At 42.7% G+C, this 1,153,433-nt stretch overlaps 2 protein-coding genes, 2 non-coding genes and 1 pseudogene across 7 annotated transcripts; 1 reads left to right on the top strand and 4 right to left on the bottom strand.

The window, feature by feature from the left end:
• Nucleotides 1–161,098: 161,098 nt before the first annotated feature.
• Nucleotides 161,099–256,464, bottom strand: LOC126281444 (RNA cytidine acetyltransferase-like). Its single transcript, XM_049980413.1, has 20 exons — nt 256,120–256,464; nt 255,934–256,025; nt 236,577–236,748; nt 236,238–236,422; nt 231,018–231,228; nt 217,193–217,397; nt 211,110–211,231; nt 209,001–209,137; nt 208,679–208,814; nt 206,271–206,419; nt 205,990–206,071; nt 205,796–205,912; nt 205,541–205,717; nt 205,290–205,431; nt 199,491–199,635; nt 192,174–192,397; nt 173,176–173,348; nt 164,989–165,225; nt 164,761–164,897; nt 161,099–161,381 (listed from the first exon to the last, which is right to left on the bottom strand). The coding sequence occupies exons 1-20, from the start codon at nt 256,225–256,227 to the stop codon at nt 161,294–161,296; spliced, it is 3,039 nt and encodes a 1,012-aa protein (XP_049836370.1). The 5' UTR covers nt 256,228–256,464; the 3' UTR covers nt 161,099–161,293.
• A 179,870-nt stretch (nt 256,465–436,334) lies between these two features.
• On the bottom strand, nt 436,335–994,843 carry LOC126282023 (prothoracicostatic peptides). Of its 4 annotated transcripts, none has more exons than XM_049981416.1 (5): nt 994,728–994,843; nt 683,981–684,410; nt 574,341–574,629; nt 506,475–506,609; nt 436,335–436,583 (listed from the first exon to the last, which is right to left on the bottom strand). In XM_049981416.1, exons 2-4 carry the CDS (start codon nt 684,404–684,406, stop codon nt 506,488–506,490), a joined length of 837 nt encoding a protein of 278 aa, XP_049837373.1. In that variant the 5' UTR covers nt 684,407–684,410; nt 994,728–994,843; the 3' UTR covers nt 436,335–436,583; nt 506,475–506,487. The 4 variants fall into 4 exon arrangements, with proteins under 4 accessions (XP_049837373.1, XP_049837374.1, XP_049837375.1 ...); XM_049981417.1 differs by having other exon boundaries at nt 506,484–506,609; XM_049981418.1 differs by having other exon boundaries at nt 683,981–684,407; nt 994,728–994,842.
• On the bottom strand, nt 624,182–624,256 carry Trnas-cga (transfer RNA serine (anticodon CGA)). The gene has a single exon. It is a non-coding gene; the product is annotated as a tRNA-Ser (tRNA).
• A 2,256-nt stretch (nt 994,844–997,099) lies between the features above and the next one.
• Nucleotides 997,100–997,174, bottom strand: Trnas-cga (transfer RNA serine (anticodon CGA)). The gene has a single exon. It is a non-coding gene; the product is annotated as a tRNA-Ser (tRNA).
• A 39,305-nt stretch (nt 997,175–1,036,479) lies between these two features.
• On the top strand, nt 1,036,480–1,036,597 carry LOC126282540 (5S ribosomal RNA; annotated as a pseudogene).
• Nucleotides 1,036,598–1,153,433: the final 116,836 nt, after the last annotated feature.

Raw genomic sequence — 1,153,433 nt, 5'->3', positions numbered from 1 at the left:
TATCTCCGATGACCAAGGAAGGAGAACTATACATCTACAGAGTAAGCTGTGTGATATTTATGCGTTACATCTGTATGATATCTGATAGAACATTCGAAGAAAGTAGTAGACAACATGTATGAGCGATTACCGCAATGTACTGTGGAATACTGAAGACAGATTCAATTCTGTATCGGAGCGGAAATGAGGTCGCGTTATTATTATATTTCTGTCCGTTATTAGTCCATTTTTTAACTATAATATTAGTCCACTATTCCTGTATTTATCTTTTTGTGCGTGTCTTTTTTCCGTCAGCATTGTGTATGTCTTCTTATATTTTCGTTAGGAAATTCGTTGCTTATCACTTTACTTCTTTATGGGTCACGCTTCGGATCGTCATATGAAATCCCTATCTCTTGCAGGTCTTTCAACTTTTCTGAACCATGTTGCATTGTTTTTACTAAAGAAGTAAAGATAATTGATAATTCTGTTGGACATACGTAATGGAACTCTATGCTGGTGACTAAAGAATTCCCTTTTCTCCTTGCTGCGTCCGAAATTTCTTCACGTTTGAATGTATCTCCCGGTTGTCTCTTCGTCTGTACTCTCCCTTGTCTTTAACTAGATCCGAGATCTAGCTGTTCTGCTAGACTTATCTTCATCATAACGAGTGCTTGTATCGCTGAAATAGTTACTAAAATAGGTGCTCTCTTATAATATTCTGGTTTCAGTACTGTGCCGATTTTTTGATCAGCAAATTACATGAGTTTTCTACACCGTCGCACTGAATTTTTCTTGGCCTCCACTCAAAAATTATTTCACTCCTTCTGTTGACTTATTTAAGACGAGAAAAATACGCAGACCAGCGCAAACCAGAACATTTTTTCGAGGGTGGGGTACGGGGGCAAAACGATAAGATAATTTTAGCTAGTCTGACTTTTTATATTATAATAAAAACATATACTCGATTAAACCTTTTAATAGATGAGACACGAGGACAAGAATTGATTTGCTGTTTTCATTCGCCTTAAATGATCCACAAACGTGTTAAAAGCTCAAATTTCTGCAAAACTACTATATAAATACTTATTTAATTTACAGCAGTGTTACTGAAATATCAGTCTCACATAATTCGCAGTAGAAAAGCAAAGCGAAAATTCAAACAAACTGATAGAAGGTTACAAAGTAAAGTCCTCTAGGGATTGCTGAAAATGTCAGTTACAACGTCGGGGTTCCTATTAGTATGTCTGTTAACTCTCTCTTTTCTTTCATTGTCGAGCGCAAGTACTTTTTCAGTCGACGCAGGCAGCTAAAACTTTGCTCTCAGCTGCAGGCTGATACAGGAAGAACTTTGAAACACTGTTCGCATGTTTGGAAAGAATATCTCCGACACTTCCCTGATGTTTCGACTGCGTCCTTAGATTTGTCACTCTAGTCAACATTTTCCCATTTCTTCTTCCATCTCTCGAATTCATTTTCTAGAACGCTTTCTGAACTTGGCAGGTCACTACTAAAGGCCCGAATAGCGGATTGAAGATCTGGAAAGTTGACTTTAATAATGCATTTCGGGACAAGGAAGACACTCGTTCTGATGTCCAATGTGTACATACATACAGCATACATACATTAGTCCTTGTTCCATAGATCATGAATACGACATTTCGTAATGATGTGGAACGTGTCACTTTAACGTAAGTTTTCTTTACACAAATTAATTAATTAATTAATTTTTTACAATTACTACTTCATAACTAATAATTCATCTATCGAGTAGAAGAAGTTGTCATTCAGAAATTCTTTTTAATTTGCTTTCAAATGTTAGTTGGCTATATGTCAGACATTTAATACTATTTGGCAAATGACCGAAGATTTTTGTGGCATCATAATTCACCCCTTTCTGTGCCAAAATGAGATTTAACCCAGAATAGTGAGGATCATCATTTCTTCTAATGTTGTAGCTATGAACTTCGCTGTTATTTTTGAATTGGGATGGATTATTATTAATGACAAATTTCATAACAGAATATACGTGTGTTGCGAAGGTACTGTGAATATCCCGAGTTCCTTAAATAAATGTCTGCAAGGTGATCTTGGGTGGGCTCCAGCTATTGTTGTGATTACACGCTTCTCTTCAATGAATACTTTCTCTCTATTTCAATGTAAGGCATGTAAAGACGAATGCAGAAATATTCCTGAGGTTCTCATGGTCTAGTTGTCTCCCACACAGATGAGACAATCGGATGCCGACGTCAAGGTCTTCATAGAGGCTGTAGAAATAGCTGGTGGAATTCACCAATAGCATTTTGCTTTCTCCCAGTCAGTATAGTGAAGACATTTTCAAATACACGGAATTTCTTACGCAAATACAGATTTAGTAATGTTACTAAACCGTTCACCATCTACTCTTCTTTACAATAGTTTAAGCTTCGTATAGTTTCTCGAATCTTTTTATGCTGTTTTTCATCAACTTCTTTACATCTATAACTCTTTTCAGTTGGCTTTCATTCATAATCAAGAATGAACAATATTGAGTAAGAATTTTGGTACTAGTAAATTTCCGTTGGCGTAGTATAAGCCCAAACACGGGGGAGGAGGGCAGGGGAGGGAGGAGGTGTGAGGAAGGGGATGGACTCCCTAGTCCTCCTCCCCCCTGCTTGCAGACCCGAAGATACGTCTTACGAATTGGTTAAGAATTCAACAATCAGTGGAATGTTGCTGCCTCTAAGAGTTACGTCATACACGGTTTTCCAACACATCAACTAATACACGTTGTACTTGATACCAGGAATAATGTTTCTTCCTTTCTCAGATCCACTGAATAAATGTTAGGGAGCATTGAAGTGCACTAGAATCTGATTACCTGAATATCCAGCCAGTACTGCATTAATTTTGACCATTTTCACAATAAAGTGAGGTGTGCTGCGAAACCACAAATCTTTCATAATTACATAATACTTGCTTCCTTACGCACAAATTTTATCCATGCATCATATAACAGAAACATGTACTTTTACGACATAAATTCACCATTATGTGCTCATAACCTCATTGGCAAAAACTTTAGAGACCGAAGTCGCAATTCTTGCCATATAGCATAATAAACCACGCTCTGAACAACGTGTTTTGGAGAGATCATTAGTGCAGTGTATCGCTGAAACTAGATACTTTCGTAATACACGCTTATAAACACGAGAAACATCAACTACGGCTTGTTAGTTTCTAAGGCAGTGGTCCCTTATGGCGCTAATCGGTGGTGAGAGAAGGAAAGTGGCATCACAAAGTTAAAGCGTTATTAACTATTGTGGCATGGTGTTACTCCTTTCATCTCGTATGTTCGTAAAACTGGTCCGGTAATACCAGTAACTGATGGCAGAGTGTACAGTAGTACATAAAATAGATTCTAACCTAACCTCTTCTATCGCGTCAAAACCTGACGAATGAGATCGGACACATTGTGACCAAGCTGTCGGCCGATGGTATCGCGTGATCTCTGGCGACGGCATCTGACGACCGTTGTCGCAGCCGCTCTGATCGCATCGTTATCTGAGAGCATAGCCGACATCACAGACAGAATTTCCGCGAAGCTTGCCACAAGCACATTTGCGCTGAACAGGAAATATTGACTGCCGGTACTCACCTTCAATCACTATGAAGCTGCTCAACTTCTTGCAGTTCTCCACCGTCTTCAGAGTGACAATCAGCCCAATCACTTTCGCTGTCACTATCCACGCCACCTAAACCTATTATTATTTAATTTATATTTAATTTATTTCACAGTCGAAAGAGATTTCTTGCTGTATCTATTCTCGCTCATTTTAACGTGTTCGCACAATGGGTACCGATCTTCTTTAGTCATCGAATTAAATTTTACTTACACAAATGTTTCACAGATGTTACGTTGCAGAGAACGTTCCTAAAAGCTACCCAACCTTTCACAAGAGACCAATATTCTCTACTGGATTTAATTCCTGGTGGTAAGGAGGAAGGCGCAAAGCAGGTGACTTAAAGTCTGTAAAATCTTCTCAATGAAATACTCGACGGTCCTTGGCTTGGCTATTCTAACAGGCTCACGTAGAATAGGTTTCAGCGCGTCATCCAAGAATGAGATAGATTCCTCTATTAGCCACTTTCTGTCATCGCATTTAGTAGGATTACACGTTGGAGCTTTATTTATTTTAACATTTTAACATTGGAACATTGTCGAGAATTATACAGAGTTAAGTTTTAAATGGGAAACATCTTTTCTGTCAATCGCTTTTCATAATTTTGATGGTTCATGTGGTTGCAGTAATCTCTCGTTGCTTGACTTGGCTTCCACATGACAAGCACGTTAGGAATAAAACCATTTTCACTGTTATTATATTATTAGGCATTGTTCCTTTGACACTGGTTTAGGGAGACCGTGAATTATATCATTGTTCGATGATATTCCACCTGCTTGTGATAATAAAATCAAACTTTCATCAACGAAAACAGTGCCCTACTCTCCTCCCGATTTTTTAAAATTGCTTTCAACATGCAGGTTTTTCTCGGGTGTCCCTTCTCTCTAGCAATATGAGCCTGCTTGTTTTTTTTATGCAAACCTAATATCTTTGAAAACCGCCATACACTAGCGCTGCTACCTTTAAAATTCGTTCCACTGTAGCACTCGTTTTTCGATCAGATAAAAGTCGTAAGCAATTATCCTAACAAAGGCCTCATCAAAGCTATCAATGTCTATAATTGTTAGGCCTTTACCTTTTTTATCAGGAGTTACAAATTTCCTTGCTCCGCCATATTCCGATAGCTTGCCTTCCCTTTTAATTTTCTTGGTATTACTACGTGAAACGCCTATGGCTACTCGTGCTCTCAGTTTAACTCGCTGCACCACAATGTTTCTTCGCCTCATTAAAACACTACCTGCAATCTCCCAAGACTGGCTTTTCAGTTTTCTCCCTTCCAGTTTTGAAGTATCAATAGACGCCGTAATTTCAGTCTGAAATGACAGCATACTAGTAATACAAACAACGGACATACGTAGCAAACTCAAGGCAGCGAAATGTATTACAGCGCTGAACAGTACCGGTCGGCCCATGCGAAATAGAGATGGGCAAAACTGTTCTTTTCAGAGGTTGGATCACAACTTGTCACTCACTGGAACGAACCAGTTCTTTTCCATGAATCACTGGTCACCATTCACTCACAAAAATAAGGAAAAGGAAGGTACAGTTCCCTTTTAATTCAGGTCACTAAACCTGTATCTTTATCTGATTTGGTCCAATTTTGAAAGAACATATGAAGAGGAACAATAATTTTGTGTCATGTCCCTAGTAATTTTCGAGATACAAAAGTTTTAAATTTCGTCTTCTGCAAAATTTATAAATATTACAACAAAATCCTGAATAGTTTTTATACAGTGGAAAAATTTTAAGAATGAAGACTGATTCTTGTTCTATTTTGATATTTTTATTGGAAAAAGCACAATATAAGATTTGTAACAACTGTAGCTGATGTGTATCTGCTGTCATCGTTTAAAGTCTGTATTACCACATACACTCCTGGAAATTGAAATAAGAACACCGTGAATTCATTGTCCCAGGAAGGGGAAACTTTATTGACACATTCCTGGGGTCACATACATCACATGATCACACTGACAGAACCACAGGCACATAGACACAGGCAACAGAGCATGCACAATGTCGGCACTAGTACAGTGTATATCCACCTTTCGCAGCAATGCAGGCTGCTATTCTCCCATGGAGACGATCGTAGAGATGCTGCATGTAGTCCTGTGGAACGGCTTGCCATGCCATTTCCACCTGGCGCCTCAGTTGGACCAGCATTCGTGCTGGACGTGCAGACCGCGTGAGACGACGCTTCATCCAGTCCCAAACATGCTCAATGGGGGACAGACCCGGAGATCTTGCTGGCCAGGGTAGTTGACTTACACCTTCTAGAGCACGTTGGGTGGCACGGGATACATGCGGACGTGCGTTGTCCTGTTGGAACAGCAAGTTCCCTTGCCGGTCTAGGAATGGTAGAACAATGGGTTCGATGACGGTTTGGATGTACCGTGCACTATTCACTGTCCACTCGACGATCACCAGAGGTGTACGGCCAGTGTAGGAGATCGCTCCCCACACCATGATGCCGGGTGTTGGCCCTGTGTGCCTCGGTCGTATGCAGTCCTGATTGTGGCGCTCACCTGCACGGCGCCAAACACGCATACGACCATCATTCTCACCAAGGCACAAGCGACTCTCATCGCTGAAGACGACACGTCTCCATTCGTCCCTCCATTGACGGCTTTCGCGACACCACTGGAGGCGGGCTGCACGATGTTGGGGCGTGAGCGGAAGACGGCCTAACGGTGTGCGGGACCGTAGCCCAGCTTCATGGAGACGGTTGCGAATGGTCCTCGCCGATACCCCAGGACCAACAGTGTCCCTAATTTGCTGGGAAGTGGCGGTGCGGTCCCCTACGGCACTGCGTACGATCCTACGGTCTTGGCGTGCATCCGTGCGTCGCTGCGGTCCGGTCCCAGGTCGACGGGCACGTGCACCTTCCGCCGACCACTGGCGACAACATCGATGTACTGTGGAGACCTCACGCCCCACGTGTTGAGCAATTCGGCGGTACGTCCACCCGGCCTCCCGCATGCCCACTATACGCCCTCGCTCAAAGTCCGTCAACTGCACATACGGTTCACGTCCACGCTGTCGCGGCATGCTACCAGTGTTAAAGACTGCGATGGAGCTCCGTATGGCACGGCAAACTGGCTGACACTGACGGCGGCGGTGCACAAATGCTGCGCAGCTAGCGCCATTCGACGGCCAACACCGCGGTTCCTGGTGTGCCCGCTGTGCCGTGCGTGTGATCATTGCTTGTACAGCCCTCTGGCAGTGTCCGGAGCAAGTATGGTGGGTCTGACACACCGGTGTCAATGTGTTCTTTTTTCCATTTCCAGGAGTGTATGTCCCCATAAAAGAAAAATTAATCAGTATTGTTATTTATGAATAACATATGACCCCTTTTAATCGATGTGAGTCTCTTTCTTTTTTCACTGAATTTTTGTCCTACTTTTGAAAATATTCGTTCACAGGCCACTGATGTTGCTGTGATACATAACAACCCGTTGACACAGCGCTGGCCACAGCAACTTTTTTTTGTCTCTCGCCGGTTTAAGGGATCGCTGTTTCTAGGCAAATATCCCTCCACTACATATTTGTCCAATTCGACAACTGCTGCATTTTCCAGGTTGTAACTTGCTAGAAGCTGACTGATAGTTTCATTCAACTCCTACCAGATTGAAGAAGTCTCATGTGTGAAGGTGGTAGCTGGCTGAGACATGAGCTCTAATTTTTTTTTATTGAACGTCCGACGCTTTTATTTCTGCAACAGCTTTCATGTAGCAGTCCTTAAATGTTTCGTCATCTGATAATCCTTGCCTGAGAATTAAAGCTTTCGAAATGTGGTGCTACAGAAGAATGCTGAAGATTAGATGGGTAGACCACATAACTAATGAGGAGGTATTAAACAGAACTGGGGAGAAGAGAAATTTGTGCCACAACTTGACTAGAAGAAGGGATCGGTTGGGAGGACATATTCTGAGGCATCAAGGGATCACCAATTTAGAACTGGAGGGCAGCGTGGAGGGTAAAAATCGTAGACGGAGACCAAGAGATGAATACACTAAACAAATTCAGAAGGATGTAGGTTGCAGTAGATATTGGGAGATGAAGAAGCTTGCACAGGATAGAGTGGCATGGAGAGCTGCATCAAACCAGTCTCTGGTCTGAAGCCCACAACAACAACAATCCTTGCCTTTGAATCGGGGGTCCAATAATGTTGTATGGCTAACCATTTCGTTGTTCGAGATAACAACAAACCACTCTGATAACCCTTTAAGCAAATTATCAACCATTGACTTTGTTTCTTGAGGATATTCTTTATTTTTGTCTTTAAAGGATTTTAGTTGCCATTCCATTAATCTTGGCAAGATTTTCATTATTGAATCTGAGACTGTTTTCTGTGAGGGCACCTCTTCGGATACCTCATCAAAAGCTTTCAAAGTCTGTAAAGCCTGTTGCATCATCTCCCAGTCCGTATCTTTAAAGTTTAAGATGAACGATTTTCTACCTAAAATATGCACTGAAATTAAATTATGGGAGCTTTATTTAAAGTAAATCGTTTCAACATTTCGTGAGCAGTTCCATCTGCCAGGAACATCTTATTTCAGTTTCAGACAGTCTTAAATTTTTTGCATTTCAACATGCTTGCTTAAAACAAAGGGCTTCTACTTAAGAAACACAACTCATTTGAACTCATCAACGGTTTTCTATATCTTCTTCTGAACTGGCTGTTGCGGTGTGTGGTTTAAAGAATGTGCAAAGCATGGGATATGTGGAAGTTCTAAAACCATGGCAGTAAATTTCGTATTTGACGCATTTTCTGTTATTACGGAAGTGATTTTAAAACTGTTATTGTGTTTGGGATAACAGACTTTACCCAGTTTGAGATGTTTTCTGCAATCTGTCTGTCTTCGAATTGTGAGCACTCTAAAAGGTATGACTTTAGTTCACTCTTCTCAGACTAATGTTACTTACACTCATCCACGCATCAGACGTATGACAGACTGCCTCTGGTGGCCGAATTTTTTTTATTTTTTACTGCAAATCATTTTTAAAAGCTGTACATCTAATGGGATACATTTACTTAATGTGAAGGGCTTTATAATATTAAAAAATTACTTAGTGGTTGCTGTAAATGAAAAGCAGCTGAGGGCGAGAGCATCACAAAAAAGATAAATCAGGCCTTGGTCCAGAACCTACCGACACTGCTGGGCTGGACAGTGCCGTTTTGTGAGGATACCTTCACCCGAGGCGGAAGCAGACGTCTGTGAGGACAGTTTACGAGAAACGATTTTTCCAATTTCTGCATCGATTGATGGCTATCTTGATCGTCTTCCTGACCCACATTGTTCCCGAGGTACTAAAGGAGGCTTCAAGTTTAGATGTCTCCAGGTGTGATGATGAGCCAGAAGCCATGACAGGCATCTGCTGACAGTAGCGGCATTTTTATTTATCTTTCATTTTGATAAAATGGTACCGAACGTCGCTCGTAATTCCTCTAGACGAAGGCAGTGTGGATAACATACTGTTGTCCAGTACTGAAAGTACACTGGTAAATTTACAATATTTGCTATTAACACAGCCATTTTACATTGTAAAAGCTTAGAGTGAGAACAAATATACATACAGTACAGTCTATAATCAAAATTTATAGAGCAGGATGTATGAAGTTGTGATCTGTGGAACCTAGAGCCACAATCGTGAAGCTTGTATCATATGCGAAAAGGTCTGAAACAGTCATTGTGATTAAGGAACTCGCGAAGAAAAGCCTGACAATATGCGAGTATTTCACTGCTGAAAGATAGAAATTGTCAGTAATGTGATATTCGAATTTGAGCTACGTAGAGTGGGAAAAAGAGTAGACACGATAATGGTGCGGATAAAGGCTTGAAAAAACAGTGCAAATGAACTCTAAAGTCTGTGCTTTAGGAGCTACACACGTGTCTATTCATGCAGCCACTATTTCTACCAGCGTGGTTGTATTGTTCAAAAATTGTTCAAATGGCTCTGAGCACTATGGGACTCAACATCTGAGGTCATCAGTCCCCTAGAACTTAGAACTACTTAAACCGAACTAACCTAAGGACATCACACATACCCAAGCGCGAGGCAGGATTCGAACCAGCGACCGTAGGGATCGCGCATTTCCAGACTGTAGCGCGTAGAACCGCTCGGCCACCCCGGCCTGCCAACCAAGGAACTAAACCAGTACTTGACTTTAGCGATAACCTTCATTTAACCATAAACAAAACATATACTTACTGATTATTTTGCAGAGGTAAATGATGGCAGTTGCAAAAAAGTCTTTCAGTGTAAATCCTATGATACTACAAAGACCAAAGAAAAATCCCGCTGAAGCTACAAGTCCTATGTCAATAAGTGCGTATTGGTAGAGAAAAAGAAACACCGGATTTTAAGGTATGACAACCAGCGTTCTTGGCATTGCATAGCATCACCAACAGACATCTTATTACTCTTGAAAAGGCATTGGCTACTACAGGAAAAACACATGTGGTGGCTAGAGGAAAATATATCACTAGACCAAACACACGTAAAGGAGAAACCCTATCTAAAATTCATCAATATATACAGTTAGCAAGAGGCAGCAAATCACATTATACCATTAACGAAAACAAACTGTTACATTTACCAGAAGAACTTAGTATTCGAAAGCTACATCTACTATAGTCAAAGAAAAGTCCTCCAAACCCTGTGTCATACAAATAAACTCAACAGTTTTTTGTGGCTAACTACAACATTTTTCGTATATCTCAGAATTGAAACATGTTCAGAGTGTGACAAATTTCGACCCGACTGTTTTAAACTTGATTTAAGGATAAACAACGAAAAAGGTGAAACTCAGATACAAACTTTGAATGAGCAAAAATATCTAACTACTTAAAATGAACTACAGCACATAAGATGAAACCAGACAAGTTTTACGAGATTAAACGTTCCGAAAATTTGAAGTCCAGAAAATTTTGTGAGTAAGAAAGAAATCTGTATGGATTACCAGAAGAATCTTCCACTTTCTAATATTTGAACCAATGAAGCATATCACCGCAGGCAGCTAACATTTTATTCATTCATTTGCTTGTTTCTGCGAAATCTGTGTTTTATATGTGTAACGAAGCACAAACAGAGGATCTGATGAAGTATGTTCAGTGATCTGTCATTTCTGTGCGGAAATGTTGGCTGACTCTATGTGAACTCAGACTATTAAATCTCCATTTGGAACGGCACCAGGGAGTTGTATTATGTGTATACAGATTTAAGCTCCTGAAGTACGTTCGTTGTAAACCTTTAGGTAATATGTGTAAAATTTTCATTGCTAATTCTATCGTTCTGCGTTGTGGTTATTGTTATTGAAGGAGAAATGTCTTGACTGATCGATGACGTCATCTGTGACACACAGAGTGCTTCAACTCCCCGTTCTTTACCGTTGATATAATAAAGAACATCGAAGAAAGTTTTGGTCAACTTAATGCAGCTACAATTGCTGGTGATCTGGAATTAAACTGAAGGTGAAGTTCAGATCAGGTTAAACGCGTGGAAATCCGAGTTGCAACAAAACAATCTCTGCATCAGTTGGCAGTCACAGAGATGGGTATCTCGCAAATGAGGAACTAGGGGAGCACCAGGCAGAGCGTGTGGACACTCTTTCATGACACGGAAGTACAATGTGCAGGTATAACTTGACTACACAGGAAATAACTAACAAAGTGAAAATGGTGCTGAATTCTATCGACAAGGGAGAACCGTTTCATGGGACGACAAGATTCCAGAAAAAGCAAAATTAGTGATGTTCAATAGCTATTTCGTATCAATATTCACGTACTGTATCGAAAAATGCACCCCCAAAAAGACAGAGCCATCGAGGCTCCAGGCATCCGAAATGAAATTCCTTAGATCCACCAGACTAATATGGACAAGTTAAGGAACTGTGGATGTGAGGAAGAGAGCCGCAATCGGGATATCCCTTTTAGACACAATCAGCACGTCCAGACTAAAGTGATACGAGATTGTAACGAGGTTGGAGATTACAAGCAAAGCCCAAATAAATTCGAAAAGACAGTCGGAAGGCCCAGAACCCGTTGACTGAAACTTATCAAGGAAAACCTCACTGCCAGATGTAGGACAATTAATGATGTTCTCCGTGACACATTATACGTGGACTGAAGAAAGTGGAAACTGGAACTGAACATTGGTGATGATGACGATGTCCTGAAATATTTGAAAATTCCAAATTGCATATTTTACCAATAAAAGGATAGGAACAGTTTATAGATTTAATGAAATCGTAAAATAATAGCGTTCAAACGTTGAACCACAAGGAACTGTAGAGGGCGTCAACGTAGTTTGTGTGCATCGTAGACTGCTTACAAAAACATGTTTACAAGCATCTTGATACAGTTACCAGCTTGCAAATTTAAAGTAATTTTCGATAGCGCACGGGCAGATTTCCAAGAAACTGGTGTTTCTAAGTGTGCATTACTCGTTGAGCGACTTTTCTAAAGATTTCTTCAGGTGACCTTAGATTTCTAATTGTTCCTATATTTCATAAAGTATGCCGTCTTTATTGTGCGGAAGATCACGAGGTTCTTTCCGGTACTGTGCACAGTGTGACTCTATTGCACGAAATGGACTGTGGAGCTGGATTTACATCTGATGTTGTTTTTTTTCCTTTATTCTTTTTTTTTAATTCTACGTGTATCTAGTATCTCGTTCTACAGTTCCTTCCACTTTGTTATATGTGTAATCAGAGCAGCCAATTTTGTATATGCACTATTTTGATATAATTCTTGCGCTACATTAATTTTGTGTATTAAAGGCTGTAAAAATGAGGATGAGATTTATATGTCATGTATAAATTATATTTTTTGGAAAGATTGCTGAATTGATAAGATACCTGACCGTAAAAAGTAAACGATACAAATTGTTTTTTATGTAACATTTCTATTTACTTTTAGCAAACACGAATAAATTTCAATAGTTTATCGACCGTTTTCTTCATTCCTGACGTTTCTTCTTCATGGTACCTGTGAAATACGGTAAATGAATGAGTACATAAATAAATTAATACACTTTATTTGAGTTTGCTGTTGGAAATGGACAAAAATTACGAACGATTTCAGTTTTACTATTTGCGAGATTATAATGAATCATCTACGTCAAATCGACAAATTCTACAAAGAACTTTTCATTTACTTAACAGCTACTGTTGTAAATTGAAGGACACCGAAGCATAATTACATATAAAAAGTGTTTTTTTCCTTGCAAACGTCATCGAGGGGAAAAAGGAGACTTACAGAATTTTGTGTGTGTAACGAATGACTTTCTTATCGTAAGAAAAAATAAAGAATAAGATTCCTTAAAGTAGGAATGCTTTTGAACTGATTAGCTCTAGTAAACTACCAGAATTCCTTTTCCTTAAAACATCACCATCGCTTACCATTTAGAAAAAGATGACTCAAACAAAGAACGTCACATAGTTATATCTAAAATCTGAACAAAATGCTGTCACTAACAGCTGCAATTGGGGGATGTTAACTAGAAAAATTATAGAAAAAATTGTTATGTACTTATAACTTTTTTAACTGCACCAATTATTTGTGTTGTCGCCGTGCGTCAGAACACCTGGCCACGTAGGAGTGTAGGGAAACTGACACTCCATTGCGTCAGAGTGTGTGTTGAAATCGTCACTCGAGGAACTACGCCGTGCAACAGCTTCAATGACGAACGTTGCCGCTTTTCGGGCGTAGCTATTATCACTACTGACAAGATAATTTAAAGCTTCGTTGCTCCAACAGCTGCTGCGTACTGCGTGAGTACATTTTTCAGCAGACGAATACCTCTGTAACTGGACAGTCGGAAAATACGCATGACATAGAGTATCGATCTTAGTTTCACATTCCTTCGGAACACGTTTCTCAGTTGTCGACGGCCGGTGGCGGTGCGTAGCTGCGCTTGTGAGTGTCTGGGACTTCACTGCGCGAGTCTGCCTGCGCATTATTTGCAGTACGACGCTAAGTCAGGCAGCAGGAACAGGAACAACAGGGAAATGAGCCAGGAGATGGCCATACGCAAACGTCACAGGCTCTTTCATTCCCTTTGGCAGGCATTCGGCATCCTACCTCTTCGCCACAGACGCCATATCTCGAGGAATACTGTGCCCCCAATACCCTTAGTGTGGCTGGCAGTATTCCTGATCATGGATCTTTCATCTTCGTACCAGATGACTATATGTTCACCAAAACTCACTGTTCAAACTCTAGTCCTCTTTGAATTTCACAATTTCTTGTCGCATTTGGGACCCTTAACACTACTGTCAAAATGCGTCCGCACTAGGTATCGTTATTTAGATGATGTACACGTCTGTCTGTTGCAGATCACGGGGAGGACTCGACGCGAATCTAAGAACTGCTGTCCAAGATGGCACCTCACAGTCTGTTTCTTGCTTGCTTTAGATACATTGCTTTTTTACTCGAATATTTCGTTAGCCTCGCAGGAAGGGCAGTTAGCGTGTAGAGGAATGGGAATAGCCGTGCGCCTGCTGCTCAACTTGTCCACCATATTGGTACTGTCCCAGTTCGTGTGCTTGGTGGAGGACATCGAACTGGCCTTCCGGGCGATGATGAAGCGTCTGGCGGGATATGTTGCAGAGCCACTCGATCCTGCGTTGCCGGTCCCCAGCAGAGGTACGGCGGAGAGGTTAGCAGTACGCAAGTGTACATGAGCTATTGTTGTGTCTACATTTAATATCTTCATTGTATCTGTTGTAATGGACAACCATCAGCGATTACTCAGAGCACGGAAAATAGTGCTTCCCTCCAAATGTTGGTCTATAGAAGCATATCGTCTGAAACTACCCCGCAGATTATAACTGAGTGCCACACTCGAACTCGGGACCTTCGCCTTTCGCGAGCAAGAGCTCTACCGACTGAGCTACCCAAGCACGACTCATGCCCTGTCCTCACAGCTTTTTTCGGAGTATCTCGTCCCCTACCTTCCAAATTTCACAGAAGTTCTCCTGCGAAACTTGCAGGAAAAGATACTGCGGAGACGTAACTTAGGCAAAGGTATCGAGTTCGAATCTCAGCCCGGCACACAGTTTCAATCTGCCGAGAAGTTTCATATCAGCGCACACTAAGCTGCAGAGTGAAAATTTCATTCCAGTTTATCATCTCTGTGGTACATGACTTAATGATGAAACTTCCTGGCCTAATGATTCCATAATACGATGCTGTTATCTTTACATCCTGATGTCACCATCTGCAACATTAGGTTTACAAAAGGCGCCAGTTTTTTTTTTTTTTTTTTTTTTGTCAGAAGGGGAAATAGTAAATTCTGAGGGCGAACCCCGATCCAACAACCTGCGAAGTGGAGTTAATTCTCTGAACCGGTTGAAAGCACATCTATCGAGTATATGTAATTTTAGGTTGTATTTATGTCGAAACATTGCTCGCCCTTATTCACGCAAAAACGCCATTTTTCGTGCAATACTTTGTTAACTGGGAACGTTCACTTTCAATTGCTATATCACAATTTCCATTTGGATTCAGGTCCACACAGCGTCATCAGATGCACAAGGTAGGGAATGTGGATGGACATTTCAGCATAGCAGCACTGCGCTGTTCATTGTTAACGAACGGTGCCATAGGGGCTATGGAGCAAAGCCACATTACTTGATGCTTATTTTCATGGAAGCGTCCTGGTAGAACCATATCTCGGACGGAGGACGCTGTCAACACGGAGTTCATTAAGATCGGCAGCCTCTGTGGGACGAACTCGTAGTCAAACAACACCTATCTAGTCGCAAAGAAACCACAACACCAAGTTTCTCGTGGTTATCTCTATGTAACTGTACCAAGACCAAAAGTTTTTGTTGTTATAGTGAAGATAAGAAAAGATGGAAGTCGACTTTCAACTGGCCGAACCAATGACGACTTTTTAAGAATGTAGAGAAACTTTCACGCAACGTCAACAACCGACGAAAAGGTCATTCCGGAGACCAATAAGGATTGCTCTGGAAAACCACGGTCATCCTCCAGCCCAATAGCGGTTTCGTGACCACACGCTAGCGGTCGGCTAATGTCATCGCGATAGTTCTCCGGGCCTCGCCCCCCATTTATCGCGTCACACGCCAACAGCAGATCTCATTGTAGCTCATGTGTTCCACGCGTGTAACATATCTCTCGAAGCTGCCGATGACGCGTAATTTTCCAGGTGAAGCATGTATGTGTTATCTGCAAGATGCCACTTCATTCATACTGATATCTGTTACATTTGTGATATTATCACACTATCAAAGAATCCTCGCTATATAATACTGCTGCCCCGATCACATCTATCACGTAACTAAATCGAAACTGTAGAACCAGTTTCAGTTAACCCCCTGCAGTGAGTAAAAGATATTATCACTTTTTTTCCTTTCCATTCTTCGCGAACGACACAACGATGGCAGACAATGAAACAGAAAAACCGTACTCAAATAATAATTCATTTTCTTATTAATTAAAAGTCAGTTTTGTTGTGACAGAAATATCCTGTTACTATCCACAGATAACTGTTTTTTATGATAAGAGTCTCGTGCAACCATGTATTTGTTATTACTATCGCTTTCGGTTACTCACCATCATCACAGTATAAAAGTTAATACATTATTTACGTGTCATATGTCATTTCTTATCTATATGACAATGTATTGTATTGTATTGTATGTTAACCGGGGACCTAGAAACGACAGAGAGGCTCCGTCCTCGCCGCAGCCGCAGTGGTCCACAACCCCACGACGACTACCGCAGTCCACTTCACACCTCCGCCGCCCCACACCGAACCCAGGATTATTGTGCGGTTAGGCCCCCAGTGGACCTCCCAAGGAACGTCTCACACCAGACGAGTGTAACCCCTATGTTTGCGTGGCAGAGTAATTATGGTGTACGCGTACGTGGAGAACTTGTTTGCGCAGCAATCGCCGACATATTGTAACTGAGGTGGAATAAGGGGAGCCAGCCCGCATTCGCCTAGGGTGATGAAAGACCTCCTAAAAACCGTCCACAAACTGGCCGGTTCATCGGACCTCGACACTAATCCGCCGAGCGGATTCGTGCCGGGGACCAGGCGCTCCTTCCGGCCCGGAAAGCCGTGCGTTAGACCGCACGGCCAATTCGGCGGGCTAGATGACAATGTTATTAATAGAGCTCCGATTTTATGTAATTGCAAATTCTGTTTATTTATGGATAGTTGTAAGAAAAACTAAAATGTCGCCAAATTGCACTGAAAGGCCCCTTAATTCAAAGTTTTAAATTGCATATGTTCACATATTTTGAGATATAGGGCCTAATACAAATTTCACACTATACATAATTTGACATATTTTAATATTATTGCGCAATTATTACGTAAAACCCATACTTTTACCTCACTTGGCAACAAAGGAAAAGAAAATTAAGTTTCATTGTTGGTCTCTCATAGTATAGTCGGTCCCGTTGCACTCAAAGCTAAAACTAAACAAGTTCAATGTGGACAACGCTTTCCTTTCTTGCTCTCAAACGATTGATAGTGTGCAACAGTCAATCGCATTTGACTTAAGCATGGTACCGGTTGCGTCTTGGTTGTCAGCAAAACTTGAAATGAATGTCTGTTGACAGAGCTTGAACCACTGATGATGCAAAAATCCCCTGCCTAACTTCTGATAAACGTATAGTATGTACGATGAAATCTGAAACTGAACAACATTTACGAAGCAATCTACATATTAGGAATAAACAACTGATTTCTTTAAAAGAAGAGGTTCTACTCACACAGTTGCAGGGACACCCTATATCATCTAATAATGAATTTTACAAAGAACTGTGTCTTGTATCAGTTGCAGGGGACATATGCTGGAATAAATATCAGAACCTTCTTACACAAATACTGCAACCGCAACATTCTCAACAAGTCCACTCTCAGGAAGAATTACCTCGATTCTTGCTATGTTGACAAACTAGAAAAAATCAAGAGCTGACATTGAAAATAGCCTCTATGGATTTCTGTGATGAGACGGCGGATGCTGTAGGCTGTTTCATCGCTAATCCATCTGTGGGCAACATTGAATTTATTGGCAATCTTTAGAGGCAACAAATAGTTCAGCAATTGCTAGATTCATTAACTATAGACTGAAGAAAAGAAGGGAGAGTGATTTTGATTTACATAGATACAGAGCTCCATAAATGTCAAAAGCTGAGAAATCTGTTAACGCATTTTACGCTAATTTAGTGCTTGTTATATGTACCTACATCTGATGTTTTGCAACGAGTGTCAGAAACAGTAAGACATTAACTACCAGAACTAAATATACTGTTATCAACAACGAAGAAGTTTGGGAAACATAAAATGGTGGGAAACATAAACTACAGCTATGATTTTCTACAGTAAGCACTTTGAAGCTCTGAAGTCGGTGATGGAGACCTTTCCTTCTGATACTGCAGTGTCTGTGAGTGAGACTTGTGAGAATTCAATAGTTCTAAAGTGCTCAGATCAGTTTCGTACGTTGCAAGTCACTTCTCGACAGTATCAAAGAACTGGAGACTTTAAGTATGCCTCTCCAAGAGGCTGTGGGAATAATGGAAGATGCATTTCTGAAGGTTAGTGTCGTACCAGAAGTGTTTGGTGTAGTTTCCAGTAAACTGCAGTCTATGCTGAGTAAGAAACATGTATACTCAGGTCTTATTATTTTGTCTAACTTATTTAATGCTGAAATTGTACAAACCCTGAAAATATTATTCCTAGCACAATCCGTCTGCATAAATATGCGCCATTGACTTCTTGCGAAAATGAGTGCTCTTTCTCTGTTTATAAAAACATGTTGTCAGTAGGCTGTTCGTGACAATAGAGCATATGGATAAGTATTTTATAATTAATTGTGCATTCCGTTCCAGTGTGACTAAAATAGTTGAACCGGAGACACTCGTACTTCAGTAATTTGTAACACAAGTGAGCTGATTAAAAATTAACATACGTATTTGACTATCGTGCCTCTGAACTTATATTTTATATCAAAAAAATTATTTTACATATAACTGCTTAATTATATGTTTCTTTACATATTTTACCAACCTGCGTTACACATTTATATACATATTTCTCAATTGGTTATGACATAAAATCCGGGCTCTCCTTATAATGTATACCCTTCACAATTGCTAATGATGATAAATGAATAATAAACGAATTCTTATTCTGCAATTTTGGTTATTATCACTTTTTTAGCTTAAATGCCTTTGTGACGTGAGACGTTTGCCCGCGTATGCCATCTTACCGAACTCTGAGCAGTACATCTATTTCACTGTTCATTGTTGCACTGTTTACAATCAGGGCTTTCCGACAGGAAACAATCGTGCAGCTATTCGTTACTGTGTGCTCATGTGATACACAGCCTTTGTACTACAGTCAGTTGCTTGTACTTGTGAGAAACCAGGCGTCGCTTACGGAGTTGCCCATGGTGGTCAGTGAGCGTGCTAACTTTGACCCCGAAAGGGAACGGGGTGCTAGCAGTTCATCATCACAACCAATGAAGAGAACTTCTGAGTGTATCGCTATGAATAAAAGTACACTGAAGCGAATTTTGAGGGAATATAGAAAACCTTCATGTCCTGTTTCGCCAGAAAAGAGTTTTGTCAGGGGACAGATGTGTAAATGGCTCTGAGCACCATGGGACTTAACATCTATGGTCATCAGTCCCCTAGAACTTAGAACTACTTAAACCTAACACCCAGCCATCACGAGGCAGAGAAAATCCCTGACCCCGCCGGGAATCGAACCCGGGAATCCGGGCGTGGGAAGCGAGAACGCTACCGCACGACCACGAGATGCGGGCACAGATGCGTACGTTCGACGAGTTTGCACGAAAATGCCCGTCTTCTGTGTGGAAAAGCAGTTTCTAAAAGTAGTAGCCATATTTCAAAAGTTGAAGACCAAAGGGGAAGAGTTTCCTGATATAAGTGAAACAGACCTTGGGGTGCTATTCGGAAACAGGATTTTAGACACATGAAGATTAATGAGATACCTATACTGATGGAATACAACGTAGCAGCAGGAAAAAGAGACGAGTTCTTGCAGGAAATAAGACACTTGCGAAATACTGTTATTACACTGACGATAGTTGGTGTGTTGCAAATCATTCCAGAAAGCTCGGATGTTAGGTGCAACAAATGTCTTAAGCATCAGGAAATGTATTGGACTATCACAGAAAATTCAAGTACCGTCTAGGTTTGGAAAAAGGATGAACACTTGTCACATTGAGAACGAAGGCGATTTCGCACAAATTGCTCGCTTGCATTTTACTGGGCAAAGAGAAGATGCAGACAGTCATTCTGAGATGAATGTCAGACGCTACGAAGAGTAGTTTAGGAGCTTTCTGGAAAAATTACCAAACCGATCAGCGACTGTTACAGACTAGGCTCCATCCCACACAGTTATAAACCGAATTATAGACTAAATACGAATCCATAGTTTCATCCCATAGACAAAATGAAGTTAATGTGATAGACGAAGGTGAAAGGGCATTTTAGAATTAAGTAGATCAATAACTGTTACATGTTAAGTAAAGTTACTAAACAGTGTATTGGTTGGTCCATTATCACCCATTGAATAAGACATTAAGCTATAAATTGCCACTGTTATACTGTAGGTGGCTGCAGGGTTCCTACATGTGAACTCTGTAGATCTAAACTCATGTTCTAGTAACTTTTTTTGGAGTACCCAGTCCTTTAAAATCTGAATTTTTATTTGTTTCCCAACTAAAATTTTTCCAAAATATTTTTGAGGTTCCGAACTTGCATCTGAATAACTACTGTGTTTTCTTTCAGGTATACGTGTTCCCCACGCTGAAATAATATACTTGCCAAAGGAGCTAGAAAGACACAGGGTTTTTAGGACGATCAGCACCGAGTACTTGGCTGTGCTGCGTGTTGTTCCAATGGTAGAAGCTCATTTCGGCATCGTCGTAGCCGTCGACGTAGCTAGTAACTTCTTAGCATTACTTTCCGGTGTCAACAACATACTCCAAGCATTCGTGGACTCGCTGAAACTGATGACTGTCGATGTACACTCGCTGATGCGTGGCTTTCTCACCACTGTCTACGGCGCCCTCCGGATTGTGATGGTGATCGAAGTGTGCCACTCTGTCAAATGTTGGGCCGATGACGTCCGCTGGATCCTTTCAGCCAAAGCGAAGCCCCTGCCGCCATTCGAGATCTCGGCTGCGGGTCTCTTCGCCGTGAACAGGAGGCTCCTCATTTCTGTCGTCGGTGTCGCCGTGACGTATGCTGTGACACTCTGGCAGTTTCACTTCAAATGAGCATTAAAAAATGTAAGTACAGAAAACAAGGAGAACATAAATACGCTTAATGTCCCGTAGCCACTGAGTCATCTGAAAAATAAGGAACGGGACCAGGGATACGATAGAATATCGAGTGGCGTATACATCACGAGATACTGCCACACTTGGTCACTTGATTTATTCGTCATGACGCCACGTGAGTTGAAGGACGCCATACTCAGTTTCGGGTGAAGAACAGGTCGGTCACTCATCAAGTATTTTGACCATTCATCTCAACCCGAACACCTCATTTGTGCTACTGATTTCCTGCTGGTGTCCCCGTTGTACTTGTCATTGGTAGCACGTCTCAGATGAGGATTTTAGTCGGGAGATGAGCAATAAAAGTAAGCCCCATGCCACACTGATCCCTTAAAGAAACGAACTCGCGTTTATAAAATAGCTATGTGAAGTTGTAAGCGAGAAAATATTAGAATTTTTTTGTGGAGCTCTCTAAGTGCTCTCATTCAAACATACAATGCCTCGAGACATATAAAAAGTTTCTAACACGTTTTTTTGGCGCTCATTTTCGCAAAAGCTTTGTATAAATTTCAGTATTTTTAAAGAAAAACAGCTTTTGTATGCTACACATTAATTTTTTTATTTAATTGTGTACTCACATGCGTTTTGTCTTAATTACATTTTCAGTAGGTGTCCTGAAATATTATACGATTTTTCATATGCATATATGAGTTATTATTTGCACAAATTGGTTATAGATCTTTACTAATAAAATGGGAAAGGAATGACAGATCAGCATCCAATTCATTACTTGTAAGAAAAACAGCTTTCTCTCAAGTGGCAAACTGGTTGAAAGCTTGCAGTTTTCCTTGTGGTCTCTGTTTTCGAAATATAGCACTGCAACAAAAATTTTTGTGTCTATAGTGTCATTCGCCCCTGTAACTGTTGTCAACTCTCTCAGCTTGCGCTTTCAGTGTTCTTCTTTGACTATATATGTGTTTATGTGAGTCTTGTGTGTGAGTCTGCGTGTGTGTATTCGTTCAATTTTTTTTATTTTATTACTTGTTTAATTTGGTTTGCTTTTATTATTATTATTTCATTTTCATTTATGTACTTAAGAGAGAAATGGGATTTGTACCATGAATTTAGGATTTCTGTCTGTTAAATGATCAGTCAATGTAAACAGTAAGTGGTTGGACGTATTCACTTAGTACTTCATTAGTAGTTATTGGTAGTTCTTTTCAGCCTTTGTTTCGTATATGGGATCTTTATCTTTCAAGGTTAGGAGGTGTCTGTCATTATTTATTCTAACTATTTCCATGTCCACCTTTCTGGAAGAAGGTTTGTGGATATTTTTCTCTTAGGTGTTTTGCAGACATTGCGTGGCTTGTCGCTCATTTCAGTGTTGTGGTATCTCCTTTGTTCCGACTGTCGAATGTTTCGCTGGTTTGGCCGACATACTGTATTTTACGGACTGTAAGGTGCTACAGATTGCAAGCTGCACATTAATTTTAAGCAATTTTTTAAAAAATAACATTTTTACCATTTTTATTGTTAGACTGCTAAGCCAGACTACCAAAAAAGTCCTTCGTTTATAAAACCGAACTGACGTTTACAATGCTTGAAAATCGCCATCTGAACTTTCTTCTTCTTCCTCTTCGTCGTCGTCGTTGTCCTCTTCAAGTATAAGATGGTGTTCACTGTCATCGTGAGTGTTACTTAGGACGCAATTATTGAAATATTTAACAATAATGTCTCCTCTCACTCTAGATCACGATTGTTTTATCCAGTGACACACACTTGTTTGATTGTAGATCGTTTTAAAGTTCCCTTCGGCGTGAATTCCTGTTGGGTTTCATCCATTATCTACTTGTTCGTTTCCTCTCTCATATACGCTTTAAATGGTTTATTTATTGAGACATCAAGAGGTTGCAATTGTGAAGTAAGTCCTGCGGGAATAACAGCAAGCTCTGTATTTCCCTGTCTCATTTTCTCTTTCACAGAATTTTCAAATGACTACAAAACTGATGTAGCATAAAAAGAGAACTCTTCTTCAACAAAGCACCTTTCTTTCTCTCCCACACTCCGTTAATCCATAATTTAATATCAGCCTCGTCCACCCATTCCTTCTTATGTACGTGAACGACACCTGGCCCTAGTTCAGAAGGTTTTGGAATTGTTTTGCGCTAGAAAATGACATCAGCACAACAGTGTAGTTCATTTTTTTGTGTCCGCTTTGTTTGAACTACAGTTTTACTATGGTGTCGCTCACCATTGTGTCCCCTGAGCTGCTCATACAGCATACTTGCAGTGACACAATTTTACGCGAATTTAAAGGCCTTAAGCAGTGCTCAACATTTTCATTTATTTCAAAACATATTTTCTTGTAACTGCTATTTCAGATTCTGTAAAACTCCACATACATTAACTTTGCTTCTTTCATCATTACATTGCTAATAATTGAACAACCTCATAGAAATGGTTTGGGAGGTGATTTTCTGGTATGATAACCCAAAGCATATCAACAATAACAAAAATAAACTCGATAAACTGTACATTTTCGTAACTCCTCATTTATTTTTTCCACATGCAACAAATAATTACACATTTTTCTTAGTCATCAATTAGCATTTACATACAAATTCCAGTTTCATCTGCAACATCCTAACACAGAACAAAACTGATCAAATACTACAAACCAAATAGTGTGCTGAATTGACCCACATGGTCGCAGCTGTATTAACTTTTGTAATGGTTTGGCAATGAACTTAAACTTTCTTCTCTGATTCAGCTTATTACATAGCTAGATTTTCACAATTAAGTTGATTTCATTATAGATTTCTTATTAAGATTACTTGACCTTTTCAATTAATACAAATACAATCATCATTATTTTTAATTTATCCTTTTTTACAGATGAAATTACAACATTGTATGTTGATCTTTTATTTCTTCTAATTTATTGATTTCTTTGGTTATCAAAGGTTACAACATTTGCCAACATAAATTTGGAAGTTTTATTAATGTGTTAACTTTTTCAGTAAAAAAGCTTTTATAAAAAAGATTTCTTTTTAGGAAAATTATCTGATTTTAGTAATGTTAATAATATATTGCCCATATCTATTTCTTATTGATTGAAATTGTTAGCTTTTCATTACCTGCTAGGTGAAATTAATCAACTCATTTGTGTAGTAACCAACTTATTCAAATTACAGGGTATCTCACAAGGAATGCTACAGCTTCAGTGTGCACCCAAACTAATTAAGATATTCACAAGGTGTCTGACTTAAGTGACAGACAAATTCATGAAGTTTTGTTTTCTAGTGTGCTCCAGATCGTCACGAGTGAAGCATTGTGACAATGGTTCAACAAAAGGCTCAGTGTGTGGAAAGGTTTGTTTTGATCAAATCAGACACACATGTTCAAAGGAACTTCCAGTCACAATACATGAAGCACCCACCCTCTCGAATGTCGGTACACCAGCGGTACAGAAATTTTATGGATATAGAGAGTGTTGATCTAAAGCATCATAATTGATAAACTGCAACAAGTGCTGGTGACATAGAACAGATACAGTTAGCTTTTCAGTGCTCACTGCAGAAGTTTGTTCAGAGGACATCTCAAAAGCTGCAAATTCCTAGAGCGACTGTGCACTTGGTCCTTTGGAAAAGTTTACAAATGTAAAACCGATTGCCACTTTGCATGCATTGAAACCTGTTGACAAGCCACAACGTATGAAATTCGCTGTGGACCCTCTTCATCCCTTAGAAAAGGACAAAAGGCTTCTAAACAACCTATGGTTTTCTGATGAAGTAACATTCCACATTTGTGGTAAGGTAAATAGACACAACACTTGCATCTGGGGCACATCCAATTTACATATGGTGACGAAAGAGGTATATGAAATCATGAAAGTGAATGTGTGGTGCTCTTTGCCGGTCTATCGCATTTGGGACTTGTTTCTCCAGAAAAAAACAGTTAATTTTAACACTTACCTTGATATGCTGAAGGTCTTTGCATGCCACAAGTGGCTAACCGCCAAAGACACAGTTGTTTTCCAGTCAGATGGTGCATTGCCACACTGGACTCAGACTGTGCGAGATGTTCTAGACCAAGTGTTTCCAGGTCATTAGATCTGCAGGGATGGTCCAATTCCCTGGCCGCCTACGTCCCCTCACTTTACGCTGATGGACTTCCTTCTATTGGACAGTATGCCAAGGACAGAGTCCACCAAACGCCTGCCAACCACATCAGTGATTTAAAGAACAGAATTGCTGATGCCACTGTCATGGTTAATGTGGATACGTTGCTCCTAGTGTGGTAAGAGCTTCATTGCAGATTGAATGTTGTGCATGTCACCAAAATCACATGTGTTGAAATAGACTGGTGCATTTTGAGACACAGTGTCACAGAATCCGAACATGGTGTGAATAACTTAATTAGTTTAGGACTGTAAAAGTTTAAAGTTGTACCATACCTTTTGAGACACACAGTGTATTTCTAAAAAATTACATTTGGTGATGTACGAGGGTGATTCAAATGAAAACCTTAAATATTTTTTTAAATATTATTTATTGTGCAGAAGTGGTACACAGCTGTATCACTTTTCAACATAACCTCCCCCACGCAGAATGCAAGTCCTCCAGCACTTACAAAGTGCATAAATTCTTTTAGAAAAAAATTCTTTTGGTAGTCTGTGCAAACCACTCACACACCACGTGTCTTCATCAGAACGGAACTTCTTCCCTCCCATTGCGTCTTTGAGTGGTCCAAAGTGGTGGAAAGACAAATAAGTTATTGTCTAAACTCTGAATGAACTACAAATAACTGTCCATGCAAGAAATATAATTCTTTGAAATACATTCTGTAACATTGAAATATTTGCTCTTGTGCCTTACTGAGAGTGATACTAAATGTTCATCTTTACAGAAATTAAAACCTTTTAAAGCTGAATGGTAGGTGAATTAAGCTGTATGAATAATGACCTGCCTTTTTCTTTTGTGGATAATATTACGTTTTTATGTTGACCCATAGAAACTTTTCTGTAAGGCATAGTAAAATTACTGAGCGAATTTAGGAATAATGTTGAGATGTTACACTTCCGTCTTGGTTTATCAATGAATTTCATTTTTTTCCTATGGCCTGCAGTGATTCGTTTGTTGAACTGCATTATCTTTTTGGTAAAATTATTCAGTCACAAAACCATCCTTCATTCACATCATTTCTCTCTAGAACCAAGTATACATTTTTATGAATTGTTCATCTGTCAATACACTGTGTAATTCTTCAGTGAAGACGATTTTGTAAGAATGTGAACCAATAAGTTGGTTCTGAGAATATTCTAGAATGTTCAAAAAATATTCTTTAACATTGGAGATTATTTGTAAAAAAAATGTTAGTGTTATAGAACAATCCCAAATTATTTTACTTGAAAGATACTGTGATGTGAAAGAAGCAAAAGATGTTATAGTAAACACTCAAACATTCCTATACCCACAGATACAACAGCTACCAACATACAATGGAGGAAGTAAGGATAGCACCAGATGCAAAAACCACTGATAGGCTATGGATGGATTTGGGGGGATCGTTCACTTCACCCATGGAGATTTTAATTTTTATATAAGTATAATTAATCGCTTGAGTTTCACATGAATAAAAAACTTTTTTTTCTTTTCCTATGGTAAATTCATTTGTGCTAATATCTTTATGAAAGAGAAAAATCATTCATTTGTTTATAATGTTCTTGCAGTCCCACTATGGAGAACCACTTTTAACGACATTAAAGGAGATAAAGTGCAATTTAATTAAGTTAACTGCCTATTAAAACTAAACTATCATTACATTGTTACAAACTATAATACAATTCTTAATTTTTTGGAGATATTTTGCATTTGTGCACCCCATCTAAGACAACCATGGAGACCAATTCCTGGAAAAGCTGTGCTGTTTTCTGACTGAATAACATTTTCGTTATATTCTGGTTAGAATTATATTTTGGATTGTGCTACAGGAAAGTAGGTTTCATTATTTTTTGTACACCTCTTGTTTACTGTAAAAATATATTACAGAGTTAAAAATTAAATTAATGAATTTCTTATTTGTTCTGTTGAATTAGGACGAAAAAATCGTACTGACATGTCTTTCAGGAAATATTTTAACCTCTGAAAGGAGATTTCCGCATGTTGAAAAATGTAGCTTATTATTCAGTTACTGTGAATTCGTTATGTGGAAAGGAGAAGTTGTCACTTGCATTGAATAGCTTAGTTAAATCATTTTCCATTGATAATATGCACCATAACCTTCATGTTATGGAATGAGTAGTTTTGCATTCAAATAACAAATTAATTGTAAATATGTTCACATGCTGACCATTTACAAGGTATCTCTTTAAGTATACAGATGTGTTCGAAGCCTGAGAATGTTGCAAGTGTTGCACCATTCATGTACTAGGAATTGTCGAGCTGAAGGAGAAGATGCTCTATATGTGGACGAACTCTTCGAATTTGTGTTTTAAGTTTTCTGAGTGTATCGCAGTACACCCACAGAGTAACGTTACACACAGCCATGTTACAAGTTATAATTCAGAAGGTTCTAGTGGTAGAGGGCTGCAACATGCGCTAATGAAATGTGAAAAGTGACTGAGTAACGAGGATGACATGTAATACCTCAACCAGTCTTGAGAATAGAATAAAACATTTACAAACATATGTTTTCAGCACCTGCTCGTAATTATTCTTGTCGTGTATTAGACATGCATTTACATTTACAAGGTGGCGCAGAATAGGTTTTACCAAGTTTTCATACAGTGAATATCCATGTTAGAGTTGTCCATCTGGATCCTCCCTCTCACCACCAGCTTTTCTAAACTGTGCAGATGGGAGTTGTCCTTACAACATATACTCCACTCTCAAAATAATCTCGGCCTCTGCCTTCGCTAACTTACTGCCCACATACCCTCCACACAACAGATTCCACTCCCTCTGTCCTACCACCTCGTCCTTATTCTCATATCCACCCTCTTTGTGTGCCACCTCTGCCATTGCCAGGCCATTACTTTATGATATATGTTGAGGTAATTATGTGGATAATACTAATAATTATTTGCTATAGCAAAAGCTTAACAGCTTTTCACTGGAACAGTTCAACTGCTCTTCCAAGTCCTTTGCCGTCTCTGACAGAATTACAATGTCATCGGCGAACCTCAAAGTTTTTACTTCGTCTCCATGAATTTTAATACCTACTCCAAATTTTTCTTTTGTTTCCTTTACTGCTTGCTCAATATACAGATTGAATAACAGTGGGGAGAGGCTACAACCCTGTCTCACTCCTTTCCCAACCACTGCTTCCCTTTCATGCCCCTCGACTCTTATGACTGCCATCTGGTTTCTGTACAAATTGTAAATAGCCTTTCGCTCCCTGTATTTTACCCTTGCCACTATCAGAATTTGAAAGAGAGTATTCCAGTTAACATTGTCAAAAGCTTTCTCCAAGTCTACAAATGCTAGAAACGTAGGTTTGCCTTTTCTTAATCTTTCGTCTAAGATAAGTCGTAAGGTCAGTATTGCCCCACGTGTTCCAACATTTCTGCGGAATCCAAACTGATCCTCCCCGAGGTCCGCATCTACCAGTTTTTCCATTCATCTGTAAAGAATTCGTGTTAGTATTTTGCAGCTGCGACTTAGTTCGGTAATTTTCACACCTGTCAGCACCTGCTTTCTTTGGGATTGGAATTATTATATTCTTCTTGAAGTCTGAGGGTATTTCGCCTGTCTCATACATCTTGCTCACCAGCTGGTAGAGTTTTGTCATGACTGTCTCACCCAAGGCCGTCAGTAGTTCTAATGGAATGTTGTCTACTCCTGGGGCCTTGTTTCGACTCAGGTATTTCAGTGCTCTGTCAAACTCTTCACGCAGTATCGTATCTCCCATTTCGTCTTCATCTACGTCCTCTTCCATTTCCATAATATTGTCCTCAAGTACATCGCCCTTGTATAAACCCTCTATATACTCCTTCCACCTTTCTGCCTTCCCTTCTTTGCTTAGAACTGGGTTGCTATCTGAGCTCTTGATATTCATACAAGTGGTTCTCTTCTCTCCAAAGGTCTCTTTAATTTTCCTGTAGGCAGTATCTATCTTACCCCTAGTGAGATTAGCTTCTACATCCTTACATTTGTCCTCTAGCCATCCCTGCTTAGCCATTTTGCACTTCCTGACGATCTCATTTTTGAGACGTATGTATTCCTTTTTGCCTGCTTCATTTACTGCATTTTTATATTTTCTCCTTTCATCAATTAAATTCAATATTTCTTCTGTTACCCAAGGATTTCTACTAGCCCTCGTCTTTTTACCTACTTTATCCTCTGCTGTCTTCACTACTTCATCCCTCAGAGCTACCCATTCTTCTTCTACTGTGTTTCTTTCCCCCATTCCTGTCAGTTGTTTCCTTATGCTCTCTTTGAAACTCTGTACAACCTCTGGTTCTTTCAGCTTATCCAGATCCGATGTCCTTAAATTCCCACCTTTTTGCAGTTTCTTCAGTTTTAATCTACAGGTCATAACCAATAGATTGTGTTCAGAGTCCACATCTGCCCCTGGAAATATCCTACAATTTAAATCCTGATTCCTAAATCTCTGTCTTAGCATTATATAATCTATCTGATACCTTTTAGTATCTCCAGGATTCGTTCATGTATACAACCTTCTTTTATGATTCTTGAACCAAGTGTTAGCTATGATTAAGTTATGCTCTGTGCAAAATTCTACCAGACGGCTTCCTCTTTCGTTTCTTAGCCCCAATCCATATTCACCCACTATGTTTCCTTCTCTCCCTTTTCCTACTGACGAATTCCAGTCACCCATGACTATTAAATTTTCGTCTCCCTTCACTACCTGAATAATTTCTTTTATCTCATCATACATTTCTTCAATTTCTTCATCATCTGCAGAGCTAGTTGGCATATAAACTTGTACTACTGTAGTAGGCATGGGCTTTGTGTCTATATTGGCCACAAGAATGCGTTCACTATGCTGTTTGTAGTAGCTTACCCGCACTCCTATTTTTTTTATTCCTGCATTACCCCTATTTAATTTTGTATTTATAACCCTGTATTCACCTGACCAAAAGTCTTGTTCCTCCTGCCACCGAACTTCACTAATTCCCACTATATCTAACTTTAACCTATCCATTTCCCTTTTTAAATTTTCTAACCTACCTGCCCGATTAAGGGGTCTGACATTCCACGCTCCGATCCGTAGAACGCCAGTTTTCTTTCTCCTGATAACGACGTCCTCCTGAGTAGTCCCCGCCCGGAGATCCGAATGGGGGACTATTTTACATCCGGAATATTTTACCCAAGAGGACGCCATCAACATTTAATCATACAGTAAAGCTGCATGTCCTCGGGAAAAATTACGGCTGTAGTTTCCCCTTGCTTTCAGCCGTTCGCAGTACCAGCACAGCAAGGCCGTTTTGGTTAATGTTGCAAGACCAGATCAGTCAATCATCCAGACTGTTGCCCCTGCAACTACTGAAAAGGCTGCTGCCCCTCTTCAGGAACCACATGTTTGTCTGGCCTCTCAACAGATACCCCTCCGTTGTGGTTGCACCTACGGTACGGCCATCTGTATCGCTGAGGCACACAAGCCTCCCGACCAACGGCAAGGTCCATGGTTCATGGGGGGCACCACATCATAGAAACAGGATTTATCTATACTCAAAAATTGCAAAAGTGGGGGCACAAGTAGTGTTCAATAACTCAGCAAGAGTATTTTCTGTAGCACACGCATTGTTGCTGTAATGAAATAATCATTGTAAGATGTAAATACTACAGCACGACAGCCAATAACACCGCTCAGAATTTTTAATGAAATCAATCTCCGTGATGTCTGTGTTGTCACAGTTTGTTGGAGAGACTGAAAAGTCCAAATATTTCATAAAGCAGAACGCATTTCACAGTTGCTTATATATTGCTTATATATTATGTGCCTTCTTACAATTCACCATCGAGCTATAGTTACCTATGATGGAATATTATCTTGAGTACAAACTTTGCAACTGAATCGAATTGACAGTGGCTTCCATCTATTGACAAGTTTATCAAATCATCTGTTTCATTGTACACAATTTGGAACTAACACTCCGTTTATGGGAAGCCACTAACCTGTAGCCTTCTGCTACCTTTTCTCGGAAAGATATTTACGTTTTTCTTTCTTTAAACAAATCGCACCTGTGTTGTAGCTGCTCTGTCCATCTACGAGGGTAAGTCAATTATTATCCGCAATTTACTTGTATTTTTATTTCTTTTAGTTGCACTGTCGTTTTACATTGATGATGCATGCTTTGTTTATTTGCTGTTATATATTTGTAATTTTCAAGCTGCTACGTTAGTTTCATTATCGCTGCCGTACTGTAAATCATGGTTGCTTCGCTGTCTATTTGCACCAAAGAAGATTTTCGGTGCAGTACGGGAACAATGATTTGCCCCAACGGAGTGTCTGTGAATGGACTGAACAATTCCGAGATAATCCCACAAGTGTTACGCACGATGAAGGAGCCGGACGACCGTTTACCGCCACAAATGAAGAAACCATTGAGCGTTCTGATTTCCCTAAATCGTTTCAGGCAAATGCCGAGATGGTTCCTTTGAAAGGGCACGGTCGATTTCCTTCCCCATCCTTCCCTAACCCGAGCTTGCGCTCAGTCCCTAATGACCTCGTTGTCGACGGGACGTTAACCAACACTAACCTAACCATTGAGCGTTCACGTTAAATGATTCTCTTAGACAGACGATTAACTATTGACAAAGTGGCACATCGTCTGCAGATCAGTCACGGTTCTCCCTACGAAATCGTGCACAACGCACTTGGGTTTCATCAAGTTTTTGCAAGATGGGTCCCAAAACAACTCACACAGTTGCATAAAGAAACGCTCTTGAACATCTGCAAAAAAACATTTAGTTAGCTATGGTAACGAAGGGGTCAACTTCTTAAGCAGGATCATTACTGGCGATGAAACATGGAGCCAGAGAGTAAACAGAAGAGTATGGAATGGAAACATCCAAATTCGCCATGCAAGAAAAAGTTGAAGACCCAACTGTCCGCAGGAAAACTGATGCTTACGGTTTTTTGGGACACACAAGGTCCAGTACTGGAACGTTATGGGGAAATGGACACAATAATGAACAGGATACATTACAGTGAGATGCTTACTGCCAGGCTAAAACCTGCAATTCCAAGTAAACGCCGAGGATTGCTGTCAAAAGGCGTTGTGTTGTTGCATGGCAATGAGCGTCCGCATACTGCTGCCAACACTGCTGAAACGCTCCAGAAACTCAAATTTGAAGTACTGGATCATCCTCCATATAGTTCCGATCTTGCCCCTTCTAACTATCACTTGTTTGGTCCACTCAAACAGGCATGAAGGGGGCCATCGATTTGCCTCGGACGAAGCAGTGAAAGAAGCGGTGCGTTCCTGGCTCGCAGCTCAACGAGTACCTTCTTTTATGAGGGCATCAGGAAGCTTGTACAACGATGGACCAATTGCGTTGAAACGCAAGGACACTATGTCGAAAAATGTTGTTCTTGTAAGTTTCCTATTTGATTACAACAAAACTGTATAACTACTTTGCGGATAATAACTGACTCACCCTCGTATATGAAGTTGTCTAAGTTGTCTGTGAATGTTGCATATTGCATATTTTTCTCCATGCTTTATTCAGAAATCGAGAAAGAACTGTTACTGCGTACCAAACAAGTAGCTGATCCTTTAACTAATTTCAACATCGACAGTTCTATTGTTCTACATATAACTAGTCTATCAATTTAGTGTTCTGCACTAATATTTTCATTGAATGAGATTGCAGCAGTTTTTCGTGTTTTCTGCTACATTCTTGTCCTCACGCGCAGTATCTATCAGCCTCAAAGTATCCTGAGAACAATAGTTTTGCGATCTGGTACGTTTGACAAAGACCACTACTAAATAAATACGAAATTACGTATGGTAAAACATACAGAATGCTGTTCAGTTGTTGAAAACTTAAATGGACATGAACGCTATTCCAGGAATAACTAACCTGGGAATAAAATGGCGTCGCACAACGCATACTCCAAGTTAACCTGTGGTTAGCCTAATCCTCGATTAGCTATCCTTGGATTTATCCTGAGATTCTACAACGGGCCCTAAACGTGTCGTCATTACAATAAGTAGCAATATATTTTTTCCTTACATTCTTACAAATTTCGTGTCTACTACAACGTTATATGGGGTGATAGATTCTTGTTCTCATATTTATCGTAAAGCAGACATTCTGAAATTTAATAGAAAAGGTTTTATTTTCCATCTGGAGCAGTCCGCCTCCGTAGCGCAGCGGTACCGCTACTACCTACCACGCAAGGGGACCCGGGTTCGATTTCCGACAGGATACAGGGCGTTGTGTGTCTTTCATCATCATTGACATGGAAGTCGCCCAAGTGGCGTAAACTAAATTGAGAATTATAACACGGCTGCCGAACGCCAAAGGGGATATCTCGCCCAATGAAGGTCATACGATAATTTCATTTTTTTCCCATCTATAGTAACCGGTGTGTAGAATCTTGAACTGAGCTTCGTGATGAGTTACTGAAGATCATTATTTTCTACTGCTCGGGTCTTTCTGCAAATTGCAGTACGAAGGGCCTGGAGTATTGCAGGTGTATCTTCAAAGACTCTGTCCTATGATAATCCCAGAACAAATAACCATATGGTTCTCGATAGGAACTATAAGGGAGTCATTTTATATCATGTCCAGGAGCTTGAATGTGTGGCTTCACAGTACCCCAGTGGAGCAGTCCTGTACGTTGACATCCCCATGGACGCCACTAAACCTGATCCTTAGAAACTGTTCCTCAGTCATCTCATTTGCAAAAGAAAATCGCTGCTCCACATCACTGCCCTTCAAACAAAGATTGACACAGTTGAGCTTTGTAAGTAAACGTTTAGTTTCTGTTTCATTGTCTTTCGAAGGATCAGTAGTGACATCCTGAGTTGCTGTGCTGAATGTCTTTTTCATATTGTAAGACCCTCCCTGAACAGGGTTCGCACTTGTTCCACATTCTCTTGATTCCAACTGAGGCCAGTTGTCTTAAGTGGCCCCTCATTGAGTCATGCAAGGATCCACTCTTTTCAATCCGTTTCATCATCTTGTAAAAAAAAAATCTTTTTCACAAATAGACTTTCTTTCAGTACTGTAATCTCACAGAGAAGTGATCATTCTGAATACTGATGTTCTTGTATCATATGTACTGCTGAATGTGCGCCTCACCATAACAACACATCCGGAACTTCTGTAAAATGCCTTTACGATACACAAACGCTGTTCCAATGTTCGTGCTTCTATTATGAAAAGTGAACTGAGAATTTGTTGAGTGAGGTACAGAATTTTCAAAGTTGCAGTGCAACAATACCACAAGAAGACTCATTTATGGCATACGATTAAACCACAAACAACTTGCAACATTTCTTTTGAGCCACCGTGTATAAGAAACCGTAGTGCTCCTAATACTGAACCTTGACGAGCCTCGTACGTTATTTCTCCCCTGTCAGAAGAATCTCCCTAATTACATTGTTTGAATTGCTAAATACAAATTTCTGTATTCTTTTTGTTTGCTTGGCAATACCACAGACTCTATAAAACCTCAATTTATATAGGAAACTGTTGCAACTCACACAGTCGAATGCCTTTGACTAGTGACAGAAAATACCATCCGCTGCTATTACGTTGTTTAATACTTGTGTAATTCTGAGTGTGGACGTGTAAATGACGTTCGCAGCTGAGCAGTTGTTCTAAAATCCAAGCAATGATGACCTTATTGTTGCTGAAGTAGGATACTATTCTGTCATGCATCACCTTATCATAAATTTTGGAACATTATGTCAGCAGTGAAACAAGTCGGTAGTTATTGACATCTCTCCTGTCACCTTTCTTACAGAGGGATTCAACAATGTGACATTTCAGTCTCTATTTCAGGTAACATAGGGCTTATTATATGAGAACAAATGCTGTTGGAATCACCATAATACCCAAATGAGCTTTTATTTTCGAGAGAACAGAGCTACATGTACAGAAACACTGATATTTTCGGATTTTGCCGTTATCAACATTATACGGATGGAATTTCATTAAAAGCGGATCCTCTACACTCACCGATAGATTTACTTACTGTTTAACTTCTGTATATAGATTTGCTAACTCGACGGAAGTTCTACCCCTTGTAAACAAAGAAGCAGCAAGAGTAGCAACAGCATTTTTTTCATTCCTAGATTATCAGATTTGGAACATCACAAGATCTATAAAAACGTCGTTTCAGTCTAGCATATTTAGGGTATTAGCAAAGGTTTGTGGCTGTGAACGGACTAGAATTACTGCATAGAACTGGCAAGTTAATGGAAAAATTGAAAGTTTTACCATACTCTGAAGCATGCCATATGAGCATATACCAAAGCTAAATTAAGTAATGTGTTACCCACAGATTTACTTAGCTTCCATCATTAGCAGACAGCCTATGTGGTTTGTGGGGATTTCCTCCCGGAGCCTCCTATAGCAATGGAGCCTCCTATAGCAACGGACAGTGACCTTCCATCTTTCATTCTTCGAAGTGAAGAAAAGGACGAATCACATGAAGCCAACAGAGAATTCCCACAACGCCGAAGAAACTCCCTTCATTCACAAAGACATAAAAGGATACAAATCAAGTGTTTCTTAGATTTTTAAGGTAAAAGAGCTGACTCACACAACCAAACAAAGATCCTAATGAAGTGATTCAACGTTTACCCGATTTTTTCACTATCAAGTTTAAAGATAAACTAATCAAATGGCTCTGAGCACTATGCGACTTAACTTCTGTGGTCATCAGTCGCCTAGAACTTAGAACTACTTAAACCTAACTAACCTAAGGACATCACACACATCCATGCCCAAGGCAGGATTCGAACCTGCGACCGTAGCGGTCGTTCAGTTCCAGACTGTAGCGCCTAGAACAGCACGGCCACACAGGCCGGCGATAAACTAATCAACATATTTAATGACTGAATGAAGCCAAACTATTTTCTTCCTGATGATAATGCACATGAGCATCAGAAACTATGGCATCATCTGCCAGCTGACCTAGATAAGGAGCGTTTCCAAGTCCCCCAGGAAGATACAAGGTTAGCAAAAAATGGTTCAAATGGCTCTGAGCACTATGGTACTTAACTGCTGAGGTCATCAGTCCCCTAGAACTTAGAACTACTTAAACCTAACTAACCTAAGGACATCACACACATCCATGCCCAAGGCAGGATTCGAACCTGCGACCGTAGCGGTCACGCGGCTCCAGACTGTAGCGCCTAGAACCGCTCGGCCACTCTGACCGGCTACAAGGTTAGCACACACAGTGAAATTCCTTACCTTGTTCACAGACATCATTGAGTGACACGCGCCCTTATGGAGGGTGGCGTGATGTATGGACCTTTAGAATATGTAAACAGTGATTAAAAAGTAAATTATTTACCCGCAGGCAGTTCAAAACTGTGTGTTGATTTGTTTTATGAATTTATTTTTAAAAAATGCATGTGAAAATCTCCGCCTCTCACCACATCTACATTTTGTTTCTAAAGAGCAAATATTGTAAAGAAGCGAGAAGTGAGTTACGAAATAAAAAACATCGCAATATAAATCGAGGTCTAGTTTACTTAGATTTTGTGACAAACATAAGGAATAAGCTCTCACAATCATAAAATACAGGGTGGTCGTAAATTCCCGTTACAGACTTCTAGAACTTGTAGAGGGGAGTGAGTACATTGTATTTCGAATAGAAACCCATGTCCGGAAACGTCATCCAACGAGACTACAGAGCGTCAAAGGAGCTATGACCATTCGTTCATTTTCGCTAATGTGAAACACGTCTCCTTTACTGTGCAAGCGTTCATAGCAAGGTACGCACTTGAGAGCCCACGTTTATTGGACATATTTTCTAGTTTTTGTCCACACTACCAACACTGAAAGTTACCAACCCCACACTCTTCGCAACACAAGAACCGGTACATGTATTCAACTGTGAGAGGTATCAGAACGGTTTTCGTTTATAACTTTCGACTCGTTCGTTTCCGGTACAGGGATCCTCACTTCAAATTAATACATTTATCGTTCTCCATCATCCTAGAAAGTCTGCAACGTCATCACGGAATCACCCGTGCATACGTAATTTACAGACGCCCGCACCTATAACTTTGACGCTCTGTAGTCTCGTTGGATGATGGTTCCGGACATAGGTTCCTATTCAAAATACAGTGTACTCGCTGCCCTCTACAAGTCATAGAAGTCTGTAACGGGAATTTCCGACCACCCTGTGTAACGGCCGTTGGATGCTAGACTTTAGGCACCAACAGTAGCTTACACAACGTCTAAGTCATTTGAATTGCCACGAGCTTCGCTCATACAGAACGGACGTCGAGAGAAATCTGAGTTCCGCAACTCTTCAGCCAAACCAACAGGTGGCGACAAGAGCGTTCCAGCCTGGACACCAACCAGCGTGCACAGCGACAGTAGAGGTCGTCAGCGAACCGCACCTCTTGCTTCGTCGACAATGTCATGTACCAAAAGTAGCCTGGCATTTATCCTACCGTAAGGCAGCCACTTAGGCCGGCGCACGAGCTTAGCAACCCAGTACCATTGTAGCGAACAACGCACGAGAAAATACCAGCAACGCCTCACTGAGAACTCCGCCAGCGTCTTCCAGGACAGCATGCCGCCTCCCCGTCTGGACTCGTAAGTGCGATCGGCGAATTGGTAGCTATTTTGTCGGTGAAGTAAAGACAGTAGAAATTATTCCAGAATGAATTATACTGTCTTTACTTCACTGACAAAACAGTGCCAAGACTTTACTTTGAGCTTCTATCCCTGCCAGTCTCAGAAATATTCTTTGTTGCATGATCGTCGAAACTTCTCCGATGACATATGACTGCAAGATATTTTGAAAGTGTTCGCTGGAATGTGGCCTTCATTTACTTTCATACCAAGAATTAAGGAACTTGTTTTATGTTGGACCTTATCTTTATTTACACTTACCGCTTTTCCTTGTACGAATATTATGTTCTCAGTTACCAACTGACGATTTTTGCGTGATGATGAACTTAATTATTTTTGGATTCAGCAACGTTTCCTGTTTGCCATTAGGGAAACGTTTAATTTCGGACTTGAAAGAACTTTACTCCCGTAATACATTGAAGACTTGTTAAAGATTTATTCGAGAAGTGAACTTGTATTGTGACTACCTGTGTCTCTAATGGATATCTTCATGGAACCGGATTAGTCAGACAGCTGCTGTAATATTATTGGGTTTCGGATGCTCTGTATATAAAATATTCGTCATAAAAGACAAGGATAGCCATCGAGCTGTAGTTGGTAAAATGTTACGCATCATAGCGCAAATGTTAGGAAAATAAATATTTTTGTAATTTGTGTCTACATAAAGACTCGAGTCCAGCATTAACTGCTTCAAATAAACACTATGACCCGCCGAGTGCAGATATGAAAATAATTGCAGCAGCGCTCGATCCTAATAAGATACGAAACATATGAATTAGAAAAAAATTTGTCTTTCGTTATGAATAGTTCTAGAGGCTTGGTTATCTTTTACTGTTACGATGCTGACCGTGTTAAGAAGTGCAGTGTAGCATCGCTACAAGTTTTATATAATATTAGGGTACCAGTAATGTAAATTTTCGAACGAACGCTTCGATAAACAGTGCGACGTCATGAAATATTCACGCGCACGCAAGGAGAATTAATTTTGAGAAAATATTGGACATGCAAGAAAGGACATTGTCGTAGCACGGAATGTGCGTAACAAGTACAAAATGTAAGTTTTATGTTCCATGCTTATTTGTTCATGGTTAGTAGTAGGGATTATTTCAGAATATACTGATGTGTTACAGTGAAATCCCTTTTTTTAAATTCTTTTCTTTGAGTAACCTCAGTGTCTTTCCGTTGTATGGAAATTACGTTACAGGGCAGCTATCTACAGCGGTATCTTTGTTATTATCGCGAGGCTACTAATATATTCAATCCCAGATTTGATAACCATTACCATAACCCACTTTCCTTCATCCATTTCCCTTCCAATATTCAGTTAGGTCCCTTAGGCACTTGTATCGAAAAATCAGATTGCGTGAAGGCAATCCGGGTTAAATCCCAGGTTCAAACCACTTTCGCGTAATCAAACACTATTCCTCCTGGACACAATCGAGAACCGATGCAACGCAGTTCACAAAATCTGCTCTCTTTCTCCAGACTGCACCAAACTCGGTAAAGAAATTACCGAGAGTGTAAGATATAGTATAATTACCATCGTCATACCACATTACATACAACTTATAAAATATATTCATTAATATAATATGATTCATTAATATAATATATAAAATATATTAATATTCATAGCCCTTAGCGGCTCGCCATCCGCCAAGTGTTCATGACGTCACCTTTCCGGCAGAGATCTTTTTTAATATGTGACTTGTAAGTACTGCACCTTTTCGAGTCACTACAAACTTTAATTTTATTAATGCACTATGTACCTAGTGTTTTAGTACAGTTAGTCTAATTCTGAAGACGACGCTCATAGTAGCGTCGAAACCAGGTCAATTTTGACTTAATATTTGTGACCGAGGGCTTATATGTTACAATGTAATACACTCCTGGAAATGGAAAAAAGAACACATTGACACCGGTGTGTCAGACCCACCATACTTGCTCCGGACACTGCCAGAGGGCTGTACAAGCAATGATCACACGCACAGCACAGCAGACAGACCAGGAACCGCGGTGTTGGCCGTCGAATGGCGCTAGCTGCGCAGCATTTGTGCACCGCCGCCGTCAGTGTCAGCCAGTTTGCCGTGGCACACGGAGCTCCATCGCAGTCTTTAACACTGGTAGCATGCCGCGACAGCGTGGACGTGAACCGTATGTGCAGTTGACGGACTTTGAGCGAGGGCATATAGTGGGCATGCGGGAGGCCGGGTGGACGTACCGACGAATTGCTCAACACGTGGGGCGTGAGGTCTCCACAGTACATCGATGTTGTCGCCAGTGGTCGGTGGAAGGTGCACGTGCCCGTCGACCTGGGACCGGACCGCAGCGACGCACGGATGCACGCCAAGACCGTAGGATCCTACGCAGTGCCGTAGGGGACCGCACAGCCACTTCCCAGCAAATTAGGGACACTGTTGCTCCTGGGGTATCGGCGAGGACCATTCGCAACCGTCTCCATGAAGCTGGGCTACGGTCCCGCACACCGTTAGGCCGTCTTCCGCTCACGCCCCAACATCGTGCAGCCCGCCTCCAGTGGTGTCGCGACAGGCGTGAATGGAGGGACGAATGGAGACGTGTCGTCTTCAGCGATGAGAGTCGCTTCTGCCTTGGTGCCAATGATGGTCGTATGCGTGTTTGGCGCCGTGCAGGTGAGCGCCACAATCAGGACTGCATACGACCGAGGCACACAGGGCCAACACCCGGCATCATGGTGTGGGGAGCGATCTCCTACACTGGCCGTACACCTCTGGTGATCGTCGAGTGGACAGTGAATAGTGCACGGTACATCCAAACCGTCATCGAACCCATCATTCTACCATTCCTAGGCCGGCAAGGGAACTTGCTATTCCAACAGGACAATGCACGTCCGCATGTATCCCATGCCACCCAACGTGCTCTAGAAGGAGTAAGTCAACTACCCTGGCCAGCAAGATCTCCGGATCTGTCCCCCATTGAGCATGTTTGGGACTGGATGAAGCGTCGTCTCACGCGGTTTGCACGTCCAGCACGAACGCTGGTCCAACTGAGGCGCCAGGTGGAAATGGCATGGCAAGCCGTTCCACAGGACTACATTCAGCATCTCTACGATCGTCTCTATGGGAGAATCGCAGCCTGCATTGCTCCGAAAGGTGGATATACACTGTACTAGTGCCGACATTGTGCATGCTCTGTTGCCTGTGTCTATGTGCCTGTGGTTCTGTCAGTGTGATCATGTGATGTATCTGACCCCAGGAATGTGTCAATAAAGTTTACCCTTCCTGGGACAATGAATTCACGGTGTTCTTATTTCAATTTCCAGGAGTGTATATATTATATATTAAAAACGTCATTTTCTATACATATCGCATGTTTTGTTCCAAGTAACCCACCTCTGTTTGACAGACTAGTTTTAAAATATCTCCCAGTCAGCTTCGGAGTTCAACAGGCACCTTGCACAAATTGACTGCTCCATGTACAACACCCAGCCAACGCCACCATCTCCCAGCAGTTTGAAAAGCTGAACCCTGGTCCTGTTACATAGCGAGGATAGAGTAACGTTTCATTGTCCATCATATTGCAGGTGATAAAAAGCAATGCACTTTCCGATCGCCATAGAAGAACTGTTTATCTACCGGTGGATCCAGCAACTAAACAAAGTGAAAGCTCCCCTTAGAAAAATTATACACGACTATGCTTAAACTGACACACAATATTTTTAGCGCAACGCAATCTGACTTCCAAAAATCCCTACAAAAGAAGGGCCCTGACTAACATTAACCTATACATTTCACAAATCACTTACCTCATAAAAATCTTCGTTACTCAAGCTACTGCAATACAGCGAGCGCCACTACTGCCAGCTAAATAAAAGATTCAAACTACTGAAGGCACTAACTACTGATAGGCATATTTAGAAAATGAAAGATTTTAATACAGAACAAACAATGTATTTACCTTAATAGTCAAAATATATATCAGTTCATGACATCAATTCTTACAAATTTCAAAACTCCGCCATCTCTCTCCCCACGTCCACCACTGCTGGCGGCTCACCTCCAACTGCCCAACGCTACGCGCTGTTAGCATCCAGCTGCCGCTGCCCAACACTACAATGGCAGACAACAATGCAAACCAGCCACAGACTGCACACGGCACTGCCAGTGATTTTTCATACAGAGCCCTATGTGGTGTTACCAATAAATAAACCTAAATAGCCTACTTACATAGCCCCCATGCTCCCCACAAAAAATTTTACAAATTGTTTTGGGCAGTGACCGATACAGATTTGAATTTTTTTTTCATAACTACAATAACAAAGAAATGAAATGCACACTTATCTATACAATGTTGGTCAAAAGCTAAAATTTTCTCACAGTCCATAAAGACAGTCGTGATCGTTCATCACAGTAAAATAGCAGTGTTTTTTTTCTCAAAGTCTGAGTAGTAAAAGAGAATGCACACAGAAGTAGTGGATTTCCATGTAGTCTTGAAGAAGTAGTGTGCTGACTCTTGACATGCACACAGGTAATGGGCCACAACAGAGCAAACCCACAGCAGAGTCAGTCGAAGTTTTGAAGAATATAGGTAGGTAGGTCGTCACAGAGTAGACCCATCGTAGTCCTGGTAGAGATTACGGTATTGGTGGGCCACCAGAGGTGCAGACTCACTGCATTCCTTGTAGAAATAATGGTATTGGTGAGTCATCAAAGGCGTAGACCTACTTCAGTCCTTGTAGAGGTAGCCAGCAGCCATCTGTTGCGACTGTGCAGGTGCACAATCACCATCGAAGAGTCTTGCGGAGAATATAGCAAGTCCATCAACCACCACTTGTGCACGCACAAAGTTTTTTTCTAATTATCTTTAGAACCAGCATGCTGTTATCCAGTCCCTTGCTGAATTATTAACACACGTGCAAACACTAACAGTCCCTTGTTCTCACATATTGTCCATATACTATGACCAACAGAAACGTGTGCAGTGAAATGTAATTTACAAGTTACTTAATTTGATGAACTGGTGTCAATTACAATTTTATAACATAAGAATACAATAACAAAGGTACAAAATACCTCTTTAAAGAACATAACAATACAGATAACATTTGCAATAATTCAGGCTTTACAAAAGAATCGAAATAGCAAATACATCAGTATTACAAAAATTACGTCATAAGTACATACATAAAAGATCAGAGTAACTTTTGAAACATCAACTTCACACATGACCATTAGAACAAAACAGAATAAATAATGTGTAAACATCTTTACAAAGTAAATAACATGTTATTAATGCAAATTATATTTGAGGGTAACAGTATTCCTCATCATAGTGAATGTAGCTTAGTATTAGAAGAGAAAAAATTCTACGAAACAGTACACAAAGACAGGAAGAAAATAAATACACAATGGTACACAAACACATAGTGGGATAACACAAAAGGAAAGGACAGGGTTTGTTTTCAGGGTAACATTTGGTACTGCAGTCCAACCCAAAACTTCATACCATAGATTGTCCCTCTTATTTCAACATTTGCTCCAGCCAAAAAAAATCCTATCCAAGCATGCTTTCTGTATTCTGTTCTCATCCTCTTTCAAAAATAGTTTTTCTCCACTGTTCCCTACTTTTTTGGCCAAACCATTTTCTTATAGCTTCTCAATGCTTTTCTTCCAATTCATCATAGTTAGTTTCTTATATAGTCTACGCCCTCTTAAGCTAACTTAAACCTACTGAGCTCAGATGCTAAACTAAGGGACAAGGCAATGCAGCAGCACAAAATAATTAATACAAACAACAATGAAATAAAATGGAAGTTGTCAAAGAAGCAGCAATATTAAAACTAATATAAGTCAATGCACAGCAAACAAGAAAAATAAATCCATAGTAAAACTGGCTTAACAGAGTAATGCAAAGTGAAATTTAGTAGGACTATGCCTAGCAAACAGCAGCAGAAAATGCAATAACTTATATCTAAACATGACATAGCTCAAGCAGAAAAAATATTACAGTAAAAATAACAATGCAGATAATTGAAATGTCTATTCACATCGTAATGTCTATATAATTAAAGTGGTGCACCACAAAAACTATTGCTACAACAAATTACCAAGTACTTGAAAAGAAAATTATATATACAGTTACTGTTATTAGTCGCTCCTTATTGCTCTTTCCATTCCAAGAGCTCCTTTTTTTGAAGAATGTGGATCATAAAATAATTATTTAATAGATCGGTTGACAGAAAGTGTTCACATTAGCAAATGCATTTAATTTTATTTTATAAAACCAATGCTGTAACACAGCTGGAAACCAGATATCAAATGAAATAAGCAACTATGAAAGGAAAAGCATAAAAATATCATTCAATAGTCATGTGACATTTCATAAGTTAGTACAAATTCTCTCAACTCTCTTAGAAAGACGCTTGTCATTATCAGGTGTGCAGAAGTAAATAAGTATCTTTTCCAAGTAATGAGCGTGTCGTTTTTTGCGATGCTTTCTACAAAGGAGTGTCAATAGCAAGGATAATGGCCTCCCTTTTTTTTCTTGTGCCTCTGAAAGGCACACACTAATGGCTTGTTTCCAGGTGGCTGTCGCCCAGCTGGGTGCCCACGACGCATTACGTGCAGGTGGTCACTTAACTGTCTTACTGAAATATTTACGACACCAGTTTCCGCTACAGTGGCAGTCTCATAAAAAATTTCACAGGTCAAGAATTTGCGTTACACATCTGTAGAAACAAAATTCTATTAATATAACAGTGTCCAAAATGTTTTCGTCGGCATTGTAATACATTCAAGCATTTACATACATTTCATAGCTCTTAAAGTACGATTCTTGGTTTTCAACAACCTTTTTCACAAACGAGAGTCCCTAACCACTACTCATTATTCCTTACGTTATTCGTCGATGCTTCTTCAATATTTCACCATAACAGACACGTAGTATAATCAAATAACTCATATAGCATCAGCTTATTGATCATAAACATACCGCAACAGCATAATACACATAGTCATTGTAATAACAACATCATAACACCTCAGTCAAATTCTCAAAATCGTCGTAGCTTCCTCCAATAATTTCAAAACCTAAAAAAATTCTCTGCTCATTTCAAAAGTGTTATCTACCTCAAACGTACTTTAAAAATCATGATACCATACCAAATACATCATTCAAAGCTCTCATAATATCACAATGGTTCCAAAAAAATATGAACTGTTCACAAAGTACAGACAAAATACAATTTCATAAGTGTGAAGTTATGCAACAGTGCAATTACGTAAACATCTGTCACTGATGTAGTAAAATAAATGTTTGTCTCTCTCAGTTAAATAACCAGATAGCTATGTAATTTATGTGTTGAGAAATATGGTACCGATGTGTAAAGTGGTATAAGCAAATACCATATTAGCTAGGGCTCCTTATGCTTGCCACACACATGATACACAAAGTAAGCGTGTACCCCCCTGAGGATTAATGCAATTATATCCTCAGGTGTTGCAGATTACAGCAATGGAATGAAATGTATCACGGAAAACCTTTGTATCATTGTACTTCAAATATCTTTAAAAATAAATGTTTTAAGTACAAAATTAATCACTCAAATACGTGTACTGTAGCGTTAAACTGTGTGTCTTGTTGTAAGATAATCTCTGTGGAAGTGTCGTAGTTATCGTCCTCCGAAAGCTAAGTTCTGCAGAAGTCAATGTACTTACCTCATGATAAACAAAAATGAAATGCTTTGCGTATAGATATCGCAGTTACTACGCTTATTGCCGTGATGGAGTAAGTACTGTACTGTAACGTATTGTTGTGCTACGATAAAGGCTGTCTCATTGTAGGTATACCACAAAATTTACTACTAAAACGTGTTTTACTTTCCAGAATAATACAGAAAAACTGTGCAGATATAAAACAGATACACCGCAAAAGCAACAATGTAAATCGTGTCACATATTAGTAGCGTCGTGGTATAATTGTGTAGCTATCAGAGAAACCAAATGCTAAGTCATCTTTAATCTCATCGAATGTACTTCAAATAAAGAATGTATTTTCAAGTAAACCAAAATGTTCCATTAAAATCTCATTGGCAGTACTGGTAAATGTTCTAAGTATGTAAGCCTTATAGTCGTTACGTAATCGTGCAACTAACAAACAAGAATGTACACACACAATAACACTGTGACGTGTGTTCACTATAACAATGCACTCGTAAATACTGTCTAAATAAGTTCTCTAAGTTCTAGACTGGATAGTTAACTTCAAAACATTGTTGCATGTTAACAGATACTAAGTCTGACAAAGTATACTAGTAACGTGAAGTGAACAGCTTTATGGCAAAGACAAAGTTAAAAAGCAGATTATCTTTCAATAAATGGTTTTACATGTGAAATGTGGTGTAAACCTTTACTCTTCCTAGTACGCACAGTTTCATCTTCAACGCAATAATCATGTGGTATACGTCGGATTCTATAAGGTCCATTGTAAACTAGAAACAATTTGTGACTCAAGTGTTTCTTCTTATGTGACAATAAATGAGCTTTAATGAGAACTTTCTGACCAATATATAATTTCATTGCATTTGCTTTACCGTGTAATTTTCTCCTTTTGTCTGCAGCAGAATTTATATTTTTAATAGCCAAATCAATTATGTCTTTGTGTCAAAATTTACGTGTATTCGGAAAAGGTACAAGCTCTCTGATTCTGTTCGGTGGTTCTTTATTCTTCAGTACAAGAACAGGTGGTAAAGCAGTGGAGTCATGAGGCATTTCATTCAGCACGTTTTGAAATAAGTGTAAATATCTGTCCCAATGCTGATGCTTTCTGTGACAATAAAGTCTGCAAAGCTTATTGATTTCTTTCATAATCCGTTCAGACGGGTTACAATGTGGTGAGTACAATGAAATAAAAACAGATTTGATTTTATGGTTACGAAGCATGCGTGACCAAACAGCAGATCTGAATTGCGGTCCGTTATCTGAAATTACTTTACTAACGTGTCCAACTTCACGTAAGAAATTTCTAACAAAGGCGTTGGATACAGACCGTCCAGTGGCTTTACGTAACGGAGTGAAAGAAACAAATTTTGAAGTAAGTTCAACAGCGACTAGAACGTACGAAAATCCATTAGATGTTCTGACAATCGGTCCCAAGAGATCAACAGCAGCAAATTCTTTTAATTTAGAAGGAATTATAGGAAACAATGGAGCACGATGCGAGACAGTAGATGGTTTCGCCTTTTGACAAAGTTTACAAATAGACAAGACTCTTCGAATTCTCTTTTCCATATTATTAAAATAACAAGTCATTCGAAGAATATGATAACATTTTCGTGGACCAAAATGTGCATAGCTGAAATGAATGTACCAAATGAGCTTATTAACGAAATCGTCTGGAATGCAAAGTACCCATAGCTTGTCATCAACAGTGCAGCGTTTGAACAGTATGTTGTTTCTAACCAGATAATAATGCCGAATCTGTGTGTGTGTCTTTTGATGCCATTTACTTTTGATGTCCTTCCAAATCGGATCTTTATCTTGTTCATGAGCAATGTCCTTTAAAGATGTGGTGATGAAGTTTTCAAAGGCGACTTTCTGAATGTAAAGAATACTGAAATTTTTCTCGAGGTTGCTTTCTGTGTTACTTTTCTCACGCCCAGCCGGTGCACGGGACAGTGCGTCCGCAACAATGTTCTCCTTGCCGGGAATGTAGACTATTGTGAAGTGGAATTCTTGCAGAAACAATGCCCAACGTTTTAACCTGTCATAATTTTGAAGACATAAGAAATTGTAATGCACGATGATCACTGTATACTTTTACGTGCTTACCATAAAGAAAGAAATGGAATTTGTTAAATGCCCAAACGATAGCTAAAGCTTCTAATTCAGTAACGGAATAATTTTTTTCAGATATTGTTAGCACTCAGCTAACAAAAGCAACGGTTTTCTGAACGGTAGTGTCATTTTCTATGGCTTCTTGAAATAAATGGGCACCAAGACCGACTTTAGAAGAATCAGTGCTAAGGCAGAAATCTTGTGACAGATCTGAATGAGCTAGTATTGGCGCATTAAGTAGCGATTATTTCAAAGAATTGAATTCCAACTGTGCTTGTTCGTCCCAGTTCCAAATAGTATTTTTTCCAGTGAGAGAACAAAGTTTTGGTGTAACTAGAATTTGCATATTCAGAAAACGACGGTAAAAGTTTACGAGACCTAGAAAACTGCGCACTTGTTTTTTTGTGGATGGAACTGGAATGGCTCTGATTGCTTCTAACTTTTCAGGATCCGGCTGAATGCCTTCAGAAGAAATAATATGTCCCAAAAACTTCACCTTTGTCCTACCGAATTCAGACTTTTCCAAGTTAACTGTAATTCCAGATTCTGCAAAAATACGTAACATGCTGTTGAGGATGCGATTATGTTATTCCCATGAGGCATCTGCTATCAGAATATCGTCCACATATAAGGTAATGTGACGTTTTAAGAACTCAGGTAATATGGAATTTAGCCCCCGAATGAATGCTGCCGAAGAAATGTTCAAGCCAAAAGGAAGTTTCCGAAACTGATAACAAACGCCGAAACAAAGGAAAGCTGTGTATTTTCTACATTCTGGATGAAGTTCGATCTGATAAAAGCTGGATCTGAGATCAATGGAAGACAACACTTTTACACCATTAAAATTTTGAAGAAGTTCTTCCAACGTTTACGGCCTGTCTGTTTCCGGAATAATGATAGTATTGATCTGTCTCGAATCTAAGACAAGCCTGATCGACCCATTTTTCTTCTCAACAACATGTAATGGATTGTTGTATGAGCTTACTGCAGGCTCAATAATGCCCTCGTCAAGCATAGATAGTATTTCTGTTCTAACACGGTCCCTATAATGTGCTGGAATTACTTATGGTCTAACACAAAATTTAGTATGCTCACGAACACGAAATTGGTATTGAAATCCCTTGATTGTTCCTGTTTTGTTAGTAAAAACTGAGGAATGTGCCTGTAAAATCTCAAAAAGGTCCTGCCTATCAGTTTCATTACAATTATCAATTTTTTGAATTTTATTCTGAATTAACTCATTAGCTTCAAATATGCTGTCGATATCATCCCTGTCAGTACTTGCAAAGTGATTCTTAGTGCCTAGTTCCGTAGAAAATTCCGAACTGTTGTCTAACAGAAGGTAAAGCCGATTAATTTCCTCGTCATGGTTTGAGAACCAATCTTCAAATTTCAAAGCTATTGACTTACCTTCTTTCTCTAAACTTATTTCAGCATCGTGAAAGTTTAAGAATGCTTTGTTTTCATTCAAAAAGTCTACTCCCGTCGACAATAATGGAACAATAAGAAAGTTCATAGAGAAGCTGTGGCTTTGACAAAAGAATTGTAAGTTGGTTTGTTGGCGTACATCTACACTTTTTCCAATGACTGCACCTTGTAGTTTAATCTTGCGTAACGGAAGTGTGGGGCAATCTTTCTATTTGCTGCATTTGCTAAAAGCTGTTTCACTAATTACTGAAATGGGACTGCCTGAGTCAAGTACTGCCGTAAATTTTACGTCATTTACAGTAATGTGTATCACAAGATATGCAATGTTGTTATGTTTTACGTCGTGTTCCTGGAGTAAGACGTCCCTAATGTCTTCCATTTTTACGTAATTACTAGCTACGGCAGCTGCGTCGTCAGTTTCATGCGTACGTTTTGTGGCTGCCAGCAGTATGAGTCATTGCCTATTGTGTCTTTGTTGGCGCGAGTCGTTAATGGGATTTGGAGACCTAACTTCTACAAATTCACCTTGTCGAGAGGGCCCTGCCCTGTTTGAAGGTCGCCATTTCTGATGGAATTCAGGTCTGTCGTTTTGTCGGTAGGTTACATAGTTTCTTGTTTGTCGGTGATGTGGTGGAGAATTTCTCCCTGAATGGTAACTGCGCGCTGGGCCGTTGCGTCTGAAATTATTCTGTCTCCCGTGACAATAATAGTTCTGGTTGCCATCTTGTCTGTTTCTATGATTGTCTGTGTAATATTCATTACTACGGAAATGCGATCTTACTCTGTAACTATTACTCTGCCAGTGGTTGTCAGATGGGTGGTGTCTGTTTTGGTCACGATTTGTGTTGTGGGAAGAGCCTTGTCGCGTCCAGTTATTATTTCTTTCATCATGGAATTGCGACGGATGTGACCTGTAGTGATTGTGCTCCTGTTTTCGCGTTCCGCGATTGTCAGTGTCAATTTCCAGTTCTTGTAACAGTCGCTGAAAAGCTTCAATGTCGTCTTTGCATCGTCCTGCTAAAATAATCTGTCGTAAATGTTCAGGTAATTTGATTAAGCAAATGCGGATGAATTCTGAGGGGCTGCATGGGTTTGAAAGATACTGATTCTTATGTAACATGTCTTCAAAATATTTGACAAGACTGGAAAATTCAGTTTGTTCGAAATGTTTCATCATTATGATGAAATGTTTTACTCGTTCTTGTGTAGTTGAGAACAATATGCTGAGAGGAAGGCATGATTAAATTCTCCTTCACTATGACAATCGTGAATGACCGATCGCATTCTTACAGCTGGTTCATTCTCCAAGTAGCCACACATAAATTCTAATCTGTGCTCCAATGACCAGTTGGGAGGAAAACACTGAGAGAATTGATGGAGCCACGCTTGTGGATGAATGTCGTTGCCAGAATTCTTAAATGTTTTGAATTTACGTGCAGTAATGAACAGCTTATAGTCAAAATCATCGTGTCGGCGGGTAGCATATCGTTCATTGTTACGTCGTGTCGGCGGTTTCACCTCAAAATTCGGTGCACCTTGCCAATTTCTTTCACAATTTCCGAAATTCCCTGTGTTATTATTTTGTGGCTTTTCCGTATTTCTAAGTCCCTCTTCCCGTGTTGGAGCGCGAGTGTCCTCTGAAATACGTAATTCCTGTATTACCTGTGTCAGCTGATCTTGCACTTCCCGGATTTCTCTTTGGTGTTGTCTATTAATTTGATTCTGATTTTGTTTGAATTTCCTAATTTGTTCGCACTCTTCTGTATCATTCAGATCATCATCTACCTTTGTAGATAAGTTAGTGAACTGATCTGAAAGTTCGGCTACTTTCTCCGATAGTGAACACTTTTCCTCAGTGTGTTTTTCTGAACCAAGTTTCAGAATGTCCATTTGCGTTGAAATCGAATCTACTGTGTCCTTTAAGTTTTCCTGAGTTCTTGCAAGTTGCGTAACCGAATCGGTGGATGCAACTGAGCCCATTTTAGCTTGCAAGGTGTCGTGATTTTCACGAACAGTAGTTTGCAGTTCTTTTATGGCTGCTTCATGATTCTGTAATGCATTTTCATTCCACGAAAAAATAGGTTGAAAATGCTCACAAATTTGTGTTTTTACCTCATTACAGATTTTTTGGCATTTCGATTCAATGTTATGTAACTCAGTAGTTAAATCGTCACGTGTTTGTTCAAGTGTGGTGTCTAACTTTTGAAGCTTTTGCTGTGTTTGTCTCTGATTTTGCTTCATTGTGTCTAACTGTTGCTGTGTTTGTCTCTGGTGTTGTTCCATTGTGTCCAACTTTTGAAGATTTTGTTCCATTGTGTCTAACTTTTGAAGCTTTTGCTGTGTTTGTCTCAGATTTTGTTCCATTGTGTGTAACTTTTGAAGCTTTTGCTGTGTTTGTCTCTGATTTTGTTCCATTGTGTCTAACTTTTGAAGATTTTGCCCCATTTATTTCTGATTTTGTTCCATTTGTTGCATTAATTGCAATAATAATGTATTAGTGTCTGGAATCTGTTTTTCTATGCTTTTTGGCAGTGCATTTTCACCGGCAACATTTACATTTTGACAGGCAGAAAATGTATCTTGACTCATTTGAGAAAACGGTGAGGACCCATAACCTAACTCTACAGTATTTGCAATATTGTGTTCTGTCATTTCGGATTCCTGAGGCGAGCTGCTGCCGACTTTTCGATCGATAATTTTTCTCTGTTCACTACTTGTTTCATTGTCTACACCATTATTTGCCGCCCGCTCAATTTCCCTATGCACAATTACCAAATTACTACTTCAAATGTCTGTTAATTCACTACACAGTGGTGCTGATAAGCGACGCTCGTCGTCACTATTATTTCTCAGTTTACTTTGGAGCCTAGTGTTACGTTTTTCACACGCCATTATTGTCACAATATTTCACACGATAACACATAAAAGCACAATTTGAAGAGCAAAAGTAAGAAAACACATTAACATAGCACTGAAAATAATATCTAGTTAATTGCAAGCGAAGCTGCGAAATACTTGGTGCAAATCTACATGCATGCCACAACTGTTTTACTGTACAACAATGAAAGACTGCAACTACAAAGGAAATTCTCTCTATGATTACGCGCTAGCAATAAACACTAACTACACAAACTACAAGAAAAAAATCAGAAGATTCCAGTGAAGTATCCTTGGCTGAGGGTCGACATATGAAACGTCCCCTTAGAACAACTATACACGACTGTGCTTAAACTGACACACAATATTTTTAGCGCAACACTATCTGACTTCCAAAAATCCCTACGAAAGAATGGCCCTGACTAACATTAACCTATACATTTCACAAATCACTTACCTCATAAAAATCTTCGTTACTCAAGCTACTGCAATACAGCGAGCGCCACTACTGCCAGCTAAATAAAAGATTCAAACTACTGAAGGCACTAACTACTGATAGGCATAGTTAGCAAATGAAAGATTTTAATACAGAACAAACAATGTATTTACCTTAATAGTCAAAATATATATCAGTTCATGACATCAATTCTTACAAACTTCAAAACTCCGCCATCTCTCTCCCCACGTCCACCACTGCTGGCGGCTCACCTCCAACTGCCCAACGCTACGCGCTGTTAGCATCCAGCTGCCGCTGCCCAACACTACAATGGCAGACAACAATGCAAACCAGCCACAGACTGCACACAGCACAGCCAGTGATTTTTCATACAGTGCGCTATGTGGTGTTACCAATAAATAAACCTAAACAGCCTACTTACAACAGTAGTTGAGCTCCATTCCCTCCCTTACACTTTGTTGAAAGCATGTGTTTTAATTAATTTGATTACCTGTGGCAGCAGCTAGGCACAAGTTTTTCATCTGTCATAAACTGTCTTCCGAATTCCATCAGGAATGGACTGCGCAGCTGCAGTGGTTATTCTTGGAGTGTCACCTCCATTGAACCAATCCAGTGCAAGCAGTCTATGCATCCTCGCACGTCAGAGACGTGATGTTGGTCCACTCCGTAGATGACTCTTTACACCATGATATCCTTAAGCTTAAGGGCCAATCTTTGGAGGCGTGCCTCCATATACTTTTGAACAGTTATTACGTTCCTCATAACGCTGCTAGATCCAGCGTTTATCTTTGCCTCCACCCTTCCTATGACGGCTCTTCCCTATTCAGACAGCCCTGGAAGCTCGGCAGAGATTTTCCACGTCCCCAACCCTTTCAGCAACTTCCATCATGTGGTCACTACCTCATTAAACGTAATTGGCAACAATTTAGAAACCAATGGGCGAAATACGCTGCATATGAGAAATGTAGCCACGAAGTGCTGTTTGTCGTTTCTCTTTGGCGATGGCCATCAGTTGGACATATATGGACTTACAGTTACAATCGAGGAATCAGATCCATTTGTCCACTCTGTGCTTTCACATTACAAAAAGTTGTTGTCCATCACAGTGATGTTTGATGGGGTCTTTGCTGAATTAGAGATTGATACTGACTCTTCAGCCACTGTTGTTGAATGGCCCATGTATCAAAACATGGTAGTCCCCCCTCACCAACCATTTGACAAGCCTCTGCGCAGTTCAAAAATGATCTCATAGCTATCATGGGCCTCTTCATGCCCGGATCCAGCATGGGTTATTGGTTCTCACTGCCAGGATCTTCGCAGTGGCCACCCCTGGGTCTTTAAATTTGCTTGACTTTGAGCTCTTGATCGCCATGGAAATTCATGCCACTGAAACCACTGCCAATGCTTAATTTTTTTGCCATTATCTTTCTTAGGATTTTGGACGTTTATTACCGTAGTGGGCTGGCGACCGTTTAATTAAATCTCATTCTTTTTGTGTGTCAAATATTACATGGTACCCTTATGCCCTGTATGGTTCTTGAGCGATTGCAAAAATTCCACCTATTTCAAAACTATTATCAATATTTATATCAGGTTTAGAGTAGATTTATCCTTCAGAAGGGTCTGTTTTACTCTTTCCTCCTACTAACAGGTATTATTTTCCTTCGGTAACGATAGCCTTACTCATTATAAAATTTCGTTAACATACGCGATGGCGGTCATTTATATTCCAATCCAATAAGCTGATTAGGAAAGGGGAGGTTACATGGTATAATATACACTGTCCTAGTTCTTCATACGTCATTCGGTGGAGAGTAAGTAAATAAGTGTCATCGATGGACAGAGTATTAATGAATTATAGGAGCAATGTGTAATCTGGCTAGCTACAAGGAACCTTAGATACGGCATCCAGTAAACTGGGACAGAATAGTACAGGAATCATTACAATAAGTCTAGCCAGAGAGTGTTTTGAAGCTATTCATAGGGCGTCTGTGTAGATTCGTGATCGTGGCTGGAGCTTGGATATAGCGTCACGCTTCTCAGTCTAAGCAAGAGTAGAACGTAAACAGAATCTTGAATAAGGTTGCGAAAGCAAGATCTAACTGATAATCGGTCATGTCTGGCAAACAAGACAAAGCTCATCCAGCAGAACAACCCAATAAACCAACCGTCACGGTGAAGAAAAGTTATTCTTTAGTCCAGAATGTTTTCTCCTTCTGTCCCAAATCGAAAATTTGGCTTTGGGACCGAGCACCAGTCATACTTCCTTTCTGAGGACGAAAAAATGGAAGCTATGTGATTCAAGACTACACTATTCAAAGATGATTATGCTAACAGATTTTTAACCGTTTACTGTTTTTTGTGTCAAACAAGATTGTATCTTCGAACATTTTATTTAGTGTTGGCATTTGGTTTCATGGCCATTCAACCAAACATAGTTTATATCATCAATAACAACTGCCAGTTTTGGCTGTTATCTATATACGTATTTAAATCCATTTATAACAAAAAAATAGATTCGAATAAAACTGGATTGTGTAACTGTGCTGATCTACGTGTAAAATTAAAAAGAGACAGGTGCGAGCCATTCCCCCATGCTGAATATGCAAATTTGCATGGTATGTAGCTACCATTTCCAAACAAACTATTAAATCTTAAAACTTGGAAAGCACGTTTTCAGAAATCATTGCCTTAATCTATTGCAGATTCAGGCACATTGAATTTGTTGAGTTCTACTGACATTTGCTTAAACAAATGGGTTTCAATTTTTAAAATAAATGGATCTTCTTTTTGAGCCTGATGAACTGTGAAAGACAAATGTAAATTTGTTTGTTCTTTTGTTGCAACAACTGCAGAAAATTTCAAGAGTCTCTAACAAACAGTTCTGGAAGTAATGGTACCTAAAGCCAAAAATATTTAGTTTTTAGAGATCTTGGTTTAAAGTTTTATTTGTGAATTATTTACAAATTTTTTGTAACAGTTTTTACAATTAATATTTTCTTCCACTTATTCACCATGATCTGCATCGTAAGCATCTTCTTTTCTTTTATTCTTGACTCTTCTTCGTTTTCTCACCTCTTTTGTGCAACTGAGTGTAGCTATGTCTGCTTTACGAGTTATTGAAAAATCGACATTTCCTACCGTCAGTCTTGCGTTTGCACCTGTATTCACTCCTCCTCTCTCCAATACTTCACTTTTTCTTGATATGCTATCATTAAATATAAAACAGTATCTAATACACCAAATTTTAAAGTTTCATAATATACAAACACCGTTTTTGGTAGACGATCCCAAATTACAGAGTGCAAACTTCCACTGAGATTTTGAGTTTTACCATGTAAGCACTTCTCGAATAGATCGTTATTAATAAGGTCCTTAAATAAAGGTTTTATTGTGTTCATAACTGCTCTTCATCACTTAACATCTTATGGAAAAAATTTATCCACACAGCTCTTCTCATACTTTCTAAATCTCTACAGTTCCTTCTTATGGGTAATCCATAATAGGTTTGCAGCTTGTCTGCTTCAGAATTTGTGAGACGTCCTTTACCTCCATCTTCTAATTTATTTCACGCCTTTTCCTTTAGAAGCTTTAGAAGCTTCAAGGCAAGTTTTTTTCTAAACCTGCAATATGCTCTTTAATTTTGTAATCAGAATGTCAGTGCCAATGGCTGCTTTTCACAAATTGTCACAAAAGCCTTTGTGTCGCCATCACCGAGATATTTCGTGTGCATGTCACCTCTAACTCTGACAGAGCGCTGAAAAAATTTTCGTTCTCCAGCCACCTCCATACCTCCATTAAAATTTTTTTCTCAGATGTGTCTTGCTCCTGAGTCATTTCAACAAACAAAGCAAAATTAACTCATTACTTCGAAATTTAAAACTTTTCCAGTGCAAAAAGACGTGACACACACGATGTCAATGAGAGATGTGTGCCCTCTTTTCTGCCATGAGCCATCAAACCAAGCCGCTCTTCGTGTGGAATGATATTCGGTGTTTTCATTTATCGCTCTCTGAGGTGCTTCTTTCATTGATAACTCCCACACGTCACCTACATCTGAACCAATGATTTTATTGTAAATTGAAAATCGCAGGGGAAGTTGAGGAACGTCTGACACTGCACAAGGAATCATTCCTGCCTGCGTACCTTTACTTATTGATCTGAGGCCATATGTAAGACGAAAATTAGTCTCATATAACTTAGTTAGTTCTAAATTAGGTGTCATATTCGTCGCAGCATATTTACACTTAGCACATTCAGCACAATTCCGTTGCGAATATTCATCTTTTCGCTTAAAGAAATAATACCAAGACGATGCTAATACCATGTACGTGAACTGATAAATTCACTCAGTATCTTGAATTCAGTTATACTATGTCCAGAGTTTTATCTGTTGTCAACATTTTTGTAGCAGCCATACGCAAATCAAGTTGCGCTTTCAATTTATTTCTTGATGCACTTATCGGCTGTTAGTTTTCATGATTAGAAGCACATGTAGACGGCAACTCTTCCTGTTTATCGCTTGTATTGTTAATACTTATGTGCAGATTTCCTATAATGTTTCCTCTGTCGAAAACTTTTCTTATTTTCGGCATTTTCTTTGGAGAAACGATGAAAATTGTAACAGTAATTCACATATGCAAATAAACAAAAAACATATATTCATCTCGTATCGACAAACGAGGTCAGTTGTCACCTATGGTAGAGAATGAGAAATCACTGAAGTATAAATCAAAGATGCTTGCATTACATCGAGGAAGCACGAAATCATATGTCTGGAAACCTACAATAGCGCCACTGGGACTACATACAGTCGCAACGCTCTCTGCTGCAAAAATTAGCGATTGACAATTGGAACGATATCTACGTCTGCATCTGCATAGATACTCTGCAAATCACATTTAAATGCCTCGCATTCGGAGGAGAAAGTTGGTGACTGAAATTTCGTGAAAAGATTCCGCCGTAACGAAAAACGCCTTTGTTTTAATGATGTCCACCCGAAATTCTGTATCATTTCAGTGATACTCTCTCCCCTATTTCGCGATAATACAAAACGTGCTGCCCTTCTTTGAACTTTCTCGATGTACTCCGTCAGTACATTTATCTGTTGAGGATCCCACACCACGCAGCAGTATTCTAAAAGAGGACGGAGAAGCATAGCGCACGCAGTCTCTTTAGTAGATGTTACATTTTCTAAGTGTCCTGCCAATAAAACACAATCTCTGGTTAGCCTAACCCACAACATTTGCTGTGTGTTCCTTGCACCTTAAGTTGTTCGCAATCGTAATACTAGCGCTCCAAGCGGCGAGGAAGCAGACAAACATACATCATGAGGACAATGATTCTTTTCAATTATTTTTCTACTTAATTAACGAAATAATTATATTTGCGCGTTCTCTGCATTCGTAAATTACCAAGGGATATGAATTATCGTGAAATAAATGTAAAAACAGCCTAATCTCCATGATTCAGTGACATAAGTTACAACATGTTCTTGAAGAGATACTTTCGAATGCATATCCAGTTGCAACTCAGTTCTCTGAAAGGAAGAGAATATTAACACATTTCATGCATAAGAAGCACATACTTCGATTGATGTTCCTTCTTATTATGATAGACGACTTTCTTGAGACGTCAAAAGTTTTTGTGGAGTCTAATGATTCGCACACTTCATGCGACTCTCTAATACACTAATATATTTGTAAATATAATTACTTTTGCTTCAAAAGCTTATATGTTGAAGGTTCTTGCCGTTTGTGGTTAAGATGTAGCAATAATTCTAAAAATGGTTTCTTCTGTATTGCTAAAACAGTTTCATCGCTTTTGATATTTTATTATAACGCAAGTGCGATTTTCGCATCTGCTACAGATATTGTGACTTACTTGGTGCGTTATATGGAAGCGTAGCGAACAAAGCTTCGCGTTGTTGGATAAATATACAACCTCTTTAAGCAAAAGGTCAAGTTATCTGTTGTTTACTATCAATTTTTTGTTCTTAAAGGAAAACGACAATCTTCAGTACATTCCCGTACATCCCAAGAGAAATATGAACGAGCTGTTGGGTAACCTACCGTTTCATATTTCGCAGAGTCCTTAGGAAACTACGCAAAGACATATGTGAACACATTTTTTTGTTGTTGTAGATTTTTATAGCAATAAATTCGCTCTATATTATAAAAACTATGTTGCAAAAGAAAATAAATGATACGATATGCGCTCATCTGATATCATATTCAGAAGGGTGGGCTGCTGGTCGCTTGGCGTGCTGTTATCGCCATGCGCAACAAAAACGAGATGGATTGTCACGACTGTTAAATTAGACTGTCGTAAAGCGAAACTAGGCGTGGCACTTTGTGCAATGTGTTGTAAAATTGTCAGAATCTCGGAAAATAATCATCAGATCTGCATAAAACAAAGTTCATTTTACAGAGTAAACTGCAGAGCATTTTAAATGACACGGAAACAAAATTTCTATTTTTTTGAGCCGATTTATCTCATGTCTCCCCCTAAAATCAGTTACAGCAAAAGGTGCATGTTTGCGATTGCAGGATTTCTCGGAAAATTTTGGTGATCAAAACTTCTCGTATTATCGACTGAATCAAGGTGTTGTTCTGCGGCTGCTGAACGACGACTTGGCTCGCCTGACAACCCGAGGTTTCATCAAAAGGTGCGTTTTTTGAACTAAATAACTGCTTACAAATCCCTGCACTTTATGTGTCCTGTTTGTCTACTGATGTATTGTGTCATTGGGGTCCGTCCTCCAGACAATACAATTCTTCATTTCTGCTGCTCCCCCTCCCGCCCCCCCCCTCCCCCCAACGTGCCCTCCTTCCTCCTTCCTGGAATCGCCTTGCTTTCACCTCCACCCTGCCTTGCTCGCAGGATCGAGACTCTGGCGTGGCTGGTAATATGGACACTCCTAATTCCTTGAGAGCTTTGTATATGAGTGTATACATCCTAATGTGTTGTTGCCAACAGAGTGGTTACGCATTGCAGGCCTTTATTTCCCACAGCACTCATTTGATTTATTGTCCCATCTATCCTGTCTGTCTTTTCGGGACATCCTTATATTGCATGTTTCATGTCTTCTTCCTCTTCACCAGTACAAAGAGGACTGTCGATCAGCCTCAGGCAATCTAAATGCTTTTCTTTAAAACGGCTGTAACTGAATTCCTTTCGTGCAATGGCTGTGCAAAACCTCTTGACATCGTGCGCTTCGTATACCAACGCGTATACCAGAGCGTATCGCTCTTATGTTTCCTTTTGCCGTTAGTTCATCTGCTCCGTTTCTCACTCCACCTCATTCACATCGTCCATTTAAGTCATCGTATGAAGTCTGTGTGCGGCACCTTCGGGTGGCATTGCACTCCTGAAGCTCCACCTTGGTTAGCCAGTTGGCCGACCTGTTCGCTGGCGCGGATGTTGCTGTGGCCTTTGAGCCAGCTTAGTATTACTTTTTTTTTGCTGAGTTTGTAGCCTACTAACATACTGCATAATTTCATACACGACTGAGCCGTCGTTTTGCTGCGTAAAATGGTTTTTCATCATCATGACTGCTGCTCAGGAGTCAGTTAAGATGATAATTGTGCCTACAGTACAGCTACCTGAGCACTTACGTGCCTTTGAAATGAATATTAGCTCTGTGCACAAAAGACATTTCCTCAGGTAATTTATAACATCCCCATGCTTGTATTGCCTTGCCAGGGAATGCGCATGCTGTGCCATATGCATTTTTGGCACCATCTGTATATAGCATTTTGGCATTTGTTATGTGTCTCAAAGACATGTATCGTCATCACAAGCTCCTCTGAAGGGTAATCGTAGGTATCACTCACATTGTTCACTTATTTGAGTGAGGGATATATCATACCAGTAGCAATACGGTAGAGCCATAGCGTGCACAAATTTGTGTTGGTCTTCACCTATTTCAAAGTAACCTAGAACATATGTTGGCACTTGTTTGTTGATCGAATAGCGTCCCGTAAAATAGCCGATAGCAAGAGTCCGGATATTCTCTACAACCAACCATCTACAACCAACCATCTCGTAAACTGACTATATTTTAGCATGAACTTCGATGCACCATAACACCGGTGGAGATGCAGTGATGCTTCTAATGTCTCCCATAACACTGCATTTGTTGGCGTCGGCTTCATCGCACCGACTCAGAGCGGAGGACTTTTTATCGTGTTTTGTCCATTTTAAATAGGGTGGACTCATTTGCAGAACCGTAGCATGGTCCAGGTACAGACGAATAAGTGCTCTGTTGCTTAGAGTCACACTGAGGTCTGCATCTCAGGCAATGCTCGTAAGTGCTCCTAGGTTCGCATTTTTGTGTTACTCTTCCAACATGCGACTCCATGTCAGCTTGTGGTCTGCTTCCAAGCCTACATATCTGACAGTTTTTTGGCTGAAAATGTATACGGACCTAGTCTTATATGATTCAGATTTGTACATCTGACGGAGGTCTTACTAGGAGCTACATTAAGTGAGCTATTTCGCAACAAAGCTTGGATGCTCCCCACCAGTTGCACTAATGTCTCAAAGCACTGGTTCAGTGTCTCTCCAGATGCATAAAAGCAGAAATCATCAGCAAATTTGAAGCTCTTCGTGTTTTCCTCCGCTAGATTGTGAAAAGCGGGGAAGTCCTTCACACAACTAGCGACCTCGAAGTACCATGACAATAGCCGTGAGATGAAAGTTTGAGTCTCCCATGTGTAAACAAGTAGTATACAATAAATTTATGTGTTACTGTGTTATTTGGCGTCGGGAGTTTACGACTACAGTAAATCATTCCGTAATTCCGTTATAATAAGACATTATCCCACATGTAAAATACTTCTCTAAATATGTACGTCGATGTTATACACACATCAAAAAAAAGTTTTGCATCACCTCGGTTCCGAGAGTTCCGGAACCTGTACAGAAAATTGGAATGGAGATCAACATAAACATCATTTCCGCCCTTTTTATTGCTCATGAAAGCCATACATTGCATGTTCTACCACCATACGGCGAGACCTTCAGATGTGGTGGCCCAGATTGCTGTACACACCGGTACCTCTAATACCCAGTAGCACGTCCTCTTACACTGCTCCATGCCCGTGTTCATCGTCGCATACTATCCACAAGTTCATAAAGTCACTGTTGGTCCAGATTGTCCCACTCCCCAATGGCGATTCGGCTTGGGTCACGTCGTCCATAAACAGCCCTTTTCGATCGATCCCAGGCAAGTTCCATAGGGTCCATGTCTGGAGAACATGCTGGTCACTCTAGTCGAGTGATGTCGTTACCTCAGGGAAGCCATTCACAAGGTATGCACGACGGGGGCGCGAATTGCCGTCCATGAAGACGAATTCATCGCCAATATGCTGCCCATATGGTTGCACTATCGGTCGGAGGATCGCAATCACGCATCGTACAGACGTTGCGGCGCCTTCCATGACCACCAGCGACGTACGTCGGCTCCACATAATGCCACCCCAGAACAGCAGGGAAACTCCGCCTTGCGGCACTCGCTGGACACTGTGTCTAAGGCGTTCAGCCTGACCTGGTTGCCACCAAACACGTCTCCGACGATTGTCTGAAGGTATATGCGACACTCATCGGTGAAGAGAATAAGATGTCAATCATGAACGGTACATTCGGCTTGGTGTTGGGCCCATCTGTACCGCGCTGCATGGTGTGGTTGCAGAGATGGACCTCGCCATAGGCGTCGGGAATGAAATTGCGCATCATGCGACCCATTGCGCATAGTTTGAGTCGTAACACAATGTCCAGTGGCTGTCCATGGTGGCGTTGCTATCAGGGTTCCTCCAAGCCATAATCCGTAGGTAGCGGTCATTCAGTGCAGTAGTAGCCCTTGGGCGGCCTGAACGAAGCATGTCTTCGACAGTTCCTGTCTCTCTGTATCTCCTCCATGTCCGAACATCATCGCTTTGGTTCGCTCCGAACGTCTGGACACTACCCTTGTTGACCCTTCCTGGCACAAAGTAATTACGCGGACGCAGTCGAACCGCGGTATTGGCCGTCTAGACATGGTTGAACTACAGACAACACGAGCTGTGTACCTCCTTCCTGTTTGAATGACTGGAACTGATCGGCTGTCGGACCCCTCCGTCTAATAGGCACTGCTCATGCTTGGTTGTTTACATCTTTGGGCGGGTTAGTGACATCTCCGAACAGTCAAAGGGACTCTGTCTGTGATACAATATCCACAATCAGGACTTCTGGAAACCAGGGTGATGCAAAACTTTTTTTGATGTGTCTACTTTAGAGTATTCTTCATTTTTTCTGTGGTACAGTGTCAGTAATATAATACGACCAATAACCACCCCAAACCCGATTCTTTAAAGAATCGAACTTTCATGTACAAAGTAGAAAAGCTAACTTTTTCACTCATATCAATGTTTAAGACGTCGTATCTCTTGAACTATGCGTCGAAGAGTGGTAGGATTTTGCAGTTACGTACAGAGGTATATTTCACATTGTCTGCAGAACGCGCTGCGACTAGAGTTGGTGGTAAAGGAATAATAAATTTAAACGTTATTCCAGATGCTGCAGTTTCGCTGCATTAATAGAATAAATGTATTAAGCGATTACTTTTTTTCCTTTAATTATTTTGTGACAGGGAGGCGGGGAGGTGTAAGCAAGAAAAAGTTTCGAAAAGGTTTGAAATTATGTGTTGAATTTATCGGAAGTTCCTAAGTGCTCTCATTCTCAAATACTGGATGAATAATTTGCGTGTCATGAGTTCTGTTGTCTAATGGTACATGTACACAGTTTCTAATTTTAATATTTTATTTATTGTGTATAACCTTGAACGTAAGATTATATAGATAACGTCAGCATTTTTAATTTTTAAGATCGGTCATTAGTTTGGGTCTAGTGAAGCAGACAACCTGACGGCTTTGATCAATGATGTCATACATTGCCGGCCGGAGTGGCCGAGCGGTTCTAGGCACTACAGTCTGGAACCGCGCGACCGCTACGGTCGCAGATTCGAATCCTGCCTCGGGCATGGATGTGTGTGATGCCCTCAGGTTAGTTAGGTTTAATTAGTTCTACGTTCTAGGGGACTGATGACCTTAGAAGTTAAGTCCCATAGTGCTCAGAGCCATTTGAACCATTTTTTTTTTTGTCATTCATTACTCATAGATAATAATGTCTTCACTTTCAGCCACAGGTAATAAAACAGTTCTGTGTTCCGGATAAGCGCTATCATTGTACATTAAGGTGATTGTGATTTTAAACGAGATCGCTACATATTGTTCAAAATATTCTTCGTGTGCATTTATTTTCATAATTTGTTGTTTGCAATTCATTCAGTACTTAATTTCATTCTTAGTAATATTGGCGTGATTTGGACTAATAATTTCTTACTTTAGTACAATTTTAGTATCTCATTTTCGTTTGTAGGTATGGATTTGTCTGCTCCGATGAACCTGGATGATTTGAGAGAGGCTATGGGCGTAGACGTGTTGGCCACGATTTGCTTTTTTTACAAATGTGTGGTCTCGTTGCCGAGTATATTCGATGTGAGTGCGGTGAACATACGCGCCTCACAAGTTATCTCGCCGCCGTACTCACCACTTATTCGTATGGCGCTGCAGCAAAGATCGGTTGCGGCGGTCCATTAGACCAGGGACGTGGTTCGAAAACTCTAAGCTCGCCTTGAGAGACATTATGAAAGTCACGTACTGTCGATGTTTGAGTTATCCTGTGTGGCTGTGTGTCCGTAAACGTCGTGTGAGTAAGCGTACAGTTGTGGATTGGTACTCTTTTTTTAGGGAGGTTTGTGGGGAATACATGAAGCATAGGGGGCCGTAGGGGAGGGCGGGGTGGGGTGGGGGGTGTTATGGTTGAAAAGGCAAAAGGAAGTACAACAGGGGAAACGTCTGGTGGGATTATGTGTTGGGTGGCTGTAGTTTCAGGCCAAGAGTGTGAAGATGTAGTGTTTAAAGTAATACCCAATCGAAGGAAGGGACTTTTGGTCAGCTTAATTGAATATAGCTAACACTTGGTTCTAGAATCATAAAAGAAGGTTGTATACATGGACGAATCCTGGAGATACTAAAAGGTATCAGATAGATTATATAATGGTAAGACAGAGATTTAGGAATCAGGTTTTAAATTGTAGGACATTTCCAGGGGCAGATGTGGACTCTGTCCACAATCTATTGGTTATGACCTGTAGGTTAAAACTGAAGAAACTGCAAAAAGGTGAGAAGTTAAGGACATGGGATCTGGATAAGCTGAAAGAACCAGAGGTTGTACAGAGTTTCAAGGAGAGCATAAGGGAACAATTGACAGCAATGGGGGAAAGAAACACAGTAGAAGAAGAATGGGTAGCACTGAGGGATGAAGTAGTGAAGGCAGCAGAGGATAAAGTAGGTAAAAAGCCGAGGGCTGCTAGAAATCCTTGGGTAACAGAAGAAATATTGAATTTAATTGATGAAAGGAGAAAATATAAAAATGCAGTAAATGAAGCAGGCAAAAAGGAATACAAACGTCTAAAAAATGAGATCGACAGGAAGTGCAAAATGGCTAAGCAGGGATGGCTAGAGGACAAATATAAGGATGTAGAAGCTTATCTCACTAGGGGTAAGATAGATACTGCTTACAGGAAAATTAAAGAGACCTTTGGAGAGAAGAGAACCACGTGTATGAATATCAAGAGCTCAAATGGCAACCCAGTTCTAAGCAAAGAAGGGAAGGCAGAAAGGTGGAAGGAGTATATAGAAGGTTTATACAAGGGCGATGTGCTTGAGGACAATATTATGGAAATGGAAGAGGATGTAGATGAAGACGAAATGGGAGGTAAGATACTGCGTGAAGAGTTTGACAGAGCACTGAAAGACCTGAGTCGAAACAAGGCCCCCGGAGTAGACAACACTCCATTAGAACTACTGATGGCCTTAGGAGAGCCAGTCATGACAAAACTCTACCAGCTGGTGAGCAAGATGTATGAGACAGGCGAAGTACCCTCAGACTTCAAGAAGAATATAATAATTCCAATCCCAAAGAAAGCAGTTGCTGACAGATGTGAAAATTACCGAACTATCAGTTTAATAAGTCACAGCTGCAAAATACTAACGCGAATTCTTTACAGACGAATGGAAAAACTGGTAGATGCGGACCTCGGGGAGGATCAGTTTGGATTCCGTAGAAATGTTGGAACACGTGATGCAATACTGACCTTACGACTTATCTTAGAAGAAAGATAAGAAAAGGCAAACATACGTTTCTAGCATTTGTAGACTTAGAGAAAGCTTTTGACAATGTTGACTGGAATACTCTATTTCAAATTCTGAAGGTGGCAGGGGTAAAATAGAGGGAGCGAAAGGCTATTTACAATTTGTACAGAAACCAGATGGCAGTTATTAGAGTCGAGGGCCATGAAAGGGAAGCAGTGGTTGGGAAAGGAGTGAGACAGGGTTGTAGCCTCTCCCCGATGTTATTCAATCTGTATATTGAGCAAGCAGTAAAGGAAACAAAAGAAAAATTTGGAGTAGGTATTAAAATTCATGGAGAAGAAGTAAAAACTTTGAGGTTCGCCGATGATATTGTAATTCTGTCAGAGACGGCAAAGGACTTGGAAGAGCAGTTGAACGGAATGGACAGTGTCTTGAAAAGAGGATATAAGATGAACATCAACAAAATCAAAACGAGGATAATGGAATGTAGTCAAATTAAATCGGGTGATGCTGAGGGAATTAGATTAGGAAATGAGACACTTAAAGTAGTAAAGGAGTTTTGCTGTTTAGGAAGTAAAATAACTGATGATGGTCGAAGTAGAGAGGATATAAAATGTAGACTGGCAATGGCAAGGAAAGCGTTTCTGAAGAAGAGAAATTTGTTAACATCGAATATAGATTTATGTATCAGGAAGTCGTTTCTGAAAGTATTTGTTTGGAGTGTAGCCATGTATGGAAGTGAAACATGGACGATAACTAGTTTGGACAAGAAGAGAATAGAAGCTTTCGAAATGTGGTGCTACAGAAGAATGCTGAAGATTAGATGGGTAGATCACGTAACTAATGAGGAGGTATTGAATAGGATTGGGGAGAAGAGAAGTTTGTGGCACAACTTGACTAGAAGAAGAGATCGGTTGGTAGGACATGTTTTGAGGCATCAAGGGATCACAAATTTAGCATTGGAGGGCAGCGTGGAGGGTAAAAATCGTAGAGGGAGACCAAGAGATGAATACACTAAGCAGGTTCAGAAGGATGTAGGTTGCAGTAGGTACTGGGAGATGAAGCGGCTTGCACAGGATAGAGTAGCATGGAGAGCTGCATCAAACCAGTCTCAGGACTGAAGACAACAACAACATAATTGATGATCACGTTACAGAGGGTACCATTGTAATTTCAAATGATTTTTCTCCATACGAGGATTTAGGGGAAAGGGGTTATCAGCAATCTCGTAGTTAATCATGTGATGTCACCGACAGACACCACACTTGCTAGGTGGTAACCTTTAAATCGGCCGCGGTCCGTTAGTATACGTCGGACCCGCGTGTCGCCACTATCAGCGCCGCCACACGGCAGGCCCAGAGAGACTTCTTAGCACTCGCCCCACTTGTACAGCCGACTTTGCTAGCGATGGTTCACTGACTTCTACGCTCTCATTTGCCGAGACGATAGCATAGCCTTCAGCTACGTTATTTGCTATGACCTAGCAAGGCGCCATAATCAGTTTCTATTGATATTGTAATCATGTACCATCAAGAGCGAAGTTCGTCATTAATGGATTAAAGTTAAGTATTCCACCAGCTACGCCCGTTTTTCTTAATTCTAATTCCCTTGTCATGTTCCGGACCTCACGCCAGCCTGCGTGAGCTAAAACGCGTGCATTTCGGCCTCCTGTAGTAACACGGTGTTGCTCTCCTGCCAGCCACAACAAATCACAATATTGAGTTCAGATCTTATCCACAGGGGCTTGCACAAATAGCATAGAGGGTTATTTGCAGCTGTGAAATCTCTTGTAGGGAAAGGGAAACGTCGGATTTCCACACTTCAAAGTCATTTAGACGGATATTCATGGAGGCATAGTATTACCCAAACATATTGCCCGTTTAAATGTTTTGTTAAACATGTGGGGCAAATGTACCGTCCTAAATATGTTAGCCAATTTCACATTAGGATGGGGGAAAGGGGGGGGGGTGAATGTGTGTGTCTGTGCGTGTATGTATGTGTGTGTGTGTGTGTGTGTGTGTGTGTGTGTGTGTGTGTGAGAGAGAGAGAGAGAGAGAGAGAGAGAGAGAGAGAGAGAGAGAGAGAGAGAGAGAGAGTGTTTCGTAATGTTTTGTTTGTTGTGTATGTGGATATGTAATTTTTGTTGATGTCTTTCTAGACGAGCTTCGGTTCTTTTAAGAAGTTCCCGTGTGGTAAGTTCAGTTTTCCGTCTTTTTTTCTTTTATGCATTTGACTATTTTGACGTATTTCATTGTTGCATTACGCCATTACGTATGTCTTCGTGAACTACAGTACGTAATAGAAATTTCACAGCTGTCGTTCTTTCGTTTCCCAGCACTAGTATCAATACGATTTTTTCGAATCTGTACTAGCTATATTAAAGGCGAAACGCCCAACACAACTAAAATTTGTATCCCGTCCTTCAGTTGACCTTTGCACTTACATTACCTATTCGAAAAGAACGACATATGTAACATTGATGAGATTTACCTATATATGTCAACTGGAGAGCAGGATACAAATGTTGAGTACAGCTATGTAGCTCAACTAAAGAATGGGATACTATTGTCACTGCTGTGATCAAAACTATAACTTTCAGTCGATGCTGCTAGCATCGAAGGCAAAAAAAAAAAAAAAAACTGTACCCCATAGCGAAGCACAGGATGCAAATTGTATATGTGTCGTGTTATTGCCTCTTCAACTGAGGTACAGGTTGCAAATGTAACGTACGTCCATTTCCACGTTTTCGTTAGCATGTACATGGTTCAAATGGCTCTGAGCACTATTGGACTTAAAACATCTATGGTCATCAGTCCGCTAAAACTTAGAACTACTTAAACCTAACTAACCTAAGGACATCACACAACACCCAGCCATCACGAGGCAAAGAAAATCCCTGACCACGCCGGAAATCGAACCCGGGAACCCGGGCGTGGGAAGCGAGAACGCTACTGCACGACCACGAGATGCGGGCAGCATGTACATATGTACAGGTCAACGGAAGTATGGAAAACAAATATTATGCACGTAGCTCCTTCTGCCATCGGTAGTACTACTGTGTAAGAACAGACTATTAGTGGTAGCGGAGTCGAAAGAAACACACATAAAATTTGTATCCCGTGCTTCAGTTGACCTAAATAGTTCAACTGAACAACAGGATATTAACGCTAACGACAACGAAGAAATCAACGTACGCTAAACTTGTATCCAGTACTGCAGTTAACCAATACACTTCGAATGAGGTTCGAGATACAACCCATATACTGTATATGTGACGTGAGTTATTCGACGCTATCAATATTTCCATCCATTTTCTCCCTTTATTTTCCACAGAAATAATACGATGCAAACACGCAACATCCTTAACGCGAAAATACTACTTGCCTTGACATGTGTCAACCATATTTTTCGTCGATCGTATTCCTTTGTTTCTCAACAGTCTTGTTCGCTCTTTCAGCTGTGTAACAAATGCTCTCTGGCCAATTCTGACCTCATTGGTCGAAGCCGACGGCGTGTATCCTCTGCTTCACTAGACGCAAAAATCAACATTTTGTTATCCCTGGAAGCTATTACATACGCAGCCTGCAATTGGGATTGCGTGACCGTTTTAGCTGTTTAGTAATACAGATATCTGCAACTGAATGTAAAAATGTAGTACGCTAAATTATGGTCTTGTGTGTTTCGCAACTGTGGTTGAATCGAATGTAGCTGTAAAACTCTTTGACTAGAGAATAATAATTATTCTGTGGCGAGCCAGCGGATGTGAATGGACATCGGAATTATTGCAGAAGGATTTGGGAGAGATAATGGCAAGTAGCTGATATTACAACTGCAACTAATCAAAAGTATATTTAATTATTCATCCTTCCACAAGAATAAGTTGCGTAGTAACACAACAGGAAGACGAAGCGGAAAGGAACAGGTGCCCGTCTCTCGATGGATGCCAGGTAAATTAATGCTGTCACTCTAAAGTAAGTTTACACACATTTAAGCTAGTGGTCGGCAGAGGCAAATACCAACACTACAATGATTAAAGTTTCTTTTGAGAGCCATACTTTTGAAATTTAAACCTTGGTACATTTTTATTAAGTTGGAGTATTCATGAGCTGGTCTTTGCAAAAAACGTTGTAGCGATCCTGTACACATTGTAGACAATGTAAACACTCTAAGGGATACTGCAAACGGAATTTTTTATTTTTACGTAATTCAGCATTACAAAGCGTGAATAGCGGACTTAAGGCTAAGAGCAGCGTAAAATTCCAAACAGTAAACAACAATCAACGGCGTCCGTTTCAGAAACATTAAATACTCTATGTGCGATCTATTCTTTGTGCAACGATTCGTTTTTCTCCGGTATTTCTATATCAGCACAAAGATGTTCAGATTTCGAGCTGCAGAAATCTTTGGCAACTCTGAAATGCAATTGTTGGATTTAAAAAACAATGCCAGTATTAAATCAAGAAAAATTTAATTGTGGTAGAGTAACAAGGAGGTTTTTCTCATTTTTTTATCAGTGACTAATGACGCTTTGCTCTTCCTGGATTCCTAAAACGTGTTGAGAAAAGCTTCCCTCACATTTAAAAGTGTTGTTTTAAAATCTAAAATATCCGTATCAGAATTATTTTCTTGGAGATGTTTCAAGAGGTTTGCAAGTTCCTCAAAGTTTCTCTTTAAAAAAACTTCAGCAAAGACTTTATTTTCAAGCGAAAGAATTAACTGTAATATCGAAAATATTGTGTTTCTTTTCCACTGTGGTTTATGATTACGCTGTTTTAGATTTGGCGTAACGCCTACCATAAAACAAACTTTTTGAATCCAGTGCAGGTCTTCGGTGACTGTAGTGAACACCTTTCTCAAGAAGAAATCCTTCGATTCCCATTAATAACGAAGCGAAAAGTTTCATAATGTCTCCTCATGATAACCCAAATGCCTTAGCGCAGTAGAAGATCTGCGTTCTCATTCTTCATTTCAACTAAAACTTCTTTAAACTGGCGATGACTAAAAGTTTTAGCTGTAATAGTGGTGATCACCTTAACCATAAATTTCATAACTTCGCAAATTTCTTCGGGAAATGCCCGCCCGCAGAGTTTTTCTTAACGAATGATGCAATTTTAACTAAGTTTTTCGTGTTTTTTTCTTTAAAAATAGCAACAGACCCATTTATTTCGCTAGACATATTTTACACCCCGCCTCTTGAAATCAGGAATTTTATCCAGTGGAATATGATGTTTTTCAATTAACTCAATTACAGTTTTTCCTCTCTTTGCTTGACAATAATTCGGAAGTTCTTCTTTAGGACCTGTTGATGAAACAGATCGTACGAAATATGAAAGCCGTTCTGTATCAGTCTATTATGTACTGTATTCGCCGTGCATATGTGGTTTTCCTCTCTTGACTAACAACAGTTCTTTCAGTATTAACAATCGTGGGAGATTGCGACACTGCACAATGAGACTGCTGACTTGCGAATAGATCGTGTACGCCTCTGAACGCGTAGAACGGCAACTTAGGAGGGAGGGGGTGGGGTTTGTAACCTTGGAAGTGAGACGAAAAGCTTAGGATAGAGGCAGGTAAAAACGCCAACAGCAGGGATTTTAACTATACTTATAATCTTACGTGCATGGGCCATAAATTTTCAGTCAAACAGTGCACGCGTGTCCACACTCAAAGGGCGAAAGAGCCACATGTGACTCGCGAGCCGCAGATTGCCGACCACTGGTTTTCATACCATGCAACAAGATAATGCGATACAGAACGGTGACTAGCAGTTAATAATATAATTCGTCGGCATGGCGTACAAAAGCAAATTTATCGTTTCCTTCATTCGAATCGCTGTAGTACAAAGTGGTACGTTCGCGGAAAAAAAATCCGTGAAATTACATTTGTGTAAACTAATCTGCATACTATTAGTGAGCACAATATTAATCACTGCAACTGTATGAATTTTCTAGGAAAAATGGAACGGAACAGAGGACTGTTTGTTGATGATAAGTCAACGACTGAACAATGTCACACAACTCGCCAAAGCGACAGAAAGCGAAAGGAAACAATCGGTTTTCAAAAAAACAGTAGGAAATTGGCGCTGAGTGCAGATGTACAGAGGTGAGAAGCAGAATTATTGGTTTTTATGCTTTTGTTGTAATAGCTGTGTAGGGGCAAGAGAAATTTCGGATACTGTGGAATGATTATCGCAAAAAAATTATCCAATCACTACTCAGTCTAATATCCGAGCTTTAATTCTTCCTGAGATCTAGTGCGTTTGTTGGTGTTATCTCCATAATGAGTATTTCCACTGTTATTTATTCTCGCGATCACTATTACAGTCAGCTTAATACGATTTATTTCGTGTAGCGTGCGTTCCACTCTCAATTAATTTTCTTCTTTGTTTCAGCTGACTGTTATCATCCTGTCATCTGGGAAAAGCGAATTTTCTGCCGGTAATCGGCGTCGCACTTGCAAGATATTTCCATCGCGTAGCTCATAGTCTTCATCAGAGGCCGAATCCAGTGTTTTATTTAGTTTTTAACCTTTCATTCCCATCCCAGAGAGGGAATGGCGAGTCGAGCAAGAGTTCTCACACTCATTGTGGCCATTTTTCTGTGTTCGTGCTGTTGGTAATTTCCAAGAATGATTGCCTATCGAAGTCGCGGAATCCAAACGATACATATCTATCCTAAATAGATCATACGACTCTGGAGGCGGGTGTTATAATCAATTATTTGTGATCGCCATTTTTACCTGTTTTCCGTCGTTTCCTTAGTTGCTCTAAATTAATACCTCCGTGAATTATTTGTGAGTTACTAGGGAAACCCAGACGATTTACGTCGGCAGTGAGTGGGATGTCTGGTGTTCTTGACGTTTCTTCGGCTGATTTTCTCTCATGGAAAAATTTATTTCCATGCTTATCCATCGTAGAAAATTCACATTTGCGACAAAAAGTCGAGTACACCGGACGAGGAAACGAGGAACCGTGTAGATTGTGGTGGTGCAAAGTATGTAAAACTTCGTAAGAAGAGTTTCGATGCCTACATACCGTTACAATTTCATTGCGGACAGTGTGGAAAACGAACGAGTATCAAGAAGAGTACATGGTTCGACTCTTCCAAATTATCCGTCCACACTAGCGTAATTCTTCTATCTTGCTGGATTCGAGACTACACCTTGCAAGCAACAGCATCGGAGACTGACTTGTGTGATAATACCGAGTGCAACTATTTCTGGTTTTGCAGAGAAGTGTGTTATGTGTTAGTGACGAACGACGGTGTACCGATTGGTGGACCGAGTAAAGTTGTTGAAGTGGACGGATCTCACATAGCAAGAAGAAAGAACCAGAGAGTACGACCTTCAAAGAGTGGAATCGATTATATTTTGGAATTTGGTGGAACGTTTCAGTCCTACAAGACACTCAAAAGGGAACCTCCCCATCGCACCCCCCTCAGATTTAGTTATGAGTTGGCACAGTGAATAGGTCTTGAAAAACTCTAACACAGATTAATCGAGAAAACAGGAAGAAGTTATGTGGAACTATGGAAAAAATAAGCAAAATATACAAACTGAGTAATCCATGCAAAACATAGGTAACATCCAGAAGGGTGAGCTCTGGAGCGCCGTGGGCCCGTGGTTAGCGTGAGAAGCTGCGGAACGAAAGGGCCTTGGTTCAAGTCTTCCCTCGAGTGAAACATTTTTTTTTTTTATTTTCAGACAATTATCAAAGTTCAGGCACTCACACACAACTTCACTCTCCAAAATTCCAGGACATGCTCAGATTTGCTTGGACATATGCAGGGTTTGACGGTCTACACAAGGAAAAACTTGAAAACTTTAAAAACATATGTTTTGACAGAGCACAGGGAAAACTGTGCGACTGCGATAGCATTCATTTGTTGCAGTTTATGTGACAAACTCTTATGTTTTCATCACGTTTTGGGAGTGATTATCACATCCACAAGAAAACCTAAATCGGGTAAGGTAGAAGAGTCTTTTTAACCATTCGCCAAGTCTACAAGTTAGGTAGGTCGACAACATATTCCTGTCATGTGACGCACATGCCGGCACCAGTGTCGTATTGAATATATCGGACGTGTTTTCCTGTGGAGGAATCGGTTGACCTATGACCTTGCGATCAAATGTTTTCAGTTCCCATTGGAGAGGCACGTCCTTTCGTCTACTAACCGCACGGTTTTGCGGTGCGGTCGCAAAACACAGACACTAAACTTATTACAGTGAACAGAGACGACAATGAACGAACGGACAGGTCATAACTTTGCGAAAAGAAAGTAAGTAAACTTTTCACTCGAGGGTAGACTCGAACCGAGGACCTCCTGTTGCGCAGCTGCTCACGCTAACCACGTGACCACGGCGCTCCTAAGTTGACATTCTCCTTGACGTTGCCTATGTTTTGCATGGTCTACTCAGTTTGTATATTTTGCTTATTTTGTTCATAGTTCCGCGCAACTTCTTCCTGTTTTCTCGATTGATCTGTATTTAGTTTTTCAAGGCCTATCCACTGTGCCAACTCATAACTGAGAGGGGTACGATGGGGAGGTTCCCTTGCCAGAGCAGAAGGATTCGACCACGAGATTGTGAACCACTCTGTAGTGTTCGTGTCTTCGGATGACCCCAGTTGCAAAACGCAGAACATCGAGTAGCTATGGAAATCTTTGAAGTCTTCCAATAAAAGAGAAGGGGTCCAGGACAGAGAGACGAACTATACTTGTTTCAATACCTCAGTACCAGTTCTAGCAATCGCTCGACGGCTGAGGGGAAACCTCCAAACCTCCGAAAACCCTGGCTTGCTGGTGTTAACACCTCACGTATTATGCTGGGATTGACTCCTCTGGTAATTGTCTTGTTTCCAGCTGTCATACTCTGCTTTGCAGTTGAGTTCCTCCAACTCTCGAGAGCACATTAGGAGGCTAAATTTGTTGATTCAAGTCTGCACTGCTACGAACGACATCACTGGACGTTTCTCGCGGACGTCCGGTGTCGTTTCCGTCTCTCAATATAGAAAGTGGCCCTCCGTTTGGGAAGACGACGAGACGAAGTGCTGTCCAGTATTTGTGTATGTGAGGCTAAGGTACACGTAATCGGTCTGTTCCGCGCCAGGCGCTACGTCTGAAGTACGCGCTGGTGAGTAGCAGCTATCGATTTTCTAGCGGTAGTTGCGACTGCTGTGCGCGTACTTTTTGGTTGTCGTCAATTATAATTTTGTCATGTAACGTTCTTTTCCATATCCAAGTTGTACTCAGCCTTCAGTTTTCTAATTGCCGTCATTTACGCTTTTCTTTGGACTATGCTGTTCTATTGCCGAAGCCGGCCGCATCAGGTAGATGCATCTGAGGTCCACGTCCGCTAGGGGCGGCTGGCTGTTTATTTTCTGGCCGCTGGTGTTCAAATTACCGCTCGTTCTCCAATGACCGTCATCGGGTACTTTATTTGCTGTCCGAAGTACCACTGTCTGTGCGCCATGTTTTGGTTGTGCTGAGTTATTTGCTCTGTCACCATTTTCAAAGTTATTTCCGCCGGAGTTTGATGTTGTCTTTAGGAGATCGAGTGCCGAATTCCAGGTGGAGCTAAGCTGACAACCTGCGTCACGGTTGATAAGTTTCTGTGTGGCCGTTATTTCGATGTATTCTGTAATAAGTCTCCCGGTATGTGAGTATTTGTGATTCTTGAAATAATTGCAGTTCATCGAATGATTTAGTTCCAAATAATGTTCCGCTATAGCTGACGTGGAAGCCTGTTTGAGTCTGGTGTGCCGATGGTGCTCCTTACAGCTGTTGTCAAAGGTCCTGGTGCTCTGTCCTTTTATGTCATATCACATTGACATGTCATGAGATAAATGTCTGGTTTCTGTAGGCCCAGATCATTCTTTACAGTCCTTAACAAAGTCTTAATCTTGATTGGAGGCCAGAAAACTCTATTGGCGTTGTATTTATGAAGAATTTGGCAGATACTCGACCGGCATATGGCAATCACCTTCTTTTGGGTGATGACGGCTATGGTCTAGAGCCCTGGTTCATGACCTCGTATCACAATCCAGCAGAGCAGAGTCGCAAATTATTCAACACGATTTTAAAGAAAGAGGGTTGTGATAAAGAGTTATTTTGGTCAGCTATGTTGCAGTTAATGTGTAGGGTTTCTTTACCAAATCTTCCAATAATTATAGCTTGCTGCTATGTACTGCATGATGGTGCGAAACATCTACAGTATTAAGATGCTGAACATACTGTACAGGATTTCCGTGACGATAGCGTTAACGAAGAGCAGTTGTAAATGAGGGGGAAGTCCTTAGGCGAGGATATGGAAAAAGACAACAACTTGCAGCTCTAATACAATTATTGACAACATGTTAAGTTCCTGCAATATATTTAAAGACATAAAATCAAAAACTTGAAAATGGCATATAAGATAGAAACCTGGATTTCATTTAAATAAACAATAAAACGGTCAAATGGCGGTGAGTTCATTAAAAAAAAATTGTGTGATTATTGTTTAGCAACATCAAAAACGATCTAATACAAAATGCAGAATTCTGGATTATTTTATTCATGAAAACATACAGAACTGCTTATCGTCTACAGCAAGAAATTAGTAATACTGTCTAAAGAATTTTTTTTAATGTTCTTTCCCTTGGGCAGTGTTTTGTAGCTCACCTTTGCATTAAGGAAGTTCATTATCGCACTTCCTTTTTCCATTTGCATCCTTGTCAATTTCTATTGCACCAATAGACTAGCTTGTGTAATCCAATGGAACTGAGCACCTTTGTCACATCTGTTTCTGGCAAACATTTTGTTTTCTTCAAGGATAGTGGCCTGTCATATGAGACGAGGAGCTGTTTCCTGTTTTCCTGCTTTTTGCTTCCGGAAGTTGATTTCTCGAATAACGCAGGATACGTTTCTAAGTCGTGCTTAAAACATTACTCTACTTATTTCACATATTGAGCTTCGATCTGAATCGAATGAGGCCACTATAACTGGCAAGTCACGTGTGTTCACTTAGAACAAATAAAGCAAAGCGAAGTCAGATGCCCGCACTTACTCAACAAGGGTTGCTGACAATGCGGATGAATCAGATAGCTACATTTGTGTTAGGAGCAAGAGACAGGAGGGAAAGATAAAGACTATTCAAACAATCTGAAGCAAAAGCTTCGCTTGTTCCTTTTGCATTTGCGTTTGACTGATACATAATAAAAACACCATAAATATTTATATATGTTATCAATCTATAGTGCATGAGTGCTCTTATTGTAGTTTCGTTCAGATACAACAGAAGTTCGTTTCCCCCTACATCTACATGGATATTCTGCAAATCACGTTTAAGTGCCTGGCAGAGAATTCATTGAACCACCTTCATAATTCTCTATTCCAATCTCGTATAGCGCGTGGAAAGAATGAACACCTATATCTTTTCGTACGAGCTCTGGTTTCCCTTATTTTATCGTAGTGATCGTTCCGCCCTATAAAGGTGGGTGTCAACAAAATATTTTCGCATTCGGAGGAGAAAGTTGGTGATTGGAATTTCATGAGAAGATCCCGTCGCAACGAAAAACGCCTTTCTTTTAATGATTTTCACCCCCAAACCCTGTATCATTTCTGTGACACTCTCTCCCACATTTCGCGATAATACAAAACGTGCTGCCTTTCTTTGAACTTTTTCGGTGTACTCCGTCAGTCCTATCTGGTAAGGATCCCACCGCGCAGCAGTATTCTAAAAGAGGACGGACAAACGTAGTCTAGGCAGTCTCCTTAGTAGGTCTGTTACATTTTCTAAGTGTCCTGCCAATAAAACGCAGCCTTTGGTTAGCCATCCCCACAACATTTTCTGTGTGTTCTTTCCAATTTAAGTTATTTAAGTTGTTCGTAATTGTAATACCTAGGTATTTAGTTGAATTTACGGCTTTTAGATTAGACTGATTTATTGTGTAACCGAAGTTTAACGAGTTCCTATTAGCACTCATGTGGAAGACCTCACACTTATGTATTTAGGGTCAACTGCCACTTTCCACACCATTCAGATATTTTTTCTAAATCGTTTTGCAGTTTGTTTTGATCTTCTGATGACTTTATTAGTCGATAAATGACAGTGCCATCTGCAAACAGCCGAAGACGGCTGCTCAGATTGTCTCCTAAATCGTTTATATAGATAAAGAAACAGCAAAGGGCCTATAACACTACCTTGGGAAACGCCTGAAATCACTTCTGTTTTACTTGATGACTTTCTGCCAATTGCTACGAACTGTGACCTCTCTGACAGGAAATCGCAAATCCAGTCACATAACTGAGACGATGTTCCATAAGCACGCAATTTCACTACGAGCCGCTTGTACAGTGTCAAAAGCCTTCCGGAAATCCAGGAATACGGAATCGATCTGAAATCCCTAGTCAATAGCACTCAGCACTTCATGTGAATAAAGACCCAGTTGTGTTTCACAGGAACGATGTTTTCTATACCCATGTTGCCAGCGTTTCATTAAACCTAGATTCCAAGCAGAGTTATAGCTTGTTCTTGTGGTATCTTTGAGGTTTCTTGCAATCACTTGCTCTCGTGCTACGTGAGTCGAATGACATGTGAGTGTTCCAGCAGCACTAGAGACCCTAACGAGCTCTGTGGCGTATCGGGGAAATATCGAGCTAGTTCGAACGCGATTTCAGCATTACTTAACACAATTACACTATCATATGGCACGGTACATTATTAGAATCATCACACTTTTGGAACTGGATGAGGACTTGCTAAATCCTATAGGGTAACGTAAAAGATATATGGGCGTGGATTATATGGTTCCCAGATTATCCGTGCAAAGTTCGGCGATTTTTCAAAAAAGCAAATAACAGAAAGATATTTTAGGGACAGAAAACTTCATGTCTCGTTTTTTATTTGTTTCCGGTTACATCTCAGGTAAATTCGGGAACCCTCTCCTTGTAACATGTCTCCTGTCTGTATGTTTTCCGAGCCCTTTCCCTGGTAGGTGAAGGGCGATCATTTCCTACCCATTATTTCAAACGAGTAACGCACAAGTAGTCCTAATGCAGTTGGCTTTTAAATGTGACGTGTATTGTGTTCCGTAAATACAGTAAGTAGCAGTTTTCTATCTTGTTCATAGCTGTTGTTAATAAGATGCGTTGTGTATTCTTTCCACTAAAATAAAAATCATCGTTAGTTGCACGTAAATTTTCAGTTTCGCGTAACCAGCTTCAAAAGATTAATATGTTATCTTTAGAAGTTTTCCACTGGCTTAAATAAATATTGGACAATCAAGACATCCTAAAAAAAAGAATAAGTAAAAAATATAAAAAGTTTGTTAAAAACAAATGTTCAGTACTTGAGTCAGAAAAGAATAACAAGTTTGTTAAAACCGAATGTACGATAGCTGACAGAAACATAACATACTTTCGTTAAAGAACATTAAATACTGTCACATCAAATAAGTACATAATATATGCAATGAAGAGCAACAGACTGATAACTTAAAGTGAATTGATCACGCTTATGTAAAAAGTAAGCACCTTAGCATCTATAGAACCTTATAAAACCATGTCAACTGTTTAAAGTATGCATACAAAAATACAGTTATGCATTAGACCAAATACTCAAAAGCTATAAAAATAATAAAATTTTGTAAATGGCTGGAGCAGCAAACGGAGAGTAAAGTCTTGAAAAAATAATCAGTTGCAAAACGGAAGGTTTATTTAAACCCCTTGACCACGATTTCGCCGTTTATAAAAACTTCTTCTTCAGAAGGAAACTAGTGACAATTGGGTTACAATATGTAGCGGGGCTACGTTAAATAAGTTTTTAATGTTATGGAGGTGAAAGTTTATATTTCACTGACGCCTTACGGCTATTTTTTTAACTTACCGTAGTAACAACATGTAACTGAGTTGTCACTAATTTCTTTCTGAGAAGGTGTTTTTACAAACATTGAAACTACGGTAGAGGCGTTTAAATAAATCTTCCGTTTTGCATCTAAAAAAATGAAATGAACGTGTGGTATTGTTTGCCGGGAGGCCCCATCCGAGGAAGTTCGGCCGCCGAGTGCGTGTCTCATTTCAGTCGACGCCACACTGGGCGACTTGCGTGCCGGTGATGATGAAATGATGAGGAGGACAACCCAACAACCGGTCCACGAGCGGAGAAAATCCCCAGCCCGGCCGGAAATTGAACCCGGGCCTGCTGGCTGCTTCTTATTTCTTCGAGAAGATATGAAAATAACTCTTATTTTAATTACTAATGTTCAACATTTGTATGGTATTGTTAAGTTCTGGTTCTCAGTCTGTTAGTTTCTGTTCATGGCATATTTTTTGCGATGTGACAGAATTTATTGTGCTTTAAAGAAGGTATGTAACTTTTCTGATGCTTTCGGATGCTAAATTATTGTACATTTTTTCTTAATAATTTTTTTATATTTTATACATATTCTTTGTAGGGCGTCTTTATCAGCGATATTACTTGATGTGGGCTTACTTATGATTTAAGCCTCCATTAAACTTCTGAAGATGACAGATGAATCTGCTGAAACGGGCGAAGTTATATTAAATACACTCCTGGAAATTGAAATAAGAACACCGTGAATTCATGTCCCAGGAAGGGGAAACTTTATTGACACATTTCTGGGGTCAGATACATCACATGATCACACTGACAGAACCACAGGCACATAGACACAGGCAACAGAGCATGCACAATGTCGGCACTAGTACAGTGTATATCCACCTTTCGCAGCAATGCAGGCTGCTATTCTCCCATGGAGACGATCGTAGAGATGCTGGATGTGGAACGGCTTGCCATGCCATTTCCACCTGGCGCCTCAGTTGGACCAGCGTTCGTGCTGGGCGTGCAGACCTCGTGAGACGACGCTTCATCCAGTCCCAAACATGCTCAATGGGGGACAGATCCGGAGATCTTAATGGCCAGGGTAGTTGACTTACACCTTCTAGGGCACGTTGGGTGGCACGGGATACATGCGGATGTGCATTGTCCTGTTGGAACAGCAAGTTCCCTTGCCGGTCTAGGAATGGTAGAACGATGGGTTCTATGACGGTTTGGATGTACCGTGCACTATTCAGTGTCCCCTCGACGATCACCAGAGGTGTACGGCCAGTGTAGGAGATCGCTCCCCACACCATGATGCCGGGTATTGGCCCTGTGTGCCTCGGTCGTATGCAGTCCTGATTGTGGCGCTCACCTGCACGGCGCCAAACACGCATACGACCATCATTGGCACCAAGGCAGAAGCGACTCTCATCGCTGAAGACGACACGTCTCCATTCGTCCCTCCATTCACGCCTGTCGCGCCACCACTGGAGGGGGGCTGCACGATGTTGGGGCGTGAGCGGAAGACGGCCTAACGGTGTGCGGGACCGTAGCCCAGCTTCATGGAGACCGTTGCGAATGATCCTCGCCGATACCCCAGGAGCAACAGTGTCCCTAATTTGCTGGGAAGTGGCGGTGCGGTCCCCTACGGTACTGCATAGGATCCTACGGTCTTGGCGTGCATCCGTGCGTCGCTGCGGTCCGGTCCCAGGTCGACGGGCACGTGCACCTTCCGCCGACCACTGGCGACAACATCGATGTGCTGTGGAGACCTCACGCCCCACGTGTTGAGCAATTCGGCGGTACGTTCACCCGGCCTCCCGCATGCCCACTATACGCCCTCGCTCAAAGTCCGTCAACTGCACATACGGTTCACGTCCACGCTGTCGCGGCATGCTACCAGTGTTAAAGACTGCGATGGAGCTCCGTATGCCACGGCAAACTGGCTGACACTGACGGCGGCGGTGCACAAATGCTGCGCAGCTAGCGCCATTCGACAGCCAACACCGCGGTTCCTGGTGTGTCCGCTGTGCCGTGCTTGTGATCATTGCTTGTACAGCCCTCTCGCAGTGTCCGGAGCAAGTATGGTGGGTCTGACACACCGGTGTCAATGTGTTCTTTTTTCCATTTCCAGGAGTGTATTTTTGTGCAGCCGACGACTGGTTTCCCTTTTCTTTCAAGGCTGATTCAGGTAAAAACGTGTGTTTTTCCATTATCCTTGTTTTGTTTTATTTTATGTCTGTGCAGTCTAGAGAACGCATTAACCTGTCCAAGCGGGAGCTTGCTATGTGTTGCCAGGGGAGTGCACTTCTCACAGTTCTCTTTTCCTAGCGTCCGAAGAACTGACTTGAAATTCTTGCTGTATTTATTGGTATCTCATTGAAAGTAGTTCTTTATAATCCATCGGTTAGCGCTCGATGACAAGGAGCGATATCGATTTGTATGTTACCAGTAGGGTGCTCCTTGCCCATAAATACTATCACAATAGCTGCCAAGATGGCTGCCGCTCAGAGGTTTCTCTATCTGAATATTGACGTGAACTGTACGAATTTCTGACGAACGCGCTACACCGCAAAAACTTTCTGCAAAAGAGCGGACAGAAAATACACACAAGGGAAATCGATTGTAACATTTCTCATCTGTCAGAAAGGTTTCGTATGTGTTGTTAACGACACGATGTGGTCTTCGGCTACTCTTGCGCAGCCGCAGTTCTTTACAACAATTCTTCATCTACGGAACGTTCCCAAAGTGTGCTGTCATGTACAGTGGTAATTCTAGCAGAAAGCGAAAGACCGTGAGCCTAAGACCCAGGCTCTTCCGTTGCCTGTGGCAGGTTTTTGGCCTCCTTCCTTTTCGCAGCAGTCACCGCAGCTTCAGGTTACCTGTCTCGCTAGTACCTTCACTGTGGACAGCAATTTTTCTCATCATAGACACTTCAGTTTCCTACAGAATATTTGCCTGTTCGCCGGAACTCCCTCTTGCATTTCGATGCCTGTATGAACTTCACAATTTCTTGTCTCACCTTTCGTCTGTAACAATTTTCTGCAAATGCATCTTCACTGGGTTCCGGAAGGTAGAAAGCGTCTATAATTTTGTGATACGATCCAAGAAGAATCGCTATGCGCCCGAGAAGCACTCCAGAATATGGTACCTCGCTCTCGATATATTGTTTGCTTTGCAAATACTGATGGGAATTTCGCATTTCTACACCACTTGGAAACTAAAAAAGCTGCCCTGTATAGGGATGGGAACTGTTGTGAGACTGCTGTTGAATTTGACCACAGTAGTGATATTATCCCAGTTCGTGTACATGATGGAGGGCATAGACCAGGCTTTCCGAGAAATGAAGAAGCATGTGCTAGAACGCATTTTAACACCACTCAGTTCTCTTCCCAGAAGAGGTATGACAATTATATTACAAGTATGTTCTTACGTTTTTTTGTGTCCAAAGTAGTACCAGATAGAAGTAGTACAGACAAAAATACTAAAATCATTAAGAGCTATATTAGAAAAAAAGCCGCAGTTTATAAATTTTCCGTGAAGAGTAGAATATTAGAAATAATTTCAGGGAGGTACATTAGACTGTGGATTGTGGCAAGTGTATACATGTCGGAAAAGACGGTAGAGGGAATTTGTGAAATACAAATTACTAAAAAAGGAGAAATCGTGCTAGCAATAGCAGGTACGGAGCTGCAATTGCTTAGTCGTGTTCCCACAAGTGAGGATAGATAGGTAGGTATCTGCGCATCACACAACACGGAGATTAGAAATGAAACTGATTTATTCCAGTAACATCTATTGGGTTGGTGTATACTTTCGTAACGTTTTTCCACAAGTTTAATGAACGCAGCAGATACTCATAATAGAGACCTCAGTCATCAATAATATCGTCTCCACCACTATTTACAACAGTGTGCCAAGGATGAGGTAACTTTTCGATTCCGCGACTGTTGAAATGTGGGTTTGAGCCGAAGAATTTGTCGAGCCAGGTTTGGATCGCATTTTCATCCAGAAAGGAAGTTGAGCAGCCTTCAAGAAGGTTGAAGGTACATATTTTTTCTAAGTCTATCAGAACGAGGATGGCCATTATCACAGAGCAGCATCACTTCACACAGTCTTCCTGCGTCTGCAAGACGTCTCAGCTGTTGTTCAGCAGTGATAGTTACACCTTGGGGAAGCAATATTCGTATAGGCATTAGCACTGCTATCCCACCAGATGCGCAATATTACCTTTTATGGACATGCACACGACTTTGTATAGGTAGTTGCTGTTTTGTTTAGGCTCAACCATTCCTTCCTTTTCCTTGTGTTTGCATAAAGACACCATTTCTCGTCACCAGTAGAGATATAAACGTTATTAAAAACCTAACACAAAACTGATTGTCATTCTGCTGTAGCCCGCTAGGACATAGAACGTGGTGTAGCGTATAACACGTCCCATTGCTAGAGCTGACAGTAAAGAAATGGAAAGTGGAAACTAGTCATTCAGTCAATCGTCTTCAGCTGAAGTTTGGACAGTATCAAACGCCTTTTGAAAGTCAATGAAGAAGACCCTGAACTGGGCGTGGTGATATGTTGCCTTCTGCATGTCATAGACGAGCAGTACACTCGTCCACTGTTTCCGGAATCCATTTTGACTCCTGCAGAGAAATTTTAGGTGTCTAAAATTGTCGCACTGCATGAACATAAAACACCTTCCATGAGGCCATAACATAGTGACAAAAGTGATACAGTCCGATTATTATTATAATCTGTCAGATGATTTTCATTGAAAACGGAAATGACCTGAGCTTGCTTCCAATTGCTTGCAACACTTCGTTATTCCAGCAACCAACAATAGGCTACTGAGTGATTTCGTCTCAAACCGTAAAGGTTCATAAAGGTCATGTAAGCTCGTGGTTATGAATTTCTCTGGAAAGAATATATATTTGACCTCTATATCATCAGAGCTCAGAAATAAAGCATTTTCGTTTTATTTTAATTTTTGTAAATGGTACAGTCCTTCGAAAAATGTATATTTTGTAAATATCTCTTAAAAAAGTAGAGAACACAAGAAATGTAACTAATAAACAAAAAGTACTGGAGACCTAGCAGGTGTTTTGTTTTAAAGCTCCCTCTTAGCGTGTTGGAGTTTAGTTGACACCCATACACTTATGGGCTTCCTTTAACTTACAAATTTAAGACGAAAATACCAAATTTAAGTTCATTTCCCATTAAAATTTCTTTTTCTAATTTGGAAAGTCACAGAACGTTATCTTTTGTCTTATTACCAGATACTACTGATGCATTACAAACAGTAAATTTAGCTTTGCTATACATGTTCAATGAGAAGCAGATGAAAAAAACAAATGAACTCTTTTCAAAACTGCAATGTGATTGCTACATTGTAGACAATTTTCATTCATGGAAAGTCATAAGAAGTAAAATCATGACAGAAGATCATAATAATTTGTGATTAATATCATAAAAACAAAAATGGGTATAAATCTTCTATATCTCATTTTTGTCATTAAATGCTTTTGAACAAAAGTATGAATTTAATTGTTTTTCCACTCATTGATAATGTCGTAAAATAATTGTTTTGATTCAGAAATACCAGTTTTGCATGACAGTTCCTGAAAATCAGCGATTAATTTAAATATTTAAGTCTTCATGATTATCTGACCTTGAAAGTGGAGCTAGGTCCACCTATGCTGATTGTACATTCCCTAAGTTCAATGACCATTTAAAGTACAATGGGATTTTTACAACATTTATGATGGGGGTATTGGAGAAAATAATTTATAAATCATCAAAAAAATTCAGATTCTTTCATATTTATATATAAATTTTTGATAGTTTAAGAATTTCATGCATTAATACCGTAGCTGACAGCAGTTCTTCCACCTTATCATTTCTCAAAGTGGCTAACATCTCATGGCTATTTGTATTTTCAAAACATAATTTTGAAATTCGCAAGAAGTTATAGATTTTCATAGAGCTCTGAAGTGTGTACATATGAATTATAACTCATAGTATTGGGAACAAAGTATTTACTGAAAATAAATTCAGATCTCTATCACTTTTGGTTTCTTTATTGCAATTTTTCAATTTTCCTTTTCGTTATGACTTTTTCACAAATACTCCCATTTTGAGAAGTCTGTAGCGTTTTAACAAATCATTGGAAAATCATAATATTGCAGTTTTGAAGAGATATGATGTGCAATTTGAACACACATATTTTTTTACAAATTTTGAAAAAGTACTGCGACTCATTCACTCTTGATTTGTATAATTTGAGATCAAATCGCGCTACTGTTAGAAGATGAGCAAGTTCTTTTTCTTAATCCAATCTCATAGTTAGGTAAAAATATGTGAAAATGATTTCTTTTTTATTTGTTTTAATATTCATTAAAACACTTTAATAAAACCATATTTTATTTATGAAGTATACTAAACTGTATTTCTATCATTTTTCTTATTTTAAACATGTAAGCTCTTACTATTATTCAGACAGAGGACACACAAAGATAGGACAAAAAGGCTCTGTGAAAACAATATTAACTGCTTAGACAGCTTCATGAAAAACTGACCTTTTATTGATATATTATACACATTTAATGTCAGTGAAGCTTTACCTACTTTGCAGATGAAAGGCAATATTGTTTGTACCTTCTTTTCAACCATATGATCATGTAGCTTTTCAATATCTTGACTTATACTATCACTAAGAGAAATCTTATTGATGAACCTCCACAAATGGTTAGCTTTCGCCAGTGTGTCGCTTAACATACACATTGTAAAAGATTTGATGCAAGGTTATGTTGAACACTATAACATTGGCTTTATATGGATAGCAGAATATCACGACCAACTCAGTGCCGGACACACAGTGATTCTGGCCAGTGCAGCAGTGATATCCCCAAATGAAATCTAACCTTGCATGGCACTTGTTTCAAATCAGAGAATCCAATGCATGCACAGATGTAAATACTTCAGTTCAGTTCAGAGAGGACATAAAGGCTACTGATCATGTTAATCGTGTTGATGAATGGTACTCATTATACAAAAAATGTTATCTGTTATAATAATGTATATTCTCTGAATAAGTTGACATGAGATTTACTCTGACACCCCCCCCCCCCCATTTAAATGAGAATTGGTGAGACTTTGTTGGAACCCTCCCCCCCCCCCCATTTAGAGCTGACATACTTAATGGACATACACCAATACAGAAAATTTTGGATACAAGTGGTATTGCAGTGAATACTATAATGCAACAATTAAAGAAATGACATTGTGTTTGATGTGTATGACATCAGACAGTTTTATGAATTATAGTATCCAGCAGTTCAGTAGTATCGAATTAGCCATAGTGTAGACTGATACAGTAGGGCAAAGAAGGTAAAGGGAGGGGGGGGTGTTGTCCCTTGATCTTTCATCTCTAGCCAGTCCTATAACAAATGTTTTATATAATTTCTCATTCCACAGTATTCGCCTTACATGTACTGTAGTCTTTTTCTGAATTTACAGACATTTGTCTTACATTATTATTGTACTACACATCAATAATCAGTGCCATAAGTGAGATCAAATTAAGACAAGATATGGTGTTATCAAAAACCAGTTACAATTTTAAACCATTTTGAAACAGAAACTAGTGGTGACTAACACTAGTTTTCTTTTTTTAATGAGGGAAAACTTGTTAAGACATTCATTTGCAAATATCATGTGTTCCATGGTAGAAAAACTTCTTCCATTTAGAGGCACAATATGGTGCATGACCGACAAAGTATGGCTTAACTTAAGTGTCCACATGTTGTGATGCTGGTTTTAAAATGTATAAAATTTTACTAACCATAAAACTCTCTAACTGTTGAATGAACATTATCCTCCAAGTAGCTGTAATATATTATAGAATGGTTAAATATGTAGAAGTCGTAATATCTACAAACACTACACAAAACACAACCTCATGTCTCGCAATAACAAAAACAACAATTGGCTAACATAACTATTGAGCCATGTGAGTAGCCTAATTCTCAGCATCCATAATCGTGTTCATCACGTACAGTATGCCTCTTAAGAAATTGTATATTATTCTTTAATTTTATTATCAGAGATATATGTTTGATGCTGACTGCTCAAATAATCACAATTTTTTGCTGTTGTGCTTTCTACACACGATTATTTCCTATGTTTTAACAGTCTTTGTAGCATCTGAGTCACTGAGCCTATCACAACCTTATAGTCACCGATTCCTTGCTCTGTGTTAACTGAGTTGAAAAGTTGGAATCTATTTTCCAACGAGAGATCTAATACATTGTCCTCATGAGCTGATTCTTTAATTAGTTGTTCAAGGTAATTTTCAGATAAGATTGTTACAACAGTCTCATATGTATTCTTGTGGCTGACACCTACGTTAATTCTTGAGCATTCCATTTAGTTGTGGAAAAATTAAATCACCTATTACCAAGTCAAAATTCTGCTGTGAGATGTCTAGCTCAGACACAGTTTTCAGTGTCTGCTTTATAATGGGACAAGGTGCGTGCAAAAGTGCCATTCTGAATTCTCTGGAAGTTCCAGAGCATAGCTGGGAAATTACATCAAAATTAATACAACAAGGCTATAATAGCTCATGGAGAAGAAATGTATTCTGAGCAATATTCTCCACTTTTATTCACCTGGAAACTATCAGTAGATTTTGAAACATCTCTGGTTAGTTCTGCCCTCTCTACTCCTTCCCCTCCCATCACTACCAACATTGGTTCCACCACCCATCAGCTTCACGAAGCAAGGTCAAATGTACTATCATACTACATTGGCCGTGCCATTATAATACTGCAGAAGAAATGGAGGAAAAAAGTTTCACGGCTTTTAACTACAGTGCATCATTACAATATTTATATTTATTACATATATTAGACATCTTGTGGATTGAAACATAGTTTTAATCTGCCAGGAAGTTTCATATCTGCGCATACTCCGCTGCAGAGTGAAAATCTCGTTCTGATCTTGTGCTTTATCTAATCTAATAATTTGTACTCAGATGTATCCTTCTAAATACTTGGAGAAATGGATGGCAAGCACAGTGCCATATTTATTCTCAACCGATTTCGGTTATTGATCATCTTCACAGTGAGAAAGTGGAGTGAGAACTTCACATGTCATACGTGTTATTTTACCAGGAAAGACGCCATAGCTAACTTGCAAACGTCAGACAATAATATTTCACACCATAATTTATATATAGGTAATATATACGTTGGGACACCAGCAATGTATACAATGAACACGACCGACTTCCATCTTTCCAGATTCTTGACTTAGATAGCAACGCGCGAATGTGATTACGTCAGCAGTTGGTAACGGACTTAGATGGACGGAGAATATGTTAGCGTGCGACGTTATTGCCTACAGGACATTTACGATCACTCAGACTTAGGCTGCAACCAGGAGCGACATGTCTGCAAATTTTTCTATTGATAAACCTATGCGTATTCGTAAATGACGTTTGTTTAAATTACGGAAAGACGATGTCTTGTCTATATTTATTCGTGGTCATGGAAATGATGCGAAATTTGATTTTGTTGGCGATATGATTGTGTATCACATTGTATAGTGAGCGTACTTCATGAACCTGTAAAAGTAACAGATGTAACAGTTTTCTTAATAAACTGCACTGATCTTGTCAAAAGGCGAAAAGATTTTTTCGTTGTAGCGCTGCCCTAACTCAGTATCCTGCTGCACGGGTTAACACAGTAGTCACATAATCAATGGCAACGCTGCTGTTAATATACTTTCATGTTTTCTGCTTGCTTAAGCTGATATTATGGCATGAAGTATCTTTTCCTGGCGTTTGCGATTCAGTTATGGCGTCTTTTCTAGTAAAATAGCATACGCATGATATGTTGTCACAATGTTTTTTCCACTGTGAAGATGATCAATGATCGAAACCGTTTGTGAGTAGATATGGCAGCACAGTATTTACCATGAATTTAAGTACATTGCAGATACTGAATAAAATTTTTGGCCTTTTAAAGTCAGCGTCTGTTAATTATATCAAGAAACTCTATTTTAAGAGCGAGTAATAATTCAGTTTTATTCATTTACTTACTCAGGAAGGCAGTCTGTAAAAATATGTGAAATTTTGATTATCTTTAGGCATTTTGGGACAAAAATTTAAGACACTTAGAAGTAGAGATTTTCAAACTGCGCTTTCCCACAACAAATGCAGATTAGAACCTCACTAATCCGTCCTCTATGGCGCTGGAACCATGGCCAGTATGCAAAAACGGTGTGATTATTATAGGAGCACTTTTATTGACTCCTAACATAACAATACAGTACAGCACAACATTAATTTTCAGCTGGAAATTCTGGCTGAAATATTGTTCTGTGTTGAAACAGCAACAAAACGTAAGGAAAACGTTCACACACTAAAAAAATCTTACATGAAAGTGTACTGTATAGTAGTGCCTGTACTATAAAATATGTCTGTATAGTACAGTAAGATACTCTTACTGTGAGTGTACGTGTTAAACGTACTACATACCATATTACTGTACTGCAATGATACACAACTAATTTGCACTTACTTAACTGTTTAAAAAATGAGAAATAACACGGTTAAGTGTTCTGCTTTTAATCAGGACCAAAAACGTCTGTAATGATATTTTGCTTGCAGGCAACTACTTTGATTTTGCCACAACGTTCCGCCATTTCCTAATTCACAAATTCTCTATTGGGAGTAGACGTGGAAATTTATTTGATGTATTGAATGGCTACATCAGACAAATTTTTAGCATCTGTTTATCTCACGCGAACTGTAGATTGACTCCCTTCGTTGTTGTCATCATCATTGCCATTCTCAATAGTTGTGCGAGTTACTGCGTCAATGAGTTGATCGTCAATTAATTCAGCTTCCGTTGTGCAGCAATCAATGTCAGATGTACTCATCCATTCAAAACGGCACTGGACCCAACATTCGGCTGTAAAGACAGCGTCATATGTTTACGTTTAGTTGTGTCATAATTTAGCTTTACACACTTTAATATGTAAAAAGAACACTAATTTAGAGAACAAATGCGTACACAAGAACACTTATAGATCGAGTCAGAAATAAGTTATTTCACACAAAAAGTTACCAAACTATCACATCTAGCAACAGTCGACTGCCTACTGATCCACACCGCAGACGAGTCTGACAAGTCCACTCCAGGCTTTATCTACTTAAACAAACATTGGGAATTGGATGGCCAGACTCAGTAGTTAAGTCCGACCATCTTAGGTCAGATTTGGGAGGTTCTACTACAGCTTAGAAACACAGTGAATAATTGTAATTGGCAGCTGGTTTTGACTTGACAAATTTCTTCTAGATTACACAGCATTTCAGCGTTTCTTAACCATGCTTGTTGATGCTACATAAATTGTTGTTTTCTTTCAGGCACTGCCATTTTCCAAGTTGAAACTACAGGGATACCAACTGTGTTTTCACAAGCAGCAACACTCAGCGCAGTGAGCTCTGGCTATTCAACACTCCTGCGTATACTTCTGCTACTGGAGGCTCATTTTGGTATCGTTATTGCTATCGACATGGCCAGTACATTTTTTGCCTTGCTTTTCGGTGTCAATAATCTACTCCAAATATATATGGAATATACTAGGGCTTCGGAATTGTCAGACACTGGAGTCCACTTCATGATGCGCAGCCTTGCCATCATGGTCTACGGTTTCCTGCGTCTTGCGCTGGTCATAGAGGTGTGCCATTCTGTGATCATGCACGCTGAGGGCATCCGCCGGGTACTGAGAATAGAAGGGAAAGAAGTGCCAGCAATTCGCTTCTCGGCTGCCAGCTATTTCTCTGTTGATCGGCGGCTCTTTGTCTCTGTCATCAGTGTCACTGTTACGTACGCTATTATACTCTGGCAGCTGAAAGTGTAGTAGCAAAATCCAATTTCAAGAATCGAAGTCAGTTGCCCAGTGACTTGTCGTAATCGTGATAATTACTAATGTCATGAAACATTCATTCATTTATTCATACATCTTGTTCCCTCAATCCCATCATCAAGAGATACGAAATGAGTCAAGTTACTCATTAACAGTAAAAGCAACCACTGCTGGCTACTTCTATAAAGTAGGGACATTCATAAACGATGGGCACTACAATTATTGCAACCACAGGAACCATTTACCAGCCCCAGACCTTCTGTATTTCCCAATCGGGGCAACAAGTTGATAGATATAATTTAAAGTATGGGAAACGGGACACTCAGTAGATGATGAATTTAATTCATTTCTAAAAATTCTCCTACAAGATTATGAATCAAGTCTTTTACATGGAGTCAGGAGCATTTACAGTGGAAGCCAAGAAAATGAGTGGGTAACATTTCAGATCAACATATCTTTTGCCAGGAAGAGGCGAAGGACTAATTCTACTCAAGACTTAAAACTGCACTATAATCAGTATTGCAGAATTCCTTAGTGTGACATCAAAAATGCGAAAACAATGTACTGTGCACAAGAAATTCAAAATTCCACATACAAAGCAAAGACAATTTGAAGCATTATTAGGCGTGAAACGAATTAACTCAGCAATGAAAGTGATACTGAAGTCCCAGACGGCAGTAGCTGCAATACGAATGATATGAAATTAATGTTGTTGGCTACTAAATTCAATGGTGATGAATTGCTAAAAGTATCTAATACAGGGGGACAAAGAATTATCTGACAAATGCAAATACAATAAAATTACTTAGGCAGGTAATGCATACTCCACACAAGAGATCAATTTTGGCAATTTATCAGTTAGAGAGATCACAAAAACCATTAAGCCACTAGAAGGAGAAAAATTTTTGGCCATGATGTTTAGCAGCCAAAGTGATAAAATTTTGTGCTAACTTGGTAGCACCACCACTGTGCTACCTTTGTAATCTGTCAGTGAACCAGTGAGTATTCCCTGAAAGATGGAAGCATGCAGTAGTAACACAAATATACAAAAGTGGAGCTAAGCAACTGACTTCTAATTATAGAGCAATTTCCCTCTTTCCTGTCATCTCAATTTTTTTTGTTGTTGTCGAGAAAGTGCCTCACAACAGAAGACTGAAGCATCTTTCTGAGAATAGCCCTCTAACAGCAGCTCAATTTATCTTCCAGAAAGGCTTCTCTACTGATTGTCCAATACATAATAGAATAGTAGAATTAAAGAGCAAAAATTTCCCTGTTGGCATTGTCTGTTATCTTGCCAAAGCCTTTGACTGTGTGGATCACAAAATTTGGCTGAGGAAACTACAATGATATGGATGGAATCATATCTTAACATTAGGAAAAGGTCACACTGTCAAATGATAAAACTGAAATAAGATCAAATTCAGAATGGAAAAACATTAAATATGTTGTGCCACAAGGCTCAGTGCTTGGTATTCGCCTGTTCTTGGGCTACATAAATGATTTACCAGGTACACTGGAGGACTTTTCAAAAACTGTAATGTTTGCTGATGAGAAGTGTGTTGATAAATGGCCTAAACAGATTCACACCAGACACTGTTGTGGCGTAGCCAACAGCTTAATCCTTAACCATTTAAAAAATTATATCATGCTATAACAAACAAATAAAAATTACTCACAGGTTATAAAAAGACAAGACTATCTCATTCTTATAAACTAAATTGACCATTTTTAGTTGAGTCCTTGTGGTCCCCAGTTTTGGATCAGAAACTCATTTTTCTTTTATTATCATCCTGATTTGCTGTTTCAATATCCATTTCATAAATTATGAAATCATATTGGTGTGATTTACTCTTTACATAAAAAATAGCTTGACTCCAAAATGGTAATCATCCTGATATTTATCAGGACCAGTTTTAATGAAAATAAACAGAATGAAATGAATAAAGTAAAAATATGTATGAATCTAACAAACTATACCATTAAATAAGAATTTCATTGATTTTGTCAAAACCACAGAGGATCTTTATCTTATGTGACGTGAGCTCTTGGAGTTGTTATTCGTGCATTTACTGCATGTAGTTAGATAGAAGTTGGTTTTGTAAAGAGAAGGAGACTGGAGATATTGTTCCAATATTACAGATTATTGTTATAAGACCTCAAGATCAAGAGGCAATTTACTAGAATTGTATTTGCAAATGATGTCAAGTATTACTGGTGTCAAAACAAAGAGTTCATAATTAGTCAACAGTGGCATTAGTGTTCTCAGTCGTTTCAAGATGAAGACCTGAACAAAGTAGTTTAAGATCTTGAAGAAATTTAGTCTACCCCTGGAGGACTACAGCTATTCCAAAAGATAATCTGGCCTACTGACAAACATTTAACAGTTACAGAATGTTATTATTCACATTGCAAAATAGTCACAATTCATTAAAATATACATTGTGATTTTTTTCAGTTATTGTTTGGTCATCTGTTGTGTGTGTACGTAATAAGGCACCAGAAGTAGAAATCAATTGGAATACACTGGATGAGTGCAGTTCCTGGTCATCCACATGGATAATAAACAGAGGTGCCACCAGCACATGGACAAGATGACAAAAAAGCTTATTTCTGCCTGCTTTTCACACAAAAATCTCTCTCTAAGTTGAGCTACAGACTATGTTGCTAGCATACTTTCCTTTCTGTCACTCAGCTCTGTCCTATAGCATAAACTTTTGGTGCATTGTGGCTAAGGTGGAAAGAAGCATTTATCCTTCAGAAGTGTGCAATAATAATACTGTGTGCAGTTGATAACTGAACTTCTTGCAAAAGTTTCTTCAGGGAACTAGGGATTCTTACACTTACATAGCAATATGTATACTCTCTGTTGGTATTTGTGGTTTCCTGCCCATAACTTTTGCAGAGTAACAGTACTGTCTACCACCACCAGGTAGAGTTGCTGTTCCCTATATGTGGCACACTGCTGCATCACATATTCTGCCTTGCAAGTACACTGGTTGACATCAACAGGACAACATGGAAGCAGATGAGCATAGGTAACAATGGACAGTATAGTTTGTCTGGTGGAAAGCAGTGGCTACTGCAGACATCCACAAGAGATTAGTAGCATTACGTGGAAAAACAGGAACAGGTCACAGACCCATGTTTTGTTGATTATCAGAGTTCAGAGGTAGCTGGGGCTGTGCCCAAAAAATCAAAAACACAGGGTGGCAAGCAACTGCATGCAAACCAAATGCCCAACATGTCAGTAACTTGATAATGGGGCAGAGGTGAACATCTCTGATGAATCCAATGAACTAGAGGCAGCGACAGGTCTATTGCAAGGAACAATTCATATCATTCATGAAAATATGAAGACAAAGAAGGTGTGTGCACAATGGGTTCCCATTCCCTCATCACTGTGCAGAAACAGAAGGATGTGAAGATATGCAAATGATTGGTACAACAGAACAGTGGAGAGCCATAAGAACTATTTTAGCATCTGGTCACCACCAGTGAGTTGAGTTCCTCCATGAGATTCTTTAAAAGAAATGCAACTCTCTGGAATCTAAGTATATTTGGAGCCCTCATTTCAAGAAATCACGCCTTGGACTATTTGTGCAGAAATTAATGGCAACTGTGTTCTGGGGTCAGGAAGTGGATTGGCTCCCTCCCAATATGAGCCTCAACAGTGATTGGTACTGTAGTTCACTGTATCAATTCTGCTGATGCATTCGATAATGCCACCATGCAAAACAGAGTCATGGCATTCTGCTCCAACATGACAATGAACGGCTGCACATTCCAGTTGCCAGACCACTACCACTGTGTGTGACCTAGGGTTTCCTGTGCTGCCACATTGTCCAAATTGACTGGAGCTGACTCCAAGTGACTGTGCCCTACTAGACACAATGAAAGGGACATGATGGGGAGGAAGTTGACCAGCGGTAACAAACTTCATGCAGTTGTCTGCCAGTAGCACTGGGATATACCCAAAGAATGGTTTCCTGTGCAAATAAGAAAGCTGCCAGAATGATGGAAAAAGTGCATGGACGTTGGAAGGGAATAACCTGCAATATAATCTGTGTTCATTTTTTCAGTAAATGGCAGGCCTGGACCTCGAGGGAAGGGGGAGAACTGGGGTATCTGCCCCAGGCGACAATTTCAGGGAGTGCCAAATTGATATTCTTGAACAAAAAAAACCTTGTTTTGCAAAGTGCCTGCCATCCATGGTCTATTGATTATTCATATGATTTAGAAGCATGTCAGTGTTGGTTTTTGAAACTTTTTGAACACATTCCAAGTTGATTTCTGAACTAATTGTAAGTTGATTTTTGAATATGTGCGTAGTGTACATGATGTCTCTGCCACGGGAATCCAGAATCCAAAGTTAAGACTGATTGCTGGGAACAGCAACATATGAGATTTGAAAACCTAACAGCTTAAAGGTGGAAGATAGAGTAAATGCAAGACAGAGATTATTGAGATTGAGTGTGTGAAAGACCATAATCTCTGTCTGGCCTATGCTGTATCTCCTACGTTTAAGCTCTCAGGTTTTCAAATCTCATATGGTGCAGTCCGCAACAATCAGTCTTTCCTTCTCATCCCGTTTGGTAAGTCTCCCCTAACTGCTGTGAATGAACAGTCTTTCTGTACATCCGGCCACATATAATGTTTCATCACTAGGCAGGTTGCTGAATGAATAACGGGTTGGCACAAGTCGTGTAGTAATTGGAGACATCACTTCTGAAGGCAGTTGGTAGGAACAACTCTGGTTTTGACATGATCAAAACACATACAGCTTGACATCACGCCCTAGAATTTGGACAAGTTGTAGATCCAACACCAATGTTATTGCTGATAAATGTCTTTGTAGTCTTTGATCCGACTGTTGAGCACTGACACAAGCCTGGCGTAACTGATCATGCTAGATACGCTTCTGTCCCAAGACAATTGGCCACCAGACTGTTGATGCTGGAGATGTTCTGGATGACCATGCTGAATTGTGAGTTGAACATTAGCTGATTGTGTTGTCTAGGTGAACAGTTAATATTGTTTTGACAAAAGGCGTAAGTTAGTGGCTTGCGAGCAGTGTGTTTAATAAAACCTCTAGCTTCCAGGCGAGGTCTGAAGCGTTTGATGAACTTATAAATGGCCAGAAGTTTTCTGTCATACGTACTCCACAGCTTTTGTGAGGGCAATAGCTTGCACGACAAAAGTGCCAGTGGTTGCAATGTGTCATTACATTGTTATTGTAATGTTGCGCCAGTCACCTTCCAGCTAGTGTTAACCACTAAGGTTAACAGAGTGCCATACATTTTTATGTCTGAGTTGTTTGCAGCGGTCAGACAATAATGTGGGTAGTCACTTCCTGTGCAAGGGCTAAGGGTGCACCAGTAGTACAGTATCTGCAATGCTCTTTTTGGCCACTTCAAATGCCACACATGTACTATTAGTCCATGTTAAAGGCGAGCCAACAGTGTTCTTTGGGCCTCTGACCGCTGCAGTTAACTATTCTTGTAACTCAGTAGAATGTGGCAAGTAACAGCTATGTCTAGGAATCAACGCAATTGTTTGGTCATATTTGGTCATGAAACCCACAAGATTGCTTCCACCTTCTCTAGAAGTGAAGGCAATCCCACTTCTCTTGTCCGACGCAATAGGAAATCTACTTGGGGCTGGGCAAAGACACATTTGATAGTGTTCAGGATGATGCCATGGTGTTCCAACTGCTTAACATTTCCATTAAATGCTGCTGATGTTGCTCTATCAATGAGGAAAAAACTAAAGTAGCATCCAGGTAAGCAAAAGCAAAAGTTATCCCTGCAGCACTGAGTTGCCAGGTTTGAGCATTGTTCCTGAGTGCAAAAGTCATAAATTTGCTTCCAAACATGAGTAATGATCACTGTTTGGGAATGTCTCTTTCAGCTACAGGGATCTGTGTGTATCCTTTTGCACAGTCTAGTGCACTAAAAATAACTGCACCAATCAACAGCAGTGGGTATCTGTGTCAGAGCCAGTAATCCATTCAGAAGCATACTCGCTGTCCGCCACCTACTTTACTTTGGCAGTATGAATCACTGATTCTGCCAAAACCCAGATACTGTTAAGCCTGTGGTACTGTCCGTTAGCTGTGGGTACTTCATGTCCAACAGTAGATTATAATGGGAAAGGAAGTCCGCTCTGATGATAGGTTTGGCAATGTCTGCAATGGTAAAATTCCACACAAAACCTCATCATAAACTCACGTCTAGTTTGAGGCACAGAGTGCCATACATTTTTATGTATTTTATTAGTATTTTATGACATTTACATTGCAAATGATTATAATATTAAAATTTGGTATTTATTTGAATAGTGATAACAATAAATTTGAATAATTTCAGCAGTTCTCCTTAAATTTAAAGTGAACACAACTTTTCACATTTCAAAATATTCTCTTTAATGCATTTTAAAATATTTCCCTCGTAGTAAAATAATATTCTGTGATCTATTCAATCATGACAAACAAACCCAAAATTTGTATGTTTTCTGAAATATACTTGTGTATGGAGTAATCATGCCCTCAGGTTCTCCAAGGGTCTTGTAAGGGAACGTCCTCCTCTAGCATTACTTTTCTTCAACAGTAGTAGTCAATACCAGTAATATTTTATGAATTTTGGACAGGTCAGTATTATCTCAGCTGTTTGTCTGAAAAATTTATATAATTTTATACATAACAAGTTATATTTCAAGCTAAAATTTATAAAAAGGAATTACTTTATTTTCGTTATAACAATCAATATGAACTAGCTCCAATGTACAGTTATAAAATTTTTAGAAGCATTTGAAATTATGAAATATTTGGCACACTTAACATTTCTATTATAAATGATGCAATCTAGTATTGTTTATTGTGTTTATTTCTGGACAGATTTATGAAATAATAATCAACTTTAATAGAAATTAATTTGTCAAGAAAAATTGTAAACCCTTTGGAATATTGTTATTACAGCAGAGTGAAGTAGTAGTAAGCTTGAATCTGATGTGATTGGACATATTTTTGTATTTGTTTTATTTATTTATTTATTTTGCAACTTTGTATCTCATCATTATAAAAATGTTATAGGATTTGTCATGCATTGCCTTACATAGAAAATAGGACATGAAAAGATTTACAATTATATGTCCATAGATATAGTATTATTACATATAACATGAAACCATATGCATAACAACATTTGTAAGATGCTAAATTAGAATAATAAATGAATACAGTTTAGTTAACAATGAGCATTTTGGGTCAGTATGATGAAGGAAATAAGCTACGTATGTTGAATGCTGGCGATTTTAGTATTCCTTGACACTATAAAATCCCCTGCTAATTAACATTTTTTAAGTTCTTTTTTGAATATGTGGAATTTTAGTATACTTTTAATTTCCTGTGGTAGTGCACTAAATAAAATTTTTGGCTGATAAGGAACACTTTTTTGATAGATTGCTTTTGTGTAACTTTCTCTCTTTCTATTTTATAGTTATGAACTTGACTTTTTAACAAAGAATGTTCCTGATGTACCTGCATAAAACATATACTTTCATAAATATAGGTACATGGTAGTCATGATTTGTAGTTCCTTGAAAACTCTTTTACATGATTCTCTGTGTGTCATACCTCTTATTCTCCTTATTGCCCTCTTTTGGAGCACAAACGAGTGTTTGACCAAACTGATATTCCCCCAAAATATGATACTATGTCTTAGAGTGCTATGTATGAGTGCAAAGTATGAATATGACTTAATTTTTTGTTTAACATTTCTGTGTGTTTCTCCCACATTAAATATTCATCTAGCCATTCTCCTAAAAATTTAGTATGGGGGGTTTTCTCTATCTTGCACTGCCCAAGTTCTACAGCTAGGTCAGATTTTACTTTGTTATATGTCTGAAGTCCATCCAAACTGTTTTTTGTCATTCACAATTTGTTGTTTGTAAACCACATGTTTGCTTCTTCTGTGGCTGCTGTGACTCTCTCCAGTAAGTCAGTTTCATTAGTAGCGTTGATAGACTGGTGTCATGGGCAAACAATACTGGATGTGCTGTTGATATATAACTTGGAATATCATTTATAAATATTAAGAACAGCAATGGCCCCAGCACAGAGCCCTGCGGCATGCCATGGTATGCCAATGAGCAGACTTTACCTGCATGCTGTATCTCTACTTTCTGATAAATATTAGAAAGATAGGATTTGAACCAATCATGTGCTACTCCACGAACCCTGTGGGAATATAGTTTCCTGAGCAGTAAATTATGGTCAGTGACATAAAATGCCTTAGACAGGTCCAAAAACTGGCCACAGTTTAATTCATTTTGTCTACAGAATTTATCAGTTTTAAAAGGTAGTTGTGTAAGTTGACCTATTTTTCCTAAAAGCATTTTGCCCATTTACTAGAATTTCATTTTTGATAAGAAAATGAGACAGTCTTTCATGCATTACCCTTAAAATTGAAAATCTATATAACAATGATATAGGCTAGTAATTGATAAGTTCATACTGGTCATCCTTCTTCGAAATAGGCTTGGCATCCGATTTCTTTAGTTTTTCTGGGAAGACTCCCGTGCTAAATGACACACGTTAGTCATGTCAGCAAGTGGGAAATCTATGTATCTTTTGCTGTTCTTTATTACTTTGTCTGGAATCCCAACACACCCACAGGTCATTTTATTTTTTAACTGATTTAATGCATTTTGTACCTCTAATGCAGTAAACGTAGAATAGAAACATGGTTTTAATTGGTAGTTGCACTCTGGAGCTGAAATCACATCTCCCCCGAATTAGTTTTGTTGCAATATTTGTGTAATGTGAGTTGAATATCTTGGCTATCTGTAGTGGGTCCTCAACTGTTCTCCCTTCACGTTTGGGCAAACAATGTAATTTTCGCTTTGTTAATGTGAAAGTCAAAAAACTGTGTGATACATTAAAATGTGACAAAATAAATTAATGTAAAAACAAAAATTCTGCAATGACATTCTTCAAAACTATTGAGAACCTAAAATGTGAGAATTTCAACTTCAAGAATGAGACCCCTCGACAACAACAATAGGATATAACTCTACAAGAAAAGGTAAGTATGATAAAAAGTTTATTGTAATCTTACTCCTGTCAAAGCTTCAGAAAAAACTTTGCACATTGGTGAACAATAGCAGCAATCAGGAAGGAGGGGTAGATTACAGTCTGTAAGTATCAAGTACTCACATAATGATGAAGATGGTGTCAGTGAGCAGCTGCATTACAACATATTATAACACCTATTTTCGACCTATTTTCTATCTGTATCGATATTTTTATGTAAATTTTTAGTATTGCTTATGTATAATGTTGTACCTGTCATGGAAATTCTTTGACTATGCATACATGTTTCATTTATGTGAATTTTTGAATGATGATGTTTAAATTATGCTTTTGAATTTAAATAACTACTAAAATGATTGTTACGGAATGTACTACAAATGGCTTGGACCATATTTAGGGGTTGTAGGGTTAAATGTACAAGATGTGGGGAAGCCCCGCAGCTATGGAAGTAGCCTGGCGGAGCGGAAAAGGTGTGGTTGGCACTCATCCTTGGTGACGAGTAAGGGGTCTGGGCTGAGCAATGCTGTGGTTACAGTGATTCAGGTGTCAGGGACTAAACCACATTGCTGCACACTGCACAAAGGCAGTAAGATACAGGAAGTGCACCGAGGCCTACGATACCAAGTCCTGTACACTTATGCCCACGGACCCACAAATAAGGTGCATGCTGTGTCGCAAAAACCACACAGTGGGTTACCAAGGTTGTGAGGTCCATAAAAGACACACACAGCAGGCAAAGGGCACAAAGGCCGCCCACACACACACAAAAACAAAACACTTCCACCACCTTTAGACACACAAAGAACCCAATCACATCAACACACAGAGACAATACTTGGGATAAACGAAGACCCAACACTCCAAGGGCAACATACACTGAAGTGGTTTCTCCACAAAGAAACCTCAGAGGCATAGCCCTGACACAACAACATCAACACAGGAACAACACTGGATAAGACAAAAAACAACGACCAGCTCCCCAACAGAGAAAGCTCTAGTGAACCCATAACACAAGCTGCAACAGAGTGCAAACCTCTTCCCACTGACGATCTGCATGCTGCAGCTGAAATTCCCTTCCTAAAAGAGCGTTTTCAAGAACTGGCAAGGGCCTTCTATGACAGCTCTTCCAAATCAGGAAATGACCTCATCCATTCCCTAGTTCGGTATGACATGTCCTGCAACAAGCACATACACCCAATGACAATCTTTGATGACTAAGTTGAAGGGAAAATCCCTATCTCCAATCCCTAATCCTGTTCTCTTCCCCATAAAATCAATCATCTCACCAACCTCAGGTAAGTACCAAATACACACAGAACATTCATCACATTACACAGACATCCAAAAATCTTAGAAAATAATCACACACACAAGCAGACATGAGGGGTAACAGCAAAAGGCTACAAACTCCCCAACACAGTTCCCCAAAGAGGGGAAAGTGACAGATGAAAATAAGAGTGTTTGGTAAACACCTCACTAGCAGTAGTGGATCATTGTGGCTCATATTCTTAGAGTTTTGAGGCCAGAAAAGCTTAAGGGCAGTATACTGGGTGAGTCACCTAACATATTTTGTAAACCACATCAAATACTGACGAATCAATTCCACAGACCGAAGGTGAGGAGAGGGGTTAGTGTAATTGGTTAATACAAACCATTAAAAAAATGCATGGAAGTATGTTTTTTAACACAAACCTAAATTTTTTAAAATGGAACCCTGTTAGTTTTGTTAGCACATCTGAACATATAAACAAATACATAATCAGTACTGTTTGGTGCATTGTAAAATGTTAATTACATCCGGAGATATTGTAACCTAAAGTTGACACTTGAGTACCACTCCTCCGTTGTTCGATCGTGTGTATCAGAGAGCACCGAATTACGTAGGGATTCAAAGGGAATGGTGGTGGACCTTAGGTACAGAAGAGACTGGAATACCACATTACGTCCACATCTTAACACCTTTTTATTGGTCTTTTTCACTGACGCACATGTTCGTTACCATGAGGGGTGAGGTACACGTACACACATGGTTTCCGTTTTCAATTATGGAGTGGAATAGAGTGTGTCCCGACATGTCAGGCCAATATATGTTCAATTTTGTGGCCATCATTTGCTGCACACAATTGCAATCTCTGGCATGATGAATGTCGTACACGCCGCAGTACATCTGGTGCAATGTCACTGCAGACTGCCACAATACGTTGTTTCATATGCTCTGGGGTTGTAGGCACATCACGGCACACATTCTCCTTCAACGTACCCCACACAAAGAAGTCCAGAGGTGTAAGATCAGGAGAATGGACTGGCCAATTTATGCGTCCTCCACGTCCTATGACACACCCGTCGAACATCCTGTCAAGGATCAGCCTAGTGTTAATTGCGGAATGTGCAGGTGCACCATCATGATGATACCACATACGTCGACGCGTTTCCAGTGGGACATTTTCAAGCAACGTTGGCAGATCATTCTGTAGAAACGCGATGTATGTTGCAGCCATTTGGGCCCCTGCAATGAAGTGAGGACCAATGAGGTGGTCGCCAATGATTCCGCACCATACATTTACAGTCCACAGTTGCTGTTGCTCTACCTGTCTGAGCCAGCGAGGATTGTCCACGGATCAGTAATGCATGTTCTGTAGATTCACTGCACCATGGTTTGTGAAACCTGCTTCATCGGTAAACAGGTAGAACTGCAACGCATTCTCTGTTAATGACAGAGTTGCACTCGGTGATGAAAGTCATGACCATGTTATTGCTGATGTAGTGACACATGAAACGGGTGAAAGTGGTGATGATGTAGTATGCGCATGACACTACTTTGACTCAGTCCACCGGCTCTCGCAATGTCCTGTGTACTCATGTGTGGGTTCATGGCAACAGCAGCTAACACACCAACTGCACCCGCTTCTCCTGTGATGGGCCTGTTATGGACCCGTTTGCGTGCTACGACCATACCTGTTGCATATAGTTGGCATTAGATGTTTTGCAATGTGTGGCACATTGGATGCTCTCTGTCTGGGTACCGTTCTGCATACACCCTGCAGGCTTCAGCTGCATTTCGTCAACACTCACCATAGATGAGTATCATCTCCGCCTTTTCAGAATTTGAATACACCATGGTCACAGTTCCTACAACACTACACTATCACAGACGTCTGGTAACACGGTGTACTACAGTTGGTCTGCGTGCGGAGACGAATGCAGAATAACAATAGCAAGCGCTACATGTGGACACTGCGACAGATAGACCAAACCACAACAGTGCACTACAGCCACACTCGTAAACACGGTCGTCATCGTAAACATGTCCCTGCAGATGCTGCTCGCCGACCATGGCCCGTGTTTGTTACAATATGCAACTGAATGTTGGAGGTTTCAAGCATCAGCTTTAGGTTACAATATCTCCAGATGTAATTAACATTTTACAATGCAACAAATGGCACTGATTACGTATTTGTTTATATGTTCAGATGTGCTAACAAAACTAAAGTGGTTCCATTTAAAAAAACGTAGGTTTGTATTAAAAAACATACTTCCGTGCATTTTTGTATGTTTTGTATTAAACAATTACACTAACCCCTCTCCTCACGTTTGGACTGTGGAATCGGTTCATCAGTATTTGATGTGGTTTACGAAATATATCCAGCGGTAACGTTAGGTGACTCACTCACCCTGTATATGGGCCTTCGATGCTGCATTTGGTGATACCATTATCATGGCATGGTTTCTGGCCCTATAAAAATGTTATTCCAATGCCAAGAAGATATGTAATAGGGCAAAGCCAACAGTATTGCCACGACTGCATCACTGCCAGTTTAATAGCCACTACAAATTACGTCACCAGTGCCACCAGCCTTCTACTAAATTGTTTATATTTGGCAATCTGTAAATGGACCAGGTATCTGTGAAATTTGGTTAATTTTAATAATAATCATGGTGTTGCAAAAAACACCATCTTACACCTGTGGTTAACCCAAATAACAAACCTTGACAGGAATCCTATCCTAGTGAATTTAATTCTGAGTATCCTAAGTTATTATGAGAAAGTGGTTGCACTTGAATTTAATGTTGAGTTGTCATTTGCACAGCCAGTTATAGTTCTGAGTAGTACAAAAGCTTGTGAAAGCAGATTTGTTTTTTTAAGGAGTTATAGTTTGTTGTGGATTAATTAATTAATAATTAATGACAAGCATACTTACCATTTCTCATACATACTGGTGTAGCTTTGGTAATGAGCATGGTTCTTCAAACCATGAAAGTTTAAGGGTCCTCACGTATTAGGCTAGTTATTTAATTAAGTAATGCAAAGGCTCCTTCAGAGCCAGTGTAGTTAGATTTGCTTTCTGGTTAGTTGCTTCAATCTGAGTTTAAAAAAGGACTATTTATTATCTATTCTAATGTAAGCTGGTGCACTGCCATACAGACCCTTTACTAAGCTATGAAGTAAGAGTATGATCATTAGCAGACCCCCTGATTTAAATTCAGTATCAATTCAAGCTTTTCCTGTTCAGTATTGCTATTAGTTTCATGTGTGTTGCTAATTCGTTTTTTAAATTGTTGCACCTAGTTCATTTAAGAACGTGTTGTTGAGAGGCATATGTTACTGTTCACTATATCATTGCCCATTTGTTTGTAAGTAACACATTTATCTGCAGTGTTAGGTTACTGTTTTGATGTAAGGAAAGAGTTTAGTGTGTGTGTGCGTGTGTGTGTGTGTGTGTGTGTGTGTGTGTGTGTGTGTGTGTGTGTCAAAGGAGGTTAGGTTAGCCTTAGCACTGCCTTCTGCCTTATCATTTAGTTTGACACAAGAATACCTAATTAGGCTGATGACCGATTTTAATATGTAATGTTACAACTTGCTCTTCTGCTGGGAGAGTGTCAGTTCCTGATCCCCCTGTTTACTGTTAGTTGTATTCTGCTGGAGTGTTTTGAAAACAGATCCCAGCTACATTACTGGCCATTAAAATTGCTACTCCAAGAAGAAATGCAGATGATAATCGGGTATTAATTGGACAAATATATTATACTAGAACTGACATGTGATTAAATTTTCATGCAATTTGAGTGCATAGATCTTGAGAATCAGTACCCAGAACAACCACCTCTGGCTGTAATAATGACCTTGATATTCCTGGGCATTGAGTCAAACAGAGCTTGGATGGCATGTACAGGTACAGCTGCCCATGTAGCTCCAACATGATACCACAGTTCATCAAGAGTAGTGACTGGCATATTGTGACGAGCCAGTTGCTTGACCACCATTGACCAGACATTTGCAATTGGTAAGAGGTCTGGAGAATGTGCTGGCCAGGGCAGCAATCGAACATTTTCTGTATCCAGAAAGGCCCATACAGGACCTGCAACATGCTGTTGTGCATTTTCCTGCTGAAATGTAGGGTTTCCCAGGGATCGAATGAAATGTAGTGCCACCGGTCATAACACATCTGAAATGCAATGTCCACTGTTCAAAGTGCCGTCAATGCGAACAAGAGGTGACCAAGACGTGTAACCAATGGCACCCCATTCCATCATGCTGGGTGATATGACAGTATCGCGATGACGAATATACGCTTCCAATGTGCGTTCACCGTGATGTCACCAAATGCGGATGTGACCATAATGATGCTGTAAACAGAACCCGGATTCATCCGAAAAAATGACGTTTTGCCATTCGTGCACCCAGGTTCATTGAGTACACCATCGCAGGCACTCCTGACTGTGATGCAACGTCAAGGATAACCACAGCCATGGTCTCTGAGCTAATGGTCCATGCTGCTGCAAATGTCATTGAACTGTTCATGCAAATGGTTGATGTCTTGCAAACGTCCCCATCTGTTGACTCAGGGATTGAGATGTGGCTGCACAATCAGTTACAGCCATGCGGATAAGATGCCTGTTATCTCGACTGCTAGTGATGTGAGGCCATTGGCATCCAGCATGGTGTTCTGTATTACCCTCCTGAACCTACCGATTCCATATTCTGCTAACAGTCATTGAATCTCGACCAACGCAAGCAGCAATGTCACCATACAATAAACCACAATCGCTATAGGCTACAATCCGACCTTTATCAAAGTCGGAAACGTGATGGTATGCATTTCTCCTGCTTACATGAGGCATCACAACTACGTTTTACCAGGCAACACCGGTCAATTGCTGTTTGTGTATGAGAAACCAGTTGGAAACTTTCCTCATGTCAGCACATAGTAGGTGTTGCTACTGGCCCCAATCTTGTGTGAATGCTCTGAAAAGCTAATCATTTGCATATCACAGCATCTTCTTCCTGTCAGTTAAATTTCACGTCTGTAACACATCATCTTCATGGTGTAGCAATTTTAATGGCCAGTAGTGTAGATTGTTCTGTTTCCATTAGGTTACCTCAAGGTCACAACTACTTAAAAATTTTATCGCAGAGGTATAATGTTAGCATCAATTGCCATTTAAAGTGACCAGTGTTACTGTTAGTCTCCTCCTGGAGCAAATGACACTATCTCAGAATTGTTGTATTCCTTGGGAAAGCCAACCATGACAAAACTATTCCACCAGGTATGCAAGATATGTGACGCAGGTGAAATATCTACAGACGTCATGTGGAATATAATAATCCCAAATCCAAAGAAAACAAGTGCTGAAAAGTGTAAATATTACTGAACTGTCAGAGAAGTCATATTTTCAGAATACTGAAACAAATTATTTACAGAAAAATCGAAGAACTGATACAAGCTGACATCGGAGAAGATTGGGAAAGATCAGTTTCAGTTCCAGCAAAATTTATTGACATGTAAAGCAGTACTGACCCTATATCTTATCTTAGAAGATAGGTTTTAAAAAGTCAAACCTGAATTTATTGCATTTGTAGATTTAGAGAAAGCTTTTGACAGTGTTGAGTGGATTATACTCATCAATGTTTTGAACATTGCAGGAACAATGCAGGGAAGGAAAGGACATTTATAACTTGAACAGAAACAAGAATTAGGATTATTAGGATTGTGTCGGTATATTCGCATTGTGAAGGGACAGATCAAGATAAGATGGATAGTTTTTATAAGGCACTCAGTGATGTAGTTGTTAGAGTAAAGGACAAGGACAGTGTTCTGCTCAAGGGTGATTTTAACGCCAGGATTGGAAATCGAACAGAAGGGTATGAAAAGGTTATGGGTAAATTTGGAGAGGATATGGAGGCCAACAGGAATGGGAAACAACTCTTGGATTTCTGTGCCAGTATGGGCTTAGTAATCACAAACTCCTTTTTTAAACATAAGAACATTCACCGCTATACTTGGGAAAGCAGGGGAACCAGATCTGTCATTGACTATATAATAACAGATCAGGAATTCAAGAAGGCTGTGAGGGACGCAAGTGTATTCAGGGGATTCTTTGATGACACTGATCATTATTTAATCTGCAGTGAAATTGGGATTGTGAACACGAAAGTGCAGGAGGTCAGGTCCTATGTAGGAGAATAAGAGTGGAGAAACTTCAGGATAAGGAAATCAGGCACAAGTACATAACAGTGAACTCAGAAAGGTACCAGTTAGTTGAATGTAGTCAATTAGTCATTGAAAAAGGAATGGACAAGGCACAGGGACACAGTACTAGAAGTGGCTAAAGAATGTCTTGGAACAGTAGTGTGTAAAAGTAGGATGAAGCAAACAGCTTGGTGGAATGACACAGTCAAGACAGCCTGTAAAAGGAAAAAGAAGGCATATCAAAAATGGCTACATAATAGAACTCAGGTAGACAGAGAAAGTTATGTTGAAGAAAGAAACAAAGCCAAACAGATAATTGCAGCATCCAAGAAGAAATCTTGGGAAGACTTTGGAAATAGGTTGGAGACGTTGGGTCAAGCTGCTGGAAAACCATTCTGGAGTGTAATTAGCAGTCTTCTAAAGGGAGGTAAGAAGGAAATGACAAGTATTTTGGACAGGTCAGGAAAACTGCTGGTGAATCCTGTGGATGCCTTGGGCAGATGGAGGTCATATTTTGAAGAGTTGCTCAATGTAGGTGAAAATACGATCAGTAATGTTCCAGATTTCGAGGTAGAATGGGATAGGAATGATGATGGAAATAGGATCACATTTGAGGAAGTGGAGAAAATGGTCAATAGATTGCAGTGCAATAAAGCAGCTGGGGTGGATGAAATTAAGTCAGAACTCATCAAATACAGTGGAATGTCAGGCCTTAAATGGCTACACAGGATAATTGAAATGGCCTGGGAGTCGGGACAGGTTCCATCAGACTGGACAAAAGCAGTAATCACAACAATCTTTAAACATGGAAACAGAAAATATTGTAACAACTACAGAGGTATCTCTTTAATCAGCATTGTGGGTAAAATCTTCTCAGGTATTGTTGAAAGGAAAGTGCGAGTATTAGTTGAGGACCAATTGGATGAAAGTCAGTGTGGGTTTAGGCCTCTTAGAGGTTGTCAGGGCCAGATCTTTAGCTTACAGCAAATAACGGAGAAGTGTTATGAGTGGAACAGGGAACTGTATCTATGCTTTATAGACCTAGAAAAGGCATATGACCGGGTTCCTAGGAGGAAGTTATTGTCTGTTCTACAAGATTATGGAATAGGAGGCAAACTTTTGCAAGCAATTAAAGGTCTTTACATGGATAGTCAGGCAGCAGTTAGAGTTGGCGGTCAATTGAGTTCATGGTTCAGAGTAGTTTCAGGGGTAAGACAAGGCTGCAACCTGTCTCCACTGTTGTTCATATTATTTATGGATCATATGTTGAAAACAATAGACTGGCTGGGTGAGATTAAGATATGTGAACACAAAATAAACAGTCTTGCATATGCGGATGACTTAGTTGTGATGGCAGATTCGATTGAAAGTTTGCAGAGTAATATTTCAGAGCTAGATCAGAAATGTAAGGACTATGGTATGAATATTAGCATCTCCAAAACGAAAGTAATGTCAGTGGGAAAGAAATATAAACGGATTGAGTGCCAAATAGGAGGAACAAAGTTAGAACTGGTGGACAGTTTCAAGTACTTACGATGCATATTCTCACAGGATGGCAACATAGTGAAAGAACTGGAAGCGACGTGTAGCAAAGCTAATGCAGTGAGCGCTCAGCTACAATCTACTCTCTTCTGCAAGAAGGAAGTCAGTACCAAGACTAAGTTATCTGTACACCGTTCAGTCTTTCGACCAACTTTGTTGTATGGGAGCAAAAGCTGGGTAGATTCAGGTTGCCTTATCAACAAGGTTGAGGCTACAGATATGAAAGTAGCTAGGATGATTGCAGATACTAGTAGATGGGAACAATGGCAGGAGGGTGTCCACATAGAGGAAATCAAAGAAAAACTGGAAATGAACTCTATAGATGTAGCAGTCAGGGCAAACAGGCTTAGATGGTGGGGTCATGTTACACACATGGGAGAATACCCAAGAGACCGATGACATCGTAATTCTGTCAGAGACAGCAAAGGACTTGGAAGAGCAGTTGAACGGAATGGATAGTGTCTTGATAGGAGGATATAAGATGAACATCAACAAAAGCAAAACGAGGATAATCGAATGTAGTCGAATTAAGTCGGGTGATGCTGAAGGAATTAGATTAGGAGATGAGACACTTAAAGTAGTAAAGGAGTTTTGCTATTTGGGGAGAAAAATAACTGATGATGGTCGAAGTAGAGAGGATATAAAATGTAGACTGGCAAAGGCAAGGAAAGCGTTTCTGAAAAAGAGAAATTTGTTAACATCGAGTATAGATGTAAGTGTCAGGAAGTCATTTCTGAAAGTATTTGTATGGAGTGTAGCCATGTATGGAAGTGAAACATGGACGATAAATAGTTTGGACAAGAAGAGAATAGAAGCTTTCGAAATGTGGTGCTACAGAATAATGCTGAAGATTAGATGGGTAGATCACATAACTAATGAGGAAGTATTGAATAGGATTGGGGAGAAGAGAAGTTTGTGGCACAACTTGACCAGAAGAAGGGATCGGTTGGTAGGACATGTTCTGAGACATCAAGGGATCACCAATTTAGTACTGGAGGGCACCGTGGAGGGTAAAAATCGTAGAGGGAGACCAAGAGATGAATACAATAAGCAGATTCAGAAGGACGTAGGTTGCAGTAGGTACTGGGAGATGAAGAAGCTTGCACAGGATAGAGTAGCATGGAGAGCTGCATCAAACCAGTCTCAGGACTGAAAACCACCACACCACCACTCATGGGTTTATCAGTAGAGGGTAGGAGGAGTCAGGGCAGACCAAGGAGAAGGTACCAGGATTCTGTTAAGAATGAGTTTGAAGTAATAGGTTTAACATCAGAAGAGGCACCAATGTTAGCACTGAATAGGGGATCATGGAGGAATTTTATAAGGAGGGCTATGCTCCAGACTGAACGCTGAAAGGCATAATCAGTCTTAAATGATGATGATGATGATGATGATGATGATGATGATGAGAAACAAGAATGCAGTTATTAACAGTTGAACAACATAGAAAGGAAGTAGTAATAGAGAAGGGAGGGACACAGGGTTGTAGCTTATCCCAGATGTATTTCAGTATGTACAGTGAGAAAGCTGGGAAAGGGAGATAAAGTTAAGTGAGAAGAAATAAAAAAAAATTGATGTTCACCAACAACATTGTAAGTCTCTCAGGACTTGGAAAAGCAACTGAACAGAATTTACAGCATGCTGGAGTAGCTATGGGTTAACAACTTCCGTAAATTGGTACAACAAAAAACCAATACACAGTTGCAAATTTTACTTTTTATTCACTCAGTTACTAGTTTTGGGCCAAGATCCCTTTTCAAATCACCATAACATAGTCAAAAATGGTATTTACAAAGATGTGAAAACCATGTCAAAAATGTGCAATGAACAGTTACAATTACCTACATGTACTGTAACTGTTCATTGTACATTTTTGACATGGTTTTCGCATCTTCAGTAATACCCTTTTTGACTATGTTATGATGATTTGAATATGGGTCATGGTCTAAAACTAGTCTTTGAGTGAATAAAAAAAAGTAAATTTTGCAACTTTTGACTAGATTTTCATTGTACTGAGAACTGATAGTTCCATTTAAGAGACATATGATGACTATAAATTAATTTAAAACAAGGATAATGGAATCTAGTTAATTTAAATCAGGTGATTCTGAATAAATAAGATAAGGGAATAAGACACTAAAAGTAGTAGATGAGCTTTGCTATTTGGACAGCAAAATTACTAATGATGACCAAAGTAGAGAGGATGTAAAATGCAAATGTAAACTGTCTGTAGGAAGGATTTTTTTAAATTTTATTTTTAATATTGAACATAAACTGACATGATAGGAAGTCTTTTCTGAAGGTATCTGCCTGGAGTGTACAGAAGTGAATCATGGACAATAAGCGTTTCAGACAGGAAGCAAGCAGCTTTTGAAACATGATGTTATACACTCCTGGAAATTGAAATAAGAACACCGTGAATTTATTGTCCCAGGAAGGGGAAACTTTATTGACACATTCCTGGGGTCAGATACATCACATGATCACACTGACAGAACCACAGGCACATAGACACAGGCAACAGAGCATGCACAATGTCGGCACTAGTACAGTGTATATCCACCTGTCGCAGCAATGCAGGCTGCTATTCTCCCATGGAGACGATCGTAGAGATGCTGGATGTAGTCCTGTGGAACGGCTTGCCATGCCATTTCCACCTGGCGCCTCAGTTGGACCAGCATTCGTGCTGGATGTGCAGACCGCGTGAGACGACGCTTCATCCAGTCCCAAACATGCTCAATGGGGGACAGATCCGGAGATCTTGCTGGCCAGGGTAGTTGACTTACATCTTCTAGAGCACGTTGGGTGGCACGGGATACATGCGGACGTGCATTGTCCTGTTGGAACAGCAAGTTCTGTTGCAAGTCTAGGAATGGTAGAACGATGGGTTCGATGACGGTTTGGATGTAACGTGCACTATTCAGTGTCCCCTCGACGATCACCAGAAGTGTACGGCCAGTGTAGGAGATCGCTCCCCACACCATGATGCCAGGTGTTGGCCCTGTGTGCCTCGGTCGTATGCAGTCCTGATTGTGGCGCTCACCTGCACAGCGCCAAACACGCATACGACCATCATTGGCACCAAGGCAGAAGCGACTCTCATCGCTGAAGACGACACGTCTCCATTCATCCCTCCATTCATGCCTGTCGCGACACCACTGGAGGCAGGCTGCATGATGTTGGGGCGTGAGCGGAAGACGGCCTAACGGTGTGCGGGAATGTAGCCCAGCTTCATGGAGACGGTTGCGAATGGTCCTCGCCGATACCCCAGGAGCAACAGTGTCCCTAATTTCCTGGGAAGTGGCGGTGCGGTCCCCTACGGCACTGCGTAGGATCCTACGGTCTTGGCGTGCATCCTTGCATCGCTGCGGTCCGGTCCCAGGTCGACGGGCACGTGCACCTTCCGCCGACCACTGGCGACAACATCGATGTACTGTGGAAACCTCAATTGGCGGTACGTCCACCCGGCCTCCTGCATGCCTACTATATGCCCTCGCTCAAAGTCCGTCAACTGCACATACGGTTCACGTCCACGCTGTCGCGGCATGCTACCAGTGTTAAAGACTGCGATGGAGCTCCGTATGCCACGGCAAACTGGCTGACACTGACGGCAGTGGTGCACAAATGCTGCGCAGCTAGCGCCATTCGACGGCCAACACCGCGGTTCCTGGTGTGTCCGCTGTGCCGTGCGTGTGATCATTGCTTGTACAGCCCTCTCGCAGTGTCCGGAGCAAGTATGGTGGGTCTGACACACCGGTGTCAGTGTGTTCTTTTTTCCATTTCCAGGAGTGTAGAAGAATGGTGAAGATTATATAATGAGGGGCTACCGAAGTGAACTGGGCTGATGAGAAATTTAAGGCACAACTTGGCTATGAGAAGAAATCAGTCAATACCACATATCCTGAAGCAACATGGACTTATAAATTTGGTTTAGGATGGATGTGCGTGTGTGGGGAGTTAAAAATTATAGAGAAATGCCAAGTGATAAGCACAAGTAAGCAGGTTTGAATGAAGGTAGGTTGTAGTATTTATTCAGAATTGAAGTGACTTGTACAGATAGACTAGCAAAGGAAGTTCCATCAAACCAGTCTTTTGCATTGAAGATGACAACAACGAACATTTCCTTAAGCATTTTACAGAAAGTGCACATTATTCAGTGGATTTCATTTCAATATGCTTCCATCGGAAAACGAAAACTGAGTGATAAGCCTCCAAGTATTCACCAACTCAAATAATGCCACCACTTGGTGATTAGGTTTATTATTTTCTAATTACTTACATTCTATAGAGATATAAATCATAAGTATGGAAAATTCCCATTACTAAATTTTTCACAGTACATTGTTGCAATTCTATTTAACTCATAAGCATGAAAAGAATGCCAGTATTTTGCAAATATGATATATGAAACCAATTGTTTGCTATTATTCATGCTTGTCATGAGCTGCCTTCTTTCAAACTGAAATTAGTACATTCTGAGGCTATTTTGTGTAATTCATATATGCTGCATAGCTGGTTAACAATAATTTTGAGGTAATGTCACCTGCTCCAGAGGTCTTATTTTGTTTCAAGTTTTTCAGTATCTTGGTTCAGTGCCAGTTATCTTCATATCTGATTGTACCAGTTACAGTAATAACCAGGCTAAGTTAACATGCTATGTCAAAGGACAAAAATCAATCAATGTAAAATCCAGGATGTAATAATGAGAAGTGAGCTTTTGGCCAAAAAGCCTTGTTCTAAAGTAGATAGCACACACACCTTCATGGAAGCACAACTCACACAGACAGGGCCACTATCTCTGTCCACTGAGGGCAGACTGTGAGCAACTGTGCATGATAGAAGAAGCAATCTGGATGATGAGGGTAAGGAAGAGGCTGGGATGAGAAGGGAATGAGATAGCAGGGTGAGTGTGGAGGATGGTAATGTGCTGCTTCTGAGAGCATGTAGGGATGTAGTGACTATAGGGTGGGCAGCTAGGTGCAGTCGGGAGGTTAGAAAGGTGGATGGGAGGGCAACAGAAAAGGACAGAACTAGAGCAGGGAAAAAAGATAAATGTAGAGGAGGAGAGGGAAAGAGAGAGAGAGAGAGAGAGAGAGAGAGAGAGAGAGAGAGAGAGAGAGAGAGAGATTAGTGGATGCACAGGTGAAACAGAAGACTGTGTAGTGCTGGAGTGGGAGAAGGAAAGGGGTTAGGTGGGAATGAACAGGAACTAACAAAGGTTGAGGTCAGGGTGTGGAGGGTGTTATGGGAACATAGGATATACTGCAGGGAGAGTCCCAACCTGCACAATTCAGAGAAGCTGGTGTTGGTGGGAAGGATCCAGATGGCACTGGCTGTGAAGCAGTCACTGAAGTGATGAACATAGTACTGGATAGCTTGTTCAGTCACTGGGTGGCCCAGCTGTCTCTTGGTCACAGTTTCTCAGTGGCCCTTCACGCAGACAGAGGGTCTGTTGGTTGTCATGCCTACAAAGAATGCAGCACAGTGGTTGCAGCTCAGCTTGTAGATCACATGACTGTTTTCGCAGGTTTCGATGGAATAGGTGACGCTTGTAATGAACTGGAGTAGGCAGTGGAGGGAGTGTGTATGAGACAGATCTTGCATCTAGGTTTATTGCAGGAACATGAGTCACGAAGCAAGGGGTCAGGAGCAGGGGTGGAGTAGGGATGGATGAGGATATTGCATAGGTTCAGTCAGTGACAGAATACCACTGTTGGAGGGGTGGCAAGCATAGTGGGTAGGATATTCCTCATTTCAGGGCTTGATGAGAGTTGGTCAAAACACTGCTGGAGAATGTGTTTAAGTTGCTCCAGTCCTTCCTCTCATCCGCTTTCCTCCTTTTCTGTTCCTCCTTCCCTGTTACTCCAATCTCCCACCTCCTTCCCTACCCCTGGTCTAACTTTGCTGCCCTATCCTGTTCCCACCACATCCGTAGATGCTCTCACAGGCAACACTTTACTGTCCCTCACCCCTTCCCTGCTATCCCTCCACCACCCCATCCCAGATTCCTCCTTTTCCCCACCACCAAGACTACTTCTCCCATAGTGCACAGTTGCTCACAGTCTGACCTGAGTGGTGCAGTGGTCGTGTGTGTGAGAGTTATGCTTGTGTAAATGTGTGTGTGTTGTCTACTTTAGAAGAAGGCCTTTTGGTTAAAAGCTCAAATGTTTGGCAGTCTTTTTGTTGTGCCTTTCTGTGACTCAACATCTCCTCTATACAGTGAGTAGCAATCTATCCCTTTTCATAATACTGTCCAAGGATAAAAAGCCATTGACACAATTTGTAAATTCTATTGATGAGTTGGATGGGTTACTCTTGGAACTCAAACAGTGAGATCTGAGACTGGTTCACGTGGAATCAGAGCTAGTCATTTTAAAAAATTAAATCTGAATAGGTGGACAATAAACTCTGTTTTACAGCAAGTGATTGTGGATATAATTTTTACAGCATTAGATACTTTGCAATTTTTGTCAATCTCATATTTTAGACATCTGTGTTCTCTTTCATCTGTTTCATTTGTTGCAGTTTTCTGGTTTCTGGTTTCTGGTTTCATAGATAACCTTTACAGTCCCCATATTACCTTCAGGATTTACAAATGTGTATTCCAGGCAGCATCATCCAATTTATTTTATTACAGCACATTTTTAGATTGTAACTGTAGCTATACAATATTGTATCTGTATTACATTAAAGGATGAGAGTATTGGCACATATCTCACTGTATATTGTTTGTGTTTTTATTATAATGAAATGTAGGGGCTAAAGTTTCGAAGTTAAGAACAGGGTATTATTGCATTGCAGTTATGACATGTAAGTTAGGCTGTAATTATATAATACATGGTCTGCTGCTACTCCCCATTTTATCATTTAAATGGATAACTACACTCTTCTTAATTACTTAGCTATATTCAAGAACTCTTTCTGTCTGTTTATACATATATTGTAAATATTGCAAGTTCCATTCGTTATTTCATTTTTCAGAATGGTACTGCTTGCAAAAATCTGGTGAGGTTTTCAACTGAGTGAACTGACAGGGTAGAAAAATTCCTAAGATTCCACTATTAGTTCATACAAATTATAATCTCAAAGACCAATGACTGAGGTATGGAGAGGCTGTTATGAGTAACACCTGCAAAGTCAGAGCAACTGCATAGCAGACAGCACCATTCTGCAAACAGTTTGGAGATATGTGATGGGCTGAAGAGCAGCAGAAAGAAGAAACCAAAGTGGGAATGATGAATAAGAGGTGGATATATTTGGCATAATCAGGAGCAGACAGTTTTAGACAGTCTTTTGAGAGCAGATGAAGATCAATTTACTGAATGCTGATGACACAGTGCAAACTGGGTCTCTCTATTTGCTAGAAACATCACTGGTTGTAACTACACCTCACAGCATTCTATTTTCTCTTTATTCAGAATGTTATTCAGTTGTGTTTAATTTGAAAAATAAAAACTGAGCATTTGATTGAAAATAGTGACAGGTAATGTGGTGCAAATATTTCTTCTCACATCACAATCTGGTACAAAACCCAGCACTACTGCAAAAGGAAGTTCAGTGTGAGCTCATAGATAAAGACAGGCTCTAATCCTGAAGCATACAAAGCAGTAATGAGGCTATGGTGTATCGTACAGCAGTTTTACTTAATAAATGGTATTAACTACTCTTAAGTATTCAAATATTGTTGATAAGTGATGTTTGTGAATAAGGAAGTAAGTAGCCAGAATGGGAGTTTCACTCTGCAGTGGAGTGTGCACTGATATGAAGTTTCATATCAGTGCACACAGAGTGAAAATCTCATTCTGGAAATATTCCCCAGGCTGTGGTTAAGCCATGTCTTCACAATTATCCTTTCTTCCAGGAGTGCTAGTTCTGCAGAGATCTAAGATTGTTGCCATGGAGTTATTGCTTGGCCACCGAGGTCACCCGATCTTATCAAATTGTGCATCTCTAACACACACAGTTTCTATTCCTTTCTGTCGTAAAAAGAAAAAAACACTGTAGATTTATCATCCAGGCTGGATGGAGTATTTAGAATCTCATGGTTTTGCTGTTACAGTAGTTTCCCATAGCACATACATACACATTTGTGGTGATGAAGTAAAAATTTTGCTGTTTTATGCAGGAGGTTATCAGCAGAGAAGAAAAAGGAGCTACTGTTGTATGCAGCTGAAAAGGGGGCATTCAGGAAGCTTAGAACACTGGTTACTGAAGGAGAAGACATGAAGGCCAAGGACAGATGTTGCAGGACTGTCCTGCACTTTGCAGCAGACAGAGGATCCCTGAGGGCTGTGTTGCCTGGAATTGCCACACATCCGTGGTGCAGCTGCTGCTGATGTCCTCTGGCAGCTCCAATATCATGGGTCAGGATTTGTGGACAGCACTGCACTGGGCTCTGTTCTATGATTATACAGCCATGGCAGCTGCACTGCTGGAGACAAGGACAGCCAGGGAAACTGCAGTCAGGAGAAGAAGACCTCTCGTTGGACATTGAGAGAGAGAGAGAGAGACAGAGAGAACCTACCTCTGACAGATATCCTGATGTGAAGTGCATATCCTACACCCACTGATTTGTACCCATACATCTAGAGTACGTATAACTCTTTTGGCAACCCAACAGCATGCAAGAAACAGCTGCCTGTATGCTAAAGTAAGCTACAGCAGACAATCTACGTTTCTTGAAAGCTTGAAATACAATTTTTATGCAGATTTTGAATAACTCAGTAGCAATTGGCAAACACTTACTTCCTTGAAACTTCCTGGCAGATTAAAACCGTGAGCCAGACCAAGGCTCAAACTCAGGACCTTTGCCTTTAACAGGCAAGTGCTCTAACCATCTGAGCTACCCAAGCACGACTCATGACCCATCCTCACAGCTTCAATTCTGCCTGTCTCCTACCTTCCAAACTTCACAGAAGCTTGCCTGCAAACTCTAGTGAGACGTAACTCTGATGAAACAAAGCGTTCCAAAATATTTTTTAAATTTCCAGAAATACTGAAATTTAAAAGACTATGAAGAATTCCTAGACTTATTGTTGTTCATTGCCTTTTTGTTCAGTTGAACTCATCAGTTGATGTCAGTGGAATAATGATGAGACAGGACGAAATGGTACAGGGAGATTTTGTAGATGATGTTTTCAAAATGTTGGAGAACAAATTAGCAAAGTTTCTTGTTCACTGTTTATGAAAAATAAGCGAAATTACTTTTTTGAAATGACAAAAGCTAGAAATGATTCAGATAGCATTTGTGATCTCCAGATCGATTTTGATGAGAACTTCGCTATTCCTTATCAGCATGGGGTGCAGATCACATGCTAGAGTAACTGATAAATCACTATTTACATAGTGATGGTTGGCACAGTTATGATTCCAGTTGCAGATGCTATTATATCAGATTATAAGCAATATGATAAGACAGCTGTTCACACTTTTAATCAGAAAACACTTAAGAACATACTGTTAAAGTTAATGTTTCAAAAAGGAGTACACATTAGCCAATATAACTGTCTTGCATTAATTTGTTCATCTGATGGAAAAGGAGCTTTTGATGACATTGGAGGAATGCTGAAGCATCACTTACAGCTGTGTGTGAAAGCTAGCAAGCTCTCATTACTGCTTGTCCAGTTTTTGTACAATGTGCAAATCCATAACTGATGAAGTTAATGTAATAACAGTCCCAGCAGAGAAGGTTAAAATTCATGCTGATCAGTTACAGCAGTGTTTGAGTGTTATCAAATCTCTTCCAAACAGTCATCAAATCCACAGTGTTCATACCATTGGGAAATACACTCCTGGAAATGAAAAAAAGAACACATTGACACCGATGTGTCAGACCCACCATACTTGCTCCGGACACTGCGAGAGGGCTGTACAAGCAATGATCACACGCACGGCACAGCGGACACACCAGGAACCACGGTGTTGGCCGTCGAATGGCGCTAGCTGCGCAGCATTTGTGCACCGCCGCCGTCAGTGTCAGCCAGTTTGCCGTGGCATACGGAGCTCCATCGCAGTCTTTAACACTGGTAGCATGCCGCGCGCGACAGCGTGGACGTGAACCGTATGTGCAGTTGACGGACTTTGAGCGATAGGCATATAGTAGGCATGTGGGAGGCCGGGTGGACGTACCGCCAAATTGCTCAACACGTGGGGTGTGAGGTTTCCACAGTACATCGATGTTGTCGCCAGTGGTCGGCGGAAGGTGCACGTGCCCGTTGACCTGGGACCGGACCGCAGCGATGCAAGGATGCACGCCAAGACCGTAGGATCCTACGCAGTGCCGTAGGGGACCGCACCGCCACTTCCCAGGAAATTAGGGACACTGTTGCTCCTGGGGTATCGGCGAGGACCATTCGCAACCGTCTCCATGAAGCTGGGCTACATTCCCGCACACCGTTAGGCCGTCTTCCGCTCACGCCCCAACATCATGCAGCCCGCCTCCAGTGGTGTCGCGACAGGCGTGAATGGAGGGATGAATGGAGACGTGTCGTCTTCAGCGATGAGAGTCGCTTCTGCCTTGGTGCCAATGATGGTCGTATGCGTGTTTGGCGCTGTGCAGGTGAGCGCCACAATCAGGACTGCATACGACCAAGGCACACAGGGCCAACACCCGGCATCATGGTGTGGGGAGCGATCTCCTACACTGGCCGTACACCTCTGGTGATCGTCGAGGGGACACTGAATAGTGCACGTTACATCCAAACCGTCATCGAACCCATCGTTCTACCATTCCTAGACTTGCAACAGAACTTGCTGTTCCAACAGGACAATGCACGTCCGCATGTATCCCGTGCCACCCAACGTGCTCTAGAAGGTGTAAGTCAACTACCCTGGCCAGCAAGATCTCCGGATCTGTCCCCCATTGAGCATGTTGGGGACTGCATGAAGCGTCGTCTCACGCGGTCTGCACGTCCAGCACGAATGCTGGTCCAACTGAGGCGCCAGGTGGAAATGGCATGGCAAGCCGTTCCACAGGACTACATCCAGCATCTCTACGATCGTCTCCATGGGAGAATAGCAGCCTGCATTGCTGCGAAAGGTGGATATACACTGTACTAGTGCCGACATTGTGCATGCTCTGTTGCCTGTGTCTATGTGCCTGTGGTTCTGTCAGTGTGATCATGTGATGTATCTGACCCCAGGAATGTGTCAATAAAGTTTCCCCTTCCTGGGACAATGAATTCACGGTGTTCTTATTTCAATTTCCAGGAGTGTATATAGTTAAAATAGGTTTGTAATATGAGGAAGACATCATACTCCTCCATGTCAAATCTATTGCAGATCTTAGTTTCAGTTCCCTTAACCCCAAGCAAGCAAGCAATCAACCAACCAGAGTGTTTCACAAGAAACAAACATATATTCATTCATATACATTGCAATGACAAAAACTCCCTACTACCTTTTGATCACTGGTTTATTGTTAAACTATAATCTGAACTAGGATATTTGTACAAATTTGTCATTGAAAAGCTTAGTGAACTGCTGTATCCTGCTTCTAGTGCATGTGAGTGTGAGTACACCAAATGTAGTTATCTGTGCACGCTGGCCACTATAGGCTGCCATGCTCTCTCCAGTGACTTGTACCTGTATATGTGCAGAACAGTGCTCACTCACCCTCACTATGGTCTTTTAGTTTGTACTGTGCACATCAGTGTTCTGTGTATCACTTATGTTGCATCTTCTGTATGATTCTTTTGTCTTGTTACATGTTGTTACATGAGGGGCTTATTTCTGTTATTGTTCAGAGCTTTATGAATGAAGGTGTTTTTGTGTTAGTTGGATCGGTTTCATGTACTTCTTGGTTTCCACATGATTTGGGATGGGTTTGTAATGGTTTCTGCATGTACAATCTTTAAGTGCAGTTTCATCAGGTTTAATCATTGCACACACCATGTACCAGCCTTGACTGAACAGATTACTTTGGCAGTGACCCTTTGTTGGCTTCCATTAACATACAGTCTCTAGCCAAATTATTAGATGCAGTGCACATTTTTAATGTTATTTGTGATAGTTACACGTTGAATACTATATTTAATGCAATTAATCACAAAATTTATGACAGTTACTCTGGGCACTTATTACATTGTTAAATTTTGTATCTATTGTTACCATGTGACATTGGATTGTTGACTTATTGTAGTTATCGATGTGCAGACTACAGCCTACAGGAAAGGACCTGTTCAGTGTCGTTCTCAAGTGTAAGTGGTGTAATACTTTATTCACTTTCATTATCAATTTTGTAACATCAATATCACAATTGATTGTTTAACACCCAGATATTACTAATTGTGACCTTTAAAAATGGGTAAAGAGGGGTCATTTCACCATGTAAAAGAGCTGTTGTCAGAGCCCTTGTTAATACAAAATGTATTCCAATTGGGAAATTTCACGAACGTTGGAAATGTCAGAAGCTAGCGTGAGGCATATAAAGAAGAAAATCAATTCAGGTGAAGAATTGAGCCGCAGAAGGAAGAATAAATGTGGAAGAAAACCAATTTTCACCCCAAGGTCAGAAAGATTTCTCAAAAGAATTTCCCCAGAAAACAGATTTGCAACAATGAAACAGATAAAATCTCAACTGAAAGACACTAATGTGAATGCATCTGAATGAATGCACTGTTCACAGAAAGTTGAAGGACATTGATTTCAAGACCTGTCGACCTGCTAGAAACCAAAGTTAACAGCCACAATGAAAGCAAAACGTCTGAAGTGGACTAAACAGTGGTGTGATAAGGCTGTAAACTTCTGGAGTTCGGTAATTTAACAATTATTTATTTACAATATGATATAACCTACGTACATTTATTCATAGTATGAGGGTAAGTCAATTATTATTCACAATTTAGTTATATTTTTGTTTATTTTGGTAGACTGTCATTTTACGTTGATGATGCATGCTTTTTGCTGCTAGGTTAGTTTCATTATCGCTGCTATGCTGTTAATCATGGCTGCTCTGCTGTCTATTTGCACCAAAGAAGAGCAACATTCAGAGATCCATTTTTTGCATCGGAAAGCATATCAGGGGCCAAAATTTATCGAAGACTTTCATTACAGTATGGGAACAGTGTTTTGCCACAACGGAGGGTCTATGAATAGATTGAAAAATTCCGAAATGGTCACACAAGTGCTATGCCTGATGAAAGAGCTGGATGAATGTTTACCACCACAAATGAAGAAACCATTGAGTGTTCACGTGAAATTATTCTCTTAGATGATTAACTATTGATGAAGTGCCACATCATTTGCAAATTTGTCATGGTTCTGCCTAAAAATAATGCACAACCAACTTGGTTTTCATAAAGTTTGTGCAAGATGGGTCCCAAAACAACTCACACAGTTGCGTGAACAAATGCTCTTGGAATCTGCAAAAATACATTTGGATTGCTATGGTAACAAAGAGTGACAACTTCTTAGACAAGATCATTACTGGTGATGAAACATGGATCCATCATTACAAGCTGGAGAGTAAATGGCAGAATATGGAATGGGAACATCCAAATTCGCTATGCAAGAAGAAGTTCCAAGACCCAACCATCCGCAGGAAAACTGATGCTTACGGTTTTTTGGGGCACACAAGTTCTAGTATTGGAACATTATGGGGAAAGGGGCACAACAATAAACAGGATACATTACAGTGAGATGCTTATTGCTATGGTAAAACCTGCAATTTGAAGCAAATGCCGAGGATTGTTGTCAAAGGGTGTTGTGTTGTTGCACGACAATGCCTGTCCACATAGCATACTGCTGCCCACACTGCTGAAACTCTCCAGAAACTCAAATTTGAAGTACTGGGTCATCCTCCATATAGTCCCAATCTTGCCCTTTCTTACTATCAATTGTTTGGTCCTCTCAAACAGGCATTAAGGGGCCATCGACTTGCCTCAGATGAAACAGTGAAAGAAGCGGTGCATTCTTGGCATTGAAATGCAAGGAAATTATGTCAAAATATGATGTTCTTGTAAGTTTCATATTTGATTACAACAAAATTTTATAACTACTTTGTGGATAATAATTGACCTACCCTCATTTATTAATTATGTTTCTTGATTTTTACAGGTGTACTTCAGCGATGAAAGTATGTTTGAAATTTTAACTAATAAATCTCAGTATGTGCACTGTCGAACAGGAGAAAAATTTCATCCCGACTACATTATTCAGACGGTAAAACAAACAACTAAGGTGATGATTTGGTCTGTCATCTGTGGCACAGATACAGGATGTCTTTACATGTTTAAAGGCATAATGAGGCAAGACCAGTACAAGAAAGTCCTGCATAAATGGTTAATACCACAGAGAATGGTTCCTGAATGAGGAACCATTTATTTTTATGCAGGATGGAGCTCCCTGTCACACAGCCAGATCAGTTAAACCTTTCTGAAGGAACAAAATATCCCTCTGTTAAGACTGGCCAGGTAATGGTCCTGACTTGAATCCCATAGAAAATGTATGGGAACTAATGAAGAGGGAGGTGGCAAAAGATGTTATCACGACAAAACACAGCTCTTAGAGAAGATCATCCATGTGTGGTACCATCATCCACAAATGCAGGACACAGTACAGCCCTTCATCGACAGCATGCCACGTTGTATTAAGGCTCTCAGAGCTGAAAAAAGTGGCTCAACAAGATATTAAAACTAATATTTTCACTTTCACAATATTTTAATTTTTGTTGTAATTATTGAAATAAAATATTTTCAACAAATATTAGGTTTTATTTATTTATCATATCACCTTAGTTATGAAGCTGTAGTGTGTCTAATAAACTGGCCAGGGAGTGTACACGTCTATCCACCCACTTTTCCTCCATATGATGATTCAACTGAGGATTGAGATGCTTATAAAAAAAGACTCATACAGTGTTTTTTGGTTGAATTTTCTCGTTTTGAGAGTACTGAATGGAGATCTATTTAATTGTTAAAAACCATTCAACAGCCAAGATTACATAAAATATTTGTTTATTTAAGACAACCAGTTTCAACAGACTTTACTGTCATCTTCAAGTCTTAAACTTTTTGTTCCTTTTATGCTGAACCTCATGCATAAGACATCAAAGGGATAAAAATCAGCATATTATAAAAGTCTGTCATCGGTAAAATATTTAAAAATGTAAAGTACCTTGTGGAACAGGCCATGTCCATATACATATTGTTCACAGATGCTTGTTACATCATACACACATGGTACACAATGGCACATCTGTTTACATATGCTAGACATATTCTAAACAGTGTGGAACCACTTTAAATGATGTATAAGGTATAACTGTCAGGTGCACCTTATACAACATTTAAAGTGGATTCACACTGTTTAGAATATATCCAACATATGTAAACAGGTGTGCTATTGTGAACCATATTTCTGTGATGAAACAACCACCTGTGAGCAATATGAATATGGATGTGGCCTTTTGTACAAGGTGATTGTGTTTTTTAAATAGTTTGTCAATGACAAACCTTTATAATGTGCTGGTTTTATCCACTTTGTCTCATCATGAGGCTCAGCAAAGTTAGTTGACACCATTTGTCTTAAATAAAGAAATATTTTATGTGAGCTTGACTGTTGAATGGTTTTTTGGCTTTTGGTGTGACAAACTCAAATTTGTGCAAAGCCTTATTCCTCATGTGGATCCCACCTAAGATGTGTCACTTACTGTGTCAGCATGCCTCCTTTCAGGAAGTAGCAGCTCTTGATTGAGTGATTGATGCTGACAGGGAAGCTAAAATAAGTTTTGGTCTAACCCGCCACTGCCCACACCGAAACCAAGTTTATTGTGTGGTATCACTCCCTTTGTATCTAGTAAAGCCAAACAATGCCCTTAAATAGTACAAGGAGACCCTATCCCAGTTTTTTGTCCAACATAATTTCTTCAGGTCTAGTTGTCCAGAAAATTCTGTATCTCTTGCCCTCCAGTGTCATGCATTCAAAGATTAGGTGTGATGCAGGTTCTTCACCCTCATCACAGATCCTACATTTAGGGTCCTCTTCCATTATACCAATTGATTGTATGTGTTTTTTGAAATTCCGATGGCTGTTCATCAATCCAGTCATGAGTTTAATCTCTTTCCTGTTCAATCACAGGAATACAGAGCTTCTTTTAAAACATGGCTTAGGCATCATTACCTTGCTATGTTTTTGTTTATAGACCTTGGTCCAGTATCTTACATGCTGTTTCCTAAGGCAGTTCTGTAGTTCTTGTTTGATTATAGCCTTGGTGATTGTCTGGTCCAATGAATGAAGTCATTGCCCCCATCCTGGCCAATCTGTTGGCTTGTTCATCGCCACAGACCCTAAGTGGCCAGGGACCCACACTATGTTCACCCTACTGCTTTCTCTTAGCTCCACCAGAGCCCTCTGGCATTCTGCAACAATCTTAGAACTCATTAGGACCTGCCAATGATTTCAGGGCTGCTTGGCTGTCTGATGCTACGGACCTTGTAGCGACTACACATATTCTCCTCCACACTTGCCCTGATTGCAGTAATTTCAGTTTGGAATACCAAGGTAAGTTTTCCTAGAGAAATGATGCCCTCCAGTATCGGCTGAACCCTTTACACACCTTGGTCTGATTTCGACCCATCAGTGAACTAAACAATGTCCCCCATATGGTGTTTATTATCACTGCTTCCTGCTTCCAATTATTGTATTGTAAGGCTTGTTAAGCAGTTGGGAGTTGTTATATAGTTGGCCAGCATTTCTCCAGCCATTCCTATATTTACCTCACTCATTATTTTGGCATGTGATTCTGAATATCCCAATGAGATCCAGTTTTTACCAGTTTTAAGTCTGTATGCACCAGCTGCTGCCTCTGTCTTGGCCCAAAGGTGTAGCGGAGGCATGTCCAGCATGGCTTCCATCCCGGCAGTTGGTGTGCTGCTAATTCTGCCTGTTACGGCTAAGCAAGCCAGTCTCTACCATTAGCAAGCTCCTTAGCTGCAACCTGCTGTTCTAGCTTCTTCCACCACACTATGGTCCCATAGGAAAACCTAGGTCCAATCACTGTGGTGTATATCCAGTGCATACCTCTGGGGCTTAGGCCCAAGTTTTTGCCACAAGCCCTTCTGGTACTCACTAGTACCTTTCACCTTGGAGCAGATGTGCTTAATGTGAGGGGTCCATGTTAGTTTCTCATCTAAGGTTACCCCTCAATATTTCACTACTCCCTTCACAGATAGAGTTTCATCGAGCTTTAGATTCCAACTTGAGTGTTGGATTTAGCTCTTTCTGAATGGCACCACAGTAGTCTTCTTAGGATTAACTCTTAGATCCTGTTTGATGCACCTGTCTTGCACAATGTTCAGTGCACCTTGTGCCATATTTCTAACTGTTTCAGTAACTTTTATTACTATGACAAGGTCATCTGCATGTCCGTGGCAAAAGCATTGTTTGAAATTCAGTTTCCTCAATGAGTTTGTTTACCAATAAAGGGGACAAAATTCCTTTTTGTGGACAACCTCTAGTGGTGTTAACTACCATCTTTTGATTCATCATGGTAGCCTCTACCTTCCTCCCATTAAGCATGGCTCTAGTCCACTTACATATAGTGGTCCCTATGTTATGCATGTCTGCTGCCCTTACCATGGAATCAAAGGTTGTGTTACTGAAGGCCTCCTCGATGTCTAGGAAGATGCAGAGTGCTATTTCTTCAAAGTGAAGTGCTTTCTCCACCCTCCCAATGAGTTCAATGAGTTGATGGAAAGCTGTCTCACATGATTTACCTGCTTGATATGCATGTTGGTTTGAATACAGAGTGTCCCTACTTAGCCTCCTCTCCCCAACATATACATGCAGCAGTCAGGCAGCAGTAGCCGAACATGACAGACGCAGCAACAGATAAGTAAACCACTTTTGTGACATTTACAAGTTCCTAATCAGGAGCGAATTTTATTATACCATCGGTGTGCTTTAATAGTTTAGTTTCTTGAGTTTATGTGTGTACATTTAAAATCTAATAGCCACAGTTCTCACATTTTCGTCTGCTTCAGAAAGTAAACCGATTTTGTGACGTATTACAAGTTCCTTATCAGGGGCAAATTATTTAGTTTCACCTGAGTGCTTGGGTAGTTAGGTACTTGAATATCTGCATATTACTAGATACAGTGCATGCGTTTTTGTCAGTGTCTACAGTAGAGTTGCGCAGCACATGCCGATAGTCTGTTTGTCCGCAAAGTTCACTTTTCCATGGTCTTTAGTATAGACAGGGACTACGATTGTTGTGTGTGGATGCGAGCCGAGTTGGTAACACTTTGCTCTCAGCTTCAGGCTGTGATGGCTTTGGTTACACAGCTTGAGGCTGCAGTGGATGGGCACCATTGTTGCGGGCCGGCCATGGGGATCCAACGGATTTCCAATGCGTCAGAGTCCTCCGATCGGTCCTCACCAGTGGCCAACCCAGTTACTGCTCGCACTGTGGCTGACCCCTCAACTGTGGTTGAGTGGGAGGGCGAAGCAGGTGGTGAAAGACTTCCCAGGGGGCTGCACATAAGGCCTCCCCGGTTTGTCTGACAAACAGGTTCCAGGTGCTGTCTGTGGCTGACCCGGATGCTGTCCTGTTTCAGAGGAAACCACTCAGCCTGCAAGATCCGGGCAATCACAGAGGGTGGGATTATTGGTAGTTGGGAGCTCCAATGTTAGGCACATTATGGGGCCCCTTAGGGACTTGGCTGACAAGGAGGGTAAGAAAACCAATGTGCGCTCCGTGTGCATTCCGGGTAGAGTCATTCCAGATGTGGAAAGGGTCCTCCTGGATGCCCCGAAGAGCACAGGGTGCAGCCAAGTGCAGGTGGTTGCTCACATTGGTTTCAATGATGTGTGTCAATTTGGATCTGAAGGCATTCTCTCTGGTTTCGAGCAGCTAACAGAAGTGGTAAAGGCTGCCAGTCTTGCTTGCAAGATGGAAAGCAGAGCTGATCATTTGCACCACAGTCAAGACGACCGATTGCAGACCTCTGGTGCAGAGCTGACCATGTAGGCTGCAGATTCCTCGACTTGTATCAAAGGTTGGTTAGGTTTCGGGTACCACTGAATAGGTCAGGTGTCCATTACATGCACGAGACGGCTACATGGGCAGCAAGGGCTGTGTGGCGTGAACTGGGCGGTTTTTATAGGTTAGAGGGTCTCGGGAAAACACATGAAGGGCTTTGGTCACACAGGGTGCAGGCTGAACAGAGGAAGAACATAGATACAGGAACCATTGGTACAACAGTTGTAAATTGTCGTAGCTGTGTTGGGAAAGAACCAGAGCTAATAGTGCTAATAGAAAGCACTGTTGGTCAAATTGTTATAGCCAGTGAAAGCTGGCTAAAGTTGATATAAGCTCAGCAGAAATTTTTGTGAAGAACCTAACAGTGTTCAGAAAAGATAGGCTAAACACGGTTGGCAGTGGCATGTTTGTTGCTGTCAGAAATAGTTTTACTTGTTGCAAAATTGAAGTAGATACTTCCTGTGAGTTAGTGTGGGCAGAGGTCATTGTTGGCAACTGGAATAAAATAATAATTGGATCCTTCTACCAACCTCCCAGTTCAGATGATATAGTTGCTGAAAGGTTCAAAGAAAACTTGAGTTTGATTTCAAACATGTGCCCGACTCATACGATAATAGTTGGTGGTGAATTTAATTAACCCTCAATATGTTGGCAAAAATATATGTATAATTCCGGAGGTACACTTAAAATATCATCTGAAACTGTGCTAAAATCATTCTCTGAAAATTATTTTGAGCAGTTAGTTCATGAGCCCACGCGAATAGTAAACGGTTGTGAAAACACACTTGACCTCTTAGCAACAAATAATCCTGAGTTAATAACCAGCATCAAAACTGCTGAAGGGATTAGTGAACACAGGGTTGTCATAGTGAGACTGAATATTGTAATGCCCAAATCCTCAAAAAATAAGCGAAAAATACACCTATTCAAAAAAGCAGATAAAAATTCACTTGATGCCTTCCTGAGAGACAATGTCCACTCACACCAAATTAATAATATGAGTGTGGACCAGATGTGGCTTAAATTCAAGGAAATAGTATTGGCAGCAACTGAGAGGATTATACCAAATAAACTAACAAATGATGGAGCTGATCCTCCTTGGTACACAAAATGGGTTGGAACACTGTTGCAGAAACAACGAGACAAACATGCCAAATTTAAACAGATGCAAAATCCCCAAGATTGGCGATCCTTTACAGAAGCTCAAAATTTAGCAAGGAGTTCAATGCAAGATGCCTATAACAGTTTCCAAAATGAAACTTTCTCTTGAAACCTGGCAGAAAATCCAAAGACATTCTGGTCGTATGTGAAGTATGTTAGCGGCAAGAAACAATCAGTGCCTTCTGTGCATGATAGCAATGGAAATACTATCGAAGACAGTGCTACCAAAGCAGATTTACTAAACACAGCCTTCTGAAATGCCTTCACAAAAGAAGATGAAGTAAATACTCCATAATTCGAATTGAGAACAACTGCCAACATGAGTAATGTAGAAGTAAATATCCTTAGAGTAGTGAAGCAACTCAAATCACTTAATAAAAGCAAGTCTTCTGGTCCAGACTGTATAACAATTAGGTTCCTTTTGGAGTATGCTGATGCATTAGCTCCATACTTAACAATTATATACAACTGTTCGCTCGATGGAAGATCCGTACCCAAAGACTGGAAAGTTGCACAGGTCACACCGATATTCAAGACAGGTAGTAGTAGTAGTAGTATTAGTAGTAGTAGTAGTAGTAGTAGTAATCCACTAAATTACAGCCCCATATCATTAACATTGATATGCAGCAGGATTTTAGAACATATATTGTGTTTGAACATTATGAATTACCTAGAAGGAAATGGTCTATTGACACACAGTCAACATGGGCTTAGGAAACATCGTTCCTGTGAAACACAACTAGCTCTTTATTCACATGAAGTGCTGAGTGCTATTGACAAGGGATTTCAGATTGATTCCATATTCCTGGTTTTCCGGAAGGCTTTTGGCGCTGTACCATACAAGCGGCTCGTAGTGAAATTGTGTGGTTATGGAATATTGTCTCAGTTATGTGACTGGATTTCCAATTTCCTGTCAGAGAGGTCACAGTTTGTAGTAATTGACAGAAAGTCATTGAGTAAAACAGAAGTGATTTCAGGCGTTGCCCAAGGTAGTGTTATAGGCCCTTTGCTGTTCCTTATCTATATAAATGATTTAGGAGACAATCTGAGCAGCCGTCTTCAGTTGTTTGCAGATGATGCTGTCATTTATCAACTAACAAAGTCATCAGAAGATCTAAACAAACTGCAAAACAATTTAGAAAAAATATCTGAAAGGTGTGAAAATTGGCAGTTGATCCTAAATAATGAAAAGTGTGAGGTCATCCACATGAGTGCTAAAAGGAACTCGTTAAACTTCAGTTACATGATAAATCAGTCTAATCTAAAAGCCGTAATTTCAACTACATACCTAGGTATTGCAATTATGAACAACTTAAATTGGAAGAAACACACAGAAAATGCTGTGGGGAAGGCTAACCAAATGCTGTGTTTTATTGGCAGGACACTTAGAAAATGTAACAGACCTACTAGGGAGACTGCCTACACTATGCTTGTCCATCCTCTTTTAGATTACTGCTGCGCAGTGTGGGATCCTTACCAGATAGGACTGATGGAGTACGTCAAGAAGTTCAAAGAAAGGCAGCAGGTTTTGTATTATTGTGAAATATGGGAGAGAGTGTCACAGAAATGATACAAGATTTGGGCTGGAAATCATTAAAAGAAAGGCATTTTTCATTGTGAAGGAATCTTCTCATGAAATTCCAATCACCAACTTTCTCCTCCAAATGGAGCAGAATTCCTTAAGAACATAAAAATATGAAGGCACGGCAAGAAAAGCAAAACAAAACACGCTTGCAGACATCACATACAATACTAGTGTAAATAGTAACACTTGAAAATAGGAATAGATTCTTGAAGCACATCATGCTGTGCATGATGAAGCAGATCTGGTGCAGTGTTTTATTACTTAAATTGTCCTAGGATTGGTTGGGGTTAAACCACAAGGTTTGGGTTCCACCTCTTAGATATGGAGCACCTAATCTAGTCCATATTCAGACATTTCTACATTCACATCTACATATATACTATGCAAGCCACTATACGGTGCATGATGGCAGGTACCTTGCACCACTACTAGTCATTCCCTTTCCTGTTCCACTTGCAAACACAGTGAAAGGAAAAGACTATCTTTACACTTTAATATGAGCTCTAGTTTCTCTTATATTTCCACTCCTTAAACAAAACATGCATTGGCAGCAATAGAACCATTGTGCACAGACAAATTCTTGTTCTTTGCATTATCTCAATAGGGTTTCATGACAACATTATCTTCCCTCCAGAGAATCCCATTTGAGTTCATGAAGCATTTCCACAATACTCATGTGTTGATCAAACCTACCAGTAATGAATCCAGCAGCAACCCACTGAATTGCTATGATGTCTTACTTTAATCTGACATGGTGGGTGTAATACAACAACCCTTTTGGAATCCTGTATCCTTTTCCAGTCTCATCCCCACTCTCTCAAAGAGGGCATATATGTAATATCAGTAATTTACTCCAATTTAAATTGCTGCTTTGACTTTGTATTTTCTGGTTATCTGGATTCGAATACACTGAAGGTTTTTTTTTTATTAATAATTTTTCACTAATTTAAGCAATTGTTTTGAGATTGTTTACATTGGGTCTCACCAGACTGTAGAATGAAGGAAACATGTTGGATTAAAAGCTAATGAACCATCACAATTTGCACATAACAGGAACTACAGGCACATGGTAGGAATAAAATTGCAATTGTAATTATAGAGGAATTAACAATTAAAGTTCCAATATTCTCAAGTCATCAAGAGACAGCTACTTTTATGTTTATTTTTTGGTCAAAATTAAACATGCTCATGTTCTAATTGGTGTTAGTTAATAGAACTGTAATTACGACCCTATAGAAATCTAAAATTTTATTCATAAAAAATTTAATTAATTAAATCTAGGCCTTTTATTCAATAAAACTAATTTCTCTGTTCACCTGAAAATGATAGGATTATATCCCTTTAAGCCAGTAAAGTAATATGTGCAAATTAACAAATAGAAACAGATTCTTTCCTGTCTTTGTATGAAATTATTCACTTTTAGTTCATGTAAATTTCTATGTAATTTGGGAGATGTATGTAAAAACTTTAATTGTATAAATCCAGAATTCAATATGTAACAATGACAGTTATTGTTTAAAACCATGTAAATAGAGTTGATTTTTACGCCACCATAGATCAGTCTTGGACCGAATTTTGTTTCAACAACATGTAGTCTGACTTTGTACATTTGCCACTGAACACCTAGTGTGCAAAATAAAATCCTCTATGAACGAAAAGTACTGAAACTTATTTCTACCCTTGCTTGATTCCCATGTGGTGGTGCAGTAACATCAAGATGAGTCTATGGCAGCATTAAGAAGCAGCACCCCAGATTATACGAGATACGTATTATTTTATTGGTGGAGGATATATGTGATAAGACATGGTACACTGATCATTAATTTTTGCACCAAGCAATGATACACATCCCAAACTTCACCCATAAAAACATTTTTGCCGTGTTATAGTACAACGTGGTGAAAGGAGCTGAGATGTGTATAAAACTGCATTGTATGCTAGTGGTTATTAAGTTTCAGGTAAAATAATTGTTTACAATATACTGCACCATATACCAGTATTGGGAAATGAATGGAAACAAGGACCTGTATCGAAAAAATGGACGTCTTAGAATATCAGTGGGCCAACACCAACAGCCAGCCGTATGGACTGGCAGATGAATACCAAAACATTATTTATGAAAAAGAGTAAAGAAACAGTTAACTGTTAGAAAGTGTCGTTGCATGCTTAATTCAGGCAAAAATAATTGTGTGTGACATTCTTTGAAAATATAATAGGAAAGATAGTTTTTGGAAGTATCCTTCTTTTTTTTATCATCTAGCCAAGCTGTGCAAAATTAGTCAAAATGAGCAGAAGAAATATATTTTCTGTATATGACCAAGATGGAATCACAACAAGATCAGGTCAGCAGCTACATGCATTGATGCCAAATCTAAACACTCAAAGCCATGAGAATTCATCTAGTAGTATAATTTCATCTTTCCATGGATTTCAACAATCATAGAAATACGAGGTGCATTTAAGTTCTAAGGCATCCAATTTTTTTTTCTAATTAACTACTCACTCGAAATCGATGAAACTGGCGTTACTTCTCGATGTAATCGCCCTGCAGATGTACACATTTTTCACAATGCTGACGCCATGATTCCATGGCAGCGGCGAAGGCTTCTTTAGGAGTCTGTTTTGACCACTGGAAAATCGCTGAGGCAATAGCACAGCGGCTGGTGAATGTGCTGCCACGGAGAGCGTCTTTCATTGTTGGAAAAAGCCAAAAGTCACTAGGAGCCAGGTCAGGTGAGCAGGGAGCATGAGGAATCACTTCAAAGTTGTTATCATGAAGAAACTGTTGCGTAACGTTAGCTCGTTGTGTAGGTGCGTTGTCTTGGTGAAACAGCACACGCACAGCCCTTCCCGGACGTTTTTGTTGCAGTGCAGGAAGGAATTTGTTCTTCAAAACATTTTCGTAGGATGCACCTGTTACCGTAGTGCCCTTTGGAATGCAATGGGTAAGGATTATGCCCTCGCTGTCCCAGAACATGGACAGCATCATTTTTTCAGCAATGGCGGTTACCCAAAATTGTTTTGGTGGCAGTGATTCTGTGTGCTTCCATTGAGCTGACTGGTGCTTTGTTTCTGGATTGAAAAATGGCATCTGCGTCTCATCCATTGTCACAACTGATGAAAAGAAAGTCCCATTCATGCTGTTGTTGCGCGTCAACATTGCTTGGCAACATGCCACACGGGCAGCCATGTGGTCGTCCATCATCATTCGTGGCACCCACCTGTATGACACTTTTCACATTTTCAGGTTGTCATGCAGGATTGTGTGCACAGAACCCTCAGAAATGCCAACTCTGGAGGCAATCTGTTCAACAGTCATTCGGCGATCCCCCAAAACAATTCTCACCACTTTCTCGATCACGTCGTCAGATCGGCTTGTGCGAGCCCGAGGTTGTTTCGGTTTGTTGTCACACGATGTTCTGCCTTCATTAGACTGTCGCACCCACAAACGCACTTTCGACACATCCATAACTCCATCACCACATGTCTCCTTCAACTGTCGATGAATTTCAGTTGGTTTCACGCCACACAAATTCAGAAAACGAATGATTGCATGCTGTTCAAGCAAGGAAAACATCGCCATTTTAAGTATTTAAAATAGTTCTCATGCTTGCCGCTGGCGGTCAAATTCCATCTGACATACGGTGCTGCCACCTCTGGGATGTATTGACAATGAACGCGGCCTCATTTTGAAACAATGCACATGTTTCTATCTCTTTCCAGTCCAGAGAAAAATAATCGGAGGCCTTAGAACTTGAATGCATCACGTGCTACAAAAATTCTGTAAGCTACTAGATAGTAAACTGGCTTAAAAACAATTTTAGAAATATAGACAATACTCTCATAAAAATGGACCAGAAACTAGAAGCAATTAGGGAAGATGTTAAAAAAGCAAATAAGCAAATAAACAGAGTAAATGAAAGAGTAGTCAATGTAAAATCTGAAATGGATTTTTGAAGAACTTTGCAGTTACTGAATTACAGCTAGTTACCAAATATGTTGATGTAATCAACAAACGAGTAAAAAGAACAGAAAACGTTGTCATTGGCAAACTCGACAGATGAAAATCAGATTGCATAACATACAAACTTACATTGAGACCAAAAATAATTTCATTGATGAGAAACTAAAATTAAATTCTATACTTGTTTCAGAACAAATTTCTTCAGTAAACAGCAAAGTGAATGAAGTATCGAATAATTTTCAAACAGTCAACTCTAAAGTTGAAAATCTAGAGACTAATATGTTTAGTAATATACACAGTTGCAATTACATGTGTCAAAACAATTGCAATAAATTATTATGAAAATTTTCCCAGGTGATTTTAAACTACACCCTGTCAAGTACCTGTACCAGTGCAAGGTCAGCTTTGCACTGGGCATACCAGAATATATGAAAGTGAAATTTGTTAAACAATATTTAGATGGAGAAGCTTTGTCCTGGGCTAACCAGCATGTTAACCCAGAAATGACATTTGCAGAGTTTGAAAAATTATTTTTAAACAAATTTTGGTCAGAAGGTAAGCAGACATGAATAAAATCAGAATTTTTAAATGGAAGTAGATTTCGCGAAGGTGAGATGAGAATGCAAGAATTTTGTGAAAAGCAGCTTATGACTTTAGCATACTTAGATAAACCACTTGATGAATTAGTCCAATTTGACATGCTGAAATGGTGCTTACTTAGTCATGTTCAATGGAGTCTTGTTTACATACCAGATTGACTCTATTGAGGAATTTCTGAAGTATGTAGATAAATCAATTTTCAGACTGGGGGTCATCACAACACCACTAGAATAACAACAACAGGAACAATAATAAAAAATATGATGATAATAAAAGTAATTATAATTTTGGTAACAACTATCACAACCAGATTAATAATAATAATAATAATAATAATAATAATAATAATAACAAGAATGAGCAGAGCGGAGGTAATCAAAAGAGAAATGGTAACAGACCTTACAAAAATAATAATCATGAAAACACCAAGCCTATCAGTTTGAGGTGAAGAACAGTTACAGAAATCAGGATAGAGGTGGGAGAGGAAGGTGAAATTCAGGTCACAGACACTGACACAATAATTATGGTAAAGCATTTTGGGGCTTCATGCTGATGGAAATGGGTGATGATATCAGTCAAGTAGAGAATAAATTTAACCTTAGTACAGATGATTTGACCAACTTATTTGATGAGAGTTGTGTGTTTAGCAATAGTAACATTTATTACGATGCTGATGAGTACAGTTTAGTTAGCTTATTTTGTGATGATGAATTTTCAATATTGTCCAAAAAAAGATGTGGAGGAAAGCAAGGATCATATATCTAAGTTGAATTATGTTTATGTGCCTGCTGACACAAGTTCTAGTACTTTTGATTGTGATTGTGATGTAGAGACATATGTAGTTGAAGTTGAGGTTCATCTAGGTGCAGATGATTTTGCTAACGAGTATTTCGAGACTATTGATGCTGATGATGTATTTTATCATGAATTAGATGGTATGGTTTATGTGGAAGTACTAGACAATAATATGAGTAATGGAATGGTAGGATACGAGGATTTAGAATCGGAAAAATCAGGTACATGAAAATCAGTTGATACCCATGACTATTACAGTAAGGAGGCTCAATATAATTTAATTAATGATAAAAAAGGAGTCTATCGGTAAAGATGATTACTGTGGTAGTATTAAATACACATACTCTAGTTGTAAGCTATCTTTAAGTACTTTACAACATAATTAGGAAATGAGGTTCAAGTAAATGCGGATTTAAATTGTAGGGATATTGATGATGATTTCTCGACAGAAGAGGATGGAAGTAACAAGCATGAAATACTCGGTAGTCCCTATATTGAAATATCTATAGGCAACTGGAAAAGATTTTGTGTATTGAACACTGGTAGCCCGGTAAGTGGTGTGTCTGATAAATTAAGAGACAGATTAAAGAACACTGAACAGTGTACTGAATTTCCAATTACTGGTGTTAAAATAAAAGGAGCCACTGGTAAACTTAGTAAATTAATCAGTAGGCAAGCATTAATTTTATTTACTGTCAGTAATGTTGTATTTGAACAGGGATGTCTGGTAATAACTGACCTGAATGGACACATATTGTTAAGGATGGATTGGACGCTGAACGCTAATGCCAGGTTTGGTTAGGTAAATATGAAGTTAGGTTTTTATCGATCCAAAATCTGGTTTCGTGGTGTAAGTAATACATAATGTTTGATGAGAACTGTAGCAATAATTTAAGAGGAGTGGAAGTATTTGATGTGGGAAATTATTTATATGAAGATAATGAGTATTTTGATAACCAGGTGGTTAGTGAATATTTTTCTCAATTAGTACTGGACAAAGTTAACTCAGCAGACAATTTAAGCAGTTATGAAAAGAGTGACTTGGAGAGATTCCTGTGGGAATATAATAGCATGCTCAGTGACAAGTCAGGTAGGGTAAAAGATTACATGTGTAAGTTAAAATTGAGACCACATGAACCATTTTTCATTAAGCCATGTGGAGTACTTATTTGTAACAGGAAGGTTGTTGAAAAGGAGATGGAGAAATTGCCGAGTTGGGGGATTATAGAAAGGAGCAGCCAGTACAACAATCCTATGGTTGCAGTAGCCGAGGAAGGTGGTGGCGTTAGAATAGTGCTTGACTCTTGACACTTAAATAAATTTTTGGAAAAGGAAACTGACCACCCAGAATCAATAGAGGAATTGTTGTATAAATTTCATGAAGCGAATTATTTTACGAGTTTGTATTTGACATAAAGGGTTTCATCAGATTACTTTACAACCCAATTCTAGGCTAGATACTGCAGTTTTGTATAGTAATGGGAAAAGTTTTCAATACTGTGCAGTACCTTTTGGATTAAACTTATCAGTTGTTGAATGTATCAGGGCTTTGGATATTGTTTTTGGAAGTGAGTTACTTTCAAAATTAATCATTTATGTGGACCACATTCTGGTAGTCAGTAAAACCTGGGGTGAACAAATGGAAATTCTGAAAGCAATTGCAATGAAATTTCGGCAGGGGGATATGACATTAATATTGGGAAAAATGTAAATTTGGAGTAAAAGAGGTGAAATTTCTTGGGCACACTATTAATAAGGAAGGAATTCTGCCTGATAATGACAAATTGTTGGCCATTGCAGATTTCTCCAAACTGAGATCAAAGAAGGAACTTAGACCATTTTATGGTCTATGCAGTTTCACAGGAAATACGTAAGGACACAAGTTTTAAATGCTCTGTGTCTTTTTGTGCTTTTAAAAAAGAACACTATCTGAGAAAGGGCTGACAAATGTCAAGCAGCTTTCAATGAGATTAAAAGACAGTTTGTCAATAGTGAAACCTTACACAGACCAGACTTAACTTTATCATTGTGCATGATGACAGATGGATGTGATTAAGACTTAATAGTTTGCTTATTTCAACACAAGGAAGTTGAGGGAGTCACCATGCAGTGTGCTATTAGTTTAGCTAGTAGAAGTTTACAAAAGCATGAAAAAAATTATATAGTCACCGAAAAGTAACTTTTAGCCATTCTGTGTGGGTTTTAAAAATTTGAAAATTATTTAGTTGGACCAACGTTGTTGTATACACAGACCATAAAGCTTTGTGCTACATCCAGGAGTGCAAACTATATCACAATAGGTGGGCAATTTTCTTATAGCAATTTGACTGTTTAATCCAGTACATTAGAGGTGATCAGAACATAATTGCTGATGCTCTGTCTATATTTCCACTTGGAGGTAACCTAGATAGTGAAAATATTCAAGGGAATATGAATTTTAGGATCATGTACATTCAGGGGATTAAAAAAGAGAAAGAAATTGCAAGAATCTTTAGACAACTGAGATGTAATCAAAATCAGGATGAGACATGGAAACTAGTCGAGAGCTACTTAGGTAAGAAAGGGTGTGATAAGGTAAAACAGTATTACTAAGTGTTGAAAGGAATTTTATTTAGAACAAGTACACCTGATTTGGATAAGTGGAAGGTTTGTTGTCCTAGACAATATATTGACACTTTGATTAAATACCTACATAAGAGTTATGGCCATTGTGGATCCATGAAGTGTATCCAAAAGATACAGGAAAATGTGTACTTTGGTAATATCTCCAGGTGGGTTATGAAGTGTTTGAGTTCTTGTGACTGATGTCAGAGAGTAAAGGTTATCAACTAAAAGCATAAAGGATTCATGCAAAGCACAATTTCACAAGGTAAGTCATAACTGGTGGGAATTGAATTATCTGGCTACACATTTGCTGCTGTTGACTTGTTTTCAAAAAAGCTACAAGTAAGAAAATTATTCAGTGTTTTACTTATGACTATTTTAGGAACATAGGCAAACCACACCCTTTACTGTCGGATAATGGAAGTCAGTTCACATTTCATACATGGGAGGAATTTACTAACAATAAGAACATTAAGCACGTTTTAATATCTGTGTATTCTCCATCACGCAATCCTATGGAGAGGTATACGAGGGAAACTGGTAGCTTGTGCAGAACATACTATTCCAAGGACCATACAAATTGGTACACTTATGTAAGTCAGTGTGAAGACATTCTAAATAGTTTGCAACGTACCTCAACTGGATTTACACCATATGAAGTTCATTTTAATCAGAAACCTATTAACTTACTTGGTGAATTGATTGAGTTTCCAACTTGTACAGAGTTAACTGTTGATTAGAGGGATTAGGTGGTGAAGAAAAATATGGAGGCACATCATAGCAAGGTGAAGAAGAAGCATGAGAAAAATCTTAAAGTTACACAGTTTAAAGTAGGAGATCTTGTGTTCAATAAATGTTATGTAAAGTCAAAAGCAATTAACAAAGAAACAAAAACGTTCTTGGATATATACATTGGACCATTCGAGATCTTGGAGATACCACATCCAAATGTATTTAGGTTAATTTATCCAAAGTCCTGTAAGCTGTTTGGTTTAAGAAACATCACACAGCTGAAGCCATGTGATCATATTTGATCAACCATCAGGGGGGGTACACTCTCTGTCTGTACCATGTGTCTGGCAAGCATGATGGCCCCAGCTAATGTAGTATCTGCTTCAATATCTATATACTTCGGTACTCCATTCCTTAATTACACTATTTACACTTAGTTTCTAGCTACATGTCTAAATCAATTCTTGGGAATGAAATGCTTCACTGATTTGAAAATAGTATCTTATCTCACCTATATTGACAGGAACTGACAATAATATGAATTTTGAAGAGAAGTATATCCAACTGTATAATCCACATTTACTTATCTGCTTAACACACTAGTTGATCGGCAGGAACTCCGAGGGCTATGCTGAAAATTTTTAGCAGCCCGTAAACCGTAAGGCGGAGGACAGTGGGATTGTTTTCATTCAAAAGAGCGATGTTTTTCTACCTTGGAACATGAGAGCGCAGCCCCTGGCTAGCGGTGATTCCTCCACAGCACAGTAAGAAAGCACAGGCAGTGCTGGGTCAGAGACAATGCAGGACAGAGCTGTCGTGCCGCGACTTTCGCGCCATGATTTTTTACGATTATAAAAAGGGTTTAAGTGCCAAAGAATGACATTCTTCTTTGCTGCATGTTTTTGGTGAAGCTTCCCCTTCTAGGGCCACAATTGGAAATTGGTTTCATAAGTTTTAGAGGGATCGGCAGTCAATTGAAGATGAACCTCGTCCCAGTCGGACAGCAACTGCTGTGACTCCTGAAAACATTGATGCTGTGAGGAAAATGATCAAAGAAGATCCACATCTTACATTTTGCGACATTGAAGGGACCCTAAATATTGTATCAACAGCAGCACAGACCATCGTTCATAGTCACTTAGGCACAACTAAGAGATGTGCCCGTTGGGTGCCACATTCCCTGACAGAAAGCCAGAAGGAGATGAGAGTGGACCGGTATCGTTTCATGCTCGAAAAATTCAATGGAGGGAAGTCACAAGATACCTACAATATTGTCACAGGTAATGAAACGTGGGTCTACCATTTGACCCTGAAATGAAGAGTCAGTCTTCTGTGTGGTGCTTTCCAGGGGAGAAACCATCCACAAAAGTACAACGAAATTGGAGATCTGGAAAAAAGATGGTGACAACTTTTGTCACAAAGATCGGGTATCTCACCTCTGTGACCTTGGACACAAGTCCTACAGTCAATGCTGAATGGTATTTGAATGATTGTCTTCCAAAAGTCATCGCCACATGGAAGTCACAGCATCCAAAGTCCAAGAGTGGGCACTTTCTGCTGCATCACGACAATGCATCTGTGCACAGGGCTGCCAGAATGACGAACTTTCTGGAGAAGGAAAAAGTGTGAGTGTTACCCCACCCCGCTATTCACCTGACCTGGCCCCCTGTGACTTCTTTCTGTTCCCTAAGACTAAGGAAAAAATTCGAGGGCAGCGGTTTTCATCAGATGAAGAGGCCATTGTAGTGACATCCCAAAAGAAGCTTGGACTGCCACATTTTCTAAGTGGTTTCAGAGAATGTAAAAATGTATACATGCTAATGGAGAGTATTTTGAAAAGTTGTAAACGTTTTTTGGCAAATAAATTTTTTTCACACATTCTACTAAAAACTTTCGGCATAGCCCTCGTATGGTATAATCTTGGTCACTTGTATAACATTTGGTATTATTTCATGTCTTTATGATTTTACAATTATTTGTGAATCTGAAATACTTCATACATACATGATTAAATGCTCAGCATGATTGATATGGAGACTTTTAGCAAAAATTGGCATAAGTTAAATTGCATACACATAGCCTGCTATTTGAAGTTTATACATGACACATATTCTATGGATTTCAATAATTTACTTATCATTTAATTTATCTTGACTACAATGAATCCCATTGCTCTGTGGTACATCTGGTGTTTGTTGTCTTTGAAAGCTTTTGATTAATATGATTTAGGAGTATTTTGCTTGTTGTTGTCCTAGGGTGACAATAGTATTATTAGTGGATTTTGGCTGCCTGGTGTCATGTTTTCTACATTGATTGTTAGCGTTCATGATATATGTTCTTTAGTATACATGTTCTTTAGTATTTTGATATTCAACATTGACATGTAGTATTTTGATGCTCATCCTACTCATTTATATTTTCTGCATGTGACCATCTGACCAACATATTTTCTGTTACATAAATTTTCTTGTGTATAACTTACACACACACACACACACACACACACACACACACACACACACACAGTTTTCTCTCTCAATTTAACCTCCATGTCGGAGTTTGCCACAGAATCTTTCATGTCACCCTTGTTGAACCACTTTTGTCAGGATATGCTCTGACATCAATTACATGATATCAGTGATATATACGAGTATTGTCAGTGTGTTTCTTCAACTGCTTGTTCAGGTTACTATTGAATACCTACATTGCTTTTCCTATTTAATCATTTAAGTGCCAACATATGTATTTATCTTCAAACAACCATTCGTATTAAAATGTGGTATTAAATAATTAGATTGTGACTGAACATAACATACATAATCATTTTCACCACATTTTATTATAGTATGATCATGAATAATTTTGATTATCTGGAAGATTTTCCTGTATTCGACATATATCAGTATTGTCATTATGTTTCTTCAACTGCTTGTTCAGGATGCTGTTGAATACTCACATTGCTTTTCCTATTAAATTATTTAAGCTTCAACATATGTATTTACCTTCAAACAACCATTCATATTAAAACGTGGTTTGAAATAACTAGATTGTGACTGAACATCACCTACAAAATCATTTTCACCACTTTTATTACAGTATGAACATCAATAAATTTGCTTATCTGGAAGATTTTCCCATATTTGACATGAGTTGTAATCGTTGTTGGTGCTTCACTGTATCACTGAACCTTTGTGCTCATAATACTAAGTTCTGCTTGTCATATGGTAGTTGATGATGAAGTCCCATACTCCTTGGCAGAGCATAAGGGGACAATGCAGGAGACCCGCACCGCCTTACTAGGCAAGGTCCTAACTGAGATGGGTTGCCATTGCCTTCCTCCAACCGTAATGAGGATGAATGATGATGATGATGATGATGATGATGATGAAGATGACAAACCAACACCCAGTCATCTCGAGGCAGGTGAAAAATTCCTAACCCGCTGGGAATTGAACCCGGTCCCCGGAGGTCAGGAAGTGAGAACTTTACCACGAGACCACAAGCTGCGGACCTCATGGTAGTAGGTGATGTTTGTTTGGAACTTGAAGTTCCACATAATTTTGATTCACACATTTGCTTATTTATTCCTTATGGATTTTGAGATCTGAACTAATTGATTATAAACTTTCTTAGTGGATAGTACCCAGCAACTTGGATTTTTCAGGTTGGTCCGATCGTTGCAAACGTAGGCATTGAACATTTTCAGTTTGGTTTGAGGTGTCTCATGCGAAATTCTAGTTTCATGTAGTTTTGCTTATTATATCCATCTGATCTGTTTTTCAGTTGTGAAGTCATGATTTTGAATTTCCTGTATATATAAGTGTGTTGTAGGTTAACTCTTGTATTTGATTGTTTATTAGGATGCAAATGATTTTCTTCAAATATAACTTGTTTTGTGGCCTTACAGTCACTTGCTGCAATCGCATTTCCTATGAGTGGATGAACTATGTATAGTTCTATGCACTACTTCAGTCTCACTTAAAAGACTGGAGGGAATTTTCCTTTGCATTTTCTGGTATATACTCTAAATTAGTGTTTTTCTATGGTTTAATGTTGGATGACTCTTGAATTTGATTTGTCATTCATGGACACAAATATACAATTTGTCTGGAATAGTAGGTTAGATTTTTTGCTATCAACTTGAATTACACAGAATAACTCTTTACATTGTATAGTTCACCATACTTCTGAACTGGAAGCTACAAAGTGATTAGATTAATCAACAATTATGAGATATATGTATATATGAGTAAACTAATGATGATTTTACGCTGATGCAATTTGAAATGAACCAAGGAAGGAGTTGGAACAAAGGGATGTGATGTGGGGTATGGTAAAGCACAGCACTTTGTACTGATATACTATTTACTGCATTTGATAATGTCATAGAGGTAAGAGGCACAGTTGTTGCAATGACAAGGGGGTTATTCTGAGAAACTATTAATTATGCTTACTGATGTACATTCACAGTTATTTGAGGACACTGATATAGGTGTGATCATTCTGACCATTAAATTTCTTTAATATATTGACATTTTGCCATTGAAATCAGTTTGATACAGCATCTAATGTCTGGCATTCCAGTTAAGACATGCTCTTACCTGGAAAAATGAAAATATGGCCACAATCTAGTTGTGACTGCATATTTAAAACCAAAAAGTGATACTATATCCATAACTTGACATCCAACTCACACTAACATTTTTTAGAGGTAAGATACAATTTCTTAGGTAATAATATATGAACAATTGAACATAGTAATAAGGAATCTCAACAGAACATTTAATGGCGTGCATCAAAAGGGCACCAAGATGATAAAACTGAAATTTTATACACTTGTATTTCATCTTGTACACGGGAAAGTTGACGGACTAAACTTTATATATACAGTAACATGTATTTTTCACACACACTAATTGTCAAATTGTATGTTTCATTAGCCATGATTATATTCTCTTCGTTTTAGCCAGAGATTTAGATCTTTGTCTCTCTGTGATAGTCAAAGTTAAACCACTTCAGAGGGTGTGTGTGTGTGTGTGTGTGTGTGTATGTGTGTGTGTGTGAGCAGGGGGCGGGGGGGTTGGGTGTACTGTAATACCACACCCGCTTTTGGGATTATGTATCCTTTTCCAGGCTCATCCTCACTCTCCCAAAGAGGGCATGTAACTTACACCAATTTAAATTGCTGCTTTGACTTTATCTTTTCTGGTTATCTGGATTTGAATACATGGAAGATTTTTTGTGCAGCAAATTAGAAATTTACACTAATTTAAGCTATTGTTCTGACATTGTTTACGTTGGGCGTCACTCTTCATAACTTGTGAAAACCAGATCTGGAGCTGATCTTTAAATATGATCAAAACTAGTTACCAAGTGTGCTTAATTGCTACTAAGACTGTAAAAATAAATATTTTACATAGTTTACACAGTCTTGCCATCTCCAGTGACAATATGTCATCCATTATTAATGTTTTCAAGTTTGCTACTTACCATGAAGAAGACACATTAAGTTGCAGACAGACACAATTAAAAGACACTCACATAAAAGTTCTTGCCCCAACCTTCATAGGAAAGAGAGACACACACACACCATTCATACACACAAACAAGCACACCTCATGCACACATGACCACCAACTCCAGAATCTCGGACGGGAAAGCAACTATCAGATGGCATGCAAGCAACAATCTGGAGGGGGGTGGGGAAGGGGAAGTGAAAATAGTGTATGTGTGGAGAGAGAGACAAATGTTGCCTGATGGAGTGTGCCTGGGATACAAACAGGTGCAGCATCAAGAGATTGTGAGGCAGAGAGGAGGGGGGAGCAATAGAGAGGAGCAGGGAAAGACAGGTGGATGCATTGGCAGAGGGTGGCAAATACACAGGAGAGAGAGGAGCAGGGAAAGACAGGTGGATGCATTGGCAGAGGGTGGCAAATACACAGGGTGTGAGATGAGAATGGGGAGGAAATGATAGGACAAAGGGGGTGAAATCAGTTGTGTGGTGGGTGTAGGGACAGTATGTTACCATAGGTTGAGGCCAGGATACTTATGAGAGTATGTGTTGTAAGGGTAACTCTCATCTGCACAGTTCAGAAAAGCTGGTGGTGGAGGGGAGGATCCAGATGTCTCTAGTAGTGAAGCAGCCATTAAAATCAAATGTGCTGTGTTCAGCTGAATAATGTGTCACAGGATGGTCTACTTTGCTCTTGGCCACAGTTTGACTGGCTGTTCACCCTGGTGGACTGCAATTTGGTAGACATACCAATATAAGAAAGTTGTGCAATGACTGAAGCAGATCTGTAAATGACATGGCTGCTTTCACCACTCCTAAAATGGTATTCCATCGCCCACCCAATCTCCACAACATCTTAGTCTATCCCTGTAACTCTACCAATCTGAATTCCTTGCCATGAGGATCATTTCTCTGTGGAAGATACAAGTGCAAAACCTGCCCAATCCCCCAGCCAGCACTTTCTATTTCAGTCCTGTCACAGGTTTATCCCACCCAATCAGTAGATGGGCCACTTGTGAAAGCAGCCATATCATTTACCAGCTCTGCTGCAATCATTGCACAGTTTCTTATCCTGCTATGGCTACCAACCAGCTGCCCACCAGGCTGTACAGCCACAGCCAAACTGTGGCTGAGAGCAAATTAGACCACCCTGTGGCACCACATGCTGCTGAACATTACACACTTGATTTTAATGGCTGCTTCACTACCTGAGACATCTGGATCTTCCCCCCACCCCCCACCCCCAGCTTTTCTGAAATATACAGATGGGAGTTATCCTTGCAACACAGTCTCTGTTTCTGTAATTATCCTAGTCTGAACCTACAATAATATACTGTCTGCACACCTCCACCCAATAGTTTTCACTCTCTCTCTGTCCTATCATTTCCCTGTTCTCATCTCCCACGCTTTTATTTCCCTCCATCTGCCAACGCATCCACCCGTCTTTTCCTGCTCCTCCCTTTTTTTGCTCCTTTTTTTCCCATCTCCCTGCCTCACATCTGCTGACGTTGTGTGTGTTTGCATTCTAGTCCCTGCACACTCATTGCTCTCCCCACCTATACACTACTTTCACTTTCCCTTCCCTACCTCCTCCACACTGTTGCTTGCATCCAATGTGATTGTTGCATTTCAGACCAAGATGCCGGAGTTGGCGGTCATGTGTGCATAAGGTGTGATTGCTAGTGTGTATGAATGGTGTGTGTCCCTCTTTTACTGATGAAGGGGACCGAGATGCCGGAGTTGGCAGTCATGTGTGCATGAGGTGTGCTTGCTAGTGTGTATGAATGGTGTGTGTCCCTCTTTTACTGATGAAGGGGACCGGGATGCTGGAGTTGGCAGTCATGTGCGTATGAGGTGTGCTTGCTAGTGTGTATGAATGATGAGGGCTGTTGCCAAAAGCGTTATATGTGTCTTTTAATTGTGCCTGTCTACAACTTAATGTGTCTTCTTTACAGTAAGCAGTAACCTGTGTCTTCCTATATTGTAGATATTCCTATGTGGAGTTTCCATTGGTTGTTTTTATAGCTCTTCTTTCAATTTTTAGATCTTAAGACGGCCTTATTCGGTGGAAATAAAACAATAGTTTAATAAAAAGTCGATCTAAATTGTTTGGTTTGAAAACTACTAAAATTACGTATCCCTCTCAGGCACAATGCCACTATGTTGGAAGTTAAATAATGCGTTTCCCACTGACATGTTAGTCTCCACACCAACTTTAAAACAATTAGTCATTTTGCTTGTATATGAGGATCTAGTAGAAGTTTGTTCCATTCCTGCCATGGTACAAAACATTACTCATAGCAGCAACATTCTCAGGCAGCAAATGTGCATTTAAACATACGTAATCCCAGTTGGAAAAATTTTCATTGATTTAGAAAAAGAAAGGAAGATTGGGTTTAATGTTCCGTCAACATCAAGGTCATTAGAGACAGGGCACATGCTCATGTTGTGTCAAGGATGGGAAAGGATATCGGCTGTGCCCTTTCAAAGGAATCCTCCTGACATTTGCCTTAATCTGAATGGCTGGACACAGGTTTGAACCATCATCCTCCCAAATGTGCCTTGTGCCATTGATTTGAATAGAATGTCTCTAGTGTGCACACCCTGTCGAAGGTGTCTAAATATTCTGTCACTGTCTGAATAACCTATAGCAATATAAAAAGTTTAGCTATCCTCTCTTAATTATCTTCCTGCTATTATTTGTTTCCATTGCCAGTCAATTATACCAGTTCTCTGGACCACAATCTTTCATTTAATACCAGGAAGAACGATTACAGATTAACACTCATTCACAATGAAGTGATTGGGGAAAGAATACAACTTTGGATTTGGGAAGAAAAGGAGATGGTATCAGACATGTCTATTTCAAAGCAATGATCTCTGCTTTTACATTAGGTGACTTAGGGAACTACAGAAAATGTAAGTGTGGTCAGATGGGGAATGGAATCACCATACTTTCAAATGCCAGATTATTGTCTTAACACTGCACCAGCTCACTCAGTATTTACTTTCAGATATCTTAGAAGCACCACTTCAAGCACAGTCTTATGCAAAACATCCCCCTTCCAAAGAAAAGGGTTTTTTCAGCAGGGAGCGAATTAGTTAATGTTAGTACTATCTTTTGATTCATACAGAAAGCCTCCATTTTCTTTTCTCTCGCCTCTTTTTTTTTTTTTTAATTTCTCATCTGTCAAAGCCATCTATAACAAAAAGTTTCCTGCCAAAAGCCTCTACGTTCTTACAAAACAAATCCAGTAAAATATATGGACAATAGCATGGCCAACTATAATAAATTTCATTCTCAATATTATACAATAGTTATTTTCATGGCACTCTTCAGCACAATTACTAATCATGTGAGAAATCAATGAAGACTTTTTCCTCTGAAAATATCTTCCCTTGACAATATGCACAATGTCTTGCAATGTAGTAAACTTACATACAACTTCGTCTCGCTAGATCTCTCTGTTTATATATAAACATAACTTTAGTATTTCATCCATCCTCAGCAACTATAGTTATATATAAAGAAATAATAAGCAACCAGTGGCATGAAAGATATTTAATTTCTTTACCAGTTTCAGGAACATAGTGCCCTTATTCAGAAGGCTGTACAAGAAAATATACCACAAATAAGTAGAAGTCATACAAGAATATTAAAATTAAGGTTGAAAAATTTTAAAAATAAAAAATTGTACATACATGTATGTATCACTTTATTTGTGAGTGTCAACAATAAGATGCATACAGCAAAGTGACATGGACCTAAAAATACACAGGAGCAATAAGTCATACAATACTGAATATTTTAATACAATAAGAGCTCGTAGATGCTTTCATGTGCTTCACAGTGTCTTTACAAAATTACTATAAAGAACCAAACAATAAGTGCAGACATCATACAAGAACATGAGCAAATCAACTAATGACATGAATATCTTGACCAAGCGAGGTGGCGCAATGGTTAGCACACTGAACTCACATTTGGGAGGATGACGGTTCTATACCATGTCCGGCCATACTGATTTAGGTTTTCCGCGATTTCCCTAAATCGCTCCAGGCAAATGCCGGGATGGTTCCTTTGAAAGGGCACGGCCAACTTCCTTTCCTAATCCGATGAGGTCTCTTTCCCCAAACAAATCAACCAACCATGAATATTTTGAAGTTACTCTCAGGGTGGGGATGAAAGTACGATAAAATAATACAAGGTGTACAACATTGTTTCCACCATTTGCTCATAGGTGGCGACAATGGTAAGTAGCGGTCGAAAGAAACAGATCACAGACGTCACGCAGTTAGCTTGGACCTTGGTCAACATAAACTCATTCAAACATTAGTCAATTTGTGTCTGCATCATAAAGTTGTTCTTGATTGAAAATGTCAGTTTACAAGCCTAATCCTCATCATTTGTGGGAGGCATTACTGTTTTGTTTCAATATGAAGAAAACAGTGGCTGAGTCTGATCAAATACTCTCAAGTATGTATGGTAAGGATGCTATTAGTGAAACAACATGTCGTGAGTGGTTTCAACACTTCAAAAATGTTGATTTTAACATCGTAGACTGGCATAACGGTGGAAGAGAGAATGTTTTCGAAGATGCATAATTGGAGACATTGCTGAGTGAAGACTTACGTCAAACTCAAGAAGAATTGGCATGATTAGTGGGAGTGACACAGCAAGCCATTTCAAAATGTCTCAAGTCTATGGACATGATTCAGAAAGAAGGAACTTGTGTCCTGTGTGAGCTGAAACCAAGAGACGTTGAACGGCATTTGTGCCTTTGTGAACAATTGCTTCAGAGGCAAAAACGGAAGGGATTTCTGCATCGCATTCTGACCGGCGATGTAAAAAACCCTAAATGCAAAAAATCATGGGGAATCCCAGCCATGCTTATACGTCAATGGCCTAACTGACCATTCACAGCTCTAAGATCATGCTTTGCATTTGGTGGAACCAGCTCGGCATCATGTACTATGAGGTGTTAAAACCAAGTGGAACAATCACAGGTGCTCATTATTGAACACAATTAATGCGTTTGACCAGAGCATTACAAGACAAACAGTCGCATTACAGTGAGAGGCGTGATAAAGTGATTTTGCAGCACAACAATGCTCGATCTCCATGTTGCAAATGAGGTCAAAATGTACTTGGAAATGTTAAAATGGGAAATCCTACCCCACCCGCTGTATTCTCCAGACATTGCTCCCTCTGACTATCACCTGTTTAGATGAATGGCACATGGCCTGGCTGACCAACACTTCCGATTTCATGAAGAAGTCACACACAGGATAGATTCGTGGATTGCTTCAAAAGATGAAGAATTTTTTCGACGTGGGATTCGTACACTGCCCAAAAGATGGGAGAAAGTAGTGGCCAGCAATGGCAAATACTTTGAACGATACATGTGTAACCAAATGTTGGGCACAAAATGGTGGAAGCAAAGTTGTACACCTTGTAAAACCAAACTATAGTTATCATAAGGCATAAAAAATGTAAGTGGGTATAAGCAGCATAACACGTAATATAAAAAACCCAATGACAAATCAAATAAGTTCACATCAATGACAAGTGGCGCTATGGATGAGAAATGTGGGAACTAATTTCCAAACAGCTGTAGCGGGGTCAGTAGCATGCTTGTAAGGAACCTGTCAACAGAAACAAAGTACGAAGCGTATCACGCAGCTAGAGCTTGTGACTGGAGTAAGTGGAGAGACTATTCTCCATCATTACCTAAATATTAAATATTGGAAAGTGACTTTAGAGGGAAAGAAGTGTGGACACAATTATAAAATAATGAAACGGCTAGTACTGGAATATATGTAGGTCACAAATATGTTTTGCGAAAGAATTGTATCTAGCAGCTTTTATACCAACTGTATAGTACCGTAAGTTTTAGAACAGGTCACTGAATTGGTGTGGAGACGTCAATAGTGAGGCAAAAGGAAATACACCCACGCAAACAGCACGCAGATTTGCAGTGGTGTACCATAGAAGAGCGTAGCATTCCAAATGATTGGAAAAGGGCACAGGTCATCCCCGTTTTCAAGAAGGGACGTTGAAGAGATGTGCAGAACTGTAGACCTATATCTCTAACGTCGATCAGTTGTAGAATTTTGGAACACATATTATGTACGAGTAAATGACTTTTCAGGAGACTAGAAATCTTCTCTGTAGGAATTAGCATGGGTTTCGAATAAGACGGTCGTGTGAAACCCAGCTCGCGCTATTCGTCCACGAGACTCAGAGGGCCATAGACACGGGTTCCCAAGTAGATGCCATGTTTCTTGACTTCCGCAAGGCATTCGATACAGTTCCCCACAGTCATTTAATGAACAAAGTAAGAGCATATGGACTATCAGACCAATTGTGTGATTGGATTGAAGAGTTCCTAGATAACAGAACGCAGCATGTCATTCTGAATGGAGAGAAGTCTTCTGAAGTAAGAGTGATTTCAGGTGTGCCACAGGGGAGTGTCATAAGGACCGTTGCTATTCACAATATACATAAATGACCTTGTGGATGACATCGGAAGTTGACTGACGTTTTTTGTGGATGATGTATGTGTTGTATATCGAGAGGTTGTAACAATGGAAAATTGTACTGAAATGCAGGAGGATCTGCAGCGAATTGATGCATGGCGCAGGGAATGGCAATTGAATCTCAATGTAGACAAGTGTAATGTGCTGCGAATACATAGAAAGAAAGATCCCTTATCATTTAGCTACAATATAGCAGGTCAGCAACTGGAAGCAGTTAATTCCATAAATTATTGGGGAGTACGCATTAGGAGTGATTTAAAATGGAACGATCATATGAAGTTGATCGTTGGTAAAGCAGATGCCAGACTGAGATTCATTGGAAGAATCCTAAGGAAATGCAATCCAAAAACAAAGGAAGTAGGTTACAGTACACTTGTTTGCCCACTGCTTGAATACTGCTCAGCAGTGTGGGATCCGTACCAGATAGGGTTGAAAGAAGAGATAGAGAAGATCCAAAGGAGAGCAGCGCGCTTCGTTACAGAATCATTTAGTAATCGCGAAAGCATTACGGAGATGATGGATAAACTCCAGTGGAAGACTCTGCAGGAGAGACACTCAGTAGCTCGATACGGGCTTTTGTTGAAATTTCGAGAACATACCTTCACTGAGAAGTCAAGCAGTATATTGCTCCCTCCTACATATATCTCGCGAGGAGACCATGAGGATAAAATCAGAGAGATTAGAGCCCACACGGAGGCATACCGACAATCCTTCTTTCCTCAAACAATACGAGATTGGAATAGAAGTGAGAGCCGATAGAGGTACTCAAGGTACCCTCCGTCACACACCGTCAGGTGGCTTGCGGAGTATGGATGTAGATGTAGATGTATCAAGTGGTGAGAACAATAACTGGAGCAAATTACAAAACAATTCCTATTCAGTAACTAAAACTAAGACTCGAAATTAACTATAGGAGAAAGGAAATGTGAACATCATTCTATACTTTTGATACACTGGAATAACTAGTTCAGAAATGTATACAAAGTGCTGAATACACTTTGTGAAGTTAATGTAACTACTGTAGTGACATTCACATACGGTGAATGAAATAAGTACAATAGGTTTGACTGCATAACAGTGAATGAATAAAAATGCTTATTAGCCGTAAACATTAGTTGTAACTGTAGAGTAAAGAATCTGTAACTTTACGAACAGATTGCCTATAGGTCATTGTTTACATAGAGCTAGTCTTCTGTAACAAATCACTACCTGTAAATTGTAGATGGTGTACCTGCAATAATAAATATTTAACTACCTGGCAGTTTAAGTCCCTAACCAGTTAGAAACTGGAATTGCTTCACTACTTAGAACTGTAGATGCCTATTAACCTCTAGCTGTAGATGATCAATTCACTAAAAATCTGTATAAAAAGTTGGAAAACTAATTATATGTAATAAATGTACCAATATTCAAAGGTGGACTAATAGTAGCTGTGAGTGAAATACTACTACATGCTATAGCTTGGTCATACACTGATGCATTTAGTGACTGTTAGTCAGTTATATGCAGTCACATTTAAACAGCTGCAATTAGTCCACCTTTTACTGTTGGTACATTTGTTACATGTACTTAGTTTTTCAATTTTTTTAGTGAGTTGATCGTCCATAGCTACAGGTTATTAGGCAACTACAGTTCTAAGTAGTGAAACATTTGCAGTTCTAAGTGGTTAGCCACTCACATTGCCAGGTAGTTAAACTATTTATTATTGCAGGTATTACACCGTCTACAATCTACAGGTGGTGATTAATTTTGCTGCAGATGATTAGCTCTATGTAAACAATGAACTACAGGCAATCTCTTTTTACAGTTACAGGTTCCTTACCTTCCAGTTACAAGTAATGTTTACAGCTAATAAGCACTTTTATTCATTCACAGGCAGGTAGTCAAATCTATTGTACTTATTTCACACACCTTATATGAATGCCACTACAGTAATTATATTGACTTCACAAAGGATATTTAGGACTTTGTATACATTTCTGAACTAGTTATTCCACTGTATCAAAAGTATGCAACAATGCCCACATTCCCTTTCTCCTAAAGTTAATTTTGAGTCTTCATTTTAGCTACTGACTAGGAGCTGTTTCTCCATTTACCCCAGTTTTTGTTCTGATCTGTTGATGCACCTTGCGTACTGTTTGCATGGGCGTATTTTCTACTGCCCCGCTATTGACATCTCTACACCAATTCATGTGTTCTAAAACTTGCAGTACTATACAGATGATATAAAGGCCGCTAGATACAATTCGTTCACAAAATGTACTTGTAACCTACCTATATTCCATTAATAGTTGTTTCATTATTATATAATTGTGTCCACGTTTCTTTCCCTCTACAGTCACTTTCCAATACTTAATATTAGTTAATGATTGAGAATAGTCTCTCCACTTACTCCTGTCACAAGCTCCTGTCCCGTGGTGTGCTTTGCACTTTGTTGATGTGCTTTAGTCTTGTTTCTGTTGACAGGTTCCCTATTAGCATGCTGCTGACCTTGCTAAAGCTCGCCCACCCATAGTGCCATTTGTCATCAACATTAATTTATCATTAGGTTTTTATTTTACTTATTAAGCTGCTTATACCCACTTACATTTTTGTTTATGACTTATGACAACTATAGTTGTTTTGTTTTATTATTTTACCACACTTTTATCTCCACCCTTAGACGAACTTCAAGACATTCATGTCAATAGTTTATTTGCTCCTGTTCTGGTATGATGCCTGCACTTGTTTCACTTCTTCATGCTAATTTCACACAGACAATATGAATCACATGTAAGCATCTAAGAGCTCTTATTGTATAATGGATTCAGTATTGTATTACTTATTGCCCCTATATATTTTTAGGACCACGTCAGTTTTCTGCGTGCATATTATTGTTGACACTTGCAAAAAATGTGATAGGTATACATATCTTTTTTATCTTTAAATTTTTTTAAACTTTTCATCCTTAATTTTAATATTTTTATCTGACTTCTACTTATTTGTAGTGTATTTTCCTGTAAAACCTTCTGAAAAGGAGCACTGAGTGCCCCAAACTGATAAATATTCCTTTCACACTGCTTATTATTTCGTTATGTAAACATAACTAACACTTGTAAGGAATGTAACTAATATAAATAACACAGACAACAAGAACTACATATATGCCATCACACTCCTCGCTAATACTATATTGTAATGTGAATTGGTGTGAAAAACACACCTGTAATAATTGTATGCTGCTTGTATAAGATGGCAAAACAACATGAAAAGGAATGAGCCCATAAGATCAGTTCAAGGGAAGGCAAATCTATGACAGCAAATTGCAGAAAGTGTCCTGGGAAAGGGTAACGCACCTATACAGGACACTACACATACGGTGCTTGCTTGACCACTTTTCAAGTACTACTTAAGGGTATGGTATCCAAACCAGTTCAATGGAACAATAAAGCAATCCAGAATGTGTATGTTTTGAACATGGAAGTATAATAAAGGAGACAGCATTACAGACATAAGCCGTACATTGATCTGATGCCAGTGGTTGGAACGAGTGATTAAAATGAGGACACTATAATACGGTTCAACTGAAATTTAGGTCATGTGTCAGTCCTCACTTGCTTAAAGAATAAAGGTCAATCTATTACCACAACCTTTTATATGGTATTCGCATTCTTTAGTTTCACCAATTCACAACCAAATTATCACATTTCGACCTAACCTAACCATCAGGATATGTAACAGGTCTGTCTGTGTCACAGTCAACTCAATCCTCTTCGGTGTAACTCCTGTTACATGCCCTTGTTTTAGATACTCATGTGAGAGAGGCTCCCCGCCATCTTCGATGCCCCAAAACATTAGCACGCCACTCTTTACATTTGCTTCATGTCTATTTTCTGTCATGTGCACACAAATCTGTTTTAAATTGTAAATGTTACAGTGCTTACTCAAATAATGAGATATTTTTCTGGTCTTATATGCATATTTGATTCAGTAATAGACAAATTTGACCTTGTTAATCTAACAGTTTGGTTTGTTTATCCATTATGTACATTTAAACAACTACCAGCAGGCTCACATGCATGCAAAGAGCTCGAAACAGCTGTCAGAATTCTTCTATAGAATTGGCAGGTGCATCCACATCATGAGGACTGCACAACAAATTCTGAAGCATCAAGACTACATGGTTCAATGAAATCTTTACTCGAGTCATAGTGGTCACCCAAGTGACAGATTTTGCACAGTTTTCTCAGAGGTCCCTTAACACAACTTGTTCAGTGCTAAATGGGTGACCTTGCTATCAACATACTTAGTGAGCAATGCTGTCTTTCATGAGCCAGAACATTCCTGTTCTACTTCCTATGTAAATTATCCCAAAGTGGTGGCATGCAACTGGCACAGACCAATTGCTTTGTGTGTATTATACACTCTGATTAACTCCAATTAGGCCATTTCCACTAACTGCTTAGCCATTGCTGCTACATCATCACTCACCGAACTGTATTCTACAATTTTCAACATCGCCGTCTGACTACCACCTTTCTGGCCTATATGTTCAGTACTCTGTTTCTGCAGGTCGAAGCCAGGTTCCACTGCAGTGGCGCAACATCAGAGCATATGAAGTACACTTATGTTGTCAGTCAGTTTGACCAGCACTACACTGCTGAGGTAACCTGCACCACCCCATCAGTGTGGTTTATGCTTAGCTGCCCCTTGCATAATTTGACCACCACACTTTTGTCTATGTTTAACGGGCCAGGTATAGCTGCTGCTTTACCCATGATATTATTAGTACACAAATGAGGGATGCATTGTATATAATTGAACCACCAGCAGCTGCCAAAGCGTCTGTGGGTACCAGCTTAACCACTACGTGGCATGTGTGTTGCAGCTCTGTGTTATATCTGTGCAGAAATATGCTCAAGTGGTATTGTGCTATACCCTTCCACAGGTGGTTACAAAGGTTTGTGCTCCTGCTACAGGAGCCAGACACATTCTGGATTCTGATGAATCAAGAGCTGCTTCAAATCTCCACAGAGGACCCAGCCTGCTGTAGCCTCTTCTGCTATCACCAAGTGCCATTTTGGCTCTCAGCTGCCACCACCTTGGTGTCTACCTGGCGTAATTGGACCTAGGATTGCCCAGTACCTTCACCTGGAAATCCGCATTGCAGATGTCACAGAGCCAATCAATGACACTGAGTTCTTAGCGTATTTTTGGTCTCCTCCTGACACTGCTCGCTCTCATCTCATTGACAAGGACCTGAGTGCTCAATTGTTGGGTTCTGCTGTATTGCACAAAACTTTATGCTGAATCTTGTCCATCCTGCTGATGTAAGGCAGTACCAGGACCTTCTTGACCTTTTACCAGCCACTACATATCTACCTGGAGCACCACAAAAGATAAAGGCACAGCACAGTCCATCATATCTGCACGATGGCTGGTCCTCCAGTTTTCAGATGACAACACCTCACACTGGAGTGATCTGCTGCTGCAAAAGCCAAATTCAAGGTTATGCATCGGGATGGCGTCATTCTCCATTCAGACAGTTGCAGTTCCGCTCCTTTCCATCTCGTAACGTAGGACGCCTCTTGGTGACGCTACAGGGACTACTGTGGTCTTAATGTATTCACCAACCCAAACAGGCATCCAGTTCCAAACTTTCACTACTTCAACAGTGCCCTCAGTGGCACTTCTGGGTTTTTCATCCTAGACTGCATGAAGGCATTAACACAAATACCAGATGCCTTGGGAGAAATTTCAAAGACAGTCATCATCATTCCTTTGGCCTCTTTGAATAACTTTACATGACATTTGGTCTCCAGAATGTTGCACAGGCATGGTAGCAATTCATCTACAGTATGCTTTGTGACCTACCCTTCTTTGCCTTTCTTGATGACGAATTGTGGTGTTTTCTTCTTCACAGTAGCAACACTGCGTACATCTGTCAGCAGTGTTTCAATGACTAAATGATTTTGAGGCTATCATCAATCCCTCCAAAAGTATCTTCGTGCCTCTGAGGTGACATTCCTGGAGGCATTGTTACTCCCCTCCCTGAAAAAATCAGGCTATTCAGCACCCACAAACTTTTCAAGAATTCCGCCAGTTCATCAATATGCTGAACTACTGCTGCCATCAACCTGTCACAGCTCCATTCAAGAGCCACCAACAGACACTCTGGCTGGACCTGCAACAATCCCATTTCTTGGATGCACCAAATGGATGTCACCTCCACTGCTGCACTTTGGGCTTACCCAACACATGACACCCAGCTGGCACTGGAGGTCAGTGCCAGCCACCAGTATGTCTTAGGTGCAGCCTAGCAGCAACTCATGGTTCCTGGAAACTGTTACTACAAAACACCAATTGAGTGCTTATGACAGGGAGCTGCTTGCCATCTATGAGGCAGTCCACTACTTTTGCCCATTATTGGAGGCCAGGAAATTCATGAAATTTGTTGACCACAGACCCCTCACATACACCTATCAGCAGCCCAACGATCACTACTCACCACATCAGTTCTGCCAACTGTAATACATTTTTCAGTTCAGCATAGACATTTAGTTTATCTGTGGAATGGACAATATTGTTGCTGACCGTGTCACATATCACTGGGATCAATTGTTGCATCAATTTAGCCACACTTGCTGCAGCCCAAGAGGTTGATATGAAGCTAGGCACTATTGTCAAGACCCAAATGTGGGTCTCACACTGGAGTGTGTGTCTATCCCTGGTATAGACACAAAACTGAACTGTGACACCTCCCGTGAGAAGCCACAATCATCTGCAAGTTTTGGTATATCATTCCCTAATGTAGTTCCCTCAGCATTGCCCAATTTAATTCAAATACATTCCACTATTTTTTTAAATATGTTGGTTGAAATTTGTGTATCATACATACCCTTTGTGTTTTATTCTCATGTTCAATTCCAGTAGCCCGAAGCGCTGCAACTGTGGCCTTTTCGGCAGAAATTACTGATAATTTTTTGCAGTATAATTATGATGACTGATCTCAACCTTACAAGCATTACCTGCTACTAGCCCATCAAAGACAGTGCTCACTTCCTTTCATATTTTTAACTTTTATATTTATTGAACTACTAGTAACTTTGATTTTGCCCTGTAATGTTGCTGTTAGCATTTTGGTTGAGATTTATGAACTGAGCTATCTAAATTTGTGTCACTTCCTATGTATACTCAAATTCTAACAACTATGGAATATTGCAGCTGTGGCCTTGTTGGTATAATGAAATTCCTTTATTAACAATTTTTGTACATATGTAAGTAACACATGCACTTTTTAATAAGTGTTGTCATATAACAGCTACCTCTGGTGTCATGTCACGAATGCCACCTATGTGCAAAATTTTTTACATTGTTCCATGACAAAACTGCCTGTGACAGTTTGGGTAAAAATGGTGTTATGGAATGGAATAGGGAATGAAACGGTAATTTGCTTTGATTTCAGTAGGTACCTATGTCAGCTTCACTAAGTTGTTGTAATGATTTTTTTTAAATATTGTATCTTTATTGCATGTTTCACATCACAGATCTGGTGATGGGTTTCTCCCAAAATATGTCATTGAATTATAAAATTATTTTTGGTGATCAAGACAACTGAATTATTGTTAAAACCAGAATACCCCTTGTGCTCCCCATACAGCCAGCCATTCACGGGGACTCTGCAGTTCTCAAACCTATGGTGTGAGTCATGAAATCACAATCTGTCTTGATACAGAACAGTTGAAGCCTCTGGTTCAAGGCTTTTACTCATCTCAGAAACAGTGGGTTGCAAATCGACTCTGGGATAGTGCTGCAGTTTGTCAGCTGTGTCGAAACCAGCTGATAGCTGTTACCCCACACTTGCTTCATCAAAGACGCTTCCTTTTTTATTTTGATTTCCTAATACCTCTTAACTCTCCCATCTTCTTTGGCATTTGCACTGCCCCCCACCGTCAACATATACATTCCCATATTTCTTGATCTCAGTTGCAAAATGCTGACTTAACTGATTTTTTTCAGAAAACACTCTTTAATGGATCTGCTCAAGGCATAAAATGAAAATCTCTGCACAGAAGGCAAATTCAATGGCTTTTGGAGGTGAATACCCAGTATGAATGAACATATTACTAGATAACAGTATTATTGAAGAAACATCTTACTTCCAATACTGTACCTGTGACAATTTCTGACACTGGTCATGATATCAATCACAAACTTAATATATGGCTTGGCCACATATGAAACAATCTTAAGAACATTATTTAGGAAATGGCAAAATTTTACAGATAGCTGTACATATTTTGCCCTACAGCTCAGAGATATTGGTGATGTATACTAAATATCTTTTTAAGATACAGGGATCAAAAATTAGATTCCTGAAATCTATGGATTGCTGAATAGATTTAAAAATGATGATGACTGGAGAGAACTGAATAAAATAGAAGACCAATGAAAATAAAGAAAGCTGGCTCCATACTTTAACAGAATGCAAAATGGAAGAATGTAAAAAGAAATTTTATCATACAGAGCACATGGAAAAACTTAATAGAGAGAAACAAAAAGAAGAAAATAACCGCCCCCCCCCCCCCCCCCACACACACCATCCAGTTACCATAGAGAGATATGAGTTTTCTAAATGGTTACCTCTTTTTTGCAAGTGCTGTCATGATATTTTGATGACACTCTTTCCAGCTGATAGGAGTCAAATATTTAGTGTAGTAATTTCTGTTACCTTCTACACTTCTGCATAAATAAAAAATCGTGATTCTTTGTCTTTCTCCTCTTCTACCACAAAAGAGTGCCTTAATCTGCTACTTTCTGTTTTTTACTACTTTTAAAGAGCACTGACATAATGAAGAAGACATTTATCCATGCGCATTCATTCCCCAAAGCCAGTGAATTCTTCCAAAGTCTTAAGAATTGCTTAAGCAAATCTCAAACTTTTTATTTCATAGTCAATGACTTTAGTCACTAGACCACACTGATCCATGATACTGTGAAAGACAAATTGTTACAATGCTAAAACCAGCAGAATCCAAGAATATTACAGATTAATTTGCAGTCACTGTTGATATTAAATAAAACCAGCACAAATTTTGAACTTGTTCGTACCTTTCCTTTCAATCTGTCTGGTGACCATTAGTTAAAAATTAGCAATGTCTTCATTTCCATGCATTAAGTCTTTTTTTTTTTTTCAGATTACTTTACTTGTGGCTGGACGCAGCTAAATGACACCAAATAACAAATGTTCATGATGAAAAGAAGGGACAAAACCTTAGAAAGTTGAGAAATACAAACACTACAAAAATTAACAGATATATTATTTTGAATATGTACATAGTCACTGTTAAAATAGCAAACTTTTACACTTGACAACAAATATTATAAACAACACTTTTTACAAAGTTTATGGCTTTGGGAGCATAGGTCAAGATTAGTTTCAGTCCTCCTTGTCATACATTACATTAAGCTATTATATTATAATTAACAGCTACTCAACTGAAGGACTTTTTCTCTTTTTTCTTCTTCTTTTTCCCAGAGTTCTCTGGGATTGATGGCTCTTCATTTATTCTTTTCTCACCACTGAAAATAACGCAAAAATTCATAATCAGTAAAAATTATTCCATTTCACTGTGGCAGGGTGCTACAGCAACCAGTTTTACATTATTTCAGAATAAAAACAGTCTTGGTTGTGAAATTATTTAATGTCAATGTTGTGTTTCAGCCTGTTGGGACATTGTGAGATTGTGTAAAAGTAGCTAGATATGAAAGCTATCCAGTATATAGCCGTGTAAAATGAAAAATGGACAGAACAGTATCTTGAACTCACCAGCTGACACTGCCATAGTAGTACAAAGCCAGGCCATGCTTTCAAAAATAAATGCAGTATGAGTCACATGCTGGATAGTGTCCTTTTGGCATGCACACAGTAATTTCACAGTAGCGCTTGTGTGCATGCCAAAAGGACATTGTACTGCATGTGGCTCATACTGCATTTAATTTTGTAAGCATGGCACTATTTTGTACTATTATGGTGGTGTCAGCTGTTGTGTCCAACATCCACCTTGCATTTTATATGTTTTTGTGATGGATGGATTACGTAACACGTTACTCTTGTGTCCATTTTATATTTTATATGGCTATATAATGAATGGGTTTCATATCCAGCTACTTTTACAAAACTTGATGATGGCACAAAAGGGTGAAACACTTCTCTCTCTCTTTCCTTGTGCCTATGTCCCACACTCCACAGGGTCGGCATGGTTATCGGCCGATTTGGCAAGGTTAATTGAAGGGGTGGCCGGATACCCTTCCTGTCTCCAAAACGGTCAAACGCTTCATTGACATCAAATAATTTTGCAACCAAGACTATTTTTATTCTATCACAGTGGAATTCTGTTCTTTTACAGAGGCTTAAACATAACTGAGCGATGAGAACAGAAAGAAATGGTAAACCCTTGCAACAAGCAATGGACTGCAATATTTCAGATATCTCAGTCAAAGAATTTCATCACTCAATTATGTTTAAGCCTCAGGTGTACCATTATTGAAATAATGCCTTCATATAGGACTCCATCTAAAATGTACATTCAATCTGTGAACATATCTATAAATGTGTAACACACATCGATTTGGTAACTGAAATGTATAGGGGTTGGACAAAAATATGAAAACACCACAGGAAACACATGCTTGTACATAAATTCAGATGCTAGCCAAACATGCATGTTGCACTGTTGTACCTGACCATGAACAACACCTGTGCAATGTCCTCAATACGTTGCAAGTGTCTGTCATGGTCAGAACAGCGTACTGTATAGTTGTTAGTGCATTATGTCAGAACTAAGTGAATTCAAGCAGATGCAAATTATTGGCACTTGTATGGTAGGTGCTCCCATAACCATGGGAGCCAAATATCTGTGTTTCAGGGGCACTATACTGAAGATTTATACTGCATGCAGGGGAAGCGAAAAAAAAAAAAAAACACATCATCCGCTAAGTCACAACTCTGATAAATGTGTGTTAGCATGACAGATGGTCACTGGAGAGGATTATGATGAAAAATAAGAGGACGACAGCTGCTAGAATCACTGCAGAATGGTTTGTCGCACTCCCCGAAACAATGTCAGCACCAAAAACCACGAAGAGAGCTCCATAAACAGGAAATTACACGATGATCTGCAATTTCAAAAACAATAACAGCTGGACTATGGAGCAATGGTAGAAAGTCATATGGTCAGATGAGTTGTTTGGATTGTATCCGAAAGTCTGGCCATATTTACATCCCAAGAGGGAAACAGGGCAGGGGTTCGGTGGTGATCTGGGCAGTATATTGTGGTATTTCATGAGCCCCATGGTTATTCTGCAGGGTCACATTATTTGCAAGGATTACCTGGACATTTTATCAAGTCCATCCCACAGTACAACATTTGATGCCCAGTGGTGGTGCCCTATTTCAAGATGACAGAGCGCCTGTTCTTACAGCTCGCATTATCCAGGACTGGCTTCGTGAGAAAGAGGATGAACTGTCACATCTCCCTGGCGGCTGCCATAGTCCCCAGATCTCAATATTACTGAGCCTCTGAGGTCGTCTTTCAAGAGAAAGCTGCATGATCAGCAGTCACCTTCATCACCATTACCTGAACTTGCCACTATTTTGCAGGGAGAATAGTATAAGATCCTTTGAAAACCATGTAGGACCTGTATTTTTCCATTCTATGGTGACTGGAATCTGTTTTGAAATCCAAATGGTTTCCTACACTATATTACACATGGTAATGCGTTATGTTTTTGATGTTTCCATTTTTTGTCCAATCTCTATACGGTACTGCTGTGCAAAATGTTAAGAGAATGATGATTCTGCATTTAGGTAAAATAGCACAGAAAGTAGCTAACATTTGTAAGCTTTTAAATGCTAAAGTTACATCTCAAACCAATATTTTTACAATGTAAATTAGCGAACAATTTACAACAGAAGGTTGATGAACACAATAAAGCTGGTATAAAAAAAATTCAGTGTAACAGAAGTGTAGTATTAACTACATCAGTCAGATTGGTAGGTCCTCCAAAGTGAGGCATAAGGAACACAGGGATGCTTTTCAGCTTCATAATTTTGAAAAGTTGGCTACAAGCACACACTTTCATGAAACTGGCCAATCTTTTTGGGAGGATAAGTGTAGAAAACTGAATCTACAGGAACAGTTAGAAATTACAATACGTAGCAGGACACATGAAAATGAATTTAGGAACAAGGAGAGACAAACAACTTTTTAAACATTTCAAAAGCTTTTTAAAACATCAGCATGTTGTTAGCTACTTTGTAATCATACTCTTGACATTCAGTGTATGATGAGATTCATGCTCCTGACCATCTATGCAGAGATGTGCATCATCTTAGATTTCTTGATTATGAACACAAAATGCTCAGTTATGCTGTATATGTTTTTGTATCTGAGTGTCTTTTCTGGAGATATACAGACTGTGCGCACAAATAGCTGGTGCTGTGATACTGCCTACATTTATGGACAGCATATGCCAATCCACTTTAGTTTATTTTACATACTGGAAAATGATGCTGAAATGTATTTTAGGGTGACACGGTTACAAGGCGAATAATTATTTTTATCACTTTCATAAGATTCTTGTGAAATAATTATGATGGTGAAGTCTTGCTCTGAAACAGTTCAATGTAAGTGCTTTTGCACTGTGGAAGGTGGTTCAACTTGCATTTTGAACATTAAAACAAAACAAAATTTTTGAATAGCACCCAAAACTACCTTACAGCAAAAAGTCACACAATCAAGTAATTCCTCATTTCTAGTACAAATGAATTGCACTCAATATTTATTGACAGTTTTTCACTATCAACTTCAACTATGAACTCCCCTCCAGCACACTATATTGTTGACAATTCTGAGTGGAGTGTTGTAACAACAATGATCTAAAATTGTAATATGCTTACCTCTTCACAGAAATTATGGCCTTTGCTCCTTTTGACAAAGCTCTGTCCCATTCTTGTTCTGAGCCTTTTATAACATACTGACTCAAATTTTCATTTTTCAGCCTCTTTAATTCTTCCTGCTGTTTTAGTTTAAGGTCCTGAAATAACAAAAAGAGGTTAATAATTTGCTAACTGGAGTCCAATACTTAAATACTGTTTTATATAATTGTGGAATGCTCATATTCACACCTTCGCTGCTTCATCCAATTCTTGCTGCATCGTCTTTGCTAAAGGATTTAGTTTTAAGTCTTGCTTTGGCTGCACAAAATCCTTTTCTATTGCTCGCTCAAGAACACCTGTCAGGTACTGAACTAACCGACGAATTGTACGATTAAAAAGACCCAGCAGCTGTGACACTGGCAACTCAAGCTCAGTGGCCAAGTCATCAGCTGTTTTGTGTTGCAGCCCCAGTCCAAGTAATATTGCCTGGTAAAAAAAGGTAATGGCAATATAAAGATTAAGATGAAATATTGGGAATAACAAACATGCTACCACAGAATGCACAATATTACAGTCAAAATAACATGTGCTATTTACAAATGAACATAAAATACAATGCCACTACACATATTCAACTTTTATTGTATATTACTTTTTTACTTCACTCTCTTAGCTTACCATGAATATCGCAACTGTTTATGAAGGAAGGTGATACTACTGACCATGTCATCCACTCGAAGGGGAGTATATCATCTCCCAGAAAATAATCTAACTCAGTTCTGTGTTTAAATTTCCTGACAGATTAAAACTGTGTACCCATCTGTGACTTGGGCCTGGAAAAGTTTACGGCAAAGATTTGGCTAATGGTGATAGCTGTAGCTTTGAATAATAGACTACTTGAGTACAGATACGCCAAAAATTATGTAGCATGTCCACATGCTACCCTTGTCAACTGTGCCACTGTTTCTTACCACAATATTTTAATACCACATCAATTACAAGTAAGGGATGAATGTATGACAAAACAGCAAATTGCTAAAATCATTGTCAGGTTTGGTTTTCTGTGGTTTCACTCAATGTGATATCTCCTTTCAAAAGGAAATGGTCAAGAAGTCCAATGTGCACACCAGAGGGGGCATGGTGGGGTGAGGGGGGGGGGGAGGGGGGGGTTGAAGGAGGGGAGTGTCATCCCAGATACAGAACAGGTTCTTTCAGATGTCCAGAAGCACAGGATGTAGCCAACTGCAGCTGTGGCTCATGTCAGTACCAAAATGTGTGTCATTTCTGATTGGAAGAGATTCTCTCTGTTTTTGGCAGATAGCTGAAATGGAAAAGACTGCCAGTCTTGCTTGCAAGATGAGGGCACAGCTCACTATATATAGCATCACCCACAGGACTGATTGCAGATTTTTGGTACAGTGCGGAGTGGAGGGTATGAATCAGAAGTTCAGATGGTTCTGCGACCATATAGGCTACAGATTCCTTGACTTGTGCCATAGGGTGGTGGCCTTTTGGGTTCCGTTTAATAGAAAATGGATCTACTACATGCAGGAGGCAGCAACACAGGTAGCAGGGGCTGTGTGGAGGGGACAAGGCAGTTTTTTTTGGGTTGGAGTATTTTGGAAAATTACAATAAGAGCATCAATCCTGAAGGGTGCAGGCCAAGCACAGGATGAGTGTAGACGTAGAAACAAACAATACTGCAGTCGTTGGGAAGGAACAATAGCTCCAAGTGCTAATAGAAAGCACAGAAGCTTTAATCGTTGTAGGTATGGAAAACTGGCTAAAACCAGAGATAAGTCCAGCTGAAATTTTTAGATTGTCCAAAGGGCAGATGAAGTACAGCTGATGGTGTCATGTTTGTTGCTGTTAGTAGTACTTTATCTTGTAGTGAAACTTAAGTAGATAGTTCCTATGAATTAGTGTGGATTAGAGATTATACTTGATAATCAGAATAAATTAATAATTGGTTCTTGTCTGATATCTTGAGGACCCTCAGGAAACTGAAGAAACCATTTCAGTGTGTTCGTCACCACAAAGATACAATTTTCCCATTACAACACAAGGCCTTATGCAAGTCTGCGCACCCAAGAGGCGCTCATGAAATTTCATTAGAATATTCTTCCTCATCCACCCTGCACTCCAGATCTTCATCTGTTTGGGCCAATGAAGGATACACGTTGTGGGGGACAGGGAGATTATTGAGCAGCAAAACGTTAGCTCCAACATTGACCAGTAAAGTGGTACCACACCGGCCTACAGACCTTCCCAGCAAGGTGGTGTGAGGCCATCCATCATACTGAACTTAGATATGTTGAAGAATAGCATTTTGTACCAAAAAAAGTGCCAAATAATACGGTGTATTGGAATCCTGAATAAAGCAAGCCTGCTTCCAGCAAAAATTGTGTTGCCTTACTTATCAAACACCCATTGTACCCTCGATATGTAGTGAAAATACATTTTCAAAGCTTGTCGTGGGCATAAAATATTGTCTGAAATTGAAGTGAATGCTTTCTCTGGAAACTGTTTAGGACAATTAGTTCAGGAGCCTACTCAAAGTGCAAATGGTTGTGAAAACTTACTTGACCTCTTGGCAACAAATCATTCTGAGCAAATTAGACCATCATGGTAGATACAAGGATTAGTGACCTCAAGGTCGTTGTAGCAAGACTGACTACCGTTACATCCAACTCCACCACAGATAAATGCAAAATACATCTACTTTAAAAAAGCAGATAAAAATTCACTTGACACCTTCCTAAGAGACAGCTTCCACTCCTCCCAGATTCATTATGTAAGTGCAGACCAGATGTGGCTTCAAATTCAAAGAAATAGTATTGATGACAATTGAGAGATATACACCAAATAAATTAATAAGACATGGTACTGTGCCCTCACGTTACACTAAACAGGAAAGAACACTGTAGCAGAATCAATGAAAAAGGTGTGTGAAATATAAAAGAATGCAATATCTCCAACTAGCAATGTTTTACTGAAGCTCAAAATTTAGCATGGTCTTCTCTGCGAGATGTTTTCAATACTCTCCACAAAGAAACTCTGCCTCTAAATCTGGCAGAAAATCAAGAGCGATTCTGGTGGTATGTAAAGTGCACCAGCAGCAAGACACAATCAACACCTTCACTCTGCGATAGCAATGTTAATGTTATTGATGACAGCGCCACTAAAGCAGAGTTATTAAAAATGGTTTTCAGAAATTCCTTCATCAACGAAGACAAAGTAAATGTTCCAGAATTTGAATCAAAGATAGCTGCCAATATGAATAACTTAGAAGTACATATAACTGTTGCAGCATAAATCACCTAATAAAGGCAAGTCCCCCAGTCCAGATTGTATACCAATTTTGCACAGCATGCTGGTACAATAGCTCTATAATTAGCTATCATATACAACCAAACACCCAACTAAACATCTGTTCCTAAATAATGGAAAGTTGCAAAGATCACTCCAACATTCAAGAAAGGAAAATAGGAGTAATCCACTGAATTACACACTCTATCACTAACATCAATTTGCAGTAGGGTTTTGGAACATATACTGTGTCTGAAGATTATGAATTACCTCAGATAAAAAGATTTATTTACAAATAGCCAGCAAAGATTCAGAAAACATCATTCTTAAGAAACACAGCTGGCTCTTTACTCACATGAAGTAATGAGTTCTATTGACAGGAGATCTCAACTGAGTCCACATTTCTACATTTTCAGAAGCATATTGACAGTGTCCCTTGTGGTATCAGCTGCAATACTTTAAAAATGCATGCTGCCATGTTTCCTACAGCCACCGTGACAGCATAAGGCTGCTGCCACAAATGATTACACCCTGCAAATAACATGCAAACATTCACTCTCTGGAGCTCCAGCAATGGATCTACTTACGTTACACTAGATCGCGTGTTACCCCCATTTTGTGTGTTTGCCAGATGAATAACATTCACAGACCTTAACAGTGATCAGGGATAAACACCTTCTGAATAGAGATTGTATTGAAGAGTGACAGATTTATAAATCCTTTGCATCTGTACATATTTCTACATTAAAATCTATTATTAGCAACTGACAATGCAATTAAAGCAACAAAGTTATGTGTTAATTTTACTATTTGATATTGGATGTAGAATAAATTAATATCTGAATTCTCTGTTTATGAACAGCATCTGTTACTCACTCCTGTATCTGGTACAGAACGACAAAGTGTGCAAAGGAAGTCATAACATTCCTCACATGCAACTTTTATGTGGCAACAGAGTACCGACTCAGATGTGAAACAGAATTCATGTGATATATGGCATTCCCCAATGAAGTGTTGTACGCCCTATGCTGTTCCTAATATGTATAAATGATTTAGGATACAATCTGAGCAGCCCTCTTCAATTGTTTGCATATGATGCTGTCATTGGGCATCTTGTCAGAGGATCAAAACCAACTGCAAAGTGATTTAGATAAGATATCTGTACGATGTGAAAAATGGCAATTGACCTTAAGTAATGAAAATTGTCAGGCAATTCACATGAGTACTAAAAGAAATCTACAAAATTTTGATTATGAGATAAATCACACAAATCGTAAAGCAGTGAACTCAGCTAAATACTTACAAATTTTAATTATGAATAATTTAAACTGGAATGATCATACAGATAATGTTGTGGAGAAACCCAACTAAGGACTGTGATTTATAGGCAGAACACTTAAAATAACTCAGAGCTTGCACTGAAAGATTTAAGTGATCATTTTTTTTTCACATGATCTTCAAGAGAGAAATGGTAGAGGAATAGTCAGAAGGTTGTTCAATGAACCCTGTGCCAGGCACTTAATTGCGAATTACAGAGTAGTGACGTAGATGAATACCCTTCCCTGCTAAGGCCTGTACTATGTCTCTATTGTCACAGTCACAGAGGGAACATTAAAGCCCAATCTTCTTCCTTACCTTTCTAACACCCATCATACTCTTTTCCTATGCACACACATCTTCTATCACTCTGGTACTGCATGTACTTTATTGGTCGGCAACCATGTTACAGCAGAGGAGAATTAAATCAGTGCAAGGCAATGGAGTATATTTTTCTTTAAAGTAAAAAAAAAAAAAATTGAAGTAGTCCCCATTTTTAGACCAATGACCTTGTATTCAACACTTTTTCCACTGAGTAAACTACTCCAAAACAGTTCTGCACCAATCTCAGGGCTTGTATATTTCATGTTTCTGATTGAAAATATGCTTCCCAATACTCTTACAGCCACATGAAATCAACGTGCAACCACCAGCATCATTCTCAGGACAAATCTGTGTCTCTCTCAGTGGAGACCATGACAGTGTGTCTTTGTATACTACTCAGGCTGTCAACATGCCTTGAAAGGTCATTTCGAGCTTAGACCATGAAAGCCGTGTCACTCTGTAACAGGAGGTTGTCAGCTAGTGAAATTACCTGCCAAAATGATACATACTGCAACAATGCCAGTCAAAGATTCACAAAGTGACACAGAAAACAATGAAGATCTGCTTCATGGTGGTCCTCTGTGGTCAACACCACTAGCTGGTGATTGCTAACTACACATTACAGTTCCTAGTTCTGCAAGAAGAATGCAACAGAACTATGCACTGTCATTTTGGAGGTAATAAGAGGGCTGTGCTGATCCAGACGATACACAAATGGCTCCCATTCAATCAATTTGGCCTCTAGGTGTCTTGTTACCAACTACAGTACAAGACACCCCCCCCCCCCCCCCCAAATCACAGTAGCACGCAAAGAAGGTCAGCAAGAAAACACCTGAAATGGAACTGGAACTTGGATTTTTTTGTATCATGTACTCCTTACTAACAAGAGCAGGATTAAAGCAGAAAAATATGGAGGCAGCCAGGCAGCAATGCCTGTCTAAGACATGCAGCCCCATGAGTTAGGCAACACAATGGGTAAACCACGATTTGTGCTGCTATCGTATATGGATGTCAGACAGCTCTTAGTGCTACTGCTACCGGTAATATATTGATTTAAAAATCACTTGGACAGGTCTTCTAACCAACTGCCCAGCCCTACGATCAGCACATCGGTGATATGCTCATCTTTTATGACGATAATTCATGAGTATACCATGCCCACCAAGTGAATCAATTGAAGGAATTGCCTGTGGTATCTACTGAAATGATCCCAACTGAGCACACTTGTAACCAACTGAGACCTACAATGCATCACTGCCAGAACCCTCCTCCCTCCGCATGCCTCAGGAATGTTGCTGTAGAAGAGTGGAATATGTTCAAGCAGGAATGTGTGCCACAGAGGACTGAGCATTTTACTGTTCACAGAGCAGAATAACACCGTACTCATTGTTATCCAGCAGCTGAGTTTGCTTTAGCAGATGCACAAGGATGTGCAATTTTGAACAGAGTGCCTATATTTTTGTTACTGTTTTGTTTTTAATTTGCTAAAAAGTTACTTTAATTTCATAAAGATTATTCTTTCAGTCCCAGCTCTTCCTGAATCTAAGCTTACATGTGTTTGCACATATGAAGATGGTGAAAAGTTTATGAACAGTTTACCTTCCCTTCTTTAAGTGAAATTTTTGGAAGGTCTACTCATCTTCAGTTGTCATGATTTCTTCACGGGATGCAAATTATTTTCTAGCCACAAATTTCCTGTCTAGTGAGAATCAGTCACAGTCAGAGGATACCAAATGTGGTGATTTTGGTGCGTGTACCAACAATCTGTACCTCAAATCCCTCGATTTTCTCACTGTCAAAGCATCTTGATATGTTATTTTGCAATCCACTTCTCCCCTCACATTTATTCCATCCAGTTGTTCCAAAAGACTATCAAGAACATATTTGTTTACACTTAACACCTTTCTGGCACATGAAATTGGCACTATCATTTTTGCCTCAAGGCCACAGACACTCATGTAATGCTATTTTTGATGTTTCATTTCCAGCATAAAATTGCCCAAACAACAATCACAAACTAACACCAAGATCAGTTTATTCTCTTGACAGTGATCCAGACTTTGCAAAGGAAATCAAATTGGATCATTCCACACCAAGTGCACTGATGGTCCCCCCCCCCCCCCCCCCCCCCTGTAAGGATCAGCAACCACAATGAAGTTTTGTAGAAATGTTCTAAATGAATAAAACTAAGTTTCGGAAAAAAAAATGGCTTTAGGAGGCTCTCAGTAGCGGATTGCAAAATGTCACGTGGGCTCTATGACAGTTTTGGCTGAGACAGCTTAAAATTGAAGTTAGTAGCAATCCAGAGAAAATAAATGGATCAGATACATCTCACACCGTTAAAATTTCAAGGCTTTGTCCCTCACAATTATCAGGCTACTTAGGGTCAAAGTTGCAAAAAAATTAATCACAATTTTTTCAACTATTTTGTAACTGCAATTTTTTATTTTTTATTATTTTTTTATGCCAAGTGTAGCTGTGCAGAAAAGTGCTACATTTGTCAGATGTTGATCAGAAGGTCATTCATTCCACATCAAGCAGAACAATTTTAGAAAGCATAACTACATGACCATCTCCAGTTTGAATAAAGTTGTTCATGAACGGTTGCTAATGAGCAGAAATAAGCTGTGCCAAAGTTGAGCTCAAGATGCAAAAATTATATGTCTTAGGAGGTTTTCAGTGGAGGGCTGAAAAATTTCTAAGCTCTATGACAGTTGAGCCAAATTTAAGAAAGAGAAAAACTGAAACTCTCTTAACTTCAGCCAAAACTGAAATAATTTGGTACAGTTTAGTTGCAGTAATTAGCAAATCACCATTAAAATTTCATTCAAATTGGAGATAGTCATGTGGGTAAGTTTCTTAAAATTGGTCTACTTGATGTGGAACAACCTCCTGATGAACACTCAATAAATGTATTTCACAAAGTTTTTTCACAGTTACTAATCATTTAAAACAATATTGTCCACCTCCATAGCTGAGTGGTCGACATGGCTGGCTGCCATTTGAAGGGCGTGGGTTCAATTTCCGGTACCGTCAGGTATTTTTTCCTGGTGGGAGGACTGGAAAAGGATGCACTTAGCCCCATGCTGCCAATTGAGGAGCTACCTGACAGAGTAGTAGTGTCTGCAGGTAATGAAACTGACAATAGCCAGGAGAGCAGTGTGCAGATACCACGCCCCTCCATACAACATCCAATGACACAATTGGTGGAGAGCGACATGGCAGTTGGTTGGTACTAATGGACCTTAGAGGGCCTGAGGATGGAGTTTGTTTATGTAAATATGACACATGCACTTTCCAGATATTTTTGTCTGTGGTTTTAACTTTGTGATGTATTTAACATGGATCAACATCAAGAGAAATGTGGCTACATTTGAACTCAATCTCCTTCTCAACTATTGTAAATAAAGGAGCACCATTCTTATAAATCTTCATAAAATTCAGACAAATTTCCAGTAGTGATATACACTAAAAACTGTTGCTTACCGACTGTACTGCTGATAAGTGAGTATCTCCCATTTGCCGTAAGAAATAAAGGCGTGCTAACATAGGCAAGAGATCCATGATTAAATGGTAGTCCACCAGATTGTTGGAGTACATTTCCAGACGTTTGATGTCATATTTGGTGACATAGCAATCCAGCTCTCGCTGTGTAAGATCTGAAATAACAAAATATGGATGCCACATTGAAAAAGAAGTATAAAATATGCAGGACAGAAAATTGAGTTCTAGCCTAATGAAACACCCAAAACTATAAGCTCAAAATTTATAACAGTGAGTGGAAATTGGGTATGCATATAGAAATAATTGATTAGGAACTGTGGTCAACAGCATAAAACAGCTGGCAACAAGAATGAAAGGAAGTAATTCTTGAATGACATAATCTTCTCAAACACTGTATAGCTGCACCAATTTTTGTTTCTTAACTTCTGGAAATGTTTTGGATAAAAACTTTGTGTCAACAGTCAGATGCAAAAATGTGCAGAACTAACAGTATTTATGCACAGACATTATGGTGCAAGTAATTTTTAACTATCACATATTTTAACTATTATACACTGGCTTTTAGCATGACATATGTATGTAAGCACTTTTAATCCTGCATATTTTGGTAATGCGTTTACCTCAAAACACGCCTAGGTAATGATAAACAAAATATTGGTGCAGCTGTACATTGTTAGTGAAGATATTATTGAAATTGACTGCAAGCCATGCTGTTCAGAAAATATTTAACATTAAATTAACATAAAGTGCACAAAAAAAAAAACAATAGTCAAATAGGACATCTTAGGACTAAAACTCATATAACATTAAGTGATATGACACAGAATAAGAGTTAAGGAAAACAACAGACCAACAGAGAAAAGAAATCAAGATGAAAAAATGGAGGGAAAATTTAATAAACACAGCTAAACAAGATTAGTCAGCCCAAGATACCACAAAGATATATGGCGAGAGTACTCAGAAGAGAGTGGAAGGAGGGGGGGGGGGGGAGGGGTGGTTAAGGAGGATGGTATGAGAATGAATGAAGAAATTTGAGAATGAAAGGCAGCAAAGACAATTTAGGTTCAACATCCTGTAGACGACTATGCCATTAGAGAGAAATTATTAGAGAGGAATTACAAACTTGGGTAAGAACTAATTAATGGAAAATCTCATATAAAGATGTGAAACAATTACTAACAAAGAGATAGAGGGGCTGGCCAGTACTTACCTCAGCTCAGTACAGCCGATAGAAACACAAAAAACAACCGAAAATTTAAGTTCCTAGCTTTTGGAATAAATGTTCCTTCGTCAGGGAGGAGAGAGGGGAAAGAAAGGGAAGAAGGGAAAGTGGATTTAGTTACTCACAACACAGGTTATGAAGGAACAGGAAAAGGAAAACAGGGAGGGTAGCAAGGATGGAGACATGGCTGTCAGAGGGAAGCCAAAGATATTCTATTGTAGGTACTGTGCCAGCTTCAAACGAAAGAGGATGCATACAGAAGTAAAGAGGTGTATAGTATAAAGATGTAGGATGAAAAGATGCAAGAATGGCTAAAGAGGAAAGGGAAAGAGGAGAAGACTGAAAAGTAAATGGGAGTGAGGTTGTTTAACGTAGGTTCAGTCCAGGGGGATGGCAGGATGAAAGGATGTGCTGGAGTGCAAGTTCCCATCTCCGCAGTTCAGAGGGACTGGTGTTGGGTGGGAGAAGCCAAATGGCACATACGGTGTAGCAAGTTCCTAGGTCCCTAGAATTATGCTGGAGGGCATGCTCCGCTACTGGGTATTGGACATCTCCTAGGCGGACAGTTCGTCTGTGTCCGTTCATGCGCTCAGCCAGTTTAGTTGTTGTCATACCAATGTAAAAGGCTGTGCAGTGCAGGCATGTCAGCTGATAAATGACATGTGTAGTTTCACACATGGCCCTGCCTTGAATTGTGTATGTTTTACCAGTAGCGGGGCTGGAATAGGTGGTTGTGGGGGGATGCATGGGGCAGGTTTTGCAGCGGGGTCGGTTACATGCGTAGGAACTGCTGGGTAGAGAATGTAGTCTGGGAATATTGTAGGGTTTAACAAGGATGTTATGGAGGTTAGGGGGACGACGAAAGGCAACTCTGGGTGGTGTGGGGAGAATTTTGTCAAGGGATGATCTCATTTCAGGGGTTGACTTGAGAAAGTCATATCCCTGGCGGAGTAATTTATTGATGTATTCGAGGCCAGGATAATATTGGGTGACAAGGGGGATGCTTCTGTGTAGTCTGAGGGTAGGAATATTGTTGTTGGACGGGAAGGAATGTATTGCTTGGGAGATCTGTTTGTGGACAAGGTCTGCAGGATCGTTGCGGGAGAGGAAAGCACTGGTCAGGTTATTGGTGTAATTGTTGAGGGATTCGTCACTGGAGCAGATACGTTTGCCACGAATACCTAGGCTGTACGGAAGGGAGTGTTTGATGTGGAATGGATGGCAGCTATCAAAGTGAAGGTCCTGTTGTTTGTTGGTGGGTTTGATATGGACAGAGGTGTGGATGTGAGCTTCAACAAGATGAAGGTCAACATCCAGGAAGGTGGCTTGGGTTTTGGAGAAGGACCAGGTGAAATTCAGATTCGAAAAGGAGTTGAGGTTATGGAGGAAATTAAGGAGTGTTTCTTCACCATGAGTCCAGACCACAAAGATGTCATCTATAACCCTATACCAGGCCAGGGGAAGCAGCTGTTGGGTCTTCAGGAAAGCCTCCTCCATGCGGCCCATGAAGAGGTTGGCATAGGACGGAGCCATCCTGGTTCCCATGGCAGTTCCCCTGATTTATTTGTAGGTCTGGCCTTCAAAAGTGAAGTAATTATGGGTGAGGATGAAGTTGGTAAGTGTGATAAAGAACGAGGTTTTTGGAAGATCTTCGGGTGGGCGTTGTGACAGGTAGTGCTCAAGGGCAGAGAGACCATGGGTGTGTGGGATGTTTGTGTAAAGGGATGTAGCATCTATGGTGACAAGAAAGGTTTCAGGTGGGAGAGGAGTGGGGAAGGATTTGAGGCGTTCTAGGAAGTGGTTTGTGTCCTTGATGTAGGATGGAAGTCTGTGGGTGATAGGTTGGAGGTGTTGGTCTACGAGAGCTGAGATACGTTCTGTTGGGGCTTTGAAGCCTGCTACAATGGGACGGCCAGGATGGTTCTCTTTGTGGATTTTGGGTAATAGGTAGAAGATAGGGGTACATGGCTCAGGTGGAGTGAGTAAGTCTATGGAAGCCGTTGTGAGGCCTTGTGAGGGACCTTGGATTTTTAGGATTTTCTGCAGCTCAGTCTGGATGGAGGGAATGGGATCCTGGGTAACAGCTTTGTAGGTTGAGGTGTCGGAGAGTTGATGCAGTCCTTCTGCCACATACTCCACACGGTCAAATACCACAGTTGTGGAACCTTTATCCGCCGAAGGATTACAATAGAGCGGTCTGTTTTCAGCTGATTAATGGCACGGGATTCAGCTGGGGTGATGTTGGGGGTTGTCGGGATGTTCTTCAAGGAGGACTGGGAGGCAACACTGGATGTGAGGAATTCATGAAATGTCTGCAAGGGATGGTTTTGGGGGAGGGGAGAGGGATCCCTTTGAGAAGGCGGTGGGAACTGTTCTAGACAAGGTTCAACACTGGGTCTAGTATTTGGGGACTGTGTTTGGGTAGTGAAGTGATATTTCCAGTTGAGGTTCCGGGTGAATGAGAGGAGATCTTTAACCAGGGCAGTGTGGTTGAATTTAGGTGTGGGGCTAAAGGTTAAGCCTTTTGATAGAACAGATGTCTCTGGAGGAGAGAGGGATCTGGATGAGAGGTTTAGAACTGAATTGGGGTTGGTGATATGTGGCATTTGACTGTGGTTATAGTTGTGATTTGGTCTGTGTGGGGTATGTGCTGGGATGGGGAGATTGAGTAGGGTGGCTAGGCTAGATTTGTTGGCTATGAGGGGGGTTTGTTGACGGTTCTGTTGTGGTTGGTGTTTGTGAGGGATAGGGAGGGGGACCCCACTTCTTAGGTGTTGCACTAGCAATGTGGATAGTTTTTTCAGGTGTTCTGTGGCATGGGACTCAAGTTTGCGGCTGGCTTCTAGGATGATGTTCCTGAGTGTGTTCTCCAAGCAAGGGTTTGAGAGGTGGAGGACTTTGAAGAGAGATAGGAGCTGTTGGGAGTGGTGGTTACATGAAGTAGTGTAGAGATTCAGGACAAGTTGGGTAAGGGCTAAGGATTGAAGGTTATGGAAGTCCAGGAGAGATTGGTGGAAGGAGGAATTGCACCCAGAGATGGGAACTTTTAAGGTAAGTCCTTTAGGGGTAATTCCAAAGGTTAAGCAGGAAAGGAGGAAAAGTATGTGGGATTGCAGTTTGGCTACGGTAAATGCATGTTTCCGGAATGAATGTAAATAATGTGTTATAGGATTAGGGTACATAGTAGGTAACTGGCGGGTAGGGAAATTAAATAACTAAAGTAAAAATAGTAATCATAAGAAGGAATAAAACACGGAAGGAAGGGCAAGAAAGGAAGAAATTGTGTTGGTAATGTTAAATACCAAAGAAACACCACCAAATAAGAAAAATACGAAAAAAGTTGACCAGACCAAGCAAGTATGTCCAGATCAGGGGAAAAAGAACACACGCTGCTCAAAAACAAGAGATAGTGAGTAGCGAAAAAAAGATCGCGCTTGTCGCAAAAAACGCCTCAAATCCATTCCAACTCCTCTCCCACCTGAAACCTTTCTTGTCACCACAGATGCTACATCCCTTTACACAAACATCCCACACACCCATGGTCTCTCTGCCCTTGAGCACTACCTCTCACAACACCCACCCGAAGATCTTCCAAAAACCTCATTCCTTATCACACTTACCAACTTCATCCTCACTCATAATTACTTCACTTTTGAAGGCCAGACCTACAAACAAATCAGGGGAACTGCCATGGGAACCAGGATGGCTCCGTCCTACGCCAGCCTCTTCATGGGCCGCATGGAGGAGGCTTTCCTGAAGACCCAACAGCTGCTTCCCCTGGCCTGGTATAGGTTTATAGATGACATCTTTGTGGTCTGGACTCATGGTAAAGAAACACTCCTTAATTTCCTCCATAACCTCAACTCCTTTTCGAATCTGAATTTCACCCAAGCCTCCTTCCTGGATGTTGACCTTCATCTTGTTGAAGCTCACATCCACACCTCTGTCCATATCAAACCCACCAACAAACAACAGTACCTTCACTTTGATAGCTGCCATCCATTCCACATCAAACGCTCCCTTCCCTACAGCCTAGGTATTCGTGGCAAACGTATCTGCTCCAGTGACGAATCCCTCAACAATTACACCAATAACCTGACCAGTGCTTTCCTCTCCCGCAACTATCCTGTAGACCTTGTCCACAAACAGATCTCCCGAGCAATACATTCCTCCCCGTACAACAACAATATTCCTACCCTCAGACCACACAGAAGCATCCCCCTTGTCACCCAATATTATCCTGGCCTCGAATACATCAATAAATTACTTCGCCAGGGATATGACTTTCTCAAGCCAACCCCTGAAATGAGATAATCCCTTGACAAAATTCTCCCCACACCACCCAGAGTTGCCTTTCGTTGTCCCACTAACCTCCATAACATCCTTGTTAAACCCTACAATATTCCTAGACTACCTTCTCTGCCCAGCGGTTCCTACCCCTGTAACAGACCCCGCTGCAAAACCTGCCCCATGCATCCCCCCACAACCACCTACTCCAGCCCCGCTACTGGTAAAACATACACAATTCAAGGCAGGGCCATGTGTGAAACTACACATGTCATTTATCAGCTGACATGCCTGCACTGCACAGCCTTTTACATTGGTATGACAACAACTAAACTGGCTGTGCGCATGAACAGACACAGACGAACTGTCCGCCTAGGAGATGTCCAATACCCAGTAGCGGAGCATGCCCTCCAGCATAATTCTAGGGACCTAGGAACCTGCTACACCGTATGTGCCATTTGGCTTCTCCCACCCAACACCAGTCCCTCTGAACTGCGGAGATGGGAACTTGCACTCCAGCACATCCTTTCATCCTGCCATCCCCCTGGACTGAACCTACGTTAAACAACCTCACTCCCATTTACTTTTCAGTCTTCTCCTCTTTCCCTTTCCTCTTTAGCCATTCATGCATCTTTTCATCCTACATCTTTATACTATACACCTCTTTACTTCTGTATGCATCCTCTTTCGTTTGAAGCTGGCACAGTACCTACAGTAGAATATCTTTGGCTTCCCTCTGACAACCGTGCCTCCATCCTTGCTACCCTCCCTGTTTTCCTTTCCCTGTTGCTTCATAACCTGTGTTGTGAGTAACTAAATCCACTTTCCCTTCTTCCCTTTCTTTCCCCTCTCTCCTCCCTGACGAAGGAACATTTATTCCAAAAGCTAGGAACTTAAATTTTCGGTTGTTTTTTGTGTTTCTATCGGCTGTACTGAGCTGAGGTAAGTACTGGCCAGCCCCTCTATCTCTTTGTTAGTAATTGTTTCAAAACTTGGGTAAGAAAATGATGAGAAAGAAAACTGGCCATGCCCTTTTAAAAGAAATTATTGAAACTGTAATTTGAAGCGATCCAGGGAAGCTAAAAAAAAAAAAAAAAAAAAAAAAAAAAAAAAAAAAAAAAAAAAAAAAAAAAAAAAAAAAAACTGATTGGCTGGATGGAGATTGGAACTGCTATATCACACTAATTAGCAAATTTATTCCTGTGTTTCCAGTTTTTGCTATCATATATCTGGCTGACCTTTCTTTTTCCCCAACATTTGGCAACAGTTCATTTATCTGTTTCATCTCATATAACCTAATACAGGGTGAATCAAAAAGGACTTTCGAACTTTGGAATGATGTAGAAATTTATTGAGATAACTCTGAGAATTGATAGATGTGTCGCCCTGCAGCAAACAATCTCAAGGTTGATTTATGTAGTGCAACAGTACCCTGTTCCACCATCAGGAGCACCAGCACAATGAACAGTTACAATGGCTGCTTTCACTGTTGCAGAGCGTGCTCCCTGCGTGTTTTGGTTTCATGAAAAAGACTCTGCATGAACTATGGTAATAAAGACTCAAGTGTCTCAAGGAAAATTTAATTATATCTGCATCAATTGTTTGGTGCAAGTTTCACACTGAATATGCTAAAGAACCTCCAAGCAGTTCTACAATTTACTCTTGGCAGAACTTTGTTGCAAAAGTTATGCGCGATTAGCTGCAACCAATGTCGGAAGAAGCTGATTACTGTTGGGATGTTTGCCATGTCACAAATGGTAGTCACACTGAACCAAAATGACACTTGACACTTTAAAGTGAAACTTGAGACAGTTTGCAACAAAATGATTCATCTAACAATCCTGTAAGTTATCATAATAAACTTCTGTATCACTGCAAAGTTGTAAGGTCCTTTTCGACACACACTGTATTTTACCTGTAATTTTATTTCACATGCTGTTTTCCTCATTATCTGGTGGGTAACTTGAAATTCACAATTTCTCAACTGCAGTCAGTTGTTCACTGTACCTTGTAGTGCTGCCTTTTCTGATCATCTGTCATTGTGTTTTACAACTTTTATTGTCTGTTCATGGTGGTCACCTGTTACCGCTCTCATCAGAATTATTTCCCATTTCATAAAAAAAAATATTTAGTTCTTATTATTTGTTGATGTTTGTGATTTACTGTTTCTTATACACAGTAAAAAAACTCAATATCAAACATTTCCATTCTGGTGCAGCTGTCATAAGAGTAACACTCTTGAAATTTGTTTTCAACAAAACTTGACTTCTAAGTAATTAATATGAAACAACATGCATTTAAACTCAGGTTTCTTTACAAAAGTTCCTAAAATGCCTCAGAGGTTTTTTTTTCTTTTTCCAACAAGTCACATTGAAGAGAGAACATACGACACTAATATGCAATCAATTCTTTTGGCCAATAAGTAGCTCATAAATGGCCCCACACGACCAATAAATTGCTGGCAATATCGTCTGACATCTTCCACTAATTTCAGTCCCACTGCAGGACTGATGCACCACACAATTTTGATCAGTATTTTCAATGGACAGTGTGTTATGAATTTGTGCTATGTAAAATGAACTGCTATGTTTCGCAGCAGTGGCATTTGATCTCATATGTAGACCAATGCTTGGAAAAAAGGAGGGAAAATTGAAATTTTTCAAGTCTGTTTTGGGACATTTTTTTGGGAACTGTCGGCTACGTTACAGAATACATTACATTTTTCTTTGAGTGTCTATATTATTGCAATTTGTATTTCTAAAATACACCTTACTGTCTTTCATTCCCTTTTCACTTGTTAATCTTGTAGGTTATTACAAATATTTACACGAAGTTTTGGTGTCTCAGTGGGTTTATAGAAATTTTATCAATGGCTGTACCTCCAATTTTCGTAACTCTTGTTTCAAGTCACATTACATGAAATGATAAGGGACTTGTCTATAGCTGTAAAATAGGAAAGTCCCTAAATATATAAATTAAAATGTGCACCTAAAATCACTTCCTTCTGTTTCATAAATAGTTCAAAATCACCAGCTAAAGCTCAGAGTACATTACTATGAACTTCCCATGAAAAGTACTACTACTTGTTATAAGCAGCAACTCAAACCTCAGCTTCACTTTTCAGTGTTTTGTGCTTCCTGACTAACTATCAATTGTAACAAAGCCTTTGCTCCGCATGGATGTATTGGGGAGGGAGGGGGGGGGGGGGGGGGGGACACAGAACCACACTTAATAATAAGTGAATCACAGCAGACGCCCATATTGCTATAGATGCCCGATTTGTTGCATGCACTTCATCAGATTGCTTGGGAATTATGGAAAGATCAGGCAAATTGGTGGCAGACTGGAGTGACTCATCAGCTGTGTGAGTTCCTCAAGTTGTTTGATCAATATTTTCTTACTCCATTGTAGCAAGTGCAATTGGAGTCGACTGATGTATCTTTAGGAAGCTGCACAACCATATTTAACACCTGTACAACCGTTAGCATGTGAAGTGCCTATGTTTATAGTTTATTTGTGCTCTTGAGTTTGAGCCATATGCATCATTTATAATAGCAAAGACCTTGCAGTAGATGTGTTTCACAATAGCACTCATAGCCCTCAAGATATGCATTTTAAAGCAGACTGGCTGATGCAACAGCTGTGTACGGTCCTTAAGTTGTCTGATCAATATTTTCTTACTGCATTCTAGCTAGTTCATTTGCAGTTGACTGATGTATCTTTGTAAGCCATAGAACCATGTTTAACATCTGTATATACTTTTCTGTTTTCAAAATTAGCAAAAAACAGTCTAGATCATAGAGGTTATTTTATTTCAAATGACCAGTTTCGGCCTAGTCTTAAGCCATGTTGAGATCCTGAAACTGCTCACTGAGGTTTATTGACTGTTCTGGAGATTGTCAACTTCAGCTGATGATGTTATTCTGAAGATGGCCTAAGATTAGGCCAAAACTGGTCATTTTAAATCAAATAACCATTGCGATTTAGACAGTTTCTCTCTAAATTTATACAGCCTACAAGAGCACTAATCTCCAGATATGCTACCAAAAATTTTTGTTTTATTTTGGTCCATACTACTACTGCCTCTCAAAATATGGAATACTATTATTTTTCTTTTTTAACTTGCAGTATATTACCCAAGTAACTCACTTTTAGCATTAAGTCTAAGCTCAATAATGCTGCCCTAGTTAAAGACTATTTTCTTATCAAGCAATACCAACTGGAAAAATCATTTCAATATCCAATATCAGAACATTTCAATCAGCAAACATGCTTCGAATTGTTCTACTGGCAAACTCAGTATGATTAAGCACCACTCCCATAAAACCAACCCCTTACAAACTTTCCAAGGCTTTCTGATACCCAGCCTATACACTGTTTTCTTCATCCACTCAAAACTGGCAACTTCACCATTATCCTCAAGGACAGCAGTATGGGAGAGAGGGTGTGTGCCCCATCTCCCGACACACTGGAATTACCATATTTACTCGAATCTAAGCCTCACTTTTTTTCTGGTTTTTGTGATCCAAAAAACCACCTGCGGCTTAGAATCGAGTGCAAAGTAAGCGGAAGTTCTGAAAAATGTTGGTAGGTGCCGCCAGAACTAACTTCTGCCGTCGAATATATGTAGCAGGGTAGAGTTGCAGGAAGATGCTAGTGCTGCCTGTTGGAGCATTCGGAGATGCGGTGGGGACAGAGTTGGGCTGCTATGTGCACAGTCCTTTCTCCTTCTTTACTTTCCTGCTAACCCTCCTGCCCCTTCCTTCACTCGCCTAAGCATGGTCTCCCAATGCAGCACTTAGCTGCCCTATCCTGTTGCCACCATGTCCCTGCACACTCCAACAGACAGCTCTTGTAGGGTACCCTGTCCATAACCCGCTACATCTTCAATCTACCCGCCCCACATCTCTTCCTTAAAATACTACCCTCACAAGTTAAATTGCTGCTCACTCAGACATACTCGAAGTTAGGCCTCAATGCCCAGAGTCAGTGTCCATGTGTGTGACTTCTGTGAACGTATATGAGTTTTCTCCTTACGAAGAAGGACTTTGTTTGAAAGCTGGAAAGCTTCTACCATTCTTTTTCATTGCACCTATCTGTACCTCAATACTGCCTCCACGTGATGTGCGGCAGTCTACCCTTCCAAAAGATTGTGTAACAATTTCATTCTGGACCAAGAAGTTCTACTATTTACCATTTTTCAAGATCAGTTGTATTTGGTACATACATATATAGATTTGTGCTGGACCAAAACTCACTCTGATTTCCCAGTCATTGCGAGTGGTCGCCTTAACCCCTGCGGCTACCTATGCACGCTCCCTAAACAGACCCTTACTCCTGCGTGTCACACTACCTACATATTTATATTGTAGTCCACTAAGTGTATCACTTAATGCTCTCAACATTACTTGGATTCCTGTAACAGGGAGAATGAGACAACTACGAATCAATACCAATATTGTTATCATTGTGTGGTCACCTAGACTTGTAATTCTTACATGTTCATTTGAAAGCCAGACACTGTTAATGAACCATAGCTGTACCAATTACTTTTGCAAATTAATTTGCTGACTGTGATTTTCTTGATACCAGCTGTGGTACGTATAGATCTACTGCTCAACAGTGACAGTCTATCTTCTTTCAGACATGCATATAACTATTTCTCTCTTCTTTCAGACATGCATGTAACTATTTACCATTATTTCCTTAACCCTATCACTGGTGTGGGTGTGTATACCTGTTCTGCTCCGCTGTTCCCCAGGTGTTGTAGATGTGTATACTCATGCTGCTTGGGTTTCCTTACAGTGCTATTGATGTCTGGAAGTGACCTGAACCACCGACCTCTCACTGGCACTGACACGTTACTTCCATGTCTCAGTGAATAAAAAAGTTTTGAGTATTTATCAAACCACATATGTGCCTCTTTGTGTGCCATCATTTGAAAAAAGTCTTGTTTCAATATATTGAATTATTTATGAAATATAATGACAGTTATGATGACATAAGTCCCAATTTGTGGGAACAGAAATGGCCATATTGCATGTGACCATTCATCACACACAAAAATCAGTAACTTGAGAACAAAATGAGATACCATACTACTCTCAACTTTAAATAAAATTCTGATACCTTACATACATTTCATATACTGTAACGTGTGAGCTGAAATCAACCATATGAAACATATTTTTACCTCTGTAAACTCTTTAAAACCACAAACAATGTTTTACTTAATTTCACACAGTACAGTAACTTAACGAAAAGAAATTTGGTCCTTAATCGAGCGAAGATATCCAGAAGTAAAATGTTCGAAAATAAATTTTTTTCCATCAATAGTTTTCTTAAAATCAGGCGATAAGTATTTCACAGTGGCTGGAATGTTGTTCCTCAGCACAGGTATCAGCATTTGGTAAGCAGTACAGCCACATCAAATCTGTGCTCAGTATGGAATGCAGAGAGCACATCTATAGCAGTGAAAGGGTTAATAATCTTAAAGAGCTATATTTGTTGACTATTACCTTGTATGAATTAATTTAGAGCATTAGGTACAGGATGTCCCACTCAAAATAGGACCCACAAATAAACATTTGCTGAAATTACACTTAAAGGCTTTGCATAAAAATCAGGAAATGAAATGTGCATGTCACTCCTTGTTCATCGGAAAAATCAAGGTGAATCACAAAAGGTGCTGGAAGTGAGTACCCTCAACTATTAAACACAGTTGATGAAGATGCTGCAGATTTTCAATGGTGCTGCCAGAACCTCTGATGTCACTGTCTGGATTTCATGAATGAGGTTCTCTTGTAAATCTTCCAAGTTGTTCATGTAGACCTTGCCTCTTAGCCCATACCAGAAGAAAAAGTCAGGTGGTGTTTAATCAGTTGACCTTGAGGGCCACAGTCCTTTCGAAATCACTATGCTGGGGAAAAATGAGTCAATGTCAGGCATGGTTACTCGAGACATGTGGCACCATCCTGTTGGTATCAGCCGAGGGTACATTCTGACCTGTTAAAATTCCTGGAATCTCTAAACACTCACTCCCAATTAAATTTCTCATGGTCCTATTCTAATTCCCATGCCAGTTTTGTTGATGTTGATCTCATCTTCACTGAAGGCCAACTACACACTCCTGTCCACATTATACCTACTACCGGACAGCACTTACATTTTGACAGTTGCCATGCTTCCCATGTCAAATGTTCTGTCCCACACAGCCTTGGTATTTGAGGCAAATGTATTTGTTCAGATGCAGACTCTTTACAGAAATTGCCCTATGCACCTTCCTACCACCATCTATTCCAGCCCTGTAACTGGCACAACATATACAATCAAAGAGAGAGGCACCTGTGAAACGACATGTCATATACTGGCTGTTATATAAACACTGTTCAGATTTTTACATCAGCACGATTACCACCCAGTTATCAGTCAAGTTGAATGGGCATAGGCAGAGGGCGTATACCAGCATCACTCAATATTCTGATGCAAAGCATGCTCCCCAATACGAAACTCATGACCTCGGTGCCTGTTTCACCACATGCACCATGTGGATTCTTCCTCCAGACACTCGTTTCTCAGAACACCACAAGTGTGAACGATCGCTACAACACGTCCTAGGTTCACCCACTTGGCTTTAATTTATGTTAATTCCTGCCATCTCAGCATTTATTCACAGTAATTGCTTCTTTCTTCACTCCATTTTAGTTTTCTACTTTCTTTCATTCTCTGACGTGTCTATTTTTTCCCGTTCCCACTCTCACCTCTATTACATACAAGGAACTCTCACCTCTATTACATACAAGGAACTCTCACCTCTATTGCACACAATGCACTTAGCTTTCCACTCTTTAACTTGTGCACATTTTAGTAATAATCTCTGTCTTGCATATTACCCTGTCTTCCACCTTTAAGCTCTCAGGTTCTCAAATCTCGTATGGTGCAATCCCCAACAATCAGTCTTTCCTTCTCATCTCAACTGGTACCGTATTTACTCGAATTTAAGCCGCACTCGAATCTAAGCCGCACCTGAAATTTGAGACGCAAATTCAAGGAGATAGAAACGTTTTAGGCCGCACCTCCAAATCGAAACAAAGTAGGTCCTTTGTAATATTAGACACAATTTAGGCCGAATGAATGACGATACACCTACAGTAGTTTGGTTCGAGTCGTTAGCTTAACAGTTAAGCTTTACCAGGTAACCCTTGCTATGCATCAGGCACTCCGTCCGTATTTATACGGGTACCCTTCCTTTTTCACGTGCTTCGTCTGGTTTGAATTGATTGCTTATTTTGCTTTGATCTGATAAATGCCGTTTTCTTTGTTATAGGTGTTTACGCCACTCTAAGCTGCAAATGCATTACTGGACTGTGTCATGCATTGTTTGTCGCATTCTTATAGTGTGTGTTTACGGCCTGTCGCCACTCGCGGCATGGCTTGCTTTTGTGCGCTACCGCCGCTTACAATTAAAAAAAGAGGAATCGTCTCATTAGAGAAACAACGGCAAGAGACTGCTATTTGTTGTTACTTACACTGCTGCTTTCTTTGATAAAGATCAATCCGAACCAAATAATAGACTGCTTATGGTAGAACATGTTCTGAACGAGAGTTAGGCGAAAATTTTTCTCCGCTTGAAAATCTTTGCGGCCGCTTCTTTAGTACATCAAATTCTGCACAGAAATTCTAGTCATCTTAGATTTAAAAATCTAGTCAGTTGCTGTGCTTCATTTCTGACTGTATCACTATTAGGCATAAGAATAATACGAATATAAACATGACACAATACGTATATTCTTCTGCGTTTGCTGTTGTCTCACTCTAGTTTCGTAGTTTATTAGGGAGACAGGATTTAAATGAGATAGCAGCAAACACGAAAGAATACATGGCAAAATGTTTATGTTCATATTATTCTTATGGCAAAGAGAATACTGTATGTGATTCACATTTCATCACGTTCCTATTAGCAACCATCTCTTCTCACAGGTAGGAAAAAATTCAGAACATAGATTTGGCCATATTGACGAACATCCCAAATAGTCTTGCCAGTCGGATTTTCGTAGTACATTGAAATTCTGCTACATTCGAAGATGAACAATACGGAATTTGTATTTACCTTGTTGGATAATGTATGAAAATGTAGTGGTTGAAACTCGGGCAGAGAAAAAAAAGCTCGTCATCCAACTTTTTTTAAATTTATTTACTGACGCAGAGGTTTTGGCTCCAGTATTTATCTTTGTACCTACAAAGCATGCCTGTGTAGCGCTACATATATTCGACGGCAGAAGTTAGTTCTGGCGGCACCTACCAACATTTTTCAGAACTTCCGCTTGCTTTGCACTTGATTCTAAGCCGCAGGCGGTTTTTTGGATTGCAAAAACCGAAAAAAGTGCGGCTTAGATTCGAGTAAATACGGTATGTCTCCCCTTCTGACCCAAAGCTCTGGGTGACTTTTAAACTGTACCCCTTTGCCTAAACTTCATCAGTCCTTTTCCTTCACCCCTCTTCCTTCCCCATTCAGCTCTTCTGCCAGAAAAAGGAGCCACTGACTCTGAAAGCTTGTGTGAATTAAACCTTTTTGTATGTGTATTCTACTGCTGCTGCTTGCTGAGTAGATTTTTTATGTATCCATATACCCTGCAAACCACAACGAAATGCATGGCAGTGGTTACTTAGCATGGTACAATATGTTTGGTTTCTTCCCATTCCAACTGCATATGGAACATGGAGAGACTGATTGCTTAAATGCCTCTGTGGATGCTGTAATTAGTCTTATTATGTGTTCATGATCCCTACGAGAGTGACACACAGGGAGCTCAACAATATCTCTTGATTCTTCATTTAACACTGGTTCTTGAATTTTTGTAGGCGGGCTTGACAGACATAATTTGCAATTTTCAACATTTATGTGATTTCTCCCCAAAAGTCAAACAAACACATGAGCATTGGTATAAAGTGGGATAGACTGAAAGCAACTGATGTCTGCCACCTGCCATACCTATGACCGAGCCTATCTTTGGACACTACTTCCTTACAGATAGCTGCATCATCTGCAAAAAGTGTGAGGTTACTATTAATATTGTCTGCCTGGTCATTAATATACAGTTTGAACGCAAAAGGTCCCAACATACTGGAGCACACACTTCCAGCATGCTGGGTGGCAACAGGCAGCAAATTACAAGACCATCAAAGTCTGTTTTTATTTAAATGGCCATCAGTTTCGGATATTAGTCTATTAACAAGCTACACACTTAAGTCCTACCATCACATCATAATATGTGCACACTGGCTGAACTGCTTGTGTAAGTGGCCAAGTGCAAGAATTAATATCTGAAACTGGTTGCAATTTAAATAAAAACAAACTTCTGTGGAACTTTGACAGTTCTGTGATTTCAATGACCTTGGAGCACTCCTGGTGTTACTTCTATATCTGTTGATGACTTCCAATCAAAGATGACATGCTGTGTCCTTACCAGGAAATCCTTAAACCTCTCACAAATTTCGTTCAATACCCCATATGATCATACTTTTGATAATAAGCACAGATGTGATACTCAGTCAAATGGTTTTCAGAACTCAAGAAATCTATGTCTACCTAATTGCCTTCAAGCCTTCATTTGAAAAAGGTGCAAATTGGGTGTTCCAGGACCAATTTCTTTTTTTTGCAACAACGCTGGCAAGCACGGAGAAAATCATTCTGTTTGAAATATCTCATAATGTTATTTGTAACCATCAGAATTACCACTCAGTTAATAAGATGATGGCAGCACGATATGTACACCAAATGTCAATAATATTACAAACAACAATAAAAACAATCTTACATTATTGTTATTTGAAAAAATTGGGTGGGCAGACAAGAACCTGTGATTCTATTAGTCTTTTTCGCTATGTGCACTGTTTGTGCTGTATCTATTTTATCTTCACATTCTGCAAATTTTGTTTTCTCTGTATCTATCTTATCTTTATATTCTGAAAATTAACTCTGAAATAAAACAGTGTCTGTGCCCCTTCATATTCTTGGTTTATGAACTTGAAATAGTGTTCTGTAGTCATACCAAGAGATACTGACAATCTCCGTACAAAATGACGTATTTATCGCAATTTATCTGGCAGACAAAAAAATGGCTCTGAGCACTATGCGACTTAATGTCTGAGGTCATCAGTCGCCTAGAACTTAGAACTAATTAAACCTAACTAACCTAAGGACATCACACACATCCATGCCTGAGGCAGTATTCGAACCTGCGACCGTAGGAGTCGCGCGGTTCCGGACTGTAGCGCCTAGGCCGACTTCTGGCAGACAAACAAATGTGTGATGGGTATCCAGTAAATTGAAATGGATGTCTTTCTTAAGTCATCAAATTAAGAAACCTTTTCTGAAAGTACAGGGTGTTTCAAAAAGGACTTTACAACATTGAAAATTCATATAGGTTAATTCACTGTACCTATAGAGGCGACAGGTGTGTCAGTTAGAACGGAACCACATCAAGTTTGTCTCGTGTGGTTCGCTAATGCCGAATCGCACTGGAAGGAGTGCTAGCGGCAGTTGCATTAAAGATGGCTGCCTTCACTGGACCCGTGCATGCTAGCTGTGTGTTCTGGTTTGAAGAATCGAAGTCAGCGACAAAAGTTCAGTGTAATTTCAATACCAAGTACACTAAAGATTTTCCTAGTAGGCCTACAATTTATGAGTGGCATAAATGTTTTGCAGAACACGGTACTCGGTAAGACATGGGAAATCATCAGGTTGTCCAAGCACATCTGACGACGACGTTGAGCGAGTCGGACAACGTTTTGTCAACAACCCTACGAAATCAACATGGTGTGGATCTTGCAAACTGCAAATCCTGCATTCGACTGTCTGGCGTGTGCTGAGAAATCATTTGCTTTGATGATCAAACAAGCAATAAAAGACACTGATAAAATTGCCCACAAGAACTTCTGTGTGGATATATTAAGTCGATTACATGAGGATGAACATTTCTTAGACAAAATCATCTTTTCTGACGAGTTGACTTTTCACTTAAGTGGCAGATTGACACACATAACTGTAGGATTTGGGGCAGTGAAATTCACATCTAACATTGCAACATCTTAGTGATAGCCCTAAACTGAAAGTTTTTTGTGCACTGAGGAAGAACAAAGTTTCTGAGAGAGTACCTGCAACGTGATATGTTACAACAATTTTTGATAACATAGATCGACGAGGATGACCAAGAACGAAATGTTTACTTCATGAAAGATGGTACACCATCCCACTCCATCCCACTACCTGGGTGACGTCCAGGATTTTCACAGTGACCGCTTTCCAGGTCAATGGATTGGCCGTGATGCGCCAATCGCATGGCCCCCACATTCCCCAGACGCGACACCACTTAATTCTTTTTCATGGGGATTCAGCAAGGATGTCATGTTTGTACCTCCTGTGCTGGCTTCTCTACCTGAACTTAGAGCAAGAATTTATGCCGCCACTGATAAAGTTACACCTGCAATGCTACAGCGAGTTTGAGAAGAAATTGACTTCCGATGGGATGTGTCCAGAATACCAACTGAAACCACATACAACATCTTTAGTTTAAGGAAAAAGAACTTACACGTAATCGTACAAAATAACACTAAACAAAGCACTATATCTTCTTTCAATAAATCTATGTGAATTTTTAAAGTTGTAAAGTCATTTTTGAAACAGCCTGTAATACATGAAGGTGACAGATGGAAACATCTCTGTGACTGTTGCTTGAGAGGAGAGGAAGGAGGGGAAGGAGGAGGAGGAGGAGGAGGAGTAAGGGGGGGGGGGGGGAGTAGCCCAGAGTGAACGTGGCTGTACGTTTAGACTAGGGAGAGAGATGTGAGTTAGCTGGATCCTGTGCTACATCATTTGGAAATATGGTATTAACTCCATATGGGGAAGAAGATTAAGATTAGGTCTAGTGTACAAAGTAGAGAGGAGATTATACAAGCAGGACATTCTTCACTACAAATAGAAGCGCAGCACAATAGAGCCAAAGTGCTACTAAAAAAGAACAAAGAGCACACAACTGCATGCTAGGAAGGAAAAGTTACGAGAAATCAAAATTGTAGGATGACAATCACATCATGAAGAAAGATTAAGGGTAGCTTTACAAAATGATGCAATACTTACATGAATGAACTACAGTATGTCATATCAAAGTTCTAGAACAAATAATGGAAACAAAGGTCATAAATGTATGTGGTTTAATCTCTTAAGGGTTTGTCTTATTATTTCAGCTACAAAAATTACCTCCTAACAAAAACAAAAATTCTTTTGTCAGTATAATAAAGAGCGTTCTTTCATTGAGAATACACAATCCGCGTAATTATTGTACAGTGCATTCTCTGACCTTTTAATTTTGCCTAAAGAAATAATATTGGTTGGTAAAAAGAGATTAGAAGATAATGCTACTAGAGTCTTTCACATTTTCATTACATGTAAAGGAAAGAATGTCTTTATTACCTTTAGATGGAAGGCTCAAGGCCTTATTGTGCAGCACACTAAGTGCTAGGGCAGGTGAAAATGTGCGAAACTGAAAGCCAAGCAGTGAAGAAAAACGCCTGCAAAAGTCGGATCCAAATGCGCAAAGCCATCCATCTTGTCTTTCCACACTGTCTTCACCTGATGAGTTGATGGTCCGCAGCATAATGCACGAATGCTCTCCTGTCAGTTCATTTGTCGTCTGCCTGCATCATCCAAATAGGACATAAAATTCAACATAAAAATATATATTGTATGTGCAAAAGGGGTAAAATTGTACTGAATATTATTTATTATATATTAAATACAATTTCAAATGTGTCACCAAGTGAAGAAGTGCAAATAGTTACAGCAGAAATTTTATTCTTTGAATGCAATTGAGACATATCAGTATACTCTTTTATTTGAATTTGCCTGTGAAATTTTAAAAAAAATGTACAATTAGTTACTGCTGCATATAGTAAATATAATCGACTGCCTTGGATTACAATACTTTTAAGTACAAAAGTAATTTTCACCATGTTTGGTGGTCTTTCTTATTGCCAAGAATGATTTTATGATGCAATGTTCCTGCACAAAACTATGTAACCAATTTTCCCTCAACACTTCCCGCATTAACATTTGTGAGGTGTATACTTGCAGAGAATCAGCCGAACACATAAATCTGAATGAAAAATAGGCTGAACATGTATTTCTAAAATTTTCCCAGCAGTCAGAATATTTCACATTTTTTCTGGCATGCATCATGTTGTGCAAGACGTATGTCTGAAAAATAATGGAGTTGGAACTGTTCACTATTCTCCATTTGATATTGTATTTCCATTACTTAAAAATAAAATTATCCTGTCATAAAACTTCAACATTACTGGCATATTTATCAACACCTCAATAAAAAATAATGAGAAATAAATAATTAGTTAACATAGCACACCAAGAATAAAGTATGCATAAAATTATTAAATATCAACAAAACTCCCAATCTCACTCACAGATCCCACCAACATGTAAACATTTTAGTGCTATGATTTTTGTCTTGTTTAGTTATCATTACAGGGTCCCATTTCTCTTTTACGAACATTATTTTATCGGTACACAGATTCATCTACAATACCACCACAAAAAGCTACAATGGAAACAGGCACATTTTATTCTGGCTTGTAAAACTGGCAAGAAACTTAGTACTGTCAATGGTAAGTAAATAAAATGCTTATTATCTTAACTGAGGAACTTCCTAGAATTATTTTGGTATGGCTTAAAGAATTTACCAAAAAAGACAGGGTGTTGTGTGATCTCTACATATTTAAAAAGTATACAAAAAACCCAACAATTACTGCACTTTTGCATTTTTAATGTACAGGCTGATTCAAAAAGAATACCACAACTTTAGGAATTTAAAACTCTGCAACGACAAAAGGCAGAGCTAACCACTATCTGTTGGCGAATTAAGGGAGCTATAAAGTTTCATTTAGTTGTACATTTGTTCGCTTGAGGCGCTGTTGACTAGACGTCAGCGTCAGTTGATGCTAAGATGGCGACCGCTCAACAGAAAGCTTTTTGTGTTATTGAGTACGGCAGAAGTGAATCGACAACAGTTGTTCAGCGGGAAACAACTCAGTATGAACGTGACTTGCCTAAGGTGAACGTTTTCTGTGCCATTTCAGCCAATAAAGTTTTTGGTCCCTTTTTCTTCGAAGCTGCTACTGTAATTGGACTACAGTATCTGGAGATGTTACAGAATTGGCTGTTCCCTCAGCTCGAACAAGAAGCACAACAATTCATATTTCAGCAGGATGGAGCGCCACCACATTGGCACTTATCTGTCCGTAACTACCTGAACGTCAACTACCCGAGGCAATGGATCGGCCGCCAGGCAGCCCGTGACAGAGCACTTCATCACTGGCCTCCAAGAAGCCCTGATCTTACCCCCTGCAATTTTTTCTTATGGGGGTATGTTAAGGATATGGTGTTTCGGCCACCTCTCCCAGCCACCATTGATAATTTGAAACGAGAAATAACAGCAGCTATCCAAACTGTTACGCCTGATATGCTACAGAGAGTGTGAAACGAGTTGGAGTATCGGGTTGATATTGCCCGAGTGTCTGGAGGGGGCCATATTGAACATCTCTGAATTTGTTTTCGAGTGAAAAAAAAAAAAAAAACCTTTTTAAATACTCTTTGTAATGATGTATAACAGAAGGTTATATTATGTTTCTTTCATTAAATACACATTTTTAAAGTTGTGGTATTCTTTTTGAATCACCCTGTATACTGGGCATTGTGAATTGTGTAAGTGAAGTGTAGTATGGTTGAGTTCCTGCGTAAGAGGACTTCAAGATAAACTAAAGTCGCCAGAATAATGCAGCAGCTCACACATCACACATAAGTGCCATAATACACAAAAACACACTTGCGAATGAGAATTACTTCCCAAAACATGTCAAGCAGAAAATGAATAAAATACAATTGTGGAAGGAGAAGTTATTTTATACCAAACAAAACGACAGTTTTTACAGATGCAAGCTTCCACCAAATGGCTAAAATACAACTGTTATTTACTTTCTGTTTGCACAGTACTTATTCATCATTCAAATGGACCCGCAGAATATTGATCATGACATATGACGTCTTTTCAAAAAATTCCGGACCATTTGTAATGTGGCGCCACAGTGTGTTGGAGCGAAATGTGGTTGGCATCCCTGCACACACCTGTGTTTAACGTGTAACTGCCAGAAGTTTCATTGTTGTATGTCTGTTAGATATTGTTCAGTACTGTATTGAGAAGAACATTGTGCTGCACAGCGAATTTCGAGATGGCAGAGTTAGAGAAGCAACACATCTGCATTAAATTTTGCATGAAACTCAAGGAAATCTTTACAGGGACACACCAAATGACATTGGAAGCCTTCGGTGATGAGTGCTTAATCTGTACCCTGTGTTAAGAATGGTTCACACAGTGTAAAAATGATTGGATGGAAGTTAAGGATGACCCTCATTCAGGACGGCCTTTGATGTCAACAGATAATGCACACGTCAGGAATGTCAATGAAATTGTACATGCCAATCAAAGACAGACTGTCTGAGTGATTGCAGAAGAATGTAATATTTCAGTTGGATCATGTCATGAAATCCTGACACAGCATCTTGGAATGCATTATGTTGCTGCCAAGTTTGTCACATGGCTCACGAAGTAAGACCAGAAAGATCTTCGCCTTGCAATCTGTGAAGATCTTTTGGATGGTGCAAATGAGAATGAGATATTCCAAGGAATAGAAAAGCAACTCGAGTCACTCAACAGAGGAAAGTCCACTGGACCTCACGGGATACCAATTCGACTCTACACAGAGTATGTGAAAGAACTTGCCCCCCTTCTAACAGCCATGTACCGCAAGTCTCTAGAGGAACAGAAGGTTCCAAATGATTGGAAAAGAGCACAGGTAGCCCCAGTCTTCAAGAAGGGTCGTCGAGCAGATGCTCAAAACTATAGACCTATATCTCTGACATTGATCTGTTGCAGAATTTTAGAACATGTTTTTTGCTCGAGTATCGTGTCGATTTTGGAAACCCAGAATCTACTCTGTAGGAATCAACATGGATTCCAGAAACAACGATCGTGTGAGACCCAACTGACTTTATTTGTTCGTGAGACCCAGAAAATATTAGATACAGGCTCCCAGGTAGATGCTATTTTCCTTGACTTCCAGAAGGCGTTTGATACAGTTCCGCACTGTCGCCTGATAAACAAAGTAAGAGCCTACGGAATATCAGACCAGCTGTGTGGCTGGATTGAAGAGTTTTTAGCAAACACAACACAGCATGTTGTTATCAATGGAGAGACGTCTACAGACGTTAAAGTAACCTCTGGCGTGCCACAGGGGAGTGTTATGGGACCACTGCTTTTCACAATATATATAAATGACCTAGTAGATAGTGTAGGAAGTGCCATGCGGCTTTTCGCGGATGATGCTGTAGTATACAGAGAAGTTGCAGCCTTAGAAAATTGTAGCGAAATGCAGGAAGATCTGCAGTGGATAGGCACTTGGTGCAGGGAGTGGCAACTGGCCCTTAACATAGACAAATGTAATGTCCTGCGAATACATAGAAAGAAGGATCCTTTATTGTATGATTATACGATAGCGGAACAAACACTGGTAGCAGTTACTTCTGTAAAATATCTGCGAGTATGCGTACGGAACGATTTGAAGTGGAATCATCATATAAAATTAATTGTTGGTAAGGCGGGACCAGGTTGAGACTCATTGGGAGAGTTGTTAAAAAATGTAGTCCATCAACAAAGGAGGTGGCTTACAAAACACTCGTTCGACCTATACTTGAGTATTGCTCATCAGTGTGGGATCCGTACCAGAGAGAGAAGATCCAAAGAAGAGCGGCGCGTTTCGTCACAGGGTTATTTGGTAACTGTGATAGCATTACGGAGATGTTTAGCAAACTCAAGTGGCAGATTCTGCAAGAGAGGCACTCTGCATCGCGGTGTAGCTTGCTGTCCACATTTCGAGAGGGTGCGTTTCTGGATGAGATATCGAATATATTGCTTCCCCCTACTTATACCTCCCGAGGAGATCACGAATGTAAAATTAGAGAGATTTGAGTGCGCACGGAGGCTTTCCGACAGTCGTTCTTCCCGCGGTTGTAGCCTATCCCCGATGTTATTCAATCTGTATATTGAGCAAGCAGTGAAGGAAACAAAAGAAAATTTTGGAGTAGGTATTAAAGTCCATGGAGAAGAAATAAAAACTTCGAGGTTCGCCGATGACATTGTCATTCTGTCAGAGACAGCAAGGGACTTGGAAGAGCAGTTGAATGGAATGGACAATGTCTTGAGAGGAGTATATAAGATGAACATCAACAAAAGCAAAACGAGGATAATGGAATGTAGTCGAATTAAGTCGGGTGATGCTGAGGGAATTAGATTAGGAAATGAGACACTTAAAGTAGTAAAGGAGTTTTGCTATTTGGGGAGCAAAATAACTGAGGATGGTCGAAGTAGAGAGGATATAAAATGTAGACTGGCAATGGCAAGGAAAGCGTTTCTGAAGAAGAGAAATTTGTTAACATCGAGTATTGATTTAAGTGTGAGGAACTCATTTCTGAAAGTATTTGTATGGAGTGTATCCATGTATGGAAGTGAAACATGGACAATAAATAATTTGGACAAGAAGAGAATGGAAGCTTTCGAAATGTGGTGCTACAGAATAATGCTGAAGATTAGATGGGTATATGACACAACTAATGAGGAAGTATTGAATAGGATTGGGGAGAAGAGAAGTTTGTGGCACAACTTGAGCAAAAGAAGGGATCGGTTGGTAGGACACGTTCTGAGGCATCAAGGGATCACGAATTTAGTATTGGAGGGCAGCGTGGAGGGTAAAAATCGTAGAGGGAGACCAAAAGGTGAATACACTAAGCAGATTCAGAAGGATGTAGGTTGCAGTAGGTACTGGGAGATGAAGAAGCTTGCACAGGATAGAGTAGCATGGAGAGCTGCATCAAACCAGTCGCAGGACTGAAGACCACAACAACAACAACACATGGGTGTTACTTAGTATTCAAAACTTTTACTATGTTCTCAGTGAAAGTATAAACTGTTATCTTAATGGAGCAATAGAGATCCAAACTGTGATTTTCTAATTATGTAGGTGGGTGCCAAATTTTTAAGTCAATTACCTCACTAAAAAAATGTGAATGTGGCTCTGTGGGCTGGTTCTGCAAGTGTTCTGTCACTCGCCATTTCTTTAACATCTGGCAATGGTCTGTTAATATGAAAAATGTCCAGAGCCACTAGCATGCAGAATGCTTATTAAACTCTGAGTCTCCCTATGGCTGGTAGGATAAATCAGCTCCGAGATCAGAGGTAGGCAAAGGCCTGCCACTTCCAATAGAACAGTGAATAGTACAGGTTAATGGTATCCAAAACCACCTTCAGCTTGTAGATGACTTCACCTTTTCTTTCTTTCTTTTTTTTTTTTTAAAAAAAGGAGGGTGGATGGTTGATAGTAACTGGGATCTGTGGATTCACTTTTCTTATAGTGGGGCCTCAAAATAAAATATTTTAATCCATCTGGAAATCATATTGAATTACACATGTGACTAAAAACTTTACATATTATAGGGTCACAAATAACTATATTTTTTGAACTGTCACCAATGACATATTTCTAAAATAATTTGGCACATTCATTAAAAGCTGCAGTTGGCTTCAGAGCATTTCAGAATTATCCATACAATCAACAGATTAAGTTTATTCTCTTGAACCTCAAGCGGGCATGCCATTTCCCGTAACATAAGCGGGTGCATGGCATACTTTGTACACATGTACAGAACAGCTGTCTTTATGCTACCAAGGTAAGCACGTATGTGCAAAATCACTGTTTAATCTTTGGTTAATGAAACAATGATAAAATTAAGTTACAATATATAAGCTTAACCACTGTTTAATTCAACAATAACAACATAAACTTCTATTATATAATTACGTTGCTGCATATGTTACCCCACAGTAATGACCCATTCGAAGCATTAAATAGTGCAGCTATATAAGATCCCTGCCAACTGTTTATTTGATTACCAATTACGTTGTAGATAACTGCCTCATCATGAGATTCTGATTCTAGCTCAGAAACTGGGTCATTTTTTTGCACGATCCGTAAATTTTTTCTCATCTAGCTCACTGTTTATTTCTTACTACTGCTGCTCCCTTGGACATATGCCAATGCAAATTATTACTGTGTGAGCTAAAGCCATAATAGAGAAATGGGTTAAGTCTCATAACTGTAAAACAAGAATAGAATGGTACAAGACAAAGTTATTTGTGAATGGTGCATTGTATACATAAGGGTGCCTGTTTGAAGATTAAAATCAACTTTATCTTTCTGTTGTATTCACGTAATAATACAAAAAACATCATCCAGTCTCTCCTGACCTGGAGTTTTGGGTGATTTTTCCAAACTCTACCCCTTCTTCTAAAATTCACCAATCCTTTTCCTTCACTCTTCTTCCTTCCCCTTCAACCCTTCTGCCTGGAGGGGGAGATACTGGCTCCCAAAGTTTAAGTACATAATACGTTTTTCACGTGTGTTCTCCTGCCATCACTTGGTGAGTAAATTTTCATATATACAATTACTTTATATTTTTAAAAAACAAAAAAGGCAGAATGAAAAGGATAAGGAATGTTACTTTCAAAATAACACTGTTATGAAGCTACAAGGAATTGAAATCATAATTAACATGGAATAGAGAATGCTTGATATAGCTCTGACCTCAAATTAAATCTTGATGTCATACCTTAGATACACTGGGACAAACTTAGCTCTTTTCCAAAATTTTAGAAGTTCTGCTGTTAGACCAAATGATACACCCAAATAGTCTAAACTCTCCGGTGGTCGTTCACTTAGTTTCAGCAACAAAGGCGGAAGTGCTTTACGAGGTTCTATATGCAGAAACAAAAGGCACATAGTTAGGAATTATGTTATTAACTTCATTACATAAAATTATTTTATACACTGCTGATTAATGCCATAATTGGTACAATGTTTGCAAAGCATCCCTTTCGTGTTTTATGACAGTATAGGAGTTCTTTGTCTTACAGTGTGTTGTAGCTGCAGTATGGGACTTAAGATCACTGTGCTACAGTAATAATTAAATGCACACATCCAGGCAAGTTTTGGGTTCAGTACTGTCTACAGATTAAAATTAATAGCTTATAAAGTTGGGCACAGGATTGTAAGTGGGGAAAAGTGAACAGGAAGGGAGAGGGAGGGATGGTCCCATTCAGGACACTCACACTGCTGATGCTCCATATTCCAATGAGTGCAAGCACTGTGACTGTTTATTGCTCATGGCTAAAATCCCATGGAATTATATGAACAAATGTTGTTACATTCGTTGAAGGAACTGTGATCAACTGTGGGTAATGGCTTCTTTCAGCATTTCCTATGTCTGAAATTGATTCAAGACACACTCTCTAGTATACTGCTAGATTACCAGCTGCCTCAATGAGTTGCTTCTACACTCCCAATGTCTTTGCATGTCGCTGATTCCAGTGAATTAATCTTTAAATTAATTAAGTTTCTGCACTTGTTCCATACTAAATCCTCCTCATACTGGATGCAGACAAAACTTGTGGCTTTTAAGGCTCTAAAGCACCAAAGTGAATGGAAGCAAAGACAGTTTGCCAGTTTTCAGAACCATACGCCTGTATCAAGAATGAATGTTAACAATAGGGAGAATCAAAAAGGATATTAGAGAATGAGTGTAATGTGCCAACCCCATGCACTATGATTTATTGATTTTTTTGTGCAAATAATCCATACAACTTACTCTCAATACAACACTAATTATATTACAGTGTATAGTTGTGGTTTTCAGGTACAATTATTTTGCATGGCAGCACTTGTTTTACTAAAACAAACAAAAAGCAGAACAGAAAGACAATCATCATCCCAATCATATTTTTATTTCATCAGATAACCTATTTTAACCATTTTTAGGTCATCCTCAGATCCATTAACTGCTAAAAAGGAAAGAAAAGGGTCATGATAGCATAATGATAAGTGTAATGCGACATAAAAATACGTACAGTAGCAATAAGCAAAATAACAATAAATAAACATTTTTGCTATCGTGACAAACGTGTAAACAGAAGATATGGATGTAGTGATACGCAAGAAATCACCCATGCCTGGGGAGAGTGTCTTCAACAGCAAATTCATGAGTATCACAGACTGTCACCCAACAACTGGCTCACAGATAATTGCTGCTGCTGCCTGCCTGCACCAACTTAGACTTGTGTTGGACAGTGCTTCAGCTGATGAGCATGTGGTTTCTACCACCACAAGTTAAGTGAAACTGTCCCTAACAGTATACTTTCAATATGTGTGTATCACAAAGTAGTAGTTGTTCGACTTAGATTAATTTCCACCTAGAATATGACTTATATTAATTTCCATTAAGAACTATTATTGTTTAGTTTCATCAACTAATAGACAATTTTAACATGATTTTACAGAAAGCTTATTTGTTTTCAATAAATTTTGTTGGCCCTACAATAAGGATTTCAACGAGGAGGTCCAGTTTTTGACCACCAAGCACTAACATGGAGTCAAATGCTCTTGAATTTTGGCAGCAACAACTCTACCACCATCAGGAATTGGACAAGCACTTAACTAGCTCTACACTGCAGCCATTACAGGTGCTGAATGGCATCCTGGCATTTCAGACAATCAGTGAGGCTCAAGAAGACTGTAGTACCTCAGAAACACCTCATGGTGTCCTTTTAGGCAAGTGATATCAAATGTCCAGAACACCGACACGCCTATGAATCTACAGTTATATTACTTGGCCCAAAAGTTAGCCTCCATTGACTGACCTGCCTGTGTTTCCATTGTCTGACATATTCTCTTTACTATCTGAACAATTTTTCCAACAAAATCCATGGTACTGGCAATGCTAGAATTCTTACAGCATCATAAGTCAGACACTGTACGTTATGCATCATGGACTGAAGACTTGCAGGGGTTGAGCAGAATACGTAAATCATCTGTGGTTGTGGTAAGTCGTAAGTGGAGAGTTTAATCTGTGATGTGATTTGCTTCGCCCTGGATAAGGAGGTCCACACACAAGCCTTAAGATAGTCTGACCCCTCCCTGCAAAATGAATGTGCATGTGAGATACTGAAAGTCACACAATATACTTTTTCAGCTGACTCAGACATTTCACTTGTAGCTGAGCCATAGTTAAAGAGTGCAGCAGGTTTCCATTACAGACACTTTCAGAGGTGGCCAATTGGTCTTATTCTCCACAGACCCAGGCTAGTAGAACGATCATTTGCAGTGATACATTTTGCTTTCAAATTGCCTGGACTGTTTTTCTTTGCATCCCAAATGGAATGTCCACATTATGAGGATTAGAGTTGTACGTGTTTACGTAAAGTCATACTGCAGAAGTCTACCGTAGCATGGTGGACACTAGGCATTCGCCTCAGCCAATTCAAATTAGTGACATTTCAGACAGTGGTCATGTGCTGCCACAACAGAAAATTTTGTTACACGCAACAATCCAAGACAGAAATCCAAGTCAGCCCTCCAATCAGCTCCAATTGCCTTGGTCTTGGCAACAGGTGTGTCATCACATGGCATTGGGGCTGTTCTCTCTTGTAAGTCAATGGACAGTGTGGCCAAGTCAATCATATTTATACCAAAGACACTTACCCCAGCTCAAGAACATTTCTCACAGATCTACAAAAAGCACTGGCCATCATATTCGACATACCTGTAATTCGAATTTTTTTGTATGGTCATAGATTTCCTCTTGTTACCAATCGTAAACAGTTCATGTCACATTTTAGACCCAAGGCAAAATATGTCACCTTCATCAATAGGCTCTTTATTTGTCAAATTTTCGAATACTTCATTTACTACAGCACTTCTGCTCACTCCTCACGTTACTCCTTACAATGTTGAGTGCTCCAACTACTCCATCAATCCCACTGGAGAATTTCCAGGATTAAGAAACTGACATGCTGCTCCATGTATTGCCTCATATGGATGATGACTGATGGAGGAAAAGCTCAAATTAGAGAAAACTGGGAAAGGAAAGAGAACATCCCACCTTAGTGATTAAAGGAAATCATGAAAATCCAATATGAAGATTGTTGGGCATGGTTTGAATGGCCATCCTCCCAAATGTGAGTCCTGTGTATTATCACTGCACCACCTCACTTGGTAACAACGTGACAATCATGACAGAGAAGACTTAGCGTGGTATCACTTGAACTGCAGAATGCTGGTTACAATAAGTGGATTAATGAGGATGAGACAGACTGCCAGTGACTTGAGCATTTGTGTGAAAAACACAATGACAGACTCCAGAAATCTCATAAGTCAGTAAAACTGTTCCTCCTACTGATATGGCAAGAAAAAGGAACTGAAATTATGTATAAAGGAAAATACTAATGAGAATGAGATTTTCACTCTGCAGTGGAGTGTGCGGTCCGGAACACAGTTTTAATCTGCCACGAAGTTTTGAAAATATTAATCATTATAAAATATCATGACTAGGGGAAAGAGTACACCACTTTATAATCAAAATCAGAATATGCCCATTTTCTTCTATTGTTGCAGTAACTGTCTCAAAGAAGGGTAACGAAAGATGAAACAATGGATTACCAACAACAATTTGAATAAATAATCTAAACACTGGGAGGACACCACAGTATAATAGTACGCAGAAGGCACATAAGTTTTCTATGCATTTCATACATATCACTTCACTGAGACATTGAACATGCTTTTTTTAAAATGGAACAAGCACTTTTAATGAGTTTTTTGAGCACTTGAAAAGAAATACTCAGTGGTATGACACCACCAAGTGTTTACAATGAAAAGTTTCATAAAAGCAGCCATGGAAAGAGATAAATTTAGCAGCAATGCTGTTGATGGCACATTTTGCTTTTGTCAACCCTGTTTGGTGTTATTTACAATGCATTAATGATGAAAATAGCATGTTCATTTTTAAATCAGTATTATTGTAATATAGTAACATTACAAGAAAATGCAGTTTTTTGTGCATATTGGAGTTTTATACACCATAGTGTTCCTTTTATATTGTGATTTGGATCTGGTTCTGCATGATTAAAAGAGAAATTAGATGGGATCAACAACAATACAAGCTGTTATGGCAAGGAAGGAACAGCCATGGAGCTCAACTCAGAATGGTATTTGTCAAAAAACGTAGTCACCATGCCAGCGGATCACATCGGACAATGTTGTGGTTGCTTCAAGTTACGATACCAAATAAAGTAATGATGAAGCACCTGGTGAGTAATTCTGCTCGCTCTACAGTTTAAGAAAACAAAACAAATATCCAGACCAACATTTTTTCACAACAAAAGTAAGTAGAACACCATACACAACTTTCAACATGAAATACATTCTCGAGTCAAAATAACGGAGTGGACACTTGTGAATAAGCAAGCTACAACAAATCATGCTGTTCATGACATGTCTGTCAAAACAACACAGTGGCTGCTCTATATTCTTCGTAAGAAATGTTTAAGTCTGACTTTTCAAACTGATGGCTTACGAGAAACACAACAAGAAAACAACCTGAATTTTCTGAATATAATAATGGAGATGTTTGTGGGCTAATTATTAAGTAGACACCTAAACAATGACATAGAAATAATATTTTACTTATGATTTTATCAACAATTCTGTAAATTGTAAGCTCTTGTCCTCTTGGAAATTCCATTGTCATCATTATGGGCTCCATTACATGCCACGCTGTGTCACTGTGATAATCTTAATATATGAGAAATTCCTCTGTGCGAGCCCTGGTTTCTCTTATTTTATTGTGATGATCATTTCTCCCTATGTAGGTGGGTACGAACAGTACGTTTTCGAAATTGGAGGAGAAAACTGGTGACTGAAATTTCATGAGAAGAACCCATTGCAACAAAAAACGCCTTTGTTTTAATGATTGAAACTGCAATTCATGAATCATGTCTGTGGCACTATCTCCCCTACTTCACGACAATACAAAACGAGCTACCCTTCTTTGTACTTTTTTGATGTCATCCGTTGGTCCCATCTGATGCCGTTCCCACACCACACAGCGATACTCCAGAATAGGGCAGACGAGTGTGGTGTAAGTAGTCTCTTTAGTAGACCTGTTGCAGCTTCTAAGTGTTATGCCAATTAATCACAGTCTTTGGTTGGCTCTACCCACAACATTATCTATGTGATCGCTCAAATTTAGGGTATTTGTAAAAAACATTTACTATGTAAAAGTAAGCAAAGTACAACTTTGCACTGAGATAAGTAAAAAAATAATTGAAACCTGAATATTCAATGCTCTCTATAAAACAGACATGTCCCAAAATGGATCAATATTTATTTAAATAAGGCTGCACACTCATTTATTTGTGCATAAGAAGATCAGAGTGGTTAGTACTTTAAGACCCCCACGTCACACTAAAGTAATTCCCTAACACGATAAATTTGAAAGCTAACCAGTTGACAGAGATTTGAATGTAAAATAATGAAAATAAGTTCTCAGGTCAGGTTTTAACTGATATATGTGTACCTATGTGTTCCTCTAGCAAGCCAACCTCATTATCTTCCACTGGTTCTATGACTTCAGATGGCAACTGGTCTTCATCTATGCTGGGCACTTTGAATTCATAGTACTCTTTCAAAAGATTCAAAGCTCTGCTGCCATACCCCATCTAGGGAATGAAAAGAAAGAGCAACAATAGCAACTAGAAAGCAAATGAGAGTATAATTCATCTAGCAGTTTTCATAAATGAAAATAGCAAAAAGTCAAACAAAACATACCCCCTGGTAGTCAGGATGCGTTGCTATCCTAACAATACGAGCACCTGCCAGGGATGGGAAGTCTTCATCTTGATACTGCTGGGCTATTGTCCATGGGATAAGATCTCCAGATGCACGTTTACCACGAGACAGCCCATCGACAACAGACCCTCTGGATACCTGGCCTTCCAAACAAACCTGCAAAATTAATTTCAGTCTTCAAATGTGAAACCATAAGCTGGTCAGTTCCTATTCATAGCATCATGTTGTTAGTACCTGAATTACAACTAGGATTTCAGGCAATGACTTTTTGTTGGGATCCACAGGGCCAAGCAAACAGAAGAGATGATGTGCTGGAGCATCTGACATCATTTGCAAGTCATTTGGGCTATTCTGAAATGTATGATGACATATTATTATGCAGAATGTTTGAAACCTTCTGTTCTGCCAAAACTAGTTTTTCAACTAACCTTATAATGTGAGGCTACATAGAGTGCAACTAATCGGTGCAAAAATGCTTCTGAGGCTTTATGGTAACAGAAGAGTGTATCCCTGAAATGACAAAACATGATATCTTACACTGCATGAACAAGGTTAACTATCAAATCAAGTCTTAAAGTAAAATAAAGGAATGAGCTGCAAACATTTTTATATTTCAAGAGGATTTGTATTATCTGTTTTTCATTCATTTTTCAAATTTTCTTCTTTAATTACGTTTTGTTTATTCTAAAAAGGAAAGAAAGATAGAGACCTGTTTATGTAGTAGAGATCACAGCTGTCAGGAGGGGGGCACCCAGACAGTAATGGCTGTACAGATGTGGCATCCAAACACAGTAGATCTGTCAACCATTTCTCAACATCATCATCTGGTTTATAGCGAATGGATTCTTCCAAAGCCACCTAAAATAATTTATAATAAAAGCTGTTGCATCAAATGGAGAATTCACTCGAACAAACTACAAAATTAGAATAAGGTAGACTAGCTGACCAGTAAGTACCTTCAAGAGGTGAAATTTCAGTACTGTCTATAAAAACATTTAAAAATAGGTGAAAAATATTTCTTTATATTTTCAAATATGTACATTGCCAGTACTGGTATTTTGCATGCTGAAAATATGTTGTCTCCTTGTAAGTTCACATAATGAAGGTTTTGTCATAATATACAATGCACCTTTCCAGGATTCAATCTTCTGCCTTTGTCATTTGCAACACACTTCATTAAAAGTGTTTATTGTCTTGTGATGTACATAAATAATATCATCTGAAAATAAGGACAAGGATTTGCTCTCTTATTATGTTTTCTAGTAATGATATTAGAATTACGGACAACCTGCACAAAGACAAGAAAAAGTATAAACACTGTCTCATCCAGTTCCCCTCCCCACTTTCACAGTTACATTCTTCCCTTTCTCTTGTCCTCACTCTTTCCTCTACTGTGCTGACATCCATTCTCACATCAAATTTCTCTCTCATATTATCGCTTCATGCCTGTGATAGCTACCAGAATTTATCCCAATTTCTGAGAGTAATCTGTCTATACACTCTCCAGCCACCCAATAGTACTTCCTTATCACCATCTTCTGCTGCGCCACTTTAACTAACCCAGCCGCCTCAATCCTCCTCCTCCCCCTCTCCCTGTAAAACAGTCACCTATGCAACCACACATAAGTAGTGTTACAGTGACTGTGTGTGTGAGTGGGGGAGGGGGGGGGGGGGGTGGCAGGCGTGTAGTGAATGATATAGACTATGGAGGAACATCGATTTAATTAGCTATCAGTGGTATTGGCTAATGAAATACTTTGAAGCAATTATGGAACTCTGTCCAGGAAGCAACAAGAACATTGTAACAATTAATTAACAACCTTTAAAGTTCGTGCAAGTGAATGTTTAGAGATACACAATTCCTCTAACACAATTTACAAAGTTACCATGCTACAAATTGTGTGGCGAAGTCAGAGCAAATTCTAAACCCCAACACAAGACCTGACCTACATAGAATCCCTTTGGGATGACTATTTTTGGCTCATTAACTTGCGCAGTTGACGTCTTTCCACCTTATATGTTCTCCCACGGCATCCCTGCACTCTTGCAGCCACATCCTAGCCAATGTCCAAATCCTTGCCTCATGGCGGTGGACAAGATAACCCTTTCAGCTTATCACACAACAAAGTGACCCCATGTAGTGAGACACTTTTCTGCTGTGTCCTTAACCACAGTTGATGTTGATAGCATTACCAGCAGCTACCAGATAGTGGATCAGCAGTTTCTTACTGCTGTGTGTGCTCTATATGATGGCATACACATGCAACTGTCTCTTTTCAATTATTCCTGGTACCCACCTGTTTGTTTTCCAGATGGCATTCTGAAGCATAGCCTGTGTCTGCATAGTGTTGCTTCACTATGTTCCTGTGCTTCTCATAACCTTTCAAATCTAATAATCAATATAATATAATCAACACATCAGGCTGAAAATTTGCAAGCAGATTTGGTTGCTCTGGCTACTGTCTTTGCCTGCTCATACTGCACTGCTCGTATGTGTGCGAGTAATTACACTGGAGAAAGAATGAAAGTTGGGTTAATTTTGGTGATCTTTTACTCATTCATCTGCACCTGAGTGGTTGACATTCTTTACACTTTTATTATAGAAATCCTGGGCTTTCACTAATGATTTATTACAGTAATGTTTATTGACAGAATACCTGGGCATAGTGACATGGTAGAAGGCAAGGGAATTTTAACAGTTCCTTACATAGTAGTATGAAAAGGAAAGACATCAGATCAGTTTCGGTCTAGGTGAACAGCTTGTACTATGTGTTTTAATAGTTGAATGCACACTCAGCATATCATGGATACAGGAAAAAAAGGTACTTTTTATCATAATAAATGAGCAATATACTCTGAGCAGAAAAGTAAAAGGGGCATTTATCTGGCTATCCATTTCTCTTGGAGAAACTAATTAGGTGTTGTACTTCTTGAAACAAAATCACGCACAATACCAGAAATGACTCAGTGAATTGTGCTTTGTTTTACTTTATCTTTTAATTGTTGGGCAATTACTCTTGCCAACGATGAAACCTAGCTACTTGTAATTGTAGAAATCTGAAATGAGTATTTCCACTACAACTGTAAAATGCACATCAATATGAAGGTATTTCTCACCTCATGGAGAGCCCTCCCAGTAGCTGCTGCTGGGGTTTTTGTTTTTGCTTGATCAGCAGTTGCACCTACAGGAGCAGTTTGGTTCCTTAGTTGCTGCAGGAGCTTCAAGGAGAGTGAGCGGCCTGTTCCTTCGTACCTAGGTTTTAATTAATGTGCATTTAATTTTGCATATTTCTAACAAACACATATCATGTTCAGAATTCACTGTCACAAATTTTAGGAACAGTTTAAAAGGACAGAATCATAACATTCTCAACAAATGGAATCGTAGAAGCATTAAGTAACCCTCTTAGAAACAGTACATATTATTTTCTGTATTCACCCATTAATTGTTGAAGCCAGAAACACAAGGTATGGTCCCAGCATATTTCTCACAAAAGGTAAGGGAATAGCTGCAGCTTCATCAATCACCACCAACTCTGCTTGGCCAAGGCGATGCGAATCTGTAGGATGGATGTACTGAAATGGTAACGATGAGGAATGCATTTTTATAAATTGTTTTACACTAATTCTCAAGAAAACAACAACAAGAAAAAAAAAAAAAAAACATTATCTCAAGTGCCCCAAGAACACAAAATAAACACTAGCATGCATGCATGTGACTGCCCCCCCCCCCCCCCCCCACACACACACACACACACACACACACACACACACACACACACACAGAGAGAGAGAGAGAGAGAGAGAGAGAGAGAGAGAGAGAGAGAGAGATGTGGGGAGGGGGGGGGGTGTTTTGTATGATTTTAAAGAAGAAGGCAAATAGATTTCAATAATTGCAAGTTCTAGAAGAGAGAAATTTATTTATTTATGGTTTTATAAAAAAAATACTACAAAGGTACCACCAAATGTGGATTAACCTCACATTTTGACATCATAGGAGGAATAGATTCACTTTTGGGTGCAGTGACTACAACAGCAGTGTTAGGTTTGATAAGTGTGCTAACTGCATACATATCCACACATTTTAACTTAGAGGTACATCCAGTAAAGTTATATGTTATTGGTAATCGTCCATTTTCATTAATTAAATTAACAACAATAATATACTGGATGTATCCACAATGTGAACATCTCTACTTGCTCACTCATCAAACTTTGTTGTGTTACTAAATACTGTGAGATTTGAAACACAAATAAAAACAAGACTAATAATGCATAAACAATGGCTGAACCCACAAGAGACAGATGATATTTGTGCAAGTTCGTTGTGCTGTATTTTTTACGCAATTGATGTCATCACACCAGGATGGAGGGATATGCACATGTAAAGTTATACATTGGGGTAGTGCAGAAAAATGTTTAAGCTATGTCATTGCTTCAGATGTCATTGTTAAGAGCTTGCAAAAACTACTAGGACCCAAAATGAACAATAAAAATATCCAGCAGAATATAAGCAAAAATCAGTATTAAGTTAAAAATTACAAAATAATTAAAGATGACATCTCATATGACTCGTATGCTTGGAATCATGGAAAATGCAAGAAGGGAAAAGCTCACAACAGAAAGAATCCAAAAAGCCTAAAAAGTCCCTTGTCAATTGAATATAAGAGATGTGGAAGTGTCAAAATGGAAGTCAAAAAAAACCTCACAAGGTGATTAAGTAGCTGGCCCATAGGCCATACAATGGCCAGCGATAGTCCAGGCTTGTGATTTATCTATTCCATAACCATTATAATACTCTGTGTAATCACTGGATTAAAGAGAGTGATAATTAAATTAGATATTAATAAGAAATGCTCTTTATGATTTTATCCTGACATTTTCATGAAAATCTGTGGTACACATCTGAACTGTGCACACAGAAATCTTTTCCCTATTTAATGCATTCTGCTCAGAACTTACTGCTTTGTTAACTAGGAGGATGGTAAGCAGTCTCTACAAAGTACGCAACTGCTGCTTATTTCGTAGAATGCTTAAATAACTTTTCCACGCCATAAAGATTATGTTTCATAATTGAAAGAATGTTAGCTACATGACAAATTAGTCAAATACAACTCACCTCCATAGCTGAGCTTCTAAATTTTGCCTAACAATTGTGCTAGTGACATTATACTACAAGAACACAAAAATGAACAAAAGCTGTAGTTGTATAATAACAAAAGCAATAAAGAAAGTAAACTTCTTTTTTATAGTTCATGTCCAAAGTCAAATTACATAATGAATTTAATCTCTTAAGATGCTATGAGTGCAAGACAACATATTCCATCATTTGTTTAACTTATCCTCAGGATTAATCTTCCGTATTGCAAAAAAATGTGTCAAAGAGCCATTGCAATTCAGTGAATTGCCTCTGCTCGGGACAAATTGCCGTATATTAAAATGTGACAAGACATTTGGTTTTTGCTACATTATAATCAAAGTATTCTTTCTATCTAATACTTAATAATGTTTGGGTGAAAGAAAAATACATTATTGATATGGATCATACCTGAACAGTCTGTCTATGGTCTCTGTATACATTAAGACGTACAACTGCTTTGTTGAATTCTGGGTTTGTAGACTGTATAACATCATAGTCCAAATGTTCTTGGTACTCGAGTACATCAAGGCCTGAAAGACAGAGTCCAGATTTATCACATTAAAAGGGTAAAACAACTTTTTATTTTTCATTTTAGAGAACTTTATTGCAATTAAAAAATTTTCTATTCTGTAACTATTTTATGTTAAAATTGAACAGGGTGCCCTAAAATATTCCTACCCCCCCCCCCCCCCCCCCCCCCCCCCTGAACCATGGACCTTGCTGTTGGTGGGGAGGCTTGCGTGCCTCAGTGATACAGATAGCCGTGCCGTAGGTACAACCACAACGGAGGGGTATCTGTTGAGAGGCCAGACAAACGTGTGGTTCCTGGGTAAGCTACTACAAACCGCATAGTGAACGCATTATTGTGGCCAAGATAGATACGAAGCCCACAGCTACTACAGTAGTATAAGTTTAAATGCCAACTAGCTCTGCAGATGACGAAGAAATTGAAGAAATGTATGATGAAATAAAAGAAATTATTCAGATAGTGAAGGGAGATGAAAATTTAATAGTCATGGGTGACTGGAATTCGAGTGTAGGAAAAGGGAGAGAAGAAAACGTAGTAGGTGGATATGGATTGGGGCTAAGAAATGAAAGAGGTAGCCGCCTGGTAGAATTTTGCACGGAGCACAACTTAGTCATAGGTAACACTTGGTTTAAGAATCATGAAAGAAGGTTGTATAAATGGAAGAACCTTGGAGATACTAAAAGGTATCTGATACATTATATAATGGTAAGACAGAGATTTAGGAACCAGGTTTTAAATTGTAAGACATTTCCAGGGGCAGATGTAGACTCTGACCACAATCTATTGGTTATAACCTGTAGACTAAAATTGAAGAAACTGCAAAAAAGTGGGAATTTAAGGAGATGGGACCTGGATAAACTGAAAGAACCAGAGGTTGTACAGAGTTTCAGGGAGAGCATAAGGGAACAATTGACAGGAATGGGGGAAATAAATACAGTAGAAAAAGAACGGCTAGCTTTGAGGGATGAGGTAGTGAAGGCAGCAGAGGATCAAGTAGGTAAAAAGACGAGGGCTAGTAGAAATCCTTGGGTAACAGAAGAAATATTGAATTTAATTGATGAAAGGAGAAAATATAAAAATGCAATAAATGAAGCAGGCAAAAAGGAATACAAACGTCTCAAAAATGAGATCAACAGGAAGTGCAAAATGGCTAAGCAGGCATGGCTAGAGGACAAATGTAAGGATGTAGAGGCTTATCTCACTAGGGGTAAGATAGATACTGTCTACAGGAAAATAAAAGAGACGTTTGGAGATAAGAGAACCACTTGTATGAACATCAAGAGCTCAGATGAAAACCCAGTTCAAAGCAAAGAAGGGAAAGCAGAAAGGTGGAAGGAGTATATAGAGGGTCTATACAAGGGCGATGTACTTGAGGACAATATTATGGAAATGGAAGAGGATGTAGATGAAGATGAAATGGGAGATACAATACTGCGTGAAGAGTTTGACAGAGCACTGAAAGACCTGAGTCGAAACAAGGCCCCCGGAGTAGACAACATTCCATTGGAACTACTGACGGCCTTGGGAGAGCCAGTCCTGACAAAACTCTACCATCTGGTGAGCAAGATGTATGAGACAGGCGAAATACCCTCAGACTTCGAGAAGAATATAATAATTCCAATCCCAAAGAAAGCAGGTGTTGACAGATGTGAAAATTACCGAACAATAAGTTTAATAAGCCATAGCTGCAAAATACTAACACGAATTCTTTACAGACGAATGGAAAAACTAGTAGAAGCCGACATCGGGGAAGATCAGTTTGGATTCCGTAGAAATACTGGAACACGTGAGGCAATACTGACCTTACGACTTATCTTAGAAGTAAGATTAAGGAAAGGCAAACCTATGTTTCTAGCATTTGTAGAGTTAGAGAAAGCTTTTGACAATGTTGACTGGAATACTCCCTTTCAAATTCTAAAGGTGGCAGGGGTAAAATACAGGGAGTGAAAGGCTATTTACAATTTGTTCAGAAACCAGATGGCAGTTATAAGAGTCAAGGGGCATGAAAGGGAAGCTGTGGTTGGGAAGGGAGTAAGACAGGGTTGTAGCCTCTCCCCGATGTTATTCAATCTGTATACTGGGCAAGCAATAAAGGAAACAAAAGAAAATTTCGGAGTAGGTATTAAAATCCATGGAGAAGAAATAAAAACTTTGAGGTTCGCCGATGACATTGTCATTCTGTCAGAGACAGCAAGGGACTTGGAAGAGCAGTTGAATGGAATGGACAATGTCTTGAGAGGAGTATATAAGATGAACACCAATAAAAGCAAAACGAGGATAATGGAATGTAGTCGAATTAAGTCGGGTGATGCTGAGGGAATTAGATTAGGAAATGAGACACTTAAAGTAGTAAAGGAGTTTTGCTATTTGGGGAGCAAAATAACTGATGATGGTCGAAGTAGAGAGGATATCAAATGTTGACTGGCAATGGCAAGGAAAGCGTTTCTGAAGAAGAGAAATTTGTTAACACTGAATATAGACTTAAGTGTCAGGAAGTCTTTTCTGAAAGTATTTGTATGGAGTGTAGCTATGTATGGAAGTGATACATGGACGATAAATAGTTTGGACAAGAAGAGAATAGAAGCTTTCGAAATGTGGTGCTACAGAATAATGCTGAAGATTAGATGGGTAGATCACAAACTAATGAGGAAGTATTGAATAGGATTGGGGAGAAGAGAAGTTTGCGGCACAACTTGACCAGAAGAAGGGATCGGTTGGTAGGACATGTTCTGAGGCATCAAGGGATCATGAATTTAATATTGGAGGGCAGCGTGGAGGGTAAAAATCGTAGAGGGAGACCAAGGGATGAATACACTAAGCAGATTCAGAAGGATGTAGGTTGCAGTAGGTACTGGGAGATGAAGCAACTTGCACGGGATAAAGTAGCATGGAGAGCTGCATCAAACCAGCCTCAGGACTGAAGACGACAACAACAACAACAACAACAACAACAACCCCTCCCAGCCGTCTTGTATCTCAAAACAGGCACTAATGTGTAATGCTCCCTCTAAAACCTACTTGTGTGTCAACCATTTTAAAAGATCCTCAAATATTAAAATCATGTGTGTATGTATACTATATCTGATTATAACACAAATACTGAGTAATGTTAACAAAGGACTGATAACACTGTTCAGAGGTCATATTGACAAATTGGACCACTAAGTAAAAAAATCAACTCTTGATCTTGGGCATATGGTTGTAAGGAAATATCTTGAATGGATAGTTATAAGAGCATACGTATTTCAAAAGAAGCATTAGATAGCCCCAGTCAAATAAAAATGTGACGGATGGAAAAAAGTAAGTAAACTTTTCTTTATTTCAAAAGTAATCAGCCTAACTGTTTATATATTTATCCCACTATGGGACAAGATGGTCAATATCCTTTATGGGAAAATGTTGGTGGGTGCCTATGGAACCATGATGGTACCCAGGCACGCACTTCTTTGGCCGAAGCAGATCAATGGTCATGAATGTCTTTCTTCAGGGTTCTGAAAATATGGAAATCATATGAGGAAAGATCAGAACTGTATGGAAGATGTGTAATGGCTTCCCAGTGAAACTTCTGCAGCCTAGCTGAAACAACTTTGGTAACATGTGAGCAGACAATATCCTGCAACTGAATGATGCTGTTCATCAACATTCTAGGGCATTTGGATTTGGTGGCACACTTCAATTTTTGTGACGTGTCCACATGCACACCTAACCCAGTGGCAATATCACTCGGAACAATTTTTCATTCAGGCTCCATCACACTGTATCAACAGCACTAGGATACCTGCATGTGTGTGAGAGCCTGCATATATGCAAAAGTTTTTGCTACAGTTCATGCCAGAGGCCTCTATACTCATTATCTATTATCAGTCAGTTAACAACACTGATACGTCTAATGTCAATCATTGAAACCACAAGAAGCATTCCATAACACGACAACCAACAGTTACAGAAGCAACAGAGTGGAGATGACAAGCAATCATTACAAGAAAATGTTGTAAGACTATTGTACTCTAGAGGTATGATTCATCTATAATTTTTTTCGCAGCTCAGTTGGCACATCACAGAAATAACATCAGGTATCAATTCTTCTTATACCCAGAAAATGAATAGGTCCTTTCAACTTTTGTAAACATTTCCTAACACCAGCAGCAAGATATTCCTTGTGCTCTCATGTTAAGGGTCGCAGTACTCACAAAATTCAAGGCTTCCTTGCGATAAAGTAATCTTGTCAAATGGTACAAATTCCTCTACATTCCATTATGCAACAACATTCCTTTCAGTGAAAGATTCCTATCAGTGTGGTAAGAACCCTCAAAGCTGAAACTAAATCTTTGAAAGTATCTTAGACATCTGAATATAATGGAGAAATGTAGGTAGTTACAATGGAGGTAGTTCCTCAAAGCAGTTTTCCACTGTAAAGAAAACATTTGTCACTATTAGCAAAATATGTGAAGGCTGTGGCAATAACTATGGTAGTTTCTGAGTAGTCTTGAATAATGTCAGTGACTAGGTTACTCTGCATATTGCTTCTTTTTTACAATAGCTTCAGGAACTTCACTGGTGCAATAGCAAGTTGATAGTGTATTGGAGTACTTCCTATTTCATCACCCCTGTGATAGGTTAGATACAGGAGGCCCTTTCTCGCTTTCAAAAGGGACCTCAGAAGCAAAAACAAGCTGACGCCTTAGTGGACCTGCTTCACTTTGTGTTTGCTGTTATCCTGGTCCCAAGTTATTACTCCATATCCTTCTGTTATGGGTATACATTATTTGGTTAGAATGCTCTCCTTTGGCTGTCAAGCCTTTTAGACAGGATTACCCTGAAACTTGTGTCCCACCTCCCGCTAAGGACTCATTCCATTAGGATATGGTCAGGTGTACCAATGACTCCACAATAACATATGGACCACACTTTTCTTCTGACTTTATACAATTATTCTGGATGTGGGTCATGCACTGTGAGATGTTGCACAATACCCCAGACATTTGGGAAGAAGTGATATGTCTGCCTTCCACCGAAATTAATGTGAGCCGCCACCTCCTGTGTGGCTGGAATGATTCAAGAGTAGGCACAACTACAAATATTTTTTTCCCGCTCAACAGTGATAACTTGTTTACTAGTTTTTTTTATTAAGATATATAGAGGTGAAATTCTTATGAAGGATGATTAGCTAGAATACGGTATGTTTATATTTGATGCTTTAAATTGTGATCATATGTGGTATCTGACACGTGATCAGACTCCTAAGTATCAACCTGTGGATATGAATAGAAACTTTTCACAGGGAATAAGCACCAACACATTACTCCAGTTAATAGTGAAGGAATAAATCATATTTCAATTCCCAACTGTGGGAAGTTATTTCACAGCAATAATATTAAACATGAAATACATTCCTGATGTTCTGCCAAATATTATTTATTTGATCATGAATTGACTTTAGGCTTTTTATACCTTTGTCAGGTGACAACTTGCACCCAAGAAGTGGAAAGCTGGTTCAGGAATGTAGAGCACCAGGAATGTGTTTCCTATTTAAAATTGATGGCATGTTCTGTCAGGCACAAAGGAAAATTTTAGTTAAGGTTATTTCATAATTTCTGCAAAATGAAACATGCCCTAATTTCATAAGGCTAAACATTACCCTATTCAACTATGTCCATGATTTGACTGGGGGCAATGCCAAGTAGGGTTTACTATTCATCCCCATACTTTGTAGGTTAATGTATACTGTGTTGTTAGAATGCATGCCAATAAAGCTGCAGCTCATTAGCACGTTCTACTCTCACACTGGTTCACTTATGAATCTTTGATTGCTTGCTAATTGTTAAAAATGTTTGTCAAACTTCAGAAGCTATTCTAAAACTGTGCCATGGTAACCCAATGTCTCAGCTGCTTCATAGGAAATTATTAATATTCAACAATAATAACTGGTAAAAAGAAAAAAAATGGGAATAAAAACACAAACCTTTGAAGACAAACTCAAAAAGTGTCTTTAAGTTTTCAGGACTGGGACTTGTGACAAATATATTAGAGTAACCAAATGCAATAGCTGCTGCAATTGCAAGTCCAAGAGCTGCAGATTTGCCTCTGCCTCTTGCAGCTGTCAGAGATACAGTTGAACGTAATGATTTCTCTGAAATAGCTTCAATGAATTTCAAAAGAGCCTTTGCCTGAAACATAAATACAAAGAATTTATATTATAAACAACAGAAGTAGAGTAAACAAATGATAATACATAAAAATACTTAACACACATATTACTGGTGTCTACTACCAGCTTTAGCTACTTTAATAAGCATTTGTCTGAAGCTATGGGGGGAGATCAAATATGAACCAGAATTCTTTTCTGTAAAATTTATTAAATGAAGCAAAATAGAATACACCCAACTAATTTTTGTACAGAGGCTTAAGACATGTTTTTCCCATAGAACTGGCAATTCTTATGTTATCCTTGAACAAAGAAAAGGGACATGTGCACAGCTACTTGCACATGAACTTCTCTACTGCTGAGCTGTCAATCTGGTGTCCTCCCCAAATTGTTCTTTCCATGGTCCAGTGATAGTCACTGAGTAATGAATCTGAACTGTAATGAGGATGTTCCACAGTTCCCCAACGACTTTACTCCAGTTGATTAAATCAGCAGAGTGAAGCTTTGTATTGTCATGTAGAAGAATCATGACCAGTGGTGATGGCTTGAGCACTTATATAGCTTATGCCTACTATCAAAGCAATTCTGGAAAGGTTTATGCGCAAATCTTCTGCAATGAGACACTGTGTGATACAAATGTTGTCTGGTGTGTTGCTTGTCTGTGATCATCTTTGGTGGGTTATGTTCCCCACAGTTACCCATCCTGCCACAAATGTTTTATGTCACTGCTGCATTTGGATCTCTGAAAGAGTTTCTTCCCCTAACTGTGCATGGAGCCTCCTCCGAATTTCAGCAGGGTTGGTGCCTTCTTTTGCAAGAAACTTGAGGATTACGTGATGCACAATAGACTTGTGTACCTCTTGCTTGCACATGGTGACCTGACACGAGCAGTCGTGTCATGTTAACTACAACATTACAATGCTATCCCCAACACCCACACCAACATCCTGTCATGGTTGTGTCCATTTATGTCCACTACTATAGCCATTCCACTATCATACTCTTCAGGTTCATATCTAATACACCATTGAAGTACTTAATGCTACTCCAAACATACAAGCAAAAAGACAATATGAAGAAAAATCACAGGAGAAGAACAGTCCAGTGATGTAAAACACACACACACACACACACACACACACAAATAACAGTACATTGTTATTCACAAAACACATGTGGATCATTTGTTACATTAACACTTCTTTTATTTTAGGGATCCGACAATTTTCCTTTAGGGCTACTAAGAATTGTTTCGGAGATAAGAAATCTTGAACGATGCTTTTCCTCAGCAGCAGAGTGTGTACTATTTTTGAAAGATTTCAGAAGATTAAAATTGCCTACCAAACTCAGAATTAAACTTGGAATAATTTTTGTCTGCCACTTCTTTCAATTCTGAATTGCCATTATTCTGATAAAATCTAAAGGAAGCTGGAGTATTAATATATTCTTCAGTATGCTTTCATTGGCAGCATTAACACCTCTTCCAATTGCAGCATTCTGTAATTTTGTCCACTGCTTGCAAGTTGTCCATTTTGCTATATCCTTTTCAAAAGTTAGTTAGTTCATTTGTTTTATTATAACACACTATTTTTCATCTTGTACATTATGGAAATGAGGTTGCAGGTCTGTAGTTTTTGATTCTGTCCTACTCTTTTTGTCTTTTCTCTCTCTCCTGTCTTGTGAAGTAGAATAATTACAGTATTGTTCCAGTATTAAGAATTGTCTTCTGCAGATACAGTGTGAACATCTTTTGTAAGTCCCTTTTGTATAATTTTTGATCTACAGTTAACAATTTCTATTGAAGTGCTGTAATCTCCAATGTTCTTTTCCTTTCTTCATAACTTGAATGGCTTTATACATCTCATTTTGAATTATTCCATAATGTCATAGTTTTGACATAACTATAAGTGTTTCTGATTCACATCTTGAGCAATTCATACACTCAAAACAATAACCTTCAGTTGTTTGTGCAACTGTCTCTCTGTTGTTAACTACAGTGTCATCTGAAATCTTAACTGATGAAATTTGCTATCTACCAAACACATGTTTCTATATATCTAAACAAAGATGATGTGACTTACCAAACAAAAGCGCTGGTGGGTCGATAAGACACACAAACATACACAAAAATTCGAGCTTTCGCAACCGGTGGTTGCTTCGTCAGGAAAGAGGGAAGGAGAGGGCTTGTGTCTCTGTATGTGCAGATGGACGTGTGTGTGTGTGTGTGTGTGTGTGTGTGTGTGTGTGTGTGTGTGTGTGTGCATGCGCGCGAGTGTATACCTATCCTTTTTTCCTCCTAAGGTAAGTCTTTCCGCTCCTGGGATTGTAATGACTCCTTACCCTCTCCTCTCCTTTCATCTTTCCCTTTCCTTCCCTCATACCTGATGAAGCAACCGCCGGTTGCGAAAGCTCGAATTTTGTGTGTATGTTTGTGTGTCTATCAACCTGCCAGCGCTTTTGTTTGGTAAGTCACATCATCTTTGTTTTAGATATATTTTTCCCACGTGGAATGTTTCCCTATATTATAAACATATGTTTCTGTTTTATTTACTTCATTCTTTTACTATTTTTAACTGATTCTCATGTCAAATTTTCATTGTACCTCTTTACATCCTTTTGGTGACTTTTCAGATAGTTTCATTTGGTACAGCATATTTTATTGTGTTCGTTTTATCACCACCTAAACAGTTACCTGCTTCCATATGATATTTCCTTTTTCTTTCTTCATTACCAAAACATCTTGAGCTGTTTGCCTGAGTACCTGTTTAAATAATTGTTTCATTATATGTATCTGTTAAGAACAAAAATGTAGTTCCTCTTTGAAAATTCTTTGTCTCTGCTAAACTTTAAACAATGTTACCATTTAGGTGACCAACAGACGACTTACGAAAAATGCCTAGCTAACATTTTCCAAGAACTACTTTAGTACTGAATATGTGGCAGCTTTGTTTGCCTCACACATCTCACACAACAGAAACAGTTCAGCTCACTATCAATGTGTATGAAGAAAACACTGATATGAGAATAAACAAGTTACGCTAATGGGAAATATACTAAAAAACACCAGGTTCTATTAGGAGACACAAGAAAAAAAGCACGCACATCTGTTTAAGAAAAACACACTCACTGGCATGTAGCAACAATGTGAAAGTTGTTCATATTCTGTAAGAAAAGCCCTCTAACAACTAGCATATAATATGTGGTTATCGTATATCACAATTATAAAGAGTGCTGATGATGTCTTATATTTGAAAAAGTACCGGAGAATAATAATGTGACTATGTAGACTTCCAGTGTATTAATAGATCAAATTCTTGTCAGGTCTTCAGACGGATCAAACAGTCATCTGCATACAATACTTCCACGAACCATTTGGCTACCATCATCAGGAAAAAAAAGCTAAGCCACTCTCGACGATGTTGTTGTTGTTGTGCTCTTCAGTCCTGAGACTGGTTTGATGCAGCTCTCCATGCTACCCTATCCTGTGCAAGCTTCTTCATCTCCCAGTAGCTACTGCAGCCTACATCCTTCTGAATCTGCTTAGTGTATTCATCTCTTGGTCTCCCTCTACGATTTTTACCCTCCATGCTGCCCTCCAATACTAAATTGGTGATCCCTTGATGCCTCAGAACATGTCCTACCAACCAATCCCTTCTTCTGGTCAAGTTGTGCCACAAACTTCTCTTCTCCCCAATCCTATTCAATACTTCCTCATTAGTTATGTGATCTACCCATCTAATCTTCAGCATTATTCTGTAGCACCACATTTCAAAAGCTTCTATTCTATTCTTGTCCAAACTATTTATTGTCCATGTTTCACTTCCACTCTCGACGGTAACTGATTCAAAACATGAAAAATGTAACCTTTATATGCAGTGAAAATACAAAAGTGCATGCACTAAGGTAATGCACAAGTGCTCTAACATTGCTGCTGCCCCCTTGGAACAAGAAGAGTTGCAATGCCTCCAGTGGAGAATGCTATAGAAAAACAATATATCATCAAAAGTTAATACTCACAGCCAGCTGATTCAGATGCCATTGTTTCTTTACATCTGATGCAACAGGATTGCAAGTTTCACTTAGCAGTTATCCATTATCACAGTTAATGATGTTATCTGTTATTCTGATTTCGAAAGATTCTTTTAAAACACAGTCCCAGTAAAGCGAGGTATTTGCGACCACTTGTGTCTCATTGTATAGGTTCCTACGTTCCTCTGTAAGGCAATGCTCAGCCACTGCAGACTTGACAGGTTGTAATAACCATAAATGGTGATGATGCTCAACACATCTGTCATTGATGATACAAATAGTTTGGCTAATATATATTTTACTGCACTCCAATGGTATTTTATAGATGCCGGGCTTCCTCAAACTTACATTATCCTCAACAGAGCCAAGAAGTGCTCCAATCTTAGCTGGCAGACATAATACACATTTGACTTCATATTTCTTCAAAACCCTACCAACTCATATGCATGTCAAATCCGTCTGTCAGTATGATTAAACACATCCTTCAGGTATAGCATCTCTTGTGGTAAATTCTCAGCACCCGATGTAGCACAACTCTTTTGACCAAGGTCTGTAGGATTCCTGTACACTGAAACAGTGGATGACATCTGGTATCATGAAATAGCTATCAGCATGTGTTGGTTTCCCATAAATTCTGTGTCCAAGAGTTCGCTCATTTTTTTATAAACCAGTACATCCAAAAAGTGTAACTTCCCCTCCTTTTCAATTTCCATAGTGAATCTGATGTTAGGATGAAGGCAATTAAAATGGTTCAATACCAGTAAAAAGAACCTATTCCATGTGGCCAAATAAGAAACATATCGTCAAGATGCCTCAGGCATAGAAGGAGCCCATCTTCAGCAATCTGTATAATCTATGGTTTATAAAAAAGATGACGGAACTCTTTGACACAGAGGTAGTTATTTACATGTTATCAGCTGTCATTCACCTTTCAAAGTACAGGAGCCTTACGTATCTTAGTCAAAACAGCATATGCTATAAAGGACATGCTTTATCATAATGGCTATACAGACAGACAGATTCGTCATGCATTTGAGTTTGGACCATTACCTAAATCAGCTGAAGACACTTTTAGTTCTGTGGCTTTCATTCCATATTTTGGGAACGTGTCCGCCAAGATTGGTAGGGTTTTGAAGAAATATGAAATCAGATGTGTATCCTGTTCGCCAACTGAGATTAGAGCATGTTTTGGCTCTGTTGGAGATGATCTAGATTTGAAGAAGCCTGACGTTTACAAAATACCATGGGAGTGCGTTAAAATATACACTGGCCAAACTATTTGCACTGTCAATGAAAGTTGTGTTGAATATCATAGCCATACATGATTATTACAACCTGGCTGAGCACTGTCTTACAGAGGAACATAAGATGCAGCAACACAGATAGACGATACAGAACTTCTACGCATTTTGAAACCAAACATGTCTCATTCGTAAGTACTGGGGGAGGGGGAGGGGGGGGGGGGAGGGAGGGGAAGGGGAGAGGGTATGAAAATTAAGGTTTAACATAACATAAAACAACATACAAGCTTGGACTGGATGAGGATGAGGCAATAAATTAGCTGCAGTCCCTTCAAATGATAAAGTAAGAAAAACTGGAGCAGAAGCAAGAAGAACAATATTCTCAGACAACCTATCAGTAAGGTGAGGAAAATAATGTAATACAATGCAACACAAAAGATGAAACAAACTTATCAGTTAATTAGTTACTTTTCAGTATACCACCTACATGAAACATGTTATGATAGTTAATGAGTCATTTGTACAAATCACAAAGAATTACCTGAAACCTGCATTTAGATACATTTTTGTTCCCTATGGGTCATTTTATCACTTTGAGTACCTTATTGTGCACAACTTCTTACTTCACTTATACCAGAACCACAGTTAGAGTAACTAGATGACAGTTTATAAAAGTTCTCCTCCTCCTCGTTTGTGAATGGGTTATGGATACCTAATTTCATCACTGGTTAAATTTGGGACTTATGTACATATTTTCAATGTGCAAACTATTTAAATACATGCTTGCAAAGAAATAAATAATCTTCTTTTGTGAAACTGATACTTTCAGCCTAAACGTAAAGTTATTCGAATAATATTATCCTGCAGGAGGTCAGTTAAGGAGAAATAAGCTCTGAGAAAATACTATTTAATGAAAAGAGGAAGTAAATTAAGATGAAATGGGAGATATGAGGCTGTGGAAAGAATATGACAAAGCTTGGAAAGACTCATGTGAAAAAAGTCCCTGTCAGTATATGAGATTCCCTCAGAATTACTGAGATCCTTGGGAGAACCAGTTACAGCAAAACTATTCTTCCTTGCAAGCAAGATATATCACACAGGTGAAATACAATCAGATTCTATGAAGAAAGTGATAATTACAGTTCCAAACAAGGCAGGTGACGACAAGTGTGACATGGCATTAAAATACCGAGAAGAATTATTTACAGAAGAATCTAAAAGCTTGTATAGGAACACACAGTGCCATATTGACACTATGACTTATCTTCAAAAAAGACTGAATAAATGCAAACCTATATTTATGGCACTTGTAAATTTAGAGAAAGAAACTGACAATGCTGAGTAGAATGCACTCTTTGGAATTCGAAAGATAACAGGGTTGAAAGTAATCTACAACTTGTACAGAAACATGACTGCAGTTCTAAGAGTTGGAGCACATGCAAGGAAGGCAGTAAGAAAGAAGGAAATAAGACAGAGTTATAGCTTATTCCTAATGTTATTCAATAAGTACACTGATCAAATAGTAAAGAAAACCTAGGAAAAATTTTGAAAAGCAGTTAAAGTTCAGGGAGAAGAAACAAAAACTTTGAAGTTTGCTGATGACATTGTAATTCTGTCAGAGATGGCAAAGGACTCTGAAGAGCCGTTGAATAAAATGGCCAGGTTCTTGTAAAGGGGCTAGAAGAACATCAACTAAAGTAAAAGAAGAGTGTTCAATTTAAATCTAGTAATGCTGACGAAATTAGCTGTTGTGTGGAAAAACTCCTAATAATTTGCATCCACTTGCCACCTCTTTTTCAACTCTGTTACTTTAATAAACATACCATAGCCCCTAGAGCCTTTTAAAAGCAACCATCCTTCACTATACATGAGATAACGCAGCAACTGTGTTGGTATTTAACCCATGACGAGGCGTGCTATGAGCATTTCTCTCACACAAAAATTCATTTCGATAATTGTATATGTTATTAACACGATAGTGCGGTGAGCGCCTCAGTACCTTTCTAGGCGTTCATCTCCTCCCCGTGCACCACACTTTCATGTCTCTCAGTGTTCCTGTGACCTCGTAGTGAATCGATTGTGCCACCGCACCGTAAAGTGCGGCTTTTGGCCCATCGTGCACCTCTCCGTGTAAGTATTTTTTTATTGTTATGTAAATGTTTATTTCTTGCTTTATTACATTTTAACAAACTGAAGGTAATTTTATTTTTAGTAATTATGTTCTTTATTATATACAGCTTACAAAAATCAATATGGATGACCGACAAAGAAAACAAATACTTGCATGGCTGGAAGACCTTGATTTGGATGAAGAATGTATATTGGATCCGGATGATACAGAAGACAAAAAATCATTGGATTTTTGTAAATAGCTGGTTTTAAGAAAACAAATCATTTGAATGTGAAAGGAATGTGGATTGATGATGGTACATCCTGTGACTTTTTTCCAGCAACAATGTCCACAAAATGCTTCTTACTTTTGTTACGAGTGTTATATTTTGATGATATCAATACTCGGGAGGCAAGAAACCGTGCTGATAACCTAGCGCCTATCTGATAAATGTTTGAAGTCTTTTTAGACACTGTAATGATAATTATACATCAGGAGAGTACTGTACTATTGATGAAATGTTGGAATCATTCAGGGGCCGCTGTAAGTTTCGGGTATATATTTCATACAAATCCGCTAAATACGGCATAAAAATCTATGCCCTTGTAGATGTGAAGACCTTCTGTACGTGTAATTTGGAGATATATGCTGGAAAACAGCCACTAGGGAATTATAATTTGAGCAACGCAGTTGCTGACATGATCAAGAGGGTTGCTGCTCCTATATTGAACAGTGTTAGAAACATTAACACTGGACAATTATTTCACATCCATTCCACTATTCAAAGAACTGAGAAATATCTACAGAACAACAGCGGTCGGCACATTTTTTTCAACAAAGAACAGATCGATGCCTAGTTCTATTTTTGGTTTCGGTGAAAACAATGTCATCGTATCCAGAATGAGATTTTCACTCTGCAGCAGAGTGTGCGCTGATATGAAACTTCCTGGCAGATTTAAACTGTGTGCCCGACCGAGACTCGAACTCGGGACCTTTGCCTTCCGTGGGCAAGTGCTCTACCAACTGAGCTACCAAAGCACGACTCACGCCCGGTACCCACAACTTTACTTCTGCCAGTACCTTGTCTCCTACCTTCCAAACTTTACAGAAGCTCTCCTGCGAACCTTGCAGAACTAGCACTCCTGAAAGAAAGGATATTGCGGAGACATGGCTTAGCCACAGCCTGAGGGATGTTTCCAGAATGAGATTTTCACTCTGCAGCGGAGTGTGCGCTGATATGAAACTTCCTGGCAGATTAAAACTGTGTGCCCGAACGAGACTCGAACTCGGGACCTTTGCCTTTCGCGGGCAAGTGCTCTACCAACTGAGCTACCGAAGCACGACTCACGCCCGGTACCCACTGCTTTACTTCTGCCAGTAGTAGAGCACTTGCCAGCGAAAGGCAAAGGTCCCGAGTTCGAGTCTCGGTCGGGCACACAGTTTTAATCTGCCAGGAAGTTTCAATGTCATCGTATCTTACGTACCAAGGAAAAAAACGAAGAAAATTGTACTTATGTTATCCTCACTCCACAATGAGCATAACACGATCAAGAGATAGGTATTGAAGCTAAACCAGAAATTGTTACATTTTATAACAATAATAGAGGAGGTGTGGACGTTATTGACTAAAAGAAAGAGGATTATTCTGTTGCACAAATTTCTTCAAGGTAGCCAATCAGACTGTTCTTCACTATTTTGAATATAACTGGGATCAACGTGCAAATCATGTACAAAGAAACCACACAAAGTGTAATTGCAGGATGTGTACTCCTGAAAGATGTGGCTCTAGAGATGGTGAAACCACATATTTCACAAAGAATAACACTGCAGAACATTTCATCGGATCTCAAGTTCCAAATAAAGTGGTTTCTACATCTTTCGAACATGGAAACAGAGACAGGACCCAGTGGCTTTTGCATGCTTTGTCCAAGAAGGAAGAATAGATGATCTAAAAAAAGCATGTACTTTGTGTCACAAATCATTCTGCACTGAGCATGTGACATTCATGTGCAAGGGATGTTATGAAGGACACATTTCTCCAGATACTATGGAAGACTGATCAATTAAAATGTATGCAATTTTTGATTTTTTAAATATATTATATGCATTATATGGGCCATAAGTAAACAACAACAGTTCAGAAGACTTTATTTATGCCTAAGACTGCATTTTTGTTACTTATACCTTAATAAATACTATGATTAGGTAGATAAGTGCCTTTCATTTCATACAATGATTTTTTATTATATTATTATATTTCCTTTTAGTAAAAAATACGATTTAAATAGTAGCAAGAGCATTTGCTACCACATGCTAACTTTCTCATGGGATAAATTTTTTATAAATATCATTTATTTTTCAGTCTCAGTTGCACATTTTTTAGAGTGCGTTTAGTTTCAATCTCCCTGGATCATCTTCAGACCCATATAGTCACACTGTAAAAAGTTTGCAACTGAAATAACGTAAAAGAATTTTTTAAATATCGATCATCTTTGGTCATTCAATGTTCTAATGCTTTGTGGTCAATCAGTACATGCTGCTGTCTTCAGATCAAATTTGGTGGTTGCTTTCCCACTGCAGCTCCCCACAGGACAGCACTGCACAGTGGATTTTAGTAGGGACAAGACTCCGGCTGTACTTAGCAGCAGGTAGAAATCTTCCATAGATCTGTCTTTGAGTGCTGCTGCATGCCTGGAGGCCCTCTACGAAAAAACATTCGCAAACTTCCTTCTTAGATTGCACCAATGTGCAGAGTCAATTTCATTTTCGTTTTTTTAGCCCTCATAATTGCAATTTCCTTTCACACCACAAGGTTACAACTCTCAATCCATCCACAACATCAACAACATTGGTATTTCTGTGTTGTTGTGGTCTTCAGTCCTGAAACTGGTTTGGGGACTGAAGACCACAACAACAGTCATAAACATTGTGGTTCACTCATATTCGTCTTTATGCAGACACTTTTTGCATGAAATCTCTCTGTTTTAGATCTTTGTCAACTGTAAATTGAGCTTAGTGGCAAAATTGTCACATGCGATGAAGAGGCTAAACTATAATCCCATGGTATTGTAGGTGTTATTGTGGATACTTGTTGTAAGTTTTGAATGTCAACAATGTAGGAAAAGATTGATTGCTACTTCCCGTAAAGATGACATGTTAAGTTGCAGACAGGGAGAATTAAAAGGCAGTCACATAAAAAGCTATCAGTCACAACAGCCTTCATCAGCAAAAGAGAAGCACACACCATTCATATACATGTTTTTCTTTTGCTGATGAAGGATGTGGCCAAAAGTTTTATGTGAATGTCTTAAAAATTGTACCTGTCTGCAATTCAATATGTCATCTTTACAGCAATCTATCTTTTCCAATATTTCTGTCATTCCTACCTGGAGTTTCCATTGTTTGATTTTGCTGTTAAATTTTGCTGTGTTTAGACGTGATTGAGTGTTTTGGTTTCAGATAGTTTTATATGTACTGTTAAATGTGATAGATTCTAGATTGTGAGTAGTGCTAATTCATCAATGTTAAATTCTGAACATTTGACTCTTTTTTTGTCCACCTTCCTAGGACTCACAAACCAAATAACTATAAACATTTTAATCTTTACAGAATGTAACAAGATTATGAAAAGGATAGTTGCTACTCACAACATAGCAGAGACGCTGAGTCGCAGATAGGCACAACAAAAAGACTGTCACAAAATGAGCTTTCGGCCAACAAGGCCTTTGTCGAAAAAGGACAAAACACACACACACACACACACACACACACACACACACACACACACACACACACACCTCAGTCAAATGCAACTCACACATAAATGATAAATGACCACAGTCTCTGGCAGCTGAAGCCAGACAACGGGCAGCAGCGCACGATGGGAGAGACAACTGGTGAGGGGAGCGGCAGTAAGGAGGAGGCTGAGGGAGGGATAGCAGGGTTGGTGAGGGATGGTAAAGTGCTGTTAGTGCGAGCATGCAGGGACGAGGCGGAGAGACAGTAGGGCACCTAAGTGGAGTTGGGAAATTACATGGAGGGCAGGGGAGAGGTGGGGAAGTACAAAGACAGAGTGTGTTGGTGGAATAGGGGGCTGTATAGTGCTGGAATGGGAGCAGGGAAGGGGTAGATGGGTAAGGCCGGCAACTAATGAAGGTTGAAGCCAGGTGGGTTACGGGAAACTAGGATATACAGCAGGGAGAGTTCCCATCTGCGCAATTTGGAAAATCTGGATTTGGTGGGAAGGATCCACAAGGAACAGGCTGTGAAGCAGTCATTGAAATGAAAAATGTTGTGTTGGGCAGCATGCTCAGCAACAGAGTGGTCCTGTCATTTTTTGGACACAATTTGTCAGTGGCAATTCATGCGAAGAGACAGCTTGTTGGTTCTCATGCCCATGTAGAATGCAGCACTGGCTGCAGCTTAGCTTTTAGATCACATGACTGGTTTCACAGGTAGCCCTGTCTTTGATGAGATAGGTTATTTTTGTGACCGGACTGGAGTAGGTGGTGGTGGTGGTAGGATGTAGGGAGCAACGTTGGGAGGATAATTATGATCTGCAAAGGCCTCAGGGAGGCCCTCAGTATATTTCATCACTGTAGATGTGATGGCCACGGGCAGCTAAGCTGTATGGAAGGGACTTCTTGGTACGGAATGGGTGGCAGCTGTTGAAGTGGAGGTATTGTTGGTAGTTGGTAGGTTTGATATGGACAGAGACCAGGTGAGTGATTTGGGATTCTGGGTGTTTACGAAGGATTCTCCTAGATGGCCCATGAAAATGTTGGCATAGGATGGTGCCTTGTGGGTGCCGATAGTCATACCCCATATTGTCTGTAGGTAATGCCTTCAAAGGAGAATTAATTTGAGTGAGGTTATAGTTGGTAATGGTGAGTAAGAAGGAGATTGTACGTTTGGAATCTGTGGGGTGTTGGAAAAGATGGTTTTCAATAGTGCTAAGGCCATGGGTATTAGGGATGTTAGTGTAAAGTAAAGTGGCATCAATAGTGATGAGCAGGGCAATGTGTGGTAAAAGTAACAGGAACTGTGGAGAGTCAGTGGACGCAATGGTTGGTATCTTTTATATAGGAGTGTTGGTCCCAGGTTGCAGGTGTTGGTCTACAAGAGCAGAGATTCTCTCAGTGGCGGCACAGTAACTGGCCACAACGGCGTGTCCAAAATGGTTGGGTTTAGGGGCTTTAGGAAGCATGTAGAAGGTAGGAGGCAGTGGTGAGGAGAGAGATGGACTCCAGGGAGGACTCCCATGAGGCAAGCAACAATGCCAAAACAGTATGTGGAACTGGGTTTTGGCTAGGGATAAGGAAAATTTTCTGCATTAAAGAAGATGGACAGAGCAAGAATCCATGATGATGGACAACACACGAAATAATATGTAAATAACATAGAATTACATTCACACAAAAAAAATTCACAAAAATACATTGGAAAAAATCACGAAAAGGATGAAATAAGGGGAAACAAGACAAAATCTGATGCAGTACATTGATATTGAAAGGCTAAAACCAACTGAAACTAATGTGAAGTCACAATGAGAGCAAAGAAAACTGGATTAGATTACATCAGAAGTAATATTTATAGACATCTCCTAATGTAAGATTTTGAGTAACACAGCCATTCTTTATAACCAAATTCATTTTCACATGTACTGCTTAAAATTATTAGCTCCTGAATAAAGAAACACTTGTTCTAAATGTTAAAAATTAATTTAATATTCTGACAACATAAGATTCATTCAGTCACTAATCATATTTTGGTTAATAATTTCTGTAGTATGTGTATTATGATTATTTGTTATGAGGATTACGGCATTTTTGGTGTAAGTTTTCAATTTCAATCTGTTATAAATCAGCATTACTACTACAAAGAGCAGATAACACCGGATACATACAACATTAACATTTACTTCGTGCACAATAGCCAAGGGCACCCATATGATATTTGTATAGGCTGGAAGAGGGGAGGGGGAGGGAGAGGGGGATGCAAAGACATGGGAGGTGCTGAATATTTTTAATATTTTGAAAAACAAATGGTGACATGCAAGTAGCCATAAAAAAGTTACAGTTCTGACTCTGTTAAAAACGTGCATAATACTAACTTTTAAATGATTTTTTTTTATAAGAAAAACACCTGACTACACTACTTTTTTTGTCCTTTCTTTGAGAGTTAGGGGAAAGGGAAGGGTGTGAGTCCCCTTGTCCTCCGGTATGGGTGCCCTTGACAGCAGCCTACTATGATGAAACTATACCTGATCTACAGTCTTGCAACAGTTGACCAAAACACCCACTGGTTGTGTATCCCGTAAACTCTCTTTCAATTCTGATAGTTCTTGCTCAGTTGCAGCTGCCTCAGGCCTACCAACAGGCTCAACCTGAAGGTTGTGTGACGAAACAGGCAACACAGTTAGCTGGTCATCCACCACCAAACAACGCGAGCATGATGACAGCGACAGCAGAAACCTGTACATATTTACAGAAGCGTCATATTATTGCTGAAAGTGTTTTGAAGACTGAGAATAATACATAATGTAATGTCATTTATATTTTCAATTTCAATAACTAATTTTATGAGGGGATCTTGTTTCTCAATTTTCCAGCACAGCTTATGACTCTATTTTTGCCTATGGTATTTCAAAGACAGCTCTAGTTATTTCTTCAGGTGATGTTAAGTAGTTGAGTAGTTGTAGTAATAGTGTGACCAGCGACTAGAGTCCAGTCATACTCTTGAGACACATGAAATCCAGCTATCAGTTTATTAACTCCTCTGTGGTTATTCCAGAACTGGGAAACTTGGAGAGGAAGTGCATCTCACAAAATTACATCACAATCAAGGAACAAAAGTGTGAGTGTGTGTGTGTGTGTGTGTGCGCGCGTGTGAACGACACTTTCAGACACAGCGAAACTCATCAGCTGTTCATGTCTTACTGTCGTGAGTGATTATGGGAAGGGGTTGAAGCACTGTGAACCAAGAGTAGGTGACAACATTTTGGACATACACACCTCATCACAGAAGATGGAGGTTTGCTTGCTTCATACAGCAGAATACGCTGCTGCCTATGGAAGATCTGAATCCAGCAAACAAGGCTGGCAAGTGTTTTGAAGCAAACTATTTAGCAGACATTGCTTAACATGGAGCTCTATCAGCAGGCAATCTCCACATGTTCCCATGATGATCCAATGACATGGTCAATTATGAGTGCACTGTGAAGGGGATCACAGAGATTGGACTGTGGATCAACGGAATTGTATCATCTGGTCAGTTGACTCTTCTTTCTCGATACACCATATCAACAGTTGTGTCTCAATATGCTATCAACAAGGCACATGGCTGCTCAAAACCAACATCACACAATGAATGCAAGCCTTTAGGGAGAATACTATACTACTGAGGACATTCACCTGGGCTTTCACGAAACTTGTGGTAGTAATCAAAGGCACCAAGACAACTGTGGACTACAGGAACATTATAGCAGACCACCTGCATCCCTTCACGCTTGATGTTTTCCCTGACGGATATGGCATTTTCTAACAAGATAACTTGGCCATTCCATGCCAAGTGGCCCAATTTCGGAAAAAAGGCCCGTATGACCTTCACAGGTTTTCCTGGAAGTTTGTGTGAACATTCACATGTGTTCCCAATAAACATTGGTAAAGTTCCACAAACACTTATTCAATACTTCCCGAGATATGATCATTTGTTTGAACCATAGCCCAGATATTAAGAGCACTCGTGAGTTTTTGGCAATTTTGAGGTATAATATCTGTGGCAATATCTTCTTGAAACAATCAAAACTAGGCCATCTGGTATAACTTGTTGTGCTCTCTTAAGCAAAGTAATTAAAAAATTATTTCCTGAGGAATTTTCATGTGAATAATGTGAAGCAAAATCAGCCGAAAAAAATAGATGCTCGAAAAAATGTTAAGTTCAGCTTTTTTTAACTCTGGAAGTAATTGTGAGTAAACCTCAAACTTTGCACTAATAATGTATTGATACTAGGTCTTAGAATACAAAAATTCATTCTGCTACTGCTTTCCTGCTGTAAACTATGCTGTCAATCATTCATACTGAGGAAACCTCAGAAATAAATTAATGGCTCATCTATCATGAACTACTGGAATTCAGTATACTGACTAAAAAGATAGCAGTGGTGATTCATAAACATAAATAACACATTATTTTTAAGCTGATGTTTGGTAATATCATAATTATCACTTTATCCTGAAAAATACAACTTTATTAAATATTTTTTAACTTCTACATGGAATTTTACATTTCACTCATAAATCTTTATTATTATTTCCTATTTTACACATTATTATTTATAGTCTTTGAAATACAAGGTATGGAAAAGAAGTGTTACTTTTCTGGCATACACAAACTGTCCTAAGAAAGCTATGTAGTCTATCCAATAGATCATTTATACATGAACCTCATCCACAGTTAAACCCTCTTCCTCTCTGGTTCTTCGTAAGATTTTTTTTTTTACTGTCTATTTCCATTTTTTTTCATTTTAATACATTGACAAGGTATATCCTGCGTGTTTCTGTTTACACATATGGTAAACATGTACTTTGTCTCTGGTTTACACAGTTTTACTACTCATTTTATACTTGCATATTTTGAAACTGAAATTAAATGTTTGCACAAAATACTAGAAAGGATATCCTCTTCTGAGCATATTGGCAGTTCTTTCTACTGTTTATCCTATCTTGTTGTGTCATATGAGATGTGTTGCATATTTTCACCCTCTATTAGACATGTTCAGAAAGTAAGTATACTGTGACCATAATGGACTTTGGTTTTTTTGAGAGTTGGCAATACTGGGTGGTACAGGGGGATCCCCTGGCAAAAGCAAGCATTGCAGTAAACTCACACTGTAGTGTCAAGTTGCATGAAAGATGTCAGTAAGAAATCCCGCCAAGTGCGAGTCACATGCTGTGATCTGCCTCCTACTTGTGGAATGAAAAACAACCTACTGAAGTCTTTCTGTGCATCAAAATGGTTTATGGCAAAGGTGTTATGAATAGACTGAGTTTTTTAAGTGGTGTAGGGAGGTTAGTCGCGACAGACTAAATGTTCATGATGAAAAGGAAAGTGAAAGACTTCCCATTTTGACTGATGAGTTGGTGCAAAAAATGGAAACTGTTCATGAAGACTGGCAACTGACAGTGGATGAAATTTCCAGGAAGTTTCCACAACTCTCCAGAATGCTCTTATACAAGACACTCACAGAAATTGTGAGCTACCGGAAAAAGTGTGTAAGACAGATCTCAAAACAGCTGACAGAGCACCACGATAAAAACATGTCAACAGTGCCGGCAAGTTTCTTGTGTAATTTGAATTTTAAGTTGAGAATTTCTTAGCTCTATTGCGGCTGGAGATGAAACATGGATGGCTCATTATATGTCTGGGACACAAAGACAGTTATCACAGTGGCATCAGACCAATTCTCCATCCGCCAAAAAATTCAAAACTGGAGATTGATGAGATTGATGTGGCAGTACTTTTGCCAAATTATGCCTCAGGTGGAGACCATCAATGTGAAATGATATTGTGACACTCTATATAAAAAAAAAGAGAGCATTCAAAACAAAAGGAGGGGAGCAATGTGCTTGTTGCACACCTGTCCTCATACAACCTTAGCCGCCAAGCACTCTTGTACTCATTTGATTGATTTGAATCACCCCCATATTCCCCAGACTTGGCGCCTTCAGATTATCATCTTTTCACCTCCTTGAAGGTACGTAAGAGTCGAATAAAATTTTTAATTGACAAGCAGGTGCAGAAAGAGTTCCTGAAGTGGGGAAGGAGTTGGCAGGAGAGTTCTTCAAGGATGGAATCATACTTGTGCCACGGCTCACTGCATGCTCTGAACTGGATGGTGGTTATGTGGAAAAATAGTCCACAAATATACCAACAATATCCTCTAATTTCTTTTCAAACATGCTTTTTCAAAAAATAGAAAGAAACTTCCACATGGGAAAAATTATTCAAAACAAAGATTCCAAGACTTACCAAGTGGGAAAGTGCTGATAGACAGGCACAATAAAATAACACACAAAATTTCTAGCTTTCATAAGCAACGGTTGCTTCTTCAGGGAAGAGGGAAGGAGAGGGAAAGACGGAAGGATGTTGGTTTTAAGGGAGAGGGTAAGGAGTCATTCCAATCCCGGGAGCGGAAAGACTTACCTTAGGGGGAAAAAGGATAGGTATATACTCGCGCACACACTCACACACATATCCATCCGTACATATACAGACACAAGCAGACATATTTAAAGGCAAAGAGTTTGGGCAGAGATGTCAGTCGAGGCGGAAGTGCAGAGGCAAAGATGATGTTGAGTGACAGGTGAGATATGAGTGGAGGCAACTTGAAATTAGCAGAGATTGAGGCCTGGTGGATAATGAGAAGAGAGGATATATTGAAGGGCAAGTTCCCATCTCCGGAGTACAGATAGGTTGGTGTTGGTGGCAAGTATCCAGATAACCCGGACGGTGTAACACTATGCCAAGATGTGCTGGCCGTGCACCAAGGCATGTTTAGCCACAGGGTGATCCTCATTACAACAAACACTGTCTGCCTGTGTCCATTCATGCGAATGGACAGTTTGTTGCTGGTCATTCCCACATAGAAAGCGTCACGGTGTAGGCAGATCAGTTGGTAAATCACGTGGGTGCTTTCACACGTGGCTCTGCCTTTGATCGTGTACACCTTCCGGGTTACAGGACTGGAGTTGGTGGTGGTGGGAGAGTGCATAGGACAGGTTTTACCCAAACATCCCGGCCACCCCATTGTAGCTGGTTACCAAGCCCCCACAGAATGTATCTCTGCCTACGTAGATCAACACCTTCAACCCATTACATGCACTCTCCCATCCTTCATCAAAGACACCAACCACTTTCTCGAACGCCCTGAATCCTTACCCAGTCTGTTACCCAAACTCTTTGCCTTTAAATATGTCTGCTTGTGTCTGTATATGTATGGGTGGATAAGTGTGTGTGTGTGTGTGTGTGTGTGTGTGTGTGTGTGTGTGTGTGTGTGTGTGTGTGTGTGTGTGTGTGTGTGGGCGCGCGCGCGCGCTAGTATATACCTATCCTTTTTTCCCCCTAAGGTAAGTCTTTCCGCTCCCGGGATTGGAATGACTCCTTACCCTCTCCCTTAAAACCCACATCCTTTTGTCTTTCCCTCTCCTTCCCTCTTTCCTGAAGAAGCAACCGTTGCTTGCGAAAGCTAGAAATTTTGTGTGTGTCTTTGTGTGTTATTTTACTGTGCCTGTCTACTGGCGCTTTCCCACTTGGTAAGTCTTGGATTCTTTGTTTTTAATATATATATGCTTACTTTCAGAACATGTCTCAAACATTTATTTCTAGCTTGGTTACATTAACTACACACAGGTACAGAAACATGTAAGTGGCATTATGCTACTGTACACAGAGCATTCATGTATAGGTAAATAACACCAATTACCTCTCATTGAAGCGCCCAACAACATCCTGGTGGGCCTCTGTGCGGTAACGTTCATGAACATCCATGCTCATTGTGTACAGCTGGCGCAGTGATTTGACAGTTCGCAGTAGTAAAACAATGATTCCACCACCTTCAACTGTCTCTATAGTTCGAGCTAAGAGATTGGGTGTAAGTGCTTCAAAATCCTGAGCAATTTGCAAAAAAATGAAAACATTACCAATGAGAAGAAGGCAAAGAAGACATACAACTGCATTTAAACCTGAGGTAATTTAAATCCTATAGTTAAACAAAAACACAATCAGATAACACAACCGTAGAACGATCTAGTTTTTCAATTACCTGGAGAACACACATGCCATATGTGTTTCCCAATATTTTGTGTGTCTCAGCATAGTAACAATACCGTATATTTGTTGAGGCTACAAACAACTCAAAGGGATCATCTTCATTAACATTTAGCTTTCCAGATTTGATTTTACGTTGGAGGTTCTTCATTCTCTTCTTGCGATGGCTAAGAAAATAAAATAAAATTATAGTTTACTAAATGACATAAAAGGAGACTTCTGCAGTTGGCAGTACAACTAAAGTAAATAAAGTAGTTGTTCAATGAAAGCAAAAAAAGAATACTTTGAAAACATATTTACTCTTTAATAGCTTTCATAGCAAACAACAAAAAGGAAAAGAGAGTGTATATCTAAAAAAAAAATTGCTAACCTGCTTGAGATATACATATATATATATCAACAGATGAGTATATAAGATTTCATGTCCTAGCTGTTTTGCCTACTATACAGGAAAAACATTCAGAATTTTAAAATCCTGTTCCAATAGCACACACATACTTTCCAATTGAACCACTTTGAAAAATCGGCTTTTGCACAAAACCTGCTCAGCACAAAATATGTTATTAATGATATGCAAAAGAACCTGGCAGGTCTACACACCCAACCCAATGACAAGAATCTACAACTGCTAGAACAAATTGAAACATGGCACCAAAAACTAGAAAAACCCAAATCCTTGCTAGGTGAACAAGTATAATTTGAAAGTCACAATTATGCTAGTAATTTTAAAGACTTCTCCTTAATCTAATAGCTGGTAATGATGTACAGACTTATTTTAATGCCAGAGATCATAACAATAAAACTACTACACAAATACAAACATACTGTTTCTGAAGTATTGGAAAGAGTCTCAGCCCTCAGAAGTACCATGTATAAATATGAATATTATCACAGGTGTTTAAGGTGAAATCAGGAACAACTTTCTATACACCAAGAGCATTTTTGGCATGGCACGAATGATAAACAATGCTACTAGAGCATCAAAACATTCAGCATGAGTCTTAGGCCATGTACTTACAGATATCGACATAGAAAATTTTGTAGTATTTACAGGAGATCTTGGCCTTTCTGGTCATCACTGTCAAAAGCCAAAGACAGGCTTGATAAAATCCGTAAAATTGCAGGCCTACAAAAGCATATTCTCTTAATGTAAATCACATACTTTTTCTATGTCACTGGTAAATCAAAGTAAGTAAATGAAGTATACACGGACTAGAAGCTTAGTTCTCTAAATTCTGCACACTGTTTAAATTAAGCCGTGAGGAGAAATTTCCAAAAGTAGCCGCTTTCTATAGCAGCAGCTAAGGAAAATAGAAAGATAACTGTGATTATTAAAAAGCTGTTGCATACATTTAAATTTTTCAGTTCTTTACAAAAGCACTACACTAAGCCGCAATTCCTAGATTACTATCACATGTATAAAAAAAATATACAGCAGGTACTGCTCACCGCAAAAATAAATAAATAAATAAAAAATAAGAAAGTTCTCAAAGATAAAATGATGTAGAATGTAGAAAATAAAAGGAAGGTGCTGTGGGATCTCATAAAACTTGGATCTGGAAAAGGCAGACATAAGTATAACAACATACAAATCAAAGATGAGGATAAAATTATAGATGTACCCACAGGAAATGGCAAAATTCGTAAATGACTGGTTCTCTGGAACTGCAAAATCTTCTTAACACATGTGTGGCAGCCACAATGACTTACATGGTGAGCAAGTGCAATGATGATATTCTACAGCAGAGCTTGAAATCAGGAAGCCAATACAGAAGTTAAAAAATGAGAAGTCAGCAGGCAGGTGAGGTTCTGTTATGAATGTGTGCAAAGAGAGCACACAAGTCCCCCTGACAAATTTAATACATAAGACCTTCTGTTAAGGTATTTCTCCAGAATACCTAAAGCACACATGAGTAGTGCCATTACTAAACAAAGATAGCACAGGCTGTACTGAAAACTGCAGGACAGTTTCACTACTGCCTTCACTCCAAAAAATAATTGGATAAATCAAGAAGATAGATTAATGAGTTATATGAAAAATACAACATTTTAAAGAAAACACAGTTTTGTTCTTGAAGTGGCATAAGTACACTATCAGCCACTGCAAAGTACACAAAAGTGATACTTGGAGCTCTTGACAAAGGTGACTGTGTTACAAGCATATTCTTATAGTTGTCCAATACTTTTGACACTGTAGATCAGAAAATACTACTACATAAGTTAGAAGTTCTAGGTGTAACAGAATAGCAAATGGGGGTTCTAATCTTACTTGGAAAACAGGATGCAAAAGGTGGGGATAGTTCACACATCTGCTGATGAAAAATACTTAGTAACACAATTGACAGACAAGAAACACATAAACACAGGAGTTTCTAACGCTAACACACACACACACACACACACACACACACACACACACACACACACACACACACACACAAATGCGTTCATAATATTGAATTTTCCATTGTTTCATTTTCTGGACAATAGAAGACAAGGAAAAAAAGTTATCTTCACTGTCAACAGCAATGTCATAGTCACTGATAAAACACCAGCAACTCCTATCAGAGAAAGCTAATGAAACCCTCATGGATGTTTATGATTGGGTTGTATGTAATAAATTAACATTGAACATTCAGAAAACAACCTCAGTATAAAGAGGGAACACAATTCTGTCACATTAAGTATAGATGATAAATTTATAGATTGTGTGAACAACACACAGCTTTTAGAGATGAATAGTGACTGTCAGTTAACATGGCCAACTTTTACAGATGAATAGTGACTGTCAGTTAACATGAAATGAACACACAAAGAAGCTTGCAAAAAGAACGTCATCAGAATGTTTTGCTCTTAGGGTTCTGTCATCAATTTGTAGCAGCCAATGTCTTGTGGTGACCTACTCAACTCTTAGTTATGGGATTCTTTTCTGAGGATCGAAAACACGAAACATGGATACAATTCTTAAACTACGAAAAAGGGTTGCAAGAATAATAACTGTAAGTTGTAGTTGGGCTCACTGTAAAAAGCTGTTTAAAAATTGGGTATCCTTACTGCATCAAGTGAATACATTTACCAATCTGTTGTTCGTATCAGGAAAAAAATTATCAAGGTTTTTACTAACATTTTTATACATAATCACTGAAGATGAGCCAGTCTGGACTTACATTTACAAAGGAAAAATGAACAAAAAGTCTCAAAACAGCATTTTTTTTATCAGAGAATAAAATTACACAATATACTGGTCAAGGCAGTGAAAAAGATTCTGTATCTACATATCTACTCTGAAATTCATGCCAAATGCCTGGCAGAGGGCTCAAACAACTTTCACTCGCAAACAGTGCACAGGAGAAACTAATACTTAAATCTTTCTGGTGCAAGCTCTAATTTTTCTTTTCTTTATTATCATGATTATTCCCTAAGTGATTTGATGTTGACAAAAAATTTTCATATTATGAAGAGAAAGTTGGTGACTGAAATTTTGTGATAAGATCTCGCCACAGAGTAAAAAAACTTCATTTTGATTATTGCCAACCCAATTCACTTGCAATATCTGTGACACTCTCTCCCCTATTTCATGATAATATAAAACAAGCAGCCCTTCTTTGAACCTTTTTGACACCCTCCATCAAGCCTATCATGTAAGAACCCACAATGCACAGCAGTACTCCAGAAGGAGACAGACAAGCATATTGTAGGCAGTTTAAATTGTTCCAGATGTAATGTCTCTCATAGATTGTACCACAAACGTTCTCTTAAAAAAGACTGCTCTGCTCTTCAACATGTAACAGCATTCATGCAGCTGTGGAAGAAAAATTCCAAAAACAACCACTGGGCTGTGTCTAAGCAATTATCAATTATATCCTTTCTCTGAGGCATGTTGCATCTCGGAAACCATTCAGAATAGGCGTATCTCAACATTAAGTTTTCTGCTTCAAATGAGTATTCCTGCCATATCTCTGAATGCCTCCTGTATATGTTTTTTTTTTCTTATTTGAGGAATAAATCATGATTTGGGGTACAATGCATCAAATTTTGCCAGTTAGCTGTTTGTAAGATTCAATTTCAGACTGACACTCTAGGCTGGAGATAAACCAAAAGGAATGCACAAGAGCAACCAATTTTCATACTTATTTTAAAATCTTGTGCAATCATGTGTCCTCTGCATTTCCTTGTTGTTTGAAATTTTGCTTGAATTCAAATGATGATGAAAATAGTATGATTGTTAAATCAAATTGAATAATACTGTAACAAAAAATTGTAAACTGCAGTTCAACTGAGTTGCCAGATAGGCTTACTGCATACTACAGATGCAGTTTATTCATCTTTATGTTGCAAGGAAAGTGCAATATCATCACCTATCAATGAAGAATGAAGGAACAGGAGGCTTCAAATGTTCATATTAATAATTTATACTGCCAAACTAACACAAAACATACTGATACTTAACATACTCTAGCACATTCATCTCCATTTATTTTTCTTATCACAATACCTAACAATTTTTAGGATATATGAATCTAGAAGCTGAGATTATTAAGCACTTTTGTAGTCAAAGATGTCATATTTAGGACAAAAAATTGGGAAAGCTGCCATTCACCCTGAAGGCTAGTTTGTACAGAACTGTGCCTTAATAGGAACAGTCCAATTGGAGGTGGTATGCCCTTGCCTACCTCCCGCCTTGACCTCATTTATCCAGCGATACGGGGACCTACAGCTATTTTAACAAGGACTCAGAAGTTTCACACAGCAAGGTATTTCTCACATCAGAAAATGATTACCAGAGGCAAAAGAAGGAATAAAAGAGAGAAAAAAATCCTTTGATTGAGTGGGGATTGAGATCCATACCTTTGGATTTGTCATCTGACCCAATAGGCCACCAGGCAATACCTAGCACTAGAGTAACACAAAAAATACCCATTATACATACATAGTAAAGTAACTACAATTACATATTGTAAGAGTCTGTTTAAAAATCTATAAATGCTAAAAATGCTGCAATTTATTTTTACTGTCATTTACAAATGTGATATCAGAAAGATCTCTGTTCTAATCTGAATTTAACTTCAAGACAAATTAGATGGGAATTACTGCAAAAATCTTTAATATTACAGATGGTAGAAATAAATTTAAAAGAAGCTTAGAAGAAGAGAGCAGACAAGACAAAATGCTAGGAATGAGTTCAATTTTTTTTCTTTTTTATGCCCAGAAATCAACTATTTAGTTTCTTAACTAAATACTAACTCCATCAATGGCACATTTATCTGCCCTCTGACCCTCCCCCACTTGGTTCTTCAAGTATGCACTGTATTGGAAAAACGGGGCACTTCGTAACATTTAGCAAGCCATCTGTGGCACAGTCATAGGCACCCACATGGCACTGTCCTATATGCCAACTTATTCACGAGCCATCAAGAGGAGACCTCTGACCCTCCCAAAACACCAAAGCTCTGGTCTTGTTCTTTGATGATATCAAGATCTGGAGTCACAACCAAAACACCCTATCCTCATTTTTCATAACTCTCCCATCCGCTTCACCTGATCTCCTCGAAACCAGCATGTGACCTCACTGGATGGTGACTTCCTAATCTCTGATGGCTCCATCCATAGTCCACATTAAATCCAAGAGCAACTACGTGCCTGCATTTGACAGGTCATACCTTACATACCAAAAAATCCCTCCCAAACTGCCGGGCCACCTGCAGATGGTACATGTGCAGCGACCAGAATTCCCTTACCCAGTTTGCTGAAGAGCTCGCCAAGATCTTCACAAACAAATCTCCAGAGCCTTTTCCCCACACATACTCAATGCTCCCACCACCCCATGAAACAGCTACAAACGAGTGCCACCTTCGTCACCCAATATCATCCTGGACTGGAAGAACTGAACCACGTCCACTGTCAGGGCTTTGTTTACCTATTATCATGCCCTGAAATATTGGACAACCTACACACAATACCTCCCACCCCTTCTAAAATAGTGTTCCACCACCCATCCAACTTCCGAAACATACACTAGTCCATTCCTATGCCACTCCCAATTTCAACCCACAGCCACAGGGATCATATGTCAGATGCAAGACCTGCCCAATGCATTCACCACCACTTCCCACTCCAGTCCTGTCATAGGCTTAACCTACCCCTTCAAAGCCCAAACTGTGCAAGCAGTCAAGTTATATATCAGTTCTACTGCAATCATTGTGCTCCTTTTTAATATTGGTACGACTACGAACCAGCTGGTCACTGCCAAACTGTGGCTAAGAGTAAGAGTGTGGTAGACCACCCTGAGATACAATATGCTGCTGAACATAAGATGCTCAATTTCAATGGCTGTATCACAGCTGAGGCCATTCTAATACCCCTCCACCAAATAGCTTTTCAGACCAGTGCAGATGAGAATCATCTTCACAACAAATCCTCTACTCCCAGAATTATACCAGCCTTAACCTATGGTAACCTACTGTCCTTACACCCTCCACTCAACAATTTCTGCCCCTCTGTCCTATCACCTATTCCCTACTCACATTCCCTAACCCTCATTGTCTACCACACCTATTAAATACGCTTCTAGAAAAAATAAATGTTCTTTTCAGAGCTGAAAATACTAACAGACCAAACGGCCAATGCTGTGCATTGGGAAAAGGATTTTCAATTAGCTTTACATTCCCCTTTCTTTAGCTCACAAAATACGGATCAGGGTTATACTCATGTTGCCATACTCTGCAACTGAATGAATACGGAAGTTTCATATCATTTCTTAATTCAAAGACCGTTTATGTTGTTGCCTACATATTCTCAAGATGCCATGTTATTAAAATTGCTAATCAATAACTGAAATGCACGTGAATTTAAACTATTCAGTGGATGAAATACAAATAGCAGTGTTTTTTTTATGTATATTCTTGGCAGTTTCGATACAGATGTCACAGTGCAGTTCCACCGTGTTTATTACAGGATAATCATTTTGGGTGAAATCAATAATCAACTATTGAACTGAGGTTTTAATTAAACTATACAATAAAATTTCAGATGCAGTAGATCATTAAGTAAGTTTCTACTCTCTATTGTTGGTCTCTTTGTTTTGTCATCCTTGTATGTATCATATGTTGCAATTATCACTTTCAGAACTCTAATGGAATATCCTGCTGGGTCATTCCATGTCAATTCAATCAATTTGAGAAAATGTTCCAGCTGATAGTCTCAGATTTGGCTGAAATTTAGCACACCAATGCTACTAAGTGTGGAACCCTCATGTACAAAATTTTAAGTTCCCCTGCCAATTAGTTCCAGAATTATGGCTTGTGAAAGAAGGTGGCATGACCTGGAAATTGCAACTCGCATCTGGCAATCTATCTTCAGACCCAACTTCAGGTCTTAATAACTTTGAAACTATTCCACACAGTCCAGTGAAGTTTTTACAACCCAGTAACATCCACTTAGAGAACACACTCTATGAATCAAAACACTAACAACATATTTCTGAGGGAAAATAAAAAATTTCAAAATGTGATTTAAAAAATGTAATATGTTAAAAGGTAGGTGCTCTCTATGCCAAATATAATTCACTCAAAAAGGGTATAATTTTTTGTGGTAAGCTTAATGTGGCCTAAACACACACAGAACTCTTCGTGCCCATCTCAGTCACACAAACAGAGTTACATGCACACAAAAATTTGAAAAATTACCTGAAAAACATGGGTTTTCTAAGTGTGGTAGCATAAAAAGGACAAGTGATATCCACGTCAAATTTCAAACACTGCAAGTAGACCATAGTATAATATGAGGCAAAATTTCAACTTGTTATTGCAAGGCATTTGTGTACAATAAAAGTTGACAGAGATGTATTTGGTTACATTTCTTTTAACACGATTTAGCATGTAATATAGATGATGCAGACAGCTTGTTTCAGACAAAGCTGCAGCAATTGTTGGGAACCATTAGGCAACAGAAAATTAAACAGTGGTAGTTTTCAGGGACAGAACAAGTCATTATTAGGCAGGAACAACAAAGGAAACAAGCAACAATTACAGGTTACTCATGTTTTTAAGATTCTAGTTCAGATTGGTCAGTATTGTTATGGGAAGTCAGTATGGAGGCAAAAGAGTGTACTAGTGGTGCTTTTGTTCAAACAAGTTTCAGTATTGGTAGAGCACAGGCATCTGAATGTCATAAAACAACATATGGAACAAAATGTGGCATTCACTTTGTACTGTATGATCTGGATGAATCAAACCAAGATTTATTGCTATGGAGATCCGGGATACACCCTGTGGGCACAAGCAGTACAGTTCCAGGAAACTTTAGTGTTTGTTATCATCATATGAAAGTGTTTCTGGATAAGTATTCTTTCCTACAAAGAAGTTTTCTTGATCCATTTTGGATTCATAAGAAGACAGTGAAGTGTAGCCTCAGAGAAATTGATATAAAATCAGTACTGAAAGTGAATCAGTGCATGGGGCTTAACATGAAACCAGGACAAAAGTTATGTACCAGGTGTGTTACACTTCTAAAAAATGAAGAATATTCTGATAATTTACACGACAATGACGAAGAGTATCAGCCACCTACAATCACAGCAGATGAGCAATTAAATACTTCAGTGACTGCTCTTGGTTTGTCTCCCATTAAGACATGTAAAGTTGGGAAAAGAGACAGGCCCAGCTATGGTAGAAGAAAACTACAAGAAGCTGAAATGGAATTAAAACACAATATAGCTGGACGAGGAAGGAACAGAAATCATGCCAGAAATGCTCGATTTGGACAAAATGGTGCATGATTTAAAAGGAAAATGTGCCATATTCACATGCCAGAAAAAAGTAGCTATTCTTACCCTTGTACCTTCCAGATGATCTATTGACTACACTGCAAAGGAATTCAATGTTTCCACATATATGATAAAGCAAGCTAGGAAAATAAAAGCAACCCAAGGAGTGATTCCACAATTTCAGCAGGCTCAGAGCAAGCAACTGAGTTCAGAAATAAAGGTGCTAGTGTCAAGAGTTTCATGAAAATAATGACTACAGCCAAATAATGCCTGGAAAAAAAGACTTTGTATGTAGAAAATGGGAAATGTACATGTACAGATGCAAAAAAGACCGTTGCTATGCAACATATCAGAACAATACTTAGAATTCAAGGAAAAGTATCCCAATACCAAAGTAGGTTTATGATCTTTTTTCAATCTTCGGCCAAAATGGGTTGTGCCTGTACATGCAAGGGGCACACACAATGTTTGTGTATGTGAGACCCATCAAAATCCTAAGCTGATGTTTCCTGCTATAAAGGATTCTGGTCTGGATCACAAAGGTGCAATGAAGCTGCTAGTGTGTGACATCAGTTCCGACCAGTGCATGATACATAGGTGTGAAAAGTGTCCTGATAAGGCAAATCTTGCAGAACACATGAATAAAAACTGTATGGTGAACTCCTTATGGGTGACGAACTTGTTTCTTATAAACAATGGACACACATGGATCACACAAGTCTTGAAACAAAGGAAACTACAGTGGAAGATTTTGTTGAAATGTGTTGTCAAAAAATGGACAAACTGACCACACACAGCTCCACAGCAACAGCACAATTGGCTTTTTTCCAGTTTTGTAAGGATAATTTGAAATGGAATGAAATTATAGTAATAGGCCTACTACACTTTTCTGAAAATAATGCATTTATAGTTCAGGATGCCATCCAAGGAAATCATTGGGACAACAGTCAGGCAACTCTCCAGCCATTTGCAATTTACTATAGAGGTGAATCAGGTGATGTGTCTGTCATGAACCTGTGCATTTTTAGTGACTGTTTAATTCATGATGCCACTGCAGTTCATGCCCACATTCGCACTGTCATGGCATATATGAAAAACAAGCTGCCTCACATACATTTTGCGAAATACTTCAGTGACGGGGCACCTAGTCAGTACAAAAACTGTAAAAATCTCAAAAATTTATGCATGGATTACCATTATTTTCAGATTCACACAGAATGGAATTTTTTCGCAACAAGTCATGGTAAAAATGTATGTGATGGTATTGGTGCTACCAATAAGCGCATGGCATCACGAGCTTGTCTGCAGCCCTTACAGAAGGTCACATTCTAACACATCTTCAATTATTTACCTGGGTACAGAAACATATCTCTAGCATACAATCATTCTATGTTTCGAAAGATGAGGTGAAATCAGTGGAAGAGTTGCTAAAATCAGACTAGAACATCTACATCTACATGACTACTCTGCAATTCACATTTAAGTGCTTGGCAGAGGGTTCATCGAACCACAACCTCTTTACTATTCCACTCCCGAACAGCGAGCGGGAAAAACGAACACCTAAACCTTTCTGTTCGAGCTCTGATTTCTCTTATTTTATTTTGATGATCATTCCTACCTATGTAGGTTGGGCTCAACAAAATATTTTCGCATTCGGAAGAGAAAGCTGGTCTCGCCGCGACGAAAAACGTCTATGCTGTAATGACTTCCATCCCAACTCGTGTATCATATCTGCCACACTCTCTCCCCTATAACGTGATAATACAAAACGAGCTGCCCTTTTTTGCACCCTTTCGATGTCCTCCGTCAATCCCAACTGGTAAGGATCCCACACCGTGCAGCAATTTTCTAACAGACGACGAACGAGTGTAGTGTAAGCTGTCTCTTTAGTGGACTTGTTGCATCTTCTAAGTGTCCTGCCAATGAAACGTAACCTTTGCCTCGCCTTCCCGACAATATTATCTATGTGGTCCTTCCAACTGAAGTTGTTCGTAATTTTAACACCCAGGTACTTAGTTGAATTGACAGCCTTGAGAATTGTACTATTTATCGAGTAATCGAATTCTAACGGATTTCTTTTGGAACTCATGTGGGTCATTTCACACTTTTCGTTATTTAGCGTCAACTGCCACCTGACACACCATACAGCAATCTTTTCTAAATCGCTTTGCAACTGATACTGGTCTTCGGATGACCTTACTAGACGGTAAGTTACAGCATCATCTGCGAACAATCTAAGAGAACTGCTCAGATTGTCACCCAGGTCATTTATATAGATCAGGAACAGCAGAGGTCCCAGGACGCTTCCCTGGGGAACACCTGATATCACTTCAGTTTTACTCGATGATTTGCCGTCTATTACTATGAACTGTGACCTTCATGACAGGAAATCACGAATCCAGTCGCACAACTGAGACGATACCCCATAGCTCCGCAGCTTGATTAGAAGTCGCTTGTGAGGTACAGTGTCAAAAGCTTTCCGGAAATCTAGAAATACGGAATCAACTTGAGATCCCCTGTCAATAGCGGCCATTACTTCGTGCGAATAAAGAGCTAGCTGCGTTGCACAAGAGCGATGTTTTCTGAAGCCATGCTGATTACGTGTCAATAGATCGTTCCCTTCGAGGTGATTCATAATGTTTGAATACAGTATATGCTCCAAAACCCTACTGCAAACCGACGTCAATGATATAGGTCTGTAGTTAAATGGATTACTCCTACTACCCTTCTTGAACAATGGTGCAACCTGCGCAATTTTCCAATCTGTAGGTAGAGATCTATCAGTGAGCAAGTGGTTGTATGAGTGCTAAGTAGGGAGCTATAGTATCAGCGTAATCTGAAAGTAACCTAATCGGTATACAATCTGGACCTGAAGACTTGCCCGTATCAAGCGATTTGAGTTGCTTCGCAACCCCTAAGGTATCTACTTCTAAGAAACTCATGCTAAAACTGTTGCAGACACAACGAGCCATCATCACTTCTCTCCAGCGGAATCTGAGAATGTGCAGATGAGGAGACTGTCCGGTTATAACTATAGGTTCATGCACATATGTCTTTACAGTGTGTCTGACTCAAGATTCAGAAGCAGAAGCAGCAACATACAACCAGGTTGCTATGTTATTGCTGTTGATGATGACAAATGGTACTTATGATGTGTTACAGAGTGCTGTGAAGCAGAAGGTGATGTATTTGTGAACTTCATGGCACCAGCAGGACCAGCAAGATCATTTCATTCGCAATATTTGGCAGACAGGTGTTGGATTCCTTTTGAACATATTCTTATGACAGTTCCGGTTCCTACCACAGTGTCAGGAAGTCAGTACAATTTGCCACTCAATGTACAGAGTACGGTAGCTAAAGTGTAGGAGAACTTCTGCTCAAAGCACAATCGACTGGTTTTTAGCAGTTAAGGTGCAGTAAACATTAATGATAGGTTGTGTTAATCTGTCTAAATGTTGTTGCTTAGTGATTGAACAGCTGTGGGAGAGGATAAGAAGAGGCAGAACAGTTTACGATATGTTTTTACAAAATTGTGTTGTGGAACAATGACCACATCACCAAACACATCTGTCAACTTCCAAAGTACACAAATGTCTTGCAATAACATGTTGAAATTTTGAGATATGTATTATTATGGTCTACTTATGCAGTGTGTGAATTTGGCTTGGATACCACTTGTCCCTTTTGTGCTACCACACTTCGAAAATCCATGTGTTTCAGGTAATTTTTTAAATTTTTGCATTTTCTTGTGCATGTAACTTAGTTTTTGTGACTGATATGAGCATGATGAGTTCTGTGTGTGTTTTGGCCACATTAAGCTTACCACAAAAAAATTATACCATTTTTGAGTGAAGTATATTTGGCATAGAGGACACCTACAATGTGCACCTTTTAAAGTATTACATTTTTTAATCACATTTTGGAATTTTTTATTTTCCCTCAGAAATATGTTGTTAGTGTTTTGGTTAATTGAGTGTGTTCTCTAAATTGATGTTACTGGGTGGTAAAATTTCACTGGACTGTGTGGAATAGTTCCAAAGTTATCAAGACCTGAAGTTGGGTCTGAAGATAGATTGCCAGATGCGAGTTGCAATTTCTGGGTGACCTCACCTTCTTTCACAAGTCATAACTCTGGAACTAACTGGCAGGGGAAACTAATACTTTGTACACAAGTGTTCCACACATGGTAGAATTAGAGCACTGAATTTCAGTCAAATCTGAGACTATGAGCTGGAGCCCCTGGTTGAACTGACATGAAATGACCCTGCTCCATCTTCATAATGCCTCCTTATCTATGCTCAGTACTGTTAAAAATTGCTCTGAGAAGAACTGTTTCTTATTCATAATAATCATCTTTGTTTTTCCCAGGATGAAAGGACTGTCTGTCACCGAGACTGCTATTAGCTCTCTTTGCTGCACCTTCTGTATTAGTTCTGGTAATTTCGCAACTGTCTTTCTTCTTTAGGAATTGTTTGAATGACCACAGGTACACACATTTAAAGGTATATGAACAAACTTTTCTACAACACTGAGAATTAATAAACTGGATCTTTTGTTACATTATAAATAACAGAAAAGACCCAATCAACATTCCGCTCTAACAAAATGTCTAAAAAGGAAGTTACAGCACACATTAAAATCACAGTGACGGTATCAACAGCTCCCTTCCTTAAAAAAAAAAAAAAATAAATAAAATTCCCAAATAACATCACAACTCGCGAACAATAGACCCAAAAAAAACAGCTACTTACCACAAACAAATTCTGCTGCTATACACTAAGTTAGCCAACCCCATCAAATACACACACACACAACATCCAAACGACTCACAACCTACGAACCCCATCCCCTCCCCCAAACATCACACCCCTCCACAAAAAAAACACCAGAAAATAAAAATCACAAAATAAATGAAAATCAATCACACATTATAATTCAAAAAACAACAGCAACAAAACAGATCCTATGTAACATAATCTTAAAACACCCCCGCCCTACCTAAATCCACAACCATTGCCCCCCCCCCCCCCCATACAAAAGCCCCTCAACTAACCTCCCTTGGCCTGTACATCTTACTAACTGCCCTCAAAAAGACGCAAAAAATACAATACTCCCCTGGGACGCTCTTCCGCCAGCAATACTCATCTAAATGAGATTGTAGGTTAGAAGAGCACGTCTCGCCCCTCCCTGTGACTGAATTAACTACCTTCCCCAAAACTCCTCTATTGTATGCGCCAGTTTCGTAATTTTTGAACTCTAAACTATGGTTTACAATGAAACGACCATAACCTGTCTTCCCCAACCCCCCATATGATGAAAAAGCATCTGACACTGCAGTACTCCCCTCCTCTATATACTCTTCAATTAATCGCACCAATTCCCTCTTAGTACACCCCTCCAAAACCCTGAAAACACAATCTGCATACCCACCCCCAAAATAACAGACCCCCGACACAAATAAACCAACCAGAGACTTACCGCTCCCATACTTTCTCTTCCCAAACTGAGATTCGTCTATCTCGACCACCACCCCGACACACCCAACTTACCTCTATACTTTACATATTCCAAAAATACTTCCCTACAAAAAGAAAACCGATCTAAAACTGTCCTCCCACTCACTCCAGTCTCATGTGAGCAAAAGCTGATAGATGACCTATTACAAAATTAGTAAGTCATCAAAACAATCTCTCTCATGGCCAACCTACATTTTTCGAGCCAGGAACCGTGTCTGATGGAGCGCCAAAGGTTGTCCTTTTGACAATGCCACATGTAACAGTCCCTAGTTCGAGACACCGTTAACTCTCGCCAACCTCCCACACTCTCTGCTAACAGTCCGAACACCTGGAGAAATTTGATCAAAGACATCATGTCCTCTCCGCTCTCCGTACGCAATTTCTTGCTATTGTATTTCATAGTCATATCCATACCTAACAAAAGAAGCCACACAATAAACTCAACATCTTACTGCACCACAAACAGCAAAAAGGCAGAGATGAGTATTGCAAGAAACTTAACATTTAAGTGGTGATAACAAAGTAGACAAAGCTGAAAAATTCCGCTACCCTGAAATCAAAATTACTCATGATAAACTAAGTAAGGACGACATAAAAAGTGGACTAGCACAGCCAAAGAGGGCATTACTGGCCAAGAGAACTCGACTGGTATCAAACACAGACCATAATTTGAACAAGAAAATTCTAAGAATGTACATCTGGAGCACAGCATTGCATCATAGCAAATCGCAGACAGTGGGAAAACCAGAACAGAAGAGAATCAAAGCATTTGAGATATAGCGCTACAGAGGAATGCTGAAAATTAAGTGGACTGATAAGTACAGAATAAGGAGGTAGAATGACACATTTATGTTGACAACAAGGAATAAATTCTATTGTCCTAGAGGGTAAAAACACAACAAATAATTAACGATGTAGGATGGAAACACTACTTCGAGATGAAGAGGTTAGCACAGGACAGGAATTCATTGTGAGCCCCATCAAACCAATCAGAAGACTGATGACTAAAAATATATCCACCAAATGTCATAACATTGCTACCCATTTGCAACAAACTGTTGGACAGACTAATTTATGTGAAGAAACACAGAATGACCAATGAAAGAATATTCTGAAATAGACAGAGAAATAGCTATGAGACAACTTTCAAAAGATCATCATACAGGCTAACTCCAGCACTCTCTCCTAAAATAGGAGGAGATAAAAACACGCCATTTCTCAAAACAAAAAAGCAGGTGGCTAATGTGTTAGTACAAAATATTCAGCTTAGTGGTTGAAGAACAAACAAATACATTAAAAGTAGCTCATCACAGGATTAATGTGATGCTACTATATAGTAATTCATCCAGATAAGCACTTTATGCAGCAAAATCTTTAAGCAAATAGTTGATGTTAGCAATCGCAACCACAGAAATAAAAAAATAATAAAAAAAATAAAAGTGGAAAAATGTGGGTCCAGTTGAAGGGCAATTCCAATAAAGTAGAGACCATAGTAGTGAACTTTATATAGGCTAAAAAAATTAGAGATATGATTACGAAAAGAAGAGATTAGTATGGCCATATCCAAAGGATGAATCTCTACAGACTGCCAAAAAGACTGCTCAATTATTTTGGTAAATTAAAAATAGACAGTGCACGGTCCAAAGAAGTTATAAGGGACATAGATGAACTCCAAATCACTCCACATGATATTAAGGAAATGACTACACATAGCATTTCATCAGGGAACAGGTGACATACACACAATATTACAGTCAAGCTTTACATAGAGTATTGTCAATGGGTAATGTGTGGGGAACTAGTGCAGCTACAGTGAAGGGGAGTGCTGATGTAACATTATTCTTAAACACCTTGATCGAAATGTGTGGAATGTAACGAAGTAAATGTTGTTGTTGTGGCCTTCAGTCCCGAGACTGGTTTGATGCAGCTCTCCATGCTACCCTATCCTGTGCAAGCTTCTTCATCTCCCAGTACCTACTGCAACCTACATCCTTCTGAATCTGCTTAGTGTATTCATCTCTTGGTCTCCCTCTACGATTTTTACCCTCTACGCTGCCCTCCAATACTAAATTGGTGATCCCTTGATGCCTCAGAACATGTCCTACCAACCGATCCCTTCTTCTTGTCAAGTTGTGCCACAAACTCCTCTTCTCCCCAATCCTATTCAATACTTCCTCATTAGTTACGTGATATACCCATCTAATTTTCAGCATTCTTCTGTAGCACCACATTTCGTAAGCTTCTATTCTCTTCTTGTCTAAACTATTTATCGTCCATGTTTCACTTCCATACATGGCTACACTCCATACAAATACTTTCAGAAATGAGTTCCTCACACTTAAATCAATTTGAAAGAGAGTATTCCAGTCAACATTGTCAAAAGCTTTCTCTAAGTCTACAAATGCTAGAAACATAGGTTTGCCTTTCCTTAATCTTTCTTCTAAGATACATCGTAAGGTCAGTATTGCCTCACGTGTTCCAGTATTTCTATGAAATCCAAACTGATCTTCCCCGAGGTTGGCTTCTACTAGTTTTTCCATGCATCTGTAGAGAATTCGTGTTAGTATTTTGCAGCTATGGCTTATTAAACTTATTGTTCGGTAATTTTCACATCTGTCAACACCTGCTTTCTTTGGGATTGGAATTATTATAGTCTTCTTTAAGTCTGAGGGTATTTCGCCTGTTTCACACATCTTGCTCACCAGATGGTAGGGTTTTGTCAGGACTGGCTCTCCCAAGGCCGTCAGTAGTTCCAATGGAATGTTGTCCAATCCGGGGGCCTTGTTTCGACTAAGGTCTTTGCTCTGTCAAACTCTTCACAGAGTATCGTATCTACCATTTCATCTTCATCCTCTTCCATTTCCATAATATTGTCCTCAAGTACATCGCCCTTGTATAGACCCTCTATATACTCCTTCCACCTTTCTGCTTTCCCTTCTTTGCTTAGAACTGGGTTTACATCTGAGCTCTTGATGTTCATACAAGTGGTTCTCTTTTCTCCAAAGGTCTCTCTAATCTTCCTGTAGGCAGTACCTATCTTACCCCTAGTGAGATGTGCCTCTACATCCTTACATTTGTCCTCTAGCCATCCCTGCTTAGCCATTTTGCATTTCCTGTCGATCTCATTTTTGAGACGTTTGTATTCCTTTTTGCCTACTTCATTTATTGCATTTTTATTTTTGTCTCCTTTCATCAATTAAATTCAATATTTCTTCTGTTACCCAAGGATTTCTACTAGCACTTGTCTTTTTACCTACTTGATCCTCTGCTGCCTTCACTACATCCCTCAAAGCTACCCATTCTTCTTCTACTGTATTTCTTCTCCCCATTCCTGATAACTGTTTGATTATGATCCCCCTGAAACTCTGTACAACCTCTGGTTCTTTCAGTTTATCCAGGTTCCATCTCCTTAAATTCCCACCTTTTTGCAGTTTCTTCAGTTTTAATCTACAGGTCATAACCAATAGATTGTGGTCAGAGTCCACATCTGCCCCTGGAAATGTCTTACAATTTAAAACCTGGTTCCTAAATCTCTGTCTTACCATTATATAATCTATCTGATACCTTTTAGTATCTCCACGGTTCTTCCATGTATACAACCTTCTTTCATGATTCTTAAACCAAGTGTTAGCTATGGCTAAGTTGTGCCCTGTGCAAAATTCTACCAGACGGTATCCTCTTTCATTTCTTAGCCCAATCCATATTCACCTACAATGTTTCCTTCTCTCGCTTTTCCTACACTCGAATTCCAGTCACCGATGACTATTAAATTTTCATCTCCCTTCACTATCTAAATAATTTCTTTTATTTCATCATACATTTCTTCAATTTCTTCGTCATCAGCAGAGCTAGTTGGCATATAAACTTATACTACTGTAGTAGGTGTGGGTTTTGTATCTATCTTGGCCACAATAATGCGTTCACTATGCTGTTTGTAGTAGCTTACCAGCATTCCTATTTTCCTATTCATTATTAAACCTACTCCTGTGTTACCCCTATTTGATTTTGTGTTTATAACCCTGTAGTCACCTGACCAGAATCTTGTTCCTCCTGCCACCGTACTTCACTAATTCCCACTATATCTAACTTTAACCTGTCCATTTCCCTTTTTAAATTTTTTAACCTACCGGCCCGATTAAGGGATCTGACATTACACGCTCCGGTTCGTAGAACGCCAGTTTTCTTTCTCCTGATAACGACATCCTCTTGAGTAGTCCCCGCCTGGAGATCCGAATGGGGGACTATTTTACCTCCGGAATATTTTACCCAAGAGGACGCCATCATCACTTAATCATACAGTAGAGCTGCATGCCCTCGGGAAAAATTACGGCCGTAGTTTCCCCTTGCTTCAGCCGTTCGCAGTACCAGCACAGCAAGGCCATTTTGGTTATTGTTACATGGCCAAATCAGTCAATCATCCAGACTGTTGCCCTTGCAACTATTGAAGAGGCCGCTGTACCTCTTCAGGAACCACACGTTTGTCTGGACTCTCAACAGATACCCCGCCGTTGTTGTTGTACCTACGGTACGGCTATCTGTATTGCTGAGGCACGCAAGCCTCTCTACAAACGGCAAGGTCCATGGTTCATGGGGGGATGAAGTAAATAGGCTATATGAAAAAAAATCTGTATCCTGAGGCTCTTCATCAATATTTAAGTCTTAATATTCTTAACATACATTACTGAACTAAATATGGGAGCCGTCCGGGGTAGCCGAGCGGTTCTAGGCGCTAGTGTCTGGAATCGTGCGATCGCAACGGTCGCAGGTTCCAGTCCTGCCTAGGGCAAGGATGTGTGTGATGTCCTTAGGTTAGTCAGTTTTAAATAGTTCTAAGTTCTAGAGGACTGATGACCTCAGACCTTAAGTCCCATAGTGCTCAGAGCCATTTGAACCATAATAGGCTAAGGAAACAGTTTTATATGCACAATGGCAATGCTGAGTTAATTTCTACATAATGGCTTCCAATTTCACTTAATAGTACACAGCTCCTAAGCTGTGGCACATAAAAAACTTAAAAACATAATAAATAAATAACTATGGAAAATCGATTATTATCAGCCAATCTTACTCACCTACTGAATCCAAGTTCCTTTTTGTAGCACCATAATACGTTTGGTCTTGCCTTGACAGTCGCTTTCGAGAGCATATGGTGTAATATAACAACCTAGAAGAAACGGGACATTCATGAACGATATGACAGAGACAGACCAAGAATTATTATTTATTTTCAAAGTTGCATTTCGTAACTGTCTAACAACCTGATCACGACCCTTATCGCCAACGACAACAAACATTGTTCTGTGTCCTAGAGTCACTCCATTTTCAATTAGAACTCTTATTCTGTTGTCTATTTTCTTTCTCACCATCTTGTCAGATTTTAATAATCTACACACTCAAACACAAACACGTGCTGTACACAGTGCCACAATTTTGTTTACGATTCAAAGATCACAATACCAGCTGAAGATAGTACATCACACCTCAGTTAACACTTAATCGACTTAAGATCGATCCACACCTGACAGAACGAAATGTCATTTAAAGTAAACTGTAGCCCCAGACCTTCCGACGACTGCCGCCATTCTAGAAAGCATTTCAAAAGCATTTTCAGACCACCAACGGAAGGAAATAGTACAGCACCGAGGAGGAGGTCAAAGTCAGGGTTTCCGGGGTACCAATTTTTTAAGTTGATTTGATCTGGGAGCAACAGGTATCGTCTTCTGCTAACGTCGGAGTTCTTTTTTTCTCCACGCACACTCATGGTATAGATGTGAATTCATGATTTAGTGTTTTCTTAGTCTCTATTCTATTATCATGCTTTGTTTTCGTGACACAATACAAATGTTTCATAGTGTCATGGCTACTATTGCCGCTGAGTTGAGGAGAAATACCTGAAATTAAATGTAAATAAGATCATAAAATCATGAAGCGGTTTTCGTTATACACCGTAACTTATTTTTGATAGTGAAAAACTCACTGAAGGAGAAAATTGCATTTGGTTTTTATGTTATTTGGCACAAACATGGAAAAAAGCGAAGAATAATGCAAATTTACTGTATATATAACCGTATAAACATAGTTTGAAAATGTGTTTGAATTTATATATTTTCGGCAGGAAAGAAACATCAATGTTTCAAAATGGTTGGATGATACTTTTTCTGCTGTTCAGTTCTCAGCAGCTAAAAATAAAACTTTAACAAGAACATCTTTTGTACAGTTCGCTTTATTCATTAACAAACTTTATCACTTCTGCTTCCTGGATTCCAATCCTATATTTCCATTCTTTTATATCACAGATAGTATTTTATAACCTAATTTTCACCATCTGGGCCGAGATAAGTGGCACTGAGTTGACATTATGTCTAGAGCGAAATCCATAGATTCAGACTACCAGAGTGGAAATAAACGACTAACAGGTAAGAAAGATTATGTATTATATTCTCGGTGTATTCAACAATTCTATGGTACACTGCTGAGGAATGAATCTACAGTAAAAGTATCATCTCATTGTTTCAAAACATCGATTTTTTCTGGTAGGAAAAATGTGTATATACAAACAATATTTGGTTTTCCCCTAGTATACTAAACAGCATGAAAAACAACTCTGTTTTTATCTTTCACTGGATATGAGTCTTTTTACTTTGGAAATGTTATTTGATTGAAATTTCTTCAACAGTTTATGATATATTTATATACTGTATAGGGCTTTTCTCTGTCCAGTAATAGTAGAACTTTAATCGTTTTATCATTTTAGATATGTGGTCTATTTTTTGGAAGAACAGACCATATTAGTGGTAATGTTGCATTTGCTTTGCTAATTTAGATATACTGCTGCTTGCTTTGCCAGTTTGCATTTTTTTGTCATTGCTGTTTGTGTTAATTTGTTGTGTTTTGCTGCATTGCCTCATCCCTTAGTATATATATCTGAGCTCAGTAGATTTAAGTTAGCTTAAGATGGGGTAGCCTATATAAGAAAACGAGTTGTGATGAACTGGAAGAAATGCATTGAGAAGCTATACTATAAGAAAATGGTTTGGCCAAAAAAGTTGGTGTACATTGGAGAAGAACTATTTTCAAAGAGGATATGAATATAATACAGAAAGCATGCTTGGATACGATTTTTTTTTGGTGGAAACAAATGTTGAAATAAGAGAAAAGACCTGTGGAATGAAGTTTTGAATTGGACTGCAGTACCAGACATCTCACTGAAAACAAACCCTGTCCTTTCCTTTTGTGTTATTCCGCTATGTGTTTGTGTTTTTCCTGTCTTTATGTGTTTAGCTAACAAAATTTATGTTGTAGAATTTTTCTAATACTCAGCAACATTCACTATGATGAGGAGTACTGTTATCCTCAAATATAATTTCCATCTATAATATGTTATTTACTATGTAAAGACGTTTAGACATTATTTATTCTGTTTTGTTTTAATGCTCATGTGTTAAATTAATGTATTGAAAGTATTCTCATTATTTTATTTATTTACTTATGTCATAATTCCTGTAACACTGATGTATCTTTTTATTTCTATTCTTTTGTAGAGCCTGTATTACAACAAATGTTATCTGTATTGTTATGTTCTTTAATGATGTATTTTGTACCTTTGTTATTGTATTCTCATGTTATAAAATTTATAATTGTATACACACCAGTTCTTCAAATTAAGTTTCATTTCACTGCACACATTTCTGTTGGTCATAGTAATGCACAATATGTGAAAAAAAAGAGGACTGTTAGTGTTTGCACATGTGTTGATAATTCAGCAAGGGACTGGTTAACAGCATTGCTGTTTCTAAGGACAACTCCTAAAACTTTGTGAGTGCACAAGTGGCGGTTTATGGACTTGCTATATTGTCCGCATGACTATTCGATGGTGATTGTGCACCTGCACAGTCGCAACAGATGGTTGCTGGCCGTCTATACAAGGACTACAGTGGGTCTACACCTTTTGCTGCTTAATAGTACCATTATTTCTACAAGGACTGCAGTGGGTCTGCACCTCTGGTGGCTCACCAACACTGAGGTCTCCACAGTACATCGATGTTGTCGCTAGTGGCAGGCGGAAGGTGCATGTGCCCGTCGACCTGGGACCGGACCGCAGCGATGCACGGATGCACGCCAAGACCGTAGGATCCTACGCAGTGCCGTAGGGGACTGCACCGCCACTTCCCAGCAAATTAGGGACACTGTTGCTCCTGGGGTATCGGCGAGGACCATTCGCAACCGTCTCCATGAAGCTGGGCTACGGTCCCGCACACCGTTAGGCCGTCTTCCGCTCACGCCCCAACATCGTGCAGCCCGCCTCCAGTGGTGTCGCGACAGGCGTGAATGGAGGGACGAATGGAGACGTGTCGTCTTCAGCGATGAGAGTCGCTTCTGCCTTGGTGCCCATGATGGTCGTATGAGTGTTTGGCGCCGTGCAGGTGAGCGCCACAATCAATACTGCATAAGACTGAGGCACACAGGGAAACACCCAGCATCATGGTGTGGGGAGCGATCTCCTACACTGGCCGTACACCTCTGGTGATCGTCGAGGGGACACTGAATAGTGCACGATACATCCAAACCGTCATCGAACCCATCGTTCTACCATTCCTAGACCGGCAAGGGACCTTGCTGTACCAACAGGACAATGCACGTTCGCATGTATCCCGTGCCACCCAACGTGCTCTAGAAGGTGTAAGTCAACTACCCTGTCCAGCAAGATCTCCGAATCTGTCCCCCATTGAGCATATTAGTGACTGGATGAAGCGTCGTCTCACGCGGTCTGCACGTCCAGCACGAACGCTGGTCCAACTGAGGCGCCAGGTGGAAATGGCATGGCAAGCCGTTCCACAGGACTACATCCAGCATCTCTACGATCGTCTCCATGGGAGAATAGCAGCCTGCATTGCTGCGGAAGGTGGATATACACTGTACTAGTGCCGACATTGTGCATGCTCTGTTGCCTGTGTCTATGTGCCTGTGGTTCTGTCAGTGTGATCATGTGATGTATCTGACCCCAGGAATGTGCCAATAAAGTTTCCCCTTCCTGGGACAATGAATTCATGGTGTTCTTATTTCAATTTCCAGGAGTGTATATTATGACTTTTGAACACTATTAAGGTAAATACATTGTTTGTTGTTTATCAAAATCTTTCAATTGCTAACTGTGACAATCAGAAGTTAGTGACTTTAGTAGTTAGAATCTTTTATTTAGCTCGCAGTATTGGCGCTTGCTGTATTGCAGTAGTTTGAGTAACATATATTTTTGTGAGGTAAGTGATTCATGAAAGGTATAGGTTATTGTTAGTCAGGGCCATTCTTTTGTAGGGATTATTAAAAGTCAGATTGCATTGCGCTAAAAATATTGTGTGGCAGTTTACTGCTGATCAGAATAAGTAAAGAGAGTAATGTCTGGGTACGTTCAGCTTTGCTCAGCTGTTTGAAAAGCTAATAATGTAAGAGGTTTATCAGCACAGTCAATCATAAATTTTTCTAAGAGGACGTTTGAAATTCCTTAACTCATCTACTTTGTGATGACCAGTCTTGATGTTTAGTTTCTCACTTTTTTTCTTTTCTGTTACTTCTCATTACTTTTGTCTTCCTTCTATGTATCCTCAATCCATGTTTTGTACTCATTAGACTGTCCATTCCAGTCAGCAGATCCTGTAATTCTTTTTAACTTTCACTGAGATAGCAATGTCATCAGTGAATCTTATCACTGAAGTCCTTTCACTACGAATTTTAATTCCACTCTTGAACCTTTCTTTTATTTCCGTCATTGCTCCTTCGGTGCACAGATTGAACAGTAGAGGCAAAAGACTACATCCCTCTCTTACACCCATTTTAATCCGAGCACTTCGTACTTTATCTTCTGCTCTTATTATTTCCTCTTACATATTGTATATTACCCGTCTTTCCTTATAGCTTACACTGTGTATTACTCATCATTCCCTACAGCTTATCCCTATTTGTCTCAGAATTGCGAAATTTGACATTGTCGAACGCTTGTTCCAGGTCGACAAATCCTATGAACCTGTCTTGATTTTTCTTCAGTCTTGCTTCCATTATCAACTGAATCGTCAGAATTGCCTCTACCTTTTTTAAAGCCAAACTGATCGTAGTCTAAGACATCCTCTATTCTCTTTTCCACCCTGCAGTACATTATTCTTGACAGCGACTTGGATGCATGTACTGTTGAACTGATGGTGCGATAATTCTCACACTTGTCGGGTCTTACAATCTTCGGAATTGGGTGGCTGATTTTTTTCCGAAAGTCAGATGGTATATCACCAGACTGACACATTCTACACACCAACGTCAATAGTCGTTTTGTCCTCCAACGCTTTTAGAAATTGTGGTGGAATGTTATCCATCCCTCCTGCCTTGTTTCATCTTTAAAGTCTTCCAGAGCTTTTTAAAATTCTGATTATAATACTGGACCACTATCTCTTCTATGTCGACTCCTGTTTTTTCTTCTGTCATGTAATCTGACTGGCCCTCCCCCTCACAGAGACTTCCAATGTATTCTTTCCACCTATCCAGTCTCTTTTCCGAATTTAACAGCGGTATTCCCATTGCCCTTTTAATGTTATCACCCTTGCTTTTTGTTTCAGCGAAGGTTGTTTTGGTTTTTCTACACTCCTGGAAATGGAAAAAAGAACACATTGACACCGGTGTGTTAGACCCACCATACTTGCTACGGACCCTGCGAGAGGGCTGTACAAGCAATGATCACACGCACGGCACAGCGGACACACCAGGAACCGCGGTGTTGGCCGTCGAATGGCGCTAGCTGAGCAGCATTTGTGCACCGCCGCCGTCAGTGTCAGCCAGTTTACCGTGGCATACGGAGCTCCATCGCAGTCTTTAACACTGGTAGCATGCCGCGACAGCGTGGACGTGAACCGTATGTGCAGTTGACGGACTTTGAGCGAGGGCGTATAGTGGGCATGCGGGAGGCCGGGTGGACGTACCGCCGAATTGCTCAACACGTGGGGCGTGAGGTCTCCACAGTACATCAATGTTGTCGCCAGTGGTCGGCGGAAGGTGCACGTGCCCGTCGACCTGGGACCGGACCGCAGCGACGCACGGATGCACGCCAAGACCGTAGGATCCTACGCAGTGCCGTAGGGGACCGCACCGCCACTTCCCAGCAAATTAGGGACACTTTTGCTCCTGGGGTATCGGCGAGGACCATTCGCAACCGTCTCCATGAAGCTGGGCTACGGTCCCGCACACCGTTAGGCCGTCTTCCGCTCACGCCCCAACATCGTGCAGCCCGCCTCCAGTGGTGTCGCGACAGGCGTGAATGGAGGGACGAATGGAGACGTGTCGTCTTCAGCGATGAGAGTCGCTTCTGCCTTGGTGCCAATGATGGTCGTATGCGTGTTTGGCGCCGTGCAGGTGAGCGCCACAATCAGGACTGCATACGACCGAGGCACACAGGGCCAACACCCGGCATGATGGTGTGGGGAGCGATCTCCTACACGGGCCGTACACCTCTGGTGATCGTCGAGGGGACACTGAATAGTGCACGGTACATCCAAACCGTCATCGAACCCATCGTTCTACCATTCCTAGACCGGCAAGGGAACTTGCTGTTCCAACAGGACAATGCACGTCCGCAAGTATCCCTTGCTACCCAACGTGCTCTAGAAGGTGTAAGTCAACTACCCTGGCCAGCAAGATCTCCGAATCTGTCCCCCTTTGAGCATGTTTGGGGCTGGATGAAGCGTCGTCTCACGCGGTCTGCACGTCCAGCACGAACGCTGGTCCAACTGAGGCGCCAGGTGGAAATGGCATGGCAAGCCGTTCCACAGGACTACATCCAGCATCTCTACGATCGTCTCCATGGGAGAATAGCAGCCTGCATTGCTGCGAATGGTGGATATACACTGTACTAGTGCCGACATTGTGCATGCTCTGTTGCCTGTGTCAATGTGCCTGTGGTTCTGTCGGTGTGCTCATGTGATGTATCTGACCCCACGAATGTGTCAATAAAGTTTCCCCTTCCTGGGACAATGAATTCACGGTGTTCTTATTTCAATTTCCAGGAGTGTATATGCTGAGTCAGTTCTTCCGACAGTCATTTCGTTTTCGATTTCTTCACATTTTTCATTTAGCCATTTCGCTTTAGCTTCCTATTTATTTCACTCTTAAGTGACTTGCATTTCTGTATTCATGAATTTCCTTGAACATTTTTGTACTTCCTTTATTCATTTCATCCGTTACCCAAGAATTCTTCACAGTTATCTTCTTTGTACCGACGATTTCCTTTCCAACTTCTGTGGTTCCCCTTTTTAGAGATGTCCACTCCTCTTCAGCTGGACTTCTACATCTACATCTACAGCCATACTCCGCAAGCCACCTGTCGGTGTGTGGCGGAGGGTACCCTGAGTACCTCTATCAGTTCTCCCTTCTATTCCAATCTCGTATTGTACGTGGAAAGAAGGATTGTCGGTATGCTTCTGTGTGGGCTCTAACCTCTCTGATTTTATCCTCATGGTCTCTTCGCGAGATATACGTAGGAGGGAGCAATATACTGCTTGACTCTTCGGTGAAGGTATGTTCTCGAAACTTTAACAAAAGCCCGTACCGAGCTACTGAGCGTCTCTCCTGCAGAGTTTTCCACTGGAGTTTATCTATCATCTCCGTAACGCTTTCGCGATTACTAAATGATCCTGTAACGAAGCGCGCTGCTCTCCGTTGGATCTTCTCTATCTCTTCTATCAACCCTATCTGGTGCGGATCCCACACTGCTGAGCAGTACTCAAGCAGTGGGCGAACAAGCGTATTGTAACCTACTTCCTTTGTTGTCGGATTGCATTTCCTTAGGATTCTTCCAATGAATCTCAGTCTGCTATCTGCTTTATCGACGATCAACTTTATATGATCATTCCATTTTAAATCACTCCTAATGCGTACTCGCAGATAATTTATGGAATTAACTGCTTCCAGTTGCTGACCTGCTATTTTGCTGCTAAATGATAAGAGATATTTCTTTCTATGTATTCAAATTACATTACACTTGTCTGCATTGAGATTCAATTGCCATTCCGTGCACCATGCGTCAATTCGCTGCAGATCCTCCTGCATTTCAGTACAATTTTCCATTGTTGCAACCTCTCGATACATCACAGCATCATCTGCAAAAAGCCTCAGTGAACTTCCGATATCATCCACCAGGTCATTTATGTATATTGTGAATAGCAACAGTCCTATGACACTCCCCTGCGGCACACCTGAAATCACTCTTACTTCGGAAGACTTCTCTCCATTGAGAATGACATGCTGCGTTCTGTTATCTAGGAACTCCTCAATCCAATCACACAATTGATCTGATAGTCCGTATGCTCTTACTTTGTTCATTAAACGACTGTGGGGAACTGTGTCAAACGCCTTGCGGAAGTCGAGAAACACGGCATCTACCTGTGAACCCGTGTCTAAGGCTCTCTGAGTCTCGTGGACGAATAGCGCGAGCTGGGTTTCACACGACCGTCTTTTTGAAACCCATGCTGATTCCTACAGAGTAGATTTCTAGTCTCCAGAAAAGACATTATACTCGTACATAATACGTGTTCCAAAATTCTACAACTGATCGATGTTAGAGATATAAGTCTATAGTTCTGCACATCTGTTCAACGTCACCTTCTTGAAAACGGGGATGACCTGTGCCCTTTTCCAATCCTTTGGAACGCTTCGCTCTTCTAGAGACCTACGGTACACCGCTGCAAGAAGGGGGGCAAGTTCCTTAGCGTACTCTGTGTAAAATCGAACTGGTATCCCATCAGGACCAGCGGCCTTTCCTCTTTTGAGCGATTTTAATTGTTTCTCTATCCCTCTGTCGTCTATTTCGATATCAACCATTTTGTCAACTGTGCGACAATCTAGAGAAGGAAGCACAGTGCAGTCTTCCTCTGTGAAACAGCTTTGGAAGAAGACATTTAGTATTTCGGCCTTTAGTCTGTCATCCTCTGTTTCAGTACCATTTTGGTCACAGAGTGTCTGGACGTTTTGTTTTGATCCACCTACCGCTTTGACATAGGACCAAAATTTATTAGGATTTTCTGCCAAGTCAGTACATAGAACTTTACTTTCGAATTCATTGAACACATCTCACAGTACATTTTTGTTTGTCTGCAAGGCTTTGGCTATGTTTATGTTTGCTGTGAAGTTCCCTTTGCTTCCGCAGCAGTTTTCCAACTCGGTTGTTGTACCAAGGTGGCTCTTTCCCATCTCTTACGATCTTGCTTGGCACATACTCATCTAACGCATATTGTACGATGGTTTTGAACTTTGTCCACTGATCCTCAACACTATCTGTACTTGAGACAAAACTTTTGTGTTGAGCCGTCAGGTACTCTGTAATCTGCTTTTTTTCACTTTTGCTAAAAAACAGAAAAATCTTCCTACCATTTTTAATATTTCTATTTGCGGCTGAAATCATCGATGCAGTAACCGCTTTATGATCGCTGATTCCCTGTTCTGCATTAACTGATTGAAATAGTTCGGGTCTGTTTGTCACCAGAAGGTCTAATATGTTATCGTCACGAGTCGGTTCTCTGTTTAACTGCTCACGGTAGTTTTCAGATAAAGCACTTACAAATATTTTACTGGATTCTTTGTCCCTGCCACCCGTTATGAACATTTGAGTCTCCCAGTCTATATCCGGCAAATTAAAATCTCCACCCAGAACTATAATATGGTGGGGAAATCTACTCGAAATATTTTCCAAATTATTCTTCAGGTGCTAAGCCACAACAGCTGCTGAGCCCGGGGGCCTATAGAGACATCCAATTACCATGTCTGAGCCTGCTTTAACATTGACCTTCACCAAAATCATTTCACAATTCGAATCTCCGTCAATTTCCTTCGATACTATTGCACTTCTTATCGCTATAAACACGCCTCCCCCTTCACTGTCCAGCCTGTCTCTGCGGTATACATTCCAATCTGAGTTTAGGATTTCATTACTGTTTACATGTGGTTTCAGCCAACTTTCTGTCCCTAGTACTATATGGGCGTTGTGACCGTTTATTAATGAGAGCAGTTCTGGGACCTTTCTATAGACGCTCCTGCAGTTTACTATTAGCACATTAATATTGTTATTCCCTGTTGCATTTTGCCTACTCCTGCCTTGCCGCGTCTCAGGAGGCGTCTTGTCTGGCCTAGGGAGGGAATTCCCTAACCTAAAAAAACCCCATGTGCACTCCACACGTACTCCGCTACCCTTGTAGCCGCTTCCGGCGTGTAGTGCACGCCTGACCTATTCAGGGGGACCCTACATTTCTCCACCCGATAGCGGAGGTCGAGAAATTTGCACCCCAGCTCTCCGCAGAATCGTCTGAGCCTCTGGTTTAAGCCTTCCACTCGGCTCCAAACCAGAGGACCGCGATCGGTTCTGGGAACGATACTACAAATAGTTAGCTCTGATTCCACCCCGCGAGCGAGGCTTTCCGCCTTCACCAACTCCGCCAACCGTCTGTACGAACTGAGGATGACCTCTGAACCCAGACGGCAGGAGTCGTTGGTGCCGACATGAGCAACAATTTGCAGTCGGGTGCACCCAGTGCTCTCTATCGCCGCCGGTAGGGCCTCCTCCACATCTCGGATGAGACCCCCCGGCAAGCTGACAGAGTGAACACTGGCCTTCTTCCCCGACCTTTCCGCTATTTCCCTAAGGGGCTCCATCACCCGCCTAACGTTGGTGCTCCCAATAACTAATAAACCCCTCCCCTCGTGTGCCTGCTCGGACCTTGCTGAAGGAGCCACGTGTCCACTCACAGGCAGAGCGGGCGATGCCACACGGCCAGCCTCCACATTGACCCTCCGCCTCGTGCGCCGCAAACGCCGCTGAACCCGCCACTCCCCTTGGGGAGAGGGTGGCCCAACCGCGCCCGGTACCCGCGAAGATGTCTCGACAGCAGGGACAGTGGGTGAAGCATGTAACACCTGGGGTGTACCTTGCGACGCACCAGACTCCCCACTGCCGCTACACTCCGAGGCAGTAGGCTGAAGACGGCTGACCGCGGCCATCAACACGCTCAGCTGTTCGCGAAGAGTGGCCAGCTGCTCCTGTGTCCGTACACAGCAGTCACACAGCCTATCCATCCTAAGGAATCAATTTACTGAAGAGACTTAATCAACTTTTAACTAGACTGCTAATTCTTTAAAGGCGGCTGATTATTGACTAAACTGTGATTGCTAACCTCTTCTTGTAGAAAACAATGAAAATAGCACTACCTGTCTCTGGACTGTATTCAAAACAAACACTAGCAGTACTGGCACTATGGCTGACTAAAGGGACCCTCTCTGACTGTATTCAAAACAAACACGAAATCTATGGAACACTATTACTAGCACTCGACAATTAAAGCTTCCTAAAAGCAAAAACACACGTAAAAAGAAGTGACAAGTAATAAAAATACAGTTAATACTTAAATTAAGGTGGCTCGCTGCACAGCAGACGTGAAGCAGACGGCGGTTAGGGCGACACTTCCTTTTGAGCTATTCCTTATCGCAGTATTTATAGCCTCAGAGAACTTCAAGCATACCTCTTCATTCCTTAGTACTTCCATATCCCACTTCTGTGCGCGCAGATTTTTCCTGACTAGTCTCTTAAACATCAGCCTACTCTTCATCACTACTAAATTGTGATCTCAGTGTATATCTGATCCTGGATACACCTTACAATTTAATATCTGATTTCCGAATCTCTGCCTGACCATGATGTAATCTGACTGCAATCTTTCCGTATCTCCCTTCCTTTTCTACGAATATCTCTTCTTCTTGTGATTCTTGAAGTGAGCATTCGCTATTACTAGTGGAAATTTATTCCAGAACTCAATTACTCTTTCTCCACTCTCATTCCTAGTACCATGCCCATATTCTCCTGTAACTTTTCTTCTGTTCATTCGCCTACAACCGCATTACAGTCCTCATGACTGTCAGATTTTCATCTCATTTTACATACTTAAGTACCTGTTCAATATCCTCATATAGTTTCTCTATCTCTTCATCTTGGGGTCACGACGTCGGGATGTATACCTGAAATATCGTTGGTTTGCTGTCGATTCTGATGAGAACCATTCTGTCATTGAACTGTTCACAGTAACTCACTCTCTGCTCTACCTTCCTATTCATAATGAATCCTACTCCCGTTATACCATTTTCTGCCACTGTTGATATTACCCTGTGATCATCTGACCAGAAATCCTTATCTTCTTTCCATTTCACTTCACTGTCTCGCGCTGTATCTAGGTTGAGCCTTAGCATTTCCCTTTTCAGATTTTCTATCTTACCTACCACGCTCACACCTCTGGAATTCCACGCTCCGACTCGTAGAACGTTGGTAATTTAATATTTTTCTCGTGGTGACCTCCATCTTGGCAGTCCCATCCCGGAGATCCGAATGGAGGACTAATTCAGAATTTGTTGCCAATAGGAGATCAATTACAGGCCACATATCCTGTGGATACACATTATATGTCTTCAATGCAGTGGTTTCCATCGCCTTCTGTATCCTCATGTCATGCCTCTAAAGCACATATAGAGCTTAGTCTGCAAGTGCGTTTCACTTCACCCCAAGAAGAGCTGGCAGCATGGAAAGTTTCCCACCGATTTGACATATGCTGCAGCCATGTCATTCAACTCTCATCATGAGATACAGAATGCTGATCGTCTGCCATTTGTAGAGATCGCATACGATCACTGACACCAGCTGATGATTCCTAACTCCAAATTACTTCTTATATGTACACTTTGAATACTGCGACAGAAAGGCGTGCTGGCCTTTTGGAGGTAGCTGGGAGGGCTGTATCGATCTCGATTCCACATATCCATCATGAACAACAGTACAAAGTGCCTAGTACCCTGGTGCGTGAAGAAGGTGGGAAACGGAGGAACGAAAATGGAACCTGGATCATTGGTGTACTATTCTCTGCACTGACGAGTGCAGAATTTGTCTGATCCTAGTGAACGTCGCAGAAGAGTATGGAGTCGACGAGGTACTGGTGATGTCAGGTGTGTAGTTCCCGAGTTAATTAGGGAGGTGAGAAAAGGAAAGAAGGAAGATTAGAGTTTAACATCCCAGTGATAGTGCGGTCATTAGAGACGGAGCACAAGCTCGGATTAAGAAAAGATGGGAATGAAGCTGGCCAAGCCCTTTTTAGAGGAACCATCCCAGCATTTGCCTGGAGTGATTTAGGGAAATCACAGAAAACATAAATCTGGATGGCTGGATAGGTATTTGAACCGTCGTCCTAACAAATGTTTTGAGGTGGTATCCTATAGAGAGGTTGATACTTCTCACAGCTGTCGAGGGTAATTTAGGACTGTGCAGTATCGTGATGGGATCGTCCAAAATATTATCTACCGCTTGAAACAGTATTTCAGTCAAGGGTTTGTCTTTAAAGAGGATAGTGTACTAACTCATCGCGCCCCCTACCTGAATACCTTCCTACATGAGATAGCAATCATCGAAATTGAATGAGCCATGGTAGCTGCTGACTTGACTCCAAATGAACACAGGCAGAACCATTTATAAATTCCCTTGCATTGTCGCAGGGCCTCTCTTCACACACAAGACAGCTTTGGAGGCACCCGCGTCGAAGTGTGAGGGTAAGTTCGTGCAGCAGCGTGTTGACAACCAGTGGGCCAGCTGGCAGAGGAGGATCCAAGCACGCTGCAGTACATGTGGTGGAGCAACGCGGCATCACAAGGGAAGCTCCCCATGGCACCCCCCTCAGATGATTTAGTGGTAAGGTGGCTCAAATGATAGCCCGCCAGAAACAGATTAAGCATGAAAACAGGAAGAAGTTGTACTGTTCCGTGAAAAAAAGCAAATTAGAAACAATGAATGGTCGAAGGACTAGAGGTGCAGTATAGAGCAACCTATAACCGCACTGGCGTCGATGTTAAGTGGTCACGGTGTTCGACTGCCATGCATGTGAGCTGTGTTCAAATTACTCTGGTGCCCCTTTTTTTCGCACAATATTTAGAACAACAAATACAAGGTGTGTTCCATCACTTGTTGTTGTGGTCTTCAGTCCTAAGACTGATTTGATGCAGCTCTCCATGCTACTCTATCCTGTGCAAGTTTCTTCATCTCCCAGTACCTACTGCAACCTACATCCTTCTGAATCTGCTTAGTGTATTCACCTCTTGGTCCCCCTCTACGATTTTTACCCTCCACAATGCCCTCCAATACTTTCTCCCCAATTCTGTTCAATACCTCCTCATTAGTTATGTGATCTACCCATCTAATCTTCGGCATTCTTCTGTAGCACCACATTTCGAAAGATTCTTTTCTCTTCTTGTCCAAAATATTTATCGTCCATGTTTCACTTCCATACATGGCTACACTCCACACAAATACTTTCAGAAACGACTTCCTGACACTCAAATCTATACTCGATATTAACAAATTTCTCTTCTTCAGAAATGCTTTTCTTGCCATTGCCAGTCTACATTTTATATCCTCTCTACTTCGACCATTATCATTTACTTTGCTCCCAAAAAAACAAAACACGTTTACTACTTTAAGTGTCTCATTTCCTAATCTCATTCCCTCAGCAACACCCGACTTAATTCGACTACATTCCATATCCTCGTTTTGCTTTTGTTGATGTTCATCTTATATCCTCCTTTCAAGACACAATCCATTCCGTTCAACTGCTCTTCCAAGTCCTTTGCTGTCTCTGATAGAATTACAATGCCATCGGCGAACCTCAAAGATTTTATTTCTTCTCCATGGATTTTAATACCTACTCCGAATTTTTCTTTTGTTTCCTTCACTGCTTGCTCAATATACAGATTGAATAACGTCGGGGAGAGGCTACAACCCTGCCTCACTCCCTTCCCAACCACTGCTTCCCTTTCATGCCCCTCGACTCTTATAACTGCCATCTGGTTTCTGTACAAATTGTAAATAGCTCTTCGCTCCCTGTATTTTACCCCTGCCACCTTCAGAATTTGAAAGAGAGTATTCCAGTCAACATTGTCAAAAGCTTTCTCTAAGTTTACAAATGCTAGAAACGTAGGTTTGCCTTTCCTTAATCTAGCTTCTAAGATAGGTCGTAGGGTCAGTATTGCCTCATGTCTTCCGATATTTCTACGAAATCCAAACTGATCTTCCCCGAGGTTGGCTTCTACTAGTTTTTCCGTGCATCTGTAGAGAATTCGTGTTAGTATTTTGCAGCTATAGCTTATTAAACTGATAGTTCGGTAATTTTCACATCTGTCAACACCTGCTTTCTTTGGGATTGGAATTATTATATTCTTCTTGAAGTCTGAGGGTGTTTCGCCTGTTTCATACATCTTGCTCACCAGATGGTAGAGTTTTGTCAGGACTGGCTCTCCCAAGGCTGTCAGTAGTTCTAATGGAATGTTGTCTACTCCCGGGGCCTTGTTTCGACTCAGGTCTTTCAATGCTCTGTCGAACTCTTCATGCCAAATTCATAAAAATCATTTATTGAATATATTCATACAAATAATCAAAGATTTTCAAAATAGCACCCTCTTGCACCGCTACACTTCTGGAGGCGGTGTTTACATTCCTGGAAGGCATCCTAGAATTCCTTTTCCGGAATGTCCTTTAGAGCTGACGTAACATGCGTCTGAATGCTTTCAATCGTGTCTCAATGTTTTCCTTTCATGACTCCTTTTAACTCAGGAAACAAAAAAAGTCAGCAGGAGTCAAGTCAGGACTGTAGGGAGGCTGGGGAACCAATGGGGTCTTGGTCCTGGGCAGGAAGTCGTTGACAATGAATGCGCCTTGACCCGGCACGTTGTCGTGGTGAACTTTCCACGTGTCCTTGATGTCGCTTCTGCAGGGCGAGACCCTCCTTTTCAGTCTTTTGAGCACTTCCAAGTAGAAAGCTGAGTTCACTGTAGGTACGAATTAGTGATGGACAGTGCCTCTGACGTCAAAGAAGACAAAAAGCATGGTTTTGATCCTGGACTTGCTCATGCGTGCCTTCTTGGGACGGGGTGACGATGGGGTGTGCCACTCTGAACTCTGCCTTTTCGTCTCAGGGTCGTACTAAAAATCGACGACTCATCACCAGTGATTACTGAGTTTAAAAAATGAGGATCATTTTCACACATTTCCAGCACCGAAGCACACGCATGTGCTTGTGTTTGTTGGTCAACACTTTTAGGACGAGTTTGGCACACACGTTTCTCATGTTCAAATCTTCGGTCACAATGCGGAAAACTGTTGTTTTGGACATGTTTAGAGTTTTATGTGTTATCAATTGAAGGCTCAGCCGTCAGCCGTCTGTCAGAGTTCAAACAGTCGCGCACACGCGTCACGTTTTTGTCTACTCGTGCGGTTGATGGCCGTCCACTGCGATGTTCGTCGGTTATCTCTTCCCGGCCCTCCGCGAACGACTTGTGCCATCGGAAAACTTGTGGTTTGGACAAGCAATTAGTCCCAAAGGCGTGCTGAAGTAATGGAAAATTTTCGGTGGCGGACTTCCCAAGTTTAACGCAAAATCTGATAGCGTAGTGTTGCTCTACAGAATGATCCATTGTACCGTGTTATATAAACTCAAAATGGGGTTGACGGAAACGCACGTCCTGACTCTCCGGCAGCTCGCAGTCGAAAGAGACGAAGTGCGTTTTGAAGCTAACACCCCCTCCACTTAGCACAGCCGGTCACAACACGCTGTAGTGTACCGTTGTGTCAGAAAAATATTGGTCGCATTACTTATGGAACGCATTCTGTAGACAGGTGTGAACTATGTTACAACAAAGAAATTCAAGAGTCAAAACTTACAAAACGGAACGCAACTTCAAAAACGTTAAAAACATATGTTTGACGGACCATATTGAAATTGTGTGATTGTGAAACTGTTACGTTCATTTGCTGCATCTTATGTCACAAACTACAATGTTTTCATCATTTCCTTGATAGTAATCACATTCACATTCATATGAACACCTAATTCGGACAAGGAGGCATATTTCAGTCGCTTGCTAGGTGTACAAATTAGGTGCATCAGTGAGAGATTCCTATCATACGACACACGTATTGTCAGTAATGCCGTGTATGACATACCCGACGTGTTTACCGGTGGAGAGTTCGGTTGACTTAACGTCTTGTCATCAAACGCCTGCGGCTCCCATTCGAAAGCCACTTCGTTTCGGCTGCTAATAGAGTATTTGTGCAGAATCAACTGTCATTATAGGCCCCTTCCTTACACGTCGTTGTTGCAAACGAACGTTACACCACGATACAGACACAAATTTGAACACAGCGAACACCGAAAAAAGAAAAAAGATATAGCGCCAGGGACGTTTCAACACGGCGCGCGTGTATAGCAGTCCAACGCACTGACCACTTAACTACCAGGCCGTTGGTGTTATAGGCTGCTCTATATCGGACGTCTTGTCTTTCGACCATTCACTGTTTCTATTTTGATTTCTTTTCGCAGTTCAGTACACATTCTTCTAGTTTTTATGCTTGATCTGTATTCAGTTTTTGACAAGTTATCCACTGGGCCATCTTACCACTAAATCTGAGGGGGGTGCGATGGGAGTTTCCCTTGTTAGCAGCAGATGTGATGCACAAAGATGGGAGCTTCCGAATAGGCGGCCGTAATTGTGGCTATTGTTTTCTGTTCACTTCACAGTAAAGATGTTTCATTTGTTTTATTAGGCTTACACTTTCATTTGCTGCTCTCCTCTGCTCTGCTGTAGATTTTTCCACTAAATACAGTTTTCAATTATACGCATTCATATTGCCAATCATGTTTTCTCATCTCATCTACGAAAATTCCACGAGTTTCGTCATCTCAGTCTTTTTCGTGCCTCTTGGAATCTACCAATAAACTTTTAAGCTCCCTGACTAGTTTAAAATTGGATTACCTACATACGTAAGCCCGAATTATGCCTTGAATTTCCTCTCATAAATTCATAAAGTAACGCAGTCTGACTATGACGTTAATAGAATGTGCCTACAGCTGGAGGGACTTACTTCACGCACCATAACATAATGGCCAAAGCACGTAGTTAATCGATTTACCTGAATCTAATTAGTCGCAGCAAACACCTAAATTTAGTTGAAAAACGTGTAAACAGGATGGTTATAGCGCCATCGAGTGCAATGGGTATGATGTTAACATAGCTCACAAATGCATATAGTAAAACAGTTACAGTACATGCTATGAAAAATTGCAACACTGCCAGCTTTGACAAACTCTGTCACTTTATGTTCTGTAAAGGCATGTATAGAATAATGGTGCATAACGTTCACCGTGATTGGTGCAAGATTTAAGATAAATTGTAAAAGCGATTTTAGAGAACAGGATATTAGCTTAATTCAAAGTAGTGGTATTGCGGTGATTGGAAAGTGCCACTCGACATAAATTCATCTTTGTGGAAAAGTGGTGGCAAGGAAGTCAAATTGATTTAGAAAATATGTGAACAAAACATTTCCAAAATGTTATTAAACCTAGGTGCCACACAGAACAGTAGTGCTAAGAAAATGCGGTTCAAAATGTTCAGGACTTGGGAATTTGCAACAAGAGAAATTCTGTACATGACGGGGAATATTGAATAAAGCTTGTTGGCGGAAAGCGTGACGAATGTAAATGCTCTACCAATCGGATGAATAAAAAACAAACCGACTAAAGATTCGATGAGCCGGCGGGTGTGGCCGAGCGGTTCTAGGCGTTTCAGTCTGGAACCGCGTGACCGCTACGGTCGCAGGTTCGAATCGTGCCTCGGACATGGCTGTGTTTGATGTCCTTAGGTTAGTTAGATTTAAGTAGTTCTGAGTTCTAGGGGACTGATGACCTCAGATGTTAAGTCCCATAGTGCTCAGATGAATTTTGAAAGATTCGATGAAGTTCTCCATTTCTAGTCCCGCAATATAAATAGAGAAGTTAATTGTACGTAAACCACACAATACCTGTGATTAATTAACAGACTCGTATTGCAAATGTACTCATGCACTATACTGCCAGACAGCATTTTACCACACCGCCGCAACCGCACAGCGAATCGTGTCAACACACTGACCAGACCAGGTACCTCCACACGAGTCTCCATGCTGTCGTGTTTTCTGCACGCTGCCCATGATCCACCACGAGGTATGCATAAACCTGACCAGAACTCAGGAGTCCTTCCGACCAAGCTTACAGAATGTCCCAAGACACTTAAGTTTGTTGTAATAAACAGATAGCTAGTTGTAGACGTGTATCTTTGCAGTAAACCAGCAACTCAATAAAACGTGAAATCATTTCAGCAATGAAAGTTGACAAGGTAACTGACAAGTTTTGACTTCTGAATTCCCCAGTCTACATGCCTCAACCGCCTCCATATTATTTTCGTTACTGCCTTAATTATTTCTTACTCTCCAGACTGTTCTTTCATTCGCATTTTTGTTTCTCTCTCTCTCTTAGAAGTGAAACTCCCCATCTCACCCTCTCAGATTTAGTGATAAGAGGGCACAGTGGACAGTCCGTCAAAAACTTAACACAGATCGAGCAAGAAAATACGAAGAAGGTGTATTGAACTGTGAAAAAGAAGCATAATAGAAATAGTGAGCGATCTAAGGACAAGAAACGCAATATGAAGCAGCAAAACTAAGCACTAAGCAATGTCGTCGTGGTTAAGAGGCTCCGGAAAGCTCTATCTTCCCAATTTTAAAATATAGATTTTAAATGACATGTTTTGTTGGAAAGCACTTGAGCTAGGAAGTTGAAATTTTTACAAGTTATTTATTGGAGCATTGATTACAAGTTAACACAGAAATTTTCTTTAAAAAATTCTTTTGTAATGAAAGCTCACTACTTTTTGTGCCATTTTTTGTTTATAAATTCAACATTACACAGGTTTTTGGAGAAAGGCTGTGTTACGTTACGCAGTAGGAACTGTGTGACAATTTCTTGAAAATCTGAAGGAATATGTAATTTGTACGAAAAAACAAAACTTTTGCGAATCAAGCGACAAAGTTTGGATTTTCTTTTTAGTGCATCCCGGGTCCATAGGATGGATTATCTTCATCTTCTGGAAACTCCTCCTCCAGCTTCCTTTTTGTCCTCCTCCTTTTTACTCTGGCTTGCATTTCTAGGCTATTTATAGCCGCGTTAGCAGCCTGAAGACGTCCCTTGTCTAAAGCAAGCATCTTTCGTACCACGTTCACATCTATCTTCATTCCCATATTTCGAAATACTTTGGATCTTAGAACGTTGCCATCGCTGAAAGTAGCAACAGCATCATACTCACCAAAATGAAGAGTTCCCATATAGAACAATGGTCAAGTATGGCAGTTTTTCATCAAACATTCACAAGTTAGCCGGATACAGGTCATAATATGTACACTTGTTAGAACTGGAAAACATGTTAAAATATTTGATGGTAAGTGAAATGCAGAGATCGGTACGTTTCTTTGAAGTATAACATCCAGACTAAAATTGAAAAGATATCATACAGTGCCATGCCTCTCTGATACCTATATCATGGCAGATCTGTCTCTATACCGCTTGCATTTCTTGCTAAAGAAGTTTGTACGAGGTTCAGGTATATGGAGTTCTCTCAGTTACTCACGGGAAGCAGATATATTATCATTTTATTGTAAACTTCCCCAGCAAATCAGAAATGAAGTTAAGTTGATGCTGAAATGCAATTTCTGTCACAGTATCTGAACACCAAAAACACAAGTATCAAAGTACCATTGTTGATCTGCCTGAGAATTATTTCTGAGAGACAAGTATTAAGATGCCTATAGTGTAATAACTAAACATAACACATTTACAAAAATGAACACACAAACATATACATACATAAATCAGATAATTATTCTCGAACTCACAAATAAATAACATACTCAAAAAAATTAAATTCACTAAATAGTAAGTAAAAACGTAAGTGTCTTCTGTGTACAACAAATTTGAGAAAAATGTTCTTGGAAGGTAGCTACATGTAAGATTTTGTGGACTAAATAAAACATAGTCAAATAAAAATTCAGTGCACATTGTTCAGAGAAGAACAAAATCCTTGAAGTTTTACTGTTTCATTTCTGAGATCTACTGTACCTATGCTAAGTTGTAGTTTAGAAATACGATTTATGATACTTTTTCGCTTGAAAGACGGGATCGTCTGTCTGTTATTGTTTGCCCCTGCTTTGGAAATATGCGCCCATGTGGAACAGATGTGGCAATAATACAAAGACATCGTTTCATTATTTCAAACAGCATAGGAAACCACACATGATTTTCTTTCCACCAGAGCAGTGGATCTTGTGATCTGTGTAGCAGTGGAATTTTCACATATTTATCAAGCTCGACTGTACGTGCAGCACGTGGATTGTCTACACTTTGGATCAAGCCTCCTACAGCTTGGTCAAAATTTGCCAAATGTTGCCACTGCTAGAGTTGAATGTGCTCACCACAACTGGTATGGCTGTTGGTGGATTGTCTGTAGAATACCGAGTGGGTTTCTATTGTGTTGCACAGCACTTGTTAATTATGGAATCTTTCGTTTCCTTTAATCGGTGCCGAATTTTAGGATACCCATGCTCCCTGAAGCTAGAATCTAACGATGTTGCTTCACAAGCAATTGCTTTATCTGCAAACTTTTGAACGAGCGGGGTACAGATTCCATCTTCAAGTTTAGCAGTTACTGTATTAATGGCTACATTGTTGTAATACAGGGGCGGGAAATTGTTTTGGCTCAGGGGCCACATCATAGACACAGAGGTTGGAGGAGGGCAGCACTTTATAAACCTTTCACTTCTAATACCATATATATACTGGCGGCATATATATATATATATATATATATATATATATATATATATATATATATATATATATATATATTTGCAGAATTCCCAAAATGTTTATGAACATGCAAGTTTTCTTTATTTCTAATCACATATCACACACAGAGTTGCAATTTCGGGGGTAGCAGTGAAAGCATTAAAATGCATTCATTAGTTAGCTTTACATTTCGTAAAAGATATCATAAAAATCATTAGATATAAGTGAAAGAGTCAGAAGCAAAGTGGTATAAGTATAATTCTTATAATTTTGATAAGACTAACCTCACTTGTACCTCTTTCCTTCTGACATCTTCATATAACATAGTTGTGTTCAATTTCATTTATTTTGCTAATTTAATATCATCTCCAAGTACATTAAATTTTAAAACAAGTTTAATGGGACAAATGCATCCTATCACAATTTTGCACAATTTTTTTGAAATCAGGAGTCATACTGCTACTTGATATTCTCATCACAGCCTGCAATTTACTGTCTGTTAAACAGTTCTGGTATTTGCTCATGTTGATTTTCAAGCAAGAAAAACTTTGTTCACAAATATACGTCGATCCTAATATGGAAAACATTTTGCCTGCAAATTTCTTGATACATTGAAATTTCTCAGCTGACAAAGATTTATAAAACTAAAGTTACAGCACTAAACATTTCTTTCACTGCGTGACCTGCCTGCATGTCAATCGGGTCAAGTTGCAGCTCCTGTGGTGCAGTGTCAGTTTCAGCCGTGATGGGATACGATAAAACATTAAATTGAGGCTCAATTTTCTTAAAATCCTGAATTCTTGTAGTAAACTCAGCCTCTGAACTCTGCAGATAATCCCTACTCTTAGCTGAAACACTCCCAGGTACTTTCTGTTTCCCTAGTAAAGGGAAATGACGAAATTTGCATTCATTTGCTTGTCTTGCAAACAGACCTAGTTTTGTTTTAAATGCCTTGACATGTTCCACATTTCATGAGCAAACAACACCTTTCCCTGCAATGTCACATTCAGCCCATTCAGTTCTTCAAAAATATCAGCTGCAAACGTCATCTCATATCTCCACTTTTCACATCCTATTTTTGCAACAAAATCATGAGATATCTCCATAGTGTCCAGAAACAAAATAATTTCATGCTGTAATGCCCAGAATCTTTTTAATACTTCGCCCCAAGCTCAACCACCTCACACTGTTATAGTAAATTACATCTTCATGTTCTGCCCCCACCTCCTCAAGAAGAGATTTGAACTGTCTGTGATGGAGTGCCCTTGCTCTAATTGTGTTCACAACACCAACAACAGGATCGACCACACACTTCAATTCTAGTGCAGTCTTGCTGAGGCTTTCCTGATGTAAATATCACTGTATGTGTCTTCAGCTTGTAACTTGTTTTTTAAAAGTTTCACCACACCTATACTTTTCCCACAGAAAGCTCTGGCTCCATCTGTTGTAATTCTTACCATTTCGTTCCAGGATAAGATACTTGTTTCCACACAATTAACAACATATTCTAACAAGTCCTGACCAGTGGTTCTATCTTTCATGGATACTATACCAAGTAATTCCACGGTGATGACGAAATGACGAAATGTTCATTAATTCATGAGTACTTGTGCAGTGTCTTCAATATCTCTGCTTTCGTCCATTGCCAGTGAAAACCAAACAAAATCTTCGCTCACAGTCTTTAGCTGATCTGCAAGTTCGTCACTAATTAAATCAATGCTGTGTGCAGTCTGAGGCTGGTCGGCATTGTTGTAATATTCGCTATTGTAGTGTTGGGCTGTTGGCTGTTAACAGCGCGTAGCGTTGCGCAGTTGGAGGTGAGCCGCCGGCAGTGGTGGATGTGGGGAGAGACACGGCGGAGTTTTGAGAGCGGACGATCTGGACGTGTGTCCATCAAAAAGAGTAAATTTGTAAGATTGGATGTCATGAACTGCTATATATATTATGACTTTTGAACACTATTAAGGTAAATAAATTGTTCTCTATCAAAATCTTTCATTTGCTAACTATGCCTATCAGTAGTTAGTGCCTTCAGTAGTTTGAATCTTTTATTTAGCTGGCAGTAGTGGCGCTCACTGTATTGCAGTAGTTCGAGTAACGAAGATTTTTGTGAGGCAAGTGATTTGTGAAAGGTATAAGTTAATGTTAATCAGGGCCATTCTTTTGTAGGGATTATTGAGAGTCAGATTGCGTTGCGCTAGAAAAATATTGTGTGTCAGTTTAGTGTTGATCTGAATAGGTAAAGAGCGAAATGTCTGAGTACGTTCAGTTTGGCTCAGCTATTTGAAAATCTGATAACGTAAGGGGTTTACCAGCGCAGTCATTTATAATTTTTCCAAGGGGACGTTTCATACTGCCATCGAACTTCACTAATTCCCACTATATCTAACTGTTCATTTCCCTTTTTAAATTTTCTAACCTACCTGCCCGATTAAGGGATCTGACATTCCACTCTCCGATCCGTAGAACGTCAGTTTTCTTTCTCCTGATAACGACGTCCTCTTGAGTAGTCCCCGCCCGGAATATTTTACCCAAGAGGACGCCATCATCAATTAATCATACAGTAAAGCTGCATGCCCTTGGGAAAAATTATGGCTGTAGTTTCCCCTTGCTTTCAGCCGTTCGCAGTACCGCAACAGCAAGGCCGTTTTGGTTAGCGTTACAAGGCCAGATCAACCAATCATCCAGACTGTTGCCCCTGCAACTACTGAAAAGGCTGCTGCCCCTCTTCAGGAACCACACGTTTGCCTGGCCTCTCAACAGATACCCCTCCGTTGTGGTTGCACCTACGGTACGGCTATCTGTATCGTTGAGGCACGCAAGCCTCTCCACCAACGGCAAGGTCCATGGTTCATAGGGGGGAGGTCAATAACGCTATGGCCTGTCAAATGACAGTACTGTTATACTGCAATAGAAATAGTGTACAACGCCAGGTTTGCACTTGGTGAACAATTTTTTTTTTCAAATGTAAATCAGCTCCGCGTTAACGCATTAGCGATTCTTCCAAGTTTCACTGCCATACGGTAATTACAGCCCACGTAAGAACCTCTGCGAGTAGCTGCTCTTTAAATGTAACCACCCGGTATTTGCTTCGTGACACGAATTTCGCTTTATTTAATGGGTATTTCCTCCTTTTTATATGTGCAAAATGGTCCATTATTTTAGAAAAATCTGTATTTCTTGCTTCTTCATTTTATACATATACGTCCACATCTTCATCTGTGCCCTGCTATTACTGTACACCGTGTGGCAGGAAAGACGTTTCCTGAAGTAATACATCAACGTCGATTCCTCTTCCATGCATGCCGCGCGGGATTAGCCGAGCGGGCTAAGGCATTACAGTCATGGATTGTACGGCTGATCACGGCGGAGATTCGAGTCCTCCCTCGGGCATGGGTGTGTGTGTTTGTCCTTAGGATAATTTAGGTTAAGTAGTGCGTAAGCTTAGGGACTGATGACCTTAGCAGTTAAGTCCCATAAGATTTCACACACTTTTTTTTTCTTCCTTCCATGCACGGATGCAGTGTGAGAAGAATGATTTCTGCGTCTGCTGCGAGCTGCTGTTTCTACAATTTTGTTTGCGCGACCCTAACGGGACAGGTAGGTAGAAGGGCTAAGAACATACGTGGTTTCTATACTGAATCTTGGAATTTTCCAGGCACGTTCTGGAGAAATGTACGGCGTATTGCTTCGAGTAGCCCGCCCGGCTAGCCGCGCGGTCCAACGCGCCGCTTCCCGAGCGGGAAGGCGTGCCGGTCCCCCGCACGAATCCGCCCGGCGGGTTAGTGTCGAGGTCCGGTGTGCCGGCCAGCCTGTGGATGGTTTTTAGGCGGTTTTCCATCTGCCTCAGCGAATGCGGGCTGGTTCCCCATATTCCGCCTTAGTTACAGTTACAGTATGTCGGCGACTGCTGCACAAACACTGCCTCCACATACGCGTACACCATAATTACTCAACCACGCAAACATTTGGGGTTACACTCGTCTCGTATCAGACGTTCCCGGTGGTGGGGGGTGGGGGAAGGGGGAAGTCCACTGGGGGCCGAACCGCACCATAACCCTGGGTTCGGTGTTGGGCGGTGGTGGGGCGTGTGGCCTGTTGTGGGGTTGTGGACTACTGTGGGATATGGCGGGACGAAGCCTCTCCGTCGTTTTAAGGTCCCCAGTTCAACGCACAAGTGCTTAGAGTTCTGACAGTTAATTTTTTTTTTAAATTTATGGCCACCAGTCAGACAAGTATCTCAACATTCACGCCACCTTTCTCCTATTGATAGAGTTTCCAAACCGGGTAACCACTCCTGACTCATTGTAGAACGTAAGAATTTCTAAGTTCCAATCCACAATCATTAAGAACGGTACCCTAACAGGATCACTCTGTTGTCCGCCCGTTTGTCGATTTGCCTGTCCCCACTTTTACTCAGAGTGGAGGTATCAAGCTGAAATTTATGTCAGACACTTACATCTACAGACTTTTGGTAGTGTGAAGTATTTAAGCTTTTAAGTCAATGCAATCAAAAGATAAGGTCATACGTGTCACCTATTTCGATACTCGCAAACTCACTCATCGAAATCTATAGGGTACATGCCGTTGACGTAGAGTCATGAAATTTGAAAATAATGAAGGTTTCATAATACAAGTAAACGAAAAAATCCGGAAATAGTTAATTTGTAATTACATCACATAATTTTGTTGTCCGTTTCTCTGTTTGTCCGTCTGTTTAGATCCATTTTTCTCAGGAGTGGGTAGAGGAATCAAGTTGAAATTAAATTATTGTTAAATATTAAGGCCTGCTATCCCTTGGCGGTGTAAATAATTTAAGCTCCTAAGACAATGAAATCAAAAGATACGGCGATATGTATCACGTGTTTTGATACTCACAAACTCGCTCATAAGAACCTACATACATCAAAAATGTTTTGCTTCACCTCGGTTCAAAGAGTTCTGGGTGCTCCCCCGCCCCGGTAGCTGAATGGTCGGCGCGACAGAATGTCAATCCTAAGAGCCCGGGTTCCATTCTCGGGTAGGTCGGAGATTTTCTCCGCACAGGGACTAGGTGTTATGTTGTCCTCATCATCATCATTTCATCCCCATCGACATGCAAGTCGCCGAAGTGGCGTCAAATCGAAAGACTTGCACCCTGCAAATTGTCTACCCGACGGGAGACCCTAGTCACACGACATTCATTCGTACAGTGCCAGAACCTATACAGAAAATTGGAATAGAGAACAACCTAAACATAATTTCTGCCCTTTTTATTGTTCACGAAAACCACACATTGCGTGTTGTACCGCCATACAGCGAGACCTTCAGAGGTAAAGCTCCAGATTGCTGTGCACACCGCTACCTCTAATACCCAGTAGCACATCCTGTTGCATTGATGCATGGCTGTATTCGTCGTGGCATACTATCCCCAAGTTCATCAAGGCACTGTTGGTACAGATTGTCCCAAACCTCAAAGGCGATTCGTCGTAGATCCCTCAGAGTGGTTGGTGGGTCACGTCGTCCATAAACAGCCCTTTTCACTCTAACCCAGGCATGTTCGATACGGTTCTTGTCTGGAGAGCATGCTGTCCACTCTAGTCGAGCGATGTCGTTATCCTGAAGGAAGTCATTCACAAGATGTGCATGGTGGGGGCGTGAATTGTCGTCCATGAAGGCGAATGCCTTGCCGATATGCTGCCGATGTGGTTGTGCTATCGGTCGGAGGATGGCACTCACGTATCGTATAGCAGTTACGGCGCCGTCCATGACCACCAGCGGCGTACGTCGACCCCACATAATGTCACCCCAAAACCGCAGGGAACCTCACCCTTGCTGCACTCGCTGGATAGTGTGTTTAAGGCGTTCAGCCTGACCGGGTTGCCTCTAGACACGTCTCTGACGATTGTCTGGTTGGAGGCATATGCGACACTCATCGATGAAGAGAATGTGATCTCAATCCTGAGAGGTCCATTCGGCTTGTTGTTGGGCTCGTCTGTACCGCGCAGCATGGTGTCGTGGTTGCAAAGATGGACCTCACGATGGACGTTGAGAGTGAAGTTGCCCATCATGCAGCCTATTGCGCACGGTTTGAGTCGTAACACGACGTTCTATGGCTGCACAAAAAGAATTATTCAACATGGTGGCGTTGCTGTCAGGTTTCCTCCGAGCCATAATCAGTAGGCAGCGGTCATCCACTGCAGTAGTAACCCTCGGGCGGTCTGAGCGACGCATGTCACCGACTGTTCCTGTCTCTCTGTATCTCCTCCACGTCCGAACAACATCGCTTTGGTTCACTCCGAGACGCCTGGACACTTCCCTTGTTGAGAGTCCTTCCTGGCACAAAGTAACAATGCGGACGCGATCGAACCGGGGTCTTGACCGTCTAGTCATCGTTGAGCTACAGACAACACGAGCCCTAATGGATACCTCCAGTACCGCCACCTGCTATTACTAGCAGCCAACATTGTGGCTGCGTGGCAGAACAATGTGGCCATCGAATGCTGTAAACATCATTGGCCTTTGGCGACCTCGCTCTCAAAGGGTTCCCGGCTCATGGAGTAGGCGACATTCCAACAGAACTTCTGATACATTTCGGGAGCCACCCATGACAAAACCGTTCCATCTTGTGTGCAAGATGTGTGGGACAGGTAAAACACTATAACACTTCAAGAAGAATGTAATCATTTCTATTCCAAAGAAAGCAGATGTTAACAGGTGTGAATAATACCGAACTGTTAGTGTAATAACTCATGGTTGCAAAACACTAACACGAATTCTTTACAGAAGATTGGAGAAAATATTAGAAGTCAATCTCGGGGAAGACCAGTTTGGATTCTGGCAAACCGTAGTAACTCGCGAGGCAATATTGACCCTTCGACTTCTCTTGTAGGATAGGTTATTCCTCAACCTACATTAATAGCAATTGTAGTCTTAAACACAGCTGACTAGAACACTCTTTTTGAAATTCTGAAGCTAGCAGGGGTAAAACGCAGGGAGGGAACGCTATTTACAACTTCTACAGACACCGGATAGCATTTATAAGAGTCGAGGGGTTTGAAAGGGAAGCAGTGGCTCAGAAGGGTGTGACGCAGGGTTGAAGCCTGTCCCTGATATTACCCATTGAGTAACCAGAACAGAACAAGAAAAATATGTAGTAGGATTTAAGATTAAGGGAGAAGAAATAAAAACTTCGAGGTTTGCCGATAACATTGCAATTCTTTCAAAGACAGCAAAGTACTTGGAAGAGCAGTTGACCGCAATAGACAGCAACTTGGAAGTATGATATAACATGAACATCAACAATACCAAAACAAGACTAATGAAATGTACTGAAACCAAATTATGTAAAGCTGAGGGAATTACATTAACAAACGAGCCACTTAAAGTAGTAAATGAGTTCTGTTATTTGGGCAGGAGAATAACTGATGATGGCCGAAGTAGAGAGGATAGAAAATATACACTCGCTATGGCAAGAAATGTATTTATAAAGAAGACAAATTCGTTAACATCGAATATAGATGTAAATGTTACGAAGGAAGTCTCTTGTGAAGGTATCTGTTAGGAGTGTAACCACGCATAGAAGTGGTATTGGACAATAAAATGTTTAGACAATAAGAGAATACACTCAAGAGGCAAAGAAACTGGTACACCTGTGAAAAATAGAGTAAGGCACGCAGAAGTGCAGTGAGACGACGTGGCGTGGACTTGACTAATGTCTGAAGTAGTGCTGGAGAGAACTGACACCGTGAATTCTGCAGGGATGTCCAGAAGTCTGTAACAGTACGAGGGTGTAAGATCTCTTCTGAAGAGCACGTTGCAAGACATCTCACATATGCTCAATAATGTGCATGTCTGGGGAGCTCGGTGGCCATCGGAAGTGTTAGAAAAGTTTCCTGGAGCCATTCTGTAGCAATTCTGGACATGTGAGTGTCGCATTGTCCTACTGGAATTGCCCAAGTCTGTCGGAATGCGCAGTGGATATGTATGGATGCAGGTGATCAGACAGGACGCTTATTACGTATGTGTCACCTGTCAAGTTACATCTAGACGCATCAGAGGTCCCATATCATTCCAACTTCACACGCCCCACACCATTACAGAGTCTGCTGACAAGCAGGGTCCATGAATTAATAAGGTTGTCTCCATACCCGTACAGACCATCCGCTCGATACAATTTGAAGCGAGGCTCGTCCGACCAGGGAACATGTTTCCAGTCAGTCCAATGTCAGTGTTGAGAGGCTCAGGCGAAACGTAAAGCTTTGCGTCGTGCAGTCATGAAGGGTACACTAGTGGGTCTTCGGCTCCGAAAGCCCAAACCGATGATGTTTCGTTGAATGGTTCGCACGCTGACACTTGTTGATGGCCCAGCACTGAAATCTGCAGCAATTTACGGAAGGGTATCACTTCCCTCACGTTCAACACTTCTCTTCAATCGTCGTTGGTCCCGTTGTTGCAGGATCTTTTTCCGGCCGCAGCGATGTCAGAGATTTGATGTTTTACCCGATTTCTGATATTCACGGTACACTAGTGGAATGGTCGTTCGGGGAAATCTCAATCGCTACCGCGGAGATGGTGTGTCCCATTGTTCGTGCGTCGACTGTAACATCAAGTTCAAACTCACTTAAATCTAGATAACCTGACATTGTAGCGACAGTAACCGATCTAACAACTGCGCCAGGCACTTGTTGTCTTATATAGGCTGCGCCGTATTCTGCTTGTTTACATATCTGTATTTGAACATGCATGCCAATACCTGTTTAAATGGGTACATCATTTAACTGATAAAGAGGTACTGAATAGAATTGGGAAGACAAGAAATTTGTGGCACAACTGGACTAAACGAAGGGCTCGGTTGACAGGATACGTTCTGAGACATCAAGGGATCACCGATTGGTTACTGGAGGGAAGTGTGCGGAGCGAAAATTGTAGACTGACGCCAAGAGATAAATACAGTGAGCAGGCCCAAAGTGCTGTAGGATGCAGTCGTTATTCGAAAGTGAAGAGGCTAGCACAGGCTACAGTAGCATGGAGAGCTACATCAAACCAGTCATCGGACTGAAGACCGTAACTAACCATACGTAGATAATTAAGTTTGCTCGGAACCCTCAGAACGCGGGTCCTGCTTGTATTTGTTCAATTTTCTTGAAATATTTTTACTTCGAAAAAGAAAGCTCAGTCCGTCTATCGAAACAGATCGAGGTCTTCCGTGAGTTCCACCCCATATCTCTTGAGTCAAAAGCCGTGATGGTTCCTTTGAAAGGGCGCGGACGATTTTCTTCCTCATCCTTGAAAGATTCCAAGCTTATGTTTAGTCTCTAATGACCTGGATGTTCTATCTTTCTTTCTGACAGCGGCCTTACTGAGAACTCTTATGCAGCTTTAATGACCACACTCTCAGACTGCAACGCCTTAGATGCTGTATTAATTCTTTCTATGATTTACGTTTAAAATGAAGTGGGTAACATTGTTTTTATGCCGTATAGCTACAGCTTTCTCGTTACATTTATTACCCTTACGAACCTTGAGAATGGCAATGCATTTCTAAGTGTACAGATGGTTTCTTAGCTGCCAGTTCAACGCGTTTAGCTTTATCTTAAACGTACTCACGGAACAAGTTTAACTCCTATCACCGTAGCATAAAGTGATCAAAAAATTTGTAGATACTCTCAGTTATTTTGAAAAACAAGGCTGTTTATTGATTAGTCCCTCAAGCGGCCCCTAAACCGTCAATATTATTGTGCAATATTATTCACGTTTTCCTAGGCACATCAGTTATATTGTCAATGATATTGTCCAATAATTCTGTAGCTCGGAATGTTTCAAGCAGAAAAGAAAAGTGGATGAAAAATAGGTTCGTGGAGAGTTATAAATCACTCACGAAATGTTGTTGAGAGAATTTAAGTTGAATTAAAATAAAATATTGTCGTAACTATATCGATGGTCCAAACGGTCGTTAAATTACTGGAAGTGGTTCTCCCCACACCCAGTTCCCCTCCCCTCACCCAACTACCCTGCATACATTTTGGGGACCCTCATATCTCCATCATCAAAATACGAAGTAATAGTATGAGAGACGCACTTGCACCAAGTCATTACCCATTACTCTACAATACCTTGCTAGTGATTCATAACTTTACATTACTTAAATTTCTTGAAAATATCGTCCTTCGTGGTCATTCCCTACGTTGTCTGAGCAACAAATCACGATTCATGTCTTAACGCTTCTTTTTTTTGTATTCTTGTGCCCTAAGATCTAACACTGTCGACAATGATTTACTCATTTTGATCCACTCTAATAATAATGTCCTTTCGTCTTGTTTTGAGCTCAGTTTCCACACAACAACAAAAAATCTAACCTAACCTTTCTGGTCTGCGTAGCACGCCAGAGACTGCCAAAGAGGTTGTCAATACTGCCCACAGATGGCAAAATATTTCTGGGCAGCGCCTTAAATTTCAAAGTTTTTGATATTTCTAATATTATTGAGCAGTTTCTCTATTTCACCCATACACCTTCAATATTATTGCGCTTCAGGTAATACTATGCAGTATTATTAACCGTCTAGGAGACGTTCTATCCTCTTCAGTACCATTAAGGTCTAAATTACCACTTGATTACTTTCACCTCACCTTTGTATATGCCTCCCATGAAGAATGCTCCGACATAGCCTTGGCTGAAACACTCGAGCCCATCACATTCATTTCGTTCCAAATACTCAGTTAACTGATATTCGTATCTTGATACAAACTGAGCTTTGAGTTCGGTAAATGAGGTAAATGATTTGCTATCTTCAACTCACCGAGATTTCCAAAAGTCTTTCATTATTTTAACACACCAAAAAACTTTTCACTCTTATTTTATTTTATCCTACGTTTTTCTTTCCAGAGGCACCTCACGCCGGTGTTACACTACCATATTTCTTTGTCAGAGTTGGTATGTCAAAGAAATTTGATGGTGTAATAGGGAACTATGTCAAATCTCGCCTGTCGTCAAATAAATTTGATCAAATACAGGGCCTCGCCGTCGATTTGATTGTAAAGGTCGTTCGTCTTTGTTCACTGCAATGTAAAATGTAACCGCTTTGATCGCTGGCGTCGCTACAGCTATTTGATGTCTCTATAGTATGTTTGTAAATGTGGCTGCTAAATTTGTTTGTTCCTTCGATTATTTTTTTAATAAACTTGCTTCGACTAGGGTGGGGGGAGAGTGAGTAGCACAGTGCATGCTATTAATTGTGTGTTGATGGGCAGGAGGATATGCTGCAGCCAACTTCATGTCCACGATCACAGTTACAGCCATCCACCTCTTCATCTGTAAACACCCAGGCAGCTTTTCAGCAAGCTGGAACAAAGGAAGTGGGCACACTCTAAACTAAAAAATTCCTTCTTAGCTTTCCATTTTACTTTGTCTATTTTTGCACTTTAGATGCCGCAAGTTAAAAAGCACATCTGTTTCGTACTTATTATTAATTTTTTAGTTGATGGAACACTAATTCCATTAACTAAATTATTCAAAATTAAAAATAATTCTCATTGTCCATATAGTGTACTAAAAATTTATTTACCTTCACATATTCCCCCTTCAGTGCTTTATAAATCGCGTCACACGTTTCTGGAATTATTTTGGTTAATGTGCAATGTGATATTTCAGTGCTGTGTTGTAAACTAGGATAGTTCACACATGTATCAAGAAATCACAGTGTCACAGTTTGCCTGTCTTCTGCACATATCGCATTTCTCAAGAGAGTATTCTGTTTTGTAATATGAGAAGCCATTTTTTGAGCAAATACTGATATACACTCTCATCCATTTGTAAGTAATTTTTGTATTAGGAATTGACTTCCTCCACTTGCAGCTCTCGTAACGAATTTTGCTGAATGGTTTTACTATCTCGACATAATAGAACTTAATCCAAGTATGTTTCCTCTTTTCCGTCGCTTTTCTTAGAAATACACACACACACACTGCAGTTGTGGTACTAGCAACTGCAGCACATAAAAATAAGCAGTCGTCCGCCATCTTGAAATTTGACGAAAAATATGACGACAGTGTAAGACCCCTTTTTAGCGCCACGTTAAAGAAATTTGTCAAAAAAATTTGACAAATATTTCATAATATTTATTTGTCGAAGAAATATGATACTGTAATACCGACCTTAGAGTAAACAAATATTGCGACGTGACGCAGTTTTCAACAATACAGTGCTCTCTGCAGACGTCCAGATCGTTGCGTAGCATCAGTCGGAGGGAAGACGAGGAGAGAGCAATACGAAGGTGTCCGACCCCAGCCGGCAGAAACTTACAATGAAACAGTGAAATGAAGTAAGAGCACGGAAGAACGATAGCACTCTGAAGGTAAGCCATTTGAGTTTCACTAATCTGTGGCACTCAAAACAGAAATGTCAAATCGACTGCACCTTTCTGCGGACGCATAACGTAAATTCTCTTAGGCATGCAGGAATATTTAATGAATATGGTGATCTTAGGCATTGCGTTTACATTCTGCGTAATTTGATTTTGCAAACAAGTCATTCAGAATGTTTACCAAGGTTTGTGTGAGGCGGTTTGTGCCGCTTAAGAGTGACTTTGAAAAATCTTGTAATTACGAGAAAATTTTAATTCTACAAACATTTAGATTCTGCTACGAAGTTTTCGTGACGAGGGATGTCTGTATTCGCTCATGTAGACTTCGTTCGATTAGTCGAGTGTGTCACCGCCACGCTCATGGAACACACGTTTCCCGTACACATATCATGAGAAGTAATACATTTCATAGGAATTTCCAGTGATTACACTAGCCAACAAAATTTTCCTTTTCTCTGTAACTGGCATGAAAATTGCTGATCTTTCCGTTTTCGCGTTTGCTGACAGCGAAAATGTGAATGAAAATGTAAGATTAGCCCCAGTTTTGAAGTTATGTTAACTTTACGTTATTGATTATAGAGGCTTATGCATTTATCTTGGTGTTATTCCTCCGAGGAAGGTCGCTGCAAACGCCATCGCTTTGCCTGGCGTTAGTAGTTTTCTACTGGGGATTCTCCGATCAGCAGTAATAGGCTAACATTGATACACTCCACTTTTCCTGGTATCTCATTTCCATGTCGGAAATTTGCTAGTAGAAGCTTTCTCCATTCTCTTCGATTACAGCACCACAGCTGTCAGGAAAGAAGTCCAAGTCGAAATCTAGGAAATATAACTTTAAGGACATGTTGGACCCCAGTCAACTGTAGCAGTGCAGAAGATTTGCACAAGATCTTAATAGTTTTCTGGCCCCTTACTTCCTAGAAAGCTGTTTGCAAATCAACAAAGGCATCCCAAGCCACTTTTAATCAGCTGTCTGGATGGTGTTGAAATTCTCATCTCTGTGCAGTTTGCGTATATGGGGACCCACTAAAATTTCCTCTTTTATTTTCACCTCACTGACACGTGGTAATTTCTCGTGGAAATAGAGAAATGGTTCCTCAGTTCCTGGATTCGACAAGTGCTTCGTGCGTAACATTGTGAGAGCCTGGTTCAAGTGATTGACGCTTAGGTCAATTTTCTTTTCATAATGAAGAGCTTTTGCGCGGTTATCCCAGTCATAGGTAGCAACAGGATTTGGTATAGCCATGTTGTAGCTCAACTAGTATGCATATGAGCTTCACATTCGAGGAAATCTGCCATTCAGTTCAATCACAATAACAATTGTTTCATGTTATTACATGTTTATTTCATGTAAGGTGCAGACCTAATCGGAATCGATGGTAACACGTTGGCATTAGGCGGTAGCACACACTTGCAACGTGGGAGGAGTAGCTGAACAACATCCACTGATTACTTTTGCCAGTAGTTGCCATTAGTCCATGTTCATCACTACAAAATGAGATTGTCTTTTCACATTAGAAAAATGAAAGGAATGCCGTATGGCGATTATGAAATGCAGTCACGTTTACCGTATTATCAAGAGAATTCCACTGTCGTAGACTTGACGCCAACAGTTCAGCTTTACCTTTCGGCAATTCAAGATCTCTCACTGTGTCATTATGTTCATACTGTGTTGTTTTGTGAATCTATGTACACTCAACGTTTTACACAAAATCAGTATCTTTCGAAGAACTAGATTTTAAAAATTATAGTGCAGCGCTAGTTTCGGTATCGCTCTATTCACTACCACTATCGGGTGGAACTGTAACAGACAGTCCGTCTCCATGAGGCACTGGTCGCATGACGACGGAATCTTACGATATGTCAGGGAAGACCCTCTCTTCTTGAAAATACCGCGTGTTAATGGAGTTGTCGTACAAAAGTAACAATCATTCACATGGTTTGATGGATCTCGCTAGATCATGAGTATCGCGAAGCCCATGGAAGGTCTTTTACGATTCAACCATGAATGAAGACTCGAGACAGCCCAGGTCTTGTCCTGGTGCTCAGTTCCACAGAGCATAGCCTGCGCGCCTTCCTAATGTATGGCGCTATTGCCCTCCTTTGCGACTCCATTGTAGCCTATCCGCAAAAGTAGCAAAATTGTCAGCTTTGTTTGTGAGGCATATTGAATCACAGGAATTATAACGACCACACGCACTAAATACACTTCAGTAACTCTTTCTTCCAGCACACGAACAGAACACAGCTTGTAACAGACTGAGACGTCGCTGAAATGAAACATGCTGCGCTCCTCCCTCGCTCTTTCCCTTCCCTTTTTCGCAACGAGCTCGGGCTAAAAATAGCGACAAAATACACACACCTACTGTTTCCTAAAACTTCATCACACTGTCTACCAGAAGCGGGATTTCGAAGCCCTTTTGGGAAGGTGTTGACAATGACTGCTAATAAAATGTAATTATAATTAAAAGCATCCCCTTTAACTTGGAAAGGAGAGCTGATCTTTCATTGTCGTTTTTGTTATCAGCGTGGTCGGTATAGTTAACAAACATTTAGTTCATCCCAGTTGCGTTTTCACTGTTGACTAACGCTGTAGACGAATTTCAAAAACTGAGCTGTGTTTTTGTCAGGAAACTAATTTGCCTTTTTAATCTTAGGTGTCATGCAAACGGCATGAAATGCTACGTGAAATTGTTGTTCCAGTATAGTATAATTAAATAAGGTGTGCCAGCTTTCGTCTTTGTAGCGGTGCAGTTCGTTTTCTGAGTCCAAGTACAGTGCGCCCACATCATCTTGGTTTCTTGTCTCCCTAGAGTTGAATCGGTAAAGTCGCTCAAGTGGGAGCTGCTATTATGTTGAATCTTCTCGCTGTCAACTTTAGGATACTGTGCCCAAAGGATCTGACACAACAGTCTCTACTGTTTGTAACTGTGTTTCATTCCGGTGATAAGTAATTTGCAGCATTGAGTATGATTTGCACATGTCCTCTTACTCCACTGAATGCCCCTTTATCTGAAACAAAAGTACCAGTATGAGTAGTTGACACTGAGAACATTCTCGGAGCAGTGGTTGACGGGAGTAACTGTTTGGCTAGAAGTCGAAAGACTGTCTATCATTTCAGAGTGATCTTCGCCTGTTTCCTGTGACTACCAGTCGTAGCTTTCAATATTTTATACAAAGAGTACCTTCTTCGAACGTATAAATAAATTTAAAACAAGTGGTTCAAATGGCTCTGAGCACTATTGGACTTAACAGCTGAGGTCATCAGTCCCCTAGAACTTAGAACTACTTAAACCTAAGGACATCACACACATCCATGCCGAAGGCAGGATTCGAACCTGCGACCGCGCCTAGAACGCTCGGCCACTTCGCCTGGCAAATTTAAATCATTTGAAATTCTATTAGATATAACACTTTTGTAATAATTAACCCCGCGTGGTACGTAGGTTTTCATTCGCGTATACGTTGACGCACTGAACACAGCATCAACTGCTAGCTGAAGCTGACTGAATGATTCGTGTATCTTTACGACAGAATGATTTCCTAAACCAATTTTATTTTAATACATGGAAAGACTTCGCTTGACTGATTGATTGTACTAATTTCCGTTTGTTATTTTCTTTTTCGTTTACTCCTTGCTTGTTCACGAATGGCGCTCAGTTCTGTGCGAACCGAGAGGTTATCCTTGGCTTAGCCACGAGTGGGCACCATCCCATTTTCTGCGTATTGCGGGGCAGTACCCCAATGCGTTTCCATCCGTTGCATTTCTCACTATGTGGACATTTTGTAGCATCGCACGTTTAACTGAAGCCACAGCACGAACTATTTGCATTCTTCGTGTGCTGCCCAAGGCCTTAGAATATGTAGCCCACGATCAGCTAATAAACTACCGAGTTACAAACACACTACTAGACGAATAGCAATAGGTAGTTCACAACCACCTAATAAACTACCGGACTACAAACACCCTACTACACGAATAAAAATCAGCTTTCTCTTAGACTTCACCAAAGCCTTTGACGCTACCAATTTCGACATTTTATATGCCAATCTTAGCAGCGTAAATTTCACACCAAGTGAAGTGCAATGGTGTCGCTCTTATCTAACATCTCACCGGTAATGCGTCATGTCTGGCAGCATAAAGTCACAATGAAGGCAGGTAGTATCAGGTGTCCCCTAGTATTCAGTATTAGGTTCTTTACTCTTTCCGTGGTATCCAAACGATATGTCATCAGTTTTGTCTTACTGCAAATACCACTTGTGTGCTCATGACCTCCAGTTGTGTCTAAGTGCAAAACCAATAAACCTTAAGACAACTATTGAGTGTCTCAATACCGACCTGTGTGCACTATCAAAATGGGCACAAAATATACTGTCAAGGAATCTAAATTACAAGCGGAGCTGGTTAGTCATTCTTGGCTCATTAGCCCGAAATATCAGGAATCCATACTATCTTTCATCCTATCTGGGACAAATATCAACTTCTTAACAAAGAGTCTGGGTAGTAACAGATAAAATCTAAACTAAATGAAGCAAATAGCTGCAATGTGTAAGACGGTATCAGCATTTCTCCATGCACGACAAAAACATAAAAAAACTCTTCCTTCTTGATCTGAAAAAGAAACTTGTACCAACACTTGATTACAGCGATGTTTCCCGCGATGTTTTACTCAGGCAGATTTATAGCGCCTGGAATTGGTTATGAATGCCTGTCTTCGATATATCTGCGATATTTGACTGTTTGATCATATTTCACATCATATACACAGCTGTCCTGGCTGCCTGTCTTCGATATATCTGCGATATTGGACTGTTTGATCATATTTCACCATCATATGGACAGCTGTCCTGGCAACGTGCAGACAAGTGCTTGGATTTCCATTTTCTTCTTCCTCTGGCACTCCATCCTAGTATGGGACTTGGCCTTCTCGATAATTTTCCACCATTTCTATCTGGACTACGCTGTAGATCTCCAGTTCCGGCAACCGACTCGGGCAGCGTCTTCTCCAACCTCATCACTCCATCTCAACCTCGGTCGTCCTCTTGCTCTTCTTCCTCCAGGTTCACTGCAGCAGGCTTTTCTTGCAGTATCTGTCTCAACGGGTCGTATTACATGTCCAACCATCACAATCTACAACAATCTACACAACTGTATGAACTTGACCTCAACAACCTCCTTATAGCAGTGATAAAACTCATCATTCCTTCGCCTTCTCCAACTCCCATTTTTATACAGTTCCAAAGTTTCTCCTCAATATACTTCTTTCTTATGGTCTCAGTGTACTTTCACCCTGCTTTGTAATCGTCCATGTTTATGAACTATACGTAAATACTGGGCGGATCAGCGTTTTACATAGTCCGTACTTAGGAGCTTGTATTTAAAATGTCCCAACATTCCAAAATAACATCGACTACAAGCAGTTATGCGGGCCGTAATTTCAGTCGCGGTGCTGCCATTTGATGCTATCTTTGCGCCCAGTTAATTGAAACATTCCACTCGCTCAAAAGTCATTCCATCAAGGGTTACTGTGGGATGTAAGGGTTGATTTGTACATATACTTGGTCTTACCATAATAAATTTTCAGGCCCATTTTCTCTGCCCTCAGTTTTAGAGGTGAGATGCGACTTCTTAGATCTCTAAATGTTCTACTCATTAGGTCCAAATCATCTGCATATCTCAATAGTCGTATAGATTTATAGTGTATAGTACCTCTTGTCTGGATACCCGATTAACACACCATTTTTTCGAATGACAAATTGAAGAGTAGGCTGGAAAGCCCATCCCCTTGTCTCAGCCCAGTTCACGTTTGAAACTGGCGTGATAGCCTAGACTGCTCTAACACAGTACACTGGGATGCCTTAGGGTAACCTCTGTCAAACGCACCAGTTTCTCAGGCACCCGAAATTCCCGCATTGACCCATAAAGTCTAGCCCGATTCGTTGTGTCATATGCAGATTTGAAATGAATGGTACACATCATCTTTAAATTCGTTGGTCTTTTCGACTGTTTGCCGGAGAACAAATATACGGTTCACTGTCGACTTTCCTGGTCTGAATCCACACTGATAGCTTACAATAACGTTTGAGAGTCTACTAAACTAGATATTTGACAATACTTTATATGCTACATTTAGAAGTGTTATACTTCTATAGTTGCCATATTTAAATATATCTCCTTTCTTGCGTAGCAGACACAGTATCCCTACATTCCTTTCTTCTGGAAACTGCGGCACAAAATCTTGTATAGCTACGGTTTAACTCAACTCCTCCGGCTTTCAATAGTTCTGATGTTATATTATCAATCCCTGGCGCTTTACTGTTCTTCAGTCGGGCTTTTGCTTTGCCTACTCCTCCTTGAGAGATGGGAGAGGCTATAGCCTCACCATATTCTTCTGGATGGATTAGGATCTCCTCAACAGGGGGCACTGGAGCATCCAACAGTTCGCTAAAATATTCTGTCCAACGCTCCAATATCTCTTGGTCATTAGGTTGTAATTATCCTATTTTACTTCGACATATAGTAATACGCTGCTTAAATGTTCTTCTTTCACTGTTAATTTTCTGATAGAATTTTTGACATAATTTGTTTTTCCAGTTGTCTCCAATTCTTCAATTTGCTTTCGTTCCCATTTCCTTTTCTTCTTCCGATGCAGTTTCTTCTCTTCTTTCCTTTTATCTTGATAATATCTTACCGTTAAATGTGTAAACGATTCCTGGAGCACTTTCCTATAAGCCAACATTTTCTCGTGACTTATTTTCTTGCAGTCTTCATCAAACCACGAAATCCTTGGTTATTTTCCTTCGTTTCCTAGCACTTCTTCTGCAGCTTCCTAATCCAAACTATCGCTTACACTAGGAGTGTACAGTGCAAGGTTCTCAGTAACCTTCTCAGAATATGTTTTAGCAGTCTCTTCATTTTTTACCTTTGATACCACATACTTCCTTTGAGATGCTCCATTCACTTTCCTTGCATTAGATACTCGAGCTCTTAGTTTCGCAATTACAAGATAGTAGTCTGAATCCACATTAACTACTCTGTATATACATACATATAGTAAGTTTGAGAAATGCCTGCCATCATTAATTGATCAGGGCTTCACCATATTGCTTTACAGATTCTTTAGTGTGGGAACATAGTGCCACCAGCAGACATGTTATGTGATAGTGCAAACTGAGCAACTCTGTGTCCATTATCATTTGTGTATTCATGGAGGCTATGGTTTCCTATTGCTGGGTGGGAGGAATGATCTTCTTTCCCAATCTGTGCATTGAGGTCTCCAATAATTATTTCACCATCATACCCCGGCTCCCTCGAGGTTCTCACAGAAAGCTTCTTCAATCTGGGCATCTGCTACTTCTGTTGGTGCATGTACATTAATCATTTGTGAGATTCTAGGTGTTATTCCAGTAAATTCACCCACTATACGTTTAAATTTTTATCTCTCTTCAAACACTATACCAAATTCATGGTTGCTCTCTGGACCATGGTAGAAAATTATCCAGCTTCAGATATCAAGAACTCTGTGTCCATTCCATCTCATTGATCTTACATTCCAGGTTCCAATAAATGCGTCATTTTTCGTTTTTCATTTACCTTTGCCTTACTCTTTAACAATGCTGTGTTGTTGTCAATGTATCAGAGCGGTTTCTTTACTTTGAGGCTTCTGAATAGGTTTTTTTCCCTTTTTCTTCTTCCAGGAAGGGATTGTTAGTTGCTTGCCCAACCCCCACACTTCCCTTCCCTCCCACTTGAAGGATCAAGATTTGTAATGTGTTCACTCCTTTAGGAAAGTAGGCTTCACTACACCTCCGTCAAGATTACTCCGGCTTGGGTGACCCTGACAGTAGCTATGGTACAGGCGGTACAGCTCCTGACTTCTACGGAACACAAAAGCCATCCCGCTCGGCACTGAAGGTGCCTCCGACAAGGCGGCGTCCCTTGAGAGGACACGAATTTCCATTTCCTCTGTTTTCTCTAATGTATTATCCGTCTTACCAACGTATACTGCCCCTTATATCTCTCCTCGATCTTAACGTTCCTGACTGAACAACATGGTAGAAGCACCCGTTCTCATCACAGCAAATCCTCTCTGTCCCTTTCCATAGAGCCTGCCGCCGGGACCGAGTGGTTCTAGGCGCTTCAGTCGGGAACCGCGCTGCTGCTACAGTCGCAGGTTCGAATCCTGCCTCGGGCATGGCTGTGTGTGATGTCCTTAGGTTAGTTAGGTATAAGTAGTTCTAAGTTGGAAGGTTTGCAATATCAGGCTTCACATAATTGCTTTCCATTGTTACTCGAAAGTTGTAAACACGTTTCGATAATTACTAACCAATCTATTTGTGGGAAAAAGTACACAAAGGCACTAGCAACGTCAGTTCACATTCATGTAAAAACGTAAGCAGAGGCGTCTTGATATTTAATGATCTTTAAACTATTACTTGCATAAAAATAACATGTATTTTGAGAGAATATTGACCGAAAACTTTTTTTAATGCAATAATTCACAGTAACAACCTAACCTAACTATATTTCTAACAAGCGAAAATAGTCAATAACGAACTCACTTTCTTCCAACTGGATGCGTCCTCTGGTGATTCTTTAGTAACAAAGTCACTAAAGACAGAGCTAAAACCGCTAAATATGTTTAAAATTACAAATTATAGGTGCACATAAACCACAGCTCACCGATCGATAGAGCCAGACCGAAATCCAAAACCTCTCGGTACAATTATCGTAAAATCGGTGGGAGGACCGTTCGGTAACGCGTCTCAGAAGCTTACTGAACATGATATTTCGATAAAGAACCGAAAATAACGTCACTACCGACACTAACCTACTACACCGATCGGTATGAACGATACAGAATAGGGCCCCTGGCCTGTCACTCGGCTTTACTCGATCCTTCTCCGAAGTATCTGGAATAGTGCGACATCTAATTTAGCATTGCGGTGCAGCGTTTTGCGGTCGTCACAATTCTCTGAGTACGACAGAATCGTGGTGTCAGCGTTGTTTATTCTTCACAAGTTGTTCGTGATATGAAGGACGTTCACAGGTTCAGTGACTGTTCGCAGAAAAAGAGGCAGTCTAGCGATCTATCGTCACAGTCCTATAAAATGAATGGGAGTAACGGAAGAGGGCGCTGAGAATTCTCAGTTCGCAAAAGTGCCATGTACTGTTTATTTGATAGAAAACAGCTTTATAGTACCATGCAGGAAGCTTTTAAACTTTTCGATGACAATGAAAGAACAGAACATGACAACGATCAACAGATGGGGTTCATTGTTCTGTACTTCAAGAAGCACTTCGTGCAGAATCTGCAGACAAGGAGCATTTGATGAAATTGGTGACACGAATAGTAAAATTTCCGATGTCGCGCCCATTATTCCATTTTCAGTTGGAACAGTTTCCAGTTGAAATGAACGAAGAGACTGCAGACTTCAAATATGACTGCAAATTGCATTGGTTAAGTCAAGGGGCATGCGTGGAACGATTTTTCGATTTAAATCTCGCTATCGTTGAATCTATGAAGGAAAAAGGAGAGCAGGGACGAAAATTAGAACATTGTATTTTAAGCAGACTTGATTGCACACTGCCCGCAGTAAGACACTGCAAGGCAGCTTCTTCCGGATTTTATGGGGATGCATTTCAAAAGAAAATCCCCTTGTAGAAGAGATACATTCTGACAAAGACAATCCAAGTTCGCTACGATCACTGCCGTTAACGAAAGTGCGAGGGGTGAAGAATTCATTGTGGCCTTGCAAGAATTAACGATGTATTAATAAAGGTTTTGAGGACACTGTAAATCTTGCATATGTTTTTGAGCTCTTTTCGAGATTGTTTTACCGTTTCAGTTGAAAGCGTCCCTGTGCATGTGCAGATCAGATCTACAAGGTAATTCCAGTTTCTATCACAAACCTTTTTACATTGAAACTGTCCAGGTCCGTGTACATTGCTATTCTCAGGTAGATTTTCCAAGTATCTGTGATGAGGTTGCAAAAGAGCTACAATATTTCGATCGACATATTTGTGTGAAACACCTTTTTTTCGATTATGAAACTAGATAAGTCACGATTACGTGGCAACTTGAGTGCGACAGCAATATTCAGTGTAAATAGTTACCTTGTAGTAAATATTTTTTAAGGTTAATTTCTGTGGCATAAATATGTGATACACTTATACATTGAATACTACCAAGTATAGAACAATTAGTTAAACCTGGTAGTGGACTGCATGTAAACAGAGTGCATTCTCTGGCCACACTTGTGTTATATAGAGTGACTCTAAATTGAACTAACGATTTATTTAAAGGAGGACGTGCAGCCAGGCAATAACTATACTCAGACTGTAAGTATTAGTACGTAAGCAACATGAATGATGACATTTCTAGTTGATAAGTCAAGAAGAAGCCAGTACAAGGTGTTACTGGACTTATGTTTTACTTCGTATGCCAGCCGGCGTGGCCGAGCGGTTCTAGGCGATTCAGTCTGGAACGGCGCGACCACTACGGTCGCAGGTTCGAATCCTGCCTCGGGCATGGAAGTGTGTGACGTCCTTAGGTTAGTTAGGTTTAAGTAGTTCTAAGTTCTAGGGTACTGATGACTTCAGATGTTAAGTCCCATAATGCTCAGAGCCATTTGAACCATTTTTGAACTTTGTATGAAAGTATTTATGTGTATGCTATTCTCTTATTTATCTATTGTATTTCAATTGAGTTGATGTGAATTCTTTTAAAATAGAGAATTGCTGTGTAAAGGTATACTGACACTATTTAATCAGCATGGTCCATTTTACGTTAATTGATGGTAGACCATGAGTTATGCGGAGCTGGAGCTTAGATTTTTGCCACACGCGATTCCGGAGGTATGTATTAATTCCCTGATCGTGGTCGGTGTTGCTCGGATTTTGTTTGTGCTTTGCCGATCCGTACCTACAGTAGGATTATTTCATGGGTACATGGTAACATGATCATAACCTAGGTAATGGTACTCAACCTGTGAAACATGCAGGGTGTTTCAAAAATGACCGGTATATTTGAAACGGCAATAAAAACTAAACGAGCAGCGATAGAAATACACCGTTTGTTGCAATATGCTTGGGACAACAGTACATTTTCAGGCGGACAAACTTTCGAAATTACAGTAGTTACAATTTTCAACAACAGATGGCACTGCAAGTGATGTGAAAGATATAGAAGACAACGCAGTCTGTGGGTGCGCCATTCTGTACGTCGTCTTTCTGCTGTAAGCGTGTGCTGTTCACAACGTGCAAGTGTGCTGTGGACAACATGGTTTATTCCTTAGAACAGATGATTTTTCTGGTGTTGGAATTCCACCACCTAGAACACAGTGTTGTTGAACAAGACGAAGTTTCCAACGGAGGTTTAATGTAACCAAAGGACCGAAAAGCGATACAATAAAGGATCTGTTTGAAAAATTTCAACGGACTGGGAACGTGACGGATGAACGTGCTGGAAAGGTAGGGCGACCGTGTACGGCAACCACAGAGGGCAACGCGCAGCTAGTGCAGCAGGTGATCCAACAGCGGCCTTGGGTTTCCGTTCGCCGTGTTGCAGCTGCGGTCCAAATGACGCCAACGTCCACGTATCGTCTCATGCGCCAGAGTTTACACCTCTATCCATACAAAATTCAAATGCGGCAACCCCTCAGCGCCGCTACCATTGCTGCACGAGAGACATTCGCTAACGATATAGTGCACTGGATTGATGACGGCGATGTGCATGTGGGCAGCATTTGGTTTACTGACGAAGCTTATTTTTACCTGGACGGCTTCGTCAATAAACAGAACTGGCGCATATGGGGAACCGAAAAGCGATTGATGTTACGAATCCAAAATGTATAAAACAAAAAAGTGTTACGTGAACTGAACAGTTTATATATAAAATTCACCGTTGTGAACTGTACGCCAAGCAACGCCGTGGGAAGTCCTGTGCACATGACTTGTCTTAGATGCATATACGCACGTTGAAAGTTGTATCCGCAATTCATCTCGGTAACTGAGTGTTTAGCGAGACTGATTGTCACGCCGTGGGGCCCGGGTTCGATTCCTGGCTGGGACGGAGATTTTCCTCCGCTCAGGGTCTGAGTGTTGTGTTGTCTTCATCATCATCCTCTCATCCCCATCGATGCGCATGTCGCCGAAGTGGCGTCAACTCAAAAGACCTGCACTAGGCGACAGATCTATTCGACGGGAGGCCCTAGCCACACGCCATTTGATTCCGTTGTGTCCGCACACAAAAGTGACTTAATGAACTTGCACTTGGGAGGTAATTGAGAAGTAAAAAAAATTGCCTCATCAGTAAACAAAAACCGTTTGAAAGAGTGATTAATTGTCGCCGCACACAAACTTTGCTACTATACACTGAATGAAAATTATTTTAAGTAACAACTTTAATCAGTGATTAAAAAGTTATAGAATATAATTTTTAAATATTAGTAACATTATACCTTCAGCTCCAAAGCAACGACAAGGGAGTTCCATAAGCAGGGAACTGTACGGTGAGCATCAGTCATACAAACGCCCTTAACAACAACACGTGGTACCGAAGCCATAAGACCTGGCTTATTGATCGGTGGAGCAAAGTCATTTAGTGGGATGAGTCTTGCTTCACAGGGTTTCCAACTTCTAACCGAGTAACGTCCCAAGAGCGATGATTTTGGCAACCATATCATGATATTTCATGGACGCTATGGTTACTCTGCAAGATCACTTGACTTACAAGGCTTACGTTACCATAATGGGTGATCAGGTTCATTCCACAGTACAATGTTCGATCCCCAGTGGTGACGCTGGTTCCAAGACGACAATGCTCCTGTTGAAACGCGTCGCATCGTTCAGGACTAGTTTTGTGAGCACGAGGATGGATTGTGGCATCTTCCCTGGCTACCACAGTTGGGAGATCTCAATATTATTGGGCCTTTGTAGTCTACTTTGGGCAGAAGAGTGAGTGATCGCTGTCTACATCTATCATAGTTACCTGAACTTTTCACTATTTTGCAGGAAGAATTGTATAAGAATCCCTTGAAAACTGTATAGGACCTGTATTTATCCATGCGTCTGGTAGGTGTTCTGATTGTCAACGGGTTTCCTACGTAGTATTAGGCATGCTTTTAGTGTTTCCATATATTTATCCTACTCCTGTGTTATTTTAATACTGCGTTATTAGAGTTGAGAAAAAAATGTGTACTATTACGTTGAGAATTTTTAAAGTACCGAATGTTTTGTACGTCCAACGTTAGACACACACAGGAGAGCAGTTTCTATAATCGCAACAAATAAATAAATAACATCTGTTAGGTGTAGATGAATGTGATGCAAGAATGTGGAGCTTCAGTGTCATATTTGTACTCCTTCCGAACAGCTTTGCGTCTCCATCCTACGGATTGCAGATCATTCTATCACGTGGTAAATCATTAAAAAATCACATCATTTTGGTTGTATAACAACTTGCGTAGTTTTATTATTTTAATGGGCTGCAGAAAGCACTTCTCTTGCACTACGTAACAGTGAAATAACGCACTCGAAAGTCTGCTCATAATGAGCTTCTTTGCTTGTTTTGTAGCTGTGACGATAGGTCACAGAATCAGCCAAATATGTGATCCGAGGATTACATGTTGCCAATAAATGGAATTTGTCGACAGTATTTTTTGGTTTACATGTGGATAGTTTTGCGTTAAAGCAATTAATTTGGTCACACAGGCATGCTGCGATGATATGTACAGCGCAATAATTACCGTTAGGCTTAGCGTCCGTAACGGCTTAAACAGCGATGCGTAATTTGAACTCAATACAGCCTGCCGAGAGTAGATACTCATTTCACTCTGCTGTAAAAATGGTTTAACGCAACAGCATAACCCCAAAGCCCCATAACTGCCTCTATTATAATGCTATATTCTAGTCGGTCACGGATAAAACTGAGAAAGTTGTTGCATGAAATAAATAAGGCAGTTGATTTAACTATCAGCGTTCACATACCTTCATTATGTGTACGTCACACCTCGTTACTACTTATGAAGTATAGTTGCCGTTGTGCATGTGACAGGGGTCTAATCTCATTTGCTTCTGAGACGTTTGCGTTTTATTTAAGTAATGTTGATTATAACACATTACGTCATAAGTATTTTTAATGTTTGCAATCTGGTAAATTTGTACCAGTTTACGAATACAGCTACGCTATGATCTTTTTGTGTTTGTATTTCATTTCATCGAATGAGGTGCCAAAGTTGTTAGTCCGTTGGACTCCTGTTCAAGAAGCCAGGGTCCAAATCATTGCCTAGCTGTATCTAGATTTGTGTTATCCTTGGTTACCCTAAATGCTTCAAGCAAATGCCGATATATGTTTTAGACAGGATGCGGCCGACGTCTTTCACAAACTCGAGATTTTCCTCTAGATTTTTCGATGCGTGGTACTCTCATGCCTACTCAGCCTGACTTCGTTGTCGACGGTACGCCAGACCCTAATCTTCCTTCCCATTCTTCGCATACCTAATTGTGTTTGCAGATAGGTAGGATTTCACGATATCCTACGTTGCAGAGGTTTCTGATCAGTCAACAAAATTCTTCATTTCCGGTAGAATGCTGGATATTCGTCACCATTTCTGGTTTAGCAGAATGCTTTGTCGTACCACGTCCATTTAATCAGTGTGGTTGTATAGGATAAAGTCAGAGTTAAGTCTTCAAAGAGAATCGAGTGCTTTTTGAAATTTTTGAAATTCATAATATTGGTATTTCTGCCAACTGTCCAGCGAACGTGGTTTACATTTGTGAGGTGATACGAACAGGTCAGAGAGCTACTCATAAAGTCACAAACTATGCCTCCTATCTATGACGGAATCATTGTCATGTCACAAGTCACGGCAGTTTTTCAGTTAGTCAAGATAGCGGATAGCAGGAAATTTAAAAATTGAATACCGCGGGAAATGTAAAAATTAAAGTCGCTGATAAATTAAAAAAAATCCAAGATGGCTGTGGTGGAAAATATTTTTACATCCAATCACATTGCAGTATATCTATTTTCGCCAAAAGCGCACCATGTCCAACAGTATTGACAACGTTCTTCATATTTAAAGAAAAATATATTTGGCAGGCACACTCATACACTCATTTCTTTTTTTTCTTTTATTTTTTTTTTAAATTTTGCGTCATGTTCAGAAGTATCTGCAACACTTCCACAAGATTCTTCGGGCATTATGCATCAAAATATTTTTGCAGTCTCGCACGTAATGTGACGTGTGGTGTAATCGTGCGTGTGTTGTGTTGTACAAGGTTAGCAAGACTACAATAAAATTAGTTACTTATTATTAACATAACATGAGGTTTTACTTAATCACTGCATGTCCACTGATGCAACTTTCTATTTCATGGACTCGACAAGCCTAAACAAGTTAGGGCTTGCAAAATGCTTTCTCAGCGAGTTCAGTCTCGCTAATGTCTAGTCGATATACACTTCATATTATGCCTGTTGGATATCACAGCAAAACATGACTTGTCGGAACAAGCAAACCGCCCTGTTAGCGAGTACAGTGTTGCCAATGCCAAATCAACATGTGAATCATATTACACCGAGCTGAGGATCAAATGTAATGGATGGCAGCAGGACAAGACTTGTTGCACAAGCAAAGCGCTCAGCGAGTGAGTTCAGTCTTGACAATGCCTAATCAGACGTTTGTGTGTCATGTTATATCAATCCGAGAGTCATATGCATTGGTCTCCATCACCTTTGTGCAATCGCTGTTGTGGATCTGTTAAATAATTTATGTTAGGTTTTTCAACAGGCATCATGATCTTCGCATTTGAAGTGCATGCTTCTTGTATCGAATCTTTTCATTATACTCTTTGTAAACTCTTGATGTTATGGATAAAATTGCCACCTGGGAATTGACACCATATGCACTTTGTTAAATTTCCTATTTTTTTGTACAATGTCTTTCTTATTGCACTAAAGCACTTTGTGACAAGCTATGTGATATCATATCATGTACCCGTGCAGTTTCTACAGTTCAGCAGCACAGCTCCAGATAAGGTGAATAAAGTGCCTGAAAAATGTTGGTGACAGATTATATTTTGAGGCTAAGTGAATTTATATGTCCCTACCTCAGACTGGTCTGAGGAGGTACTGGGAATCGAATCTAGACAGTAAATATTCGGCTGTTGTGGTGGTCGATTTTATCGTGTATACACTGAAGGGCCAAAGAAACAGGGACACCTGCGTAATATCGTTTAACCCCCCCCTCTCCCCCCCCCTCCCAAAAGCGCCGCAACACGACGTGGCATGGACTCGACTAATGTCTGAAGTAGTGCTTGCTGCAGGGAAATGACACCATGAATCCTGCAAGGCTGCCATAAATACGTAAGAGTACGAGGGGGTGGAGATGTCTTCTGAAGCAAGGCAACGCAGATATGCTCAATAATGTTCATGTCTGGGGAGTTCGATGGGCAGCGGAAGTGTTTAAACTCAGAAGAATGGTCCTGGAATCACTCTGAAGCAATTCTGGACGGGGATTGTCCTGCTGGGATTGCCCAAGTACGTCGGAATGCACAGTGGACACGAATGGATGCAGCTGATTACACAGGATGATTACGTACTTGTCACGTGTCAGAGTCGTGTCTAGACGTATCAGGGATCCCATATCACGCCACACACCTTTACATAGCCTCCACCAGCTAGAACAGTCCCTTGCTGACACGCAGGGTCCATGGGTACATGAGGTTTTCTGCATACCCGTACACGTCCATCCACTATATACAATTTGAAACGAGACTTGTCCGACCAGGCAAAATGTTTCCAGTCATTAACAGTTCAATGTCGGTTTTGACTGGCCCAGGCGAGGCGTAAAGCTTTGCGTCAAGCAGTCATCAAGGGTAGACGAGTGGGCTGAGACTTGTTAATGGTCCAGCATTGAAATATGCAGCAATTTGTGGATGGCGTACACTTCTTTCACGTTCAACGATTCTCTTCAGTCGTCGTTGGTCCCATTCTTGCAGGATTTTTTTCCGGCCTCAGCGGTGTCGAGGATTTGACGATTTACCGGATTCCTTATATTCACGGCACACTCGTAGAATAGTCGTACGGGAAAATCGCCAATACATCGCTACCTCTGACATTCTGTGTCCCATCGCTCGTGCGCCGACTATAACACCACGTTCAAGCTCAGTTAAATGTTGCTAGCCTGCCACTGTAGCAGCAGTACCCGATCTAACAAAAAAAAAAAAAAAAAAAAAAAAATGGCTCTGAGCACTATGGGACTCAACTGCTGTGGTTATTAGTCCCCTAGAACTTAGAACTACTTAAACCTAACTAACCTAAGGACATCACACACATCCATGCCCGAGGCAGGATTCGAACCTGCGACCCTAGCAGTCGCACGGTTCCGGACTGCGCGCCTAGAACCGCAAGACCACCGCGGCCGGCGCGATCTAACAGCTGCACCAGACACTTGTTGTCATTTATAGGCGTTGCTGACCGCACTGCCATATTCTGCCTGTTTGCATATCTCTGTATTTGAATACTTATGCATATACCAGTTTCTTTGGTGCTTCAGTGTCTACGCAAATGTAAAAAACATGAAATATGGTAGCTATTTTTGTGTACAAAGGACAATGAAAAAGTATAGACTAGAGTGTGTTGCTGCATCGTATTCACAACATGGCTTGATTCCGATGTGTGCACATAAGCTCTGACATATAAGCAATGTATTAATGTGCCATTCATGTTTTTCCGACATGTCTGCACTAAATGCGGAAACGTGAACTTTGGCGACGTTATTACCAATCGCGTCCAAACAGAAAGAACATGCTGTTATTCCACCGTTGTGGAATGGTGCCAAGTTTCCAGCTGGGTGCTGCAGTTTCACGATAGCGCACGTCACCATATCGCAAATATCGTAACGCATTAAGTTACGACAAAACTAAACTGGGAGACACTGAAGCACCCACACTGTAGTCCTGATCTCTCCCCATGTAAAGGGTCGACGATTCCTACTGAACGAGGATGTGCAGCAGGCAGTTATGGACTTCTTCACGAAGCAGCACACGTTGTTTTACCAAATGGGTATGTTAAATCTTGTGCGTCGGTGGGATGTTTGCACCTGTTACTGTCCTTCAAAGTAGTCACCAGCGTTGTGTAGTACCTGCTGCCGGCGATGTGGAACTCGTAGTATACCGTTACCAGAGCCTGTTCAGTTGATGGTGCGAATGGCGTGGTCTACTGTCTGTCAAATCTCTGCAACCGTTCTGAAGCGAATGCCAGACTGTACCGCCTAGAACCGCTCGGCCACTCCGGCCGGCCATCTTCGGAATCAAATCGAAGTCACCAGGACTTAAGTCGTATTACTGTTCGTTTTTGGAGTATCACCTGCGACCAGCTTTGCGAAAGGAGCGGCGACACTTTCTGCACAACCCACCCGTCATTTTGCAAGACAATGCGCGGGCGCATACAGCGCAAGCTGTGGCTACTCTGTTCGGTCTATAGGACTGGGAAGTACTGTACCATGCACCATACTCCCCGGACTTAAGTCGTTGTTACTTTGATTTGATTCCGAAGATGAAGGAACTACTTCGTGGCATTCGCTTCAGAACTGTTCCAGAGATTCTACAGGCAGTAGACCGCGCCATTCGCACTATCAACAGAACAGGCTCTGCTAACGGTATACTACTACTTCCACATCGCTGGCAACGGAGTTCCACACAACGCTGGTGACTGCTCTGAAGGACAGTAACAGGTGCAAACATGTAACTCTTTTGTATCGGTTGTGAATAAACGGTTGCCACTGTTTAAGTTCCAACCCTCGTACATGGTTTGAACACAAGGCAACCATCTGTTCAGTCTTTCCAACACAAGGGAAGCACCATCTGTTGGCCCAACAAGTTTGTGGAGGTGGCATGTCACAAATAAATGGATTGACCTCCAGTTCTCACCATGAGTGCCTAGCCGTCGTACAATGATGTAATAGATAGCGTTAAGCTAGCACAGTGAATGTCCAAGGGTGAATGATACAGACAGTACTTCGAGGTCATCTGTTGGTTGATGTAGGGCTTTGCACAACTCTATAAACTACACTTTATACTCCCTGATTCATTTTCAATCTCTAACACAACATGCCACTTACTATTCACTGATGGTTCTTATTTAGGCGCTTTGAACCACTAGCTATTAAATTATAAATTAAAGTGAAAAGCTGTAGAGCACTGGGAGGAATCGGGAGCTACTTGTACACCAGATCAACCCTCTGTCTGTGCAGTAACTCTAGAATGTTTTGGGATGGCAGATATGTTGGAGACCAACACAGACCTGCTCCATGGCGCTTAGGAGCCTCCCCCCTTCCCCCTCCCTCCCCCAGCACAGTAGAACAAGTTTTCTGAGACTCAGGGCTTGGCTGGATTTCTTCACACATCGATGAGAGGGATTGATAATAGCAGTTCGTTGTCCTGCTCCAACACGGTGGTCAGGATCTCATGATGATACTGTCTCTCCAACTACCAACAGTCTGGAGGTCGCTTTAGGTCCCGATGAGCCAGCCATGGCTGCTGGTGTCGCCTGGATATGCCAGAGGTTGTTGCAGGTCCTGATAAGCCGGATACTATTGCCAATCTGGATATGCCAGACGTCGCTGAACAAAGAAGGAGAGACAATAAACATCCACAGTCAAGGACATGGAGTTTGAGCAAAGACATGGAACGAAACCACATGCACTTACTTTTACGCTTCTTCTGTACGGTGGATGCAATTTGTAAAAGAGCTTCTGTAATGTTTGGAAGGTAGGAGACGAGACTGGCAGATTTGGAGCTGTGAGGACGGGTCGTGAATCATGCTGGGGCAGCTCAGCTGGTATAGCACTTGCCCATGAAAGGCAAAGGTCCTGAGTTCAAGTCTCGATCTGGAGTGCAGTTTTAATCGACCAGGAAGTTTCATATCAGCGCACACTCCACTGCAGAGTTGAAAATCTCATTCTGATCTCGGTTGCTGCTGACGCCTCAGGGTCTGTTGACATCTCAGGGTCCTTCCACTGACTGGCTGTGACTGAGAACCCATATGTCTCATATCTCCAGATGTCATGATCATGTCGTCAGGCGCAGTGTTGCCATTGGTTCCCGGTAATTTCGTGCTTATAACATCACGATTTCAAGCGCCCTCTGGTGGCAGAATTTTAACCTAGGACAGTCGGTCTGGGGCCGTGGAAGAGCACAGACCGCTGCAGACCTGTCTGTTTGGGTGCAGGGACAACCGACGAGGTATTGGCAGAATTGAAACTGTGAGGTTTGGTCATCTACTGCTGACAAACTGCTTATTTGCTTCTGTCTCGGGTTCTTCGGCCGACGTTCGTGTGATGATTTTGCTGACGTTTCGCCAGCACGAGTGGCTGGCATTGTCAAAGCTTCACCCTCCATTGCCGGAGGTGAACTGGAGCCGGGCTCGCGGCCGCAGACTATATGTACCTTGCGCGCCAACGTCCGAGGGCTTCTCCGCGGTCATTTCCGCGGTCATTTCCGGTGCGTTTCTCCTCTTGCTACCTGCTACGGTCGTTCTCTGCAGTACGGGAAGCCAGGAGCCGTTTACCTTAAGGCTTTCTTCTTTCTTGTTGAAGCTGTTCCCGTGTTTGTGTATTTCTACAGCTTCTCTGTACAAGCGGGTGTGATAGTGCTTCTCTACAGCCAGAACTTCCGTGTCGGTGAATTTTATTACATGTACCTGGTCGGTCTCACTCAGTGCGTGTTCTGCCACGGCCGATTTTTCCACCTGTCCCAACCTGCAATGTCGCTTATGTTCTTTGATCCTGGTGTTGATTGATCTTCCAGTCATTCCGACATAAACTTTCCCGCATGTGCATGGTAAGCGGTATATTCCTGACATTGCAAGTGGGTCCCTTTTATCCTTTGCCGATCTAAGACATTCTTTGATCTTCCTTGTCGGTTTGAAAATTGTCTTTACGCCGTGCTTGTGTAATATACGGCCGATTCTGTCCGTCACTCTGGGAATGTATGGCAGAAAGGCCGTACCCGACATTTCTTTTTCTGGTTTCTTACTTCGCCGGTGGTTTGGCTCTGTTACACTTCTAATATCATTTGTGGAGTACCCATTGCTCCTCAGAACACTTTCCAGGTGTTGCATTTCGCGTTTAAGGTGCTGCGGCTCACATATTCGTGCTGCTCGCGTTACGAGCGTCTGAATCATGCCTCTTTTCTGGCTCGGGTGGTGGTTTGACAGTTTGTGCAGATATCGGTCCGTGTGCGTCGGTTTTCGGTACACGCTATGTCCCAGGTTTTGGCCATCCCTTGTGACCAGCACATCTAGAAATGGTAGTTTTTTGTCCTTTTCCACTTCCATGGTAAATTTTATGTTGGCGTGGAGGTTGTTCAAGTGTCTTAGGAAGTCACCGAGCTGTTCTTCACCATGGCTCCACACGACGAAAGTATCATCGACGTACCTGTACCACACCTTAGGTTTACAAGTCGCCGAGTCCAGTGCCTGTGCTTCGAAATGTTCCATGAAGAAGTTGGCCACCACTGGACTAAGAGGACTACCCATGGCAACGCCTTCCAGCTGTTCGTAGAAATTGCCATTCCACGTGAAATAGCTCGTGGTGAGACAGGCATGGAAGAGCTTCATGATGTCTTGCGGGAAAATGGAACCGATGTGCTCCAGAGCGTCACTGAGTGGCACTTTCGTAAACAAAGAAACAATATCAAAGCTGACCAGGATGTCGTTTGGTGCAAGTTTTAGTTTCTTCAGCTTCTCGATGAAATGTCCTGAGTCCTTTACGTACGTGTCGGTCTTCCCCACGTGCGGCTGGAGCAGAGAGGCCAAGTGTTTTGCCAGTTTATATGTCGGTGAGCCAGGAGCGCTAACAATCGGTCTTAATGGAACGTTGTTCTTATGGATCTTAGGTAATCCATACAGGCGAGGTGGTAGGGCTTCTGTGTTGCGCAGGTATCTCTGTATGTCCTCCGGAACAGAAGATGCCTTGATTAACCGATTCGTATTCCGTGTGATACGCTGCGTCGGATCTGCGCTTAGTTTTCGGTACGTCGTCGGATCTAATAGGTCTCGGATCTTTTGTTCATAATCTTCGGTCTTCATTACGACGGTCGCATTCCCCTTATCGGCAGGCAGTACCAATATACTCTTGTCAGCGTTAAGATTCTTAATAGCTTGTACTTCTTCTTTCTTCAGATTGCATGCTGGTGGTTTAGCTCGGCGCAGTATCCTGGCTGTTTCAGTGCGTATTTCCTCTGCCCTTTCACAAGGAAGGGTCCGAATGGCCGCTTCGGTGTTAGCAATGATGTCCTCCACAGGTATAGTTCTTGGGATGACAGCGAAATTCCCTCCTTTTTGAAGAACGGATACTTCCTCTTCGGTCAATTGTCGTTCAGTGAGGTTGACCACAGTGCGTGACATGTCGGGAATCGCCTTGTCAGTCTGAAGCAAAGCAAGCGCTGTATCATGTATAAGATACAGAGGCGAGCGAGTGCACGGGACTTACCCTAGTTCACTGCTAGTAGCGTCACGTCATCGTAACGCGCCTGCATATAGTATTGCACCACATTTAACATAAAAGTAAAAATTAAGATTTGTGTGTAAAACTTTGTTAAAGTATAGTTCTATGTAATAATGTTTCAGGTAACAAATCTTAATGTTATAAAATTAGTCTGTTACGTGAAATGAACATTCAAACAACTCATTCGACAACTTCTTCGCCGCCCCACATATGGTGCTTATCGGCCGGGAAAACTGAATTAAAAGCAAATAAAAGTGCTCGATGTGTGAAAGCGATTGGTATAAATTAACGAACTCGGTAGGCAATAACAGGACACTGAATTGAACTAGTGTGGGAACAGTGTTACCAGTAAAGGCGGGTGTAGTGTATAAACAATAAGTGTCTACCGCTGTACGTTGGTTAGTGACGATGGTGAGGAAGGCGACGATGCTGGATCGCGGCTGCCGACGGCGCTGAGACTAAAGGAAGACGGTGCGTCATCGCGGAGCTGCGCTGATCTGCGAGACAGCTGCCGGCTGCGCCGAGCGGTCAACGGTGCCTTGCTGCCCCCCCTGGAGCTATTGCAGTAGGCAATTCCTGTGGCGTACTCGACGCTACAGCTGCTGCTGCTGCCTTCAATACGTCGCGACGCGTCGCATCACGATTGCTGGTACACCGCGACGACATCATTCGTCGAAATCAAGCATTTAAGTTAAGTCAAAGACTTTTAAAATATTTATTAACTGCTGCTAACAAACTAAAAGATATGGAAAGTAGTGTACATTTCAGAAGGGAACCGGTCTCTGACCAAGAATCCTCAGGATCAGGAATTGAGTTTAATGAGGATGGTTCCATTAATCCCTCAAATATTGAACTAGAACGTAATTTGTCACCAGTAAATTATGACTTTAATTTAAATGAGAGTGCAGGGATGCAATCAATAAGTGAAATAGAAGTCAAAAGGGAGCCAGTAGAGTTGCTAACTTTGTCAGGTAGTGAAACTGAGCTCAATATATCTCCAGCTCAGTCAAGTCAAGAGATACAAAGTATCAAGGTAGAAGCTCCGGATTGGATGCAAATACTGTTTGCCAAACTCGAATCAAACCAAAATAAAATTGAGGCTAAAATTGAGGATAGTAATAAAGAACTAAAAGAAGAACTGCAATCAAAATGGAATAGTTTGAATTATAAGATAGATGCTATTCATCATGACATTCAAGTAAAAGTAGGGCAACAGTTAACTAAAATGCATAGTACTTTCAAATGTGAAATAGATCAAATTCAAAAGAATTATCAAGAGGCAGATGAACTTTTGGAAGTGAGGTTGTCCGAAAGATTGAGCAACGAGTCCAAGCTTTGCTCTGACAAAGTTAAAGAGGTACAAATTAAAGTAGATACTTGTCAGAAAAACATTGAGAAAGTAAAAGAAACCTGTACCGAAATTCGTGGTGCAGTGGAACAAAGATGTTCTGCCAGGATAGAAGCAGTAGAGTCACAAGTAGAGGAATTAAATACTAACATTGCTAACCTAGAAAATAGAGTAACCTCTGTTAATTCTAGTCATTCTACTGTACAGCATGTGACTTCAGTTGACGCCGCTTTTATAGGGTGTCGACAGTTTTTGCGCTTTGATCCTGATAAGTACATTCACCCTCTTGAATTTTGGAATGACTTTGAGGATGTTCTCCCCAACACTTGGTCAGAAAGAGAAAAAATTTCATTTATAAGAAGTCATTTGTCAGGTGATGCTTTGCGATGGTCAGCGGATGTAATGATCAAATGTAAAACTTTATCTGAATTTAAGTCTGCATTTCTCAACGAATACTGGTCACATAACAAACAAAATGATGTGTTAAGGGAATTCTGGAGTGGTAAGAAGTTTTTCCCAGGGCGTGAATCAGTAAAGGATTTCGCTAGGAAGTGGGTTTCAAGACTGTCACATTTGACAGAAAAAATGAAGCCAGATATGATCATTATGGGTTTAGAAGGTAAGCTGCCGTGGTACTGGCAGAAGAGGATCATTTCCGCCCCTAGAGATAATATAGACAAATTTATTGAATATCTGGAAAGAGTGGAAAGAGTAGCTGCTGCTGAGGAGCAGGTGCAGCAGAATAACAAATCTTCTAACAATCACGTACAAAATAATGGAAACGTGAACGTTAGAAATATGGAAGTTAGGCACACCAAAACAAACTATCGAAACCAAAGCCGTGGCAGAGGAAGAGGGGGTAGATACTCACCACGCTTTCGTAACAACTACTATGACGAAAGTGGAGAAGTAAATACTATGCCATTAAGACAAGAAGGGAGTCATGATGCTACTATATCTAGTGGTGTCACAGATGAACACAACAGGCCGCGTGTGGGAAACTAAATCCCGTCTATGAGGAAACTGGCGCTCACCAGGCGGTAACAGTAACACAGCCAGTAACGGAAACACAGACAATCAGCCAACATACACAGACAGACAACATGGATGACGAAATAAATACAGATAATACCAGTGATGTGTTAAGCCACTCTCACAAAATAGTGGATAGTATTTTGGATACACTAGAAAAATGGGTCAAGGAAGAACAGGAACTCAAGGTAGATAATGGGGAAGAAATAGATAATGGGTTTGAGTCTGATGGGAATAATGATGAAGTAAAAGCTTACATCTTCGATGAAAATGGCAATCTAAAAGCTGAAGTAGAAGTAGCAGAAGTAGAATCAGTACTGCAAAACTTTAGAGAGGAGGAAATGACGAATGAAGGGGGTAGAAATAGTAACGAGGTGAAAGAATCTAGTAGCTGTGTAAACGTGCCACAAATGGTTGAAGGTGACGACATTCTTATGAACAGCAATATTGCGCAGGGACGCAGTTGCTCAGAGGTAGAGGATAGTTTGGCTGATGTGCAGCAAACAAAAGTAGAAAAAGTCGTCAGATGCTTCGATTTAAAGTTAGTGGACAGATTAGAGAAAGCAGCTAAGATTATAGAGCATGATGAGCCCCAGGATGTAAATGTAAATGTAATTGCAACTGATCAGAATTACTTTAGCTGGAAGAACATAGAACGAGATTTATTAGACGAGGTGTGTGAGCTGATGTTCAATCAGGAACCACATAATATCATTCCGAGTATGATTGACTTTCCAGTTCTAAGTCAGAGTACATTGGATGAGAAGAAAGCACAGGCCAGGGCAAATATACGCAAAAGAGCTTTAGATAGGAAAAAGAGGCATGATGCAAGGGCTTCCCCCACTAGTTTTAAAATTGGTGAGCTAGTGCTGGTCAAAACAAAAGAAAAATCAAAGAAAATTTCTGCAGAAACTAAAAAGTTTATGCATGTGTATCATGGACCATTTAGAATAGTAAGTAAACCTCATGCAAATGCCTATCGTTTGGAATATCCAAAGAGTAAGAGAGAACTAGGTCTAAGAAATATTGTGGATCTAAAGGAATTTAAAATTAACAGTAATTAATTACTGTAGGGAGTCTGCCACTCTTTGGCGGATACACGGTTTGGCGTACCGTGCAGTCCCAGCTGGGTGAAACTTTATTTCCTTTTCAAGTTTCATTCCCTTCTTCTGGTCTATCATAACAGGTAAGAATCACATATGTCTTCATGTTGTATATATGCTATTAGGTTTTAAGTATTCTTAGTAAGGATCTACCTAGTGAATGGCAAAACAAAAGTCTGAGTACCAATAAGAGGCAAACATGGCTAAAATAAATAAATTAAAATATTTCATGTAATTGTAAAGGGTTAGAAACTACAACTAAGAGAGACACTTTGCAGTATACGAAGTACGGTATGAATATGAATAATCCATGAGATTATGCAGAAGGTAGTATGTTGCTAGAAATAAGGTTGTCTGAAGGAAAACAGCGTAAGAAGGTAATGCTCATAGAGGCAAGCAATGGCGTTTTAGAATTAAATAAATGGAGATGTGTGGAAGTGGTGTGAGGATCGCACCAAATATATAGAAACAGGACGTCAATAGGCTGACAAAAGGAAAAGGGAGAAAGAAGTGGAGAAATGAAGTATTTTGAATCTGGAAGAAAAGGGAGAAAATGAATAAGGTGAAGAAGTGAAGTAAGTAAATTGAAGTAAATGATGTAGGATTAAAGAATAATTCCCTCACGTCTCGTGAAATGGTGAAAAACGCTAAATCTTGCTTGAGGCAAATAAATAGTTAAACAGACAACAGAAACACACAAATATTGGAAAATGCAGAAATTTGGAATCGGTATACTGAAAATAACTAATTTCTTTAGTAATTCATACAATAAAGCAAAGTGCTGGTCAGCAAATGACTTCTTTGATGAACTAATCCATACGATAATTAAGCCAAAGTACATTAAAACTAAAAGGTTACTCAATTTTCTAAGTTGAAGCAAGATCTTAATATATGAATTTGCTAAAAGAATTTTCACTATTTAGGAACCTAAAAGATTATTTATGAAAGAAGAAAGTAGGAGCTATTGTATCAGATACGACTTAGTGCTAAATGTCTTTCTGACAACTTCACAATTAGTAAAATAGTGCCAGAATATAAACTATAAAATGTACTTTGTCCTACCTTAGATATAAGTTGAAAACAGAAACTTAGACTGTATTGTCTGTTTCTCAGGGACATGCAGGCTGCATGAATGACTGACAACAAGCGGTAGGGAGATTGGAAGTAGAGACGCAAACCACAGTGAATACAATTTCCTCCCACAATTTTGTCAATCAGTGAAATTAAATGAGTATTACAATAGGACACCCACCACAGTGCCGAGTATTATAGTAAAAGAAAAATGTGAGTGCGTTGCAGTGATAAAAGTCGTGTGTATTTTCTTTTTCAGGAAGAGACTGATTTTAAAGAAAAAAAATAACTATTTTGTAACCATTGAAAAATTTATATTTCCATGTAAATGTATGTAAATAATTTGTGAATGTCTTCTGTACTAGGTTTTCTATGTGTATATGAGTATGGTTATTTTGTGTATGTAGTAATAAGGAATTTCCTAAGAAGAAGCAACTTAAGTTGAAAGAGGTATACTAAAGTAATCCATCGCTTGTTTGTTCTTTTAGAAATTTAATTTTGTTCAAAAATAGATTTTCACGAAAATTAAAAAGGGGGTGATGAAGCAAAGCAAGCGCTGTATCATGTATAAGATACAGAGGCGAGCGAGTGCACGGGACTTACCCTAGTTCACTGCTAGTAGCGTCACGTCATCGTAACGCGCCTGCATATAGTATTGCACCACATTTAACATAAAAGTAAAAATTAAGATTTGTGTGTAAAACTTTGTTAAAGTATAGTTCTATGTAATAATGTTTCAGGTAACAAATCTTAATGTTATAAAATTAGTCTGTTACGTGAAATGAACATTCAAACAACTCATTCGACAACTTCTTCGCCGCCCCACAAGTCTTCTTCCGGAATCCTTCAAACTTTTTCTTCTGTCGCTCTGTGCAGCGCTCGAGTTCATTCTGCATGCTCCTGTAAGTGATGCTGTCGATCTTGTCGCAGTCGTCTCGATGCATTCTGCTACTTAGTTGGTAGAACATGTCCAAAAGTTCCTGATCCGTTTTTGCCAAGTTTCTCCGTATTGTGTGAATTCGCTCACGAAGAAAAGCTCGTTCCATTCTGTTGTAGATACGATGAGCTTGGGCGGTGGTGAATAGGCGCTTACATTTCAAGAACTTCGGTGTAGCATCTTCATCTCTGCACCGCGAAAGGAAGGCGAGAGAGGACATCAATCGCGCTTTCTTCTTCCGTTGTTGGTCAAGGCGTCGGTACAATCTGCAAATTTCCTCCCCGTAGAGGCGCAATACAAAATTGTTAAGACTTTCGTGGCCACTTGTTGACAAACTGCTTATTTGCTTCTGTCTCGGGTTCTTCGGCCGACGTTCGTGTGATGATTTTGCTGACGTTTCGCCAGCACGAGTGGCTGGCATTGTCAAAGCTTCACCCTCCATTGCCGGAGGTGAACTGGAGCCGGGCTCGCGGCCGCAGACTATATGTACCTTGCGCGCCAACGTCCGAGGGCTTCTCCGCGGTCATTTCCGCGGTCATTTCCGGTGCGTTTCTCCTCTTGCTACCTGCTACGGTCGTTCTCTGCAGTACGGGAAGCCAGGAGCCGTTTACCTTAAGGCTTTCTTCTTTCTTGTTGAAGCTGTTCCCGTGTTTGTGTATTTCTACAGCTTCTCTGTACAAGCGGGTGTGATAGTGCTTCTCTACAGCCAGAACTTCCGTGTCGGTGAATTTTATTACATGTACCTGGTCGGTCTCACTCAGTGCGTGTTCTGCCACGGCCGATTTTTCCACCTGTCCCAACCTGCAATGTCGCTTATGTTCTTTGATCCTGGTGTTGATTGATCTTCCAGTCATTCCGACATAAACTTTCCCGCATGTGCATGGTAAGCGGTATATTCCTGACATTGCAAGTGGGTCCCTTTTATCCTTTGCCGATCTAAGACATTCTTTGATCTTCCTTGTCGGTTTGAAAATTGTCTTTACGCCGTGCTTGTGTAATATACGGCCGATTCTGTCCGTCACTCTGGGAATGTATGGCAGAAAGGCCGTACCCGACATTTCTTTTTCTGGTTTCTTACTTCGCCGGTGGTTTGGCTCTGTTACACTTCTAATATCATTTGTGGAGTACCCATTGCTCCTCAGAACACTTTCCAGGTGTTGCATTTCGCGTTTAAGGTGCTGCGGCTCACATATTCGTGCTGCTCGCGTTACGAGCGTCTGAATCATGCCTCTTTTCTGGCTCGGGTGGTGGTTTGACAGTTTGTGCAGATATCGGTCCGTGTGCGTCGGTTTTCGGTACACGCTATGTCCCAGGTTTTGGCCATCCCTTGTGACCAGCACATCTAGAAATGGTAGTTTTTTGTCCTTTTCCACTTCCATGGTAAATTTTATGTTGGCGTGGAGGTTGTTCAAGTGTCTTAGGAAGTCACCGAGCTGTTCTTCACCATGGCTCCACACGACGAAAGTATCATCGACGTACCTGTACCACACCTTAGGTTTACAAGTCGCCGAGTCCAGTGCCTGTGCTTCGAAATGTTCCATGAAGAAGTTGGCCACCACTGGACTAAGAGGACTACCCATGGCAACGCCTTCCAGCTGTTCGTAGAAATTGCCATTCCACGTGAAATAGCTCGTGGTGAGACAGGCATGGAAGAGCTTCATGATGTCTTGCGGGAAAATGGAACCGATGTGCTCCAGAGCGTCACTGAGTGGCACTTTCGTAAACAAAGAAACAATATCAAAGCTGACCAGGATGTCGTTTGGTGCAAGTTTTAGTTTCTTCAGCTTCTCGATGAAATGTCCTGAGTCCTTTACGTACGTGTCGGTCTTCCCCACGTGCGGCTGGAGCAGAGAGGCCAAGTGTTTTGCCAGTTTATATGTCGGTGAGCCAGGAGCGCTAACAATCGGTCTTAATGGAACGTTGTTCTTATGGATCTTAGGTAATCCATACAGGCGAGGTGGTAGGGCTTCTGTGTTGCGCAGGTATCTCTGTATGTCCTCCGGAACAGAAGATGCCTTGATTAACCGATTCGTATTCCGTGTGATACGCTGCGTCGGATCTGCGCTTAGTTTTCGGTACGTCGTCGGATCTAATAGGTCTCGGATCTTTTGTTCATAATCTTCGGTCTTCATTACGACGGTCGCATTCCCCTTATCGGCAGGCAGTACCAATATACTCTTGTCAGCGTTAAGATTCTTAATAGCTTGTACTTCTTCTTTCTTCAGATTGCATGCTGGTGGTTTAGCTCGGCGCAGTATCCTGGCTGTTTCAGTGCGTATTTCCTCTGCCCTTTCACAAGGAAGGGTCCGAATGGCCGCTTCGGTGTTAGCAATGATGTCCTCCACAGGTATAGTTCTTGGGATGACAGCGAAATTCCCTCCTTTTTGAAGAACGGATACTTCCTCTTCGGTCAATTGTCGTTCAGTGAGGTTGACCACAGTGCGTGACATGTCGGGAATCGCCTTGTCAGTCTTCTTCCGGAATCCTTCAAACTTTTTCTTCTGTCGCTCTGTGCAGCGCTCGAGTTCATTCTGCATGCTCCTGTAAGTGATGCTGTCGATCTTGTCGCAGTCGTCTCGATGCATTCTGCTACTTAGTTGGTAGAACATGTCCAAAAGTTCCTGATCCGTTTTTGCCAAGTTTCTCCGTATTGTGTGAATTCGCTCACGAAGAAAAGCTCGTTCCATTCTGTTGTAGATACGATGAGCTTGGGCGGTGGTGAATAGGCGCTTACATTTCAAGAACTTCGGTGTAGCATCTTCATCTCTGCACCGCGAAAGGAAGGCGAGAGAGGACATCAATCGCGCTTTCTTCTTCCGTTGTTGGTCAAGGCGTCGGTACAATCTGCAAATTTCCTCCCCGTAGAGGCGCAATACAAAATTGTTAAGACTTTCGTGGCCACTTGTTGACAAACTGCTTATTTGCTTCTGTCTCGGGTTCTTCGGCCGACGTTCGTGTGATGATTTTGCTGACGTTTCGCCAGCACGAGTGGCTGGCATTGTCAAAGCTTCACCCTCCATTGCCGGAGGTGAACTGGAGCCGGGCTCGCGGCCGCAGACTATATGTACCTTGCGCGCCAACGTCCGAGGGCTTCTCCGCGGTCATTTCCGCGGTAATTTCCGGTGCGTTTCTCCTCTTGCTACCTGCTACGGTCGTTCTCTGCAGTACGGGAAGCCAGGAGCCGTTTACCTTAAGGCTTTCTTCTTTCTTGTTGAAGCTGTTCCCGTGTTTGTGTATTTCTACAGCTTCTCTGTACAAGCGGGTGTGATAGTGCTTCTCTACAGCCAGAACTTCCGTGTCGGTGAATTTTATTACATGTACCTGGTCGGTCTCACTCAGTGCGTGTTCTGCCACGGCCGATTTTTCCACCTGTCCCAACCTGCAATGTCGCTTATGTTCTTTGATCCTGGTGTTGATTGATCTTCCAGTCATTCCGACATAAACTTTCCCGCATGTGCATGGTAAGCGGTATATTCCTGACATTGCAAGTGGGTCCCTTTTATCCTTTGCCGATCTAAGACATTCTTTGATCTTCCTTGTCGGTTTGAAAATTGTCTTTACGCCGTGCTTGTGTAATATACGGCCGATTCTGTCCGTCACTCTGGGAATGTATGGCAGAAAGGCCGTACCCGACATTTCTTTTTCTGGTTTCTTACTTCGCCGGTGGTTTGGCTCTGTTACACTTCTAATATCATTTGTGGAGTACCCATTGCTCCTCAGAACACTTTCCAGGTGTTGCATTTCGCGTTTAAGGTGCTGCGGCTCACATATTCGTGCTGCTCGCGTTACGAGCGTCTGAATCATGCCTCTTTTCTGGCTCGGGTGGTGGTTTGACAGTTTGTGCAGATATCGGTCCGTGTGCGTCGGTTTTCGGTACACACTATGTCCCAGGTTTTGGCCATCCCTTGTGACCAGCACATCTAGAAATGGTAGTTTTTTGTCCTTTTCCACTTAAACGCGAAATGCAACACCTGGAAAGTGTTCTGAGGAGCAATGGGTACTCCACAAATGATATTAGAAGTGTAACAGAGCCAAACCACCGGCGAAGTAAGAAACCAGAAAAAGAAATGTCGGGTACGGCCTTTCTGCCATACATTCCCAGAGTGACGGACAGAATCGGCCGTATATTACACAAGCACGGCGTAAAGACAATTTTCAAACCGACAAGGAAGATCAAAGAATGTCTTAGATCGGCAAAGGATAAAAGGGACCCACTTGCAATGTCAGGAATATACCGCTTACCATGCACATGCGGGAAAGTTTATGTCGGAATGACTGGAAGATCAATCAACACCAGGATCAAAGAACATAAGCGACATTGCAGGTTGGGACAGGTGGAAAAATCGGCCGTGGCAGAACACGCACTGAGTGAGACCGACCAGGTACATGTAATAAAATTCACCGACACGGAAGTTCTGGCTGTAGAGAAGCACTATCACACCCGCTTGTACAGAGAAGCTGTAGAAATACACAAACACGGGAACAGCTTCAACAAGAAAGAAGAAAGCCTTAAGGTAAACGGCTCCTGGCTTCCCGTACTGCAGAGAACGACCGTAGCAGGTAGCAAGAGGAGAAACGCACCGGAAATTACCGCGGAAATGACCGCGGAGAAGCCCTCGGACGTTGGCGCGCAAGGTACATATAGTCTGCGGCCGCGAGCCCGGCTCCAGTTCACCTCCGGCAATGGAGGGTGAAGCTTTGACAATGCCAGCCACTCGTGCTGGCGAAACGTCAGCAAAATCATCACACGAACGTCGGCCGAAGAACCCGAGACAGAAGCAAATAAGCAGTTTGTCAACAAGTGGCCACGAAAGTCTTAACAATTTTGCATCTACTGCTGGTTTGCTGGCACCGCAAGAAATGTAGCACATAGAAATAATATTCCATAAATGCCGGATTGGTGTCAGTCGCCACTTGCATGGTGGATGAGGCAGACTGACTAGCCATTTCAAGGAAGGAGGTCAGCAGTTCAAGCGCCAGCAACCATCTGTATGAGTTGCGAAATGCATCTTCAGCCCATCTTACTGCATCGCCTTTATTTGGCGAAAAGTATTCTTTTTATACTCCCCCATTATCTCATCTTTCCAACCATCAAGTAAGAAGCTATGGACGCAGTCCTTGACTGTCTATTTACATGTCATATGGTTATTAAACTTCTCTCTGCCCTATGCCCATATGTCGTCAATTATACACATTGGGCACTCACACCCAGCACCTTCCTCACCAACAGCTCAATGTGGACTGAGCTTTTTTCAGCAATTCATGAGTGGGTGAGAGGAGGGGAAGTGGGGAATGGGAGGGGGTAAGTGGATGAGGAGAAGGAAAGTGGAGGAGGGGGAGCATTGGGGGTGGTGACGTCAACAATGGGACATTGGCACATGAATCCCCCAACAGAGAGAAGAATTTAGCAACAATATAGACTAGCGTCACTTGAGCTTTATTCCACTGATCAGGAAAACGATCTGCAGAATGTGCAGATTACTGAACTAAACCAAACTAAGACTGATCACACATCTAATGCGCTGATGCCTTTCTTTGCACCATTTGCCCCAGGAAAAACAGACTATATGTACTGCATTACTATGTATCTGCTAACAATGACGACAGCTTACTTAAATGAAGATTGACAAACTATAAAAGAAGAACTGTATCATAATTCTGTTTAAGCAATTTCAAAATATAATTTTGAACTTATTTCTCGCAGCATTTAGAACAAAATACCCCAAGTAAGGCTAGCTAGACATAAAAACGAACGTAACATTCACACACATTATGCTTGGTGAGCGTTTCATAGGAATGTACATTTAAAACATAAACGGATCATATATTTAAGTATATTTTACTCTCGTCGATTTAGAAAGAGCACTAAATATGCCTTCTGAGTTTTTATATATTTTGACGGAATGACGTTTAACGTTTAATTTCCAAGTTAAATTAAATGGAAATGGAAATGCCGTATGGCTAGGGCCTCCCGTCGGGTAGACCGTTCGACTGGAGCAAGTCTTTCGAGTTGACGCCACTTCGGCGGCTTGCGTGTCGATGGGGATGAAATGATGATGATTAGGACAACACAACATTAAGTCCCTGAGCGGAGAAAGTCTCCGACCCAGCCGGGACTCGAATCCGGGCCGTTATGTATGTCATTCCGTCGCGCTGACCACTCAGCTACCAGAGGCGGATAAATTAAATAATGCCCTTTTATTATTCGTCAGCTTGAGACGGACGCCAAATTGAATAAAATAAAATAAAATACGAGGCCGTGCTGAGAAGTAATGCCCCCGAATTTTTTGTGTGAAAACTCTAACAGCTTGTAAAATAAAACAAGCGTTATTAATATTCTACAGATTTATTCTTCATGTCTGCGTATTTATTTGCCAACACAGCCACCACTGTGACGAACATTTTTCTCCCAACAAGAGACCAGTTTGTTGATACCATCACAGTAGAATGCTTGATTTTGTAAACGTTTTCCCACATCCCACTAGGTGAATACCGGGCTGGTACCCAAGTCCCACCTCAGTTACACGATTCACAAACATTTAGAAAACTTTCACTCACTCTCACATGAGTAACTCTACGCAGGCATAGCCCGATTGGTGGTCGTGGGGGGGGGGGGGGGGGGGCGTAACGGGGTGGCAACAAGAAGAGCATCCGGCCACCCCTTAAACTAACCAGCCCAAATCCGTTATTAATGACGCCGATCTCGCACCGATGAAAGATAAAGCCGCAAGAAAAGGAACACCCAGGCAGATCTGCAGACGCTTCTTATGCTGGGAGCATTGCTGCTAAATTGGCCTGTTGTATTGGGCTATTAGATCTCGAGAACGGAGTGTAAAGAGGCTGAATGAATAAAATATTAGGTTGTCCAAATCTGCTACATTAATTTAAAAGAAAATTCCTAGACGCTGAAAGGAAAAGATTAACTGTATTAAAAAATAACTACACGACATTTAATTTTAGTGCAGAGTTCACTTGCACTTGGGGCGTACTCCGGATGACTCATATGGGCTCTAGTATCAAAAGAGTGGCAACAGAACAAGTTTAAGAGCTAATAGATTGGATAGCTGTCACTGAGAATGTAAAACCTCCAGCAACATGGTTCAGCTCAGCCAGAGTTAGAGATGACGTCTTTTGGTATGTAGTATCAAACAGAGGAGCAACGAAAAAAGCTGCAGATCTAAGAGATTCGAGAGATGTCACTGAGACTCTGAAGTTCCAAGCAATACGATGTAGCTCAGCTTCAAAGCCAACGTGATAGAACCGCAAGCCGAGCTCTTCTGTTAGCCGGCGTCTCTACCGAGCGTTAACACCGTGGCTTTAATTTCAATATCTTCTTTTATGAAGTTATCCTAGAACTGACTGTTCGCCTGAGGACACAGGCTTTCATCATATTGCCCCGAGGGTCTAAATTTCGCAATTACATACTTTGACAGGGCGGTAACGTAGAGCAGCTTCAAACAATTGAGAGAAGCTACGCGTTTAAAAGGGTGCCTTATAGAGTTCTTTAGAGAAAATCGTTTAGCGTATTACCTTTCTGTGGCAAGCAAGCACGTCTTTGAGCTCTATTGACGTCTTCTGATCGGCCGACTTCGTAAGAATTACAAACTTATTACCTATGTTGTAGATCGTATCTCTCTGGAATATTCTGATCCATCCTTAAGAGATATAGTGTACTTCCACAGAATCAGCACTACAAATCTGTCTCCCATTATCGTTCTGTCTTATTAATTTCGTGTTTTGGCATCATTTCATACCGCTCCATAGGGTTACCCTAATATTTAAAATACGCAACACTTAGGCACATATGATACTGTAATGGGTTTCTTTTCCTGTTTATGTATAGGACATTGTACATCAAGCAGTATACTACATATTTTATTTCTTTCCTTCAGACAAAAACATCAGTAACAAACAATCGGAGAGTTGGCCATTTATGTAGGTCAATAACATTAGCTGAGAAATATAGAATGCAATTTTCATTTTGGTTGTGTTGTGACCAGCTGAAACTACTTTCGTCTTCCCATAACTGTGTGTTCTTTGATTGCTCTGGGAGAAGGCTCAAAAAACTGAAGTATTACTCCACTTTACAACGGTATATAAATGAATAGAAGATTTACTTGTCTTTGACACACTTCTTTGCCACAGAAGTGCTGGATAATTATCATCTGTTATTGAATATGAAAGCGTCACTTGATGTACAGATTAACAAACAGTTCTCTTGCAGTACAACGTTTGTAAGTAGGCTGTTTATGTTTTTATGTTGGTAACGTCACGTAGCGCTTTGTATGAAAATCACTGTCTGTTCTGTGTGCAGTCTGTGGCTGGTTGGCATTGTTGGTATATACGCTATTGTAGTGTTCGGCAGTTGGATGTGAACAGCGTTGCGCAGTTGGAGGTGAGCCGCCAGCAGTGGTGGATGTAGGGAGAGAGATGGCGGAGTTTTGATAACGGATGATCTGGATGATCTGTCCATCAGACAGAGTAAATTTTTAAGACCGGATGTCATGAACTATAATGACTTTTGAACACTATTAAGCTAAATACGTTGTTTGTTCTCTATCAAAATCTTTCATTTGCTGACTATGCCTATCAGTAGTTAGTGTCTTCAGTAGTTACAATCTTTTATTTAGCTGGAAGTGTTGGCGCTCGCTGTATTGCAGTAGTTCGAGTATAATGAAGATTCTGTGAGGTAAGTGATTCATGACAGTTATAGGTTGTTGTTAGTCAGGGCCATTCTTTTGTAGGGATTTTTGAAAGTCAGATTGCGTTGTGCTAAAAATATTGTGTGCCAGTTTAGTGTTGAGCAGAATAAGTAAAGAGAGTAATGTCTGAGTACGCTCAGGTTTGCTCAGCGGTTTTAAAAGCGTAAGAGTTTTTCCAGCACAGCAATTCATAAATTTTTCTAAGAGGACGTTTCACGTTCATTTACAACAGCACAAGTTCATCTAAAATTTTGATGTCACTGTCCTACATGATGATATTGACTACTGTATTTTGGGTCCGGCACTGGGGCTGAGCTCTTGCATACTAGACAGTAGACTGATGTCAGCATGAGGGCGCTTCTGATGCTGATGTGTAATCTCCTGGAGAACCCCCCCCCCCCCCCCCCCCGCCCATAGGTCGTTGCGGATTGCAGTAAACCCTTGCTAATGCCTGCGGTATCGATTCTCATTGCCGACTTTGGTATGGCACTGCGACATCTAGACGATACCGCAGCTTGAAGGTAATGCACTCAGAGCACGAGTCTGAAAGAAAGCGTATGTCTTACACACTAGTAGCGTTTACTGAAGTTGTGGACATCCTTTGAGAGAAAACTTCATAGCAGATAGGACTGCCATAATGTTTAGGTTAAAATATGTGGCCCGCCATGAATTTGTCTCGTGCGTCAGCCTTCTCTTCTCAGATGTAGCACCATAGAACTTTAGCCGCATGGAAAGCAGCCCAGAGCTGTAAGCAAGCTGCAGCCACAGCCTGCCAGTAGGACAACACCCTTGCCTGTACAGCAGTTCAGCAGATTCCTCCACATTTGAACTGCCACTTCTGTTTAACAATGACCTGGAAGTGAAACAACCTTCAGGAAGCTTCTGCAGTTTGGTGAACTGCCACACAGTAACAGCCGGACCTGGTCGTTCGTCCATGATCGAGAGGTTCCAGGTGATACAGAAACACAGTCTTCCACACGCTAAGCCTTTGATCAGCGGTGTTTAAACCCCAAGTTGAGCCTGTCATCATCGGCACAGTTGGACCCTGCTGTGACACAAAGCCTATGCCAGTGGTTGCCATACCTATTGCTCAGCTACATTTGCTATGTCCGGACCATGACGCAGTGATCACCGTCTGCCTGAGGCCGGGTCATTATCCAGCTGCCACTGCCTTTATACACTCCTGGAAATTGAAATAAGAACACCGTGAATTCATTGTCCCAGGAAGGGGAAACTTTATTGACACATTCCTGGGGTCAGATACATCACATGATCACACTGACAGAACCACAGGCACATAGACACAGGCAACAGAGCATGCACAATGTCGGTACTAGTACAGCGTATATCCACCTTTCGCAGCAATGCAGGCTGCTATTCTCCCATGGAGACGATCGTAGAGATGCTGGATGTAGTCCTGTGGAACGGCTTGCCATGCCATTTCCACCTGGCGCCTCAGTTGGACCAGCGTTCGTGCTGGACGTGCAGGCCGCGTGAGATGACGCTTCATCCAGTCCCAAACATGCTCAATGGGGGACAGATCCGGAAATCTTGCTGGCCAGGGTAGTTGACTTACACCTTCTAGAGCACGTTGGGTGGCACGGGATACATGCGGACGTGCAGTGTCCTGTTGGAACAGCAAGGTCCCTTGCCGGTCTAGGAATGGTAGAACGATGGGTTCGATGACGGTTTGGATGTACCGCGCACTATTCAGTGTCTCCTCGACGATCACCAGAGGTGTACGGCCAGTGTAGGAGATCGCTCCCCACACCATGATGCCGGGTGTTGGACCTGTGTGCCTCGGTCGTATGCAGTCCTGATTGTGGCGCTCACCTGCACGGCGCCAAACACGCATACGACCATCATTGGCACCAAGGCAGAAGCGAGTCTCATCGCTGAAGACGACACGTCTCCATTCGTCCCTCCATTCACGCCTGTCGCGACACCACTGGAGGCGGGCTGCACGATGTTGGGGCGTGAGCGGAAGACGGCCTAACGGTGTGCGGGACCGTAGCCCAGCTTCATGGAGACGGTTGCGAATGGTCCTCGCCGATACCCCAGGAGCAACAGTGTCCCTAATTTGCTGGGAAGTGGCGGTGCGGTCCCCTACGGCACTGCGTAGGATCCTACGGTCTTGGCGTGCATCCGTGCGTCGCTGCGGTCCGGTCCTAGGTCGACGGGCACGTGCACCTTCCGCCGACCACTGGCGACAACATCGATGTACTGTGGAGACCTCACGCCCCACGTGTTGAGCAATTCAGCGGTACGTCCACCCGGCCTCCCGCATGCCCACTATACGCCCTCGCTCAAAGTCCGTCAATTGCACATACGGTTCACGTCCACGCTGTCGCGACATGCTACCAGTGTTAAAGACTGCGATGGAGCTCCGTATGCCACGGCAAACTGGCTGACACTGACGGCGGCGGTGCACAAATGCTGTGCAGCTAGCGCCATTCGACGGCCAACACCGCGGTTCCTGGTGTGTCCGCTGTGCCGTGCGTGTGATCATTGCTTGTACAGCCCTCTCGCAGTGTCCGGAGCAAGTATGGTGGGTCTGACACACCGGTGTCAATGTGTTCTTTTTTCCATTTCCAGGAGTGTAGTATGGGCCGCGTAGTGATTTCCGGTCAGTTGCGCAATGCCTGCCGCCTGCCATTGCTCTCCCAGTTCAGTGATCATCACTTGGGTAGTCCCACTGGGCACACATGCATAGGCTGACTTGTCGCTGCCTGCCTGCTGCAGATATGTTGTTCTGAATTCATGTGTGACTATCACTACAGAGTTTTGACAAGACATGCTGTCATCTTGTGTAGGGGCTACACACTTTCCAGCAGAGCACCATTCGCCAACACCTTCCCGAAACAACAGCCTTTTACAGGTGGCTTCAGAACAACTGCGGGAGACTGTAATGGGACCAAAGGAGAACAGAAATGAAGAGGGTGTAGTAGCTCTTTAGTTAGTTAGTGAGTTTCATGTTGGATGGATCATTTCACACAATAAATCCTAATGACATGGAACTAGTCATTTTACATTCGCACTGCATATTAGTTTGTAAATATGGCTATATCTTGAATATTTATAGTATTTTTAAATATACAGATGCGAGTTGGTCATTCCCGCCCACACGTTTTACACATAGCAATAACAGAAATTCATGTATGGAATATGAGTTGTAACGAGAAACGTTTTCAGTTTGGCTTCAAATTTTATTTTGCTCTCTGTCAGAGATTTTATATCACTTGGTAAGTGATCAAAAATTTAAATGCAGCATTGTGTACCCTTTTTTTATTATTAAAGAGAACCTCAGCGTGGTGTAATGCACGTCATTTTCCTTCTGGTATGTAACAGTGTACATCATTATTCCTTTTGAACTGAAATGGATTATTTACAATAATTTTCATGCGGAAATAAATATACAGGGTAATTTTTCCACCGTGTACAAACTCAAAGGAATGATCGATGAGAGGATACGGAACAAAACGTTATAATGAGCTTAGGTCCGGAAATGCATTTTTTCCACGATAGGGACCATTTATTCAATCATACTTTGTTACAGAGACTGCGGTCTAATACACGCTTACATTATGCATGTTTTCTTCTTAGGTGGTGGTACTGTTCCCCTTACGTCATGCCCTAGCACCCTCTCCTGCCACAGTAATTGGTAATGTTGTGTCCGATTCACTTCCTTTGCTGACTCACCTTGCATTGGATGTGACACAGCGCTGCACACAATGGTTGCATATTCGAATCGAGAGCTTGCCGACATGGTGTTCAGTTACGGAAAGGCAAAAGGCAGCGGGCGGAGGACGGCGATGTTGTATCAGCAGACCTATCTCCGCCGACAACCATCACAGCTTTCAATGTTTGCAACAATGGTTTGCCGTTCGTCTGAGACAGGGTCGTTTCAGGAAGCAGGAAACCATGAAGGACATACCCGAATGTTCGGACACCAGACTTGGAGGAAAATGTGATTAACACCGTGGAAGGCGACCGCTGTGTCAGTATCAGGCTGCTGGTTCGCCAGTGCAGGGTACGCCAGACGACCGTCTGAAATATTCTCGTTGGCGACTGTTACTACACTTATGATTTGCAGCGTGTGCAGGGCTTACTAGCGACAGACTTTCCACGTCAGGAGCAGTTCTGACACTAGTTTCTTCAACAGGCAATCACGATTCCGGGATCTGTGTCAGCCATTCTTCCCACAGATGAGGCTCTCTTTACACGGAGTGGGATTTTCACCTTTCATAACAGTCATCTGTGGGTAGTATGCGAAACCCATGGTATAGTGACAGCGAATCACCAGCATCGGTACAATCGGTATGTGAGGGCCGGGATAATTGGCGACCATATTTTGGGGCCAGTCTTCCATCCACGTCGCTTAACACGTCAGAACTGTCGCCGTTTCTTGCGGGTGACTTTACCTCCCTTGCTGGAAGAAGTGCCACTGATGATTCAAAGGGTTGTGGTCCAGCCCACTTCGCCGTTAATATCCAGATGCATGTCAATTGTGTCTTCCCTGGTTAATGGATCGGACGATGGGTTCTGTTGCATGGCCTGCTCATTCACTGGATCTCAACCCGTGCGATTTCTGGTTATGGGGCCATCTCAAAAGTATCGAGTAACTCAAAAGTATCGTCTATGCAGAGCTCTAGGTGTGGGGACGCTGGAGCATCGTATTCTTGCTGCCTTTAACACTGTTCTGATGCAATCTGGCCGATATGAACGTTTGAGACAGGACATGCTACGGTGCGTACACGCATGCGTTGAGGCACATGGAAACCATTTTCAACACTTACTCTAACTGTTGCCAGATTGTATAGTGCGTACTAGACCGCACCCTCTGTGACAATGCACCACCTAATAAATGGTCTCTAGCATGGAAACCATGCACATCCGAATTTCATTTGACCTTTTTTGTTCCATATCCTCTAATCGACCAGTCGCTCAAGTTTGAACATGGTGAGGAAAAGCACCCTGTATTTTGGAGCAGTAGTCAGAGTGCCCAACTTCTCAACCGTATGTCAACAAGATGATCATGGGTGAACACCACACATTATTCTTACAGCACGTTTTTGAGCAATGAAAACTTTCTTTCTTAAAGATGAGTCACCCCAGAACATTGTTCCATATGATATTACTGAATGAAAATGTGCAAAATACGTCAGATTACTGATTTGTCTCTCCCCAAGATTTTTAGTGATTCTAAGTGCAAATGTGGCTGGACTAAGTTGTTTTAGGAATTTCAAAATATGCTTTTCTAGTTAAAATTATCACAATTGGAAAACCTAAGAATTTTGAAGTGTCCATCTTATTTATTATTTCCTCGCCACGTGTTGCACGTACCATTGGTGCAGTGCCCCTACATGTGCAGAACTAAATTTGTTGTATCTTTTTAAAATTGAGGGTGAGACCATTCGCTGAAAACTACTTACCGTTGACTTATAGAATGTCTCCACCCGTTCACTACCTCGTTGCTAGTCACATTTTTGCATAAATCTGGGGACGATGTGTTTGTCTTCTTTGACAGTTTGCGTACAGCTACAGAGTTAAGGGAACTGGAATAGCGAACCTCTTTTAATCGTGTCACGTTTAAAATTCGTAAGCGATACTAGGTGATATGTAACATGCATGAGAAGTTGCGGGAGGATAAGACACTCATGGACTTTTAGGAAGAGCTCGTAGATGGCTGCAGAAAAACAATACTTCTAGGTATCATGGTAAACAAGTTAGTGGTATAGTGCAAAATCAAGGAAAATCGGTAGAACGTTTTGTAGACTGAATCAGGAAAATCAATATTAATATATATGAATTGACAGATGGTGATCATCTCAACAAAGCCGGTCGGAGTGGCCGAGCGGTTCTAGGCGCAGGTCACAGGTTCGAATCCTGCCTCGGGCATGGATGTGTGTGATGTCCTTAGGTTAATTAGGTTTAAGTAGTTCTAAGTTCTAGGGGACTGATGACATCAGAAGTTAAGTCTCACAGTGCCCAGAGCCATTTGAACCATTTCTGAACCATGTCAAGAAGACTATTCTCCAGCAAGCAGAAAACTGGTGCTCTATGCATTTCTAAAGTCTACTGGCTGCGATCAGGATAATGTGCAGTTAGAATTCCTAATAGCCGTGGAAGAAACTGTAGTAACTGCAAAAAAATTGTCAGAAATTGATTCAGGTCGAGGGAGACACGAGTGGGTTTCAAAAAAGAGGTATATGTTACAGATGTGGCTCTCCAGCTAAATTAAGGGTTTCTTTTCCTGTTTATGTGTAGGATATTGTGCAGCAAGCCTTTGTACTACCATTTTATTACTTTGCTGCAGACAAAAAATCTCCTACCTTCCAAACTTATCCTTTCTTTCAGGAGTGCTAGTTCGCAGGAGAGCTTCTGTATAAGTTTGGAAGGTAGGAGATGAGATACTGGCAGAAGTAAAGGTGTGAGGACCGGGCGTGAGTCATTCTTCGGTAGCTCAGATGGTAGAGCACTTGCCCGCGAAAGGCAAAGGTCCAGATTTCGAGTCTCTGTCGGGCACACAGTTTTAATCTGCCAGGAAGTTTCATATCATCGCACACTCTGCTGCAGAGTGAAAATCTCATTCTGGAATCATAGTAAACAATCGGAGAGTTGACCATACATAATAAATCATTTATGAACGTCAGTAACACAGGAAACCAGCGTTAAAGTGAATCAGGGTAGCTCTCATGCTTCTCTGTTACATGGGGCACGGCGCGGTGGGCTGTATGACACTCCACAGAGTCCCAGTAAACGTGCGTTTACATCTCTCCGGCTGTAGCTTTACCTACACGAAAATAGAGGCGCCATGTGTTCACACCGGTGTGATTGCAATCGACGTGTGCCTCTACTTGTGTGTGGAGCGAGCACAGTCGCCCGGCGATTAGGTGCAAGGCATACAGGTCTAAACATTCATGGTGGTGTCTGTTTGTTCTATATCGTGTCTCCCTACCACTTTCGCGCAACGACGCTCTGAGCGTGTTTTTTTGGGAATTGACTAGTTTGAACCTGGGACCTGTTGCTGGTAAGGAGACGCCAGACCACACATGACATGTAGAATTCAGAAGAGTTTAGTGAGTCTAGCGATGATATAACCAAATACTAAATTATCTCAGCGTCAGCTCCACTGCACTCCCTGTAAAAGAATCTTAATACTAACTAAATTTAGTGGAAGGGGTTCAAGGCTTTCCTATTTTTAGTTAGCTGGTAAATTAATGTCGAAAAAGCAGTTAAGTTTACCATTGGAAATTTTATTCTACTGACAGAACATTGTTTATAAATTCCACTATTGATAAAAGGAAGTGTTTTAATACAGGATGGTAAAAACGAACTGCGTTCAACAAAAATGTGAACGAATATTCCCTGAATGAGTTTCCAAATTCTACAATGGATCGAAGGATGACCTATGCCATATCACATCTATAATCTAGGTTTAAATTAAGTTTCACAAAAGAGAGGAACTATCAACATGGTCTACAGTGACCCTCAATTATCTTTAATTACCTATCTAAATTGTCGTAAATTACAGTGGCTGATGTGGCTTCTTAATAACTATATAACAGAAAAATCATCGCGTTCCAGATCTTTACTTCAAGTGGCAAATGTGAACACCATGAGTTTTAATTAACGATTGACACTAGTATTACGCAAAAAGGAGGTATAAAAGATGAGACTTCTGCAGTTATGAGTGGAGCTTTATGCACTGTTATGCGGCATCGCGTGCGTTCATTACCTTGTCGGTGTTCGTCAGGGCGCGGTGGGCACCACAGCTCCGCTCACCTCGCCGTCTCGGAAGCAACTCTCCCCTAACTTCTATTTACTACAATTTACCGAAGTTGGTTTAAAAATAACTATCTGGCTGAGTTTTCATCTGACCAATCAGGGTCTCAATGTTATTCTTAAGCTCCGCATACAAAAATTCTGTCTATCCAATGAGAAATGTTACACACTCCTGGAAATTGAAATAAGAACACCGCGAATTCATTGTCCATGATCGAGAGGTTCCAGGTGATACAGAAACACAGTCTTCCACACGCTAAGCCTTTGATCAGCGGTGTTTAAACCCCAAGTTGAGCCTGTCACCATCGGCACAGTTGGACCCTGCTGTGACACAAAGCCTATGCCAGTCGTTGCCATACCTATTGCTCAGCTACATTTGCTATGTCCGGACCATGACGCAGTGATCACCGTCTGCCTGAGGCCGGGTCATTATCCAGCTGCCACTGCCTTTATACACTCCTGGAAATTGAAATAAGAACACCGTGAATTCATTGTCCCAGGAAGGGGAAACTTTATTGACACATTCCTGGGGTCAGATACATCACATGATCACACTGACAGAACCACAGGCACATAGACACAGGCAATAGAGCATGCACAATGTCGGCACTAGTACAGTGTACATCCACCTTTCGCAGCAATGCAGGCTGCTATTCTCCCATGGAGACGATCGTAGAGATGCTGGATGTAGTACTGTGGAACGGCTTGCCATGCCATTTCCACCTGGCGCCTCAGTTGGACCAGCGTTCGTGCTGGACGTGCAGACCGCGTGAGACGACGCTTCATCCAGTCCCAAACATGCTCAATGGGGGACAGATCCGGAGATCTTGCTGGCCAGGGTAGTTGACTTACACCTTCTAGAGCACGTTGGGTGGCACGGGATACATGCGGACGTGCATTGTCCTGTTGGAACAGCAAGTTCCCTTGCCGGTCTAGGAATGGTAGAACGATGGGTTCGATGACGGTTTGGATGTACCGTGCACTATTCAGTGTCCCCTCGACGATCACCAGAGGTGTACGGCCAGTGTAGGAGATCGCTCCCCACACCATGATGCCGGGTGTTGGCCCTGTGTGCCTCGGTTGTATGCAGTCCTGATTGTGGCGCTCACCTGCACGGCGCCAAACACGCATACGACCATCATTGGCACCAAGGCAGAAGCGACTCTCATCGCTGAAGACGACACGTCTCCATTCGTCCCTCCATTTACGCCTGTCGCGACACCACTGGAGGCGGGCTGCACGGTGTTGGGGCGTGAGCGAAAGACGGCCTAACGGTGTGTGGGACCGTAGCCCAGCTTCATGGAGACGGTTGCGAATGGTCCTCGCCGATACCCCAGGAGCAAAAGTGTCTCTAATTTGCTGGGAAGTGGCGGTGCGGTCCCCTACGGCACTGCGTAGTATCCTACGGTCTTGGCGTGCATCCATGCGTCGCTGCGGTCCGGTCCTAGGTCGACGGGCACGTTCACCTTCCGCCGATCACTGGCGACAACATCGATGTACTGTGGAGACCTCACGCCCCGCGTGTTGAGTAATTCGGCGGTACGTCCACCCGGCCTCCCGCATGCCCACTATACGCCCTCGCTCAAAGTCCGTCAACTGCACATACGGTTCACGTCCACGCTGTCGCGGCATGCTACCAGTGTTAAAGACTGCGATGGAGTTCCGTATGCCACGGCAAACTGGCTGACACTGACGGCGGCGGTGCACAAATGCTGCGCAGCTAGCGCCATTCGACGGCCAACACCGCGGTTCCTGGTGTGTCCGCTGTGCCGTGCGTGTGATCATTGCTTGTACAGCCCTCTCGCAGTGTCCGGAGCAAGTATGGTGGGTCTGACACACCGGTGTCAATGTGTTCTTTTTTCCATTCCAGGGGTGTAGTTTGCTGTTGTTGCAAGAAGTCAGCAGAAACTAGACAACATTGATCAGCGTAGAAAACTTTGATTCAGATCAAAACGTGCACTAACAACGGATAGTGTTAGGGGTGAATCGGGAGAATAGGGATTTCAGGGGGTAAAGGTATTAAATTTAAAAGGACTTGGTAGAATGGACATAAAGAAATTATTAGAGGAATAGAAAATTATTTAAACCACCTGAATCATTCTCAGCTACATCACAAGTGTAGCACGGAATTCCCACTGGGAACCAACTGCCTGTATACAACAACCTGTATCAGGTCCCACACCACATACAACTAGCGGTGGAGAAGTTTATTGATCAACAGTTTCACGACATAATTATAGAAAAAATGTCAGTCACTGGTCAACACCTGTTATCACAATTCCAAAGAAGCCCTGAGATGATAAGGTGGTTTATAGATACTGCTACAACCATACATATTCAAATCAAAGGACAACTAATGCGTACCCCTAGCTGAATATTTAGGATGCTTTAGACAATCTGGTGCAATGGCGCTGTCTTACCACCATGGAATTATGAAGTGGGTACATACAATCAGAAGTAGTCTTGGAGGATCGACTTAAAACATTGTTTTCAGTTCCTATTGTCATTATCAATATCATCAGATACTATTTGGTTCGAAAAGTGCACAACGAATTTATAACACTTGCTACGCAGTGAGAAACTGGAACAATGCATGGTCTTCATTACTGTTTTATCCAAGAACATCTAGGAACACACAGTGCTTCTACCAGAGGTCTTTGAGTGGTTATATACCACCTTTTATTACAGGAGAGCCACTACTTAGGCCATGTTATTGGCTAAGAAGGAATGCAAATCAACCTACAACTAGTAGAAACCATAACGGATTTTCAAATGCTTAGTGCAATGAAGGAATTACTGTCGTATCTTCAGTTCACCAATTTTTATAGAAGATACATTCCAAAATTTACAGAGATAGGAAGATACCTTACGTCATATCATTGGACTGTAGATTGTGAGGTAACACTGAAGTGAGTAAAAGAATTGTTAACCACTGGGTCTGTCCTTGCTTCTCTGATTGTCCAGCGAAAATAAAACTGATGGAAAAAGTAAGTATATTGTTTATTATTTCAAAAGTAATCTGCATAACTGTTAATATATTTATCCCAGTGTGAGACAAGATGGTAAGTGTCTTCACGAAAAAATGTTTGCTGTTGCCTATGGATATGCCTAAGCAGAGATGGCTAGAGGACAAATATAAGGATGTAGAGGCTTATCTCACTACGGGTAAGATAGATACAGCAAACAGGAAAATTAAAGAGACCTTTGGAGAAAAGAGAGCCACTTGTATGAATATCAAGAGCTCAGATGGAAACCCAGTTCTAAGCAAAGAGGGGAAAGCAGAAAGGTGGAAGGAGTATATAGAGGGTCTATACAAGGGCGATGTACTTGAGGACAATATTATGGAAATGGAAGAGGATGTAGATGAAGATGAAATGGGAGATACGATACAGCGTGAAGAGTTTGACAGAGCACTGAAAGACCTGAGTCGAAACAAGGCCCTGGGAGTAGACAACATTCCATTAGAACTACTGACGGCCTTGGGAGAGCCAGTCCTGACAAAACTCTACTATCTGGTGAGCAAGATCTATGAGACAGGCGAAATACCCTCAGACTTCAATAAGAATATAATAATCCAAATCCCAAAGAAAGCAGGTGTTGACAGATGTGAAAATTACCGAACTATCAGTTTAATAAGTCACAGCTGCAAAATACTAACGCGAATTCTGTACAGACGAGTGGAAAAACTGGTAGAAGCCGACCTCGGGGATGATCAGTTTGGATTCCGTAGAAATGTTGGAACACGTGAGGCAATACTGACCTTACAACTTATCTTGGAAGAAAGATTAAGGAAAGGCAAACCTACATTTCTAGCATTTGTAGACTTAGAGAAAGCTTTTGACAATGTTGACTGGAATACTCTCTTTCAAATTCTAAAGGTGGCAGGGGTAAAATACAGGGAGCGAAAGGCTATATACAATTTGTACAGAAACCAGATGGCAGTTATAATAGTCGAGGGCCATGAAAGGGAAGAAGTGGTTGGGAAGGGAGTGAGACAGGGTTGTAGCCTCTCCCCGATGTTATTCAATCTGTATATTGAGCAAGCAGTAAAGGAAACAAAAGAAAAAGTCGGAGTAGGTATTAAAATCCATGGAGAAGGAACAAAAACTTTGAGGTTCGCCGATGACATTGTAATGCTGTCAGAGACAGCAAAGGACTTGGAAGAGCAGTTGAACGGATTGGACAGTGTCTTGAAAGGATGATATAAGATGAACATCAACAAAAGCAAAACGAGGATAATGGAATGTAGTCGAATTAAGTCGGGTGATGCTGAGGGAATTAGATGAGGAAATGAGACACTAAAAGTAGTAAAGGAGTTTTGTTATTTGGGGAGCAAAATAACTGATGATGGTCGAAGTAGAGAAGAGATAATATGTAGACTGGCAATGGCAAGGAAGTCGTTTCTGAAAGTATTTGTATGGAGTGTAGCCATGTATGGAAGTGAAACATGGACGATAAATAGTTTGGACAAGAAGAGAATAGAAGCTTTCGAAATGTGGTGCTACAGAAGAATGCTGAAGATAGATGGGTAGATCACATAGCTAATGAGGAGGTATTGAATAGAATTGTGGAGGAGTTTGTGGCACAACTTGACAAGAAGAAGGGACCGGTTGGTAGGGCATGTTCTGAGGTATCAAGGAATTACAAATTTAGTATTGAAGGGCAGCGTGGAGGGTAAAAATCGTAGAGGGAGACCAAGAGATGAATACATTAAGCAGATTCAGAAGGATGTAGGTTGCAGTAGGTACTGGGAGGTGAAGGAGCTTGCACAGGATAGATTAGCATGGAGAGCTGCATCAAACCAGTCTCAGGACTGAAGACCACAACAACAACAACAACAACAACAACAACATTGCCTATGTGGTTTTGCAACTGGGAATAAATTTCGTTATATTAATACAGCGGAAGATCGTCACCAACGTCTGTTCCTTCATACATGCACACATTCTAAAATAAGTATTAAAAGCCTAGACAGGCAAAACGACTATAACAATACTAGCGTTGAACATGTTTGTCTCATCAACTCTGTTGTGGAAATCCAAGTAATATTTCGAGCAGTAGGGGCACAGGCAGTGTGGCATATGAAGGTTTGGGTCGATGAGGGAAGCGTGCACACATATATGAGATAGTTAAGACATTGCTCGCAGTAATCGGAAAATCCATGTTCGAGTCCCATTCTGGCAGAGATTATCATGTGTCACCAGTAGGTAATATTTCTAGACCTAGTACAGCTGGTGTCAAAATAATTCGAAACTTGAATAAATATCGCAATGAGAAAAAAGTGCTTGCCAGATTTTTGGCTTTATCCGTTTCCATTGTTATCTGTATGGGCGCCTTTTTAAGGTCATATAGGGCAGCCTAGAGCTTTAGGTGCACGAAAATGGCCAGAGGTACCTTATTCTGCACTCAGTAGACTGTTCATTTCATTCAACAATTTCTATAATTCGTCTCCACTTACTCTGAGAAGAGTAGTGTCATCAGTGAATTTTATCAATGACTCAGTTTTAATCACTCTTTTACATCTTAGGAAATGACATCTACACTGTTTTCCAATCACATATTCAGTGTTTGAGCAATACTGAATCACCATTAGCCAGGAAAGTGGTCAGTTCCACAATGTAATCATTATGAAACCTACTAGGACTTACAACTGGATGTGGCGCTTAGATCTAAGTGAGTCACTTCAATTGCTTTTCAAACAATATTTTTGGGCTTTTGGCGTGCAAAGCATACGAACAGAAGTAACTTTCGCATGATGTCACTGTGTAGTAAAATAGCTGGATGAAACTTGGACCATACATAGAAAGAACTGCTATTGTATGGTACGGATGGTAACAAAGAGTTACGCTATGAGACGAACTTAAATAATACTGAAGTCACTGCGATTTAGGATGGTCCCCTGGACATTATACATACATCGTAAAAGGTAGGATATATTTCGTAATACGATGTGTGGTCACTGCGGATGGCAGTGCATGTTCTACAGTGTGCTCCCATACTGGCGACAAGGTTGGTAAGGAGTCCTGTTGTAGGGTGTTCACCAGTGAGGATGACAGTGGCTGGATGGACGCTGGTGCATTGGGATGTGCTGAAATACACCTCTCCAACGCATCCCACACATCCTTGGTGGGAGTTATGTCTGGAGAATGGGCAGTCCACTCCATCTGCCAAATATCCTTTCGTTCCAAGAGCTCCCCCACCTGCACAGTTCGATGTGGCAGCACATTATCATCCATAAAAATGAAGTTAGGGCCGTTTACACCCCTGAGACAACGCATGGGGAAGGACCGGTTAGTCTGCTGTGTTCAAAAATTTGGAGGTCCTCACACTCATGCAACATTATGCCTTGGGAGGCATAACAGCTGGACCACCGTAACGATCACGTTTGACAATGATGGTGGATGCATCTAACTATAGGATGGTATCCATGCTAGATCTTCCGACGATCGTAAGCCTGCATTTGGAATGTAGTGAAAAACGTCACAGCAGAAACTATCATGACCATTCATAACGTCATTTAGCGAAAGCTTTCGAGCGCAAGGATGTTTTCGAAGCAGTCACACATTCATCAGGAAATATTTAGAAATCCCGTGGAAATATGCGATGTATACGTCTGACAGTTATCTCACTGCTCATCTTCTGCAACGCTTCCGAATGGTTCTACTGCACTACCATTTATCTTCGATTCCAAACCTGTGACATCCCTCATCATCCATTTAGCATTTAAAAAGACGAGACTTTCACCAGTCCAAAGGGATATTCTTGCACTTCTAGAGCTATTTGGAGCACTTTTGGGTACAAGATATTCACGCTACCTTTGTCAAGCTACAAACTATTGTTTTAGATGTTATTCGTCAGAAATAATTTAGACTTTTGTCTATCATTTATGCACAGGGTGTAACAAAAATGTATGGCACAAATTGCAGGATACGTTTCTTACACATAGACGAAGAAATTGTGTTATATGAGCATGAGTCTCCAACTCATCATTCATGGGTAACGTTACAATCATAGGGAACATGCACTCTTGGCGACGTCAGGTTACGTTGTGCACCTTTAGTACATTGTTTTATGTGTCCATGTTGCCATGCGACATACTTCACTGCTTGTTTACAGGTAACATCAACGCTAGCATATGGGCTACTACGTAAAGTTAATCAGGTCTTTAGGTATTGACGATGGCAGTGTACGCAAATACAGAGATGGCAGATGTCCATTTGATATATGGACTAGCTGACAGCAGTGGCGCTCGTTCTCAACGTTTGTACTGGGAGAGATTTCCCGTACGAAGGTGCCACGACAGGAAAACATTTGAAGTCATTGATCGTCACCTTAGGGAATAGGGGGGCATTTAAGTTGATACTCCCGACCGGGGTAGGTCTAGAAGGACGACACCGCAGTGCGAGGCGGCAGTTCTTCATGCAGTTGCCGACGGTCCTAGTGTCAGTAAAAGACATGTAGCTGCAACACTGACTGTTGACGACATAACCGTATGGTGGGTTTTACATGACGACCAGCTGCACCCATACCATTTACAGCGTGTCCTGGCATTATCAACAACTGATCTTCCTGCAGGGACGTTCTTCCACGAATGGTTTATTCAACCAAGTGTCAATCCTAATTTTAGTGCAGTGGTGCTGTTCAGGGATGAGGCGGCATTTCAGCGAGATCGGACTGTAAATTTTCACAGTCGGCGTCTATGGGTAGACGTTGAAGGAAGTCATCAACAAAGATTTTCGGTCAATGTTTGGGCTGAAATTGTTGGTGACTGTTTGGTAACGTCTCCCTTTCTTCCGCCCAGGCTCAACGGGGAAAGTTATCATAAATTTAGTAGTGAATGTTCTACCTGATCTGTTAGCAGATGTGCCTTAAGCTGTGCGACAAAATATGTACTTCATACGCGATGCAGCACCTCCTCATTTTAGTGTTGATGTCCGCCAGCTTTTAAATAAGAGATTCAGTGACAGATGGATCGGTAGAGACGGGCCAATTACCTGGCACCCACGCTCTCTGGACCTAAACCCAATTGAATTTTATTTGTGGGACCATTTGAAAGCTCTTGTGTATGGAACCCCAGTACAAGATGTTCAGGGTCTTCGTACCCATATTATAGACGGCTGCAAAACCATATGCAGTACTCCAGGGGAACATCGGTGCATCCGAGGTACACTACAACAGTGGGTGATGCATGTGTCAACGCCCACGGAGGGCATACTGAATATCTCCCATGAGAAAGAGATGCATGTGGTATGCTGAAGCATTCTGTTCCTATGTATTTTCCAAGATTAATGAGTTGTAGAAATAAGTTCTAATTTGGAAACAAAGTGTTTCCAGACCCATGTTCATATAACATACTTTCTTCATACACATGTGCGGAATGTGTACTGCAATTTGTGCTGTACATTTTTTACCCTTTACGGTGATGATGATATTTAGTTTGTGGGCGCTCAATTACGCTGCTATCAGCGCGCGTACAAAGTCCCAATGTTTATACAGTCCAATTTAGTCACGTTCACGAATGATGATGATGATGATGACGACGATGATGATGAAATGATGAGAGCAACACAAACACCCAGTCTCTAGGCAGAGAAAATCCAAAACCCGGCCGGGAATCGAACTCGGGAACCCGTGATCCAGAGTTCACCCTTTCTATTGAGAGCTTTGTTCTGTCTTCAGCAGGACTGGTGTCTGTAGTACAAGCGTTGGACGTTGAGCATTGGTTTGAGGTGTATCTAGTTCAATGTAATTGTAGCCTCAATACACATTCACGACGCTTCTGCTAGCTGCGGCGTTAAATGTGTGCTATTGGGTGTAGGATGATGGAATCATGTGTAGATGAATTACTGGAAATGCTGTATCAAACTTATGAAAGAATCTTCTCTACCACATTCGGTATACCTGTAGGAACTGTGGGTGTAAATCGAATTGTTTGGCTCATAGTTGTAGCGATTCTGAGTCAGTGACATGAACTGGTAAGACCCTACCAACAGTAAGCACAGATTTCTCTAACCATGTACTTAACGGTTATTGTGAGGTGAGAGCCACGGTGAGCTAATGTTCTGTTCTGATCGCGTTGATAATTCAATATCAGAAACATACTGTTAAGTTATAAGCTCAAACACTGCTGCTTCGCGCATATTTGTTTTTGTCAAAGAGTTCGCTTTCACTGCATTGGTCAGGGAGACAAATGTTCATAACAGTCGTTTTCTTATGAGTGCAATCGATAACGAACTGTGACAAATAACAAGATGACATCTTACCACCAGCACAAGTAAAAGACAAAATAATGTTGGAAATACAAGAACACTGTGTGTAGTATCATTCTAGTGACTTAGAGATTTGAAAGGTATATCACCAGCCAAATATCTAAACATAATGTATTTGAGAGATGACATACCGCAAAACATCTGAAATTATCGTATTCCTGCATTCACATAAGTATTCATTTCTTTCACACTTCTCTGTATGTTGTTTCACAGCCCTTTTTCTATTTCGCGATGACGGTACAGACGGATGAAACTGCGCTGTTAGACTTCGCGTAAAACATGTCAGACTGTTGCAACTGTGATCATGAAAACCTTTGAAAGTTGCAGTGGAATCATTCTTTGATTTCGTAAAGTGCAGGAGAAGCGGATGGAAGACTTATGTTTGTGGGGATGGTTCTCTGAAAATACAGTGTACTGTAAAAGATATATCATAGAACACGGTAGTACGATCATTTCTAGAGACAGAGTGCTTATGAATGAAGCGTGACAACAGATATCGAACAAAATTGGAGATCCCCTGATATGATCTAAGCAGTTATGAACAGGCTGGACGAAAGTATAATGATATGGTCCAGGTTTCGATGCAATAATCATTGATTTCAACAGAAAATTAATGGTAAAGTTCAATGATTTTCTGTGCAAACTGACATTGAGTTGATGCACACAACTAAAGATCTACATCACTAGCGTCAGTTGGCTGCGTCATTTTTGAAAACGTTTTATGACCTATCTGGAGACAGAACATCAGCATGCATTCCATAAACTATGTGCGACGCAGCTCAAGCTGCTCATTTATAAGACCTGGATGGTAGTAAATCTCACTATCTGGGCTGGTACCGTGTTCGATGCAATTCTGTACATACGAATAAGATATGGAGTATCACACTGGGTTTGTGATTGAATTAGAGGGCTCCTAGCAAATAGCATGTTGTTCTTAACATACAGGAAAGTTCACAGTTAAAAGTAGTCTCGGGGATTCCTTTAGCAACTGTTGTTAAGCTTCCAACAGCGGTGTACCCGGCGTACTGAGTGGGCCGGTATTGGTTCCTGGGGCAGTGCACAGCGTGGGCGCCAGTCGGCGTACCTAGTCGTTGTCCACTTCTAAAACTGAGAGGCGATCAAGGCCTTTACGTACGTGCCTGCTATGTGGGAGTCGTACTGCACACCCGAACACGCCCGAGATATACGCCGTGACAGGGCTGTGGTGTGTGAATGAGGGCAGAGATGGGAGCACAAAGCGCAGGCTCCAACTACAGTGGCAGCTGACGTCGTAGGACATCCTACAGTTCTAAAATTATAGTAGATTTGAGTGCAAAATCATGCAACCAGCTGTAGTGGTGTTCACTGCCTATAGTGTACAACAGTTAAGAAACAACTGTCCACGGTCCTGACTGATGACATGGAATTCCAACCCAAACATGCTGCTGATTCCGATGTGTAGGTAAAAGCAGTGTGGTGCTCCACTAATGCCGTGCTGAGCATGTGGTAGGGGTAGTTAGCACGACCACGCTCCACTATCCATGCAAGGTTCTGAGTATGGCGTAGCTGTGGTAGGACATTGGGCATGTATTGTAATCATCCTGAGCAGGCATCCGACGGTAAGGTACTGTCAGTGACTGGCTGGACTCGGGACCATTGAAATTCCAGCATGGTGCATAGTGCCAGTTGACTCGCATGTGAGGTTCATATGCAACAGTGGTGAGGTGTTGCTGAAATGTGTCTTGATCCAACACTGTGTAAAGTATGTTAAACAAAGGTGCCATTGTATCCATCCCACCCTATTCTACGACAAATGGTAGTGACAAGTGTGTGATTATCGTACAAGCTGTACTAGTGAGCTACAAAATTTTAAAGTTAGGATGTGTGCTCTAGTTCTGACAGCCAGAGGACTTCCCGTTGTTTTACAATTAGGGTAAGTAGATTTTTGAATTTACTGCCATTTTAATACTAGGACTTAAGAATTTTTTTTAATATCACATCACGTTAAGCTTAGGGTTACTGGGATAAGGGAAACTGCTTAAACTGTGACATCAAAAAGATGTGGGGCAATTGTTTAAACACAAACAAGTGGACATAACCTTTGGCCAAGTGATCTATAACGTCATAGGAAGATCAGTGATTGTTGGACTGTCTACCATTTTAAATTTAGTATTTTGCAATGCTTTTAAAACTTAAGTCAGGCGAGCTAACAACGATGCAGACTGCATCAGTCAGTAGGGAAATGTGCCAGGCATGACTACTATAAATATCCCTGCAGATCGCTACTTATGTTAGTGAATGTTAGCTTTCTACCCGCAAGGGAGAAACCTATTTACATGTACTACATTGTTTCTCATGTCAATGAAAGTAGAAGCTATAAATACCAGACAAGTCCAGACTGCTTACCACCTGTGAGTTGGAAATAGTCACTATATTTAGACAGGTAATGGGAAGAACATTTATTCTTGTGAATATTAGTAGCATGACACTTTGCACCTGCAAGAGGAAAAACATCTTAGGACACAGGTGAGGCAATGCCCTTTGTGCCATAACTGCTACAGGGAGAGGTGAGGAGTGGGTGAAATTTGTCCCAGAATCGGCACAGATCCGTCATCTTGAATTTTTATTTAATTTCATGTCAATTGGGCTACGATTATATGTATTTATATGAATGTGTGGCGTCTGTTGTACGTCTGAAAGAACAGGCAGTGTGTGGTGTCTGTCCTTTGGGACAAGTTGGAAACAAGAGACATCATGTATTCATATAATTGGTACGTCTAGCTGGACAATGGATTCACCTTCTTCAGTGAGGGTGCACAAATACGTCCAACCTCCCATTGAATCTCAGAACAGTGAACTTGGAGGAAGTGAACAGGGATTGTGGATAGTGGCGGCCAATGCGAGTGTGGATTGGCCATGAGGCATGCCAGGATAGTCTGCGCAGTTGTGATAATGCTGTGGCCCAGATGGCGCAGTGATTAACGCACCTGTCTAGAAAGCCAGAGATACCAGGTTCGAATCCTGGTCCTATACACATTTTCACTCATCGCCACTCATTCTGTATCATATACCAGTGCAGCTGACAGAAAAATCCCCTCTCTTTCCTTTCCTTTCTTTCTCTCTCCATCTCAATTTACGTATAATAGGAGAGGGTTTCATGTTCGATATTTTTAATTTCCCACCAGTTCACGTTTAGCGCATTAGTAATACTGCCACTATGGTGACACAGGAATGAGGGAAAACCCTTTAGCACAATAGGGCAATTTGAATTTCCCACCATTTCTTGAATTTCCCACAATTTAATGGATTGCACGATTGGTGTTTGTCAGAGTTGGGGCGGGGGTAGTGAGAGAAGAAATCTTACACCCTAGCGCATGACGTCAGAGGGCGGTGGATGGGTGGGTGAATGGGAGAGGAGGTGGAAATCTGGTGACAATACAGAGTGTGGCAGAACCCATTTTGTTCTACTACTAGTTAGGCCTTATTTCCTTTCACAATGGTGAGCACTTTCTGATTGCGAATAAACAGACGTGTGGCCCTGTAGAGCGTCTTTTATATACAACTTCCTTCAAAAATGAATAGACCCAAATGAACAAAATAGTCTGATCTTCTTACTCGTGTTTGTACAAGCAACCATACTTACGTAGCGCACCAGCACATTTTGTTTCTTTTAATATCTCGTAGATTAGCAAGACAGAAACTCAAATTTATGTTTTTATAAATGAAGTTGTTATATTTCGTTGAAATGACCCCGCAACGACCCACCACAAAAGTGAAAAAAATGGCGAGTAGCCGTCGTCTCGAAACTCTCGAAGCGACCTACCTTATCTGATCTGAAAATAATTTAGTAATCCAAAAAGTTGTTTTTTGTGAGCATGTACTATGCGCAGACATGGTTTTTTGATTGAAAAAACTGACATGGATTATTTAAGAGAATATTTAGTTTAATTGCTTCCATATACAAAGGGCGTTCAAAAAGTTTTGCACAGTCGTCTCTAACTTTTTTATTTTTTTCACGAGAGAATGAAATTTTTTGTGACCGTACTTGGAACTTCTAGCTATAAGTTGCTATATAAAAGTATTTTCTTCGAGCCATAATGGACCGTGAAGTAGACGTCAGGTTGCGACAAAGGTCGGTGATGGAGTTCCTCTTCAAGATCGGCGATGACTTTGCCACATCGATTCACAGGAAGTTGCTCCCTGTTATGGGGAGGACACAGTGGATCGCAGCAGTATCCAGCGGCGATTGCACAGGCTTAAAGAAGGTAATTTCTCTCTACTGGACAATCCACGATGCGGTAGACCATCGACGGCAGTAAGTGATGTGAATAAGGAGACTGTTGATCAAATCATCCAAAATTACAGATGTGTGGCGACACGACAGCTTGTTGAAATGACTCGTTTGCCATTGGGTAGTGTAGTATCACTGGCACAGTCAGTAGGGTACAGAAAAATCTGTGCACGTTGGGTGCCTAGGTTATTGACAAGAGAAATGAAAACCGTGAGGAAGCATGTGTGCGAGGGTCTCAGAATGAAACAGGGTTGTTTTTGTCCGAACCTGAGGGGAAAACCCAATCCGTGGAGTGACGTCATCCAGGTTCCCCTCGGAAGAAGAAACCAAGACTTTCACGAACAGCAGGACCAAAGGTGATGGCTTTCTTCTTCTGGGATCACTGTGGTGTCATTTTTATTGACTTTTTGGAACCTGGCTCCACAATTAACCGGAACCGTTCCTGTTTGTCATTGGACAAGCTGCGAGGTGCCATCAAGGTCCACAGAACACAGCTTCAGGGTCAGCTTATCAGACTACACCACCACAATACCAAACCCCATACAGCCGTTATGACGCAGGAGAAAATCTGGAAAATAGGTTGAAAAATTGTTCCCTATCGTCCCTACAGTCCGGATTTGGCTCCGTCTGATTTTTACCTCTTTGGTCGTCTGAAGGCCCACCTACGCGGTAAAACATTTGATAGTGAGAAAGACCTTATTTCCTGTGTCAAGCGATGGTGTAAAGGTCAGTCCCCAGAATTTTACTAAAGAGAATTTACATCATGGAAAGAACTTTGGGCCAGATGCGGCACAGCTGATGGAGGCTACATTGACTAGCTCAGTGTATAGCTAAATGTTCCAAGTATGTTCTGAAAAAATTTCATTCCCCTCCTGCAAAAAAAAAAAAAAAAAAAAAAAAAAAATAGAGACGACTGTGCAAAACTTCTTGAACGCCCTTTGTAGTTGTTGGGCTACGCCTCAAGTCTGCTTCAGTTAGAAAAATTTACGGAAGTTGTGAATTTGAAATGAAGTGACCTTATAATTACTATCGTAGTTCAAAATTTACAAAAGCCTTACACTCTTCAACTGAGTAATGAACAAATACCCGCTGCTCTCAGCATAATACACGAAGATCTATTCCTTAAAAGACGTTCGAAAATTGTATTAAAAGTGCAAGAGCTATTTATCGACCTACTACAACCGGTCACGAGTTATATTCAGTTCACAAAAAGAGCAAGATCCGACACACACTGATCGCAGTCATTGGCGCCAGCCTAATCTGTTCGACAAGAAGACGTAGGCAACCACCGTGTTCCGATGTAACACGCCAAGGCACAAGGAAAAAGTGCATATTTCCTGGTTTTTACAATGAAATGAATAACCCTGGCTGCATACAGGCATTGATATAAAACAACGGGGACAGTTGGAAATGTGTGCGCAGACCGGAACTCCACCCGGGATCTCCCGCTTACATGGCAAACACTATCCATCTGAGCCACCGAGGGCACAGAAGTTAGTGCGACTACAGGGACCTGTCTCTGGCACGTCTCCTGTGAGACTCACATTCCCTACTTATTGCCCAAAATGAATATAGTGCGGGACAATAAGTTGGTAATGTGAGTCTCAGGAGGGGTGCCAGGGATAAGTCCGTGTAGTCGCACTGTCTTCTGTGTTCTCGGTGGCTCAGATGGATAGAGCATCTGCCATGTAAGCAGGAAATCCTGGGTTTGATTCCCGGTCGGGGCACAAAATTTCAACTGTCCCCGTTGACTTATATCAACGCCTGTAGGCAGCTAGGGGTATTCATTTCATTGTAATTTCATCCTAACTAGCTGCATGGTCACCGATGGTAACTGATCTTTCGCACATGTCCGAAAGAGCATATACCATCTTCATATATACATTTCCTTTTGTTACAGATCAGACAGACGGACAGAGAGGAGCGGTACGTGCTTCTTGTTTTCACGCCCTTGATACGAACTCATTACTGCGCTCATACGAAGCTCTCTCTGTTTCTTTCAGTGCATCTCATTGTAGCGACATTCATTACCACTTCAGACCTATGTCACGTCTTCTGTCCATAGCAGTGCAAAAACGGAATGTCTCAGACGGCTGTCCTACCATTACACACAATTTTTGGCGAGCACTTCCTAGCCGGCACTGTCCCGCTCGCAATCACACTCCGAGTGGCTGCTACACTCAAACTACACTTTCTCGTTTCGAAATCTATCTTCCCCACGTAAGGCGACCACGCTCTCGATATTCACTGGATGAGCCAAACTGTCTCGAAAGAACCCAGGCAAGCACCTAAGTAGGGCCGATGCAGAAGAGAAAATGTAGAAATCGATCAATACGTTACCGACACAGAAGCAAAAGTGCGTGCCAATGATCCACATACAAATAAATGCGACATATGAAAGATGGCAGGTTAAAGCAGACACCTATCAGCCTCTTCCACGCACCTAAGAGGGCACGGTGGCTAGCCATGTCAGAATGCAGCGTGGGGCACATCAAGCGAGCGCACACTGCAACTTCGAGGTCTTTGTTTACCTGCGTCAGTTGTGCACCAGTATGCAAGTCACGCTCGTGGCTGTTTCGATAAGCGAGGCAGTGTCTGTCATCTTTGGCAACTTCTGCAAAGCTGTGCGAAGTTTAGCCCCCCCCCCCCCCTCCCTCTCTCTCACAGATTGCGGGCGAGTGAACACCGTATGGATCAGCCATCCACCTGCATTACTGTAGCTGCTACCGAGTAAAGCATACAGGCCTGCTTCAGAGCGTAAATATGGTAGTACGTCTCTCCCTTCCACAAACACAGAGATCAGTCGGTAGAACGGGATTGGATATCACTGCCAGTCAGCATCGGCTCTCATGTGACAGAATACTTCAAAGCAGCATAGAGTCAGCTATAGAGAAAAAGAATATTTCTGGACACGTTATTTACGCTGGTATTTCAAGCAGTGTCAAGTATGTTCTAAGAAATAGTGTACCTACAGTAACCCCTCCCTAAGCGGTCCTCACTTGTCTTTCAACAAATAGTAAGCTTACCAATCAGCAGAAAAGATGTGACGTGCAGAGTTGCATAGTGACACATTAGTCTAGTGGATCTTCTTCGTAGCGTGAGTATCACATGACGATGCTCTTTATGTAATCTTCGTCTTGTGACACACAGGTAACACAACTAATCGTGAGCGCAGGGACAGTTGTGTGTTACTACATTGCCCACACTGTGAGATACTGCCAAGCACTGAGCTGGCGAGTCATCTGCTGTGTTGTGACATGTGACCACCTATCTAGCTTCCAAGAAAGCTGACAGAAACACCTGCTTTTCATCTCTTCATCGTCCAAACGACATCCACACTACAACAGTCAAGAAACTCATAGTAGACACAGTTCATAATCTGCACCATGTGTTACATTTTCTGTGGTGACCCTGAGACTTATTAGCTGTCCGTTGTTTAGTTTACAAAGCCAGCCGGCATCAGCGGATTATCAGTGTCACAAAACCTGTGGATACAAGTACCATGTGATCGTGGGCTCTGCAGGAATGCAGGACCATGGATCCATTTTTATGTTTGAGGTGGTCTTTTTTTTGTAAATAAGAAGAAACTGTGAATAATGTTTGTTTATTGTTTAATACAAAACTAAATACATTTTGCATCAGGCTTAGTCACTGTGGCAAATATAGTTAATAAAAATTGAAAAATCAGTGGCCTAGCTAACTCTGTCCTCTCCAAAACTGACCACACAATGACTCCATCTTCATCTGGGACTGCTGAGTTTGTTCTGGTATCTGGTGACGCTATTGCCACGTCGCGTCTTCAGAACAATTTACCAACGGCATTGCCGCAGTGGTAACACCAGGTCCCGTCAGATCACCGAAGTTAAGCGCTTTCGTGTTGGGCTATCACTTGGATGGGTGACCATCCGGTCCGCCGAGTGCTGTTGGCAAGCGGGGTGCACTCAGCCCTTATGAGGCAAACTGAGGAGCTACTTGATTGAGAAGTAGCGGCTCCGGTCTCGTAAACTGACATACGGCGGGGAGAGCTACATGCCCCTCCGTACCCGCATCCGGTTACGCCTGTGGATTGAGGATGACACGGCGGCCGGTCGGTGCCGTTGGGCCTTCCAAGGCCTGTTCGGACAGAGTTTAGTTTTAATAATTTTAATTTGTGCTGATCATAATTCATCCGAATGACGCTGGAAGGCTCTCACAAACTCTACTGCTGTTTGTGTTCGCGTACGAATCATGTTTATGACATACTGATGGGACTGGGGTGAAATGGGGAGGGAAGCTACAAACATAGAAATGAAAAAAATCTGTAGGAAAATACCGAAATAAAAATCTATTATGAAGTTATTATGATATACAGGGTGTTTCCGTAAGAGCGTGCAAAAATGCAATAGGACACAGACGAGACTCCAGTGAACAATTTGGGGTAGGAAACCTGGGGTCGGAGAGGCCAGCTTAAGGATACATAGAAGTAAACTTTTCTACGGCTTTGTCTAGCATTACTGTTTCCCAGCTTATTTACAGCTAACATGCACACAAGTTTACACATACTGTGCTGTTTACTTATATGCACGTTCTTTATTTCCTGCAAGGAAACGAAGAGCACGGTCCTGATTACTAGGAAGTATTTCCTGGTCACTGGATTGGAAGGGGAGGTCCTTATTCCATGGCCTGCGAGGTCACCTAGCACGAATCCCCTTGATTATTTCCTATGGCTGTATCTAAAGTCACATGTGTATGAGACCCTAGTCGATTCGGTGGTGGAATTAGTTGCCGGAATTGTAGACGCCAGAAATATTTCTCAGGGTACGTCAGAATTTTGTTCGCCGGTGTCATGCTTGCATTGAGATTTATGGCCGCTAGTTTCAGCACATTTTATAAGATACAGTACAAAGGGTGTGTTCATTGTCAGTCATGGTATTTGTAGTTAACTGTAACTAATGCAAATAATGAAGTACACAGTATTCTTATCTTCTCCTTAAGCTGGCTTCTCTGACTCCAGGTTCCCTGCCTCAAATTGTTTCATGGATCATCCTCTGTATCCTGTAAAATTTTTCCACGCTCTTACGGAAACACCCTCGAGGTGACCGAGCGGTTCTAGGCTCTACAGTCCGGAACCGCGGGACCGCTACACTCGCAGGTTCGAATCCTGCTTCGGGCATGGATGTGTGTGATGTCCTTAGGTTGGTTAAGTTTAAGTAGTTCTAAGTCCTAGGGGACTGATGACCTCAGAAGTTGAGTCCCATGGTGCTCAGAGCCATTTGAACCATTCTTGTTCAGAGGATTACGAAACTGAAATTGTATTTTTTCTAGACAAAGTATTAAGAGAGTTATCGATGTATTGTTATCGGTGTTTTAGTCAATTAATAGCTACTAATAAATAAAAATATATATTGATACTAATGAAACAGTTTTTGAGTATAACTGGTTTTCAGAATAGAGATTTTTGAACCTTGTGCTTCAGTTTAAATATAATAATTGCTTTGAAAGTCTTTTCCAAACAAATCTTGAAATTAAAATGAGCCGTTTTCTCACATAAACCTATGCAGGATTAGTTGATGTAAATTATTCCCCGCAAGACCCACTATGTCACTGCGAATAATAGGTGGTCCTGATTTCGAATACTTGTTAGTGAAGGTCGGGACAATTCCTAATAGGGAAACCAAAAATGAAAACTTCCACTACTCGAAGAAAAATCTATGCGGAGACGGGTATGTAATTTCAAACAATATTATGCAGTAGTCGAAAGCGTGTGTTATGGGATATCAGAGCCTACTTTTATTATGTAGAGTTTTCATCTGAAGCCATCTTCTTGGAGTAGACAGAGTGGTAACCATCGATCTTGGCTCCATGAAATGGACGGGGAGTGTAATAGAATTATACCATAGCCCTAAATATCCCCGCCCTTCTTCAACAAGTCCCTGCCAGCTGCCTGCTCTGTATTGCTCAATATGGAGCTACGTCAACTCTGGAGTCACATCAATACAAATTTGCCGAGTCGAAGCGACTGTGTATCTTTGCTACAATAGCATCTCGCTAGCTATAAACAGCGATACTGTCATCAGCCGATGACGGCATCGTATTGACCTTCGACTTTGATAAAAAAGTCAATCGATGATCTTAAGAGAGGATGCAGATTGTGGGTTCCACTGGCAGGGCGGAACGAGCGCCGGCTGGTGGACTTTTCGGCGTTGTGAGTCACGTGGTCTCCACCCATCCACTCAGTACTGCTGCACCAAATCCATCAACAGTTCTAATTTCAGTAGTCGCCCATCAGGGAGCCTACATTGCACCTCTTCAACAGTTAGCTAATAGTTTCTGTCAATGAGTCCTGAATACTGTACCCTTGCATAATACTAGATTCCCTACTATGATGCCGAAGCAAACGTAAGTTCTGAATGGCAGTCTTCCCGATGTAAAATGATAATATATCTCTCTTATCGACTTCCAATTGAGATGAGCTAGCGCTACGTTTTTACACTGATGTCCAAGAGATCTTAATCTCCGTGCTTATTTCATGCGGCAGGTGGATCCCACACACTGTACATCGTGAGAAATCCAGTGACCAGACAGCTACGGAGACAGAATACCCCATGTCTCTGACAGTAATGCTTACCCTCTTTCAAATCTAGCCTGAATTCTTTTGTCTCTGTTGCATTGTATGACTGACACTTAGACAGGCTGCACGGAACCTACTGAAATCAAAGCTATGTGCCACAGCTAGCTCTACATCTGTACTTCGCAAGTCACCGCACACTGTGTAGTGGAGGCTACATCGCGCAGCAACATCACTTAACTCCGTTTCAACTCCATTAGATGATGGTATTTGGGAAGCAATGTTATCGACATCAATAGTGCAGGACGAATTCCGCTGTTAAATGTATAAAGAGCGGACAGGTAGAACGAATGCATCAAACGTCTTTAAAGGAGGAAGGAATTGTCTGGAGGAAAAGGACTGGCAGTGAGTGTGGAGAATGAAACTATGAGAAAATCATTCGTTTTTGTGAACAATTTTTCCGTTCCAAATGGTCGCACCCTAGTCCAAAAAATAAAAGATTTAGAATGCAGTTCAGACACCAAGTTGGTTTCTTTCTATTCAAAAATCTTTATACTAACGTCCCCGTACATAAACGCTTACAATTGTAGAAAATTTTTTATGTCGGTTCAAAAAAAAAAAAAAATATTTCAGATGAACAAACCACAGACTTCATGAATCTCATCTCAGTCGTAGTCAAGAACAACTATTTTGAATTTATTGGAAATGTGTACCAGCAATCCGACGGTCTCGCTACGGGAAATCCGTTAGTTAGTATTCTTGCTGATATTTTCATCAACTCCCTAGAAGAAAATTTTTTAAATTGTTTTCCGCCTGCGTCACCAGGCATTTTTTCTTATTCCAGATACGTTGATGATATTCTAATCATTTACAAAGGACCCGCTGACGGTGTTGATCGTATCTTTAACCTATTCAGTGATCTTCATGATAAAATTTCTTTCACCATCGAATTTCAAAATGAGGCCCGTCAATTAAATTTTCTTGACTTGACATTTATTATAGAAACAAATAAAATTTCTTTCAATATTTTTCGTAAAGTAACATATACCGACCAGATCGTTCCTGCATCTTCTACTCATCCACAATCGCATAAAAAGTCTTATTTCATTCTGATGTTCACCGAGCCATTTCCATCCCACTATCAAAAGAAAACTTAAACGACGAAATCAATTTACTTAAAACAATAGCTGTTAACAACGAGTATAAGCCTAACATAGTGGATGTCGTCCTTAAAAAGAAAACTGCTAAAAGACTTGCTACGCTAGGCACTTCTGTTATCGAGTCTAACTAAAAAACAATATTTCTCTATTCCTTTCGTGGGGCCTATCTTATCAGATCCAACGCATTCTTCGAAAGAAATACGATTGCAACGTTGCTTTTTTTAACAATTTGAAAAAAATTCCTTCATAATTTACATTCTATGCGTTCCCCTTTAGAAAATTCTGGTGCCTACAAAATTGTCTGTGATACTTGCTCCTCGTACTATATAGGACAAACAGGACGTGCCTTCACTGCCAGATATAAAGAACACTTGCTAAGGAAAAATGGCACTAGCCCCCAAAATTCGTCGTTTGCCGACCATCTTCTAATTACAGGTCATTCACCTAAAGCCATCTACGGTAGCAACATTTTGCACACTGAAAAGAAAGGGCGTAGACTAGATATTCTAGAAGAATTAGAGATTTTCAAGCATTTTGCTCGAAAGGATAGCCTAATCCTTTACGAACAGCTACAGCTACGAAACAAAATTTTTTTTCAACTGTAGAAAGCCGTTACTCGGTATCTGACTTCGGGTCTGCTTGTACAGATTGCCGAAATGTTTCTTTCCTTCTAAGGTAGTCCTATGTTTTTCAATTATCAAATGTTTCTTGGCTGCATTTCACGTCAATATTGCTTTCTACAACTTGTCATTCAGTCCTACCTACATTTTCATAATGATGTTTTCATGTTTTATCTTACTGTTATAAACTTTGATGTAGACAAACTGTTACGTTGTATGCTACTATCAAACAAACATTGATCTCCATTATATACTAAATACTGTTTATTTATAATCATTTCTGCCTATATTTCAATGTGAAGTAGCCTAATTGTATCTACAACTACTAGATGGCGCGTTCGTTGCAGTGCCATGTTCACCTGGCCGCATTTGTTAACGCGGACACCTCAGTCCGTTTACAACCTGCACCACGCAAGTAGCGAGCAGCCCTTAGTGGCTCGTCATCACAGTGTTCTTTAATATTTTTGTGACTAATGCCCTTTTAGCATATTTATTATTTTATAAATGACATATAAGTACTTCCAGTCTTTCACGACGATTCCGTACTTATACTCTATCATACGTTTTTAGTCATAATTCTGTGACAGTGTTATAGAATATAGACCATTCTTTGATTTAAATTCTGAGGAAGACACTCCTAGCAATGTCGAAACCAGGTTAGTTTGTTAAAAATAGTGGCCGAGGGCGGATTTTATTTCATTTGTAACTATTCACGGTCTCTGAACGTGTAGCGATGCACAAGATTATGGAGCAAAGTATTCAAAATTCTCAGAAATGTAGGTGTAAGCGACAGGAAAAAGAGGTACTATAGAATATGTATGAGAACCAAGAGAGAAAAATAAGAATGAAAAATCAGAAAGGAAGTGCTCGGATTAAAAGTGCTGCAAGACAACAATACAGTATTCCTCAACTACTGTTCAGTCTGTTCATTGAAGAAGCTTTGGCGGAATTAAAAGTTAGGAGTGGGATTAAAACCCACAATGAAAGAAGATCAATGATAAGATTCACTGATGAGATTGCTATCCACAGTGAAATTGAAAGACGCTCACAGGACATCATGAAAGGAATGAACACTCTACCGAGCACAGGATTTAAATTGAGAGTAAACCAAAGAGAGACGAAAGTAACGAGGAGTGATGGAAATGAGATTAATGAGAAACTTATCTCAAAATTGGGTACCATAAAGTAGAGGAAGTAAAAAATTTCTGCTATCTTGGAAGCAAAACAACTGATGACGGACGAATCAAGGGTGACTTAAGAAGCCAACCAGGACAGGCAAAAGACGTCCACTGGTATCAAACACTGGCCTTAATTTGAGGAAGAAATTTCTGAGAACGTTTTTATGGAGCACGACATTTTATGGGAGCGCATCACTTACTGTTACAAAAACGGAAAAGAAGAGAGTGTAAGCGTCTGAGGTGTGGTGCTATGGAAGGATGTCGAAAACTAGGACTGATTAGACAAGAAACGAAAGGGCTCTTACAGAATCGCCAAAGAATGGACAGCAACGACAAAAGTCGTCTTGACATCAGGGAACAATCTTCATTGTACCCGAGGGTCATGTAGAGGATATACTCCGCGTAAGAACACAGAGAATAGAATACATCGAACAAATAATTGAGAATGGAGGGTGCAAGTGCTGCTCTGAGACGTAGAGGCTAGCACAAAACCGAGAGGACTTCGTGGCGGGCGGCATCAAACCAGTCAGAAAGCTCGTGATCCCCCAAGAAAATTAATAAATAAAAGAAGATAGATATATGAGAAGAAAGACTGTAGGACCACTTTTTATGACACGGAATTCTGTCGTGGTCTTTACGTAAGCTGTATTTTGTAGGAAACAGTATGTTTCTTGACTCGTTCTGAAACGTAGGATCTTATTTGTAAAGTCTCCAAACTGCAGTTTTGTGGGCATGTCTATGATACATCATTGCTGACTAAAGGAATTCGTGTCCTGTCACGTACCCCTTCTTTCCATATTTTCTGTCTTTGGTTCTAAACCATCTTGCTGAAGGTACCAAGCCACTACATGTACATCAACATCTACGTCTACACTCCGTAAATTACTTCATCGGCGTTGAATATCTTCGACGTACCACTGCCCTGTAAAGACAACCCCCCTCCCGGACCATCACTCCTGTCTGTCGCGCCGTATGGCGGGCGGCATTCATGTTGGTATCCCTCCACTGTCCAGGGCGTCTCCAGAGACGTCTTCGCTGGTCGTTGGTTTTCAGTTCGAAGCAGGATTCATCACTGATGACAACAGTACTGCAGTCAATGAGATTCTAGGCCGAAGACGTGTTTGCAGGCATTCCAAACATCAATGGGAATCAACCTTACTGTCTCCTGCCGTACATTGATAGTATGGAGTACCAATTCATTTCACTACATGTCCCCTTTGGTAGCCATCACCGGAACCCTTGCAGCACAGTGGTACGTCGACAATGTTCTACCCCCCCCCCCCCCTTTTGTTGCCCTTCATCCTGGTTCTTACATTTCAGCAAGATAATCCCCGACCACACACGGCGAATCTGTCTACTCTTGTCGTTGTGCTTGCTAAATTCTACCGTGGCCAGCAAGGCCTCCTCAGCTGAGAACGTTCGGAGTGTTACGGGCGGGGCCCTGCAACCAGCTAGCGATTTTGACGATGTAACGCGCCAGTTGGACAGAATTTGTTACCATCTCCCTCAGGAGAATAGACAACAACTCTCTCAATCAATTTCAAGCCGAATAAGAGCTTTCATAAAGGATAGAAGTGGACCAAAGTGTAACTGACTTGCTCAATTTGTGAAGATCTTTCTCTTGAACAAATCAGCCAATTTTTCTGAAATCGTTATCATTTGATTCTCTGTACATGTGCATCACATCTACCTGTTTCTGTCCCATTCTGGTAATTCCTTCGTGGTGCGTCGTTTTTTTTCTTTCTATTTTTGTCTTTCAGTGTACGTCGGAGTTCGATTCTTCAAAGAATCGTGGATTGGGGGCCTACTAGTAAAATAATAAACCATTAAAATTATGAAAGTGAACTCACAGCACTAATGCTGTAGAATGTTGAGAATAATAATAATAAATTCATAAATTAACCATTGCTAGATGGATAAACAGTGCATTTACAGCTTCTCTGTACACTACTGCGTTCTCTGCTGATCCTCTTATATTGCTAGAGATGTAATGTGCCGAGCCTGTGACATATATTGTAAACTGCATCCGCCCTTTGGAAGTAACAAAGACCTTTGCTTCTCACTGTTCCTCCATACTGCGAACAATAACCCTGAATTCTGTACGATGGGTTGACTTCAGTCTTAGCGCACATCTGTCCAGGTATTCAGTATCCTCGCGTTTTGTTCACTGTGTAACGCTATGTCACAATATCAGAGGCTTTCAGGAAGTCAAGCAACTGGGCACAACCTGGCTCCGTTATTTGCTGCCTTCTGTATCTCACGAATGTACTGAGTGAGCTGTGTTTCGCGAAGTCGAAGCTTGGAAAACCTGCCTAGAGTTCTACGCAATTATTCAAGCTCCACCTTAAGGCACTGTACGGTAGTATAACACGTTTCTCTCGTATTGCAGTTAACTCTGTCGAGCCAAAATAAACGACACGACAAAATATCTTCATGAACCTTCCTTTTTATTATTGTAAGGTGTCCACATTTTACCGAGCTTACATAAGCTTCATACATACGATACAGAACAAAATCCTCAGAGAAAAACTTCATATTGTCAACACGAAGTAATTATGGCAATCTCATGTACCGAATAACAAAACAATATCTACCCTTATAACGAAAGGAAATGGGTCAAATGGCTCCAAGCACTATGAGACTTAACATCTGAGGTCATCAGTCCCCTAGACTTAGCACTACTTAAACCTAAGTAACCTAAGGACATCATACAAATCCATGCCCGAGGCAGGATTTAAACATGCAACTCGTAGCAGCCGCATGGTTCCAGACTGAAGCGCCTAGAACCACGCGACCACAACGGCCGTCTTATAACGAAAGACAGGGGCATTCATAAATGAGATAATGATGTCCATATGGTTTTATAAATGTTAATCCACGTTTCAGATCCGATTATGGCACCTTCAGAGTGCTGAAACCGGTCATCTAGTAAACTATATTGAAGCGATCGTCGCTTTTCAATTATTTTAAATGAGATAAAGTGAATGCAGCTTGGGAGACCGGCGCACGTGGCTAATAGCATTGGGAAACCCCAATTAACATTAAAAAAAAGAAGGCGCAGCTGCAGCGCAGAAGGAAATAAGGTGAGTACAATATAATACCTTTTAGAATAAACACAACTGAGACCTTGGTAAATGGCGATACTACATTAACGAGGCTAGCGGCGATCCGGGCAAGAAAAATGAGAATTCACCCATAACGAGGAAGCAGTTGGCTGAAGGCGTGCTGTGTAGAATTGCGGTGGGGAGAGTAACGTCATATAAAAGCATTTTGAGAATTAAATTAACACACAAAGAGCTCTCGTCTCGCGGTGGGCCACCCACATGCGTGTGGTAAAATTAGCGAAGACGCTGAGACTCAAACTTTACATTTGTGAAGTGAGGGCGGGACGCTTCACGTACTGTGGTGACAAATGTGAAGCGGTAGTTCATATTCTACATCTATATCTATATCTACATACATACTCCGCAATCCACCATACGGTGAGTGGCGGAGGGTACCTCGTACCACAACTAGCATCTTCGCTCCCTGTTCCACTCCCAAAAACAACGAGGGAAAAATGACTGCCTATATGCCTCTGTACGAGCCCTAATCTCTCTTATCTTATCTTTGTGGTATTTCCGCGAGATGTAAGTTGGCGGCAGTAAAACTGTACTGCAGTCAGCCTCATATGCTGGTTCTCTAAATTTCCTCAGTAGCGATTCACGAAAATAACGCCTCCTTTCCTCTATAGACTCCCACCCGAGTTCCTGAAGCATTTCCGTAACACTCGCGTGATGATCAAACCTACCAGTAAGTAATCTAGCAGCCCGTCTCTGAATTGATTCTATGTCCTCCCTCAATCCGACCTGGTAGGGATCCAAACGTTGGAGCAGTACTCAAGAACAGGTCGTATTAGCGTTTTATAAGCGGTCTCCTTCACAGATGAACCACAATTCCTATGGGAATTTTTGTGGACTGAGATTTGTGCACGTCACTCCACCCCATAGCGAAAATTTAATGTCCTACAGATCGCAGGAAATTTAAGACTGATTGAATTCAGTCAAGGCCAGAGTAGGGAATTGGTGTTTCACATCCACCATGGAGACAACGCCACTGCAGTTCCCGATTGGTAATGTACCAACCCGCATTAGGCGAGATTAAATGTTGAGTTGAGATTTTGTTTACTCCAACCTTTGAATACACTTTGAATACAGAAATTCAAGAGTTAATTACCAACATACCCTCCATTGAGTACATGAGAGTTTTGATTAGTTCAAAAATTAAAGTTCATTCTTCACCAACTTAGCCCATTGCTCAGCTATGACAACGTAGATGTAAATATCATAGATAAAGGTTTCCATTTAAATAAAGTTTTAATAATCACATATTCAATGTCTAAATGTTAATTAATTTGTTGAGAGCTGAAAGTAATCAAACCTCCTTGTTGTTTATGGCTTCAACCTTGACGAAAGCTTTGATAAATTAAAATGCAGAATGAGAAAGGGAGAGGTTGTGTTATCATTTTAGGATAATTCCCAAACTTGTCATTTATATTCATTTGAGTATTCGTGTAATGTCACAGTGGCATTTTAATTAATTTTGAGCTATTTTTATAGCTATGTGGAATACCTGTTTACCACCCTGGGCTTGAAATGACAGTTAAGATACATTATCCATTGGCGCATAAGATATATCATCCACTTGCATAAAGTCTGCAAGACACATCGCCCGCTTATAAATGGCGATCCTGCCAGAATACTGAATAAACAGCATTTTGGTCTGATAGAAAAGACAGGATTCTGAATTAACAGCATTTTGACAGTTTATTGAGGGTAAACAAAAAGCTGACGCAAATTGGAGAAAAATAATGTTCATTTAATTGTGACCCCACTGTGTAGTAGTAAATAAGTTAACTAAGTAAATAAGTGTAGATAGAAGTGTATTCTTTGTATGTTTCACTGTTGGTGCAAAATTGTTGTTGTATTGGGTTGGAAACAGATTGAATATAAGACTGTGTGAATGATATTTTGGGGTAGAGTCAAGTGTTATAATGTGATGTTAACGCATAATTAGGTTCGTAAAATTCACGAACAGCAACACTTAGAGGAACGACAAAAAATGACGTAAAACAGTACGTCAAGGTAAAGAGAAGTCATGGCAGATATTGATAGGATCGAGATGGACACGCAACAGCCAGATCAGCGTGAACAACACGAAACAGAGGACGTAGAAATACCGAATGGGACCGAAAATGTAACACATGGTGTTCAGTCTGGTCAAATGAATGAAAATGAGAACAGCGGTGCACATGATTCAGATGTAGAATCCGTTCAGAAGAGAAGGAAACGGTTCACGAAAAATGCGAGAGGGAATAGTTACATCAAATGGCAACAGGCGAAAATGATGTAGGAGTAGAAACCACCAACATATTTGGAATGTTGTAGCTGTTATTACAACAATCTCAGCAATCAGACAAACGTTTATTATAAGAACCTCAAGAATTAGCAGGGCGTTTAGGAGGGCACATAACTCAAGGGAAAAAAGAGTTAGAAGGACGCAGAGCACTGGGGCTTAGACAAACTAACAACCAAATACAAATAAAACGCGTGATAATATTCAAGGTCAATTAGATAAAATCCGAACAGAAGCTCAAGAAGCACAAATTATGCTTCAAACACTTGTTACAGGGCACACACAAATGAGAACAGACATTGACACTGTCCAAGTAGACATGAATACGTTACGTGAAGATATGCAACAAAGTGTCAAGTAAGTTAGACAACAGGTTGAAGTTTTGCCGTCAGAGCATCGATGAAAGCGAGACAAGTCATTGCTGAAACGATGTGTCACAAAAGAACAATGACAGCTGCATTAAAGAAATTCGATGCTTGTATTTTAAAAATACAAGAGAAAAACGAACATCAATTTCAGTGGCCCAGAAAGGAATTTTGAATCCAGTAGAAAGTCGAGGAGACGCGGAAAGCGTTAGTGGGGAGTCGTAAACGACGACAGAATCCACTTTAACGTGTAGATAATACTGTGAAGACGGCAAATTCAACAGCCACCCATAACACGACAGAAGAGAACGCGAAAGTATGGGTGAAGTGAGACGGAAAGGCACATATGAATGTCAGTCCAAAACCACAGGCATAGATCGGCAAATGACTCCAAAACAGCACATCCCAGAACAATACGGTAACAGTAGGGAACAATGTGATTTGTGATCCTCGCACATTTATTGATCATTTCAAAGTAGGAATACCAACACATTGGCCTGTGAAACATAAACTATACTTCATTTGTGCACACATGGAAGGAAGTATAACCGAAACTATGCAGAAAACAGCGGAAACTTGTGATTCGTATGATTCATTTCGAGCAGCCTTTATAGACAGATATTGGTCACCTGTGGCGCAAATGAGAATAAAGTACGACCTATTGCAAAATGTCTCATTTGAAAACTCGTGAGAGAAAACTGCGGTCAAATTCATTGAGAATGTGGCGAAAAGAAATCAATGTTTAGACAGCCCATCCAGCGATGGAGAATTGATACAGATATACAAAACTAAACTACCACTGAAATATCAACAAGTACTGATAGGACGTGGGGGCAATAATGTTGAAACTTTCAAAGGTGTTTTGCGAGAAGTTGAGTTCATGTGTGAAAATGACACTCAAAGACGTCGTCAGTCAGGACAGAATAACTTTGAAAAGACAAGTAATAAAGAGACTAGTAATGGTAACAAGGATAGATCGGTAATGGAATTGAAATCCGCACAAAATGGAAATACTTACGTAAGAAGGAATAGTGTAAATACGGGACCACAACACAATGGGTATGGATTGAATAATAATAATAATAATCAGAACAGGACGAACAGGGATGAGAATAGTATTGGCAATTGGAGACTTCGGGAAAAACGACAGACTGATTTCAATCAGCACTCGCCAGGTCAATGGAGAGAAAGTAGATGGGGATGTGGTGCAAGAACGCAACCACAGCCAAATACCTCAGGTAATTACAGGAGAAATGTACCTCAGAGGGAGGTTGAATTACGACCACCAAATCCAGGAAAGCGTACAGAATGATAGACGTCAGGTACTGCAACGGTTCAAGCAGATAATACACTTTCTGCAGAAAAGAGTAACAAAGTAACAGGAGCGATAAACAGGTTAAAATATGACGGAAAGGAATCGAAATTGGAAATACGAAAAAGAGAACGATCGTCAAAAGTATCAGGACCGATACTTCAGATAGGAAGTAAGTCACAACTAAAGTTTTGGAACGAGATAGATTGAACAGATACAGACGATGAGGAAGAAGTCCTAGCTTTACCTCATCATGAACCAAATAATAATGAGGAAGTATTGATGTATATGGCGCAGATGTTTGATTCTGCACAGATGAAAGACTGTTCTCGACAGGATAATACACATCCTAATGTAATTAGTAACAGTACAATTGATCAAGACGATAAGAGTAAGCCACAAAATACAGGTGGAGTAGGTCAGAAAGAAAAAGAGGAAAGTACAAACGAGTACACCTAATCAAAAGTTCGATACGTTACAAGATTTGTTACGATCCTTCCAGCGTTATGGATACAGGGAATCGGACAGAATAGGGAAGAACAGGTAGATCAGAGATTTCAATAATTGGGCAAATATTTCGCCTACGCCAAAAATCGAACCAAACAATAAGACATCTACAGTCCGATAAATCAATCAGGGGTATATTATTGTGGCACATATAAATACATATTATGGCAATATTACCGAGACTATGTAATCACCAAGCCAGCAGATACAGAAAACAGTGACGTAATAAATAGCGACATAGCTGAAAATGCGAATCTTCAACCTTCAGTAGCAGATAAAAAAGATGAAAACGAATGTTTGAATAGGGGTGCGAATACCAACACACCTAATGTAGAATGTAACGAATTCCCAGAATCTAAATGTGAGGTACTATCACATTTAAAAAATAGTTGTGATGTTTTAAAGTCCAAATTAAATACGATCACGTGGTTGTGTGACGAGGAGACGAGCTTTTAAGAGAGACAAAGGTGTCAAAATGATGTTTTAAAATCTAGATCGGTTAAGGTAGCTGGTCTAAAAGCAGCAAGAATACAGTTACACAATTTGCAAAAGGGAAATAGTTCTCCCCAGACTTTCGAACAAACACAAAAACATCGATTAAACTATGAAGTAATTGAGGACATATTAATGGAGGAAGTCAAAGACTAGAGTATTTCGGAGATATGTCCGATACTGTGATTAACAGTAAAGGGTATTGGAGTTAACGCAATTATAGATAGTGTGAGTGAGTTGACGACAATATCAGAGATGTTATTTAATAGTGACAATAATGACTATGACGCATACGAAAAGAACGAAGATCCTGAAGTGGTAAAAGTCAAACATAAATGGAAAGAAAAGCAACTGGTTTACATTCTGCAAGCACTATTTGCTGAAGAATGGCGTGCTAATCTACAGGCACATTGGAAAATAATTTTACACTAATCATATAACAATTAGCCATGAGAATACACACAAATAGATTATACATGATATAGAACCAACACAGATATGTTGCAGGTTGCTGCAGAAATCCAGATGCCGACAAGAAGAGCTACAAAAACAAGTAATCATTCAAAATTTAAGTCTCATAATACTAATCAATTAAATTGGTAAAGTAGATCAGAAAAAATTAATAAAAGGAAACTAACAGCATGACGAACTAACGAACTAATCCACATATCACTAATTCATACTCATATATGAAGTGAAGGAACCATAAAACCAAAATAAAGTAATATAAAGACATGTAAATTATAAATTTATGTAAAATAACTAAGAAAATCTTATTTAAATATGAAACATTCAAATATTCATTGTGTTATCATGTACATGTTCATTTATGCAAATATTTATGTAAAAATCTATATAATTATTCGATGTAAAGTTCATATTGTTGTATTACCTATGTAATTAATTGATGTAAACTTTATTATAAAATTAATGTAAAGAAAATTGTAAGTAGTGGTCAAGAGGTGAAGAAGATGCAGAGCCACGTCAGTACCAGCGTCTGCATAAGGAAGGAGCAACGAAGCTGATGTTAAAAAAAAAAAAAAAAAAAACCCGCAGAGTCGACAGGAAGCTACGGGCCTGAGTGAGAGTACATGATTGCACAACACGGCGTTAGCGACAAACCAGCGACCAAAGGAAAGAATACACTGACTTACGCCTTATATGAAGGTGAATAACGAGCCAGGTTTGATGTTAAAGAATGTGTCTCACCCCATTTGGTGAAAGGATCGGGGAAAGACAGCTATGAGGACACCTAGGACGCACAGGTGCCTAGGAAGGCAAGCAAACCCCATTAGTGACAACAATAGCGGCAGGAAACAAGCTATGCTCACATTATTATCACAAAAACCTGGAAAAAATAAACACAGAATAGTCCTCTTAATTACAAAATGGACAAGAGTATATCTGAGGGCAGATTTATCGCTTCGTATCTCATCACAAACATAACTGGTAATCCTATCAAATAATTTACTGAACAACAAATCCTATCCCTATGCCCGAGAAGAGTAAGTTCCAAGAAAGAAGATGTGAAATCCACCAAGAAACGAAGAGAAGAGAGGGTCTGAGGATGAGGGCAAAAGACTGAAAAAAAGGAATTTTCTAACTCTTACCTTGAAACCAGTATGATCTGTCGCAAATCAACTAGAAGTAATATTCAAAAAACCTTAACAACTAATTTATTCAACAAATTTAGGTGGTCAAACCTTCTAGCAGAGCACATATTGGGGACTTCATATGTCAACCTGCAACTATTGTCAAGGAGTTACACTCAATATTCTCGATGACAACTATACGAAAAAGGGACGAGGACACCTAAGTCATAACCTCATGACAGTGCCTTGGACGAATTGACCATGTAATAGCAGTTGTAATCAACCACTCAGAACCGTGGATGTCAAATGATCTTTAGCAACAGCAGATTCTACAATTATCACTACCAGTGGCCACTAATCAACAGTAGTGTCGAGTGGAAAGGCAGCCCAAAATTAAGTGAAAGAGTAATGAAAAAAGTGATGCATGTGGCAAAGTCATGGTAATATTCGAAAAGGAGTGAAAAAGACACACATCGAACAAAAGAATTAAAATACCAGTAAATAAATTACACCTGTATCACTGCACAAATGTATTTTGTAATTCATTGTATTTTGTAATTCCACTTGTAAATGTATTTGAAAAATATACCATATGTTTATAGTATGTATTCCATATGTAAAGTTCCTTTATTTAATCTAAATCATCATGTTTTTATAATTTGTATTTCATATGTAAAGTCTGTTCATTTAATCTAAACATAGCAAAAAATATTTGTGTATAGTAGAGATAGAAAACGTGTGATTGCAAAGATAACTAAGATGAAAGAGAAATGTAAAGTTGGCACTATGTAAAATTATTAATTATTTAAATAAGATAACAATTTAATTAAAGTAACAGATATATGTGTTGGGACTATACAAAACAGAAAGAAAATGCATCCTTAACTTCAACTCATCTTTCATAAACAAGATCATGAGTGTTTGATAGTTGTGGAATGCTTGGAATTATTATGAACAAAGGACAATATAAAGTGTGGACAAACCATTTTGATGTAATTTAACCATAAGAGGAAGGAAGTATTATAGGACTAAATTCAACAGAACTGTTATAAAAAAGATAGTCAAGCCAAACCAGTAATCACCTAGAAAAAATACCGTGTAAAGCCAGATTTAAAATTAAAATTTCTGGATATTAAGACAAGATCATCTAGAATAAGGTAACCAGTAGCTGGACAATGAAAAATTAATTGAGTTTATAAATTTGCACTGCAATAACCAATGCCTCAACCATTGCACACTGCAGCACAAAATCAAGTCGGAAGGGATGGCATGTGTAAGGTTTCCAAATTTTTCGAAGCTTACATCAGCTTCGTACATACGATACAGAATGAAATCCTCAGAAACTAACTCTATATTGTCCCTATGTTTATAGTATATATTACATATGTAAAGTTCCTTTATTTAATCTAAATCATCAGTAAGTAATTTGGCAAACAGTAAGTAATTTGGCCATCTCATGTACCGAATAACAAAACATTATCTACCCTTACGACAGGGGCATGCATAAATGAGATAAAGTGAATGCAGCTGGAGACAAGCGCACGAGGCTAATAGCATCGGGAAACCCCAGTTAATATTAACAACAGAAGGCCTATCTGCCGTACAGAAAGAAATAAGACGAGCACAATATAATACCTTTTAGAATACAAAGCTGAGAGCGTGGGTAAACGGCAATACTACATTAAGGAGGCTAGCGGCGACCTGGGTAAGATAAATAAGTATTCACCTATAACGAGGAAGCAGTTCGCCGAAGCCATACTATGACGTTGTAGAATCGCGGTGGGGAGAGTAACGTCATATAAAAGCATTTTGAGAATTAAATTAGCACACAGAGAGCTCTCATCTCGCGGCGGGCTACACACATGCGTGTGGTAAAATTAGCGAAGACGTTGAGACTCAAACTTTACATTTGTGAAGTGCGGACGGTACGCTTCAGGTACTGTGGTAACAAATGTAAAGCGATAGTTCATATTCCTGTAGGAATTTTTGTGGGCTGAGATTTGTGCACGTCGCTCCATCCCATAGCGAGTGTGCAATTGCAATTCATTTCATCTAGGTAAAATTTAACGTTCTACAGAACACAGGAAAGTTAAGACTGATTGAATTCAGTCAAGGCCAGAGTAGGGAATTAGCGTTTCACACCCAACACGGAGACAACGGCACCGCAGTTCCCGATTGGCAATGCGTTAGGCGAGATTAAATATTGAGTTGAGATTTTGTTTACCCCAACCTGCGCACACTTTCCATATGGTAATTCAAGAGCTAATTACTAACATTCCCTCCACTGAGTACATGAGAGTTTTGATTAGTTCAAAAGATGAAGTTCATTCTCCACCAACTTAGCCCATTGCTCAGCTACGACAATGTAGCTGTAAAGATCATATATTCAATGGCTAAATCTTAATTAATTTGTTGAGAGTTGAAAGTAATTAAACCTTCTTGTTGAATCTTGAAGAAAGCTTTGATAAATTAAAATGTAGAATGAGAAAGGGAAATGTTGTGTTATCATTTTAGGATAATTCTCAAACTTCTCATATTTATTAGTTTGAGTATTCTTGTAATGTCACAATGGCATTTTAATTAATTTTGAAACAGGGATAAAATTTATAGGTATATGTAATACCTGTTTACCACCCTGGGCCTGAGGCGACAGATAAGATACTTCATCCATTGGCGCATAAGATTCGTTGTCCACCTGCATAAAGACCATAAGATATGTTGCCTACGTACATTATCATTATAAATTCTCGGCATGTGACTTCAGAATTAATATCCATGAAAATGAAGAATTTGTATAAACCCTAAGAAGACTAAAAAAGGGACCGAGCTGAATAAGGTTACAGTCTACCAATGCATAAAACACAAAGTATGGATTATTGGAGTACTCATTACAGTTCACTTACAAATGATAATTCAGAAATTTAAGAAGAGTCTTAAAACGATTGGAAATGTCGTGTTTTAATGTAAAATAAAACAGTAATGTTCTGAAATATATTTATTCCGATTTATGACATACTTGAAAAAATGTGCATCGGATTTAATTTTTTTATCGAATTCAGAACTACAGAGTGGGCGAGAATTAACTCCCAATTAAAAATTGTTTATTGCTTTTTTAACACATAACCAATATTTATGAAACAAAATACATTTTATTCCTTACAACTGTAGTACTGTTATACAGTGCTAAAATTCAACTTAAGTACCATCATTATCTACTAGTTTCCTTAAATGGATATGGATGTTTCCGACTGAGTTCTGCAGAGAATCCAACGGTGCGTCTCCAAGACCTTGGCGAATTTTCTCCTTCAGTTCATCAAGAGCTTTTGGTTTTGTCCTCGTTTGCCAATTACCGTAGGAAGAAATCGCAGGGCGTTAGCTCAAGAATCCTTGCTGGCGTTCCAAGGGGTTACGATGTCCCAACCAGTATTTTGGAAAATGGGTGTAGAGTCATGTGCAGACAGGATAACTGCCGGTTACCATTATGCATAATCATTAGGTCATTGTAATTGCCCATGAGGGTACAATACTGTGAATATAATTTTCAGTCATATCAAGGCACCATTCTGCATTCATTTGTGCCCCAAATGAGATACTGTCCCATAAGTTTCGTGGATGCCATATTGCACCACAATGTGACCATTGAGCAGTCTTGGCAGTGTTCAGCTACCATTCTCCGATCCTCTATTGCTCAATAATAACAATTGTATGAAATTGTAAAAAGTCTGGATTTGTCTTATAATTTAATTAAATGGGTGTAGTTTCTTCGTAGGCTGCATTGAAAAGTATCTGTTTTATTTCTTGGATCTGACTATTTTCGGAGACATATGTTCATTTTCATTCTGCCTTCATCGTAAGCGTGACGTGATAAGGTGAAAGCCTATGTACAGAACTGTCCCAGCAATCACGATCAAAGTGGCACTATGGCCGAATCAACAACAGTAAATTGGCCACATAGGACAGAGATTAGAGGACTCTTGTAGCTTATGACATAGCTACAACCATTTACTTAAAAATAGTTGTGCCATTAACAAACACCCTAACATGAAACACGGTTTCATCTGACCACAGTATATCATTATCATCATCTGTTACTGAAATAATGGACCAGTCTTCATACCAAGCAAGCAACATTCCATCCGGCTATCAAAATCATCTGGCGATAATTTCTGGAAATAATGTGGTTTACATGGACAAAAATTCAACTCTCTCTTCAGAACAGTTCGGATTGTGTGTCGTGTTAAACCTCCTTTGTGGGATGTCTGTCTTTGTGATTTCTGAGGACTTTGTGTGGACATTTACCGAACCGCTTTCAAGTTTTCTTCCATCCTGGACGTTGACGGTCGACCTCTTCTCCTAACATTTGATACAGAACCTGCGCCTATTAGCTCTGATTGGCATCTCCTGTGAGGGCTTTTCATATCTCTCCAATCTCCCTGTTGGAGGTTTGAGTCCACCCTCAGGCGTGTGTGTGTGTGAGTAGTCCTTAGCATAAGTTAGTTTAAGTAATATTAAGTAGTGTGTAAGCTTAGGGACTGATGACCTCAGCAGTTTGCAGGTGCAGACAGCAAGAAGTAACATTATCTCAGTAGAAGCAGTTCCATCAGTGGCACCCAGTAATGTTGACAGGTGCCGGTAACAGTCCATAATACTCCCTATCACTAATTAGACAGTTTGTCAGAGTTCATCAGCAGAAATTAAACATTTCCAAGTGGCACCTTTCAATGTTGAACAAGTGTAGTTAACAGTCCATAATATTCACTATCACTAATCAGACAGTTCATTAGAGTTTATCAGCAGAAATTAAACATTTCCAAGTGGCACTCATCAATGTTGAACAAGTGCAGGTAACAGTCCATAATACTCACTATCACTAATCAGACAGTTCATCAGAGTTTATCAGCAGAAATTAGAACATTTCCAAGTGGCACCCATCAATGTTGAATAGGTGCAAGCACGAACAACAGTTTGAATGCACAAACAATTGCTTTTACAAAATTGTTATCAATGCTTTTACACTAAACTTACAATTTGTAATAAACACATAGATGATATCAGATAATTGTCATGTTAACTATTACAAATACACAATTATCAGTAAACCTATAATATTTATGGGTGTCAGTGCAGGCCACAACAAACATGTAAAATAATATTTAGGAGATAGGTCGGTACTAATTATTTGGGATTAGGAAAGGAAAACACACAAAACACTCATCTCTCATCCCATATTAAGTACTACTGTGTAATTGAACAGTGTTAACGGTGTAAATGCATCTGTCAAAATTTGATGCTCAATATGTGTATCAAGTAGTAGTGGTACGGTGCAAATACTTCCTTTCTCTAATATATATATATATATATATATATATATATATATATATATATATATATATATATATATATATATTCCTGGAAATGGAAAAAAGAACACATTGACACCGGTGTGTCAGACCCACCATACTTGCTCCGGACACTGCGAGAGGGCTGTACAAAAAATGATCACACGCACGGCACAGCGGACACACCAGGAACCGCGGTGTTGGCCGTCGAATGGCGCTAGCTGCGCAGCATTTGTGCACCGCCGCCGTCAGTGTCAGCCAGTTTGCCGTGGCATACGGAGCTCCATCGCAGTCTTTAACACTGGTAGCATGCCGCGACAGCGTGGACGTGAACCGTATGTGCAGTTGACGGACTTTGAGCGAGGGCGTATAGTGGGCATGCGGGAGGCCGGGTGGACGTACCGCCGAATTGCTCAACACGTGGGGCGTGAGATCTCCACAGTACATCGATGTTGTCGCCAGTGGTCGGCGGAAGGTGCACGTGCCCGAAGACCTGGGACCAGACCGCAGCGACGCACGGATGCACGCCAAGACCGTAGGATCCTACGCAGTGCCGTAGGGGACCGCACTGCCACTTCCCAGCAAATTAGGGACACTGTTGCTCCTGGGGTATCGGCGAGGACCATTCGCAACCGTCTCCAAGAAGCTGGGCTACGGTCCCGCACACCGTTAGGCCGTCTTCCGCTCACGCCCCAACATCGTGCAGCCCGCCTCCAGTGGTGTCGCGACAGGCGTGAATGGAGGGACGAATGGAGACGTGTCGTCTTCAGCGATGAGAGTCGCTTCTGCCTTGGTGCCAATGATGGTCGTATGCGTGTTTGGCGCCGTGCAGGTGAGCGTCACAATCAGGACTGCATACGACCGAGGCACACAGGGCCAACACCCGGCATCATGGTGTGGGAAGCGATCTCCTACACTGGCCGTACACCTCTGGTGATCGTCGAGGAGACACTGAATAGTGCACGGTACATCCAAACCGTCATCGAACCCATCGTTCTACCATTCCTAGACCGGCAAGGGAATTTGCTGTTCCAACAGGACAATGCAAGTCCGCATGTATCCCGTGCCACCCAACGTGCTCTAGAAGGTGTAAGTCAACTATCCTGGCCAGCAAGATCTCCGGATCTGTCCCCCATTGAGCATGTTTGGGACTGGATGAAGCGTCGTCTCACGCGGTCTGCACGTCCAGCACGAACGCTGGTCCAACTGAGGCGCCAGGTGGAAATGGCATGGCAAGCCGTTCCACAGGACTACATCCAGCATCTCTACGATCGTCTCCATGGGAGAATAGCAGCCTGCATTGCTGCGAAAGGTGGATATAAACTGTACTAGTGCCGACATTGTGCATGCTCTGTTGCCTGTGTCTACGTGCCTGTGGTTCTGTCAGTGTGATCATGTGATGTATCTGATCCCAGGAATGTGTCAATAAAGTTTCCCCTTCCTGGGACAATGAATTCACGGTGTTCTTATTTCAATTTCCAGGAGTGTATATATACTGCTTATTGATTTAACAAAGTGTGTGTGTGTGTGTGTAGACAATCTTCTAGTGTTCTAGTCTGCATCGTCATCCTCCTTGTTCCATATAAAAAAAACAACAACAACAAAAATGTTCCTCACTCACTTTACCTCTTATCCACCAAAACTCCAATAATCATCAGCATCACATAATCTTAATACTTCAATAACACCTCTTATGTCGATACATATAAACCTCATCATCAATATCATTTACCTTACCTCTTGTCCACCAAAACTCAAATAGTCATCAACTTCACACAATCTCAATACCTCAATAATACCTCTTCAATACGTCGATACATATAAACCTTATCGCCAATACCATTTCACTTCCATAGCAACTCTTTCCTCTAGTCAGTCTCCTTGAACAAGTACAGATAAAATTCTAGTGCAAACTTCAATTCACCACATACAATCCGAAGACACAATGTCCACACACAACCTCTGTGTAATCCATCTCACTCAACTCTTCTACCCATTATGAATTATAAAATACATTTTGGTTACCTTGTCCACCATTAAATAAAAGAAATGCGTACATGACCTCTAACAGCCTTTAGTTTGAATAACTTTCAGTAAGTACGAGTACGGACTGTGAATGATCGTAATATTTCAGTGTGTACACCACTTCAAGAATCACGGCAAAACAGAAGCAAATATGTGGAGTATTTCTTGTGTCAAGTGTCACTTGCTATTTCAATTGCTCACGAAGAATGCAGTGTCATAACTGTCAATGGTCTAAACCTAGTGTTGGTATGTCATGTCGTTAGCTTCCTTCCTATTAGCATAAATTTATGCAGCTTCCATAAAACCTCCAGCTCATGTGACTTCAATGAAGTTTCTTGTACCAATGTCGTTAGTAGAATTATAGCAGTTCATTTTCTTATCTTAAAATATAAGGCACTGAGAGTAAGCAAAACATGCAATAGCGAGTAAATGTACCTGTAGAGAACAGAATCTTAACAAGTGGATGCAGCACAATCCCTATAACGAGGCTCTGCCAAGCAAACAATCTATAATTAATACCATAGTGCGACCTAAACTCCATGTTCGTACACCGTATATCAGCATTTCTATACACGAAACTAAAGAAAAGTTATGAAAACAAAACAGAAATGTGTAAATATGCAATCCATACGCAAAGCAGCAAATATATCTCTTACATAATAGACAGGTCATTAGCATCATATCAGCATAAGCAAATAAATGTTCATACGTAATCTTAATAAGTAAACATGAAGGCGCAAGCAGAAAAATCACACAAAGTATAACCTACATACATATCCACATCAGCGCAATTAATCAGGTGACAATTATAATTTAAATAAATAAGCACAGCAGGCACATAATAAAAAATATGACATCAATGAAAAAGCAGAGCATCCAAGCTGTGCATAATATACATAAGTAACAACCTTGTTCATTAATCAATCATTGTCAAAATCAGCTAACACAAAGTATAAATCATGTAATCGCGAGCAGCAAATTACGTCTAAAGTACGTGCCTAAGTGGATATATGGTTCCTGAAAAATAAACTCAATTAATAGTTACCTTTTTAGTTTATTACTTTCTTCTTCGAAATGACATTCTTCCTGAAATTTTCTCGGTCGCAAGTCCTCTTAACGTCGGACACACACAGAATTTACCTGAAGTTCTTAAATATTTTATACAATTGTATCCTGAAAAATACTGAACGTTAATAACATAATTCATCAAGTTACTATAGCTTTATACTGAATTTATTCGGAGAAATTAGACTGTGTATTTGTTTACGGCTGTCAGTGCATTCACACTGAGCGCTCGATCAGCTGTAGGTACGCGTGACATAGGAAGTAATTGTTTGCGGTCAACGACTGCCTTGTGCGGCGTGCAGACTTGACTGTTGCTTTGAGTATGTGCCGCCGCCGGAACACGGCGCGGTATCCTTGTACGCTCCCTGTGTTTACGTATAACGGTTAGTTTCTCAAAAGTATGTCATTCTACAGAAATTTTAACGTTCGATATATGATGTATTCCCTTAGAGCGCCGTGATTTAAGAGTTTCTACTTCGACAGTGTTATCATGAATAATTTTGCGGACTCTATATGGACCATTATAAAGCAGAAAAATTTGTGACACAAGCCTTTTCCTTTGTGAGACAAACGATGAGACTTAATTAACACCTTTTGACCAACTGACAAGGTTTTTAAACGACCAGGACGTTTAGCTGATTTCTCTCTTCTAGCAGCCGCAGATGCAATATTTTGTAGAGCCAGATTGACAACTTCAGAATGCCGCAGTTTCCGTGAAGGCGGAAAAGGAACGCTTTCAGAAATGCGATTTGTCGGTGCTTTATTTTTTAATATCAATATAGGCGGTAAATAAGTTGAATCATTAGGGAGTTCATGCAGAATGTTTTGAAAAATATGAAGATACTGATCCGACGTTCTGTGATTCTGATGACAATAAAGTCGACACAATTTATTGATTTCCTTCATCCATCTCTCTGAAGCGTTAGATTGAGGGTGAAAAAGTGAAATGAAAATTGGTTTAATCTTACGACGCCGTAGAGTATGAAGCCAAATTTTGGAGCGAAACTGTGATCCATTATCTGATATAACCTTATCAACATGTCCCACTTCTTTAAGAATATGTTTAATGAAAGCATTAGATACTGAACGAGCTGTTGCTTTGCGTAAAGGTGAAAAACACACATATTTTGATGTCAATTCCACTGATACCAAAATGAACGCACAACCTTTAGTAGAACGAACCACTGAGCGAACAAATCGACTGCAGCCATATCCTTTAATTTCTCTGGAATGATAGGAAATAACGATGCTCTGTGAGAAATAGTTGGCGGCTTCCCTTTTGACATAATTTGCATTTGGCAAGAACAAATCGAATACGTTTTTCCATGTTACTGAAGTAGCAATTTTCTCGTAATTGATGAAAGCATTTTCTGGGACCAAAGTGTGCGTAACTGAAATGTGTATACCAAATCAATTTATTAACCCACTCATCAGGAATGCAAACTAACCAAACAGAGTTGTCGACCGATTTTCGTTTAAAAAGAATGTCATGCGAACTAAGCGTGTAAGAAAATTACAGACACCAAGGAAACTACGAACATCACGTTTTGTAGTAGGAACAGCATAATTACGAATAGCGTCTAGTTTCTCTGGATCATGAAAAATACCTTCTATAGAAATAATATGACCAAGAAATTTCACCTGAGAACGACCAAATTCAGATTTTTCCAAGTTCACTGTAATGCCAACTCTTGCAAAAATACGTAATAATGAATCCAAAATTTTGTTATGCTCACTCCAAGAACGTTTAGCAATAAGAATATCGTCAACATATGAAGTAATGTTGTAACGAAGATAAACAGGTAACATTTCGTTTAAACTACGAATGAATGCTGCTGAAGATACAGTAAGTCCAAACGGTAATTTACGAAATCACTTTTGGGTAAAATAGTCATATCCGGTTATTCTTTACCGACTCTCTAGATAGATTGATAGTTGAAGAGTTGTTTTAATAGACACAAAGAATAGTAAAAGAGTAGGCAGTGATGCAGAAAGCTAAAAGGGAAATAGCACCACTACAGCTCGGGGCCCAGTGCACGCTACGGCACATATTCACTTAGTGTAGCGAATCCCCTGAGGACTTCAATAGCGGCACATAAATTCTAATTTGTGACTTAGTGGCCAATTTGGTGGAAGTGCGTACATAAATTGATCTAACCATGAACATTCTTAGAATTGCGAAAGATCTTAAATTTTTGAACAGTTAAGAAGTGTTTATAGTCAAAGTTTTCGCCTCGTGGCGACGAATACCTACCGCGTCTGTCCCCGTCCCAATGTCGATTACTGTCAAGTTCGCGCGCCTGGCGCTCTCTTGTTGCTTCTCGTAAATGAAATAAATTATTTTCTTCAAAGCCCTCTGCTATCTGTGATTCTAAATTTATTCTGCTGTCTTTTCCTACGATTTCGCTTTCAATTTGTTTGACTTGCTTTCGTAACGCCTCAAATTCCCTTTTAAAGCGTTCATCAAATTTTCCCTGATTTTCAACATGTTTATTTATGTTCTGGTACTCTTCGGTTTCTGCAAGTGGCAATGCAGCTGTATCGTCTGAATCTCTGTCATCATTTAAACTAAGACTTGTCAAGTTATCTGAAATCTCCTCAAGTCTTTCCGATAAGTCACCTATTTGTTCTTTCTGTTTATTTACGTCTTCCGTAAGTGTCGCGACTCGGGTTTCAGTATTGACACATTTAGTAGTTAACTGTTCACATTGTTGTGTTAGGTTATTTATTCTTTCATTTGGTACAGATTCTTCGATTCTTTAAAATATTTCTTCCTTATCGTGTGCGCATTGTAAATTTAACTCTGAAATTTTTTGTACTATCACGCGATCTCTTTCTTCCTGTTCTGTATCCTGTTCCTTTTGTCCGATTTCTATTGTAATTAATCTATTATTGTGAGCATTCAAAATCAGTTGTACTTCTCTAATTTCTTTCTTTAATTCATCTTTCATGTTTTTAAAACATATCCCTACTCATGAGTCTAACCGTGTTTCCATTGTTCCCATATCAGTTTCTAACCGTGTTGCCAATGTTCCCATCTCTGTTTTTAATTCAGATTCTAACTGTGATCCCAAGGAGTCTAACTGTGTTTCCATTGTTCCCATATCAGTTTTAATTGTTCCTATTTGTGATCCCACTGTTTGTAATTCAGATCTTAACTGTGTTTCCATTGTTCCCATACCAGTTTTAATTGTTCCTATTTGTGATCCCAAATTTAATATTGCACTCATCAACTGCTCCATATTAACTGGTTCGGAATTCCTTTCACCCCTAACATTTCCCGTAAAACTAACTTCCTTCGGCATAGCCATAAAGCTATCTGTGTTCGATACTATTTCAGAACCTTCTATCGTTAATCTTATTAAATTGTTTTATGCTTCATTATTCATCATACTGTTCTCCTGTGTTGGCGAGTTCGCCATGTTAACATTTTCTTCAGTCTCCCTATCCATCATTTTTGCCTTTTTCGTCGATCGCGTAATCATTTACAAAACACACAAAGTCGTCACTGTACGAAAATTACACACAATATGACACTTTATCACTAACAATACCATTCACACGAAATGCTTCCCGACAAACACGATTAACGAACAACTGAAATGTTCATAATTGCACAAAATTGTCAAACCCGTATATAAGACATCAAAAATTAAATTCTGCAAAGATACCATTAGAAAATGACAAGACAACTACAAATGTTCATTACCAAATCTACACATGCAATATAGACTACAGTTACTAAACTACAAATTACCACAACAATACTACTGTTTGTTACTTTTACTAACAAAAGAATTCCAAGGGACGATCCGAAGCAGCGGTCGCCATGTGCATGGGGGCTGAATTAAAATGGAATGCAAATAATTTTTGTTTTTGTCGTTGTTTGTCCGGTTACGCATTCTCATAACCGGTTGGCCCTGAATAATATTAGTACGCAATCTGACCGCATAGAATAACAACAAAGAATGAAAGGAAATTTCCGTTAACACAATTAATTAATTAAGTCCCCAGCAACTATAAAAGCTTCGAAACAAGGAAGCATAAGTGTAACTGTTCTGTGCGTGGAAGTGTGATTCAACGTACACATCTGGCACTGTTCTTCCTCAATAGGACAAGATGCTTTAAACGCCATTTACAATGAAGTAATTAAAAAAAAAAAACAGAAATACTTTTATTACACATCGAAACCGGAATTACACTCTAATACATGAACACAAGCCAGATGCTTTGTTGACTGAACCTGTGAGCAGGAGGCATTGTTATTTACGAAATTTAAAATACAAAAATGCTTTAATTACCTCATATATATTGACGAAAACACTCTGATCATTACAACATCCCCAATCCAACAACATCTGGTGTCTTGTCCAACAGAACAACTGCACACTACATGGTCACAATTAGTACTCTAACTACGGCTACCTCAGAACTACTACTGCCCTCAGCAACTTCTCAGCAGGCACTGCCAGTGGAGGCGGCTGAATAATACTCTTTGGCGCAATCTCTGGCGCTGTGACTCAGTGTAGCCACCTTTCAACGCTACACTCGTGAAATGGTTGTACCGGAAAATCCTCACTTCAGCGCTACCTGGGAGATGCTGTGTCCCATTGCTCGTGAGCCGATTATAGCACCACGTTGAAACTCATTTAAATCTTGATAACCTGCGATAGTAGCAGCTGTAACCGATCTAACAACTGCGCCAGACATTTGTCTTATATAGGCGTTGCCGACAGCTGCGCCTCATTCTGCCTGTTTACATGTCTCTGTATTTGAATACGTATGCCTATATCAGTTTCTTTGGCGCTTCAGAGTAAGTTCTAACGTTGTAATAAAATTATTTTTGTTACATAAGAATAAGTTACGTATTAAAAAAGATGTAAACAATTTTCAATAGGGAGTTAATTCTAGTCTACCATGTATGTTCTGTTAAGTGAAAGTATAGAGTATGACTTTTTGATGCTTACAGCAAATCCACTGCATACTGCACAAACATTTTTCTCCATTCAGTTTTTGGCCAACAGTTTAGTCAATAATTAAGGTAAAAATTTTTTGTTTATAGAGAAGTTCTTCTTCGGATAATGCCTGTAGCCGTTGTGTGGTATCACCGGCAGACACCACACTTGCTAGGTGGTAGCCTTTAAATCGGCTGCGGTCCGTTAGTATACGTCGGACCCGCGTGTCGCCACTATCAGTGATTGCAGACCGCGCGCCGCCACACGGCAGGTCTAGAGAGATTTCCTAGCACTCGCCCCAGTTGTACAGCCGACTTTGCTAGCGATGGTTCACTGACTTCTACGCTCTCATTTGCCGAGACGATAGTTAGCATAGCCTTAAGCTACGTTATTTGCTACAACCTAGCAAGGCGCCAGTATCCGTACTACTGATATTGTGAATCATGTAACATAAAGAGCGACGTTCTCCGTTAATGGATTAAAACTAAGTATTCCACCAGCTACGTCCGTTTTTCTCGATTCTAATTCCCTTGTCATGTTCCAGACCTCACGCCAGCCTGCGTGAGCTACAACGCGTGCATTTCGGCCTCGTTTAGGTATACGGGTGGCTCTCCTGCCAACCACAACATTGGCGACGAGAGTCAAGGTGTTCTTATGCAAATTGCCCTGATTTACTTGTGTAATGGCTTCGCCACAATCTCCAGATGTACTGTCCGAATTTTATCGCTTACAGAATGAGCAGACGCAGGCCTTACTGGATGCCCTTGGACAGCTCGTCCACGGTCAACGTGCAAATGCAAAACGATCCGGCAGCAGCCGCTCCACCGTTAACGCAGCCACACCACGCTGTTGCCCCCACTTTTCGACCTTTTGATGCTGCACTGGAAAGCTGGACGGAGTGGTCACGCCAATCTGGATTCCATCTCGCCGCCTACAGAATTCAAGGTAACGAGCGGCAGCCATTTCTGTTGTCTTCCGTCGGCGTGAATACGTACCGTGTGATAGTCAAATTAATTTCCCCGATCGACGTAGCAGCTCTGTCCTACGAAGAGATTTTGTCTGCCTTAGACGCATATTTCAAAGAATCAGTCAATGTAGTTGCCAAATGGTATACCTTCTTTCGTACAAAACGTACGGCAGGTCAGACTAATCGGGAGTGGGTTGCAACCTTGCAAGGCCTTACTAGAGATTGTGCTTTTGAGTGTCAATGTGGACTCCCTTATTCAGATACTATGGTACGTGATGCAGTTGCACAGAACGTTTCTGATGTTCGTATACGGGAACAAATTTTGAAACTAGTAAATCCCTCCCTTCAACAAGTGATGGAGACATTGGATCCGCACGACACACTTGACTTCGCTCAGGAATCATTTGAAACTTCGCCAGCAGTGTGTCAGGTTAACCGGCCCGCCGGGCGAGCTGCAGGGAGCAGTAAACAGCCCTCGCGCCCGGCCGCGCCGCTGTCGCCAGGCTCTCAGCCACGTGTGCCGCGCAGGCAAGCAAATGCAGTGATCAAATCATGCCCGCGATGTGCTGCTAAACATTCGCATGAGAATTGCCCGTCACGCCAAGCTATTTGCTTTTATTGTAATAAACAGGACATGTTCAGAGTGTTTGCCAGAAAATTCTCAGATCGGAAGCGCAAAACCGTTCCAGGCCCTTTGCTTCGCGCCGGAATCGGAATAGAACCAAGGACACTCAGGCTCGCGAAACTTCGCCCATGGAAATTCATGTAGTTCATTCCACTCCGCAAAGTGCCACTCTCTCTAACTGTGACTGTGTTCGTCCCAAAAATAGTGTGCGTCGACATCGCCGGAACTCCCGTCAAGTCGCAAGTGATTATGTACCAGTGTCAGTTCACGTTGCACGAGACAGTCGCTCTTGTCGTCAGCAGGACAATAAACTTTTTGTGGCGTTGGACATTAACGGAAAAATGATACCATTCCAGCTCGATACAGGAGCTGCAGTTTCACTGATCGATCAAGACACTTACAAATTGCTGGGCACACCTCCGTTGCGTGCCACAAATATTGAGATACACAGCTATTCAGGACAAACGATCTCTGTGTTAGGACAGTGCAGCCTTCTTGCAACATACAAAGGACACACAAAACTTGTGTCATTTTACGTCCTTCGTTTTTCTTCTGCAGTGAACTTGTTTGGTTTCGATTTATTTCAGTTGTTTAACTTGTCTATAGTAAATCAGGTCCTATCAGTGAACCAGACGGTGCCTCCAGACAGTGTTTCTCGTCTATGTGAAGAATTTGCAGACATTTTTGCACCGGGCCTCGGTTGCGCTAAGAACTATAAAGCACATTTGGAACTAAAAGTAAACGCGCAACCGAAATTTTTCAGAGCGCGCAGTGTTCCCCACGCATTGCGTGATGAGGTTGCAAAAACATTACACGATTTGGAATCACAAGGTGTAATTGAACGTGTGCAGGCTTCTCTCTGGGCATCACCCTTAGTAATTTTGCCAAAACCTTCCGGCAAATTGAGACTTTGTGTGGACTTCAAGGCAACAGTGAATCCACAACTAGTGATTGCAACTTTTCCTTTACCCCGCCTGGAAGATCTTTTTGCCAAACTGTGCCCGGGTAAATATTTTTCGAAGTTGGACCTAGCAGATGCGTACTTGCAAATACCGGTGGACGAAGAATCCCAGCGCGTTTGGTGGTTAACACGCATCTTTGTTTGTATCGATTCAAACTACTGCCCTTCGGGTGTGCATCCGCCCCTCCATTGTTTCAGCAATATCTACAAACTGTTTGTGCGTCGGTCCCTACTGCAGCAAATTATCTGGACGATATTGTGATCTCTGGAAAGACGGAAGAAGAACATTTGGCCAATTTCAGAACATTATTTCACGTCTTGCGACAAAATGGTCTTCGCTTGCGAAAGGACAAATGTGTGTTTTTTGCTCGGGACTAGCCGTATTTGGGACATGTACTCAATGCCCAAGGCATACATCCTAGTCCCACGCACCTGCGTGCCATAGAAGACTTGCCTTCGCCGCAGAATTTGAAGCAGCTACAGAGTGTGCTGGGAAAAATAAATTACTACCATCGCTATGTGCCACACGCCCCTTCCATTTCAGCTCCGCTTCATCGCTTACGCCGTAAGGGTGTTTCGTTCGTCCGGACGACGGAGTGCGAACGCGCCTTTCGCCAGTTGAAATCGGCGTTGCTTTCCAATACTTGCCTTAAGCCATTCGATCCCCAGAAGCCCCTTTTGTTGATGGTGGATGCATCGGATTTCGGGATCGGTGCTGTGCTTGCGCACAAAGATGGATCGCACGATCGCCCTATTGCCTTTGTGTCCAAATTGCTCTCGTCTGCTCAAAGAAATTATTCACAGTTCGAGAAACAAGCATTGGCTCTCGTATTTGGTGTTACAAAGTTTCATGATTTATTGTATGGTCGTCACTTTACCATAATAACAGACCACAAACCATTGTCATCGCTTTTTCATCCGACCAAGCCTGTACCTCTACGTACAGCGCAGAAATTCATTCGCTGGTCTATTTTCCTCTCGCAGTACCGCTACGATATCTTGTATCGGCCCACTTCTAAGCACGGAAACGCGGATGCGTTGTCCCGCTTGCCTGTTGCTGAGGATAGGGCATTCGATTCCTCCAAACTTGCTTGCATGTTCATTGATGCGGAAACCGATGACGTGGTCGAATCGTTTCCGATTGATTTTCGTCGTGTAGCTACAGCCACAGCTGCCGACCCTGTCCTTGCTCGCGTTCTGCGTTTTGTTGCTACGCAATGGCCCTTGTCAAAGTCACGGATCGAGGACCCGTTGGTTCGACGATTTTTTGCTCACAAGGAGAGACGTTTTGTACGGCGTGGTGTTTTGCTGTTGCGTTCTGATAATGATCGGTCCAGGGTCGTGGTACCACGTTCGGTACAGTCCTCTGTCTGACAGCTTCTCCACCAAGGACATTGGGGTATAGTGAGAACGAAACAACTTGCTCTTCAGCACTGTACTTGGTTCGGAATCGATGCCGCGATTACGAATATGTTCTCTTCTTGTATGGTGTGTGCCGAACAACAATCAGCACGTGACTACGAAGGCTTTCCCGGCGTAATAATTGATAATATTCTTCTCGGGTATGCAGCCGGATCATAACGTCTTCATGACACCATAATGGGAAAGATGGATCTCTTACTTGAAGACTCAGCATACAGAACACTGCAGGACGACCCAACTGAACGGATAAAACGGAAGACGCTTTCACTGTTGAAGAAGAGTTCTTTACCTGACGACGTTCTCAAAAAAATTCGTCCTGGTGCTGCCGTGCCACCGAGATTATACGGTCTATCCAAGATTAATAAGAAAGGGGTCCCGCTTCGTCCGATCGTGAGTAATTTGGGTGCTCCTACCTACAATCTAGCCAAGTATTTAGCATCTGTTCTTGGCCCTTACGTCGGTAAATGCGAACATCACATTTCCAATTCTATGGTGTTTATTCAGAGATTGAAGTCCTTGTCTCTTAGTCCCTGGGATTTGCTTGTGAGCTTTGATGTCGTGTCGCTTTTTACCCGGGTTCCTCTGGAAGAATCCTTGCAATTAATTGGTGAGAAACTGGATGAGGAAACAACAAGGCTTTGTCGCCACGTGTTAACGTCGACGTACTTTTTATTCAATGACAAATATTTTGAACAGACTGATGGAGTGCCTATGGGGAGCCCTTTGTCCCCAATAGTCGCCAATCTTTTTATGGAAGATTTTGAGGACACGGCGCTGAAGACGGCGTCCTTAAAACCAACCTGTTTTTGGAGGTACGTTGACGATACGTTTATGGTGTGGCCTCATGGGAGAGAAGCTCTGGACCGCCTCCTAGATCATTTCAGTTCCCTGCATCCTAGCATCAAATTTACCATGGAGGTGGAAAATGATGGAAAGCTTCCGTTTCTGGATGTTCTGGTGTACAGAAAGGATGATGGGACACTGGGACACAGCGTTTATCGAAAGCCTACGCACACGGACCGTTACTTACATGCTTCTAGCTGTCATCCATCGTTCCAGCGTACGGGGGTCCTGCGGACGTTGGCGAGAAGTGCTTATGCCATTTCAGATGGAGAAAGCTTGACACAAGAATTGAACCATCTTAAGATTGTGTTCAAGCAGAATGGCTATACAGATAAACAGATCCGTCGTGCTTTCCAGTTTGGACCTTCGCCTGAACCACCAGAAGATACCTGCAAATCGGTAGCTTTTCTGCCTTTTGCTGGGAGACTTTCCTCGAAGATAGGAAGAATTCTGAAAAGATATCACATCAAAAGTATTTTTCCCCCGCCAGCTAAGATTAGAGCGCTCCTTGGCTCTGTTAAGGATGACTTGGGTTTGAGGAAGCCCGGTGTGTACAAGATCCCTTGCCACTGTGGAAAGACTTATATTGGTCAGACAATCCGGACCATTCAGGAGCGATGTGTTGAGCATCAGCGGCACACAAGGCTGCTTCAACCTGAGAAGTCTGCAGTGGCGGAACACTGTCTCACCGAGGGACACAGAATACTATATGACGAGACACAAATGGTTGCCCCTGCATCTCGCTATTGGGACTGTGTTTTAAAAGAATCCATAGAGATTCGGTTATCTGACAATCTTATTAATAGAGACAAGGGTTATCTTTTAAGTAAGACTTGGGACCCAGTGTTATCTGACATTAAACAACGGTCTGTGGTTGTATCGTCGGAATAAATTTTTTATTTATTTTTATTTTTTTTTAATTTTTGACAGCGATATCACGATTTCGCCTGTTTCCATCACTGGCGGCGGGGTATGTCTACTGCGCTAGAGGGCGGTTACGGCACCTTCTCGCGCACGAATTGTGGGTCTTCTGCGGCCTATATAGGGGCCGCCGCTTGCGCTGGGAAGTCAGTTCCGGCACTCTCATCTGAAGATGGCGGCCAGTTGGACCGCGGAAATATTGTGTCATGAAGACGTTATGATCCGGCTGCATACCCGAGAAGAATATTATCAACAATCAGCACCACCGCGGAAATTCTGTGCGTGGCCAAAAGCCACTTCCCCTTGGCAACGCTTACACATCGATTTTGCTGGTCCATTCTGGAATGCTCGATCGTTGGTTGTGGTAGATTCATTCAGTAAGTTTCCTTTTGTTGTCCGGATGTCTTCCACGACATCATCTGCCACCATCCAAGCGTTATCTGCTATCTTTTGCACTGAAGGTCTTCCACGGACTATTGTTTCCGACAATGGTCCACAATTCATGTCCGCAGAATTTCAGTCATTCTGCAAGGCAAATGGCATTCAACATCTGACGTCCGCGCCGTTTTCGCCACAGTCAAACGGTGCCGCTGAACGACTGGTCAGGACTTTCAATTCACAGATGTTGAAGTTGAAAGAGTCGCATTCTCGGGAGGACGCGTTATTGCTCTTTTTGTCCTCGTATCGCTCTCAGCCCCGAGATGGTCGCTCGCCGGCTGAGTTGCTCCACGGTCGCCCTCATCGAACCTTGATGTCTTTGCTACATTCGCCGCGTCAGGTTCCTGTGCAGCGGCAGACACCTGCTTTTGCTCCAGGTGACGTTGTCTACTATCGCCACTACCGAGGTTCACGGCGTTGGCTAGAAGGGCGCATTCTTCGCTGCCTCGGCAGCGCTATGTATCTGGTTTTGGGGGCCTCTGGTGAGGTGCGCCGGCATCTCACTCAGCTGCGCCTCTGTAGTCGCACGGGATCTGCCGCTCGCCGTCTGTTTTCAGCGCCGGTGCCGTCCGGTCAGCGCCCCGGGGACCCATCTACTGGCTCGCCTCAGCCCCAGGTGTTATCGACGCTGCCTTTCATTTTGCCCCATGGCGACGCGCCGCCGCCGCCGCCGGCGCCGCCTGTTTTCCCGCCGGCGACGCCCGCAGTGGACGCACCGCTGCAGCCGTGGGGCGCCTCCCTGGGTCACGCGCCGCCGATCGCTTCTCGGGACCAGTTGTCCTCCGACATGGAACACTTGCACGCTCCGGACCATATGTCGTCTTCGTCCGTCGGGTGCCCCGGCCCGATGGAGGTCGACCCTTCGGCTCCTCCTGTCTCTCTAAGGGCGCATACACCGCATGTTGGCGTGCACCCTGGAGCAGGTTTTCAGGCGTTTCCTAGCTCCCCGCGGTCCGAATGGCAGGGTGCGGGTGGCACAGCCTCGCCTGTTGTTAGGCTCCCCACCTCGTCGCATACGTCAACATGCGGTCCTCCCCACGGCGGGAGGAAGCCTTATTCCACAACAGTACGCCGATTTGCGGGGGAGGAATGTGGTGTCACCGCCAGACACCACACTTGCTAGGTGGTAGCCTTTAAATCGGCTGCAGTCCTTTATTATACGTCGGACCCGCGTGTCGCCACTATCAGTGATTGCAGACTGAGCGCCGCCACACGGCAGGTCTAGAGAGACTTCCTAGCACTCGCCGCAGTTGTACAGCCGACTTTGCTAGCGATGGTTCACTGACTTCTACGCTCTCATTTGCCGAGACGATAGTTAGCATAGCCTTCAGCTACGTTATTTGCTACGACCTAGCAAGGCGCCAGTATCCGTACTATTGATATTGTGAACCATGTCCCATAAAGAGCGACGAACTCCGTTAATGGATTAAAGTTAAGTATTCCACCAGCTACGTCCGTTTTTCTCAATTCTATAATTCCCTTATGTTCCAGACCTCAGGCCAGCCTGCGTGAGCTAAAACGCGTGCATTTCGTCCTCCTTTAACAATACGGTTGGCTCTCCTGCCAACCACAACACTGAGCATGACCGCTTCTGGCAAATGCCGGGATGGTTTCGTTGAAAGGCGACGACCGGAGTCCTTTCACATCCTTCCCTACTCCTATGGGACCGATGACCTCACTGTTTGGTCCGCTCTTCCAAATAAATCAACCAACCAACCAACCAATCAGTGAACGCTGGAAGAGGCCCTCATGAAGATGACATAAAAGGAAGTCTGTAGCGCTGCCAGGCGAATCTAACTTTCACTTTGTTCGCGAATGAAACTTGACATACACTTTGCGACCAAAATACTCGAGACCAAACAGCTCAATGAAATCCCTATAAAATGGTCATTTTCTTACAGGATACAGGTACTTTTGTTGTTAGTATGTCGTGTTCAGTCACAGTATTTTATTTTTATATTCTAATCCGAAGCGTTTCGGACCTATACTCAAGGACTACATTAACATTTTTTCTCCTTACATCTGCTTCCTTTCACCTCCTAGCAGTAAATGAACGACATAGTTGTCAGTTCTCCGCGAAGAAACATCTCAGCCCACTCAAAAGATAGATAATCTTTTGAGGTATTGTGTTATCTTCTTTTTTCAAATGTTGGTGAACTTACAATCACAAAAAAATCTTCGAAAATTGAGATTTAAACTTGTTTCTCAATTTGATCAATGAAATCAAATGGGAAAAAAAATCAGCTCCAGGATTCCGCTTGTTCTCTAATTATTCAGCACCTATGATAAATACCAACATTAAATGTTGCAAGAACAATAAATGCATTACACCTACTCAGGAACTTATATTGAATTATCAGCAGACAGGACAGTTTACATAATTGTTCAGATCAATCAGTTGCTAAGCTTAAAAAATAACAACCTGAAGGCACCCAACGAAAGTAAAATTGTTTCGTATGTTGCTTCAAAGCAGGACACCCATTTAGCACATGTCTAAAAATTTTACAGGATTCTGTTCAAAAAATATATGAAATGGTTTAAGCTCTGCCGAGGTCGAAAAATGGTTACAATTTTTTTAGAAAAAGGCTGTTTCCATATTCAGATTTCCCCCAGCACAGTTCACTGAGTTATCCACAATATGGGCGCTGCAATTAGCTTTAACATTTTTTAATGGAAGGCTGTGCCAACAGCCTTGCCCCAGTGGTAACAACGGTTCCCGTCAGACCGCCGAAGTTAAGCGCTGTCGGGGTTGGCTAGCAGTTGGATGGGTCACCATCCGAGTTTGTCGAGCGCTGTTGGGAAGCGGGCTGCACTTAGTTCTTGGAAGGCCAGTGGAGGAGCTACTTGACTGACAAGTTTCGGATCCGGTCACGAAAACCGACAACGGCTGGGAGAGCGGTGTGCTGACCACATGCCACTCCATATCCGCGTCCAGTGACACGTTAAGGCTGAGAACGACTGAGTGCTCGGCCGGTACCGTTGGGCCTCCCGTCGCTTGTTCGGACGAGGAGACTCTACGGATTTCCATACACAGGGAATGCATTTTCAAAGACCAGAATTTGTATTATTTGTCCACAACAAGAAATGCATTTCTGACCTGACTGCAAAATGTTAATAGTACTGGATTTTCATATGAGTCGAAGACTCCGTCTACATCTATAACCGTATTCTTAAGAAAATCACTTGTATATTACATTTTGCCAAATTCCATTAAAAATTTTGAGTGTAAACACGGAACATTTTCACTTTTTTAAGCATCAATTTGAAGATAAAAATATAGAGATAGATCATGCACATTTATAACAGTTGCTTCACATTTTGATCTTCCACAAGACAGTTTGCAACTGCTCAGGAACGTTTTTAAATTAAATTTCAGACGGAAATAAAGTTACTCATGCATGATAATAGTTGCATTTATCTTCTTAGTATATTTGAGTTATTTCTAAGGCAATGTTCATATCTTTTTTCCGGTAGAATTTGCTTTTAGAATAAACTTGCGAATTAAATATGTGGATGATAACACAAACCTTTTCACTGCGAAAACTGTAATAACTCAACAACATTGTGAAAAATAGTTCGCTTTATTAGATGACAGTACTGTGAAGTAGCTGCAAGAGATTGCGTTTCCTTTAGTGACTATACAAAATCAGGAGCGTTATTTGAATCTCGAACACTGGGTAGCCTTCTGTCAGTAGGCGCTACGAAAGTTTCTGTAAATGTCGATTAACGGGGTGTGAAAAGCGAGAGCTCGATTCCATTTACACCTACATGCCAGCGTAAGAGGAGAGCGTTCCAGCGTCCCAGCATCTTTGATGATTCTGTGAAAGTCTGACAGCAGGTGGAAATCAAGCAATGTCGAACTGAATACGACTGCACACTGTTTGATCGCTCTGACCAGCTGTTTACACGCAGAGAATGCCCTGTTCTCTGATGCCGACACCTCAGTGTTCGCTCCAGTGAAATCTGTGCTCCAGAGGTAACCACGTGTAGGCTTAGAGCTGGCTTGTCAAATAAATAAAGGACGTTTGGAATTTCAAAGATCAACAAAGGTAGGAACGCTGAATAAGGTACTTTCGTTTTCCAGTAAAGGACGGTTGACAATCCTTTCCGTAACACTGCAAGAGAGGGATCTCACTGAGAAAGATCTATAGTTTCGCTTTTCAGTCTTGCGACCCTTTTTGTAGGTTAGAACGATCTGTTACTAGTTGCAGTCGCATGGTACGCTCAGATGTCCAAACGAACTGCGCTAGACTGTTCCTAAAGCTGTCGGTGTGGCCGCTTTCTCCTCAGGTTTAATGGGACACCCAGGGACGTCATCGGGTCCTATCGATTCTTTTTTGTGGAACAGTCTGAGCTATTTTTCAACTTCGTTCTCACTTATTTCTCCATTTGTGATATCCGCAGCCGTGGGACGCTCGAACGTAGTAGCTATGTTGTGATAGTCTCAGTAGGAACGTTTCGGAAGACAGAATTTAATATTTCGGCCTTCACTACATCTTCTAACGCTTCGATAACCACATGAGCAACATATTAATCGATTTCACATAGGAACGGGACAATTTAATCCATTGCCAACGCTATGGGACTTATCATCTGAGGTCAGCAGTTCCCTAGACTTATAACTACTTAAACCTAACTAACCTAAGGACATCACACACATCCATGCCCGAGGCAGGATTCGAATCTGCGACCGTAGCTGTCGCGCGGTTCTAGACTGAAGCGCCTATAACCTCTCGGCCACGGCGGCCGGCGCTAATTTATCCCTACAAAATGAGGGCTTCCTCTCATTCGGTTATGCATCGCATTATGTAACACACTAGCTCAGAAACTCGGCATTGCTCGGGTATTCATTTAGCCAATTATCAATTATGAATGGAAACAAAAAAATTAATTATGTTCGGAGCGTATTATCGAAAAAATTTCATTACCATTTATACAAGGAAACACCTTCGAAATTACGAAATTGTCGAACAAAGAAATATACAAAATGTAGAAATGTATAACTACACCTGCTTCGAGTGCCCCACGAAGCGAATTTGTAAACTTCTCTATGGCAACACCTCTTCATAAGTCTATAGACGGTTATTGTTTTCGCCTACATTCGTTTACGCTTTTCAGTTGAAAGCTGTCAAAAGCGCTATCACGAGCCAGGAATTTCCTTACGTAGGAGTGTCTTAGTAAAGAGTAAACGTATTAAATGTTCATGCATGATGCGGCATTTTCTCAGCGTTTATGATATGTCTCTTGAACTATGTGTCGTACAATGATGCATTTGTGTAGGTACATTATGCGGCACGTGTGGCTACTGTATGCGAGGTATATTTGGAATAGAGTTAGTAGCAAAGAAGTAATAAATTTAAATGCTATCCATGATACGGCAGTTTTTCGTGCATCTAAGAATTTATGACGTCATATCACCTGATTTCTGTGTCATACAATAATATAATCTGGCAGATATGTTCAGGGGCGTGTGTGGATACTGTTTGTAAACTGTGTTGCAAATAGATTTAGTACCACGGAAATAATAAAATTAAACGCCAAGCGTGATGCGGCAGTTTTTGACGCATCTCATTGTTTATGATATCATATCTCCTGAACTGTGACAGCGATTGTTACCAGACTGCGAGGGATATGTGTACCAAGTTTGGTTGAAATCGGTCCAGTGGTTTAGGAGGAGATGTGGTACGTACACACACACACACACACACACACACACACATACATACATACATACATCTATTTCTACAGTATATATGGATTACACATATTAATAGAACAGATTAATTACTGTCGCAACCATTGTCGAAACACGTTAGCGAAATCAGTTTCAGATAACTTTATGTTTTGAAAGTAAGTACAGCTACAGCCCAATCATTTGGCTCTTCTGGATCCATTTAATTGGGCTGATAGCTGTATTTAGTATTCATCTAAAAATTGGATAAGCGATATTATGAAAATAGAAACTAAGTACTAAAATACCTTTAATATCCCTGAAAGTAATCCCCTTTGGTGACAGTTCTGTCTTGGTAACGCTTATGAAACTACTGGAAACTGTGTATAATGCTTCTCCTCAAGTAAATCAAAGCAGCAACGTCGCACGTAGGATTACATCGTGAGGTCCAGAGCTATTGTGAGGGACACCCCATTGTCCACTCATGCGCAGCTGTGGCCCAAAAATGTTCAAATGTCTGTGAAATCTTATGGGATTTAACTGCTAAGGTCATCAGTCCCTAAGCTTCCACACTACTTAACCTAAATTATCCTAAGGACAAACACACACACCCATGCCCGAGGGAGGACTCGAACCTCCGCCGTGACCAGCCGCACAGTCCAGGACTGCAGCGCCCTAGACCGCTCGGCTAATCCCGCGCCTCAGCTGTGACCCAACAGGCCGGATGAGGATCAGTACCAGTGCTGGTGAGATTAGCCATTGAAGCTGAGACCTTCAGGTATTAATGCCCAGTGGAAAATGTTGTCGCTGTCGAAATAGAGCGTCAATATGGTCTCGCACCTTCACGTTTGGGGATGACTCTTTCTGGGGCTTGGGAATCTTATGTGACGTGAACTAAAGATTGGATTAGTGGCGTCATGTCCCACTCCCTTTGATGATTATTTGTATTCGAGGTAGATTTAGGTCATAGTTATTCAGAAATCGCAGTCAGTTTCCTTCCATATTGTCTGCTACACGCTATCCATTAGGCGCAGAACAAATCAGACGTAGATCTTCCTATTACCCAAAATACGTTTCAGAGATGGCTGTAACGTTGTCCTTGATAATTAACATGAAAATATTCGAACCATTTGTAAACAAAATTTCTGTCTCCTTACATTCGACGCGTCTTTGTTGTAATTTTGGAAAAGTGACGAGAACTCTGCCACGCGGTATAACATGTGGCTTTGCACACACTGTGTCCTATTGGCGTAGTGTGTTTCACATTACTTGGCACTTTTCTAGTCGTCTCACTGTGCCATATGCATACCTGGAACTTGACAATACACTCATGAGCCGAAACAATATGACCACTGCCCCCAGCGAAACTGAACTACGGCTGGGGGCGATTGCGGGCACGTGATGCGCTCAGTAAAGCTTATGACCGGAGCAGAAACGAATGGGGAATCATTATACAGTACTGCATGGACTGAGCTGCCGTAAAATATTATGCTATACGACATCAAGCAATGGAATAGAAATGAATCAGATTAAGTGTGCCAGAGATGTCAATTTTAAAAAAAGAAAAAGGACTCCGTCTTCAGGCCACGAGTGGCCTACCGGGACCATCCGACCGCCGCGTCATCCTCGGTGGATGATGCGGGTAGGAGGGGCGTGGAGCCAGAGATGTTAATGGACAATAAAATTCTGACAGTGTGGAAATCCTTACAGTTTAGTAATTTAATGATCGCTAGTAATTTTTGTTTACTTACTTTTTTGTCTCTAATGTTTCCCACGCGAATAAATTACGTGTCAGACTCCTGAGCGGCTTATCTGCGAGTGAGCATTGGAAATTTCACTTGCATCTGCGATTTCAGTGACGTCAGCAGATCTTTGTTATACAACGCGTTTTCGTCGTTGGTCTGGAATCTCACGTATGAGAGCGGCCACACAAAATTTTGTTTTAGAATTTTGTTTCACAGCTTTGTTGTGAACGTCTAAAACTGTCACAGCTGGCGATTTGCGGTGCGATACTTGCACCCCTATCCCTCCTGAGCAATGACAGGCACTCTCGTTATTTCAATACTTTGAGCCGCAGAAACAGTAGTCTGTAGAGAGGTGCGGTTTCTACAGCTCGCAATTATCGAATTCGTGTTTTCTGTTGTGGAAATGTGCGCTAATGTTTTAAACCTGCAGTACAGGTCTGGCTCGAGACCACAAACGGGTGAGCTTGCACGGAAAGCAAAAATGTTCAAAATATGCCAGGGCGCATCTTCAAAAATAAAACTTTGGCAGCGTGCTTACGCTGGATATAAAACAAGAATAAGAATACTTCATATTGCCTGAGCTGCTTGTATTCCGCAGTATGGAATGGTCTCTGAGATGTAGTATATTTGTTTGTAGGATTATCGGAAAGATTTACATACCAGTTTGCATTTTACAATTAATAACTGACGTTGTTCGTAAAAGGTTAACTATGAAGTATCATCTATACATTTTGATAGGAATTTATTTTCAGGAAAAGCGTCCGTTTTTCGCCTACGGATGAAACATGGGCTGCTTTCAGAAGCTTTGCAACTGTACGAGGCAGTCGCGGGTAAATGGTCCAGTTTTGCTGTGGGACACAGTTTGTTCACGATGTTGGGAGGCTTTCAGAACGTTTCATCTTTCTCTGTTCTGTTGAGGAGAGGAGAGGAGGGATGATAGCGAGGACTAAGTCCCCTCTTCAATGTTTCTCACAATCTAAGTTACTGTCACTACAAATTGTTTAGCCCAAAAGTTGACTGTCTCCTTCCCTTTCCTACAAATATAACTTGCCATTACCCCAAGTCCTAATGTGCCAGATGCCTAGGAGTTTAAGTATGTATGGTCCAGTCCCATTAAAGCGACTGCCAGCTATGTTCGACGTCAGCGAGCAACAACCACTCACAGACTGCAGGTGCAGCACTGCAAGTGGAGCGAGTACGAGCACAAAGCGTGTTGGGAGGCCGCCGGTGACAGTGCAGTCGTTGTCGTAATGCGGAGACGGGGCGATTTGTCCGATGTCCGACAGGCCATGGTCTCTGGCTTCTGGACCAAAGCACTTCCAAAAACGGGTAACTTTTGTAAAGTGTTCGTGTGTCGCCATGTTTAAAAGTGGCAAAGGGGTGCTATCCGACACCGGCACCTCGGCGAATGTGGTGCACCATGGGCCATAGATGACAAGGGTTAACAACAGCTGCAGAAACGTGTACGGGCTAATACAGGTACAACTTACATGTAAAGCATGCTCGGTTTTCTTGCCGTGTCAATCTCAGGCTTTCGACGATAGTCTCCATCGTCATCGTCAGGACCAACTGACTGTCTTCACTGTTTTTTTTTTTCTTTATTGAGTTCCGAACCCCCCCGAAAGGCGCGGGCTGGCAGCAGCTTAGTACGCCGCTCTTCAGCCTACAGAACTTGCTTTAAAAAGATGAAGATAATAAATAATAAAAACAGTCGATAATATCTGTGACTTAAATGGTAAAATGGCGGAAAATCGTAGAACTTAAAACATAAAACAAAGGGTTGATGATGCTAATAAAATACATATCAAACGGAGAGGTAAAAGAACAGTCATACAATAAAAAACACGGCGACAGTCTGGTTTCTGTTCGCAAGAGATATAAAATTTACACCCAGCGACAGCATTGTTTCTGTTCGTAACAATTTGGAAAGACGAACAACACTGAACATTCACTTGAACACTGCACTGAAAAATTGGCACAAATATGATATACCACAGCCGAGGGCAGATGGGGGAAGTCTGGACACATGACAAGAAAGTAAAGGGGGGGAGGAGAGGAAAAAACGAAGTAGGGGGAGGGGGAAAGGAGCCAATCGAGGACTAGGACCTATAAGAGGGGGCTGCGTGTGCTGGGCAGACATGACAGGGAGTGGGGAAAGGCAGAGGAGGGGTGTACAAAAAGGACCTGGAGGGGAGAGGGGTGACAGAGAGAGGTTAGATGGGGAGAAAACAGGATGGAAGGGGCGAAGAGGGAGCCTGGGGAAAGGACAGGAAATGTGGGGGGTGAGGATCAGGGTTGATAGGAGGGATGAATGGAGGGAGAGAGGGCATCATCTGGGAGGGGGAGTTGATGGAGCCACCTTGGTAAAGGAGATGAAGGGTGTAGAAATAGAGGGTAGGGGGGACACAACAGTGAAGACGTGGCAGGGGCCAGGGATGGGAGAGCAGAGGAGCAACCAGGGGGTCAGGGGATCAAGTCGGTGGGAGGTGTAGAGTATGCTGACATGTTCGAGGAACAGGAGCAGATGGGGGAAAGGAATGAGGTCATAGAGGATCCGCATCGGGGACGGGAGGCATATACAGACGGTGAAGTGGAGTGCATGGCACTCGAAGATCTGGAGGGACTTAAAGAATTTGGGGGAGGGGGGGGTAGATATCCAGGCAGGACTGGCATAACAGAGGAAGGGACGGATTACTTTTTTGTAGGTGTGAAGGATGGTCGAGGGGTGCAACACCCATGTCCAGCCAGAGAGGAGTTTGAGGAGTCGAAGGCAGTTGTGGGCTTTGGATTGGATGGAGCGGAGATGAGGGATCCAGGAAAGGTGACTGTCAATGGTGAGGCCAAGGTAGGTAAATAAATGAAATGTCGTGTGACGAGGGCCTCCCATCGGCTAGACCGTTCGCCTGGTGAAAGTCTTTCGATTTGACGCCACTAAGGCGACTTGCGCGTCGATGAGGATGAAATGATGATGATGATTAGGACAACACAACACCCAGTCTCCGAGGTGAGGGTGAGGGAGAGGCGGACAGGATGGGCGCAGAGGGTAAGGGAGAAATCCAGGAGCCAGAAGGAGTGAGTGGTACGACCTACAATGATTGCCTGGGTCCAGGAAGGATTTATTTTCAGGAGCCACTGGTTACATCATGTGGCCAAAAGGTCAAAGTGAATCTGGAGAAGGCGCTGGGACCTATGGAGGGTGGGAGTGGTAGGAGTGAGGGCAAGGAATGCGTTGTCATCGGCATACTGCAGGAGGTGTACTGGAGGGAGGGGGGGGGGGGGGCATATCTGCCGTGCACAGGAGATAGAGGAGATGGGAGAGGTCAGAGCCCTGGGGCACACCTACAGACGGGTAGAAGGTGTGGGAAGTCTTCAATGCTGCTCTTGTAGCCTTTTATAGCCCGTGGACGGCTTCTAATTGATCGGCTTGTGATTGGTCAGCGATTACGTACTGCTGTCGCAGATGGTGTCAATGTGTGCGCTGGTAGCGCCACCGCTTCCGTTGGAACGTAAACCTTGGAAGGAAGGTCTCTGCTGCTTCTCTGCATTGAGTGCTCGTTTCCATGCACCGCTCAGATAGTATCCGCTATCACGGTTTAAATTCTTATGGCTCATTCTTATTTCAACAGCCTCCTTAATAACAGAATCCCAGTATGTGGAGGCATGGGTCAGAATTTGTGTTTCATCGAACAATATTTTATGTTTGTTTATGAGACTGTGCTCCACAATTGCCGATTTCTCCAGTTCTCTATTTTTAATATGGCGTTGGTGTTGTGCACAGCGGTCGGAAACGGTACGAATGGTCTGACCTATATAATTGCCTCCACACTCACAGGGGATATTATAAATTCGAGGGATGTTGAGGCTGAGACTGTCCTTAACAAGGCGGATAATATTCTTAATTTCTTAGGACTACGATAAATGGGTCTCATTCCCCGTCTACCCAGGGGTCTTTCTATTTTGTTGGATATGGCGCTACAAAGAAGGAAAAACCGCAATCGGTGTTTCATCCTGTGAGTGTGCAGCATTTTCAAGTTTTCTTTTTTTGGAGAACGCTGACTTTATATCGCGTGCACCATAGCCATTCTATCGGAACACGAATTTCAGAGGGTTAATATCGGACTTAAAGTGATCCTATATACCAACGTGTTCAAAACGGAGCTCTTCTGAGCAGGATGATGGAAACTCTGTGCATGTATCGACTTGCGGTACACGGAGTGGCCCAGACGCCCGTCCGCCTGTCGTTGTACTAAAACGTCTAAGAAAGGCAGTCTTCCTTCCTTCTCCGGATGTTCGGATGTATGCTGTTCATGTGTTCCATGAATTTTCGAGAGCTTCTGCGCCGTGTGGCAAGACCATAAATGTATCCTATAGTATGATGTTGTTGTTGTTGTTGATGTCTTCAGTCCTGCGACTGGTTTGATGCAGCTCTTCATGCTGCCCTATCCTGTGCAAGCTTCTTCATCTCCCAGTACTTACTGAAACCTACATCCTTCTCAATCTGGTTAGTGTATTCATCTCTTGGCTCCTTCTACGATTTTTACCCTCCACGCTGCCCTCCAATGTTAAATTTGTGATCCTTTGATGCCTCAGAACATGTCCCACCAACATGTCCCTTCTTCTAATCAATCTGTGCCGCCAACTCCATTCAATACCTCCTCATTAGTTATGTGATCCACCCATCTAATCTTCAGCATTCTCATGTGGCACCACATTTCGAAAGCTTCTATTCTCTTCTTGTCCAAACTATTTATTGTCCATGTGTCACTTCCATACATGGCTACACTCCACATGTATACTTTCAGAAACGACTATCTGACACTTAAATCTATACTCGATGTTAAAAAATTTCTCTTCTTCAGAAACGCTTTCCTTGCCATTGCCAGTCTACATTTTATATCTTCTCTACTTAGACCATCATCTGTTATTTTGCTCCCCAAATAGCAAAACTTCTTTACTACTTTAAGTGTCTCATTTCCTAAACTAATTCCCTCAGCATTACCCGACTTAATTCTACTACATTCCATTATCCTCGTTTTGTTTTTGTTGATTTTCATCTTTTATGCCCCTTTCAAGACACTGTTCATTCCGTTCAACTACTCTTCCAAGTCCTTTGCTGTCTCTGACAGAATTACAATGTCATCGGCGAACCTCCAAGTTTTTGTTCCTTCTCCATGGATTTTAATACCTACTCCGACTTTTTCTTTTGTTTCCTTTACTGCTTGCTCAATATACAGATTGAATAACATCGGGGAGAGGCTACAACCCTGTCTCACTACCTTCCAACCACTGCTTCCCTTTCATGTCCCTCGACTCTTGTAACTGCTATCTGGTTCCTGTACAAATTGCAAATAGCCTTTCGCTCCCTGTACTTTACCCCTGCCACCTTTAGAATTTGAAAGAGAGTATTCCAGTCAACATTGTCAAAAGCTTTCTCTAAGTCTACAAATACTAGAAACGTAAGTTTGCCTTTCCTTAATCTTTCTTCTAAGATGAATCGTAAGGTCAGTATTGCCTCACGTGTTCCAACATTTCTACGGAATCCAAACTGATCTTCCCCGACGTCGACTTCTATCAGTTTTTCCAATCGTCTGTAAAGAATTCGCGTTAGTATTTTGCAGCTGTGACGTATTGAACTGATAGTTCGGTAATTTTCACATCTGTCAACACCTGCTTTCTTTGGGATTGGAATTATCATATTCTTCTTGAAGTCTGAGTGTATTTCGCCTGTCTCATACATCTTGCTCACCAGATGGTAGAGTTTTGTCAGGACTGGCTCTCCGAAGGCCGTCAGTAGTTCTGATGGAATGTTGTCTACTCCGGGGGCCTTGTTTCGACTCAGATCTTTCAGTGCTCTGTCAAACTCTTCACGCAGTATCGTATCTCCCATTTCATCTTCATCTACATCCTCTTCCATTTCCATAATATTGTCCTCAAATACATCGCCCTTGTATAGACCCTCTATATACTCCTTCCACCTTTCTGCTTTCCCTTCTTTGCTTAGAACTGGGTTTCCATCTGAGCTTTTGATGTTCATACAAGTGGTTCTCTTTTCTCCAAAGGTCTCAAAGAATGTTCCTGTAGGCAGCATCTACCTTACGCCTAGTGAGACAAGCCTCTACATCCTTACATTTGTCCTCTAGCCAACACTGCTTAGCCGTTTTGCACTTCCTGTCGATCTCATTTTTGAGACGTTTGTATTCCATTTTGCCTGCTTCATATACTGCATTTTTATATTTTCTCCTTTCATCAATTAAATTCAATATTTCTTCTGTCACCCAAGGATTTCTACTAGCCCTCGCCTTATTACCTACTTGATCCTCTGCTGCCTTCACTACTTCATCCCTCAGAGCTACCCATTCTTCTTCTGTATTTCTCTCTCCCATTCCTGTTGAAACGAAACGTCCCCTTTGAAAAGTTATACGTGACTGTGCTTAAACTGACACACAATATATTTAGCGTAACGCAATCCGAACTTCAATAATCCCTACAACAGAATGGCCCTGACTAACATTAACCTATACCTTTCACAAATCACTTACCTCACCAAAAATCTTTGTTACTCGAACTACTGCAATACAGCGAGCGCCACTACTGCCAGCTAACTAAAAGATTCAAACTACGGAAGTCACTAACTACTGATAGGCATAGTTAGCAAATGAAAGATTTTAATAGAGAACAATGTATTTACGTTAATAGTCATAATATATATATTAGTTCATGACACCAATTCTTACAAATTTCAAAACTCCGCCATCTCTCTCCCCACGTCCACCACTGCTGGCGGCTCACTTCCAACTGCGCAATGCTACGCGCTGTTAACATCCAGCTGCCGCTGCCCAACACTACAATGGCAGACAACAATGAAAACTAGCCACAGACTGCGCACAGCACAGCCAGTGATTTTTCATACAGAGCGCTATGTGGCGTTACCAATAAGAAAACCTAAACAGCCTACTTACATAGCCCCCATGCTCCTCACAAAAAAATTTACAAATTGTTTTGGGCAGTGGCCAATACAGATTTGAAAATTTTTTTCATAATTACAATAACAAAGAAATGAAATGCACACACTTATCGATACAATGTTGATCAAAAGCTAAAATTTTCTCACAGTCCATAAAGACAGTAGTGATCATTCATCAAAGTAAAATTGCAGTGTTTTTCTCAAAGTCTGAGTAGTAAAAGAAAATGCACACGGAAGTAGTGGATTTCCATGCAGTCTTGAAGAAGTAGTGTTGTCCTTCCAACGGAAAGACAGTGCTGACTCTTGACATGCAGACAGGTAATGGACCACAACAGAGCAAACCCACAGCAGAGTCAGTCGAAGTTTTGAAGAATATTGGTAGGTAGGTCATCACAGAGTAGACCCCTTGTAGTCCTGGTAGAGATTACGGTATTGGTGGTCCACCAGACATGCAGACCCACTGTAGACTTTGTAGAAATAATGGTATTGGTGGGTCATCAAAGGTGTAGACCCACTGTAGTCCTTGTAGAGATGGCCAGCAGCCATCTGTTTGACTGTGCAGGCGCACAATCACCATTGAACAGTCTTGCGGATTATATAGCAAGTCCATAACCACCACTTGTGCACTCACAAAAATTGTTTTTGACATGTCCTTACAACCAGCAATGCTGTTATCCAGTCCCTTACTGAATTATTGACACATGTGCAAACACTATCTGTCCCTACTTCTCACATATTGTCCATATACTATGACCAACAGAAACGTGTGCAGTGAAATGTAATTTACAAGTTACTTAATTTGATGAACTGGTGTCAATTACAATTTTATAACATAAGAATGCAATAACAAAGGTACAAAATACATCTTTAAAGAGCATAACAATACAGATAACATTTGCAGTAGTATAGGCTTTACAAAAGAATCGAAATAGCAAATACATCAGTGTAGTAAAATTACGACATAAGTACATACATAAAAGATCAGAATAACTTTTGAAACATCAACTTCACACATTAGCATTAGAACAAAACAGAATAAATAATGTGTAAACATCTTTACGAAGTAAATAACATGTTATTAATGCAAATTATATTTGAGGATAACAGTATTCCTTATCATAGTGAATGTAGCTTAGTATTAGAAAAATTCTGCAACATAAGTCTTATCAGATAAACATATAAAGACAGGAAGAACATAAATACACAAGGGTACACAAACACATAGTGGGATAACAGAAGGAAAGAACAGGGTTTGTTTTCAGTGTCACATTTGGTACTTCAGTCCAACCCAAAACTTCATTCTGTAGATCTTTCGTCATATCTCAACATTTGTTTCCACCAAAAATATCCTATCCAAGCATGCTTTCTGTATTTTGTTCACATCCTCTTTCAAAAGTAGTTTTTATCCACTGTACACTACTTTTTTGGCCAAACCATTTCTTAGAGCTTCTCAATGCTTTTCTTCCAATTCATCATAGTTAGTTTCTTATATAGTCTACCCCCTCTTAAGCTAACTTAAACCTACTGAGCTCAGATGCTAAACTAAGGGACGAGGCAATGCAGCAACACAAAACAATTAATACAAACAGCAATGACAAAAAAGTGCAAGTAACCAAAGCAAGCAGCAATAAATGTAATAACTTATACCTAAACATGACAAACCCACAAGAAGAAAAAATAGTACACTAAAGACAACAATGCAGATAAGGGAAAGTTATAATCACATCTTAATGACTATGTAATTAAAGTGGTGCACCACAAAAACTAATGCTACAACAAATTATCAAGTACTTGAAAAGAAAATTATATATACAGTTACTGTTAGTAGTCGCTTCTTATTGCTCTTTCCATTCCAAGAGCTCCTTTTTCGAAGAATGTGGATCATAAAATAATTATTTAATAGATCTGTCGACAGAAAGTGTTCAAATTAGCAAATGCATTTAATTTTATAAAACCAATGCTGCAACACAGCTGGAAAACAGATATCAAATGAAATAAGCAACTATGGACAAAGCATAAAAATATCATTCAATAGTCATGTGATATTTCATAAGTTAGTAGAATTCTCTCAACTCTCGTAGAAAGACGTTTATTATAATCAGGTGTCAGATGTAAGTATCTTTCTCAGTAATTAGCGTGTCGTATTTGCGGTGCTTTCTACAAAGGAATGTCAATAGCGAGGATAATGGCCTCTTTTTTTTCTTGTGCCTCTGAAGGGCACACACTAATGGCTTGTTTCCAGCTGGCTGTCGCGCAGCTGGGTGCCTACGACGCATTACGTGCAGGTGGTCACTTAACTGTCTTACCGAAATATTTACGACACTAGTTTCCGCTACAGTGGCAGTCTCATATAAAAAATTTCACAGGTCAAGAATTTGCGTTACACATCTGTAGAAACAAAATTCTATTAATATAAGTGTCCAAAAAAGTTTTTACATACATTTCATAACTCTTAAATTACGATTCTTTGTTTTCAACAACCTTTTTCACAAACCAGAGTCCCTAACCACTACTCATTATTCCTTACCTTATTTGTCGACACTTATTCAATATTTCATCATAACAGATACGTAGCATAATCAAATAACTCATATAGCATCAGCTTATTGATCATAAACATACCGCAACAGCATAATACACATAGTCATCGTAATAACAACATCATAACACCTCAATCAAATTCTCAAAATCGTCGTAGCTTCCTCCACTAATTTCAAAACCTAAAAAAATTCTCTGCTCATGTCAAAAGTATCATCTACCTCAAACGTACTTTAAAGATCATGATCCCATACCAAATGCATCATTCAAAGCTCTCATAATATCACAATGGTTCTGAAAAAATATGAACTGTTCACAAAGTACAGACAAAATACAATTTCATAAGTGTGAAGTTATCCAACGGTGCAATTCCGTAAACATCTGTCACTGATGTAGTAAAATGAATGTTTGTCTCTCCCAGTTAAATAACCAGATAGCTGTGTAATTTATGTGTTAGAGAAATATGGTACCCATGTGTAAAGTTGTATAAGCAAATACCATATTGGCTAGGGCTCCTTGTGCTTGCCAAACACATGGTACACAAAGTAGGCGTGTACCCCCCTGAGGATTAATGTAATTATATTCTCAGATGTTACAGATTACAGCAATGGAATGAAATGTATCACGGAAAACCTTTGTATAATTGTATTTCAAATATCTTTAATAATAAATGTTTTAAGTACAAAATTAGTCACTCAAATACGCGTACTGTAGCACTAAACTGTGCGTCTTGTTGTAAGATAATCTCTGTGGAAGTGTCGTAGTTATCGTCCTCTGAAAGCAAAGTTCTGCTGAAGTCAATGTACTTACCTCGTAATAAACGAAGTGAGTTGCTTTGCGTATAGATATCTTAGTTATTACGCTTATTGCCGTGATGAAGAAAGTACTGTGCTCTAACGTATTGTTGTGCTACAGAAAAGGCTGTCTCATTGTAGCTATACCACAAAAGTTACTACTAAAACATGTTTTACTTTCCTGAATAATACAGAAAAACTGTGCAGATATAAAACAGATACACCGCAAAAGCAACAATGTAAATTGTGTCACACATTAGTAGCGTCGTGATATAATCGTGTAGCTATCAAAGAAACCAAATGCTAAGTCATCTATAATCTCACAGAAAGTACTTCAAATAAAGAATGTCTTTTCAACTAAACGAAAATGTTGCATTAAAATCTAATTAGCAGTACCAGTATATGTCCTAAGTATGTAAGGCTTATCGTCGTTATGTAATCGTGCAACTAACAAGCAATTATGTACAAATAACAACACTGTGTCCTCTGTTCACTATAACAATGCATTCGTAATTTCTGTTTAAAAATGTTCCCTAGGTTCTAGACTGGATAGTTAACTTCACAACATTGTTGCATGTTAACAGTTTGTCAGTGTGACAAAGCATACTGGAAATGTGAAGTGAAATGTTTTATGGCAAAGACAAAGTTGAAAAGCAGATTATCTTTCAATAAACGGTTTTATATGTGAAATGTGGTGTAAACCATTACTCTTTGTAGTACTCAAAGTTTCAACTTGAACGCAATTATCATGCGGTATACGTCGGTAAAGAATACTGGAACTTTTCTCAAGGTTAGCGCCTATTTTATTTTTATCTGAGCCAGCCGGCGCACGCGGCTGCCTGCGGTGCGAGTCATTGTCTGCTATCTCTTTGTTGGCGTGCGTCGTTATTGGGGTTAGGAGACCTAACTTCTACAAATTCACCTTGCCGAGAGGGCCCTGCCCTGTTTGAATCCCGCCAGTTCTGATGCAATTCAGGTCTGCCGTTACGATCATATCGTCTGTCGTCATGTCGGTAATTTCTGTAATTAATTTCTTGTCGGTCACGTGGTGGAGAATTTCTCCTTGAATCGTAACTGCGCGCTGGACCGTTGCGTCTAAAGTTATTCTGTCTCCCTTGATAGTAATTATTTTGGTTCCCATATTGTCTGTTTCTCTGATTGTCTCTGTGATAGTCACTACCGTGGAGAGGTGACCTTTCCCTGTAATTATTACTACTCTGCCAACGGTTGTCATACGGGTGGTGTCTGTTTTGGTCACGATTTGTATTGTGAGAATAGCCTTGTCGTGTCCAGTTATTATTTCTTTCATCGCGGAATTGCGACGGATGTGACCTGTAATTGTTGCGTTCCGCGATTGTGAGTGTCAATTTCTAATTCTTGTAAGAGTCCCTGAAAAGCTTCAATGTCGTCTTTGCAACGGCCTGCCAAAATAATATGCCGTAAACGTTCAGGCAATTTGATTAAGCAAATGCGGATGAGTTCTGACGGGCTGTATGGGTTTGACAGGTATTGATTCTTGTGCAACATGTCTTCAAAATATTTCACAAGACTGGAAAATTCAGATTGTTCGAAATGTATCATCATCATGATGCCATGTTTTACTCGGTCTTGTGTGGCTTGGGACCAATATGCTGAGAGGAAGGCATGGTAAAATTCTCCTTCACTGTGGCAATCGTGAATGACCGATCGCATTCTTACAGCTGGTTCATTCTCTAAGTAGCCACACATAAATTCTAATCTGTGCTCTAGTGACCAGTTGGGAGGAAAACAATGAGAGAATTGATGGAGCCACGCTTGTGGATGAATGTCGTTGCCAGAATTCTTAAATGTTTTGAATTTACGTGTAGTAATGAACAGCTCATAGTCAAAATAATCATGTCGGCGAGTCGCATGTCGGTCATTATTACGTCGTTTCGGCTGTTCCATCTCAAAATTCGGTGTACTTTGCCAATTTCTTTCATAATCTCCGAAGTGCCCTGTGTTATTATTTGGTGGCAGTTCCGTATTTTTATGTCCCTCTTCCCGTATTGGAGTGCGAGTGTCCTCTGAAATATGTAATTCTTGTATTACCTGTGTCAGCTGATCTTGTACTTCCCGGATTTCTCTCTGGTGTTGCGTATTAATTTGATTCTGATTTTGTTTGAATTTCCTAATTTGTTCGAACTCTTCTGTGTCATTAAAGACTACCGGTTTTGTGTCATTCAGATTATCATCTACCTTCGTAGATAAATTATTTAGCTGATCCGAAAGTTCAACTACTTTCTCTGATAATGAACTAATGTCCTCCATGTGTCTTTCTGAACCAATTTTCAGAGTATCTACTGTGTCCTTTAAGTTTTCTTGAGTTTTTGCTAGTTGCGTAACCGAATCGGTAGATGCAACTGAGTCAATTTTAGCTTGCAAGGTCTCATGATTTTCATGAACAATAGTTTGCAGTTCTTTTATGGCTGCTTCGTGAGTCTGTAATGCATTTTCATGCCGCGAAAAAATAGGTTGAAAATGCTCACAAATGTGTTTTTACGTCATTACAGACTTTTTGACATTTCGATTTGATTTTATGTAATTCAGTAGTTAAATCTTCACGTGTTTGTTCAAGCGTATGTAGCTCTGAGTCTAACTTTTGAAGCTTTTGTTCCATTGCGTCTAACTTTTGAAGCTTTTGTTCCATTGTGTCTAACTTTTGAAGCTTTTGCTGTGTTTGTCTCTGATTTTGTTCCATTGTGTCTAACTTTTGAAGATTTTGCCCCATTTGTTTCTGATTTTGTTCCATTTGTTGCATTAATTGCAATAATAATGTATTAGTGTCTGGAATCTGTTTTTCTATGCTTTTTGGCAGTGAATTTTCACCGGCAACATTTACATTTTGACAGGCAGAAAATGTGTCTTGACTCATTTGAGAAAACGGTGAGGACCCATAACCTAAGTCTAGAGTATTTGCAAGAATGTGTCCTGTCATTTCGGAATCCTGAGGCGAGCTGTTGCTGACTGATCTATCGATAATTGTTCCCTGTTCACTACTTATTTCACTGTCTACACCATTGTTTGCAGCCCGCTCCATTTCCGTATGTACAATTACCAAATTACTACTTTGAACATTAGTTAATTCATTACTCGGTGGCGCTAACACACTGCTTTCGTCTTCACTGTCATTTCTCAGTTTACTTTGGAGCCCAGTGTTACGTTTTTCACACGCCATTATAGTCACAATATTTCACACGACAACACAGAAAAGCACAATTTGAAGAGCAAAATAAGAGAATACATTAACATAGAAAATAATATCTAGTTAATTGCAAGCGCAGCTGCGAAATACTTGGTGCAACTCTACATGCATGCTACAACTGTTGTACTGTACAACAATGAAAGACTGCAACTACAAAGGAAATTCTCTCTATGATTACGCGCTAGCAATAAACAAAGGCTACACTAACTACACAAACTACACAAACTACAAGGAAAAAATCAGAAGATTCCAGTGAGGTATCCTTGGTTAAGGGTCGACATATGAAACGTCCCCTTAGAACAATTTATACAAGACTGTGCTTAAGCTGACACACAATATTTTTAGCGTAACGCAATCTGACCTTCAATAATCCCTACAATAGAATGGCCCTGACGAACATTAACCTATACCTTTCACAAATCACTTACCTCACCAAAAATCTTCGTTACTCGAACTACTGCAATACAGCGAGCGCCACTACTGCCAGCAAACTAAAAGATTCAAACTACGGAAGTCACTAACTACTGATAGGCATAGTTAGCAAATGAAAGATTTTAATAGAGAACAAACAATGTATTTACCTTAATAGTCATAATATATATATATCAGTTCATGACACCAATTCTTACAAATTTCAAAACTCCGCCATCTCTCTCCCCACGTCCACCACTGCTGGCGGCTCACCTCCAACTGCGCAACGATACGCGCTGTTAACATCCAGCTGCCGCTGCCCAACACTACAATGGCAGACAACAATGCAAACTAGCCACAGACTGCGCACAGCACAGCCAGTGATTTTTCATACAGAGCGCTATGTGGCGTTACCAATAAGAAAACCTAAACAGCCTACTTACACTGTCAATTGTTCCCTTATGCTCTCCCTAAAACTCTGTACAACCTCTGGTTTAGTCAGTTTATCGAGGTCCCATCTCCTTAAATTCCCACCTTTTTGCACTTTCTTCAGTTTTAATCTACAGTTCATAACCAATAGATTGTGCCTTACAATTTAAAATCTGGTTCCTGAATCTCTGTCTTATCATTATGTAATCTATCTGAAACCTTCCAATATCTCCAGGCTTCTTCCATGTATATTGTATAACATATGTATACGTATACAATAAATGTATAACGAAAAATTATAAATGGACGGAGGGGACACGAATTTAATGCACGTTCCTCAAAATTCTCCGTAAAAATGTTAGCCAGTGATGGAGACAACGGAGAGCCCAGTATGAATTTACCGCACTGCCCTGCCTGTCAAACTCCCTAGATTTACGTCAGATCGAGAATCAGTAGGACCATCTAGATGGGACAGATGGCGCCATGGATCTTCAATTGAGATTCCTAGCTTGGTTGGCCGCAGCAGTGGAGTCGGTATGACTCCACATCCCCATCGGCCTTTCCAGACCCTCACTGACTCTCTTCTTGCTTGTCTCGCAGTGCTCGGCGCAACAAAAAGTGGTTATTCACGCTTTTGACAGGTGGTCACATTAATGTGACTGGGCGATAACGACAAACCATAGGTAACATCTTAATACAATAATTTTCTTTCGTCAGTCCATAACAAATTGTATAACATCTAAGAAGCTGAAACTCAAAGAGAAACAGTGCATCAACTGAAAAGTTGTCATCCAAATTTGGGCACATTCATTTCTCATGCAATTGATTTAGCAACTTACTAGTGTTGCGCAGCAAAACAGTTTTATAGTTCAGGCTTAAAATTTTGTTAATATTCTACAAGGTGAGTTCGGTGCAGAGTAGGTTTGTGCCTTGCCGGTGATGTGCAAATGGTTACGCCAACAAAATTACTGCCAGTGAAACAGACTCAGGATAGACAGTAACGCATGCTGTGCGCTAATTAACGAGGCACTGTTAGGTAACAATATACATCTTCACTTCCTGAGTGTAGACAGAAAGAACCGAGCTCAGCGAATCAGAATCGTTATTGAAATTAGCACAGTGAGACAAGGAGCGCTCCTGGCTGACTCGTCAGCATCTGCTGCAGTCTTGTTCGATCTATGATGAGCGACCAGCGTCCAGTTTTCACAACGCATCACGGACCGTAGTCGGCTGTCTCCACCAGAACGCATGACGGGTTGTCTACGAGAGGCTTGAAGTCATAGGCGTACAGGGTCACTGCGAAACTTATGGATGGGCAGCACCTTCCCAACCATTCACCAATGCCAGCACAGCACGTGGCTGTGGCACTGACGCGCGGCTGTGACGTCACTATCTGAAGACAGTTGTACCTTTCTAATCTCTGCTCGACCAACAACTGTTACTACAGATATCGCTGATCACTGATGCCTCCGGCCGCCCAGTGGAACCCTCATACTCATTCCAAGCTGGACCACCTCATCACAACGCAGCCTCAGCCCTCGGGTCACAACAATTGCAATGAAGAATTTTGAGAACTGAAGAGCCAAAGAATCTTGCAGAGCCGTCCATAAATCAGTTAAAGTACGAGGGGGTGGAGATCTCTTCTGAACATGACTTTGCAAATCAATCCGGACATACTCACTAATGTTCATGTCTGGGGAGATTGGCTGCCAGTGGAAGAGTTTAAACGCTCAAGAGTTTTCCTGGAGCCACTGTGTAGCAATTCTGGACGTGGTGGGTGTCGCATTGTCCTGCTGGAATTGCCGATGTCCGTCGGCACACACAAAGGACATGAATCAATGCAGATTATCAGACAGGATGCTTATGTTTGTGTCTCATGACAGAGGCGTATCCGGACGTATCAGCTTCACATATCACTCCAACTGCACGAGCCTCAAACCATTACAGAGTCCCCACCAGCTTGAGAAGTCCCCTGCTGACATACAGGGTCCATAGACTCATGAGGTTGTCTCCATGCCCGCACACGTCCATCCGCTCGATATAATATGAAACGAAACTTGTCCGACCCGGCAACATTTTGCCAGTCATCAACAGTCTAATGTCGGTGCAGACAGGCCCAGGCGAGGCGTAAGGCCTTGTGTCGTGCAGTCATCAAGAGCACACGAGTGGGCCTTCGACTCCGAAAGCTCATACCGATTATGTTTCATTGAGTGGTTCGCACGCTGACACTTCTTGATGGCCCGGCATTGAAATCTGCAGAAAGATTTCACTTCTGTCACGTTGAACGACTCTCTTCAGTCGTCGTTGGTCCTGTTCTTGCAGGATCTTTTTCCGGCCGCAGCAATGTCGGAAATTTGATGTTTTACCGGATTCCTGATATTCACGGTACACTCGTGAAATGGTCGTACAGGAAGATCCCCGCGTCATCGCTATCTGGTATATGCTGTGGTCGTACAGGAAGATCCCCGCGTCATCGCTACCTGGTATATGCTGTGGTCGTACAGGAAGATCCCCGCGTCATCGCTACCTGGTATATGCTGTGGTCGTACAGGAAGATCCCCGCGTCATCGCTACCTGGTATACACTGTGGTCGTACAGGAAGATCCCCGCGTCATCGCTACCTGGTATATGCTGTGGTCGTACAGGAAGATCCCCGCGTCATCGCTACCTGGTATATGCTGTGGTCGTACAGGAAGATCCCCGTGTCATTGCCACCTGGTATATGCTGTGGTTGTACAGGAAGATCCCTGCGTCATCGCTACCTGGTATACGCTGTGGTCGTACAGGAAGATCCCCGCGCCATCGCTACCTGGTATATGCTGTGGTCGTACAGGAAGATCCCCGCGTCATCGCTACCTGGTATATGCTGTGGTCGTACAGGAAGATCCCCGCGTCATCGCTACCTGGTATATGCTGTGTCCCATCGGTCGTGCTCCGACTGTAATACCATGTTCACACTCACTTAAATCTTGATAACCTGTCATTGTAGCAATAGTAAGCGATCTAACAACTGCCCTATGCACTTGTTGTTCTACATAGGCGTTGCCTACCGCAACGCCGGATTCTGCCTGTTTACATATCTCTGTACTTAAACATGCATACCTATACCAGTTTCTTTGGCGCTTCAGTGGAAAATCGAAGTGCGCTCTTGGCGTTATCAAGTGTATCACATAGCACTACGATTTCGAATGCTGATATATAGGTAGTGGCTACGCGAGCATGTAAACGGGGACAGTACTGCTTCTTTTGGTGGGTTTGCCTATGTTTGGAAAACATTAATCTGTCTGTTATCGATTTCTTAGTGCAAGATCTTTGCCTTTCTTCCTAGTCTTACTCAACTTTCTTGGATTGACGAACATTTCGGATTTGTTGTTGGTAGGAGGTGCGAACAGGCAGTGGTCGGGCGCCTTTGGCCACCTGGAAAATATTCTGTAGCTCGTCGGTTTGACTGGCCATCAACGTAGCCCACCGCTCAGCGAAGCAATTAAAAAGTGGAATTCCTCGCTACTGTCAAGGCTCACTGTTGCCATCCAACATTACTCTGGTTCGCTAGAGAGTGCTTAAACCAAAAGAATACGCTGGTAAATTCTTCTTTGGATGGAGTGATGGTTTCTTTTGTCATACTCACCGTGGGCAGAACTCATTTTACAACCTCAGACACAGGCAGTGACGCTGAGTTTGGAGGAACAAACAGGCTGCTCCTGTTCGCGATCACTGCCGTTATAAGGGTGCAAAAATCACCCAGGGTGTTATCCAAATCGCAAAATAGCTCTAGTACCTAGAGCAAAGTTCTCAGAATGATTTTTAAGGTTGTCATATTATTGTGGATCCACTCAAAATGTAAGGATGGAATATAGTGCCTGGTTTTTTACGTATAGTGAAAAATAATTTGACAATTACGACATGTAATACGTAATATTACGCATGTAAGTAGGAATTTTGCACGTTTTGTTTATTTATTCGTATGGCTCACACGGAGTTCAAAACTACAGGTATGACATTAGTAATACTATATATAACAGGAGTATCAAAATACAAAACTACATATAAAACTAACTAAATGTCAAAATATAGGTTCCTAATCCGTATAAGAGCCGTATCATCAGATTCCATGAGATCGCTCCGACTCCCCTGGTAGGAATGCAAGGGGCATTCATCTCTAATGTGCTCGATTGTCTAGTTCGGAGCCCCACAGTGACAAACGGGAGATTCTGTAGCACCCCATTTGTAAAGAGAGTCGTGCCCCTTTGCTCGACCCACACTTTTCTGTCGAGTACCGTGCCAGCAGTATCACAGTTGTACTTTCGGAACCACTCACGCTCTTCTCGATTTTCAATAGGTTGACAGCTCTGGTTCCACAGGTCTATCACCGCGGCATTTTCGGCATCTAACTGTTCTGGTTGCCGTGATGGTGGGTTTCTTGAATTGAGTCTATTTCGTCGTAAACGTGGTATGTCTTCCTGTATGGGTAATTCCAGGTTGTCCTGTAGCTTGCGGTATTCCCTAAGCAAGGCCTCTCTTCTGCGGATTGCGGGTGGATTGATGTTACTGAGCAGAGAAAGCCGATAAATCGGTGTTGGTCGGGTTGCCCCTGTCATTAACCGCATAGTGTGGTTCAACTGGACATCACTCAAGTTGGTGTGGCAGCTGTTTAGCCACACCAGGGCACAATACTCGGCTGCTGAAAAGACCAGTGCAATGGATGATATTCTCTAGGTATCTACTGAAGCTCACCATGTCATTCGACACAATGTTTGAATAATATTGTTCAGAATTTTTATCTTGGCAGCAGTATCTTCAAGATGTTTTCTATATGAAAAGGTGCGGTCAAGGGTGACACCAAGGTACTTAGGGTACTTGTTATGGGAAAGAGTTTCCATTAAGTTTCGCTCTGAGCTCCACGTTAGCTTGTTTGTTTGTGAGATGGAATGTACATGCTTCAGTTTTACTTCTACTGAGTTTATGTCGCCACTTTCTGAAATAGACGATCATAATGGCTAGATCTTGTATGAGAATTGTCTCCGCTTGTCCAAGATCCATGGTTCCACAAGCAAGAGGGATATCGACCGTGTAGCTGAATTTTGTTGACCTGGTGTTGGTGAGATTGGAGACATATAAGTTGAATAATAGCGGGGTAAGACAGAGCCCTATGGTAGACCACTCTTAATTTCCTCTCCTTGCTTACATTTTCTCCAAATTAAACACGGAAATATCTATTGTTTATCGTGGTGTTGACGAAAGTTGCAGTTTTTTGGCATCGGATTGATTTTAGTAATTTGTGTATCAACCCTTCCTCCAGACTGTGTCATATGACGCGGTTACGTCTACGAACGCGATAGATGTCTTCACGTTTTCTTGTAAAGCAGCCTCCATGAAAGTTGTTAGTCCCAGTACCTAAAGGCGGCAACTTTTCTGTGGCCTGAAACTCGCTTGCTCAGGTGGCGCATGTTCCAGAATGAAGCCGCTAATTTTATTATAGATGAGCGTCTCCAAGAGTTTGTGAGTACAGCTCAAAAGGCAAACTGGTGCGAAACTTTGAGAGTGGTCAGCTGCTTTACCTGGTTTCAACATTGACATTATTTTTGTTCTCTTTAGCTCGTTGGGCAGTGATCCACTATCTAGGATGTTTTTCCACCATTATCCATGCTTATCAGAAATTCCGGGTGTATTCCAGACCAGATGCTTTACCATCTTTAGTTTGTTTCAAGGCCTCACCCAATTCAGTCAGTGTAAATGGTGACGAGGGACTGGATTCGTTTGGGTACTGAGGTTTTAGAGACGTGAGTTCTTGTTTTATTTTGGAAGTATGTTGTTTGTCACAGAATGATCTAGATTTTCCAACTGTATGGTTAGCGATTTGGTTACCTGCCTTGGTTTATTGGAGGCTCTGCCAAACTTACACACAAGACTCCATGCCATTCTACTTCAGAGTCTAAAGTTTACATTTTCTACCATCTCACACCATTGTACTCTTGTAATAACGTCAAGACTTTGGAGGAGGTCACCTGCAATATCGCTTCCGCCAGTTTCACTATACTGTTCATAAAGTTGTTTACAACGTTCACTCCAGCCTAGTATATATTCCTTTCTGTACCCATGAGGGGTGAACTTCTTAGCAACAGTAAGAACAGCCCTGACGAATCGAGGGTAGTGTTTAGGTTCTGATTGAGTAAAACAGATATATTTATCTAGGTGGTCAGCAAAACTCCGCCCAGCGGAAGTTCCATCAGGGTCGCGGTACAGATCTCGCTATTGGGACAGAGAGCCCCATATCGAGGATTACTGGCCTGTGCTGGCTGTGTAGGATATTAGGTACGACTTCTCTGGATATAGGAAACAGGTGCCCTCTGCAGTGGGACAGAAAGCAGAGATCCGGGTTGTAATCTGTTCGCCAAGCGGCAGGGCTGAAAGTTCCGAAATCCTTGGCATCATAAATCAGGTACAGATTTTCATTTTCAGCCCAGACCCTGGCGCAGTACCACACTCATTGTCACGTGCATAGCTCCAGTGACCGTGGTGACTATTAAAAACTCCAGTATAAATCTATGGGTGGGCCGTAATTGGCAGGACATCCAGTGGCCACGGCTCGTTTGGTTACTTGTAAATATTTTTATAATGGTCTCCTCCACTTGTATAGAGACATACAGGACCTCGTTTTCTGTGTGTTGTCGAAATGTGACGAGCATGCTTGACATCGCTCCTTACGTAGGTGGCAACACCATACACACTGTGATATGCATCACCTATGAAATAGATAGTAGTCATGGGTCCTACCTCTTTTACGGAGGTCTTCCATAACTGGAGCATGTGTTTCCTGGATTAGAACTATGTCAGTATCTTTATCTACAAGGAGTTTAGGTTGGTACTCGCTTTTAGCTCGGCTACTTCCTTCTATTTTTCAATGGCATACTCGTATTGAAGGGCCAAGTGGCCCTGAAAAGGTCCATTTTTTAAAGCTTTTTCTTTTTGATTTGTCTGCATGTTTGTAGCCAGGAAATCCAAAACCTGGTCTAGCTGCCTGTTCATTCTAGCTCATTTAGTGTTACCTGGGGTGCACGTGTAGTATTACACTACGGAAGCGAGATAGTTTACGTTTTGCACGGTAAGGAGGTATGTTAATGTGAGGTGCTTAATGTGTAATGTATGGAGATGTTTGCAGACAATGTGATACTATTCCGCATTGTTTACAGAGGTGCTTGAAGATGACGAGTCGTCGAAATTAGCTAAATCGAACCACTTAAATAAAGATCATGTACATTACAGCTTGCTAAGAACCGTGTTCTTTTATTATTTCCTTGGGTGCTGTGTGTTCAGATGTTAAAGGCAACTTGCAGTCTTTGCAACTTAACTGACGCTGTAATTAAAACAGAATTAGCGAGGCTAAGTTTAAGTTAAATCGAAGTTTTCAGGGAATTACTGTGTCAGTCAGAATTCTGCTCCCACTATTGAATACTGTTCTGGAGCGCAGGACGAGTTAGTTAATGTTCGTAAGCAGGTGGCAATCCGACTGCTGTCCAACTATTGGAGCTGCTGTGAACGTGTGTGTTAGATGAGCTGTCGACAGTCATATACCGGATGTACCAGAGGTGCGTCAAGTAGCTTCTTCTCCTGTGGATAGTGTCTCCTCTACAGGAAGTACAGAATCTTAACACCGCTCCTCTCCTTAACTGTGAATGCTGTGTTAATGACATGGCTCTGAGAAAGGAGGCTGCGCCATTGAGAATTCAGTGTGTTACACCCACCCTGAGGCGCTGTAATTCGCAGACACTGATACTGAGACAGTGAGAAACACTTTACATGTTCTGAAGCCTGCTGTGACCAGGTTCACTTGAAAGCAAGCGCAAAAGAGTAAAGATCTGTTAATGCTCGGCGTATACGATGTATATCGAATAATGTTTGTTCTTAGGAAATTAGCAGAAAGTGACGGAAACAATCACGCTGTAAATTCCATGTGTATGATTGGAGACCTCATGCAACATCTTGCAGAGTTTCTTCGGCAACTATTGAGAGAACAACGTTCAACTAGCAGCAGTAAATGGATCACGTTGGAACGAACGATGTCTGTCACCTGCGCAGCGTGAGTTATACTTGGATCATTCCAGCGACTTGAGGGGAAGTTTCGAAGTATAGACTCGCTCACGGAGCTTCAACGAAGTCCGCAGCCTACAGCACTGTCACGAGAGCAGAAAGCTCGAATCAGAGACTTGGTAGGTTCTCTGACAAGCTAGGCTGTGACTTCCTCGAGTTTCACCATAGGGATAAGAAATTTAGGGTCTACATAAATGAGTGACGGTTGCGCTACATACTGAGGCCTTTGTCAAGGGGGCTTACTGTGCGTGGAGTCCACAAAAGTTCTTTTTTTTTCAGCTTAAGCTGAAACGAAGCATGTTTAATCCAACCATTTCATTTGCTACCGAAGCCCCTCATTATCTCGTTATCACCAATATATAATCATGACTGCACCGTAAGTGTAGGTTACACGAGTTAATGAACTTTTATGATTGGTAAAGGAATTCATGTTCCTGTTATTGCAGATATGCTGTCTCCAACCAAGAACATAAGTTAATTAACCTAGGAGACATCAGAATTTGAAGACATCTCAGTTCCATTACCAAGCAAAAAATATATGTGTCAAAATGAAAATATTACTACCATAAAACTAGTTACCTTTGTTGATCAACTGTTCATGATTCCGAGAAAGTGATTGGTTTAGCCTAAATGTCCGTAATTAAAATTTATTAATAAATCAAGCTACGACTTCAAGACACCAACCATTTTTATACCTTGTGATACTTCAAAATTCTGTTCTGATAACATTACAGCTCCAAATTTTTTGGCCTCGGTGACGTGCTTAGATTTCCCATATTCGGATTTTTAAGACAATATTTAATGTTTAAACTTTTGTTAAATAAATAGGTTTAACATCAGAAGAGGCACCAATCTTAGCACTGAATAGGTGATCGTAGAGGAATTTTATAAGGGGGCTATGTTCCAGACTGAACGCTGAAAGGCATAATCAGTCTTAAATGATGATGATGATGATGATGATTAATTATAAATTGCGACTATTTTAGAAGCCGGGGAAGTTTTCTTGAACATGGAGGTACTGTAAAACTGTGATATCAAGAAGTAGTGAATTGTGTTTCTGAAAAATTATGTAAATGATTATAAAAGTCGGTGCTGGTTACCTTGATAATTCCTCTTTTGCATTCTCTTATAAATCACTAAAGGTCATGAAATGAGGCATTCCCGCCAACGAGCGAGATTATGAACTGACGGTCATGAGTTGGGAGGAGTGACTCGTAAGTTACCGGAAGTTGTTAAGTTGTGGAAGTTCAGTTGCACCGACTATGTTGCGAAACTGTGTGCTCTGTATCACGCAGGTATGTGGCAGAATTGTGGAGAACTATATTAGTGAAATGACAATGACGGACGAGCAAAATATTGTACTCAACCTTCAATTGTGAACTCATATCGAAGCGAACAGTGAGCAGTTGTTAAGTGTATACACTGTGTGATCAAAAGTATCCGGTCACCTGACTGATAATGACTTACAAGTTTGTGGCGCCCTCCATCGGTAATGTTGGAATGCAGTATGGTGTCGACCCACCCTTAGCCTTAATGACAGCTTCCACTCTAGCAGCTACAGTCTGCAGCCGAGCGACCGCTACGGTCGCAGATTTGAATCCTGCCTCGGGCACGGATGTGTGTGATGTTCTTAGGTTAGTTAGGTTTAATTACTTCTAAGTTCTAGGCGACTAATGACCTCAGAAGTTAAGCCGCATAGTGTTCAAAGCCATTTGAACCACTCTAGCAGGCATACGTTCAATCAGGTGCTGGAAGGTTTCTTGGGGAATGGGAACCCATACTTCACGGAGTGTTGCACTGAGGAGAGGTATCGATGTCGGTCGTTCAGGCCTGGCACGAAGTCGGTTTTCCAAAACACCCCAAAGCTGTTCTATAGGATTCAGGCCAGGATTCCGCGCAGGACAGCCCATTACAGGGATGTTATTGTCGTGTAACCACTCCGCCACAGGCCGTGCATTATGAACAGGTGCTCGATCGTGTTGAAAGATCGCCATCCCCGAATTGCTCTTCATCAGTGGGAAGCAAGAAGGCTCTTAAAACATAAATGTAGGCCTGTGATGTGATAGCGCCACACACAACAACAAGGGGCGCAAACCCCCTCCATGAAAAACACGACCACACGATAACACCACAGACTACGAATTTTGCTGTTGGCACCACACACGCTGGCAGATGACGTTCACCGGGCATTCGCCATATACACGCCCTGCCATCGGATCGCCACATTGTGTACCGTGATTCGTCACTCCACACAACGTTTTTCCACTGTTCAATGTTTACGCTCCTTACACAAAACGAGGCGTCGTTTAGCTTTTACCGGCGTGATATGTGGCTTATGAGCAACCGCTCGACCATGAAATCCAAGTTTTCTCACCTCCCGCCTAACTGTCATAGTATTTGTAGTGGATCCTGATGCAGTTTGGAATTCTTGTGTGATGGTCTGGATAGATGTCTCCCTATTACACATTACTACCCTCTTCAACTGTCGGCGGTCTCTGTTAGTCAACAGACGAGGTCGGCCTATACGCTTTTGTGCTATACGAGTCTTTTCACGTTTCCACTTCACTATCACATCGGAAACAGTGGACCTAGGGATGTTTAGGAGTGTGGAAGTCTCGTGTAGAGACGTATGACACAAGTGACACCGAGTCACCTGAGCACGTTCCAAGTCCGTGAGTTCCGCGGAGGGCCCCATTCTGCTCTGTCACGATGGCTAATGACTACTGAGGTCGCTGATATGGAGTGCCTGGCAGTAGGTAGCAGTACAATGCACCTAGTATGAAAAAGTATCCGGATACTTTTGAGCACATAGTGTATGTTTCGATAATGTGTTCGTAAATAACATCTGACATCGTCAAGAATTATAGAATTATGTATTTTGTGGGTATAAAGTGCGCATGAATAGCAATGCCGTGTGTCCGTGTTTGTTAATTAACACACCTACAATTTCAAACCGAAATACACTTTCGTTACAGAGATTTTAGATTCGCACTTCACGACCAAGCAAGGGACGGGAAAACTTGCCATGAAAAGAAATCCACACTGTAAATGAAAATGCGCAAGGTGACTCTCCATCTGTTATGGATAAGGATAGCTGAAGGAGACCCCGAAGTATTAGGGAGAAATGCCCGTCGCCTATAGTCGAAAAAGAATTAAAATCCTACTGATCATCTGCTGAAACATTCAGAATGAAGTAGTAGAGTTTGAAGCAGAACTTGAAGGCGCTCATTTAATACTTCGTACAGGAAACCGGCTAAAACCCGAAATTGGCACTTCTGAGAGTTTTGGGATAAACCGAAGTGTACAGCGAAAGTATAGACTAATGCGAAATGGAAATGGTGGAATCCTCGGGCTGGAGAAGAAACTCAAGTCCACCGACGTAGAATCTGAATCTGTGTGAGAGGTTGTTTGGGCAACGATCAGCGTCAAAGGTAGGCATAAACTTATGACTGTATCCTTCTATCAGCCACCAGATTCACACCCAAATATGGCGAAAACCTTGAGAGGAAGGCCCAGCTCGCTATTAGATAAGTTCACCATTTGTCCTGCCATTATTGGAAAAGATTTTAATGATTCAGGTGTCGATTGGGATGGTTACTGTTTTGTAAGGGATGAGCATGACAAGACACATGGCGTAACAATGCTACAATGCTGGCCATTAAACTGCAACACCATGCAGGTGACGTGCAACTAATGTCACATTAGCACGAGGTGTACGTACCGTACACTTGAATATGCACATTATTATCTTTAGCGTAGTTGTACGAAGTTGACAGGAGTAACGACATCCACGTACTGCATGCAAGTAGAGTTTACCAGCGGGTTTCCATTAAGAAATCTCATATTATTGTTGTTTTATTGAGGAATATTGTTGTATGGCTCGTGTAAGAAGGAAACACGGCTTGGAATTCTACCACGCAGTGTCTAGAAACTTCGGACTGATCTGGCTGTAGTACAGCAGTTTCGGGATCTACAGTATGGAGTAGCAATCGTATAAATAGACCAGAAGAGTAGATTAAGGTTATGTCCTTCAGATCAGTAAAAACATCCAGATGATACTGCAAGTCTCATAGCTTCAGTCTATCAATATCCAATAGTTGCAGTGCTTTCGATACTGTAGATAAAAGCATTCAGATAATAGAAAAACTGAAGTGGCAGTTAACACAGAACAGGACATAACTTGCAAGCCAAGCCTAGGGAGAAAGGTTTTCTGGTGAAAAAGGTCTCATTGCTGGACATTCGTTCGGGAGGAGAGTGTCACAACTGGTATAGAAATCCTTGGAAGATATTACGAGGTAATCAGTGCTTTTAAGCCAGGAGTAGGGCCCATAGATATCATCTATGATTTAGGCTCTTTGGGGAATTAGTTCTTTGAAAAGAAGATAATGCGATAACAGTAGGGGATGAAGTCGTCAGTTTGGACCGTAATCTTAATTACATAACCGAGGACGACTTAAAACACATTACCAAGAATATTCCTCAAATTGCAATGAAGATAGTGTCAATTTTTGAACGCTATGATTAATCTCTGGGAAAGAGCTAGGAAGATAACTCAAGGGAGAAAGAAGTTCACACGTCGGTGTCCCCCACCCGATCACGTAATACACACCACGATACGTATTTGCATGCTTCTAGTAAGATGCTTCTAATACGAACAATTGCAGGAGGCATCCAGTTTAACCAAAGCAAACTCAAATGATTCCCATCGGGTTACCTATTCCTTTTTGGGGTAAATTAATCCCAAATACAGAGTTGCAAAATAAATGTAGCTACAGGTGAACCAGCTCCTAGCAAAAGAAAATACGCTAGCATGGACAAAGCCGAGGATATTAAGGGAAATTTATTTCTTATCTTCAATCAAAATATCAGAAACCACATTAGTAAAAGGATGATGTTAATGTAATAATTTACATTATAACGGTGGTGAGTTCCGTGGCTTTGAACTGAATTACTTTAGGAAATAAAGCAACCAGACACTTTTTATTTATCTTTGTTTATGCCAAGAGGCGTCTCGAGTTCTCACTGATCTTCATTTGACGTAATATTTTTATTTCTTTATCAACATTGTATTTTTTCAAGTAACAAAAATGAAAAGAATGAAACTACAGCAAAAATGAATGAATAAAAGTTGTAGTGAAGAGTTGCAACTCAAGTAGCAACAGTATTATTAAATACTCGAGTCTGTTACCTAAAAAACGAAAAATATGCACGTAGTAAATGGCAAACTAAATTTGGAATATTATTAAACAATCAAGACAGGAAAACAAAATTGTGCTCCAGGAAATAGCTCTGACTGAAATGGTGACACATGAAAATCATCGGCAAACAAACTGAATGAGTGCTTTCTCACACTGACAGCAAATGTTACAAATACTGATAAATAACGGAATACAAAGGTGAATTATTCACTTGTAGGAACTGTGTGTACTACCAACACACATTACTTTGAGAAAAAAAGGTGAACGGAGATTACAAGTTCACCAAAATCTAATAATTCTGTTAGGAAATGATGATATTCTTCGTAGTAGGTTCATATCTTGTACTGACTTGAAAGAATTGCCGTTAATTTATCGTCGTAATCAATTTATGAGTCTGGAAATATTTCGTAACAGACTTTAATACGGTGTAGTAACACCTATCCATAAAATTGGAGATATGAAAATGATCTCTCATTAAAATCTTATTTCAAGCTTTACAATCACTTGCAAATGTTTCAGGAAGTGGCCTCTGGTAGAATACTAACTAATGTAACTAAGCAGAAATTGTTAACCGCTCCTCAGTTTGGCTTCCATTAAGGATTCCCCACAGATAAAGCAATACAGAGCTTCACATATATAACTTAAGCAGAACTAAATGGGGAAAATTATCCCGTTGGTATATTTTGTGACCTTTCCAAAGCCTTTTATAGTGTGAATCACAATTACATTTGCTAAACTAAATTATTGCGACAATAGTGTCCACCTCTAGCATGGTGAAGTTTCATCTTCACAACAGAAATCAGTGGATCTCATTGATAGGCTGTGTAATTGGCATGGAACTATCCTCAGAATGGAGGATGTAACGCGTGGGGAGCTCCAAGGATCGGTTCTGGGTCCATCTTGTTTTCCTACACAAATGATCATTCACATGCCGCCGTTGCAATCCAACAGGCTCTACAGACTATCGAGATGTTGTCTTGGCCTACTCGATTACCAGATCTGTCTGTAATCGAGGACATGTTTGCACATCATCGGATGACAATTCCAGCGTCATCGACAAACAGCATTAACCGTCCCTGTATAGATCGACCAAGTGCAACAGGCATGGAACTAAATCCCAGAAACTGACATCCGATACCTGTATACCTGTACAACACACTGCATGCACTTTTGCATTCTTACATTCAACATTCTGGCAGTTACACCATTTATTAATGTACCAGAATTTCACTTTGCAATGGCTCATATCGAGCTTACATTAACGTGTGATCTTGAAATGTTAATCACTTAAATGTGTTACCGAGGCAAATGTGTTCCCGAAATCTAATTACTCTACATTAATTATGTTTGGTGTTGTTATTTTGTCCATCAGTGTTTTGGATGTCATAGTAGTAATTATAGGGGTCTATAACAGAAGAAAAATAAGCTTATCAAAAGCGTTATTAACTAGGGGAGAACAACAACTTGACTCTCAGACTGTTGAATATATAAGTGATGTTAAAAAATAGGTCATGTTCAGAGCAGATTCTCGACTTAAAATCAATAGTAATGTTTCTGAAAAAAGGTCTGAAGTATTCATTTTCGCTTTTGTTGACTTCAAAATAGCCGCATGACTCAGTCGAAAGGAAGTCGCTGCTTGAAATTCTAAAGAAACTGTGTTTAGACAGTAAAACAGCAACTCTAATTAATGAGATATTAACAAACTTCCTTTTTAAAGGGAAACGAAAACATGCAATTTCTGTAGGTTTTGACATTAAAACTGGTACCAGACAGGGAGATGGTCTCTCCCAGCCGCTCTTTAGTTGTGCTCAACAAAAAGGCATAACAGAATGGAGAATGTCACAAGGAGAAAGCCAGATCAATGACGGAGGTAGATTAGATTACAAAATGGACAACTTGCAATAGACTGTTCGAGACGGCCCAGCTATTTTTGCAGACTTAGTGGAAAAAGGTGCTTGACAGAACTGCTGAAACCACAAGCTGAAAAAGCGGGCTTACGTATCTCCTTTGAGAAAACCAAATTTGTGACAAAAATAAAGACAATGAAAACTATATGCGGAAAAATTGAGAGACCTAATTAACTCAATCTCTATGAGAAGCAGTTGAAAAAGACATTTCGGAGGTAGAAGCGACTGAAAAACAATTAATAAGATGAAAATAGCTTACTGTCCCACTAAGGATGTGTGTTTCAATATCTGTCAATGCTAAAGTAAGACACTGCTCTGTACTATTTCGCTCAGAAGCACTTCATGCTGGAGAATGTTTAAACAAAGATGCGGTGATGGAACTAGTGCAACATAGAGAAAGAAAAATTCTAAAGAAGATTTTTGGACCAGTTGAAGAGCAAACACAGTTCAGAAGAAATCATGATAGTCTGAGTTGACAGAAGTCGTGATATAGCGAAATACACATATACGTATGGTTGTAGTATCGCGTACAGAAGGTATAAAATGACAGTGCTTTGGCAGAGCTGTCATCTGTATTCTGGTGATATATGTGAAAAAGTTTCCGATGTGCTTATTGCCGCACGACGGGAATTAAAAGATTTTGAACACAGAATAGTAGTTGCAGCTAGAGACATAGGGCATTTCATTTCGGAAATCATTAGGGAATTGGGTATACTGAGATCCACAGAGCGGAGTGTGTATCGAGAATATCAGATTTCAGGCGTTACCTCTCGCCATGGACAAAGCAGTAGCCCACTGTCTCAGTTAACGGCCGAGAGCAGCGGAGTTTGCTTAGAGTTGTCAGTGCTAACAGACAAGCAACGCTGCGTGAAATAACAGCAGAAATCAAGGTGAGATGTACGACTAACGTATCCGTTAGGACAGTGGGGCGCAGTCTGGCGTTATTGGGCAGTGGGAGCAGACGGCCAATGCGAGAGTCTTTCGCAACAGCACGACATCGCCTGCAGCGCCTCTCCTGGGCTCGCTACCATACCAGCTGCGCGCTAGACGACTTGAAGACCGTCTCCTGGTCAGAGGAATCCCGATTTCAGTTGGTAAGAGCTGGCGGTAGGATTAAACTGTGCCGCAGACCCCTCGATGCCATGGACCCAGGTTGTCAACAAGCCACTGTGCAAGCTGGTGCTGGTTCCATAATGATGTGGGCTTTGTCTGCATGACATTGGCTGGATCCTCTGGTCCAACAGAACTGATTGACTGGAAATGGTTATTTAGCCTACCTGGAGCCAATTTGTAGCCATTCAAGAATTTAAAGTTCCCAAATAACGATGGAATTTTTATGGAAAACAATGCCCATGTCACCGTGCCACAATTGTTCATGATGGTTTGTAAGTAGGCTGTTTAAGTTTTCTTATTGGTAACGCCACATAGCGCTCTGTATGAAAAATCTCTGGCTGTGCTGTGCGCAGTCTGTGGCTAGTTTGCATTGTTGTCTGCCATTGTAGTGTCGGGCAGCGGCAGCTGGATGCTAACAGCGCGTAGCGTTGCGCAGTGGGACGTGAGCCGCCAGCAGTGGTGGACGTGGGGAGAGAGATGGCGGAGTTTTGTAATTTGTAAGACTGGATGTCATGAACTATCATATATATTATGACTACTAAGGTAAATACATTGTTTGTTCTCTATTAAAATCTTTCATTTGCTAACTGTGCCTATCAGTAGTTAGTGACTTCCGTAGTTTGAATCTTTTATTTAGCTGGCAGTAGTGGCGCTCGCTATATTGCAGTAGCTTGAGTAACGAAGATTTTTGTGAGGTAAGTGATCTGTGAAACGTATAGGTTAATGTTAGTCAGGGCCATTCTTTCGTAGAGATTTTTGAAAGTCAGATTGCGTTGCGCTAAAAACTATTGTGTGTCAGTTTAAGCACAGTCGTGCACAATTTTTAAAAGGGGACGTTTCAGGTTTTGGAGAACATTGTGGTCAATCCAGCGAATGAGTGGGCCAGCCAGTTGGCACACATTTGAGAGGCCAGTTCATGCACAAAATCCTACACCGGCAAAACATTCGTAATTATGGAAGGCTATAGGGGCAGCATTGCTCAATATTCATTCAGGGGATTTCCAACGACTTGTTGACTTGATGACACGTCGATTTTCTACACTATACCGGGCAAAAGGAGGTCCGGCACGATATTAGGAGGCATCCCAGGACTTGTGTCACCTCAGTATACGCATATATGAGAAAATGATAGGAAAGAAGAATAGCTATATCTGGTCACCTCCAAAGGACGAGTCCCCCCGTATAGCAAAATGACTGTTCACTTATTTCGGTAAATTAAAAATGGATAAAACATGGTGCAAAGAAGCTGGAAGGGACATAGACGTACTCCGAATTACTCCACATGGTATTAAAGGACGACTGTCACTTAGCAAGAAAGTGCAAACTTCCTAAGGTTTCTGAGATAAATTAAACGCTGAAACCAACTGAACAGTAAAGCGAAGAGAGAAATATCGAGAAATGATGAGAGAAATGCGGATAAAAAGGACAAACGACTGAAATAAACGTAGCCCATAGTGGCTCATAATTAAAAGAGGAAGAATGGGACGACAGATCTCAATTCGCAAAGCTGTAGGAAAGTAAAGTTATGTTCAAAGCGAAGGTTAGTTTAACACTGCAGGCACGGTCGTGTTCGAGGTGGAACGGCCTTGGTTTCCTCCATGTCTGATCTGACTTACCCATCCAGTTACAAGACGACCTACAGTTTATTATGGACTCGAATCACGCTGAAACCCAATATTTTTCGTATATACATTTAAGTCTTCAGCAGAGACGATAGAAGAATTAAGTGACAGAAAATTCTAGTATCGACTGATTATTAAACTCCAGACTTTAACATTCATAGCCTGAGAACCACTGTGCTAAAGGCCTCCATCCTCCCTTCCTAGGCCATCTTACTGGCGCTAAAATTGTCATGTTTGGCGTTACAACTACGCTCAGTATGTTACCTTCTAAAAAAATATCTCCTTCCCAAAAAATAAACTTCTACCACTTAATTGGTTGTTTAAAGGAAGGAACAAAAAGACGTTTTTACTGCTTAAGATGACTTGGGAGAAATAGAATTGTATCACCTTTTCAGGATGTGGTGAAATTACTAACGAATTTAAGATGCACTGCATTCAGCTGATATTTCTTCTTCACACCTTCTTAAGGTGTGATGAAATTAATAACGGATCTGAAATTTATTTCTGCTCTAAAAAATTAAAAAGGAATAATTCAGATAGTTGGTTCTTCTTTCTTGAAATGTCTTCATTTGCAATGTCACATTGTGCTGTTTCTGTAACTTTAAATTTTGAACGAATTGTGAATAGGTTTCTAAATCTTGTTTGGTTCTTCCAATTGCGATCTGTTAAGTATAGTAAGAAATCTTGTGTATTAATGTTTGCAATACTCTTTGTGTAATATGTGAATGGCCAACTAGCCATCGCAGTTATCATGTTTAGCTGCTAACACGGTGTCAGAATATCCGAGACTCAGATACTGTATCGATGTAGATATTGTATTTAGAGCGATTCTGTACAGAGCGGCTAATATTTTCTCAGTCAAATTTTATACCCGTAATTGTTCTTCGCACAGATTGCACTGAACCAGTCATAGTATGAACTTGGGTGCTACATGATTCTGTGTCGTTTCTAATTGGTGGAATGGTTTCTGTGATGGCGGTTCTCAATATCTTGTGTACGTTCATTCAGATTTCAGTCCAGTACTTTCCTGGGTATTTGATTGAGGCCGGCCGGGGTGGCCGAGCGGTTCTAGGCGTTACGTCTGGAACCGCGCGGGAGGGGGGATGGAGATATAGAGTTCGATAAATTTCTGCATTTGTCATTTCCAAGATTTCATTGCCCGTTTGTTTTCTAAAGCGTACATGCCAGTGTAATCGAAGTGGGGGTTTTTTGACGCTAAGTTTCTTGGTGGGTTTATAGCTTATCGTATTATTAACTTGTTTACATTCATTTGGTAATTTAATATGCTGTCTTAAGATATGTTGCCTTGTAGTGAGAGAGTGAGCTGTTAAGTCCAACTGTGCCATTATTGTATGACGTTACAGAGCTTATAAAGTGTACTTTAAACAAATTTTGTGTGCATAAACATCAGCATAGAGCTGCTAAATTGAGGTACACTCTAGTTTTGGCCAATGGAGTTGCTATGTGTTTCTTGTTTCAATAAATGTTTCTCGGTTTTAATTTATATTACAACTTAGTTACCGACGTTAGCGAAGTGAGACAACAAATCACATGAATATAAGGGTTTTGTTTAAATATATGCACCGTAACCGTAGTGGTAATAGTGCATAGGCTATGTAATAGTGCTGATGTAGGTCAGCAGTGTTATAAGTTGTAGTAATACTATTATTTGTATTACCTCTAATAAAATAATCACTTACAACTGAAAAATATAAATATCTTGTTGTTGTTGCTGTGGTCTTCAGTCATGAGATTGGTATGATGCAGCTCTCCATGCTACCCTATCCGGTGCAAGTTTCTTCATCTCCCAGTAATTATTGTATCCTACAACCTTCTGAATCTGCTTAGTGTATTCATCTCTTGGTCTCCCTCTACGATTTTTACCCTCCACGCTGCCCTTCAATGCTAAATTTGTGATCCCTTGATCCCTCAAAACATGCCCCAGCAACCGGTCTCTTCTTCTTGTCAAGTTGTACCGCAGACTCCTCCCCAATTCTATACAATACCTCCTCATTAGCTATGTGATATACCCATCTAATCTTCATGTAGCACCACATTTCGAAAGCTTCTATTCTCTTCTTGTCCACACTATTTATCGTCCATGTTTCACTTCCATACATGGCTACACTCCATACAAATACTTTCAGAAATGACTTACTGACACTTAAATCTATACTCGATGTTAAAAAATTTATCTTCTTCAGAAACGCTTTCCTTGCCATTGCCAGTCTACATTTTATATCCTCTCTACTTCGACCATCATCAGTTATTTTGCTCCCCAAATATCAAAACTCCTTTACTACTTTAAGTGTCTCACTTCCTAATCTAATTCCCTCAGCATCACCCGACTTAATTCGACTACATTCCATTATCCACGTTTTGCTTTTGTTGATGGTCATCTTATATCCTCCTTTCAAGACACTATGCATTCCGTTCAACTGCTCTTCCAAGTCCTTTGCTGTCTCTGACAGAATTACGATGTCATCGGCGAACCCCCAAGTTTTTATTTCTTCTACATGGACTTTAGTACCTACTCCGAATTTTTCTTTTGTTTCCTTCACTGCTTGCTCAATATACAGATTGAATAACATCGGGGATAGACTACAGCCCTGTCTCACTCCCTTCCCAACCACTGCTTCCCTTTCATGTCTCTCGACTCTTATAACTGCCATCTGGTTTTTGTACAAATTGTAAATAGCCTTTCGCTCCCTGTATTTTACCCCTGCCACCTTCAGAATTGGAAAGAGAGTATTCCAGTCAAAATTGTCAAAAGCTTTCTCTAAGTCTACAAATGCTAGAAACGTAGGTTTGCCCTTCCTTAATCTAGCTTCTAAGATAAGTCGTAAGGTCAGTATTGCCTCACGTGTTCCAACATTTCTACGGAATCCAAACTGATCTTCCCCGAGGTCGGCTTCTACTAGTTTTTCCATTCGTCTGTAAAGAACTCGCGTTAGTATTTTGCAGCTGTGACTTATTAAACTGATAGTTCGATAATTTTCACATCTGTCAACACCTACTTTCTTTGGGATTGGAATTATTATATTTTTCTTGAAGTCTGAGGGTATTTCGCCTGTCTCATACATCTTGCTCACCAGATGGTAGAGTTTTGTCAGGACTGGCTCTCCAAAGGCCGTCAGTAGTTCCAATGGAATGTTGTCTACTCCAGGAGCCTTGTTTCGACTCAGGTCTTTCAGTGCTCTGTCAAACTCCTCACGCAGTATTGTATCTCCCATTTCATCTTCATCTACATCCTTTTCCATTTTCATAATATTGTCCTCAAGTACATCGCCCTTGTGTAGACCCTCTATATACTCCTTCCACCTTTCTGCTTTCCCTTCTTTGCTTAGAACTGGGTTTCCATCTGGGCTCTTGATGTTCATACAAGTAGTTCTCTTATCTCCAAAGGTCTCTTTAATTTTCCTGTAGGCAGCATCTATCTTAACCCTAGTGATATAAGCCTCTACATCGTTACATTTGTCCTCTAGCCAACACTGCTTAGCCATTTTGTACTTCCTGTCGATGTCATTTTTGAGACGTTTGTATTCCATTTTGCCTGCTTCATTTACTGCATTTTTATATTTTCCCCTTTCATCAATTAAATTCAATATTTCTTTTGTTACCCAAGGATTTCTACTAGCCCTCGTCTTTTTACCTACTTGATCCTCTGCTGCCTTCACTACTTCATCCCTCAAAGCTACCCATTCTTCTTCTATTGTATTTCTTTCCCCCATTCCTGTCAATTGCTCCCTTATGCTCTCCTTGAAACTCCGTACAATTTCTGGTTCTTTTAGTTTATCCAGGTCCATCTCCTTAAATTCCCACCTTTTTCTTCAGTTTTAATCTACAGGTCATAACCAACATCTGCCCCTGGAAATGTCTTACAATTTAAAACCTGGTTCCTAAATCTCTGTCGTAGCATTATATAATCTATCTGAAACCTGTCAGTATCTCCAGGCTTCTTCCATGTATACAGCCTTCTTTTATGATTCTTGAACCAAGTGTTACCTATGATTAAGTTGTGCTCTGTGCAAAATTCTTCCAGGCGGCTTCCTCTTTCATTTCTTTGCCCCAGTCCATATTCACGTACTACGTTTCCTTCTCTCCCTTTTCCTACTACCGAATTCCAGTCACCCATGACTATTAAATTTTCGTCACCCTTCACTATCTAAATAATTTCTTTTATTTCATCATACATTTCTTCAATTTCTTCGTCATCTGCAGAGCTAGTTGGCATTTAAACTTGTACTACTGTAGTAGGTGTGGGCTTCGTATCTATGTTGGCCACAATAATGCGTTCACTATGTTGTTTGTAATAGCTTACCCGCATTCCTATTTTCCTATTCATTATTAAACCTACTCCTGCATTACCCCTATTTGATTTTGTGTTTATAACCCTGTAGTCACCTGACCAGAAGTCTTGTTCCTCCTGCCACCGAACTTCACTAATTCCCACTATATCTAACTTTAACCTATTCATTTCCCTTCTTAAATTTTCTAACCTACCTGCCCGATTAAGGGATCTGACATTCCACGCTCCCACCCGTAGAAAGCCAGTTTTCTTTCTCCATATAACGACATCCTCTTGAGTAGTCCCCGCCCGGAGATCCGAATGGGGGACTATTTTACCTCCGTATTATTTTACCCAAGAGGACGCCATCATCATTTAACCATACAGTAAAGCTGCATGCCCTCGGTAAAAATTATGGCTGTAGTTTCCCCTTGCTTCAGCCGTTCCCAGTACCAGCACAGCAAGGCCGTTTTGGTTAGTGTTACAAGGCCGCATCAGTCAATCATCCAGACTGTTGCCCCTGCAACTACTGAAACGGCTGCTGCCCCTCTTCAGGAACCACACGTTTGTCTGGCCTCTCAACAGATACCCCGCCGTTGTGGTTGCACCTACGGTACGGCCATCTGTATCACTGAGGCACGCAAGCCTCCCCACCAACGGCAAGGTCAATTATTCATGGGGGGATAAATATCTTACAAAAATATTATAACGTTTAATTAAAATTATTTATAATCCTATCTGAATGTTCCTTATGGCTGCGGTTCCCAAGAATGAAGATGAGAATTTGCCCTTTGTCTTGTCATGTTAAGAGGAATGTGAACTGGATCTCCCTGTAAAGCTAGCACACATAATAAAGAAACAATGATCCGTGTAACTTTGCCACTTACCTAGTCCAGAAACATTAAACAGAGAATTTATCCTTCCGCTCATGTTATCTCTGACCAATTAGCCACGAGGTGTCACTGCCATTGTTTAATACTCCCTTGATCCAGTAAATGAGTATGCTGTGTCACTACTGTTATCGTAACATCTGGTGTTGGCCTTAAACTCTGAAGTCCGTTAACGTAGTTAAACATTTTATTGTATGATTGTCTCCCTTGGTGTATACTTTCCATTTAATATTTTAATCAGTTTGCGTTTAACTGCAATTTTTATCAGACCAACAACGCTCTGTTTCTAGAATTGTGTGACATAGAGATGTGAACTGGTTGTATTCTATGTATGAGCGTTTCTAATATGCCATCTTACTTCGTCGACTAATCAACCAGTGGTTACTTTATATTTTGTATGTTTATTATGTTGTATGAGATATGTTTTTCAGACACATGAGAATTGCTACAAGCCAAAACTACATATAGTGAACAATATAAAATCACATACTGTAGTTTCAGGGTAAAAATAACAGACACGGCGGCAAACTGATGTCATTGACGAAATTTGTCTTGGCAGTTGATCCTGTTACCGCAAAGATATTGTCTCGTGCCTTTACTTTGTTGTACACTAGTGGTTCAGCAAAGTGCGTACCAGGAAAGAAAGTATAAAATTAAAAGGTCAGATGGAATGAAATTTTCGCTCTACAGTGGAGTGTGCGCTGATATGAAACTTCCTGGCCGATTAAAACTGTATGCTGGACCGAGACTCGAAATCGGGACCTATTCCTTTCGCGGGCAAGTGCTCTACCAACTGAGCTACCCAAGCACGACTCACGCCCCGTCCTCATAGCTTTACTTCTGCCAGTACCTCGTCTTCTACCTTCCAAACTTTACAGAAGCTCTCCTGCGAACTTTGCAGAACTAGCACTCTTGAAAGAAAGGATATTGCGGTGACATGGCTTAGCCACAGGCTAGTGGATGTTTCTTGAATGAAATTTTCACTCTGCAGCGGAATGTGGGCTGATATGAAACTTCCTGGCAGATTAAAACTGTGTGCCGGACCGAGACTCGAACTCGGGACCTTTGCCTTTCGCGGGCAAGTGCTCTTGCACTTGCACTTGCCCGCGAAAGGCAAAGGTCCCGAGTCCGTGTCTCGGTCCGGCACACAGTTTTAATCTGCCAGGAAGTTTCAAAAGGTCAGATACAGTTGGTGTAGCTATTTTGTAATTGGAGACAAGAAGGTTACGAGGTTGATGGTTGGGTCATTAAATCGAGAGGCACAAGCAGTGATACAGAAGGGAACAGCCGTGTCCTTTTCGAAAGAAACCAATATGTGAATCGTTTTAAAGTGTTTTAGAAAAACCACCGGAAACGAAGATTCGGTTGACCAGTTCCTCATGAATGCGAGCACATTACGCTATATTGTCTGAGCAAGTGTACCCGGACACCACCTTGAAATACAGCACTGACACGAGGGGCGGCACAGGTAGTATGAAAGGCGGCGACGAGTACTGTTTTGTCAGTAGAGAGGCGGTGACAGCAGGACGTGACGGTCGAGGAAGGACAGTACTTCGAAAGTAACTAGTCATTTAACGTTACCTGAGTAACACATCCGCCAGCGAAATTTATCCCTTTTGATGCTGTCCACGTCAGCGGTCGATGATGTGACTATAAATTGGAAGGCCGAAGGAAGAGTTACAGCTAAACCAAGGCTAATCCGACCTCATGTACTCTCGGATAGGGACCGTCAAGAACTGGAGACGGTGGTTGGGAAAAACATATGATATCAGCAGAAGCATTCACATGTGAGTTTTGAAGTATAGTGGTGTATAATGGCATGCGTTCAATCAGGTGCTGGAAGGTTTTTTGAGGAATGGCAGCCCATTCTTCACGCAGTGCTGCACTGAGGAGAGGTATCGATGTCCATCGGTGAAGCCTGGCACGACGTCGGCGTTCGAAAACATCCCAAAGGTATTCAGTAGGATTCAGGTCAGGACTCTGTGCAGGACAGTCCGTTACAGGGATATTACTGTCGTGTAACCACTCCCCCACAGGCCGTCCGTTATGAACAGGTGCTCGATCGTGTTTAAAGATGCAATCACCATCCCCGAATTGCTCTTCAGCAGTGGGAAGCAAGAAGGTGCTTAAAACAACAATGTAGGCCTGTGCTGTGATAGTGCCGCGCAAAACAAGGCGTGCAAGCCTCCTCCATGAAAAACACGACCACACTATAAAACCACCGCCTCCGAATTTTACTGTTGCCACTACACACACTGGCAGATGGAGATTATCGGCCCTGCGCCATACCCACACTCTCCCATCGGACCGCCGCATTGTGTACCGTGATTCGTCACTCCACACAGGGTTTTTCCACAGTTCAATCGTACGATGTTTACGCTCCTTACACTGAGCGAAGCGTCGTTTGGCATTTACCTGCCGTTCAACCATGAAATCCAAGTTTTCTCACCACCCGCCTAACTGTCATAGTACTTGCAGTGGATCCTGATGCAGTTTGGAATTCTTGTGTAATGGTCTGGATAGATGTCTCCCTACTACACATTACGACCCCCTTCAACTGCCGGCGCTCTCTGTCAATCAACAGAGAAGTTCGGCCTGTATGCTTTTGTGCTGTAGGTGTCCATTCACGTTTCCACTTCACTATCACATCGGAAACAGTGGACCTAGGAATTTTTAGGAGTGTGGAAATCTTGCGTACAGACGTATGACACAAGTGACACACAATCACCTGACCACGTTCGAAGTCCGTGAGTTCCGCGGAGCGCCCATTCTGATCTCTCACAATGTCTAAGGACTACTGAGGTCACTGATGTGGAGTACGTGGAAGCAGGTGGCAGCAAAATGCACATAATATGAAGAACGTATGTTTTTAGGGGTGTCTGGATACTTTTGATCACATAGTGTACCTTTGCGATGAGTCAGAACATCGCCTTCGTTTCAGATCGGAGTGTCCAACATCACTGCACTCTGCTGAGGCTCTACAGGCATACAGACACCTCACTGTGTGCTCCAGGGAAGCTGTTATATAGGCGAAGTTGTACACTCCCTATTGCCATGTTTCTTTTTATGTGTAAATAAATTTAAGCCCTAAGAACTAAAATAATGTATTTAAATCTACGTAAGAGACGCTATATTTTTGTAGTAATGCCGTGTATTTTCTTTAAGTTGTCTTATAATGCAAATTGAAATTTTTCTTAATTGTAAGAGAGCATACAGATGTTAAAACTAGCAAAAGCGAGTAATTGTATTTCTTAATTGGCAGATAGTTGCATCACACGCAGCTCAGCAACGACAATAATAAAAGTTTACGTGATCATTCAGCCCGGAAAGGAGGGCAGCGAAGTCTCTCGAACATTTCTCCAATCGACAGGCTTCCAGAACAGGAAGAGACTGAGGAAATACGACAGTTAAGTTGCCTTCAGTTATCTACTTGTATATAAACAGAAACGACGTCTAGCTCTCTCTCTTTCTCTCTGGATATCTCTCCTCTCTCCTGAGTCCCGCTGTCTATTGATGTCTCCGCTCTTGTCGATCGCTCTCTTAATGGTCGCTCTCTCGAATCATTATGTAACAGGCAGTTGTACGTGAAAGATATTTTCAAGGTGTCTACAGTACTTTTCTGTGTTAAAGTATCGACAATATATGAATAATTGTTTATCAATGTTTCATTTAAATAACGTTAACCTTGCCTGTCAATCTTTCTATGTTTCAGCTAGGAGAACTGCAAGACTGCCGACATCTCGTTTGCTGGCTGCTGCCGAACATCACTGATGTCTGAACTTGTAGCAGCCATTCGTGCGTCCCTGACATCTGTTAAGCCAATCTGTAAATGCAGTTTCCGGGCAGCACTTTTGTGCATTACGCGTGGTATTAATGATCTGCACACGGCCAACAAATGGTGTGCGCGGTTCAAAGCAGGTTAGACAAATCTTGAGTTATTCCTTTTCTCTCTCTTAGTGATAAATCTATCTGTGCCGTGTGATAATATAAAATTATCATTTTTTTAATTGGCTGCTTCTTTTAGTTATTGGCATTCCAGTAAGTTCCACCTTATCAAAATTTATTTTTCAGTTGCCACTGAAAAGCGCCATACGAAATAGAAAACTTTCGTTTTTCGAAAATAATAATTCACTGTAGTATGTCCATTAATCGGTTTTGGGGTACTTTTGATCAGATAGTGTAATTGTTTCACCACATCCCTCTCTGCGGAGTCAGCAGCTCAGGATCTAATTGCTACTGTTGCTACCTTTGGTTCACTGGGTCCCAGGTTCGATTCCCCATCCGGCTTGGGGATTTTTCTCTGCGTGGGGACTGTGTGCTTGTGTTGTCCTCATCATTTTATCATTATCCTCGTCATTCGTGGCAGTGGCTAGATTGGACTGTGTAACAAATTGGACTGTGAAAAATTGGAACTCTGTACAGCTGCTGACGACTATGCAGTTGACCACTCCACAAACCAAACATCATCATCATCATCATCTCTTAGAAGAAAGCTCACATAAAGAAAAAATTTACTCAAGATGCATTTTTTGTTACTGTTCTGACATCTATATTTTGTAGGTATCTTGACTATTATTTGTAAAAAAAGGTGTTCACATTATTTGGATTATCTAGGTTGCATGATAACTTTGATTTTTAAAGTTTTGATCTGATAAAGACATGGCCATCTTTTACACTTCGTATGGCGAAGGGTAACGCAAGACAGAGGATATGTAAGAATGTAAAGTATAGTGAATGTAGACAGTACAGTGCTGCACATTTCCTTTATTGGTATTTACACAGAAAATAACAAACCGTACCGTCGAACAAGAGGATAACTACAGGGTGTAACCGACAGATATACAGAGATGGTACAGGTAGACTAAAATTACAGAGAGCTGGCTGGCGAGTCTTCTGCAGCACATGGCGCCACCAGCGACGTTTCTCTAAGGGTGGGGGGGCAGTCAAGGTGGTGGTGGTGACGCGCTTCCAGATGCACCACTCCATCATCATCCTGAAACATTTGAGAGAGCAGAGCATGAGACTTTGCTTTGGTAAGGCAAACATGCTGTCACCTGATATCCAGATTAAGGTGAGTTTTTACATTTAGACTCATACTAAATTTGACCATTTTTTTAGATAATCCGTTTAATTGCTAGTAACCCTTCTTCTATTTAAGTAATGTAACTCTTCTTCTATTTTCCTGGTTTAAATCTATCTATTCATAAATTTATTTAACTTGGCAAGATTAGGGCTATCAGGTCATTTCATACATTTTACCAGGCATTATATATATTTTAAATTACATACAGGGTGATTATGTTCTCCCTACTAATATCGTTGCATGCAATCCCACACGACAGAACAAAGTTGCTGGCCAGTTCGCTTTGCATATGTGAAGCATATTGTTAAAATGTCGCAGAATAATTTGTAAAGTAAACGAAGACATTTTAGACCTAGTGCGAAAACCTTAGCACATTAGTGCTGCGAGTCATACATCAATCTTTTCATTGAGTTACATTTCAGAAAGTTGTTACTTCCCATTTTGAATTCTCCTGTTAATTTATTTGTTTCTGATGGAACACGCGTTTCTTAACCATTTACGAATGAATAAGTACTATAAATGGAATAAACTTCCAGAGATATCCAAATCCTGTATGACTATACTGATAATTACACAACGAGAGGCTGGAGAAACCTGAATAAGTATGGCAGAAGTAAGATCCATCTTGGTTCAGAAATATCGGGTAATTCATGGCCTATCATCTCTCGTATTTTTTCAGTAAGATTTCGTTTGTAACAGTCGCCCAAACCTCTGAAAGGGAACTTAAATGCTTATTACATGACTGTCGTCTGGATGCCGTTCCTGTTGTAGCCGTAACGCGGGTTGCATAAGTCGACATCGGTAAGGACACTGAATCACACTGTATATTAGGATAAGCATGTTAGACTACTACATTTAGAATTTAAATTTTACAAAAGTGCAGACACACAGTTTATACTCATACATTACAAGAACAAGAGTAAATACAAGTTAGGGAAAGGTAGGTTTCAATTATGAGCAATGGGCATACGGAAAGAAGTGAAATATGGGGAGAGAGGAGAAGTGGCGTGACTTTTGTTTGAATGTAAGGAGAAATGAGTAGAAACGGGAGCACGTAGGAATATAAGCTTTACTATTTGTACTATATGATTTAGGGAGAACTGGAAGGAAAGCTCTGCTGTTCTGGCTGCGAATGGGCCAATCGGGACCGACCGACCACCGTGTCATCCTCTGCCATATGGCGTCATGCGAAAGAGGTATAGAGGGGCGTGAGGGAAGCACCGTTGTCTATTTTCTTGACCTTGAAGCCACTATTTTTCATTGAAGTAGCTCCTCGGTTGGCATTACTAGGCAACAAATGCGACAGCTTCCCAGTACCCCCACCAAGAAAATATCCATGGCACTGCCGGGGTTCGAACCCAGGTGTTCTTCATGACAGTTGCCCATCAAGACCATTTTGGTTTCGTTTCTTATTTCTGTCTATCTCTTTATTCGCCGTTTTATCTTCATCCGTTATCTGTGGATGTCACACGAGATGTCCCAGCTTCCGTAGATGAGAAACTCACTCAGTTTTTTTTGGTGCAGAACGTTGCCAGTCCACTGTCCGAACACGCTCAGTTACTGTGCCCGCACGTTCAGCTACGGAGGCGAACCGGGGAAAATTCTGCATATATATTAATTTTGCAGAAACGGTGTGTGGGTGACACAAGAAAGTTGCCTCAACTGCCTTTAAAAAGCGGCAAGGCTTTGGATCTTGCGCTGAATGTAGAGCAGCTTTTTCCAGAGGCGGACAGCAGCAACGGCGAAGGTGTTTTAATTTTATGAGAGGGCACAGGTGGGATACTAGATGAGTGGGATTTAGTGTTTCGACTTTGATTTGAAGATAGATGTTTGTCTGATGCGGGTTACTAAGGAGCCAGTGAAGTAGACAGAGCGCGCGGTTGTCACGTAACTTGTCTGGCCGAAACCGTCCTAACTAGCCGTACGAAGCGCTAACAGGGATATTTGACGACCGTTGCAGTTTTGGCGCACACAAACATTGACTTTTAGCTCTAACCGTCTAATGTTTTCACTTCTTTTGATATTTTGAATTACGTCACAATGGTGGAGGTTCCGTTGTTGTGTGAGTGTTCAAAATGGTTCAAATGGCTCTGACCACCATGGGACTTAACATATGAGTTCATCAGTAAGGCTACACCCTAGTTTTCTCCTGTTTTCTAATATAGTATGTATTGGAATACCGTCGAGCGGAATACAAGACAATTTCTGATAGGATGCGAAGATCACTCGCGCCTTGCCATTTTTAAGTTTAGTTTAAGCCACAGGTTTCGAACCCACGTTACCACTGAAGCCAGATCATCATCCATCTGGGCGGCCGTTGTATTTATATCTTCCGGTCTGACACTAAGTTAAAGCTGGAGATCGTCGGTTTATATATGATGATTCAGGAGAACAATACACGAAATATCATTGACATACAAGGAAAACATAACTGGGCCCAGAATTGGCTACTGTGGCGCTCATGAAATAAAATTCTTCTTGCACGATATTCCATCCCCACAGACAACATATTGCTGGATGTTTTTGAGCAACTACAGCTCTCTATCCGGAAGATTTATCTGGTGCATTTTTCTGGACAGTAAAGTCAAAGTTGACAGTGTTAAAAGCTTTGATGAAGTCTGATAGTCTCAATATTACGGCCTCACGTAATAGCAGTTGTATGGCAGGCAAGAATCCAGGGAGCGGGGGGAAGGGGGGAGGGAGGGTGGTCGCGAGAGGATGACGGCTCCTCTGCTCCACAAAACACATTTCAGCAGAATCGTTTATATTTTTATATATATCAACTTTCGAATTCCGTAGCTAATTTTGAAAGGGCAAAGTAGCACGAGAAAAAGTCTAGAACGTCCAAGAAATTAGCTACATCCAATATAGGATGCTCTTGAGTTGCATGTGTGAGGCGCTCCCACGTAGATGGGATTACCATTGGACCGATCTAACCACAGGTTCACGGTTCTTAGGTCGACGGGCAGTATTGACGGGACACAGGAAGTTGAGTAAGGGAAGAAGGCAGAGAAAGACCCTTTACGAAAAGAAAAAATTACAGAAATACTGACTTTTAGAACGCGGGTGGAAACGAGTGAAGGGCGTAGCTGCAAACGTGTGTCGACAGTCGCAGCGCTGAGTGAGATACTAACAGTGGTGATGTACACGTCGATTTTGCATTGTGTACATTATGACGCTCTTGTCCCTTATCACTTCCGTCGGCAAAATGATTTTTGTTTCTTTTCTCTTTTCTCATCACTGTTCCATACCAGACATACAAAAAATAACTAATTTCTTATTCGCGTTGTGTAGCACTGTACTTGATTACTTGTAGTATTGTTTACTGAATGCCAGTGGCAATAGCAGATTTTGATCACAGGCAAATATTGTATCTAAAGAAATTTCATAATTTACGATACCTGTGATCCATGTGTACCTCAGCAAAAACTGTTTGCTTCAACATTAAAATAGCTTACTTGAAAGTCCTTATTTAGTTTTTAAAGCAAATAATTCACATTTTCTGAAAAAAAATATTTGAAATGTGATGCATATTCAAATTTTTCGTATTCCTGAATTTTCCAATCTTTCCAAAATCCAGTGTTATGATTTTGTAGACACGAGTCTTCTGTTTCGAAAAATTATACGCTCACAAAAGTAACATGTTAGTTTATTAATTATTCCAGTAAAATTTCAACTTACTGGAAAATTCTTGTCGAACACTGGGAACCGCCTTCTACATTGATGCTTACCCCTCACAAAGCAGTACCTAGTCTTTTGCCATTTTATAATTATACAGCTTTTGATTAAACAATTTTTTTTCGCTCCCTATTGTATATTTATGCCTTCCACGTTGACTATATTTTATGTTAACGTCTGTATAAATTGTAGAAGCACAGTTTTTTAACAATTCGTGATTTATGTATGCCTACTATTTGCGTCTAAAACAGGCGCACACACATAGCAGTGTTGGCTCAGTATCCAGCACTAAACGTTCAGCCATCTGCGTTAATTCTGAGTCGGTAACCAGTCATCAACCAGTACACAGGCTATGTTCAATGTCACTTCAGTATCACTCGATCACTTTCCGTCAGTTACTACGAAATGTAACCTCTCTGACAGGAAATCACGAACCCAGTCACATAACCGAGACAATATTCCACAAGCACGCAATTTCACCACAAGCCGGTTGTGTGGTACGGTGTCAAAAGCCTTCCGGAAATCTACACATCAATTTGAAATCCCTTGTCAATAGAACTCAACACTTCGTGTGCGTGAAGAGCTAGTTGGATTTCACAAGAATGTTTTCTAAATCCCTGTTGACTGTGTGTCAATAGACTGTTTTCTTCGAGGTAATTCATATTGTTCGAACACAATAGATGTTTTAAAATCCTGCTGCACATCGACGTTAACGATGTGGGCCTGTAATGTAGTGGATTGCTCCTACTCCCGTCTTGATTACTGGTGTGACTTCTGCGGCTTTGCAGTCTTTGGGTGCGGTTCTATATGATTAAGTATGGAGCTATTGCATCAGCATACTCTGAAAGGTACCTCATTGGTATACAGTCTGGACCCGAAGACTTGCCTATAGTAAGTGATTTAAGTTGCTTCACTACTCCGAGGATATCTACTTTTAAGTTACGCATGTTGGCAGCTGTTCTTGATTCGAATTCTGGAATACTTACTTCGTATTCTTGGGTAAAGAAATATCGAAAGGCGATGTTTAGTAACTCTGCTTTGACAGCACTGTCGTCGATAGTATTTCCTTTGCTATCGCGCAGAGAAGCATTGACTGTGTCTTGCCGCTATCATACTTTACATACGACTAGGGTTCGAGATAAAGTTTCGTTGTGGAAACTGTTATAAGCATCTCGCGTTTCATGTCGGCGCTAAATCATGAGCTTTTTCAAAGGATCGCCAATCTTGGAGATTTTGTGTTCGTTGAAATTTGGCATGCTTTTTGTTGTCCCTGCAACAGTGTTCTGCCCGCTTTGTGTACCAAGGGGGATCAGCTCCGTCGTTTGTTAATTTATTTGGTATAAATCACCCAACTGCTGTCGATACTATTTCTTTCAATTCAAACCACCTCTAGTCTACGGTTGCGTTGTTAACTTGGAAGGAATGGTGATTCTCTCTCAGGACGGCGTCAATATTTATCTGATTTTGTTGTATAGGTATATTTTTCGTTTATTTTTGGAGGATTTGGTGGTTACAACATTCCATTTCGAAACGACAATCCTGTATTCAGTAATTATGGGTGGAGGTTACACTCAACAACAGAGCTAGGTTAACAGTTGGCTCCTACACTCAACAACAGAGCTAGGTTAATAGTTGGCTCCTTTTAACGACCTCCCGACTCAGCAGCATTAGTGGCAGAACAACTGAGAGAAAATTTGGAATACATGTCTTAGGTGGAGATTTCAATTGACCAGATATAGACTGGGACACTAAGATGTTTAGGACGGGTGGTAGGGACAGAGCATCGAGTGACATTATACTGAGTGTACTATCCGAAAATTACCTCGAGCAATTAAACACAGAACCGACTCGTGGAGATAACATCTTGGACCTACTGATAACAAACAGACCCGAACTTTTCGACTCTGTTTGTGCAGAACAGGGAATCAGTGATCATAAGGACTTGCAGCATCCCTGAATATGGAAGTTAATAGGAATATAAAAAAAAGGGAGGCAGGTTTATCTGTTTAGCAAGAGTAATAGAAGGAAGATTTCAGACTACCTAACAGATCGAAACGAACATTTCTGTTCCGACACTGACAATGTTAAGTGTTTATGGAAAAAGTTCAAGGCAATTGTAAAATGCGTTTTAGACAGGTACGTGCCGAGTAAAACTGTGAGGGACGGGAAAAACCCACCGTGGTTCAACCACAAAGTTAGGAAACTACTGCGGAAGCAAATAGAGCTTCACTCCAAGTTTAAATGCAGCCAAAACCTCTCAGACAAACAAAACCTAAACGATGTCAAAGTTAGCGTAAGGAGGGCTATGCGAGAAGCGTTCAGTGAATTCGAAAGTAAAATTCTATGTACCGACTTGACAGAATATCCTAGGAGGTTCTGGTCTTACGTTAAATCAGTAAGTGGCTCGAAACAGCATATCCAGACACTTCAGGATGATGATGGCATTGAAACAGAGGATGACACGCTTAAAGCTGAAATACGAAACACCTTTTTCCAAAGCTGTTTCACAGAGGAAGACCGCACTGCAGTTCCTTCTCTAAATCCTCGCACAAACGAAAAAATGGCTGACATCGAAATAAGTGTCCAGGGAATAGAAAAGCAACTGGAATCACTCAACAGAGGAAAGTCCACTGGACCTGATGGAATACCAATTCGATTCTACACAGAGTACGCGAAAGAACTTGCCCCCCTTCTAACAGCCGTGTACCGCAAGTCTCTAGAGGAACGGAAGGTTCCAAATGATTGGAAAAGAGCACAGGTTGTCCCAGTCTTCAAGAAGGATCGTCGAGCAGATGCGCAAAACTATAGACCTATATCTCTGACGTCGATCTGTTGTAGAATTTTAGAACATTTTTTTGCTCGAGTATCATGTCGTTTTTGGAAACCCAGAATCTACTCTGTAGGAATCAACATGGATTCCGGAAACAGCGATCGTGTGAGACGCAACTAGCTTTATTTGTTCATGAGACTCAGAAAATATTAGATACAGGCTCCCAGATACATGCTATTTTCCTAGACTTCCGGAAGGCGTTCGATACAGTTCCGCACTGTCGCCTGATAAACAAAGTAAGAGCCTACGGAATATCAGACCAGCTGTGTGGCTGGATTGAAGATCTGCAGCGGATAGGCACTTGGTGCAGGGAGTGGCAACTGACCCTTAACATAGACAAATGTAATGTATTGTGAATACATAGAAAGAACGATCCTTTATTGTATGATTATATGATAGCGGAACAAACACTGGTAGCAGTTACTTCTGTAAAATATCTGGGAGTATGCGTGCGGAACTATTTGAAGTGGAATGATCATATAAAATTAATTGCTGGTAAGGCGGGTACCAGGTTGAGATTCATTGGGAGAGTCCTTAGAAAATGTAGTCCATCAACAAAGGAGGTGGCTTACAAAACACTCGTTCGACCTATACTTGAGCATTGCTCATCAGTGTGGGATCCGTACCAGATCGGGTTGACGGAGGAGATAGAGAAGATCCAAAGAAGAGCGGCACGTTTTGTCACAGGGTTATTTGGTAACCGTGATAGCGTTACGGAGATGCTTAGCAAACACAAGTGGCAGACTCTGCAAGAGAGGCGCTCTGCATCGCGGTGTAGCTTGCTCGCCAGGTTTCGAGAGGGTGCGTTTCTGGATGAGGTATCGAATATATTGCTTCCCCCTACTTATACCTCCCGAGGAGATCACGAATGTAAAATTAGAGAGATTCGAGCGCGCACTTAGGCTTTCAGACAGTCGTTCTTCCAGCGAGCCATACGCGACTGGAACAGAAAAGGGATGTAATGACAATGGCACGTGAAGTGCCCTCCGCCACACGCCACTGGGTGGCTTGCGGAGTATAAATGTAGATGTAGATGTAGAATCTCTGTATCTGTTTTGATGCTCGTTATTTGAATTATTTGTTCGTATGAGGTCAAGTGTGTTTACACAACCGTTTACTATTCGCGAGGACTCATGAACTAACTGCTCGAAATAATTTTCAGAGAATGCGTTTAGCACAATTTCGGATGATGTTTTATGCGTACCTCCAGATTTAAACATGTCTTTTTGCCAAAATACCGAAGGTAAATTGAAGTCACCGCAACTATAATTGTACGAGCCGGGTACATGTTTGAAATAAAACTCAAATTTTCTTTGAACCTTTTAGTAATTGTTTTATCTGAACTGGTAGGTCTGTAAAAGGATCCAATTATTATTTGATTCCGGTTGACAAGAATAACCTCTGCCTTAACTAACTCACAGCCGTTCTCCAATGTAATGTTATAGGCCCTCTGCTGTTCCTTATCTATGTAAAAGATGTAGGGGACAACCTGAGCAGACGCGTTAGATTGTTTGTAGATGATGCTGTCGTGTATCGTCTATGCAGTCATGGACTGTGCGGCTGATTCCGGCGGAGGTTGGAGTCCTCCCTCGGGCATGGGTGTTTGTGTTTGTCCTTAGGATAACTTAGGTTAAGTAGTGTGTAAGCTTATGGTCTGATGACCTTAGCAGTTAAGTCCCATAAGATTTCACACACATTTGAACATTTTGTATCGTCTAGTATCTCACCAGAAGATCAAAACAAATTGCAAAACGATTTAGAAAAGATATCTGAATGGTGCGAAAATTTGCGATTGAACCTGTATATCTAAAAATGTGGGGTCATCCACATGAGCGCTAAAATGAATCTGTTAAACTTCGGTTGCACTAATCTAGAGGCCATAAATTCAACTAAATGGCTTGGAATTACAATTACGGACAATTTAAATTGTAAAGAAAAATGTTGTATGGAAGACAAACCAAAGACTGCGTTTTACTGGCAGATTACTTAAAAAATATAACAGATCTACTAAAGAGACTGCCCACCCTACGCTTTTCGGTCCTCTTTTGGAGTACTGCTGCGCGGTTTGGGATCCTTACCAGATGGGATTTACGGAGTACTTTGAGAAAGTTCAACGAAAAGCAGCACGTTTTATATTATCTAGAAATAGCGAGTAGAGTGCCAAGGAAATGATTCAGGAATTGGGGTGGATACCATTAAAACAAAGGCGTTTTTCGTTGCGGCGGAATCTTCTCACGAAATTTTAGCAACTTTCTTCTTCGAATGCGAAAATATTTTGTTGACGACGATCTACATGGGGAGAAACTATTATCATAATAAAATAAGGGAAATCAGAGCTCACACGGAAGGATATACGTGTTCGTTTTTTTCGCGTGCTGTCTGAAAATGAAGTAATAGAGAATTATTGTGAAGGTGGTTCGATAAACTCTCAGCAAGGCGCTTAAACGTGATTTGCAGAATATCGATGTAGATATAGAGGTAGATGTAATGTTCATTCATCTGTCGCCAGTAGTTCATTCCGTATGCTTTTGTGTCCATCAGACGGTATGACGTACTGTTTCGTGGGAGTTAGTCCTTATCCGGGTGAAAATAGCTAAAGATGTTTACAAAACAACATGTTTAATTTTGACGCATTTTGTTAGTATTCGCAAGGCTAAAAACAGCCTATCTAGCTTACTGACATGTGATGTTAAATTGAAATAGTTCATGGCAAACAAGCTGATCATATCATAATGTGCTCATGAACGATAAAGACGAAGAAAAGCGGCAGTTAACATAATTTTGGTGGTATTCAATCACTTTATAATGGTTCAAAGTTCATAATCATTTCTTAATGAAGTGAGGCAGAAGACTAAATCTGAGTTTGTTTTGTGTACGTTCCGACATGAACAAAGAGAAGTTTCTCTTCCTTTCCACTGGCACATGTTTCGCCGACGTTACAGCATCATCATTGTATTCTTTATTTCCTTTCTATTAAACAACAGGAAAAATTGATTTTTACTTCAGCCTCCAGATGAGTAGCTCAACGCTAGCTGGTTTGGTACGTTGCAAAATGGATCTTGTGGCTTGGTGGAGCGTGCCCACGTGAAAGGAATGACATACGAGCACCGTTCTCACAAGAATCGAACGTGTAACAGGTTGCTAGAGGCTTCCGGACATGATGAAGTCAGAATTATAACATAAGGCTAACGCACCATGAGTCCAAAGCAACCTATACTTCACAAGTCACCTTTCGACGTGTAGCGGAGGGTACTTGTGGTAGCAATACATTCTACTCCCTTTCCTATTCCAATCGCTAATACCGCGTGAGATGAACACCTTTCTGTATGAGCTCGAAATATCTCTGATTCCCCCTGAATAGTACACAGCGAGACTTACGTGGGAGAGACGGATACGTTACCCAACTCTTGTCAGAACACACGCTCCAGAATTTCTAGGAGTAAATCTCCTTCCGTGGTGCACTGCGGCTCCCTTACAGCGCAGCGTCTGCCGCAGAATTCTGATGAGCAGCTGCCCCGTTTGCTAGGAGTATAGCGCCGTGCCATATTCTGTGTTTCCTCTATCAATACTGCCTGGTACGGCTCCAAGAGTAGTGAGCTATCTACCGGCCCGCGTACGACAGCACACATTACCATTATGTACCAAAACGCCGCGCGCAAAAAGACGGTTTTTCAGTGGGTCATATCTCCGGTTCTGTTGTTCGTAAGGGTAAGGGGCAAGTGTCTGGGACAGCCGTATATTACGAGATCGGCCCTTATTTAGCTTAAATGTCCCGTTGTTCCGACAAATTAAACTACTGGCCATTAAAATTGCTACACCACGAAGATGACGTGCTACAGACGCGACATTTAACCGACTGGAAGAAGGTGCTGTGATATGCAAATGATTAGCTTTCCAGAGCATTCACACAAGGTTGGCGCCTGTGGCGACACCTACAACTTGCTGACACAAGGAAAGTTTCCAACCGATTTCTCATACACAAGCAGCAGTAACGGATCATGCAGCCACGTCTCGATCCCTGAGTCAACAGATGGGGACGTTTTTCAAGACAACAACCATCTGTACGAACAGTTCGACGACGTTTGCAGCAGCATGGACTATCAGCTCGGAGACCTTGGCTGCGGTTACCCTTGACGCTGCATCACAGAAAAGAGCGCCTGCGATGGTGTACTCAACGACTAACCTGGGTGCACGAATGGCAAAACGTCATTTTTTTCGGATGAATCCAGGTTCTGTTTACAGAATCGTGATGGTCGTATCCATGTTTGGCAACATCTCGGTGAACGCAAGTTGGAAGCGTTTATTCGTCATCGCCACAGTGGCGTATCAACCGGCATGATGGTATGGGATGCCATTGGTTACACGTCTCGGTCACCTCTTGTTCGCATTGACGGCACTTTGAACAGTGGACGTTACATTTCAGATGTGTTACGACCCGTGGCTCTACCCTTCATTCGATCCCTGCGAAACCCTACATTTGAGCAGCATAATGCACGACTGCATGTTGCAGGTCCTGTACGGGCCTTTCTGGATACAGAAAATGTTAGACTGGTGCCCTGGCCAGCACACTCTCCAGATCTCTCACCAATTGAAAACGTGTGGTCAATGGTGGCCGAGCAATTGGCTCGCCACAATACGTCAGTCACTACTCTTGCTGAACTGTGGTATAGTGTACACGCCATCCAAGCTCTGTTTGACTCAATGCCCTGGCGTATCAAGGCCGCTATTACGGCTAGAGGTTGTTGTTCTGGGTAGTGATTTCTCAGGATCTATGCACCCAAATTGCGAGAAAATGTAATCAGATGTCAGTTCTAGTAAAAAATATTTCTCCAATGAATACCCGTTTATCATATACATTTCTTCTTGGTGTAGCAATTTTAATGGCCAGTAGTGTACATGCGGGATGTGTATTGGGTCGTTTTTCATTAACTGTCGCGTGCATAGCAATAGCCTATTTTCATCTAATGTGTAGCATAACCAAATGCAGAAGAAACGTGGTCATACGCAAGAATAAAGAAAATACAGTACTTGATTAAGCCAAACTGAACGAGGTCTATCATTTTCAGCTTACTTACATCTCAAGATAACCCTGCAAGTGTTTGTAGTTCATTATGGCATTTGTGTTATCTCTACGTGGCAGTAATGCTACGGCAGAAAGATTGTTCTCGATTACAAATACTTTATGAACTGATTAAAAGAAGAGGTTTAGTGTGCAAACTTTGAAGGAAGTAATTGTAACTAAGATTCATTTTGTGGATACTTCATGGTCTGATTTTTATAAAATTCTGTTTGAAAATATTCAACTTCTGTAATTTAGAAACTACCCGCGATGAAACTTGCAGTTCAATTGAGAGTGACAAATAAGCAACCTACGTAAATAAAAATAATTTACTACCCTGGTTAAACACTTAGTTAGATGAAACTGGTATACTGTGATTGCATGGATCAACAATAAAATATTTACTCGATTGGTGATGAAGGTATTTTGATGTATCTTTTAGTAGTAATTTTAACAAAACGATATGATAATCTATGCAATTGTAGAACAAAGGAGCAAATCTAGTAAATGTAGTAGTTCAATTAATAACAGTTTCTAAAAAATGTCCGCTCATTTCAACTTCCAATTTAGGTCCCGTATTTTGATTCCGGAAATCTCGACACCCTACCTTAGCGTAGGGGTCATTTGTATACGTATCGGAAGAACCGGCAGACTGTATCTGTCCTACAGCACAGGCCCAAAAATTAAACGTTACACACCTCATACTAATTGAGGAAATTAGTCATTTCTTTTGTATTAGGTCTGGTGTAGGGTGAGCCTTAGGGTACTTATAAAAGCAACATTTAATCACGGGAAATTCCTTATATAACAGCAAAAATCGGTCTTTTGCCGTTTTTTGCACCGAGGGCCGAAATTATACAAATAGATAACCGTAGAATGTGTCTCAAATTTTGATTTACTTTCGACATTTATCTAAATACATTTCCCCGTTTCGGAAAATTTTTATCCGTTATCAGGATACACTCCAGAAACCATGAGTTTTGGGTACCAAATGTACAAACTGTGGAGATGGCTGCTTCTATCGTTTCTATTCGTGGCAAATCGTCGAAAGTTTCGCTATACGTTTCTAAGTTGATATTAGCGGGCAAACTTGAAACGTTTTTCGATATCGTTATCCGTTGCCGAGAGACAGAGATTCAAAGTTACCATACTTATGCACGCTAATCTAAGGTCTGAAGCGTAAATGTAGTTTCAGCTGACGTAGTCAATACATGGAAAGGGTTGTGGAGTCATAGCAAGGATTCTGAAGACAGCAAACTGAAGCTCTCAACATAACTCAAAAAAACATTTACATGCTTTTTATGGAACGATCTTGAAAATGGTAGGTTCTGTAATACCTTAGTAGCACAATTAGACGAATGCTATATATAATTAAACATTTTAAGGCACATTTTTAATTGTGACTGATATCTGTCCAAAATGTACCTGCATTTGAGTTGCCGTAATAATGGACATAGGTGGCCCGAACATTGCGTGACTTTTTTATCACATGCTAATATTTTGTCTTCGTACTTCTAGCAAATATTGAAATATGTCCAATGTGCTACTGCAGTGACAGAATTTGGGCTAAAAGGGGTCTTATCAAGAGTGAAAAGAATTTAAAATGCCTGAGAAAAATTATGTAAAACTAGAAAGACTGCTAATTTAGTATAATATATCTAAGAACATTTTTACTCTTATAAAACTCAAATAATAAGGTGGGCGTTTCCAATGAATTACGATCGATGAGGAAAGTATCCAGGAAAACGTAAAGCAAACGATTTTGTGTCCACCTTATATTAAGCGCATTTATTTGTTGTTTCAGGTGCAAACAGGTCTAAGTATAAAAATAAACAGTTAAAACTTTACTGACCTAGAGAATTCGTTTTATATAAGCAGCACACTTTGCTGTAGCTCGGAAAAGAGGAGAACCAGACGAAATATGCTCGTGTCAGAGCACGGGAAAGGAGAATATGTGCCTATTTAAAAGACTTTGACAGAAAAGTGGGAAACCAGCTGGTTCAGTCTTCGTTTCTCCATTCTCACAAATAAGTTCGGCCTGCGAACGTATTCGTGCTTTTTGTGCTCAAAGAGAATAGCAGAGAGATAAACACGGTGGAAGAGAGAGGAAACAGTGTCAGTGGTAGAGAAAGAGGGTACACCGTGACAATCAGAGAGGGACGGTGGCAGTGAATGAGAGATATATATGGTTGATGACAACAGTAGTGGAGTAGTGGGAGCCAAAGAGAGACGAAATAGTAATGACGAGTTGGAGACAGCGGTCGTGAAGGAGAATGAGAGATAGATAGAGGTAGTAGCAGTGGGAGCAAAAGACAGAGGAGACAGTGGAAATGAAAAGAGAAATGAGAGGAGACTAAAAATAAATTTGGGGTCTGCTCCCCCCCCCCCCCCCCCCCCGTCTCACAGCTCCCTCCCGATCTCCCTCCCAATCTCCAAAAGAATTATTGCTTAGATAAGTAGCAGACGCATTTTGGATGGAAATTTTAAAGACGTCGGTATAAGGCTAAAATAAGTAGGACCCCCTACATAGGAATGGTGGAGGTAGTGGTAGTGGGAATGGAAGACAAAGCGTAAGTGAGAGAGGAGACAATGACAGTTGGTCATACTGCAAATACAGGAGTTAGAGCATTTGAGAGTTGCAGTGGAAGAGAAAGGCAGAGAGCGCCAATGTACGTGAGACAAGAGAGAGCGTCAGTGGGAGAGAAAGAAGCAAGTGCGGGCGTTGGGAATAGGCATGAGATATGTAAATAGGCAGAATACGACGCTGCGGTCGACAAAGCCTATGTAACACAACAAGCGTCTGGCGCAGTTGTTAGTACGGTTACTGCTGCTACAAAGGCAAGTTATCAAGATTTAAGTGAGTCTGAACTTGGTGTACAGCGAGGTAGCGATGAAATGGGGCCTTCCTGTATGACAATTTCACGAGTATACTGTGAATATCAGGAATCCGGTAAAATATCAAATCTCCGACATGGCTGCGGCCGGAAAAAGATCATGCAAGAATGGAACCAGCGACAACTGTAAAGAATCGTTCAATGTGACAGAAGAGCAGCCCTTCCGCAGATTGCTGCAGATTTCAATGCTGGACCATCATTGAGTGTCAGCGTGCGAACCATTCAACGAAACATCATCAATATGACCTTTAGGAGCCCACTCATGTGCTCTTGATGAGTGCACGACACAAAACTTTACGCCTTGACTGGGCCCATCAACACTGACTTTGGACTGTTGATGACTGGAGACATGTTACCCGGTCGGACGAGTCTTGTTTAAAATTATATCGATCGGATCGACGGGTACGGGTGTGAAGACAACCTCATGAATCCATGGACCTAGCACGTCAGAAGGGGGTTGTTCAAGCTGGTGAAGGCTCTGTAATAGTGTGCGGCGTGTGCAGTTGGAGTGATATTGGACCCTTTATACGTCTAAGTACAACCCTCAGCTGACAAGTACGTAAGCATCCTGTCTGATCACCTGCATCCATTCATGTCCATTTCGCATTCCGACTTACTAGGGAATTCCAGCAGGACAATGCGACGCTCTACACGTCCAGAACTGCTACAGAGTGGCTCCAAGAACATTCTGGCGAGTTTAAACAGTTCCGCTGGCCGCCAAACTCCCGAGACACGAACATTATCTGGGATGTTTTGCAAACGTGCTATTCAGAGGACATCAGCACTCCCTCGTATTCTTATGGATTTACTAACAGTGTTGCAGGATCCATTATGTCAGTTTCCTCCAGCACTACTTCAGCCATTAGTCGAGTCCATGCCACGTCGTAATGTGGCACTTGTGCGTGCTTGAGTGGGCCATACACGATATTACCAGTTTCTTTGGCTCTTCAATATATTGTATAACATAATAATTCAGAAATATAATGTGGATGATACAGAAATACACTAAGTTAGCTGGTTAGAGATACTAATTTTGAAGAACAAGAAGAATAGGAACATGAAGGTAGCTATGCAAGCAATGCACTTCGTTCATCTCCAGAATAGCAGAACTAGCCCGGTCATAGAGAGTACGAACTACCTGTACCCATACAATCGAGGCCCAGTGTTACAGAAGCTACTGATGACGGCGTACTAGGGTACAATATTGAAGACTATTACAGTCGTGGATTCAGTTCCTATAGCAAACTAATGAGGTGCGAGGAGTTCATTAAGAATAAGTCAGATTGCAGATTAATTGTAAATTATGTGTCTAGCAAAAGGCGAAAAAGAGCTCGTTTGAAAAGAAACGGACTGTCGCAATTATAAACAACAAAAGAGCATGTACTATCTAAATTCGATAGAGCAAGGTAGTAAGGATCTACTGATTACTATTGACATCTGCAAATGTGGGCACTTGAAGAGTCTAAAATGGATGGTACGGATAATTTCAAAGAAGTTTAGATTTCTTTTACCTACAATCTTAAGGCTGAATACGGCATTACATGCAGGCATTTAACTACAAATGTCACGCCTCAGGACATAGAAGACGATAATAGCATACAGCAGAAGCATAAATTTGTGGGGAAAGTGAACATGTTTATGACAGATCAGGGCATGGAGAAAGGAGAGGTTTGAAACAGTGACCAGAGTCAATTCCAGTATGAAACGTCTTCATCATCAACACTGACAGAGGAGAGAAAACTACAGCTAGAGTGTTGCAATCTGTACAGAGCGCAATTCCCAGCTGCGCAATTGATGTGACTGTATGAATGGCAATCAGAGTAGAAAATATGTTACACATCTGTTTTCAAGAGGAAAAAGGCAGTTTAGGTCCAACTATTTCAAAGAAAGTTGAAAGAACGTGTCCACAACACATTTATGTGGTGGCAAGCAAAAGTGTAAAAATGACTAAAGGACAGATGAAACGTGTTCTAACTTGCGTCCTTGGCACACATGTAACAAGTGCAAGGTGCTTATTGCTGAGTGATTCTTGGTCAGGTCATACAGATCGTACCGTTCTAGATGCAATTTCTCAAACGGAGATATTATGCTGAAGATATTGACACCGAAAACGACGAAACATTGTCAGCCCCTTGATGTTTACTTCTTTCGGCAATATGCTCTGTATCACAAGGATTGCTGAGTTTGTAAAACAACAATGTTCCAAACCACAAGCGAAGATACGTGATCGTTATTTCGTCATCAAACCTCCCTCTGTGATTTACAACCTGTGGTATTGATAGCTACGATGCACAACGTAAGTTCGCTCTCGTAGGCTGGCACTACGAAAGCGGAAGAACAACGCCGACCACAGATCCCTCTAGTCGACGCTGTGGAGCTCAACGAACGCCACTCCAGATTCAGCCCATTTTGATCACGAGCAGACGAGCAACCAACATTGTTTCATTTTCATAGTGGGCGAGCCACTACAGATTTTGCCTGTGTAACTTTTGTTAGCTTTGATACATCCGGCTTCACACCTACGTCGTAAGTAGGCTGTTTAGGTTTTTTTTTATTGGTAACGCCACGTAGCGCTCTGTATGAAAATCACTGGCTGTGCCGTGTGCAGTCTGTGGCTGGTTTGCATTGTTGTCTGTCATTGTAGTGTTGGGCAGCGGTAGCTGGATGTTAACAGCGCGTAGCGTTGCGCAGTTGGAGGTAAGCCGCCAGCAGTGGTGGACGTGGCGAGAGAGGTAGCAGAGTTTTGAAATTTGTAAGAATTGATGTCATGAACTGATATATATATATATATATATATATATATATATATATATATATATATATATATATATGACTGTTAAGGTAAATACATTGTTTGTTCTCTATTAAAATCTTTCATTTGCTAACTGTGCCTATCAGTAGTTAGTGCCTTCCGTAGTTTGAATCTTTTATTTATCTGGCAGTAGTGGCGCTCGCTGTATTGCAGTACTTCGAGTAACGAAAATTTTTGGTGAGGTAAGTGATTTGTGAAAGGTATAGGTTAATGTTAGTCAGGGCCCTTCTTTTGTAGGGATTATTGAAAGTCAGATTGCGTTGCGGTAAAAATATTGTGTGTCAGTTTAAGCACAGTCATGTATAATTTTTCAAAGGGGACGTTTCAACGTGCTCCTCAGTGCCAAGTTATGTATTCACGTTTAGTATTGTGTTGAGATATAGTACAGCCACTTTTACTTCAATTGCAGTACCGGGAGTTCTACCTGACCTGGTCCTCCTAGCTTCCTACATACGGCCTACCCTCTAAATTGCAGGAGCAGACCCACGCACCGCCTTCCAGGCGGGATACAAAACAATCAGTTTGCTGCACCGAAGTATGAGCATGCGTTGCAGTATGCTTGATGAAAGGCGGGTTATGACATTGACATACCCACACTATTATTTGACAATCCAATTAGTATGGTTTTTAATGCTGATGTGCTTGAATGCACAAATGTGGCTTTAGTGAGGTGAGCATCCTGTTCTTAGCCGCGCTGTTTTAATCACTACATGAAGTCCAGCACGTGCACCACGAGGAGTAATACAAGCACTACAAGGTGTGTTTTCCGCTATTATAATTGCTTAAAGGAGAGGTTTTTTGGCACCACTGATTGAAGATGTATCGATACACTGACGTCAGTCAATTGCGTATAATTTCCCTCCGCTGCTGCATGATATCTTACCACTTTGTTTTTCTCTATTAAAATGTCACTTGTGGCAGATCGGAACGTTTTGCACAAAAGTGACAGAGCGATGTTGATTTTATGAGCGACTGTTGCGCTAAGCCTGGTTCTTAATCTACATCTACATGGATACTCTGCAAATCACATTTAAGTGCCTGGCAGAGGGTTCATCGAACCACCTCAACAATTCTCTACTATTCCAATCTCGTATAGCGCGCGGAAAGAATGAACACCTATGTCTTTCCGTACGAGCTCTGATTTCCCGTATATTATCGTGGTGATAGTTCCGCCCTATGTAGGTCGGTGTCAACAAAATATTGGCGCATTCGGAGGAGAAAATTGGTGATTGGAATTTCGTGAGAAGATTCCATCGCAACGAAAAACGTCTTTCTTTTCATTCAGTAATCGCGAAAGCGTCACGGAGATGATAAACTCCAGTGGAAGACACACTCAGTAGCTCGGTACTGGCTTTTGTTGAAGTTTCGAGAACACACCTTTACCGAGGAGTCAAGCAGTATCTTGCTCCCTCCTACGTATATCTCGCGAAGAGACCATGAGGATAAAATCAGAGAGATTAGAGACCACACAGAGGCATACCGACAATCTTTGTTTCCACGAACAATACGAGACTGGAATAGAAGGGAGAACCGATAGAGGTACTCAGGGTACCCTCCGCCATACACCGTCAGGTGGCTTGCGGAGTATTGGTGTAGATGTAGACGGCGACTGCAATGGCGCGCTGACGGCGCGGGGCCGCACGCAGGCGACAGCAGCGGCCAGCGGCCACGGCGGTGTGTGGGCCGGCCGCTGGGGAAATCGGCTGCTGCTGCTGCTGCTGCTCGCGCTGCCGTCCCACGCACCCAGCTGCCCGCCCTGTGGGCTGCGCCGCGGCTGCCGGCGTAGCCACAGCCAAAGTCCAGCCCAACTGCGGCCTCACCTCTCTACACGGACGCGGCTGCTGAACTGGCTCCTTGCTAGGGGAACTACTTGCTACAATCATCGTGTTTATATTGCAGCCCCATCAGGCTAGCGGCTGCTCCTTCTGGTCTTGTTGGGTATTTGCCATGTGGTCTAAACTACGATATCGAGTTGCGCGTCTTCGATTGTGCAGAGGTAAACTTGAGAAGATACGAATCTTTACTGGGAAAAAAACCCCAATTAGGAACTATTAACGGAATGGATGTTTGCCAAATGCGAACGTGAGTCCGACTTCTGAAGTATAGCATGACAGGCGAGCGCGCTTTTCTCAACCGTCCGTGAAAGACTTTAAGGGGGTAGGACGTCAAACGGGCCGACTTGGATCTGGAGAGGCACCGCAGGACATTTTAATTTCCACTGTCTATGCTTTCACAAAAAATAAATAAATAAATCATAAAACTTTGCCATCATGACCAGGAAGGATTCACAATTCACACTCATTGCAGTGGAAGTTCGAAAACATAACGAAATAATTTTTTTTTTTCATGTGAAATTTCATCATTTTTTCGCTTATTAATGACAATATTTTACGTCCTAACCCCCTTAACTAAATTATACAAGGGTAGGAACTTTAATAGTGGCAACTATTTATTTGGCCGGCTGGGGTTACCGAGCGGTTTTAGGGGCTACAGTCTGGAACCGAGCGACCGTAACGGTCGCAAGTTCGAATCCTGCCTCGGGCATGGATGTGTGTCATGTCCTTAGGTTAGTTAGGTTTAAGTAGTTCTACGTACTAGGGGACTGATGACCTCAGAAGTTAAGTTCCATAGTGCTCAGAGCCATTCGAACCATTTTTGAACTGTTTGTTTATAGCTCGTAACAAATAGATACGTGTTTCAAAGTTTTACTGACCTTCAAGGTAGTCACCAGCACTGTGTATAACTCGTTGCCAGCGATGTGGAAGTCGTAGGATTCTCTTAGCAGTGCCAGTTGTGTTGACAGTTAGAGCGGCGCGGTCTATTGCCCGACGAATTTGTAGCAGTTCTGAAGGAAATGCCGTGAACTGTTTCCTTCAGTTTAAAAATCGAGTTCAACTCACGAGGGCTTTAGTCAGGGAAGTGCAGTAGGTGGTATAGCACTTAGCAGCCCCATCAGTCAAACAAATCACCAACGGTTTGCACTGTACGTGCTTGAGCATTGGCCTGCAAAATGATGGTCAGGTGCTGCAGGAAGTGTCATCACTTCTGTTGTATCCACCGACCAAACCAACCAACCAACCAACTCGCGCACGCGCGCCCTGACCGTTACGTCACTGGCCACTGCTCCTGTCGCGGCCGTCGGCGTCTCAGGGCGTTACCGCCGACGGAAGAAATCGCGCCCTGGCTGAGCTCGGCTCCGCAGCGCCCTCTGCCTTTTACGTATGAGGAGGAGCGCTGGCATCGAAACGCAGTCTATTGTTGTTTCTCTATTGCTAGCCTTTCGTGGAGTTTATACCAGTGCCATTGCGGTGTGATATTCGCTATTGTATTCGACTAGGCTCACTACACGAATTACTCTTGGACATTACTTGGACTTATATTGCTGGTGCAGGTTTCGTCAGAAATAAAGATAAGTTATCTCTTCATTCTAGCTGTCGCAATTCTTGTCATTAATTATTTTTCGGCCAACAGACATAGCTGCATCCTGGTCACTATCCACGCTTTATACAATTTGTGATGGCTGCCCCAAAAGTACCGCCGAGGACCTTGGGTTAGGGAGCCGTCACAGAAACGTCTGTCTCTAAGCTGGTCGTAGGTTGTGTTCCAAAAATGAACGCCATAGAGACAGAAGTGATAAAATTTTGTGCGGGACCTGACCACCATTTTGCAGGATAATGCTCAAGCACGTACAGTGCAAGAAGCTGTTACTGAAGGAAACACTTCAAAGCATTCCCTTTAGAGCTGCTACAAATTCATCGAGCAATAGACCGTGCTGCTCGAACTGTCAACACAGCTGGCACTGCTAACAGTATCCTACATGTTCCACATCGTTGGCAACGGGTTATACACAGTGCTGGTGACTACTCTGAAGGTCAGTAAAACTTTGAAACACGTATCTATTTTGTACGAGACGTAAATCAATAGTTGCCACTATTAAAGTTCCAACCCTGCATATACACTCCTGGAAATTGAAATAAGAACACCGTGAATTCATTGTCCCAGGAAGGGGAAACTTTATTGACACATTCCTGGGGTCAGATACATCACATGATCACACTGACAGAACCACAGGCACATAGACACAGGCAACAGAGCATGCACAATGTCGGCATTAGTACAGTGTATATCCACCTTTCTCAGCAATGCAGGCTGCTATTCTCCCATGGAGACGATCGTAGAGATGCTGGGTGTAGTCCCATGGAACGGCTTGCCATGCCATTTCCACCTGGCGCCTCAGTTGGACCAGCGTTCGTGCTGGACGTGCAGACCAGGTGAGACGACGCTTCATCCAATCCCAAACATGCTCAATGGGGGACAGATCCGGAGATCTTGCTGGCCAGGGTAGTTGACTTACACCTTCTAGAGCACGTTGGGTGGCAGGGATACATGCGGACGTGCATTGTCCTGTTGGAACAGCAAGTTCCCTTGCCAGTCTAGGAATGGTAGAACGATGGGTTCGATGACGGTTTGGGTCTACCGTGCACTATTCAGTGTCCCCTCGACGATCACCAAAGGTGTACGGCCAGTGTAGGAGATCGCTCCCCACACCATGATGCCGGGTGTTGGCCCTGTGTGCCTCGGTCGTATGCAGTCCTGATTGTGGCGCTCACCTGCACGGCACCAAACACGCATACGACCATCATTGGCACCAAGCCAGAAGCGACTCTCATCGCTGAAGACGACACGTCTCCATTCGTCCCTCCATTCACGCCTGTCGCGACACCACTGGAGGCGGGCTGCACGATGTTGAGGCGTGAGCGGAAGACGGCCTAACGGTGTGCGGGACCGTAGCCCAGCTTCATGGAGACGGTTGCGAATTGTCCTCGCCGATACCCCAGGAGCAACAGTGTCCCTAATTTGCTGGGAAATGGCGGTGCGGTCTCCTACGGCACTGCGTAGGATCCTACGGTCTTGGCGTGCATCCGTGCGTCGCTGCGGTCCGGTCCCAGATCGAAGGGCACGTGCACCTTCCGCCGACCACTGGCGACAACATCGATGTACTGTGGAGACCTCACGCCCCACGTGTTGAGCAATTCGGCGGTACGTCCACCGGGCCTCCCGCATGCCCACTATACGCCCTCGCTCAAAGTCCGTCAACTGCACGTACGGTTCACGTCCACGCTGTCGCGGCATGCTACCAGTGTTAAAGACTGCGATGGAGCTCCGTATGCCACGGCAAACTGGCTGACACTGACGGCGGCGGTGCACAAATGCTGCGCAGCTAGCGCCATTCGACGGCCAACACCGCGGTTCCTGGTGTGTCCGCTGCGCCGTGCGTGTGATCATTGCTTGTACAGCCCTCTCGCAGTGTCCGGAGCAAGTATTGTGGGTCTGAAACACCGGTGTCAATGTGTTCTTTTTTCCATTTCCAGGAGTGTAGATGATACATTTTTTCGACAACACACTCTTCGTATCCTGTATGTCAGTACTATTAAACATCTCTAGCCGTCACACTTTTCCAGTCGTCGGTGGCCGTTCTGACGTCTTTCTGAAGCAGCAAACGTTGGACTTTCTGTATTTCATATAATTGTTGACCAAAATGAAAAATTATGTCAAAATGCACTAATTAAGAGCTCTACTCCTATGTTAAAGGTTTAACACTACAGTTCAAGTATTAAACTTAGAAAGTGTTTCTGGTGTGTGTTTTGAGGCAGGATAACACATAGCGTGCAAAGTATCCGCTCTATATTCACCCAGTGACCGCGCTCGTGGTCTCGCGGTAGCGTTCTTACTTCCCGCGCACGGAGTCCCGGGTTCGATTCACGGCGGCGTCAGGGATTTTCACCTGTCTCGAGATGACTAGGTGTTCTTTTGGCGTCTTCATCATCATCATTCATCCCAGTTACGGTTGTAGGAAGGCAACGGCAAACCACCTCCATTAGGACCTTGCCTAGTACGGCGGAGCGGGTCTCCCGCATCGTTGCTCTGCGCTCTGTCAAGAAGCATGCGACTTCATTTCCATTCCATATTCATCAACTGCTTCAGAGTGAGAGCACATTGCGACTTTCAACAAATTTTACACGTGATTTCAAACCTTCTCGGAATTTTTTCTCGTTAACACCTCAACAAAATAATGAAAGGAATAAGAAAGATTACCGCTTACTTCATTTTCGCTCTTCACGCAGTAAAGCTTCAGCAGTAGACCACGTTCTGCTCACTGTAGAGCAGCAGCTTGGCGTGGCATGGACTCAACAAGACGTTGCAAGTCCTCTGCAGAAATATTGGGCCATGCTGCCTCTATAGCTGTCCATAATTGCGATAGTGTTGCCGGCTCAGGATTTTGTGCACGAACTGACCTCTCGATTACGTCCCACAAACGTTCAACGGGATTCATGTTGGGCGATATCGATGGTCAAATGATTGGCTCGAATTGCACAAATCGTTCTTCAGACAATCTCGAACAAATTTGGCCCTATGACATGGCTCATTGTTATCCATAAAAGTTCCGTCGTTGTCTGGAAACATGAAGTCAATGAATGCCTGCAGATGGTCTCCAAGTAACAGAACCGAGGACCCAGTCCATCCCATGTAAACACAGCCCACACCATAATGGAGCCACCACCAGCTTGCGCACTGCCTTGTTGACAACTTGGGACCATGGCTAGTGGGATCTGTGCCAGACTCGAACCATACCATCAGTTCTTACGAACTGAAATCGTGACTCATCGAACCAGGCCATGGTTTTCAAGTCATCTAGGATCCAACCGATACGATCACGAGCCCAGGAGAGGTGCTGCAGGCGATGTCGTGCTGTTAGCAGAGGCACTCGCGTCGGTTGTCTGCTGACACAACCCATTAACGCCGAATTTCGCCGCATTTTCCCAACAGACGTATTTCGTACGATTTCTGCTGTTATTTCACGCAGAGTTGCTTGTCAGTTAACACTGACAACTCTACGCAAACGCCGCTGCTCTCGGTCGTTCAGTGAAAGACGTCGGACACTGCGTTGTCCGTGGTGAGAATGTACACTCCTGGAAATGGAAAAAGAACACATTGACACCGGTGTGTCAGACCCATCATATTTGCTCCGGACACTGCGAGAGGGCTGTACAAGCAATGATCACACGCACGGCACAGCGGACACACCAGGAACCGCGGTGTTGGCCGTCAAATGGCGCTAGCTGCGCAGCATTTGTGCACCGCCGCCGTCAGTGTCAGCCAGTTTGCCGTGGCATACGGAGCTCCATCGCAGTCTTTAACACTGGTAGCATGCCGCGACAGCGTGGACGTGAACCGTATGTGCAGTTGACGGACTTTGAGCGAGGGCGTATAGTGGGCATGCGGGAGGCCCGGTGGACGTACCGCCGAATTGCTCAACACGTGGGGCGTGAGGTCTCCACAGTACATCGATGTTGTCGCCAGTGGTCGGCGGAAGGTGCACGTGCCCGTCGACCTGGGAGCGGACCGCAGCGACGCACGGATGCACCCCAAGACCGTAGGATCCTACGCAGTGCCGTAGGGGACCGCACCGCCACTTCCCAGCAAATTAGGGACACTGTTGCTCCTGGGGTATCGGCGAGGACAATTCGCAACCGTCTCCATGAAGCTGGGCTACTGTCCCGCACACCGTTAGGCCGTCTTTCGCTCACGCCCCAACATCATGCTGCCCGCCTCCAGTGGTGTCGCGACAGGCGTGAATGGAGGGACGAATGGAGACGTGTCGTCTTCAGCGATGAGAGTCGCTTCTGCCTTGGTGCCAATGATTGTCGTATGCGTGTTTGGCGCCGTGCAGGTGAGCGCCACAATCAGGACTGCATCCGACCGAGGCACACAGGGCCAACACCCATGGTGTGGGGAGCGATCTCCTACACTGGCCGTACACCTCTGGTGATCGCCGAGGGGACACTGAATAGTGCACGGTACATCCAAACCGTCATCGAACCCATCGTTCTACCATTCCTAGACCGGCAAGGGAACTTGCTGTTCCAACAGGACAATGCACGTCCGCATGTATCCCGTGCCACCCAACGTGCTCTAGAAGGTGTAAGTCATCTACCCTGGCCAGCAAGATCTCCGGATCTGTCCCCCATTGAGCATGTTTGGGACTGGATGAAGCGTCGTCTCACGCGGTCTGCACGTCCAGCACGAACGCTGTTCCAATTGAGGCGCCAGGTGGAAATGGCATGGCAAGCCGTTCCACAGGACTACATCCAGCATCTCTACGATCGTCTCCATGGGAGAATAGCAGCCTGCATTGCTGCGAAAGGTGGATATACACTGTACTAGTGCCGACATTGTGCATGCTCTGTTGCCTGTGTCTATGTGCCTGTGGTTCTGTCAGTGTGATCATGTGATGTATCTGACCCCAGGAATGTGTCAATAAAGTTTCCCCTTCCTGGGACAATGAATTGACGGTGTTCTTATTTCAATTTCCAGGAGTGTATGTCTGAAATTTCGTATTCTCGGCACACTCTTCACAATGTGGATCTCTGAACATAGCATTTCGTAACGATTCTGAAATGGAATGTCCCATGCGTCCAACTCCAACTACCATTCCTCGTTCAAAGTCTATTAATTCCCGTCGTGGCCATAATCAAGTCGGAAATCTTTTACCACAAACCACCTCAGTGTAAACAACAATTCCACCCTTTTACATCTTGTGTACGCGATACTATCGCCATCTGTATTTTAGTATATCGCTATCCCACTACTTTCGTCACCTCGGTTTACGCTGCAGAAAAGACCACAAACGGAAACTTTCCGATTGCCCCTTATATATTCCTAAATTACTCACTTGACTTGAAACTTCGTACACGTCTTTCTTCTAGCGTCTGCGTCCACCATGGATCAAATAAACCTGTTATCACTCGTGTTGTCCTTTTCTGAATACGTTCAATATCTTTTTTTAGTCCTATTTGGTGCAGAAGCACCTACATACATATTCATTATTCACGATGCGTGGGACGAGTATATTGTAATCAGTCTTTGTGACACACTGATTCCATTTTCCTACTGTCTCATCAATGAACATTTGCCACCAGCTACGACAGCCTATGTGATCATTCTGTTTCATGTCGCTACAAATTATTACACTAATTCATATTACTGTCGTCGGATATTATATTTTCTTCTTTTTGTGAAATGCTCAGACTTTCGGTGAAATATGTTCATTCAACTTCGATGATAGCTCGTATCAAGCTACTAACAAGTGTGATATACAGAAGAATTTCCAAAACTATGGAGTTGTTAGATATCCATCAGTTTCGTGCTTTCGGAAAGGTAAAGCCGTCAGAGAGATAATTCTAAGGTTGAGCTTGATACTGCAACCCAGATGTAAGATAAACCAAGATACGCTCATAGCATTTGACTACTTAAAAAAGCATTGAAAAACCTAAAACTGTGCAAGATGTCCAAAATGTAAGTAAGCTACAGGGAAAGGCGGCTAACGTACAATATGTTAAAGAGCCAAAAGGGAACAGTAGGACTGGAAGAGCATGCACGAAGTGCTAGCACTAAAAAGAGTAGAAGACAGCGATGGAGTCTTTTGCCTCTACAGTAAGGTAATCTCACAGCGATAGTTGCCAACATTACACACTGTAAACACGCATCAAACACATAATGAAAAGTGCAAGTGAAATTTTGTAATATATACATCGTAAGCAACAACAAACAATAATTTAACGTCACGGAACTTGTTTCTATCCTGAGAAATGAGAGAACATGAGGCCACTCAAGATCCTTCGTAAACAAAAGAAGCGAAACGCGTTTGCTGAAAAACTAACCCCTTCCATTTAGTAGCACACCTCCTGAAACAGAAAACAATGCACGAGATGCTAGTGTTTACACAAAAGGCACAGTTACTGGCTTTTGACACCTGTACAGTGAATGCCAGTCGCCAAAGACAAGTAAGCGGTTTCATTAAATGCTTCGGGGTGTAATACCATGGTGTAGGGGACTTGCAGCAGACGCCTGTACTAAGTAACTCACTCTGGCAACGAAAGCCTACGAAGTTTCAGAGGCAAGGGACTATCTGCGCCAAGTTGTGGCGCTGAACTGAAGCATCTAAATGATCCTTTATGTCACTCGTGAGGTTGCCACCTACTAGAAATGGTTATCGGCTTTAGTAAAGATGTCATGCAAGTAAATTACTATGGCCACGGATGACCAGAAATGCTTGAAAGTAGTATAGAATATAATATGATTCATCAATTTTTAAAGGATGGAATCGCATACTTGTTTAAGATTAGTAATCAATTATTTTAATTTTCCATGAAAAACAGCATTGTTTCACTTGTTGAGAGTATGACGGTGTAATATGATTACCGCCATATCTGTTGTTACACTGTCCTATTTTATCCGAGTGTGTCGATGAGGTAAGGCTACGACAAGCACTTCAGTCCACGTCTGGACTGTAAATGAACGGATACGCTCGAAACTAGTCGCCAGCATAAAATACACACAACGGTGTCAGAAATTTGCATAAAGAATTACAAAATCTATGTCGCTGATCGTTTCCCAGCAACTTGTTGGAACTACGTAACTCTTGTTGTTTAGTGAACGCCCTTTCACTATGGATTTTCTTCACTGATTATCACTTAGCTCTTATATGACCCTTGAACCATGGTTGATGCCACATTCAGCGACCCTTTCTCAATACACATGTGTATAGAATGAGAATTTTACATATTTAACGATAAACAATAACTTCAACGTTTATAATGGGTTGGAATGCAACAGACAAGTGACAATACTGCAGAGACTTCCAGTGACAGCTGACGTCATTGTATCAGATGAAACAATGATCTTAGAAAATATTGATCATGTACTGCCAACGTTTCTTATACTGAACCAAAGCATGGAAATATATACGGGAACTATACCGACTCATTAACTTATTTTAGTTAGGGAGCTTGGAAGAAACTATAGCTTATAGTGAAATAAAACGATTTTTCTGACTACTTGATAGGACTGGTGCTATCTGATAGGGATGCCCCGCACTTGGTAAACGTATGTAGACTGTATGCATTTATCATATTATGGCTTCATTACCCACTGTTTAGTCTCAGTTAAATGTAGGGGCACTTATCACAGAAGCAGCCTGTTAATGTGCTTTATATCTTACTCGTGTATGGTTTTCTATCTCTTTTTCTTTTCCTTCACTTTATTATTAAATGAGTCGGATATGGATATCTCACAGCACGTCCCTTTTCAGTGTGTCATATCATTCCTAAGATTTCAACACGTTTCTACATCTCAGCTTTCGATCAGTTGACAGAATCGTTCTTTTTACAACAGACCGTTATCCACGTAAGCATCCTCTTTGACCGACGACCTCTCCGCGATGAGGAGGAGTTGTATTTGTACAAACAGTCAACATCAACTTTGTTGGGGATGGAAAAGTTAGTTACTTCGGTCGGAGTGGGAGAAGGAGTTTACTACATAGTTGAGGCAACTTACTTAGTATGGTACGAAGCCATTTGTGGGGGGTAAAAGAACCTGTTAACTGAAGCAGTATGACAGGACAGGAAATTCATCTTCGCTTCTCCCGTAGTGTTATTTATTCGTTCACGTAACCGGATCTTCCCAACAGAACACAGGTAGCCGTTGATTTGGATGGATTCCATTGTTTTACTAGCCTGTTCACTGTGAGAAAAATTTGTTTCTGACCGAGGAGCTTGACACAATCCATTTCAGAAAATGTAATTTGACCTAGCGGAACTGAGGCTCTGATTCAGACATTTAATCACATTACATCATTTACTAATATGAAATGCACCTAATGTGTTTGTTCCTATCAAAGTGAAATTGGGGTTTAAAAATGTGTACAGTTGGTTCCGGCAGATAAAGTCTTGAGAAGAACCGCGAGGCTGACGTCAGAGCTCACTTAAGGTGATTACTGCCTAGGAAATAGAAGGACCTGGGTTCGAGATTCCGACTGAGATAATTGTAGTGTTGCGCGGCCCCACCCGCCGGAGGTTCGACTCCTCCCTCGGGCATGGGTGTGTGTGTTGTTCTTAGCATAAGTTAGTTTGAGTTAGTTTAAGTAATGTGTAGGTCTAGGGACCGATGACCTCAGCAGTTTGGTCACCTAGGAATCCGCACACATGCAATTGTAGTGTCTCATAGACTCCTCAGCTAAACTTAGATACATGTGCCTTAAGGACAATGCAAAAAAGTAAGTAGTAGATTTTACATTTTGAAGCGAACCAGCAACCTACTCAGTGTTATCAAGTACTGGATGAATATCGGCTGCGTAGTTTACGCGCTGTGAATTGGTTCAAGTGGCTCTGAGCACTATGGGACTTAACTTCTGAGCTCATCAGTCCCCTAGGACTTAAAACTACTTCAACCTAAGGACATCACACACATCCATGCCCGAGGCAGGATTTGAACCTGCGACCGTAGCGGTCGTGCTGTTCCAGACTGTAGCGCCTAGAACCGCTCGGCTAACCCGGGCGGCCGCTGTGAATTGCTCAGCCTCCAGACATATACACAGTTTCAACTTTAATGCTTATTGTGTTAAACATTTAAAGGTGATTGTACCTCTTAATGAGTATTTATGACAGTACTTTAAATTCGGTCAATAATTTAGTGCAAGAATGAAATAAATCCTGCCTCTGGAAGGCATTAGGCACGCAACATGAAATGGACATTTGGTGACCAAGTGACCATTATAGACGTGTGATAGCTTAGATAAAAAAAAATATGAATCAAACAGCAAATGCTACGCGCTGAAATTCCCACAAGTACTTGTGAAATACCACCATCGGAGTGTTTGGCAACTGCCGGCAAAAATCACAGTGCTAAGAAAAGTCACAGTTGTGAAACGTGTGCTTTGAAGGCACTACAATATGATCAGAAATAATGTTTGACAAATGTCTCAGACCGCGTCTAGGACTAAAAAATGTGATGCTTACATTCACAGAGCTTTTTTAGGCTGATTTTGAAAACTATCATGGAAAGGGCACGATCCAATCACAGAAATCGTACCGGGACTGGTGTGTGGCAGTGGAGCCCACAAATTTCGACGATGGTGAGTTGTCAAGTAGATGGTAGCAGTAATTTAAAGGTTGTGTCTTTTTCAACGTAAACGGTGAGAAATATTCCGATTTCAGCTGACGTAGTGTGTGTGTGTGTGTGTGTGTGTGTGTGTGTGTGTGTGTATGTGTGTGTGTGTTATAAGCGCGCGCCAGATAAACAAGTGGTCGCCGTAATCTCACGCTCAGAGAACATCGTCTGGAGAGCCATTGTCTCACGCGGTAGTCAGCCCAACTCTGATAACTGTGCTCGGATGTTGTAAATTCCCTAAATTGGACAAACTTGGTTCACCGAGAGGGCGACGCTGCGCCGGTCGCAGATTGGTTCAGAAGGGCAGGAGCGTCACGCTTTTCAGACGCTGTGGAGGCCTCCTACCGAAAGCTGGTGTGAAGTCCCCACAGCAGCCGCTAAGAGGACTCGCTTCTCTGGAAACTAAATATTCATGCCGGGTAGTTACCGACTCTGCCTCAGGAGCAAAATGTCCTGTTTAACACAGATCGGCAATTGCACTTCGGTATGAAGCATACAATCACAGTTCTTCCTGCATGTCACTGTGTGCACTTGGAATTTCAACACACACGAATTGAGGCTTGTACTTACAAGCATGGATCGAAGAATTTAATCATATGGGTGTACATCATAATGTGGACACTTAATATTTCATAAAAGCTTCACGATATCGAAAGAACATTATCGGTAAGTGATAGTACGCATAGGTTGATCTACATTTATGTGTGTTTGATATTCACAAATTTTTCTGCTGGGAGTACGACTTTTTCATGAATTTGCACACTTTGCGAAACAGGACATTTCAAACATTTTCTTATTGCTGCTTCGTCAGCTCCTTTGGGAAACGTGGCCGTGCCTACGCACCGTAAATAGTAAGTTAACATCGTGCATCTGTTATTTTTATTACTTGCCTACATAGTGAAATAAAAATAAAATAAACCATAAGACAAGAAAGACGCAAGGGAAAGAAAGTAATGGAAATTTCGCTGATCTCTCGTATGACCAACACCAACATTTCGGCGATTTGATTCGGTGTTGTCTTCGGTTGCAATCACGTCGCACGCTACATCTACACATGCACTCTACTGTGACAGCAGGCTAGTGCAGACTAAAACAGGTAATACATGGTAAAGACACATGTATCAGCTACACGGTTTTGCACAGGTAATGACAAATTCATCTACATAAAGCGAGACATTATTCACAAACAGTCGCGACGTGTGGTAACCTTGCAACACGGACTAGTTTCAGCCTATTATGTTATTTTTTCACTGCAAAGTGGAAGCAAAATAACACCGTTCCGGCTGACTGTAGATATACATTTAGCTCGCTACATTGTAGCTTTCACCAAAAAAAAGAAAAAAAAAACTCTGTGTGTTACAGACTATTGCTTTTACGACTTGTCGGATTTTATTACAAAAATTCAATCGTTCATAAAAAGAGAAGCCACATTTTCCTGAAACATCTCTGTACTAAATGAGTTCGGATACTAAATACACAGCAAAACACCTCGAGACAGCCGATATTCATCCAGTACTTGATAACACTGAGGAGGTTGCTGGTTCGCTTCAAAATCCTTGCATTGTCCTCAAAAAAACACGTGTACCTATGTTCAGCTGAAGAGTCGATGAGACACTACAATTTTGTGTGTGTGTGTGTGTGTGTGTGTGTGTGTGTGTGTGTGGATTCCTAAGGGAACAAACTGCTGAGGTCACCCTTTGTTCGCTATAATTTCTAAACAGACGAGCTTGAAGCTTAGCAAGTCTCTCCCAGTTAGGAACCCAGTACGTGACGAGGTACGAGCACATGAGCTTGGGCTACTTCTGTTTTTCATTTATTTATTTATCAGGTACCATGGGGCCCTGCGAGCCAAAGCTACCTGGTCCTGGAATGAGCAAAAATGTGGTTTACTGAGTATTATTATCACGCAGTATTCAGTCTAGTGGTTCGGCCGTGTCCATGCACGGAGAATTTCGGACGCTAATATTCCATGTCCTCAAGTTCTTCCTTCCGTCTGCGGCACCTCCTTCCATCTTCCACGTCATCGAAATGTTAAAATCTTCTTCTTCCTCGTCCTGTAGTTCCTTTACCTTCCCTACGATGACGTCCTATATGAGCCTCCCATACATATATGTGTGTCCGATCCAGTTAGCCTTTTAATGGGGAATTGTATTCAGAGTAGTTTTTTTCTCTTCTGCTCATCTCACAAGGCAACCTCCCCATCGCACACCCCTCAGATTTAGTTATAAGTTAGCACAATGGATAGACCTTGAAAAACTGAACACAGATCAATCGAGAAAACAGAAAGAAGTTGTGTGGAACTATGAAAAAAGTTAGTAAAATATACAAACTGAGTAGTCCATGCGATGATAGGTAACATCAAGGAGATAAGGAGCGCCGTGGTTAGCGAGAGCAGCTACGGAACGGAAGGTCCTAGGTTCAAGTCTTCCCTCGAGTGAAAAGTTTAATTTTTTATTTTAGTTTATGTGACAAACTCTTATGTTTTCATCACTTTTTTGGGAGTGATTATCACATCCACAAGAAAACCTAACTCGGGCAAGGTAGAAGAATCTTTTTACCCATTCGCCAAGTGTAAAGTTAGGTGGGTCGACAACATATTCCTGTCATGTGACGCACATGCCGTCACCACTGTCGTATAGAATATATCAGATGTCTTTTCCTGTGGAAGAATCGGTTGACCTATGACCTTGCGATCAAATGTTTTCGGTTCCCATTGGAGAGGCACGTCCTTTCGTCTACTAATCGCACGGTTTTGCGGTGCGGTCGCAAAACACATACACTAAACTCATTACAGTGAACAGAGACGTTAATGAACGAACGGACAGATCATAACTTTGCGAAAGTAAAGAAAGTAAAATTTTCAGTCGAGGGAAGACTTGAACCAAGGACCTCTCGCTCCGCAGCTACTCACGCTAACCACGTGACCACTTTTTTTTTTTAATCTCATTTTGTTCGATATTGATCGTTCTATTTGTTCAGGGCGGACGTCCAATGACACTTATTGAAGTTTATCGTTGATATATTAACTCAGTTTTTTTATTACAGAGGGCAGTTTAACCCTGTGACCGAACAAGCTGAGCTACCGTGCCGGCTACCACGGCGCTCCTGAGTTCATGTTCTCCTTGATGTTGGCTATGTTGCTCATGAACTACTCAGTTTGTATATTTTACTAATTTTTATTCCTCGTTCCACACAAATTCTTCCTGCTTTCTCGATTGATCTGTGTTCAGTTTTTCAAGGTCTACCCACTGTGCCAACTTATAACTCAATCTGAGGGGGGTGCGATGGGGAGGTTCCCTTGTCAGTACATTGTCGTTTGTCGCCCTATCAATCCAATTGATCTTCTCAATTTTGCTCCAGTATCACATTTCAAAACTTTCTAGGTATTTTTTCTCCATTTTTTCATGATCCACGTCTCGTCAGCGACCATGTTATTAAGAGACGGAATAAATACTTCACTTAAACGACTACGTTCACTGGAACCGCATATGATTTGTTCCTTGAAACACACTGGTAACTGCCTGATATGTTTCAGAAAACACACAGAAGTGGTAATCCGTTGGACTGCGGCGGTTGGTGCTAACGGGAGGAATTGGGATGTGACGGATGTATGAGGAAATTGCGGGGGGAAGGAAGGGGGCGGAATAATCCCCCGTTTCCCCTGAATGCGCTAGTGTTTTAACCACTACGATGCTTCGACTGGTAAGCGATGCATGCACGATACTGTCCTCTGAAACGTAATGAATTATTGAACTCTCTTAGAATATAAAATAGACTTCAAGACACTGAATTATACATACTGACGGAGCAAAATCTTGCCGACCTATTTAACTTTGTTTCTGGGTTGTAGCAGTACGTTTTGGTCACTTTGCCTGGTTTTGAACAATACAGTTTATAAACAGTCAGTCAGTGTTCGATTTTTATATATTTACGATTAGAACTCCATTTTTATGGTTCCATACCTCAATTGGTAAAAGCAGAATCCTTATGGATCACTTTGCTGTCGCCCCCTCCGTCTGTCTGTCTGCCCGACAGTTGCGACCCATTTCTCTCAGGATCGGGTGATGTTATAAATTTGAAATTTGTGTCACATACTGAGGTCTACAGCCCTTTGGCTATTTATGTCACTCATCACCTACAGAATCATGGAATTTGACATGAAACAAGCTCTCGCAGTACAAGAGAAAGTAAAAGATTCGAAAAGTGTTAATGTGTAATTAAATGACATAAAGGTATTTTTTTGCCATTTGCTATTCGTCTGTCTGTCTATTAAGACCCCTTTTTCTCAGGAACGAAGAGATGCATCAAGTTGAAATTTGTATCAAATACTACACTTACTTGGCGGTGAAAATACCCTGACGGGAAAAATTCGCAACACCAAGCAGGAGTTCTGTGAGTCGCTTCTGCCTTGGTGCCAATGATGGTCGTATGCGTGTTTGACGCCGTGCAGGTGAGCGCCACAATCAGGACTGCATACGACCGAGGCACACAGGCATCATGGTGTGGGGAGCGATCTCCTACACTGGCCGTACACCTCTGGTGATCGTCGAGGGGACACTGAATAGTGCACGGTACATCCAAACCGTCATCGAACCCATCGTTCTACCATTCCTAGACCGGCAAGGGAACTTGCTGTTCCAACAGGACAATGCACGTCCGCATGTATCCCGTGCCACCCAACGTGCTCTAGAAGGTGTAAGTCAACTACCCTGGCCAGCAAGATCTCCGGATATGTCCCCATTGAGCATGTTTGGGACTGGATGAAGCGTCGTCTCACGCGGTCTGCACGTCCAGCACGAACGCTGTTCCAACTGAGGCGCCAGGTGGAAATGGCATGGCAAGCCGTTCCACAGGACTACATCCAGCATCTCTACGATCGTCTCCATGGGAGAATAGCAGCCTGCATTGCTGCGAAAGGTGGATATACACTGTACTAGTGCCGACATTGTGCATGCTCTGTTGCCTGTGTCAATGTGCCTGTGGTTCTGTCAGTGTGATCATGTGATGTATCTGACCCCAGGAATGTTTCAATAAAGTTTCCCCTTCCTGGGACAATGAATTCACGGTGTTCTTATTTCAATTTCCAGGAGTGTAGCTTGAGCTTTCAAGTCAATGCAGTCAAAAGATACGGTCATATGCCACGTGTGTGCATACTTGCAGACTTACTCTTCAAAATCTGTGAATGTAATATCTATCTTCATCTCGGGGACTGCGATCTACCGGTAAACACGTGGCTGGAAGCCGGGAGGATGTGGGATCGAATCTCATATTGTTCAGTCTTCGCTTTAACTCAGCCATCACTTCTCAGCGATGTCGGAAGCCGCCAGAAACAACACGTGATTCGGATTTAAAGATAAACTATGGGTCCAGTTTATGCAGCTGGGTAACTGGGGTAGCTTAGGGACACTGAAGTCGTCAAAGTGGCGTCCATTAGGAAGGCCTGCCCCAGGCGACTGATGCACACGAAATTCTCATTATTATTAGTAACTGTACACAAACTTAAGTTCGTACAGAGCCTCCAGAGAGTGATTCCTACTGTCAGTTGACCGGATTTTCTCATGTATTCTGAGTGCAAGAACAGGTAGATCCGTTTCAATTCAGAGCAGCCCTTTAATTCATCAGTCTTCTAACTGGTTTTATGCGGGCCACACGAATTTCTCTGACACTTCCTGTAGCACTCGCAGAAAACAACCGCAGTTATTCATTGGATATAATCCAATCTCTGTTTTCCGCTACATGTCTTATCCTCAGCAGTTCCCTCACGCACCATGGACGTAGTTCCATGATGTCTTAAAACGTATCCTATCATCGTGCTCCAGCTTCTTGTGGACGTTTCGCTCGTGTTCCTCTCGTTGCCGTTTCTGCGGAGAACCTCCTTATTTGTTATCTCATTAGCCCACTTAATTTTCAGCATCCTTCTACACCACCACATCTCAAACATTTCAATTCTGTTCTTTTCCAGTTTTCCCACACTTCATTATTCACTTTTATTCTGTGCTGCGTTGTAAACATATGTCCTCAGTTATGGCTCCCTAAAATTAAGGTCGGACTCTGATGGAAGCAGATTTCTTTAGCGAGGACTACTTTCATTCTCTTTTCCAGGAATACCCTCTTTCTGTGCTAATTTAAATTTTTACATCTTGCTTAGTTCCGTCACATGCTACATTGCGTCCTACATATCAGAAGATCTTCCACTTCATATAATTCGCGGTCGTCAGAGTTGATGTTAAGTTTATCACTAATCTCATTTTTGTTATTCCTCATTACTTTATCCTTTCTTCGGCTTACGTTCATTCCATATTGTTTGCTCACTTCACTGTTCATTCCGTTGAACACATCCTGCAGTTTCTTCTCACTTTCACTGAGGACAGCGTTGGGCCTGGTGACCTGGCGGTAAAGCATGTACTCGGTAACCAAGAGGTCACGGGATCGAATTACGGCCGAACCACGGAAAATTGCAGTCTGTCATTAAGGGGCCTCTAGGAACCGCACGTGCTTCAGATTCCGCGTTAAACCGTAGGTCCCCTTTCCCAGGATGGATAACAACATTAATGGCCATTAAAATGCTACACCATTGGACAAATATATTATACTAGAACTGACATGTGATTAAAGTTTTACGCAATTTGGGTGCATAGACCCTGAGAAATCAGTGCCTAGAGCAACCACCTCTGGCCGTAATAACGGCCTGGATACGCTTTGGCATTGAGTCATTGAGTCAAGCAGAGCTTGGATAGCATGTACCGGGTACAGCTGCCCATGCAGCTTCAACACGATGCCACAGTTCACCAAGATTAGTAACTGGCGTACTGTAGGAGCCAGTTGCTCGGCCACCATTGACCACAAGTTTTCAATTTGTGAGAGATCTGGAGAATGTGCTGGTCAGGGCAGCAGTCGGGGAAAGGCCCGTACAGGACCTGCAACATGCAGTCGTGAATGATCCTGCTGAAATGTAGGGTTTCGCAGGGATCGAATGAAGGGTAGAGCTACGAGTCGTAAAACATCTGAAATGTAGCGTCCACTGTTCAAAGTGCCGTCAATGCCAACAAGAGGTGACCGACACGTGTAACCAATGGCACCCCATACCATCACGCCGGGTGATACGCCAGTATGGCGATGACGAATACACGCTTCCAATGTGCGTTCACCGCGATGTCGTCAAACTCGGATACGACCATCATGCTGCTGTAAACAGAACCTGAATTCATCCGAAAAAATGACGTTTTGCCATTCGTGCACCCAGGTTCGTCGTTGAGTACACTATCGCAGGCGCTCTTCTCTGTGATGCAATGTAAAGGGTAACCGCAGCCACGGTCTCCGAGTTGATTGTCCATGCTGCTACAAACGTCGTCGAACTGTTCGTGCAGATGTTTGTTGTCTTGCAAACGTCCCCAGCTATTGACTCATGGATCGAGACGTGGCTCCACGATCCGTTACAGCCGTGCGGATAAGATGTCTGTCATCTCGACTGCTAGTGATACGAGGCCGTTGGGATCCAGCACGGCGTTCCGTATTACCCTCCTGAACTCACCGATTCCATATTCTGCTAACAATCATTGGATCTCGACCAACGCGAGCAGCAGTGTCGCGATACGGTAAACCGCAATCGCGATAGGCTACAATCCGACTTTTATCAAAGTCGCAAACGTGATGGGACGCATTTCTCCTGCTTACACGAGGCTTCACAACAACGTTTCACCAGGCAAGATCGGTCAACAGCTGTTTGTGTACGAGAAATTGGTTGGAAACTTTCCTCATGTCAGCACGTTGTAGGTGTCGCCACCTGCGCCAACCTTGTGTGGATGCTCTGAAAAGCTTATCATTTGCATATGACAGCATCTTCTTCCTGTAGGTTTCGCGTCTGTAGCACTTCATCTTCGTGGTGTAGCAATTCTAATGGCCCGTAGTGTATGTTCTGGCCCCCGATCTCGCCAGATCTGAGCCAGATCGAAAACATTTGGGATGTGATTGAACATGGCGACAGACTTCCTTCACCGACCTATCAAGGCCTCATTACTTCCATGCCGAGACGCGTCGCCCTTGTTACCCGTGCCAAAGGTGGACACACCGAACGTTAGAGGGGTGGTCATAATGTCCTGGCTGATCAGTGTATACGGCGTTATAGGAGAGTCAAGGACTTCAGCTGGGGCGTCGCCTATTTTTGAAGTGATAACAGAGGTTAGCTGCGATACGCAAGGCCACGCGCCCACGGTGTGGCTCCCTCTGCGCTGCAGCACTGCTGCGAGCTGCTGCGAGGTGCTGGGACCGACAGCTGCGCAGCCGTCTCGGCCACAAACTAACTTCCGGCGCTTGATTAAAACTCCGCCGTACATGCGCAAGGGGTGATGTATTACGCAGAAATTTTTAATGAATTTTCAGAGGATTACCGCATCCTCGTGCAAACACTTAACCCTAAATGCAGTGGCTCTAAATTGTATTAGCCTTCGTGGTAGACCACCTCCTTCATGATTTTATTTTTTGCTCACTAATATGGCCGAGAAATCCCTAGGAGCAGTGTAGCATCTTCTCGAGACAACTTTAACATGAACATCCTTATGGAACAATCTATGCACCATCTTGAAAAAAGGAAAGGCTGAAAAGATATTACGTCCCGTCGACAGCGCGGTCGTTATAGATGAATCACAAACTCAGATTACTGAAGGGATGCGGAAGGAAATCGGTCGTATGATTTGCAAGGGAACCATCACGGCATCACGGAAAATCTAAATCTGGATGCATTATAAGTACTCGAAGTTGCGAATATGGATAACCATCATTTAAGTAACGGAATGACGAAAACAAATTATTTGTAAGGCGAAAACTCCCGATAAGTGGTGATCCGCATTCGAAACCCGATTCAGCACAAATCTTCACTGCGGTGATTCCATTACACATCCCATGACTCTTCGTATTCGCAACTGCGTTTAACATTTAATGTATTTCATAATGGCTGTAGTCGTCGCAGCGCTCGTTCCTTCGGACATGCATGCATATCCGAAGGAACATTGCATCGTAATTCGGAATAACATGGACTCTGAAATATCGTACAGATCTGGATGGTCGTAGGGGGATTTGTCCAGTCGTCCTTCCGAATGCGTATGCTGTGTGCTAATCAACACATTATCTCTGTATCCGCCGGCCGGAGTGGGCGAGCGGTTCTAGGCGCTACAGTCTGGAGCCGCGCTCAGAGCCATTTTTTTTATCTCTGCATCATTGCGTGTGCAGTGGAAGAATAAACTGCAAATAAACTATTCTTTCTATTATGTGGTATGGTTTGCTACCAAATACACTAAAGTGCCAAAGAAACTGACATAGGCATGCGTACTCAAATACGGAGATATGTAAACGGACCGAATACGGCGCTGCGGTTGGCAACGCATCTATAAGACAAACAGTTTTTACATTGATTACAGCTGCTGTAATGAGTTTGAACTTGGACTTCAAGTCGGCTCACGAGCAATGGGACACAGCATCTCCGAGGTAGCGACGAAGTGGCGATTTTCCCGTACAACCATTTCACGAGTGTACCGTGAATATCAGGAATCTGGTAAGACATGAAATCTCCGACATCACTGCCGCCGGAGAAAGATCTTGCAAGAACGGGACCAACGGCGACTGAAGAGAAGCGCTCAACGTGACAGAAGAGCAACCTTTCCGCAAATCGCTGCAGATTTCAATGCTGGCCCATCGACAAGTGTCAGCGTACGAACCATTCAACGGAACATCGTCGAATGGGCTTTCGGAGCCGAAGGCCCACTCCTGTACCCTTCATGACTGCACGACACAAAGCTTTACGACCCGCCAGGGCCCGTCAACACCGACATTCGTGTGTCGATGACTGGAAAAATGTTGCCTGCTCGGACGAGATTCGTTTCAATTTGTATCGAGCGGAAGGACGTGTACAGTTGTGGAGACAACCTCATGAATCCATGGATCCTTCATGTCTGCGGGGGACTGTTGAAGCTGTTGGAGGCTCTATAATGGTGTGGGTCGTGTGCAGTTGGAGTGATATGGGATCTCTGATACGTCTAGATACGCCTGTAACAGATGACACGTACGTAAGCATCTTGTCTGGTCACCTGCAACCATTCATGTCCATTGTGCATTCCGACGGACTTGGGCAATTCCAGCAGAACAATGCGACACACCACACGTCCAGAATTGCTACAGACTGGCTCCAGGAACATTCTTCTGGCTTTTAAACACTTCAGCTGGCCACCAAGCTCCCCAGACATGAACATTGTTGAACATATCTAGGATGTCTTGCAATGTGCTGTTCAGAAGAGATATCCATCCCCTCGTACTCTACCGATTTGAAGACAGCCCTGCAAATTTCACGGTGTCGTTTTCCTCCAGCACTACTTCAGACATTAGTCGAGTCCATGCCACGACTTGTTGCGCCACTTCTGCGTGCTCGCGGGGTCCCTAAGCGATAGTATAAAGGTTTACCAGTATCTTTGGCTCTTCAATGTATTTTTAATTTTATTTGAGTTGGAAAGTGTCTTCTGACGCATTCTAGGTCTGTCGCTTAGTGAAAAAAGAACGAATTTACAGACTGTCGGACCAGATTTGAGTCTCGTTTCGGAACTTTCTTGCAGACAAATCTTAACACGTCGCTCCTAGCGGAACACAACCAACGGACGTAAAGGTAGTTTCAAGGTTATCCTAAGCAAGTGTAATAGGAACTTTACTTTTTACACTATATGTAAAGATCTTGCCGATAACTCTAGACCAACTATGAGGTTGTTATTAGGTGATGCGATTGTCTAGTAGAAGGCAGCAACGCCTGAGGACTGTGGCGATTTGCAATAAGTCCTTTAGGGACATATTGGTTGGTGGTGCAGGGACGGTAGTTAATCGCGTTAAAAAATCTCTGGAAACAGTAGTTACCGTAAAATAAATAGGAAAAATCATTCTACAGCCAAGATCGAATAAATTCGTCTCTGTTTTTTACAACCGGTTTCGACAAATATGAGTGTCATGTTCTAGCCTTAAACAAATTTTTATTACAAAACCTGTTTACTGTGAATTAGAACCGCATGCTATGTTGTTATAATTGTGGGTAAAGTGTAGTACATTGTACGAAGGTTTGTCAGAAATAAAACATTTATGTTAAAAAGCACCTCGTGCACATGGCCATGTCCGTACACGTAGCGCCCACAGACGATTGTCAAGTCTTAAAGATCTCAGTCGCCTGTGTTTAAAGACTTAACAATCGTCTGTGGGTGCTACATGACCAGGCGCATAAGGTGCATTTTAACTGTAAATGTTTTATTCCCGACAAATATTTCTATAATGTGTTACATTTTGTTCACCATTATGAAAACATGGTACGAGGTTCTCTCATAGTGAACACGTTTCGTGCCAAAAAAAAAATAAATAAATTAAAAAAAAATGGTTTCCTGAAGATGACAGTTATCTCTGGAAACCGATTGTCAAAAATTAAGAATTCATGCGATCTTGAGTACAAGAAGTTTTTACCAAGTACAACAGACCTCCCTTCTGATTTCTCTACATGAGAAAATTCAATCAGATACACAGGGGTAACGCCCTTTGATGCAATGACAACAGACAGCTAATCGTAGGAAAACACCAGACCGAGAATCAGTATGAGAATCCTAAGGAAATAAAACTCATCCACGAAATAAGTGACCTACAAAACCGATTCTTGAGGATTGCTCATCACTCTGGGCCCCTACCAAAATAGATTATCGAAATAGAGATACAGTGTCGAACGAAGAGTGAAGCGTTTTGTCGCGGGCTAAATCAGTCGACGTGAGGCAGTTTCGAAAACGCTTAAAAAACTCAAGAGGCAGACGCTACAACACGGGCTTTGTACACCACGGTAAGGAATGACATTGAAATTCCTACAGAGTACGACCCAGAAAGGGCCGGAAAACATATTAATTCCTCTCATAGACGTCTTGCGAAATGACCTCAACGGGAAAATCCGACAAGTTCGACCTAATACGGAGGTTTACCAACAGTCATTTTTCCTAGGCGTCATTTGCAAATGGAGCAGGTAAGTAGGCATCAGACAGTGGCCACACACCGTCAGATAGCTTGCGGAGTAGAGACGGAGATGTCATGGAATACTTCCGGCTGGCATGCGTTCCTCTTAATGGCGGTTTACAATGCGAACTAAATGGACAGCTCGGCCACACAGTGTGGCGGTAACGGTATGACAAAAGACTGTATTTGTCGCTTGTCTCTATCCCCACAAGTTCGCCGAGATTTAGATACGATGCCTGACTCGGTACGTCTGTTTCACTCTGTTCGTCTCACAAAGAATCTTTCCCTTTTCCACCCTTTCTGTTTTTATCAATATTTACTCGACATCCATTACAGCCGTTTCATTTGATTAGGCACCAACACGTTCCTCAATCCAATAAAAATCAGACCTGGGAGCAGTATATGATACAAATCAAAGTTGTTACAATGATTTCGTCGTCAATAATTTTTTAAAATATCTGTGTCTTAATATTTTCTATGTTTAATAATTTCTTACGTGTTTTTTGAATAGAAGTTTTCTGTAACTAATTGGAAATTTAGAGACAATAATTTGGTTAACGTCATAGTAGATCCAGTTTACAATGTGGAGAATGTCATTCTGGAGTAATTAATCGGGATAGCAAGTGATGAAAGTATACTGTGGCAATCACTGACATTCTGACTTGGCGAATTATGTCTTTCATAGCACCATCTTTTCTATAATATGCAGTGATCGTAGAAGACTCAATATCTGATACCTAAAGCACCTTACATTGAGTCCTGTCATTCTGTTCATAGGCCAGGCGTCATAGTCTGTAGGGCAACAGTTTTTCACATGCTCCATAGGTAATTTGAAGGTTTCTTTAATCGAAATGATGTGCAATTAGTCAGTTTAGAGGATATGTATACATAACTGATGTTAACATCAATGAATATGTTATTTTTTAGTCCTACTCATGCAAATACACTTAAAAACATTATATCAGGATATTGGATTAAAAAAATTATTCCATAAAATAGACGGTGTTCTCCAAGATAAACGATTTTAGGTTGGGTTTAAAACTCGCTATGTTCCCTGTCAGACATTTTATATTATTGGGCATGATAAGAAAGTTTTGTTGCTGTATGTTGACCTTTTTGAGCCACTGACAGCTTCAATAACGGGCATTAAATATCATTTTTTCCTCTCGTTAGAAGGCATGAACATCACAATTTTTCTCAAATTATGATGGATGTGGTCATGCATTTAAAATGGCTGTCTTGACGAGGTACCTACATGTCGACCTCACGTGAACACCACTTATTGTTCATACTGCTCACTTTTGTGCAATCAATACTTTCTCTCTAAGTGATGAGTTACCCAAGGAATTATTCCATAACACATTAATGAGTGGAAATGTACATGCTATGTTAGGAAGCTGACTGATTTCTTAAGAAGAGTAACAATTATATAAAGAGCAAAAACAGGCGAACTCAGTAACATGCTTCTTCCAGTTCAGGTTTTGATTAGTATGTAAATCCAAATATGTCGAGCAATCTGTCCTATTTACTGACTCCTGCCCAAGCGCTATATCAGTTATTGGTATTTGTTCTGCAGAAATTAATATAGTGTTTGCACAAAATCTCGAAAGAGTTCATTTTCAGAATACCACTTAATAATTAGCTGAAAACTCGTTAAAAAATTCATCTGTTGCTTTCTACCTAATGAGATTTATTGTACCCTAGTATCGTCGGCCAAAGTACCAGCTCTGGTGCTGAATGTTAACTGGTTGGTCATTCACGTATGTAGATATGGATTCGGAGTGAAACCAAAATTGACCATTGTGGGACTCCTTGATTTCTCCCCAATCATTGAAATTTATTTATTCGTCCAATGTTGTTTGTTATTCACGACTGCATCGTATCTCCTGTAGAGGAAAGGAATTCAACCGCGTCGGAGGGTGAACCTGAGCGTATTTGAGCGCAAAAGCTCATCAATGGACAAACTATTTCCGTGTGATCGAGATGCAGTAGGCGTGAGGTAGCTCGATGGTGGCGTGTCGCATCAGTCCAGGATAGTGAAGATGCAAATACAGTGCAGCAAAATTCTTTTTTGAACACATTGCAATCGAAAGATACCACTATCTTTCCTTGATCAGTTCACACTGTTCTGCACCTGTATAGGGAGGCTGTACTGCGAAGAAAATGTGCACCCGTCAAGGAGCGGCTCTGTATTGATCAGCAACTTTGTCGATTAGCGCTCATCGAGCAAAATGTCTATTGTTACTGGTGGATATGTGATATTTTTCGACGACTCAGTACTGTTCACAGTGAATAATGCTCCAGTGCGAGTCTATAGACCGCACCGTGCTCGTCTTGACTCCAAATATATCCATGAGTCATCTTTTAGTTGCCGTCTGTCTGCAGCAGTTTCAGAGAGTAAGGAGTCTTTCCGAACATGCACAGCAAATATCTAACATGTCATGTATTCTGAACGTGTGTCTGAACGTTGGCCAATGAAACGGCAGAACGCCACCTACCTCACATGCACGCCATGTCCCTCCGGTGCAAAGTTGTGAGGCGCCGTATTGGCTTTCAGTTGAAGCCCGTACGTATATATGCCGTTTCTGAGAACCAGCAAACTGACGAGCTCTAGAAAACCTGCCGTTAATTGCATGATTCATTGTAATAAAATGACAAGAAACATCATATTCTTGGTAAAAGAATTATTGTAACTTGTATATGATAAGAGTATGCTGTTTGAAGGCAACAGAATGTTGAGGAGCCATTAAAACGCATTGTTCTTGGTACAGTTTGTTATAATGGCAACAGATTTGCCGCAGTGAATACACCGGTTCCCGTGAGATCACCGAAGTATTTGGTAACCGTGATAGCGTTACGGAGATGTTTAGCAAACTCAAGTGGCAGATTCTGTAAGAGAGGCGCTCTTCATCGCGGTGTAGCTTGCTCGCCAGGTTTCGAAAGGGTGCGTTTCAGTATTTGGTAACCGTGATAGCGTTACGGAGATGTTTAGCAAACTCAAGTGGCAGATTCTGCAAGAGAGGCGCTCTTCATCGCGGTGTAGCTTGCTCGCCAGGTTTCGAAAGGGTGTGTTTCTGGATGATGTATCGAATATACTGCTTCCCCCTACTTATACCTCCCGTGGAGATCACGAATGTAAAATTAGAGAGATTCGAGCGCGCACAAAGGCTTTCAGTCAGTCTTTCTTCCCGCGAACCATACGCGACTGGAACACAAAAGGGAGGTAATGACAGTGGCAAGTAAAGTGCCCTCCACCACACACCGTTGGGTGGCTTGCGGAGTGTGAATGTAGATGTAGATGTAGATGTAAGCGCTGTCGGGCGTGGTCGGCGCTTGGGTGGGTGACCATCCAGGCTGCCATGCGCTGTTGCCATTTTTCGGGGTGCACTCAGCATCGTAATGCCAACTGAGGAGCTACTCGACCGAATGGTAGCGGCTTCGGTCAAGAATACCATCATAACGACCGGGAGAGCGGTGTGCTGACCCCTGAAGATGGAGTACAGTTTGTTATAATTATATTTCAGTTAGTAATATAGCTACGATTAAAGCTCTCAGGGCACTGGCTAAACACCGATAAGGTCGCTAAATGTTTGGGATCGTCTTAGTGCAATCAGTAGCATCACAGGTTACTACTGAAAATTTTGATGCGTTAGCGGTTCGTGTCCTACGACACCTAAATATTTTTTTCTGCTCATCGTTTTTTGTTAGGGTTTGTTACTTCCTTATTAGTTTAATATAAATATATACACGATGTAACATAAGAACAAGTGCGCTCCTTTTGAGGAGTGACTTTGCTCGATTGGCTTAACGTACAGGACACCTTGCACAGCAGGATATTTTCGCCATTTTTTCTTTTAAGTTTTGTAATTCACATGTTATGGAGATTATGCTTGTGAGTAGGAACAGTGGCCAAGTAAAACTGACTTTAGGGTTTTAGTAAGAGGGGAGAATAATTTTTAATCTTGTGTGGAGAGATATTGTAAAGCTGTATCGTACTATCTGTAGTGGAATTTTTATAAGCCGATGTCCTTATTGACTGGATATGGCACTTTCCTTCTTGCCTTATAATATTTTCACGGAAATTGAATTTTTGTATATGCGTACTACAGACAGATAAGCTGGCTACCATATTGACAAGGGAGGAAAGTACGATTTAATGGAGGTAATATGGGAATTTTACGCCCGTCCATTTCGTAAACAGTGTGATTTACGAGCCAGATACAGCCGACAACTGCCCTTGGAGTACGCTGCTATCGCGTGTACCACGTTGGGGACCACGTACCGTATGCACAAGCCACGTCGTTTCTGAGCGTTCGGCAACACGTTGAGCTCGGCACGCTTAACGTTGGCGTTCGACAGCACGGCCCGTGTGCCGACTGAGTAACGGTGCCCGTGGACTTTGGATGAGTCTTAGGACAGATGGGTCGCTTGATGCTTCAGCGATGACCTTTGTACTCGCCCCAGCTGTTTGGATGAAGCTCGCAGAAAGTAGGAGATTTATTACTAGCCATATCACCTGCTTTCCTCGCAGGTTGCAGATGGTCATTACAGAGAAAGATAACTGGACGGGATATTAAGGGGTAAAGAAACCGTGTGCTATGCCCTCTTGAGAGCCGACAAAATGTTATTAAGAACTGTGAAATATACGTTCTGCTCATGTCATATTTATAACGGTTAAAGCAAAGCTGTTGTAAGATTCGGTCTGAGCCCTGATGTCGTGCAGTTACATATCAGCTTTCGACAATGACGGTCAATTATACTCACAGTTATAAATGTCCTTTACTTTTATAAGCAGTAATGGCTGGTTCCTGGGCAACATGGTGGGCAATTGTCTTTTTTCTGTTAAGTATACGAATCCAACAAACAAGATGCCTCACCAAATACAATATTTTCTTGTTGCCCTGTAAACGCATGAGAGGACAGTCTATTTCTGTCGTGTGCCAAGAACAATGGGGACTGGGATAAATGAACGAGTTGATAGAAATGTAAGAGATGTTTGTGAGGAACAAATAAAGGGTGGGAAAAATGAAACCACCACAAAAATATTTCATGCACCTAAAGACAGAGCCGGCCGGGGTGGCCGAGCGGTTCTAGGCGCTATAGTCTGGTCGCAGGTTCGAATCCTGCCTCGGGCATGGATCAGTGTGATGTCCTTAGATTAGTTAGGTTGAAGTAGATCTAAGTTCTAGGGGACTGATGACCTCCGGTCCCGTGGTGGTCAGAGCCTTTGAACCTAAAGACAGGCATCCTGACTTACGTGACACATGCCGAAGGTGGATGATGTCACCTGGGTTGCATATCTTAAGGTGCATGAAATTAAAGCTGGGCACATTTATTTTGTCTACCATATAGAATTATAAACTCTCTTTGTATTCTATTGCTGTATCATTGAGAAATAGAATCGAATATAAGACGAACAATGAGTGACTGGAGGCACTGAATAGCAAACTGCCGCCTATGAGCCACTCCAGTGGAAAGAGGTCTTCCTTTTATGTCTACAACTCTACAAGGCGCACAGACAAGTCACCTTCTGTGTTTTGACAATGGAGCGTCTGTGGAATGTGCATTCAGCTGTACATGATGATGAGGAGAGAGTGTGTTGCGTAAGGCTTTGTCCATGTATTGTTTGTGGAATATATATATATATATATATATATATATATATATATATATATATGTAAATGCGTGTTGCGTATCATACACACTAAGACAAAAAACGACGCACCACGAAGGAAATATGCGAATGAGACGAAAATCGGTAGATTTGATGTTTATGTACAGAAGAACAAAGGACTTTAATTTAAGAAAAAATGGATGCTTTATTCAAGAAAGGTGAATCACACGTTTGTCCCCCTTTGGCCCTTATTCAGACAGTTATTCGACTTAGCATTGATGTACAGTGTTGTCAGATGACCTCCAGAGGCAGGTTAGATCATCAGAATCATGAACTGGTTGGAGGGCTCTGCCCATAATGATCCCAAACATTCTCAAATGGGGAGAGATTCGGAGACCTCGGTGGCCAAAGTAGGTTTTAGCAAACACGAAGACAAGCCTAAGAAACTCTCTCCTTGTGCAGGCGGGCGTTATCTTGCTGAAATATAATTCCTGGGTGGCTTTCCGTGAAGGGCAAAAAAAATGGGGCTAGAATATCGTCGACATGCCGCTGTGCTGAAAGGGTGCGACTGATGACAACCAAGGGGGGGGGGGGCTGCTGAGAAAATAAGTAGCACCCCAAACCATCACACATGGCTGTCGGGCCATAAGGTGGGCGGCAGTCGGGTTGAGATGACACCAGCCTCTGGGTCGTCGCCAGACACGTCTTCGGCCTGGAATCTCATTGACTCGAGTACAGTTGTCGACAGCAATGAGTCGAGCACCGAACTGAGCCGATTCCGATTACTAGCATCAATACATGACATCATTGTTGGTTACGCAAGGCGAAAGTGTTGGGCTGCCTGTCCCCTGTGAATAAAGAGCGATTCAAGAACAGTCTCTTGGAAATTTTGTTGGCTTCAGCAAGTCTCAAATAATAATTAAAAGATAAAGCGGGAAAAGAAAGAAAATTTCAGTGTTGCTTCTGTCGATATGGAAATGAGCGTTTGGCGTCATTGGCCGGTAGGACGCCTTCCAGGCGAAAAACAATTGTGTAATTACTATCAATAACACACAAAATAAAAAGGGAACTGTAGAATTTAAAGAAAACGCCCACCTGGCAGAACAGACAGAATGGCATCCGCATCCCGCCAAATTGTGGGCGGACGCACACTGAACCCCAATCCAGTCAGGCATGTCCAGCCACGTCTTCACTAAGAATATTGCATTTGCCGATATATTGGATCGAGTCCTGGTTATTACACATTCTCAACGAAATCACCCTCTCATGCCTGGGACACCGCAGCTGCAGGGGGATCGAAGAAGGCGCCACCCAAAAAAGTACTGACGGTATCGCGGATGGTGCAGGAACGTCCAGAGATCAAGAACACTCTTATCACCTTCGTGGAACAAATAAGAGATCGAGAGGCATTTTATCCAGATCACAGCGTGGGTCTTCATGCGTGGGAAATATGTCTCATCTGGGAACAGAAGAGATTGCGGGATAATGGCATGGGGAGCCGTGCGTAGAAGAAAGGCAAGCATCTTTTGAATGAGCTGCCACACGTCTGCAGAAGATCTACACATCAGTCGATGTTCGTCCGTATCAAGCTTGTGACAACGAGGACACAGCGGTGACTATGTCATTTTTATGGCATGTAGACGAAGTGTTGTCATGTATATTCCATTAACGACCAGATACCAGGTCGCACGAGCTTTCGTTTCGAGGAGGATATGGTGCACAAGACGCCAAACTACGGGCCATGCGATCGTAGGATGTCGGCTTTCCACAACATTCCTAGTACGATTTCTCATCATCAGGCAGTAAACATCACTTGCGGTAGCGTTTCTGGTACTAGGCAAGTCGGCATGGACGTAACTGTATTCGATGAAAAAGGTCCTGACACGTGAGAGCGAGGAGACATGTGGGCTACCGCAACAGGTGACACTCGAGAGGGAGGGGACAGTTCGTCAACCAGGCTTCCCGATAGTCCGGTCCGGCGGCATTCGACGCCACACTGGGCGACCTGCGCGCCCGATGGGGATGAAATGATGATGAAGGCAATGCAACACCCAGTGCCTGAGCGGAGAAAATCCCCGACCCAGCCAGGAATCGAACCCGTGCCCGTAGGACGGCAATCCGTCACGCTGACCACTCAGATATCGGGGCGGACCAGTGTTGCTACTCTAAGATTTTGAAGATAAAGAACTAAACGGAATGTTGAATAATGGGTTTAGGTGAGTACTCTTATGTCCGTTTGATATCACATTCAGAGCTGAGCCATAAACATAAAAGCTTAATCATCAACATAAAACACAGCTCTTTCCCTGCCTTTCCCTCGGCCGGACAGTCCTGTTTCGAGCCTTGTGCAGTGGGCGGAATAGGGACTCAGCTGTTTGCATTGGAAGTGAGACGCACCGCCGGCTGAGGAGGGAAGACGTGGCCATCTTCCACGCATTTACGAAGTACTGTAAGGCGAAGATCTCCGCTTGCTGTGTAGTCATCGCGAGTATTGTAGTAGATCGGGAAGGAACGCCATTTTCCGAGGAAGCACGGCCAAATTTGACGTCCTTTCATGACAGTGATCCTTGGGAACGGAGTACCGGTTCTAGTTGGACGGTGAAGGAGACGAATGGTGGCGGCCTTGAAGGAAGAACCATCCCAGCATTTGCCTGAAGTGAAACAATGGAAAATATAAATCGGTGTGACTCGACAGGTACATGAATCTAATTATCAAGAACACGAGATCTGTTGCACCATCTCTCTCTGTCAACGACTCCGAGGCGAGGCACTGGAGAATGTGCACGCCGGTAGCATACATTGGACAGACAGTCGTTTGCAGCAAATGTTTCTCGATTCTGAGGCGTGGAATTGCCACGGGCAAGTACCAGACTATTAATTACAGAGCCTTGCTGCTGAGGATTTTTAGTGGATTTTACGCAACTTATGTCTTGCGTCTGTGAAACGTCAAGTGGCACAGCCATTCGGTTTTGATGTTAAAAAGTCGGTTTGCTACACAGTTCTTGAGCGTATTCTACACTATAAATTTTTTTGACACAGAAAATCTTCTGGCATAAAGTCAGCGTGTATTTAGAAAGCATCATTCTTGCGAAACCCTTTTCTCGCACGGTATTCTACGAACCGTGGACGGTGGACAACAGGAAAATTCCAAATTCCTAGCTTTCCAGAAAATGCTTCACACAGTGCCCTAGTGCAGATTATTAACGAAGCTCCGAGCATGCGGTAATGTTCAGAGGCATGTGAGTGGCTCGAAGATTCCTCAATAACAAAACCCATTACGTTGTTCTGGACGGAGAGTGTTCATCATAGACGAGGGTATCGTTAGGAGAGTCCCAGGGAAGTGCGATAGGGTCGCTTCTGTGCTCCGTATACGCAAGCGTTCTGAGGGATGGGGCGAGCAGCAGTCTCTGACTGTTTGCTGCCGACTCTGTTGTGTATGGGAAAGTGTCGTGATTGAATGACCGTAGGGGGATAAAGGATGACTTAGACAGAATTTCTACTTGGTGTGATGAACAGCAGCTTGCTCTAAATGTAGGAAAATGCAATGAAATCCAGAGGAACAGGAAAAACAATCCTTTAATGTTCGAATACAGTTTTAGTGGTGTCCTGCTTGACACAGTCACCTCGATTAAATATCTATACGTAATCATAATGAAATTTTCACTCTTCAGCGGAGTGTGCACTGGTATGAAATTTCCTAGCAGATTAAAACTGTGTGCCGGACCGAGACTCAAACTCGTGACCTTTGCCTTTAGTGGGCAACTGTCCTACCACTTGCCCGCGAAAGGCAAAGGTCACGAGTTCGAGTCTCGGTCCGGCAGACAGTTTTAATCTGCCAGGAAGTTTCATCTATACGTAACACTGTGGAGCGATTTGGAACTGAACGAGCATATAAAATCAGTAGTACGGAAGGTGAATGGACGACTTCGGTTTATTGGGTGAATTTCAGAGCTCCTCTACAAAAGAGACCACGTATAGAACATTTCGCTACCCATTCTTGAGTATTCCTCTATTGTTTGGGATTCTCATCAAGTCGGATGTGAGGAAAACATCGAAACACTTCAGAGGCGGGCTGCTAGATTTGTTACTGGTATGTTGGATCAGTTCGCGAGTATTTCCGGAACGCTCCGTGAACTCAGGCGGGGATTCCTGGAGGAAAGACAGCGTTCTTTTGATGAAACACTGTTGAGAAAGATTGGAAAACCAGAATTCACGACAGGCTGCAGAACGATCATACTGCCATCAAAATGTATTTCGCGTAAGGTCCACGAAAAAAAAGATAAAAGAAATTAGCGGTCGTACGGAGGCATACAGCCCAATGGTTCTCAATCTTTCTTAGACCATTACCCCTGAGTGCAGTCGGAAGTAAAGCAAGTATCCCTGCTCACCCTCTACCGTCTGTTGCCCCCCCCCCCCCTTTTCCACACATTATCACCAACTTTAACTCCTAACTAAACTGTAGAATGAAAGACTTTTATTGGAACACTTTTATTCTTAAAATGATGAAAGATGAAGAATGATATTTAGTTTGTGTGTGTGTGTGTGTGTGTGTGTGTGTGTGTGTGTGTGTGTGTGTTTGCGTTAGAATAAATGATAAAGGAACTCATGGTGCATCTCATGTGCTACCCGCAATTGCTTCTCAGATGAGAAAGCTAACTATCGACAATGAGGGTAGATACTTGTTACAAAACACACTCATCCTTTGTTACGACTCTCCACTGCGGCACTTGGTTGACCTGCGCACTGCAACCCATTTAAAATCAAACAAGTTCAGGTGTGTGCACTGCACTCACTGTTTGTAAATCACTTGATTGCTGCGCACCTTACTTTGAACTAATAATAATAATGATGTTGTGTACAGCACTTTAGTAGCCCTTTATGTAGCTACTGCTGTGTTGTGCTTGCAATTCATTTATCTGCTTTGAAGCGTGTAATGAAGCAGTTTGTGGACCAGTGCAGGTACTGTCTACAACTCGGAGAAGACGTTTTCTTGAGATATTTAGTATTTGTTACGTATATGTCTCCCCTTTACCATCAGCGACGTATGGGACAAAGCACATATTTATGTAGTGGGTGGACTATGTAAGAAATCTGTAACCTCTTGTGCATTAATGCTGGTAATTGAGAAAAAGTAATTATTCATAACTTATATAATCAATGGTTGAGTCTTACAAAATTGTGATAATAATAATGATCTTTCGAAAAAATAGACAGAAACATAATCGAATCGTTTAGTTTTTACCCCTCAGAAAATTTCATTTTACCCCTCGGGGAGGGTTGCGAACCGTTAATACGTATAGTTGTTTTCCCTAGCTCCATTTTCGGGTGCAGCAGGAAAGAGAATGAGTAGCAGTGGTACAAGGTACGCTTTGCCATGTACCACGTTGTAGCTTGCGGAGTAGTAGCTGTAGCTATAAACTGGAGCACGCTGTTGTAGCTAGCAGAGTGAGTCAGTGTCAGTTCGCGGAGAGAAGGAAGCCGATGGCTTACCAGCCCCAATAGAATCGTGTCCAGCAAAGAACTACAGTATTCGGAAGGCTTTACTTTCCATTCCAAATAACCAGTTTTGTTATTCTTGGCTCCATTTCTTACGTGCTAGAAATTTTTCGGCATTTCATGAGTAATATGTTCTTAGAATGTCAGGAAAAGCGATACTTTTTAGTATTAGTTTAATGCTCGGAGCAAGAGTGAAATACATGAAGAAATATGAAAGAACGATCAGTAATATACAAAATTTACATCTCATGTGACTGGTGCAAACGGACAACAGTAGCTCCAGACAGCGCAAACACATTTGTGGATATTTTTTAGTATTAGTTTAATGCTCGGAGCAAGAGTGAAATACATGAAGAAATATGAAAGAACGATCAGTAATATACAAAATTTACATCTCATGTGACTGGTGCAAACAGACAACAGTAGCTCCAGACAGCGCAAACACATTTGTTGATATATTGTCTGACAGCAGGATGGCGAGTGTTTGCAGCATTCTCGGATCAAAGACACCCTAGCACGTCTGACGTGCTTGGTATCCAGATTCTTGCAAGCCCCAAAGCTTAGATAAGATCGCTTATACATGGAGTTTCATATGAGGTTTTTTTCTCTATGGCTTACAATATAATACGAAGGTGCGTCAACAACTCGCCAGCGCCAGAATACGGCATATCGTTTTATTTTTCACTCCTATACGTATAATGAAGATGGCTGCTAATGTCGTGTTGAAGGTAGCCGATGCACAGTACTCCGGTGTCTATGATTAATGTGGCTGCTAATGTCGCGTGGAAGGTAGCCGATACACAGTACTCCGGGGCCCATGATTAATGAACTGCAGTCTGACCAAGATAACAGGTGTGCTATGAGTGTGCACCCGACTAGAACAGAGCTGACGGACAGTCCGCAGAGGACGTCCATAGCGAAATTCGTCGCCTATGTCGCTAGAGCTGTATTTCATGGAAACGTGTGTTCATCTGGATACAGGAGTCCAACAAAGCACGAAAAAATCATAAGCAAGGAGCCCCCTGGCCGCTCTGGTTATCCAGTGATGGAACATTGTTTCTCCGCCTAGGGATATTTTGCTGCCCTGGCGCACATCTCTATTTTGGGCAGTAGCAATTTAAGAACCCAAATAAACTTGTTATATCCCGAAAGGACATTCGTCAGATGAGAACGTTGCCACAAGAATTCAAAAAAAAAATGGCTCTGAGAACTATGGGACTCAACTGCTGTGGTCATTAGTCCCCTAGAACTTAGAACTACTTAAACCTAACTAACCTAAGGACATCACACACATCCATGCCCGAGGCAGGATTCGAACCTGGGACCGTAGCAGTCGCACGGTTCCGGACTGCGCGCCTAGAACCGCGAGACCACCGCGGCCGGCCACAAGAATTCCATGCTGCACGTTTTCAACACTTTGTCCAGGGACGGAATAAGTGTTTCACTTTAAAGAGGAAGTGTGTTCAAATGGAAAATAAATTTCCGGCTGGTACACGCGGCTCTGATGTGTCTATACCAGTTGCGACTTATTCACTGACCGACTGAGGTGGCGCAGTGGCTAGCACACCGGACTCGCATTCGGGAGGACGACGGTTCAATACCGGGTCCGGCCATCCTGATTTAGGTTTCCCGTGATTTCCCTAAATCGCTCCAGACAAATGCCGGGATGGTTCCTTTGAAAGGGCACGGCCGACTTTCTTCCCCGTCCTTCCCTAATCTGATGAGACCGATGACCTCGCCGTGTGGTCTTGTCCCCCAAACAACCCTTATTTATTGACTCACCTTCGTAATCGAAAGTAATATTTATTTGGGTAGGTAAACGTAAGAAACCTAACTTCTTCATCGGATTTACGAACATAGTTTATTTAGTTATTTTTCGGAGAGCTAGAACAATGAGTTAAAGTATTTTAAATTAAGCATTACATTTTTATTCGCGTCGCTGATGTATGTAAATCAACCGTGTACCGATCAATTTAAATGAAATGTTTATCAGTTGTAGTTAAGGATGTAGAACCGTTTAAAGTGTGAGGGGTGGATGTAACATGCTGTACATATTTGGCAGTATTGAAATAGATATTCTTGTGGCGGAATTTTAAGTGAGACGTTTTACCGAATGCCAAATATTCTGAATGAGCAACTCAATGCGTCTTCCAAACGACCTGCACATGGGACGTGAAGTTGCAGGTGTCACGGAGCTACAAGCTTCGACATTGCGCTGAAGACATCTGGGGTTGCAGGTTCGGTGACGTAAACACGATTCTTTATACCTCCCCACAAAAAGAAGTCTACTGGTGGTAAATCGGGCGACCGTTTGGACCATTCCTCACGAACTTACAAAAATCTGTTGTTTAGTTCTAGTACACCATAATGAGCAGAATGGGCTGGGAGACTGTACTCCTGCATTCACATACGGACGGCGTGTTTGTAGAAAGTAGCTCTCCGATTTGATTGGATCTCGGACAGCTCCCACGTCAGTTACAGGTAGTCCTGCTGAAACTAGTGATGGTGTACTGCTCGCTTGATTTATAGTGAATTTTACACAGTTTGTTTACGTAAATCAGCTGCATGCTAGAAAAAATTAATGTTCTACATAAAAAATTGTAACTCGTTGGTGTAACTCTTTGGACAATAATGAAATAAATTATGTTTATTATTTCGCAGGAAGAGTAGCGTTTCTGACTTTTACCTATCAAAAGAAACACACCTTTCACTTACCGGCAGTAATTGTAAGTTACAGTGGAACACCTCTCAATCAAACCCCCTGCAGATCTCATCGATGCACTTTTGCTTTTCTTCATGTTTACTAGCATAGTGTGTGCTGTGTTTTGAAGAATACTCTCACCTTTTAAGCAACATGTAATGCGGCGTTGTTTTGGTAAACTACAGATACACACTGCTAGGGAAGCAACTTGAACACCGCTTCACAGCGGAGCCTGTGCCTTCTTGCCTACGCCAGGGTCGATATCTGACGGAAGGATACTATTACCAGGCTTGGGTGATGGGCCGGCCTGAACCTAATCCTCCTAAACGGATTGAGGAAGAGGACAGGGGATTGGCTCAGGTGCGAGTTGTTTACCGGAATGGCAGGTATTCACCTGCAACTGTTAGGAAAATCACTTACAGAATTTCTAGCACAAAACAGCACCACACAGCAAATACAATTATCAGGTAACTACCAATGGAAACGCTTGAATTTAGTTGTATAGGCTGATTGGTTGATAGGGCTAACTGTGAAACAATTTGGCGAATCTGCTGGAAACTGTCGGAAGCTGCCACTTCGCCGGTAGCGGTCACGCGGTTCCAGACTGAAGCGTCTAGAACCGCACGGACACACCGGCCGGCTTCTAGGCGCTACAGTCTGAAACCGCGCGACCGCTACGGTCGCAGGTTCGAATCCTGCCTCGGGTATGGATGTGTCTGATGTCCTCAGCTTAGGTTTACGTAGTTCTAAGTTCTAGGGGAGTGATGACCTCGGAAGTTAAGTCCCATAGTGCTCAGAGGCATTAGAACCATTTTGAACTGGGCGGCCTTGCAGGCATCCTTTGCTGCCCAAGTGCCCTCGGAAACCCACCTTACGCCTGGCCGTCCCAATCATCTAATCTTAATCCGTGTGACTTCTGCCTGTGGGGCTATCTGAAAGATGTCGTGTTCAGTGTTCCGATTGCAAACTTACCTGCACTGAAGACACGCACTGCGCAACACATTCTGAATGTGATCCAGGAAACACTTCGATCAGTTGTGGAACATGCTGTTTCCAGATTTCAACGGAGGACAGTATACTGAACATGTTTTGCGGCAGTCACACAGAAATTAATAATCAGATTTGATTTTGATTCATGCTTTCTATGCTGCTTTTGGCCTCAGAACAATTAAAAACTGATGTGACTGATGCTTTTCATGCGGCTTTTGGGCTCAGGACAACTAAAAAACGATGTGAATGATGTTTTTTTGTTGCTTTTGGCCTCAGGACAGTTAAAAACCGAATTTTCCCATCCGTTGTGATATGACGTTGCCGTGGTGGATGGGTTTACGTAAGTAACAGTATCGCACCTATACACCCACGCACACTGAGTAGAACAGTTTGTTTAACGTCAAACCTACACGTTAGGCACTGTTGTATGATTCATTTGTTATGTCGACCACTTTTAAATTATGATGCTTACACCACCATCTATTGCTACATTTTGTAACTATTTATTTTTCTTCTGCCGTACGCCTTTCCCCTTCTCAGATAGTATTCTGTTGCAGTTTGACGTCATTCTGATCAGTGGTGTTACTTCTACAGCGGTTTGAAAGTATAACTTTAATTCGAATCACCCTGTATATTGTGACAACTGACAGAACAAGCAACATTTCACTTGATATCAGGATTTATCAGTCCCTTCGATTTGTTGGTATTCCACAAACCGCTGTACGTGGCGAACACAAAACAAACCTCTGACTTAAATGACGCTATTGTGTCCCAATAAAATTCCCACCACCGCACGGTGCTCAGAAATACTTTCCGCAGCATAAGTGAATACTTGGCATGTTTACTGGATGTCTTAGTAGCTGGAAGTGTTAAATGCACCGTCAGTACCCCTTCTTGAGAACACCATAGTAATAGGAAACTATAGATTTTGGGACAAACAGCATGGCAATTGATAGCTCAGAAACACATAAAAAAGACCTCCCCCCTCATTCGATTTAGAGACGTGCCGTGTGTCTTGTTTCGATCACAGTAAGCTCCCAAGCAATTATGTTATGACTGTTCACACTGGACTGAAAGTTCAAGTACCGCACATCACCGTATTCAAACTGTAAATGTTCGTAAATTACAAATACTGGGTGGGAAGTTGGGGTGCAACTCTTAAACACATCTTACAAGGAGAGGCCACAACTTGGAGACCCATCCATTTTGACGAACTTCAGCATGTTGTAAGAGGTTTGCACATAAGACGATGGCTGGGTCATACGTTCTGCACAGAGAGGGATGCATAACTGTATCTGGATGGGGTAGTCTTGTCTAGTCCTTGAAGTGTAGAAGAAGACGTAGTAGTGCTAGTAGTAGCAGTAGAAGAAGAAGAAGAAGAAGAAGAAGAAGAAGAAGAACAATGTTCTACATGCGCCCCAAAATGCACACTATACAGTAGACGTGGCAGAACCACGATGTTGCCTGGAGCATCGCCCTACCATCCGCCTCCTTGCGTGTGCACCACTATAGCCTAGAGCCAATTAGCAGTAGCTTCTGTGAAAAGGATGAGGTCAATACGCTCCCGTTTTTTATTAAAACAAGTCGAGGTAAATAACATAACGTAGAATTTGTTCGGTGTTGGCATTAGAACAACAGAAACTCAGAAAATTTTATTTGTATCTGCGTTACAAGGTAATAGTTACCCAGAAATCGAAGAAATTGTGATTTCGATCCGTTGCAGATGTACTTAAGGTGGCGATATCTGACTCACCGAGGCGATGGCCAAGAGTTTTAAGGTAAGTGTTGGGATCACACTCCACATGCTCACATTCTGATGAAGAGGTGCATGAGTTATGAAAGATGATAAAAGACAACAAAACGAATTAGAGGATTATAGTGGCAACAAAACGAATTAGAGGATTATAGTGGTGTACTTTAACAAAAAAGAAGGGCAAACAGAAAGGAATGAAGTTTCAGTAGGAAACTTCTGAAACTAGAAGTTGCAGAGGTTCTCTCTAGGGAGGAAGAATATTTGTTTGCCCTCAAGACACTCTTTTAAAAGAAAGCAAATAGAAAGCAAATGTAACTAAAATTGGAATTGAAAATATTTTATTAAACGATATGGAAATTGTAATGGCTAGGATAGTCTTAAAATACTTCATAAATGTAGTCGTAGGACCCTATGCGACACAAGTTAAATATAGATATAACTTAGAAAGAAACAGACTCTTCAGGTACGAATTGGAAAGTGTAGGTAATGAGGTAGGGAGGTATAACAGATTAAATTAAGCAGCAGAGCAAGGATTTTTGTACAAATGGCTCTGAGCACTATGCGACTTAACATCTACGCTCATCAGTCCCATAGAACTTACAACTACTTAAACCTAACTTACCTAAGGACAGCACACAACACCCAGTCATCACGAGGCAGAGAATATCTCTGACCCCGCCGGGAATACAACCGGATTTTTGTAAGTGATGATACTTGGGCGTAGACAGATGTGTTTGACTACATTCTGCTACCTTTGTTTCACTTCTGTTAATCAGGTGATGGAGATAGAGCAGGACACGAATTTCTAAAAATAGTCAATGAGTTTTATTATTGGGGCAACAAAATAACAGAAAACGCTCATAGTAGAAAGGATATAAAAATGCAGATTAGGAATAGCGACAAAAGTTTTCTTGAATAAGTGAAATTTGATGACACAAAAGAAGAATTGTGAACATCGGATATAAACTTAAATGTTAGGAAATCTTTTGTGAAGGTATTTTTATTGAGGGTAGCCTTGCACAGAAGTGAAATGTGGAGCATAAACAGTTCAGGAAAGAAGCAGACAGAAGCTTTTGGAATATAGTGCCACTGCTGAATACTGGTTTGGTACATCGAGCAACTAATAAGGAGATACTAAATTGAAATGGGGAAAAAGAAATTTACGCTACAGCTTCACCAAAAGATGGATTAAGATATATAGGCTGTAACAGATAAAAACGCAATTATTTCTGCTGGGGACGGAGGGAAGAGTACTGAAAAAAAATTCCACCAATACTTACGTCATTTACAGACTACTAATAGCCGGCCTGTGTGGCCGAGTGGTTCTAGGCGCTTCAGTCTGGAACCGCGTGACCGCTACGGTCGCAGGTTCGAATCTTGCCTCGGGCATGGATGTGTGTGATGTCCTTAGGTTAGTTAGGTTTAAGTAGTTCTAAGTTCTAGGGGACTGATGACCTCAGATGTTAAGTCCCATTGTCCTCAGAGCCATATGAGCCATTTTGAGACTAATAATTACAGCCATTACAAGCTGTATGTTGTCAGGTTGGTTAGTAGCCCGAAGTACATGTGTCAAGAGCGAGCCCTTAATGCTGCTTTTCCCCAGTACAGAATGTCAGGTGTTGAAGCGTGGGAACATGTCCAAAAAAGGTTAGTATCTACTGACAGGCGTACTCAACTTAGTGGTGCAGTATATTTGTGCAGAAAACATCAGGTCGCAAAGTCTGTGATGTGTCTGTGGCGAGACGGTTTGGTGCACAGGAAAAACGACCACATTAATGTATCACTTATATAAATATTTGCACTTTACCTGTTACACCCTGTATAGGACACATCCTGAGCCACCAAGAAATCGTGTGGTGGTAATTATAGAGGGAGCCTTGCATACAGTAAGCAGGTTCTAATGGGTGTATGCTGCAGTCGTTATGCAGAGACAAAGAGGTCTGGAGTGTAGTGTGGAAGGCTGAATCAAACCAATCTTCGGATTGAAGACCACAACAGCAAGAGAAATACGAAAACTTTTTAACAAATGTTATGTAAATTGAAGGTGAATGTGTCCGGGGCGGGGGGTACGAAAGGAAAGGACAGGGAATAACTGATGGTAACAGCTGCATCAAAGTTTTATGTGAAATTGTCAGTGAAGAGAGAAAATAAAATGTGTGCCAGGCTGGAACTCGAGCCTAGGATCTCCTGGTTACTATTTGGTTGCGTTAGCCATAGCATCACGTGGACACATTATTAATCGCAAATGCGTAGACTAACTCGGGACGCTTTCGAACTCATTCACATTCCTACCTAGCCCCATCTGTTCGTAGTCCCTGTGCATGTCCTTCATGCTCACGAATTTCAGTTTCCCGCTGGAGGTCGAATGTAAATGTGTATCCGCACTGAAGGCTATAGATTTATTGCCCATCGAGGTGAATCAAGTATACGAATGTGTGGCGTCTGTTCTTTCGACATGTCCGAAAGAACAAACACTAAGCGGAATCCGCAGCTGTGACAAATATTACGTAACTTGAACGTGGGAGGGACGGAAAGGGAAGGGAAGGGAAGGGAAGGGGAGGGAAGGGAAGGAATTGACTATATCACCTGCATTGGAACTTTATGTGGAATCGCTGGTGACGAGTGAAAATGTGTGCCAGACTGGGATTCGAACCTGGAATTCGCTACTCACTAAGAAGTTGAGTTGACAGCTGCACCATCCGGACACAGTGTTTACCGCAAATACACTACCTCTACACGCCTCGAAGCTGATGCATTCACATAATTGATTCGCCTCAATGCGCAGTGAATCTATAACCTTTAGTTCGAATGCACAATTTCATTCAACATCCGGCGAGAATCTAAAACTTGTGAGCGTGGACTACATGGGCTGGGAGTGCGGATTGGTGGCGCTTGGTGGGAATGTGGGTCAGCGAGGGAGCGCGCTGAGGTAGCCCGTGCATCTGCGATAAACACTGTGTTGGGTGGCGCAGCGTTAGTAAGCTGGAGATCCCCGGTTCGAATCCTGGTCCGGCACACATTTTCACTCGTTGCCGCCGATTCTGCATAAAGTTCCATTGCAGCTGGTATCATCAATTCCTTCCCTTTCCTTTCCTCTTCCCTCCCACCACCCCCACCCCTTCTCCGACCTTCAATTTATGTAATATATATCACAGCTACGGACATATCCGAAAGAACAGAAACACGCATTCTTACCATCTATCGAGATAATGAAGATCTTGCAGGCAAGAAAAAGAAAAGGAAATACTGTGTCACTAAGGGAAAGACTTTTTAACTATAACTCACTTGTATTACCGCCCAGTCGTGCATCCTACGTGGCAGGATAAAAATCCGTTCTAATTGGTCTGTTGTGAAATGCCTGTTGCGTACAATGAAACTGCACGGTAGGGGCGCAGTCAATGCAGACGTCCTCCTCAAATCCACTAAGTTTAGAGGACAGAAAGAGCAGCTACCAGAGACAAAAGGGTGAGGCTCTCGAAGAATTAAAAAAAATAGTGTCGTTATCTTCCACTGGTGTAAGGGGAAAAGTTGAAGTGAATACAGCCTGTGTCTTGAAACTGTACTGAATGGAGAGTGGATCTGAAATGGGAGGACAGGCGTTGTGCCAGGAGGGAGATACCTTTATGATTAGCAGAACGCGGTAACAAGGCGGCATTAGCGAGGTCGTTGCGGTTATAACACGTTCGCGCGCGTCCAATTTCCTCTCTGGGAGACGTTAAAAGAAGTGTAGTCTGCTAGGATATTCTTGGGTCGCCGCTGATACCATCTGCCGCAGAAAGCTGGCGTTGGACGAGGACCGTTCTGCAGAGAAATGGAAACTGTCAGTCATCATCTCGTCTCTCCAAGCCTCATAGTATTCGATTGTGAGACTGTTTTTGTTTGTTCGTTCTTTTCTTCCTCCACAACACCAGTCTAAAAGAAAGTGCGAAACTGCTTTATATTTTTCTCACATTTATTTGATTCCTATCTCAGACATAGCGATTTAGGCAACAACAAGTGGTCACATATACATCGCACAAAATGTTGTTAAAAATGGTTCAAATGGCTCTGACACTATGGGACTTATCATCTGAGGTCATCAGTCCCCTAGAACTTAGAATTACTTAAACCTAACTAACCTAAGGACATCACACACATCCATGCCCGAGGCAGGAGGCGAGCGTGCGATCGTAGCAGTCGCGCGGTTCCGGAATGAAGCGCCTAGAACCGCTCGGCCACCGTGGCCGCCAAAATATTGTTAAAACTTCAAGAAAGGCTGCTCATTTGTACCACATAAACGTTTGCGACCTGAGGTGATCGCCCATACGAATCAAAATTCATATATGTGGAAAAGTGCAGCAGCAACAATAATTGAGAAATTTAATAACAATCTGTCTTCTTGTAGACCCGGCAGCAGGTTATCACAACACCCTCTGTGAAGTGCGTGGCAGAGGGTATCTCTCACTATGCCGGATATTTGCCTTCCCTCCCGTTCCGTTCGCTCACGGAACGCAGGGAGAGAGACATCTTAAATGTCTCTGTGTACGCTGTGATTAGTCTAATATTGCCTTCGCTGTTCCAGTGAAAGCCCTCTGTGCTAGGTTGTAAAATTTATCCCAGCTTTCCTACGGTACACTGGTGTCAAGGGATAGTTGGCGACTTCTGCGACGCCCTCCGGCGAGGAAAGGAAACGGTATACCTTTAAGTACTGGGCCTTTAAAGCGTTGCAAATTGCAATGCATACATCCACACCAAATTTTGAAATGGTGGGCTGTGCGATTCTGTGACTAAACTCCAGATGTCCGCGTATTTATCTAAATTTTCTTAATTTCTGTTCAGAACTTTGTGGTTATAAAATCCGCGACCTCTAAAATCCGCGACCTCTACCGTTCGAACAGACGACGCTGCCTAAAAGCCACGGAGGCCGTCAGCACGTGTATTCGCTCTTCCACGTGATCACTCTGGCAAGACGTGACGTATTTTGTGCTCAGACCGTTCGTTCACACGTGAGGGCTGACAGTGTTGTATGCCAAGGCGTGCCGCAGAATCACTTCAGCGAGATGGGGCACAGCACCGTAGCACTACTGTATATACACAATGACTCACTGACAGACTCCTTATATGTCTCATGTGCGTGTGTACCTCTGTGCGTCAAGAGTTCGAGGATATCTGGGTGATAGCAGCTGTCGTCTATAGCCGCTGCACAAGTCACTGCAGACTCATTGGCAGGATAATTATACCATAAATTAACTTTTTTCCAGTTAAGATAAAGGTTGCAAGGTGGGAAAAAAGATATATTACATGCCTCTGTGCGACATGTTACTTTTCTAGCGTTAGCTTCATAAGACCTACGGAGACTTCATGTCTGGACGATATTACCTATTTTAAAAACCAGTACTTGAAAATTCCTGGATAGTATTTTGTGATATAAATAGAGTCTTCTTTGGAGCGACTGTCAGATGATATTTTTCGCACCTTCTGTGACGCTCTCATGAGTACCATATAATGCTATGACAGTTATTAGTGCTTTTCTGTGTGAAGTAGCAGTTCTGCTTGGCAGTTGCACAAGTCGATTCCACAAACGATATCACTTTCCAAAACTTGTGCTTTTCAGCTCGTACAGACAATTCATAATTTGTTTCTTTCGTTGGTAAACTTCAGTTTCACTGTATCCCATTCCTCGGCCTAAAATGAAGAAAGCTGAGAATTTAATTGCTGGCAATAGGAGAGCAGTATGAGCGAAATTTGTTTTTCAGTCTCCGATCGGCGGCGAAATTAAAAAACACAGTGAAAATCCGATGAAATTTTGTGCAGATGTGTTACAGTGTCTCTAGTATGCCTGTGGATCGCATCACATCGCACTTTTCAATTCTCAGCGCACAGTGAACACATAAATATGCTTAGAAAAATAATGTCTACAGCCAAGTTTGAGGGGGGTGCTGAGCGGTTCCGCCTGATTTCATGGAGCCCACATAACATAACTGGCGTGTGTTTCCCTCTTCACAACAATGCTTGGTCGGACACTGCAGGTGCAGAAACGGTGCTCCTGCAACGTTTTCGATGAGAAGATGTTCGGTCACCTACCATACAGCCCAGACTTGGCTCCCTCTCATTTTCATCTCTTCACTCACATGAACTGTTACGTATGACATCAGCATCCTTGCACGCGCAACGAGCTGCAGGCCAATGTAGGGAACTGGAGGAAAGTATACTAAGCTGCCTCGTATGACGAGGGTACTGGAAAATTAGAACCGCGCCATGACAGATGTCTAAATCGTAGCGGGCGGATACGTGCGAGAAGTAGCTGGAAGGTGAAGCTAAATGTTGAAAATATAAAAGTTTTGATTTTCACCATGGTTTCCATTTCGCGACCGACGCCAGGCTGAAAACAAAAATAGCCCTTGTACTGGGCCAGGATACAAAGTACCCAACATGTTGAGAGTCGTTTATCAGTGCGCAACTTTCAACGCTATTCTTTCTTCTGTGTGTTCTGAATCCCTACCATGCTGCAAAGATGTTTCCTTACCAAGCATTCGACTACGAGCTTAGGTGGGGCATCTGATATGAAAAATTTTGGTGAGCTGCAGGGCTAAGCAAGGAGAAGTGAGCCCGACTGTGTGTTCCTCTAGTCTACGCTGGGTGCCGGGTTCTGCGACCCTGCCATGAACGCGTAATATCTGAATTGTCTTGAAGTTTCTGTGTGTTGATTATTCTCGGGTCATTAGTTATTCTCGGGCTACGTTTTACAAATATGTGGTGTGATTCTGGCTTGCATCATCTTGCTTGGCCCAATGGTTCAAATGGCTCTGAGCACTATGGGACTTAACATCTATGGTCATCAGTCTCCTAGAACTTAGAACTACTTAAACCTAACTAACCTAAGGACATGACACAACACCCAGCCATCACGAGGCAGAGAAAATCCCTGACCCCGCCGGGAATCGAACCCGGGAACCCGGGCGTGGGAAGCGAGAACGCTACCGCACGACCACGAGATGCGGGCTGCTTGGCCTAATATTAGCAGCATTTCCAGATCATTGATTTGTATTTATCTTTGTTCAGACATAACGTTAGCTATGCAGTGAGATGGTTAGTTTTCGACGCACATGGTAAAGAATCGGGTTTGCGTTACTCCATCCGAATAATAACTTGTTGAATTCATCACACTCTCGTTTAGCGAAATGTTTCCAACATTTTCCAATACATATAGAATACTTGTTGTTGAATTATTTCTTTTGAGGTGGTCCATTATGCCACATGTCTCAGGCACAGGCGACTGTAAACATCCTTGAGCAGGGATTATCTTTTATGTAAAATAATTTTCAAAAAAATCGCTCTGAGCACTATGGGACTTAACATCTGAGGTCATCAGTTCCCTAGAACTTAGAACTACTTAAACCTAACTAACCTGAGGACATCACATAAATCCATGCCCGAGGCAGGATTTGAACCTGCGACCGTTGTGGTCGAGCGGTTTCAGACTGAAGCGCCTAGAACCGCTCGGCCATACTGGCCGGCAATAATTTTCATTTGAATCGTTTATGAGATTTACTCGTATTCCCATGTCACTCATAGATCAATATGTAAGTATTTTATTACTTTCGTGGTATTTTGTGCATGTTTCAAATTGTCTCCAACTGTAGCATGTACCTTAACACGTTTTCTGCCATCAGCCGGAATACTACTCAAAGTGAACCACTACTACAATCGGTATTTACATTTTAAGAACTCCAATCAACAGAACGTTTTCGCACATCTTTTCGTGCTTTACAGTTAACAGACCATGTGCAGATGCCGAGGAAGCTGACAGTATATCATATTAAGGGTAACACGACCGCTGAGGATCTTTAGGTGGGAGGCTTCCTGGTGCAAAGCGTTAGCTTAACAGACGGTGCCACGTAAGCTTGTAGCAAATAACTGGCACACGACGTGGTTCATCTACAAGTTCATGAATTGGACTGCAAAATTATTACGATCATTCGAAATCATTCAAATATTTATTTGTGCCCGCTGTTTTAATTACCCTTCAGGGTGCTCATTTCTTTTTTGAACTACAGTCAGACTGCGTCAGAAATGTCTCTTGCAAGTAAACTTTTTGTAGAAGAGGACACTTATTCTGGGCACGCTTCTGGGGACATACCTCCATGTACTCAGAATACGAGCAGAAGGGTTGTCCTCTTACAAGACAAACACCCAAAATTTGAGAAGTCATTTGAAACTTGCTGGCATTGGAGAGTGGACTGATGCATGACATTTGTTTAACAAACGGATGAACTTATACGACCGATCAGTTTTACATGCTGATCACCCTTTTCTCTCAAGTCGACGTGCTACATTTCTCTGCATGTAAATCAAGCAAGTAATATTTGTATCAGGTTCATATTTCCTCAAGATAGTATCACATCGTTGACTGCTTTCGTTTCAGCAAAGATTAAGTCACAACTTATATTATTAGCAAAAATTGAGAGGTTGCATCCAATCTTACACCGCAAATCATTTACGAACGATAGCACTCATGTTACATTCTGACGTATTAAGTGAAGGTTGGCGATAGAATCTTCTGAGCTGTTGCATTATTTTCGTTCTTCTCATTCAAATTTTGAGGAGGATTATGCCACGGCCTCGCAACTAAGCAGATTTTGGTGTCAATGACAACGGTAACTGCTCACTTAGGAAAAAAAGTTCTAATTGCACAAAAGAAAGGAATAGAATTGTTTATGGCCCACGCACACACACACACACACACACACACACACACACACACACACACACACACACACACACACACACACACATATATATATATATATATATATATATATATATATATATAATGCATCTCTTTACGCAACTGCGAATATCAACCACAGCCTCGCAGTACATTTATTCACTTATGAATTTTCTTATCAACAGCTCATCTGGTATTGTCAGCAACAGAGATATGCACAAGAACAATACTAGAAAGAAGAATGATCTGCAGTACCCTCTAATAAATCTAACTTTGGCACAGAAAGTGGTGAAATAAATAGCTTTAAAACTCTTTTACAATATACCTAAGGAAAGAAAACGTGTGACAAATACCAGAATTGTTTTCGAATGTAGATTAAAGTTATTCCTCAAGAAGAACTCGTATACTACAGAGGAACTCTTGAACAGAAATAATTATTCGTTTATACAGAAGGACAGCAAACGGCCAGGATGTAGCTTCGAAACATTTTATCTATGTACATATTAATCCACATTTTAGTCATGTTGGACGATACGATGTACAACAAGGGATTTCCCAAGATTTTGTTTGCCCTTTTATTTGTGCCAACATTGCTTTCATTCTCTCAGAATTAGCTTGTTTCCATTCGTCAGACAAGTTATTCCGCTTTTCCTGGGATTTTCTGGCAGTCCAGTCATGAAGTTTCTACCTAAAAAAATTTCTGCCTGGTAATCAAGTTCTTTGGTTAATATTTCCTTCAGATCTTCTTGAACTGCACCCATCCATTTTACTGTTTCGATTTTTGTGTTACTGTGTGTTTCATAAACTTCCACAACTTGTCTAGATAACCAGGATTTATCTATTATAATATGCACATAGAATTTCAGACTATATTTTTTTCGTATCCGACAAAATTTTGGTATACTTTTCAGTTTCCTTATTTGTTCTTAGTCTGTATGTTCCTACTTCAATAAAATTTACAGGTAAAATCTTCCTGATTACTTTTAATTTTCTCCTTTCTATTCCTTTTGTGCCCCTCTTTCTGTTTAAAATGTGTGTCTCAGCCCCATAAAGCCATCCTTGTGTGATCATATGTTTCAGCGTCTCACTTTGATACATTTAGATATGTATTTTTTATTAATGATGTCTTTTATAGCCCTGGAGAGTGGTTGTATTTAGTGCCAAAGAATTTCGTAACTAATATTTTGCAGGCCAGTTTTCTGATAGGTTTCAAGTACATATTTAAATTGCGAAATCCTCATGATTTTTCTCATATTTAGTTTTTAGAATTTTGGGTGGCATATTGTCAGGCAGTTGTTTCTGAACATGGGATCCAATCCTCGATTTGTTCCTTAAGAGACCCTCTACCGACCTCGGAGTTTGTGTCAGGATTTCTGGGACATTCTCATATATATATATATTATATGTTGCGACATACTTCGAGGTCGGTAGAGGATGTAGGATGTCTTGAGGAACAAATCAAGGACAGGATCCCATGTCCAGAAACGTCATCCTACGATGCTATAGAGCTACCAATGTGTAGACGCTGGCGCCTGCTGTTAGGCCGCCCCTTCGGCAGGAAACGTGACTTTGTATGCTGATGGACTGTAGTCACACCTACGTCTAGCAACATTGTTTATTACTCAGTGTTCTCGAGTGACTGCCACCATCGCCAGTGGAGAAGATGGAGTTAGCTACTACATAGACAGGTCTTGTCTCCTATGAATGTGATGCTCTGTCGCCTTGGTGGATGTTGGTTTCAGACATTCGTTTCCAACTGCAGTTTATTTTTCTCCTGTATACCGAAAACATTGGAGAGTTTAGAGGGCCCCAGGAGAAACGTAAACAGCATCAGCTAGCTGCATCTCCTCCACTGGCGATCGTGGCAATCAGTCACAATCGCAGAATAACAAACGACATTGCGAGACGTTGCGCCTACGGTCCGCAGCGTACAGTCACCTTTGCTGCAGAAAGGGTGGCCTAGCGGCAGGCGCCGGGGCAGACGCATGTAACTTCGACGCTCTGTCATGTTGTTGGACGAAATTTTCAAACATGAGTTCCTATCGGCGATTCACCGATTTATGCCTAAGGACACAAGACACCCTCTACAAGCTCTCGAAGTTTGGCACCAAATTTCTGGGACACCTTATCTTCACCGTAAGATTTATTATGAATAACGTAACTAAGTAAACTGTTTTCGCGGCCATTAGGAAGCACTTTATGCCGAGTGTCGTCGGGTAGGCCACGGGGTGTGTGTGCGAGTCGTACCTGACTCACCAGCTCATTCCTCCTCGGAGCGCTTCCCCCACATGGCGGGCAGTCTGTTCCAGTTGGAGGGGCCGGCGCGTTTCCCCCACAGGCCCTTCAGGTTGGTCCAGCCGGGTTCCCGCTTCCCCCAGGAACCTGCAACACCATACCATACCGCTCACTTGCTGCTGGCTGATACCAGGTGCGAGCGGCACCTAGGTTTCTCAGCAGAAGATGAGCGAACAGTCACCGATATTGGAAGTACTTCATATTGACAAAGCTGAACCTGCTAGTTCACGCAAAAACACTGCAGTTAATGAACAGAGCCAGGATACACAGCAGCTTAATCCAGAACCATAATAATGTTTTTCTGTGTGTGTCTGCACACACACACACACACACACACACACACACACACACACACACACACACACACACACACACACAACCATAAGCGTCCGCAGAAATTTATTCAGGGTGGGGTGGTGAGTTGGTCAGTTTTAAGACGTGGCACAAGAACTAAATTTTATAATTGACGTAAGAAACTTATTATATATATCCCAGACAACTTAACACTGTCCACTGACTTCTGGAAGTGAATGAAAATCCTATAATGAATAATGACTCTGTACTTTAGATTCTATGGACGGTCGTCGTGGTGGTGAACTGGGGGAAGGGCGGCAGGGAAATTGAGACGCTCGCAACAGTCCTAGCGGTGGCCTAAACTATGGCCACGATCGACATCGGAAGTGCAGTGCGGATAATCAGGCAGCCAGTGAAATTGCCGAAACTGATCGAACGAACGTCCCTTTGACTATGGACTCAAACACGCCACAGATTGCTACAATGGAATAGTTTGCTTTTGCATATGACGTCGTACTGGTTAGCTATCTAGAATTGTTGTTCTGATCTAGTGAAATTGACTCGCCGTAGAAAGGTTACGAATTATTTAATTTGTTGTACTGTGGCTGTGTTGAAGTCTAATAAGTCTAGTGTACACAGGGTGCCGTGCCGGATGCTTCACCGTGATTGCACCAGGTTGTCGTCAGAATTCAGTATAACAGTAATTTCCAGATTTTACCTCAAATGTTACAAAAGAAAACTAGGTCTCTTAAGTCATGACACTGGCACAACTCATGAAATCGGATTGTTCTAAGCTCTAAGGAACGAAAGTAGTCATGACACAATGAGTATGTATTAATATACCCGTGGTGATTCTCAGTAATCATTAATATTATTATTAGCTGTGGAACTCAACACTATCAAGATTAAAATTAAATCGTTTTTCAGCATTCTGTCCCAGTTTGCAACCGTACCTCGTTTACCGTTTCTTATGTTATACATTTCTGAAGAACGGAAATTGTTGCCGGCCTCGGTGGTCTAGCGGTTCAGGCGCTCAGTCCGGAACCGCGCGACTGATAGGTCGCAGGTTCGAATCCTGCCTCGGGCATGGATGTGTATGATGTCCTTAGGTTAGCTAGGTTTAAGTAGTTCTAAGTTCTAGGGGACTGATGACCACAGATGTTAAGTCCCATAGTCCTCAGCCATTTGAACCATTTTTTGAACAGAAATTGTTAACGTCAAGCATAGCTTTAAGAGTCAGGAGTCAGGAAGTCGTTTCTGAAAGTATTTGTATGCAGGGTAGCCATGTATGGAAGTGAAACATGGACGGTTCAAATGGCTCTGAGCACTATGCGACTTAACTTCTGAGGTCATCAGTCCCCTAGAAAGTAGAACTACTTAAAAATAAGTAACCCAAGGACATCACACACATCCATTTCCGAGGCAGGATTCGAATCTGCGACCGTAGCGGTCTCGCGGTTCCAGACTGAAGCGCCTAGAACCGCTCGGCCACACCGGCCGGCGAAACATGGGCGATAAATAATTTGGACAAGAAGAGAATAGAAACTTTAGATAGGTAGATCACATAACTGACGAGGCGGTATTGAACAGAATTGGGGAGAAGAAAAATTTGTGGCACAACTTGGCATCAAGGGATCACCAATTTAGTATTGAAGGGCTGCGTGGAGGGTAAAAATCGCAAAGGGAGACCAAGAGATGAATTCACTAAGCAGATTCACAAGGTTGCAGTAGGTACTGGGAGATGAAGGTTGCACATGATAGAGTAGCATGGCGAGCTGCATCAAATTAGTCTCTGGACTGAAAACCACAACAACAACATGGTATAGATGTACAAAACTTGCGACGAATGCATAATATGGTATGGATCCCATATTAATTATAAACTTAACGATATCGAAATCACACTATAATTTTAAATGATATACCACAGAACCGTGACCCTTTTATGGGTTTCGTACCTTAGACGGCGAAAAACGGAAACCTGATACGATCACTTTGTTATTTCTCTGTCTGTCTGACTGTCAGTCCCAATGATACGAAAGCAATTTCTCAGAGACGAGTAGACGTATCAGGTTGAAGTTTATGTAACATACTAAAACCTATCTGTGATTACTTGGCGGAACTGAAGCTTGTAAATAAATATAATCAAAAGACGGTCGGAGACTCACTCATCAAAACCTACAGGGTACTTGCCGTTGGCCTGGAATCATGAAATTTGGCAAGAAGCAAGGTTTCACAGTATTATTAAAGGAAAAATTCCGAAAGTGTGGATTTGTGATTATATCGCCCGAAACAATTATTATTTTTTTGTCATTTATAGTCCAGGTAACTGCCCGTCCGTCTGATAAGACTCCCTTTTTTTAGTAATTTATATTTATTTCATATACTAAGGGCTATGGTTCCTTGTGTGTGTGATAAAAGTAAGCTTCTAAGTGGGTTGGTTGACTTGGTGGAGGAGGCCAAAGAAAGATGTCGTCGGTCCCGTAGGATTAGGGAAGGATGGGGAAGGAAGTCGGCCGTGCCCTTCCAAACGAGCCGTCGCAGCATTCGCCTGAAGCGATTAAGGGAAATCACAGAAAACCTAAATCAGGAAGGCCGGACGCGGGCTTGAACCGTCGTCCTCTCGAATGCGAGTCCAGTGTGCCAACCACCGCGCTACCTGTCTCTGTGACCTCCTAAGTCAATGCAATCAAAAGATATGACCAGTTATGTAAGGATAAGGCTTATTACAAGGGTAATTCGTACACTGCGAGCGTAAAGTCTGTCCTCGATTACAAATATTTATTTCTAAGGAACTACCTTAAATACAGCAACGTGAGTTTTTGAAGATAACACATAAAGTCTTTAATGGATACACTTCCAAACGTCCATACGTTTTTTTGCAAGTTGTATCTTAACTCGTGAAGTTGTTATGGATAGAGGCCTACACGGGATGTGACAGCATCTGCCCCCCCCCCCCCCCCCCCCCCCCAATCCCTCTCTGTCAAAATCACGTCTACGCAGGGGGAAGCGCAATGTGTTTTACGATTTCCTGAAACGCGGTCGCCTATAGCGACAGCTCCGCAGCGCCTAAGGTCAGGATCCCCCATTTGTGGAGAGCACTACAGGTGAAAACTTTACAAAAAGAGCAGCACTGCTGCTGACACGATTGGAAGCGCAAGCCTGGAGTGGGTGACGACACTGCTGATGCCGTACTGTCGGAACCTCAACGCAGTCGGCGGAAGACTGGGCGTGGTCCCGTTTAGGCGTACTTCAGGGCACTACGGGGAAGACGGCTGCATTTTGATGGATATAAAGTGCAAGTCCTGCAAGTTTGGCAGCCAGATGACGGGCCCACACGTGCAGAGTTCGCTAGGAACATGATGGAAGAAAAGATGCAGGTAATGACTACCTTAATGGAGTTTGTTTTTCCGATGAAGCAACTTTTCACATCTCCGAGAAAGTAAGCAGGCATAATGCACGGTTTGGGGGTCGGAGACCACTTGCATCGTCGTAGAGAATACAGCACGCAGCCCGAAAATGAACGTGTGGTGTGGCTTCATTACTGGATCCTCATTTTTCACTGAGCCTACCATTACGGCAACTGTTTGCCACCACATGTCATAACTTCAGGTTGCTTCTCAGTGACGGGAATTTGAAGCGTGGATAGAGTTACAAGAAGACAGTGCACTGCCATAATCGGGGCGGGTTGCTCGTTGTAGGATGAAACCGTTCTGAGCAGATAGACTGCTAAAGGTGGTCCGACACCATGGACACCAGTTTCACCAGAGATAAGACCTCTTGACTTTTTTGTGCGACTACGTTAAAGATAAAGTGCTCAGTTCGCCAGCTCCTTGCGTGCAAACTGTTGCACTACGGACGAGATGCTGTAACGGTGGTAACGGAAAAGATGTTAGAAAAGACACGGAGTGAAACTGAGTATCGCCTACACGTTCTACGCGCAACCAACGAATACGTGTGGAAGTGTACCCATAAAAAGCTTTGAGAGCCAAGTTACCATTTGCAACAAACCGCCTAGGTTTGTCTAGCATAGTTCCTTACAAATAAATTTTATGTAATGATGTCAATAGTTTGACTAGGAAAGAAACGAACATGAGGATATGAGGATCTTAGACAACTGAATTTTGTAATATGCGTGTCCAGAGAGATCACAGGGAAAGAATTACGAGGAGAACACAATAAGTGCAATAACACGATTTCTTACAAACTTCGCTCAGTGGAAGAGCAGCGAAAGTAAACGAAAACGTGATTCGACCGTTTCTGAGGGAACGAAGGTTAAAGTTTTAGGGTAATTTATATGCCTTTCAGCTTGTAAACAACACAAATTAATCGGTGGCACAGTGGTTAGCGTCGCGGCTTCACACTTCTGCGTCCCGTGTTCGAAACCCAGTTCTTAATATTTCATTGTTTGTTTCGTTAATCTATCCACGTCCGCAGAAGGTTACTACACGAATGTTTTCCAGTGCATATTCAAAAAACGTTGTCCTTATTCGTTTAATAATTGTATGTCTGGTGAATGGATTAAAAAAACAGAAAAAAGAAGAAATAAATGAATGGAACTGTTATTGAAATTGTTTCGGTGAAATCCCTGTAGTGTATCTTTATTCATAATCAATACTGCAAGTGCCAGTTTTCGAAAAAGTGATTCTTTATACGTAGTTCGCTGGGAAATTATTGTTAACACACGAAATCTTCAGCAATGTGAACGACGTTTCTTCCCCGAGTGAGATTCATACAAAGAAATGTCGCTGTGGAAATCCTGACTCCACGTCATGCTCGTGATGTCCGGAATCCTGTGTTTAGGAAGTCTCTTTTTGAAGAATAAATATAATAATAAAATGTAAGAATTGATATAGGAACGAAATGTAAGAATATGATAATTTAAAAAGATTGTTATTGTTGTTGTTGTGATCTCCTTGCTACTCTATTAAAAAAATGATTCAAATGGCTCTGAGCACTATGGGACTTAACTTCTGAGGTCATCAGTTCCCTAGACCTTAGAACTACTTAAACCTAACTAACCTAAGGACATCACACACATCCATACCCGAGGCAGGATTCGAACCTGCGACGTAGCGGTCGCGTGGTTCCAGACTGTAGCGCCTAGAACCGCTCGGCCACCCCGGCCGGCCCATGCTACTATATCCTATGCAAGCCTCTTCATCTTTCGATAATTACTGAAACCTACATCCGTCTGAATCTGATAAGTGTATTCACCTTTTGGTCTTCCTCTACGATTCCTACCCTCCACTTTCCCTCCAATGCTAAACTGGTGGTCCCTTGATGCCTCAGAACGTGTCCTACCAACCGATCCCTTCTTCTAGTCAAGTTATGCCACAAGTTACTCTTCTCTCCAATTCTATTCAATACATGCTCATTAGTTATGTGATGTACCCATCTAATCTTCAGCATTCTTCTGTAGCACACCTGATAACACGCTTCTATTGCATAATAAATGAATGACACTTATTGTGAAACTCAGTTATAATTAGGATTAAAATAACGACCTTGTATCCCATAACCTGATAAGGAATATTCGTGTAGTAACCTTTTACGGACATCGCTAGGTAAATGAAGAAAGTGAAATAAAATAAAACATTTAGAAGCAGTCATCGCGTTTCAAACACATGGACGCAAAGTGAGAGGCAACGTCACTAAACACAGTGCCCCAGATAGGTTGAGATGATCATGCGTTAAAAGACATCTAAAGTACGTCGAAAATTTTCACGGTCGTGTTGTCAGAGACGGTCGAGTATCTAGGGATAAATAGAGACACGTGTTCGCTTGTTTTGGCTCCTCTTGCAATGAGCGTAGTTTCCGGGAAATCGGGTGCTGGCACCTGCCTGGCCCTCCTCGCCAGTGACTGCGCCTCGGTGCGGCTGCAGACTCGTGGACGTGTGGGGTAGCGGTGTTTATCCGGTCGCCAAGTGAGCGTGCACGACTGGGAAACCTCTACGCCGTATCGAGCCCGGCCGCCGCAGGGGCTCCATTGGACGGGAGAAGGGCAGCCGACGTAATCGCTTCTTGCCTGATGCGTCAGCACTGACTGGATGCCGTGTGGCGTCAGCTGACTTAGCAGGTGGGCTGCCCGGCTGTACATGTATCGGCCCGCTGCCTGCCTTTCCACGTGCACTGAATCAGTTAGGACGGCCACACCGGCTTAAAGGACTAACGCGCGCGCTCGTGCCGATTATGTGTTTGGTATGTGGAGCGAGTCGATGCTTTCCTGTTATGAAACGCGACGACGAACGGGCAGTGGCATGTGGGGTAGTGCAAAGAACTAGGGGTTTCTGTAGTTACATTGTGGTTAAGATTGTGACGTGTGTCAAGAAGTGCAACCTGTCGGGTTACATTGGTGCCGGGAAAGTTTCTGAGCCAAGTGTCTGTTAGTTTGATCATCGGTGGTAATTAAAAAATTCTTATCGAATAGAGTTCAGGATCTGCATACAAACACCCAGTGTTTAGCCATCCGTGCACGCCTCAAGTGCACACACCTCGCTTCGTAATAACAGTACACCGGCCGTATGGCCGAGCAGTGCTAGGCGCTTCAGTGTGGAGCGGCGCGACCGCCACGGTCGCACGTTCCAATTCTGCCTCGGGCATGGATGTGTGTGATGTCCTTAGGTTAGTTAGGTTTAAGTAGTTCTATGTTCTATGGGACTGATGTTAAGTCCCATAGTGCCCAGAGCCATTTGAACCACTTTTGATAACAATACTTTAAAGGTACCGAATATTTTTTTGTTCCTGTATTTAACATTTTCCATGGAGATCTACGCATAACACTAAGCGGCTACAACTGACATCAGTGTTCCAGTTGCAGGTCGCCTATCTGACGACTTCTAGGAGCAACAAAAATTTGATTTTAAATATTTCATAAACGGAAATGAAATGAGCATTTGGCGTCATTGGCCGGGAGGCCCTTTGCGGGGCAGGTCCGGCCGCCTTGGTGCAGGTCTCATTACATTCGACGCCACATTGGGCGACCTGCGCACCGGATGGGGATGAAATTATGATGAAGACAGTTCAACACCCAGTCCCTGAGCTGAGAAAATTCCCGACCCAGCCGGGAATCGAACCCGGGCCCTACGACGGGAATTGGTCACGCTGACCAGTCAGCTATTTTTTTACTGTCAATTTGTTCGTTTTAGTTCGTTGTAGCTGCTCGTGGCGAACGTCTCAAGACACCCGTTTCAGTTAGTCATTGATCCATTAACTCAGTTTTTTATTTTTTATTTTATTTTTTCGTATTATTACAGACGGTTACTAACCCTCTGACCGAACACGCTGAGTTACCGTGCGGTCGTTATTGGGGGCGGACAGTATTTCATATAATTATCGATCCATTCAAAAAATTTTAAATGGCAGTACAATTCGTTGCCACAGAAATAACCCAGACTATGTTCACTCAGGATTTGACAGTGAGAGTACTTAGCGACTTTCAACAAACTTAAACACAATTTCAAACTATTTCGAACCTTTTTCTCGCCGACGCCCCCTCAAAATAATAAAAGCAAAAAACTTTATCGCTTATTGCATTTTCTCTCTCGATGTAGCAGAAGCTGAGCATCAGGCATTATATTTTAATTTGTTGATCTTTTACTACTATACTTTGTACAGCGAGAGAAGAGTTCTAACAGTGGAAGTGGCCTTGGCGCACTTGCTTCTGCGTGCGTCCCCGACGACCAGTCAGCTCATGAGATTTTGTTTACGTTGCCGTGGCAACGACCCAGTGCTGCCGTAGCGCTGGGCGATTGATGCTATCAGTCAGTGGTGCAACGCACTTCGTTCAGGCTTGTGTGCGTACGTGTGCATTCCAGTAATTCTGTGTTTCTTGCCACGTGTTTCAAAAATGGGTTCATGTAATGCAGAGAAGAGAACTTCTGGGAAACGAGCTTCGCTGAAATCTCCAGCAACCGAATTTATGCACAGATTGCGTGTTTACTATGAAAGGGAAAGGGACAGTAGTGGGCCTTTGATACCAGTCAGTACAGTGATTGACAGGATGGCAGAAGCATTGAACATCTCTACGGCGACAGCGGCGAGAGTCACGAATGATAAAGAAGTTCCCCCTTCAGTTGGGAGTCCCGTTGCTGTGACGCCTAGAAATTCAAAGAAGAGACCGTATCTTGGCTAATTTACAAGAATGATTGCCTATCGAAGTTGGAGCACTCCAAACGATACATATCGAAGTTGAGATAGTAAATCGATTATGGAAGTCTCGTAGCGCGCATTATGATAAATTACCTGGGATCGTTATTTGTATCCGTTACTCTTCATAGCGAGTGTAATGTGTGCTGCTTCTCAAGATTATTCTGCGGATTGCCTCACATGGAAAACTCCATTCAGATGCAGTGTAGACAAATGTTTGACTTTTTCCCGAACTTCTGCCGGACGACGACAGGAGAGACTGTGTAGACTCTAGTGCTGCGAAGTCTGTGAAACTGCGTAACAGGAGTGCGGACACTGAGGTTCCGTTGCAATTTCATAGCGGACTTTGTAGAAAGCGAACCAGCATCAGGAAAAATACGAGGTACGAGTCCTCTAAATTATCGATTGAGACCAGCGTAATTCTTGTGTCGTGCTGGATTCGTGATTATACTCTGCAAGCCACAGCAGCAGAAACTGAGCTATCTGCGAATACCGTCTGTGATTACGTCGGGTTTTGTCGAGAAGTGTACTACGTCATAGTGACAAATTACAGTGTGCCAATTGGTGGACCGAATAAAATAGTGGAAGTAGACGAGTCTCACATTGCTAGACGAAAGAATCAGAGAGGACGACCTTCTAAAAATGAAGTAGATCATATTTGGGTTTTTGGTGGCATAGAAAGGGAGTCACGCAAGTGTTTCGTTGTCAGGATATTATCACGAGACAAGGTGACTCCAGTGGGTCTTACAAAGCATTTCATACTGCCAGGAACAAAAGTCATCACCGACGGGTTTCAGTCATACCAGAGTCTCAAAGCTGAAGGGTTCGAGCACGAATTTGTGAACCACTCTGTCGAGTTTGTGTCTTCAGATGACGCAACTGTCCATACGCAGAACATAGAACGCCTTTGGAAGTCTGTGTAGTCAACCATAAAAAGAGAAAGACGTCCAGGACAGAGGGACGAACTGTATTTGTTCCAGTACTTATACTTTGACAACTTGCGTTTGCAGGGGAAAGTCGACGCATGCGACACTCTGCCGATATTCCTACGCGATATTGGCAGAGTTGACCCTGGGTATGGGAAAAATGACTTGTCCCTGCAGCTTATACATCACGCGGACTGTCACAAGACGATAACCCCGGCGACGACTAAGGTAAGTCGTCTCCTTTCAATTTGCGAATGCTTCTCTAACGCTTTTCTTTTGCCGTTCTGTAGTGACACCTTCATGCATACTCATAACACGCGCCACGAGACTTCCATAATAGATTTAGTATCGCAATTTCGATATGTATCGTTTGGAGAGCTCCAACTTCGATAGGCAATCATTCTAGGAATTAGCGTATCTTGCGACAGAAACAGACAACTTTGACTGAAGTGTTATGAGGCAACATGTACTACATACTACACATACTACAGCAGGAAGAAGTACCAGACACGTAAAAAGCTGATGGCATCATAGTCGGACAGTGGTTTGTCCACAGGATGAACGAGAAGTGACTCCATTGTTTTAAGAATATTGACTTCTGGTGGAAAAAAATTATCGGCAAGAAAGGTACTAATAAAACGCGTAGACAATGTGGCACGTAGATATCGTTTTATACGTGAGTTGCTGACGATGAATCCGAAGAGCGTAATTTGGATTGACGAAATAGGGCTCAACATGTGCCATGCGTGGCCCATTGCAGGGACAGATGACACGCACCACGGAACTATGACTGTGCCAACAGATAAGTAAGAGCATCTAGTTTTTGTCCATGGTGGCTCTATGGACTGTTTTGTGCCCGGTGCTCTGATAGTGTTTCAGAAAAAAAAAACTGTCGATTACCACGAGGAAATGAGTGCTGATTTATTTAAAGGCTGATTTGTTACTAGTTTCGCCGGCCGGAATGGCCGAGCGGTTCTAGGCTCTACAGTCTGGAATCGCGCTGCCGCTACGGTCGCAGGTTCGAATCCTGCCTCGGGCATGTATGTGTGTGGTGTCCTTAGGTTAGTTAGGTTTAAGTAGTTCTAAGTTCTAGGGGACTGATGACCTCAGAAGTTCAGTCCGATAGTGCTCAGAGCCATTTGAACCATTTTTTTGTTACTAGTTTCCTACCAAATGTTGTCCACCCCGATAGCTGAGTGGCTTCCCGGTGGAGACTGGGTGTTGTGTGTCCTTCATCATCATTAAAAATAAAAAATAAAAACGAGAAACCAGCCTGGACTGTAGCTCAGCGTGTTCGGTCAGAGAGCTGGTTGGCCTCTGTAATAAAAAATTGAGTGAAAGGATCAACAACGAACTTCAACGGATGTCATGTGACGTCCGCAACGACCAAATAGAGCGATCAGCCACGAAAAAAAAAAAGGTGGTCAGCGTGACGGATTGCCGTCCTATGGGCCCGAGTTCGATTCCCGGTTGGGTCGGGGATTTTCTCCGCTCAGAGATTGGGTGTTCATTGGCTGTCTTCATCATCATTACATCCCCAACCGGCGCGCAGGTCGCCCAATGTGGCGTCGAACGTAATGAGACTTGCGCCAAGGCGGCCGGACCTGCCCCGCCAGGGGCCTCCCGGCCAATGACGCCAAACGCTCATTTCCATTTCCATTACATGCGCCGTACTATTCGGTACAGTTAAATAAAGCGCCAACGGTTACTTCAAGGCGAGACAAAATAGTCAGCTGGTTGAGTGCTAATAGAACAGCTTAGAACAATATACAACAATCGGAACTTCTGGAATTAGTGAAACGATACAAGCTACAGAAGTCGTAGTATGTAAATCATACGTTAGCAGAGAACCACGGCCACAAAATTATACGTCTTCCACTGTACAACTGCCATTACAACGCCACCGAAGTTGACTGGGCTAAAAAAAAAGCTAGAAGAAGGTTTAAGAAAGAATCCATACAAAATATTGTAATTTATTTATCAGATGATAAGGACAGCCTGTGTGGTCATGACGAGAGGTGATCAGATGACGATGATCTTGGGGTTTCTGTCCTCATGCACGAAAAAAGAAGTGATTTTTTAAAGAGATATATTACACGTAACATTTGTGCATTTTCCTGTGCCTCGTTAATGTGAAAATCAATTTGTGAGTGTCTGTATAAGGAGGCAAAAACTGCTAGCGCATAAGAAAAAAGTTTTTATCAAGAAACGCATCGCCCAGTGGAATACTGCCAACAAGAATACTGCAATGAATCGCGTGGTATTACTACGTTTACACGCGACACGACTTTGGAAGACGAAAAGCGAATTTCGAACGCCGGTTTCCGCTATTTGTTTACCTGCTAAGGTCTGAAGTGGATTTGCTAGCCAATTAAATATGGCGCCTCGAAAAACAGCTGTTCCAGTTTCTGATTTGGTCGGCGCAATCGCTATTTCTCTTCAATTAGACGAGGTGTAAACAGCGTTAGTCAAATATTTCTACTTATCCTTCACTGCGCCACTCTATCCATATCAGATTAAAATTTTTGAAAACAAGACGGAACATGACAGCCAAAGCACGTTTCAAAACTGGTTGAGTTTACGTGGGAGAGAAATCGACTGCGGAGTTTGAAAACCGGCAACTAGAAGCAAATTTACAAAATCGATTTTGAAGTGTTTACATGACCGCCCAGGAGCGGTACTGGGAAATCGGTTTACGAAATTCGGTTTTGGGAGCCCCATGTGAACGGAGTGATTGTTAGGCTCTGTAACCCGGCCTGCCGCGGGGCCGCAGAGTGGGGGTGGAGGGGGGTGGGTAAGTTCTGGCACTCCGCTCCCCACGCCGTAAGTCTATGGGCCACTGCACCCCTATGTCAAATACTGTAAACTGTGCTGCCTGCTGACTGAGCACTTCTCTCGCCGTACGGTGTACAAATCCATTCACAACGCTTTATGCAATCCAGTATCCACCTCCATTTATAGAACTGAAGGCGCAAAGGAAGCTTTTGACAATACTGACTGGACTAAAGTCTTTGACATTATGAAGGTATCAGAGATAAAAAACAGGGAGCGAAAGGTTATTTACAACTTGTACAGAAACAAGCAGTAATAAGAGTCGAGGGGCAACGAAGGGAAGAAATGATTGAGAAAGGAATGAGAGAAGGTTGGAGCCAATACCTCATGCCATTCAATCTGTACATTGAGCAAGCAGTCAAGGAAACCAAAGAAACATTTCGAAATGGAATTTAAGTACAGAATCGAGAAATAAAAACTCTGAGATCTGCCGATGATGTAATTTTGTCGGAGTCAGCAAAGGACTTAGAAAAGCAGCTGAACGAATTGGACAGGGTCTTGAAAGAATGACATAAGATGATCAGTGACAAAAGCAAAACAAGGGTATGGAATGTAGTCAAATTAAATCAGGGACGTTGAAGGAGACATTGAAAGTAGTAAATGAGGTTTGCTATTTGGGTGGCAAGATAAGTGGCGATGCAAAAGTAGAGAGGATATGGGCAATGGCAAGAAAAGCGTTGTTAAAGAAGAGAAATTTGTTAATATAGAATGTGAATTTAAATGTTAGGACGTCCCTTCTGAAGGAATTTGTTTGTAGTGTAGACTAGTATACAAGTGAAACGTGGATGATAAACGGTTCAGACGAGCTTTTTGGTGCTAACGAGGAATGCTCAAGATTATATGGATAGATAATGTAACTAATGAAGAGGTACCGAATGGAACTGGGGAGAAAAGAAATTTGTGGCACAGCTCGACTGAAAGAAGGGATCGGATCGGTAGATAGAACACATTCTTAAACATCAAGGGGTTACCAATTTCGTATTGGGGGTGAGGGTGAGGGGTAAAAATTGTAGAGGGAGACCAATAAGCTGATAGAAACGATGTAAGTTGCACCAGTTCTTCGGAGATGATGATGTTCCATAGGAGAGCTGCATCAGTCCGGACTTCAGACTGAAGATCACAACAGGAACGCATCCACATTTAACTCTGAATCTCTGGAATCACTGTATGACACATAGTTCATTAAATACGATGTCATAAATATTGAGAGGATTTCCCTTTGGAACAGTTTTACACAAGGGTACTCGGTTGTTTAAAGAATCAGGAGGTGGTGAGGGAAGTTATTGGAAACATTCCTAACTGTCATACAACAATACTTACCAAACGGAAGAGGTATGCTCCACAGCAGGCAAAGGCATTACCACTGCTGATACATGGATTTCTGGGCGGTTTGAGCTGTATTTTCACCCTTCCAGTTTCAGAGGCAGTTAGTTTCGCGTAGAGATAGTTTTTTGTTATTACAATTGTTTTTGAATAAAATAATTCTGGCAAGCGTCACCCCCTCTTATTCTGGAACGTGGCAATGTTGTAATCGCTTTTCTGAGCACAGTATATGTACGCCTTAACGAACTTCTCTGTTTCATAGACGGATTGCACTAGCTTGTCTCTCGGCAGATTTTGTCTTAGCTGCACCCTGATACATCTCAGAGAGTAGCTGTTGTATTTCTGTCAACGGAAGGGATCTGATAAGGAATAATGACATCAGAGCCGAATTAAGAATTTATACAGTTAACGAATTAATTAAAAGGGTCGAGTAAAATTGCTAGAATATATGCGTAGGATGTCTGAAAGTAGACTAATAAAAGCCAGTATTGAAGTATAGACGACAAGGAGATTACATACAAGATGACTAAACTGATATCAGATCAGGCAAGGAACCTTCTGCTTGAGGTAAATAAAAGAAGAAAAGGAGTTGTGGTTCAGGTGTCTCCACTTTGGGCCACCATCATCATCGACACCATACGAAGCAGTAGTCAGTACGCCAAGCAATTCTACGTAATGCACTGGGCTTGTCGAGGGAAGACGCAAATGCTCGTATGTGAATAACAACCACATGTCTGATTTACTATTAGCTGTGTCCAGATAGTATATAAAATTTTTAGTTATTTGTAAATCTTCACACTCTAGACAAAACAACATGTCAGAACGCATATGAGCGGTATGTCCACTGTACATACTTTTCGTTTTAGCATATGTAGGTTACTCCGAATAATGCCTCTTGGCTTCTGTCTCGGGTTTTTCGGCCGACGTTCGTCTGATGGTTTTCCTGACATTTCGCCAGCACGAGTACTTGGCATTGTCAAAGTTTCACCCTCCACTGCTGGTGGTCGACTGGAGCCGAGCGCGCGGCCGCAAACTATATGTACCTGGCGCGCTAACGTCCGAGGGCTTCTCCGCGGTCATTTCCGATGCGATTCTCCTCTTGCTACCTGCGACGGTCGTTCGCTGCAGCACGGGGAAGCCAGCGAACGACCGTCGCAGGTAGCAAGAGAGCCGCATCGGAAATGACCGCGGAGAAGCCCTCGGACGTTGGCGCGCCAGGTACATGGAGGGTGAAACTTTGACAATGCCAGCCACTCGTGCTGGCGATACGCCAGAAAAATCGTCAGACGAACGTTGGCCAAAGAACCCAAGACAGAAGCCAACAGGCAAGTGGCCACGAATGCCTTAACAATTTTGTTCTCCGAATAATGTTACACTTAGCGAATTTGAACTCAGTTGTCCATTATTTAAGACATCCATTTAGAAATTATGCAATCTCATCTTCACGTGTCCATATAGCTGTTCGCATTAGTCAGCATCCACATTAGTCACCCAAACTGAGGTGGCATTCACAGATCTGCAGAACGGCATAACAGATAAGCCTATTAAATGTGACAGTAGTGGTGTGCATGTAAGAAGGCCGGTGTTGGGGCTGTGTACCATGTGACGCTCCAGCCAATAGTCTCAACCTTCTGCGTGTGCTTTGGGATCCACGTATAACGATTGGTGTTCGTTTTCATCTTAGTGAAGGTATGGCGAGGGTACTTAGCCTTTGTAGCGTTCATTATGGGTAGTATAAAGAACACGACAAGCGTTTTGTTAGGAAGCGACATAGAGAGTTTCGCGGGCACATGTCTTCTACCAGGGAGAGTCAGCAGCAGAAACAGTCGGTGGGTGTAACAGTCGCACCAGCATTTCCTTTATCTCAACGATTAGTGTGTGAGGCCTATGAAAGACGCAGAACGGCCCAGCGAACCATTCTCTGGCTGCGCCCAGCCGCCTCCATACTTGTGAATTGAACTGGGGACCTAGAAATGACGGAGAGGCTTCGTCCCCGCCGTATCCCTCAGTGGTTCCCAACTGCCTACAGCAGTCCACTCACCCCACCGCCGCCCCACAAGGAACCCACGGGCCGCGAGCGGTCGCGGGACACGGACGTATCTGCACAAGCAGCTGTATGGCAACTGTCAGTCCACTTTCAGCACACCAGGACGAAAACGTGCCGACTAGAAGTCGAACGCTGATTGGCGGACAGCTTAACAATCGTTGACGGCATGGACATCCACGAATAGCCTCTTTCGTTCCATCTTCCCTTACGTTATGACTAGCCAATTCTATTAGAGGGCCAATTAAATGTTTTACAACAGTGGCGTCAGATATCGATAGTCTGTAATAAATAGAAGCACCTATCCGCATATTATTATTATTTTTTTTTAAGCTGTGACGTGGCATAATACCCAGAAGAATTTTAATCACTAGAATCCAGGGTTATTGCGCGGTTCGGCCTCCAGTGAACACTTTTGCTTTACTTGGCAACCTTGCGAAGTGTGTTGGTCACTTGTTTAATTAATATTTACGTAACATAACGTCTAAGTTGTCTGTTCGATGGTGTCTTTGCTCAAAGAAAGTATTTTGCACTCCATTTGTTACTTTCGGAAAGAATACAATCGTTAGAAATATTCTCTCCGATGAACAAACAATACGGCAGTCGATGAACAAACAGTGCAAATTATTATGCAAGGGTAGAAATGCTGACAAGTGGCCAGAAAAGCGTACACGGGGGTCCCATAGAGGTGTCGACCTCGTTACTGTAAGCTAGTACAAAGCCATTTATCACAGAAAAACGACAATTAACAGCTGAACAGCGTCGAGTATCTCTTGGCGCAACACAGTTTGTCATTCAAAACAAGCCGAACTACCGTAAGGTTCGAATGGCTCTGAGCACTATGGGACTTAACTTCTGAGGTCATCAGTCCCCTAGAACTTAGAACTACTTAAACCTAACTAACCTAAGGACGTCACACACACACATGCCCAAGGCAGGATTCGAACCTGCGACCGTAGCGGTCCCGCGGTTCCAGACTATAGCGCCTAGAACCGCTCTGCCACCCCGGCCGGCGATCTATCGTAAGGCTTGTTCAAAGTGGCTCATCAGAGAACTTCCCCTTCATCTCAAAGAACATAGTTACGCTTTTGCACTGAGATGGGAAATCATCTCAGCAGCGGAGGTGATGCGTTTTGCATAGGTTTTTAGTGTAATACGTGATTTTGAGCCAGAGCTCAAGCATCAACATACGCAATGGAAACATTCGGAATAGCCTGTCTGTAAAATATTCAAAACGCAAACAGCGGCTCGTAAGGTCACCTTCTTTTGGAGTGACCACAGTCCGATTGTCTGTAGTTTTAGTTTTGACAAGTAACGTACAACTACAACTTATAGCACTCAGCTCAGGAGTGGATGAGAACAAGACGAAGCCGGCGAACTAGAGGAATGGCAGGGGAAGGCATGACTTTTCATCAAGACAACGCTCGACCTCATACAGCGGATCTGACGCTGCTGAGAATTGGCAGATGGGGTTGGAGATCCCACTTTATCATCCACACAGCCCTGAACTTGCCTCCCCTCTCCACCCCTCCCCCGCCCGACCCCCCCCCCCCTCCCCTAGCAGTACAGTGAGATGCGTACGGCGATCGCGTACGTTATGCGAAATGTCCGCAGAGGCTGAATCGGAAAGCGCGTTCGAGCGGAAGTGAGTGGGGTGGAGCGCGTGCGACTGACGGGTGGGCGGTGCGCTTCACTGCGGTGGCGGCTGGCAGATGGCAGTCTCGACCACAGACCTGGTTTTGCTCTCTTTTTTTTTTCGCCCCAAAACTGACGCACACGGACGCGGCTGGCGGCACAGGCGTCGTAATTACCCACCAGCCTGCGGCACATACACATGTTGTGGCACCGCATTCCAGAACGCAACAACTGCCACGGCGTTTCATGACAGATGGTCGATTTGATACGGAAATGTCAAATAACTGGAATTACGTGAATCTGCGATTTCTGTTGGTTACGAATGCTACCCACTCTTTCAGATTATGAGGGTAGCACGGATAAAATACATCGAGCGAAAGGTTTTTGACACCTTGTACAGAAAGCAGACTGCAGTTACAAAAATAGCCTATCAGAAGAGGGAAGCAGTATTTGAAACGGGAGTAAGTCACGGTTTGTGGAGGAAACCTAGTAGAAATTTAGAAAGCTAATTGGAGTTCAGGAATAAAAGACAAAAACTTCGAGGTTTCCTGATTGCATTGAAAATGCGTCAGGGCCCGCAAAGAACTGGGAATAATGATTGGAAGGAATGGAAAGCTCTTGAGAAGTGGATGTAAGATGAACATCAACAGAAATAAAAAAATGGTAATGAAATGAAGCCGGTGCTCAGGAAATTTGACTAGGAAATAAGACACCAAAAGTAGTATACATGTTTCGCTATTAACTGATTCTATAAGCTAAGTAAAGTGAATATAACATTCAGTCCGGCTATAGCACAACAGAAGCTCTGAAAAAAAGAATACCATTAACATGTAATACAAGTTTAAGTGTTAGGAAGTCTCTTTCGGAAGATATTTGTCTCGAGTGTAGCTATGCACTATTACACAGAAGGGAAAGGTGGACAATTAGTTCAGACAAAAAGAAAATGAAGCTTTACAAGTCTAGCGTTATAAAAGAAAGCTGAAGATTAGATGGGTAGATCGACTAACTAATGAGGAGGTGCTGAATTAAGTTGGAGAAAAAATAAATTATTTCACAGCCTGATTAAAAGGAGGAATCACCAATTTGGTAATGGAGGTAAGTGTGTGTGTGCATGGGGGGGGGGGGGGGGGAAGGTTAAAAATTCCAGAGGAAGACCAAGAGATGAATCTAAATGAATATAGATTGCAGTTACTACTCAGAAATGCACAGGAGAGAGTAGCATGGTGAGCTCAACGAAGAACTTAATAACAACAACAACCACGACCACACGAATTCTCCGATCCGAAATTGCTAGTGCACTAGTGCTCGAATCGGAGATAGGTGGTTGGGAATTCTGCTGATGGATTAAATTCATTCCACGGGGAAGATTGCACTGAAAATGCTTCAGGGCCCGCAAAGAACTGGGAATAATGATTGGAAGGAATGCAAAGCTCTTGAGAAGTGCGTTTAAAGCCCCATCAACGACGACGTAATTAGGGATGAAACACAAGCCTCGAGAAGAGGAGGCCATCTAGTTTAAATGCACTATCCCAACATCTGCTTTAGTCGCTTTAAGAAAGCCCCAGGAATTCCAAATCTGGATGGTTGGATTTTGGTACAGACCATCGTATTCCCAAAAGCTCGTCATGTGTATTAACGAATGTACCACGTAATTCCATACCAACACGGGAAGATGATGGGAAACTGTGGGTACAATTCCTGGTTGGTAGTGAACGTAGATTCTTCGTGATGTTCTTATGTATTTACGATGCATAAACGAGAAATGGTACGTTTAAATCAGTTATCGACACCCACAGCTTAAAGTCAATGACAGGTGTTTAAATACTACAGCGGAAGCAGATCAGGAAACGGGGCGTGTGGCACTGACGATGTTGGTCCGCTAGTCAGACGGTGGTGTTCAGCTCATCATTTGTTGCCACCCAATAAAACTTTGCCGTGTGTCCCCCACCCTCATGCTTTCATTCCCTACTCATCCACAACGCAAACATAAGACTAAACTTCCCTGTCACAATTGTCCGTACTATACGCGTGCTGTGTCCTCCAGAAGACGCCAGACACAAGAGGGCGCCACACTAAGGGCAGACCCCTAGGAGGGACAATACTATTACGGTCAGATGCCTTAGAGAGCGCACGCAACACGATCTGTCTACACTGTTGCCTAACTTCACCCATATAGGCCCCCGGGCCTACGAAAAATACGGGCCCTGCAACGAACCTTTGTTTGACGTCACACTAGCCGGCTTGTCCACCAAGCTTCGGAACGCTCGGCCCAAAGCAGCGTGCTTGGGAAATCAACATGTGATTGGAAAGATAGCCACTAAAAGGTCTTATCTCTGTACGCTATGCTAGACAGCTTAACTACATTTTAACACTCAGTCAAGAATTATTTAACTCGTATGAAATAATTACTGGATCCCCTCCGGAGACGACTGCTGGCACTCATTAGGACCTGCAGTGTCACGTGCTCTGACGTAAGCGTCACGGCCAGTCTTTCGCCTAGGCCTCGAATCGGTCCCAGGTGGACATCCACACGTCTGATGAGGATACAAACAGATGCACGACTACATTCAGTGTATATCAAGAGTCAGTTCGACAGCATAAACTCCGTACCTCAACACAGTATCAGGACTTATCAACAGTGGCTGTCCAGAAGAGTCCAACTGCACATACTGCTAGTTGGCCGGCCGAAGTGGCCGTGCGGTTCTAGGCGCTGCAGTCTAGAGCCGCGAGACCGGTACGGTCGCAGGTTCGAATCCTGCCTCGGGCATGGATTTGTGTGATGTCCTTAAGTTAGTTAAGTTTAGCTAGTTCTAAGTTGTAGGGGACTGATGACCTCAGAAGTTAAGTCCCGCAGTGCTCAGAGCCATTTGAACCATTTGAACTACTAATTGTATCGGCTATTGTTCGCTGGACTCACGACTGGAACAGTGTTCAAAGTTAGAACAGTCTAATGGATATTTAACCACATCACCACATATCATACACTCAAGTTACGCAATGTGTAATTTCGCTTAATAAATTATTGTAAAATGTTTCTAATCTGAGTTATTCTACGAGTTCTGTCATTAGCTGTCGTTCATTCTGTTTGGACGTGTGAAGACTCTGTACTGCAAACAAGTTACCCTATAACAACCACTACTTCCATTCGATGGTGGTTCTCTTCTTACTACTTATTTATGTTTGACACCTAGTGTACTTGATGAATAAAACAGCGGATATGCACTTGTCATTTCATTAACAGGAGTAAAGAACGCTGCCCATACCGAGCGAGATGGGGAGAGGTTAGCACACTGGACTCGCAATCGGGAGGACGACGGTTCAAACCCGTGGCGAACCATCCTGATTTGAATTGTTCGTGATTTACTTGAAGCTCTCCAGACAAATGCCAAGATGGTTCCTTTGAAAGCGGACGGCTCATTTCCTTCAGCTGCCCTTGAAACAATCGAACGTGTGCTCCGTCTCTAATGTCCTCGATGTCGACGGGAAGGTAAACCCTAGTCTTCCTTCTTTCTTCGTTGATCATGATCGTGAAACGAGGCAACCATATTGATCACAAAGTTCATTGATGAACAAGTATGAAACTGATTTTGTATGTTGTATATAAATAGTGTCATAAGAAAACTCGTGCAGTTTCGTCACATTTGAAAATCTTGAAAGAGTTATCTTAGAAATTAGCAATCCATTTTTGAGTTCAGAAACAAATAGACTGAAAGCATAATTTCTCAGAGTTATATGTCAGCAGGGCACGGGATCAAAACAGGGAAGAAGATAGAATGAACACAGTTTGGTATTCTGACCGTAAGGTCTCACATCTATTGTAACTTGTCTAAACCTTTTGAATGAACGAGATACGTTCTCCTTTAACAGTATTCATTCGTGTTTCCGACTGATGAAAATATAGCAACGAGAAATGAAACGAAACGCATAAAGATAAACTATCGAAATATTCATTTTCTTAACATGGCAGACTAAACATAGGGTATGACTGACATGCTACGAATTTTGAAAGATGCCTTGGAAACCGAAAATTAAACATAAATACAAATAACACAAGAAGCATGAAACCAACATCAGAATATGGAACAAACATCTGAAGCAGGTGAAGGAATATTGCTATTTAGATAATCAGTTACTGCTGACAAGATCAGCCTAACAGCCTGAAAAGAAGAATCATAAAGAGATAACATCAGGAGTAAAAGTAATCTTTCAATGAACAGCCACCGTCGTGTATATGAGCAGGGAGAAAAATTGTCAAGCCCGTTATGAATAATGTTTGAAGATATGGATGTGAATTGTGTGCTCTTAGGAAGCGGGAAGGGAACAAATTAGAAACATCAAATATATGGGTATGGGGGCGATAAAAAATCGCCTCGGACAGAGAAAAAACCTAATGGAATGCTGTCGAAAGAAATCAGTGAAAGAAGGAGACTGATTAACACTATACAAAAAAATTATTGAGCAGCTGATTCGGCTTTTATATAACATCAACTAAGAACCGGGGACAAAATTGACTAGTGATCCAGAATAGAAGTACTACAGTTGTAAGTAGGCTGTTTAGGTTTTTATATTGATAACGCCACGTAGCGCCCTGTATGAAAATCACTGGCTGTGCTGTGTGCAGTCTGTGGCTGGTTGGCATTGTTGGAATATTCGCCATTGTATTGTTGGGCAGTTGGCTGTTAACAGCGTTTAGCGTTGCACAATTGGAGGTGAGCCGCCAGTAGTGATGGATGCGGGGAGTGAGATGGCGGAGTTTTGAGAGCGGATGATCTGGACGTGTGTCCATCAGAGACAGTAAATGTGTAAGACTGGATGTCATGAACTTATATATATATATATATATATATATATATATATATATATATATATATATATATATATATATATATATATATATATATATATATAATGACTTTTGAACACTATTAAGGTAAACACATTGTTTGTTCTCTATCAAAATCTTTCATTTGATGACTATGCCTATCAGTAGTTAGTGCCTTCATTAGTTAGAAACTTTTATTCACCTGGCAGTATTGGCGCACGCTCTATTGCAGTAGTTTGAGTAACGGAGATTTTAGTGAGGTAAGTGATTAATGAAAGGTATAGGTTATTGTTAGTCAGGGCCATTCTTATGTAGGGATTTTTGAAAGTCAGATTGCGTTGCGCTGAAAATATTGTGTGTCAGTTTAAGCACAGTCATTTATAATTTTTCTAAGGGGACGTTTCACAGTAGGGCCTACTTGATCAGTGTAATGAAGTGTAAAAACTACAACTACACAGCATAGGGGAAAAGAAAGAAGTATACGCCTCCAACAGCAAGGGATTGCCTTAAGTCAAAGATGACGATGATCTGAATATTCTATCCATCTTTACTAACCTTTTCTGCACTGTATCATTAGCATTGTAAATTTTAAGAAAATAATAACAAAAAGTGACAAACTCGATAACAGTATCAAGTGTACAGTACTTTGTTTTTAAAATTTATTAATCCTAGTACTCGAATTAAAGACGTGTACGTGCCTTGAATTGTATTGCCACTCGTATTTTTTTTTCCTTTTTTCCCTTTTTACCACATACCAACTACTTCTACACTGTTTGGTATTTCATAGTAAGACGGAAGCTTCTAGTCAAATAACTTTTCACAAGGACAGACTCGTGAGAAAATGTATGGGTGAGCGGTAAGTTTAGGCCACGGACGAGATGGCTGCCGGTCATGTAAGTCTATTGTTACGTACCTGTACCGACACGTCAGGCCTAGCATGTGGGATCAACGAAGTACTGTGGCGAAGCAGAAGGCGCAGCTACTGGAGCAGTCTACATCGCACTAACGTTTCGTAGCTTAAGGTATGTCTTCAATGGCTTACGGGCTTACAGAGGCGAGAATACTACAACTGTGGAAAAGTTTCGTCCCATGGGGCGGCAACAACGCCGAATGGAAGTTGCTCTTGTTCCTAACCAATTTGAAAGCAGCAGTCCATTGTTCTGCAGTTATAGACTGCGAATTGGTTGCTTGAAATTTACCCGTTATACTGCCTTTGTCTTCAGAACACATTACGCGAAATATTATTTAACTGTTTACAAGAAATAGAGGACAAAAGATGAATAACAAACTCTACGTTAGACTCCACCGCAAAAAAGAGAAGCGTTTCGTAATGTTCCTCTAATAGAACGTGTTCCGACACAGAAACCCAGGTTGCCAAAAAACAAAGAGACAAGAGGTTGAAATGACACTGATTTTCGGAAGCCGCAGATAGAGCAGAGTAAATTGGGTTTTCAGTCAGTTTAATACAACTCACAAAATGTAAATTCCTGTTGTGTAGTCTTCAGTCTAGAGACTGGTTTGATGCAGCTCTCCGTGCTACTCTATCCTGTGCAAGCTTATTCCTCTCCAAATAACTACTGCATCCTCAGAAACTGCTTAGTGTATTCATCTCTTGGTCTTTCTCTACGACTTTTACCCTCCACGCTACAACCATAATCATTAGCTAATATTGTTTCAGTATTTAATCCCTTCAAGAACTCAATTTCCACAGGTACTCGCTCAAAATTACACTAAGAAGTACCTCCCAATTTCTAAACTGGAATTACGATATTTTTTGCCATTAAATTGCACTTACTTAGAGTTCATTGTTCTAATTCTTTATGACGGTCGTAGTATAGCGTGATTGCGAGCTTATAAACACAAAGTGACTCAAAATGGTACAAATGGCTCTGAGCACTATGCGACTTAACTTCTGAGGGCATCAGTCGCCTAGAACTTAGAACTAATTAAACCTAACTAACCTAAGGACATCACACACATCCATGCCCGAGGCAGGATTCGAACCTGCGACCGTAGCGGTCGCTTGGCTCCAAGCTGTAGCACCTAGAACCGCACGGCCACTCTGGCCGGCTAAACACAAAGTGGTTGTGGTGACAAGAATGCTGTTACTGTCCCTTTTTGTCTTACTGCTATATTTTATTTTCTGTGATACTGCTACGTTGCGAGTAAGACGGCGATGCAAAGCCTTACACTCATTTAAATTACACTTTTATGGAAAATGCTTTACAAAATTTGTTTGCCTTTTTATGGAGGAGATAATTTTATACAATTCTGTGTCTGGTGCTGTGATTATGAAGAGAAGAAAGTCAGGGCTGCAGCCAGCCCAGAAGATACATTGTGCATTCAGTAATTAACGTTCTGGTTGAACATAGATTCAAATGTATGTCACTGCACTCCAATAAGTGTAATTTTCGTCGCACTGCAATTTGAAACAGCTCGTTCTATTTAATTTTGAGACCGTTTAGCCTTTGTTTAACACTATCTTTTTTCTGTTAAGCGAAGTGCATGTTAAGGGAATTTTCAATACAAATTTCAAAATTAATCCGTATAGTAACACTAAACATTGTTTGGGAGCCGTTCCACTACATTGTTTGGGAGCCGTTCCACTACAAGCTGCTGTCTACACTGTAGGAATAAGCAAGACGGTCACAGACACTGAAATGCAATGGGGTGTTTAACTGGGCTTTTTAAATTGGTTTCGTTCCTTTCCGATCAAATTGTACAGCAACACTACTCATCCATGTACCACATATCAAAACGATTTGTAGTGTTAGTTCCAAAACTACTGTGTGTTCGCCGGCCGGGATGGCCGAGCGGTTCTAGGGGCTACAGTCTGGAACCACGAGACCTCTACGGTCGCAGGTTCGAATCCTACCTCGGTCATGGATGTGTGTGATGTCGTTAGGTTAGTTACGTTTAAGTAGTTCTAAGTTCTAGGGGACTAATGACCTCAGCAGTTAAGTCCCATAGTGCTCAGAGCCATTTTGAACCGTGTGTTCGTCTTCAAAAGCCTCGTACTTCCTATTCTACCAAGCCTGTACTTATAATCCCTAGTAGAAGCTGTGATTAATAAGATGGGCCCATTGATGTGGAAGTGCAGTGGCCATTCATTGAACGCTACCCAAGAGAACGATCTGATCTTGAAGTATACTTACTGGAGACATCGTACGGAGAGATATTCTCTAAGCTGGTAGATCCTTTTTTCAACACGATTCGACTACGACTACTAACAGAGTGGTAAATTCATATTTTCCATACGAAGTTACAGACGTCCTGTGACTTCCTTTCTTATATTCACATGGGTTTAACAGTTTATTACTTGTTTACTAAAATCTGCGAAGTATGTTTGTAATTACTCATTAGGTTACAGTGTCACATCAGTGGTCCCATAGAACCAGAGATACAAAATAAATAAAACAGAAGGAAATAAAAATTATACCTATCTTAAACCAGCAGATGGAGACAACATTCTTTCTCTAATAAAATGCTTTCTTAATCAAATTTCTTTAGTTCACTAGCTGACAATTACCGTCTCAGTAATTGATACTGATTTCGTTCTGCGAGAGTGGGTATAGAGATGTTCTCCTTAAAGAGAAGATTAAATATTTCAGCTGATTATGAGAAGAGGAAATTACTAACATTAATAAGATGAGTAATTGAAATCGAAATCTCACACCAACCGTTGCCTAAAACCCCACGTTTTGTGTTCTGCCCTTGTGTCAAATTTCTGTATAGGTGCTAATCAGCCTCATACTTTTCTGTTTGGGGTAATGAGGTAATGAGCTACAAATCATCGCCTACTCATCCTAATTTAAATTGTCCTTGGTTTCGGTAGATAACATCTGGCTAACAGAGGAACAGAACCTTAAACATGTCGCATCAGCGTCGTTTTTAGGATATTCTCGATATGATCTAGTATCCCATCGCCAATGATGTCCATGCAGACAGATCTCATTTTACATGTTACACTGTAGTTGGGCATGTGAGAGCGTCAGATAACCAACACACAAGTTGTTTGAAATTTCCTACTGTGAACTTCTCGAGGAAACTTTCCTTAAAACATGGCCAGCCTGTTTTCTCGTTGTCCTCAAGCACTAAGTAAAGTTTCATGTGTATAAAAGGTTCTTTCTCAATAGAACGGTAACCCAGTTGCTTTCACTTTCAGGCCTGGGACACCTGATACAAGTAAGTGAGTGCAGAGCTATTTAAATCTTCTTCCTCAGCCCCAGTTTATGCCTACTGTCGAAAGCAAAACTTCACTTTCTTTTATCAGCGGTCCATGCACAACATTTTACATTCCTTGAATCACTGATCATTTCTGCTAATAACTTTTCTGATAGTAGTGTTCGTTCCGCAACACAGCTATTCCACTTTGCACAGGAAACAACAGTACTTGGTACAGGCATATTGCAGTGCAGTCTTAATAATATGGCAATAATTTTAAAATTCCACAAAATTTTCACTTGTATCACACATAGCCTATTCCTAGTAGAATGCTTCTCCTTCTTGTATTCGTTTCTTTTGTATTGGTACATACGTCAAAGAAATGGAGAGAAACATTTTATCATTGCGTAAGAGTATTGCTTCAGTACTTGTCTTTGGAGCGTCAAAGAGCGGTCACAGTAAATTAAGAGTGTGCATCAAATTCGTTGCACCATCGGATCCTCTGTGTTTTAGCAGTGCGTGAGGTCACCTTTAATTTTAAGGAACTGCTCCAATTCGTTAGTTGTGTTGTGAAATGTGGGCACTCTTACGGAGTTGAGTAGATACTTCCCATGTTTTAAACATTATGTGAAAAGTTCTGCCTCATTTTTGAGACGTTCGAAATCCTTGAGTTCATTGAGCTAAGCTTGTGTCATCCAGTGAATCGAGGGAGATTTGCTTGGAATGGCTTCGCATATTCTGTTGAGGATTCGCTAGCGCTAACAGAAACCGTTTGTGGAGGTTCACTTGTTGCCGTGAGGTATAATGCAAATTGGAAAGGGTAATCAACACTTCATTTTTTCTTAGTGGAGATTTCTTTACTTATGCGGTACACAGTACACAATAGTGGTTAGAACAGCTGGTGGACTTCCTCCGTGTCATCGGTATTTCGAATGACGTTCTACGACTTCTTCCATTTATCCGTGCTTGGAGACTGCGCTGACAACTAGCACAGCGTACACATGGTGCTCGTTTCGGGTCCTGGTGCCCCATCGGACGGCATATTTTATTTTATTTTTTAATGTCCTAAGTGGACATTTCCTCTAAGCGAAAGTGACTTCGCCATAAATGCCCAGGCTAGCAGAAATTATTTACATTATTAACATATTTATGCGACATTATTTTATGTGTCAGTTAATGGCAAGCTTGAAGTGCACTATACTGCCAAGCTCGGCGATCGCCTTGGTACTAACAAGGCTCGAATAAGAGTGAGAGTTAATTAACTGGACTTTGTCGGTTATTTTTTGATGATAAAAATGCTTATTCGACAGCAGATAAAGCGAAGCTTTCAATTTACGTTTCTCTTTTTGTAACTGACAACACTTGCTCAGGTTTTTGAAATACACGACTACTATTTTTGAGTTTTACCGGAAATATATACCTATTTAACATCAATGAATATCGTTGTTTTTAACACAGATCAGTAGTGAATAAGCGTACAACCATCTTTATTTAATAGTACCGAGGAACACTGATTTATGTAAGCTTTTCCACTGAGACTCCAACGGCAGGTTGTTGCTCTTTGCCCTGTTTTAGAACACAGTCTTTCAGAAGGATCAGATGAAGCTGCTGTTCCCAGATATTTTCGAGCCACATTATGCATAAGTCTGTTGTGTTCTAATTTTCGGTTGGTTATCGGTAGGTGAAAATAGGGTCGACCTTCAAAGTGTAAATCCTGGCTCCTTTCTGTCACGTGGTAGAGTTCTGTTCTGTTGATTACGGATAGGTGAAAATAGGTTCAACCTTCAAAAAGTAGATCCTGGCTACTTGCTGTTGCTTGGGACACCTCTATTCCTGCTGTATTGAGATTAATGTCTCCTGAATGCTCCGCAAATCATTTCCTGAAGTACCTGGTAATCGTACTTGTCAGTCTTCGACTTCGGCTCCTTTCTGTAGTATAAATTGTAGCAGAAGTAACGAGCTCTGGTGAAAACACGCAACAGAGGCATTCTTATTCGAACGCACTTGTTACGTTATTTATTTCAGAATCGATACACAACACAAGAATTTGTCACTCTACTTAAGGGCTACTTCTATTAGGTCACCGATATTGGCAGCAATCGTAAACAGATCACAGTCACTGTGAAAAGTTCCGACTTCTGCCAACGTTACACGATGACTATCAAGTGACAGCGGGACTTCTTTCCTTAATGAGGAGGAGGAGGGGGTTCGTGTTTAAAGTCCCTCGACAGCGAGGTCATTAGAGAGGGAGTACAAGCTCGGATTGGGGAAGTTATACAGGCTGTTGAGTATCTGTTTTTTCGTAAAGAATTCACTCAGTATTTCTATTAAGTGAATACGTAAGTTATCACGCGCAGTTTTACACTAAATAAGTAAAATATCTTTTCACTTATTAAAATACGACCTTCAGTAGCATGGCAGTTAAGACTAACGTTTACATACCATCAATTACTTACAAATATTTAAAGTGTTGTCTCGAGAACTATTCATAACCTTGGGATAAGTATGATATATCCCCAAATCGCTTGAGAATTTCCTCTTTTATTGCACTAAGTACGGGAACATAGTGAAATTTATTATAATGGCATTCAATATTAAACTTCCGCTGAACAGCGACAATACTGTCACATATTATACATTTCGAATTTTCACGTTTTTGCACAAAGAAAAAATTATTCTCCCATTCCTTTTTAAAAGATAGCAGATCTCCACTTCTCTGTTTGCTTGATTCACTCTGCATTTTCTGGGTCTTGAAATACAACGTTCACTACGCAGTGGTCGCTTCGCTTCAACGTCCACAGCTTAGCCTGCCGCAACCTGCCAGCTGTCACCACTGTCCCATTCGAAGATTGCACGCGAGCAGCACACGTGCAGCGCTGTGTGCTCATGAGCCGCGTGCAACGTTTGCCTGCCCCTGCCGTAGTACGACACTATAGTAAATATATATATATAAAAAACATTCTCGACTGCAATTCAACTACCTGAGAGTGTGCCTTCATAAAACTCTCCTAACCGTTTACAACACCTAAATCCACTGGTGTGTGCGCTAACTAGTATCATAGGCACATGTAACACAACACAGACCACTTCAGACAAAACTAGAAAAGTCAGAACTTTAGTATCATCGTATTTTAACAACTTAAGAATTCTGCTAGCAAATACTGACAAAGCATACAAACCACTCTTAACTAATCCCTTATCAACATTAAATTCAAGTGACCTTCCCTCAAATACCACGCAGAAAACGAGGACACCGACTCTGCTAAAATTCAGAAAATAATCGCAGTCATCATGCCCTAGACCAGTTACTGAACTCTTCAAACCTTGTATTTTTAACATAACTCATTCCAAGAACTGGTTCCTATACTCTTTCAATAAAATCACGGAAAATTCCATAGTAACTAAATAATCAGTACAATTTGTGCCAGAAATTGACCACGACACTTGCAAACGTGTACCAATTCACATGCCGTAGCACAAATGTCGTCTTACTGACCCAAGCTCGCTATCTCCTCAGCTCCTTATAGTGCTTAAATATTCATAGGAGACATGGCCTTTGTATGCAGCAGCTATCTCGATATTCTCCACCGTCGATCATGGCAATCAATCGCCATCTGTGAATAACAAACAACAAATGGCTCTGAGCACTATGGGTCTTAACATCTGAGGTCATCAGTCCCCTAGAACTTAGAACTACTTAAACCTAACTAACCTAAGGACATCACACACATCCATGCCCGAGGCAGGATTCGAACCTGCGACTGTAGCGATCGCGCGGTTCCAGGCTGAAGCGTCTAGAACCGCTCGGCCACTCTGGCCGGCAACAAACAACATTGCGAGACATTCTGCATATCATTCACCAGCTTATAAACTCACGTTTGCTGCTGAAGGCAAAGCCTAGTAGCAGGCGCCACTGCCTGCAACTTCGATGCTCTGTAGTGTCGTTGGATGACATTTCCAGACACATTTACTGTCCACGATTTCTTCCTCAAGACAACATTTCTGGGACACCGCGTAGACTGTCAATCACTCACGCTCTATGCATGCCTGTAGTAGGACAGGAGGACATTGATACTGTTGCGAAGTACCCTCCATCAAGCGCTGTACAACGAGTCATAATTTACTCACCCTTATGTAAGTACTGAAGGCTCAGAGAATAGCGTATTTACTGTGTTCTGCACATTTATGTGTGTCTGCACAATGTTTAACACTTGAGCCTTCCATAGGCATCCTCGCATAACACAAACAGAAAAATATGTAATTTGTGATAATGTAGATGCAAGACATGATATTCTTGCTCATGCGAAAATATGCTCACCAGGAATCTTTCTCAGGAAACACGAGGCACCAAAGAGAACCCTGGCACCGAAACAAAGTACTGGGAAACTAAAACAGGAAAGTTATATGGCAATCTTTCGTGAGATACCACGAGGGGGAAGGTCCGGCCGTCCAGATGTAAAAGTTTCCTTTCTTCGCGAGGGCATACATACACACACGCACACACACACACACACACACACACACACACACACACACATTGTCACTTGTACTTCGCAAAATGTAAAAGTCACACCACTAGGATAACTTTTTTAGTGCACAACACCGATATCATTAGTTCTAATGTGCAGTGTTTTGGTTGCTTTGTTGATGACGATGACGGAGAAGAAAGAATGAGAACCCGATATCAATACACAACCTCCTTCTCTCAGACAATACCAAGTAAGGACGAGCGAATAATTCCAGTTAATCGATTACTGGTAACTGGTCTGGTAATCGATTATGGATATATCGATATTTCTTTTATGTCAATTTGTTTTAATTAATAAATTATTAATTATTTAAAATTTTCTTTTTTTTAAAGCCTGTTAAGTGCTGACGTGTTGTCTATAGCAACTTTACGGAAAACCCAAAGGGGTAGCGCAGTGGTTAGCAAACTGGACTCGCATTCGGGAGGACGACGGTTCAAATCCGCGTCCGGCCATACTGATTTGGGTTTTCCGTGATTTCCCTACATCGATTCAGGCAAATGCCCGCATTGTTCCTTCGAAAGGGCAACCTTCACATGCTGCGTTGAATGTGACGCAGCATGTGAAGATTCCTGAGTGTGGACGGGTTACTCCTGTAACCGAAATTGCAGATCTGAAGATGGTTCTAGAGGAACCGAAACCGGTCATGTGAATAAAGATTTTTGCAATCAAGACGGATTATAATTAAAATTATATAAAACGTGATTGCGGTATCATTGCAGACATTATGTCTGTTTTTGCAAAATAAGGTCCAATTAACGATGATGGTTGGTTTGCGGGGCGCTCAACTGCGCGGTCATCAGCGCCCGTGCAAAGTCCTAATCTGTACACAGTCCAATGATAGCCACTTTGGCGAATGACGATAATGATGACGACAACACAAACACCCAGTCCCTAGGCAGAGAAAATCCCCAACCCGGCCGGGAATCGAACACAGGACCCCGTGATCCATAGGCAGCGGCGCTACCCACTAGACTACGAGCTGCGGACATATCAAGTTAATCGAAGGCGTGCTTTGCGATTTCGATCACGTATACTGGTCACATCGTTCCTTGTGTAGTGTTTCTATGAATCTGTGGTCTTGAGGGACGTTGCGCCTCTCTACTAGTTATCATCAGTTTTATTCAATTTGTATTTTCTTCTCGGTTTTCTCCTATATTGGGACGGGCAGGTGCTTGAACGTTTTAACAGGGCTAGTTACGGGGACACTCACACACTGCAGTTCCAGCACAATGCCCAGGGAATAAGTAAATCAAAAGTGGTTCATATACACTCCTGGAAATGGAAAAAAGAACACATTGACACCGGTGTGTCAGACCCACCATACTTGCTCCGGACACTGCGAGAGGGCTGTACAAGCAATGATCACACGCACGGCACAGCGGACACACCAGGAATCGCGGTGTTGGCCGTCGAATGGCGCTAGCTGCGCAGCATTTGTGCACCGCCGCCGTCAGTGTCAGCCAGTTTGCCGTGGCATACGGAGCACCATCGCAGTCTTTAACACTGGTAGCATGCCGCGACAGCGTGGACGTGAACCGTATGTGCAGTTGACGGACTTTGAGCGAGGGCGTATAGTGGGCATGCGGGAGGCCGGGTGGACGTACCGCCGAATTGCTCAACACGTGGGGCGTGAGGTCTCCACAGTCGCCCGTCGACCTGGGACCGGACCGCAGCGACGCACGGATGCACGCCAAGACCGTAGGATCCTACGCAGTGCCGTAGGGAACCGCACAGCCACTTCCCAGCAAATTAGGGACACTGTTGCTCCTGGGGTATCGGCGAGGACCATTCGCAACCGTCTCCATGAAGCTGGGCTACGGTCCCGCACACCGTTAGGCCGTCTTCCGCTCACGCCCCAACATCGTGCAGCCCGCCTCCAGTGGTGTCGCAACAGACGTGAATGGAGGGACGAATGGAGACGTGTCGTCTTCAGCGATGAGAGTCGCTTCAGCCTTGGTACCAATGATGGTCGTATGCGTGTTTGGCGCCGTGCAGATGAGCGCCACAATCAGGACTGCATACGACCGAGGCACACAGGGCCAACACCCGGCATCATGGTGTGGGGACGGATCTCCTACACTGGCCGTACACCTCTGGTGATAGTCGAGGGGACACTGAATAGTGCACGGTACATCCAAACCGTCATCGAACCCATCGTTCTACCATTTCTAGACCGGCAAGGGAACTTGCTGTTCCAACTGGACAATGCACGTCCGCATGTATCCTGTGCCATCCAACGTGCTCTAGAAGGTGTAAGTCAACTACCCTGGCCAGCAAGATCTCCGGATCTGTCCCCCATTGAGCATGTTTGGGACTGGATGAAGCGTCGTCTCACGCGGTCTGCACTCCCAGCACGAACGCTGGTCCAACTGAGGCGCCAGGTGGAAATGGCATGGCAAGCCGTTCCACAGGACTACATTCAGCATCTCTACGATCGTCTCCATGGGAGAATAGCAGCCTGCATTGCTGCGAAAGGTGGATATGCGCTGTACTAGTGCCGACATTGTGCATGCTCTGTTGCCTGTGTCTATGTGCCAGTGGTTCTGTCAGTGTGATCATGTGATGTATCTGACCCCAGGAATGTGTCAATAAAGTTTCCCCTTCCTGGGACAATGAATTCACGGTGTTCTTATTTCAATTTCCAGGAGTGTAGTTCTGAGCACTATAGGACTTAACATCAGAGGTCATCAGTCCCCTATAATTTGGAACCACTTAAACCTAACTAACCTCATGACATCACACACATACATGCCCGAGGCAGGACTCAAACCTGCGACCGTAGCAGTCGCGCAGTTCCGGACTGAAGCGCCTAGAACCGCTCAGCCACGCCGGCAGCCGGGGATAAGTATTAAGGTTCTACAGATAGTTGTAAAGGTTAAAAGCTATAGCAAAAGACAACGATAGGAATATATGTAATAAATAATGAAGGACTTTGGGTGCAAGTGCTACTCTGAAATGGAGAAGTTGAAACAGGATAGAAAATCGTGGCGCTTATTACCAAAACTGTCATACGACGGACGAAAACAAATGTTAAAAAAAAAAGCGAAGTATCAGTCGCTTATTTGTTGAATGGTACGTGCCCCGCGTGCCCTAGAACCGGCAGTCTGGACGTGACGAATGAAAATTCCGCAGGGCAGTCGCTGCTACGCGTTCCTTAAATAGGCGGCCAAGTCCACAGTGTCACCGGCGCCAGGACGTGCCTTGCAGAGATCTAAGGCAGCCGATACGTGGGAGGGCGGCGAGAGCGCCTTCTGTGCGCAACGGAACGGCCTGCGCAAATTTTGCAGTGCGGGGGATTGCGGGCCCGCCAAGACGTGCCTCGGCGCCCTGCCGACGTAATCTGACGCGCGAGCGGATCGCAGCGCCGTGACGGGGTTCCGGCGTCGGCGTCGGCGTCGGCGTTTTGGCGCCGCTCACACAGGCTGTTGGGTCTTCTCCCGCTGACGCCCCTGTTCGGTCATCGCTTCCCCGCGAACAGAGTTTCCATAAGCTTGGCGGATCACCTGTCCGATGTGCGGAAAAGTAACTCAATACACTGAAGAGTCAAAGAAAATGGTATAAGCAAGCGTATTCAAATACAGGCAGAATACGGTGCTGCCGTCGGCAACGCCTGTATTAAGACAGCAAGGGTCTGGCGCAGTCGTTAGATCGGCTTCTGCTGCTACAATGGCAGCTTATCAAGATTTACGCTACTCGCCATTAAAATTGCTACACCACAAAGATGACGTGCTTGCAGACGCGAAATTTAAGAGACAGGAAGAAGATGCTGTCATATGCAAATGATTAGCTTTTCAGAGCATTCACACAAGGTTGGCGCCGGTAGCGACACCTACAACGTGCTGACATGAGGAAAGTTTCCTACCGATTTATCATACACAAACAGTAGTTGACCGGCGTTGCCTGCTGAAACGTTGTTGTGATGCCTCGTGTAAGGATTCCGACTTTGATAAAGGTCGGATTGTAGCCTATGGCGATTGCGGTTTATCGTATCGCGAAATTGCTGCTCGCGTTGGTCGAGATCCAATGACTGTTAGCAGAATATGGAATCGGTGGGTTCAGGAGGGTAATACGGAACGCCTTGCTGGATCCTAGTGGCCTCGTATCACTAGCAGTCGAGATGACAGGCATCTTATCCGCAAGGCTGTAACGGATCATGCAGCCACGTCTCGATCCCTGAGTCAACAGATGGGGACGTTTGCAAGACAACAACCATCTGCAAGAACAGTTCGACGACTTTTGCAGCAGCACGGACTATCAGCTCGGAGACCATGGCTGCGTTTACCCTTGACGCTGCATCACAGACAGGAGCGCCTGCGATGGTGTACTCGACGACGAACCTGGGTGCACGGATGGCAAAACGTCATTTTTTCAGATGAATTCAGGTTCTGTTTAAGGCATCATGATGGTCGCAACCGTGTTAGGCTACATCGTGGTGAACGCACATTGGAAGTGTGTATTTGTCATCACCGTGCTGGCATAGCACCCGGCGTGATGGCATGGGGTGCCATCGGTTACACGTCTCGGTCTCCTCTTGTTCGCATTGACGGCACTTTGAACACACTTTCAGATGTGTTACGACCCGTGGCTCTACCCTTCATTCGATCCCTGCGAAACCCTACATTTCAGCAGGATAATGCACTGCCGCATGTTGCAGCTCCTATAGGGTCCTTTCTGGATACAGAAAATGTTCGACTGCTGTCCTGGCCGGGACATTCTCCAGATATCTCACCAATTGAAAACGTCTGGTCAATTGCGGCCGAGCAACTGGCTCGTCACAATACACCAGTCACTACTCTTGATGGACTGTGGTATCGTGTTGAAGCTGCATGGGCAGCCGTACCTGTACACGCCATCCAAGCTCTATTTGACTCACTGCACAGGTGTATCTAGGCCGTTATTACGGCCAGAGGTGGTTGTTCTGGGTACTGATTTCTCAGGGTCTATGCACCCAAATTGCGTGAAAATGTAATGATATGTGAGTTCTAGTATAATATATTTGTCCAATGAATACCCGTGTAGCATCTGCATTTCTTCTTGGTGTAGCAATTTTAATGGCCGCTAGTGTGAGTTTGAACATGGTGTTATAGTCGGCGCACCATCGATGTAACATTGCATCTTCGAGGTCGCGATGAAGTGGTGATTTTCCCGTACGACCATTCACGAGTAAACCGTGAATATCAGGAGTACGGCAGAATATCAAATCTCCGACATCGCTGAGGCCGGAGAAAGATCCTGCAAGAGCGGGACTAACGACGACTGAAGAGAGTTTTTCATCGTGACAGACGTGCAACCCTTCCGTTCCGCAGACGGCTGCAGATTTTAATGCTGGGCCATCAATAAGTGTCAGCGTGAAAACCATTCAACGAAACATTATCGATATGGGCTTTCGGAGCCTAATGTCCACTCGCGTACGCTTGATGAACGCACGACACGTCTCGACAAGGTCCGTCGACACCGAGATTGGACTCTTGATGACTGAAAACATGTTGCCTGGTTGGACGAGTCTCGTTTCAAATTGTATCGAGCAGATGGACGTGTATGGATGTGGAGACAACTTTATGAATCCACGGACCCTTCATGTCACTAGCTCTGTAATGCTGTGGGCCGTGTGCAGCTGGAGTGATATGGGACCCCTGGTACGTCTTAATACGGCTCTGACAGGTGACACGTACGTAAGCATCCTGTTTGATTACTTGCATCTATTGATGTCCACTGTACATTCCGACGCAATTGGCAATTCCAGCAAGGCAATGCGACACCTAGCAGGTCCAGAATTGCTACAGTATGACTTCAGGAATAGTGTTCTGAGTTTAAACATTTCCGCTGTCCACCAAACTCCCCAGACGTAAGCATTATTGAGTATATCTGGGATGCCTTGCAACGTGATGTTCAGAAGAAATCTACACCCCCTCGTACTCTTACGGATTTATGGACAGCCCTGCTGGATTCATGGTGTCAATTCCCTCCAGCACTACATCAAACATTAGTCGAGTCCATGTCACGTCGTGTTGCGGCACTTCTGCGTGCTCGTGGGGTCCTACACGATGTTAGACCGGTGTACCAGTTTCTTTGGCTCTTCAGTGTGTAATGACCTCCATTATGCCCACCAGTGGGATGCTGGAAACATCGATCATACGATACACAACTTGCGCTCTTCTTTCATGATTTGCTGAACACTTATCAAGGCAATGAAGTGGTTGCAGTATTTCTTTAACTCACAACAGCACTGGTCTCGGTACCACACCAATGTTTATTAATCATAGAGCGATCATCATCGTCATCAGCAGCAGCCATATCTGTCATTGAATGATGTGGCCTCTACAGTTACTAGGCTCAGGTACATCTGCAGGTCCTACTTTCATGAGGAAATGTCTATGGCGATATTCAGCCAGTTGAGTCCCGCGATCTTCCGTAGATCGTTGTCCCATCAGTATTCTGGGAATCCCCGTGATCTGTCTCTGTTCCTTGAATTTTTTAGCACCGCCCTTGTCCAGCAGCCGACTTTGCTGGCCTGCTGTCATTTTATTGTCGTCGTTTTCACTGGCATGTCTTGATGTCGGTAATCTGTAGTCTTTTGTGTCTTATTGTAAATTCCAACATAGACCCTTCCACGACACACTGTGCGATTCTAAGTTTCTGCCTCGTACATTTTCTCTATTGAGAATTTAGTTCCACTGATATGAGCCTTCGGGGAGATGAAAAGGTGATAATCTGAAGGCACCTGTCGGGCAAATACGATAGGGTCGGGGGAGGATTCAAAAAATCCCATCCATGTGAGTCGAAGAGCGCCTTGGTGGCTAATACCATGTGAGGACCGGCGTTGTCGTGCCACAAACACACACCTCCCGTCAGCGCCCCCCACCCCCCGTCCTTTTGTTTTGAACGTTCCTTTCTGCTTTTTTGCAGTCTCACAGTGTCGTTGTGCATTGATGGTCTCCATCTGAGGCAGAAATTCGACGAAATTGTTGGCCCTTCGGTCCCAAAACACGGAATCCATGACTTTATTGTCCTAAATTGTGCTTTTGGATTTTATGTCTGATGGGGAAGTGGTGTGCCGCCAGTGGAATGACTGGGTTCTTGTCTCAAGCGTGTAATGAAACACCCAAGTTTCATCTCCAGTTACAATAGAGCTCAGGAAATCCACATATCCTAGTTCAAATCGCTACAGAAACTAGAAGGCACTACTGACCTGATTTTTCTTGTGGTGCTGTGCCAGTTGTTTTGGGACTCATCTTGCGCCACAGTTTCCGGTATCCCAGCGTTACAATGAGTGTCTCGTATAGGAGAGCTATGGAGAGTTGCGGCAACATCTTCACGAACAGTTTCCTCGTTCTTCTGCTGCAACTCACCAGTCAAAAGGAAGGTCTTCCACTCCTCTGTTCGTCATGAATGTTTGTTCTGAAGCCACTGAACTGCCTACACCACTTAAACACGCTGGTTCTCTTCATAGCACCTTCGCAGTTGCTCGTTTCCATTCGTGAAAAAATTTCGGTGCTTGTCATTCGTTCCACAAGTAGAAAGCTGATAACAACACGTGGCGCCTACTCTGCAGGATTTCTTACCGACATCTTTCATGCTATGAACAGTACAACGTGGGGCTTACGTACTACCGTGTTTCTGCGACTATCGCTCTGTAAGGGGATCCCCCCCTCCCTCTACCAATCAGTGTTGCTAACCCCCAGAAAACAAAACATAAAGCACAGCTCGTTACGGTCACAGTACGTTCTGTACATGACGTGTGTATTCACGAAGTGTCCAGCTGCCACAGCCATAAATCGAAACGGAGAGGACGCACTGAACATAAGCAATTGTTGTCGAGTTTTACCTGCCTCCTGCAACCCGTCTTTCAAATACTTGCCAGCCTAGCTGGTTCCGCTGAAAGATTTCCGAGCCGCTATTTCTCGTAATATTTACAATATGACCAAGATAGATACATTCTCTGGCAGCATCAAGTATTGCAATTTTGGTTTGCGTGTTTACTACTGTGCTCCATTTATTAGACAAGATTTGTTTCAGACGGTTTTAGGTTTAATACTATTGCCTGACATTCCGATGTGAGATCTGATGATAACGTCTGTATACCTCAGTCATTTACCGCCAGTACAACGTCATGCCATTCGCAAATCTCAAGTTGTCAAGTCTCTTCCCGTTGATCATAGTTACTTTTTCTTTCCAGATCAATTGTGATATAGTGATTTCCAGGAAGGAAGAGAACACACTGTAAGAAATTATGTGAACTCGACACTCTTGAGTTAGTTCCTTCACACTTACTAAAGCTGTAGAAGTTTCGTATGTACTAGGGGGTATTTAAAAAAACTGGAATTATTTCTTTAAAGCTATATATTTTAAAATTGTTTACAAAACAACCTTATTTCCTTCAAAACATTTTCCATTATAACTAATACATTTGTCCCTCCGGTTCGAAACTTTTTGCATTCATCTTTCGAAATGGCTGATAGCTCCTGACTCGGTTTTTTTTCTTGACTTCTTCAGTGTTGTCAAATCGGTGTCCTTTCAGGCCCCTTTTCTTGCACAGAAATAAGGAAAAATCGCAGGGAGCCAGGTCAGGTTAGTAACGTCGATGGGGCAGCGGAGCCAACCCATTTTAGCCAAACACTGTCTAACAGGGATGGCTGTGTGTGCAAGTGCGTTGTCTTAGTGGAATAACCAGTCTCCTGTCTGCCTAAATCTGCTCTTTTTTGACGAGCACTGTTGAAAAATTTTCTTAAAACTTCCAAATAAAAGGTTTGGTTGACGGTCTGACCTGAAGGAGCAATTTTTTCGAAAAGTTGATGCACGCCCAGAACGAGGTTTGTCATCAATCGACGTTTCGCTATTTTTAAATCGAGCAAACCATTCGTACAATCAAGTTTTTCCCATAGCGTCATCTTGGAAAGTTGTTCTCAACATTAAAAAAGTTTCAGCAGCGTTTTTACCGAGTATAAAAAAATTTCACCGCTACACGTTGTTCACTTAAACTTGCTATCATAAAAAACTAAACAAGAAAAAAACAGTTCTAGGAGAAAAATCACTCCAGATGATCAGAACAAGCCAGGTCGACAATACAGGTGGCACTGTATTGTCAATGAGTTGCGCTTTACACTCCTAGCGACAGAAATGGGTACTACACAAGCTCCGCCCACAGAACTATTATTCCGATTTTTTTTGGGTACCATCTCGTACGGTAAAAGATTTTAATATATGCCACCTCCACCCCCTGGTCAGGTAAGGCTTTCACGACAGCAGCAGGATGGCAATTGTGTGGGGTACCTTACACAGTTTGTGACTGGACGGCGCTGTCCGCAAGTTATCTTAGATGGAGCGCCGTCGAGACAAGTAACTTGAGGTATGCCTCACGGAAGATTGTTGTGAGTCTTGTTGGTCAAGTTGTACAGTCATGACCCGGCAGACAGGCTTTTTACAGGTGATACAGCTATCTGTTATGCACTATAGCCTGAGAAAACCTGCGCTAATCTCCAGCCAGATCTTGATAAGATTTGAAAGTGGTGCAAAAATTTGCAGCTAGTTTTAAATATTCAGAAATATAAAGATGTGCACCTGATAAAACACAGAAACTTAGTGCTCTATGATTTCTTTGGCAGAAGCTGGAGATGAAAAGGAAATTCTTGTACAGTCTTTGTCTGTAAAGAAAGCTGACTTAGCGGCAATGGACGATACCCCCCTTTCTACGCTATGTTTGAGACACAGGAGGATGCGAAATCCAGTGCCGCCATACAGCCTCTTACTCTCCAACAGCACTGAGTTTAACGGCCCCATCAGACGCACGAATCACCGTCAGTAGAGTCACCTGCCGTCATTTCATGAGACACTGCGAAGTACTACGAGGCATCGCCGCGAAGACTGGCGGTCAGCAACGTCAGGCCATGGACTTACCAGTCAAATGCTGGACGAAAATTTAGGATTCGAACCGGCCGCTTACGTGTTGAACACAGCAGTAGAAGTGTGCGGCTATATGAAACATGGTGTATGTGAACACTGCCAACTAAACACCAGTAGAAAAATGATCCCATGGCAGCATAAAACATTCGAATATGCTGCTATTTATTTAAAGGACCCTGATTGAAAAATTATGTACCAGCGGCTTCGTTCCACCTTCCTCGGCACCTCAGACTCCCACAAGCTCCCCTAAGTGTAACTGACTTGCACCACTAATCCATCGTCGTAAGTCGCGCACACCGATCAACTCCCAGTAGCCCTTTTTCGCTCACTCATTATCACTATGTCTCTGCGTACTCTGCCACGGTCTCACAGCCACAGTCTCCTTCGTTCTGTCCTATTACTACAGTCTACTCTCACTGTCACTATCTTCTTTGTTGCTGTCTCTTACTGCTAATATCTCATTCATTTCTTCCCACTGCTCCTACTGTCGCTTGTCATTGTCGCTATCTCACTCTGCCTAGTTTTCGTAGATTCTGTCTCTCATTACCACTGGCTCTCACCTACTTCCACTTTCTGTTTCTCTTTATTCCCCATTCCCCCCCCCCCCCCCTCCTAGTCCTCAGCTCGAGGTCTTGCGGTAGCGTTCTCGCTCAAGGGATCCCGGTTCGATTCCTGGCGGGGTCAGGGAGTTACCTGCCTCAAGATGACTGGGTGTTGTTGTGTCGTCTTCATCATCATCATCATTCATCCCCATTACGGTCGGAGGAAGGCAATGGCAAACCACCTCAGCTAGGACTTTGCTAGTACAGCGGTGCGGGTCTCCCGCATCGTCCCCTACGCTCATCGGAACGTGCGACATCACCATCATCATGCCACCCCCTCTGGCACTGTCTCCTTCTTTCTTTTCCTAGCACTGTTCTGTCACTGTCAACTATGTTCCACTGCCATTGTCTACCTCTCTTTCTCTCACAGTGCCTCTGTCTCCTTCGCTATTTCTATAACACAACCACTGTCTACTACCTCCAACTATTTATTACTTTTCCGCATCTTTGCCACTACCACTATCTTCTTGTCTCTCAGCATAAAAAACTGGGAATATGTTCGCATGCCAAAACTTCTGACAAAAATTTTGATGGTGCTGAGGAAGGCAGATTCCTATCATGACTTAAAAATAAACAGGAACATATACTCATTTTTTGTTCTCTGACAGGATTATTTTACCGCTGATTTTCTTCTTTTCCTGCTGCAGAAGGACTTGTAACTCATATGAAGAGTAATAAAATTTAGATAGCTTATTTATGTGATTTTGCCGGCCGCGGTGGTCTCGCGGTTCTAGGCGCGCAGTCCGGAACCGTGCGACTGCTACGGTCGCAGGTTCGAATCCTGCCTCGGGCATGGATGTGTGTGATGTCCTTAGGTTAGTTAGGTTTAATTAGTTCTAAGTTCTAGGCGACTGATGACCATAGATGTTAAGTCGCATAGTGCTCAGAGCCATTTTTTTAATGTGATTTGCTTCTTTACCCTGCTGCAGCAGGACTTGTAACTCATATGAAGAGTAACAAAATTTATATAACTTATTTATGTGAAACAGAAATAAGGCAAATCTAAATTTACGTCTCAGACTAGATTTTACACTCAAAAAAATTTCCAGGTGCTTCAGTACTATAACATGGGATCCCTAGGTGATAATAGAGACACTTTACAGGATATTTCTCCGTGTTACGTCATTTTATAAATTACGTTTCCGCCTCACACACGATTGTACACGCGTATTTTACATGTACAAGTAGTGTAACTTTGAACCTTTGTATCTCGGAAACGGAACGCCTAACGGCAATTGATCGGTGTTGACGGGCTCAGCCGAGGAGTAACGCCTTTTGTCGTGCAGTCATCATTAGTACAAGAGTGAGTCTTGGGCTCTGAAAGCCCACATCTATGATGTTTCGTTGAATGGTTCACACGCTGATAATTGTTAATGGCCCAGCATTGAAATCTGCAGCAATTTGTGGAAACGTTGCGCTTCTGTCCCGTTGAGCAGTTCTTTTCAGTCGTCGTTGGTCCCGTTCTTGTAGGATCTTTTTCCGTCCGGAGAAATATCGGAAATCTGATGTTTCACCGGATTCCTGATACTCACGGTATACTCGTGTAATGGTTGTACGGGAAAACCCCACTTCATGCTGTGTCCCATCGCTCGTGCGCCGACTGTAATACAACGTTCAAACTCACTTAAATCTTGATAATCAGCCATTGCAGCAGCAGTAACCGATCTAATAACTGCACCAGACACTGTTGTCTTATATAGGCGTTGCCGACCGCAGCGCCGTATTCGTGTATTCGTGTTTACATATATCGTATTTGAATACGCGTGCCTGTACCAGTTTTTTTGGCTCTTCAGTGTGTGGAGTATTCACAGTCAATTTTTATTGCCCATGAAAGTCATTAGGTTGAGAATCTGCAACTGGAATCTGGTGACGGCGTGACCGTTCTATCCGTTTAGCGATGAAAATAAGATGCCTGGCTGGCGGGTGTCAGCTCCCGTCGAAACTCGAGTGCATCTTAGTGCGAGTGTCAGTGTCGGAGAGCTGCTAAAGGTCGCACTAAGTTAGTGAATGTGCCAAGCTGACGCCTGACATTCGCGCGTTGGTCCCAGAGCTGCTTCTTTCGCAACACTAAAAGTCACTGTGCACGGTCAGGCGGCGCCCGGCCCCAGGGGGCGGCGGCGGCGGCGCCACGTACAGGTAACCGCCCACACCCCCGCCCCCGCGCCCGCCCCCGCGCCTGCGGCGCTGACTTACGGCCCCCCGCAGCAGTAAATACCGCGTGATCCTGCCTCTGCACAGGACTTAGCAGAGCCGCGGCCGGTCGTCGGCGCGACGTCTCCGTGCCGAGGGGCGGCGACAAACCTGCCAGCTTTGCGCACAGCTGCCGAACACAACTCTCTCCCGGCATAATGACAATAATCACATCTGCTGCAGCGGATTGCACGCTGAAAACAGACAGGCTGTGCAGTGTTATTATCGCTCATTAGACGATTTCATGAAATTTTGTTTTTTAAATACTGTCTTTTGCAAAAGTTCTTCTTTTTCTAATTTACCTAGACATGGCTTAACACCTGTGTGTGATCGTCTGTGTGTCTCGATTTTTTTCTGTAAAAAATTAATAAAACGTTCATGGCTGTGTCTGTGTTTAAGCGCCGGCTGCTGTGACCGAGCGGTTCTAGGCTCTTCAATCAGGAACTGCGCTGCTGCTACGGTCACAGGTTCGAATCCTGCCTCGGGTATGGATGTGTGTGATGTCCGTAGGTTATGGGTCAAATTTATTTATTTATTTAACCTGATCAGATTAGGGCCATCAGGCCCTCTCTTACATCGGACCAGTGTTCCACACATGCAGCGTTCCACACATCAGAGTTGCATCATGACCATAGTTTGAATGAGAATATTAGCTTACTCTAGTGACAATATGAATAAAGAGTAGTGACTAAGACCTAATAAAGTAAATGCGGCAGTATTTTTACAACAGGTGCTATACATACAGATTATGATAAAAGCAATAATAATAACAGTAAAAAAAAATGTAATGATAAACATGACTAAGACCTAATAAATTAAATGCTGGCAGTATTTTTACAGCAGGTGCTATACATACAGATTATGATAAAAACAATAATAAGCAATAATAATAACAGTAAAAAAGATCAAATAATAATGACAAACATGAGAAGGATTGGCAATAGTAATGAAGATTTGAGCAGATGTGTGTAAAGTAGATGTTTACTAGTTTAGCGTGTTTTGAGGAATGGAGATTTAAGGAGGGGGAAAGAGGGAAGTAATAAGGTGAAGTGCATTCATGTACAGAGGAAGGCATTACTGTTGCTTAAGTAGATACGTCATTAACTGTTTTTTGAAGCTGGACATGCTTTTAAGTTCTCTAACATAACAAGGGAGGTTATTCCAGAGTCGGGTTCCCGCTACTGTAAAGGACTTGGAGAAGGTGACTGAGCGATGCAGTGGAACGGAAAGGATTTTATTATAATGGGAACGTCTGTTTCTGTCATGTTGTTCCGACATGAGCGTTAGGGACGAGGAGAGATATGTGGGACAGTTTACATTTATAAGGCAGTAGATGAGACAGAGTGTTAAATGGTTCTGAGCACTACGGGACTTAACTTCTAAGGTCATCAGTCCCCTAGAACTTAGAACTACTTAAACCTTACCAGCTGAAGGACTTCAGACATGTCCATTCCCGAGGAAGGATTGGAACCTGCGACCGTAGCAGTCGCGCGGTTCCGGACTGAAGCGCCTAGAACCGTTCGGCTACCGAGGCCGGCCCGTAGATTAGTTAGGTTTCAGCAGTTCTAAGTTTAGGGGACTGATGACAGACATTAAGTCCCATAGTGCTTAGAGCCATTTGAAAAAAATGTTTAAATGTGTGTGAAATCTTCTGGGACTTAACTGCTACGGTCATCAGTCCCTAAGCTTACACACTACTTAACCTAAATTATCCTAAGCGCAATCACACACGCCCATAGCCCAGGGAGGACTCGAACCTCCGCCGGGACCAGCCGCACAGTTTATGTCTGCAACCATTTGAACCATTTCAATTTTGTGTTTAAGCTTAAAAACTTTGATGTGTGCACTTTTATTTCGTTTCGATTACTCATATGAAACTACATTAATTGTTAAAGTGGAAATTTGCAGGTCCGCTCGCGTTTATACCTTTTCCTTGTTTTGCAGCATGTCTCTGGAAAGTAGTCGGACGAATTTGGTTAGTAATTTTGAAACAATTTCCCCAGAGCAGTAGTGGTGTGTGCTCTGTACTTATGTTCTCCATTCTATAGTGCGCTAGTGTTGTGTTTCCTTGTTTACTTTTAATTAGATACACTCCTGTCATTATAATCTACGGACTCTACGTTATTATCGGAAATCACTTGTTTCTTGTTTTATTTTGTCCAGAACGGCGATAATTTTGAATGCTTGGTGCGAGTTTTTGCGGTGTTCCTGATACGTGGGAAATTTATGTGATTCGTTTGTTGTGTGTGTGTGTGTGTGTGTGTGTGTGTGTGTGTGTGAGAGAGAGAGAGAGAGAGAGAGAGAGAGAGAGAGAGAGAGAGAGAGAGAGGAGAGAGAGAGAGAGAGAGAGAGAGAGAGAGAGAGAGAGAGATTCGTGGGGTGGTAGGGAACATGTTGAATACAAGTCTTTTTTTGATAGACGAATGTTTGATGTACTATGTTTTCTTTCAAGAAGTGACTTTTCTGTAGTTCATTAAGTGTACCAAACAGTGATGTTGGATAGTTGTGTGTATTCGTTCAAAACTTTCTTTCCTTTTATTACTTCTTTATATATGTAGCAGTTCTACACTATTGTAAGTTTTCGGAAAACACAATTGGATTCTACGGGGATCTGGAGATCAGTTTCAATATTATTTGGGTCGTTCATTTCCTCTGTCAGACGAAGAGCGAAAGTGGAGTCTGTGTGCTCACTTCCTCACTTTTTAGGCTCAGAGTTGCTAATAGTACCAAATTTTGAAGTTTCCGCCTGTTACCCTTACATAAACACACTGGTGTGATCCATAGGTTAACTGATACATTCCAGTTTCTTTGAATGTATTTGTGTTTGTGTTGAGATTTTTCTGTTGCGTGTCATTTTGGTACGGTATGATATTTGTAGTCGTTGCGTATTCATCACTTTCCGCACTCTGTCGACATTTCAGTTTCGGTATGCCAGTATGTACCATGCAGCGTTCCTCGTAAGGGCTGCTGTTTCTTTCCGTTTGCTGTGTGTCTCATGTTTTGGTTTTATTGGATGTTTGTACCTGCTGGTTATTTACCTCTGGTTCGTTCTTTCTGCAAACAAGACACCCGGTAGCTACAGAGAATGAGTGCAACACATAAACTGTAAAAAACAAAATAAAAAAAGCTGAAACCTAAGTTTCTCCCGGAGTATACAATGTTCGAATAACTTACGGGAATTCAGGCGGATGGCGTCGTCTACAACCGCCGATATTTCGACAGGAGCACACACTGCCATTTTCAAAAGCACAACTGCAACAAATACGCGCTGTGCAATGGATTTAAAAGTTCGGTTTACAGAGAACCTCTGGAAACATAACACTCCCGCTCATTGTAGACACTAGCGCCATCACAAACCAAAGATGACCGACGTCAGAAGGTATCGACAGTGAAATTAACAATGAATGGATGAGGTAGCATCAGCTTTGTCCCTCTGTTTCTTGACGGGGGAGAGAGCAGGTTTGCACGTAGAATTTTAAAAAATCTCTGTTTATAATGTTACTTGATAGTTTAATTTCAACAGCTTCCTTAATAACACTATCCCAATTGCTGGAAGTGCATGCCAGAATGTCTTTCTTGTTGTATTCCATAGGATGACGCCTACTATAACGACGCATCTCGTGAGTCGTTCAGCGTACTTGCAGCAGATCTAGACTTGAAGCGTGCTCTAGAATCACACGCAATTTATAGCCTCGCACTCTCACATATCCGCCTTGTCGTGACTCCAACATCCGACTTCGGCGAGCAATCACCCCCGGCGGCGTTAAAACTAGTGCCGCTGCGGGGGCGACCGTGCATAGGCAACCCGCACATCCGCGCTACTGCATACAGCCCTGTGTTCGGCCACGCAACCGAGTTGCGACACTCAAGAGATGCACCACAGGGGTGCCTCACACACACAGGCCGTTCCAGTGAGCTCATGCGTAGCTTTTTTTTCTCTTTGGAATCACGGTACTTTATTTATCGTACAGTCAAATCACCAAAAGGCATTGCAGAGTAGATACATGTGGTACGAATGTCCTTATTAAAGTCTTCGCCAACATTAAAACTACATTAAGTAATGATAGCATCGGTGGTTTGGAGAGTTTTGATTCACATGATGTTATTACTTATCGTACTTTTCAGGTTAGTGAGGTGTGTAACAGTGTCTAATATTTTACTTCTTGTATGCCTCTTGTTGTTAGGACTCGCAGTGATCTTAAGACTGACGAGTCAGAGGCGATTTATGAATGTTGTTAAGGTGGTGGTGTGTGTAGAAGTGTAAATGTTGTAGGTAATATCATAAATAAAGATCCCTGATCCTCCCTCCCTCTTCCCCCCCCCCCCCCCCCCCCCCCCCGCAAAAAAAAGAATAGAAAACAGGCTACCCATTGGTCTTGCCAAAAGCCGAGAAGCGATTCTCGGTGTTGCAATTCTCCGGGGTGCTCTGCGATGCTCTCATTGTAAGGGACTCTGGGCATCTCTACGAGTCGCAGGTCTATTGCGTAAAGCGTAACGCAGGATAAGTACTGACTCGACGGAAATTGTTGAGACAAAGACTAATAGCGTCCTGAAGAAAAGTTCGTCGTCGCAGTAGACCATCAAGAGTAGTAATTCTTATTGCGTTGTTCTTCGTAGCTTATATGGCTTCCCTAAGGTCCACAAGGAAGGGGTTCCTCTTCGCCCGGTTAAAAAATTGGTGCTCCGACATATCGTTTACCTACGCACCTTGCTACTCTCTTCAGCCCCATAGTACATCGGTGTCGGCACCACATTAAGAACTTGGCGGATTTCTTACTCTTTATGGTTGATTGAGGTTAGGTTTGGTGCTGATTTAACAAAACTATTTCGACGTGTGTTGACTTCCATTTACTTTTTATTCGGTGGCCACTAGTACGAGCAGACAGATGCAGTTGCGATAGGAAGCCCGTAGTAACCTATTATAGCCAGTTGTTTATGGAACTCTTTGAAAAACGTACCTTCTAGTCGGCGACTTTGAAACATATGTATTTTTTCAGATGATAGGACGGTACTTTTGTTTGGTCCCCTGGTAGTGAGAATATGAACGACTTTTTAAAATACCTGAATTCAATGCACCCCAATATTTGTATCACGATGGAAGTGGAGAAGGATGGCTGTCTTCTTTTCCTTGATGTTCTAGTCAGGAGGAATGTTGATGGTACGTCGGGACATGACGTTTACAGAAAGCCTACTCACACTGATTTGTATCTGCAGTCTGATTGTTGTCAGCAATCGGCTCAACATGAAGAGGTACTTCGTATCTTGGTTCACAGCGTTCATTTCATCTCGGACCCCTGAGAGTTTGTGAGCTGGGCTAGCCCATCTCGAAATCACCTCTCGTTATAGTGAAAGGCAGATTAGATACGCACTGTGTTATCGACCAACTGTGCATCGGGTGAGTGATGATAATACCGAGATGGCACCAAAGTCTACGGCTTTTTTGCCTTATGCAAGGAGCATTTCGAACAGAATAGGTCGCATTTTGAAAGCGTGTGCTTCGACCACCATCTGAGTTCTGTGTCCTTTTAGGTTCCGTAAATGATGCGGATGGTTTGCGTAAGCCGGGTACCTACCCTATTCCTTGCAGTTGTGGCACGTCGTATATTGGTCAGACGATCAGGACTGTGGGGAACCGGTGCACTGAGCATAAGCGTCACACACGCTTACAACATCCGAGCAAATCTCCTAATGCAAAACAGTGTCTTGGCACCGGTCCTCCAATGGAATACAACAAGACGGCGAGTCTAGCATACACTTCCAACTATTGCGATAGTTGAAGTTAAATTAGAGATTTTTTTTTAAATTCTGCGTGGAATCCTGCTCTCTTCTCTGTCAAAAAACAGTGGGATAGAGTTAATGCTACCTCAACCGTTGATTAGTAATTTCAGTGTCAATAACTTCTGACGTCGGTCATCTCTGGTTTGTAACGGCGCTTGTCTCTACAGTGTGTGTGAATGTTATGTTTACGGAGTTTCTCTGAAAACCTAGGTTTCAAATGCCTTTCGCAGCGCTTTCTTCTTCCAAATGTGCCCTGAAAACGGTAGTGTGAGCTCTTGTCGAAAAACCGGCGGTTGTAAACGACGACACCACGTTGCATTCCCGTAACTTATTTAACAAAAATCTGCATTCTCCAAGTAGTATTAATTTCGTGTTTGGGTTGCACTGTGATTTGTATTGTGACCACTACCTTTCTAGTAAACTGCCAGCGTATTAAATAAGATGAGCCGAACATATGTCGCAGCTCACTGCAACATCCGCCTCGCCCCTCTTCCGTATACATGGTGAGGCGTTTATAGTGTCGTGGCGATTTTTCTCCGACACGACGAGGAATTCGAAGCTGTTCTAAATACAAAATTTGCAGTATTCATAAGAGGACATAAGAGAGTGACTGTAACTCGTCCTTAAATGCCATTCTCAATGTTTTTTAAGGGTTAAATTATTTTTTTAAATAGGATGGTGTATTTTATTCAACGGAAATGGACAGGTCATTCAATTTTGAGTATAAAACTTGTAGTACATGTATCCGCTGGTCATGTTCGGTGATGTGATATTGGATAAATAAGACAGCAAAGGGTTTTCACAGAACGACTTGTCCCTCTCTACTTGTATTTTGCTATTGTTATACAATGAAGAAAATACATTTCTTTACAGAAGTGGGTTAGTCGATCTTTTATTTGTATTCTCATTATGGTACTCATTTGTTTACAGGTTTGTTGACATTGTTATGAGTTTATCCAGAGCCAATTTAAACCTCATAAGAACATTACCTACTATTCCTCGTGAGCTCCACTTTGTTTTGTAATCATGAATGCTAGGTACACGTTTAATGATAGAATCGATACGATTTACATTTATGGTGAGGCTTGTAAGAAAGGTAGCGCAGTTTGCAACTAATACGGAGAACAGTACCCTGAAAGGAGACATCCATCTTTAAGAAATTTTCAACGACCTACGAAACTATTTTCTGAACCGGAATGTGTCGCTCCAAGAAAACATAATCGAAGAAGAACTACTACTGGGCAAAATTCAGAAGCAGCTGTGTGAGATGTCGTTGCCTCTAATCCTCACGTAAGTTCCCTTCAATTGGAGCGTGATTCGGGAATTTCGTACAGGAGTGTCCTTCGAATACTTCAAAGTATAAATTCTGTCCATATCACATAAGTACCAATAAAAAAGCGTGCTGAGTTTTTCAGACAGGCTTTAGTATAAATTGAAAATGATCAATTTTTAAAAATTTTATTTTCTGATGACGAGACACTCACCAACCATGCTCAAGTGAACCGACATAATACGCATTATTGATCAGTGGAAACTTCGAGTTGGTTACGGGAAGATGAGCATCACAGGCAGTGAAAGATGAATGTTTGGAGTGGAATTTTGGTACTACGTATCATTGGACTATACTTCACTGAAGGTAAACTGAATGGTCTGAAATACGGAATGTTTTTGGACCAAGAACGTACAGCGTTGCTTGAAGACATGCCACTTGTGGAACGAGGTGACATGTGGTATCAATACGATGATTGCCCATCTCATTACTCAGCTATTGTTCAAGACATACTAAACGGAGATCATCCAGATGGATGGACGGGGCGTATACGGCCTGTCCATAGCCTGCTCGCTCCCCGGGCATCGTGTCCCCAGACTTTTTCTTATTGGGTACATGAAAGGCAAAGTTTATCAAGAAATGCCAAACACAACTGAAAATCTGTGTGAACAAACTAGGAATGTCCGTGCAGAAATCAGCAAAGAAATTTTGAGGTGTATTCCACTGTCTTTTGAAGTGCGTATTCGGAAATACAGCGAAGTAACTTTGAGCATTTAGTGACCTGGAATACTTTGTAAGGTAAACATGAATTATGGTTATGTAATGCACATGTACTATATGTATTGTATGTAAATTGGTGGTAGTAAAGTCAAAGTGCGTGGAATCCATTTGCTGTCTTATTTATCCAATATCACATCACCTATTAGCCGTTACGGATAAATATACTACAACTTTCATCCTCAAAATTCAATGACCTTTCCATTTCCGTAGAAGAAAATACACGGTACCATTAAAAAAAGTAATCTGACCCCGAAAAAACACAGAGAATGGCATTTGAAGGACGAATTACGGTCACTCTCTTATGCCTTCAGCCCCGTCTTGCGCTCTTCTTCGGTGTCCACTTCAGCTGCCTTAGAAATTAAAATAATTTTTTTGGCATTCCGTACCCTGTAATGTTTTCGTCGTCTTGAATGAGACGGAGTATTTTCTACTGTTCGCCTTGTAATCCTCATATTAGGAAGATGAAAACAAGTGTAAGAGATACATACATTATAACTGAAAACTCTTCACATACTAGAAATAAATGGAAACCTCTTGACTTAAAAATTTGCGAGGGAGAAGTACACATAATAAAATGAGGCTTCGCCCCCGCCATAGCCCTCAGTGGTTCACAACCCCACAACAACAGGCCACAGCAGTCTTCCGCCACTCCACCCCGTCTCTCCCCCCTCCCCCCCACTCTCCCCCGGGAACATCACATACCAGATGCATATAACCCCAAATGTTACGTAATAATTGTAGTATTCGCGTACGTGGAGACAGTGTTTGCGCAACAATGGCCGACATAGTGCAACTGAGGTGGAATAAGGGGAACCAGGTCGCATACGCCGAGGCAGATGGAAAACCGCCTTAAAAACCGTCCACAGGCTGGCCGGCACACCGGGCCTCGACACCGATCCGCCAGGCGGGTACGCTCGGGAAGCAGTGCGTCAGATCGCACGTTAAACTTGAAATTTGCATTCCTTTTCTTGTACTTTTGGATGTCTTGGTATGTTTGTTGTGCTTCACGTACCAATGTGCTTCTGTTAACTGGTAACTTTCGGCAGGGTCAATTAGTGGTGGCTCCGGTTTTATCTGATCGCTCAAATATAGTTTCTTTCCCTTGAAAATTGTTGTAGCTTGTACAAGCGAATGCCTCAAAACTGGCAACTAATTTTACAAGCTGCGACATATTCGTGAATGAAGTGAGTGATCCGAAAGAACAGAAATTTCTTCTTTAATTCCAGTTCATGTTGTTTTTGTGGTCTTCAGTCCTGAGACTGGTTTGATGCAGCTCTCCATGCTACTCTATCCTGTGCAAGCTTCTTCATCTCCCAGTACCTACTGCAGCCTACATTCTTCTGAATCTGCTTAGTGTATTCATCTCTTGGTCTCCCTCTACGACTTTTATTCTCCACGCTGTCCTCCAATACTAAACTGGTGATCCCTCGATGTCTCAGAACATGTCCTACCAACCGATCCCTTCTTCTTGTCAAGTTGTGCCACAAGCTCCTCTTCTCCCCAATTCTATTCAGTACCTCCTCATTAGTTATGTGATCAACCCATCTAATCTTCAGCATTCTTCTGTAGCACCACATTTCGAAAGCTTCTATTCTCTTCTTGTCTAAGCTATTTATCGTCCACGTTTCACTTCCATACATGGCTACACTCCATACAAATGCTTTCAGAAACGACTTCTTGACATTTAAATCTATAGTCGATGCTAAAAAAATTTTCTTCTTCAGAAACGCTTGCCTTGCCATTGCCAGTCTACATTTTACATCCTCTCTACTTCGACCATCATCAGTTATTTTGCTCCCCAAATAGCAAAACTCCTTTACTACATTAAGTGTCTCATTTTCCAATCTAATTCCCTCAGCATCACACGACTTAATTCGACTACATTCCATTATCCTCGTTTTCCTTTTGTTGATCTGTCTCTGACAGAATCTCAATGTCATCGGCGAACCTCAAAGTTTTTATTTCTTCTCCGTGGATTTTAATACCTATTCCGAACTTTTCTTTTGTTTCCTTTATTGCTTACTCAATATACAGATTGAATAACTTCGGGGATAGGCTACAACCCTGTCTCACTCCCTTCCCAACCACTGCTTCCCTTTCATGTCCCTCGACTCTTATAACTGCCATCTGCTCACGTGTTCCAACATTTCTACGGAATCCAAACAGATCTTCCCCGAGGTCGGCTTCTATCAGTTTTTCCATTCGTCTGTAAAGAATTCGTGTTAGTATTTTGCAGCTGTGACTTATTAAACTAATAGTTCGGTAATTTTCACATCTGTCAATACCTGCTTTCTTTGGGATTGGAATTAGTATATTCTTCTTGAAGTCTGAGGGTATTTCGCCTGTCTCATACATCTTGCTCACCAGATGGTAGAGTTTTGTCAGGACTGGCTCTCCCAAGGCTGTTAGTAGTTCTAATGGAATGTTGTGTACTCCGGAGGCCTTGTTTCGACTCAGGTCTTTCAGTGCTCTGTCAAACTCTTCACGCAGTATCATATCTCCCATTTCATGATCAAATGAAACCAGAGCCACCACTAATTGACTCCGCCGACAGTTAGCAGTTAACAGTTCATGATCACAAAGAAATCGTCGTAGGACTAATGATTTTGACGCATAATGACCATCTTCAGTTCTGATTAAAACAGAATAAGCCTTAGATCATTCTGTTATGATAAAGAATAATAAGGCTTCCATCCTGCACAGATATCGACGGTTCGGGTACCGTTAGTTTGTGATCATTGTGTAACTTAAAGAAAAGAAATGTCACCCACCCCTCCCGACAAAAAAAAGTAAATCACCCAGAAGGGGAGGAGCAAACGAAATGAAACTCCGCGGGTTGAGAGACTACGTGATGTTATTTCAACGATTACACGATTGAGTCAAATTTAAAATGAACTTGTGTGTATGTCCCTGTTGTCAGTACGCGCTGACCCCTCTGGTCTCAATGCATGTACTGCTTCGGTCGGTAAGCGTGTCATAAAGCCATTCTATCCTCTGCTGGGGCAAACTGATGCACAAGTGTTGTAACTGGACCTCAACATCCTGGATATTGGTACTGGGACGCTGTTGATATCCAAGCTGCTCCAAAACGTGTTCATTTGGGGACAGATCTGGGGACCTTGTTGGCTGCCGGAATATATCACGCAGACACTTCATAGATACACGTGCTTTGTGTGAACGAGCACTGTCCTGTTTAAAAATGGCGCGACAATACTGTCGCACGAGAGCTACCGCCTGGCAGTGTCGTACGTCCGTGCCGTACCATTGTGCCACCAGAGTAACCTCAGTCACTACTAGCCACGACCTGAAGTCGTACCCGATGGCTTCCCCCACCATGACGTCAGCAACATCATCAGTGTGCTTTTCCAAAACGTGAAAATAGCCGCCATACTCACCAACGACGTTCATCCACGATAGTACAGATGCGCGACGCACTGGTGAACACAATGCGACGCCACCCACCACCAATTATAGCTTCCCGATCACGGGAATCTCAAGCGTAGCCTTTTACGTTGTGCTGTTAATAACGGTTCAAATGGCTCTGACCACTATGGCGCTTAGCCGGCCGCAGTGGCCGTGCAGTTCTAGGCGCTACAGTCTGGAACCGAGCGACCGCTCCCGTCGCAGGTTCGAATCCTGCCTCGGGCATGGAAGGGTGTGATGTCCTTAGGTTAGTTGGGTTTAATTAGTTCTAAGTTCTAGGTGACTAATGAATGACCTCAGAAGTTAAGTCGCATAGTACTCAGAGCCAGAGCCACTATGGCACTTAACATCCGAGGTCATCAGTCACATCGAACTTAGAACTACTTAAACGTAACTAACCTAAGGACATCACACACATCCATGCCAGAGGCAGGATTCGAACCTGCGACCGTAGCGGTCGCGCGGTTCCAGACTGAAGGTTAATGGTGGCTTACGCGTAGGATGGTAATTCGCTAATGCCCCCAAATATGGATATTGCACATTTCGACCAGCCGGCCCACTTCACACTCTGTCAGGTGCTGATAACGCTATCTTACAGGAGTGCGTTCACAGCGATCATTCATCATGTGAGTCTGCACGTGTCCTTATATGCACTACCAGGCTTTGTCACAACACTTAACACGAACAATACTAACCCACTCTAGTGGATGTTCTACCTGTTGTAGAGAATTACAACTTTCTTAATTGTCTACCTTACGTAACACCAACTAAGTTAGGTCGAACACATGGTGTCACCGCCAGACACCACACTTGCTAGGTGGTAGCCTTTAAATCGGCCGCGGTCCGTTAGTATACGTCGGACCCGCGTGTCGCCACTATCAGTGGTTGCAGACCGAGCTCCGCCACACGGCAGGTCTAGAGAGACTTCCTAGCACTCCCCCCAGTTGTACAGCCGACTTTGCTAGCGATGGTTCACTTAGCATAGCCTTCAGCTACGTCATTTGCTACGACCTAGCAAGGAGCCATATTTAGTTACTCTGTCTGTTGCGGTTGGCAAGAGAGCCAACCAGGGTTACTAAAGGGGGCCGAAATGCACGCGTTTCAGCTCACGCAGGCTGGCGTGAGGTCTGGAACATGACAAGGGAATTAGAATTGAGAAAAAGGGACGTAGCTGGTGGAATACTTAACTTTAATACATTACTGACGAACGTCGCTCTTGACGGTACATTATTTACAATATCAATAGAAACTGATCATGGCGCCTTGCTAGGTCGTAGCAAATAACGTAGCTGAAAACTATGCTAACTATCGTCTCGGCAAATGAAAGCGTAGAAGTCAGTGAACCATCGCTAGCAAAGTCGGCTGTACAACTGGGGCGAGTGCTAGGAAGTCTCTCTAGACCTGCCCTGTGGCGGCGCTCGGTCTGCAATCACTGATAGTGGCGACACGCGGGTCCGACATATAATACCGGACCGCGGCCGATTTAAAGGCTACCACCTAGCAAGTATGGTGTCTGGCGGTGACACCACAATGTCTTCTGAACAGATAATATAGTGCCTCATGTACCGTCAAGAGCGACGTTCATCATTAATGGAGTAAAGTTAAGTATCAAACTAATTACGTCCGCTTCCTGAATTCCAATTCCTTGTCATGTTCCAGACCTCACGTCAGTATAGTTCTTTCCTCCTCACGCCAACCTGCGTGAGCTAAAGCGCGTGCATTTCGGCCTCCTCTAGTAACACTGTGTTGGCTCTTCTGCCAATACAAAAGAACCTACGTTCACGCCAATGGTTACCGACTCTTGCAGCTTGTCGTTAATGTTTTTAATGATGTTTTCTCAATGCTGTAACTTCTCTCATAAAAAGTGCTGCACTGACAAGGTAAGTCACAAACGACACACAGCCCTGCTGGTGGCCGGTCATCAACCCCGGAAACTCGTATTTCGTGACGACCGAACACCAAGTTGGTCTCTCAAAGAACCTTATACTCGATCGATTAGCTCGTAGAAACTGTGGGGCTCTCAGTTCCCATGGCTGAAAGGTAAGTAAATTTTCCCGGTGTTACGCAACCTATAGACCGTTAACCCGAGAGAAACCTGCTCATAAATTATACGTGTGTTTAAGACAATGTCTGAATCCCGGCCTTTGTATCACCCGCTGCCGCACGCTAGACTTGGGGAAGCCGTTCAGCATTGAGGTGGTTACGTAGTGTTCACAATCGCTAAAATTACTCGGAAATATTTTCTAGGGGTTATAATAGCTATATTCTGAGGTGACAAAAGTTATGGGATGGGGATATGCAGATAAACAGATTGCGTTTGTATCGCGTAGACAAGTTATCAAAGGGCGGTGTATTGGTGGTGCTGTCATCTGTACTCACGGGATTCATGTGGAAAGGTTTCCAACATGATTATGTACGTACGGCGGGAATTAACAGACTGTGAACGCGGAATGGTAGTTGGAGCTAGACGCACAGGACATTCGATTTCTGAAATCGTTAGGGAATTCAGTATTCCGAGATCCACTGAGCCAAGGATGTGCCGAGAACAGCAGATTTCATGCATCATGTATCACCAAAGACAACGCAGTGGCCAACAGTCTTCACATAACGACCGAGAGCAGCGGCGTTTAGTTTTTAGTTTAGTTCTAGTTGTGTCATGTTCCGTAGATCATTTTCCCGATTATTTTAGCGATCTCATGTGGAACAGGTCAGATTACAAGATATATATGCACACATAAATATTGCTAATATTAATATTACTGAAAATTTTAGTTCTACACATGCAACTACATTTAGAGGTACAATCTTTTTTTTTACCATTTCTGAAACAGAAACTCGTCCATGGAGTACAAGGATTGTCCAAAAGAAATGATTTTAAGTAGATTTAAAACTTGATCTGCTACCTGCCAGACACTTTATGTTGTTGGGCAAAAGATCAAAGATTTTTGTTGCTGAATAACGTACTCCTTTTAGAGAAACTGACAGCTTCAATAACGGATGGTAGTGTTAACAGACAAGCGACGCTGCGTGAAATAACCGAAGAACTCAATGTGTGACGTACAGCGAACGTATCCGTTTGCACAGTGTTGCGAAATTTGGCGTTAATTGGCTATAGCAGTCGACGTGCAACGCGAGTGCCTTTGGTAACATCATGACATCATTTGCAACACCTCTCCTGGCCTTGTGACCATATCGGTTCGACCCTAGACCACTGGAAAACCGTGGCCTGGTTAGATGAGTCCCGATTTCAGCTGCTAAGAGATGCTGTTAGGTTTAGAGTGTGGCGCATACCCCACGTATCCATGGACCCAAATTGTCAACTAGGCACCTGCTTAGGTGGTGGCTGCATAATGGTGTGGGCTGTGTTTACATGGAATGGACTGAGTCCTCTGCTCGAAATGAACCGACCATTGACTAAAAATGGTTATGTTGCGCTACTTCGAGACCATATACAAGATTTCATGGACTTCATCTTCCCGAATATGACCTGGCCGACAATAGTTAGCGATTGGTTGGAAGAACAGTTCGAGTGAATGATGTGGCCACCTAGACCTTCCGAAATGAATCCCATCGAACATTTATGGGACATAATCGACAGGTCAGTTCGTGCAGTGGCAACACTTCCGCAATTATCGACGGTTATAGAGCCAGCATGGCTCAGTTTTCTGCAGGGTGTTTCCAACCACTTGTACAGTCTATGCCACGTCGAGATGCTGCGCTATCGATTCCATGTTCCTAGATTTGCAGAAGGTTTCTGGTACCGTTCCTCACAAGCGACTATTAATCAAATTGCGTGGGTATGGAATATCGTCTCAGTTGTGTGACTGGATTCATGATTTCGTCTCAGAGAGGTCTCAGTTTGTAGTGATAGACGGTAAATCATCGAGCAGAACAGAAGTGGTATCTGGCGTTCCGCAAGGTATTGTCATAGACGCCCTGCTGTTCCTGATTTTCATAAATGATCTATGTGATAATTTGAGCAGCCCCCTTAGATTGTTTGCAAATGACGCTGTAATTTACCGTGTAGTAAAATCATCAGATGATCAATTCCAATTACAAAATGATCTACAGAGAATTTCTGTATGGTGCGAAAAGTGGCAATTGACACTAAACAAAGAAAAGTGCGAGGTCATCCACATGGGCACTAAAAGAAATCCGGTAAATTTTGTGTATACGATAAATCGCACAAATCTAAGGGCTCTCAGTTCGACTAAATAACTAGGAATTACAATTACGAGCAACTTAAATTGGAAAGACCACATAGATAATATTGTGGCGAAGGCGAAACAAAGACTGCGCTTTGTTGGAAGAACATTTAGAAGATGCGACAAGCCCACTAAAGAGAGAGCCTTCATTAGATTGTCCGACGTCTGCTGGAATATTGATGCGCGGTATGGGATCCTTACAGGTAGGATTGATGGAGGACATCGAAAAAGTGCATAGAAGGGCAGCTCGTTTTGTGTTGTCGCGCAATAGGGATGAGAGTGTCACTGATATGATACGCGAGTTGGGGTGGCAGTCACTGAAACAAAGGTGGTTTTCTTTGAGGCGAGTTCTATTTCCGAAATTTCAATCACCAACTGTCTCTTCCGAATGCGAAAATATTTTGCTGACACCCACCTATGTAGGGAGAAATGATCATCATAATAAAATAAGAGAAATCAGAGCTCGAACCGAAAGATTTAGGTGTTCCTTTTTCCCACGCGCCATTCGAGAGTGTAATGGTACAGAAGCAGTATCAAAATGGTTCGATGAACCCTCTGCTAGGCACTTAAGTGTGAATTGCACAGTAACCATGTAGATGTAGATGTACGTCGAGCAAAAGGAGGCATCTCATGACTTTTCTCATCTTAGTGCACACTGACTGACAAAAAAAGTGAAGCACCGAAAAAATGGAGGGATGTCAACGTACCTTCGTAAACGCACACACCGTCAGGAGGTATCTAAATGATTTGGAGTGAGACGTGAGAACGGTTATCAGTGTGCATTGGTGTTGTTCTTGTTTAGTGTTGATGAAAGGCCTGGTAGGCCCGTGAACACCGGTGAATGATGACTGCGTAGTCGTGGAGACAGCGTTTTCAGCACCTGACTGAATTTGAGAGGTGACTCATTGTGCGTCTCGATTTGACTGGGTGGTCGAATAGTGCAGCATCCAGATTTGTGGGGCATTCGAAAGTGACAGTGGTCCGAAATTGGACTGCGTGGGAACGTGATGAAAGGCATAGTCCCATCAAGTTTTCGGAGCATCACGTCTGACCAACATAAGGCCACAAGGCAACATCGCTTACTGTGCACCACGCTCATCGTAGCCTCTTCAAATACGCGCCGCCATACAGAGAACAAGTAATACTCTGTGTGATCCTATACCACTGATATATACTAGAAGCAGCTCGACTAAGTAATTGCAGTCTCATGCATAGGCTGCCATTAGCACCATAACAGAGAGGTTGCGTTGGAGTAGTGCCGTGATTGGGAAAGCATGGATTTCTGGTGGATGGCGTCGCTCTGTGTTCAGCGATGAATCGCAGTACGCCAGATGACCTTCGTCTGCGAAGATGGTGGTGGCTACCTGGGGAGAGGTCCTAGTCTTCTAATAATTTGAAGAGGCATGTGGTGTTGAGAGGTATCGGGTATGACTTCAGGTCATGGCTGGGAGTCATTGAGTTCATGACACAGCACCTACAAGACGGAATTCTAAGTACTGATGTGCAGTGAATCTTACCTGAATACAACGATTACTTTAGAGTCAGTTTTGAGTCCCGAATTTTATACACAAGTGACTTCATGTTTCCGTACCCAAAGTGTCATTTTATATCACAACCAAGTTCATGTTAAACGTTACGCTTTCATACGCGACAAACAATTCTACAGTCAGAGTTTATAACAACCTACAGTGGGCATGTGCTTAAAATCATACCACTCTTAACCGCAAAGTCACTTTCAAGAGGAAACAGCTAAGATTTTGAAAATAATGATTACTTCAGCGATATATCATTGTTATGAAAGCTATCAATTACTTTGTGGGGTGAAACTAGGTAAGTTGTTGCTGTTATCTTCCACTAATACTTCAATACCAGTGTCACCTGATGCCTGAGCATCAATGATTAATACGAGGGGTGCTCAACAAGAAATGCAACACTTTTCTTTCCCGAAAGAATGTTGGTTTTATTCAGCGTTCCAATACACATGTTATTCCCCACTGTTTTGGCAACAAAACACTATTTTTCAACGTAATTTCCGGTCAGTGCGACGTCCTTAGGCTACCTTACTGGGAGGGCCTGCATACCCGCTTTGTACCAACATACTGGTCGACTTCGGAAGCAACGTCTCGTTGCGTCTGCAACCTCCCCATCACACGCGTACAGCTTCCCGCGGAGTGTATCCTTCTTTGGGCCAAACAGATGGAAGTCGGAAGGTGCGAGATGCGGGCTGTAGGGTGGATGAGGAAGAAAAGTTGAACGAAGTTTTGCGGACTTCTCTCCGGTGCGCAGAGTTTTGTGAGGCCTTGCGTTGCCATGGAGATCGAGAAGTTCGTTTCAATCTTTGTGGTGACGAACACGCTGAATTCCTTTCTTCAGTCCCCTGAGGGTAGTAAAATAAACTTCAAAATTGATCGTTGCGCATGAGGGAGGACATCAAACATAATAACTCCCTCACAATCCCAGGAGACCTTCACCATGACTTTACCGATGGGCGCAGCCCCGAACACTCCAGCGGTCAGATAAATGGTACCGAATCCTCCAAAACCCGCAAGCGTCTGAAAAAACGATGGGACCGAATCCCCCGTTTGAAGGAGGTAGCAGTTCTAAACGTTATCAGTACTCCAAGCAGGCAAAGGAAAGCATATGAAGTTACGGTAGAAGATGTAAAAAAATTTTCGCTTGTATTGTATGTTTAAATTTTTTATCTTTTATCTTATTTAGGTGTTTATTTTTAGAAACTGGAATCATTTATAGTCTTGATTTCTTCATAATTAATTTATTAAAATAGCACATCATGATTTCGCAACACATATTCTATCTCTGTATTCATTTTATGAACTGTGATTACATTTGCAGCAAATCTACATATACAACAAATTGATAAGTGCCCGATGTCTGAATGTAGGATTTTTCTTGTCGTTCAATAAAGAGAAGACCAATGGAATGGAATGGCCATTAACTACCCCAAGTATTGTAAACAGCTGAAAAAAATGGTTCAAATGGCTCTGAGCACTATGGGACCTAACTGCTGAGGTCATCAGTCCCCTAGAACTTTGAACTACTTAAATCTAACTAATCTAAGGAGATCACATACATCCATGCCCGAGGCAGGATTCGAACCTGCGGCCGTAGTGGTCGCGCGGCTCCAGACTGTAGCGCTAGAACCGATTGGCCACTCCGGCCGGCGTAAACAGTTGACAAAAACACTTTGTACAGCACTTGAACGTGCCATCAACACATATAGATTCACACTGCGTTAATGTTTTAAGGTTTGCAGTCACAAAATACGATCACTTTTTTCTCGGTGTTATTTTCTAATGAACACTTTGTCCCGTCCATGGTTTCCACATTCAGCGTGTTGATAACATCATGGACATCTGCAGTATTCATGGGCAGTTTTGGCAGAATTTTGCCCCTAGCTTTGTAAATAGATTTACGAAAATTGTTGACGTCTCTCGTAGTTATATCTTGCGCATCTTCTCCTTTTAACGTCTGGTAAATTATTATGACGGTCTCTCACAAATATCTTCTATGGCTTTTCTCTTTAGGTCAGAAATGATTTCTTGCCTCCGAATTTTGTTATGAGGCATTTCTTCATGATTGTGCTCTTCTCGGCACTCCACGACATCCTGCTCCTCAATAGAAATTGTTTTAACAAAACTTCTGCAGCCGTTAATGTTGCACGTCCATAGCGCTAGACCACCTTTTAGCCGTTTTGGAAAGCCGAAGGTGTTACGTTTCAAAACCAACATTTTCCTTCCCTCCCTACTTACTGAAACTGTAAGCTCGTCTGAGGACACGTTCACTCTACAACCGCGAACTGCGAAGTGTCCGCAGGCAGCTGTGGTCACCAGCGCACTCAGTGCTCTGTCGCATTGTGTCAGTGTGGGAGGATTCGGCCCTGTTACCTGCTTACCTACCTGGTTTAGAGAGGATTCAACGCTGCCCCCTTACCGGCTGAGGGTGCCGCTTTGAACTTTTCTGATGTTGTACCGCTGCAAGTTTTAGCATTTTGCTTCTAGTTGAAACTGATCAAACCAAATTTCATCACCTGTCACGATGTTCGACAAAAGATAGTCACAATCAGCCTGATAACGCGCAAGCATTTCAGCACAGAAGGCCCTTCGCTACTATTGACGGTCTTCTGTTAATTGGAGAGGAACCCAACTAGCACAAACCTTTGAGTATCCAAAGTCGTGGACGGATGTGTCAACGCTACAAAAAGAGACGTCCAGTTAAACGCTCCAGAGTGAAAATCTCATTCTGGAATGCACATAGATACTTGGAAGTACAGTGAAAAAGAGGCGTTACTTCCAGAGATCACGGCCGAATTGATCTTAAATGTTGTGACACCAAGAACTATGTTACCCTTGGAATTCAGAAGGAAGAGGTCAGACATGAGCCAGAATTAACATGTACACTAGCAAATTAACGAGCAAGTCATAGTAACTGAAGATTCACTGTAACAAGCGTCGAGTTCTGAACCGCGAAAGAATTGAAACGATAAAAATCAAGAAACATGACTACGACTGCGAAACGACTGTAACCTGAGTAAATTCCACACGACGCCGTTCACCGACAAATCCTAATACTGCAGCAAGAACACTCACCGTTCTGGTTGCCACCTCAGATCTCAAGCGAACACCATCTGCCCCCCATCGATCACAGACGCAGAAAGCTGATGTTCTCCACCGATCTCTGACACCGAAAGCTCTCTCCGCCGCTCTCCGAAACTTAAATCTTCTCTCCACCGCTCTTCTCAACCGAAATGTTTTCTGTACTTTTTTGTTTCTCGAACTATGGTGCCTCAACAAAGATGATTCCACCAAAAACCTGCGCCACCCGACCTGGGCTCAAGCTTATTTGTACGACCTATCGGAAATAGAGAAACGTTTCCACACGACTGCCCTCTACTCGTCTTGTAAGAAAGACCCACGCCACATATTAGCGGCCTGCTTGAGCTCTAGTCTTGGTGTTAGCCTCAGAGACATGAGCAAATGCTCGTTTTTTCTCCTAGCATTCTGCTTCTTTTCCCAAAGAGTCTCAATCTTCCCCAAGGTTTTGGAAAACATCTTTTGTATTGGTACGTCCGTCGGGTGCGTAATTGCGTGATTAACCAGCAAGCTGTCAATTATCGACTGGCGTCAATATGTTGCTTGGGAGCATAAACGTCCTTCAATTTCTGAACTGTGTGTTCTGGACTCGTGCTATCGTTCACCGTTAATCATAAGACTGTGCGTCACAGCATATTACCCTAGAGTCCTAGCTTGACATATCCCTAAGGCGTTTGAAAATCGGCTATCCGAGGCACAGCATCCTCTGAATACGTTACATGAAGGTTCTGCATTGTTTGATGGATACAAAAATTGTCGTCCTGCCATAAAATGCTTGAGCATGAACTCTTTTATCTTTATCTTAATGTTACCTCATTCAAACGAAAAACTGTTATTTCACAAGATCTGGCTTCCTTGTTCCTTGACTTGCTAAGAGGAGTTTCAAATTATCTATCTAGATTCTATGAAAACGAGCTAATTAAGAGCATGATTGCAATTTTTTCTGCTCTGCTTAGCCTGACGCTGAAATACCTGTGGAAACCAATCTTGATCGACTTTTAATCGCCACAGACAGATGTCTCGCTCAAGATGTAAACAGTGAGAGACACGCCAGCATAACTCCATGTTGCTTCCACACTTTGGGAAAATAGTAACTAGCAATGTCCATTTAGCTGTGGTCTCGCTGGATACTGGTGTACTAATTATTTGCGATGGTACTTTGAACTCTTACCATTGGTGCATTGTACACAGTGAGGTGAGAGTACTGGGTATTGGGTTTCATTATCTTAGTCAGTTGTAGTAGGACTTATCCTGGCTTTCATGAAATTCTTTCAAACGTGATAAAATTTTTGAGAAACGTCTTAACCAGCTCACTATATTAAGGAGGCATGTAGTTTATTTACGATAGTTTAAGCATGTACACACACATACACACACACACACACACACACACACACACACACACACACACACACTTACATGAACTATAGAAAATGTAATAGTAATCTCATAATACTTACATTATTCTTAAGGCTTTATCTACGAGAGAGCTCACATTACTTACGATAGGATACTTTGCGCTTCTATGTGTGAAATCTTGTATTTGGCATGTCTCAAATTTCCGATAGTGACAAGCAGACCACACTTCAATAGTAATTTTTGTATTTTTTTTGTACTTATGGCTCATGAAAATCGGAACCGAAATATCAGTTTGCCAAAGCAGTTCGATGCAACTGTCACGAATTGTTGTGAAAATCGCTTTTGTAGTTTTCTGAGCGCACCTAAATAAGTTCGTTTCTGTAAAACGCCAAGTAATGCTCGCCTAAAATGATGGCGGCCAAGGTTCGATTCCTGGCCGGGGTAAATTAAAAAAAAAAATGCCTTTCCCATAAGCATTTCCATGAGGCGTAAAAGACTTCGGATGAAAACAAAACTAACTTGCAATTTTTTAATTCAGTCTTTACTAACAGTCTCTTACAAAATATCATTAACTACGAATTTATATTTGAATGAAAACTGGATTTTTGTGTGCTTCATATAATTACAAATGTGCATGTTTAATAAAAATGACAATTAAAATATGTATTAATAAACATATATTTGAAGAAATTTATATTGAAGTGATGTAGGTATTAGAACTGAATGGAAAAAGAAAACGAGAAAAGTAATTACTAAAGCGGGGGGCGAATCAGCAATTCTGCGATTACCATTGTTGAGCGGTACTGATTTTTCCCCCTTGTTTTTGTATTTTACGCTTGACATAGAAGCTCATAGAATATTCACCTTTCTTTAAAATTTTGCTTCTGCCAGGCATCGAATGAAGGACGAGTACACGGGTGGCCAGCATTCTACCACAGAGCTACACTTCCTCCAGGAAAATCGATTTTATTTTAGGGTATTAAGGACACTCGTAAAATTACAAAGTCGTTTTCCTCAAAAATTTTTGAGAGTCTAATTGATTTAATTAGGATGACTGATATTTGAGTTCTTAAATTCATGTACCATAAATACAAAAATTTACAGAAATGCAATTGCAAGCACTAAGAACGAACTTAGTATTTTTGTAATATTTAGAATGATGAGACACTTTTTATGAGGAAGAGTATTTTAAATTTGTATCTCAGTATTTGTAGTGGAAGCTTTAAATCAAGATGTGCTTGCTGACTGGACATGGAACTTTCCTTATTGCCTTGTTCAGGAATATTACAGTTATTATAGATGTACATTACAGACAGAAAAAAATTGCGGGGTTATGGTCAAGAGTGGAATAGAAGGTTTTAGTAGAACTAATGTAGGAATTTTGTACATCTTCAGTTTCATAAACATAGTGTGTGATTTGCGAGGCAGATATAGCTGACAACTGCTTCTGGGGAGCGCTGCTGTCGCAAATCATTATGAGAAGCGCACTTTGTGTAACGCAGCAGCTTGTTTCTGAGAATATACGAGTACCACGCATATCGCACTGCGCGCTGAGAAACATGTGGCGTATTAGGAAGGCATTACTAGGATACGATTACGCTCTAGCCTCGCTGCTCCCACCTCATCGCTTGCCATATGCTTTTGCATCACACATAACTCGCTAAGAAAAATTACCCTATGTTCAAGTTAGGAATTTTCATCACTCTTGAAACGTCCTGGCAGATTAAAACTGTTTGCCGGACCGAGACTCGAACTCGGGACCTTTGCCTTTCGCGAGCAAGTGCTCTACCAACTGAGCTACCCAAGCACGAATCACGCCCTGTCCTCACAGCTTTAATTCCGCCACTACCTCGTCTGCTACCTTCCAAACTTCACAGATGCTCTCCTGAAACTATCTTTTGCATGTTGCTTCTGATACAACATGATCACTATATGCCTCGACAAGCATTCGATGCGACTCGGCAGCACTTTTTTTTTCAAATGAAAACAAAAAATTAATGCTTTCCGCAAATCATCACTTTCTGGTACAAAATTCGACATTGTTAACACTATGAAAACATCTGATATTGTTTGTTCCGTGACGTGATGTATACTAAATATCTTTGACAGATGTCATACCAACCAAAGTGTGGTGTGCGTACTGTAAGACCTTCGGTACACACACCATCAGATTATTTGACTTGTCGCTCTAACAAAGTAGGCGAGTGTCAGCAATAGGTCTCGTGGTCTTATCGTGGCGTGTTTATCTTCTGCAGTTAGGTCAGACGATAGACATGCCACTTGCACGCTTAGAGTAGCAGATTGACGGTGACCGACTTTAAACAGAACTTTTTCACACACATTTATTAAAATAATAAAAAGCATAGACATTACGTAACTTGATTCTGGACGCTGTTTACAATTGACAATCTGAAGTTCCTTTGGTCTTGGTACGTTAATCTTATGCTCACATATCTCTGATACTTGGCAAAGTGTCTATACATTTATCTTTATGGCTATGTACAGGAATATGATAATCTTCTTAGGTGCAGACTGAAACTTGACTATAGACTGGTACAGACTAATGCAAACTGGTACAGATTAATGCAGAGTGACTAATCGGAGGTCTGTACACTCGTTATAATACCTCGCGCGTTCATGTATCACTGCACGAGTGTGATCTTCGAGGAGAAAAGGTTCTACGTTAGCAGCAATCTCACAGGCTGCGTTACATATTATTACGCGGATCGGCGGATACAGAATTTGGTTCGTCTCTAAGGCAACGCCATCTCGTAGTGCGGAGACGGACGAGCGCTGCGCCTTCGCTGTTGTGCTTAGCGGGGCGCGCTCTAGTGGGAAAGTTGTGTACGCACTGACTATGCGGAACTATGCACACACACAAAAAAGCCTCGTTCACAACAAATGTTCCCTATCGACAATTTGTGTCATACCGGTACACCTGGTATAAGGGCGCCCTGAGGCAGGTGGCCCGCCTAGGCACTTACCGTGGAAGCTGCGCCAGTCGGCGGCGCGCTTGCCCCAGGTGTTGTGCAGGCTGCTCCAGGCGCGCTTCTCCTCGTCGCCGGGCTCGCCCTCGTCGCCCTGCAGCTGCAGCTGCAGCTGCAGCGGCAGCGGCACCTGCAGCGGCAGCGGCACCAGCTGTGAGGACTCCTGGTCGCCCTCCTGCTCCGCCACGGTCTGGTCGGGCAGTTCGGGCCACGTGGCCGCGTCGTCGCCGCCGCGCTTACCCCAGGCGCCGTGCAGGTTGCTCCACGCGCGCTTGCCCCACGCAGACTGAAAGCACAGGAAGCGGGCGGGTCGTCAGGTGCAGTTCCCCTATACACTATTGGCCATTAAAATTGCTACACCAAGAACAAATGCAGATGATAAACGGGTATTCATTGGACAACTATATTATACTAGAACTGACATGTGATTACATTTTCACGCAATTTGGGTGCATAGATCCCGAGAAATCACTACCCAGAACAACCACCTCTGGCCGTAATAACGGCCTTGATACGCCTGGGCATTGAGTCAAACAGGGCTTGCACGACTTGTACAGGTACAGCTGCCCATGCAGCTTCAACACGATACCACAGTTCATCAAAAGTAGTGACTGGCGGATTGTGACGAGCCAGTTGCTCGGCCACCATTGAACAGGCGTTTTCAATTGGTGAGAGATCTGGAGAATGTGCTGGTCAGGGCAGCAGTCGAACATTTTCTGTATCCAGAAAGGCCAGTACAGGACCTGCTACATGCGGTCGTGCATTATCTTGCGAAATGTAGGGTTTTGCAGGGATCGAATGAAGGTAGAGCCACAGGTCGTAACACATCTGAAATGTAAAGTCCACTGTTCAAACTGCCACCAATGCGAAAAGAGGTGACCGAGACGTGTAACCAATGACACCCCATACCATCACGCCGGGTGATACGCCAGTATGGCGATGACGAATACACATTTCCAATGAGCGTTCACCGCGATGTCGCCAAACACGGATGCGACATCACGATGCTGTAAACAGAACCTGGATTCATCCCAAAAATTGACGTCTTGCCATTCGTGCACCTAGGTACGTCGTTGAGTATTCCATCGCAGGCGCTTCTCTCTGTGATGCAGCATCAAGGGTAACCGCAGCAATGGTCTCCGAGCTGATAGTCCATGCTGCTGCAAACGTCGTCGAACAGTTCGTGCAGATGGATGTTGTCTTGCAAACGTCCCCATCTGTTGACTCAGGGATCGAGACGTGGCTGCACGATCCGTTATAGCCGTGCGGGTAAGATGCCTGTCATCTCGATTGCTAGTGATACGAGGCCGTTGGGATCCAGCACGACGTTCCGTATTACTCTCCTGAACCTACCGATTGCATATCCTGCTAACATTCATTGGATCTCGACCAACGCGAACAGCAATGTCGCGATGCGATAAACCGCAATCGCGATAGGCTACAATCCGACCTTTATGAAAGTCGGAAACGAGATGTTACGCATTTCTCCTCCTCACACGAGTCATCACAACAACGTTTCACCAGGCAACGCCGGTCAACTGCTATTTGTGTATGAGAAGTCTGTCAAAACTTTCCTCATGTCAGCACGTTTTAGGTGTCGCCACCGGCGCCAACCTTGTGTAAATGTTGTCAAAAGCTGATCATTTGCATACCACAGCATCTTCTTCCTGTCGGTTAAATTTCGCGTCTGCAGCACGTCATCTTCGTGGTGTAACAAATTTAATGGCCAGTATTGTATTTTGATCAAGCATACACTATCTCACCAAAAATATCAGCAGTGCCGTACATGATGCCGAATTGACCACTGTATGTCACGTGAGTCGGACTTGCCAATTATAAAAGAAGGTGGGGAGTCTTGCGCTGCTTTTAGAGTAGCAGAAACAGCTGATTTAGTCAATGAGGTGATATCAATGGCATCAAACGTAGACAAGCATTGGAACCTGAGTAACCAATCCAAACCAGCCCAATTGACTGTTGGTAAGGTGATTGAGAAATCGAAACGCGAAGAACGACCTACTAGATAGGTTCGGAAGATCCATGCGGCTTTTCGCAGATGATGCTGTAGTACACAGAGAAGTTGCAGCATTAGAAAATTGCAGCGAAATGCAGGAAGATCTGCAGCGGATAGGCACTTGGTGCAGGGAGTGGCAACTGACACATAACATAGACAGATGTAATGTATTGCGAATACATAGAAAGGAGGATCCTTTATTGTAGGATAGGAACAAACACTCGTAGCAGTTTGAAGTGGAATTATCATATGAAATTAATTGTTGGTAAGGCGGGTGCCAGGTTGAGATTCATTGGGAGAGTCCTTAGAAAATGAAGTCCATCAACAAAGAAGGTGGCTTACAAAACACGCGTCCGACCTATAATTGAGTATTTCTGATCAGTGTGAGATCCGTACCAGGTCGGGTTGACAGAAGAGATAGAGAAGATCCAAAGAATAGCGGCGCGTTTCGTCTCAGGGTTATTTGGTAAGCGTGATAGAGTTACGGAGATATTCATCAAACTCAAGTGGCAGACTCTGCAAGAGAGGCGCTCTGCATCGCGGTGTAGTTTGCTGTCCAGGTTTCGAGAGGGTGCGTTTCTGGATGAGGTATCGAATACATTACTTCCCCCTACTAATACCACCCGAGGAGGTCACGAACGTAAAATTAGAGAGATTCGAGCGTTCACGAAGGCTTCCCGGCAGTCCTTCTTCCCGCGAACCATACGCGACTGGAACAGGAAAGGGAGATAATGACAGTGGCATGTAAAGTGCCCTCTCCCACACCCCGCTGGTGGCTTGCGGAGTATAAATGCAGATGTAGATGTAGAGGTAGACCTCATGTCCTTATGTCTCAATGGACAGGGAACATCGAGCATAGTGGAGCGTGGCTGTAAAAAAATCGCACGAAATCAGAGGAAGGAATCACTCGCGAGTTCCAAAATGGTACTAGGAGCCGAGCGAGCACAATAAGTGTGTCAAGGGAGTCAAACAGAATGGAGCACAGCAGTCGAGTAGCCCATCACAAACCACGCATTTCTGTGAGAGTGCTAAGTCTCGTCTGAGGTGGTGTAAAGAGCGACGCCAACGGACAGTGGATTGCTGGAAACGACTCATTTGGAGTCATGAAGCACGCTGTTCTCTGTGGCAGTTCTATGGAGTGGTTAGGGTTTGGCGAACGTTACCTGCTATAATGTGGAGAGCTTACAGTGGAGTACAGAGGAGATGGTGTTACCAATATGGACGTTTTTTTCTTGGTTACGGTTTGCTTAAGAAAACGCTGAATGTTGATAGATATGATCATATAATACAGTCTTGCGTATCGCGTGTGGTGGAGGAACAGTTCGGGGACAATGATTGTACCAGCATGACAATGCACACTGCCGTACAGCAGCATCTCTGAGGGAATGGTTGTCGACAGTCACATTCGTCAAATCCACTGGCCTGCCCAGAATACCAACCAGAACCTAGCAGTTGGTTGTTTGTTTGGGTGGAAAAGACCAATCAGCTATGTCATCGGTCTCACTGGATTAGGGAATGATGTCGGCCGTGCCCTTTTAAAGGAACCGTTCCGGCACTTGCATCAAGCGATTTTGGGAAATCGTGGAAAACATAAATCAGGATGGCCGGACGCGAGATAGAACCGTCGTCCTCCCGAATACGAGTTCAGTGTGTTAACCACTGCGCCACCTCGCTCGGTTCTGAACGTAGCGGAATACCTTTAGGATAAGTTAGAACCTCGACCTCCTTCCAGAAGCCAGTGACCGACATCGCTACCAAATGTTCAAATGTGTGTGAAATCTTATGGGACTTAACTGCTAAGGTCATCAGTACCTAAGCTTACACACTACTTAACCCAAATTATCCTAAGGACAAACACACACACCCATGCCAGAGGGAGGACTCGGTCCTCTGCCGGGATCAGCCGCACAGTCCAGGACTGCAGCGCCTGGCTAATCGCTACCTTTCCAGGTTCCGTCTCCTGCAGGAGGATCGTCTGCCATTCCTCCATACCCATTCAGACAGAATGTGCCTCCAGCAGAGTTCAACCCATCATAAAGACGAAGGGTGGACAAAAAATGGTTCAAATGGCTTTGAGCACTATGACACTTAACATCTATGGTCATCAGTCCCCTAGAACTTAAAACAACTTAAACCAAACTAACCTAAGGACATCACACAACGCCCAGCCATCACGAGGCAGAGATAATCCCTGACCCCGCCGGGAATCGAACTCGGGAACCCGGAAGTGGTAAGCGAGAACGCTACCGCACGACCACGAGATGCGGGCGGAGGGTGGACACATCCAGTATGCACAAATGTCCACATACTTTTGGTCAGTATGTTTATTTTATCTTGTGATTAATACTTTCATCTGTCACAGACATGCATTTAACAAGTAATGCCTCAAATTTTCCTTACAGCTGTTAATGCATACAGGATGTTTGAAAAAAGTATCGCATATCCACACAGCAGAAAGTAGGGGTCAATGGTACAAGAGAAGTTCCCGTTATTATATACAGGATGGTCCATTGATCGTGACCTGGCCAAATATCTCACGAAATAAGCGTCAAACCAAAAAACTACAAAGAACGACACTTGTCTAGCTTGAAGGGGGAAACCAGATGGCGCTATTGTTGGCCCGCTAGATGGCGTTGCCATAGGTCAAACGGATATCAACTGCGTTTTTTTAAAAATAGGAACCCGCATTTTTTATTACATATTCGTGTGGTACGTAAAGAAATATGAATGTTTTAGTTGGACCACTTTTTTCGCTTTGTGATAGATGGTGCTATAATAGTCACAAACATATGGCTCACAATTTTAGACGAACAGTTGGTAACAAGTAGGTTTTTTAAATTAAAATACAGAACGTAGGTACGTTTGAACATTTTATTTCGGTTATTCCAATGTGATACATGTAGCTTTGTGAGCTTATCATTACTGAGAACGCATGCTGTTACAGCGTGATTACCTGTAAATACCACATTAATGCAATAAATGCTCAAAATGTCCGCCAACCTCAATGCATTTGACAATACGTGTAACGACATTCCTCTCAACAGCGAGTAGTTCGCCTTCCGTAATGTTCGCACATGCATTGACAATGCGCTGACGCATGTTGTCAGGCGTTGTCGGTGGATCACAATAGCAAATATCCTTCAACTTTAACCGCAGAAAGAAATCCGGGGACGCCAGATCCGCTGAACGTGCGGGCCATGGTATGATTCTTCGACGACCAATCCACCTGTCATGAAATATGCTATTCAGTACCGTTTCAACCGCACACGAGCTATGTGCCGGACATCCATCGTCATTCTGTCATGCAATCAAACATCTTGTAGCAACATCGGTAGAACATTATGTAGGAAATCAGCATACATTGCACCATTTAGATTGCCATCGATAAAATGAGGGCCAATTATCCTTCCTCCCATAATTCCGCACCATACATTAACCCGCCATGGTCGCTGATGTTCCACTTGCCACAGCCATCGTGGATTTTCCGTTGCCCGATAGTGCATATTATCTCGGTTTACGTTACCGCTGTTGGTGAATGACGCTTCGTCGCTAAATACAACGCGCGCAAAAAATTTGTCATCGTCCAGTAATTTCTCTTGTGCCCAGTGGCAAAACTGTACACGACGTTCAAAGTCGTCACCATGCAATTCCTGGTGCATAGAAATATTGTACTGCTCAACCGATGTTGATGTAGCATTCTCAACACCGACGTTTTTGAGATTCCCGATTCTCGCGCAATTTGTCTGCTACTGGTGTGCGGATTAGCCGCGACAGCCGCTAGAACACCTACTTGGGCATCATCATTTGTTGCAGGTCATGGTTGACGTTTCACATGTGGCTGAACACTTCCTGTTTCCTTAAATAACTGGCGAACGGTCCGGAGATTTGGATGATGTCGTCCAGGATACCGAGCAGCATACATACCACATAGCACACGCACGTTGGGCATTTTGATCACAATAGCCATACATCATCATGATATCGTCCTTTTCCGCAATTAGTAAACGATCCATTTTAACACGGGTAATGTATCACGCAGCAAATACCGGACGCACTGGCGGAATGTTACGTGATACCACGTTTGTGACTATTACAGCGCCGTCTATCGCAAAGCGAAAAAAGTGGTCCAACTAAAACATTGATGTTTCTTTACGTTCTACACGGATACGTAATAAAATGGGGGTTCCTATTTAAAAAAAAACGCAGTTGATATCCGTTTGACCTATGGCAGCGCCATCTAGCGGGCCAACCATAGCGCCATTTGGTTTACCCCTTCAAGCTAGACAAGTTTCGTTCTTTGTAGTTTTTTCGTTTGACGCTTATTTCGTGAGATATTTGGCCCGGTCACGATCAATGGACCACCCCGTACATGGTGTAATACGTCCGACTGCAGCCACTTTCGCCAACTCGCCGGGAACGGCCGGGGAGGAGGAAGCACTTGGACACACTGGGGAGAGTCCCCGAGGAGAGGACACTGCAGCCATTCTGCAAGGACACAGCGGGAAGGGCGACCGGACGCCCTCGCCACGCTCAAGGAGCACAAGTTGCAAAGGGCCCGTCTGACAACGGGAAGAGTGCTGAGAACTGATGGACACCTGCAGCCATTAGGGTGGTACGCCAAGAATGTACGCGCGAAAGCATCTGAGTTATTCTGGCCTGGCGGCAGTCATTTTATCTACCTTAGAAAGCAGGAATGTGCCGACATTTCCAGCACCCCACGGGCACAGCGAGGAGCGTACACAAAGCGAACGAATTGACGACGGCAGGCGTGCGAAAGAAGTCAGCGCTCTAAAGGAGATGTTTTTCTCGACAGTGAGGACATTCCTTATAAATCACGGACGCCGGCAGATTTTGAGACGGTGCCCAAACATGAGTGTGTCCAGGCCTCACGCAGAGAGAGCGATTATAAAGAAGTGTTGTGTAGCTGCTCTGCCAACAGCCTCGGAATGCAGGAAAACACCTTAGGAATGTGAAATCGTGAGAAAGATGTTGATTCACCAGCGACACGCAGCACACGCTACATAGGAAATTTCCACTCCATACGAAGAGGCGTGGCTATGAAGCGGCAATCTGTGATCAGTATCCATTTCACATTCTGCCTTACTTCAATTTGATGCCGAATTGATACATCTGTTGATGTTGTGGGGCATGATGTGACTACGATTTTGGAAAATCAATTTTTCTTTTCTAAAGGAGGAGTGAACTGGGTATATCGATGCTCTATAACCACCTTTTAGAATATTGCATAAAAATCATCGTCGAATTTTTTAAAAATGAAAATTAGTATTTTTTTATGACAAGTCTTTCTGCCTTGACACATACTCGTTTCCGATAAAACATGGGTAAATAACGGTACTAAAATGTCGTTGTTTTAAAAACTGAAATATTTACAGGTGCTATCGTCTGCTCCTCTTTCATTTTCTTCACAGTTACAGGTTCTGTAACTCTGTGCCTGGACATAAACCAAACTTCGAAGATTAGATAATTTCCGAACTCTGTTAAGTACAAAAAATATCCAGTTCAACAAGATAGACACTGATAGCTAATTGCATAGAAATATTGGTATACTCAATAAATTAAAATATGGTACAAAAATGTAAACATAAAATTATTTGACATGTGGAATAATCGGGTCTACTGCCGGATGTTTGTGTCGCGTACCGTGGCGGAGCAGGAGGGCGGCCATGAGTCCGCGCCGCTGGTGCCTCTACAAACATCCGGCAGTAGACCCGATTATTCCACATGTCAAGATCTCGCCGGGAAAGCCTGAAGAGTTATACAAAATTTTTTACTTACAAGGACCGTACGAGCTTCGCTCATCACTTTGATTCATACCGAGAAGATAGGTGAGGCGCGACCAGGACTTCAACATATGTAAGCTGGAAGACACAACTGTCAACCGTAGTCGAGGAAATGGAGTTTTAAAGCTTTAGTCGTGTTTATACAGGCCTATTTTGTAGGTTCTCACGCCCCGTCCTCACAGCTTTACTTCTGCCCGCGAAAGGCAAAGGCAAAGGCTAAAGTCACCAGTTCGAGTTTCGGTCCGGCACATAATTTTAATCTGCCAGGAAGTTTCTCCATAATTTCTCTGCAAACCGAGGTTTTAAATTCACTTGTAGAGCGCTCATTAGCTTTAGTTTAGGCTTGAAAATGACAGGGTGCGCACCTGCCGAAATATCGACTGTTGTCGACGACTTCACCCGCCTGCATTCGCGTACGTTATTTCAAAATCTGAACACTGCTTTTCACAAACCAGAAACGTATTCATTATCAAGCTGACAGCCTCGAGCGTTTGGATGTACACTGCTCGACTGGCAAGTTTCGTTCAGTGTGAGCAATTTTGTCGGTCACAAAGATCTGCTTCTCTATTAGCAATAAGTGATGTCATTCTATTTTTAAATTTGTGTGAATTAGCCAGCCGCTGTGACCGAGCGGTTCTAGACTCTTCAGTCCGGAACCGCGCTGCTGCTATGGTCGCAGGTTCGAATCCTGCGCCGCCTGGGGGTGGCCGAGTGGTTCTAGGCCCTACAGTCTGGAACCGGGCGACCGCTACGGTCGCAGGTCCGAATCCTGCCTCGGGCCTGGATGTGTGTGATGTCCTTAGGTTAGTTAGGTTTAAGTTGTACTAAGTCCAGGAGACTGATGACCTCAGAGGTTAAGTCCCAAAGTGCTCAGAGCCATTTGAACCATTTTTTGTATGACTTACACCACTCGGCAACGAACCCGCCGAAATCTCACTAGACAGTCGTTGTCGCTGGCGCTGCCAGTGGTGCCTCGACATGTCGTTTACATGCGAGTGTCCGACGTAAAAAGAAATTGCAGGAAGGTAGTTTTATGGGCGAGGGAAAAGGGATGGGGGCGGGGGTGGGGCGCAGCTTCGGTAGTTCTGCCAGGGGCGCCAGTATCGGAATGTGGCGCTCGGCCTAGTGTTGCCGTTTACCAGGGCAGGTGACGGCTGGAGGGCGTAGCGTGGAACGGAGACAAGGGGGCCACTGTTGACAGCAAGTACTCTCTGTGTGCAGAACGCATTGCACACTACTGTACTTCAATTCTATGGTACGTTTTACATCTACATCTACATACGTACTCCGCAAGCCACCGTACGGTGCGTGGCGGAGGGTACCCTGTACCACAACTAGCCATTTCCTTTCCTGTTACACTCGCTAACAGAGCGAGGGAAAAGCGACTGTCTATATGCCTCCATATGAGCCCTAATTTCTCCTTTCTTATCTTCGTGGTCCTTACGCGAAATGTATGCTGGTGGCAGTAGGATAGTTCTGAAGTCAGCTTCAAATGCCGGTGCACTAAATTTTCTCGATAGTGTTCTTAGAAAACAACGTCGCCTTCCCTCCAGGTACTCCCATTTGAGTTCGCGAAGGATCTCCGAAACACTTTCATGTTGTTCGAACCTTCCGGTAGGAAATCTAGCAGCCCGCCTCTGAACTGTTTCGATGTCTTCTTTTTATCGGAGCTGGTGCGGATCGCAAACACTAAAGCAGTACTCAAGATTACGTCGCACTAGCACCCTACATGAGGTCTCCTTTACAGATGAACCACACTTTCCTGAAGATCACCCAACAAACCAAAGCCGACCATTCGCTTTCCTTACCACAATCCTCACATGCTCGTTTCATTTCACAACAAATGGTTCAAATGGCTCTGAGCACTATGGGACTTAACATCTGTGGTCATCAGTCCCTTAGAATTTAAAACTACTTAAACCTAACTAACATAAGGACATCACACACATCCATGCCCGAGGCAGGATTTGAACCTGCGACCATAGGGTCACGCGCTTCCAGACTGAAGCGCCTAGAACCGCACGGCCACACCGGCCTGCCATTTCACATCGCTTTGCTTGAACGACGTGACTGTGTCAAGTAGAAGACTACTAATGCTGCTGTATCCGATCATTAAGGGGTTTGGTTTGGCTACTCATCAGCATCAACTTACATTTTGCTGCATTTAGAGCTAGTTGCCGTTCATCACAGGAACAAGAAATTTTGTCTAAGTCATCTTGTATCATCCATCAGTCACTCACCTGCATCTACATCTACATCTACATCTACATGATTACTCTGCAATTCACATTTAATTGCTTGGCAGAGGGTTCATCGAACCACAATCATACTATCTCTCTACCGTTCCACTCCCGAACAGCGCGCGGGGAAAACAAACACCTAAAGCTTTCTGTTCGAGCTCTGATTTCTCTTGTTTTATTTTGATGAACATTACTACCTATGTAGGTTGGGCTCAACAAAATATTTTCGCATTCGCAAGAGAAAGTTGGTGACAGAAATTTTGTAAATAGATCTAGCCGCGACTAAAAACGTCTTTGTTTTAATGACTTCCATCCCAACTCGCATATCATATCTGCCACACCTCTCTCCCCTATTACGTGATAATACAAAACGAGCTGCCATTTTTTGCACCCTTTCGATGCCCTCCGTCAATCCCACCTGGTAAGGATCCCACACTGCACAGCAATATTCTAACAGAGGACGAACGAGTGTAGTGTAAGCTGTCTCTTTAGTGGACTTGTTGCATCTTCTAAGTGTCCTGCCAATGAAAGGCAACCTTTGACTCGCCTTCCCCACAATATTATCTATGTGGTCTTTCCAACTTAAGTTTTTCTTAATTTTAACACCCAGGTATTTAGTTGAATTGACGGCCTTGAGGATTGTACTATTTATGGAGTAATCGAATTCCAACGCATTTCTTTTGGAACCCATATGGATCACCTCACACTTTTCGTTATTTAGCGTCAACTGACACCTGCCACACCATACAGCACTCTTTTCTAAATCGCTTTGCAACTGATACTGGTCTTCGGATGACCTTACTATACGGTAATTTACAGCATCATCTGTGAACAACCTAAGAGAACTGCTCAGACTGTCACCCAGGTCATTTATATACATCAGGAACAGCCTGCGACTAGAGTAAATCCTATGTGCATGTGTAACAAAGTTTTCTAAATGCTTCCATAGCGTGTATCTGAAGCGGCAGGTGTGTACTAGGTCAGCGCGATCGCAGAGATTTTCAGCAGGCTTGTTTACGCAGAGCTTAGACGCGGCAACAAGTGGCTGTGGCAGGGAGGCGGAGCTGTTTACGACAGGTGAGCGGCGTGACAGGCCGGCGCTACGTCTGTGAGGCGTGTGCGCATGACGTCACAGCGTGTGGCGGCCATCGCCCTGCCGTCAGCACCTGTCGACACCCAGGTGCGCCGCCACTGTCTGGCCGTAGTCACCGATACGACATCCACCTGCACAAAAGCCAGTCTGTTGTGTAATTATACAGCATATCCTACGTACACGTGTTACGACGTTTTCGGAGAAAGTGGGTTGATTTGTTTTCGGGAGAGGACCAAACAGCAAGGTCACGCGTCCCATCAGATTAGAGAAGGATGGGGAAGGAAGTTGGCCGTGTTCTTTCAAAGCAACCATCCCATTTGCTTGAAGTAATTTAGGGAAATCACGGGAAACCTACACTACTGGCCACTAAAATTAGTACACCACGAAGGTGACGTGCTACAGACACGAAATTTAACCGACAGGAAGAAGATGCTGTGATATGCAAATGATTAGCCTTTCAGAGCATTTACACAAGGTTGGCGCCGGTGGCGACATCTACAACGTGCTGACATGAGGAAAGTTTCCAACCGATTTCTCATACACAAACAGTGGTTCATGGTGTGGGTTCCTGTAGTCATGTCCTAGTTCATGAACCACGGGTAACGTATGAGTGGCCAAGTAAGTGGTCCCGACAGTTGGGATACCAGTTACTTTGGAATAAGGCTGGACATCTCGGACATATTCTGAGTCGTGGTCACCTTTGTGCTCATACGGCACAGACTACCAAATCCACTGGTTAGTCCCTCAGCCGTTAGGGGTAAAACCCAATGGGACTCGGGGCAAGTAAGGCTAGCAACCTGCTTCCCTGGTACTTTAAATATGATGCTGGCAACAATCAGAGCAAAATGCCTCGGACCTTTGGAGGTGACGGAGTCCCACCTCTAACTGACAAACAAGGGACTCCTAAGATATGACTGGCAAACAAATGGTAATGAGGTGGGGAGCTATTAATATCAATGGGGGCTACTCTGGGAAGAAGGCAGAGCTGGCAGAGGCTGCAAGTAAGATGGGGCTTGACGTTTTAGCTGTTAGTGATATTCGGGTAAGGGGTGAGAAAGGAGAGGAAGTGGGAGAATACAAGGTCTACCTGTCAGGAGTCAAACCAGGAATAGCACAATGGGGTGTTGGGCTTTACATCAGGAAAGAAATGGAACCCAGCGTAGTTGCAATAAGGTATGTAAACGAACGACTGATGTGGATAGATTTGTCAGTGTCTAGCACGAAAATGAGGATTGTGTCAGTATATTCGCATTGTGAAGGGACAGATCAAGATAAGATGGATAGTTTTTATGAGGCACTCAGTGATTTAGTTGTTAGAGTAAAGGAAAAGGACAGTGTTCTGCTCATGGGTGATTTTAACGCCAGGATTGGAAATCGAACCGAAGGGTATGAAAGGGTTACCGGTAAATTTGGAGAGGATATGGAGGCCAACAGGAACGGGAAACAACTCTTGGATTTCTGTGCCAGTATGGGCTTAGTAATCACAAACTCTTTTTTTAAACATAAGAACATTCACCGGTATACTTGGAAAGGCAGGGGAACCAGATCTGTCATTGACTATATTATAACAGATCAGGAATTCAGGAAGGCTGTGAGGGACACACGTGTATTCAGGGGATTCTTTGATGACACTGATCATTATTTAACCCGCAGTGAAATTGGGATTGTGAGGCCGAAAGTGCAGGAGGTCAGGTCCATATGTAGGAGGATAAGAGTGGAGAAACTTCAGGATAAGGAAATCAGTCACAAGTACATAATAGCGATCTCAGAAAGGTACCAGTTAGTTGAATGTAGTCAATTACAGTCATTGGAAAAGGAATGGACAAGGTACAGGGACGCAGTACTAGAAGTGGCTAAAGAATGTCTTGGAACAGTATTGTGTAAAAGTAGGATGGAGCAAACAGCTTGGTGGAATGACACAGTCAAGGCCACCTGTAAAAGGAAAAAGAAGACGTATCAAAAATGGCTACATACTAGAACTCTGGTAGACAGAGAAAGTTATGTTGAAGAAAGAAACAAAGCCAAACAGATAATTGCAGCATCCAAGAAGAAATCTTGGGAAGACTTTGGAAACAGGTTGGAGACTATAGTCAAGCTGCTGGAAAACCATTTTGGAGTGTAATTAGCAGTCTTAGAAAGGGAGGCAAGAAGGAAATGACAAGTATTTTGCAGAGGTCAGGAAAACTGGTGGTGAATCCTGTGGATGCCTTGGGCAGATGGAGGTCATATTTTGAAGAGTTGCTCAATGTAGGTGCAAATACGATCAGTAATGTTCCAGATTTCGAGGTAGAATGGGATAGGAATGATGATGGAAATAGGATCACATTTGAGGAAGTGGAGAAAATGGTCAGTCGATTGCAGTGCAATAAAACAGCTGGGGTGGATGAAATTAAGTGGGAACTCATCAAATACAGTGGAATGTCAGGTCTTAAATGGCTACACAGGATAATTGAAATGGCCTTGGAGTCGGGACAGGTTCCATCAGACTGGACAAAAGCAGTAGTCACATCAATCTTTAAACATGGAAACAGAAAATATTGTAACAACTACAGAGGTATCTCATTAATCAGCGTTGTGGGTAAAATCTTCTCAGGTATTGTTGAAAGGAAAGTGCGAGTATTAGTTGAGGACCAATTGGATGAAAATCAGTGTGGTTTTAGGCCTCTTAGAGGTTGTCAGGACCAGATCTTTAGCTTACGGCAAATAATGGAGAAGTGTTCTGAGTGGAACAGGGAATTGTATCTATGCTTTATAGATCTAGAAAAGCCATATGACCGGGTTCCTAGGAGGAAGTTATTGTCTGTTCTACAAGATTATGGAATAGGAGGCAAACCTTTGCAAGCAATTAAAGGTCTTTACATGGATAGTCAAGCAGCAGTTAGAGTTAACGGTAAATTGAGTTCATGGTTCAGAGTAGTTGCAGGGGTAAGACAAGGCTGCAACCTGTCTCCACTGTTGTTCATATTATTTATGGATCATATGTTGAAAACAATAGACTGGCTGGGTGAGATAAAGATATGTGAACACAAAATAAACAGTCTTGCATATGCGGATGACTTAGTTGTGATGGCAGATTCGATTGAAAGTTTGCAAAGTAATATTTCAGAGCTAGATCAGAAAAGTAAGGACTATGGTATGAAGATTAGCATCTCCAAAACGAAAGTAATGTCAGTGGGAAAGAAATATAAACGGATTGAGTGCCAAATAGGAGGAACAAAGTTAGAACAGGTGGACTGTTTCAAGTACTTAGGATGCATATTCTCACAGGATGGCAACATAGTGAAAGAACTGGAAGCAAGGTGTAGCAAAGTTAATGCAGTGAGCGCTCAGCTACGATCTACTCTCTTCTGCAAGAAGGAAGTCAGTACCAAGACTAAGTTATCTGTGCACCGTTCAATCTTTCGACCAACGTTGTTGTATGGGAGCGATGGTGGGGTCATGTTACAGGCATGAGAGAAGCAAGGTTACCCAAGAGACTCATGGGTTCAGCAGTAGAGGGTAGGAGGAGTCGGGGTAGACCAAGGAGAAGGTACCTAGATTCGGTTAAGAATGATTTTGAAGTAATAGGTTTAACATCAGAAGAAGCACCAATGTTAGAACTGAATAGGGGATCATGGAGGAATTTTATAAGGCGGGCTGTGCTCCAGACTGAACGCTGAAAGGCATAATCAGTCTTAAATGATGATGATGATGATGATGATGATGACGATGATGATAAAACAGAAGCTGACCGGCTTGAAACGTTGTTGTGATGCCTCGCGTAAGGAGGAGAAATGCAAACCATCATGCTTCCGACGTTGATAAATGTCGGATTGTAGCCTACCACCATTGCAGTTTATCGTTTCGCGACATTGCTGCTCGCGTTGGTCGAGATCCAATGACTGTTAGTAGAATATGGAATCGGTGGGTTCAGGAGGGTAATACGGAACGCCGTGCTGGATCCCAACGGCCTCGTATCACTAGCAGTCGAGATGACAGGCATCTCATCCGCATCGCTGTAACGGACCGTGTAGCGTCTCGATCCCTGAGTCAACAGATGGAGCCGTTTGCAAGACGACAACCATCTGCACAAACAATTCGACGTTTGCAGCAGCATGGACTATCAGCTCGGAGACCGTGGCTGCGGTTACCCTTGACGCTGCATCACAGACAGGAACGAGTGAATACCAGAACAAGCGCTCGACTGATTCTTGAGTACTGTTCATCAGTCTGGGACCTTTATTAATAGAAGACAGAAAACACTGTGAAGATGCAACTAAGAGCAGGAGTCATTTGCTTCCCGCGAGAGCATGCTCGACAAACTAGAGTGGCAGACGCTACAAGAGAGGCGCTGTGCATCAAGGAGAGGTTCACTGTTGAAATTAAGGGAGTTTACATTCGAAGAATAATCGGGCAAATACGTTTCTTCAGGCCTCCTCTTTCCTCCCCTCCCTCTCCCCGTCCCGCCCTCCCCTCTACACGCACATACGACTCGCGGAATGGCTTTACCGACAGTCGTTGTCCAAGGCTCCATTCGCGTATGGAACAGGAAACAGGGAAAATTATAGCGCTACTGGACCTTTGCCATACACCGTAAGGTGGCTCGTGCACTCGGATGTAGATGGACATGTAGATGTGTCAACTGGCATGAAATGTACAACAGTCTCACACTTAGAGGTTACAGGTAACTTTAATTTTTTGGACAAGTATATTGACAATGAGTGTAATTTTTTTTTATCACGTGTGGCTGTTGTTTATACCGTCATACCGTCACCAACACAGAGGCTAGTTTGATGCAGCTTTCGATGCTAGCATATCATATACATCCCTTTCCTTTCTTCACAGCAGTTCTAACCCCCATCCGTTTGAGCTTACTTCCTGTATTTTAGCCTTAGTCTCTCTCTATAAATATTTCTTTTAGCTTCCACACTTCCTCCTATTACAATGTTGGCCGTTACTTGATAACTCGGAATCTGACTTACCAAACAATCAAAATATTTAGTTAAGTTGTGCAGTAAGCCTCTTTCTCCAGCAATTACATTCAGTACTTCGTCATTAGCTCTATCTACCTATATAATCTTCAACAGCCTTGGGTGTGTCAAAGCTTCCGATTTATCTTTGTCAGTAGTGTTTAATGGCCGGCCGATGTGGCCGTGCGGTTCTAGGCGCTACAGTCTGGAGCCGAGCGACCGCTACGGTCGCAGGTTCAAATCCTGCCTCGGGCATGGATGTGTGTGCTGTCCTTAGGTTAGTTAGGTTTAATTAGTTCTAAGTTCTAGGCGACTGATGACCTCAGAAGTTAAGTCGCGTAGTGCTCAGAGCCATTTGAACCATTTGTTTAATGACCAGGTTTCACTTATACTCTATATAAGTGCTTTTAAGAAATATTTTATAACTCTTAAATCTATATTTGATGTTAATATATTTATCTGTTACAGTAAAACTTTTCTTTTTGTTGCCAGTCATCATTTTATATCTTCTTTAACTCGATGTTTATCAGCCTGATCTGCTGTAATTCTTTAATTTCTCGCCCGCATCTCGTGGTCGTGCGGTAGCGTTCTCGCTTCCCACGCCCGAGTTCCTGGGTTCGATTCCGGCCGGGTGTCGTGTGATGTCCTTAGGTTAGTTAGGTTTAAGTAGTTCTAAGTTCTAGGGGACTGATGACCATAGATGTTAAGTCCCATAGTGCTCAGAGCCATTTTTTCAACTTCTCCCAGTTTAATTCATGACGAAGTAGTTCACGGGTGAACAGCCGGATGTCAACGTCCAACTGACACAATGTTTTGGCAAGCCAAACACGTTGCCATCATCAGGTGCAATGATAAACTGACTGCCTAAGAGCTGGAAGCTGCTCGTCAGTTCATCAGCGTACCTAATGATGACAACGTGTTCGGCTTGCCAAAATATTGTGTCAATTGGACGCTGACATCAGGCTGTTTACCGATAAACTATTTCAATTAATTTACTCCTCCTCATCTATTACTTCCAATGTGTTGATTAGCAATCTTATTCTATCAACACAACCCGACTTAATTCCACCATGTTACATTATACTTGTATTTCTTTTGTTGATGTTCATATCATAACCACTTTTCAAGCCACTGTCTATTCTTTTTAACTGATATTTCAAGTCCTATGACGTCTCTGACAAAATTAAAGTGTCACTGGTAAACGGCAAAGCTTTTATTTGTGCTCCCTGAACTTTAATTCATTTGCCATATTTCTCTTGGTTTCCTTTACTGCATGCTAAATTCACATAACGAATATGATTGGTCATAGGCTACAACTACGTATCATTCCGTTCTCAATTACTGCTTTCCATTTGCGTTTTCAGTTCCTAAAACTACATTCTGGTTCCTGTACCAGGTTTAGATAGCACTCCCTCTATTTCATATAACTACATTCAGAATTTCAAAGAGTGCATTTCAGTCAATCTTGTCAAAAGCTTTCTGTACATTAACTACTACTTTAAATGAAGGCATCCGTTTGTTTAGCCCGTCTTCTGAAATAAACAACAGAGTCATTCTTGCCTAATGTTTTCCTACACTTCTCCGAACCGTAAGTGACGTTCCGCGTGGTCTTATTCTGCCAGCTATCTTCACTTAGTGACTTCGTGGCAGTATTGATAGCTGAATAATATTTACATCAGTTAGTGTCTGATTTCTTTGGGATTGGTTTTATTACCATTATCTTCATGTGTGAGGATACTTTACGTGGCTCTTATATCTTGAATACCAAGTGAAATTTTGTGTAATGTCGTATTCTCCAAGGGCCTTAATAATTTTGAGGGCATGTTGCCTGCACCAGGTAGCTTTGTTTCTATTGACGTCGTTCACTACTCTGTCAATCTTATTATTCAGTGTCATAATTTCAGTCTCATCTTCATCTGCTTCCTCATCCTGTCCCATAACATGGTACTCAAATTCGTTTCCTTTGCATAACCGATTTGTATGTTCCTACTACGTTTCAGCTTTCCATTCTCTGCTTAGTAGTGGCTTGCCAACGGGCTCTCAATATTCATGAAGGTGCTTCTCTTTTTTCCAAATGCCACAGACGGCATCTACCTCTTCTACAGCTAGTCACGTTTCTATACGTTTCCACTTTTTCTCTAGCCGTGACTGCTTTGCCAATTTGCACTTTCTGCCGGTTTCATATTTTAGATGCCTGTATTCCGTCCTGACTAATACACTTTTCGAATTTTCATATGCGCCCTCAGTCCAACCATTTATTTGCCGTATCGTAACCTGGTACGAAGACACACGTTGTTTGTCTATATGAATGTATTATTTATGGTTGGCCGATTGGAGACACGGATTAGGAGAAATAATATACAATTCTCACTCGTATTTTAGTGGAAGTATGAAAACTGCGTCTGAATAAATTTTAATTTTGATCACCTACAAATCGTGACATAGCACAGACGAATGCGTAGTCCACATTGACTACTAAATTCAGTTGTGTCTGATCATATCGATTTTCCTCCTCTCTGCGAACATTGCTAAGTAGTACACCGTTAGTAACTTCGCAGAATTTCGAAAACAGTTTTCTCGGAGTCTGGACTAGCTACTTGGGACGCAAGAAGAATTACTTGCAAGAAGGAGAAATATCCTCACAACATATATATTTTGCAACTATCTCAAACTAAGAAGGAACTCAAAGCTAGAAAATAGTATGTTGTGTAGTGGCGTATAACAGAAAGAAATACGTGTAGCAATATACATAAACAGACTAAACAGAATTTGGGAAAGAATATCAAGCGTTATGAATATATAAACGGAAGAATTATAACAGAACCGATAAAAACAGGAAGAGAAAACCTAACTCTCACAGCACTTTATGCACCAGAGGAAAGTAATACTGAGGGATCAGTTACCCTTTATGGTTCGCTTCAGGAAATTATAAAACAACGTGATCAAAAGCATGAAATTTTTCTGTTTGGTGACCTAGTTTCAATGGTAGGAAACAATACCTAATGTTGTTACAATATATGGAGGAACAACTTGTAATCAGAATGAGCAATTACTTGAAGATTTTTCCAGTTTCAATGAAAAAATAACAATTTTTTTTGAAAAAGAAAGGATAGTCACAAATGTACTTGGGCCAGTGGTGGATACAGTTCATTTAAAGATTATGCGATATTGAACAGAAAAATACAACGTCAACTGAAAGTTACCAGATTATACAGAAGTTTTGATATCGAGACTAATCACTACCTTGTACTATGTCAAACTGAAAATTTTGTTGAATGGAAGCAGAAGAAATCTTTCACTACACAACAACAGGAAGAGATCTATAAAGCATATTTACTATAGGACGAAAGTATTAAGATCCTATGCGAGTAAAGATTAAGAAAAGAATTAGAACAATTATGCACACGGTACACTATTGAAGAGGAACGAACAAATATTTAAAAAAATCCATAATAAAGCTGCAAATGAGGCGTAAGGAAATATAAAGAACTACCGCTGAAGGCGTTGATCACAAATTTGGTCTACAAAGATTGTAGAAAGAATACAAAAAAGAGAAAAAAACAAGCAGCATATTAAAAATATCTTTCAAAGTCTACCACAGAAAATAATAAACCTAAGAATAAGGACAAGAAGTGTTACGCAAAACAAATATTCAAGAGCACCCACCGAAAAGCGTGGGATAGTTTCATATTTTAGACGCCTGTATTCCCTCCTGCCTAACTCACTATTCGAATTCTCACTTGAGTCCTCAATCCAAGCATTTATATTCTGTATCGTAATCTGGTACGAAGGCACACGTTATTTGACTATTTGAACATTATATCCATGGCCTGTCAGCGGACAGCATATGAAGCTTTGAAAAGATGACTTACAAAAATCAGTTATGAACTTAATATGATATGTACAAATATAATATCAAAATATCTTCTAGTAAACCTAAATTCATGGGATTATGTGGAAATTATTCACAGAGAAATACGACAGCAGTTAATGCAAAAACAACTGAACAGATACAATATTTTAATCGTCTTGGATGTAAAATATCGTATGGATACGAATAAGACGTGCATATTAAAGTGAGTAGAACTGGAAGTATCTATAGAACAATCAATAGAAATTTCCAATATAAAACACGGAAAGAAACACGGCTGAAATTTTATAGAACTATCGCTTTGCCAACCCTGTTGTATGGTAGTGAACGGTGTATATGAAATAAAAGACAAGATAAAGAAATTAAAGAAGTATAAATGAGATTTTTTCGAGCGATGAAGGGATGTAAAACAATATGTAAAATACGAAATGATGATATTCGAAAAGAATTGAAAAACTGGAGTGTGAAGGAAGTGCTGGGTGAGAACAAAAAGAAACGAAATGAATGTCTACAAAGAAGAGCTCCAGAGAGACTACCATATCAGATACAGAGCATTAAACCAAAAAGTAAAACAGATCCTGGCAGAGCGAGAGAAAGACAGGAACCGTAATGGACCATGATTGGCATAAAACGAAACGTGCAGAATAAGAAGAATAACTAGTGGAGGAGTGCAGGGATGGAGATGGTCTAGAAGGTTGATGTGTTTGATTGGCGCAGGGAGACAAAAACTATAGTACCAGTGATGTGCATGGTGAGTAATTATCTTCTGTTTGCGTTCAGTGAGGGGACCTGTGAACGAATCGATATCAGGACTCCGACATCTGCTGGAGGGGTGGGACGACAAAGCAATGAACCGAGCTAGACCTGTCAAAGATTTTGCTTCACTGAATAGTTATTCGTTTGACGTCAGTAACTGTACTAATTAAGACACGGAAAAAGAAATAGATGATTGTGTCTTCACAAATAAACTGCATAGTCTTTGATGTTGTGCAGCCATCATTCGACAGGTAGGAAACGAGGAACGCAGACAGATGCAGAAGAGGGAGCGGCATCTGGCTGGGAACAGTGCTCATCTGGAGGCCTCTGCTCCCTCTCTCGCTATGCTAGCAACGTTCAACACCTGTGGGTGGTATGTATGTGATTTCGCCGGTTGAGTGTTGTTTAGTTGTATTTCGAGATTCTTCAGAAACAACAGCTCTTATTATGTTATTGTACGTCTGCTTTGTTGTTAGTCTGTTACTGAGAATTTGTAGTTTTATTTATGTTCACTAACGCACTTTCTAAGATTACAGACCACTTTACATAAAGAGTCAATATTTGTTGCAATACGTATAATTTTATGCATGACATTTCGCTTTTCATATACGAAGTGTGTTTCAAAAGAGTCTGGCGTTTCGGCATATATTTACAATTTCGTTTTTAGCGTTGTGTAGCTGGAGTCAGCGCAACTAAAGAGTGCTCATCGCGTCCTTCATGCAGCGCCCGATGTTGACGGAAAGCGTTAGTTTGTTTTCTGTTACAAACAAAATGATTTTTTAAAAGGAATTTGATGTGCCCGTTCGAGAGAGCGACCCCAGATCAGTTTTGGTGTCACCGCCAGACACCACACTTGCTAGGTGGTAGCCTTTAAACCAGCCGCGGTCCGTTAGTACACGCAGACCGAGCGCCGCCACACGGCAGGTCTAGTCTAGAGAGACTCCCTAGCACTCGCCCCAGTTGTACAGCCGCCTTTGCTAGCGATGGTTCACTGTCTACATACGCTCTCATTTGCCGAGACGACAGTTTAGCACAGCCTTCAGCTACGTCATTTGCTACGACCTAGCAAGGCGCCATATTCTTCAAGAATGTATTCTGAACAGATAATATTGTGAATCATGTACCGTCAAGAGCGACGTTCATCATTAATGGATTAAAGTTAAGTATCAAACTAATTACGTCCGCTTTCTGAATTCTAATTCCTTGTCATGTTCCAGACCTCACGTCAGTATAGTTCTTCCCTCCCCACGCCAGCCTGCGTGAGCTAAAACGCGTGCATTTCGGCCTGCTCTTGTAACACGGTGTTGGCTCTTCTGGCAACCCAACATCAGTCTAGTGTGATATTTGTTTTATCGATATGTACCAACAGAAAGAGTATAACTCGAAGAATCACCAGTACTGCAGCAACGACAGACTGCCCTGGTCCGCGCTGAGTGCTATCGCCAAGTACGCAGCGCTACTGCTTCGCTGCTGGTGTACTCGTTGTTCCTCGTGTTTTAATGCTTCTGTTAATACATATCGATAAAACAAATATCGGACTAGACTCATCAGGGGCTGCATTATCGAATGCGCAATTTCAGCTTCCATTTTTGAAACAATCTTGTTTGTAATGGTAAACAAACTGCCGTTTGCTGTTGTCACTAGTCATCGCATGTAGGACATGATGAGCAGTAACTGTCTGGGCTGACCTCAGCTACACAACGCTAAAAACTAAATTTCAAATAAATACCGAAACACCGGAGCAAGTGCAGCTGACGACTCTTAGGAGAGAGACCCTGCATAGGGATGTAACATCAGGGATCAAAAACTGTTCCGCTTCTAGCTTTGATCTTTGTTCCTCTCTCAACGAGTGTAGCGCTGATGATAATGTAATGAGAGAGGTTACTTTTTTCCTTGCTTGTTAATTCATTGCCTACCAAAAAATTGAAGCACCAAGAAGTGAGAAGAAACGGAATGAACATCACGGACTGAGAGAGTATGTGGTGTTATTTCAGTGATTAAAAAATCGAGTTAAATTTACCACGAAACTGGCAGTATGAGACCGCTTACTAGTGCGACGTTGCACCCACTGTGATGTGGATGCATGCACTGATTCGCTTAGGTAGGCTGTTGTAAAGCCGTTACATCCCCTCATGAGGCAAGCTGGCACACGACTGTGGTAAGATGTCCTTTAGTTTCCTGGCTACTGGCACTGACATCCGAGAAGGTGCCGTAAATGCCCTATCGGGAACGAGTCTGGATATTGCTGGCCACAGAAGTACGTCACCGTCACGCAGACAGTTCAGATGTGTGGACGAACACTGTCCTGCGGAAAAGTGGCACCACGGTACCACCATCTGACAGGGTAACACATGAGGACGCAGGATGTTCTTCACATAGCGCTGTGTCGTCAGAGTTCCATCAATCGCTGTCAGTCACGATCAGAAGTCATAATGACGCCAGGTAACAACGCTGTGCCTCTCCAAAACATTGAAATAATTGGACCTCTCCCCAGGTCGCCACGGTACTCGTCGATGACGTCATCTGGTAGAGTGTGCAACCGCGATGCATCGCTGAACACAGTGTGACGCCATTCTTCGGTAGTCCATGCGTCCTAATCAGGGGGCTTCCAATCACAGCCGTTTGGGCTGTGGTGTTAATAGTAGCCTACGCACGTGATATAACCGTCTGGCTCCTCTGCTGACATCGACTATTACACGGATTCAGTTACCTGTTTTCGGGTGCCACGCATAGATGAGAAGAGGTTACGAGTGTCTGGTGCAGACTACCGTGGTCGTTCACACGCGGACCGGAAGTGGTTGACCAGAAACTTGACGACGCGTATGCCTGTCCTCACGATCCCATACAGTGCAATATATTGATTACTCCTTGCTACTGTTGTGTTATCTTGAAGCTGTGAGAAAGGAGGACAGGCGTTCCAAGGCGCGGAAGCAGAGACGATGCTGAGGGCAGACGAAACTAGGGGAGATGTTGTTACATGAAGTAAGCCGTAAAGGGACAGCCTTTCGAAAATGCAGACGCCCCCAGATGCAGTCCCAGGGCGTTAGTTACTCTTCAAGGAATTAACAGGTAACTTCATATGTCGTCTAGACGCTGTAGTAGATTACCACTGTAGAACTTTGTAACCCATAAGCACGTACTAGCGTATAAAGCCAGCTTGATACCAGCCCTGAGAACAGCAACGTCAGTAGGCTCGCAAGGGTTAGAAAGAGAGCGAAAACGCCAAAAACTGTTGACCTAGCAGTTCCTACTCCGGGGAGACCGAGGGGCGGGGCTAAATGACGTATAACAATAATGTTGCAAGCCTTATTTGGCAGAGCAGTTACGTTTAGCTTTCAACTGAACAATGTTGATACCAAAGACGCACTTAGTGCAACTGCATTAACATCCCCGCTTTAGGAGCAGTAGAGGGGACCTACTAAACCGTGATTGGCAGGCACCTGTAAGAGACCTGCAAGAGACCTGGAGATTGGCTCGGTGGCTTTAAGTGGGAAAAACAGTGCGCCCACACAACTCTTTAAAACCCCTAGATTCGGCATTTTGGCAGAGTTCTCAGTCAGACGATCTGGGCGCCGAATCGGCAGCCATCGACTCCAGCCTCGGTCCAGCTCCGCGTAAGTCTGCTCTCTCACTTGGAGTGCCTTAGTGAACAGCCTCACATTCAGTATGTTTTGTTTTACAACTAAGTTGTTGGCTTAAGGTGCTCCTAGTGCTTGCTATTGTGGTTACCATCCACTCCTGGAACTTCTGCACTGGCTTCTATTGTAACAGTGTTATTCATGCTTTCTCTAACCTTAGAACTAGCCCCCAGTGTATTAATTAGTCCTGTATGGAATAAACAACTATTTCAAAACCCTGTTTGGCCAAGAGCCTCCGCAACGAGTTCCCTACCGAGACTCACCACCTGCATTTCTAGTAAATGCCTGTACCAGTGTTGCCTCAGATAGAGGAAAACAATCAAATGCCTTCACTGTGAATTGTCTTTCTGCCTTTTCCTCTGTACCGCTCGGGAGCGCAGACAGACCAGAAACCCCTTTTTCCTCTCCTACCTATGTGAGGACATGACAACAGTTCTATATCGAGTCACTGTCTCATCCGGATACCGCAAAAATTCGACCGCTATTCGACCAGCCGGCTAAATGGAGACCCACTACGTGACACTGTGTCACCTGCTGATAATGATGTCTCACGAGTAAGCGGCATCTTCATATGCTTCATAGTGATCACTCAGTATATGACGCTATTCGTTTCTCTTATACACGGTGTTTACGTAAGCGTGCAGAGTGCTGCACTGAACAATTTAAGGTAGGGAGAGGCCTGCTTGAGGAGATGGGAAAGTAAACTTGTTTACCGCTCTGTCTAGCTTTACTGTTTCTCAGCCTATCTACAGTTAACAGGCGTACAAGTTTACACGTACTATGCTGTTTACTTACATTCACATTATTTATTTCCTGCAAGGAAAGGAGAACGAGCCTGGTTACTAGAAAGTCATGATGAAGATTTTGTTTACTTTAGTTGTCCGTAAGGCGGCTCTGTTGTATCGTATTTACATCGTCCCATGACAGAACGTGCTATGAATCAACGACAGAGCCATTCATTACTCAGTGCTATTCAGAGATGTACAGTGCAGTGTGATGGAGCAGTACCGATACAGTTTCACTGTCATGCACCTTGTGTATGGGGAAGTACGTTGCAATGCTATCGCTGTTGAAAGGCAGTACAGGGAACGATTTCCTAACAGGCATTATCCGTCACGACGAATGTTCATTTCTGTCGGTCGACGAATGTGGGAGACTGGTTCATTAGAAAGAAGAAACGAGGAGTCTGGGAACGTAAGGACCACTCGCACGCTCGATTTTGTAAAGGAGGTGCTGAAACGTGTTGCAACAGACCCCACTGCAAGTACTCGTCGTATTGCGAGTGAAATGGGCGCTGCAAATACTAGCGTATGGGGAGTACTCCATACACCCGTATCATCCACAACCAGTCCTTGCAATGCTTGTGACTGACTTTGCACCAAGGGTCGCATTGTGTCAGTGGTTGCTCCAACAACGGATTTATGAACCAGATTTTCTCCAAATCGTCCAGTTTATTGATGAGGCCTCATTTCATCGTCATGGTATGTCGAACAGCAGGAACAGCAATGTGTGCGATGTGGAAAACCCTTACGCTGTAGTGGAGTCACACCATCAAGTACGTTTTGCTGTGAATGTCTGGGCCAGCATTGTAGGCGACAATCTCATTGGACCATATACCGCACCTGGCAGTCTGAATGACCACCTATACTTCTGGTTTGTGCAAAGACTTGGACCTGAGCCGCTGGAGAACGTACCCTTGGCTGTTCGTGAGAGGACGTGGATGCAAGATCACTGTGCACCGCATTATTCGCAATCATCTCAGTGCTGTATTCTCTGGTCTCTGGATTGGAAGGGGAGGTCCTATTCCATCACCTGCTAGGTCACCTGACCTTTATGATCTTGATTATTTGATATGGAAGTATCTAAATTCCCTTGTGTATGAGACCCCAGTGGATACGGAGATGGAATTAGTTACCAGAATTGTAACAGCCTGATTGGAAACACACCCCGGATATTTGTCAGGGTGCGTCAGAACCTTGTTCGCCGATGTGATGCTTGCACTGAGGTTGATGGCCGTCAGTTTCAGCACATTTTTTAAGATGCAGTACAAATTGTTCGTTCATTGCGTCAGTGATGGTATTCGCAGTTAAATGAAACCAATGTAAATAAAAAAGTACACAGTAATGTGATTTTCTTCCTATTATCTCCTTAAGCTGGCTTGTCCTCCTCCAGGTTCCCTACCTCAAACTGTTCAGTGGAGCATGCTCTACATTCTACTAAATTTTTGCGCGCTCTTACTAAAAGACCTCGTACACTAAACATGAAAACACCAGCGATGTCTGGCGGGCGCTATACCTGCCACACAGATTTGCAACTCTAATCATTTACGTACCTGCCAGTAGTGTGTACGTTTACGAAGTTCCACTGATATCTGACCATGTCTCCAGGATGTTTCACTTTTCTGTCTTGCAGTGTATTGGATTTTATGTACTCATTGACCCTGTAATGCTTGACGGATTTGGTGCAGACCTTACGGCAATGCTTGACACTGCAACAACTACAACTACATTTTTGAACATGAGGGCAGCACTGGCATCGGTTGTGTCCTAGTTCGCCTACTGTGCGACTGTGGGAGTGCAGAGGCTCCGCGATGGCGCCGGAGTAGTCCAATGAAACTGGTGGAGGCCGGCCGGTGCCAAAGGTATACTGGAAGCATACTCTGGATGAGCGAAGTTCTAATCCCCGCCTGAGTAAATCACTTCACCTCCCTATGAACAGAACTCTCTTCTTCTTCGATTCTAACAAAGTGCTTAATTTTCAGCTCTCCAACTTTTTCAGTTTCGAAATTAAGCTAATTTGTGCAACAGTGACAAACATGTCTTTTATTGCAGAATACGATTTCAAAGTTTTCCTCTCTCCTAACTTCACCCCCGCGAGTTATGTTCGCCGCACAGGCACTTGGTTGAGAGAGTAAAGAGATTAACACCACGAAGACAGGAAGTCAATTTTAAGAGGTGTTTGTACCGTCGCTATGATGTTATTGACTTTACTCTGTTATACACAGAAATAGGTACACAAACGTTACATTACACTTTAACATTTTAAGCTGGGATACAGTGTCCCTGAAGTAAATTAAAAATTACTCCAGTTCCCAGGTTCAGACTGAAGTCTGCCTTTTACTATGTGACAAAATGATGTGTGAGTCATTGAGATGTTTTGTATGATTTCATTATCTTCGAAGCTCATGAATGCAATTGTTATATGTCATGATGAAGCTGTTACTGAATCAATGAAATCTAGAGATGGCAATCAAGAGCCGAAAGTAGCGACGTGAACAGCGTAATTGTTAAGCGATCTTGACGTGATAAGTTGTTATATTAACGTCATAAATAATTATGTCTTTCGGTTGCAAGGTAAATTTCGGAACTGATAATCGTCTTACAAATATTCCAAGCAATTAAACCACTTATTTTGCTCATCAGTGAGCCCTTTGGCTTCAGTCGTGATGGAGTCCTGCTTGAGGCAAAAAAAAAAAAAAGTGTCGATACTGCTGAGACAATAATGTTCTATGTTCCGTTAGAAATTACAACTGGTACAACTGGTAAAATTAGTCCGGTGTATACTAATAGCAAATCTCTAAAACTGTCGCGTCTGTCTGAACACTCTACTGGAAGAATTTTCATTGGGTTATGACAGGTAAATTGAGCTTAGCGTGGGGCAATGCACAGGCTTCATGTCATCAAAATCATATCATTGAGAAAAATATCTCGGAATTCAACGTTTTACCCACACTAATGTTATAAATGCGAAAGTAGCTCTATCTATTATATTTTCACGACGAAACAGCTGAACCTATTTGGATGAAGTTCGCTATGGAGATTGAACCCTAAGGAACATCTTGGGCTATTTTAGAAACTGAAAAAATGTTCGAACCTAAAGGGGGAATTAGGGAATGGAACACCTTTTTCTGCATCAGTGGACATAAACCATGTTGGAAAATTATGAAAATTATTGCATAGGTATACACGTTGAATAATGTTTTAAACTTTTAATTTAAAACCGTCGTGCCCGTCAGAACACAATAATCTTCTAAACTTCTAGACGAATTTTCATGAGGTTTTCGCTGGTAACTTGAGCATAATTTGGATCAACACATAAGCTTTACTTCATCAAAATCGGATGACTCAAAAAAGATCTCGTAATTTCAATTTCCGAGCTCGATGCTTAGATGTGCGTTTCTACCCACGCCCCTCTGTACAGACTCCTCGGGAAAGGCGCTGTGGCTGCCGCCGCACCCGAGCCTTAGGACACTTTGTGGAGTTCAGGGCGTGCACGTCTGTAGCTATGCTTGTACTCGATTCATGAGGTCAGCTGACGTTCTTGCACATAGTAAATATTATTTACTCATCATTGCTGATCCAAAAAAGAAACTGAGCGGAATGAAAAATGCTCCTATCACAGAAAAAAAAGAAGGCGAACATGTACTGGGCAAAGTTAGGGACATAAAAAAGGAAGAAACTTTTAAACTTACAGCTTCCAAGACATTTAATTAAAAACTTCTTGACATATTCGCGCATTTTTACTTTTCAATACTATACCCATTTATTGTAATATGATGCATCATGTCAAGTAAACTAACACAATACGTGATGCCATTCCCACAGCAACAAATCCACCACTAGAAATTTTACCCTCCCCCCCTCTCCAAAAAAAAAGTTTTTTTAGCTATTACTTGCAGGCTCTTTAGCCATATTATATTACCTACTGTTTATTATGGATAGCGAATCTTCTGGATTTTGCGCACAGGGTCAGTGAGTTTAGGGTATAAAATGCAAGATGTAGGTGTGCCAACACCGTGCAGCTAATAGAGCTCACTGCACTGGGGATGTAGGGTTAACTCGAAATGAAGTGCGCATATGTCAAGATGTTTTTATTTAAATGTCTTTGGAACTGCCATACAAGCCGAAGTTACCTTCGTTTACATCCCTAACTCTGCCCGGGATATATTCGCCCTTTTTGTGCTATAACAGGAGCATTTTTTATTCTGTTTTCCAACTTTAATCTGCCATAATTTTTACATTAGGCCACCAGAGCTCGGTAACCGATGTAGATTTTTATTGACTCGGGCGACGACTGATCTGGCACACGTTTTTATTTATTTATTTATTTATTTTTTTGATTGTCATTCAAACAATGCTGCTTATATCGTTGCAACGAATAAAGCTTCCACAGAACAACAAGACGATTATTAATTACATCGGTTTGTCTACCTTCTTACAAAATTTGAACCGGTTTGCTCAAGACTGAAACACATACATGGAATGCGTAAAAAAAACCTCACAAAAACGTGGTTTTTGGCAGGTAAAAGCAGAATGAAGCTAGCTTTTTGAAAGAAATTGCATTTGTTATTTATTTGAATCATTCAGTTCACATAAGAATGAATTTTACACACTACATTTAACTCTATTTCAAACCATCTTATCTCGACAACGGATAATGATTGATGGATGGAAACAATTTCGTTTTTAGTTTATCGATTTACCACCCTTCGTGAAAAGACAGAACCGATTCGTACAAGTTTAGAAGCCGCGCGCTTCAAAAGCCTCCCAGAAAGACGTGCTTTTTGCACGTATTTGCAGGTAAAATCCGGATGGTGCACATACAAATGCTCGCATTACCTGACCATTAATTTCAGGCCAATTAAGATCTTTTGCAATGGATTCGCACTATTTTCCTGGGCATCAGCTTTGGTTCGTCGTTCTAACTTTGCCCTATATATTGTAACATAGTTACACTAAGACGGAAGTCTGAGTGGCTGTGCAAACAGCCGTTGGTCCGGGCAAAATCAAGAACTTTATATCCCGTGGCAGTAGCCCAAACAGGAACCCAGCACCAAGAGCGATGGCGATCTTGCCTATAGCGTTCCCAAACATACACTACTGGCCATTAAAATTGCTACACCACGAAGATGACGTGCCACAGACGCGAAATTTAACCGACAGGAAGAAGATGCTGTAATATGCAAATGATAAGCTTTTCAGAGCATTCACATAAGGTTGGCGCCGGTAGCGACACCTACAACGTGCTGACATGAGGAAAGTTCCCAACCGATTTCTCATATACAAACAGCAGTTGACCGGCGTTGCCTGGTGAAACGTTGTTGTGATGCCTCGTGTAAGGAGGTGAAATGCGTACCATCACGTTTCCGACTTTGATAAAGGTCGGATTGTAGCCTATCGCGATTGCGGTTTATCGTATCACGAAATTGCTGCTCGCGTTGGTCGAGATCCAATGAGTGTTAGCAGAATATGGAATCGGTGGTATCAGGAGGGTAATACGGAACGTCGTGCTGGATCCCACCGGCCTCGTATCACTAGCAGTCAAGATGACAGGCTTCTTATCCGCATCTCGTGGTCGTGCGTCAGCGTTCTCGCTTCCCGCGCCTGGCTTCCCGGGTTCGATTCCCGGAGGGGTCAGGGATTTTCTCTGCATCGTGATGGCTGGGTGTTTGCGTTGTCCTTAGGTTAGTTAGGTTTAAATAGTTCTAAGTTCTAGGGGACTGATTACCATAGATGTTAAGTCCCATAGTGCTCAGAGCCATTTGAACCATCATATCCGCATGGTTGTAACGGATCGTGCAGCCACGTCTCGGTCACTGCGTCAACAGATGGGGACGTTTGCAAGACAACCATCTGCACGAACTGTTCGACGACGTTTGCAGCAGCATGGACTATCAGCTCGGAGACCGTGGCTGCAGTTACCCTTAACGCTGCATCACAGACAGGAGCGCCTGCGATGGTGTACTCAACGACGAACCTGGGTCCACGAATGGCAAAACGTCATTTTTTCGGATGAATCCAGGTTCTGTTTACAGCATCATGATGGTCTCATCCGCGTTTGGCGACATCGCAGTGAACGCACATTGGAAGCGTGTATTTGACATCGCCATACTGCCGTATCACCGGCGTGGTGGTATGGGGTTACACGTTTCGGTCACCTCTTGTTCGCATTGACTACACTTCGAACAGTGGACGTTACATTTAAGATGTGTTACGACCCGTGGCTCTATCCTTCATTCGATCCTTGCGAAACCCTGCATTTCAGAAGGATAATTCACGACCGCATGTTGCAGGTTCGTACGGGCCTTTCTGGATACAGAAAATGTTCCACTGCTGCCGTGGTCAGAACATTCTCCAGATCTCTCACCAACTGAAAACGTCTGGTCAATGGTGGCCGAGCAACTGGCCCGTGACAATACGGCAGTCAGTACTCTTGATGAACTGTGGTATCGTGTTGAACCTGCATGGGCAGCTGTAGCTGTACACGGCATCCAAGCTCTGTTTGACTCAACGCCCAGGCGTATCAAGGCCGTTATTACGGCCCGAGTTCGTTGTTCTGGGTAGTGATTTCTCAGGATCTATACACCCAAAATGTGTGAAAATGTAGTCACATGTCAGTTCTAGTATAATATATTTGTCCAATGAATACCCGCTTATCATCTGCATTTCTTCTTGGTGTAGCAATTTTAATGGCCAGTAGTGTATTTGTTACAGCGCTTCCGCGCTTCCGATATTCGGATACAGCCACGAGTAACAGCTAGGTTCTATATAAAAAAATTAAAAAGAATTACGCCAATTAAAAAGAGAATAGAGAAGGAAATAAGTATTAGGCATAACGTTTAAGGACCGAACCCACATTCAAAAGGTGATAATGCAAATACTAATAACAATAATAAACGGCGGAGGGGTTGCACACTGTGATAGAGCGACTCGCAGCTTTGTGGAAGCTGTTGTCACAGCCCTTCGTGACATCCGCGGAAAATAACGAGGCGTGACGCGGCTGGAACGTTACGCGCACTGACCGCAGTGCCCGGACGTCCGCCGTCTAACAAGCGCGGAATGCCGCGAAGGCCCGAAACGACGCGTCCTCGTCGCTGACTGATTTCGAGGGCGCGACGCGAATACACGAGTTCTCAACGAGCACTGTGCAGCGCTCGCTCTCGTTGCGTCAGGAATGTGTACTGTCAGCATCTTTCAGGTGCTGAGGTATGGTACAAGTCCCACACTGTCAACACCATAAGGCCGTGAGTTAGCATTTGCTACTGCAGAGGTCGATCCCAAATAATGTACCTCAGGAATTCCATCCCTAGTTCCGACCTTTACTGTGGCACAAATCGTACTGACCAGGCAGACGGTAGTTCATTCACGATGAGCATTTCAGTATTTGAATTATCTAAAAGACTTAGGAATAAAAATGATGATATTAGCACACAATATAATGCATTTAGTCAGCTTCAATAGTCTCTTCACAAGAGACGATTATCTACCCAAAGATCTATGAAACTTCAGGCTCGTGATATTTAAATTATGACGTTCTGAGTTATGTAAGCAATACAAAGTTCGAGGCACATTCCTTATTTTTGGTGAAATGGTTTTTTTTAAACTTCTAATTGTTTTCACTAACTGGAACACAGTAATCGCTTCTTCCTTGAAATGAAGCCATCGGCCAATTATATCACTAAGTTGTATTTCTTAAAATGTTTGTGCGATTTTTGGTACTACACCCAACTGCATATCCTGCAAGAAAATGCGTTATGCTTCAACATTCTTAAGCGGTAATTTTCGTTGTACTTCACGACATTAAAACTATCAGTAAATATGAAACGGATTGTCACTATGTATGGATGTACCCCTGGCGGTCACTTCCATGTTTATGCACGAGCAGGAAACGCGATCTATAGTCTTCCATTTTTATAAAATATTTAATATTATAGAAAATTTCTGAGGTCTGTAAAGGCAGTTCCCCGATTCCAAATGTGAAACACTGTGCTAAAACTTCAAATACTCGTAGAAAGATATATTCACTGCAATATGTTCTGAAATACGATGTGCTAAATGGGAATGAGAAAAGTCCAAAGGGACAGAGAAACCACTCAGTACCGCTACGTAAGTGAAGTTGTCGTAATAATTACAGGAAGCTAGTTAACACAAACATGATTCAAAATAAATTAATAAATTACCACGAATTTATCCTCCTATATAGAGCGACTTCCGTAATTTTCTTGGGTTCTGTCTTGAAAGTAAACGCCGAATACACTACCTTAGTTCACTGCTTTATCGCTTCTGCAATACTACTTATGAAGATAGGACTAGAATTTTATACGAGGGTTGGAACTTTAATAGTGGCAACTATTTATTAACAGCTCTTACAACATATTTACGTGTTTCGAAGCTTTACTGGCCTTCAACCCGTTGCCAGCGATGTGGAAGTCGTAGGATACTCTTAGCAGTGCCAGTTGTGTTGACAGTTCGAGCGGCGCGGTCTATTGCCCGACGAATTTGTAGCAGCTTGGAAGGGAATGCCGTGAAGCGTTTCCTTCAGTTTAGAAATCGAGTTGAACTCACGACGGCTTAATTCAGGGGAGTGCAGTAGGTGGTATAGCACTTAGCAGCCCCATTAGTCAAAAAAATCAGTAACAGCATGCACTGTACGTGCTTGTACATTGTCCTGCAAAATGATGGCCAGGTCCTGCAGAAAGTGTCATCACTTCTGTCTCTAAGCGGGTCGTAGGCTGTGTTCCAAAAACGAACAGCATAGAGACAGAAGTGATGACACTTACTGCAGGACCTGGCGATCATTTTGCAGGACAATTCTCAAGCACGTAAAGTGCAAGCTGTTACTGATTTGTTTAACTGATGGGGCTGCTAAGTGCTATGCCACCTACTGCGCTCCCCTGAATTAAGCTCTCGTGAGCTCAACTCGATTTCGAAAATGAAGGAAACACTTCACTGCATTCGCTTCAGACCTGCTACAAACTCGTCGGGCAATAGACCGCACCGCACGAACTGTCGACAAAACTGGCACTGCTAAGAGTATCCTACGACTTCCACATCGCTGGCAACGGGTTGTACACAATGCTGGTGACTACTTTGAAGGCCAGTAAAGCTTCGAAACACGTAAATATGTTGTAAGAGCTGTTAATAAATAGTTGCCACTATTAACGTTCCAACCCTCGTATAAAATTCCAGTCCTATCTTCATACGTAGTATTGCAGAAGCGATAAAACAGTGAACTAAGGTAGTGTATTCGGCGTTTACTTTCAAGACAGAACCCAAGAAAATAAAGCTGCCACTATTAAAGTTCCAGCCCTCGTATTTTCTATGCCCGAGCATTTCCTTATGTTTATCTTGATTTTAGAAAGATCTTTTTGCTGCCGGCAATATATTTAAGAATAATAAAGACTTTCTAAGACGTCTGTCTATTCTCAGAAACTGCGTGTCATGGTAGGATTAGGCACCACAAAATTTCAGTGGATACTCTCATTTTGTAGACCGCTACCGCACGCAAAAGTCGCTCTCTCGGTTTTCCAGCTACATTGATGAACCGATTCATTACCGCGGTGACACCCGAACGCTAGGGCAGACTGCACGCCAGTAATTGGTCTGATGCAGTAGCAGATTCCGGCCGGGAGAGTGGCAGCTGACCGACTGACTGCTGGGAAACTGACATTACAATCTCCACGATGAAGAACAGAGTTATATACACGCGGCGAAATGGGAGAACGTCATTTTATAAGCGGTAGCACAATACTGAAGTCGAAAACGTGGTTCAGTAACGAAACAAAACTCTCTTTGGGCAGCGGTGGTGCAATTACTTCTGGTTGCACGGCTGTTATCGGTGGATAAGCTACACGACACACTACGGAAGAAGAAAGTTAAGTGTTAACACACCAGATTGTCGTCGTTGCGGCTGACAGCGATATGAAACGTGAACGCAAATGTGTTTGACGTATGGAAGGTAAAAATCAGTTTTTCTTGTTAGCAATTTGCTATATATTCTTCGTTAGCTCTTGATTCGTACCACGAGGTGGTGGTGGTAAGACCTTACGGGACCGGACTGCTGGGGTCATCGGTCCCTAGGCTTACACACTAAGTAAACTAATGTAAACTAATTTACGCTAAGGACAACACACACACCCATGCCCGAGGGAGGATTCGAACCTCGGACAGGGAGAGCCGCGCGAACCGTGACGACGCGTCCCAGACCGCGCGGTTACCGCGAGGTCCTTTTTTACAACACTTTCTATTGTAGTTATCATTGCGTACTTTCCGACTGATTTTTCAATTATTCTAATTTTCCGTCTTTTCTCCATGTGTGCATTATGTGGTGCATTAGTGATCATGTGGTGCACAGACGTGACAGGTATTATTACACTACTGGCCAGTAAAATTGCTACACCACGAAGATGACGTGCTACAAACGCGAAATTTAACCGACAGGAAGAAGATGCTGTGATATGCAAATGATTAGGTTTCCAGAGCATTCACACAAGGTTGGCACCGGTGGCGACTCCTACAACGTGCTGACATGAGGAAAGTTTCCAACTGATTTCTCATACACAAACAGCGGCTGACCGCCGTTGCCTGGTGAAACGTTGTTGTGATGCCCCGTGTAAGGAGGAGAAATGCGTACTATCACCTGTCTGACTTGGATAATGGCCGGATTGTAGCCTATCGCGATTGCGGTTTATCGTATCGTGAAATTGCTGCTCGCGTTAGTCGAGATCCAATGACTGTTAGCAGAATATGGAATCGGTTTGTTCAAGAGGGTAATACGGAACGCCGTGCTGGACCCCAACGGCCTCGTATCTCTAGCAGTCGACATGACAGGCATCTTATCCTCATGACTGTAACGGATCGTGCAGCCACGTCTCGGTCACTTAGTGTACAGATGGGGACGTTTGCAATACAACAACCATCTGCACGAACATTTCGACGACGTTTGCAGCAGCATGGAATATCAGCTCGGAGACCTTGGCTGCGGTTAGCCTTGACGCCGCATCAAGACAGGAGCGCCTGCGATGGTGTACTCAACGACGAACCTGGGTACACGAATGGCAAAACGTCATTTTTTCGGATGAATCCAGGTTCTGTTTACAGCATCATGATGATCGCATCCGTGTTTGGCGTCATCGCGGTGAACGCACACTGGAAGCGTGTATTCGTCATCGCCATACTGGCGTATCACCCGACGTGATGTTATGGGGTGCCATTGGTTACACGTCTCGGTCACCTCTTGTTCGCTTTGACGGCACTTTGAACAGTGGACGTTACATTTCAGATGTGTTACGACCCGTGCCTCTACCCTTCATTCGATCGCTGCGAAACCCTACATTTCAGCAGTATAATGCATGACCCCATGTTGCAGGTTCGTACGGGCCTTTCTGGATACAGAAAATGTTCGAGTGTTGCCCTGGACAGCACATTCTCACTAACTGAGAACGTCTGGTCAATGTTGGCCGAACAACTGGCTTGTCACAACACGCCAGTCACTACTCTTGATGAACTGTGGTATCGTGTTGAAGGTGCATGGGCAGCTGTACGTGTACACACCATACAAGCTCTGTTTGTCTGAATGCCAGAGGTGGTTGTTCTGGGTACTGGTTTCTCAGGATCTATGCACCCAAATTGCGTGAAAATGTAATCACATGTCAGTTCTAGTATTGTGTATTTGTCTAATGAATACCGGTTTATCACCTGCATTTCTTCTTGGTGTAGCAATTTTAATGGCCAATAGTGTATTTCCGAACCATCAGTTAAATAGAAAGTAAGTCATGGGCGTGAAATTTTGAAACGAATTATTTATAGAAGAATGAGAAGAAAACTGGTAGAAGCCGTCGTCGAGTAAACTCAGTTTGGGCTTCGTGGAAATGTAGGGACACACGAGGCACTATCACGGGACACAGAAGGAATATCTACGTTTACAGCATCCGCAGATTAGAATACACTCTCTGTAATTCTGGGGGTTGCAGGGATAAAATACAAGGATAAAAAGATTATGTGACTGTGATTACAAGTGTCAAATAACATTAAAGGAAAGCAGTGTTTAGCATAGCACATTATTCAGCGTTATTACACTCTCAGTGAGATTAATGTGACCAGCTCTTAAAAGCCTGAATAATCACCTTTATACTGTTCCGAGAGGTACAGGATGAGGGTGGATGAGGTTCTGAATGGTACCAACAGCGATATGGAACCATGCGGAAGCCAGTGAGGTGGCCAGCTGCGTTAGGCTTCTCGGCTAAGGATCCGTGTTTCTCGAAACTCACAAGTTCACTGTGAGGTGTGTGACACGTTGCATTTTCCTGTTGGTAGACGCCATCGTGACGACGAAAAACAAACCAGACGGTCCCCAAGAATGGATGCTTAAATGTGTTGATCAGTTGCGCCTTTCAGAACCATGAGATCGCGCAGGGAATGCCACCAAAACATTTCCCAGGCCATTAGGCTTTCCGAGGATTGTGCAAGGCGTCGTTTGATTTCAGACATTTCAGATCGATGCACCGTGAAACGTGATTGATCTGGAAAGGTCACCTCTCGCCGTTCAGTGGGCGTCCAGTTGCCGTAGCGGCGTGCAGATGCCAGCCACCGTCGCCGACGAGCATGGTGCGTGAACCGGGCGCCTGCTGACGGCGCCTACACACAGCGACGTGCGCTGATTGGTCGTAGCGGTCGCTGTTGGTAGCCCCTTGTTTCATCTTGACTGCCAGTTAAGACACCCGGACACCTCTGTCATCGATGGCCCGTGATGCATCACACTTGCTTTGCCGGCTTTGCTACGCTTGGTGTACTTTAACCGCTGCGGCCCCCAAACAGCCGTTTTGGAAATGCTACCACCCTTGGCCCGATAGCCAGTGATCATGCCCTTTTGGACATCCAGCAAATAGTTCCGCTTCTGTATTACAACGACTGCACTGTTTTCCACTTCCCCTTCAACACCTTTTATACAGGGTATTACAAAAAGGTACGACCAAACTCTCAGGAAACATACCTCACACACAAATGAAGAAAAGACGTAATGTGGACATGTGTCCGGAAACGCTTAGTTTCCATGTTAGAGTTCATTTTAGTTTCGTCCTTCCAACGTCATCAAATTGTAAATTTTCACAATCAACATGTGTGGGCTGACCAAAATCCCCACACAATTGTGCAATCACGTCATCAACACAGATTTTCTGTGAACGTTTGGGCAGGCATTGTTGGTGATGTCTTGATTGGGCCCCATGTTCTTACACCTACGCTCAATGGAGCACATTATCATCATGATTTCATACGGGATACACAACCTCTGCTGTTAGAACATGTGCCTTTACAAGTACGACACAACATGTGGTTCACGCACGATGGAGCTCCAGCACATTTCAGTCGAAGTGTTCGTACGCTTCTCAACAACAGACTCGGTGACCGATGGATTGGTAGAGGCGGACCAATTCCATGGCTTCCACGCTCTCCTGACCTCAACCCTCTAGATTTTCATTTATGGGGGCATTTGAAAGCTCTTGTCTACGCAACCCCGGTACCAAATGTAGAGACTCTTCGTGCTCGTATTGTAGACGGATGTGATACAATACGCCATTCTCCAGATCTACATCAGCGCATCAGGGATTCCATGCGACGGAGGGTGGATGAATGTATCTTCCCTAACGGAGGACATTTTGAACATTCCCTGTAACAAAGTGTTTGAAGTCACGCTAGTACGCTCTGTTACTGTGTGTTTCCATTCCATTATTAACGTGATTTGAAGAGAAGTAATAAAATGAGCTCTAACATGGAAAGTAAGCGTTTCTGGACACATGTCCACATAACATATTTTCTTTCTTTGTGTGTGAGGAATGCTTCCTCAAAGTTTGGCCATACCTTTTTGTAACACCCTGTATATCCTCCACTGCCAGTGCCGCCATCTGCCGTCTGTGAATGGTATCGCAGGCTGAAGTCAAATATACGTGGTGATCACTTTAGCATGACTTGTCCGTGAATCTCTTGCAGTGATGTGCGCGGTATTAAGAATGTATCTTGCCCTGTGCTCTTGCACTGGGTCAGCCAACCGTAATATCAAATCATATATTCACACTCCCTATGAATCTAAAGAAATTTTATTAATTCTTGCCCAGTTTGTTTCCTACTTCAAATAAAATCTTGTTTTGATAATAATACTATAGGCTACAGTCAAACTTTCATGCCGCTACTTTTCTAGTAATACGATTCAAAGGATAATAATATTTCTACTTAGAAATTAGTCTGAAACTATGGTTAGAACATCAATTTTTAGAAATCGCTCATGTAGGACTTTTTAAAATTTTTGTCTTCATTAACTTACTGGCGTAAAACAAACTATTTCTAAATTACAGATGGGCATACGTGAAGTTCCGCGAGTGTTTTGTGCTTTTGTGAAATGCTAGTGAAAACTAAACACATCAAAATAGGTTTTACATCACTACAGTTCTCAGAACTCCTGAAGATAGACTTTGACTGTGGATATTGTATCAAAGACACAGTCCCTCTGATTGTTCACAGATGTCATTAAAGCCACCCAAAGATGCAAATAACCATGTATGAGCAGCGCCCATTAGACGGAGGGGATCCGAAAGCCGATCAGTTCCAGTAATTCCACCAGGAAGGAGGTACAAGACTCGTGTTGTCTGTAGTTCAACCATGCCTAGAAAGGTCAATACCGCGGTTCGATCGCGTCCGCATTGTTACTTTGTACCAGGAAGGGCTCTCAACAAGGTAAATGTCCAGGCGTCTCGGAGTGAACCAAAACGATATTGTTCGGACATGGAAGAGATACAGAGAGACAGGAACTGTCGAGGAAATGCCTAGATCAGGCCGCCCAGGGTCTACTACTGCAGTGTATGACCGCTATCTAAGGATTATACACTCCTGGAAATTGAAATAAGAACACCGTGTATTCATTGTCCCAGGAAGGGAAAACTTTATTGACACACTCCTGGGGTCAGATACATCACATGATCACACTGACAGAACCACAGGCACATAGACACAGGCAACAGAGCATGCACAATGTCGGCACTAGTACAGTGTATATCCACCTTTCGCAGCATGCAGGCTGCTATTCACCCATGGAGACGATCGTAGAGATGCTGGATGTAGTCCTGTGGAACGGCTTGCCACGCCATTTCCACCTGGCGTCTCAGTTGGACCAGCGTTCGTGCTGGACGTGCAGACCGCGTGAGACGACGCTTCATTCAGTCCCAAACATGCTCAATGGGGGACAGATCCGGAGATCTTGCTGTCCACGGTAGTTGACTTACACCTTCTAGAGCACGTTGGGTGGCACGGGATACATGCGGACGTGCATTGTCCTGTTGGAACAGCAAGTTCCCTTGCCGGTCTAGGAATGGTAGAACGATGGGTTCGATGACGGTTTGGATGTACCGTGCACTGTTCAGTGTCCCCTCGACGATCACCAGAGGTGTACGGCCAGTGTAGGAGATCGCTCCCCACACCATGATGCCGGGTGTTGGCCCTGTGTGCCTCGGTCGTATGCAGTCCTGATTGTGGCGCTCACCTGCACGGTGCCAAACACGCATACGACCATCATTGGCACCAAGGTAGAAGCGACTCTCATCGTTGAAGACGACACGTCTCCATTCGTCCCTCCATTCACGCCTGTCGCGACACCACTGGAGGCGGGCTGCACGATGTTGGGGCGTGAGCGGAAGACGGCCTAACGGTGTGCGGGACCGTAGCCCAGCTTCATGGAGACGGTTGCGAATGGTCCTCGCCGATACCCCAGGAGCAACAGTGTCCCTAATTTGCTGGGAAGTGGCGGTGCGGTCCCCTACGGCACTGCGTAGGATACTACGGTCTTGGCGTGCATCCGTGCGTCGCTGCGGTCCGGTCCCAGGTCGACGGGCACATGCACCTTCCGCCGACCACTGGCGTCAACATCGATGTACTGTGGAGACCTCACGCCCCACGTGGTGAGCAATTCGGCGATACGTCCACCCGGCCTCCCGCATGCCCACTATACGCCCTCTCTCAAAGTCCGTCAACTGCACATACGGTTCACGTCCACGCTGTCGCGGCATGCTACCAGTGTTAAAGACTGCGATGGAGCTCCGTATGCCACGGCAAACTGGCTGACACTGACGGCGGCGGTGCACAAATGCTGCGCAGCTAGCGCCATTCGACGGCCACCACCGCGGTTCCTGGTGTGTCCGCTGTGCCGTGCGTGTGATCATTGCTTGTACAGCCCTCTCGCAGTGTCCGGAGCAAGTATGGTGGGTCTGACACACCGGTGTCAATGTGTTCTTTTTTCCATTTCCAGGAGTGTAGCTCGAGGGGACCCTGACAGCAACGCCACCATTTTGAGTCATGCAGCCGCAGGACGTCGTGTTACGACCCAAACTGTGCACAAGAGGCTGCGCGATACGCAATGTAACTCCCGATTTCCATGACGACGTGCATCTTTGCAACCACGACACCATGCAGCGCGGTATAGATGGGCCCAACAACATGCCCAATGGACCGCTCAAGTTTCTCTTCACGGATGAGTGTCCCATATGCCTTTAACCAGACAATCGTCGGAGACGTGTTTCGAGGCAACCCGGTCAGGCTGAACGCCTTAGACACACTGTCCAGGAAGTACAGCAAGGTGGAGGTTCCCTGATATGGTAGATACCGTAACAGCTGTACGATAAGTGAATGCCATCCTCCGACCGACAGGCTGGCCGCGGTGGTCTCGCGGTTCTAGGCGCGCAGTCCTAAACCGTGCGACTGCTACGGTCGCAGGTTCGAATCCTGTCTCGGGCATGGATGTGTGTGATGTCCTTAGGTTAGTTAGGTTGAAGTAGTTCTAAGTTCTAGGGACTAATGACCACAGCAGTTGAGACCCATAGTGATCAGAGCCATTTTTTGAACCGACCGACAGTGGAACCATATTGGCAGCATACTGGCAAGTCATTCGTCTTCATGGACGACAATTCACCCCCCCGCCGAGCACATCTTGTGAATGACTTCCTTTACGACAACGACATCACTCGACTAGAGTGGCCAGCATGTTGTCCAGACATGAACCCTATCGCACATGCCTGGGATAGATTGAAAAGGGCTGTTTATGGACGACGTGACTCACCAACTACTCTGAGGGATCTACGCCGAATCGCCGTTGAGGAATGGGACAATCTGGGCCAACAGTGCCTTGATGAACTTGTGGTTAGTATGCCACCTCGAATACAAGCATGCACCAAAACAAGAGGACGTTCTACGGGGTATTATTGGAACCGGTATGTACAGAAATGTGGACCACAACGTCTGAAGGTCTCGCTGTATGGTGGTACAACATGCAATGGCTGGTTTTCATGAGCAATAAAAAGGGTGGAAATGATGTTTATGTTGATCTCCATTCCAATATTCTTTACGGGTTCCGGAACTCGCGGAACCCAGGTGAAGCAAAACTTTTTTATGTATGTATAAACAAAGTAAAAATTAGTGAAAATGGTATTTTTGAGTGGTAATTATGCCTTTTAACGATTGTGGTCATGGACATTCAATTAGAGAAGGAGTATATTCATAAGTACGCTAATACAAAATTTTACATGCGAGGTGCATTCTATCCGCATTGTAACACTGAAACTACTGGAAATGTACGATGTGCCTGGAATTTTCTAAAATGTAAGTGACGAAAGAGTCAACTCAGACTTTCATGTCAAACAAATGATTTATTTTCTTCCACTACATTTCAAACACAATGATTCTGAAGATGTTTTATTTACATTTCGATTTCGATTGCAAACACTCAAATCGAAGAAATGTTTTGTTTCATTTGGATTGCTGTGACAGCATTACTTCGTCACTGCAATGCTTTATCATACACGACCAGCAAACACTCACTACCACTGCGATTTACTTATTGTCATTGCTGAAGCAAGCCTTGCCGGAAACTGGAAGCGTTTAAAGTTGAATGGCACGTCGATTGGAATCATTGAGAAACATGAAATAGAAACGTCTTCTCCTTTGTACTTTCCTTTAAGAATTGGTGCATCGATGACGTTGCTCATCAGTTTCTTCATTGGAAGCCTGGTGCCATTAAAAGACGTGGTTCACTGATACATCGCAATATTATGGTTATCGATCCGACTTTCTTTTAGATCTTGTGAAGCGGCAATCCGAGCTATTCCAGCGAGTTTAAAAATTCGGTTGCATAGTTGGCTGGTAACCGAATCCGATTTGACATCAATATATTTCGGAGCCGATATAGCTCATTCGCTCAACCAAACATGATTTGTTTTTAAATTGGGAGTCATGTTTGGGAACACCTCTCGGATGAGTTCGGTATACTAGCAAAAATCAATGGCGAATGTAATGCAGCTGTTCGTAATGTAAACTGACATTAAATGAACTTCAGACCTTTTTACGTCAGTAGATAGGAGGATACCGAACACATGATATTTTCTTAAGAACTTGGGGATACCGTCATCGAGCTGGAGTTACACAGCCTCTTGCTCTGGAAGTATTAGTCGGTGTTTGTTCATCGCTGTTTTTCATCGACTAAAACAGTGTCTATTCTTATGGAGCGAAGAGGATGGACATCAAGGAGCCTGCAGAAGTAGGTGGACTGAATTTTTTACACCGACATTACGCTGAGGTGACAAAAGTCATGGGAGTTCTAATATCGTGTCGGATCTCGTCCCGCTCGGCGTAGTGCAGCAATTCCATGTGTCACAGCCTTAACAAGTGGTTGGAAGTCCCCTGCAGGAATATTGAGCCATGCTGCCGCTACAGCCGTCCATAATTGCGGAAGTGTTGCCGGTACGGGATTTTGTGTAATAACTGACCTCTCGATTAGGTCCCATAAATGGTCATTGACATTCACGTTGGGGGATCTAGGTGCACAAATGATTCACTCTAACTGTCCAGAATGTTCTTCAAATAACTCGCAAACAATTGAGGACCCGAGACATGGTGCATTGTCATACATAAAATATCCACCGTTTTCTGGGAACATAAAATCCACGAATGGCTGCAAATGGTCTCTAAGTAGTCAAACATAAACAATTCCAATCAATGATCGGTTCAGCTGGACAAGAGGACGCAGTTCATTCCGTGTAAACACAGCCCACACCATTATTTAGCCGCCACCACCACCATGCACAGTGCTTTGTTGACAACTTGGGTCCATGGGTACGTCGGGTCTGCGCCACATTCGAACCCCGTCACCAGCTGTTGCCAACTGAGTTCGGGACTCGTCTAGCCAGGCCACGGTTTTCCTGCCGCCTCGGTTCCAGCTGACACGGTCACGACCCCTGGGGAGGCGCAGTAGGCGATGTCGTGTGGTTAGCTAAGGCATTCGCGTTGTTCGTCTGCTGCCGTTGTCCATTAGCGCCAAATTTCGCTGCACTGCTTTAACGGATACGTTCGTCGTAAGTCCCACATTGATTTCTGCGGGTATTTCACATGGTGTTGCTTGCCTGTTAGCACTGGCAACTCCACTCAGATGGTTTTGCTCTGGGTGGTTAAGTGAAGGCCGTCGGCGACTGCATTATTCGGGGTGAGAGCTGACTGAAATGTGGTATTCTTGACACGCTCTTCACATTGTGGATCTCGGAATATTGAATTCCCTAACGATTTCCGGAATGGAATACGCCATGCCTGGAGCTCCAACTGCCATTCCGCGTTCAAAAACTGTTAATTGCCGTCTGGCGGCCATAATCGCGTCGAAAATCTTTTCATAAGAATCACCTGAGTACAACTGACAGCTCTATCAATACACCGCCCTTTTATATCTTCTGTAGACGATGCTGCCGCCATCTGTATATATGGATGTCACCGTCCCATAATATTTATCACCTCGGTGTAAAACGTGGACTTTTTTGGCCCACCTGTTGTCAGAAGTAAGTGTAGGAGAGTAAAAGGAGTGTAACCTCCCCCTCCTCGCTCACAAATGGTTACTTGTACGTATTTATTACTAGACAGGCATAAGACGATATCAATTTTGGTCTCGATTCTTTGTAGTCTCATTCTGCCTGGTGCAGAAAATCGAATCACCAGTTTTCACGAGCATTAGGAAATGAATATGGTGGAGTGTGGCATAAAGATGTATACAGTGTGATATAGGGAGTTTTCGGTTGGTTCAGGGAGCGTGCACGGATATCCGAAGTAGTTAAGGCGATCGCTCGCGATAAATGGGAAATCCAAGTTCGAGTCCCGGTGCCGAACATACTTTCAAATGTCACTAATAGGGAGTACCAATATACCTAATACAGCTCATGCTAAACAATTCTCAGATACCGAAAAAATTTCAAATTATTTCGTACATCTATGGATAGTCAACAAGGCCTGTCCTCTCAGACGTCAACTAGATTTGTTTTAGGATATACTCCAAGTAAACAGCGGCGTTACTACCACGTTTCTGTGGGGAATATTCGAGGAATCGTCGGCGATACTCTCACTTTCAACGAAGCTTTAGCAGTGACTGATACGAGGTGAGTCGCTTCTCTTACGTAATCGCCAGTTTAGTCACGTATCTCACCCGATATGCGCAAGTTTTTACTCTGACGACTCAGAATATTACGACCACTGTCCACCACTGTGCTGAATGCCACCTGATGGCGTTATGAGCACGTGACGAGATAAAGGAAGTACATAGCCCGCCCAGAGACTAAGGAGGAATCACTCTAGCAACGATACGACCAACATATGGGGATATCCACTGACATCCTCGATTCTGACAGTGGGTGGATGGTTACATTTCACGCTCGGGAATGGGCATCCAGGCGACGGCGAAGTTGGTCAGCTGTTCGCATCTTGCTGTCGTGGGGGTACATGCGGAGTTGCTGTAGAACGGTGCAACCAAGAGTACGTGACGAAATGTTGGACGTTAACGCCTCATCACGAACGTGGAAGTCGGAGGCATGACCGCTCTGTAAGGCATTATAGGCTGCGATTTGCTATCTACAGTGCTGGAGTAGACGGTTCAGCTCACGTGACTGAACGTGCAGGGACGTTAACACTTGCCCAGCGCGTTCAGGTATTGACCCAATAGTTAGCTACGATTGCAGTTATGATCAATATTGGACATTGGATCGAAGGAAACGTGACACCTGCTCGTACTATCCACGGTACTAGTCACAACAAGTGGATGGTCGTGTCCGAATACGCCGTCATCCAAGCCTACCGCTGCTCGAAACCTGCGCCGCGCAACAGACGCACGCCGGCATTTCGCTACACTATGGAAGACATCCGTCTGGGCTACCGTGGGGAGTGTGGTAGTAATCGAAGGTGCAGTGGTAGCTGTGGACTGATGATGATGAGTTCCCATACTTCGAGAAGCGTAGCGGACGATGCGGGAGACCCGCACCGCTGTACTAGCAAAGTCCTAGCGGAGGTGCTTTGCCGCTGACTTCCTCCGACCATTATGGCGATGAACGATGATGTTGAGGTCAACACAACAACACCAAGTCATCTCGAGGCAGGGAAAACCCCTGACCCCGCCGGGAATCGAACCCGTGCGTGGGAAGTGAAAACGCTACCCCAAGACCAAGAACTGCGGACACCTGTGGACTAGGTGAGTTTTATTGATGTAATTCCCGACGGCGACAGCATCTTCCATCACGATAACTATCAGTGTCACAAGCCCATAATGGTGCTACAGTGGTTTCAGGATCATGGCAGTAAACTCGATGGAACATGTTATGGACGCTATCCGGTGCCTGCTCTGCTCCCAAAAACAAACGACGCGTAATTTACGAGAATCGCGTAATCTGTGCTTTGATACACTCTAAGATAGAAAAAAGCGACGCATCACGAAGGAATTATCCGAATGGGGCTCACATCGGTAGATGTGATGCATATGTACAGACAAAGAAATGATTAATATTTCAGAAAAATTGAGTAATTCATACGAGAGGAAGGGCTCCACAAATCGAGAAAGTCAATAACGCGTTGGTTCACCTCTGACCCATATGCAAGCAGTTATTCTGGTTGGCATTGATTGATAGAGTTGTTGGATGCCTTACCGACGTGTACCGTGCCAAGTTCTCTCCAATTGGCGTGTTAAATCGTCAAAATACCAAGCCGATTTTTTTTTCTCTGTTGGGGAGAGATCGGGCGACCTTTTTGGCCAACATAGAGTTTGGCAAGCACCAAGACAAGCAGTTGAAATACTCGCCGATTGAGTTGTGGCCTAATCTTGCTGAAATGGAAACGTAGGATTGATTGCCATTAAGGACAAGAGAAGGAGACGTAGAATACAATAAAACGGCAGTACAGACCAATATTCCTGGTTGTCGGTCTGGCTGGCGGGTGACAGTTAGGTTCATTTGATAGTAGCACCTCTATGTTTGTCATCCGCAGCACTTTTATAGCACAGCGGTAAGTCGAGGTTTTTCTACGCTGCGTTTTCTTGTCCCGGGCTTACATTTCATCTACATCTAACTACATCCTCATCCATACTCCGCAAGCCACCTGACGGTGTGTGGCGGATGGTACCTCGAATACCTCTATCGGTTCTCCCTTCTATTCCAGTCTCGTATTGTTCGTGGAAAGAAAGATTGTCGGTATGCCTCTGTGTGGCTCTAATCTCTCTGATTTTTATCCTCGTGGTCTCTTCGCGAGATATACGTTGGAGGAAGCAATATACTGCTTGACTCCTCGGTGAAGGTATGTTCTCGAATCTTCAACAAAAGCCCGTACCGAGCTACTGAGCGTCTCTCTTGCAAAGTCTTCCACTGGAGTTTATCTATCGTCTCCGTAACGCTTTCGCGATTACTAAATGATCCTGTAACGAACCGCGCTGCTTTCCGTTGCATCTTCTCCACCTCTTCTATCAACCCTATCTGGTACGGATCCCACACCTGTGAGCAGTACTCAAGCACTGGGCGAACAAGTGTACTGGAACGTACTTCCGACACACGGCGAGAGTTTCTGCTGCTTGTCTTCATGCTTGGGAAACCCTACAGCGGCCAGCAAGATCTCTGGATCTCTCCACAGCTTAGGAAGTTTGGAGCATTATGGGCAGGGCCGCTGACCATCTTGGGGTTCTGAGGGTCTAACGTGCCAGGTGGGCAGAATTTGGCACGCTACCTCTCAGCAGCACATCCAGCATCTGTGTCAGTCAGTGCCAAGACTAACAATTGGTCGCTTAAGGGCCAGAATTGGACCAAAGCGTTACTGACTTGCTCAATTTATGAAGCTCTTTATCTTGAGCAAAAGCATTTATTTTATCCTGGAATTGTATTAATTTGTTTGCCTGTGCATGTACATCACATCTACCGTTTTCCGTTCCATTCGGATAATTCCTTCCTGATGCGTCGTTTTTTGTGTTATAGTCTGTTTGGCCACATTTCACCGGGAACTTAGCAAGGACTTGTCGAATCCATGCCATGAAGATCGACGTCGTACTGTGTTCCAAATGTGAACTAACAAACCGTTAAGCAGGTGATCATAATGCTTTGGTCCATCAATGTATTTCGTTAACTAACAGTGTGATAAAATACTGAAGACTGTTGAAAACTTTAAGAGACTTAGCATCAACCTGGGAGCCAATATCTGCTGCCTTCTACTTCCAGATATTGGGAACTAAACCTGTGTTACTTAAGACGGCCGTTCATGCAACCTGAACAGGTTCTTATTGAGGTGACGTTCACTGCCTGAAAAAGTCTTAATATATGGGTTTCACATTTCTGAAACTTACTTGTCGTCAACTTTTGTAATTCTGTTAGTGTGTGTACGGCTATCTCTCCTGTGGCCTTTACTGGAAAGAATGCCGCATGCTGCCTTCTTCGAGGATATCTGTGTGAGCTTTTTCTCAAGCTGGAGGTAGGAGGTAGGGAAGGGCCTGCCTTTGCAATATATTCGTGTCTACTAAAAAATTACAGTGGACATAGCGTCGTTCAGATTTGTAACAGCTTTAATTAAATGACTATAAATAGCACCCAAACTTTTTGCGATAGTCGTGAACAACTTTCTCGAAAGTTCTCACAGATTTTCACTCAGATTTCATGTCATACAATCGAGCAAACACCTCTTCCTGACGGTCAACCAAATGCAAATCTATCACCGAAATACGTACTCCAAATCAGTGTCGTGTAAACTGCCATTTTAAAAACTAGTGTGTTATTCACTTCATTCCATCTTCGAGCAGTTTGTTAGAATGACGAAATAAATCTATAATTTAAGAGAAGGCATTAACGAACTGCAGGGACTAGACGGCGGATGACTGAGTAGAAAGGACAACGCGGCAACGCGAAGTCAAGACGCAGCGCGGAAATGTGTCCACCCCCGTGGCGTCTTCCAGTGGCCCTTTGATCTGTGACCGCAAAACAGGAGTCACCCAGCTGGTGTAACATCGTATCAAAGCTGGCGGGCACTGCAAGCGGGCGCGCTCAACAGGTTTCGACGCCTTCGCCTCGAGTTCAACGCCTTTTGCGTAACACTGGCCTGAAGGACGACCGACTTCTGAGTCCACTTGGAGATTAGAGGATGAGCTTCCGACCACCATTTACATTTTCATCTGCCCTATTACTCCTGATCGCTACTCATGGAAAATACTCCCTTATGATGGGGCAAACACAAAACTGTGTTTTGAATGTTTTTTTGATGGAATTACTATTTACTGCAACTGCCACCCTGTCATTGATGTGGGTTCACCAGAGAGCCCCATTCCTGGTTGGATATCGCCACGTATCGCACGTGTCTTCATACTTGTACCGACAACATTACAGTTCACCAATACTGTGTGCCAGACCGAGACTCGAACTCGGGACCTTTGCCTTTCGCGGGCAAGTGCTCTACCAACTGAGCTATCTAAGCACGACTCACGCCCCGTCCTCACAGCTTTACTTCTGCTAGTACCTCGTCTCCTACCTTCCAAACTCTCCTGCGAACCATGCAGAACTAGCAATCCTGAAAGAAAGGATATTGCGGAGACATGGCTTAGCCACAGCCTGGGGGATGTTTCTAGAATGAAATTTTCACTCTACAGCGGAGTGTGCGCTGATATGAAACTTCGTGGCAGAATGAAACTGTGTGCCGGACGGAGACTCGAACTCGGGACCTTTGCCTTTCGTGGGCATGTGCCAGGAAGTTTCATATCATCTCAGTTACGGGGCACATTTCCTGTCGAATATCCTCAACATTGATATGGTACAGAATTATAGAACGCATTCTGAGCTCAAATATAATAAATGTCTTCTGTTCACACATAGGAGGGGATTTAGAAAGCATCACTCGTGCGAAACTCAGCTTGCCTTTTTCTCACATGATATCCTATACATCGTGGTTGGAAGGCAAGAGGCAGATTCCATATTTATAGGAGGAAAGAAGCGTCTGCCCAATGCAGACTGTTGATAAAGGTCCAAGCACACAGATATGTGAGTGTCTCGAAGCCTTCGTAAGTAATAGAAAGCAGTACGTTGTCCTCGACGACCAGTGTTCATCAGAGACAGGGGGTATAGTCGGGAGTGCCCCGAGGAAGTGTGACGGGAGTGGTCTTATTCGCTACATACGTAAATGGTTTGGCGGACAGGGAGAACATCAATTAACAGCTGTTTCATGACGATGGTGTGGCGTACGGGAACGTGCCATCTTTGAGTGGTAGGGTACACGGGATAGGGGGCTAGAAGATGACTCAAACAGGATTTCGAATTTGTGAATGTTAGTGGGTGTAGAAAAATTTATGTTAATGCGGATGAGAAGGAAAAACAATCCTGTAACTTTCGAATATGCCGCATTAGTAACGTTCTGCTTGACAAAGTCACATCGATTAAATAACCATGCGTAACGTTGCAAATCGATATGAAATGGAATGAGCGCGTCAGGTTGGTGATCGGGAACGAGAATGATGGACTTCGTCTTATTGAGAGAATTTTGGGAGAGTGTAGCTCATTTATGAAAGAGGCGGCGTATAGGACGCCAGTGTGACCTATTCTTGAGTACTACTGGAGTGTTTGGGACCCCATCAGGTCGGATTAAAGGACGACATTGAAGCAATTCAGAGACGTGCTGCTAGGTTCGCTAACAGTAGGTTTGTGAACTCAAATGCGAATCGTAGGAGGGAAAACGACGCTCTTTTCTCGAGTTACTCTAAGACATTTGAGGCCGATTGCAGATCGATTCTCTCCTGACAACGTGAGAACCTCGCAGATAAGGTGAGAGAAATTAGGACTCGTACAGAGGCTTACAGACAGTCTTTCCCCTCGCTCTCTTTGCGAGTAGAACAGGATAGGAAATGACTATTAGTGGTACATGGCACCGTCCGCCATGTCTTGCGGAGTATGTGTGTAGACATAAACGTAGAAACGCTTCATTCTCTCCCTTCTCTGATTTCCCACAATCCATGATTCACTAATATTCAGTGATGTGCTGTCCGCCCACGGTAGCTGAGTGGTGCCGGCACGGTAACTCAGCGTGTTCGGTCAGAAAGTTAGCTGCTCTCTCTAATAAAAAAACTGAGTGAACGGATCAACGAAGAGCCTGAAAGGGTGTCATCGGACGTCCGCCCCGCACGAATTCAACGAACAGTATAGAACAAAATGAGATTAAATAAAAAAAAGGTCAGCGCTACAGAATGTCAATCCTAAGGGCCCGGGTTCGATTCCCGGCTGGGTCGGTGATTTTCTTCGCTCAGGGACTGGGTGTTGTCTTGTTCTAAGCATCATCATTCCATCCCCATCGACTTGCACCCGGCGAACAGTCTCCCCACGACCTTTACAACTTTTAGTGCCGTACTCCAAAGGTACATGATGTGAAATTTCTTCCCCAAAGCTGTGACTACGCCGTCAGTGAAATAGTTCCGAGACTGGATATTAGATCGAACCTTCGAATTACCTTTTTAAAATCTTCTAGCTTCCCTGTCGCGTTCTCACTTCTGAAATTCAACGCTCAGACTCGTTGTGTGTTACCATTTCGTTGGTTGTTCAGTCTTCATGGTTACATACTCCCTTATAACCCCCTTCCATAGATATGATTAGGGAACTCATTCGAAATTTTTTGGCAATGGAAATATCATCATGATATTTCTCAGTTACGGGGCACATTTCCTGTGGATGCACACTGTGTGTCTTTAATGCAGGGATTTCCATTGCCTCTTGCACCTCTCCACGCTACTCTATCCTGTGCGAGCCCCTAGATCTCCGAGTAACTACTGCAACATACATCCTTCTTAATCTGCGTACGTAACTTATCTCTTAGTGTCCCTCGACGATTTTTACCCTCCACGCTGCCCTCCATACTAAATTGGTGATACCTTGATGTGATAGAACGTGTCCTACCAACCGATCCCTCCTCTTAGATTGTTCCACAAATTCCTCTTCACTCCAATCATATTCAGTACCTCCTCATTAGTTACGTAATCTACCCATCTAATCTTCAGCATTCTTCTGTAGCGCCAATTTCTAAAGGTTATATTAAATTCTTGTGTAAACTGGTTACTGTCTATGTTTGTCTTCTGTACATGGCTACACTCCATACAAATACTTTCAGAAGAGGTATTCTGACACTCAACTCTATACTCGATATTACCAAATTTCTCTTCTCCAGAAACGCTTTCCTTGCCATAGCCAGTCAACATTTTATATCCTAACAACTTCGGCCATCATCGTTATTTCGTTGCCCAAAAAGCAAAATTCATCTACTACTTTAAGTGTCTCATTTTCCAATCGAATTCCCACTGTCGGCAGCACTCATTAATTAGTGTGATTAAAGAGCCAGTTATGTTCAAAAGTAGGACATCTCTGAATTCGTGCTTTCTGTGTATTAATAGATCGTTTCCTTCGAGATATAATGTTGGAATATAGTGAATGTTCTAATTCTTTCTGTAAATCGATACCAATGATTTACGTCTGTAATTCGGAGGATTACTTCTATTTTCTTTCTTTTATACTTATGCGACCTACGCTACTTTCCATTTAACATTCCAGTCCTGGCATATCTAGGTGCAACTCCCGCAAGAATCGACACAGTTCTGCCTAAGGAAGGTATCAGACCCACATTTGACCATTTGTACAAATGAGGAATCTCGTAGACCGTGTGAAAGCTTACATCGGATTTCGTATACCTGGACTCTAGTGTGACCTGAACAACTTTCCGGTTAACATCTTTACCTTCTTTGTTTGTTGACTTACTGGAAATTAATTGGGAAACTTAACTAGTTACTTGTATTAACAGCTTTGATTAAACATCTGTGTGTCAGCTACGTTCCGAAGACCCCAGAAACATGTATAGTATTGGATTGTGCATTGTCAACGTACTCTGTGCTCTTACTGGAAATTTGCAATTACGGGATAAGCGTTAAGTTTCGTTTTTGTTCCGACTCACTGTCAGAGCGCTTCCCTGCAGCTATTTTGCTCCCACACTGGATAACAATGGCTTCGCACGGGACTCGTTACACTTTGGCTGACTCGCTGGAAGAGCTTTAGAAGACTACCGTCCGACTGGAAATATACAAGTACGCCCGCTATCGCAGAAGTTATATTACCGAGTTAAGTGAGTTGTAAACGGATGTAGCTTTCTTCTGTGCGTGCTCCATTTTTTTCTTATTTACACAGTCTTACGAGAACGATCTCTGAGTCGTCACAATTTCTACGTACTTTAAAGGTGAAGATTTGATCTAAATGCTTGGGTATGTGTTCCGCCGTAACGATCTGTTGTATGGACGTGAACACTTGTCCTGGGAGAGAACGAACATACCGAATTCGTGGATACATGATGTCACGGACGGTTCGTTCAGTTTAATACGAAAGGTAGACCACACTAAGAGAAACATATTTTAGATAGGTATAGACGGTGTGCAGAAAAAAACGCGTCAAAATTTCCTACAGATACCGGGTGGTTATAGTTAAAGTACAGCTACTTGCGGAAGTTCAGTGTGGGTTATAAACAGTCGTATGGCAGCGAAATTTCGTAGGCATGCTTCTGATACGTTAGTTCCAGTTTTGAGCATCAGGTGAAAACCTGGCACCGTATACTGTTTCGATGATGAAAAGCCATAACGTGAGTGAACAGTAAGGCTACCGAGAAGAGAGACTATGTGTCGTTAGTGAACCTGTTTTATGTGAATGCATTGAGGAAGTATCGCCGACTGCAAGGTTTGAGGAAAGGCCGATGTTATTAAATGGTTTAAAGCAGATGATGACGAAATTATAAATCACGAGTGGGCGAGGTGTGGCACCTGGAAGGGGACGGGGTCCTATCCCGGTGAAAGCTATGGACGAGGTTGCTGTTGCTATGACTGACCATGCAGCAAGGGTCCCGGTAGTGGCAGTGTTCGTTCTGTGTCACGAGAATTGTCCATCCCATCGTTAACAATATGGACAGTTTTGAGATCTGTTTTGCACTGGTAACCGTACAGGATCCGGAAGGTGTTGCAACTGAATCTCATTATCCGCAAAACGTTCTGAATTTGATCTCCTATTTCTGGCACGGATCGAAGTTGATGATATGTGGCCGGGCAGTGTTCTGTGGTGTGGTGAGGCACACTCAACACTGAAGGCTGCAGGGAAGACACAGAAGTGCTGAATTTGGGGCACTGTTAAACCGCGAACGGTGCAGGAAGAGTCATGGCACCCGCCGTATGTGACTGTGTCGTGTGGACTCACAAGCACCTTTATTCTCGGCCCGTTGTTCTTTAAGAGAATACATACAGAGGCCCTGTCAGGTGTACCGAGACATCCACACATTATCGAGCCGTCCATGTATAGCAAGCAATTTCCGGTTTGGAGGAGCGCAACTACACTCCTCGAAATTGAAATAAGAACACCGTGAATTCATTGTCCCAGGAAGGGGAAACTTTATTGACACATTCCTGGGGTCAGATAAATCACATGATCACACTGACAGAACCACAGGCACATAGACACAGGCAACAGAGCATGCACAATGTCGGCACTGGTACAGTGTATATCCACCTTTCGCAGCAATGCAGGCTGCTATTCTCCCATGGAGACGATCGTAGAGATGCTGGATGTAGTCCTGTGGAACGGCTTGCCATGCCATTTCCACCTGGGGCCTCAGTTGGACCAGCGTTCGTGCTGGACGTCCAGACCGCGTGAGACGACGCTTCATCCAGTCCCAAACATGCTCAATGGGGGACAGATCCGGAGATCTTGCTGGTCAGGGTAGTTGACTTACACCTTCTAGAGCACGTTGGGTGGCTAGGGATACATGCGGACGCGCATTGTCCTGTTGGAATAGCAAGTTCCCTTGCCGGTCTAGGAATGGTAGAACGATGGGTTCGATGACGGTTTGGATGTACTGTGCACTATTCAGTGTCCCCTCGACGATCACCAGAGATGTACGGCCAGTTTAGGAGATCGCTCCCCACACCATGATGCCGGGTGTTGGTCGTGTGTGCCTCGGTCGTATGCAGTCCTGATTGTGGCGCTCACCTGCACGGCGCCAAACACGCATACGACCATCATTGGCACCAAGGCAGAAGCGACTCTCATAGCTGAAGACGACACGTCTCCATTCGTCCCTCCATTCACGCCTGTCGCGACACCACTGGAGGCGGGCTGCACGATGTTAGGGCGTGAGCGGAAGACGGCCTAACGGTGTGCGGGACCGTAGCCCAGCTTCATGGAGACGGTTGCGAATGGTCCTCGCCGATACCCCAGGAGCAACAGTGTCCCTAATTTGCTGGGAAGTGGTGGTGCGGTCCCCTACGACACTGCGTAGGATCCTACGGTCTTGGCGTGCATCCGTGCGTCGCTGCGGTCCGGTCTCAGGTCGACGTGCACGTGCACCTTCCGCCGACCACTGGCGACAACATCGATGTACTGTGGAGACCTCACGCCCCACGTGTTGAGCAATTCGGCAGTACGTCCACCCGGCCTCCCGCATGCCCACTATACGCCCTCGCTCAAAGTCCGTCAACTGCACGTAAGGTTCACGTCCACGCTGTCGCGGCATGCTACCAGTGTTAAAGACTGCGATGGAGCTCCGTATGCCACGGCAAACTGGCTGACACTGACGGCGGTGGTGCACAAATGCTGCGCAGCTAGCGCCATTCGACGGCCAACACCGCGGTTCCTGGTGTGTCCGCTGTGCCGTGCGTGTGATCATTGCTTGTACAGCCCTCTCGCAGTGTCCGGAGCAAGTATGGTGGGTCTGACACACCGGTGTCAATGTGTTCTTTTTTCCATTTCCAGGAGTGTATGAGGAAACTACTGTTTCCGTACAGGATGGGCAACACTTCGTGTCGCTCGCCCAATGAAAGATCTGCTTAATGCAACCCTCCACGAACGTGTCATCTCCAGAGGTTTTCCGGATGTACAGTCGACAAGATCATCTGATGTGAATCCATGTGGTTCTTGGCTCTGGGGATATGCAACATCTCTTAGACGTCTGTAATGCTAGTATTGAGTTAATTGTGTAAGGGGCGGTTAGTAATAAAATCAACATTATGGCTTTCTCACTTGTTTGACCTTTCCTGCCCACATCCCTTTCCTTATCCACTACATTTTGAAACATTTCTATGAGTGTTTCTTGCATTCACAACGACTGATTTCCACCTGGTAGTCAGAATCAGAAATATCTTTTCTCAGCGTAAGTTATTTCCGCGTTAACGGACAAGAATATCTACCCGGTAATGTTGGCCAAAACCAGAAGAAAAACGTCTACAACGATATGTCTGGAAACCAATACGTATTGAGATATGGACCGTTTTGCTTCTGAGGAATAATGCATAGTATTCGGTAGTACATATAAAGCAGACAGAATTCACAGGACATGTGGACAGTTGCAAGTCCTCGAAGCAGTCATGGAGGTGGGGCATCAGGATCGCTTCAGAATCTGCGTGTGAGCAGGAATTGTTAGTCACACAGTCATAGGATCATACATGTCGAGAAACGGAATAACAGGTGCTGTCTATCATCGATTTCTGCTCGTTGAATAGTCAGCGCTACTGGAAAACCTCACCCTTGCAGGAAGACGTCTGTGGTTTATGCAGAACGTGACACTTCCCCCCCCCCCCCCCCCCTATCCGCATTTTCTACAGATCGTGCGATCGCTACGTTTCATTGATGATGGACTGGTCGAGGATGTACGGTAGCTCGGCCTCCCCGTTTACAAGCCTAGAATCAGTTAGTTTTCTGGCTATGGGCTTACTTACAGGCGCTAGTGTATGTCCAACACATCTAAAATGTGCAGATCTTGCAGGAGAATGTGACCAATCCGAACGGAGCCAGGTGCATTTGAAAGAGTACATGATGCACTGCAAAGAAAGGCTGAAGGTGGTGCCAGGGCGTATTGTGACCACATTCAGAACTGCTTACATTGCCTGCTTCCACATAACAGTCAGATGTGAGAGAGAATACAATTTGGCCCATTTTTCAATAGGCATTTGTTTCCGGATGTATCATTATAGGAACGTATCTTCTAGTTTTGGCATTTACTATCTCCAGCGCAGTGTGTGACACTTATTTTGAAATAGCTTGTATGGTCGGTGACAGGAACCTGTGATATCAGAAACGGTTATAAGAAAAATAGACGTTCTAGATGGTTGTTTGAGATGGTAAGATTATTTATCGAATTTAAAGGCGTTCACAGCGGCTACCACTAACCTTACGTGTTCACAGAAAGAAATCCAGACACTAACGGAACGAGACGGCAGTCCGTTGTGTATACGATACGTTTATTTTCTGATAATTAACAGTGCTTCCTTTACTAGCTCTGGCACTCTACCTCCGACGAATGAGGTACCTCTCGTCCACCACGGCAGGAAGACTCAGTGTCCAAACATTCCTGTTGCGTGTGATACTCTCCCACTCGGAGAGTCACTCCAACTGAGCAACCGGTGCCAGCAACTGTGCGGTCCTCTCACCTCACAGCATATTTATTATTTACCCAACCTGATGACCCTGTTCTAGATATGTTTGGTTTTGTAATAATATGAACAACCAGTTTTGCAATATGCTTTACGCCTCTTTGTTGGCTACAGCCACTCCATTTTTCTGCCTCTGTAACTTATTGAACCATAAATTTTGTTTTTCTGTGTGTGCGTGTTTTTTTTAATGCGAAAGGTTTATTTTTCAGAGAAATAAAGCGAATCATTGTTTTAAGAGAATAGATTAGATTAGATTTATTATTCATTCCATAGACCCACAAAAGAGGGGATCCTCCTGGGTGTGGAATATGTCAGAAAAACACATTACAAAAATGTAATTAGAAAAACTTGAGTTTCATTCATTCTAATGATCCTCAGTCAATAAACATAAACATTATGGACATGAATTAAAATTAAACTTCTAATATTTACAGGTTTAATATTTACATCTGCTTTCATTAAATCCATCATTCACACAGTAGCTAGTTACTTGGTTATTACAACCAAGTATCGTCAAAAATTAAAGTCAATTATTCATACAATGAGCCTCAGTTAAGAACAGTCAAATTACGTACAAGATTTAAATTTAAACTTCCACTATTCAGAGACTTAAGACTTACACCTGCTTTCCATACATCCATCATTCACAAACTAAGTAGTTACTTGGCTGTTACAACCAAGTATTGTCAAAAATTAAAGTATAATAAATTTTCATTAAAATGGTCTACTGCAGTTGTTGAGAAATTCATGGATGGAAAGGAAGGAGTTGGCCACCAAAAATTCTTTTAAGTTATGTTTAAATTGTGTCTTGTCTAAAACTAAACTCTTAATGGTTGCTGGTAACTTATTGAAAATATTCGTTGCTGAATATTGGATTCCTTTCTGGACAAGAGTAAGTGATTTTAAGTCTTTATGTATATTGTTCTTATTCCTAGTATTGATACTGTGTACTAGCAGTTAGTTGGAAAAAGAGATGTATTATTTGCAACAAACTTCTTTAAGAAATAAATATATTGAGACGCTGTGGTTAGTATGCCCAATTCTTTGAATAGGTTTCGACATGATGTTCTTGGATTTACACTACACGTTACTCTTATTTTACGCTTCAGTACTCTAAAATTTTTTCTCACTGTGTGGAGTTCCCCGAAAATATGATACCATATGACATAATAGAGTGAAAATAAGCAAAATATGCCAGTTTTTTATATTTATATCTCCTGTGTCTGACATCATTCACATTGCAAACACAGACTTGTTTAGCCGCTTTAGCAGTTCGTTAGTATGTCCTCCCAACTGAATTTATTATCAAGTTGTAATCCCAAGAATTTTACACTCTCGACTTCTCCTATTTCCATGTCATCATATTTTATACACACGCTAGAAGGAAATCTCTTGGAAGTTGTGAACTGTATATACTGGACTTTTTCAAGGTTTAATGCCAGTAAATTGGATATGAACCACTTATTAATATCAGTAAAAATTTGATTAGCTGCCGTTTCTAAATTTATATTTGATTTATTATTTATTGCAATATTTGTATCATCTGCAAATAAGACAAACTTGGCATCTGGTAATGTAACAGATGACAGGTCATTAACATACACAAGAAAAAGTAGTGGACCTAGTATGGAAACTTGGGGAACAACCCACGTAATTTCTTCCCAGTCTGTTGATGTCTGATTGCCTACTGCTGAAGTGTTACATAATGACACCCTTTGTTTTCTACTAGTAAGATATGACTGAAACCACTTTGCAGCATTACCAGTGATGCCATAATATTTTAATTTACTTAAAAGTATGCTCTGAATCACACAGTCAAAAGCCTTTGACAGGTCACAGAATATGCCAGTTGCCTCTAATTTATTGTCTTATGAGTTAAGGACATTTTCACTATAAGTGTAAATAGCTTTCTCAATATCAGAATCCTTAAGAAACCCAAACTGTGACTTTGACAATGTGTTATTTTCACTATGATTTGGGAGAGGGGACCAAAGAGCGAGCATCGGTCCCATCTGATTGGGGAAGGATGGGGAAGGAATTTGGCCGTGCCCTTTCAAGCGAACCATCCCGGCATTTGCTTGGAGCGATTTAGGGAACGCAGGTTTGAACAGTCGTCCTCCAGGAGGATAATCCAATGTCCTAACCGCTGCGCCACCTCTCTCGGTCATATGTTTATGTTAAAGCTTTTGTATGTAACATCCAATGACCAGACATGCACTTCGACACGTATTGTGTTATTGTAATTAAAAGACTGATGACCTCAGATGTTAAGTCCCATAGTGCTCAGAGCCATTCGAAACATTTTGTAACTAAAAGGTAAAACCGTTCAAAAGTCACTGATAACTGGTCATGAGATGTGTCAAGCAATTTTGTTTTTGGCCACTCCATTTTACTACTGCTTTTGTCATTTTTTCGTTCTTGAACCCTTAGTAAACGATACCGAAAAATTTCTACATGAATAACCTGTGAACTTTTTACGAAACACAAAATAATTGCCGTTTCGGAAAACACAGTGCTTGATTTCTTTTCTGGTAATCAAGCGGACGACAGTCATCCATTTCAACTGTAATATTTATCTCTTCTATCCTATGTTAGGAGACTCATTACGCAGAAACACTGGATCTGAGGACGACTACTGAACACGTTTGAAAGCGCTTATTATACGATTGAAGCTCCTAATTATATTATGGTGTAATGAAATGAAAATATCTGCCACACATCTCAAAATAGTTTTGTGCAAACGAGAGCTCTTTCATATCTGATGACCTACTTCAAGCTTCTGTTGGCAAGTCAATACGACGCCTGGAAGTGGAATGTAACATTTGTGCTTCTCTCGAGGTTTTCATTCTTTTCAGACAACATCTACTGTTACGAATCTTAGAGCCACGAAAATTCTCCGCAGGAAATCCACGTACCATAGACGTGTTCTGAATAAATTGTCGAAATAGTGGTGGAGTCTTCAGGTGGATACTGTCGATCTCCTGGCGAAAGTGATCTGCTGCTAACGACGCGTCTCTCGACAGCACATCACACTGGTGGAATCCAGCCGCTGCTGGAGGTTGCTGACGTCATCACTCGCCTGATACGGTAGACGTGCCTTGTTTACGCGACGGCAATCAGCCGCGCCCCTCAATTTCCTAAGGGCGTGCACGTACTGCGCGCCAGAGTAACTTACTGTGACCGGAAGATAAGCCCTGCTGGAACTGAAACTGGACTGATTCGTGTGCGGATGTCGTTGGCGTTCGGCTCAGCAGTGGCAAGTCTATGTGGAAGCCGTGTACTGTGACTCTCCCATCAGACCAAACAACAGGCCGAGATCGGGCGGCATGGGCTGTCAATTGTTCGCTCTGCCTGCAGTAGCGTAACGAGGTGATACTGCGCCTCTGGCAGGTCTTCCAAAACTGTCCTCTCCCCCTCCAATTTTATAATTCCGCACTAAGCTGATTAATAAAAATAAAGCTTTATTTTTCTATCAATGTTGTTCAAATGGTTCTCTCACTGTCCGCAGTTCGTGGTCGTGCGGTAGCGTTCCCGCTTCCCGCGCCCGGGTTCCCGGGTTCGATTCCCGGCGGGATCAGGGATTTTCTCTGCCTCGTGATGACTGGGTGTTGTGTGATGTCCTTAGGTTAGTTAGGTTTAAGTAGTTCTAAGTTCTAGGGGACTGATGACCATAGAAGTTAAGTCCCATATTTCTTGTAAACTATGTATTAAATACTTAACGTGTAATCAATAAGTTGCAGAAATGTCGAAATTTTATTAAAGGTCTTTCACACAAACTTTACTGTTCAGTATTTAGATGTAGGCCTGTTAATTGGAATAATGTAGATAGTTTCATCAAAAATAATTTTGTTAAAAAATGCGATAAAATTACGGTACCTACAAAGTACATATTGCCTAAAATTTGTACACAGGTGAAAGTTATTTGTATTAGCCTTGACCCACCTCAGTTGAAAACTCTTTTTCTCCAATTCTAAAACAACAGATTTATTTTCCAAAAATAATTTGTTTGAAAAGTTATTGAAGATATGAATTTCTGAATTATAGGAAATACTTTCGTAAAATTCAGTAAGATTTTTATTAACTAATACTATATTCTTGTAACTTCTATTCACAAGTTTCTACCAATGTTTAGTTTGGCCAAAATTAATGGGCTCTTCATAGAGTTACTGGAATTAAAAGGTTTTAATTTCCAGAAAATTGACTCCAGAAATGCGAGATTATAAATGTGGAGATAGCTCGTCAGCTCTGCGGATCTGTGCTTTGATTTTGACCTGTAAAGATACTGTGCCAGACAATCTGTGATTAAATTGCTGCTTGAAAGATAATGTGCCACTCATCTAAAGATGTTTGTCATTCCTCACATTTGTCTGTAGAAGATGTGTCGCGATCAGCTGATTCCTTTTTAATAAATGACGTAAAAGGCCAAGAAATCATCAGCGTAACGAACCTGATGTTAGACAACAAGCAGTAAGAACGAGAGAGGGACAAGAAAAACATGTTTTGTTTTATTATTTTGTCGCAATGATAGTTAAGCAGTGAAAGCAGCGAAAATTCAGGTTATCTTCCATTTGGAAAGTGGATGCACTCAGCGACTATATGTGACTTGTAAATTATATATAGAGTGCAGCAATCAGTCGTCCTTTTTAGATTTTAGTATGCAATTCAGATTTCGGCTAGTAACTAGCCATTCTCATTGCGCTATTCTCAATGCATGTAATTCCCTGTTGTTTGGGCGTCAGTCACAGTTCTTTGAGTACTACTACTTTGCTAGGCCTGCAGACTGGTATGGTGCGCGCTAAATGCCGTGACCGCTAGATGCGCTGTCGCCTGGGGAAGTGTGGGGAGAGCGGCAGTGGTGGGGGGACGAGCGCTGTGGGGGAAATAGCGAGCGCTGGAGGGGAAGCGCTGTCCTAAACTGAAGCCTACACTCATGTTTTCTGTAAATATTAAGTGGAGCCCCACCATGCCCACACTGGCATGATGGGCAGTCAATAAGATCTACTGTCACATCTGCTTTCGTTAGTATCTAAAATGAATTCCACAGAAAACGTAGTGATTTATTTTCATCTGGCTTGTTAGCGATTTGTAATGTTAACAGAAGCGTCATAAGTGGCGAATTTTGAGTAAAATCTACCAATTTGTATCGTTTGCCATGTCAAAATTTGCTTCTTTTGCCAAAACATAGCATAGTTTACAGCAACACACCTCACAAACATGTTATGCAGACGCAATTGGGAGAGTATTTCGAAACAGTGATTTATTAAGTTTATTAAGTGAGAAACTGAGAAAAAGTAAAGTCAGCAGTTTATGAAAAAGCACATTCTTGGTACAAAAACACGTGTAATGTCTTCACATATGATGTTCCAAAATCCATAGCATTTCTCATTTCACCAGCTATCGATGGCCCTTAAAAATTACATTCTTTCACCGAAAAGTCTGTAGTCATTGGAATAACACGATAGATAATAAAGTTTTACATAATAGTGACATAGCAAAATACTGTCCTCTTTGGGAACTATCATTAGCCAAAATCTCATTTAGATATCTGAAACTGTTTGTGGAATATGAGGAATGTTGTGGATATTTCACTCTGGCTTTATCGCCAATGTGGCGCGATCGCAAGTTAGTGTGCTACATCAGATCATTTTTTTCGAGATTGGTGACAGATAAATACATCTACCCAAGTCTAATAAAAAATTCAATATGTTAACTACATTCCATATCCAACAACATATTATGTAATATGCACCAAATGCAAAATCATAGCGACTTCTGTTTATACTGCACACTTTTCCGAATTTAGCACAGTGTCTTACTTGCACGTAAATATCACAGTAACTACGACCATTAACGAAATAATGGGCACATCATCATGAACCTGATATATAAAGCTGTAAGTAAAGCAAGGATGAAGTTTCTTTACCGAATAGTTTCTGTAAAGTCGTTTGAGAAAGACTGCAGGGTGCTCGCCTGGATTCTGTCACCACCGGCCGGCCGACAGGTGGATAACACTAATCGGAATCCCCTTCCGTAACAAGTAATGAACTCGTCCGGCGCTCTGGACGGAAACTGGTCACTGCCCATCGGCCATCGTATCCTACGCCAGCTGTAAGGCCACACAGCTCCAGTTTTCTGGCTGTCCTGGCTGTAGTACTCGTGCTGTAGTACCCGCGATCTTTGTTCTTCTCGCATTTGACGAATTGCCACCGAGGAGAACCACGTATTACCATAATCGCGGTTCGTGGCTGTGCACTGCAAGCAGAACGACAGTGGTGAACGGTACCCACACGCTTCTTCGTAGCTCAGAAGCAGTTTCCAAAAATGTTGACTCACGCATTTACTGCGCAACACGAGAACCTACTGTACGATGTACACCCCACATATGGAAGCTCCTTCTGAATATAAAACCAGCCGAACCAATATTTATTTACTGTTCTTGTCCGATTAACAGAAACATCAAAGACCCACTAGATGTCGCTCGCTGAAAGAACTGGTCGCTCCAAGAGCGATTCCGGGAGATGTGTGCTGCAAAAAGTGGGTGGCCAAATTCTGAGGATGATGGCAGTGATCTCATTCTCTGTAAATGGAAATATTACTTACTTTATTGTAATAGAGGCATGTGCGATGCATTAGCCAACGTCGCACTACTGAGAAAGATTGCGCCTATGGACGTTTTCGCCGCGTGTCAATACAATGAAACCTTCAGCGATTTCTTGTCACTTAAGAAAACAGCGAGAGCGCGACGTTTCAGTAATGCTACTCTCTGTCTACATATTCTGGCGAAGTGCACGGAGTGTTATAAGTGCAAACGCAAGCGCCGGATAGCTGACAAAGCCAGCAAATATTCCTTATAAACCTAGATCCTAAAAGCAAAAGTTTGCCCTGGTGCGACTGGAAGAAAACCCTGTCAGTCCTCTTTCATATAGTACTTCCGCGGATATCTAAATTACTTTTACATAAAATCAGTGCTGGGAGATAGATTGGCAGCGGAATCTTTTACATTACTGTCGTATCACTGTATTTCACATCGGCCTCCTCTGCCATTCTTTACTACTTTTCTCTTCAAGCTCTATAATGTGTGGGTGAAACAGTAACTGGCAATTTTTTTGTAACTAGAGAAGCAGAGTAGCTTGTCTTATTGTTCCTTTATAGATGCTCCGTAATTTTCAGTCCAATGTTACTTTTCAAATCTGTCATGTGCCCGGCTTATAAAGCGAATCCTGTGATCGGCCAGTTTATAGCACACGTTGAAATCTGTGAAAAGTTCCACTGAATCTTCCATTCGAAATTTGTTTTGCAGGTTTTGATGGGAATGAGGAACTTAGATTATGGCGGTTTTCTGGCACCTTCCTGACTGGATGAGCGTGTGATCGGGCGATTACCAGCGCTACCTTACCAAAACGCACTTCTAAGTGGGGACCGATGAGACGCTCTTAAAAGCTAGGGAAAGGCAGGGAAGTTGTGGCCACGTGGCGAGTAAACGTGCTATTATGAGCACCACCACTGCAAGTAATTTAGGCAGGATAGATTCAGTTTTTCCACATTCAGAAGTACGTGTTTACTGAATTAAGTTAATTCAACCTCCGAGGGTAATCATATTCATTGGCAGCGTAACTGGGGTGAAATCTTACTAAGATATGCTGTCTTTCCTCTAGCAAGGCATGAGTGTTTTATTCCTAAGGATCAGTTTGTCACTTTAACGTTTTGTCAGTATTTTTAAAGCTGGGCAGAATGAATTGTAGTACCGTATTCTACTTTGGGTGTGGTTGCCATGCACAACTTTTGTACGCCAGCCTCCGAACGTTATGAACGCCGAATAGCCAGGGAAGACTTTGGTAGTTTTGAGATTCACTGGTGACCATCAGTATCTTAATCACTGTACCGAACTTAGTTTCTTGCCGTCGTTTCCTTCGCTTGAGACGCTGTTATCCATTAGTTGAGCTCTTCATTCTGGTAGGTATACTTTCTTTCACGTAAATATGTGAGAATGTTGCGAATATTTGTAGCTTATTAAGTTTCCATGTGCATCAGCGTTACCTTCTTTTACCAATGCCGATATCAGCTGGAAGTTCAACTTCCCGTCTCTTAATGATGCATAATGGTAATTTCATCTTATTCTGAATGACTTCGAGATATAACAGATGTCAGATCGCTTGGAAAGAATTCCGTGGTTCATTCTCCCCCCCCCCCCCCCCCTTCCCGCTGTAAGATCATTCGAAATGAACGTGCTTACTGGAATAAAGAATTTTGATACAATCTCTTCCTTTCTTTTCGTGTGAAGCCATTATTTTCAAATATTTCTGATATAATTTAATGGGATAAATATATTAACAAGCTCACACGAAATTGCGCGACAATTGTTAAAACAAAAGAAATGGAGGGGAGGTCCTAATCCCGAACCAGAGTAGAAGTAGCAACTTTTTATGGCTACAGTGTGAGCCCCCTTTCACGACGTATGCACAGTTTGTTACGCCAATGTTACAACACAGTTAAGCGGCTATTTGGATGATGTTCCATAAAAGTTGCGTATGTGGTAATGCATGACGCTGCACCGGCACACTTTCATGTAGCTGTTCGGCAGTATGTGGCACTAATCTTCAACAACAAGTGTGTGTGTGTGTGTGTGTGTGTGTGTGTGTGTGTGTGTGTGTGTGTGTCGTTGTTCCTCCATACTATCACCTTTAAGAGCCCCCATCTTGAACCCGTTCGATTTTTTTGTGTGTGTGGATATATTTAAAAACTATTATGTACTGCAAATCTGGTGATAGTGTCGATCAACCCCGGGAATAAGTAGTGGATGGTTATCAGTGCACTTGGTAAACGCCTGGGAATTTTAAGGGTATACGTTCATTAATGAGTAGACGGTCTGAAGCCTTCCTTCACATGAATGGAAAAGTTTAATTTTCGGGCCTTTATTTATCAGGATGATTTGCCTGCTTCAGCAGCCGTTAGTACCTATAACAGTGAAACACCCTCGACGGCGGGCACTTAAATTTCGCGGAGGCCACTCCACCATAGCTGGTAAATGATTGTTGCCCAGGCGACGCTGACAACTGCCCCTGCTGACTTATTGTTTCAGAGGCTGGTTGCCAAGCTACGCTCAGGGAACCATTATCTCAATTAAAAATATTTGTTGACACTCGTATCTCGATCCCTCCCTTAATAACGGCTACAGAAATGGAAAAAATGAGAAGACACTGGGGGAACACACAGACACAACAAGAGCAAAAAAGAAAAATACAATCAAAGAGAACGCAAGATTGCGTTCCCGCCATACGCTGGTGCAACCATCTCGAAAATCGGTCGAGCTACTGCATCCCGTAAACAATCACACTAGTTCGTCAAATTCGCTCTTTCCCATCCACCGTGGGTGTCCAACAAACCCGAATGTATACTATTGAAGTTTTTCAGTATAATCTCATTTTTGAAGGAGACGCTGTTCGTGTCGCGAGGTATTTTGAGACTATTAGGGATGGCTGCCAATGAAGACAAAAAATTCTAGCATTGACTTCAGCACTGGGAAAATGAAAACAAGATGCTGGTCCAGAAAATGGTTGAAATTAGGAAAGAATTACACCCACGAAAATATGCTGAAGGAACCAGTTGGGTACATCAGCTTCGTACGACTGGACTGTCAAACATTTGTTAACCGACTTACTTCGCCCTCAGAATGAAAAAGAAGACACAGATATGTGGAAATGTGTTTTTTACAACTTGGTCATCTAATGACAGTTCATTAAAATACCATAATGTGCGAATACTGCATTCTCGCTTGTATGTTGTGCGTAGACTACTCATTTTCTTCTAATCTCTTCTTGTATATGATAAGCTGGGAAAGACGCAATACCTCTACCGCTTTGATAACTGCCATCGCTACTTTATTTTCAACCTTGATCGTAGTTTCCACAGTTTCGAAACGCACCGTAGATTGAGATGAATTGCAATAAAACTTTTTTTCGCTAAACATGAGCGGCGAAGCGGTAACCAACGTGTCAAACAGCGCCGTTCGTCGTCAAATATTTAACAAATCTAGAAAAATATGACAAATCGTGTTATCGTGTACGGGGCCTTCAGAACCATGAATCTTCCAGTACTCGGGTAGCCCAAATGGTAGAGCACTTGCCCACAAAGGGAGGTCTCGAGTAGAGTCTCCGTGCGGCACACAGTTTTAACCTGCACTGCAGAGTGAAAATTCGTTCTTAATAATGATTTGAAACCCATATTTCGACCACCTGCAAAAATAAGGAAACGCCTGGGTAGCGTGAAAGGTAACGTCAGACTAGGGTGTATCTCACTCGGCGTGACAATTGTAGCACTGTGTCTCCCTGTGCTACACTGGAACACATATGCAACATAATACTCGGGCAGGAAAATAAATCTGCAGGGTCGACCATAAATTAACGGGAAAGCTTAACGGAAAAGCAAATGTCTATCATGTACTCAACTAACGGTTTCTTAGATACATTTCTAAGGAGGCTAGTTATTTACATGTTCCATAGATTACTTGAGGAACAAGCCAGTTTGCAGTATAAGTATTCTGTTTAGGTTTTTATGTTGGTAACGTCACCTAGGGCTCTGTATGAAAATCACTGATTGTGCTGTGTGCAGTCTGTTGCTGGTTGGCATTGTTGGAATATTCGCCATTGTAGTGTTGGGCAGTTAGATGTGAACAGCTCGTAGCGTTGCGCAGTTGGAGGTGAGCCGCCAGCAGTGGTGGATGTGGGGAGAGACATGGCGGAGTTTTGAGTGCGGATGATCTGGACGTGTGTCCATCACAGACAGTAAATTTGTAAGACTGGATGTCATGAGCTGATGTATATATTATGCTTTTGAACACTGTTAAGGTAAATACATTGTTTGTTCTCTATCAAAATCTTTCATTTGCTAACTATACCTATAAGTAGTTAGTGCCTTCAATAGTTAGAATCATTTATTTTGCTGGTAGTATTGGCGCTCGCTCTATTGCAGTAGTTCGAGTAACGAAGATTTTTGTGAGGTAAGTGATTCATGAAAGGTATAGGTTATTGTTAGTCATGGACATTCTTTTGTAGAGATTATTAGAAGTCAGATTGCGTTGCGCTAAAAATATTGTCAGTTTACGCACAGTCATTTATAAATTTTTCTAAGGGGACGTTTCAGCAGCAAGTGTATACATGATTAGTTTTAACAGTAGTGAACATATCAGTTTTTTTAATTTTCGCACATCCATCCTCAACCTCAGATGGATAGTGGGACAACAGCTGATGAATATATGAGAAGTAATGATAACACTGTTAGCTATGTTACTGCATCTATTTATTTGAATGTGACGGATTTCGATTGTTCACTCCATTGTCATCAGGCCCACACGTACAGCATGTATAATAATAACATCACTTATCCAACAAATAAAAGATCACAATGTCAAAAGTAACTGTTACCAAACAGATTTACACTGAAGTGACAAGAGTCATGGGATAGCTATGTGCACATATTCAGATGGCGGTGGTGCCGTGAACGCAAGGTGTAAAAGGGCAGTGCATTGGTGGACCAGTCATTTGTACTCAGGTGATGCACGTCAAAAGGTTAGCGATTTCATCGTGACCGCACGAAGGTAATTAAGAGACTTTGAACGTGGAAAGGTATTTGGAGCCACAGGTAGGGAACGTTCTATTTCGGAAATTGTTAGAGAATTTACAGGGTCAAGAGTGTGCCGAGAATACCATATTTCAGACATTTCCTGTCATCACGGACAACGCAGTGGCCGGTGATCTTCATTTGATAACCCAGACCACTGGCGTTTGCGTAGAGTTGTAAGCGGTAGTACACATGCAACATTGCGTGAAATAACCTCAGAAATCAATGTGGGATGTACCACTAATGTATCCATTAGGACAGTGCTGCGAAATTTGCCGTTAATGGGCTGTGGCAGCAAATGACCGATGCGACTGCCTCTGCTAACAGCACGACATCGCCAGCAGCTCCTCTCTTGGGCCGTGACCATATCGGTTTGGCCCAAGGCGACTGGAAAACCGTAGCTTGGTCAGATGAGTCCCGTTTTCAGTTGGTAGGAGCTGATGGTAGTATTCAAGTGTGCCGCAGACCCCACGATGCCATGGATCAAAGTTGTCAATTAGGCTCTGAGCAAGCTGGTCGCAGCTCCAAAATGGTAGGGTTGGGTTACGTGCAACGGACTGAGTCCTCTGGTCCAACTGAGACGATCATTGACTTGAAATGGTTATGTTCGGCTACATGGAGACGATTTTTAACCATACATGGACTTCATGTTCTCAAAAAACGTTGGAAATTTTATGGAAGACAATGTGCCATGTAACTGGGCCGCAAATGTTTGCGGTTGGTTTGAAGAACATTCTGGACAGTTCGAGCTAATGATTTGGCCACCCAGATCGCCCGACAGGAATACCATCGAACATTTGTGGAACATAATCGATATGTCAGTTAGTGTACAAAATCCTGCACCAGTAACATTTTTGGAATTATCGACGGCTATAGAGACTGAATTGCTCAGTATTTCTGCAAGGGACTTCCAACGACTTGATGAGTCCACGCCAGGTCGAGTGACTGCACTACGCCGGGCAAAAGGATGTCCGACACGACATTAGGAGGTATCTCTATGTGTTTTCACGACTTTAATGAACAGTTCACGAAACTAACCGCTTATATCAATTCACGGTGCCAGCAATATCATGTAACTATAAACTATCCATAATTATTTCTGTTCCGTAATAATGTATTTGCTGTTCAACCCCAGATGGCAATAACAACAGGTCCGTTCCTCTATATGAACAGCCTGTCGTATGTAGTGAAATATTATGATTTTCTTCGCATACTGAGCAACACACCTGTTATTGCAGCCATCTGGGGTTTAACAGTAAATATATTGTTACAGAATAGAGTTAATTATGGTTAGTTTATGGTTTCATGATCTCGCTGGTAACGTGAATTGAATATAGATTATTTTGTATAATGTTTATTAACAAAAGTTTGCTTAGTTACAGCTACTTTGACGTTATGGCCTTGTATTTCTTGGATAGCTAATGCTATTGTCATATATGCTGAACATAGGGGGTGGTGACGATGGTGTGGGGCACCGAAACCGGCCAGGCACAAGGCTTATAATGTAATCATTACTCCTCACATGTCTTTTTTCAGTGCTATTCATGGAACTTTACCTAAAACAAGGGCCTATTTTTTTCTTTTCATAGTTTACCAGTTAAAAATTCATCCATGAATTAAAAGGAGCTACTCAGAAAAAATTCTGTTACGTCAGATTTAAATTTGCTTTGGTGTCTATCGGACATTTAGTGTTAATGGGCAAATGATAAAAAAAAAATTCTTGCTGCGTACTGAACTCCTTCCTGAGCCACTGACTGTTACAATAACGAGTGATAAAAGTCTTTTCTTTTCTCTAGTGTTGTAGAGATCGTCATCACTATTATTCTGAAATTATGATGGACTGTTTGCGACGAATTTTATTAGTTTCACAATTTCACAGCCATTGACTGTTATTATAACGAATGGGAAAGGTCTTCTTTTCTAGTGTCGTAGAGATCGACACCATTATTACTCTGAAATTGTGATGGACTGTTTGTAATGAATTTCAAGTTTCACAGTTTCTATTACAGCCCTGGGGAGGGTGTACTAGATAAGGTTTTGATGAGGAATCTACGTCCAGTGTCGCACCACTTGGAGACGAGATACATTTGAAGACTGATAACTTTCAAATTTCCTACTTTTATTGTAGACAATATTATAACTCCTACATAGCAGAATGACCTTGGAGCCTACAGTCACAAACGGACTGCCGCACAAATACCCATTCTGTAAATATAGCTTTACCCTAATTGATGTTTATTCGTAGTATGCTAAATGTTATCCTAATGAATGTCGTAGTTTCGTACAATAAAAAGTGTAACTTTGTCAAAATAATTAACCGAGCTAATTTTTATAATAATCCGAAAACTGATAGATTAAGAAGATGACATTTGTTCATTTTTGATGGTTGCTATTTATGGAATCAGTTGTGTACTTAGAAAATAGGCTCGCAGCACGAAACCTAGGACGAACAGAAACAATTAAGTTTTGTGAAACAAAATACAGTACACAATGTATCACAAAGTACCAACTGTTGAATCAATATTACCGAGCGCGGTGGCGCAGTGTTTAGACACTGGAATCGCATTCGGGAGGACGACGGTTCAATCTCGCGTCCGGCCATCCGGATTTAGATTTTCCGTGATTTCCCTAAATCATCCCAGGCAAATGCCAGGATGGTTCCTCCGAAAGAGCACGGCCGACTTCCTTCCAGATCCTTCCCTAATCCGATGAGACCGATGACCACGCTGTCTGGTGTCCTTCCCCAAATAAACAAACCAAATCAATTAACATTATTTAGACAAGGAATCTATATAGTGAAAAAAGTTGCATTCGACCTTAAACAATTAAAAGTGTGAGGTCTTCCACACGAATACTACGAAAAATCGGTTACATTTCGGGCCCACGATAAAAATACAAATTATGAATAAGAATTGGTACCATAACAAAGAAAATGTTGTTGGGAAGACGAACCAAAGACTGCGTGTTATTGATAAAGCACTTAGAAGATGCAACAGGTCTGCTGAAGAGATTACCCACAGTAATCTTATTCTTCCTCAGCTAGGCTGTTGCCTTGCGGTACGGGATCTTTATCAGAGAGGACTGACAAAGAACAGCGAAAAATTTCTAAGGGGGAGGGGGCGGGGGAAGAAATGATACAAAAGTTGGGATGGCAATCATTAAAACAAAGTCATTTTCTGTTGCGCGAGATCTTTTCAGAAACTTTCACATCGGAATGAAATAATAGTTTGCTGACTCCCGCCAACATAAAGCAGAAATGGTCATCTTAATAAAATAGCAGAAAAATAAAGCTCGTGTGGATAGTTGCAGGTGTTTATTTTCTCTGGGCCGACAATGTAGTTATTTCAAAAAGTATTAATGGGTGATAGCTGACAGCTCTTCTACACATTCTCCGAGTGAGTATTCATTCGGGCCATTCTTTCTGGTGGTAGCACTTTGAAAACGTTCGCCCTCACAACCATGAATCATCAGATTACGACTGTAATGTATCTCTACTTGCGACTTTCCTCTGTAAACTGTTAACTGTCAGTTTTATTGTCTTAAGTTACGACACACTGAACCATAAGGTAATTGATATGAAAAGATAAAGTGAGTCATAAAGTAAGATATATTAAAACGGAGAGTAATTTTCGCAAGTGTTGAATACAACAGCGAGGTAATTCGACGGAGTCATGTACCCGAATGAGATGCTTCTGGGTGGATGGACAATAACATTAATAGAGCTCAATAATTCTTTATGGACTAAATACTTGCTATTGTTCTGTAAAGCGCTGATGCTGTACGAGAAAGCAACCTGCAGCATTTACGGACCACCTGTTTCCCATAAAATAAAATGGACATTAGGGCGTCGTATGCAATCCTGTAATCCCAGAAACTGGTAGTAACGGCGTAGCTGAAGCACTGGCGGCGTGAAAGCCACTATATCTTAAGCCGAATTGTTGTCAATGTAAGAGCTATCAATATTAATATATAGAAAATTACCTTCAGCCAATATTACCGCGTTGTGGTACAGCCCTTTATTTCGCGTAGACCCAATGTGCAGAATCAGGCGAGTAAATGAAGATGTCATAATAACGTCACGGCGGTCACTTTCCGCGTTTCTGGATAATATTTCTTGAAGTGGAAAGAGTAAGAAGTCGAAAGACTTGGGTTAGAATGTGTCATTGCTGTGTACTGTGTATGTCCTACGTATATTCGTAATTAAATTCTAAGGTATTTTCGAAATACGCAAAAAGGAGAGAAAAATAACTTCGTGTCATATCGAGAGTGAGTGGACTAATGTGTGAAAGACAGTACTAAAATTTGTGACAAACAAGAGGTAGCCCTGAAGTTCTAATAATCACTGTGAACAAATAACACTGCGACCGTGAAAAATTGACGATGGTGTGAATCCCCACCTACACATCCACCCTCCAATGGGAGACTTTAGAACTCTGCATTTTGATTGTCGAGGAAATTTTTCGCCTCGAAAATCATATCGTTCGTCGTTGTGGAAATGTCTACTACGGAATGGTTTCTCATGTGAGGAAAGAGGGAGACGTAATCGGATGCGACGTCAGGAGAATTCGAGGACTGAGGCAAAATTTGAAGCCGAAAAAAGTAACGTTTGTGACTGTGTCCAGCACGAAGAAAAAACACCAATTGTGAACCGTCAACAACAGTGATGTGGGTATGCTTGCTCGGAGGAAAAGGACGTCACTCTCTCGGTGGGTAATTGCTGTTATTGGACTAACACTGTAGAAATTGGTGCAAATTACGTTCCGTGTAAGATTGCTGAGTACCTGGTATCACTTAGATATTCTCAGTACCAGTAGTCGATATTGTGCTCTAAGTTTAGAATTGCATTCTATAATTTCTTTCCCCTGCTCCCCTGCCGCCGAAGTGTGTTAAGAAGAAGGATCATGCACTGTACTAGCATAACTGTATAGCGAGTGGTAGCACCTAGCCTGTCAGTCAGGCTGAGTTTGACGCTTCCATTTTTTGGGCGACCCATCACACTAATGCAAGGGGTAGCTCGGCGAATATCGTATCCTGTCCACCGTGAGATTCTGTAGGGTGGTCTTCCGTTCTCGAACTGTTAGTTGAGCCTCAAGCGTGATTCTTCTGTATGTTCGTCTGGTGTGTTCCTGTGATACATTATAAAGCAACCAACGTTGTGAAAAGTAAATAAATAATGGTGGGGTGAATTAGTTGGTGTACAGCGGCTTCGTGCAGGGACAAGAACACGACTGCATCGTTTTCCGCGCTGCAATGTGGGCTACAGACATGGTATCCTACTACTATATGTGCAAATAGACCTGGTTTTATCTAACGGGTCATTGTATCTGCCAACACGGTTCAGTTGAGCCATTGATGTGAACATTTGTTCGAAGCCCTCATTAACAATAAGTAACACAAAGAATTTGACAGTCTTTATTTGCCGTCTGAATACAATTGCAAATAGAATTGTAATACGCATGAAAAGAGGAAATAATTTATATAATGAGTGATAAAAGTTAAAAACTGAAGTAATTATAAACAAATTAATAATGTTTAAAAAAGGACCAATCTACAAAACAATGTTCAGCGTTTACGGATGGTCTACTCATCTTTCAGAGTTAATGATAACCCATCAAACACAATCGCTTAAGGGACAAGCTGAAAAAGCAAGCTTCCAAATCTACTCACAGAAAATCAAATATATGACAAACATTAAGGCAGTCCTAAATATAATTTAAACTAAATATGGAAAAATTGAGAGAACTAAGAAGTAAAAGCCGGCCTGCGTGGCCGAACGGTTCTAGGCGCTACAGTATGGAATCGCGCGACCACTACGGTCGCAGGTTCGAATCCTGCCTCAGGCATGGATGTGTGTGATGTCCTTAAGTTAGTTAGGTTTAAATAGTTCTAAGTTCTAGGGAACTGATGACCTCAGATGTTAAGTCCCATAGTGCTTAGAGCCATTTGAACCATTTTTTGAACAAGTAAAATTATATAGGAGAAGTAAGGAGCAGCAACTGAACAATATATTTAGGAGAAAGAAGCCACTAAAACAAGAATTAATAATATGAAAACAGCATACTACCTCACTAAGAACGTGTGTAATAAGAAATAAATATCCGTCAATTCTGCAGTTACACGCTGCTCTACAATAATTCATCCACGCGCACTTTATGGAGCAGTATGGTTAACTATGAACAAAATGGCGATATTAGAAGCACTATAAATCGCAGAAAGAAAACTACGCCATGCAGAAGACGCCACAATAGTGAAGTTTATACATATATTTAAAAAATACAGACATCGTTAGGAAAAGAAGATTACATTTCCATGATTACATCCAATGCATGAACCCAACAGACTGACAGAAAGACTTCACTTGCTTCAGTAAATTAAAACTAGATAACACATGACGCAAAGAAATTGGAAGGGAGTCACGAACTCCAAATTATTCCAGAATATACTGAGGAACGACAGCAGCTCAGAAAGAAATTACAGGACTCCGAAGGTTTTCATGGAACCCCAAGAAGAACACTAGATCCAGTTGGAAAGAAGAAAGAAAAGAGAAACATCGAGAAATGGTGAGAGAAAAGTGGAAAAAAAGAAAGGAGAAACAGTTGGAATAACTGTAGCTAGAGCGTCCCATACGTAAAATAAAAAGAAGAAATCAATAATGGTGTCAGATGCAATGACAAATAATGATAAAATATAACATGCTAAAAATGTTCTACCCATCTACATATCAGCAAAGGTATGTAGGGTTAGAATCAAAGGTGGCATGGAATGTAAAAATGAACCTCACGGAACTAAAAAAAATACCTGTTCAGTGGAATAAAAACGAAAATATCGACCAACAATAAGGAAGTGTGTCCGCGAGAGTACATCTGGGAAATCAAGATGTGCTCCTGGGTAACGTGCAGTATCATTTTGCTCCACCATGTGCATTGTTCCTGCTCAAGCGTGTCCCAGTCTTCCACAGAAGCATTGCTGAGATCATCCAGTCTCTGGGGATGGTTCTTTGGTGTCGCAAAGTAAATTTCAGCTGTTTCCAAGAATATTCAGTCAGGGTCACGTCATCAAATGTCGTAGCTCAGTCCATTCGAGAAGTTGTTTCCTGCCTCTGAGAGTAAACTGTACACGAAGTTGTTCCCATCTGCTCAAGTTTTACCGATCCATCGCCGAAATGTCGAGTGTAGAGCAGGTCAGTAGGTTGCAAAGGCCAGCACCGATACTGCACAGCTCTCGATTTACCTTCGGCGACGATGTGCGGCGTCCGACATCCAGTTTCCATTACCCACCTTTTTCGTGCACCACTGAGCCGGGATGATTGTACTGTGCTTTGTAACGAACGACCGGAAGCCATGTTCATTATGAGGAGATGGTTACGTGCAGTCTGGGTCAACAAAGTCCTCCCACTTGCCTGCAAAATGGCAACGTGCACTCTTTTGCTGCTTGATAACGTCCAATTTCTTTATGTCCCATCAGGTGCATTGTTCCTGCTCAAGCCTGTACCAGTACCTACAAACCATAATTTGTAGGCAGCGCTCGCTAGCTGATAATTTTGGCCGCAGGTGAGCACCATCAGCCAAATCATAAATGTTTTCGTTATACGAATGTTGTATGCATTCTGCAACAACGCTACCTAAAATAAACAGGACAAGGATATGAACATTTGTTTACTGCAATACTCTCGCAAATGTACATCGAGTGCAGAAAGAATGCCTTTGAATTTGTCCAGGCTGTAAACTGAGTGCCGTAAACGAAAAGTCACTTCCGGGAGTAAACAACGGTCCAGAGAAAAACTCAGTTTCCACGTCTGTGTCAGGCACACAACGAAGACATAATCCCGCTTGCAGATCCATTGTCCAGGATGGTCGTTATTGCTTGGAGTGCCAGCCAATTGCACAGATTCATTCCTCGTGGGTTGTTTACTTGCGGGTGGGACATACTGGCCAATGGCAGATCTCTTTCGACTGTACTTAATGTGATCTCTGGCTTGCGTAGCCGATGCCATCTGGCGGAGAACTTGTGAAAATAGACTCCTGCCTGTCGATGATAAAGATGCACAAATTACTATACTGTATCTGTGCGAATGGCCTGCATTGCAGGTAATAATGTGCATCCCGCTCATTGGCTCTGCAAGCGGGACCATGTCACCGCTGTGTGCGGTTTGCGACCGTGACGAGATATGGCGAAATAATATGGTCGCCATGGCGGCATGTGGGGCAACGGCTGTTGTCCTCGTCGCTCTTGGCCTTGCCACGATTGAGGCAAAGTGACATGCCACTGCATCAGAAGAGTGGATCACCTGTCAATGATTGAACGATAGAATGGAGTCGCTCTTGTGTATGACAATTGGGTGGGGAAACTTGTGTGCTGATAATCATTATTCCCACAAATTATGTGCACAGCCTAAGGTACAGATGATCTTTCGAGGAATGTTGGCAGGCTGAAAAACACACACACGAGTCACAGCATGCTGCAATAAACGGCACTGAGAATGCATGTTTACTGTTGCCTCGATAACACTGGTGGCTATGCGTAGCGATTTCTGGTGGTCAAAAGGTTGGTGCAAACTGTTTCTTGAGCAGTTTACATGTACATGGATCTGAGTTCTATTTGATGGGTGGTAATGCCTTTGAATGGAAAGCAGCTGATCCGTTACCCTGGGCATTTGCTAAAAGCTCCTCGTTCTTCACGTTTGGGTATGCCAATTGAAGTGAACGTGAGTGGAACGGGACATTGTTTCGGTTGTGACAAGCCTGTGAGCACTGAGTCTCTCGTGCGGTGAAGTGTGGGCAACTGTTCAGCACCGTATATTCAATCGCCAGTATTCATTATTACAAGTAGTCTTGTTATTACATTTATTCATATTTGGTTCGATAAATAGTGACACAAATATTTGTTTACACACGGCTGTAAGCAATCCGGCATTCGTTAGTTTCGCACAACAATCTTTAGTTTTCCTAATGGTGTATACAATATTTTGCAGCTTGTATTCGATAGGAGTGATCAAGATGTGTTGTAGTATTGTTATAGTGTTGAATATTTTACGAAAATGAATTCTTCCAATACATATGTGGCATACAGCAAACCAGTGCTTAACAGTATTGGTTAAAAACAGTCTTGGTTGCAATTTAATTTTTTTTTATTTTTCAACGACGCGTTTCGGCTTATTTAGGCATCGTCAAGTTATCTTTTCTAGATGGACGCAATACGCACCAGGGAACGAGAACGGGAACTGGAACGGGAAAGCGTTATGCAGATCTTGGTGCGTCTCGCGTCCATCTAGAAAAGATAAGCTGAAGATGCGTAAATAAGGCGAAACGCGCCGTTGAAAAATAAAAAAAACTAAAATTGCAACCAAGACTATTTTTAACCAATAATATTTTATGAAACTTTCTGATATCCTTCCTTTAGACGCCTTTTTATTTCATGAAATGGGAGCTGTTAATTTGTAGTCACCTTCCATTTGGTAGCTGCTGATTATAAATGAGGTCAAAAGCAGAAATCTTCTCTGCACTCGAATTTGAGATTCCTACCGTGCAGGTCGACATACCTGTCTGATTGGTATTTCAAAATTTTATTTTATTTTTTATTTTATTTCTAATCTTCCTCCGCAATGTTCAAGTACAGCTCATTGCGACCTACATGCTGAGTAAGATCATTCCGCCAGCACAGGTTGTTTCCTCCTGTGGAACCCGATCTCTTGACAATACGCTCAAGTCAAACCAGGTTAGACGTTTCTTTAAGACGCTACCTTTTTCTTGTTTTCTGAGGAACTGTTTACAATTTTGGTTTCTACTTGAATTTATCTCATTAGCTCAAGAAATCTGTGCAGGAGTACAACTGCCTATGGCACTTGCTGTGAAAACTCTTGCAAGCATTAGTGACTCTGTCTACTGCAGCTGTATACGTATCCACAAAGTAGTTGCAAAACGTTTGTAATTTTTCAAACAAAGGCATCTCTGACATTAAGTCCCCTACAAAACAGTCCGAACCGCATCAGGAGCCAGCATTATCAGACCAAATATATAAGACACAAACTTTTCTATTTCGCTTATCAGTCCAAACTTTACTTACAGCTCTCTTCAAAGCCTGAAAATATCGTTGACAGAGATAATTTCAAACCTAAATCAACAAATGTTGCATTTGTTCGGGGCGTACATTCCATAATCCCCGTTCAAGTTCTTCGTTGATCCATTCACTGAGTTTTGTTATTACAGAAGGCAGCTAACCTTATGACCGAATACGCTCAGGTACGGTGCTGGCATAACTTGAGCTTAGCGAGCGATGTGGCGCAGTGGTTAGACACTGGACTCGCATTCGGGAGGACGAAGGTTCAATCCCGCGTCCGGCCATCCTGATTTAGGTTTTCCGTGATTTCCCTAAATCGATCCAGGCAAATGCCGGGATTGTTCCTTTGAAAGGGCACGGCCGACTTCCTTCCCCAATCCGATGACACTGATGACCTCGCCGTCTGGTCTCCTTCCCCAAAAACAAAACAACATAACTTGAGCACGACGAACTCCAACGTCCGGCACCTACGCACAGATACATCATCAGGTACATAATAGACGAGTAAAACTTCTCTTGCGGTTTTCTCGGCACTGCCAGAGTAGTTCACCTTACTGCTTGCACATTATGCCTACTGAAGGTGTACAAAGTCTGAAGTGAATCTGCGATCGCAACGTCGCGACCTCCACTTGTAAGTTCCTTCTGTTTCCCTATATGGACGAAAACGCTTGTGAGATGAAAAAAGAAGAACATTTGAATTTTCTTTGTTGCCTTCGTTAGCAGCACAGCTGAACTGGTAAGGATTGCCTATTTTCCGTTAAATTACGTTGTCGCCGTCGCACTGTGTGTCGGGCGAGTGCAACTGCCTGGTGGCCAGCGGCAGTACGCCGCTGTTTAATCAGTGGCAGGCAGCGTGGGACGGGACCCGCCGTGTCGGCGCTGCACCCATGTCTGATGTGTGGCGGTGCGCTTTCCTCGCCTGGCGGGATGTTCCCATTATGCGCTGATCGAGCAGCCATAAATATGGACAGCGCGCGACACTACTCGAGCTTCCCGCTGTCGCCAAACGCGGAGCAGAATTGAAATTTAAATGCAGCAGCGACTCAAAATGCGGCGCAGGCGGTGCGCGCGACACGCACGCCACGTGCAGTCCTTTCCACTGCGCTGCCCGCCACTGGCGGATGTGCTCTTGTTAATGTGGTCCGCCGAGCAGGAGGGCCGTATGTATGAGCGGCCATGCCGCCACTGTGCAGCGAGCTGCTGCTGCTCCGCTACGTGTCTTCCTCGCTGGCGCTCTGTTGCCTTGATATTGTGGAAAGAGTATTGTAAAGGACGCCAACAGTGCACACTTACTACAGTTGCGTTATCCTCTGATGGTCAACTGAAATCTGGTATCATATTCCAGTATTGGGGACTGTTGTCTACGTAGTTCCGCGAAGTCAGCGCGTACACAACTTTCCCACTAGAGCGCGACCCGCTCAGCACAACAGCACAGGCGCAGCGCTCGTCCGTCTCCGCACTAGAGACGGACGAAATTCTGCTTCCGCCGATCCGCGTATTAATATGTAACGCAGCCAATGAGATTGCTGCTAACGTAGAACCTTTTCTCCTCGCGGATCACACTCGCGCAGTGATCCATGAACGCGCGAGGTATTATAACTAGTGTACAGACCTCCGATTAGTCAGTCTGCATTTGTCTGCACCAGTCTGTACCAGTCTGCATTAGTCTGTACCAGTCTCTAAGAGTTCTACATTTGTCTGTACCAGTCTATAGTCAAGTTTCAGTCTGCGCCTAATAAGATTACCATATTCCTGTACATAGCCATGAAGATAAATGTATAGACACTTTTGTCAAGTATCAGAGATATGTGAGAATAAGATTAACGTACCAATACCAAAGGAACTTCAGATTGTCAATTGTAAATAGCACCCAGAAACCAAGTTATGTTATTTTTATGCTTGTTATTATTTTAATAAATGTGTGTGAAAATTAATCAAGTTCTGTTTAAAGTTGGTCACCGTCAATCTGCTACTCTAAGCGTGCAAGTGGCATTTGTATCGTCTGACCTAACGGCAGAAGATAAACACGGCACGATAAGACCATGAGACATATTGCTGCCACTCGCCTACTTCGTTAGAGCGACAAGTCAAATAATCTGATGGTGTGTGTATCGAAGCTCTTACAGTACACACACCACACATTCTTTTGTCCCTATGATCTTTGTCGTACTTGTAACTCTGATTTTTGGGCGCGTAAGCGGTTATTAGGGAGTCAAGTCTTGGTCGTCATGTTGAGAAAACGCAAATTGTAGTCAGTTTATGAAATGTAAACTTTAACAGTGAGTAAGATATTTTCAAGTATATTTTATATTGTCAAGTGATGGTGCAACAAAAGTAATAAAAAAGAAGTGTTACTTAAATTCGGAATGCTGATTACTATTTTACATCACCATTGTCCTAACCTGCAAAAGTTTAATCTTCAAGAATGTTTTGTGAAGCGCATCTATAAAACTTTTTTAATATCGCAGAATAACACCTAGGCCTCTTTGCATCCGAGCTTGGAATCATCACTACCTAGACTTTCGACGATTGAGCCATGAGTTCACAACGAGACCAGCGTGGGAAATACGAAACGATGAGTGCCTAGTTTATCCCTTATTTCATGAAATGACTTTATTAACTGTGCTCTAATGACACCTGCTACATAATATAACTTTGTTGTTGCCCGAAAATGCAATATTTAGCAGCGTGAGCAACACTACAATCATAAATAATTTTTGACCTTTGTTGTGGTAGGATTGTTAGAACCTCCAACTTATGAAAATAGTTCTTAGTACCTCGACCGCTAAGCAGCATATCGGGCAACAAGTTTCCTCCAGCGAATACGATCAGCTGCCAGATTTCCAGCTTCCTCCAAGTTCATGTCCATTCAGTGAAGATCCCATGCAAGTGTTCGTTTCTAGGTGTTACGACGTCTTTCCCTACTTCTGTATCCATCCATTGATTACCACAACAGCGCCGATTTGGCAACTATTTCATCTTTTATGACTAGAACATGCCCCGATGTCTTTAAATGTTCAAATATGTGTGAATTCCTAAGGGACCAAACTGCTAAGGTCATCGGTCCCTAGACTTACACACTACTTAAACTGACTTACGCTAAGGACAACAAAATACCCCTGTCCGAGGGAGGACTTGAACCTCCGGTGGGAGGGGACGCGCAATTCGTGACATGGCGACTCTAACCGCGCTTCCACTCCGCGCAGCCCGCAATCTTCAGTCAGCAATGATTTAATGTAGACTGCGTAGACCACTTCTTGTCACAAGGCAAACTCCCCATCGCACCTTTCTCAGATTTAGTGGTAAGGTGGTTCAGTGGATAGCCTCTCAAAAACTGAACATAGATCAAGCGTGAAAACAGGAAGGAGGTGTACTGAACTGAAAAAAATAGAATCAATGAATGGTTGAAGTGCTAGGCGTCCGATATAGAGCAACCTAGACTGGGAACGTCCTCGTGGGCGTTATAGTGCTTGACAGCCATGCGGGTGACCCGCCTACAAACCTGTCTCGTGTCTTCTTCCGTTTTTTATTTTTCACGACATTATGAGCTGTCCGTCCGGTTATTGAAATGTTTGTTCTCTTTCTGTAGTCTTGGCAGTTGTCATACTATTCATTGGTAATAGAGTATGAGTCATGTGGTAAGAATATGGTATAGTCGCAAATAAATGTGATGAATAATGAGAGCAGACGACATACCACACAGACGTGTCACAGAAATGAAAACAACAAACACACTTGCGTCAACTATGTTACAACAAAAGAGTTCAAGACTTAACACTTCCAAACCGGAATGCAACTTCAAAAACGTTAATAACATATGTTTTGACAGAGTACAGAGAAACTGTGTGACTGTCAAACTGTTACGTTCATCTGTTGCAGCTTACACGACAGACTATTATGTTCTCATCATTTCTTTGAGATTGATAACATTACATTCATATGAACAACTAAATCGGGGCCGGCCGCTGTGGCCAAGCGGTTATACGCGCTTCATTCTCGAACCGCGAGACCGCTATGGTCGCAGGTTTGAATCCTGCCTCGGGCGTGGATGTGTGTGATGTCCTTAGGTTAGTTAGGTTTAAGTAGTTCTAAGTTCTAGAGCACTGATGACCTCAGATGTTGAGTCCCATAGTGCTCAGAGCCATTTGAACCATCTAAATCGGACTTATCAGACGTACGATTTAGGTGTGTCGGTAAGAGGTTCCTGTCATATGACATACTGTCACTAATGCTGTGTATGACATGCAATACGTGTTCCCCAGTAGACGATTCGTTTAACTTGTCGCCGTGTCACCAAAGGTTTGTAGTTCCCATTCGAAAGCTACTTCCTTTTGGGCTGATAACAGCTGTCATTATAGGTCCATTCCTTACACCGTGCTGCTAAAAACGGAAGCTATACCACGACACAAACACAAATTTGAATATAGCGATCAGCGAAAGAAGAAAAATAAATTAGCAAGAGGGAGTTTCGAACACGGTTCGCACGCATGGCAGTGTAACACCTTAACCATTTGCCGTTTTGGTCTGCCCTATATTGCACTTCTGGTCCTTCGACTGTCCATTACTTCTATATCACTTTTTTCTTCACTGTTCGGTACACCTCCTTCCTGTTTTCATGCTTGATCTGTGTTCAGGTTTTGACGGGCTGTTCACTGAGCCCTCTGACCACTAAATCTGAGTAGTGTGCGATGGTGAGTTTCCCTTGCCTGCACTTCGTCATTTGGAACGTGGTCACGACAAATGGCCATCAAAGCGTGCCTCGACCGTCATTAGTGAAAATCATCGACCTTGTATGCTGATTTTGCTGACATTTTGACGTCACACGTGGATGCATGGTTGTCTGTAGTTTGGTTGAGGAGTAGAGCGAAAGATTTGTGGACATACTTGTAGAAGTAATTACCATATCGCTTTCGTTGTAAGGTTTCTTGCTTCTGCTGGTGATGTCTGCAACTACATCCACGTTATTACAGATAAGTCTGCCTAGATAGGTAGTGGATGTAGGTCGACATCTTGTACTACCTTCGGTTGTTCTATAATCTGAATAGGCATATTTCATGCACATTGCTTCTGCTTTTTTCACTATTTAATTTATAGCTCTCTGGTACTGGCCATTCCACGCACCTTTGTGGTATTAGTTGTAAATTTTGAGGTGTGTTGGACCTTCTATCGACCTACGGACCCCCTTGAAGATGTCTCCCGCAGCCGGAGACGAAACGTTGGGAATTGAGACAAAATTCATCACCCGACCACGGCATAACAGCCCGGATAATTATAATGGACAAATTTTAGGCTGTTTCTACGAGAAGTACGATGTCATCAGCAAAATCCAGATCCACAAGATTACATTTCTCGTACAAACGCCTGTTCATGTTGGAGTTGTCCGTACGTTTGGTCATTATTAAATCTGCGACTGATGTGAAAAGGAATGATGACAAAAAATACATCCTTGGCTGGCTATTGAAGACAGGGGCGTTCTTATACAGCAACTCGAATCTAGGTACAGGTTTCTGGAAACATCAATGAGATGTTCAGGAATTGCATAAACGCTTACAATGTTCCACAATGATTCTCGGTGTATACAGTGATATGATTTTTTTGAAATCAACGAAGTTTCTTTCCATTGGGCAGTTGAGTTCTTTGCGTTGTTGTTTTACTTTTCAAAGACAGCCAGCCTATTCTTCATTTTGTGGACAATCTGCTGCTTCTTGTATGCTTATGTAGTACAAGGTGGTCAAACTGTATGTGACCCACAAAATATTTTCAACGCCTTAAGATGGGAAACGAAAGTTACATCGTCCACCTCAGCTGGGTCGCCTGGCTTGAGGAGCATGAAATATTTCCTGGGTCAGTATTATTTTCCCCTACCTGTAAAATCTTTATTTATAAATGTCCATCCTGATCACATATCTTACACAACTCACATTACCGACTTCATAAGATCAGTCCCAAATAGAAAATAGAAAAATTATAAGAAACCTGCAATGTGTATTTTTTCTATTTTCTATTTGGAATAGATCTGATGATGCAAGTAAGCCGAAACTGGTAATGTGAGTTCTCTAACATAAGTGATCAAGATGTATGTATACAGGGTGTTACAAAAAGGTACGGCCAAAAGTTCAGGAAACATTCCTCACACACAAAGAAAGAAAATATTTTATGTGGACATGCGTCCGGAAACGCTTACTTTCCATGTTAGAGCTCATTTTATTACTTCTCTTCAAATCTCATTAATCGTGGAATGGAAACACACAGCAACAAAACGTACCAGAATGACTTGAAACACTTTGTTACAGGAAATGTTCAAAATATCCTCCGTTAGCGAGGATACATGCATCCACCCCCCGTCGCATGGAATCCCTGATGCGCTGAAGAACCCATGGAGAATGGCTTATTGTATCACAGCCGTCACAATAGGAGCACGAAGAGTCTCTGCGTTGGGTACCGGGGTTGCGTAGACAAGAGCTTTCAAATGCCCCCATAAATGAAAGTCAAGAGGGTTGAGGTCAGGAGAGCGTGGAGGCCATGGAATTGGTCCACCTCTACCAATCCATCGGTCGCCGAATCTGTTGTTGAGAAGCGTACGAACACTTCGACTGAAATGTGCCGGAGTTCCAACGTGCATGAACCACATGTTATGTCGTACTTGTAAAGGCACATGTTCTAGCAGCACGGGTAGAGTATCCCGTATGAAATTATGGCGGTGAATCGAGGAAGTACAGTACATTCTGACGAAACTAAAATGAGTTCTAACATGTAAATTAAGCGTTGCCTGACACATGTCCACATAAAATCTTTTCTTTATTTGTGTGTGAGGAATGTTTCCTGAAAGTTTGGCCGTACCTTTTTGTAACACCCTGTATAAATGTTTTTGTATGTCCATCCGTTTGCCGCGCGGGGTTAGCCGAACGGTCTTAGGCGTTGCAGTTATGGACTGTGAGGCTGATCCCGGCGGAGGTTCGAGTCCTCCCTCGGGCATGGCTGTGTGTGTTTGTCCTTAGGATAATTTAGGTTAAGTAGTGTGTAAGCTTAGGGACTGATGACCTTAGCAGTCAAGTCCCATAAGATTTCACACACATTTGAACATTTGAAGATGTCCATCCGTTTGACTGGAGATCTTGGGAACCACGGCCGTTGACTTCTGTATGAAAATGAAACACCTACAGGCGTCCTTATGATCTTATTTATTGTGCAGCTACTAGTTTCGGCGCTTTAATGCGCCATCTTAAGACTTAGGCTGATGCTGAAGTGGCTATCACGATCCATGTATCCGCTGCATCTGTGGCCAACATAACCGGTTTACGCAGACTATCTGTAACTGTGATGTCAGCACTCCAACCATCAACTGCAAACCTGTAATAAATTACAACTTCATACCCAATTCTGAAATTTTACGGCATGAAAAGCGAAAATGTAGTAAGCGATAATGGTTTTCCTTGCATCTGTTTTTTTGGCGATATAAACGATTCGAGAAGATTTGAAATTGTGTAAAGTTTGTCGGAAGTCGCAGAATGCTCTCATTTTCAAATCCTGGATCAACGCATTCTAGGTAATTTGCACGCAGTAAGTTACGCTGCGTGAAGGAGAGGGTGATTCAGTTGCCCCTGCACATGTCGTTTCACGCAACCCGCAATGTTATTGCTTGCCTCGATAAACCACGCATGAGATTTTCATATTACCTCGCTCGCTATGTGCAGACTACTAGCTCTACAGAAAGAAAATGAACAGAGCCTTTACGTAGAAATGTAATGTAGTTGAAATTTGCACGGGGATTCGTTTTCGCTGAAGGCCATAGTTTTCGAATTATTCAGAAAATGGTACAAGGTTGCCTTCACACGCTCGCCCACTCCCGCACTGAGCTCCCACCGGTCCGGATTTCCAGTACATTGTTCATGGCGCTCCCTCCCACCACTATAGAAAAACCTGCGACTCCACGAATTATTTCTTACACTCGGCCTTTTTTTTGCTCTTCATTGACTCGCCTTGTTACGCCACAGTCCTAGTCGACGTTGAGGCTAAAGTTTGTGTAAATCTTACCTGACAGTTCTGTGAATTTTAACGGCATAAAATAGAAAATTACATCGTTGTACGAGGGTTGGAACTTAAATAGTGGCAACTATTTACTCACAACCGATACAAAAGAGTTACATGTTAGCACCTGTTACTGTCCTTCAAAGTTGTCACCAGCGTTGTGTAGAATCCCTTGTCAGCGACGTAGAAGGCGTAGTGGACCGTTAGCAGAGCCTGTTCTGTTGATGGTGCGAATGGAGCTGTCTACTGCATGTCGAATCTCTGGAGCAGTTCTGAAGTTAATGCGACGAAGTGGTTCCTTCATCTTCGGAATCAAATCAAAGTCACAAAGGCTTAAGTCTGGGTGTATAGTGGGTGGCACAGTACTTCCCAGTCCCATCGACCGAAGAGAACAGCCACAGCTTGCTCTGTATGTGTCCGCGCATTTTCATGCAAAAAGATGGGTGGGTTGCGCAGAAAGTGTCACCGCTTCTTTCACAAAGCTGGTCTCAGGTGACGCTCCAAAAACGAACAGTAATACTGTGCATTGACGCCTGCCGTGGAGGAATGTAATGCGTTAGGATAACACCATCACAGTCGTACACGAGAATCACCATAACTTCAGACCGCCCCATTCGCACAATCAGCAGAACAGGCTCTGCTAACGGCATACTACGCCTTCCATATCGCTGGCAAGGGGTTATACACAACGCTGGTGACTACTTTTAAGGACAGTAACAGGTACAAAAATGTAACTCTTTTGTATCGGTCGTGAACAAATAGTTGCCACTATTTAAGTTCCAACTTTCCTATTTGTCGAGCCTTCTGATTACTAAAGTAAAGATTACTAAACTAAAGAGTTAAATTTGAATCGAACTGTCAACGTAATTAGTTGAAGCGTAACGTTTAGAAAAGTCGTTATTCTTTTATTACCCTCAAGGAGACGTATAAATTAGTAATTTCAACGAAATAGCCGACTGTACTGGTGATGTAATAGCCCAATCGATAGAGACCATAAGAGGTCGGATATCGGGAGTAGTCAGGGGCAGTCACGAATAACACAGTGGAAATCGTGACTGTTGAAGGATGAGTGTGGGGGTGGATTGCGTATGAAGGTCACTTTTGTATGTTGTTCTTGAATAGCTCGAAAACAATAACGTCCAGCGAAAACGTCTCCCAGTACGTAATTGTGGGCAACAATTTTAGCATTTTTATCCACATTCGTTCCTCTTACAATGTGTTAGGGGGCTGATAACCTCACCGTCCCTCATAAAGTCAACACACACACACAGTACAGAATTTAACTACTGTGTCGTTCGAACAACACACGGCCAGGACAAAAGCACCATAGGCGCAAAGATGCGAGCTGGTGCCAGTGCCACAGTGACTCGCCCCTTGCGCGAGTTCCACCATCACCACGATCGTCGCTGAGGATGAAGACATCGACTTCGCCTCGGACAATCGCCGGCCGAGTACAACCCGCCAATGACCGGACGACAACGGAAAGAAGCCTACTCGGAAGATAGAAGAGCAGCTCTCGCTCAGTTGGTTGCAGATGATCGTCCAGGGCTGACATAGACAGGGAACGTGGTTTAGGGAACTCTTACAAGTGAACAGATAGTTGTAAATTGCATTTGCTATGTACTGGAAGTTTACCTACTATTATTTGCACTTAGCTATTAAGGGCCTTTTTGTGCTATAGCACAAGCAGTGTTGCACACTTCAGTATTCAACAAGTCACAAAGACAAGTAAACATTTTTAATTCATTTGGGTGACTTCGTTACTAATTTGTTGGAGTGTTGTAGAACCTTCGTTGTCCCATCCGGATGGGGATGAAATGATGATGAAGACAACACAACACCCAGCCCCGAGGCGGAGAAAATCCCCGACCCAGTCAGGAATCGAATCCGGACCCGTAGGACGGCAATCCGTCACGCTGACCACTCAGCTATCGGGGCGGACACTTATTGTATTAAAACATTAACGTAATATAATGGTAGAATCTTAAATTTTTAAATTCTGTCAATGGTACTAAATTTTAAATGTTTATCCCCTGGGGGCTGCTGGATACAACCTGGAACTGGGATCTGGTCATGGTTTTAGCCGTTTAGTAACGACCGTTCCTCACAAGCTACTTGTGATAAAATTGCGCTCCTACGTCTCAGTTGTGTGCTGGGTTCATGATTTCCTGTCAGAAAGATCACAGTTCGTAGTGCCTGACGGAAAGTCATTGAGTAAAACAAAAATAATATTTGGCGGCCCTCAAGTCTTCCGATTTAGGAGACAATATGAGTAGCTGTCTAGATTGTTTGCAGATAATGCTGTCATTTACCGTCTCATAAAATCATCAGATGATCGAAAACAATTGCAAAACGGTTTAGATTAAATATCTGTACGGTGGGAAATTGGCAGTTCACTTTATACAATGAAAAGTGTGAAGACATCCACATGAGCAGCAAAGGAATTCGCTAGATCTCAGTTATACGATAAGTCACGCAAATGTAATGGCTGCACATTCAACTAAGTAGTTAGCGATTACAGTCAGGAATAACCTAAATTGTAAGTATCAGACAGATAATGCTGTGGAGAAAACAAATCGAAGACTGCTATTTACTGTATATAATACAACAGGCCTACTATAGAGACTGCCTACGCAATGCGTCTTCGCCTCCTTGTAGAGTATTGCTCTGCGGTAGTGGATCCGTATCACTCGGAGGACATCGAAAAGTTTTAAAGAACGGCAGCTCGATTTTGATTATCTTGATACAGGGGAAAGATTGGCCCAGAAACGATACGAGAATTGGGGTGACAATCATGTTTTTGAAAGGCGTTTTAATTGTGGCAATATCTTTTTATGAAATTACGGTGACCAACTTTCTCCTCAGAGTGCGAGAATATCTTGTTGGCCTCCGCCTACGTAAGGAGAAATGATGAACATAATAAACTAAGATAAATCAGTGCTCGCATGGAAAGATTTAAGTGTTGGTTACCCAGTCAGCTATTCGAAGGGACCAGTGGAGAAACAGCTCGACAGTGGTTCTAAACACCCTCTGCCAGGCACTTAATTCTGAATAGCAGAGTAGATGTAGATGTAGATGTGGACTCGGCAGAGCACAATGAACACTAATCTATACACCGAAGAGTCAGAGGAATTGGTAGACCTGCCTACTATCGTATATGGCCCCCGCGAGCACGCAGCAACACGATGTGGCATGGACTCGACTAATGCCTGAAGTAGTGTTGGGGGGAATTGGCACCACGAATCTTACAGGGCTGTCCACAAATCCGTAAGAGTATGAGGGGCTGGAGATCTCTTCTGGACACCATGTTGCAAAGCATTCCAGATATGCTCAGTAATGTTCATGTCTGGGGAGATTGGTAGCCAGCGGAAGCGTTTAAACTCAGAAGAGTGTTCCTGGAGCCAACTTGAAGCAATTCTGGAAGTGTGAGGTGTCGCATTGCCCTGGAATCGACCATGTCAGTCGAAATGCACAGTGGACATGAAAGGATGCACGTGATCAGAAAGGACGCTTACGTACGTGTCACCTGTCTTAGGCGAATGTAGACGTCTTAGGTGTCCCATGTCAATCCAACTGCACACGCCACACACCATTATAGAGCCTCCACCAGTTTGAACAGTCCCCTGCTGACATGCAGGGTCCATGGATTCATGAAGTTGTCTGCGTACCCCTACACATCTATACGCTCGATAAAATTTGAAACGTCCGACCAGGTAACATGTTTCCAGTCATCAAGAGTCCAATTTAGTGTTGACTGGCACAGGCGATGTCTATAGCTTTGTGTCGCGTAGTCATCAAGGGTACACGAGTGAGCCTTCGGCTCCGAAAGCCCATATAGATGACGTTTCGTTGAATGGTTCGCACGCTGACACATGCTGATGACCCACCACTGAGCTTGCGGAAGGGTTGCACATTTGTCACATTGAACGATGTTCATCAGTCGTCGTTCGTCCCGTTCTTGAAGGATTTTTCTGCGACTCCAGCGATGTCGAAGATTTGATGTTTTATCGGATTCCTGATATTCACGGTACACTCGTGAAATGGTCGTACGGGAAAATCCCCACTGCATCGCTACCGCGAAGATGGTATGTCCCATCGCTCGTGCGCCGACTATGGCACCTCGTCCAGACTCAATTACTGTTGATAACCTGCCGTTGCAGCAGCAGTAACCGATCTAACAACTGCGCCAGACATTTATTGTCTCATACAGGCGTTTCCAACCGCAGTCCTGTATTCTGCCTGTTTAAATGTCTCTGTATTTGAATACGCGTGCCTACACCAGTTGCTTTGCCGCTTCAGAATATACAGAGTGAAAAGCATTTAAACCGACAAACTCTGGGACGTTGTAGGAAAAATCAAAACAAATATTTTTCCCTAATGTCATTTTTCCCTATGAGGAGTATTTAAAGCGGTAGAGAAAGATTTCTCTGGCGGAAAATTAATTAAACCAACAAACACTTTTCCATTTTTTATGACCAAGAGACAAAACATTAACACAGCCCAATTTCAATTACAATAGATTTTCAAAAATGGCTTCATTGACACGTAAACAAAGGTTACACTGTCGTGCACCGTCGGATCATGTTCTGTCTGACACGTTCAAAAACCCCGGGATAATCCTGAACTGTTCCTGCTGCTGCTACTATCTGGGCAACCAGATCCTCTTCTGATGCAACAGGCGTTGCGTAAACAGGTTGCTCATCTCTCCCCACACAAAAAAGTCCAGAGAGGACATATCTGGAGATCGAGCAGGCCATGGTACAGGACCACCTCGCCAATCCACGTTTCTGGAAACCGTCGGTCCAGGAATCGACGCACACGACGACTGTACTGTGCCGGCGCCCCGTCATGTTGGAACCACATGTGTTGTCTTGTAGGGAGCGTGACGTCTTCCAGCAATTGTGGCAATGGTCTGGCGAGGAAATTGTAATAGTGCCTGCCATTTAATGGCCTAGGTAGCACATACGCTCCAATTAAACAGTCCCCAACAACACCGACCCACACATTAACGAAGAGCCGCACTTGATGAGCGCTAGTAACTGTGGCATGTGGGTTATCCTCACTCCAAACATGCGAATTGTGCATGTTGAAGACTCCATCACGCCCGAACGTTGCTTCATCGGTAAACAACACACAGGATGGAAATGTGGGATGCATTTCAGACTGTTCCAGGTACCACTGCGAAAACTGTGCTCTGGGTGGATAATCATCTGGTTCCACGTTATGGACACGCTGTAAGTGAAATGGACGTAACAATTACTCTCGAAGGAATGTTCTTACATTCGTCTGATTCGTCCCCATGTTACGTGCAATTGCACCAGTGATGATTGAAGGATCCCGCTCGACATGCTGCAAGACAACTTCCTCAAACTGCAGCGATCTTACCCGTGCGACGACATCCCTGTCCACGTAGTCTGCTAAATGACCAGATCTCATGCAGAAGCTGCTACACAGCAGCAAAGGTCTTACGATGCGGGATATGGCGATTAGAATATTGTTGTTGATAAACCCGCTGTGCAGCTCGTCCGTTGTGGTGCGCTACGTAGTACGCACCAACCATATCAGTGTACTCACTCCAGGTGTATCGCTCCATTAGTAAAGAGAGACAATGAACTACTCCACTGGTGGACAGCAGTTGCCTTCAACTGAAGAGCGTAATACGCCCTCTAATAACTGAAGATCGTAATGCACCCTCTGACAACCAAAGAGCATAATACGGCCTCCACCTGTTTAAATAATCCTAAAAGGAAAAAATGACGTTAGGGAAAAATATTTGTTTTGGTTTCCCCTACAGTCTCCCAGAGTTTGTCGGTTTAAATACTTTTTATCCTGTATACGTGCGTGTCTCTCTCGTTCCTGCTATCTTGTTTCCTACACGATTCAGACAGTTAAATTAGCGCCTCTCTTCTGCGAACACTGGTGAAATTCAATCTGCCCTGGTTGGAGTACCAGTCGCTGTCACCACGTGGGCCTTGAGGGGAGCGTGGGCCTTCCCGGCTGGGCTGCAGCAGCCGCCAGCCAACGGTGAGCAAATATTTCCCTCCGCCCTCGAGCTGCTATCGGATTTCCCCCAGGTCCCAGGTCGGGGTCTGCCGGTGCTCGCCGACCCGCTTTAAGCCGTTCCGCTAATACCGACTGGCACGGCGTCTCTCGCCGAGAGATGGGCCGCGAGGCAGCGCAGCGCAACGGTCCTCTCGATCGGGGCGCCACCAACTTCTGGAAACCGCCAGCAGTTTCCCGGGCTCGTTATCGATATGGCAAACGTATACTGTGATAGACGCGACCTCGCGTGCTGGAGCGACCTGGCTCCTCGTGCACCCGGCACTCATGCTGTGTACGGGTCGCGGACGTTTTTATCTGCGCCTCGCAAAAATTAAATTACGAAACTGTTATTGTTTGTTTGCAGATACATGTCCACAATCTTGGTACACACTGCAGACCAGGCTGTCTGTCTGTTCTATCTGGTCTTGGCTCCCCTAGTGGCATGACACGGTACTAAGGTGCGGATATTTCAGTATTAATCAGGGCTGCAAAAACGTACTTGCAAACAAACTAAAAATTACTTACGTAACTTAATTGTTTATAGGGCAGTCTCATTCACAGCACTTACATCGAGATGGGATAGCGATATGCAGACTTCAAGAAGAATATAATAATTCCAATCCCAAAGAAAGAAGGTGTTGACAGATGTGAAAATTATCGAACTATCAGTATAAAAAGTCACGGCTGCAAAATACTAACGCGAATTCTTTACAGACGAATGGAAAAACCGGTAGAAGCCGACCACGGGGAAGATCAGTTTGGATTCCGTAGAAATATTGGAACACGTGAGGCAGTACTGACTTAACGACTTATCTTAGAAGAAAGATTAAGGAAAGGCAAACCTACGTTTCTAGCATTTGTAGACTTAGAGAAAGCTATTGACAATGTTGACTGGAATACCCTCTTTCACATTCTAAAGGTGGCTGGGGTAAAATACAGGGAGCGAAAGGCTATTCACAATTTGTATAGAAACCAGATGGCAGTTATAAGAGTCGAGGTGCATGAAAGGGAAGCAGTGGAAGGGAGTGAGACAGGGTTGTAGCCTCTCCCCGATGTTATTCAATCTGTATATTGAGCAAGCAGTAAAGGAAACAAAAGAAAAATTCGGAGTAGGTATTAAAATCCATGGAGAAGAAATAAAAACTCTGAGCTTCGCCGATGTCATTGTAATTCCCTCAGAGACAGTAAAGGACTTGGAAGAGCAGTTGATCGGAATGGACAGTGTCTTGAAAGGAGGATATAAGATGAGCATCAACGAAAGCAAAACGAGGATAATGGAATGTAGTCGAATTAAGTCGGCTGGTGCTGAGGGAATTAGATTAGGAAATGAGACACTTAAACTAGTAAAGGAGTTTTGCTATTTGGGGAGCAAAATATCTGATGATGGTCGTAGTAGAGAGGATATAAAATGTAGGCAGGCAATGGCAAGGAAAGTGTAACTGAAGAAGAGAAATTTGTTAACATCGAGTATAGATTTAAGTGTCAGGAAGTCGTTTCTGAAAGTATTTGTATGGAGTGTAGCCATGTATGGAAGTGAATCATGGACGATAAACGGTTTAGACAAGAAGAGAATAGAAGCTTTCGAAATGTGGTGCTACAGAAGAATGCTGAAGATTATCAAGACTGCTAAGTCTGAGTATAGGAGAGTAGTAAGTCAACCAAAAATTGAGTGTTTTAGGAAACTGCTCAAAGATACGAACTGGAAAGAAGTTTATAGTGCCCATGACATGAATGAAAAATATAATACATTCATGAAGAATGTCAGTACCATGTTTGAAAACTGTCCTCCTCTAAAAGTTACTCAAATTAAACAGAAGTCTATAATAAAACCAGGGATTACACAAGGAATAAAGATTTCCTGTAAGACAAAAAGGAAAATGTATCTGTCGACCAAGAATAGCTCCAATACTGATGATTTAGCTAAATACAAGGAATACTGTAAAATATTAAAAAATGTAATTCAGACGTCTAAACAAATGCACTACAGGAAGAACATAGCAATGTCAGGGAACAAAACAAAAACAAGCAGCGCGGTTCGGGACTGAAGCGCCTAGAACCACTCGGCCACACGGGCTGGCTGACTTGTCAATGGCCGGTTAGCCTTAACTATGTATGAAGATGGTATCTGTTTTTTCGGACATGTACGAAAGAACAGATACAGTAGGTGATCATGCAGGCCGGCCAGAGTGGCCGAGCGGTTCTAGCCGCTACAGTCTGGAACCGCGCGACCGCTACGGTCGCAGGTTCGAATCGTGCCTCGGGCATGGATGTGTGTGATGTCCTTAGGTTAGTTAGATTTAAGTAGTTCTAAGTACTAGGGGACTGATGACCTCAGAAGTTAAGTCTCATAGTGCTCAGAGCCCTTTGAACCATCTGACTTGTTCAGATGAGTCCCGTTTTCAGTTCGTAAGATCTGATGGTAGGGTTAGAGTGTGGTGTACATTCTACGATGCAATGGACCCACGTTGTCAACAAGGCCCTGTGCAAGCTGGTGGTGGTTGTTGTGGTCTGTGTTTACATGGAATGACCGGGTCGGCTGCCCCAACTGAACCGATCATTGACTGGAAATGGTTATGTTCGGCTACATGGAGACCATTTACAGTCATTCACGAGCTTCATTTTGCAAAACAAAGAAGCCCCACGTCACGGGGCACAGTTACAGTATTCGCGATCGGTTTGAAGACCAACTGGACATGTCCAGCTAATGGTTTGGACATGAATCCCATCGAACATTTACGGCATAAATCTAGAGGTGAATTTGTGCACAAAATTCTGCACCGGCAACATTTGCGCAATTATGGACGAGTGTAGGGGCAGCACGGCTCTATATATTTCCAGATATTCTGAGTCCATGCCACGTCGAGTTGCTGCACTACGACGGGAAAACGGAGGTCCGTCACGACATTAGGAGGTGTCCCGTGACTTTTGTCAACTGAGCGTACATCATTCACAACGCTATTTTCGATTGAATAGCGCAGTTATTAACATACAGGGCTCGCATCCGGGGTTCAAATCCCCGACTGTGCACCCTGATTTAGATTTTCAGTGACTGTCCCTAATCACTGTGATTCATCAGTGTGATACATGAAAAATACCGCCGTCGATTTCGTAGCCCATTACAGCCATATCCAAGCTCGCTTTCTGCCTAATCATCTTAAAAGTGAGGAATAAAGAATGGCAGACAGGTTCGTTACTAATACCACTGTAGCGTAAGGGGATACCACTGTTAAATGCAGAGGAGAGAGCGGATAGGTGGAAAGAATACATTGAAAGCGTCTATGAGGGGGTTGGGGGTTGGGTTGTTTGGGAGAAGGAGACCAGACAGCGACGTCATCGGTCTCATCGGATTAGGGAAGGACGGGGAAGGAAGTCGGCCGTGCCCTTTCAGAGGAACCATCCCGGCATTTGCCTGGAGTGATTTAGGAAAATCACTGAAAACCTAAATCAGGATGGCCGGACGCGGGACTGAACCATCGTACTCCAGAATGCGAGTCCAGTGTCTAACCGCTGCGCCACCTCGCTCGGTCTATGAGGGGGAAGATTTGTCTGATGTGATAGAAGAAGAAACAGGAGTCGATTTAGAAGGTATAAGGGATCCAGTATTAGGATCAGAATTTAAAAGAGCTTTGGAGGACTTACGATCAAATAAGGCTGAAGGAATACATAACATTCCACCAGAATTTCTTAAATCATTGTGGGAAGTGGCAACAAAACGACTGTTCACGTTGGTGTGTAGAATGTATGAGTCTGGCGACATACCATCTGACTTTCGGAAAAGCATCATCGACACAATTCCGAAGACAGCAATAGCTGACAAGTGCGAGAATTACCGCACTATCAGCTTACAACTTCATGCATCCAAGTTGCTTACTACAATAATATACAGAACAATGGAAAAGAAAATTGAGGATGTGCCTGATGATCAGTTTGGCTTTAGGAAAACTAAAGGCACACGAGAGGCAATTCTGACGTTACGGCTAATAATGGAAGCAAGGCGAAAGAAAAATCAAGACACGTTCATAAGACATGTCGACCTGGAGAAAGCGTTCGACAATGTAAAATGGTGCAAGACGTTCGAAATGAAAAAGTAGGGGTAAGTTATAGGGAGAGACGGGTCATATACAATATGTACAACAGCCAAGAGGGAATAATAAGAGAAAACGGCCAAGAACGAAGTGCTCGTATTAAAAAGGGTGTAAGACAAGGATGTAGCCTTTCACCATTACTGTAGTTGAATTAAAATTCAAGGTGAAAGGATATCAATGATACGATTCGCTCATACATTGCTGTCCTGAGTGAAAGTGAAGAAGAATTACATGATTTGCTGAACAGAATGAGTAGAGAGTGTGGACTGAGAATAAATCGAAGAAAGAAGAAGGTAATGAGAAGTAATAGAAATGAGAACAGCGGGAAACTTAGCAGCAGGAGTGATGGTCACGAAGTAGATGAATTCTGCTACCTAGCCAGTAAAATAACCAATGACGTACAGAGTAAGGAGGACATCAGAAGCAGACTAGCAATGGCAAAAAGGGCATTCATGGCCAAGAAAGTCTACTAATATCAAATATCGGCCGTAATTTAAGGATTAAATTTCTGAGAACGTAAGTCTGGAGTACAGCATTGTATGGTACTAGAGGGAGTTGTAGAGGGCAAAAACTGTATAGGAAGACAGAGATTGGAATACATGCAGCAGATAACTGAGGACGTAGGTTGCAAGTGCTACTCTGAGATGAAGAGGTTAGCACAGAAGAGGAATTCTTGGCGTGCCGCATCAAACCTGTCAGGAGACTAATGGCAAAAAAAATGTGCAAGGTGGTGTACGAAATGTGTCGCCACCTCTTTCGTATATAATTTATAAGTCGTACTATATCCCGTTGAGAGTCCCAACAGCAGTAGCTGTAGAGTCTGGGGAAGCACGTCAGTTACCGTCGCTAAGGGACTAGTGTTTACAGCACGGCCGACAGTGGGCGACTAACAAAGCAGCAGCCATCGGCAATTGTCACTTTTTCGCGAAACGAAAAGTCGTGTTTCGACTCAGATGCGGTTTCGACAACAGTTTATACACGGTAGGCCCCCTGAAAGAGAACCATTCACAGGCCGTATGATCAGTTTGTACTGGAAAGGCCATTTCTGGAAGCGAAGCGACCTCGACCTAAGGGTGTTTGTCCGCCGGAGAATACTGGAGCGGTACGGTTTGGTCCTTAGAGAAACCCAAGCAAATAGGGCAGAAAGGCAGCAGTGCAACTGGTCATACCCAGGTGCTCCGTTCTACGGATTCTTAAAAGTGATCTCCGGATGTACCAGTACAAGATGACCCCTGCTCGGAAGCTCATTCCAGAACACAAGCGGCAGAGACTGCTGTTTGCCCGCTGGGCGAAGGATAGGGAATAAACTCGTGACAACGTTTGGTTTTCAAACGAGGCGCATTTTCAATTGCACGATGTGGTTAACAGACACAACGTACGAATTTTAGGCTACAGAAAATCTGCAAGTGCTTTGTGAACGACAGCATCACGCTATTCCCAGCCACGCACTTACCAGACCTTTTTTCTTTGAGGAAACTGGTATCTGAGCATGCTCCGCAGTAGTTTCGTTCCACAGCTTCTTCCTACAGCGTTCGCCTTCAGTGGTTCATGGGCGCTGGAGCAAGGTCACATACTGAAAACATTGCGTTCGATTACTTATACGAGCATTTAGACATTCGGATCACGCCACTCAGATTTTCATGTCGTTTCAGTGACGAACAATATTGTCCCCCTCCCTCCCCCCTTCCCCCACCCCCAGTAGTCCAGACCACAAACAATGTGACTTCTTTCTTTGGGGGTACCCAAATGGAAACAATTGTACCAAAACGTCCACATTATTTAATGGAGCTCAGGCGCCTTATTGTTCAAGATTGCAGGGAAATCACGGACGACATGTGCCGTAGGGTTATCGCAACATCAATGTTCGTTTTCAGGAAGCTGAGAATAAAAATGGTGGACATATTGAGCATGTACTGAGATATAACAATTCTGTACAAATTGTCTTCCATGACAGTATACCGGGTGATCAAAAAGTCAGTATAAATTTGAAAAGTGAATAAATCACGGAGTAATGTAGATAGAGAGGTACAAATTGACACACGTGCTTGGAATGACATGGCGTTTTATTAGAACCTAAAAAATACAAAAGTTCAAAAAATGTCCGACAGATGGCGCTTCATCTGATCAGAATAGCAAAAATTAGCATAACAAAGTAAGACAAAGGAAAGATGATGTTTTTTACAGGAAATGCTCAATATGTCCACCATCATTCGTCAACAATAGATGTAGTCGAGGAATAATGTTGTGAACAGCACTGTAAAGCATGTCCAGAGTTATGGTAAGGCATTGGCGTCGGATGTTGTCTGTCAGCATCCCTAGAGATGTCGGTCGATCACGATACACTTGCGACTTAGACTTCAGGTAACCCCAAAGCCAATAATCGGACTGACTGAGGTCTGGGGACCTGGGAGGCCAAGCGTGACGGAAGTGGGGGATGAGCACACGATCATCACCAAACGACGCGCGCAAGAGACCTTTCACGCGTCTAACAATATGGGGTGGTGCTAATAAAACCCCATGTCATTCCATGTGTGTCATTTTTTACCTCTCTATCTACATTATTCCGCGGTTTATTAAGTTTTCTAATTTATACTGACTTTTTGATTACCCGGTATATTCCTGCGAGTTTATCTGAGCAGTAAAGTGTTTTATTCAAAAACTGGATGGTGACACATTTCGCGCTCCCCCTGTATACAAATATAATACACTTCCTGATATAAAAAGTGAAGCATCCAGAAATGGAGGAAGAAACGTAATAAAACTTCACTGGTTGAAAGAGTATGTGATATTACTTTAGCAATTACAAAATCGATTCTAACTGGCAAAAACGTAGCAGTATGGTCCCACTTGTCTCTATGGCTTCGCACTCCGTCTGGCCTGCACACGCCTCGGACTGTGTTGGAAGGATGTCGCCATGAGGCTGCTGCATCCTCTCCTGACGCAAGGTGGCCCACAAGTGTTGTAACCACCCCTTGATGCTGGATACTGACATAGCGTTAGAGTTGACGTCAGAGCTGGAATCACACATGTTGTACCGCCTATATATCTGGGGTTTTTGCTGGCCACAGTAGTACTTCCACGTCGTGGAAACCGTTCATAGAGACACGTGCCATGTGTGGACGAGCATTGTCCTGTTGAAAAATGGCACCACGGTACTGTCACATGAGAGATAACACATGACGACACAATATATCCATGACGTTCCATTGTGCCGATTTACCTCAACCACCACCAACCGTAACCTGAAGAAACGCCCTATAGCTGCCATATAATAAAGCCGGTAATAACACTGTCGGTCTCTTACAAATTTTTGAAGAATGAGCCCTCTCTCTAGGTCAGTGCCATATTGGACGACAGCGGTCACCCGGGGCAGTGCACAACCGCAGTTCGTCGCTGAAAGCAAGGCGACGCCATTCATCTGTAGTCCTTGCTACCCGGTCACAGCGCTAGTGCAACCGCAGCTGCTTCTGCTGTGATGTTAGCCGCAGCCCGCACATAGGTTGGTAATTTCCTAATCCAGCTACTACTAATATGCAACAAATGGTTGAGATGACATGAAACATTGCAGTGAGTCCACCAATTACTTGTTCTCTCATCGCAGGGGCAGCTGTCAAGGCGTTAGGATGGGCAGTGCCTCTCAGCTTCGCTTTCGACGTCGTCAACCCGCAGCGCATCTGTACGTAGCGGGTTGCCGTCAGCACAGCCCCTGAGTTCAGGCTGGTTACCACGGTATCTGGCTCATCTCCCTGAGGGCCTCCCAGTAGCCAGCCAGAGGGCGCATTAGACTGTAACCGGGTCGCTCCACACGTGCACCTCTTGGTGCATCCGCCGCAACTTCGTAGCCACCAGGAAATCTGTAACCTTTCGCTGCTCAAGTGTTACTACCCACGCAGAGCCGGCTAGAGTCAGATATGCCTTTGCCAGTTGGTGAACTGACTTATTACTACCGTTTGGACACCGCCTCACATCGGTCGTCGCCTCCACCTCCCAGACGGCAGAGCTGCCGTGACCTGTGTTCCCGCACTTAGTGTTCTGTGCCATGTGCTACTCGTGAGATACAAAATTGAATACCTACTTTGTTTTGAAGATAGACTTTTTATTGGTCAAGAGAACGTAAGCTACGCTCTCAAGAATCTATTTTCTTTCCGTTAAACAGTTGCTTGTGATGAACCTATCCTTCACATTACTAAGAAGAATTTCTGCAGAACATTTACTTTCTTTCGTACTGCGTCAGTAACAGTAAACTGTGTGTATTCAAAGTTTACTTGTCCAAATAAACAAAGTATGTTTTCATCAATTGGTGATATTGTGGAAGTATTCCGAGTGAGGAATACTTCATGATGTACCTACGGCACGATACTGCGATCCTCACTTGCGTTTGGTAAGACGAGATCGACTTGGAAGCTGCGGACGAACGTGCCTACCTCCACATTCCCATTCAATCTGCCACAGGGCCAGTGGCAGATATGAGTGTCTCAAAACTCTTGGTATGCATGAATCTACCAGCCCAACGAATGGAGACCCACGAATGAAACCTCTTCGTCATGTTCTAACATTGTCCAGTCACAATATGTGGCCACAGTTTATGTTCAGTATTAAAGTGCAATAACCACTCTTACATGGTATGTGGCAGCCACAGCAGTGGAGGGTATATAAAGTGTGTCGGTGCTGAGAAACCGCCTCCAACGCGGGTGCGACGCCTTTGGCTCATGGGCAACAAGATGGCGGCTCAAATTCAACGCCACGAAGAGCCAGGCAGTTGTCTTCACCTGAAGACTTCTGCCACCAGGGCTTACGCCAGTCGGAATACTGGGAAAACCTATCCCATGGAGTGAGACGGTGAAATACCTAGGGGTCACCCTAGACCTCAGGCTCACCTAGAAGCATCACATCCGTGACGTGAAAGGGAAAGCAATAGGACGCCTTCTCTCCCTGCATCCGCTGCTAAACCTACAGTCGCCATTGCCGCCGCAACACGGCGTCACGCTATACCTAACATTGGTCCGACCACTGTTAAGAGTAAGCGGCCGTGGTCTGGGGGAAAGCCGCAGATGCTCACATTGTGACTGTGCAGGGGATACAGAACCGCGCCCTGAAGACTGCTATGCATCTTCCGAGGCGCTTCTCGACGCGCCAACTCCACGAGGACACCGGGATTCTGCCTCTACGAGAAAGGATCCGCACCATCGCCAGGAAGTTGTACGAGAAAGCGGGCCACTTCCGCAACCGGCTCATCCGAGGACTGGGCCAACAACCTCATCACAGGCCAACCATGTGATGTCCTGACCTGCTGAGGGATTAAGTTTTAGTAATCCCCCATCGGAGTGCGTTTATGTCTTTTTCAGGCTCCACCAGCAAGGACAAATCAACAAGAATGGTAAGTCTATTCTCTCCCTCCTAGGAACCGCAGGAAGGACAAATTTTTGTCTAAACTGTACCATCTCGATCCAAGGACAGGCTCGTCTTTTCAGCGTCAGCGGAAGACATTGCAGTTGTTTTCGTAATGCGGAAACGGAGCGATTTATGTGATGCCACACAAACAAGACCATCGGCTTTCAGGCCAAGAGTGGAAGGACTGCCAATACCGCTAAGTTTGAAGTATGTTCGCCTGCTGCCGTGATTAAATTGTACCATGCACGGCGAAATGGTGCTATCACAAACTACTGACGAGGCAACTGTGGTCCACCAGGAGCCAGAAATGACAGGGGTGAACAACGGTTGCAGAGATGTTTATCGCCGAATAGATCCGCAACTATTGAGCGACGGACCACCCAGGTGAACCAAGCGGCTACCAACAGTGTCTCCTCAACGACCATTCAGCGAATGTTGGTTCACATGACCCTCCGCAGCAGTCACCTGGTTCATGCATCCATGCCGACTGCATTTCAGTGGTGATGAAGGCTGAAACTTGCACGCCAGTGTCACAACTACACGTCCTCTGAAGGCATAGTGTGGCCATTTCAGATGTACCACTTTGTATCCTCCACTGGACGGATGACAATCGGCGTGATTGGTGTGAAACGTCTGGAAGTAAGCTCAATGGAACAATCATCGGAAGCGTCTAGGACAGAGGACAGTCCCTGAGTGATCTCGTAATTATGGAAGGAATAATGGATCAACAAAAGTATGCATTTATCCATGGAGACCCTGTCCACCCCTACATGCAGTTCGTTTTTCCTCGGCACTATGGCGCTAACCAGCAGGAAAACTCAACGTGCCACAAAGATCACAGTCTATGTTGATGGTCTGAAGAGTGCCACAGTGAGTTTACAGTACTCCACTCGACACGAAATTCCCCGGATCTAAACGCAATCGAGACTCTGTGGGTGCATCCTGATCGGACTGTTCAAGCCACGGATCATCAACCGAGAAACCTGTAATCGGCTGGCTTTGTGTAACAATCGGTATCTTCCATAACCTGACAGACTCTCTTCGTGGACGTCTCGCAATAGTCTGCGCAGCAAAAGGAGGTTATTCAAGCTTTCGAGAGTTGGTCGCATTAATATGACTCGACAGTGTGATAATATTCTCTCACATGACTACAAAGCATGGGTGAGTCCTTCACGCTGATCCATCTGACGCTCTTCACGCCCCATATATACCCTACCAGTCCTGATAAACACACTAGACATGAACTCCACTAATGCGCTCTTTCGGCTGTTCTACTTGTCACAGAGAATTGCAGCTCTTATGGTTAAAATACCCGCCATTGATGTGTATGTGTACTACGTCAGAGCGACAGCCAGCCATGTATTTTGAATGCTTCCCTGTTCTTCTTCACGCAGTAAATTACACTACTGGCCATTAAAGTTGCTACACCAAGAAGAAATGCAGATGGTAAACGGATATTCATTGGACAAATATATTATACTAGAACTGACATGTGATTACATTTTCACGAAATTTGGTTGCACAGATCCTGAGAAATCAGTACCCAGAACAACCACCTCTGGCCGTAATAACGGCCTTGATTCCCCTGGGCATTGAGTCAAACAGAGCTTCAACGGCGTGTACAGGTACAGCTGGCCATCCAGCTTCAAGACGATACCACAGCTCATCAAGAGTAGTGATTGGCGTATTGTGATGAGCCAGTTGCTCGGCCACCATTGACCAGACGTTTTCAATTGGTGAGAGATCTCGAGAATGAGCTGGCCAGGGCAGCAGTCGAAGATTTTCTATATCCAGAAAGGCTCGTAAGGAACCTGCAACATGCGGTCGTGCATTATCCTACTGAAATGTAGGGTTTCGCAGGGATCGAACAAAGGGTACGGCCACGGGTCGTAAGACATCTGAAATTTAACGTCCACTGTTCAAAGTGCCGTCAATGCGAACAAGAGGTGACCGAGACGTGTAACCAATGGCACCCCATACCGTCACGCCGAGTGATACGGCAGTACGGCGATGACGAATACAAGATTCCAATGTGTGTTCACCGCGATGTCGCCAAACACGAATGCGACCATCATGATGCTGTAAACAGAACCTGGATTCATCCGAAGAAATGACGTTTTGCCATTTGTGAACCCAGGTTCGTCGTCGAGTACACCATCGCAAGCCCTCCTGTCTGTGATGCAGCGCCAACGGTAACCGGAGTCATGGTCTCCGAGCTGATAGTCAATGCTGTAGCAAACGTCGTCGAACTGTTCGTGCACATGGTTGTTATCTTGCAAACGTCCCCATCTGTTGACTCAGGGATCGAGACGTGGCTGCACGATCCGTTACAGCCATGCGGGTAAGATGCCTGTCATCTCGACTGCTAGTGATACGAGGCCATTGGGATCCAGCACGGTGTTCCGTATTACCCTCCTGAACCCACCGATTCCATATACTGCTACCAGTCATTGGATCTCGACCAACGCGAGCAGTAATGTCGCGATACGATAAACCGCAATCGCAATAGGCTACAATCCGACCTTTGTCGGAAACGTGATGGTACGCATTTCTCCTCCTTAGACGAGGCATCACAACAACGTTTCACCAGGCAACGCCGGTCAACTGCTGTTTGTGTATGAGAATTCGGTTGGAAACTTTCCTCATGTAAGCACGTTGTAGGTGTCGCCACCGGTGTCAACCTTGTGTGAATGCTCTGAAAAGCTAATAATTTGCATATCACAGCATTTTCTTCCTGTCGGTTAAATAACGCGTCTGTAGAACGTCATCTTCGTGCTGTAGCAGTCTCAATAGCCAGTAGTGTAGAAACCCAGTAACGCGCTGTGTAGTTGATGATTGTGTCGATGAGCCCCGGCGTAACTGAAAGTTAGAGCTGTTGGCAAAGCGGCATGTATCTGAGTAGACAAGGAAAACTGTGTTATCCAGTGCTATCCTAAATATTATTCCAACTGCGCACAGATCAAGTTGTAAAGGGCATCGATCAGAAATATGGAAACAGAATTAATGTTGATTGTGAAGACATAAAAGCTTTGAGCTTTTGCCAGTCACATTCTAATTCTGTCAGTAATGGCGAAGGACTTGAAAGAGCTGTTGAGTGCCATTGATGTCTTCAGAGCAAGTTAAAACGTGATGCTGACTTCTCGCATTAGATAGCATAGTCTTAGCAACTATACAGGTCACTCTCTCCAGTAGAGCCTGCTACCTGCACTTGTGTCTGCCTACGTGCAACATCTCGTTGCTTTTTCAGGTTTGAGAGATCAGTGAGTATGTCTCAGTCTGGCAAGCTCCTCTCTGTGTGCAGCACATAGCGTACGTTGCAGCTATTTAGAATAAATACCTTGTTTCCTCTCTGTCATTTGATTGGAAAAGAGGGGAGGGTAGTGAGTAGTTTGACACCATCTACTCAGAATTAAAGTCTGTGAACACAGGAGCCAGGGGCTGCAAGTGAACAGTTGTGTGCGGATTAACGTCAGCAAAGGCAAAACTACTGTAATCGAATGTAGTGGAATTAAATCAGGTAACGCTGATGGAATTAGCTTCGGAAACGGAAAGTTCTGAATTCTACAATTTGGGCAATAAACTAACTGATAATCGCTGACGTAGAGAGTGTAAAACATCTCAAAAGGAGAAATTTATCGTGTAAATATAAGTAGAAGAACGTCCGTTTTAAAGATATTCGTCTGGTGTGTAGCCTGGTAAGGGAGTGCAGTGTGGACGAAAAGTTGTTTAGATAAAAAGAGATCTGGAGCTTAAAAAAATGGTGATACAACATGTGCACTGTTAAAGCATCGACAGCACAGCGGCGACCGCAGCGCCGCGAAACAGCATCGAGAAGGCTCTTCAAATGGTTCAAATGGCTCTGAGCACTATGGGACTTAACATCTCAGGTCATCCGTCCCCTAGAACTTAGGACTACTTAAGCCTAACTAACCTAAGGACATCACACACATCCATTCCCGAGGCAGGATTCGAACCTGCGACCGCAGCGGTCGCGCGGTTCCGGACTGAAGCGCCTAGAACCGCTCGACCACAGCTGCCGGCGAGAAGGCTCTGACCCAGGCACTAATTGAAAGAGCGGGCAGCACCATACCTGCAGGAAGACGGAGTTCAGCGCCCCCTATCAACGCCGACTTAACCAGCCGCCCATTGCTGGTCGGGCCCAGTTTGGTCGCAGACTTGGAGGCCATCAGTATTGAGTAATGTTAGCACGATACTTAGCCTGAGTTCTACGACCACTAATCCTGTGTAAAAGCGATTACATGTAAGAGGCACAATAAGCACATCAAGGCCCCTCATGACGAGAAGTTAAGTTACGTTTCTTTCCTTTTTAGAAATAATGTGTTCTTTTAATTTGTAAGTGTTATGTACAGATCGTTTTGGATTCCTGTCACTGGCCATTGGGACTTCTCTCCTTCCTTGTTTGCGTCGGTGCTGACTCCCACAACAGATGACATAACACGAAAGAATGTTCAAGACTAGTTGGCTAGATCGAGTAACTGATGAGGAGGTACCCAGTCGAATGCGAGACAGCATAAATTTATAGTTCAACGTGACTAAAAGATTTGTTTGGTTGATACGAGGCATCATTAAGCATCAAGAAATCGTCAGTTTAGTTATCGAAAAAAGTGTGGCGGTGGTGTGGACGTGGGGTGGGGGTGGGGCTGGGGAGGAGGGACGTGTTAAAATGTAGAGAGAGAGAGGGACCAAGGATCGAATATAGTAAGAAGTTTCAAATGGATGTTGATTACAGTCAAAAGTCAAAGTAGTCACATAGTAAATGACTGTAGGAGAACAGATGCAGGAATCCTGTATCGCCATTCTGGGCGAGGTACTAGTGGAGGAGGTTTGTTGTTTCCTTCCTGCAGCATGTAATTAAGTGTCAAGTGTGTATGTGTTTCATGTGAATGACTAATAAGAGCTTGTACAGTGTAGTGTCAGAGTTATGTGGTTATGGATGAAGAGGGTGCAACCCAGCACCAGCACATTGGCTAATTCTTTAAAACAGCACCAAGCGAGCCACCAACCTAACGTCATCATCTGATTGTCAGATTACCATCGAGGACGTCACATGTTGTCACTTCCTGAGATACTGCAGAGAGATGTGGAATTTCGGTCAAGACACTGGCGCAAACATCTACATCTACATACTCCGCAATCCACCATACGGTGCGTGGCGGAGGGTACCTCGTACCACAACTAGCATCTTCTCTGCCTGTTCCACTCACAAACAGAACGAGAGAAAAATGACTGCCTATATGCCTCTGTACGACATCTAATCTCTCTTATCTTATCCTTGTGGTCTTTCTGCTAAATGTAAGTTGGCGGCAGTAAAATTTTACTGCAGTCAGCCTCAAATGCTGGTTCTCTAAATTTCCTCAATAGCGATTCATGAAAAGAACGCTTCCTTTTCTCTAGAGCTTCCCACCCGAGTTCTTGGAGCATTTCCGTAACACTCGCGTGATGATCAAACCTACCAGTAACAAATCTAGCAGCCCGCCTCTGAATTGTCTCTATGTCCTCCCTCAATCCGACCTGATTGGGACCCGAAACGCCCGAGCAGTACTCAAGAATAGGTCGTATTAGTGTTTTACAAGCGGTCTCCTTTACAGGTGAACCACATCTTCCCAAAATTCTACCAATGAACCGAAGACGACTATCCGCCTTCCCCACAACTGCCATTACATGCTTGTCCCACTTCGTATCGCTCTGCAATGTTACACCCAAATATTTAATCGACGTGACTGTGTCAAGCGCTACACTACTAATGGAGTATTCAAACATTACGGGATTCTTTTTCCTATTCATCTGCATTAATTTACATTTATCTATACTTAGAGTTAGCTGGCATTCTTTACGCCAATCACAAATTCTGTCCAAGTCATCTTCTATCCTCTTACAGTCACTCAACGACGACACCTTCCTGTACACAACAGCATCATCAGTAAACAGTCGCACATTGCTATCCACCCTATCCAAAAGATCATTTATGTAGATAGAAAACATTTGTCACCGGGAACCTTACATCGCCATCTCTTCTCCCCTTGCTGGCTAAACACTGGCAGTAAAAGTTTTCTACCAGCAGGATTCGCAGTGGCTCATTTGTTAGCCCTTTAAAAAAAAAAAAAAAAAAAAAAAAAAAAAAAAAAAAAAAAAAAGTTCAAATAGCTCTGAGCACTACTTAAACGTAACTAACATAAGGACATCACACAACACCCAGTCATCACGAGGCAGAGAAAATCCCTGAACTCGCAGGGAATCGAACCCGAGAACCCGGGCGTGGGAAGCGAGAACGCTACCGCACGACCACGAGCTGCGGAGAGGCCTTCGACAGTCGTGTGCATTAGCGACTTCGGTTACGGTGGCAGATGTAGGTCACGGTAGTAATGTAGAAACGAAGAGGCTCATACAGTGTGTTCAGTCAAGTCAGCTTAGGACTGCAGACCAGGAACTCAGCAGTAATGTGTTGTTGCAGAGAGATTTGGCTGGAGTGACTCACCTGCAGGTCCCTCCATCCTCGCTTTCCCCAGCCGGCGTTCAGGTCCTGCCAGGCACGTTTGCCCCAGGCAGAGCCCAGGTCTTGCCACGCACGCTTGCCCCAGGCAGAGCCCAGGTCTTGCCACGCACGCTTGCCCCAGGAGGAGCCCAGGTCTTGCCACGCACGCTTGCCCCAGGAGGAGCCCAGGTCTTGCCACGCCCTCTTGCCCCACGAGGAGCCCAGGTCTTGCCACGCTCGCTTCTCCTCGTCTGACTTGTCTTCGTCGCTGGCGGCTGGAGATGCGGCGGCTGCAGCGGGGGCGGCCGCAGAGACGGTGTCGGCGGCGGGGGCCTGGGGGGCAGCGAGGGAGCAGCTGGCGAGTGCTGCGAGGAGCGCGAGCAGCAGCAGGCTGGCGGTGGCCGCACGGGGGCGGAGGCCGTGGCGCATCCTGCTGCAACACACCACATTGGGACGTTCAGCACACACTGTCAGGGTTCAAGAAAGGCCCACAACCAGGGCCGGCTGAAGGCCTAACCGAGGCAAGCATGCACTTGGGGCACCAAGCAGAGGGTGGGAGGGGGGGCGTGAAAGGTACCCAACTACAAAATTCATACTCTGCTGGAAGAAAAGCCCTCAAGAATTGCTCTTCAAACACACTAAAGGGGAGGACATAACCAAATTTTACAACAGAGTACTGCGTGGAGTACAGGAACAGTTCCGAGACGGTGGCTGTTTCTATCAACATGACAATGCACCGTGTCGTATGGCAATAGTTTGTGGACAGTAACATTCCTGTAATGGACTGGCCTCTAAGAGTACAGACATGAACCCTGTGAAACACTTGGCGGTGAATCAAGACCCCGACGTCGCCGCAGGACCAACGACCAACATCACTACCCTCCATGAGTATCTATTTGCCCTCGAAAACAGTGGACGTTCTGTGACCTTCATTTGGACCTCAGGACGTGTCGGGATACAGGACAATGAACTTGCTGACCAGCTGGCCAAACAGGTTACCAGCTAACCAGTTCTGGAGGTTGGTCTGCCGGAGACCTACTTGCGATCGGTCTTCCGCCTCAAAGTTTTCATGATCTGGGATACTGAATGGCACACCTTCAATACACCAAATAAACTCCGTGTTATCAAGGAGACAACAAATGTGTGGCGGTCATCCATGCGAGTCACTGATAAAGAATCTGTTGTCCTTTGCCGGCTCCGCATCGGCCATATTTGGTTAACTCACGGTCACTGCCTCTGTTTCAGGGACCCACCTCGGTGTCACTGTTGCTCCCCTATGTCTGTCGTCCATACCTTGTTGGACTGCCCAATTTTAGACACTCTGCGGAGGACTTTTAACCTTCCTAGCACCGTGCCTACGATGTTGGGTGACAATGCCTCAGCAACAGAATCAGTTTTATCCTTTATTCATGAGAAGGTTTTTTATCGTACCATCTAAGGGTGGGAGTCTGGCCTTCTCTCCGAGGCCTCCACCCTCCCTCCAATTTCAGTCTCTATCATCCTTTCTCTTTCTGTGCATTTTGTTTGCCTTGTTGTTCGTCTTTTCCCTATATGTGTTCATCTCGCCTTGTCTTTTTGGTTCAAAAAAATGGCTCTGAGCACTGTGGGACTTAACATCTGTGGTCATCAGTCCCCTAGAACTTAGAACTACTTAAACCTAACTAACCTAAGGACATCACACACATCCATCCGAGGCCTGATTCGAACCTGCGACCGTAGCAATCGCGCGGTTCCGGACTGAGCGCCTTAACCGCGAGACCACCGCGGCCCGCTGTCTTTTTGGGTTGGACATTTTGTGGTGTACTTTTTCCCCGTTTTTTGTTCCTTTCTTTCGTTTTCTGTGTCGGTGTGGTTCCCCATTACTTTTATCCCGTTTTACCTCCCCAAATTAAATGTGGGTGTTGTTTTACCTTGAGTCTTGCTTCCCTCAGAAAAAGGGAGTGATGACCCTGTAGTTTGCTCCCTTTGTATGCCAAACTAACTAACCAATCTCTGGTTTCGGCTGTTGAAGAGGAATGGACTGTTATTCCTCCAAAGACATTCGGACACCTCACTGAAAGCGCCCCGTGCAGTGTTCAAGGCATCACAAAGGGTTGACCCACCCCACATAAGTGCCCACTAGTACATGTTTGGATAATTTTGATCAGACTGTGTACAATGTATGATTTTTAACTTCCCTGTTGAAGATCGTGGTATTATCTTCGTTCGAAACACAGTTCTGGCCCAACCATATTTTCTCTTCGACGATGTATCAGTAGAGAACCAATGTGCATTCGGTCTGTCCCTGGAAAATTTCAAGGAACAAAACATAACAGCCTTCTGGAATGTGATGTGTTTCTTATAGTGCAGTTGCAGTATGCTCATTATGGTGACGGTGCAGACAGAAGCTGGAGGAATTCCTTGCATATCACAATCCGATACAACTTGATGTCTATATAGCTACAATTTTAGTTATTAAAATCTGACCTGCAAAGATTTACAAAAGAATAAGTGTAATGTTGGGAATAAATAGCGGACTTAATCGAGCAATCACAGAAGTGCGCCCCTCGCGTGAATGTATAGATCACGAGCGCTACATTTCACTTAATAAAATAACCTGAACTTTTATTCTCAATAGTGCAACGTTATGAACTGAATAAACTTGTAAACAGATACAGTGTACTTTTTCGTGAATGTCGTGGTGCTCAAAGGTATATAATAAGGTACCGAAATCGTTGCTGTGATGAATGATTTCAAAAATGTGTCTGAAATCTTACGGGACTTAACTGCTAAGGTCATCAGTCCCTAAGCTTACACACTACTTAACCTAAATTAACCTAACGACAAACACACACACCCATGCCCGAAGGAGGACTCGAACCTCCGCCGGGACTAGCCGCACAGATGAATGATTTCAGACTAGCTTTTGTATAATGTTGATTTTGAAGTAGCGTTTCCCACATTTTTGTCTGGATTAATAATTGTGTATCGAGGCTTCATTGTATTACTGTAGCAATAGTCTTGAAGACTCTTTAAAATGCACTATCTTTGAAGTGATTGCTAGGGGCCATGGTCTGTGCAGAAGAAATTTAATGGAGAAATCGAAACAGCTTTAGAAGGCATGACATTGGGAAGCCTCCAACGGATAATCTAGAGAATAATTACGAACAACTCGCTGGAATTTACACTGTTCACAAGCATTACTGTGACCACCTGTCAAAAGCGGGAGTAACCACCTTGTGCGGCGCGGACAGCAGCGTGACGTGCAGAAAGTCACTAAGGTTCTCAACGGTACCCACAGAGAAACAGCGCCATGCCGAGTCCAGCGCCGTGGCCAGCTGCGCTAGGCTACTCGGATGAAGATCCGTGGCACGAAGAGCCCGATCGAGGTGATCCCACAGACCCCCTGTTGGGTTTAAATCCGGGCAGCTGGTGACGAGGCGACGCGGTAAACTCATTCTGGTGCTCTTCAAGCCACGCACCCAAACTGCGAGCACAGGGGCACGCTGCATTGTCCTACTGGTAGACAACGTCTTTCTCAGGAAAGACAAACTGGGTGTAGGGATGGAAATGGTCCACAAGAACACTTGCATACTTGTGCTGATCCATTGTGCCTTTCAGCATCACAAGGTCACTCGCGGAATGCCACAAAAACATTCCCCAAGACCATAACGCTCCCTCCTGTGTTTGCTTCCAGACGTTTCATGCGGTACATCCGAATGTCCATCTGCCTGCGGGAGCATAAACCATTATTCATCTGAAAAGGCCATCTGTCCACTCTACGAACGTCCAGTTCCGGTACTGGCGTGCGAAACCCAGCCTTCGTCATCGGTGGACAGCAGCCAGCGTGGTGCGCGGACGAGGTGCCTCCTACGGAGCCTCATAAGCAACAACGTTCTCTGGGCTGTCATTGTGGAGACACTGTTGGTAGCCTCTTGGCTCATCTATGCGGTCAGTTGTTCAACGGCTGGACGTCTATCCGACCGTACACATCTTCCCAAACGTCGTTCACCCTGTCCTCCATGGCCCGTGGTGCACCACTGTTAGCCGGCCGCTGTGGCCGAGCGGTTATAGGCGCTTCAGTCCGGAACCGCGCTGCTGCTACCGTCACAGGTTCGAATCCTGCCTCGTGCATGGATGTGTGTGATGTCCTTAGGTTAGTTAGGTTTAAGTAGTTCTACGTTCTAGGGGACTGACGACCTCAGAAGTTAAGTCTTATAGTGCTCAGAGCCATTTGAACAGTTTGAACTTTTTATGTGGCCTCCTCCCCCTCCCTCACTGCTACACTGCTAGTGCTGCCACCTGCTGTCTGCGAGTGTTTGTACACAATGACGTCACATTAATGTTTCTGGGTAGTGTACCTTTGGCTGGCTGACTGGTTCGTGGAAGGGGACCAAACAGCGAGGTGATCGATCCTATTGAATTAGGGAAGGATGGGGAAAGAAGTCCACTGTACCCTTTCAATGGATCATCCCGGTATTTGCCTGAAGCGATTTTGGGAAATCACGGAAAATCTGAATCAGGATGGACGAACGCGGGTTTGAACCGTCGTCCTCCCGAATGCGAGTGCAGTGTGCTAGCCTCTGCGCAATCTCGCTCGGTGTACCTTTGGAGTTCATTGAACGTAGCCCTCCACGTGCAACCTTCAGTAAACAACAACTTGCGCAGTCAGTGTGGCCGATCCCGTAATGAAACAAACCTTTAAGCTGACTGGGCGGCAATTATCAAATTTTCGTGCCTTTGATTCCCTCTGGACTGTGTGGATGATATTTTTCCGAAATTCCTTTGGAATGTGTCCAGTCTCAAAGAGTCTACTAATTTGAATATTCGTCTCGCTCCCATTCTCATAAACGATTTTAGATATTTCGAAGGAATATTATCTATGTCTGCCACCTGCTCTTTCGCCTTCCAAAATTCTCTCAAACTTTGCTTCTAATACCGGATCCCCTGCATTTTGTGGACTGACTTCTGATTCTTCTTCTATGACGTCAGCAGACACTAGAGCCAGCATACACTGGAATTAGTTCAAATGATTCAGATGGCTCTGGGCACTATGGGACTTTAGATCTGAGGTCATCAGTCCCCTTGACTTAGAACTAGTTAAACCTAACTAACCTAAGGATATCACACACATCCATGTCCGAGGCAGGATTCGAACCTGCGACCGTAGCAGCAGCGCGGTTTCGGACTGAAGCGCCTAGAACCGCTCGCCCCAACAGACGGCTCTGGAATTAGTGAATACTACATAGGCAACAATGCAGCTACAACAGCGGCAGCATCTGAGAGGCAGCTTCTGGATTAATTAAAAGGTGAAAACATTTTTCCAGAAACAAGATTGAAAGAAATTCGTATTTCAGAGCTCACTGGGCACGACCCTTAGTCGAAATCTCGTACAGAGAACTGAACTTACACCAGGGTACAAACAGCGAACGGAATAGTTGGGAATAGCAACAGGCAGTGAGGTGATAAGTGCGTCTGATGATGGCAACGTGGTCGTTTTCCGAAATATTTTGCCCACTGCAGACTGAGATTTTGCCATAGACCCTGTTAACTGATTTTTAATCTCTATTAGTAAAGGAATAAAACGATCACACAATACCAACTGCAGACTGCCTGTCTAACAGTACCCAGGCGCACCAAAAAAATTGTTTTTCGCTATTTCATATAATTATATCTTGGGTTGTCGGGTGTTGTGACGGAAATCAGCATCGTTCTTGCACGATATTTCGAGGGCGTAGTTTTCTGTCTCCTTCAAGTGCTACCCGAGAAAGATATACTTACTAACAGAGTTTAGAAATTTGAAATGCTTTCATAACCTACTCATGAATCTTACGTTCAAGCCTCAGCACAAGTCAAGTATCAAAGCTAGAAAATGTGATTATGTCTTGACTATTTAAGAATGAGGGCACATAGCTATTTTAAACAAACTTTGAACATAAAATCAAACCCCGACTAAACTTTTACGTACTCGTATTGATGTGGTAAAACTTGCGTTCCAAAACAGACCGAAACCTGACATCAGTATGTTTCATTGTTGGCGCTATCTTTACCAGGTAGCTGTGTTCAGAACTCTTACAAACTCCGTGAATACTATTAGCCAGCCATTCCACAACGACCACCAAACGTCATTTACATGTTATCTAATCACTGACAACCTTACAAAGGGCTTGGCAAGTTTGTTGAACGGAAGGGATAGTGTCTCGAAAAGAGGTTACTTACTTTTGCTACCATCAACACTAAAATAAACTGTCTGACACTATGCACTGTGCACTGTTTGCGAAGAAGCGGTTACTTTAACAGATAAAAGGGTTAACACTTTTTTGGTTTCCCAGTTTCGATTTTCTTTTTTTTTCATTAGTCTGCGGGTGAGCAATCTGAAACTAATAACGGTTTTGTGTCTTCAACCATGAAAGTTTTACGTGCTTAACGTCCAATAGTTACCACTTTAACTCATTTGTAAAGTAGTGAGATGTTTGAAGCTGCTTTATAAATTTAATTTTATCCGTATTTTGCAGCTTGAAACTTGTGTATGCAAATGTGCCTTATGAGTGAAGTGATATACGTGAACAGGATGGAGAGAAGGATGTAAGATGGTGTTAAAAAGTTAAAAACGCTTTTCTTGGATTGTGTGGTAAGTTTACACTGTTCATTTTTTCAGCTATTTCGCACACATTTTCTGCATTTGAGTTATGAAATTCATAACCTAACGTCAAAACTTTTCATGACGGGAGTGTACGTTTCACCTGATTCAAGAGCAAAAAAAAAATCACGTTTTAAGACAAGTCACACGTGATGACGGACCCGAACCATCTGAAATGCGTACTTTCAGTATATGTTTTATAAATGGTAGTGCCATTCGTTAAAGAAACAGCCGTTTGGAATTGCTGGTCGTCTGTAGGCTGTGATCATTCTGCATATGCATTTTATGTGATCTCATGGTTCTGAAGAGCTGTCATAGTAGAGCCCAGAATGCGAAATCTTGGCGGCACCTCCTGTGACTACCCACTGGAGTGGCACCGCGTGACGTCACGGCATCCGCTGCTAGCCTGCGCCAGTCCTCTGCGCGCCATCAACATTTATGAGAACGCGCCTGAATTTCTGCAACGGCGAGTGTGTGCCACGTGAGCTGCGCAAAACGGCTCCCCGTGCTGGCTACTTATCGTCTCCAGCGAGTTTGCCGAAAGACGCTCACTCATCGGCGATGACCTTCCACGTGAGGCAGGGAAGCAAAGACTCAACAACGTCTGCGGAACCACATAGGAGCGTAGCTGCTTTACGTATCCCAAGCACACCAACTTTGTTTAGAAGATACCAGGGTAAATTCAAAACTGAACGTTTCCATAGGTATCGTGATGCCACGCTCTCCAGTGTTGGGACGGCCGGTGAGGCCGAGCGCTTCTAGGCGCTTCAGTCTGGAACCGCGCGACCGGTACGGTCGCAGGTTCGAATCCTGCCTCGGGCATGGATGTGTGTGACGTACTTAGGTTTAAGTAGTTCTAAGTTCTAGGGGACTGATGACCTCAGATGTTAAGTCCCAGAGTGCTCAGAGCTATTTGAACCATTTCTCCAGTGTCGGCAAAGAATTATCGCCAGACAATAACTCTGTTAATCGGAGATAAACAAGCCATGAGGCTAGAAGTAATATTCCTATATGAAGTAGTTAATTTTGCTTATATTTTAATTAGTTCAAATGGTTCAAATGGCTCTGAGCACTATGGGACTTAACTTCTGAGGTCATCAGTACCCTAGAACTTAGAACTACTTAAACCTAACTAACCTAAGTGCAGCGACCGTAGCGACCGTAGCGGTTGCGCGGTTCCAGACTGTAGCGCCTAGAACCGCTCGGTCACCCCGGCCGACTTTTAATTAGTGATTTCAAATGTGTTACGAGGGCGGACGAGAGGTACTAAACAGAGGGCAATTACAACCCCATGTAGAGGTATTATTCATATTATTTTTTTATTCGTCGTAACTGAAATTATTTAAGAAGTTAGTAATTTTCATCAAGATGACGCTTTGCGTAGTGAGGGAGCACTTCGTGTTAGGTTTGAACGATACTTTGCGCTCGAATCCACACGAGATACGCCAGACAAGCGGTTCAGCTCGTTAGAAGAAGATGGCAACTTAATGCAAGTAAGTAGACTGCCCAAAACTTTAAAAACGAGCACAGTTACGTAGGATGTAAAAAGCAGAGTCCCGTGCGTAGTGGCTCGTTATCATCGAACCCTGTGGTTTTAAGTAACCACAACAAGAGCTTGACCTCACTGGGACCTCCGAGTTGTTCTACATTCAAAACGTATATCAGTGGCTGATACAGTCACTCTTCAGACCACATGGTCCTACAGTTTAGGCGCCATGTTGCGGTAGACTAATGAACGTGCAGGGAGGCGGAGGACCGTGCGTACGCCAGAATTGGGACCAACCCTAGTACAACCAACATGCACGTGGCCCGTCATCACGTTCGTCTGTCTGAAGGGGCCCATGATCACACAAATGCCCAAAAATGGCTTGAAATGCTGTGTGACGTGGTTGGTGTCTGTGATGGGACTTGTTTTGGTATAGCCTTGCTGCCTCTCGACCATTTCTATCCGATTGGCCGTACACAAATACCATCTCGGCTTGTTACGGACATGAACACCGGACCATTCTGCTGCTTACGGTACGCTGCGTCAGTCGCACATCCTGCAACTCAAACGAACACGCGGCACAGGATCCGAGGAACTTTCATTTGTCAGCGCCATCTACCGTAGCAACGACGCATTTCCGGATACATGTTTATATGACATTTCTTCCTTAATTTCCGTCAGTAATCCGTCCCTGCAGAGTTTATGGAACGTGTCAGAGATAGGGATACAAAGAGTGCAAGCAATCAGTAACGTAAGCTGGAATGAGATTTTCACTCTGCAGCGGATTGTGCACTCTTATGAAACTTCCTGACAGATTAAAACAGTGTGCCGGACCGAGACTCCAACTCGAGACCTTTGCCTTTCGCGGCCAAGTGCTCTGTCAACTGAGCTACCCAAGCACGACTCACAGCTTTACTTCTGCCAATACCTCGTCTCCTACCTTCCAAATTTTACAGAAGCTCTTCTGCGGAACTTGCAGAACTAACACTCCTGGAAGAAAGGATATTGCGGAGACATGGGTTAGCCACAGCCTAGGGGATGTTTACAGAATGAGATCTTCACTTTGCAGCGGAGTGTGCGCTGATATGAAACTTCCTGGCACATTAAAACTGTGTGCCCGACCGCGACTCGAACTCCGGACCTTTGCCTTTCGCGGGCAAGTGCTCTACCAACCGAGCTACGCAAGCACGACTCACGACCCGTCCTCACAGCTTTACTTCTGCAATTCGTGCTTGGGTAGCTCAGTTGGCATAGTACTTGCCCGCGAAAGGCAAAAGTTCCGAGTTCGAGTCTCGGTCCGGTAGTTTTAATCTGCCACGAAGTTTCATATCAGCACACACTCTGCTGCAGAGTGAAAATCTCATTCTGGCAGTACAACAGTTCGAATCACCAGACCGACGTACAGATTTTGAGTCAGGGTGGGTGAGGTAACCACGAGAGCGTTCCTATTGTCATACGAAATCGTACCCCGTACCATAATTCAACAAGTAGGTTCAGTGTTTCTCGCACATAGGTTGGTTGTCGGCGCTCAACTGGCCTCTTTCTAGCCAACACACAGCCGTCACTGGCCCCAAGGCAGACCCAGCTTTCATCAGCAACCACAACATCTCCACCCTGCCCGTCGATGAGCTCTTGCTTGACACATTTGAAGTGGCAAATGGTGGTGGCTTGGTATTAAGAGAATAGAGGCCACACGGCGACTGGCTCGGAGCTGTCCTTGAGGTGACCGATCTTTAACAGTTCGTTGTGTAAGTGTGGTGCCAGCTGCTGCTCAGACTGCAGCTGGAGATGCGGTACGATGCGCCAGAGCGGTACGCCGAAAACGAAGGAATGGAAAAGAGCCGCCGTGGTGGTACAACAACCGAGTTAGAAAACTGCTACGGAAGCAAAGGGAACTTCAGAGCAAACATAAACATAGCCAAAGTCTTACAGACAAATAAAAATTACACGAAAGGTAGTGTGACGAGGACTATGCGAGAGGCGTTCAATTAATTCGAAAGTGAAGTTCTATGTACTGACTTGGCACAAAATCCTAAGAAATTCTGGTCTTATGTCAAAGCGGTAGGTGAATCAAAACAAAATGTCCAGACACTCTGTGGCCAAAATAGTACTGAAACAGAGGATGACAGACTAAAGGCCGAAACACTAAATGTCTTTTTCCAAAGCTGTTTCATAGAGGAAGACTGCACTGTAGTTCCTTCTCTCGATTGTCACACAGATGACAAAATGGTAGATATCGAAATATATGACAGAGCGATACAAAAAGAATTAAAATAGCTCAAAAAAGGAGAGGCCACTGAACCTGACGGGATACCAGTTCGATTTTACACAGAGTACGTGAAGGATCTTGCCCCCTTTCTTGAAGCGGTGTAACGTAGGTCTCTAGAAGAGCGTAGCGTTCCAAAAGATTGGAAAAGGGCACAGGTACTCCCTGTTTTCAAGAAGGGACGTCGAACAGATTTGTAGAACTATAGACCTATATCTCTAACGTGGATTAGTTGTAGAATTTTGGGACACGTATTATGTTCGAGTATAATGACTTTTCTGGAGACTAGAAATCTACTCTGTAGGAATCAGTGTGGGTTACGACAAAGACGATCGTGTGAAACGCAGCTTGCGCTATTCGTCCACGAGACTCAGAGGGTCATAGACACGGGTTCCCAGGCAGATGCCGTGTTTCTTGACTTCCGCAAGGCGATTGATAGAGTTCCCTACAGTCGTTTGATCAAAAAATTAAGAGCATATGGACCATCAGACGAATTTTGTGATTGGATTGAAGAGTTCCTAGATAATAGAACGCAGCATGTCATTCTCAATGGAGAGAAGTCTTCCGAGGTAAGAGTGATTTCAGGTGTGCCGCAGGGGAGTGTCATAGGACCGTTGCTATTCACAATATACATAAATGACCTTGTGGATAATATCTGAAGTTCACTGAGGCTTTTTGCGGAGGATGCTGTAGTATATCGAGAGGTTGTAACAATGGAAAATTGTACTGAAATGCAGGAGGGTCTGCAACGAATTGACGCATGGTGTAGGAAATGGCAATTGAACCTGAGTGTAGACTAGTGGAATGTGCTGCGAATACGTAGAAAGAAAGATCCTTTATCATTTACCTACAATATAGCAGGTCAGAAACTGGAAGCAGTTAATTCCCTAAATTATCTGGGAGTAGGGATTAGGAGTGGTTTAAATAAAATTAATCGTCTATAAAGCAGATGCCAGACTGAGATTCATTGGAAGAATCCGGAAATGCAGTCCGTTACGGGCTTTTGTTGAAGTTTCGAGAACATACCTTCACCACAGTATATTGCTCCCTCCTACGTATATCTCGCGAAGAGACCATGAGGACAAAATCGGAGAGATTATGGCACACACAGAGGCATACCGACAATCTTTCTTTCGACGAACAATACGAGACTTAAATAGAAGAGAGAACCGATAGAGGTACTCAAGATACCCTCCACCACACACCGCCAGGTGGCTTGCGGAGTATGGATGTAGATGTAGATGTAGACGATTGTCTTCCTACTCGGCAGTGCTACCTGGCCGTCCGCAGTCCGGTCTTCTTGCGACCGTACATTCTTGTGGCCACTGCTGTAGTGTACAATATCTACATTCCTGCCAGTTCTTTGTGCAATACCGCGAAATGGACATCCAGATTCTCATAGCCCTATTACACGACGCCGTTCAAACTGAATGAGATCTCGATAATGGCGTCTTGTCGCCTTGAAGGTATTTTTGACTAACGTCAACTCACCATGTCCAATCTCGAAGGTAACTAACGCCCACGACCGTTACAGAGCGTATTCAAAGCAAATCTGATTAGCAGCCTCAGAGTGGCGTGACTAGAGCGGAACGTGAATATACACCATCTTTCAGGTGTAGAAGCATGGTTGCCAACATTCGTTAGTGTCGCGCAGGTCCTTTCTTGTGCTGCGGTTTTTTTCTGTCTGCATATGTTTAAACCCTTTCCATTTCTTCAGTACGCCGGAAGCATTCTCCATAAATCAGGCATAATTTTCAAAATGCACCAGCTAAACGCGATGTTCCTTCCTCTGATTAGGACTGCCTCATTGAGATGTTTTATAAAACACGAGTGGTTTCTACGTACGACAGACCTCTATATTCGTAGAACTAATTACATCTACATCTACATCTACATTCATACTCCGCAAGCCACTCAACGGTGTGTGGCGGAGAGCACTTTACGTCCCACTGTCATTACCTCCATTTTCTGTTCCAGTCGCGTATGGTTCGCGGGAAGAACGACTGTCTGAAAGCCTCCGTGCGCGCTCGAATCTCTCTAATTTTACATTCGTGATCTCCACGGGAGGTATAAGTAGGGGGAAGCAGTATATTCGATACCTCATCCAGAAACGCACCCTCTCGAAACCTGGCGAGCAAGCTACACCGCGATAGAGAGCGCCTCTCTTGTAGAGTCTGACACTTGAGTTTGCTAAACATCTCCGTAACGCTATCACGGTTACCAAATAACCCTGTGACGAAACGCGCCGCTCTTCTTTGGATCTTCTCTATCTCCTCCGTCAACCCGATCTGGTACGGATCACACACTGATGAGCAATACTCAAGTATAGGTCGAACGAGTGTTTTGTAAGACACCTCCTATGTTGATGGACTACATTTTCTAAGGACTCTCCCAATGAATCTCAACCTGGTACCCGCCTTACCAACGATTAATTTTATATGATCATTCCATTTCAAATCGTTCCGCACACATACTCGCAGATATTTAACAGAAGTAACTGCTACCAGTGTTTGTTCCGCCATCATATAATCATACAATAAAGGATGCTTCTTTCTATGTATTCGCAATACGTTACATTTGTCTATATTAAGGGTCAGTTGCCACTCCCTACACCAAGTGCCTATCCGCTGCAGATCTTCCTGCATTTCGCTACAATTTTCTACTGCTGCAACTTCTCTTTATACTACAGCATCATCCGCGAAAAGCCGCATGGAACTACCGACACTATCTATTAGGTCATTTACCTACCAAAGTCCCTGTCTCGCGAGCCACATCCGCTAGACAGAAACGGTACTTGGAACATCGAGAGTATATCCACCTTAATGTCGTCTTACGCGGACTCGGGTGTCTTGGGAGCTGTGTAAACATGGCTGGCGAGCCATCTCTTTAGGGAGCGGTGTAATCATTTACTCTGTTCATTAACATTACAAATATTTAACATTTGTGACGCATGCTCTTTGCTGATGGCAAATTTCTGGAAAAATATGCAACGCCAGTCTTCGACTCACTAGGAAAAACGTAGTTTCAAGATTCGCGGCCGAAATATTAAGACAGGCAGTCGATTACAACCGACTACATCACAGAGATTTCATTGTTTACATCTGATGTCGTACCTGTGTAACGTGATTTTCTCTACGTAGAGGAAAACGGTTAATTATGAGTACTACGTTACAACCTTGTAGTTAAATCAGGTATCAGCTTCGACTTAGGCTGCAAAATACACTTAAACAAAGGAAATGGTTCGCATTATTGTAGCAATGCATTCTAAGAGCTTCATGTGATTTAGTAATTTATTCTTGACTTTGATGCCTTTAAAATTCCTTACGATTTACACATGGTTCCCTCAGCAAAATATAACCTTTTCAACATTCCTAGTGCTAAAACGAGTAAGGCAAAAATTTAGTCTGGGTTGATAAATTAATTATTGACAAAACGAAGTAATATAAAAAGTTCAAGGGGGAGAATAGGGGAGTAGAGACGGCTAAAAGTGAGATTGACAGAAAATGCAAAATGGGTAAGCAGGGACTGCTAGAAGACAAAAGCAGAAGGATCCGTGACTAAGGGAAAGAGAGACGTCGTCCTGAAGAAAACTGGAGACATTCCAGGAAGAGACTGACAACTGAACGGATACGAAGAGCTCAGATGGCAGGCGGTGCTAACGAGACAAGGGAAAACTTAAGGCTGGAAAGAATATACAGAAATAAGGGAAATGAATCTGAAGAGCCAGCAAACTCAGGAAACATAAATAGTATTGAGAATATCTGTGATGGCTTGCAACGTGCTGTTCACAAGAGATGGACTGCTCTGCAGGATTCATGGTGTCAGTTCCCAACATCACTGCTGCAGACATTAGTGGAGTCCGTGTCGCGGCTCTTCTGCGTGCTCGCGGAACCCTACGCGATATTAGGCGTGGCTCTTCAGTGTAAAATGGAGAGTGGTGAAATTGAGAAAATCATTTATGGGACAGAGGGGTTTGTTAAAAACGAACGTAAATTACCATCTTAGTTAGTTTTTTACATAGGTATTTGTCCTCCAGAAAACTGAAGTGCGGGCGGTAAGAGTTCAGAGAAAGCAAGAACATAAGCATATGAAATGTGGCGCTGCAGAAGGATGCTGAAGGTAATGGGGATAGATCGAATAAGAAACGAAGAAGCGCTGAATCAGACTGGGGACAGAAACATAGTTAAAAGAAGAAATAGGATGAAGAAGGAGACGGTGCCTTGTCCACAGTAAGCTGAGTTAATTGGATGTAGGTTGAAGAAATTGTAAAGACATGAGGAGGCTTGCACAGAGCAAACCAGTCTTCTGTGCGATGACCGCCAGAATTACAGCCCATTCATTCTGCTCTCATTCACGATTTCCGTAGAGAGAAATGATGATAATACAAATGGTAGGAAGATGATGAGAATAATGAAGCGTTTGACAGAGCAGCACTAAACATGAACGGCTTAGGTGTAAACGAGAAGGAAAATATCGCGCTGTGAGCAGTTACAGACAAGTTAAAGGACAACCGGCATCGGGGCGAAGCCGTGGACGAACTGCGGAAGAGCATGTGTCTGACGGAGTGAGGTCGGGTGCGCAGCTAGCCCAGGGCTGGGAGTGGGTGTCCGGGGGTGAATGTCTGGGCTGGCTGGGGGTGGAAACAGCAGCCGCGCCTAACGAGGCTGCTGCCGCTGTTTGCCACCCATTGTGCGCCTCCTTACCCCACTTGCCGCTTAAAGGCCGCCTCCGGCAGGCGCAAACACTCGCACAGCTTAAACACGGGCCGGCTGCCGCACCGATTACCAACACATGCCTAGCTGCCTGTCCGTCTCTTCTTCTTCTTGGAGTATGGTTCAAATGGCTCTGAGCACTATGGGACTTAACATCTATGGTCATCAGTCCCCTAGAACTGAGAACTACTTAAACCTAACTAACCTAAGGACAGCACACAACACCCAGTCATCACGAGGCAGAGAAAATCCCTGACCCCGCCGGGAATCGAACCCGGTAACCCGGGCGTGGGAAGCGAGAACGCTACCCCACGACCACCAGTTGCGGACTCTTCTTCTTCTTCTCGCCGTTTAGTTCCTTATTAATGTAACCTCGTGTGTGCATGTTGGGTGGGTGAATACAGATAGATGCTTTATTGCAACGCCAGGAGGAAAAGTGACATTTATTACTTCGCACTAAGGCTGTCTTGAGCACAAAAAGGGTTTTATAATGCTGCAACAAAAATTTTTGATCACTTACCCAACGATATGAGATGTCTGACAGACAGAAAACTAAAATTTGAAAACAATTTGAAAGACATTCTCCTTGAAAACTCGTTCTATTCATTTCTAGTATTGTGAATTGTAAAAGATGGTGGGTAGGAATTACTAACTCATATCTGTATATTTTTTGAATAAAAAGTCTTAATGTTCAGTATGTAGCCATACCTACAAATTAATTTACGACTTGAACGTAAAATGTCTCGTTCCATATAATAACATTTTATCATTTAGATTGATCCATGGAACATGAAACTAACTAATTAATTGCATTATATAATGATTTTATACAGTCACTTTTATTTATGTTTCCACTATGAGGTACCATCAGTTGGTTTAATTGATGATTTTTTTTTAAAAAAATGATGAATTCGAAGTCGAGAAAGAAGATTCGCAATCACCGTTTATTAAATACCAATGTAACTAAAAATAATAGAAAAGTAAAATAATAACAAACACTACCAGAATCGAAGACCAAGATTAATACCTTCACAGACTGACAATACTGCGTAACTAGGTGACAAGAGAACTGAGTAAACATCTCCTACAAAACTATTAATAAATGTTTCAAAAAGCACTGATAAATACAAATAAATTATCACTTTAATTTACTATAGAGCAAATACTAATTGACTGAAAATTAAATTTCAGGGGAAAAAAGAGAACAAAGAAAACTGTCTGTATGTAAATGAAAAATCTTAAGCGAAATGGAAATATTTCGCCCAGTAAGAAGCACAAATAACATAAGGATGTAGCTTATGATTTATAGAGAGCATCATGTATGGCAGCAAAGATCGCAAAAACTTTGTAGTGGACAAGGCGTGTCATTAGATCACAGTCCAGCAAGATCGTCAAGGAAAGAACGTTCCACAGACGGAAGACATCTTGGATTTCCACGTAAAAGTTACCTTGAAAGTATTAAACTGATTCTGTAAGATGGAGTTAAGGCAGAGACTGGAGAATTACCTCTGAGGACAAGACCAGCGGGGAGCGTTCATGGCTTGTTCAGCTTGATGATAATAATAATAATAAACGTGATAATAATAATAATTTAAATGGTTTTTATGCATGATTTCTGGGCAAGTGGTCTGTCAGGCAGCCGAACTGGAAAGCAAATTTTTAGTAGATTGCACCAAGACGTACTTGTTAAGAGAGTACTTTTGATTCACACGAAAATAACAATACATATATCTTGTCGTACGTCGCTATTCACATTTCATTAGCTGTGGAAGTGCGTGTGCAGTAGAACCCTGACTATCCACGTATAAATTATCCGAGCTTTCGGTTATCCTCAACTGAATTTCTTTTCTTTTTTTACTTTTGTTTTTCTTTCTTTTTGTCATTACCACTCCCATTCACTAGTACGTCCGTTAATGACGCCACGTTGACAAAGAAGTCTCTGCCATGCTGCCTCTACAGAGGTATTAGCTGGTCTCTTGCTACACATGTATGAGTAGATGTCTGTACTTACATAACACCTGCATTATGTTGTTAGTGTTCCAGTTATACGTATGCTAGCGTTCGAATAGTTCCAATGGAACGTCAAAAAATATGCTTCGGAAAATTAGAACGCAAAAATTATATGGTAGTGGTTTCTTTTGAAAAGAAATTAGAGAAATGAAACCTAATGATAATAGCGAGGAACAATGAGCAATTCATACTGTTGGTGACTGGAACAAAAATATTGATAACTTTGCGAAGAGACCACTTCCGTTCTTAGTGACAGAAAAAAACGAGGTAGTAGGTTTCTGCGAGCAATGGTGAAAACATTCACACCTGCCTTGAACAGAAACGTAACTGAAGTATTTTAGAATCGGCTTCCGGTTCCATAATTGCGCTCAAACGAAACTTGGTAAGTCTGTTGCTGAGAAAAATTATAGGTACGTTAAGGTTAAACAAACAGAAGAATACTGTATTTTTTTAATTCTCGTGTGAACAACTATCATCGTGATGATGTGTTTGTTTTGTTTTTTGCTTTGAGATGAGCTTTTCCTAAAAGTTCAAAAGAAGACATAAAACAATACTTCAGCTACATGAAATAATTACCCCACCTCAGCTGACTGAAAATGAATTAGATTTAAAAATTTCATATATGATATCAGCACAGCTGTAACACTGCAAAATAGAACCCTTCCGTATTACTCGCACTGGAAATATCATACAGAATAGGAAGACTTATTGAAAAAATAAAAATAAAAATAAAAAATATATTTTACGGAAATCATTAATTTGTCCTAATCAGTGTGCTCACATTCTAATGAATAGATGAATACCACCACAGAAACTTATGGAAAGCCCGAAAATCCCGCAATAAGTTGATAAGGGGAGATTTTAATTCAAAACTAGACTTAAAGGTATGCTTAAGTAAGAAATTTGGGAAGTGATATCTAAACTGGCGTGTCATACTTTAGGACAGCGTGCCAAACAACACACCACGAAGCAAATGGATTACAATGGTCAAATGAAACTAAAATAGAAACTGGCTGTATTTTAACAAACGGTAACTAAATTTTATAGAAAGTAGCGTTTTTATAGCGCTGCAGACTATCAGGTGATTTTAGGCGAGTAAGATGCAGCGCAAAAATGGATACAAAGCTGGAAAGAAGCAAACTCATAACTTCCGAAGTCTGAAATGTGTATTATAAAATTTGTGTACGAAGAGTACTTATACTCAATAAAGCAAAAAGTTTAGCAATTTAGGAGTTCGAGACAATACAAAATTAAAGAAAAGGAGAAACTGTATAACGAATGTACTTATGCAAATAGCAAGAAAATTTACAAATACGAAAAAGAAAAATGTATAGAGAATGTAAAATGGAATAGGGCAACTGTTAAAAAACCATAACAGATTCATGAAAATGATTCTACAGTCATGGTAGAATATACTTAAATAAATAAAACCCTTCGAAAATGCCTTTGGAAGAATATGAGGTCAACGAAAATTTGGTAAGAGAAGCAACTGGAAATAATAAATTGCATATAGAAAACAAACACCGACTTGGGGTGGATACATACCACACTGTAACGTTTATGTTGGCATGTAGCATAGTGGCTAACAGCAGAGAGAGAACTGTGTACGTATTAACAGACTTATTCAACTATACAAACAATTAAAGATGTAGATTAGAAATGCAGTTAGCTAATAATGAAAACAATAACATTCTAAAAGCATTATCAGATGAGAAGCATATTGCTATTCGTTCTGTGGGGTAACAAAAGTGCAAGAGATAACGATGTTTCATTGGAAATGATTAAATATCGAAGAACAGTAATACTAAAGGATCTTCCCAAGCTAATGACATAATGCCTGCAGAGTAAGCTAAGTGCCCAACTTTGTTACTGTGCTATAATTGTGTTAATGAAGAAAGTAAGAAGGAGACAGGACCGAAAACTATAGATCGAACAGCACCCTCCCCATAATACACGAGACATTCACAAAAATTTACACCAGGCCCTTAAGAGCGACAAAAGAATTAAATCACGCAGAGGAAGGTGCTAGTTATACAAGTGAATCCATCACAAGTTCTGAAGGAAACTGAGGAAAAGGCTGAACGAGTATGAGCTGCCATTTTGCGTGAGAGTAACAGATTTTGATTATGTTTTAGATTCAGTTTCAACAGTTTCTGTACTGTCTTCTACAAAACTGTCAGTACATATTTATAATACATCACAGAGTGGTAAGGACGCGTTACACATCTGAACTGAAACCGTCATGGAACGGAAAGGTACATTTCCGGACAGGGATTCCTATTAAAAATATTATACAATCACTCCCCTGTGCAAGGCCTAGAATTTCCGAACACCCTGTATTTCATTCCTTTATTGCTGTCTTGTGTTTTCTAGGGTTCGATACGAACACCTCCATTTAACACTGGACATTGGAAAAAGTCACAGGTTTTCTTATTGGCAAATTTAACTCGATGGTGTGTGGACCAATGAATTCAAAGGTAGCCATGGCACGTGTAATGTTTGAACTGTACCTGAATTCTGAATAACTATCGGCACTAAATGCTTAATTGGATTGACGTTGGACAGCTTTTTCTGGAGATTCCATGAAGAAATTCGCCAAAAGCTGTTAGAAAGTATGATTTCCTCCATATTTATGTCGTGCACTTAAAACATATATTTAACACAGATTAAAATGACACTACGCTGCTAAATTGTCTCTTCTTCACGAGTAGGGGCCTTTCAAGTAATTAATGTAAATATTGTTGTCTTTCTGGGTTATCACAAACATTGGAAGAGAGATCTCTTTAACATAGTATGATGTAATACGTTTCCTTTAATTTACGTCTATGGTCACGAACTGTTTGATTTCGGTCTTTAATGGCCATCATCAGATCTGTTTCATAAAAAAGAAGTCCTAATGTACTGCAGCAATAGTTATCAAACAGTTTATGACCATAGACGTAAATTAAAGGAGACTTCTTCCATATACGGGTCACTGTTTTTTCGCGACGCTGTCGCAGCTTGTGATAGTATAATGTATCTATCTCTGCAGACTCCAAACCACAGTGAAACACTTTTACCAGCAAGTGAGACAAACGTCGTTTTGGAAAGGACCGGTTCAGTTAATGTGACTAATTATTCATTATTCATTACCAAATATTCATTGTAGTACATAGTCATGACAATTTAAAAGTTATATACAAAAAAGAACATGGTAAATAAATTAACAGAACAAATTAATCTTTATCTGTATTTTTATGTTCTTTATACATAACGTCAACTGGGTACAGAGAAAACTAGTCACATGATCATTACGTACTGCGTGTGATTATGGGTACGTTAAATACAAAAGCTGAGATATGAAGGAGTCGTCAACTCTCTAATGGAGGGAAGTGGGGAGCGGTGAAGGGGGTTAAAATTGTAGAGCGGGACCATGATATGAATACAGAAAGCAGGTTCAAACGGTTGTCGGTTGCAGTAGTTAGTCGAAGATGATGCGGCTTCCACAAAATATACTAGCGTGGTGAGCTACATCAAAGCAGTGTTCGAAATGAATGCAACAACCACGACACACAAGACAGGAACGCTTAATAGTTCGGTTTTCCGCTGTATGTATACAGTGTAGTGGGCGAAGAAAGAAGCTATTGTTCAGAGGGAGAGGGACCGGTTGCGTGATAAGTTTGAGAAACTTTTATTGTTGAAGATGAAAAAGCGGACGAGGAAAGTATATGATCGATGTCTCCCTCGTCACGCAGAGTATGGAGCCCAGGCGCCACAGATCACTAGGATTAATTAAACTACTAGTGTTTTCATAGGCTGTAAATAGCTTTTCTCAGCCAAGATAACGAGAGAATCACTTGCTTAATTGACATATAAACACAACCATTCATCTAAATGTCGACATCGCGGGTTCTTTTCACAAATATGGCCGTAAAACCGATAACCGAGTGAGGTGGAGTATGGGTTACGACAATGAACTAGCATTCGGAATTTTGGTGGATGTTCGGGGTTTAGCTTTCCTGTCATTTCACTAAATCGTGTAAGTCAAATGCCGCGATCGTTCCGGTGAAGAAAGGTTCGATGTTTTTCTTCCATATCCTTCCCTTATCATCTTTCATCTTTCTTTTGAGAAACGACAGCCACACATTTTTGTATAGAAAGTAATTTATTTCATGATCTACATATGTAGAAATTACTCTTAATTCTTATACTGGTAATTCACTAGTGTTTATCGCGCCTTACAGTTAACAGCAAGATGTACTTTGATTCAACTGTGTAACTCAGTACAATAAGGTAGGACTAATAAAAAACATGTATTATCTAGTTTGTGAAAGGCAGTAAGAAGGTAAAAAATTTTGGAAGGCAAACACTTCTGCAACGAAAATATTCCATACCTGAATTGGTAGAATAGTAACAGTCGACGCGATAATTCCCAACATAATATGCAGACAAAAAATGTTCATCGAACTGAATGACGTTCTCTAAATCAGAAGAGGTATGGAGAAAGCACTGGTACCAAAATAGGAGAACCTGGTAATGACTGAACACGGCAGTGGCCGGAATCAGGCAGGGGATCCTAACAGCGCGCAGGTGTGTTGTGCAAACGCGAGCTGTGCGCAAACATGCAGACGGTAAACAAACACGCAGCTCTGTTCAAGCCAACCGGTGAATTTCCCCGAGGAGTTCAAACACCTCCGTCTTTGCGTAATCACAGATATTACTTCCCCTCTTGGATAAAGGGTTTGCCAGAACGTTTCGTCAGAACCTTTGTTTCCGCTCCAGGCGAAGTTTCCCGTGTTTAATACAAGCACTTTGTGAGGTACTCCACTCCTGTGTCTACATGCGGGACCAGCAATCGCGGCTGCTTCTACCACTTGGTGGGGAGAGGATAGTTAATACACCGAAACAGCGTTTTCAAAATGTGTTCCGACTGCATATACTGCAAAAGTTTCTTTGAGTGTGGAATACGTGACTGTACAACGTCTATACCGGTAACGCCTCAAAACAGTGCCATATCTGTGCGCAGGTTATCTGCGCTGTACCACTCAGGGGCTCACACCAAAAATTACACTGTCTGTCAAAAATGTGATGCGGAGAAGGAAGTGAAAAGAAACCTCACGGAGTGAGAGGGTTTATGAATTTATTTCAGTGATTACAATAGCGAGTAAAATTTACAGAGACCTTGCCAGTATGAACCCACTTATTAGTATGACTATTCAACCTCTCTGGCCTGGATGCGTGCACTGATTCTGTTGAGAAGGGGCTCATAAAGCCTTTGGATTCTCTCCTGAGACAAGCTACTTGGTTCGTCAGTCGGGTGATGGGACCAAGCCGGCCGCGGTGGTCTCTCTGTTAAGGCGCTCAGTCCGGAACCGCGCGACTGCTACGGTCGCAGGTTCGAATCCTGCCTCGGGCGTGGATGTGTGTGATTTCGTTAGGTTTAAGTAGCTCTAAGTTCTAGGGGACTGGTAACGACAGATGTTAAGTCCCATAGTGCTCAGAACCATTTGAACAATTTTTTTTTTTTTTTTTTTGATGGGACCAAACAGTGAGGTCATAGGGAAGGATGGGGAACGAAGTCGGCCGTACCTTTTCGACGGAACCACCCCGGCATTTGCCTGAAGCGGTTTAGGCCAATCGCGGAAGATCTAAATCAGGATGGCCTGATGCGGGCTTGAACTGACGTCCTCCCGAATGCGAGTCCAGCGGGCTAACCACAGCGCCACCTCGCTCTGTGAGAGACAACTGGCCCACAATTATTGTAACTGGCCCTTGATATCCAGGATACTGGAACTGGGACGGAGATTACATCCGCTCTTGTCCCTCACGTGTTCTGTCAGGAGCACATGTGCGCGCCTTGCTGGCCACGGGATTAGTCCAACATCAAGCAGACAGTGCCATGTGCTGTGAGCACTGCAAGATTGGCAAAAGGATCGACCATACTGTTGCGTGGGAGACAACAAATGAGGGCGCAGCATGTTCGTCGTGCTATGCCGTCACAGTTCCCTCAGTCACTACCAACTGAGACGCGACCTCAGACCTCATACCCTGTGGCTCCCCACACCATAATATATGGTTGCGCCTCTCCAAAACATTGTAAGACGGGAACCTCTCCCCAGGTCGCCGCCACACTCAGCGGCGATGGTCACTTGGCGCAGTATAGAGCCGCTATTCACTGCTCAAGATAATGCGACGCTATTCGTCAGCAGTTTATGCGAGGGGGGGGGGGGGGGGGAGGCTCCGCATGTGATAGTACTTCAGCGTGCGACTGCTCTTGTTCTCCACAGAACGTTCCAGGAGACAGGAGATGGTTTACTTGTTTCTGGAAGACAGGCCCAGACGTGAAGGTGCCACCGTGTGCTCGGTAATACTGCGACGGTACTCCTCTCTGGCGGTGTAATATTACTACCTGTTTCGATAGCTTAAATAAGCTTACATTCGACCATCTAAATATGCAGGTTTAAAATTTCTTAGATCGTCGCTGAGCAGCGACCACCTGATATTTCAAAGAATACCTTACGCGCCACGGCGCGGAATACGAATTGTTCATAAATTCTGTAGATAGAGATATTTTGCGTTTCTTGATTTTTTGCCAGGTGAAGAATTGTAACCCTCTTCTGCTTAACACAGTCGTGATATTTTTTAAAGACGGCGGACGCGTATATGGCGTGGTCCGCAATCAGTAATTAGTTATTATAAATTATTACTATTGTTCAGTACTATGTAAGAATTTATGTGTGCATCTACGATGAAATATCGAAGATGTTAAAGGACCTTATTTAAGGAAACAGCCAGAAAGAAAGAAAATTGAAATTGTACGGAGCGTATTGTTAGCAATACCGACTAAGTTATTAAATAAGTTATTGTGCTCACAAATGCAGTAGTGCCGGCTTATTACTTAAAGTATTTCTACGCTATCCATCTCCTATTAACAGCAACAGAAATAAAGGTGTTTTTATAGTTTTCATACAGCTACCAGAGACCGACTGCATGTCGGCAAACGCCGTAGTTAAAGCAGAAGGCGCATTGCTATTTACCTTGTTTCTGATTTAAATCCAACTTCTTTTAATGTGCGGTGTAGTATAGCAAAGAAAATTTCCAGCTCTGTCTGGTTCCTTAGGTTTTTCTGTTCGTAGTTGCTATATCTCATATCCGGTCGTGATCGAACATGATCACGACACAAATAAATTAAGTGGCAATGCGAACTCTGTCCTTGATCTTGAGAACGCTAGGGCTTCTGCAAACGGTTTCAGGAGAAATATAAACTATCACTTACCGTAATTCAGTTTTTTGAAAAAGTCTTTGCTCTTCCCGCCAAGAATTGGTGCAAAACTAACAACAGATTTCTGAATCTTCACAAGAGAATAATAATTTGATCAAAATATAAATGTCTTAAAAAAGGAAAAAACACCACAGCGGCCAAACGTGATCTGCCGGTTAGATTTTTTTTATTTTTTTATTTTTCAACTACGCGTTTCGCCTTATTTAGGCGAAGGTAACCTGAAGATGCCTAAATAAGGCGAAAAGCGTAGTTGAAAAATAAAAAAAACTAAAACTACAACCAAGACTGTTTTTAACCTATTCCGGTAAAATTATGCAATTGCAGAATAATAACTTGAAGCTGTTATTTCCGTACGAACAGGTGTAAAACGTAACGACCACATAAAATTAATAAACCGAGTAGAGCAGATGCCAGACAGAATCATTGGAAGAATTCTCAGGAAATGCAGTCCGTCAACAAAGGGAGTAGCTTACAAAACACTCGTCTGACCAACATTTGAATATTGCTCGTCAGTATGGGATCCCAGATCAGGTAGGACTGCCAGAGGAAATACAGGAAATCTAAAGAAGAGCAGCACATTTCCTTACAGGTTTATTTAGTAACCACGAAGGCGTCAGCGAGATGATCACCCTTCTCCAGTGACAGACGCAGCAGGAGAGGCGTTCTGCAGCACAGTTTGGTTTTTTGTTAAAGTTCCGAGAACATACGTTGCTAGAAGAGTCGATATATTGCTTCCTTTAACGAATATCTCGCGAAAAGACCATCCACATAAAATCAGAGAGAGATTCGGGCGTACACGGCGACTTACCGGCAACCGTTCCACCGGTGCACTACCTGAGAAAGGGAGGGGGCAGGAGAAACAGTGGTAAAAAAGTACTCTCCGCCACACACAGCAGGTGGCCTGCAGAGTCCAAATGCTGATGTAGAACACAATTTTTGGGGGTTACGTATCATAAAATTTCTCACCAGTTTACCCTTGCGGAATGTAGACCGTGCGTACGTACACCCCTGTGTCCAACGATAGTAGTAGCTGGTGTTTGGAATACACACACACTGCTGTGTCTCCCTTGAGATACGTACCCAGCTATATACGCGGATGGCGTCACACAGCAGGTTTAGCCTCCGGTCTAGCGTGACATAGTTGTGGTTAATCGTCACAGAGATGGCACACACAACAGGGACGATATTATCCTTCCGCCGTAAGTCACAAAGATAGCCCGATGCGACCGACATAGTTAAGTCTGACGCCACAGAGGTCGCTGGTATCAGGGGCCGGAGCCCGCATCCCCATGACGTCAGACAAATAGTTCTAAGATTTATGTGGACGCACGGCTTCACTCGAGCAGTACGCATAGTTACCACGACTTACTATCAGATACCTGCAGTCACCGGACAGCTCTCACTTTTCTCCAGCCCATGTACAGCCTTGCAGGAAACGCTCAATAGAACCAGACCTTAGATACTGCCACGGACAGCCGGGCCGGGGTGGGACTATTGTTAATTGGGACAGTCGCTGTTCACTGAGTTAGGCTTAGATCAGTGTTCAGAACTTTAACATCGTGTCACGCCTGCTCATCATCAGACTAAAGTTGAGTATTTGAGTTAAGGGGGGTAGGACGTCAAACGGGCCGACTTGGAGCAGGAGAGGCACCACAGGACATTTCAATTTCCACTGTCTATACTTTTACAAGTAAATTCATACAACTTTGTCAGCTTGACCAGGAAGGATTCATAATTCACATTCATAGCAGTGGAAGGTAAAAGACATAGCAAAATAATTTGTTTTTACATGTGAATTTTCATCGTTTTTTCACTTATCATTGGTTGCATTTGTTGCTATAGGTACACTTTTCTTCATAAGTAAAGAGATTCTTCGGTCAATTTTGCACAGTATACATACCATACTTACAGATGTATGAAACTCTACAAATTACTTAGTTTATGAACAAATGAATGAGCTGTTACATTTTAAATTTCATGTTTCCAAAAAACTCAAGTTATTTAGTTAGTCATCTCAGTTTTTACCAAAGTTTTTAATAGATTTGGAAAATATGAGAGTTTCATACACCTCTTGTTGGTTTGTATGCTGTGCAAAATTCATCGAAGACTCCCTCTCACTTATCAAGAAAAAAATGCCTACAGCAACAAATGCAGCCAACACTAAGTGAAACAATGATGAAATTTCACATGTAAAAAAAATTATGTTTTCAAGTTTTTCAACTTCCACTGCTATGAGTGTCAATTCTGAATCCTCCCTGGTCATGCTGACAAAGTTTTATGAATTTTCTTGTAAAAGTACACACAGTAGAAATTAAAATGTCGTGTGGTGCCTCTCCTGCTCCAAGTTGGCCCGTTTGACGTCCTATCCCACTGAAGTTTCTAGTAACTGATTTTTAATTGTTGCTCACTGTGTTCCATCATTATATTTGCTGTAGTGTAATTTGCCGTATGACAAGTAAACTGCTGCGTGCAGGCGCACTACTTCAATAAGCATCTGGTTTTCCGTAGTAGGTGGTTCGCTACCTGCTACCTTTATGTTCGGCACCGAACTTATGTACTAAACACGACGTACACATATTCTGAGAATCAATGAAAACTCTATGGCACAGAGTACCTTTTACTATAGTAATTACTAAAGTTTCTTCCCCAACGATGCGAGAACGCATTGTGGTCTGTGAGCGTTGTTTTTAGTTTAATTCTGTCTTCATATGGGGGTCAAATGCAGACACCTGAAGAACATCCATAGCTTTAGCGTTGAAAGTCGGCTTTTCCTACATGCGAGGAATGTTTTGAGAGTCCGATAACAGAAGTTTTTCAGATTCTATTACACCTTCCCACTGGTGAAAAAACCCTGCGTATTTTCGCGCTGGCCTTCTACATACTGAGTGATTCAGCTATCCCTACCTACGAGTTTTACGCAACCCGCAACACATTCAAAAACAACACAAGAAATTTTTATATTCTGTAGTTCGCTGTGCAGAAACTATTAGTGTAAGTAGGCAGTTCAGGTTTTTATGTTGGTAACGCCACGCAGCGCTCTGTATGAAAATCACTGACTGCGCTGTGTGCAGTCTGTGGCTGTTTGGACTCATTGTTGGAATATTCGCTATTGTAGTGTTGGGCAGTTGGATGTGAACAGCGCGTAGCGTTGTGCAGTTGGAGGTGAGCCGCCAGCAGTGGTGGATGTGGGAAGTGAGGTGGCGGAGTTTTGAGATGTTACTATTAGCAGACGACCTGGACGTGTGTCCGCCACAAAAAGGAAATTTGTAAAGATGGATGTCAAAAATTGATGGATATATACATATATATGATGACTTTTGAACTTTATTAAGGTAAATACATCGTTTTTTCTCTATCAAAATCTTTCATTTGCTAACTATGCCTATCAATAGATAGTACCTTCAGTAGTTAGAATCCTTTATTTAATTGGCAGTATTGGCGCTCGCTGTATTGCAGTAGTTCGAGTAACGAAGATTTTTGTGAGGTAAGTGATTCATGAAAGGTTGTTTGTGATTGTTAGTCTGGGCCTTTGTTTTGTAGGGATTATTGAAAGTCAGATGGCGTTGCGACAAAAACAATGTGTGTCTGTTTAGTGATGATCAGAATAAGTAAAGAGAGAAATGTCTGAGTACGTTCAGTTTTGCTCAGCTATTTGAAAATCAAATAACGTAAGAGGTTTTCCAGCACTGTCATTTATAAATATTTCTATGGGGACGTTTCATTAGTTCTGCAGGAAAACGAACAAGACCTTTATGTAGGAATTTTAATGTAGTGAAATTCTGTACTATGGTACGATTTCACTGGAGCCCACAGGTTTCGAGTTATCCGACAAAAACGCGTCTGAAAGTCAGTTTTGCGCGTTTTTCTTGAATAACTCGAAAAGTATGGCCTGGAGCGATAACGTATCCCAGTGAAAAATTTAACTACATTAAATTTGTGATAATGCTCCTCTTCTGCTGTATTATCAGTGCAGGTAATAGTTTTCAGACGCCATATTTGTTTACAAAACATGACAGCGCACATGTGATGTCTTACGGCAGTGAAAGGAACTTGTGAGTACTGGAGACAGTGCCGTAACTTCCTGCAAAAACTCGTAACACAACATTTACACACATATCATACCAACAAATTTAAATCCACCTGATGATGGAGATTTAAACGTTTGAAACGCGACATGGAGATAAATAAAATGCCACTAGTAACAGTAAACTTGTTATTTCATTTGAAATTAAATTTCCTACGAAAATGTCCTGTCCACTTTTTGTGCAGATCCAACGGTTTGCACATAGCGAGGAGGAGAATATGCAGATCTTACAAGTGGTATCTGAAGGCGTTGCACGTTGTATAAAACTCATGAGCAAATGCTTCAAATGGCTCTGAGCACTATGGGACTTAACTGCTGAGGTTATCAGTCTCCTAGAACTTAGAACTGCTTAAACCTAACTAACCTAAAGACATCACACACATCGATGTCAGAGGCAGGATTCGAGCCTGCGACCGTAGCGGTCGCGCGGTTCCAGATTGTAGCGCCTAGAACCGCTCGGCCACTTCGGGCGGCCATAGGTAGGAGCAGTTGAGTCACTCTTTATGTATTCTATCTTGCATTAGTGCTACTTCACATTAACCCCACACTCGCGATCGATAATCCCACATAGACCATAAAATTGCACTATCACTCAATGTTCGGTTAATACTCTAGGATTGGAACATAGAATGTTGATGCTAGATACTTGGGCTATTCGGAAAGTAAGGAACGGTAGGTCGCGATATGGAAACCACAGTGAAAATCAAAACTGTTTTATTTGCAACTCCTTCCAGCTACTTCTCTACACAGTCGCCGCTCAGACTTAGACATCTCTCGTAGCGTTGTACCAACTTTTGATTTTCCTCGTTACAGAAGACAGCCGCCAGTGCTTTTCGACAATTTTCTACTTGGAATGCAGCTTGTTGTCTTTGTCAAAATATTGCTTCATAGCCAGCGGTTCATTTGAACAGAGATGAACGTCAGAGGTAGCCAATTACGGGCTGTATTGTGGGTGATCAAACGCTTCCCATCGAAAACGCTGCAGATTGCGGCCGAGAATTGTCTTGTGGAACGAACCGCACGACATGGTAGGTGGATTGCATAGCTTCATGCGAAATCTTTCGCCAGGCCCTCACACTTGGCGGGAGACGCTAATTTCTAGCCATCTTTACGTTCTCACTGTGAGCTCAGAACTGAAAAGAGCGACATGATGCGATCGGCGGGCGTACTAGACACAGTGTCCAACGCATCTGTGCAAAGCTTCATCAGATTTTCACTGCATTTTCCATTTCGCGACCGATCGTTCCTTACTTTCCAAATAACCTTCGTATGCATGGTGAAACTCATTTTGTGAAGGAAAACTGGATTGAAAATGCAAACTTAGCTAAAGATTAACGATAACGATTAATTACATTTCGTCACAGTAAAGTATTACTGACGGCAAATAACCTTATGGTGAGTTTTAACTTAAGTATCAAAACCAATAGTTTAGTGTGGTGCCGGCTGTAAGTTGCCGATGAGGATCTTCGTGGTGCAGCCAGCACGTACCTCGGTCGCTCTTTCGTTACCCGCTATGTGCCGAGTCTAGATCGTGGTAACACAGCAACAAGAGGCATTCTGCATTCCCGCTCAAACGTGTAGTTGTGTTACAACCCCTGTAGGGACGTTCTTTTTGCGGTTACAGGAATCACGTACATGGAGATTTTGCGAGAATATTCCGAAACTTTCACTTTTCGACTGCACAGACCATCCCCACCACAGTGGCTTCTGCTTGTGAACGTGAGCTGCCTCAAGGGCCGCAAGAGGTGTGCGTATCTCGCTCTGCACCTTTGGCTTCCACGGTCCCTCGATCTGACGGTGTGCTATTCCATGGTTTTTCTTTTATTTTTTTATATTTTCACGATCCAGTCACAGGAACATTTCACAATACCTTAACATGTTTCTGACAAAGCAGTGATAGTTTTCAGACGAAACGGACATGATGCAAACGGTTTCTGTTGCACTGTTATGCTATTGATAACGTAATAGAAAGGGTTACAGCGCGCGCCTCTTACGGTGATTACTGCGTAGACGAAAGCAGTTACAGCACTGTGAAATGCCCATGTTATTGTGACGTGAATATACATAAAGGTTATATTTTCTTTTCTTTTCTGATTTTGTGAATAAATCTGTCTCCATGTCTCCTCCTCTTACAACTTTACAAGAATCTCGACTCTGAATAGAGACAGCAGTGAATGCCATAACTTCGGACAAACTCACAGATGTATGGAATTAGTCTGACTACTGTCTGTATATTTGTTGTGTCTGCGGTGGAGGGAACTTCGAACATTTGTGAAAGGTAAAGGGTAACTTTAATCCTAAATGTAATTATGAAAAGTACCGCAGGGTAGTGTGTACATGCACGTGAAAGATGTACCCTAGTAAAATCGGATTTTTTTTATTTATAGCAAAGTTTGCGTCCAAAACTATTTTCTTTCACCGGTTTCGAGAGTAACTGTTAAATTCAGCCAGTAAAAAGAGAGACTGCAGATTCAATCGATTAATGTGAAATACAATCGCTAATTCATACAGAAGGGGAAGTCATGAGTTCAGTGACGGCAGTCAAGGGTCGATTACGTGCGAGCTGAAAAAAATGGTTAAATTTAATTGTTCGAGATATTAGATCGTCTGATGTGTTGCGGAAGTAAACAACCGCAAGATGAAATAAAAACCCGTTTGGTTCACATTTTTTCCGTGGCCACGCTGTCTAGAGGAAACACTTTTTTTTCAGCCCTGTCCAGTTTGTACCAAATAGACTAGCCCAGCTAAGAGCTTGGAAGAAACACCCGCCCACAAAGCAGGGAGGCAGCGCTTCGTAATTTTGTTTGAACGGAAGTGCAGATTATTTCGAAGCTGTTCATCATACTCAAAAAATAAAAAGATGAGCCAGCCATAAACCCAGTGACAGAAATATGTATTTTACATAAAGCTTCGTAATAGCAAGAAGCTCCCGGAGTGTAGCTTGTGTTTACTTTCTGACACAGTCAGATTTCTGTCCACTGCGGGAACGTTCCAGACATCGGTCTTGCCAACAAGATTATTTATAATAAATAACATCGACTTTTGAGATAATATTTCTATGTAATGAATAAGAAAGTCTCTGAATGTTTTAGAAAAGAAAAAGGTGAAAAAATTGAAATTGGAAGGAGGTGGAGCGAACTCGCTAATTTATCTGCATAGCTCAGAGCTCACCACGCTATCAACGACGCTACAATTTCGACATAGATGTCAGCCGTCAGTAAGTGATACACACTGCCTAAAGACCGTATCTACAACTGTCATTATTTGACATTTAATTTAAAATTGTACCACAAAGATGCGACTCTGATACACCATCATTGTGCTATAGCTTTGGAACGGTATAAATTCGTAGCACAGAAGTTATAACACTAAAAACATCAACCACAGGACGTCTTTACCCGCCGATGTGTAGTTTCCTGTCATTTTATTATAACAAACCGTAGCTAAAACGACGCAGTTTCGAGAGATCCTCAAGTTTTGAAACAGCTTATATTCATACCACGTACACTATGAGAAAGAAACCCCACCAAATACGATGTTTAACGATGTTTAACACCATACAATATGGCGACCTCTATGTTCTGCTTTGTGACGTAAAACGATGTCCATTTCACCGGCAACGTACCTGCCTATTTCACTTTCTCGAAACCCGGTAATTATCTTCAGTTGCGATGCATAAGCTTGAAATTTGGCTCAGAGGTGTGTACCACACATACGCGCGCGCACATACACTCACGGAAACGCATATAGCATCTCCGCTATATGGTGAGTGGCAACTTAGCTTCTCATAACTGTTACATTCCATCCCGAATTTTCTATTGTTTGATTTTAATCAATCGTAATGGGAGACAATTACGGGGTTCTGGCAAAGAAAACCTTTAATTCTGTTGTGCTCTATATTTTCGTGGCCAGTTTTCTTATTGTAGCCACCCCGTATATGAGTGACTCGAAACTGAGAAACTCAATGGAAGAATTTCGTTACAAGATGGTTCTTTGTTCTCCCGTTGCACGAGTATCACTTTAGACTCATTACTTCTGTTTTACGTGTGAGATGCTAAAGATGCACCTATTTTGATGACACTTAGGGACTCACGGTCTTCTGTCTGCCTCTGTGAGCAACGCGATTTACAAATACCCTCATGAATATTGATACGACACAGGGCGGACGACATTCCCCTGGTACACAGAGCCCTCCGTCCATGCGGCTTTATAGCTTTTGCTCAGTCTTTTACGGCGCTATCAAATCCGACTGACTGCCCGCCCTATGGTAATGGCTTTTATGCTCACTGTATCGGCAACTATTCCCTACAGTCCACTCCACTACCGCCGCCCCTCTTACGGAAGTACGACGACGAAAATTCCAGATAATCTCACTTTTGGCTCGTATTTATATCTCTGAGGACCTCCAGATGGACACCGCATTAAACGGAGAGTTATTCCGTCAGTTATGAACGTCCATTTTAATCTCAGATCGACATGCAGATGGTGTTTTGGTTTGATGCGTCGTAACTTCATCTCTAGCAGGGGACTAACTTTTAATTGCCACATAAGTCAGCATTCTCAGATTCCATCTGGGCAGAGGACCCAGTGCTCTCCAGGGACCGCCAAAGCGGAACTTTACACGGATCACATTTCGACAGTCAGCGGAACTGTGGTAACTCTTTGAGGGGGAGAGCAGCTGTGTATCCGGGAAGCGCCAAAAGCGGAAATACTGCGGAAGGGCGACTAAGGGGGCATGGGATTTTTAAATTCGCTGTCTTGCATACATTTAGGGTACCTTTTAGTTCGGAAGGAGTCTATTTACACGTGTTATTACTGAGATGTTTTTCAAAAGAGTATAGGAAACCTAGAAGGTCATGAAGAGCGGGTAGGAAGCAGCAGAGATGGGAAAGCACAGAGAATCTTTCGTTCGTGACCACGTGGCGAGCGATGTGCACTGTAGTTACTGAGTGTTCATGTTTCTTGTCAATACGAGTTATTATGCTATTTACCCGTAATTTGATTTACAAAATATGGCGCCTAACAAACGAATGCGAAAATATTTTGTTGACACGGACCTACATAGGGAGGGACGATCACCACGATAAAATAAGGGAAATCAGAGCTGGTACGGAGAGATATAGGTGTTCAATCTACCCGCGCGCTATACGAGATTGGAATAATAGAGAATTGTGAAGGTGGTTCGATGAACCCTCTGCCAGGCACTTAAATGTGATTTGCAGAGTATCCATGTAGATGTAGATGAAAGACGCTGCAGGCGACGTCGTGTTGTTAACAAAGATGCTAGCGCTGGTCGTCTGCCGCCATAGCCCACTAACGCCAAATTTCACCACAGATACGTTCGTCGTACAGCCCACATTGAGTTTTGCGGTTATTTGAGGCAGTGTTGCTTGTCTGTTAGCACTGACAATTAATCGCAAACGACGCTGCTCTCACATCATTGCGCACATAAACTTGCATAGTGCGGCGAAAACTACAAACATTGTCTGCTGGACGAAAACTATGAAAAAAGTACTCCAAACCGACATTTCACGTGAGTCACATCCCAATACAACTCTGTGACTCAACCATCTTTGCGACGTGCTTATAATTGTATATTATTTATATTTTAGGATAAATAATCAGTAAAAAACGCAGCACATGTAGTAATGAAAGCATGAAATTCGTCTGACGATGAATCGTAATGACTCTAAACCGGTGACGATACCTTTTGAATAAAGGAACGTAAAATAAATTTGTGGCTCGTTGTTGTCTCAACACCAATAACATTTGTCTTCAAATAACAGCTACCGTCTCCAACCATGTCATCATATGACAAAATCGCATTTACTACTTTGCTTCAAACGTAGCGGAATAGCTTCACATTGTCGACTTCGGGTCATGAATTTCGATGTTAAGTTTATTGATAACATCATTTCTACTATTATTATTTAAACCTTTCTTCTGTTTACTCTCAGTCCAGATTTTGTTTTCATTAGGCTGTGGTGCACCAGCCCTGTTCCTTTTGTTCACTATCACTTGAAATATGATCGCCAAATTTGCATGACAGATTCTAGGAATTTTTCTGCAATTAGAGGATGATACCAGACCGAATCCCAGAGGGAACGTTTTTATTCAGATGCACAGAAGCACAGTGACTTGAAATTCTCAGGTGTAAAAATCTCATTTCCTTTTTCATTTAATGTGGTGCTGGACATACTTCTTTGTGGATGATTTTCGTGGTCACGAAAAGGCAGAGTGTGTTGGAAGTGATGTGGGCTGGACATGGAACGTGGTGAAAAAACGGATGTTTGGCGAAAGTGCGAGCTGGAAGCACAAGTGTTGACTTTGTGAAAACAACGAGGCCATAGCACAACACGGGGTAGCGGCTGTTGTTTTCCTCCTGCTTCGCCTGGCGCAGTGGTGAAACTGGGGCGGGGAAGAGCAGCAGAGCGCAGTTTCTTCACGTTTGTTAGAGGGCCTTTGTAAATGGCTATCTGACACTTTTTGGAAGAAAACACGGCCTGCCGAAATATTGCCTAGCCTGGTGCGATGTTTTTGAAACTGTAGCGGTCCCCCGATGCAAGACTAGTCGCTGGTCACGAAAACTTACCATTGGTACTACAGTTAGTGATGCCACGGCGGCGCTGCTGAAGCAGCTAGTGTTTAGTGATGGGAGGTAGTTTTGTGGTGTGACTGGCGTCAGATCGTGATGCGTTATTTTTGGTGGGATTGCGTATGTAGAAAACACCTTGCTGCTGGACCGCTGTTTTCTGTATTTTTCGCTGTTGGCGAGAAGGTACAATTTGGCGGAAAAATATAGCTGAACGTCAGAATTCGCCAAAAAGTTGAGACTTTTCCAGAAGACGCGCAAGAGTTCGCATGTAGAACGACATCTTCGGAAGACGTGGAGGAGTGTGGGGATTTTCCTCAGAAGTTTCGGCAATGTTCAGCAGTGAAAAATTTGTTCAGAAGACGCGGCAGTTTTCGCCCAGAGATTTCCCTGTGCAGACGTAACCAGCACGGATCTTGAGTTATTACAGGCGTGAAGCTGTTCACATACTGTGAATGTCAGCTGCGTAGAGACACATAGATCAGCGAGGCTTAGCAGAGGAGCCGGAGGGAGAGTTGCAGCATTAGCAATCCCCCCTCGTCTTCAGTCAAGAACCATCCACATAACGGCGGTATTCGCATGGCGCGCTTGTATTATTACTGTCGACATAAATATGAGCACCAGTGTGTTAGGGCATTCTTAGAGCGCACATGCACTTCCGTATGAGAACCTGTCACTGTTTTTCGTGTAGAGTTCACAAGCCTTACGATTCATTTTTTGATCGATATTATCCATCGACAAGACCTGCTTTCTTGTACAGTCGAATAAAAATGCTAATTATTTAAAGCTGATAATTGTTGTTGTGGTCTTGGGTCTTGAGACTGGTTTGATGCAACTCACCATGCTACTATTATCCTGTGCAAGCTTCCTCATCTCCCAGTACCTACTGCAACCTACTTCCTTCTGAATCTGTTTCGTGTATTCATCTCTTGGTCTCCCTCTACGATTTTTACCCTCCAAGCTGCCCTCCAATACTGAAATGGTGATCCCTTGATGCCTCAGAACATGTCCTATCAACCGATCCCTTCTTCTTGTCAAGTTGTGCCACAAACTTCTCCCCAATTCTATTCAATACCTTCTCATTAGTTATATGATCTGCCCATCTCATCTTCAGCATTCTTCTGTAGCACCACATTTCGAAAGCTTCTTGTCCAAACTATTTATCTTCCACGTTTCACTTCCATACATGGCTACACTCCAAACAAATACTTTCAGAAACGACTTCCTGACACTGAAATCTATACTTGATGTTAACAAATTTCTCTTCTTCAGAAACACTTTGCTTGCCATTGCGTCTACGTTTTATATCCTCTCTACTTCGACCATCATGAGTTATTTTGCTTCCCAAATAGCAAAACTAATTTACTACTTTAAGCGTCTCATATCCTAATCTAATTGCCGCAGCATCACCCTATTTAATTCGACTACATTCCATTATCCTCATTTTGCTTTGCTGATAATTAGGTTTCTGAAATTTGTGTTTGCAAATCATTGCATATTTTTCATAACTCGTTGCACATGATTGTTGCTTTTAATTAAAAAATCAACTTGATTAAATGACATATTTGTGGGGGACACAATATACTTAATTATTCTTCGTGTAAATCGTCAGTTTAGTTTCTACGGCTCGGGACATTAAAAATTTGCGACAGTTTAGGTGTTGAAGTCGTGTGCTTACTGACAATTAATTTTCTGCGATAGTATAAATTTTCACGCACAGGAATTCCGAACAGTGATGATAGCAACGCGATCAAACAATCCTATCACTGATATGGTTTTACCTTGAATTCTAATTCCACTGTTGTACTTTCCATCATGATTCACTCCTCGATGTACAGAAAAAATGGCTCTGAGCACTATGCGACTTAACATCTGTGGTCATCAGTCGCCTAGAACTTAGAACTAATTAAACCTAACTAACCTAAGGACATCACACACATCCATGCCGGAGGCAGGATTCGAACCTGCGACCGTAGCAGTCGCGCAGTTCCGGACTGAGCGCCTAGAACCGCGAGACCACCGCGTCGATGTACAGACTGCATCCTTGTCTTATACCCTTTCAAATCCGAGCACATCGTTCTTCGTCTTTCATTCTTACTATTCCTTCCTGTCTCTTGTAAGTTTTGCATATTGTAAGGTGCCTCTTACGTGAGGAAGACATTTTTACCATTTTTAATAAATTATTGTCTGTCATTGATGTATTCACGATAGTTAGGAAGTGCTGTAGTGCGTAGCCGGCCACGAGTCGGAGAGCATTTCCCACGCTGGCTGGCTAGGTGACGAAGCCACCATATGCCGCGCGTAGTGGGGTAGGGCTCGGCGCTGGACAGTAGCAAAAAGCGTCAGCCAGGGAAATATACATGACGGGAAGTACCGCCATCTTAGCGCCAAAGTCACCGATTCTGTTTATTTATATTTAATAATTAAAGTCATTTATGACAACGTGAATACTAGGAGGGGCCTCTGCATGTTTAAAACTATTTATCATAATTTTGGCTCGTTAAAATTCACACGCGTTCATTAACAAATGCATATCTTAATAAGTACGAACTTGTTGGGAAATCCACGATCTGTGACGAAACTAGTAAGATATATGGGCTGCGCGCTAAAGTCGGCGTTAAGAGCTCTTCCTGTCTTGTTGGTTGGTAGCCATGCTCTCGGCTACGAGTAGTTTGTGACGTGAGTATTTCATTATTGATCTAATAGGAGTAAAAATGATATTACGGCATTCTGAATGATAATTTAGAGTAAATAAATATCCCAAAATTGATCGACATCAATTTCAGATAATTAGTTTTCACATACAGAGACATCCAATGCGCCAATGAAGAATCTGCACGGGACGACATTTACGAGAGCTGCACCGCGCACAGGTGGGAGGAAATCCGACGACACGACCCACCAAGGCGGATCAAGGAAGGTCCGACTTGCACTCGCAAATTCCGGGTGGAAATGCTGACCAGTTATACTGTACGTCACATATACCACCCCCCTACGGAATCGCGGCTAAGCTGAGTAATAGCAGTATCAGTTTAGGAGCGAGGGGATCTTGCAATATTATCGACCTTTTCGTCTAGCTTACACTTCTTTTTCTCAGAATTTCGAACACGTTGCAGCATTTTACATTGTCACACGCTTTTTCCAAGTCAGTACACCCGTGCAGAAGCTGCCAAATTCGAATGCCATACACAGCACAAGTAGATGTCTAAAGGCGGCATCCGCGCGGCTGCAGACAGCTCCGGCGAACTGCAGTCCCAATTAGCGCAACAGTGCGCTGGGAACCGCACGACACGCGGCGGCAGCAGCGTCAGGCGCCACAAAACAGCGCCTGCTGGCGCCTCGGCGAACTTGGGAGGGCAGGGCAGGGCAGGGAGGGAGGTCGAGGTGGGATGCGTGCCAGCAACGTAGCGCTGCTCACACGGCCGCGAGTCTGCTGTTTACACAGCCCCTCTCCGCTGATTGCTCAGCTGCAGCAGCTGCCGCGCAACACGTGCCGAGTGTCGGCCTTACTTAATGCCTAGTGCGCACTCTGCGCAGTCACACAACTTGTCTCACGAGCGTTTAACTCACAACACAGAGGCCGCTGGTGCTCTTTCCGGAAGAAGTAGCATAACTGAGGACAGGATGGATTCAGTGACTTTGCAAATGTACTCTACTGGCCATTAAAATTGCTACACCACGAAGATGGCGTGCTACAGACACGAAATTTAACCGACATGAAGAAGATGCTGTGATATGCAAATGATTAGCTTTTCAGAGTATTCTCACAAGGTTGGCGCCGGTGGCGACACCTACAGCGTGCTGACATGAGGAAAGTTTCCAACCAATTACTCATACACAAACAGCAGTTGACGGACGTTGCCTGGTGTAACGTTGTTGCGATGCCTCGTGTACGGAGGAAAAATGCGTACCATCACGTTTCCGACTTTGATAAAGGCCGGATTGTAGCCAACCACGATTGCGGTTTACCGTATCGCGACATTGCTCCTCGCGTTGGTCGAGATCCAAGGACTGTTAGCAGAATATGGAATCGATGGGTTCAGGATGGTAATACGGAACGCCGTGCTGGATCCCGACGGCCTCGTATCAGTAGCAGTCAAAATGACAGGCATCTTACCCGCAACGCTGTAACGGGTCGTGCAGCCACGTCTCGATCCTTGAGTCAACAGATGGGGACGTTTGCAAAACGACAACCATCTGCACGATCAGTTCGACGACGTTTGCAGCAGCATGGGCTATCAGCTCGGAGACCATGACTGAGGTTACCCTTGACGCTTCATCACAGACAGGAGAGCCTGCGATGGTGTACTCAACGACGAACCTGAGTGCACGAATGGCAAAACGTCAATTTTTTCGGATGTATCCAGGTTCCGTTTACAGCATCATGATGGTCCATTCCGTGTTTGCCGACATCGCGGTGAACGCACATTGGAAGCGTCTATTCGTCATCGTCATACTGACGTAACATCCTGCTTGATGATATGGGGTGCGACTGGCTACACGTCTCGGTCATCTCTTGTTCGCATTGACGGCACTTTGAACAGTAGACGTTACATTTCAGGTGTGTTACCACCCGTGGACCCGTGGCTCTACCCTTCATTCGATCCCTCCGAAATCCTACATTTCAGCAGGATAATGCACGACCGCGTGTTGCAGGTCCTGTACGGGCCTTTCTGGATACAGAAAATGTTCGACTGCTGCCCTGGCCATCACATTCTCCAGATCTCTCACTAACTGAAAACGTCTGGTCAATGATGGCCGAGGAACTGGCTCGTCACTATACGCCAGTCACTACTGTTGATGAACTTCGGTATTGTGTTGAAGCCGCATGGGCAGTTGTACCTGTACACGCCACCCAAGCTCTGCATATCAAGGCCGATATTACAACCAGAGGTGGTTGTTCTGGGTACTGATTTCTCAGGATCTATGCACCCAAATTGCGTGAAAATGTAATCACATGTCAGTTCTAGTATAATATATTTGTCCAATGAATATCCGTTTATCATCTGCGTTTCTTCTTGGTGCAGCAATTTTAATGGCCAGTAGTGTAGATAGGACGCTAGTGCTCTTTCCGGAAGAAGTAGTATAACTGAGGGCAGGATGGATTCATTGTCTTTGGAAACGTAGTTACACCCACGTATCTACCACGACGGTTCGTTCAGTGAGACTGATGCAGTTGCTCTATATTGGTGATGCTTTAGTCAAAGGTAGAAGTTGTGAAACCCGCTGCTTCGGCCGACATGAAAACGGTTTGCCGGATGGAGGCTCCCGGCGATGGAGAGATGATAGGGCGCTCGCTTGGGGACGAGGCCCTAGGATCGCTCGACACAGAGAATTCAGTCCGTTCTCAGAAATGTTCGTCTAGCCGTGGAGTCACCATGGAACCATAACGGCTGTGGGAACTCTGAGACTGTTTTGCAAACTTAGAACGGGGGGATCTCGGGAGCGACCAAACGCCAGACACAGCCAAGTTAAACCGTTCACGGTGGAGTTTGTCACGGATCCTTGCAAGCCCTGGGGTTGTTTATAGAACCATGGCGACTCTGGAAACTCCGAGACTATTTTGCAAACCCAGAATGGATGTGTATTGGCAGGTACCGAGCGTTACTTTCCCGTAGAGTGGCCAGCTCTCCCATATTTTCCGAGATCTGCTGTGAACATTTTTTTTTATAATATCCCGGCTCCCATATTTTCAGACTCATTGGGCATTTTCTCCCATTTTTAACTTTTTTTTTACGTATGTACAAATATTTTTCAAGTATTTAACTTTTGCGCGCACGGTCAGTATTCGTTGAAATGTTGGGCAGCAGAGACAACTGATTCTGTATCGACATTATGTCTATCGATTATCTTAGAAATGGTCAACTGATACTTGGCACTCAGATGCGACTTCGTTTCAGTGCCAGTGCTTACTGCGAATCGTTATTAAAGATGCTATGTTGGGCAGCAAGGACAAGGCTAAAACGCCACCAAAAAAGAACACAAAGTATATGTGTACATCGCTTACGAAGTGAGAAGCTTTACATTCCTGGATTGGACCAGCACAGTCAAATGCTTATAAAGCAAACTTGTAAGTGAGTAGCCTTTACTTGTGTGTGTGTTATCGTAAATTAAAACCTGGGAATGTGAACTGACAATCTAAATATCCTACTGAGATCAAAGCCACATCACTTTTTGAAATTGAAAAGAATCGTGCGTGTGTGAAAACCGATCTCATTTATAAGCAAATACATTAGCAAACCAATAATTTCACGTTCAGTAGACTTGGTCAGGGCGAACTCTTTAAAAAAAACGTAACTGTATAAAAATTGTAATGTCGACTTGGATAGTTATGTAACTTGAAACGCACGAAAATTTCTGCACTGACATACGTCCCTGGTAAAATAAAGAAACTGACGGAATCTACATTTCGAAAGAGGAAACGCAGCAATCACGTATTATGAATCCCACCTGCAAAATGAAGAACTGGCAGAAAGAAAAAGACAACAAGTCTCCGAAACAGCTAAAAAATACTGCTAAAAACTAATTACAGTTGGTCCAGGGAAATTGGGTTAATAATCTTGACACATAACGCCAATCAAACACATGTCTCAACCTTCAAGTAATGAAATTTCAGTTAGGAAAGAAATTATCAAAGAAAACAATTATAGAATCAATAGAATAATTATCAAAAACTCGATTGTGACGCAGGTGAAGCGGATCAACAAGACAAGTCTACAAAACTAAAAATAAATTTTTCATCTCATCAACTAACATCTTGTTCTTCATTTCAAAATCTTTTTTATGTCAATATGCTATCTAGCGTTTGTTCTGAGGCATCATACCTTCTCGTAATAAATCTGCAACTCACATAGTTCCAAATGTGCGTCCACGCATTACACTTCCACTCAACAAATCCGAGCCTGCTGCATACCGCAACTATCCGCTGCTGACTGTCAAACACTCAACGGCTGCACACTGTTGCCATCGCAGACACAGATATTGTTGCCTAACAATTGTTTCTCTGAAAAGAGTTCTTCAAATACATCATTTTCCTTTACAGATATTAAGACAATCAGCAACATCAGCTACTCCAAAAGTAGTAAGACTCCTTCACACAATGAAAGTAAAAATTATGTACTACTACAATTTCAAAAGAACAGCATCAATTTTGTACCAAAAATGTGAAAAAATATGGTATAAAAAATAGCCGCCCTCGAAATTGCCACTTTGATATCGATACTTTTTGAGCTGATTCAGTTCTACGAAACAGAAACTGATCGCGTAGTCTCCCTGTGAGATAAATATCTTAAAGCCTATGGGATTAGTTTTGAATGGAACCATTCCATAGTCCCGTTCTAATGGGTTTTTGGTATTCATTTGACTGCCCCTTACATGGTATTGGAACGCTGGTGCCAAGCTATTATGACAAGGTAGCGTCAAATGTCGCCAATAAAAAATTTATGAATTTATCTGTGGTTTCCGTTTCACATTCGATCGCTGCTTTTTAAAAGGCCCTCATACAATGAAGCACCAAAGAGCCTGTACAGGCATGCGTATTCAAATACACAGATATGTAAACAGGCAGAATACGGCCCTGCGGTCGGCAACGCCTATAGAAAGAGAAGAAGTGTCTGGCGCAGTTATTAGGCCGGTTACTACCGGTACAACGGCAGCTTACCAAGATTTAAGTGAGTATGAACGTAGAGTTATAGTCGGCGCATGAGCGATGGGACACAGTATCTCCGAGGAAGTGATTATGTGGGGCTTTCCCGTACGACCGTTTCACGAGTGTAACGTGAATATCACGAATCCGGTAAAGCATCAAACCTCCGACATCGCTGCGCCTGGAAAAAGATCCTGAAAGAAAGAGACCAACTACGGCTGAAGAGAAACGTTCAACGTGACAGAAGTGCAACTCACAGCAAATTGTTGTAGATTTCAGTGCTCGGCCATCAATAAGTGTCGACGTGCGAACTATTCAACGAAACGTTTTCGCTATGGGCTTTCGGTGCCGAAGGCTCACTCGTATATCCTTGCTGACTGCACGACACAAAGCTTTTGGACTGTTGATGACTGGAAACATGTTGGCTGGTCGGACAAGTCTCGTTTAAAATTGTATCGAGTGGATGGATGCGTGCAGGTTTGGAGACAACCTCATGAATCCATGGACCTTGCATGTCGGCAAGGGAATTTTTGAAGCTGGTGGAGGCTCTTTAACGGTGTGGGGCGTGTGCAGTTGGAGTGATATGGAACTCCTGATACATCTAGATACGACTCCGACACGTGACACATACGTAAGCATCCTGCCTGACCATCTTCATCCATTCGTGTCCATTGTGCATTCCGACGGACTTGGACAATTCCAGCAGGACAATACGACACCCCGCACGTGCAGAATTGCTACATAGTGGCTCCAGGAACACTCTTCTGGGTTGAAACACTTCCGCTGGCCACCAAACTCCCCAGACATGAACATTATTGAGCATATCTGGGATGCCTTGCAACGTGCTCGCGTATCATGTGATTTCTGGAAACACAGAATCTACTCTACAGGAATCAGCATCCATTCCGGAAACAGCGACCGTGTGAGGCACAACTCGCTTTATTTGTTCATGAGACTCAGAAAATTTTAGATACAGGCTCCCACGTAGATGCTATTTTCGTTGACTTCCGGAAGACGTTCGATACAGTTCCGCACTGCCGTCTGATAAACAAAGTAAGAGCCTACGGAATAACAGACTAGCTGTGTAGCTGGATTGGAGAGTTTTTAGCAAACAGAACGCAACATATTGTTCTCAATGGAGAGACTTCTACACACGTTAAAGTAACCTCTGTCGCGCCACAGGGGAGTGTTATGGGACCATTACTTTTCACAATATATATAAATGACCTAGTAGATAGTGTCGGAAGTTCCATGCGGCTTTTCGCGGATGATGCTGTAATATACAGAGAAGTTGCAGCATCAGAAAATTGCAGCGGGATGCAGGAAGATCTGCAGCGGATAGGCACTTGGTGCAGGGAGTGGCAACTGGCCCTTAACGTAGACAAATGTAATGTATTGCGAATACATAGAAAGAAGGATCGTTTATTGTATGATTATATGATAGAGGAACAAACACTGGTAACAGTTACTTCTGTAAAATATCTGGGAGTATGCGTGCGGAACGATTTGAAGTGGAATGATCATATAAAATTAATTGTTGGTAAGGCGGGTACCAGGTTGAGATTCATTGGGAGAGTCCTTAGAAAATGTAGTCCACCAACAAAGGAGGTGACTTACAAAACATTCGTTCGACCTATACTTGAGTATTGCTCATCAGTGTGGGATCCGCACCAAGTCGGGTTGACAGAGGAGATAGAGAAGATCCAAAGTAGAGCGGCACGTTTCGTCACAGGGTTATCTGGAAAGCGTGATGGCGTTACGGAGTAGTTTAGCAAACTCAAGTGGCAGACTCTGCAAGAGAGGTGCTCTGCATCGCGGTGTAGCTTGCTGTTCAGGTTTCGAGAGGGTGCGTTTCTGCATGAGGTATCGAATATATTGCTTCCCCCTACTTATACCTCCCGAGGAGATCGCGAATGTAAAATTAGAGAGATTCGCGAGGGCACGGAGGCTTTCCGGCAGTCATTCTTCCCGCGAAACATACGCGACTGGAACAGAAAAGGGAGCTAATGACAGTGGCACGTAAAGTGCCCTCCGCCACGCACCGTTGGGTGGCTTGCGGAGTATAAATGTAGCTGTAGATGGAGATTTGCTGATACCAAGAGATCTCTACCTCCTCGTACTCTTACACGTACATGGTGTCATTTCTGTCCAGCCCTATTTCAGACATTTGTCGAGAGCATGCCACGTCATGTTGCGGCACTTCTGCGTGTTCGCGGGTGTCCTACACGTTAGGCAAGTGTAGCACTTTCTTTGGGTGTTCAGGGCGCATCACACACGTTATGGTAGGCAACCCACTTACATCACTTTCCCCACGATTGTAGAAGTGACGGGACGGTATTGACGTGGAGCACAGGCCGACAGTGGATCGCAGGAGAGCGCGGCAAGCCGGCGCGCGTGGCGTGGCGTGGCTGCAACAAAACGGAGTGTGGGCGGTCGGACAAAGGCGGCGGGCGCGCGGCTCCAGTGATGGCGGGACAAACAGCGGCGTTCGCTCTCTTTGTGGCAGCGCAGCCCGCCAGAGCGGCCTAATGTGTCGCTAATTGCCGCCTCCGCCTGCGGCCGCTGCCGTTCCTGCACCGACAGCCACATAAAGCCCGCTGCTGGCTGCGGGCGCTCGGTCGGGTGCCGTCTGCCGGCGGCTCTCCTTTCAGTCGCGGCAGAGGCGCCCGCTCCCCGCTTCCGGCCACTCAGCAGATGGATGGCAGCCGGCGACGCGCTGCGGGCCTCCGAAGTGCAAAAGTCACGCGGTGCGCTCGGCCGCCAGCCCCCGCCGCCCAGCGCCGGAATTTAGCGGACACAGGGACGGAACGAGAATTCCGGTGGATACAAAGAGTGCACAGTTGCAACGGTCTGCAAATCGCTGCGGCGGTCTACTTACGAACGAGTTGGTATTTGTCGTACATCAGGGAATATTCTGTTTTATGTAACCCACGAGACAAGCGCAGCTAAGTCCAGCAGTATGGCAATAACAAAAGTGGAGCAGAAATTATTTCAGGAACGTTAAGGTAGGCAAACGAGCTTACATCATCTGCTTCAAGGGCAGATGATGTACACTACTGGCCATTAAAACTGCTACACCAAGAAGAAATGCAGATGGTAAACGGGTATTCTTTAGACAAAAAATGCCTCTGAGGTCATCAGTCCCATAGAACTTAGAACTACTGAAACCTACCTAACCTAAGGACATCACACACATCCATGCCCGAGGCAGGATACGAATCTGTGACCGTAGCGGTCGCGCGGTTCCAGACTGTAGTGCCAAGAAGCGCTCGGCCACACCGTCCGGCATTCTTTGGACAAATGTATTATACTAGAACTGACATGTGATTACATTTTCACGTAATTTGGGTGCATAGATCCTGAGAAATCAGTACCCACAACAACCACCTCTGGCCGTAATAACGGCCTCGATACGCCTGGGCATTGAGTCAAACAAAGCTTGGATGGTGTGTACAGGTACAGCTGCCCATGCAGCTTCAACACGTTACCACAGTTCATCAAGAGTACTGACTGGCATATTGTGACGAGCCAGTTGCTCCGCCACCATTGACCAGACCTTTTGAATTGGTGAGAGATCTGGAGAATGTGCTGGCCAGGGCAGCAACCAAACATTTTCTGTACCCAGAAAGGCCCGTACAGGACCTGCAACATGTGGTCGTGTATTATCCTGCTAAAGTGTAGTGTTTCGCAGCGATCGAATGAAGGGTAGAGCCACGGGTCGTAACACATCTGAAATGTATCGTCCACTGTTCAAAGTGCCGACACTGCGAACAAGAGGTGACCGAGACGTGTAACCAATGGCACCCCATAACATCACGTCGGGTGATACGCCAGTATGGAGATGACGAATACACGCTTCCAATCTGCGTTCACCGCGATGTCGCCAAACACGAATGCGACTTATCATGATGCTGTAAACAGAACCTGGATTCATCCGAAAAAATGACGTTTTGCTCTTCGTGCACTCAGGTTCTTCGTTGAGTACACCACCACAGGCGCTACTGTCTGTGATGCAGCGTCAAGGGTAACCGCAGCCATGGTCTCCTAGCTGATAGTCCACGCTACTGCAAACGTCGTCGAACCGTTCGTGCAGATGGTTGTTGTCTTGCAAACGTTCCCATCTGTTGACTCAGGAATCGAGACGTGCCTGCATGATCCGTTACAGCCATGCTGATAAGATGCCTGTCATCTCGGCTGCTAGTGATACGAGGCCGTTGGGATCCAGCACGGCGTTCCGTATTACCCTCCTGAACCCACCGATTCCATATTCTGGTAAAAGTCATTGGATCTCGACCAATGCGAGCAGCAATGTCACGATATGATAAACCGCAATCGCCATAGGCTACAATCCGATCTTTATCAAAGTCGGAAACGTGATGGTATGGATTTATCCTCCTTACACGAGGCATCACAACAACGTTTCACCAGGCAACGCCGCTCAACTGCTGTTTGTGTATGAGAAATCGGTTGTAATCTTTCCTCATATCAGCACGTTGTAGGTGTCGCCACCGGCGTCAGCCTTGTGTGAATGCTGTGAAAAGCTAATCATTTGCATATCACTCACCTTCTTTCTTTAGGTTAAATTTCGCGGTTGTAGCACGTCATCGTCATGGTGTAGCAATTTTAATGGCCAGTAGTATACGTGGGTTGCCTATATTAAGGTGAGAGATATATTTACCTGGCCTGCTTAATTTTGCTCATAGTGTATAATTTGATCAGCAAAATAACTGTCAAAAGCTGAAGGACACACAGATCTAAATAAAATTTCAACTGCAGCTATATGTACAAAAATGTTGTCCGTCTCCTTAGCTGAGTGGTCAGCGCATCTGACTACCTTGCTGCAAGTACAGGTTCGATTCCAGGCAAGGTCAGACATTTTCTCCACTCAGGGCCTGCGTGCTGTGTTGTCCTCATCATCATTTCATCATCATCGACAAGCAACTTGCCCCATGTGTTGGTACCAGAAAACACTTGCTACTCGGCAGCCAATCTTCCCCTGGCCATCGATGCCCTCGTTATAAAAACGTCTTTTGGCGTGTGTTCGTGTTTTCTACATCCCCTTCTAACGCATTCGATCGATTTCAACGAAATTTCTTAGATGTACTACATTTTATCTGGGACGAAGTTCTGAAGGGGAAGAGTAAGAACCACATAGCTCCCATAGGGGTGGGAATGAAAAGGGCTGGTGACCCCTGAATGTAGGCTGTCCTGCATGAGAGGCATGTTATGTGGGTAGTGTTGGACTGCATTTCAGGAGGTATACATGTGGGTATGCCCAGGTGAGCCGAAACAGAGGGGAGGATGAGATAGGTAGTGAAAGGGGAAAGGATGATACGTACAGAGAAAGGGGGTGAGGATATGGACAGATAGACAGACGGTGAGAGAGTGGAGGAGAAGACGTGTGCAATATATGCAGCCCCATATTTACACATTGGCCACATGGATCCAGGTCCAGGATGGTAAATTCTCAGGGCCATCAAATTTTTGAGCAAAAAGGAAGACAAGGAACGAAAGAAAGAAAAAGCAGCGATGGTCGCGGAAATTCTTATTAGTGAGAGGGAAATGGTAGATAGACAGTTGGGGAACTGCGCATAATGCAACTAGCAACACTGCCTCTGCGATAGTTTTGTTTGGCTTGGCACAGACACGTCAGATGGTCAGCTCGAGAAAACGCCTGCAAAAACATAAATGCTAATTGCAATGTAGTCAATAAAGTTCGTAAGTTACATTTCTGAAGAGAAAAGCACGGAAGCTGTGATTAAATCCGAAGCAACTGGAATACTGAAAAAGCTTAGCTCTAAAGATATCGCTACAATGCGGGGCACTATTTTGAAAGGTTTCAGTGCAATAGAAAATGGTTTGATTGTGAAACTGGACTTCGAGAATGTGATAAATGCATTTTTCAGTAATTCAGTGGCTTTTTCTTGCTTTGTTCTGAGCATTCTTTGTTGGTACACTAATCGAGTTTTTGTTTCTACTGACTTATCCTTTATGTGTATGTGCATGTAGTTAGTAGTAGTACATGTTTGGCGTCTCCATCCTGAATTCTAGACACGCTGCAACCTATCTTTCTACTCTGATCTCAATATTTTGCTTTTTAGAAAATTTCTTCTTTCAACAATATATAACTGTTTAAAATGACCTGTTTACAATTTTGCTATTAAATATTTTCCAGAATTGCCGAAGTTCGTTGTTGTAGGGGTGAAAAAAGTTTTTGGGCCCAAGGGTGTAACATTACCTAACTACTGGTCTGAATATACATACAGTTTACATTGGCGACTGACCCCATGGATAAAATGCTAGCTTTTCGTATAATAAATATATCAATTTGCCAGTTTCAGAGCTAGCTTTCAGAAAGTGAAATCTAGGTCTGTAAAATGGCAAGGTATCATATAAATTACAACCTACATTTAAGACATGATACTTTTCAGTTGGTTATGCGAAGGTTTGTCTGAGTGGATTGGCTTACAATCCGACAGGCAGTGTTCTAGCCAGGTAAAGGCGCTCATCAGAAGACCATCAGTAATCGATCTAACATGGGTCGTAACTCCACAGTAGAAGTTGAGTTAGGTAAGACAGAAATTGTAAGGCCGTCCACTAATAAAAAATTAACAGGAAGCTAACTTCCAGAACACAGGAGGAAAAGACTGAAAAAAAAGAAAAAAATCTGATTTCTCGCATTTACATGCACACTCTTCACATCTATGTTCGCAGTCGTAATGCAAAGTAAAACACTGATAATAGTGTGTGTACGCTTGTAACGTCAGAGTTATGAGAGTTTGTTACTGTAATAGCTGTTAAATTAATTCAATGACGTATATAGTTCTCAGATCTTGGGAAGAATGCGTTTCAAATCCTGTAATTCCCTCAATTCTAATTTTTGGAATATTTTGCTAAGTCGATGTACTACGTTATGATGTAAACAAATTAGTATTATTATACTAAAACATTTTCTATGTTTTATTCTTATTAAACTAGTAGACCTCAGAAGGTGGGAGACTGTGGGTAACAGTTGTGGGTTGGTGGATAGGGGTGGAGGCAAAATCCAACTGTGACCCCAGCCCTCCCCCTTGCCGCAAGAGAACTGCATCTGCGCCTGAAACTGCCAACAGCTAGAGATGATTTTCTCAAAACGTTTACATCGAATGTGAACTTGAGAGTTAAGTGTTACACTGAAGACCCAAAGAAACTGTTGCACCTGCCTAAAATGGTGTAGGGCCCCCGCGAGCACGCAGAAGTACCGCAACACGTCGTCGCTTGGCTCGACAAATGTCTGCAGTAGTGCTGGAGGGAACTGACTGCACGAATCCTCAAGAGCACTAGGGAGTAGAGATCTCTTCCTAACAGCACGTTGCAAGGCATCCCAGATCCGCTCAACAAAGTTCATGTCTGGGAAGTTTGGTGGCCAGCGGAAGTGCTTAAACTCAGAAGAGTGTTCCTGAAGCCACTCAGTAGCAATTCTTTACATGTGGGGTGTCGCATTGTCCTGCTGGAATTGCCCAAGTCCGTCGGAATGCACAATGGACATGAATGGATGCAGGTGATTAGACAGGATGTTTACGTACGTGTCACCTGTCAGAGCCGTATCTAGCCGTATCAGAAATCCCATATCAGCCCAACTGCACACACCCCTCACCATTACAGAGCCTCCACTAGCTTGAAAAGTCCTCTGTTGACAAGCAGAGTCCATGGGTTCATGAGGATGTCTCCGTACCCGTACACGTCCAGCCGCTCGATACAATTTGAAATAGGCCTCGAGCGACCAGGCAACATATTTCCAGTCTAAGTCCAATATCGGTGCTGACGGGTTAAGTCGAGGCGTAAAGCTTTGTGTCGTGCAGTCATTAGGGGTATACGAGTGGGCCTTAGGCTTCGAACTCCCATATGTATGATGTTTCGTCAAATGGTTCGCACGCTGACACTTGCTGATGACCCAGGATTGAAATCTGCAGGAATATGTCGAAGGGTTGCACTTCTGTAACGTTGAATGATTCTCTTCAGTCGTCGTTGGTTCCGTCTTGCAGGATGTTTCTCCGGCCGCAGCGATGTCGGAGATTTGATACTTTACCGGTTTCTTGATATTCACGGTACACTCGCGAAATCTTCGTATGGGAAAATTCCCACTTCATCGTTACCTCAGACATGCTGTGTCCCATCACTCGTGCGCCGACTGTAACGCCAGGTTCAAAGTCACTTAAATCTTGATAACCTGCCACTGTAGCAGCATTAAGCGACCTAACAACTGCGAAAGACACTTCTTGTTTATTTTATAGGCGTTGCCGACCGCAGCGCCGTATTCTGCCTTTTACATACCTCTGTATTTGAATATGCATGCCTGTAGCAGTGTCTTTGTCGCTTCAGTGTATTCTGTGTAGATATCTTTTTTGTAAATGAACAGTGGGCCGTAAACAGTAGATGGAAATAGAAATAGTTGAAATCTATGTGTACATCTAGATGTGCACTGCGAGAGCCATATCACGGTGTGCGGTGGAGGGTACTTCTGGTACCTCTGTCTTAACCCCTCTCTCCTCTTCTCTCCTCCACCTGTCCCTGTTCCAAACGAAAATCGCACGTGAGAATGGTTGTCGGTAACACTCCGTACACACAATATTTTCTCATTGTGGTCATTTCGTGAGATGTATGCAGGAGGAAGTATCATGTTGCTCAACTCTTCTTGGAACGCACGGTCAACAGTAAGTATTTCCGTGTTTCACAGAGCCTCTCTTTCAGCGTCTACCACTGGAGTATTTTGAGTATCTCCGTAGTGCTCTCGGACCGAGTAAACAATCCCGCGACTAAGCCTTCTGCTCTTTGTTGTATGTTCTAAATCTCTTTTATTAATCCTACTTGGCAGGGATCCTAGGCAAGCACTTTGACATCGATTAATCGAACTTGAGCATACCTACCAACTATTGCAGACTTTCCATAATAGTTGCGAATTTATCACCTTTATTGCTGAGTTACGGGAAGTTAGTAAAATTTACGGAAACTGACATACTAGAATTTAATGCTTTCAAAAATTCGGGGAGAATATTGTTTATATTCCAATAAATATATGCTTCTAAAATGTTTTTTAGATTGTAATGATCTCCTTCCGGAATACGTAGTAACCTTCTCTATGAACTGTTACGGCACAATGGCTAATTAATGTAGGTTACTCTGACTGACGAAGAAATTTTTTTGATTCTGTGCTCGTCATCTTAAAGGATAGGAATAAAACTGCTTCCGAACCATGCTGACAGCCTCTTCTTAAGACTGGCAGCTATTCCTCCCCAAAGATGCTTCCAATGAATCTCAATCTGGCGTCTGCTTTTTCTGCGGTTTTTAACGACAGTACGGAAGATTTGTTAGGTAGATCGAGCAACGAATAAGGACTTACTGAATCGAATATAGGTTAGAAAGCTTCATCGCAGAACTTAGCTAACATAAGAAATCGGTGGATACTACTCGTACTGAGGGCTAATGGAGAAAAGTGTTGGGGCAGTAAAAATTGTACAGGTAGAAGAAGGCTTGTTCACGGTAAACACATTGAAGTGGATGTAAGTCACAGAAGTGAAAAAAAAAGTCATGGAGAGTAGAATAAAACAAGTCTCGGGACTGAAACCTCAAGAAGAACAATTCGGGAATGAATAAACCAAATGAGATGCAAAATTAATATTGCTTTTCACGGTCCTGTTACGTAAAACTTTTCACGTACAAAACGGTGCAGCTTCCGTCGGCAGCGAGGTCATTCCAGTAGAATGACATTTGACTGGACGAGAACGTTACAGGAAACCCACAACGGTTTTTTGTTGAAAGCACCGAATTCTTAAACTAGAGTGGCTGCATAGGGTGTGGTATCGTCCAGAGATCGCTTTGCTACACCACAGTCAGCAACGCGGATCGATACCACAGACAACAGCAAGGACTCGCTGCGATCCACAGCAACCAATGGGAGGCACTCCAGAGGACGTGCCCTCTCTGTCTGCAAAGCAGCGCCCTCATGCTGGGGTCAGTATAGTGTCGAGCGTGGAACAGCTCAGTTCGAGACCTGAGCCACGGCAGTCAACATCATCGTGTAGGACAGCGACAGCTGTTAAAGCTTGTGAGAGACTTGTTCTTTCGTATATATGGAACACTGCACTGCAATAGAAATTTGTGCATCAGCTGATGCTTTAATAGTTAACGACAGTTGTAAGTTATCAGGAAATCCCGTGACAAAGGACAGTGTTAAAAGTTAAGTAAATCTAATAATTTATGTAATAAAGTGAACTAATATTTAACGTTTTCTATTTCGATGAGCCTTCTTTCAAAACAAACAAAGAACCCACGGTTACGGCCGGACGGAAGTAGTTTTGTCAGTTCACAACACAGGAGATTTCGTTTGAGTCAGTTCTACATAGAATACAACTACACCCTCTAGAACGGGATGGCTCTTGGAGCCGAGAAGCAGAGAGAGAGAGAGAGAGAGAGAGAGAGAGAGAGAGAGAGAGAGAGAGAAAAAACAGCTTGGATACCCAAGGTAGTGTAATGGCGTCCTCACAAAGTGAATGATCTGAATTAATGGGCACAGTTAACCGCAGCATTCGCATCTCATCGCTTTACTAATCTGCCCGCAGTGACTGGCTACATCTTTTCTAAGATCGGCATTGCAAATTTTCTCTTAAGGAAGACGTCAAGATGTTAATGGAAAGCTATAGTCATCTGTGTTGATTCATCGTATGTGCCCATCTGACTTATTTAGAATCTGATCTGCCAGTAATTCTACTTCGTGCCACATCAGCGTTTAGTAACAAAAGTACGATAATGTTGTATGTCAAGCAAAATTTCTTATTTGGTATAGCATTTCTTGGTGGACAGGGCGCAGAATGTTACCTTGGATAGAGAAGCATGGACCGAAGTAGATCTTACTTAAAGGAAGGAACGAAGATATCGTCCCGTCGACAGCGTGTTCATTAGAGACGGGGCACAAGCTCGAATTACGAAAGCATAGGGAAGCAAATTGGCCGTGTCTCTTTCAAAGGAACCATTACGGAATTTGCCTGAAGTGATTCAGCAAAATCACGGAAAATCTATACCTGGGTGTCGGGGATTTGAATCGTCGTCCTCCCTAATGCGAGTGCAGTTTATTGACCACTGCTCCAAATCTCTCGATTTATATGTGACTTAAGGCGTACCCCAGAGAAGTGTGCCGTGACCCTTGTCGTTTATGTTCTATATTAAGGCTCTGACAGGCATTATTAATAGAAACCTCAGGCTTTTTGAAGATGATGCAGATATCTGAAAACATTGCAGAAATATTTAGTGGGATCTTGACAGGATTTCAATGTGGTTCAAGAACAGTTAACTGGCCCTGCACTTCAAAAAACGAGACAACGTCGTATTCCATGATTACAAAATCATAGAATCACAATTAAAATCTATCAACACACGCAATCACTGAGTATGACACGCTGTAGGTATATGGAATGGAATGATAACACAGGTTCTACCTCAGGTAAAGCGGGCTACAGGATCTCATTGATTAGAAGGGCACTTGGAAAATGCTATCAGTCTACAAAGTAGACTGCTTAAAACTCATTTGTGTGTCCGACCTTATAACATTGCCAGGTGTGGCGAGACTGTACCGCACAGGACTAAGAGGGAACATTTAACGTATGCAAAGGAGGGCAATACGAATGGGGACAGGTTTATTTCACTCACTAGAGAACATTACGTGGATGTTAACAAACGTAATTCATCAGACTCTAGAACATTCTAACGATCACCTGTTCAAGGTCTAAGAGGGGAACCATCGCGTGGGTGTCTGCCTACTTTCAGGATACAGTTGAAGAGGAGACCTGTAGACATTTTTCAGCGTCCTACTTGTCGCTCTAGTAAGGATCGTGAATAAAACGTGCACATCCACCTGTAGACGTTGATGTAAAAACGAGAGTCTCCGTAATCGACTGGTTACTGCAGCTGAATCCTAATACAGGAGTAGGAGTTCGGTTGCGAGTGAGCACCTCGGGTTTTACTGGAGAGGAATTTCCTGAGCCGGAGTCACTAGAGCTCCACAGTCCAATTGAGAAGCAGCTCAGAGGAACATGGCTGTAAAATACGGCCAGGACATGCCAGATTGAAATATTTGCGACATGCAGAAAGCAATACTGCATTTATTTATTTTTACTGGTTAAGAACTGTGTGGAAGGACTTAATAGAGGCCTGATTTTGAACGTTCAGGACCGCACGAAAATATGCTTAGATTATAAATGCTTGTCCCATAAACAGTGCCATGATCCGTTCCCACAAAAAACTGCGCGTCGTAGCACATAGATATTCTAATGGTCACCTATTAAACGTCTAAGAGAGAAACGTTTTGGTAACGCGAAGAAATAAAATATCCATACAACAGGACCAAACAATCACGCCATGTCGTAACTTATAGCCATATACCTCTCTGCCTAAAACATTTACGCTATCTGAACTACAAACTTTTTATAGTGACCTGATAGTATCGCACAGTTATTCATTCTTCAAAGTACGGTGTGGATTTTCAATGAAGTGTTCAAAGCTAAGCGGACCAGAGCAATATGCACATCTGATTAAAGCCATTATTTCACATTCAATGTCACTTCTCCATTCCAGCAGTCCAATATGAAACGCCACACTAATTACATTTTCCAACACTGGTATTGGTGTGTCAATGTCATAACCTGCCTTTTGCTAAGCATATTGTTAATAAGGCCTTGTGTTAGCAGAAAGTTGATTGTATAGCACTGAGTGAAATCTGATGATAAAAAGACGCTCGTGTGACTTTACTTGTGGTTTGTCATATTGTAGTCTTACAAAATGAGTTCTCATCTAGAGCTTGTGTAGCCAAAAGACGTACACATCAAGATTTGGCAATATCTTATTATATTCGGTGGTAACATCTGGAGCATCACATCCTTGCTTGAAAAACTTTTGTCTAACAAAGTACAATTTTTATGACCTGACCAGGTATCATACAGCAGCAGCAGACAACAACAGCGTTTTGCATGCGAACGGCCTGCACTACTATTTCTAGGATGAGCGATTTATATTCCAAGCACATCTTCGTGGTCACGCACTTCCTTTGGCTGAAGTGGGTGAAGCGCAAACAGAGCCTAGTCAGACCACGACTTAACCCCAAAAATTGCTGATACACACTCACTATGCACACTTCATGTGGATGCATTAAAATATTTTAATGCTACACCCACCGCCTCTGGAAGCACATCGTATTTCTGCTCTGTACGGCAGAGAGAGTAAATAGAGATAAGAAAAGAGTAATGCAACTTGTGGCTAGCAGGGTGGCCGAGGTGGTTCCCCGTTCTGGTGTCACGCGGGTTCCTCCGCAATTAATCTCGCGACTGCCGACAGGTGAGGTGCGCAGACGCCGTCCAAATGTTTGACCAGCCGAAAAGTTCTGCCCGCTACCGTTGTGATTTATGAGCTAATCTCCTGTCCCTTATCACAGTATTTCAGAGCGAAAAACTTTAAGACGAAACTCCATCTGCACTGCCAAAAAACACTTGGCCTCCAGAGAGTTGCTGCCAATCTTGTCGTAAGTTTCTCAGTATGTGCCCATGACGAGTGCCACCTTGCCTTATCGTAGTGCTCGTTTTGGAATTGAAACGAGGCTCTCTATTATCATCATACCGTCATTGGCGACAAGCTATCTTACCTTATTGACGTGTAGACAAGAAACAAACGATCTCTATAGCACTGAGGCGTCTTTGCGAATTGAATGTGGAGACACGACGGGCGTTACTCGGTCTGCAAGGCGGGGAATGGGAAGTCAGCTTCCGCTCGTGGAAGTCTGAGAGTGAGGAAAGGCGCTTTGTCGCCAGGGTCTCTGATCAAGCACTTGCGCTACCTCCAACTGACTTGTCAACTAAAACACTATCCGACACCAGCCGACTCTGCGCCTGAGGGGTGCATCACTGCAATAGGAACCATCAATAATCTCTTAGCGACAGCAGTCGCTTTCACCAGTACCTGCCGATGACAGCTCTGGGGGCGTATTTTTCAGTTGGTACGCCTCATTTACTTTGTACACAAAACACTCCGGTTCCTGGCAGCGCAATCAGCAGATGTGATTTACACACTTGTCTTGTGCTTTCGAGATGAACACATTCGGCCGATAAATTTCAGCAAAGTGGTGAGACTGCAGAAAGAGCCGAACATTTGGGTTGGATTAATGCAGTTCGGATTCACACGTGCTCTGGGGTTATCTAAAACTCTGTCCTTTTCGCATTGAATTTTGCATTCTGACTCGACGTGGAAAATATGATGCCTTTGCTCTCGTTTATGATCTCTTCAGGACACTTTGTGATCGATGTCCAGTTTCGAGTTAATCATCCGTAAATCACTTACAGTTTCTCTCACATGTAAAATCATGTATCAAAACTTTCAAACTATATTTTCAATATTCTTGTACATTGATGTTCAGAGAGGATGGTAAACTGTTTAATCACATACTTGTATTTATCCATGACGAGCAACACTGCGTATACTGTCTTTCGAACATTGTATTGCATTTGCAACGCGCTAGGTCTTCGAGAATATGCTATGTTGTACCTTTTGATTTGTTCACGAATTCTGAGACGTGTTTCACATTTCCATAAGTAAATACTTTACATTTGCTTCATAAGACGTGTTTGCAGATGCTCCTCACAGCGGCACGACACACATATGTGATGGTCTGGCTTGATATTTCAGTTCGTAGCAGGACCTCTTTGGTTGGCATCCTCGTCAACCTTACTGCACAGTGGAACGTCGACGATGTTCTACGTCCCGTTTTGTTGTCTTCATGGCGAGCCGGCGTGGGACGGCAATGCATGCCCGCAAGTAGCGTGAGAACATTTGGAGCATTTTGGGCAGGGCCTTCCAACCAGCTCCGGAGTTTGAGGGTATAACGGGCCAGCTGAACAGGATTTGGCTCGATACCCCTAGGAGGATATCCAACAACCCTGTCGGTCAATGCCAAGCTGGCATAAGGGCCAGAGGTGGATCAACTTGCGGACCCCCTCAGTTTGTGAAGATCCTCCTCTAGAGTAAATCATCCATTTTTCTGAAATTGCATTCATTTGTTTGCCTGAACATCTGCATCATTTGTAACGGTTTTCGTCCAATTCGTGTAATATCTTCATGGTGCATTGTTTTTTTTTCCTGTTTCATAGTGCATAAGCACCGACATGTGGTTTTTGGGCGGCGGTAACATCTTGACTGTCCATTGTATAATAGTCATACACCCTGTATAGTTTTACTCACAGGTGTGAGTAATGTTATTTGCACACTGTGAGCATAATGTTCGAAAAATCCCGCACTATCTTTGTCAGGGCAATACTACGTAAATGAGTTTTACTTCAGCATATAAGGAACCTCCGTCACTGCACGAGTCTACGAGATGCAGAATAGGAGGACAGCGGATATCAGTTACATACAACTGCAAGACAAGCTTGATAGAGCTGTCAGTTTCAGGATATAATTAATAGTTTCTAAGTGTACGTCAAAGTTCATTCTTTTTCCAGGTATGAGATCATACACTTTGATAACTTTTGGTTCGAGACAGATTTAGGTCTGACTTACAGCTGTTGAACTGAAATCGCCACTTAAGATCTAGCAGCAAAGCAGAACTGTTTCAAAATGCGTGACGGGTTGATGGTGTAAAGCTATTAGTTCACGTTGCAAGCTGTGAACCGGCGGAGAAAACGCGACGCGGAGAATGCTTGAATCTGGTGGACAAGTGCTTCACGCCAAGCCCTTCCTGTACGCGTACGTGCTTCCGCAGGTGACCAGTATGATATTTCGTACAGGAACATAATCGAGTAGCAAATAGAAGCATTCATTCATAATCATCCATTCAGCTCAGTGTCTGAAAATTGTAGCGGACAGGAAGATAACTGAGAATACTGTATCTCTTCATGCCTGGCACGACCTCAGTGACAGATCTAACAGCAGTGACACTAGTTTTGGTCTAGATTTGACACCCGCGCGGTGTAGCCGCGTGGTCAGGGGCGCCTTGCCGCGGTTCGTGTCCTCCCTCGGGCACGGGTGTGCGTATTGTCCTTGGCTTTAGTTAGTATAAGGTATGTTAAGTGTGAGCCTAGATGACCGATGATCTCAGCAGTTTGGTCACTTAGGAACTTACCACAAATTTCCAATTTCCAGATTTGACAAGACACTTGGCACTGGTAGCTGTAGACGTGGGGTTTTGGATACCATGGCGAGCATCGTGGCTCTTTTACTGTCGTACACAGCCCGTCACGTAAGAAATAAAGTTGTTGACGGCAGATCGGTGTGTTGCGGCCCTGCACTTAGGCCTTCTTCCTCGTGCAACCAGGCACAGTCGTCGTTCTCAACGAGTAAGCCTACGAATTTCAGCTGATGTTCAGTACCGAAACATAAAACTGTAAACTATATGCCGCTTTCTAATAGTATCCAAATCTTGATTTTAACAGTTTATCGACATCCAGTTTATTAGACAGGTAATTACCTCGCTTTATGAGTGGAATTTGCATAATGCTTTCCAGTTTTTCGTGGTTTAGGACGGTTAACTTTCAACATATAACTGAATGTGGAATCTTCTTCCACTTGTTTGCTTTCGCCAGGTAGAGGAATGGGATGCTTCCACGCCTGAATCTGCCTTCTTTGCGATTAGAAGGCGGCTCAGAATTACTTAAATGTGGATCTCGGTTGACGCACCTGAAATGAAATACATCTCATCACGTTATAACTATAGATAGCAAACCTGAACGGAAGTACGAAAACATGCCCTTATGCAATCTTCCCTACACGAATAACACATCTATGCACCGACATTACAAATTTCACTGACAATAATCATTCATAATACGTCAGGTGCCGTTATTCGGTGAGCTTCCTTTTGACGCTGTCTTTTAGTTTTCGCAGCTCTGATTCTCATTGTAATTCCTTTCTGTGGCTATCCCTCAGGTAAATAGCCCTCTACAGCGACAGAAAGTGCACAGCCATGTACTCAACACCGCACTGTGAGCTGTAAGAGATAGCTAGCAGAAACAACGGAAAAAAGACACAGACAGCGAAACTTGTCGTGTACGTAATGCATTTTGAACCATCGATTGCGATGAACATAATAAGATTTTATCCGATTTGTGTTTTTTGTAGTAAATTATAATGGGGAAGATTGTGAAAAGACCCGATTTGACTCAGCATCGTTAAGGAGTATAGTACAGTTGGTGTGAAAACGCATCGACCTGTGTTGACCCCGGCCGCATTTACACTACTGGCCATTAAAATTGCAGCACCACGAAGATGACGTACTACAGACGCCAAATTTAACCGCCAGGAAGAAGATGCTATGATATGCGAATGATTAGCTTTTCAGAACATTCACACAAACGTTGGCGCCGGTGGCGACACCTACAACGTGCTGAAATGACGAAAGTTTCCAACAGATTGCTCATACACAAACAGCAGTTGACCGGCGTTGCCTAGTGAAACGTTGCTGTGATGCCTCGTGTAACGAGGAGAAATGCGTACCATCACGTTTCCGACTTTGATAAAGGTCGGTTTGTAGGCTATCGCGATTGCGGTTTATCGTATCGTGACATTGCTGTTCGCGTTGGTCGAGATCCAATTACTTTTACCAGAATATGGAATCGGTGGGTTCAGGAGGGTAATACGGAAAGCCGTGTTGGATCCCAACGGCCCCGTATCACTAGCAGTCGATATGACTGGCATCTTATCCGCATGGCTGCAACGAATCGTGCAGCCACGTCTCGATCCCTGAGTCAAAAGATGGGGACGTTTGCAAGACAACAACCATCTGCACGGACAGTTCGACGACGTTTGCAGTAGCATGGACTATCAGCGCGGAGACCATGGCTGCGGTTACCCTTGACGCTGCAGCACAGACAGGAGCGCCGGCAATGGTGTACTCAACGACGACGCTGGGTGCACGAATGGCAAAACATTTTTTCGAAAGAATCCAGGTTCTGTTTACAGCATGATCATAATCGCACCCGTGTTTGGCGACATCGGGGTGAACGCACATTGGACGCGTGTATTTGTCATCGCCACACTGGTGTATCACCCGGCGTGATGGTATTGGGTGCCATTGGTTAGACGTCTCGGTCACCTCTTGTTCGCACTGACGGCACTTTGAACAGTGGACGTTACATTTCAGATGTGTTACGACCCGTGGCTCTACCCTTCATTCGATCCCTGCGAAACCCTACATTTCAGCAGGATAATGCCCGAGCGCATGTTGCAGGTCCTGTACGCGCCTTTCTGGATACAGAAAATGTTCGACTGCTGCCCTGGCCAGCACATTCTCCAGATCTCTCACCAACTAAAAACGTCTGGTCAATGGTGGCCGAGGAACTGGCTCGTCACAATACGCCAGTCACTACTCTTGATGAGCTGTGGTATCGTGTTGAAGCTGCATGGGCAGCTGTACCTGTACACGTCATCCAAGCTCTGTTTGACTCAATGCCCAGGCGTATAAAGGCCGTTATTACGGCCAGCGGTGGTTGTTCTGGGTACTGATTTCTCAGGATCTATGCACCGAAATTGCGTGAAAATGTAATCACATGTCAGTTCCAGTATAATATATTTGTCCAATGAATATCTATATATCACCTGCGTTTCTTCTTGGTGTAGCAATTTTAATGGCCAGTAGTGTAATTCGTTTTGAAACTCTGCTCCCCTTTTCCATAAAAAGCATAGCTAGATCTAGTGTTAGTTTCCTATAAATTAATGTTAGTAATCAGGGAAAGACATTACGATAACCCTGTTTGAAAGATCCTCGTGTTGTACTGTCTCTAGGTTCACAGGGTGGACTGGAAGGGAGAAATCGTGCAAAATAGAGGGAGTACCCGAAATGTGCACAGGCTTTGCGACGACATAGCAGCTGCGCTCCAACAGCCACTTTCGTTGCCGTTACATTACGGCGGCCCAGCCGCAGTATTACATTACACCGGGCTGCATTGGTATGCGGTTCGTCCTGCGGCCGAAGCCGGAAATCACGACCGCGCCGCCCTCGCACTGCAAACCGGTCTGTGAATTTAATAGCCGGGGAAGTCGCCAGCCTTACGCTGCGAACTGGTGTGTGGAGTTAACAGCCGGGGAAGTCGCAGCTCGTAAATCTCCAGTGTGTTAGCTCTGCGTGCACTCCTGCCCATACGACATGAGGCAACAACAAACTCACCACACAGCTATGGCTCCAGCCTTTGGCCAGTTGATCTCTTTTAGGTGTAGCGATCCGCTGCTGGCCTTATCGTCTTTTGCTGCCTTCGTCTACGAAATTACTAAACTGTGCGCACTGTACAAATTAACAGATTGTAGAAATTCAGTTTGTTGTCAACGTATACACTGTCTGTTTCGGTCGATAAACGTCGGAATGTGGAAATAGCTCAGTCAAACCGCTAACGTTCGGAAGATAGCTTATCCCAGAAATATTGCAAAGTGAGTAAGCACGCAGTTGGCAACTGAAAAGCAGCACAGACCTTTCGTGTAGGAGAAGAGTATTCCAAACTTAACACTGCAAGAGTCTCCTAGTGGCTGACTTTACAATATATCACACTGGTTTGAAGTGGAGTAAGTACTAGACATTGTAGATTGTGTACTATGGAATCATAATGAAACATAACAGAAGTGTTTTTGTGTTTATGTGGGTGTCTGTGTCTGTGAAATTAGTAATTGTGCGCTTTCATTAGTATACCTGCAACCTAAAACACACTCTAGTAGGTTGAAGATTAAACTAAGTCAGTATTTTTAAAATTTCTTTTATACTTTCAAATGATTAATACCACAGACATACACTAAAGACCTTCCCTTTACATTCCTTCGTGGATTCTAATCACGGAAAGCAGCAATATCCACAGATACGTTTTCCATACGAATGCGTCGTAACCAGGGGCGATTCTAGAAGTCAGTCAAGAGGGGGGCTAATTGGGGCTGGAAGGGGGGGGGGGGGGGTTGGAATATGGTTTAACAAAAGGAGAGTTGGGGTCCTCTACTGACAGACTGGTAAAATTTGGTGTTGCTTAAAGTAGTTTTTGGTAACTGTTTTGAAGTTCAGGGTAAAAAGTGTGTATTAATAAATAATAAGACACCTATTTTAAGTTAAACGATATTTATTGGTTTAGGTAGTGAGCTATTTGCCACTCTTGTTCTTTTGTTAAAGTGTGTTTGGAATACATTGCAACCTACACTCCTGGAAATGGAAAAAAGAACACATTGACCCCGGTGTGTCAGACCCACCATACTTGCTCCGGACACTGCGAGAGGGCTGTACAAACAATGATCACACGCACGGCACAGCGGACACACCAGGAACCGCGGTGTTGGCCGTCGAATGGCGCTAGCTGCGCAGCATTTGTGCACCGCCGCCGTCAGTGTCAGCCAGTTTACCGTGGCATACGGAGCTCCATCGCAGTCTTTAACACTGGTAGCATGCCGCGACAGCGTGGACGTGAACCGTATGTGCAGTTGACGGACTTTGAGCGAGGGCGTATAGTGGGCATGCGGGAGGCCGGGTGGACGTACCGCCGAATTGCTCAACACGTGGGGCGTGAGGTCTCCACAGTACATCGATGTTGTCGCCAGTGGTCGGCGGAAGGTGCACGTGCCCGTCGACCTGGGACCGGACCGCAGTGACGCACGTATGCACGCCAAGACCGTAGGATCCTACGCAGTGCCGTAGGGGAGCGCACCGCCACTTCCCAGCAAATTAGGTACACTGTTGCTCCTGGGGTATCGGCGAGGACCATTCGCAACCGTCTCCATGAAGCTGGGCTACGGTCCCGCACACCGTTAGGCCGTCTTCCGCTCACGCCCCAACATCGTGCAGCCCGCCTCCAGTGGTGTCGCGACAGGCGTGAATGGAGGGACGAATGGAGACGTGTCGTCTTCAGCGATGAGAGTCGCTTCTGCCTTGATGCCAATGATGGTCGTATGCGTGTTTGGCGCCGTGCAGGTTAGCGCCACAATCAGGACTGCATACGACCGAGGCACACAGGGCCAACACCCGGCATCATGGTGTGGGGAGCGATCTCCTACACTGGCCGTACACCTCTGGTGATCGTCGAGGGGACACTGAATAGTGCACGGTACATCCAATCCGTCATCGAACCTATCGTTCTACCATTCCTAAACCGGCAAGGGAACTTGCTGTTCCAACAGGACAATGCACGTCCGCATGTATCCCGTGCCACCCAACGTGCTCTAGAAGGTGTAAGTCAACTACCCTGGCCAGCAAGATCTCCGGATCTGTCCCCCATTAAGCATCTTTGGGACTGGATGAAGCGTCGTCTCACGAGGTCTGCACGTCCAGCACGAACGCTGGTCCAACTGAGGCGCCAGGTGGAAATGGCATGGCAAGCCGTTCCACAGGACTACATCCAGCATCTCTACGATCGTCTCCATGGGAGAGTAGCAGCCTGCATTGTTGCTTAAGGTGGATATACACTGTACTAGTGCCGACATTGTGCATGCTCTGTTGCCTGTGTCTATGTGCCTGTGGTTCTGTCAGTGTAATCATGTGATGTATCTGACCCCAGGAATGTGTCAATAAAGTTTCCCCTTCCTGGGACAATGAATTCACGGTGTTCTTATTTCAATTTCCAGGAGTGTATATTGCTACATAATTATGGAAAAACGATTGAATCTGTTGGACTAATATATTCGCTGATTTCTGAAGTAATTTTATCCACTGTAATATTATACTCCATGGGGGGGTGGGGGGAAAGACTATAGCCCACATAACCCACCCCCCCCCCCTTGCCCCCGCCCTGGTCGTAACAAACACAAATGTGACCGTTTGAAGATGAACGTGTGTTTGATGTAAATGACGAAGATTTTTTTCTCTGAGAGTGTGTCAGTTAATTATCAATTTTAACATGATTCAAAATCATCATTCTAATTCCACTAAGATGCGTTATACTACGTTCAGATGTTCAGATGGCTCTAAGCACTATGGGACTTAACATCTTAGGTCACCAGTCCCCTATACTACGTTGTCAGAATCTTCTGTCGCCTACTGTATAACTCCTGTTGTTAATGACGCCAAGATTATTAATTCTTCAGTTTAGAACTGAGCTGCAGCGGTATTTTCTACCAGCAATACATCAGATACTGTTCAGTACAATTAAAGGGTCGTCTTTTTGAAACCCCGTATTCGTCTCCCATTGCGACGCAGAAGTTTGTAATTGAGCAGGGAGGGACGTAAAATGTTCATCTATGATGGTGAAAACGTGTGGCGCCTCCGAAGTGACACTCGGGCTCGACGATCGTCCACACAGCAAAGTGACGACACATGTTGAAAAGAGGCCGGAGCGCAGAGGTTCTTGTGAGGTGTAAGCTTTGTTAATGATGTCCCATGGGCACCAAATTTCACCACATTTCTGCTTAACGCCATCGTGGACGTTTCACGTCGTGGGAAGTTCGTCACACCATCTCTTACCCACACTTTACCCCATCCTTTGACGCCTCTGCCATGGAGGTCACAACCGCGACACCTACCTTTTAAATCACGCGGTTTTCTCATGGGTGGCCGAGATAAACATTTCGCTGCTCAGAATCGACACGAAAATGCCTCCGTAGACGGCATAAAGAGCGTTAATGAAATCACTGCTGCCCTTGTGGCGTTGATTCCCGCATATTTTGCAATCAGAAACGGAAGTTCGCTGTATGTCGAGCAACAGGACGGTGTTCTTGACAGCCTTCGACACTGCTGACGCCTCCCTGACTATTAAACCCTTCTCTAAGGACAACAGCCAAACTGAAAGTGATGTGACCACTACGGAGTGTAACGCGACCACAATTTTTGCTGTGTGTGTAACCACTGGTACAATTCAGCATCATTCGACGAGATTTAAATGTGATCCGAAGCAGCAAAGGGTGTTTATGCTGTTTCAGTCATCATGTTTTGTGCCCTCCTGTGACGTGGTCACAGGGGGAGGGGTCATTGTAACATCGACAAATGAGTGAAGAAAACGGCTACGGGTTCCTGTCTATGACCACCTTGTTCGGCAACAGCGTCGGTACCAGTCACACATCTTTGTGCAAAAACTTAAAAATACACCTGTGCGCCGGCCGATGTGGCCGAGCGGTTATAGTCGCTACAGTCTGGAACCGCGCGACCGCTACGGTCGCAGGTTGGAATCCTGCCTCGGGCATGGGCGTGTGGGATGTCCTTAGGTTAGTTAGGTTAAGTAGTTCTAAGTTCTACGGGACTGATGACCTCAGAAGTTAAGTCCCATAGTGCTCAGAGCCATTTGAACAGTTTCTTTGGATCAAAAATACGGTTCAAAGTATAAATATGTTTTGATGCAGACCACTGAAGATGTTTTATATGAGTACAAATTATCGCCGTTGGTGATAACAATAGACTTTTTTGTAGTTGCACAGACAAATTTAAAATACCTTTAGTACAGTCGAGTTAGACTATTGGACACTATTCACAAACAGTACGCCTCAATTATAAACAACTTATCTAAAACAACTGCGGAATAATTGCTTGTTGAAGGGCAAATGGGTTTTAGAAAATGATCGTCTGTTTTATTTTACGACAACTTATTGAAAAAGGAATGAGAGTTTAACAGAGGAACATGCTCAAGACATATAAATTTGGATAAAATGTATCAAGTGAAAATCTACAGGATAAGTTGGTCAATTATTATGAACAACCGGTACCACATCATTTGTGTTGGATCTAAGTGGAAAAGTGATAGCCCTATTCCCATGAAACAAAGGCGTGGGACGAAGATCTAGTTAATCCACTGTCTAAGTTAATATCCATATCGACGAAACCGTTCATAGTTAAATCGATATAGCCTGTGTCTGTCACAGATAACATATTCAGTGAATGACATTTTCGAAACAATGAGCAGACTTCTGAAAAATAAAATTCTGAAACGTACGTGAAGAAATGTATATAAGACTATTGCTCCGTCAATACTGTATGTGAAAGCGAATTGTGTTAAACAAGAAGCAAGTAATGCATATCCAAAGTGCTCAGATGAAAAGTGGAAAGTGATGTAAAAGAACAGTAAGAATGAGAAATGAACAAAAAATATACAGCGTAACTGGACTGAACGTCCATAAAGATCCTGAAGGATTGTCACTAAAATAAAGAAATTCCAACCGAAATGGAAACAAGACACCGGAAAACAATGGAAAAGATGGAAACCATAACAAGAAATAAACACACTAAAGCAGTAAGTGATGAAGAAAAGCAAGAAGAAAAATACGCGAACGAATCGTGAATCGAAACTCGCATCTGTGACTCCGAAGTTTCATTCGCTTGTAGAGCCACTAATTAGCGACGCAGAGGTCATATATACTGATTCTTTTAAAGGGTCATAGCATTTTTCAGCATGCAGCTGCTTTGTATTGAATCCTATTTTGACTGCCTGAAGAACGTAGATTCGCGACGCATTTAATTTCCGCTGCGATTTACCTAGGTTAGTCGATTTAATATTCTGGCGAGATATGTGGTTGCCATTGCCGTTTACGTGTCTCTTTGTGGTCTAGTATCCAGAATGATTGGGTCCAAGCACACGGGGACTGGAGGAAATAAAAAAAACGCGCTGGAGCGTTCGTCGTATTTCGATGGACGACAAAAGCAGCTGAACTGCGATCGCGGAACAAGAACTGAAATATAAAAACTGTCCGTGTTATTCGTGTGTACTTTCGCACCAGCTTCTATTCCAGTTTTAGAAATTTAAATACATCTTTTCAGCTCGTTTCAGCAGCTGCTCGGCAGCATATTCTGCGATATTGACATTTCTTTACAGCAGGTTAATGGGCAGTCGTGAGAAAGAATACATTTCGGCTGGATGTTGAATGCAGCGGCACGTATTGATACGGTCAGAAGACCGGAGCCATGGCTGCCGAAGCGATACAGTGCGCTGGAACTCTGTAAAAGTTTAACACAGCAAATACGATATACGGACCAAAAGATTAATCTTAGCGTCGAGGGTCTTGGACATCAGAGTCACGTACAATGGAAAACCGCAACTTTCGTAAGCAAAAGCACAGGTGTGTTGGTTCAGTAGTACAAAAGTAACTTCCTCCCCCTTCGTCCGGTGCACTGGAGTTCTTGAAGAATAGAGTTTTCCATCCATACAACATTTTAAAACGTACAATTACTTCACAAAAACTTTGTTGTAAGTAGAGCTAGTGTTTGAGGCATCTCATTGTATATGAATGACATCATATTTCTTGAATTACGTGTCGTACAATGATATCATTTCGCAAGTACGTTTAGTTGTGTTCGTGAATACTGTCTGCAAAATGTGTTGCGAATAGAGTAAGTGGTAATGAAGTGACAAATTAAGACATCATGGTTGTTGCTGAAGTAAGCGAAAATGTAGTAAGCGAAGAACTTTTTTCCATTCACTATTTGTGGGGTGATGTCAGAGAGAAAAAGTTACAAAAAAGTTCAGAATTACATGAGGACTTCGATTAAAGTAATTCAGCATCTCATCATCATTTGTAGACAGCTGCAGAAAGATTCTACTGCCGCAAGTGTGAGTTTCGCATAAGCGCCACACACACAAAATGAGAAAACTAAGGGCTCATACCGAGGCGTGTAGGCAGTCGTACTCCTTCACTCTCTTTGCGAGTGGAACACGAGAGGAAATGACCATGAGTGGTACAAGATACACATCGCCACTCACCGTACGCTGGCTTGTGGGTCATTCATTTAGATGAGGTAGGTGTAGGTTCTTAAATACTGGATGAATCAAATCTGGGTAATTCACGCCCCTTAAATTACGCTGTCTCAAGAGATTTACACAGTTTCTAGCTTTATGTCTTCATCCATTTTGTGAACCATCTAACACAAGATTATACTTCTTAATTAATAGATTTTATGAGCATTTTAAATTCGCAACCTCTGTTCAGTAATTAAATGAAACACTGAAAATCAAATTTTGTTGTTCTTGGAATCCGTTACATAGCCGACTTGCTACTAGGAGTAGCCGACTGTTCTAGTATTCATTATTTTATTAAAGGGATGTCGCACAAGGATATATATCGAGTACATTTTCCTCTACGAAGATGTTTTCCTTCGAGCGCCTCAATTATGTCTTTGCAAATAATGCTGATACGATTAATAACAGTAGTATAAAATTGCAGTATCTTAATATATGTCACTGAGAGTTCTTAGCGGTGTTACTGTTGATTAGAGTATTTACTTACGGTTTTGTCGGGTAGTAAAGCAATTTTTACAATTATGACAATGTTTCCATTATTCTAGTGAAAACTGGAAATTTTCACGTAATTTGGGTGCATAGATCCTGAGAAATCAGTACCCACAACAACCACCTCTGGCCGTAATAACGATACGCCTGGGCATTGAGTCAAAAAGAGCTTCGATGGTGTGTACAGGTACAGCTGCCCATGCAGCTTCAACACGTTACCACAGTTCATCAAGAGTACTGACTTGCATGTTGTGACGAGCCAGTTTCTCCGCCACCATTGACCAGACCTTTTGAATTGGTGAGAGATCTGGAGAATGTGCTGGCCAGGGCAGCAGCCAAACATTTTCTGTACCCAGAAAGGCCCGTACAGGACCTGCAACATGTGGTCGTGCATTATCCTGCTGAAATGTAGTGTTTCGCAGGGATCAAATGAAGGGTAGAGCCACTGGTCGTAACACATCTGAAATGTAACGTCCACTGTTCAAAGTGCCGTCAATGCGAACAAGAGGTGACCGAGACGTGTAACCAATGGCACCCCATACCGTCACGCCGGGAGTTACGCCAGCATGGCGATGACAAATACGCGCTTCCAATGTGCGTTCACCTCGAATGTCGCCAAACACGGATGTGACCATCATGATTATGTAAACAGAACCTGCATTCATCCGAAAAAATGAGGTTTTGCCATTCGTGCACCCAGGTGCATACTTGAGTACACAATCGCAGGCTGCCTGTGATGCAGCGTAAAGGGTAACCGCAGCCATGGTCTCCGAGCTGATAGTCCATGCTGCTGCAACCGTCGTCGAACTGTTCGTGCAGATGGTTGTTGTCTTGCAAACGTCCCCATCTGTTGACTCAGGGACCGAGACGTGGCTGCACGATCCGTTAGAGCCATGCGGATAAGATGCCTGTCATCTCGACCGCTAGTGAAACGAGGCCGTTGGGAACTAGCACGGCGTTCCGTATTACCCTACTGAGCCCACCGATTCCATATTCTGCTGACAGTCATAGGATCTCTACCAACGCGATCAGAAATGTCACGATACGATAAACCGCAACCCCGGTAGGCTACAATCCAACCTTTATCATTGTCTGAAACATGATGCTACGCATTTCTTCTCCTTACACGAGGCATCATTACAACGTTTCACCAGGCAACGCCGGTCAACTGCTGTTTGCGAATGGGAAATCTGTTGGAAACCTTCGTCATGTCAGAACGTTGTAGGTGTCGCCACCGGCGCCAACCTTGTGTTAATGCTCTGAGAAGCTAATCATTGGCATATGATAGCATCGTCTTCCTGTCGGTTAAATTTCGCGTCTGTAGTACGTCATCTTCGTGGTGTAGCAATTTGAATGGCCGGTAGTATACTTAAAACGCTTTAGTTGTAATATGTAGCCAGTTACAAACGTTGATGGGTGAAAAAAGGCTCAGTACATCTTTTTATATCCAGATTGGCCATGTATGCAACTAACAACACGCAACGAGAAGTTGATTTAAAATACGACAATTACTGTAGGATTCGAATCATGATCGGGTCGCCAACAGCATGAGCACTCTAATTAAACAAGTAATTACTTATATTAAATTATACTACAGCTACATTACCACTGCTTTAAAAAATATGAGCATAGCATTGCAAATGTCAGCAAATCTACTATGCTGCTGGTTTGAACAAACGACGTACAGTAATTCCACCTTGATAAATCTCGCAATTCGAACAGGAACATACACTGAAGAGCCGAAGAAGCCGGTACACCTGCGTAATATCGTGTAGGACCCCCGCGAGCACGCAGAAATGCCTCAACACGATTTGGCAAGGACTCGACAAATGTCTGAGGTAATGCTGGAGGGAGATGACACCATGAATCCCGCAGTGCTGTCCATAAATCCGTAAGATCTCTTCTGAATAGCACGTTGCAAAGCGTCCCAGATATACTCAATGATGTTCATGTCGGGGAAGTTTGGTAGCCCGCTGTAGGGTTCGAACTCAAAAGAGTCTTTCTTGTGCCACTCTGTAGCAATTCTGGGCGTGTGGGTTGCCCCACTGTCCTACTGGAATTGCCCAAGTAAGTCGGAACACACAATGTACATCGAGGGTCCTACATCACTCAGACTCCAGACGCCCCACACCACTACGGAGCCTCGACCAGTTTGCTGCTGACATGCAGGGTCCATGGATTCATGAGGTTGCCTCCATCCGCTCGATACAATTTTAAGCGAGACTCGTCCGATCAGGCAACATTTTTACAGTCATCAACAGTCCAATGTCAATGTTGACGGACCCAGAAGGGGTGTACATCTTTGTTTCGTTATGTCACGTTGAACGACTCTCTTCAGACGTCGTTGGTCCTGTTCTTGCAGGATCTTTTTCCGGCCGCAGCGATGTCGGAAATTTGATGTTTTAGCGTATTCGTTATATTCATGGTACTCTCGTGAAATCGTCGTACGGGAAAATCCCCACTTCATCGCTTCTTCGGAGATGCTGTGTCCATCGCTTGTGCACCTACTATAACACCACGTCCGGTCGGTGCGTGAGCGGTTCTAGGCTCTTCAGTCCGGAACCGCGCGACTACTACGGTCGCAGATTCGAATCCTGCCTCGGGCATAGATGTGTGTGATGTCCTTAGGTTAGTTATGTTTAAGTAGTTCTAAGTTCTAGGGGACTGATGACCTCCGATGTTAAGTCCCATAGTGCTCAGAGCCATTTGAACCATTTTTTATAACACCACGTTCAAACTCACTTAAATCTTGATAACCTGCCATTGTAGCAGCAGTAAGCGATATAACAAATGCGCCAGACACGTGTGTTACATAGCAGTTGCCGTACTCTGCCTGTTTGCATATCTTTTTATTTGAATACGCGTAGCTTATACCAGTTTCTTTTGCGCTTCAGTGGAAAAGTGTCGTATGTTGAGTCGGAAGAAACAAGTTTCTGCACCGCTAACAACTACAAAGCGGCATAGCTCTCCGCCTTTCTCAGCCCACAAAGCCCACATCGAAATCCAAAGGCACTAGGGCCCCACTAGCTGTGAACTTACAAAGCTTCCCAGGGCAATGAAAGAGAAAACTGTGGAAGTGCCGTATTCTGCGAAATCTGCGCTTGTTAAAAAACATCAGCCAATCAAGGGAAGCCACACCTCCCACTCGGTCTACTTCTTAATATTTGCTTATATTAAAATTCTGGTTTTGCTCTCTTGTTGGACTTGCATCTATCGTAAGCTATCGTTTCTATTTTCTAAACATTAATTGAGATAATGTTATATTTCTCTAACTGTCTATGTTCTGTGATTTTCTGAGATAATATTTGCGGAGTATAGTCTCTACTAGTTATCTCCTGGTCGGAGTGTGAGGTGTCCTTGCTCTCGGTGAAATCCACCCCCCACCTTTCCACTCTACACCAGGGTTCGGGCCGTATGAGTGGTCATTTCGGAGAATTCCGAGAATCTGCGGTGTCTTTCATCTACAAGTAGCATTGGTAGTGGCTCGTAGTAGTTACCCAGTCCAGAACAGGAAATCGACCCACAGAATTAAAGTGCCTAGCTTATATAATTTACACTACTGGCCATTAAAATTGCTACACCACGAAGACGACGTGCTACAGACGCGAAATTTAACCAACAGGAAGACCATGCTGTAATATACAAATGATTAGCTTTTCAGAGCATTCACACAAAGTTGGCGGCGGTGGCGACACCTACAACGTGTTGACTTGAGGAAAGTTTCCAACCGATTTCTCATACACAGCCAGCAGTTGACCGGCGTTGCCTGGTGAAACGTTGTTGTGATGCCTCGTGTAAGGAGGAGACATCCGTACCATCATGTTTCCGACTTTGATAAAGGTCGGATTGTAGCATATCGCTATTGCAGTTTATCGAATCGAGACACTGCTGCTCGTATTGGTCGAGATCCAATGACTATTAGCAGAATATGGAATCGGTGGGTTCAGGAGGGTAATATGGAACGCTGTGCAGGATCCCAACGGCCTCGTATTACTATCAGTCGAGATGACAGGCATCTTATCCGCTTGGCTGTAACGGATCGTGCAGCCACGTCTCGGCGTGATGGGATGGGGTGCCATTGGTTACACCTCTCGGTGAACTCTTGTTCGCATTGACGGCACTTTAAACAGTGAACGTTACATTTCAGATGTGTTACAACCCGTGGCTCTATCCTTCATTCGATCCCTGCGAAACCCTACGTTTCAGCAGGATAATGCACGACCGCATGTTCCAGGTCCTGTACGGGCCTTTCGACTGCTGCCCTGGCCAGCACATTCTCCAGATCTCTCACCAATTGAAAACGTGTGGTCAATGGTGGCCGAGCAACTGGCTCGTCACAATACGACAGTCACTAGTGTTGAAGAAGTGTGGTATCGTGTTGAAGCTGCATGGGCAGCTGTACCTGTACACGCCATCCAAGCTCTGTTTGACTCAATGCCCAGGCGTATAAAGGCCGTTATTACGGCCAGATGTGGTTGCACTGGGTACTGATTTCTCAGGATCTATGCACCCAAATTGCGTGAAAATGTGTTCACATGTCAGTTCTATTTGTCCAATGAATACCCTTTCATCTTCTGAATTGCTTCTTGGTGTTGCAAATTAAATGGTCAGTAGTGTATTTAAGCAGCAGGATGGGAGGATTCTGTCGTTATACACTTCACGTCTTTGCACTAACATTTTTCCTAACAATCTAGTTTAATATCACGATATCGTATTTTTATAATGTGCTCGATGGTTCCAAGTTGCCGTACGATATCATCATCATCAGCAACATAATCATCGTCATGTCTCTCCTGATATCCATTTGTGATTAAACTCGTGTTCCATATTTCTCCCTGTAGTACGGGGTTTATTTGTGGAGTGTTGTTCCTATGAGCGTTGTAATGTCATTTCCCCATTTCATATTACGTCGTTTCATCGGTCTTTTCCATTTTGATGAAAAAAGGAAAGCATAATTCACTGCTGCAACTGTACTAGTCACACGGCACTGAGTTTCAGGCAGTAGTTAATGGAAACCAAGACGATTTTGCACCCATCCTGCTAATCTTATCATTGCCGTTGTCATTTTTTCCCCTTTCATCTACGATGAAAATGTAACCAAAATATAAGCGTTCTGATGTAAAGAACAGATTTACAAATTTCGCCATAATCGAATAACATCTTTTAGAATATTGAGCACTCCTGTATAATTTAAGTTTCCATACGGATGACACTTGATCAGCTGAATTGAAGCAATGTAGTAGAATGTTGCATACTAGAGTATTCTCTGGCATCTCAAAGAAACTGCGTGTGACTGATACATTTTTCAGTACAGCCGTTTGTTCAGATCGTGCAACTGAAGAACATGTAGCTATAGTAGGACTTTTCCCGCAGTCTGTAAAACGCCGATCTACGACAAATATTTTGGTATCTATCGGTTTTGCGCACACAATGAAACGGCGAACACTGCGTCTGCATGTCACGCATTCTTCTCGTAATCAGTTGGCGTAACTCAGTCACCCGGACGATGAAGTTTGATGTTTTCCGAAGGGTAATTACTTTTCAATTCTTTCCGTTGACTTATTGAACTAATCTCACGCGTAGTAGTGTCAACAATAAACTCCAAAAATTCGTAGAGCAGTGTGATCGGTAAAGGGATAGTTGATTTGATGTAATAGAGACAGCTGAAAAGTGAACTAAACTGAGTGGCTCTAGTATAGGAACTTTAATGCAAAGTGACTATTATGGGGTCAGTTTTGTTTAATCTCGAGATGTGGTATGCCCCTGTCCTGCCCCGACATTGGACATGATTTCCCTGAACACTTGCAGGAGGACATAAAATTTAACGTGGACTCCAGATTCACAGTGCAAAGACATTGAAAATCATACGCTAGTTTTCGGGTCGATCAGCTGCATCAGTAAGTTACGCGGGCCTGTAATCATTCACTCCAACTGTTGTACCTCTGCGCCTACAGTAAATTGGAGTCATGTTTATTAGAACATCGTACTTTACTCCTGAAAGTTGTAGTTCACCCTGAGACACCCTCTACGTGAGAGACAACAGTGTTACAACTTGACACACGTTACGGTCCAGTTTCACGAGTACGTCCTGTTCGTTACGGTACGTCGCCATCCCTCGCGGCACTGCTGTGATCTACGACCATCCCAAAGCGAGGCGTCTGCAAGCGATCCTCGTCAGCTCGACGTAAGGCAGAGGAGGCGATGACGGGCTATTTGTATCTTGTGGTCGAGTCGCAGCGCCTCGGATGACGCGTGTTGGCGGGCGAAGACTCGGACTTGCGACGCGTTAATATTTCAGCGGGGAAGTCCAGGTGACGCCTATCGACTGCCGGCCATCGATCAGAGCGGAGGTCAGCTTCCGGAGTTGATCCCGGCGCTGCGACGCCGACACATCGCGTCGCCCGCTTGTCGGGAGTTTCTTGTACCTGGCGGCTCTACACTGAGTTGACACGTGAGTACCTACATTAAGGCACACTGACCGTGAAGAATGTATGTGGCTGAGAGGGCAGTACGAAAGGGATACAGCATCTCGATAAAACAATTCCGTACGTTGCACAACCCAAACATTCTAGCGAAAATATTCACGCAACTAGCCTGGAAGTGGTAGCTTACGAAATTCGATTTCACAGGATGGAAGCAGCTTTTGTGCTTACAAAACACATCGGTAAAGAAAAGTGCACCTCAGAATACACCAAACTGATACAGAGTCATCAAAACAGAGTGCCTTTATGGAACTAAAAGACTCATTTCAAATAGAAATCAACCAGGTTTACTAGACAGGTTATGGAGTTCTACGAAACCACAGTCAATGTAAACTGAAACAATAAAATGGGTCAATGTAGTAAACCACGACCTGAAGAGACCACAAGTAACACGACTAGATCTACAAACTAGAACGTTTTTGGGGCAGAAGCACAGTTGGCGTGGCACAGAAAGCTAAAAACGCCGGAACAGCTTGGTCTGCCGAACGGGACGAGCCGATTTTGCGAGAACGGAAGTAATGTGTGCGAAAAATCTAAACCAAAAACTGAAATTCCACTTGTTGTACATCGCATGGTCCAAACTTGTCGGAACGTAAATAATAATAAAAACTACGTCAACATATTAGCGGAGTTGTTAGAATAAAGAAAAAGAAACACTTGTATGTGTCACACAAATGTCAGAGGTGCTGTAGCAGTTTGACGCTGGACTTTCTCCTCAACCCAACGTTCACAGAGTTTTTGACTGCGTCGTAAGACGTTCACATCTACGTTACCAAACGGCTATTCCGGATCATCGTTCATGCTGCATAGTTCATCGTTCACCCTAATGCAGGTTGCCTGTCGAAGGATTTCCAGACGCAACAATAAATTGATTTTAAATGTTTCGCAATTTATTAAACAACAAAGTTTAAAATTTTTAAATGTTGTAATAATGTACCGATTCAGAGGTAAAGTCTTACGTTAAGAGAAGTATTACAGTTAGTAACTGTGTACCTATCTAGTGTAACTCATTGCACACAAATATACGCATTGTATTCATACAGTATTTGAGAATGAGAGCATTTAGTAACTTCCAATAAACTTTAAACATAATTTAAAACTTTTTCCAAACATTTTGTGGCTTGAAAACTTAACGTCAAATGTTTAAATTATTAACTCATTAGTAAAGTAATCGGACGCTCAAAACTGTTTTACACATGGGTGTTGGATTCTTTAAACAATCGACAGTTTACTCATAGGTATCTGATTTGCAACACAACTTGACATTACTTTCTAGGAAGGACAAGTTTTAATTACTGCCAGAAAGTCCACGTGCGTTGGTAAATTATTATAAGGGACAGTTATGTGAAAGCCGGCCGCCGTGGCCGCGCTGTTCTAGGCGCTTCTGTCGGGAACCGCGCTGCTACTACGGTCGCAGTTTCGAATCCTGCCTCGGGCCTGCATGTGTGTGATGTCCTTAGGTTAGTTAGGTTTAAGTAGTTGGGAGAATGATGACCTCAGATGTTAAGTCCCATAGTGCTAAGAGCCATTTTTTGATTCTTCCGTGGTACGTGTTTTTTCTGGCTTTTAGTGTACACTCCAGTTGTAATCTGCCAGCCAAGAAGGCGAATCTGATGCATAGTGCACACTTCAGCTACTTATGGCCATTTCAAGGTGTCCTACCTGTGGCAGAGGTCGTGAATGTACAGCCGGTCTCCTCTTTGCGCCGACGAGACTCCCAACCGTCCTTGGAACGATGCTGCAACTATACAGCTTCACTATGGCGCCACGACTGAGTCTGTCTATCTTTGGTATTTTCGACAGTCAACGGACAGAGGCGATAGGGGTCCGTGATCTCAGGCGGCAGACGCCTCTTGTGGGACTCAGTGACGGTCTGCAGCTGACTGCTAACCGAGCTGTCGCGTCAGCTAATCCCGCGTTGGCCTTTGCCACGTGGCGGACGGATCCTCTCGCAGAAGAGCTTCTGTGAAGTTTGGAAGGTGGGAGATGATGTACTGGCAGAATTGAAGCTGTGAGGACGGGTCGTGAGTCGCGCTTGGGTAGCTCAGTTGGTTGAGCACTTGTCCGTGGTAGGCAAAGGTCCCGAGTTCGAGTCTCGGTCCGGCAAACAGTTTTAATCTGCCAGGAAGTTTCATATCAGCGCACACTCCGCTGCAGAGTGAAAATCTTATTCTGGGGCCTAAGAGCTCCCTTCTTTACTGTCTGTATATTGACAATGATCATTCTATAAGCCTGTAAAAGCTTTCGGCACACTTTGGCCACTTTTAACCGATGTGATTGTATTTAAAGAATTTATGTGCGTGCACAACTGAGAATAAGGCATAGTGGATATTGTCTGAGAGTTTCTGCGAAATCAATGATTCGTGACATTTTACTACGATTTAACAAGTGAAAACATACTGTTTGAACCGCACGGCCAAATGGTTCAAATGGCTCTGAGCACTATGGGACATAACATCTCACGTCATCAGTCCCCTAGACTTAGAACTACTTAAACCTAACGAACCTAAGGACAGCACACACATCCATGCCCGAGGCAGGATTCGAACCTGCAACCGTAGCAGCAGCGCGGTTCCGGACTGAAGCGTCTAGAACCGCTCAGCCACAACGGCCGGCTCCGCACTGCCCAGACAAGTGTTATTTTCTTAATGTTTAGGTATGAAGGAGTGCTGGTCTCAATGTAATGAGATTTATTCAGTTTGTTACCTCGAATACATTTGTTTCTGTAAAAGTAACTTCAGTGATACAGTATCAATCCGCCTACTGCTGGGCATATTTATTTATGTTGAAGAAGGTAAGGAAGAAACATTAAAGCTTAACGTCCAGTCGAAAGTGCGGACGTTAGAGACGTAACAAGAGGTCGGATTACGAACGGTTGGGGAAGGAAATGGGCTGTGCTCTTTTAAAAGGAACCATCGTGGCTACTATTTTCTGGAACGATTTAGGTAAATCACGGAAAACCTTAATCTGGATGGGCGGACATAGATTTGAACCGTTGTTGTCCTGAATGCGCGTCCAGCGTGCTAACCACTACGGCACGTCGTTCGGTATATGTGTATATTGCGCGCCAACTGCCAATCCCTGAACCGAGTCTCCATCTTGCGCAGGTGTCTCTGCATTAGGTGCAGTTTTCTAGTTTTGCGACTTTTCTGTTCACAACAATACTATACACGACAACCGTCTTGAAACTTGTGACGTTATCCACCATGTCATTTATAATTATTATAAAAAGTAGTGCTCCAATAACAGTTCATTGGGGTACATCCGAAGTTACTTTGACGTCTGTTGTTTCCTCTTCGTTGAGATTAACATGGTGTGTTCCGTTTGTTAGTAACTGTTCAGTCCAGACAAAGAGCTGGCCTCGTATTTCGTAAGCTCGTATTTTGTTCATTAGCCTGCACTGTGGAACACTATCGAACGCCGTCCGAAAGGCAAGGAAAATAGCGTCAACCTGCGCGTCTGTGTCTACTTTTTCTGGGTCTCCTGGATTGCAATATGGATGCAAAGCTGAATGGGAGAGAGAAGTCAAACGTAACTCTGTGGCAGCGGAGGCAACAGGTCCGTTGTAGCAAAATGCTTACGACTTATCACTGGTCAACCTCTGAGATCTTCTGGGTTACGGTCGGCTTCGCATTGTCTAATGTATTATTTATTAACTGTTCAAACTCGAACATTTCCTTAACAAACTCTTACTTAATAATTTTTATGAAGTGTGTTGATACGCTCTTTATATAATTTTGTTTACTATTTCTATGCTTCTACATCCAGTGTCATCTATTTTATGTGTGTCATCATGGATCGACTTTTACGGTAGAACGTTTTAATATTCCAAAATGATCTCTGCCTTCACACATGGTTGTTGTCGTGAGCCACCCAGAGTGGATTCCACTAGCGGGATTCTTCGTTTTAGATAACATGGGTCCATGTCTACAAAGTCAAGGGAAGATCGATGATCATGCACAATGATTCTTGCGAATTTTCTAATTGGGTGTCTATTTTGCGAGCACCTGCGGAACTCTACACACCTATGGATCCAACAAGGCACTAGTAGCGGGCTTATTATTAAATACATCACTGCGGGCTCCGAAAGCACATGATAAGCTGCCACTTTAGTGTACCACCGGGGCTAAAGACCGCTCTTGCCCTTTGATGGCAGCTCGAGTCCCCTCAAGGTAAGGCTGCAAACTGCGCCCCTTATGGTGTTTAACCGGACATAATGACAATACAGCTTTCCGTGGGCTGAGCTGAGATGATTGATATAGTTGTATACATTCATGACGCAATGAATGAGGGTGCGTGTGGTGGATAACATGTGCAGTTGCGTTCGTATATGAATTACTTTTAATAGCTTGCATTCAGCAAGAGGCATGAACATCGTCAACTCACAGGAGAGTTCTGCGGGCCTTGATGTATACGAAATAGTTAACTGCATGTATTGGAAGATTTAGCATGATACTGTTAAATTTACGAATCAAACAGTATGATGGGACATGTTGAAAATGCAAGTAAATGGAAGGCGCTCTAAAACCTAATTCGAGTTCAAATGCAGCGGGAATGTATAGCAAATAACATTAGAATTAATATTTGTTTGGTATACTTCATATTATAGTATTATTCGTAGGACAGGTTCCGTAAGAATCACAGTGTAGAGTTACCGAGGAAATTTAACTTTTTTTCTCTTAATTTCAGAGTAGGAAGGTAGCATGTATTATGCTGTTCTTGTAGACAAGAATTTTTGTTTGTACGACAGTCCCAAATGACCAGAGGAGTTATTTGCCAGGCAATGTGTCAACCGATCCGTGTTACGCTTCCAGTAGCGGTATCTGGCTGAAGGCACTTGCGGTAGGTTCTGAATGGCTACAAAAGGACAATTGTTTGACCGATATAAAAGGGACTGCCAGTTCTCTGCTAGAGGAGAGAGAGAGAGAGAGAGAGAGAGAGAGAGAGAGAGAGAGAGAGAAAGGAAGAAAACCAAGGGACACTGCACTGAAATGCATCGGTAGACCTGCAGGAGACGATTGTGTACATTTCTGCCATCATTCATTTGTGCGGCCTGCGGATTTGCCGTGGGGAGCGATGAGCACTTATGACCGAGCGGCTCACTTATGGACGTTATCACAAAACAAATGGTTCAAATGTCTCTGAGCACTATGGGACTTGACATCTGAGGTCATCAGTCCCCTAGAACTTAGAACTATTTAAACCTAACTAACCTAACGACATCACACACATCCATGCCCGAGGCAGGATTCGAACCTGCGACCGTAGCGGTCGCGCGGTTCCAGACTGAAGCGCCTAGAACCGCTCGGCCACATCGGCCGGCGACGATATCACAGGTCTGTATAGTTTAATTCTCAATACATCTGTATTTGTGTTCCACAATCCATCGTAGTCTGGGTGATGTGGGATATAATTGATAATGAATATATAAAAATAAAACTGGCCCAGAAAATATTTCGTTTATCTTCAGCAACCCAACTTACTTCAGTCTGTACTCCTCCTGCATTGAATGCAGATGACATAAGTCGGATTGCCTATCTTAAAGTGCATTAAATATTTTCCGAGCCAGTATTATTTTGCCTGCCTTCTACTATGCTTTGCTCGCTTTTTCTTTCTTTCGCTGACACTGTACATAAAGAACGCATAAAATGTGGGATGCCCATGTATCACAAGTTATGTCATCTTGATCGTTACTTAAAATGTACATCGATAGAAGTGCTATTTATCTCGACTCTTCTTACAACATTTTGTCTTTAGTGAAGTCACAACGTCTATCGTATAGCTTCCGCCAAAGGACGTTTCTGAGCACTGCTTTGGCTACCTAGGGCTCATTAAATAGGCCTATGATGAATCGACTAACTCTCCTTTGAACTATCTTTTTGTCGCTTTATAAACAGAAACAACATTTCATTGATGCGATATATAATTATTTTGTTCCAGATGCGTTTTGCCCGTTACAGTACGGCATGTTCAGCGGATTCAATTTTGAATAATTCAATTTTGTTTTTGTACACGATTCGTACACCGGGCGGGGGTATGTAACACTTGCCCGGAGAAATTTCGAGCATCTTAAGGTAGGCAAACCTCAATTATATAATAGTCTCTTAGGATGAATGATGTAAATTGGGTTGACTCTGTTCCGTTTTGCCATCCCTGTAGATTATAAAACAGTTTACGCGATGAAGTTGGATTTGGTAAATTGTTAGTTATTATTCTGACCAGGCAAACGAATAGTCGTGTATAATAATTTATTAATGTAAACATCCTGACACGAACTCTTCTCTATCAAGGACAATCACTTATAGAAACAAAAGTGTGTTATTCCAGTTTAAATCTATTAAAGAGGCGTTAATGTAATTGACGAAATGCGACTAGAACATGAAAAATATAGACAGCAACTAGAAAAAGTCGTTTACGTGTATAAAGCGAATATTTATATACCTGCTGCGGAAAATTTCCACAAAAATCTTGTTATCTCTATCCCTCACTAACATTCCCCAAGACATGAACAGTTCTCAGGAAAGAACCACATGAGAGTGTTCGAAGCGACCTCTACGTCCGGCTGGCGGTTGGATGTGGTGGGACGATGTCGGAATAGAAAACGTCTAATCGTATAGGAGGTGCAGAACAGGAAGGTTTCGGGGTGGAGTTACGGTGGTCAGGAGGCTGGGGAGTCTGGAAGTCTTGATCTAAGGAGAAGGTACCGCTACATCTGGTGGGATGGATATCTGTGAGCAAGGAGTTCCGTGTTAGGACTAGGAGGACGGTTTTTAGGTTTATTGTGGGACTGGATTTTGTGAAAATGTATGGGGAAATTAAGGTGAACGAAGAATTAAATCGATTGTTACTGCATGAGAGCGGTAGAGGACAGACGGATGTAGATGTACAGATATATGTGTGTAAAGGCAACACACACCTAGTACGTCACTCCGTAAGCACGCGTCTTGTCTATGTGGTTAGTGAACTTTCACTTTCATGAGACATTGGTTTCATGAGACTTGCGGCTGGTATTGAGAAATGAATGCATTTTGTGATAGTGAAATTTTATTTTACCATTACCGGTTTCAAGTCACCTGGCGCCTCATCGTCTTATAATAAACTGCTCTTTGCGATTGATTACAGCACTGTGGGATACGTTATGGAAACACAGGAGAAAACCGAAACAAGTAAGCACTGAATTTGTGCGAACTATCTGGAATTATTGTCGCGATACGATCGACTTGAAGATATTACTTCCAGGTACTTGAATCCATGGCGTTAATCTTAGTGCAGACGTCACTTTGGAAAACTTGGTCAATGTTTTCCAGCTTTGTTAATTATGAAGCACTACACAAACCTTGCCATGGCTTTACAGGATATAATCAAAGAGCGTGATTTCAGCTCATGCAAAAAGATTTTCTATTGGTGCAGAAATTTTCTTGGGTCAGCACACGAATTTTCTAAATTTACATATTGCTCCTGAGTGATATATGCATATATAAACACCGTCCGAACAGGCCTCGAAGGCGCAACGGTACCGACCGAACGCCGTGCCATGCTCAGGCCTTAAGCGTCACCAGATGTGGGTACGGAGGGGTATGTTGTCAGCACATCACTCTCCCTTTATACATGTATGCAGGGTGGTCCATTGACAGTGACCGGGCCAAATACCTCACGAAATAAGCGTCAAACGAAAAAACTTCAAAGAACGAAACTCGTCTAGCTTGAAGGGGAAAATCATATGGCGCTATGGTTGGCCCGCTAAATGGCGCTGCCATAGGTTAAACGGATATCAACTGCGTTTTTTTAAATAGCAACCCCCATTTCTTATTACATATTCGTGTAGTGCGTAAGGAAATGTGAATGTTTTGGTTGGACCACGTATTTCGCTTTGTGATAGATGGCGCTGTAATAGCCACAAACGTATCAGTACGTGGTATCACGTAACATTCCGCCAGTGCGGACGGTATTTGCTTCGTGTACATTACACGCATTAAAATGGACCGTTTACCAATAGCGGAAAAGGTCGATATCCTGTTGATGTATGGCTATTGTGATCAAAATGCCAAACGGGCGTGTGCTATGTGCGATGCTTGGTATCCTGGACGACATCATCCAAGTGTCCGGACCGTTCGCCGGACAGTTACGTCATTTAAGGAAACAGGAAGTGTTCAGCCACATGTGAAACGTCAACCACGACCTGCAACAAATGATGATGCCTAAGTAGGTGTTTTAGCTGCTGTCGCGGCTAATCCGCACATCAGTAGCAGACAAATTGCGCGAGAATCGGGAATCTCACAAACGTCTGTGTTGAACTGCTACATCAACATCGATTGCACCCGTACCATATTCCTATGCACCAGGAATTCCATGGCGACGACTTTGAACGTCCTGTACAGTTCTGCCACTGGGCACAAGAGAAATTACGGGACGATGACAGATTTTTTGCACGCCTTCTATTTAGCAACGAAGCGTCATTCACCAACAGCGGTAGCGTAAACCGGTATAATATGCACTATTGGGCAACGGAAAATCCACAATGGCTGCGACAAGTGGAACAGCAGCGACCTTGGCGGGTTAATGTATGGTGCGGCATTAAGGGAGGAAGGATAATTGGCACCTACTTTATCAATGGCAATCTAAATGATGCAATGTATGCTGATTTCCTACGACTTTACTACAAGATGTTTCACTGCATCACAGAATGGCGATGTACTTCCAACATGATGGATGTCTGGCACATAGCTCGCGTGTGGGTGAAGTGGTATTGAATAGCATATTTCATGACTGGTGGATTGGTAGTCAAAGCACCATGCCATGGCCCACACGTTCACCGTATCTGACGTCCCCTGATTTCTTTCTGAGGGGAAAGTTGAAGGATATTTGCTGTCGTGATCCACCGACAACGCCTGACAACATGCGTCAGCGCATTGTCTATGCATGTGCGAACGTTACGGAAGACGAACTACTAGCTGTTGAGAGGAATGTTGTTACACGTATTGCGAAAGGCATTGAGGATAACGGACATCATTTTGAGCATTTATTGCATTAATGTGGTTTTTACAGGTAATCACGCTGTAGCAGCATGCGTTCTCAGAAATGATAAGTTCACAAAGGTACATGTATCACATTGGAACAACCGAAGGAAAGTGTTCAAACGTACCTACGTTCTGTATTTTAATTTAAAAAATCTACCTGTTACCAGCTGTTGGTCTAAAATTGTGAGCCATATGTTTGTGACTATTACTATCACAAAGCGAAGAAATTGGTCCAAATAAAACATTCATATTTCTTTACATACTACACGAATATGTAATAAAAAATCGGGGTTCCTACTTTAAAAAAACGCAGTTGATATCCGTTTGACCTACGGCAGCGCCATCTAGCGGGGCAACCATAGCGCGATCTGATTTCCCCCTTCAAGGTAGACAAGGTTCGTTCTTTGTAGTTTTTTCGTTTGACGTTTATTTCGTGAGATATTTGGCCCGGTCATGATCAATGGAGCACCCTGTATTTATATATATGTGTGTGAGTGCATTTTTGATTACACTCAATACCATATAATTAACATACCCTGTTTACAAAGTTTATCAAATTAGAGTTTAAAATGGTATTTCTTCCATAATTATTGGAACTGAAATAAAACTGAGTAGGTTTATCTTTCTTACTACATAGTACCAGACGGAACCGTTTTCACGTAATCCATACTCTGTCAGTCCTGGATACGACACAGAGTTCGCAGAAGGAAACCGATTCCCTCGCGTAATACGTTTCACAGGAAATGGGACTTGAGATGAAAAAGTTGTAGGAAGGTTCCATCTTATTTCTTGTCAGCGCTTCCGACGCGAAATTACTTTACGCTTAATTAATCGGAGAGAGAATGTCATGTTTGCGATCGTTTCAAGAAAACGTTTACTCCAAATGTTAATCTACTCGCGGGCTCGTGGCGACATAGCAAACCGTTTAGCAGATGCAGAGCCTGTTAGGTCGGAATGCAGGCCTTGATGAGTAACACGACTCTAAGCTGTTTGAGAGATTAAACTGACTGCGTCAATGAGCGGTGGCGAAGTTTACACAGATTAGAGGGGGACTGACAGATAAAACCAGCCAGTCAGGGAGAGGGCGATGGGCGATCTGGCTGGTTGGGAGTGAGCAGGGGGGGGGGGGGGGGGGGAGTAATTAAAATTATAACTAGCTGCCGAACTCTGTGAATGCGCCGCCGTCAGCTGTGAAATGGGTTTGCTCTGGCGGTGCTCTGCGATTTGCCGCGGCGTTCAGGGCAGCGTGGCGAAAATGAGGGTGATTGGGTTGGTGAGAGGGCGGGGAGGGATGGGTGTAGGGGGGGGAGGGGGAGGGGAGGGTGGCGCGTCGTCACTGCGTGGACAACGCCAGCCGGACACTCCAGATAGCAGCTAGTGCGCCACCGTTGTCATGTTCACACCGGACGAGAAGCCGAAGATTCCGCAGAACGATTAGAGTTTTGTGAGGGCACGAAGTGGAATTTTGTGCTGTGAAGCATTCCTAGGCGTGTAAAACAAAATCAGATTTACAGCTTCTTACAGAGGAGCGAGACCAATCTGATGCAAAGTCACTTTGAGACCTACAAAAGAGCTTAACAGTTGTAATGCGTATATGTTGTTGTTGTTGCTGTTGTGGTCTTCAGTCCTGAGACTGGTTTGATGCAGCTCTCCGTCCTACTCTATTCTGTGCAAACCTCTTATCTCCCAGTACCTACTGCAGCCTACATCATTCTGAATCTGCTTAGTGTATTCATCTCTTGGTCTCCCTCTACGATGTTTACCCTCCACGCTGCCCTCCAGTACTAAATTGGTGATCCCTTGATGCCTCAGAACATGTCCTACCAACCGATCGCTTCTTCTAGTCAAGTTGTGCCACAAACTCCTCTTCTCCCCAATTCTATTCAATACTTCCTCATTAGTAATGTGATCTACCCATCTAATCTTCGGCACACTTCTGTAGCACCACATTTCGAAAGCTTCTATTCTGTTCTTGTCTAAACTATTTATCGTCCATGTTTCACTTCCATACATGGCTACACTCCATACAAAAACTTTCAGAAACGACTTCCTGACCCTTAAATCAATACTCGATGTTAACAAATTTCTCTTCTTCAGAAACGCTTTCCTTGCCATTGCCAGTCTACATTTTATATCCTCTCTACTTCGACCATCATCAGTTATTTTGCTCCCCAAATAGCAAGACTGCTTTACTACTTTAAGTGTCTCATTTCCTAATCGAATTCCCGCAGCATCACCAGACTTAATTCGACTACATTCCATTATCCTCGTTTTGCTTTTGTTGATGTTCACCTTATACCCTCCTTTCAGGACACTGTCCATTCCGTTCAACTGCTCTTCCAAGTCCTTTGCTGTCTCTGATAGAATTACAATGTCATAGGCGAACCTCAAAATTTTTATTTCGTTTTCTTTACTGCTTGCTCAATTTACAGATTGAATAGCATCGGGGAGAGGCTACAACCCTGTCTCACTCCTTTCCCAACCACTGCTTCCCTTTCATGTCCCTCGACTCTTATAACTGCGCTCTGCACTCTGTACAAATTGTAAATAGCCTTTCAATCCCTGTATATTACCCCTGCCACCTTCAGAATTTGAAAGAGAATATATGGTGTTCTCTATTCGCAACTTATCTACGATTGGCACACAGAGAATCTCTTGTAAATGCGTCGTTTCTGATATGATTTACTGCAATAAGATTACGGGAAGCGACATGCTGTTGGTTAAAGGATTTTCAGATTTGGTGATTTTCATATTATGTAGGGGTTCGGAATTCCTCGTTTGACTTATAGAGCTTGTAAAGGGAGTGAGTGCACAATATTTAGAAGAGTAATGTATGTCCGGAAACTTACAAGTCATGGTATGCAATAAGGTAGGCAGGATGAGGTGCACTGCGGCACTTAACGTCTGCCTAGCTGAGAGACTCCTGCAGAGACAGAGGTAGATCTGCTGGCACGAGTTCTCGCCGCTGCAATAGAAACTGAAGAGGCACCTGGTGGGATGACGAGTGTGTACCAGAGCACGCTCTGCAGGTACCAGTGTCTGTAACGACGTTGGTGGTCACCACATCGAGCCGCTGTTGTTTTGTGTCACTACGCTAGCTTCTTTTTTGTTTTGAAATAATGTAAACACGTAATGTTTAAGTGTTAATGAAATAAAATGTGCTTAGGTGATAAACAGATGTTTTGTTTACGAATAATTAGGTAGTAGCTGTACTACGTCACCCATAATTGAATTCCTCTGGCAGAAGCGGGGAATTTCCGAACACCCGTATAACTTTTGTACCCGCCTCGATAACCGAGCGCATTAACACGCCGCTTTCAGGATAGAACGCGCTAGGGCTGGTGAGTCGATCATATTAGATGTGATTTTTCTGTGGTTTTCCTCATCCATCTACGTAAATATCGGTTGGTACTCACTTTCGCCACAGTAAACGCAGCGCAGTCATTTGGACTGCATTCTTAAACTTGAACATGAGATTTAGCCCATGTACTTTGAAGATTTATCAAACACATTTCGCTGATTTAAAACTTCAGGACATCATAGGATCAAAGATACAGTCTTCAGCAACATCTGTTAACTGAAGACAGTTCTACAAATGCGCAGAATTTGATTTAAAAGGTGACCAAGAAATCGTTGGAGGCAATAGGATCTAACATTAAAAACTATCACTTTTTCATATGATGTTACATCAAAGAGTTGGCCTGTATCAAGTATTCCGGCCCCACAACTTGTGCATAGGTACATTATCTTATAAATAACTTATACTAAACTTTGTGGCAATATATTACTGCCGGCCGGTGTGGCCGAGCGGTTCTAGGCGCTACAGTCTGGAACCGCGCAACCGTTACGGTCGCAGGTTCGAATCCTGCCTCGGGCATGAATGTATGTGATGTCGTTAGGTTTAATTAGTTCTAAGTTCTAGGCGACTGATGACCTCAGAAGTTAAGTCGCATAGTGCTCAGATCCATTTGAACCAATATATTACTCTCTACAGGATTTCTTCGCCTCTCATCTGTTAGCATCCCGAAAAATACTCCCAAGGTTGTTACTAAAACTGATTTTAAGTGGTATCTAGAATTTATGTTCAGTTCATTTTGTGAGGCCGAGAGACTGACAGAGAGTGTGTGTGTGAGAGAGAGAGATAGAAACACGCAATGTCACAAATGTAATTTCACAAATTGTCTAGGCAAAGAGATCATTACAATTTGTGTTAATAAATACATTATGGATGTTTTAGCATTCGCTTAATATCACATTTTACATTTGGACACGACAAGTTAGTGTCACTTTCATTGACACGGTGTTCTCGTTCCTAAATATTTCGGCAAGTCTGACCGGAATAATACAATAATAATAATAATAACAAAAAGAAGAATACGAATGATAACCATAACAATTTCCCAATTTCAGAAGTATGTGTTCTATTCAATAAAGGAACAGAAAATCTCTATAAAGCAAAGTGGCAATGGAAAAGAAAGTAACTTATTGTATAGCTGCAAATTTCATCAAATATCCTCCTCTTGTGGCAAGAAATAGCTCTATTGTTACATAAAATTCATCAGAGACTTCAGTAACTGCCGCGCCTTAAATGTCAGACATCGTCTGCGCATGCACATACATTTACTTTTCAACGAAGCTCAACACAAAAAAACTTAATAGTTATTTAACGACAAATGAAGACAAACGTCTTGGAGAAAGCGACATGAATTAATGGGGAAGATGCAAAAATTTAGAAATTCGGGACGTGGCACTGATTCTTGTGAAACTGAAATTGGTGTTAGTTGGATTTATAAATACCCAAATTAACTAAACATGCACTAACAAAATTGTCACTTACTGTGTGATAAGTGAACACCTATACTACACGATCAAAAGTATCCGGAAACCTGGCTGAAAATGACTTACAAGTTCGTGGCGCCCTCCATCGGGAGTGCTGGAATCCAATATGATGTTGGCTCACACTTAGCCTTGACGTCACCTTCCACTCTCGCAGGCATACGTTCAGTCAGGTCAGATAGGCCAAACAATGAATATACGATACTGGAGTGTTTACGTTTTTTAGAACTACAATGCAAAGATACTTTGCAGGTGCATGCGTCTCGGAAGGGACTTTGCACCGGACTGCTGGACGACGCAGGCTCTGCAATATCGTATTTGTCCACCGACACCAGGCAATCGACTTCCAATTAAAGTCACTGATCAGTCAGAACATTACAACCTGCTACCTAGTAGTCAGTACGTTCACCTTTGGGACGGATAACAGCGGCACTAGTCTTGGTAGGTTAATGGAGGGGGAGTTTGCACCACATCTGCACATAGGAAGGACACCTAATTCCCGGAAATTGCGGATAGGGGGGCGATGAGCTCTGCCGCCATGTAAAATCACATCCCAGATGTTTTCGAAGTATTCCATATCTGGCGAGTTGGGAGGGGGGGAGGGGCAGTAAATCATCTGAAAAACGCCACTGTGTTCCTCGAACCGCTCCATCTCTCTCTCAGCCTTGTGACATGGCGCATTATCTTGTTGAAAAATGCCACAGTAGTTGGGAAACATGATCGTAATGAAGGGGTGTACGTGGTCTGCAACCAGTGTACGATACTCCTTTGCCGTCAAAGAGCCTGCACCAGCTCCACTGGAGCCACGGATGCCCACGTGAATATTTCCCAGAGCTCAATGCAGTTGCCGAAGCTTCTCTGTCGCTCGGTACAGGGGTCAAGAAGCTGTTCCCCTGGAAGACGACGGATTTGCGCCCTCGCATCGGCGTGAAGTAGCAGTTATAGGGATTCACTGGACCACGCAACGCTCTGCCACTGCACCAGCGTCCAGCGCCGATGATCTCGTGCCAATTTCCGTCGCAGTTGCCGATGTCGGAGCCTTAACATTGCCACAGGCATGCGTCATCGGCTGCGGAAGCCCATCATTAGGAGTCGGCCGTCCACTGTGCGCACACACACACTTGTACTCTGCCAAGCATTAATGTTTGATGTTATTTCCGCCACAATTGGGCTCCTGTCCTGTTTTATCAGTCTCCCCAGCCGACGATATCTGACATCTGTAATGAGTGGTTGCCGCCCTACCGCACGACTTCTGGACGAGGTTTCACCTTGGTTTCGTCACGTATTGAAGACACTCCGCACGCTCCTGCGATTTCCCCACTCTACACACGGACAGCACGCTCACTGGTACTACAAGCACCGTGCACGTGTCTGACCAGCAGACATTCCTCGTCATTGGTGGTCATAATGTTCTGGCTGATCACTGTATCTCCCCTGTACAAGAACGTACATAATGAAGGTAGGAGTGAAGGTACTAGACACATGGTTGATGACATATGGAAGTTTGGGTCTGGCACTGAGTCGCGCTTGGGTAGCCCAATTGTAACGGGACCTCTCGCGATAAGCGGGAAATCCGGGTTCATGTCCCGCTCCGGCACATATTTTCAATTTTGTCATTACATTATACAGCTGATTCTTATCCATATTGCCCGCTGTTAATACATCTCATATAAAATCTACGGGGTTTATATCGGGACGCTGGTGGGCAAGAATCGTGACCGTTCCTGTCAATCTGTCTTCCTAGAAATATTAGGTGTAGATGATTGACTCCTTCCTACTGGAGCGAGCAGGACCCACATCAAGCTGGAAGAACATACCCATCCTCGTAGCCAAAGGATCCTCTTCCAACAAAGCGCGAAGCTCGTTTCCAGAGTGTAGACTACGGAATTCTGTAAGACGATGCTGTAACACAGTAGGCCCCATGAAACTGATCGGCCGTCAGACCACATCACACATTTACAGAAATAGGATTTTTGAAAATCTGTCTCCACAAAGGCATGAGGGTTTCGTCGCATTACCAGTGTCAGCTAAGAGTGTTACTGATACGGTTACACGGAAAAATTACATCATCAGTATATATTATTAGGATAATCCCATTATAAGGCAACGACAAAATTCCAGTCGTCACCTTCTTCTTCTTCTCGGAGGTACTGAATGCACTGTAAGTGACAAGGATGAGAGGACGAGTATATTCATGCCTATGCATCATCGATATTATTACAACTGCTTTGTATGATCGTGGAAAGACACCGTTGTACCAACTGAATAACGGCTTCCATTGCACCCACACTCTGTTGATTTGCGTGTTGAGATGAGATGTGGCTGCTGAGCACTGCACGAGTCTCACTCAGTTTGGTGAAAACAGAATGAAGCACTCTTGGATCTCGCACTCTGCGGTTAGGAAATCGTCTACCGAGTTATCTACAAGCAGCAGCAACAGAGTTTCCATTGCAAAACGCGTATACAAGTACCACATCTGCATATTTAAACGATAGCCGCTGCAAGCTTAAAATATACAGCACAACCCTGACATCGAAATAAGTGTCCAAGGTATAGAAAAACAACTGAAATCCCTCAACAGAGGAAAGTCCACTGAACCTGACGGGATACCAATTCGATTCTACACAGAGTACGGGAAAGAATTTGCCCCTCCCCCCTTCTAAAAGCCGTGTACCGCAAGTCTCTAGAGGAACGAAAAGTTCCAAATGATTGGAAAAGAGCACAGGTAGTTCCAATTCTCAAGAAGGGTCGGCGAGCAGATGCGCAAAACTATAGGCCTATATCTCTGACATCGATCTGTTGTAGAATTTTAGAACATGTTTTCTGCTCGCTTATAATGTCCTTTCTGGAAACCCAGAATCTATTACATAGGAATCAATATGGATTCCGGAAACAGCGATCGTGTGAGACCCAAATCGCTTTATTTGTTCATGTGACCCAGAAAATATTAGATATAGGTAGATGCCATTTTTCTTGACTTCCGGAAGGCGTTCGATACAGTTCCGCAACGTCGCCTGATAAAGAAAGTAAGAGCCTACGGAATATCAGACCAGCTGTGTGGCTGGATGAAGAGTTTTTGGCAAACAGGACACAGCAAGTTGTTCTTAATGGAGAGACGTCTACAGACATTAAAGTAACCTCTGGCGTGCCACAGGGATCATTACTTTTCAATATATATATAAATAACCTAGTAGAGAGTGTCGGAAGTTCCATGCGGCTTTTCGCGGATGATGCTGTAGTACACAGAGAAGTTACAGCATTAGAAAATTGCAGCGAAATGCAGAAAGATCTGCAGCGGATAGGCACTTGGTGCAGGGAGTGGCAACTGACCCTTAACATAGACAAATGTAATGTACTGCGAAAACATAGAAAGAAGGATCCTTTATTGTACGATTATATGATAGCGGAACAAACATTGGTAGCACTTACTTCTGTAAAATGTCTGGGATTATGCGTACGCAACGATTTGAAGTGGAATGATCATATAAAGTTAATTGTTGGTAAGGCGGGTCCAAGGTTGAGATTCATTGGGATAGTCCTTAGAAAATGTAGTCCATCAACAAAGGAATCAGCTTACAAAACACTCGTTCGACCTATATTTGAGTATTTCTCATCAGTGTGGGATCCGTACCAGGTCGGGTTGACAGAGGAGATAGAGAAGATCCAAAGTAGAGCGGCACGTTTCGTCACAGGGTTATTTGGTAAGCGTGATAGCATTACGGAGTAGTTTAGCAAACTCAAGTGTCAGACTCTGCAAGAGAGGCGCTCTGCATCGCGGTGTAACTTGCTGTCCAGGTTTCGAGAAGGTGCTTTTCTGTATGAGGCATCGAATATATTGCTTCCCCCTAATTGTAGCTCCCGGGGAGATCACGAATGTAAAATTAGAGAGATTCGAGTGCGCACGGAGGCTTTCCGGCAGTCGTTCTTCCCGAGAACCATATGCGACTGGAACAGGAAAGATAGGTAGCGACAGTGACACGTTAAGTGCCCTCCGCCACACACCGTTGGGTGGCTTGCGGAGTATAAATGTAGATGTAGATGTAAAAAGCCACAATATCACTTGAAAAATTGAAATACGTCAATTCGAGCATACTTCCACGAATAAAAAGTAAAAAAATCGATAAATAAACCTACAACAACTTAAGTCCGAGCAAGCGAAATGAAGGCTAATCTCTGTAATAAGCTGTACATCCGTAACCTATATAAAACTGGGCACATGTCGGACGGAATGCTTTATTCGAATCAGCCTTTGTCACAATGTCCTAAAATGTTTACTGTTCCTTCTCAGACGCCCTGTATTACCGGGTAATACGGTAGTCTGATAACCCAGAGCTGTGTAACTTGCTGTCCAGGTTTCGAGAGGGTGCTTTTCTGTATGAGGTATCGAATATATTGCTTCCCCCTAATTGTAGCTCCCGGGGAGATCACGAATGTAAAATTAGAGAGATTCGAGCGCGCACGGAGGCTTTCCGGCAGTCGTTCTTCCCGAGAACCATATGCGACTGGAACAGGAAAGATAGGTAGCGACAGTGACACGTTAAGTGCCCTCCGCCACACACCGTTGGGTGGCTTGCGGAGTATAAATGTAGATGTAGATGTAAAAAGCCACAATATCACTTGAAAAATTGAAATACGTCAATTCGAGCATACTTCCACGAATAAAAATTAAAAAAAATCGATAAATAAACCTACAACAACTTAAGTCCGAGCAAGCGAAATGAAGGCTAATCTCTGTAATAAGCTGCACATCCGTAACCTATATAAAACTGGGCACATGTCGGACGGAATGCTTTATTCGAATCAGCCTTTGTCACAACGTCCTAAAATGTTTACTGTTCCTTCTCAGACGCCCTGTATTACCGGGTAATACGGTAGTCTGATAACCCAGAGCTGGCCGTATATACAAAATTGGAAGCTGTGCAGTGACCTCTACAACCTTTACCAATGACAACGAAGCAGGTACCCTTCTTCAGTACGGCGGTCATGCAAAGGTAGCGTCCCAAGAGAGAAAGTCAGCTGTTGTCGCGCGGCAGGAATCTTTTCAACTGTCCGCTACGGCCAAGGGCATTGTTCCCGTCAAAGGCCATTGTTTTGAGTTAATTTTTTAGTTTTTTCGCGTTGATGTACAGCAAAACACGTGCAGAAAGGGGAGCTGCAGTTAATTAGGGCGGCAGATGAGCAGAACTACGCAACAGGCGTGGGGGTAGCATTAGCCGGACACGTGTTGGCTAATGAGGGCTAGGCGGCGGCCATTGTGGAGGCGCTAATCCTGCGAGCTGTGTGTGTGTGTGGGAGGGGGGGGGGGGCGGCGGGGGGGGGGGGGGGGGCGGGGTGGGGGTGGGGGGTGTCTGGCAGTCTCCATGTCCCATTCTACCTGTTGTAGGAACCCGCCTTTGAGGTTCTACCACGAAATTCTCATACATCACTCACTCTCAAAGCAAAGTAAGAAAAGCCCTCGATGACAAACGGTTACATTGTTCCACTGTATTCTGACTGTGCTATATACGGTGATCACAGATGCGGAAAAAAATTGGTCCCAGCCGTTTGCTACAATAACATTCTCTCTAACACTGGCTGAGCATAAAATATTTCCATGGTTCCACAAAATTATTTATAAGCAATTGTACTAGACACAGATACGCGCTTTTTTGCAAGTGGTAGCTTAACCCACGAAGTTTTAGTCGATATACGTCTGCACGAGCTCCGACAGCATGTGATTTCTTTTCTGTCTTGTTACAGGTAGCGTTGTTTAGGGGTGCCTCTGTCACAGCAGCTTCTGCGCAGGTGAAAGTGCTATGTGCTTTGTGGTTTCATGAAACATGGTCGCCAGCTACAGTTCAGCTACAATTTGGAAGTTCGTACGGCCGCGATCTGCCAGATGTAAAGAGCACCGAAGGAATGTATGGAAATCTTAAAGAGACTGGCGGTGTTGGGTTAGTGACGACAGTGTTGGAAATCGACGCGTTGTGTTTGCAGAGAAACAGGCTTTCCTCAGAGCACTGTGGTGAAAATCTCACACAAATGGCCTTATTTCCATGCATACGAAGAGCGTCTCCTACAAGCTTTCCTGCCAGGTGATAGGCCCGAGCGCGCTGTGTTTGCTAGGAGTACAGGGAAACTGAGTATCCCCATGACGTTCTAGGTAAAGCGAACTGAGCACATCTGGCAATGCATTAATAAGAAGGTTTATGAGCTAAGCTACCATCTGCAACAAACCGCATAGCTACATCTAGCGTAATTCCTTAGAAATAAATTTTTGTATTCAGGACAGACTTTATGCTCACCCTGTAGATTTTCTATTGATGGTAGTACTAAGTCGACTTAAACGACACTAGGCAGATCTTACGTAAAAAATATGAGATCCGCAGATAATAAGCAATTCTTTTCTACAAAAAAACAGAAGCAAAGATTGGATGCTGAATGTAAAAATATAAAAGAATATTCGCTGTGTAACTTACAAGTGAAATATCAGTCAACTGTCAATTTTAATATTTTAAATCTGACCTCAATCTATATCCTGCACGTTGTTTAAACCATATAGGAGCAGACCTGATAGGCAGAAGAATATGAATAACACTACGTTATTGTGAACTTTTTCCGTACTACCACTGGAGAAATGAGCACAACTAGTTTACACTCAACCAAAATATAATCCTAATTTCCTTTAAAACGTCAGTGCAAATATTACTTACTGGTGGTTGAATTCAGTAATAACTCTGAAGTAGAATATAAATTAACTTCACAACACTGTTTATTAAATTATCTCAGGACACAACACAATATATCGATAGTATGCCTCTTTTATACGTACATACGTACATGAGCGTCTGTACTAGTGGAGTAGAAGACAATAGTGGGAATGAATAACAGTGGATACTTCAATTCATTTTATGATTTACGCTAAAGCCGGATGAAACCAGTTGATAGACAGTGATTTTAAGATTCTGGCGTATCGCCCTTTGGACAGTATCGATATCAGCAATTCCTACTAAGAAATGTTCAGATTTTATAATTTACGTGATATCAAATGTTTAGGTAATCCTCTCTCGGTCTCTGCCAGAATTTCATTAACTGTTCTGGCACATTATTTCATCTCATTATCTCTCTGTATTGGCAACTGTTGTAACTGAATAAAATGCGATCGGTGGGTTTATGTTACTTATCTGAGAAAGCAACCGTTCACATGGTCCAAACAGGAACGCTTTGGATCAACGTTCATCGGTTCCATCCAAGTTCGGGAAGCAATACGTATTGTGACACTGGATCGACTCCAGAGCTGTGAGATGGCTGGAGATGCTAAGATATAGCCTATTATTTGGCCTGGTCACGCAAAGGAATTTATATATACAGAAATCGTGGTAGGAGAGGGACGGGCATGGCGACTAACTGAGGTTTGATGATATCTTTAGCTGCTTTGCAATCGATCTAGCAACTCCAGATTCACAGGATCTACAGTCCTCCTTACCGCCCTATTCTTTTCATTCTCGTGGGACGAAGAGAAAGAACTCAAATAATTAATAACGGAAAAATACCGAGCCACTGCGCCCTACGTGGCACCTAACGCCCATATAGTAAAAAGGGCTTCATAAACTGAGAAAACCAGTTTTAACTCTGCAGAAGAGAGAGAAAAAATAACTTATTTACAGTACATTGCATGTCGAGAGAAAGACATCAGATACATAATACAGTTATTATTTGTTTTGCAAGAAAAAGTCGTCACTACCGAGAAAAGTAAAGTGATTTAAAAACTTTAGACACAGTTTTCGTACAGATAGGCATTTTCGTCCTCACCACTACTCCTGGGAAGACGTTTCATGTTCTAGGCACTTCGCCACATCCTCAATGTTGGAAACTTTTTCCGGAAACCAGCAATACACCCCTTTCCAGCCTCTCTGATCTTAATAAAACTGTGTTAGATTCCTCGCTTTGGACAGTTCCAATGCTGCGCGGCACACGTCTTTAACTTTGAGTTCTTTTCTCCAGCAACAGGAAATGGTCTAAATTTCCTTTCCTGGTTTTGAGATAAAAATAACTGAAATTGCCGAATACCAATTTGTTGTCAATATTTACCATCTAATCACATAAATAACAGCAAAAGTGGAAGAAAAAATTTAAATTCAGGCTCGGTATATTAGCCACTAGCTGCACAATGTGTCGACCTAGACGCTATTCCATATAAGTTATTTTTCATTGGCAGCGCCCCCCCCCCCCCCCCCCCCCCAATTAAGCAATCGTCCTCATGGAAATCTGTCGCTAAGTAAACACTCTTTCAATTTGTTATACGTTATATATATTTCTAACAATTAGATCAAGTGAGTTCCTTAGATCCGAGGGTCCCAAAATCAACCAAAACCTGACAACGAGACAACACTATTGCCAACCTGCTTCAAACGACTATTGTACCTTAGAGGGTTTTGGGTTATAACTTTACGCAGTTTGCGTACGATTCCAGCAGAAATTAAATGGCATTCGCTGGCCGTTATGCCCGCCCTTTCTTCTCTATAGGGTATCCTAGAAGGAATTGTCAATAGTAAGGGATAAGACAGGAACAATACTTCAAAGAAAAAACATATGGTAAACATGGGCTATAAGATGAATACCTTAAGAGCTACGAGCACTTATTCAGTAGAAATGATGTGTTTCACAGTATCGAAGGTGGTCAAGTGTACATAGCTCTTAAGACACGCACTCTAAAGCCCATAAATACCCGAGTTATTGCTTTGAAAAGTCTTTCGTATCATATCCCTGTGACGCACCCGAGTTATTGCTTTGAAAAGTCGTTTGTGTCATATCCCTGTGACGCACTGAATATTCGCAATGACTTTGAAGCAAAAGTCATAATGAAAATAACTTATAGAATTCCCTTGAGTTTGGCAGATCTCAGAGGAACAGTTATTACGGCAGGGTTTTGCTACGCACGGTTGCCTACTGCAACGGGGTTTGCTGCTGCGGTAGTGAGCTTACAAGAGGTGCGCGGATCCTGCATGGGAATGTGAGTTGCTTCCTACACGGAGACGGCTGCAAAACGCGTCGTCTCCACACCACTGCTTATGTAGAAGTGGGCTCCTGTTCAGCTCCGAAAACTGTTGGCCGTTCTTCAGCGGTTGGCTACAGAGAATCTCTTGCAGTGGCTCTTCCCAGGTTGCCAACCCAATCGATCTCGCAAGCGCCCGGTTTCGACAGGAACAACGGAAGAATTTGTTTGTGTGAAGTTTCATGGTAAGGTCTATTTTGAACGATGCTCGTGGCCGACATTACCTTCGTCTTCTTCTCTGAGTTTGAACTTCACGACCTCGCTCTCCGTTCGTGTCCCAAGAAGCGGGCATTGCGCTAAACTGCCCTTCGGCACGCGATCAAGAACTGCGTATTGCCAAACGTGTATCGTCCTGTTTCTCTGTCGCCTCTCTTTCACTCACGCCATTGACTGGTTCAAAAATATATCTCATAACGTTGCCAAAAGAGCAGACGTCCAGCCGTATGTTGTCGAATAAAAGTATTCACTAAAACGTACTTGAAGATGCACCACCATGATGGAAGTGTGTGACTAACATAAAAATAACACCACAAATCTGATCCATTACAAATACAAATGCCGCGCGGGATTAGCCAAGCGGTCTGGGGCGCTGCAGTCATGGACTGTGCGGCTGGTCCCGGCGGAGGTTCGAGTCCTCCTTCAGGCATGGGTGTGTGTGTTTGTCCTTAGGATAATTTAGGTTAAGTAGTGTGTAAGCTTAGGGACTGATGACCTTAGCAGTTAAATCCCATAAGATTTAACACATATTTGAACAAAGACAAATGGCTAGGTATTACGGCCTCGTTCGCGGTCTGTGAGTTCGCTAATGCATATCGTTTGAAGGTCCCACGTGGTGCACATCACAGTCCCTGAAAATCGATATATATGTAGTCAGGAAAGACTTGGATCTTGATATTGTTATGTTTCTGTGGTGTCCCTATTCACTCAGTTTATATCTGAGTCCAGAAGGAGTCGACGGGCATACCGTAATGACTCTATTCTGGCGTAACCACAAGCGCCGGAACGAAGAAGAAGAACGCAAGAGAAGAGAAGAGAAGAGAAGAGAAGAGAAGAGAAGAGAAGAGAAGAGAAGAGAAGAGAAGAGAAGAGAAGAGAAGAGAAGAGAAGAGAAGAGAAGAGAAGAGAAGAGAAAAGAAGGCGGCGAAACGACGTCGTGTAATAGCGCGTTGACCAGGACGACACAGGAGCGGCATCTAGCCGAAGTGAATATAAGCACCGCTCCTGGCAGCCTTTGCCGGACATTAGTGGACAGTATTCGCAGTGTATTAGCACGGCCTGGCAGAGAGAATGCTACGATAGCAGTTATTAGTGATCCAAAATCTGTGTGTCAAACTTGCATGAAAATCGAATATAGGAAAGGACTCTGATCTATGTTGCGTGTCGCCCATCGCTTGCGACACCATTGTAAATTCCAAGTTAAGTATTGTCAGTTTTCTTTATTGTAATAAAAACTATTAAGGTGATTTGCGTGAACTGTTGTGTAGCATTCCGAGAACGCAGCATCCTTTAGGCACCCTTAAGAGACGAGCGGACGAGACCCCCCACTAACAATAATTCTTCCTTTCAGAAAGACACTGAGTTCAACTGACTGAGAAACTCTCTACGCCCCAGGCCGACGTATTTCCTTTCAGTATGTAACTGCAAGGATGCAAGAAGGCATGGACAAAATATTGCGCTCAGACGAGCGGTTGACGTTGATATTAATCAGTCTTTGTTTTTGCAACATTGGTACATTTCGCTGAGAAACATGAGTCGAACGTCAACTTTAACTGTGGAGCAGTTTTGTTTCTAGAACTTTTCAAAGCAATCTGATTAAAAGAACTATTGTACCACTTGCACATCTTCCAAATTTTGTGGACGGAGACTGAAGTGGAGAGCAGACTGAAAGAATAAAACTTATGAAATTATAAGAAATAACGACATTTACTGAATTTTCCGTCGATGCTTGGTAGAACATTACAGAGGTATTAAGTTTTATAGCTTCCAGAATGCAGCAATCAGTCGTCCTTTTTTTAGATTTTATTACGCAAATCCAGATTTCGGCTAGTAGCCCGAACAACAGGGACTTACATGCACTGCGAATAGAAAATAGTGCATTGAGAATGGGTCGGTACTAGCCGAAATCTGGATTTCCGTAAAAAATACAAAAAAAGGACGACTGATTGCTGCACTCTGTAATTTATAAGTCACAGAACAGTCGCTGAGTGCACCCACTTTCCGAATGGGAGGTAACCTGATGAAGGTATTAAATAGTAGTTCTTAATGTTCTGCAAAAGTGGCTTTCCGCTTCTTTGGTCATCAGCAGGTTGTAGCGAAATTCGCAATTGCAAATAATATGACGTGCAACGGTTTTATTTACACAGAAGATACAAAAAATGGCATATAGGATGTTTACAAAGAAAAGGAATACATTTTAAAATCACACAGAAAGAGTTACATTTAACAAAAATGAAAATAAATCTTTTTACATAGATATTGTTAATTCAACAACAGATGAGAAATAAAGTTGAATTTACAAGTGTAATCTAATATTTGTATAGCTTCAGATTTATTTAATAGAAGGGGGGAGAAAGGAAACTGAGTTTGGTTTTATGAAAATTAAGGTTTCCTTGCGGTCATTGTCACACTTAACAGCAAATGAAAAAGTGATCGGCTACGTGAAGCAGCCGCAGGGACTGTGGAGATAATAATAGAGTAATTCCAGTGCGCTGTGTAGCGTTTAACCAATTACGCGTTCTATACGAGAATGGACTCCCTAGGTGTTTTGGTACAATAGGGAATACCCTCTGCCACCCACTTCATTGTATTTTGTATAGAATGGACGTAAATGTAGATGAACTGAACTAACAATGCAGGAATTCCTTCACTTTCACTACACACTTGGCTGCACGTGTAGCGATTTACTTTCGCGAAAACAGTATTAACAAAGAGGTTCGAAATCAAAAATGCAGTATATATGATCGACATGAGTGTAACCCAGTTTTTTTATATTTTTTTTACTCGCTTCGGCGATTTGCACGTCGATGATGATGCAATGATAATGACAACATACACATCCAGCACTGGGCAGAGAAAATCCCTATCCCACCCGAAAATCAGACTTGTTCCCCGTGATAACACGAGCTGCTGACTTCAACACTTAAGAGACTGCCGACTGAATTCAAAGAAGGCTCGACACTTGGAGATGGTCCAAATCGAGGAGCTACCGAAAATACACTACAATTGAAAACGTTGAGAAATCACTGGCAACGAGAGAAATGTTTCACCTTGTTCAGGTAAATCGTCTTCGGGCTTCCGCTATATCGGTTCACGAAACATCACGTGTTAAACACTGGACAATAATGTTCTTGCTCAGTATTTATTCAGGATATGTGGTCTCAGCGAAAACTGCATGACGTCGAAACGTTCACAAATGCGATTAGGTGTTTGGAGATTGCCCTTTGGTAGAGAGTATTCATTTTGTGCAGCTTGACTCTCACTAATATTCTTCACTAATGATGTGTCGCCACGAGCTGCTTAAGCACTTGGTGTCCAGTACATTTTTGCCCTCCATACGATCTCTTTTCCCTCCTCCAGCTCACTTCCAAGTCGCATGGCGCACTGGCTGTGGTATTACCGTCGAATTTGGGGGAAGCGGTGTTTAAATCAGTGTACTACGACCTTATTTTACGGACGCCATGTATTCCTTATTTTATTAGGTCTATCCTGTGATAGTTGTTTCGATCTATTAATTTTCTCTCCACCACTAACGGTCTTTGGGTCGACGAGAAATGAAACTCTTACCTTATTTTTTCTACCACCCCGTCCTACAACACATTATCCTCCGAAACTCGGTAATGTCCCTTATTTTCTGTAATATAAACACCTGACGTTTGCATCCAGTACCGTTGCAACATTAATTTACCCACCCGCTGTGCTCTACAGTATCCACAACGAATAAGCTTAATTAGTGAGCGCAGCGCCAGCAGGGGAAACTCTAAACACACAAGACGGCAGCTGAAACTCTAGAACGGGTGACTGGCCTACTGCCCGCACTGTCTGACACAGCTTGCTACTGGAGTCGAGTTTCTGTAACAAAGACGTACGTCCTTCTACTACGCAAGCGAACAGATTATTGAGCTCTAACAGTCGCGCAAACCAGGTGCAGTGCCCATCTGAAAACTCTGTCATTTCTGGAGTTGCCGGCATAGTAGTTTCTTTGTCTGGGAACAGTTGGAATGTGGCCAGTGTTTTTTTATATTTTAGATCACTGTTCAGTATTTCATTCCAGGTTACAGAAGTCTACTAACTTACGACCAAGGGATACTTCAGTTTCATGAGCAACACTACCTTGTTTCATCAGTGTAGTTGAGTAAATTCATCACCGAGCGAGGTGACGCAGTGGTTAGACGATGGACTCGCAATCAGGAGGACGACGGTTCAGTCCCGCGTCCGGCCATCCTGATTTCTCTAAATCGCTCCAGGAAAATGCTGGGATGGTTCCTTTCAAAGGGCACGGCCGACTTCCTTCCCCGTCCTTCCCTAATCCGACGAGACCGATGACCTCGCTGTCTGGTCTCCTTCCCCAAAACAACAAGTAAATTCATCAGTTTGCTTGTTATCTTACCCCATCCCTCAACACAAAATATCGAAAGGCACCCCCAAAAAAAAGCACAAAATCAATTCTCACACACTCTCTTCACTCTATGGCGAGCAGTTGTTTTTCTAAAGAGTTTTTCTGACGCGCATCATTCGGAAAAGGGGTACCACCGCCCATTAGTGGTGACTGGGCACTGACAGGCATGCGGTACTTTTGAATGTGCTTCTAAACTGTTATTCTTAGAATGAAATAAACATCAACGTTTTGTAGACGCTGCTCACTGTGAATTTAAACTAAGAGCAAAGACGGCCTGGTCATCTAGAAACCATCGTGGGAGGGTAGAAAGTCATAAGGGAAACACGTAATGCTGTACCTATTGCTGAGGTGTACCTTGGGCATAGATCATGTTAAATATTCATCTACAAGACGATTTCATATCTCCAACGCATAATAAATAGTTCTTATAACACAAAAACGTACGTCAGTCAACAAAATGTGAACTATTTTACCTAGCCTATCGCAGCTTAAAAACAATTGAACTATGAACACAAAGAATTATAAATGACACACGAGAGGAAAGTAGTGTTTTCTGGTTGTTCAATCGATTCTCAGCCTATGGATTACTTCGATCTTGTCTAAAATGAGTAAAGGAAATTAGAAATCCTATAAAACGAAATGACAAGCGGTGACTACCCGTAGCAGACAGAGATTATCATTTACTAACGCAAAATTTAGCATGCACAAAGTTAACAAGAAGTGGGGCACTTGTTATATCGGTTACTGATGCTACAATGGCAGGTTATCAAGGTTTAACTGAGTTCGAACGCGGTGTTGTTGTCGGCGTACGAATGATGGGATACAGCATCTCCGAGGTAGCGACGAAGTGGGGATTTTCCTGTACGATCGTTTCACTAGTGTACCGTGAATATCAGGAATCCGGTAAAACATCAAACCTCCGACATCGCTGCAGCCGGAAAAATATCCTGCAAGAACGGAACCGACGAGGACTGAAGAGAATCGTTCAAAGCTACAAAGTGCTACCCTTCCGCAAATTGCTGCATATTTCAATGCTGGGGCATCAACAACTGACAACGTGAGAACGATTCAACGAAACATCATCGATATGCGCTTTCGGAGCCGAAGGCCCACTCGTGTACCCTTAATGACAGCACGACACAAAGCTCTACGCCTCGTCTGTGCTCGTCAACACAGGCATGGATTGTTGACGACTGGAAACATGTTGCCTGAACCGATGGGTCTCGTTTAAAATTGTATCGAACGGATGGAAGCGTGCGGGATTGGAGGTAGCCTCATGAATCCATGGACCCTACATGTCAGCAGGTGATTGTTGAAGCTGGTGAAGACTCTGTAATAGTGTGTGGCGTGTGCAGTCGGAGTCATATGGGACCCCCGATACGTATAGATACGACTCTGACAGGTAATACGTACGAAAGCATCCTTTCTGATCACCTGCATCCGCTCATGTCCATTGTGCATTCCAACGAGCTAGGGCAATTCCAGCAGGACAATGCGACACCCCACACGTGCAGAAGTGCTAGAGAGTGGCTCCAGGAACTCTCTTTTGAGTTTAAACACTTCCGTTGGCCACCAAGCTCCCCAGGCACGAACATTATTGAGCGTGTCTGGGATGCCTTGCAACGTGCTGTTCAGAAGAGATCTCCAGCCCCTCGTACTCTTACGGATTTATGGACAGCCCTGCAGGATTCGTGGTGCCAGTTTCCTCCAGCATTACTTCAGGCATCATTCGAGCGCATGCCACATCGTGTTGCGGCACTTCTGCGTGCTAGCGGAGGGCTCCATGATATCAGGCAGGTGAACCTGTTTCTTTGGCTCTTCAGTGTATGTACCCTATGTTTTATTGTTTAGAAAATATTGACCCATCTGGGACTTCTTTACGATTTTTTGGGAAGCAGTGACATAAATTCTCATATCATCTGAATCTAGCTGTCAAAACGCTGCCAGTAACGTAACTAGCGTGTATTAGGTGACAGTGCAACCAGAAAGCACCCTTAATGCAGCATTGCAGGAGAAAAATTGGATGCAAGCAAAAGGTATGTCGGGTTTTGCTTGGAAATGAACAGGCAGACAGTCGGAACAAAAATTGATGTGGTAATTGACATACTTGATAAGGAAGGTGGTACAGGGTGTTGTTAGTTTCTTCGCGCCATGAGAGTTCTGCTACTTGGCAAATGGGAACTAAACTGACGAACATACACTCCATTTGATAGTAGCTCTGTGTATTACTGCTCGACTGGTATAGAAATTTAGATTCAAGTCTTTTTCTAGTGGAATCTGAAGCTGACACTGTAAATGAATACATATTGTACGTTGAAAATAAATATGTAATGGATATTTAAGTACCTTAAATGACAGGAAAGGAGGAGTTTAGACTTGTAAAGGGCTTCACCCATGTAGAGTACAAACGCATATCAGAGCAGTAGATTTTATATATGTCAATGCCTTGGTATAAGACTTTTGCTGTGTTAATGTTACGTGCACACTGTTTGGTTACATTATTCCAGTGCTAAATTGTTTCAATGTTCAGGATAGCAAAAATAAAATTGGTCCACAAAATACTTCACGCAGCTTAGGATAGGCAGCCGAACGTACATCATCTTCACCCTGGGCAGAGAATGTAAGTTGGATAGCCCATCTTAAAGCGACAGCCTTATTTTGCCCACACAGCATAAGCCGAAACTGGTTGTGGCGTACACTAAAGAACCTTTTAGCTGCTCATCGGCGCAGGAAGTGAGAATCCCAGTATCTACGGCACCTTCGTACAGGGAAGCTGTATGATGGGCACCAGCTACCTCCGTAATTTTTATGCCTCCGTGACATTTTGTAAACGCAAGAGAAACAGTGAAACACACAAAGAAGCACCGTTGCCTGTGATTTGCATAAGCGTGAGCAGACAGGAAGGGAAGCGACGACCCACAAAACGTATTTAAACAGAACGCTGTAGAATTCCGCTGGTCCTCCCCCCTGCGAGAGACGGGTGCTCTTGCTGCTGAAAATCTGACGGAATTACTCAGGCAGGCGGCGCCATTGTTCTCATCTCTCAGTGACGGGCGGCAGAGTCAGGCTCGTGATACAGATAAAGAAATGTGTGTGCTTCCAGTGGTCCCTACGAGCACTTCTGTTCAAAAGAGGTGAGTAGTCGATGGAGAAGAACATTTGGAACGAGTTCACTGCGGGACACCGGGGCACAAGTAAAAAAAATATCCATTATTTTTGTTCACAAAGTGTAGTGGTAATATCAGAAGGACAAAACCTGAAAAAAAAGAAGGTGTCAGAGACATTGGATAATTCGCTTGCTGATCAGACAACCAAAGTAAGTTCTTGCGCTTGCGTGCAATCTGTTCCCGCAGTGACATAAGGGTTAATATCTGTGCCTTTCTCGAAGTGTTGTACAGTTGGTAGATAGAGATTTGGTATCTGGAGCAAGCCCCGACAATGACGGCTTCATCGCATGGATTTTTCGATGCAAGAATTATAAGGTGTAGAGCGGAGTAAGGGGCTTTTCAACAGATCGGTACATTTTCACATTTTCAGGGTAGAGCAAATGGTTCGGTTGGCTCTGAGCACTATGGGACTTAACTTCTGAGGTCATCAGTCCACTAGAACTTAGAACTACTTAAACCTAACTAACCTAAGGACATCACACACTTCCATGACCGAGGCAGGATTCGAACCTGCGACCGCAGCGGACTGACGCGCCTAGAACCGCTCGGTCACAGCGGCCGGCTTGCGAGCGAAACAGTAAAGGATACGACTGGTAGTACTGAGCACTCAGTCAATCACTCAGTCGTTTAGATGGGGATTTGCGATTGCTACACTTGAAGAGAGTATTTCCTCCACCTGCATGTTTGTTCATGGTTTGAGGTATTGCGTTATTGTATTTATCGATAACCCGTCCTTTCGATTTGTCTTTTCAATAGCATTTGGTAAGTGGGACAATCTATTCCTTTGTAGTGTACTTTTCCCCCCACTTCTTGCAAGGTATGCGGACTGTTGGACTCATTTTCCTGGGACAGTTACTTATTTCATGATCTCTTTCTCCACAACGCCCACATACTACCTTATCTGAATCACAGAACGTATATATGAGTCCATAGTGTAAGCATTTGAAACACTTACTTATCGCCGAATGATCTGTAAGAGATATCGCAGAGAAACCATTGTATAGCTTCCTCCACTGTTCCACCTGTCTTCTTCCCATTGCAAGAGACACTTCAGCCACATGATGTAACGTGGCTGTTCCCTATGGTCCTTTCTTAAATTTAAGGATAAATTCCTTATTAAAAATTTCTCGATTCACAATAAAGAAAAAATAACCGAGCTGTCTTAGTCTCTCAATCTCAGCACCTCAGTACGTCGCATCGGAACCCAGTTCGCATTGCACGTCAGTACGTCACAGTGTTCGCTAGTCTTCCACAGTGATAGTCGCCACCTCACATCTTAGCTAGCTGTGAGGGAACGTTAGTCATTGTATATAGTTGTGATATGGACACGGACAGGATACAAGAATTAGTACACGTAATTTGATTGCTATCCACTAAAGAATTTCAGATTGGAGATAACTGAAGTTAATCACTCAACTGCTTCCTTTAATGAAGTGTATTTTAACCACGTGTGCATTTTGTGTCATAGTGAGAGGAGACCGTCCACCCACCTATCATACAACCTTCTCCTCGTCCAGCGAGGAACCACAAAACATTACAGGAGGCGCAACTTCTACAAACTCCGAACTCTCCTCCTCCGTGTGCATGTGGACTCGACTCGTCAGTCTACGGCGCTGCCCACTCCTAACTTGACAGTCTGTTGTCAGGTACAAGTAAACTCGACTCGCTCAGGAAAGAGAGCGGCTACAAGAGTTCTCAAATATAATTGCAGGCTCGCGGCGTTCCCGTTTCATACGCAACCTTTTCGAAGCAAAATTTCCGCCATTAGACTATAAATGATGAAATAATAGAAATTATTCAGATTGTGAAGGGAGACGAAAATTTAATAGTCATGGGTGACTGGAATTCAGCAGTAGGAAAAGGGAGAGAAGGAAACGTAGTATGTGAATATGGGTTGGGCGTAAGAAATGAAAGAGGAAGCCGCCTTGTAGAATTTTGCACAGAGCACACTTGGTTCAAGAATCATAAAAGAAGGTTGTATACATGGAAGAAGCCTGGAGACACTGACAGGTATCAGATAGATTATATAATGGTATGACAGAGATTTAGGAACCAGGTTTTAAATTGTAAGACATTTCCAGGGGCAGATGTGGATTCTGACCACAATCTATTGGTTATGACCTGTAGATTAAAACTGAATAAACTGCAAAAAGGTGGGAATTTAAGGAGATGGGACCTGGATAAACAGACTAAATCAGAGATTGTACAGAGCTTCAGGGAGAGCATAAGGGAACAATTGACAGGAATCGGGGAAAGAAATACAGTAGAAGAAGAATGGGTAGCTTTGAGGGATGAAGTAGTGAAGGCAGCAGAGGATCAAGTAGATAAAAAGACGAGGGCTGGTAGAAATCCTTGGGTAACAGAAGATATATTGAATTTAACTGATGAAAGGAGAAAATGTAAAAATGCAGTAAATGAAGCAGGCAGAAAGGAATACAAACGTCTCAAAAATGAGATCGATAAGAAGTGCAAAATGGCTAAGCAGGGATGGCTAGAGGACAAATGTAAGGATGTAGAGGCTTATCTCACTAGCGGTAAGATAGATGCAGCCTACAGGAAAATTAAAGAGACCTTCAGAGAAAAGAGAACCACGTGTATGAATATCAAAAGCTCAGATGGAAACACAGTTCTAACCAAAGAAGGGAAAGCAGAAAGGTGGAAGGAGTATATAGAGGGCCTATACAAGGGCGATGTACTTGAGAACAATATTATGGAAATGGAAGAGGATGTAGATGAAGACGAAATGGGAGATACGATACTGTGTGAAGAGTTTGACAGAGCACTGAAAGACCTGAGTCGAAACAAGGCCCCAGGAGTAGAGACCACATTCCATTAGAACTACTGATGGCCACTCTTGACAACTCTACCATCTGGTGAACAAGATGTATGAAACAGGCGAAATATCCTCAGACTTCAAGAATCAATCCCAATGAAAGCAGGTGTTGAAAATGTGAAAATTGCCGAACTATCAGTTTAATAATTCACGGCTGCAAAATACTAACGCGAATTCCTTACAGACGAATGGAAAAACTAGTAGAAGCCGACCTGAGGGAAGATCAGTTTGGATCCCGTAGAAATGTTGGAACACGTGAGGCAATACTGACCCTACGACTTATCTTATAAGCTAGATTAAGGAAAGGCAAACCTACGTTTCTAGCATTTGTAGACGTAGAGAAAGCTTTTGGCAATGTTGACTGGAATACTCTCTTTCAAATTCTGAAGGTTGCAGGGGTAAAATACAGAGAGCGAAAGGCTATTTACAATGTGTACCACATGGCAGTTGTAAGAGTCGCGGGACATGAAAGGGAAGCAGTGGTTGGGAATGGAGTGTGACAGGGTTATAGTCTCTCCCCAAACTTATTCAATCTGTATATTGAGCAAGCAGTGAAGGAATCAAAAGAAAAATTCGGAGTAGGTATTAAAATCCATGGAGAAGAAATAAAAACTTTGAGGTTCGCCTATGACATTGTAATTCTCTCAGAGACAGCAAAGGACTTGGAAGAGGAGTTGAACGGAATGGATAGTGTCTTGAAAGGAGGGTATAAGATGAATATCAACAAAAGCAAAACGAAGATAATGAAATGTAGTCGAACTAAGACGGGTGATGCTGAGAGAATTAGATTAGGAAATGAGACACTGAAAGTAGTAAAGGAGTTTTCCTATTTGGGGAGAAAAATAACTGATGATGGTCGAAGTAGAGAGAATATAAAATGTAGACTGGCAATGGCAAGGAAAGCATTTCTGAAGAAGAGAAATTTGTTAACATCGAGTATAGATTTAAGTTTCAGGATGTCGTTTCTGAAAGTATTTGTATGGAGGGAAGCCATGTACGGAAGTGAAACATGGGCGATAAATAGTTTGGACAAGAAGAGAATAGAAGCTTTTGAAATGTGGGGCTACAGAAGATTGCTGAAGATTAGATGGGTAGATCACATAACTAATGAGGAAGTATTGAAGAGGATTGGGGAGAAGAAAAGTTTGTGGCACAACTTGACTGGAAGAAGGGATCGGTTGGTAGGACATGTGTTGAGGCATCAAGGGATCACCAATTTAGTATTGGAGGGCAGCGTGGAGGGTAAAAATCGTAGAGGGAGACCAAGAGATGAATACACTAAGCAGATTCAGAAGGATGTAGGTTGCAGTAGGTACTGGGAGATGAAGAAGCTTGCACAGGATAGAGTAGTATGGAGAGCTCCATCAAACCAGTCTCTGGACTGAAGACCACAACATCAACAACAAAAGACTATAAATTACTTCTCGTTTATTTCACACAATCGTGACTTCCCCTTCGTAGCCGCTCTGAAGTGCAAGTTGAAATGTCACAAAATGTCAGAACTGTCTTAATGATAAGAGCAACAATAGGGTTTGGCGATTATTATTCACAAATGTATCAAGTTATTGGTTTGCTGTAAGTACCTTTTTCGAAGACTGCTGTAAATTTATTTCAGTATTTAATATCTGTTCAGAGAATGGTCAATAGTTAGGTTAACATATACACGATTTCGAAGCATTACCGAGTCTGTAACAAAAGTACAACAAAACTTGATTTGAAGATGAAGTGTAATCTCTATATGGCGACAATTATTAAAATAAATTACAGAAATGATTGATGAGCCACACAACTCGTTTTTAACCCATAAACGCAAGGTATTGTGACTATACGAATACGGAAATAGCACGCTTTTTGTCACACGGCCATAACAATAACGTCCAATCCCAGTTTTCATTTGACGCAGCTCTTATGTTTTCACGTGGTGGAGGTGGAATAAACAAGAATACAACATTTTTTTTGTATTGTAAGAAAATTGTATGCTTTTAGTTCGCAGCGTGGACTATAGTATGAAACTTATTCCAGATATAACTACTTCTCTGATGCAACGAATGTGCATTTGCGTAGTTTGCATCAATTAATTTTCGTCTAAAACCCTGCACAGTCTCACAAAACACAGCTTCGTTAAAGGCTATCTGATCCTTATAATCAGTCATCTTTATTCTGTAGCAGGAAGACAGTGTACTCTTCCTCAGTACTAACGGTAAGCCACGACTGTCCTTACACTCCTGCATGCTTGAGTACGACGCGAGCTCAGTGCCACACTTCCCAGCTCGTCACACACGCGGAACCACAGCGGGAACGAAGACAGCCCGTTAGCGCTGATGTAACAGTGGCGCCTTCATTTTTACAGTACGCAACCCGCAGTATTTGACTCGTAATCGCTAGGTTTCCGATCTCTAGTAGCTGTGGTGTGGCTCCACGAAGCAATTCTCGTCTACAAAGTGCAGACTGCGACAAGTGGCAGCTCTCAGCTCCTTGTCGGGACTCCCAGTTCCAACCAGCGGGGACTGATGACCACGCTGTTTGGCCTCTTTAACAATAAAACCAACCAACCAACCAAGCCATCCAACCAACGGCCGCCGCCCCTACAGTACCGATGCGACATCTAAGTGGGACGTGAGGCTGCACCACCAGCCCAGGGCACAGATCTGTATCTCCTCTAGCTTAGTGCAACACTACAGAGTTTTCTCGAATGCCATCTGTCTTTCTCCAGCCACTTTCTCGTCCGACAAATTCTTGCCAGCCCATGCAACCTGTAACAAAGGTGTGAAAGCAGAGCGTCATTTTGGAAAAAAAAGTCAAAGTATGATTCCTCTGCCAGCCGCTCCCCCCTACGCCATAGAAGCCAGGACGTCCCGTACGTGTGCAAGATGATGGACAGGTGTAGACTTAATGTGTGCCATCTGCTTTAGTTGTCTACCTATCAGTGTATACGTGGATAGTTTTTATACAACTTTCATCCATTTGAATGCCAGTATTAGTACCTGGTTTTGTTTGCTGGTGACTAATGAAATAGAATATTACACACAGATTTTCATTTAATTTTTCTTTCGCCATGTAACATGAGAAACAAGTGGCTCGATAATGAGGCAGATCAGTGATAGATTAGTATTCTGTTCATGAAAGCCGTTCATCCGCCGATCTTTATATTGACATTCTTGGTGGTTTGCAAGACTGACTAACAGCAGAAACCTTAGGAGGCGGCAGGTGGCAGTAGGAGCGGACGACAGACAGGGCGCCCTCCATCGCCTACCCCCCGTGGCCTCCGCCGCCCTTGAGGCTTTAATGGTGCCCGTTACTGGGGCAGGCTGCAGCCACCTGTTGCTGCCCTCCCACAGCAAGTACGTGCCGTGTCCCGCCATGGCCCCACACAGCTTCGCACCACCCTGTTGACCTGTGTTCGCCTTCTAGTCTCCCCTAACGTCTTGCGACAGACCACGTTTCTTAAAACACTTTCATGTCGGCGCTAAGAATTGTACACTGAGGCAAAGTCAAGGGACAGCGATGTACACATATGCAGATGGCGGCAGTATAGCATATAAAAGGTGTAAAAGGGCAGTGGATTGTTGGGGTTGTCATTCACGTGAAATACACTACTAGCCGTTGAAATTGCTACACCACGAAGATGACATGCTACAGAAGCGAAATTTAACCGACAGGAAGACGATGCTGTAATATGCAAATCATTAACTTTTCAGAGCATTCACACAAGGTTGGCGCCGGTGGCGACACCTACAACGTGCTGATATGAGGAAAGTTTCCAACGGATTTCTCATACACAAACAGCAGTTGACAGGCGTTGCCTAGTGAAACGTTGCTGTGATGCCTCGTGTAAAGAGGAGAAATGGGTACCATCACGTTTCCGACTTTGATAACGGTCGGGTTGTAGCCTATCGCGATTGTGGAATATGGAATCGGTGGTTTCAGGAGGGTAATACGGAACGCCGTGCTGGATCCCAACGGCCTCGTATCTTTAGCAGTCGAGATGACAGGCATCTTATCCGCATGGCTGTAACGGATCGTGCAGCCACGTCTCAATCCCTGAGTCAACAGATGGGGACGTTTGCAAGACAACAACCATCTGCACGAACAGTTCGAAGACGTTTGCAGCAGCATGGACTATCAGCTCGGAGACATCGCTGCGGTTACCCTTGACGCTGCATCACAGACAGGAGTGTCTGCGATGGTGTTCTCAACGACAAACCTGGGTGCTCGAATGGCAAAACGTCACTTTTTCGCATTAATCCAGGTTCTATTTACAGCATCATGATGGTCGCAATCGTGTTTGGTGACATCGCGGTGAACGAACATTGGCAGCGTGTATTCGTCATCGCCATACTAGTGTATCACCCGGAGTGATGGTATGGGGTGCCATTGGTTACACGTCTCGGTCAACTCTTGTTCGCATTGACGGCACTTTAAACAGTGGACGTTACATTTCAGATGTGTTACGACCCGTCACTCTACCCTTCATTCGATCCCTGCGAAACTTAACGTTTCAGCAGGATAATGCACGACCGCATGTTGCAGGTCCTGTATGGGCCTTTCTGGATACAGGAAATGTTCGACTGCTGCCCTGGCCAGCACATTTTCCAGATCTGTCACCAATTGAAAACGTTTGGTCAATGGTGCCCGAGCAACTGGCTCGTCACAATACGCCAGTCACTACTCTTGATAAACTGTGGTATCGCGTTGAAGCTGCATGGACAGCTGTACACGTACACGCCATCCAAGTTCTGTTTGACTCAATGCCTAGGCGTATCAAGGCCGTTATTACGGCTAGAGGTGGTTGTTTTGGGTACTGTTTTCTCAGGATCTATGCACCCAAATTACGTGAAAACGTAATCACATGTCAGTTCTAATAAAAAATAATTAACGAATGAATATCCGTTTATCATCTGCATTTCATCTTGGTGTAGCAATTGTAACGGCCAGTAGTGTAGTTTCCGACCTGATTACGTCCACACGACAGGGACTGACTGATTTAGATTGCGGAATGGGAGTTACAGGTAGGCACACGGGACATTCAGTTTTGGAAATCGTAAGAGAATTCTTTATTCTGAGTTTCGCAGTGTCAATAGCGCGCCGAGAATACCAAATTTCAGGCTTTACCTGTCACCACGGGTATCGCAGTGGCCGACGGCCTTCTCTTACCGACCGAAGGCAGCACAGTTTGCATAGAATTATCAGTTCTAACAGACAAGCAGCTCTGCGTAAAACAACCGTAAAAATCAATGTGGAGTGTGTAACGAACATGTCCATTAGGACAGAGTGGCGAAATTTTCCGGTAATGGGCTATGGCAGGAAGGATCCGATGCGAGTGCTTTTGCTAACAGCACAACATCGCCTGCAGCGGATCTACTCGGCTCGGCGGTGTATCGGTTGAACCCTAGACGACTGATAATCCGTGGCCTGGTCCCTATTTCGGATGTAGGAGCTGATGGTAGGGCTTGAGTGTGGCGCAGACCTCGCGAAGCCACGGCCTCAAGTTGTAAATAAGGCATTGTGCAAGATGGCGGCCGAACCATAATGGAGTGTGTTGTGTTTACATGGGATGAACTGGATCGTCTGATCCAACCGAATCGATAGTGGGGTGTAAATCGTTTTGTTCGACATCTTGGACGCCACTTGCAGCCAAACAACGACAGATTTTTTATGGATGACAGTGCGAAATGTCACTGGTCCACAAATGTTTTCCATTGGTTTGGAGAACATTGTGCACAACTCGAGAGCATCATTTGGCCACCCAGATTGCCAAGCATGAATCCCAACGCACATTTATGCGACATAATAGAGAGGTCAGTTCGGCCACAAAATCCTGCACGGATAACACTTCCGCAGTTATGGACGGCTATAGAGGCAACATGGCTCGATATTTCTACAGGGAACTTCAACAACTTGTTGAGCCCGTTGCTGCACTCCACCGGGCAAGAGGACGTCCGACGCGATATTAGGACGTATGTCATGACTTTCGTCATCTCACTGTGTTTATCGCTGTGGGACAGTGCATGTATTCATGCTTTCCTTGACCTGCCAACACTGCATTTCCAGTTTCTCACCGTGGGGAGGTAGACTTATTCAAGAGTTCTAGGCTTATTATTTTAATGCACTGACCTTTTATTTTGAAAGTGGCATAAATCCATGCCGGCCGGTGTGGCCGAGCGATATTAGACGCTTCAGTCTGGAACCGGGCGACCGCTACGGTCGCAGCTTCCAATCCTGCCTCGGGCATGGATGTGTGCGATGTCCTTAGGTTAGTTTGGTTTAAGTAGTTCTACGTTCTAGGGGACTGATGACCTCAGATGTTGAGTCCCATAGTGCTCAGACCCAATTGAACCATAACTCCATCCCGTTTAATGACGAGAGGTCATATAAAATAATTTTACAGTAAATTAATCACAAATTATATATTATTATGTAGAAGGGAAATTGAACATTTATTTCAACAACAGAACTGTCTGTTGTATTAGTACCACACGCACAGTAGTACACCAAAACTGTGTAGCTACACTTGAATTATTTCGTCGCATGGCATCAAATATAAATCAATTAGACAGCTGTATCTTAGTAATTTCCCCATGAGGTGCCAAGCATATTTCAACAACAGAACTGTCTGTTGTATTAGTACCACACGCACAGTAGTACACCAAAACTGTGTAGCTACACTTGAATTATTTCGTCGCATGGCATCAAATATAAATCACCTACACAGCTGTATCTTAGTAATTTCGCCATGAGGCGCCAAGCATAAATGAACTGCAAAGTTATATTAAATTCTTCTGATACTTTTAAGCAAGCGTATTCTGTTTGTGGTTCTCTGTATGAAAATGACAATGCCTACGTGCAGCGCAAATTTCATAATTGTTTATATTTTTAACATGACTGAGTTTTACTTGAAATCTGCTTTTCTCAACTGAAATTAGTTGGAAATGAATGTAACTTGTAGATACTGCGTCACGCAGACGATTTTGGCATCATCGAATATCTTGAAAAGTAATTCTCTTCGTCTGGAGAAATCCGTGGTAACTCGTGTAAAGTAATATAAAATGTTCTTTTGTTACGTTGTAAAGACTTGGTGCTGTGATAGATTCCGTCGTTTCCATTCAATGAAGTATTGTCATATGTTCAGAAAATCTTTTGGCTACGTGGCCTTACCATTTTACACTGTTGTACACACTGAAGTGCCAAATAAACTGGTACAGGCATGCGTATTCAAATACAGACATATGTTAACAGGCAAAACATGGCGCTGCGGTCGGCAACGCCTATATAAGACAACAAGTACATCGCACAGTTGTTAGAGCGGCTGTTGCTGCTACAATGGCAGCTTTCTAAGACTTAAGTGAGCTTCAGCGTGGTGTTTACAGTCGGCGCACGAGCGATGGGACACAGCATCTCCGATGTAGCGATGAAGTGTATATTTTCCCGTACGACCATTTCACGAGTTTACCGTGAACATAAGGAATCCGGTAAAACATCGAATCTGCGACATCGTTGCGGCTGCAAAAAGATCCTGCAAAAACGGGACTAACGACGACTGAAGAGAATCGTTCAACGCGAAAAAAGTGCAACCCTTCCGCAAATTGCTGCAGATAACAATGCTGGGCCATCAACAAGTGTCAGCGTCCGAACCATTCAACGAAACATCATCGAGATGGGCTTTCGGAGCCGACGGTCCACTCGTGTACCCTTTATGAATGCACGACACAAAGCTTTACGCCTCACCTGGGCCCGTCAACACCGACACTGGACTGTTGATGACTGGAAACGTGTTGCCTGGTCGGACGAGCCTCTTTTCAAATTATATCGAGCTGATGGATGAGTACCGGTATGGAGATAAGCTCATGAATCCATTGACCGCGCATGTTAGCAAGGGAGCGGTGAAGCTGCTGTGGGGCGTGTGGGGATGGAGTGGTCTGGGATTCCTGATATGTATAGATACGACTCTGACAGGTGACACGTACTTAAGCATTCTGTCTGATCACCAGCACCCTTTCATGTCCATTGTACACTCCGACAGAGTTGGACAATTTCAGTAGGACAATGCGACATTCTACACATCCAGAATTTCTACAGAGTGGCTCCAGGAACACTATTCTGAGTTTAAACACCTCCGCTGGTCACCAAACACTCTCCAAGCACGAACATTAATTAGCTTATCTGGGATGCCTTGCGACGTGGGACTCTTGCGGGTTTATGAAAAGCCCTGCAGGTTCATGGTGTCAAGTCCCTCCAGCACTACTTCACACATTAGTCGAGTCGATGCCACGTCGCGTTGTGGCACTTCTGCGTGCTCGCGTGGCCCCTACAGGTGTACCAGGTTCTTTGGCTCTTCACTGTACCATCATTTGTATACGAACAAAATGTATCCATCTATTAAATGATAACTTGCCAAAACAGAAAGCGTGCATCGGCGATAGTTCAAAACGTAGACAATACGGACGATATCACACTTTCGTAAGTTCCGGCTCAGCAAATATTTCTTAATTTACCATATACAACATTTGCAGTGAATATTCTGTTTCAAACAAGATAATTCAATCCAAACAAATTAATTAATTCTCTAGAAGTCAGAGACAGACTAGACGTTGTTTAGAAATAGAACCTTTGAAAGGACAATGAAAACAAAAAAAATGTGGACAGGCCTCTGCGTAGTAGAACAAGATACAGCCTAACAATTAGCTTCGTGAAGATAGTAAAATTGTAGGAAGAATAAACTCCGTTCGAACAGGCCTCAGACGGCCCAACAGTAACGACCGATCGTCGTATCTCCTCCGGCGATTAGTGTCAGTGGGCGCAGATGTAGAAGGGCATGTGGTGAGCACACCGCTCTCCCGGCCGTTGTCAGTTGTCGTGACCAGAGTCTCAGTCAAGTAGCTTGTCAATTGACCTCACAAGGGCTGAGTGCACCCCACTTGCCAACACCACTCGGCAGAGCCGGATGGTCACCCACCCAAGTGTTAGCCAAGCCCGGCAGCGCTTAACTTCGGTGATCTGACGGGAACCGATGTTACCACTGCGGCAGGGCCGCTGGTCGCTAAAAAGAACATTAGGGTAAATATAGACAGAGAGCTTGGCGGAAATACAGGGGTTGGACGAAAGGAAGAAAACAATGTGAGAAATAAGTGCTTGAACAGAAATGCAGGCTGTAGCAAATCCTGCGGGTTGCGCTGCTGTATTTTACCACGAACGGCAGCCGTACAATGTCCTCAATGTGTTGCAAGCGTCTGTCGTTATTAAAACAGCATTCTGTGTAGTTGTGAGTACGTTATGTCGGAGCTGAGTGAGCTAGAACGCGGGTAAATTTCTGGCGTCCGTATGGTGGGTGCATCCGTAATTAAGGTAGGCGAAGTGTTCGCTGTTTTAAGAGGCATTGTATGGAAGATTTATACCGCATACACGGGAAGCAATAAAACTTAATTCGCTAAGTCACAATATGGACGAAAGTATGCGTTTAGTGATTGTAGCAGACCGTCACTGAACGGGATTGTGATGAAAAACAAGAGGAGGACAGCTGGAGGACTCACTGCTGAGCTGAATGTCGCGCTGATGAACCTTATCACACCAAAACAACACAACAGGAACTCAATACGTTGGGAATTCCAAAACCACGGATCAGTGTTGCAGATGACTGCAACAGGAAAACGGAGCAATGGGAGAAAGTCACTTGGTCGGGTAAGTTTTGTTTCACACTGTTAACAACTTCTGGCTGAATTTACGTCAGGCGTACACCGTCCCAAGTCCAGACCGCATCATGCCGATATTAGAGTATGGCGTGGGTCTTGTGATGTTTTGAGCAGCCATATTGCGGTATTTCATGGACCCCGTCGTCACTCTAGAAGGTCACGTTACTGCTAAGGATTGTGTTACCATTGTATCTAATAAGGCCCATCCCACGATACAATGTTTGTTCCCCCGTGATAATGTTGTGTCACAAGGCAGCCGAGCAGCAATTCACACAACTCACATAATCCAGCACTGGTTTTGTGAGCACGAGGATGGATTGTCGCAGCTCCCCTGGCCATCATTGTCACCAGATCTCCGTATCATTAAGAATTTATGGCCGACACTGGAGAAATCGCTATCTATCTACATCATCATTTCTGAAGCAGCCACTATTTTGCAGTAAGGATGGTATAAGGTCCCCTTGAAAACTGCACAGGATCTGTATTTATCCATCCCTTGATCATTGGAAGGTGGTTTGAATGCCGACGGTTTTCCCGCACTAAATTAGACCTGGTAATGTGTTGCGTTTTCGTTGTTTTCACGTTTTTGTCAACGTCTTGCATTAATGTGATACAATGAAGATAATTATGGAAGCAACGTGTAGGAAATATCTTGTTTCTGAATATAAGGTATTTAAAAAAAAATCATTGGGTTGACAGAGTTCAATTTTGACGGAAATAAATATACCCACCACTGGAATAAACTTCAGTAATAATGAGGATAATAAAGATAGTAGCATATTCTAGCTGAAATTGAGACAGGCAGTGATTCAGAGGAAATAAACTGTAATGTAATCACGGCCAGCGAAACAGTCTCGCAACTGAGGTTACTGACGTGCCACCACACTTTGTACTGGGCCGTTGGCGGTACAGCCAGCATGTACACCGTGAGCATTTCGTCAGGACCAAGCCGTGAGTGCGAAACATACGAGCCACTATCTCAAATGGTTCAAATGGCTCTGAGCACTATGGGACTTAACTTCTGAGGTCATCAGTCCCCTAGAACTTAGAACTCCTTGAACCTAAGTAACCTAAGGACATCACACACATCCATGCCCGAGGCGGTCGCGCGGTTCCAGACTGTAGCGCCTAGAACCGCTCGGTCACCCTGGCCGGCTCGATTGGTGACTTGTAAGGTAAAACAGAGGGATCTTGCAGTAAAAATAAATAAAAAAGACAGATTGATCATATATCTGTAGAAAACGAGTTTTTTTATCAAAAAGAGGCAAAATTAAAAATAAATCGCTTCAACACTTTTTCGATCTTATAAAACGTTATTTCTCTTATTTCTAAACAACTTTCGCACTTATGGATAAGAACAGGAAACGTTTGCGTCTGATTATGATGAAGGATGTTCTATGGAGTCCAGAACACAATAATTAAAGAATGGTTCAAATGGCTCTAAGCACGATGGGACTTAACATCTGTAGTCATCAGTCCCATAGACTTAGAACTACTTAAACCTAACTAACTAAGGACATCACACACATTCACGCCCGAGGCAGGATTCGAACATGCGATGGTAGCAGGGGTGTGGTTCAGGACTGAAGCGCCTAGAACCTATCGGTCACAGCGGCCGACCACAATAATTGGTTTTTGTGTTTCTGCATGTAAACTGCACTTGCATCGAAAGTAATTGCTTTGGTTGTATAATGTTACTGTTCAAGTAATTTATGTTACTTTTAAAATGCAGTTTTTAAGGGGATAAAATACACAATAGACTAACTCTGAACGGCGTGAGGTTCTAATTATGTGCAAAAGAAACAAACAGAAAACAAAGAGAAATCGTCAGCCCCATTTTCTTTCTCACACACTTATTTATGTTTCTTTCCTCCCAATGCTGCCAATACTACCAATAATCATGCCATTTACTAAGTCATTTATATACTACATCACAATTACTGAACTGTAATTCTGGTAGAGCACATGTCTACGACCAGGTAGTATACGTGTTGCTATACATAAAATTAGACGTTGATTGAAAGCTTGTCAGAAGCCTCCGGTGAGCTGTAATAGGTCGGGACCACTACGGGATACACAAGACATCACTCCAGGCTTCCAGTTCTGATAACGGAAGACTGAAATTAGGGTAAGGGGAGGTGGAACGTCAATTGGTCGGTCGAAGCTTGCACAACACACCACACAAGCAAAATACGCGCATTCTCGCTACGAGCCCTGCCCGAGTCCATCCCGCTGCTCTGTGGGGGCGGCCAACTCAACTGGCCGTGGGCCTTGGACTTGTGTTCTCGCTGCCATCTCGTCACTACACACTGCATGTCATCGCAATCTTTGCACACTCAAATGGAGGAGAAGTTCTTCAAACTCAATCACATGTGATTACATACACTGCTGTAGACTTTTTGTCAAATCAAGCGAACTAGGAAGCAAGAACCTCGTTAGAAATCATGCTTGAGAAAGCTACAGCAACCGAGAAATGAGAATAATGAAGAAGGAGGAGAGCACAGCTGAAAGTGCCTGAGGCCTCACTGCTTCGGAAAGACGCCAAAGAAGGAGACGTAAATCTGATTTTTGGATAATGTTATCCACTAGAATAATAGAGAACGAAGACACAGTTTCCATATAACATTTTTTTTAGTTTACACTAGTTGTCCACAAACCCCCATTTTTTTTAAGGAATCAAAACCCAATTTGTAAACCAGCTTCAGTTTTTCATGCATCTCAATTTTTACAATTTCGTGCTTCCCGTGAGCCAGCGTGCCAGTAATACAAATATACAACATATCGAATCTGTGGATGTGTCTAAAGTGTTGGAAAAGGTTGCTGTTAGGTTCGTATAGTATCTTACACGCACAACTGTAGAGACGCAAGAAGTGAGCAGTTTTCGCCTACGCTTTAACATTGCCCTTACGGCGCCGTGGCCGTACTACGGCCTTCAGGTGACTTTTCAATCGAACGCTCGCAGCGGAAATACAGGGAGAGATGGTGAAACAGCGCTGCGTTTTGAGCACGCGGACTGAGAAAGCGCTCCGCGGTCTGCTAAAAGCGGCAGCGGCGGATCACCGTGTCGGCTCACGCGATCGACGGCGGCCGTCTCGAGGGGCGTCGGAATCAGAGCGGCATTGTCTCCGCTTCCGCAGCTCTGCGCCGGAGTCGCCGAGACTGCCGCCAGGTGACAGCGGGCGCTGCTGCAGCCCAGCCACTGCATGCTCAAGGCCACACACGTAGCTGCCGGCTTGACAAACACCTACGTACAAGTTTCTCTGTGCGGCTGATCCCGGCGGAGGTTCGAGTCCTCCCTCGGGCATGGGTGTGTGTGTTTGTCCTTAGGATAATCTAGGTTAAGTAGTGTGTAAAATTTCACACACATTTGAACATTTTTGCAAGTTTCTCTGTACAAGAATGCACCAATCCCCTTCGCCTTCACACAGTCCAGATATGCTCGTACAGGCATCAGCTTCTGCTTCGAATACTCCGTCCGTCCAAAACGTTTCGACACTGATTTTCATACTGCTATGTAATCGACATCAACGCAGCAACTATGGTGGAAAGTTGAACTAGCAACTAGCAGCTGTAAAGAACAGATGCTCATACGACCTGTCACTTGTGAGGAGCTTGTATTAAGCAGTGGACGTGCGGACTACAATGTGTCAACAGTACTCGCCACAAATCAAAATGGAACACCATGACTAAATCAAATATTCAAGATCTTATACAGAATGTTTTGAGGAAGAGAAAAGTGTATGCAAAGTTTGTCGTCCAGTCCTCGTCTCCCGAACTATAATAACAACGACGAGTGCCTCGATTTGACTGAAATCCAAACACAGCACAATTCTTAAGAGAAAAAGGAAACGATACGAAATTACCACGAAATGACGGAGTGCAGAAATTCACATGAAGGGCCAACGCTTTGACTATATAATCAAGCCGGCCTGGGTGGCTGACCGGTTCTAGGTGCTACAGTGAGGTTCGAATCCTGTCTCGGGCATGGATGTGTGTGATGTCCTTAGGTTAGTTAGGTTTAAGTAGTTCTAAGTTCTAGGGGACTGATGGCTTTAGAAATTAAGTCCCACAGTGCTCAGAGCCATTTTGATTTAATCGACATTCAATCTAATGTGACGTGCGAGTTGAATAAAATCCCAAAGAAGAATTTTTCTGTCACTTTCACATCGTTTTATAAATGTTATGAGCGCCGTATTCGAGAGGACGACACTACGTTGAACACCGTAAGCATTAAACCACTGTCTTAACTTTCTTCTAATTTTTTTAATCCATTCTCGAAACTTTTTGGATTGACGGGGAGTTCGAAAGTCAGCGATTTGCTCATTTTTGTCGGCAAATAAACGATAGGAGCGGTAATTTAGTTAAGTAAGCGTTAGAATTGTTACTCTAGAAATGAACGAAAGGACGATTAATTTAGACAGATAAGCATAAGAAATATTATTCTTTCAAGGGAGTTATAAACACAGTTTAATTCATTTATTTCAAAACGTGGTATCATGAAGTTGTATAAACTGTGTCAGTCAATCATACATCATTTTATTCCGCGTTAAAGGAAACTCTTTTAATATGTGACAACATAACGATAATACACTTGACACATTTTATACTACTTGATGATGTTCAGGATGCATAATTGGAATTGTTATGTATCCTTGATGAAGCTGTTAGTGGATCAACCACAACCATGCTCAACTGCTGAAACCGGTTAAGTGAACATTGCGGTTAGTAAGCAATTATTACGTAATAAATTAGTACCACTTGGCAATATATCAATAATAAAAGCCTTACATACTTTCGCCTATAGTCTATCCTGTCGAGGGATAGATTTCACAATTCACTTCAGCTGTACAACAGTTGTTCTGTCCATACAGTCTATCCTTGTATTTCTGAGAATGTCTGAAACAATGTTCCTGTTAACATAGTCAAACATTTTCTAGTTGTCTACGAAACTTATCGTAGTTTTTTAATGGAAGGTCAATTTTCTCTCAATGACTTGACGTGTCACAAGCGAGGCTTCTCGATTCCATCGAAATGGAAAGGAATTACGCTTTAATTCTTCCTAACGGTAATTTGAAGTGACTTGAAAGGCTCTTCATTGTATAATTTTCAAATATCTTAGCATTTGTGGGCTTGAGTATTGGGTATGATTGTCATGTGTGTCTGTCCAATGAGGAGCAATTTTTTTTTATCAGTTCTGTTAGTTTCTCGTAACAGAATCTCCCCAAAAATGGAATTTTTCCGGACTAGCGTGAGGTATTGTAATCTTAAAATGTACAGTACCATCAATATCGCATCACAGAACCGCTTAGCTAATGCGCTTGCATTATTTTGTCGTCTAACTACTATTCCCTAAGAAAAACCTATACTTTGCATTGTCATCTGTTTTCAACATCTTCTCCATCGCATAGGCTTCCTTTAACTGTATGTAATACTTCTCGACTGCAAAATTTCGAACAGTTTCTTCTATTTTAATAGTGAAGTATTACACATCGGTAAACCTAAGATCCTTTACAGAATCAGATTCTCATACCTGGAACAGCTTAAACGCCTAATTACTTTACAAATAAGTTAATGCGTTAAATATTTCACGTTAAGAATGTAAACAAGAAATAGTTTGGAAAAAATTTGAAACTAGGTTTAAAGTTTGCTGGAAGTCGCAAAGTGTTCTCATTACCAAGCTCTGGGCGCGCACAGTCTGAGTAATTTAACTGGGTAATTTGCACTCCCTTTTATGCAGCTGCCTGTTTTTCAAGCATTTTAAAATTATCGCGTCATATCTTCTGAAATGTCTGTCGTACAATGGTAAGATCTTGCAGTTCCTTTCATTGGTATATGTGGACACTGTCTGATAAATGTATTGCGAATAGTATTAATAGCAAAGAAGCAATAAATTAAGACATGGTGCCTGATGCGGCGTTTCCAGTCCATGAACAGCGCAACTTTCGTAAGCGTTAAAACTTTTTCATTTTACGGCAGTTGTTAGAGAGAAAAAGTTTCGTGAAGGTTTGAAATCAGTTTGTTGGATATCTTCCTCAAATACTGGATGAATATAGTCTGGGTAACTTGCATTCCACGAGTTGAACTGCGTCAAGACATATACACAGTTTCTAACTGTAACACTTACCGCACTATGTTAAGGCTTCACCGTCAGGTTATACCCCTTAAAGAGATGATTGTGATATATTCTAAATTGCTAAATTCGGTCGATAATTTTGTCAAATATTTAAAATCAAACGCTTACAGAAGCGGTTAGAAAGGCTGCACTCAACTGAGACTGCGTCACCCTGCATCGGGTTATCGTAATATGGATTCACGACGACAGCCAGAGATTACTCGCGAACGAGTATGAAAGTCGCATTGTGCGGAGTTTTTACGTTTCCTTTACTGACAGACCAGTCACTGCCAAATGTTCGCAGGTTTTCGTACTGTAACGTGGAGCTTTGAAATGTAGAAGGGGAAAGATCGATAGTTTAGTTACACTTTGCAGCAACTTAGCCGATTCCCGAGTTTCTCGCAGTGACCAGAGGAAGCCTTGAAAATTACGGAACGCGTAACGGCCGCCAGGCGATAACTTTTGCACCCGGCCTTTTCTGAGTTAACTTTCAGCTAACTGAGCAGTGTGATACAAGGGAGAAAGAGATTCCGCTAAGAAAAAACTCTGAAATTTTAAAAATACAGGCGGTGCAGAATTTTCCGCCCCACTACATACAACAGTTTCGTCCATTTCATCATATCTGCAACAAACTGTCACCAACTTGTCAGTTTTACAATATAGGTAGTTTCTTATATTGTTGTTATTTAGATCGTGGCGCACAAGTCAATGATACGATCAAACTTCATTTCTTTTAAATCGTTTGTGTGTAAAAATGAAGAGCAAAAACTGCTGCCACGTAACGTTCCAAATGCGTGTGATCACGCTCAATGGGGTTGCAAGCGCACAATGTCCTCGCAGGATGGTTGAATCTTCCAGGGGATGTCAGCAGTTCAAACGTTGTCAAGTACATCTACATCTATATACATATTCCGCAAGCCACCGTACGGTGCGTGGCGGAGGTTATGCTGTCGGTACCTCTACTTGACATTTAGTCCCCTGTTCCACTCGCAAATACAAGGGAAAAATGACTGACTGTATGCCTATACGCTTATCTTCGTGGTCTTTACGTGCAGCGTAGCTTGACGGCAGTAGAATCGTTCACTAGTCAGCTTCAAATGCCGATTCTCTAAATTTTTCAGTAGTGTTTCTCAAAAGGAACGTCGCTTCCCTTCAGGGATTCCAATTTCAGTTTCCGAAGCATCTTCGAAACTCGCTTGTTCGAACCTTCCGGTAACAAATCTACCAGGCCGCCTCTGAACTGCATCGATGTCTTCCTTCAATCTGAACTGGTACTAATCCCAAACACTAGAGCAGTTCTCAAGAAGAGGTCGCACCAGTGTTCTATCTGGGGTCTCCACTTTTTCCTAAAGGTCTTGATTTAATTATCATTTCATTCTAGAGCGCTGCATGATCAAAAATGGTTCAAATGGCTCTGAGCACTATGGGACTTAACATCTGAGGTCATCAGTCCCCTAGAACTTAGAACTACTTAAACTTAACTAACCTAAGGACAACACACACATCCATGCCCGAGGCAGGATTCGAACCTGCGACCGTAGCGGTCGCGCGGTTCCAGACTGAAGCGCCTAGAACCGCTCGGCCACTCTGGCCGGCCTGCATGATCACCTACTGTATCTGTCCGAAAAAACAGATACCATCTTGATACATAGTTAAGGCTAACCGGCCATTGACCTTCTTCTTCTGTGCGGATACACACGTATCGCCGGAACTCTTACGGGACTCGGTAAGATTGTCTGCCGCGAGTAAATGAGTGTAATGGGCAGAGGCACTACGAACGTAGTGTGTGGACATTAAGTTAGGAATGTGGGTGTCACGGGGAGCGTGCAAGGGATAAGTCCCTGCAGTAACCCTATCCCCTGTGACGTCGGTGCCGCAGATGGATAGAGCGTCTGCCATGTAAGCAGGAAGGGCCGGGTTCGAGTCCCGATCGGAGCACACATTTTCAACTGTTCCCATTGATGTGTATCAACGCCTGTCGACAGCGTAAGGTCTTGATTTAATTATCATTTTTTCCTATCTTGTAGCGGGTCCACGGTGGCACTGAATAGAAGTGTGGTGAAATTTAGAGCCAGTGTGACATCATTAACCCATCTTACAGCTGGCACGAACTTTTGAGCTGTGTCCTTTTTTTCAACGTATGTCGACATCTTGGCGTTTGAATCATCGTCGAACCCGAGGATGACGTCAAAGGTCGCTACGCTTTTGCATCATTGCAGAGGAATGGTGCACGTACCTTTCAGCTAAATTACAAATATATGTGTCACAATGCCAGACAATTACGGGGTTTAGAAAATGTGATCTCTTGTGTAGCGTAGTGTACAAACGTTACAGGAAAGAGAGTACTACACGGAGATAGCAGTCTAATAAACGTCAGTATTACCTCTTGAATTTTCTTAGAAATCAAATACCGTGAGCGTTTGTTTATAACTACTCAGACTGAAAATACCAAAGTACATTTAGAAGTGCCTATCGAAAACATTCTGTGAAAAAGGAGTATTGATTTCGCAGAGCAGTGGAGCAGTTTATTTTCGAACGCCTGTCTCTTTCTTTATAGACTGTCTCGATTCATATGTAGCGTCAGTCTATCGGAAACACGTTCGATGGCGGTTGATTTATTCGGCGTCACACAGCCAGTGCGTAACATAAAGCGTCCCCTGCTATCGCAGACCCGTTGCAAACAGGCGGTTTGCCTCTGCTGTGGAGAAGCTGTCGCGATCGTGTTGCGGAACAGCTGTCGTAAATCAGAACGGCTCTTCCTCCAAGCGACGTTAAGGGCCCATTTAGCGATATGCAAACGCAAAAAAAGTACTTAGGTCTTTCATGTTAGCATCACAGTCAACACATGTAGATGACTTTTACCTCAGGAACACGTCCTGCACAATTCGCGGTGTTTTCTTTAGCGCTAGTAAAATACGTGTGCCACAGTGATCATTGATCGTCGTTTCAGAGTTATGGCACTGCTGACAAAAATAGTCTGCTATCGTGTTTATGACTGGAACGTGACTAGCCCTACAATTTGGCAAAATTCTCAACAATTTTGAGATCATGCATACGATGCACTTTTCTGCTTGTCGTTGGGTCGCTTTAATATTTAAAGTGTCAACTGTAATTACCAATATATGTTGGAATCAGTACGGGTTTGAAACTTCCTGGCAGATTAAAACTCGGGACCTTTGCCTTACGCGGACAAGAACTTCTGTAAAGTTTGGAAGGTAAGAGACGAGGTACTGGCAGAAGTGAAGCTGTGAGGACGGGGCGTGAGTCGTGCTTGCCTACGAAAAACAAAGGTCCAGCGTTCGAGTCTCGGTCCGGCACACAGTTTTAATCTTCCAGGATGTTTCATCTCAGCGCGCACTCCGCTGCAGCGTGAAAATCTGATTCCAGTACGGGTCTATTCAGGCGTTCACCAGACACATTAGTGTAATCACCTGTCAAAAGAACGAGTAAGCAGCACACACGCCTGCGAGACGTGCAGGAAGAGAGCCAGTAGTGTTCTGGAATGGCCGACAGAGATGTGGAGCCATGTCGACTCCAGTGTTGTGTGCAGCTGCGCGAGGTTTCTCGGATGAGAAACTATAGCGTGAACACACATGCGTCGTGCCATGGATTCCCCATTGGATTTAAATCCGCGCAGTTTAGTGGCCACGAAAGCACGGCAAGCTCATCCCCGTGCTCTTCAAACCACGCACGTACACTACGGGCCATTAAAATTGCTACACCAAGAAGAAATTCAAATGATAAACAGGTATTCATTGGACAAATATATTATACTAGAACTGACATGTGATTACATTTTCACGCACTTTGGGTGCATAGATCCTGAGAAATCAGTATCCAGAACAACCACCTCTGGCCGTAATAACTTCCCTGATACGCCTGGGCATTGAGTCAAACAGAGCTTGGGTGGCGTGTACAGGTACAACTGCCCATCCAGCTTCAACACGATACCACAATTCATCAAGAGTAGTGACTGGCGTATTTTGACGAGCCAGTTGCTCGGCCACCATTGACTGGGCGTTTTCAATTCGTGAGAGATCTGGAGAATGTACTGGCCAGGGCAGTAGTCGAACATTTTCTGTATCCAGAAAGGCCCGCACACGACCTCCAACATGCGGTCGTGCATTATCCTGCTGAAATGTAGGGTTTCGCAGGGATCGAATGAAGGGTAGAGTCGCGGGTCGTAACACATCTGAAATGTAACGTCCACTGTTTAAAGTGCCGTCAATGCGAACAAGAGTTGACCGAGACGTGTAACCAATGGCACACCATACCATCACGCCGGGTGATACGCCAGTATGGCGATGACGAATACACGCTTCCAATGTGCGTTCACCGCGTAGTCGCCAGACACGGATGCTGTAAACAGAACCTGGATTCATCCGAAAAAATGACGTTCTGCCATTCGTGCACCCCGGTTCGTCATTGAGTACACCATCGCAGGCGCTCCTGTCTGTGATGCAGCCGCAAGGGTAACCGCAGCCGTAGTCTCCGAGCTGATAGTCGATGCTGCTGCAAACGTCGTCGAGCTGTTCATGCAGATGGTTATTGTCTAGCAAACGTCCCTATCTGTTGACGCAGCGATCGAGACGTTTCTGCACGATCCGCTACAGGCATGCGGATAGATGCCTGTCATCTCGGCTGCTAATGATTGGAGGCCGTTGGGATCCTGCACGGTGTTCCGTATTACCCTCCTGAACCAACAGATTCCATTTTCTGCTAACAGTCATTGGATCTCGACCAACGCGAGAAAAAATGTCGGGATACGATAAACCGTAATCGCTATAGGCTAGAATTCGACCTTTATCAAAGACGGAAACGAGATGGTACGCATTTCTTCTCCTTACACGAGGCATCACAACAACGCTTCACCAGGCAACGCCGGTCAACTGCTATTTGTGTATGAGAAATTGTTTGGAAACTTTTCTCATGTCAGCACGTTGTAGGTGTCGCCACCGGCGCTAATCTTGTGTGAATGCTCTGAAAAGCTAATCATTTGCATATCACAGCATCTTATTTCTGTCGGTTAAATTTCGCATCTGTAGCACGTCATCTTCGTGGTGTAGCAATTTTAATGACTAGTAGTGTACAATGAGAGCTATGAGACACATAACATTGTCCTACTGGTAGATGCCACCATGCCGAGGATAAACAAACTGCATTAGGAGTGTACATGGACCCCTAGGATATATGCATAAATGTGTTCATCCACTGTTGCTTCCGGAACGACGAGATCACCCAGGGGATGTCACGAAAACAAACCTGAAGTCTTCTGACGATTGTTGCAGGGTGTTTGGTTTCAGACGTTTCCAGCCGCACGCGCCATCTGCCACCTGTCCGATGCAGCACAATACGTGATCCATAAAAGGGCCACCTGTTGCCACTATGTCGACGTTAAGTTGCGGTATTGGCGTGCAGATTCCAGCCTTCGTCGCCGACGAACAGGAGTCATCATGGATGCGTGAGTCAGGTACTTGCTGCGGAGACGCATACGCAGCAATGTTCACTGAACGGTCGTTGTCGAGACACTTTTGGTAGCCCCTTGGTTCATCTGGGCCATCAGTTGCTCAGCTGTTGCACGTCTATTCGCACGTACACGTCTCTGCAGCCATTGTTCAAACGGTTCAAACGGCTCTGACCACAATGGGGCTTAACATCTGAGGTCATCAGTCCCCTAGAACTTAGAACTACTTAAACCTAACTAACCTTAGGACATCACACACATCCTCGTCCGAGGCAGGATTCGAACCTGCGACCGTGGCGGTCGCGCGGTTTCATGCTGAAGCGCCTAGAACCGCTCGGTCACAACCGTGATGCACCACAGTTGCCTCGGGGCCTGTTGTTGATAACGCCTTTTGGCCAGCACATCATACTTTAAGCAAGAGGGTACGCGAACAGTTTACAAACTTAGTTTTTTCGGAAATCCTTCTGCCCTTGGCCCACAAGCCAATGACTACGTTCATTTGGACGTCGGATACATCGCCCCGTTTCCGCATTGTGACAGCGACTGCACTGTTACCTGCGTCCCCCCGACACGCTTTATATACCATCCACTGCCAGTGCTGCCACATGCCGTCTGTAATTGGTCATTGCACGTTGACGTCGAACAAAGGCGGTGGTCACATTAATGTGAAAGGGCCTGTATGTACCTCTGAGGTTTCAAAAATTGCATTGTGAAAAGTAAAAGGCATATAGAAAAATCACACATATCGGTCACTGGAGCGTCTCTCCATACCCAACTCAAAATATGTGTCCTGGCGTTGTTGAAGAGTGCACCGTTAGGAGACAGTTGTGTCTGAAGAAGTAGAAGTAATTTTTCCTTTAGGAATGGTCAGTTTCCTAGACGATTCAAGTACTCACAAGGGAAATTCCCCATCGCACCCCCCTCAGATTTAGTTATAAGTTGGCACAGTGGATAGGCCTTGAAAAACTGAACACAGATCAATCGAGAAAACAGGAAGAATTTGTATGGAACTATGAAAAAAGCAAAATATACAAACTGGGTAGTCCATGAGCAAATAGGCAACATTAAGGAGCATTTTCACGCACTTTGGGTGCATAGATCCTGAGAAATCAGTATCCAGAACAACCACCTCTGGCCGTAATAACTTCCCTGATACGCCTGGGCATTGAGTCAAACAGAGCTTGGGTGGCGTGTACAGGTACAACTGCCCATCCAGCTTCAACACGATACCACAATTCATCAAGAGTAGTGACTGGCGTATTTTGACGAGCCAGTTGCTCGGCCACCATTGACTGGGCGTTTTCAATTCGTGAGAGATCTGGAGAATGTACTGGCCAGGGCAGTAGTCGAACATTTTCTGTATCCAGAAAGGCCCGCACACGACCTCCAACATGCGGTCGTGCATTATCCTGCTGAAATGTAGGGTTTCGCAGGGATCGAATGAAGGGTAGAGTCGCGGGTCGTAACACATCTGAAATGTAACGTCCACTGTTTAAAGTGCCGTCAATGCGAACAAGAGTTGACCGAGACGTGTAACCAATGGCACACCATACCATCACGCCGGGTGATACGCCAGTATGGCGATGACGAATACACGCTTCCAATGTGCGTTCACCGCGTAGTCGCCAGACACGGATGCTGTAAACAGAACCTGGATTCATCCGAAAAAATGACGTTCTGCCATTCGTGCACCCCGGTTCGTCATTGAGTACACCATCGCAGGCGCTCCTGTCTGTGATGCAGCCGCAAGGGTAACCGCAGCCGTAGTCTCCGAGCTGATAGTCGATGCTGCTGCAAACGTCGTCGAGCTGTTCATGCAGATGGTTATTGTCTAGCAAACGTCCCTATCTGTTGACGCAGCGATCGAGACGTTTCTGCACGATCCGCTACAGGCATGCGGATAGATGCCTGTCATCTCGGCTGCTAATGATTGGAGGCCGTTGGGATCCTGCACGGTGTTCCGTATTACCCTCCTGAACCAACAGATTCCATTTTCTGCTAACAGTCATTGGATCTCGACCAACGCGAGAAAAAATGTCGGGATACGATAAACCGTAATCGCTATAGGCTAGAATTCGACCTTTATCAAAGACGGAAACGAGATGGTACGCATTTCTTCTCCTTACACGAGGCATCACAACAACGCTTCACCAGGCAACGCCGGTCAACTGCTATTTGTGTATGAGAAATTGTTTGGAAACTTTTCTCATGTCAGCACGTTGTAGGTGTCGCCACCGGCGCTAATCTTGTGTGAATGCTCTGAAAAGCTAATCATTTGCATATCACAGCATCTTATTTCTGTCGGTTAAATTTCGCATCTGTAGCACGTCATCTTCGTGGTGTAGCAATTTTAATGACTAGTAGTGTACAATGAGAGCTATGAGACACATAACATTGTCCTACTGGTAGATGCCACCATGCCGAGGATAAACAAACTGCATTAGGAGTGTACATGGACCCCTAGGATATATGCATAAATGTGTTCATCCACTGTTGCTTCCGGAACGACGAGATCACCCAGGGGATGTCACGAAAACAAACCTGAAGTCTTCTGACGATTGTTGCAGGGTGTTTGGTTTCAGACGTTTCCAGCCGCACGCGCCATCTGCCACCTGTCCGATGCAGCACAATACGTGATCCATAAAAGGGCCACCTGTTGCCACTATGTCGACGTTAAGTTGCGGTATTGGCGTGCAGATTCCAGCCTTCGTCGCCGACGAACAGGAGTCATCATGGATGCGTGAGTCAGGTACTTGCTGCGGAGACGCATACGCAGCAATGTTCACTGAACGGTCGTTGTCGAGACACTTTTGGTAGCCCCTTGGTTCATCTGGGCCATCAGTTGCTCAGCTGTTGCACGTCTATTCGCACGTACACGTCTCTGCAGCCATTGTTCAAACGGTTCAAACGGCTCTGACCACAATGGGGCTTAACATCTGAGGTCATCAGTCCCCTAGAACTTAGAACTACTTAAACCTAACTAACCTTAGGACATCACACACATCCTCGTCCGAGGCAGGATTCGAACCTGCGACCGTGGCGGTCGCGCGGTTTCATGCTGAAGCGCCTAGAACCGCTCGGTCACAACCGTGATGCACCACAGTTGCCTCGGGGCCTGTTGTTGATAACGCCTTTTGGCCAGCACATCATACTTTAAGCAAGAGGGTACGCGAACAGTTTACAAACTTAGTTTTTTCGGAAATCCTTCTGCCCTTGGCCCACAAGCCAATGACTACGTTCATTTGGACGTCGGATACATCGCCCCGTTTCCGCATTGTGACAGCGACTGCACTGTTACCTGCGTCCCCCCGACACGCTTTATATACCATCCACTGCCAGTGCTGCCACATGCCGTCTGTAATTGGTCATTGCACGTTGACGTCGAACAAAGGCGGTGGTCACATTAATGTGAAAGGGCCTGTATGTACCTCTGAGGTTTCAAAAATTGCATTGTGAAAAGTAAAAGGCATATAGAAAAATCACACATATCGGTCACTGGAGCGTCTCTCCATACCCAACTCAAAATATGTGTCCTGGCGTTGTTGAAGAGTGCACCGTTAGGAGACAGTTGTGTCTGAAGAAGTAGAAGTAATTTTTCCTTTAGGAATGGTCAGTTTCCTAGACGATTCAAGTACTCACAAGGGAAATTCCCCATCGCACCCCCCTCAGATTTAGTTATAAGTTGGCACAGTGGATAGGCCTTGAAAAACTGAACACAGATCAATCGAGAAAACAGGAAGAATTTGTATGGAACTATGAAAAAAGCAAAATATACAAACTGGGTAGTCCATGAGCAAATAGGCAACATTAAGGAGCACCGTGGTCCCGTAGTTAGCCTGAGCAACTGCGGAACGAGAGGTCCTTGTTTCAAGTTTTTCCTTGAGTGAAAAGTTTGCTTTCTTTATTTTCTTAAAGTTATGATCTGTCCGTTCGTTCACTGTCGTCATTGTTCACTGTAATAAGTTTAGTGTCTGTGTTTTGCGACCGCACCGCAAAACCGTGCGATTAGTAGACGAAAGGTCGTGCCTCTCCAATGGGAACCGAAAACATTTGATCGCAAGGTCATAAGTCAACCGATTCCTCCACAGGAAAGCACGTCTGATATATTCTGTACGACACTGGTGACGGCATGTGCTTGGGTAAAAAGATTCTTCTACCTTGCCCGATTTAGGTTTTCTTGTGAATGTGATAATCACTCCCAAAAAAGTGATGAAAACATAAGAGTTTGTCACATAAACTGCAACAAATGAATGCAACAGTTTCACAGGCGTACAGTTTTTCCTGTGCTCTGTCAAAACATACGTTCTTAACGTTTTCAAATTTTTCCGTGTGTAGACCGTCAAATCCTGCATATGTCGAAGGAAATCGGAACATGTCCTGGAATTTTGGAGAGCGAAGTTGATTATGTGTGAATGCCTGAACTTTGATAATTGTCTGAAAATAAAAAGTTAAACTTTTCACTCGAGGGAACACTTGAACCAAGGACCTCTCGTTCCGCAGCTGCTTAAACTAATCACGAGACCACGGTGTTCCTGAGCTCACACTGTTCTTGATGTTGCCTATCTTGCACATGAACTACTCAGTTTGTATATTTTTCTTATTTTTTTCATTGTTCCACACAACTTCTTCCTGTTTTCTCGATTGACCTGTGTTCAGTTTTTCAAGGCCTATCCACTGTGCCAACTTATAACTGAATCTGAAGGGGATGCGATGGGGAGGTTCTCTTGTCAGTAGTAAAGCCGCTTTATAAAAAGGGAGAAAGGGATCATGTAGACAATTTTAGATCTATTTCTACACCATCAGTGTTTGCTAAAGTTATTGAAAAGGTCGTGTATGTAAGGATAATTGATCACTTTAAGTCACATGATTTGTTATCGAATGTATAATTCGTCTTTAGAAGTTGAATAACAACTGAAAATGCTATATTCTCTTTTCTCTGTGAGGTACTGCATGGGTTAAACAAAAGGTTTGGAACGCAAGGCATATTTTTTGATTTAGCTAAGACGTTTGATTGTGTTGATCACAAAATATTGCTCCAGAAGTTGGACCATTACGGAATACGGGGAGTAGCTCACAATTGGTTCATCTCTTACTTTAGCAACAGATAGAAAAAGGTCATTATTCACAATCTGAGCTTGGCTGTGATGTGGCGTGTGAGTGGGGTAAAGTCAAGTGTGTGGGGGGGGGGGGGGGGTGCCCCAGGGATCAGTGTTCAGGCCATGGCATTTCCTAATTTATATAAATGATATGCCCTCAAATATTACGGGTAACTCTAAAATATTTCTTTTTGCTGGCCTAAGTTGATGGATTGGAGAAAATAATCTAAGGCTAAATAAGAGTAAGATTCCGTTTTTAGAGTTTCTAACACACAATTCAACAAAACCCGATGTTTTAATTTCACAGAATTGGCATATGATTAGTGAAACTGAACAGTTCAAATTTCTAGGTGTTCAGATAGATGATAAACTGTCGTGAAAAGCCCATGTTCAAGATCTTGTTCAAAAACTTAATGCTACCATATTTACTATTCGAACTGTATCAGAAGTGAGTGATCGTTCGGCACGAAAATTTGTCTACTTCGCTTATTTTCATTCGCTTATGCCGTATGGTATTGTATTTTGGGGTAACTCTTCCCATTGAAAAAGGATATTTTTGGCTGAGAAACGGGCGGTTCGGGCAATAAGTGGTGTAAGTTTACGAACCTCTTATCGACCCCTGTTCACTACTCTGGGTACTTTGACATTGGCCTCTAAATAAATATATTCCTTACTGTCATTTATTATTAACAATATTAGCTTATTCCCAAGAATAATCAGCTTTCACTCAGTTAATACTCGGCAGAAATCCAGCCTGCAATTGGATCGGACTTCCTTAACTCTTGTGCAGAAAGGTGTGCAATATACTGCTGTATCCATTTTCAATAAGCTACAACTCGAATTCAAAAATCTTAGCAGAAATCCAAGCGCTTTCAAATCGAAACAGAAGAGTTTCCTGATGGGTCACTCCTATTCTGACCAGGAGTTCCTTGCTGATTCTTATTGTATTGTTGATTGCATTTACTTAAACTTATAAACTGACTTCTATCGGGTTCTCCAACATTTTATTTTTATCTGTTATTACTTTTATGTTGTAATTTCATGTACTGACATGTTCCATGACCTTGGAGATTTGGTCCTTAATTTGATCCTATTGAACTTGAAGTGTAAATAAATATAAAATAAAAACCTACACCACACTACCAAGACTTATAAAATGTTATACTATTTACGATAGCGGATAGAGGACAACTCTAGATACGGTATAGTCCGACACAATGCTGCTCTGACGTTACGCATTTCAAACAGTATAACTGTGTGTTATGCTAGTCACATATTGAAAACACTACACACGTTACAGGCCTAACTTGTCACGTCTTCAGTATAAACAGTTACTTTTACACCTCTTTAAATTATTAATATTAATGTTAATAATATTAAATTAATAATGTTATGGATTACTTCGGATAAGACGCTCTTTCCCCATTCCTATTTTCTGCATTGGCGTCTGGAGACTCAACTGTGTAACGAAGAAGGTACATACAATACTACAGGTATCTGAGTGTTTGTCTTTTAATAAACACCTGTGATTGAAAGACAGTCGGAAATAGTCTTCAAGGTATACTATTGTAAAGACACTACCGAACCCGACAAATGTTTGCCGTTACTGAATACAGTACGCACAGGAATTGGATGTACGTCTTAACCTGGGGTAATCGGGGGGATTCTTGGGATTTGTTTAAGAACGGAAATTTCGGATCCTTGTTGCAACTTCGCCCACTTTGAAGACATGGAACTTCACTTTATAACAGATCGTTATGAACTATGAATGAAAAAGACGCCTTTGTCTACGTTTTTGGTTTTTAGAGTTTTAAAGCATATTTTTAAAATTTTTTTTGTACACAGTGCAATTACAGAACTACAGAATATGCAACACTTTTCGCTTTTTTGCTTCTTGAAAGGAAGGAGTATAAACTGGTTTTCCGACCTACCAGTTTGTGAATGGGTGACATACAACTGGACATATGAAAAATTTGTCTAGTTGTTTAAATATCCTGCTATCGTAGTTAAAACCGACTTCTAGGAAGAAAACAAAACACTTTCACACACACACACACACACACACACACACACACACACACACACACACAGACACACAAGTGGTGTGTGTTTTGTGTGTGTGTGTACAATTACTGTCTAAATATGTACAGACTGTGTCCTAATAGTATAGAGATTAGTTTTAATTTTTGCAATACTGTGTGGTAAGAGTCAATGAAAGGGCACAAACAATTGACCATGATAAAAACACTCAGGTCGTTAATAAATTACAACGTATTTGACTGTCGGACCTTGAGGCTCCTTTATTGTTGCTACAAACAAAACCTTGAATCGATTAAAACAAGAGGGTAAAGCAATTGCGTTCGTTGGTATATGGGATAATAGAGAGATCTCTCCAGTTGCTGGATCAGTGATGATAGTATTTCGTATAGTTTTAATATGCGGACAGGTAGCATTAAAAAGTGTCAGATATGAAACTTCCTGGCAGATTAAAACTGTGTGCCCGACCGAGATTCGAACTCGGGACCTTTCCCTATCGCGGGCAAGTGCTCTACCAACTGAGCTACCGAAGCACGACTCACGCTCGGTACTCACAGCTTTACTTCTGCTAGTATCTCGTCTCCTACCTTCCAAACTTTACAGAAGCGAGTTTCATATCAGCGCACACTCCGCTGCAGAGTGAAAATCTCATTCTGGAAGTGTCAGATATTTCAGATTCGGTAGCAGTATTCTATCATAATCCGATAAGCCATAAATACAACTTTCCTGAACACAGAGGTGTTCTTTCAAAACCGACTGCGAAGACGAAAACGAAACAGCACTTTGTCAGTATATAATTTATGTTTAAAATTATAGATATGGAGAAACAATAGATATGAATGAACCATTTATCTCATGATTTAAATGACTAAAGGAACAGGAAAGGTACTTCGATGGCGTGCTGATAAGCAATGCTTACGAATTTGTATGTCGAACCTCGTCAAGCTTTTTAAATAAAACACATTTTATTAACATTGTGCATCTCTACTTTCATGTCTACATATTTATTTCTGATGTAGTCAGCGTAAGGCCGAACACATTTCTCCGAACGAGAGACGAGTTCGTTGATGCTGTCACCACAGAGTATTTGGCCTTATCGAGGGAGCCACAACGTCGCCCCTGCTTGGACTGCTTCATCAAAGTAAAGCCCTGTAAGGTATTCTCTAAGTTCTGGAAACAGATAAAACTCGGAGGGGGCCAAAAGGTGGACTGTACGGAGGGCGATCGATGACGGCGAACCCAAGGCGTCTGATTGTTGCCAATGTGGCAACGCTCGTGTATGGTTCGGCATCGTCAAGCCGCAGAAGAGGGTGCCGCATGTGCGGACGAACTCCTTTGCGGTTAGAAACCCGATTGCAGCGCGCTGTTTCTCATGCAGTGACATAGTTTACGTTACATAAGGCTATGTCACAGTTCAACTTGCTTCAGCGAAGCGGGAAACACGACCACGTAATATACACTCCTGGAAATTGAAATAAGAACACCGTGAATTCATTGTCCCAGGAAGGGGAAACTTTATTGACACATTCCTGGGGTCAGATACATCACATGATCACACTGACAGAACCACAGGCACACAGACACAGGCAACAGAGCATGCACAATGTCGGCACTAGTACAGTGTATATCCACCTTTCGCAGCAATGCAGGCTGCTATTCTCCCATGGAGCCGATCGTTGAGATGCTGGATGTAGTCCTCTGGAACGGCTTGACATGCCATTTCCACCTTGCGCCTCAGTTGGACCAGCGTTAGTGCTGGACGTGCAGACCGCGTGAGACCACGCTTCATCCAGTCCCAAACATGCTCAATGGGGGACAGATCCGGAGATCTTGCTGGCCAGGGTAGTTGACTTACACCTTCTAGAGCACGTTGGGTGGCACTGGATACATGCGGACGTGCTTTGTCCTGTTGGAACAGCAAGTTCCCTTGCCGGTCTAGGAATGGTAGAACGATGGGTTCGATGACGGTTTGGATGTACCGTGCACTATTCAGTGTCCCCTCGACGATCACCAGAGGTGTACGGCCAGTGTAGGAGATCGCTCCCCACACCATGATGCCGGGTGTTGGCCCTGTGTGCCTCGGTCGTATGCAGTCCTGATTGTGGCGCTCACCTGCACGGCGCCAAACACGCATACGACCATCATTGGCACCAAGGCAGAAGCGACTCTCATCGCTGAAGACGACACGTCTCCATTCGTCCCTCCATTCACGCCTGTCGCGACACCACTGGAGGCGGGTTGCACGATGTTGCGGCGTGAGCGGAAGACGGCCTAACGGTGTGCGGGACTGTAGCCCAGCTTCATGCAGACGGTTGCGAATGGTCCTCGCCGATACCCCAGGAGCAACAGTGTCCTTATTTGTTGGGAAGTGGCGGTGCGGTCCCCTACGGTAGTGCGTAGGATCCTACGGTCTTGGTGTGCATCCGTGCGTCGCTGCTGTCCGGTCCAAGGTCGACGGGCATGTGCACCTTCCGCCGACCACTGGCGACAACATCGATGTGCTATGGAGACCTCACGCCCCACGTGTTGAGCAATTCGGCGGTACGTCCACCCGGCCTCCCGCATGCCCACTATACGCCCTCGCTCAAAGTCCGTCAACTGCACATACGGTTCACGTCCACGCTGTCGCGGCATGCTACCAGTGTTAAAAACTGCGATGGAGCTCCGTATGCCACGGCAAACTGGCTGACACTGAAGGCGGCGGTGCACAAATGCTGCGCAGCTAGCGCCATTCGACGGCCAACACCGCGGTTCCTGGTGTGTCCGCTGTGCTGTGCGTGTGATCATTGCCTGTACAGCCCTCTCACAGTGTCCAGAGCAAGTATGGTGGGTCTGACACACCGGTGTCAATGTGTTCTTTTTTCCATTTCCAGGAGTGTACGTGGCATGCAATATCTCGACCGGTACTTTGGGAACAGACTTAAAAACCGGGGGCAGTACTTTTCATCATACCCTCCTATGTGTCGATCAGCGGAGGGGAAGTCGGCCATGGCCTGTCAAAGGAACCATACCGGCATTTGCATAAAGCGATATAGGAAAATCACGGGAAACCTAAATCAGGGTGGCGGGACGCGGATTGAACCGTCGTCCTCCCAAATGCGAGTCCAGTGTGCAAACCACTGCGCCACCTCTCTCGTTTCAGCGGGAGGCTACGGCGCACTGTGGTGGTGTCCTTCATTACATCATGACGCGAAGACAACATCTGGATGTTTCCATACAGGGAGAAATCACCGGGAAGCTGCAAGAAGGACGAAGTGTGACGAGCGCAGCTCAAGAGTTTGGTATTCCTCGCAGCATTGTTTCAGGTACGTGGTGGGCATTCCGAACCACAGGCGCTGCTGCTCTACGGAGTGGGGTGGGTCGATCTACAGCAGCAGGCGACAGCGACAGTGTGCGACAGGCGAGAACGGACTGATTTCAAACAAAGACTGCATCTGCAACCACATTTAACGGGATGCTTGGGGTGGTCCCTTTGCGCGATGGTCTCTACTCCGTGTTCTGCACATCGGCGGCAGCATTTGCAATGGTGCTAGAACAGGCACTGAACCAACAAGGATTTTGGTCACGTGGTCTTTTAGCATGAGAGCAGATTCACTCAACTTGCACTTAAACCTCCAGATGCCAGACACACAGACTGGTACCAAACGTTGTATGTCGATAAGGAGAGTATCAACCAAAACACCGATTTAATTAGTAATATGTGCTGTCGTCCGGTAGAACATGCGTAAACGATAATTAAAAATAACACCAGAACTACGGAGCACAGGAGAAGCGCATCTGTGAGAACTTAGTTAGTACATCTCTCATGGTGCTAAGGCGTGCGGTCGTCATACCGAAGGTCCTGCGTTCAAACTCCCCTGATGACAGCTTTTCTTTCCTTTCATTTTCATTTCTTTCTTTTTGTTTTTTTTGTTTTTTTGCTTACCCGTGAAAGTGATATATGGGAGAATATTTTCCTGATGTGTAGCAGGACTTTTCGGAGTTTGTGTCGATGTTCTTTTGGCAGTGTGCTTCCGCTTAGTTAGTTGAAAGTAGCAAACCTATGGAGTGCATTTGTTTAGATACGTGTGGTCCTCTGTCGGGCGGGAGTGTCTTAACAGACACTACACGTGATGAAGTAGCTAGTCCATTTGTAGTTTCCACACAATAAACATAAACAATCGGAACAGTAGAATGAATAAACAACTGCATCAAATGGCTCTGAGCGCTATGGGACGTAACATCTGAGGTCATTAGTCCCCTAGAACTTAGAACTACTTAAACCTAACTAGCATAAGGAACTCACATACATCTATGCCCGGGGCAGGATTCGAACCTGTGACCGTAGCGGTCGCACGGTTCCGGACTGAAGCGTCTAGGCAAGCGTCAGGCAAACAACTGCATCACTCGTGTGTAATTATTAATAGTCCCATATAACACTATCACGCATAATACAGTAAAAAAATCACCATCATTGGGATTTGAACCGAGGACCTTCGGTATGACGATCTAACGCTGTAAAAACTCCCCCAAGGCAACTATACGTATTAGTTATTCACAGGCATGTCCGTATACAGATGCGGAAAAACGAAACTTCAGTTTGTGCGGCTCTGAGAATCGCTTGGCTATATCAGACTCGTGGAAAAACAAATGTAAATCGACTGATGCGGGAGAAAAATGGAGGAAAAAAACTCGACACGTGCAGCTATTTGTTCAAACACCTACACCAAAACAGCTAAACACATGCCAAATTCCAGTGGGAGGAAATTTTTATAGCGCTGTTTAATTGGACAGAAGTAATTATCTAGTGACAGGTTGTTTTTATTACTATTAGCTGATTTTGATCTCGTTTGCTTAATAACTTTTTACGAGTATCCAGAACATCGGTTTATAGGCGTAATACTGTTAACCAAATTGACTCTGTGTGAAAATGCCGTAAAATTACTTAGTGCGATTAAATCTGCCCACCGCGTCTCTCTCCGCTGCATCTCGCTGGCTGTTTGTCTCTCTCTCTCCCTCTCCTTCTCTCTCACTATGAATTTGATAGACCAAATAGTTTTTGTTTACTTGTAGGAAGTATGGACACCTACTATTTATCGGTTATCGAATAAAAATGTTAAGTACTTAAATATCTTACTTTGAAATTGTGAGATACAGAAAAGCAAAGTAAGTTGAGAGGTTAAAGTCTTGTCGACATTGAGGTAGTTACAGCTCTGTCATTTTCTCGAACTGGATGTTGATGGTAAAAGAAATCATCCGTTGGCTTGAGCAGTGAATCGCTCACGCTTTCGGCTGCAGTAATGTACAGAAATTAGGGAAAGTGAAAATCCGCCTGACTGGTTCGGGATCTGAACCCCGCTCCTCGCAAATAATTTGAGTCATCTTATTCCGAAGAGATACTTATAGTAACGCATGGTAGCCAAGTGATGGTTGTGCCAAGTGGCTTTATTGCTGTGTATGTTGGAAACACAAAACAACAGACCAGACCAATCGTTGGCTAAGTATCACTTGGAGAATAGCGTCATGTGCACTACGGGACGGGAAAGGGGAACGAAGGTGTCAGAGATAAAGTAAAAACATTTAGCATGAATCAAGAAAAAACGAGAAACAGGCACAAAGGGATGAAAGGAAGACTGCGATTTAACGTCCCATCGATTACAAGTTCGTGAGGAAGGAACGCAAATTAAGAAATGGCAGTACCGCGGCTGTTTTCCTTTTCAGTGGAATGATCCCGACAGTCGCCTTAAGATATTTAGGAAAATCATCGTAAACGTAAATCTAGATGGCTTAAAGGGTGTTGGCACCATGTTGCTACAGAATTCTGCTGCAGCGTGTTTTCAACTTCGAGAACAATCTGAGGGCACATAAGGCGACAGACAAAGAATGAAGCCAGAAAGTCGGAGACACTGGCGAACTACAACCCAAAATATCTAAATACTGAAGAGACGATAGTAGGACATGACGATTGTTGAAGTGGAGCAATCCAGGAATGATTGAATACTCGATAATGATGATGGCTGTTGATGCTTTTGTAAGCTTTTAGTTCGGCACAGCTTATGCTGTTCTTGAACAGGCTAAGGATGTAGTTCTGAGCGTGGCAACAGTTCTTGGCAGCATTAACGCAAAGAGACGAGTACGATGTCATGCATTGTACGTTATTTTATGTGCACAACCTGTGCTTTTTCCCTACTGACAGCTTCGTTCTCATTTTCAGAACGTGTAAATTTACTCTTAGTGTATGGTTTTTGAAAACTCAACACAAATACTCATTAGCAGTTCATATATTAAGTAAAATAGGAAACACAGGTCAGGAAAAGCACAGTACAAAAGAGCTTGAAAGACATGATCTGCGAAAATCGGTTATAATTCACAATCGATCATCCGTGGAATGAGAATAGGTCAAAAGGAGAGAAATCTGGGATTTAAAGGCTCATTGAGCAAGTCATTAAGAGGCTGAGAAAGGTATATAGAGTGGGCATAAATTCTTTGTCAAAATACAAAACTTTGTTTCTAAGGAACTATGTTAGACGCAGGTATACGCTTTGTTGAAAATGTTAGCTTAAGTCATCAGGTTTTCCTTCATGTGCTCTGACAACATTTGGTTTCTTCTCTCCCTCTCTCTTTTGTTAAAGGTACCCTAATTAAGGATTGCTACCGTCACAAGAGTCTTTGCAGGAGAGACAGCAATGTACTCTGAAGAGCCAAAGAAACTGGTACACCTGCGTCATATCGTGTAGGGCCCCGCGAGCGCGCAGTAATGCCGCAACACGACGTGGCATGGACTAATGTCTGAAATAGTGCCAGAGGGAACTGACTCTATGAATCCTGCAGGGCTGTCCATAAATCCGTAAGGGAACGAGATGGTGGAGATCTCTTCTAAAAAGCACGTTGCACGGCATCCCGGATAGCTCAATAATGTTCATGTATGTGGAGTCTTCTGGCCAGCAGAAGTGTTCAAACTCAGAAAAGTGTTCCTGGAGCCACCCCTTTGCAATTCTGGATGTGTGCGGTGTCGCATTGTCCTGCTACAGTTGCCAGAGTCCGTCGGAATGCACAATGGACATGAATGGACACTGGTGATCAGACAGGATGCTTACGCACGTGTCACCTGTCAGAGGCGTGTCTAGAGGTATCAGGGGTCTCATATCACCCAAGCTGCACTCGCCCCACACCATTACAGAGATTGCACCACCCTGAAAGGTCCACAGCTGACATGGAGGGTCCGTGGATTCATGAGGTTCTCTCCATACCCGAACACATCCATCCGCTCGATACAATTTGAAACGAGACTCGTCCTACCAGACAACATGTTTACAGTCATCTACAGTCCAATTTCAAAACTGAAGGGCCCCAGCGAGTCGTAAAGCTTTGTGTCGTGCAGTCATCAAGGGTACAGGAGTGGGCTTTCGGTTCCGAAAGCCCATATCGATGATGTTTCGTTGAATGGTCCACACGCTGACAGTTCTTGATGTCCCAGTGTTGAAATCTGCAGCAATTTGCGGAAGGGCTCCACATCGGTCGCTACGAACGATTCTCTTCCGTGGTCGTTGGTCCCGTTCTTGCAGGATCGTTTTCCGGCCGCAGCGATGTTTGAGATTCGATATTTTATCGAATTTCTGATATCGAAATGTTCTTAAAGGAAATCTCCATTTCTTCGCTATCTCGGAGATGCTGTGTCGCATCGCTCGCGGGCCGACTGTAATACCACGTTCAAATTCACTTACATCTTGGTAACTTGCCGCTGTAGCAACAGTGACCGATCTAACAACTGCGCCAAACACTTGTCTTATATAGGCGTTGCCGATCGCAGCGCCGTATTCTGCCTGTTTATATATCTCTGTATGTGAATAGGCGTCCCTATAACAGTTTCTTTGGCGCTACAGCGTATTTTGTAGTTTCATGGCTGACACGTGTGATGATCATGGTCTGAAAGTTGAGGAGACTGGCAGCATTGATGACAAGGCAGTGGTCGATTCACCTGCAGCGAATGACGCCACTCTTGATTCCGTGCACGTAGCATTTCAATGCATAAATCGACTCGCCGTTTGTGCAGGGAATCAGGCATAAGCCTACCTGAGAGAACTGTGACGAAGATTTTACTCAAATGGCTGCACCTCCATGCATGCGTAGTGGAACTTCTGCTGCAAGTTTGCAGCCAAATGATGGGCCCAGACATGTTGAGTTTGGGAGCAACATGCTGGAACGGATCGATGGAGACAATGAATACCTCAATAAACCTTTCTTTCGCCTATGAAAAGAATGTTGACATCTCCAGGAAAGTATACAGGCAAAGTATCAGGATCTGGAGGACGGAGGACAACAGATGGCAGTCCACAAGTCACTGTGCGGCTTAATGAACAATACAATAATTGGTCCGTTCTTTCTGACTGGGCCTGCCAATGCGGCAATAGTTTACCTGGGTGTGTTTAAATCTTACGATGCGCGTCAGTTACAGGAATTTCAAACATGGGAATGGTGAGACACTATCCAAGGTGGTGCACTGCCACACAGCGGTTACTTGTTCGCCGGTTCTTCGATGACACCCTTTAGGTAGATGGTTCGATAGAGATGGTCCAACATCGTGGTCACCTCGTTCAGCAGAAAAAAAACAACTGTTGACTTTTCTTGTGGGGTTACGCTAAGGATAAGGTGTCAGTTCACTACTCCTTGAATAGTAGATTTACACGACACGATTACGAGTAGAGGTTGTAGCAGGAGACATGTTGGCAAAAGCATGGAGGTAAATTGGGTACCGCCTAGACTTTTATGACCAATAAACGGAATACATGTAGAGGTGCACGTAAAAATAAATTAAATTTATGAATTACGTTATCATTTGCATCGAACAGCACACCTTATCTAGAAGAGTTCCTAAGAAATTAATTTTTATAACCAGGGAAAGACTTTATGCTCACCTCCGTGCTTGTACACCCAACACTATCACCGCCATCACGTTCTCTCCAGAACACATCAATCAGCCTCGTGATTTCCACCTAGTTCCATCAAAATTACTTGGACCCTACGCAGGAACGCATTCTCGTCTTGGGCACTGGGTGAGTCCATCTTATTGCTCTGAAGGGGAGGCCGCTCAGCTGGCTGGCGCCTGCTGAGAAGCGCACTTCAGGCGTCATCGTTCCTGCCTCATCACTGTACAGAATGGCACTGCACGCTCAGTACGTTGCAGGTACAAGGAAACTAGGTGTGCCTTATTACATGCAGTGCCGTTATCTATGTCAGAAGTGGGGAACGAGGAACCAGAAATCTGATTGCTTGATCTCATTGCAGAGACCACCAACTTGTCCCATCACACATGAAAGTGAATGGAGGAAAGGGGGAAATCATAGCTACAGGTACTTCTCAAGAATTCAGTGGTTCAGGAGATACATGGAACAAAGAGAAGAAAATTTTAAATGAGGTGGTATCGACGAACAGATTGAGGGGACTGAAACACAATTTCCACATAGCAAATGTTCTTTATTTTACATTTTCAGTATTGCAGTAAGTGACATTTTCGTCTACATTAAATTTTTACCACTTTTTGTTTTGTGAGATTTCCTCCTGTCAGCGTGTTGTCAGACTGTCAAATGCTTGATGCTTTGTATATGCGACTCTTGCTTTTTTGGTGTTCTAGTCATATACTGTTGATTTTAAATGACTGTATTTCTCAAATTAATAGTTCGGCTGTGATAACGCGGTAATACGATCATTTGTAGACTTCCTAGCTGTAGCTATTTTGTATACGCTCTAAGGAAAAAAAAAATACCCACTGCGAAGCAATTACTGGAATGGGACGGACATGTTTAGGTGTGATGTACATTTACAACCCAACGAATGATCGCAATTTCAGCAAATTTGGATGAAAAAGAGGTTCACAAACTGAGCCAGTAAATAAAGCGTTGGTGCACCTACGGCCCTTTCGCAAGCAGTTACTCGGCTTGTCATTGGATGACAGACTTTTTGGGTGTCCTTCTGGACATTTAGATCGTTAGAACTGTGTGCTAGTTGGAAGGTCCTGCCTATAATGCTGCCGGCCGGAGTAGCCGAGCGATTCTAGGAGCTACAGTCTGGAACCGCGCTACCGCTACTGTCGCAGGTTCGAATCCTGCCTCGGGCATGGATGTGTGTGATGTTCTTAGGTTGGTTAGGTTTAAGTAGTTCTATGTCTAGAGGACTGATCACCTCAGATGTTAAGTCCCATAGTGCTCAGAGCCATTTGAACCATTTTCTTGTACGAAGAAAACAAGTAATTACGTGTGGTACAAACATTTCCAAGACGATAATGAAGACGTTGCGTACTCTATATCTAAAGCATATCAGCAGCAGGAAAGTACGTCGAAAACGTGACGAAATTGATTATGGGCAATAGCTGAATCAGTTCGAGAACTGCTTCCGATGATGCTGATGTATCACTAGTCTTATGCGAAGCAACTACTTCGAATGTACGAACCTTTCTCCGAACATCTGAACCTAGGCCAAGAGCAGCAGAGAATTAATTTTTCTTTGGAGTTGGAAGATGAAATTAATGCTGGTATAGGACTGATGAAGCTCGTTATAATTGTAGTTGAAAGGTATCTGGAAGGGTTTGACTTCGAAACGAAGGAGCGAGAGAGGTGAGACACTGGACTCATGTTCGAGAGGACAACTACTAAAATACCCGTCCGGCTGTAGAGATTTAGATTTTCTGTGATTTTCGCTTACTGTCTGAGGAGAATGGCACAATGGTTCCTTCCAAAGTCCGGGGCCAAATTTCTTCGCTGCAGTTCTCCAATTACAGCTTGTGCTCGAAATGAAAGTAAATTCGTACCAGTGGAAAATTCCTGAATAGTAGAGAGATAGGGAAAACTTCTTGAAATCCTGTCGGAGTTGAACGTACTGCTCACCGTGTTCCTCCGTTTCAACGACGTACTGTTCCACGAACTCCAAGTCGAATGTCAGTAAGGAGTACATTCGAAAAGTTATTCACCGCTTGCGCGAAGCGATAAAATGAAATGCTGGAATTACCGGCGAAATGATCAATGCAGCTGTACCAGGAGAAAACACTTGCTTCACATTTCATGGTTTATTCACGAAGTTTTAGTTTAAAAGGACGCCTTTATTATACCTCATCCTCAGTATGCATCAGACTTAGCAGTTAACCTTCTCCTCATGCTGGCCTCCTCACCCAGACGTGCTCCGATTCCCGAAGATCTAAAGAACTTCGAAAGTGCTAAACGCTATACCGAGAATGACGTTCAGAAGTCTAAAGTATCTGGCACAATGGGAAGGATTTGAACCGAATAATCGATGAATGAGTAAATATTAATTTAGATTAAAGGAAATTATCTTGTTTTTTATTGAATCTTAAGCAAAAGTGTGTCAATCACTGTCAGAGAAAAGGGGTCTCACCAGGATACTTCATGGGACCGACTGACATGTGTTACAATCCATTTGCGCGCTGTTACATACGAGTACACATAACAGGTCTCTTGACGTGCAGATCCTAGCTTTGTCTGCTACCTCATATATTTCCGATACCAAACAAAATGTAAAAAGTACTACTGGCCAGGGATGTACGTACCTATGTCAGAGTGTCACACAGTGGGCACGAATAAATGTAAGCAAGCATCATTTTCAACACACAGTTACGTTTTCTAGGAAACGAAAACTAGAGGTAAAATTAGTGCCGACAGACTTATTTTCAGTGTTACAACCCTCATATCTTCTGAACTACGTAGATTTCAAAGGATGGCAACGGCGTCGCTTTTTCTGTCGTAGTGCAAATAGCAAAGGTTGCCTCCGGCAGGCTTCAGGAAAGAGCAGGCAACCCGCATTACGGCAGAAACTGTGGCACCGCTTCCTTTACTTAAAGTTTTAAGTATTTCAGAAGGTATAACGTGCAGAGCAGTGACACTACGTCATCACGAAATGTACCTGTAGTGCTCATAAGAGTAGACGAAACATACAGGCGCCATTAAAAAAATGTAACTTTGTGTTGAAAGTAATGTTTGTTTACTTGTGAGGACCACGCATTCTTGCCTATTGTGTGAGCCCATGTCATAGGTGCATTCCTGGCCAAACGCATTTTTCGCATTTTGTTTCATTTCGGAAATACTTGATGTAACGACAAAGTTAGGTGGGACACCCTGTATGGGCAGCCACTCACCGCAGTTACAGACTGCCGGTCGACAAGTGACAGCTATGTGTGCAGTTGGCTGTTTCTATTTGGCCCATCGCTTTCGCTGTGTTCTACTAGCTGTACCACCCGCCTTGGACTAATCTCATTCGCTCTCTAACTTGGTTGTTACCACGAGAGGAAAGTTACCCAGCCCCCCTTCAACAGCCTGAAAAAGAGAGACGCAAGCATGTCTTTGCGCTTCTAGTCGATCACTGTTATACTCCACTGCCATTCACTACAGAGATTTTGCTTGTGAGATATTTCCACTGCTATCCCTGACAAATAAATTGTAAAAACACAGCTGGTGATTAAATCAGTAAATCTGACTAATTTACATGTACTAATAATCGTGATTTGTTGTAGCACATTTACTAAAACAATTTATTCCTTTTCTCACTGCTGGAGTGTTGTGAAAGGGCGGAGGTTAAGAACCACGGGTTGGAAAGGATATCGTTGTTTGTTTGCTTTTCTGTGTTTCTGTTTCCTGTATGTGTTCACTGAGGCTGAAGAGCGGCCACTGCCGGCTTACCTTTACTCTAAAGGTATGAAAATAACAATAAAGAGAAAAAAGTCAGAATGCTGAGTGTGGTGCAACCGTGGCATGGAGACGTACCCGTACTTCCTTCAGCCAACTGAGCGAGTATGAAAGGGGTCAAACAGTAACCCTCCGAGTGGCGAGATGGCCTTTCGGAGAATTGCTACCCAAGTCAGCGTCAGTTGAGCAACGATGCTGTTATCAGGGGTCACGTGAATATTCTCACACCCGTAGACAATGATCTGGACGTCCACGCAGCAAAGACGCTCGCCGGGATCGTCGTATTGCAAGGACAGCAGTGGCAAGTCGCACAGCTACCACAGAACATATAAGAGGATTTGTGAGCGCAGATGTGTCAAGACAAACTTCGTGAACCGGGCATTACCAGCGAGACGACGGACACCCGCACCGTTAGCCTGTCTCTCACTCACGCCACAGCATCGATGCGCATAGCTCGACTGGTGCCGTCTAAGGATGACTTGGAAGAGGGAATGGGCCTCCATTGCCTTCAGCGATGAAAGCAGGTTCTGCCTGCAACCAAGTGATGGTCGTTTGCTCGTACGACGCAGGCCTGGTCAGCATTCGTCGAAGATACATCGGTCCCTCCCCAGACCTCCTGGTCTGGGGTGCGATAAGCTACAACTCTCGCTCACCTTCGCTGTTTCTGGAGCGGATGCTAACCAGCCCTCGGTACGTGCAGAATGTTGTTAGATCTGTTCTTATGCCGTTCTTGCAACAGGAAGTTGATGTGTTTTTCCAACAGGACAACGCTCGCCCTCACACTGCCCGTGAAACTAAACGTGCTGTGCAAGACGTGCAGCAACTTCCCTGGCCAGCACTTATCTCCGGTCGAGAGTACGTGGGAAACGATGGTACGAGAAATGGCTCGTGCGAATCATCAATCCCAACTCTCACACAACTACGTGAACAGGACGAGCACGCGTGGCATTACGTATCCCAGGACAGTGTTCGCCATCTGTACGAACGACTGGATGCCAGAGTCAGTGTCTGCATTTACGCCTGCGGAGTCTACATCATGTACTAATATGGGTGTTCCAGCATAGGACGGCTCGTAGCACTTCAGAACCTCTTGTGCTGCTGATCTGTTAATGTAATCATTTCATGTACTCCATATGGTCTTTTGCAATAGTAAATATTCAGTGAATTGGAAATCTCCAAACGGATGTACTGACTTTTCTTTATGGCTGTGTATGTAATATAAATGGCTTTTTCTTTTGACTGCATCGACTCAGAAGCTTAAGATTTTTATACCACCAAATGACCATGGACTTCACTATGTGACATAAATTTCAACTTGATACATATACCCGCTCCTGTGAGGAAGACATCTTAACAGACGGAGGGACTGACAGTCGGTCGGATAAAAGTGACAATTTTTTTGTGTGATATAGTTAAAAATGAACTATATCAATTATTTTTCCTTTGGTTTCAGTGTGAAACCTTGCTTCTGGGACAATTTGTAATGTTACGTGTGCCTCATTGCTTTTTCTAAACCAATTTGTGCCTGATTTTATTCTGAGATGCTCAGTAATGTATGTAAATACCGTAAATGTAAATGTGATTCAAAAAGTACTTGAAGTTAAGTGAAGTGAAGCGCAGCTGGACAGCAAGAAACTCTTTAGTGCGCAACCCCCGCAACGATAGTATTTGTGAACGCAACGATAGTAGTTGTGAACCTTTGAGTATGGACTCTAAAAAAAAGACAATTGATTTATTAAAAAAAATAAGACTGTTAATCTGGATCTTGTGGAAAGAGGACGTGTTGCTAGGCCGTCACTCAGAACGTATTGTTACATTTAACGAAAGTTGATATTTTAGTGATAAAACCGAGTAAGGTATGTGTAAGAGTTGCCAAATATTTATGTATACAAATTCTGTGGAAGTGAAGAATAGAAATATCTTGTTTTTGGAAAAGAAGGTGAACTTCATTGTCGTCGCCGTCTATCAGTCGACAGAGTTGTAAGTGTACAAAGTTCACTAAAATACAGGAAAAGAAATACAGTCTTTATAGTCTTCATTCAATAAGACACAATCTCTCATAATTTCTTAATTACAGTAATTGGATTATGTACTTGTACAATAGTATGGTGATGAACTCCACTGTCCAATTTTGATGTAGCAGGATGTTTAGTTTGAAGGAAGTTTGTGTGCCAAGCAATCTCTTTTTCTCACGAAAAGCAGATTGCTGTTTGATCTTATTTACTTACAACAGTGGGCCCTTAGGTATGAAAAGCTACGAAAACTTGGGCTCAAAGCTCTCCTCAATCCGGCCAAGTAACTAACAGAGTCGTATTTTAAACATTAAAGAACAATAACTTCCTCCAAATTGTAATACGTCACCAACTGGTGTAGAAGCTGATCATTCAAGGAGGCAGCAACGAAAATTCGGTTACCAGTTACGACTTCAAGTAAAATCTCAATCAAAAATAAATCTCTCTCTCTCTCTCTCTCTCTCTCTCTCTCTCTCTTTCTCTTTCTCTCTCTCTCTCTCTCCCTCTCTCTCTCTCTCCAAAGACATATATAAATATTCATATTATTAAGATAAAAGTTTTTATGAATTTCATGGTTCTGGATGATCGGAAGGTATCTCGTAGGTTTTGATGAGTCAGTTTGCAAGTGTCAAATTATGTGAAATAAGTGGCCGTATCTTTTGATAGCACTGACTTAAAAGCTTCACTTCTTTACGTCGTCAAGGAACCGTGCATATTAATACGTGACACAAATTTCAGCTTTATACGTCAATCCGCTCCTGATCAAAACGGTTTTGAACAGTCAGCGAGATGGACGGACAACAAAGTAATCATATAAGGATTTCGTTTTTCCCGAATGAAGTACGGAACTTTAAAAATATAAAAATCCGATTTCAGTGTGGTCCCCTTGACATACGAAACAAATAGGGAGTAATAGAAATGAGAATAGTGGCCAGATAGACATTTAAGTTGGGGAAGACAATGCAGAAGAAGTGGATTAACTCGAATGTCCAGAAAAAAAGTGATAAACAAGATGGCTATGGTGTCCACGCTTTAGAGTCTGGAAGTCTGTTACTATAGGAAGCTACGTGTAGCAAGTGTGGAAAGTTGAAAGGATGAACCCGAGGTAGAAACCGACGGGAGTTATTGTAAAAGCCAACGAAAGATTGACAGCTTAGGGAAAATCTGGGGATAGAAAGCTGCCATCGTGCAGCTATTAAAATTATGTGACTTATGATGACAGCGTTGGCGCATTAATCTTATAATAAGCTGTATAAGCACGTTGTTGCGATTTCAGTTCGTTATTCTCTTTTATTTCTTTCTCTGGAATTATGATCCGTTTACGAGCAGAGAACCACTTGTGGCACATAATGAAAGTAAATTATGAACGCGCTAAATTAAAGACCGGAGTGCGGAGGGACACGTTTTGCCAAACGGGAATAATAAACAACTCTTTGTATTTTCAAGGGAAAAGCGACCTTTTTAGCAGAGAAAACTGAGCGAGAAAAAGGGAGAATGTGTAGCATAATCTCAAAGAAATTAAAAAATTCGAACTTGGTTCTCGGAATGCTGGCTAAATTCTTTTGGAGGTACTTTCTATATTTTTTGCGTGTTCGGAATATGTAGATTTTGAACCTGCTTCACTTGTTTTAAGAGCTGAAGTGCCTGTTTTCAGTGTTGCTTTCTTTTTCGTTCGATCCAGTTTCGCACGTTTCGTCAATGCGAATGGAGACGAAGTTGCAAGTGTGTTTGTTAGTCAGTCCCCACTGCAGAGACCCAGCAAACGCACAGTACAACGTTGAACAGCCAGTCTCCGCTGTTTATCTTTCGTAGTTGAAAGAAACATAACGTTCTGAAACTAAAGGCACAAAGCAAAATTAGGATGAATATCTATTACCCAGCACACTATCACTGAACGAGAAGACTCGCCCTTTGTTTCTTGAGGAGGAATTTTCACTCGACAATTCAGGTGACTAGCCGAACGTAGCTTGCATTCAGCGTACTCGACGAAAAAAGGCATCGGAAAGCGACCCAGTCATCAATCAACCACGGTGATGAAATACGTGTTACTCGTGGTTAAATGGTCTAGCTACTTTCATCTAAGTGATTGTGATACAAATGATAATCTTACCTCGGGAATTTGATTTTAAAAGGCTAAGTCGTAAAGATAGTGAGGCAGTTCTGGATTCCTGCATTTTTACCCAATTCCAGTTTCTGACCATCCGACTGAACTCGTCTTCGATCCTCAAACAATCGCATTACTTATATAAGTTCAGTTTAAAAAGTTACTGTATCACAAAACGCCTTAAACCGTCACGCGGGCACCAAGTTCGCAGGTTGCCTACATCACAGCTTCCAGGAAAACAAAAATTTACGGTATTTCGTATGATTATTGACATATTTTAAAAATTTAAATCTGTTCATTTGGGGGTAAAACATTACTCTGAAGATTTATCATAATAAGACAGATAATAAAGTGGAGAACTGGCTTGAGACAGTGTAACTCAGAGCGGAAAAATTACCCACACTGTATTCACACAGTGTTCGAGAAAGGTCGCATTTTGCGACTTCAAACAAACTTTACGCATAATAATTTCAAACCTCTTCTCGCTGAGACAATCCACAAAATGATTGGTAAAATGTTTATCCCTTACCAACGTTTCGCTGTTCAAGCAATAAAGCTTCGGCGTCATGCAATACGTTTTAGTTTATGACATCTTTACTTCTGTATGCATTCACTACACATTTTTCAGACACTATTCACGTATACCACTGAATCCACAAGCAAACTTATTTCATTATGCGTCACATAGTTCATCAGATATGACGTCACAAATACTGGGTTGCATGAAAACGTAGCTTCAGAGGGAATTTCGGTGCAGACAGAGGTGACACGTATGTAGAAGAATGTGTGAAGTATATCAGATATATGTCACATGTACTTACGCGATCAAAGTCAGGGATAGAAAGCTCCTCCTACACACCTGGATCGATTTCAGTTAAACTTGGTACACCATTTATTTACTATTTGAAAAGGAAAACTGTGTGGGTCAGAACCACCCTATTGAAGTGTGGGTGATAACTTGGAGAGGGATGGGGGCAGGAAGAGTTAGGCAGAGAGGGGGAAACAGGATATGGACACAGGTAGAGGAGATGCGGAGACGGAGTGATGGCAAAAAAGAGGAGATGGACATAGATGGCGGAGAGAAGGAAATGGACAGAAAAGGGAAGAGTAGGAGATGAACAGAAAGGGAGAAGCGGAAATGGTCAGAAATGGGGGAGAGGAAGAAACAGACAGAGAGATATGTAGGAGGAGATGGACAGAGAAAAGGGGGAGGAGGAAATGGATAAAGAGAGGAGGGGAGGAGGGGATGGACTTAGAAAGGAGAGGAGGAGAAATGGACAGAGGAGGAAGGTGAAGATCGGTTAAGGGAGAGAAGAACCACTTTTATCCCCCTCATCCCATATGGGAGGAGGATGCCTGTCAGAATTACAACATTCCGCTCTTGAACAATGAGCTTTTACTTTAAAATAAACAACAGAGGCTAAATACAGATATTATTAAAGATGAACAGTTGACAAATGATTTTAAAAACGATAAAAGGATGAATTTTCTTGGTGTCTACATAAAATAACATGAAGACTGTTGTCGTCTTTCCTCTTTCAAAATTAAAATTGTAGGATTAAAAGCAAAAAAACAAAAATTTTATCTTTTAAAAATCACGTCATGTAAAAGTGACACTCCTCCACGAAAAAGATGTGCACTGTCACTTAAAATATGAAGATCTGCAGGGGAAGAATACGATTTGTGGAGGACAGGATATGTGGTATAGGGTTAAGGAGTGTAGGCAGAAAAAATTGAGTTTCGTTAGGTAAGATACGTGGAGATGAAAGTATCTGTTGGGATGGAAATTCTGTCTGCATCTGTACATATTACAAACGATATTTTACAACCGCAGTTTCAGTCTGTATGTGGGGGCTAATCTCAGGAAGCAGTGTAATGATTTTGACACGGTTTTCACTGATGTGTAGACTGGCTCACTAGACAGATTTGTATATATAACTTATGATTATAGTAATGTTGAGGCTGTAATATATACGGGGTGTTTCAGAAAAAATATATGTGTTACAAAGTATTATGTTGTCAAAACACGGCTCGGGTATTGGAGGAACGAGATCATTGTCCACTTTATATTCGTTGCCTCTATATGTCGGTTGTCTTCAATTTGCTTGGTTGCCATTATATGCTATAAAATTTCTATTCCACATCAGAAATTATTTTTTGTTCTCGATTTTCGAACTGCAATTTCTTGATTACAGTGCAAATACGTTTCAGGTTGAGGTACCAAACTGATTCTCCGAATGAATGGAACATTCGCGGATCGTATCGACAGTTAGTAGATACAGTGAGTGTATGTAAAGGAAAGAGTCATGATCGCCCTCGTGTTAGCCATCAAAATATTGCACGAATTCAAACCGCTTTGCAGCGTAGTCCAACAAAATCAACTCGTCATGTCAGTCGAAAGTTACAACTGCTAGCAACAACAGTTGGGCGTGGTTTGAGACGTTGGTTGCTTATGAAGCTATGCAAGTTACTGTTGTTGCAGGTTCTGTATCCTGATCACAAACGCAAAGGTGTTGCATTTTCTGAGAAGCTTCAAAATGTTCATGACAATGATAACACATTTTTACACGCATCATGTTCTGTGATGAAGCAACTTTGCGGCTTAGTGGGGAAGTAAACCAGCACTGTGTTGGAATTTGAGCCCTACAGAACCCACACACACGGAATGAACATGCTCAAGATTCACCCAGAGTCAATGTGCTTTGTGCGATATCCCACTCACCTATATACTGCTCGTTCTTCTTTGATAGCAATGCTATCAAGGGGCAGCAGTATCTTGCTATGCCCCAAAAATGCTTGATTCCGATGCTGACCGGGGACAACTCCATCTTTCAACAAGACGGGCCAACCTATCACCAGAGTTGCCAAGTTCGTGAATCAAAGTCTACCGAGCCGTTACTTTGGTCGTCAAAGAGCCGGTGACGCCCTGTGAATTCTTCCTGTGGGGTTTCATTAAGGACAACGTTTATGCATCAACACTACCACAGAACCTAGAAGAGTTGAATAACCGAATCCATAGTGCCATAACAGCAGTGAAGGTGGACACACTTATACGAGTATGGATGGAGCTCTAACATCGATGTGATATTGCTCGTGTGGCTGATGGATGACATATAAAACATCTGTAATGTAAACTTGAGAGATTCGTAAATACGTGTCTCAAGTTTCATAATTGCACGTCTTAAAAAAATTACATTATCAACATCCCACTGACTTTGAACGAGCTCATGGAATAGGGTTAGAAGAAGTTGGAAGTTTTTCCGCAGTATTGCAGAAATACTTGGCAGGAATGTAACCACTGTATATGGCTGTTGGTAGCGGTGATCACCAGAATGTACGGTCGCAAGAAGACTGGGATCCGGACGGCCACGTAGCATCGTATTCTGCCAATGGATGTGGTGCATCGTACTGCATCTGCAGCAGCAACTATAGCAGCACTAGGCACAACAGTGACACAAAGATCTAGTGCTGTTACCTGAAGGACACAACCGAGCCAGACGCCCTGTAGCGTACATTCCATTACCACCAGACAACTGCCATTTGCAGTTTAAGTCGTGTCACAAACGAGCTCATTGGAGGGCAGTGTAGCCGTCTGTTGAGTTTTCTGATTAAAGCTGGTTCTGTCTTGGTGCCAGTGATGGCGGCACATTCATCGGAAGCAGGCAGTTGATGCCTTGTCTACGTGCTCAACACACTGGACCTACACATGGAATTACGTTCTAGAGTGTGATTTCACATGAGACCAGAAGCATACTTGTGGTCATCCCACTCACCCTGGTTACAAATTTGTAGGTCAGCCTGGAGATTCGATCTGTTGTGCTGCCTTCCATGAAGAGCATTCAGGATATGTTTTACAACTGAATAACGCTCGCCCACACACCGCTGTTGTAACTCAACATGCTCTACAGAGTGTCCACATGTTGCCTTGGCTTGTTCGACCACCTGATCAGTTTGCAATGGAGCATATATGGGACGTCATCGAAAGACAACTTCTTCGTCATCCACAAATAGCCCAAACAGTCGCTCTATTGACGAACCAAGTGCCATACGGATGGAACTCCATCCCATAAACAGGCATCCGACACCTGTACAACATAATGCATGTTCGTTTGAATGCTTGCATTCTGGCTGTTATACTTTACATTAATATTTACCAGCATTTCACATTTGCAATGGCTTACGTCGCGCTTAGATTAGCTTGTGATCTTGCAGTGTTGATCACTTGAATGTGTTACATAGAAAAATGTATTTCCAAAATTTCGTTACTCTGGATTAATTATTTTTTTATGTTGTGATTTTTTTCCGCCAGTGTAAATTCATTAGAAATACATATAATGTTTTTGAAACACCCTGTATATTGCTGCATCTTCCTTATTTAATTGGCTTTTGGAGTGGCATCACGAGATAGTAATGAGAGCTACGATATCAGCTACATAAGGGCGGCGTCTGGTGGTAGAAGCAGCGCGCAACAACGCATGGCGAGAATCTGCAGTATACGTCTTCCTCTTGCCCCGTCAGCTGAAGGATGCACTGCACACTAGTGTTAGGAAATGTATTTTATGTAACTCAGGAGCTGCATGCCCTTCCTCTTGCCGCAGCCATCAGTTACCTGAGGGAAGGGAAGCGAGCGCGCCCTCTGCCTGCGAATTGTGCAAACTTTGTTCTGTGTGTGATCGTATTTTAACTATTTGTGTACCGTACTTTCTGCGGCGGAAATGGGAAAAGCCCAGCATTTGACTAGACGAGCGTGGAAAACCGCCTAAAAGGCACAGTCACGTTGGCCTGCACGCCAGCCTCTCTCGTTAAAACACGTCATACGGGCGTGCATGTGTCGGCGCCCGTATCCCGGTATACCGTACAGGCACAGCTTTTCCATTCACTGAAATGTGCTATCCCGCATGCTACACGATTGCTGGCTGTAGGATAGCCGTAGCATTTCATATTTTGTCTGCTAGATGCATCAGGAATCGATTTAGAATCGTGCCTTTCCTGGACATGTTATAAGAACTAGTTACCAGAACTGTCATGAAGAACAGGAAGAGGCTACCAATAAGCTTCAAAAGAAAGAACCTGAAGCAAACTGATGTCTTCTTCTTTTTATCAGGCAACTGCCAAAACAGTTTCTGAAGGTTCAAAGGAGGGTTTTACAAGGAGAATCAAATCAGACATTATCGTAATGTAATATGAACAAGACTGATGAAGACCGTGTCAGTCAGTAAGGAAAACAATGAAGTGATCGAAAGAATTTTTCTTTCACATTTTCGTAATGTCTGCTGTCAATGGTTTTAATTTGTGCAACGATTTAACTAAGCAATCTAGAGCAGTTTGCATAAAAACGGTAGCATGAACTTGGAAGGTGCACGAGGAGATATTTAATCATTGGAAAAACATTAACCACCAGCCTCGATAGAAAGTTTGGTCTTAATTTTTCAGAAAAGCTATCACCCGTTGGCAACAATGTAAAGGCCACGTGATACTGTAAACTTCGCTCTGACAAAGGAAAGAGAAAGACTGGCAAGGGGATAAAGAAAGAAAGCCGTTGGAGGTACAAGGATTGCAGTGTTGAACTTTGTGTACCACAATATTTTAAAGACTACCGTTTGGTAATAAATTATTCACGAATTAAATGTAATTAATTTTGCTCTAAACTACGAAATGGTTCAAATGGCTCTGAGCACTATGGGACTTAACTTCTGAGGTCATCAGTCCCCCAGAACTTAGAACTACCTAAACCTAGCTAACCTAAGGACACCACACACATCCATGCCGGAGGCAGGATTCGAACCTGCGACCGTAGCGGTCGCGCGGTTCCAGACTGTAGCGCCTAGAACTGCTCGGCCACTCCGGCCAGCTATAAACTACTAAATAAATAAGCTTCTATGAAGTTAATTTTTTGTTTTTATTTGTGAACAAACGCAGCAATTATTTCGGAGAAAGTTTTTTTCAAGTTCTTGGCAAAGCCAACACATCAGTACTAATGCGAACATATACGTAAGCAAGCGTATTTGTTAATCTGTACTGTACAGGGTTTCAAATGATACTAGATGTGTGCCTCTAAGTTGCTTCATTATTGTTTAAGTGTTCTTTAAACTAGCCAGGAAATCGCCTGTTCGCCTGCTCAGTCGGTGGGAAGAGAGATAGCAGTGTTGAATGTGTAGATCCGCAGCAGGCATTCGGTGCTCTTCTGCCTCACCTGGCAGCCTCGTCAGCTAGCACACAGCGCGTTGCGCTGTACGAGCAGGTGACCAGAATCTCTATACATATTATCAATTCAAGTCCTCCATTGAGATTTTTTTCTGTGTGCCATTCTGAGTTCAAGAACAACTGCAGAGACGTTAATAAGGTTTTAACTAATAAATACTCTGATCCACAAGAAAGTTTTGTGTATATCACCATATATTATAAAAAATGAAAGGTCGTCTGGCTGTAGGCATTCTTTGCCACCCATGCGAAAACTGAGCGGATTCGAAGTATGTCATATAACATTGGTGACTTAAATGAGACAAAGAAAAAGACAGTACATAATTAAGCAACGAAAATTCCGTCACATGACGAATACAGTATTAGACGAAGCCGTATTTGGACACCATGGCCCCCTGGCGCTCGCCTGCTGCGTTTGAAGTGACCAAACACACACACACACACACACACACACACACACAGGCGCAGGAACTCTCACGCACGTGCGGATAAGTGCGTCCCACGGATCGTCCGGCAGACTCGCGCAGTCGGCGAAATGCGGCCGCCGGCTGTTTGCATTCGGCTCACCGCTGCCCCGGGGGCCCCACTTGTCGCCGCCGATTCCGGCTCGAGTAAACACGGCGGGCAGCGGCCGAGGGCAGCGAGGGGGGCCGCCGTATCGGCTACACGGCCCGACACGCGGATCAGCCTGGAGTGAGCTCCAGAGGTTCAGCCCCGGAGAGCTCATACCTCACTTCATCTCGTCCGGAGCAACAGCACTTGCTCATACATTCCCTATAAAGCCGCGGGAGCGGAGGGCAATATGCGACCGTGGGAAAGGAAAGAAAAAAAGAATCTAAACACTCTGCGCTGGCGACACGCCCGGGTCAGACACAGGACTAAGTTCTGACGCTTCATATTTCACGTGAAAACGTATATTCACTCGTCCATCAGATTTTCTCGTGTGACGAAATACCATTAAATTTTGATCGCTAGTAACTACAAGACTAATAATGTGTACACAGTGGTTGAGACCAAAACGGATACCGAGCGAGGTGGCGCAGTGGTTAGCACACTGGACTTGCATTCGGGAGGACGACGGTTCAATCCCGTCTCCGGCCATCCTCATTTAGGTTTTCCGTGATTTCCCTAAATCGTTTCAGGCAAATGCCGGGATGGTTCCTTTGAAAGGGCACGGCCGATTTCCTTACCAATCCTTCCCTAACCCGAGCTTGCGCTCCGTCTCTAATGACCTCGTTGTCGACGGGACGTTAAACACTAACCACCACCACCACCAAAACGGATAGATCAAGTCTGTGTTTGCCGCGCAGTATTGTATTTGTGTTGACTGTGGCGTCATCGTACCAGTGTAGGCGCGTGAGCGTCATTGTTAGGGATTACCTTTGTCTAAAGTCGTACAGTGGTCAGCGTGGAAAAGCGTTTCGTTAGTGCAGAGGTTCGGGTGTCATTACGAAGAGCTTGCAGATAATTACTTGGACCCAAAGCGAGACAAGACAATATTCGCCGGAACATAGTGCAAACCGATATTAAATAAAAAATTAAAAAAAAAGAACAGTCAAAGTCGTTGTCTCATATGTGTTGTACATGTGATGTCGTCAGTCATACGACCACACTTCCGCCTGAGAGATCGATCCTCCGGATGCGATTTTCTCCATAAACGGAACAGAAGAACGGCTGTGCCAGCCAAAGAGTACACAGCCAGTCGCAGTACTTACGCTCGCCGCGAGGCGCCGCTAGGCCATTTCATGTCTAGCAGGAGAGCAGTGCAGTTGTGCCAGTTTACAGTTCGAGCCGCGCTGAGTGGTCAGCCAGCGTCGATGTTAGTCAGTCATCTTCTGCAGCTCAGTCATTGCTGCCATCAAGTCTTTGTAACTCCATTCCAAGCTAGTCTTCAATGTCTGCTAATTAATTGTTTTTTCCTGTTGTAGGTACCAAACAGTCTTGGCATAGTAGAACCCACGTTTCCACCCCTTTGGCTACCTCATATTTGCCACCTCATGTTGATGGACTCTATTGTGGTGGAAGATCGAGAGCCATCACTACATACTAAGAGCGATCAATAAGTAACGTAACAAATTTTTTTCTCGGCCACTTTCTGTTGGAGAAAGTGCGGAATTTTTTTCTGGGACGTCGTGGAATATTCATGCTACAGCCCTATAGTTTCTTGGAGTTCCGGTGGGTGGTGGCATTATATTTAGCTATCAAAAAAGCGTGTGTAACGGGGGTGCATTCAAAGCAAGAGCTTTCATTGAATTACTTTGGCGAAAAATCAGTGCATCGTAGATATTCATAGGTGCTACCAGAGTGTCTACGGATACCTGGAAGTGAACAAAGGCACGGTGAGTCGTTGGGCGAGGCGTCTGGCCTCATCGCAACAAGGTCGCGCAAACCTGTCAACACAGCTGTGACTCCTGCAGTGTTCGAACGTGCGGACACACTCCTTCGAGGTGATCGATGGACCACAATCAGACACTTCCCTCCACAATTGGACGCCTCTGGCTGTACTGCTGACAAACTCGTCCATCAGTTGGGGTGCTCAAAGGTGCGTGCCCACTGGTTTCATCGCCAGGTGACAGAAGGCCATGAAGAGCAACGAAGAACCATCTGTGCGGAATTTCTTGCACATTTTGTCGAACATCGTCACAGGCGATGAAACATGGGTACTTCACTTTGAACCGTTTCAAAAGGGCAATCCATGGAGTGGTCCCACACCACTTCTCCTCCGAAGAAAAAGTACAAAGTCGCACCCTCAGCCGCTAAAGTCATGGCGACGGCTTACCAGGATTCACGAAAGGTTATTCTGTTTCGTATCCCCCCTCAGGGTCCAACGACAAACTGCAAGTGTATTGTGCTGCCCCCAGGAAATTTAAGAACAGGCTTCAGCGTGTACGTCTCTACAAAAATTCAAACGAACTTGGTGGGAAGCACGGTTTCACAGTGCAAATAAAGGAAAAAATCCCAGAAAATTGTTATTTATATCACAGGTAAAAATATTTTTTTGCCATTTCACACTTACATTGCATTTGATTCCATAAAAACTCTCAGAAACAGCTGCAGGGAGTTTGATCTCGATTTCAGTAATAAGTGGAGTTATTCACGAGGACGGTTTGTCTGTGTAATTTACAAATATTTCCTGATAATTGGCTGAGATACGATGAAGTGAAGTCCCCTGAAAATGATGCCCTTGCCCTCTAGCGGTGAAAGGTGTAAGTCGGCCAAAGTACCAGGGCTAGTATGACATGTCTTTACGAATTTCTCATTCTACATACAAACATTTTCTGACATTCTACGTCTATGGCACGTACGTCATCTGCACTGTTTCTTAGCAAAGTAACACTGGTAACTGATGCTGGATTGCACTTCAACTATGTGGTATGAAGGTCTGATATCCCATTAAATATCCGTTGAAGGATTCCACAGAACAATTCGACATTTCTGTAACAACAATAGTCCTATGTCGAACTGCACTGTTCTCTTCTTTCGAGACTTCTCTCGCATCTTAACAGTAATCACAACTGGGACGAGAGTAAACGGGGTCAAAGCATCTGCAATTGCCAGTTTGCATAATATGTTAATACAACTCCAAAATTAATCAAATAAATGAAACATAACAATAGCGAATGCGAAATGAAACAAAGATTTAAAATTAAAATATTCTGGAAAGTATTGGAATTCCTGTGACCAATATCTTACCAGTATCAATATCGATAACAGTCGAAAATCGTCGAGATTCTCTCCATTCCCGGGATGAATGAACCATCTCTATACAGAATTAAGTTTCTACCTAGCTCTCGCAGAAGGGACCCTGCTCGCAATTATCTCGTTTTTACCTTCCATACTTCCCTCCATTACCAATTCGAAGACGGTTTGATACATCATAATATTTGCTAGCGAATAATGCGTTCTTTTGCTCGAGTTGTACCATATAGTGCTACTTTCTACTTTTTTCCTTCCTCATTTCGATTCGATACCTCTTCATTAGTTACTCCATCGATCCATCGAATGTTCAGAATTCTCTTGCTCCACCAGATTTAAAAAGCTTATATTCTCTTCTTGTCCGAACGGCTTGTCGTACAGGGTTACACTCCTGGCATATTCTAGCTACTTTACCGTCACTGACAGAATAAAATATCGTCAGCAACCCACATAGTTTTCATTTCTTCTCTCTGACGTTTAATACCCTTTCCATATCTCTCCTAGATTTCGTTTAGTCTTTGCTCAATGCACTGTTCGAATACATATCGGGAAACGCTACAACTCTGAATCGCTCCTTTCGCAACTACTATTTGTCTTTCGTCTTTTCAGCTCCGATTTGTACAATCTGATTTCTGCACAACTATTAGATAACCTTTAGCTTCCCTGTTTCACCATTTTATCCTCAGATTTTCAGTGAGTATATCCCAGTCTAAATTGCCACAAGTTTCGCTTAAATCTATAAATGTAATTGTGCGTCTCTTCTGCCTGTCTTTTAAAATAAGTCGTATGGACAGTATTACCTCGCGTGTTGCTACGTTTCTGCAGAACTTAAAATCATTATTTCGTTCTATTATCGAGAGATTAAAAACCGTTACTTTTCCCGGGAGATCAGGATGAACCTTGTGAAATGATCTAAGTGAACGATTATGTCGAGAAGAAGTGAAAAGTGGTTTCTATCCGGTTTCTCTTTTTTTTCTTTTTTTCTGGTTCATCGATGCATTCTCGAGGTAAGTCGGTAATTCTAAAAGTTCTGAAAGAGCGTAGTTGCCTCGCCTGTCATAATCTCAATTCCAGATTCTCACCAGTACTTTCCACTGCCACTTTCATTGCATGTAATTACGGCTAGGTGACGGAGGAAATAGAGTAGTGAAGGATGGAGGGGGAACCTTTGTGCTAGCATTCTTATTTAACGATAACAAATTCGATAGAGGCTAAGTGACCGGACAGGGCAAACAGAAAGTAGTGGTTTCTTCTGCCGGCTGTGTGCACTAGGTTTGCAGTGCAGTTGAGAATCGATACCGATGACGTAGGCAGAGTGCCGGGTGAAGATGTCATCAGTTGATAAGCACTGTCCCTAATGGTCGGCGGATGGAGCGACTGATTGCAACTGGAACGAGACCAGTCCATTTGTAGCTGCAGATTTTAGCGGCAGCCGAGTAATGGGCGTGGCATGGTGGCAGCGCTCGATCACCCACGCCCGCGTCCCGAACGTTGCGTTCCACGGTGGAACTGCTGGACGCTGCGCCCAAGAAATTCGATGAATAAATTACGAGAAGTATATTATTCGCTCGAAACAGCTTTCTTTCGCTACAAAAGAGGTGGGAATGACACCAACAGGACGAGTCAGCAGCAAGTCGTGGATCTGTAAGGCGCGTCATGCGTGAACCCTACTGTAATTTTCATAGTGAGATCCTAGTGACATATTTAATAGAATAAGAGGTCCTGCTCGATGTATGAAGCGATGTAAACGTTTCACTCCATGTCTCGTTCATGTCAGAGTGTACGCCCTATTGTACCACTTATTGCCCAATTCCATTCACATATGGAGTGCAGGAAGAATAAGTATTTAAATGCCTCCATGTACGTTGTTATTAACGTAATCTTGTCCTCACTACCCTTACGGCATCGATATGTACGGTGCTGTAGTATATTCCTAGAGTCATCATTATAGGCAGTTCATGAAACTTGGTTAAGTAAGCTTTGTCGTGCTGGTTTACATCTAGCGTCAAAAGGCTGCAGTTTCGTCATCGCCTCTGTAACACTCTCCCGTGGGGCAAACAAACCAGTGACACTTGGTGCTGCTCTTCTCTGTATACGTTCAACGTCCCCTGTTAGTCCAATATGGTATGGGTCCAACGCATTGGAGGAATATTCGAGGGCAGACGGTATAAGTCATTTGTAAGCATTCTACTTTGTGGATTGGTTTTATTGTCCCAGTATTCTACCAATAAATCGAAATCTACCGCCTGGTTTATCTAAGACTCAGCCTATGTGATTGTTCCATTCCCTATTTCCATTAAGTTTACTACGATTTTGACAGATTGCAGCCATAGGTCATTGACATTATGGTCATAGGATACTACGTTTTCTCCTTTTATACAGTACACAGTTGTACATTTAAAGCAAGTTGCCAATCTTCGAACCATTTTGAAATCTTATCAAGATCTGACTGAATATTTGTGGAGCTTCTTTCAGTCTGTACTTCAATGAAGCAACTGTATCATCTCCAAGTTATCTGAGATTGCTATCAGTACTGCCCGGAAAGTGATTAATATACAGAGGGGGTCCAAAAACTGTATCCACTGTTTAAAAGTCCATGACTTGCAAACTAATTGACCGAGTTCTCATTTTTGGTGGAAGTGTAGCTTAAAGTCCAACTTTAAGAAATCACTGTAGGTGTTCTAAATGGTCAGCATTAACACCCACACACAAACGTGTTCAGTTGGATATTTGCACGTGAATGTACGATGGATTCTTTAAGTTTGTGGCTTTTGTCGATAAAGGACGTCCTTTAGTATTCCCCACATGTAAAAGTCTAGAGGAGTTAGGTCTGGGGAACGTGGTGGACACTCCACAGCACGTCTACGGCCTGTCCATCTTGCTGGTGGATTTCGTCGAGATACGCCCTAACACGATTTTGGTAGTGGGCTGGGGCACCATCGTGTTGAAAGTAAACTCTTCCGTCTCCATACAAGTCTCGGAAGGCCGGTAAAATGGATGTCTGAAGTTTCTGAAGGTACACCTCGCCGGTAACTGTGCCGTCAAAGAAGAAAGGCCCAACCAAGCCCCGGTAAGACAACCCACGCCACACGTTTACTCTTGGCAAATTCACGACTTTGTGGGCATGGACATTCGGATTTTCGGCGGCCCAGTAGATGCAATTGTGGCGATTTTCTATACCATTGAGTTTGAACTGTGCCTTATCAGACCACACAATCATGCAAACTCTTCATCGTTGGGCACCATGTTAGTAAACCACTCGCAGTTCTTCGTTCTACGATCTGGGTCGTCCTCGCTCATTGCGTGTAGCAATCGTGGGATGTAGCACTTCCACTTTGCTGTCTTCAAAATTCCGCGAACACTTGAATGACTCACTCCGCTTTCACGGGCATCCTGTCTCACAGACTTCTGTGGTGGGCGAGTGAACTGTTGTAACACACGACGGGAGTTAGCTGTTACTGTTACAAGTCGTCCATATCGTTGTTTGTGTACATCTTTAACACAGCCTTAGGCCTCAAATTTTTCTGGGATGCGACGAATCGTTAAACGTGTCGATGGCTCTGTTTGATACTCATTTCGCTATTGCCCTTGAACCTCATTAATGTTTTCGTATTTAAAATACCACTTCAAAACTGACTTCCTTTCATCGAATGTAAGCCTTGCGCCAGCCATATTTACTCTAGTAACTAGGTACAACGAAGAACAAAACACTGACTATCTGGCGACTGTCATATGACAATGCAAAACAACGCAATACAACGCTTGTGTCGCGATTGCCGGAACTACAAACTGTTACACTACCAAAGACGAGACAACTCCGTTAGTTAGTTTGCCAGTTATGGACTTTTAAACAGTGGATACATATTTTTGGACCCTTCTGTATAATACGAATACAAACAGTCCAAATATACTTCGCTGAGGAACATGCCAAGTCATTTCTAAATACAAAAATGGAGTCACCCCCGAATTCACCCCTGAAAAAACGCACATGGCGAAGGAGTACAGTGTCGCAGTAACGTTAGCCGACGAATGTACCGTGTTCAAAGGTTTGCTGGTCTGTAGACGGAAGCAACGTTTGGGAGGTCCTGGTTTTCTGGTGTGGGGACGCATAATGTTGCGTGGGTTTTCTGACCGCCAAATCTTTGAACACGTTTCACTCACCGGTCTACGATTTGTGACACAGTACTCCTTCCCCATGTGGGTCTTTTTAAGGTGTGTTCTGAGTTCATTACGAGGTGTGACGATGCGTGGACGCATCGAGCTTAGCAGTCCAGGGGCTCGTGGAACGAGAGGATATTCGGCGAATGGACAGGCCTGCCCACTCAGCCGACTTAAATTCCATCGAGCGCGTCTGGGACGCTTTGGGCTGACTTGTTGAAACACTTCCGAATTCACCAAGAAGCAACCAGCAGTTATTAATAGCGTAGCTGGAGGAACAGAATGTCCCACAACGGCACTGCTTACCAAACCTGCAGCCATCGTGGGAGCCCATTGCAGAGAATGCACTTCTCCTTCCGGCCATGGTGATCAAACACCTTATTGACACGCCGTTTGTAATGTCATTTGAAGCTTCATCGGTGACGGTGACTTCGATACAGTTATTGTCTTTAAAGAGGTGCCATTTCATGGCCTAGTTGTTTCAGTTGCCTTCTGGCTATACTGTAGCTGTTTCTTCCTGTGCATGGTCCAAACTTCATCGAGCTATTTTACTTGGTATTGATACACCATGCAAAAGTTAATTTCGCGCTAGGTTTTGCACACCAGTGTGCACGTAACGAATTCAGCGACGAGCTGCTGGGATCGGAAAAGTCAGTATAGTCCATTCGAAAGTCTGACACGAATATTCGGGAAAGGGAAATAGGAGTCCTTGGAAGAAGCACGGTGTAATGGTTGTGAAACGGTTTTTCGAAAAATTTAGAGAACTTGTATTCGAAGAACACTGTGTGCCCTTTCCACTTTTGCCTACTTATATCCCACGTTCGGATCGTGAGAAATAGCTAAGAAAATTATACCGCGTAGAAAGGTATGTGCACAGCCAGTGTTCGCCCTCTCAGAACGTCGACATAGTAAGATTGACAAGAAATAACAGTGATACTATGTACCCTCCGTGTCCGCCCCTGGTAGCCGAGTGGCCGGCACGGTAACTCAACGTGTTCGGTCAGGGGATTAGCTGTCCACTGTAATAAAAAAAAAACTGAGTAAATGGATCAAAGACGAACTGAAACGGGTGTCCTGCGACGTCCGCCCCGAGCAGATACAACGAACGAAAAACGAGGAAAATGAGATTAAAAAAAAAGTGGCGAGCGCGACAGAATGTCAATCCTAAGGGCCCTGGTTCGATTCCCGACGGCAGCTGTCTATCCGTTGTATAAATGTTTATAGAATTAAAGAAACTGTGAAGGCAGTTCTCATGTAACTCCACCATATACGCCTAAGATTATCAAATTAAAAAAGTGCGCTCAGGGACTGAGTGTTGCGCTTTCCTAAAAATCATCATTTCATCCCCACCGACGCGCAAGTCGCCGAAATGGCGTCAAATAGAAAGACTTACACCCGGCGAACTGTCTACCTGACGGGAGGCCCTGGTCATCACACGACATTTATCCCCCCCCCCCCCCCATCACGCAGTGGACAGTGGCTCATGGGGTGTTCAAGTAGGTGTGGACTGCAGGCATTGGCGTCTATTTTTATGGCTCCTGCAAGTCGTACCAGCGGAGTGGTGACAGCAGTGAGTTGATACCTCTTCTAGGAGTAGGTTTTATAACCGCCTTGCGAAGACTGGTATAACGTTGCGAAACATTGTTGTTGACAAGTTAGGTTCTGCGTCCAGAGTGACGTATGATGTCCTTCAAAATCATATGGATTTGTACACTGATTGCGTATCAAAGTTCTAAACATACCGCTGGGAAGGGAAAGGCTTCAGGCCATCCTCTACCACTAACATTGTCAAATACGAAAATTTACATGACGATCTCTTTAAGATACGGGATAAAGGCCAGGAAAAAGTGGAAGACCAACAGCGCCTAATTTGCACGTATAATTTATTTTAGCTGCCGAAATGTTGGCATCTGGCACTGTAATAACTATTTACGACTGCTGTTAGATGCAACCAACAAATTTATCCGCGAATCCTTGGGCTACTATGGCTGGTACACATTTTCTAGGACTTGCACTTTCACCGGTTCAGCGCAGTGGAATAACGTACCGTTAGTTTCAGCACAGAACTTTGACGGAACTGCAATGCAAAGTACTACGAGGGTATGCTGAAACACAATGGCTCAGAATTTTTTGTGCGAAAAGTCTTGGAACTTCCTTCTTAAAAAGTTAATAACTTTCTACATCTTCATGTCTACGTATTCATTTTTCAACATAGTCACCCTGGTGACGAGCACGTTTTTTGCAATGAGATATCACTTTATTGATACTGACAATGAACAATATTTGAGCCGCTTAAGTGGCCGTGCGGTTGTAGGCGCTGCAGTCTGGAACCGCGAGACCACTACGGTCGCAGGTTCGAATCTTGCATCGGGCATGGATGTGTGTGATGTCCTTAGGTTAGTTAGGTGTAACTAGTTCTAAATTCTAGGGGACTAATGATCTCAGAAGTTGAGTCCCATAGTGCTCAGAGCCATTTGAACCATTTTTGAACAATATTTGATTTTGTTCACGGAGCAGCAACGTCGTCTCTGCTCGAACAGCTTCATCACTATCAAAGTAAAGTCCACGAAAGTGTTCTTCAAGTTTTGGAAACATTTAAAATCAGATAGGGACAGGTCGGGTCTGTATGAAAGATGACCGATGACAATGAACCCAAGGCGTCGAATTGCTACAGACCTCGTAGCGCTCGAATGTGGTCTAGCGTTGTCATGCTGAAGAAGCGGGTTCTCCATGTATGTTCGAACTCTTCTGCGGTTGGAACAGACGGCTGCAAATGTGTATACATGAAAAAGAAAGATGTTGAATGTCAGCAAAGTTTCACGTGAAAAATACTGAGGCATTACTTTTCAACACGTTCCCACACGTAGTGTGTGCAGAACCTCAGATTCCAGTACGAAGGAACTAAAATAAAGTTCAGTGTTGCAATACAATCTCAGCTTCGGGTAGTATGGACATGATGCTCACTACTTGTTGCTTGGCCTGGAGATTCACATGACTGAATACCCGTCATATAATTATTGGCTGAATTTAAAAGTTCAAAATGACCATTTTTTCTACTCTTAAACGATATAGCTGCAGGTTAAAGGATAAATTGTGTAAGACAAGTCCAAAAGTTAGAGACTGTGTATAAACCTTGGGGCATCGTAACACACGGGGCGCAAGGTATCCAGACTATAATCATTGAGTATTTGAATACGAGCACTTAGTGACTTCCAACAAACTTTGCGTATAATTTCAAGCGTTTTTCTAATTTCATCTGTACGACCTCCGCTTGCCCCCCCCCCCCCCCCCAACACACACACAATAATGAAAGGGGAAAAATAATACTTACTACAACATCGCTGTTCATTGAGTGTGAATGGAGTGCGGATTAAGTGCGTCACGCGTCAGCAGCTGACGTCATTTCTCGCTGCTTCTTGCTAGCGAGCAGTTACGAGTAATGCGTGCGTGGAAGGCTTTGAGCTCACTCGGGTACGACGCGATTACGTCATCATGTCAATACCTCACCGCAAGTTACATAACACGCCATTTGAGCCAATACGGGAATCTTTGCGTTGCAGATGACCACCGAAAATGAGCGGACGAATCGAAAACTCATCAAAAGAGACAACATATTGTATTACGTTTCAGGTGAATCATCGCGTGGCAACACTGATACCGAGCTTCTGTTGTCTGTCTGTATAGCCTGCCTGTGTTTCCTGGAACACGAGCCTTGTGCAGTAATTCCCTCAGCCATGACATTGAACGCCAAACAACAAAAAGATACCTTCAGCTACAAATGTTCCGCCGATAAAAGCAACAGCTTTTCGTTATGATGAATGGCAGACTGCCATGATCAGGCCTTCATGATACTAAAAAAGGGAATATCTGCTGCAAGTGTACCACTCTACGTCATACTGAATGAACGCCTTTCCTCAACCTCTGGAAGACTGTTGGATTGAACAATTCTGGTTATTTCGAACTACACATTCTCTCAATACGAGGGTTTGAACTTTAATAGTGGTAACTATTTAGTTACAGCTCGTACAAATTAGATACAGGTTTCAAACTTTTACTTTCCTTCAAAGAAGTCACCAGCACTGTGTGTAACCCGTTGCCAGCGATGTGGAAGTCGTAGGATGCTCTTAGCAGTGCCAGTTGTGTTGACAGTTCGAGCGGCGCGGTCTTTTGCCCGACGTATATGTAGCAGTTCTGAAGCGAATGCCATGAAGTGTTTCCTTCAGTTTAGAAGTAGACTTGAACGCACGAGGAGTGCAATAGGTGGCATAGGACTTAGCAGCCCTATCAGTCAAACAAATCAGTAACAGCTTGCACTGTACGTGCTTGAGAATTGTCCTGCAAAATGATGGTCAGGTCCGGCAGAAAGTGTCATCACTTCTGTCTCTATGCTGTTCATTTCTGGAACACGACCTACGACCAGCTTAGAGACAGAAGTGATGACACTTTCTGCAGCACCTGAGCATCATTTTGCAGGACAATGCTCAAGCACGTACAGTGCAAGCTCTTACTGGTTTGTTTGACTGATGGGGCTGCTAAATGCTATACCACCTACTGCGCTCCCCTTACTTAATCCCTTCTAACTTGATTTATAAACTGAAGACAGCCCTTCACGGCATTCGCTTCAGAACTGCTACAAATTCATCTGGCTAAAGACCGCACCGCTCGAACTGTCAACACAACTGGCACTGCTAAGACTATCCTACGACTTCCACATCGCTGGCAACGGGTTATACACAATGACGGTGACTACTTTGAAGGCCAGTAAAACTCTGAAACGCGTGTCTATTTTGTACGAACTGTAAATAAATAGTTGCCACTATTAAAGTTCCAACTGTCTCATTTACAAAACTATACAAGTAATCGTTGATTCTGGAGCGGTAGCCTTTTACCAGCTTACTGTGTATCTGTATTTCAAGGGGAACGTTTTTGTGTGTATGTTGCATAAAATTATCAAAATCTCCATTCGCGATGTACACCGCATACTACTTAGGCACATGTAGTCACTAGAAAAACAAAACTGGCCTCCTACTTTCCGGTGCACGGAAGGTTAGATACCTGAAACCGATAGGTAGGTTAGACAAATTGCAAAGAGAACTGAATAGGTTGAAGTTAGGCATAGTTAGAAGTAAAGTGAGGAGGGAGGAAGAATAGGACAACTAGTCAAGTGAGTACACGTTTATCAACACAGAACAAAATAGGAGAACACGCACTAGGGCAGAGGAATGAAAGGTGAATTGGCCTGGTAGAATTATTCACGGAGCATTATTTAATCATTGCTGACACGGTGTAAGCATCCCGAAGAGAGGCTGTCTTCGCCGAAGAAACCCAAAAACATGGGACGTTTTCAGATAGAATATATAATGTTGAGATACAAAACCTAACTTTAAATTGCAGAGCATTTCCACTAGCACATTTGGATTCTCACCATAATTCATTAGTTATGAGCTGCATATTAACCGTGAATAAACTGCAGAGAGGACATAAATTAAGGACATGATAACTAGATTATTTGATGTAGGTAGTGTTTGTTGAGATATTTAAAGGGACCGTGAAGAAACAACGGTCTGAGATAGAAGAAGGAAATGCAGTAAAAGGTGACAGCTTAGCTTTGAGACATGGACTACTAAAGGTCACAGAGAATGAAAATGGCAATAAGACAAGACCCAGAACAAATCTTTAGTTCCCGCATCAAATACTGAAAGTAATATAGAAAAGGAGAAAATATAAAAATATAGCAAATGAAACAGGCAAAAGGAATGAAATATTTAAGCATTTATGCTTCCGATAATGTGACTTGAGTACAGTGGTTGATATTGTGGAGTTATTAGGGATCAAAAATGCAGGAAGGGAAAGGTTAACTGAAACTTGCACAGAAAACAGACTGAATTTATAAGAAATGAAGGTATGAAAGTCAAACTGTGGGTGAGGACGGAGTGAGACAGGGCTATGGCCTGTACCCGATCTTATTTAATATGTTCATTGAGTAAGTAGTAAAGGAAACTAAAGAGAAATATGCAAAGAGTGTTAAAGTTCAGTGAGAATGAATAATCTGATTAAGGATTTCCGCTTGCATTGTAATATTGTCAGAGATGGCTAAGGTCTTTGAAAATCAGCTGCACGAAATTAACGTTGTTGTAAGTTATAAGATGAACAATAGCAAAAATAGAATAGGGATGACTGAATGTAATCGAGTACTGAAATGATGCTGAAGTAACTAGATTGTGAAATGAAATATTGAAAGTAGTTGAAGAGTTTTTTTATTCGGGCACCAAATAATTGACCGAAGTAGAGAGGATATGAAATGCCGATTGGCAATAGTAAGGAAAGTACCTCTGAAAAAGGGACATTTATTGGAGTATAATATAAATTTAAGATATTTAGGAAGCATTTTCTGAAAACACTTGTGTGGATTGTAGTCTTATAATAGAAGTGAAATGTGGACAGCTAAAAGCACAGAAAATAAGACAACAGCAAATTTTTGATCTGTGGTGCTACATAAGAATGCTGAACATTATATGGGTAGATCAGCTAAGTAATGAAGAGGTACTGAACTGAATTGGAGATAACAAGAGTTTATGGCACGACTTGACTAAAAGATGCGATTGGTTGGTTGCACACTTCCCGAGGCATCAAGGAATCGTCATATTGGTAATGATGGTTTGGGAGGGGGGAGTGGTAGTGGGGGGAAGGGGGTAGAAACTATAGAACGAGACTAAGGCTGGAGTACAGAAAGCAGGTTCAAACGGAATTTGGTTCCAGTAGTTATTCAGAGATAAAGAGACTTGCACAGGACAGAGTAGCACTGAGAGCTGCATCAAACCAGTTTTCGCACCGAAGACCACAGCAAGTACAGCTATTTTAAGAGAATATTACTAGACATAAATTTGAAAATTAGCGATGTAATACTGATTGGTAATCAGCAGATGTTTAGTTAAAGATAACTGCATGAGAATTTGTTAAATCGCATATCGTGAAATAAAAAGTAGTACTCACATGTGCATCTGACTTCTTCTTAACAGAAAAACTTTGCTTCCGGTAATTCCCTTCCATGAATAAAATAGTGTACTTGCGATAATACAGGCATACACAATACTATTCCACAGATGCATTTCGCCACAATGATGAAGTTAGTCAGTGCCGACAATAATTAAAAGTATTATTTACGACGTATCATCTACACTAATAGTTCAGACGCTTTATTTATATAACTAAAAACAGCGCGCATTCGTTGACGAATGTACAATCAGCGTCAAATTTTAGCGTATTCTGGTATAGGACAAGAAAAAGAAAGCCTTTAGCTACGATATAACCCCTTTTCTGACTTAGAAAGCCATTTCCTCTTACTACTCTGGACAAAATAGTAGATTAGATCCAGAGTATAGACTAGGTAAAGTAAAATGCCAAGCTATTGTTTATTTAATATGCAGAACCATCTAATTGTCTGAATGTTTCTGACTGAATGCAGAAAATTCTGTTCAACAGTTGGTCAGTATTTTACGCCATTCATCCTTCTCTACATATATACAATTACTTTTTGTACTGACTTTAGCTGATTCATTGTGTCTATACTGCAGTTTCATCTGTCTTTTCGTGCGTCAATCAAAATACTCGTAAAGAATGTTATGAATTTGATACTAATGCTGTTATACAGTTATCATTTATTGTAAATCGTATTTTGACTTACGTACTGCTAAAAGTTATTATTCATGCCGAGATTTTGCTAAAGGAATTACACAGATAAATGTAAGTAATCCACTTATACATTTCTGATTTTTTTATTGATAATGTAATACAAGTCATTTACTGTCTTCAAGAGACCAAATCACACTCCTGGAATGAATCACCATCTAGTTAGCGATTGTCTACATAAAAGGCACTCTTCAACCACCGATTTTAAAACTGTCATGAAGGGACAAAATATTCTTAGCACGTGAAGACATACTAACTTGCTAATTTCGTTATATACGGTGTCCATAAATTATCTTGAGACTTTATTAACTTTAAATCTCCAATAGATATTAACAAATGGTTTCCAACATGAGATGAGATAAGACAAAAATGTCTTTACCTTCCAGGTGACGCAGTTTTTACGCAAAATTGAACTTGAAAATCTGATAAAATGAGGATTCCAAAGAAGAAAGATAAGTGTATGGCCTGGTTCATAAAAACTACGTCCAATAAATAAGTACAACGAAACTTTCGAAAACATATGGGAGGCAACAATCATCCCGATCAACTATCGGGGCTCGGCATACGTCTTCTATGGAAACAGGCAGTGTTCTTCACGCAAATGGGGGCAGGAAGACGTTTGCAAGAAGTCCGACAAAATCGGTGCATACGGCGACCAGAGATAGAGAAATGACACGATCAACAGCACACAATGTCTTGTATCCCTACAAGATGCTCCTGCTTCAGGCATTAAAACCTATGGATACACCACCGGGAGAACAGTTTACAGTGGATATGCCAAGCAACACTGACGCAGGCAATGGCTTTATGGAAAATATTTGTTTCTGCGATGAGGCAACGTTTCATGTATCCGTAAACTGAACTGTCATAACGTTCGAACATGAGGTTCATAACATCCTCACGTTGTATGTGAAATGGAAAGAGAAAGTCACAAGGTCAATGTTTGGTACGGATTGACGCACAATTCCACCACTGGTCCAGTCTTTTTCATGGAGTCTGACGTGAACGGTGGTCTTTATCTGGACGTGTTACAGGTGTTCGCTGTGCCACAATTTGAACACCTGCAATCTGATGTTATATTCCAGCATGATGAGACACCACGCATTTGATCCCTAAATGTCCGTCAATTTCTATATGAAAAGTTTCCGGGTAGGTGGATTGGATGCGACAGTCCAATTCGATGGCCTCCACAGACCGCTGACCTCACACCACTAGACGTCTTCCTGTGGGGTGTTGTAAAAGATGCGGTGTAATTAATCTAGCTTAGGACTTTACGTCACTCATTCGCAACGCATCTGAACACGCCAGCGTGCAGATACCGAATCGTACGTGGACGGAAGTAGATTTCCGAATACACATAACCCGTGCCACTGATGGTGCATACATTGACGTGTGTGAATGAGAAAACAAAAGTTTATGAGTTACCTTATCATGTGTTCAAAACCATTTGTTAATGTCTAGTATACTTGTAAAGGTATTAGTTTGTGGACATCCTGTACTTTTACGTAAAGAGAGCAGTTCATAGTGCGTCTAGAAAAAATATAAGATAGAGCTCACACACCACATTTTGGCCGGTTTACACTGTGAAAGCTATTAAATGCAACACCGAAGAAGAATAAACGAGTTGACAGAATGGAAGCTCACTTTTGCTCAGTGACGATTGATTTGCAAATAATGTCTGACGTTGACAAAACTATGGGTCGACGCGATTCATTGAGTTGATAATCACTGACTGTTTGTAGTCGCTTTTGTTACTTTCCCGGGACCGAATCAGCAAATAACGATTGCAGTTGGTGCAAAACAGCAATTAATTTTCGAGTAGCAAGGGAAACTCCATAATGAGTAACTGTTGTACATTTTATTTACGAACTCATTGAAGCCTATTGTCTGTATTAACAGGAAACAAAGCGTATGAGTGAAGAGCTGTCGCGCATTCCGACACCATGATACACGACCGAAACGCCAAATGGGCTCTTGCATGTATGATACAGGTCTGTGAGGCTCTAGTACCTCTAGAGATTGCTATCAATATCTGCTCCTACATTCCTGAGCTTACCATTTTGAGATTTATACCTAGTAACTCGAGGTAGTCTTGATACCCCACGGAAAAGTAACTGCAAAACGGTTCTTGAAATTTGTTTGTATTTTTTCTGGTCACTTGAATTTACTTATTACAATATTTTTATACATCACCACAATTTTATTTTCACTTCGACACATATCTCTAAACATACGAATGCTATCAGGCACCAAATCACTGACTTACAGTGTCAAATTGTCCAACGAATTTCAAGTAGGAAAAGGGATAGGACATTGGACAAAGGGAGGCTTGATGAGAAGACTAGTTTTATCCTTTAATCTGAATCCTTCAGGTTATCTTATCTTCAGGTTATCAAAGAGATGTACCCACTGAAAAATGCTAAAATAAATTCTCCCTTCCAGATAACACATGGTGAAATTGGACACCACTAGATCAGTGATCCCAGAAAAATAAGCAAGCTGAGGGAGCAGCTAAATACACTGAAGAGCCAAAGGAACTGGTACACCTTCCTAATATCCTGTAGGTCTCCCGCAAACACATAAAAGTGCCGCAGCACGACGTGGCATGGACTCGACTAATGTCTCAAGTAGTGGTGGAGGGAACTGACACCATTAATCCTGCAGGGCTGTCCGTAAATCCGTAAGAGTACGACAGGGTGGAGATCTCTTCTCAACAACACGTTGCAAGTCATGCCAGATATGTTGAATAACGTTCATGTCTGGGGAGTCGTATCAGGAGATATATCTCAACCAAACTGCAAGCGCCCCACACCATTACAGAGCCTCCACCAGCTTGAACAGTCCCCTGCTGGTATTCATGGTCCATGGGTTGATGAGGTTGTCTCTATACCCGTACATGACCATCAGCTCGATGGACTCTTCCGACCAGACAACATGATTTCAGACATCAAGAGTCGGTAATGACGGGCACAGGCGACGGGTAAAGCTTTGTGTGTGCAATCATCAAAGGTGTACGAGCTGCTCCGGAAGCCCATATTGATGATGTTTCGTTGAACGGCTCGCACGCTGACACTTGTTGATGGCCCAGCATTGAAATCTGCAGCAATATGCGGAAGGGTTGTACTTCTATCACGCTGAACGATTCTCTTTAGTCGTCGTTGGTCTCGGTCTTGCAGGATCCTTTTCCGGCCCCAAAGTTGTCGGATTTCTGGTATTAATGGAACACTCGTGAAATGGTCGTACGGGAAAATCCCCACTTCATCGCTACCTCAGAGATGCTGTGTCCCATCGCTCGTGCGCCGTCTATAACACCACGTTCAAACTCACTTAAATCTTGATAACCTGCCATTGTAGCAGCAGTAACCGATCTGACAACTGCGCCAGACAATTGTTGCGTTATATAGGCGTTACCGACCGCAGCGCCACATTATGCCTGTTTGCAAAACTCTGTATTTGAATATGCATGCCGATACCAGTTTGTTTGGCGCTTCAGTGTAACGAAGTTTGTAGGGAACCTTCAGTGCGGGAATTCTATTCGCACTCGGCTAATTTTTTTCTTTATGTCTTGGAAGTTGTCGCACAGTAATACTCTTGAAGTCCCGGACGTACGTAGCAAATGGTTCAAATGTCTGTGAGCACTATGGGACTTAACATCTGAGGTCATCAGTCCCCTAGAACTTCGAACTACTTAAACCTAACTAAGCTAAGGACATCACACACACCCATGCCCGAGGCAAGATTCGAACCTGCGACCGTAGCGGTCGCGCGGTTCCAGACTGTAGCGCCTAGAACCGCTCGTCCACGCCGGCCGGCGCACAGGTGTATTTTTAAGTTTTTGCACAAAGGTGTGTGACTGGTACCGCGGCAGTTGCGGAACAAGGCGCTTCCTTCAGTCATTTGTCGATGTTACAATGACCCCTCCCCCGGCCACACAGGCCGGCACGTACTTATCGGTAACCCTGCACGTGTCACAACCTACCTACTTTCAGCAAGATAATGGATTGCCCAGTAGGCCCGAACTTTGTAAAATTTCTTTGAAGAAGACTCTACGGACATGATAAAGCTTCTGTCTGTCTATTAAGTGTCTGTCTTGAATCCGGCTCCAACTAATCTCTATGAGATGTGACCTACGGTATTTGTTGATGGGTCAGGTCGGTTCCTGATCGTTTTCAGCGTCTCGTGTATTCACGCGTCGTCTATTTTATAAGGGTGACTGCTGGCACTCAACGTGACTGCCTCTAATTGAGTTGGTCAAGTGATCATCCTTGAAACGTTCATACGTTCTCAGTAAACATCGGTCAGATTAATTGCGAGAGCCGCTGGTAATGGGCACTGAAACAAAATGATTGTCGGTTATCTTGTGAGACAATAATCGATAATGCGTATCGACTATTGCCGGAGGATACAGGTCGCACTCACAATACGTTATCTGAAGTTAATGTCCGTAGTTAGAGTAGAAGGACCTCAGGACAGGCTTTTTATTATGTTTCCATTAAAAGTGAGAGACAAACGGGTTAATTAAAAGCGCTGATAGAACTCCAGAGGCACTGCTGAGCGTCGTAGACAAAAGCTGACGCCGAGGCGCACTGAATTACGCCGATTAGTGTAATGGCCCGATACGGCAGACAGTGCGAGCGGATGGGCAGCGTGGGGCGTTGGGTACACTTGAGACCGTAAGCCGGTTTTTAACAGCTGGCCGTAAAGAGGCCGGAAAAATCGCCTTTTCGGAGCGGGCGTCATGGCCTGGCACTCATTTGTTCAGCGTGGCTATGGAATGTGGAGCAGCGGTCCAGCGATCCGGAGCCCGATAGGGCGTCACGAGGGAAGCAGAGGGTGGGCTTCTGGGAGCTTCCGGGCCCGCGAAGGGCGGGGCTTAGTGGCAGAAAGAACCCGCAGAAGTGCCGCCGCAAGAGGGAAACAATAGCACGACTGTCGGAGCGCGACCGTATCTGAAAGCAGAGGGCGAATCGCTGCGCTGCCCACAAACCGTGGCAGCAGTGGGAGACTCGTGTGTAAGCGGGGGCTCGCCGCTAGGCAACCGGTAGAGCGCGCAAGCAGCAACCTGTCACGACGTCGGCCGCTGCCTTACGGAGAACACGAGTCTTTGCAGCAAAAATTCGGCGGTTCCTTTCGCTATAACCTTGTGGAAGGATATAAATTTTTTGCTGTTCTTTGTATCCATCTGCAACAGACTCGAGTAAATACTTTTCGGCAGTATCCACGTTGTAGAATTTTGGAACACGTATTATGTTCGAGTATAATGTCTTTTCTGGAGACTAGAAATCTAATCTGTAGGAATCAGCATGGGTTTCGAAAAAGACGGTCGTGTGAAACCCAGCTCTCGCTATTCGTCCACGAGACTCAGAGGGCCTTAGACACGGGTTCACAGGTAGATGCCGTGTTTCTTGACTTCCGCAAGGCGTTTGACACAGTTCCCCACAGTCGTTTAATGAACAAAGTAAGAGCATACGGACTATCAGATCAATTGTGTGATTGGATTGAGGAGTTCCTAGATAACAGAACGCAGCATGTCATTCTCAATGGAGAGAAGTCTTCCGAAGTAAGAGTGATTTCAGGTGTGCCCCAGGGGAGTGTCATAGGACCGTTGCTATTCACAATATACATAAATGACCTGGTGGATGACATCGGAAGTTCACTGAGGCTTTTTGCAGATGATGCTGTGGTGTATCGAGAGGTTGCAACAATGGAAAATTGTACTGAAATGCAGGAGGATCTGCAGCGAATTGACGCATGGTGCACGGAATGGCAATTGAATCTCAATGTAGACAAGTATAATGTGATGCGAATACATAGAAAGATAGGTCCCTTATCATTTAGCTACAAAATAGCAGGTCAGCAACTGGAAGTAGTTAATTCCATAAATTATCTGGGAGTACTCATTAGGAGTGATTTAAAATGGAATGATCATATAAAGTTGATCGTCGGTAAAGCAGATGCCAGACTGAGATTCATTGGAAGAATCTTAAGGAAATGCAATCCGACAACAAAGGAAGTAGGTTACAGTACGCTTGTTCGCCCAATGCTTGAATACTGCTCAGCAGTGTGGGATCCGCACCAGGTAGGGTTCATAGAAGAGATAGAGAAGATCCAACGGAGAGCAGCGCGCTTCGTTACAGGATCATTTAGTAATTGCGAAAGCGTTACGGAGATGATAGATAAACTCCAGTGGAAGACTCTGCAGGAGAGACGCTCAGTAGCTCGGTACGGGCTTTTGTTAAAGTTTCGAGAACATACCTTCACCGAAGAGTCAAGCAGTATATTGCTCCCTCCTACGTATATCTCGCGAAGAGACCATGAGGATAAAATCAGAGAGATTAGAGCCCACACAGAAGCATACCGACAATCCTTCTTTCCACGTACAATACGAGACTGGAATAGAAGGGAGAACCGATAGAGGTACTCAGGGTACCCTCCGACACACACCGTCAGGTGGCTTGCGGAGTATGGATGTAGATGTAGAAGGGCATTGCAGGTAGTATAACATACAGGTTGATACATCCGCCACTAACGTTTCCTTTTATGCAACACGCACTACGTCCGTAATGGGAACAATATGCAGACCGGTGACAGCCACGTAGCCGATGTAAGTTCCCTCTCAGAGGCTTAGATGACTGTAAGCAAACGGAGTCACATTGTAAAAATCCAGGTGAGGACTTTCCATCAGTTACTCGGTATTTTTGGAACAAGACATGCCTTACCGCTGCCATACGTATCCAAGTGTCTCCAACGTTTCTTTGTGTAATTGGTAGTGTAGTCATACAGCTTTTGGATATAGCTTTTGGTTCAGGAACGTTGCCTTACTTGTGTTTCACCATTGGAAACAGCGGAACGAACAGGAGATATCACAATGGGAATCGCTGAAATAACTACTTTCCTGTACATAACCTCTGAATCATTTACGAAAGGTTACATACTATAAACGAAATAAACTTACAGAGACTTTCAAAAACTGTATGATCACACCGGTAATCACATAAAAAAGGACTGGAGACACTTGGATAAGTATGGCAGAAGTAAGGTATATATTGGTCCAAAAGTACTGTGTAATTGGTGACCAACCACCGATTGTATTTTTTACAATCTGATTCCCATTTATTTTGAATACATTGTGGGAGTGAACAGTGATCAAAGTTGTTACAAATGTTTACTATCAAAAACAGTCTTGGGAACAAATTATTTATTCCGGTGACCGGTTTAGACCACAACTGTGGGCATCTTCATTCCGGTCACCGGAATAAATAATTTGTGACTAAGACTGTTTTTGATAGTAAATATTTGATTCCCATTTGTTAACAGTTGCATAAATCTCTGAGTGGGAACTTATATCGATTATGTGGCTGTTGTCTGAGTGGGTAACATTCCCGATGTAGACGAAGTGTCGTTTGCACAAAACGAATCGATAGGGGCAGATCTCCCTGTGTATGCAGTGGCAATATCTACTTCACAGAATTAAGAGCCGGCCGCTGTGGGCGAGAGGTTCGAGGCCCTTCAGTCCGGAACGGTGCGACTGCTACGGTCGCAGGTTAGAATCCTGCCTGGGGCATGGATGTGTGTCATGTCGTTAGGTTAGTTAGGTTTAAGTAGTTCTAAGTCTAGGGGACTGATGACCTCAGATGTTAAGTCCCATAGTGCTGAGAGCTATTTGAACCAGAATAAAGAGTCTAAACTTCCTCCTCTTTTCGCATTCATAGAACATATGATTCGCCCTGACGTAGCACAGAAATGCTCTGTCGGAGAAACTAGAATTTTAAAATTATTCTTAAGTATTTCCTGAAAACAATCTGCCAGTACCGTAGCCCGCAATATAATTGTTTGCTTACTGAAGGTGGCTTCTTTTTTACCTGTAATTGGATGTTTTGTGTGATACGAAGTAGAAGAAGGGCTATGTTTCTTCTTGTTGTTTTTCGTGCTTTAGAAACATTACAAGAAGTGAATGAAACGTCAGAGTCTGTCAAAAAAATACAGGGAGGTTGGAGAAAAATATGGAAACACCAAAAACACAACATAATGCCTGTGCAAGAAACCGATTGGCATTCAAAACCGACCGCAGTCGTCTCGTAATGGATAACTAACGGTTTTCAAGGGAATCTTGTATCATTGTTGATGCAAGATAGTGTCGAGTTCTGCAAGCGATGGTGGCGGGAGATGCCGAGCAGCCACCCTTCTCTCCAAAGTAGACCACAGAAATCGATTGTACTGAGAGCTGGTCAGTGTGGTGGCCAAGTGAGAAGCGACGATTCACACCTCGTGCTCACAAAACCAGTCCTGGACGACACGAGATCCATGAACAGGGACCCTCTCGTCTTGGGACACAGCATCACATCACTATTGCGGAGCAAACATTATACTATGGGATGGACCTGATCAACCTATATGGTCACATGATCCCTGAGAGCAAAGTAACCAACGAGCCCATGGAATACCATAATATGGCTGCCCAAATCATCACCGAACCCCAGCCATACTTTCACTCTTGGGACGTAAGCTCGGCCAGAACTTGTGAACAGTGTAAAACAAGACTCATTCCATCAATTAGTTTCTTCCATTACTCCACAGTCCAGGTTTGATGGTTTGGGCACCGCATTCTCATGTTACGTACTTTCATTTACCTCACTGATGTATGGTTTGGGAATTCCATCTGGACCCTGGAGTTCCCTGCCATGGACCGCCATTCGTCTTGTTTTGGTGCTGACAAGATTAGCCAGGGCGACACTGAATTATGTAGTGACTATTGCAGCGGTAGTCCCCTTCTTTCTCATCACAACCCTCTTCAGCGCGGGTCTGTTACCATCACTCAACACACATTTTCGTCCGCCTTGTGGCTTAAAGATGAATTTTTTTTGTTTCTCGTGTATGCGGTATAAAGCTTCCATACGGTGCCTCTTAGTACAGCAAATACTTCGGCTACCTTCGTTGCGGAAGCACCCACTGTACCAGCACCCGCCTTCGAGTTCACTTAGCTCCGACATAACGCACCCACAACTACGAAGAGCACTGCTCTGACCGTGATTGATATTCGCAACATATTGAGGATGTTGCAGAGTTACCATTCGTGGTCAAATATAACACAGAAACTTGCAGGATTGTCTAGCATCTGCATTTACGGCAGGCATGTATTTCCAATGGTGTCCAGCACCCGTACATTTATTCCACAATTCAATTTACGGGGGCTGCTCAAAAATTAAGGTTCGATCGGTCGCAAAATGGGAACCACAGTGAAAATCAGGGAATTTTTATTCGCAACAGTTAGCCACACCTTCCAGCTGTCTCTCTACATAGTCGCCGCCCCGACTTAGACATTTGTCGTGGCTTTGTACAAACTTTCCAGTGCCCTTGTCACAGAAGGCAGCCATCTGTGACTTCCGCCAATTCTCTACAGTGGTCTGCCTTTCGTTGTTGGTGTCAAAATGTTGTCTCTGTAGCCAGCGGTTCAAAAAATGGTTCTGAGCACTATGAGACTTAACATCTGAGGTCATCAGTCCCCCAGAACTTAGAACTACTTAAACCTAACTAACCTTAGAACATCACACACATCCATGCCTGAGGCAGAATTCCAACCTGCGACCGTAGCGGTCGCGTGGTTCCAGACTGAAGCGCCTAGAACCGCTCGCCCACCGCTCGCCCACAGCGACCGGCGACAGCGGTTCATGTGAGCAGAGACGAACATCGGAGGAAGCCAGTTAAGTTCTGTATTGTAGGTGATCAAACACGTCCCATCGAAAACGCTGCAGGAACGTCTTTATTGCCCCTGCAGAATGGGGCTAAAAATTTTCTTGAAGAATGAAACGCACGACATTTATGTTATGTGGGCTGCATAGCTTCAGGCGAAATCTCACACCAGATGCCCATACTTGGCGGGAGACACTGTTGTTTTAGGTATTTCCACGTGATCATTTTGCGCTCAGAACTGCAAAGAGCGACGTGAAGCGTTCGACAGGCACACTAAAGTCACTGCCCAACACATAAATGGAAAGTTCCATTTCATTTTCACAGTGGTTTCCATATCACGTCAAATCGGACCTTACTTTCTGAATACCCGTCGTATTTCTCAAAGTGTTAACAAATAATCATCTGCAAACATGATTTCCATAATAAATATATTCATCTCCCGATGTAATGTTTGCAGTTTAGCTTTAACTCTTGATTCACTTTCTAAGGCACAGTTTTTTTTAAATATTCAACGTGCTTTATCGTACAATGATTTAATACAGCTGATGGTGCTACGAGATTCTTCTAGTAGCCCCACAGTTTTAGTGGTCTGCGTCTGTAGTACGATTTCGTCTAACACAATGAATATGTCATCCACAATTTTTAATCTTCGTTTATTAACGAAGAAATGCTCCTGAATCAAGTGTATTTGCTTCAAGTGCTACATAACTGGGTTGTTTCCACAGCTGAGCAGACAGCGCGTCTAACAGCTACACGGGCACCCAGGTTCGATTCCCGGTATGGCCGAGAATATCTCTTCGGTCAGGAAACTGGAATGGGATAACGTCAGCACATTGTGGATCTACTTGAGTGAGAAGTAAAGATTTCAGGGTCTGGAAAGCTGGCAACCGCGTCACATCATTTACCAGAGCGTGACTCTGTGGGCGATCGATATTACCTGACCACTGAGTGAAATTCGCGGGACACAGGTCTCTTTGGAGCGTTGCAGATGTCGTATAACTGGTTGCATGCGGCCATGTGACACTCCACCGCCCACGTAAGTCGTCGCAGTGAGGTGGTGTATGTGTAACAGTCGGCTGTATTGAATGAGCGGAGCAATACGAGTTACGAGGAGACGTGACAGAATGACAGAAAAGAGCTACCGTGTATGGGCATGACATGACAATATAGTTTATGATGTCGGCCGATTTGTTGCTGTATCAACGCGGGTAGTCCACTGTGCTAACACACGCAGTGATGTGTTACCTGCTTCGCAAGAACAGTGGTCGTACAAACATTTTAAATGGTCAGTAGCCGCAGATGAGTAGCGACACTTGTCAATGACAACCTGTTTCAAATCAGTTAGGAGTTGCTGCTGTTAGCAAATGTTGGTCCACCTCGACCCGTTGTCAGAAGAATGTGGGGAAGGGAACTGCATGCAATGGATTTTCGAAGTAGGCTATCTCGCGAAAGACCATTGCTGACAGCGGCCCAGTAAGCTGCAGGTGGCCAGTAGATTGCACTGGACGCGGACAGTAGCTGAGTAGATACGTGTAATGTAGTCCTATGGGTCGCGGTTTTGCTTTTCTTCAGAGCACACACGACCGTCCAGTGGGGCGCTCAACACACATAATGTGGAGTTGTAATTCGGGCTGGTTGTGTTAATGCTATGTTTTCCGCATCACGAATTTGGGCCACCCGTTCAGGATAGCGTGTATATTAACCAGGACGTTTAGTTCAAAATTCTCGATGACCAAATGTTGCCTTTTCTTCTACCCGGTATTCAAAAAATACTGCGACGGATTTCGAAGGGCTGTAGAAACTGTCTTGAGGAACAAATCGAGAATAGGAAGCCGTGTCTGGAAACGCCATCCAACGACGCTACATAGTTTTAGGCGCCGGCGCCTAACATTGGGCCACCTCTTCGACAGCAAACGTAAGTTTGTACGCTGTCGGACTGTAACCAAAACATTTCGCAATGTCGTTTGTTGTCCATTGATCCCGACTGTCTGCCGCGATTAGAGAAGATTTAGCTAGTTGACGCATATACAGGCCTGGTCTGCTAACAATGCAATGCTATGTTGCTTCGCAGGATGAGGGTTTCGGACATGTGTTTCCATTCGCAGTTTATTTTTCCCCTGAAAGCCTCTAAAGTCTCCAATGTTTCACGGTATACAGACTTGACAAACACTCAGGCTGCCTATCACACCTCGATAGTCCTACTAAATCATCCTAGCTCTGTCTCATAGAAAATGTCTGCGAGTACTTGGAACAGAGATCAAGATCCCTCCAGTGTGAAAGCTCGAACTCAATGAGTGGCTTCAGATGTGTACGGCATTTATGAAGAAAGTTGTGGGCTTTGTTCCTCATTTAACTGAAGCCGTTATGGGAGGATGCTGCAAGTGTTGTTACATGGTATTAGGACAACACTATGAAAAAAAGTATCCGCACCCTCATAAACATATGTTTTGCGTATCAGGTGCATTGTGCTGCCACCTACTGCCAGGTACTCCACATCAGCGACCTCAGTAGTCATCAAACATCGTGAGAGAACAGATTTGGGCGCCCCGCGGAACTCACGGACTTCGAACGTGGACAGGTGATTGGGTGTCAGTTGTGTCACACGTCTGTACGCGAGATTTCCACACTCCTAAGCATGTCTAGGTCCACTGTTTACGATGTGGTAGTGAAGTGGAAAAGACAAGGGACACGTACAGCACAGAAGCGTACAGGCCGACCTCGTCTGTTGACTGACAGAAACCGCCGACAGTTGAAGAGGTTCGTGATGTGTAATAGGCAGATATCTATCCAGAGCATCACACCAGAATTTCAAACTGCATCAGGATCCACTGCAAGTACTATCACAGGTGAGAAAACTTGGATTTCATGGTCGAGCGGCTGCTCATAAGCCACACACCACGCCGATAAATGCCAAACGACGCCTCGCTTGGTGTAAGGAGCGTGTATACATTGGACGACTGAACTGTGGAAAAACGTGACGAATCACGGTACACAATGTGGCGATCCGATGGCAGGGTGTGGGTGCGGTGAACGCCCAGTGAATGTCATCTGCAAGCGCGTATAGTGGCAACAGTAAAATTCGGAGGCGATAGTGTTATGGCGTGGTCGTGTTTTTCATGGAGGGGGCTTGGACCCCTTGTTGTTTTGCATGGTACTATCACAGCACAGGCCTACATTGATGTTTTAAGCACCTTCGAGGGTGGCGACTACATCTTTCAACACGATCGAGCACATGTTCATAATGCACCGCCTGTGGCGAAGCGATTGCACGACAATAACATCCCTGTAATGGACTAACCTGCACAGAGTCCTGGCCTGAATCCTACTGAACACCTTTGCGATGTCTTGGAACGACGACATCGTGCCAGGCCTGACCGATCGACATCGATGCCTCTGATCAGTGCAGCACTTCGTGAAGAGTGGGCTGCCATCCCCCAAGAAACCTTCCAGCACCTAACTGAACGTGTGCCTGCGAGGGTGGAATCTGTCATCAAGGCTAAGGGTGGACCAACACCATATTGAATTCCAGCATTACCGATTGAAGGCGCCACGATCTTTTATGTCATTTGCAGCCAGGTGTCCGGATACGTTTGATCAGATAGTATATTATGTCTCGTGGTGGTGACTCAATTTTTATCTAGCGTGCGAGGTTTTAGTTACTTTGCTAAATAGACTGCGTAGCAGAAAAAGACAAATTTACAAATAACTTGGCAGTATTCTCCCAGTTATCAGTATGCCGTTGCAGCTTGGCCGAGATGTATGCACTTATTCTGTTGGAAGGGTGAGACGAAGATATTGTATCCTCTCCTGAGGCAAGCTAGCGCACAAACAATGTAGCTGGTCCTTGACGTACTGGCATTGGATACAGGCAATAGGACGAAATTGATCCGACATATGTTCTACCGCCAACAGATCTGGGGATCATTCTGCACACGGGAGTATGTCAAAGTAGAGTAATGTGGCATGTGCGGACTAGCACTATCCTCTCCAAAAATGGGCCACGATGCTGCAGCATGAGAGGTAACGAACGAGGATGCATTGGCCGTCAGACGTCCGTCAATCAGTATCTGCCACTACTTACGGTGACCTGTTCCAGGTGCACTGCCATTCCCTCCGACGGTGGTCACCCGGAGCAGTACAGAATTGCGATTCATCTCTGAATACAGCAAGACGGCGTTCCTCAAAAATTTATTGTTTCTCGAGCACAGCACCATCCTACACGCAGCCGTTTATGCTGTGTTAGTGGTAGACTACTTTGAGGGTGAAAATTCTCCAGTCTGGCTGCTGATAGTCTCCGACCGATGGTGTTGGATGACACAGAATGATGAAGGAAGAGTATCACCTGTTCTCGGATGACAGTCACAGATATGAAGGGGTTTCAGTGTGTTTGATGCATAATACGGCGATCCTCGTTTGTGATCCTCAGAGGTGTTTAGTCGGAACCATGATGGAGAATATGCTGGGCGTCACGTCTCCATGCAGTGCAGCACATCCCAGTGCTCAACAAATCTCGATACGGCGCTGTTCGTCCAGCCAGCCAAGTGGATATTCACAAAGAGCCCCTTTTCAGAGCCAATCAAATACTGATATTAAAATGCAGCATAGTAGTTTCAGCTTAGGTTGTAGATCATATCATTGCTTTCACAAGTAGTCCTGCTTTAATTGGGATGTTCGGACTGGACTGGAGTAGGTGGTCTCGGGAGGATGTAAACACGAGGCAAGTGAATGGGAGCAGGGGTGGAGTAGGCATGAAGATGATATATAGGTTTGTTTGGCATTGGAACAGCACTGTGGAAGGGGTGGCAAGGACAAGGAATAGGATGCTCTTCATTTCAGGGCACAACGAGAGATAGTGAAAACCCTGATGGAGATTATGTGGCACGTCCATGTGCTTCCCTGAGCGTATGAGCTGTCTATGCCCTACGGGGCCTGGTAAAACACTAAACACGGAACACAGTAATGCACTATGGTGCATGTCCTACCTGCCATAAGAAATTACACCTCCAATCATTTACGTAACTATCCAAGGCGTGAACGGGTACGTAGTTGCATTGACATTGGACCACGTCTTCTGGGTACCTTACTGTTTTGTCGGTTTGTGAGTTTCCGAGTGGTGTAGTGGGTGCAGAGACGCGCGGGCCGCGACGTCACAGACGCAGCGTCCGGCAGTCACGTCCCGGGAGGGCCGACTTGAGGGAGCTGGAGGGGCGCACCAGAGGCTCGCCCGCGCAACCGAGTTAGCGCCACAAGCCAGCGTAATCGCGTTGGCTCGGCGCCGGCCGTGATAAGGTCGCCGGGGCCCAGCGGACGCGGCCGCCGCCTCACCGCGGCAGTCCGGCGGCCTGGAGACCGCACGGCGTCGGCGATCACCGCCTCACTCACTCTGCTCCACCCGGAGGACCGGATTAACGCCAATTCATGCTGCCAGTCACGTCAAAACATTCCGCAATGCATTTCCGCTGGCGGCACCCACATGACCGTCACGTCGCGTCACCGCCAGGGTTTCTCGGGAGGAAAGGATGACGAGTTGGTTGGTTGATATGGAGCACTGGACCAAAAACACTACCGGCCATTAAAATTGATACACCACGAAAATGACGTGCTACAGACGCGAAATTTAACCGACAGGAAGAAGATGCTGTGATATGCAAATGATTAGCTTTTCAGAGCATTCACACAAGGTTGGCGCCGGTGGCGAGATCTACAACGCGCTGACATGAGGAAAGTTTCCAACCGATTTCTCATACACAAACAGCCATTGATCGGCGTTGCCTGATGAAACATTGTTGTGAAGCCTCGTGTAAGGAGGAGAAATGCGTACCATCACGTTTCCGACTTTGATAAAGGTCGGATTGTAGCCTATCGCAATTGCGATTTATCGTTCGCGACATTGCTGCTCGCGTTGGTCGAGACCCAATGAGTGTTAGCGGAATATGGAACCGGTGTGTTCAGGAGGGTAATACGGAATCCCGTGCTGGATCCCAACGGCCTCGTATCACTAGCAGTGGAGATGACAGGCATCTTATCCGCATGGCTGTAACGAATCGTGCAGCCACGTCTCGCTTCCTGAGTCAACATATGGGGACGTTTGTAAGACAACAGCCATCTGCACGAATAGTTCGACGATGTTTACAGCAGCATGGACTATCAGCTCGGAGACCGTGACTGCCGTTATCCTTGACGCTGCATCACAGACAGGAGCGCCTGCGATGGTGGATTCGGCGACGAACCTGTGAGCACGAATGGCAAAACGTCATTTTTTACGAATGAATCCAGGTTCTGTTTACAGCATCATGCTGGTCGCATCCGTGTTTGGTGACATCGCGGTGAACGCACATTGGAAGCGTGTATTCGTCATCGCCATACTGGCGTATCACCCGGCGTGATGGTATGAGGGGCCATTGGTTACACGTCTCGGTCGCCTGTTGTTCGCATTGACGGCACTTTGAACGGTGGACGTTACATTTCAGATTTGTTGCGACCACGGCTCTACCCTTCATTCGATCCCTGCGAAACCCTACATTTCAGCAGGATAATGCACGGCCGCATATTGCAGGTCCTGTAAGGGCCTTTCTGGATACAGAAAATGTTCGACTGCTGCCCTGGCCAGCACATTCTCCAGATCTCTCACCATTTGGAAACGTGTGGTCAATGGTGGCCGAGCAACTGGCTCGTCACAGTACGCCAGTCACTGGTGTTGATGAAGTGTGGTTTCGTGTTGAAGCTGCATGGGCAGCTGTATTTGTACACACCATCCAGGCTCTGTTTGACTCAATGCCCAGGCGTATAAAGGCCGTTATTACGGCCAGACGTGGTTGTTCAGGGTACTGATTTCTCAGGGTCTATGCACCCAAATTGTGCGAAAGTGTAATCAAATGTCAGTTCTAGAAGAATATATTTGTCCAATGAATACCCGTTTATCATCTGCATTTCTTCTTGGTGTAGCAATTTTAATGTCCAGTAGTGTATGTCGCATCGGATTTGGGAAGGATGACGAAGGAAGTCGGCCGTGCCCTTTTAAAGCAATCAGGATAGCCGGAAGCGGGCTTGAACCGTCCTTCGTCCGAATGCGAATCCAGTGTGCTAACCACTGCGCCACACTGCACGGTAGGAGATTAGTGTTTAACGTCCCGTCGACAATGAAGTCCTTAGAGACGGAGCACATGTTCAGATTAGGGAAGGACTGAGAAGGAAATCGGCATTGCCTTTTCCGAGGAAACAACCCAGCATTTGCTCAAGTGATTTAGGGAAATCACGGGAAACCAAAATCTGGGTGGCCGGACGCACGTTTGAACCGTAGTCCTCCTGAATACGAGTCCAGGTTGCTAACCATTGCGCTACTTATCTAGGTTTCTCTGGAGCAAGGTTTTGATGGCTGACGTCATCTTCCGTTTCTGATCACGTGACCATGAGGCTCATTGCGTCACGATATACAGATATGCACTCATCTCCATATTTATTTTCCCCATGCTTTCCGTCTTTAATACCAGTTGATATTCTACTTCATTGTTATTCGTCAGTTTTATTGTTTTAAATAGTTTCGTGTCGTAATTTCTTTTGCTAAAATTTAAAATTCTATAACGACTAACGAAAGATTAAGTGATGAAGTGAGGCAGCAGCCTGAACTGTACGACATAAGAACAGTAATTTTCTTGCCCTCGACCGTATTTAATGTTTTACAATGGAATGTAGTGCAATGTAGCTGCAATTCGAAATGAAAAAAGTTGTCAGATACATTATTATATTTGTATGTTGCCAGTTACTTGTAATGTTTCATAATGAAATGAACTGAAACCTGCAGGCACCGCAACGGTGACTTATATATTAAGTCATGTATCAGAATTGTTTGTTTAATAATGTGTTTGTCGCAAGCTTCTTTATTGTTGAGTAACTCTGTGGACTGCGTGTGAATCAGTTTTGGAAGCATCAGTGTTCAAGGCTTACCTGGTTTTCAAAACTAACCCCCAGTGCAAATAAGGCACTTTATCTCTTAAAAGCCAAATACAAGATAACATAAAAGAAGTAACTTTTGGAGGGAAAGATATTGTGGGGCTGTTGAATAACAATTTTCACTGGAATGGCAACTTAATCAAACCAAAGTTTCAAGGAGATGTGATTGTAGCATGCAACACTGTCCTCCTTGGTGTTTCGTCTTTTCTAAAGATTATATCAAATGCAGATTTCCGTTCAGTACCGCGTAAAGACATTTCCCGGACACCCACTCAATTTTTTTGGGTTTTTCGCACTTCTATCTCCTTGTCAGATTTGTAAGCTATCCCTGCAAGGTGCAAACGTTTAGAGTCCGGTAACTGTCATTTTATTACAAACGTGAACTTCAGCATTTCTGCTACCACGTTGTGCATGTGTACGGAGCGCGAAAAAAAGTTGAGAATCGTCTTGCGAAGACAGCAACTGCCGCGGAAATACAGATGATGACAGCTATACGTGTTGAAAACACCTACCTTGAACTGACTCAACGTGACGGACAATTTGAATGCGATGTCCGGACAACGAGTGTGAACTGGCCTTTATTGGTCTAGAGTCCGGCACGACTCCACTGTAATCATATTATTATTACCGCAGTCGGATAAGTTCGACATCAATCCACTTCTACATAACCCCGCCTTCCTCTGTCTCTCTCAGATACACTGAAGCACCAAAGAAACTAATGTAGGTATGCGTATTCAATTACAAAGATTTATCTAAACAGGTAAAATAGTTCGCTGCAGTCGGCAACGCCTATATAAGACAACAAGAGTCTGCCACGGTTGTCAGATCGCTTACTAATGGCAGGTTAACAAGATTTGAATGAGTTTGAACGTTGTGTTATAGTCAGCTCACGAGCGATGGGACACAACACCTCTGACGCAGTGATGTATTGGAGTTTTTCCTGTACGACAATTTCACGAATGTACCGTGAATACCAGAAGTCCGGTACAACATCAATACCCGACATTGCTGCGGCCGGAAAAAGATCCTGCAAGAAGATAAGCATTCAACGCGACAAAAGTGAAACCATTCCGCAAACTGCTGCACATGTCAATGGTGGGCCATCAACAAGTGTCAGCGTGCGAACCATTCAACGAAACATCATCGATATGGGCTTTCGGAGCCGAAGGCCCACTCGTGTACCCTTGATGACTGCACGACACAAAGCTTTACACCTAGCCTAGGCCCGTCAACACCGATACTGGACTGTTGATGAATGGAAATACGGTGCCTGGTCGGACGAGTCTCATTTCAAATCGTATCGAGCGGATGGACGTGTGCGGGTATGCAGACAACCTCATGAATTCGTGGATCATGCATGTCAGCAAGGGGCTGTTCAAGCTGGTGAAGGCTCTGTAATGGTGTGGGAAGTGTACAGTTGGAGTGATATGGTACCCCTAATAGTCTAGATACGGCTGTGACAGGTGACACGTACGTAAGCATCCTGTCTTATCACCTGCATCCATTCATGTCCACTGGGCCTTCAGACAGACTTGGGCAATTCCAGCAGAACAATGGGACACCCCACACGTCCAGAATTGCTACAGAGTAGCTCCAGGAACGCTCTTCTGAGTTTAAACACCTCCGCTGGCCACCAAACTCCCGAGGCATGAACACTATTAAGCGTATCTGGGATGCCTTGCAACGTGTCCATCAGAAGGGATCTCCATCCATCGTACTGCTACACATTTATGGACAGCCCTGCAGGATTCATGGTCTCAGTTCCGTCCAGCGCTAGTTCAGACATTAGTCAAGTCAATGCCACGTCGTGTTGTGGTACTTTTGCGTGCTTGGGGAGCACTGCACTACATAACGCAGGTGTACAAGTTTCTTTGGCTCTTCAGTGTGAGTGGGTAATCAATCATCTTCTTCCTACTCGAGGATGGTACGTTAAATTCACAACTTCACATCCAGATAGCAGCAACAAGTGAATTTAAATGTGGCGTCGTACGTGTGCTATAAAATACACGTTAACATGTCGGGTCAGTTCAGTCCCGTTCTAAGGAAATGAACTCTGGAAACATATAAGGGGAACCTCGCAGTGCCATTCTTGTCAGTGTCCTATTCGATATGGTTTGCCATTTTCTTCCTCCAGCCGGTTATGGAATGTCAAGAGTGTATCTGTGTCGCCTAGGGTATGGTTATGACTGCTTGTACAGTGTAGTGTTGCCCTTACATTGGTATGGACGAAGGGAAGGAAAGGCTGAATCTCGATGTCGGCATCAGGGTAAATTTCAGGCCCTAGCGACAGAAGCCACCGCTTTGGGCGCTAGGTTGAGAGGAGCGCCAAAGTGAAAAATTAGTGTTCCGTGCGTATCGGAATTGGCATCTGAAACTGACACTTGCGAAAGTATACGAGGGACATGGGTGTCAAGGGTGGAGAGGTCGCGCCATATGATAAGTCGCTTGCCTGGAAAAATATCTTGGAATCAGCCCTGACCACCTACATCCTACCCGTCTTGAAGAGCACCAGTAGGACTCGCCGAGCTTAATATAGTTATACGGCTGATAGGTCATCATCAACAAAGTAGCATAGCCGCATCCAAAGGTACCCAATGAGATGTTCTGAATTTAATCCAGGACAATGGTGCAAAGCGCGGGTTAGAGGAACCGTACGCCACCACCTCTCCTCCCCTGGCCGGCCAAATACTAACGACGAAAACTTCTTCCGTCACCAGGGTTCGAACTGGCTATCTCCTAGTAGACAGACACTGCGCAGACGTCACTTCGCGACGTCAGCTTCGGTTTCGAAAACTCGGCAGCGTGACAGTTATAAAATTGTGGTGTAATGCTGTGCTGGCGCGAGGTAGTTTTTTTTAACCACTATTGCTGCTCCCAAAAATCTTGTCGTAGTCACTGACGTCCAAATCTTCTGTAAGAGAGATACATTGAGATTTTTCAGTGTAATGCCTTAGAGTGACGATCAGCTAAGCGATTAGTAACCATATCTCGCTTTGTCGGCTGCAGCCGGTAATCAGTACTGACTTCTATCAGTGGTAATAGAACCCTTTCCCTCTTAGTTTGGCAAAATTACTTCATTGCTGCTGGGTGACCTTAGCCTCAAAGAACGAACAATACGGAAGTCTCAGCGAGAGACATGAATGCAGTGTGATACCAGATATCTGAAATGTACAAAATGTGTGAGGCGTAGCAAGAAGCCCGTTCCACAGCAAATTGCGAACACCGCTCGCAGCCCTCGAGAACGTCCGGGACCCAGTCGCACCGCGGTCGCTACGAGATTGCCGCGCAGAGCAAACATCGGAATGAGTAATGGGTGACTGCGGGTCGTCTGCAGTGTGTGCCCTGCCGAGTGCCGATCGACCCGAGAAGATGAATCACTCCTTATTACGGAGACGTCGGTGAAGACAGCAAAAACTGGTAACATCCAGTTTTGCCTTACATTAACCTGGTGTGGTACCGATTCCAGATCTCACTCTGTAGTGTTTCAAACTTTTCAGTGACTTTTAAGGTATGTGCTCGATGTAGTTAAGATATAAGACAGATATCCTCAATTGCAACGTATGCGTCTTTCTTACTGAATAGATTACCCAAATAATGTGTCATGTTATTGTAGATTTATCACTTCTTAGTTACACAAAATAACATCTTAATCTCGATTCTGAAGAAGCACGCTTCTAAAATTAAACTTCCATAAACAGGTAACAGGCTTATACGGCAGCAGTAAAGGGAATGCATATAACAATAAAATACTACCTAAGATTAAAACACACACTAAGCAAAATCTGTTTGAAGCATTTTCAAGAGGAAAAATCTCTTCAAATGAAAGTTTAGTTTCAGGGCCCTGAGTTAATATAGTTACTATATTTCAGCAAATATTCAGCCACTGGCACTTTCTTGGAAGTTTCCATGTTTCTTTTTGAGAAGTGGACGTTGAAGTTTCCTTAGAGTCTGTCTGTGACTATTACCATAGCCGATTGGCAAATGCCATTCGGATGATAAAGTATACACGTTAATAGTGTCTTCCATAGAAAAATAAATGAACTTCCTCACTAACATTTTACGACAAGGTTTCCATGCTGTAGAAAAGCGGAAATGTCTTCAACAGTCATAAAATGTATGCTTTTACAGCTGGAGTTTACGTCACTTCGCCGGCCGAAGTGGCAGAGCGTTTCTAGGCGCTTCAGTGTGGAACAGCGCAACCGCTACGGTCGCAGGATCGAGTCCTGCCTCGCGCATGGATGTCTGTGATATCTTTAGGTTAGCTAGGTTTAAGTAGTGCTAAGTTCTAGGGGACTGATGACCTCAGATGTTAAGTCCCATGGTGCACAGAGCCATTTGAACCATTTTTTACCTCACTTAAAACATCCTGGCTGAGAGTCCCTGGTCGATATACATTGACTGGCGGAAAAGTGAAACAGTCAAGAAGAAAGGACGAAACGAAATGAAACTTCATAGTTTGAAACGGTATGTTATGTTATTTCAGTGGTTAAAAAATCGAGTCAAATTTACAAAGAACTTGTCAGTAGGAGCACACCTATCTACTACACTCCTGGAAATTGAAATAAGAACACAGTGAATTCATTGTCCCAGGAAGGGGAAACTTTATTGACACATTCCTGGGGTCAGATACATCACATGATCACACTGACAGAACCACAGGCTCATAGACACAGGCAACAGAGCATGCACAATGTCGGCACTAGTACAGTGTATATCCACCTTTCGCAGCAATGCAGGCTGCTATTCTCCCATGGAGACGATCGTAGAGATGCTGGATGTAGTCCTGTGGAACGGCTTGCCATGCCATTTCCACCTGGCGCCTCAGTTGGACCAGCGTTCGTGCTGGACGTGCAGACCGCGTGAGACGACGCTTCATCCAGTCCCAAAGATGCTCAATGGGGGATAGATCCGGAGATCTTGCTGGCCAGGGTAGTTGACTTACACCTTCTAGAGCACGTTGGGTGGCACGGGATGCATGCGGACGTGCATTGTCCTGTTGGAACAGCAAGTTCCCTTGCCGGTCTAGGAATGGTAGAACGATGGGTTCGATGACGGTTTGGATGTACCGTGCAGTATTCAGTGTCCTCTCGACGATCACCAGAGGTGTACGGCCAGTGTAGGAGATCGCTCCCCACACCATGATGCCGGGTGTTGGCCCTGTGTGCCTCGGTCGTATGCAGTCCTGATTGTGGCGCTCACCTGCACGGCGCCAAACACGCATACGACCATCATTGGCACCAAGGCAGAAGCGACTCTCATCGCTGAAGACGACACGTCTCCATTCGTCCCTCCATTCACGCCTGTCGCGACACCACTGGAGGCGGGCTGCACGATGTTGGGGCGTGAGCGGAAGACGGCCTAACGGTGTGCGGGACCGTAGCCCAGCTTCATGGAGACGGTTGCGAATGGTCCTCGCCGATACCCCAGGAGCAACAGTGTCCCTAATTTGCTGGGAAGTGGCGGTGCGGTCCCCTACGGCACTGCGTAGGATCCTACTGTCTTGGCGTGCATCCGTGCGTCGCTGCGGTCCGGCCCCAGGTCGACGGCAGGTGCACCTTCCGCCGTCCACTGGCGACAACATCGATGTACTGTGGAGACCTCACGCCCCACGTGTTGAGCAATTCGGCGGTACGTCCACCCGGCCTCCCGCATGCCCACTATACGCCCTCGCTCAAAGTCCGTCAACTGCACATACGGTTCAAGTCCACGCTGTCGCGGCATGCTACCAGTGTTAAAGACTGCGATGGAGCTCCGTATGCCACGGCAAACTGGCTGACACTGACGGCGGCGGTGCACAAATGCTGCGCAGCTAGCGAAATTCGACGGCCAACACCGCGGTTCCTGGTGTGTCCGCTGTGCCGTGCGTGTGATCATTGCTTGTACAGCCCTCTCGCAGTGTCCGGAGCAAGTATGGTGGGTCTGACACACCGGTGTCAATATGTTCTTTTTCTCATTTCCAGGAGTGTATATGACGATGTACCGCCTCTGGCCTGGATGGTTCGGTTGAGAAGGATAACATAAAGCCATTGCATCTTCCTCTAAAGCAGGCTGAACTATAACTGTTGTAGCTGGTCCTTGATATCCTAGGTACTGGCTTTGGGGCGGAGTGGGAGTCCCTGCTGATTGCACGCACCTGCTCTGTGGGGCAGATCTGAGGTTGCTGCTCGGCACGGGAGTAGCTCAGCATTGTGTTATATTATGTTAACCAGGGACCTAGAAACGATGGAGAGGCTCCTTCCCCGCCGCAGCCGCAGTGGTCCGCTACCCACGACGACTACCGCAGTCCACTTCACCTCTCCGCCGCCCCACACCGAACCCAGGGTTATTGCGTGGTTCGGCACCCGGTGGACACCCCCTCCTCCCCCCCCCCCCCCCCCCCCCGCAGGGAACATCTCACACCAGACGTGTGTAACCTCTATGTTTGCGTGGTAGAGTAATTGTGGTGTACGCGTACGTGGATAACTTGTTCGGGCAGCAATCGCCGACATAGTATAGCTGAGGCGGAATAAGGGGAACCAGCCCGCATTTGCCGAGGCAGATGGAAAACCGCCTAAAAACCACCCACAGATTGGCCGGCTCACCGGACCTCGACACAAATCCGCCGGGCGCATTCGTGCCCGGGACCGGCGCTCCTTCCCACCCGGATAACCGTGCGTCAGACCCCACAGCCAAGCTCAGCATTACTCATGCACTTCATAAGACACGTTCCAAGTGTGGACGGGCACTGTTGCGTTACAAAATACAACATGATACTGCTGAACTAGAGCCAACTCGTGAGGGCGCATGATGTCCGTGAGCTATGGTAGTGGCCTTAATCGCTAACAGTCGGAAGATAAAATAATACCCAATGATTCCCACTCCATGGACCAGGAGTACAACTACTGCGCCTCTCCGAGACAATAGGAGAATGAAATCTCTCCTCTTATGGCCGCCACATTCTTAGACAATGGTCATACAAGAGAGTGCAGAATAGTGGTTAATCGCTGAATACAATGCGACCTCGTTCTTCGGCAGACCATGCCTTCCAGTCGCAGACACCACTGCAAACGCAGCCGTTCGTGTTGTGGTGACTCAGGCAGCCTCTGCGTGAGACAGTGATTCCTAGTTTGGCTGATTCTGATCTCCAACCAATGGTGCGGCATAACACCAATGCTGTCCAACGTATACGAGTGCAGAGAGCATTTTACTTGTTCTCTGACGGCAGGCGCAGATGTGACGTGGGAGCAAAATACGTCGATCCTCCCTTGTTGTCATCAGACGTGGTCGATAGGAACACTGACGAAGACTAAGCCTGCCCTAGCATCCACATGCTGTCCAACATAGACCACTGTCACATCCAAATGCTTCACAGGTCTTGATACCGCAGGTTCAAATGGCTCTGAGCACTATGGGACTTAACTTCTGAGGTCATCAGTCCCATAGAAATTAGAAATACTTAAACCAAACTAACCTAAGGACATCACACACATCCATGCCCGAGGCAGGATTCGAACCTGCAACCGTAGCGGTCTCGCTGTTCTAGACTGTAGCGTCTAGGAACTGCTCGGCCACTCCGGCCGGCGATACTGCAGGATTCGACCACCTGACCAAATGAGGACCTATCATGAGACCCGTTTCAAATTATGTCAGCCACTGCTGTGATGTACGGGAAGGTGTCGACGTTGAGTGACTGTAGGAGGATACAAGATGACTTGGACGGGATTTGTGATTGGTGTAAAGAATGGCAGCTAACTCTAAATATAGATAAATGTAAATTAATGCAGATGAATAGGAAAAAGAATTCCGTAGTAATGTAGCGCCCCTGACACAGTCACGTCGATCAAATATTTGGGCGTAACATTGCAGAGCGATATGAAGTGGGACAAGCAATCAATGGCAGTTGTGGGGAAGGCGGATAGTCGTCTTCGGTTCATTGGTAGAATTTTGGGAAGATGTGGTTCATATGTGAAGGAGACCGTTTATAAAAGTAATACGACCTATTCTTGAGTGCTGCTCGAGCGTTTGGGATCGCTATCAGGTCGGATTGAGAGAGATAATAGAAGCAATTCAGAGACGGGCTGCTAGATTTGTTACTGGTAGGTTTTATCATCACGCGATTGTCACGGAAATGCTTCAGGAACTTGGTTGGGAGCCTCTGGAGGAAAGGAGGCGTTCTTTTCGTGAATCGCTACTGAGGAAATTTAGAGAATCAGCATTTGAGGCTGACTGCAGTAAAATTTTACTGCCGCCAACTTATATTTCGCGGAAAGACCGCGAAGATAAGAGAGATTAGGGCTCGTACAGAGGCATATAGGCAGTCATTTTTCCCTCGTTCTGTTTTGGAGTGGAACAGGGAGAGAAGATGCTAGTTGTGGTACGAGGTACCCTCCGCCACGCACCGTATGGTGGATTGCAGAGTATGTATGTAGATGTAGCTAACACTGTCTCACAAGACTGTCGGTCGCCGTGATCACTCAATATGTGACGTCGCTTATATACCAGGCTCAGTGGCAACAGTAAATATGAACTGTGTTGGCCGTATTACTTGTCACATATAATTCAAACCCTAATCATTTACATGACCAGTGATGGTGTGTAAATGTACAAAGTTACATTGACATCTGACCATGTCTTCTGTTGAGTTCAATATTTTGTGAGGCGGTGTATACAGGGTGTTCTGTACTCGTTGCACATAATGTCTATGGATATACAGATCATGTCTCTGGGAACAACTTTTGTTAGAGACAGAATGTCCACTGACACTTTCCGTCGTCGCTATTTACCTTTATTGATTTCTGCGGCACCAGGACGACGAGATTTCACCGAACTAGTATGGTTTACTAACCAGTTGTGCTGCATGTTCATACTATCTAAGCCAGTGAATTGAAAAAGTGGATTCCAGCAAGGAAACCTTAAGAACGACTGTCTCGAAGAGGAGAAACATATTTTGAGAGCGAATCCACAATCACTTTGACTCATAGCTATTAATTCGATTACAAGCAACACACGCTCCATACACACGCAGCAGGTTTCCTATGGTCTGTAATTTCGCAGGAGCACAATCAATAACAAAAGAAGCATCGGTGAACAGCTTATCTCTACCAAAATTTATTTCTCATGACGTTATCTATCTCCTCCACTCTTTCGATGCTACAGTTAAAATCTGATGAAGCTTTGCGCAGAAGATTCGTGCAGTGTCGCCAGTGTGCGCGTCGATGGCGTCACATAGCATTTTTCACTTCTGAGTGTAAAGTGAGTTCGTGAAGGTGTGCAGAACAGCAGAGCCTGCAGGCAGTTCGAGAGAAGCGGCTACGAAAATCAATTCGGAACAAGCGAAGAGGGATGTTGTCATCAGGCCTGGTCCTTGTTCTTGACAACTGGTAATTCAAATCGCAAGTGGACTATTTTTAGCTATACATTATACATCAAATATTGAAATAGCATTCTCGGCCGTACATTGGAGCGGCGACAAAGATGCTTTTAATGGAAAAGGTTGATCACCCACCACACAGCCCGAATTTAGTGCCTTCTGCCTTTCATCTCTTTGATCACATGAACCGCTGGCAATGAGACCACATTTTGGCTCAGACAGTGAGCTGCAGACCGCTATAGAGAACTGGCTGAATGCACGGCCGGTTGTTTAATGTGACGAGGATGTTGGGGAGTTGGTACGACACTACGACAAATGTCTATGTCAGAGCGGCGACTGTGTAGAGGTGTAGCTGGAAGGTACAGCTAAATGTTTAGATAAAACATTTATCTTTATTTTTGCTGTGATTTCCATTTCACGACGACTACACTTTGAAAAAGCAACCCGACAAATTCGTGTAGGACTCGCACGCTGAAGGTTTTGTACAAACTTAATTATAAGTACAACTGATAAAAGTAATAGTTACTTATTTTGGGTAATGACCTGGTACATATCTTTCTGTTGGACACCACAGCAGCGACTTGCGAGTCACTGACCTACTGAATATCGTGGTGTTTCTTGCGATTCCTTAAATCATTGAGAGGTGACGGGTAGGTTAAAACGAAGGCTGAAAAGACTTCCGTGCGAGATCTGATCTCATGACCTCTCGTTTCCAGACACGCGCTTTACTGCTACGCAACTAGACACAGCATGTGTTTACATAGTTCATCCATAGGCGTTGATGAGTTGGCGAGTCTCAAGAAAAAAAATGGTTCAAATGGCTCTAAGCACTATGGGACTTAACATCTGAAATCGTCAGTCCCCTGGACTTAGAACTACTAAAACCTAACAGTTGTGTTGGCAGAAGAGCCAACACAGTGTTACTAGTGGATGCCGAAATGCACGCGTTTTAGCTCACGCAGTCTAGGCTTGAGGAGGGAAGGACTATACTGACGTGAGGTCTGGAACATGAGAAGGAATTAGAATTCAGAAAGCGGACGTAGTTAGTTTGATACTTAACTTTAATCCATTAATGATGAACGTCGCTCTTGACGGTACATGAGTCACAATATTATCTGTTCAGAAGACATTGTAACTGAATATGGCATCTTGCTAGGTCGTAGCAAATGACGTAGCTGAAGGCTATGCTAAACTGTCGTCTCTGCAAATGAGAGTGTATGTAGACAATGAACCATCACTAGCAAAGTCGGCTGTACAACTGGGGCGAGTGCTAGGAAGTCTCTCTAGACTAGACCTGCCGTGTGGAGGCGCTCGGTCTGCAATCACTGATAGTGGCGAGTCGCGGGTCCGATGTATACTAACGGACCGCGGCCGATTTAAAGGCTACCACCAAGCAAGTGTGGTGACTGGCGGTGACACCACACTAAGTAACCTAAGGAAATCACACACACCCATGCCCGAGGTAGGATTCGAACCTGCGACCGTAGCAGCAGCGCGGTTCCGGGATGAAGCGCCGTGAACCAGTCGGCCACAGCGGCCGGCGAGTCTCAAGATATGTGACACAATTGGCCATATCTTTTCACTGCGGTGTCTTACAAACTTCAGTTTTTCACATCGGTATGGGATCTTAGACATTAGTACAGGGTGTCCCAGGGACATTTTCAGTTACGCTGTGGAAAGAGAAGCACTGCTCAAAATGACGTCAAATTTGAACAGCATATTATTGGTGCAGGGAGAATCGCCAGGGAGCAAAAAGAATTGAAAGAAAATTTGACAAACAGTTGGCTCTATAAACGTCAGGATATGCACACCAACAGATGTGCGGCACATGGCTGTTCTCAGTTTCTGGCCGACACTCTCTCCATGAAGGATCGCACACTGCAGGTGAAGCTGTTTTACAGGATCGGTGACTATGCGCTAGTAGCCCAGCAGTAGTCCCTGCTAAAAGTCTGGTTACAAAATTCGGAAAGACAGCTTCTTCGAAGTGCAGTGTGGCAGAGGGAGGAAAGCAACCGATCTGACGTCTGTCGTGGATGTGACACAGCATTGAAGGAGCAGTCTAGGGGTGGTGCGCAAGCATGGAGTGCAGAGGGTATTAACCGAACGTTGGACGTTACTTCAAGAGCGATGCGTAAAAACCTACCAAATATCCTGCATTGCTGTCCACACAAAATCTCTCATGTTCAGGAGTTGCTTCCTGCTGACTTGCCAGCATGACACGTTCGTTCTCAAATTTCTTGCTCAAATTTCATGCTCGCATGGAAGTGAACAATGAATGCCCATGGAACACCCTGTCGACAGATGAAACCCATTTCCATATCCAAGGACATCTCAACATGCGGAATTGTAGAATATGGACAACGGAAAATACTCACTTACATCAACCAGTACCACTTCATTCTGCGCTGTGATAGATGTTGACGGCATCAGTTGTCGTAAGGACGTATTTTTTGGAGGAGATGAGTCCTGTTATGTGTACCGCTACTGGTAAGCGCTATGAGAATGTTTTGCGCACCAACGTCATTCCAACCTTCAACAGCGTGTGGGTAGAATCATTTTTATGCAAGATGGCGCTCCTCCGCCCGTTGTACACCAGTGAAGCAGTTGCTGCGGAGGCATTTCGGATATGGTAGAATTATCTGCAGTCTTTTCCATATAGCCAGGCAGCCCAGATCACCTGCTCTTAATACGTGTGACTTCTGGCTGTGGCATTATATGAAAGCTGAGTTCAGTGCTCCAATTACGAACATAGATGAATTGACGGCACGCACTGCGAAAAACATTCTGACATTCTGAACGTGACCCCGAGACACACCGATATGTTGTGGAACGTGCTGTGGTAGAAAACGATTGGGAGCATGTCTACAACGTGTAGTGCCAATTTCACGGCAGCTAGAAACCGATGTCATTTTGCTTTTTATGCGGCTTTTGACTGTAGAACAATGAAAAAAGATGCCATTTAGATTTTTATGCTGTTTTTGGCCTCAGGACAACAAAAAACCGGTTTTTCCATGCGATGTGGTACGACATTGCTGTGGTGACAGGCTTACCAAACTAACTGCGCCGCTCCTGTTGAGTGCAGAACTTGTGCAGTCGTGCACACTGAACAGTACAGATGGTGTAATGTGCAACTCAAAGCATAGAACTTGTGTTGCGATTCACCTATCAGTTGTAGCTGACCCCATTTACGTTAAGCCCATTACAGCACTGTCTAAAGGTAAAATTTTACTTATTCTTTTTTGTTCCACCACATTGACTCCTGCGTCAATAACATGCTATTCAAATTTCACATAATTCTAAGCAGTGGCTGTATTTGACACAAGTGTCAACTTGATACCTGTACACATTCCTGAGAAAATGGGGTCCTTACAGACAGACAGGCAGATGGACAGGTAGACAGCAAAGTGATTATATCAGAGTTTCGTTTTTACCAACTGGCCTATGGATTTAAAAAATAGCTCTCATATATATGCATAATTCCACACACAGACACACACACACACACACACAGACACACACACACACACACACACACACACACACACACACACACACACACACCAGGGCTGGGCATATAGGCTGCACTGTGTGAGAAGGATGTTGCGTGGAAACACTATCGTCCTGAAAATCAACTTGCTTTGCAGGGCAACCTATATCTAAGGGACTCCCAACATAAAGACTTCCCTGCATGACAGACATGTTGCATTGGATCAGAATCGGCCTGCCTTACCAACCTGGTTTGCATGGAGGCCTGTGCATAAGTGACAAATAAATGATTTTCAAACCACTGACGTGTAAGATGCCCTGCGTAACAGGCATGTTGTGGGTGTAGTATATGCCTCCTTAGTGATAGGTATTGCTGGTGTTAGCTGGCCGCTGTGGCCGAGTGGTTCTAGGGGCTTGAGTCCTGAACTGTGCTGGTGCTACGGTGGAAGGTTTGAACCCTGCCTCAGGCATGGATGTGTGTGATGCCCTTAGGTTAGTTAGGTTTAAGTAGTTCTAAGCCTAGGAGACTGCTGACCTCAGATATTAAGTCCCATAGGGGTTAGAGCCATTTGAACCATTGCTGGTGTTGCATGTGCGGATGTGCATGTTTGGGGACAGGCTGAGATGGATAGAAGAGGGGGTAGAAAGAGAGAGGGAGGAGAAAATGGACTGAGAGAAGAGAGGACGGGTAAATGCATGAGGCAGATGGATGGTGGACAGTAGTAGTTGGTTGGTTGGTTTTTGGGGGAAGAGACCAAACAGCGAGGTCATCGGTCTCTTTGGATTAGGGAAGGAAAGGGAAGGAAGTCGGCCGTGCCCTTTCAGAGGAACCATCCCGGCATTTGCATGGAGTGATTTAGGGATATCACGGAAAACAACAGTAGTAGTGGTCAGGTGGATAAGGAAGAGGGGCAGGCGGAATTGGAAAGCGAGAGTGTGAGATGGCTATGGTCAGAGAGAGGGGGGAGGAACATACCATCAGAGGGAGTACGTGGAGGAAATGGATAGAGAGAGGGGAGGATGAGATGAAGAGGCAGAGAGAGTGGGGAAAAGCAGATAGACAGCCGTGAGAGGATGAGGTAGACAGACAGAAGGAAGGAGATGTGTTCTATATATGTGTTGGCTGCATAGTGGAGGTAACCACAGGGAATATAAATAGTGTGTTTGTGTGTGTTTGTGCGCTCAGGGCGGAGTGTGCTTTATGTTTGTTCTTACGACATTTTTCATATTATTACGGTCATTATGAATATGACCTTCAGAACAAATAAAAAACTATAAATTGCTTAGCATTAAAGCACTCAGCAGCTTGTTACCTGACCTAGGTGGGACAGTGTGGTTAGATGTCGTTACGTCACCGCAGAGTGGTAGCCGCGCAGTCCGTGTTCCACCACACCCGCCTACGGCGCGACGCTGGCTGCGGTCATACCGGGCGTCCCGTCCCGTCCCTTCCTGGAGGCCTGCGTAGAGCGGAGCGGACACCTGCCGGCGCATTGAGCAGCAGTCGGCTGCGATTAGGCCGAGTTTGCCGGCTTTTCAGGCCGGCTGTCGGCCGCCCGGGGCAATTAGCGGCCCATTAGGCTCCATTGTGGCGATTCAGCTGTCCGTCGGCCTTTTGTGGCGGCACCGCTGTCACTTCCAGAGGCCGCCGCGCCTCGGCTGTCCCGCTCGCAAAAACCGATGCTCCCATTGCGGGCCGAATTACCGACAAGTGCGCCCGTCGCTACAGCCGCAGCCTCGTCTAACCTGCTGACCTATCGGAGGACGTCAGCGCGACCAGCAACTGCGCAATATTCAGGGCTCCTTTCCTCCATAGATCCGTGGTTCCAGCTACTTCCATGCCCGTCCCCCCGTACCACTGTGACGTGCACGGCACAGGATACTTCCTATCGTGCGTGTTATTTTTTGCTCTTCGTAAGTTAAACCGGATCTTTTACTTGCATTTATTGAATCACACTTCCCACAGTTGGTAAAAATATACAAAAATAAAACAACATAATTATAGGTATTCATAAGCACATGTGTGGTTTCAAAGGTGAGTACAGAGAAACTACAATAAATACAGAGAAAACACACGTACCAGTGCATAGACCATCTGTGCAAGCTTTTAACCAAATTAAAAGTGCTCAGTTCTATACTTTTAAATTTTTTATTGGCATTTCAAATGCGAATACGTTCGTGCAATTCATTGAAGCCATGTGTGCTGCTGCCTGAAAAATCTGTTAACTTGGTACCCCAGCTCCAGGTGCAAACTGATTCGTTGAGACAATAAGGAGCGAGCTATTTGCCTACATGTCCTGACAGTGCTGCGCTCTGAAACTATGCTATGATACCAATTACGAGTCCACACTAGGACAGATGCTCTATCCGCTGATATGTGTCAGTTTTCCATATGTTTTGTGGTTTTCATGCAGTCGTCTTCCGAAGCACTGGTGCTATTGGGTATATGTAATTACAGTGCAACTTCTCAAAGACGTCCAGTGTAGGCTGTAATTATCATATAGTAGCGAAACCGGTTAGATATTCTAATGCGTTATTCCGAAACTGATTTACGCCAGAAAAAGTTAATTCCGGTTTTGGCCACCAGGTGCAAATTTGGCACCGTGAATGCAAGAAACACATATAGAATTGTTTCTATATGTCATGAGTTGTGAATGGGACGTGGACAGTAAAAGTTAAACAAGTGACGAATTCATACTATTGACTTTACTATTAAACCGCCGCTTACACAAGATGTCGACGAGATACTGTACAGCCCCAGATTTGCATCTGGCAGCCAAAACTGGAACTAACTTTATCCAGCGTAAACCAATTCCGCATTAACACATTACCATATCAAACATACGATAGGTGCGGCTGATACCGCACCTCCGTGCGAAGCTGTACGTTAATTATAACTTATGAGTAGCCGTGTACGGGAAAATCACAATGTAAATAGTTCCCCAAATTATTTGAGATTATTTTACAGTGCTCACATAGGCACAGTATCTATATCCAAGGAATGTTGCCGATATACATGAAGATAAAACGGGATTTAAAAGAACGTTTTGTATTATTCGAGAGCGAATGACAAAATGAAACATGCTAAAGCGTTCAAGGTCTTCCCTGTTTTCATTAAACACTGCGTTAAACGCTTAACACTTCTAGAACTTTTATTTAGATCTCTTTGGAGAGACGCTTCCTCGGTGAGACAGTGGTGTACGGGTAGCATTGTCATTCGTGTGCGGTGTGAAAATGTAGTGCCGCGTAAGTACAGAAAACGGTTGAGAAGCAGCGAGAAGCCCATTGTACTTGATGAATTCGAAATGTTATCAGATAAAACAGTCACAGCAGACACCAGAATAAAGAAAAAGGTTCATATGGCTCTGAGTACTATGGGACTTAACTTCTGAGATCATCGGTCCCCTAGAACTTAGAACTACTTAAACCTAACTAACATAAGGACAACACACACATCCATGCCCGAGGCAGGATTTGAACCTGTGACCGTAGCGGTCGCGCGGTTCCAGACTGTAGTGCCTAGAATCGCTCGGCCACTCCGTCCGGCCACCAGAAATTCTGTGTCGAGTTTATTAAGTGTGCTTAAACAGAAATAATTGACAGGCAAACTGTCTACTCGTAGCAAGAAGAGAAGACGACAGTATTGTGTGTTAAGAAAACGGCCGAAGGCCATTTGTTATAAATAGCGCACTTACAATGAATAAACACCATACGCTATTTCATTCAGATGTCAGGGAATCGTCAGTGTAGTATAGAAGGAAGTCTAGGAGGTTCAGACTGCACAGTTAATACTAAGAGACGAGTACAATAAGCAGGTTCAAAAGGCTGTGGGCTTGCAGTAAATATTAGGGGATGAAGAAGGTTCCACAGTATACAGTAGCGTGGAGGGCTGCATCAAACAATCATCAGAGTGAAGACCGCGACAACAAGAACTACTTCACTGTTTGTACTCTTTGTACTAAATGGAATTTCGAGTTACAGTGTTTGCCCACTGTTCGTCGTTTCTAAGAATCACCTTTTCGGGTAATTCGACATTTAGTTCTTCGGCTGTTACGATACGTTTAAGACGCAGCTGTAGCTTAAAATCCATCGCCTGGTGTCGGCCTCAGTGGCTGGAAGGACAGCTTTCTGTTGCTGCAGCTCAAATCTGCCGTTGGGGCGATGAGCTTAGTGGGAGGCTGCACCACGATAGCGCTGTAGTAATCGTAGGCGAATGTGCTCGACAGGACGTGTTTTACGTTTCGAGGGATGGAAAATTCACGAAGGTAAATTTAAAGGAGTAAAAATACACGGCACAGTGTTTACCTTCCGTTAAAGGTGCGATGAACAGAATATAACCTGCATTCCCGTTCCATTGGCGTGTGGGGGACGGTAAGAATTACTGTTTATTCACCTCATTGCGGGCTGTCTTCACGGCCTATAAGGGAGCAATATGTACAAGATTGGCGCTAGTTTCTAAGACTTTGTGAGTAGATTATAACTCTCTTTGCTCGTCGAGTGTCTTCCCTTTTAGGTTTTTTGGGTATTTCTGGCACGCTTTCATGTGTGTTAAATGAAAATGCCTATGTTTGTAAACACACAATATTCTCTGCTAATTCTGTTAGGTTTGGATCCCAGACACCAGCCTTATGTTGTGGATGGGTCGCACGAATGTGTTGTTAGCAACCTCCTTTGCAGACAGATTGCATTTTCGCAGTATCGTGTGAATGAACTGAAGTTTGTCACCTGCTGCACGGGGGAATGCTGTGAAGAAAGCCCACAAGACACAACTATGCTTGCAGGTGGCAGGTAACTTCATACATTGTTGCAGTATTAAACCCTACCTGTCCTAGTCCTCATGCACATGATACGAGGGTAAAGTGATGGTCTGGAGATCTGCATACATGTGATACTTTCTCTTCTGTTAAAAAAAAAAAAATGCTTGACCACGTGCCACAACGTCATCATGTTTTTTTTATAGGTAAACGTTTCGGTTACTGCAGGAAGTGGCCGTCATCAGGGAGGTATATTTCTTACTGCGTCGTTGAAGCGCTCAGAGATTATTAACAACATTGTCCAGCCACATTAAAGTGACCACCAGTTAAAAGCCTGCAGAACCATCTCTTCCAGCGCGGACCGCTGTTAGACGTGCAGGAAGGGAATCAATGATATTTGGGAAGGTACCGACAGGGATGTGAAGCCAGACCTCCTCCAATGCCGCGGGCAGCTGCTCTGGATTTCTCAGCTGAGTATCCACTGCGCGAACAGTCCGGTCGAGTTGGTCCCATAGACTCTCGTTCGGTTTGAATTCGCGGAGTTTGGTGGCCAGGAGAATACGCCACATTTTTCTTGATGCTCTTCAAACCACGAAGATACAATGTATCCAGTGTGACACGATACATTGACCTGTTGGTAGAATCTAGCGTGTCGAGAAAAAAATAGAAACTATGTGTAAAGGTGGGCATGGTCCCCAAGGATACTGCATACTTGTGTTGATCCACTGAGTGTTCCATAATGACGTGATAACCCAGGGAATGTCACAAAAACATTCCGTAACGCTCGCTCCTCCGAGCTTGATCCTTCCGAAGATTGTTGCAGAATGTTTGCTTTCAGTCCAGTGGAGCGTGATTCATCTGACAAGGTCACCCGTCGGCACGCAGTAGACGTGCAATTGCGGTACTGGCGACGAGCAGTAGTCAGTATGTCTGTGTGAACCAGGCACCTGCTGCAGCGGTGCATGCGCAGCGACGTTCATTGAACAGTCGTTGAAAAGACACAGTTGTTAGTCCCTACAGTTGCTCAGCAGTTGCACGTCCATTTGGCCGTACACATTTTCGCTGCCATCGTTCATTCCCGTCATCTGTTGCCCGTGGTTGATCACAGTTGCATAGGCGCCAGTTTCACCACTGTGGCATGCGGGCAGTTTAGAAACTTAGCCGTTTGGTAAATGCTTCCACACTTGGCCCAAAAGCCAATGACCATGCTCTTTTAAACGTCAGATAAATCGCTCCCTTTCAGCAATACAACGACTACAATGTTTCCTGCGTCCTCGCCACACACTTTGTATACCCTCCATTGCAAGTTCTGGCACATCCCGTCTGTGAGTGGTTATTCCTGTATAATGTCGAATACAGGCGGTGGTCAAACTAATGTGCGTGGACTGTGTATAACACAGTCGTGCATGGAGAACCGATTTGCCAAGAATGTCATTAAAGTCCATACTGTTGAGCTTCAACACATTTTGACCACTGCGTGAATCTGAATGGCACCTGGTGGCACTGTGGACATGTAACACGATAAGGGAAGTATATAAGCGAAGCAGAGACGAATGTAGAATAATTAAAATGGTGATACGGGTTGCAAGTATGGGAGGTTGCCTGGAAAGGAGCTTTACGGAAACGGCTAAGATGATCTGCTGTTCACGTGCTACTTCTGGGAGCATCTACAGTAAGTGTCTGAAGACTACTGAAACCACGTGAAGGCCACAAAGTACTGGACGCCCACGCCTCATCATGGGACATGTGGCAGTAATCAAAGCCACCACAACAGTTGTGTGCTATGTGGAAATCACTGCCAGCCACACACATCCTTTCACATCCGACGTCTTCCCCGATGGTGATGGCATCTTCCATCAGGACAACTATCCGTGTGAGAAGCCTGAATAATGCTACGGCGGTTTGAGGAGCGTTATAGTGAACTCACGTTGATGTCTTGGCTGTCAGATTCACTTGCTCTGGATCCGATGGAACGCGTTTGGGACAGTACTGGGCGTCAACTCTGCATCAACAAATTGCCGGTCCATAATTTACGGCAACTGCTTCTAATACACAAAACTCTCAAGTGCTCCCGCCAGATATTACTCCAATTTTCAGCGAGACTCGAAAGCGAAGGTCCCCAATTAATTTCCCTCTGACAGAGAATGTATTAAAAGCTAGAAGAGAATCAAATTCCCTGAGAACGAAATGTGCGTTTTTACACATCAGTCTAGATATAATAAATATCACAGATGTACAAAACTGTGCACGTTCTCTTCGAACACGATAAAAGGTCCGTTCGATAAATAACTGGAGAATTTGTATAGAAATACAAAACTTCGACAATGTTTGTGCTTCCGTGTTATACTCTGGTGTTGTCCTAGAACTATTATCAGATGGGGCTGGCACACCTGCCTCGCAAACAGGATGCTGGGAATCAGTGAAACAAGATGGCGGCACTCTTGCAGATTTGCAGCAACGTGAAGCAGAGGAACGTCGTTAGATTTCTGTCAGCTGAAGGCTTGAAACCAATAGATTTTCGCTGTGTGGTGGCAGTACAGTACGCAGGCGTACGAGTAGGATGATGAATTCCAATAGGGTGTAACAAGTGTGCCGGCCGAAATGGCCGAGCGGTTCTAGGCGCTACAGTCTGGAACCGCGCGACCGCTACGGTCGCAGGTTCGGATCCGGGCTCGGGCATGGATGTGTGTGATGTCCTTAGATTAGTTAGGTTTAAGTAGTTCTAAGTTATAGGGGACCGATGACCTCAGAAGTTAAGTCCCATAGTGCTCAGAGCCATTTGAATTTTTTATCAAGTGTTGAAGATTCCCGAGGAGCTCTGCTTGTGTAGTAACAGAGAAGAACACTGCCAAAGTTGATCAGTTGGTACGGGAAATCAGGTATTACAGCGAGTCGTATGCACCAACGATGCACATTAGTATCGAAATAGCCCACCGTATTGTTCATGACGTACTCGTTCAAGGAAATGTTTGCGAGATGGATTTCAAAACATTTGACATTATACATGACAGAAAGGTGCTGCAGGTGTGTAGGGAGACCTGAAGTTCGTCTGCTTCTCCCATCCTGCGAATTTGCCAAATCTGCCACCTTCGGACTGTCATATTTTTGACCCACTGAAAGAAGCTCTTAGTAGTTCAAGGTTCGCTGATGATGAGGATGTCCAGATAACAGTGCATAACTGGTTAATCACACGGCTACATAGAATTATTTGCATGTGGACTTGAGAAGCTTGTCCATTGCTGGCATAAACGCATAGATCTTGAGAGAGCTTACGTTGAAAATTAAATAAGTTTTGTATTACATTGTCGAATAGATAATTTTAAAAAAATTCCGGGTTTTTATTGAATGACCATTGTATATTTCACATCTCTGGATGCTACTAATAGATAAATTTCGTCTACCGAGTCTGGTAGTAAATAATAGCTCAAAACAAAGAAAATTAATCTTGACTGACATGCGGAAGCATTCTTCTACTTTACAAGTCATTCTTTAGCTAATATGCCAAGGAAACAAGATACAGCGATGCGCAACACTAAATTTCGCGACGTAGTGGAAATTCAAAAAAGTAGCTGTAAGAGTTCAAAGTCTAACGAGGAGACACCGGACGGAAACTCGGATACTTTTTTTTTTGAAAGGAGAATCAATTTGCTACGACGCTATCATAGAGATGAATAAACATATTGGCTCCTGAACCGTAAAACAGCGCGTGCTCTTCGTTGCACCGTTAACACGCGAGTAGAAGCTGAATCGCGACCTCTATCGTCGCTTGTTAGCATCAACATAATAGCTCTGCTGCCTCTGAGAATGCCACCTGCGTTCTCCGACAAAGAACGCAAACAAGATCGGCGCGACCTATCGATACTGACGTCATCGTCTGCCCTCCTACGCCTGCCCTTCTTACGCACGGACCCTACAAAGGCTAGCCCTCCTATTGTCATGATTCTGGGAAAGATATGCCCATTACTGGGGCTGCATATACAGCTATCCTAACAGGCATCGAATACGCTAGAGTTAACGAGCTTTTTCGACTCTCTGGAGAACAAGCGTTTCAATTGCTTTCTCCCACCTCTTTTACCGCCACCGTACGGTGTATGGCGGAGGGGACCTTGTACCACTGCTAGTCATCGCCTTTCAGGTTACACTTGCAAATTAAGCGACGGCTAAAGGAGTATCTGTGCCTGTCCAAAAGAGCCTTAATTTCTCTTACCTAGCCTTCGCTGTACTAATGTGAACTGTACGTCTGTTACAGTTGAATCGTTCTGCAGTCAGACGCAATTAATTGTTCTCAAAATTTTCTCTATAGTGTGTGTGGAAACGAACGTTGTCTTCCATTCCAAGAATTCCCATGTGAGTTCACGAACATTCTCCGTAATAGTCTTGTGTTGACCTAGCCTACCGGTAACAAACCTAGCCGCAGTTGTGCGATATTTCTCGATGTTTGATGTGCATCCCAAACGCTGGACCAGTACTCAAAAACGCATCCCACTAGTGTCCTGTAAAGAGTCTCCTTTACTCCTTTACAGATGAGCCACATATTCCTAGAATTCTCCCAGTAAGCTGAAGTCGACCATTCGGTTTCCCTACTAAAGACCTTACGTCATCGTTCAATTTCATATCGGTTTGCTACGCTATGCTTGGACACTTTATCGATCTGAAAGTGTGAAGAAAAACACCAGCAGTATTGTATTGGAGCTTGACAGGATTCTTTCTGACGATCATCTGCTTAAACATAGGGTTTTCTGCAATTATAAGAAACTGCCATTCATTACTCCAAACAGAAGTTCTGTCTGCGCCATCCTCTGTTCTCCTGCTGTCACTTGACGACGATACTTTCCGATGCACTTCAGCATCATCAGCGCCAACAGACCTGCCGCAGTGCTAACTCCGGCACCTGTCGGATCATCGAAGTTAAGCGCTGTTCGGCTGGGCTAGCACTTGGATGGGTGACCATCAGGTCTGCCGAGCGCTGTTGGCACGCGAGGTGCACTCAGCCCTTGTGAGGAAAACTGAGGAGCTACATTGAGAAGTAGCGGCTCCGGTCTGGGAAACTGACGTCCGACCGGGAGAACGGTGTGCTGAGCACATGCCCCTCCATATCCGCATCCGGTGACGCCTGTCGGCTGAGGATGACGCGGCGGCTGGTCGGTACCGCTGGGTCCGCGAGGGCTTTCGGACGGAGTTCACGTTTACGTTTACAGCATCATCAGAAAAACAGCCGCTGTTATATAAACTGTGCGCAAAATAAAACTGGTCGGAGAAGTATGTGGTGCAAGTTAAGATAGACCACTCGTCTCACATCATCAACGCCTGGGGCGGATAGTGTACATTGGGGTTACCTACGTTAAGTTGCGAGGAAGACACCGTTTGGGGTGGGGGGATGGGGTATGCAATACCCTCAACAGAAGTTGCAAATAGTATGAGCATACTAAGGAATTGTAGTGTTAGTGATTCATTTCTGAAGGTCACCGGCTATCTCATGGCTCTAAGGAGGTCTGTCTGTTGGACCTCTGGTCTCACTGTGCTGAGTTTGGTGGTGAACAGTGTTTGCAAGATTCAGCGTAAGATACAATCAGATAGAAGTACTTATTCCTGTTGAAAAGCTTCAGCCATTTGAAAGGGGTCGCACTGTGTGCGCTCGGGAAGCTGGATGGATGTGTGGACGGACTGCTGCGCATGTCTGGCATATAGTATCGGTGGTGACTTGTTGTCCTCATCAATGGTCTGTGGAACATTCCCACTCCTGTAGACGAGGTTCTGGACGCGTAGTACACACGCACGTCTGAACCGACTTACTGTTCATGCAGCAGAGGCCAGCCGAGTATCATCCAGATCGAGGGGCCAAACCCGGCACACGTTGCACATCGTGTGTCATCAGGAACCGTCTGCTCGCAGCCTCTGGCCAGCCTACCACTGGCACCACTGTACTGCCAAGCATGGCTGCTCTGCGGTTGTGAAAGAGTGGACGGGAGAGTGTAATGCGTTGTGTTGTCTTCAGCGACCAGTGTATGTTCTTTCTGTATACAAATGATCGATGTACACGTGTGACCGGTTTGTTCGAGCGTCTGTTCGAGCGAGCATTCTCTCACGAGTCGTAGCTCCCATCCCAGGCTTCATCCTGAGGGGAACAACCAATTACAACTCGCGGTCACATTTCGCATTTCTACAAGGTGAAGTAACCAGTGCACGCAACATTGCGCATGCTGTTATCCCCATGTACTGCCATGTCTGGGAGAGGAAGGCGTCGTGCTTTTTTCAGCAGGACAATGCACGTCAATGCTGTCACACTGCACTTTGTGGTGAACAGCAACTGCCCTGGCCATCAAGACTACTGTGGGGCACGTACCTACTCGTTCTGCAGGGCCTGTAAGAACCCTGTCAAGTTTCTACAAAACGACCAATTACGTGGGACTCTTTATCGCAGGATGTCAGTCAGAACCTTTAGGAGCGTTTATGCGAGAAAAGACGCCTGCGCTGTGGCTAGAAGGGGAAACAACTGTATTTGTACTGATGCGACTGTTCGGGCACCCTTTGCTGTGACATGTGTGTTTCATGTGGTCTGAATACTAAACTGGTGATCCTATTAACCGATCCCTTCTTTTGGTCATGTTGTGTCACAAATTTCAAATCTCCCCAGTTCTATTCAGTACTCCCTCATTAGTTGAATTATCTGTCCATCTAATGTTCAGCATTCGTGTGTAGCACCACATTTCTAACGCTTGTATTCCTTTTTGTGTAAACTGTTATATCGTCCATATTTCATTTCTATACGTGGTTACAGTCCGGACAACTACCTTCAGCAAGACTTTCTAACACTTAAATCTATATTCGATGTTAACAAAGTTCTCTTCTTCAAAAATACTTTTCTTGCCATTGCCAGTCTATATTTTATATCCTCTCTACTTCGGCTATCATCAGTTACTTTGCTGCCCAAGCAGCAAAACTGATATTCTTCTTTACGTATCTGGTCTCCTAACCTAATTTCCTTCTCATCAGTTGATGTAATTCGAGTAGGTTCCATAATCTTTGATTTGATGTTCATCTTATATCCTCCTTTCAAGACCATTTCCATTCCGTTCATCTGCTCCTCCAAGTCCACTGCTGTCTCTGAATGAATCACAAACCTCAAAATTTTTGTTTCTTGTCCTTGAAATTTAATTTCTACTGCAAATTTTTCTTTGGTTTCCTTTACTGCTTGTTCAATGTACGGATTGAATAACGGGCTACCCCCCTGTCTCACTGCCTTCTCAGCCGCTGCTTTCCTCTCATGCCCCTCAACTCTTGTAACTGCCGCCTGGTTTCTGAACAAGTTGTAAATAGCCTTTAGCCCCCTGTATTTTGGCCCTTCTAGCTTTAGAATTTCAGAGAGAGTATTCCATTCAACATTGTTTAAAGCTTTCTCTAAGTCTAGAAACGCTATAAACATAGGTCCACCTTTCTTAAATCCATTTTTTAAAGATAAGTCGTGCGATCAGTATTGCCTCGCGGTGTTCGTTCATTTCTCGGGAATCGAAAGTGTGCCGGCCACGGTGATCTCGCGGTTCTAGGCGCGCAGTCCAGAACCGTGCGACTGCTACGGCCGCAGGTTCGAATCCTGCCTCGGGCATGGATGTGTGTGATGTCCTTAGGTTAGTTACGTTTAAGTAGTTCTAAGTTCTAGGGGACTAATAACCACAGCAGTTGAGTCCCATAGTGCTCAGAGCCATTTGAACCATTTTGAATCGAAAGTGATCTTCCTCGAGGTCGGCATGTAGCAGTTTTTCCTTTCCTTTCCCCAAAGACCTTTTCAATTTTACTTTAGGCGATATCTATCTTTCACCAAATGAAACATGCCTCTGAATCCCCTAATTTGTCCTCTGACCATTACTGCTTAACCATTTTGCACGTCCTGTCAAACTCATTATTTAAACCTTTATATTCCCTTTCGCCTGTTTCATTTGCTGCAGTTTCATATTTTCTTATTTCGTGGATTCAGTTCAATATCTAGTGTGTTATCCAAGAATTTCTACTAGACCTTATCTTTTTACCTGTTTGAGCTTCTGGTGCGTTCACTATTTCCTCTCAAATTTGTCCATTCGTCTTTTACTGTATTCCTTTCCAGTGTTGTACTCAAATTGTTGCCTAATGCTCCCTCTGAAACTGATGTACAGTATGATTGGAAATAAGGGGAGCGCAGTGTTTCCTCTCTCACTTAACGCTCGTAACTAAAGTGTACAAACACAGAAACCAAGGGTCTGCAAGGGAACAGCTGCGTGCAGAATTATCGGTTTCTGTTTCAAGAACTGGCCGTTAGGGAGCTTGGAGGGGTGAGGGGAATTACCGTGGATTAGGAGACGACGGCCAGTGGCCGTGGGGTGGCCGCCGCCCCCGCGCCGACCCCGCCGCCGCCCTTTACACTTTGGCTGGGGAAACGGCGGTCTCAGCAACGCCGCTCCTAATGGCATTAAAGCGAGCGCCGCACCGTCCGGCTAATTGGAAAACTCTGGCGGGCAAGTTTTACGCCGGTAAGGGAGACATGCAAATTAATTCCGCGGCGCGGGCTGGCCGGCAGCTAAGAAGCGACTGTGGACCGGCGCGCGCGCCTCACCGGAAGCGCCCCGCGGCAGCTACGCCACCGTGGCGACACTGGGCGCGGACGATCTGACAGCGGCTGCTAACGTGTTAAACACTCCACCAAGTGGGTGCTGGCTGTGACGCATCATTCCTGGTCGGCGCCTGAGTGTTCGACAGGCAGCTATTGTGCCCGTCAGAGCTAGTACCCGGGGGGGAAAAAATGGTTCAAATGGCTCTGAGCACAAGGGGACTCAACATCTGAGGTCCTCAGTCCCCTAGAACTTAGAACTACTTAAACCTAACTAACCTAAGGACATCACACACATCCATGCCCGAGGCAGGATTCGAACCTGAGACCGTAGCAGTCAGGCGGTTCCGGACTGAAGAGCCTAGAACCGCACGGCCACCGCGGCCGGCCACCCGGGGGCAAGGAGGTACGTAACAGACTACTGCAGTACTCGATACGTGCAACTGAAGTACGCTACTGGACATTAAAATTGCTACACCACGAAGATGACGTCTTACAGACGCGAAAATTAACCGACAGAAAGAAGATGCTGTCATATGCAAATGATTAGCATTTCAGAGCATTCACACCCGAACTATTTGAAACAGTTAACGCAGAACAGGGAATCAGCGATCATAAAGCGGTTACTGCATCGATGATTTCAGCCGTAAATAGAAATATTAAAAAAGTTTAGCAAAAGTGAAAAAAGCAGATTACAGAGTACCTGACGGCTCAACACAAAAGTTTTGTCTCAAGTACAGATGGTGCTGATGATCAGTGGACAAAGTTCAAAACCATCGTACAATATGCGTTAGATGAGTATGTGCCAAGCAAGATCGTAAGTGATGGAAAAGAGCCACCGTGGTACAACAACCCAGTTAGAAAACTGCTGCGGAAGCAAAGGGAACTTCACAGCAAACATAAACATAACCACAGCCTTGCAGACAAACAAAAATCACGCGATACGAAATGTAGTGTGAGGAGGGCTATGCGAGAGGCGTTCAATGAATTCGAAAGTAAAATTCTATGTACTGACTTGGCAGAAACTCCTAAGAAATTTGGGTCTTATGTCAAAGTGGTAGGTGGATCAAAACAAAATGTCCAGACACTCTGTGACCAACATGGTACTGAAACAGAGGATGACAGACTGAAGGCCGAAATACTAAATGTCTTTTTCCAAAGTTGTTTCACAGAGGAAGACTGCACTGTAGTTCCTTCTCTAGATTTTCGCACGGATGACAAAATGGTAGATATCGAAATAGACGACAGAGGGATAGAGAAACAATTAAAATCGCTCAAAAGAGGAAAGGCCGCTGGACCTGATGGGATACCAGTTCGCTTTTACACAGAGTACGCGAAGGAACTTGCCCCCCTTCTTGGAGCTGTGTACCGTAGGTCTCTAGAAGAGCGTAGCGTTCCAAAGGATTGGAAAAGGGCACAGGTCATCCCCGTTTTCAAGAAGGGACGTCGGACAGATGTGCAGAACTATAGACCTATATCTCAAACGTCGATCAGTTGTAGAATTTTGGAACACGTATTATGTTCGAGTATAATGACTTTTATGGAGACTAGAAATCTACTCTGTAGGAATCAGCATGGGTTTCGAAAAAGACGGTCGTGTGAAACCCAGCTCGCGCTATTCGTCCACGAGATTCAGAGGGCCATAGACACGGGTTCGCAGGTAGATGCCGTGTTTCTTGACTTCCGCAAGGCGTTCGATACAGTTCCCCACAGTCGTTTAATGAACAAAGTAAGAGCATATGGAATATCAGACCAATTGTGTGATTGGATTGAGGAGTTCCTAGATAACAGAACGCAGCATGTCATTCTGAATGGAGAGAAGTCTTCCGAAGTAAGAGTGATTTCAGGTGTGCCGCAGGGGAGTGTCATAGGACCGTTGCTTTTCACAATATACATAAATGACCTGGTGGATGACATCGGAAGTTCACTGAGGCTTTTTGCAGACGATGCTGTGGTGTATCGAGAGGTTGTAACAATGGAAAATTGTACTTAAATGCAGGAGGATCTGCAGCGAATTGACGCATGTTTCAGGGAATGGCAGTTGAATCTCAATTTAGACAAGTGTAATGTGCTGCGAATACATAGCAAGATAGATCCCTTATCATTTAGCTACAAAATAGCAGATCAGCAACTGGAAGCAGTTAATTCCATAAATTATCTGGGAGTACGCATTAGGAGTGATTTAAAATGGAATGATCATATAAATTTGATCGTCGATAAAGCAGATGCCAGACTGAGACTCATTGCAAGAATCCTAAGGAAATGCAATCCGATAACGAAGGAAGTAGGTTACAGTACGCTTGTTCGCCCACTGCTTATATACTGCTCAGCAGTGTGGGATCCGTACCAGATAGGGTTGATAGAAGAGATAGAAAAGATCCAACGGAGAGCAGAGCGCTTCGTTACAGGATCATTTAATAATCGCGAAAGCGTTACGGAGATGATAGATAAACTCCAGTGGAAGACTCTGCAGGAGAGACGCTCAGTAGCTCGGTACGGGCTTTTGTTAAAGTTTCGAGAACATACCTTCACCGAAGAGTCAAGCAGTATATTGCTCCCTCCTACGTATATCTCGCGAAGAGATCATGAGGATAAAATCAGAGAGATTAGAGCCCACACAGAAGCATACCGACAATCCTTCTTTCCACGAACAATACGAGCCTGGAATAGAACGGAGAACCGATAGAGCTACTCAGGGTACCCTTCGCCACACACCGTCAGATGGCTTGCGGAGTATGGATGTAGATGTAGATGTAGATGTAGATGTAGAAGGTTGGCGCCGGTGGTGACACCTACAACGTCCTGACATGAGGAAAGTTTCCAACCGATTTCTCATACACAAACAGCAGTTGACCGGCGTTGCCTGGTAAAACGTTGTTGTGGTGCCTTGTGTAACGAGGAGAAATGCGTACCATCACGTTTCCGATTTTGATAAAGGTCGGATTGTAGCCTATCGCGATTCCGGTTTATAGTATCGCGACATATCTGCTGGCGTTGGTCGAAATTCGATGGCTGTTATCAGAATATGGAATCGGTGGGTTCAGGAGGGTAATACGGAACGCCGTGCTGGGTTCTAACGGCCTCGTATCACTAGCAGTAGAGATGACAGGTATCTTATCCGTATGGCTGTAACGGATCATGCAGCCACGTCTCGATCTCTGAGTCAACAGATGGGGACGTTGGCAAGACAACAACCATCTGCGCGAACAGTTAGACGACGTTTGCAGCAGCATGGACTGTCAGCTCGGAGACTATGGCTGTGGTTACCCTTGATGCTGCATCACAGACAGGAGCGCCTGCGACGGTGTACTGACCGCCGAACCTGGGTGCACGAATGGAAAAACGTCATTTTTCGAATGAATCCATGTTCTGTTTAGAGCATCATGATGGTCGCAGTCGTGTTTGGGGCATCGCAGTGAACGCACATTGGAAGCGTGTATTCGTTATCGTCATACTGGCGTATCATCCGGCGTGATGGTATGGGGTGCCATTGGTTACACGTCTCGGTCACCTCACGTCCGTATTGACGGCACTCTGAACAGTGGACGTTACATTTCTGATGTGTTACGATCAGTGGCTCTACCCTTCGTTCAACCCCTGTGAAACCCTATATTTCAGCAGGATAATTCACGGCCGCATGTCGCAGGTGCTTTACGGCCCTTTCTGGATACAGAAAATGTTCGACTGCTGCCCTGGCCAGCACATTCTCCAGATCTCTCACCAATTGAAAACGTCTGGTCAATGGTGGCCGAGCAACTGGCTCGTCACAATATGCCAGTCACTTCTCTTGTTGAAGCTGCATGGGCAACTGTACCTGCACACGCCATACAAGCTCTGTTTGACTCAATGCCCAGGCGTATGAAGGCCGTTATTAAGGCCAGAGGTGGTTGTCCTGAGTACTGATTTCACGGGATCTATGCACGCAGATTGCGTGAAAATGTAATCACATGTCAGTTCTAGTATAACATATTTGTCCAATGAATACCCGCTATCATTTGCTTTTGTGCTTGGTGTAGTAATTTCAATGGCCAATAGTGTATTAGTCGATACCAGGACCCCAGACTGGAAATGCTTCATAGCTGCTGCTAACTTTTTATCATTCATCATTCAGTGTTGCAGGCAGCGTCCTTGTTGCAGTGATAGCACCGGTTCCCTTCAGATCACCGAAGTTAAGCGCTGTGGACTTGGCTTGTATAGGTCACCGTCCGCGTCTACCGAACGCTGCCGGCCAGCGGGTTCCACTCTGCCCTTGGAAGGGCAGTGGAGGAGCTACCTGACTGCCAAGTACCGGCTCTAGCCATGAAAACTGACAGTGGCTAGGAGAGCGGTGTGCTGACCACATGTCCCTCCATATCCGCCTCCAATAACGCGTATCGGCAGAAGATGACACGACGGCCTGTCGGTACCGTTCGGCCATCCTAGGCCTGTTACGACGGAATATTTAATGTTGTAAGAGAGTAAAAGTTATATCAATCTAAAAAGCCCGTTATTATTTCAAATTTATAATACGATTTCTTCTTTCTGGGAAAACAACATGATGTTGCTTCTGTTTAATAGTGTATTTAATTTTCTATCTTGAAAGTACGTATTGAAAATGCTCAACACCTATACAAGAACGTGTGAGAATATCGCTACTAAATAAGAGGACATGTTCGAGCAGTACTTGCGCTGTGAAGGTTCCGAATAGATAATAATAACAGTTTCGTGTGGTTCGAAGTCCTTCTGCAACTCTTTCTACTGGACGCCACTATGCAACTTGCCAGATACCTAACCGGGAAATGGCACCTACGGGAATCCGAATAACTTGTTGTTTTTGGTGACTTTGCCACGTCATTGAAAGGTTGAGGCTAGGTTAATACGAAGAGTGGGAAATCCGTTGTCCGACCGATATTTGATCCCGCGGACTCTCAGTATCCTGGTCGCGTTTTTACCTATAGACCCCCAGGCAAGACACGTATTTAGGTAGTTCACATATCGCTTTTGATAACTGAGTTTGCAAGTATCAAAGTGTGATATATATGGTTGTATATTTTGATTGCATCGACTTGGAAATAGAAATTATTTTCACCGCCAAGGGACCTAGCTCTTAGTATTTGACATGAATTTCAACTTGGCACCTGTTAATGTTGCTGAGAGGAAGGTTTCTTAACTCACTGACAAAAAGGCAGATGGACTGGCAACAAATGAAGAAAAAGTGTGATAGAGTTACAAAAGAATGATTTCTGAATTTTTTTCCATTACTTGTACCGTGAAACGTCGCGTGTTGTCAAATTTCACGATTTTAGCTCAATAGGAGCTATCCTATAAGTTTAGATGAGTGTGATTCTAGGTAAGTGGAAAGTACCCTATCGGTTGTGATAGGCAACTTTGCGAGTATAGAAATATGTGACAGAAATGTGCGTATCTTTTGATTGCATTGACCTGGAAGCTTAAATTTTTCACATCGCCATCATGTTGCACGTCTGCGTATTGGGCACATGTTTCAAGTTGACCCCTCTACCAATTCCTGAGAAAAAAGGGTCTCAACAGTCAGACAGACAGACATGCGGACGGCAAAATGATCCTACAAGGGTTCCGTTTTTATCGATTTAAGTACAGAACCCTAAAAATTAGTGACGTAATTGAAATTTCTCCCAGAATTATTTTCTTGTGATTGTTTTCGCAACACTGTCTATTAATTTTTTAAAACCAGATACATTCTTTATTAAATTTAGTTTATATAAAACATGTTTCCACTTTTTGTAAAATTCGTTATACCAACAAATTTTCTCATTAACTCATAAATTTCAGTTATTAGTTTACTTGTGTGTGCGTTTAATAAAGGGTTATGCATTTGTGGTTGTTATGGTTTCGCTCATACGGTGACGGCAGTGGCCGCTACGTTATTGGTTGCTGTATTTAATTTCGGGATTGAGACGTACGGGACTCCAACTCTGGAAGTCACGATTGACTGCTTCCGCTGATTTCATGCTGTACTCTACAACCACGCTTCGCAATGCTCAGCCGTGCCTGTCCGTCAGTACATAACGTCTGTGTACTCTTAGTTTAGTTTCGGTTGTTCCTGCGTGTTTGAACTTCACAAGTGCATCATCAGCCGTTGGCTTGAGAAGATTTAGAAGCGTTGGTGTGTCACTGACGACATGCAATGGTTCGACGTCCATCTAGGTTCGAAGTCACCGAGCTGTCCTCATCAACCAATTCTGATTTTACTGGTGCTCTACTGACACTGTAATGCTCTTCTCCTCCTTTCATACGGGGAGGTGGGAGCAGAGATGGACCACTGTAATCACATCTATGGGTCAATTATGTACCCTACTGGCCATTAAAATTTCTACACCACGAAGATGACGTGCTACAGACGAAAAAATTTAACCGTCATGAGCATTCACACAAGGTTGGCGCCGATGGCGACACCTACAACATGCTGACATGTGGAAAATTTCGAACCGATTACTCATACACAAACATCATTTAACCGGCGTTGCCTGGTCAAATGTTGTTGTGATGCCTCGTGTAAGGAGGAGAAATGCGTACCATCACATTTACGACTTAGATAGAGGTTTGATTATGGCCTATCGCGATCGCGGTTTATCGTATCACGACATTGCTGTTCGCGGTGGTAGAGATTCAATGACTGTTAGCAGAATATGGAATCGGTATGTTCAGGAGGGTAATACGGAACGCCGTGCTCCATCCCAACGGTCTCGTATCACTAGCAGTCGAGATGACCGGCATCTTATCCACATATCTTTAACGGATCGTGCAGCCACGTCTCGATCACTGAGTCAACAAATGGGGACGTTTGCAAGACAACAACCATCTGCACGAACAGTTCTACGACGTTTGCAGCAGCATGGACAATCAGCTTCGAGACCATGGCTGCGGTTACCCTTGACGTTGCATCACAGACAGGAGCGCCTGCGATGGTGTACTCAACGACGAACCTGGGTGCACTAACGGCAAAACGTCATTTGTTTGGATGAATCCTGGTTCTGTTTACAGCATCATGATGGTCGCATCCGTGTTTGGCGACATCGCGGTGAACGCACATTGGAAGCATGTATTTATCATCACCATACTGGGTGATGGTATGGGGTGATGGCATGGGGTGCCATTGGATACTCGTCTCAGTCACCTTTTATTCGCATTGACGGCACTTTGAAGAGTGGACGTTACATTTCAGATGTGTTACGACCCGTTGGTCTACCCTTCATTCGATCCCTGCGAAACCCTACATTTCAGCAAGATAATGCGCGACCGCATGTTGTAAGTCCTGTACGGGCCTTTCTAGATTCATTAAATGTTCGACTGTTGCCCTGGCCAGCACATTCTCCAGATCTCTCACCAACTGAAACCGTCTGGTCAATGGTGGCCGAACAACTGCCTCGTGACAATACGCCAGTCACTACTCTTGATGAACTGTGGTATCGTGTTGAAGCTGCATAGGCAGCTGTACCTGCACACGCCATCCAAGCTCTGTTTGACTCAATGCCCAGGCGCATCAAGGCCGTTATTACGGCCAGAGGTGGTTGTTCTGTGTACTGATTTCTCAGGATCTATGAACCCAAATTGCGTAAAATGTAAAAACATATCAGTTCTAGCATAATATATTTGTCCAATGAATACCCGTTTATCATGTGCACTTCTTCTTCGTGTAGCAATTTTAATGGACAGTAGTGTATTACATACAGGTGTTCGAATACTTCTGATCAGAAAGTTGCCTGCCTGCTGTATACTGTGCTATTAGAATATCACTTGAAGACCTATAGATTCCTGTTAAGGAACGTAAATATCAGCAATATCATTAGATCGATAATCAGCAGAAGAAAGTGTCTACAGTATGAATGTAGACGAAATCTTATTCCATTATTGTGTTACTGTGCATCACACGTCGGTGGGACGACAGTATTGCGAAGTTAAAGCATTAATCACTGTATCAGGATGACTCTATCGTGGAAGTGGAACAGGCAGCAACAAAAGACTGTACCCGACTGCTAAATGTATACAGATATAACCGACATATTCGTACGTTAAATTTTAATCCTATTGTAGCTTTAGTTGCAGCGTATGTTTTTTGCCCTATGGAGTCCTTAAAACATTACTCTCTTACTTTAACTTACAATATTGTTGTACTTTTAGTTGTAACGTCACTTTCATGCGAAACAGAGCCTTGTAAACAGTATGCTCGAGTTATTGCTGAATACTCAGTATAAAGCAATGATATGCGCAACAACCGAGAGCAGAAGCTTAGTTATTGCCAGTGTTCTGACGAGACTACTGAACAAACGAAATGTCTGAGACGTGGGTAATAAAACAATGAGGACAAAGGAAGATAGTTAGGAGCTATGTAAATGCATTTCCGCGCTCTTCGAGTTAAGGAATTGGAAAGCGAGAGCGTGCAGGTATTTCCGCACCCACTGAATACCGTAGAGCAGCCCCCCCCCCCCAGCCCCCTTTCCGCTGTCGCGTGTGCCGTTCCTTACGAGGCCAGATAAAAGCCTGTGCGTGACCCTAAATCTTGGCCCGGGGTGCTCTCACTGGCCCCGGCCACGCTTCTTGTCATCAAGGAAGTAGGGGCGGCTTCTTTTCCCTTGATTACAGTAGGCTTCGTGACAGAGAAACATCAGCGAAGTAAAGAATATACATTTACGGATAGCCCGTAATCAACATTATGGGAACAGTTACTACACTTACGTACACTATAATAATAATGATAATAATAATAATGATAATAATTTCATGTCGCTCAGTAGCTGAGCGCACGTCTTTCAACTGGAGGCCACTGCAATTGCTTGTGTGTCCCTAACTTACTCCAGCTGTGCGCCGAGAGAAAGGAGACCCAAAGTTTAATGTGGAATCCGAATGACGTGTCGTTCCTGCCGACTCCTCACCTCGTTGAGAGGTGAAAAGGCTGGTTCAGAATCAGACCAAAAATTTCCGTCTCTCAATCGGGATTCCTCAATGCGACCTGTCGATCTCTAGGCACGCGCTGTACCAGTTTTTTTCTTCCTCGTCTTTCTTCTTTAGGGAAGTTGGTTCTGTGTGGACTCCGGATGACGTCGCGTAAAGTGTACCGAGGTAAATTTTACTCAGTTTTTTTAATAATTTTCTTTTATTTTTCATTTTATCTTACGGACGGTAGCCAGCTCCCCGGCCAGAAGCGATGAACTGTTTCGCCTTTTGACTAAAGATTCCCGTGGTTCAACCGGCATTCGATATAGCGACTTCTCGTTTTCGCACTTTACCACCAGACGATCAGGCCTGATAGCAGCGTATGTAACTGCACCAGTTGGAGGTTTGTCAACGCGTCACTGAATACACACATTAGCGAGTAACAATTTGATCTATCTCTGTCCCTCTTTTATCACTTGAAAAACAGGGTTATTTTTCATCTACAATTATTGTTCCTGCAGCATAATGTAGAGACCTTGCATCAGGAAAGAAAAATAGAAACTCTTGATGGTACATGAGAAGAATTCAGCTGACTCATCGAAAACCAACGTGTCACATATGGAGAGAGAAAGGCGTACCAGACATTTGCTATGTCCTCAGAAACTTTACGGCAGAAGTTAAAGAAACTGGAACGAAGCTACTATTTCTGTATTTTCAGTTTCAGACCTGTTGATCGTTGATCGTGGGTAGACAGTTTATTTATACTGCGAACAGCAAAACTCTTCGTACTACATTTTAAAAAGAGAGGTATTTGGAGATAATCCAAATTGATGTATATTGCACAGTATCTTGGCGGATATAATGTATTTTGACGACAGAAACAGAAGAATGGAAAATAAACAGGCCGCTGTGGCCGAGCGGTTCTAGGCGCTTCGGTCTGGATCCGCGCTGATGCTACGGTCGCAGGTTCGAACCCTGCCTCGGGCATGTGTAATGCATATATGCATTCCCTTCACGTGTTTAAGCCAAGTACTGCGCACATTTATGGGAACGGGAATGCTCAGTAGCAGCCAGGCTACAAGTACATTTGACAGTTGAGCGTCAGCAAGGAGCATCAGTGATGAAATCATACGAGGCGATGTTGCGCAACCTTAGTAGGGACAAGATCCGACTATTCGGGAGTAGGATCTTACAGTCTGAGACAGTGTTCCGAGACAAACTTCCGTCACAATGTCCGCAAACGTGACGTCAGATCCGCCTAACAACAGCGATCTGAACGCCCATTGGCTGAAGTTTTATATGTAGGAAACGAGAGAAGTGTCTTTATTGGCTGAGAGAGAAAGGTGGGGTCGTCTCTCTTCCTTCGGGAAGACAGGGAGAGTTAGTCACGAGGAGCCACTCAAAACGCACGGTCGAGTAACCGGGGCGGCTCTAAAAGAACGGTCACGAGTGCATATTTCAGATGTTAAACAAGATATAAAGTGAAGTTATTAGTTATAAGAACGCCACGTGTCGTGGGAAGTGTCTGTCATCATGTAAAGTCAGAAAACGGTGTTAATGTGTGTAAAGGGTGGAATATAACGGCGTAGTCCTGAGCCGCCATATTGCAGATGCTGATTCTGTGACGTGTGTGACAAAGAAATTTCTGTATTAAAACAATTATAGCACAAACGTTGTTGACAATTAACATCTGGCATCCCTAAACACTCCAGAAGGATCACAAACTACATGGAGCCTGGCGTCTGATGGCTACCACTTTGCTACGAGGGACTTACCGAAGCAGCAAGACACCAGGTTAGTGATACCGCCCAGAGGAGCACTTCCTTCTCCCTACAATGCCAATGAGGGTGTTGTACATGGATGTGTGTAATGTCCTTAGGTTAGTTAGGTTTAAGTAGTTCAAAGTCTAGGGGACTGATGACCTCAGCTATTAAGTCCGATAGTGCTTAGAGCCATCTGAAACATTTTTTGAAAATAAACAGTTGAAAAACTATTTACGTATACACTTATAGATAGATCTATACGCTGCAATAAATCTCACCGAGTGTGAGGGTGGGTACGTCTGATATCTTCTACCACTTACCTATTTCTTCATTCCCTGTTTCACTCGTGAGTGGCGCGAGGGAATAATGACTTCAGTGAGCATAAGTATTTAATTTGTCGTATTTCCTCATTGTGGACATTTCGCGAAACATGTGGGAAGAAATAATATCTTGCCTTACTTTTCCCGCAACGTACTTTGTCGGAATTTGAGTGATAAACATTTGTGCGTTGCGCGATGACCCTCTGGTAGCCTCCGACTATGGAGGTTGTTGAACGCCTCCGTAATACACTCGTTCAGACAAAACCATCCCCTTTCACTGGACCTTCTGCGATCTTCTATTAATCCAGACTGCCAAGAGAACTGGACGGATGAGCAATGACGAAGAATCATACGAACTAGTGTTTTCCAAACCGACTCTTTCGGTAGCTGCATTATGTTTTCTTCAGATTCTTGTAATGAGTCTCAGTCTAGTGTCCGCTTTTCCTACAATTTGTTTCCTACACTCATTCCGCTTTCGGTTACTCTGCATACTTATTGCTATGTATCTTACTGTAAACACTGTTCCCATGGATTTGTTCCCAACAGTGTAATTGTACAGTTGTGGACCTCCCCGCTTGTTGACGCACGGTACGTTACATTTATTTACGTTGAGAGTCGGCTGCCCGTAGGTGCACCAGTGGTTACTTCCTTGCACGTCTTCCTGCAGTCTTCTGGCGTTGCTACCTTCTCATACACACCGCATCACCTACGAACAGCCTCATGGAACTTGCGATCTTATCCAGTAGTTCATTTAAGTACACTTGCATACAGAAACAGTCCTATGAGACTTCCTTATGGTACTTGAGAAACTATCTTCGCACCTCTCGATTGCGTTATGTTAATAGCGATGTGTTGAGTGCTATCGGCAAAAGTAGATAGTCTAGTCTTACACTCGGTCATTTCATATTCCGTTCGTTAAACGATAACGTGCAACTGTATCGAACGGCTTCCTGAAGTCAAGGAACACGGCCTCAAACTGTGTGCCGATTTCTACGGCACTCTGGGTGTCATGGACTAACAGAGTGAGCTGAGTTACAGAAGATCTCTGTATGAAGAATTCATGTTGATTTTTATAGAGCAGTTTTATTGGTTTCAAAAATCATCACAATATGTCCCTATAAAACGAGTTTCACAATTCTAAAACAATCTAAAGTTAGCGTTACAGGCTTTTAATTGTGTGCACCTCTCTCATGCCCCTACTCGAAATATACAGAGTTGTGATCGGTCAGATTTTCTCGGTGTGACTGATTAATGGTGTGCTTCCAGATGTTCTGCCGCTGTTGTTTCCATTTTGTGGCTAAAATGAAAACAACTCAGCACAGAACATGGATCACACCATTAATGTTATGACCTGACAAGACTATTTTCGTCCGGCCGTAGCTCCATAAAAGTGGGTTCTCTGATTGTCCTGGGAGAAGGCTCATCAAACTAGTACGCATGAAATATTAGTCCACTTCTTTAGATAAATGAATGAGACACTTACTTAACTTTAACACAGTTTTATGTAACAGTAGTACTGGATAATTTATAACTGTTTTTGACTATGAAAGCATCACATGACGTACTAAGTAACAAATCGTTCTCTGGAGACAAAATGTTCGACATTTACAAAAGCACGTTTCATCAGAAACTTCAACAACACTACTGGCCATTAAAACTGCTAAACCAAGAAGAAATGCAGATGGTTAACGGGTTTCATTGGACAAATATATTATACTAGAACTAAAATGTGCATTTTCACGTTGTTGTGGTTGGCAGGAGAGCCAACCCTTGGTACTAAAAGAGGCTGAAATGCACGCGTTTACCCACGCAGGCTGGGGGGGGGGGGGGGGTCTGGAACATGCCAAGGGAGTTAGAATTGAGAAAAAGGACGTAGCTGGTGGAATACTTAACTTTAATCCATTAATGACGAACATCGCTCTTGAAGGTACAAAATTTACAATATCAATAGAAACTGGTCATGGGGCCTTGCTAGGTCGCAGCAAATAACGTAGCTGAAGGCTATGCTAACTATCGTCTCGGCAAATGAGAGCGAATTTTGTCAGTGAACCATCGCTAGCAAAGTCGGCTGTACAACTGGGGCGAGTGCTAGTAAGTCTCTCTAGACCTCCCGTGTGGCGGCGCTCGGTCTGCAATCACTGATAGTGGCGACAAGCGGCTCCGACGTATACTACCGGACCGCGGCCGATTTAAAGGCTACCACCTAGCAAGTGTGGTGTCTGGCGGTGGCACCACACACGTATTTTGAATGCATACATCCTGAGAAATCAATACCCAGAACAACCACCTCTGGCCTTAATAACGGCCTTTATACGCCTGGGCGTTGAGTCAAACAGAGTTTGGATGGCGTGTACAGGTACAGCTGCCCATGCAGCTTCAACACGATACCACAGTTCATCAAGAGTAGTGACTTGCGTATTGTGACGAGCCAGTTGCTCGGCCACCATTAACCAGACGTTTACAGTTAGTGAGAGATCTGGAGAACGTACTGGTCAGGGCAGCAGTCGAACATTTTCTGTATCCAGAAAGGCCAGTACAGGACCTGCAACATGCGGTCGTGCATTATCTTGCTGAAATGTAGGGTTTCGCGGGGATCGAATGAAGGGTAGAGCCATGGGTCGTAGCACATCAGAAATGTAACGTCCACTGTTCAAAGTGCCGTCAACGCGAACAAGAGGTGACCGAGACGTGTAACCAACGGCACCCCATCCGAAAAAATGACGCTTTGCCATTTGTCCACCCAGGTTCGTCGTTGAGTACACGATCGGAGGCGCTCTGTGATGCAGCGTCAAGGGTAACCGCAGCCATGGTCTCCGAGCTGATAGTCCATGTTGCTGCAAACGTCGTCGAACTGTTCCAGCAGATGATTGTTGTCTTGCACGTACCCATGTGTTGACTCAGAGATCGAGACGTGGCTGCACGATCCGTTACATCCATGCGAATAAGATGCCTGTCATCTCGACTGCTAGTGATACGAGGCCGTTGGGATCCAGCACGGCGTTCCTGATTATCCTCCTGAACCCACCGATTCCATATTCTGCTAACAGTCATTGTATCTCTACCAACGCGAGCAGCAATGTCGCTATACAATAAACTGCAATCGAGATAGGCTGCAATCCGACCTTTATCAAAGTCGGAAACGTGATGGTACACATTTTTCCCCCTTACACAAGGCATCACAACAACGTTTCACCAGGCAACGCCGGTCAACTGCTGTTTGTGTATGAGAAACCGGTTGGAAACTTTCCTCATGTCAGAACGTTGTAGGTGTCGCCACAGGCGCCAAGCTTGTGCGAATGCTCTGAAAAGCTAATGATTCTCATATCACAGCATCTTCTTCTTGTCGGTTAAATTTCGTGTCTGTAGCACGTCATCTTCGTGTTGTAGCAATTCTTATGGCCAGTAGTGTACTTGTTGGTCCTACACTACGATATTGACCGTTGTAGCCGAGGTCACAAACTGGGATGAGCTCTTTTGGATGTTCAGCTTTCAACTGACCTCCCGTGTGAGGGCACTTGTATGCTGAGAGGGGAGAGGTAGCCTTCAGCAGCGCCTACCATTACGTCACTGCCGATTGCTGCGAGCCGCCGACTTTGGTGAGGCACCGCGATCTCTGGACGATACCACTATTAACATACTTTGTTATTCGAAGGTAGCTCAGGGCTTCCGAAGACAACTACACGTGCAAGCCACGAAAGCCCGATGGACGTCTAGCGGCGGCCGTGTCGTCCTCTGCCTTGCGGTGTCATTCGGATTCGGTACGGATGGGCGTGAGGTCAGCACATCGCTCTCCCGGCCGTCTTGCACACTTTTCAGACCAAGGAGTGACTACTCTTCGGTCAAGTAGCTCCTCAGTCGGCATCATGAGGCTGGGTGCAGACAGTACAAGTTCCCCCATCAAGGACAATTCGTCAGCTGTACAAGATATCGAAGCTGGATCTTTCTACTGTGACCACTCAGCTATGGAGGGCAACTATGACAACTGCAAGACATAGACAAAAATGACACATATCAACAGATGTAGCATCCAGTTAGATTCGTTATACACATTGAGATGTAGTTTCAGAGATCGCAACTAGGTATCAGGCGTGTCAGAATATGTAGAGAAATTATACACTGCTTAATTAGTTTTTCGCCTTTAGACAGGGAACACAGAGAACAGCTATCCAAAACGAGCTATTGTCGGAGTGTCTTTCCAATCAACAGCAGAAACAGTGATTTCAGTCAACTGCAAGACATATTGACATTTTCCGCTACACAAAACCGTGTCGACATTTAAAACCTGGAATGTTAGTTAAAATCTTGGAGGGATGCACTATCATTTAAAGTATGTCTGTTTTGGGTATGTCTTGTAGACTTTGTACAGACGTCTTCTTAAATACCAGACATTCTGTGTAGAATAATGGACGTTACGAATTACGTGAGGTTACAGACACAGAAAATAATAATATATCTCTATGTATAAAGCAAATTTCTTCACCAGGCGCTGTAGTTCGAAAAGTTGTAATGAGCGGCATCTGTGTGGAAGGGGAAGCGGTGAATACTGGGGACGAAGCGCAGTACTGAGTGAAGGCATTCTTCGGAGGTCGACGCGTGAGAGGAGCTCCTTAGGGCTCCTTACGGGACGGAGGGAGGCAGCGAGGAGGGCCTGGTGCAGGCGCCGGCTTTGTAGGCAGGGCGGCCGTTGTCGCCGCCTCCACTGTGCAGCGGGAGCAGGACGGCCCGGCGCCGGAATAATCACTTCCGCGAGAGCGGCGCCTTTCAGCGGCCGCCCCCGGTGCTGCGTCCGCCGTCGCGGCGCTCTGTTGCCGGTGGCAGGCGGCGGCGGGGGCGGCGGGGGCGGCGGGGGCGGCGGGGGCGACGGGGGCGGCGCCTCTCGGCCAAATGAGGCGAGCCGCTCTGCGCCTGACACCGCCGCCGCTACTTGTCGGGCTGAGTCCCTCTTCAGCCACGAAATGCGCGCACCCGCCTTTTGTCAGCACCTACGGTTCCGGTCGCCGAGAGGCGCAAGGCTCTTCTGGTGATAGGGGGTGGTTAACTAAGTCAGTTCCAGCGCTAAGAGATATGACAAGTGTACGCCACGCTCGTCCATTGTCAACTGCTTCCCTAAGAACCCCACATGATGTCCTTAATTCTATAAATCCATCCACGTATTTATTTACTATCTGTTACCGGCAGCTGCGCTCACATATCAGTAAAATGAAGTGATAGGTGCGTAAGGGTTCACTGGCCAGGAGACCCCGTTCAGGATCTTCCGCTGCTCGATGCGGGTATTCACTTGAAGCCATTTCGGTGATAAGGACAATACACACGCCCAGACCGAAGCCAAGGAAATCCGACCTGCCTGGGAACCAATCCGAAAACAAACGAAGTAGGTTACAGTACATTTGTTCGCCCACTACTTGAATACTGGTCATAGGTATGCCAGTTTAGAAAATTATTCCAACAATGCTGCTGTATCATGTTGTTTCATATATAGACCCACTAATTTGTTAAGGTGGTGGGTTTTTCTGTATCATCACATTGTATTGTATTTTGTTAATAAAGATTTAAATAAATAAATAAATAAATTTCAGTATCCTCGTCACAGAAAGCAGCCGCCCGTGCTTTCCTCCAATTCTCTACGTTGATCTGCCTTTCGTTGTTTGTGCCACAATGTTGTCTCCGTAGCCATGGGTTCATGTGAGCTGAGATGAACAACGGAGGAAGTCAATTAAGTGCAGTACCGTGGCTTATGAAACACTTCCCATCGAAAACGCTGCGGGAGTGTCTTCATTGCCCCTGCAGAAGGCGGCTGAAAATTATCTTGAAGAAAGAAATGCATGACATTTATGTTACGTGGACTGCATAGCTTCAGGCGAAATCCCTCACCAGATGCACGTACTTGGCGGGAGTCAGAGTTGTTTTAGGCATTTCCACGTGATCACACTGCTCTCTGAACTGAAAAGAACGACGTGAAGCGATCGACAGGCATACTCAACACACAGCCCAACACGTCTGTGCAACGTTTCACAGTGGTTTCCATTTCGTGACTAATTGCACCTTACTCTCTGTACCGAGCGAGTTGGCGCAGTGGTTAGCACACTGGACTTGCATTCGGGAGGACGACGGTTCAATCCCATCTCCAGCCATCCTGATTTACGTTTTCCATGATTTCCCTAAATCGCTTCAGGCAAATGCCGGGAGGGTTCCTTTGAAAGGGCACGGCCGATTTCCTTCTCCATCCTTCCCTCACCCGAGCTTGCGCTCCGTCTCTAATGACCTCGTTGTCGACGGGAGGTTAAAACACTAATCCCCTCCTCCTCCTCCTTACTTTCTGTATGCACCTCGTAAGTATGAATGAAACACGTTGTGGGTTTTATAACTACTGTATTCATTACATTGATTCAAATAGCATAGAACATATGAACAATAAAAACATATTCAGAAGTACGATAAAAGAGTAAATAGCTTTTTCAAGGATTATTACTCCACATCCTCTTGATGCTCATAAGATCAATAAATATCTAGTTCTAAAGTAGCCAATGTTTTTTTTTTTCAGCGTTCAAGCTATCTTCATACAAATTTCATGAAATCAGTCCAGCGGCTTAGTCGTGAAAGCGTAACAGACGTATCTACTTCGGCGTTTATAATGTTAGTACAGATTCATCTAGTAACCCAAGGATCACGTCACAATGATATAGAATTTGCCAATCAGTGAGCCAAAATATAGCATACAGCATACAAATTGTGTTGTAAGACGATAGGACACGTTGCAGGCCGTGGCCTTGATTATGAAACCATTCCGGCATTTCCTTAGCGATCCAGAAAAACTACGGAAGACCCACATCACGATGGCCAGACAGGGCAGCTCCGTTCTCCTGAATATGACGTCAGTGTACTAACCGCTGTACTGTCTCACTAATTGTCTAATGAATGTTTCTTTATTTACATACAAATTATTTCGTGTAACTTGCAACATAAAACATAGTTTTCTTCTTCACTGACTGCGTGCTGAGGACACCCGCTGACGACTCCTAGGCTGTCAGCGCTAATACGGAGATTTAGCGACAATCATCCTTCCTAAACGCCATTCGCGAGTGGAACAGGGACGTGGGAACAGACGGTGGGACCAGAAGCAGCCCCCACCGGGAACCGTCTGGTCGCTGACGGAGTACGGATGTGGATGGAGGTATTTCTGGAAAGGAAGCCTTTTCCGATAAAACAAACTTGTCATTGCATACTAAAACTGTTTTGAGAAAGAAGTTGCTGGGGCACAGAAATGTGTGAATGTGAAACGTAGCCCACTGGAAATCTAAAGAAGAAGAAACAACAAGTACTTCGAATGTGGCGCTACCAAAAAGTGGATACGCCTCAGCGCATCACAACGAGACTGCCACGCCAGAAGAACAAAGATAACCACAGAATATACGAAAAGACTATGTAACTTCAGTGTGTGTTTGCGAACTTATGGGCGCCCAACAGCGAGGTTATCAGCCCCCTGACATCGATGAAAACAAACGAATGAGAATAAGAACGAAAACTGTCGTACAGTCATGCACACGAAACGACCACGCAATGAGTATCGCACAGGCACTCTCCCAAGCATTAAAACCAATGTGGAGGCAAGACAGCTTATGAAGAAATTAAAGCAGAGGGAAAACAAAACACAAAAGAGCTAAAAGAACAGCACATAGAAATGAGACTGGCTGACCACTTACGAAAAAATTTGGGTGAGCTAGCCACCCCGCTGACACATTTAAAATATCTCCCCAAAACCTTGTTAAAAATGTGAAACAATTCACAGAACTTTAAAACCCGAACCACATTCGTTTGAGTATTGCATAAAATAGACTTCAGATCCGCTGGCAAATCTACTGCAGTCCGCTGGTCAGCAAACAAAATGCAGTGCAATAAAATGTGGTGCACCGTGATCTGCACGCCACAAGCACCACACATCGGATGGTCCTCTCGCCGGAGTAAAAGTCCATGCGTCATAGGGCTGTGGCCGATGCGAAGACGAGTAAGGAGGACCTCGTCCCGTCGACGTGGCTGGATGGAAGTACGCCACGGCCGAGTTGTGGGCTTGATCACACGGAGCTTGTTGTCGGTCACTTCTAGCCACTCGTGTTCCCAACAACACAGGACTTTATACCTTAACAGCGAGGTGAGAGCATGCAGTGGGATAGCACACTGACCTTACTGTACAATTGTTTTTGTAATGCCATTTAGCCTGAAGACAAGGTATTCCCTCGAAACATGTCGCTAAATAAATAAGTAATACAATAGTCAACAAAGTTTGTGAGTGGGGGCGGTAATTTAAAAGAAAACTTTACATATTTCTTAAGACAGTCAAGGTCGAAAAATAGTCAAAATGACTTGAATTTCTTTGTGATTTGAGTACCGTGTTTACGTCCCAGGTTCCAAACGTTGCCCCATGTGATGGCCCTCTGCATTCATGACGCCTAGTAACTGGGTTATACACAGAATTTCACAATTATTCGCATCGCTTTTCGAACGGTGGGCCATGAAATGTTCAGTTCGGTGACACAGATAGTACATTGCGTCCAGAAATACCAACCGTGGCTACATTAACTTTTCAACAATTGTTGAGCAACTGACCGCCTGCCTCTTCCTAGAGCGATTTCTAAAACTGCAGTTATTTCGATCTCCCGAATAATGTTTTTCAACCCCGGTGCGGAAAGAGAACCTCCCCGCATTCCTGTAATGCGTCAATACTCGAGAAGACCAGCAGCACTCCTGCTGTTGTTTCGACGACACAGCTTCACGAGCGAGGCTCTGCTCAACTTGTGCAGACCCGTATTGACTGTCGGCAGGTGTAAGGCACACTGAGCCCTATGACACCACACCAGCACTGGCACCTAACGGGTAGTCATGACACTAACACGCAAATCTTGCAGCGCGCAGTCTGAACATCATTGCTGTAAAGTTGGATCCTCAGCAAGTAGTTTTCCATCGGCACAGGTTCATATTGCGAGGGTTTAATTACAACCACGCTGCACTTCACCCATTGTAAATCTCTAGTCGCGGCTTTTACATCTACATCTACAACCACACCCCGTATGTCACGGTGTGGTGTTAGGCGGTGTGTACACTGAACGACTGCTATTCATTTCCTTTCCTACTCGACTCGTAAATTGACCGAGGGAAAAATGACTATCTATGTGCCTCCGTATGAGGCCTTATTTCTCGGATCTCATCAACGGGTCCCCACGTGGGTTGCATGTTGGCGGCGGTAGAATCGTTCCGCAGTAGCTTCAACTGACATTTCTCTAAAATTTGTCAATAGTATATCTCGAAAAGAACGTCACATTTCGTCCAGGGATTTCGATTGGAGTCCCCGCAGCATCTCCATAATACGAGCGAGTTGCTCGAACCTACTGGCAACTAATCTAACAGCCCGCCTCCGAATTGCTTCGATGTCTGGGTTTAATCCGACCTGTTGCGGATCCCAAACACTCGAGCAAAAACGTTCTACATGCGGTCTCCTCTACAGACGAACCACACTTTGCCGACCGGTGTGGCCATGCGGTTCTAGACGCTACAGTCTGGAACCGCGTGACCGCTACGGTTGCAGGTTCGAATCCTACCTCTGGCATGGATGTGTGTGATGTCCTTAGGTTAGTTAGGTTTAAGTAGTTCTAAGTTCTAGCGGACTGATGACCTCAGAAGTTAAGTCTCATAGTGCTCAGAGCCATTAGCACCATTTTGAACCACACTTTTCTTAAATTCTCCCAATAAACCATTCGCCTATCCTATCGTAATCCTCACATGTTTACTCCATTTCATATCGCTTTGAAACACTACGCCCAGATATTTAAACGACCTGACTTTGTCACACACTACCAATGCTGTACCCGAAAATTACGGGTTTATTTTTCCTAATCATCCACATTAGCTTACATATTTCTACATTTAGATATAGCCCTCATTTATCAAACCGGCTACAAATTCTGTCTAACTCGTTTGTATCATCCTATTGCCACTCAGTTTCGACAGTTACCCGTGCGCCACTGCAGCATCAGCAAACAACCGGAGACTGCTACAGAGAACAACAGCAGTCCTATCACATTTCCCTGGAACCCTTCTGTCTGTATCCTTGTTTCTGAAGAACATTCGCCGTCGAGGACAAAATACTGGGTTTTATTCCCTAAGAAGTCTTTGAGTCACTCACCTACCTGCGATCTTATTCCATACGCAAGCACCATCGTTGCCAGTCTGGAGTGGGGCATCCTGTCAGATGCTTTTAGGAAATCTGGAAATCTCGAATCTGCGTGTTGCCTTTTAGCCATAGTTCGCAGTACATCATTCACGATAAGGGCAAGTTGAGTTTCGCACGCACGTTGCTCTCGAATACCGTGCTGATTCGTGGAGAGAATGTTTTCGGTCTCAAGAAAATGTATTAAATTGTACAGATACAGCCACGCCATCTCTTGATAGCCACTGTAGCTGATAAATTCTGGTACAGTGTTGAAGCAGCACGGAATGACACAGGCGTATCTGCCATAGAGCCTCAGTTCTACTCGATAGTCCGTCCAGTCAGAGCACTTGTCACTGACAGAGATGGCAGCACTGTTTACTCCGGATCACCCAAAAATCTATCATCGATTGCTCCTGTTGTACTGATGCCCCAGAGTAAGTTCGTTTCATTTATTTGCTATCTTTTCTGGAGCAGCAAATTTAACGGTCGGCCGCGTACGTCAGTTCGCTGTCCGCGAGTCTGAGCCAAGCGTCTGATGATCTAAAGTTTACAAATGAGCGGTGAACAAATAGCTGAAATGCGGAGATCGGTTCACGCGTGAAATCGATACCGCAGGAAGGCGTTTGGCCGGCGCGGGTGGCATAACTGGGTCTGAAATCGGAGAGGGGGGGGGGGGGGGGGCGGCGCGCCATGGGCGGAGATTGCTTTGCGGCGCGTTATGTTGTGGACGGAGCGCCAGCCATTCCGGCAGGGCGACGCCAATAAATCTGCACGCCAATTAGCCGTCGCGAAGCCCGCCAATTAACAGCGGGCTGGCGGGCCGGCCAGAAAGAGTGCCCGCCGCGCTGTCTTTATGGCACAGTAAAACGGCGGAGCCGGCCGGGGCCCGGGCTGGCTCGGCTGCGTCTGGGCGGTAGGCAACCCGCAGGCGTCTGGAGACGTCACCGCGAGGACGCGGTCGCGCGCGCCGCCTTCGACAGGAATGTAATAATATCCGGCTGCACACAGCAAGGCAGATCGTAATAGGGCAGATGAAATCCTGCCAGGCCGGTGTCTCGCTGCCGCGACCACATGCTCCGTATCGAGGGAGCGCCGGGGCACAAGGAATGTGGTCGCGGCATGTGGAAACCTGGTGCACAGTCGCCATATAGAGGGTGACAATTTTTGAACAACATTAATGAGACATACAATGAAGGCTTTCACGACCGGATGGCATTGTTGTTGTCAATTCTTCCACGTTATATGGTCGTGGTCCATGGAATTCTTCTATTCCGAACGTTTCGTCCAATACTACGTTGGACATCCTCAGAGGTGTGGCTGGTCCTGCTGAGTCCTGCTGACGTATGGCTGGTCCTGCTGAGTCCTGCCGACGGAGGATGTCCAACGTAGTATTGGAAGAAACGTTCGGAATAGAAGAATTCCATGGACCACGACCATATAACCTGGAAGAATTACCAACTACATCAATTAAAATCGTCCTAACTTCTGAACGGTTTACGACGGGATATTCAAACCGCACGGTTGGCCGTGGGGCATGATGGGAACTAGTAAGCGCATTTAGCGATAAAGCCCACTTTCGTTTGGATGGGTTCGTCAATATGCAAAATTGGCCCAATTGGGGGACTGAGATTCAGCATTTCGGGATCGAGAAGTCTCTTCAACCTCAACGGGTGCATGTATGGTGTGTAATGTCCAGTCATGGAATAAACGTTGCGATACTCCATGGTGACACGGTGACCACTGCACGGTACCTGAGGGTTTTGCAAAATGATTTTATCCGATTATCCAAAGTGTCCCTGATTTCGCCAAGATATGTTTCATACAAGACGGAGCTCGACCTCATCGAAACAGGAGACTGTTTCATGTCCTGTAGGAGCATTTTGGGGACCGCATTCTGGCTCCGGATCAAAAAATTTGCGGCTTCTTTTTGTGGGACACTATTAAAGACAAAACCGTTGCTGAGCTGAGAACAGCCATTCAAGAGGTCGTCGATAGCATCGATTCTCCGACACTTCAGCCGGCCATGCAGAATTTCGCTATTCGCCTGTGCCACATCATCACCAATGATGCCAGACATATGAAACATGTCATAACCTGTATCCAAATATCTATAGTGATGTTTACATGTTGAATAAAGTGTGTGCACGTAGTTTGTAACTAAATTTACGTTTCAATTGGTTCAAATGGCTCTGAGCAGTTTGGGACTTAACATCTGAGGTCAAAAGTCCCCTAGAACTTAGAAACACTTAAACCTAACTACCCTAAGGACATGTCACACATCCATGCCCGAAGCAGGATTTGAACCTGCGACCGTAGCGGTCGTGCGGTTTCGGACGGAAGCGCCTAGAACCGCTCGGACACAGCGACCGGCAAATTTACGTTTCTTTTCACATAGTTCAAGAATTGTCAACCTTACCTTCTACCTACTGTAGAGTTATCATTTATGAGGTAGCACCCTAAATTTTCAAGAATGTCCCCGTAAAAATCAGAGAAGTTACCTTGCACCTTAATTTCCATCGTCACCTTCAGAGTAGTCACCTCACACATGTACAGGGAGTCCACAATTAAAGTTCCAGACTTCAAACGCTGTAGGAACAAAAGCACTGGTTAGAATGACGTCAAATTTTAACAGCATATTATTGACGCAAGATACAACGTCGCCAATAAAATATACCAATAGATGACTCTGTAGGCGTCTTAAGATAAATGGGATCGGCTGCAAGTGACATATGAATCGCAAAATGAAGTCTATGGCTTGAGTTGCACATTAAGGCATCGGCACTATTGAATGTACATGACAGCGCAACTAAACTGTTGCGGTACTATTAGTTATGCAAGCCATACACCACGTCGAGGTCATACAACAACGGATGAGACAAGTCGCCTTTTAACTGTCCTGAATGGCATCGGTTTCTACCTGTCGTGAGACTGGTGCAAGACATGTTCAGTATGCTGTCTACCGTTTTCTGTCATAACTTGAAATTGAAAAACAGGAATTTACACAAGGGATCTGAGTGTGTCTGGGGTCGCGTTTAACATGCGTGCCTTCAATTCAGCTACCTTCGTAATTGCAGCACTGAAAGCAACATCTTTCAGATAAAACCACAGCCAGAACCCATACAGATTAAGGTCGGAAGAAATGCACATTCAGGCTGTAGGGGATGACGGTTTACAGTTCTAGCACTTTCGAAATGCCTCTACACGAGCCGCTTCGCAGGCTCTGCAGTGTGAGGAGCAGCACCATCTAGCACAAAAATGATGCTACCCACACTTGCACACTGTTGAAGGGTTGGAATGACGTTAGTATGCAAAAGATTTTCCTGGCGTTTACCGGTGACGGTACGGGTAACAGGACCCCCCAGCACTCATCTCCTCGAAAAAATACGGCCCGACGACAAACGATGCTGTCAACCCGCACCACACACTCACCACATTAATGTGGTAGCTGCTGTCGTTCGAGCGGATTTCCCATTGCCCGTATTCTGCAACTCTGCGTATTGACAAGTCCTTGCAAATGGAAATGGGTTTTGTCTGTCCACAGAGTACTCCATGGCCATTCATTGACTACTTCTTTGCAAGCAAGAAATCCCAGAGCAATCATTTGTCTTGTTGGAAGATCAGCAGAAAGATACTGTTGAACGTGTGTGATTTTGTGTAAACAGCGATGCAGGATATTTCGTATAATTATATGCACCGTGTTCTCAGGTATGTCCAACGTTCGGGCAGATCCCCGTGCACTGCATGTTTGCACAACTTCGCTCGACTCCTGCTGCAATGCTGTGGCTCCATCTTCGACATACAGGGTGATCAAAAAGTCAGTATCAATTTGAAAACTTAATAAACCACGGAATAATGTAGATAGAGATGCTTGGAATGACATGGGGTTTTATTAGAATGAAAAAAAAAACAAAGTTCACAAAATATCCGACAGTTGGCGCTGGATAGCAAAACGTGAGTGACATGCGCATGACAATCGTGTTACAGAATCGTATCATCCCCAGCCTGGCTGATAAACACCTGCTGGAACCTACGATGTTTATGCAGGACGGCACTACACCCCATATTGCCAGACGCGTGAAAGATCTCTTGCGCGCGTCGTTTGGTGATGATCGTGTGCTCAGCCGCCACTTTCGTCATGCTTGACCTCACAGGACCCCAGACCTCAGTCCGCGCGATTATTGGCTTTGGGGTTACCTGAAGTCGCAAGTGTATCGTGATCGACCGACATCTCTAGGGATGCTGAAAAACAACGTCCGACGCCAATGTCTCACCATAACTCCGGACATGCTTTACAGTGCTGTTCACAACATTGTTCCTCGACTACAGCTATTGTTGAGGAATGATGGTGGACATATTGAGCATATCCTGTAAAGAACATCATCTTTGCTTTGTCTTACTTTGTTATGCTAATTACTGCTATTTTGATCAGATGAAGCGCCAACTTCCGGAAATTTTGTGAACGTTTGCATTTTTTTTTAGTTCTAATAAAACTCCATGTCAGTCCAAGCATGTGTGTCAATTTGTACCTCTCCATCTACATTATTCCGTGATTTATTCAGTTTTCAAATTTATACTGACTTTTTGATCACCCGGTACGTCGGATCAATTGATTTCCTCCCGCTGATCCGCAGACATCGGACCAGTGCCTTTCTTTATACACTTGAGTGTCGGAACCTTCTGCTGGGCTACTGACCCACAGTCACCGTTCTTGTGAAAGAGCTTTACCAGAACGCGCGATCCTACATGGAAAGTTGTACTGGGCGTCTCGGAACCAAACAGAGGAACAACCGTGCGTCGCACCTCTGTTGAGCATATTCTGATGTTTGCAACGGAACGAACTATTGGTCATATTTCTCCCCTCCCCCATATTTCTGCTCCATGTCGTTTCCCCCTGCATACATAATATGCTGTTCGTATCTGATGTCTTTCTGGACAGTGGTTCTCTTTCTACAGCGTTTTGAAACAGGAAATTTAGCTATGCACACCCTGTATAAAAACACGACGTCCTGTGGCTGCACGAAAAACGTTATTCAACATGGTGGCGTTGCTGTTAGGGTTCCTCCTAGCATTAATCCGTAGGTAGCGGTCATCCAATGCAGTATTAACACTTGGGCGGCCTGGGCGAGGCATGTCGTCGACAGTTCCTGTCTCTGTGTATCTCCTCCATGTAAGAACAACATCGCTTTGGTTCACTCCGAGACACCTGGACACTTCCCTTGTTGAGAGTCCTTCCTGGCTCAAAGTAACAATGCGGACGCGATCGAACCGCGGTATCAACCGTCTAGGCATGGTTGAACTAGAGACAACACGGGCCGTCTACTTCCTTCCTGCTGGAATGACTGGAACTGATCGGCTGTCGGAACCCCTCCGTCTAATGTCTAATGGGCGCTACTCATGCAAGGTTGTTTAAATCTTTGGGTGGGTTTAGTGAAATCTGTGAACAGTAAATTGTTATTTTCAGGAATGGTAAGGAATCGTAAGGGGATAGATCTACATCTACATTTATACTCCAGAAACCGCTTAACGTTGTGTGGCAGTGGGTATTTGTGGTACTACTATCTGATTCCCCCTCCCCACTCACAAATAGCACGCAGGGAGATTGATAACGGTAAATCTCCGAATTAAATCAGTTTCTCCTATTTTCTCGTTGTGATCAGCTCGTGACACGTTTTATTTTGCTATGTAAATTAATTTCTGTAATTAAAATCACAATAAAAACATTTCATCGGATACTTTTGCTGTATCGGCCAAAGGGAAACGAACTCCGTATATCTTCTGCTGTAAAACATATGAAACTGGACTTCATTTATTCCTGCATTCTGTGGCGTACTTTCTCTTCTGGCTGTTGTAGAGTTAAGTACACATGTTCCTATGTACCGTAACTTTAGATAAAATGTAAGATATTTAATTGAAATGTGTAAGTGGAATTTAACTGCACTTGAGACCCTTATTCGATCCCATAATGATAACTATAGCTTTGTATGAATATTTGCAACTTTCTTTTCAGAGGGCGTAAAGGAAGGATTGGTGATGAATTGTTCGATGGTAGAACGACCGAACAAATTACGTGCTCTGTCGTTACCTATTCAAAATCATTAATCAGAACTTCATTCGTCGCGTATATCTCTTACATAAGGCTAGGTTGATTGGTCAGTTATTTCGAACATCATTTCGGCAGTTGCTTCAATTGCTTGATGTGCCGTGCTTCACGCTACTAATGGGCGGTAACCTTGTAAGTATGTGAATACGGAATTGTATCTTTTGAGAATAATCATTGATTTCATTTATCTATATTTTTTTCAGGTTTGTCGTTTTTCAACGTTTCTCTCACTCGTCACGAAACTGCATAATAATCAGCGTTTTTATCTGCCGTGACGTACTGAGCAAATTTTCATAATAGTAACATTACAGGCCATTCTCTTTTACTGTAGATTCTAGAGGGAAACGCCGGCCGCGGTGGCCGAGCGGTTCTAGGCGCTTCAGTCCGGAACCGCGCCGCTGCTTTAAACAAGATTATAAGAGGAATAGCAATGAAAGCAAAACAAAGGTAAGTGAAATGTAGTATAATGAAATCTGGGGATGCTGATTTGTTTTGGACCTCTTGTTATTCATTTTTTCTATATAATTGTTTGTAATCTATTGTCCTACGTTCTTCCCGAATCTCAAAGATTTCAGGTGTACACATTACGCGAACGCCAGAGTCTATAGGCATCCTCACTTACATTGTCCTGTTTCCTTAACCGCTCTCACCGTACAGATAGCCGGCCGATGTGGCGAAGCGGTTCTAGGCGCTACAGTCTGGAACCGCGTGACCGCTACGGTCGCAGGTTCGAATCCTGCCTTCGGCATGGGTGTGTTTGATGTCCTTAGGTTAGTTAGGTTTAAGTAGTTCTAATTTCTATGGGACTGATGACCTCAGAAGTTAAGTCTCAGAGTGCTCAGAGCCATTTGAAGCATTTGAACCGTACAGATAGTCTCAGACAGCTTCCGCACACAGCAGAAGCAGCTTTTGCTTTAGATAGAACTTTCCGCTCATGCAGAATGCCTTTGTTTGGATGTGGCTGTATTTTGCAGGTGTGACACAAATTTCGACGAAGCCCCGCAAGCTACATAAGACATTGACCCATATCGTCGCGCAAATCGGCTCCATCAAAAGGCTTCCGGCACCATCTACTCGTGTGTACAATAAAGCCACCAGAGACACAAAGGAATACCTACCTGAGATAGGGGAGCCGATAGACACGGCACAAACAGGAGACAAGGCTTAAACAAAAGTCTCGCACTGAAGTTTGCTATCAGGAAATGACAGTTGAATAAAAGTGTTCGGTGTCCAATAGTCGAACAGTGTATGACATCTTCAACATCCCTTTGTTAAGGGGTGAATACAACGTACCCACTGTTTTAGTTTTCACTGTGCACTAGTTTCCTCTGCGGATTTTTACTATTGTTACAGAACCTTCTGAAGTAAAAGAAAGGAGAGAGAAGCATTTGGCAATTTGTTTTTTCTACTTATATGACCTACTATGCATTATGCCTCTTCGACATGGCTGACTGTTTCTGAAACTAATACGAAACAACAATTGATGGGAAATAACACTAAACAAGACTGATATTACACACACACTATGGATTTGCGAACATGAGTACAGTATGCCGGTAACTTGAGAGTGACTTTTTGGCGCGCTCTCAGACGCGGTTATACAAACTCAGAGACGCTTCCTCTTTCCATCTCAGATGCAAAATGCATTGAAACTGCTCTAAAAAGTGTCTGCCAGAAAGTAGCAGTTGTTATCAGATGACGATCACAACTGTCATGGAACCTTGGGTTTAGGTCAGTCTGAAGACATGGACATCCGACCACAGTTATCAGTGCACAATCCGAGATGCAATTAGCCCATTATACAAGGAGTCTGAGAATGGAGAAACTGCTTTAGAAAATAATCAATTAAATGGAAATGAGAACGGCGATGGTTCAGTGATATTGCTCGTGAACTGTTGGTTGGTTGAAAAATGGAAGTTTATCCGAAAATAAGCGAGTAGATTTGTTTCAGTAATGACGTGGAATGTAAGATTTCTATGAAGGTTTCTTCGAGCTGTTATCAAGTGCATATAGTTGATTTTAACATGCGTACAGTCTTACGAGTTTCAGCGTCAATATATTTTCCATGCGCTACATAGGATAATTAAGAAGCAGACAAACTGTTCAAGCCTGACAAAAAAAATGGTTCAAGTGGCTCTGAGCATTATGGGACTTAACTGCTGAGGTCGTCAGTCCCCTAGAACTTAGAACTACTTAAACCTAACTAACCTAAGGACATCACACACATCTATGCCATAGGCAGGATTCGAACCTACGCCCGTGGCGGTCGCGCGGTTCCACACTGTAGCGCCTAGAACCGCTCGGTCACCCCGGCCGGCAAGCCCGACAGGAACCTATGACACTTATATAACTGTTTACCGTGCACAGGTGAAGTTACTGCCTCTTTAATTTACTGTGGTAAGGTGTAGATGTAACTGCAGATGTTGTAAGGAACTGCGTGACTAGCACACAGATGTAGCAGGAATAATATTTCCGGTGGGCTGTGAAGTCACACGTCATAAATGAAGAGAAAAGGTACGTAAGTTTTATTGCTGGAATGATGTTTTACTGGGTTCTATGCTGCGGGTACAGGAAATGGATCTCACTCTCCGAATGATAGCCAGCGCTCCGTAACACACGAACGGACACTCTAAGTTGCTTAGAATGGAAGTAAGTAGAAGAACATGTCAAGCAATTAATTTTACTTTCAGCATATACTTTTCATAAAAAAAGTTCAACGTTACAGTTTTGCTAAATTGTTTTATGGGAATAGACTCCTTGTCATTGACTACCTCTTACCTGCGACTGCTCTCGCATATCACTAACTTTGTTACGGGAGTGACAATGAGTTATTGTACGATTGAGGATAGGAAAGCAACGCCCAATAACTTTTCTTTCCTCTGGTGTTGCAGCTGGAGCGTTGAAATTTCACGACGGTATAGTTTGAAGTTTGCGCTACAGAGGTATTGTTTTCATGTGCAGTTCCAGCGAGAGAAGCTTGAGCTCCAAAACAAAGGAGGCGCGCATGTTGGTATCATCATCTTGCAAACAACAGCGAAGTATAGCTCGACACGTATGACCTAAAGTGCATAAACCGAGTGAAATTCACAGGAACATTCGTAGCACATTTGGGGACGATTGTATGGACCACAGCAATGCCTCCAGATGGTGCGATTTCTAACAAGCGGGCCTTGTGAACCTTAGTGATTAGCCACACTCCGTGCAGTTTTGTCACTGGTTTCTTCACCAGGCAACCACGATTCCGGAATTTGTGTCATCCATCCTATTCACAGATACTTTTACGCTGAGTGGTGTCTTCAGCTTTCATTAGAATCATATGTGGGATAGTATGCAGAACCGCCATCGTGTGGTGACAGCGAACATCACCACCGGTGTTGCCTGAACGTGTGGGCCGGGATAATTGGCGACCGTATGTTGACACCAGTCTTCCTCCCACGTCGCCTAAGAGGGTGGAACCATCGGCGTTTCTTGCGGGTGACTTAACTTCGGCCACACTTCAAAAGAGAAATGAAAGACGACTGTGTCAAGAAGGCACATATTGTTGTTTAAACAAAATTTAACGATAATCCGTCGTCATTTACCGTGAACTGCCGCAAGAATACATCCGCCAAACACCCTTAGGTGGTTTTCGGAGTATGATGTAGATATAGATATTCGTTATTTACGGAAAAATCTCTATTTATATTCATTGTGAACAGTCTGAGTATGACCGAATATTTGTAACATTTCTTCATTTAAATATTGTAGCAGTTTGTTAGTTTAGTCCGGGAAGTGAGCACGTTGACTGAGACCACGTCTGTTGAGGTTACGAACTATCTGTTTTTGATGGGGACAACTTTCAGCCAGTGAAAAACTGCACGGTAGGGAAACACTACGCGAGTCAATTGGAGACTAGTACTTTTCCAATGAAGAGCTCAAGGGAGCGGTTAGGGACACTTTTACGTGAGTTCTGCAAGGAGATAGACTTTCTTGCGGTAACGTGCAATTTTTGGATCGTGAAGGTATTTTGTGCCAGGCGCTGAATGGACATTACCATACTTCAACTTTCGAAGGGAGTTTGTATTTCGACAGGTCTGAATGTGCTGCACAGTAGAACTCTTAACTTTTTCCGATTGTATTACGGAAGGAGGAAAAATGCGCACCATCACATTTCGGACTTCGATAAAGGTCGAATTCTAGCCTATCGCGATTGCGGTTTATCGTATCGAGACATTGCTGCTCACCTTGGTCGAGATACAATGACTGTTAGCAGAACGTGGAATCGTTGCGTTCAGGAGGGTAACACGGACGCCGTGCTGGATCCCAACGGCCTCGTATAACTAGCAGTCGATATGACAGGCATCTTATCCGCATAGCTGTAACGAATCGTGCAACGACGTCTCGATCCCTGAGTCAACAGATGGGGCCGTTTGCAAGACAACAACCATCTGCGCGAACAGTTAGACGACGTTTGCAGCAGCATGGACTATCAGCTCGGAGGCCATGGCTGTGGTTATCCTTGACGCTGCAGCACAGACAGGAGCGACGGCTATGGTGTTCTCAACGACGAACCTGGGTGAACGAATGGCAAAACGTCATTTTTTTCAGATGAATCCAGGTTCTGTTTACAGCAACATGATGGTCGCATCCGTGTTTGGCGACATATACGTGAACGCGCATTGGAAGCGTGTATTCGTCATTGACGGCGCCTTGATCAGTGGACGTCACATTTGAGATGTGTTATGACCCGTGGCTCTACTTTTCATTCGATCCCTGCGAACCCCTACATTTCAGCAGGATAATGAAGACCGCTTGTTGCAGGTCCTGTACGGGCCTTTCTGGATACAGAAAATGTTCGACTGCTGCCCTGCCCAGCGCATTTTCCAGATCTCTCACCAACTGAAAACGTCTGGTCAATTGTGGCCGCGCAACTGGCTCTTCATAATACACCAGTCATTACTCTTGATGAACTGTGGTATCGTGTTGAAGCTGCTTGGGCAGCTGTAACTGTACACGCCATCCAAGCTCTGTTTGACGCAATGCCCAGGCGTATCAAGGCCGTTATTACGTCCAGAGGTGGTTGTTATGGGTACTGATTTCTCAGGATCTTAGTATCCAAACTGTGTGAACTTGTAATTACTGTTCTAGTATAATATATTTCTCCATTGCATACCCGTTTATCACTGCATTTCTCCTTGGTGCAGCAATTTAAAGGCCAGTAGTGTATTCATTCTAACAGAGCCGTGAGTAACCGGAGGTACAGACGCAAATGGTTTGCTCGTGTTTAGTGTTGTCTAGAAGAGCAACTACTCAGCAGTAACCGTTAGGTACCGTCGCAAACGAAAGCAAGCAACACAATGCGTGCTTGATTATTGTAGGTACAAACGTAATGGAGAATAGAGGACAGTGAAACAAGCAGATAATTCCAGTAAACTTTGGTCTGGAATCCAATGGTTTGCCTAATACGAAGTATTATGACGGAGTACATAAACCAATTCCCCCCTCCCCGGAGGATCCAAACTGCAGATAAGCACATGAGAAAAAAACACATCACAATTAGTGTTTCACATACCCACCATTCATGTGAAGGTGGGCTTCAGCGCAACTCCCCGTCGATGTCCAGCACGTTAAAAAATTCCGTCCAAAATCCGTTTCCCGAGTTCAGGAACGCTATCAACTGGGCTGGAATGCACCAAAGTTTTCAGGCAACCCCACACAAGACAATCCAACAGATTGAAGCCAGAGACCTGACAAATCATGGAACTGTGACCCACGACCCACACGCTTGTTGTCGAGACACTGTTTATTAGTACTTAGGTATCCGGAGTGATGATAGTCGAACGAGGACAGCTATCACTTTGTAGCGTACGACCCACGTGCGGTATTTCGGTAAAGATGTAGCCTTAGACATTAACAGTACAGTGTTGTAACAGTAGCTTCTGCTGCTGCTGAGTATGTCTCTAAGGAGACCAAACATCTAAGGTCATCAGCCTCCTACTCACACACACCCTCCCCCCCCCCCCCCTTTCCCCGTCCCTCACGCCACCAGGACAGAAGCAGTGCCCAATCTGATTGTGTGTAGAGTGAATTCTGTGCGTAAGTATGAGCAAGTATTCTAAATGTTTGCGTAGCACGTATCTGAAGCGGAACAAGGGAAACAGCCCAGTGTTCACCTAGCTGAATGTCGAAAACCGCCTAAAAACCACATCCACGCTAGCCTGCCCACTGACACCTCGTAGGTAACTCACCGGGTGGATTCGATGCGGGGCTGGCATACCTCCCCCTGCCGACAACTGTCCCATTAACACCGGCGGCTACCTAAAAGGGCTAACATTGGCATGACTCCATTAGTGATTACGTCGTATCAAAGAAGGCACTGGTTTCTGGATCTGTGTGTATTAGGGTTGTTTGCTTGTTTCTTTGTCCTCTACTTCCCTCCTTCGTTTGGTCAAACACTGCGCGTATGAAAACTGTCGACTGCCGTTGCTGATGGTATTAAGAATGTTTGTAAGATCTGTACAAACAATAGTAGGAAGGACGGCATAATTATGCTAGCAGGACAGATCCTATAACATAAACTATGCAGTATATTATCGGAGGCGCGTCGGCTTGTCCTATAGAATCTATACTGATCCGGCCGTTGTTTAACCCGCACATTTGTTTTACTATTAAAATTCCACGCCCGAAACGACGCTTAAAATGTAATTAAAACAAGCAAAGCGGTTCACTGTCCCTCCTCGTCGCTGCCTCTTGCTACATCGTGTAATTACATTTTTTTAGTCGAGCCTTGCGCTGGGGAGTGTGGAGCCAGTAGAACAACAGCGAAGGCCAGAAGCTGGCGTGAGCAAGAGCGTCGAGAAGATTGTTCGACCACATCTCTCCGCTGAACAGTAGTTTTGGTAAACTAAGGTGTCAAAACTGCAGAGATAAACGCACAAAAACCTTACAACAGTTAAACACAAAAAGGTATAGCTAATTTGTTTTCCGCCCAGCACTGGTTCACAGGCAAAAATTTATATGTTGTGTACGTACATAATTTCCACCAACAAGAATCAAGTTTTTTTAATATTATTATTGACATTGGGAAACACTATGTTGCTCTCATTTCTCCTAGGTAGTTGAAAACCTTAATCCATATACTGCTGCGTATTTCGAAAAGAATATACGTATTACGAACGTATATACTGGGTGTATCGTAATTAATGGTGTTAGCGCATACAGCTGAAAGTACACGTTACTAGAAGCAAAAAAGTCTCAGCAAACGTCGAGTCGAAAATGCATACCTAAAAAGATATGAGGAGTTTTTCATCTTCGATACTGTGAAACAAATCTCTTCTACTGCAAGTTATTTGCTTTCCATATTTTGGGAAGTGGTAGTGTGGATCAAAATAAGAAAAAAAGTCCAGGAAACATGTGTTCTAAAATACATACCTTAAAAGCATTTTAGAGCACATGTTTCCTGGAGTTTTTTTCTTGGTTTGGTCCATACTACCAGTTCACAAAATATGAAAAGCAAGGAACTTGCAGTAGAAGAGATTTGCTTCTCAGTATCGAAAATGAAAAATTGCTCGTAGCTCTTAACGATTCCATTTTCGACTCTATTTTTACTGAGACTTTTTTGCTTCTAGTATCGTCTACTTTCAACCGTATACGCTTACGCCATTAATTATGATGCACCCTGTATATACGTTCCAAATACATGTATTCTACGGAGTTCTGCAACGAACGTGCAGTATATAATCTTGTAAAAGATAGCCTGCCGCTGTGACAGAGCGGTTCTAGGCACTCCAGTCTGCAAACGCGCTGCTGCTACGGTCGCAGGTTCAAATCCTACTTCGGGCATGGATGTGTGACATGTCGTTAGGTTAGTTAGGTTTAAGTAGTTCTAAGTCTAGGGGACTGATGACCTCAGATGTTAAGTCTCACAGTGCTTAGAGCCATTTGAGCCATTTTTTGTAAGAGATACAACAGATACAAATATGAAACTTAGGACACACATTTACGAATCTCTGAAGTATCGATTACAGACGTTCAATATGTCCACCGCCAGCAATATGAACAATATCACAACGATAGTCGAATTCCTCCCATGACAGGGGAAGCATGTCCACCATCAGTGATGTTATGGCAGTATCGACCCAGTTCTTCAACTCTTCTAGGTTCTGCAGTAGTGTTGGTGCATAAACGTTGTCCTTAGTGAAACTCCACAGAAGTTGAAAATACCGCTGCAGTTGTGAGGTTCTTTTATTTAGGATGCGACCAGTTTCGGGATTTTATACGCCCATTTTCAGGTTCGTAACTTGGTGCTGTGACTCTGAGCATCGCGGTGGACGATACAAGACGCGGTGTGCTACCAGCGACAGCAGAGCATGGAGTTATATTTCATGCTCCAAAAGTATAGGTGGGCGTAAAGCATTTTCCACAAGTATAAAACAGACCGTCATCAGCGATTTAGGGCTACAACTTTTTTGTGTCTTTTAGATGCCCTTTCTTGAAAGCGCTAATGGGCTCCACTTTTGTCCAGCTACTAGGAACGTTTCATTCCTCCAGTGTGTTACGCAACGTTGCTGCCAGAAGAGGGATTGGTTGTTCCGCGTAATCTACGCTGAGTCCTTTCCTCTGTTGAGAGACTTAATGATTTTATATCTGTCACTTATTTCGACATGTGTCATTTTGAGGTTCGTGCGAAGATTTAAATGAGGAACCGCAGTACGATCTATCTCTGTGAGATAGTTTTGAAAAAAAGAGTTTACTATTCCGGCGTCTCTGTGTTGTCCTCCGTTTCGATGCCGTTACGATTGGAGAACGTTTGCACAGATCATTTCGATCCGTTTACTGGCTTAACATGAGACCAAAGCTTGGTAGGATTTTGTGTCAGTCAGCGGCACTGCGCGTGCATTGGTCTTCAGGTGGAATGTGTCATGCCGCACACACACGGCTCGCTCCAGAGTGTGAGCCACGTGATAAGGACGTAAGCATTGAGTAAGTGAGAGTAACCCAATGTAAACATTTTGTTATAGAGCGCTACGGGGAGTCCACAGTACAGGTTAAGCGGCAAAGCGTGTTAGGATATTGCATGTCAGCGGCACTGCACTCGGGTTGGTACTCAGAGGAACTTCTTAGTCTGCTATCACTTGCAGGGCTGGCCCCAGAATGTGAGCAGTATGGGAAGGTCGTGAGGGTTAAGTAAGAGAGAAGATCGACCTGTAAAGATGTTGTTTTAGAGAGATACGGTAAGCCCACAGCAGAGCACAGGTTAAACGCCATTCAGGCTAGAGTCCGAAGCTACTAGGAACTCAGCTGCTCCGTAGCATTCGACGGGTGACACGTGGCCCAGCAGGTGTTGCCGAATGGGCAGCGTACCAGGGAAGTGGACCTGTTTCCGATGGGTACGGGGATTGGTGAAGCCGCGCATCCTAATCTCGGAACTGGTCAGTGCCACCGGTCTACGATAACTGCAAGTTCTGGGCAGGTTTCAATGAATGCTGCAGATCTGGATCGTTAGGTTTGCCACAGAACATGCATCTTGGCTGCTCGTATTGTGTGAGTCAGGCGGAAACCTATACAGAAAGAAAGGTCTCTCCATTTGAAGGCGAAGTACGTGTATGTGTGACGGATTTCTGTTGAAGCGGAAAACTGGATAGCGAACAATCTCTGCGACACCTCCCGCATCTCAGTTGTGTTGTAAGAATGTTGTAGGTAAAATTGTGTCACATATTGCGACAGGAGATAGTGCTGATCAAAACTGGAAGAAAAATTCGTATTTCTCCACAAACTAACACCTGTTGACATCTGGGCCGTTTCACTTGAGACGAGTAATGTGTAGTATTCGGTGGTGTAGGCAGGATTCACAAGCGAAGGCTTTGTAAAATCCTCTAACTACCATAGCGGTGAGGCATTATGGTTGGTTTCACTACAGGCAGGAATTGCCGGTGATGGACTCATAAGGCAACACACTTTGCCAAACATATTAACAGATGCCATATGTCACCGATTTCTGCGTAATGGACTGCCAGGGCTATTGGAGAACGTTATCACTGAAGAAAGACGGCGTCTGTGCTTTACGCAGGCCAAGCACCACCCCATTTTCTAACCATCAGTACATTACTGCAACGTTTCGTGAGTAGTGGAATGGTACGGGTGTGTGAAATTGACACCCGTGTGAATAAAAAGGCAGAGAGTCTCTCAAAGACCCCACAGCTCAGCGACACCCTTGCCGCTATCTGCGCGCCTCTCTGTACAGACACACCCATCCAACGACCCCTACCCGCTGGCGAGAGGCAGCCATCTCGACTCTGCCACCTGCTAGTCGCACGCTGAATCTGAGGGAGTACATGCTCGCACATTAGTTGCTACATCACACAGGAGGTGGTCGGAAACGCATTCTGTGACCGCAGTGCTTGTCGCCAGCAGTTGTCGACTATATCTGACCCGAAAACCACGAAAATTTCGTACGACGACGGATGTGCATAAGTAGCTACGTTAGCTCTGTTTGCGTTTGTCGAAGATGAGCGGAGGAATTAGGGATCAGACAACCAACTGCTACACTTATTTAAAAATTAGTGTTGGCATTATTTTGAGCCATTAATTCCGTCCTACACATTTGACCTTTCCAGATACACAGAAAATTGTCTCGTCTAGGCAATTTTTCTTGTGATAATTGTTACTTTTAACATTAAACAAACAACATACCTCTTCCGCTGCATGTATTAAAACGAACTTTTTCGCCCTTGACCATGTTCTAGCCACGTTGCTACGTCTGTACCGAATGATGAGGGAATCAGCAAGTCATAAACATTGTGTTTTTGACGGATGCCCAATGTGCCGATGCTCTGAAACAGCATATATTCTAGCCCATACGTTATCAAATAAAAACGTCCCAAAATACAAGCTTCAACAGCAAATGACGAAATCCACTGCGTGTCTCCCAAGCTCTGCTTGTGACCTAGAAAACGTTCTTGCATCTCGTTGGACACATTCCTCTCCACGAAGCACAAAACCTCGAGGTATTAAATAAGAATCTCTTTCTTTGATCATGAGCTAGCTTTCGGCTGACTGTTTACCAGGATAGCGTTACATTTAACAACAGATGAAAAAAAAATTGCGTTTACAGCTGTAATATGACATTTTCTCCTCTGTTAAGATAAGTTTGTGTCATACAGTTATTACATTAAAATTGTAAATTCAATTTTATTTTTCATCTGCTGTTAAGTGCGAAGGTATACACATAGATACCTATGTTTTTAATCTTTAGTTAAAAGTAAGTTTAGTTAAAAGTAAGTAAATGAAATAGTTTCCTTCGTATGCACTCTGCATGTTACAATTTTTGTATTTTTTGTATCTTCTGTAGCCGGCCAGTGTGGCCGAGCGGTTCTTGGCGCTTCAGTCCGGAACCACGCGGCCGCTACGGTCGCAGGTTCGAATCCTGCCTTGGACATGGATGTGTGTGCTGTCATTAGGTTAGTTAGGTTCAAGTAGTTCTAAGTTCTAGGGGACTGATGACCTCAGATGTTAAGTCCCATAGTGCTCAGAGCCATTTGAACCATATTCTCTATACAGGTAATATCTTTGTACTTTGCATGTCGTGTTGTTGGTGTTTATGTGTCATCTGACTACGAGCAAAGAAGCCGAAAGCCGAGAGGAAACCGAAAATAATTTTTTCAACATAACATGAAAGACTCTTCTGTTTAAAACTGTTGTCATGTTCTGTCAAGTACCGACGGAAAATTCAGCTAATGCTAGGAAAATCGGAGGTATCTGATTCCTCCTTCAATACTTGGAAGATGATTGCAAAATGAAATCCCACTTTGTGATGTTACGATTCTCGACTACCTTGAGGTCGACGTTCGCTAGGACAAAGGACTTTTTCCAGACGTGAAGCTGCAATCTTTGACCTTACGTAAAGTTAGGAATGTCGATGTAACTTATGTCTTCTGTCTTTGCCTTCTTCGTGTCCGTGTTTCAGCGGTAGGAGGCCCTATTGTGGATTAGTACGCTTTCCTAGCAGTGTGTAGTGATAACAGATGACGCCATTTAAGTATCACCAACATCAACACCACCCGCGGGAATAATCTTCTTATTACCTCCTGCGAAGTCGCAGGTTTTACAGCTTTTTTAATGACTGCATTCTCAGCCTCATAAAACGAAGAAAGGCTCTGTACGTTTTATTAAGTCGAGTCCACCTGTCTCCGGGAGAGACGTTGAAATCTGTGACCGAGTGGACCCGATCGTGGGCAAGACTTTTAGAACGGGCGATGGTGGCGACCTAATCTCCGGCAGTATAAACTGAAATCCGTTAATGACGTGCGCAGCCTACTACCCAAATACAATCACGCTACGGCGATAAGATAGGCGATAAGGCGCGCGAATTGGTCGCGCTGTTTAATGGCTCTAATAGGCGGCAGCCATCCGCGACTCGCGCCGCTGACGGTTTTATGGGGCGAATCGCCCGCCATCACATCCAGAGATAACTCACTCAATAAACTCGATCGTGACACATTTCCCTGAGATGTGGAGATATTTTCATTCACAATAAAGCGACCTTGGAAAACGCACCGGTTTTGAATTACGTAGTATATTTTTCTTTGTTTGTTCACCGCATTGTCGTGCATCATTTCCGTTTCCGTAAACATTCATATTATGCCATGAACCGGAATTTCTCGTATTTCTTGACTGAGTGTCGGACTATGGTGGAGTTTACTACTGGACAGCGCATGCTAATTGTGAAAACATTTTATCAAAACGCATAAAATCTTGCGCATCTGTGTCTCTAGGGCGCAATAAAGCACCGAATGAATGAACACATGGCAAACTCAATGTAAAGTTGACTGAAACGGGCTCAAAAATGAATACTGCGAGCTCTTGGCACTGTCATTGCGGCGATCTGTGATAAATATTGTGCTGGTTCGTAACAATGTAGCTGTTACGCTAGTCCACTGACGTTGCTTCTTTATCGTCCCAAGAATTAGATATTTTACTTCGTTATTATTGCTTACAATTTCGAAACCCTAGCGCCTAGAACCGCACGGCCACTCCGGCCGGCCCCGAGGGAGGACTCGAACCTCCGACGGGGGGAGCCGCACGGACCGTGACAAGGCGCCCAAGACCGCGCAGCTATACAGCTGTAATTAACATCCTCATCGGAATCTGTAATGTAATTTAAGCATTTTAAATAATTAGACGAATTAAATACAGGGCAAACAGAAAATTTATAAAACAATAAATAAAAGAGAAAAATATCCATAGCCCTTTAACATGGTACTACATTTTTTAAACATCAACACTACCATCCCAAAATATGGCCTATTGGCAGTACCGTTCATCGTCAGGATTAAGGAAAACACGTTCTTCAGGTAGCCTCTACTGCGGTATTTTACATCCATGATACATGCTACCATTCGATCGCTTGTGTCAGCCTGCTACAACCCTAGTACTGTAGATCCTGGCAACCGTAACATCCCGAAACAATCCCGAACCCACCGAGTGTGAGCGCTAAGATGGGGATACAGGTCAGTTAGCGCAGTTCCTTTATGGTCAACCAATGCGACACTTACCTTTGGCTACCTGCTCCTGGTGGGAGCCCACATGAGGCACATGTAAATTCCAGTTTATTCTGTCTGTTCTACTTTGCTGCGACGATATATACTGGTTCTGATCGCCCTCTCTGTAGAAATTAATTCTGGCATCGGTGAAATCTCAGCAAATTTCACGAACTCAGTGTCTCACAGTATTCCCTTCAAAATTATCACTTAATTTGGATTTCCGGGATATTCTTCAATATGGCGAATACTCCGGTGTGATCTCCATTACCGCATTTACAGAATTCGCTTAACACAGCTTCTGAAAGAAGCTGATCATAAGAAAAGATGACATTTTGTTTACTAGTTTCTCTGAAGATGACAATTTAGCTAGGAATATAATTTTTGGTGACGGGGCACACACTCACTTTAATAGAATCTTGAGTAAACAGAAGTGTCGCATCTGCTTGCACGGTTCTAGAGAAGGATATGCATGCACAGCAAGTCACAGTTTGCTGTGGTCTCAACTGAACGGAATAAACGTTCAGGAGCAGCTCGTTCAATAGGATGACGCTCCAATCACACTTAGTGCGAAGCTATTAAGTTGCTCCATGAGAGGTTTCCACATCGTTCATCTCGCGTAATGGTGACTGACAATGGCCATCAAGATCATGTGCTTCAATCACTTGCGGTTCATTCTGCTTGAGATTATATTATCTCATTCAATATACCTCAATAAACCCCGAAACATTCGCTTACTAAAATAGGACATTCGACCTGTTATTGGCAAAACGCAGCTGGAATCGTATGACGCAGTCATAATGAATTTTAAGGACAGAGTTCTTGCATGCCGGAAAGTATAGATCATATGCCAGAAAAGATATTTAGAAACTGAAACGGAAAGGAGTTTTGAAACTGTGTATGTAATACATTGAAGTGTTATGAAAAAAATAAGGTTCAATAAGACGCCTATAGAGCTCAGTACTGCAGAAATTTATATCGTTCTGAAGTACTCGGCGGTCGCTTAGAAGACGGTAGATGTGCGATACTGGAATGTTGACCAGTAAAATAGAGGAATACTCGTATGTAATGTGCTTGTATTTCCTGCCCAGTGTAGGAAACAGACTGGGTTGTTTGAGATCTATTCCATTATATGCGAGTAAAGTCCCAATTTTTTTTTAAAAAAAAGCCATTAATATACAAACGTCCTTTTTGGTGCTTCACATTTAATATTTGTTCTGTGTACCAGTGAAGTTTCGAACCGTTCTGGCAGATGGCAGCGCCGTAGTATAGCGTCAAAATGGCGTCTACATACGACTTACGTTACAGCCAGCGTGCTGTTATTGAATTCCTGTGTGCAGAAAAAGAAACCGTGGTGAACATCGATAGACGTTTGTGTGCAGTGTATGGCGCTGCTGCAATTCATAGAAGTACAGTTGGGTGATGGGTAAGAAAGTTACAGCCTCAGGAAATGATGAAACAGAGCCTGATCAGCCACGCTCGGGACGTGCAGTCATAGCCACTGCTCCAGACGTGCTGAATCATGCGGATGCCATTATTCATGCCGACCGGCGCAACACAACTCGTCAATTGGCTCTACAGTTTCCGGTCAGCATTGGAAGTGCCTCTGCAATGATCGAGACTCTCGGATATTCAAAGAGGTTCTCACGATGGGTTCCACGAAGGCTCAAAGCGGACCACAAGATTCAAAGAAAGGCCTTTTCATCTAAAGTGTTGGAGCGTTTTGAGACCGATGGCGAGGTCTTTCTGTCACGGACCGTTACAGGGGACGAAAGCTGGGTGCACGATTTTTCGTCGGAAACAAAAAGGCAGACCATGGAGTGGCATCACCGTCATTCACCACAAAAGAAGGCTTTCAAGACGACACCCTCTGCCGGAAAAGTCATGGTGACACTCTTCTGGAATTCTGATGGCGTCATTCTCGTGGATTTGATGCCAAGCGAACCAACCATCAGTTCAGAGGCATACGTGAAGACTCTGAATAAACTCAAGAACCGTTTACGATGTGTTAGATCGGGCAAGAATCCAGCAGAAATCTAGCTCCAACACAATAACGCTCGCCCACAAACGAGTCTGAGAACCCGTGAACACATCGGCAAATTTGGTTGGACCTCATTGCCTCATACGCCCTACGATCGAAACCTGGTACCATCAGACTTGCATCTCTTCGTGCCTCTTAATGATTCTCTGCGGGGAACACACTTTGAAGATGACGAGAGCGTCAGTAATGCAGTGAAAACATGGTGTAACAATTCTGTCACTAAATGTAACGCTTCTGCTACTACATGTAACTGTGTTTTCTCTTTTGATGCCAATCAATTGTCAGGATGAGCATTACTGCAATGGGCATTTAATTCTAAAGCATTATGTCAGTGTGAAAATACTAAATAAATTAATTTTTCTCTCTTAACAACATGTGGGTAGGGTAGGTTCTTCCTTGGCTCGGATATGAGGTAGAATGAAACAGCATTTTTAAATAAGATAACTTTTATTGCAAGTTTGGTACAACTGTTTCCTTACTCGATGTTCTGGCTCGGAGAACGGCAGCTGTGTCGTTTGCGAAGCCTTCTGCTACGGCAGCGGCGGCGTCTGATTACGCGTGGCAGTGTGTATCTCGTGTCGCCGTCTCGCCCAGCTGACTGGAGACGCGCAGCGCAAGGTGGCCCGTTTATTTATTGCGAGCGAACTCGTGCATCGGATGGTGATACCTTGGATGTGGCGTCCCAGTGTTTCTCTTCTCTATGAGGCCGCGTGTGTCAGTGTTGTGCGTCGGCCAGCGGAGCGGCGCGGCGGGGGAAGGCCAGTGTCCCGGACTCGAACCACGGACTCCCGCTTGCCAGTCTTCGGCTGTCAGATCTTCATCCCAGCTCACAGGTGACTGCTGATGTGAGGCCGTCACCTTCCCATCCTCACGAGTCACACGGGTAGTAAAGATCAGACTTCAAATACCTTTTAACTTCTGTCTTCTGGCGCCGAGGCTGCTGCTTGCTATTCTATTACAGCGGCGGACTTCGTGCGTCTGTGCATGATCTAGTCTCTTCTTGCATGACGGTCTTCAGCACCGAAACTGACTGAAAACAACTGCTACTCTTCTCTTCTTCCTTCGTCTGTCGGGCCCACTGCGTCTGGCTAATTTATTCACTTCAGTTTACTGGAGATGAACGACTTCACGGTCATTGCCTCTTCTGTCACGTTGAAAACCTTCTCGAAGAATCTTCTTAACGTCGGTCATTGCCTCTTGGAATGTAGGCGAGGGCCTTTGCTCACATGTGACAACTGAGAAACACGTGAGCCGGTCGGGCGATGCCCTGACGGCTGAATCGACAGCGTCCGCTTATGTGGAACTTGCTGGCTTCACGGTCATTGTCTCTTCTGCTCTCCTGCTCTGCCCGCTGTTTGCCAGTGTGTAATTCTTCTAAACTATACCAAGTTTTTCATTTATTTTCTAATTTCTCTAATTTATTTACTTAAGTAGCACTCAACAATGGCTACGCCTACAGGACAAGAGCTCTAACCAGCATGGAATACATGCTGTTCCACAACGTTAGCGAGTGACCATAGAACGTGGTGGAGACTACGCAGAAAAATAGGACATGAACAAGACATGTTGATGGATACTGTCGCCAGATTCTGACTCTTAGTAATAAATATGTACTGAGGAAAAAATGTGGGGCATTACTTATTGAACGACCCTCGTATCTCGGTTCGTTTTAGACAAATGTCAAGACAATGGGGAGAGGGACGAAGAGGTTCCCGGTGGGAAATACACCTGGTGTAACGAAACGATAACGATAAAATTCATGGGATCACAAAGGGTATCTTGTAGAACAAATTGAGCGTAAGACACGTCATCATACGGCGGTACAGAGAGCCCAAGATAGGGCAAACTCGGAGATTATCGGACACGGTAACCTTTGCCGAAGTTTTGCTTTCTCCTGTACGTTCTCTTGGATTATTATTCATTCAAAACAATACAATGATATGTTATTTAATGGAATTAATGTACTCAATGTGCTAAGAATGTATGTTCGATGATCGACCCTTTGCTTTTTGGGGGTTTCATTATTTGGAGGAATGTAATGAGATGGAACACACAGCATTAAACTGAACTTGCACTACGTAAAGTATCGTGGTGAAACGGGAAAGTCAGGGTAAAGGCGCTAGCGAGCTATATGAGGTCAGAGGGTTTGGAAAACGGGAAATTTTTTCAGTATTTATTGGACGAGTGGAGAAAAAATCCACAATGCTGAGTGTATGGCTGGAGGGTGTTCAGACGACACTGACTGGACAGAAACTACAAGGACGTGTTTGGCGCACAGTAAAGCTTTCCTTTCAAGAGCTACCCAAGAAGCAAGGGAGCTGGCGACCTAACGGAACGCAGCGAGCCACAGTCCTGGTTTGCGCCCCAATGTTCGGCGCGCACAGAAACCTGTGGGGGTCTGAAGGACCGCCAGAGGCATAGCCTGGGCGCTAGCCAGCACAGCTTCACCTTGTTCCAGCGCAAGGGCGGAGTTTCTAGTCTGATGTACTCGGCCACTTCGTGACTGACCGTTCTGGGAGGTAGACGTGTCTCAGTGGCGCACATGGGTAATGTATGTGGTTTGTGGATCAGGAACATTTGTTTAACTGTGGATGACTGTATGCATTCCGGCGCCTACTGTAGTGATGCTTCCTAAGGTGATTGTTTTATTGTTATTTTGTTGTGTGTTAAGAAGCCGCTACTACGCTACCATTCGGGTCGACAGAATAATCTACTGATTATAAAAACGCATTTCATTATTAATTATAGCATCAAAGGCGGCCCTGCCAATATTTGATAAGATTTCCAGACAGATTCTAGTTTTGGCTCACGGGTAGTACTCCATGCCATTGGCCCCTTGCCTAGCTTGCATTTACCGTGAATCTCTCGCCTGGCACAAAGTCCCACCCGACTGGAAAAAATCTCAGGTGACTCCAGTATATAAGAAGGGTAAAAGAACGAACCAGCAAAATTATAGACGCATGTCCCTAAATTGCGTCCGCTGCAGAATCCTTGAATATATTTCCAGTTTGAATATAATAAACTTTTTTTGTGACTGACAAGCTTACGTCCACGTATCAGCATGGTTTTACAAGCATCACTCGTATGAAACACAGGTTGTTTTATTCTCACATGATATACTAAGAGCTATGGTTGAAGGAGAACAGGAAGATTCTATATTTCTAGATTTCCATAAAGCATCTGAGACGGTGCCCCATTGCAGGCTGTTGACGAAGGTACGAGAATATGGAACAAGTTCACAGGTATGTGTGGCTCGAAGACTTCTTAAGTAACAGAACCCAGTATGTTGCCCTCTACGGCGAATGTTCATAAGAGACGAGCGCATCGTTAGAAGTGCCCTAGGGAAGAGTGATAGGACCTTCGTTGTTCTCTGTGTACATACATGATTTAGCTGTCAGGGTGGGCAGAAATCTGCGGTTGTTTCCTGATGATGCTATGGTGTGCGGTAAGGTCTCGAAGCTGAGTGACTGTAGAAAGATACAAGACGACTTGGAGAAAATTTCTAGTTGGTGTGATGAATGACAACTAACTCTAAATGTGAAAAAATGTAGGGTAATGAGGTTGAGTGGGAAGAAAAAACCTGTAATGTTCGGTTGCATTATTACAAGTGTTCTGCTTGGCACAGTCAAGCCATTTAAATGCCTGGGCATAACGTTGCGAAGCGAAAAGAAATGAAACGAGAATATGAGAACTGTGGTTGGAAAGGCGAATGGTCTACTTCGGTTTATTGGGATAATTTTAGGAAATAGTGGTTCGCTTGTAAAGGAGACCACATATAGCAAGCTGGTGCGATCTATTCTTGAGTACTGCTCGAGTGTTTGGGATCCATAACAAAAAAAAATGGTTCAAATGGCTCTGAGCACTATGGGACTTAACATCTGTGGTCATCAGTCCCTTAGAACTTAGAACTACTTAAACCTAACTAACACATCCATGCACGAGGCAGGATTCGAACCTGCGACCGTGGATCCCTAACAGATCGGATTAAAGGAGGACATCCAGACAGTTCGGAAGCGGGCTGCTAGATTTGTTAGCGGTAGGTTCGAACAACAAGCAAGTGTTACGGAGATGCTTTAGGAACTCAAATGGCCATTCGACGTTCTTTTCGAGGAAAACCATTAAAAAAATTTAGAGAACTAGCATTTCTAGCTGACGGTCGAATGCTCTAGTACGCCGGACGTTGTGGCCGAGCGGTTCTAGGCGGATCAGTCTGGAACCGCGCGACCGCTTCGGTCACAGGTTCGAATCCTGCCTCGGGCATGGAAGTGTGTGATGTCCTTAGGTGAGTTAGGTTTAAGTGACATTCTCGTCAGTAACGTTGGCAATAGCAACGGATCAAACCCTCCATATGATATTTTCGAAAGTTAGGCAGTTAAGGACCGTGAGGACGTTAGGGGCGAGTCTCCTCTGCGACTCTGTGTCGAATGTTTTCTCTGCGGATGGCCATCTGGTACTGATCGGTGGACGCTAGCTGCTGCTGGGGAAATGTTAGTATCGTAATTGCAGCACCCGTGTCCATATTCTGAGCAGCTCATTACTTGCCTAGTTTGCCAGGTAACTTGTGTTGCTTAGTTTCATTATAATTTGTGGCTTCATGCTGTATCGATAGCTTGGTTTTGCGAGCTGCCTAGGTGACCAGATCATGTTATGCTTTCTCCGTAGTCTTCTGCTACCCGGTGGCTTTAGTCCAAGTGCAGGTACTCACGGCGGTCCAGTTGGGGCTGTTAACTATCGTATAGCAGCAAAACTTGGAAGATATGCTAGTGCGTTCATGTAGAACCGACTTACGCTGGAAAAAATTAATTCCAATTTTGGTCACCAGCTGCAAACCTGGTGCCATACAGCATCTCGTCATCATCTGAGGTGATGTTCTTATTAACTGCCGCTTTCACAGTTCGACCAATATAATATTGAACAAACTGTGAAAGTGGCAGTTAATAATAAAATCAGTATTATACCTTTCTCGCTTGTTTAATCTTTCCAGCACTCGTCCTTTTCTTAATCCACTACATGTGGAAACAATTCTACACGTATTTCTTGCATTCACAGCGCCAGATCTGCACCTGGTGGCCCTTAAATTGGAACTAATTTTTTGCCAGCGTAAATCAGTTCCATATTAAGGCATTAGAATATCCACCAAGTTTCACTGCCGTACGATTATTACAACCCACATTGGACCTCTCTGTGTATCTGCACTTTAATTATAACCACCTGGTACCTCTCCACAATCTCAGCGTTTTTTACTCTTATTTGTGTTTTAGAGGAATTCTTTCTTTGCCGTGCGGGATTAGCAGAGCGGTCTCAGGCGCTGCAGTCATGGACTGTGCGGCGGGTCCCGGCGGAGGTTCGAGTCCTCCCTCAGGCATGGGTGTATATGTGTATTTGTCCTTAGGATAATTTAGGTTAAGTAGTGTGTAGGCTTAGGGACTGATGACCCTAGCAGTGAAGTCCCGTAAGATTTCACACACATTTGAATTGTTTCTTAGTAATTTTATTTTGATTTTAATCTCAGTATTGACTTATATTTGAATATCCTTTAAATTTTCCAACAACTTTTCTATGTTTACGAGACGCATTAATAATATGTATAAACTGGTGCACACCGAAGAGCGTTGTTTTCACTGTCCCAGTCTTTTTGTTGTGCGCATGGCCCAAGTAAATGACCATTTTCATACTGCTCAGCGAATATAGCGAATACTGCACTCACTCGTCTTTTTAATTAAAAATCTACTTTTTGACTAGGGAGAGCTGTGTCGATTTCTCCTAGGATTACAAGTTTGCTGTGTGTTGTTTCATGACTGGTTGGCTTACAGCCATGTAGTATTCACACGTAGGAAGCAGCAGCATTGCATACTGGCGATCTTTAAAGAACGTTGAACACTTTATACCTGGTTAGTTCCATTAACGCCCACTTACGTGTCCATTTGCAGTCAAGAAAGCTGTAACAATACAGCACCGATTAATTAGCATCTTCCTTGAGTAATGTTATTCTTCAGTTTGTGTGCGTTTTGGTTCAGAGGAACTACGGCATCCATTTTAAAATTTTGCGAGACTCGTGCCCTTATGACAGAGTCTCAGCGAAAAGGCGCATCACACTGTCTGGCAGAAGCGCGAGGCACCACAATAGAGGAGCCGCGGGTCCAGCGACGAGCCAGCCAGTCCGAAGCTCCTCAGCACAGCGCAGCCAGTGGGCGCGTAAGAAGTAAAAGGCCGCTCGGCGGCGCCTTGAAAGGGAAACGATGCGCTGCGGAAGCCTCGGAGAGAATGAAGGGTCTCGGCACAGAAGCCGCGCATGCGCAGTGCGTGACTCTTACCGCCGCGTGGATATCAAAGCAGAGCAGGAGCTTTGAGAATCCCTTTGTCGCAGCTGAGGTCAAGCCAGCCACAATCATGAACTGCTCCTTATTGCGCGGCCAACCTCCATCACTCGTTCCGTGTCTACATGTTTCACCATAACCCGAAAAAGAATTTCGAAACGGGTCATTTAGTAATGTGTCAGTTACAAGAGACATATAATCATTCAGGCAAATTATCCACTGATGAAGCTATGATACATTTCAAGGGAGGCTCGAGCATAAAACAGTTTGAGCGCATGAAGTCTATAAAACAAAGGTACAAGATCTGGTGCCTAGCTAATGCCACGATAGGCTATGTACTGAAGTTCCAGATCTATTGTGTAAAAGGGGAAGACAATAATGCCAATATTACTCTTCGCGAAGAGGTTGTACTTGAATTGCGCTCAACTTTGAAAAATGGTAAATGTATTGTTGTTACATGTGACAACTATTTCACTCCGTACGCTCTAATGAAAACTTTATTGGATAATGGAATATATTCTGTAGGTACTGTCAGAGTCAGCAGAAAAGGTCGTCCAGAAATGGCGAAGAAAAATGGTAAACTTCCACGAGGCGAGTTCAAGGCACAGATCAAAGATTCAGTCGTTGCGATAAAGTGGCAAGACACAAGAACAGTAACAGTTTTGTCTACAGCAGTACCTTCCAAGGACGTAACATTCGTTTCCAGAAAAGGACGAGATGTGTAGCATAGCTTGTCCAGGTGCAGTAACTTTGTACAATAGTGTAGTGAGCGGTGTTGATATCTTCTATCAGAGGCGAGAACGGTATGAAGTTGGACAGCGATCTCTAAATTTTTTTTTTATTTTACACTGATACTGCCATTGTGAATGCGTTTACAATTCAGGCAGCAGTCAGAAAAAATGGAGAGCAGCTAGAATTCCTTTTACTCCGTTAACAAGACTGTCAGGTTCTCATCACGTAAACGACGGACGTGGGAGTCCATCTATATTCATTTCAAATTTGGAAATTTGTGGTAAGTTCTATGGGTCTAAACTGCTGAGGTCATCGGTACCTAGGCTTACACATTACTTAACCTGACCGAGCGAGGTGGCGCAGTGGTTAGCACACTGGACTCGCATTCGGGAGGACGACGGTTCAATCCCGTCTCCGGCCATCCTGATTTAGGTTTTCCGTGATTTCCCTAAATTTTCAGGCAAATGCCGGGATGGTTCCTTTGAAAGGGCACGGCCGATTTCCTTCCCAATCCTTCTCTAACCCGAGTTTGCGCTCCGTCTCTAATGACCTCGTTGTCGAAGGGACGTTAAACACGAACCACCACCACCACCACCATTACTTAACATAACTTAAACTAACTTACGCTAAGTACAACACACACACACACATGCCCAAGGGAGGACTCAAAGCTCCGTTGGGGGAGCCGCGCGAACCATGGCAAGGCGCCTGAGACCGCAAGACTACCCTAGGCAGCATTCATTAAAAAACAAAAAAAAGTGAAGTATAGAAGAAATGGCTCTAAGCACTATGGGATTTAACATCTGAGGTCATCAGTCCTCGAGACTTAGAGGTACTTAAACCTAACTAACCTAAGGACATCACACATAGCCATGCCCGAGGCACGATTCGAACCTGCTACCGTAGCAGCACCGCGGTTCCCGACTAAAGCGCCTAGAACCGCTCGGCAACACCGACCGTCTGTGCAGTATAGGCATTGTCGTATATGCAGTACAAGAAAAGAAGAAAAGAGGACAAGAATAATATGCTCCAATTTCAATGTCACTTTGTCTGAAGATCCGTGCTTCAAACTGTTCCATAACATCCAGTAACTAAATTTTCGTTAATATTTTGTCAATGAAAAATAGCAATCATATATATTTTTTATTTTGTTTTGCAGTGTCAATGTTTACAATGAAAACATTTCTAGAACGTTCGATGGTATCTTCTCACACAAATTAAAAAATATGGGTGCCTAAAAACCTTTTGTTTTTTCAGTGTAGCAACAACTTCAGAAAGGCAAACTTATGTTTAGATTATTTACAGATTTAGAGCAAACACTTTACAGTGTTGACTAGATTACCTCTTTGAAATTATGACAGTAGCAGAGATAAAGTACGGGGCGGGGAGCGAAATGTTATATACAACCTGTATCAAAGCCAAGTTTCAGTTATAAGAGCTGCACTCTTTCATATAAAGAGAGAGAAAGAACAAGGAGACAAGAGTTACTTACAACCTGTACAGACACCAGACTCCAGTTATGAGAGCTGATATACAGGAAAGAAAAGCAATAATTGAGGAGGGAGTGAGAGAAGATAGTGTTTGTACACCATATTATTCAATAATTCGATTAGCTTTTCGTTTTTTTACGTATGACTTGGTCATCGTTGAATTGAATCAAGAATTAGCCACAATTTAATCGATTCTCGAGATATTGTCTTCAGATAAGTGGACATGATTATAATCACTGTTCGGTTTTAGTTTCCTTTACTAGTCGTTAGAATGATAAAGTAAACAGTATAAAATTCTATATACATAACTATCTGAGATGGTATTCAGGCGTGCTTTTCTTCGTCTGCCGACAGGTGAGCGTGCAGAGAAGTATTGTAGTATCCGATACAGGGCTTAATCTGATATAAGCTACAGCATAAGATGTAAACATCCCGCTTGGGAATCAGCTGTGTTGAGTGGTGCAGGTCGGCAGCAGAGCCCGCAGCTGACCGCGTCTTTAAGCAGCAAGTGTTTGACGACGAGGCGGCCAGCAGTGTGAGCAGATAATCACACGGCGTGCTGCGCTCCAGCACAGGACTGGGGTAGCGCTGTGCCTCCCCGTTTTACTCTGCCGTGGCCCCAGTTGTTCTGCGGCGATGCATTAGGACGGATTAAACAGATCGGGGCTCAGTCAGACCGCCCCAAACAAAGTCCTGCTCTCACTCAATCAATATACGTGCAACCATTCGTTTCTCGGTAGCCTATTATCCCCGAACTGTTGCCTGCGCAATGTATGTTTATTGCATTTTCTGTGTACGAAGCGTTTCAGGGTTAATACTTGCTTCTAGAGGACTGCGTTCTAGTATTTAGATGTAATTTTCTTTCATTTTTTGCCTTAATTTTAGCTATTGAATGTGAATCATCTGGGTTAATGTACTTATAAATCCCTACCATTCGTACTTAAATATTTCATAAAAAATAGAAAAAAATCAAGTACAGAAAGAGACATCAGTGGCTCTAAATTACTATAATAACTGTTGTCCGACAAGCCTGCCCTCCCCATGCGTACCGGTATTAAAGGGTAATGTAGACAATAAAAAAACAGCAACAAACGGATCAAAATTAATGATTCACATATACACTGCATTCGACGCTGATATAGCTGTCGTAGCAGACTCTGAAAAGTGCATGAACTATTGTCACACGCCTTGTATAATCACGAACTGGACTAAAGAACAATGATGACAGATAAATGAAACAGACAAATAACGGCAAACGCTGTATTACGAAATAAAATTCTAATACTATTAAGTGATTTTTTTTTTGATAGGGAAATACGGCTATAACAGATGACAGTAGAAGTATAATGGATATTGTTGCCATTATTCCATGGTTCGCCTCTATGGTTGTGAGAAAAGGACAAGCTGGTTATCGCATGAGCGATGCTTTCTAAATTCATACTGATTCGTGGACAGAAAATTTCCTATCTCAAGGAAATTTATTATATTCGAGCGTAAGAATGTGAGCAAGAACTCTGCTGGAAACCTAAATTGAGGACGTTCTTTCTGTGATATTCAGTTCGTAAGTGGCTTGATGCAGCCATCCATGCTATAATATCCTGTGAGAGCCACTTCATTTCCGAATAACTATTGTAACCGACGTCCTTCTGTATTTGCTTACTTCATTCACCTCTGGTCTCCTTCTAAGATTTTTTCCGCCCACACTGTTCTCCAGTACTAAGTTGGTAATCCTTTGATGTCTCAGAATGTGTCCCGTCAACCGATCCCTTATTTTGGTGTACCCAATTGCATTCACCACCTCCTCAGTAGTTACATGATCGACCCATCTAATTTCAACACTTTCTTCTGTAGCACCACATTTCGAAAGCTTCTATTCTCTTCTTGTAGCCGGCCTGTATGGACGTGCGGTTCTAGGCGTTTCAGTCTGGAACCGCGTGACCGCTACGGTCGCAGGTTCGAATCCTGCCTCGGGCATGGATGTATGTGATGTCCTTAGGTTAGTTAGGTTTAAGTAGTTCTAAGTTCTAGAGGACTGGTGACCACAGATGTTAAGTCCTATAGTGCTCAGAGCCATTTGAATCTCTTCTTGTCTAAACAGTTTATCGTCCATGCTTCACTTCCATACATGACAACTCCAGACAAACACGTTCAGACAAGACTTCCTAACACTTCGATCAATTTTCAATGTTAACAAATTTCAGTTCTTCAGGAATACTTTTCTTGCCATTGCTAGTCTACATTTTCTTATCCTCTCTATTTCGACAATGAGGCAACGGCCTTGCCGCAGTGGATACACCGGTTCCCGTGAGATCACCGACGTTAAGCGCTGTCAGGGGTGGCTGGCACTTGGATGGGTGACCATCAGACCGCCTTGCGCTGTTGCCATTTTTCGGGGTGCACTCAGCCTCGTGATGCCAACTGAGGAGCTACTCGGCCGAACAGTAGCGGCTCCGGTCAAAGAAAACCTTCATAACGACCGGGAGAACGGTATGCTGACCACACGCCTCTCCTATCTGAATCCTCAGCTGAGGATGACACGGCGGTCGGATGGTCCCAATGGGTCACTTGTGGCCTGAAGACGGAATGCTTTTTAATTTCGACAATCATCAGTTACTTTTCTGCCAAAATAGCAAATTCATCTTCTACTTAAAGTACTCGTTTCCTAATCTAATTTCCTTAGCAGCAATTGATTTAACTACGCTAGATTCCACTATCTTTGATTTAAGTTTGCTGATGTTCATGTAATATTCTCCTTTAGAAACACTGTCCTATCCCTTCAACTATTCTTCCAAGTCATTTGTGGTCTCTGACAGAATTACAACGCAATGGGAAGACGTTAAAGTTCTTACTTCTTTTACCTAAAGTCTTCTTCCTATCATAATTGTCTTTTCTTCCCTTTACTGCTTGTTCAGCGTACCAACCGAATAACATCAGGGATAGGTTATAATCCTGTGTCACCCCATTCTCAATCCCTGCCTGCTTACATTTCATGACCCTCGAGTATTATAAGTGCCAACTGGTTTCTGTATAAGTTGTAAATAGCGTTTCTCTCCCTGCATTTTATTCCTGTTATCTTCAGAAGTTCAGAGAGTATTCCAGTCAACACTGACAAAAGCTTTCACTACGTCTAAAAATGCTATAAATGTAGGTTACGACAACTCAGACGTCAAACCCAAGAGGGAACGTAAACAGTTAAAAAAAGGGCAGTCCGTCAGGAAGTGGCGGGCAGTTAAAGCTTGGGCGCAGTGTGTACAACGTGGTGGGGTACCGCCACTTACCAAATGACGATGGCTAAAAAGGTAGTGTACAATATGCAGATTACTTAAAATGACCTCCTGGTGGGATAGCCAAGAGGAGGTCTTGCAAGCCATTGAGAGAGGCTTAATAATGGGTGAATCCAGGCAAACCATCGGCATCCACTGCAAGACCAAATAGCTTTGGAAAGAAGTCAATGCTCTGTGTTTGGTGGGATAAGAAGTTTGTCATCTATTATGAGCTGCTAAAACCTCGTGGAACAGTTAACACTCAAATCTACCAACAGCAAATGATCAATTTAAATCGAGCATTACGTGAAAAACATCCGGAATATGGAAAAAGTCAACACAAAGTCATATTGCTCCATGAGAACGCCCCATAAGACACAGAAAAACGGGCGAGGGAAACGGTCGAGGCGTTCAGTTGGGAAATATTAGGGCGTGATGCTTATTCTCCACACTTGGCTCCACCCAATTATCATCTGCTTGCATCACTGGGTCTCGCTCTCGCTGATTAACGCTTCCGTTCGCATGAAAATGTACGAAAGTGGCTCTCTGACTGGTTCGCTTCAAAAGAAGAACCGTTTCTTTCGCGTGGAATTCATAACCTGCCGGAGAGGTGGAGCAAACGTATAAATAGCAATGGAGATAATTTTGATTAAAATATTGCTTATCAGTTTCAAACAACAGACGTGAAAATATTGCAAGCAAATTCCGGTTCCTACACCTCGTATATATCGCGTCATGTAGTTGAACTAAAAAACTCGACGATTCCTCAAGAAATAAATGAGGAACGTATCCTAGTGCAAGCAAATCTCAGAAGGCGGCTCTCTGAAGTTTCCTATACCACTGTCCAAGACTGGTAACAATTGGAATAAGAGCCTCCTTTTGACAGCCACATTTATTTTAAAAGTAACCATCCGCTTACAGCGCTAGAAAATAATTTAAAAAAGAATCAAATTATCTCTCGAACACAGAGAGCACTCAGTGGCCTAATGTTTCTAACTGCGTGGGGAACAATGAGGAGACCGCCGTCATCCTGACCGCAAAATCAATCGATGTGGACTGCTTCGAACATAATCCTTATTTTCCTGCGTGGAAAACGTGAGGAGGTCATACGGAGACATAAGGTATACACTGATTTGTGAAGTCGCGTGATTTTCGGTATTCCTTAGGAAGAGAGAACTTACCAACAGTCCTGATGCCGCGGCATCACCTCGTCGGACGGAGCGGCTGTCTCTGGCGCATGCAGAACACACGCTACGCTATCTGGCATCCGACAACCACTGCAGCGAATGCAACTGTTCCCCCGCAACGGAACGAGCAGTTAGCAGACATTGTTGCCGACTCTCTCAGAATAAACAGACACAGAAGTAGACGGTGTAGAGGCACACTCTTATATTTTAAATAATGGATCTTGAAATTTCGAACTGTATTCTGTTGCGTACATCTACATCTAGATGGATACTCTGCACATCACATCTAAGTGTCTGGCAGAGGATTCATCGAACCACCTTCACAACTCTATATTACTGCAATCTCGTATAGCACGCTGAAAGAACGCACACCTGTATCTTCCCGTACGAGCTCTGATTTCCCTTATTTTATCATGGTGATCGTTTCTCCCTATGTAAGTCGGCATCAAAATAATATTTTCGCATTCGGAGGAGAAAATTGGTAATTGGAATTTCGTGAAAAGATTCCTTCACAACGAAAAAAGCCTTTGTTTTAATGATGCCCATCCCAAATCCTGTATCATTTCAGTGACAGTCTCCCCCGTATTTCGCGATGATACAAAAGTGCTGCCCTTCTTTGTACTTTTTCAATGCACTCAGTGAACCCTATATGGTAAGGATCCCACACCGCGCAACAGTATTCTAAAAGACGACGGACAAGCCTTGTGTTCCGATGTCCTCAGTAGATCTGTTATATTTTCTAAGTGTCCTGCCAATTAAACGCAGTCTTTAGTTGGCCTTCGACTCAACATTTTCTGTGTGCTCATTCCAATTCAAGTTGTTCGTAATTGTAATATCTAGGTATTTAGTTGAATTTACGGCTTTTAGATTAGACTGATTTATAGTGTGACCGAAGTTTAACGAGTTACTTTTAGCACTCATGTCGATGACCTCACACTTTTCGTTATTTAGGGTCAACTGCCACTTATCGCACCATTCAGATAGTTTTTCCTAAATCGTTTTGCAGTTTGTTTTGATCTTCTGTTGACTCTATTAGTAAATAAACGACAGCGTCATCTGCAAACAGCCTAAGACGGCTGATCAGATTGTCTCCCAAACCGTTTATGTGGATAAGGAACAGCAAAGGGCGTGTAACACGACCTTGGGGAACGCCTGAAATCACTTCTGTTTTACTTGATGACTTTCCGTCAATTACTACGAACTGTGGCCTCTCTGACACGAAATCGCAAATTCAGTCACATCATTGAGACGATATTCCATAAGCACGCAATTTCACTACAAGCCGCTTGTGTGGTACAGGTCAAAAGCCTAACGGATATCTAGAAATACGGAATCAATCTGCAATCCCTTGCCAATAGCACTTAACGCTTTGCGCAAGTAAAGGTAGTTGTGTTTCACAAAAACGATGTTTTCTAAATCTGTGTTGGCTGTGTGTCAGTAGACAGTTTTCTTCGAGGTAATTCATAATATTCTAACACAATATATGTTCCAAAATCCTGCTGCATATCGACGTTACTGACACGGACCTTTAATTTCGTGGCTTACTCCTACCACCTTTCTTGGATATTGGTGTGACCTGTGCAACTTTCCAGTCTTTGTGTACGGATCTTTTGTCCAGCGAACGGTTGTATATGTTTGTTAAGTATTGAGCTATCGCATCAGCATAGTCTGAAAGGAACGTTTGGTACACAGTCCTGACCAGGAGACGTCCTTTTGTTTAGGGATTTAAGTTGCTTCACTACTTTGAGGATATCCACTTTTATGTTACTAATATTGGCAGATGTTCTTGATTCGAATTCTGGAATATTTACTTCGTCTTCTGTTGTGAAAGCATTTTGAAAGGCTGTGTTTCGTACTTCTGCTTTGGCAGCACTGTCTTCGATGATATCTCCATTGCTATTGCGCAGAGAAGGCATTGATTGTGTCTTGCTGTTAGCATAGATCACATACGACCAGAATCTCCTTGGATTTTCGGCCAGGTTTCGAGACAAAGTTTCATTGTGGAAATTGTTACAAGAATCTTGCATTGAACTCCGCACTAAATTTCATGCTTCTGTAAAGGATCGCCAGTCTTAATATAGTTTTTGTTTTTAATGTCAGCGTGTCTTTGAAAAAAAAAATGGCTCTGAGCACAATGGGACTTAAATTCTGAGGTCATCAGTCCCCTAGAACTTAGAACTACTTAAACCTAACTAACCTAAGGGCATTACACACGTCCATGCCCGAGGCAGGATTCGAACCTGCGACCGTAGCGGTCGCGCGGTTCCAGACTGTAGCGTCTAAAACCGCTCGGCCACTCCGGCCGGCCGAGTCTTCGAAATTAACAGTTAAATATATACGAAGTCCAAATCACAAAAAGTGTACATAGCTACAGCATGTAACCAATTTCGTTTTAATCTTAATTAAGCTATTTCGATTTAATCTTAATTAATATTGGAATTGCTGTAGCCCATGAAAGTTTCTCTTCAGTTTCCAACGAATACGTGAAGAATACGGATCACAGCAAGTATTTATGTAATTTCTTATGATGGATAATACAGGTAACAAAACCTTCTTAATGGAACGATCGCTGTGTGAACTGAAGATACATTACGTGACCAAAAGTAACTGGACACCTCTTAGTGGACTTTAACATGGGGGGTGTCACCCTTTGACTTCACAGACACATCACGAAAGTCGACTTGGACGCCTTCAGAAGGGCTGCAATGTCCTTGCTCAGGTGACGCCCAATGTCTAGTCCACTTTCCGAGCCCCTGAACACTCTCGGCCATGGTGTTACTGCTTCTTCACTGGCAAAACGGTACTCACCTTCTCCTTTATACTGGCGGGTCCGCCTCTCGTCACAACTAGGGTCATTTCCGCATTATATAGAGGTATGCGGATATTTTTGATCAAATAGTGTGTATCTGAAACTATATTCTGCACTACAGTATAATTAAAACTTAAATTAAGGTCACTTAGTCTCTCTACTTCACGTTGGTAACTACGTTTTTCTTACATTATTTTGTCACTAGCGTGTTGTGATTCCTAAAGCACTTAATCACATACTACTGTAATGTGTGTGAAATGAATTCGAAGAACCTGCAGCCAAACACAGTTCGCGTATGTGGGAGATTGCTTGTCGAGTCAACATCTGCCGACCACCAGTAACGTAAGAAAAACAGTTGCCTTCCCGAATATGAAAGCCCGACTACTGTAAACGTCACATAGTTAATTTTCTGAGCTCTGAAAGTTTAGGACCATTACGTGGCATCTTTTTTTTCAGAAGAAACAGCTATCTGAATTCTAATTTCTACCCCCGTCTCTACCCTGGTCTATGGTGAGGTCTGCCAAACAGAACAACCGTATGACTACATACTCACAGGCCGCTAGGAAATATTTGTTGCATTCCAGTTCAAGTGTTTGTATCTCTCAGTACATTTTGGTTGTCACTTCCATTAACCGTTCAAGACGTATATCATATTCCAACATGCAGGGTAATTCAGCTACCCCTAGGGTTGTCGTTGTACGCAACCCCCAATGTTATACGTGGCCTTCAAAAACCAAAAGTGAGATTTTCATATTATCTCGCTCGCTGTGGCCAAACTATCAGTCCTATAGAAAAAAATGGACAGTAACTTTTTGTAGGAAATGTAATGTACTTAAATCTTTTACTGGTATACGTTTTAGCTGGAGGCCACACATTTCGAGTTGTTCAAGAAAAAACGCACCACACACACACACACACACACACACACACACACACACACACACACACACAGAATACCAGTCGTGATTTCTGATATGGACTTCGTGGTACTCCATCTTGCCACTGTTCAAAAATTTCCGACTGCGCGAACTGTTATCGATATTAGACTTTTTGGGTCCATAGTAATTGGACAATTACGCCACCAGCATAGTCAGATGATTGCTTAACATTATAGATTTAAACGTGCCTGTGAGGACAATGAAAGAAAAGCGACTTTTGTAAACAGCTTTCGATATTGCTGAGCAACAGTCATACAATATTTTTTAAAGGAACACACCGCCATTTTACTGTTTTATTGTTTATTTAAGTACAACCCAGGTTTCGGCCTTTTATGCCATTTTCAAGCACTTACTAAAAGCAAAAATTGCAAACATTAAGACCACGTAACATTTCAAAAGATGAAAATGTCTTAGACATGTAATATAATTACAAGATATGTACTTACATTTTATGTCTTTAATATAAATTGTGAGACAATTATCATGATGTCAAGCTCAAACTTGGCGTCCCACAAAGATAATTATATATATATAGTCCGAAAATATGTATCTATGACACCTTGTCATTTTAGTATTCAGTTGTTCTATTACTCATACTCTTTGATTTCACTTTCATTACTGTTTAAGGGCAGGTGGTCACCTTTTATTTACCAACGAAAGCCTCTTTTCAATAAACATGACGTTTTCCCACGATGATTTACTGATCTGTTACAAGATGGTGATTTTACATCAGGCATATTTCTTAATTTATGGCCGCCTTTGAGCTTGGCAGCAAGTTAAGTGTCCTACATTTTATCCAAAGGCATAAAATGTAAGTACACATTCCGTAATTATACACGAAATTACATTCAATATTTAAGACGTTTTACACCTTTTGAAATTTTACGTGGTCTTAATGTATGCAATTTTTGCTTTCAGCAAATACTTGAAAATAGCATAAAGGGCTGAAATCTGGGTTGTAGTTAAATAAACAATAAAATGGCGATTTGTCCCTCTAAAAAAAAAAAAAAAAAATGTAAACGTTGTGCAGAAACTGATTACGTTGAAACATCGATCCAGACGCGTCTTTGACAAGCACATTAGTCAGAAGGCCTGACGAATACAACTATGTAATTAATTATTTTATGCTGTTAAAATTGACGAAACTGATAGGTAATACTTACATAAAAGTAAGTTTCATAATTCGCAAGTTTTCGACTAAGACGGTGGTGTAAAAAGGTCAGTCAATGAAGATCAAAAAGGTCAAATGTGGGAGATAATTTGTACGTCGCAAATATCTGTACTGTGGTATTAGGGAGTGCCACGAACAACACACTAGAAAGGCTGAGTGTGGAAGTGGGGGGGGGGGGGGGGGGGGGGAGGGGGTGGCCCAGCGGCAGGCGTCTCCCTATACAGGGCGATCCATTGATCGTGACCGGGCCAAATATCTCACGAAATAAGCGTCAAATGAAAAAACTACAAAGAATGAAACTTGTCTAGCTTGAAGGGGGAAACCAAATGGCCCTATGGTTGGCCTGCTAGATGGCGATGCCATATGTCAATCGCATATCAACTGCGTTCTTTTAAAAGAGGAACCCCCCATTTTGTATTACATATTCGTGTAGTACAGAAAGAAATATTAATGTTTTAGTTGGACCACTCATTTCGCTTTGTGATAGATGGCGCTGTAATAGTCACAAACGTATAAGTACGTGGTATCACGTAACATTCCGCCAGTGTGGACGGTATTTGCTTCGCGATACATTACCCGTGTTAAAATGGACCGTTTACCAATTGCGGAAAAAGTCGATGTCGTGTTGATGTATAGCCACTGTGATCAAAATGCCTAACGGGCGTGTGTTACGTATGCTGCTCGGTAACCTGGACGACATCATTCAAGTGTCCGGACCGTTCGCCGGATGCTTACGTTATTTAAGAAAGCACGAAGTGTTCAGCCACATGTGAAACGTCAAACACGACGTGCAACAAATGACGATGACCAAGTAGGTGTTTTAGCTGCTGTCGCTGCTAATCCTCACATCAGGAGCAGACAAACTGGGCGAGAAAAGGTAATCTCAAAAACGTCGCTGTTAAGAATGCCGCATCAACATCGATTGCACCCGTACCATGTTTCTATGCACCAAGAATTGCATGGCGACGACTTTGAACGTCGTGTACAGTTCTGCCACTGGGCACAAGAGAAATTACGGGACGATGACAATTTTTTGCACGCCTTCTATTTAGCGACAAAGCGTCATTCACCAACAGCGGTAAAGTAAACCGGCATAATATGCACAAGTGGGCAACGGAAAATCCACGATGGCTGCGACAAGTGGAACATCAGCGACCTTGGCGGGTTAATGTATTGTGCGGCATTATGGGAGGAAGGATAATTGGCCCCCAGTTTATCGATGGCAATCTAAATCGTGCAATGTATGCTGATTTCCTACGTAATGTTCTACCGATGTTACTACAAGATGTTTCACTGCATGACAGAATGGCGATGTACTTCCATGACCGGCACATACCTCGCGTGCGGTTGAAGCGGTATTGAACAGCATATTTCATGACAGGTGGATTGGGCATCGAAGCACCATACCATGGCCCACACAATCACCGAATTTGACGTCCCCGGATTTCTTTGTGTGGAGAAGGTTAAAGGACATTTGCTGTCGTGATCCACCGACAACGCCTGACAACATGCGTCAGCGCATTGTCAATGCATGTGCGAACATTACGGAAGGCGAACTACTCGCTGTTGAGAGGAATGTCGTTACACGTATTGCCAAAGGCACTGAGGTTGACGGACATCATTTTGAGCATTTATTGCATTAATGTGGTATTTGCAGGTAATCACATTGGAACAGCATGCGTTCTCAGAAATGATAAGTTCACAAAGGTACATGTATCACATCGGAACAACGGAAATAAAATGTCCAAACGTATCTACGTTCTGTATTTTAATTTAAGAAAACCTACCTGTTACCAACTATAAGTCTAAAATTGTGAGCCATATGTTTGTGACTATTACAGCGCCATCTATCACAAAGCGAAAAAAGTTGTCCAACTAAAACATTCATATTTCTTTACGTACTACAGGAATATGTAATAAAAATGGGGTTTCCTATTTTTTAAAAACGCAATTGATATCCGTTTGACCTACGGCAGCGCTATCTAGCGGGCCAACCATAGCGCCATCTGGTTTCCCCCTTCAAGCTAGACAAGTTTCGTTCTTTGTAGTTTTCTCGTTTTACGCTTATTTCGTGAGATATTTGCCCTGTCACGATCAATGTGTATAAAATGCCGGTAGTCACTGCTATTTGGAGGAATTAAATACCGTTGCTGCAGCAACTGTGTCACCCTGCTGGAAAACATCGCAGCATGTGGGCTGCTTCATCTTGTAACCTCGAAGTAGTAAGTAACGTTAGAATGTAATAATGAGAAACTGAGCTCGAAAAGGAGGGAGGGAAAGTGACGTACTCTTGTTGAAAGAGGATTCACCTGTAGCGATCTATGGAAACGCAAATCTGGGCGATGTGACGGGGCTCTCAGATCCGTTTCTCCCGAACTTTGACCGAGTCTCTTAACCGCCGAGTCGCTTCCGCTCGACAGATTGCAGTGTGGCAGATTCGCCGCACACACTGCTCCCTCTGCCGCCTCTGCGGCCTAAGGTAAGTACCTCTTTATGAAACATGATGTTTTCAATGAGTTTTTATCCATTATGCTAAGAGAAGTAACTAGAAAGTGATTATTCTTTTTCCTTGACTTTGAACGAGTGGAACAAAACCTATTCGTATATATTTTTATTGATCTCGGGTATCGAGGCAGGTGCGGTCGTTCGCGAATCCCGATATTTCGACAGCGTACGTTGGCTTCATCTTCAGGCGATACTTGGTGAATGAGTGTGTAAGTTACTAGCATTTACTTGTGTGTGTGTTATCGTAAATACGAACCTGGGAAAGTGAACTGACAACCTAGATGTACTACTGAGCTCGAAGCCACATCACTTACATGAAGCCGGCAGCTGTGGCCTAGCGGTTCTAGGCGCTTCAGTCCGGAACCGCACGAATGCTACGGTCACAGGTCAGAATCTTGCCTCGGGCATGGATATATGTGATGTCCTTAGGTTAGTTACGTTTAAGTAGTTCTAAGTTCTAGGGGACTGATGACCTCAGGTGTTAAGTCTCACAGTGCTCAGAGCCATTTGAACCACTTACATGAATTTGAAAAGAACTCTGTGTGAAAACCGATCACATTCATGAGCAAATAAATAAGCAAACCAATAATTTCACGCTTAGGCCGGTGGCAGTGGCCGTGCGGTTCTAGGCGCTACAGTCTGGAGCCGAGCGACTGCTACGGTCGCAGGTTCTAATGCTTCCTCGGGCATGGATGTGTGTGATGTCCTTAGGTTAGTTAGGTTTAATTAGTTCTAAGTTCTAGGCGACTGATAACCTCAGAAGTTAAGTCGCAAAGTGCTCAGAGCCATTTGAACCATTCACGCTTAGTAGACTGGGACAGTGCGAACTGTTTGGGGGAAAAAACGTAATAGCAAATAAAAAACCAAACTCGACCTGTATAAGAATGTAAACCGAAATACACGAAAATTTCTGCACTGACATATGGTTGTGGTAAAATAAAAAAACTGACAGTACCTATATTGCACAAAGGAAACGAAACAAGCACTTCTTATGAATTTCACCTGCAAAATGAAGTACAGGCAGAAACAGCAACACAGGAAGACTCCACAACAGCTAAAAAAATACTGCTAAAAACTAACTACAGTTGGTCCAGGGAAACTGCGTTCCTAAACTTGATGCAGAATGCCAATGAAACACTTGACTCAACCTTTAAGTTATAAAATTTCAGTTAGAAAGGAACTTATAAAAAGCCAATTACAGACACTAATATGAAAATTCATTCAATCTAATAACTTCCTTGGTATAGCAAAGTAACTCAGAAGATCTATCGACAGAATAATTATCAAATAGTCGACTGTGACGAGGGTGAAGTGGACCAATTGTCCTACGTGCACTGGCCCACAGAAAACATACCAATGGACCTGAACCACCTTAAGGACGTATTCAAGAATAGCGAATACGGTAGGAGACAAATCTGATGTTCATTCAGGCAGAAGGTACAGAACACAGAACATGCGGGGCGGTAAGACTTCGGTAAAGTATAGAATATCTCAAGCGTCGAGTAACGAAATCCATCGCTGGGTAAAGTTACTGCAACGATAAACAAACACGAATCCAAGAGAAATAACCAAAGACACCAAGCAAGTCTGATATAGTACCTTGATTCTGATAGTAAATATTCCCCGCAAGAAGCTGCAACTACAGAGAAAATACACATGATGCAGCTATATATTTTAGTATGTAGCTACATGAAATGTGATGTTGGCGGTACGCAAGCTCACTATCACAAAACAACCGTGAGTACCACCGAAAGCTGCATAACATCGCCACCAACTATCACTCACTGACGCCGTAAACTTACACTGAAATTTCTTTACTATTTGCATTATTCTGAAGACTTTCGTAGATATAATCTTTAATAATGCAGACAGAATTTCCATGGCTGCCTCTCTCTCTCTCTCTCTCTCTCTCTCTCTCTCTCTCTCTCACTCTCTCTTTGTTTTTTGCTTTTTACGCAATGTTTGCGTGCTACGTGAAACGCTTCTTATGAAACTGCCGACTTATTAAGGAACAGTTGATGTGTCGGATATGCTAGTGTAGCGAAGACGTGCTGTGTTCTCTATAACATAGTTTAGTCGTCTAGCTAATAGCCATAAATAATGTCCCATGAACAACATTTGGGTCAAGGTGGATTTCATTGACCACAACATACTTTAGTAATGTCTGGACGATCAGAGTAGCAAGGTAGAACACCCACGAAAGAAAACAAGCTTACATTGCATGTTATAATCTAATGTCTACTGAGAGTTAATACATTTCAATCGTTAGAGTCTGTCAGTAACATACACTTCACATACTAACAACAAACCCACTGACAGTTCCTTCTTTCCAGTCATTCCAATCTCTGGCAATCCTTTTCGTTTGGAGCGTCGAATATCCTAAACTTGTCGAAGCAAGACATGAGTTACATCGTACTGACAAACCATCCCTCACCTTATTCACATTTCGCATGATATGTCACAGGAAATTTATCGTTTGTAGTAATTATTGGCGAAGGGGTGTTTTTTATCTCCTCTGTGAATCGAAGTTGATTGAATGGGATTACTAACTAGTTGTCAAAAATTTTCTTTGGTGCTGTTTTACAACTGTAGTTGTTATATTGCTAACAGTGACTTACGAGTTTCTAAATGCTCTACTTTGCTATGGCTGGATGTTCTGGCACGAGATGGGTTTCTAGCACTGCCACGTGTTGTCTTATGCTACTACTCGAAATCACTTTTTTCTTTATAATTAGTCTACAATAATTCAAATAAAGTTCCAAGAATTAACAGCTATATAGGGATGTATGTAGCAAACTAGAGTTCTTTAATAACTGATTGAATTAAATTTCGCTGTTCGAGATATGACAGTGTATCACTAACCCCCCCCCCCCCCCCCCCCCCCAACCGCTTTGTTTTCATCCACAGCACGAATGTGCAGGAAGAGGAACTGGCGTTGATATTTCCGAACGCTGTGGCACCTTAAAACAAGAATTTATTAGATGATGACTAAAATGTAGTTATCCACTTTTTCATCACCACACTCACTGTGACGCATCATAAGTCAGCAACTTTCTGAACTAAACAGGACCGAAGGAGAACTTCTTAAAAATGGCTCCATCATGACTAACGTTTCTTTCAGTCCACTGACTTTTAGTAAATCTTGCCGCCAAGAGGATAATACGTTGTAGAAAAGAGCTTTCGGTACCTGAAACAAGCATACAAACGGCGGTCGTGTAACAGCTGCACCACGTTTGTTTATCGATAAAGCGAAATACCGTGACTTTCAACAAAAGTGTCGCATATTCCTACAGGAGGGTATTGATCGAACTAGAAGTAAAGTTCCTATAATGATAGGGCCGACGTATTGAGATATGAGCGTCTTTCCTCTCATTCCCATCTGTCAGACACTAAAGGCACTGCTGCATATGGTTACCACCGATTGGGAGATGTGCTTCAGCCCTTTTCCGCAGTGAATCCAGCAGTCTTTCCAATACTATACAGCGATGGTTTGAACTAGATTTCTTTTGTACAAACCGCGCTAATGGCGTAATGGTTAAAGGAGATTTCTGGTTTAGAAGTTTTAAAAAATCGATTTTATTGCATTTTTAGATGGCTTATTTTATGGAGACCGTGTGGACGACCCGTTTTGCTAGTAAAGATGTAGCTGAAATACACGATCATCGAACCGGCAGTCCCATTTCGACGAGCGATTACGGACGGCGCTCGAAAGCAATCAGATCTGTATACAAAGACCTATCGAATGACAGTCTACTCGAAAAATGTTTTGGCGCGAACACTCAAATCTCTAAGAGTCGATGAATTCGCTGATTTCAACTCTTTCTCCAAAACACATATATTCCGGTACTGAAGTAGTCGAAATTGCAAACAATTTGGTTACATTTATCTCCGACGACGGCTTCATGGGACTCTTACAGATGACGAATGTCACGGACATTTAACTTGGCAACTTGGGAACTTGGCAACTTGGAATTTTGCAGAAGGCGCAACGCGGACCGCCTCCTACGCTTAGAGCACCGCGCGTCTATGGCCAGTAAACAAGCCAGGTCTGCGGCCCGGGAGGAAGCGGTGCACCCGAGCGAGATGTACGAGGTCGAGGAATGCTCCAGGCATCGCAGACTGATGGGTGAGTCCCAAAAAATCGACCAAAACGCTTTCCCGAACTTAAAACGCTGTTTCGTAAAGGTCATATATTTTTTTCGGAGTGTCTGTATTGCCGAAACAATACTTTGTCGATTCTGATGCCGCTTAGCTATTTTTGTAGAGAACTGAATTGTCTATTCTCTGAACCTCTAAAAGTAAAACAATTATCAAAATATCGATTTTTATGCGCGTTTGAATGTGCAAACAAAGTCTATTTTTCTTATTTTTCTTCACATAGCAGCCATTTTGTGAAAAATGTCATTTTTTCATTTTTCCGGGATACCGACCATAGCTAAACTCATATATTTTGGTCTGGTCAGTTTCAAAGCACCCACTTACCTGAACCAGGTCCACCCGTCTACCGGTGCACGGCGTGCATAGCGATCTTCGGAGCCATTTTGTTTAGTAACCCCTTAATATTCTCGGAAAAAATTTATTGCAGGTAAAAAATAGATAAATAAAAGGATATAAGGATTGTTTGACTTAACGTTAGATTTTACCTAAAAAAGAAAGGTTGAACATGAGTTAAAAATCGGACCTCTAGACCAGAAAACCCCCTAAGACACGCTACTCATGTTTCGGGATTTCAATAAATCATTTAAGGTGAATGGTGGGATGGTTCCTTCAAAGTGCGCGGACTACTACTTTCTCTACTCTGCCCCAATCCGAATGGTTCAAACGGCTCTGAGCACTATGGGACGTAACATATGAGGGCATCATTTCCCTCGAACGTAGAACTACTTACACCTAACTAACTAAGGACATCACGCACATCCATGTCCGAGGCAGGATTGGAACCTGCGACCGTAGCGGTCGCGCGGTTCCAGACTGAAGCGTCTAGAACCGCTCGGCCACGCCGGCCGGCCCCCAATCCGAGCTTGTGCTTTCGTCTCCGATGACTCTGCCATAGACGGGACTTTAAACCCTAGTCTTTCTTCTTTCCTTTCTGCGTCCTTGCTCAACAAAGCCTCCAGGTCGACTATAAGTTGAGCAGGAACGTTTCTTCCAAGCACCGACATTCCAAATACTCCGAGAAGACGGTTAGCTGAATTATTTCCGCATTAGTTTTTTGTGCAGAGGTAAACACTTATTGCGATATATCATAGAGTACTGACACAGAAATTGCTGTGTAGATTATGATTGTAGTTTTGAGGTAATGGATGATAATGTGCAGCCCTGCAATGTAGATTATTCTCGCTGTAATGCAACGCCGACATGATTGATGTGACAGCGATATTCGATCGAAATACTGTACCTCGTCCCTTTATTGGTATAATTTAACTTCAATTTACGAGTATCGTAAAATATGCCTTGTTTGATAAAATGGAGAAAATTTGTGCCTTTAAGCACAGAAAACGCTCGGATCGCATATGTTATTCATGTAACTTCCGGTAGAATGACAACCCAATTGTCCTTCGTGCAATTACCTCTTGTTCTCGGAATACACAGAATTCTTAGACACCACCTCCTCTATAGACGCGCGGCAACATACGGAGGGCAGGAAACAAGTGAAAAAAAAGAGCTGACGCTGTTCTTTGTGAGTTTTCTGACCAAAGTCAATTTCCAGATGGCTGCTGTCTGTTCTGTTCTTGTGCCAACTATTGAACGGGACTGCTAAATGACACGCGACGGCTCTAATGGAACTTCTGAAAATATATTGACATTCCTTGGCGAGGAGTTATGTCAGACCTTTCCGGCAGCTTTTACTGATGTTACTCTCTGAATCAATAATATCCTCCTTGTCTACCGCCTGATTCCGCAAGACAGTCATTGCCTTGCAGTATTCACACATAACTAATCTGCTCTGAGGATGCGGCATACTTATTCCCTCCATAATTTATTTCCGAAAAAAGAAATGCAGTATATATCTGCCTTCGCATTAACTTCCAGCGAGAAACTTCTCCTTCGAGAGTATCTATATTTGTTATTACTAAAAACTAGTAACTCCCTCACACCAGATCACAAAAGAATCGAACTCCCATGAATAAAATAACTTCAAACAGTATAAAACTACTTCAAACATCTCCTAAGATTACAAGTTAGTTGAACTGTTAAACACTGGACGTTAAGCAGAAGTTAACGCCAACTCAAGCGAGAAATCTCGAGAACCTGCCCTCTGGTCCTGATCTCTCCCTATTTCCCCATCTCTCCCTTCGGTACCTTGACAAGGTCCTCCACAGGTCGACGATTCCTGTCCGACAAGGATATGCAACAGACTGTTATGGACTACTTTACGCGACAGGATACGGTGTTCTAAGAAACGGGTATCTTCAACCTGGGGCGATTTTGCCTGATTGGGATGCCGCTTCCGGATTGTAAGCTCTTCTAACGTAAACTTTTGTTCACCTCTTATACATTACTCTTCTTCACTGTCGGACAGTTTCAATAACGGACATTTGGCCCGCACCATTTGATCAAGATGCTATAAGTTCTATAATATTCCTGTCAAGGAAGTGTATAATAAGTATTAAGTCATTGTGGAGCATATGTGAGTGTAAATGCACTGTACCATAGATATGAGCCTCTGAACTTCCAATAAATCCAAATCATAATTCCACAGGAAAATAGCCATTTCTAAAGTAAACTTTAAGGTTCATCAAATAGTTAGTATTTTTTGAATCATCTGTAGTACGGATTCACCTTTCCGTGGCATCCCTCTCTTTTTTGTTGTCAAGTAATAGCCTGGATATCCTGATCTAGTATCCTCTAGTAGTTGATTTTCTGGGTCAAAAGGTGAAGCCAGCTTTCTCATTACAGCAATTCACACCTAGGACTTAAGCAAGTTCTTTATATCAATTGGGTTAGCCTGTTAGCGTTCATTATATCAAGATTGCTTTCGTAAGTTTTTGATGTCCATGTTTCCGCATATGATGTACAAGTTGTCAGATTCTTTAACTGAAGCCGTGCTAAGTGAATAGCAAAATTCCGAGTTTCCTCTAAGAGTTTTTAGAAAAGCATTGACAAAAAAATAAAATCGGTGACTACATTTTATTTACAAACTCGAACACTTTTTACTGTCAGTAAGAGAATGCAATATCTTCACATATGAATCCACTTGGGGTTAGGAAGCTTCAATTTATTCATGGCCCTTACCGCTGTTGTTGATATAATGATTCGTTAGCAGGATATGAGTCGCTGTTAATACTTTTATCAGCCATGAGAAAGAGTTCTCCATGGTGTATTTAAGTTTTTAGGAATGCTCTCACCTATTTTGTAGAGTGGAGTACTACCGAAATGAAATCTCACGTCATACTGACAGCGAAGTCGTTATAGTAGCACTACAGTACTGAAAATATAGATCTCGCGAATCTCGCACAGTGCATGCAAACTACGTTCAGTTTCGTGACAAGGACAGTACCGACGCACCAGTGTGGATTGCTCTGCTGCCTGCTGCCCCAGACGCTCTCTCCGCGGTACGGCCATGTCCCCTAAGCAATATGGCCGCCGCACCCTAGAACGTGACTGTGCAGTGACGCCAGCGGCTCACTTGGGAGAGACGCCCAGAGCAGTCCGGTTCTGTCCCACCATTGTCAGCAATAATTAAATTAGCTTCGTCAGCAGGCCTGTTGTCTCCAGACAGTGTTGCAGCGGCTGCATCTCTTCGTGCAGACGGTGACGAAGTTTTGACAGTAGTTAAATACGCGTCATATGTCTCACTATTTCCCGCAAAATGTGATACACAAAACAAATACAGACGTAAGAGGGGGAATTACGTAACTGTCAGAGAAGATTAAATAAATTTGGCTGACATTGAAGTCAGTTTTCACCTTACACCAGGAAAAGCGCACAATTCACAAATTCACTATCTTGTGCAATACTAAAAGTGGAAAAAATTTAAAATGTGCAATTCTGCAGTAAATCAGTACGAAACGCGCTCGGCGGAACAGTTAAACCAGCTAACGATTCGATTATGGTCATTCTATCGCAAATATTAATTCCACGACGTTGATGCATTGTTTATTAATATTCATCAACGAAATTGTACTCTGAATCGTAAATTTATTTACCGCTGCCACAGTAACAATTCCTCTTGGGCAGCTGCGTTGAAATTTAAATAGAAAGGTCATCAACAATTGATCACAGAGATGTCAGTTGACGCCTCCCATCCTCCCTCCACTCACACAAACCATTATTGTTTCTTCACTCTGACTAGATTTTGTGATGCGTTTCTTAATATAGATAGTAAGATAAAGTCACAAAGACAATTAAAAAACGGTCTATTTGTCCTGCACTTTCCACTAAAATAAAATCGAGCTTTGGTGGATCTAAACCAATCCTAGAGACATTCTATCGCTTTACTGCAAACATGGACTGAAGTCTGGAGAGTGTTCTCAGCAATGGTTCGAGGCTGACCTACGTTTAAACGGTAGCATCTTCGCTTCCATCGATGATTCTACAGAAAATGGTAAGTAATCCATGTTGGTTACACCTATCATTCTGTTGCCTGTTGCATACCATTCAGCCGTCTCGACGGCAAACAGCCAGACAATTGCTAGCTTCAAATTCGCGTTGAGTTGCGGAAACTTTAGTGAGAAGTCTAATTGTAAAAGCAACGAAAGGAATAATGGCGTTCAGCTTACCATCAGAGACGGAGCACAAGCTCGGATTAAGGAAGCGTCGGGAAGGAAATTGGTAGAGGTCGTTGGAAAGAACCAACCCGACATTTACATGGAGCGACTCAGAAAAATCATGGAAAGGCTAAATCAGGATGGCAGAACTGAAATTTGATCCGACGTCCTCCACAACGAGAGGCCAGTGCGTACGGACCACGGCTCCGTCTCTAAGTGTGAGAGCCTGTGGAAAGAACAGCTGATGCGGCTTCAAACTTCGTGGGCTGACAAACGTGCCCCAACTTGTTTCCATACATCGACATCCATGGCACAGATGAAGCGAGCATAGGCTCACGTGCAAGCAGCCAAATGATACTACCACAAAAGAACTGCTTATGCCATAGAAACCATCATATAAGCTTAGTCGTAGATTAAGCAGGTGACAGATCTCGGGTCATTGAAAGAATACCAGAGAAACGCAGTCAGTTTACAAAGGAGAATGTTCGTGTGTGAATTTCTGAGGGACGAAACTGCTGAGGTCATCGGTCCCTAGACTTACACAGTATTTAAACTAACTTAAACTTACTTATACTAAGAACGACACACACACCCATACCCAAGGGAGGACTAGAACCTCCTGTGGCAGGGGTACAAAGGAGATTTCTTACAAAACACTCGTCGAGCCATCCTAGACTATCACTCAAGTGACTACGACTAACTGGGGATATTGAATGTATACAGAGAATTGCAGGACGAATGGTCACAGGGTTGTTGCAGCCATGAGGGAGTGTCACGGAGATGCTGGAATGCTGAACTGGGAGACAGTTTTAAAGATACACGCAAACTGTCCTGAGGAAGCCAACTTACAAAGCGATGACTGTAGGAATACGCTGCAGTCCTCAACAAATCGCTCCCGTGGGGATCAGACTGATGGCAGCGCCCACAGAGCCGTTTACACAATCCTTCTTCCCGCGCTCCGTACGTGAAAGGAACAGCAAACAGCCCTAATGCAGCGGGAAGTACTCTCTACACTTACTTTACAGTGGTTCGAATAAAACGGATGTATATGTAGAATAGACCGAGAAATTGCCAACGTCTAAAAAGTGAGACTACACATCTAATAATTTACTTCTGCAAGTTACCTGTAAGATAGATAACCGAGTTTGACTCAGCTACGGGATAGCCAGATCCGCACTTACAATGAGAACACGGCAAGTGCTATAACCCTATTTCTCCGAAACTTCGCCCCATGCAACAGTAAGCAAAATAAACGAACGTGTATCTCGGCAAATCCAAAGACTCTTGACAGTTTCTGAGAAATTGTGGCCAAAGTTTTCGACGTAATTTAAACGCTTTTTAGCGCGGCAAACCCTCAGCCGAAATGTTGGGACGGTGGCTAGCGTTGAGGTCTCTCACTTTCGTACCCTGTGTGCGAAAATTGATTATTGTTTTTACTTTTTTTTCATTCGTCTACCCGTGTCCGTACAAGGTTACTACACAGACATTTCTTATCAAGTTAGGTGACACAAGGGCATTATATTACTTGTAAAATTACAACTGTGTTTCACAACAAGTGGGAATGGAAATGAGCGTTTGGCGTAATTGGCCGCGAGGCCCCTGGCAGGGCAGGTCCGGCCGCCTTGGAGCAGGTCTTATGACATTCGACGCCACAGTGGGCGACCTGCGCGCCGGATGAGAATGAAATAATGACGAACACAACACAACACCCAGTCCCTGAGTGGAGGAAATTTCCGATCCAGCCGGGAATCGACCCGGGCCCGTCACGATCACCACTAAGCTATCGGGGCGGACGTTTCACAACACGTGTCACGCATTTATTATATGACACATGTATATATGGTATTTGCAGGAGTTATAACCTTTTAAAACTCTCATATTCTCATATTTTATTCGTATACTATTTGTTATATTTTATTTTTATGTTTATTCTTCAGGATGATATGGTACTTTCCTTTGGATGATATCGATCTTAAAATCATTTGAAGCGTAGAAATTCCGAACAACTTGAGCATCGCACGAAGGCAAGTTTGCCACAGTGACATTCCTCCGTATGAATCTCACTTGGGAAAGAAACATCGTTAACATTGCTGAAGAGTGTCACGTTGGAAATGATTTCGCAGCAAACCACGCATAACGGATCACTTTACCAAAAAATTGGCGCTTGCAGTTGATTATGAATCAAGATACATTACAAGAGTGAGTGTCACTGAAAATTATTGCAAATTATTTTCTCATTCATTTATTTTTTTACTTTCTTTCCTTTTTTAAATTTATTCGCGAGAAATACAATTAGCTTACGAATAACGACAACGATATTTCATTGTACTTAGTACTGCAATAACCTTCTACGGACCTGGGTAGATAAATGGAGATAAAAAATAAAAATATGTTTTTCGAACGCGAGCCGCAGAAGTGCGAGCGTCGTTCGATAAATAACGCCCTTCATTTTTTTAAAGAGCCATTAACTTACATAGACAAACATCCTTGTTCATGATCCACATTTGATGTTTTTTCTGTGCGCCGGTGAAGTTTCGAACCGTTCTGGCATATGGCAGAGCCGTAGTACAGCATCAAAATGGCAGCTACGCACAACTCACGTTACAAGCAGCGTAATGTTTTTGAATTCTTGAGTGCAGATCCATAAACATTTGTGTGCAGTGTATGGGGATACTGCAGCCGATAGGAGTACAATTGGGCGATGAGTAAAGAAAGTTACAGCCTCAGGAAAGGCAGAAACAGAACTCCATCACCAGTCACGCTCGGGACGTCCTGTCACAGCTACTGCTCCAGACATGCTGAATCGTACGGATCCCATTATTCGTGCCTAGCGGCGCATCACAACTCGACATTTGACTCTACAGTTGTCGGTCACCATTGGAAGTGAGTCTGCAGTGATCAGACGCTCGGATATTCAAGGAGGTGATCAAAGTGGGTTCGACGAATGCTCACAGCGGACCACAAGATTCTAAGAAAGCTCATTTCATTTGAATTGTTGGAGCTTAAAGATACTCTATGGAAAATACACTTTGAAGACGACGAGAGTGTGAGTCATGCAGTGGAAACATGGCTGCGCGTACAGGACAAGAGCTTTTACCAGTACGGAATACGTGCTCTTCCACAACGTTGGCGTACGGCCATAGAACGTGATGGAGACTACGTAGAAAGACAGGACATGGGCAAGACATGTTGATATATATATATATATATATATATATATATATATATATATATATTGTCACCAAATTCTGACTCTTAACAATAAATGTGTTCTGAGAAAAAAATTTGGGACATTACGTATTGACCGACCCTCGTATTTGCTCGCTAAATGGCACACAAGTACCTCGAGAACTTCAGCCATCGTTTTCTCTGTAATGGTGGAATATCTACGGATCAATTTAGAAATGTATTCGCACATTTCGACTCCTCCTCCACTGAGCTGCTTTTCTGGTTCAAAAAAATGGTTCAAATGGTTCTGAGCACTATGGGACTTAACATCTGTCGTCATCAGACCTCTAGAACTTAGAACTACTTAAACCTAACTAACCTAAGGACATCACACACATCCATGCCCGAGACAGGATTCGAACCTGCGACCGTAGCAGTCGCGCGGTTCCGGACTGAGCGCTTTAACCACGAGACCACCGCGGCCGGCTGCTTTTCTGGGAAGTCGGCTTGTTACCATTGTTGTGTTTTCCTCATTAGACGTTATAGATATATATTACAGAGACCTATAATCTTCCAGAATCTTCAGCAGCGACTTATATTTGCAATCATTCCATTATGTGAAAACAACAACTCGGAACAACGCCCGAAAGGACGCTATTACTCTCTTCATTATTGTTGAAGCCTATAGGTGTACTTAATTTTATCGATAATAGTGAATCAAACCAATAAACTAATTTTTCTGTCACTTGGCACTCTTAAGATCACTTTAGGCCCGCAGGCCGACCGGGACAACAACTTTCATCCCTCGCCTCTCCCGCTCCAGAGACTTGGAAACTAGCGACCAACGCCGTTCCGCAAAGCTTGCCCCAGGACTACAACTCGCCTCTAAGTCCCGCGTGATCTCCTCTAGTCCACGGCTCTCTGGTGAGCGCGCGACGCGAGATGCTGCGAGTCCCTCACCACCCGTCCGATCCACCCACGCTCATCCGAGTCTTCGGCAAGACTGGCTTCCAGTAACGAGCATCATTATCCCTCCCAAACACCGAAGTTACCGGAATACGGCAAGTAAATTGTTGCCGTAGTTGTGACACCCATAACTCTTGTTGCTGCTCGGACTCGAGAAACTGGCTTTCTTCGAAACGCTACTGTACTTCCGCGCTCCCCTGCGGTCGAAAACTGAACAAGTTGATTCTCACTTTCGATAGGTTCGCCGGACAATAACGTCTGTGTTGATACCACTAACTTCCGACCAGCGGCGTTTCACTACTCCATTCCACCTCCGCGCAAACAAGCTAGTCAGGATTTAAGTAGTCAGTGCACTGCGAGTAAGACGTTGACATAATGACAGGTGAAAAGGGCAGGAAGCTGTTGGTGATTGACGGTTATAGATTCTGTTTCCGTAAGTCTCTCTCCGAAAACGTTGATAGATACAAGTGTAGGAGGAGAACATATAACTGTTTTGTGATATTAATTTTTTAAAAATTTGTATTATCGATACGCAGTGCGCAAACAAACCATAATTTTAAAAAGGATGAGTCTGTTGTATTAATCCGTCAGAGAATCGGTAATATTATGAAGAGAAAGACTGAAGAAAATTTGTGTGAGCTCCCCTCCAAACTTACATGCTTCGAGTTAGCTAATGGTGATACTGATATTCTCACAACTTAGGATTTGTGTCGAATAAAGAAAAATTTTAATGCCACTCGAATACGCTAACTTCAGAAGTTGCCCAGTAACTTACTATAACTACATGGAGAACTGATGAGTGAAGTTTTCCACACATACGGGGGAGAAAATATTTTATTTGTTAACTACTCTGAAAAGAGTATTCTGATTATCTCATGGCAAAACAGTTTGAATTTTCTTAAAGAGTGGAGAACTTTTTTTATGGAGGGGAGCTTCAAGAGTTGTCCTAAGCTGTTTTACCACCTATTTATAATGCACGGGAAAGTGAAGAAAAGCTGTTTCCCATTTTATTATAAAAAAAAGAGAGATAGAGAGACAAACATATGGAGACGCTTTGTCCTTAATTGAAAATAACACCTGTCTGGACATTACATTAGTTGGCTTTGATACGGCAATTCACCAGGCAGTTGATTACGTTTGGTCCCATGGTGCACATGGTGGACAAAGATTGAGCTGGATCCAAATCTAGCCTTAGGTTTTTTGTATTACCCATAGTTTTCGAGAAATATGTTTTTTTTACATAGCATAAAAATCCTATGCTATACGGTATACAGGGAAATTAGGGAAACCCTTTGTTACAACAGTAAGATACTTAAAACAATGATATGTGTTAGTAGAGGTTTCACTTGTCAGCTGGAATTGGTTTGTATTTTCTTTCTCTGTTTTCTTTGAAGCTTTTTGTGTAACTTTTTCTACGATGAGTCGCTTGCTGAACTTCTCGGTGAAGTGACCAACAATAATCCCCATCATGTTGGCGTTCCAGCGGCCGTGGTAGAGTTTTTTTCCATCACTTTAATGTCCTGTTGAAAGCGTTCTCCTTGCTCCTCACTATCATCTCCCATATTGTCCATGAAGTAATCAAGGGTACTGATCAAAAAGTGAACTTTCAGTCTCGTAAACATTCTAAAGTTTTAAACTTCTTTAACATTATAGCTATAGTAGAAACATATTCTGGGTCTTTTTCATGTCCTAAGAATTTTGTAACGACTTACTTGAATAAAACTCATTATTCTCTCTCATTGAAGGTCATTGTGGATTCAAAGTTAACATCAAACGTCAGTTTTCTGATGTCAGGTCCGACAAAGACGCCTTCTTTTAGTTTAGCTTCTGAAAGGTGTGGAAACTTTTGGCAGAGATACTTAAGACATGGTCCACCTCTAGACAAAGCCTTTACCAACTGTTTCATTATGCCTAACTTTAGACGTGGTAGGAGCATGTTTCATGGGTCTACAATGTTTTTGCGCAGAATGTTCTTCTCACGTCGTTTTAAAGACTCCCTCACAGGCCAGTTCTTTCTGCACCAGAGTTGATCCCTAGCCCTACTGTCCCATTCATACAAGAAACATGGAAATTTGGTAAAGCCACCTTGCTGACCAAGGAGCATGCTTGTTACTTTTAGTTCGCTACATATCATCCAACCATGAGCAGAACAGCCTATTGTATTTTGAAGTATTTTAAGGTTTTCATAATTTTCTTTGATATGTACAGAATGTCCAGCAGGTATAGATGTATACATGTTACGATTATGTAATAAAACAGCCTTTAAACTAGTTTTGGATGAATCAATAAACAGCCTCCAGTCTTCCTTCTTGTGTTCAATACCAAACTCATTCATCAGACCGGGAATGTCTGAAGGGTACACTAAATTACCTTCTTGTTGAAAAAACTTGGAAAATTGCTGCTCTCTCTTTCTATACATCTATATGCTAGTTACAACTGCCAATAAGTTCTTTTCTTTGAATATAGAACCAACGAATTCTGCGTTATCTTTCCTTAAGCCCAGATTCCTAACCAAATCGTTAAGCTCGTTCTGAGTAAACAATTTGGGCTCTATCCTTTCTGCATTATGACGGAATTCATCATCATCTGGTTCATCTAAATCACATTGTATGTCAGAAAATACTTCTGTTGGAATCTACACGATACCCTACTGGTCGGATGGCGGTTGGAAGGTTAGGGTAGCTTGTTACCTTCTTGTTTTTCGAATTATGTCCAGTAATATCAACACTGCAAAAACAGCAATCATCGGAATGATTTCTTGGCTCCCTTCATATGATAGGAACAGCAAATCAAAAGGCTTTTTTCTCCTTTTTGGACAATTTTCTCAAATCTTCAACACACACATAACATACCTTATGTGGCGCCCAAGATTTGTCTTGATCATCAAGTTGAGATCCAAGTTTGATAGATAAACCTTTTTCACAAAGTCTGTAATGTTTCTTTGGTGTTTTTTAATCACAAATTCACCATAAATAACACAAAAACTGTCAGAAGAGTTTTTTCAACCACGATTAGAAATTGTACTGAGCACATGTACAGGAAATGGGAAAGTGAGGTTAGATTGACAGTAAACCAAACACCATCTGTTAACCAAAAATAGAGTCGACTTTTTTTTTGCCAGAAAATGTTTTTCAGCAGTGCTATAAACGTCATCCACATTCATTACACCTCATTTTTAAATTATTTTAATTATATAAAAGCTGTTAAATTCTTTAAAAATAGACGAATTTAATAAATTTAACTGTGAAACGTGATGAAACGGTGGGTGATACAGTTTTTATAAGTATCATATTTGGATTTCCCACTCATGAAAATATAAGAATAAGTTATTTTCAGGAAAAAGTATTTCCATCGTTGGCCTGTGTTATTCATTCCTTCTTCACAGGAGCATCTTTTTGTTCACTTTCCAATTGTAGCGTCCGCTAACACATGCGACTGACCTCTTTTAAAGTAGCATACTTTCTTTTAATAACACATGGAATCAACATTTAAATAAAATGACTAGCAAAATACTTTACTGTTCACTAAATGAATACAGAAGTATGACAAAATATGAGGTATTGCCGTTATATTCATCTCCTGTGTAAATGTGGGAACAGGATGTCCTGAGAAACACTTACATAATGAGAGTGATATAAAACACGTCGTAAATCAATAAAAAAAATAGATACAGGTACGTAGCTTTCAGAGATGATAGCTATAGTCTAATGCTATAATTTGAAATACAGTTTGTTGAAATTAAAATTTGTTAATTCAGAGGTTCATTGTGAAAACGTTTATTCACCGTGAAATATTAGCTTCTGTAGTTTTAAGGATAATGAAATATTGTTGTGTTATTGGATGTGTCTCATTTTTCTGAGATATAAGATGTGCGTTTATAGTTGCGGTCGACGGAAGTCTTCTTCATGTAGGCAAAAAAAAAAAAAAAAAAAAAGGAAGAAGATGACGTGGGGTACCTCTTCCAGTTAATACTCTCATCACCATTTTTTTTTTATTTTTACAATCAGTTTTTGAACTTTGAACCCTCTCCGTGCCAGCGCTTCTGGCAAGGGCATCTCTCGCCAACTAATCGCCAAAGTCCGCTGCCCGTTGCTGGGAGAGACTTTCACTCTGGATTAAAAAAATCGTTTTAAAACCATCTGTGTGGAATATTTCCATCGAGTGTACATATTTTAATGACGTCTCATTTACGAGGAATGGGAATGGTAACTTGATAGTGTCGCTGTACAGGAAGAGTTTTATAGTATATGTGAGATTAAAACTGTGTGCCGGACCTAGACTCAAACTCGGGACCTTTGCCTTTCGCCGGCAAGTGCTCTACCATTTGAGCGACCCAAGCACGACTTGGGTAGCTCAGATGGTAGAGAACTTGCCCACGAAACGCAAAGGTCCCGAGTTCGAGTCTCGATCCGGCACACAGTTTTAATCTGCCACGAAGTTTCATATCAGTGCACACTCCGTTGCTGAACGAAAATTTCGTTCTAGAAACATTCCCAAGGCTGTGGCTAAGCAATGTCTCCGCCATATCCTTTCTTCCAGGAGTGCTAGTTCTGGAAGGTTCGCAGGAGAGCTTCTGTGAGGTTTGGAAAGTAGGAGACGAGGTACTAGCAGAAGTAGGGCTGTGCGGACGCGGTGTGAGTCGTTGCTCAGATGGTAGAGCACTTTCCCGCGAAAGGCAAAGGTCCCGAGTTCGAGTCTCGGTCCGGCGCACAGTTTTAATCTGCGAGGAAGTTTCATATCAGCGCACACTCCGCTGCAGAGTGAGTATCTCACTCTATTATACGTGAGAGCTGACGTTGGATAAACCAGTACTGGGGGCTGTACGCTGGACACTACGTGTCCACGCTTTTAATCAGTCTCACCGTTGACCACGTATGTTATCTTGCCTGTCTTTTCCTTTAGCACCCCTGAACAAGCGTTATACACCTCGAACAGCTAGGGATATTTCTTTTATTTGGGCCACAGACGTGAAAGCCCATAAGCAGAGAGATATTCAGAAAGAAGGTGATGCTCCAAATCAGGTAAATCTTTGAAAAAACGCCACTATTCACTGGCAACAACTGCTTAAAATGTTTCTTTATCACACAACGAGTTTCGGTCCACAGACCATCATCAGGCATCACAAAATATTTACATCAGCAAGGCTATATGAAGCAAATGGCGTCGAATAATATAAAAGGCATGATTTGTCGATGTTGGCAGATACAAATATTATTTGACGCCAATTGATTTACACCTCATTGTACGCGGTTATCAATATTTTATACCTGATGATGGTCTACGGATTGAAAATGCTTGCATGTAAAAGAAATTGCAGTCAGAAACTCTTTGTGGTGAAACATGACGTTATTAAGAAAAAATCCAGTTTAAGTTGACCGAGATGATATTGCTAAGAGTTTCACTGTGTGGGATGTCCGTGAGATTTACCCATGAACTACATGTACGCTCTAGAAAATTAGCCTCCATTTGGAAAGTTTTCGCGTTTCAAACGGCTGACCCCGAATTGATTTCAAAATGGACGCCTTGATTCCCATTAGCTGCCACCATATTTATCTGACAGCGGACATATTGATTCCCATTAGTTCCTTTCTTCTTTTCGCTTACAGTAGGTGCTGATTCCCACAAGCTATCATAACAGGATAAAATTTCTCTACCCATTTCAAGTTAGGACGGAATGCGTCACCCCAGGTACTAGTCCGTTCAGAACCACTCCTACTGTCTGCCTACATAACAGGTGGAAAGTCTTTATCTGCCAGAAAATAGGCATGTAAAAAATAATGAAAAAATTCTACATGTTCATTGTTAGGTTTGCGCTATATTAGGTCTCCGACGAAGCAGACATCAGTTTCGTCACGGGACAGGAGAGGCAGTCGAAACAAAGTTTTCAGAAGTACTCAGATTTTAGATTTCTTTGAATGAAAGCCATTTCATGATTATTTGTTCAAACAACAATTAACGATAACTCGTTGTCATTTAAGGTGAGTATACTTGCGACAGAATACTGGCTTACTTAATTACGGATAAACCTTTACCTGTATTTACTGTGAATGGTCTGAGTGTGACCGAATGTTTGTAACATTTCTTTATTTATACTGTGTTGTAATATATTAGTTTAGTCCGGGAAGTGGTCGACTTGAATCAGATCATGCCTGAAGAGATTACGGACGATGCATTTTTGTGGGGACGGTCTGTAGCCAGTGGAGTAGCAGACAGTAGCGAAACACTGCGAGAGTCAAGTGAAGGCTGCGACTTCCCGAGCGAAGAGCTCAGTGGAGTGATTCGGAACACATTGTGGCGAGTTCCGGAAGGATACAGACCTGCCTAGGGTAAAGTGCGTGATTCAGTCATTAAGGTGATAGTTTCTTGGAGGTGAACACCCCTACAATACTTTAACTTTTGAAGAGACTTTATATTTCGAAAGGTCTGAATGTGTTCCGGTGGAGGACTCTAACTTTTGCCGCTTTATTTACCGTACTCAGAATAGACAGAGTATGAGTTGCTATCCCTCGCATGGCGTGTGTTAATTTGTGAATCATTATGTTGAACTCTGAATAATTTTGAGTTGGTGAATCTCTCATATATTGTGATCATGAAATTGACTTAGTTTTCGGAAGTCTGCCATGACTGGTTTTGGGATTTTGCTACCATTCTCGTATCACTCTCAACGTAACTTTACTGTATTTGATAAGCATATTTTCTGTCTACATTTTAACTGTATATCGTAGACCCGCTACCCGTTCTTTTGCGATGTCCTTTCTTGAATACATATTATTCACCATAATTCTCTAGTTTACATCAGTCACAGGTGTTAGAGTAGAACCACTGTTGTTAAATTAATCATTTTATTTTGTATTTCTATGTACCTTTTCGCAATTCTAGTCAATGCAACCATAGACAGCTGTACTCGGCTCATCTAACATGAATCGTCCTGTAACCGAACACTGGCTTGGTCACCGACTGCATTGATCCGGCGTCTGGTGTCATAAGAGCGCTGGACTTTCAAAAATACCAGATGGACCAAAATTGGCCCACTCGGACGCCACAGCGTGGTCCCTTTCATGTTAACAGTACAAAAATATCTGTAATAAAATTTCTTCTCGTGAATATTTCCAGTAGAAAATTGTCGTCACAGAAAGGCAATTCGGGGACGCAGTGACCACATGTCAAAAAATAGCTTCAATGCCTACTTCGTAGCTATTCTACGCAGTTAGAGTAGTAACGGAAAACTGCTCCTAACGGAGCACCAAAAAGGCCATCATGTTCCTGTTCAAAGAACAACTTAACCAGCTGCTTCATTCTATCTTCCTCCGCATCTTTAAAAAGTCCCCAAAAACTTTGACATGTGAATATAATCTCTCACTCTTACAAGCTTCCCTAAGTTAAGTCGCTTATACTCACTAGTCCATTGCTGTAAGTCGCTCATATCACTTCAGTCCGACTTGCCTATTCTCACTCACTCACTCACTCAGTCACTCCCTCGCTCCACCTTGAGTTTCTGTCACTGTCTTCATTCATACAGCCACACTCTCTTTCGATCTGTCCTATTATTACTGTCTCCTCCCATTGCCGCTGTCTTCGTCTTGCTCTCTCTTACTCCTACCATCTGCTTCCTTCATTTTTACTGCTGTTGTCTCTTCTCACTGCCACTATACCACCCTTATTCATTCTCATTGTCATAGACTCTGTCTCTTTTTATCAGCAGCTCTGACTCCCTCCACTTACTCCTTGTCTTTATTTCTCCCCCACTTGCCACTTGCCCTGTCTCCTTCACCCTTTCCCTAGCCTTTCCTGTCACTTTGAACCATGTTCCACTACCATTGTGTCCCTCTCTTTCTTATACACTACCGTTATCTCCTTCCCTCCTTCTATAATACAACCACTGTCCACTATCAGCCAGTATTTACTACTTTGCCATCTCTTTACCACTGCCACAGTCTTCTTCTCTCTCGTAACAAGAAAGGGCGAATACGTTCATATACCAAAAGTTCCGAAAAAATTTTTAAAGGTGCTGATGAAGGTAGAATTACACGGCTGGTACACTTTTCAGACAGAGCCCTTTAAAAAGGAGCATTTTCGCCTTTTTGTGCTCCGATAAGAACATTTTTCCACTGACTTCCTTCTTCTGGTTGCTACAGCAGGGAAGGTCACTCAGATGAAAAGAACTTTATGGATCAGTAAAATTTTGATAGTTTACTTTCGTGAAATAGAAATATGGCAGAAGTATTTAATTGTGTATCTCAGAGCGCATTTTAGGACCGCAAAAATTTTGCATTTGCTTCTGTGCTAAAACACGGGGTTTCCAAAACCCGATGATAACGGGAATACTACACAGTATAATTCTCCGTGATATGTCACTTTAAAAACTGTGTTTTCAGCTCACACCGGATTTTACGCCTGCAAGTAGGGTAACTTGGAACCTCTGTATCTCGGGAGTAATTTTCTAGTTTGTTCGAGGTGCGGATCTTAGAAATGCCTCATAAAAATTCCAGCCATTTCCTGAACAAAGCCGTTTTGCAAGCCGTGGCTTCGTTTTGCTACGAAAAAACAACAAAAAAAGTTTTGGTGTTTTCCGAGAAACCACTCATGAACGAATGGTGCCCCCATAAGCCCCTTAAAAAAGGTCCACCACAGACCACTTCAAATACAACAAGAAACAACCGATTTGCTCCATTTGCCTAAGCGGGAGGAGATTTTAATATTCGTACTTTGACACTGAGCTGTACGATAGTGACGCTAAGACGATCTTACTGGTGGCTGTACGAATGATTCGTAGCCAAAGGGCTATCCATAACACTTGAACCTAACCTTCTATCACCAATAAAAACCCGAGGTATGAGCCGCCAACCAATCTGTTTTTATGTGCGGCCTTTTGGAAAATATTAGTTAGCGCATGCTACCGCATGAATACCGGTAACGGGCTGTCCAATCAAAACTGTTTACGATGTCAAAAGTAATCGCCATAACTGTAAATAGATTTATCTCACTGTGAGAAAACAATTAATGCAAAAATGTTTGCAGCTGCCCACAGAACTATGATCGTACGCAGCCGTCCATCTTTCCGTCCGAAGCAAATCGACGGCCACGAATGTCTTTCTTCACGGTTCCAAAAATGTGGAAATCGCACGGGGAGAAAACAGCATTATACGGGCGATGTGTAACGGCTTTCCAGCGAAAAGCCTGCGGTATAATCGAAGCAGTCTTGGAAATATGTGGGCGGCATTATACTGCAACAGAATGATGCCGTCCCCCAACCAGCTCCTCATTGACTTTATGGAACACGGAGCCACAATTAATTCAAAGCGCTACGTGAAGGCTTTGCAAAAACTGGAGCGCGGCGTCAAGTTCAATTGCCTAGGAATGTTGGCGGACTTCATCTTTCTCTCGGAGGATAATTCCCGCCCACGTGCAGTCGAGGTTGTTTCGACAATGCTGCAGCCGTTCCGATGGGAGGCAGCGATTCAACCAGGCGTATGGTCGGGAAACGTGCACTAAATTCAAGCACGAGGCGAGCGGGCAGACACCGGCTTGAAGGCAGGAACATGTGTGAAGTATTCCGTGGCAGATTTCAAGGATTTTAATCAATTAACCGGTGGTGTTTTGTTTACAGCTAAAACAATTTTTCTCCAGCAATTCGGTTCTTAAAGATCATCTATAGTACAGAGAAGTTTCTGAGAGTGTACGTTTGGAACGCAACGTTATATGGTGGTGAACCCCAGCCTATGGGAAACCAGGAAAATAAGAAAATCGGAGCGTTTGAAATGTGCTACAGAAGGCTGTTGAAGACCAGGTGGTCTGCTCAGATAAGAAATGAGAAGGTTCTGTGTAGAACTGGAGAAGAGCGGAACACGTGGAACACATTGACAGGACGATAACTTTCGCTGTATTTGAAGGAGCTGTAGGAGCGAGAACTGTACCTGACGACTGACACTGAAATACACACAACAAATAATTTAGGGCATAGGGTGAATGAGAGTTCTGCTCTAAGGCGAAGAGATTGGTACAAGATATGAATTCGTGGTATAACGCACCGAACCAGTCACTAGACTGCTTGAAAAGAAAATATAAAACAGTAGAGTAAAGAAATGATAAATCTGAGGCAGCGACTCGCATCGTCATGGATCTATTCACAGCAACAGTGAATAATAAGCAGAAACTGGGACAGATATGACGTCAATATCTGCAGGCATGAGATGGCTTATAAGGCGCGAGCGCGCTCGCTTTTGTGTGTGTGTGTGTGTGATCTGATAAACGGGCACCTCTGTGGTACTCATAACACTGCTGAAACCTGAACTGTACTTCATACTGCTGGACTTCATTCGCTCTAACGAGAGCGGTGGAGATCTTAGCTAGCTTAGTAACTTCGGTGACGAAGGTGAACGACTATCAGCAGTATTTGACAAACATTTGTCAGTGGATCCCAGTAATTTAAGTAATACTGTAGAACTCTGACCATGCTACAACCTATAGTTGTAAGTCTTATGGGTTCTTTACATTTACATTACGTCTGTTCTTCTTCTTTTTCATGATTTTTCTGATATCTGTATTTGCATTACTTCCTTAGCTTCCTTTATGATATTATTTATTGTAAAACTCACTGTCAGGAAGAATTTAATTTTTAAGGCCTTGTCACGTTCCTAACCAGAAGGGAAGAACAGCTATGATATAACACCATTCATACTTTTGGAACCTGAACCAGTACGTCGCCTGTTTCCTTCCATATGTCGTGTTGCACACTTCTCGTATTCACGGTTAACCACGTAACTTGTACATCCAGAGTGTTCCCTAGGCAGATCGAAGAGTGGAAGCGGCAAATTATAGAACAAAAATGAGAAGTAATTTGCTGTATCGGTCGCACATTTATTTTAAAAAATATAACGTTGTATTGGAGCAACTTCTTTTAAAAAGAGTGGTATACTTTTAACTTCATTTAAATTTATTTAAAAGAGAAGTTCAGTGATATAACATGTATCATTTGCTTAGGTTTGCAGAAAAACAGCGATAAAAGAAGACCATATTTTCCTACTTATTATCTTCGACAGGAAAACAACTCGTTTCTACTGTATATGAAAGTGTGGCAGTTGCACAGCCAAACGGCTATAGAAATAACTCAGGAGCAGACTGTCTCTACGAAAAATGATTTTCCACAACTGTAGTAGAAAAGAATCTGAAAGATAAGAAAGGGCTGCTAAATGTGGGGTATCGGAATTTCTATGAAACAAGATGTATAATTTATTTTTCTTTCTGACATAAGAAAGGAAAATTTTTGTCAGATGTAGATGATATACCGTTAAGTACTTAATCAGCACTGCTAAAAACTGTAAAACTTGAAAGCAGACGTTCTTATAATCCGATTAATTCACTCACGGGCTTTCAACTTCCGTAGAGTGAATGGTCTATACCGTTTAATGCTGAAAGGCAAAGAAAACTGCAGAGGGTTACGTCCTGCTCTTTTGGCTCTACGTTTGAGTTCCACACATACAGTATATGTTGCATTCCCACGCGGAAATCTCCTTTGTAAATGCAAAACAATGGACTGCCACAGTGTACTACGTAAGCAAGAATTCCTATTGAGTTTGCATGCTGCTAAAAGGATCCTACATATTATAGCAAACTCCTAGTTTTGTGTACAGCGTCAGAGTTTTTAAAAGCTTGATGGCTTAGCCACGAATATACTACAGTTTTGATGTGTGTATGTGTTTGTGTCGACTACTCGATTCTAATCCTTTTCCTGCTTGTGACAAAGTGTCAGAATTTTGCTACTCTTCTGAGACTCTCCTCCGCTTATAAAGGATTCCTCCATGAACTACATACAACCACGGCTGTAGGAGAGACAAATGAGAGAATAAAACTAATGGGTATTCTAAAATAAAAGTCTGCAGTAAATGAAACTTCTGTCCAGAACACATAGTCCACTGCAGTAGCATGTAGGTGCAAGGAACGTAATCGCTTCTGAAGAATCTCTACGCATTCTGCGCAGAATTATTATTATGAACATTGATCACAATTAAGAAACTTGTTAAATAGCACATAAGTGCATATTGAAAATTAAATATCAGTTATCTTACGTTATTTCGCCATTTCTCCAAGTACGAAATTGTTGAACCATCAAAAGGTGTTGTAATGTACATTTACTCACAGGCCACTAGCTTTCGCTCAATAGAGCATTTTCAAATCACGGTTAACACTATATAAAATTTAAGTAAGGTTCCTTGTGTAATTTACGTAATTGTTACTAGTTGCAAAATTGATCATGCGACTGATAAAAATATATCCGTTTAAAAGACATCATATTCGCCGTTTAGTGAAGAAATCTACAGTCATCGTCGAATATGACGTCCTTTAAAATATTCTACATGACTGTGAACCATGACCACGAGAGCTTAATATCCGTTTAAGCAAGGTACCTATAATTTCGCTCTTATGTGCGCCTGCCCAGCTTAGCTAACAGCAATGTGAGTAATAACGTAGACACAGTATATTGCAACAACTTCTTATATACACAGGATGTGCTCGGTCACGTGATGATCCCCAACAGTTTATACAGAATTCAAAATAGTGATAGCCATTCGATAAATAAAATTCCGAAAAAGGATGGGTGAGAGTAATGATCGTAGCGTTTTGTATGCACAAATTGTATTTTTTTAAGCAGGCGAAGTCGTGCTATAGAATACTTTCCGCCCCATTACACAGTGTTTGACAGTCAAAGCAGAGGAGATTGAGAAGCGTCATAATTCTAGGGCTTAATTTTTTACCTTGTTAGCTGTTTGCTAAAGATATAATGAACGTGGAAACCAAGTTCTTATTATTGCTTTTTTGCAAGCACTCGCGAAGGCCGTCACAACGGTACATATTTTCAATTTAAACAGTTATATTACCTTAGTGGACAAGAAATCTGCGAGCCTTGCAGCTTGTTGAAAAATAGCCGCTCCTTTGGGTTTGCTACTTGTCGAAATTATTATGTCATCGGCTGTTTTGATATCATGAGCTGTCTGCCAAATATAACAGATATTGACGATAGATGCGGTGACTTATGATTATATTCTCGATTCTCTTGTCCGCATGAGGCATTGCACGTTCTTCCGTTCCTCGTGACCTACCTTTTGACCTCTTTATAGGTTTCATCTCAGACTGTGGGCATTCATAGTAAGTCTGTTTAGTGAATGACTTACAGATTTTTCTTAAGTTTGTCATATCCGTCGAACTTAATCTTAGGGGAAAGCTATCGAAACACACTCAACGTACTCAGTTAACAGTCTTCATGGAATTCTTCCTTACGCGTTGTAGGATCCAGAAGAATGTGTGAAATAAACTTTAAAATATACACATAAAAAGTTGTTTTCAATACAAAATTTGTAATAAAAATAGCTGTGGAACCGAGGCCGTCTCCTTGTATCATTACGGAAACCGTTTGCTGCACCAATCAGCCCTTCACTCAACGGAATAAGCTTAAAATATGTTTTCTTCCTGGAGACAGTAAGACGCAAATTTTTGCTGCTTCTTCGGAAATGACATAATCACAGTTTTCTAAAGCAGTCATAATATTAAAGATGAATACCCTGCAAGAATGATCCTTTGTCGAGCTACAGCCTTCCCAATACCACGAAGCGAAATTATTCATAACAATATCTAACCAAATTTGTATAAGGGATTTAAGAATGTGGTGCTCTGCAGCTGATACAGTTTCAGGAAAAATGTATTTATATTGCTACACCACGTACTGCTGTCAAATATTCTGTTGGTGGCCATTGATCTCACTGTAGGTGGAGTTATACAGTGAATCCAAAAGTCGATAGCAACAGACAATGTGAATACAATTTTCATTTGTGAAGGATCGAAGTTTTCGGCAGGGTTGCGAAGTGAGCAGATTTAGAATAATTCAGGCACCTTGACACGAAACAAATTTTTCACCTTGTACATCGAAAGGCCAGATGAAAGTGTGTTAGTGAGACGTAATAAAGATGCTAGTGTTTGTCTACTTAACTTAATATTAAGTCAACAGCCTGTAATGGATCAGAAATCGAAATTCTGTAACGAAATTTTTGACCAGTGCTAGGAGATGGTCGATGTTTATGACTGAAAATAGGAGCAACGTAATAAAGTTAATGACGGTAACATACGGTGTAACTATGTAGCTACGTCTTTCATGAAATGCATAGAAATTCGTAGATTCTCTTTGAAATGAGCTGCGTTCACTGGCACAACAAGTGTAGCCGTGGTGTGCACGGCATCATCAAAAGCTTTTTGAATTTGTTGTCGTCAATATCTACCCTCAAATGGTGTGCTTGCACTGACTCAGTACCTAGCCAATAGAAGAAGAAACAAAATGAATCAGTAAATCGTGAGTATTAGCAGGTTTTTCTCGGATAATTCACGCTTAACTCGTAGTGTACAACACCGTCTCGGAATGTATGTAAATATAAAAAGTTGCTACAGGAGCTGTTTGTACGAGTTTGGCGTGAATTATCTGAGGGAAAAAAAAACAGGTAGTACTCGCAATTTATTGTTTTAAAATTTGTTTTCTTGTCTATGAGCTAGATTTTGAGCCATTGCAGGCCCATCATAAATAAAATAAAAAATCATCTGCCGATGACGTGCTGATCACGTACTTACTTTTGGTGCTGGTGAAGGCAGTTGGTTTCAGAGAGAATGTACTTGTGTATAACATAGTGGACGTAGAGGCATTCGTCTATAAGGTTTTAACATACATATATACACCTCTTCAGTTTATTCTTCCGGGCTGAGAGGCCGTGGTCGGTGTATAAAATTTCCACCTGACGTTTCGTCTCCATCTGCGGGAGACATTACTGGCAGTAGCCGGACGCCCTCAGAAGATGTCTCCCGCAGATGAAGACGAAACGTCAGGTGGAAATTTTATACATCGACCACGGCCTCTCAGCCCGGAAGTTTTACCTGAAGACAACACCGGCCGTGAAAGCCTACATCGTATGATACATATATACAGTTGATGGCATACTGCAACATTTTGCTAGGCTCTTTTAGGGATTTTCTATTTAGAAGCATTGTCGAAACCCTCTGAGGTCTGGGTTTGACGTGTAGAAGCGAATTTGGGGCCGCCGCTGACGGGCACCGCGCACTCACCTCGGAGGAGTGGCGGCGGTCTGCGACAGGGCGGTCGTGCGGTCCGTCAGAGGCGGCGTCGGCGGCGGCGTCGAGGGCGTCTCGGAGGTCGGCGGCGGCGGTGGTCGGCGGGGCCAAGCGTCGGGCCGGCGGACACGCACCGCTTTATATAGGCGGCGCGACGCCCGCGGCGGCGGCGGCGGAGGCGGCGGGGGCGGCGGCGGGGGCGGCGTCGGGGGCCGCGGCGAGCGCCAGCCGGCCCCACGTGGCGACGCCAGCGCCAGCGCGGCCGCGGAAGGAAGCTGCCAGCTGGCCGCTCCCGCCGGCCGCTCATCGCCCACCACTGCGTCTCTACGCGGCGCAGCTGAAGGAAAGGCGGCGGCTCTCAGGCCCTTTCTTACATGAAATCCGATTCCCTCAGTGAGTAACAAAACAACTGCAGTGTGTGAAGTAAATGAACAATACAGGATGTTACAAAAAGGTACGGCCAAACTTTCAGGAAACATTCCTCACGCACAAAGAAAGAAAATATGTTATGAAGACATGTGTCCGGAAACGCTTACTTTCCATGTTAGAGCTCATTTTATTACTTCTCTTCAAATCACATTAATCACGGAATGGAAACACACGGCAGTAGAACGTACTTGCGTGATTTCATACACTTTGTTACAGGAAATGTTCAAAATGTCCTCCGTTAGCGAGGATACATGCATCCACTCTCCGTCGCATGGAATCCCTGATGCGCTGATGCAGTCCTGGAGAATGGCGTATTGTATCACAGCCGTCCACAATACGAGCACAAAGAGTCTCTATATTTGGTACCCGGATTGCGTAGACAGGAGCTTTCAAATGCCCCCATAAATGAAGGTCAAGAGGGTTGAGGCCAGGAGAGCGTGGAGGCCATGGAATTGGTCCGCTTCTACCAATCCATCGGTCACCGAATCTGTTGTTGAGAAGCGTACGAACACTTCGACTGAAATGTGCACGAGCTCCATCGTGCATGAACCACATGTTGTGTCGTAGTTGTAAAGGCACATGTTCTAGCAGCACAGGTAGAGTATCCCGTATGAAAACATGATAACGTGCTTCATTGAGCGTAGGTGGAAGAATATGAGGCCCAATCAAGACATCACCAACAATGCCTGTCCAAACGTTCACGGAAAATCTGTGTCGATGACGTGATTGCACAATTGCGTGCGGATTCTCACCAGCCCACACATGTTGATTGTGAAAATTTACAATTTGACCACGTCGGAATGAAGCCTCATCCGTAAAGAGAACATTTCCGCTGAAATGAGGATTGACACATTGTTAGATGAACCATTCGCAGAAGTGTACCAGTGGAGGCCAATCAGCTGCTGATAGTGCCTGCACACGCTGTACATGGTACGGAAACAACTGATTCTCCCGTAGCACTCTCCATACAGTGACGTGGTCAGCGTTACCTTGTACAGCAGCAACTTCTCTGACGCTGACATTAGGATTATCGTCAACTGCACGAAGAATTGCCTCGTCCATTGCAGGTGTCCACGTCGTTCTAGGTCTTCCCTAGTCGCGAGTCATAGGCTGGAATGTTCCGTGCTCCCTAAGACGCCGATCAATTGCTTCGTCCCTATCGGGACACCTTCGTTCTGGAAATCTGTCTCGATACAAACGTACCGCGGCACGGCTATTGCCCCGTGCTAATCCATACATCAAATGGACATCTGCCAACTCCGGATTTGTAAACATTGACTGAGTGCAAAACCACGTTCGTGATGAACACTAACCTGTTGATGCTACGTACTGTACAGCAACATTAGCTTCCTTCATTTGGGCCAACTGGTGGTGAATCGAGGAAGTACAGTACATACTGACGAAACTAAAATCAGCTCTAACATGGAAATTAAGCGTTTCCGGACACATGTCCGCATAACATCTTTTCTTTATTTGTGTGTGAGGACTGATTCCCAAAAGTTTGACCGTACCTTTTTGTAACACACTGTATAATTATAACAGTAATAAAGTAATAATGACAAAGTAAGCCACTACAAGAAGTAGTCAGACCCTCAGTCCCCTACACAGCAGAGTGTCTATTCCTAACCTAGAAGATCTCAGTTAGAATCTTCGAATTACAAGAAAGGAAACTGCTGCGAAAAATAGTGCGACCAAGTATTCTTCGAGATAAGAGACGATGGTACAAACCTAATAATGAACTCTACCATCGTCAACAGAACCTTATCGATGCGATCAGAAGAAGACGACCAGCAGTCAATGGCCATCTGTACGGAATGGACCCCCATGGGCTGTCCTGGAAGATCTTCAGGGTTGTCAGCAAGAGTAAAGCCAGAATGAGATTTTTACTATGCAGCTCAGTGTGCGCTGATATGAAACATCCTGGCAGATTAAAACTGTGTTTCGGACCGAGACTCGAACTCGGGACCTTTGCCTTTCGCGGGCAAGTGCTCTACCAACTGAGCTACCCAAGCAGGAGAGCTTCTGTAAAGTTTGGAACGGAGGAGACGAGGAACTGGCAGAAGTGAAGCTGTGGGGACGGGGCGTGAGTCATACTTGGGTGGCTCAGTTGGTAGAGCACTTGCCCGCGAAGGGCAAAGGTCCCGAGTTGGAGTCTCGGTCCGCCACACAGTTTTAATCTGCCAGGAAGTTTCTTAAGAGTAAAGCCAATTGGTCACTTTATATCAAGCCTATAGAGAGTTTGTAGAACTTACTATTAGGCAAGACCTTACAGCTATTGAAATCAGACCCTAAGTGACATCCCTTACAGAACTCAACCACAGTGAGACAAGGAAATGGTCCGAGGAATGCAAGACTGAGTCTTGCAAGTAAATGAAAGAATTCTTGGCTAACAGAGAAGCTCAAGGTACTATCAAGGATATATTAACTACTAAGCTTCACCAAGAACACCACACGTGGCAGACGACAACATATCAAAAACACAGCCGATTTCATCCACAGATGATCCAAAAGAATTTAAAAAATGACAATGTGTATAGTAATGAATACGTGGAATTTAAAAAGAAGACACTCTTATTATCAAAAGTAGGTGACAAATCGAGCATTGACCAGGTAATCATTTTGTCAATTTTCTGTAGGAAAAGAAAACAAAAAGGTAAACCGTATTTGTAGTGTACAGTTCTTGTACGCTGGGCGGAGCTGCTTCGCGTGTATAGAACCAACGCTTCTTCGTAACTCTGTAGCCGTCAATTGTTTTCGCCCGAAGCCGTTTGCGTCTCGCAGTCGAAAGCCGACAAAAGCGCTGCCGGGTGTCGGGGATTACTGTAGGAGTGTCTCTGTAATAAAGAATACATGTATTAAAACTTCATGCACGATACGTAATTTTTTTCACACATATCAGTGTTTATGAAGGCATATCTCCTTACCTCTTTATCGTAAAATGGCGCAATTTTGCAGGTATATTCAGCTTCATAATTAATCTTTGAGACTATACTATTACCGAGGCTCCTTGTGTAATAGGAGTAGTGTGTGTTTTCCGAGAGCTGGGTATCGGTCATCCACTTAACCCCCTTTGTAGAACGACCAGATGAAGAAGAAGACCTCCAAAAAGGAATTTACTTACTAAAATAAATAAGTGTGAAATTTGACATGGAGACCTCAACAGAAAATCTAAGGCAATTGCCTCTATAAGGAAAAAACACATTAGAACTGAAGTAGTTGTAGATCAAAAGATTTTACAGCTAGCAAACCACTTCAGTTATCTAGGATGTTAGGTGACCCGTGGCTATAGCAAATATACAGAAATTAAGCTTAGCAAATTTAGCCGGGTACGTGTAATGTTAAAACAAAACTAGGAAAGATACGCGAATGAAATTCTATGAAATAGTTGCTGTACCCTCACTGCTTTGCAGGTAATGTGCAAAAAGCAAGAAAGCCTTATTCAGGCGCAAGAAATGAAATTTCTGAGACGAGTTAAAGGTTGCACAACAGAAGACGAACCAAAAATTTTTAATCATAATAATAAAACTGTGGAATATGGGAGAAAATAATACAAACACCTAGAAAGAATGGAGAATGGCAGACTCCCTTTAAGGGCTAGAAATTATAAGTGCGAAGGAAATAGATGAAGACGCCAGCAACGATAGATGATACCATAACAGATAATTTCCCCTAATACATTAAAAACAAAACTAGGAAAGATACTCAAATGAAATTGAGTGAAATAGTTGCAGTACTCTCACTCCTCTGTAGAAGCGAGATCTGGGTAATGAGCAAAAATCAAGAAGAAGAAGAAGAAGAAGAAGATATATGCTGCGGTATATGTGGACACTGACTGCAAAATGTGTTGCGAATAAAGTTAGTAGCAAATAACCAATAAATTTAAACATCGTGCATGATGCAGCAAATTTTAACACACCTCGGTGTTTATGCCATATACAAACATATCACCATTTTTATGACATATATGGATTAAGAAAGTTCTTCCTTAAGCAGTGACATTTAACAGAAACGTATGACGAAAGCACAAAAGGAACGAAAGTGGAGAAGAAGTTCGCTGGTCAGAGGAAGAGTGAGAGAGAATAACCTAAGATTAGCAGATGAGGTGGAAAGAAGGGAACTGCACTAGAAACGGACGGGAGACACGCCGTTCGTAAGGACAAAGCTTTAACTTTTCCTTAATACAGACTGCTTTTTGATGAGACGCAGATAACAGGGTAATTTATTCGACAGTCGTATGTCGGGAATTGAGAAGGAAATGGAGCAAGATTTAATGTTGTTCAGAGGTACAGCCAAGATGCTGGACGTATCCGGTCTGGCACTGCGGTTGTGTGTAATGGTGACAGGTTGCTGATACGAGTGGTAGTGGAGACAGCAGTGATTGGGAAACGAATGAAGTAGACAGAGGGTGTGAAAATGTCCGGTGTTATCCAAGTTAACTGAGTATGCGAACGACATATATGATCAAGACATATATGATCAAGCAACAGAATGTTGCACACATTTCTTACGCATTCGTTCTTCGCTACCTAGAGTCGTCTGGATTAACAGTTATGCGACTGAGAAGAGATTGGAGAACACTTTTCTTTTTTAAATATGGCGCACTTGAAGTATTCACTCATGTTCGCGCTGGAAAATTATGTGTCGTATAAAGAAGTCACTATTAATGAAACTGCGGACAGCATATTTACTTCCCACTAAGTATATACGTCGACCAGTCACACAAACTGACCACCGACTAAATTCGACATGCACGTGAAATTACCACTCATGGACAACAGGTGGCAGCACTAACAGTTGATGACATAGGAAGCATGTAGGGAGGACGAGGAAAACAGTGCAGTCACTGCCGTAATGCAGAAACTGGGCGATTTTATTAATGTCCAAAATGGCACGTTCATTGTTTTTCGGGCCAAGGGAGGAAGCATTTCCGAAACGGCTAAGTGTGTAAGGCGTTAGCGTGCTGCCACGGTTAAAGTATATCGTGCATGGGAAAATGATGATGTCGTAACTCGACACTTAAGCAACTGTCGTGTAGCACGGGCCATAGATGACATGGGTGAAAGACGGTTTGCAGGGACAGATGCAGGGACGAAACGCCGCGCAGCTGTTGAGAAACTGACCGCCCAGATGAAACAATGGGCTACCAAAAATGTCTCCCAACGAATGTTCAGGGAACGGGTCTCCGCGGCAGGCGCATGGTGCATGCTCCGGTACTTACGAAGGGTGAAATGTGCTCGCCGATACCGTAACTGGACGTCCACAGAGTGGTGCAGGTGGCATTTTGAGATGACGCACGTTTTACGCTCCCTCGGATAGATGGTTGCTGGCGTCTACTGCGTGAAACTTCTGAAAGCAAACGCCTCTACATGCAGTTTGTTTTCATCCGCATTGTGGGATCTGACAATAGGAAAATGCAACGTGTCATACAGAACACAGTTCACGTTCTTAGTTCACCAGGATGAGTTTATCACTTCCTCCCGCTGACAAAAATCTGTAGTTCTAACGGGGATGGATCCTCAACCGAGGTTCTGGAGTTGACATGGCTCCACATCCCCATCAGTACCTTCCTGAACCTAATTCACTCTCTTCCTCCTTCTCCAGGGGGCTCACCGCTTTTTGGTGAGTTTGTGCTTGGCGATCACGGGACCCCAGACCCGGCAGCACCTCTTCTCTTTCTGTGCTGCCGGCCGCTGTGACCGAGCGGCTCTAGGCGCTTCAGTCCGGAACCGCACTGCTGCCACGGTCGCAGGTTCGAATCCTGCCTCGGGCATGGATGCGTGTGATGTTACTTAGGTTTAAGTAGTTCTAAGTCTAGGGGACTGATGACATCAGATGTCAATTCCCAGAATGCTTAGAGCCATTTGAACTATTTGAACCTTCCTGTGCTGCATGTCTATCCTTCTGCTACTCGTTTTCCCCTACTCTGGGGAACTTGTGTAGGATATGTTTGGGAATGAGTTCTGAGGTTTTAATAGCCTGACATCAGAACAGCCTCTCATCTATTTTTTCTTTCTTTCTTCGTTCTCCACCTCCAAACCCTCCTCTGCTTTGGCGTCTGAAGTTCCTCTATGTTTCTTCTTCCTCGCTGTACGCTCCTGAAGGCTGGCCCACGAGTTTGACTCATAACAGGTTACTGGAATATTGCACAATTCCCTGCCACAGGTCGATAGGTAGGGTTTGCACTTATCCTTGTTACAGGCCAGGCCCAGGGAGCTTCTGTCGTTTGGGGCAACCTCCATCGGCTCTCTGTGACCAAGTTTCATTCCTCATTTTCCGGCTTGACAATAGCAGATTATGTTATTGTTGACCCTGTTGCTATCTCAAACACCTTAGTCGCTATTTTCTGGAGATTTCAAGTTCCACCCACCGTCACCCCATCTTCCTCCCTCAGAAACGAGTGAAGGAGGCTCTGGTGATATCCTCTCAGAATAGTGAGTGCTACAGTTCTGTCTTTAGTACGAGGGAACTGGATTATACTCTCACTTCACCCGATCTTCCACCCCAGGGCCAGGTAATGTTCCCATTCAGATGTTGCACCACCTTTATTTTGTGTGCAAGCACTTTCTCCTTCATATGTATAATAGCATTTGGGCAGATCGCACGTTCCCCAGGCGCTGGCGTGAAGCCACTTTCGTACCATACCAAAGACCGGCTAGCAGTTCTAGGAGCTACAGTCTGGAACCGCGCGACCTGGCATGGATGTGTGTGGTGTCTTTAGGTTAGTTAGGTTTAAGTAGTTCTAGGAGGCTGATGACCTCAGAAGTTAAGTCCGATAGTGCTCAGAGCCACTTGAACCTTTTGAACCAAAGCCCAGAAAAGACAAACACCTTCCTTCTAGCTACCGCCCCATTTCTCCCAGCAGCTGTCTTTGCAAGGTGATGGAACATATGAGTCATGGCCGGTTGGTGTGGTGGCTGCAATCTGACACTACTAACAAATGCACTATGTCGATTTCGAGTGCGCCGTTCTGCAGCTGAGCATCTCATAACTTTTTCAACCCATGTCGGTAACGGTATTGTACGGAAATACCGAACTGTGACAGTGTTTTTTGATTTAGAGAAAGCTCTAATGCCGTTTGTCTGTCATGCCTGCCTATCCATCCTACTCCTCCTTTTTCCATGACTCTGTTGACTGCACGCTACTGCAACGTTCGCGATGGGTATGAACCTTTCACTACCTTGGATTTCTTGCGGGAGCCCGTGTTAATCTTGTACTTCATTCGCTTTCCAAGGAAACTTTTCCACTTTCTATCTATCGCTGTAAGTTTCTCTAGCTTCACAAGCAAGTTAGTGATAGCACCTTCATGTACGCGGATGACTGTAGGATGACTGTGGTGTCGGGTGTGTCTTCGTTATTGGCACCGGCAATTCTTGATATCGGATCAATATTTACAGCAGAGCTCTTCGCCCTCTATCAGACCACGCAATACATCCGGCGACAGAGGCTTTTTGTCTCATGCTCCGACTCTCTCTATGTCCTTCAGAGACTCTGTGTGCTGTACATATTCCATCCCTTAATGCATCGAGTCCAAGAAAGTTTCCAATAGCTCGCTCCTTAGGAAACCGCTGTGATGTGTATATGGGTTTCTGGTCACGTCTGTCTGACGGTAAACGAGGCTGCTGACGTTGCTGCGATGGCTGCAGTCCTACTACGTCGACAATCTGGCTCTCCCGCTCCTTCGGATGATCTCCGTGTTGACGTGTCAGCTGGTGGTGCCCCTTTGGCATCACCACCGGCTTTCTTGGGAACAAGCTCCAGGGAATAAAACCTCTCCCAGCGACATGGCCGACCTCCTCTCGCCCCTCTCGCCGCAATATCATTTAAGCTAGACTGCGTATTGGACACTGTCGTATAGGCCATCGTTATTTGTTAGGTGATGATCCCCTACCACTATGTGCTCATTGTCTTCAGTCTTTTACGGTTCGCCATTTTATAAAGGAATTCCGTCTTTTTAACCACTTACTTTCTGTTGTGTATTTGTCGTCTGAGTTATCGGCCTTTTAGCGAACGACGCGAGGGCTGTCGACGGCGTATTGCTTTTTATCCGTCTTAATAACATAGCGAAGGACATTTAAACTTTTCTTCGGAACCTCCGTTGTCACTGCGGCGTATCTTTTCGCCCTTTCCCCAAGAGGAAGTCCTTGTTCTTAGCTCTCTTTTCTTCCGTCAATTGAGCTTAACATGTAGTCGCTTATAACTTATTTTCCATATTAGTGTTCTAAGGTGACATGACCTCACTTGATTTTGCGCCCTAAAACATAGGAACAAACTCTCGTTTTCCTCGTCTCTTGCTGCAAAAGGAGGTTATAAAGGTTTTGAAGGGTTGTCACTTTAATGTGACTGCAGAGAGCATGAGACATTTTAGTAGCTGAAACATATCCTTTGCAGTCCACAGCCAGATGCAGTTCTTAACGATTGTTCACATTCAGCATAAGCTGGCCACCGAGCGAGGCGGCGCAGTGGTTAGCACAATGGATTCGCATTCGGGAGGACGACGGTTCAAACCCGAGTCCGCCCATACTGACTTAGGTTTTCCGTGATTTCCCTAAATCGCTTCAGGCAAATGCTGGAATGGTTCCTTTGGAAGGAGACGGCCGACTTCCTTCCCCTCTTTCCCTAATTCGATGGGACCGGTGACCTCGCTATGTGGTCCATTGCCCCAAATCAGCCAACCATAAGCAGGAATTCTTCAAATTCGTATAATGTTACTGACATAAAGAATTCTAGCGACAGCGGTGCTAATTCACGAACATCGCACAGTTTGCAGATTTTATAACTTACATTGCTATGTACTACTTACGGTGGATATTTTGAAGTTCAAAGGTGTTCTCAAGGACTAACACCATTCATCTAGTGAATACAAGACACCAGAACGATCATTTCATTGCATGTGTTTCCTTAAGGAGAAAAGTAAAACACTTTTAGTGACACACAAAAGTTTTAAAAGCCAATTTGGGCGTGTATCTGCAACACAATTCTTTAAGTAATTTGAAGCATTACTTCAGGTCTGCATAGATTTATTTAATCAGGTAATTCACTGTATTTAATGGGATACAATCAGTATTGCCCCACCGACGGTTCCTTAAAGAATCGAACTCTCAGGAATCAAGTAACCTCAAAAGCATGGTTGCTTCACATGTGAGTTATTATTATGTCAGACTTTTATGGTTAAAGGGGCTGTGTTTAAAAAAAAAGTTGGTCTCTCTGTTTATGACGTGATACCTCATGAACTATACGCCGTACAATGATATACTTCTACAGGTATATTCAGTGGTATATGTGGATACTGTCTGAAAAACTCGAATTGTTGTTGTCCACGGATGCGATCATAGGGGCGACCTGAAACGTTGAGAGGGTGAGCAGCTTGAGTGTGCAAGCCGTTTATTAATATTGATAACAAACACCGTTCTCTACTATTCCATTAATTTCAGTGAATTACGTTCCATAACATAATGAGTACTTCAGACCTACTTTGCTACGTTATGTTTATTTTATTCCACTAAGGTACCAGTATTTCTCCCATTTGTTGCCCATCATTAAGACATGACATTGATGTAAATTCCTTCTATGTATTTTTATAGTTATTAACAATTTGAGTATAGTTATTAAATTTTTTTCTGTTTCTGCAATTTTATGAATTCTAAGCATTTTGGTTTATTGTTCTACGTAGATCTGGGTGTGACTTTACGTATTCTTTGAGCCTGTCTAATTAGGGAAGACGTCCATCGGATAAAAAATTAACTAACAAAACAATCGACCACGTTGTATTTGCTAGCAAGTGTCTTTCGTGTAAAATAAAAAAAAATTAGATTTTTCGTCCATTGCTCAGCGGAAACCAAAACAATCACGTCGTGTCAGACGCAATGTGGCAGCGGTCGCTTATTCAACCATACTGACTGATTTTTATCATAGGTATGGAGATTTTGCGTCGTAAGCTCTCTGTAACTATTTAAAAAGGCCTAACAGCTTCCTGACACGCGTCGCGTATATCTGCGGAGGTCAGTCTGCGATCTCGGTTCCGATACGCCCAGTGACAGCCTAAGAAAGTCCTCGGGGAGCATTCTGAACGACCCGCAGCACGCCCAGCCACTGTACTTTGTGCCGTACGTTTTCGGTGTTGTAACGACGCATACACGGTGCAGAGTATTTGTTACTATCTAATTTGATTACTGCATGTTATTAAATAAGAGTGATTCTTGAAATTTGTTGTGTACCCTGTTTCTGCTTGACTATGACTATCGGCAAAATTCACATCTTAATTCCTCGTTCTGCCCTAGAAAAACGAGCACTGATTGTTTCTTTTCTGGTTCGTGATGATTACAGCGCAAATGAGAATATGTACGCTGTAAGACAAAAAAAAGAGAGAGGGAACAGGGAAAGGAACTGTGCGCCATGAGGAAATTATCCAAATGGAACAGAAACAAGTAGATGTGACGTACATGTAGAGACAAACAAAAGACTACAATTTCAGTAACACTGTCTATTTTGTTCAAGAGAAAGAGCTTTACAAGTAGAGCAGGTCAATAATGCGTCGGTCCACCTCTGGTCCATATGGAAGCAGTTATTCGGCTTGGCGTTGTTTAATAGAGTTGTTGGACGTCCTCCTGAGGGAGTCCGTTCCAAATTCCGCCCAACTGGCGCGACAGACCGTCAAAACTTCGAGCTGGTTGGCGGCTCCTTCTCATAATTCTCTAAACATTCTCAATAAGGAGAGATCCGGAGACCTTACTGGTCCAGGTTGGGTTCAGCAAGCACGAAGATAAGCAGTAGAAACTCTCGCCATGTGCGGGCGGACATTATCTTGCTGAAATGTAAGCCCAGGATGGCTTCCCATGAAGGGCAACAAAAAGGGGTGTAGAATATCGTCGACGTGTTGCTAAGCTGTAAGGGTCCTGCTATGAATACAAATGGCACCCCAGGCTATCACTTCCAGATTGGTATCCCTCCACTGTCCGGCTCGGCCGCAGACACGTCTTCGCTGGTCGTCTGGACCTGGAATTTCATTAACTGGAATAGAATTGGCTTCAGTGCTGAATCTCACTTCTAACTACCCCCCCCCCCCCCTTCCGAGAACCATCGAAGACGTATCTAGAGACGTCGCGGACAGTGTCATCCGCCACAAAGTCCGAGAACCAGGAGTGATTGACAGTCCCATTTCATTTCATAGCAGGACCCCTTTGGTTATCATCTGTAGCACCCTCAAAGCATTGTGGTACGTCGACGATATTGTTCGTCCCGTTTATCTTTTTTTTTTTCCTTCATGGCAAGCTGTCCTCGGCCTACATGTCAGCAAGATAATGCCCACTCACATACGACGAGACACCGGCATACGGCGATAGTTCCTGCTGCTTGTCTAACACTACCAAGGGCAGTAATGTCGCCAGAGCTCTCCCCAGTTGAGCAAGTCTGGAGCATTATGGACACGGTCCTGCAACCAGCTCAGGATTTTCGCGATCTAACGCACCAGTTGGACAGAAATTAGCACCATATCTCTCAGGAGGACGTTCAGCAATTTCATCAATAAGCCGAATACCTGCTTGCATAAGGGCCAAAGATGGACCAATGCAATAACGACTTGCTGAAATTGTGAAGCTCTTTCTCCTGAGTAAGTCATTCAATTTTTATGAAATTATTTTTTTTTGTCTGTACATATACGTCACATTTACCTGTTTCCGTCCCAACGGGTAATTCGTGGTGCGATTTTGCGTTGTCTTAGAGTGTCTTACATCATCATCCTTATTGTGAACTCATACGAACAGTATAATGTGTTGTTGTAAAATAGAAACTAACTTCCCATTCAGCTCAGATCACTAGTTAACGTTACAGGCGATCTAAACAATTTCTGAGAAATGTAAGTAGTTCCAACAAGTGAAAAAAGGTAAATATCGTTTGGCATTTGTAATTTAATCCAGGAGCCGAACGGTTCTAGGCCCTTCAGTGGGGAACCGCACTGCTGCTACGGTCGCAGATTCGAATTCTGTCTCGGGCATGGATGTGTGTGATGTCCTTAGGTTAGTTAGATTTAAGTAGTTCTAAGTCAGGGGACTGATGACCTCCGATGTTAAGTCCCATAGTGCTTAGAGCCATTTGAACTAGGAACTTTACGCTGCCACCTCTGCTCCCCTTGATGGGCACAATTTGGCAGTGAGAATTTCATCCATCACCGGGATTCGAACCTGCCTACCTCTGAATCGAGTGACATCGCACAGACGTGCATTAGCGACCTTATCTACGGAGGCGAGTATCTGATGACGATACACAGAGATATTGTTCGAGCACAAGTCACTCACGCCATATATTCCGCGCCCACGGCGTCTGAACACACAGGACTTTAACGAAGTGGCGGCGTACGAAAACCACCAAGTTGCTCTGCGTCAGACACGAACAGTGTCTGAGGAAGATAACATGCGAGTAACGATATAGTTCAGGCAATAAGGAAACGGTACTTCTAGTCCCATGGCGCGTTACTTACTCAACAAAGAATTTACAGAGTATTTGATTATCGTAGGGATAAACGAAAGGGACGAGTAGACTACTCTGAAACAAGCAAATAATCCTAATAAACGTAATTCCGGAAACCAAAAGTTTCCCTGGGTAACACATACAAAATTGCAGACATGACGATGCTACTGCATTGTCAATATCTAAATACACACTTAAACAAACAGAAAACGACGCTCCCTGAAGGAAGATTGCGAATGGGACGTCTTCACCGGCCATCGGGGTTCAGTTGGAAGCGGGACTCAGCACTGAAGAGAATTCTACTCCAGTGAATGAGATTCGAGGACGCCCCGGGCAGCACCGGGGTTCGAAACTGACAGTCGGCCGTGATACTGCCCGTCAAGCAGGAGTGAGAGGTCTGGGGTGCAATTCCGTTTCGTGGCAAAACCCCTTTGTTTGTCATTCACGGCTCAGTGGTACATCTGTCCTGAAACCTGAGGGTATAGACTTCATAAGTACTACAAAATTTTTTGCGCATTTCTAGTATTGACTGTCTGAAGTTTTCCTAAACTGTATCGCCGAAAAGTACGGAAGTCACTGTAATTTTTAAATTTTAGCTCTGTTTCTACGCTTTGAGCTGTAATGATTTAGCTGTTTCTTCTGATTATTTTTTTGTTATTCAAGTACCGGGTGATCAAAAAGTCAGTATAAATTTGAAAACTTAATAAACCACGGGATAATGTAGATAGAAAGGTAAAAATTGACACACATGCTTGGAATGACATGGCCTTTTATTAGAACAAACAGAAACAATGTTCACAAAATGGCCGACAGATGGCACTGGACAGCAAAACGTCAGTGACTGCGCAAGGCAATCGTGTATAAAAGGAGCTGTAACGAGAGAGAGAATCAGATGCGCCAGCAGTCGCAACATGTTGACACCTGAAAAGGCGCTTTTAGTGAAGCTGTATTATCAGAATGGGGAATGTGCTAGTTCAGCGCTACGATCATATCGCCATAGGAAGGGGACTTGAACGGGTAAAGGTCCGTTGAGAAATGCAGCCGTGGCGAGAATGATTTCGAAGTTCGAAGCCACGGTTTGTTTAGACGATAGACCCCGTAGTGGCCGACCGCACAAGGCGTAATGTTGCTGAGACAGTTCAAGAAGAAACGGAGACTATGGGAGGTTCGTCTACGCACGGGAAAGTCAGCGCTCGTGCAGTCGCACGTCGCACCGGCATTCCATACACTACTGTTTGGTTGGCACTTACGCGTACCCTCCGATACTATTCGTGTAAAATCCATCGGCATTATAAACTGTTACCTGGCGATTTAGTGAAGTGGAGGACATTTGCGGCGTGGGCGTTTCAAAAGATGGCGGAAGATGACGATTGGTTGCATAACATGTTATGGACAGACGACGTTCATTTCACGCTCTGTGGGTCTGTCAACGCCCACAGCTGCAGTATTTGGGCTACCGAAAATCCTAGAACTGTCGTGGAAACTCCATTGCACGACGAGAAAGTCACGGTATGGGTTGGATGTACCACATCTACCGTTATCGGGCCTTTTTTCTTCGAGGAAATGCCGATATGTTACAGAATCGCATCATCCCCAGCCTGGCTGATAAACACCTGCTGGAACGTACGATGTTTATGCAGGATGGCGCTCCACCCTATATGATGATGAACTTATTGAGCATTTCCTGTAAAGAACGTCATCTTTGCTTTGTCTTACTTTGTTGTGCTAATTATTGCTATTCTGATCAAATGAAGCGCCATCTGTCGGACATTTTTTGAACTTTTGTATTTTTTTGGTTCTAATGAAACCCCATGTCATTCCAAGCATGTGTGTCAATTTGTACCTCTATATCTACATTATTCCGCGATTTATTCAGTTTTCAAATTTACATTGAGTTTTTGATCACCCGGTACATCACGATTTTTCAATTTTCGAAAAAAATCTAAATATTTGCAACATGACAAAAAAAGGAAAATGTAACTTGTTGAATACTATCAAAATAAGGATGTAGTTTAGGATCGTTGAATGAAAATAATCAAATTAATACTCATTAATAATATAAAAATGTGTACCGTTAAGTAGCTTCAACCCGCCACGGTAGTCGAGAGCGCTAATGCGCTGCTTCTTGGACTCGGGTAAGCGTGAGGGCCCCAGATCGTATCCGCCCAGCGGATTAACGACGAGGGCCGGTCTGCCGGCCAGCCGGTATGTAGCATTTAGCCGGTTGTCCACATCCCACTAGGTGGGTACCGGGCTGGTCCCCACGTTACACTTCAGTTACACGACTGACAGACATCTGAAAACGTTCGTACTATTTCCTGGATTACACTAGACGCAGACACCTGGGGTACACTACTTCCGTCCCGGGGGGTGGGGGTTCCGGGTGTCAGCAGGAAGGGAATCCAGCCACCCTCTGCAGCTAACACTGCTAAATCCGTAATAACAAGGCCGACCCCGCGTCGCAGCGGGACAAAGGTCCAAAGAAAGGAAGAAAGGATGTACTGTTAAGTAGCTTCTACTCATAAAAAGTTATTATCATTTCAGTATAAAAGTAATGTAGCTTAAACATTGAGTGTCTATATGTCATTCGTTTTATATACGACTACAATACTTTCTGTGTAATTCTTAGCGTCTTGTCTCGTCTTGGATTATATTCTGGAGACACAAACGATATTGCAAAGGGTTCGTTAGAGCAAATATGAGGCTGCCCACAACTTAAGCTATTCAATGAAGAAGCTCGTCCTTTGTAGCATTTCCCTGCAGAGGCAGCAAAGAGATGGATATTTGACTGACACATATGGCCGAAAGCTATCTTTACTGCTGCTTCCTCCACTCCCCCTCCCCTCCTGATGACAGCGCAGCAGTGCGCCTCACAAACCAATCATCACTGCTGTTCCCCGATCGGATGACAGGAGGGTGGGCCAAGTTAATTATCACGGTCGCTCCTTTCAGCTGTTCTCATAACAGTTCGACGGACATTTAATGTGTCTATCTGAGTTTCAGTGGATTTCAAAACAAGCGCTTACTAACACCTTCATACAACTTCATAAACGTTGTCGGATGTTCATTCTGCCGAAAGGATGTTATCTTGAAAGGGAAATGACCACGTCTTCTCTTCTCTTTACTTTAATATGCCGAGCGGAGTGGCCGAGCGGTTCTAGGTGCTTCAATCTGGAACCGCGTCACCGCTACGGTCGCAGGTTCGAATCCTGCTTTGGGCATGGATGTGTGTGATGTCCTAGGTGAGTTCGGTTTAAGTAGTTCTAAGTTCTAGGGGACTGATGACCTCACATGTTAAATCCCATAGTGCTCAGAGCCACTTGAACCATTTTTATTTTAATATACTGTTCACTAAACATTACATCCTCATTCGGCTGTGTATTTCATTTCAGCAAATTTAATCGAATTGAATCTATAAACATGCTGCAAATCATTTTCTTTTATCACAACAACAGTTCTAAAGGTGAAAAACTGTACATCACCAATGTGCACAACAAAACATACGTACGCCATGGAGTAGGCGCCGTATGCGTTACATGATAATGATGTAACTCGGTAGCATATAAGCACCAGCTGTCAATCACTATCAGCTCGATTATGTCATTTATGATATCAACGTATACAGTATTGAGTACTAAGCAAGATATATCAGATATAGAAAGCTGAATCTGAGCTTCAAGCTCTTCAACTTGCAGTCTTCACAAACCTTTTGATTTAGAAGTAACATTAGTTCGAAGGGAAACAAAAGGTAGATCAGTGTTCATTCCATTTCATACTGTAGTCACCGAGGAGAAATAATGACGTATAGAGTTATTCCCGCACACGCAAGCACACACACACACACACACACACACACACACACACACACACACACAGAGAGAGAGAGAGACGATTATTTTTAAATACTTAATCTTATTGTTTTCTCTTAAGTTGCTTTCACATTAATTTACAGTTTCGCCCTAAATATTTTGAATTAAGTTATGAATTCTCTGTCAAAAAAAAAAAAAACGTTTAATGTCTCTTTGTTCGTAGCTCTCGATGTGTAACATATTTTTGAAACTGACTGAATCTTCTCTGTCGAAGATAATTATGTACTGTCATTTATGGTCTTCCAATAAGCCGACAGATCGTTAACTAAGTAAATTACTAAATTAAAACATCTGTATTACTGGTTTTCATTCACATACGTGTCGTTTTGTTGGGAATGAAGTTCACTGCAGATAATTTTGGATATAATGTCACTAAGAATGCTTGAGAAATAAAAAAATAAATAGAAATAAAAATAATTGGAGAATAGGAAGGAAATTTTTACTCGGCTTTCATCTTCGTACAAGCCTTTCAGTTGTATGCTAGTTTAGTTATTTTTCTGCCACAGTCATTACTTATTGTTAAGAGCAACTTATTTACTGTCACTAAGCGCTGTTGACAAGCTACAAACGATCCACCTGAGGAAATCCATACAGGCCATGAAGGATTCGCGCAGACGAAATTTTCTTAAAAAGTCGTAAAGCGCTTTCAATAAATTATGAAATGTGAGCGAACACAGAAATTAAATAAGAGAGATTTGACAATAAGCATACTGAAGACAAAAACCTATAATGAATACAGTTCCGAGACGAACCTACATCTACTTCATCGTGTCGGAACTACTAATCAAATAAATCTAATAGCAGCATACCACGCAATTCTCAACAGTTATTTCAAAGTCTGATTAGTCACACAGATATTTGGTGAGAGTTGCACATTGTAAATTAATGCCATTCCATTCCGTTCACTTGACGCGAAAGAATTACACAATGAAACATTATTAAATAACTGAGGTCTAAATAAATGGGTGTTATAAGACACCCCGGTCTAAATACCAATTGTAGCATCACATGTTTATAAGTTAACAAGTGTGCACGATAACAAATAGTTAGTGGATCTGCCAGATTGGTGACCATAAGTAACCGATACGGTCTGATAATAATTGCCTTTTGAACAAGGAGTATGACATGGGTCCAGTAGAAGTTACGCTGCTTTGGGAAAGTTCAAATGAGTTCGGTGGACAAGGGACATGGGCTTGAGAATATATTCTTATGGAGACTGCGTGGTGAAATCATGGACTTCAACATGACCAGGCATTGGGTCTGTATCAGAAAGGTAGCTGACGTGATATTCTACGCATTGAGAAAATACTGGCAGTGTAATAGTTTGATTTTAAATATTAATACATTTATCATTCGACTTAGTCGTCTCTAAGACAAATGAAATTTGGTCCAAGTTTTTCCAGTGAGCTGTATCTATTGACAAAATATGATTTTATCTATCTGTAGCCTGAGGAATGCCCATCTTACGAGGGGAGTTTGAAAATTCCTTGTAAAATCCGAGAGATGGCACTACTAACGCGTATCAAGGTCTTGTTTAGTTAGCAGCATCTTTGGAAAGAATGCACATCAAGTTTAAGCCATATTGGTCTATTTCTTTGTGTTTGGCATTCGTGTGAATCAAGGAAGTCGATTGATTGTCAAAAAACGGACGAAAAAGAAATTCGGATGGTGATGAAACATTACTTTATGAAAGGCAAAACAGCTCAGGAGACTAAAGAGAAGCTTCATAAACATTACGGTGGCTCTGCACCTTCGATTAGAACAGTTTATAAGTGGTTTTAAAATTTTCGGAGTGGCCATATGGGCACAAATGATGCTGAACGTTCTGGACGCCCTGTGGAAGTTTCGACTCTAGAAATCATTGATAAAATCCATGATATGATGATGGATGGCACAAGTGTTACGGTGCCTAAGATTGCCAATGCTGTGGGCATCTCGAATGAATGAGTACATAATATTTTGCATAAACATTTGGACATAAGGAAGCTATCCTCAAGATGGGTTCCGCGATTGCTCACGCTTGACCAAAAACAGCACCGTGTGAAGTGTTGCAAGGATTGTTTGCAGCTGTTGAGTAAGAATCCGCCGGACCTGAAGCGTCGTTTCCGCACTGTGGATGAAACATGGATACATTACTATACTCCTGAGACCAAACAATCAGCGCACACTCCGCTGCAGAGTGAAAATCTCATTCTGGAAACATCCCCCAGGCTGTGGCTAAGCCATGTCTCCGCAATATCCTTTCTTTCAGGAGTGCTAGATCTGCAAGTTTCGCAGGAGAGCTTCTGTAAAGTTTGGAAGGTAGGAGACGAGGTACTGGCAGAAATGAAGCTGTGAGGACGGGGCGTGAGTCGTGCTTGGGTAGCTCAGTTAGTTGAGCACTTTCCCGCGGATGGCAAGGTTCCAGAGTTGGAGTCTCGGTCCGACACACAGTTTTAATCTGTCAGGAAGTTTCAATCTAAAGAATGGGTTACCAAGGGAGAATCTACGCAAAAAAGGCGAAGACCATTCCTGTGGCCAGAAAGGTTATGGCGACTGTCTTTTGGGATTCGCGAGGGATAAGCCTCATCGACTATCTGGAAAAGGGTAAAACTATTACAGGTGCATATTATGCATCGTTATTGGACAGTCTGAAAACCGAACTGCAAGAAAAACTTCGGCGATTGGACCGCAAAAAAGTTCAAGACAATGCCCCTGCACAGATTGCAGCAGTTGTTGTCGCAAAATTAATGGAAATAGGATTCCAGCTCGTTTCACATCCCCCCTATTCTCCAGACTTGGCTCTCTCGGACTACTATTTGTTCCCCAGTTTGAAGAAATGGCTAGCGGGACAAAGATTTTATTCAAACGAGGAACTTTGAAGAAATGGCTGGCAACACAAAGATTTTATTCAAACGAGGAGGTGATTGCAGCAACTAATAGCTATTTTGCAGACTTGGACAATTCCTATTATTAGGAAGGGATCAACAAATTAGAATAGCGTTGGACGAAGAGTACAAGTCTAAAAGGAGACTATAAGGTTTACCCCAAACACGTAAGTAGTTTTTATTTTTGGACGGAATTTTCAAACGCTCCTCGTACTTCAACCCCGCAACTGGAATCGGAAAATATTATATGGTATAAAATTTTGTAAATTTGGGAACAAGTGGAAGCTCGGAACACAGACGTGTCTAGTGAGTGGAATGGACGTCCCAGTTACTCTCACTTCAGCTTACTCTGTTTTGACCTGGCCAATTGGGGGCTTTGCACCGGTGAGTTCTTCTTTCTTCTGCAATGCAGGCGTCTTCTCAGGTCGTTTCCCAACCAGTTGGTACTAAATCGCAGAGTAGTACTAATCAGTAATAGATTTAGCCTTCCCAATGTACGTGATAAGTATCTCCCACTGTAGCACATGCCACGGTCGCAGGTTCGAATCCTGCCTCGGGCATGGATGTCTGTGATGTCCTTAGGTTAGTTAGGTTTAAGTAGTTCTAAGTTCTAGGGGACTGATGACCCAAGATGTTAAGTCCCATAGTGCTGAGAACCTGTAGCACAGAAAATGTCGGAAATAGCCTTCCTCACAGGTGAAATCGACGTAGCCCGCGTTGCAGCAGGGCTGCTGGCCTCCACCCATTGAATTGATTGCTGTTTGATTTCCGTGCAGACTGACGTCATTCACAGAGCCACGTCGGCACACAAAATCAGTTTGATACTCACGTAGCTACCTGATTAGATTGCTCATTTGTTTTAACAGCACCCATGCCAGATAGCTTTCTGATATTTATTCCAATGTACAAAACGTGCTTTTTCATGTAACACGCCAGTGCCGTCTGAAATTTCGTACACCTTTGATCTAAGATACAATATTTTGCCCGTAATCTACGTTTAAATCCTTATTTATAGTTTCGTTACGTTCTTCACATGGGTTATCTCCTTAAGAACTGTGACGTATTCGAATACAGGTGCTAAATTTCATTACTTCTGTAACTAGAACATGAATATCCTTCAGCGAAAGAATTTTATTATAGCCAGTACTGTAGTTTATAGCCTGAAAGGGAGCAATAAATATGATTCGATATAAACCTATTCCGTCGGCCAATTTGACACCCGTTCAAGAACACCGTGATCCGCCTCTGGAAACCAATACAGCAGCGTAACTCCGTGGCACGAGTTTGACAAGCTCTTGGTAGGTTTTTGTAAGTATGGACACCAGATGTCTATACAAGAGTCACAAAGTTTCCGTAAATTACGGACCGGTCGATTGTGGGCGTACAGCTGGTGGCTACTAGCGCCCATGGTATGTTCCATTGGTCTCCGATCAGACGAATCTGGTGACCAAAACATGACGGTGAGTTTACTATCACATACCTCAGACCACCATAGCACGATACTGTAGCATGGATAGTTGCTCTGCTGGAAGGTAGCACCTACGTCGGGGAAGACATCAAGCGTGGATGGACGGAGGTGGTCCGCAATGATCTTCATGTAATCCACAACTGCCACATGTCGTGGTGCTTTCGATCACTATCACCAGGTGAACACCAGATGAATGTCCACCCGACAGCTTAATCCTGCCCCTATCAGACTGTGTTCGTGGTGCAGTGCGTCTTTCGGGTAGCCATTCGCCTCGATGAAAATGTACGCGGACACGACAGTCGACCTGGTATAAGAAAAAACGTGGTTAAATCGATCAGACGACACATTTTCATCGATCCCCAGCCCAATTTCGATGACCTTTTGCCCACTGAAATCAGAATTGAAGCTCTCGTTTCGTTAAAATGGCAAAATGTGGGGCTGGCTCCTGTAGAGCCACGTATTCAGTAATGTGGCTTCAATGGTTTACCCTGAAATACTTGCATCTGCTCCAGCATCGTACTCTTATATTTGCAGCAGATTGCTGCTTTAGAGAGCCGGAAAACCTTGAATCTACACGCTGAGTCATGAGGCGTGGACCTCCAACATTTTGTCACATACTCGAGGCTTCATTGTGTAAGTAGGCTGTTTAGGTTTTTATATTGGTAACGCCACGTAGCGCTCTGTATGAAAATCACTGGCTGTGCTGTGTGCAGTCTGTGGCTGGTTTGCATTGTTGTTGGCCATTGTAGTGTTGGGCAGTTGGCTGTTAACAGGTCTTAGCGTTGCGAAGTTGGAGGTGAGCCGCCAGCAGTGGTGGATGTGGGGAGAGAAATGGCGGAGTTTAGAAATTTGTAAGACTGGATGTCATGAACTGCTATATATATTACGACTATTAAGGTAAATACATTGTTTGTTCTCTATTAAAATCTTTCATTTGCTAACTATGCCTATCAGTAGTTAGTGCCTCCCGTAGTTTGAATCTTTTATTTAGCTGGCAGTAGTGGCGCTCGCTGTATTGCAGTAGTTCGAGTAACCAAGATTTTTGTGAGGTAAGTGATTTGTGAAACGTATAGGCCATTCTTTTGTAGGTATTTTTGAAAGTCAGATTGCGTTGCGCTAAAAATATTGTGTGTCAGTTTAGTGTTGATCAGAATAGGTAAAGAACGAAATGTCTGCGTTCAGTTCTGCTCAACTGTTTGAAAATCAAATATTGTAAGAGGTTTATCAGCACAGTAATTAATTAATTTTTCTTAGGGGACGTTTCATAATTGTTCATCCACCCTTGTTCATAGATGTGGACGGCAGTAGTACATGACTAGTTTCCCCGTTTGCAAGCAATCGTCCCCAGCCGGCGGTTTCACATATACTCGGTCTAGTCACATTGACCTGAGCACCTGTCAAAATCCTGCAGAGAGTCAATGCGGTTCTGGGAGGTACCGACAGGGATGTGTAACCATGTCGATTTCAGTGCCGTGACTAACTGCGCTAGGTTTCTCTGTTGATGATCCATCGCGTCAACAGCGTGATGGAGGTGGTCCCAAACATTCCTGATTAAGTTTAAACCTGGAGAGCTTGGTGGCCAGGGGAGTACAGTAAACGCATCCCGGAGCTCTTCAAACCATGCACGCACACTGAAAATTGTAAGACACGTTCTGCTATCTGGCTGGTAGATGCAATTGTGCTGAGTAAATAGAAACTACGTGTAGACGTGGACACAGACCCCAGCGATGGAAGCATACTTGAGTTGTTCCACTGTGCCTTCTAGAAGCACGAGATCACCCAAGGTACACCTTGAAAACTTTCGCCAGATCATAACTCAACGTCCCAGTTGCAAGGCGTTTGCTTTCAGGCATCTCAGGTCCGATGGAGCATAAGGCGTGATTCATTTGAAAATGCCGCCTGTCGTCACTGTGGACGTCCAGCTGCGATATTGGTGTACTAATTCCAGCATTCGTCACTGATGAACAGCAGTTGGAAAGTGAGCATGAAGGAGGCTCGGCTAAAGAGGACCTTTCACTGAAAGGTCGTGGAGGAGGCACAGGTGGTAGACTTTTGGTTCATCCAGGTGGTCAGCTGCTGAACAGTGACACAGCTATTCACCCAACACATCTCTGCACCATCCTTCACCCCTGTCATCTATTATCTATGGTGCGCCAAAGCAACCTCGACGCCGGTGTTGGATAGCGCCAATTTGCATTGCTAGGTATAAATTAACCAAGGCGACACATGAACTACCACAGGCTTACTTAGACGTTCCAGAAATGCTTCCCCCTTGGCCCAAAAGCCAATGATCATGTCCATCTGAACATAATATAAATCACTTGGTTTCGGAGTCACGACGACTGCACTTTTTTCCACATCCACCTATCATGCTACACTCCTGGAAATTGAAATAAGAACACCGTGAATTCATTTTCCCAGGAAGGGGAAACTTTATTGACACATTCCTGGGGTCAGATACAGCAGATGATCACACTGACTGAACCACAGGCACATAGACACAGGCAACAGAGCATGCACAATGTCGGCACTAGTACAGTGTATATCCACCTTTCCCAGCAATGCAGGCTGCTATTCTCCCATGGAGATGATCGTAGGGATGCTGGATGTAGTCCTGTGGAACGGCTTGCCATGCCATTTCCACCTGGCGCCTCATTTGGACCAGCGTTCGTGCTGGACGTGCAGACCGCGTGAGACGACGCTTCATCCAGTCCCAAACTTGCTCAATGGGGGACAGATCCGGAGATCTTGCTGACCAGGGTAGTTGACTTACACCTTCTAGAGCACGTTGGGTGGCACGGGATACATGCGGACGTGCATTGTCCTGTTGGAACAGCAAGTTCCCTTTCCGGTCTAGGAATGGTAGAACGATGGGTTCGATGACGGTTTGGATGTACCGTGCACTATTCAGTGTCCCATCGACGATCACCAGAGGTGTATGGCCAGTGTAGGAGATCGCTCCCCACACCATGATGCCGAGTGTTGGCCCTGTGTGCCTCGGTCGTATGCAGTCCTGATTGTGGCGCTCACCTGCACGGCGCCAAACATGCATACGACCATCATTGGCACCAAGGCAGAAGCGACTCTCATCGCTGAAGACGACACGTCTCCATTCGTCCCTCCATTCACGCCTGTCGCGACACCACTGGAGGCGGGCTGCACGATGTTGGGGCGTGAGCGGAAGACGGCCTAACGGTGTGCGGGACCGTAGCCCAGCTTCATGGAGACGGTTCCGAATGGTCCTCGCCGATACCCCAGGAGCAACAGTGTACCTAATTTGCTGGGAAGTGGCGGTGCGGTCCCCTACTGCACTGCGTAGGATCCTACAGTCTTGGCGTGCATCTGTGCGTCGCTGCGGTCCGGTCCCAGGTCGACGGGCACGTGCACCTTCCGCCGACCACTGGCGACAACATCGATGTACTATGGAGACCTCACGCCCCACGTGTTGAGCAATTCGGCGGTACGTCCACCCGGCCTCCCGCATGCCCACTATACGCCCTCGCTATAAGTCCGTCAACTGCACATATGGTTCACGTCCACGCTGTCGTGGCATGCTACCAGTGTTAAAGACTGCGATGGAGCTCCGTATGCCACGGCAAACTGGCTGACACTGACGGCGGCGGTGCACAAATGCTGCGCAGCTAGCGCCATTCGACAGCCAACACCGCGGTTCCTGGTGTGTCCGCTGTGCCGTGCGTGTGATCATTGCTTGTACAGCCCTCTCGCAGTGTCCGGAGCAAGTATGGTGGGTCTAACACACCGGTGTCAATGTGTTCTTTTTTCCATTTCCAGGAGTGTATATATGATCTCCACTGCTAGTACTTTCACCAGCCGTCTGTGACTGGTTATTGCACTCTGACGTCGAAAATGGTCGGTGGTCACGGTAATGTGACTGGACACTGTGTTATTACTGAAATTATTCAGAATCCGATCATTCTGCATCGTGCTCAATCACGACATGGCATGATGTCTATGAGGTGGATCAAGGAATTTTACTGCTACCTGACTCCACTTCTGAGAAACAGTGGTATGAAAACCTTAAAGAATCTTTAGTGGCAGCTGGATGGCTGCCGACTATGTGGCTGACATTATCCACAAGAATCGGATATACACACTCGACTGCAGGCTTTTTCGGCTAATTACGCTGATGAAATCTTAACATGTCGTCAGCGAAGTCACGGCGTCGCCTAGTCAGAAGCTTTTAGCTCGTTATTTTCAGTCAACGACTCCAGAAGGTGATTAGTAGGTGACTCGTTGAAGCATTGCAACAGCGTGACGCCAGGACGCAGCTGATAATCTGAGAAGATTTCATCAACAATGGTCTCATCTATGGTGTCGTTCAAAGATCGATCGTGGTGCGACGCCAAAGTTGGCTACGTGCTTCGATAGCTTGGTGACGTCTCGTTACAATCTGCATCGACGAGGAGGAGACGCTCCCGATGGCATCCCCTGTCTCTCAGCATAGCAGTGCCCTCACATGGAGCTAGGAAGCGTCTTCCCCAGTTTGTGATCTCAGCTGAAGCAGTCAACACCATCGAGTAGGACTAAAGTGTTGTTTAAGTCTCAGACAGAGATGTACCTTTTTAATTATTGAACATATTGCTTCAAGAGAAGAGTTTCTTAATTATTCATCAACTAATAATGTAATAGTCAATGACAGCTGTAAATTATCAGGCACTTCTGTGGAAAAGAAATGTATCAAGTTAAGTGAATCTTTTTATTCATAAAGTGAATTAATATTTCACATTTCCAGAGTGAGATTTTCACTCTGCAGCGAAGTGTGTGCTGATACGAAACTTCCTGGCATATTGAAACTGGAAACATCCCCCAGGCTGGGGCTAAGCCATGTCTCGGCAATACCCTTTCTTTCAGGATTGCTAGTTCTCAAAGGTTCGCAGGAGAGCTTCTGTAAAGTTTGGAAGGTAGGAGACGAGGTACTGGCAGAAGTGAAACAGTGAAGACGGGGCGTGAGTCGTGCTTGGGTAGCTCAGATGGTACAGAAAGGCAAAGGTCCCGAGTTCAAGTCTCAGTCCGGCACACAGTTTTAATCTGCCAGGAAGTTTCAGTTTAATATTTCACACCTTCTAATTTCAGTGAGCCCTCACCGAGAGCAATCATAGAAACCGCAGTTACAACTGGATGATTGTAGTTTCATCTGGTCATAACATTTTCAGTCAAAGATCACACTGCAGTGATTGGTAATAGGACAGAGGGGTTCTGAGTAAAGATTATTTGTTAGAGACTTTCGATTGGCCTATTCGTCTCCAGCAAAGGGAAGTGTTCCAAAATCCTAATTTGCCACCGGGAAATAGACGCTACGCTTAATTTGTTTCTGGTAGAATATGGTCCACATGGAAAGCCTGGAAAAGTAGTGAATAATGTAGTCAATGAGGCGCTCGACATTTGCAGCGTACCTATTGCTAACCGAATTGTCAGATTAACTTTCCAGATATGTTCACCTGCGAGAAAACCTTCACCTGTGCAGTTCGCATTGGACAAGCAATGTCTGCCATGAGGAAAACACTTCGATAAGTTATGAATCTGTTGCCTGTTAGCAACACATCTTCTCTGTACTGTAAATGCCTATCTAAACCCTCAGAGTGCCCAATCATGAAGCTCTGCATGTCCATCCAAAAGCGTTCCCCCAGGCTCGATGTCACCAACAGGACTCTAGTCACGATGGCCAGCCGTAGTACCCTCAGACTACCCAGAAATGAAGCTCCAAATGTCCATCAAACACCATGTCTCCTCACCTAGATGTTACAACATAAAGCTAGTCACGCTGGGTAGCCATAACATCCCGCAGAGTACTCAGCCATGAAGCTCTGCACGTCCATCGAAAACCGTATCACCACATCCAGATGTCACCAACAGGAAACTATTCATGAAGTGTACCCGTTGCATCTCTCGGACTACCTAGGCATGAAGGTCCACATGTCTGTCCAAAACCGCTCCCCCCACCTAGATATCACCAACAGGGAACTAGTCGCTAAGGATCCCTGTAGCGTATCTGAGGGTACCCAGATACTAAGTTCTGCATGTCCATGCAAAACTATGTCTCCTCACCTAGACGTCACCAAGAGGACCCGAGTCGCCCCTCCAACAGGTAGCGCAAAAGCTGAGATGTTCCTGATGTAGGAAGAGGGTGCGACTGTCATGTAACGAGCCTGCAACTACTGGCATCGACGAGCGAGCGTCCGTCCGACAGTGTGCAATGGGGGATGAAACGTCTCTATGGACCTCCGGTAACACGACTTTGGTTCACTGGCAGGCCATTTGGAGCGCTGCAAGTTGTGTCATACGTTTTATCGTAGGTAGATGGAAACTGATCCAATTGTTTTTTGTATCGTGTAAAACAGCAGCTGATATTTTACACTTACGCAAATTTGTTCCTGGTAACTGATTTGTGGATGTAATGCACTATCTGAAACGCTCTGTAAGTTGCTCGTATTCTCGTAGATCTTTGTCTAATCTGAACGATCGAGCGATGTAAATCATTCGAATATTCCTGATAGTCTCATATAAAACAGAAACTGATTTCGTCACATGGTGTTTGTGGACACGCCTCTAGTTGTTTCTGCTTGCAAATCCATGTGTGTATGCTTGATTAAATTGGGTTGTAAATAAGTTGCTCTTATTTTTGTTCGAATGCATTTTCCATATTTTCTCACATTTAATGGTGAACTGCAAGTTGACAATTTTTAACAGGACTGATACTTAACTTTATTACATCTTGCCAGGTATTGTTATGAATGATGTTGTTTCTTGCCACTGAGTATGCTTTGTAATTTTAGTGACAGAGTAAGTAGTTATTGTCCAAGTTACTGTTATGCAGCAAATATATTATACATGAGATGTGTGGTATATTGTGAACGTACTTCCACTGCAGTGAATGCAACTGAATTTAGTAAATTCGTGTCGTACAGAATTAACCAGTACATAAAGACGTATGTATTGGGGGGAGGGGGTGATTTTAGTACACTGATTTCTGCTAAAATTTATTGATCTTACCACCTGCTAATAATATGTGAACGCATTTTTGTAACCACAGTTTCATTTTAGCAATTGTAAGGCTGTGTGCTCTTTTTGACTCTACACTATGCTATAGGAGCTGGACTTCTCTAAATGCTGTTACAGGTTGGTCTTGATTCATCTGTAATCTTAAATACACCTGTGTTTTTATTGTTCCTTTTTCGAAGAACAAATATTCGGCACAGTACATGACCGTGTTTCCACTTAAAATATGCTTGTGAGTGGTGGATTGACAAAGGCTGTATTCTTCTGTAACAAGTCAGTAACAACTTACCTTCAGCTGGAAAGTCACACAAAGCAGGTTCCTCAATTAGAGTGACATTCATACATATTCTTGTGGCAATACTCAGGGCAGCAGAAATCTCCCACAGTAATACTCAGCATAACGTAGTGAAATGGTTTAATATAGATTTACAGCATTAACGTCTGTCATAACACGTAGTTGAGTTTGGCCTTCAACAAGATAACTACTGATATTTGCTTAAATGGTAGCAGTAGTAGAAGCAATGTTAACTTGTTTTCACCACAACATCATATGCAAATGTCATCGTGCGTGACACAGATTGCAGTGCAAACTTTAAAACACTGGAAGAGACAAGCAGTCCCATTTCTGAGAGCACATATACTGACGGGAATAGGTTCTTTCGCATACTGATTTATGATGGTGAAAGTAATAACAGTATCTGGAGTTCCAGAATGTGTTTTGAATCCAAGAAAAGAAAGAAATGTATAAATTGCATCGAATTACCGTTTTCAGATAACGTAAATGAAGAAACAATTACAGAATAAATGGCACCAGTTGAAAATTCTAAAAGAGCTATTTGAAGCCTGGAAGCTTCAGTTCATTGAAGGAGAGTTAAATGATATAACCAAAAAATTTACTGCAGCCGGTTAAGAAATAATAATAAATAACCCACTGCAATGGGATGCTCTGTACGAAATATGACATTTGTTTGATCCTTTTATATGCATAGTCCGCGGCTGTATAGATACTAAGCTACGTAACTCTCCCTTCCGTCTGTCAGACTCGTCAGGTAAATGCTTCCCCAGACATCATATGATACATGACTTCCTTGTGGTTTGTTAAACATCTTAGCAAAGGAAGTTGGTAATATGGATGAAAATGACAGGTACCGTGTTGCTCCTTGATGAAATATCTCTGGATGACAGCACGTATTAGGAGGCAGACAAACAGACTATCTTTTGCTATCAGGGCTTAGGTTATTTACGACGATCACCTGTAGTTATTAATGACCCATTAGTTTTGATGCTGAGAGGCAGTCACAGAACTTGGAAACAAATTTTTGCATATTACTTTACTGGAACCGCTGTTAACACTGGCCTTTTGAAAGGACCCATCGTTCACATCATAAATTAACTTCAGAATACTGGATTCAATGTGATTTGTACTGTATCTGATCAGAATGCAACAAAGCAGAAGGCTGTTAAAGAGAGTGTGAAGAAAATTTTTCAAAGTGCAGTATCTTTAATTTTCGTGTAAATATGCACCTATTATTACCATTTCTGATATGACACATCTGCTCAAAAGCACAAGAAGTGCTTTGTTAAAAAGTGAAATCCAGTTGGAACATTTTAAGGAAGGAAAATTTGATTATGCACTACATTAGTACAGTTTTCTCTTTAGATCAAAGCCTACGTAAACTCAAAGCACAACACTTTAACTTTCTTCATTCCCGTGTCAAAATGAGGATATGGGTTGCAGCTGTAAAATCAGCCATAAAGTTGCTACCATCGGAGGCTGTAAACACTGGTGAGTTTGTAGAGAAGATGCATAATATCTTTGTAGGAGTGGTATCGAAATGGTGGTAAATATTTAAGTGCATTCTATCAGAAAATCCGCCACACGTGCTAAGAGTATAGCATACACTATGTGATCAAAAGTATCTGGACACCTGGCTGAAAGTGACTTAGAAGTTCGGGGCGCCCTCCATCGGTAATGCTGGAATTCAGTATGGTGATCGCCCACCCTGAGCCTTGATGACAGCTTCCACAGCCTTGATGACAGCTCGCAGGCATACGTCCAATCAGGTGTTGAAAGGTTTCTTGGGGAATGGCAGTCCATTCTTCACGGAGTGCTGCACTGACGAGAGGTATTGATGACGGTCGGTGAGGCCTGTCACGAAGTCGGCGTTCCAAAATATCTCAAAGGTGTTCTGTATGATTGAGGTTAGGACTCTGTGCACGCCAGTCCATTACAATGATGTTATTGTCGAGTAACCACTACGCTACAGGCCGTGCACTACGAACTTATGCTAGATCATGTTGAAATATGCAACCACATCCCCGAATTTATCTTCAACAGTGGGAAGTAAGAAGGTGCTTAAAATATCAATGTAGTCCTGTGCTGTGATAGTGTCACGCAAAACAACGAGGGATGCAAGACCGCTCCATTGAAAACACGACGACACCATAACACCACTCCCTCCGAATTTCACTGTTGGCACTACACACGCTGACAGATGACGTTCACCGGGCATTCGCCATATCCACGCCCTGCTATCTGATCGCCACATTGTGTACCGTGATTCGTCACTGCACACAAAGTTTTTCCACTGTTCAGTCGTCCAATGTTTACGCGAAGCTTCGTTGGCATTTACCAGCGTGATGTGTGGCTTATGAGCAGCCGCTCCACCATGGATTCCATATTTCCTCTCCTCCCACCTAACTGTCATAGTACTTGCAGTGGATCCTGATGCAGTTTGGAATTCCTTTTTTGATGGTCTGGATAGATGTTTGCCTATTATACATTACGACCCTCTTCAAATGTCGGCGGTCTCTGTCAGTCAACAGAAGAGGTGGGCCTGTACGCTTTTGTGCTGTACGTGTCCCTTCACGTTTCTACTTCACTATCACATCGGGAACAGTGGACCTAGGGATGTTTAGGAGCGTGGAAATCTCGTGTACTGATATATGACACAAGTGACACCTAATTACCTGACCACGTTTCTAATGACTACTGAGGTCGTTGATGTGGAATACCTGGCAGTAGGTGGCAGCACAATGCACCTAAAATGAAAAATGTATGTTTTTTGGGAGTGTTCGGATACTTTTGATCACATAGTGTATTAATTAGGAGAGGTATCTGGAAAATAATAGAGTTGAAAACAAATAGGAACAAGAATAGTATGTTAGGTTTTATAAATAGTTGGCAGATTACGTTATGTCTCTTATTTTAATGTGAAAAACCTTAAAACGTTCGGCTTTAAGTAGTTAAATTTAAATGGCTTCATTCACGATGCTATAGATGGTAGCTTTTGTTGTATAGAGCGACATTATGTTGTTAATACGAATCCTGCTTGTTATAAGTTTCCAAAAGCTCTGAAGACTTGTTTTGTGAATTTTAATGTTTTGTCTTTCTAAATCGTGCCGCTAAAATTTAGTAACGATACCCAGTACGGTCAAGGGAGTTATGCGATTGGTAGCTCTTTATCCTCCATCCATGAAGAAGGTTCCCGTTTCTATCTGAAGGATGTGGTTTTGAAAATATAAGGGCTGAGACGTTTCGCCCTCTAGAAACATTTAGAACTTTCCAGAACATTCTAGGGCATTCAAGAACATATCAGAACATTCGAGTGCATTCGAGAACATCCAGTATCTTCTGGAGTGTTCGGGGATAGTATGGAAGAATCAGAAAGATTCCAGAATTTTCGGAAACATCCCAGAACATCCCAGATAATTGTGAAACATTCTAGAACACTCTCGAATGTTGTGGAATGTTCTGGAGCATTGTGGACCATTCGAAGCGTTTTTGGTATGTTCTGGAATTCTCCACTGGCGGGGCTACCCAGTAGTAGGGGTGTATAAAGCAATACCCGTCGTGGGTTCGACTATAAATTTCTTATCGTTGACGAAGGGGGAAACCGAAAAAGTAGTGCAATGAGTAAAGTGATACAGTGATTGAATGTAAATCGAAAATAAAGTGTGATAAGTGTATTTCGTGTATTTGTTAATAAAAACTGATTTGATTTATATTTCAGACAATGCTCGAACGTAAAAGAAGGGAAAATCTTGCCAGTTCTGAATCAAACGGGCGAAAACAGAAATAACAGGGAAAAAACAAAACAGACGACCAAATGTTTAAGTCCTCAAAGAACGATAATGAGGACCGTGACAAGCAGAAAATCGAAGAACAACGAAATGAACGGACTTAGCACATTTTGAATATTGTTTTCCTGTGGAAGCTTTAAAAGATCCCCGTAATCTACATGTGTAAAGAACAGTGTAGATTTGATTGTTTGTTTGCAATCTATACAAATCTACAGTTTTATTTCGTTGCTGATTGAATTTTGCGCATTTTACCTACAAGACAAGAGGACGATCACTGCCTACATAAGACTGCGTAATATGACTTGAAACATATATTTATGTAATACGTAAAGGGGAAAGGTTATTACCAAAAATAACTACCCGTTTTGAAGATAGTTCCGTCAGATTTCACTAGATGATGGGTCGAGTGAAAGCTCGAGAATTTGACAGAAACGTGACTGTAAACTCTTATTTACTGATTAGTTGCCGTCATTACATATGACACATACCCTGTAAGATAACTTAGTCAGTATTTTACACTTATTTTTGTTACTAAAATCCACAGTACCACACAAACGCTAAGGCAGGTCGTGGATATAGTGCCTACAAAAGTCATTAGATCGCGGGCCGATCAAACAATACACGGTACTTCCCGAACTGTGACGTGGAGGCATGCTTAAGCACAGCCACCACTGTGAAAACTGGGTTGAAACAACAGAAGTTATATGCAAAGCAACTGCTGTTTCCCATGCGGCTTGCATTCGCTTTGAGTATGAACAAGGTATAGGGCCATTCACTTTGTGTGGCAAATGTTAAACATTCCGGGCATTGCAGCTAGTGTGAACTAAGATTATAACTTGAAACGTAGTTAATTGGAGAACTTTCTGATTTCACAGGCAGCAGAATGACTTTTGACAAGATCTGTTCCACGTGGCGTATGTGTCACTTATCCAGCAGGTAAACAAATGCATCACGCGAATCAGACCACGAACAGCGTACGCATTGGCATGGCAGAGTTAATCTGCAAAGGTTGATATTCGTTGCCAATTGAGCACCAATTTCAGGAACGTAAATGTGTTTCAGAATACTGATGATCGGCTACACCTGAAATGCGTCAGCAGACATAAATTATTAACAATAAGTGATCTGTTGATTTTAGAGATCTAATAAAGCTGTAGTACGGACGTGCTCAGAGTTTCCATAATTGTTGCACTCCCTGGGCGACATATTGCCTGTACGTGGCGTATAGGCATTATGCGCTAAGGTATTTCGTCTACACCAGTAACCTGCAGGGTAATAGCCTCTTACAATTAAGCACAGTGTGAAGGTCCTTGTGGTTACGTTATGTCTGCAGGAACCATCCAAGAAGTCGGGGTTGGCACGTCTGTCCCCAGGAGTCAAAGTAATAGCTGGGCGCCTCGTCCCCAATAACTTTACATATTAGTTCAGGAGGAATATCAAATATTTTAGGAGGTGTTCGTGCACAGAGTGTTTCTAAAATGTATGTAAAAATGAGAGGGTTGTGGAGTACAACAAGCAATTTTCACATAGCGACTCAAATGCACATCCCTTGGCATTCGGCGCTAAGTTTGGCTTAACTGTGTCACGTAGCATCGGGAGGTATACAACCCGCCATACAAATCGTAGTGGTAGCAGTTATTCCGGATGGGTCAACAGCACGAAGTTTCATCCGGAATTTGCTTGGACGTGAGCGCGTTGCATTTGGCAGTGCAGATGCGTCTGTAGTATGGTGTTGCACAGAGGGAACCAAGTGTGCGCAACGGTTCGCACACTGTGTCAGCGTGTTAACAAACAGAGACGATCTTGTGTTTGGTGCTGTGCAGAATGGACAGGAAATGAGGGTGTTTTTCTTTGGAGGAAAGAGCAGATAAGCGCTATGCTTATGGGACGGCGAATGAAAATCCTGTTGCTGCTCAACAGTTGTACGTTGAGCGGTCCGCCATCCACATATTCCTAAGAGGTGAGTTGTCCACTGAAAAGCTATCGTAATTGTACCTGTACATTTAAGGCCTACATCGAACCCAGACGCATTCATATTGTTACACACGTCGAAGGCCAGATGGGTGCAGTCTTCAGAGCACAGTGACTACACCAGAGGCTGAAGAGTTGGCATTAGCACTGATGCGAAAGACGCCCTCAACAATCCCGTGGAGTGTTGTTCGAGAAATGGATGTAAGCCTCTTCACGTCTGGTGCGTGTCGAACCATTACTGCGTTCAGAAAATCCCTTAACCCAGGATATTTTCCGCCTTGATTGACTTCTGTCAGTGGTTTTGCAGGAGTGCATCATTCACCCTGTATTCCTACACTTCGCACTTTTTACGGATGAGACATGTTTTCCAAGGACAAATGTTTTCAACTGTCACAATCAATATGCGTGGGCGCGAGAAAGTCTGCATGCCGCGTCACCAAGAGTGCTTCGCCGTCAGTGTTTGGACTGATTTGGTAAGCGATACTGTGATTGGTCCATACATGCTCCCTAGACGACTGAAAGGAGACGGAAACTTAGGGAAACACTGTCAGAGTTCTTGGAAAATCTCCCACTAAAAATGCAATACAGTGTGTGGTGCCAAAATGATGGTGCATCTGTGCACTTCGCTCATGCGGTGCGAAATCATTTGGATGAGATCTTTGGTGCAAACTGGACAGGACGCGGAAGGCCCGTTGCTTGCCTTGCACGTTCCCCCGACTTGACGCCCCTTCATTTTTTCGTCAGGGGACACCTGAAACCTGCTGTTAACGAAACATCTATCAAAACGAATGAAGAGCTGACAGAGCGAATTATGCCAGCCTCTGATGCAATGCCCATTGAGTGGGTGTATTTGAAAGAGTGTGACAATCATTCATGCGTCGCTACACGGCGTGCATTCAAGCAGAGGGGGGGGGGGGGGGGAGGGCGTAATTACGAGCAGTTTTTTTTACTGTTTGCAAATGAAGGTCATGAAACGGCAACCCCACCTCTCTTTTACCTTGCTGTCACAAAGATATAGAAAAAATTTCCCTGATGACCTTCTACCATGTCAACTCGGATGGTAGGTCGTATGTTCCCAGTGGTGCGACGTAGTTAAATGAAGCCTTGAGCCGAATGTTAAGGGATTTGGGCATGGGCTGCTGTCTGTAAGTTGGCTGTTATGACCCCTCTACCAGCCATGACACTTTTACATTCACTTTAGAAGCACCCTATACACTACCTCGAATAAACCTTTCCATGTAGCATGTGTCTACATTTTAATGGTGACAGGGCTACAGCTGGTTGCAGAGGTAAGATTTCATCTTGGTACGGCCGGGAGTTTATTTATCGACCTTTATTTTCGCTTTGAAGTTCAGGTTGTATAGTTGAGCTGCAGTTTACATGATTTGGTTTCTGAATTGTGTTTCTGAAAGTTTTGGCCAATTCTACTCTTTCGTTGAAGGATGTCGCAGGTATCTGCAAATGTTTAGTATGCCGGTGCGGTATTTGTGTGCGGGTTTTATTCAAAAATGGTGCAAATGGCTCTAAGCACTATGGGACTTAACGTCTGAGGTCATCAGTCCTCTATACTTATAACTCCTTAAACCTAACTAACCTAAGGACATCACACACATCCATGCCCAAGGCAGGATGCGAACATGCGAGCGTAGCGGTCGCGCGCCTCCAGACTGTAGCGCCTAGAACCGCTCGGCCACTCCGGCCGGTGATCTGCTAACCGAAGACTACCAAATTCAGAAGTGGTTACCCGTATTTTCGCTGACGATAATATCCCCGGGAAGATGGATCGGTAGCAATGGTCACATACCTTGAACACCAGCATCCCTTGACATTGCCCCTATAGATTTTTGCCTATGGGGATACTTGAAAGATCACAGTGAGAAAGAAAACACTGGGCGAATCAGTCGTTCGCGCTATGAATACCGCTGCCCTCATAAAAGATCACCAATACGATCTCAGTAGATCAGCACGTGGTTTTCGAAAGAGCGTTGAAGTCGAAGGCGGTAATTATGAAAATCAACTTTAAACGTATCCATTTGCCTTTGCGTGACTACCATCTCTAAGTATTTTCTTGGGCTATATACTAATGTCTGTATCTCTGTAAACCGTAAAAAAATGCATTCTAGTTGTATGGAACTTTTTATTCAAATTACAACAGTGCCATGCTCACAATTCGGGTTCGACTTCCAGTAATCCCAGGAATTTTTCCTTAGTCAGAAAATTGGAATGGGGAGCAAGTAGCCTCTTGATGCCAACTGGAGAACTACTTGATCGAGTAGTAACGGCTCCAGGACCCGACGCTCGACAACGTGTGGAGGGCAACATGCTGACCCAAAATCCCTGCATAGTGCATGCGATGACTCCACTGGTAGAGGATGACACGGCGGCCGCCCGGTATCTCAGGTTCCACCAACTCCTCTGGACGGAGTTCACGTTTTACTGATTTCTAAAATATTTATTATTCCTGCTGGAACACCCCCTATTTAATGTGAAGCTTCTAGTCATAAAATCATACATCTCATTTTCTAAGTACCGAAACTGTAGAAATCGTTGGTAAGAATCCAGTGTGATACATATCTTCAATTTACTACCGGAATTAATGTGGTATAGAATCGTATGTGGCTGAAATGGCACTCACTGCAACCTATGGACATGTGGTCCATATAATATTCATGGCTGACGCAGACGTTGTGCCCTTTCTTTGGCGCAGCTCCCTATCCGACGGTATAGAAACTCACGTTGAAGGAAATCAGAAATACTGCTTAGTAGTAATGTAGATTGTACAAAGCAGAAATCTTTTTAAAATTTAAAAATTATTCCCTGCTGTACGATTTGATTAATTAATATCGCATCAAGGATGTTCTTTTCTTGATTCATCGGTCTTTTGACTCGTCTGATGCGGCTCACCACCAATTCCTCTTCTGTGCCAACCTCTACATCTCCGAGAAGCACTCGCAACCTACGTCCCCAATTATTTGTTGTATGTATTTTAAATCTGTCTTCCCCTACAGTTTTTACTCAATACAGCCCCCTCTGGTGCCTTGGAAGTTATTGCCTGCCGTCTTAACAGACGTTCTACCATCCTATCCCTCCTTCTTGTCAGTATTTTCCATACATTCCTTAACTCGACGATTATCCGAAGAACCTCCTCATTCCTTACGTTACGAGTCCACCCAATTTTTAGCATTCTCCTGTAGCACCACAACTCTGATGTTTCGATTCTCTTCTGTTCCACTTTACTGCTTTTCACAACCATACAATGTTATAGTCAAAATGCACATTGTCCGCAATTTCTTCCGCAAATTAAGGCCTATGTTCGCTACTAGTACACTTATTTTATCCAGGAGTGCCGTTTTTCCCACTTCTAACCTACTTTTTATATTCTCTGTACTCTGTATGTCATGTGTTATTTCGGTGCGTAGGTAGCAGTAGTATTTAACTTCATCTGCTACGTGATCTGCAATTCTGGTGTTAAGTTTCTCGCTGTTATCATTTCTGCTACTTCTCATTACTTTCATCTTTCTTCCATTTATTCTCAATCCATATTCTGTACTCATTAGATTGTTCATTCTGTTCAGCAGATTTTTTAATTCTTCTTCGCTTTCACGGAACATAACAATCTAATCAGCGAATGTAATCAGTGAATCAGCGAATCATTGATATCTTTTCACCCTGAGTTTCAATTGCACCACTGAAGCTTTCTTTTATGTCAGTCATTGCCCCTTTGATGTATAGATTTTACAGTCTCTGTTTTACATCCTTTTTAATCTGATCACTTCGTTCTTGGCCTTCCACTCTCATTGTTCCCTGTAAGCTCTTGTTCACATTGTATACTACCTGTCTCTCCCTATAGCTTACCCATATTTTTCTCAGACTTTCGAACGTCTTGCACGATATCACATTGTCGAACGCTTTTTCCAGGTCGACAAAATCCTATGAACGTGTCCTGATTTTTCTGTAGTCTTGATTTCATTATCAGCCTCAACGTCAGAATTGCCTCTCTGGTGCCTTTACCTTTCCTAAAGCCAAACTGATCGTCACGTGACACACCCTCGTTTCCATTTCCACTCCTCTTTATACTATTCGCGTCAGTAACTTGAATGCATGAGCTCTTAAACTGACCACGCGATAATTCTCACACTTGTAGGCTCTTGCAGTCTTCGGAATTGTGTGAATGATGTTTTTCCGAAAGTTTGATGGAATTCTGCCAGTCTCATACATTCTGTACACCAACGTAAATAGTGATTTTGATGCCACTTCCACAATGACTTTAGAAGTTCTGATGGAATGTTATCTATCCCTTCTGCCTTATTCGATCTTAAGTCTTCCAAATTTCTTTTAAATTCTGATTTTCATGCTGTATCGCCTGTCTCTTCTGTATCGACTTCTGTTTGTTGTTCTATCGCTTCATCAGACAAATCATCTTCGTTATAGAGGCCTTCATTATATTCCTTCCACCTATCCGCCCTCTTCTCTGCATTTAAAAATCGAATTCCCGCTGCGTACCTAATGTTACCACCCTTGTTTCAAATTTCACCGAAGCCTGGTTTGACATATCTATATGCTGAGTCAGTCTTTCTGACAAGCATTTCTTTTTCGATTTCTTCACATTTTTCATGCAGCCATCTCGCATTAGTTTCTCTGCATTTCCTATTATTTCGTTTCTAAGTGACTCGTACTTTTGTATTCCTTGTTTTTCCTGAACGTTTTTATACTTTCTTCTTTCAGCTGAAGCATTTCTTCTGTTACCCACGGTTCCTTGTCAGTTACTTTCCTTTTACCTAAGTTTTTGTCTCCAACTTTTGTGTCTGTCCTTTTTAGTAATGTCCATTCATCTTCAACTGAATTGTTTACTGAGCTATTTACTATTGAAATATCTATAGCCTCAGAGAACTTCAAGCGTATCTCCTCATTCTTTAGTGTTTCCGTATCCCATTTCGTTGTGCACTGATTCTTCCTGACTAGTCTCTTAAAATTTTGCCCACTCTTCACCAATACTAAATATCTGCTCCTGGGCATGCCTTACAATTCAATATCTGATTTCGAGATCTCTGCCTGAGCATGATGCAATCTAACTTAAATCTTCCCATATCGCCCGGCCTTTACCAAGTATAGCTCCTCCTCTTGTGATTCTTGAACGGAGTATTATTAGCTGAAATTTATTGCTAAACTCAATTAGTCTTCCTCCTTTCACATTCCTTGTACCAAGCCCACATTCTCCTGTAACCATTTCTTCTACTCCTTGCCCTAAAACCACATTCCAGACGCCCATGACTATTAGATTTTCATTTACGTACTGAATTGCCCATTCAACATTCTCACATACTTTCTCTATTTCTTCATCTTCGGCGTGCAACATTGGCATGTGTGTTGGTTGAACTGTCCACAGCCACTCACTCTCTGCCCTACCTTCCTATACATAACGAAACCTACTCCAGTTATACCGTTTTCTGCTACTGTTAATATTACTATACATAATTTGACGAGAGATTCGTGTGATCTTTCCATTTCAGTTCACTGATCCCCACTGTATCTAGATTGAGTCTTAGCATTTCGCTATTCAGATTTTCTAGCTTTTCTACCATGTTCAAACTTCCGTCATTTCATGCCCCGACTAATAGAAAGTTATCCCGTTGTTGCCTATTCAGTCTTTTTCTCATTGTCACATCCTCCTTGGCAGTCCCTTCCCGGAGATGCGAATGGGCGATTAGTCCGAAATTTCTTGCCAAAGGAGAGATCATCATGACACTTTCTCAATTACAGGCAACATGTCCAATAAACACGCATTATGTAATTGTAATGCAGTGGTTTCCATTTCCTTCTGAATCCTCATGCATCATTGCTGATTCTTCCACCATTACAGGCAGTTTCGAACCCCTGGTACAAGAGAGTGCTTTGAATCTCTGTTCGCTCCTTCACCTTCTATGACAAGGCTGTTGGCTGATTGAAGGTGATTTCTTATGCCGGAAGTTTTCGACTGCCCTTGCTGTAATTTAAGCGACGACGGAGTTGGAACCTGGGACCTATGACGTTTTGACTAGTAATCAAAGACGCTACCCCTAGACCATGGTTTACCATGGATGACATAGTATCTAGATTAACTACCATTGATCACATTGTAAACAGATCAGATTACAAGTCACGCTTGACGTATTTGATACAGTGAGCACAAAGGACGCATTTCTACCCCCTATAATTCTACAAATACAAGGACACCCCATTGTCTCATCTCATAAGAACCAACGTAGGAAAGTTAGGATTCTGTAGAGACAATGTCGTTGAACTCTAACATCTGATTAGAAGGAGATCGGGCTACCACGAAACGGTGTCATGAATGCAGCATAAAAACCTGAGAAAACTGGGGCAAGGAAAACTTACTGTGAGCTTTACTTAAGACTGCAAACGGAGCGAAATGTATCGGGCCATCCAATAGATTCTTGTAAGAGCGGCCTAAGAGACCGATGATACTTTCAACGCTACAGTGGGGTTGCACCAGTTTGACTTATAGGTGGATGCAGCCGTTAGAAATTCTCCTTCCTGGTGATGAATGACAGTCGCAAGGGATCATTAGGATATAAGAACCTTGAAATGAATTACGTGACAATAGACACCACATCTGACAAGAATAATGTACACAAGAGTGGAACAGTACTGAGGATCTCTTAGGTGACGATCAGTCTGGCTTTTCGTAAGGTAAGGCCATGAAACAGGCAGTTCTGAAGTCGCGACTCGTAATGGAACCAATACTCAAGAAGTATCAAGACACGTTCATTGTATTTATCGACACGAAAAAACGGTCGACATTATAAAATGGTGCAAGATGTTCGAAATTCTGAGAATAACAGGAATAAGCTGTAGAGAAACATGGGTCATATACAGTGAGTATATGAACCTGGATGAAAAAATGAGAATGTAAGAACAAGAACGAAGATTTGGATTAAAAAGGATGTGTCATGGACTTACTCTTTCGCCCTTATTGTTTAATCTACGGATCGAACAAGCAATGACGAAATTTAAAGAAAGTTTCCAGAGCACGATTGAAATTCAGGGCGAAAGGATGTCAGTAATAAGATTCGCTGTTGATATTGAGATCCTCAGTCAACGTGACGAACAATTACAAGATATGTTGAACTGATGACAGCATAATTACCCAACTCGTCCTGAGAGAAAACTAAAAATGGAAGTAATGAGGAATATTAGAAAAGGCATTAGCGATAAACTTAGCATTAAAATTCGGGACCACGAAGCAGACGAAGTGTGTGAAGCAAAATAAAACATGAGAATTATTACAAACGAAGAGGACATTTCTGGCCAAGAAAAGCCTGCTGTTATCAAAAACAGGCATTATCTGAGAAAGAAATTTCTGCGAATCTACGTTTGGAGCACAGGTTGTATGGAAGTGACTCATGAACTACGAGTAAACTGAAGAAAGAGAATCTATGCGTTTCACATGTCGTGCTGAGGTACGTTAAAAATTATGTGGACTGATAAGATTAGAAATGAAATGCTTCTCCTTAGTATTGGCGGTAAAAGGAACGTATGGAACGTATGAAAAACAATATACATGTGTTTGTATAATATATGCCAACGACCTTCCCGCAGTGGTAACGCTGGTTCCCGTCAGATCACCGAAGTTAAGCGCTGTCGGGCTGGGCTGGGACTTGGATGGGTGACCATCCGGTCTGCCCAGCGCTGTTGGCACGCGGGGTGTACTCAGCCCTTGTGAGGCAAACTGAGGAGCTACATTGAGAAGTAGCGGCTTCCGTCACGGAAACTGACATACAGCGGCGAGAGCGGTGTGTTGGTCACATGCCCCTCCATATCCGCATCCACTGATGATGGCCCTGAACTGAGTATGACACGACAGCCAGTCAGTCAGTCCCTTTGGACCTTCATGGCCTGTTGGGGTGGAGTTTTAGTTTTGTATAATATATAGAGGGTGATTCACCAAGACATGCAAATATTTTAATATGTTATCACTGGCTGTCCTGGAGGGAACACTTTCATTACGTCGAAACCTACATCTAAATCGAAGCGACCGACTGCAGACAGGACAATGAGATTGTGTGGAGTTTACAATCTCAGAACGTGTGACAAAGCACTGTACAAGGTCTCTAGCGCTAGGAACTTAAGTGTCCTGGACTATTCCCCACATGGGTTAGTTGCCAAACCAGTTATCTGGCAGCTTCTACATCTACATGGATACTCTGCAAATCACATTTAACTGCCTGGCAGAACCACCTGCACAATTCTCTGTTATTCCAATCTCGTACAGCGCGCGAAAAAAATGAACACCTACATCTTTCCGTACGAGCTCTGGTTTCCCTTATTTTATCGTGGTGATCGTTCCACCCTATGTAGGTCGGTGTCAACAAAATATTTTCGCATTCGGAGGAGAAAGTTGGTGATTGGAATTTCGTGTGAAGATTCCGTTGCAACGAAAAAGGCCTTTCTTTTAATGATTTCCAGCCCAAATCCTGTATCATTTCTGTGACATTCTCTCCCATATTTCGCGATAATACAAAACGTCCTGCCTTTCTTTGAACTTTTTCGATGTACTGCGTCAGTTCTACCTGGTAAGGATCCCACACCGTGCAGCAGTATTCTAAAAGAAGACGCACAAGCGTAGTCCAGGCAGTCTCCTTAGCAGGTCTGTTACATTTTTTAAGTGTCCTGCCAATAAAACGCAGCCTTTAGTTAGCCTTCCCCACACAACATCTTCTATGTGTTCTTTCCCATTTAAGTTGTTCGTAATTGTAATACCTCGGTATTTAGTTGAATTTACGACTTTTAAATTAGACTGATTTATCGTGCAACTGAAGTTTAACGAGTTCCTTTTAGCACTCATGTGGAAGACCTCACACTTTTCGTTATTTAGGGCCAACTGCCACTTTTCGCACCATTCAGATATTTTTTCTAAATAATTTTGCAGTTTGTTTTGATCTTTTGATGACTTAATTAGTCGATAAACGACAGCGTTATATGCAAACTACCGAAGACAGCGGCTCAGATTGTCTCCCAAATTGTTTATATAGATAAGGAGCAGCATAGGGCCTATAACACTATCTTATGGAACGCCTGACATCACTTCTGTTTTACTCAATGAATTTCCGTCAGTTAATAAGAACTGTGACCTCTCTGACAGGAAATCTCAAATCGGCACATAACTGAGACGATATTCCATTAGCACGAAATTTTACTACGAGCTGCTTGTGTGGTACAGTGTCAAAAGCCTTCCGGAATTCCAGGAATACGGAATCGATCTGAAATCCATTCTCAACAGCACTCAATACTTCATGTGAATAAAGAGCTAGTTGTGTTTCACAGTAACGATGTTTTCTAAACCAATGTTGACTGTGTGTCAATAGACCGTTTCGTTCGAGGTAATTCGTAATGTTAGAACACAATATATGTTCCAAAATCCTGATGCATATAGACGTTAACGATATGCGCCTGTAATTTAGTGGATTACTCCTACGAACTTTCTTGAATGTTGACGTGACCTGCGCAACTTTCCAGTCTTTGGGTACGGACCTTACGTCGAGCGAACGGCTGCATACGACTGTTAAGTATGGAACTAATGCATCAGCATACTTCGAAACGAACCTAATTGGTATACAGTCTGGACCAGAAGACTTGCTTTTATCAAATGATTTGAGTTGCTTCACTACTCCGATGATATTTACTTCTGCATTACTCATGTTGGCAGCTGTTCTCGATTCGAATTCTGGAATATTTTCTTCGTCTTCTTTTGTCAAGGCATTTCGGTAGGCTGTGTTTAGTAACTCAGCTTTGGTAGGTCTGTCTTCGATAGTATATCCATTGCTATCGCGCAGAGAAAGCATTGATTGTTTCCTGCCGCTAACGTACTTCACATACGACCAGAATAGCTTCGGATTTTCTGCCAGGTTTCGAGACAAAGTTTCGTTGTGGTAACTGTTATAGGCGTCTCGTATTGAACTTCGCGCTAAGTTTCGAGCTTCTGTAAACGATCGCCAATGTTGGGGATTTTGCGTCTGTTTAAATGTAAATGGTAACCAGATAGTAGGTTCTTATCCCAAGATACATGATCTGGACTTTCATTGCAGGACGTGGTGCGCTGCAGAGCCACTCACAAGCTCTGATGACTGCGGGCGTGGTTCTGAAACCGAGAGTGCAAGTGCCGTATGCAGTGGTGCGTGTGATGATGTAGCGTAACGTGTGCTCAGCATGTGTTCTGGTGTAAAGTTGTTCGACTCGTCCCCAACCTCCCTAGGCTTCCCTGTGTGCTATGGCAGTACAACAGCTATTACAGGAGAAACGACTTATCGCAAACTTGGATGCAGTCAACGTTATACTCTGACGCGGAAACGACACTGAGATACAAGCAAAGAAACGTTGGTTCAAAGTGCTGGAGTCGTATTAGATCGAGAGTGGGTACTGGCAGAAAAATAGTGGTAGCCTTATTCTGGATTCTGAGAATCACAATAACTACTATATTACACATAGATTTTAAAATATTGTAACAAGTAATACCTTCTAAGAATTCGTTTATTTGTTTTGTTGTCATTACTATTGTTCCCACTGATACCATATCTATATAAGTTTAAGTTGTTATTTGTTCATTCTTGTTGCTGCACTTGATTCAGCAGTTACTTAGAAATGTGTGCACTTCATTGCATTAAGTACCATCGCCATGATTTATTAAATCAATATTGTATGCACGTGACACACTATAGACTACTACAGGAGTTTATAATGTAAGCCAAAATTAACTGCAGAATATAGTATAAAAATACGCTACCTCTAATTCCAAAAAACTTTAGTCGTGTCTCGAAGCAATCGCTCCCGTAATGCTTTCCAGCGCGGCTGTCCAGCACTGGAAGAGTTGAAAGTTTTACATAACTGGGACGTATCCGCTGAAGCGAGCGAAATAGCAGAATTGTGAGTCCTTACGTGTAGCGAATTTTCGTAATTTTTTTGGTAGGTTAATTTAAAACTGAAAAAAGGAAAGGCGTTCCATGCGGGTGAAGATGGGGTGTAACAGGAAACAGCAACTGCAATTGTTACTGATTCTAGATTCTAGAGCGCCGCCATCAGAAATTTGTAGGAATAACTTTATCTCGCCAAGTCAACATCACACTCAGCCTTGGCTGAAAGTTGCTTTTGTTGCTGAAATTTAAAACAAACAGACTCTCTTATGTCGCTTCCAACTCCTTGTATCAAAATAAGTATGCTCTAACATCTGATGATATCGTTGTCGTTTTGCGGATTAACGAATACATATAACTTTCTAACCGTTCTAACAATATTTTCTTCTTACTAATTATAATCGGCGCCTTCACGTGATACGTACTCGCCCTAGGCGGGTTTATTTCGTAATAAGATTATCACCAGATGACAAACGTCTCAAAAAATTGACTGAGGGAGATAAATAAAATGAACTTCAGTGACTATGGAATGAAAAGATACATTCCTGCAAAGAATTTTAGTCTCACCTTTTTCAAGTCGACGTCATAGTCTTCTATGTGTGCGGAGGCGTCGTGAAAAATAACATAAAACCTGTATACGATTCCACGTCATACTATTACGAATCAAAGCGGAGCATGACTGCAACGAATAGTATGTACGAACATGGCTTCACTATTCAGATAATTTCTTATTAATTATAAGAAAAAAGAAAATACTAGCAATTTACTTACTGGAGATTGGATCTAAATTTTGCCATAAACTTCACAGATCTGAGTTTCGACCGTATAGTTTTCTTTGTCTCTCAAAAGGTCAAGCCTTGTCTCTACAGCCACAGATTTCTCTCTTCAGCAGTCCTCTTCATCCCCATAAGTGAAGAATATCCGACCTCATACTTTTGAAATATGATATTCTTTGTCGTCCCATAGATTTTATCCCCTACGATCTTGGCTTCGCAAAAGGTTTCATAAAAAGAATATCATTTGTAATTAAGCGTCCAGTGAGTTTTGCATTGCATTAGGATACGTCTTTCAACAACTATTTCATCTCCCTTATTTCTTGCAGAACAATCCATTTTTGTTAGTCCAGCTAGTTCTTGCATAACATTTCCGCAGCTTCGAAGCGATGTTTCTTCTGCTTTGCTGGCCGGCCGCTGTGGCCGAGTGGTTCTAGGCGCTTCAGTCCGGAACCGCGCTGCTGCTACGGTCGCAGGTTCAAATCCTTCCTCGGGTATGGATGTGTGTGATGTTGTTAGGTTAGTTAGGTTTAAGTAATTCGAAGTCTAGGGGACTGGTGACCTCAGATCTTAAGTCCCACAGTACTTACAGCCATTTGAACTACACTCCTGGAAATTGAAATAAGAACACCGTGAATTCATTGTCCCAGGAAGAGGAAACTTTATTGACACATTCCTGGAGTCAGATACATCACATGATCACACTGACAGAACCACAGGCACATAGACACAGGCAACAGAGCATGCACAATGTCGGCACTAGTACAGTGTATATCCACCTTCCGAAGCAATGCAGGCTGCTATTCTCCCATGGAGACGATCGTAGAGATGCTGGATGTAGTCCTGTGGAACGGCTTGCCATGCCATTTCCACCTGGCGCCTCAGTTGGACCAGCGTTCGTGCTGGACGTGCAGACCGCGTGAGACGACGCTTCATCCAGTCCCAAACATGCTCAATGCGGGACAGATCCGGAGATCTTGCTGGCCAGGGTAGTTGACTTACACCTTCTAGAGCACGTTGGGTGGCACGGGATACATGCGGACGTGCATTGTCCTGTTAGAACAGCAAGTTCCCTTGCCGGTCTAGGAATGGTAGAACGATGGGTTCGATGACGGTTTGGATGTACCGTGCACTATTCAGTGTCCCCTCGACGATCACCAGAGGTGTACGGCCAGTGTAGGAGATCGCTCCCCACACCATGATGCCAGGTGTTGGCCCTGTGTGCCTCGGTCGTATGCAGTCCTGATTGTGGCGCTCACCTGCACGGCGCCAAACACGCATACGACCATCATTGGCACCAAGGCAGAAGCGACTCTCATCGCTGAAGACGACACGTCTCCATTCGTCCCTCCATTCACGCCTGTCGCGACACTGGAGGCGGGCTGCACGATGTTGGGGCGTGAGCGGAAGACGGCCTAACGGTGTGCGGGACCGTAGCCCAGCTTCATGGAGACGGTTGCGAATGGTCCTCGCCGATACCCCAGGAGCAACAGTGTCCCTAATTTGCTGGGAAGTGGCGGTGCGGTCCCCTACGGCACTGCGTAGGATCCTACGGTCTTGGCGTGCATCGGTGCGTCGCTGCGGTCCGGTCCCAGGTCGACGGGCACGTGCACCTTCCGCCGACCACTGGCGACAACATCGATGTACTGTGGAGACCTCACGCCCCACGTGTTGAGCAATTCGGCGGTACGTCCACCCGGCCTCCCGCATGCCCACTATACGCCCTCGCTCAAAGTCCGTCAACTGCACATACAGTTCACGTCCACGCTGTCGCGGCATGCTACCAGTGTCAAAGACTGCGATGGAGCTCCGTATGCCACGGCAAACTGGCTGACACTGACGGCGGCGGTGCACAAATGCTGCGCAGCTAGCGCCATTCGACGGCCAACACCGCGGTTCCTGGTGTGTCCGCTGTGCCGTGCGTGTGATCATTGCTTGTACAGCCCTCTCGCAGTGTCCGGAGCAAGTATGGTGGGTCTGACACACCGGTGTCAATGTGTTCTTTTTTCCATTTCCATGAGTGTATTATTTTCTGCATTGCTGACGCCTGGATTTCACATCCATATGTCAGTACACTCCGTGCAAAGGTCATTATAAACTTGTTCTCAGTATGTGGGCCTATGTACTTGTACATTGACTTCTTCCAAAATATTATCGAGATAGTGTAACTGGGTTACTTCTTAGATTTTCTCACTGTATAGTCTTATGTCAGTCTTGTCTTCACCTCCTTATTTTGTCTACTCCCATGAGTTTTCTCTTCTCCGCATTTATTTTTGATTTTGCTTTTGTTATCTCTGGATTCATGACCTTAAGGATTTTATTTAGTTTCTTCTCTGAGTTTTTCACATTGTCATTAACAAACCCGATGCAGTGAATATGCATATCATTCGTTTTGTCCAGATGTCTTTTCATTTTTGTTACTGCCTCATCGATGGACATGTTAAATACGTGAAATGAGAGGCAGGCACCGCTGACTCGCTTGTGTTCCGAGTTTTGCTCTCTTTCTTGGTACAATTGATACCTTGGTACCTAATTCTGTACTTTACCTTTCGGATATACTCAAAATCAGTCGCTCCTCCATCTCATCAACTCTTCCTTTGTATACTGCTTTAAATAATAACTTTCAATCAACGAAATAAAATATATTTTCTAGCCCATATTGCTACATATTTTATTCTGTTAATGTTTATTCAGCAACTGCCACTCTATCATTCATTCACACTCTAGTAGACCGGTGTTATTCACTGTCTTTCCGTTGTTGGTCGTCCCCTACTCCTCATGGCGCTGCCAGCCTGCCCAATTCAGAAAGCTTCCTCGGCCTCGACCTGCCCCGCCTTCGATCCTGGCTCCCCCCCCCTCCCCCCCCACCACCACCTCCATATCCTCCACCGCAAACAAGTCCGCTTCCGGTTGATCTCCCCACAGTCCACGGGGCTTTACCAGCAGCCTAGCCTTGCTCAGCTTCCCTTCCCTCCGGCTCTTGACCGCCCTGTCGTGCTCGCCTTCACAACGTCATCCATGCGCTGCACGCACCTTCTGGGGCTGATCTGACACTTTCTGTTGTTAAACAGGAAAATATAAAAAAAGTGACCAGGACTGGGAAAGTAAAGTTGGCCCGGAAATTATTTCATGTACCTTAAGACAGGCAACCTGTTGTGTACATAGTTCCGCGTAGTCAGCGCGTACACAGCTTTCCTACAAGAGCGCGCCCCGCTAAGCGCAACAGCGCAGGCGCAGCGCTCGTCCATCTCCGCACTACGAGATGGTGCTGCCTTAGAGACGGACCAAATTCTGCTTGCGCCGATCCGCGTATTAATATTTAACACAGCCAATGAGATTGCTGCTAACGTAGAACCTTTTCTCATAGCGGATCACACTCACGCAGTGATACCGGAACGCGCGAGGTATTATAACGAGTGTACAGACCTCTGATTAGTCAGTCTGCATTTTTCTGCACCAGTCTGTACCCGTCTACATTAGTCTTTACCAGTATATAGTAAATTTTCAGTCTGCGCCTAATAAGATTACCATATTCCTGTACGTGGCCATGAAGATAAATGAATAGACACTTTTGTCAAGTATCAGAGATATGTGAGAATATGATTAATGTACCAAGACGAAAGGAACTTCAGATTGTCAATTGTAAACAGCATCCAGAATCAAGTTATGTAATGTCTATGCTTTTTACTATTTTAATAAATGTGTGTGAAAATTAATCAAGTTCCGTTTAAAGTTGGTCACTGTCAATCTGCTACTCTAAGCGTGCAAGTGCCATTTGTATCGTCTGACCTAACGGCAGAAGATAAACACGACACGATAAGACCACGAGACATATTGTTGACGCTCGCCTACTTCATTAGAGAGACAAGTCAAATAATCTGATAGTGTGTGTACCGAAGGTCACGCACACCACACAACCCTACATGTATTACCTGCTCCTGGTGTGGATGTTTTACGCTGGTTGCCTGCTTTAAGGTACATGAAATATTTTCCTTCCCAGATATGGTTCAAATGGCTCTGAGAACTATGGGACTTTGTGGCCATCAGTCCCCTAGAACTTTGAAGTACTTAAACCTAACTAACCTAAGGACATCACACACATCCATGCCCGAAGCAAGATTCGAACCTGCGACCGTAGCAGTCGCGCGGTTCCGGACTGAGCGCCTAGAGCAATTGTGAAATAAATAATTTCTGCAGCCAATGCCGAATACGATGTCTTTTAAAAAAAGGTCGAGTATGTCCGATCGTCCACAGGTGAGACGAATTTGGTGGCCAAGACATCAATGTCAGCTCGCCATTACAGTCCTCCAGCCACAGTAGCAATATTCTGGCCTTGTGACATGGGCAGTTATGGTGCCAGAAGATACCTTGACCACTTGACAAGACGCCAAACATGAGAGCATGCAGGTTGTCCAAAATAACGTTCAGAGAGCCTGGTGATCTGGTTACTGCTGCAGGTCCCGTGGAAGCCCAGGTGAGTATACCCATAGCATAATAACGCCCCTCTCCCCCCCCCCCCCCACCCTTCCCCCTCAACTAGTGTACGTCTGTGGTGCAGTGCTTGCTTGAAACGTGAATAACCACACATTCAGACTCAACCATCGACCTGTTGTAACAAGAAAAGCGGCTCATCTGACCAGGCAACATGTTTCCACTGACTCACAGCGCAAATCAATGATTTCATGTTCACTGCAGTCGTAAAGTACGATGTCACTGGGTCAACACAGGAAAGTGCAGGAGGCAGTGGATGTAAGTGGAGATATTTTTATATGTGGCACCTTCATATATAAGGATGTGAGTGCCTTGGTTGTTTTTTCTCTGTGTGTAACAGTCTCGTGACAAATGTGGCAAACTTAATGAGCTGATGTTTTTTGCATAGCCATACCTGGGCCACGAAATGAGAGGCGCCTGGTAGTGTAGACTAACCATTTGGCATCCCTGCATTCTCACTTCAACGCCTGACATGCTTCCTAGGGAAAATAAGCACTACTGACTTGGTCTTACCACATGTACCTGGTGGTACTAACCAACTTGAAAACATACTATTCGCAGTAGCTACAGTTATCAGTCTGCAAATGAAATGAATACTGATGTAATGTTGTTCAGTACAGTACCATCAGTCACCACCAGAATATCTGTACTTCTACCTTATAGCCTGTATGTCGGTCACCTACTGTGGAACGCCATGTTCACCAGTGCACACCGAACACTTGTGCCTGCACCAGCGTTTTCCTGTTTCGTCAGATTTGTCACAGATCACCATCTGTCATCCTTCACAGAGTAGGCAACTGCCTCCGAAATCCTCGTTGTGATGTGAGGTGCGGGCGTCCAACTCCTTGTTGTCAACTTGTGGCTTGACCACCTTTCAACAACTTTTTGTGAATGCTTACGAACAGCAGGCGAACAGCCGACCAGTTTCAGCTGATCACTCACAAATGCCTGGCCATAACAAACTGCCTCTGGCCAAATACAGCGGATTTGCCTATATGTATCTGCAACGTTGGTGTAATAATTCCCTGTTCGTCTCTACTACACTTGCGTAGCTTTTTGTCACGTTAGGCGTCTTTCACGCCACTATGCTACACTCGGGCCAGCTCGTGGCAGTCGTAATAACGTTTTGGCTCCCCTGTGTAGGCGTGCTCGAGGCTTCTCTGTGTATTACGATCTTCTGCTCATTGTGTCGAAGTTTATCCCGCTTGTTTCCTTATATTATCAATTCATCTCCCATTTTGTGATCCTCTAAGTCATTTTGTATCTCGAGGCATCAGTACAGAGTCTCACTTGGCCACCTCGCATAATTTCGTTTCGCTATATGGCAAGTCAAAAATATTGGAATAAAATCTTAAGTTATTGATGAGGATATTCAATGAGGCAGTTACCTCTAACTAGAACATCATTTTCATGAAAGTAGCTGCTAGTAAATTCACGATGAGGCAAAAACAGTGCTCAGGTAATGACTAAATAAAAAATTAATGCTAATAGATTTCTCATGTATGATGTCTTGAAAACGGAGGGAATGCTGCCTCTTGGGCGGAGTAGATTATCGACACCAACTAACATAAGCTAAAATTATTTCTTGGGAAAAGAGTTCGATTTTTGGGCGTGGTATTTCATAAAAAGCTAAGAATCGTCAAATGTTCACTGTGCAAACATCATCCAGCTGGTACGTGCTACCTGTCGTCGATCAAAAGTTTCGCAAAAATTTTCAAATGTGTGTGATTTCCTAAGGGACCAAACTGCTTAGGTCATCGGTTCCTACACTTACACACTACTTAAACTAACTTAAACGAAGAACTGCACACACACCCGTGCCCGCGGGAGGACTCGAACCTCCGGCGAGAGCGGTCGGGCATTTCGTGCGTGGCGCCCTAAACCGGGCGGCCACTCCGCGCTGCTCAAAAGCTTCTCAATTTCATATAAGCAGCTCAGTCGACGTTCAGTCAATGACAACAGGGAACATAGAAAGAGATCCAGATGTTCCCTTGACTCTGACTGGCGTAAATGTTTTCTATTATCAGCTGTAGCAAATATTTGAAAAAAAAAGAAACAACAGAAGAAACTTGCTAATAAAATGTCATATCAATTATAATTAGTAAAATAATGAACAAGAGAACATGAAGTACAATCATGGAAACAAAAATTTGTTCCTAAGAAGCTATCCTAGATATCACGGCATCTCGTAGTGGTACTGTAAGTGTTTGTACATCAGGAAATGGTGGATTGAAGACTTCATCCCTAACATAAGACCACAATAAAAAAAGGAGATGGACCGTGTCTGTCGAAATGGCGACGATAGCGTTGAACTGTCTCTACCAATCCATCTGTCCAGTAAGGTTTCACCCAAAGCACTGGCAAAACCCTTATCAGCTGTACCACGATACGTGGGTTCTCCTAAGTCCAGTAGTGCACTGTTGCAATCATGACTGAATGTACAACAAATAATAGATGGAGTGAGTAAGCAACTCAATTTACTTCTCCACAAGCGAAAGCAGAAGAAGAAATATACATAACTTCAGCTACGGAGCAGAACGCTGCCACTGGGATGACGAGTAGCGAAGTCCGTGGATGAATTCCGAGACAGTCCAGTGTCAATCATGGCCGAAGTCCAGATGAGTTCGATCCAAGTGGTGAGGCAGAAACCGTAGCGTAGTCCAGGCTGGAACTGCTGGAGTTCGGTGCACTTACAGATCCCCGATGGCATTCAACTTCGGTTGGCGACAATGGACAATATGTCTGCTGGGCATAGCACAGCGTGATTGGAGTGGTGTCACCGTGTAGTCATTTTGCGACGGTACTCTGTGCGGTGTTGCTATGATACCTATCTTCGTGGCGACGCCTGCACTGCCTTCCTGACCAATACTCTGCACGAGGCAGAAACTGCTGGCTATGCACTGTGTGACGTGTAACCTTTGGCCAACGGTGGAGCTGTGGAGTCCGGGGCGACAACCACAGTGGCAGTGGTACCGCGACAGGCGCTGCAGCGCCGGGGCCTGGGTTCCCTGGGTCTGTGTTGCTGGAGTGTGCGGTGCAATGCGGGAAACGTGCAGGCAGTGCCGGGCAGCTGGTACGGCACCCACCTTGCACGTGGGTCTGATTGAACGTGCCATAGAATGGAAACATCTGCAGCAGAATGGAGAATTATGCAAGAATATAGTCGGTTCTGGTTTCTGTGACGATGGTGTTCTGATATGCCTCAAATAACATAGTTTTCTCTGCCCAAAAGTCTGAATGTAATCCAGAGTTTCCACGAACGACCACTATTAAAGACCCTGAAATACATCTTGCGGTAGTCCTGGAATTTTGAGGGGAAACAGAGGACTGCATTGGGTTCGCGGAAGATGAAGCATAGTCTGGTGAGACCTGCCATGCAGGAGCTCTGCTGGCGACTTATCTCCATGAAGTGTTGTACGATATGTCGATAAAAATAGGAGCAAAGGGTGCAGCTAGGTACGAATAGAAGGAAATATGAGATCTTGCTGAGGACCGCCTGGAGGTCCCTGGGATCTTTGGGGAAGAGATCATCTATGTAGCCTTCAGGTGTTTGCCGGTAGGGTGGACTACACGGAGTCAATGACATGACTGAGGTATTACATTTGGGTACAGAAAAATTCGCATTTTTCCCGATTGCATCTAACGTCAGTAACGGTCTGGAATAGGCATTCCAGGTTTTGGAAGTGATCGTTTGCAATACTGCCAGAGAAGACGGTGTCATCTGTATAATTGGACCTTAAACATCAGTTGCTCTAATAATTAATGGAAGATGACTACAGCCAAAGCGCTGTCAAAAGATAGATGCTGATACTGGAACAACCGCAAGTGCGTCTTGATGAAGAATTTCATCGTGCTGTCCAACGGGATTTGCTGATAGGCCGCAATGTAATTTGTCCATTACCTATTCGGGGCGAGAAAGCGAGTATGAATCCATGACAGACTGTTAACTGACTGTGTATTTAAAACCTGCACAACGGCGATGCTACCTGTTGGGTTTTCTGACTGGTAAAGATGGGCGTGATGAGTCCCACTTTTTGCATCCGTCTCACTTCTACCACAGTCTCGTCCCAAATTGTATGGAGGACATCTCGTGCTTTGACGGAACATCTGTGTGAGGTATCTTTCAAGGTAATGTGGCCGAAAATTCTTTTGCCTTATACTGAGAGTCCTCACAAAGCTGACAGTACTTGTCTCATAGCATCATGATGCTGTCGTGGGGAATGTGGGAAATGATCATTTCTATATTATCTGAGATTCTGAGGCCGGAAATGTCAAAGGCATTGAGACCAAAAATGTTAGGACTGTCATATGTATGAAGCACCTTGACTGGAATTGTACTGCATCTGTAGAAGACATGACAGAGTGACGGAAACTCCTGTATTCAGCTGGAATTTGACGATGTGGCCGTGGATTCACAGCTGAATGAAAAGTTTCTTTGGCTCATGTACAAGCACTGAAGGAGGCTGTAGGCAACTGACAGCCCATGAAGGTTTGTTCACAGTGCTGTAGCAGGTTTGAAACCATAAACCTTTATGAAAGACCAAAAGTATCAGGAGCGACCTGATGGACGTCCATTGCTTCAGAACATTAATTGGACATGTTAATAGAGTTGCCTCATAATTTTTTGCAATATAGTCATTTGGTTCGGCGAAAAGAACACGCGTCTCTGTCATAATAGAGTTGCCTCATAATTTTTTGCAATATAGTCATTTGGTTCGGCGAAAAGAACACGCGTCTCTGTCATGAGAGTTTTCCGCCGTTATGTGGCTGCCATAGGCGCGCCGTACGTAGTTTACATTGGCTATTAGGACTAATGACCGCATGCTGAAAAGATTGACAGGTGTCAAGAGCGGATACCACAGGTTGCCACATTTCTAGCTTTGTGGTGTAATACAATTCCTGCGCCTCTATTGTATGAACGACCTCACCAAGTGTGGAGTCAGATAGTTTCGACATTTTGAGGGCATGTGGAATGAGTAGCATTTTGAACTATAGCGCCCTGCATACTGGATCAGCATATGACTGATGGCAAGTCCATTCGAATTTGCAGGTGCGAGTCATGCCTCGTAATTCCATGAGCCTCTGCGTACAGGAATAGTGAGCCGTCCTGGCCCCAGCTAATGTGCTGGTTTAAACCTTGACTGTTACGCTGGGTTTGGTTACCCACAGTTATTGCGGTTATGCCATGGTTCTTCCTCTTTCTACGTGTGGCAGCAGTGGTCTGTATCGATATTAGCACCTTATAGTTTCCGGCTAGCCGGTGTGGTTGTTGGTCGGTTGGTGTGTATCAGCGAGGAAATCTTCGCGCGGCGCTGTGGGCCGGGCCCGTTGGCGGTCTATGCAGTGTCTGAGTGTGTGGGAGCTGTTCCGATAGTTACGAGGTTCGTGGCTCAGCGACCCAGGACATCAAAATTGAGTGGTGATTTAATTACCGAAGCAAGTCTGTTCAAATTGCGCTGTTGGTTTTCATGGTTGGCTGTTGGGGGTATTACCGTGAGCAACAGGAAGTGTTCGAATTGGCGGAGTTTAGCTCCGGTGTAGTTTAACTGTATTTTGGTTATTTGAAGTGCACCAGCGGAATTTTCTGCCTTGTGGCCGTAAGCTTTCCGGTTACCTGCCCTGGACGCTGACGTAAAATTCAGGCAGTGTCCTTTCCTCACCGTGTTGTCACTGTCCAATAAGTGTGTGTAGTTTTGACGGCTTATGCATACTTGGTTGTGGGCGGCTATGCCTTTCACGTTTTGACATTGGAGTTCCTTGTGTAATTTTCAGGTTTAAAGCAATTCCGTTGACTGTCTCTTGATTGGGTTGCCTGAGGATCAGATATAGTTGGGCCGACTACCCGTCTCCCCTAAGCGAACGTTAATATTTAAAGTGCAGACCGACCCCCTGAAACTTCTGAGCGCCGCTGGCTGTACTGCCTTTTCTTATTGGTGTTTGATTCTGTATTTTAATGGCTCACCGCCAATGGTTTGAATTTGTATGCTTTTAATTAGGTTTTAAATGATGTGCCTTCAGCCGTTTTAAAATTGAAAGTTCGTTACTTGTCAAGTCTTGCGTCGTTTTGGCTTTCAGCCTCAGTTAAAATATTTTTTGGTAAAGCTTTGGGCCTTATGCCTTTGAAAATTTATTGTAGTTGTTGTTTTAAATCATGGGCCTTCACCGTTTTTAAAATTAAAGATGTTGTGCCCTTAAGCAATAAGATCGTGCGACATATTCAGTCGATAGTTAAGCTCGGAAATTTGCGCTGTATAGTTCGGACAACTAAATAAAGTTATATGTCTCCGAGTGTAACTGACATCAGGTCATTTTTGGCCCCTTTCCACAATTCCAACTATCTGTTCTGTCCTGAGAATTTACCCGGTAGTTTCAAATGGGTAGGTTGGCGCTTCGTTCAGAAGAACTTACACTCTGCAGTGGCGACCAACGCTTGGGTGTCGAAATACTTATCCAGATCTGCAGTGGAATTGATTGATGCTGTGTGTGGGAAAAAGCTTGACGCGAATGCGCAAGATATCTAAGCCAAACTAAGGTAAAGAAAATCACCCGAAACGTTGTGGTCCGCGAAGATTTGAAAAAGCTGCAATTTGCAGTTGAGCCGCCACAGTGTCGAATTTGCGGAATGATAGGACTGATCGGTGTCCAATGCCGTTCTCATGATGTGCTGAACCAGGGCTTGGTGCACGAGGTGTCGGTCCTCCAGCAGCAGTTTCCCCGCGTCCATCAGGTGTGTGGATTGCATTGTCTGAAACTTAAGAAGATCGTGTAGCGAAACAGATCCCACTCGCTGGACGGTACACATGCCAGAACGGAATAAGTAACAAGTGATGACAAAGTGCACGAAAGAAAAATGGAAGCGATTACATACAGACACAGAAAATGAGTGTGTGCCACTGACGCTCCAGTGATCTAGTTGAGATGAGAGATGGCAGTGCCACTGCGCGAGGCAACTGAAACCAATATAACAACCAGCCCCTCTCGCCACTAATTTATTATCGCCATGAAAAGAGGTAGAAGAATCAACAGAAGGCGTGAGTAGGCAACAAGGTTTATTGCTTGACAAACGAAGACATAGATAGAAATGTACGTAGCTTCGGCGGCTGAGCTGAGTGCTGCAACTGGAATTGTGGGTAGCAAAGTCAGTGGACGAATTCTGTGGCTGCGTTCCCGTGTAGCAGATATCCTAAGCAAGTCCAGTGGCAGGCAGAGTAGAAGTCCAGACCAGGTCGATCCGAGTGGTGAGGTGTCGAGACAGCTGCGGTGCTGCAGATCAGGCTGAAACTGCCGGACTGTGGTGCCGCGTGCTGTTATAGTGCTCCAGTGGTGTGCGGTTACGCCTGTCGACAGTGAGTCTGCTTTGTCGTAACAAAAGCGGCGTCAGGGAGTAGCTGTTTTGTGAGGGTACACTGCCCAGTGTTGCCATGATATCGCAGAGGCAACTATGTGCAGCGGACACTCCTGGACACTATAGCTGGGCGGTGCAGCGCCTGAGCCAGAAACTGCTGCTGGCGGCAGACACTGTGGTGCAGACATTCGTGACGTCACCCAGACATTCTGCCAGTTTAGTTTCCCTGAGATGCGGCAACTCGCTTAGTCGGAAAAACAAAGTTTACTGGTGGAGAAATAGTCTACACGGGTTTGTTCTAATTTGTTCCTAGAAAACTCAGCACGTCAGGACCTATCATCTGGTTGCTAAATTTGCAGAAGTTGCCATCTAGACGTACGGAAATGCACCGTTTGTGTACAATATTCGCAACAGAGCTCTGTTTGCCTGTTTTTCTGGAAACTTCACGAGTCGCTTAGATTCTGCTGTACTGAAGTGCTGCACACAGGATGTCGACAGTGTAGTCACTCACTTCAGGTCTGCGACTTCTTACCTTTTCAGCAGCACTGCAAGCCTCTTCACAGTTTCCGCACCATGGTTTGATGCTCTTCACATCTGGCATATCATCACCATAGGCGACCATGTATCATATAATTGCGGAACACATTGCGCTTTATCCTACATAGGCACCATTGCGACAGCAGAGGAGCAGGAGGGGAAGATTAATGTCTAACGTCCCGCCGACATCGACGTCGTTAGTAATGGAGCACAGGCCCGGATTAGGGACGGTGGACAAGTAAAGCGGCCGTGCTTCTTCGCAGGAACCATCTCGTCATTTGCTTTATGCGATTTAGGGAAATGACAGTAAACCTAAATCAGGATGACCGGACGAGGGTTTGAACCGTTCGTCCTCCCAAATGCGAGGCCAGTATGCTAACCAATGCGCTACCCCGCTTGGTGTCTCAGGAGAACCAAGGTATATAGAATACGGAGGTAGGTAGTTTTGACCCCGGGCGAGCAAATAATTGACAGAGGCCACTGTGCGCCCTGACGTCACTGTAAGGCCTGTTGTGGCTGAGCATTCGGCAGAACACGGAAGTTGTGGTGTGTATTCAATGAAGATAACTAGTTTCGCGTCAGTCTTGAGCAAGAATAACAGTAATTATGCCTTGGCACAATGAATCAGTACTGCTCGAGAGACGACAAGCGTTATGTACCATGGTTTTTCCAAAGATTAGCACTTGCAGCATGAAGTGATAGTTCGATCCAAACGCACAAACAAAGTGAATATGAAAACTACACGTATACGTTCAGTTCAGTTTTGGTCTGAACATTATGAACTAGGTCTGAGAAACTAACTTACAGGATTACCTGTGGTGTCACCGCCAGACACCACACTTGCTAGGTGGTAGCCCTTAAATCCGCCGCGGTCCGTTAGTATACGTCGGACCCGCGTGTCGCCACTATCAGTGATTGCAGACCGAGCGCCGCCACACGGCAGGTCTAGTCTCGAGAGACTTCCTACCACTCGCCCAGTTGTACAGCCGACTTTCCTAGCGATGGTTCACTGTCTACCTGCGCTCTCATTTGCAGAGACGACAGTTTAGCATAGCCTTCAGCTACGTCATTTGCTACGACCTATCAAGGCGCCATATTCAGTTACTATTCTGAACAGATAACATTGTGAATCATGTACCGTCAAGAGCGGCGTTCATCATTAATGGATTAAGGTTAAGTATCAAAATAATTAAGTCCGCTTTCTGAATTCTAATTCCTTGTCATGTTCCAGACCTCACGTCAGTATAGTCCTTCCCTCCTCACGCCAGCCTGCGTGAGCTTAAACGCGTGCATTTCGGCCTCCACTAGTAACACGGTGTTGGCTCTTCTGCCAACACATTACCTTCAAGAAAGAAGTTAGCAGCCACAGAAATCTCCAACGAAAACGTTCGAAATTGGCATGAGGAAGCAGTTATAAAAATCAGGGATGCAAGCGAAAAGGTAAGAAGTAGGTACATAAATAATCTCAAAACAGTGATAACTCGAAAATCACGTAAACGTAAACGTAATGTTTTTTTCACGTGGTACTAAATTATTTTAAGACAGTGAATGACTCGCTGTGTAATAGTTCGGGTTTTTTAGGTTTTACTCATGGATATTGTAGCCTCATTTCTCAATGGAATAGCCGTTGTTAATTCGTATGTGAAGATAATGATTTCAGTGGAAGAGTATCGTAAAACCTGCTCATTTCGCTTGACGTTCTGTAGTCTTGACAATAATGCATCTTGTTCAAGTCGCTGTGTAGTCCGTTTGGTAAAAATTTTGTTTGATATACTGAAGGTTGTGAGATCGATTTCTGTAAACTCTAGCAATTTTTATTTTTAAATTTTGTCGAAATTAGCTTTTAGAGTAATTTATATCACTGATATTTTATCACTTTCGTGTATCATTTATTTGATAAATAATGATGTATTAATGTAGTTCTATAGTAGCAGTACTTAGTAAATAATTCCAGAAATAATAAAAGTAAATTCAATCCCTAAAGACCTGGACGTCTTGCACAGAGCTACGAAGCAAGAAGTTTGCAAAAACGAGCTTTGAAGACTTATAAACTGTCACGCAAAAAAGGTCTACCAACCATAAATACGTATATAGTTCTTGAGATCAGTAGAATAGCGAATAAGGATTTAGAAATTAAGGAACTCAGGGTCTAGGCTGAACTTTTAAAAAACCTTAAAGCACAATTAGAAGTAGCACTAAAAAGAAGACATGTAGTCTTATGAAGTAAAACAAATGTTCTTCGTCGTGTTCTTCCGTCAGAGCGGACAAAAAAGTTATATGATGCGAAAGAAAAAAACAAATTATACAAAAGTGTAAGCAATGTGTTGTTAAAATGTTTTATATAGAGCAAAAACAAAAGGGTATAGTGTAATTCAGAAGACATTGATCACGCATTGACTTTAAAACCTCTATCGCCAAAAGCATGTGCTTATTTGCGAAAGCGAAAAAGTCTCTAATGTGCGGGGAACACTTCAGAAATGGACGAAGGAATTTATTAGTAGACCGGGTATTCTCGAAAATATCAAGTATTTACTGAAGACTAAGTCAAACACCCTCAATACCGAAGAGACACCAGCAGTTTTCGCATTTGACGGAATGACTGTTGATAGTCACATATGTTACCATTCGTTGGAGTCGGTCCACACTCCAATTTCAAGTTTGCATGATCTGACGGTTGTGTGGGCAGTGCAAACAACCAGTTTATTATGGTATCATAAGGCAGTTGAGGCTGTCACGTTTGTTGCTGGAACTGTTACGTGTGATATGGATTGGAAAAATATAAAACATATTTCGTAAATCGAGTAGAAGTTACCACGAACGTGTCAGTTTTCTTGTATGTACGACATCTGTTAAAGCCACTGAGGTACCATTTCTTAGACAGAGGAATTATGCTACCTAATGGGCCCAAAACAACTAAGGCAGCTAAGAAGGAGTTTTTTAAACATAAAAAATGGCGATTGCACACCACTTTATTGAAGCGCCCATAAATATAACAGGACGAGCAAGGCAGAATGTAAGGATGGCATCACGCCTATCTTCATGACGAACAACTGAGGCCTTGAGTTATGTTCTTCACAAAGACACTGAAAATGACTGTACTGAATTACACTCCTGGAAATTGAAATAAGAACACCGTGAATTCATTGTCCCAGGAAGGGGAAACTTTATTGACACATTCCTGGGGTCAGATACATCACATGATCACACTGACAGAACCACAGGCACATAGACACAGGCAACAGAGCATGCACAATGTCGGCACTAGTACAGTGTATATCCACCTTTCGCAGCAATGCAGGATGCTATTCTCCCATGAAGACGATCGTAGAGATGCTGGATGTAGTCCTGTGGAACGGCTTGCCATGCCATTTCCACCTGGCGCCTCAGTTGGACCAGCGTTCGTGCTGGACGTGCAGACCGCGTGAGACGACGCTTCATCCAGTCCCAAACATGCTCAATGGGGAACAGATCCGGAGATCTTGCTGGCCAGGGTAGTTGACTTACACCTTCTAGAGCACGTTGGGTGGCACGGGATACATGCGGACGTGCATTGTCCTATTGGAACAGCAAGTTCCCTTGCCGGTCTAGGAATGGTAGAACGATGAGTTCGATGACGGTTTAGATGTACCGTGCACTATTTAGTGTCCCCTCGACGATCACCAGAGGTGTACGTCTAGTGTAGGAGATCGCTCCCCACACCATGATGCCGGGTGTTGGCCCTGTGTGCGTCGGTCGTATGCAGTCCTGATTGTGGCGCTCACCTGCACGGCGCCAAACACGCACACGACCATCATTGGCACCAAGGCAGAAGCGACTCTCATCGCTGAAGACGACACGTCTCCATTCGTCCCTCCATTCACGCCTGTCGCGACACCACTGGAGGCGGGCTGCACGATGTTGGGGCGTGAGCGGAAGAAGGCCTAACGGTGTGCGGGACCGTAGCCCAGCTTCATGGAGACGGTTGCGAATGGTCCTCGCCGATACCCCAGGAGCAACAGTGTCCCTAATTTGCTGGGAAGTGGCGGTGCGGTCCCCTACGGCACTGCGTAGGATCCTACGGTCTTGGCGTGCATCCGTGCGTCGCTGCGGTCCGGTCCCAGGTCGACGGGCACGTGCTCCTTCCGCCGACCACTGGCGACAACATCGATGTACTGTGGAGACCTCACGCCCCACGTGTTGAGCAATTCGGCTGTACGTCCACCCGGCCTCCCGCATGCCCACTATACGCCCTCGCTCAAAGTCCGTCAACTGCACATACGGTTCACGTCCACGCTGTCGCGGCATTCTACCAGTGTTAAAGACTGCGATGGAGCTCCGTATGCAACGGCAAACTGGGTGACACTGACGGCGGCGGTGCACAAATGCTGCGCAGCTAGCGCCATTCGACGGCCAACACCGCAGTTCCTGGTGTGTCCGCTGTGCCGTGCGTGTGATCATTGCTTGTACAGCCCTCTCGCAGTGTCCGGAGCAAGTATGGTGGGTCTGACACACCGGTGTCAATGTGTTCTTTTTTCCATTTCCAGGAGTGTAGTTAACGACGCCTTTGATGTACTATAAAATCCCAAAAGATGGATGTTCACCTCTATATCGTAGATATGGAATGAATCTCACAATTCAGGAGAATAGGCTTTATAGTTTTTTACCTATTTGTTCAGAAATCCAAGTTGGTGAGAAAGATTATTGCCTCTCCAAAAAGGTTTCACTATGCCAATAATATCTATCATTGGTCTTTTCGAAAGTCAAAGAAGTATGAAAGTCTGTCGTATACCGGCTTCCAAACGAAATCAAGATGGTTGAGAAATTTTTTTCTGGGGTACGGAGTAAGGAAGAGCCTGCATCTTTGTTTTATTGACGGAAGTCGCAACTGACATTTTTTTTCTCTGGAAGCACGCAAGAACTAAACGCAGAGTCTTCGTAGTGTGACATCGACTCATATTCTGTGTCGCTTAGTTTTATTCCAGTGAGCTCTGCCTAAATGTTGTTGATGAATTGCCAGTGCGAGAAAACCCAGAAGCTGTTAATCTCGAAGAAAATTTATTAACACATGTGATAACAGTGTACGGTAACTCCATAATCAAGGCTGTCTTTCAGATGTGGTACGACGTAGCCTAATGCAGGGTGCGTATCAACTATGTCTCATAGTAGTCTTTGCTCTCCAACGCCAGCATCCACAACCAAAGTGTTGTGGTTTGAATAAGAATTTCTTGTTTTTGATGGAAATGGGGAATGTAAACAAAAACTGTCGTAATGTCTCTGTGCTCTATTTTGAAACAAATATTTCCTGGGATTCATTACACAGTTATTGATCTTTTAAGTAAAAATAAAAATATTTATAACGATTAGGCATCTGAATCAAGAAGGTAAGTTGCAAACCACGCAGAAACGTGCCACAGGGAGGATGCACGTATGGCTTGCATCTTTATCTGGTAAACATCAACAGAAATCTGGAACAGGTTCAAAATGGCTCTGAGCACTATGAGACTTCACATCTGAGGTCATCAGCCCCCTAGAACTTAGAACTACTTAAACCTAACTAACCTAAGGACATCACACACATCCATGCCCGAGGCAGGATTCGAACCTGCGACGGGAGCGGTCGAGACTGAAGTGCCTAGAACCGCTCGGCCACACCGGCCGGCTAACCATGCATGGGCAGCGCCTATTAGTTAGGTTTAAGTAGTTCTAAGTTCCGATTTGTTGAATTGTATATCGACCCATGCGGAAAGTAAAATTAAGGAGTAATACGACACAGCATCCGGTTTGCGGTGTACTTGTAGTATAATGACGCGGCTGTGCTGCGTTACGCACCCTCACCGTGACCTCGGGAGCTAACAGCAACCGTTACTGCTGGAATGCCCCCCCCCCCTCCTCCACCCCCCGACATCGAGCAGAAACCCTAAATTACCACAATCTTTTTCTGGTGTGACGTGTTTATTTTATTTTTTTTTAAGTTGGGTCTTCCAATAACTTGACACTTGCTCCTATGACTTAAGTGGCCTTTATAAAGTCGTACACTTGTAGTGCCAACCGAACCTTCAGGCTGCTTTACCTAACACTAGAAATGCACTTCAGTCACAGAGGATAGGTACCCTGTTTCGTGAGATTAAGATGCCTAATTTGGCATGCGCACTGTTCTAATTAAAATGAAATTCAGATTACCACGCTAACTTTACTAAGAATATCTATTTTAATTAAATTTTAAATATATGGTTCAAATGGCTCTGAGCACTATGGGACTTAACCTCTGAGGTCTAGGGGTAGAACTTAGAACTACTTAAACCTAACTAACCTAAGGACATCACACACATCCATGCCCGAGGCAGGATTCGAATCTGCGACCGTAGCGGTCGCGCGGTTCCATATTGTAGCGCCTAGAACTGCGTGGCCACTCCGTCCGGCTTCAAATAAATCGTCAGGAGCAAGCTTATATCAGCACGAACGGTATGTTTCAACCATTCGATCACGTACCTCTCCTTCAGGTTTGGATGAAGATCATACACACTAACAGATTGCAGATCCCTGCAGGTATAGCAGGAATTTTCACGAATGGATCTGTATATACTGATGCAGACGCAATCGCCGAAATTTTGCAGTGAACTATACTCGAATTTATGCGTCTGAGAATTATCAACCTGCCTTTCATATCCTAAAACAGCGGGTGGAGCGAAAGCGTTTATCTTTTACTACATGCCAACGTGAGCCATATAACGCTCCATTCACTACCCATGCCTATTGCCGTATTATAACTCCAGGACTAGACCGTATTCACTATCAAGTGCTTAAACAGCTCTCAGTGGATTACCAGCGCCACATCCTTGCCATCTTCAACCGCATCTGGAGCGAGAACGAGTTCCTGTCGCAATGACGGGAAGGTTTCAACGTTCCAATGCTGAAACCTGTTAAGAACTCCCTAGAGAGGAGGAGCTACCGCCCCGTTAGTCTCACCAATGTTCTGTATAAGTTACTCGAACGTGTGGTGAACCGGCGGCTGTATTGATATCTTGAATCTTGGGGCCTTCTGGCTTCATCCCAGGGTTGTTTCCGCCAAGGCCACTCCACCAATGATAATTTAGTACATCTAGAGGGTGCTACCTGTACAGACTTTTCCCGAATTCAACAACTTACTGCTGCCATTTTTTACATAAAAAAGGTCTATGATGCAACATGGTGACATCACATAGTCGCTACATTAGACGAATGGGTTCTCTGGGGACCGCTCCTCATCTTCATACAGACTTTTTTGTCACAATGTACTTTTCAGGTTCAAGTCGGTGCTTTCCGCAGTTCAACAGATATCCAACAGAATGGGGTCCTACAGGGCTCTGTATTGAGTGTTCTTCTCTCTTCAGTGGTCATCAGGATGAAGCAGCAGTTGTGGCGACCTCAGTATAATCTTCCCCATATGCTCACGATTTTTGCATACACTTTTGCTCCTGTAGTACTAGTGTAGTTGCAGGAAGCCACAAGAAAGGTGGAGTCTTGGGTCCTCCCCCACGGCTTTTAGTTTTCAGCCGCCAAGACTTGCGTTATGGACTTCTGTCATCGTCATACTGTCCACCCACATCCAGAACTTTAACTTGATGACCAATTAATTTTTTTCTATTATTGGTGCGTTCCAGGGCTCAGAGACAGTCTTCATTGGTGGCTCGATGGTAGATGGTCACGTTGGCGTCCCTTATGATTACTCTCGACGTATTGAACAGCGCTTCTTGCAGGATGGCTGCAGTGATTTCACTGCAGAGTTGACAGCCATCTCTCGCGCTCTTGAGAATATCAGCTCATGCACTGATGAGTCCTTCCTCATTTGTAGTGAGTCCTTAAGGAGCCTATAACTTCTCGGCTAGCGCTACCCTCGCCATCCTTTGGTAATGACTATCCAGGAGTCTGTTTACGGCCTCGAACAATGTGGACGTTCGCTGGCCTGCATCTGGACCTCGGGTCGTGTCGGAATTCCGGGAAATGGACTTGCTGATTGGCTGGCCGAACAGGCCACCAGTAGACCGAATCTGGAGACTGGAAACTGATCTCCGATTGGTATTAACGTCGTGAAATTTTCAGGATCTGGAATGACGAATGGCACACCTAACTATGGCCAATAAATTTCATGCTATAAAGGTGACAACAAATGAGAAGAGGTCATCCATGCGAGCCACTCGCAGGACCTGAGTATTTTGCCGGCTCCGCTTCGGCCATACTTAGCTGTTTCACGGTCGTCTCGTCCACCGCGAGGAGCCATCCCAGTGTCTCTGCGGTTCTCGATTGACAGCAGTCCACATGCTGTTGGATTGTCCAAACTTGGCCACCCTGACGCGGTCTTTTAATCTCCATGACCCGCTCCCTTCGATTTTAGATGAGAACGCCTCAATGGCTAACATATTTTTAAGCCTTATCCCTGTAGGGGGTGTTCATCATTCTATTAAAGGTTCGACACACTTTTCAGGCCCTCACTCAACCTGCATTTTCCTTTCCCTTGCTTCCTCTGGTGCTGTCTGGTCGACTTGGTGTTCGTCTTTTAACCATCTGTGTGTCTAATGCCTTGAGCTTTAAGTTGGATATTTTAGTATGTTGCAGAGTGGCTGGTTCATCCTTTTTATTCTGGTAGTCAGCCAGTCAAGGCTTCAGTACGGTTAGACACATAGCTTTACGAATTTTGTTCCTTTACCGGATTTCAGCCGCTACGATTCTTTTGGGGTATGGTTTTAATCCGTGACCTGTGTGACAAACCAACCAGCCAATAATATTCTCTAGTGATCTGTTGTGGTATCAATTTTGTGGACTGTACTCCAAAGAGATTAGAGGACCTACAAAACAGCTACGTTATGTGGGCTGTTTGGATATCAGGCGGAACGCAATTAATATCGTTCAATTACTTGTCGATATGACAGTACAGCTGACTGAATGAGAAGAGTCAGCATTCCTTAAGTGGAAGAGGACTCGAGTAACGTCGCGTAGTAAGGGGCATCCGATGATTTCTGGTTCTCACATATTTGCACCGCTTCGTTTTCCATTCGCAAATCGTGTGAGGGATGAATGACTGTCGACAACCGTCTGTATGGGTTCTATCTGGTCTTCGCCTCAAATGAGCGAGGAATTAACAGGTTGCCTGACTGTTTTTGCAACTTTCGCTGTCACAGCTTCGACAGCAAACCTGCCCATGATGCAGAAAACCTTTCGCTTGCAGTGTCCGCCATAACATTAAGTTGGGCATCTCCGTTACGCTCTATCACGCGGCAGTGATGAAATACAGTCACTCTCTTTGGATATTTTTTCATTCACTAGGCTGATTTATTAAGGGTCCCAAGCTTAAGAGCAGGACTTGCTAAAACAAGACTTTTCTAAGCATTTTATTAGTAGTTTAATAGGTTTTCCGTATTACAAAGCTGGTTCTTGGAATTTCCTTGAATTAACCTTACGTGATCACTCTTCTTTAGGTCGCTCTGACCTGACATTTCACGGTCGTTTCAGTTTTTAGTGATTTATCGCCAGTAGTTTATTCGAACGGTAATGGGTTCTAAAACAGCTCTCTGCGCTTCGGCGGAATAGCTGCAGTTCTCTCTCTTGTTTTTTTATTTGAAGCAATGCCACAGTCGATAAAAACATTTTAAGAGTCTCCATGCAAACCCGTAACTGTTAACTTTTAATTTACTTTCTTACTTTCGCACGATATGAGTCTTAGGCTATTTTGAAAGTACACTCTTAAATCTTTCTCTAGATACAATATTATATCTTCAGGGCATCATTTTTTTAGTAAAGATAAAAATCAGTGATTGAAAGAACATAAATTACGCCAGATGCAATGACTCACTAGATACACTTGTTAGCAGTTTGGTTATTAAAAATCAGCAATGTAAAATATTGTCAACGCCGTTCTGCAACAAATCATATATTATGTTATCAACAGCGGATTAATTTGTGCATCATGTTGTGAAAACGTTCGATTACAACATTGAGACAGCTCTGTCAGATCCCTCTCATACCTTTTGGTTTTTCATTGGCTTCTGCCACTTGCTAAATGTCTGCGAATACGAATAACCAACCTCGCGGAAAGAAGTAAGCTGTTGTATTCCTTATCTTTGATTGTTTGATAAATGATAATCTCGGTCCGCAACCCTGACCCATTTACTATTCCAGCTAATACGACAATCAGATCCGACAAGGAATGACAAAAAGGTAAATTAATAAATGGAATATAGGAAGTTGCTGGGGAGTGTCTGCGTACCTGCATTTTGAGACCGACTCATCAACCTGTTGCGATTAAAAGTTGTTTATGTTTAGTTCCCACCAGCAATTTCAATCAGAGCTCAAGGAGAACTGTAGTAATTACAACCAGTCACTCTAGTAATAGAATCCAGGTAGATAAATCGATACACCTCTTAACGGGGCAAAGGATAATCAAACCATATGTTATTGACTTTTCAATATTTCTCTTCTGACGTAATGCACACATCAAAAAAAGTTTTGCATCAGCCCGGTTCCCAAAACTCCTGAAGACAGACGTTGACTCTGGATACTGTATCACAGAAACAGTCCCCTTGACTGTTCAGAGATGTCACTAAACCCGCCCAAAGATGTCAATAACCATGCATGAGCATCGCCTATTAGACGGAGAGGATCGGACAGCCGATCAGTTCCAGTCATTCCACCAGGAAGAAGGTACACGACTCTTGTTGTCTGTACTTCAACCATGCATGCACGGTCAATACCGCGGTACGATCGCGTCCGCATTGTTACTTTGTGCCACGAAGGGATCTCAACTACGAAAGTGTCCAAGCGTCTGGGAGTTAACCACAACGATGTTGTTCGGTCACGGAGGCGATGCAGAGAGACAGGGTCGATGACATGCCTCGCTCAGGCCGCCCAGTGGCTGCTACTGCAGTGGATGACCGCTACCTAAGGATTATTGGCTCGGAGAAACCCTGACAGCAACGCCATCACGTTGAATAACGCTTTTCGTGCAGCCACAGGACGCCGTGTTACGACTCAAACAGTGTGCAATAGACTGCATGATGTGCAGCATCACTACCGACGTCCACGGCGAAGTCCATCTCTGCAACCACGACACGGTGCAGCACGGTTCAGATGGGCCCAGCAACATGCCGAATGGACGGCTCAGGTTGGCATCACGTTCTCTTCACAGATCGTGTCGCATATGCCTTCAACTAGACAATCGTCGGAGACATGTTTGGAGGCGGCCCGGTCAGGCTGAACGCCTTATGTCCAGCGAGTGTAGCAAATTGAAAGACAATTACACCACTGGATAAATTTCCAAATAATACTAACGCAGATGAGAGATGAGTTGGAAGATGAGCTTACACATATTGTGCACAAGAAAATGTACAAATAAAACCGACATACCCATTCATAATTTCTCCCAAACGAAGTACATCATATCACAAATATACAAGATGAACACAAACCGAAATCATCATCACATGGAAAACCCTACGACACATGTAAACGTGATCAGTACATGAAACAAGTCAAATTTGTCTCGGAAGGCACTCTTCACCCCAGGCAAAAGGAACAAGAAACAGACAGATACATAGAGCTTGAATCAATACACAACGAAACAATCAGGCCACAAACCAATGCACAACTAAGAACTACGGGACCCATACTTATAAAAATAGACAAATTAGATGAGGAGAAATCTGAAGGAGACACATTTGACATTTGCAACGATGTCAACGTATGCCTAAGAAACAACCACTACTCCAAACATCAACAAAGACAACATAACACATACAGTCAGTCCCACACAAAGCACCACCATAGCCGACACCACACCAGCAAGCACCACCAACATCAGTGGAAAACGTGAGCAGGCAAGAAGTATTGAAGAAGCGTGTGACAAAATGAAGTGAAACAGTGTGATATCCCAAAGAGATCTTAAAACATCTCCCAATCAGCGGCCAACACCAAGCCACAATCCGCCTAGTATCACCTCAGAAATCGTAACAGAAACCAGCTACACCTAATTACGATAGCTTAGAATTTAACTAACTTTTAAGCAGGCTAGAGAAGAAAGAGATACTGCAGACAGCGCAGCGGATGCTACTTAGATTGTGCCATCCAAAGGGAGATTCTCTCTGTTTTCCAGTAACTGTGCAGACAGACAGAATCATCCAAAGGACAGAAAATATTCCTACATCAGCAGATCATTGCAAGACTTCATGCTCCAGGTCTGTCTACGCAGGATGAACATATTTCGATTACTCACAGACAGGCAGTAAATGTTTTGTACACGTATAACACCCAGCACACATAGACAAAACATGAATATCTTACACCATAATACAAAAACAGTGCGACAGTCAGCGCGAAAATCTCTAAAATAGCACAAGACTTGCAGACAGACATCATGTGCTTACAAGAACCTTATAATAGAAATGGAGAGCTAATGTGTCTACCATAATGCAATAACAGGGAGAAATAACTGTAAGACAGCAATAGTAATTTTAAATGGAACCTAAACATAATTAAGGTCACACAGTTATGCAATCAACACTTAGATACCATAGAGATAACTGTTGGGAACGTGATATGGGTGACTGCATCAATGTACAACCAATACAGCCATCAAATACAGCCGTACGAAGACTACATCAGAGGCCTAGTAACGTATGCCAGAGGCAACAAATGAGTGACAACTGCTGACATTAATTCCACATCGACCCTCTGGAACTCAGACAGATCAGATGACAGAAGATGCATAATCATTGACCTAACACAAGAAACACATGTACATCTAATGAACATGGAGGTACCTATAGCAACATATGCAGGTTTCGATGGCACAAGCAGTAATATCAACTTTACGCTAGCAAATAATGCAACAATAGCGTACGTAAGAAACTGGAGCGTATACGAAAACTTAACAAGTGATCACAATGTCATAACACACACAGTAAGTCACTCTCAGAACAACGACCAAACCACACACCAGACATTGTTACACAAAGCGGAGTGGAAGAAATTAACGGAAATTATCCAACACCATCTAGAAAACATCAATGGACATATCGATTGTAGAGTACACAAGCTAACAACATGCACAAAACACATCGATACCGACAGCAAAGAACACAAAACGCTCACCAGTACCATGCACCACCGAAATCACGAGACTCAAATAAGATGCCAGATGCAAACGAAAATTATCTCAAAGGGCGTTAGCAATAGGGACAGGCTGATAAGTCTTGAAGCATATAGGCATGCACAAGACTTATACAGACCATACACAACAATGGAAGCTATTTATAACAACACAAACAGAGCAAAATATATGGGAGGAACCATACAAAATACTGAAGGAGAAGATAAAAACCCCGATAGTTCTGGGAACGCTAAGGCAGGATGACAACAGGATTACGAGGGGATGGAGGAATACAGCTGAGTTTCTGCTGTATAAACTGCTCCCTGACGACTTTATCGATACAGACACACAATATCATACAACACTAAGAGAAAACCTACACACACAACACTGCAACTGTCACCTGTTCTTTTCCGCAATAAGAGATTGCGCTAGCACTCTCAGAGCTCAAAAACAAGAAAGCACCTGGATCAGATGGCACCCACTCGGAAACACTGAAAAAACTAGCCCCGATGATCACCCGTTCCTAACAACGTTACTGAACGATGCCTTACGGCTGGGCAAGGTACCTACAGTATGGAAAACCTCCAAAGCAGTCATTATTAAGAAATCAGTGGACAGGGATCCTTCAGATCCAAAGACTTACAGGCCAATATGCATAATAAACACCCTAGCAAAGATTCAGAGAAGCTACTGTGGAAGCGCTTGCAAACAGACAGAGCTCTCGGGGCTACGAGTCAACACCAGTTCGTCTTCAGAATTGGCAGATCAATAGATGGTGCCATCAACCAGGCCCTACGCATGGTTAATGCTACAACACAGAAATTAGCAATGGCAATGATGATTGACATTGCTGGTGCATTTGATATTCTCTGGTGGCCCGCAATGTGTCAGAGGTTAAGACATCTGGAGGTACCGCAGTCACTGTACAACAGTTTCCTACACTACTGTAAAGACCGAGTAGGCGAATGGCAGATGTACAGCCGGATGGCAATTATAAGAATTACCGGCGGCTGTCCTCAAGGGTCGATCTGCGGCCCCATCTTCTGGGACATAAGAACTGACACCCTCCTACAACTTCTGAATGAGGATGACAGGTCAGACGAAATTGTCGCCTACGCAGATGACTTATTAGTTGTAGTCACTGCAAACAACAGAGCCCAGTTATAAGAGAAAGCCAGTGGAATACTGCAAATAATTACACAATGGTGTCACGACGATAAACTCAGGATAGTTGAAAACAAAGCAACCTACACACTACTGGAAGGATCACTTCGAAGGAATCCTTCTGTTAAAATTGGGTACACAAACATCGAACGAGCACACGTTACGCCAGTCTTGGGGTACACATAGGTGAAAAATTGAATTTCCACAAACACATGAGCTAACAACAGACAAATCAGAAAAAAATACTACACAAACTTGTGAGGCTAAATTCAAAACAGATTACCTCCACGAGTTATACGGACAGCCGACACGTGGGCACATAGACTGAACGTGGTCACCAACAAGGCATCGGTCAGAGGAGGGCAGAGTAGTGTCCTAATTAGGCTATCTGGAGTCTTCGGCACGACCTCGGTGGATGCAGTGTGTGTGGTACTCGGAATATGACCCATAGATATCACTTTCAAACACAGAGCTGCAAGGTACTGGTTAAAGGTGGGAAGACTAGATAAGGTACACACAATAACTGGTGTGGCCATAGAGACGATACGTCATAGTAAAAGTTGGGGTTTGGATACATGGCAAGGTGAGTGGGGTGTAAGTGATAATGGACGACTCCCTCCCTGACTTAAGGGAAAGGGTGAGAATGAAACATATTGATTCCAGCCGCAGCGTGGTACATTTCTTAACCCAACAAGGACCTTATCCCATGCACTTAAACCGCGTGAGTCTGTGGCAGATACCTACAAGCACATACGGGAAAGACGTTTCCCCAGAACACACTACATTTTTCTTCAGGCAATACACGAACAATAGACATACACTACACTTAGACTACATAGAAACAGACATAGATATAGACACAGCACAATTAAACATATTGACAAACAGTGTTTCAAAAACAACAGATGAGGAGTACATGCGGAGACGGCATAACAGACATTCCAATCTGCAACGTAACAACAATCTCCAGGGGGTGGGCAGCGATACCCACAGTGAAAGAGAAAACAGTGACAAGAGGAAGAGCAGGAGGAGGAAGCCGAGATGTGACAGTAAATAAGAATAAGGTACTGGCGATCTAGCCAAGAAATCACCAAATGATGTACAGAAATTGGCAACTAAAGTTAATTAATAGGAGTATTAATAAATAGGATAAGCAATACTATTTCTCTACTAATAACCATTTTTGTGTGTTTTGTTCGTGCGTGTGTGTGTGTCTGTGTCTGTGTGTGTGTGTGTGTGTGTGTGTGTGCCTGGCGGTCAACGGCTCGAAGGAAGCATTCCGAGTTATTCACCGTCAGTCACATTCGGTGATGGTACTAACATATCTCACCTCTACACTATCTTCCTTCTATATTTAAAAAAAAAAAAAAAAAATATTTATATTTCAACCTTAAATTATGGCTATTTTGAAATATATTATTCTTTGTAAATGTAAATAAATCAAAAGAAAAGTGCAAAAGATTACAACCGAAATTTTTAAGATGTACGACCTGTTTTAAAACATTAAGTAACAGATCTATAATCTAGGAATACATAAAATAAAAGTCCATTTTGTGGGATGGTCGAGTCATGCAATACCCAGACTGCCGAGGCGTTCAGACGTGACAGTTGTCCCATGTTGTGGGCTGGATGGGTCATTTTCAGCGTTCTAGTCGGCCACTCTGATCACAACAGATGAGGATCGCTGCATTGGCAAAAAGCACATCGTAACCAGTTGACATCTATGTATGCGTTTTGAGAATACGTAATGGGTTCTCGGCAATGTTTCGTATCACCCCGTACTATTTGTCGGAGAGTAGTAGCCGCTGGATGGTGATAATATTACAAAACAAACGGTTCCATTTGGAGTGGTGCTGTGTCCAGGATCCATGAGTGTTTATGAATGTTCTCGTGTTGTGTTCAGTTATGACTCGCAGCTCTGTGGATGATCATGGTAGCGAATATATTGGTGACCTTGCGATAGGTGGCATTCTGTCAAAGTTTTGTAGACGCACAGCAGTGTTTATTCCTGGTGCCTCGTTGTGGTGGGTCGTCCGGTATGAGTAAGATCCTGGTGGTAGCGACGGCACTGTGGTACGTCGCAGGTATTCTGTGTCCTCTGGTCTTATCTTTCATGTGACGGTATCGTGCTGCCATTTTTGAAACCGCACATGGAACGTGTCTCTGTGACTACCTGTGTGACACTGAGGTACTTGTGTGGCCAGCAGGACCCTCTGTTTGACGCTGCTAGCAAATGTGTGGGGCCAGATAGGGCTTGAGCTACATCCCACTGCCAGTATTCAGAATGTCGAGGAGCATTTACAACAGTTGTGTGCCAGGGCGCCACAGGAGAGAATACAACAGTAGGTATTACAATCTCCCCACGCGACTCAGTGCATGCATCAAGGCCAGTGGGGGGTGTGACGTCATACTGATAAGTCGAATGACACTATCAAGTTCTTTCTAAATCTGACTCGATTTTGTAACTATTCCAGTAATACTACACATCATCTCAATCCGTGAAGTTTCACTTCGTTTCCTCGTTGCATTCTGGGTGCTTCACTTTTTCGTCATGCAGTGTATTTCGTAGAGGTACTACCACGGATGTAACGACACGTAACCAAACCAACTAAGTCACTCTGAGACGCAAACAATGGCATGCTACGATTCACAGGTCGGTAAACTTGTCAATTCAGACAAAAAAACTGAAGACGACCTAAATACACTTCAAGAATGCGCTGCTAATATAGCAGACACGTTATTAAAAAGAAAACTTGTACATGATATCCTATTCAGGACACGTTTCGTGACGAATAGACCTTTCATCGTAGTACATTCCTCTAAAGTTGAGCGATGTTCACAATCGGGTACACAGCAGGCTATCAAAAATTGCAGCACCAGGAAGGATAGCAAATACGACTTTTTTTTTAATTGTGCGTACACTGTACCGATCTACAGGGTGCGAAATGCAGTATGCTCCAAACATGCTGATAATCGAGTCGAGCTGACCTTCAATGGCGATACTGCTTCAGCTCTTAGTGATAGTTTATCTATCATTCACAGTGGCTAGCGAGGAGGTGGGGGAAAGAGGAGTGGGGGCAGGCAAGCTGGAGGCGTGCCAGTCCCCCAGCAACCAAGGAAAACAGCCGAAGACACTGTTTCGGAGTACATATACATTCACATCATCATCTGGAAGATGCCTAACGATCTGAGACGGAGGGTTCTTCTGGTACCACTAACTGCTCCACCTTTCCCGATCCATTCACGAATAGCCCGAGGGAAGAATGACTGTCGGTATGCCTCCGTATTATCCCTAATTTCTCGAAAATTTTCCTGTTGTGATCATTTCGCGATATGTACGGAGAATCGAATAATATATTGTCCAACTCTTCTCAGAAAGTGCTCTCTCGAAATTTCAATAGCAAACCACTCGTAGCGTCTAGCGCAGGAGTTTGTGAAGCATCTCTGTAACGCTCTCGCGCCGACTAAAAGACCGTGTAATGACACGCGCCGCTCTTCGTTCGAAGGCACCTCCTTTGTAGATGAATTACATTTCATTAACACTCTGCCTGTGAATCCCAGCCTGCCATCTGCTTTCTCTATTACTTGTTTTATGTGCTCATTTCACTCAAGGTCCCTGTCCATAGTTACTACGAGATATTTCACAGTACATACTGTTTCTAGGAAATTGTCATCAATAGTGTAATTGTACAGTAGCGACTTTCTTTTCTATGTATGTGTGGTATGTTACATTTACTTACGTTCAGGGTCAACTGCCAGAGTCTGCACCATTCATCATTATTCTGCAGATCGTTCTGCAAATCTATACCAAGTTCATATATTACTGCTTTCTTAAAGACTCCCGCATTATCTGCAAACAGCCTAAAGAGGCTTCTGAAGCTTTCTAATAGATCATTTCTATACATTTTAAAAAGTAACAGTCCTACATGGCCTATAATTTGAACAGCAGTCAGCCACAACCACTTGTGGCTGCTTGCTGTTTCAATTACAAACTTGATAGCGCTACTGTCCGGATTCTCAAAAAATCAATTTTCGAAATAGCAGAGTATTAATGGTCGTATCCCACTTCCTTGGAGTACTCTGGAAGTAAGTTTACATCCGTCGAGTTTGTTCCGTTAAGAGCCACGTGTTCATTTCTGTCTATCAGAAAAGCATAGGCAGAATGCTGTCTTGCGCTCTCTCCTCGAATGATTATGTCACGTGGACCTTGAATACAGGACATAGCGACCATTTACAAGTCGACAACATAACTCCTGCTGTTCAAATTACCGGCTGCGCGAACCAAATGTATCTAGTGGCACCCCTACAACGCCCTTGGTAGTGACCCGATGGAGTCTGACAACTGTTCATTCCCCTCGAAATCTCCACACACACACACACACACACACACAAACACCGTGATGTTGTATGCCAAACCGGGACTCACCCGAAAAGATGACGTGGTCTCAGTCATGTGACCAGTGCTGTCGTAGGGGGCAGCAATGTCGGTTAACCCATCTCTGCCACATCAACGGAAACAGCAGAATTGGTCGTTTAGGTGCGCCAGCAGTTGCCGTCGCACTGTCTGTGTGGACACTTGCAGAACCTTTGTTGTAAACGAACCTATTTCTTGACTCAAAAATGGTTCAAATGGCTCTGAGCACTATGGGACTTAACATCTGAGGCCATCAGTCCCCTAGAACTTAGAACTACTTAAACCTAACTAACCTAGGGACATCACACACATCCATGCCCGAGGCAGGATTCGAACCTGCGACTGTAGCGGTCGCGCTGTTCCGGACTGAAGCGCCTAGAACTACTCGGCCACAACGGCCGGCTTGACTCAAAGTACATGACTTGTTACAAGCCGCACGGGCGAGTGAATAACGTCTCTGTCTTCTCAGGTATTAGTAGTTCTGCTGTTTAAAGCCTGTATGTCGTTTTAATTCCACATCCGCACGGCAGCTGTGCGACCCAGAAGTACGCGACCAGCAATATCTCGGAATTGTAAACCACAGTCTCCTAGTTGCTCGAGGCATAACACGATCACCTTACAAAGAACCAACTTGCACATGCGGGTTTTGATTGAGAAACCTGTAATCTTTCCTTACGTACATAATGTAAATTGCGTCACACCTACATGCCTAGCGCTGTTGCGCTGAAATGCTAACTATTTGCGCATCAAAAAAGGTCGTACACTACACGCCATTTCGACTTTTGCTGCATGTCGTCTCCATGGTGTTGCTTTTGAATGACCAGCAGCGTGTTTACAAACATGCGTCCCTTACGACATTTAAGTCTACACGACCTTTTTGCAATACACATCCATGTGCTTGGCAGAGTTTTCTCCGGGCCATTGCAGAATATTTGTATACAGTTCCAGTCTCTAACAGAGCACGGGCGGAGTGAACACCTAAATCATTCCCTTATTTTATTACATTGCTCACTAATTCCTTTCGTATTCAGATGAGAAAGTTGGTGACTAAAATTATGTACAAAGGCATCGACGCAAGGAAAAACCGTTTTCATCATTGCCTCCCCAGCTTGCGAATCGCATTCTTGACACTCGCTTTCCTATTCGCGATAATACAAAATTGGCTGCCCTTCTTTGAATTTTTCGATGTCTCCATTCAATATTAACTGGTAAGGATCCAATACCATGTCGCAGAGCACGGACCTGCTGTATCTTGTAAGCGTTCTGCCAGTAACAGGCAATCTTTGGTTCGCTTAGCCACAACCCTTCTGCCTGATGGTGCCAATTTAAGTTGTTCGTAATTGTAATCCATAGTAATTTAGTTGACTCGGCGATCCTTAGATTTGTATTTTTCATCGTGTAACAGAAAATGGTTCAAATGGCTCTGAGCACTATGAGACTTAACATCTGATGTCATCAGTCCCCTAGAACTTGGAATCACTTAAACATAAGTAACCTAAGGACATCACACAAATCCATGCCCGAGGCAGGATTCAAACCTGCGATCGTAGCAGTCGCGCGGTTCCGGACTGAAGCGCCTACAACCCCTCGGCCACCGCGGCCGGTCGTGTAACAGAAATTTAATTGATTTCATTGGTTTTCGTGTAGAGGATCGCACACTTGGAATTGTTCACGGTCTATTTTTATTTTAAGCGACATACAGATATCTCGTCTCAAACATCTTGCAATTTGCTTTGATCTTCTAGTGACATTACTAGGCGTTAAACTACATCATCATCATCTGAAAACAATGTAAGAGGTTTGTTGACATGATCTCCCAAATCGTTTATATATACTTTCTTGGCAAACACAACATACTACTCTTGTTACACTCGATGACTTCCTGTCACTTACAAGGGGCGTTCAATAACACTTTTTTTTTAATCGTCCAACTTCGATTAAGGAAACGCGCAATTTCTTGTGGTACATCGTGGAATACTTCCGCCTTAGCTCGTATAGTTCCATGATGTTCCGCCATGTGGTGACGCCACGGGGGTGAAAGCTATATGGGAGAAGAGGCTACAAGCCACGTAGTTCCTTCCAGACCACTAGAGGCGCTAGGGGTCAAACGAAGCTGAAATTGACCAATGAGAGCTGTCCAACGGCGGTTGTTGATATTCTACAGTCTTGCTCTGAACTGAAGTCTATCGTTACAGCCGTCTTTGTATTTGTTTCATATTTACATACTACTGATCTTCATTATAAACAGATTTTATACTTTAAATTTCTTAAAGTCCACCGTGGAACTGAAGAGATTTCCTGCTAAAAAAAGTCCACAAATAATCCTAAGGTAAGACAGTTAATTTTCAGTAAATAATATTGTAGCCTATAAATGAAATGTATTATCTTCTATCAAGAATTAAGCTGTGTTGTTTCCGTTTGTTTATTTAAAAACTTTGATATATCAGTAGTAGTTTTATTTAATGAAGAATTTTATGTTTTTTCAGAATTTTCAACAGAACAAATTGACGTTGAAATAATCCTGTAAATGCCCCGACACTTCATCTGGATATTACATTGTATCAATGGAAAAAGTTAGCAACAAGCATTTCTACAGGTTTCCAAAACACCCTAAGGAGTTGCTTCTGAAGTGGAAAAGTGTTTGTAAACTGTCACCTGATGTGAACTGTGCTACTTCTTTTGTTTGTGAAGACAATTTTTTGAAAGAAGATTTTATGAATAAAACTTTTCACAGGCTAAACAGGGGTGTGTTTTCAAAACGTGTGGCAGGTGTTCCTTGTGAAATTGCTAATTTCAGTAGTTAATCAGGTGAAACTGTAGTTAATAATGAAATAGGTCTACGAGTACCATTAATAGTGGTGCTATGGCAAGTGTTCGTTATACAGATGCTAATACCAGAACTGATGTTAATGAACTACAAATTTTTATTGTTTGCTTGAGAAATAAAAAGTAAGTTTTGTTTTCATTTCACTGTTTATATCTACCTTTTCAGCTTTTGGTACTTAATACTGTTGTTTTCTTTTTGGTATCGAAGCATTTACAATCGTAAGAGGTAGGGACATATTAGTAGTTAGTAGTGCAAGTTTCCTGGGCAATTACTCAGAAATTACAACCCTGAAACCTAGTTGTAACAAATTTTAGAATTCTTCATTAATTAACACTGTGATAAATATTTCTTAATTGAACCTCTTTAACTGCTGATTATTCTCTTAATAATAGATTTTTTTCTCCGTTGACCCTTCAGCTTGTAGGATGTCAAAGTATGACATTATTCAGGAATATCTGTAGTCCAATTTAGCTGCTACAATTTTTGCTTAGATTATGACATTTATTCAGACTACAATCTTGTTTCGTCTTACTGTCAGTTTCAAGAGTGGTGCCTAGATCTTATGACGCACAAAACGTCCTGCAGCTTTTATAGGTTGACAGAAATCAATATAAATGTGTCAGTTTGCAAATCTGATGTTGACGTTTGCAAACTTACACACTTATACTGATTTTCATCAACATGTTAGGGCTCCAGGATGTTTTGTGCGTCATAAAAACTAGACGCAACACTTGAAACAGACAGTAAGTCGAAACAGCTTGTAGTGTAAATGACTAAAGCTCAATTAAATTGTAGCAGCTATATTGGACTACAAATATTTCTGGGTAATAGGTTTGTCACTGTTGTATTGGAATGTGCTATAGCTGCCTGTAAATGATTTTATTATGATGCTAGCTAAAATAATTACAATTAAAAGCAAATAAGATATAAAAGTACATAAACTAGGAAGGATGCAACCGGCAATGTTTATCCTTTATTAGTTCATCCCCACACCACTAGAGGTGCTGCTATCGGCCTGTGTTTCCATCTTTTAACACAGGAGCTGCGCTTCTCTTTTCTTCTTGTTCTGTGCGTAGCCTACAAAATGGCGTCAACAGAGGTGCGTTCCAAAACGAGAACTGTCATTGAATTTGTCTGGCTAGAAACCAGAGCATCGCAGACACTAATAGGTGCTTGCAGAATGTCTACTGAGACCAGGCGGTGAACAAAAGCACAGAAAGTCGTTGGTCGTGGCGTCTGTTACCATCGCAACAATATCACGCAAACTTGTCCGATATCCCTCTTTACCGGTCGGCCCCACAAAGCTGTGGTCTCCTGCAGTATGAGACCATGCGGACGCTTCCATTTGAGGTGATAGATGGATGACAATGAAAAACCACACTGCCCATCTGGACGCCTCTGTTGATAGTGCTGACACATTCGTCTACCGGTTTGGCACCCTCGAAGATGTGTGTTCCCTTGCTTCCTCTTCGCCTAAGAAAACACCATAAAGAGCAGCGAAGGACCATCTGTGCGGAACTGCTTGCACGTTACGAGCTTGAGGTGGCAATTTCTGTAGAGCAGCGCCCCAAGCGATGACACATGGGTCCATCACTTCGAACCGGAAAAACGAGGAACCTATGGAGCGGCACCACAAAACCTCTCCTCTGAAGAAAAAGTTCTAAGCTGCGTCTACATCTGGTAAATTCACAGCGACCATCTTCTAAGGCTCTGAAGAAGTTATTTTGTTTGCCGTCCCCCCTGATAGTGCAACTATCAAAAGTGTATAGTGCTACCCCCAGGAAACTGAAGAACACGACTTCAGCATCTTCGTCGCCACAAAAATGCAAGATAACGCAAGGTCTCTGCACACCAGAGAGGACCTCTCAAAACTTCATTGGCCTATCCTTCCTCGTCCACTCTACAGCCCGAATTTCGCAACTTCCGATTTCCCATTTTTTGGCCCAATGGAGGATGCACACCACGGGAAGCACTATGTTGGTGATGCGGAGGTTACCGACACAAGACGTTGGCTCAAACAAGGACCATTAGAGTGGTACTAAGCAGGCATACATGCCCTCCCAATAAGGTGGTGTACTGCAACCATACTGAAAGGAGTTTATGTTGAAAAATAAGGTTTTGTAACAAAAGATTGGGGAACATTACTATGTCTTGGAATCCTGGATAATCAACGTGCTTTCAGGAAAAAATTGTGTTTCATTACGAACTGTCTCCTTTGTGACAGGAAATACGTATCCACTCGGACAACTGAGGCATGCGGAAACTGCCCAGAATCTTACAATAGCATCACGGGAAGAACGTTTAGCATCCATTCTAAGGAATATACCATTTCGTGTGACTGTACAGTATGTCTACAAAACATAGTAAAGTCACCATTGATTATTAGATGCAGGTTCTGCACAGGTACATAGTGATAAAATCACCTACTTATTAGAAGATGTGAAACGCTTCTCAGAGCGTAATCTGATAGTATTTTAAATGAACAGAAATAGTTACGAAATAAAAACTCCTTCACAACTACGTAGCAGTTCTACAGAGAAATTTCGCACCGCCTTACAAATCGTCAGCGTTGTCATGGTGGCACAAGAAAAATAAAGGAGCAATGAACTTGGTTATGAAGGTACGCTAACTATAATGTTTGGGGTTTTAAAATTGTAAAATATTGACATAAATGTTATTGTTTTAATGTAACTAGGAGATTACACGCAACGATTGTTGCAAGATCGGGCCTCACTGCTTTTAGGCCTATACGCACGCTATTAGATACATATGGAGTACCGTCGACACTTTGGTATCATATTTGTAAATGTGGGGTGTCTCTCTTGTAAAGCCCTTTTTAACTGCTCTTACGTTGAATTGGCAGTATTAATTATGATAATTTGCAAAATTTTATGATAAAAATATAAGGATGTACGGGCTTATCTCACTAGGGGTAAGATAGATACTGCCTACAGGAAAATTAGACCTTTGGAGATAAGAGAACCACTTTATGAACATCAAGAGCTCAGATGGAAAGCCAGTTCTAAGCAAAGAAGGGAAAGCAGAAAGGTGGAAGGAGTATATAGAGGGTCTATACAAGGGCGATGTACTTAAGGACAATATTATGGAAATGGAAGAGGATGTAGATGAAGACGAAATGGGAGATACGATACTACGGAAGAGTTTGACAGAGCACTGAAAGACCTGACACGAAACAAGGCCCCGGAAGTAGACAACATTCCATTAGAACTACTGACGGCCTTGGGAGACACAGTCCTGAGAAAACTCTACGATCTGGTGAGCAAGATGTATGAGAAGGACGAAATACCCCCAGACTTCAAGAAGAATATAATAATTCCAATCCTAAAGAAAGCAGGCGTTGACAGATGTGAAAATTACTAAACTATCAGTTTGATAAGCCACAGCTGCAAAATACTAACACGAATTCTTTACAGACGAATGGAAAAATTGGTAGAAGCCGATCTCGGGGAAGATCAGTTTGGATTCCGTAGAAATACTGGAACACGTGAGGCAATACTGGCCGTACGACTTATCTTAGAAGAAAGATTAAGGAAAGGCAAAGCCACGTTTCCAACATTTGTAGACTTAGAGAAAGCTTTTGACAATGTTGAATGGGATATTCTCTTTCAAATTCTAAAGGTGGCAGGGGTAAAATACAGGGAGCGAAAGGCTATTTACAATTTGTACAGAAACCAGATGGCAGTTATAAGAGTCGAGGGCAGTTATAAGAGTCGAGGGACATGAAAGGGAAGCAGTGGTTGGGAAGGGAGTAAGACAGGGTTGTAGCCTCTCCCTGATGTTATTCAATCTGTATATTGACAGGGAAAAGACAGGAAAAATGTCAGTTTGGTTTCCAGAAGGGTTTTTCAACGGAAAATGCTACATATACTTTCACTAATGATATATTAAACGCTCTGAGTAATCGGAAGACATCCGTTGAGATTTTTTGTGATCCATCAAAGGCTTTTGATTGTATAAATCATGGAATAATTATGTGCTGTGATATGAATGGGACAGTGCTCAAATGGTTTAAATCATACCTGACTGGAAGAGAGCAGGAAGTTGAAGTAAGCAGTTCACATAATATGCAAAAAACTGGTGATTTCTTAAACTGGGGAACAATCAAGAATGGGGTGCCACAAGGTTCGGTCTTAGGTCCTCTGCTGTTCTTAACATATGTTAATGACTTGCCATACTGTATTCACGAAGATGCAAAGCTGGTAATTTTTGCCAATGATACAAGTATAGCTATCACACCCAACAGACAAGAATTAACTGGTGGAATTGTAAACGATGTTTTTCAGAAAAACCTTAAGTGGTTCTCTGCAAATGGGCTCTCATTAAACTTTGACAAAACACAGTATATACAGTTCCACACAGTAAATGGAATGACACCATTAATAAATATAGAATTTGGTCAGAAATCGGTAGCTAAGGTAGAATATTCAAAATTTCTAGTGTATGCATAGATAAGGTCTTGAACTGGAAAAAACACACTGAGGATCTACCGAAACGTTTGAGTTCAGCTACATATGCTATTAGGGTCATTGCAAATTTTGGCGATATACATCTGAGTAAATTAGCTTACCACGCCTATTTTCATTCTTTGCTTTCGTATGGCATCATATTTTGGGGTAACTCATCACTGAGTAAAAGAGTGTTCATTGCACAAAATCGTGTAATCAGAACAATTGCTGGAGCTCATCCACGATCATCCTGCAGACACTCATTTAAAGAACTAGAGATCTTCACTGTAGCCTCACTATATATATATATATATATATATATATATATATATATATATATATATATATATATATATATATATACCTTTGGCTCAGAAGGGGGTAAATTATGCTGCCACAAAAGTCTTTGGTCCCTTACCTAATAGCATCAAAAGTCTGACAGATAGCCACACAGCATTGAAAAGGAAATTAAAAGAATTCCTGAATGGCAACTCTTTCTACTCATTAGATGAATTTTTGGATGTAGTAAGTGGGTAATTTTCCCAACCCCCACAAAAAATTAAAAATATTAAGTGGTATGTAATGTGTAAAAGTGTTATGTAATATCTTGCATAGACAACTTTTATTAACCTGACTTGTTCCACATCATTATCAGTGAAACAAATGCTAATCTAATCTAATCTTGAACGATTCTCTTCAATCGTCGTTGGTCCTGTTCTTGCAGGATCTTTTTCCTGCCGCAGCGATGTCGGAGATCTGATGTTTTGCCGGATTCCTGATATTCACGGTACACCCGTGGAAAGATGGCTCGGAAAAATCCCCTTGTCATCGATACCTCTGAGATGCTGTCTCCCATCGCTTGTGCGCCGACTTTAGCGCCACGTTCAAACTCACTTATAACCTGCCGTTGTAGCAGTAGTAACCGATCTAACAACTGCCCAGAGACTCGTCACCTTATATAGTAGTTGCCAACCGCAACGCCGTATTCTGCTTGTCTACATATCTATGTATTTCACGGAGCATTCCTCCACCAGTTTCTTTCCCGCTTCAATGTATTTTGGAATTGCAGTACACTGGGTGTGAATTTAGCTTTACATGAGTGTGACATGATTAACAGCTCCTGTGACAGTGACCCTATCTACATCCATACTCTGTGGACGACTGTGAAGTGTATGCCAGAGGGAACTTCGGATTGTACCCTTTATCAGGGCTTCTTCCCGTTCCACTCACATATACAGCACGACATGAATGATTGCGTAAACGCCTCCGCACACGCTTTAAATGGTGTAATTTTTACCTCACGATTCCTATGGTAGGTATACACTGAGCGATGTAGTAGATTGCTGGAATCCTGAATTAACCCTCTATGGACAAAATCATGAAGCAATAAAAAGAAAAAATACTAAATGTCATAATTGTATTACTTAGGGGTCACAATAAACATATATTCATTGAAAATATATTAAATCATGTTTGTATAATATGCTAGCTGAGCGCCTGTTGATTCGATCGTGTAGAGTGTACGGTCTGCACAGATTTTGTTTTATTTAATCGAATTTTTATGTTGTTCACAAACTGCAGCATCTTCTAAGAATTTCACGCTAAATAAGACTGTAGAAGCATGGCGTTTTCCAAATGTACATGTGACGAAAAAGCGGTTCTGGTAGTTGGGGTTGGAGATCTTTGATAAGCGAGCCTTTTGAGTTCTTATGATGATATTTCCATAAAATCTTTCATTCCCTGAGACACATTTCTCAGAAGTGAAACACCAATTTTCAGAGATTTATCTTTTAAAACGTTTAGATACAACAAAATATTTTCACCCCCTTTGGAACGGAATTTCAAGCAATCCTTTACTAAACGATGACTACAGCCGATGATTAACACATTCTCGAAATTTGCATCCTTAGCGGTTATGGCTGGTCGATGATGAGTCACTGAGTGAGTCAATCGGTTGGAAACTGTATTTTATACACACAGATTTTGTAGAGTTACATATTTATTACGTTAGGCATTTAATAACACATGTAAACTAAATTTTGGCTGGTGAATATATACTTTTCTGATATACGAAAATATTTAAGAATTTGAAATTTTTGAGCTCCACAGCTTTTATTCATTATGCAAATCCGGCGCACAGTTCCTTGTCCCCTCGGTGAACAAATACCTGGAGGACTTCCTTTGCAATTTGGCATCTTTCGCAGACATAATTAGCCAACGTACAACATTTTGGGGAACTGGCTTTGGTGCATGTCCTGTTTTCTGCTTCTTTGCATATTCAGTATATGCACTTGAAGAAGGTCTTCTCCTCTTTCTTACGTTCCTGTTAATTTTGCATAGGGCCTCAGCTGCTCCTGCTCCGGACTGAGAAAGTTTTCTCTGCTTATTTCTGGGTACACGAAGAGAGTCACTGTCAACTCTGTGCAATAGCCATTGATTTACTACCATCATATCAAGGAAGTAATAAAATAGCCGATGGTAGTAGTTCTTCGATCTGATGTAGATTCTGTACAATACAGTTAGTGAATCTAAAAGATCCACTCCTCCCACAAACTCGTAGCAAAGAAGAATTAACTTCACGCCTTTCTTTGATGTTCTTGTCCCATCGGTTCGCCTTACTTAGTGGCACGACTGGAGGAGGAGGAGTCGCTCATGCAAGTCGTCACTTGCTCCACCAGCGACACGAGCGACAACACCCCTCGCCCCCCTTTCTTTCCATAAACTATTGTAGGATTCATTAGCTAAAAAATGAAGTCTGACGAAGCTTAAGAGGGCCAATTTGTAACGTTTAAAAAAATACGTTCACAAACTCTAGGGATAATGTCTACCGTAATCATTTTTTACCCACATGTAACTCGAGATTACCTCAGTTATTTAATATTTATTTAAAGCTAATAACTTACATTTTCCAACATCAGTAACAACAAATACCAGCAGCTGAAATACATGCGCCCAAGCTACACAAAATTCCCAAGTATCAATTGTTCAAGTGATTGAACAAATGCTCACAGAGCCACATAACTTCCATACTTTCATTCGGAAGTGTTATGAATCTGTTACAGCCGGTGACTGCAGTAAAAATGCTGCTCATATGCCGTTGCAGCAATGTGTTGTAAGCGATACAAACTTGCCGAGATCGTCCTTAGAGGGTTAAAATTGGTCTCTGAAACTCTTAAGTAGGATTTCCACAAGATTGTTTCCGACATCTGTGTGTTCAGTTATTTAGCGACTCCGTGGACGACCTTTCATTAATCAAAGAATCGTATGACAATCTGGGCACTTCTTCTTCGTATATATTCAGTAGCCTTCATGGGTCCGGTTTGTTTCAGGTTCCACACACTCCAATTGTACTCTGGGATTGGTCGCGGCGAAATCAGTCTCTTTCGTAGACTCATTGCATTTATATAGTATTCTACACACATCAAGAAAAGTTTTGCATCTCATCAGTTTCGAGAGGTACGGAACCCGTAACAAAACTTGGAGTGGAGATCAAAATAAACATCATTTCCGCCCTTTTTATTGCTCATGAAAACCACATATTGCATGTGTACCACAGTACAGCTAGACCTTCAGAGATGGTGGTTCAGATGCTGTACACACCGGTACCTCTAATACCCAGTAACAAGTGCTCTTGCATTGATGCATGCCTGTATTCGTCGTGGCATACTATCTACAAGTTCATCAAGGCACTGTTGGTCCAGACGTCTCACTCCTCAACGGCGATTTAGGGTAGATCCCTCATAGTGGTTGGTTGATCACGTTATCCATAAACGGCCCATTTCAATCCAACCCAAGCATGTACGATAGGGTTCATGTCTGGAGAACATTGGAGAACATGGTGGCCACTCTAGTCAAGCGACGTCGTTATCCTGTAGGAATTCATTCACAAGATGTGCACAATGAGGGGGGGGGGGGGGGGGGCGGTGTCGAACTGTCGTCCATGAAGACGGATGCTTTGCCAACATCCTGCCGATGTGGCTACACTATCATCGGTGGATGGCATTCACGTCTCGTACAGCTGTTACGGTGCCTTCCACCAGCGGTGTAATGCCACCCCAAATCAGGAGAGAACATCCACTTTGCTGCACTTTCTCAGGCGTTCAGTCCGACCAGATTGTCTCAAAAGACGTCTCCGACGATAGTCTAGTTGAAGGCATATGCGACACTCATCGGTGAAGAGAAAATGATGCCAAACCTGAACGGTCCATTGGGCATGTTGTTGGCCCCATCTGCACCGCGCTACATGCTGTCGTGGATGCAAAGATGGACTTCACCGTGGACGCCGGAAGTGAAGTTGCGCTCATGCTGCCTACTGCGCACAGTTTGAGTCGTAAGACGACATCCTGTGGCTGCACGAAAAGCATTATTCAACATGGTGGCGTTGCTGTCAGTAGCAGTCATCCACTGCAGTAGTAGCCCTTGGGCGGCCGAGCGAGGCATGTCATCGACAGTTCCTGCCTCTCTTTATCTCCTCAATGTCCGAATATCATCGCTTTGGTACACTGCGTGACGCCTGGACACTTCCCTTGTTGTGATCCCTTCCTGGCACAAATTAACAATGCGAACGCGATCGAACCGCGGTATTGACCGTGTAGGCATGGTTGAACTACAGACAACATGAGCCGTGTACCTCCTTCCTGGTGGAATGACTGGAACTGATCGGCTGTCGGACCCCCTCAGTCTAATAGGCGCTGCTCATGCATGGTTAGCCGACCGGTGTGGCGGAGCGATTCTAGGCGCTGGAACCGCGCGACAGCTACAGTCACAGGTTCGAATCCTGCCTCGGGCATGTATGTGTGTGACGTCCATAGGTTAGTTAGGTTTAAGTAGTTCTAAGTTCTAGGGGACTGAAGACCTCAGCTGTTAAGTCCCGTAGTACTCAGAGCCATTTTTCATGCATGGTTATTTACATTTTTGGGCGGGTTTAGTGACATCTCTGAACAGTCAAAGGGACTGTGTCTGTGATACAGTATCCACAGTCAACGTCTATCTTCCAGAGTTCTGGGAACAGGGGTGATGCAAAACTTTTTTGGTGTATGTACTAATGGATCGAAAGCTGCACGTGCTTTGCCTACGTCTGTAGTCATGCTGGTTGTTATTCATCCTCTTAGAAAAACCATTTATCAGTCATATCGTAGTTTCTTGCAGTTTAGATCGTCTCATACAACGCATCACTATGTGGGATACTTAAAGAGTTGCACTTAGTGAACGGTGGCACTCATTGATGCAAGTGGAGAAGGACCGGTACGATGAAGCGATAAATGTTTTTTATCTAAGAATACGGTGACGAAGACGCAATCGGAATACAAAGATGAATGTGGGGAGAGTTGAACCAGTACTCAATACAGGGGTGAAAGTTATTAAACTGCGCACATTCTGTAATTCTGTTTGCCCACCGCAATTAGTAATGCCACCGTCTTTTGTAGGACATACGTATTTATTTAGTGTTAATTATCTCTCACACAATGTATTGCTGTTTATAGTGTAATATCACTTAGTTAATTCTGTGTTAGTTCATGGTGCTCTCTGCTGTGTTATGTATGCCATGATCAGCAACATATAGATTCTACTGCCAACACCGTCTGTGTTTGCCTGACCCTTCACGTAAACGTGATCCCTCAGTAAATACTGCGTACACTCGCTCTATAGTGTTTGTCTGAGCCACCGCTATAAGCCGTGACATTTTGTGGCAATGCGAGATCATATTGTTCAGTTTTCAGATGTAACTGCTACCCCCGCCTTATATTTGACTTTAAATTCCGTGTTTCTGCTGCTAAAAATAGATGTTGCAGTCAATATGGACCTAGTATCATACCTGTATCTTGTGCGATGCGTAAACAAAGGTTGCAAGACAAGCGTTGAATTTTTTCATTGTAAATCAGTAGGCCATATTTTTTTCTGTTATATGTAAACTGCGTTAAGCAATCTGAATTTTTCACTTCTTTTTTATTTAAGGTGCAATAACACTGAAATTTCAGCAAATTATCAATCAGTAATTAGTCTTATTGGATTAAACTTATTAGTGTTCTGCAGAGATGTGAGAATGAGCGTCTTGTTCACAAGTAAATCAATGGAATGTGGTAAACGTAGTTGCTGGTTGCTGTTTTACAATATTTGAATATCACTTACTATTCGACTAACAAAATCTAAAGTTGTCACAGAGATACCTCAGATTTGATAGGTTCCGAAATTCGGTGAACAATTTTCAGATGAGGCAATCACCATAAAATCCGCAGTAAATTTAACGAAGACCAATACATTGAATCTGAGATAAAAGGAAACTCACAAGAGGAGTAATTTTCAAGTTTTAATTATTAATTCGAAAAAATCAACTTACAACCATGAAACTTAGTGTGTAAGTCGTTCTCAATGTAATCATCCTTCTGTGCTACACATTTTTTTTAGCTATGGATGACTTGTATAAGTCTGCATTTACGCTGTTCAGAAAACGTTGCACGTTGAAAAGCATTTCGTCTTCATTCGAAAAAATGCTTACTACGCAATGACTTCTTCATCTGGGGGAAGAGAAAGGTTTCCCTGCCAAGAGAACTGGTGGGGGAGGGGGGTTATGAGCCAACACAGATTTTGGCAGAACAAAGTAGCAGTCTATGTGTGTCTGTACTGTGCAAAATGACTCGGCCATTGTCGTGGAACAAATGAGCATCATCTTGACAGGATATTTCATTAGAAGCCTCCTGTGATATTTTACCGTTTACGAGCGTCGCCTGTTTGCACTGGCTAATTCCCACGTGTCCATTCCTTGCTGGCTGCGTCGAATCGGAAGGCTTTTCGAATAAGTGTGGGCTGTCGCGGACACCTGTGGACGGTGACCCTGCTGTTGTTCGAAGTGTCGAGCAAGATGTTTAAAACCTAATCCATGGGTGACATTCACATTTTCCACTGTCAATTCGACTGTGATACACCTTTCTTGCGATTCCCAAATTCCAGGTTCTTCACGGAGATTGGCAGCCACATCGTTCTGCGCCTTCAGGATTCTTTGACCATACTGGAACCTGAGTGCTACATCAACACTGTGTCACATGATTGTGTGTTGTTCTATACGCTTGCACCACAACTGATCATTACTGATTTTTGTATCGTTGTTCCTCTTCAAAACGAATTACCGCACATCAGTTCACTTTTTTAAATAGGGAGCGCCATATTGTTTTGGCTTGCATATAGGCGGGCTAAATCATTTTGGCGCGGGAATTTCGACGTATGCCAGGACTGCGAGCATGTATAAACAAGCAAATAATTATGTAACTTGATTTTTTCGAGCTGACAAAACTTTATGAGCATCCCTTGTACATATAATATCACGAATGAAGTTGTGCATACAGAGAAACGTAATTAGGTTGTAATTTGTTGACTCCAACTCAAATTCACTCATTTTAATACTTGAAACACCGTATTTCGTAAACTGAGGCGTAAAGTGAATAATCTGAAGTGTTGTAATGTGACTCTAGAAAGGGCAATCATTCTGAGTTACGCCCTTCAGACAAAAATAAACTGAAAGTGTAGAAGAAAAGGTAAAAATCACTGGCTTCCAGGGGAAAACTGATGCCTTTTTCTTAAGAGCCCTCTAAACATAAAACTAGTAAGCCAGGAGACCCAGTTTCAATTCGCTGCCATGACACAAATTTTAATTCATTTATATGAAGATAGTGTCTGTTCCCGAAAGAACAGATACCATTGAAGACCGTGCAGCTTCTCTAGAATGAAATGACAGCTAATCGAAACCCTCAGCTGCCGACAGGTGATGTTGATATACATCGATAGGGACAGCTGAAAATGTGTGTCCCGACGGGGACTCGAACCCGGGATCTCCTGCTTACATTGCAGACGCTCTATCCATCTGATAATAATGTCTGAAGTAGTGCTGGAGGGAAATGACACCATGAATCCTGCAGGACTGTCCATAAATCCCTAACAGTACGAACGGATGGAGATTTCTTCTGAACAGCACGTTGCAAGGAAATCCAGATATGCTCACTAATGTCATGTCTGTGGACTTCGGTGGCCAGCCGAAGTGTTGAAACTTGGAAGACTGTTGCTGGGGCCACTCTGTAACAATTATGGACGTGTGGGATGACAAATTGTCCTGCTGGATTTGCTCAAGTCCGTCTGAATGTACACTGGACATGAAAGAATGGAGGTGATTATACACGATACTTATTCAGGTGTCACCTGTCAGAGTCGTATCAACACGTATCAGGAGTCTCATATCGCTCCATCTGCACACGCCCCACACCGTTACAGAGCCTCCTCCAGCTTGAAGAGTCCCCTGCTGACACGCAGGGTTCAGGGACTCATGGTGTTGTCTCCATACCCGTCCACGTCCATCTGCTCGATACAATTTGAAACGAGACTCTTACGACCAGGCAACATGTTCCCAGTCATAAACAGTCCAATGTCGGGGTCAGGCGAGGCGTAAAGCATTGTGTCGTGCAGTCATCAAGCCCACATCGATGATGTTTCTTTGAATGGTTCGCACGCTGACACTTCTTGATAGCCCAGCATTGAAATCTGCAGCAGTTTGCGGAGGGGCCGCACTTGTGTCAAGTTGAACGATTCCCTTCAATCGTCGTTGGTTCCGTTTTTACAGGATCTTTTCTGGCAGCAGCGACGTCGGAGATTTGATGTTTTACGGGATTCGTGACATGCACGGTACACTCGTGAAACGGTCGTATGGGAAAATCCCCACTTCGTCGGTACCTCGGGGCTGCTTGCCCCATTGCTCGTGCGCCGACTATAACTCCATGTACAAACTCACTTAAATCTTGATAACCTGCCATTGTAGCAGCAGTAACCGATTTGACAAATGCGCCAGACTCTAGTTTTCTTATATACGCGTTGCCGAACGCAACGCCATACTCTGTCTGCTTACATATCTCTGTATTTGAATACGCATGCCTATACCAGTTTCTTTGGCGCTCTAGTGTGGAAGGTGATATTGGCGACAAAATGGTCGGTAGCTCCTGGCAACGTAACATGCCCGAATGTTTTTTCAGGGTCTGCAGCAAAAGATATAGTTAGGATGGCATACAGTTAGGCTGGCCATAAAAAGTAGTAGAGATCTAAAATATGGGAAACACCGCCCTTTCAATGCTGTTGGGCCTTTTTTGTTTAACAGTAGGATATCAGCATACCAGTGGGAATTTTGCTGCATGTTACCGCTGTGCGTCAGCGTCCCTCCAGTAAAAGGAAGGCTGCTGGTAGTTTGCAGAGTTCTTACAGTTGCAGGTTGCTGTTGTAGGTCGCGCTGTCCTCAGGTTTCGTTCTAAACTTTTTCTCCATATCGTCGCATTGAATTAGTTCACGCCTGTAGACAGACAACCCAATGAACAAATTTTCAATGGGCGCTGCAGTTGTGCGTTGCTGGACAATTTGTGTCAATGAATGGCCGTGCACGTATGGGCGTTTGCCCGATCACAAAGGGTCTCCATACTGAGCACCTGTAATATGAGTCACACATTTGTCCACTGATACGTCTCATTTTTCTCTATGGTTCGTAGTTTTCGCGCACTTGTCTTCTGAAAGCGCAGAGCTATGTATGAATAATTTAGTTCAAAGAACTGTGACTGACGCCCGAACAAAGGGGACTTACATGCATTGAGAATGGAAAATAGTGTGGTGTTACCGCCAGACACCACACTTGCTAGGTGGTAGCGTCTAAATCGGCCGCGGTCCGGTAGTATATGTCGGACCCGCGTGTCGCCACTATCAGTGATTGCAGACCGAGCGCCGCCACACGGCTGGTCTAGCCTAGAGAGGCTCCCCAGCACTCGCCCCAGTTGTACAGCCGACTTTGCTAGCGATGGTTCACTGCCTACATACTGTCTCATTTGCAGAGACGATGAAACGTCCCCTTTGAAAAATTTATACAGGACTGGGCTCAAACTGACACAATATTTTTAGCGCAACGCAATCTGACTTTCAAAAATCCCTACGAAAGAATGGCCCTGACTAACATTAACCTATACGTTTCACAAATCATTTACCTCACAAAAATCTTCGTTACTCAAGCTACTGCAATACAGCGAGCGCCACTACTGCCAGCTAAATAAAAGATTCAAACTACTGAAGGCGCTAACTACTGAAAGGCATAGTTAGCAAATGAAAGATTTTAATACAGAACAAACAATGTATTTACCTTAATAGTCATAATATATATATCAGTTCATGACACCAATTCTAACAAATTTCAAAACTCCTCCATCTCTCTCCCCACGTCCACCACTGCTGGCGGCTCACCTCCAACTGCGCAACTCTACGCGCTGTTCACATCCAGCTGCCGCTGCCCAACACTACAATGGCAGACAACAATGCAAACCAGCCACAGACTGCACACGGCACAGCCAGTGATTTTTATACAGAGCGCTAAGTGGCTGCGGCGTTACCAAAAAAAAAAAAAAAACCTAAACAGCCTACTTACAACGACAGTTTAGCATAGCCTTCAGCTACGTCGTTTGCTACGACCTAGCAAGGCGCCATATTCTTCAAGAATGTATTCTGAAAAGATAATCTTGTGAATCATGTATCGTCAAGAGCGACGTTCATCATTAATGGATTAAGGTTAAGTATCAAAATAATTAAGTCCGCTTTCTGAATTCTAATTCCTTGTCATGTTCAAGACCTCACGTCAGTATAGTCCTTCCCTCCTCACGCCAGCCTGCATGAGCTATAACGTGTGCATTTCGGCCACCTCTAGTAAGACGGTGTTGGCTCTTCTGCCAACACAACAAATAGTGCATTGAGAATCGCTAGCTACTTGTCGAAATCTGGATTTGCGTAATAAAATCTCAAAAATAACGACTGATTGCTGCACTGTATAATTTGTAAGTCACATAACAAGCGCTGAGTGCACCCACTTTTCGAATGTAAAGTAACCTGACATATGAATAACACTATATGTCCCACCCCTCTCTACTCTAAAAAACGAAACGGCGGGAAATCTTTTTTTTTCGTGTTGTTACTTCTATGATGTTAATTAAAATAACCATTCAGTTATCCCTTCACTCCGAAACATTAAACGGGCAGTAAAAGGAATAAGCTAGACTGCAAAAGAAAAATACTCGCGGCTCTGATGGGTACTCTGAGTAACCAGTCACATTTAGACTCTCTGTTAGTAGACGTGTGAGTGAGTGCCAAAGTCTCAGAACTTTAGGAAAGGCTACCATTTCAACGAGAAATTCTTCCTACTATGTTATTACTCGTTGAGTCGTGAGAATGAATAATTCAACTACGCTGGCATGACACACGACGTCATCTTTACTGCCAATCAGATGAAGCCAGATGCTGTACTGCCATTCTGTTGTTACTTGACAATATCTTCCCTCGGGAGCCTCGTTTTCCAAGATTTGTCTATGATTTTCACTATCGAATTATCCGAGCGCTAAGTCCTCCACAAGGTACGTGACACAGTCTATATGCTTGTAGAAGAGCACCGAGCTGCTTAAGATTCAGACCCAACATAGTTAGTTTAGAAACGAAAGGGACGCATGCAACAAGGACTATGTTACACATCTGTCTTTCGTCACACAAGTAGATCCCAAGTGGACATCCATTCTTCAAACGTGAATATAAGCAGCCACAACGCTGCTCTGAACAGACGGTACTCAAGACAGCACTTACCTGCAGTGACTGGGGTAGGACTATACCAGTATTTAAATAGCAATAACTGCAAGTGGACACTGAACTATATTGATGATGATGATGTTCGGCTTTTGAGGCGCTCAACTGCGCCGTTATCAGCGCCCGTACAGATTCCCAACGTTTGCTCAGTCCAACCTCGCCACATTCATGAATGATGATGGTATGATGAGGACAACACAAACACCCAGTCATCTCGAGGCAGGTGAAAATCCCTCACCCCACCGGGAATGGAACCCGGGACCCCGTGCTCGGGAAGCGAGAGCGCGACCGCGAGACCACGAGCTGCGGACTGAACTATGGTGCCACGCACATTCTTCATAGTCCAGTTAAGTGCTGCAAAAATTGTATGAGCACAACATTGTCATTTGTTGCCAAAACGTTTAGCGATCTATTTTTGCCAAAGTGATAGATGATACTGTTCGACCCTGTGATGAACCTGTATAGTTGCTGTCTCCAAGCATGGCCTCATAACAGCAACTACGTCGGTGGTAGAGATTACTCTCGCTATAACAAATATATGTTCGACGCCAAGGTATTTGGTGAGTGCAACACCAACCAATAATTGCTGGGTTCTGTGGTGTCCTAGACAATGGACGTAACCGAAGCTGGCTCTATGAGACAGTTTCCGACTAGCGCCAAGGCCGGTGCTTTGAAGTTCACCGCCAACAACAAGCGCGGGACAGTCAGAAACCTGCGCGTGGCCGCCATTGCGGTGAAGTTCCGAGTTGTGATAAGCGTTGGCCACAGCCAGCAACAGACAGTCATGTTCGGCGTTCGCGTAGGACAGTTCCAGCATGGAGTTCCAGAGTTATAGTTGATAGCACAATCCACAGTGGAGATTGTTGTGTTGGCAGAAGAGCCAACACCGTGTTACTAGTAGAGGCCGAAATGCAAGCGTTTTAGCTCACGCAGGCTGGCGTGAGGAGGGAAGGACTATACTGACGTGAGGTCTGGAACATGACAAGGAATTAGAATTCAGAAAGCGGACGTAATTAGTTTGATACTTAACTTTAATCCATTAATGATGAACGTCGCTCTTGACGGTACATGAGTCACAATATTATCTGTTCAGAATACATTCTGGAAATATTAACTGAATATGGCGGCTTGATAGGTCGCAGCAAATGACGTAGCCGAAGGCTATGCTAAACTGTCGTCTCTGCAAATGAGAGCGTATGTAGACGGTGACCCATCGCTAGCAAAGTCGGCTGTACGACTGGGGCGAGTTCTAGTGAGTCTCTCGACACTAGAGCTGCCGTGTGGCGGCGCTCGGTCTGCAATCACTGATAGTGGCGACACGCGGGTCCGACGTATACTAACGGACCGCGGCCGATTTAAAGGCTACCACCTAGCAGGTGTGGTGTGTGGCGGTGACACCACAGAGATCAGCTTGCAAGACTTGGTCTACAATCGGACTCGCCTATAGCCTTCGCATAGGGACAAGTGTTTACTACAGCGAGTGATAGTGTGGCGACCAGGACGGACAGAGTCTTGCTGACGTTGTATTCAGTAACGCACGCGTGGACAGGTAAGTGCTTAGTTGTATGTGCGCGCCAGCAGATCCAACGAGTTGACGTAAAACTTTAAGTAAGTATCGCAGCTCAATAAAGTGTATATTTGTTTGGCACTAATTTGTTTGCACTGACACAGTTCCTCCGTCCACCTCGGAGCATCTAAACCTAGTACGGTGTGTGCAAGCTGTTCTACCCAGACATCCCGTACACGTCAGGTTCAGTCTTCAAGTTACCTGAACTAGGCATTTATTTACTACCAATCGGAGTCGAGTGCTTCTACCTCTACGTCTGCATGGACACTCTGCAAATCACATTCAAGTGCCTGGCAGAGGGTTCATCGAACCACCTTCACAATTCTCTATTATTCCAATCTCGTATAGCGCGCGGAAGTATGAACACCTATATCATTCCGTACGAGCTCAGATTTCCCTTATTTTATGGCGGTGATCGTTCCTCCCTATGTTGGTCGATGTCAACAAAATATTTTCGCATTCGGAGGAGAAAGTTGCCGATTGGAATTTCGTGAGAAGATTCGGTCGCAACGAAAAACGCCTTTGTTTTAATGATTTCCAGACCAAATCGTGTGTCATTTCTGTGACACTCCCATATTTCTCAATGAATCAAAACGTTCTATCTTTCTTTGAACTTCTTCGATTTACTCCGTCAGTCCTACCTGGTAAGGATCCCACACCGCGCAGCAGTATTCTAATACAGCACGGACAAGCGTAGTATAGGCAATTTCCTCATTAGGTCTGTTACATTTTGTAAGTGTGCTGCCCATAAAACGCAGTTTTTGGTTAGCCTTCCCCACAGCATTTTCTATGTGTTCCTCCAATTTAAGTTGTTCGTAGTTGTAATACCTACTTATTTAGTTGAATTTAAGGCTTTTAGATTAGATCGATTTATTGTGTAACTGAAGTTTGAGTTCCTTTTAGCACTCATGTGGATGACCTCGCACTTTTCGTTATTTAGGGTCAACTGCCACTTTTCGCACCGTTCAGATATCTTTTCTAAAAAGTATTCCAGTTTTTTTTAATCTTCTGATAACTTTATTAGTCGATAAAGGACCACGTCATCTGCAACCAACCGAAAACGGCTACTCACATTGTCTCCCAAATCGTTTGTATAGATAAGGAACAGCAAAGGGCCTATAACACTACCTTGAGGAACCCCAGAAATCACTTCTGTTTTACTCGATCGATTTCCGTCAGTTACTATGAACTGTGACCTCTCTCACAGGAAATCACAAATCCAGTCACATAACTGAGACAATATTTCATAAGCACGCAATTTCACTACGAGCCGCTTGTGCGGTACAGTATCAAAAGTCTTCCAGAAATTCAGTAATACGGAATCAATCTAAAATTGCTTGTCAATAGAATTCAACACTTCATGTGAATAAAGAGCCAGTTGTGTTTCACAGGAACAATGTTTTCTAAACCCATGTTGACTGTGTGTCAATAGATCGTTTTCTTAAAGGTAATTCATAATGTTCGAACACAATATATGTTCTAAAATCCTGATTCGTATCGACGTTAACGATATGGGCCTGTAGTTTAGTGGATTACTTCTACTACGTTTCTTGAAAGAATCCAGAGTTATGCAATAATCTAGGCTGAACCATACTTCAAGAGCGAATTCAGTCAGTCTCTCCTATGACGGTCAGACGATGCAACAGTGTCTGGGCCCGCATCTCGTGGTCGTGCGGTAGCGTTCTCTCTTCCCACGCTCAGGTTCCCAGGTTCGATTCCCGGCGGGGTCAGGGATTTTCTCTGCCTCGTGATGGCTGGGTGTTGTGTGATGTCCTTAGGTTAGTTAGGTTTAAGTAGTTCTAAGTTCTAGGGGACTGATGACCATAGATGTTAAGTCCCATAGTGCTCAGAGCCATTTGATCCATTTTTGGTGTCTGGCTGTTTCAGGTACTTGCAGAAAGGCGAAAGTGTTACTCTCAATTATTCTCTTGGGACTGTGGGGCGGCTGTAATGTTCACTGATCAGGAAGGAGTACAAGCACCTGCTCTGCATTCAAAATCTGTGGAGTGTGTCACTACTTGACTTCCTTAAAACTGCTCTTATGTCCAGAGGACGCGCTCTTGACCCAATGAGATCCACAGACTGCATTCTGCTGACAGAACAAGTCACAGAGACATTTACAGCAACACACCACCCCAGTGTAGTGTGAAGTGAACACAAGGATGCGTTTCCATGCACACCGCTCCACAACACTCACTGAAGTAACTGTGAAAAAACGGCAAAATGAAATAAAATCGCGTCGCATCGTGAAAGATATGCCACACCATAATTTCATGCCTATCAAAAAACATGAAAAAATAGCTCCACATAACGCAAAACTCAATTGTGACATGGGCTGGGCATCTTCAAACTAATTCGAATGACATCAAAATCAGAAAACGACTCCCATCAATCTTCTATTAGCAAAAGAAAAAATAAGAAGACATAATAAGGCCTCATTGATTCGTAATTAAAAACATAAAAAGGGGCAGATATAGCACGACAGATTCATACATAGATTATCTGTGTTGGCACTGACAAAAGTAAGAAATACATAGATACGAATCTTTGTTCTACACGAATGTTTACAAAATTAACTTTTGACCTGACTCACAGTGCATGCTTGCTGCAATTGACATCGTCATGACAGACGCAAAGTTAAACAAATGTTTTATCATAAGTGAGTCAATTTGGGCGTTCTACAAGATAAATATCCAAAAGATTTCGACTTAAAATCTACGTTTCTTTGTTGTAATTTAAATAATGTATTCCTGCATAGGGATGTTCTGACCATAACTGTTTGTTAAATTAGGAAATGTTTGACGTATTAATGCGATTGAAAAGGAAGAGAAGAAAACTAGGTGAATTACTCTAAATGAACCTAACGACAATGAATTAGTGAATGTTAGGTTACATTATTAAATGGTGATAATTGCATGTTATTATGTAGAAGAGTGTGTCTTTAAGACCACTTGTTAGTGGTTGCCAAAATTACAATAAAATTAAGGTTATTCGCGTGTCCAGCTACAAATATTAATTGTCTTTGCATATGGTCACAGTGAACATTTACACTGAAAATCTATATCACCGCCCAACGTAATTCTTCTCAGTGAATGGATGGCCACTCCATTGGCCATAGGGTCGCTGGCCTTCGTACCTGCCGATAGTTCACTGGGATGTATGCCAAGCAGGCTGGCACGTGTCGGCCTCGTGTGCCCAGCATGTGTCAGCAACGTGGCGGGCGGTTCCCTTCGAGGGACTGTCAGATGGTCGTCTTGATGCACCACACCGCAACTCGCCTGCTCCTCAAACGGTCGTCAACTTCAGAGAGCGAAGCTTCACCACTTCACACTACTTCAGCACAGCACATGATAACCCTGTCACTACATTCAGTAAGAATGACAATGTGCAGCCGTGAACAACTTAATGAATAGAGTTAGCAGGTTAATTTGCTGGCGATAACCGATTGTAACTGTAAGACTCATTGCATACATTAACAAGTTAAATACAGCTACACGATCTGTTGTACTGTAAATACAGTGTACAGAATAAAGACAATAGCGTCCGTAGCAACGCAAAATACACACAGACAGAACCCACAAGGAGCTGTGCGGCATAAAGTAAGAGAAGTACGCGTGTTTCTACATCGGAAATATGATGTCTACTCAAATTTTGCGCCAGTCGCGAAAGAGTGGGGCTAGTAGTGCCACTGTAAGACTGCAATTCGGGTACGGCGAGTTGAAAAAGACAGTGATATATATATATATATATATATATATATATATATATATATATATATATATATATATATATATCGAAAAATTTTCTCTCCTTCATATTTCCTCTGTATTACTACAGATGACGTGCCACTGATCTCGTTTGTACTAAGACTGCAGTACATGCGAGATCCCTATTTGCTTCCACCGCCCTGAGTTGAATGCATAAGTTCTAATAAATGTTCACCAACCTGCAGTCTTCAGCAGTTGTTTTCCCCTGCGCAGAAAACAGCACGTAGGTCATGAATCCGAAACTTGAGGCTGTAAGAAACTCTTAGCGAGGAACTGTTACTTTAGAAATAATTAAATTTACAATCAATTTGTTTATACAGGATGTCACTCACTTAGCAAAACATGAGAAACTGCACAGTTACATTCCACAAATAATTTCTATTCTTCAACTAACTGACGAACTACGTATTTCAGTTATTACAGTTGTCACATTTACAAATTAGACATAGCAAGTTGAGCGCTAACTGATACCACAGCAGACAACATGTCTGTCCTCCGACACTGCAGAGCCAGTTATGATCTTACAAACAATGACGCGCGGGGTAGCCCGCCGTCAGGGGCACCTTGCCACAGTTCACGCGGTTTCGCGCGTCGTAGGTTCGAGTTCTTCCTCGGGCATGGGTGTGTGTGTGTGTGTGTGTGTTGTCCTTAGCGTTTTAGTTTAGATTAAGTAGTGTGTAAGCCTAGGGGCCGATGACCTCAGCGGTTTGCTCCCATATGAACTTACCACAAATATCCAATTTTCTTACAACCGAACCACTTTGCCCGCCATCCAAATTAGACACTATCCAAAGATTTCCGAAGTGCTTCGTCTGCTTTTTCGTTTAGCAGTTGTTTATTATTCTGCTGATTATTAATACTTGTGAAATAACAGAATGATAGCACGCTATTGAGAGATGCTTAAACTCGATATTCAAGTAAATACGCTCTTTAGTTTGTCTAATATTAATAACAGAAGATATTCATATTGGGGCACAACTTCCGAAAGTAGCAGCCAATCGCGGGCAGGTGGTCTTTCTCACGATACCCGTAATGAACAAACCATCTGTCATCAGTACCTCACACCACATTACGTCATCGTGCCACTTCTGCCTTCTCAACTGCTGTAAGAAGAGCTTCTTGTACTTGAGTATGATGACTGCAAAGCCAGAAACGTACGCTGTAACGGACGTGTTAGCTTTGAGACTAGACATGGTGCGTTGTGGTTAGTCAAGAATGCCTTTAAGGCACCTCACTTAGTTTGAAATAGGTCGAGTAATAGGGCTATACGAAGCTGGATGTTCCTTCTGCGATACTGCAGATAGACTTGGCAGGATGTAGCCACTCTACATGCTTGCTTGTAGAGGTGGTCAGGAAAGTGTACGGTCGGATAAGACCAGGCACCGGACGGTCACGTGACACTACCGAGGGGGAAGACCATTATGTTCGGCGTATGGCTCTGGCATCGTACTGCATCTGCAGCAGAAATCTGAGCTGCAATTGGCATCACAGTGACACAACGAACTGTTGCAAATCTGTTACTTGAAGGACAGGTCCGAACAAGACGCCCTATACTGTGCATTTCTACGGTCTAAAACCATCACCATTTGCGACTTCAGTGTTGTCAAGCGAGAGCTCACTGAAGGGCAAGGTGGAGGTCTGTTGTTTTTCTGAGGCCGCGTGGGTTTAGCCGAGCGGTCTAAGGCGGAGGTGTATGTGTCCTTAGGATAATTTAGGTTAAGTAGTGTGTAAGCTTAGGGACTGATGACCTTAGCAGTTAAGTCCCTTAAGATTTCACACAATTTGAACATTTTTTTTGTTTTTCTGATGAAAGCTGGTGATGCCTTGATGCCAGTGATATCCGTGTATTGGTTAAAAGGAGACCAATTGAGAGCCTGCAACCAGCCTGTCTCTGTGCTACATACACTTGGAGTTATTATGATAGGTGAAATTTCGTATGACAGCAGGAGCAATCTCGTGGTTATCCCACTCGCCCTTACTGTGAATTTGTACGTGTATCTGTCATTCGTGAATCGCATTCCATGAGGTGATCACCAGCAAGATAACGCTCGCCCACATACGGCTGACGTAACCCAATACGATCTATGGAGGGTCGACGTGTTGCCTCGGCCTGCTCCATCACCAGACCTATCTGCAGTCGAGCGGATATGGGACGCAATCGAACGAGAACTCCAACGTCATCCACAAACAGTGTTTACTGTTCCATACACTGACATCCGGCACGTGTACAGCTCAATGCGTGCTTGCGTTCAACAACAACAACAAAAACTTGTAGCAGCTGATGGTGGTGAGGCTTTTGCCACAAGTTTTGTCTGCCAGCATTTGGTCTCAAGATATGTGCTCCACAGTGACTTGGACTCTAGTTTTTCTATTATAAAGTGTTATCTCTATATGCTTGGTTCGGCTCTTGAAGGCACCTATTCTTAAGTACGTCAATTGCTGCTTTGTTGTCACATAATAAAGTGATAGGATCCATCTTGGGTGTTGGAGATACTGTATAGCCTCATGGTTCCGAGTAGAGTCAAAACACTGAAAGAGAGACTTTGGAGGTTCTGTGACCAGCTATTACTGCGACTTCCTGGACTCGCACCATAGGGTAGAGAACTGTACTGTCCCTGCAGTGAGTCAGGTGTGTACTACACATCAGAGGCTGCTACCCAGGTAGTGCGGGGTGCTCGTAAGGAGTTTTTAAATTAGGCGACTGTCCAACCAATCCAGATGACGTTGGCTATGGCAAACCCAGAAGTATCAGTGTAAGATCGAAATAAATGTCTCCCACGGATGAGAGTATCAAAATTCTAGTGCTTAGCTGCCAAAAAATTCGTAACGAAGTTCCGGAGTTTCAAGCGCTTCTGAAAAGCAGTAATGCTCACATAGTAGTAGGTATAGAAAGTGATTGAAACCTGAAGGACAGAATAATGGCAAATGGAGATGGTGTATTTGTCGCTGTAGACAATAAACTCAAATTCATCGAGATAGAAATTGAAACTGAATATCAAATTGTTTGGGCAAGACGCAGTGAATCTGGGGTGGGCATGAAATAGTAATTGAATCTTTTTGTCGCCCACCAGACTCATCTCCTGATGTAACAGAAAACTTACAGAAAAATCTGAGTTCACTTGTACATAAGATCGACAATCATACGGTAAACGAAAGTGGAGACTTTAATCATCAAACAATGAACTAGGAAAATTGTAGTTTTGGTAGTGGTGGGCGTGATAAGACATCCTGAGAAACATTACTAAATACCTTCTCTGGAAACTACCTAGAACAAATAGTTCGAAATACCACTCATGACGGCAATATATTGGATCTAATGGCAACATATAGGTCTCACATCTTTCTCGCCTCTTTTAGGACGTCCACATCGAAACTGGTATCACCGACCATGACGCAGTTGTGGCAACAATGATTACCAAAGTACAAAGAAACTACTAAAACATGCAGAAAGGCATATACGTTCAGATAACTAGAAAAAAAGTCAGTAGTGTCATATCTCAATGAGGAACTTCAAACTTTCAGCACAGGGCACGAGCATGTTGAGAACATATGGCTCAAGTTCGAAAGAATAGTTGGCCATGCATTGGATATACGTGTACCCAGTAGAACAGTTTATAATGGGAGGGAACCTCTGTGTTATACAGTCACTGTAAAGAAACTTCTAAAAAAGCAGGGACTACTGCGTAATACGTGTAAAACAAAGGGTAGGACTACAGGTAGACAGATGCTGTAAGAAGCGCGTTTGGCTCTCAAGAGAACAATGCGTGATGCCTTCAGTGACTGCTGTAGCAGAATTCTGTCAGTGATCTTTCTCAAAACCAAAAGAAATTCTGGTTGTACGTAAAGGCTGTTATGGCACCAAAATTAGTGTCCAGTCCGTAGCGAATGAGAAAGGAACTAAAATTGAGGACAGCAAAGCAAAAACTGAAATGTTTTTAAACAAATCTTTACGAAGGAAAATCCAGAAAAATGATCCAAATTTAACCTTCGTACCACTGAAAAGATCCGTGAACTCATTATTAGTATCAGTGGTATTGAGAAACAGCGGAAATTGTTAAAATTGGACAATGCTCCAGGGATCGACGGAATGCTTATCAGGTTCTATACTGAATTTGCGGCTGAGTTAGCCCCTGTTCTAACTGTATCTATCACATATCCCTCGAACAAAAAACTGTGCCCAGTTCTTGTAAAAAGACACATGTCATACTCATCTACAAGAAGGGTAAGTGATCCAAAAAACTACCGTCCAGTATCCTTGAGATCGATCTGTTGTAGAATCTTATATTCAAGGCTCAAACATAATGACTAGCATGTATTCCGGAAACACCTATCACGTGAAACTCAATTCGTATTTTTCTCACATGACATAATGAAAGCTTTGGTTGAAGGCAGTAAGGAAGGTGCGTGCTTCTCGATTTCCGAAAAGTATTTGACTCAGTACCGCACCTACATTTACTGTCAAAAGTTGGAGCATAGAGGGTATCAAGCGAAATTTGTGAATGGAATGAGGACTCTTTCGTAGGGTGGACAGAGAATTATCTTGGATTGGGATTCATCATCAGATGTAGAAGTAACTTCGGGTATGCCCCGGGGAGGGGAGTTAGGATCCTTGCTAATCATGTTGTATATTAATGACCTTGTAGACAACAATAATAGTATCTTCAGACTGTTTGCAGATGAATCAGTCATCTACAATGAAGTACTGTCTGAAAGAGGTAGCCTATGTATTCAGTCAGATTTTGAAAAGATTTCGAAACGGTGCAAAGATTGTCAACTTGCTTTAAACGTGCAGAAATGTAAAACAGCGCTCTTCACAAAAAGAAGAAAACGTGGTATCCTATGACTATAATATCAATGGGTCACAATTTGAATCGGCCAACTAATGCAAAATACCAGGTTGTAACAGTTTGTAGGGGACGTGCAAAAGAGGGTACGGAACCCCTCAGCACTGCTCATTCATACCTTGTGTTCACGGAACTACTACCATCTGTATATGTCCACATCGCTACCCGATGCCTTTGTCACCTAAGGCAATTCTTGTTCAGTAATTAGTCAAGCATTTTGACTAAGTTTTGGAACTGTACTTCTTATTTCAATTATTTCCAGTCGTGTTCCCTTGTTGGTCCTAATATATGATGTCTGCAGAATAAGGTGTGTCCTCATAATGTCTGGGTCTTTGTTTGCAAGAAGTGTTCCCCTGACTTTGAGGCCAATGGCTGTTGTTGCTGTACTCCCCGACATTATCATTCTTCCACTCACTGCGCCACAGGGTCCTGTACTGATTTCGCTCAAATACGGAACTCATTCTCCGGTTTTCTTAAACCCACTCATCAAGATCTACTATGACTAGCTTAAATATTTCTATGTCGCTCTGCTCAACTTAGAGAAGGGATCTATTGCGTTTTGTTTGCACTGTATTGATGAAAAGTTCAGTCAGCTCACCATTACTGTGGAAATCGTCAGGATGCTGATTCCATTAAAAAATTTCCCAAAGATACTCCATTTAAGATTAGCCGAATGTTGCTGTCACTGAAGAGGCGTTTATCAGACAAAATCGTAGCCTATTTTGTTCTGCACCCGACCAGTGTATCTACAACGATCTTGAATTCGAATTCCAATATGGTGGACATTTGCGATAACCTCTTCGCTCATATGACATTTCACAGAACTTTCCTCAAAGTGACCAGGGGTTAAGCTGACTTTATTAAAATTGCCCAATCGAAGTCTTAAAATGCAGGTGCAAGTAAAAAACTTCCTCAATGGAAAAAATGTTCATCATCAAAGTTCTGTCCACTGACGCACTCAGGTATCGATGATTGACACGTTTGCCTAGCAATGATCTTACTTTACGTCGCTGATGGCGCGCCACTAGATATATTTGAGCGTCATGGGTTATACTGCCTCAAGACCTAGTGCACAGTTTCTAACTTTAAGAGATGTATTATTATGTTAAACATTCAACATAAGGTTATAGTTCCTAGTGAAACGATTTCGTCAGAATTTTAAAATTGCTTAGTAATTGTATGAAAATACTGAAAATCAAATGTTTGTAGCCCCTGGAAGACGTGGCACGGGCCACCTGATTTTAGCCGTTTAGTAATATACACCTAGGCGAGAAAAATCATGCGTTAACGATATGCACATATGCAGATGGTGGTAGTATCGAGTACACAAGGTATAAAAGGGCAGTGCGTTGGCGAAGCTGTCATTAGTACTCAGGTGATTCATGTATAAAAGTTTCTGACGTGATGATGACCGCACGACGGAAATTAACAGACTCTGAACGCGGAACGTAGTTGGAGCTAGACGCATGAGACATCTCGTTTCGGAAATCATTAGTGGATTCAATATTTCATACACCATACTGTCAAGAGCCTTAACAAACCTCTACCACCTAGTGAGCAAGATGTATGAGACAGGCGAAATACCCTCAGACTTCAAGAAGAATATAATAATCCTAAACCCAAAGCAGACATTGATAGATGAGAAATTAACGAGCTATCAGCTTAATAAGCCACGGCTGCAAAATACTAAAACGAATTCTTTACAGACGAGTGGAAAAACTGGTAGAAGCCGACCTCGGGGATGATCAGTTTGTATTCCGTAGAAATGTTGGAACAAGTGAGACAGTACTGACTTATCTTAGAAGCTAGATTAAGGAAAGGCTAACCTACGTTTCTAGCATTTGTAGACTTAGAGAAAGCTTTTGACAATGTTGATTGCAATACTCTATTTGAAATTCTGAAGGTGGCAGGGTTAAAAAACAGGGAGCGAAAGGCTATTTACGATTTTTACGGAAACCAGATGGCACTTATAAGAGTCGAGGGACATGAAAGGAAAGCAGTGGTTGGGAAGGGAGTGAGACAGGGTTGTAGCCTCTCCCCAATGTTATTCAATCTGTATATTGAGCAAGCTGTGAAGGAAACAAAAGAAAAGTTCGGAGTAGGAATTAAAATCCATGGAGAAGGAATAAAAACTCTGAGGTTCGCCAATGACATTGTAATTCTGTCAGAGACAGCAAAGGACCTGAAAGAGCAGTTGAACGGAATGGACAGTGTCTTGAAAGGAGGATATAAGATGCACATCAACAAAAGCAAAACGAGGGTAATGGAATGTAGTCGAATTAAGTCGGGTGATGCTGAGGGAATTAGGTAAGGAAATGAGACACTTAAAGTAGTAAAGGAGTTTTGCTATTTGGGGAGCAAAATAACTGATGATGGTAGAAGTAGAGAGGATATAAAATGTAGACTGGCAATGGCAAGGAAAGCGCTTCTGAAGAAGAGAAATTTGTTAACATCGAGTATAGCTTTAAGTATTATGAAGTCGTTTCTGAAAGTATTTGTATGGAGTGTAGCCATGTATGGAAGTGAAACGTAGACGATAAATAGTTTAGACAAGAAGAGTATAGAAGCTTTCGAAATGTGGTGCTACAGAAGGATTCTGAAGATTAGATGGGTAGATCACATAAGTAATGAGAAGGTATTGAATAGAATTGGAGATTTGTGGCACAACTTGACTAGAAGAAGGGGTAGTTTGGTAGGGCATATTCTGAGGCATCAAGGAATCACAAACTGAGTATTGGAGGGCAGCGTGGTGCGTAAGAATCGTAGAGGGAGACCAAGATATGAATACACTCAACAATTCAGAAGGATGTAGGTTGCAGTAGGTGCTGGGAGATGAAGAAACTTGCACAGGATAGAGTAGCATGGGGAGCTGCATCAATCCGGTCTCTGGACTGAATATCACAACAACAACAACATTTTCAAGAGCGAATACCACATTTCAGGCATAACCTCTCACCAAGAACAACACAGCGGCCGACGACATTCATTTAACAGCAGAGAACAGCGGCAACTGTGTAGAGCCGTATGTGCTAACAGACAATGAACACTGCGTGAAATAAACGCAAAAATCAATCTAAGACAATACGACGAACGCATTGTTGGATCGGTCCCACACTATGACCACAATGTTCACCTGTCATAACCCATCTTGATTTTTTGTGGTGAACGTTAAAGGTAAAGCGTCCAGTTCATTAGGTCGTTATGTTCTAGCTCTTACAGCACGTATACGTGATGCTGTAGACGCGATGACGGAAAAAGATACGATGGGAAAGATATGGAAGGAAGATGAATACCGCCGAGACGTTCTACCGGCAACGAACGGAGCGCTTTGGAATAGTATCCATAAAAACTGTATGAGTGAACTTACCATTTGCATCAGACATATGCAAGTGATTAATAAGTTGAGCTAGCTTTCTGAAGAACTCGTGTAGCAGTATCCAGCATAGTCCATTAGAAATACATTTTTGTAGTCAGAGAAAGGTTTTTGCTCACTGTGCATCATAAAGAATAAACGTGACTGCTTGCAGAAATTTCTATTTTCGAATGACGCAAACAGCTTGAATCATGCGATTCCAAATCATCGATGTACACGTTCCATTGTAAGCCTGTAGATTGTAGCCGTATCACGCCGTGCCTGTCAGATAAAATTCAGAGACACAGAATAAGGGCCGTCCTTGGTTTAATACCACACCTTTCATTTCGTTTCCCGGCGAAGGTTGGAGATCATTAATACTTACTGAAAAGGCAGACAGAGCTCCGTGGTGTATTGAAAGAGGAAAATGCAGAAATGCGTACACCTACCCCCCTGACGGCCTCATTAAAAATATTCGTCTGAGATTCCTAAGAGCTAAATGAGAGCTATCAAAATTATTTGTTTGCACGCGCCTAATCAACTGTCCGTGGACGCTACCATGCCTCTATTCTTATTTCCGTGCATTTCTGACATCGGCTGTGAACATGGAAGTTTGGTGCACCACGTCGGGCTTTTAGAACACACTAGTATAACGGACACTGCGCATATGAACGGTAGGTTAGGTTCCCTGTTTTATAACGACTGATAACATTATCATTTTATTCCTCATCACGTACATTCATAAAGGATTGGTAGTGTTGTCCACATGGCTCTTTAGCTTCGATTATATTACGACGATTTTTTTAGCTGAGATTTGGCAGCGGTTCACGTAAAACCTTCCTACACCACCGCCCTCTTCGGGTTTCTCGGCATACCGTGCCTTTCATTCTTGTCCAGGAAAGAATAATTACTGAAAGGTGGCAGGAAAAAGATACCTAAAGTACTTCCTCATATTTCCCCGTTTTGGTTTCAGTTGTAATACTCTGTGCAGTAGTACTATATATTTATGTTGTCTTTAATTTCCTACCCAAGTGAACAGAGTAAACTGTTGTCGAGCTCTTGGTTCCATACAGCCAAAAATCTGAGAAATGGGAGCTGGACTGGGATTGGGAGTATTTCAGAGGGAATTACCAGCAACCCGAAAACTAGCGGAAACATTTTGGAAAACAGCGGTCGCGATTCAGAAATTGGTACTATTCTGAATTATCCCAGAGCTGGTACGTGCATATGAACCAGATAATGTGTGTAAGAAGGTAGAGTCGGTGGCTAGCAAGTTGAGAATAGGGGATGGGCAAAACTATAGAAACACCGGAACCAAAACATTGTTGTTGTTCTTGTGGTCTTTTGTCGAAAGACTGGTTTGATGCAGCTCTCCATGCAACCCTATCCTGTGCAAAGTTCTTCATCTCCCAGTACCTACTGCAACCTATATCCTTCTAAATCTGCTTAGTGTATTCATTTCTTGGTCTCCCTCCACGATTCTTAATCTCCACGCTGCCCTCAGTTGGTGATTCCTTGATGCCTCAGAACATGTCATACCTACCGATCCCTTCTTCTGTTCAAGTTGTGCTACAAATTTCTCTTCTCCCCAATTCTGTTCAGTACCTCCTCATTAATTACGTGATCTACCCATCTAATCTTCAGCATTCTTCTGTAGCACTACATTTCGAAAGCTTCTTTTCTCTTCTTGTCTAAACTGTTTATCGTCCATGTTTCACTTCCATGCATGGCTACACTCCATACAAATTCTTTCAGAAGAGACTTCCTGGCGCTTAAATCTGTACTCGATGTTAACAAATTTCTCTTCTTCAGAAACGTTTTTCCTTGCCATTGCAAGTCTACATTTTATTTGGCCTCTACTTCGACCACCATCAGTTATTTTGCTCCCCAAATAGCAAAACTCATATACTACTTTAAGTGTCTCATTTCCTAATCTAACTCCCTCACCATCACCTGATTTAATCGACTACATTCCATTACCCTCGTTTTGCTTTTGTTGATCTTCATCTTATATCCTCAAGACACTGTCCATTCCGTTCAACTGCTCTTCGAGGTCCTTTGCTATCTCTGGCAGAGTTACAATGTCATCAGCAAACCTCAAAGTTTTTGTTTCTTTTCCATGGATTTTAATTACTACTCCAATTTTTTTTTTCTTTTGTTTCGTTTACTGCTTTCGTTTACAGCTTCCAGTCGTCTAGGAACGTATGAATACAGTTCTGTATGGTTTTCAAGGGAATATGATGCCATTCCGTCTGCAAAAAGATGTAGATGGGTCGTGATCACTCACCATTCTCCCCAAGGTACACCACAGAGGCTCAATAACAGTGACTTCATCTGATGGCTGTGATGGCCGGGGCAGATGCGACAATTTAGCCTCGACTCACAAAACCAGTCGTGGGAATGCGAAGTGAGTGAACGAGGTCTCTTCTCACTTGGAACAAACTACCATAGCTGTGCAACAAACATTGTCCCATGTGATTAACGTGAACGTGACAACCAAAATGTTCACATAATGCTTGGTAGTAATGCGACCATGTGGAGCAGCCGTCCTGCCCATGGAACACCACTATACGGCTGCTCAAATCATCACTGGAATCCCTCTCCCCAAAGAAACCGGTATATCTGCCTAATATCGTGTAGGGGCCCCGTGAGCACGGAGAAGTGCCACAGCACGGTGTGGCATGAACCCGACTGATGTCTGCGGTAGTGGTGGAGAGAACTGACACCATGAATCCTGCAGGGCTGTCCCTAAATCCGTAAGAGTACGAGGGGGTGGAGATCCCTTCTGAACAGCACCCTTCAAGGCACCCCAGATATGCTCAAGAACAACTACAGTGTTTTGGTTCCGGTGCTTCTATATTTTTGCCCATCCCCTATTCATGCTGGAGAGTTTGGTGGCCAGCGGAAGTGTTTATACTCAGAAGAGTGTTCCTGGAGCCACTCTGTAGCAGTTCAGCACTTGTTGGATGTCGAATTATCCTGCTGGAATTTCCCGTCCGTCGGAAAGCACAGTGGACATGAATGAATGCAGATGATCAGACAGGATGCTTACGTACACCTGCACAGTGCAACTGCGCACGCCCCGCACCTCTACAGCACCTGCACTAGTTTGAACAGTCCACTGCTGACCTGCAGGGTCCATAAATTCATGAGGTTATCTCCATACCCGTACACGTCCATCCCCTCGATAAAATTTGAAAAGAGACTTGTCTGATCAGGTAACATGTTTTCATTCATCAACAGTCCAATGTTGCTGCTGACGGGCCCCGACAAAGCGTAAAGCTTTCTGTCCTGCAAAGGGTAGACGAGTGGGCCTTCGGCTCCGGATGCCCATTTCGATGATGTTTCGTTGAATGGTTCGCACGTTGACACTTGTTGATGGCCCAGCATTAAAATCTGCAGTATTTTGCGGAAGAGTTGCACTTCTGTAACATTGGACGATTCTCTTCAGTCGTCGTTGGTCCCGTTATCACAATATCTTTTTGCAGCTGCCGCGATGTCGGGGATTTTATGTTTTACCGGGTTCGTAATATCCATAATACGCGCGTTAAATGGTCGTATAGCAAAATCCCCACTTCATCGCGACCTCGGAGATGCTGTGTCCCACCGCTCGTGCGGTGACTGTAACAATATGTTGAAACTCACTTAAATCTTGATAACCTACCACTTTGGCAGCAGTAACCGATTTAACACCTGCTCCAGACAATAGTTCTCTTATTTAGGCGTTGCCAACCGCAGCTCCACATTCTGCCCGTTTACATATCTCTGTATTTCAATACACATGCCTATAGCAGTTTCTTTGGTGCTTCAGTGTATATGTACTGGCTTTCGAGACGTTCTCATACGGCCACCTCAATAGCTGAACGTCACTTACGACGACACGGATCTGAGGACAATGTAGCACCCAGTTCCCGAGCAGAGGAACGGCCGTAAGTCGGAAATAATATGAAACACCTGCGACCAAATGACTTTCTTACATTGTTCCATAGTCCATCTTTTATGGCTTCGCCACCACACTTTACTGTTACAGTCATGTGGATCGCTGATGAATAGTTTTGGAATTCCGAGGCGCCCTCATTTGCCTGCTTATGGAGTTACCTTCAAGTCGTTTTGGTGGTGACAGGGTTCGCGAATGCAACATGTAGTTCCGCAATAAGGTAAACAGCTGTTGTCATCTTATTTTTCGTCACTGTCCTCTTCTGCGACGGTCTGTCACTATTGCTCAACACAAACTATTGTCTATGTTGCGACTTAGTAGACGCTGTTTTTCCGTTCTGCTGTGTAAATCTTCGATATGGTGCCTCTTGAAATACCAAATATTTCTGCTACATTGGTTACGGAAGCAGTCTTGTTTGTAGAGTTTACTTCTCCAGTAACGTCTCAAGATACCGAAATCCCCAACGCACCTTACCAACCATTCACCTTCTGTGAAGATTTCAGTAGATAGCCGCCAAAATTGTTTCACCTACGAAGTTGTATGAGTTGAGTGACTCCATCTGTCCCATTGATACGGTAAGTGTGGGCTACTAGATTTTCACGTCTTGTGAAGTGTACAATTTTACGTGTGTAAACATTTAGAACAACTTGCCAGTCTTTGCATCACTTTCAAATCTTATCAAGATATGAGGAGATATTTACGCAGCGTTTTTCTGGTACCACCTCACGATAGATATCTGCTCCATCCACAAACCATCTGAGATTAAAATTAATACTGTATGCCACATCATTAAAATACAATACGAACAAGAATAGTGCCAGCACACGTTCCTGGAGCACGCCTGACGCTACGTTGCGTCTGTAGCTGACTTAACAGCCAACATAACATGCTGCACCCTGTGTAACAAGAAATTCTGATCCTATCAGCAGTTTTGTTTGATACCCCACAAAATGGTATTTTTGTTAACAAACGTTGGTGTCGTCCTTAGTCAAAATACGCACAGATTGTTTTGAGTAATAAGTGTGATGAACGTACATTATGAATCAAGGTAGCTGACACTGTCTTACCATACATCCTGAAAAGAAAACTTAGCCAGACGCAGGGGCCGGATGAATCAACGGATGCGAAGCGAGTGTTGCGGTTAACTCTTCCCGTTACTTCTTTCAGCCACTAGCCAATTTCGGCTATCCTAGAAATGTTCCCTGTCTCTGGCACAGGGCACCCCGCGTCCTATCTACCAAGGTGTTTGCCCTACTAATTGTTAGGAAATGGCTTTACTTCAATTAAAACAATCTGGTGACTGACTTTTCAGCGAGTCGAGTGGGAGAGGTCGGTGTCGAGCGAGTCGCTGTTCCCTCCCGACCGCCACGTGTTGTGGGCTGCGTCACCAAACCGTTCCGAACGTTGGTTACAGAATACGACTGCTCCTACCGGAAATGAATTCGCCCAACACAGGACAAATGGTTCAAATGGCTCTGGGCACTATGGGACTTAACATCTGAGGTCATCAGTCCACTAGAACTTAGAACTACTTAACCCTAGAACGGTCGGGCGAAAAATAATGTCGAGAATGGTCGGGCTGGGTCTGTGGGACCCACTAAATAAATCACTTGTAACAAATCACAAACAGTATGTTTAGATCAAATGTCGAATTTTTATTTTGATTAGGTACCACTAAAGGCTATTGTGACATTAGTTCAGCTTTCTGCATCATACATCAGTTACCGTAAAAAAACCTGTAACATATACATCTCTGTAGTACTAAATTTCAGTAGACTGAAAATACAAGTATATTTGACTGAAATAAGAATATAAATGAGAGTAAATTGTAGAAATACACTCCTGGAAATGGAAAAAAGAACACATTGACACCGGTGTGTCAGACCCACCATACTTGCTCCGGACACTGCGAGAGGGCTGTACAAGCAATGATCACACGCACGGCACAGCGGACACACCAGGAACCGCGGTGTTGGCCGTCGAATGGCGCTAGCTGCGCAGCATTTGTGCACCGCCGCCGTCAGTGTCAGCCAGTTTGTCGTGGCATACGGAGCTCCATCGCAGTCTTTAACACTAGTAGCATGCCGCGACAGCGTGGACGTGAACCGTATGTGCAGTTGACGGACTCGGAGCGAGGGGGTATAGTGGGCATGCGGGAGGCCGGGTGGACGTACCGCCGAATTGCTCAACACGTGGGGCGTGAGGTCTCCACAGTACATCGATGTTGTCGCCAGTGGTCGGCGGAAGGTGCACGTGCCCGTCGACCTGGGACCGCAGCGACGCACGGATGCACGCCAAGACCGTAGGATCCTACGCAGTGCCATAGGGGACCGCACCGCCACTTCCCAGCAAATTAGGGACACTGTTGCTCCTGGGGTATCGGCGAGGACCATTCGCAACCGTCTCCATGAAGCTGGGCTACGGTCCCGCACACCGTTAGGCCGTCTTCCGCTCACGCCCCAACATCGTGCAGCCCGCCTCCAGTGGTGTCGCGACAGGCGTGAATGGAGGGATGAATGGAGACGTGTCGTCTTCAGCGATGAGAGTCGCTTCTGCCTTGGTGCCAATGATGGTCGTATGCGTGTTTGGCGCCGTGCAGGTGAGCGCCACAATCAGGAACGCATACGACCGAGGCACACAGGGCCAACACCCGGCATCATGGTGTGGGGAGCGAGCTCCTATACTGGCCGTACACCTATGGTGATCGTCGAGGGGACACTGAATAGTGCACGGTACATCCAAACCGTCATCGAACCCATCGTTCTACCATTCCTAGACCGGCAAGGGAACTTGCTGTTCCAACAGGATAATGCACGTCCGCATGTATCCCGTGCCACCCAACGTGCTCTAGAAGGTGTAAGTCAACTAACCTGGCCAGCAAGATCTCCGGATCTGTCCCCCATTGAGCTTGTTTGGGACTGGATGAAGCGTCGTCTCACGCGGTCTGCACGTCCAGCACGAACGCTGGTCCAACTGAGGCGCCAGGTGGAAATGGCATGGCAAGCCGTTCCACAGGACTACATCCAGCATCTCTACGATCGTCTGCATGGGAGAATAGCATCCTGCATTGCTGCGAAAGATGGATATACACTGTACTAGTGCCGACATTGTGCATGCTCTGTTGCCTGTGTCTATGTGCCTGTGGTTCTGTCAGTGTGATCATGTGATGTATCTGACCCCAGGAATGTGTCAATAAAGTTTCCCCTTCCTGGGACAATGAATTCACGGTGTTCTTATTTCAATTTCCAGGAGTGTAAGAAGCAAAAATGGTGAACATTCGTTGTATACATGTAAATCATGAATTTGAAGAATAGTCGATGAAATATCGTCCTCTAAAGTTGTTGTAGTCTTCAGTCCTGAGACTGATGCAGCTCTCCATGCTACTCTATCCTGTGCAAGCTTCTTCATCTCCCAGTAACTACTGCAACCTACATTCTTCTGAATCTGCTTAGTGGATTCATCTCTTGGTCGCTCTCTACGAATTTTACCCTCCACGCTCCCCTCTAATGCAAACTGATGGTCTCTTGATGACTCAGAACATGTCCTACCAACCGATCCCTTCTTCTTTCAAGTTGTGCCACAAATTCTCTCCAAATCTGTTCAGTACCTCCTCAATATTTATGTGATCTACCCCTATAATCTTCAGCATTCTTCCGTAACACCACATTTGGAAAGTTTCTTTTCGCTTCTTGTCTAAACGGTTTATCGTCCATGTTTCACTTCCATACATGGCTACACTCCATACAAATACTTTCAGAAAAGACTCAAATCTATACTCGATATTAACAAATACCCCTTTCCTTGACGTTGGCATTCTACATTTTATATCCTCTCTACTTCGACCGTCATCTGTTATTTTGCTCCCCAAATAGCAATATTCATCTACTACTGTGAGTGTCTCATTTCCTAATCTAATTCCCTCAGCATCACCCGACTGAATTCGACTTCATTCCATTATCCTCGTTTTGCTTTTGTTGATGTTCATCTTATATCCTCCTTTCAAGACACTGTCCATTTCGTTCAACTGCTCTTCCAGGTCCTTTGCTGTCTCTGACAGAATTACAATGTCATCGGCGAACTTCAAGTTTTTATTTCTTTTCCATGGCTTTTAATGCCTACTCCGAATTTTTCATTTGTTTCCTTTATGCTTGCTCAATATACAGACTGAATAACATCGGAGAGAGGCTACTGTCTCACTCCCTTCCCAACCACTGCTTCCCTTTCATGTCAATGGACTCTTATAACTGCAATCTGCTTTCTGTACAAATTGTAAAAAGCCTTTCGCTCCCTGTATTTTACCCCTGTCACCTTTAGAATTGGAAAGAGAGTATTCCAGTGAACATTGTCAGAAGCTTTCTCTAAGTCTACAAGTGCTAGAAACGTAGGTTTGCCTTTCCTTAATCTTTCTTCTTAGATAAGTCGTAAGGTCAGTATTGCCTCACGTGTTCCAATATTTCTACGGAATCCAAACTGATCTTCCCCGAGGTCGGCTTCTACCAGTTTTTCCATTCGTCTGTAAAGAATTCGCGTTAGTACTTTGCAGCCGTGACTTATTAAACTGATAGTTCGGTAATTTTCACATCTGTCAACGCCTGCTTTCTTTGGGATTGGATTTTTATATTCTTCTTTCGCCTGTCCGATATATCTTGCTCACCAGATCGTAGAGTTTTGTCAGGACTGGCTCTCCCAAAGCCGTCAGTAGTTCCAATGGAATGTTGTCTACTCCCGGGACCTTGTTTCGAGTCAGGTCTTTCAGTGCTCTGTCAAACTCTTCAGGCAGTATCATATCTCCCATTTCATCTTCTTCGACGTCCTTTTCCATTTCCATAATACTGCCCTCAAGTACATCGCCCTTCTATAAACCCTCTATATACTCCTTCCACCTTTCTGCTTTCCCTTCTTTGCTTAGAACTGGGTTTCCATCTGAGCTCTTGATATTCATACAAGTAGTTCTCCTTTCTCCAAAGGTCTCTTTAATTTTCCTTTAGGCAGCGTTATCTTATCCCTAGTGAGATAAGCCTCTCTCTACATCTAGCCATGCCTGCTTAGCCATTTTGTACTTCCTGTCGATCTCATTTTTGAGACGTTTGTATTCCTTTTTGCCTGCTTCATTTACTGCATTTTTATATTTTCTCCTTTCATCAATTAAATTCAATATTTCTTCTGTCACCCAAGGGTTTCTACTAGCCCTCGTTTTTTTACCTACATGATCCTCTGATCCCTTCACTACTCCATCCCTCAAAGCTACTCATTCTTCTTCTACTGTATTTCTTTCCCCCATTCTTGTCAATTGTTCCCTAATGCTCTCCCTGAAACTCTTTACAACCTCTGGTTTAGTCAGTTTATCCAGACATCTCCTTAGATTCCCACCTTTTTGCAGTTTCTTTGGTTTTAATCTACAGTTCATAACCAATAGATTGTGGTCAGAGTCCACATCTGCCCCTGGAAATGTCTTACAATTTAAAACCTGGTTCCTAAATCTCTGTCTTACCATTATATAATCTGTCTGATACCTTCTAGTATCTCCAGGATTCTTCCATGTATACAACTTTCTTTTATGATTTTTGAACCATGTGTTAGCTATGATTAAGTTATGCTCTGTGCAAAATTCTACCAGACGGCTTCCTCTTTCATTTTATACCCCCAATCCATATTCACCTAATATGTATCCTTCTCTCCCTTTTCTGCTCTCGAATTCCAGTCACCCATGCCTATTAAATTTTCGTCTCCCTTCACTATCTGAATAATTTATTTTCTCTCATAACACATTTCATCAATTTCTTCATCATCTGCAGAGCTAGTTGGAATATAAACTTGAACTATTGTAGTAGGCGTGGGCTTAGTGTCTATCTTGGCCACAATAATGCGTTCACTATTTTGTTTGTAGTAGCATACCCACACACCTATTTTTTTATTCATTATTAAACCTACTCCTGCATTACCCCTATTTGATTTTGTGTTTATAACCCCGTATTCACCTTACCAAAAGACTTGTTCCTCCTGCCACCGAACTTCACTAATTCCTACTACATCTAACTTTAACCTATCCATTTCCCTTTTAAATTTTCTAACCTACCTTCCCGATTAAGAGATCTGACATTCCACTCTCCGATCCATAGAACGCCAGTTTCCTTTCTCCTGATACCGACGTCCTCTTGAGTAGTCCCCGCCCGGAGATCCGAATGGAGGACTATTTTACCTCCGGAATATTTTACCCAAGAGGACGCCATCGTCATTTAACCATACAGTAAAGCTGCATGCCCTCGGGAAAAATTACAGCTGTAGTTTCCCCTTGCTTTCAACCGTTCGCAGTACCAGCACAGCAAGGTCGTTTTGGTTAGTTACAAGGCCAGATCAGTCAATCATCCAGACTGTTGAAACTTCCTGTCAGATTAAAACTATGTGCCGGACCGAGGCTCGAACTCAGGAACCTTTCCCTTTCACGGGCAAGTGCTCTACCAACTGAGCTACCCAAGCACGACTCACGGCCCGTCCTCTCAGCTTTACTTCCGCCAGTACCTCGCCTCCTACCTTCCAAACTTTACAGAAGCTATCCTGCGAACCTTGCAGAACTAGCACTCTTGAAAGAAAAGATATTGCGGAGACAGCCACAGCCTGGGGGATGTTTTCAGAGTGAGATTTTCACTCTGCAGCGGAGTGTGTGCTGACATGAAACTTCCTGGTAGATTAAAACTGTGTGCCGGATCGAGACTCGAACTCGGGACCTTTGCCTTTCGCAGGCAAGTGACCTATCAACTGAGCCACCCAAGCACGACTCACGCCCTGTCCTCACAGGAAGGTAGGAGTCGAGCTACTGGCGGAAGTAAAGCTGTGAGGACAGGGCGTGATTCGTGCTTGGGTGGCTCAGTTGGTGGAGCACTTGCCCGCGAAAGGCAATAGGTCCCGAGTTTGAGTCTCGGTCCGGCACACAGTTTTACTCTGCCAGGAAGTTTCATATCAGCGCACACTCCGCTGCAGAGTGAAAATCGCATTCTGGATCCAGACTGTTGCCCCTGCAAATATTGAAAAGGCTACTGCCCCTCTTCAGGAACCACACGTTTGTCTGGCCTCTCAACAGATACCCGTCCGTTGTGGTTGCACCTACCTTTTGCAAAACAGCCGCCGCAAACCAATTCTGCATGCGCCAAGCATAACCACAATTTGCAAACTTATCAAAAAGTTATTAGTTTTGCTGCCCTTGCATTTGTAGCATCTTTCCCTTTTCCTTGATTGTGGATCTTTGACTATTCTTTGTTCGACACTGGAAAGGTTAGAGGCAAGACTCCGAATATTGCCTAGGAGGTTTGGTTGGGTTGTGTGCATTGTCAAATATGGTGTTATGAGAGACTTTCCTAGTGTTCTGAGGTATTCTCATCTAACTGATACATTTTTGTTGTCTTTGAACACAATGTAGCCATTGAGAGCTGCAATGTTCTACAACTGAGAAAAGAGACACCGAGGCCACCGTCTTGTTCCTCTAGCAACAGTACATTCACCATACATGGCATCAACGACGTCTACGGCACCCTTGGTTTTGTTGTAGTATGTTATTGTACTTGGTCTTTCCTTTCCACCGCTGACTGTCAATTTCATCGTCATGATGCATTCATGACAGAAGGAGTACTGATTTGTTCCGTTTTTGTACATATGAAAGTTATGTGACATCTTCCTGAAATCCAAACGTATTTGAGTACTCTTCTTTAGACTTTTTGGGTAAAAAGTCAAACGCAATTTCAGGCTAATTTTTTTAACGTACAGACAACAGTAATATTCTTTTCTTGTAATAGTTTTTGATCATTGGGTAAGAAGTAAACGAATTGTCTATCGTCAGATTTCTTCTAGACCCTTTTACTGGGTCTACAAGTCGGAAAACAATATCATCTGCCTTATTACTGACTTTATACGGTCCTTGGGGTTGTGCACCTGCATACACTTCCAAATGTTTTACGTAGTACGTTTTAGAACAAGACAGGATGTAGACCTTGATCCCATACTTGGCAGGTTTATTTGGGATATTCATCCTGAACCTGCACCTGCCTCTGTGTGAAACGAGCATTTCGTCCAAAGTAACGTTTCCTGACGGTGTTGGAGACAAACATATCAAGAATGGTTATTATGGCACCAAGATTATCATGTGCTTTTTGTTTCTTCCCTTGTATGGATGTTGTCAAACCTGATACAACGAGTCAAAAATCTGAACCTTTACAGTGACATACTTGCACGAAAGATATCTATTCCTCTCTCATCTGTATTCCAAAAGTCTTCAATATTCATTTTACCGCCATGCAGTGTTACAGTAGGCCAAAATATGCCTTCAGTTCACCAAAACTGATAGGCCTAGCCATGTTCGAGTCACGTTCATAATTGTTTCGAACTGAATCAATATAGATATTGGTTGATTCAAGAACTGTATCAATCAACGCATTGCTAAAAAATAACTGCCATGATTCTAGCGGTGAATGTACATCCATCGCAGCTCGAATACTTCCAGGCAAATGCACTGTACTTATGTTGCTACGTCTTGTTCGAAAGTCCCGCACCCGGGTTCCCGGGTTCGATTCCCCGCGGGGTCAGGGATTTTCTCTGCCTCGTGATGACTGGGTGTTGTGTGCCGTCCTTAGGTTAGTTAGGTTTAAGTAGTTCTAAGTTCTAGGGGACTGATGACCATAGATGTTAAGTCCCATAGTGCTCAGAACCATTCTTGTTCGAACGCTTTGTGGGAAACACGTTTTTCGCCATTTAGTTGCTTCATTCCTTCCTTTGTAATAGCGTATAAGTGACGCACCTTAGGGGAGCTGTACTTGAACCAGCAATAGCAGGTGCATCGGGGTCGGCAGAAGACTGAACATCTTCCTCTTCATCACCACTTATTTCACTACTGCTGTAATAATAACTGTTTATTTCGAAGTCAGGTCCGCATCATAATCGTCAGCTTCAGTCTGATCATCATACAAAATTCTGCAAATTTCGCTGTCAGAAATACTTTCTCTTGACATGTTATACTGCAGATTACTGACAATGATAATTCGGTGTTAGGACATCACGTATAGTTCACAAAATAAGTAGTTACTCAATGATACACCAAAATAAAAATGGGGTTGCACCGGCAGAAATGGTCGGTCTGGGTCTGACAGACCCGCGCGCTTTTTGAAAGACTGCCAAACAATGACTAAACAAAGGAAAACCTTATTCACGACAATAATGCTTTCTCTCGGATGTTTCAGGAAGATAGCAGGGCGCTCGAGTCAAGTCAGCAGAGAAACAAAAACTAGCCAGTGGTCTGTCATACCCAGCTCGACCGTTCTAGGGTTAAACCTAACCAACCTACGGACAGCACAAACATCCATGCCCGAGGCAGGATTCGAACTTGCGACCGTAGCGGTCGCGTGGTTCCAGACTGAAGAGCCTAGAACCGCTCGGCCACCGCGGCCGGCAACACAGGACATATGAGAGCTCTGCTGTGAGATATACAGAAACGATTGTTAATGGGTTCCAGAGCCCCCAGCCTCTTTAAATACAGTACAGAGTGTCCAGGCTAGATGTATACACAAACAGATCCTTATAATAATTTTATGTTGTTGAGTGAATACACACTCGACAGACATCTTCACTATTTCGTGAACAGCGCTGAGTCACGTTGTTCATGGCGCCAGTGACAGGGCAGACCTACCTCGACCATGTTGCCGAAAGCACTCACACAGGTGCCTTCTGACGTCAGAGTCCAGCAGAATGCACCCCCCTCCCCCACCTCCACCCCCCACCCCCTTCCGTTACATGGGGATCGTTCCACATTTCGCCATGAGACGTTTACTGAGCATTGGATCAGAAGGGAGGCTCCCATTGCCTGACCCTCCTCGGTCTCCCAATCTGATGCCACTGGATTTCAGGGCATGGTGGTTCATCAGATTCGTTATTTACAGAACAAAGGTTCGAGATCTGGTAGATTCGAGACAGGGGATCTGCGCTGCAGTACAGGCCGTAGCACCTGTCATGGTTCTGTGGCAAGAAGTGGAGTGCCGTACAACACCCTCATTGGCATTGTAGCGAGAAGGAAGTGCTTCTCTGGGCGGTATCACTAACCTGGTGTCTTGCTGCTTCGGTAAGTCCCTCGTAGCACAGTAGTAGTGCTCAGTCGCCAGGTTCCATGTAGATAGCGATTCTGCAGAAGTGGAGTGTTTAGGGATGCCAGTTGTTAATTGTCAACAACGTTTGTACTATACGTGTTTTAATACAGAAATTGCTTTGTCGCACACGTCACAGAATCAGCAATTGCAATATGGCTGCTTTGGACTACGCCGTTTTATTCGACCCTTTACATACATTAACACCGTTTTCTGCTGCCCACGACACATGGCGTTCTTATAACTAATAACTTCACTTTATATCTTGTTTAATATCTGAAATATTCACTCGCGACCGTGCGTTTTTGCGTGGCTCCTCGCGACTGACTCGCTCTGTCTTCCCGAAAGACAAGAGAGACCACCCCACCTTTCTCTCTCAGCCAATGAGGACACTTCTCTCGTTTCCTATATATATATAACCAAACCTTCAGCCAATGGCCGTTCAGATCACTGTTGCTAGGCGGATCTGACATCACGTTTGTGGACATTGAGACGGAAGTTTGTCTCGGTACACTGTCTCAGATTATAAGATCCTACTCCCGAATAGTTAGATCCTGTCCCTACTAAGGTTGCACAACATTGCCTCCTATGATTTCATCACTAATGCTCCTTGCTGAGCCGGCCGCGGTGGTCTCGCGGTTCTGGGCGCGCAGTCCGGAACCGTGAGACTGCCACGGTCGCAGGATCGAATCCTGCCTCGGGCATGGATGTGTGTGATGTCCTTAGGTTAGTTAGGTTTAAGTAGTTCTAAGTTCTAGGGGACTAATTACCACAGCAGTTGAGTCCCATAGTGCTCAGAACCATTTGAACCATTTGAAGCTCCTTGCTGACGCTTAATTGTTGAATGTACATGTAGCCCGGCTGCTACTGAGTATTCCCGAGCGCATAAATATGCGTAGTACTTGGCTTAAACACGTGAAGGGAATGCAGATATTCATTACAACCGTTCGGATATCTCTCGAGCAAGAAACGTCAATATGCATAGAAATGCTTAAACTCCTGTATACAATGTTGGACAAATAAAGTTAGAAATCTTAAAAGTACGTAAAGACGAAGAAAAAATATTTTTATACCTCCATGTATCATCGAAACATAGGTTCACTTACTGATTGATCAGAACACCTGAGATGGGGTCCAAGCTCTATTCCGCATCATTCCTCCGAGATTACAGAATAATTGTTTTCATGAACTAATGTAATCATCATTTTGTCAAGTTAAAAAAACGATGTGGCAGCAAGTTTTAATTACGCTTCCATGTAATTAATTTCAAGAGTTAATATGACCACAAATTAAGCACCAGAGGAGAGGGTAGTTTCGAAAACATTGGTGGTTGATATCGACGACTTTATGGCGCATTTTCGCCGGAAACGGGGACATGACCTCCGGGAAGCTTCTAGACGCGTGGGCGAAGAAATACGGCAACCAGTTTCTCAAGTTAAGACACAGATTTTCTGCGAGTTCGCCCCCCCCCCCCCCCTGCGAAAACAGTATGATTCAGTACTGCATAGCTCCTGTATTGATCACTAAATAAGAACCCATCAGATGATGAGCCGGTGACTTTAATTGACACGTTTCGGGAAGAACGGGTCTTTAGATTGTCTCCAAACCAGAAATTCGAGTATATAGCAAATAACAAAAAATGCAACTATACAAAGTATATACTAGAGTATAAAACCGTAAGCACCGCCAAAATTAAACAGACACAACACGAACATCTTGGAGATCAGGAGTATAAAGACAGTATGTGACAAACGGAGTTATCATGACAGACAGATTTACTAGCTACAACACAGACAATTTAAACCACCACACTGCGGTGACGAATACAAAAGTAGCGGCACTTAGAAACAAAATGAGAAGGAAAATTATTCTTTTTCATAAGAAATTTAGTATACAAAATTACACACTTACAAAAGTTCACGAAGTGTGAATAATAAAACGAGCGAAGAACAGAGATCTACGGTTATACAAAAAAAAATATCATCGACAAAAGAGAGACATACTGTAAACGATATGAAGACGTCTGTTCTTTCGGACATTTACGAAAGAACAAATACCATTGGTGATCTTGCAGCTCTCTAAGAATGAAATTACAATGAAATAGAGACCTTTAGCTGCTTACAGGAGTTGAAAAATATCGACAGGGACAGTAGAAAATGTGTGCCTCGCCCGGTACACGAATCCGGGATCACCTGCTTATACGGCAGACGCTCTACCCGTCTGAGCCGCCGACGACACAGAAGATCGTGCGACTGGCACCCTCCCCGTGAGACCCACATCTCCAACTTACTGTTCACATACTACATTAGTAGTGTCCCTGCCCACTATGCTCATTACTCGAAGCATCATTATTATAGTTGCACTGTAGTGACAGTTTTTCCACTATGTGCACACTTAGTGGAAACACTGTCACCACAACGTAACTATAACAATGTTTCTTCATCTTCATTGATCTCCAGCAATATAAACATGTACATGAGTGTATAAACACCTGAGGATGGGATCAAACCCGAAACCGGTCGTGTGACAAATAAATAACCTTTTGTTGTGACTAGTAGCGGAAATCTTTCTACACCCTAAAAAAAAAAAAAAAAAAAAAAAAAAAAAAAAAAAAAAGATGGCTAGAGCATCTGCCATATAAGCAACAGTTCTCGGGTTCGAGACGCCTGTCAGCGGCTAAAGGTCTGGATTTCTTTGCAAATTCATACTTGTAAACTTTTAGACAAATCGAACAAAATTTCCACAAGAGTTATGTCAATTCAAATATTTATAAAAAATTACAAAAGAAAAACAAATGAAAGGGACGAATTCGAGGCGTACAGTAAAATGGATATATTAATATAAATTGTAAGATAGAGCAAACTCGTGATTGTGAAGATCCATAGCAAAGCACGGGAAAATAGAGGAGTAATAATATTTCCCGTAGCATTAGGCTAAGTGGTAACTGTAACCTATCCGGAAAGTGAGCATTAATTGTTGTCAAGAATTCGGGAAACAGGAACCCTCAAGAAATACTTATAACAAAAGCAATAAGTGTGACAAACAGCTGAGGCATATAAGGAATGGGTTGATGTATGCTAGATTGTTTGGCATTACATGCAACCAATTGTAGAACCCACCGAGGCGTTCATGTTGTGTATTTGAGCTGCAGTTGAGCTGCTCTTGTATAGTTGCATTTTCTATTATTTGCTATGTATCGCTGGTTAGCATACAACCTGATGAATTCATTGGTTTACCAGCTGGTAGCTTTTTATTTAGTACCCAACACAACAGTTGTACTGTACTCCTTAGACATGGAGTATGATCGCATTCTTCCTGCGTGAGTTTAGGTCACAGTTACAAAATGTAGCGAAGCTTTTCTAGGCCTAACTATCGCTCTTCTTTGAGCTGGAGAGCACGACCTTAGCCAAGGTGCGGGAATTAACTTTGTACAGCACCATAGGTGCTGATAGAAGAAGACGCAGTAAAAATTTTTGTTACTCCTCACTGAACCGACGTTATATGTAGGACCGCCAAAAAATAAAAATGGTTCCAATGGCTCTGAGCACTACGGGACTTAACATCTAAGGTCATCAGTCCCCTACAACTTAGAACTAATTAAACCTAACTAACCTAAGGACACCACATACATCCATACCCGAGGTAGGATTCGAACTTGCGACCGTAGCGGTCGCGCGGTTCCAGACTGTAGTTCCTAGTACCGCTCGGCTACACCGGCCGGCTGTGTAGGACCGCCTTCTGGTATCTGGCGGAGACGATTTTGGGACCGTGAGCTCGACAGAAATATATGTGTGTGCTCGACAAAAACAATGACGTAGCTATAATGACACTGACAATTTAACAGCGACAAATATTACGGAGGAGCCGTCAGAGTCTCCTCAATGCTGTGTTACAGCCACGGCAGCAACTTCGGCGTCGGAGAATTCGTCCCCGCAACCGCCGTTACGTCAGCCCGTGGCGAGGGCGACGCGTCTCCGTAGCTTGCCTTGCATCTCTTGCCTTGTTCTCCGGTGCGCCAGCGCCTTGTATTCGCGTCTTGCTGACAGTAACTCAAACCACTGACGTCCACTGGGTCACGATGACTGACGTAAAGTGCTCTAACATTGCGAATATTTAGCTGGTAATGAAGAAACGTGTGAGACACGTGTGGCGTGACCAACATATGGGTCTCTCTCCTTTGGTGCCAGGCCCAGTTGCAATTGCGGAAGTGCGTTGCTTTAGCAATCCATCGCAATCCAAACAAGTTATAGAAATCCATGTGCCCCTGTATGTATTTATGTGTGTATACACAGTATGTAAGTTCCATATGACTTCCTAAACCACTGGACCGATTTCAACCAAACTTGCTACACATATCACTCCCCGTTGCAAGAACCACTGTGGCGATAAGAACCACCCATTTGTGTAAGGAGTGCGGATGGCGCAGAAGAAGCAGTTAACCTCATCGCTCTAGAATTCCCACATTTTAGACATCCAGAATTTGAGTGTGAGAGCACTTACAGCCTTGCAACAAACTTTACTTTTAATTTTAAACATTTAAGAAACATTTTATCGCTTACGACCGTCACGAAACGATGAAAGGGAAGAAGTCAGTCACTTATAACATTTTCGCTGTCTATGCAGTAAAACTGCCACATGAAGCATGGCGTTATAATATCCTACTGCTTAACTTATTGCATTCGTGACACATTTCGCAGACAGTATTCACACTTACCACTGACTGTGCCACAGAAATTACATCTCTGTTCACAGTTAGTTCAAGAGAAGCGACATCATAAACTCTGTAAGTGTGTTAAACTACTGCATCATGCAAAACGTTTAAATTTATTATTTAGTTGCTACTGACTCTACTCGCAACAATTTTGGTAGACAGTATCCACATTTTCCGCTGAATTAACTACAAAAAACATATTATTGTACGCCACGTAATTAAGGAGATATGACGTCAAATACTGAGAGGTCAGAAAAAAAAACTACAGCATCCCGCATACCGTTCTAATTTATTACTTCCTTACTACCATTTCTATTCACAACGAATTTCGCAGACAGTTGGCACATGTTCCACTTGAAGTACCTGTAAAACTGTATCATTGTACAGAACATGGCTAAAGACGTACGGCGTCATAGAGATTAAGCTGAGTGAAAATGAAACAGGAGTGTGAAATTCGTTAGACATAGAGGTGAATTATGTGTAAAAATGCGTGAGAAATATGTGAAATATGATTTACGTATATTTGATACTTGCGTAGGCGAGTAAAGCCACGGGTAAGGAGCTCATCCTAAATCCCTGGAACGACGTATTAGTTGTTGTTGTTGTTGTTGTGGTCTTCAGTCAAGAGACGGGTTTGATGCAGCTCTCCATGCTACTCTATCCTGTGCTATCCGTCTTCATCTCCAAGTAACTACTCCACCCTAGATCCTTCTGAATATGCTTAATGTATTCATTTCTTGGTCTCCCTCTACGATTTTTACCCTCCACGCTGCCCTTCAATACTAAATTGGTGATCCCTTGATGCCTCAGAAACAACCGATCCCTTCCTCTAGTCAAGTTGTGTCACAAACTTCTCTTCTCCCCAATCCTATTCAATACTTCCTCGCTAGTTATATGACCTACCCATCTAATCTTCAGTATTCTTCTGTAGCACCACATTTCGAAAGCTTCTACTCTCTTCTTATCCAAAGTAGTTATCGTCCATGTTTCACTTACACACATGGCTACACTCCAAACAAATACTTTCAGAAACGACTTCCTGACACTTAAATCTATACTCGATATTAACAAATTTCTCTTCTTCAGAAGCGCTTTCCTTGCAATTGCCATTCAACTTTTTATATCCTCTCTACTTCCACCATCATCAGTTATTTCGCTCCCCAAATAGCAAAACTCCTTTACTACTTTAAGTGTCTCATTTTCTAACCTAATTCCCTCAGCATCACCCGACTTAATTTGACTACATTCCATTACCCTCGTTTTGCTTTTGTTGATGTTCATCTTATATCCTCCATTCAAGACACTGTCCATTCCGTTCAACTGCTCTTCCAGGTTCTTTGCTGTCTCTGACAGAATTACAATGTCATTGGCGAACCTCAGAGTTTTTATTCCTTCTCCATGGATTTTAATTCCTACTCCGAACTTTTGTTTTGTTTCCTTCACAGCCTGCTCAATATACAGATTGAATAACATTGGGGAGAGGCTACAACCCTGTCTCACTCCCTTCCCAACCACTGCTTTCCTTTCATGTCCCTCGACTCTTATAACTGCCATCTGGTCTCCGTAAAAATCGTAAATAGCCTTTCACTCCCTGTATTTTAACCCTGCCACCTTCAGAATTTCAAATAGAGTATTGCAATCAACATTGTCAAAAGCTTTCTCTAAGTCTACAAATGCTAGAAACGTAGGTTAGCCTTTCCTTAATCTAGCTTGTAAGATAAGTCATAGGGTCAGTATTGTCTCACGTGTTTTTAACTGATAGTTTGGAAATTTCCACATCTGTCAACGCCTGCTTTCTTTGGGGTTGGAATTATTATATTCTTCTTGAAGTCTGGGGGTATTTCGCCTTTCTCATACATCTTGTTCACCAGATGGTGGAGTTTTCTCAGGACTGGGTCTCCCAAGGCCGTCAGTAGATCTAATGGAATGTTGTCTACTCCCGGGGCCTTGTTTCGACTCAGGTCTTTCAGTGCTCTGTCAAACTCTTCCGTAGTATCGTATTTCCCATTTCATCTTCATTTACATTCTCTTCCATTTCCATAATATTGTCCTCAAGTACATCGCCTTTGTATAGACCCTCTATATACTCCTTCCACCTTTCTGCTTTTCCCTTCTTTGCTTAGAAATGGGTTTCCATCTGAGCTCTTGATATTAATACAACTGGTTCTCTTTTCTCGAAAGGTCTATTTAATTGTCCTGTACGCAGTATCTGTCTTACCCCTAGTGAGATAAGCCTCTACATCCTTACATTTGTGCATTTTTACTGCATTTTTATATTTTCTCCTTTCGTCAATTAAATTCAATAATGCTTCTGTTATCCAAGTATTCCTACTAGCCCTCTTCTTTTTTTTCCTACCCGATCCTTCATAATGTTCTAATTTATTACTTCCTTACTACTACTTCTATTCACAACGCATTTTGCAGACAGTTGGCACATATTCCACTTGAAGTAACTGTGAAACTGCATCATTGTACAGTACAAGGCTAAAGAGGTACGGCGTCATGAAGATTAAGCTGAGTAAAAATGAAACAGGAGCGTGAAAATCGTTAGACATAGAGGTGAAATATGTGTAAATAAGCGTGAGAAATGTATGTCATATGTCTGAAGTATATATGGTACTTGCCTAAGCGAGTAAAGCCACGGGTAAGGAGGTAATCCTAAATCCATGGAACGGCGTATTAGTTACAATCTGCAAAAATATACTTTCGGGGTACGAATCAGCAGCCTCCTATGTGGGCCAAGTGTGATAACGCGGAGAGAGAAGGGAAGACGAAGAGATGGACAGAGAGGGGGAAGAGGAGACTGATTTAGTGGCGGAAGGAGGAGATGAACAAATGGGGAAGGAGCAGATGAACTAACAGAAGGTTGAAGTAAATGCACACCCGAGCAATGCTGGGTACTCACCTAGTTCAGAATGAAAGCGTAGCTGTAAAAATTTACATTTGTCATCATTTTTCGATCGATCAAAACTCTCCTTAGCAAAGTCAACGGTTTTCCGTGTCTTTAATTGTTTATGGAGAGAGCGCATAGTGTAACTGTGCTTTTTGAAAACTACAAACAGGCGATTCTTATTCTACTCTGGTCCTCCAGTCACTGGAGTGATACGCAGTTTGTTTTTCATTTGAGCTCCGTAAGCGTGCTATCTGGCGCCCATAAAAAAATGTGTGGTCAGGAGTCTCACTCAATCAGGCTACCGTACAGGACGATGCGCGCTTGGTGTAACAAATCCCACCTGTTTGCTTAATCCTAGACACTAAATGGGTAAAACTCTTACATTGTTACCATCGCAAACTTTACTGTTCAATTTTTATTCAAAGAAAGACATAATTTTGAGTTTATGCACTACTTAATTACAATAACAAGGCCTCCAATGGTATGTTACAGACAACGTAAGTATAAACTGTCCCGTTTACACCCTGTATCGACTATACCAAATTGGTCGGAGTGTCGAATTTGTAGCAGTTGCTGACGTAAATTTTTCGACGGTTTAGTAATCCAGGGTTAAGGAAACATAATACGAAACTTTACTTCTACAGTATACCTATATTCTTTCAAATAGTTATTTACCAATAAGAAGGAAATTATTACACATATGCTGTAGCACACATTATAAATATATTTTTAAATTTGCTGTACTGAAGCAGCATGGTAGGGTCGGAGCGAACGGCTCCGTTGCTATATTTCTCATTGCCTTGGACCACAATATTTAGAAAAACCGCTTTAAAATGAAATGAAGTAACACATTTCTAAATCGAAGTGTTGGATATAAAATGGGTCGATTAGAGAAGAAAGACGAACACATGCAGTGCTGCAGGACGATCACCCAGCACGGTGCGTGAGCGAATAGGCGGTCACCTGCAGCGCTTCCCGGACTGTCCGTCAGATGTCAGCACCGCTCGAGTGCCGCTGGATTGCCGCCAGCATGCAGTAGCAGCTAACGACGAGACCAACGTTGCGAAGTGGAGATTTTTGAAGTGACGAGAACAGTGTACACAATAAAGGAACATTCGAATGGCAGAGTACGTATGGAATGTATGGGCATTTTTTTCAAATAAGATAAAACTTCGAGATACGCAGTATGAAAAGCAGCATCAGATAAACCAATCCAGACCGGCTGCGAACGCTTCACGCCTACAGCGAACTACAGTACGCTGCTACTAGGAGACTGGCAAGTTTTTCCTTCGCATTACGTATAGATAGTCGTACTGGTATCCCGGCAGGTTCTCGGCTTAACTACTGTTATTATGAAATAACTGTGGAAAAAGTTCTGCAATGTTTTGACCTTCTCTCTGTCATACTACCCTTCGATGCCATTATGGTCAGAGTGCCTGGGAAGGTGGCTTCAATCTGTTTTGCTGATTTAACATAAGACCGAAATTTTTTAGCAAGTTCTGTCAAGCTAAAGGAAAGAAAAATTGCTTTCGAATTCGTTGAACGCTTCACCCATGGCTCTCCCGGCGCTGCTTTTGGCTACGTTCGGTTTTTGTTTGTTTGTGTGTCCTCGGCTACGTTCAAATTCTGCTTTCGTACCAGCTGTCTAACACGGTTGTGGGATCATGGTGGGTCTTTTCCATCCCTCACAACTGTTCTCGGAAAGTACCTCTCTATGGTATATTGTATAATATTCTTGAACGTTTCTCACTGATGCTCAACATCTTCTGTACTGGAAATGAATTTTCCATATTGTCCTCTCATATAATCCGAAATCTGTTTCTTATCGCTCTTGCCCCATAGAAATACGTTCCTACCACTCTTCAAATTCATAAGTACAGCAGCATTGAATGATAGTGTAACGGGCTTATGATTCACGCATTTCTTGTTGTACATGTACTGAGTCGCAGAATTCTGCCCTGTTGGTGATCAAGTGATCTAATAATTTATTTGCCGAGTCGTTTCTCTGAATAGCTGCTCCAGGTATTTTTCGGATAAGGCATTTTGAACAATGGTGCCCACTTCCTACTCTCTGTCCTGATTACTCGAGTCTTCATGTATATAGCTAATAATTTGAAATGGCCACCTAATACTACAACAACCCTGAAAATTTATGGTAAATCTTCAAGTTTCCCGTCAAACGCTCCATCACAACTGTTCCTGAAACATGAGGTCTATAAAAGGATCCGACCACCATCCAGCTTCAACACTCACCTTCAGCCGAATTACTTCGCTTTCGGAATCTGTACTAATCTCTGTACATGTCATATTTTTTATAGATATGAACTGACGTTCAACCCACCTTAGCGATATGCATTGCATTGGGAATATACACACATCAGAAAAAGGTTTTGCATCACCCCGGTTCCCAGAACTCCGGAAAATAGACGTTGACTGTAGCTATTGTATCGCAGACACAGTCCCTTTGACTGTTCAGTGATGTCAATAAACCCTCCCAAAGATCTAAACAACCACGCGTGAGTAGCACCTATTAGACGGAGGGTTCCGTCAGCCGATCAGTTCCAGTCATTCAACCAGAAGGAGGTACACGGCTCGTGTTGTCTGTAGTTCAACCATGCCTAGACGGCCAATACCGCGGTTCGACTGCGTCCGCGTTGTTACTTTGTGCCAGGAAGGGTCAACAAGGGAAGTGTCCAGACGTCTCGGAGCGAACCAAAGCGATGATGTTCGGACATGGAGGAGATACAGAGAGACAGGAACTGTCGATGACATGGCTCTTTCAGGCCACTCAAGGACTACTACTGAAGTGGGTGACCACTACCTACGGATTATGGCTCGGAGGAACCCTGACAGCAACACCACCATGTTGAATAATGCTTTTCGTGCAGCCACAGGAAGTCGTGTTACGACTCACACTGTGCGCAATAGGCTGCATGATTCCACGCAGCTCGGTACAGATGGACCCAACAACATGCCAAATGGACCGCTCAGGGTTGGCATCACGTTCTCTTCACTGATGAGTGTCGCATATGCGTTCAACCAGACAATCTTCGGAGACGTGTTTGGAGATAATCCGGTCAGGCTGAACGCCTTGGACACATTGTCCAGCAAGTGCAGCCAGGTGGACGTTCCCTGCTTTTTTGGGGTGACACTATGTGGGCCGCGTACGCCATTGTTGGTCATGGAAGGTGCCGTAACGGCTGTACGATGAGTGAATGCCATCCTCCGACCTATAGTGCAACCATACCGGCAGCGAAAAAAGCGAAACAAGTGGTCCAACTAAAACATTCATATTTCTTGACGTACTACACGAATATGTAATAAAAATGGGGGTTCCTATTTTTAAAAAAAACGCAGTTGACAAGTTTCGTTCTTTGTAGTTTTTTCGTTTGACGCTTATTTCGTGAGATATTTGGCCCAGGTCACGATCAATGGACCACCCTGTAAAACTAAAACTAGTTACCGAAGTTCATTATGAACGTGATATAAACAGCAAAGTTTGTCCTGGAGTATCCACAAAAAGAAATTACAACTCGGAAGAAAATAACTGTTTGAAATAACCAATATTGTTCACTGAAAATTAATGTGCTTGCTAGCACGACACCTGATAATCCAGAGTACACACTGTTTGATCAAACATTCAAGCTGAGATGTGCCCTGAAATAAAATTGACTTACTTTTTTTTGTGTTTGGCGCACTGACGTTCTCGAAAGCAAATACAAATCAGCAATTGCAGCAGCTAAAGATAAATGATCCACTCTACATTTGTTTGTCAGAAACAATGTGTGATCTCGTATGACGTAAAGTGCAATGCACACACACCAAAAACTTCACAAGTTTACTCTGAAACATAGAGGTGGGTTTTACTCTAAAGAAAATCTTTCCTGATAAATCAGAGCCTGATTATTGAGAAAAAGACAGCAAAGTATAAGCTACTCTAAAAATTACAAAATTCTGTTACAAAAATTACAATAATACCGTTAAAGTTCCTCCACTATCTTCTCCACCAATGTCAAGAGCAAGACAGTATTACACCGAAGCGCCAAAGAAACTAGTATAGGCATGTGTATTCAAAACAGAGATGTGTTAACAGGCAGACTACGGCATATATAAGGCAACAAGTGCCTACCGCAGTTGTTAGGTCGGTTACTGCAACAACAATCGTAGGTTATCAAGATTTAAGTGAATTTGAACGTGGCGCTACAGTGGACGCCCGAGCGATAAGACACGGCATCTCCGAGGCAGCGGTGAACTAGTGACTTTCCCTACAACTATTTCACGATTCTACCATGAATATAAGGAATCCAGTAAAAGATCAAATCCCCGACATTGCTGTCGCCAGAAAAAGATCCTGCAGGAATGGAGCCAACTACGATTGAACAGAATTATTAAATCTGACACAAGCGCAACCCTTCCTTAAATTGCTGAAGATTTTAATGCTGCGACATCAACAAGTGTCAGTGTGCGAACCATTCAATGAAGCATCGCTAATATGGGCTTTCGAAGCCGAAGGCCTACTCGTGTAACTTTGATGACCGCACGACACAACGCTTTACACCTCGCCTGGGTCCGTCAGCACAGACATTGGACTGCTGATGAGGGGAAACATGTTGCCTGTCGGACGAGTCTCGTTTCAAATGGTATCGAGAGGATAGACTGTACGGGTATGGAGACAGCATTATTAATCCATGGACCCTGCATATCAATGGAGAATTGTTCAAGCTGGTGGAGGCTCTGTAATGGTGTGGGGCGTCTGCAGTTGGGGTGATATGGGACCCCTGATATGTCTTGATACGACTCTGACAAGTGACACCTACTGAAGTATCCTCTCTGATCACCTGCATCCATTCCTTCATTAAGACGGACTTGGGCAATTCCAGCAGAACAATGCTAAACCCCGCACACCCAGAACTGAGTTTAAGCACTTCCGCTGGCCATCAGACATGAACATTATTGAGCGTATATGGGATGCATTTCGACCTGAGTTCGGAAGAGAATTCCACCCCCTCGTAGTCTTACGGATTTATGGACTGACCTGCAGGATTCATGGTGTCAGATCCCTCCGGCACTACTTCAGACATTAGTCGAGTCCATGTCACGCTGTGTTGTGGCACTTCTGCGAGTTTGCGGGGACCGTACACGGTATTAGGCAGATGTACCAGTTTCTTTCGCTATTCAGTGTGTAAATGAGTTTTATCCTCCAAATAGTTTCTTCCAAACTCAACTGCTCGCTACTATGTCTCCAGTGATCATCTCCCAGAGCTACTTAACTGACTGACTAACAATTCAAACACAGATTAAATTAAACACAGAGTCAAGGCTCTTATTCACTACTCGTGCAGTGCGGTAATTGACCTTTGCTCCAGTACAGCAAAGTTGAATTATTTACAATAGCAGAGTTCGGTTGGGTTGTTTGGAGGAAGAGACCAAACAGCGAGGTCATCGGTCTCATCGGATTAGGGAAGGAAGTCGGCCGTGCCCTGTCAAAGGAACCATACCGGAATTTGCGATTTAGGAAATTCACGGAAAACCTAAATCAAGATGGCCGGACGCGGGATTGAACCGTCGTCCTCCAGAATGCGAGTCCTTTGTGCTAACCACTGCGCCACCTCGCTCGGCTACAATAGCAGAGAACGTACGAGAAGCTTACAAGTGAAGTAGAACGTTACTCCTGATTGGGAGTACCAGAAGAGTCATGTCGAGAGATGGAACAGGAAACGTGATGCCCAATGGCGTTGCCGCCAGGTGGATGGACGGCCGGGGCTGAGGAGTGCCTTATTGTTAATACGGGAGCTGGAGCGGCGGGCGGTGCTCAGTTTTGAGTATCTTGAGAACATAGCGCGACAGGGAGTCAAGTGTTGGTTGCTGTGGCGTGTTCTTCAATGTGACAATGAGAGGAGAGTGTGTTAGGTGTGACCAGTGTTAGGTTCTAAACATTCATGGTGGTGTCTGATTGTACTATATCGTGTCTCCCTACCACTTTCGCGCAACGACGCTCTGAGCGTGTTTTTTAGGGAATTGACTAGTTTGAACTTGAGACCTGTTGCTGGTAAGGAGACGCCAGACCACACATGACATGTAGAATTCAGAAGAGTTCAGTGAGACTAGCGATGATATAACCAAATACTAAATGATCTTAGCGTTAGCTCTACTGCACTCCCTGTAAAAGAATCTTAATACTAACTAAATATAGTGGAAAGGGTTCAAGGCTTTCCTATTTTTAGTTAGCTGGTAAAATAACGTCGAAAAAGCAGTTAAGTTTACCATTGGAAATTTTATTCTACTCACAAAACATCGTTTATAAATTGCACTATTGATAAAACGAAATGTTTTAATACAGGATGGTAAAAACCAACTGCGTTCAACAAAAATGTGAACGAATATTCCCTGAATGGGTTTCCATGTTTTACAATGGATCGAAGGATGACCTATGCCATATCAAATCTATAATCTAGGTTTAAATTAAGTTTCACAAAAGAGAAAACTATCAAAATGGTCTACAGTGACCCTCAATTATCTTTAATTACTTATCTAACCTGTCGTAAATTACAGTGGCTGATGTGGATTCTCAATAACTATATAACAGAAAAATTATCGCGTTTCAGATTTTTACTTCAAGTGGCAAATGTGAACACCATGAGTTTTAATTAACGATCGACACTAGTATTACGCAAAAAGGGGGTGTAACAGATGAGACTTCTGCAGTTCTGAGTGAACACTTATGCGCTCAAAAATGCGGCATCGCGTGCGTTCATTACGTTGTCGGTGTTTAGGCAGCGTCAGGGCGGCAGCGGCCGGCGCAGCAGCCATCCAGCTCGCCGTCTCGGAACCAAAACTCTTAACTTCTCCTTACTACAATTTACCGAAGTTGGTTTAAAAAAACTATCTGGCTGTGTTTTCATCTGCCCAGTCAGGGTCTCAATGTTAACCTTAAGCTCCGCCTACAAAAATTCTGTCTATCCAATGAGAAACGTTATACTTTTCGTGGTGGGGCAATGTTTTTAAAGTTTGAAACGTAACAGACACTAAAAAGTCTCACGCTAAAACCTGCAGCTGGTGTGGTTCTTTTAGCGTTATCGTAAGATCTATACTGTTCTTCTGGAGGGCTCTATCTTTTAACATGGGCTGGCGGTGGTCCTTGACATACCTGAGACACGAAAAAGTCTCACGCTAAAACTTGCTGGTGGTAGTGGCCCTTTTTGTGTTATCGTAAGATCTATACTGTTTTTCTGGAGGGCTCTAGCTTTTAACATGGCCTGGGGGGTGGTCCTTGATGTACTTGAGACGCGAAAAAGCCTCACGCAAAAAGGTGCGGGTGGTAGTCGTAGCGGTAGGCTAGCGACGTGGGTGTCCACTCCGTCCGTTATCGTAGGGCCTTCTAGCTTAACACGGTTCTGCTCTCGGCTTCTGTCCTCGTTTCTCCCCTCGGAACTGCGTCTGCCTCACGGTGGGTTAGTCTCTGGCATTCCATTTGCTCACTCGTTACTTGTATTACTTTGGTTAATTTAATGTCACGATTTATTCGGAGCTATGTGACATAATAATAGATTTGCTTATCATGTCAGGGTTTTCATATGACCACTCTTCGAACTTAATTTTTGCACTGAATTTAGGCAATGATTGAATCGTTGTCTAAATCAGTCAAAAATTATTCTGGTGTCTAAATTTTGTTGCTTACTGTTCAGCCACGTTATTCTGTTCTATGCTAGTTTGTATCACTAATTTATATTTTTATATTCTTCCACATTATAATTAAAAATGACAAGAGAAGAATATTTTTATACTATAATTAATTTTTAATTATTTTCTTTCTATATATAAGTGTGAAGTTTGTTTTTTAAGAAGTTTGTTATCGAAAGTGAGGAGTCTTTCACATCGATTTTCTTAGAAATATTGTTTTTATAAATGTAGTAATTAAGTAAAATCTATTCCTAACACATTTTCTAAATATCATGTACAAGTAAAATGTTTTTGTTTCTAGACACGCATTTCAACATTGTTACACTAACAAATAAGAATTATTTCCAAGAATTACTTTGACAAAGGAACATACATACACAAGTATTGAGATATTATCCTACTAAATGGTACAAATGTTAAATAAAAGGAAAACATCCAACAAGATAATTTTTTATTCTTTATTTTTATAAGGAAAAACTAAGTAAAATATAGTTATTCTTTCATTTTTATGAGGAGAAAATAAGTGGCATATTGTTTCTTTATATACTGTCCATTTCAGAACTAATGACTTATTTTTATCGATAGTCTATTTTTTATTAAAGTCCATAGTCAGTGACTGTTATTTTGTAGTTTATTAGCTGTCTGGTGTGCTTAACTTATTTAGTTTTTCACACGTTTCTTTTGCACAATTCCTACATCACATAATTTGATTTCACACGTTCACACAATCCTATGAATGTTTAAGCCTGTGGTTGGCGAATGTTTTTGCACGAAGGTGATGGACTTGAGCGAGATGAATGTGGGCAAGTATTTGATGTACAGCTTCGTTTGTCGTTCCTTGTTGGCTTTGCAAGTGTGTGTCGATGTTGTGGAGGTCCCATAATGGAATGGAGCTGTGAGTGCAGAATCTCATGGTTTACTGGCTTTGTATGCGTGAAAGTCATCGTTATGTGTCGCTGAAAGCGGTCGTTTTTCGTTGTAATACTTCTCAGACGACTAGTTTACAATAGGATAGGAATTTGGGAAGGTATGTCGTCTATTCTTCAACCATCTTCTTTCTTGGTCTCAATCTTGCGAATCTTCAACTTCTGTTCTTCCTGCTTTTTCTCTGCATCTCACTTGCTTCTTGGTTCTTCCCTGGGCAGGATATGGAAATATTTATTGATAACTATTCGCTTTGAAGTTCTTCTCCTAGTAACAGTTTGATAAATTGTTTGGGCGTGGAAGTTCTTCTTTAGTTTCGTGCATCAGCGTGCTTTTCAACAGCAGTAGTATGACTTTTACACATATTTTTGGCCATCGGTGGCTTGCCCAAGCGGTCTTTTCATCGGGCCGTTTTTTGCTCGCTCCACTGAATGGGGGGGCGCCCTGGGGTTTACGAGCGGCGAAAGTGGGGTGTCTTCTTGTCTGTCGATACTGACGTTCGGCGTTCGGTCGCGTCTCTGCAGGGGTCTGTCACTGTGCGGCTCGGTATTCCATCCCAGCAGGGTTCCTCCTAGTGGGCAAATTTATTGTCCACTTTCTGTACAAGGGCCGTCTGTTAGTTTCGCTGTCCTTTCCCTTCTCTCGACACTCCTGCTGTGTAGGAATCGTCTCTTGCTAATTACGTCCTTTTCTTTCTTGATACATCTCGCATTGCAACTTGTGGGTCGTTGCATCTCTTCCTTGCTGGAGTTTTTACAATGGTTCTTACAAAAGTTTTACTTATAATCATCTAACATATGTCTAGTATCTACTTGTTTTACGCCTTCTTAAAAAGCTTTACAAATTTCGGAGCCCTTTCCATGTTACAATTCTAAGATATTTGGAGTCTTAAAGTCTACTCAAGAATCCTCAAATTCGTTTTTTATTTTTGTGTAGTGTCGTGGTGTGTAGCATATTAGTATTTCATGCTGTTAGACTACCTACACTTTATCCCTTCACCTTAATCTATGGTACTCTTGTGTTATTATTGAAACTACTGTCTTTTTCCCACCTTCCTCTCTCTTCATTCTTCTTTCTCCTGACGATCTTATCTGCAACATAATCGTAAAATATTGTGCTGATTATTTACCAGTAATAAAATTAATCTTCAAACTTGTACTGAGAGTGATTAATACTGCCAGTCTTAGGTAAAAATACCTCTGCTTTATCTCGCAAAATACCCTCTAATTCTCTTTTACTGTGTTCCGAAATACCTTGAACTTCTTGCAATTTTTCGTCGATTTCTTTATGGACTTCTAACATGAGTTGAAGCGATTTCTTCTTTTTGTGCATACCATTCTAATTCTTCTTCCTCTTTACCTCGCATCATTCTTAATTGTTTGTTTATAACTGGTACTACTTCTAATTTTAGCTTTTGCTCAAAGAGAAGTGTGACATTTCCGAATGTTACGCTACCTTTCCCCATATCTATTATCGCTCATCTCTTATTTAAAAAATCTGCACCTATAATAAAATCTACAGTTAGTTTAGGTGTTGGCTTCGATCTTTTGGCCTTGGCACGAAAGAGTTAACCTTGTTTGTCTTGTAACTTCCACAGCATTGTTTCTAATAGGACCTCTTATTTTAATCTTACGTGTTTTCAGAACTGGCAATTCCTAATTGGCATTACACTGCATGAATAAATTTTCTGAGATCGCAGTCAGTTCACTTCCGCTATCAATTACAATATTGACTGGGATATGCTTTACCATAGCCTTCACAATTGGTTGAATTTGAAAGGGTTGGTTCTATTCTTCTTCCTCTTGCATCAACGAATCCTCCACTGAATCATAGATGAGTCTTTTTAGGAATTTCCCTTGTGAATTCGAACTTTCTGTAGGATAATTTTCGACTGCTACTTCTCTCTCTTTTATTTCCTCTTCCCTATTTCTTCCTTCATTTACGCTTTCTTCTACATCCTCTACTTTTTCCTCATCCTCGTCTATCTTCTCCTTCTTCGTCGCTACTTCCACATAATCGCATCTAAATGCACTAATTATCGCTTCATAACTTCCGTCATTACATACGTTGGGTTGTGTGCCCACTTGTAACTTATTTTCAACTTCTGTCGACTGCGCATTATCCTCATTGAATTCGCTTTCCCTGGTTTCCATCACAAATAGCTCTGCAATAGTCATTACTTCGTCCTTTCCTCCTACATTCGTTGTGCATGCCCCTGATAAGTCATCTTCCTTATCAGTATTCTCACAATTAATTTCGTCCCAACACGATATTGTTATTTTCTTGTCTTCGTTTTCATCTGTTCCCTGCGGATTTGTTTCTTCCTTCTTCTCTTCTCGTGATAAGATTTTGATTTCTCTGTTCAAGGCGCTGCAATTGTCCTGGGTCGGTGCGTCATTCTCTTTGGCATGGACGCTTAGTTGTCAATCCGAACGTTTATCGGGTTTTGGTGGTCTTACCTCAACCTCTTCTATATGCATTCTCTTTTCTTGTTCAGCTTGTTGATAGTGGTTTCTTTGTTGATAATTTGTCGGTTTATTGGTTCTCCAGTACCCGTTCCAGTGGTCGTTATTCCCTCTGTAATAGCTGTTGCCGTTCCTGGATGAATTATAATTATTTCCATATTCTCTTCTAAATCCATAACCGGTTCTTTGTTGAAATCTATTGTCGTTTCTTGGTGCGAAGTTATCACGTGGTTCGTAATTATTTTTTCTTCGTACTGTGTCTTGTGGATTCCACTGCTTTTTGCTTTCGTTTTCACGTGCGCTTCTTCTTTTTCTTGCGTCATCTTCCGAAAATATGAACTCTAGTTCCCTTAGAATACCTTTAAATGCTTCGACGTCATTGCCTCCGCGACCTACTAATGACTGCTGGTATTTCAATGGTAGCTTCATCGCGCATAATTTAATCAACTCTCCGTCACTGTATGGTACATCTAAGCATTGATTTTTGTTTGCCATTACTTCGAAAAATTTCACGGGACTCTTCTCTCCTGAATTTTCAAAATATAGGTTCTGTAATAATTCGTCCTTCACTCTGTTCTGTGCTTCGCTGGACCAATATCGTGAGAGAAACTTCTCTCTGAAATCTTCGTACGATCGGCATGTCGCTGCAACATTCTGCATGGTTTCTGCGACTGTTCCTGGCACGTGTGCACATATAAAGTCTAATTTGTGTGCTAGCGTCCAGTGTTCTGGTAATCCTACTCGGAATTGATCAATAAAAGTTCGTGGATGTAATGAGTTTCCTTCTCGAAAGTGTTGAAATTTTCTGACTGTGAGGAAATGATCGTTGTCGTACTTCGTCATAGTTCCATATGAACTTCGCGATTCTTCGCCACTTTTGTTTCTGATCATCTCTCCCGTCGTTCTTTCCGGTTGTGGTAGACCCATTGGATATTGTCCACTGTAACTTTCGCGTACCCGCGGTGCAGGCTGTCTGATTTCACGTATGTTACTTTCCGCCTGTGATTGGAATCGCAATTGCCTATTATATTTGTTAATTGCTTGTTTTTCCGGTGCTGTTACAGACTCTGAGCTTGTTCGATCCTGTTCACTACGCTCTTCAATGATTTGCAACAACTCTGTTCACAATTTCTGAAATTGTCGCTTCGTTTGCGCTTCTGTTTTAACTATGCGGTTATCATATCTTTTCAGCGCTGCTTTTGTGATACGTTTGTGTAACACACTGTTTTCAACAATTTCACGCGCTGTACCTGCAGCTTGTCTAGTAATTACGTTTATCTGTTTCTTTAGTTTCTTGACTTTTGCCTGGGTGTTGTTACGTAATGTTTTGATCTCGTCCTGAATGTCATTACGCAATGTTTGTACGTCCGCTTGTACCTTGTCAATGTCTGTTCTCAATTGATTGTGACCTGTTATTAAGTGTCCAATCACTTCTCGAGATTCTTTTGCCTCGTCTTCAATACGACTTAGGTGTAACTGAATTTTTTTGTTTTGTTCTTTAATCTCACGCATTTGTCTCGTGGCTTCTGCATTCTGAATTTGAATTTGGTTCGCTATGTCTTTACTTTGCCATGTCATGGTTTCCGTAATTTGTTGTAATAGTTCTGCCAGATTGGTCGGTCCTATTGCGGTTTGTTCCGACGTCCTACGCTCTGTGTTTTCGCCCAAGTGTTGGTTCGCAACAGATTGCATTGAACTGTGCTGTGACACGTTTCTGCTCGCATTCCTTGTACTCTGTGGTGAGGGAGCTCTGATTACTTGTACTATAGGTTCTACGTATTCAAAACGTAAGTTAGAATCCTCATCGACTGTCTCTCTACTTTCCTGCTCCTCTGTCGTATGCTGACCTAGGTTTTCTGTGCTTGCATTATCGTCGTTATGGTGCGTTATATGTCCTATTTCTCCCGATACTGTATCGTCTGTTGTACTGTCCTCTATTCTCTGTCCATTTTCATGCTGGGTCTCGACCTCAATTCGGTCAAGGTCTCGATCTGCCATTGCTAATCTTTCCGAATCTCTTGTTTTCTGTTTTAAAGCAATTCACGCGCCCTACTTCGCGTCAACATGCGCTCATACGATCTCACGCGTTTCATAAATTTTTTGTTAACACGGCGCTCATACGATCTCACGAATTTCATAAATTTTTTGTTCACACGACTTGACACTACCAAGACTGACAACCCATTCACTTACTTGTTGGGACAGAACCAAGTTGTCAACGATGTGTCCGCCACCTATGCGCTTGCATTGGAGAGAAAACTTAATTCTAACAATTTTCAAAATTCATAACTTAATTATGCTATTGCCTCTGGTATAATGTCTCACTGTTTCTTGAATACTTTCTTACTATCTATCACTGCAGCTACTGTTTTCGACTATGTACAACTTCAGAAAAAAATTTTTTAGTACGAAAATTCTTCAGCACGATTTTTTCTGACCTAGTTAGGCATGTGGTCGACCTTCAATCATGGTATTTTACCATCCTGGCAGGTTCGCCATTTTCTAAACATTCATGGTGGTGTCTGATTGTACTAAATCGTGTCTCCCTACTACTTTCGCGCAACGACGCTCTGAGCTTGTTTTTTAGGGAATTTACTAGTTTGAATCTGGGACCTGTTGCTGGTAAGGAGACGCCAGACCACACATGACATGTAGAATTCAGAAGAATTCAGTGAGAAGCGATGATATAACCAAATACTAAATGATCTTAGCGTCAGCTCCACTGCACTCCCTGTAAAAGAATCTTAATACTAACTAAATATAGTGGAAAGGGTTCAAGGCTTTCCTATTTTTAGTTAGCTGGTAAAATAACGTCGAAAAAGCGGTTAAGTTTACCATTGGAAATTTTATTCTACTCACAAAACATCGTTTATAAATTGCACTATTGATAAAAGGAAATGTTTTAATACAGGATGGTAAAAACCAACTGCGTTCAACAAAAATGTGAACGAATATTCCCTTAAAGGGGTTTCCAAGTTCTACAATGGATCGAAGGATGACCTATGCCATATCACATCTATAATCTAGGTTTAAATTAAGTTTCACAAAAGAGAAAACTATCAAAATGGTCTACAGTGACCCTCAATTATCTTTAATTACTTATCTAACCTGTTGTAAATTACAGTGGCTGTTGTGGCTTCTCAATAACTATATAACAGAAAAATTATCGCGTTTCAGATTTTTACTTCAAGTGGCAAGTGTGAACACCATGAGTGTTAATTAACAATCGACACTAGTATTACGCAAAAAGGCGGTGTAACAGATGAGACTTCTGCAGTTCTGAGTGAAGCCTTATGCGCTCAAAAATGCGGCATCGCGTGCGTTCATTACCTTGTCGGTGTTTAGGCAGCGTTAGGGCGGCAGCGGCCGGCACAGCAGCCATCCAGCTCGCCGTCTCGGAACCAACTCTCTTAACTTCTCCTTACTACAATTTACCGAAGTTGGTTTAAAAAAACTATCTGGCTGTGTTTTCATCTGCCCAGTCAGGGTCTCAATGTTAACCTTAAGCTCCGCCTACAAAAATTCTGTCTATCCAATGAGAAACGTTATACTTTTCGTGGTGGGGCAATGTTTTTAAAGTTTGAAACGTAACAGACGCTAAAAAGTCTCACGCTAAAACCTGCAGCTGGTGTGGTCCTCTTAGCGTTATCGTAAGATCTATACTGTTCTTCTGGAGGGCTCTATCTTTTAACATGGGCTGGGGGGGGGGGGGGGGGGGGGTCCTTGACGTACCTGAGACACGAAAAAGTCTCACGCTAAGACTTGCGAGTAGTAGTGGCCCTTTTTGTGTTATCGTAAGACTTATACTGTTTTTATGGAGGGCTCTAGCTTTTAACATGGGCTGGGGGGTGGTCCTTGATGTACTTGAGACACGAAAAAGCCTCACGCTAAAACGTGCGGGTGGTAGTCGTAGCGGTAGGCTAGCGACGTGGGTGTCCACTCCGTCCGTTATCGTATGGCCTTCTAGCTTAACACGGCTTCTGTGCTCGTTTCTCCTCTCGGAACTGCGTCTGCCTCACGGTGATAAGGTACGACATGCAATTAGGCATTCTTGTGTTAGTCTGTGGCATTCCATTTGCTCACTCGTTACTTGTATTACTTTAGTTAATTTAATGTCACGATCTATTCGGAGCTATGTGACATACTAGTAGATTTGCTTATTATGTCAGGGTTTTCATGGAAGGTGTTGGATTTGCCTGACACCTTACAAGGTGTGACCAGTGTTAGGTCTGACCAGTGATCAACTGAAGCCGACTACTAGTTACATTTGTGAAACACAATGAGGCCAGTGTTAGATTTAGCGTGTTCAGTAGAAAAAGTTCTGTTTGGTCGAAATGTGTCTAGTGAGATTTTATTTTACATTGATGTTGGACTTCACTGTTTTGCCGTTTTTATATTCTGCGGTAACCAGTGTCAACATATGATTGGTTTTACTGTGGATTTTGTCACTCTTGGATTGCCTGTCTCGTACTAAGTAAGTATGTAGCTTTGGTAGGGTGAACTTTAGGATTTGGTTCTCGGTAAGATATTTTATTGGGTCCCCTCATGTTCTACTTTTAATATTTGTTACTGAGTCTACTACATCACTTATCTTTTTATTGTAAGGCTGGATGAACTGTGTGTGAATGTGATGGCTGGTCCGACGTGAATTAGCTATCGCTGCCAGTAGTGTGAGTAATGGGCAGGGCACCATGTCTCTTATGCAAGTCGGTAATTTGGATCAGTGAGTGACTGGCCGAATGGCTGAGGCTATCAAAGCGACCGTTCACGAGAAACGGAGATATCCGGGTTTGCGTTCCGGTTCAGCACACATTTTCAACTTTCTCCTATGATTTAAGTCATTGCCCAACAGAAGCTGCTGCCATTACTCCTTTGATTAATTGATTTATTGATACTCAATACTTTCTATTGTAAAGCTGAATACTGATATACAGAAATTTTTCAAACCTCGCTGGATACGGACACTGCAATAAATGCGACGCCGTCATCTGCAAATTTGGGACAGGTCAAGAGAATCGAAGGATGCTCCATTTCTGTAAAACGGTTGTCCTAACCACGTCTGCCATTTGAACACACCTTCCATCCATCCCAGATTCCCACATACCGCACACTACAGATTAGTGTCCTCCGTCCCTTATCCTCTATTTGCTCTCAGATATTCATCTGGGTCATGCAAAGGTCCCGACATGAGAGTGCAACTGCAGAAAATATGTTATTTCTTTGTCTAGTGGGAATTAGTGGAGTTCGGTGTCAGGAGGAACAAGACTACTTGTCAGGTGAATAAAGGGTTATAAATACAAAATCGAATAGCGGTAATCCAGAAGTATGTTTAATAATGAATAGAAAAATAGGAACGCGGGTAAGCTACGACGAACAGCATATTCAACGCATTATTGTAGCCCACGCCTACCACAGCAGTAAAGTTTATATGTCAACAAGCTCCGCAGATGACGAAGAGATTGAAGAAATGTACGATGAAATAAAAGAAATTATTTCGATAGTGAAGGGAGACGAAAATTTAAGAGTCATGGGGGACTGGAATTCGATAACAGGAAAAGGAAGAGAAGGAAAAGTAGTGGGTGAATATGGAATGGGGATAAGGAACCCACCTGGTAGAATTTTGTAGAGCGTAACTTAATGATAGCTAAGACTTGGTTTAAGAATAATGAAAGAAGGTTATATACATGGAAGAGACCTGGAGATACTGGAAGGTTTCAGATAGATTACATAATGGTAAGACAGAGATTTAGGAACAAGGTTTTAAATTGTAAGGCATTTGAAGGGGCAGATGTGGATTCTGACCACAATCTGTTGGCTATGAATGTAGATTAAAACTGAAGAAATTGCAAAAAGGTAGGAATTTAGGAGATGGGACCTGGATAAACTGGAAGAACCAGAGGTTGTACAGAGTTTCAGGGAGAGCATAAGGGAACAATTGACAGGAATGGGGGAAAGAAATACAGTAGAAGAAGAATGGGTAGGTTTGAGGGATGAAGTAGTGAAGGCAGAGGAGGATCAAGTAGGTAAAAGATGTGGGCCAGTAGAAATCCTTGGGTAACAGAAGAAACATTAAATTTAATTGATGAAAGGAGAAAATATAAAAATGCAGTAAATGAAGCAGGCAAAAAGGAATACAAACGTCTAAAAAATGAGATCGACAGGAAGTGCAAAATGGCTAAGCAGGGATGGCTAGAGGACAAATGTAAGGATTTAGAGGCTTATCTCACTACAGGTAAGATAGATGAGACAACATCTGAGGTCATCAGTCCCCTACTACTTAGAACTACTTAAATCTACCTAAGGACATCACAGACATCCATGCCCGAGGCAGGATTCGAACCTGCGACAGTAGAGGTCGCGAGGTTCCAGACTGAAGCGCCTAGAAGCGCTCGGCTAAACCGGCCGGCTAGAAAGGTAGAAGGAGTATATAGAGGGTTTATACGAGGGCGATGTACTTGAGAGTAATATTATGGAAATGGAAGAGGATGATGATGAAGATGAAATGGCAAATACGATATTGCATGAAGAGTTTGACAGAGCACTGGAAGGCCGAAGTCGGAACAACGTCCCAGGTGAAGACAATTCAATTAGAGCTGCTGATAGCATTGGTAGAGCCAGCCATGACAAAACTCTTCCATCTGGTGAGCAAGATGTATGAGACAGGCGGAATGTTTTGAGACTTCAAGAAGAGTATAATAATTCCAGTCCAAAGAAATCAAGTGTTGACAGGCGTGAAAATGATAGAAGTATCAGTTTAATAAATCATGGCTGCAAAATACTAACACGAATTCTTTACAGATGAATGGAAAAAGTTGTAGAAGCCGACTTCGGGGAAGATCAGTTTAGATTCCATAGAGAAGTTGGAACACGTGAGGCAATACTGACCGAACGACGTATCTCTGAAGATAGATTAAGGAAAGGCAAACCTACGTTTCTAGCATTTGTAGACTTAAAGAAAGCTTTTGACAATTTTGACTGGAATGTAGGGTGTCCCACTCAAACCTCCATGGTCTGAAGGAACCAGGAGAGAAAACCCACAGTACATACCTTAGTGAAAAATGCACCACATTGTAGACCATCTCAAAGAATTTATATTCCCGCGTCAGAAGTGCCAAGCTTCGTCGCCAGAATGTAGCATGGTAGCATGAAGTGAAAATGGCGACTCCACAGAAGCGCGCGCAAGCAGTAGCGTGGTTTGCAGAAACAAAATCGTAGATTACTGTACAAAGAAATTCTCGTCATATGTATGAATGTGATCCACCTGATGTGAAAACAATTCAGGAATGGTATAGGAAGTTTCTGGCAACCGGAAGTGTTCTGAAACATTCTATCAGTGCATGTTACAGAGTTTTAGAAGAGACAGTGGAGGACATCAGACAACGTTTCTCAGAAGACCACGTAAGTCAATTCGTCAAGCATCTAGGCAACTTGGTGAACCTTGATCAACATTTTATCGTGTAGTTCACCAGCGTCTTCGTATTTGTGCTTAAAGAGTGCAAATTATGCAGCATCTGACGCCGAACGACAAACCAAGCCGATAACAATTTGCTGTGGATATGCTGCACCTTATTGATATGGAAGCCAGCATCCTATAAAGATGTTTATTCTCAGTTGAGTCAGCCTTTCATCTATCAGGAAGGGTTAATAGGCATAATTTTCGGATTTGGGGTTCACAAAATACGCACATTGTCATTGAATATGTCCATGATAGCCCTAAACTAAACGTCTGGTGCAGGCTAATGCACGACTGGACTGTTCGACCGTTCTTCTTTGCGGAACAGACAGTGAATGGGTCAGTGTATCTGGACTTCTTAGAGCTGTCTGTGCACCCTCAGATACAAGACTTACAATCCAACATCATTTTTCAAGAACATGGAGCTCCACCGCATTGATCAAGGGCTGTTCGATAGTTCCTGGGTAGGAAATTTTCCAATCGTTTGATCGGACGCGTAGGACCCATTGCCTGGCCACCAAATTCAACCGAAATTAAGCCGTTTGATTTCTCCATGTTGGGATTCGTGAAGGATCGTGTGTATGAGACCAAAGTTGACGATATTCCTACGTTGCGTCATCGTATCACTAATGCGATTGCAACAATAACAGAGGGAATGTTAGAAAGTACTTGGCAAGAAACTGGACTCGATATCCTTCGTACTACAAATGGTCTCATGTAGAGGTATGCTGATGATAAATATATAAATTCTCTGAGATGCTCTACAATGTGGTGCATTTTTATTGTCGTATCTACTTTTTTCCTTGGGTTTTTGAATTAAAAGGGTTTGAGTGGGACACCCTTTACTCTCTTTCGGACACTGAAGGTGGCAGGGATGAAATATAGGGAGCGAAAGGCTATTTACAATTTGTACAGAAACCAGATGGCAGTTACAGGAGTCGAGGGGCATGAAAGAGAAGCAGTGGTTGGGAAGGGAGTGAGACAGGGTTGTAGCCTATCCCTGATGTTATTCAATCTGTATATTGAGTAAGCAGTGAAGGAAAAAAGAAAGAAAAATTTGGTGTAGGAATTAAAATCCATGGAGAAGAAATAAAAACTTTGAGGAGGCAATGACAGAACTAGAGAGAAGAGAAATTTGTGGCACAACTTGACTAGAAGAAGAGATCAGTTGATAGGACGTTTCTGAGGTATCAAAGGGTCACCAATTTGGTATTGGAGGGTAAAAATCGTAGAGAGAGACCAAGAAATGAATACACTAAGCAGATTCAGAAGGATGTAAGGTGCAGTAGTTACTTGGAGATGAAGAAGCTTGCACAGGACAGAGTAGCATGGAGAGCTAAATCAAACCATTCTCTGGACTGGAGACCACAACAACAACAACAATCACACACCCATACGTATTTATATGTGTGGTGTCTGTTCTTTCGGTCATGAGCTATTGATACTCGGTTCTGCTTTATTAGGTAATAGTGCATTGTTATTTTGGTATAGTAACCTGTGTCCCTTTTCATATAAAGCTGATTTCAGTGGGAAAAGTCATTTGAAGGCGCATTATCTTGTCTTAGGTCGTAAATGGTATTTTATTAACCTGAACATTGATTTCTTTCGTTGTTTTTGATGCGTGTGCGCTTTGGGCTGCTTACCATTATTAAACAATTGAATTACAGTTTTTAAGTACTTATGCTCAAAAACCTCCCCCCATGAACCATGGACCTTGCCGTTGGTGGGGAGGCTTGCGTGCCTCAGCGATACAGACGGCCGTACCGTAGGTGCAACCACAACGGAGGGGTATCTGTTGAGAGGCCAGACAAACGTGTGGTTCCTGAAGAGGGGCAGCAGCCTTTTCAGTAGTTGCAGGGGCAACAGTCTGGATGATTGACTGATCTGGCCTTGCAACATTAACCAAAACGGCCTTGCTGTGCTGGTACTGCGAACGGCTGAAAGCAAGGGGAAACTACAGCCGTAATTTTTCCCGAGGACATGCAGCTTTACTGTATGATTAAATGATGATGGCATCCTCTTGGGTAAAATATTCCGGAGGTAAAATAGTCCCCCATTCCGATCTCTGGGCGGGGACTACTCAGGAGGATGTCGTTATCAGGAGAAAGAAAACTGGCGTTCTACGGATCGGAGCGTGGAATGTCAGATCCCTTAATCGGGCAGGTAGGTTAGAAAATTTAAAAAGGGAAATGGATAGGTTAAAGTTAGATATAGTGCGAATTAGTGAAGTTCGGTGGCAGGAGGAACAAGACTTCTGGTCAGGTGACTACAGGGTTATAAACACAAAATCAAATAGGGGTAATGCAGGAGTAGGTTTAATAATGAATAGGAAAATAGGAATGCGGGTAAGCTACTACAAACAGCATAGTGAACGCATTATTGTGGCCAAGATAGATACGAAGCCCACACCTACTACAGTAGTACAAGTTTATATGCCAACTAGCTCTGCAGATGATGAAGAAATTGAAGAAATGTACGATGAAATAAAAGAAATTATTCAGATAGTGAAGGGAGACGAAAATTTAATAGTAATGGGTGACTGGAATTCGAGTGTAGGAAAAGGGAGAGAAGGAAACATAGTAGGTGAATATGGATTGGGGCTAAAAAATGAAAGAGGAAGCCGCCTAGTAGAATTTTGCACAGAGCACAACTTAATCATAGCTAACACTTGGTTTAAGAATCATGAAAGAAGGTTGTATACGTGGAAGAACCCTGGAGATACTAAAAGGTATCAGATAGATTATATAATGGTAAGACAGAGATTTAGGAACCAGGTTTTAAGTTGTAAGACATTTCCAGGTTCAGATGAGGACTCTGACCACAATCTATTGGTTATGACCTGTAGATTAAAACTGAAGAAACTGCAAAAATGTGGGAAATTAAGGAGATGGGACCTGGATAAACTGAAAGAACCAGAGGTTGTACAGAGTTTCAAAGAGAGCATAAGGGAGCAATTGACAGGAATAGGGGAAAGAAATACAGTAGAAGAAGAATGGGTAGCTCTGAGGGATGTAGTAGTGAAGGCAGCAGAGGATAAAGTAGGTACAAAGACGAGGGCTGCTAGAAATCCTTGGGTAACAGAAGAAATATTGAATTTAATTGATGAAAGGAGAAAATATAAAAATGCAGTAAATGAAGCAGGCAAAAAGGAATACAAACGTCTCAAAAATGAGATCGACAGGAAGTGCAAAATGGCTAAACAGGGATGGCTAGAGGACAAATGTAAGGATGTAGAAGCTTATCTCACTAGGGGTAAGATGGATACGGCCTACAGGAAAATTAAAGAGACCTTTGGAGAGAAGAGAACCACGTGTATGAATATCAAGAGCTCAGATGGCAGCCCAGTTCTAAGCAAAGAAGGGAAGGCAGAAAGGTGGAAGGAGTATATAGAAGGTTTATACAAGGGCGATGTACTTGAGGACAATATTATGGAAATAGAAGAGGATGTAGATGAAGACGAAATGGGAGATACGATACTGCGTGAAGAGTTTGACAGAGCACTGAAAGACCTGAGTCGAAACAAGGCCCCCGGAGTAGACAACATTCCATTAGAACTACTGACGGCCTTGGGAGAGCCAGTCATGATAAAACTCTACCAGCTGGTGAGCAAGATGTATGAGACAGGCGAAATACCCTCAGACTTCAAGAAGAATATAATAATTCCAATCCCAAGGAAAGCAGGTGCTGACAGATGTGAAAATTACCGAACTATCAGTTTAATAAGCCACGGCTGCAAAATACTAACGCGAATTCTTTACAGACGAATGGAAAAACTGGTAGATGCAGACCTCGGGGAGGATCAGTTTGGATTCCGTCGAAATGTTGGAACACGTGAGGCAATACTGACCTTACGACTTATCTTAGAAGAAAGATTAAGAAAAGGCAAACCTACGTTTCTAGCATTTGTAGACTTAGAGAAAGCTTTTGACAATGTTGACTGGAATACTCTTTTTCAAATTCTAAAGGTGGCAGGGGTAAAATACAGGGAGCGAAAGGCTATTTATAATTTGTACAGAAACCAGATGGCAGTAATAAGAGTCGAGGGGCATGAAAGGGAAGCAGTGGTTGGGAAAGGAGTGAGACAGGGTTGTAGCCTCTCCCCGATGTTATTCAATCTGTATATTGAGCAAGCAGTAAAGGAAACAAAAGAAAAATTTGGAGTAGGTATTAAAATTCATGGAGACGAAGTAAAAACTTTGAGGTTCGCCGATGACATTGTAATTCTGTCAGAGACGGCAAAGGACTTGGAAGAGCAGTTGAACGGAATGGACAGTGTCTTGAAAGGAGGATATAAGATGAACATTAACAAAAGCAAAACGAGGATAATGGAATGTAGTCAAATTAAATCGGGTGATGCTGAGGGAATTAGATTAGGAAATGAGACACTTAAAGTAGTAAAGGAGTTTTGCTATTTAGGAAGTAAAATAACTGATGATGGTCGAAGTAGGGAGGATATAAAATGTAGACTGGCAATGGCAAGGAAAGCGTTTCTGAAGAAGAGAAATTTGTTAACATCGAATATAGATTTATGTATCAGGAAGTCGTTTCTGAAAGTATTTGTTTGGAGTGTAGCCATGTATGGAAGTGAAACATGGACGATAACTAGTTTGGACAAGAAGAGAATAGAAGCTTTCGAAATGTGGTGCTACAGAAGAATACTGAAGATAAGGTGGATAGATCACGTAACTAATGAGGAGGTATTGAATAGGATCGGGGAGAAGAGAAGTTTGTGGCACAACTTGACTAGAAGAAGGGATCGGTTGGTAGGACATGTTTTGAGGCATCAAGGGATCACAAATTTAGCATTGGAGGGCAGCGTGGAGGGTAAAAATCGTAGAGGGAGACCGAGAGATGAGTACACTAAGCAGATTCAGAAGGATGTAGGTTGCAGTAGGTACTGGGAGATGAAGCAGCTTGCACAGGATAGAGTAGCATGGAGAGCTGCATCAAACCAGTCTCAGGACTGAAGACAACAACAACAACATGCTCAAAAAATCCTCAGCCACTTTCCACTTCCACCATGTTCGACGCCACAACAGAAAAGAATAAATTGCACGCTTGAAATCATATTCACGCACGAGGGTACCACTCTGCGAACGATTTATTCACACGTGAGAGGGGATTAGCACCACCGGTATCGAGAAACAATTTATACTGCTTGAAGTGAAACAAGCACGACGCCTTAATGGAGTTCCACGCCGCTGATTTGTGTCTTTTACTAGCTCGTATTTTTTGAGAAACTCTTCCACAGCGAATAGCTTGGTGTGGCTGGAAAAGAGCACTGATCGCTGCTATTGAAAAAAGAGAAAGATCTGACGCACTGAATTGCAGACCAAAATCTCTGATGTTCGTCTCTTGTAAAATCCTAGAGAATTAACTAAGCTCAGATATTACGACGTTCCAGGAGAAAAACGAGCTGGTCTCAAAGAGCACAGATTCAGGAAAAAACTAGTCGTGTTAACTATAGCTTCCTTCATTCATACCCATCATGGGACGCTAGTTTCGGTCCTCCTAGATTTCCGAAAAGCGTTTCATGTAATACCACACTGTCGAGTTTTAAGACACAATCATACGGAGTCTTTTCGTAAATCCGTGATTGGTTTGAGAAATATTTTGTTAATCGAACCCAGCACGTCACATTGGACTGTGAATGTTCCACAGAAATGAAAATAACACTGGGTGTACCTCAGGCAGCTCTGATGATCTCATTATACATTTTGTATCCCACCTGGAAGGCGGCGCGTGGGTCTGCTCCTGAGATCTGTAAAGTAGGCCGAATGAAGGAAGCGAGTAGGAGCAGGTGAGGTAAAGCACTTCGGTACTGCAAGTAAAGTTAAAGCACCTTTACTGGTGTATAAACATATACAAAGATATTACGTAACTTTTGCCTGATGAGCACTTACGTGTGCAGCCAAAGTCCAGGTCCACGCAAATACACAGTCTCAATAGCACGCTAATTGAAGCTATGTTTCACGGTCGTCTGTGCTTTATCAAATGGGCAGAAAGTAGAGCGGCGCTCGTTGAGCTCCACACCATCGGCTAGAGGTCGCTGTGGTCTCGGCGTAGTTCGTCCGCTCTCGTAGTGCCAACCTGCGAGCGTGAACCTACGCTGTGACATTGCAACTAGCGATACCACAATACACACACGACTTTTCTGATGGAATCAGCAGCATTGCAAAATTGTTTGATGACGATAGTGTAGTGTACGGGAAACCACCATCGTTGGACGATCGTAAAGAAGTGCAGAGAAAATGGGACTCAGTTATCACTTGGTGTAATGAATAGCAGTTCTCAATGTCGATGAATGTACCTTGGGGTGGCGGAAGTCATGGGACACCTCCTAATATCTTTGCGGACCTCCTTTTGCCCGGCGTAGTGCAGGATTCGACCTGGCATGGATTCAACAAGTAGTTAGAAACTCCCTGAAGAAATGTTGAGTCATGCCGGCTGTATAGCTGTCCATAATAGCGACAGTGATGCGGTGCAGAATTTTGTGCACGAACTGATCTCTCTCTTACGTTCCACAGATGTTCGATGAGAGTCATGTCGAGCGATCTGGGTTGCCAAATCATCCTCTCGAATTGTCCACAAGGTTCTTGAAACCAAACGCAAACAGTTGTGGCCCAGTGATGCCGTTCTTTGGGAACAAGAAGTACATGAACGGAAATAGTCTCCGAGTAGCCGAACATTACCAATTTCAGTCGATGATCGGTTCAGTTGGGCCAGAGGACCCAGCCCATTCCATGCCAGCACAGCCCACATCAGTATGGAGCCCCCACCAGCTTGAACAGTGCTTTGTTGAAACTTGGATCCGTGGCTTCGTGGGGTCTGCGCCACACTCGAATCCTGCCATCGGCTCCCATTAACTGCAGTCCGGGCTCATCTGACCAGGGCACTGCTTTGCAGTGGTCTAGGGTCCAACCGACACGGGGAAGAGCACAGCAGAAGCGCTGTAGGCGACTGTTGCTGCTAGCAAAGCAATTCGCGTCGGTCGTCTGCTGCCATAGCCCATTAACGCCAGATTTCGCCGCATATCCTAACATATATGATCGTCGTACGTTCCAAATTGATTTCTTTGGTTCTTTCACGCAGTATTGCTTGTCCGCTAGCACAGACAGATCTACACACACACCGCTGCTCTCGGTTGTTAAATGAAGGCCGTTGACCACTGCGCTGTCCGTGCCGAGGGGTAATGCCTCAAATTCGTTATTCTTGGTACACTGCTGACACTACAGATCGTAGAGTACTGAATTCTCTAACAATTTCCGAAACAGAATGTCCCATGTCTGAAGCTCCAAGCGTTCCGCTTTCAAAGTCTACTAATTTCCGTCGTGCGGTCATAGTCACGTCCTAAACATTTCCACATCAATCACGTGAGTACAAATGAGCGATACAATCGCCACGTGTGTATGTGGATATCGCTACCCAGTGCCTTTTGTCACCTTAGTGAAAGATAATGTTCTGCAAGGAAGAGAAAGATGTAACTATCAAGGAGTTAGTAACATGAAATGGGACGGTTATGTAATGCTAGAGTTCTGCGACAATTTAGCCCAGCAGTCAAATATGTGGCAAACAAAACGTTAGTGCGACAAATTGTAGAGTGTTGTCCTAGTGTCGACAGTCTACAGATGGAGGTATGACAAAAGACGGCGAACCTATTCAGAGAGACTTCTTAGGAACGTAACGGATCGGTGCGGCAGTGTGGAAGTGTAGATGAAATTTTCAGTGAACATAAATGAGAAACGTTGGAACACAGGCGGTGCAGTTCACACAAAAACCGATTGGATAAATTTAGTGAACCCGTATTCGAAGTAAACAGTGTGATCAACATGCTTCCATTATTGCATTCTTAGTGTAGAGACCACACAGATATACAGGACCACCCACCCCGTTGAACATTGAATGAAATGAGGGAGAGAATCTATAAAATTTGCAACTGATGTGCTCTACACCATTTATGTAGCCTTAGTACGCTCCCTGAATCATGTTGGTACTGAACACAGGCCATCATCTATTGACAACATGGGAGCTGTTTTACGAACGCTGCTTTTTCAGTTTTAGGTTCAACGTCTCATTGATGAGATCACTAGCTAACGAACGCAAATTTTCAACGATAAGGGTGAGGAAGGACATCGGCCAATTCCTTTCCAACTGAATTATCCAGGAATTCGCCTGTATCTATTTACAGAAAGCTAATCTACATGGCCAAATGAAGATTTGAATCAAGTTCAACTTTGATACTAATCTACTGTGCAAACCATGATACCCATTCGCTTGGTAAATTGAAAAGAACACACTAAAAATGTATTGAGAATTACTTGTATGTTCCAGTGAGCAAATCCGAAATGGAACATTAAAGTAGTGACTAATTTATGCGCTGAAGGATACCAGCATTCATTAACTATTATCAGTGTTTACATGCTCTGATGGAGAAGAATGCAGCAAGCTCGCGCATAATACAAGGAACTACAGACGAAAGACGAATGTCAGTTATTAATTATCAAATACGTTCCAGTCATAGTAATGGGACCACCACCTATGTTCGACGTCAAATTGCAGTAACCACTTACTGACGGCATGTGGCAGCACCGGCAGTGGAGGATATATAAAGCGTGCCGGTGGCGCAGGGGGAGAGACATCGACAACATTGCAATCGTTCTCGTAATGTGGAGCGATTTATCTGACGTCCAAAAGGGCATGATGATTGGTTTTCCGGCCATGGGTGGAAGCATTTCCGAAACGGTCAAGTTTGTAAACTATTTGCGGCCGCCGTCGTTAAAATATATGCCTTGGGTGGCAAAATGTCGCTATTAAAACTGGCGACAAGGCATCTGGGAGCCTGAGGCGTCTTGTCACGGTCCGTGCGGCTCTCCCCTCTCCCCGTCTAAGGTTCGAGTCGTCCCTCGGGCATGGGTGATAAGTTAAGTTGGATTAAGTAGTGTGTAAGCTTACGGACCGATGACCTGAGCAGTTTGGTACCATAAGACCTTACCACAAATTTCCAAACTTGCATCTAGTAGCATACGTGTCTGTGGGCACAGCAGAACCAGTTGTTTTCTGAAGTCGGCATCACGCCATCCCGTCTCTGTCGGTCCATTGTGGCCAGGGGAAGCTACCCTTTCATACACTACTGGCAATTAAAATTGCTACACCAAGAAGATTC

The sequence above is a fragment of the Schistocerca gregaria genome, chromosome 7 (genome assembly GCF_023897955.1).
Source record: "Schistocerca gregaria isolate iqSchGreg1 chromosome 7, iqSchGreg1.2, whole genome shotgun sequence".
In the NCBI taxonomy this organism is placed as follows: domain Eukaryota; kingdom Metazoa; phylum Arthropoda; class Insecta; order Orthoptera; family Acrididae; genus Schistocerca; species Schistocerca gregaria.
The sequence above is the reverse complement of the archived record's forward strand: the minus strand, read 5'-3'. Positions and strand labels throughout refer to the sequence as shown.

Excerpts from the sequence above, each read along its gene's own strand:
- LOC126282023 (XM_049981416.1), bottom strand. The coding sequence starts at position 684,406 with ATGCGCCACGGCCTCCGCCCCCGTGCGGCCACCGCCAGCCTGCTGCTG. Across the intron at positions 574,630-683,980 it reads GAGGATGGAGGGACCTGCAG|TCTGCGTGGGGCAAGCGCGC; the intron begins GTGAGTCACTCC and ends CTGTGCTTTCAG. Across the intron at positions 506,610-574,340 it reads CGACTGGCGCAGCTTCCACG|GTTCCTGGGGGAAGCGGGAA; the intron begins GTAAGTGCCTAG and ends ATGGTGTTGCAG.
- LOC126281444 (XM_049980413.1), bottom strand. The coding sequence starts at position 256,227 with ATGGTGAGAAAGAAAATAGACAACAGAATAAGAGTTCTAATTGAAAAT. Across the intron at positions 231,229-236,237 it reads GTTGGGCGCTTCAATGAGAG|GTTTCTGCTGTCGCTGTCAT; the intron begins GTAATTGGTGTT and ends AAATATGTACAG. Across the intron at positions 205,913-205,989 it reads ATGTAGCCTCACATTATAAG|AATAGCCCAAATGACTTGCA; the intron begins GTTAGTTGAAAA and ends CATACATTTCAG.